The 1,076,099-nt window shown below is 50.5% G+C and overlaps 357 protein-coding genes and 9 non-coding genes across 366 annotated transcripts in view; 172 read left to right on the forward strand and 194 right to left on the reverse strand.

Annotated features, from left to right (window-relative positions):
• Window positions 1–2,681: 2,681 nt before the first annotated feature.
• On the forward strand, window positions 2,682–3,945 carry VFPPC_14559 (ascorbate peroxidase; the record flags this gene model as incomplete). Its single annotated transcript, XM_018292327.1, has 3 exons — window positions 2,682–3,174; window positions 3,286–3,659; window positions 3,721–3,945. 3 exons carry the CDS (start codon window positions 2,682–2,684, stop codon window positions 3,943–3,945), a joined length of 1,092 nt encoding a protein of 363 aa, XP_018140944.1.
• A 2,379-nt stretch (window positions 3,946–6,324) lies between these two features.
• VFPPC_09216 (tripeptidyl-peptidase 1 precursor) lies at window positions 6,325–8,205 on the forward strand (the record flags this gene model as incomplete). Its single annotated transcript, XM_018287790.1, has 4 exons — window positions 6,325–6,540; window positions 6,599–6,821; window positions 6,881–8,079; window positions 8,134–8,205. The coding sequence occupies 4 exons, from the start codon at window positions 6,325–6,327 to the stop codon at window positions 8,203–8,205; spliced, it is 1,710 nt and encodes a 569-aa protein (XP_018140943.1).
• Window positions 8,206–9,074: 869 nt separating this feature from the next.
• On the forward strand, window positions 9,075–10,365 carry VFPPC_09215 (NADPH dehydrogenase; the record flags this gene model as incomplete). The annotated part of the gene is made up of 2 exons (XM_018287789.1): window positions 9,075–9,767; window positions 9,817–10,365. The coding sequence occupies 2 exons, from the start codon at window positions 9,075–9,077 to the stop codon at window positions 10,363–10,365; spliced, it is 1,242 nt and encodes a 413-aa protein (XP_018140942.1).
• Window positions 10,366–11,714: 1,349 nt separating this feature from the next.
• On the forward strand, window positions 11,715–11,999 carry VFPPC_16464 (hypothetical protein; the record flags this gene model as incomplete). The annotated part of the gene is made up of 1 exon (XM_018294217.1): window positions 11,715–11,999. The coding sequence occupies one exon, from the start codon at window positions 11,715–11,717 to the stop codon at window positions 11,997–11,999; it is 285 nt and encodes a 94-aa protein (XP_018140941.1).
• A 1,302-nt stretch (window positions 12,000–13,301) lies between these two features.
• Window positions 13,302–14,938, forward strand: VFPPC_09214 (protein disulfide-isomerase precursor; the record flags this gene model as incomplete). Its single annotated transcript, XM_018287788.1, has 2 exons — window positions 13,302–13,443; window positions 13,563–14,938. 2 exons carry the CDS (start codon window positions 13,302–13,304, stop codon window positions 14,936–14,938), a joined length of 1,518 nt encoding a protein of 505 aa, XP_018140940.1.
• A 417-nt stretch (window positions 14,939–15,355) lies between these two features.
• VFPPC_14558 (lipoprotein leucine-zipper domain-containing protein) lies at window positions 15,356–15,785 on the reverse strand (the record flags this gene model as incomplete). Its single annotated transcript, XM_018292326.1, has 3 exons — window positions 15,356–15,430; window positions 15,497–15,602; window positions 15,652–15,785. 3 exons carry the CDS (start codon window positions 15,783–15,785, stop codon window positions 15,356–15,358), a joined length of 315 nt encoding a protein of 104 aa, XP_018140939.1.
• A 3,511-nt stretch (window positions 15,786–19,296) lies between these two features.
• On the forward strand, window positions 19,297–22,153 carry VFPPC_09212 (threonine-tRNA ligase; the record flags this gene model as incomplete). Its single annotated transcript, XM_022428647.1, has 8 exons — window positions 19,297–19,422; window positions 19,487–19,568; window positions 19,652–19,867; window positions 19,920–20,055; window positions 20,111–20,378; window positions 20,437–21,012; window positions 21,075–21,735; window positions 21,792–22,153. 8 exons carry the CDS (start codon window positions 19,297–19,299, stop codon window positions 22,151–22,153), a joined length of 2,427 nt encoding a protein of 808 aa, XP_022284223.1.
• A 2,119-nt stretch (window positions 22,154–24,272) lies between these two features.
• Window positions 24,273–24,602, forward strand: VFPPC_18018 (hypothetical protein; the record flags this gene model as incomplete). The annotated part of the gene is made up of 1 exon (XM_022429681.1): window positions 24,273–24,602. One exon carries the CDS (start codon window positions 24,273–24,275, stop codon window positions 24,600–24,602), a length of 330 nt encoding a protein of 109 aa, XP_022285241.1.
• A 388-nt stretch (window positions 24,603–24,990) lies between these two features.
• VFPPC_18019 (hypothetical protein) lies at window positions 24,991–25,673 on the forward strand (the record flags this gene model as incomplete). The annotated part of the gene is made up of 2 exons (XM_022429682.1): window positions 24,991–25,165; window positions 25,222–25,673. 2 exons carry the CDS (start codon window positions 24,991–24,993, stop codon window positions 25,671–25,673), a joined length of 627 nt encoding a protein of 208 aa, XP_022285242.1.
• Window positions 25,674–29,368: 3,695 nt separating this feature from the next.
• Window positions 29,369–31,666, forward strand: VFPPC_09211 (WD domain-containing protein; the record flags this gene model as incomplete). Its single annotated transcript, XM_018287786.1, has 2 exons — window positions 29,369–30,424; window positions 30,512–31,666. 2 exons carry the CDS (start codon window positions 29,369–29,371, stop codon window positions 31,664–31,666), a joined length of 2,211 nt encoding a protein of 736 aa, XP_018140937.1.
• Window positions 31,667–34,646: 2,980 nt separating this feature from the next.
• Window positions 34,647–36,409, reverse strand: VFPPC_09210 (glycoside hydrolase family 17; the record flags this gene model as incomplete). The annotated part of the gene is made up of 2 exons (XM_018287785.1): window positions 34,647–36,130; window positions 36,241–36,409. 2 exons carry the CDS (start codon window positions 36,407–36,409, stop codon window positions 34,647–34,649), a joined length of 1,653 nt encoding a protein of 550 aa, XP_018140936.1.
• Window positions 36,410–37,856: 1,447 nt separating this feature from the next.
• On the reverse strand, window positions 37,857–38,192 carry VFPPC_09209 (hypothetical protein; the record flags this gene model as incomplete). Its single annotated transcript, XM_018287784.2, has 1 exon — window positions 37,857–38,192. One exon carries the CDS (start codon window positions 38,190–38,192, stop codon window positions 37,857–37,859), a length of 336 nt encoding a protein of 111 aa, XP_018140935.2.
• A 690-nt stretch (window positions 38,193–38,882) lies between these two features.
• Window positions 38,883–42,295, forward strand: VFPPC_09208 (mitochondrial exoribonuclease Cyt-4; the record flags this gene model as incomplete). The annotated part of the gene is made up of 4 exons (XM_022428646.1): window positions 38,883–38,916; window positions 39,160–39,188; window positions 39,256–39,608; window positions 39,670–42,295. The coding sequence occupies 4 exons, from the start codon at window positions 38,883–38,885 to the stop codon at window positions 42,293–42,295; spliced, it is 3,042 nt and encodes a 1,013-aa protein (XP_022284222.1).
• A 2,787-nt stretch (window positions 42,296–45,082) lies between these two features.
• VFPPC_14557 (protein phosphatase type 1 complex subunit Hex2/Reg1) lies at window positions 45,083–46,901 on the reverse strand (the record flags this gene model as incomplete). The annotated part of the gene is made up of 2 exons (XM_018292325.1): window positions 45,083–46,133; window positions 46,198–46,901. The coding sequence occupies 2 exons, from the start codon at window positions 46,899–46,901 to the stop codon at window positions 45,083–45,085; spliced, it is 1,755 nt and encodes a 584-aa protein (XP_018140933.1).
• A 4,056-nt stretch (window positions 46,902–50,957) lies between these two features.
• On the reverse strand, window positions 50,958–51,263 carry VFPPC_16463 (hypothetical protein; the record flags this gene model as incomplete). Its single annotated transcript, XM_018294216.1, has 1 exon — window positions 50,958–51,263. One exon carries the CDS (start codon window positions 51,261–51,263, stop codon window positions 50,958–50,960), a length of 306 nt encoding a protein of 101 aa, XP_018140931.1.
• A 2,206-nt stretch (window positions 51,264–53,469) lies between these two features.
• Window positions 53,470–53,817, reverse strand: VFPPC_18020 (hypothetical protein; the record flags this gene model as incomplete). Its single annotated transcript, XM_022429683.1, has 1 exon — window positions 53,470–53,817. The coding sequence occupies one exon, from the start codon at window positions 53,815–53,817 to the stop codon at window positions 53,470–53,472; it is 348 nt and encodes a 115-aa protein (XP_022285243.1).
• Window positions 53,818–57,146: 3,329 nt separating this feature from the next.
• On the reverse strand, window positions 57,147–58,786 carry VFPPC_14556 (Met-10 protein; the record flags this gene model as incomplete). Its single annotated transcript, XM_018292324.1, has 5 exons — window positions 57,147–57,680; window positions 57,753–58,171; window positions 58,231–58,308; window positions 58,356–58,457; window positions 58,531–58,786. 5 exons carry the CDS (start codon window positions 58,784–58,786, stop codon window positions 57,147–57,149), a joined length of 1,389 nt encoding a protein of 462 aa, XP_018140930.1.
• Window positions 58,787–60,294: 1,508 nt separating this feature from the next.
• On the reverse strand, window positions 60,295–61,385 carry VFPPC_09205 (di-trans,poly-cis-decaprenylcistransferase; the record flags this gene model as incomplete). Its single annotated transcript, XM_018287781.1, has 3 exons — window positions 60,295–60,773; window positions 60,832–61,237; window positions 61,290–61,385. 3 exons carry the CDS (start codon window positions 61,383–61,385, stop codon window positions 60,295–60,297), a joined length of 981 nt encoding a protein of 326 aa, XP_018140929.1.
• A 714-nt stretch (window positions 61,386–62,099) lies between these two features.
• VFPPC_09204 (exocyst complex component Sec10) lies at window positions 62,100–64,706 on the forward strand (the record flags this gene model as incomplete). Its single annotated transcript, XM_018287780.1, has 2 exons — window positions 62,100–62,295; window positions 62,359–64,706. The coding sequence occupies 2 exons, from the start codon at window positions 62,100–62,102 to the stop codon at window positions 64,704–64,706; spliced, it is 2,544 nt and encodes an 847-aa protein (XP_018140928.1).
• A 233-nt stretch (window positions 64,707–64,939) lies between these two features.
• On the reverse strand, window positions 64,940–66,254 carry VFPPC_09203 (dihydrouridine synthase 4-like protein; the record flags this gene model as incomplete). Its single annotated transcript, XM_018287779.1, has 5 exons — window positions 64,940–65,513; window positions 65,566–65,890; window positions 65,935–66,037; window positions 66,086–66,164; window positions 66,211–66,254. The coding sequence occupies 5 exons, from the start codon at window positions 66,252–66,254 to the stop codon at window positions 64,940–64,942; spliced, it is 1,125 nt and encodes a 374-aa protein (XP_018140927.1).
• Window positions 66,255–66,647: 393 nt separating this feature from the next.
• VFPPC_09202 (IBR finger domain-containing protein) lies at window positions 66,648–68,939 on the reverse strand (the record flags this gene model as incomplete). The annotated part of the gene is made up of 2 exons (XM_018287778.1): window positions 66,648–68,109; window positions 68,176–68,939. 2 exons carry the CDS (start codon window positions 68,937–68,939, stop codon window positions 66,648–66,650), a joined length of 2,226 nt encoding a protein of 741 aa, XP_018140926.1.
• A 1,008-nt stretch (window positions 68,940–69,947) lies between these two features.
• On the reverse strand, window positions 69,948–71,074 carry VFPPC_09201 (fumarylacetoacetate hydrolase; the record flags this gene model as incomplete). The annotated part of the gene is made up of 4 exons (XM_018287777.1): window positions 69,948–69,990; window positions 70,045–70,134; window positions 70,195–70,295; window positions 70,358–71,074. The coding sequence occupies 4 exons, from the start codon at window positions 71,072–71,074 to the stop codon at window positions 69,948–69,950; spliced, it is 951 nt and encodes a 316-aa protein (XP_018140925.1).
• A 1,299-nt stretch (window positions 71,075–72,373) lies between these two features.
• VFPPC_09200 (hypothetical protein) lies at window positions 72,374–74,563 on the forward strand (the record flags this gene model as incomplete). The annotated part of the gene is made up of 1 exon (XM_018287776.1): window positions 72,374–74,563. One exon carries the CDS (start codon window positions 72,374–72,376, stop codon window positions 74,561–74,563), a length of 2,190 nt encoding a protein of 729 aa, XP_018140924.1.
• A 138-nt stretch (window positions 74,564–74,701) lies between these two features.
• Window positions 74,702–75,790, reverse strand: VFPPC_09199 (hypothetical protein; the record flags this gene model as incomplete). The annotated part of the gene is made up of 1 exon (XM_018287775.1): window positions 74,702–75,790. One exon carries the CDS (start codon window positions 75,788–75,790, stop codon window positions 74,702–74,704), a length of 1,089 nt encoding a protein of 362 aa, XP_018140923.1.
• A 959-nt stretch (window positions 75,791–76,749) lies between these two features.
• VFPPC_09198 (lipase) lies at window positions 76,750–77,595 on the reverse strand (the record flags this gene model as incomplete). Its single annotated transcript, XM_018287774.1, has 1 exon — window positions 76,750–77,595. One exon carries the CDS (start codon window positions 77,593–77,595, stop codon window positions 76,750–76,752), a length of 846 nt encoding a protein of 281 aa, XP_018140922.1.
• Window positions 77,596–79,388: 1,793 nt separating this feature from the next.
• VFPPC_16462 (hypothetical protein) lies at window positions 79,389–80,051 on the reverse strand (the record flags this gene model as incomplete). The annotated part of the gene is made up of 1 exon (XM_018294215.1): window positions 79,389–80,051. The coding sequence occupies one exon, from the start codon at window positions 80,049–80,051 to the stop codon at window positions 79,389–79,391; it is 663 nt and encodes a 220-aa protein (XP_018140920.1).
• Window positions 80,052–80,544: 493 nt separating this feature from the next.
• Window positions 80,545–82,310, reverse strand: VFPPC_09194 (C6 zinc finger domain-containing protein; the record flags this gene model as incomplete). Its single annotated transcript, XM_018287772.1, has 2 exons — window positions 80,545–82,072; window positions 82,150–82,310. The coding sequence occupies 2 exons, from the start codon at window positions 82,308–82,310 to the stop codon at window positions 80,545–80,547; spliced, it is 1,689 nt and encodes a 562-aa protein (XP_018140919.1).
• A 795-nt stretch (window positions 82,311–83,105) lies between these two features.
• Window positions 83,106–83,204, reverse strand: VFPPC_17318. The gene has a single exon. It is a non-coding gene; the product is annotated as a tRNA-Leu (tRNA).
• Window positions 83,205–83,979: 775 nt separating this feature from the next.
• On the forward strand, window positions 83,980–84,539 carry VFPPC_16461 (hypothetical protein; the record flags this gene model as incomplete). The annotated part of the gene is made up of 2 exons (XM_018294214.1): window positions 83,980–84,129; window positions 84,192–84,539. The coding sequence occupies 2 exons, from the start codon at window positions 83,980–83,982 to the stop codon at window positions 84,537–84,539; spliced, it is 498 nt and encodes a 165-aa protein (XP_018140918.1).
• A 117-nt stretch (window positions 84,540–84,656) lies between these two features.
• Window positions 84,657–84,947, reverse strand: VFPPC_09193 (hypothetical protein; the record flags this gene model as incomplete). The annotated part of the gene is made up of 2 exons (XM_018287771.1): window positions 84,657–84,742; window positions 84,800–84,947. 2 exons carry the CDS (start codon window positions 84,945–84,947, stop codon window positions 84,657–84,659), a joined length of 234 nt encoding a protein of 77 aa, XP_018140917.1.
• Window positions 84,948–85,449: 502 nt separating this feature from the next.
• Window positions 85,450–86,844, reverse strand: VFPPC_09192 (dynactin subunit; the record flags this gene model as incomplete). The annotated part of the gene is made up of 3 exons (XM_018287770.1): window positions 85,450–86,628; window positions 86,684–86,743; window positions 86,803–86,844. 3 exons carry the CDS (start codon window positions 86,842–86,844, stop codon window positions 85,450–85,452), a joined length of 1,281 nt encoding a protein of 426 aa, XP_018140916.1.
• Window positions 86,845–87,919: 1,075 nt separating this feature from the next.
• VFPPC_09191 (RTC4-like domain-containing protein) lies at window positions 87,920–89,551 on the forward strand (the record flags this gene model as incomplete). The annotated part of the gene is made up of 1 exon (XM_018287769.1): window positions 87,920–89,551. One exon carries the CDS (start codon window positions 87,920–87,922, stop codon window positions 89,549–89,551), a length of 1,632 nt encoding a protein of 543 aa, XP_018140915.1.
• A 185-nt stretch (window positions 89,552–89,736) lies between these two features.
• VFPPC_09190 (maltase) lies at window positions 89,737–91,646 on the reverse strand (the record flags this gene model as incomplete). Its single annotated transcript, XM_018287768.1, has 5 exons — window positions 89,737–90,238; window positions 90,289–90,627; window positions 90,679–91,081; window positions 91,131–91,398; window positions 91,446–91,646. 5 exons carry the CDS (start codon window positions 91,644–91,646, stop codon window positions 89,737–89,739), a joined length of 1,713 nt encoding a protein of 570 aa, XP_018140914.1.
• Window positions 91,647–92,281: 635 nt separating this feature from the next.
• VFPPC_16460 (nucleoside 2-deoxyribosyltransferase domain-containing protein) lies at window positions 92,282–92,689 on the reverse strand (the record flags this gene model as incomplete). The annotated part of the gene is made up of 1 exon (XM_018294213.1): window positions 92,282–92,689. One exon carries the CDS (start codon window positions 92,687–92,689, stop codon window positions 92,282–92,284), a length of 408 nt encoding a protein of 135 aa, XP_018140913.1.
• Window positions 92,690–96,004: 3,315 nt separating this feature from the next.
• Window positions 96,005–103,324, forward strand: VFPPC_09189 (adenylate cyclase; the record flags this gene model as incomplete). Its single annotated transcript, XM_022428645.1, has 5 exons — window positions 96,005–96,252; window positions 96,554–97,346; window positions 97,684–100,586; window positions 100,643–103,016; window positions 103,097–103,324. 5 exons carry the CDS (start codon window positions 96,005–96,007, stop codon window positions 103,322–103,324), a joined length of 6,546 nt encoding a protein of 2,181 aa, XP_022284221.1.
• Window positions 103,325–103,865: 541 nt separating this feature from the next.
• VFPPC_16459 (alpha-1,6-mannosyltransferase subunit) lies at window positions 103,866–105,592 on the reverse strand (the record flags this gene model as incomplete). Its single annotated transcript, XM_018294212.1, has 3 exons — window positions 103,866–105,040; window positions 105,087–105,536; window positions 105,583–105,592. 3 exons carry the CDS (start codon window positions 105,590–105,592, stop codon window positions 103,866–103,868), a joined length of 1,635 nt encoding a protein of 544 aa, XP_018140911.1.
• A 195-nt stretch (window positions 105,593–105,787) lies between these two features.
• VFPPC_14555 (yos1-like domain-containing protein) lies at window positions 105,788–106,136 on the forward strand (the record flags this gene model as incomplete). The annotated part of the gene is made up of 3 exons (XM_018292323.1): window positions 105,788–105,875; window positions 105,922–106,029; window positions 106,081–106,136. 3 exons carry the CDS (start codon window positions 105,788–105,790, stop codon window positions 106,134–106,136), a joined length of 252 nt encoding a protein of 83 aa, XP_018140910.1.
• Window positions 106,137–113,760: 7,624 nt separating this feature from the next.
• On the forward strand, window positions 113,761–114,060 carry VFPPC_16458 (hypothetical protein; the record flags this gene model as incomplete). Its single annotated transcript, XM_018294211.2, has 1 exon — window positions 113,761–114,060. One exon carries the CDS (start codon window positions 113,761–113,763, stop codon window positions 114,058–114,060), a length of 300 nt encoding a protein of 99 aa, XP_018140908.2.
• A 126-nt stretch (window positions 114,061–114,186) lies between these two features.
• VFPPC_09185 (mitochondrial phosphate carrier protein 2) lies at window positions 114,187–115,454 on the reverse strand (the record flags this gene model as incomplete). Its single annotated transcript, XM_018287765.1, has 3 exons — window positions 114,187–114,255; window positions 114,316–115,104; window positions 115,176–115,454. The coding sequence occupies 3 exons, from the start codon at window positions 115,452–115,454 to the stop codon at window positions 114,187–114,189; spliced, it is 1,137 nt and encodes a 378-aa protein (XP_018140907.1).
• Window positions 115,455–116,621: 1,167 nt separating this feature from the next.
• VFPPC_09184 (cystathionine beta-synthase) lies at window positions 116,622–117,275 on the forward strand (the record flags this gene model as incomplete). Its single annotated transcript, XM_018287764.1, has 2 exons — window positions 116,622–116,705; window positions 116,850–117,275. The coding sequence occupies 2 exons, from the start codon at window positions 116,622–116,624 to the stop codon at window positions 117,273–117,275; spliced, it is 510 nt and encodes a 169-aa protein (XP_018140906.1).
• Window positions 117,276–118,603: 1,328 nt separating this feature from the next.
• Window positions 118,604–119,381, reverse strand: VFPPC_14554 (LCCL domain-containing protein; the record flags this gene model as incomplete). The annotated part of the gene is made up of 2 exons (XM_018292322.1): window positions 118,604–119,110; window positions 119,328–119,381. The coding sequence occupies 2 exons, from the start codon at window positions 119,379–119,381 to the stop codon at window positions 118,604–118,606; spliced, it is 561 nt and encodes a 186-aa protein (XP_018140905.1).
• Window positions 119,382–123,056: 3,675 nt separating this feature from the next.
• Window positions 123,057–124,396, reverse strand: VFPPC_09182 (NAD dependent epimerase/dehydratase family protein; the record flags this gene model as incomplete). Its single annotated transcript, XM_018287763.1, has 3 exons — window positions 123,057–123,681; window positions 123,788–124,088; window positions 124,192–124,396. The coding sequence occupies 3 exons, from the start codon at window positions 124,394–124,396 to the stop codon at window positions 123,057–123,059; spliced, it is 1,131 nt and encodes a 376-aa protein (XP_018140904.1).
• A 3,673-nt stretch (window positions 124,397–128,069) lies between these two features.
• VFPPC_16456 (hypothetical protein) lies at window positions 128,070–128,839 on the reverse strand (the record flags this gene model as incomplete). The annotated part of the gene is made up of 2 exons (XM_018294209.1): window positions 128,070–128,563; window positions 128,632–128,839. 2 exons carry the CDS (start codon window positions 128,837–128,839, stop codon window positions 128,070–128,072), a joined length of 702 nt encoding a protein of 233 aa, XP_018140902.1.
• An 814-nt stretch (window positions 128,840–129,653) lies between these two features.
• Window positions 129,654–130,621, reverse strand: VFPPC_09179 (F-actin capping protein beta subunit; the record flags this gene model as incomplete). The annotated part of the gene is made up of 3 exons (XM_018287762.1): window positions 129,654–130,045; window positions 130,106–130,533; window positions 130,590–130,621. The coding sequence occupies 3 exons, from the start codon at window positions 130,619–130,621 to the stop codon at window positions 129,654–129,656; spliced, it is 852 nt and encodes a 283-aa protein (XP_018140901.1).
• An 885-nt stretch (window positions 130,622–131,506) lies between these two features.
• VFPPC_09178 (ebs-bah-phd domain-containing protein) lies at window positions 131,507–133,064 on the reverse strand (the record flags this gene model as incomplete). Its single annotated transcript, XM_018287761.1, has 4 exons — window positions 131,507–132,103; window positions 132,166–132,296; window positions 132,357–132,653; window positions 132,764–133,064. The coding sequence occupies 4 exons, from the start codon at window positions 133,062–133,064 to the stop codon at window positions 131,507–131,509; spliced, it is 1,326 nt and encodes a 441-aa protein (XP_018140900.1).
• Window positions 133,065–133,271: 207 nt separating this feature from the next.
• Window positions 133,272–133,724, forward strand: VFPPC_18021 (hypothetical protein; the record flags this gene model as incomplete). Its single annotated transcript, XM_022429684.1, has 1 exon — window positions 133,272–133,724. The coding sequence occupies one exon, from the start codon at window positions 133,272–133,274 to the stop codon at window positions 133,722–133,724; it is 453 nt and encodes a 150-aa protein (XP_022285244.1).
• A 764-nt stretch (window positions 133,725–134,488) lies between these two features.
• On the reverse strand, window positions 134,489–136,531 carry VFPPC_09177 (MFS transporter family protein; the record flags this gene model as incomplete). The annotated part of the gene is made up of 2 exons (XM_018287760.1): window positions 134,489–136,101; window positions 136,240–136,531. 2 exons carry the CDS (start codon window positions 136,529–136,531, stop codon window positions 134,489–134,491), a joined length of 1,905 nt encoding a protein of 634 aa, XP_018140898.1.
• A 1,481-nt stretch (window positions 136,532–138,012) lies between these two features.
• VFPPC_18022 (hypothetical protein) lies at window positions 138,013–138,698 on the reverse strand (the record flags this gene model as incomplete). The annotated part of the gene is made up of 2 exons (XM_022429685.1): window positions 138,013–138,260; window positions 138,560–138,698. 2 exons carry the CDS (start codon window positions 138,696–138,698, stop codon window positions 138,013–138,015), a joined length of 387 nt encoding a protein of 128 aa, XP_022285245.1.
• An 813-nt stretch (window positions 138,699–139,511) lies between these two features.
• Window positions 139,512–140,626, reverse strand: VFPPC_18023 (CHORD domain-containing protein; the record flags this gene model as incomplete). The annotated part of the gene is made up of 3 exons (XM_018292321.2): window positions 139,512–139,830; window positions 139,895–140,432; window positions 140,515–140,626. 3 exons carry the CDS (start codon window positions 140,624–140,626, stop codon window positions 139,512–139,514), a joined length of 969 nt encoding a protein of 322 aa, XP_018140897.2.
• A 485-nt stretch (window positions 140,627–141,111) lies between these two features.
• Window positions 141,112–141,498, forward strand: VFPPC_16454 (glutaredoxin domain-containing protein; the record flags this gene model as incomplete). Its single annotated transcript, XM_018294207.1, has 2 exons — window positions 141,112–141,306; window positions 141,373–141,498. The coding sequence occupies 2 exons, from the start codon at window positions 141,112–141,114 to the stop codon at window positions 141,496–141,498; spliced, it is 321 nt and encodes a 106-aa protein (XP_018140896.1).
• A 42-nt stretch (window positions 141,499–141,540) lies between these two features.
• On the reverse strand, window positions 141,541–142,571 carry VFPPC_09176 (HpcH/HpaI aldolase/citrate lyase family protein; the record flags this gene model as incomplete). The annotated part of the gene is made up of 5 exons (XM_018287759.1): window positions 141,541–141,806; window positions 141,869–142,136; window positions 142,190–142,215; window positions 142,271–142,363; window positions 142,418–142,571. 5 exons carry the CDS (start codon window positions 142,569–142,571, stop codon window positions 141,541–141,543), a joined length of 807 nt encoding a protein of 268 aa, XP_018140895.1.
• Window positions 142,572–143,671: 1,100 nt separating this feature from the next.
• On the reverse strand, window positions 143,672–144,369 carry VFPPC_09175 (RNA polymerase Rpb7-like domain-containing protein; the record flags this gene model as incomplete). The annotated part of the gene is made up of 4 exons (XM_018287758.1): window positions 143,672–143,687; window positions 143,754–143,923; window positions 143,985–144,065; window positions 144,121–144,369. 4 exons carry the CDS (start codon window positions 144,367–144,369, stop codon window positions 143,672–143,674), a joined length of 516 nt encoding a protein of 171 aa, XP_018140894.1.
• Window positions 144,370–146,613: 2,244 nt separating this feature from the next.
• Window positions 146,614–147,383, forward strand: VFPPC_09174 (ER membrane protein; the record flags this gene model as incomplete). Its single annotated transcript, XM_018287757.1, has 3 exons — window positions 146,614–146,646; window positions 146,783–146,866; window positions 146,928–147,383. The coding sequence occupies 3 exons, from the start codon at window positions 146,614–146,616 to the stop codon at window positions 147,381–147,383; spliced, it is 573 nt and encodes a 190-aa protein (XP_018140892.1).
• A 1,850-nt stretch (window positions 147,384–149,233) lies between these two features.
• Window positions 149,234–150,660, reverse strand: VFPPC_09173 (FAD-dependent monooxygenase; the record flags this gene model as incomplete). The annotated part of the gene is made up of 3 exons (XM_018287756.2): window positions 149,234–150,006; window positions 150,074–150,312; window positions 150,368–150,660. 3 exons carry the CDS (start codon window positions 150,658–150,660, stop codon window positions 149,234–149,236), a joined length of 1,305 nt encoding a protein of 434 aa, XP_018140891.2.
• Window positions 150,661–152,011: 1,351 nt separating this feature from the next.
• VFPPC_18024 (hypothetical protein) lies at window positions 152,012–155,149 on the reverse strand (the record flags this gene model as incomplete). The annotated part of the gene is made up of 1 exon (XM_018292320.1): window positions 152,012–155,149. The coding sequence occupies one exon, from the start codon at window positions 155,147–155,149 to the stop codon at window positions 152,012–152,014; it is 3,138 nt and encodes a 1,045-aa protein (XP_018140890.1).
• A 3,291-nt stretch (window positions 155,150–158,440) lies between these two features.
• VFPPC_09172 (carbamoyl-phosphate synthase, mitochondrial precursor) lies at window positions 158,441–162,221 on the forward strand (the record flags this gene model as incomplete). The annotated part of the gene is made up of 4 exons (XM_018287755.1): window positions 158,441–158,774; window positions 158,947–160,628; window positions 160,683–162,059; window positions 162,114–162,221. 4 exons carry the CDS (start codon window positions 158,441–158,443, stop codon window positions 162,219–162,221), a joined length of 3,501 nt encoding a protein of 1,166 aa, XP_018140889.1.
• A 591-nt stretch (window positions 162,222–162,812) lies between these two features.
• VFPPC_09171 (protein NPL4) lies at window positions 162,813–164,980 on the reverse strand (the record flags this gene model as incomplete). The annotated part of the gene is made up of 4 exons (XM_018287754.1): window positions 162,813–163,097; window positions 163,176–164,634; window positions 164,716–164,840; window positions 164,897–164,980. 4 exons carry the CDS (start codon window positions 164,978–164,980, stop codon window positions 162,813–162,815), a joined length of 1,953 nt encoding a protein of 650 aa, XP_018140888.1.
• A 783-nt stretch (window positions 164,981–165,763) lies between these two features.
• Window positions 165,764–166,584, forward strand: VFPPC_09170 (translocation protein (Sec66); the record flags this gene model as incomplete). Its single annotated transcript, XM_018287753.1, has 3 exons — window positions 165,764–165,869; window positions 165,942–166,243; window positions 166,315–166,584. The coding sequence occupies 3 exons, from the start codon at window positions 165,764–165,766 to the stop codon at window positions 166,582–166,584; spliced, it is 678 nt and encodes a 225-aa protein (XP_018140887.1).
• A 905-nt stretch (window positions 166,585–167,489) lies between these two features.
• On the reverse strand, window positions 167,490–167,948 carry VFPPC_09169 (beta-xylosidase; the record flags this gene model as incomplete). Its single annotated transcript, XM_018287752.1, has 1 exon — window positions 167,490–167,948. The coding sequence occupies one exon, from the start codon at window positions 167,946–167,948 to the stop codon at window positions 167,490–167,492; it is 459 nt and encodes a 152-aa protein (XP_018140886.1).
• Window positions 167,949–172,821: 4,873 nt separating this feature from the next.
• VFPPC_09168 (origin recognition complex subunit) lies at window positions 172,822–175,315 on the reverse strand (the record flags this gene model as incomplete). The annotated part of the gene is made up of 7 exons (XM_018287751.1): window positions 172,822–173,952; window positions 174,007–174,280; window positions 174,331–174,470; window positions 174,547–174,781; window positions 174,837–174,910; window positions 174,969–175,190; window positions 175,265–175,315. 7 exons carry the CDS (start codon window positions 175,313–175,315, stop codon window positions 172,822–172,824), a joined length of 2,127 nt encoding a protein of 708 aa, XP_018140885.1.
• A 1,615-nt stretch (window positions 175,316–176,930) lies between these two features.
• VFPPC_09167 (PWWP domain-containing protein) lies at window positions 176,931–178,961 on the reverse strand (the record flags this gene model as incomplete). Its single annotated transcript, XM_018287750.1, has 6 exons — window positions 176,931–176,933; window positions 176,991–177,428; window positions 177,489–177,731; window positions 177,809–178,130; window positions 178,212–178,668; window positions 178,832–178,961. The coding sequence occupies 6 exons, from the start codon at window positions 178,959–178,961 to the stop codon at window positions 176,931–176,933; spliced, it is 1,593 nt and encodes a 530-aa protein (XP_018140884.1).
• Window positions 178,962–179,586: 625 nt separating this feature from the next.
• VFPPC_16452 (hypothetical protein) lies at window positions 179,587–179,796 on the reverse strand (the record flags this gene model as incomplete). Its single annotated transcript, XM_018294205.1, has 1 exon — window positions 179,587–179,796. One exon carries the CDS (start codon window positions 179,794–179,796, stop codon window positions 179,587–179,589), a length of 210 nt encoding a protein of 69 aa, XP_018140883.1.
• Window positions 179,797–179,994: 198 nt separating this feature from the next.
• On the reverse strand, window positions 179,995–186,681 carry VFPPC_09166 (activating signal cointegrator 1 complex subunit 3; the record flags this gene model as incomplete). Its single annotated transcript, XM_018287749.1, has 2 exons — window positions 179,995–180,529; window positions 180,599–186,681. 2 exons carry the CDS (start codon window positions 186,679–186,681, stop codon window positions 179,995–179,997), a joined length of 6,618 nt encoding a protein of 2,205 aa, XP_018140882.1.
• Window positions 186,682–187,103: 422 nt separating this feature from the next.
• On the forward strand, window positions 187,104–188,663 carry VFPPC_16451 (hypothetical protein; the record flags this gene model as incomplete). The annotated part of the gene is made up of 1 exon (XM_018294204.1): window positions 187,104–188,663. The coding sequence occupies one exon, from the start codon at window positions 187,104–187,106 to the stop codon at window positions 188,661–188,663; it is 1,560 nt and encodes a 519-aa protein (XP_018140881.1).
• Window positions 188,664–188,817: 154 nt separating this feature from the next.
• Window positions 188,818–190,181, reverse strand: VFPPC_09165 (DNA replication factor C subunit Rfc2; the record flags this gene model as incomplete). Its single annotated transcript, XM_018287748.1, has 4 exons — window positions 188,818–188,982; window positions 189,040–189,825; window positions 189,896–189,974; window positions 190,066–190,181. 4 exons carry the CDS (start codon window positions 190,179–190,181, stop codon window positions 188,818–188,820), a joined length of 1,146 nt encoding a protein of 381 aa, XP_018140880.1.
• A 2,210-nt stretch (window positions 190,182–192,391) lies between these two features.
• Window positions 192,392–194,368, forward strand: VFPPC_09163 (ubiquitin conjugating enzyme; the record flags this gene model as incomplete). Its single annotated transcript, XM_018287747.1, has 9 exons — window positions 192,392–192,421; window positions 192,580–192,613; window positions 192,706–192,800; window positions 192,861–192,882; window positions 192,956–193,052; window positions 193,108–193,119; window positions 193,187–193,355; window positions 193,419–194,281; window positions 194,353–194,368. The coding sequence occupies 9 exons, from the start codon at window positions 192,392–192,394 to the stop codon at window positions 194,366–194,368; spliced, it is 1,338 nt and encodes a 445-aa protein (XP_018140879.1).
• A 583-nt stretch (window positions 194,369–194,951) lies between these two features.
• VFPPC_16450 (hypothetical protein) lies at window positions 194,952–195,713 on the reverse strand (the record flags this gene model as incomplete). The annotated part of the gene is made up of 1 exon (XM_018294203.1): window positions 194,952–195,713. One exon carries the CDS (start codon window positions 195,711–195,713, stop codon window positions 194,952–194,954), a length of 762 nt encoding a protein of 253 aa, XP_018140878.1.
• A 1,378-nt stretch (window positions 195,714–197,091) lies between these two features.
• Window positions 197,092–198,096, reverse strand: VFPPC_09162 (hypothetical protein; the record flags this gene model as incomplete). The annotated part of the gene is made up of 1 exon (XM_018287746.1): window positions 197,092–198,096. The coding sequence occupies one exon, from the start codon at window positions 198,094–198,096 to the stop codon at window positions 197,092–197,094; it is 1,005 nt and encodes a 334-aa protein (XP_018140877.1).
• A 2,039-nt stretch (window positions 198,097–200,135) lies between these two features.
• On the forward strand, window positions 200,136–200,744 carry VFPPC_14551 (hypothetical protein; the record flags this gene model as incomplete). Its single annotated transcript, XM_018292319.1, has 1 exon — window positions 200,136–200,744. The coding sequence occupies one exon, from the start codon at window positions 200,136–200,138 to the stop codon at window positions 200,742–200,744; it is 609 nt and encodes a 202-aa protein (XP_018140876.1).
• A 978-nt stretch (window positions 200,745–201,722) lies between these two features.
• VFPPC_09161 (hypothetical protein) lies at window positions 201,723–203,370 on the forward strand (the record flags this gene model as incomplete). Its single annotated transcript, XM_022428644.1, has 2 exons — window positions 201,723–202,146; window positions 202,199–203,370. The coding sequence occupies 2 exons, from the start codon at window positions 201,723–201,725 to the stop codon at window positions 203,368–203,370; spliced, it is 1,596 nt and encodes a 531-aa protein (XP_022284220.1).
• Window positions 203,371–207,486: 4,116 nt separating this feature from the next.
• VFPPC_09159 (Rho GTPase activator (Lrg11)) lies at window positions 207,487–211,259 on the forward strand (the record flags this gene model as incomplete). The annotated part of the gene is made up of 4 exons (XM_022428643.1): window positions 207,487–207,840; window positions 207,996–208,695; window positions 208,760–210,744; window positions 210,816–211,259. The coding sequence occupies 4 exons, from the start codon at window positions 207,487–207,489 to the stop codon at window positions 211,257–211,259; spliced, it is 3,483 nt and encodes a 1,160-aa protein (XP_022284219.1).
• A 1,169-nt stretch (window positions 211,260–212,428) lies between these two features.
• On the reverse strand, window positions 212,429–213,569 carry VFPPC_09158 (C-3 sterol dehydrogenase/C-4 decarboxylase family protein; the record flags this gene model as incomplete). Its single annotated transcript, XM_018287742.1, has 2 exons — window positions 212,429–213,046; window positions 213,180–213,569. The coding sequence occupies 2 exons, from the start codon at window positions 213,567–213,569 to the stop codon at window positions 212,429–212,431; spliced, it is 1,008 nt and encodes a 335-aa protein (XP_018140872.1).
• A 639-nt stretch (window positions 213,570–214,208) lies between these two features.
• Window positions 214,209–215,180, reverse strand: VFPPC_09157 (hypothetical protein; the record flags this gene model as incomplete). The annotated part of the gene is made up of 4 exons (XM_022428642.1): window positions 214,209–214,215; window positions 214,369–214,593; window positions 214,641–214,918; window positions 214,971–215,180. The coding sequence occupies 4 exons, from the start codon at window positions 215,178–215,180 to the stop codon at window positions 214,209–214,211; spliced, it is 720 nt and encodes a 239-aa protein (XP_022284218.1).
• A 1,419-nt stretch (window positions 215,181–216,599) lies between these two features.
• Window positions 216,600–217,775, forward strand: VFPPC_14550 (hypothetical protein; the record flags this gene model as incomplete). Its single annotated transcript, XM_018292318.1, has 1 exon — window positions 216,600–217,775. One exon carries the CDS (start codon window positions 216,600–216,602, stop codon window positions 217,773–217,775), a length of 1,176 nt encoding a protein of 391 aa, XP_018140870.1.
• Window positions 217,776–218,187: 412 nt separating this feature from the next.
• Window positions 218,188–219,235, reverse strand: VFPPC_09156 (HMG box protein; the record flags this gene model as incomplete). The annotated part of the gene is made up of 2 exons (XM_018287740.1): window positions 218,188–218,619; window positions 218,726–219,235. 2 exons carry the CDS (start codon window positions 219,233–219,235, stop codon window positions 218,188–218,190), a joined length of 942 nt encoding a protein of 313 aa, XP_018140869.1.
• Window positions 219,236–219,867: 632 nt separating this feature from the next.
• On the forward strand, window positions 219,868–220,766 carry VFPPC_14549 (20S proteasome subunit; the record flags this gene model as incomplete). Its single annotated transcript, XM_018292317.1, has 3 exons — window positions 219,868–219,897; window positions 219,947–220,094; window positions 220,159–220,766. The coding sequence occupies 3 exons, from the start codon at window positions 219,868–219,870 to the stop codon at window positions 220,764–220,766; spliced, it is 786 nt and encodes a 261-aa protein (XP_018140868.1).
• A 717-nt stretch (window positions 220,767–221,483) lies between these two features.
• VFPPC_09155 (glucosamine--fructose-6-phosphate aminotransferase) lies at window positions 221,484–224,097 on the reverse strand (the record flags this gene model as incomplete). The annotated part of the gene is made up of 5 exons (XM_018287739.1): window positions 221,484–221,704; window positions 221,801–223,380; window positions 223,526–223,757; window positions 223,841–223,911; window positions 224,093–224,097. The coding sequence occupies 5 exons, from the start codon at window positions 224,095–224,097 to the stop codon at window positions 221,484–221,486; spliced, it is 2,109 nt and encodes a 702-aa protein (XP_018140867.1).
• A 1,718-nt stretch (window positions 224,098–225,815) lies between these two features.
• Window positions 225,816–226,025, reverse strand: VFPPC_18025 (hypothetical protein; the record flags this gene model as incomplete). The annotated part of the gene is made up of 1 exon (XM_022429686.1): window positions 225,816–226,025. The coding sequence occupies one exon, from the start codon at window positions 226,023–226,025 to the stop codon at window positions 225,816–225,818; it is 210 nt and encodes a 69-aa protein (XP_022285246.1).
• A 1,269-nt stretch (window positions 226,026–227,294) lies between these two features.
• On the reverse strand, window positions 227,295–231,377 carry VFPPC_09154 (ankyrin repeat-containing domain-containing protein; the record flags this gene model as incomplete). The annotated part of the gene is made up of 1 exon (XM_018287738.1): window positions 227,295–231,377. One exon carries the CDS (start codon window positions 231,375–231,377, stop codon window positions 227,295–227,297), a length of 4,083 nt encoding a protein of 1,360 aa, XP_018140866.1.
• A 908-nt stretch (window positions 231,378–232,285) lies between these two features.
• On the reverse strand, window positions 232,286–232,856 carry VFPPC_14548 (hypothetical protein; the record flags this gene model as incomplete). Its single annotated transcript, XM_018292316.1, has 2 exons — window positions 232,286–232,713; window positions 232,763–232,856. 2 exons carry the CDS (start codon window positions 232,854–232,856, stop codon window positions 232,286–232,288), a joined length of 522 nt encoding a protein of 173 aa, XP_018140865.1.
• A 3,072-nt stretch (window positions 232,857–235,928) lies between these two features.
• VFPPC_09152 (glutamyl-tRNA(gln) amidotransferase subunit A) lies at window positions 235,929–237,931 on the forward strand (the record flags this gene model as incomplete). The annotated part of the gene is made up of 7 exons (XM_018287737.1): window positions 235,929–236,186; window positions 236,233–236,373; window positions 236,482–236,734; window positions 236,814–237,121; window positions 237,180–237,329; window positions 237,382–237,766; window positions 237,816–237,931. The coding sequence occupies 7 exons, from the start codon at window positions 235,929–235,931 to the stop codon at window positions 237,929–237,931; spliced, it is 1,611 nt and encodes a 536-aa protein (XP_018140863.1).
• A 1,923-nt stretch (window positions 237,932–239,854) lies between these two features.
• VFPPC_18026 (hypothetical protein) lies at window positions 239,855–240,246 on the forward strand (the record flags this gene model as incomplete). Its single annotated transcript, XM_022429687.1, has 2 exons — window positions 239,855–239,939; window positions 240,008–240,246. The coding sequence occupies 2 exons, from the start codon at window positions 239,855–239,857 to the stop codon at window positions 240,244–240,246; spliced, it is 324 nt and encodes a 107-aa protein (XP_022285247.1).
• Window positions 240,247–241,650: 1,404 nt separating this feature from the next.
• Window positions 241,651–242,160, forward strand: VFPPC_09151 (hypothetical protein; the record flags this gene model as incomplete). The annotated part of the gene is made up of 2 exons (XM_018287736.1): window positions 241,651–241,678; window positions 241,730–242,160. 2 exons carry the CDS (start codon window positions 241,651–241,653, stop codon window positions 242,158–242,160), a joined length of 459 nt encoding a protein of 152 aa, XP_018140862.1.
• Window positions 242,161–243,370: 1,210 nt separating this feature from the next.
• Window positions 243,371–243,946, forward strand: VFPPC_09150 (hypothetical protein; the record flags this gene model as incomplete). Its single annotated transcript, XM_018287735.1, has 2 exons — window positions 243,371–243,497; window positions 243,549–243,946. 2 exons carry the CDS (start codon window positions 243,371–243,373, stop codon window positions 243,944–243,946), a joined length of 525 nt encoding a protein of 174 aa, XP_018140861.1.
• A 1,385-nt stretch (window positions 243,947–245,331) lies between these two features.
• Window positions 245,332–245,709, forward strand: VFPPC_14547 (hypothetical protein; the record flags this gene model as incomplete). Its single annotated transcript, XM_018292315.1, has 2 exons — window positions 245,332–245,347; window positions 245,396–245,709. The coding sequence occupies 2 exons, from the start codon at window positions 245,332–245,334 to the stop codon at window positions 245,707–245,709; spliced, it is 330 nt and encodes a 109-aa protein (XP_018140860.1).
• Window positions 245,710–246,548: 839 nt separating this feature from the next.
• On the forward strand, window positions 246,549–247,385 carry VFPPC_09148 (ser thr protein phosphatase protein; the record flags this gene model as incomplete). The annotated part of the gene is made up of 1 exon (XM_018287734.1): window positions 246,549–247,385. One exon carries the CDS (start codon window positions 246,549–246,551, stop codon window positions 247,383–247,385), a length of 837 nt encoding a protein of 278 aa, XP_018140859.1.
• A 992-nt stretch (window positions 247,386–248,377) lies between these two features.
• On the reverse strand, window positions 248,378–249,768 carry VFPPC_09147 (26S protease regulatory subunit S10B; the record flags this gene model as incomplete). Its single annotated transcript, XM_018287733.1, has 3 exons — window positions 248,378–248,498; window positions 248,549–249,005; window positions 249,087–249,768. The coding sequence occupies 3 exons, from the start codon at window positions 249,766–249,768 to the stop codon at window positions 248,378–248,380; spliced, it is 1,260 nt and encodes a 419-aa protein (XP_018140858.1).
• Window positions 249,769–250,616: 848 nt separating this feature from the next.
• On the reverse strand, window positions 250,617–251,234 carry VFPPC_09146 (RNA binding protein Pym; the record flags this gene model as incomplete). Its single annotated transcript, XM_018287732.1, has 1 exon — window positions 250,617–251,234. The coding sequence occupies one exon, from the start codon at window positions 251,232–251,234 to the stop codon at window positions 250,617–250,619; it is 618 nt and encodes a 205-aa protein (XP_018140857.1).
• A 1,035-nt stretch (window positions 251,235–252,269) lies between these two features.
• VFPPC_14546 (ubiquinol-cytochrome C reductase, UQCRX/QCR9 like domain-containing protein) lies at window positions 252,270–252,525 on the forward strand (the record flags this gene model as incomplete). Its single annotated transcript, XM_018292314.1, has 3 exons — window positions 252,270–252,310; window positions 252,363–252,411; window positions 252,466–252,525. 3 exons carry the CDS (start codon window positions 252,270–252,272, stop codon window positions 252,523–252,525), a joined length of 150 nt encoding a protein of 49 aa, XP_018140856.1.
• An 813-nt stretch (window positions 252,526–253,338) lies between these two features.
• VFPPC_09145 (ubiquitin system component Cue) lies at window positions 253,339–253,976 on the reverse strand (the record flags this gene model as incomplete). Its single annotated transcript, XM_018287731.1, has 2 exons — window positions 253,339–253,632; window positions 253,707–253,976. The coding sequence occupies 2 exons, from the start codon at window positions 253,974–253,976 to the stop codon at window positions 253,339–253,341; spliced, it is 564 nt and encodes a 187-aa protein (XP_018140855.1).
• Window positions 253,977–255,025: 1,049 nt separating this feature from the next.
• Window positions 255,026–257,153, reverse strand: VFPPC_09144 (NOT2 family protein; the record flags this gene model as incomplete). Its single annotated transcript, XM_018287730.1, has 7 exons — window positions 255,026–255,091; window positions 255,158–255,299; window positions 255,351–255,560; window positions 255,618–255,951; window positions 256,010–256,446; window positions 256,806–257,082; window positions 257,147–257,153. 7 exons carry the CDS (start codon window positions 257,151–257,153, stop codon window positions 255,026–255,028), a joined length of 1,473 nt encoding a protein of 490 aa, XP_018140854.1.
• A 2,608-nt stretch (window positions 257,154–259,761) lies between these two features.
• Window positions 259,762–261,358, forward strand: VFPPC_09142 (Mob1 family protein; the record flags this gene model as incomplete). The annotated part of the gene is made up of 2 exons (XM_018287728.1): window positions 259,762–259,977; window positions 260,072–261,358. 2 exons carry the CDS (start codon window positions 259,762–259,764, stop codon window positions 261,356–261,358), a joined length of 1,503 nt encoding a protein of 500 aa, XP_018140852.1.
• Window positions 261,359–261,959: 601 nt separating this feature from the next.
• VFPPC_09141 (C6 finger domain-containing protein) lies at window positions 261,960–264,416 on the reverse strand (the record flags this gene model as incomplete). Its single annotated transcript, XM_018287727.1, has 5 exons — window positions 261,960–262,215; window positions 262,351–263,150; window positions 263,205–263,923; window positions 264,008–264,035; window positions 264,108–264,416. 5 exons carry the CDS (start codon window positions 264,414–264,416, stop codon window positions 261,960–261,962), a joined length of 2,112 nt encoding a protein of 703 aa, XP_018140851.1.
• Window positions 264,417–266,055: 1,639 nt separating this feature from the next.
• On the reverse strand, window positions 266,056–266,238 carry VFPPC_16448 (hypothetical protein; the record flags this gene model as incomplete). The annotated part of the gene is made up of 1 exon (XM_018294201.1): window positions 266,056–266,238. The coding sequence occupies one exon, from the start codon at window positions 266,236–266,238 to the stop codon at window positions 266,056–266,058; it is 183 nt and encodes a 60-aa protein (XP_018140850.1).
• A 6,051-nt stretch (window positions 266,239–272,289) lies between these two features.
• On the forward strand, window positions 272,290–273,827 carry VFPPC_14545 (MOSC domain-containing protein; the record flags this gene model as incomplete). The annotated part of the gene is made up of 4 exons (XM_018292313.1): window positions 272,290–273,153; window positions 273,230–273,341; window positions 273,412–273,520; window positions 273,581–273,827. The coding sequence occupies 4 exons, from the start codon at window positions 272,290–272,292 to the stop codon at window positions 273,825–273,827; spliced, it is 1,332 nt and encodes a 443-aa protein (XP_018140849.1).
• Window positions 273,828–274,064: 237 nt separating this feature from the next.
• On the reverse strand, window positions 274,065–277,855 carry VFPPC_09139 (nuclear condensin complex subunit Smc2; the record flags this gene model as incomplete). Its single annotated transcript, XM_018287726.1, has 5 exons — window positions 274,065–274,329; window positions 274,402–277,490; window positions 277,553–277,673; window positions 277,735–277,775; window positions 277,829–277,855. 5 exons carry the CDS (start codon window positions 277,853–277,855, stop codon window positions 274,065–274,067), a joined length of 3,543 nt encoding a protein of 1,180 aa, XP_018140848.1.
• Window positions 277,856–278,358: 503 nt separating this feature from the next.
• Window positions 278,359–282,233, forward strand: VFPPC_09138 (inner centromere protein; the record flags this gene model as incomplete). Its single annotated transcript, XM_018287725.1, has 4 exons — window positions 278,359–278,534; window positions 278,593–278,683; window positions 278,738–281,548; window positions 281,601–282,233. 4 exons carry the CDS (start codon window positions 278,359–278,361, stop codon window positions 282,231–282,233), a joined length of 3,711 nt encoding a protein of 1,236 aa, XP_018140847.1.
• A 972-nt stretch (window positions 282,234–283,205) lies between these two features.
• On the forward strand, window positions 283,206–285,263 carry VFPPC_14544 (ATP-dependent RNA helicase; the record flags this gene model as incomplete). Its single annotated transcript, XM_018292312.1, has 2 exons — window positions 283,206–283,564; window positions 283,622–285,263. The coding sequence occupies 2 exons, from the start codon at window positions 283,206–283,208 to the stop codon at window positions 285,261–285,263; spliced, it is 2,001 nt and encodes a 666-aa protein (XP_018140846.1).
• A 2,264-nt stretch (window positions 285,264–287,527) lies between these two features.
• On the reverse strand, window positions 287,528–289,345 carry VFPPC_09136 (fungal transcriptional regulatory protein; the record flags this gene model as incomplete). The annotated part of the gene is made up of 1 exon (XM_018287723.1): window positions 287,528–289,345. The coding sequence occupies one exon, from the start codon at window positions 289,343–289,345 to the stop codon at window positions 287,528–287,530; it is 1,818 nt and encodes a 605-aa protein (XP_018140844.1).
• A 1,786-nt stretch (window positions 289,346–291,131) lies between these two features.
• Window positions 291,132–291,941, forward strand: VFPPC_14543 (hypothetical protein; the record flags this gene model as incomplete). Its single annotated transcript, XM_018292311.1, has 1 exon — window positions 291,132–291,941. One exon carries the CDS (start codon window positions 291,132–291,134, stop codon window positions 291,939–291,941), a length of 810 nt encoding a protein of 269 aa, XP_018140843.1.
• A 486-nt stretch (window positions 291,942–292,427) lies between these two features.
• VFPPC_09135 (MFS transporter) lies at window positions 292,428–293,834 on the reverse strand (the record flags this gene model as incomplete). Its single annotated transcript, XM_018287722.2, has 1 exon — window positions 292,428–293,834. The coding sequence occupies one exon, from the start codon at window positions 293,832–293,834 to the stop codon at window positions 292,428–292,430; it is 1,407 nt and encodes a 468-aa protein (XP_018140842.2).
• A 398-nt stretch (window positions 293,835–294,232) lies between these two features.
• On the forward strand, window positions 294,233–296,365 carry VFPPC_09134 (glucokinase regulator family protein; the record flags this gene model as incomplete). Its single annotated transcript, XM_018287721.1, has 1 exon — window positions 294,233–296,365. One exon carries the CDS (start codon window positions 294,233–294,235, stop codon window positions 296,363–296,365), a length of 2,133 nt encoding a protein of 710 aa, XP_018140841.1.
• A 484-nt stretch (window positions 296,366–296,849) lies between these two features.
• Window positions 296,850–298,222, forward strand: VFPPC_09133 (GRF zinc finger domain-containing protein; the record flags this gene model as incomplete). The annotated part of the gene is made up of 2 exons (XM_018287720.1): window positions 296,850–297,422; window positions 297,512–298,222. 2 exons carry the CDS (start codon window positions 296,850–296,852, stop codon window positions 298,220–298,222), a joined length of 1,284 nt encoding a protein of 427 aa, XP_018140840.1.
• A 491-nt stretch (window positions 298,223–298,713) lies between these two features.
• On the forward strand, window positions 298,714–299,514 carry VFPPC_09132 (GRF zinc finger domain-containing protein; the record flags this gene model as incomplete). The annotated part of the gene is made up of 1 exon (XM_018287719.1): window positions 298,714–299,514. One exon carries the CDS (start codon window positions 298,714–298,716, stop codon window positions 299,512–299,514), a length of 801 nt encoding a protein of 266 aa, XP_018140839.1.
• Window positions 299,515–301,151: 1,637 nt separating this feature from the next.
• On the forward strand, window positions 301,152–302,120 carry VFPPC_09131 (ribokinase; the record flags this gene model as incomplete). Its single annotated transcript, XM_018287718.1, has 1 exon — window positions 301,152–302,120. The coding sequence occupies one exon, from the start codon at window positions 301,152–301,154 to the stop codon at window positions 302,118–302,120; it is 969 nt and encodes a 322-aa protein (XP_018140838.1).
• Window positions 302,121–302,220: 100 nt separating this feature from the next.
• Window positions 302,221–303,543, reverse strand: VFPPC_14542 (hypothetical protein; the record flags this gene model as incomplete). Its single annotated transcript, XM_018292310.1, has 3 exons — window positions 302,221–303,016; window positions 303,071–303,173; window positions 303,228–303,543. 3 exons carry the CDS (start codon window positions 303,541–303,543, stop codon window positions 302,221–302,223), a joined length of 1,215 nt encoding a protein of 404 aa, XP_018140837.1.
• A 967-nt stretch (window positions 303,544–304,510) lies between these two features.
• On the reverse strand, window positions 304,511–305,353 carry VFPPC_09130 (ubiquitin-conjugating enzyme, E2; the record flags this gene model as incomplete). The annotated part of the gene is made up of 2 exons (XM_018287717.2): window positions 304,511–304,591; window positions 304,646–305,353. The coding sequence occupies 2 exons, from the start codon at window positions 305,351–305,353 to the stop codon at window positions 304,511–304,513; spliced, it is 789 nt and encodes a 262-aa protein (XP_018140836.2).
• Window positions 305,354–306,136: 783 nt separating this feature from the next.
• Window positions 306,137–306,876, reverse strand: VFPPC_09129 (hypothetical protein; the record flags this gene model as incomplete). Its single annotated transcript, XM_018287716.1, has 2 exons — window positions 306,137–306,641; window positions 306,725–306,876. 2 exons carry the CDS (start codon window positions 306,874–306,876, stop codon window positions 306,137–306,139), a joined length of 657 nt encoding a protein of 218 aa, XP_018140835.1.
• A 1,814-nt stretch (window positions 306,877–308,690) lies between these two features.
• VFPPC_16447 (hypothetical protein) lies at window positions 308,691–308,885 on the reverse strand (the record flags this gene model as incomplete). Its single annotated transcript, XM_018294200.1, has 1 exon — window positions 308,691–308,885. One exon carries the CDS (start codon window positions 308,883–308,885, stop codon window positions 308,691–308,693), a length of 195 nt encoding a protein of 64 aa, XP_018140834.1.
• Window positions 308,886–311,660: 2,775 nt separating this feature from the next.
• Window positions 311,661–312,180, reverse strand: VFPPC_16446 (hypothetical protein; the record flags this gene model as incomplete). Its single annotated transcript, XM_018294199.1, has 2 exons — window positions 311,661–312,019; window positions 312,087–312,180. 2 exons carry the CDS (start codon window positions 312,178–312,180, stop codon window positions 311,661–311,663), a joined length of 453 nt encoding a protein of 150 aa, XP_018140833.1.
• Window positions 312,181–314,376: 2,196 nt separating this feature from the next.
• On the reverse strand, window positions 314,377–314,574 carry VFPPC_16445 (hypothetical protein; the record flags this gene model as incomplete). Its single annotated transcript, XM_018294198.1, has 1 exon — window positions 314,377–314,574. One exon carries the CDS (start codon window positions 314,572–314,574, stop codon window positions 314,377–314,379), a length of 198 nt encoding a protein of 65 aa, XP_018140832.1.
• Window positions 314,575–318,303: 3,729 nt separating this feature from the next.
• Window positions 318,304–320,327, forward strand: VFPPC_09125 (MFS multidrug transporter; the record flags this gene model as incomplete). The annotated part of the gene is made up of 6 exons (XM_018287715.1): window positions 318,304–318,394; window positions 318,462–318,771; window positions 318,841–318,899; window positions 318,972–319,011; window positions 319,067–319,600; window positions 319,661–320,327. The coding sequence occupies 6 exons, from the start codon at window positions 318,304–318,306 to the stop codon at window positions 320,325–320,327; spliced, it is 1,701 nt and encodes a 566-aa protein (XP_018140831.1).
• A 2,581-nt stretch (window positions 320,328–322,908) lies between these two features.
• VFPPC_18027 (hypothetical protein) lies at window positions 322,909–323,469 on the forward strand (the record flags this gene model as incomplete). Its single annotated transcript, XM_022429688.1, has 2 exons — window positions 322,909–322,984; window positions 323,069–323,469. The coding sequence occupies 2 exons, from the start codon at window positions 322,909–322,911 to the stop codon at window positions 323,467–323,469; spliced, it is 477 nt and encodes a 158-aa protein (XP_022285248.1).
• A 583-nt stretch (window positions 323,470–324,052) lies between these two features.
• Window positions 324,053–327,299, forward strand: VFPPC_14541 (positive regulator of purine utilization; the record flags this gene model as incomplete). Its single annotated transcript, XM_018292309.1, has 4 exons — window positions 324,053–324,378; window positions 324,472–325,341; window positions 325,408–326,350; window positions 326,457–327,299. The coding sequence occupies 4 exons, from the start codon at window positions 324,053–324,055 to the stop codon at window positions 327,297–327,299; spliced, it is 2,982 nt and encodes a 993-aa protein (XP_018140830.1).
• Window positions 327,300–328,989: 1,690 nt separating this feature from the next.
• Window positions 328,990–329,086, forward strand: VFPPC_17321. Its single transcript has one exon. It is a non-coding gene; the product is annotated as a tRNA-Phe (tRNA).
• Window positions 329,087–329,383: 297 nt separating this feature from the next.
• Window positions 329,384–330,545, reverse strand: VFPPC_09124 (hypothetical protein; the record flags this gene model as incomplete). Its single annotated transcript, XM_018287714.2, has 2 exons — window positions 329,384–330,162; window positions 330,269–330,545. The coding sequence occupies 2 exons, from the start codon at window positions 330,543–330,545 to the stop codon at window positions 329,384–329,386; spliced, it is 1,056 nt and encodes a 351-aa protein (XP_018140829.2).
• Window positions 330,546–332,067: 1,522 nt separating this feature from the next.
• Window positions 332,068–333,569, reverse strand: VFPPC_09123 (soluble quinoprotein glucose/sorbosone dehydrogenase; the record flags this gene model as incomplete). Its single annotated transcript, XM_018287713.1, has 4 exons — window positions 332,068–332,347; window positions 332,399–332,763; window positions 332,833–333,222; window positions 333,285–333,569. The coding sequence occupies 4 exons, from the start codon at window positions 333,567–333,569 to the stop codon at window positions 332,068–332,070; spliced, it is 1,320 nt and encodes a 439-aa protein (XP_018140828.1).
• Window positions 333,570–335,180: 1,611 nt separating this feature from the next.
• Window positions 335,181–337,712, reverse strand: VFPPC_14540 (peptidase family M20/M25/M40 protein; the record flags this gene model as incomplete). The annotated part of the gene is made up of 1 exon (XM_018292308.1): window positions 335,181–337,712. One exon carries the CDS (start codon window positions 337,710–337,712, stop codon window positions 335,181–335,183), a length of 2,532 nt encoding a protein of 843 aa, XP_018140827.1.
• A 3,458-nt stretch (window positions 337,713–341,170) lies between these two features.
• Window positions 341,171–341,356, forward strand: VFPPC_18028 (hypothetical protein; the record flags this gene model as incomplete). Its single annotated transcript, XM_022429689.1, has 1 exon — window positions 341,171–341,356. The coding sequence occupies one exon, from the start codon at window positions 341,171–341,173 to the stop codon at window positions 341,354–341,356; it is 186 nt and encodes a 61-aa protein (XP_022285249.1).
• A 2,739-nt stretch (window positions 341,357–344,095) lies between these two features.
• VFPPC_09119 (FAD dependent oxidoreductase) lies at window positions 344,096–345,228 on the forward strand (the record flags this gene model as incomplete). The annotated part of the gene is made up of 4 exons (XM_018287712.1): window positions 344,096–344,225; window positions 344,296–344,555; window positions 344,631–345,051; window positions 345,110–345,228. The coding sequence occupies 4 exons, from the start codon at window positions 344,096–344,098 to the stop codon at window positions 345,226–345,228; spliced, it is 930 nt and encodes a 309-aa protein (XP_018140826.1).
• Window positions 345,229–346,239: 1,011 nt separating this feature from the next.
• VFPPC_09117 (FAD dependent oxidoreductase) lies at window positions 346,240–347,509 on the forward strand (the record flags this gene model as incomplete). Its single annotated transcript, XM_018287711.1, has 2 exons — window positions 346,240–346,332; window positions 346,382–347,509. 2 exons carry the CDS (start codon window positions 346,240–346,242, stop codon window positions 347,507–347,509), a joined length of 1,221 nt encoding a protein of 406 aa, XP_018140825.1.
• A 681-nt stretch (window positions 347,510–348,190) lies between these two features.
• On the reverse strand, window positions 348,191–350,339 carry VFPPC_09116 (WD domain-containing protein; the record flags this gene model as incomplete). Its single annotated transcript, XM_018287710.1, has 3 exons — window positions 348,191–348,275; window positions 348,332–350,185; window positions 350,257–350,339. The coding sequence occupies 3 exons, from the start codon at window positions 350,337–350,339 to the stop codon at window positions 348,191–348,193; spliced, it is 2,022 nt and encodes a 673-aa protein (XP_018140824.1).
• A 3,524-nt stretch (window positions 350,340–353,863) lies between these two features.
• VFPPC_09114 (heat shock protein SSC1, mitochondrial precursor) lies at window positions 353,864–355,995 on the forward strand (the record flags this gene model as incomplete). The annotated part of the gene is made up of 2 exons (XM_018287708.1): window positions 353,864–353,890; window positions 353,980–355,995. 2 exons carry the CDS (start codon window positions 353,864–353,866, stop codon window positions 355,993–355,995), a joined length of 2,043 nt encoding a protein of 680 aa, XP_018140822.1.
• Window positions 355,996–357,139: 1,144 nt separating this feature from the next.
• On the reverse strand, window positions 357,140–359,128 carry VFPPC_09113 (signal recognition particle protein; the record flags this gene model as incomplete). The annotated part of the gene is made up of 3 exons (XM_018287707.1): window positions 357,140–357,647; window positions 357,724–358,869; window positions 358,938–359,128. The coding sequence occupies 3 exons, from the start codon at window positions 359,126–359,128 to the stop codon at window positions 357,140–357,142; spliced, it is 1,845 nt and encodes a 614-aa protein (XP_018140821.1).
• Window positions 359,129–362,317: 3,189 nt separating this feature from the next.
• VFPPC_09112 (SNF2 family helicase/ATPase) lies at window positions 362,318–365,887 on the forward strand (the record flags this gene model as incomplete). The annotated part of the gene is made up of 2 exons (XM_018287706.1): window positions 362,318–362,996; window positions 363,081–365,887. The coding sequence occupies 2 exons, from the start codon at window positions 362,318–362,320 to the stop codon at window positions 365,885–365,887; spliced, it is 3,486 nt and encodes a 1,161-aa protein (XP_018140820.1).
• A 466-nt stretch (window positions 365,888–366,353) lies between these two features.
• VFPPC_09111 (spindle pole body component) lies at window positions 366,354–369,251 on the reverse strand (the record flags this gene model as incomplete). The annotated part of the gene is made up of 3 exons (XM_018287705.1): window positions 366,354–366,749; window positions 366,802–368,762; window positions 368,846–369,251. 3 exons carry the CDS (start codon window positions 369,249–369,251, stop codon window positions 366,354–366,356), a joined length of 2,763 nt encoding a protein of 920 aa, XP_018140819.1.
• Window positions 369,252–369,927: 676 nt separating this feature from the next.
• On the forward strand, window positions 369,928–370,858 carry VFPPC_14539 (proteasome component PUP2; the record flags this gene model as incomplete). Its single annotated transcript, XM_018292307.1, has 3 exons — window positions 369,928–369,952; window positions 370,039–370,616; window positions 370,685–370,858. The coding sequence occupies 3 exons, from the start codon at window positions 369,928–369,930 to the stop codon at window positions 370,856–370,858; spliced, it is 777 nt and encodes a 258-aa protein (XP_018140818.1).
• An 11,126-nt stretch (window positions 370,859–381,984) lies between these two features.
• Window positions 381,985–383,475, forward strand: VFPPC_09108 (methyltransferase-related protein; the record flags this gene model as incomplete). The annotated part of the gene is made up of 1 exon (XM_018287703.1): window positions 381,985–383,475. The coding sequence occupies one exon, from the start codon at window positions 381,985–381,987 to the stop codon at window positions 383,473–383,475; it is 1,491 nt and encodes a 496-aa protein (XP_018140816.1).
• A 318-nt stretch (window positions 383,476–383,793) lies between these two features.
• Window positions 383,794–385,105, reverse strand: VFPPC_14538 (DNA damage-inducible v-SNARE binding protein Ddi1; the record flags this gene model as incomplete). The annotated part of the gene is made up of 2 exons (XM_018292306.1): window positions 383,794–384,506; window positions 384,568–385,105. 2 exons carry the CDS (start codon window positions 385,103–385,105, stop codon window positions 383,794–383,796), a joined length of 1,251 nt encoding a protein of 416 aa, XP_018140815.1.
• A 3,482-nt stretch (window positions 385,106–388,587) lies between these two features.
• Window positions 388,588–389,704, forward strand: VFPPC_09107 (GCN5-related N-acetyltransferase (GNAT) domain-containing protein; the record flags this gene model as incomplete). Its single annotated transcript, XM_018287702.1, has 4 exons — window positions 388,588–388,941; window positions 389,022–389,435; window positions 389,490–389,576; window positions 389,636–389,704. The coding sequence occupies 4 exons, from the start codon at window positions 388,588–388,590 to the stop codon at window positions 389,702–389,704; spliced, it is 924 nt and encodes a 307-aa protein (XP_018140814.1).
• A 773-nt stretch (window positions 389,705–390,477) lies between these two features.
• VFPPC_09105 (Orotate phosphoribosyltransferase) lies at window positions 390,478–391,182 on the reverse strand (the record flags this gene model as incomplete). The annotated part of the gene is made up of 1 exon (XM_018287701.1): window positions 390,478–391,182. One exon carries the CDS (start codon window positions 391,180–391,182, stop codon window positions 390,478–390,480), a length of 705 nt encoding a protein of 234 aa, XP_018140813.1.
• Window positions 391,183–391,598: 416 nt separating this feature from the next.
• On the forward strand, window positions 391,599–393,720 carry VFPPC_09104 (nucleolar GTP-binding protein 1; the record flags this gene model as incomplete). Its single annotated transcript, XM_018287700.1, has 3 exons — window positions 391,599–391,728; window positions 391,833–393,628; window positions 393,679–393,720. The coding sequence occupies 3 exons, from the start codon at window positions 391,599–391,601 to the stop codon at window positions 393,718–393,720; spliced, it is 1,968 nt and encodes a 655-aa protein (XP_018140812.1).
• A 542-nt stretch (window positions 393,721–394,262) lies between these two features.
• VFPPC_09103 (rab GDP-dissociation inhibitor) lies at window positions 394,263–396,341 on the reverse strand (the record flags this gene model as incomplete). The annotated part of the gene is made up of 8 exons (XM_018287699.1): window positions 394,263–394,454; window positions 394,606–394,760; window positions 394,838–395,380; window positions 395,445–395,790; window positions 395,861–395,888; window positions 396,014–396,073; window positions 396,144–396,168; window positions 396,296–396,341. 8 exons carry the CDS (start codon window positions 396,339–396,341, stop codon window positions 394,263–394,265), a joined length of 1,395 nt encoding a protein of 464 aa, XP_018140811.1.
• A 918-nt stretch (window positions 396,342–397,259) lies between these two features.
• VFPPC_09102 (50S ribosomal protein L4) lies at window positions 397,260–398,064 on the reverse strand (the record flags this gene model as incomplete). The annotated part of the gene is made up of 2 exons (XM_018287698.1): window positions 397,260–397,493; window positions 397,579–398,064. 2 exons carry the CDS (start codon window positions 398,062–398,064, stop codon window positions 397,260–397,262), a joined length of 720 nt encoding a protein of 239 aa, XP_018140810.1.
• A 1,689-nt stretch (window positions 398,065–399,753) lies between these two features.
• Window positions 399,754–400,011, forward strand: VFPPC_16444 (hypothetical protein; the record flags this gene model as incomplete). The annotated part of the gene is made up of 1 exon (XM_018294197.1): window positions 399,754–400,011. One exon carries the CDS (start codon window positions 399,754–399,756, stop codon window positions 400,009–400,011), a length of 258 nt encoding a protein of 85 aa, XP_018140809.1.
• A 1,555-nt stretch (window positions 400,012–401,566) lies between these two features.
• VFPPC_16443 (hypothetical protein) lies at window positions 401,567–401,941 on the forward strand (the record flags this gene model as incomplete). The annotated part of the gene is made up of 1 exon (XM_018294196.1): window positions 401,567–401,941. The coding sequence occupies one exon, from the start codon at window positions 401,567–401,569 to the stop codon at window positions 401,939–401,941; it is 375 nt and encodes a 124-aa protein (XP_018140808.1).
• A 2,607-nt stretch (window positions 401,942–404,548) lies between these two features.
• Window positions 404,549–404,956, reverse strand: VFPPC_18029 (hypothetical protein; the record flags this gene model as incomplete). The annotated part of the gene is made up of 1 exon (XM_022429690.1): window positions 404,549–404,956. The coding sequence occupies one exon, from the start codon at window positions 404,954–404,956 to the stop codon at window positions 404,549–404,551; it is 408 nt and encodes a 135-aa protein (XP_022285250.1).
• Window positions 404,957–406,024: 1,068 nt separating this feature from the next.
• Window positions 406,025–406,534, reverse strand: VFPPC_14537 (hypothetical protein; the record flags this gene model as incomplete). Its single annotated transcript, XM_018292305.1, has 1 exon — window positions 406,025–406,534. One exon carries the CDS (start codon window positions 406,532–406,534, stop codon window positions 406,025–406,027), a length of 510 nt encoding a protein of 169 aa, XP_018140807.1.
• A 981-nt stretch (window positions 406,535–407,515) lies between these two features.
• VFPPC_16442 (hypothetical protein) lies at window positions 407,516–407,869 on the reverse strand (the record flags this gene model as incomplete). The annotated part of the gene is made up of 1 exon (XM_018294195.1): window positions 407,516–407,869. One exon carries the CDS (start codon window positions 407,867–407,869, stop codon window positions 407,516–407,518), a length of 354 nt encoding a protein of 117 aa, XP_018140806.1.
• Window positions 407,870–411,402: 3,533 nt separating this feature from the next.
• VFPPC_09100 (RfeC protein) lies at window positions 411,403–414,347 on the forward strand (the record flags this gene model as incomplete). Its single annotated transcript, XM_018287696.1, has 2 exons — window positions 411,403–412,117; window positions 412,225–414,347. The coding sequence occupies 2 exons, from the start codon at window positions 411,403–411,405 to the stop codon at window positions 414,345–414,347; spliced, it is 2,838 nt and encodes a 945-aa protein (XP_018140804.1).
• Window positions 414,348–415,130: 783 nt separating this feature from the next.
• On the reverse strand, window positions 415,131–415,432 carry VFPPC_16441 (hypothetical protein; the record flags this gene model as incomplete). Its single annotated transcript, XM_022429020.1, has 2 exons — window positions 415,131–415,323; window positions 415,425–415,432. The coding sequence occupies 2 exons, from the start codon at window positions 415,430–415,432 to the stop codon at window positions 415,131–415,133; spliced, it is 201 nt and encodes a 66-aa protein (XP_022284217.1).
• A 512-nt stretch (window positions 415,433–415,944) lies between these two features.
• VFPPC_09099 (F-box domain, cyclin-like protein) lies at window positions 415,945–417,297 on the forward strand (the record flags this gene model as incomplete). The annotated part of the gene is made up of 1 exon (XM_018287695.1): window positions 415,945–417,297. The coding sequence occupies one exon, from the start codon at window positions 415,945–415,947 to the stop codon at window positions 417,295–417,297; it is 1,353 nt and encodes a 450-aa protein (XP_018140802.1).
• Window positions 417,298–417,953: 656 nt separating this feature from the next.
• VFPPC_14536 (hypothetical protein) lies at window positions 417,954–419,021 on the forward strand (the record flags this gene model as incomplete). Its single annotated transcript, XM_018292304.1, has 1 exon — window positions 417,954–419,021. One exon carries the CDS (start codon window positions 417,954–417,956, stop codon window positions 419,019–419,021), a length of 1,068 nt encoding a protein of 355 aa, XP_018140801.1.
• A 517-nt stretch (window positions 419,022–419,538) lies between these two features.
• Window positions 419,539–419,633, reverse strand: VFPPC_17317. The gene has a single exon. It is a non-coding gene; the product is annotated as a tRNA-Leu (tRNA).
• A 2,269-nt stretch (window positions 419,634–421,902) lies between these two features.
• VFPPC_16440 (hypothetical protein) lies at window positions 421,903–422,115 on the reverse strand (the record flags this gene model as incomplete). The annotated part of the gene is made up of 1 exon (XM_018294193.1): window positions 421,903–422,115. One exon carries the CDS (start codon window positions 422,113–422,115, stop codon window positions 421,903–421,905), a length of 213 nt encoding a protein of 70 aa, XP_018140800.1.
• Window positions 422,116–425,381: 3,266 nt separating this feature from the next.
• Window positions 425,382–428,086, forward strand: VFPPC_09098 (LAS seventeen-binding protein; the record flags this gene model as incomplete). The annotated part of the gene is made up of 2 exons (XM_018287694.1): window positions 425,382–425,679; window positions 425,799–428,086. 2 exons carry the CDS (start codon window positions 425,382–425,384, stop codon window positions 428,084–428,086), a joined length of 2,586 nt encoding a protein of 861 aa, XP_018140799.1.
• Window positions 428,087–430,249: 2,163 nt separating this feature from the next.
• On the forward strand, window positions 430,250–432,533 carry VFPPC_09097 (chromatin remodeling complex subunit (Arp9); the record flags this gene model as incomplete). The annotated part of the gene is made up of 3 exons (XM_018287693.1): window positions 430,250–430,505; window positions 430,616–432,437; window positions 432,488–432,533. The coding sequence occupies 3 exons, from the start codon at window positions 430,250–430,252 to the stop codon at window positions 432,531–432,533; spliced, it is 2,124 nt and encodes a 707-aa protein (XP_018140798.1).
• A 385-nt stretch (window positions 432,534–432,918) lies between these two features.
• Window positions 432,919–435,035, reverse strand: VFPPC_09096 (MATE efflux family protein; the record flags this gene model as incomplete). The annotated part of the gene is made up of 4 exons (XM_018287692.1): window positions 432,919–433,006; window positions 433,058–433,386; window positions 433,440–434,224; window positions 434,315–435,035. The coding sequence occupies 4 exons, from the start codon at window positions 435,033–435,035 to the stop codon at window positions 432,919–432,921; spliced, it is 1,923 nt and encodes a 640-aa protein (XP_018140797.1).
• Window positions 435,036–436,647: 1,612 nt separating this feature from the next.
• Window positions 436,648–438,356, reverse strand: VFPPC_09095 (tyrosyl-DNA phosphodiesterase; the record flags this gene model as incomplete). Its single annotated transcript, XM_018287691.2, has 3 exons — window positions 436,648–437,072; window positions 437,143–437,911; window positions 437,988–438,356. The coding sequence occupies 3 exons, from the start codon at window positions 438,354–438,356 to the stop codon at window positions 436,648–436,650; spliced, it is 1,563 nt and encodes a 520-aa protein (XP_018140796.2).
• A 531-nt stretch (window positions 438,357–438,887) lies between these two features.
• VFPPC_17316 lies at window positions 438,888–438,987 on the reverse strand. Its single transcript has one exon. It is a non-coding gene; the product is annotated as a tRNA-Cys (tRNA).
• Window positions 438,988–439,058: 71 nt separating this feature from the next.
• On the reverse strand, window positions 439,059–439,153 carry VFPPC_17315. The gene has a single exon. It is a non-coding gene; the product is annotated as a tRNA-Arg (tRNA).
• Window positions 439,154–440,679: 1,526 nt separating this feature from the next.
• Window positions 440,680–442,892, forward strand: VFPPC_09094 (disulfide isomerase; the record flags this gene model as incomplete). Its single annotated transcript, XM_018287690.1, has 3 exons — window positions 440,680–440,882; window positions 440,942–442,481; window positions 442,542–442,892. 3 exons carry the CDS (start codon window positions 440,680–440,682, stop codon window positions 442,890–442,892), a joined length of 2,094 nt encoding a protein of 697 aa, XP_018140794.1.
• A 1,266-nt stretch (window positions 442,893–444,158) lies between these two features.
• On the forward strand, window positions 444,159–444,773 carry VFPPC_09093 (GCN5-related N-acetyltransferase (GNAT) domain-containing protein; the record flags this gene model as incomplete). The annotated part of the gene is made up of 2 exons (XM_018287689.1): window positions 444,159–444,572; window positions 444,630–444,773. The coding sequence occupies 2 exons, from the start codon at window positions 444,159–444,161 to the stop codon at window positions 444,771–444,773; spliced, it is 558 nt and encodes a 185-aa protein (XP_018140793.1).
• A 1,264-nt stretch (window positions 444,774–446,037) lies between these two features.
• VFPPC_09092 (ribonuclease T2 precursor) lies at window positions 446,038–447,288 on the forward strand (the record flags this gene model as incomplete). The annotated part of the gene is made up of 6 exons (XM_018287688.1): window positions 446,038–446,140; window positions 446,204–446,289; window positions 446,355–446,448; window positions 446,499–446,510; window positions 446,562–446,827; window positions 446,875–447,288. 6 exons carry the CDS (start codon window positions 446,038–446,040, stop codon window positions 447,286–447,288), a joined length of 975 nt encoding a protein of 324 aa, XP_018140792.1.
• A 335-nt stretch (window positions 447,289–447,623) lies between these two features.
• On the reverse strand, window positions 447,624–448,935 carry VFPPC_09091 (protein translocation protein, Sec62 family protein; the record flags this gene model as incomplete). The annotated part of the gene is made up of 3 exons (XM_018287687.1): window positions 447,624–447,833; window positions 447,894–448,444; window positions 448,515–448,935. 3 exons carry the CDS (start codon window positions 448,933–448,935, stop codon window positions 447,624–447,626), a joined length of 1,182 nt encoding a protein of 393 aa, XP_018140791.1.
• Window positions 448,936–449,423: 488 nt separating this feature from the next.
• Window positions 449,424–449,965, forward strand: VFPPC_14534 (RNA polymerase II transcription mediator; the record flags this gene model as incomplete). The annotated part of the gene is made up of 3 exons (XM_018292302.1): window positions 449,424–449,465; window positions 449,524–449,638; window positions 449,706–449,965. 3 exons carry the CDS (start codon window positions 449,424–449,426, stop codon window positions 449,963–449,965), a joined length of 417 nt encoding a protein of 138 aa, XP_018140790.1.
• A 262-nt stretch (window positions 449,966–450,227) lies between these two features.
• VFPPC_14533 (pyrimidine 5'-nucleotidase) lies at window positions 450,228–451,093 on the reverse strand (the record flags this gene model as incomplete). The annotated part of the gene is made up of 4 exons (XM_018292301.1): window positions 450,228–450,385; window positions 450,439–450,900; window positions 450,959–450,987; window positions 451,047–451,093. The coding sequence occupies 4 exons, from the start codon at window positions 451,091–451,093 to the stop codon at window positions 450,228–450,230; spliced, it is 696 nt and encodes a 231-aa protein (XP_018140789.1).
• An 895-nt stretch (window positions 451,094–451,988) lies between these two features.
• On the forward strand, window positions 451,989–454,175 carry VFPPC_09090 (hypothetical protein; the record flags this gene model as incomplete). Its single annotated transcript, XM_022428641.1, has 1 exon — window positions 451,989–454,175. One exon carries the CDS (start codon window positions 451,989–451,991, stop codon window positions 454,173–454,175), a length of 2,187 nt encoding a protein of 728 aa, XP_022284216.1.
• A 741-nt stretch (window positions 454,176–454,916) lies between these two features.
• VFPPC_16439 (hypothetical protein) lies at window positions 454,917–455,243 on the forward strand (the record flags this gene model as incomplete). The annotated part of the gene is made up of 1 exon (XM_018294192.1): window positions 454,917–455,243. One exon carries the CDS (start codon window positions 454,917–454,919, stop codon window positions 455,241–455,243), a length of 327 nt encoding a protein of 108 aa, XP_018140787.1.
• Window positions 455,244–459,329: 4,086 nt separating this feature from the next.
• On the forward strand, window positions 459,330–462,655 carry VFPPC_09089 (KH domain-containing protein; the record flags this gene model as incomplete). Its single annotated transcript, XM_022428640.1, has 7 exons — window positions 459,330–459,812; window positions 459,906–460,175; window positions 460,279–460,740; window positions 460,796–461,108; window positions 461,159–461,401; window positions 461,456–461,577; window positions 461,636–462,655. 7 exons carry the CDS (start codon window positions 459,330–459,332, stop codon window positions 462,653–462,655), a joined length of 2,913 nt encoding a protein of 970 aa, XP_022284215.1.
• Window positions 462,656–467,792: 5,137 nt separating this feature from the next.
• Window positions 467,793–469,816, reverse strand: VFPPC_09086 (DEAD/DEAH box helicase; the record flags this gene model as incomplete). The annotated part of the gene is made up of 2 exons (XM_018287682.1): window positions 467,793–469,526; window positions 469,595–469,816. The coding sequence occupies 2 exons, from the start codon at window positions 469,814–469,816 to the stop codon at window positions 467,793–467,795; spliced, it is 1,956 nt and encodes a 651-aa protein (XP_018140783.1).
• A 796-nt stretch (window positions 469,817–470,612) lies between these two features.
• Window positions 470,613–472,325, forward strand: VFPPC_14532 (Homeodomain-like protein; the record flags this gene model as incomplete). Its single annotated transcript, XM_018292300.1, has 1 exon — window positions 470,613–472,325. One exon carries the CDS (start codon window positions 470,613–470,615, stop codon window positions 472,323–472,325), a length of 1,713 nt encoding a protein of 570 aa, XP_018140782.1.
• A 113-nt stretch (window positions 472,326–472,438) lies between these two features.
• VFPPC_14531 (CT20 family protein) lies at window positions 472,439–473,484 on the reverse strand (the record flags this gene model as incomplete). Its single annotated transcript, XM_018292299.1, has 2 exons — window positions 472,439–473,220; window positions 473,283–473,484. 2 exons carry the CDS (start codon window positions 473,482–473,484, stop codon window positions 472,439–472,441), a joined length of 984 nt encoding a protein of 327 aa, XP_018140781.1.
• A 393-nt stretch (window positions 473,485–473,877) lies between these two features.
• VFPPC_09085 (gamma-tubulin complex component GCP6) lies at window positions 473,878–476,798 on the forward strand (the record flags this gene model as incomplete). Its single annotated transcript, XM_018287681.1, has 2 exons — window positions 473,878–473,998; window positions 474,058–476,798. The coding sequence occupies 2 exons, from the start codon at window positions 473,878–473,880 to the stop codon at window positions 476,796–476,798; spliced, it is 2,862 nt and encodes a 953-aa protein (XP_018140780.1).
• An 8,434-nt stretch (window positions 476,799–485,232) lies between these two features.
• On the forward strand, window positions 485,233–485,562 carry VFPPC_09082 (hypothetical protein; the record flags this gene model as incomplete). The annotated part of the gene is made up of 1 exon (XM_018287678.1): window positions 485,233–485,562. The coding sequence occupies one exon, from the start codon at window positions 485,233–485,235 to the stop codon at window positions 485,560–485,562; it is 330 nt and encodes a 109-aa protein (XP_018140777.1).
• A 453-nt stretch (window positions 485,563–486,015) lies between these two features.
• Window positions 486,016–486,909, reverse strand: VFPPC_16438 (hypothetical protein; the record flags this gene model as incomplete). The annotated part of the gene is made up of 2 exons (XM_018294191.1): window positions 486,016–486,767; window positions 486,852–486,909. 2 exons carry the CDS (start codon window positions 486,907–486,909, stop codon window positions 486,016–486,018), a joined length of 810 nt encoding a protein of 269 aa, XP_018140776.1.
• Window positions 486,910–488,443: 1,534 nt separating this feature from the next.
• On the reverse strand, window positions 488,444–488,608 carry VFPPC_16437 (hypothetical protein; the record flags this gene model as incomplete). Its single annotated transcript, XM_018294190.1, has 1 exon — window positions 488,444–488,608. The coding sequence occupies one exon, from the start codon at window positions 488,606–488,608 to the stop codon at window positions 488,444–488,446; it is 165 nt and encodes a 54-aa protein (XP_018140775.1).
• Window positions 488,609–489,608: 1,000 nt separating this feature from the next.
• VFPPC_09081 (MFS drug efflux pump) lies at window positions 489,609–491,359 on the reverse strand (the record flags this gene model as incomplete). The annotated part of the gene is made up of 4 exons (XM_018287677.1): window positions 489,609–490,523; window positions 490,585–490,964; window positions 491,041–491,256; window positions 491,314–491,359. 4 exons carry the CDS (start codon window positions 491,357–491,359, stop codon window positions 489,609–489,611), a joined length of 1,557 nt encoding a protein of 518 aa, XP_018140774.1.
• Window positions 491,360–493,874: 2,515 nt separating this feature from the next.
• VFPPC_09080 (hypothetical protein) lies at window positions 493,875–495,266 on the forward strand (the record flags this gene model as incomplete). The annotated part of the gene is made up of 2 exons (XM_018287676.1): window positions 493,875–494,513; window positions 494,574–495,266. 2 exons carry the CDS (start codon window positions 493,875–493,877, stop codon window positions 495,264–495,266), a joined length of 1,332 nt encoding a protein of 443 aa, XP_018140773.1.
• Window positions 495,267–495,770: 504 nt separating this feature from the next.
• On the forward strand, window positions 495,771–499,346 carry VFPPC_09079 (ribosome biogenesis protein; the record flags this gene model as incomplete). Its single annotated transcript, XM_018287675.1, has 3 exons — window positions 495,771–495,831; window positions 495,903–495,973; window positions 496,035–499,346. 3 exons carry the CDS (start codon window positions 495,771–495,773, stop codon window positions 499,344–499,346), a joined length of 3,444 nt encoding a protein of 1,147 aa, XP_018140772.1.
• A 174-nt stretch (window positions 499,347–499,520) lies between these two features.
• On the reverse strand, window positions 499,521–500,465 carry VFPPC_14530 (QDE-2-interacting protein; the record flags this gene model as incomplete). Its single annotated transcript, XM_018292298.1, has 1 exon — window positions 499,521–500,465. One exon carries the CDS (start codon window positions 500,463–500,465, stop codon window positions 499,521–499,523), a length of 945 nt encoding a protein of 314 aa, XP_018140771.1.
• Window positions 500,466–501,573: 1,108 nt separating this feature from the next.
• On the reverse strand, window positions 501,574–502,983 carry VFPPC_09078 (cell lysis protein-like protein; the record flags this gene model as incomplete). The annotated part of the gene is made up of 5 exons (XM_018287674.1): window positions 501,574–502,020; window positions 502,096–502,397; window positions 502,482–502,643; window positions 502,749–502,781; window positions 502,932–502,983. 5 exons carry the CDS (start codon window positions 502,981–502,983, stop codon window positions 501,574–501,576), a joined length of 996 nt encoding a protein of 331 aa, XP_018140770.1.
• A 203-nt stretch (window positions 502,984–503,186) lies between these two features.
• Window positions 503,187–504,106, reverse strand: VFPPC_16436 (hypothetical protein; the record flags this gene model as incomplete). The annotated part of the gene is made up of 2 exons (XM_018294189.1): window positions 503,187–503,712; window positions 503,769–504,106. 2 exons carry the CDS (start codon window positions 504,104–504,106, stop codon window positions 503,187–503,189), a joined length of 864 nt encoding a protein of 287 aa, XP_018140769.1.
• Window positions 504,107–504,254: 148 nt separating this feature from the next.
• VFPPC_09077 (hypothetical protein) lies at window positions 504,255–504,455 on the forward strand (the record flags this gene model as incomplete). Its single annotated transcript, XM_018287673.2, has 1 exon — window positions 504,255–504,455. One exon carries the CDS (start codon window positions 504,255–504,257, stop codon window positions 504,453–504,455), a length of 201 nt encoding a protein of 66 aa, XP_018140768.2.
• A 1,425-nt stretch (window positions 504,456–505,880) lies between these two features.
• VFPPC_09074 (GTPase activating protein) lies at window positions 505,881–509,151 on the reverse strand (the record flags this gene model as incomplete). Its single annotated transcript, XM_022428639.1, has 3 exons — window positions 505,881–507,828; window positions 507,893–508,500; window positions 508,564–509,151. The coding sequence occupies 3 exons, from the start codon at window positions 509,149–509,151 to the stop codon at window positions 505,881–505,883; spliced, it is 3,144 nt and encodes a 1,047-aa protein (XP_022284214.1).
• An 8,518-nt stretch (window positions 509,152–517,669) lies between these two features.
• Window positions 517,670–518,791, reverse strand: VFPPC_09070 (unsaturated rhamnogalacturonan hydrolase; the record flags this gene model as incomplete). Its single annotated transcript, XM_018287668.1, has 1 exon — window positions 517,670–518,791. The coding sequence occupies one exon, from the start codon at window positions 518,789–518,791 to the stop codon at window positions 517,670–517,672; it is 1,122 nt and encodes a 373-aa protein (XP_018140763.1).
• Window positions 518,792–519,550: 759 nt separating this feature from the next.
• On the forward strand, window positions 519,551–521,335 carry VFPPC_09067 (allantoate permease; the record flags this gene model as incomplete). Its single annotated transcript, XM_018287667.1, has 5 exons — window positions 519,551–519,871; window positions 519,925–520,202; window positions 520,259–520,774; window positions 520,827–521,038; window positions 521,094–521,335. 5 exons carry the CDS (start codon window positions 519,551–519,553, stop codon window positions 521,333–521,335), a joined length of 1,569 nt encoding a protein of 522 aa, XP_018140762.1.
• Window positions 521,336–525,669: 4,334 nt separating this feature from the next.
• Window positions 525,670–528,219, forward strand: VFPPC_09065 (hypothetical protein; the record flags this gene model as incomplete). The annotated part of the gene is made up of 1 exon (XM_018287665.1): window positions 525,670–528,219. One exon carries the CDS (start codon window positions 525,670–525,672, stop codon window positions 528,217–528,219), a length of 2,550 nt encoding a protein of 849 aa, XP_018140759.1.
• A 206-nt stretch (window positions 528,220–528,425) lies between these two features.
• VFPPC_09064 (TOR signaling pathway regulator (TapA)) lies at window positions 528,426–529,460 on the reverse strand (the record flags this gene model as incomplete). Its single annotated transcript, XM_018287664.1, has 1 exon — window positions 528,426–529,460. The coding sequence occupies one exon, from the start codon at window positions 529,458–529,460 to the stop codon at window positions 528,426–528,428; it is 1,035 nt and encodes a 344-aa protein (XP_018140758.1).
• Window positions 529,461–529,916: 456 nt separating this feature from the next.
• Window positions 529,917–535,220, reverse strand: VFPPC_09063 (DNA topoisomerase 2; the record flags this gene model as incomplete). Its single annotated transcript, XM_018287663.1, has 3 exons — window positions 529,917–531,194; window positions 531,262–534,873; window positions 535,149–535,220. The coding sequence occupies 3 exons, from the start codon at window positions 535,218–535,220 to the stop codon at window positions 529,917–529,919; spliced, it is 4,962 nt and encodes a 1,653-aa protein (XP_018140757.1).
• A 1,880-nt stretch (window positions 535,221–537,100) lies between these two features.
• On the forward strand, window positions 537,101–538,121 carry VFPPC_09062 (hypothetical protein; the record flags this gene model as incomplete). The annotated part of the gene is made up of 3 exons (XM_018287662.1): window positions 537,101–537,307; window positions 537,348–537,517; window positions 537,593–538,121. The coding sequence occupies 3 exons, from the start codon at window positions 537,101–537,103 to the stop codon at window positions 538,119–538,121; spliced, it is 906 nt and encodes a 301-aa protein (XP_018140756.1).
• Window positions 538,122–539,484: 1,363 nt separating this feature from the next.
• Window positions 539,485–540,720, reverse strand: VFPPC_09061 (tetratricopeptide repeat-containing; the record flags this gene model as incomplete). The annotated part of the gene is made up of 1 exon (XM_018287661.2): window positions 539,485–540,720. The coding sequence occupies one exon, from the start codon at window positions 540,718–540,720 to the stop codon at window positions 539,485–539,487; it is 1,236 nt and encodes a 411-aa protein (XP_018140755.2).
• A 961-nt stretch (window positions 540,721–541,681) lies between these two features.
• VFPPC_09060 (MFS transporter) lies at window positions 541,682–543,389 on the reverse strand (the record flags this gene model as incomplete). The annotated part of the gene is made up of 3 exons (XM_018287660.1): window positions 541,682–542,841; window positions 542,898–543,263; window positions 543,320–543,389. 3 exons carry the CDS (start codon window positions 543,387–543,389, stop codon window positions 541,682–541,684), a joined length of 1,596 nt encoding a protein of 531 aa, XP_018140754.1.
• A 109-nt stretch (window positions 543,390–543,498) lies between these two features.
• Window positions 543,499–543,648, forward strand: VFPPC_16434 (hypothetical protein; the record flags this gene model as incomplete). The annotated part of the gene is made up of 1 exon (XM_018294187.1): window positions 543,499–543,648. The coding sequence occupies one exon, from the start codon at window positions 543,499–543,501 to the stop codon at window positions 543,646–543,648; it is 150 nt and encodes a 49-aa protein (XP_018140753.1).
• A 3,027-nt stretch (window positions 543,649–546,675) lies between these two features.
• VFPPC_09058 (Bis(5'-adenosyl)-triphosphatase) lies at window positions 546,676–547,304 on the reverse strand (the record flags this gene model as incomplete). Its single annotated transcript, XM_018287659.1, has 2 exons — window positions 546,676–547,182; window positions 547,242–547,304. The coding sequence occupies 2 exons, from the start codon at window positions 547,302–547,304 to the stop codon at window positions 546,676–546,678; spliced, it is 570 nt and encodes a 189-aa protein (XP_018140752.1).
• A 942-nt stretch (window positions 547,305–548,246) lies between these two features.
• VFPPC_09057 (tetracycline-efflux transporter) lies at window positions 548,247–550,216 on the reverse strand (the record flags this gene model as incomplete). The annotated part of the gene is made up of 4 exons (XM_018287658.1): window positions 548,247–548,365; window positions 548,422–549,800; window positions 549,887–549,960; window positions 550,016–550,216. The coding sequence occupies 4 exons, from the start codon at window positions 550,214–550,216 to the stop codon at window positions 548,247–548,249; spliced, it is 1,773 nt and encodes a 590-aa protein (XP_018140751.1).
• Window positions 550,217–552,381: 2,165 nt separating this feature from the next.
• Window positions 552,382–554,784, forward strand: VFPPC_09056 (pre-mRNA splicing factor cef-1; the record flags this gene model as incomplete). Its single annotated transcript, XM_018287657.1, has 2 exons — window positions 552,382–554,388; window positions 554,452–554,784. The coding sequence occupies 2 exons, from the start codon at window positions 552,382–552,384 to the stop codon at window positions 554,782–554,784; spliced, it is 2,340 nt and encodes a 779-aa protein (XP_018140749.1).
• A 198-nt stretch (window positions 554,785–554,982) lies between these two features.
• On the reverse strand, window positions 554,983–557,126 carry VFPPC_09055 (vacuolar basic amino acid transporter 1; the record flags this gene model as incomplete). Its single annotated transcript, XM_022428638.1, has 6 exons — window positions 554,983–554,990; window positions 555,046–555,689; window positions 555,737–555,923; window positions 555,969–555,993; window positions 556,040–556,322; window positions 556,366–557,126. The coding sequence occupies 6 exons, from the start codon at window positions 557,124–557,126 to the stop codon at window positions 554,983–554,985; spliced, it is 1,908 nt and encodes a 635-aa protein (XP_022284213.1).
• Window positions 557,127–557,955: 829 nt separating this feature from the next.
• On the reverse strand, window positions 557,956–559,822 carry VFPPC_09054 (hexokinase family protein XprF; the record flags this gene model as incomplete). The annotated part of the gene is made up of 3 exons (XM_018287655.1): window positions 557,956–559,360; window positions 559,423–559,440; window positions 559,623–559,822. The coding sequence occupies 3 exons, from the start codon at window positions 559,820–559,822 to the stop codon at window positions 557,956–557,958; spliced, it is 1,623 nt and encodes a 540-aa protein (XP_018140747.1).
• A 2,322-nt stretch (window positions 559,823–562,144) lies between these two features.
• On the forward strand, window positions 562,145–562,961 carry VFPPC_16432 (gamma interferon inducible lysosomal thiol reductase (GILT); the record flags this gene model as incomplete). The annotated part of the gene is made up of 3 exons (XM_018294185.1): window positions 562,145–562,375; window positions 562,454–562,533; window positions 562,598–562,961. 3 exons carry the CDS (start codon window positions 562,145–562,147, stop codon window positions 562,959–562,961), a joined length of 675 nt encoding a protein of 224 aa, XP_018140746.1.
• Window positions 562,962–563,086: 125 nt separating this feature from the next.
• Window positions 563,087–564,121, reverse strand: VFPPC_09052 (scavenger mRNA decapping enzyme; the record flags this gene model as incomplete). The annotated part of the gene is made up of 2 exons (XM_018287654.1): window positions 563,087–564,006; window positions 564,052–564,121. The coding sequence occupies 2 exons, from the start codon at window positions 564,119–564,121 to the stop codon at window positions 563,087–563,089; spliced, it is 990 nt and encodes a 329-aa protein (XP_018140745.1).
• Window positions 564,122–565,840: 1,719 nt separating this feature from the next.
• VFPPC_09051 (glycosyltransferase family 90 protein) lies at window positions 565,841–567,908 on the forward strand (the record flags this gene model as incomplete). Its single annotated transcript, XM_018287653.1, has 2 exons — window positions 565,841–566,170; window positions 566,244–567,908. The coding sequence occupies 2 exons, from the start codon at window positions 565,841–565,843 to the stop codon at window positions 567,906–567,908; spliced, it is 1,995 nt and encodes a 664-aa protein (XP_018140744.1).
• An 824-nt stretch (window positions 567,909–568,732) lies between these two features.
• Window positions 568,733–570,664, reverse strand: VFPPC_09050 (SH3 domain-containing protein; the record flags this gene model as incomplete). Its single annotated transcript, XM_018287652.1, has 3 exons — window positions 568,733–570,203; window positions 570,270–570,353; window positions 570,420–570,664. The coding sequence occupies 3 exons, from the start codon at window positions 570,662–570,664 to the stop codon at window positions 568,733–568,735; spliced, it is 1,800 nt and encodes a 599-aa protein (XP_018140743.1).
• Window positions 570,665–575,192: 4,528 nt separating this feature from the next.
• VFPPC_14529 (RNase H domain-containing protein) lies at window positions 575,193–576,266 on the reverse strand (the record flags this gene model as incomplete). Its single annotated transcript, XM_018292297.1, has 1 exon — window positions 575,193–576,266. The coding sequence occupies one exon, from the start codon at window positions 576,264–576,266 to the stop codon at window positions 575,193–575,195; it is 1,074 nt and encodes a 357-aa protein (XP_018140742.1).
• A 1,578-nt stretch (window positions 576,267–577,844) lies between these two features.
• VFPPC_09049 (family c-likeg-protein-coupled receptor protein) lies at window positions 577,845–578,939 on the forward strand (the record flags this gene model as incomplete). Its single annotated transcript, XM_018287651.1, has 2 exons — window positions 577,845–577,901; window positions 577,950–578,939. The coding sequence occupies 2 exons, from the start codon at window positions 577,845–577,847 to the stop codon at window positions 578,937–578,939; spliced, it is 1,047 nt and encodes a 348-aa protein (XP_018140741.1).
• A 639-nt stretch (window positions 578,940–579,578) lies between these two features.
• VFPPC_14528 (serine/threonine-protein phosphatase PP2A catalytic subunit) lies at window positions 579,579–581,077 on the reverse strand (the record flags this gene model as incomplete). The annotated part of the gene is made up of 7 exons (XM_018292296.1): window positions 579,579–579,601; window positions 579,654–579,703; window positions 579,759–579,831; window positions 579,896–580,429; window positions 580,491–580,596; window positions 580,669–580,710; window positions 580,922–581,077. 7 exons carry the CDS (start codon window positions 581,075–581,077, stop codon window positions 579,579–579,581), a joined length of 984 nt encoding a protein of 327 aa, XP_018140740.1.
• A 1,278-nt stretch (window positions 581,078–582,355) lies between these two features.
• On the reverse strand, window positions 582,356–584,520 carry VFPPC_09048 (exocyst complex component exo84; the record flags this gene model as incomplete). Its single annotated transcript, XM_018287650.1, has 3 exons — window positions 582,356–582,722; window positions 582,782–584,253; window positions 584,329–584,520. 3 exons carry the CDS (start codon window positions 584,518–584,520, stop codon window positions 582,356–582,358), a joined length of 2,031 nt encoding a protein of 676 aa, XP_018140739.1.
• Window positions 584,521–585,192: 672 nt separating this feature from the next.
• Window positions 585,193–585,943, forward strand: VFPPC_09047 (protein import receptor MAS20-related protein; the record flags this gene model as incomplete). Its single annotated transcript, XM_018287649.1, has 4 exons — window positions 585,193–585,253; window positions 585,365–585,610; window positions 585,668–585,768; window positions 585,830–585,943. The coding sequence occupies 4 exons, from the start codon at window positions 585,193–585,195 to the stop codon at window positions 585,941–585,943; spliced, it is 522 nt and encodes a 173-aa protein (XP_018140738.1).
• A 584-nt stretch (window positions 585,944–586,527) lies between these two features.
• On the reverse strand, window positions 586,528–588,969 carry VFPPC_09046 (flavodoxin and radical SAM domain-containing protein; the record flags this gene model as incomplete). The annotated part of the gene is made up of 2 exons (XM_018287648.1): window positions 586,528–588,839; window positions 588,897–588,969. 2 exons carry the CDS (start codon window positions 588,967–588,969, stop codon window positions 586,528–586,530), a joined length of 2,385 nt encoding a protein of 794 aa, XP_018140737.1.
• A 617-nt stretch (window positions 588,970–589,586) lies between these two features.
• Window positions 589,587–592,716, reverse strand: VFPPC_09045 (SNF2 family helicase; the record flags this gene model as incomplete). Its single annotated transcript, XM_018287647.1, has 9 exons — window positions 589,587–589,816; window positions 589,866–590,497; window positions 590,549–590,650; window positions 590,702–590,974; window positions 591,026–591,594; window positions 591,643–592,065; window positions 592,116–592,208; window positions 592,275–592,360; window positions 592,413–592,716. The coding sequence occupies 9 exons, from the start codon at window positions 592,714–592,716 to the stop codon at window positions 589,587–589,589; spliced, it is 2,712 nt and encodes a 903-aa protein (XP_018140736.1).
• A 788-nt stretch (window positions 592,717–593,504) lies between these two features.
• VFPPC_09044 (cysteine dioxygenase) lies at window positions 593,505–594,312 on the reverse strand (the record flags this gene model as incomplete). Its single annotated transcript, XM_018287646.1, has 3 exons — window positions 593,505–593,626; window positions 593,698–593,950; window positions 594,028–594,312. The coding sequence occupies 3 exons, from the start codon at window positions 594,310–594,312 to the stop codon at window positions 593,505–593,507; spliced, it is 660 nt and encodes a 219-aa protein (XP_018140735.1).
• Window positions 594,313–594,896: 584 nt separating this feature from the next.
• VFPPC_18030 (hypothetical protein) lies at window positions 594,897–595,241 on the reverse strand (the record flags this gene model as incomplete). The annotated part of the gene is made up of 1 exon (XM_022429691.1): window positions 594,897–595,241. One exon carries the CDS (start codon window positions 595,239–595,241, stop codon window positions 594,897–594,899), a length of 345 nt encoding a protein of 114 aa, XP_022285251.1.
• A 770-nt stretch (window positions 595,242–596,011) lies between these two features.
• VFPPC_14527 (C4-dicarboxylate transporter/malic acid transport protein) lies at window positions 596,012–597,585 on the forward strand (the record flags this gene model as incomplete). Its single annotated transcript, XM_018292295.1, has 4 exons — window positions 596,012–596,202; window positions 596,334–596,572; window positions 596,661–597,385; window positions 597,439–597,585. The coding sequence occupies 4 exons, from the start codon at window positions 596,012–596,014 to the stop codon at window positions 597,583–597,585; spliced, it is 1,302 nt and encodes a 433-aa protein (XP_018140734.1).
• Window positions 597,586–598,077: 492 nt separating this feature from the next.
• VFPPC_09043 (nuclear control of ATPase protein) lies at window positions 598,078–600,175 on the reverse strand (the record flags this gene model as incomplete). The annotated part of the gene is made up of 2 exons (XM_018287645.1): window positions 598,078–600,082; window positions 600,159–600,175. 2 exons carry the CDS (start codon window positions 600,173–600,175, stop codon window positions 598,078–598,080), a joined length of 2,022 nt encoding a protein of 673 aa, XP_018140733.1.
• Window positions 600,176–601,605: 1,430 nt separating this feature from the next.
• VFPPC_09042 (C-4 methylsterol oxidase) lies at window positions 601,606–602,687 on the forward strand (the record flags this gene model as incomplete). The annotated part of the gene is made up of 3 exons (XM_018287644.1): window positions 601,606–601,616; window positions 601,702–601,807; window positions 601,887–602,687. The coding sequence occupies 3 exons, from the start codon at window positions 601,606–601,608 to the stop codon at window positions 602,685–602,687; spliced, it is 918 nt and encodes a 305-aa protein (XP_018140732.1).
• A 1,669-nt stretch (window positions 602,688–604,356) lies between these two features.
• VFPPC_09041 (amidohydrolase) lies at window positions 604,357–605,706 on the forward strand (the record flags this gene model as incomplete). Its single annotated transcript, XM_018287643.1, has 1 exon — window positions 604,357–605,706. The coding sequence occupies one exon, from the start codon at window positions 604,357–604,359 to the stop codon at window positions 605,704–605,706; it is 1,350 nt and encodes a 449-aa protein (XP_018140731.1).
• A 2,116-nt stretch (window positions 605,707–607,822) lies between these two features.
• On the forward strand, window positions 607,823–609,303 carry VFPPC_14526 (transmembrane protein; the record flags this gene model as incomplete). Its single annotated transcript, XM_018292294.1, has 3 exons — window positions 607,823–607,853; window positions 608,315–608,736; window positions 608,845–609,303. The coding sequence occupies 3 exons, from the start codon at window positions 607,823–607,825 to the stop codon at window positions 609,301–609,303; spliced, it is 912 nt and encodes a 303-aa protein (XP_018140729.1).
• Window positions 609,304–609,910: 607 nt separating this feature from the next.
• VFPPC_09040 (chromatin remodeling complex subunit) lies at window positions 609,911–612,362 on the reverse strand (the record flags this gene model as incomplete). Its single annotated transcript, XM_018287642.1, has 4 exons — window positions 609,911–609,940; window positions 610,015–611,735; window positions 611,796–612,119; window positions 612,185–612,362. The coding sequence occupies 4 exons, from the start codon at window positions 612,360–612,362 to the stop codon at window positions 609,911–609,913; spliced, it is 2,253 nt and encodes a 750-aa protein (XP_018140728.1).
• Window positions 612,363–613,650: 1,288 nt separating this feature from the next.
• VFPPC_09039 (YL1 nuclear) lies at window positions 613,651–614,229 on the forward strand (the record flags this gene model as incomplete). The annotated part of the gene is made up of 1 exon (XM_018287641.1): window positions 613,651–614,229. The coding sequence occupies one exon, from the start codon at window positions 613,651–613,653 to the stop codon at window positions 614,227–614,229; it is 579 nt and encodes a 192-aa protein (XP_018140727.1).
• A 1,016-nt stretch (window positions 614,230–615,245) lies between these two features.
• VFPPC_14525 (Got1 family protein) lies at window positions 615,246–615,928 on the forward strand (the record flags this gene model as incomplete). Its single annotated transcript, XM_018292293.1, has 5 exons — window positions 615,246–615,273; window positions 615,382–615,408; window positions 615,468–615,516; window positions 615,564–615,579; window positions 615,632–615,928. The coding sequence occupies 5 exons, from the start codon at window positions 615,246–615,248 to the stop codon at window positions 615,926–615,928; spliced, it is 417 nt and encodes a 138-aa protein (XP_018140726.1).
• A 630-nt stretch (window positions 615,929–616,558) lies between these two features.
• On the reverse strand, window positions 616,559–617,333 carry VFPPC_14524 (profilin; the record flags this gene model as incomplete). The annotated part of the gene is made up of 5 exons (XM_018292292.1): window positions 616,559–616,693; window positions 616,804–616,950; window positions 617,048–617,132; window positions 617,229–617,244; window positions 617,321–617,333. The coding sequence occupies 5 exons, from the start codon at window positions 617,331–617,333 to the stop codon at window positions 616,559–616,561; spliced, it is 396 nt and encodes a 131-aa protein (XP_018140725.1).
• A 4,553-nt stretch (window positions 617,334–621,886) lies between these two features.
• Window positions 621,887–623,620, forward strand: VFPPC_09037 (hypothetical protein; the record flags this gene model as incomplete). The annotated part of the gene is made up of 1 exon (XM_018287639.1): window positions 621,887–623,620. The coding sequence occupies one exon, from the start codon at window positions 621,887–621,889 to the stop codon at window positions 623,618–623,620; it is 1,734 nt and encodes a 577-aa protein (XP_018140722.1).
• An 806-nt stretch (window positions 623,621–624,426) lies between these two features.
• Window positions 624,427–625,506, reverse strand: VFPPC_14523 (synaptobrevin domain-containing protein; the record flags this gene model as incomplete). The annotated part of the gene is made up of 4 exons (XM_018292291.1): window positions 624,427–624,968; window positions 625,030–625,151; window positions 625,225–625,361; window positions 625,444–625,506. The coding sequence occupies 4 exons, from the start codon at window positions 625,504–625,506 to the stop codon at window positions 624,427–624,429; spliced, it is 864 nt and encodes a 287-aa protein (XP_018140721.1).
• An 877-nt stretch (window positions 625,507–626,383) lies between these two features.
• Window positions 626,384–632,422, forward strand: VFPPC_09036 (activating signal cointegrator 1 complex subunit 3; the record flags this gene model as incomplete). Its single annotated transcript, XM_022428637.1, has 3 exons — window positions 626,384–627,292; window positions 627,359–630,293; window positions 630,357–632,422. The coding sequence occupies 3 exons, from the start codon at window positions 626,384–626,386 to the stop codon at window positions 632,420–632,422; spliced, it is 5,910 nt and encodes a 1,969-aa protein (XP_022284212.1).
• Window positions 632,423–633,026: 604 nt separating this feature from the next.
• On the reverse strand, window positions 633,027–634,065 carry VFPPC_09035 (rab type ras GTPase; the record flags this gene model as incomplete). Its single annotated transcript, XM_018287637.1, has 2 exons — window positions 633,027–633,745; window positions 633,873–634,065. The coding sequence occupies 2 exons, from the start codon at window positions 634,063–634,065 to the stop codon at window positions 633,027–633,029; spliced, it is 912 nt and encodes a 303-aa protein (XP_018140719.1).
• A 1,371-nt stretch (window positions 634,066–635,436) lies between these two features.
• VFPPC_09034 (peptidase C14) lies at window positions 635,437–640,836 on the reverse strand (the record flags this gene model as incomplete). Its single annotated transcript, XM_018287636.1, has 2 exons — window positions 635,437–639,930; window positions 639,997–640,836. 2 exons carry the CDS (start codon window positions 640,834–640,836, stop codon window positions 635,437–635,439), a joined length of 5,334 nt encoding a protein of 1,777 aa, XP_018140718.1.
• A 372-nt stretch (window positions 640,837–641,208) lies between these two features.
• Window positions 641,209–641,409, reverse strand: VFPPC_09033 (hypothetical protein; the record flags this gene model as incomplete). The annotated part of the gene is made up of 1 exon (XM_018287635.1): window positions 641,209–641,409. One exon carries the CDS (start codon window positions 641,407–641,409, stop codon window positions 641,209–641,211), a length of 201 nt encoding a protein of 66 aa, XP_018140717.1.
• Window positions 641,410–644,408: 2,999 nt separating this feature from the next.
• VFPPC_09031 (subtilisin-like serine protease) lies at window positions 644,409–645,485 on the forward strand (the record flags this gene model as incomplete). Its single annotated transcript, XM_018287634.2, has 1 exon — window positions 644,409–645,485. One exon carries the CDS (start codon window positions 644,409–644,411, stop codon window positions 645,483–645,485), a length of 1,077 nt encoding a protein of 358 aa, XP_018140716.2.
• Window positions 645,486–647,047: 1,562 nt separating this feature from the next.
• Window positions 647,048–648,080, forward strand: VFPPC_09030 (SUR7 protein; the record flags this gene model as incomplete). The annotated part of the gene is made up of 3 exons (XM_018287633.1): window positions 647,048–647,176; window positions 647,226–647,535; window positions 647,590–648,080. 3 exons carry the CDS (start codon window positions 647,048–647,050, stop codon window positions 648,078–648,080), a joined length of 930 nt encoding a protein of 309 aa, XP_018140715.1.
• A 2,733-nt stretch (window positions 648,081–650,813) lies between these two features.
• Window positions 650,814–651,459, forward strand: VFPPC_09029 (large-conductance mechanosensitive channel; the record flags this gene model as incomplete). The annotated part of the gene is made up of 2 exons (XM_018287632.1): window positions 650,814–651,353; window positions 651,400–651,459. The coding sequence occupies 2 exons, from the start codon at window positions 650,814–650,816 to the stop codon at window positions 651,457–651,459; spliced, it is 600 nt and encodes a 199-aa protein (XP_018140714.1).
• A 262-nt stretch (window positions 651,460–651,721) lies between these two features.
• On the reverse strand, window positions 651,722–652,401 carry VFPPC_14522 (hypothetical protein; the record flags this gene model as incomplete). Its single annotated transcript, XM_018292290.1, has 2 exons — window positions 651,722–652,067; window positions 652,130–652,401. The coding sequence occupies 2 exons, from the start codon at window positions 652,399–652,401 to the stop codon at window positions 651,722–651,724; spliced, it is 618 nt and encodes a 205-aa protein (XP_018140713.1).
• Window positions 652,402–652,980: 579 nt separating this feature from the next.
• On the reverse strand, window positions 652,981–654,280 carry VFPPC_18031 (hypothetical protein; the record flags this gene model as incomplete). Its single annotated transcript, XM_022429692.1, has 2 exons — window positions 652,981–654,005; window positions 654,076–654,280. 2 exons carry the CDS (start codon window positions 654,278–654,280, stop codon window positions 652,981–652,983), a joined length of 1,230 nt encoding a protein of 409 aa, XP_022285252.1.
• A 149-nt stretch (window positions 654,281–654,429) lies between these two features.
• VFPPC_16429 (hypothetical protein) lies at window positions 654,430–657,716 on the forward strand (the record flags this gene model as incomplete). The annotated part of the gene is made up of 4 exons (XM_018294182.1): window positions 654,430–654,612; window positions 654,674–654,816; window positions 654,890–655,121; window positions 657,348–657,716. 4 exons carry the CDS (start codon window positions 654,430–654,432, stop codon window positions 657,714–657,716), a joined length of 927 nt encoding a protein of 308 aa, XP_018140712.1.
• Window positions 657,717–658,974: 1,258 nt separating this feature from the next.
• Window positions 658,975–660,544, forward strand: VFPPC_09027 (glycoside hydrolase family 76; the record flags this gene model as incomplete). The annotated part of the gene is made up of 3 exons (XM_018287631.1): window positions 658,975–659,056; window positions 659,119–659,201; window positions 659,270–660,544. The coding sequence occupies 3 exons, from the start codon at window positions 658,975–658,977 to the stop codon at window positions 660,542–660,544; spliced, it is 1,440 nt and encodes a 479-aa protein (XP_018140711.1).
• A 378-nt stretch (window positions 660,545–660,922) lies between these two features.
• VFPPC_09026 (histidinol-phosphate aminotransferase) lies at window positions 660,923–662,207 on the reverse strand (the record flags this gene model as incomplete). The annotated part of the gene is made up of 2 exons (XM_018287630.1): window positions 660,923–662,051; window positions 662,134–662,207. 2 exons carry the CDS (start codon window positions 662,205–662,207, stop codon window positions 660,923–660,925), a joined length of 1,203 nt encoding a protein of 400 aa, XP_018140710.1.
• A 973-nt stretch (window positions 662,208–663,180) lies between these two features.
• On the forward strand, window positions 663,181–664,106 carry VFPPC_09025 (undecaprenyl diphosphate synthase; the record flags this gene model as incomplete). The annotated part of the gene is made up of 3 exons (XM_018287629.1): window positions 663,181–663,399; window positions 663,463–663,713; window positions 663,764–664,106. The coding sequence occupies 3 exons, from the start codon at window positions 663,181–663,183 to the stop codon at window positions 664,104–664,106; spliced, it is 813 nt and encodes a 270-aa protein (XP_018140709.1).
• A 1,037-nt stretch (window positions 664,107–665,143) lies between these two features.
• VFPPC_09024 (MFS multidrug transporter) lies at window positions 665,144–667,144 on the forward strand (the record flags this gene model as incomplete). The annotated part of the gene is made up of 6 exons (XM_018287628.1): window positions 665,144–665,310; window positions 665,364–665,497; window positions 665,555–665,885; window positions 665,954–666,292; window positions 666,350–666,714; window positions 666,771–667,144. The coding sequence occupies 6 exons, from the start codon at window positions 665,144–665,146 to the stop codon at window positions 667,142–667,144; spliced, it is 1,710 nt and encodes a 569-aa protein (XP_018140708.1).
• Window positions 667,145–667,577: 433 nt separating this feature from the next.
• VFPPC_14521 (hypothetical protein) lies at window positions 667,578–668,246 on the reverse strand (the record flags this gene model as incomplete). The annotated part of the gene is made up of 1 exon (XM_018292289.1): window positions 667,578–668,246. One exon carries the CDS (start codon window positions 668,244–668,246, stop codon window positions 667,578–667,580), a length of 669 nt encoding a protein of 222 aa, XP_018140707.1.
• Window positions 668,247–668,832: 586 nt separating this feature from the next.
• VFPPC_16428 (hypothetical protein) lies at window positions 668,833–669,099 on the forward strand (the record flags this gene model as incomplete). Its single annotated transcript, XM_018294181.1, has 1 exon — window positions 668,833–669,099. The coding sequence occupies one exon, from the start codon at window positions 668,833–668,835 to the stop codon at window positions 669,097–669,099; it is 267 nt and encodes an 88-aa protein (XP_018140706.1).
• A 662-nt stretch (window positions 669,100–669,761) lies between these two features.
• Window positions 669,762–671,431, forward strand: VFPPC_09023 (glutamine repeat protein-1; the record flags this gene model as incomplete). The annotated part of the gene is made up of 3 exons (XM_018287627.1): window positions 669,762–670,017; window positions 670,161–670,971; window positions 671,035–671,431. The coding sequence occupies 3 exons, from the start codon at window positions 669,762–669,764 to the stop codon at window positions 671,429–671,431; spliced, it is 1,464 nt and encodes a 487-aa protein (XP_018140705.1).
• A 1,791-nt stretch (window positions 671,432–673,222) lies between these two features.
• On the forward strand, window positions 673,223–679,058 carry VFPPC_09022 (carbamoyl-phosphate synthase, mitochondrial precursor; the record flags this gene model as incomplete). The annotated part of the gene is made up of 3 exons (XM_018287626.1): window positions 673,223–673,832; window positions 673,922–678,921; window positions 678,999–679,058. 3 exons carry the CDS (start codon window positions 673,223–673,225, stop codon window positions 679,056–679,058), a joined length of 5,670 nt encoding a protein of 1,889 aa, XP_018140704.1.
• Window positions 679,059–680,028: 970 nt separating this feature from the next.
• On the forward strand, window positions 680,029–681,738 carry VFPPC_09021 (beta-lactamase/transpeptidase-like protein; the record flags this gene model as incomplete). Its single annotated transcript, XM_018287625.1, has 3 exons — window positions 680,029–680,235; window positions 680,300–681,273; window positions 681,321–681,738. 3 exons carry the CDS (start codon window positions 680,029–680,031, stop codon window positions 681,736–681,738), a joined length of 1,599 nt encoding a protein of 532 aa, XP_018140703.1.
• An 820-nt stretch (window positions 681,739–682,558) lies between these two features.
• On the forward strand, window positions 682,559–683,044 carry VFPPC_16427 (pyridoxamine 5'-phosphate oxidase; the record flags this gene model as incomplete). Its single annotated transcript, XM_018294180.1, has 1 exon — window positions 682,559–683,044. The coding sequence occupies one exon, from the start codon at window positions 682,559–682,561 to the stop codon at window positions 683,042–683,044; it is 486 nt and encodes a 161-aa protein (XP_018140702.1).
• Window positions 683,045–683,668: 624 nt separating this feature from the next.
• Window positions 683,669–684,712, reverse strand: VFPPC_09020 (cyclin-like protein; the record flags this gene model as incomplete). The annotated part of the gene is made up of 2 exons (XM_018287624.1): window positions 683,669–684,411; window positions 684,514–684,712. 2 exons carry the CDS (start codon window positions 684,710–684,712, stop codon window positions 683,669–683,671), a joined length of 942 nt encoding a protein of 313 aa, XP_018140701.1.
• Window positions 684,713–686,158: 1,446 nt separating this feature from the next.
• On the forward strand, window positions 686,159–686,617 carry VFPPC_18032 (hypothetical protein; the record flags this gene model as incomplete). The annotated part of the gene is made up of 1 exon (XM_022429693.1): window positions 686,159–686,617. The coding sequence occupies one exon, from the start codon at window positions 686,159–686,161 to the stop codon at window positions 686,615–686,617; it is 459 nt and encodes a 152-aa protein (XP_022285253.1).
• Window positions 686,618–688,663: 2,046 nt separating this feature from the next.
• Window positions 688,664–689,228, reverse strand: VFPPC_09019 (hypothetical protein; the record flags this gene model as incomplete). Its single annotated transcript, XM_018287623.1, has 2 exons — window positions 688,664–688,689; window positions 688,742–689,228. The coding sequence occupies 2 exons, from the start codon at window positions 689,226–689,228 to the stop codon at window positions 688,664–688,666; spliced, it is 513 nt and encodes a 170-aa protein (XP_018140700.1).
• Window positions 689,229–690,795: 1,567 nt separating this feature from the next.
• On the reverse strand, window positions 690,796–691,652 carry VFPPC_09018 (hypothetical protein; the record flags this gene model as incomplete). The annotated part of the gene is made up of 2 exons (XM_018287622.1): window positions 690,796–691,225; window positions 691,339–691,652. 2 exons carry the CDS (start codon window positions 691,650–691,652, stop codon window positions 690,796–690,798), a joined length of 744 nt encoding a protein of 247 aa, XP_018140699.1.
• Window positions 691,653–691,995: 343 nt separating this feature from the next.
• Window positions 691,996–692,092, reverse strand: VFPPC_17314. Its single transcript has one exon. It is a non-coding gene; the product is annotated as a tRNA-Phe (tRNA).
• A 291-nt stretch (window positions 692,093–692,383) lies between these two features.
• VFPPC_18033 (hypothetical protein) lies at window positions 692,384–692,563 on the forward strand (the record flags this gene model as incomplete). The annotated part of the gene is made up of 1 exon (XM_022429694.1): window positions 692,384–692,563. One exon carries the CDS (start codon window positions 692,384–692,386, stop codon window positions 692,561–692,563), a length of 180 nt encoding a protein of 59 aa, XP_022285254.1.
• A 21-nt stretch (window positions 692,564–692,584) lies between these two features.
• VFPPC_09017 (dapper domain-containing protein) lies at window positions 692,585–693,536 on the reverse strand (the record flags this gene model as incomplete). The annotated part of the gene is made up of 2 exons (XM_018287621.1): window positions 692,585–692,634; window positions 692,684–693,536. 2 exons carry the CDS (start codon window positions 693,534–693,536, stop codon window positions 692,585–692,587), a joined length of 903 nt encoding a protein of 300 aa, XP_018140698.1.
• A 1,931-nt stretch (window positions 693,537–695,467) lies between these two features.
• On the reverse strand, window positions 695,468–695,827 carry VFPPC_16426 (alpha-1,3-mannosyltransferase (Alg3); the record flags this gene model as incomplete). The annotated part of the gene is made up of 1 exon (XM_018294179.1): window positions 695,468–695,827. One exon carries the CDS (start codon window positions 695,825–695,827, stop codon window positions 695,468–695,470), a length of 360 nt encoding a protein of 119 aa, XP_018140697.1.
• Window positions 695,828–696,521: 694 nt separating this feature from the next.
• VFPPC_09016 (serine/threonine protein phosphatase) lies at window positions 696,522–697,999 on the forward strand (the record flags this gene model as incomplete). The annotated part of the gene is made up of 4 exons (XM_018287620.2): window positions 696,522–696,538; window positions 696,602–696,725; window positions 696,787–696,877; window positions 696,969–697,999. The coding sequence occupies 4 exons, from the start codon at window positions 696,522–696,524 to the stop codon at window positions 697,997–697,999; spliced, it is 1,263 nt and encodes a 420-aa protein (XP_018140696.2).
• Window positions 698,000–699,139: 1,140 nt separating this feature from the next.
• Window positions 699,140–702,403, reverse strand: VFPPC_09015 (hypothetical protein; the record flags this gene model as incomplete). Its single annotated transcript, XM_018287619.1, has 1 exon — window positions 699,140–702,403. One exon carries the CDS (start codon window positions 702,401–702,403, stop codon window positions 699,140–699,142), a length of 3,264 nt encoding a protein of 1,087 aa, XP_018140695.1.
• Window positions 702,404–702,427: 24 nt separating this feature from the next.
• Window positions 702,428–703,081, reverse strand: VFPPC_16425 (hypothetical protein; the record flags this gene model as incomplete). The annotated part of the gene is made up of 1 exon (XM_018294178.1): window positions 702,428–703,081. The coding sequence occupies one exon, from the start codon at window positions 703,079–703,081 to the stop codon at window positions 702,428–702,430; it is 654 nt and encodes a 217-aa protein (XP_018140694.1).
• Window positions 703,082–705,021: 1,940 nt separating this feature from the next.
• On the reverse strand, window positions 705,022–705,851 carry VFPPC_14520 (hypothetical protein; the record flags this gene model as incomplete). The annotated part of the gene is made up of 2 exons (XM_018292288.1): window positions 705,022–705,741; window positions 705,837–705,851. The coding sequence occupies 2 exons, from the start codon at window positions 705,849–705,851 to the stop codon at window positions 705,022–705,024; spliced, it is 735 nt and encodes a 244-aa protein (XP_018140693.1).
• Window positions 705,852–707,369: 1,518 nt separating this feature from the next.
• Window positions 707,370–707,672, forward strand: VFPPC_14519 (hypothetical protein; the record flags this gene model as incomplete). The annotated part of the gene is made up of 1 exon (XM_018292287.1): window positions 707,370–707,672. One exon carries the CDS (start codon window positions 707,370–707,372, stop codon window positions 707,670–707,672), a length of 303 nt encoding a protein of 100 aa, XP_018140692.1.
• A 5,681-nt stretch (window positions 707,673–713,353) lies between these two features.
• Window positions 713,354–714,015, forward strand: VFPPC_09014 (extracellular serine-rich protein; the record flags this gene model as incomplete). The annotated part of the gene is made up of 2 exons (XM_018287618.1): window positions 713,354–713,611; window positions 713,671–714,015. 2 exons carry the CDS (start codon window positions 713,354–713,356, stop codon window positions 714,013–714,015), a joined length of 603 nt encoding a protein of 200 aa, XP_018140691.1.
• Window positions 714,016–714,750: 735 nt separating this feature from the next.
• Window positions 714,751–716,515, forward strand: VFPPC_09013 (mitochondrial ATPase (Afg1); the record flags this gene model as incomplete). The annotated part of the gene is made up of 3 exons (XM_018287617.1): window positions 714,751–715,042; window positions 715,119–715,572; window positions 715,648–716,515. 3 exons carry the CDS (start codon window positions 714,751–714,753, stop codon window positions 716,513–716,515), a joined length of 1,614 nt encoding a protein of 537 aa, XP_018140690.1.
• A 4,525-nt stretch (window positions 716,516–721,040) lies between these two features.
• Window positions 721,041–723,071, forward strand: VFPPC_09012 (SH3 domain-containing protein; the record flags this gene model as incomplete). The annotated part of the gene is made up of 2 exons (XM_018287616.1): window positions 721,041–721,170; window positions 721,294–723,071. 2 exons carry the CDS (start codon window positions 721,041–721,043, stop codon window positions 723,069–723,071), a joined length of 1,908 nt encoding a protein of 635 aa, XP_018140688.1.
• A 169-nt stretch (window positions 723,072–723,240) lies between these two features.
• On the forward strand, window positions 723,241–724,191 carry VFPPC_18034 (hypothetical protein; the record flags this gene model as incomplete). The annotated part of the gene is made up of 3 exons (XM_022429695.1): window positions 723,241–723,481; window positions 723,535–724,015; window positions 724,071–724,191. 3 exons carry the CDS (start codon window positions 723,241–723,243, stop codon window positions 724,189–724,191), a joined length of 843 nt encoding a protein of 280 aa, XP_022285255.1.
• A 968-nt stretch (window positions 724,192–725,159) lies between these two features.
• VFPPC_18035 (transcription factor IIIC subunit delta n-term domain-containing protein) lies at window positions 725,160–727,682 on the reverse strand (the record flags this gene model as incomplete). Its single annotated transcript, XM_022429696.1, has 7 exons — window positions 725,160–725,242; window positions 725,304–725,342; window positions 725,397–726,074; window positions 726,128–726,305; window positions 726,357–726,614; window positions 726,674–727,462; window positions 727,668–727,682. 7 exons carry the CDS (start codon window positions 727,680–727,682, stop codon window positions 725,160–725,162), a joined length of 2,040 nt encoding a protein of 679 aa, XP_022285256.1.
• Window positions 727,683–728,279: 597 nt separating this feature from the next.
• VFPPC_18036 (peptidase c13 family domain-containing protein) lies at window positions 728,280–729,517 on the reverse strand (the record flags this gene model as incomplete). The annotated part of the gene is made up of 2 exons (XM_022429697.1): window positions 728,280–728,913; window positions 728,970–729,517. The coding sequence occupies 2 exons, from the start codon at window positions 729,515–729,517 to the stop codon at window positions 728,280–728,282; spliced, it is 1,182 nt and encodes a 393-aa protein (XP_022285257.1).
• Window positions 729,518–730,196: 679 nt separating this feature from the next.
• VFPPC_09009 (hypothetical protein) lies at window positions 730,197–731,717 on the reverse strand (the record flags this gene model as incomplete). The annotated part of the gene is made up of 2 exons (XM_018287614.1): window positions 730,197–731,633; window positions 731,700–731,717. The coding sequence occupies 2 exons, from the start codon at window positions 731,715–731,717 to the stop codon at window positions 730,197–730,199; spliced, it is 1,455 nt and encodes a 484-aa protein (XP_018140686.1).
• A 1,861-nt stretch (window positions 731,718–733,578) lies between these two features.
• VFPPC_09008 (diphthine synthase) lies at window positions 733,579–734,544 on the reverse strand (the record flags this gene model as incomplete). The annotated part of the gene is made up of 3 exons (XM_018287613.1): window positions 733,579–734,182; window positions 734,236–734,360; window positions 734,410–734,544. The coding sequence occupies 3 exons, from the start codon at window positions 734,542–734,544 to the stop codon at window positions 733,579–733,581; spliced, it is 864 nt and encodes a 287-aa protein (XP_018140685.1).
• A 285-nt stretch (window positions 734,545–734,829) lies between these two features.
• On the forward strand, window positions 734,830–735,543 carry VFPPC_09007 (C2H2 finger domain-containing protein; the record flags this gene model as incomplete). The annotated part of the gene is made up of 1 exon (XM_018287612.1): window positions 734,830–735,543. The coding sequence occupies one exon, from the start codon at window positions 734,830–734,832 to the stop codon at window positions 735,541–735,543; it is 714 nt and encodes a 237-aa protein (XP_018140684.1).
• A 744-nt stretch (window positions 735,544–736,287) lies between these two features.
• On the forward strand, window positions 736,288–737,818 carry VFPPC_09006 (glycosyltransferase family 33; the record flags this gene model as incomplete). The annotated part of the gene is made up of 3 exons (XM_018287611.1): window positions 736,288–736,546; window positions 736,601–736,794; window positions 736,850–737,818. The coding sequence occupies 3 exons, from the start codon at window positions 736,288–736,290 to the stop codon at window positions 737,816–737,818; spliced, it is 1,422 nt and encodes a 473-aa protein (XP_018140683.1).
• A 285-nt stretch (window positions 737,819–738,103) lies between these two features.
• VFPPC_09005 (ubiquitin-conjugating enzyme E2) lies at window positions 738,104–738,689 on the reverse strand (the record flags this gene model as incomplete). Its single annotated transcript, XM_018287610.1, has 2 exons — window positions 738,104–738,468; window positions 738,524–738,689. The coding sequence occupies 2 exons, from the start codon at window positions 738,687–738,689 to the stop codon at window positions 738,104–738,106; spliced, it is 531 nt and encodes a 176-aa protein (XP_018140682.1).
• A 276-nt stretch (window positions 738,690–738,965) lies between these two features.
• Window positions 738,966–739,066, reverse strand: VFPPC_17313. Its single transcript has one exon. It is a non-coding gene; the product is annotated as a tRNA-Ser (tRNA).
• A 1,608-nt stretch (window positions 739,067–740,674) lies between these two features.
• VFPPC_17312 lies at window positions 740,675–740,774 on the reverse strand. Its single transcript has one exon. It is a non-coding gene; the product is annotated as a tRNA-Ser (tRNA).
• Window positions 740,775–741,763: 989 nt separating this feature from the next.
• Window positions 741,764–745,050, reverse strand: VFPPC_16423 (2OG-Fe(II) oxygenase superfamily protein; the record flags this gene model as incomplete). Its single annotated transcript, XM_022429019.1, has 8 exons — window positions 741,764–742,120; window positions 742,198–742,813; window positions 742,870–743,124; window positions 743,175–743,581; window positions 743,648–743,680; window positions 743,768–744,094; window positions 744,171–744,501; window positions 744,605–745,050. The coding sequence occupies 8 exons, from the start codon at window positions 745,048–745,050 to the stop codon at window positions 741,764–741,766; spliced, it is 2,772 nt and encodes a 923-aa protein (XP_022284211.1).
• A 915-nt stretch (window positions 745,051–745,965) lies between these two features.
• VFPPC_09003 (hypothetical protein) lies at window positions 745,966–747,148 on the reverse strand (the record flags this gene model as incomplete). Its single annotated transcript, XM_018287609.1, has 2 exons — window positions 745,966–746,929; window positions 747,006–747,148. The coding sequence occupies 2 exons, from the start codon at window positions 747,146–747,148 to the stop codon at window positions 745,966–745,968; spliced, it is 1,107 nt and encodes a 368-aa protein (XP_018140680.1).
• A 541-nt stretch (window positions 747,149–747,689) lies between these two features.
• VFPPC_09002 (nucleoside phosphorylase domain-containing protein) lies at window positions 747,690–754,612 on the forward strand (the record flags this gene model as incomplete). Its single annotated transcript, XM_018287608.1, has 3 exons — window positions 747,690–748,674; window positions 748,740–749,526; window positions 749,584–754,612. The coding sequence occupies 3 exons, from the start codon at window positions 747,690–747,692 to the stop codon at window positions 754,610–754,612; spliced, it is 6,801 nt and encodes a 2,266-aa protein (XP_018140679.1).
• A 675-nt stretch (window positions 754,613–755,287) lies between these two features.
• Window positions 755,288–755,947, forward strand: VFPPC_09001 (hypothetical protein; the record flags this gene model as incomplete). Its single annotated transcript, XM_018287607.1, has 1 exon — window positions 755,288–755,947. The coding sequence occupies one exon, from the start codon at window positions 755,288–755,290 to the stop codon at window positions 755,945–755,947; it is 660 nt and encodes a 219-aa protein (XP_018140678.1).
• Window positions 755,948–757,394: 1,447 nt separating this feature from the next.
• Window positions 757,395–758,411, forward strand: VFPPC_14518 (metallo-beta-lactamase superfamily protein; the record flags this gene model as incomplete). Its single annotated transcript, XM_018292286.1, has 3 exons — window positions 757,395–757,604; window positions 757,654–757,790; window positions 757,844–758,411. 3 exons carry the CDS (start codon window positions 757,395–757,397, stop codon window positions 758,409–758,411), a joined length of 915 nt encoding a protein of 304 aa, XP_018140677.1.
• Window positions 758,412–758,947: 536 nt separating this feature from the next.
• On the reverse strand, window positions 758,948–760,045 carry VFPPC_14517 (nucleotide-diphospho-sugar transferase domain-containing protein; the record flags this gene model as incomplete). The annotated part of the gene is made up of 1 exon (XM_018292285.1): window positions 758,948–760,045. The coding sequence occupies one exon, from the start codon at window positions 760,043–760,045 to the stop codon at window positions 758,948–758,950; it is 1,098 nt and encodes a 365-aa protein (XP_018140676.1).
• Window positions 760,046–760,980: 935 nt separating this feature from the next.
• Window positions 760,981–762,030, reverse strand: VFPPC_09000 (zinc finger protein odd-paired-like (opl); the record flags this gene model as incomplete). The annotated part of the gene is made up of 2 exons (XM_018287606.1): window positions 760,981–761,191; window positions 761,258–762,030. The coding sequence occupies 2 exons, from the start codon at window positions 762,028–762,030 to the stop codon at window positions 760,981–760,983; spliced, it is 984 nt and encodes a 327-aa protein (XP_018140675.1).
• Window positions 762,031–765,839: 3,809 nt separating this feature from the next.
• On the reverse strand, window positions 765,840–767,588 carry VFPPC_08998 (gamma-glutamyltranspeptidase; the record flags this gene model as incomplete). Its single annotated transcript, XM_018287604.1, has 2 exons — window positions 765,840–767,148; window positions 767,206–767,588. 2 exons carry the CDS (start codon window positions 767,586–767,588, stop codon window positions 765,840–765,842), a joined length of 1,692 nt encoding a protein of 563 aa, XP_018140673.1.
• Window positions 767,589–769,811: 2,223 nt separating this feature from the next.
• On the forward strand, window positions 769,812–771,596 carry VFPPC_08997 (dicarboxylic amino acid permease; the record flags this gene model as incomplete). Its single annotated transcript, XM_018287603.2, has 2 exons — window positions 769,812–770,218; window positions 770,279–771,596. 2 exons carry the CDS (start codon window positions 769,812–769,814, stop codon window positions 771,594–771,596), a joined length of 1,725 nt encoding a protein of 574 aa, XP_018140672.2.
• Window positions 771,597–772,318: 722 nt separating this feature from the next.
• Window positions 772,319–772,418, forward strand: VFPPC_17322. The gene has a single exon. It is a non-coding gene; the product is annotated as a tRNA-Pro (tRNA).
• Window positions 772,419–773,267: 849 nt separating this feature from the next.
• VFPPC_14516 (ring finger protein (Zin)) lies at window positions 773,268–775,199 on the forward strand (the record flags this gene model as incomplete). Its single annotated transcript, XM_018292284.1, has 1 exon — window positions 773,268–775,199. The coding sequence occupies one exon, from the start codon at window positions 773,268–773,270 to the stop codon at window positions 775,197–775,199; it is 1,932 nt and encodes a 643-aa protein (XP_018140671.1).
• A 366-nt stretch (window positions 775,200–775,565) lies between these two features.
• VFPPC_08996 (acetoacetyl-CoA reductase) lies at window positions 775,566–778,725 on the reverse strand (the record flags this gene model as incomplete). The annotated part of the gene is made up of 7 exons (XM_018287602.1): window positions 775,566–775,857; window positions 775,908–776,363; window positions 776,415–776,566; window positions 776,730–777,149; window positions 777,202–778,001; window positions 778,070–778,496; window positions 778,567–778,725. 7 exons carry the CDS (start codon window positions 778,723–778,725, stop codon window positions 775,566–775,568), a joined length of 2,706 nt encoding a protein of 901 aa, XP_018140670.1.
• A 1,136-nt stretch (window positions 778,726–779,861) lies between these two features.
• Window positions 779,862–781,546, reverse strand: VFPPC_08995 (corA-like mg2+ transporter protein domain-containing protein; the record flags this gene model as incomplete). The annotated part of the gene is made up of 4 exons (XM_018287601.1): window positions 779,862–781,030; window positions 781,104–781,273; window positions 781,323–781,437; window positions 781,489–781,546. 4 exons carry the CDS (start codon window positions 781,544–781,546, stop codon window positions 779,862–779,864), a joined length of 1,512 nt encoding a protein of 503 aa, XP_018140669.1.
• Window positions 781,547–784,784: 3,238 nt separating this feature from the next.
• Window positions 784,785–786,904, forward strand: VFPPC_14515 (phosphoglycerate mutase; the record flags this gene model as incomplete). The annotated part of the gene is made up of 2 exons (XM_018292283.1): window positions 784,785–784,846; window positions 784,924–786,904. 2 exons carry the CDS (start codon window positions 784,785–784,787, stop codon window positions 786,902–786,904), a joined length of 2,043 nt encoding a protein of 680 aa, XP_018140668.1.
• Window positions 786,905–787,507: 603 nt separating this feature from the next.
• Window positions 787,508–788,557, reverse strand: VFPPC_08994 (mitochondrial substrate/solute carrier; the record flags this gene model as incomplete). Its single annotated transcript, XM_018287600.1, has 2 exons — window positions 787,508–788,175; window positions 788,230–788,557. 2 exons carry the CDS (start codon window positions 788,555–788,557, stop codon window positions 787,508–787,510), a joined length of 996 nt encoding a protein of 331 aa, XP_018140667.1.
• Window positions 788,558–790,050: 1,493 nt separating this feature from the next.
• VFPPC_08993 (cation efflux protein/zinc transporter) lies at window positions 790,051–791,835 on the reverse strand (the record flags this gene model as incomplete). Its single annotated transcript, XM_018287599.1, has 3 exons — window positions 790,051–790,852; window positions 790,913–791,131; window positions 791,189–791,835. 3 exons carry the CDS (start codon window positions 791,833–791,835, stop codon window positions 790,051–790,053), a joined length of 1,668 nt encoding a protein of 555 aa, XP_018140666.1.
• A 3,114-nt stretch (window positions 791,836–794,949) lies between these two features.
• VFPPC_08991 (Zn(2)-C6 fungal-type DNA-binding domain-containing protein) lies at window positions 794,950–797,159 on the forward strand (the record flags this gene model as incomplete). Its single annotated transcript, XM_018287598.1, has 3 exons — window positions 794,950–795,366; window positions 795,426–796,111; window positions 796,172–797,159. 3 exons carry the CDS (start codon window positions 794,950–794,952, stop codon window positions 797,157–797,159), a joined length of 2,091 nt encoding a protein of 696 aa, XP_018140665.1.
• A 269-nt stretch (window positions 797,160–797,428) lies between these two features.
• VFPPC_08990 (signal recognition particle, SRP54 subunit, GTPase) lies at window positions 797,429–798,360 on the forward strand (the record flags this gene model as incomplete). Its single annotated transcript, XM_018287597.1, has 2 exons — window positions 797,429–797,717; window positions 797,765–798,360. 2 exons carry the CDS (start codon window positions 797,429–797,431, stop codon window positions 798,358–798,360), a joined length of 885 nt encoding a protein of 294 aa, XP_018140664.1.
• A 272-nt stretch (window positions 798,361–798,632) lies between these two features.
• On the reverse strand, window positions 798,633–800,078 carry VFPPC_14514 (extracellular mutant protein 11 domain-containing protein; the record flags this gene model as incomplete). Its single annotated transcript, XM_018292282.1, has 1 exon — window positions 798,633–800,078. The coding sequence occupies one exon, from the start codon at window positions 800,076–800,078 to the stop codon at window positions 798,633–798,635; it is 1,446 nt and encodes a 481-aa protein (XP_018140663.1).
• Window positions 800,079–801,224: 1,146 nt separating this feature from the next.
• VFPPC_14513 (hypothetical protein) lies at window positions 801,225–802,507 on the forward strand (the record flags this gene model as incomplete). The annotated part of the gene is made up of 2 exons (XM_022428920.1): window positions 801,225–801,384; window positions 801,501–802,507. 2 exons carry the CDS (start codon window positions 801,225–801,227, stop codon window positions 802,505–802,507), a joined length of 1,167 nt encoding a protein of 388 aa, XP_022284210.1.
• Window positions 802,508–804,126: 1,619 nt separating this feature from the next.
• On the forward strand, window positions 804,127–806,756 carry VFPPC_08989 (cullin-1; the record flags this gene model as incomplete). The annotated part of the gene is made up of 5 exons (XM_018287596.1): window positions 804,127–804,194; window positions 804,259–804,345; window positions 804,439–804,515; window positions 804,598–806,483; window positions 806,568–806,756. 5 exons carry the CDS (start codon window positions 804,127–804,129, stop codon window positions 806,754–806,756), a joined length of 2,307 nt encoding a protein of 768 aa, XP_018140661.1.
• Window positions 806,757–807,506: 750 nt separating this feature from the next.
• On the reverse strand, window positions 807,507–809,893 carry VFPPC_08988 (avl9 protein; the record flags this gene model as incomplete). The annotated part of the gene is made up of 4 exons (XM_018287595.1): window positions 807,507–808,805; window positions 808,859–809,071; window positions 809,125–809,551; window positions 809,625–809,893. The coding sequence occupies 4 exons, from the start codon at window positions 809,891–809,893 to the stop codon at window positions 807,507–807,509; spliced, it is 2,208 nt and encodes a 735-aa protein (XP_018140660.1).
• A 2,117-nt stretch (window positions 809,894–812,010) lies between these two features.
• VFPPC_16422 (hypothetical protein) lies at window positions 812,011–812,265 on the forward strand (the record flags this gene model as incomplete). The annotated part of the gene is made up of 1 exon (XM_018294175.1): window positions 812,011–812,265. The coding sequence occupies one exon, from the start codon at window positions 812,011–812,013 to the stop codon at window positions 812,263–812,265; it is 255 nt and encodes an 84-aa protein (XP_018140659.1).
• Window positions 812,266–814,986: 2,721 nt separating this feature from the next.
• On the reverse strand, window positions 814,987–815,265 carry VFPPC_18037 (hypothetical protein; the record flags this gene model as incomplete). The annotated part of the gene is made up of 1 exon (XM_022429698.1): window positions 814,987–815,265. The coding sequence occupies one exon, from the start codon at window positions 815,263–815,265 to the stop codon at window positions 814,987–814,989; it is 279 nt and encodes a 92-aa protein (XP_022285258.1).
• Window positions 815,266–817,856: 2,591 nt separating this feature from the next.
• Window positions 817,857–819,261, forward strand: VFPPC_14512 (guanine nucleotide-binding protein alpha-3 subunit; the record flags this gene model as incomplete). The annotated part of the gene is made up of 6 exons (XM_018292280.1): window positions 817,857–817,980; window positions 818,065–818,410; window positions 818,478–818,606; window positions 818,669–818,798; window positions 818,861–819,099; window positions 819,162–819,261. The coding sequence occupies 6 exons, from the start codon at window positions 817,857–817,859 to the stop codon at window positions 819,259–819,261; spliced, it is 1,068 nt and encodes a 355-aa protein (XP_018140658.1).
• A 2,012-nt stretch (window positions 819,262–821,273) lies between these two features.
• Window positions 821,274–824,413, forward strand: VFPPC_16421 (glycogen phosphorylase; the record flags this gene model as incomplete). Its single annotated transcript, XM_022429018.1, has 6 exons — window positions 821,274–821,433; window positions 821,576–821,896; window positions 821,960–822,225; window positions 822,281–822,787; window positions 822,849–823,940; window positions 824,003–824,413. The coding sequence occupies 6 exons, from the start codon at window positions 821,274–821,276 to the stop codon at window positions 824,411–824,413; spliced, it is 2,757 nt and encodes a 918-aa protein (XP_022284209.1).
• A 4,282-nt stretch (window positions 824,414–828,695) lies between these two features.
• VFPPC_14511 (mitogen-activated protein kinase sty1) lies at window positions 828,696–830,265 on the forward strand (the record flags this gene model as incomplete). The annotated part of the gene is made up of 9 exons (XM_018292279.1): window positions 828,696–828,751; window positions 828,810–828,857; window positions 828,925–829,054; window positions 829,119–829,162; window positions 829,218–829,317; window positions 829,376–829,732; window positions 829,808–829,886; window positions 829,944–830,127; window positions 830,187–830,265. 9 exons carry the CDS (start codon window positions 828,696–828,698, stop codon window positions 830,263–830,265), a joined length of 1,077 nt encoding a protein of 358 aa, XP_018140656.1.
• Window positions 830,266–830,955: 690 nt separating this feature from the next.
• Window positions 830,956–835,811, reverse strand: VFPPC_08985 (ATP-dependent bile acid permease; the record flags this gene model as incomplete). Its single annotated transcript, XM_018287594.1, has 5 exons — window positions 830,956–831,061; window positions 831,123–831,703; window positions 831,754–832,017; window positions 832,081–835,591; window positions 835,717–835,811. 5 exons carry the CDS (start codon window positions 835,809–835,811, stop codon window positions 830,956–830,958), a joined length of 4,557 nt encoding a protein of 1,518 aa, XP_018140655.1.
• Window positions 835,812–838,017: 2,206 nt separating this feature from the next.
• VFPPC_08984 (hypothetical protein) lies at window positions 838,018–838,773 on the reverse strand (the record flags this gene model as incomplete). Its single annotated transcript, XM_018287593.1, has 1 exon — window positions 838,018–838,773. One exon carries the CDS (start codon window positions 838,771–838,773, stop codon window positions 838,018–838,020), a length of 756 nt encoding a protein of 251 aa, XP_018140654.1.
• Window positions 838,774–840,906: 2,133 nt separating this feature from the next.
• Window positions 840,907–841,684, reverse strand: VFPPC_08983 (male sterility protein domain-containing protein; the record flags this gene model as incomplete). Its single annotated transcript, XM_022428636.1, has 3 exons — window positions 840,907–841,143; window positions 841,201–841,417; window positions 841,473–841,684. 3 exons carry the CDS (start codon window positions 841,682–841,684, stop codon window positions 840,907–840,909), a joined length of 666 nt encoding a protein of 221 aa, XP_022284208.1.
• Window positions 841,685–844,729: 3,045 nt separating this feature from the next.
• Window positions 844,730–845,266, reverse strand: VFPPC_08981 (holo-acyl-carrier-protein synthase; the record flags this gene model as incomplete). Its single annotated transcript, XM_022428635.1, has 2 exons — window positions 844,730–844,961; window positions 845,013–845,266. The coding sequence occupies 2 exons, from the start codon at window positions 845,264–845,266 to the stop codon at window positions 844,730–844,732; spliced, it is 486 nt and encodes a 161-aa protein (XP_022284207.1).
• Window positions 845,267–845,850: 584 nt separating this feature from the next.
• Window positions 845,851–846,892, reverse strand: VFPPC_08980 (ATP synthase F0; the record flags this gene model as incomplete). Its single annotated transcript, XM_018287590.1, has 3 exons — window positions 845,851–846,078; window positions 846,157–846,776; window positions 846,874–846,892. The coding sequence occupies 3 exons, from the start codon at window positions 846,890–846,892 to the stop codon at window positions 845,851–845,853; spliced, it is 867 nt and encodes a 288-aa protein (XP_018140651.1).
• Window positions 846,893–849,032: 2,140 nt separating this feature from the next.
• VFPPC_08979 (dynein heavy chain) lies at window positions 849,033–862,238 on the reverse strand (the record flags this gene model as incomplete). The annotated part of the gene is made up of 4 exons (XM_022428634.1): window positions 849,033–849,473; window positions 849,534–856,328; window positions 856,386–861,838; window positions 861,935–862,238. 4 exons carry the CDS (start codon window positions 862,236–862,238, stop codon window positions 849,033–849,035), a joined length of 12,993 nt encoding a protein of 4,330 aa, XP_022284206.1.
• A 2,277-nt stretch (window positions 862,239–864,515) lies between these two features.
• On the reverse strand, window positions 864,516–866,516 carry VFPPC_08978 (mutator-like element transposase; the record flags this gene model as incomplete). Its single annotated transcript, XM_018287588.1, has 2 exons — window positions 864,516–864,931; window positions 864,995–866,516. 2 exons carry the CDS (start codon window positions 866,514–866,516, stop codon window positions 864,516–864,518), a joined length of 1,938 nt encoding a protein of 645 aa, XP_018140649.1.
• Window positions 866,517–868,921: 2,405 nt separating this feature from the next.
• VFPPC_08976 (zinc finger domain-containing protein) lies at window positions 868,922–872,049 on the reverse strand (the record flags this gene model as incomplete). The annotated part of the gene is made up of 4 exons (XM_018287586.1): window positions 868,922–869,638; window positions 869,697–869,965; window positions 870,025–871,793; window positions 871,874–872,049. The coding sequence occupies 4 exons, from the start codon at window positions 872,047–872,049 to the stop codon at window positions 868,922–868,924; spliced, it is 2,931 nt and encodes a 976-aa protein (XP_018140647.1).
• A 1,717-nt stretch (window positions 872,050–873,766) lies between these two features.
• Window positions 873,767–875,748, forward strand: VFPPC_08975 (C6 zinc finger domain-containing protein; the record flags this gene model as incomplete). Its single annotated transcript, XM_022428633.1, has 3 exons — window positions 873,767–873,821; window positions 873,877–875,384; window positions 875,434–875,748. 3 exons carry the CDS (start codon window positions 873,767–873,769, stop codon window positions 875,746–875,748), a joined length of 1,878 nt encoding a protein of 625 aa, XP_022284205.1.
• An 87-nt stretch (window positions 875,749–875,835) lies between these two features.
• Window positions 875,836–877,935, reverse strand: VFPPC_16420 (MFS transporter; the record flags this gene model as incomplete). Its single annotated transcript, XM_018294173.1, has 11 exons — window positions 875,836–876,014; window positions 876,075–876,128; window positions 876,183–876,307; window positions 876,364–876,614; window positions 876,667–876,700; window positions 876,759–877,014; window positions 877,061–877,106; window positions 877,163–877,317; window positions 877,370–877,497; window positions 877,551–877,642; window positions 877,696–877,935. 11 exons carry the CDS (start codon window positions 877,933–877,935, stop codon window positions 875,836–875,838), a joined length of 1,560 nt encoding a protein of 519 aa, XP_018140645.1.
• A 481-nt stretch (window positions 877,936–878,416) lies between these two features.
• Window positions 878,417–879,892, forward strand: VFPPC_08973 (signal peptide-containing protein; the record flags this gene model as incomplete). Its single annotated transcript, XM_018287584.1, has 3 exons — window positions 878,417–878,729; window positions 878,783–879,670; window positions 879,723–879,892. The coding sequence occupies 3 exons, from the start codon at window positions 878,417–878,419 to the stop codon at window positions 879,890–879,892; spliced, it is 1,371 nt and encodes a 456-aa protein (XP_018140644.1).
• A 456-nt stretch (window positions 879,893–880,348) lies between these two features.
• On the forward strand, window positions 880,349–881,538 carry VFPPC_08972 (alcohol dehydrogenase; the record flags this gene model as incomplete). The annotated part of the gene is made up of 4 exons (XM_018287583.1): window positions 880,349–880,381; window positions 880,436–880,571; window positions 880,629–880,940; window positions 881,009–881,538. The coding sequence occupies 4 exons, from the start codon at window positions 880,349–880,351 to the stop codon at window positions 881,536–881,538; spliced, it is 1,011 nt and encodes a 336-aa protein (XP_018140643.1).
• A 1,464-nt stretch (window positions 881,539–883,002) lies between these two features.
• VFPPC_08971 (hypothetical protein) lies at window positions 883,003–885,381 on the reverse strand (the record flags this gene model as incomplete). The annotated part of the gene is made up of 1 exon (XM_018287582.2): window positions 883,003–885,381. One exon carries the CDS (start codon window positions 885,379–885,381, stop codon window positions 883,003–883,005), a length of 2,379 nt encoding a protein of 792 aa, XP_018140642.1.
• Window positions 885,382–889,250: 3,869 nt separating this feature from the next.
• Window positions 889,251–892,498, forward strand: VFPPC_08970 (ankyrin repeats (3 copies) domain-containing protein; the record flags this gene model as incomplete). Its single annotated transcript, XM_018287581.2, has 2 exons — window positions 889,251–891,258; window positions 891,489–892,498. The coding sequence occupies 2 exons, from the start codon at window positions 889,251–889,253 to the stop codon at window positions 892,496–892,498; spliced, it is 3,018 nt and encodes a 1,005-aa protein (XP_018140641.2).
• Window positions 892,499–893,248: 750 nt separating this feature from the next.
• Window positions 893,249–895,621, forward strand: VFPPC_08968 (PFS domain-containing protein; the record flags this gene model as incomplete). The annotated part of the gene is made up of 1 exon (XM_018287580.1): window positions 893,249–895,621. One exon carries the CDS (start codon window positions 893,249–893,251, stop codon window positions 895,619–895,621), a length of 2,373 nt encoding a protein of 790 aa, XP_018140640.1.
• A 2,475-nt stretch (window positions 895,622–898,096) lies between these two features.
• VFPPC_16419 (hypothetical protein) lies at window positions 898,097–898,465 on the reverse strand (the record flags this gene model as incomplete). Its single annotated transcript, XM_018294172.1, has 1 exon — window positions 898,097–898,465. The coding sequence occupies one exon, from the start codon at window positions 898,463–898,465 to the stop codon at window positions 898,097–898,099; it is 369 nt and encodes a 122-aa protein (XP_018140639.1).
• A 1,737-nt stretch (window positions 898,466–900,202) lies between these two features.
• VFPPC_08967 (hypothetical protein) lies at window positions 900,203–903,255 on the forward strand (the record flags this gene model as incomplete). Its single annotated transcript, XM_018287579.1, has 6 exons — window positions 900,203–900,285; window positions 900,355–901,021; window positions 901,130–901,205; window positions 901,267–901,634; window positions 901,708–901,724; window positions 901,779–903,255. The coding sequence occupies 6 exons, from the start codon at window positions 900,203–900,205 to the stop codon at window positions 903,253–903,255; spliced, it is 2,688 nt and encodes an 895-aa protein (XP_018140638.1).
• Window positions 903,256–908,275: 5,020 nt separating this feature from the next.
• VFPPC_08966 (meiotically up-regulated protein) lies at window positions 908,276–910,111 on the forward strand (the record flags this gene model as incomplete). Its single annotated transcript, XM_018287578.1, has 1 exon — window positions 908,276–910,111. The coding sequence occupies one exon, from the start codon at window positions 908,276–908,278 to the stop codon at window positions 910,109–910,111; it is 1,836 nt and encodes a 611-aa protein (XP_018140637.1).
• Window positions 910,112–914,933: 4,822 nt separating this feature from the next.
• On the reverse strand, window positions 914,934–916,032 carry VFPPC_16418 (hemolysin-III family protein; the record flags this gene model as incomplete). The annotated part of the gene is made up of 3 exons (XM_018294171.1): window positions 914,934–915,092; window positions 915,153–915,380; window positions 915,469–916,032. The coding sequence occupies 3 exons, from the start codon at window positions 916,030–916,032 to the stop codon at window positions 914,934–914,936; spliced, it is 951 nt and encodes a 316-aa protein (XP_018140636.1).
• A 906-nt stretch (window positions 916,033–916,938) lies between these two features.
• On the reverse strand, window positions 916,939–923,202 carry VFPPC_08964 (polyketide synthase; the record flags this gene model as incomplete). Its single annotated transcript, XM_018287577.1, has 1 exon — window positions 916,939–923,202. The coding sequence occupies one exon, from the start codon at window positions 923,200–923,202 to the stop codon at window positions 916,939–916,941; it is 6,264 nt and encodes a 2,087-aa protein (XP_018140635.1).
• A 1,268-nt stretch (window positions 923,203–924,470) lies between these two features.
• VFPPC_08963 (radH flavin-dependent halogenase) lies at window positions 924,471–926,399 on the forward strand (the record flags this gene model as incomplete). The annotated part of the gene is made up of 6 exons (XM_018287576.1): window positions 924,471–924,595; window positions 924,669–924,765; window positions 924,836–924,875; window positions 924,944–925,369; window positions 925,435–925,977; window positions 926,029–926,399. 6 exons carry the CDS (start codon window positions 924,471–924,473, stop codon window positions 926,397–926,399), a joined length of 1,602 nt encoding a protein of 533 aa, XP_018140634.1.
• A 2,017-nt stretch (window positions 926,400–928,416) lies between these two features.
• Window positions 928,417–930,205, forward strand: VFPPC_08962 (major facilitator superfamily protein; the record flags this gene model as incomplete). The annotated part of the gene is made up of 3 exons (XM_022428632.1): window positions 928,417–928,679; window positions 928,795–928,968; window positions 929,032–930,205. 3 exons carry the CDS (start codon window positions 928,417–928,419, stop codon window positions 930,203–930,205), a joined length of 1,611 nt encoding a protein of 536 aa, XP_022284204.1.
• Window positions 930,206–935,187: 4,982 nt separating this feature from the next.
• VFPPC_08960 (cytochrome P450) lies at window positions 935,188–936,948 on the reverse strand (the record flags this gene model as incomplete). The annotated part of the gene is made up of 4 exons (XM_018287573.1): window positions 935,188–935,350; window positions 935,407–935,579; window positions 935,647–936,765; window positions 936,832–936,948. 4 exons carry the CDS (start codon window positions 936,946–936,948, stop codon window positions 935,188–935,190), a joined length of 1,572 nt encoding a protein of 523 aa, XP_018140631.1.
• Window positions 936,949–938,456: 1,508 nt separating this feature from the next.
• Window positions 938,457–945,663, forward strand: VFPPC_08959 (polyketide synthase; the record flags this gene model as incomplete). Its single annotated transcript, XM_022428631.1, has 2 exons — window positions 938,457–942,362; window positions 942,418–945,663. 2 exons carry the CDS (start codon window positions 938,457–938,459, stop codon window positions 945,661–945,663), a joined length of 7,152 nt encoding a protein of 2,383 aa, XP_022284203.1.
• A 2,352-nt stretch (window positions 945,664–948,015) lies between these two features.
• VFPPC_08957 (hypothetical protein) lies at window positions 948,016–949,656 on the reverse strand (the record flags this gene model as incomplete). The annotated part of the gene is made up of 3 exons (XM_018287571.1): window positions 948,016–948,879; window positions 948,931–949,293; window positions 949,360–949,656. 3 exons carry the CDS (start codon window positions 949,654–949,656, stop codon window positions 948,016–948,018), a joined length of 1,524 nt encoding a protein of 507 aa, XP_018140629.1.
• An 890-nt stretch (window positions 949,657–950,546) lies between these two features.
• VFPPC_08956 (hypothetical protein) lies at window positions 950,547–951,615 on the forward strand (the record flags this gene model as incomplete). The annotated part of the gene is made up of 2 exons (XM_018287570.1): window positions 950,547–951,140; window positions 951,196–951,615. 2 exons carry the CDS (start codon window positions 950,547–950,549, stop codon window positions 951,613–951,615), a joined length of 1,014 nt encoding a protein of 337 aa, XP_018140628.1.
• Window positions 951,616–952,303: 688 nt separating this feature from the next.
• VFPPC_08955 (importin 11) lies at window positions 952,304–955,482 on the reverse strand (the record flags this gene model as incomplete). Its single annotated transcript, XM_018287569.1, has 2 exons — window positions 952,304–955,261; window positions 955,318–955,482. 2 exons carry the CDS (start codon window positions 955,480–955,482, stop codon window positions 952,304–952,306), a joined length of 3,123 nt encoding a protein of 1,040 aa, XP_018140627.1.
• Window positions 955,483–956,326: 844 nt separating this feature from the next.
• Window positions 956,327–957,793, forward strand: VFPPC_08954 (threonyl-tRNA synthetase; the record flags this gene model as incomplete). Its single annotated transcript, XM_018287568.1, has 1 exon — window positions 956,327–957,793. The coding sequence occupies one exon, from the start codon at window positions 956,327–956,329 to the stop codon at window positions 957,791–957,793; it is 1,467 nt and encodes a 488-aa protein (XP_018140626.1).
• Window positions 957,794–958,611: 818 nt separating this feature from the next.
• On the reverse strand, window positions 958,612–959,125 carry VFPPC_14510 (Max protein; the record flags this gene model as incomplete). The annotated part of the gene is made up of 2 exons (XM_018292278.1): window positions 958,612–958,814; window positions 959,014–959,125. The coding sequence occupies 2 exons, from the start codon at window positions 959,123–959,125 to the stop codon at window positions 958,612–958,614; spliced, it is 315 nt and encodes a 104-aa protein (XP_018140625.1).
• A 1,048-nt stretch (window positions 959,126–960,173) lies between these two features.
• Window positions 960,174–960,356, reverse strand: VFPPC_16417 (hypothetical protein; the record flags this gene model as incomplete). The annotated part of the gene is made up of 1 exon (XM_018294170.1): window positions 960,174–960,356. The coding sequence occupies one exon, from the start codon at window positions 960,354–960,356 to the stop codon at window positions 960,174–960,176; it is 183 nt and encodes a 60-aa protein (XP_018140624.1).
• Window positions 960,357–960,878: 522 nt separating this feature from the next.
• VFPPC_08953 (acetylserotonin methytransferase-like protein (ASMTL)) lies at window positions 960,879–961,761 on the reverse strand (the record flags this gene model as incomplete). Its single annotated transcript, XM_018287567.1, has 2 exons — window positions 960,879–961,508; window positions 961,564–961,761. 2 exons carry the CDS (start codon window positions 961,759–961,761, stop codon window positions 960,879–960,881), a joined length of 828 nt encoding a protein of 275 aa, XP_018140623.1.
• A 1,023-nt stretch (window positions 961,762–962,784) lies between these two features.
• On the forward strand, window positions 962,785–965,134 carry VFPPC_08952 (polybromo-1; the record flags this gene model as incomplete). Its single annotated transcript, XM_022428630.1, has 7 exons — window positions 962,785–962,862; window positions 962,953–963,044; window positions 963,112–963,795; window positions 963,852–964,110; window positions 964,166–964,238; window positions 964,324–964,659; window positions 964,719–965,134. The coding sequence occupies 7 exons, from the start codon at window positions 962,785–962,787 to the stop codon at window positions 965,132–965,134; spliced, it is 1,938 nt and encodes a 645-aa protein (XP_022284202.1).
• A 381-nt stretch (window positions 965,135–965,515) lies between these two features.
• Window positions 965,516–966,932, reverse strand: VFPPC_14509 (hypothetical protein; the record flags this gene model as incomplete). Its single annotated transcript, XM_018292277.1, has 4 exons — window positions 965,516–966,125; window positions 966,183–966,327; window positions 966,379–966,662; window positions 966,724–966,932. The coding sequence occupies 4 exons, from the start codon at window positions 966,930–966,932 to the stop codon at window positions 965,516–965,518; spliced, it is 1,248 nt and encodes a 415-aa protein (XP_018140621.1).
• Window positions 966,933–967,338: 406 nt separating this feature from the next.
• On the forward strand, window positions 967,339–968,544 carry VFPPC_08951 (arsenate reductase; the record flags this gene model as incomplete). The annotated part of the gene is made up of 2 exons (XM_018287565.1): window positions 967,339–967,875; window positions 967,954–968,544. The coding sequence occupies 2 exons, from the start codon at window positions 967,339–967,341 to the stop codon at window positions 968,542–968,544; spliced, it is 1,128 nt and encodes a 375-aa protein (XP_018140620.1).
• Window positions 968,545–969,164: 620 nt separating this feature from the next.
• VFPPC_08950 (tRNA processing endoribonuclease) lies at window positions 969,165–971,769 on the forward strand (the record flags this gene model as incomplete). The annotated part of the gene is made up of 5 exons (XM_018287564.1): window positions 969,165–969,307; window positions 969,427–969,498; window positions 969,645–970,385; window positions 970,439–970,725; window positions 970,796–971,769. 5 exons carry the CDS (start codon window positions 969,165–969,167, stop codon window positions 971,767–971,769), a joined length of 2,217 nt encoding a protein of 738 aa, XP_018140619.1.
• Window positions 971,770–972,855: 1,086 nt separating this feature from the next.
• On the reverse strand, window positions 972,856–973,343 carry VFPPC_14508 (LSM domain-containing protein; the record flags this gene model as incomplete). The annotated part of the gene is made up of 4 exons (XM_018292276.1): window positions 972,856–972,936; window positions 972,994–973,068; window positions 973,123–973,194; window positions 973,314–973,343. The coding sequence occupies 4 exons, from the start codon at window positions 973,341–973,343 to the stop codon at window positions 972,856–972,858; spliced, it is 258 nt and encodes an 85-aa protein (XP_018140618.1).
• A 204-nt stretch (window positions 973,344–973,547) lies between these two features.
• VFPPC_14507 (nineteen complex-related protein 2 domain-containing protein) lies at window positions 973,548–975,005 on the forward strand (the record flags this gene model as incomplete). Its single annotated transcript, XM_022428919.1, has 2 exons — window positions 973,548–973,656; window positions 973,726–975,005. The coding sequence occupies 2 exons, from the start codon at window positions 973,548–973,550 to the stop codon at window positions 975,003–975,005; spliced, it is 1,389 nt and encodes a 462-aa protein (XP_022284201.1).
• An 81-nt stretch (window positions 975,006–975,086) lies between these two features.
• VFPPC_14506 (flavin-binding monooxygenase) lies at window positions 975,087–976,565 on the reverse strand (the record flags this gene model as incomplete). The annotated part of the gene is made up of 1 exon (XM_018292274.1): window positions 975,087–976,565. The coding sequence occupies one exon, from the start codon at window positions 976,563–976,565 to the stop codon at window positions 975,087–975,089; it is 1,479 nt and encodes a 492-aa protein (XP_018140616.1).
• Window positions 976,566–977,277: 712 nt separating this feature from the next.
• On the reverse strand, window positions 977,278–978,108 carry VFPPC_08949 (phospholipase/carboxylesterase; the record flags this gene model as incomplete). Its single annotated transcript, XM_018287563.1, has 1 exon — window positions 977,278–978,108. The coding sequence occupies one exon, from the start codon at window positions 978,106–978,108 to the stop codon at window positions 977,278–977,280; it is 831 nt and encodes a 276-aa protein (XP_018140615.1).
• Window positions 978,109–978,974: 866 nt separating this feature from the next.
• On the forward strand, window positions 978,975–980,940 carry VFPPC_08947 (heat shock protein; the record flags this gene model as incomplete). The annotated part of the gene is made up of 4 exons (XM_018287561.1): window positions 978,975–979,045; window positions 979,141–979,439; window positions 979,509–980,722; window positions 980,785–980,940. The coding sequence occupies 4 exons, from the start codon at window positions 978,975–978,977 to the stop codon at window positions 980,938–980,940; spliced, it is 1,740 nt and encodes a 579-aa protein (XP_018140613.1).
• Window positions 980,941–981,709: 769 nt separating this feature from the next.
• Window positions 981,710–983,198, forward strand: VFPPC_18038 (ZIP family zinc transporter; the record flags this gene model as incomplete). Its single annotated transcript, XM_018287560.2, has 3 exons — window positions 981,710–981,740; window positions 981,803–981,964; window positions 982,042–983,198. 3 exons carry the CDS (start codon window positions 981,710–981,712, stop codon window positions 983,196–983,198), a joined length of 1,350 nt encoding a protein of 449 aa, XP_018140612.2.
• A 798-nt stretch (window positions 983,199–983,996) lies between these two features.
• Window positions 983,997–985,016, forward strand: VFPPC_18039 (hemerythrin HHE cation binding domain-containing protein; the record flags this gene model as incomplete). Its single annotated transcript, XM_022429699.1, has 3 exons — window positions 983,997–984,158; window positions 984,206–984,455; window positions 984,502–985,016. 3 exons carry the CDS (start codon window positions 983,997–983,999, stop codon window positions 985,014–985,016), a joined length of 927 nt encoding a protein of 308 aa, XP_022285259.1.
• Window positions 985,017–985,420: 404 nt separating this feature from the next.
• Window positions 985,421–986,203, reverse strand: VFPPC_08944 (acetyltransferase; the record flags this gene model as incomplete). The annotated part of the gene is made up of 1 exon (XM_018287559.1): window positions 985,421–986,203. The coding sequence occupies one exon, from the start codon at window positions 986,201–986,203 to the stop codon at window positions 985,421–985,423; it is 783 nt and encodes a 260-aa protein (XP_018140611.1).
• Window positions 986,204–986,450: 247 nt separating this feature from the next.
• On the forward strand, window positions 986,451–986,756 carry VFPPC_16416 (hypothetical protein; the record flags this gene model as incomplete). The annotated part of the gene is made up of 1 exon (XM_018294169.1): window positions 986,451–986,756. The coding sequence occupies one exon, from the start codon at window positions 986,451–986,453 to the stop codon at window positions 986,754–986,756; it is 306 nt and encodes a 101-aa protein (XP_018140610.1).
• Window positions 986,757–988,454: 1,698 nt separating this feature from the next.
• Window positions 988,455–990,350, forward strand: VFPPC_08943 (inorganic phosphate transporter PHO84; the record flags this gene model as incomplete). The annotated part of the gene is made up of 4 exons (XM_018287558.1): window positions 988,455–988,987; window positions 989,057–989,289; window positions 989,355–989,939; window positions 990,004–990,350. 4 exons carry the CDS (start codon window positions 988,455–988,457, stop codon window positions 990,348–990,350), a joined length of 1,698 nt encoding a protein of 565 aa, XP_018140609.1.
• Window positions 990,351–990,970: 620 nt separating this feature from the next.
• Window positions 990,971–993,846, reverse strand: VFPPC_08942 (K+/H+ antiporter; the record flags this gene model as incomplete). Its single annotated transcript, XM_018287557.1, has 5 exons — window positions 990,971–992,344; window positions 992,407–992,969; window positions 993,029–993,128; window positions 993,191–993,607; window positions 993,685–993,846. 5 exons carry the CDS (start codon window positions 993,844–993,846, stop codon window positions 990,971–990,973), a joined length of 2,616 nt encoding a protein of 871 aa, XP_018140608.1.
• A 1,243-nt stretch (window positions 993,847–995,089) lies between these two features.
• On the forward strand, window positions 995,090–995,473 carry VFPPC_08940 (hypothetical protein; the record flags this gene model as incomplete). The annotated part of the gene is made up of 1 exon (XM_018287555.2): window positions 995,090–995,473. One exon carries the CDS (start codon window positions 995,090–995,092, stop codon window positions 995,471–995,473), a length of 384 nt encoding a protein of 127 aa, XP_018140606.2.
• Window positions 995,474–996,106: 633 nt separating this feature from the next.
• VFPPC_08939 (hypothetical protein) lies at window positions 996,107–997,339 on the forward strand (the record flags this gene model as incomplete). Its single annotated transcript, XM_018287554.1, has 3 exons — window positions 996,107–996,445; window positions 996,505–996,855; window positions 996,911–997,339. The coding sequence occupies 3 exons, from the start codon at window positions 996,107–996,109 to the stop codon at window positions 997,337–997,339; spliced, it is 1,119 nt and encodes a 372-aa protein (XP_018140605.1).
• A 244-nt stretch (window positions 997,340–997,583) lies between these two features.
• On the reverse strand, window positions 997,584–998,924 carry VFPPC_08938 (hypothetical protein; the record flags this gene model as incomplete). Its single annotated transcript, XM_018287553.1, has 5 exons — window positions 997,584–997,819; window positions 997,886–997,973; window positions 998,025–998,357; window positions 998,414–998,728; window positions 998,793–998,924. 5 exons carry the CDS (start codon window positions 998,922–998,924, stop codon window positions 997,584–997,586), a joined length of 1,104 nt encoding a protein of 367 aa, XP_018140604.1.
• A 2,808-nt stretch (window positions 998,925–1,001,732) lies between these two features.
• VFPPC_08936 (DnaJ domain-containing protein) lies at window positions 1,001,733–1,003,415 on the forward strand (the record flags this gene model as incomplete). The annotated part of the gene is made up of 3 exons (XM_018287552.1): window positions 1,001,733–1,001,838; window positions 1,001,937–1,003,177; window positions 1,003,236–1,003,415. 3 exons carry the CDS (start codon window positions 1,001,733–1,001,735, stop codon window positions 1,003,413–1,003,415), a joined length of 1,527 nt encoding a protein of 508 aa, XP_018140603.1.
• A 765-nt stretch (window positions 1,003,416–1,004,180) lies between these two features.
• Window positions 1,004,181–1,006,679, reverse strand: VFPPC_08935 (hypothetical protein; the record flags this gene model as incomplete). Its single annotated transcript, XM_022428629.1, has 2 exons — window positions 1,004,181–1,006,263; window positions 1,006,498–1,006,679. 2 exons carry the CDS (start codon window positions 1,006,677–1,006,679, stop codon window positions 1,004,181–1,004,183), a joined length of 2,265 nt encoding a protein of 754 aa, XP_022284200.1.
• A 187-nt stretch (window positions 1,006,680–1,006,866) lies between these two features.
• On the forward strand, window positions 1,006,867–1,007,058 carry VFPPC_18040 (hypothetical protein; the record flags this gene model as incomplete). The annotated part of the gene is made up of 1 exon (XM_022429700.1): window positions 1,006,867–1,007,058. One exon carries the CDS (start codon window positions 1,006,867–1,006,869, stop codon window positions 1,007,056–1,007,058), a length of 192 nt encoding a protein of 63 aa, XP_022285260.1.
• Window positions 1,007,059–1,007,959: 901 nt separating this feature from the next.
• Window positions 1,007,960–1,009,612, reverse strand: VFPPC_08934 (major facilitator superfamily protein; the record flags this gene model as incomplete). The annotated part of the gene is made up of 2 exons (XM_018287550.1): window positions 1,007,960–1,008,879; window positions 1,008,955–1,009,612. 2 exons carry the CDS (start codon window positions 1,009,610–1,009,612, stop codon window positions 1,007,960–1,007,962), a joined length of 1,578 nt encoding a protein of 525 aa, XP_018140600.1.
• A 1,441-nt stretch (window positions 1,009,613–1,011,053) lies between these two features.
• On the forward strand, window positions 1,011,054–1,012,091 carry VFPPC_08933 (alcohol dehydrogenase; the record flags this gene model as incomplete). The annotated part of the gene is made up of 1 exon (XM_018287549.1): window positions 1,011,054–1,012,091. The coding sequence occupies one exon, from the start codon at window positions 1,011,054–1,011,056 to the stop codon at window positions 1,012,089–1,012,091; it is 1,038 nt and encodes a 345-aa protein (XP_018140599.1).
• A 359-nt stretch (window positions 1,012,092–1,012,450) lies between these two features.
• Window positions 1,012,451–1,013,461, forward strand: VFPPC_14505 (heme/steroid binding protein; the record flags this gene model as incomplete). The annotated part of the gene is made up of 1 exon (XM_018292273.1): window positions 1,012,451–1,013,461. One exon carries the CDS (start codon window positions 1,012,451–1,012,453, stop codon window positions 1,013,459–1,013,461), a length of 1,011 nt encoding a protein of 336 aa, XP_018140598.1.
• Window positions 1,013,462–1,013,643: 182 nt separating this feature from the next.
• On the reverse strand, window positions 1,013,644–1,016,112 carry VFPPC_08932 (DNA damage response protein RcaA; the record flags this gene model as incomplete). The annotated part of the gene is made up of 4 exons (XM_018287548.1): window positions 1,013,644–1,015,639; window positions 1,015,693–1,015,927; window positions 1,015,989–1,016,048; window positions 1,016,097–1,016,112. The coding sequence occupies 4 exons, from the start codon at window positions 1,016,110–1,016,112 to the stop codon at window positions 1,013,644–1,013,646; spliced, it is 2,307 nt and encodes a 768-aa protein (XP_018140597.1).
• Window positions 1,016,113–1,016,662: 550 nt separating this feature from the next.
• Window positions 1,016,663–1,018,165, reverse strand: VFPPC_08931 (MFS transporter (Mch2); the record flags this gene model as incomplete). Its single annotated transcript, XM_018287547.1, has 1 exon — window positions 1,016,663–1,018,165. The coding sequence occupies one exon, from the start codon at window positions 1,018,163–1,018,165 to the stop codon at window positions 1,016,663–1,016,665; it is 1,503 nt and encodes a 500-aa protein (XP_018140596.1).
• A 521-nt stretch (window positions 1,018,166–1,018,686) lies between these two features.
• On the forward strand, window positions 1,018,687–1,019,127 carry VFPPC_16414 (hypothetical protein; the record flags this gene model as incomplete). The annotated part of the gene is made up of 1 exon (XM_018294167.1): window positions 1,018,687–1,019,127. One exon carries the CDS (start codon window positions 1,018,687–1,018,689, stop codon window positions 1,019,125–1,019,127), a length of 441 nt encoding a protein of 146 aa, XP_018140595.1.
• A 173-nt stretch (window positions 1,019,128–1,019,300) lies between these two features.
• Window positions 1,019,301–1,019,621, reverse strand: VFPPC_16413 (hypothetical protein; the record flags this gene model as incomplete). Its single annotated transcript, XM_018294166.1, has 1 exon — window positions 1,019,301–1,019,621. The coding sequence occupies one exon, from the start codon at window positions 1,019,619–1,019,621 to the stop codon at window positions 1,019,301–1,019,303; it is 321 nt and encodes a 106-aa protein (XP_018140594.1).
• Window positions 1,019,622–1,019,712: 91 nt separating this feature from the next.
• On the reverse strand, window positions 1,019,713–1,020,681 carry VFPPC_16412 (GPR1/FUN34/yaaH family domain-containing protein; the record flags this gene model as incomplete). The annotated part of the gene is made up of 3 exons (XM_018294165.1): window positions 1,019,713–1,019,803; window positions 1,019,869–1,020,264; window positions 1,020,329–1,020,681. The coding sequence occupies 3 exons, from the start codon at window positions 1,020,679–1,020,681 to the stop codon at window positions 1,019,713–1,019,715; spliced, it is 840 nt and encodes a 279-aa protein (XP_018140593.1).
• A 7,892-nt stretch (window positions 1,020,682–1,028,573) lies between these two features.
• VFPPC_08927 (beta-xylosidase) lies at window positions 1,028,574–1,030,968 on the reverse strand (the record flags this gene model as incomplete). The annotated part of the gene is made up of 2 exons (XM_018287544.1): window positions 1,028,574–1,030,703; window positions 1,030,840–1,030,968. 2 exons carry the CDS (start codon window positions 1,030,966–1,030,968, stop codon window positions 1,028,574–1,028,576), a joined length of 2,259 nt encoding a protein of 752 aa, XP_018140590.1.
• Window positions 1,030,969–1,031,494: 526 nt separating this feature from the next.
• VFPPC_08926 (nicotinate phosphoribosyltransferase) lies at window positions 1,031,495–1,033,002 on the reverse strand (the record flags this gene model as incomplete). Its single annotated transcript, XM_018287543.1, has 3 exons — window positions 1,031,495–1,031,630; window positions 1,031,688–1,032,753; window positions 1,032,807–1,033,002. 3 exons carry the CDS (start codon window positions 1,033,000–1,033,002, stop codon window positions 1,031,495–1,031,497), a joined length of 1,398 nt encoding a protein of 465 aa, XP_018140589.1.
• A 784-nt stretch (window positions 1,033,003–1,033,786) lies between these two features.
• VFPPC_08925 (small nucleolar ribonucleoprotein complex subunit) lies at window positions 1,033,787–1,036,508 on the forward strand (the record flags this gene model as incomplete). Its single annotated transcript, XM_018287542.1, has 2 exons — window positions 1,033,787–1,034,810; window positions 1,034,869–1,036,508. 2 exons carry the CDS (start codon window positions 1,033,787–1,033,789, stop codon window positions 1,036,506–1,036,508), a joined length of 2,664 nt encoding a protein of 887 aa, XP_018140588.1.
• A 1,114-nt stretch (window positions 1,036,509–1,037,622) lies between these two features.
• Window positions 1,037,623–1,038,009, reverse strand: VFPPC_08924 (hypothetical protein; the record flags this gene model as incomplete). The annotated part of the gene is made up of 1 exon (XM_018287541.2): window positions 1,037,623–1,038,009. One exon carries the CDS (start codon window positions 1,038,007–1,038,009, stop codon window positions 1,037,623–1,037,625), a length of 387 nt encoding a protein of 128 aa, XP_018140587.2.
• Window positions 1,038,010–1,040,599: 2,590 nt separating this feature from the next.
• Window positions 1,040,600–1,042,081, forward strand: VFPPC_08923 (Rad4 transglutaminase-like domain-containing protein; the record flags this gene model as incomplete). The annotated part of the gene is made up of 2 exons (XM_018287540.1): window positions 1,040,600–1,041,159; window positions 1,041,226–1,042,081. 2 exons carry the CDS (start codon window positions 1,040,600–1,040,602, stop codon window positions 1,042,079–1,042,081), a joined length of 1,416 nt encoding a protein of 471 aa, XP_018140586.1.
• Window positions 1,042,082–1,042,278: 197 nt separating this feature from the next.
• Window positions 1,042,279–1,042,641, forward strand: VFPPC_18041 (hypothetical protein; the record flags this gene model as incomplete). Its single annotated transcript, XM_022429701.1, has 1 exon — window positions 1,042,279–1,042,641. The coding sequence occupies one exon, from the start codon at window positions 1,042,279–1,042,281 to the stop codon at window positions 1,042,639–1,042,641; it is 363 nt and encodes a 120-aa protein (XP_022285261.1).
• Window positions 1,042,642–1,043,475: 834 nt separating this feature from the next.
• VFPPC_08922 (Znf1) lies at window positions 1,043,476–1,044,135 on the forward strand (the record flags this gene model as incomplete). Its single annotated transcript, XM_018287539.1, has 2 exons — window positions 1,043,476–1,043,919; window positions 1,043,965–1,044,135. The coding sequence occupies 2 exons, from the start codon at window positions 1,043,476–1,043,478 to the stop codon at window positions 1,044,133–1,044,135; spliced, it is 615 nt and encodes a 204-aa protein (XP_018140585.1).
• Window positions 1,044,136–1,045,034: 899 nt separating this feature from the next.
• VFPPC_08921 (alcohol dehydrogenase) lies at window positions 1,045,035–1,046,176 on the forward strand (the record flags this gene model as incomplete). The annotated part of the gene is made up of 2 exons (XM_018287538.1): window positions 1,045,035–1,045,210; window positions 1,045,258–1,046,176. 2 exons carry the CDS (start codon window positions 1,045,035–1,045,037, stop codon window positions 1,046,174–1,046,176), a joined length of 1,095 nt encoding a protein of 364 aa, XP_018140584.1.
• A 199-nt stretch (window positions 1,046,177–1,046,375) lies between these two features.
• VFPPC_16411 (hypothetical protein) lies at window positions 1,046,376–1,047,402 on the reverse strand (the record flags this gene model as incomplete). The annotated part of the gene is made up of 2 exons (XM_018294164.1): window positions 1,046,376–1,046,634; window positions 1,046,681–1,047,402. 2 exons carry the CDS (start codon window positions 1,047,400–1,047,402, stop codon window positions 1,046,376–1,046,378), a joined length of 981 nt encoding a protein of 326 aa, XP_018140583.1.
• Window positions 1,047,403–1,049,255: 1,853 nt separating this feature from the next.
• On the reverse strand, window positions 1,049,256–1,051,230 carry VFPPC_08919 (sodium/hydrogen exchanger family domain-containing protein; the record flags this gene model as incomplete). The annotated part of the gene is made up of 5 exons (XM_018287537.1): window positions 1,049,256–1,050,147; window positions 1,050,220–1,050,821; window positions 1,050,887–1,050,993; window positions 1,051,058–1,051,126; window positions 1,051,182–1,051,230. 5 exons carry the CDS (start codon window positions 1,051,228–1,051,230, stop codon window positions 1,049,256–1,049,258), a joined length of 1,719 nt encoding a protein of 572 aa, XP_018140582.1.
• A 2,210-nt stretch (window positions 1,051,231–1,053,440) lies between these two features.
• VFPPC_08916 (hypothetical protein) lies at window positions 1,053,441–1,054,077 on the forward strand (the record flags this gene model as incomplete). The annotated part of the gene is made up of 2 exons (XM_018287536.1): window positions 1,053,441–1,053,639; window positions 1,053,686–1,054,077. 2 exons carry the CDS (start codon window positions 1,053,441–1,053,443, stop codon window positions 1,054,075–1,054,077), a joined length of 591 nt encoding a protein of 196 aa, XP_018140581.1.
• A 325-nt stretch (window positions 1,054,078–1,054,402) lies between these two features.
• Window positions 1,054,403–1,055,313, reverse strand: VFPPC_08915 (polyketide synthase; the record flags this gene model as incomplete). Its single annotated transcript, XM_018287535.1, has 2 exons — window positions 1,054,403–1,054,651; window positions 1,054,717–1,055,313. The coding sequence occupies 2 exons, from the start codon at window positions 1,055,311–1,055,313 to the stop codon at window positions 1,054,403–1,054,405; spliced, it is 846 nt and encodes a 281-aa protein (XP_018140580.1).
• Window positions 1,055,314–1,057,666: 2,353 nt separating this feature from the next.
• On the forward strand, window positions 1,057,667–1,059,600 carry VFPPC_08914 (hydroxyproline-rich glycoprotein DZ-HRGP; the record flags this gene model as incomplete). Its single annotated transcript, XM_018287534.1, has 3 exons — window positions 1,057,667–1,057,789; window positions 1,057,909–1,057,996; window positions 1,058,060–1,059,600. The coding sequence occupies 3 exons, from the start codon at window positions 1,057,667–1,057,669 to the stop codon at window positions 1,059,598–1,059,600; spliced, it is 1,752 nt and encodes a 583-aa protein (XP_018140579.1).
• A 1,367-nt stretch (window positions 1,059,601–1,060,967) lies between these two features.
• Window positions 1,060,968–1,061,279, reverse strand: VFPPC_16410 (hypothetical protein; the record flags this gene model as incomplete). Its single annotated transcript, XM_018294163.1, has 1 exon — window positions 1,060,968–1,061,279. The coding sequence occupies one exon, from the start codon at window positions 1,061,277–1,061,279 to the stop codon at window positions 1,060,968–1,060,970; it is 312 nt and encodes a 103-aa protein (XP_018140578.1).
• Window positions 1,061,280–1,062,310: 1,031 nt separating this feature from the next.
• On the forward strand, window positions 1,062,311–1,063,234 carry VFPPC_14504 (hypothetical protein; the record flags this gene model as incomplete). Its single annotated transcript, XM_018292272.1, has 1 exon — window positions 1,062,311–1,063,234. One exon carries the CDS (start codon window positions 1,062,311–1,062,313, stop codon window positions 1,063,232–1,063,234), a length of 924 nt encoding a protein of 307 aa, XP_018140577.1.
• A 1,571-nt stretch (window positions 1,063,235–1,064,805) lies between these two features.
• VFPPC_16409 (hypothetical protein) lies at window positions 1,064,806–1,065,006 on the reverse strand (the record flags this gene model as incomplete). Its single annotated transcript, XM_018294162.1, has 1 exon — window positions 1,064,806–1,065,006. The coding sequence occupies one exon, from the start codon at window positions 1,065,004–1,065,006 to the stop codon at window positions 1,064,806–1,064,808; it is 201 nt and encodes a 66-aa protein (XP_018140576.1).
• A 463-nt stretch (window positions 1,065,007–1,065,469) lies between these two features.
• On the forward strand, window positions 1,065,470–1,066,493 carry VFPPC_12629 (repair protein Rad1/Rec1; the record flags this gene model as incomplete). Its single annotated transcript, XM_018290427.1, has 2 exons — window positions 1,065,470–1,065,626; window positions 1,065,682–1,066,493. The coding sequence occupies 2 exons, from the start codon at window positions 1,065,470–1,065,472 to the stop codon at window positions 1,066,491–1,066,493; spliced, it is 969 nt and encodes a 322-aa protein (XP_018140575.1).
• A 612-nt stretch (window positions 1,066,494–1,067,105) lies between these two features.
• On the forward strand, window positions 1,067,106–1,067,390 carry VFPPC_12628 (hypothetical protein; the record flags this gene model as incomplete). The annotated part of the gene is made up of 1 exon (XM_018290426.1): window positions 1,067,106–1,067,390. One exon carries the CDS (start codon window positions 1,067,106–1,067,108, stop codon window positions 1,067,388–1,067,390), a length of 285 nt encoding a protein of 94 aa, XP_018140574.1.
• Window positions 1,067,391–1,071,745: 4,355 nt separating this feature from the next.
• Window positions 1,071,746–1,074,378, forward strand: VFPPC_08911 (zinc finger domain-containing protein; the record flags this gene model as incomplete). Its single annotated transcript, XM_018287532.1, has 2 exons — window positions 1,071,746–1,073,798; window positions 1,074,074–1,074,378. The coding sequence occupies 2 exons, from the start codon at window positions 1,071,746–1,071,748 to the stop codon at window positions 1,074,376–1,074,378; spliced, it is 2,358 nt and encodes a 785-aa protein (XP_018140572.1).
• Window positions 1,074,379–1,074,572: 194 nt separating this feature from the next.
• VFPPC_08910 (cell division control protein) overlaps window positions 1,074,573–1,076,099 on the reverse strand; it is a gene marked incomplete at both ends in the record, with an annotated part of 2,100 nt that continues 573 nt past the window's right edge. Inside the window, one exon of the mRNA XM_018287531.1 lies at window positions 1,074,573–1,076,099. This exon is cut by the window's right edge and continues 189 nt beyond it. Coding sequence (XP_018140571.1) covers window positions 1,074,573–1,076,099 — 1,527 coding nt within the window.

Here is a 1,076,099-nt window from a genome sequence, read left to right on the forward strand (position 1 = left end):
TCACAGATTTTATCGTCCCATTCCTAGGCTTTGTGGAGAGAATTGCGCTCAAATGTGTGGCGAGGTTCGGGCTAGAAGTTTGAGTACATAGCATGCCTGGGCATCTCTCGGAGGGCTAGGCTGCGAGTACCACTTCATCAAGCAGAGTGTTGTGTCGTCTTCCCAGGACGGAATGTTTACGACAACCATGGCAATACCCGACGTCCGGTTACTGGGACTCCAGCGGGGAACCCCCTTTCTAATTCATGTTTGGTCCTGTGTCTCCCAAACTTTTGTGGACGTCGCTGGCGGTGAGTTTTTGAGTTTGGTACGTCATTTTGCTTTTTCCTTCGCTACAGGATCTAATTTCGCAATAGTTTATGTTTCCTGGTTTTCGTGTCCAGCCTTTGCGTTGTATCACCAACTTTTCGGCAACCTTCAAACCATACCAAACCCATCTGACCGCTAATGTCACCGGAACTATAATTACAATTGCCAACCAGGCTGCGAGTCTCAGCGACGGAGTGAAATAGAGGACTGTTTGGTAACATACTACACATTCCAACTCCGTGACGGTAAAGCCGTCGCCAACAACCTCACCCGTAACATATTACGGGTCTTGGCTATCTTCTTCTGGAACCCAAGACGCCATCGGTACGCTGTCAGAATCAGTGGTAGAAGGAGAGCTGATTGGAGATTTGCGAGAGTACCACGTTCCCCTGGTAAAGGGGCTAGACTACCGCCTGGAACATGTGCTCAGCTGCGAAGGAGAACTTGGGGGAATTGGCGGGCCTTCTCACATCAAGCTTAGAAGCAAGTTTTCCGAAATTGCGGCCAAGAGAGTGCATCCCGAAAGGATAGCAGACTTCCCACTTCGGGTGGTTGACGAGGAGGATGGCGAAGTAGTTCGCCAGATACGTAAATACCGCTGGCGAGCTCACAACTTGGACGCTCGTTATCTGTTCCTGTTTCGAGCACTCATCTTGGGCCAGCATGTCGTCGCAAATTGTGCGCGAGTCTACGTTGGACAAACCTACTCAAAGCCTCCCCAATATCCGTGGGAACTAGAGTACAGTTGGGAGGAAGAAGACTACATAGGTGATTCTGAAACCATATCTCATGCAAGTGTCGACAAGTATATAACTGCAAAGGAACGTTGAGAGGTCATTGCATATCAGGATATCTTGTTTCTTTCGGACGGAATTATGGTGAGACAGGAAAGAAAGCGGGCTGAAACGGGACAAGCCGTCACGAGCAACATACAGTCTGTGATCAAAGGCATTTAGACATATCCAAGTAGACACCAACACAACTCAATTTGCCCTGGCAAACAATGCGATGTGTGATACCTTTCCTTGTTTAAATACTTTTGACCTCCTACCGTGCATAGAGGGGTGGTGACTTGCTGTAACACGACACGTTAGTCCACCAACTTGCCTTTGCCAGTATAAAAACCACGCATCCCCCCAAAATGTACGGAGTAAATCATCGTGACATTTCATCATTTTCATGAGCATTCAATGTTGTTAAGTGGACCCACATTTCGGCACCCGTCAGCACCCTGCATCCAAAAGTGGCGGCGGTACCTTGCATCATTTCATCATTTTCATCATCCGTCATTCAATTTTCGGTTCAACGCCACGCGGGAGCTACAGTCCGGCCAGGGCACCGGCCAGGACACCCAAAGATCCTTTCACGTTTTTTCACTTTTGCCCAGCAAGGATTTGTGGGCCGGAGAATTGGTACCGACGTGGTGTGATCACATTTTTCCCCTTTGCCCATACGGCGTTTGCCCATGTCGAAATGGATTGTCAACGAGGGCCGCGGTCCGCCTGATTCGTGTCAAGTTCAAACACCGCGGCGATTGACCACGACATAATTTGCACCCGAATGCTTGTGAACTGGCCACTGCGTATCGTCAATGCGACTCCTAACAGCAGCTGGCCTGGGACCCCGGTTTTCGGCTATGTTGTTAATATTGCTTGTTGCCGCTGACTTGAACATTCACGCATCGGTGCAATCCATGAGTAGCCAGTGTTGCCACCTGAAAATGTGTTTGTAGTAGCCAAGAATATCGCATCCCAGGTGACAAATCACTTACATAGAAGCATCATCAAACTGCATGTATACCCACGCCCTTTGAACCCGGAACGAAACTTCTCGAAGTCGTGGCAACAGGTCCAGCAGTGCAACAAACAGTTCAAAACAACCCTTCTGGCCACCCTTTCCCCGTCTGCCCATGCATTCCCAGATCTCATCAGCTCATTCATTCTCCTGTGGATAGATAAAGAAAATCCACTCCACTTCGCAAACGCACGCGGGTCTTCCTCAGCCGTTGCGAACCACTCACATTGCTTCAATTTACATCAAAGCCCATGTGGATGGATACCCTGTTTTCTTTGCCCGTTTGAACTTGACTGAGTCCTCGACTGTCGAACGGAACTGTTGCTGTTTGGGCCCGGAGTCCGGAGAAGGGTGGCACGTTTCTGGTTGTCGTTCTGGTATTTCTTTGTCGTCTTCCGAGCTTCGATCCCATCCACTCTCTTTCCCTTGACACTCCCTCACTTCGACCCTTCCTCAACCATCCAAATCTCATTCGCACGATAGGTCAAGGTAAGCACCAATCTGTTTTTGCTTGCGCATTCCTTTGACCTGAAGGCTTCTCTTTTGTCAGGAAGGCTGTTCGTGCTGACATTTCCCAGATGGCTTCCGCTACTCGTCAATTTGCTCGAGTGGCAACTCGCACAACTGCCCGCAACGCCTTTGCCGTCGCTCCTCGCCAGGCTTTCCGCCAACAGGGTCGCAGATGGTACTCATCTGAGCCTGCCTCCCAGAAGAGTTCGTCCACCTGGCTGTACCTGACTGGTGCCGCCGCTGCTGGTGGTCTCGGATTTTGGTACTATACTGCCTCTGGTTCCCCTTCTGCCGCTTCCAGCAAGATCGTCAACCCCACCAAGGAGGATTACCAGAAGGTTTACAACGAAATTGCAAGCCGCCTGGAGGAAAAGGACGACTATGACGACGGTAGCTTCGGCCCTGTTCTGCTGCGTCTCGCTTGGCACGCCAGCGGTACCTTTGATAAGCAGACTGGCACTGGTGGCAGCAATGGTGCCACTATGCGCTTTGCCCCAGAGTCCGATCACGGTGCCAATGCCGGTTTGATTGCTGCTCGAAACTTCCTGGACCCTGTCAAGGGTAAGTAATTGGACGCTGCCTCTGTGCGGGATCATTGATTCTGAGCAAGCCCCTTGCTCAGAAGCATCAATGGTAAACTTCTTTCGAAATTGGGGCTAACTTTTCCTCCAGCCAAGTTCCCCTGGATTACCTACTCGGACCTCTGGATCCTCGGTGGTGTTTGCGCCATCCAGGAGATGCAGGGTCCTTACATCCCCTACCGACCCGGCCGTTCTGATCGTGATGTCTCTGCCTGCACCCCCGACGGTCGGCTTCCCGATGCCACCCAGGGCTCTGACCACCTCCGCAACATCTTTTATCGCATGGGTTTCAACGATCAGGAGATTGTTGCGCTCTCTGGTGCCCACGCCCTCGGCCGCTGCCACGCTGATCGATCCGGATTCTCTGGCCCCTGGACTTTCTCCCCCACCATCCTGACCAATGACTTCTATCGTCTTCTGGTTGAGGAGAAGTGGCAGTGGAAGAAGTGGAATGGTCCTAAGCAGGTAAGCACTGGCAACCCGCTTCTTGAAACGCTAGAGCACTTGCTAACTTTGTTTTCTGTAGTATGAGGACAAGACCACACAGACTCTGATGATGCTTCCTACCGACATGGTTCTCGTGCAGGACAAGAAGTTCAAGACATGGACCGAGAAGTACGCCAAGGACAACGATTTGTTCTTCAAGGACTTTTCTGCCGTTGTTACTAAACTGTTCGAGTTGGGTGTTCCTTTTGCCGAGGGAACTGAAACCCAGCGATGGACGATGAAGCCAACTTGGGACGAGTCCTAAATTCGTGCCCAACTCGCGCGGAGCATGGGGCGAGAAACAAAATAGAATAGAAGAAAGACGGATGGTTAGACTTTTAAGCGACATGTAGACTTTTAGACGAATTTTCCTTGGCTGTTACTGAGCGTCCGATATAGCTGACGCTGGATATATTGGAGGACGAGCAAGAACTCGCTTGCTGTATCAACCATCTTCCATGATGGCAAATCCTCGTACTGTACAAAAGACAGATTTCTCTTTATTCAGGCCGTCCGGAAGTTTGTGAGATGTGTGCTTTCGCTTTTGGCCTGTATCACTTGGTGGGAGCCTGGTTGAGGAAGTTGAGTACTCAGCTAAAGAGGTAAGCCCCAAACCGGCGGGCCTTGGACTATTTAAAACGTCCCGTGGTCATTGAGCCTAAACAGATCTTCAACCCTGTTTCCAAACGAGAAACGGAATGCGTTGCAAAGGAGTGCAAGTCATTGGCTCGACAAACAAGAAGCGGGTGCTGTTGAGGGAAGATGCATGGGTTCCCCGCATTTTTGTCCTGGGCAAAAATTACGGTGCTCGCCGCTGGCGGCGGATGCGTCCGACAATGTGAGATGAGAGCCCAAGGGGTTTGATCGTTGTAAACTAGTCTTTGTTTCTGCAACGGATGGACTTGGGGAGGAGAAGTGTTTGTATTCGGGTACAACCGTGGAACCTGGTGCCTTTATGACGGGTCGATGTATACTAGATCTCCTGCTGGCTCGTACTTCTTATCATCCGTAAGATTTATCTCAGGAGTGGCACTCTTGTTGCATTCGTTCCTTCAATAAAACACTTACTAAATGTGCGCTCCTACCCACAGTTCTTCATCACGCCCACGCATTCATTATAAGGTTAGAGATAGCACTAAAGAAGCAAAGTCAGCAAGGAAGCAACTCTACATGCGAAGTAGTAACAATAGACTAAGTTAAAAAAAAAAAAAAAGGCAGTTTTCTCCTGAATAACTTCCGACGTAGTAGTAATAACCTAGGAAAGAGTAATGTCGTTCCTTCCCATCTATCCTATTCACCAAGTCATTTGGGTAAGCGCGACCCTCTTTTGGCGATGCCGCAGGGGCCTTGGTCTGCGACAACCATGCGCAGACAACCAGCCAGCTTCAAAAGCTCTTCTCGCATCAGCACAAAGAATCACCGCGCTGCGGGCGAGGAAGCGAGCTTTGCTAAATTTGTAAAGTCGATTGCCTACATGCCCAAATTCTGGTTCTCCATGGCTATTCGGCTCACCCATAGAGCACTCAAATTAGTTGCAAACTCAACTACTCAAAGCAGACTGCTTGTGCAGCAGTCTTTACTGAAGAAAGAAGTTGCCGATACACCGATATTCCAGTTGAATTGTCTTTTCCAGCTTCCTTCTGCGGAACTTATGCAAAGACGTCTGGTACAGCACGGCTAGAAGTGGTTGAACCATGCAAGGTTGGCAACATACAAACACCAGAAGTCAAGAGACTGACTTAAAAATAGGCTTAAGCTATTGACGTAGCTCGAGTGTATTAAGCACTTGGATGTTGACTATCAACTGGGACACGCTGAGAGGTTTGTCAGGTTACTTACACTTCCCCAACAACACAACTCATGGTCACGGCGGCTGTATCGCCATCTTCGACTAAACAATTTCGCCTGTGTTTACATCAATAGCCAACTCGGAAGGAACTACAAAATACTTGCCTAGGAGAATTTCACAGCGAGCACCCGAATTTCATCCTCAACCTTCGCCATTCAACCATACTCCGAGTCTGATACGTCGCGATGTAAGTGGAGTCCGCTCGGAACTTGACCCAATATGGTAGGAAGAAAGAAACGGCCTGCGTTCTGTAACACTCCCGGGCCATTCAAGGAAGGCCAATGCCTATCTTCGCTGTAAATGGATGTCGACCGAATCTCCATTATCGGTTATGTCGGCAAGTTCAAGTCACAACAGGAACCACATATTAGTCGGGGGCGGACCCGTTGATATGATGATTTGCGCACCAGCCCAATGCACAATGCCGTAGGGTCGTATTGGGAGATCAACTGAGTGATATCGTGCTACGCAGACGAACCAGATCGCAAGGTGCATTGAATTAAGCTTCCTGATTAGGGATGAGACAAGGTTCTTTTTAGCAAGCCTTCTCAGGATATCACAGGTAGATAATGAACAGGGCATTCACTGAGGATCCGGGCTCGTAGAGAGTGGGACGGCGATCAATAAGCTGTGAATAAATAGCTCTGTCACTTCTTCATCGGTCTACGGGATTTCCTGGGGGCAGAAGTGAAGTCAAAGCTAGACTTTATAAATTTCCCAGAGCCAAGACTTGGCCTTCAACACGAGGTCATCCTTCCGGCGAAGACAATATCATACGTGTCTGAGAATACCACAATGCTTGTTCTCGAAACACTTGGAGCCCTTGTGGCACTTTCGGCAACTGCTGTCGCTATTCCGACTTCCAAGATTAGCGTCGTTCAGAAACTCGCCAATGCTCCTCAAGGATGGACTAGACATGATGCCAGTGTCGATAAGACTAGCTCCATGATTAAGTTGCGAATTCATTTGGCGCAGCCGCGTATGTCTGAGTTTCATGACTTGGCTATGAAGGTACGTATCTTGGTCTATCAGATCTATTCTTGGCCATCGATATACTGACAAAAGATAGATTGCTACTCCTGGAGACAAGCTCTACGGAAAGCACCTCTCCAAGGAGGAGGCTGACAAGTTCCTTGCACCGAAGCCCGAGTCCATCCAGGCTGTCCAAGAATGGCTCAAGGGTGCAGGTCTCGGCAATCACGCCGAGGTTGATGGCTCTGGCGACAACATTCTCGTCCATGCTAGTGTTGCGGATGTTGAAAAGTTGCTCCACGCTGAATACAGCCCATTTGGTATGCTCTTCCTTCGATGTTCATAGGAAAGCAACAAGCCAGCCACTAACAATCAACAGTTGCCCAAGATTCCGGCGAGGTCGTCATGAGAACTCTTCAATATAGTCTCCCCGACAATCTCAAGCAGCACATCGACGTTGTGCAGCCCACCACCTACTTCGGCATGAAATCCAACCGCCTCACACAAACTGCCCTGCGCGATGACAAAACGTTCTCGAAGCAGGCTTCCTGCTCAAACAGCAACCCCCGCTGCCTCTCTGAACTGTACAACTATGGCAGTGCCAAAGTCTACTCTAACGGCCGTATGGGCCTCGCCGGTTTCATCGGGCAGTTTGCCAGCAAATCTGACCTCTCCCAGTTCATGAAGAGCCAGGCTACGCAGAACAACACAGGCGAAACTTTCTCCTGCGTGTCCATCAATAACGGTGGCTGCCCTGATAACGAAGCCGGCGTAGAAGCTAATCTCGACACCCAATATGCTCGGGCTATCACCCAGAAGATCCCCAACGTCTTCTACAGCACTGGTGGCTCGCCCCCTACCAATGGCAGCGTCCCTGATAACGAGCCATACCTTGAGTTCCTGAACTACCTTCTCGGCTTATCTGACGGCGACCTCCCCAACACCATCTCCATTTCATACGGCGACGTCGAATACACCGTGCCAAACGACTACGCCACCAAATGCTGCGACTTGTTCTCCAAGCTAGGTGCCCGCGGCGTCTCCGTCCTCGTCTCTTCTGGTGATTCCGGCGTAGGCGGCAAATGCCCCGGAAAGAAATTCGAAACCGCCTTCCCCGCTGCTTGTCCCTGGGTCACCACCGTTGGAGGCACATCCAGAACTGGTCCTGAGAGGGCCTGGTCCGGGTCTGGAAGCGGCTTCTCTGAGATATTCGCCCAGCCCAGCTACCAGGCTGATATTGTGAACGGCTGGCTCAAGAACGACCAGACTCATCAGGGCCAGAATCCTTACTTTAACGCCTCGGGCCGGGCATACCCGGATATTTCTGCGCTGGCGACAAACTACCCCATCGTTGTGAATGGAGGCACCACTGGTGTTATGGGCACTAGTGCTTCGGCGCCAGTGTTTGCTGGCATTATCCAGCTGTTGAACAGTGATCGTTTGTCGAGCGGGAAGAAGCCGTTGGGTTTCTTGAACCCGTGGTTGTACAGCTCTGCTGCGTCTGCGTTGACGGATATTACGGTCGGATCTAACGGTGGATGTTCAAGTATTAATGGCAAGGGGTTCCAGGCGGTCAAGGTAAGTTTAATGAGATGAGCTTGCATATGGTGAGATTGCTAATCTTTGTATTAGGGATGGGACCCTGTTACTGGTCTTGGTACGCCTAATTTTGAAAAGTTGTTGAAGGTTTCACAGAGCACGTAAGATGGGTGTATGTGAGGTGGGTTGGCATGAGGTTGTGTAGCATTTTGACAAACTGGTTTGACTGAAGGCTAGATTCTGATGAGTACATATGAATTGCAATACCAAGCAATAATCGCTATCCTCATTCGAAGGATATAATTTCGCAGTGTTCTAGGGATAATGGCAACATGCAACTCCAGACGTAGCCAAATCTTACAAAGTAAATCCAACATAGAATTTGGTTCCCACTGCCAACTAGACTTGTAATGCACCACACCAACAGCATACAACGCCATCATCACCTGAAAATTTCTCCAAAATGGAAAAATGGAAGAAAACGCCCTCCGAAAAATTCACCAATTAATAATACCAAACCACACCCAAACTACAAGCCATCACGGTTCCTCCCTCCCGCAACGTTTGACACCAAAAATTGAATTAATCAGCACCCCACTATTTAATGGCTCGCCAGTGACGCAATTTCAGGGTCCCCTCGATCGTCTTACACCCCATTGGCTCCTGATGCACCATCCAAGCCTCTCATTGGGCCCCGGAAACAAATCGGGTACAACGCTTCGTTCCTGAATAATGATGGAAATGGACGAAACAGAAGCGGCACGAATTCCGTAGCCATGCGGATCTAGAAGTCAAGAAAATTGCGGCATTACCCGCAATTCACAATCCAGGCTATTTCTAAGCGTCATGACCCTAGAATAATATAAATACTAACCCGCAACATGCTCAATCTCTTGAAATCATCACCTCTCCCCCGTCAATTGAGCCTCACTCGAAGCGCATATCGCCGGCTCACCGCTCCAACCAACACAACACACACCATCACACGCCTCACTCCCATATCACACTTCTCATCCTCACAAACCACATCCACCATGGGCCGCTTCGACCTCCGCAACAAAGGCCAATCCGGCGTACCATTCTACACGCCGGCGCAGCAACCCGCCGCCGGCACGGCAGCAGACCCCTCAACCGCACCGACGCTCTACAAGCCGCTGCGCATGCGCAACCTCGAACTACACAATCGGTTCGTCGTCTCGCCCATGTGCCAGTACAGCGCGGACAATGGCCACCTCACCGACTACCACCTCGTCCACCTGGGGCAGTTCGCACTCAACGGCGCAGGCGTGGTCATGGTTGAAGCAACCGCCACGGAGGCACGGGGCCGCATCTCCCCCCAGGATTCTGGGTTATGGCAGGACTCGCAGATTGAGCCGCTTCGCAGGATTGTAAACTACGTTCATAGCCAGAACACCAAGGCGGCTATTCAGATTGCACATGCGGGGCGTAAGGCGAGCACTTTGGCGCCTTGGATAGGAGGGTCGGCGAAGAAGGCGCTTGCGGATGAAGAACATGGCGGGTGGCCGGGGGATGTAGTCGGACCAAGTGCGATTCCGTTTGCAGAAGATCACGCCACGCCGAAGGAGTTGAGTGTCGACGATATAAGAAGTCTGGTGAAGAGCTTTGGCGAAGCAGCTTTGAGAGCAGTCAAAGCTGGTTTTGACATTATTGAGATTCACGGCGCACACGGCTACCTAATTACGGAATTCCTATCGCCGATATCAAACGTACGTATACCATTCCTTCAAAGACAAACAACAATCTAACAAACCGCAGAAACGAACCGACAACTACGGCGGCTCCTTCGAAAACCGCACCCGCTTCCTCCGCGAAATCATCGAGACAGTCCGCTCCCTCATCCCCGACTCCATGCCCCTATGGCTACGCATCTCCGCCACCGAATGGATGGAATGGACCGACCAACCCTCCTGGGACCTCCAAAGCAGCATCCAGCTCGCGAAGCTGCTCCCCGGTCTGGGCATCGACGTCCTCGACGTCAGCAGCGGCGGCAACAACTCCCAGCAGCGCATCCTCCGCGAGAAGACGTACCAGACGAATCTGGCGCGCGAGATTCGCCGCGCCCTCCGCGCAGATGGGCTGGATTTGATTGTCGGTGCGGTGGGCAACATTGACGACGCTGAGTTTGCGAGGGACGTGGTGCAGGAGGGGGAGGGGCAGTCTGCGGATTTGGCGCTCGTGGCGAGGCACTTTTTGAGGGAACCGGACTTTGTGCTGAATGCAGCAGAGAGGTTGGGCGTGGTGGTGAAGTGGCCGGTGCAGTATCATAGGGCGGCGCCGAGGGGGGTTGCTGATGCTTTTTATTAGGTTATGGATGGGGGATGGCGTTGCTTTGTTATGAATGGGGATAAAAGTGGTATGGGGATGAATTGATTGATGGGGTTGCGGGTGTATATACTTTGTGTGATGAATAAAAGTGGACATGATGATGATTGCAACCAGAGCTATCGGGATGGTTCGGTGTATTAGCATGAACAATATTTGTGTATCGATACGTGTGTTGTATTCTAAGCAGACAGCATGCTTGCAGATAGACATACACTTTACAAGGGAATTATAAGTAGAAAGAGAGGGTTCTATATCTCTGTTAAGATGAAATAGCATATAAACAGCACAGTAATGCCCGTGTATGTATGTATACCTTGCATTCCACTGTGACGACCATATTCTCAACTAGTCCTCTAGCAATCTCTCGTCGCGTTATCAGATATTCTTGCCATAAAGAAGTCGTAGGTTGCAGCATCATCAGCAGTCTCCGACATTTCGGCCTCATGTTCTGGATCTCGAGATAAATTCTGAAATCACTCAAGTTCTGGGAGTAAGTCTCCACTTGCATACTCTTCTTTCCTCCATTTCTCATCATTGTTGCTACCAGTGTAAGTGTGTATCAACTGGTACATTGCGAGCCCACCTCCTCGGAATATGCGTTGCCGCCAAACTGCATGACTACTGTCGTCCCTATATCTGGCCGGTTGAGCACGGTATACACATTTGAGATTTGAGAAATATTGACGGGACTTTGAGTCTCCTAGCCAACCATCTAGTTGCAATTGAATGTGTCAATCCGGACAACATGTTGGAGCATTGCTTATTCCCTGGTCGTTGTAGGATGGCGCACGAATCACCGGAAGGCCTGGGTTACTCGCCCACGCCAGTGCCTTGTATTATATTATCGGATGAATAGCCCTGTTTGGACTCTGGAGCCTCAACAGACCACGGTCTCTATTGGCTTCCCTGCAGTCGAAACCTCGAACCAGTTTGTTACTTGTGAGAGCTGTTTCTAAAGTCCTTGCGCTTTTCCCTGGTTCCATCTTTTTATTAGTGAATCGTACTAGCCTTGAACTACAACAAATGCTCAATATATCCCATCGTATGGCAATGGAAGCAGACAACTCTCAATGAACATGACACGCGGGGTAGGAAAGTGCACGGCCACTTCAGAATGCACAACATGGACCAGTACAGGTACAGTGTGTTGATGAATTCCTGACATCAAGATTTCACACTGCAATGCTACCTTGCAAGCTGTGGCCAATGTATTGCACATGGAAGGATTCATTCACTGGCATGTCATGGTGTTAATGCCATTGCACTCTCCGCGATATGAGTTGCTTGTTGCCTGATTATATCCTTTTGACACTAACTGTCGAGATGCAATGCTTCTTGGCAAATCCTACAGATTGCTCGGAGCCATGCAGTTCGAATCGGGATTTCCTGCTTTCGCAGTGACACACTGCTTCAGCACTCTTTGTCTGGTGTCTGACGGCACACACAAGACAACTGGGTCTGGAACACCAGTGCATTCTTTTCTTAACGGCGAAAACCAGCTTCGCGGGCTGATAAACTCGAATGATGCTTTAAGATTTTGCCCAGGAAAACTTGGGGTTGTACAAGAGCCCGCTCGTTTCGACCGTATCAACCAGGATTATAGTCGTCAATGATGCCAGAGTGTCCAGACATCAACCACCCCACCAATGGATGTTGGTCCAATATGTGATATTTTGAGACGAGACCCGTGAATCAGTTAGGCATTGACGAGGAGGAATCTGCAATTAATCAATATTCGTCCTGTTCATGCACGAGGTAGTCCATGCCTTCATGCATGAAGGGATTGGGCCAAACTTTAAAGGATTGGTGTACTCCGTAAATCCACAGCTAATTCGGAAAATGGTCCCGATCAAATGGTGTGAAGTGCCGTCACTCGTGAAAACCGTGGCCACTTCAATGTTGGATGTCTTCTCTGCCAGGTCGGGTCAGCATGTCTTGGTCTGCCATGTTGGGAAAGTCCCCTGCACAACATTCTTCGCGGTCATTGGTGGCTTGCTCAAGCTCGAGTGTCACGGCCGGCGATTATCCAGCCATCAAAATGCAGTGTGGTGGGGGGACATCAAGACATGCGAGGCCCCGAATGAGGTGACAGCCAGGCTGGTTGATCGATGGGAAGCAGTGGAGAAGGTGAATAGTAAAGATGCCTGCAAAGGCAATTCCAAGTTGCAACAACCGAGAAGAGATAATCGCAGTCAATTGCTATTATGTTGGAGAGCAATTGATGATCGCCGGTTGGAAAAATGCGCCCATCAAGTAGAAGCATGAGGCTGAATCATTATCTGGTGTGTCCAAACTTGGAACTCATGGAAGGAGCAGTCTAGTCAGCCTGTTGCCACACAGCGCGCAAACGCAGTGGGCAGACAGTGGGTGGATGATAGTGGTGAGAGGGACTGCCCCACTATACTGATGAAACTCTGACTTCTCACTCGCCAGCTGACCACTAGTTGCGGCTCCTCGTTGGTGCACGCATGTGCCAGCTTCAGATGTCCAGTGGGCTGAACATTGGTTTGGTGGGACTGATGGAGCTCAACCGCCCAGTGCCGCTGGCCAGCTCCTGTCAATGTTGGTCTGTTGCTAGACTTCCTTGCGACATGGAGCGGCTGCACGTACGCACTAGTCCCTGGGGAAAAGGGACACTTGTTCAATTGGACCCCAGCCGCGTCCCTCACTCTCACTCACTTCTCGGTCCATGAGATCCAAAGGTACAAAACCTCCCCATCCCATCTTCCACCATCGCATCGGATCTTGGATTTCTCTTCTTTCCATCCCCATATCCAACCCCATCCCAATACTTGGTGGCTTTGTAGATTTGGGCTTCGGAAAAGATTTTCTCTTTTTCTTTCTTATTTTGCACATTTTACAGGCACACAGTCTTTCCACAGCTGTAGCTCGTCTGTCTACATCACCCACCCACCATGCAGCACAAACGTCTTGCCTTTGGTCTTTTGACCGCCTTGGCCTCTCTGGCTTCTGCCGAGGACAAGTCCGATGTTCACCAGCTGACCGAGAAGACCTTTGACGAGTTTGTCAAGGCCAACCCCTTGGTTCTCGCCGAATGTAAGTTGATTCCTACCCTCAATTGCCGCCCGCATCAGCTCCATGTGGGAGAGATGCCAGGGTGGCAACTTGGCCATATTTGTAAGCTTCAAATCTGACTTTCCGCTTCTCGCTATTAGTCTTCGCTCCCTGGTGCGGACACTGCAAGGCCCTCGCCCCCGAGTACGAGGAGGCTGCTACCTCTTTGAAGGAGAAGAACATCAAGCTTGCCAAGATTGACTGCACCGAGGAGGCCGACCTCTGCCAGAAGCACGGCGTTGAGGGCTATCCCACCCTCAAGGTCTTCCGTGGCGCTGACAATGTCGCTCCCTACAATGGCCAGCGCAAGGCTGCTGCCATCACTTCCTACATGGTCAAGCAGTCTCTGCCTGCCGTCTCTGTCTTGACCAAGGACACCCTCGAGGAGTTCAAGACTGCCGACAAGGTTGTTCTGATCGCCTACATCGCCGCCGATGACAAGGCCTCCAACGAGACTTTCACCACGGTTGCTGAGAAGCTCCGCGACAACTACCTGTTTGGTGGCGTCAATGATGCCGCCGTCGCCGAGGCTGAGGGCGTCAAGTTCCCCTCCATTGTTCTGTACAAGTCTTTCGACGAGGGCAAGAACACCTACACTGAGAAGTTCGAGGCTGAGGCCATCGAGAAGTTCGCCAAGGTCGCCGCTACTCCCCTGATCGGCGAGGTTGGCCCCGAGACCTATGCCGACTACATGTCTGCTGGTATTCCCCTGGCTTACATCTTCGCTGAGACTCAGGAGGAGCGCGATAGCCTCGCCAAGGACCTCAAGCCCATTGCTGAGGAGTACAAGGGCAAGATCAACTTTGCCACCATCGACGCCAAGTCTTTCGGTGCCCACGCCGGTAACCTGAACCTCAAGACTGACAAGTTCCCCGCCTTTGCCATCCACAACATCGAAAAGAACCTCAAGTACCCTTACGACCAGGAGAAGAAGATCACTCACGACGCTATTGCCAAGTTCTCCAAAGAATTCTCTGCTGGCAAGATTGAGCCTAGCATCAAGTCTGAGCCCATCCCCGAGAAGCAGGATGGACCTGTCACCATCATTGTCGCCAAGAACTATGACCAGATTGTCCTTGATGACAAGAAGGATGTCCTTGTCGAGTTCTACGCCCCCTGGTGCGGCCACTGCAAGGCTCTTGCTCCCAAGTACGACCAGCTTGGTGAGGCCTACCAGAAGTCTGAGTTCAAGGACAAGGTTGTCATCGCCAAGGTCGATGCTACTGCTAACGATGTTCCTGATGACATCTCTGGTTTCCCCACTATCAAGCTCTACCCCGCTGGCAGCAAGGACGCCCCCGTCACTTACAATGGTGCCCGTACTGTCCAGGACCTGATTGACTTCATCAAGGAGAACGGCAAGCACAAGGCTTCCGTCGCCTTCAAGGAGGAGAGCACTGAGGAGGCTGCTCCCGCCGCTTCTGAGAAGAAGGAGGCAGAGGAGAAGAAGGAGGATGAGGATCACGATGAGTTGTAAATTTTGATGACAAATGTACTGGATTTAAAACGAAAAGATGCCCTTTATGATATCCGGGCGTGGGTTTGAAATGGGATGGATGGCTTGAGTACCACGGCTTTGTAGTTTCTGTAAAACGCATGGAAGCTATTTGATCAATAATATCATGTCTTACATTTACTGCTTGGTGTTGTCACTGCCACGCCCTCCATCTTGACCTCTTGAGCTTGTCTACCGGCTGCGACACGCCAGTCTGTTGTTGTTTTGCAGAATCATTAACTTTATACATGTATATTTGATTGTGATGGTACAGACATCAAAGAACTAGCACATGGGTCCCCCATTCCACAGCGCTCGGCATTCTTTGAGGACAGCTATATCATAACCTCGGTCCTGGCCGACAATCCTCCCAGCTTGTTTACGTGCATACATCGCTCCTTATTTCTTCTGCTGTGTCTTTTGTTCGAGGGCCTTGACATAGTTTGTCAAGCGGGTAACCGAAGCTTGCAGCGTCTACCGAGAGTTAGCTTCTCCAACATAATACCTCTTTGCCATGAACGGGCCGCTAGGGAAACTGACGTAGATATCCTCCGTGAGCATGTCGTTCGACGCCTTGTACTCCTGGATAAGGTACGTGTAGACCGCGCTCCCGGACAGGACACACCCGAACAGGAAGCCGAAGAGCCTGGGTTTGTCAGTTTCAGTTGATATGGCTCAAGAGTTATTGGACTCACCCGCCGCGGAAAGCTCCCATCGGCCGTTTTGCAGGGAGGGGGGCGTCGGCCATGCGTCTCGTGGAGGTGCTGAAGCCGCGCGCGCTGAGGGCGCGGGTCGTGCTGGTGAAGAGGATTCTTGAGGCGGAGGACATGGTTGGTGTGGTGTGGCGAGGGTGAGGAAGCTGGAAGCTGGTGTCGGGGAGCTGTGGAAGGGTTCGGGTGGTGTTGGAGGTGGTGTCTTGTGAGAGATGTGTATGGGACTGTTTTGGTTTAGTGGGCTTGCTGCTTTTGTGGGGATGCAATGGCTGCCAACGGTGCTTTCTTTTCCTGTTCCTATCAACTCTATATGTTGTCCAAAGATATTGCAGAATAATTTGCTGCAGTTTATCGTTCGATTTATCATATTCTGATCAAGTTGCAGTGTTGTCTGAGATACTATTGAAGTCTCGTCAATTGGAAGCAAGCTCCCGTCGTGGATGATCTTGGGGTCCGTGTCAGGAAAGAAGGGACAACGACTCGGAAGCTTCATAGGCTCGGACGAATTGAAATGAGGAAATTCTGGCCATCAACAGGTATGTGGAGGGATATACTATTTTATACATATCGTAAACATGGCAGGCACTCTTCGTGTCGCTCACAAGTAGGTTGGGGGATTTTCGACCGTCGATAACCACAACTTGAAATGGCATAGGCTTGTTTCATCGAAGTTAGGTAAGCCTAATAATATGGGCGAACAGGAGCTCAATGGTTATGAAGAAACTCTTCCTCCCGGTGAATACAAACCGCCACCTGACTTTTGGACAACTTCCCCTTCTCTGGTGGGATGGACACACCACCGGCGATGGTGCTCTTCGCGGTGTGCGTCTACACGGCTTCTTGGGAGATCTAGGGGTAAAGACAGGACGATGGATGTATCTTTTCGCGAGACTCTACCTATTATTCGTGCAATTTCGAGGCAGGTTAAATACCACGACATTATCCTGCCTAGTGTTGAGTCCTGGTCCTTTCTATTGTAACGGGTTGGCATGTAAGATGCGGCGGTGTCGCAGGATCCTCTTCCGACGAACCTCAGACGCCAATTATGCTGGCTACTCCGGAAGGGGTTATGAGACGAGCATTGCCTGAAATCTTCACCGAATAGTGGAACTTGATAGTCTCGGTGTTGTTAAAAGGGTTCACGTAGTGTCTGAAAATCGGGTGACTGCCAGGGAACTATTGCAGAACAATGCTTTAATGCCAGAATCGAGCCGGAAGAATGCTGGATTCAATGTCTAAATATATCTATTGCCGCACGCTCAGATACTTGTAAATGGGGGTGCAAGATATACGTGCAAGCTCATGAATGTCATACCAGTAGCCCATGCAAGAAACGAGGAAAGATAAACGAGGTAACTATTTTAGTATTCAATGGCAAATACCTACTCAGCTACGGTCGGAGGTTAAAACTATGTAAGCAACTACGAGAGATCGCTTATCCCGTATTGTACCACAGTATGTTGAGATACATAAATGTATTCTTGGATGTAGGCAAATGCGACATATTAGTCATAGTCTGTAAGTTGGTGGCCACGGAGCTGAATTTCAAGTAGATAATATAGGTTATGATTCCCGTTGTATTGGCTGTGTCCCCTTCTTCTCCTTGTCTTCCACGTAAACTAATTTAAATGCCGTTTGGGCCTCGTTCTGTTGTCCGTTGAACTACAGGTCGAACAGAGCCAACTGTATTCGACCGTCGAAAGGCATTGCGTACCACACGCTGACGCAGCTGTTTATTACGACATGTTGGTGAACTCTTTGCTGAGGATAAGTATATCTGTCAATATGACGAACGCGCTCTAGGGGGCGAGTAATTATGATGGCTTGCATCCGTGGACAACAATCCTGAGTCCTGGCAAGCTGTGACGAAGCGGTTCACAGTTATAGCTGCTGTAAAAGCGGCCACGCTTGGCACCAAAGGGTCAAGCTCGCTTTCCAATGAATTGGGCCAATCTGATTGGGTCAATAGGCCCTGGGGATCGGGCTTCGGAGGCTTTTAGCGCCATTCTTCCGACGTTTTGGCGGATGTTTCCAGCTCCAGTCCCTGCTAGAGCTGCCGGCCTGAAGTGCTGGTATTGGATACAGAAAATAGGTGGACATTCACCATTCACATTCCGCGATTCGACAAACAGGACCAGTTTCTACTCCCACAACCAAACCACCTTAACAACCACACCGTCCATGCTACCTTGAAGGTGTCCAGCGCCAGCGCGGCCATCATGAACAACTTTGGCGTCATCGAACTCGCCAGCGCGAGGACTACATCCGCACCAGGATGGGCCTACGTGCCCGACACAGCTATCGCCCCCGGCTCGGCTGGCATTCAGCCTGCAAACAGAAAACGAGCACGCAACCAACCCGGCGGAGGACCGAGTTTAAGTGATTTGACGGCTAGGCAAGAGGCCAAGATACGAAAAGAGGTGGAAGTGCTGGAAAAGGATGGCTCAAAGGACAACACGATACCGCTGCCAGCCAAGAGCGGACGAAGTACGACCTCTTACACTTTCTTCCCACCAAATTCTCTAGCCACACGATACACCATACTAACAGCTTGAAGCACAAACGAAATTCACACCCAACGTCCGAAAAGTAATGCAATCACAAAAGACCTTCGCAAACCACCTAGACGACTACCTCGCCCTACAAGCCCACGAGGCACACCCATCCTCCAACGCGAGTAAACGCGTAGGAGGTAAAAAGGACACAGCGGCCTCTACGCCCCGACAATCCACACACGACGACGACGTAGCCATGACAGACGCCGACCTGCCGCCCGTGTTGCCGCCGTCGTGTAAGACACCGCCGGCACCGCACGCTGGGGACAAGGACGCGCTGCTTGTGTCGCGTGTGCCGGAGATGCCGTCGGATAGTGAACTGCGCAAGTTGTTGGCGCGTCCGCCGTTGTCGTATCTCGAGGCGCTGGGGAGCTATGACGACACGTATCCGAGGAGGGTGTTTTGTGAGGTCTGTGGGTATTGGGGGCGGGTGAGATGCTTGAAGTGCGGGACGAGGGTTTGCGCGTTGGATTGTTTGGAGATGCATAGGGAGGAGTGTGTGACAAGGTATGGCATTTAGGTTTGGGTTTGAGGTTTGAGGGATGTGGTGAGATGGGTGGTTGGTGTATTGCATTATTGGCGTTGGGATGGTTTTGGTTCGAATGATACCCGATATGTGGCATGCTTGGTTTAATTTACTTTTGTGCTTCTGATTGGGTGGTTTCGTAAACTTGTGGTGTTATGGTTATGGTCTTTGGCATACATACCTAGGTAGTCACGATGTGTGTCATTATGTGTTTGTGATATCCTCCGAACTCGGGTCAGCAATAATTAGATGACGGTACAGCGAATGAATCGCAACTTAACCCAGTCTGCCTCATTTAAAACGCAGCCCGTGTAATTAAACCGCTGTCAGGCACACTCAATGCCTCTTATTACAAGCGCGGCCCATGCCGACAGTCTGCGGCCATAGATCGGTGTTGCAGTCGGTGACTCTGACTCGACTCGACTCAGGCACAATTGGCAGCATGAGTCAACCCCACCTTCACCTCCAGTTTCATCCCACTTAAAGCTATCTGCCCCTCCAAAACAACACCCCGAACAAATCCCAAGCATCACAATTCTTCAAACCATGTCGTCTGAACAAATTGATGCTCCCAAAGCGGCCGAGGGCGCTCCTGCGCAGAGTCTGCCCTCCCGTCCCGCAAAACAACCCAAAGAGAAGGGTGCCAAGGGCGGCAAGAATGCCGGTCTGGAGGTACGTTCTCTACAAATTTGGATCGCAGACTTGGAAAATTGCAGCGTGCTAATTCGTTGCGCAGCTCCCCGAACTTCCGGAATATATTCAACACCGACTCGATCTCTTCGACAAGATCAAGGCGAGACAGGATGCCGAACTGGCTGGTGCGTGCGGCAAGCTCCTTAGCAACAAAACGGAGCGAGCATGAACGATTGGGAAAGAAAGCTGACATATTTGGATGGAATAGCCAAGCCCCGCGAAGAAATTACAATTACACTTCCCAATGGGAAGGAGGAGAAGGGCACCTCGTGGGAGACCACGCCTCTTATAATTGCCAAGGGGATATCGAAGTCACTTCTTGAGCGTACGGTTATTACCAAGGTTGATGGGGAGCTGTGGGATCTCACGAGACCTTTTGAGAAGAGCTGCAAGCTTGAGCTGATTGACTTTGAGAGCGAGGAGGGTAAGAATAACAGGAGTGTTGACTGGTGGAGATTGCTGATGTGTTGGTATAGGCAAGGCTGTTTACTGGCATTCTTCTGCACATATTTTGGGAGAAGCTTGTGAGAGACGGTATGGTTGCTATCTCTGCAATGGGCCGCCTACCAAGGATCCTCCTGGTTTTTATTATGACATGGCGAACATGCAGGGGTGAGTGGAAGGTTCCTGAGGTACTGGGAGTGTGAATATGCTGACTTGATGGTAGCCAAGTTGTTGCTGAAGAGGACAAGAAGGCGCTTGAGACTATTGCCAACTCCATCATCAAGGAGAAGCAACCATTTGTGCGTCTTGAAATGACCAAGGATGAACTGCTCGAAATGTTCAAGTACAGCAAGTATAAGGAGTATTTCATCAGCCAGCGTGTGCCTGATGGCACAAAGTCTACCGTCTACAGATGTGGTCCTTTGATCGATTTGTGCCGCGGACCGCACGTTCCCAACACTGGAAACATCAAGGCCTTTTCAGTTCTCAGAGTGAGCTTTCATTTCAGAATGACACCAAAGTGCTATGCCATACTAAGACACAGCGTAGAACTCTGCCGCCTACTGGCTCGGTGATAGCAAAAACGAGTCCGTCCAGCGAATTGCTGGCATCTCGTTCCCCGATAAGAACTCCCTCGCTGAATACAAGAAATTCCTCGAGGAGGCGGCCAAGCGCAACCACCGCAAGATTGGCCAGGACCAAAAACTATTCTTTTGGGACGAGATGTCGCCCGGTTCTACCTTCTGGCTGCCGCATGGCACCCGTATCTACGAGTCGCTGATGGCTTTGATGAAGGGAGAGTACAGAAAACGTGGATTCCAGGAGGTCATGTCCCCAAACATGTACAAGGCTGATCTCTGGAAGACCTCTGGCCACTGGAACCACTACGAGGAGAACATGTTCACGTTTGATGTTGAGAAGGAGAAGTTTGGGTTGAAACCCATGAACTGTCCTGGCCATTGCAAGATCTTTGCCCACTCGGACATCACGTACAAGGACTTGCCGTGGCGGATGGCCGATTTTGGTGTTCTTCATCGAAACGAGTTTTCTGGTGCTCTGTCCGGCCTCACGCGTGTGCGCCGTTTCCAGCAAGACGATGCTCACATTTTCTGCACCATTGCCCAGGTACGTCGAGGAGCTGGTACCGGTGAATGAAACTAGAGATGATTTGTACTGACTGCGGGTAGATTCAAGAGGAAATCGAGGGAGCTTTCGACTTCTTGTACAGCGTGTACGGCCTGTTTGGCTTCGAGTTCAAGTTGAAGCTCTCTACTCGGCCAGAGAAGTATATTGGTGATATTGCCGTCTGGGACATGGCCGAATCCAAACTCAAGCAGGCTCTAGACTCTTTCACACAAAGAATTGGTGCCCAGTGGGAGGAGAACCCCGGCGATGGTGCTTTCTACGGCCCCAAGATCGATATCACCGTATACGACGCCTTGAGACGAGACCACCAGTGCGGCACGATTCAGCTAGACTTCAATCTGCCCAAGCGTTTCAAGCTCAGATATGTCCAAGCCAAGGACGAGGCACCTGCCGACGGCGCTGGCGTGGAGGAGGACCTCCCGGCGGGTTATGCCAGACCAGTCATGATCCACCGAGCCGTCCTCGGTAGTTTTGAGCGTATGATTGGTATCCTCACGGAGCATTTTGCAGGCAAGTGGCCGTTCTGGCTCAGCCCTCGCCAAGTGTTAGTCGTGCCTGTCATGCCTGCAGTCAACGACTACGCCAAGGAGGTTCAGCAGTCCTGTCACGACAAGGGCCTGTTCGCCGATGTCGATCTCAGCAGCAACACTTTCCAGAAGAAGATCCGCACGGGTCAGCTGGACCAGTACAACTTCATTTTTGGTAAGTCTTGAATCAGTCTCTTGACTTAATGCATTGCTCCTCTGTACAGTTGTCAGTTGTCGGAATCCTCCGCCGGGTTAGTGCCCATGGCGAGATGAGTATGACAGACATGCGCGTCTGTTCTTGGAAGGATAAGAAGATACCCTGGCTTGCCATGTCTTTGGACAAAACAAACACCTTCCGAACTCTTACATCCTACACCCTCCCTCCTATTCAAAAGCTAGCACGTGCTAATAATTTTCTCTTTACTCTCGTGTCTACAGTCGTTGGAGCCGAGGAAGCAAAGTCACGTACCGTCAACATCCGTAACCGCGATGACCAGGCCACCCAAGCCAAGGGCGAGCTTATTCCCCTGCAAGAAGCCCTAGACCACATGGTCAAGCTCAAAGATGAGAGACGACTCATCAACAAATTCTAGAAATGAAGAAAATATGGATGCCACTTGTTTTCCCTCATCGTCCTTTGTCCTTTGACTTTTTTTCATTTTTTTGTTCCCCTAGGGTAGGAGCGGCAAGATACCTCCCAGGTATTTCAACGTGGTGATGAAGCGGTGACAGCATGATCCGAGGAAAGCCCATTCTGGTGCATATGGGATGTCGCTGTTGTGTGGCAGGCATACTAGTACCCAGTCGTCAGTGCCAACTGCAAGGATGATATATGACAGGTTTGGAAACGGGACACTATTACCTGCAGCAGGGCTAGTTGTTGTTTTACTCTAGTTTCCCCCTCCTGCGAGGCAACTTTGCCATAGCGTCTCCAGCCTCAACCCTCTATGTGAGCGTCCAGAGCATCAGACAGCGGGCGCAAAATGGCACAGGTGGAGCCTACATGTGCGTGGCAGATGGAGGGCATGTATCTAGTAGCGGAGAAAAGAGAATTCGAAGGGGGCGAATATGACTGCTCCGCTTATGAGTTGTTTCTTGAACACTTGTTTGTCTTCCCGGGAGTGTCATCGGAGTTTCTTGTTATAACGCAGAGGCATTTGTAATTGACATCATGCCACTTGTACATGAGGTCCGTGGTTTGAAACGGGGCTTTGCAAAAATGTCAAGTCGTTAATGACAGGGATTCGCCAAGCCTGTCAATATTACGCGTATGTGACGGGATGATTACGGCGAATTCCTTTGTATGTTGCACATGGTGTCAGACCAACGCTCAAAGTCGCCGGTATTTTCTAGAATTTGTTACGGAGCACCCCGTACGGAGCACCTTGTCCGACTTTGTACCGTTACGCATTGCTCTTTGTTCAGTGGCACAGCTCTCAGTGGGTTTTGATGGCTGTTTGCGGAGGAGAGAGGAAACGTGTCTTATTATCGGGAAGCCGTGAGCGAGCTGTCACCTTTATACCGTGCTTGTAGTGTCAGGAATGTTTTGGTGTATGTGGCATTTGGTATTGCAAGCTAGGGTTGCATTTTGCGGGATTAGGAGAGAAATGTACTCAGTACATCTGATGCTGCTGATGGGTTTATGTGCCAATTGTGCTGAAGATGCTGAGCACAGTTTCACTCTGTTTTGATTATTTGCTGTCTGACGGGGAAGACCAGTCGTCACGTTTGCTAAACTGTTGATTATCGATGTCACTCGTCCGGTTAGTCTCTGTGCGTTCAGGGATGTTCCTGCCGAGGCAAGCGAACGGTTACTGAAATGCTGAATACGACTCGTGCTAGATTGAGGCGAGTTGTCATATTGGGTGGTAAGTCCATCTGGCTTTGATGCAAGACCGGTTCTTGGTGGGATTGGACATGTCGAGCCTCCTGAGGTCAGCTTACAGCTCAGGTTCCCATCACACGATTGATTCCTACACAAGTCAGTAATAAGAAATACAAAACCAACTCCGGGATCAAGATACAAAAGTGCGGAGTAGCAGTCCGGCTGATTTTGCGGAGATGCACTTCACCAGCTGATTTGAAGTGAGAAGCTGGCAACCCGTTGCAGTCAGTTGCTTCGCCATCTTATTTTCCCATCTGCCCGTTGCTGATTGGTGCACACAATGCTGCACCGGACCGAGATAACTTGGCTTCATCTACTCCGTACCTAGGTATCGGGTCATCCCGAGTAGCCAGACGAACCACAAGGTGACAAACAACACCATAGTGATCATAGTGTGGGGTGTTGTGCGGAACCTCCCGCTTTCCAGGGAGTCACGAATGCAAGTTGGTAAAATGACACATACATACTAAGGAATCAGCAAACTTGATCAGAGGTTGACTAACGTAAGGCGGGCTTTGAACTGCAACCGACCTAGTGGTGTGATGCGCCATCAAGTGACACAGGGGTTGAGTAGATAGTTTCTGTAAGAGGAAAAAAGCCGTTGGATTCCAGGGTTGCCGGCCCAGTCGGGGGCCATCCGAAACGGGGTGAAATAGGGCGGGAAAGATGTAACACTTCGATTGGGGTGGAAGTTGGAATATTTCACAAGACAGGTTTCAGTCCCTGAGGAATCCGAAGATGCAGAGCCAAGATGATACAGCGTTATGCCCGGTCCACGTGAGCAATGTTCTTGTAAGAAATGTGTTTGCTGATAGGACTTGCAAAAAATGATGTGCCCTACAAGAGAAGCACTCCCAGTTGAAAAATGCAGGCTCCACGCAGTTCGTATAGCAAGTAAGGGGAGTCCATTACGGCCGCCTCGAGCTCACAGGTCAGTGTGGCTATTTTCACGTTTCAACTCTATCATGGAAAAGATATGCAAGTCGACAGGTAGAGGCCAAGCGGCCCGCCGAGGGGCGTCCACCCTCGCACCCCATAACCCAAAGCGTGATGTGTCACATATGCGGACGGCCTCAAGGGCGGGGTCGGACCATGCTGTCTGTCCACGAGGTTGGATTCCAGAATCGGCTGGAGCAGACATGGAGCAGACCAAGTGACTGCTTTCACCCCGGCATTTACTCCGGAGGCTTGTGCAGAGTACTCAATATTGGGAATGAAACGACTCTCAATGGGACCAGACCACTGAACGTGAGCCCCCAATGGTGGGACCAAGTCGGACGCACTGCTATGATATGTTCAGCCTCTCCAGCAAGTTATCCGGTACTATCTGAACGGAGAAGCTTTGCTCGAATCTGTGGTGTAGCTTGGCATTGTGAGAGCGGCAAGTGCAGTGTCACCAGCTGAGATACTGACGCCCATCTCCATCGAAAGCTGACAGAGCCTTTTTCTTTTCTGTGCTCCGAAATTGGTCCTAGCGTTTCTGGAAGCCATGCATCAGGCAGCCAGTCGCAAGAACAAGGACCCTGCGGACCAAGTTATCGCACCATGGCACCATTTGAGACGGACATGAGAAGCAGCGTCTTGCAATTCCTTCTCTTCTTGGGGGCCTTCGGCAAACCTGCGGCCTCACAAATCGCAAGAAAGGTCGCTGACATTCGGAGGTTGGCAGACATCTGCGGTCGGCCAAGTACAAATACGCCGACACGGAAATACGTTGACTGCAAACAAGCAGTCAGGGATTGAACGTTCAAAGGCGGGTGTACTGACAGGGGGCAGCTCACCGGTGTGGAACTGAGCCCTCCCACAGAGACGCATTGATGCCAACCACTGAAGGGGCAAGATGGGAAAGTTCAAAGGGGATGGCAGCCTCACGGTGGGCATCTTATAAAAGTAACTGTGGCATCGCAATGTCGGTGACACAAGTGGAACGCTTGTTCAGCCACATATCGGTCCAGTCGCCTCCCAAATCGAGGACAAGTGCCCCTTTCAAGTCTTCGTGTCTCACAAAGTCCTCGAATGCTGCCAACAGAGAGATCCACAATGAGATATCGGAGGTGATGTCTGGGGCGAGACATCCAGAGGCGAATGAGCTGTCGAATGGAGCCGGCAGAACAGAGTGGAGAGTGTTAGCAAGATATCAGGCCCTGGCAAACGGCCCGCGAGGCGTGAAACGAGGGGACGACTGCATGGGGCTTACAGAAGTCGTTGACTGGGATTTAAAGCAATAGATCACTTATCACAAAATACGGAGCACAGACCCCGCTAACAGACTGTTTGCCAAATTCGTGGCGGCATGAGGCTCCAGGATTGCTTTGAAAATGCACTCTGGGGCATTGCGGATCCGTGGTGTTGTCTTGACTTCAGGAGCTGGCGAGGGATCATGCGTGTGCTTGAAAAAGACATGGAGTCTTCCGTTGGCCGTGCAGCATGTGTTCTGGGGGAACACGATTGTTTGACTTGCCCTTCCAAGCTCTGACCAATCTGCGATATCACTTGCAGCAATATCATGCGCCAGGTATGATCAGTGTTCGGGCCAATACTTGCGGCAACGAGAAGTTGCTTATCGATCATAGGCCACTTGAGGTATCTCGGCCAAAAAGTTTCAGACAAAGATGTAGCACCAGGGCGTGGCCATTGCACCCAATAGCCGCGAAGTCGGCTGTTTGTTCGGCCCTCGCCGCAGTTGGAGCGTTGATGAGCAATGCGATGAACTGGGGTTTTGCAAAAGGAGGCAGCTGTCATACCACCCAATATACTCCGTACTCGCACCGCCTCTGTGTGACAGACCGAAACTCTGACGAGCGGTAATAATACGGAGCAAGTATCGGTGCAACACCGCATATCCGTACAAATAGCAGAAAAGTCTTCGTACAGCACATTTGGGGAGATGTTCGAAGTACGTATGTGCTAATGCAAACTTCAAGAAGTTGTACCCAGGTATCATGGAGGTTCAGTCATTTGAGCTGTGGCTGCATAATCTCGACATCGCTGATTCTCGTTTGGACTCGACGATATGAGCCCATGACTGGCGTGGTCTGCCTGCGGCTTCGTCCAATGCAGTACAGGCAAGATGCTTCCCTGTTTACTCCCACCCCTGCTAGCATACTGTTTTATGGGGAAAGGGTATATTATCCAAGGAGATGAATCTGATGCATCTGAAAGAAGCCATCATGACAATGCAGAGAGTAATGAGTGATTTTTGGGCAGCGAATTGACCAGCTGACAGGTGTACGTGCCCAAGAGAAGAGTGACGTAAGGAACTAGACTCGGAATGGTCAGGCTGAGAAGTTGGCGCATCATGAATGGACCAAACGTGGAGGATTGTTTGAGATGTTGTAAAGAAAAGAACAGAAGACAGGATATCTTGAGAATACTTGATGTTCCGGATGACCAGACATCTGGACCCTGGCAAAAACGGCTGGCGGCTGGCGGTTGGCAGTTGGCAGGTGGCAGTTGGCAGGTGGCAGGTGGCAGGCGGCAGGTCAAGCCTGCAGGACCATGTATGCGTTAACTGCTGTGAGGCAGGTGCGAGTCTGATTTTGATGGCTCCATCAAATTGGATCCCAAAGCAACTCAGGGCAGTACAGTGCAGTACAGAGTAAAGTAGACTTGGGGTAGAAGTAGAAGTAGAAGTAGAAGAGTACCTCAAGTAGTTGCGGTGTACTTCGGTTTGAGTGCTATTGCCGGCGTCGAGTACGTACCAAAAAGTGCAAACGTTGAATCAGACCCCGAGAATGTACTTGCTTGACAGAGTAAACCATCAACTTTGAAACCAGACATCAGTCGATGCAACATTTGAACTCGGAAGCTGCCAACATGAACGCCGGTGCCCCAGAGCAGTCGCCGAGTCTCTTCCCTGCACTCGGCCATCTGTGCTGGTACAACGTCAGCAAAGCATGGGCTCGATGATGAGATGCGCATCAATCAGTCAACAGACCAGCCCAGACCAGACTTGGAACGGAGTATGGAGGACGGCATACAGAAGTAAGGTATGTATGGAGCGGAACAGATACAGTACATACAGCACATACAGCGAGCTCAGCCGACATGGACATCAAATGGAGTCAATCCATCCATCCATCCATCCCGACCACCACTTGCACCAGACCTTGAGCAGACCGGGTGCCATGGTAGACAATGGACCACACACACCAGTCTTGTCGGGTCAGCCAAGCCAGTCACAAACATGAGAGTGGCCGACAAGATTTGAGCTATCACCATCCTCCAACATCCTTCAACTCAGTACCGACTGGGCGGCTGTGGCAGGAACTGCTTCTACTGACTTTGGCACGCCCGACAAAAAGGCCACACCACCGGCGAACCTGGCAAACTTCAAGGTTGTCAGCATCCTGGTTCATCCTGGCGTGGCCCCAACCATTCCATTCCATCCCATATCCACTCTCCAAGAGTCAAGACCCGGTGTGATCCTTGGGAACTGCGCAAAAGTCCATCCGTCCGATCTGCTCTTGTTCATGACAATTGCTCGGCGGTTGATCCTATGGTGTCAGCGGAACCTGGACAGTCGGCAAAAGTCTTCTCAACTGTACTTAAAACCGCCACTGGCAAACCGTTATTGTCGTCACTCTGAGCTGTGTGGCTACTTGAGTCTCCAGGTTGCAGCATACCCAAGCAAGCAGCCAATCCATATTATCATTACTATCACAAAAAAAAACGCCTCCAGCCAGGACAGGCTTTTCAGAATCTGTGCAAGGTCCTCGTCGTTCATCTGGCCTTTTGATCCATTCACAAATTCGAACCCTGAACCCTGAACACTTTGTTTGGGGCGGCAATTCGGGCTGCCATCGATCACCACTAGTGCAACTCTTTGACCTTCGACTGGCTTGGTGCCGGCAGATTACGGGAAAAATATCCGTGACGGCCCTCTAAAATTCGAGACTCCATCAATACGGTGCTGTGCGCACGAATTTACCGCTCTTGATCAGGGCGCTCGCTGGAGTGACCTCCAAGCCTTGAGGAGTCTTGTCGGATTCGGAATCAGAATCCAAAGATCATCAGTCAGCTGCAAGCTACAGAGTGCTTGCGAGCCACCAGACCTTTGCCTTGTACTACAAGCCCAGTGCCTCAGTTCACCTGGCTCTCAACCTTTCGACTCTATTTTCTCCTTTAACAATTTCAACATTGAATGAGAGCCTCCTTTGATGGCCAATTCTGTCTTCTGGCCATTATCTTGCATCTCGCCGCTACAACACTTCAGTCTGTTTCCTCTTTGGCTTTCATAAAACATCAGATGCTGCTTGTGACAGCCTGGCAAAGAATGTGCTCTTCTTATGTCCCAATAAGAGGGCAGTGTTACATGAGGTATCTCTAAAGGCTTACTTCTTGACCCCCCCTTCGACGTCACACGGCTGCTTCCCAAGTCTCGATTAGCCTCGGGGCACTTCTCCTAGTTCTGGATTCATGCTATACATGATATACCGTTAGAATTGAACGGCATATCGTCTGGCAGAAGATAGGCGCCATCTCATCCACCATCGTCAACACATTTGGCATTCCTTGTGCAGCGCTGCCCCTCCCTGAACAAGATCGTCGCCTCAGCCCGCAGCGCCGGAAAAAGAAATACAACTTATCTATTCGCCAGCACCACCGCGCGCCGTCGGTCGCAAAAGCAAAAAAAAAAGGAAAAGAAAAATATATCCCCCAACCGACGACCTGACTGCTAAATTGGCAAGGGTAGGCGTCCCCCGAATTAGAAAACGGTCAAGAGAGGGCGACACGAGTTATTAGTGACAAATTTCGACCGAACCCCCCAAGAAAGAGCTGTCGCAAAAGCAAGCCCTGGTTGTGATACATCAGACCTACCCGAGCCTAGCTGGAACGCAGAAGGCGGATCTCTCGCGTTCTTCCGGCTAACAGGCAATTTAAATACTCTTGGGTAGCGCCCCTGTCAGTCAGTAGCGCCGCCATGCGCTTGTCCTGTCCGTCAACGGAACAGTCTCGCAGCGAGTCGGACTGGTCGCCGCAGGATGAAGAAGGTTCTCAACATTCCGGGAACTGCGCTGGAGTTGCTTCTCCCATTACCGACGACGGCCACGAAGACGACGGCATTGACACTTGCGGCATTTTGACACATACTCGACAGCTAACCGCTGACCCGAGCACGGTCATGACAGCTGCCCGACCGGACAACCAAATCATTACATCATACAACTTTGAAGCGAGCCTCTCTTCCTACCATATTCCTGCCTATAACCCCCACCAGTCGCACCGGTCGCCAACCTCAGAGCATTACGGCGAAGACAGCGATGAGGACATGAGCGATACCGAAGGCGGCGTCTCCCTCAGTCAAGTTACGTCTGCGACCAATATCGAAGACCATACCGTCCCAGATATCGTTAGTGCTGGTGTCGACTACGGCCAAGGCGAAGGCAGCGACCACGAGTACGACTTCGACGGTGATCTTGACCTTGCCGCCCACCACTCGGACAACGATGACCCTGTTCCGACCCAACCTTTCGATCCCTATCTCAACTTCAACGGCCCGCCAAACTTTCCTGTACACCTGCATACCCTTTACGGGGCTGCATATATCATGGGGACTGAATTTCCTTCCCAGGCATGGGCTGGCGCAAATGGCCCTCATGGCATTGTTCCCGTACTAGACGTGGACATGACAGAATTGGACGATGCCACGAATGCGTTACCGCCTGTCCAACTCAGCAACCCCAATCCAAGTATTCCCGGAGCCGAAAATCTTGGTCTACTTGATTTCCTCCGCACCTGGGCTTATCAGGGCAGCTTTCCTGACAGCCCTCGATGTCGTCCACCGCATCTCCACAAAGTAATCAAACAAGCCCACGCACCGGTGAAGGAGGTCAATTATTCAGATCTTGATGGCGATGACTGTGATATGCAAGGCTTGAACTGGACGACAATGGAGACCACCCGGAGCAACGCGAGAGCAACACGCTATCGCACCTACAAAAACTACGTCAATCATCAAGGATCCGACGTTTTGACGGTATGTACAAAGTCATGAATGCCGGCGAATGCCGGCGACAAACCCGACTGTCTACTGTGCTGTTGCTAACAATTTTATTATGTCTAGCCGCACATGGATGATGAGTCTATTCCTTCATCTGACAGCTTCTTCCGCTTCAGAAGAATGAATATTCGACAAGACGTTCACCTAGCGCACTTCCAGCTCCGGAATGTCTTGGCCTGCCCTTCAAGAACACACGCGTATTATCCCAGCCCTGTGGGTGTGAATAGGACCAACACAATTTCACGCACAACCGACGTCATCATGAGCATTCGAGACTTTCCCACAATGGGCGCCGCATTGTCAAGCTTGGATGCTGCTTGTGGTGTATTGATGGGTGGAACTTTTGGCGGCGATTATTATCTTAAATCCCTAGATTGTGACGACAAGACAAGGTTCACCGAAGGTCAAATAACATCAGACTTTAGCGGCATCACCAACCACATAAAGATTTACCGGCCGCGACGTTCCTGCGGCCCTGTGGCAGCCATCGCCAGTAACGATTGTGGATTTCGAGTCATGGACATTGGTACGGAGCACTTTATTTCAGAGTCGATGTATCCATTTGCTCTCAACTGCTCAGCATTATCACCGGATCACCGCCTTCGCGTGCTTGTAGGTGACAGTTCCGAGGCCCTCATTACAAATGCAGACACTGGGGAGGTGTTACAAAAGCTTGCCGGACATCGGGATTACGGCTTCGCCTGCGATTGGTCTGAAGATGGGAGGACGGTAGCAACCGGCTTCCAGGATCGTGGCGTCAAGATATGGGATGCACGGCGATGGTGCAACTCAAGTGGTATTAGCACGCCGTTGTGTACCATCCGATCAGAGATGGCAAGTGTGCGAGGGTTACGATTTTCACCCCTGGGCAGTGGCAAACCGATCTTAGTCGCCGCCGAGGAAGCGGATTACATCAATTTCATCGATGCCCAAACATTTGCCTCGAAGCAGACAATTGACGTTTTTGGCGAGATTGGCGGGATCGCATTTGCAAATGACGGGCAAGATATCAATATTTTATGCTGCGATAAGCACCGCGGTGGTCTGCTGCAGTTGGAACGTTGCGGGCGTCGGCCGGAGCCGTTGCTCGAGAATCTGGAGCACCACCGATTGCCACGATATCGATATCTGGCGGAAGATGACGAAGCACAATTTGAGGACAAATGGGCTCGCAGCCGTAGATCGGCTTTTTATGACAAAACGCTGGAGCCATTCTAGGACCAACGAGTGCGGTCTTCATTCAATATTACGACGCCACGGCTATACATACTTGACCAAAATCGAGCATAATCTACGCATCATACCACCCACCCATCCTCGACACAATGTACGCAAAAGCGATTCGAATTCAAGGTTCGAGTTAGCAGCGTAACCTAGTTGCAGGTTTTCTACGTCTCATACGTCTTGTCTTCTTCCTACTTATTACTTTATACCCATCCCTATCCGAACTTTTGCGATCTTTTTGCATAAACATATTCCCTTTGGATGATTTGCGTTTTACAATAAATAATTCAAGCAGGCGTCATAATCTGCCCCGCTGCGACATTGGGACGCATAGTGCTGGGCGGATTGGCCCAAAACATGCGTACGCGGTGTACATGTACACGTACATAAAATGTATATGCGTGTACACCTTGGCAGCCGAAAACAGACGGCGCTGCTTCACTTTCTGTCTTGTTGGTTTATTACGAGGGAAAAGCACATGGTCTTAGATTGAAAACATGGCGACGGGGCAACATCTTTCTTTTGGCGGTTTAATATTTTAGCACTGGGACATACAGCAGACTTCTTGTGTTTGTTTTAGTATCTGAACGTGGCGTGCTTGCCACACTTGGTTGCTCCTCGAGGGGACATGGTGGCATCTGATACTTATTTACTCCGTACATCCCTTGATGTCACGGGCTGGGTGGAACATGTTTTTTGTCTTTTTGGATGGGCTGTTCTTTTCTTCGGGACGGTTGAGCCGACATCAGCACGAATAGATCAGCCGGTGATTTGGTATACGGGTACTGCATTTGCACGGAAGACAGGGAGTGGAATACATATACGTTTCAATGATATCGCATTGGATAGTTGCAGCTGTCACGGTCTCCCACCACGATTGCAACATACCTAAGTACATTGCGTCAGTGACTGTTACATTCATTCCTTCATCATCTGGGTATTTATTATGTGCCGTGCCAGCAAAACCAGTCACCTCCAAGAGCAGTGTCAATCTAGTAACACTTCATTTTCGATCACTTTTACCCACACCCCTGCGGATTGACTCACCCTTCACCCTGTCGCAATCGGAAGTCTCATCCTGTCTTACATCCCGCCATACACACGGAGCACAAGTACAGCAGTACCGCCCTTCAACCAGGGCAGGGCAGCGTGAGACATTTCAGATTTTTTGATCTTTTTATTTTTTTTGGTCCTCTCAAAACATGGGAGTGAGACAATCACATCGAGAGTCACGTGAGTGATTTGGCGGTGAAGGACTGTGCTTTTTGGATGGTGATTGTTTGGGGGTTACACCGCGTGTTTGAGCACGTGTGTGTGCGATGGGTGAGTTTGTTGTAGTTGTGAGGCTGGTGGATGAGTTTGCTGGTTGGGATTTGGGGTGTGGCTTGGTAGATAGGGTGATGATGAGAAGTGGTTGTGAGCTTACTGAGGAACTTGGATGAGAATGGAGGTACTTGTATCTGTTGTTTGTAATGGGTATAGAAATTGTGGTGTAGTGACTCGACGTTAGACGCCAAGCATTCTTTCAGTGTGTTAACGAGCACGCGGTTCGAGGTTCAGATCTTCAAGTAGATACTCCATACTTTTATGTGAAAGCATCTGAACAGTCTGGTGTATCCGTCAGTCGCCTCATGCACGACCCGGTGTACGCCATAGCACATACTCCAACTCACGCACACAAGGCGGTATGCCCTTCAACTATCAGACATTCTAGATATCCATCGTGGCATCCTACGAACTAGAACCTGATGAGATGATCCTCAAACAATCAAGTAGTAAGCTCACAGTACTTGAATCATAAGTGTAGAAACCTGGTACCAGCCCAACCACGGCGACAGCCTACATAAGGTGATACCACAAGTAGCCACACTCTTCAACATACAAGTCAGAAATCACGACCACACTCGGGTCCATACGCACTGCACCAATATTCCCACACACATCTATAAGAAAGCCCCCAGTCCAGCTTGAAAACATGCTCACCTCCACACCAAACTCGCCATCATCAAGCAAACTCACATCCAACTCGACCAGCACAGCATATCCACAACCCAAAAACCAACCTAACAACCTAGCCAGCTCACATACCCAACACCAACGCCCAATATAGCACATCACTTACCCACACGCAAAAAACACAAAAACTTACACATCACGCCAAGCCAACACATACCGCGCAGACACACCTACGCCCCGACCACCCAGCGAACCCACGCACAGCACGTTTCAGACACGGATAGTTTTGTTTCCCTCCCAGCGCCAGCGGCGGTCAAAAATGCCAAGGTCGGAATTAGGCGCCAATTTTGGAGCCAAGAGAACAATTTGGGCTGGGCTGACTAGTCGAGTCAGATACTGTACACTGAACATTGGACCAATTGGTGTCGGCAGTTGAAAATGACGGGGGATGAACGGGGCAATCTTGGCTCATGAACTAGTGGAAATTGGATACCACCTGAGGCACCGGGGTAGTTGGAGGGAAATTACACCATCCTCACAGAGTACAAACAGACAGTTGACAACGAATGAAGAAACTCAACTTCAATGAAGCTCGTCCCAAGTAGACTTAATAAATTACACCATTATGAATCAGATGCTAAATGTACAAAGAAAGATCCAAATATATTTTGCTTGTCACAAGAAATAAACACCAAAGACTCCCATCAAACCTAGAGAAGAAAAGCTTTGCCAAATGAGGAATGAGGAAATAGAAAGATAAAAAGGCCCAAAACGTACAATCAGCAAGACCCTTTACCTTCACATCCCACCCATTTATGCGTCCCATGGATGATAAAGAAAAATGGTGGCGCTTATCGCTCGCCTCTGGTGAAGTAGTCCCTTGCATGATCCGGATCGAGTTGAGCTCTTTTCACTGTTTCGTTCATATACATTTAGCGAGAGCTTCAGCGAAGCAGTCTCGCCCATGGGACATTCGAGACAACCAAACTAAGTGGACCCGTAGTCATCTCATTTTCCTTTACAATGAAATCTTGATGCCGAAAGAGGCACCCAGACCCCAGCCCTGCTCACAACCCAAGGGGCCGGCGGCCTTCCAGTAGTCGTTCTCGAAAGAGAAGAAGACGACTGAGTCGCCGCACTTCTGTCGGATCGACTTGACGGCAATGGACTGCTCGCTGAGACCAGGAATAGCCAGGCCGTTGGTGATACCCGTCACGGGCCAGCCAGTCTCAAGGGTGATGACCTTCTTGCCGCAAATCTTCTCGAGAATGTCCATCTGGCCCTGAACAAAGTTTCCGGCCTGGCTAGGAGCGATTCCAGTGTTGAAGAAGGGGTGGATATTGGCACCAGTAAGGTCGATGACAGAGCAAAGAGTCGAGGACACGTCCTTGCGCTGCCAGATGTTGAGAGTCTCGGAAATGGTGACGAGACCAGAGTATTTACCGGAGCACTTGCTCTTGACAGCAACAACGAGGTCCTTGAGCTGCTGGGCAGAGCAGTAGTTGTTCATAATGGCCTCGTTACCGATGACGAGAAGCTCGACGAGATCCCAGTGGTTCCATGCAGCGAGTTCGTCGACCTGCTCCTTGATATCGGGAGTGTTGATGGAGCAGCCAGAGCCCTTGACGAAGACACCGATAATCATCTTCAGGCCGTGCTTCTTGCAGGCATCTCCGACATTCTTGAGAGTGTTGCAGTCAGTAGAGTAGACTCGGACGTTGATGAAGCCAGCCTGCTTGATGGAGGCAATATCAACATCAACCTGGCTGGCACTCTTGCACTGGCCATTGCTGCCGACATAAGGAGTGTAGGTGATGCCCATGTGGTCATTAGAGCTCTTCAGGCCGCCAGTAGGGGGGGACTTCTTGGGAGCCTCGGGAGTCTTGACGGGAGGGGGAGGGGGAGGAGCCTGGGTCTTCACCGGGGCGGGAGCCGGAGCCGGGGTGGAGGTTGGGAGACCCTTGCTGGTGAGAGGGCAAATGGTAACGTAGCCGGTCTTGGTGACGGTGACGACCTGCTCGGGAGCAGTGTACGTGCCGGGCTTATAGGTGGCAGGAGTAGGATAGACGATGACGGTCTCCTCGCTGACCGTGGTGGTGATGGGAGCAATGGTGTAAGTACCAGCGCTGGGGCAGACGTAGGTGGTCTGGACAATGGTGCTGGTGGTGACGGTGCCGCTGGTGTGAACGGTAGCGACCGGGCAAGTGACAGTGGTAGCAGTCACGACAACAGTCGTCACGCCACCAATGGTGTGAGTGCCCGAGGGAACCTTGGTCGAAGTGGCATCGCAAACAGTGGTGGTCTGCGTGACTGTGACGGTAGTCGCCGGGAAGGTGTAGGTGCCAGGAGTTGGGCAGGTGTGGACAACGGGAGTAGGCACCACAACGATCTCGGTAGTGGCAGGAGGAGCCTTGGTCGTCGGGGGAGGAGGAGGAGGAGCCGGAGTAGAGGACTCGGTGCAAGTAACCGTCTCGGTCTGGGTCTTGGTGGCGTGAACAATGACTATTCATCTCGTTAGCAAATTTTGGTCGACTGGAATCCTGCCTTCTCGAAGGGGGGCTCGACGAGACACCACTGTGTAAGTCGCTGTCGATGGGAACGTTGCTACGTACGAGTAGGCTCGCCAGTGATTGTCTTCCAGATGGTAGTGCAGCCAGGAGTGCACATCTCGCCGGTCTCATTCAGACCCTTCTTGAAAAGGTGCTCGTGGGCATGGCGGTGGTGGGCAGCAGAGACGCCGCTGGCCAGCGCCGCCAGGGCGACGGCAACAAATCCCTTCATCGCGAAATATAAAGTGAGTTTGATCTTGGTCCGAAATCTCGAGTCGTTAGGAAAAGAATGCCCGCTAAAGGAGTGAAGCGGTAAGTTGGTGAATGGAAATGAACGAAAGGACGAAAGAAGCTGTGGAAGCCTTTTCTTGTTACGACCTCGACATTAGCGGTGGGTGCGTGAGGAGGGAGGGAGAAAGAGAGGAACCGAACCCAGCTGCAGCCGGGGACGTGGTTATTATTATGATAGTGATTTTGGCGGCCATGCAGGTCCAGTCAGACTGGCCTGTGTGTCTGTGGCAACATGGGTGCCCTTGGAACAGGGCATGGGTAGATGCAGTCGTCGACCATCCACTTCGGCCTGGGGGTCATATTCGTTCGGTCGGTCGTTCGTTCGTTATTAGTCCTGGCGTTGGGTTTGTTCCTGGATTCTCTCGCAAATGCCCACCCGCAAGGAACAATAACCGTCCATGCCCATGCCCACAATCAGGTACAGAAAGTCGCCGCAACGCCTCGGCGACTAGTCAGGTACCACAGGGAACCAGAGACAAGGGGTGTGGAAGCAATGCAAGCCACCGCCCTCACCGTTGGCTCCATCTGTCATCTGCGGCTTTCTGCGCAACTGGGCACACAGGCTCACGTACCTTGGCCAGCACCCAAGCTAGCCCAAGGGCCGCCAGCCAAAATAGGAGAGGGTGGAGATTCCAAGGTGCAGTTAATTTCCACCGTCCACTTGGCCCGTCAAAGGGGCGGTCACCAGCCCTTTGGGGATGGCTTTGGACCTTCAGAGCCACGTCGAATCCAACGTGGACCAGGGACTGTCGCCGGGGTTATTTTCAGGTCTGGGAAATGAGTGGCCATTTGGCTCTTCGCTGTGGGCACAACTCTAGCCATCCTTTTAGTGAAATGAGATGGAGTCACTTGCGAGTGCAATATCGCCTTGCAACTTGGCGCCAATTCCAGTGTATAGGGGAAGCGCCTTTTGCCTATGTGAATGGCCAACGTAACCCTGTACGGAGATGAGGCCTTTCACTTCGTTTGTAGCTTCGCGCTTGATGTTTTGATTTGGTTTTTGATGGTGAATGTAATTGTCATTCGGCAGGCGTGTTTTTGTGAAATGAGCACTGACGCACCAGCCAAGTCAACCACTCAGACTCAAGAGTCCGCTGTTCTTCGTGTAAGCGCCATTGTCTGTTGACGATCCTTCGCCCCTTTTGGCTGCGGCCCGTGTGGATTGAGATTGTTCCTGCATGCGACCGCATCCATCCTCCTGTCCAAGACACCAACCAGACCACACCACCATTCTCAAGCCAACCCGTATTTGGTCTCTGTGGAGTCCAGCTTGGTTTGTGGCGTGTACTTTCTCCAGCAATCCTCTGGTCAAGCTCAATCTTGGATCGTTCTTTTTTTCAATGTTGATTGAATTTTCTCAACCTAGCATGTCATGCAAGTTTGATCTTTCAAGGTGCTGTGTGTGGTTTCTTACCCGCCACATTTGAGTGGATTGGTGGGAATGGACGGAGAACGGAGCTTGGTCTCTCGGCCGGTACTTCGTTCCTCAAGCTCTGGTTGCTTAGGCCATTTGAGACCTTGTCGCATTTTTGACTTGGCATTGTTGTCCCTTTTTTTTTTGGTCCATCGACGGGTCCTCTGGAGGCGCAGCTGGCAGAATGAAGTGATGCCAGTACGGTTCCATCGACCAGTTTACGGAGTACTGCCCTGTCATATCCACAGAGTATTCCCGACTCTCTCCTTTTGCTTCGGGGTTGTTGGATTGCACTGTCTTCCTTACTCATGGCTTAGTACCACTCCAACCGTCGGTCGAGATCGGTCACCAGCAAGGTTGCACAGTCTCCTTACCGGCTAATTACCTCCTGCCATGCCAAATCATTTGCCACTGGCAGCAGTGGGCAAGTGGCGGTTCACCGAGTTCTGCCGTGTCTTCCGTGGACTAACTAGATTGCACTGCAACTCCTTGGTCCGAGCTAGTTATCGTAAAAAGGCGACGCTTCATCCATTGGGATGCTGTTGGATCGATTCATCGATCGGCCAGGGTGCCTGTTTCGCCGATCCATAATACTGGATGTTCTGCTTGTTACGGAGGACGGAGTGGTTGAAGATCGTCCTTTGTTTGGTGTGCATTGATCAACATGGACAATTGACACTGATCCGCTTTCCTGTCGCCCTCTGTCAGGAGGTCGTTCGGATGGCTTGGCATCAAGTTGCTTGCAATATGATGTCTGAGCTTATTCATGTTGTGGAGCTGAATCGGAATGCGGGAAGTGCACTTGTTCAGGTGGGACGAACCGATGCGGTAGATGAAAGGATTTGAAGAGAACCAGAGAAATCGCCAATAGGTGTTGCTATGTTATTGTCATAAACTCAATCGTCAATCGTCAATCGTCAATTGAAACAGACCCGTCCACCGACTACTTTGGACTTTTGTGTAGTAGCTTGATGATGCTTCGAGGTAGGCAGCAAACAAAATGTTGACACGTCGGCAGATCCCCCTGGCGTGGAGTAAGTGCGACCCAAGCCATGTGGGGGGTCACGTGATGGCGTGTCATCAAAAATCTTGGTTTGAGCTTCAAGCGTCAAAGGACGCGACAGATGCAGAAGCTCGGTATCTCATTAGAACTCATCCAAGGCGACCAGTAAGCGCCATGCTACGGCACTCGAGGCAGACATATATATGTTGCAACTGCCTAGCTCGCCGTGCTAGTAGCCCCAGGGGATCCCTTTCTTTTCTCACTTCGCGCATAGTGGTACCTGACCCAGTCTCAAATGATAGAGTTCGTCCTCAAAGATTGAATTGAACCAGTATTCTGCATTATGCTTACAAATATTCCACCTGTGTAGAAATGGGCTACCACGCAAGCTCCAGCGGCCACGACCTCTGCCTATGGGAAGTCCAACATTCCCAATTCGCCGACGCCCGATTTCAATGACGGTAATATCGACGACCTTGTCGAAGAATTGCCAATTCGTGAACGTCTACGGCAATGGGCAATAACAAACGAAAATCTTGGACCGAGAGCCATGCCTCCAGATGCTTTCATCTTTGGAAATGTCGCCAACAGCTTCAGCCGAACGCAGTCAACGGGGTCGCGTGAACTTGATCAACTGCGGTTAGCGACTCGAAGCATGGCGGACGAGGAGGTATCTGCTGTAGCCTCTGGCTCAAGGAACCCTGGAGATCTAGTAGAATTGAGGTAAGGTCCCATCTTGGGTGGTGTCTTCACTCATCGCCATGTTGACTCACGAATCTGATAGACAACAAGGCTCTCGAGTCCCCGTATTTGCGATTTATCTTGGCTACTTTGGCGACAGAAATCACTTTTATGCGGCCAATGGGAGATGGGTTACGAGCATGGGATTTTCCGCTCTATTTACAGTTTCCAACTTTGCGACGATGCAAGAGTTACAACCCGTGTTGGCCAAGATTCCACGCCATGGCAGTCCGGAGGAATTCGATGAGTTGCGCGACAATGATCAAGGGCCATCAAGAGAAGATGGCATTGTGCTCATTGATAAGATGACCCAGTTCAGGAGGTCTTCGGAATCAGTCTATCAGGCAAACATGACCAATCTTGATAGAGCTCGCGATCTCTTATCGAGGCCTCGAGAGATCAGGTATCTCAGTCTGTTTGAAATTGCCGATATCCTGCTCCCTGCAAATATGAAAGGATCTCGGGGTTTCCCTCCTCCAGCTCTGTATGCTGTTCACACAGCGCTATCCCAAAACGACATCGCATTTAGCCCTCTGAGCCCATCAGCTGACTGTCATCGGCGTGACCACCTATTTGAAATTTTTCCTCAGAACCATGCGCAGATAATCACTAATATTGCAGCTTGGGTACGCGCGTATACTGACTCGAGTGCAAAGAAATCACGCCTGCTCAACCGCACTGACCTAGGAGAGATACCTCTGGGCAGATTTATTCTGGAAGCCCGTGAGGCTGTTGCAAAAAGCCGCGAGACCCGCGAATGGACGCCACATGGAATTTTGAAAACGTCACCGAGCGTAACCTTGCCCGCAAGTGACTGGTCACCGGCTAGCAAAGACGTGATACAATTCCTCGAGTGGTGGGCGAGTTACAACTTGTTTGACGCGGGATCCCGATTCCATTCGTACGGCGCCCTCATTCTTCGGTCATTAAACCTGTATAGTGGTGCACCACTGGACCAAAGTACGGCATGGACATTTCTTCAAGAGATCGGTGTTGTGGCTCCATGGGAAATTCCTTCTCGGTATAGAGTACGTCTTCCAGGAACGTCAGTTACCAAAGGTGGTGGGATTTCCCGTCCTGTGCCCCAATCCCTGAGGAAGTCAATACGGCCAGATATTGCGGAGGGTGCGAGAAAGCTACGATCTGGATCGCCAATATTCTGTATCGATGCACCCTCCACGATGGTTATTGACGATGGTATTTCTCTGGAACGTACTGAACAAGCTGGCGAGTTTTGGATCCATGTCCATGCTGCCGACCCTGCTTCGGTCATTAAGCCTGACTCGGAGCTGGGCAGGTTTATGGAGCTAATTCCAGAAAATATCTACCTTCCTGGCCATTTCCAGGCAATGCTGCCATCGACCGTAGGAGATGGTGACCTCAAGGACTACAAGTCAGAGAGTTTGGTGAAGCAATATTCGCTTCGATCTGGTAGCCCAGCATTAACTTTTAGCGCAAAGGTGAATGAAGCTGGTGACATTCTGGATTACCGAGTTGATGCCAGCACGCTGGAAGATGTTGTATACATGGACCCCGAAGATGTGGCCGACTTTTGTGGCGAGGAGACGCTGCCATCTCCTACAGGCTACAATTTTGAGGTTGGAACTCCCCCTGATGTCATCCAAACAACTCCTGAACGGCGCATGATGGCTACAAACGACTTGGGTGCATCGAGCAAGGATGACATTTTAACTCTATATCGCCTCGCAGAAGCACTCAAGCAAAAGAGGCTAGGGAAAGGAGCTTGGCCACATTTTTTCCCTCGGCCGTCGGTGCAGGTATTCTTCAACGATGCAATACCGGAAGCCGAAGCATCAGCTGGAGCAATTTCCGTTCCACCGGATCCGTACATCAAAGTTGGCACCGAAACATCTACTGGCTGCTCTGTGGTGTCCAACACCATGGTTCTGGCAGGAGAAATCGCAGCTCGCTGGTGCTGTGAGCGTGGCATTCCCATTCCGTATCGCAAGGATGAAAAGTCAGCGGAAAATTTCGACGCAGCATTCAACTTGGCAACAAAGGAGATTTACCCCTTGATTCACCAGGGCGTAGAGCCGTCGGCGAGTCACCGACAGCAACTGTCGAGGCTGACGGGAGGAATACAAATCTCATCACAGCCCGGGCCATATTTCCTTCTAGGGTTAGACATGTACGCCAAGGCAACATCTCCTCTCCGTCGATTCTCAGATCTTCTCGTCCATTGGCAAATACACGCAGCATTGGCATACGAACGGGAAAGCCAGCGAAAAATTGACCCAACAATGGACTCCCTGGACGCCATTCTTCCGTTCTCTAATACCTCGTTAAGCAATACGCTCCCACTGCTACAAACGCGTGAGAAAATGGCCCGGACCATCTCGCGGGGTACGTTGGATTGGATTCTCATCGCACTTGTCCGAGCGTGGCGTTTTGAGGACAAGGCGCCGCGCACGCTTCGCTTCACCGTCGACTCACGCTGGCGTCAGGGCGTCCTGGGCCGTCTGGATATGTTTGACCTGAACGCCGCCATGGACATTGCCGGACTGAACGGATGTCGGCTTGTGAAGGACGTCCGAGTCGGCGACGAGTTCGAAGTCGAGTTGGCAGATGTCAATGTGCACTCTCGGCAGATTCTTGTCAAGGCACTGCGATATCTCCCCAGTGACACCGCCAAGATTGTGCTGCCGTAATAGGCGTTAACACTGACGTCGTGGCCTAACGGGCCGTTTGTCACACCTGCTTAACCGAAGGGTCCTCAGTATGCAGCGATGACATGCTGGCGGGCCGTGTGCGGACTGGTTTGACAGAATACCAATTTCATCCGCGTACTAGCGGTATCCAGCGCCATTTGCTCAATTTGCTCACACCAATGTAATAATAACAGCAAATCATGTACGATACTTACTCATCTCATTTACGACCTAACCGCTTCCTACACCGCTCACAATAGACTTGTCCACGATATATTGAAATACGGAAGAACTCATATCGCAGGATTGGATAGATGACACCTTGGCGCCACTGGCTTGGTATTATAGAAAACTTGGACCTTGGTACCTACCGAATTACTAGGTAATTACCCTGTACTTTGTACAGATGATGAAAATGCCAAATGGCTACGTAACAATTGCCGAGTCTAATATAATCTCGGACAACCATTCATGTATAGAATATCCTCAAGCTTATTAGTGAATGAGGTACGTCCAGCTATTTGCCTCACTTAGCGAGAGCTTGGCGCACCATTGACAAATAAATTGTTCAAAAGGAGTGTCCCGTGATATCTACCTTTAACTACCTGATATCTCAGCCCATTGCTCCTAAGCGGAGGACATGCTTGGCACGTACATCCAATGTCGTGAAGCACATGAATTCGAAATTGTACATCGCAGTAGCCCGTTCATGATACCACGAACAACATCAATGTCATGACACTGCGTCAACAGACACTCAGTCTAGCAAAGACACTCAACCCTTGTGACAAATTATGCAATTTCGCAGATGCTCAAGACTAGACCATGTCAAGTTCAAGGCAGTGACTCTGCTCAAAGCCACAGGCACCACTTCACACCTGTGTACTTATGAATCTCCACCGATAATGACATACGTCCTAATCGTCATGACACAAATTGTGTCGTTCACTGACGGTGCAAAATTGCTGTTTACTATGTTATATAGTGTGGTTTCTACTTCTACTTTGTATTATTGCTGTCCATCGTCAATTAGTTCTCGTCCCGTGCGTACATTGTTTTGTCTCATTTCGCTCATAACACTGCACTGTCTCGTGTTGAAACTACCTGTGTCTGCAATTTCTCTGATTATGTACTCTCCATAGTCAAACGGACCCAGCCGCCGCATGCACCTTGAACACCAAGCTGAACCCTTCCAAACACGTCCTACTCACAACACGCGCAGCATACATCTCATCCATCATCCAGACACAGCACATTCACCAATCAGACAAGCTCCCCATCTTACATCGTGCACAAACAAGCCTGGAAGCTGACCGCATCAAGATCCACCAACCTTCCCCAGATTTCGCCGGAATCGAACCCACAAGCATCAAGCCTCACCAGTCGTCACGAGACACCCCTCAAAATTTTGTTGGGGATCTGGGGTCCGAAACGTCATAAGGGTCCATCCATTGTCGTGCGCATCACTAAATTTGGTACAAGCGTCTCTCCTGTATTGGACAGCTTGCATTTGGTACCCCCTCTCATCCAGCTAGTTGGGGCATGAGCCTTGTGACCAGTTTCAAAAGAGGAATTCACCAACACTCATCGCCTCAAATAGGCTGCCAACGAGCGATGTAGGTACCTACGTACCTGTGCGTATCGTCATTGCAGGAAACGGACTCGGCATCACATCGTTTGACAACCCCGACGCCAACACGTCATCACGAACCGGAAACCAGGACTGCAAATGATTGACAAATCGCTTCAATGTACTCATGTATGCACTATGTACTGTACGCCTCCTATATGTTTCCCCATTGCAATAGTAATGATGCCCCTTCGCGCCAGAAAGAATTTAAAAAAAATTGTCACCAGACAATGTGCTGTGCCGTACCGTGTTGTGACCCAACCAATGCTTTCATTCCTGCCAATCCGCCTCACTGTAAATAACAATGCAATGGTGACTTTGATCCAAGACATGATCATCTGAAAGCACAAATCCAACACACAAAGCTCCTTGTTCCCTGGAAAACACACAAGAAGCCAACAGGCTACAAGAAAAACAAACCAAAAACCGAAAACCAAACAACGCCGGTCAGTGCTGTTGACCCTGACTTCATCCCATGAATCTGATTGTTTTCTCTTCTTTCCCTTTGTCCGCGTCTTTGCATTTTGCTTGCCCACACAAATATCCCAGTGCATTCAAGGAGAGACTTGTGGTAGAAATCTACCATCCCAGGTACCTCCTCAAGAAAAAAGAAAAACCCCAAAATACACAACCTCTCTTGAATAATAATATAATAGTAGAAGTCGTATCAACAATGAATAAAGTTTTGTAGGAATGCTTTTGCAGCCGGAAAATCACAAACGTCGAGGTCATTAGTGGCCGTAGCAAGTCCGAGTCGTCTCGGTAATACTAAAACAGCTACCGGCGTCCGCATAGTCCATAAAACTACACGGGCCCGGAGCGTTCTGGCGTATTTCCCTCTGATCCAAGGTGTGATGAATCTCATACCGCTGGCGTGACCGTCTGTGTAGCTTCGAGTCAATTGGTAGCGCCTCTCGAGAAGATCGAGAAGATCAAAATGATGGTGTGCAAGAACCTGACGGCCGGACATGAACAGCGAGGAATAAAAAACCAATGGGAAAACGATGGACGTGTCTGTAAGGGTATCGGTTTATCGTAGTTTGTTTGAAGACTGATAATCGGGCTCCGAAATGATTTGGCGTCGTGAATCGTTCCTCGAGTCATTATCGTTTCGTCAAAACGTGGCGAATGTGTAAACAGGAAATCGACTTTTTTCTTCACTTCCTCCACCCAACGTTCCAAATAACATGTGCAATGTCCCGCGCTGTATTGACAGTATCAATAACCCGGCCAATGATCCCATCACCGTTTGAAGCCTCCCCCTCTTCACAAGGCATGAACATGCCAGATGGTGTGCGGCGCATGCCAGCCGGCTCATCTGTCAGACTTCCCGATGAAGACGACCGGTGAAGGCTGCCACCAACTGAGCTTCCTGGCGGAGATCGCCACCCTGAGCTAGCAATCAGGGTTCCATCACTGAGACCATCGTCGCCGTCGTCTTCCTCGCCGAAAAAGAATCGTGATGACTGCTTCGCTGGCCGAAGGGTTTCCTGGGACGACGATGGTGATATGATTGGGCTTCGGTAGACGCCCGTGCTGTGTTTCATAGCTGTTTCCTGTGGTTCCGGTGTGTCTGCTCGGTACTTGAGGGTAGTAGAGGGTAGTTTGGCAATAATCTTGCCATCTGAATTCGCCGCCTTCTTGCTTCGCTTCTTGGACGGAGGCGCGCGTTTCTTGGATTTGACTCGCTTCATCATGACGCCGCCATCGTCGGAATCACTGTCTTCACCAAGAACGTCATGGTCATAATCCTCCTCCTCGTCGTCCTTGACATCGATGGCAATGCACTGCTCTACCTGCTCATTGAAATGAATATGCTTGCGCTCTGGGAAAGGAGAGGAAATATTGGACGAGTCGGTTGAAGCCGCAACAGAGCTGCCAGTGCATTGGCTGCCCCTCCGGACGGAAAGGGGGTAGGTGATATAATAATCAGTATTGGACTTGTCTGTTCTGTGCTTCAGAACACCCCGAGTTTCTTGGGCCTGAACTGCCGCCGTAGCCTGCTTCAGCAGGGACGCTGATACCAGAGACCTTTGTAGCATGACTTCAGACATACTCCTCTTCTTGAGAATTGGCTTCTTGTTTAGGTTGACAAGTGAGTCCGTTTTTGACAGAGTCACACTTGAAGGCTCTGTGCCTGTAGGGTTCGCATTCTTGGATCCACACTGCAACGGGCCATATAACCAGGTAACATCGCAGTCTTTGAGCCTATGAAGTGTTTCTGATTAGCCAAACAAAGCAAGTGAATAGAGGGTGAAAAGAATCAACGTACCAATTTAGTTCCTCGGGCGATATTGTTTTGAGATTGTTCCTAGCCTTCATCCAAGTCCTCCAAGATGCGTTTTCCAATCTTGCACTGTTGGCAAATTCGCCCCTCTTGGAGATGATGTACCTCCACGACGACCAGATGTCCTCTTCTTTCCAGTCATGCGACAAGTAATCTACTTGCCGGGAAGGCTTACTTGACACTGCGGTGTCGTCTTCTGCGTGTTCGGTAACCTCAGGTGTGTCAGGACCAGATGTAGCACCCGAGCCCTCGGGTTCTGCAGGAGAGACCGTGTATGAATCCCCAGTCTTGGGGCTTGGTGGTGGTTCCAAGTTGTCATCGCGTTGAAAGTCAGGTTGCAAGAAGAACTTTTCCTGTGAGAGAAGAGGCAGGCTAAAATGGTCTTCGGGGCTCTCGTCAATGCCAAAGGTTTCATCAAAGTCGGACGATATTGACAAATTGCTCGCAGGAGTAGATGAGAAGGATACGTCGGTGGATTCGGCTTGGATTGCTGGGGGGGATGAAGGTGCTGAAGAAATTTCGGAATCAGTGTATACTTTGGACGGTGGGTTGAATGGAGCGGATATTTGCGGCGTGGGTGTTGATCGATATGATGAGGATTTGTGTCCAAAACTGGTCTGAGATTGTGAGCGTCGCAACGACGAGGACGAGAAGTAGCTGCTGTCCTCGGACGAGAGGACAGCCGCCATTATGACGAGAGGTTGCTGTATTGGGGGGATTTGATTTGCAGGCGTAAAAAGGACGCCGCAGTTGTGTTTGGGTCGCGAGCAGAATCAGAGACTCATGGGCACTCTAGACGCGGGTCCAAAATGCAGAGACTGATTTCGACGGCGGATTAGACGTAAGGGTGGGCGAGCAAGGCGATGAGATAGATGAAGGCGATGGCGAGATAGAGTTGGCCAGGCGTTCTGTGCAGATAACGTTGGGGTGGGTTGCAGCTGCGCTCCAGTTTCGATGCACGCCGCACACAATCAATGATCCTTGCCGATAAGAAAAATGGTTCCAGTTTGGCTGGTCTGTCAACCACGCTCAAGAAGGCAAGGCACGGCACGGAGTCCAGTAGATAAGAGCCAAAGTATCGGTTGTGCAACGGCCGGAATGGAGGACGAGGAGACTGCGCGGATTTGTTTTGATAATCGGCTGGCGCGCAGGAGGCAAATTGATCTCGACAATAGGGGATGGAAATGCAAATTTGCTGTGCGGTAGAAGAGAGACCGAGGCCAGTCGACCCAATTTGTGGTGGGATGCAGAGTTTTGACAGGTCAAGGCTCGATGGTCTGAATGGAATGGTGGATGGCGCGAGTCTGGACAAACTGATTGCGTGGGGACGGGGCAGTGACCCAGGCCAGTCAAGACCGTTGCCAGAGTCAGAGTCAGAGTCAGAGTCAGGGTTAGAGCCAGAGGAGCCAGAGCCAAAAACTGAGGGGGCACTGCCGAGATGGAACCAGCGAATGTCGAAGTGGGCGAGTGTGAGAGACCAGAGCGAGTGAGTGAGTGACAGGTGACAGGCGACAGGCGACAGGCGACGGCTGACTTGTAGTCGGTGACCGACTAATCGACGGAGACAGGAGGCGAAGAAAATGGGGCCGAGAGGCGATGGGCCATGTATTGGCCCTCCGAGTAGAAAGTGACGACTAGACGAGAGGGGAATAAAAAGAAAAAAGAAGAGGAAAGGAGTAAGAGGTTGAGATTGAAGAATGAGAATGACACTCCAAGACAAAGAGACGAACTGATGGGAGGGGAGGCGAACAAGGTGACCTTTTGGCATGATTTATTAGCCAAGTTGTTTGATACATGTACTTTCTCGAGCACGCAAATCCAAACCGGCTGGACAGGGCCATGGCCATGCACGTCGATGTCAAGCAACCAGACGCAAGGCAATGGCAGCGCATCCACATCCACATCCACACATCCACGTCTGGGTTCGACTGGTCTGGGGTTGATTATTCCTGACCTCGCGCTGCACTGTGGATGGACTCGCGTCGTCCAAGCGGGACGAAAACGATGAAGCAGGAGATCGAGGGCAGCGACCGGCCCAAGACAAGACGAACAGCCACTGGAGACTGCGAGTGTCGGGTTCCAGTTCGGGTCCAGTCTGGTACAAACAAAAATACTGGGGTATAGACTTGTCGGGAAAGTCACTTTGGCCACCAAGGCACACCCATGCTCCGCCAAAGGTACCACGATCGGTACCACGAGATCGAGTCTCAGCCCCATCCCCAGTGCCCCAAATGCCACTTCCCACTTTCAGCGACCGCTGGCGTGCCACAAACTGCACTCGGGGAGCCACTGGGGACTCCAGTTGGCTCATTCTGCGCCCGCTCCAGTCCCGTCAACTGGCTGGATCAACTGGTCTGCTCAAGTCTGGTCTGGTCCTTCTTGTCAACGGTAACATTGAAACTAGCGCAGAGAGACGTCGAGCTGTTCTCTCACGCTAACTTCTAGTTACCAGCCCAGCCCGGATTGACTCTCAAGGTACTCCGTACTTGGCAATGTACCCAAGTACCAGATCAAAGATCAAGGTACCAGACCACACTTGCATCCAACTCCTGGTTGAAAGGTTTCCCAAGGGAGACAGAAGTTTCTGTGTACCTGCCAATTGCATGCGGAGTGGCCAGGGCACACACGCCAAACTCCCACACACCAACTACCACCACAATACCATGGACGCAAGACCAAAGCAAGCAAGCACCAACAAGACGGCCCTTTGCTGACATTCGCACCCAGAAAAGCGGGCTTGCCAACTTTGAACGGATCGGCGCTTGGACTGCAGCCTGCAAGTCTACGCCGTGGTGGACGGCAAGGGCTATCGAGCCTGCTCTGCCAGACAGACGAGACTTGACATGGTTTGCCATGCAAAGGCAGGCCAGTCGAGGTCTGGGGACAAGGTTGCCATCGCCCACGACTGCCAGACTCGCCCTGGCCTTGGCCGATGGCCTGCCGCCGGTGCTACCCATCCCTGGATCCTCGCGACTGGGAGCTCCAGTCTCTCTACCGGACCCAGCGAGAGAGGCTGAGTGAGTGACTAGTCGCAGTTGAGTCTGGTGTTGGATTTGGGTTTTCTCTCTTGAAAATGGCCAATATTGTTCTAATCTCCCTGCATCAGTTAGGACCATAACATCCACGGTATTCCCTCGTCGGCAGTCATTCGAGACCATGTACCAAGGGCGAGAGCAACGAGAATCAATGCCCACATCCAGATTACCCAGTGTTCTAACCTCATTCTGCGCAGCGTCGTGAGTTTGCGCCCGTTGGCAAGCCGTATGGATCTCTTCTCAGCCATCTTCAGCCAGCCAGTGCCTGTGCCTGTGGAGGGAAGTAAAGCCCGATGAGGGGACCATCGCAGCCACCTCAACTGTCTTCAAGCTTGACTTGGCACGGGGCATTGTGACTACCAAGGTAGTCTAGACATGAGCTGAGGCGTAACGGTTCCCAGAGTCTAAGAGAGTGGCTTGCTCACAACTCTGCTCATGCAAATTTTAACTCCCATGAAGGCCAGTGCCAACTCGCCCGGAGTGACCAAGCTCTCTGCCGAGTGCGAATCAGCAATACACACGTTCTTGCTTCATATACGAATAGCTTGCTCACCCACCGCCTCGATTGCCCGCAAGGAGGTTTTTGGACATACTATCCCACGCCCATAAGCTATTACGAGATAGCTCATCAGAGTTTTGTTTGATCAATGAGACTTTTATGCCGGCAATGAAAGTTTGGGCCTGTCCCGTAGGAGCTGTGAAGCAGAAGTCCATCCTCCAGGTATATCGGTACCAATTATTGCGTATTCCGTGCACAACACATGGATTCGCAGCCCGCGTTCTACATCTCGATCGATGGTCCCAGACAGCTCGGCAGACCATGCTATTGCAGGATTCCTTGATGGTTTATCCCAGCCCCTTCATGGCGGTTGTTTACCACCTGTCGCACGTTGTTCAAGGGAATCCCTAGCGGCGAGCGGCCAACGGAAACCAGAAGACACTACCACTTGCAGGGGCCAGCACTAGCGAGGGGTACCCTGAGGTACGCGGCCGTTGTTTGATCGAGCCCAGACCAGGGGCACACTGGGGAGGACCTTCAAAGTTGCAGCAAAGTATGAGCCAGGGTGGTTGGCCGGTGGCTTGTGGCACTAGTTTATCCCATGAAGGGTGGTAACTGTGCATACACCAAGTTTGATGGTGTGCTTTGTGCATCTTCCTTTCAAGATTCAGGCAAGAACCAGTTGCGTTGGAGGAATCTTTGGTGTGTGCTTCTTGTTGGTGTCTTTCTATTATCGAGCGGAAAGGACGCAAAACTAAGTTCGGAGTAGGTAGGGTAGCTTTAGGCAAGCAGGTACTCAGTGGCTTGGGGCAAGATATCCCACCAGCTCCATCACCATCGCCACCTCTCATGAAGTACAGAGTAGGGGTTACCACCAATGCTAGTTGTGCAGGCCCCAGCATCAGCCAAGAGTGGGAACAGTCATGCAAGCGCTCTGTATCATGAAGGCATCTGCTGTCTACAATCGTTTGTTAGTATCGGGATGAAAATTTCATCAATTGCAACAATGTGCATTACACATCATACCTAACTGACCGGTCAGCCCAACAGCGCTATGCAGCACCTCCCATTGGGGTTTCGACATGCCGTGCTTCGACAGTCTTTCCAATACAAGCTGACAAGATGGTCCATTGAAGATGGAGCTCCCTGGTGGATGGACTTTTTCAGCCGTTTGACAGGTCGATGTCACTGTGACCTCGTGGAGTCAAACATCACCATACCTGTCGTCTGGACGGTTTGAGACGCACAAGCCCAGGCACAGTGGCCACACAAAGACCTCCTGGCCATTTTCTACTAAGCTTGGCACCTTCAGCTATGTCCCAGGATCGAAAGGAAGAAAATGTATCGGGAGGGTTAGGTGAGGTGGCAGGCACAAGTCGTGTTGGTGTGCAAAACATGCCATTTGTGGCCACTCGGCAAAGTGGAAAATTGTGAAGCCTCGGGCAAAGTTCATATTCGATTGACATGTTGAAAGGCCAATTGATGTTACTGTCTGGTGCCTTGTGAATCAGGCACATTCTAAAAATCCGGTCCCAAGTAATCTAGACATTGAATTTACCATTCGGTTAAGGCAAATCAGGGCAGTACATTGTTCAAGAGGTGGAAAGTGGGAGGCTCTCGGCAGGGACGGCCGTGCCTTCCTCGGAGACATCTGGCTGGCTCTCACGAGACTTTGTAACGAATCGCTTTGCCAAGTCACTCAGCCCCGGAACTTGGACCTCCTTTCATCGTCGTGTTTCAACAGTCTCGCTTGTCATATTCCGTCTTGCTTTATCCCTTCGTTATCCCACGAGATCGTACGGAGTAAGTTCTACGCGTGTTCACAATATGGCTCCTCAATGCGCTGCTTACTCGGCTATCCGAGCAAATTCAAGCATCAAAGGCACCAAGCCCACTCAACCCGTCGACTGGAATCCACAAATGGAGCTTTGAGCCGCCGTCCTTCGGGCCAGAACGAGCTTGTGGACCTGGCGGCACACGGCCGGAAGGGTGTGGAGCTCCACTGTCGAAGAAAATTTTTTGGAAAGGCTTCAGATGTGGTGCAGAAGCAGGGCCTTGAAGCGGCTAAACCTTGGTGTAGCCACTATCAACCGGAGTCAATCGATGTATGATCGCGACGTTGAGGTACGGAACAAGGGCTACCAGCCGCCAATTCGTCAGTTCGCAGTCCAGTGTCGACATCAGCGGCCGGGAGGAGGGTCGTTCATGGACCGAAACTCCATTTTTGTCCTGGGAGCAGCCGGTCTGCGTGGAGCCTGCGCATTTTTGTTGCACAACTATTGATATTATTAGACATGCAAATCGTTTTCTTGGTCTGTTGGATTGCATGGAGGAGGACCCTGCTGTCTAAGCCGTCCAAGCCGTCAACAAGCGATGCGTCAACTCGTTGCCAAATTGCTCCCATCACACGTTATCATGCCGGCCACTCCGTAATGGAACGAACACGGCGCTGGTCCTGGCGGACCGACAAGTTCAAGTCTGGCAGGATCGCCGCCTTGCCAGCCTCAATCCATCAGACTTTTCGTCTCGTACTCTACCGAGTGCTTCCACAAAGATCCGCTTTAGGTCTGCTGCTTCGATGGCTTGCTATGCCATGGCGTAGTCTTGGATTGTTCTTGTCAGCCACCATGCCAACTGTTATGTGTCACACATCGTCATCTCTCTGGAATGGTTCGATAATTTGTTCCTGATGAAGGGTCTGGTCTTGACCGGCATTTTTCATCTTGATTATCGCCGCCAGACTCTAAGAGCAGCGTCAACGTCACGAATTCGTAATGGCTTTTATGTTCTTGACCGTAAGTCGCACACAGCGGATTTGGCAACGAAAGGGGGACATGGCATTCGCTGAGCGGCGTCATTCTTCAGTTACCTGTAGATGTGCAGCGACGAATTCCCCAGACCTATCTACCTAGGTAGCTCTGTGGGGGATAACTTCCTCGGATATCGTGCTTGTCATCACCTCGCAGTGGTGCCAGAAGTCGCCCTGATGTGCTGCCATGTGTAGACTACGATCACCAACTTTGTACGATATAAATCGCCACAAAAGATATTAATTCGAGATATGAAGTCATTGTATTTCGAGGAAGCCTTTATTAACCACTATCGATATTGGTTGCAATGTTGCATGGCAAGTTGGCACATGGGTCTGGCTCAGATCGCCTTGTCAGTGCAGCCTTCTGCGCGGTCATCAAGCATCACCAGCACGGGCCCGGTTTCTCCCGTTGGCAGTACTGTGCATTGAGAAACATTGGCACTTATGTATTACGGACAACGGCCGGTTTGAATTGGACAGCCGAAGACACACAGGAACGTTCACCAGAAGAACGCACAGTTGCTTGGTCGGATGGCGAATGCTAGGTTTTGAACCCGAGTTTCTCCTTCGGCCAGTACACTCGTGCTGTGCGGAGCCTCAGATTGGCATCATACATTTGAAAACTTCCTCGCAAGTTATCATTCACGCCCATTGTGTCATAAATACCCAAGTGTACGCGGTTTACCGATTGTCAGCCACTGCTGTGTGTTTGCTCAACTGTTTAAAATTGACCCCAGGTGCAAGATCCATAATCAATGGAACCCAGAGGCCCGGCCGTTGCTATAATTGCAGCTTTGAATCCATGTTCCCGAACGTCGCAGCATTACCGCACCCAGCACCGATAACGAGGGGGACAACGTCTCTTATTATCATGGACCCATTCGGCGACATCTGAGAAAAGAAGCGGTATATCAGGCATCGTCCAGGAGCTGCGGGCAAGCTGCAGCCACTGTTTGTGGCGGCATGGAGCCTTTACCACGGGAATCCTGGTGGAATGTACGAACACATTGGCTGATGGTATGGTATATTGATAGCTGAAACGTGCAAATGACCTCTCGATGACCCGACTTGATGCACTTGGAAAGCGCTTTTGAGGCCAGGAACCCTTGTCTACAGCACGCACGTTGGCCACGGGGTAAGAATCTGGGGAGCATGGAATTCGTCTCGTCTGAGACAAAACCATGCATCACAAACAAGGCTTTAGAGACGAACGGCTCCCCAAGACCTTGTAACGTTTTGCAATCTGTGGCTGTCAGCATTTATCCCAGGCTTTGCGTGTTGATACTGGGAATCAGCTCCGCTACGTGATGAACGGATCAGCTCCGGCTCAAACATGTTCACAACAATGAAATTCAATGGCACACAGAGGATAGAGCTGCGACAGGACATGGTTACTTTATGCAAACCGCAGCATTACATCCGAGCACATTAAGATTTCTCTATTCCCACCGGAAAATTGCGCAACGCTACAGTTGCTCATGTTGGAAGTTTAACGGCGACTGGATTAGCTGACGCAAACAAGTCAGAAGAGAACGCACAGTTGCTGACTTGGTTCCAGGAGAGAGGCCCATATTTGTGTCATGTATCCGTATCTTTATGCTCATGGATAGCTGTTACACAACATTGCCAACATGATAGCGAAACGATAAGGCTTCTTACCCCACCTCGGCGGAGAAAACACGAGTGAGCCGGCCAGGACAAGATTGAGACTATCCCAAGTTTGTTGGTGGCATATGCTGGCTGGGATCTAGTTCTGCAAACACCCATGCAAGCTGCCCTACCATGATGCAGCCTATATGCAACTATCTGCATGCGACATCCCAACTGGCCCGCACACTCCCAATGGTCGAGAGCCAATTGACTGGAGGCATGGGTGAAGAAGAGACTTCTCATCGAGTCACCTCCCGGCCGTCGTGGCGTGCAACCCTGGGAGCTCACTCGGCAGCCATCACCCATCATCCTCAACCAACCAACCTGTATCTATTTGTAGTGAACATGGTTTGGCCAAGACTACAGTTTCACACCTGTGGTGATGTGAGTAATGGCCAGTTAGTTTGCTTGCTTAACTTGTTGAAGCTATCTTGGCCAACTCAGTCAACAGTCTGGTCCGCCTTTTGCGACATTTTCTTCGGTGAGGTGGAACGTGCGAGCCTTTTTCGTATCGAGGACGTCGACATATTGTTGGAAGGCAAGTCCTTAACAACTTGTACAATTGGCGAAGGGTGGCCTTATACAAGGTCAAATAATGGTGATTCTTGCAACAAGGTTCAACAGTCACTGGAACCTCTGAGCCTCCAATCCATACAAAAAGCCACGATGAGGAACCAACCTCGACTTTTCTTGTTGATGTCAGGTATTGCTCGACAGTTGTGGCAAATAGTCCGAAATGGGTAAAGCTACCCCGAAGCACACAGATTGTGCAATGACTTTGGGCCAAACTCTTCCCGAGATGCACTTGCTTGGCAACATACAGAACTCGTGTTCCTAACATGGATACATGGCGTCACAGCCATCGACACGATGGGTTCTAGTGGAAATAAACTCACTTGGAAAATTGATAACAGAGTACGTTATAACATCAACAAAGTCAATATCATCTCCACTAACGAGTTAACTTCAGGCAAAGATATGTGTAATCCATTCATAAATCAAAGAACCAAAGTTGGAAACAAACAACTCAAGCCTTGTATCGACAACATGCCCCTGTCATTGCGCCAACAGTATACAGCCTCAATGTGATCCACAGTGGGCAGCGAGTGCGGCTGGCCATCGATCGACGGCCAGGGAGACTTGGCAAGACTTGGACGATGTCGCGGAGACCTCAGAGTTGTCGAAAGCAAAATGAAACACCAAGCGCTCAATCTGCTCGTGCAATAGAACAGCAGCTCTCTAAAAGGTGCTGAAAACCCAAGAGGGCATATGGACCCCGAGATTGTTACCTTCTGTACTCCGTACTCCGTGCTTGACATGGAGTAAGTCCCAAGATATTGGAGTCATTCACCTTTTGTTCAAATATCAGCAACCGCACAAGTGGCGCACCTCGACAATGCACGTTTCTCTCGATAGCGGAGAAGATGTCCTGATGTGCATCCAAAAACCCTGATGAGCCAATGGCTGGATCTAGTTAAGACGGAGGCTGTGGATAGCTTGCCGCTCATTGTCTGCCTGGACCAGCATCAGTCTCTGCATATGCATGGGCAAGCAAAATGGTGGGGAACTGCAGGACACGCCTCACGTCAAATCAAACAAGGGCCTGGTGTTCCGTAGAATCCTGGTATCGAGAACGGAGATTTTCTTGGAAGTATGCTGAGCTTAGGGGCCAAGCAACGATTCTCGGCATTATGTAAGAGCTACCCTGGTCGATTACAAGCCTGAACCAGATTCATCCTGCGGACTGGTCAGGCATGGGCTGATAAACATGTCTCCTCGAGCCTTAGCCCGTGAGCTCTTCGGCAACAGCTGATGGCGAGCATGTTGGTGTTGGCGAACTCGACCGATCGCATAAGTGCCGGGGATTCGACAAGCTTGGTTGTCAATGCGAAACTAATCTTGCCACCTCTTTCCTCAAACTTCATCATACATGATGGCTGCCAGCCACAGTGAGCTTCTGAGCACTTGCTTGGTGGTGGTTGGCGGAAGCTATTTTATTCTCTTAAGGGGCAGGAGGTTACACAGCTGCCGCAAACCTGGCCGCATGCACATACAGCCGGTGAAGCGCTCCAATCTGGGGGTGGTGATTGGGTCGATGGACGCATTTTTGGCCATGTTGCCCCAAGTGTCTTTCCTGCATGGCCGTTCTGTTGCTTGATCACAGCAGATGGCTGCCACGTTCATACGAGCATATGCTCATCCTTCAGTCCCTTCCATGACTGGCAGAAGCTACATTTAGAATCAAGGGTACGGGAGGGCGTGGCAGAGGAGAATTCAGAAATTTGCTATTGTGAAACTTTCCGAGCCATTCAGGTTCAATTGAAAGTTGACCGAGGGAGATGAGGATATACACACCCCGCAATAACCCCGTAGTTTTCTTGTTGTCGTGATCCTCCAAAGATCCTTCCATATCTCCAGCCAACCAACCGAATGGCGTAGCATTGTTGTCGTTTGTACTCACGGTTTCGTTTCTGCGCTACATGCGTCTCCTGTACCGGCCAGGCGGAGGGGTATTCTTAGTCTGCAACAGCTGAAGCACCAAGCACATTACACCTAAGGAAGAAAGAATATCCCTGAAACGGTAATTCGCGACTCAGCAACCGGTGTAACGGATGTTTCGGCAAATAAGATAGGCTCGCCATGGTCCACGAGATGCTTTCACGTCCTCTGCTGCCACAACAATGGTTTATCAACATGGGGACGACAGCTATAGCCCATCCGATGCATATTTCTCCGCAAGAGGCGGGTCTTGCCGAGACTCTTGTTCTCTCTCTTGCGATTGTTGTCTCTATTTCCCCTAACGCGGCTCGCTGATTTGCAATATCATCAAGCCAGGCTGGGTAAGTGGGAAAACTTTGACAGAAAGAACAAATAGGGAGGCGTGGTTGCGAGAAAACTCTTTTTTTATTTTCCCTCGCTGCCTTTTCTCTTTACCTTCTTAGTTCTCTTGTCCAGCGCGCGGCGAGAAAGCCACCTCAGGAGGTAGACGGAATGTTGCGCAGAACATGCGTTTTGCGGGGGCAACATCCCGAACCTCGTGGATAGCCACTTCGCCTGGCACTTCCGCATTGCCCGGCTTGAGCTGGACACCAATCTCGGCGTAGATGCGTTGGCAGATATCATCGAGGGGGGTTGCATCGTCCGCTTTGACGGCAAAGCAATGCGCATGGATCATGGGCAGCATAGTGTCTGTATGTGGCGTGAAAAGCTTTTCTTGGCCGTGATACAAGCCTTTAAAGTTGTGAAGGAATTCGAGGGCGGAAGCAGGCAAATTCATGACATAATGAGAAACGGTAGGGGGCACGGGAATGCGAACTGGCTCGGGCCGCTGTGATGGCGGAGCGCTACGCGACACTTTGGCGGGTTTGACGATGGCACAGTCTCCTCGTTGCGATGCTTCGAGCACCAGGTCGGCGGCCTGTTTAATGAAGTCATGGCCGTCTTGGTTGAAGGGTTTCACAAACTCGGTGACCTATCGACTCGTCAGTTTCGGGGGGGTTCGTTCACTCTGTTGACACCTTTCCTATGTTGGAGTAAACGCTACCTTGTTCCTCTTGATGATCTCGCTGAGATACTTGTAACTCTCTGGGTTCTTGTCGTTCGCCCACACAAAAACACCCTTCTTTCCCGCCGGAGCAGCAAAGGGTCCAATGCCGGCCATGACGTCGGCAACCACCTCACCGGGCTGAAACATGGCACACAGTCGGTGGTGTTCGAAACTCAGCTTTGTGTTCCAGTATACCTTGGAGTAGTCAAACTTGAACGAACAACCTGCCTCGCTGACTTCCACGAGCAAGTCATCTGGCCCTGCCAAAACCTCGTAACTGAATGTGCGGAACTCATTCTCCGTACCCACATCGTCCGTCTTATTGATGACGGTTCGGATATTGGGGTTCTTGTCGAGAATGACTTGAGCAATGACGTGCTTGTACGGGAGATATCTATCCCTGAGGTTCAGGTGTGCTGTTCCGCGTCAGCGAAGGACAATAGCATTCCACGTCTCCACGATCAATCTTACGAACCTACATGGCCAGCCGTGTTGAAGCCCACTGGAATCTCGACGTGAAGTTCCTCTGGCAGAATCGATCTCATAACGTCCACTGGAAAAGTTAGCTATCGCTCGACTTGAGATGACAGAAACACTCACGGTAACTCCACAACTCATACCCAATGGTCACATCAAACGGCACAATCTTCAGGTCTCCAATCTTGGTTGCCTCTTGCAATGCTGGACTCCAAGTCTCAGGGGCTACGACATTAGCTCATTCCCATGAGAACTCAACCCCGAGTCGGAAGATAGCATCCGTCTATAGAACACATACCAGAGGTTTTCAAGTCCGGCCGCAGAATCAGACACTTCCTCCCCACTCTCGCAAGCTCCTCATCTGGGTCCGCAGCAATGGGATCAAACTTGTTGATCGTGAAGACCTCATTCGTCTTGTCCAGTTGCTTCCTGTACTTGGCGATGAGCTTGTTATCGCGCACGCTCGCCGCAATAGTAGGCATTGTGCGCGAGAATAAGGTCCTGTCGAGGGTTTTGGCGGCCCTCGCAGCGGCAGGGGCTCTGAAGAGGTTCATTTCTAATTCTGTCCGTTTGCCCTGTCATTAGGTTAGAGATATTTTGTGGTTATAACAGGGGAGAGCGACTCATATATAAAAAGTGAGACAGGAGTCAGGGGTTATGTCTTTACCTCCATCGTATACCCGTGGTCTTATGATGATTTTTTTTTGTCACAACTCACTGATGCTGCATGAGGAGCAAGGCTGAGAAAAATTTGGGATGTCCTTGGTGCAGGGTAGGTGGAACGTGAGTCGGGATCCACTGGCTTTTGGCTGACGCGGGTGATGTCACCATTCAACTTACACGTCCATTGATATATGCTCGATCAACAACACCATGCAGAACTATAAATTCCAATGAGCTGTAATTGATCAAAATATATAGCGAAAGTTGTCTCGACGTTGAGCCGACGTTAGAATGGCGCAGAAACGAACCCTAGACGCCTTCTTCACAGCTCCCCCAAAACGACACAAACAAAACAACACTGAAGATGTAAGTCTCGTCCTCACAACGATCAACCCCAAAACTCATACCTAATGAAATACAGAACGGCCACTCAGAACATCCAACATATCCCTTCCCAATAGCCAATCTCCCAACCTCAGTATCAAGAGACATCTCCTCCCTCCCCGCCCGACCCGGCAAACCAATCAACGACCAGCCACACCTCGACTTACTCTACTTTGAGCCCTACATCCCGCCATACATATCCAAGCATCTCTTTGAATTCCTTCGATCAGAATTGCCTTTTTACAGGGTAGAATACGACATTAAACGCGGCGGCTACCAAACACACATCATCACACCACGGTACTTACTCCCGTATCTCACCCTCTATGCAAACTAACACCCACAGCTGGACAACGGTATTCGGCATCGACGACACATCCTACTTTGACAACGGCACTCCAACAGACAAATCTACCGGCATGAAAGCCAACGACAAACGCTACGATAGGTATCCACCTCGTCCTATCCCCCAATGTCTAGACACACTTCGGAAATCAACGGAAGCAGCGGCAGACTGCAAATTCAACTTCTGTCTGGTGAATTACTACGCTTCCGGCGCAGATAGCATATCCTTCCATAGCGATGACGAGAGATTTCTCGGTGCTGAGCCGGCAATTGTGTCGTTTTCACTGGGTGCCCGACGGGACTTTTTGATGAAGCATAAGCCGTGGGGGGAGATGGGTCAGACTACCAGGGGGGTGAAGTTGCCGCTGGGGAGTGGTGATATGGTTCTTATGAGGGGGGCGACGCAATCGAATTGGTTGCATTCTATACCTAAGAGAACGGGGAGGAATCAGGATGACGGGGGGAGGATTAACATCACGTTTCGGAGGGCGATGAATAAAGACGGGACGGAGAATTATTACAACTACAATGTTGGGACGGGGCCGGTATATCGCTGGGATAAGGGCAGTCGACAGATGGTGCTGTGGAAAAAGGACAAAAAGTAGCCATTATTGCTATGCTATGAATTGTGTCGGACTGTGCACAGGTTTACTATGTACGGATCTCTTCTTTATTTACCGTGACGCATCTGGGCGCGGGAAAATTGCCGGAGAGCCTTGAGGAATACTTGGTATCCAAATCCTTGGTTGTCCTTGAGGCAGAAAATCTCAGTGAGGCGGATCTGCCAGGGCGGATAGCCGGATAACTCGACGCTGGGACTGAAAAGAATCAGCAATTCAGGTTCAGGCATGATGCCCTCTGAGAGTTCTGCGTCAACAAGTTCCGTGGATATATCACGCGGTGAAATCTTGCCCCGTTGCGACATTTCAGCCAAGGTCCTGGTGAGGTCGACGATGGATTCCCTGCCGTCCTGGGCAGAAATGAGGTGCAGCTTCAGGTGGCCATGCTTGTCGCCCGCGAGGGTGGGCGATGAGAATGCGTCTTTGTGGGGGGACGTGAGGGAGAGACTTGGGTGTTGGCCGGCGAAGTAGAAGGTGAATTTCTGCATGACCGCTTCGTACACTCGGGGCATGTGTTTCTTCAGGATACCTGCTTTGTGCGTTAGTTGGACCTGTTGGACTGACGTGTAAGTAGAAGGAATGCGCACCAGTCTTTTCGTAAATCGAGAGCATGGGGAGTTCGGCGCTGGCGCACCAAGCTGCCAGCTCGGCAGTCTCTTCAATGAGGCGATCGAGATCGGCTTTGGGTCTTTGGTTCTCCTCGGCTTTCAGAATGGCGCTTAGGTGCTTTGGTTTTCGGCCAAGGTTCTCTACATCCCGTCGAATGTATTCCGGGGTGCCGTGGTGGTAGTACAGGACGGACGATATTTGGTAGCTGACGATGTGGATTGCTTGGCGGGTGCGGATGTACAGCGAGAACAGGCTGTGCATGACGGCAAACACAAGCACGTAGAGCTGGTTCTTGAGGAATCTTCTAACGCCGAGTCGTGACCGACGCTGGGATTGCTTGGACGCTGCGACGGTTGGGATTTCGTTTGGGTGAGGAAGGTTCGCCTGACATGTGTTAGCAACGTGGAAGATGTATGTCAGGGACAAGAAGACGCACCCTGATGAGTCTCTCTTGTTCTTTCCGGCTGAGAAACTTGTGATCTGTGGCATCGTCGGCTCTGTAGGCCGCGCGGTCGCGGGAGGACACGGGCATTGTGATGTGGTTGTGGTTGTGGTTCTTGAGGAGGAATGCGAAATACTGGTAATGAAATTATCGGCGAGAAAGGAAAGGAAGGCCGCAAGTTGTCGCTGTGAAATAAGAAGGCAAGAATAGGTAGGGAACAAAGAGAAGGAAAGGAAATGTACAAGTCGTTGCGAGAGAGGCGGTGGGTTGTTAAATGAAATGACGAAGACGTGGCAGCATGGCGAGGTGATGTTAGTGTTCAAATGCTTCTTTTCCGTCTGGTCTGGTCTGGTTTGGTCAGATCTGGTCTTGACTCTTGACTGGTTGCACGCTGCAAGGCTTGTACGAGGCAAGGCTGCTGCAGACTTGGCAGCTGTCGAATTGCGCATGTGCTTCGTGGTCCAGCTGTGGCGCAGTCTCTGCTTTTGGTGAATTGCTGGTGGTCCTTTGCGGGGCTGAAAGTGGCTCGGTTCTGGGACGTGGGACCAGGAACCTGGAACAGGGGACATTGAGATGGAGCGTGGAGCTTGGAGTCTGGCAACATTAAAGCATCAACCCAGTTGTTGCATAAGATATCGGGTACCTCGTCTGCCAAGCGAAGCAATCAACTACATCCCCACGATACCTCAACGAAAGCAAATCCTGATTCTGGACAGTTGAGGCTTGCGCAGCTACTCCAACAACAATCCTCTCGGCACATACACATGTCGTCTGCTGGCTGACCTTGCAATCGCCGCTCTCGCCATGGAGCGGAACAGTGCGGTGCCAAAGAGTCTGTTTCCCAAAGGACCTAGTTTCACTTTGGACAACTTCTCCAACAAGGACTTTATCGTTCGCGACTTTGTCGACAGTCTAGCAGAAAGCGCTGTTCCCGCCAATCGCCGTTCAGGCCCAGCCGCGGCCGCATTCGACCCAAAGCCCTTGATTCGAACATTTGAAAGTACGGCGTCAAATACCAGAAGCCCTCCCTCCAACTGCCACTACTAACAATTGCCATCAACAGATGCCTTGTCGCAGCTAGCTTTGCTTGGCGACGAGCTCCAAGAGAAGGAGTCCGAAATCCTGTCCCAAGTGCGTCGCGCCGAGATCCAGCATGATCAAACACTCGATACCCTTGGTCGTACACTCGACCAAACCATGACCTCCTTCGAAGCACTTGATGGATCACTCGGTCAGAACAGCGCCAGCAATGCTCCAGAAACTAGCGGCCGGTCCGACGGTGGAGGAAACGTGGCTGTTCAAATCGGAGAAAAGCTGGAGGAGCTTGATCGCAAGCGACGCCGAGCCCAGGATGCCATGTTTTTGATTCAGTGCTGGACAGAGCTGAGCGAATCTGGAGTCTTGTCCTTCTTGGAAGATATTAGACTTCAGGGAGGATCCGAGAACAAGATTAGATGCGCAGTCATTGCACGCCAATTGATGAGAATGAGCCAGCAGCTTGACCCGGCGTCTTGGGGGACTTCTACTAGTCAGCGCAATAGCTCTACAGTGAGTGGTCAAAATGGGGACGCCAAATCACACAACACGCGCGAGATTCTCGAAAAGTTTTGCGAATCCTTGGAGCAGGACCTGCTGGAACAGTTCAACAATAGCTACCGACATCAAAACTTTGATGACATGATGGAGTGCTCCAAAGTCTTGCATGACTTTAACGGTGGTGCCAGCGTTATTGCCATCTTTGTCAATCAACATCAGTTCTTTATAGACCGGGATCAGTTGAACGACGAGGCCATTGCCGACGGGGAGACGTGGGAAATTCTGGCGGATCCAGATTCAGACCCGCCTGGCGTCGATCCAGGGCTGCAATCTCTCGTTGATGAGGTCAAGATTGTCATGCAAGAAGAGTCTTTTATCATTAAGCGGGCATTTCCATATTACGAGACGGTTCTCATCAAGTTTATCCAACGAGTATTCCAGCAGTCTATTCAGCAGAGACTGGAAAAGGTGCTCGACAAAGCCGAGACGGTGTCTACTCTTGCCTTTTTGAGATCATTACATTCTTCAAGAAGTTACATTAGCTCTCTGGTGGAGGACTTGAAAACGCACGGTCTTACAGAACACCCCGATGCCTGCTCGGGACAGATCTCGCAGACGCTAGACCAACAGATGGACGAGCTGTTTATTCCATATCTCGTGGGAAGCTCTTATATCGAGCGAGAGCGCAAGTCGCTCGAGGAAATGTACAGCTCCCTGCTGTTCAAGTTCACAATGTATCATTCACGGAGAAAAAAAGCACCGCAGGGGTTCATGGCCTCATTAGCCCAACAGGGCACCCAATTCATCGCCTCGGCCAAGGACGCGTACCTGGACAGACTGGACTCTTCAGATCTCACGCCGACACAGAAGCGAATCATGTTGCGAGTCGCCGGTATTAAGGATAAAGACAACAAGAACGAGATTGAGCTCTCGGATGAAGACGGTGCCCTGAGCGTCACCAACGCAAAGCGCATGCTTAAGTGGCTTGCGGAAAGCGTCCAACGAACCCTGGAGCTGGGCTCCCAAGCCGAGACACCAAGGGACGTCAACACCCTTCTCCAGCTCTTGCTCACCAACATGGGCCAATTGTATGTGCAGACTGCTCTCGAAGCCGCTCACCTCCAGGCCACGTTGGTGGAAAACTCCAAGACGGAACCCGACCTGTCGTTTTTGCCCACGATCCGACCCGCGGTGACCATATCCGCCATTATGGACAGATTCATCACCATTGTCCTAATCCGCCTAGCGGAATCCAACACCACCGTCAGAAAGAGCATGGAAGCCCAGCGCAACATGGCCATCGACGCCATCGAAAAGAAGACCAACGCCGTCATGAAAATATCCATCGACGTCATCACCAACTGGGTCACCAAATCGCTCGGCTCCCAAAAGAAGACCGACTTTCGCCCCAAGGGCGCCGAGCTCGAATTCCTCCAAACACCCACGTGTCTCAACATTTGCAAATTCCTCGGCCGCTCCGCCAAGGAGGCGAACCTCGCCATCGACGGGCTCAACGCCGAGAAATTCTACAGCGAGCTCGCGCTCTCGATTCACGAACTCCTCTTTGACCACTTCAAGAAGTTTCAGGTCAATGCGACGGGGGGGCTGATGGTCACGCAGGATATTGCAAAGTATGTGTCTGTGATGCGGGACTGGCCGCTTGCCAGGGACGTTTCGGTCATGGTTGAACTTCTTACGGAGATTGGGTCGCTGTTCATCGTGGGTCCGGAGGCGCTGTGGGAGAAGGTCAGGACGTTGGCGCCGGGGCAGAGTGGTGGGAGGGGGAAGTTGTTTAAGGGGGATTTCAGGGCGTTTGTTCAGAGGAGAGATGATTCGGGGTCGGTGGGCATACAGAGTATTTTGGCGGGGTTGTGAGCAGACGAGACGAGTGGAAATAGTTGTAGTTGTAGGTGCATTGGTAGTTATGAGGAACGTGTCACGAAGTTCAAGTGCCGCAAATCTATATCATTCAGTCATTATCGTCTATATCCAACATCTACGTCCGTATAAACAACCCATCTATCATTCCATTTCCAACCTCACAAACAACCATAATCTCATATTCGTTCCACCTCATTCATAAACCATTCATCTTATCTATTCCCACATCACAAATCCCTCCTCATAACCCTCCCCATCCTCTCCTCCATCTTCCCGTCCAAAAAATCCACCAACTCAACCATACTCCCACAGCCATTCAACTCCCCCCTCTCCCTCTTACTCAACAGCGCCCCCTTCTCCGACCCCATCCCCGGCCCCGTCATCTCCTGCACATGATGCAGCGCCAACTTAAACGGCAGCGGCGCCCTCGCCACCTTGCACATGAGCGTTTCGACCGCCTCCCACGGACAGGCGGCGTATCCCGCAAACAAGGCTGGGTTGGTGAGCAGACCGCGCGCGGACATGAAGCCTGATAGGTGCGTCGTGCTGGGTCTAGGCGTGTCTTTGGCAGTGAACGTGTCGGCTTTGGTGTGCCGTAGCGGAAGGGTAGATAGGTCGAATACATCGCCGGATAGGAGGAGCGGCAAGGTAGATGAGTACTTTTCTGTGAGGATCTCCAGGGCTTCGGTGAAGATGGGTGTCGTGGAGGGTGTGTGGCGTGTGCGTGGGTGGATGGTCACCCAGTCGACGTTGCGGGCTTGAGGGTGTCCTATGACTGTGTCGAGGAAGTCGATTGTTTTTCTGGCTTTGTTAATGTACTCACTGGTGAGGGGGCAGTGTACATAGTATATACCTTAAATCGTGGTGCACTCGTATCTTGACGCTTACACTCCGCCCTTTCGGATTCTCCATGTCGCTCTCCAAACCGACTGCCCACCCGTCTTGTCGTAGCCGCTCTCTCGTCTCCGTCACCATGTCCCGCACCAGGGCTCTCTGATCCATCAGTGCTGCTCCGAGAGTTTCTGCGCACGCCCATGCCTGTGGACATCCACAGTTAAGATCTACACCTGATACGAAGGGTGCGGCGAGGGACGACGCCCGCGCCAGTTCGAGGGGGATGTTGGCGCCGAACTGGAGAATCGTAGGCGGTTGAGGGTGGGAAGTTGATATCGTGAGATCTGGGATGTTAGTTGATGTCGCAAAAATGAGATGGGAGTCGTACCGCTGTCGCGAGCGAATTCGTTGCGGTTGAATTCTTTGGCGAGAATCATGGGCGTCCAGCATAGATCTGTGCCGTACTGGTGGACGGTTTGGCGGAAGGCGAGCTGTGGGAGTTAGTATGCTGGGTTTGTGAGTGTGGGAAGGGAAAGTACCTTGCTGTAGCGGACCATGGGTGCGCAGGCGTATACGAATTTATCTTGTTTTCTGGCAGCGTCGAATATTTTGAGAGGACTGAGTGGTTAGTAGGAACTGGAGTGAGGTTTGGTGGGAGACGTACTGTGGCGTTGGGCCGGGGGATAATGAGTCCCCTGAGATGGCCATGTTGGCGTTTCGACTTTTTATATGTTTGCTTTGGGTGAGAGGGATGAATGGTGGTTGGGTTATGGTATCATGGTGAGATGAGACGGGTGTTGAAGATGTGAAGTTGAGTCAAAAGTTTGATGCGCTAAAGCGGGACCCGATGTTCATGACTTATACGCAGCGCCACTGAGGTACCATACGATGAGGAACAGCCAGAACAATTTCTATAGACGATTGTATTTGTTTATCATGAATTCAAGTCTATGTAGTACTATACAGCAAGGAACCAATTTATGCACCGCCATGTCATGAAAGCAGAAACCACCATACACCGCCAACCATCACCACCACCACCATCACCACCATCACCACCATCACCACCATCATCATCATCATCATCATCATCATCACAACTCAAACACATCCTTCGCACTCCTGCTCATGCTCTCCCTCTCTCGCAAACAAACTATCCGCATCCCCCTCCATCTCCGAAACCTCCCAACTCCCAAGCAACCTCTCCCTCTCCCAAACCACCTCCCGCAACCACTTCTTCTCCGCCACCATCCTCCTCGTCAGCTCGGTCTCCCGCTCATCATACCCATCCTTCAGCCTCTCCTTCTGGCTATACATGACCTCCTCCTTCATGGTCCGTTCGTCCTCCAACTTGCCTTTATAAACCCCAATCTGCTCATCCTTCCACTTCTGCCACGCCCTGTGGCCCTGGTCCATCTTCTTCCTCAGCGGGAACATGGCGCGTTCGATTTCCGCCTCGCCATCGGGTCTCCCTCCCCAGAAGTCCTGCAGCTGTTCCAGATACTGCTGCTCTAGTTTGCGTTCTTGCGCAACCCGGGTGGCGTACTCGCGCTTGAATCTCTCTTCGCGGACGGCAACCCTTTGCGAGAGTTGGTTCGTCAGCTCGAGGCGTTGCATCTCATGACGCTCCGCGAGGTTCAACTTCATCGCATCGGCTTCTTGGAGGAGACCCGTCGCACAATCTTCCTGGTACGACTCTAGCATAACCTGCTGAAGTTCATGAAGCTCGTTGAGTCGAAGACGAAGTTCTTCAAACTTGGACTCGACTTCCTTGCGGCGAATACTTTCAAGACGAATCCGCTCCTTGATCTGACGCTGCCACCGCTCCTCTTCAAGCCTAGCCTGCTCAAGACGTTCGAGTTCTGCACGCGCTGCTTCCTCACGCTCGAATTCTTCTATTTGCGCCAGGATAGCCCGCAGCTCCTCTGCCTCAGTCTGCTCCTTGAAGCGTTTCTGCTCGCGCCGCGTATCGGCCGCCTCCTTCAGCGCATACAGCTGCTGCATTGTGCAGCGGCACGTTTTCCAGCGCAGCCCGCAGACGTAGCAGAACTCAGTGCCGCATCGACACGTCATGTGCTGGCAGGCTTCTCTGTGCTCAACCAAGGCGTGGCAGTTGAAGCAGCGCTTCCAGCCTTCCTCCTCGGCGAGCATGTTGGTGAGATTCATGTCGTAGTCTTGCGGGCAGTCTTCATTACCGTGTGAGGGACCGCGGCAGATCGTGCAGGTTACGTGGCCGCGCTCACATTTTCCCTGCCGCTTGTTGAGTTTGATGTTTTTGGGCCGGATCCAGACGCCGCACCCGGGCTGGCTGCAGTAGACGCGTTCTGTCATGGGGAGGTCCCACTCGGAGGAGCGTTCTTGGAACGTCTTTTTTAGGTCTTCGGGGATGTGTTTGAGGATGAGGCGGAAGGGGATTTGGTTGAGGCAGCATTTGGGCGGCCATTGTTGTTCGTTTTGTGTGGCGGCGGTGACGAGGCGGACGAAGCAGTCTTTGCAGTAGCTGTGGCAGGTTACCTTGACGGCATCTTTTACGAGGACATCGTCGAGACAGGAGACGCATTCGCTAGATATTGTTAGTTGGCTTGGTTTGACATGCCACGAAAAGGCTGCAATAAACAAGATGACTTACACTTCTGGCTCTAGCTTTGGAACATCAGCATCCTTGATGAAGCCCGATTTCCTCAGCGCCATCACCGTCTCCTGCGTCTTGGAATCCGTATTCGCGATATTCACCTTGCTCAGTCTCGCCTCGAGTTTCTGTCTAAGTGCCTCTCTCGCACCCCCCGCCGCACTACTCTCTCCCTCGTCATTCATCCTGTGAAATAATCTCCGAATCGCAAATCTCCTTCGTCCCACGTCCTTCAAAACAGTTACCTCGGTCGCTTTCCCCGCCGAGGTAACAGACACGGTATGAAAGTGAGCCAGATTCGCGCCGTTGAGAATCTCCGTCGGCGAAGCATCTGGCTCTATCGGCTTCTCTGGCGGTATGATGATGGGGAGATACGGTTCGGGGGATTTGCCATTCCTGCGAGCTTCCTCCTCGGCGGCCAGACGCCGCTCGTCTTCAAGCTGCTTCTGACGATCCTCTTCGGCGATTCGACTTTTCACATTATCGATGGAAGCTGATATAATGTCTAGGAGGATGATGGACGTGACGTTTGGTGCTTTGCGCAGCACAGCCGGTGGTTCATACTTGTGCCAGTCAATGTCGCCGAGGCAAATGTCCGACATGTCATCCTTTGACCACGGGGTGGCGTGGTCTTTGCCTCGCCACTCATCTTGTAGTACTTGGAGGGTTTCGAAGGGATTGTGATATAGTTCGGATAGATCTTCGTCGCCAAAGGAGCCCGGCATGGGACGATGAATGTCGTCCATGAGTGTAGTGGCGTTCATGCTTCCACAGGAGTGTTCTAGTGTTTCGATATCGACATGTGCACACGGCAGGAACGTGTAAATGGTAGAGGTGTCTCAAAATAGCTTCAACGGGCAGAGCACCCCCATTTCTTGATTGGAGTTACCACGATTTCAAATGGTGGTTGTGACGAGTTCAAAAACGTCTGTCCGACTTTACATATTTAGATGGCAATAGCCAGCCACCAACAGCTGCCAGCTGCCAGCTTATCAGTCAGTCACATTTTTTCCTTTTATCCTGTATGCGCCCCTTCCATGGATGGCGTCGTGAGGCTGCATATCGGAGAGCCGCAGCCATGGCCATGCTAGGACTAGACATGACTGTTTGGCATTCGCAGGACCAGCCAGAACACTTGACACTTGATAGCGAGGCTGCTTAGGCTGCCGAAATCAGCCTACATTGGCTTGGCTCCCTAGCTTGGAAACCCGTATGTGCTTGTACACTTTGGCGACTTGCACGTGGAGGCTGCGAACTGGTGGTGATGGACGTCAGAGATGGGTCAATGATCAATGATGGGCGGACCATGCCACATGCATGCAACCGGGGGAACTCGAGGTGGAGACGATCAATTGATTATGGCAGAGCTGAACCTCTAGCGCCACTCTGAGCCACCCAGGCTTGCAGGTTAGGCGGCTGTCTTTTGCACTTTGCTGGCTCGGTCTGTTTCCCTCTTGTCATATTCCAAGGTTTGGTCTCTTGGGAGATTGACCCAGTGCCTGTCAAGTGCCTTTCTAGCGTTGTTCGGGGGCTGTGCTGCTTGCTGGCCTGAAAATAGCACCGTCTAGCAGCCACATGTGTTCAATGTTGGGTGAACTGCTAGCCTGGTCTTGTTTCTCACGGCAGGCAATGTCAGAGTATCCCTGATGTCTGGTAGGAAATGTCGTGGTTGTTTTTCACCTTGGCAAAAACAGGTGGTGGACATGGACAAAATCCTCCGAATGCTATCATAAGGAACCAGAATTTGTGCATTTATCACTTCTATCATTGATCTACAGCTTTGCTTCGTGCTTGGCAAACTCCACAATGTTGGTGCTGTATTTCTTTGTTAGCAGACGCACTTCACCACAAGTTGTCGTTTCAACTTACCAGGTTCCAACTTGCTCCAAGCCAACCTCAACAACATCCCCATCCTTGAGCCAAACTTGCGGATTTCGCCCCATACCGACACCAGCTGGTCTATTTATGTGTCAGATCAAGCCGTCAGAAAACATCGAGGACAAGCACAAAACCACTCACGTTCCAGTAAAGATGACATCTCCTGGCATCAAAGTGACGCCACGACTCAGCAACGAAACCGTTTGCTTCACTCCAAAGATCAAATTCGCAGTTGACCCATTCTGGCGATTTCGTCAGCAATTTCATATCGTGAAATGTTACCTGCACATTTGACAAGACAAACCTGGCGGACTTCACCATTGACCTTGGTCCAAATCTTCAGCTGTTGAGGATCCTTAATCACATTCGTAGTAACAATACCTGGACCATAAGGAGCCCAGCCGTCGAATCCCTTGCCGTGTGACCACTGCGTTCCTCCTCGCTTGATCTGCCAGTCTCGATGAGATACATCGTTTCCGACAGAGTATCCAAGAACATGGTCGAGGGCGTCAGCTTCAGAAACATCGTTGGCTCTCTTCCCAATGATGATGACGAGCTCGCATTCATAGTCAAGTCCAGTGCCTTCCTGAGCGACGTGCGGGACGGGAATAGCATCAGATGGTCCTGAAAGAGCCGTGGCAGGCTTGTAGAAGAGGACTGGATACTGAGGCTGAGGCATGTTTGTCTCCTTGGCGTGGTCTGCGTAGTTTAGGCCTAGACATCTCACCGTCTTGACTTGAGCTGGGTCTAGTGGCGGTAGAAGTAGGCGGACATCGGCGACTTGGTCTGTTACTTGGTGCTGTCCGAATATGTCACCAGTGATTACGCGGGCCCGTTTCGTCTTTGCAATATCTGTGACGCCCTTGGGTAGAATGGCGTCGCCGTAGTATGTGCGGCCATCTCTGGCGAGGAAGCGAATAAGGCGCTGTTGTTGAGTGTGAGAGCGATGTCGGGCGAGAGTATGTGGCTTGCGCGGATTCTGGGAGAGGATGGGATGTGGACTTACTGAAAAGGCAGGCATTTTATTTTATTTCCCTGTAACTATATATAAATTAATCTTTGGGTTGGGAGGACGTGTTAAAAGGAATAATGCCAACTTGTGTTGGGAATTGGCTGCTATTTAACGATATGGAAGTTGATTTAGCCGGACAAACGGTACGTGGGGGTTGGACCATGGAAGATTGTGTGTGGATAGGTGAATGGATAGATGGATTGATTATCAATGATGATTTGAAGCTGGACCGTTACCTCCACAAAGGTTCAAATAGTCGTTGGTACTTTATTCAGCACATTGATGTCCTGTAGACTCTGGTAAGTCATATAAAACAAGCAATCGATTAAGCGCATAATTTCATCTTCCGTCGGATGTTACCTCAATACCATATCTTCATCCAAATAATGTTGTTCACATCAAATCAAACATCCTCTCATAACACCAACTCCCTGGGATTCGTGGGAAAATGCTGTGGAGCGAAGCAGCTTCGGGAGACAATGCCGCGAAGGTACGTACCTGTAACTTCCGAGCTCCCCATTGGCCAGACGCACCTCGGAGTGCATCCTCAAAGCATTGAGCTCGGCTTTATCAATTTCTCTTCCTCAAATCACATCGCCATCAACATCACATGAGCAACCTCTTCGACCACTAAAATGCGTCTCTCCGGTCTTCAAAAAGAAGTACTGGCTCTATATCGCAATTGCCTGCGTGAGAGCCGCAAGAAGCCCGCTGTAGGTTTTGTCCATCAACCACCGAAGCTTTCATGAGCTTTTGCAGCTGACAGACGAAAAGAGCACCCGACCTCACTTTGAGCAATTTGCCAGGTATGCACGCTGCAAAACTTAGTTCTACAATCCTCAAAAGATATTCTAACACTTTGTCGAGCTTAGAACCGAATTTGCTCGCAATTTAAAGGTCGACAAGCGTGACTTTGCGGCAATTGAATTTCTGCTTCGCAAGGGCCGTCGGCAACTCGAAGTCTATTCCAGTCCGGGTATCAAAGATGTCAGGTGAAACCACGACATGTGAACACCAAAGGATACATCAGCGCCTGCCTTGATACTGCCGATCTTGAAGCTACTCATCGCTGCTGCTTGGTCCAACAACTTGACGTTACTCCTCTGTCCCTTTCCAGGTTGCCACCATGGTTCGCGCTTCTACCTTCACCGTGGTCGCGTCGTGGACGAAACATTCCCACCATGCCTTGATAGCCATTGGGCAACACATTCCGTTCACTGTACTACCTCATCACCACTACTTGGCCTAAATTTCTTGGATAGCCTCTGTTGGAATCGTCTGCTTTTCTGTCTTGCCACGCGCGGCGAGATGGGCCTTCTAGCATCTATCCCCAAGGCAAACAATTCATTACACAGCACATTTGATATACACCATCCGCGATCCCGGGTTGTATTTCTCTCGAAACGCCCTGGTCGATCTCGCTGCTCTGTTCGCAAATCACCTTTTGCAAAGCACTCCCAGTTCAAGCAACCAGAGCACAGCAGGCATGATAACGGCTCTCAAATCAAGCCTCGACGGGAATTTGACAACGACATTTCGCCTAGCACATCGAGTAAACCAGGACCATCATCAGCATGCACAAAGACGTCATCAGAAAACAGCCCTAAGACTCGACGACAACTACACAAATCAGACTCTCCATTCGACTTGAATTCGTTTCCTGAGCCACCTTCTGCAATTACAATTATGCAACCAGGGAAATGCAGCCTTCGCAAGGCTACTAATTCTGCACGTAGGCATGCCGCACCGAAACCTCCATTGGCCTTGGCACAGCGCAAACTGCTTGTTCCCAACCCGCGACGACCGGCCAATGCCCGCCAGAGTCTAATGGACGCCGCCAGCGACTTGGTCGACCCTTCAAGGCGTCAATCCGTTGATTCTGTGCTTGTAGCGGCGGTATCTCGAAGCATTGCCCAACAGTTTCGATTAGTCTCCAAGCTTTCAAGCAGAACCTCGTCTCACAACAACCCATCACGCACATCCAGCCAGCAGAATGCTTTGAACCGATTCACCAGAGACCTTGAGTCGTATGCAAAGCAGACAGAAGCCAAGGGAAAGGCTTCCAATGTCGCGCCAACGCCGCCAGGAGATAACGCAACACTTCATACAGTCTCAGACCTTCTCCCTTATCGTCCTCAGCTGCGTGCTGCAGGGCTGGCGGTTACTTCCAGAGAGCAAGGTCAAGGTGTACCTCATTACTTGAAGCAGCTGCAGCCGGGCTTACCACCGCCTACACTGCATCGACAGCGTGGTCATGGCCGACACCAAGTCACGCAACTGGACGGATATACTGGCTCTGGACCATCGCAAAGCACTGGTACTGAGGTGTCATTCGCACGATCTCAGGACATGGACGAGTTCAGGTACGCACTTATTGACGAGGCACCGGTGCGAAAAAAGAAGCATCGGTCGGCAAAGAAACGACCAGCTCGTCGCTGTCTCCCATGTTTTCCAGCAGAAGAAGACTTGACTACAGATACGGACTGGGCTCACTTCAGGGCACCTTCAGCACGGCCCAAGGTTCTTCAAAAGAAGCCACCCAAGGAAACGAGAGAATATCCACGCAACAAGGCGCTCCCAATCCAGACTCGTGCACCAGAGCCAGTCGGTTCTAGCTCCCACAGCCCTCACCAAAAGTCAACTGCGCAAGAGGAAGGAAACCCGCATGTTCAGGAAGCAGCTTACGAATGGGATAGACCAAACTTCATCACCACAGGAAGGAGACACTCCATGACAATGCCAAAGCCTCAGCCCCGTAATAAAGCGTGCTATATCGGGCATCGGCATCGACACGGCGCGGAATCACAAGAACGAGTTGGCAATAACTCCATGGCCGTTTCAGACCATGCTAAACCGCTTGGGTACAATGGCACTATCCAGACCCGTCAGCCAGGTCGCCCTCCTCCAAGTGTAGAAGCGCCGCCGAATGTGTCGGCGAAGCCTTCCCAATCTCAACGTGGGAATCAGGTCGATACGCTCTTGACCAGTCAGACAGATGGCCAGCGAGGGCGAGGAACCGGTGCGGGGGCTACCTCAAGTCGTCAGCGACCTCCCCGGTCGATTCGCAACAAGAAGCAGCCTGTTTCCCAGTATGATCCATATCACATTGGAATCTGCTGCCCCAAGAGTCGAGGCGTTCCAGCCATGTTAACCGCCCGGCCCAACATTCCCAGAAGGACATCATCTATCCAAGGCAGCACTGACTCGATCGAAGTCGACTACGACGACCGAGAAATATCGGATCGTGATGTTCTTAGAGGTCTGCACATTGCGGCATCTGCCGCGTGCAATGAAGAGATTGATGCTTTTGTCCGGAACAAGACGGGGCTTCGAATCCGTCGCTTTCTCGCCGACCTGATGGCGCTGGAAACTCTGACCGCCGTCCGAGCCGGGGAAGATGATGAGCAGCATGCCAGAAGAAGGCGAGCAGAGATGAGAAAGCTCAAGCAACAGGTGCGACGTTCGCGCGAGGTGGTTATGGCCGGGGGTCTCATCTGAATGTGTAGGGAGGGTTCAGGAAGGAAGCATCTTCTCCTACGTTGAGTTTGCGGTGATATTGTATTATTATCATGACCGTTTTAGTGTATGCTAGTACAACAAGGCTACAGTAGTGCTTTAACACAAACTGCAAGGCATTCACACCCCCTCGGCGTCTTTTTTCTCCTTCGCAACTCTAACCCACGCCTTTGGTATACCGTTTTCGATTCTATATGCTTCCGTATTCCTCTTGTACGCCTCGATAAACTCCTCCCTCCACCCTCCCTTGCAATCATCCGACCAAATCATGGTTCCAAAAGACCACTCAAGCAGACTATCCGCCCTAGCACCACACGGCGAATCCAGCAACCCAATAGCAACGTCAACCATTTCCGGTCTATCGTCAACCGCGTAAAACACACACGCCGAGCATCTGGAGCAGAAATATCGCTGCACGTCATCCGAACTCTCGTAAAAAGCGAGGGTGCCGAGTCTGGGATCCGTCTTTTCAGTAACGGCCTTTTTGAGTGCGATGCTATTATCTGGGAAGGGTGTGCCGTCCGCGTAGGATATGTGCTTCAGGAGGGAGAAGGTCCAGTTTGTGACGTCGGCGGAGGAAAAGGAGCGACGGCAGGAGTTGCATGCGTCGAAGCCGGCTAGGAGTTTGTGTGTGGTGGGTTCTACGAACCATGGGATGGGGGATGTGTATTGGCCATTTTTGAGGATGAGGTTGACGCCTTTGCAGTGGCAGTGGAAGGGGGTTTCCGCTGTGGACGTTTCAGTTGGGATTCGTTTCGGTGGTGAGGATAGCTGTTCGCTGGCATGGGGTGCGCCGTTCCAGAGTGTAGGTGTGTGGATGTTGAAGAGCCATGGTGTTGCGCCGCCGTCGAGAGTATCTGCTATGTGGGTGTGGTTTGTGATTTCGAGGTGGGGGACGTTGTTGAGGATGCCGGTGCTGATGAGGAGGGTTGGGGGGGATGACGGGGCGTGGATGTGGTATGCTATGAGGGAGGAGCATTTATTGCAGAAGAGGATGGTGGTTTTGTTGGAGATGTTGTAGGTGCTGAGGGAGGATGAGGTTATGGTGGTGATGGGACCGGGCCAGGGGGTGGATGTGTGGTAGAGTGCGCCGGAGATGTTGCGGCATGTGGTGCAGTGGCAGGCTGTTGCCTGGAGGGGGGATGGGGGGAGGGGGGTTGTGAATGTGTGGGCTTTGCAGAGGCATTGGGCTGTGAGGGTTTCTGCCATGGTGGTGATGCTGGTGGTGATGGTGTGTTGGTGTTGCGAGGGTTGGGTTGGTTGTTGGTGGAAGCTGGGTGAGGTGGAGAGGTGAGATTTATATGAGTAAGAGGGAGATGAGGGTTATATGAGTAAGAGGGTAAAAGGGGTAAGAAAGGCTTGTTATGATGTTGTTTTGTGGTCGTGAATTTCAAGCTTGTTGCGTAGGCGGGCTGTGAACGAGATGAGTGAGCGGTGGGGATAAGTTGGCATAACGCTTAGGATCCTTGTCAGCTGTGTTAGCTGGCATGACACTTTGGCACCGAGGAGCTCAGCGTGTCGATCGTGATTGATGCTCATTTTTGGTGGTAAGAATTAAACTAAGGTTAATTGTCAATTGCTTCTGCGGCTGTGAGGTGAGGTTTGCGATGACCGAAACGGCAGTGATGAGTTACGGCTCGGAGTATGTTGACAGTACTCACCTTATCTACCTACCCAAGTATCCAAGTAGAACCAGAATGGTGCTGCAGGGACCTCGCCGAACATGCAAGTGAGGATAATATATATATGGGTGTGTTTTTCATGGCAGACTTCTTTCTGGCATGGGGGTTAGACTGCCAAAAAATTGAAAAGGCATGTAATGTAAGTGGTCAACTTTTACTCTCGGTCACTTTCACATATATCTTGAGATCCTACCAAAGCCTAACTTCCACCGAAAGTCATTGCGTAACGCTGTTTGGAGAACCTCTCACAAGCTATAAGTGAGAAGTCGACTTGCTCTAATGCACAATATGGATGTATGATATACGTCCAGGAACTACGCTGAGTACCCTCTCACAGAGATAAGGAAACAGAGCATTTAGTTAACAGGACATACATACCAAGTAATACATTATGAGGGCATCATACTAATAACCGTACTCCTGCTTCACGCGATATATCCAACTCAATACCTTATATACAATCATTACCTCACATTAAACCCTTCACTACTTCCCCGGTGATCCCAACAGACAGAAAAACTTCCTCCCAACCTTCTTCTCCAACGAATTCAACACCAAATTCCACACATTCAAATCATACGCCTCGCCAATATGTCCCACCGGATCCAACGGACAATAATCCTGCACGTAGATATTATTCACGCCCTCCTCATCAATAAACGACGTCTTGGTCGGCGTAACCAACTCATCATACTTGCTCGCAATGACCGTCACCGTCGTGCCCTGCTGCACAATCGGCTGCCCATCATTCAATTTCTGGATCGCCGCACCACCGGTAACCAAGTCCGCGCACGCCTTGCACCCAAACGTCTTCAAAATGTCGTTGACGCCGTTGTCTATGCCCAAAAGCTGCGCGAGCTTGTACAGTCCCCCGAAGGAAGTCCCATGTGTAGGCGGCGCAATCGCAACAATGGTGTCAATGATGGACGAAATGCCGCCGAACTTGGTCGTGTAGAGGGACTGGAATGCGCCCTCGGAGTGGCCTACCAGGTCGACTTTGGGAGAGCCCGTCTTTTGCTGGACGTCTTTGACAAAGGCGGCGATTTCTTGGGATGATTGGGCGATGGGCTGGAGACCGCCGACGAGGGGGAAGTTGGGGTAGTCGCCGTAGGTGAGGGAGAAGGTGCAGAAGCCTTTGGTTTTGAGCCAGGTTTCGAGGAAGTTGAGGTCTTCGTAGTAAGTTGCGCCGAGGCCGTGGAGGAGGACGACCGGGTTGCGGGAGGATTTGCAGGAGAAGTCGTTGTGGGAGAGGTCGCGGGTTGATGGTGGTGATGATGTTGGGATGGCGGTTGCGGCGGCGACGAGGGCCAGGGATGGGAGTGAGAAGCGCATTTTGAAGGTCTGAATTGTTAAAACTATGAGGAGAGAGGGATGTGTATCTGGGGAAAACAGAGGTTTATATCTGTTCTGTTGTCACTCACCTCCCTCATGTATGTCTTGGAGGTTGTCACCCTTCAAATATCCAGCTCACCTCGACAACTCTACAAAGCGGGGAACAACATGTCCAGTGTATACCTCGGCTCAAACTAACGAATTACTCGAGAAATTCGTGAGGGGGGTCACAGCAAAAAGAAAAGAAAAAAAAATAGTCCCAATTCGGAGGATTTCACACTTCATACCGGCACTAAAACTAAAGCCCACATGGGACGGTCTGAATGCTACCCAAGTCTTTCTTACCCACAACACTACATGGGACTTGCATATTCCCCATTCTAGCTGGGTAGCGTGAGCAGGACAGGTACCATTGTTGGACCAGACATGTTAAGCTGGATGTTTGCGAAGGGTGCTTGCTGACAAGGGCAATGCAAGACAAGGGTATGTGATGTCGTCACAGCTGAAGCTAAGCCCATGGAAATTACCTGTGGAGTTTGCTTTTCACAGGGCAACCGTCAGACTTGCCGGTCGGTTATGAATCTTTTCTCGTTCTTTTTTCGTATTTTCATCATTTGTGATGGATTTTCAAAAGCAACAGGTCGACAAGGTATCGCCGGGTATATGCCCGTTGTGCCCGAGACTCAGACTGAGACATTCAACCCTGTTGGCGAGCTGAGGTCTCAGATTTCGGCGTCATCTGAGTGGGCTGCGGTAGCCGCCGTTCTCCCATGTGCAATTTGTAGTTTGAGTTTGTGATTGTAGATTTGTTCTGCGTGCCTGGACTGGGTTGGGTAATGTGCGATATGGAATGTCACCCTTCAGTCGCTGTGGAGTCGTCAGCAAGTTTGTACCTCGTTGAAGAGGCCCAATTCGGCTAATGCGAGGGGAAATCTTGGGGTCGGAATTTGGGGTTATGGCGGTGTTCCGAGGCGTTGGGCTGCATCTTGGCTTTTTGGCTTGATCGGGCGGGATCTGTGCGATGAAATGGATCTTTATCTAGATGGGTTGGGGAGCCGAGAGGTGTTTCGATTGGCTTGTGATTTATGGAGTTGGTTTGAACGAACGATGCTGGGGTTTTGAACGAGGATATGAGCATGCGCGACATTGAAGGATGTTTAATGCTGACTTTGTTGATCAAGACGTTGTTGCAGGTCTGTAGCTTCCATCTGCAGTCTTGCAGAATAATATATGTAAGCGGAGTTACACGAAATAAAGTATATCAGGTTCCTGATGACCATAACATCATACAGTCCTAATACTTTAATTTAAGCAGGTACTATTCTGTATCTAGGTAGTTATACAACGTCTCTAATAACCTACGTACGATATCTAAGTACGACAGCTCATATGCCTCAGTACTTTCAACATCGTAGGAACAGCCATACGCTTTTCTAAATTAGAACTTAGTTTATACTTCCATTACCTCGGTCCTGATCATGTCAACTTTCAATAAGACCACGTCTAAATGAACCACCGTATGAAACTATCCACGTCCATACATCACGCCCAACCCAAACACAACTCCTATAAGCCTGCAATCTCATCAACACCCATCACATCTCCAACAAGAGTAACTCTTCCGAGGCCACATCAAGTTAGCCTACACCTTCCCCAACTTTCCATCCTCGGATCGTACCGGCCACACTCACACATCACCACCACAACTCACATCACCACGTGAAGATACCCTCACAAACACAAACCAATGCAATTAAACAAAAACTACCAATAACACACAGCATCCAAAAACCCTACAGATGCGCCAAAATCCCCTTCCCAACCTTCAGCGGCACCCTCAACCGCTCATCATCCTCCCCCGACCCCAACAGCTCCTGCACCCTCGGCCACGCCATCCTAAACTGCTCCCGAAAATACTCCTCCGCCGCCTCACTCCCCACCATACAACTCAGAATATACCCCGTCACAAGATTACAACTATACAGCAACGCCTCCCCCTGCACCTCGCGAACCGCACCGCACGCCAAGTCACACTTCCCCCCGCACGGCTTCTCCAGATCCTGCGAACACCCATCAACAAGCCCCTCCATATACGACGCCATATCCCCCGCCGGCGAGTGCAAAGCCTCGGCTGTGATGTTCTGTCTGCCATGGAAGCTCGTGGCGTAGAAGCGCAGAAAACAGCGGAGACTGTGCTGAACAGAGGGTCCGTTGCTCGAGGGCTGTGTTGCCGAAAAAGGGGAGAGGGACTCGCCGCCAAAGTTGTACGCCATGTTGAGGATGAAGCCTGTGTCTGTGCGGAGGTGCTTGATCGGACTGGCGGGGTGGTAGGACGGGGGGACGACGTCGAGGAGCCGTTCGATGAGGGTCTTGATGGTGTTGCTGTGTGTGAGGATGGCGTTTTGGTGGGTGGGAGAGATGTACCACGCGGAGTGGATGGTGTCTTTGGAAGTCATGGTGGTGATTTGACTGGAATGGGATTTGCTGAGCGTGAGTTTGGGTTGAGAGTTGGGACATGGAATTATATTGGTTTTAAGGTTTAAATGTTGGTGGTGTGTTTTGTGAGGTGTGTGAATGGTGGTTGATTCTTGGTACAAAGAGCCTTTGGTCGATTCCCACTGAAACAGGGCATGATTCGGGTATCTTTGTTGGAACAACTCCTTTCTATTTTTTCAGTTTCGGGCAGATATTGGCCCTTGTTGCGACGTACACATTGGCTTGTGGGTGCTGTTACTTTTGATGTCGGGAATCACTTACATCCTTTGTGATGCCTCTTGTTATATACTGAGCCACACACTATAACATTTTCATATCTTATACACAGTACATAAAATAATAATAGATCAGATCTTTATTTTATACAAATGTGTAATACTTTCTGCGCAACCACAACACCGAGATTCTGCCACCCATAACACCAACTACATCTCTTCAATCTCCTCCAAGGCATCAATCCCAAGTAACGCGAATCACTGTCCCCGGCTTATTCTGCTCTCGATCCAGCCCCGTCCTCAGCGTATACTCAACACCACCCGCCTCCAGGAAATTGTAACCCCCCGAACATCGATGAAATCTACACACAAACATGGCGTCGACGCATCCACAAACACCATCGTCCTCCTTGACAGGCCTCATCAACGACCCCTGCTCGAGCTCAACCCTCGCCTCCAGAAACATGGTGTGCAGAGTGCCATCCCAAATTAGATCTCGCTGCGGATACCGCTTCAACAGCGCAATAACTCGCCGCCGTACTCTCAGATTACAACAGAATATACCCAGAGGCCGCAGGACCGAGCACACATTCACAGAATACGAAAACACAGGCGACGACGTGTCTAGATCCATCACCCCCTCAGCTTCCTGAAGTAGAGCCTCCGCCTCATCGACAAGCCTCTCGAACTTGTGCTGATGCCGCCAGTATGTCTCTGTTTTGGGCTCTTTGTACAAGGCGCGCGGGATATCCTCAAAGTCGCACAGCAGCCGTAATAGACGAATACTGTGCAGGTCCTGGCGCTCGAATTCAGCCCGTCGCTCCAGAGTACGGAACCTCATCTTCCACGACCGTAGTCTCCGCGCGTAATCTAGTTTGACGTCCCGAAACGGACGGACTTGTAGCTCGTCGTCGCGGCGGGGATGGGGACATCCTCCGCAGATCCATGTGCCGTAGTGGAGAGGCACGTATTCGACGTAGGCTTCTGCGACGGATTTGAAAGGCTCAGTGGATGCTCTGTCCAGATCTCGCGATAGTCCGCCTGGGAAGTTGTCGCTGAACTCGTCGAATTGATACTCTAGATATTGGATGATTTGGACTAGAGTGTCGTGGTGCAGACGGCCAGTATGTGACGATCCCGGTGATGTAGGTGACAGTTCCCAGAATTTCCAGCGGTAGAAGAGAGGCAGCATATTCTGTATATGAGCTATGGCTTGCTTTGTGTCTTTGGTGTTTCTCTGGGCGCAGCAGATGCCTACGTAGAGGATGCTGGCGAATAGGACGGTTTCCTTGTCAAAGTAGGAGAGGTGCGCCTTGCTCGTGAGATCAACGAGGTGCCGTATGGATATGTTGTATTGGGTGAGGGAGAAGGTGTAGTACTGTTTTGCGAGGAGTTGGTCTGCTTCGCTTTTGCCGAGCCTCATTCGGTGATGCATGGCTGACAATGCCAGACTGGCATGCCATATTGCCGGGTATGCCTGCGTGGCGAGTAAAGCATCGACTGTCCAGAATGCCTGGTATGTTTGGCCAAAAGGTCCAATGAGTTGATGGACGGTTAGTGTGCGAAGGAGGTCGAATATTTGCGTCTCTCGGGGGTTTGAGTCCACGCCCTTGGGTCGCGGTGATACATGGAGTGGCTGTTCAAGTGGTATGACAACTTCAGACTCATCGATGAGGCCATTCGTGGAAATGTACTTGCATGTGCGGCCGAGGGATAGACAGCGCCTACAAAAGGGCTTCGATTCATCGCATTTTATTCGGCGAGCTCTTTTCAATGGATAACATCAGCAAACGACAACTTCATCCAGGAACACCATTGACCAATTCAAGGTCAATGGCTGTACAGCGGCGCATCCGTACCGGCAAGTAAGACATCCTGTTTTTGTCTTTGGGGCCCATCGTTTTCGCCGCGGGTATGCAGGTTGCTCCATTGATTCTGTCTCTTGAACCGCCTGCATTGCGTCGTTTGAAGATTAGAGTTTGCTTGTTCCATCGTGGGAGGCATGGTTCAGTTATAGTTGTAAGATTGCATGTGCAGCCGAGTTCGGAGAATGTGGCTACTGAAGTAGACATCAATTGATATTACTAGAGATCGGCTGTGTCGCCTCAAAAGTCCGGTTTGAGATGCAAGTGTGTTTATATAGGGAAGGTGCAAGTGAGACGAGTTGCTCCATTGGCTGCCCAAAATTGTAAAACGCGGTCCAATGTAACTCTACTATGCTATGTTTGGCAAACCTACTGCAGAGTCGAAGCCTCTCATAGAAGTCGACGCGGGCACATTCATGGTTAAGTATTAAGTAACGGCAGATATGCATTAGGGGCCAAAGTATTCAACCTGTTTTGTTGATATCAAGATATCATTCATGTTCGGTCGGCATTGGCCAATCCCGCGCAACACATTGACCAACGCACTATGCAACTCAGGCTTGTTGCAGCATTTCCACGCTTGTGAATTGAGGCCTCGAACATTTTGCCTTTTGAGTAAGTTCAGTTGCCGAATGAAGCGCCGACGCCATCCAATTTCGCGTCATTGAAAATTGACAAAGGAAAAAAGTCACAAGTAGAATCAGCCTCAGTGCCGTCCCAACAAATCATCTCATCCTTCCCCTTAGCACCACTACTTCAGCATCACACAATACAACCTCACGTAAGCGTCACCCAACCCAAACAAACCAAGTAACGGAACGACGTCAAACAAACAAAAGAGAAGCAACAAAAATAAAACAGCAATCAATGTTTCCAAAATACCAAACAATGCGCACCATAAAATTAATTCTTGGTCGCACGCAAAAAAAAGAAATGATGAGACTGGGACTCGAACCCAGGAGGATTGCTCCATCAGGAAACAAGCATTAAGGTGACCTTAACCTGACGCCATAACCAACTCGGCCATCTCACCAATTGTTTCATACTGTCACGTGAACTTATTTGGCTATATGAATGTAGGTCCAGGATCTAAATTTCCGTCTTGTTAGAAACAGGTTATCAAGCAGTTGGATGGATAGTAATATCACGGCCTAATGATTTGAGGGTTTCTATTTCATGATGAGTCAGATTTTTAGGCAGAAACAAGTTGTAATTAAATTTGAGAGCTGGAGCATGTGCGCCTCCTGCATCGATTCAACAATTGAATGTTCCTACGGTTGACTAAGGTTGAGACAGAGTATGACACCTCCCTTGATTCAGACTTATATAAACACATTCATCAATTCCAACGGAGATGGATAGTTCCTGGCAACGTAGAAAATAAATAATTCCCAATCTCGATGCCTTCGCAGAGAAGTCTTGCTGTATTTGGCCTTGTTACAGGGTAGGCAAGTCATCCAATGAGCTATCAACGCGAATGATTGAAATACAGCATCGGCACAACGATCTGGGATATTGAATTGATTGTGAACTCCCAATCTTGCATCAAATTAGTCGTCGTGCTTCTTCGCATTCTGCATATCTCCAACTGCGCCTCATTGTTGATCGAACCAGCGCCAAGATCTGGCCTGGGCTGAGGCGTTGCTTCCCCGCACAGAGGAATTCAACACCGTTCCCGTGTCAAGCTTACTTGACGTGTATCAGACACATGCATCAACCCCCAACAGCCTACCATTACACCTTTGCACTTGCGTGAATTTCAAGACCGTTTGATTGTACTAGTCTTCTCATCCGAAGTCCACACGACCATGGCATCGTCGCTACAAGCATCAGACATTGATGCTTTCCGCAGCAATTTCACGGCTGCCGAGAGCAACCACGACCATCTGCTCCGGTGCTGGGCACAGCAAACTTGTGGAGGATGCCTAGACACAACAGAATGCAGCTGGTGTCCCTATGTGAGTTCCAACTTCACTCATCTCCTGAAGCATCCACTAATCGTAGACTTATTCAATTGCAGACTTGGTCATGTATTCCCAATTCATATCGCGTTCCGCTCCTGGCTCCAATATACAATGAGCGGATCTGCCCTCATCCGGCTGAGCGATGGGAAGTGCGCACGCATCCATTTGGATGCAATGTGTCGACTACAACTAGCTTGACTGCCATTGTTTCCGTAGTGGCAACATTGGTCCTCGCGCTCATTGTGCTCACTGCAGTGATTCTGATCCGCCGACTACGACGCTCCTCCAAGCAGTTTCCCAACTGGAGGCGGTACTTCACCATTCGACGACGCACCGACAATTCATCACAGGAGCGCGATCCTCTGCTTCCCGCCCAAGGGAGGGGTCAGGAAGAAGGCGCCTAGCAGTGATTGAGCAGACACTGCCATCACCTATTCGACACTGACAACGCCCAAACAGTGGCCATTCATCCGGCCGAGCATGGGACACGCGGATTTAAATCTATCAACAAATTCTCATCATCAACCAGAGCTGACTGGAGGTATAATGGCGACCTCGTCAGACTCTTGGATCACTGGTGCACTGGCATCGCCAGGAGCAGGAATATCTACATAATCAAGATTGACTGTGACCAGACAAGAATCCAAAATCTTAGCCTGCATACCAGGGTATTTGGACTCGAGCTCAGCGAAGAGCTTGCTCAGTGGTAGTGGTGCAGGCCAGGTCTCAGAGTCCCTGCCGGTAAATGAGCTGGCACCGGCAAAGTAGAGCACCTTGAAATGACCCTTAGGAGGGTTGGAAGTCGAGGACATCGCAGTACGTAGATTATAGTTTCTATGCGCCAATTGCAATGTTAGCAACCAGCTTGTCTCAGAAAGTGTTCATATCAGAAAAGACAATATCGAGACCTGGGTCAGAGATCTTGGTGATAAAAAGATACATCAAAGAGTATTCAGGTAATACATGCTATTAGAGCATCATTCCAGGTGTAAAAAGAAGAACTACAGTAAATTTAGCTGTAACTTACCAGAATTAAGAGAAAAATTCACCGTAATTATGTACAAGGTGCGGTGGAACTTCGTCCGGCGAAGTTTGGATGAGGAAGAAAAGTTGGTGGAGGAGCAACTACAGGCGAAATTAAATGCCACGACCCGCCACGTGATCGCATTCTGCCACAGCTGGCGGCACCGCCCGCGAACACCATTTCCAAGTACAACACATGACAGGAATAAAAAGCGATGGGACAAGTATAGATCTTCAGTTAATCTACGTCTTATTGGGTATCATAGTGCGAGATGAAAGCCATTAGAACAATCAGGACAGCTTGGCCATGCGTTCTTCCAGATCCTTCACCCAACCTTCCATGACCTTCATGTTTCCCTTGACAGTGGCATCACCCTGCGTCATTGCCTCTTCCATCTTGTCAAGTCCTTCTTTCCATTGCTTCAACTCCTCCGTCATCTCAATCTGCTGTGTTTCGATACGCTCCAGCGTCTGACTGGCTGTCGCGGCATCCGCATGGATGGCACGAAGTGATCGCAGGCGGTCCAATAGAGGTGGCAGCATTGGAGTGAGGTTCTCAATAGTGGGCAGAATCCCGTACAAAGCATTGATTTTGGATTCCTGTTCCGACTCGTCGGTTGAGGATTGCACTTGCTTGCCTAGTTCCTCCCGAAGTGCCTTTGCCTTTTCCTTGGAGTCGTTGAGCTTGTCTTGTTCTGATGCCAATGTCCGCACTCGCCGGCTAATGGCGTCTAGATTCGAAGTAGATGCTTGGGCTAGTGTTGAAATTTGCTTTTCCATGTTGTCCAGAGTGGGTAGAATTGCTCTCGGCAATCCATTTGCACCGGCTTCTGTCAATGATGACGAGCTGATGCCCAGCGCCTTCTCCAGCATGAGTAGCCGCCGATCGAAGTCGGCAGCCTTTGCCAACGCATGGCTCTGCTCGTACGTTGGTGCGTATGTAACAGTATATGTCGGACCGTCTCCTGCCGGGACTTGTTCTGCTTTGGTGGTTGATGATGAAAAATGTGGCTTTGCCAGACGACGTGACGTCTCCACGCCGGTTGGTTTCGCTATGTCGTCGAGGACTTGACTCAAAGTATCCAATCGTTCATCTGAAGGTGCTGGGTCTTTGGATTCTTCTGTAGCCGCGGCTTTCCTTTTCGCATATTCATCTTTGGCCTCTGCCACCTCTCGTGTTAGCCGCGCAATCCGCCTCTCCAAGCTCTCTTCGTCTTCGTCGTCGGACAGATCGCCAAACTCATATGTTCCGTCCTGTAGTATTCGCTGGCGGCGACTGGACGCCTTGTATGATTTCCTTTTCCCGTCTACTCGGTCGGAGAAATCTACCCCATTTGCATCGACGTTGGTTGGGAGGAACCGTGAGCGAGCTTCGTCAATGCGTAATCTGGTTCTTGAAATCCCATGGCTATCTTCGTCTTCGTCGACATCGTAGAACTCGTCATCAGATTGTGCTCTGTTTGTTGTGGTCTGATACGTAAATAAGCATAAGGGACATTGAACTGGGGCACAGGGGTCTACGTACCGGTACGGTTGAGTTGTCGTCTGTCAATTCGGGCGTCTCGTAAATGTCGGGGGCTGAATCCTATTCCTGCATGAGCAATCTGTAGTACCGGTGATTGGATTAATACAGTAAAAGTTTACCAGGTCGGGCAGGGCCGCGTATTTACGATTGAGAGTCGCCATGATGAGCTCGTCAATCCAGACTCCAGAGCCTGGGGTGCTCGTTGACGAGACGCGTTCTGCGGTTATTGGTTAAGGGAGAGTCTCTAAAAACGGCACCACAGCTCAGCAGATGAAGAGAAAAGCTGTAGCCGGAGACTCGGAGGATTCTCAGCCCAGTTCGATTGCCTGGAGTTGTTCGTCGCTGGTCAGTCAGGCGGAATGACGATGCCAACCCAAAAGAGGTCCAGGGGGATTTGCTGCTCGTGGCAGCTTCGTCCAACTGATGCTGGCCAATCAATCACCGTCTTCAATGGCTTTAAGCCCCTGACATCTGGACGCAACGGGGCTGAATCCAGCACACTGGCCCTGTCCAGCATGGCGGGGCTCTTTGATCCTCCCCAATCCCCCACACTTCAACCTTCCAAGGTTCAATGTTGAATTTCTCAGCCAGTCCTCGCCCTTGAGAGTGGCACATTAGCTTGCATTCGAAAAACGGACAAAAATTAGGATGAGCCTTCTCCTAGGAACACAATTAGAAGGATCTTTTGTGTAAAATCAACTATAATTATCTTTACAGTAATTATCGCAATTATCTTCTCCAAATTAACTGTAAAAACTTGCTGTAAAATTAGCTGCACCTACTAACTCTGCTGTGGTTTCTGCCGTTTTTCGGCTGCGAGCTAATGTGCCACCGTAGCCTTGGTCGCGTCCAAAAGCCAGCGTCACGCGTCAACGTCCGTTGTCGCACCAAGCAAAAGCTTCCCGACTTACAACATCTAGATACCCACGGAACACGCCCCAGCCACGCACAGTTGGTCAGTACATCATTGCAGCTGCGTCATCAGTTTTCCCATCTTTACAGAAGTCTTGCACATTACAGGAAAAGACGGCATTTTAGCTTCACTGCTGGCAAGCCCAAAACGCCAGGTAGCATCCCACACTGGAGACTGCATCGGTTACTTTCGTCGCTGCGAAAACGACCACTATGCTGCATTAAGGCGCCGACGACCCTTTGCAGGCACCTCGAGCCTTAGATGCTTCAGTACATGGCCGCTTGTATCATATTTGCTTGTTCGTTGAACCCGTGGTAGACACCATGGGCGGGCTTCTCAACAATGAACCGAAGCTCAGAATGGCTCAACGGAGAATTGGCTTGAACCGCAACCAAAACACCCCATCTCTTCTATCTCGGCATAAGCCTCCTTACAAAATCAAGGTGCCGGAAACGATTGATGCTCCTCCAGTATCCAGCAGCGACGAGGACGATGACAGTGACGCCGGTTTCGTCTCTCCCATCAAGCCGATTGCCCAGCACAAATCGCCTTCTAAAAGCCCCCAGAAGCTAAACATGAAGAAATTATGCTCTCTGATCGATAGCTCGGAAAGCTCAGGAGAGGGAGACGAGCGGGCAGCACGGGCCGGTATCAAAAGCACCAATTTTGGCACAACGAAAGGGACCATGACAACACGAGAAACCCGAAGTAAGAGGAAGGATTCACCGGTCGAACGAACAGAGAACGCCAAGGATGCAGACAGTAAGAGACGGAGAATGGGTGAAACCGCCCAACGAACTCAACGCAAGACATCCAGGAGCACCCCGCCAGCCAGCTCGGGGGAGCATCTTAGGGACGAACTAGGATTCACGAAGATCAGGAGAGCCAAAGCAACGTACGGGAAAAAAGAGAATAGCTCACAGGAGGTACCGGTTAAGAAAGGTTTGACAGACACTCAACTTACGCCGTCAGATACTAATGCTGAGGTAGCGCTGAAGAAAGATTCGGCAACTCTACGGGTTCCGGCCGTGTTGCAAAGTCCTGAGCGGACCAAGAAGAACAAGCTTCTGTTACCTTCCGATCTCCCCCCTTCGTCACCTGAGGACAAACCGAAACTCAAATTATCAAGTTCCTTCGGATCATCACAATCCTCCCCTGGTGGCAGAAGGGAGAAGAAATTACGGAAATTCAAAGCAGTAGAACGGTCTCCATCGCCCCCTCCTGCAGTTTTCAAGATGCCTGCGTCAATATCAGATCTCCAACTTCGAAAATCGAAGAATGACGCAATAGAGGATTCACTAATAGACGACCAGACTGATGTCCAGAGCCAAACTGATCAGGTTGTGAAATCCAATGTGGACGACGATGGAGAAAGTGCAGAAGCAGCAGCGACGTGTCCCTGGTGCGGGGAACCTGTTGATAAGATGTTACTCGACGACTTTGCCAAAGGGAGACGATTGAATGTTCGACTACAAAGCAAATTTTGTCAAAAGCACAAGAAGCAAACAGCGACGGAGTTATGGGAGCAAAAGAGCTATCCTGAAGTCCAGTGGGGTGGTCTGGAAAAGCGCTTTACAATGCATCACGAATTGCTGCTGAACATTATAAACGGCGGAGACTCGCACTTCCGCTGCATACACAAAAAGAACATTTCGTCTGGAAAAGCAAGGTCCATGAAGAAGGAAGGCAATATGAACCCGGGATACTACGGACCACGTGGATTCAACCTGATGTGCGACTATTTAGTCAACGAATTTAGCGACTTGCTCAAGAAGAAAGCGGTGGACGACAGGGTGATTTCTGGCCGTGGATCAGCGGCGTTCATCCAGACCGTCCTCGTGGCAGAACTGGCCGTCCGGCTCATCATGGACGACATGAATGTTACCGAGGAAGAAGCACGCGATATCCTGGAAGAGAGCAAGGCACTGGGTGAGATGATTCACGAAGAGACATGATTTGCAATATGACTGAGCGATAGCGACATGAGCATAAACTGTATGCATAGCGAACTGTATGGACAGACGAGTGACTTGCTTCTTTCGAATACAAGGGCCATCTACTGTAACTTCTATGGACCAATGTACGTGAAGGAGAAGATAACCATGGTCTAGTCACAACCTCCACATCTTGATGCAGAAAATCACAGAAGCAATGCAATCGCCTCACAAGGTCCAAGCCTCATCTCTCCACCATTCACATCATCAACCTTCTTCCCAGCAGAACTGACCAAAACCTCACGAGCCTTGACACCACTCGACCAGGCCACCTCATCCGTGGAAAAGTTGCATACAATGAGCGCGGCGTCGCCATTCCCCGCAACCCTCTTATACGCAAATACCCTGTCGTTGGCCTCATCAACAAGCTCAAAGTCTCCGTACACGAAAATATCCTTGTGCTCCTTGCGTTTCTCCAACGCCCGCCGGTACGTGTGATATACCGACTCAGGATCCTTCACCTGGGACGCAGCGTTAATCTGCTTATAATTGTCATTCACACGCATCCACGGCGCGCTGCCCGTCGTGAAACCCGCCTGGGGAGAATCATCCCACTGCATCGGCGTGCGGGCATTGTCGCGGGACTTCTTTTGATATTCCATCCTTAGCTGCGCCTTTGTGGCTTCGTCGGCAGAGTCTTTGAATAACCTGGCGCTGGTCAGCTGTGTTTCCGTCAATAATGGCGAGGGAAGACGTACCCCCAGTGATTAAGACAATCTACGTCCTTGTACTCATCCATGTCCCATTCGACAGGGACGTTCGTCATGCCAATCTCCTGCCCCTGATAGATGAAGGGCGTGCCGGCTTGGAATGCCAAAAACACAGCAATGAGCTTGGCGCTGGCTACTCTGTGCTCCGGGTGGTCATGGACGAAGCGGCTCACGGCACGAGGTTGGTCATGGTTCTCGAGATACAAGGCGTTCCAGCCGTTGTTGTCGTACATGAAGCGTTGCCACTTGTTTACTTTGGATTTCAACGTGGAGAGGGTCCATTTTCCCGGGGAGAATTTGCCGTTTACACCGTGGTCAATATCCATTCTGGTTTCAGTCAGCGTATGCCATGATTGTGAGAATATGTGTAAGACGTACAGTTCAAAGTGGAAAATCATGCTCAATTCGCCTCGGTCAGCGGCCACCGCTCTCACAAGCTCCTTTTCATCGTGCACACAGGGCATTTCACCGACGCTAAAGGCATCGTATTCCTTGAGGATAGCGCCCAGCTCCTTGAGATACTCGTGGAGGCGTGGTCCGCAGGCGTAGTGCTCTGTTCCCCGGAGGACCGTCTGCTTCGAGTCCGGGAAGGATTGGTCTTTGCTGATGAAGTTGATGACGTCGATGCGGAAGCCGTCTGCTCCGCGGTCGAGCCAGAAGCGCATCACGTCGTGGGCAGCCTTGCGTACCGCCGGGTTCTCCCAGTTCAGGTCGGGTTGTTCCCTGCAGAAGAGGCGCAGGTAGTACTCGTCTGTTGTTTCGTCGTATTCCCAGGCGCTGCCTATGAAACATGAGTGTTTTGCTGTTGGTAAATATAGAGAAGTTCGTACCTTGGAAATGACTCTGCCAGTTATTAGGAGGACACCGGTTGCCCTGCTCATCATACCGGGGCGGCTTCCAGATATACCAGTCTCGATACGGGTTATCCTTGGACTTCCTCGACTCTTTGAACCACTCGTGCTCGTCGCTGGTGTGGTTCATGACCAGATCGAGGACGAGCTTCATGCCTCGCGCGTGGAGCGCATCCCGTAGGACATCTACGTCGGTGATGTCCCCGTACGGAGGGTCAATTACTCTATAGTCACTTATATCATAGCCCTTTTTCCATCAGCTTACACGCGGAGTGACACGTAGACTCGGCTTACCATGTCGTGCTGGGGACTTTTAAAAATTGGCGACAGCCAGACGATATCCACGCCCAGGTCCTTGAGGTAATCGACCCGCGATATAATCCCCTTCAAGTCACCGACTCCCGAGCCGGTGGAATCTTGGAACGACGCAGGATATACCTGATACACGGAGCCTTCTTTCCACCATGCTCTTAGCTGTTCGGGTTTACTGCCCATTTTGTCAAATTTACTCTGGGTGAGTTTTTGCACAGTCAAGGGAATGTAGATGATTTGTTTATTCTTTTTCTGGAGCTTGCAGAGCTTTGAATTGGGGAATATATATCTCGGGGAAATTTTCGGAAGTGTACATGTTGCTTCTATTGCCGGTCCGACATGCGGGGCAGAGTGGTGTTGGGGAATGAGTGGTGTTGCGGTGCGGTTATGTCATTAAATTGGGGTTTTGATAGGGTTTGTGTAACTGTGCCTGTGGGCAGGTTAGATGGAGGTGAAGTGAAGTGAACTGTGTATTTGATAGGGTTACATATGTACGGTTGTGGTGTTGTGATCTTGGCGAAGGAACAACAAGTTGTGGTTGACAATATCGTGAGACCATCGTATCGCAAGAGTATCAACCGTGATTGGAACTGGCAAGATAATCACACAGCCACTCATAATCAGATTACGCAATTTAATGCTTTGGCATCTCACGATATATTAAATGAAAAATGAAACAAGTCGTTGACAAGAGGATCTCACTCACCTTCAATACATACGACAAGTCAAGTATCAACACTATTCCAAACACACAGCCTACTTCGCACATGAGCTCACAAAAGAAAAGCATAAATTAAAAACAAAGCAAAAAAAGCACATCACCCAAGCCTCCCGTACAACCCCCCCAAAAACACACCCAACTCTTCCCAGCTCTCGTACTCAAAAACCTCCCTCGACACCCCCCTCAGCGTATTCGAAATATCGGCTCCCTTCCGCGCAACCGCCACGACGGGAATGTCTCGGGCAAACGCATACCCAGCCTCGATGCCCAAGCCCACGCCCTTTTCGGACAGCTCAATGACAACCAGGTCACAGGAGCGGATGACCTCAAATGTCTTGTCCATGAGGGCAGCGGGCGAGAGGTGGACCTCGCCAAAGAGTTCTACGTCGCGGTGGATGCATGTCGTTGTGAAGCCGGCGGTTGTGAGGGCGGTGGTGAGGGCTTCGATGGTGGGTTTGTTGCTGGCGTTGGGGTGGAATTTGATGCCTATGTAGGCTTTTGGCATGATTGGATTACGGATTTGGTTCAATATTGTTTGCTGGAGTGGTGGTACGGGCGTGTGAAGAGTGGGTTGTGATGTGGTTTACGAAAATTGTGGTGGTTCACGGTGACACTAGCGAACTGGCGTTATGGTGTCTTGGGCATGAGCTATCAATAGACGCTATTTGGAATTGAGCTTGCTTCTTCTCGGCGTTACACTGCTGTATTCTTCAAATGCTTTGATATTTGGAATGAGCTCTGTGTGCTTGATATTTGCATTTTTGGCAACTGAAATCACTGAGGCAGTTGGATGCGAGATCTGCATGCAATATGCTGGCTAATTGGGTTGGGGCAAAAGGAGAGACATTTCTGCCAGTGCCAAGAATAGCAGTCGCGGATCATCATTACTGTAGGCGCTGGGTTGTGATTTGTGGCAAAACCAGGCTGTTTACTCGTTTTAATTTTGCAAACAGCATAAGATGGACAGAATATAGACTGGGACGAGGGTGGTGCCACGTTGGGACCTGTGTTTGGATGCAAGTGCATAAACAGGACGGAAACTTCCGTGATATTACGCCGTAGGATGAGGTGAGGCTGATTTTTGGAGTGACAAAGGACATCTGGATTGACTTGACAGATGAAGACGTGGACGAAGAGACAGAGACATCAAAAGACCAGTGATGGTTGATGAGGACGACATGGGGAATCAATGTTCTCAAGGCAGCAGCAATTGACCCCTGTCTCGTTCTTGGCACAAGATGCAAGATGCAAATCAAATGTGCCAGTGCGACTGGCAGCGTTGGTGTGCTGTGATACTCGTTGGTGCAAACTGTCCAGTGCAGTGGGGCCACTTGCCGGGTAGGCGGATCATGGACATCTGGAGCCAGTGGGCACAGTCTGGGTTGGCTGAGGGAGAGACCAGTTGACAGCAGTGAGGCACGACGTACAGATGGCAATGCAATGTGGACTGCCAAACTGCCAATTGACCACTTGTGACAAGACCAGGCCAACAAACCAGTTGACAGCACAAAAGGCAAGTCTCAACTGAAGTTGCCATTGAGACATTGACTCCAGCCAACATTGATGAATCAAATGTGCTGCCCGCCCGTCCGCCCGCCTTTCGCGCCTCGCGGGCTATCATTAGATGGCTTGATGCGCCTGTCCCGTGGCCACTTTGACTGCGCACGACCGATCAAGACGCATGCCATCTGAACGATATGCATGTGCACATGCAGAGTCAAAGTGTAGCATGTCCCCGTTCTGTACACTTGCAACCTACAAACTTGATACCAGCCCGTACATGCCCCGGACATTACAGTGCAAATACATGCACATTCGCGACAACTCGTGTATGTGGATGGCTTCGTCTCTTGCGTAGCCGAGACATGGCTCGTCAGAAGATGCCACGATGCCTCCAAGCGATTTGATCACAGACGGCTAGCCTGAGACTCTGCACTCTCAGCTCGGTGTGCAACTCGTAAAGCTGGTGTATAATACTCCGTATATCGTAAAGGTGATGTGTCTGGCGTGAAACAAAAAGAAAAGAAACAAAGACAGAAAGGAAAAAACAAAAAGAAAAAGAGGCTGAATGGTATACCGGAAAGCCCAAAGTCCCAAACTAATAAATAACCTTTCGGATTGTTTCACTCAACAACTTCCCGGTTGGTATTCAACCTTGATCCAGCTCTTTTATGGCTTCTCACACACACTTGACTCACGTGTGAACGATGTGAAGAAGCGCATAGTCTGTCAGCCGAGACGGGTTTCCGCCTCAAGAGCAAAACTCTAAATGAGGACTGGTGAATAGGCTGCTGCTTTTGTAGCTATAGCCAGTACACATAACTTTGGTAATGTCTGGACAACATTATGGCCGGTTTCTTGCGGAGATTGCGCCGGCGCCTTTGTGATCAATCAATATGATGCAGCCAAACGTGAGTGATACTCCGTACGCAAGGACTAGTGGTTTTGTAGTAGTCTGGTTGTCCAAGATCCTTATCGTGGCCATTCTCCAGGGCTTCTTGCTCCCGGAGAGGGAAGCTCGTTTGAAACAACGTTGGTCAACACGGAGTTGCATTCGACCCCTTGAAGGAGCCTGGTGGCCAGAGTCCAGACAGGCAGAGGCACAAGCCTGCCATTCCATTCCGTGGCTACAGTGCAGTACGATCTGGTGCAGCGCAGCCGGCGACCAGCCAGCCAGTAAAGACAGAATTTCTGTGGCTGAGATGAACGGTATTGGCAGGCAGACTTGGAGTGTGATGCTCGTGTTCGGTGTCCGTTTAGGGTGCGAAGCGGTGGTGCAATTTGCTGGTTGGTTGCTGGTCGCTCCATGACGGATTGACTGGGGTTGGGTGATGGTGATGTGCCGTCCGCAAGACCCGACTTGATTTCATTTGATCGATGACAAGTTTGGAATCCAGCAGCACACATGCAGGATCCAGGACTGGCATTGGGACTACTGAGGCGGACTAGACTGGCCGCGGACACCAAACGGACGCCAAACTGGTGCCAGACGAGGCTGCAAGTGGACTGGACCCAACGGGCTCTTAGTTCCCTGATCCACCAGACAGCCTTGGAAGGCCAGTCGACGTGCAAGCTTGAGCTTTTGCTGCGCCAAGCGCCACCAGTTTGACCAGCACTTGAGAGCACCTCCACATGCATGTCCGTAGCTCTGCTTAGCTTCACCCGCCTTTACTGGACCAGACAGACCAGACATCGATGGCCACGGCTTGACCAGACCCGAACCCTTTCGCCTTTCAAGGCAGCTGGACTTCGAGCCAGTAGCCCCAGTGCCACCTCCAGTCTCCATCTCCATCTCCAACCCACCAACCACCAACTTGAGCTCCACGTCCATGGGCTCTCAATTGCTCCGCTTTGTCACATCTGGTCCCCATTGATCCTATCCATCATCTGTCCATGGTCCAGCAAACCAGACCTCAACACCTCGACCAGCTATTGTCCATCTATCTGTCTCGTGCTGCATCACCTAGACATCGTCACTCGAGCTGCTTCGACGCCTTGCGGTCGCATTCAACAATCAACCTAATCCCCGTCATCGAAGCCGAGTCGAGCTACTCTAGTCCAGTTTAACCGAGTCCCGTCAAGTCTTCCCACCAGCTTGAGACCCGTCCAGTCCCCGACCCGCCGTTTCCCTTTCCCGCCAGACCAAACCAGACCAGACCAGACCAGACACCGACAAGTGCCACCTGACTGCACTGCACTGCACAACATAGCATAGCACAACCTGCCAGACCTCACTTGACCTGATTCAGACCCTCTTCGACAACAAACACAACTTGATCGCATCTTCGCAACTCGAGCCCCAATGTCGGCCGGGGCATGAATGCGCCTCGATCCCGATACACCTCTTCAAGGACATGGCCGACGGCTGCGCAAGCTTGCCCTGCCGACAATGACGGAAAATGAAGCCGCCGCCCGCATCAGCTCATATACGAGCGGGAGCGCCGCCAGCACCGACAGCACTCGATCTTCCATAACTGCGATACCCTCAACGCCGCCCATTACCTCCATGGGTGCGCGACGAGGGTCTAATATGCGCATTAGCACCGACGAGGGATCCCATCGCCGAAGGTGAGTGCTTCCGTGACGATGCTTTTTCCGCCCCGAGGCAAACATACTGGTGACCCGTGCCGGCTTGACCAATATCTTGATCAAGATGGGAGCACCCGGCCTGTGTTTTTCTTTTTATTTCTTCTCTTCTCTTGATTTTGCACCCGTCTGTTGTCTTGATTCAAATATCCCGGAATGGCTTTGAGGCGCCCGCCTTGAGTTCGGCTTCTTGGGGCGACGACTCAGTTCCCGTATCATTTTGCTTGTCTCAAAATTTATCACAAAGTTTATTGCACTCAGCTAACCGGACCCCTGCATTCAGAACGTCCAAGGACGACGGCCAAGTGTCTCCTACTTCAACAGTTTCTCGAGGCAATCTGCCACCGTCATCGTCATCGAATCTTGCCTCCCATGTCTCCGCCAAGGATCGCCGATTAAGTGATCTCACCAACTACCGCCGTGACCTCGCCGTCCTCGAGCCGACTCGTTCGCAACCCCCGCCGTCAACCTCCTCCTCATCGCATCAACAACTACACCCGCAACATCTGCCGCAGCACAGCCATTCGGTGGGCAGCTTGGGCGCGAGCTCCCAGATCGCCCCGTGGATGTCGTCGAGCTTACCCGCTGGTGCATCTCCCAAAGGCCTATCTACGAGCTTCTACAATGATTCCAGCGACAGCCTGTCTATGGCATCGCAGTTCTCCCCCGGCCTGCCGTCCGCAACAGGCCGTCCAGGAACTGGTTCCGGGTCCGTCAGCCAGGAGTATGCTGATGCACTGTATTATAACTTGGACGGCAGGCGGCCATCCGCAGCTAGTGTTGTCACAACGGCCAGCAGTCAAGGCTCCAAAACTAGTGCGAATCGTGGTGGGTTCCGGAAGCTTCAGGGATTTTTTGGTGAAGAATTTCCTGGCCGGGATAGCTCCGAGAGTAGCCTTCCCATCTCGGTCCCCAGCAAGGACCAGCGTTCACGATCTTACAGCCATGGCCGTCCAACTCAGCGAGATCGCAACTACTCCAATGCCACAGACCGGGAAGCGTCACCTTCTTCATCAAGGCCAAGAACTCCTGTGCCGAACCCAGAAGTTGTTCCTTTCCTTTACCAGGATAATACGGTGAGCCGTTTATTTTTTTATTTTTTCTCACCCGTTGTGTCTCTGGTGCTTTGCCCCATCAACCGATCTTCATCTCCTCAAAAAAAAAAGTCCCCGCCACTAAACCGTACACTGTGCCCTCCCCCCATCCCCCCCCTGTTCGTTATCAATCCACTCATCTTACTGCGGCTTGCAGTCAAGGTAGCGTTGTTGAAGTCTTGACTCAGGTGCCCCCCATCTCTTTGCCATGGCTAAACGTTGAATTCGTTGGTGCCGCTCTATGCCATTCTGCCTCGCATACATTTATATGCAAGTGCACTGTTGTGGCTAAAAGCTAACACTTGAACCTTTCCGATAGGACATCGCTCGGTACGGAGAAGCACCTGTTCGTGATATCCTGACTGGACCTGACCGGGAGCGTTACGAAAGCTCTGCCAGTCAGAACCCTCCTAAATCTTCATCTTCCGCCCGCTCCGGACCTGGTCATCACCTGCATGGCCACCATCACCGACACAACAAAAGCAATGACGACCCTAGGTCCCTGCGGCCCATCGCAAGTAGAGAGGACTCACTCGGCGCCGTTCAACACGCCAGGGACCGAGGTCCCTCTGTCGGTATGCTTAACCAACGATCAAGAGCGCAGAGTCCAACTCCGAGTGCGAACAGCGGACCACCCGGCTCTAGGTCTGGCCCTCATGGGGACGGAGCGACTTCACCAATTCCTCATGGAAAGCGAAGCATCCTAGGACGTCTGCGACGACACAAGGAGAAAGATGATGGCCCAGCAAGGCTGCGGGACTTGCCCCAGTCAACCAGGTCATTGCAGGCAAAACCTTCAAAAGCGGATATGCAACGGCCTGATATCTTTCCTGGCGGATATTACCCAGGCACACCCGAACAGAGTGACACCCCAGATGCTCGTCTCGGGCCTCACGCGCATCGTGCCGCCACCTTTAACAACAAGTTCCCCTTTTCCAAGAAGACTCGACCTCATCGACCATTCGACATGACAGATGAAGCTATCGGCCCCACCGATCACAATGATCCGGGTCACGTCTATCACCTAGATACTAATCTGAATGATATGGAAGGCATTCTCACGAAGCCACCCCCATTGACGCCAATGGACTCGTCCTTTATTGCTTCCATCGATGGTGATAGAAGGGAGTCTACTGTTGAAGGCCCAAAGGGCCGGTGGGATGCTCCTGACAGTTGGGCTGTACGCAGAAACACTGAGGACAACACTGATGACGTGCCTGAAGTCGATGAGATTGGAAGCCCGCCACGACCAGACGAGAAACTGAACCCGTATTTCATCCGAATATTTCGATCGGACGGAACATTTTCAACCCACTCTATGGCACTCGACTCCACTGTTACCGACGTTATATCACAGGTCATTAAGAAGACCTATGTGGTCGACGGCTTGGAGAATTATCACATCATCATGAAGAAACACGATCTTATCCGGGTATTGGCACCAATTGAACGACCGTTACTTATGCAGAAACGACTGTTGCAACAGGTTGGGTACGAAGAGAAGGATAGAATCGAGGATTTGGGACGAGAGGACAATGGCTACCTCTGCCGCTTCATGTTCTTATCTGCGCGGGAAAGCGATTTCCATGCCAAGACCACGGATTTGGGCATATCCCGCTCGCAGAAGCTCAACTACGTCGATCTCTCTGGGCGTAATCTCGTCACCATTCCTATTTCTCTGTACTTGAAAGCTGCCGACATCATTTCATTAAACCTATCAAGAAACCTGTCTCTTGATGTACCTCGGGACTTTATACAATCCTGCAAGCAACTTCGGGACATCAAGTATAACAACAACGAGGCTAGAAAGCTGCCGCTGAGTTTGGGGCGAGCTGGCAGGCTCACTTACTTGGATGTGTCCAACAACAGGGTCGAGCAGTTGGAGCATGCTGAATTGAATTCGCTGACCGGGTTACTCAAGATGAACCTGGCGAACAACCGGCTGACACATCTGCCACCCTATTTTGGAGCCTACCAGGCTCTTCGCAGCTTGAACATCTCGTCCAACTTTCTTGACAGCTTTCCTCCATTCCTGTGCCAATTACACAGTTTGGTTGATCTGGATTTGAGTTTCAACGCCATTGCAAGCCTTCCGGATGAGCTCGGGAACCTAAAGAATCTGGAGAAGCTGCTGATTACCAACAACAGATTGGCAGACGAGGTTCCTGAGGGATTCCGCCAATTGCTGAGTCTGCGAGAACTAGATATCAAGTACAACTCCATTACGAGCATCGACATTATTTCAGAACTCCCTAAGCTGGAGATTTTGACGGCAGCCCACAACCACATATCCTCATTTGTCGGAAAGTTTGAAACCATACGGCAGCTCAAACTCAATTCGAACCCTCTCAACAAGTTTGAGATTATTGAACCTGTTCCAACTTTGAAAACCCTCAATTTGTCACACGCCCAGCTCGCCAGCATTGATTCTGCCTTCTCAAACATGATCAATCTCGAGACGCTGGTTTTGGACAAGAATTACTTTGTTTCTTTGCCTCAGCAAATAGGAACACTTAGCCGTCTGGAACATTTTAGCATTGCTAACAACTCCGTTGGTGAGCTACCGCCCCAAATCGGCTGTCTCACTGAGCTACGAGTGCTGGATGTGCGAGGGAACAATATCTCAAAGCTGCCCATGGAGATTTGGTGGGCCAACAAACTCGAGACCTTCAACGCATCGTCAAACGTGCTCGACGCATTTCCCAAACCCGCATCGAGACCCCCACGCGTGCCTGGGGAAGAAACGGCTGGTCCGCCACCCGTGCAAAATGGCAAACCTCTACCCGCCAATCCATTACCGTCAACTCCTAGCTCCGAGGATCTCTCTGACGACCGACGCCCAAGCCAATCCTCCAGCACTCTTCTCAGCGTCGGGCCATCGCCCATCTTGTCCGGAGCAGATAGGAAAAGCTCTGTGGTGTCCGTCTACGGCAAGGGTGGGCGTAAGACGTCCGTCGTTTCCCGTGCTGCCTCCCAGGCCACCAACTCTACGACACCACCTCCTCCAGCCACTAGGAAGGATTCTGGGCTTTCCTCAAGACTCACCAATACATTTGCAGGATCACTTCGGAATCTGTACATTGCCGACAACCGGCTGGACGACGATGTCTTTGACCAGATCATTTTGCTGTCCGAGCTACGTGTTTTGAACCTTTCATACAATGATGAGATTAGTGATATGCCCCAAAGATCGATCAAAAACTGGCCACAGCTCGTGGAGCTGTACTTGTCCGGCAACGGCCTGACGTCTCTTCCGCTGACGATCTGGAAGAGTCCAGTCTTCTGCAAACCCTGTACATCAACGGGAATAAATTTACGAATCTTCCCGCGGATATCTCAAGAGCCAAGAAGCTGGCGGTGCTGGATTGTGGCAACAACTATCTCAAGTACAACATTTCAAATGTTCCCTACGATTGGAATTGGAACCTGAACCCGAACTTGCGCTACCTCAATCTTTCTGGAAACAAGCGATTAGAAATCAAACAAACGGCATGGGGAGGACCAGATGGACCTGGCGCCGTGAACCGAGAGCAGTACACCGACTTTAGCAGGTTGCTGAACCTGAGAATTCTAGGTCTCATGGACGTTACCTTGACACAGCCCAGCATCCCCGACCAAAGCGAGGACAGACGAGTTCGAACGTCTGGCTCACTAGCAGGACACCTCCCATATGGTATGGCGGACACACTCGGCAAGAACGAACACTTGTCGACCGTTGACCTCGTGGTGCCAAGATTCAATTCCTCGGAGACAGAAATGCTATTGGGCTTATTCGACGGCCAAGCTCTCTCGAGTGGCGGATCCAAGATTGCAAAGTACTTGCATGAAAATTTTGGACACATCTTTGCCATGGAACTGAAGGGCCTGAAGACCAGACCCGACGACACTCCCGCCGACGCACTTCGAAGAGCTTTCTTGGGCTTGAACAAGGACCTGGTCACGATTGCCGTCCAGCACACTGAGGAAAGACCCAAAGCGACGCATAGGGGCTCAGCGCAGCCGGTCGTACTCAGCAAGGAAGATTTGAATTCCGGTGGCGTGGCCACTGTCGCATATCTACGAGGCACAGAGCTCTACGTTGCCAATGTTGGTGATGTTCAGGCCATGGTCATCAAAACCGATGGAAAGCACGAGATCCTCACTCGAAAGCATGACCCTGCCGAACCGTCAGAACGTTCAAGAATCAGAGAAGCTGGAGGCTGGGTCTCTCGAAATGGAAGGCTGAACGACTTGCTTCAGGTCTCTCGAGCTTTTGGCTACGTCGATCTGATGCCTGCAGTCCAAGCGGCACCACATGTTAGCAATATGACCATCAAGGAGCATGACGAAATTATCCTGTTGGCCACTAGTGAGCTTTGGGAGTATCTGGCCCCTGGTCTTATTACCGATATTGCTCGATCCGAGCGTCAAGATCTCATGAGGGCTGCTCAGAAGCTGCGTGATTTGGCCATGGCATACGGCGCGTCGGGCAAGATCATGGTCATGATGATTAGTGTTGCTGACCTCAAGCGGAGAGTGGAAAGATCTCGTCTGCATCGCGGAACTAGCATGTCTCTGTATCCCTCAGGAATACCCGATGATACCCAAGTCTTGTCCACGAGACGAGGACGCAAAGCAAAGGGAGACGTGCTAGACTCGTCACTGAACAGGCTCGAAGCTGAGATTCCGGCCCCAACAGGCAATGTCTCCATTGTATTCACCGATATCAAGAACTCCACGACGCTTTGGGAAATGTACCCTAGCGCAATGAGATCTGCCATCAAGCTGCATAACGAAGTTATGCGACGACAACTACGACGGATCGGAGGATACGAAGTCAAGACTGAAGGTGATGCATTTATGGTCTCGTTCCCCACGGCAACCTCTGCACTTCTCTGGTGCTTTGCAGTACAGATGGAACTGCTGGATGTGAGTTGGCCCTCGGAGGTCCTAAACTCAATGTCCTGCCAACCCATCTATGATAAGGACGGCGCATTGATTTTCAAGGGATTGTCGGTGAGAATGGGTATTCATTTCGGAGACTGTGTCAGCGAGACGGACCCTGTGACACGCCGCATGGATTACTTTGGACCCATGGTCAACAAGGCATCCAGAATCTCAGCTGTGGCAGATGGCGGCCAGATTACCGTGTCGTCAGATTTCATATCGGAGATTCAGCGCTGCCTGGAAAATTATCAAGACACTGAACGAAACAGCTCGGCTGGGTCTGACGAAGCATTCGAGGATGAGTCTTTTGCTGCTGCCATTCGGAAGGACCTCAGATCTCTTACCTCTCAGGGTTTCGAAGTTAAGGAAATGGGAGAGAAGAAGCTCAAGGGATTGGAGAACCCCGAGGTCGTGTACTCATTGTACCCTCACGCCTTGGCCGGAAGAATAGAGCAACATCAGCAGCATGAGCGACGAGACGAAGGTCCCGACAAGCCTGCCATTCTAGCTCCTGGAGGTGAGCTGTCATTTGACCCCGAAAGCATTTGGGCACTCTGGAGAGTCAGCTTGCGCCTGGAAATGTTGTGCAGCACTCTTGAAGAGGTTCGTGGACCTGGCCTACAGCCTCCGGAGACGGAGCTTTTGGAGCGCATGAAGTCCAGAGGAGGCGAAGTTACTGAACGCTTTTTGATCAATTTCATGGAGCACCAAGTGAGCAGAATTGAGGTAAGCATGACACTACCACACCTGACCAGACCACCTGGTATTTGTTTAGCTTGAGAGGGGTACTGACATGACCTCGACAGACCTGTGTCTCAACCCTAACGATGCGGCATTTGGCCCTTGGGCAACCGGCTCTGAAGGAGCTTAACGATCTTCGAGGGCCCATGTCATTGGTTCTTGACTTCTTTGTAAGGCAACAGCAAGAGCTTGCACGATACAAAGAAAGGTACGGAGAATTGCCACCTGAAGATGGTGTTGGCGACAACCGCCAACAACGGCGGACCTTACCAAGCACTGAAGTGATCGAGTAACCAACTCCAACAACAAAATCATTACAATATTGATATCAAAACTGCATTCTTGAGCAAGGGTGGCTTATCCCTTGGGTTTCTTGCATGATTCTCTTGATGTTTAACATTTCTCTTTTTCAGCGATAGCGATGGTCTGTACGGGAGCAACTTTGGATTTGTTCCATGGGGTGGCGGGGGTTTTTGTGAGCTTCTTTTTCTCTTTTTGGTGGCTCCAATAAGATATCCATATATTTATGCAGGACCTGGCTTTTTTCTTCTTGGACTGCCAGCATGATATTTTGAATACTTGTAACTTTGGGGAGGACGACGTAACAGATTTTCGCTCTGGGATTGGTGTCATGGTGACACTTCCGTGACTGGGACAGGCGTTTTGGTGTTTATAGCTATGCCGAGAGGCAAGTGGCTGCTACAGCTGATGGAACGAATACATAATGCTTATCAACTGGACACACTCTGCTTATTCGTGTCATGTCTGAGACCAATTATATTCTTACAAGTACAAATCACCCGTCAAGGGGTAGAACCTCCCGCCTTTACATGTCTACTGTACAATACCCCGTTGCTTCATGATGTGAATCTTTGGAGCCATCCGGGGCCCAACCCACCACCCACCAGTATACTTCCTCACCAGTCCCCTCAACCACTTGACATCAGCCCCCAGTCCCAGAGCCCTGTACTTTTCCTCCCCAGGTTCCTTCTGACCCGGTCTCAGCACCTCAATGCCACTATACCCGTACACGACCCCCAGGACATCCCACTCGCCCAGCGCCAGCGCCGTATCCTCCAGGAGAACATAATCAAACTGCTGCCAGAAGATGGGCCAGCCCAACTTCTCACTCTTTTCCGTCTTGTCAAAGAAGTATATCGTTTCCTTTGTGTCCTGCACATCCCAGGAATCGCTGAGCGCCAGCGGCAGACCCTGTTTATTCTGGTTGAAGAGAGTCAGGCCCGTCATGCAGGTGAGCACATCGGCGTGAGCATTAATAGGGGTGTTGCTGTGTGGAGCGAGTGCGTATAGCTGTGTGAGGGCTTCGCCGCCGGGGTAATTCAGCGAGGAGAGGAGCAGCATGGACGTGCTGGCGAGGGAGGTGGCTAGCACGGAGAACACGAGCGCTATTGTAGTGAGTTTGTAGAGGTTGGATTTGGAGAACCGCGTGGAGATGTAGTTTGCTGATAGGGCGGCTGCGAGGGTCACGGGGGGAATGGTGTAGAACATGAAGCGGGTTTCCTTGTGCGGCTGCAGCGAGTAGATTGCCATGTAGGATAGACTGGGGATGAGGACGGTGGTTGTTTGTCGCCGGAGAGATGGGTGCGTGAGTGACAGGAGGATGAGCGGGATGGCGAGCGGGTTGAGGAGCAGGCGTGGCAGGGCGGACGTGAAGTAGTAGTGCCAGGGGGATGTGCCCCAGTTAGATGAGGAGCCTTGAACGGCGTTGTAGTAGAAGGCGGAGAGTTCTGGCCACAGCGGCTTCTGCCAGAAATAGCTGTCTATGGGGACGGAAATGGCGAGCGAGCCGACGGCGGAGATGGCGCCCACGAGAATGACTGTCCGGAAGGGGAGTCTCCTGGTGAGAAGGAGGGGAAGTGTGGTGGTGAGGAGGAGGATGGCGATTTCGGAGCGGAATACTATGCCTGCAAAGGTGAGGATGCTGAGGGCTTGTTTGGCGCGGATGTTGGATTTTGTAGGTTTGAGAAGGAGGCCCATTGCGAGGGTTGCTGGTCATGTTAGTTTGAGATGAGATACAAAGATGGGAAGATGTACTTAGACCAAAGGCAAACATGTTGGGCAGCGTTCTCCCCAGATAATACACCAGATGGAACTGGCTCATCGTAAGAACGGCCCACCACCTCGCCGCACCAGCACCGTACGCTTGTGATGCAGCATTCTTAAAAAACAAAAGACACGAGGCGTTGAAGAGGCACAGCACACAACGCACAATCAGCTGCGCGTGCTGGAACCCCACAAGCGCGACAATCGGCTGACTTATACCCGCGAGGATGACGGCTCCCACAAACGTTCTGGGCACGGCGCCAGGGAAGGTGAAGTGGTCGTAGGTCTGGAGGAAGCGCGCGTGGATGTCTGCCGTGGGGGTGCCGTAGATGAGGATGTCGTGCGTGGCTTGGACGTTGAACGATTCTTCTACTTTGGTGTGTGGGGAGATGAGGATGTGTAGTAGGGGGAGGATGAAGATGAGGGAATTGAGGAAGGCGTCTGCAATTTGTTAGTTTTGAGTAGAATGAGTGGGGAGTGAACGTACCGAGCGCCATGGTTGGATTTATATAAAATCTCAATACATCAATGAGTTCACGAAGTATTGATGAGATGAGGTTGATAGGCAGGGGTAAAGAAAGGTACTTCCCGGATCGGGGCAACCATCCCCCGCCACGTAGACGTACCCAAAACACCAGCACCAAGCTCCGAACAACCTGTCCTCCACCACCCACCACCACCATCGAAACAACATGTTATTCTTCGGCAGCTTCCTCTACATCACGGTCCTTCTAATCAATGCGGTGGCCATCCTCTCCGAAGACCGCTTCCTAGCGCGCAGTACGTCCAGCGACACGCTCCGAAAGATACAAACTAACCCGCGCAGTAAACCTCTCGCCTGCGTCTTACGATCCTGCCTTTGGCACCGGCGCAGATGCCAGCATCAAGGCCAAGATTATCCATTTGATCGCTAGTATTCGGACCATCATGAGAAGTAGGTGTAATGAATGCGGGGGGCGGATGGCAAAAGGCTAACGCGCTGCAGTGCCGTTGATATTCGTGAATTCCGTCATCATTCTGTACGAGTTGATACTGGGGTAGTTGAGGTTGGCAACAGGTTCATGGCATGGAGGGTTTGGCGTTGGGGTGGAATTTCATGCGACTACGGCTGGCTTACTGTTACGACATGCGACATAAAACTACGTTTCAATCTTGGCCATGATCTCGCTAAACATATACACACGTGCATTCTTCACAATAGACTTAATTTCGACACGAAAGCCATGTATTAGTCTCCAAAAAGTAAAAAGTAACCGCAGATATCCACCGTTGTTGGCATTATGTGCTCGTAATATTTCACGCCAGATAAATTAGAATGAGGACACAACAGACCAAATACATACACGGCACCAGTCTGCTTTCCCACAAGTCTGCAAAACGCCATTCCGCGGTGCTATATGCTTCAAGATGCACTGCCCACAATGTTGAGGATGAAAAACGTCGCTTCTTCCTAATGCTATTCTTCTTTCCCACCCTTGGCGCCTCTAGCGGGTTTGTTGTGTGTGTGCGTGTGTGTGGCTCCTGAACAAAACATGTACAAGTTCTCGAGGCAAAACAATGTCCCATCCATCGTCATCAATCATACAGGGGGGCGTGAAATCCACTCGGAAACATCTAGCACAGCTTTTTCTCTGTCTTGTGTCGTATTATAAAACGAGAGGGAAAGGGGGAGGGGTCAAAAAGAGTTCAAAACACCCGTAATGTTGAAGCTGCCCGTCATCAAGAAGATAGAATATTGCTGCTCTTCTTTCTTCCCAGTCCAATGCTGAGTCGGCTCTTGCTGGTCTTCTCTGCCTTCTCAGGAGTGTCGCCGTTCTCGTGGTCCCCTGCTGAGCCGTCGTGGGCCTTGTCCTTGTGGAAAAAGTTGAAGCTCTTCCGTGACATAGACTTGCTTCCTCGCTTCGATCGATCTAGGAATCCCATGGAGCCTGACCCATTCCCGTTCTCCTTCTTTCTGGCCTCATCTTCTTGCGCTGCCGTCTTCTTACTGGCATCAAGGACCTTTTGCAATTCTTCCTGTTCGTTTCTACGAGCCTGAATTCGCTGCACTTGGTCTTCGCGCCGTCTCTTCTCGTCTTCTTTGGCTTGCTTCTCTCTGGCCTTCTCTCCTTCCTTGGCCGCCGCCTTGGCTTGCTTCTCTTTATCCTTCTCCGCTTGCTTGGCGGCCTTCTCTGCAGCCTCACGTTCCTTCTTCTCTCTCTTCTTGTCGTCCTTACTCTGCCCGTCTTGTTTCGCCGTCGGGGTTCGCGCAAGTCCAGCGGATGGCGATGAAGCTGCCACTGCAGCCGGCGCTACCGGAACGCTGGGTATGTCGCCCGCTGGGAGGGGTGGGGTGGGCAAATCTGGCGCAGTCGAAGCATGTGCTAGGCTTGACAGTGAGTCGTGCTCCGGAATTGGCGGTGCCGGCTGTGTTGCCTGTCTCTTCAACGGTGTGGAGTCTGCCTTGTCACTGTCTTCGTGGGCTACATTGGCTGCCTGTGTTGCCAGTTTGACCTCTTCCATCCCCTCCTTCTCCTGCTCCTCTCTGACCTTCTCAAAGGTCGTCTCTTGGTAGAACAAAACGTATGCTGTGGCCATTCCTGGTTTGTCTCCGAAAAAGTTGCGCACAAAGTGCTTGTCAACCGGTTCAACCATTTCATCGTCAAAGAGAAGCCATCCCCTGTCTTTGGTCTTGATGATGGAGACGTAGTGGCCGTGATATGCATTGCCGCCGATGTGGACGACAACAGCATACAGCTCGTAGAGCCGATCGGGGTCCTCTGCATCCTCGGTGGTATTGAACATGCGGAGGTGATATGGATAAACAACACGGTGGAAGAGCTTTTGCAGTCGGCTGTAGTCCTCGGTATACTTGAATCGCTTCAAATGAAGTGTCAGGATCTTGGGCAGGCGCTTCACCTTCATACGCTTTTCAGCCTCCTGCAAACCACCGCAGTGGTCGCAGTGAAACTTGTTCCGCTCACACAGCATTTCCTCAGCCGAGAACTTTCTCAGGCAGGAAGTGACCGAAGCGTGCTCTTCAAGATCAATGGAGAGGTCGAGGAAGGTCTCATCTCGCTGTGATGCCGTCTCGCAGGTTACACATTTGGTCTCTGACGTCAATACACCTTCAAAAATATCATGGACCCATCCGATTCCAGGAGATTGGTAGCCTGCTGCTGCATGATTCAACGCAGCTGCACCGAGAACATTTTCCACTGATTGCGTTAGGCCGTCTTGTTGATTCGTTTCTTCTAGTTCTTGAAATTTGCGCGCATTCTTCTCCACGTTGGAAATGACATCATTCAGTACGAGACCGTAAAATTCGTGTGCGTCCTGATGCATGGAATTTCGAAACATCTCGTTGTCGCGCTTAAATATTTCCAAAAATCGCTGTGGGCTCAGCACACCAGTTCGCGTACTGCTCTCGAGAAGGGCGAGAAAGATGTCCTTGAGCCCTGTAAATGTGCACTCGTCCATGCCGTATGGGACACCATTCTGGTTTGCTAGCTCCAATATCGGACCCTTGAGCATGGCTTGCTTTTTCTTGTACTCGGGCGTGTCGGGCTTATCCTCTGGTTTAACGGCCTGCCCGGCGGGCGCCTGGCCTGAGTTAATCGCTTGACGTTGCTTGAGAATCTGACTCGTAGTCTGATTCTTCTTGTTGGGTTGTGGGGTTGGGGGATTCGGGCTCATGGGAGGTCGAAGAGTCACATTGACCTTTGGTCGAGTTCCGTTCGGTGTGTTTGAGGGTGAGTAGGGCGGGTAGTTTATAACGCTCTCTCTGAATAAATCAGAGTAGAATAAGGCTTGGACGATAGAGTTGCAGTAGCTGGTGAGGAGTTAATGTTAGCAAGGAACGGCGTATTTGATGGGCGTAGAGATTCGCTATCAATTTTTCGTACCAGGTATTTCCAAACTGCCAAATGACATCTGTTAGCTCCCGGTTTGCTCCATTTGATTGTGTCTGGGATGGGGTTTGTGGACAACAATCCAAAGTCGGGCATGTGCGACACTTACATTCTCGAAACCAAAGAACTTGTCGCTTCCATCTTCACGCAACGGTCCTGCATGTTGGAGCATCTTCTCCAGAGGAGTAACTTCGAATACGACTTCATCCTTCTTCTTTGCTTGCGCATCTTTGGACGGCTGGTTCGGCGAGGCCTTGTGAGAGGGATTTTGTCAGCAGAGCAACTCGCACGACGAGGCTTGGCAAGTGGACCGGAAACAAAACAGCAGACAAGAGCGATGCCGTGGGGAAAGCCGTGCAGGCATGAATCAACATGGAGGAAAAAGAAATTATTGAACCAGGAGGAACATACCGAACTGGCACTCTTAATTTTGGTCAAGAAGCCAGCCATGATTCTGATTCTGCGCTGTCAATATTGGCGAATGTCTGGAAGCGGAGATGAAGGTGGCACGTTGAGACGTCTGGTCGCAGCAACGACGTCAGTTCAGCCGCTGGGCGGAATTAGCAGCCACAGCTGCGCAACGCCCGCAATACAATGTCGATGCTAATTGATGCAAAGGGTCATTCGTATGAGAGGTGCCGTCGCGATTGATTATCGAGAAGGAATAATTTTGCGAGAGTCGGGTGATGTAAGAGTGCGGATTGGAGCAGAAAGAGGAGAGTTGTCTGTTGCAGTAGTTTGTTCAGCCAAGTCAATGTCAGGTCAGGGCCTCGAGCGTCCAGAGATGGGGCGCAGGATGGTCTGGTCTGATGCGCGTGCTCAAGATTGGGACTAGCCGTCAACGGTTGACCTGCCTTGGGGGGGAACAGAGGAGACCTGGACGCAGCCGGAGACGTGGAGCAGAGAGGATGGATGAATAGTGGTGGTTGTGGTGGTGGTGGTGGTGTGTCAAGAGTATGTGTGTGTGTGTTTGTGGCGTGGAGCGCAGAACGTGGTTTGAGTGAGTGAGTGAGTGAGTGAGTGGGATCAATGTCAATTGATGTGGATGAAGACGGGGAGAAGTGGACTTTTGGATGGGGAAAGTCCAGGCTGCTCAAGTGGTCGATTTGGATTGATGAAATGGGTACGGAGAACGCAGTACGGAGTATGGAGTATGGGGGCGAAAGTTGCTGATAAAGCGCCCCAGTCGGAATCAGGCCGTGGAACTGGCTGGCTTGCTCGATGAAAGAGAAGTTGATCGAGTGAGGGTTTTTTGTTTCAAGACGGCGGCGGAAGGGTAAAAGAGGCAAAAGGCATCGGGTCATCAATTTCTTCGCCAGACTCGATACGATTTTGTGGCGAAAGGAGCCAAGCAGGGCAAAATCTGAAGGCGTCTCTCGGCGACGCAAGGAGGGAACGACGACAGCTAAATAAAGACGGACCATGCACTTTCGGTCAAGTCAGGGAAGGAGGCGTCGATGAAGAGGTTGTCCGCTGCTTGTACTTGCCAACAGGCAAAGGCAAAGTAAAGGTTGTGGATTGGATGCAGCCGCAAAGTAAAGTAAAGCAAAGCACACGGCTTGACATTATTCGAGGTTTCTGCTGGCCAAAAGTTCACCACCAAAATGAACCAACAGACATCACCAGCACCAGTTGCACCACAAGACAACTTGACAAAGGCCAAGTACTCGCACATTGTCCACACACCTTCCTACAATGCTTGAATACCTGCTCTGTACTTACCAACCTACCTACATAGGTACCTTCCTCCCTGTTGGCTCCCACTGATTCTCGAAGTCGCCGGTTGGAGCCAAGCCCAGCAAACATTGAATTCAGCCATCAGCCAGTCCGCTCCTAAGTGGCTCTGGGGCCAGGGCCAGGCCAGCCACGCGCATCAGAAACCCTCCATGACTCTAGAACCCATCCCCAAATGGCATTGGCGGGGTGGGGAGATGACATGGAACGACGTGGAACACAGGGCAAATTCGACAAGCCTGGTGGGGAGAAATGGTTTGGCGTTGGTTCGACAAGTTGGACATGCATCGACAAGAAGAAGCCGGGCTTCTTTGGCTCATCAAGCCGGTTGCCTTTGTTGCCCGCAGGACCCCTTCGACAGTCAAATCGACAAGTTCGTCTGGGGCCGCACGCCGCAAGGATCCCTGGCATTTGGCGTCGTGGAGGGTTGCAGTCCGTTCTTTCGTGCAATGCGGCGGCACCGAATGGTCCATCACCCGTGGACTGTCCAACCATCATTGCCATCAAATCCATCAACCCATCAAATCTATCAGGTTCACCCTAGCTGGCCCCAGCTTTCACCTCTAGCTCTGAACCCATTCCCTAACCAGGCAGGGATGCGTATGGGGTATTAGTCCCAATTCCTCCAGGCTTCTTTCGCCCCTCGGACCAATACAATGCCATACACGTCGGTGAGCAGCATCTGCCACGAGGAAAATGATGGGGCATCCGCACACGATTCATCTTGGATGATTTGAGTTGAAAGATGGTGGCAGATTGCTGCCACCCACTCGTCCATCGCCCAGGACTGGATAAGACATTGCCAGCCGTTGTGCGCTGTACACCACCACGCGTACAGACAACGCATAGCTGATGATGAGTCGTTATGATCAAGTTGAACCAGAGGAAAACAACCCATTTTCACGCTATTGGTGGCCTCGCAGTTCTGCATGTCAGAGCTCGTACTACATGTGAGCATCACGGTTGTCAGGCGGAATAGGGGCAGTTCTGGTTACATCTGCTGACGCTGGGCGAGAGACGACAGGCAGTTAGCGCATGCCAAGCTCCTTCGCGAGTGAGGGTCGTTGGACATGCCGGCCAAAACACCGCAGCCCAGGTTCATACAATATGCAAAGATGGTATGGCTCCTAGACGCGCATGTCGCTTCAGGTGCTTTCGTCCCAAAGCAACCAATCTGGCGAATGCCAATGATCAGAGGCTGGCAACTCTTCAACGCAATCTTCTACTACGCGATGCCACAGGTAGCCAGTTTCCACTCTTGCGGACTTTGCAGCATGTTTGCAATTCACACAGCACTGTATAAGATAGGATCATCGTCAGACAAGGAAGTTCCACAGACTAGTAACTCATATCGAACTGAACCTCAGATTCGAACTTGTTGATCCGACGGGATCATCCATCCTCATTGCCTGGTTTGTCACATCCTCGCCGCCTACCGTCCCTGTCCGTGACATGGCTGGAGCAATTATCTCCATCCCCTGATACTTGCAGCTACCCCTCCTGCAGCTTCATCCGTCCGATGGACTCAAGGAAGACTTTAGTGGCGAATGTTGGATCCTTATCGTCCCTAGCTGCAAAGTTGAAACTACGACATCACTCCATTGAGTCTTAAGGCTGCTGGTCACGATGCAGACTCGGTTTTTAAAGTATCAGCCACGTTGTAACCTCGCTTTGATGCAAAACGACGCTGGTGACGTGCAGACACCGGACGAGTTGACGAGGACATTGTCTCAGAAGATGTGGTCGCAGCCGGGAAGTTCCCAGCAGCCGGGTGAATGTCAATATGCTTGATTTCCAATGGCACCTCAACAAACCCTCCACCCGGACCAAGGCTAAATGCCGCGCTGCAGCCCAGGATTCGATTGATACAAGTGCGGTGCGCAAAGGGCTATGGCGGCAGAGGGCGCCGACGCCACAGCAGGGCTACGATATATTTCTCAGCCTAGCCGTGACGATGTTTGGCGGAAGATTCTCTAAGAACCGACATTGGACTCTGGCTGGCCAACAATTCCCGTCGTCCACCTAAACGCAGTATCAAATAGTACAGCACATGCGAGCAACACCGCCCGATCAATCCTATGAATAGCTACACAAGGCGGCATAAACCAAGACTCAGCTGCAGAAGCAGATGTAATATAGCCTTGTGATGGCATGTGTTGATGTTGGCGCTTGGAGAGACAGCATGTTCTGACCAAGATGCAACGTCATTACACCATCACTTTCGCAGCTCGACCAGCAACAACTCATGTCGCACAGCAGACGCCGGAACTTTTCATCATCCTCAGAACACTTCTTTACAACAACAAGCTGGCAAGCGGATTTAACACGGACATGGCTGTCTCGAACCGCAGTCCACGGACAACAGGAAGCTAACTTTATTATTAATGAGCACGCTCTTGCGACAGACCCGCGATGACACTAGAAGTCAAACCATCAAGTTGTGACCAACTGTGACTACTGGTGTTGGGTATCACACAAGTATCGTGTACTCTCACACATCCTCGCAACCTACGCGCCCGCACCTCTGCAACACCACCACAACCATTCCACGGCCTCGGTATCCTATCATCTCTCCAGTACTGCAGCAATTCGGTCCGTCATGTCACCACGCCTTCGCTGCTCGCCTCCCCAACCAATCCCTCGGGCGCTTACGTCGGTGGTCCTAGTACGATCCCACCCTTACCATTCTTCTCCCTCAACATCACTTGCAGCCTTTTGCCCTTTGACCTCAGCCAAGACCGCCCGTCCCGCTCAATGGCCAATAGCGCATCCGTTCGGACGTCAGTTGCCGACTTGGCCTTGTTTTTGGCAGGCACTTTTTGAAAAGCACTCCCAACTGCTTTTCTCGCTAGTTAGTTACCCCACGTTTGCGGCCTTAGAGTGCACATCACTTTCTGGGGTGGATGCGGATAAAGCACCCGGCTAAGCACTGGGGGAATATAACAGAAGAACTCTGGATCTAGGGTCATTTGTTCGATGAGTGATGCGTGTTGGCGAAGTGGCTTCTCCTGCCAGAAAGAGTTTATTGCTGTGATGTTGGAATGACTTTACTGCATTCAAGTTGCATGAATGTAGTAATAAGATATGGAGTATATGTTGGCCACAGGGCGTTTTGCCCCGCTGCCAAGTGTTTCCATATGCATTCGGAATTGTCCAACTGTCGCCCACTGTACATTCTTGGAACATCTCAATTCTCCTTTCTCTTTGAATTACATTCTATTTGTAGAATAAGACGCTTCTTAATACGACATGACCCATTGGATGACCAGTTAGGGAGTACAGTCACAGAGCTTAACGACCATACAACGCAAATCACTATCAGATACTCCGGTATTGACTGACTAGGAACTAGACTAGAAACACAAAACTTTGAAATGAAACCGTTCCTCGATGGAAAGTACAGCCCGCACCCTTCTCCCCGTCTCGCGTCACCATTCCACGATACCAATCCGTGTAAGTGAATGTGTCTATTTCTTCTCCGCAGGGGGAGGGGGACCGCCGGTGGTCGGGAGACCCATGAAAATCTTGAAGTAATCCTATACACAATATTAGCCATGTCTTGTCCCCAAGAACTTCGCGGGTAAGCAGAAACTTACATAAATCATCCACTGCAGACCGGTCAATGTACCAATCATCACGATACGCACGGGGAGACCGTTCCAAAGTCCACCAAACCCAATTTCCTTGTAGATGCGGCCCATGACAGTTCCAAATGCTTCGCCGGGCTGTCGATAGGCATTGAGCTTGCTCACCATGACATCGGCGGGGTGGGAGACAACGGCGCAGAGAATACCAGCGAGATAACCACCTGTGAAGGAAACACCGGTTTGGGCAGCCTTGCTGTAGTCGCTCTTTTGTCCGGGAAGGCGGTCGTAAATCATTTCGACGATGGTCTCAAAGGACGCAAACTTCATCATTGTATATGGAATCTGACGTCCCCACAACGGATACAGTCCCTTGTAAAGGCCACCCCAACCCTCTTTGCCGGTAATGGTGCTGATGCCGTGGAACGTGCCAGAATAAGGATTGGGAATCGTGCCTTGCATTCTCACCTTGATTGCTTCAAAGGGGCAGAGAGCAATGTCAGCAAGGAATTCAGCAGAGGCAGAGGCAGCCAGGTAGAGACCAGTCTTGTACTTGTATGCGGCGTCTGGTCCGGCCATGTCGCTGTACGTCTTTTTGAAGTATTCATACCAACCATACTTGAAAGCTCCCTGGACACTGTATCCAAAGAACGTTGGGCTCCAACCGGTCATAATTCCGCGAAATCCTTCAGCGCGGTAAATCTTGCCCCATGCCTGGAAGTTGCTCGTGTAGAGCTTGGAATCGACTTGTCGACGGGTCTTGACGAGATCGAGGGGCGTGACGGCAGTATGAGTGAGGCCCTACCAATTGACTGTGTGTAAACAAAAACAATGCTCTCAATTGCAGGTATGGGGGGAATCGGAGGACTTACGCATGCCATGAGACCGCCAAAAGTACAAGCAGCGTAATACTTGCCGGAGTAGAGCTCAATCTTACCAGCCTTGGACTGGGCAGCAGAGCTAGCCTTTTCAAATTCTTTTGTAGCTTCTGCGCTGAGCTTCTGTGCTTTATCCTTTGCATCTTCGACGACGGAATACACGCTGAAGAGCTCAGGTCGGGCCTGGTGTGGTGTCGGCTTGGATATTTTACCTTCCATTGGGGTATAGATGGACCCCTTGAGCACCTCAGGCCGCGGAAAGAGGTGCGACATGGTGATGATTGGAGGTTAGGCAAATAAATGAACGTTCGGTGCCAGCCGTCCGTCGAGTTTGTACCCGTGGACGTAGACGATGGTAAATTGAGGTAGGAACTACAAAGGTGCAGCAAGTTAGGGTATTGTACTCGGCATGGGATCTATCAATCCCAATGTAGCTCATCTCAATCAGGAAAACGACATTGACAGTCAAGATGCCTGACAGGTTCGTATTCTGCCTGACTCTTGGCGCAATCCGCGGAGTCCAAAGGCTGGCCAGGATAGATTCCTGTTCACGCGACTCACCGAAATAAGTATATGCGGGAACTAAGCCCCGGCAGTGCCCACGGATAGGGAGCTGAAGGCGAATTACGGGACAGGAAGATGCCGCGGTGATTAGGATGGTAACAAAAAAAATATCGCAGGATGTCAGCTGTCAAGTTCCAGAAACCAAGGTCTCAAAGGACTGTTGATGCAAGAGCGGCTGGGTTCCACCTTCTGGTAAGAGCTACGGATTTAACGGGCTCCCGGAGCTCTCGAGCTTCGAGGTAACTGGTCGCAACGGCAATGGTGACATCACCCTGCCCTCCAACTCTACGGATAGACCCCCTCTTTGGTTTTTGTATCGCTTTTTGTGGGAGTGGATGTAGGTGTTTGGGGTTCCTTATGCGAAGACAACCTTTTACCTTTTACTGGTGCCATATATATCCTCTTCCATTTGTGATGCTATCGCGATGCATCGATAGAAGTTCAGTCGATCGTGGAGTGGGCCGTTGATGACACTGAGCGTCCAGGACCCGCTTGTGGGGATTTGACAGGGCGTCAAATTCCGATCTGGCCCGTCCATTTGTGCTGTAGAAGCACCAGGCTTCCTGTCCCACAGCAACATTGAAACGGCCACCGCTGCTACAACAAACCCACAGCTATCACTTCAGTTCACATGCACCACCCGTGACGCCCACAGTTTGAGCTCCGTCACCAAACCGGCCCCTCTGCACGGCAGTGGCTCCACTTTAAGAACTCCATGTCGCCAGACGGAAATTTCGTGTTCCTGACGGTCAGAAACCTCAAAAGCTTGCCGTCTCACCCCGCCAGTAGGTCCAATTCAACGGACTGTCCGTCACCGAGACACCCTTTCTGCGTACCGAATCCCGGCTGATCATCTATCTTTATCATCTTGCTACCATGGCTGCTCAAACTGCGACTGTGCCGGTCGTCGACGGTGCCGGCAAGACCTTTGAGTCCAAATGGTCCTCAAGGTATCGCGGGGTATGTGCGAATGGCCTCACTCGGGCTGCAACCTTGCGCCGCATTTGCCAAACATGACGCATGACTGTCCGTCATCGTCACCTCCTGGCATTACTTCTACTTCTGCTTCCCCATGAGTATCTGCTAAATCTTCTCGTGCACCAGGCTACCGTCCAAGACCTCGAACCACCTGCCGCCTTGTCGCTTAATCCCTCTGACGCAATCTCACTCGCTCTTCTCTCCGCCTTTGAGCGCGAGTACACCCACCTGACTATCGTCGATTCCGAAACCCGCGCTCTTCTCGGATATATTTCCATTCCTCATCTGCAGGCCCAGCTGGATGGCGGCAAGGTCAAGCCTGAGGACCCTCTATCAGCTGCCATGACGCATTTCCAGAGACGAAACCGACGATACAGAGTCATCACCATGGAGACGCCGCTGGAGCAGCTGGAGGCGTTTTTCCGTGGCGGTCAGACCGATGGACCGTGGAAGGAAGAGTTTGCTGTTATCACCGATGAGAACAGAAGATTTGTGCTTGGCGTTGCCACCGCACAGGACTTGGAGGAGTTTGTTAAGCGGAGACCAGCTTGAGCCCATAAAGCACGGAGGGATATGGACTACAGATGGACAAAGGTAAATCGAGGTATCTGATGTGAGGAACCATTCGTCAGGTGGCTATAATTTGGCTCGGCATCCAACTCGAATGGATGTATTCATCTCACGAGATCAGTGCCTCGGCATGTTGGCGACGCAACATGTAAATAACCAAGCCGAATATAAATTGACGAATATTTCAACTTGACCCACAGTGACTTTGGGGTATGCCGCTACGGTTGTCCCTAGTTTTTGTTCTTGCACACCAATCTAGTTGAACCACAGGCACACTTGTCATTTTTTAAGTCTAACTTACATTGAGTTCAGATACTCCCATCGCCACAATACTCTTTCAGGCGTGTGGCCATCCAAAGTTATCCGCGCTTACACACCGCGGCAGCTCTTTCACTTACAATGCCTAATAGCTGCGACTCAGCGTTCCGTAGTTGGGCCAATGCTAATTCCAACCCGAGAGAGAATGCGGCCTCCCCGCCTTATTTGTAATATAAGCCATCGACTCTATTGCAACCAACGAAAATACGGCCTGCGGCCAATAATTCAGAAGAAGTTGCTCGCACATCTTCCATTTTGACGTGGTTCATGATAACTAACAATACTAGCCTTATGGACAACTTGAATGCCAACCACATGTTGGAAGCTGACTTCCGCCCCCCCCCCCCCCCCCCCCCTCCTTCCCGGCTTCAGACAACGGAGTACTTGATATGCACCTTCTTCTAACTATATTTTATCCAGCCATATGATGACAAGCCATAGATGGGACAAGTTTTGCTGGAAGCTTCCTGGCGCTGCAAATAGCAATCAGCGGTGCTCGCCAACGAGCTTTGAATGTATGGCGGGAACGGCTATACAATTTGTTCGTTCGGTAGATTCTACAACCCAGCACATTGGAGCGTTTCTGGATTAACAAAACACTTGTTTCAGCTTTAGCCATATGGGGCACACGGCACATTTATAGATCAGACGAAGTCCAGAAGGATAGACATAAGATTTTGTGAGGCAGGTGATTCTAGGACTATATGAAGAGTTCAAAGCAGCGTAGGCTACTTTGTAACATCTGCTGAAGCGTCCAGCATGTACAATAATACAAATTGCGTGGATGCTAGGAACTAGGCCTCATGAACCGTCGCTGTGCTACACAAACATAAACTTGACCGAATGCCATAGCAATACAATCTTCGTAATTACCCACACGCATGTTCCCAAAATCCGCATCAGTCCTGCCCATAACATCCATTCACCGTTTGCTTCCTCCCATGTCTTCCACCACACTCGCAGGGCTCTTCATCCTGCAAACCCATTCCCATTTATCCATTGTAGTCATAGACGAGGCGGAACTCAGAGCGCTCATCACCCTTAGCCACAACAATGTTGCGACAGTAGCGACGCTCCCCATTTACCTGCTGGAATCCCCAGACCTGGGTAGCAGTCCATCCGGCATCCTGGCTCTCAACATGGCTCAAGATAAACTTGCCATCGCCCTCGACCTCCCACCCATTCTTCAGGTACGCCTCCTCAACCTCATCCAGGGTGACCCAGGCACTCCGGCCCTTGACATGGCCAAACAGCCAGTCAGTGTGGTCGCGGTAGGTGTTATCCAGGCATCGCTTCTCTTGGGTGTTGGAAAGCCCCGAAGCAGACTGATCGATGTCGACGTGGGTGAAGATGTCGGTGGACTCATTCGGCGCCTTGGGGGGAGCCTCGTACTGGTTCACGGTGATGCTGATGGTCGCATAGCTGACGCCAGTGCGGATGAGGTATCCGATACCTTGGATGGCCAGGGCGGGATCAGTCGACTCGGACAGCTCCTTGTTCTAGATTGTTGCGCCAACGTTCCCCTCGTTAGCAAATTTGTTTTTTGCATCACAAGACTCGTGGAGGATGTGAGATGGGATGGGATGCGCCCGAGATAACAAGACGGTGAAGCGCATCACATGCAATTTACCCCACACATATGATCGATCAAACCCCTGCCCAGCCACATGAAGCTTGCGCTCGTGGTATGGGGTACATGAAGCTATCACCACTTACCACTGTCCACTGGCCGTTGAGGTTCTTGAGGGTCTTGTCCGCGGGAGCAGCCATTTTCGACAAATGTTGCGCTGAAACGGTGGTATATAGAGATATATTTCGCAAAAGTTGAGGTTTCAGTGAAAGGAGGGGCAGTTTGTGGAGGGGCAAATGCAGCCAGCGAGGCAAAAAAAAAAAGCAACCAGGCTGGACCTCGAAGCAATGACCAAGGGTCCTGGGTGGGTTGTCTTTGTTGGCGAGGAATCAGACAACTTAAGTAAAAGGAAGGGGAGGCAGGAAGCACAAGCACAGGTTACCGAAAAATGACTGTGGATCCTTATATGGTCGATTGATCTACAGAAAGGATGGAGTCCAGTCTGGCGTAGAACTATCACGATCACGGGGGAGCCCCGGTGAACCGCAAGCGAAGCAACGAGGCTGGCTGTTGGCTATGCTGGTCTAGGCACATGTAGTTGAGAGCTCAAGCTGCTTTTGGAGGTAAGCAGCTATCACAAGCTACCAGACGGTCTGGTTGGTTCCACGCCAGCACATCTGCCTACAAAGTACCACCTTGCGAATGATGCAAGCGCCTTTCCAGACCGAGGTAGCCATTCGAGCCAGCTGCGGGCGACTCAACTCGTCAAGTCAGGTTCAATCTAACTTACTCCAGTCTCGTACAAGACTGGGCAAATGCTCCGTGGGGTTGGGAGGGGAAGGAGGGTCTCATCCGCCGCCATTACGGTCACGTCCCCACGGGCAGGAGACGGGGAGGCTGGTGAGCTTGTTGTTAACCAGACATTTGAAGTCCATGGCAAAGGCAACTAGCAGCCTTGCTAGGCAGTTAAGGCTTCTTGCTCCCATGTCTGGCGTGGTGCTTTGTTATCGACTCCGTGGGTGCGTACCTGTCAAGGTGGATGAGCACTTGATCACTTTTATTCGCCCGACGGACAATGCTGGCAGAGCGGAAGTATGAAGAAACCTCGTCCACAGTTCAAGGCCCGTCAGGCAACACCGGAACGGAATACCACTTGACCCAAGTAGGACTTTGGACGGACGACTTTGTTGAGAGCCGGCGGTGCAGATCATTTGATATTGCGGTCGACGTCGTTTGTCGCATGAGCTAAAAGGAAAAAGGCCAGGCACCCGAGCCCGCCACTTTACATCAGCGCCAACCACTCGCAACTCGCTACTCACTCGGATTTGACTGTCTGTCTACTCACGGTTCGTGGTTAAACTCGGCCGGACATGCAGTTCGCCCGACATCTGGCCATCTGTCCAACAAATGACATCAAGCGGACATGAACCTGCATGGTAAAAAGAAGAGCAATCTCTCCGGTCTCTCTTTCAGCCAAGTTCCCCCACCACGTTCCATTTGATTTGATAGATCTGGCGCATGTATTTTGTACTCCATACTTGACTCTGTCGAGCATAAAGCAAGTGCTACCCCGCTGGTGGAGCTGCAACCCCTTGCCCTTCTGTGCCGTTGCCCCAATAGAGGACGGCCAAGCCCAGTTTGCTCGCACCTGCCTCCCCAAGCCTCAGGGACCTCGCATGTCTTTGGCGGAGAACACCAGATTTCTGTCATCTATCATTGCACAGAGTAGGGAGTAGTTGAGCGAGCCTTCACCATCAAACATTCACCAATGTTCTCCGGACCGTTGAGGGCGGAGGCGGGGTCCCCACGATGTCGTACCACCCGTCAACCTTGAGCGTCTGCAGTTCGATTGCCCCTGGTTCCTGCGCCTCCGTCTGCTCACTCGGCCGTCCGTCACCGGTCAGTCACTTCACCATGCGGGATAAAAGTACCCAGCCATCCGTTGAATCCTGTAATTCACTTGTCCCTTCGTATGCCCTCGCTTGTCCGGATTTGCATTTGCCCCTGGTCCCGAGATGACCGACCACAAACATCTATACATGGGATGATTTCATCAAAAATCAAACAACTTGAGTACAAACGTACCAGCATAATACATTCTACAACGGATGGAGTACAAGCACGAATTGCTAGCTCCAGACACTCGGAGGAAGTTACAGCTCAAACTTGCACCACCCGAGACCAGCAATCTCGCACGCCAAGGACCATATTATCCGGATGCCAAACATCACACCACCCACCATAAAACCTCGAGATTGTGCTAGCCTAGCAAAACAGATACCACAAGACGGTTCGTCCCCGACCGCCCCTAGCTTATACGCGGCCCAGACAACCTTAGAAACGACAAGGTAGCTTCGGGAGGCCGTATCCAACCGTCGCCGCAACATCAAGCTCGAAATCTCCCACAAAGATCCTTCCTTTCACCTCCCTCTACACGTCACTGCTCCATAACCTTCAAACTCCCAAGTCCCGTCAATTGTATGAGATTCAACCCCACTTACTTCACAGCCAACTATCTTAGCCACTGAGCTACACCCACCCGGAGCAATGGCCCATTTCGTTGAACCTCCGTTCAACAAAAATCCTGACAAGTTGACGCAGCATGGTCCACGGTGCCTTCTTGCCCGTCAATCCGGAGCAGGATCCAGCTCATTAACCCCTTACGGGGATATCCTCATGCTCCTAATGAGACATGGATAGTCCACAACGACCGAATACGGCATCATACATGTCCAGCTCTGCCTCGTCACTGACTCGAAAATATCTGCCAAGTCTTGTATATCCCATGCCCTGCTAAATTAAATGCCCAATCGCCAAAGACAAAAGCCTGTGCCATTTTTGTATTTTTAAAATAAATGCAGCCACATCTGCTGGAACCCAGGACCATCGAAATTAGCCCCCCATGTGCCAGACAATTATATCGATCCTAATATTTATGCAATCCTCCTCATTGGCCCGAGATACGATCGCCAAAAGCCCATTCAAGAAAAGTAGCATCCCGTCACCCTGCCCTTCCTGCATAGTAAATCAATAGCCGGGCACACCATCTTATCGCATAAACATTCTTATATAGTCCGTTGTTGTCGAACGGGATAGGCACCAGATAGTGTGGCACATATACTCCTGGTATATAACACGAAATTGTATTGATAGAATTCCAAATTTCTCCAACTTTGATCGACCAGGGCTGTCTTTCTCCAACTTTCCCCCATATGCAAGCACCATGTCCCGTCTTCCTGCAGCATGGCATCTGATGTGTATCATGTCTGACATGCCTGTTGTCCCTGCCTCCAAATCAAGGTTTCTTGGGGCCCCTTGAGTTCCGTGAGTCCTGTCGTCCTGTTCCTGGCGCAACCATCAGAGACGCAGCATGTAACATCGCCGAGACATAAATTACAGTGGCTATTGAATATAGCAACATACGCCATCAACGCTGACATTTTCTACGCCTCGAGTGCTTCAGACAGCTAAATTTCAGCTTATATTCTGGGGAATCACTTGCGTCCCCTCCGCAGATATCCTAATCGTACAATGCCAGACTCCCTGCTTGCTTGGCTTGATACTCTGGTTCAATACATGAAAACAAAAAAGCAAGAACAAAATATTTAAAAAGAAAAGCACAAATTTTCCTTCACGCAACAACTGTCCCTCCACCTCATCACGCCACAGCTTGCAAGTTGCCATCGTTATCCGTCGTGCCTCTCTACGTAAACTCCTCGCCGTCGTTTCGCATGTGAACCGCGAAAAGCAAAAAGACAAGTGCCTCATTATCCTTCCATGCTCCCTATTATGATAGATCGTGGTGAGAAAACAATGAATGAAAAACACACAATTTGATAATGCTGCTTTTTGGATCAGAACCCATGTCCTTCTCTTCACGGCCACCACTTCATTCTCTTGTAGCTTTCAATCACTTCCTCCACCAGCTCCCTGGTGATGACTGGTTTCTCGTATTTGAAGTTGAGCAGCTTCTCCAATCGGCTGCCGTCCATGCTGAGATCTGTGTCTTTGAGGAGCTCCTTCTCCATAAATGGGGTGAGTGGCCCTGGCCGTGTGATTCCCGCATCTGCAAGCAAGTCGGCCCAGGGGCCAAGAATCTCGTCATTAACATCGTCAACCACACTATCCAGATTCATACGAGCAAATGTGCTGATCAACTGGCCCTGAAAGCCCGTCTCAATCTTGAAAATCTCGCCAATAATATCGGCCATCATCCCCTGGTTGGTCTCGCCTTTGTCCACAACGTTGAAAGTCGGCACTTTGCCCATCTGGGATGGGTTCCATTGGGGCTTACCGGCAGCATACCATGCAGCAATATCCCATAGCGCTCGCGACGCATCGTCGATGTGCACTGTGTTAGATCGGAGGTCTTTAGTCCAGAGCCATTTCATTTCTCCCTCAAGGTGCTGATAGACACGGGCCATACACAGAGCCGTGGCCACCCACTGCGATGCATATGGGCCATACACGTGTGGTAGACGAACAATGACCAAATTGAGTCTGTAAATCACAACTTCGGTTAGTGAAATGATTTTTCCATGTCCTGATGATGGCTTTCATGCCAATTTCTGGCCTGTCTTCGGGCATGCCCGTCGGTTCAACCTACCCGTCAATTTTAGCTAGTTCCTCTTCAGCTTGTAGTTTGAACACCGCAATCTTGCTCCATGGTTTTAGCTTGTCCGTCTCTTTGCTAGGTGACGAGTCCGACTTGTACACCATGCCAGTGCTCAACTCTACAAAAGCCTTCACCTTTCGTTTCGCAGCTTCCTTGCCCACAGCCAAGGAGAGGTTGAGGGATCTCAGTTTATAAACTTCGTCCTCCTGGGAGTATCTTGTCTCACCGCCGCAATTGAAGACATAGTCCCACTCTTTACCATTCGCACGGTCAAATATCCGTGCCAAGCCTTCTGTTTTAGGACATCCGGGTAGCAAGAGTCAGTCGTTGGTTCAACTGTTGGACAAGGGCTCTGGGAATGATCGTGTAGTGAGCCTGGGACAAGTTTGACTTACCGGGTCTGCTGGCATCCGCCTGCATAAACTTGTCCTGAGAACAAGCTTCAGCGAACTCTGGGCCTAGCCAGGCTAATTGAGGCAAAACCTTGTCCACTAATCGCACCTCCGAAGCCAGCTTCTTCTGATGGATATGCAGTGCTAAGAAACGGCCCACGTAGCCCAGGCCGCCGATAATTAGAACGGAGGGTTTTTCGTCCGCCATTGTGAGGGGCAATCTTGTCGACCACGGACTATGACAGGTGATGGAGATGCGACGGAGGGCCTGTCGAAGACAGAAAGCGAGGTGCAGCCTTCCGAAGAAGCGGAAGAGCTTGTTTTGCGCCTCACGTTTGTGTCGGACCGACGCCTCGAGGAATTATTGAGAGGGGGACACAGGCGGCTTTGGTCCGAAAACCACTCAACGGCGACGAAATGTCTGGATCGTAGGCGACAATCAATGTAAAATCAGCATTCGTCGAACGTCGAACATTAAGGGGGGGTGCGATGGACAATTCAACGTCGGCTGTCCTGGGATTGCACCAGTCGTAAGTCGGCCGTCTCAGTGCACAGGCGCAGAAAATAAAGGAGGTTGTGTTCAAGAGTTAGCCGGAGTTGACAACAATGAGCCAGGCAGCATCAACCCAGAGTCTCGGGAGATGGTGAAGAGCAGTTTGCTTGAGAAAGAAGGGAAATATCTCCCATGGGTCAAATGCAATTTAGCTGGCAGGGCAGTAACAGCGCAGACCCGTAGAAGATGTGACCCAGGTGGCCAGGGATGATGGGATGGAGGGGCTCGGTCTTTATGCACCTCCAAGTCGAGCGTTGTTTAATAAAGTGCACCAGACGTCTATGCAACAAAGAGGCAGGCCAAAGAACCCATGGTCCACCTCCAAGACAACCCTCGTCTGAGCTGCTGCAGCGTCAACCTCGTCAGTGGTTTGCAGAGCCGCAGCTGTGTGTTGAACCCCTGTTTAATTGCTGCTTCTGGCGCCGTCTTTGTGGGCTACTGGCTAGGACATTGCGGTGGTCTCGACGTATGAAGATGTGGACGTCTGAGCCGTCAAGTCGAGATGAATGTTGGAGTCGAACAACACTCCGGGAGCACAGCGAACACCACGACGACGTATCAATGGCCGCAATCCGAGGCAGGCACGAGGCATGTTCCCCCTCTGCCTGCCTGCCCGTCTTGTTTCTGGTTTCTTATTTCTGATTTACTTGGCAGGCACAACGAACAACCGTTTGTGGCAGGCACGGCCGACAATCACCGCAAATGACACACAGCCCTAGGAAAAGGAAACCTCCATCCAAAATCAAAAACAAAAAAAAAAAAAGGTTGTCATCATTCGTTCTCCGCAACGCATCCCACCAAAACTTCGGAGCTCAGACTCATTTGTCGCAGTCCTCTACAAGGTCCCATCATCATGTTCACACCTTGGCCCAGGACCCTTGTCACCCCTTGTCAAGCTCGGGAGGCCAAACCCACCAGCCACCGCCAACAGGCGGTCGAGCGGGCGTCCTCCCAATCAACAGGAGACCTTCAACTGTAACGGCGGACAGCGAACCCAACACTTTTGTTCCTTCTTGTCCTTTTTTGCCACTGACGACAGGGTCAATGACGGGGCCAGCAGCACGCAGCAATGACAGCATTCCATCCTGCCATGTCACAGAGAAAAAAAGTTGCGTGCGAGTGGAAGCGAGAAAGAAAGCTTGACAGCCAAGGGACCAGAAGTGTCACCAGCATCGTCATCATCTTGTCTCTTGTCTCTGTGCGTCGCCAATCTGACTGCCCTGCAAATGGCGAACAGCCTTTCTTGCATTTCCATTGCTCCGTATACGGGACACGCACTAACAACGGCCTGCTCTTCCCTTGGGCGAGGCACCTCTCGCGTGATTAGTTTTCGGCACAGACCCTCCTCCTCCACGGCTAATTTAGAAAACCGCAGCCAGCAGGACCCGATTTCTGCCCTCCCGCTGTGAACGACCCGAGCCGTCCGCCGCCGCTGCAGCCAGAAATGGTAGGGTGTCTTTTTGGGGATCCATGACCCCTTATCAAGGACCGACTGTATTTTCCCAATGCGAAGCAGCGTCCCAACCTGCGTCCTCTTTGGTTAAGACAGATATACATATCAGTTGTATTCATCAAGGATACTATAGTATTTCTAGGCACAGCTCCCTGTCTGTCGACTTGGTTCTGATCACCCTGTGACAATGAGGTGGACCCTATCATACCCCCTGTGAGACTCTGAGTGGGACGAACCGCACCGAGATTGGCGCTGGCGACGCATATTGAATTACGGGTACCAGCAATTTTTGCACTGCTGGACGACTCGATATCTCAGTACCGTGGAACAGACCTAGTTATATTCGCATGCTCAGCAAGCGACCCGGCTTTGTCCACAAGCGAGCGCATGTCACCGCCATTACACTGTGCTAGTTCGGTTTGTGACGTTGGCCCGAGGAACTGGTATGGGACATGTTTCCGTCTTGAGCCGTCACCCGTGGGATGGCCAAACACCACAATACTGCCGTTTCCCATCTGCTCTTTTGCACATTTTGTGACAAGATTGGCGGGGACTTGTGCGGGGTGCACATGGAACGCCTGGGCGTCACCATTTCTTCTAGAACGTCTCGCCAACGGTCATACAGTTCGTGGTAGGATGACGACAGCTACAATACGATTCGTGTCTGGTGGGTTTCCAGCAGGTTTCAAGGGTAAGAATATGTGCAAGGCATGTTCGCGCCGCTCTCCCTGCAACTATGACTGCTCACGACTCAACCAAGTCCCAAAGAGCTCTTCTGGCCCGCTATTCAAGATTTAACGAGACCTACAAATGTACGCAATGACCACCATAGAATCAAAGGTTTCGTTATTGACAAAACAAAAGAAAGTATCAAAATTTCTACCGGCTGATGGTTCCGCTGCATTGAAAGGCGAGAGGCGAGCATCGGTGACTGAGTAATGGTACTCCGTAGTAGGAGAGCTTTGGCGGCGCAAGCCGGGAACCGGGAGGCTCGCATCCTCACGCCACCCCGCCAATGTGGGCAGCTCACTGCTCTGGAAAAAGCCAAAGATTTCGCTCGCTTCAAAGTGATGATGACTGTCACGAAGCCAACCGAAGGGATATGTGCTAGTGAGCTCCGGAGCTCAAGAACGAGTAAGCTCTCAGTCATTCAGAAGTCCTTGGTGAGCCATTCTTTTCAGATCCAGTTGCCAAAATTCGCAACTCTCTGGCTGTGCGCTTGTTGCGGTCAAGGTCCGGCTCGGATACCAGCCGACAGGGCATATGTAGCCCGATACAAGTCCATGGGTGTCTCAAAGGCTCAAAATTGTCTCGCTGACGGAGTGCTCTCCACTGCATAAGGCCGTTGCCAACGAGTCAGCCACAATATTAAGCCACTGATGTACTTACGGTAGCCTTGAGCCATATCTTTTGCCGAACGTTGGGACAGTATTGACAAGCCAAAGCATCCTGCTTTGCATCCGTTTGTTTCTTCCTCTCTGGTCAACAATTCCGGTCAGAGCACAAACCAACCCGGGGCCTGAGTCAGTTCATATCCACCGTAATGCAGCTTGTGGTTTAATGATACACCCACAACTCGATGGTGCCTGTGATATGGCGACTTGCTCATCAGGGCCCTGAGCCGGCTATCCCCTTTGGTCAAGGAATCGAAGACACGGCGCACACATAATTGACCGCCATTGCTCACACGGGTGAGCATCAAGCGATCTAGTTGGATGGGCTGACGTCAAATGGCTGTTGAAACTCTCCACATAGTTCCGATATCCGCTATCCAGCGCGCTCTGGCGGCGACCGACGACGAGAAAGGGTAAAAAGGCAGGAGTCCGCCGGGCAGAATCGAAATCACAGATATGCCAGCCCAGAGAGGCAACAATTCTAAATTGCCGCGGCTGTATTTACTAGACGACGATAACTATTGACGCAAAAAACGAGCGCACCTCTACGGAGCATGCCTGGTGTGGTTGGGGAATCTGCTCCGAGCAACTTTCCAGGTCTCCATGGATTGGTCGTATTTACCAGGTTAGGGTGGTTATGTCCAGAGGTGGGTTTGCAAACTACTATCGGCAATTCGTCAAACGACACGTGCCTCGTTCCGCATGGTTTCAAAGGGAGGCCGATCAACGGGATACTCTCGTCGCCATGATGCCGGTGAAGCATGAACTGGGCGATGTGGGACGGCGGTTTTGTTCGACAGAAACCATGCTGTTCACAAAACACCGAGCCACTCCCGCTGTACCAATGGGACCAATGGCCGAGGGAATAATATCTGGCTGAACGCGAGCAGAGAGTGCCAATATTGCTTGACCATTGTTTCAAAAGCTGGCTGAATGCATTTAGGTGCTGGCGGTTAGTTGATGGAGCCGACTTTGCTAATCAGCAACCACACCTGATATGCATTCATGCTTACATCAATTCAGCTTTCTGGTACGTCGTATGCACGTTCCCTGACCCCGGTAACCGAACGACTGCAGATGGGAAATGCAAGTCATCCTTTTGTCGCCTGCATAAAGGTGTAATATGTGCAGTTGCTTTTTCTTACATCGACGCAAGGCGCACTTGCATCTGACAGCGATGCTCTGCCTTTTCTTATCCCAACACACAACCATGTCATCCTGCTGGGGTTTGATATACAATGCAGGCTTCATCCAAACAAAAAGATTGTGACTTAATTAGCCGGCATGTCCCGCATTGAGTAACTAAATGTTATTGATCACATCGTCTGTGGCCTTGTCGAATCCAAGGTTTGCCTGGGGGTGGACTTTGCGCCCCTGCCTTAGACTTTGCCCTTGACGTGCAGGACATGTGCAAATACATCATCAACTTACTGCCATGTCACGCCAGATACAGCTGATACTGGACACTGGAGTAAGTCGAATATGCACGCCACGCCCTGACAAACGCGCCCGCTGGTGCATATTCTGGGTTCAGGCTGGTTACCACCCTGTCTACTGGCTGCATATATGAACCAAGGTTTAATTCTGCATGTCCTGCCATGCTATATCTCAAGCTCTGTTTCCACGGGACGCCAGCGGCCCGGCATGAAGATAGCCAGCGATCAGCTTCCAAATCTAGAGTATTTTTAGACTCTCAACGAACAAATGTTGAGCTCCTGTTCTTGGCGACAACTCTCATAACATGGTGCCGGCGTCAGCGGCTTCAGAAGTAAGACGCATAGCCACCAATTCGTAATCTTCCAATCCGGCAGATCATGCAAAGTACAAGGAAACAGCACCAAGGAGACAGGATAACCGGCAATGACAGACAACGGCATCCACACTACGCCATCATTTTCACATCAGCAAGCCAATTACTCGTCGCGAATTTCATTACCAATCTCTAACACATTCGGCACTTTCTATGTCGTATCACGCCACGCCGTCGGCATCATTTATTTAGCCGCCAACTTCTTGCAAGCACCAAAACACGCACCCTCTCTCACACACACGCACCCGTCACTCATCACCTCCTCATACTCCCAATAAGTTCCCTCTGGGCCTCGCGATCTCTCGCCCCGTCGCTCAAGCTCCCCACGCTTCGCAAATCACCAACCACATCCTTAGCCTTGCCGAAGTAGACTTCCTGCAGAAGATTACGCATCTTGAGCTCCATGTCCTCGACGAGCCGGCCCACGTTTGCGATGTGGCTGTCGTCATTATCTACCGGCAGATCCTGCTCCACCTGGCGCGTCATATTACCACTGAGATCCATGTTGCCGAGGCCATTGTCCGCCGTGGCAAGCGAAAGGATAACCGTAGACGTCAACTTGTAGTGCGTGGTTCTTCCTCGCTCAATCGCCTCAAAGACATGGATGGAATCCCATACGCCTTCCGTCGAGCCACCCGGTGTAGATGCTACAACTCGTTAGCCTTTCTCCATCCCAAAACTGACACCAAAAGGGTCCAAAAACTCACACTTCTTCAACAAAACCACACCCGCAAACCCATCGTCCAAGTTCCAAAAGTAAACGCTGCTCACACCGCCCTCGTAGTACAAGTCTCTATAAATATCAAACGCCTCGTTCGCCTTCATCTCCATCTTTCGCACCCTCTCGCTCGGAATGGCCCCCTCGCCTGCGCCCTCGCTTCCACCGGCCCCTACGCCCCCTGCGCCGCCCTCATCCAGCGGCGGATCGAACTGGTTCGACCATGGGGAGCGGTAGCTGTCCCCGTCGCGGTTGTAGTCGCATAGCAGGTATTCCCGTCCGGATTGCTTGCATCGTCGGATCGTGAGCGGCTGGTCCACCGAGGAGAGGAGGTCCTCTGTTAGGTCTGGGGCGAGGGAGATGATAGCGTTGAGGTGCGAGGCTGTGTGTTTGGGGTTCAGGCGGCGGAGGAGGTCGCTTGCTTTGTGTTAGCGGGGTATGAGGGGGAAGGATGGGGGTGGAAGGTGACCTACAGAGCCGAGTCGAAGGGGTCAATGTCCGCCATGGTGAGTGTGGTTTTTGGAATGGTGGTGATGAGGTTGAAGGACGGCGGTTTGGTGGTTTGCTTGATGTGAGCTTGGTGTGACGCGGCGGGGTTCGATTGCCCCACTTGAGCTTCGGACTGGTGTTGCGGACAGCTACCCTGTGGAGGTGGGAAGGAAATGCGTTACACGGTTGAAATAAACTCCAATGGGAATATTAGTGGCATATGGATTGAGTTCTGGTGCCATGTGGTCCGATCAAGCTTGATGGAAAGATAGCTACATGATTAGCTATCAAATATCAAGAACAGTTTACACCTCACAAACCATACACCAACATATACATCGCCAAAACTTAGAAGAGTGCTGTAGCACGGATAGTTCCATTTACTAAGAACTACTCAACTGATTTGCTTCCAATAACCAAATATACCACCCCCAGGCCACACAGACCAGACCACACAGCTCTACAACTCCAACAATACTCCTCGCCGAAAATGGTAGACCGTTAAAAACATTACCCAACGCCGTGCCTGCTGCCCATTATGCATCCAGCATGAAGCAGCCAACGCCCAAATTCCATACCCATCACACCCAAAGATCCCCGTCTCCAGACAAACCAAAACAAAAGAAATATAACGATAATGGCGCAATTTCATTTGCAGTCCCCTTGTTGCTTCACCCTCACATCGAACCTGCTCCTTCCGCTGCATCCAAATGCTGCTGTAGTTAGACCTCAAAAACGTAATATGTACTGCCACAGAAAAGGCAAAGAACAATGACAGAACCCGCTAAATTGGGCAAGCAAGGCGCTTCGGCTAGTACTGCCTCATGCCACTTAGCTGAGCGTGTCTGTATGCTGCAATGCCAAGGAGGTAAGAAGCTGCGACATAAAGCGAGGCATCGGCCTAGTCAATCGTGTTATTGCAAATCAAACATTTGGCACGTTCCGTCCAGGTTCGATCTCCTCCTGCAATATTTGGCCTCAGATCTGTTATCACCCAGGCCATTGGGCCGTCATTCATCTTCAAGCTCGCCTCGAAGAGTCCCTCGTATGGCTTGTCATCCGCAGCCTTCTTGCCACGGCCCTTCTTGGCAGATGTTGTCTTTACGCTCTTTGGACCAACTGAATTGGGCGGCCCAGGTGTTGGGGTTTGTGTTGCCCCTTTGGGCGTCCCTTCATTGTTTCGTATCACAAGGGTATGATCCCCGTTTTCGCTTGGTCCTTTAACATCAATCGCAGAAGGTGTGCGCTCTTCCTTGGTTTCTGTCGGTGTAAGCGGATGCTGTACAGAGTCGTCATCCGTTTCCGTCTTCACCGACGTCGATTCCTTCTTTTCGGAAATGTGTGGTTTGTCGGTTCCAAGTCGCTCGTATACCTGCGTCAGAACATCGTGTAGGAGACATTCGTGATGAAGCCAATTGCCGCAATCTGGGGTTGTACAACCAATCAACGTTTTATCGGGATTCGCTGGGGTCTGGCATTTGCAAGTCAAGTCGACTGACTATTCAGAAAGAGTTAGTTCATCCAACAAAAATGCGTGCAGAGAACGGCTGCTGTGCGTACAGAAATCTGAGACGTCCGGCAATTGAACGCTTGTCTCCAATATAGCGCATCTTGAACTTCGTCATCGTCCGACTCAATCCAATGATGAACGGTTGCCTTCATGGCTACGCTGACGACGTTGATTACATCCACTGTCAAGCTTTGGTCAGCACTAATCGCATACGAAGAATGGATAATGAATTGCGCCTTACTGTGGTTTGACGCGATGAGTTCGTTCTGGCCGTGATATGGTTGGCGACCACTAATGGTCTTTTTGCCATCCTGAGTTCCCGGCGGCAGCTCGTCGGGCGAATACATCCAGTAAATTCGCGCGTATACGTGATGTTCGTCTGCAGCCCTAACCTCGAGAATTCGGGCAACCCAGTAGTCGGTTGACTGTAGCAAGCCGTTTCCGCCATCCGCGGCTTTTCCAGTCGCCTTTTGGCGCTCGATGGTTGCCTCGTTTGCAACATAGACAAAGTCGTCATTACAATATTTGTAACCATTCACTGTGTACACACGGCTTGGTAAGCAAAACAGCTCCTTTGCGAAGACGAGGCAATGCCTGACTAGACTAGGAAGCAGGTCAAAAGCTGCCGCGCAAGAGGGGTTAACTCACAGACGAAGCTATTATATCGCGTCATGTCTTGCCATCGCTTCCGCGGCTCGACGGTGTAGGCGAGATTCATGGACTGATTGGATTTGAATTTACCCCGGGGCTCAAACGGCGACATCTGGACCAGCTCCTTCTTGGTGTTGTTCGAAGCAGCGCCGTCTTCGTCGCCATCGCGTTTTCTCTTCTTGGCTATATGATCGCGCTCCTCAGAGCTCGGGGCAGTGACCATCGCCACGGTAAAGGGACAGTCGGCGCGGTTCTCGTCCGTGACGGTACGGGACCGCTTTCGAGATTTGGAACTCATGGTGGGCGACTGAAGGAGATGAAGAAGGACGGCGAGATGGGAGAAAATGAGAGCAATCGCGGCGTCTCTGCGCCGGGGATGTTCAAAGGGTTGCGCGTCGAGAAAAAAACACTGGTGTGGAGGAGGTGGGCAAGTGGGAGGTTATTCGCGACGCCAGTTGGGCCAAGCTTGACGGCGAACTAGTCGGACTTGTATGGTGGATGGTGGATGGATGGGACAAACAGATTGACCAGAGCAGACAAGCTAAACTCTGGCTGGCTGGTGTGGTGTGGACACTGCCAACAGGTCTTGGACTGGCCGTGGTCAATGAGTGGGCGCAAGTTTGTTCGTCACACCAGACCAGACCAGACCAAACTAATCGTAAGCATTGGCAAGGGACAGCTTGAGAATACCCATTTGCCAGGCACTCGGCCAATACCAAGTCCAGAGCTGACGAACAAGGGGGGAACAATAGGTGGTGTTGGTGGTGCTTCCACGATCCGCGATCCGCAAACTGGTCTGGTACTTGCGCTGCACTGTCCGCGTACAGGAGAATTGGAGCGGGCGTCAAGAGCTTCTGGAAGCTTGGGTTCAAGATGTGAAGATGGCAAAAGGAGAGGAAATATGCTTCAGATCACAATAACCAATGCCAAGTGTTGCAGAAATATGAGATTCGAATGAAAGAAGCCAGCCAAGCGAAACAAGCAGCGACTATTGGTGGGCCACCAGACTTCATGTTGCCAATTGAATTCTCTCAATCGCGGAATGCCGGTGGCTGGTGAGGGCAGGCGCGACTGTGACAGCGACTGCAGCCAAGGACAAGGGACAACCGCCAACTGCCAACCACATCCTCGCTCTGTTTGCACCAGACATCAAATTTAATCTCAAAAGCACATGCAGAGACACGGAGCACTGCATATAGAGCAAACACTTACGCCATCGAAGCAACATTTGTGCCCACATGGGGTGGATAGTCTCTCGATCACATCTTTCGAAGTGGCTGTAAATGATTTATTATGACTACTCCGTACTATTGTATCGAAACGCGCAGAAGCTGTAGGCAGTTTGACCCGGGAGAATTCCGATATCCTACCATCATGGGAGTGTACACTGCCATGTTTCTGCACCTGTTTGTCATCGGCAGTGAACAAGCAGATCTTGCAAACTGCCACCTGTTGCAATTACAAGCTCGCAAAATCAGTTTGAATGACCTGGGTCTGCAGACGACCAAACCCCATTAGGAGAAATCATTGCCATTGTTTGTGACATTCAGGCATCGTGCCATCTCAATATACTGTATCCATTAACTTCAATAGTCCGAGAGTATTCCGCGTTTCCCTGGTGGTAAAATCAAAACCCATTACAAACGCCGGCGCTATGCAATACACCATGAATCAACAGCTTGATTCAAGAAACAAACTATCCACACATTCTCAAAAATACGGCTACGCGTCCTCGTCGTTGTCCACCAAATGCGCCTCTTGCGACACGCACACCTCAGAGCCCTCAATCTTGGCGACAAGCTTCTCGCCTTCCTTCTTTCCCCTCTCAACATCAATCAGCCAAATTAACGGTGCTGGTAGGCCAACCAATGCTCCCAAGAACCAAAATGCTGGACGGATACTGCCGGTCCTGTCGATGATTGCCCCAACTATGGTTGGGCCAAAGACGCTGGATCCCTTGTCTGTAATGGCGTACAGAGCGTAGAATGCAGCCTCGGACCCAGGGGGTATCAGCTCTCCATAGAGTGAACGGCAATAACTACTTAGACCGCCCATGACAAGGCCGTATATGGCGGCCAATGGATACATCTCCCACGGTTGTTGGAGACCGATAACGCCCCAGTGTTTCACAAATGGGAGGTACCCCATTAATCCATACAAAGGAATGAGTTCAAAAAGAGCGATGCAGACCAGGATCGTCTGATGAGCTTTCAAGCCCAAAGCCCGAGAAACCCAGGGCCAACCAAAGGCACCGAGTATTCCTGACATAGTTGTTATAACGTTAATCATGCCCAGTGCCCATGGGCGCATGTGCAATTGTGTCTTGGCGAATAAAATGGCGGTGCTGGATGTCGTCGCGATGGCATCGGAAAGTAGGAACCAACCAGCAAGGAACAGCATGATGTCCGCCAGACGTCTGGCTTGCTGAACGGTTCGGAAAAGAGACTTCCAAGCATACGTCAAATATGGTATCCAACCGAAAGCGCCCTTCCGCCCAGTGCTCACCAAGGGTGGTCCAGGCCTGGGTCGTAGCCACATGGCTGACGGGACAGTAAACACTGCCCACCAGGTTCCAATGACGAAGAGAACTACTCTCTGAGACCATGTTGTGTTTTTCATGGCAAGTAAAATGCCAATGGATAGGCATTGCAGAAAGAGGGCAGCAATGTAACCAATGCCCATGCCCTTCGCAGACATGCGAGAGGACAGCTGAAGCTCTGTTGAGGTAAGTTCTTCATGCGTTGGTATCCTACGAAGCCGAAAACTAGAGGTAGGGTCATCGTTCGGCAGCAGCGGCGAAGTTGGATCAGCACCATCATCCTCCAGAGTGCCGACCGACTCATCCAGTGCTCGAGACTCCAACGCAGAATCCGCCAAGTCTGGTGATATACCACGCCGAGCATTAATGACTTCGGGGTGATTTCGTACCAACAGAGGCAAGAAAGAGTTCAAAAGCACAAAGGATGCGCCAAACGACGTGTTGGAGAGAATAGTGAGAATTGCACCAAGGATGTATGTCTCTTTGCTGATGAAGATGTAACACATGACGCAGAAAGCGCCAAGCCAAGCAAACGTCAAGAGAAGTTTCTTTCTGTAATGTCCATGATCGGCAGCGCAACTGATACTCACTACCAGAAGCGCTTGTAGTAGGACGCTGACAGAAAAAGTGTACATCGCAAAGCTTGCGGTGTTGATTTCGAGGCCCAAGACATAGACGACGCACTGTCCGTCATCTCCGCCTTTGCTGTCGCTCGATCCGCATGGCTTCGTAGGGTCTGAAACGAGTACACCGTTTTCTCGTGCCAAGGTTTCGAGAAGAATGGGGATGAATGAACCTGTCACGCAAAGCGAGTCAGCATCGCAGACGTTGTCAACGAAACCATTGTACCCGGAAGACGACAAACAAAGTCTGGCAAGTCTGAAAGTATTGCATAAAAAAGGGCATTTGCATTGCAAAGCGTAAAAAAACTTACCGATTCCACACACTACATAAACTTCGGCCGCAAAACCGTACATGTACCAACCAAGCAGTTCTTTGCTGCTAGTCGGCCGCGCATCGTGACCCGAGTAGTAAGGCGCGCCGAGACGGCGCAGATCGCTGTCACTGCTGTGTGAGCTCATGTTGCCGGAGGTCGAGGATCGCTCGTCATCAGCCTCGAAAGAAGATGTAAAGGAGCGAAAGGATCGCTTCGAAAGAATTGATATACCCGACCAATGTCGACGACCCTGGAGCTCTGGGCGGGTGAGGTGGGCTTGCGAGGGCATCTCGGAGAAGGAAGCTTCAGCTCCCCAAATAGGCGGCTAATATGGGTCGCTCCTGCTTGCTGTACCACCCCGTGCTCCCTTACCCCACACGTGATTGGTACACCTGAGCTACTGGTTGTGAGCCAGCAATCGCTGAAGAGTGCTGTTGGGTTTCAATGTTCCCAACAATGACCAACAAAATTCAGATCCTACCTGGCTCAGATCGAATTCTCTTCTGCTTGCCGATGTCGATGTAACCCGATGGGAGATTCGCACACCTACGCACAATGGACCTGCGTCAGATCCAAGCTTTCCGTTACTGAATTTGTCCGCTGGCACGTCCCTATGGAGGTGTAAAGGACCTTACTGGCATCTTGACTGACTGTTTTACCACTGACAGGGACGAACATCAGACGAAGAGGCGCGATTCAAGAATGACTGCAACATGCCGGCATATATATCCTGCTTGAACTACGTTGGCGGCATAGCGGTCCCACCGACATCATTCCCCCTTCGGCGGTATTTTCGAAGACTCGCACATCTACACCTCAAAAAGGAGCCCTGAGATGTCTCACGGTGTCTGTTAGCTTGCCAGTTGATGCACGATGAGGCAAACCGGCCAGCTAACCAGGCTTCCCCAGACTGTCTAATGCCTTGTCCTTGCCGCCTATTCGTCCAGTGTTGGTCCCTTCCCTTAGCGGCCCTCCACCGACGTCGCGCTGATGTGAGTTACATTCCCGTGTGGAAATTCGCTGGGCGGCATCATGGGAAAGTCAATGGCATTGATGCGGTGTCTCACTGGGGCATCCGGCATAAACTCACATACGGTTTTTTTTATTAAACTAATTTTGAAGGAAACAGGCTTCAACATGACTTCCGACTGTGTGCTCGAAACAAAGGACGCAATTAAGATAGGCGGTGAAACTAGGCGGGACTCGCCGTAACTCGAATCGTCCCAATGTGACTTTCCGCTGTGGAGGGACCATCTCAGGGATCTCAGGCGGGGTTCATTAGCAGATGGTGGGACGATCACGAGTTCACAAGGTTTACAAGGGCGAGCTGGCTCGTAGATCAGTCCTCCATCGTATCCACTGGAAATCTCTCACCGAGTTTGGTGGTTCAGTCACAGGCAAGATGAAAGTCCCCTCTGAGTCTTGCGTTAAAACATTGCAGTGCAATATAACATGCCTAGGCGATATAAAGGTACATTGCTGACCTCTGCTTCACTATCCCGCCTGCAAAGGAACGAGCTCTGACCTTGGCGTCATCCAAACAGGCTCCAGCATCATTCTTTGCGATACTATGCCGTCTAGCCGCAAGTGGCAAGCAGAACTCTTATTAACCCAAACGAAACAATGATCCATTAGTAATGGGAGCGACCGCGAAAGTAAAAATTGCATGTTACTAGGATATCATGTCGGAAATTTTATAACAAGCAAATCAAAAACCAAAGCGAACATCATCCACCAGACACCCTGCCCTCAGTCTCGAACGTCGGTTCTCTACTTCTTCATTGCGCCAAACAGCTTCTGCTTCAGCTTGTCTGCCAAGCTCACCGGGGCACCATTCTCGCCAGTCTTGGCCGCAGCCTTCTTCTCGTGGCCTTTCGCGACATGCTCGTTTCCTGCGCCGCCACGACCAGTGTGGTAATCCTGGGTGTCTTGACTAGCGCGGTATGCAGATTCGGGAACGATGTCTTTGTCTTTGCGATTCGTGGCCGCGGATCCGACATCGCCAATATTGCCAGCACCTAGTTTCGTAAAAAGATACATAATTAGCATTTGCCGCTCTCACCTGTCAATTGGGCCAAGGGATTCTCTCCGAATCAGTCCAAGTTTCTTGGTTTTCAGCTAGAAATGAGGCGCAAAATGCGCTGGCTGCGCAAACCCCAATTGTTCGACCTGATAAGAAAAAGCCACATGCCGCACGCCAAGCGATGTTTTGCGATAAGGCCAAACCAAGAGATGACTGAATACAGTCGTTCACTGACAGGCGCAATGGTGTGCGAAAAAATTCCGGCCCAGGAAGGGAGAGAATGCATCATCTTACCTCCTCTGCCAGCACTGTACGCTCCGTCGCCATGGCTCCCTACTACTCCAGCGCGAACGACCTCACCGTCAACGTATTCCGTCTTGTCGGGATTGATGTTGCCGGCCCCACCTCGACCGTGGGAAACTTCAACAGCCATGACCGCAATGTATTGAGATAGGTGAGATGTTTCAGTCGTGTCAGTTGACCGTACGTGAGGTTGCGAGTGTCAAGTTTTATAAGGTTGCAGACAAAGGGCGCAGGAACCGGAAACTTTAATGTCAACCTTGGGCTGTCTGGGCAAGCTTTATATCTGGTCCCCAGCAATCAAATCATATCACCTGTTTGCGGTTCTGATAAGATGGAGGCGATAGAGACCATCGTCATGGGTGGGTCGCCAGCTCTGGCTAGCTTCATTGCGCATTGTATTGCATTTTCCAGTGCACAGTATTGTACAGAGTAATCGATGGCTTGATGCACACAAGCTCAACGAACTGTATTCGGGTAGTTATCAGTCGAGCATCATCAGACGGTCGCTTAGTGGTGGTGTATCGGCGAGGGTCGGAGACGCCAAGGCCTGGGGATCTGACAGGTTCTGGACCAGTCAGAGGGTGCCGATGTGCTAGAGGACCCGTTTACGTAGCTGAAATTGGTGACGGGTGGATGGTGGTCAATAAAGGGAAGCTTATCTTTCAGGTTGTAGCCGAAATCAGCTTCTTATCACTTCATCGTCCACAGCCATTTTTATTCTGGTATCACCCAATATGGCTCTATGAAATGGCTTAATTCACGTGGGAGTGGAAATTGGTCCAAATGTCGCGAAATGAGATGCCTGTATCCATCTTGCTGAATGCTTGTATTGCCTTCTACACCAAAGAGCGCCTCTTCTACCGAGTATACTCATGAATCCTGTATGTCCTTTCCACTCCCGCACACCTATCAACTCCAAAATCATCTATGTTACCCTACTCTACTACGCTCTTCCCGCTCGTCCAATTTGCAAAATCTCCCCCGTCAAAGCCTCATCCCCCCTAAGGACCGGCCATGACGCCCCATTTGCCTTTACCAAAACCACTTCCAACTTCGTACCGAGAATCTTAAACGACGACTTGACTGGGTCAATCGGTCCATAGAGCGGCACATCAGCGGTGTACCGCTTTGGCGGGGAATCAGTCGTGACCAAATCGAGAACCAGCTGCTTTTCTTGAAACTCAACCTTGGCGCTCTCCTTGTTGATCTTCTTGAGGAAGAAAGCCGCAATGACATTCGCGGCTGTCTGGTAAAAATCGTGTCTGTAATTTCCAACGTATGAGCAAAAAGCCTTCCAAAACGACGGCCCCCAAAGCAGAAACATACCTGACTGTAGTCAAAATTTCCTCTCCGCCCGATCCCGCCTTCTCCTTCTCCTTCTTGCCACTGCCAATGAATAAATGCCTATCCTTGGTCTTGCAGCCTTCAATCTTCATAAACTGGTCAAACTCCAAGACTCGCCTCTTGCAGCACGAGTACCCCTTGCTGCCTTCGTGGAAGATCGGCACACCGGGGTGATGAACGCACGTCTCTCCCTCTCGTGAGCTGCCCGTTTTGTACTTCTGTTCGCATGTTCGCCGGCGACAGGTCGTTCCGTCGGGGATTTCTAAGCTTGGGTCATCGTCTTCTGTTTCGGGGGGAGGCGGGGGCGGCGTCGGCGCTGATTGAGCGGGCTGTATGGGAACACGGGTTGGGGCTGAAGCTGTGAGGGCTTCAATCTTCTTGGCGAGTGAGTCGTCGTCTTCTTTGGGCTTTTCTTCCACGGGAGGAGGGACGTCGGTTGTGGAATGGGTCCCGGTTGTGCAGGGTGGGATGGTCATGAATTCGTCAAAGGTGAGGACGCGGGGCTTGCAGCATTTCCATCCTGAAAGTTTGTTAGTTAGTGTGCAATGTATGGCTTTGACGAAACGAGTATGATATGGAGAGGAATTAGGAACGGTTTATACCTTTTTGGCCCTCGTGAAAGATTGGAGGACCGGGATGATATTCGCACTTCTCCGTCGGATCAGTGTAGGTCTTGCCACAGCCCTGGTGGACACATTTCTGCGCCGTAGCCATGATTGTACTTGTCCCTTAACTGATCCTGCTTGATGGAAGAGGGTCAATTCAACTGGATAGTTATTCCGCCCTCAATCCAATGTAAAGAGAGACTTGGTAAGCCTGCGATCTTGGTTGGAGTTTGTCTCGTGGTGGGGTGGGATCTTCTAGAATTACGGCGTCGGCGCAAGTCAAGCTCAGCTTGGATTGGACATTGTCACCGCTTTCCTAATTGGATGCGGGGCTGCAGCTCCACTTCTCGTTTGAGCCGGAAGCTTCAATGTTTCTGGCACCAGCTTGCTTCTGCCAAGAATGCCAGTGCTCCCACTCTCGCATTGACAGTTTATGTGATAAAGGAATCCCAGAATCTACAACCCGCTTGAACCCTGCAAGTATTTGATTCTTAGGCGGCTCACGTGCTACTTATTGACCCATTCATTATCAACTTCAAATTGAATTGCATCTGAAACCTCAATTCTCAACCTTCAAAGGCACGAACATTCACCATGTTTGTTACTCAACGCCTGCTTCAGGCATGCAGAATCACACTTTTCAGTCGCGACAATTGCGGCCTCTGCACCCAAGCCAAAGGCGTCTTATCCGATGTATGGGACAAGCGACCCTTTGCGTACAAGGAAGTGAACCTAGCCTTACCGGAGTCCAATTCCTGGAGAGAGCTTTACGACTTTGATATCCCAGTGGTACGCCGATTCACTTAGCTCATTAGCACATGCTAAAGGGGTTCATAATTGCTCACATCTACCTAGATACACATCAGCAAGGCCAATGCCCCCGAGGAGCAAGTCAGTGCAGCAACTAAAGCCGTCAAATTAATGCACCGGTTCACCATCCAACAAGTAGAAGAAAAGATGGACCAAGTCGAAAAGAAGTGATCCTTTCATCCTAACCAAGAGTTGCACCAACCTCGCCGTCATCTAATACGATCCCTTCTTCTCTGGTGTAGGACCGCCCTGAGAAGCACTGAATTGCTGCTTCAAAACGTACTCCAACGCAGTATAGTCGGCAGACACGCTAATCATGTCGAACCCCTGGTCAGCAAAGAGCTTGGCTTGCTCGCCACTCGTAGCGTACATGCCGCACTTCTTGCCGGCGTTGCGACAAGCCGCGAGGATTCTGGCAATAGCTTCCTTTAGCTCGGGGGCCATGACGCCGTCTAGAATGGGGTGACCGATGTTGTTACCTGTATTGGATTCGTTAATACCGGTGATGTACGGCCGAAAGAGGGAGGGGACTGTGCAATACCAAGATCAAATGGCCCAATGAAGAGGACGTCAATGCCCTTTACGGCAGCAATTTCTTCTACTTCGTTCAACGCCTCTTGTGTTTCAATCTGCACCATTGTCAAGAGAGCATCGTTTGCCTGCTGCAGATACTCTGTAAATGAAGGCACGGGGTTGAAGCGTTCCGGTGCGATGGGAGACCCAAATCCTCGCTTGCCCCATGGTGGGAATTTGGCAGCTTGCACGAGCTCTCTGGCTTGGTCTGCGGAGCGAAGTAGCGGGACGAGAATCTAGAATAGTCAATATCATTAATCTTGATTGGGACGTGGTACCTGAAACTTACACCATGAGCGCCAGCGTCCAATGCACCTACACCAGTCAACGTCAATTCAAAAGACACGCATATGCAATATCAACAACTCACGCTTAACCATCCAAGATTGCACATCCGGCAATCTCACAAGCGGTGTTACACCCAATGCCGCAATTGCTGGCACCGCATCATGCATGGCACCATCTTTGTGCAACGTTAGCCCTACCCAAACAAGCAACCTTGAATCACACCACATACCATCTATATTGCCATGCTCACAGTCGACCATCACCCAATCTACGCCAGATCTCGCCAGCAATCTCGACACATTTGCTCCCGGGATCATCTGCCACATGCCCATGGACTGCTTGCCCTGAGAAAACGCCGTCTTGAGCCTGTTGCCCGCCTCCATTGTGCGTGGTTGTGAAGACAAGCTACTCATGCTGGATGTGATGACTTTGGGGAACGCGGATAGAAATGATACGCCTTCGTGCTTGGTTCCTGCAGCGTTACACAAAGCTCTGCTTAAAGGGATATTACTCTTGGAAATTGAGACAATCGACCTTTTCAAAAAGGCGTGCATGACAAGAATGAATGAAGAACAGTCGTGGTTAAGAGAGATGTCATTTGTATTCAAGTACTGCGGGGGATGGTCTAATTCAGCGGCATCGGCGTACGTGCCGGTTTGAAGCGGATAAAACGCCGTCCATCATTAGTGTCTGGTACGTTTATCCTACAGACAGGTCCGTTTTGGTATTGAGTTTTGCAGTACCTTGGGCTTTGGTTTGTTAGTGACATCGGAGCTTGCGGATGGGTTCAAGGTTCTGAATTTGCGGGGATTGGAAGGCGGAAGTGGGGGTGACCAGACGCTACATCAAGCTGCTGAACGGTTTGCTGTGGGGGTTCAACTTGCATTGGGGTATGGTGCCTGGCAGGATGAGCGGGAGATTTCTGGTGCATCGTCGGGCCTATGTACCCCGAGAGAGCTTGGGGTTTGCGACCTCGGAATGATGTACTTGAGTACGCTGACGACCAATGCTCTGCGTCTGCGCATCGTGGACGAATTGGAACAAATGTTACGACAGTAAGGCGTCCGAAAGCGGAGAGAGCGTCAAGTAGATCTTGATGTGTTGTGTTACATGTTCCAACACCTCAATGCTGTAGCTGGGAGCCATCTAATGTTGGTTTAGGTGAGCAGGCGGGCGAATACAAAGAGCTGCTTCACCCTTTGCGGTCTTTTCCTTTCTGCTCATTTTGTATTTCATTTCTATTGGAAGCATTTGCCTTACCTAGCTGAAACTTCCTGGCGCTTGCGCCATATCAAATTCTAATCGTTAAACACTTTTTGGGCCATATTGACTCCTCGTGTTGCATTGCCCGGATCAAACACGTCTTATAAATCTCTTCTCTGTAAATGCCGCATCGTCTTTGTATCCTATCATGCCGCATATCCTTTCGCTCGCCTTGTGATGGTCCATGTCGTAAATCGATGGACCGTAGATTCGTAGCTCGTTAGTCTTGAAGGCAGCTGTGAGAGGATATTAGCAATAGATTCTAATATAGGGGCCCTTGTGGTATTTGGTCGCCAGCATACCCCAAGTAATCTTCCTTGATGCTTCCAATGGCCCACATTTCGCCAACTTCTGTTCTTGTTCCAATGATCTTGACGCGCACGTGCGTCCCGGGCTCAATGACCGTGTCTTCGTTATTGGTAAATTGAGGCGGTGTGGCATTGGGATCCCACTTAATTTCGCTTGGTATTAGCTGCTCTCGATATTAGCTGCAGTTGCTCGCAGAAGGTATTCACAAGCGTTGTTTATCATACATGTGCCGAAACGAATAGTCGCAGTGGGCCAGCCTGCGCGAAGAAACCTTGAGGGTTGATGGAATACACAACGGCATCGACCTGCTCTAATGTTAGAATCATGCTTTGTTCCATCAAAGCAGTCTTGCCATCATACCGTCTCGCCCTTGAATGGTCGCCAGACGACAGCACGGTAGCCGACGGTGAATTCTGCCAAGCCGTTGCCAGGAAGGATGCGCCCTTCGGATATATCGAACGTGTCCATGATGGAAATGATGTAGTAGCTTCCAGCGCAAGTGCCCTCGACATCCTTTAGCAGCTTGCTGGTGACAAGTTCGTGCATGTTGCGGCCAAAGTAGGATGGATGCAGGGTCACCCTGCGTTCCATATTGTAGAGGAAGAACATTTTGCGTCCTGGCGCTGGCGCAAACAAGACCAGCAGTGACTCGGCCGGGAAATGTATATCTTGAGAAATCTCTTGACGAGATGGAAGGCCCGCAAATCTCAAACGAGCTCGATGATGTTCGACTGGCGCCGATTGGGTGGTCGTCAATCGCCAGGATACGCCGCTGAGGACGGAGCGGCGAGGGGTGTAGAGGAGCCGGGAGTCGGAGGAATACGTGTGAAGAAACTCTCCACACCCCGAGAAGTGCGCGGCTGGCTCCCCTTCTGGGAGTTGTTGGCGATGTGGTTGATGAGCAGGAAATGGACAAGACAAGGCTGAGGAAGCAAAGTGAGGTGCCGTCGTCGCGGGTCGTTGAAATCTTGTCCACTCAGGACATTGGCGAGAGATGGGTGGTCCGTGCGCTGCAGCCTGGTCGCGGTTTCCTTGTGTCTGGCAAAGAGCTTGTCTGAAATGAGACGAGTTGTGAGGAAGGAGCAGCTGGCGCAAGTGCACAAGTACGCAAGTATCCCGTAAATGCAAATATTTCCTGAATTGATGGATGCAGGTTAGTAAAACCATTGATATTTTGTCATGACAATTGACATTTATCTTTACCTCTCAGCGCACTCTTCGCACGCACCTTGCTCTTTGCTCTCTGAATTTCGCCTGCTCCCTAAAGTCCCCTACTACTACTACCGGCCAATGCGGGTGGGTCAGCGACACCAGGCCAAAGTCTGGAGTGCGATCTACCTGGCTTGCAGAATGGTTCCCATCTGGTGAGTAGAGGCTTGACCCGAACAATGAGAGGACAAGGGTTTCTTCCAAGACCGGTCATCTACCGTGATACAATTGGCGGGAGTGAACCCTGCGGCAGAAGCGTCCTTTTTCTTAAACCAACATCGATGTCTCCGATGTCAGTTTGCTCCATTGAACTGACATATTATATTGACAGATGCCGAAATGGGTATTGGTTGCATGCCTGGGTATTTAATACCCGTGTTTGTTGTCAGCCCAGCGTCTCTTGTCAGGAGAAAAGAGTCTGGTGGCCCCTGGATTGGTTAGAATGGACCTCCTGGACGCCACTAAGCTTGTTGGACTGCCCTTGCAGTGACAGGTTAGCACCCATCGCGGACATTGATACGAAGCACTCAAGGGCAAAGAAGCCGGCTCGGAGTATCACCGAAATCTCCAGGTTTGCCCTACAATAACGAACGGGAAGGATTATTCCCACAAGTCGGACGGGACCTTGCTTACACATAGAGTAAGCCCACCTTAAGCCTGGTCTGCAACCCTGTTACTAGGAAACCAGATGCGTTGGATGAGAGAAGTCGTCTTTGCCTCTCCTTGGTGGCTCGGTTCCGCCCTGTATTACACCAGACCACACGCTTCAGTTACTCTGTGCATTCCTTCCCCACACAAATGTCATGTTCCAGTTGCAGCGCTCCTCGTGGGCTGATGGCCAAGAGGGCTCTACCTACTGGTGGGAGGTTTGCACACTCACCGGTGCTGTTGCTCCCATGATGGCACCATTGGAAGACTGAGAATCGAACACGGACGAGTATGCTGTCTACCATTCGCAGGTCTCCAAGTGGTGACAACCGCCTGGAGAGTTGGATTTTTGCTCGCGTAGGGATGATCCGAGGCCAGGCTGGTCCTCATTAAGTGGCTCCATTCAAGCTCTGCGTGTCACTCTCTTCCTGGTCGCCCTGCTCCTTACGAAGGAGCTTCTAGGTTCTGGGTTTTCGGTTCTAGACCCACGCCCCTTAGCCTCACAACATTTTCACCGGTGTCTTTGGTGGATGATGAAGAGATCAATGCACAAAGGCCAGAGTCAGGCACCAGAAGTCAAGTCCTTTTGCTAGCATGACACCCCCCTGAGCAAATCAATTTGGTGCAGCTGCCACAGAGGATCGTTGTCCGCGCTCAGGCAGGTGGTGGCTCACAGCGGCGACGGAAGGGGAGGGCCAACCGGATCCCGACGAGGCATAGCTGGCACATGAACCGACGTGGATGTAACAAACCTGTGCTGCCATCTCACCACTTCAACAACTCATTCGCTCCCTTTCTTTTCCATTTTCTTTCTGCCATCCACTTCTATCTTCCTTGTGCAAAAGGGCTCCTGAGGAGGCGATATCGCCAGCCTTTTCCCGCTCGACTTCTTCCTGCTGCTTAGTTTGCCTGCATTCGCGTCTCGGCTCCTCGTTCCGCCATCGTCCCGCAGCTCGCTCATTTTTTTCCCCTTTGCTCGTGTGTCGCGTGCCCACCATGTCGCTGGACTTGGAGCACCACCTTACCTTTGTGAGCATCACCACCCATGGAGCCTCGGATGTCCTTCGAGCTCCAAACAGCCCCTCATGCCCAACAACCACGCTCGCGACTCAACATAATGGCTATACTGAGCTCAGTGCAGTTATACTAACCGTGCGATATATAGTATGGTGCTTACCACCATAACTCGGTCAACAAGGTTATTCACATAATATGTGTTCCTATTATTCTTATCTCAGCCTTTTGCATGGTATGCTTTGCAACACATGTCATCTTTCACTTTGTTGAGACTGGCCCTAATTCTTTCTCAGGCTACATACACGGGCACCCTTGTTCAGACGCCTAGCTGGCTCTCTGTCCCGTATCTTGACCTCAACTTGGGCACTATTGCAGCCCTTGTGTACACGGCGCTTTATTTGCTGCTCGAACCTGTTGCCGGATTCGTCCTGGCTGCGTTCTGCTTGGCCGGCACCGCCTACTCAAACTACCTCAGAGCAGAGGATCCAACCCAGACTTTCCAGATTGCGCTTGGCGTCCATATTGTCGCCTGGATTGCTCAATTCATTGGACATGGAGCTTTCGAGGGACGCGCTCCCGCTTTGCTGGATAACCTGATTCAGGCCATCTTCTTAGCCCCACTGTTCGTCTGGCTGGAGGTTCTCTTCCAGCTGGGATACCGCCCTGAGCTCCAGGCTCGTGTTGAGAAGAGAGTGCAGCAAGAAATTGCCAAGTTCAAGGCCGCATCTAAGAACGGCAAAGCAACATAATTGCCACTTGCGCGCGCGCCATTGAACACGCGCCTGTCATCTTCTCAAACTATTCAAGGGAGCACGAAGTAACATGCCAAACCGAACTATTGTTGCATAGAGCAAAAAGCCACTCATCATTTGCTCTGTGTGCGTACCTCAACACGTCTCGAGATTTAGCGTCACATATTTCTTGAGAAAAGTAAAGCTGGATACGGAATTGACACTCGCCGCCTAAATATAAACAACCCAAATTGCTCCATCCGACCACTAACTTCTGTTTATATCGAACCCCAATCAACTAGCGAATCGTTTTCTGGTGGTCATCGCACCGGGTTCCTGACGCCAACTACACAATATCTGGAAATTGCAAAAAAATGTATCATAAGGGAAAAGATGGTGTTGAACCTGCACCGGAGGAACCGGGGGAAGGAAGCTAAAGACGAGGATGAAAAGCATAACATGGTACAATGAACCGTGTGGCTAAAAATCAAACTTAATGGTAAAATGTGAAAACAATACTCAACCTCACCCAATCCCGTGTCCATATGTCCGCACATTTATGTATACTGATTTGCTTTTGTGACAAGGGGTGAATTTTAAAACCTGTTTTCTCGTCCTTCGGTTCTCGCTGCTGAATGACAAACTAATGAGTCGGTAGACTCGTTCTTCTTCATGGCGCTCTCGATGTCCCTTCGTGCCTTCTGCTGTTCTGGCGTGACGAAGAACTTCTCTTTATATTCTCCTACGGGAGGCGGTTTGAGGTGATGGGGCGTCTTGGCCGTGTCATCGAACAAGGCGAGTGTGCTGGCCCTTCTTGAGCTGGGCGTCGACTGCAGGAGTGTCATGGCTGACGCTATGCTGCGTCTCCAGCATCGACGCCAGCGTGATTTGTCCTCTTGAAAGTACTGAGCCCAGTACGGTTCCCCAGATATGAGAGTCGTGCTCGATCCTGTGCTATGTCTACCTGCAGGTAGCTGTAGCGGTCCGTCCACGTGTATCGTGTGTCGTTCACGTCGAGAGGCGCATGGCTCGCGAACGTTGTTCCCTTGGTCTCCTGCGAGACTGTACGTGAGTTTGGGCAGTGACTGGTGATTTGGCGAAATCAACCCTGCATCCTTGTCGAGACACTCATCGCACTTTCTGCTGATGGGTGTAACACTTCGATTATCGCACGTCCTGGAATGCCGCCATGGAGACCAACCCTGCAGGACTTGCGATATCCTCGTGAGGGTAGCTCTCTTCTTGTGTCTTGGGGTTGGCTGGCATGGAAGAAGGTGAATGCTCTCATGCCTGCATTCATATTTGTTGATATCCTTGCACATTGTCTTGTTGTGGATCGGGTTTCCAGCCGAAAGTGGGTGACGTGGGTCGAGATGAGGCTACGGTGATGGACAATGGTGTTGAATGAGGTTCCAAGATTTGAGATGGGTCAGGGATACAAGTTATCCAGGGCCGAACAAAGGCGTGGTGAGGTCGGCTTCAGGATTGTGGGAATTAGTGAACATGATGAGTGTGCTGGGTGAGCTTTTGGTTGCTGAGATGTGGGAGGCGAATACTGCTTGATGAGTTGAACAGGGTGGTGAAGTCGTTGTGAAGATGTTGTATTTTGGATGGCTGTGTTTGAGGGGTGTGATGAAGCGGTGGACAGGCTGCGGACTCGGCTATGACGTTCTTTGTTTTTTGTTCAGATAAGATCGATTGATGGTTGTTCTCCACGGAGTTGAGTTGGTGAAGATGTGAGTTCAGATGACAGTTGGGGTCCAACAAAGGAGTGAAGATATCACGAACCACAAGTTCAACAACCACTTACAAACAAACCCCTCTGTTCACATCAATTACATCCACGTATGTTCATATATGTCAACTACCTACAATTTACCCGTCCTATTCACATCCCTCTCCCGTAACTTTCTCTCCCTCTCAATAGCATCACCAAGCACCACTCCCCGACCCGTCACCCTCAACCCCAAAATCACCGGCGCACCAACCCAATTTCCAAGCGCTTGCCTCAGAAACAAACCCTCCTCAAGCCTCTTCATCTGCTCCAGCACACCCACCGGCTTCCCCTCCACACATAGCAAAACCTCCGTAATAAGCCGAGCCTTTTCTAACGTTGCCACTGCCGCTGGCCTCCGTATCTCGCTATACCGCTCCAGAGAAGCATGTAGCTCATCTCGCGACCATATTCCATGATTCGCATGTCTTCTCAGTCTGGTAAGTTGGTTCATCAGCGCGGCACTCATCTCGAGTGCTTGGCAGGCGCCCATCCCATTGGCAGGGGATATCTTGCACGCCGCATCGCCGACTAGGACTGTACGGTGTGTGTGCCAGTTTGGTGCTGTGTATTCTTGTAGCGGGACTTTGAATTTGCGTATCGTGTTGGTGTTGATGCTGGTGAATGTGGCGGCTGGCATGATGCGCAGATGGGAGACTGATGCGCATGATTCGTCTGCATCGGAGGCCGTGTATCGGGCTTTGGGGACGTTGATGTGTTCGAATATAAACCAGTATATTATGCCGTTCTTGTCAGTGAATCCTAGGATGCTTGAGTTGGTGTTGTACACGCCGAAGTGGTCGCCGGGGAGGAGGCCGTGAGTTGGTGATGACATGCCGTATGTGCATGTAAATGGGGTGGATATATCTGCAGTTCATATTGTTTACACTGATATTTGTTTTCAAAGGCCATAGTATATGTGTAAGATGCTTACATTCGTCAACGGGCTTCAAGGCATCTATATGCCCTCTCACACAACTCTTCACCCCATCCGCACCAACAACCAAATCAGCCGTGTACGACGCATTCTCCGCGTGAACAATAACATAATCGTCATGTTCTTCAATCGACGTCACTAGACATGGCGCCTTGATACACTCTCTTCGTTTGACACTCTCCCATAGCATGCGGCGAAGCGTCGCACGTTCTGTGAAGACGTAGTCGTATCCTAGCCTACTACATTAGCTGCAACTATACAAATTGAGGGTCAGACTTATTGAAGGTGTACCTTTCTCTCCAGGCAGCGAGAAAACTATTCCGTATAATCAACCTCCCTGTGCCGTCGTACCTGTACATTTCGGCCAGCGCACCCGCCTCGTCTTCTAGTCTCGCTGCGAGACCTAGCTGGTCTAGGATACGAAGGCCGTTAGGCTGTATGCCTACCCCTGCGCCTTTGTCTTCTTCGAAGGAGGCTTGTTTCTCGAGGAGGATATATGTGAAGTTGAGCTTTTCGCAGATGAGGGCCGTGGTGAGGCCGGCGATGCCGCCTCCTATAATGGCGATTTCGTATCTGTTTTGCATATTGTTTTTGGAGTTTACAGGTTCTTTTTTGAATGGATTGGTGGAAGTGGTGATGTGTTGGGAATGCGAGTTACGGAGCGGCTGACCTCCACGTGAGGGTGGGTGACGTTTGGGGGAGAGGATGATGGGGATGTGGTGTTCAAGGTTGAAGGAATTGAATTGATTTCATGTTGAATTCATGAAGGGATAGTGCGCTATAGCCATGGCTGAAGCAGAAGTTTTACTGACAAACTGCGGTGTGAATATATCGCAAGGGATGATTTAAACTACATGGTAAGATATTGGGAATAGCTTCATGAAGACCATTACGGTAGACAGAGCCAGGTCACCGGAATAACCTCTGCGATCTAACGGCCTAAAAATTGTGTTACAGATGAGCATGCTCTTTCACTCCGAACCTCAATCGGGTCATCGTGAGGCGAGACATTGTGATAGGTGGTAATTCATCCCACCAACCAGTGCTGCATATCGTCAGCAGCTGAAAAGGGCGTCAACTACAAATACTTGTGATAAATTCTGTCGACATCGTGTATGTTTGCTGAAATTGAGAAGTCACCTTGGAAATAGGAGTCGTCAACGAAGATGGTTGCGAGACAGAGACTGCACTTACGAAGAGGATACCGCAGTACCCATTTGATTTGCTTTAACTAATATAATGCCTGTGTAAACTTTAACATCTAATTTAAGGGCTTATCATACTGTGATTCTGGGTTATTGAGCGTGATAAATATTGCTGATTCCACTTGACTCCTCAACGTAGTTTTATGCCACGCATCATGCCGGCATCGAAGTACACCATCACCGATTCTACAACTGCAAAATAACCATGTACTGACTTACTCTATCCGTCGAGCCTACCGCGCTTTACCTAGAAATCCGCGGCCCGCATATCCACGCTTGATATGGCGAGTCTACCCAGGAATGCAAAACCTAGATCCGCAGTCTCACACCGAAGCACAGCTAGTCGCCTGTCTCGCCTCACTCGGAACGTGATGACCAGAGCTACCACTGGCTTCTAGTGACACATTCCTGTATTCATTCCTAGACGTGGCAATCTATCCACCTACAGAGAGGCGCCTCGGATGTCCAAATCTGTAAACCTGTCGGGACAATAACGGCCTGATGCCAAAATCGCACGTCGAAACAATGGCAAAAGAAGTTGATTTTACTTTCAATTTTGGCATACCGCCAACTAACTCGTACATTGACATATGAAAAAAGAATAAAGAATCTCGCCCTCTTCTCGTACGTTACTGAAGGTTGAAATTAAAATGGTATCGTCATGATTTCCCTCCCGTCCGTTCCGTGGATTCGTAATAGTGAAAGCAGTGATTCCGCCCTATTCGTAGACTTATTTCGATACACCAGTCGAGAGAGGGATGTCCGCGCTAACGATGCTGGCTGTGGGAAGGGGAAAGGGAGGACTGGCAACCAGAGATGAACCGCCAGCGGCGTACTTTCGAGGGGGGGCTTGTCCCTCTCTGGCCTTGGCCTCTTGTGCAGCGTGGGCGAGAGCAATAAGGGCAGCTGCCTTGGGGTTTGTGCTCTGGGCTCCATTGTTTGGCTGAGGAACATAGTTGTACGTGTACGTGTAAGTGAAGTCGCCTGCTTTGCCGCTGCTTTGGCTGGTGGAGTTGCTGTCACTCTCGGAAGTAGAACCGTTCTGAGCACTGCTTCCATCGGCACTGCTCGCTTCATCACCGCCATTGGCATTGCCAGACGAGGCGTTCGCAGAGCTCGCGCCTTGACGAGTATTTTCACCAGCTCCCGAAGCGGCACCACCTCTGGAACCACCAGCGCTGCCCTGGGCTCCTCCATTGGCACCATTGCCGCCAGTCAGACCTCCAAGAGCACCACCCCTCTGACCACCGGTCAAACCACTGGTACCGCCGCCTAAACCACCAAGCAAGCCTCCCTTGCCGCCATCACCATCAAGGCCAACAAGATCGAGGACGCCGTGGACAAGGCCACCGATGGGACCTTCTTTGCCGTCTTTTCCGCCTTTACCACCTCCAAGAAGACCACCAAGCAAACCGTTACCCTGACCAGAACCACTACCCTTACCAGACCCAAGGAGACCACCTGTGATTCCGTCAACAACATGACCGGCGCCAGATAGAGCTCCTTTGGCAATGTTGCCAGCATCTCCGGTAATTCCACCGATGAGGTTGCCAGCACCACTACCGGAGTGGCCAGCAGCTCCAGTTAAACTGCCAGTGAGTCCGCCGATGAGATCACCAACTCCTTTGGTAGCTCCCTTCGCAATATCGCCGACATCGCCAGTGAGTCCGCCAACAAGGTTGCCAGCACCGCTACCTGCATGGCCCGCGGCTCCAGTCAGTCCGCCGGTGAGCCCACCAACGGCATTGCCAGCTCCCTTCACAATATTGCCAGCTTGACCGGTAACTCCACCAAGAGTCCCAGTAAGGTTGCCAAGCAGGCCTCCTTTACCTCCCTTGCCGCCGGTGAGGCCGCCAGTAAGACCTCCCAGAGTTCCCGTAAGATCGCCCAACAAGCCGCCCTTGCCACCTTTGCCACCAGTTAGGCCGCCGGTTAGTCCTCCGAGATGCCCAGTGAGGTCTCCAAGGCCACCTTTGCCACCCTTTCCACCGAGGCCGAGGAGGCTGAGGACCGAATGAATAATGCCAGAGATGGGACCTCCATGGGCACCGCCATTGAGTCCCCCTGTGAGTCCGCCAGTGAGCCCTCCAAGATTTCCTGTAAGATCACCGACTAGACCGCCCTTGCCGTCCTTGCCACCCGTGAGTCCGCCGAGCAATCCACCAAGGTCAAGGCCCCCCTTGCCGTCCTTACCACCAGTAAGGCTGCCGGTAAGTCCTCCAAGAGTCTTGTTGAGATCGCCAGTTAGTCCACCAAGGTTGAGACCTCCTTTACCATCTTTGCCACCAGTAAGGCCACCCAGTAACCCAGTTAATCCATCGAGGTCAAGACCTCCTTTGCCGCCTTTACCACCAGTAAGGCCACCGAGAAGCCCAGTCAATCCATTGAGGTCAAGTCCCCCTTTGCCGCCCTTGCCGCCTGTGAGTCCGCCGAGCAATCCACCAAGGTCAAGACCTCCCTTGCCATCCTTACCACCGGCAAGGCCGCCTAGTAGCCCATTGAGGTCGAGACCTCCTTTGCCGTCCTTACCAGCAAGACCACCCAAAAGTCCAGTTAATCCATCAAGGTCAAGACCTCCTTTACCGTTCTTACCACCAGTAAGGCCACCCAGAAGCCCAGTTAACCCGTTAAGGTCAATACCGCCTTTTCCATCCTTACCACCAGCGAGGCTGCCAGTAAGGCCTCCGAGAGTTTTGTTGAGATCGCCAGTAAGTCCACCAAGGTCAAGACCTCCCTTGCCATTCTTACCACCAGCAAGGCCGCCCAGTAATCCATTGAGGTCGAGACCTCCTTTGCCCCCTTTGCCGCCGAGCAGACCTCCAGTTAAGCCACCAAGGTCAAGGCCTCCATTGCCGCCGCCCTTTCCACCAAGGCCGAGGAGGCTGAAGATAAAGTGAATAATGCCGGAGATGGGACCTCCATGGGCACCGCCATTGAGTCCTCCCGTCAGCCCACCGAGAAGGCCGCCATTACCGTTAGCGCCGCCCGTCAAACCTCCGACAAGACCACCGGTGGTGTTAAGAAGGTTGCCGGTCACGCCGTTGACAACACCACCGAGTCCTCCCTTATCTCCGTTGTGGCCGCCGAGGGCGCCGGTAAGCCCACCCGTAACACCTCCGAGAGTATGGCCCAGAGTACCTGTGAGACCTCCCAGGGCACCATCCTTGCCGCCTTTTCCGCCAGTTAGCCCACCGACCAAATTGTCGACTGTTCCTGTAAGGCCACCAATGGTGTTACCGAGGCCACCGTCCTTGCCTCCTTTGCCACCGTTCAGGGTCCCAGTCAAGCCGCCAGTAAGACCGCCAACCGTATGGCCGACGTTGCCAGCGAGTCCGCGGGAGCCATTGAGTCCAAGAAGGCTAAAGATTAGATCGACAATGCTGCCAATGCCACGTCCAGCGCCACTGCCGACGTTATTGCCGATGTCTTGAAATTGATGGGGCTGAAAGGGAGACTTTTGGGCCTCTCGTTTATTGATGCCGCTGCCTGAAATGGAAAGAGCGTTGTAAAGTTGCTTGGCAATGACTTCATCGTATGCTTGGATTGTCTCATCACTCATGCCTTGCTCCTTGGCCATGTCTCTGGCATAGAGGGCCTCAATAAAGTCATCCATGTGTGCCTCAGAATCTTGGCTCATGGCCAAGTGCCTTTTGCTCTTTCCTGCCTGGGCTTCGAGGAGATGGACGAGCAGGTTCTTGAAAGCAGTCTCGGTCACTTGCGTTGTGAGGCTACTCGTGTCGGTATTGGCGAGTTCCTGGAGTGCTGCAATATCACGCTGGGTCAAATGGTCCGACACCATTCGAGTCGGCGCGGCCAAGCCGCTGCCGGCCAGGTAGCTGACCAGCACCGGAACGAAGACGGACTTCATGATGCCGAGTAGAGAGCAAAAAGTTCCTCTACAAGGTTGAAACAACAAAAGAACGAAGTACTAAAAAATGGGCGCAGCAGGCCAATGTCGATGTAGAAGAAAAAGCAGAACCATTCCACCCCAAGCATTGTGGCCAAACATCTTTATATCTCATAGGACAATTGCAGCTGGCATAACCTTATGTTACAACCAGCGACGAGTGTCTTGGAGATTTGCGGGTCAATCTTGGTCGTAGACCAATCTCTCTGGCATTTTGCCCTTCCAGCATAGTACAGCCTCCATCACGAACGAGATCGGAAGACCAGGGACAGGGTGATGGAACGTAAAATTCGCGATAAGAATCTCGAGTAACCAAGTTGCCATAGTGGTGAGTATGGTGCATTGTTGGTGTGAGGTCGAAGCTTCTCCAGCTATGAGGAATTCGCGCCCCTCAGACAAGACTCAAACCGGGCGTGGTAGAGAGCGGGACTGACGACCGGGAATGCTGAAAGGTACGCGCTGCAGCATGGCATTGTAGGCCAAAATGAGAGGCGATTGAACAGAGAAAGCGGGAAATCATGTGAGTCAAGGGAATCCCACAGCATTCCTATGTGTTCTGTCACAAGTCGAAGTTGGATAGACAGCCGTAGTGTGCCTGGACGATCGGTGTGTTAGAGCCGCCTCCAGGAACGAGAGACAAGGAGCTAGGGACCATGTTCGTGGATACTTGGGGCGAGATCATCCGAGGATACTTTCTATTGGTTGTACCACTTGATGCATACCATAGAGCCAGAAAGTAGTGTAGTGACACCACAAGTCCATCGCGGCGAGCCTCAGTCTGGCGAGTCCCCGGCTAATGCTTCTTGATGCTGCCCTCAGCTCTCGCGGAGTAAAGCCCGGTTAGCCGCTACTCTCGCGATACACGACAGAAAGCTCCGTTCCTTGTTACTCGCGATGCCATGTCGCCAATTGAGAGTCACCGCTGCTAGAACTTGGGGCTTGTCTCAAGTTCGCATCCCTTGGAGCTGGCTAGCGACGGATGTGGTCTGGCAATCGTTCCGTCGTGGAGGACGAAGTTTGGCGGTCTGAGTATTTGAGGATTTCATTGCAGCCTTTAGTTAAATCCTCGGGGCGGTTCTGGACAAATGGCGATGTATCGATTGAATGCTGTAATGTCTTGCATGGGAGAAGTTGCGAATTGGAGGGTTCCTATCAAGTGTTGATGCTGACATAATACAACCAAAAGTCGCACTTTCTTAACTTTTGCAAAAACCAACCACGGCTCGAGAGCAGAGATCACAATGCTGCGGTTTCACAAAAGGGACTGTAGAAGTTTATTCACCATGTTCTCTCTATTCTTCCCTTTTCGTCTGGTCTTCTTTTCCACGCAGTCCAGTTGCAGATGGTAGGTTGTTGAGCAACTGCCGAGAATCATGCCCTTGGCCCAATTAGAAAGGTCCGAAATGGCATTTGGCGGAACATTGGTCCACTCAATTAGATGTGCATATCGAGTGGAGACTCGAAGAATAAGAGCCCGTCTTTTGTTACCCAAGGGATCTGGTCCATGTTGAAAATTTGGTACAGCTAAGCATGGGGGAGAGGGTCTCTGACTCCCTGTCCAAAGTTGAGGCATCAGACGGGCGAGATCGGATAGTGACATGTTATTACACCCAGGGCACAATTGCATCTCATGAAAAACAAAGCAGTAATTGATCACTCGGTACGTCTCCAGAGAGTGAAGGTTTCGGTCTGTACTGAGCGCACAAGACGTGAGCGAGGACTTTTGTCACATTAGACAGCAATCAGCACCATCTCTCATCAGAAGGCTGAGCGAATGTGGCATCCTATCAGCGATCGCATGGGCTAAACTTTGGTAAGATGACCACCACTAAGCTTATGGGTTTCAGCCATGAAGGGAGGACGGGACGTCGGCTGTAGCTGTATAGTATAGTCGTCTGCATTGGTGCTGTAAGTACTAAGTTTGCGTTATCAATATTGCAACGCTGCGGGCGAGATCAAAAGGGCATCCGGAGATGCAGGTCATGAGAAACCTGGGGCACTGCGTGGTGTTGTGCCGGGCCACATGTAGGTCCCATTGGCAGAACGATGCTTAGTGAGATGGCATTATGCATGATGTAGGTACGATTTAGGAAGTTTTCGACGAGGAGAAGGTCTGCGTAAGATGAACCTTGTAGGTGATGGCATCCGTGAGCGTACCAAGTGGTCGTGAGGTGAGATATGCCTGTTTGGCTCCAGTGTGCACAAAACTTGGGTCACAACCACACCATGCATGACTATATAAGATTATAAATATGAGAGTATCCAAGTACATGGTGCCCTATCCTGTTGTGTACTCCGTCATTTTGGGGTAGGTGTAGCAAATGAATGAAACGGCTAGTGTTTCCTCGATAAAAGGTGAATTGTTTGGTTAGATGTCGGAAACATCCACGACGTGTTTGATTCGTTTGATGATGCGCAAGTGTTGATAAAGGATTGCATCGGGTTCAAGCGAGCTCATCTACAGATGAAAGGCTAGCTGCCGAACTCGCAGCCACAATCCCACATTGTATGACTGCGTGTGGCCAGGGATTGACCTATTGGTGCACAATATTTTCGATTTTTTTTTTCTCTTCCTGCCTGCTTTTTCTGGTGCCAAACTGATAGGACCCTCAACAAGAAATCTCTCACAAAAAGCGCCAGTGACGCAGCCCTTGACCCCCAGTGTAGAGCCACGAACCAGACATGGATTGACTGGACTGGACCCAAACTACGGAGTGCAAACAGGGACCAGAATAGCGGCTACCGCCAGGAGAATAGCGGTAAAAGTAACATGTACCCAGCAAAATGGCACCAAACTGGGTTTCTCACTGGCCAATTGCCCCAAAAGCCCGCTGCCCAGTCCCAGCACTGTCCACTTTCAGCATTGGATCTGCCCCAGCCTTATCTTATCGGTGACTCGTCCGACCCCCGGACCGGAACCTGGAGTCGCCCAATTTTTTTTATTTGGCTCGAGCTCTCAATCCGTCCGGTCCGTTCATTGGCTACTCTTCAATCTTCTCACTGCCAGCGCCAGGTCCTCCCCGACTTTTTTGTCCCACACCTGGCAACATTGACTGCACAATACCGGACCAGACATTTCATTTCCCATCACCTTTTTAAACCTCTTCCACCTTCAGCCTCCCGTCGACATCACTTGCTCAATCAATTGGCTCCCCCATCGTCTAGCCTACTTGAGGGACGGTGCCAATTGAAGCATTGAATCTCCTTGGGAGCCGGCTGCAGTTCGCAATTGCCATTGTAATGCCTCCCACGATGCCTTCTGTCCTGGCTGGCCGTGCTCCGGTCCTCCTCCGAGCTGGTCGTCGCATTCCTCGATCTTTTCCTGCTCCCGCCAGGTCTCTCACCACCGCCTCGCTCAAGTCTCCTGGACGTGCTTTGCTTCAGGCCAAGCAGCACCCAAAGAGAATCGGCACAATTTCAATTGTCCGCAATTACAGCGCTTCTCCCGCCGAAACCGCACCCAACCCCAAGGCTTACATCGACAGCGGTGTCATCAAGCAAGTCCAAAATGTGGATGTGAAGAAGGTCCTGGTCATTGGCAGTGGCGGTCTTGCCATCGGCCAGGCTGGCGAATTCGATTACTCAGGTTCGTCATTACATACATCTCTTGTTCCCTGTCTTGAGAAATCAGTCCTCCTCACCGACAAGCCGATGCACACAAACGCGCGTGACTCACGTGCAGTCGCAAGGACGAGATAACTTGACCATCATGTTCCCACATCAAGAGACTCTCTACTGACATCGGCTTCCCTATATAGGATCACAAGCACTCAAGGCCCTGAAAGAAGCAGGCGTCGCCTCTGTCCTCATCAACCCCAATATCGCTACTATCCAGACCAACCACAGCCTCGCCGACGAGGTCTATTATTTGCCAGTCACTCCCGAGTATGTCAGCTATGTCATCGAAAAGGAGAAGCCTGATGGCATCTTCTTGTCTTTTGGTGGACAGACTGCCCTGAACTTGGGTGTTCAGATGCAGCGCCTAGGTCTGTTTGAAAAATACGGCGTCAAGGTCCTTGGCACCAGCGTCCGAACTCTGGAAGTTTCCGAGGATCGAGATCTCTTCGCCAAGGCTCTGGAGGAGATCAACATTCCCATTGCCAAGTCCATTGCTGTTAGCACCGTTGATGAGGCTCTCGACGCCGCCGAAAAGGTCGGCTATCCCATTATTGTCCGTGCCGCCTATGCTTTGGGTGGTTTGGGTTCTGGTTTCGCCAACAACGAGGAGGAGCTCCGCAACATGGCTGCCCGATCTCTGACTCTGTCGCCTCAAATCTTGGTTGAGAAGTCGCTCAAGGGCTGGAAGGAACTCGAATATGAAGTCGTCCGCGATGCCAACAACAACTGTATCACTGTTTGCAACATGGAAAACTTTGACCCTCTCGGTATTCACACTGGTGACTCCATTGTCGTGGCTCCGTCGCAAACTTTGAGCGACGAAGAATACCACATGCTTCGATCTGCCGCCATCAAGATTGTGCGACATCTTGGTGTCGTTGGCGAATGCAACGTCCAATACGCCCTCCAGCCCGATGGTCTCGACTACCGTGTCATTGAGGTCAACGCCCGTCTCTCTCGATCCTCCGCCCTGGCCTCAAAAGCTACTGGTTACCCTCTGGCGTATACTGCTGCCAAGATTGGTCTCGGCCACAGCTTGCCTGAGCTCCCCAACGCCGTTACCAAGACCACCACCGCCAACTTCGAACCCTCTCTGGATTACATCGTCACCAAGATGCCCCGATGGGATTTGTCCAAGTTCCAGCACGTTAAGCGTGATATCGGCAGTGCCATGAAGTCGGTCGGTGAAGTCATGGCCATTGGCCGAACTTTTGAAGAATCTTTCCAGAAGGCTATCCGTATGGTTGATCCCCGATTTGTCGGCTTCCAGGGCGACAAATTTGACGACTTGGACTTTGAGCTGCAGAACCCTACCGATCGTCGATGGCTCGCCGTCGGCCAGGCCATGCTGCACGAGAACTACTCTGTCGACAAGGTTCACGATTTGACCAAGATTGACAAGTGGTTCCTGTACAAGCTCCAGAACATTGTCGACTGCACCCGTGAATTCCAGCAAGTTGGTAGCCTGCAGGCCCTGAAGAAGGACCAGATCCTCAAGGCAAAGAAACTGGGTTTCTCTGATCGCCAAATTGGTATGACCGTCAACGCTACTGAGGATGAGGTTCGCGCGTACCGATTGAGCTTCAACATCCGACCTTGGGTCAAGAAGATTGACACCCTTGCCGCCGAGTTCCCTGCCGATACCAACTACCTGTACACCACCTACAATGGTTCTTCCCACGATGTCACTTTCGACGACAAGGGCAAGATTATTCTCGGAAGCGGTGTCTACCGAATTGGTTCCTCTGTCGAATTCGATTGGTGCGCCGTCGGTGCCACCCAGGCTCTCCGCCAGATGGGTGAGAAGACTGTCATGATTAACGTAAGGTGAATGGCCAGAAAATGCACTAAACACCCGTATTGACAAACCTCACAGTATAACCCCGAAACGTTTTCGACCGATTTCGATTGCCCCGATAGGCTCTACTTCGAAGAGCTTAGCTATGAGCGTGTCATGGATATTTACGACCTTGAGGATGCTTCCGGTGCTGTGGTCTCGGTGGGCGGACAGCTCCCTCAGAACATCGCCCTTCGCCTGCAGGAGACTGGAGGCGCCAGGATTCTCGGAACTGACCCCAAGGATATCGACAAGGCCGAGGACCGTCAAAAGTTCTCGGAGATTCTCGATAGCATCGGTGTTGACCAGCCTGCTTGGAAGGAACTCTCCTCCGTTCAGGCTGCTGAGCAATTTGCCGAAGAAGTTGGCTACCCCGTTCTTGTCCGTCCCAGTTATGTCCTCTCCGGTGCTGCCATGACCGTTATTCGAAGCAAGGAAGACCTCAAGGAGAAGCTTGAGGCCGCCAGCAACGTTTCACCTGACCATCCTGTCGTTATCACCAAGTTCATCGAAGGCGCCCAGGAAATCGATGTCGATGCCGTCGCTTCCAAGGGTGAACTGATCATCCATGCCGTCTCCGAGCACGTTGAGCAAGCAGGTGTTCACTCCGGTGATGCTACTCTGGTCCTCCCTCCCGCCAACCTGGACGGCGCTGTCATGGAGCGTGTCAAGGATATCGCCAAGAAGGTTGCCAAGGCATGGAACATTACCGGTCCTTTCAACATGCAGATTATCAAGGCCGACGACAGTGAAGGCGGTGAGCCCGCCCTCAAGGTTATTGAATGTAACCTGCGTGCTTCCCGATCTTTCCCCTTTGTCAGCAAAGTCCTCGGGCTCAACTTCATCGACGTCGCTACCAAGGCTCTCGTCGGAAAGGATGTTCCCAAACCCACTGATCTCATGGCCGTCAAGCGCGACTACCTCGCTACCAAGGTTCCCCAGTTCTCTTGGACCCGTCTCGCTGGTGCCGACCCCTTCCTCGGCGTCGAAATGTCTTCCACTGGTGAAATCGCTTGCTTCGGTAAGGACCTGGTTGAAGCCTACTGGGCCTCTCTCCAGTCCACCATGAACTTCCGCATGCCTGAGCCTGGTGAGGGTCTCCTCTTCGGTGGCGACGTCAGCAAGACCTGGTTGACGCAGGTTGTCGACTATGTTGCTCCCCTCGGATATAAGCTGTACGCTGCCGGTAACGATGTCAAGGAATTCATCGAGTCCACCGCCAAGGGCAAGGTCACCGTCGAGGTCATTGAGTTCCCCAAGGAGGACAAGCGTGCCCTTCGTGAAGTCTTCAAGAAGTACGATATCCGCGGTTGCTTCAACTTGGCTCTTGCTCGTGGCAAGACGACTCTCGATGTCGACTATGTCATGCGCCGAAACGCCGTTGACTTTGGTGTCCCTCTGTTCATGGAGCCTCAGGTAAATATTCTCACACTCCTTTTTGCATTCTAGCCATGACTAATGTATTTGTAGACCGCCATCCTCTTCGCCCGGTGTATGAGCGAAAAACTGCCCCGCAAGGAGGGTATTCCCTCCGAAGTCCGCCGCTGGTCTGACTTTATCGGCGGCAAGCCCCTGTAAACAACATCCATTAGCACATTAGGATAGGAAGAGAAAAACGGACCGGGGTGCTTATGCAGTTGTCCCGGCGGGGAGAGTAGAAAGTTGGGGATTGCGTGGTGAAAAGGCAGACACAGATGTGTTCTTGTTAATTTGATGTTTTGTAGATATTTGGAGTCCAGGATAGGTTTCAAAAAGTTTGCCCAAGTGCGGATAACCACGTGTGAGTGTCAAGCATCTGTGACGTCTCCAAACGCAGTGGCCATTTTCAGATTGCAACGACACCTGTGTTCCGATAGTATAATGAAGATAATAATGGCCAGACAAAATACACCACGCATATTTCCAAACGTGTTGTATGTTCAGACGTAGTAATTCCACCTGTATGCGTTGTTCCATCAACGTTTTCACGTCTCACTGCGGCAAGAATGCTCAATGGAGTTGTTTGTTCTGCAGTTTGAAAAATTGCTGGCCCACAACAAGCTACAAGTGAGGATGTTGTCTTGCTCTATATGCCTAGCACCTACACAGATCCAGCACAATCCGTCCACATAACCCGCAAGCAGTATCTATCTACCCTTTTCACCTGATATCTCTCCATCCCAAAGCCAATCAAGCATCTCGGTTCGGCGTCCGGCGTTCGTTCAGCCTGAAGGCAGCAAAGCGTTTAGTAAGTGGCTCACCTGAGTCACGCGCACCAACATTACGCGTTGAAAAATCATACGCAGAGGAGTCTGTAGCGGTGGCGTCATCGCCATCTCGCCGACGCTTGGGGAGTCGCTCACCGGTCGATTGCAGGATGGCCTGGAGGGTCTGCCAACCTTCTGTTGAACGAAGCTGGAACGAGTCGGCGAGGTCGTGTTGACTCGCGACTCGACATAGCAGTGCTTCCTCGTCCTGGAGCGCAAAGGGGGTGCATCAGTGACTGGAATTATGGAACATAGGCTGCAGGGGCAATGGGGAGACAACACAAACCTTGGAAAGAATGCCCATCTGATGGAGGAAGCAGAGTAGATGAAAGTTGGAGACCTCTTGGCCGTTGTCACTTGACTTTTGACCAGGGGATGACTTGAGCGCCTTGGCGAGGGCAGAATGCTCTTGGGACTCCCCAATGTACTCGCGATTCTCAATAGGGAATCCTGTTTGAGTAAATGTTGGTTTGGGATCTGCGGGGAAGCCGTGGGTAAGTGTGACGAAAAGGTATTCGACTGGAAATGCAGGTTTGGCGTTCTCCTGAACGTTGGCGCCATATTCGTTCATCTTGCGGTAAAACACCTCGGGAATATATCGTGTTCGACTGACAGATCCATCGTCTTCTTCCTCATCTCTGACCAGCATAACCGTTGGGTCGGCTGAGGGTTCCACGATGTCTGCTCGCACCATCTCCACAGCCTCATTCGACATTTGATATGACGAGATACCAATCTCGCCTTGCTCATTTCCTGTAATGATGCAGGTTACAAAGTTGGAGCCGTATCTGCCAGTATCGCTCCATTTTGACGGCTTCGGGTACTGCGCTTGTAATCTTGATGAGAAGCAAATTTCCAGAGAGGACAAAAAATATGAATCAGCATGCCGCTTGCAGACCACTGAGCCATCGCCTTGACCAGCATCCAGCAAGTCTGTCCAAATGACACCCACAGGCTCCAATCCACAGAGCTTGGCCACGTGTTCGACGTCTTTTTGATTCTCCCAAGCGTTGAGTGTTACACCATCGAGCTCGTCGACCTGGGGCGGTTCGTAGATGGCCTCAACGATGGCTTTAACACCAAGCGGAACTTCGGCGTATTCTGTGTACCGGCCGTAGAGAAATCCAAGTCTCTGGGAGCCAGTCTTGCGCCATGCGTCAATGAAGGAGTCGATAATGGATGGCGATGCAAATTCCACATGGTCGACCATGCGAAATTGCTGCGGATTCAAGGTAATGGCGCTCGGCTGACACTTTGTGCAGACGCCTTCAGGCCAGGGAGGATGGCCAGTAGGACAATCCCGTCTCACTCGGTAAAACGGTTCCACGAGCGGAGGTATATACGAGCTTCCCAGCTCCGGTTTATTCGTTGACGCATTAATCTTCCTTAGATGTGAGTGAAAGGACTGGTACTTGATCTTCTTTTCGGCAAGGTATGCGGGATCAAACGGATCCAAGGGCTGACAATAGTCGCACATGCCTTTAGGTCCGTGTCGACACATCTTGTCCCGACTTCTGGGTATCTTTCCGTCCAATTTATCTAGTCGGTCATCGAGTGCAGATTGTTTAATCACTTCCCAAGGTTTAGATATTCTCTCTGGTCGTGGATTAATGGGCATATCTTCGGTGGGTAAGACGGGCTTGCCGTTCAGTCTCACTGATGTAGCTTTGGTCGAGTCGTCACCGTTGGTAGCTCCATTTGTTGCGTTTCCATGTTTGTAGTTGATGAAGATCAAATCGCCATGCCTAGCCGAGGGTCAGAACTCCAGTCACGGCTCGAGGACCAACTGCCTCCAAAGTCCCGAAAGGCACCATCAGTCAGCTTACTTTAGTCCAATCTGCCCGACCTTAAACTTGATTATCTCAGCCAGAACCTTGGCGTCGCCTCCATTTGGTGCATTCGATAGCGTGATGGTCTTGGGGTCAATCGTGCTCGGAAGCTGTGGCAACAGCTACAATCATGACGTTTAGAACTTGCACCTCCTCATCACACATGTTCAGCACTTACTTGCTCTCCTAGCTCGCCAAATGTCGTCGTCTGCTCGACCGTCAGCCGGATCATGCCATCCGGGCCGCGAAGTCGGAGCAACATGTTGGGCTGTCCTCTTCGATCCGGTTTCTGGTATTATAAACTGGCCGACGAATGCAGTGGTGGGGTTAGTGCTGGAATAAAGCAGCTATTGAACCGAGACGAGGTGCCTAAAAAGCGCAGGTTAAAAGTGATAAAGAACCTCCCGTCTCAAAGCAGACAGGAACAAACGACAGTAAATAGAATAGGCAAAAAGTTGGCTTGCCGTCAAGCTTGCTGTCGAGAAAATGGATGGGAGCGTGGAAGCTCATCGACGTTGATGACAGAAGTGGAACCAAACCAAGCTCTGTCATGCATGAAGAAGGCAAGTACCTTTCCGCTGCCATCGGTACAAGACAGTACCTCCAAACAATAACGTCAGTCCAACTGCGTCACTGTGAAAGGTGCCTGGCAGCTGCTGCAAGTACCGCACCGGCTCCGCTCCTCGGCGCTGGAGAAACATCGGGCCGATGCATCGCCAACCACCACAGCGCCAGCCCAGAAGTTAACTGGCACGCGCCAGGGCTTACACTGGCCACTCACATGTCCGTTTGACCCCCCAGCAAGTACCTCCATAACCTTGCCCAATCTGCCATCTGGCCAGAACTAATTACAGCCAAACGACCATCCAAAAGTTACCAGCTGTCATCGTGAGAGGATCGACTCGGTTCCATCCCACATACGCTCTCTTCCACGACAGCCATATACCAACGACTGAGGATATTTCCTACGAATTTTAATAGCGCCAACCTAATTCTTTTATTTCATCCCCCTTCTAGATCGTGAAACACTACATCCACAACCACAATGTTCGATATCGACTGGAAGGGCCTCGCCCTTCCTTTTGCCTACCTGATGGTCCTCGGCGGCGCCCTCATGACTTTTTCAACCATTTATCGCAAGAGAAAGGCCGGTACGTCCAATTCCCAATATGCGAATGGCACTGAATACCCCAAAGCGCAAACAATTGCTGACCAAATCGCAGCCGAAAGTGCGAACCTCGCTCCCTGGTTCGGGCCCAATCTCCAACGCAACGTCTACCTCTCCCTCCTCCACATGGACCCCGAAGAGGGCAACCAAAAATCCCCCCGCGTCCCCGAGAGCGTACTCAAAGCCGCGCTCTTACGGCGCGCCGTCGAGGACATCGACCGTCTGATCCAGATCAAGTCAGCGAAGCAGGCCTGCAGCTCACTCCTCTTGCGGGGCAGCGTAGGCGACGACTTGTGGCAGAGATTCCAGCGTGCCGAGAAGGAAATGGAAGAGGAGCTGCGTGATGTTGTCACCGAGGTACGCCCATACCCCTCTACAAACCTACAAAGAACCCCCTTACAAACATCGAGTGTACTAACATGTCCAAGGCAAATGCCCTCGCACCAAACTGGGGTCCCACAATCTTCCAATCCGCCCACGAAATCGCCGCCAACACCCGTCTCCGCGCATCCCTTGACGAGATAGAAGCCCAAAAAGCCGCCGAAAAGGCATGGTGGGAGAAGCGCCGCGGCCAGATCCAATCCGACTTCATGAAGGAATTAGACGGCTCGGAAAAGAGCTCGACCAAGGACGGCGCAAGTGAGGATGATGCTGTGATTGTGGATACACCTTCTAAGGGAAAGAAGGGCAGGAAATAAACGTACGAGTACAAACATGTTGTGCAGCAAGTTCACGTTTGGTCCGCTCCAGCTAAGCACCCGGAGGACCATGGGTACCCCGTCCCGGTGCTTATTATACATAAGGGACTTCGATTTGAAGAAAAAGAAGGTGACGAAAGGGTATTGACTGATGGGCATCTGTAATAATATTTGACCACATCATGACGTTGGGGGCTAGGCATATGCCAGATGTGATATTCAAAGATGGCGTTTAGGCGCGTAAGAATTGAGAATTCAGTGCTTGATACTGTCAATATTTTATATCACGACTGTGAACTTGGCGTGTGACGGTGTATTTCGCGACCGGCATTGGCACAATATTTTTATGCAAACCACATACGCACTGAGGCATCACGGTATCTAATCGTGTGCGGCACCTGGTGTTTTGAACTTTTGCAACACAGCCCTTTATCTCCCAAACTATTTCCGAATTTAGTGTTTACGCATCTCTAGATTCCATTGGCGCATAAAGTGGCCAGCATTGGAATACATCGCAATACACTCACAAAAAAAAAAAAAAAATCTCAACCAAAGGTAGTAGTATCAAACAGCTCTCATTACTTATATCAGAGAACCGACTTTGCTAGTCTATGTACAAATAGCCTCCCAGATGACTCCGATGCTGTCCCAAAAGGAAATCGCGCCGCCCTATGTGAAAAGTACACCAAAAAATGCGCAACCGCTGATGTAGATAATATGTACAAATCATGAAGATAAAAGATACTAAATCCAGTCATAACCTCAAGGTCCTTGGCGAACTCGCGGCAAGGCACTCGTCATTCGAAAGGGCATCGCTGCCGATGTTTTCTTCTCGGTGTTGGTTTCTCCTTCGTTATGATATTTGATTTTCTGCTCCCATTTTACTCATTTGCTTGTTGCCGTTTTCACCACGGGTGAATCTTTCTTCTCCAAGTGTCTTCTTGTTGGGCGACCATGCTGGCTAGTCGAGCTTCAGTAGCTATCTCGTCTTCTGATTTGAGCCAGGCCGGTGAATCGCAGCCTCTCAACCCGATAAACTTGCCCATTCTACGGCGCTTCTCCTCGAGAGGGACATCAGATCGCCAGACAACGGGGCACGGGTATTGAGATGACCATGGTGACGGTGACTTTTGGTGGTAGAAGTTGGCCAGTCCTTCTAGCTGGGCATCCGTCAAGAGCCAGAATTGAAGCACAGTTCGAGGGAAATCAGGGTGAACAGCGCCGGTGGTGAGCTGAACAAGAGGAGAAAGTGGAAGTGCCATTTGGTGCAACTTGTAAGCCAAGTCTGGGTTACGTGCTAGCCGACGTTGAATAAACGTCTCACACTGAGGCTGTTGGGAAGGGACCATCTCGCGATGCATCATCGTGACGGATTGTCTTGTGTTGGTTTGTGTATATAAGTACACGAGGAATAGTAGATCCTGAAGGTAGTTGAGGTTTGCAATGCACACGACGCAGGCAGCTTCTGACTCTAACAGGTTGGCAGGGCTGAATGACAGAAGGACTGTAGAGAATTGGCGGAAGCAAGTATATGTAGTTTCGTTCCGTTGCTGCCCTATACTCAAAATTGATTTGACCGAAGCAGAAACCAATCGCGAAGAACTAGAAAATAATCCGAAAGTTTAATTCGATTTTTGTCGAAGACGGCTATTCCACCAAAAGAATTGCAAAGTGCCTTTGACGCTTCGGGTGGTAGCAGGCCCAGCTGGAATGGGTGAGGCGATTTGCCGGATCCGTGTTCTGGCTGGTATGCGGCACCACGTTGAGTACCCGTTTTCGCTCCTCCACGAAACCTTGATAGTGCGTTTGTTTCAAACCAAAGCACCTCCTTTCAAAAAGCAACCAGATAGTAATAAAAGCAAAACTTAAATGCCTTCACGTTCTGGACCAATGCGGAACAGATATGCAATGAAGAGGAGAGGAACCAGAGGCAGCAGAGATAAACAAGGCAGAGAGTGGTATCAGGATGGGAGAGGGAGAAGGGGGGATCGAGGGCAGTTATCAGTGAATTGAAATGGAGTTGACTTTCCGGGTTTGTTGTTACATGCAAGTTGAAGGCATCCCAGCCCTCTTGTATTTTCCTCACCGACCCAGTAATAATCGTCATATGTTCCATGTCCTTTTTCGGCCGCACTTGCCAGCACCGATAAAGTATTAGACTGACACTCATAAGTCCTGAATTTCAGCTTTTCCCCATCCTGTATGAACCACAAACCCCCCATGGATGGGCCATGGCATGGGATGGCGGGGGGGCGTGCCTCAAGCTCCACCTGCTCTATGGTCCACGGTCTCGCTGAGCGCCGGGTCTGGTGAGCATTTCTGTGTTAGTTGCTCGGTGATGTGTGTGGTTGCCAGCGAGGGAAATTTGCGTGAGTGACCGAGAGGACTGAGAGGCAGCCCTGTGTCCTGGATGTGCTGGGGCGAAAATGGAGGCGGCAGACGGGGCGCCAGCACTGGCCAGTGGGCGCGGCGCAAGCGGCCAACACATACAGTCGAACCAGACATGCGTCAGGGCTGCTGTTTGGACTTGAAATGGGGACGCAACCTGCTATAGCGGTTCCTTAGCTGGCCCCTAACCAGCCCCTAGCTGGCGACAAACAATGAAAGCAAGGCGCACAAGGACTGCTGGTATAGGCAAAGCGTGAACCTTTGTCTTGCTTGCGAGGGTGGCGGGTGCAGCAATTGGAGCCAAGGGTCCGCAGGTGGGGATTGTCTTCGTGCATCCACCGATGTCGACCCTTGGATGTCCATCATCGTTGTCGTCGTCATGGTTCACTGACGAAATTACTGGCAGCGTGGACCACGCGGGTGTCTAATCTTGGCTCGCTTTGTTTCCCTTGCAGGATTTGCCAAAGCAGGTCAACGAACAAGGGGATTGTGACGCCTCGTTGGCACGCTTAGGCCTACCTGCCCCGTCGGCAGCAATATGTATTGTATTAGATATGCAAGTAGAAAAGTGGGCGGTGACATTTTGGAATCCCAAGCGATCAATTGATGATATTCCGTCGAAGGGCTAAGGATGAAGGAGAAACCATCGTCTCGTGGTGTATGCGACGGACGCAGTCTTGAAGTGAGACATAAGCCGGACATGGGGGTCTGGTAACGTGTGGTTCGCTGGAGGATTGGAGACAAGGTCCTTGCTGGGTTGTATGAGTTCGACCAGTACCAATTCTTGACGCCATGGATGGGATGAGGAGATGAGGAGGCATCTGGATGAATAGCCAGTCAGTCAGTCAGTTAGTCAGGGAGTAAACTTGGCGGTGGGATGAACAAGATTGGTCCTGCCTCCCGATAAGAGTGTCTGGTGCACATCACCAACTGCAGGTCAGTGGTTGGAAGAACAATGTTGAGGCTGGGCTGGGGTTTTGGATCCACGTCGGGTCAAGTCTGGTATGGTCTAAAGATGGCACTGAGCAGGCAGACACTTGACCAGGCAGTTAGTTGCGCCTGCACTTGCACTTGCACTTGCCCATTTGGGGGCGTTGCGTCCTGGTTGCCAACAGGGATGATTAGTTTCGAGAGAATTGATAGAATCGATGCCGCACCGTATGTACAGTACCAGTCCGGAGAACAGACTACTTGAACAAAGTATGTGCGGTCAACAACGCCCAGCGCCAAGAACAAAGAGCTTCGGGTTGGAGGCGGCATGGAGATGTGGAAAACATGGGTGACCAGGGGCAGACCAGCCAGAGAAGGCGCTGGCATTGCATGCGACAGGGGGAGAGGCACTCGCCAGCAGCCATGGCAGTCGCTGCCACCGTCAGTGGTCATGGAAGCTCCTTCCCGAACGAAGAAGCGAATCATCGAACGTTGGCAATTGCCATGGCTGGATGGACTGGAGGGGGCTTGGATTCCTTGAGGGGCTCCTTCCCTACCTCGCGGAGGCGACGGCCGACAGTGGGGGGTGGGGCCCGAGCCAACGAAGCAAGACGAGGCAAAAGAGGCAAGTTGGCATGGCATCGCATGGGCATGAAATGGAGACATGATACTCTCGCTGGATCATGGATCACACATCACGCAAATGACGACGTGCGACTGGTTCGTAATCAGAGACAAGTGCAGAAGCCAAGCAACTCAAGTGCCCAAGCTAACAGTTCCAAGTGGTTGCTTGATGCTATCAACCTGTGGAATGCCAGCGAAGCAGGGCAAAGCAAGAAGCGCTCTCACACAGACACACATTCGAAAAGAAGAAACAACCAGACCAGACATCATCCAGAATCCAATAGTCGCTCACTGTGCAATTATTGCCAACTAATCATGGCTCTATCTACTTTCCGATACGCGAATCAGATTTCCCTCCTTCTCCAAGCCGTCGATATACCTGGAGCACCAACCAACATGCAATATGACCTATAACGATCCTCTACTCGGGAGTGCCAACAAGAACCAGACACATTCTTGACTAATAACCTGGAACCTTGGTCCTGGTCCTGGCCTGGCCTGGCCATTGGCACCGGCACCGGCACACAAGAGACGTATCTTCTCGTCTATTCACAGTTCCCTGTTGCATGACGAGGCCCGCGAAGCACAGAGCGCATATTGCACTATGAAACGAAACGGGTTATTGCTCCGGAGCACCTAACCCAACGCCAACTATTCCGTACGCGGCGCACCCGTGGAAGCCAAGCCAATACTCCGTTCAACTTGACAAGCCATTTTCAGTTCAGAATATTATTAGCAGCTTTTCACGGTCTGCGTCTGGCCTACAACCAATGTTCCAGTAGGACAGAAGGCGCCATATGTGCATTTCAGTTGCTCATCCGTGTCCAATGCGGAGAGCGTAACACGTCAAATTGATATATCCTGCATGTCCCAGGTCTGATTCAGCGGGCACGACAACAGGAAGCCAACATCGTGAAGTATCAAACACGGGCCAGCATCAGTATCGGCGGCAATATCCGTGCAATTCTCCGCTCTACCCGATCATCCCTCTTCCACGCAGTCTTGTGAGGCACTGCTCCGTAATAAAACTCAAATAGCAAAATGGAAACGGATGCTCATGACCCAACTTGTGAGCAGTCCGCCAGCCCAACGCCTCTCATCCGAGACATTCGACCAGGTCAAGGCTTCATCCTCGTCCACAGCACGAGAAATTTCCCACACACAGGACGGAGCAACACTACAATTCGGGCAAAAACCTTCTGTATGTGCTCCATGCAAGCATGTGTGAGTGTCAGTGTGAGTGCGTGTGAGTGCGCGCGCGTGTGCACGATACACACAAATCCACAACACACAGCACAAGACTCATCCATCAGCATGCTTGTCTCGTCTCTGCTGACTCGAAAATAAAACCTCGTCCATCCCCCAGCCAAGCCCGACGCCGAAAGCGGGTCAAAATGTCTCTCTTTCACACACCATCAATCAACCTTGTGAGCAACAGCTCGGGCTTCTTTTTTTAGTATCCCTCAATTTCAACACTCTCCGCTCAATGTCTCATTATCCTGCCTAGGGGGGGTTTCAAATCATCCTCGTTGGACGCACAGGTGCTGCTGCTTCTTCTTCTTCTTTCTCCCTCCCAGGTGATTTCCTGAAGATCCCCGGACACCCGCCAGTTCTAAACCAAAAATCGCTACAGCCAAACGCCGCATTTTCTATTTATGTGAGAAGGTAATTTCGTTTCCCAACGCCATCAGTCTGTTCGCCATGTCGATTTCCGAAAATCACCAAAAAACCACGCGCCGCGGGAAGACTAGCAACCCGTCGGTCAACCATCTTTTTGGACTCTGTAACGCCCGTGCTTCTGTTTATGTGAGACTTTGCAGCCTTGACCGGGTGCTACTGTTGTTGTTATGCCCTGACTGCTACGGGAGATTTTGTTGGTAGCATACCCGAAATGTGTCATGTGTCTAGCAACGTAGAATTGTCTCGAAAATAGGTTTAATTACACTGGGGAGTTCAAAACCACGCGGCCAATTTTTCTTCAAATCTCTGCAATGGCCCTCCTTCCCCAGCCAACAAGGATGAACAGATCCCAAATTTGATCGTCGGCAGATGAAATTCCCGTCACACTCAGTACTCGCCGTGCTCTACGCGATTGGGCGCAATGACATACGGGGGGAATTGACGAACCCCAAGGAAATAAGCATCATTATCCGTCTCTCGGCGAAAAAAAGTCTCCTGCACCGTGCTTCCCGCTTAACATGCATTTTTCTACCGAAGAAGAAAATGTCTAATTTCGCTCTGCTAACGAACTGGTCTATGCTATGCTGTTTCTCCATGTTTTGTTTTGCCCTCTCCCTAGAGCCACTTGACCTTGGCGATATGATCGACCTTTTTCTTGCTGCCTTTCACAAATCCAAGAGCTCGTAGCTCTGCGAGGCCCCGATAAAACATGACGAGTGCTTTGCGCTCGTCCTCCTCCGTCTGACTTACTAATGCGTAAAATGCAGACCACAGGTCCGCGACGTTGATGAGATTACCGGTTTCAAGATAGAGTTGGTACAGAATCGATGTAGCCGGGAGAGTGGCCTGCAGACCCTGGCTATCGGGTTCGCAGCACGAGCAGTTCAGATAGTCGTGGGGACGGCCAAGACTGCGCTCGAATGCTGCCCGTGGTCGAGGAACAAATACTTCTCGAGAAGGGGACCTAGAATCGTAGAGCCAGCACTCTGCAAAGAGGACATGATTGGGGTTCGTGTCTGGATAGTGCGTAGAAAGTGCAGCCGTGACCTCATCCACGATTTCTGTCAGTCGCTTGTCTTGGTCGCGAAGCGCTGCTGAGTCTTGGCTAAGCTGGACTTTTTGTGCAATGACGGTGGTGCGCATGATTTTGCTGTGTCCGCTGTATTTGCTTCGTAGTGAAGTTCCCTCCTCGTCTGCCTTGGCTTTGAGCTGCTCCAGCTCCTCGAGTTGGGTTTCAAGTGTCCTTTGCAGCTGTTCATCCTTCTCTTCCGTAGATGGATCCAAGTGCAGCGTTCCATCTCCGTCCCTGAAAATTGCAATCACGGCAGCAAGCAGTCCAGGTAGTTCCTCGGGCTTCATCATGCGTATACACTGCACTAGATTCGAGCCTTCTGGCGACATAGGTGCACCGCCCACCATGCCGTCAACGTATGCTCTTGAAAATGAGGTCCGTTGCGCTCCAGCCGCCTGCAGTATCAGAAGGGACCGGAGGAATCTTGATGCCCAGGTTTGTCTGTTTCTGTGACCGCTTCTAATTTGATTGACGAGATATTCGTTATTTTCAAGCAAGGCCTTGGCATGCTCAAGTGACTCATGTGTGCTCTTTTCTACTTCCCGTTCGACTGTGTGACGAAAGGAAGGTAAATTTCGAGATGCCTCCAAGTGTTCCAGCTGGGGGGCTTCCTCGTCTTCACCAGAGCAAAGGATGCTAAGTGGGTTTGCATAAAAGTGACACATATATGCGTACTTTAACCGTCAGTATCTCAATTAGAGGAAAAGTAGAATGAGAGGCAAAAATACCTTCAGTGAGCTGATAAACGACTGGATACCAGCTACTTGCTCATGCTGTCGATCCAACATGCTCCTGAGAAGAGGAGCGCCCAATCGCACTGGAACATCCGCAGCAGCAACAGCGCCTTTGAATACCGTCTCCAGAATATTGCCTGCCTGAGCGGCATCAAATTGCGCTCCGTATATCAGGCGACAAGCAGACTTCAGGAGCCGTGCCTGCAGGAGCTCTACCGAGGTGGCGATGCCAAAAAGCAAAGTAAATGGAATCCGGGGCCGCCAAGAGCTATAAAAGTTAGAAGTGCACTCAGCAGAACGGAGGTGGTTGGTACATACTGGAAAAGAGTAATCAGGTCGGATAGGAGGCTGCTATCGAAGCCCTCGCTATCCTGGAAAGCGACAAAAACATGTTCACAGTTGAGCGGCTTGATGAAAGCTTCTAAAGCCTCCAGGTCGTAGTCAAGATATCGTCGGCCCTGCACACACATTCAGTAACAAGCGATTTTGACGGAACACCAGAGCACCGTCTGTCAGTGGGTTGGGAAAACTCACATCCTGCGTCCCTTCAACCTGCAAGTCTTCATCATCGCCATCTACTACAGTCGCCATGGCATCCCTAATCGTCTTCTTCAGCGCAGCTTTGAGCGTCACCGCCTCAGAAGACTTCAATCGCACAAATCGGCTCGTGGACTGCTGGCCCAGTGACTCAGACAACTGTTCAAACAACAAGTCCTGCGAAGCGATGTTCGGTCCTGTGACGACAAACACCGAGGGTATCTGGTCGATGCTTTGTCCCTCACAATTAGCATCTGTCAAAACACACCTGAATAGGGGCTGCGTACCACGTTGATGCGGCATCATTCACAAATGTAGATACCTGGTCCAAGGTCGCTGAGTTGGAGTCTCTCAGAATGCCCTTGCGTCAAAGTCAGCTTGCTTCCTTTTTGTCCAACGACTTCATCTGAAGAGCACACCTGAATCCTTTGATCAATCATCCCCCACGCCTCCTCAAACCTGGTTTGCCTCAACCTCACGAACTCTGCCTTCTCAGCGCCATTCAGTAGCGGCACAAAAAGAGTGTCATCTTGCGCCTTCCCACCCCTTTTTGTGGCGCTCTTGGTTACTCGTCGCCTCTTGGGAGCTCTTTGATCCTGACGAGACTCGCCATCTTGGTCTGGGTCAAAGATGTAAGCCACCTAGATGTCACGTCATGAGTTAACACGTCCATATCAGGGGAACCGTAGCTGGAGGATAAACACGGAATTCATACCTGGTGATCTTCTTGGGCAAATGTATGTCGGGTCTCGTCTTCTTGGTCCATCGCACGAGACTTGTGGGCTGTGATGTCACTTTACTCGTGGGCGTAAGTGCTCTTTAAGGAGCTGCTCAGGGAGACGCGCCAAGTGAGGTTGAGCGCGTTTATAGTACAGTGTGCGCACTGTGCATCTACCCTTGATCTTCGTTCCCATACATCAGATAAAAGAATTGTATCATCAACAACCCAATATTCGTCTCATTCCTATTCAATAGCTCGATTGAATTCACTCGTATCATTTTATGTCTGGAAATTTCCGTATCAACTGCACGGCCAAACATACTAACACACTTATTTTATCCGTGAGTTACTTGCATGTGTTTTCGTAGTGCAAGGCCATCATATCACTCCATGCCAAATTTCCAACATATTTGCAACCTGTTACTATGTAGAACAAAACTCTCCAAGGATAGCTGTCGGTTTAATACGTAGCAAGTCAGATGAGTTGTCCAGATAGAGCAGAATATCAGAGCGTCGCACCAAGACATTGGGCCACCAAACACCCTTCTTACTACAACTGCATACAAACTGCCAATTATTTCACAACATTTGAAAACTGCCAGGCCTGTGACCTCAATACCAATTTCAGAGTAAAATTGTCCTTATGGTGACGAGAGCACAAGTACTCATATCATCTGATAATTGCAACCTTCCCGTGCCACGAAGAATAGTTCATCCGTTGGCTCACAGAAGTTGCGATACGCCAGGCTGTAGTTCAAATAGCGACATCAAGACCTAAACCAAGTTTTTATCTCTTGTTTCAATATTAATACGTAGTAGTTCAATGAGCGAGCACCCACTCAATGAACAACTTCACCAACCCACTCACAAGTCCCCACGACCCAACTTCAACACCAAAACCAACCTCCCCATTTTCACATCACCCAACTTCACAACGCACTCATGCATGAGCTGCACTCCATACACGCCGTCTCAGAAAAATCCCATCGTAAAATTCATAAGCTAAAGAAGTACCTTGAACTTTTAGTCAGACACCAGAACAACTGACTCTGACTACCACTAGTAACAACTCATATGTTCGCCTCTTCCCACCCTGCAAAATAAAAAAGGAGATGCCCAGGTACGTCCTGGCAGCCCATCCATCCCAGCCCCGTCGCACCTTTTGTCTGCGTCAATTTTTTTTTTTGTGTGCTTTCCATCGTTGGCCCTCTGCCACGTATACGTATCTTCTCATGTGTATCTGCACGCAGGTATGGCTCTGCGCGCCATGACCGTGAAATGCTCCTGTACAACTAACTGTTCCCCTGGCGAGGCTGTTCCACATCTGACCTCGAAGACGCCCTCTGGAAATTGGTCATCACGAAATAATGATGTTTTCCTAGGCAACGAAAATAATCATACACCAACCGCCCTTGTCCCGGCCCAACCAAATTTGTCTGATGTGCAACAAAACGGCAATATACGTTGCCCCTGCGCCTCAAGGAAAATAGAGCAGAATTCCAAAACTTAAAACAACAAACATAGTGATATAACTCCTCGATTGAAATCTGTAAAACGTAGTAGGAAGTAGCTGATGTGCTGGAGTAGCAAGTGTGCTTCAAGAGCGAGTGGCAGTGTATATTTATGTGTCAATCCACGGCATTTGGGGGAAAGCGGTTGTTTACTGTAAAAGGGTTAGAAGTGATTCACCAAGGGGTGCGTGCTTGTGCAGTGGCTATACCTCGTCATCAGCCTTGACACTAGCTGGTTCAGCATCAGTCGTGTCGGCTTTTGCTTCTGGAGCAGTTTCAGGCTTGGCCTCACCACCAGCTTTGACGCCGTTGGATTCAGCCTTCTTGGTCTCGCCGTGGGATTCTGAGGTCCCATTCACTCCATTCGCCGGCGTGTCACTGGCCAGCAACTTATTCCACTTATCGAGGAGGGTTTGTGACCGCTTCTTGAACTGGAACTCCTCCTCACGAGGGATAGCATCGAGCTTGAGAATCGCCTTCAACACCTTGTTGATCTTGGTTGTCCGGATGATGGATCCTTCAAGGTCAACAAACTTCTCCAAGAGGGAGATGAACTCTGACATGCTGGGCATCTCTTCCTCCTTGGGTTGCTGGTCCCGTGTCAAGAGACCCTTTTGAAGCTTGTGGCGAAGGAACAAAACCTCCTTCTACGCAATGCGTCAGCAAGTCGATCGTGCATGCTAAAGGGACATTGAGCAATAACTTACCACCTTGCGCTTGTGACGCTCCTCAGGAGTCATCTTATTCTCCTTGGAGGTCTCAGCAGCCTTCTTCTCGCCACCCTCCTTGGTATCCTTGGTCTCCTTGGGCTTCTTGGTCTTGACCTTGGTAATCTTGGCGGCAGATCCGCCCGTGGACTTGGGTGTACCAGCTCCGTTTGCTGTCTTTGGCGTGGACGACGTGTTAAGTTTAATCTTGGGCTTCTTGACAGAATCGGTGCGTTGGGGGGTCTATCAAGAGAAAGAAAAATATTAGTTGGTGCACAACCCCAAATTTTAGGAGAGTTGGCGGCAAAGCTGGCACTTACAGCAACCTCGTCCTCAGCCTTTCGCTTCTTGGACTTCTTAGCAGATGCATCAGCATCAGGCACTTCAGCGTCTTCCTCATCCGCAGCCTTGTTCTTGCCCTTCTTCCCCTTCTTGGGAGTAGCAGCAGCTTCCCTTAAGGCTTCCTCTTGAGCAATCAGCTCTTCCTGGAAGCTCTTGAGAATATCTTTATAGTAATCGACGGGGTGGTGTTCAATGGCCAATTCGAACGCGGCCTTCAGGTCTTTGCGCATCTTGTCGTTGATTGTGTCCTTGGCCTTCTCGGCGCTGAGCTCGGAAAGGTTGGTGTTCTTCTCCCATCCACTGTTGTAAATCGCGTCAGTAAACCAACATCCACAATAATGTAACTGTTTGCGACATCAATGTAGGGGGGGGGATACTCACAACTCGTTGGTGTGCAGGTACATGACGGGAAAGGTACGGTCATTGATTCTCTTGCCACCGTCAGCAAAAGCTTCAGAATATGTGCCGTCTGGCTTGGCTGCAGACACAGGCCGGCTAGTAACCAGGGCTTGAGGCAGCATGTCTTCGTCGCAAATAATGGCCGGCCAGGCAGGGAAGCCCTTGAGCTTCACCAAGAAGTGGTCACCAGGCTTCGCGTCAGTGTGCGTCAGGCGGGCCTTTGATCCCTTTCTGCTGAGGCCACCTCCAGTGGACTTGCGGCGACCGCCCTTGGCTTTCGCTGTTGGGGTCTCCGCAATGGTGACTGTGGTGGTGTCTCCCTCAACCGCCGTCGTGTCAGCTGCATCCTTCATGTCGACATCCGCATCACCAGTCGTGGCGTCCTTCTCTGGTTCGACCTTGTCGGTCGCGTTGTCAGTGGTTTCGGCGGGTTTGGGTTCTAATGCCGCATCGTCTTGTCAGCACGGTGTCCCAAAACGAGCTGGCCAAAGGCTGCAACGCGACGGGACAGAAATTTCACCCAATTGATGTTTTCGTGGCGGGAAAATATTCACCGTCGCACGCCATCTTTGGGCTGCCTGCTACGTGCAAAGAAAACTTACCGTTTGAACCCTTCGCGCCATCTTCAACGACTGCGCCCTCAGCCTTGGTCTCTGGAGCAGGAGCAGGAGCTGGAGCATCGCCAGCAGCTGGCGCCGTGACCTCTGCGTTCTCAGCTGCCTTGTCGGCCATTGCGGCGCAAGAAATTAGATGGCGACGATGCGCGTATGATCACTGAGGGTAGAGTCGCTGCCTCGTGATTCACGTGGAACGTTGTGTGTAGCTACACGAAGGACGGGAGAAGCTCAACTCGGGGTGGCTGAACGCGTATCTGGGTCGCGTAGGGCGTATGTCGTATCGAGATGAAGTCGCAAAAGCGTGCTGGCGCGAAAACGGCGAGAGTTGTCAAGTTGGATTGCGCAATTGCAAGAGAATCCCAGCCACTCCCGCGTTTTTGCCTTGGATGGGGGGTTGATGAAGGGAAAACACATGTAGGCTGGGCAGGATGGCCAAAGGAAGCACCTCAAACGTCACCAGCAAGTTGCATCACGTGACCGGAGTAGTGTCGCTGATCGAGATGATCCCGGCACGGTGGAGTTTGGATTTTGAGTGTTGGGAGTTGGGACTGGATGAGTCTCTTTCCCGTCTCGTCTGGTCTGGTCTCAACTTTTGGTTTGCAGAAAGCAGAAAACAGAAAACAGAAAACATCCACCAACCAACCCGTTTACGCGCCGGACGGAAACCGGCATGTCCCTTTCAATTCCCGGTTCTTGTGATCGACTTGCAAAGTAGCTCGCTCGACAACTCAACTTCATGTTTACATCGCACCGTTGGCTCGCTCACTCCCTCCCTCAAACACGCGCACAAAACAAAAGCCAACCGTTTCTTCTCGCTGTGCTGAAAGCCCCCAACTGCAGCCACCATCAATCAGCCTTCCCGTTTGCAACGCCACCGTCCACTTGATGCTGTTGGCTTTGTTTCGTCTCAATTGTTCCCAGTCCCTCGCCATTCTCGAGTCACTTCCCATCCACCCACACAACTCCTTGTTCACAATTGCTCTTTGATAACCCCCGTAAACGTCATGTTAAAAAATGATACCATTTTGTATGACATTGATAAATCTCATTCCAAAGTGTCAAGTATTGTACATTGTCGCTCCCAAACATCAGGTACCCCCATTATTTTATCCAGCGCTTGCTCACGTCAGCCCGAGAACACAAAGCGCCTATTCCTCCTCGTCTTCATCGTCTTCGTCGTCATCTACATCCATTCCTTCAGCAGCTGTGACTGTAAATTCGCGCTCCTGATCCACTCCAATGTAGCTGTCGCTCATCAAAAACAGCTTCAAGTTGTGCTCCCCTGCCGCCGGTACAGTGTACTCAAGCTTGACACTCAACTCACGGCCAATTGTTACTCTCTTGATCGCAAGGAGATTTCGAGTCTTGTCATCGCCAACCACCAACCACCAATTCTCCATCTTCTTGGTTGGATAGAATGGCGCGTGCACTGTAGAGTCGAGCTCATCGTCCTCTTCCAGGTTGCGTGTAATCTTGATATTAAGATATGAGGGTTCGCCTGCTTGAATTTCGTCTTCGTCGAGAACCTCGTGCTCGAGCTCGAGGTCGGGGTATTTGTCGTTTGTAAAGCCAGCGGCTTCTGCAAGCTGCTTCTGTGACAAACCGAGACGTTTGACCAGGTTATTGTAATCAGCATTCTCGTCAGGGTTCATGGCTTCCATGAAGTCAAAGATGTCCTTGATACTAAAGCAAACGGTTAGTAACAATATCTCATCACGATGAAATCAAAACGTAAGAATTGTGACAACGTACCCAAAGTCATTTGCAACCTTGACCACGTCTTGTGCGAAATGAGGAATCTGCTTCAGCGGGCTATCTCGATCCCACATAGCTTGAACAACCATCTGCGACATCTCCATGGCGTTCATGGCATTGAGGTGGCCATCAGACGACAGAATATCAACCATGGCACTCAACAAACTTAGAACCCTTGACAGCAGAGTCTCCTGGTCCTTTGCCAGGTCAATAGGAAGCTGCATCCTAGAGAAGTGCGCCTGAAGAAGGACGAAAGCCTTGAAGTGAGGTGAATCGTATGCCGGCTGAGACATCTTGACGGGGACTCTGTCATAGATGCGGCGAAGCAGGCCCTCTTCATGACGCCGTACTTGAATTGACTCAAACTCGGTAGCGGAAGTTACGATTTCAAGGATACCCTTCAACTTGGTTCGTGCGCTCAGCGAGAGAAGGAACGTCTGCATTGTGATGTATGAAATGTTGTAGTATGCACCAATCATGGCAGCATTCTGAGGCGAGACGCTGCCGTCCTCGTCATCGAAATCGATAATCTTGGATTCCGTCAGCTCACGCAGCGTTGTCTCCACGAGGTCAGACATGTAGTTGCTAAGAGCCTCATGAGTGGTGCTGGTCAAGTTATAGTAGCTAGGATTAGCCAGCAATCGACGGTAGAAGTACGTAAACGTCGTCCAGTTGATGGCGTCGTCACCAGATTCAATCATCTTGGTGCTGATTTCCGTCACAGAGGCGTCGTGAAGGTAGTTGTGCAGATGCGACTCAACGGGCAAAGCTTCGTTCAAGAATTTCTTGTAGTACTCGCGTTTCACTGAAGGAACCATGAGAACACCTCGGCCCCTTCCATCCCTGGAAGGCTTCAATGACTTGCCAAACATCTGCAGCACTTCGCTAAGAGGATAGTCAACATATCGGTGTTCCCTGCCCTCAAAGTACTGAGTACCCATGACAATTACGAGATGGGCAGTGCTTGTCAGCTCCCAGCACGTATCTCGCGAGGCGACGAGAACCTGAATGGCGCCATTGTCGTACAAATGCTTGACAATACGCTTATCACTCTGGCTCAAGGCTTCGTGATAATATCCAACACCGTGGGAAAGTGCCTCTGCCAGCGCTTCTTCATGAACACGGTCGAGGAGTGGTCGCATTTGGTCTACTTCAGCGTGTAGGAAACGATCCTCGTCATCATCCGCAACGCAGGCAGCAAGCAAATCTCTGGCAGTTTGTCTCGTCTGCTTTCGGCTAGAGACGAACACCATGGCTGGCTTATCCGCAGACATTTGGGTAATGGCAGCGTAAGCAGGCTTCGCCATGGCCAGCATGAGAGAAGGGAAATGAGGGTTGGAATATGATTGTACATGGAGCTCCAGAGGCACTGGTCTCACATGTGGACTGAAGTTGTAAATATCGTGTTTCTTGGCGTCAATCCACTCTCCGATATCTCTTGCATTTGCCAATGAGACACTTAATGCAACGATGCGCATTGGCAATTCTGTTTGGGTTCGGATATAATGCATGCGAGAGACAATGATCTCGTACACGTAACCCATGTAACCTCCAAGCAGGTGGATGTCGTCCGCGATGAACAGTTGAACACTTTGCACATTCTTGCGCCTCTTCCACTGTCTGGACAGCACATCCCACTGTGTTGGTGTCGCCAAAATCAGGTCTCCTTGCTCGAGAAGCTTCAAATCAGTAGCAGTCTCTCCCGTCAGCTTGACGATTTCCTTCCCACCATTCAGGTGGGCCAACCGCTTCTGCCAGTCTTGCAACCTAGCGTCGACAACCTCCTGGAAGGGAGCAATATAGACAGCTCGGCCAGCATCCCCCTGAGTCCAGTGCCGTAGAATAGCAAATTCTGCACAGACAGTTTTGCCACTGCCAGTCGGGGCACCGATGAAAACGTTCTGGTCAGTCTTGTACAGAGAGTTGAAAGTCTGAGTTTGAATCCTGTTGAACTGTTTCCAATCAGGGTACAGATCCACATAGTTTGAGACCTTTAATGCCGAAACGGGGAGAGGCTGCAGCTCCAAGAGTTCCGTGTGTGGCGGGAACTTCTCTGGCAGGATGAGCTTGTGGAAAGGGACGGCCAATCTCGTCTCCGAATGCATCCATCTGTCTGAAATGACAGACACAAAGTAGTTGGGAGGCATTGGGTCGGTGATGGGAACGGTGAAGTCGACAATGTGCTCATTTGCCTCAGACTCTGCGTAGTCCTTGCGCAAAAGGAAAGTGTCCTGGAACAGAATGTCTTCGCCATCACAGTCTTCTACAATAATCCAGAAACTCTCGGCAGCGCCATGCAGGCTGTCATCCCACTCGAAGTTGGGAGTGATGCCAAGTTCTACTCTCAGCATCGAGCGCGTCATTGGTTGAACTTGAGCTTGAACTTCAACTCTCGGGAACTTGGCGACAAACCCACAAACAGCTCTCCCGGCCTTGGGCATGCCGAGCAATTCGCCCATACGGGGAGGGTCGAGGTCAAAGTAACTACTCCACGAGACATCGATTCGCTCCGCTTTTTGGATGATATCCTTGGAGCAAGTTGGGAACTGGCGCAAGGGCGTCATGGTCGGCCACATACGCTTCTCAGCCATCTTGCACAGATCCAGCGCTGTCTTGGCGACAGACGCCCATCCCTTTCTCAGTGTAATCTCAAACACGGCACGCAGAATACGACCAGCACTTTGAGTGACATACACCATGTCAGCCATGAGAGCAAGCCCGTCAAGCTTGAGTCGAGAGATGTATGCTTGCAGAAGAACATTGATCTTGGCATGTGGTTCTTCTATGCTCTCCTTGACAGGAACGGGTACTCTGCCCATGAGCTTTGCCAACTCAAGCTTTTCATCCTGTCGCACAGGAATGTATTTGAATTCAGCGCTAAGCGCAAAGACACGGAAGAGCTCAATCGTGGTAATGGACGGCTGAATCAAATTGTTGTAGGTATCCATGGAAGTGGAGGTGATGTAGTAATGCGAGGCAATGCGTCCGAGATCAGTAGACTGCAACTTGCCCGTCTTTTCGTCATACTTGATGAGATTGGACTTTCGCAGCATCAAGGCGGCAGAATGAATCAGATCGACTCGTTTCTGCTCCAGCGCATCATCGTCTTCGTATTCTGCTCCGACCTGGTAAAGCCCGGGAGATCGCAGCATACGAACGAACAGATAGGTATACCCCAGCCACTCAACACCCTCATCCCGAGTCCTAACATTTCCTAGCACGATTTCGGCATTGAGATTGTCCACCAACTTGCTAACAAACTGACTTTCAATAGGCAGTTGCTGATTGAGCAGCGAGAGATAGTACTGAATTTCGGTCTGCGTTGTGATGATGATGCCTTCACCATACGTGTCAAACTGCGGTCGACCAGCACGGCCGAGCATTTGAAGAACATCTTGAGGACTGAGTTCGACCCAACTACCCTTCTCCGGTGAGTAGACCTGGGTGCCCTTGATGACGACGGTATGGGCAGGTAAGTTGACACCCCAAGCCAGGGTAGCGGTTGACACCAAAACTTGAATAGCGCCGCTGGCAAAGAGATCCTCCACATCAGCTCTGTCTACTCTGTTCATACCGGCGTGATGGATACCGAATCCATATGGTAAAATGTCCTTCAAGTCCGCATCGGTTGCTTGGCTGGCAGCTTCATTGAGAACCTCTCTGCTTCCTGCATCGTGTCGAAGGATTTGATTGATCGTATCCAGCTCCAGTGCTTTGTCTCGGATATACTTGGCCGTCTTCGCAGTCTCTTTTCTTGAATGAACAAAGATGATCATCTGGTTCCTGTTTGAGCCAACATGTTCCATAACTTTGTTGTAAGTCACGTCATTCATCGTCTTCAACTGTTTAATAGCCTTGCGATCTGTGACACCAATAAACTCTTGACGCAGTGGACAAGGCCTAAAGGTGCTGTCAAAGTGGAAGAGATCCTTCTTGACATCGCAACGCAAGAAGCTTGCAACATCCTTGTAGTTGGGAAGTGTGGCGGACAAGCCCACAATTCGGACAGGCTCTCCAGTTTGCTCCGTCTTTCGAATAGTTCGGGCGACGATGCTTTCCAAGACGGGGCCACGATCGTCGTGGAGCAAGTGAATTTCATCAATAATAACAAGTCGAACCAGATTTGTGTAGGTGAGGTCGTTGGCCTTTCTGGTAATAACGTCCCACTTTTCAGGAGTTGTGACAATAATTTGAGTCTCGGCAATTTGCTGTTTGGTGAGTTGTCGATCACCAGTCAATTCAGAAACGCGAATACCGTATGGTTCCAGCCTCTTTCCAAAGTTGCCAACCTGTTCTTGAACCAGAGCCTTTAAAGGCGCAATATAGACAATTTTGAAGGCATCTAGGTCGATATCTCCAGTCTCTGGGTTTCTATTCTTACCAATCTCCCGCAAAATCGTCAACATGGCCACGTTTGTCTTACCACTACCGGTAGGGGCGCACACTAGCATGTTGCCATCGTCTTGAAAAGCGGAGGGATAGCACTTGGACTGGATCTTGTTCAAAGACTTGGCGGTGCTGAACGGCCCACGCGACCATTCAGGCATGTCAGTAATAGGAATCAGGACATCGCCAGGCTCGTTTCGCTTCTTGGGTGGGGGAACGTGAATCTCCTCATAGCCTTTGAACGACCTCTTCGTTGAGCCTTCTGGTAACCGTACCTTGGCGTTTGTCATGAGATGGTTGCCTTGGTCGAACACCAAGTTATCGAGGTTAACCACCTTCTTGGGCTGCAGTCCTCCCACCAAGTGACCCTCTGATCGTTCCTGCTTTGGCGCTTCAGCGTTGAACGAGGCTGGAACATCAATGTCCATTTTGATGTCTACTTTTCGTTTCTTCTCATCCCCAGCCGGTGATATGCCCCGCAACTCATCGAGAATCTTTTGGTGTCCTTCAGAACCCATCTCTCGTTCAACAGTCTCCCGGTCCTCGGCAGACTCGGCGCGAGCCAGCTTTGTGAGCCAGAATACCTTTTGTCTATTTTCCACGAGCTTCTGGACCAATTCGTGATGTTCAAAGTCAAACAGCTCCATGAGGTCGTTTTCGATTTCTCGAAGAGACTTCTCCTCACCCTCGGGCTCGTCTGGTTCACCGGACAGAATACGAAGAGCATCCTTGGTCTTGTTCGTTTGTTCGTGGGCATCGGGATACAGACTGCCAATCTGACGCTGTAGCCAGAAAGCATCGATATCTCTGGCGGGTATTGACTTCTTCTCTTCGCCTTTCCTTTTGGCACCCCCTGGGCCTGAATCAAGAACCATCTCGTCGTCATCCAAATTTTCAGTTGCCTTTGGTCCAGATGCTTCTCCACCATCTTGCTCATCTTCGTCCTCTTCGTCTTCGGATGATTCGTCTCGGACCTCATTGACAATTGCATCTTCTTCCTCATCTTCGTCAAAGGCCACAGCAACACCCTGACGCTCGTCAATCTCCGCATCGTCGCCGTTAGCATCGCCCATATTGACGTCCTCGTCATCGTCCTGTGCGTCGTAGTCGGTAATCTTCTTTCCAAGGTTGATCAGCTCATTGAACTGCTTAGGGTTCATCGTTGAGCCCAAGATATCGTCGATTTCCTTCTTCTTGTCCAGGTCCTTCAGATCGTCGTCTTTAAGGTATTCCAACACGGCATCAGCTGCGCTGCGAACAACTTCGTGCGGCACATCGCCCAAGTTATTAGCAACCAGGGTCAGTATTAAATCGAAGGTGGCGCGTGTCGCTTGTGTCCGTGGTCGATATGTAATACCCTCGATCAAGGCATCGTTTGCGCCGAGAACGCCAGTTCCTCTCTGTTGCGGTGCCTCTGCTTTCCGCCTCCTTTGTTCTCTGAGCAAGACATCCTCACCCTCTTGTAGGCTGCCTCTTTCGATATCGGGCATCCCAGGCTGCTTCTTCTGTTTCGGCGCCTCGTCTCGCGCAACTCTGGCGCCCATGTCCTTGATGCTCAGCCGTCCAGCAAGGGATTCTGGGTCGCCTGTGGCCTCGTCAGTTCGCCGCGTGACAAACCGACGGTCCGCCTGGAGGACCAGGTTGGACATGGCCGAGTACTTGTATTGCGAGACATCGCGATGAGGATCCGACATGTTGGCGGTTGGGTATTTGATGCCAAGATTGATAGTCTCGCGAGGAACAACGCCAACGCGCTCGACGAAGGCTCGGTGGGAGCTTGTTCTCTAAAACACCATACGTAGCCTAGGTGACTCACACGGATCGTCGTTGGTAAATCCGTAAAGTAGCTGTCCAAGCTACGCGGCTCCTGTTGGTAATTGGGTTGACTCTTCTCGCCACCGCGAAGTGTTGATGGTATCAATTGCTGGAGTTTGATAAATTTCAATCTCTCAGCCTTCCAGGCTACTGCACTAGTCCGTAATGGGCTGATGTGGGGCAGCTCCAACTGCCACCCAAACAGCCATAGTGTGGACAGGACGCGTTTGAGAAGCGACAACTACCCTCGACTAACACACTGTCTAAACCGCAAATCTCACGATATAATGTGTGTTTCAAAATGGCCGCCTCGTCAGAAACCACCATATCAAGATTCAAGAAAACTCTGGATCCGTACATAAAGCCCCGGGAACAAGTCAATTACATCAGACGAGTTTTGGCCCTCGAACTGGGTTCCTACACTGGTGATGGACCAATCCAGCAGCCACTGTCACTCAACGACGGACCACTGGAGAGAGAGATTGGCCCAGAACTCAAAGGCGTATATAAAGAGTACATTGAAGCCGTTCACGCAAACAACATGGCCCATCGGCAATTCGATCAAATAGCAAACGAAAGCCTGTTACAAGCTTCAGCACCTACAAAGTCCCAAAACGAAGCTAGTTCATCGTCAGTACTGGAAGACCACTTGACTCTTTTGAAGCTCCGCAAGAAGCACGAAAGTCTTGTAACAATCCAGTCTTATTTGGACCATCTATCAGAAACCCCTCTGGCCTACCAGGATGCCATCAACATTGAGCAAGCCCTCAAAGGCGGCAAATCTCTTCCCAACGTTCCAAGCTCCGTAATCAACAGCTTTGTAGTCGAGCAAACCGCAGGACAACCCGATCTGCAAAGCCACGTGAACCAGCTTGACAAGACGGTCCTAAGAACAAAGCTGCTTCTCAAACAGGAAGAACGACTACTAGCTGAAGCACGTGCAAGATGCACAATCAAACCAGAGCTTGTGAGCAACGGCGCAAAGCTACAAGCCTTGAACAACACTCGCAACGAGCTGATCAACTGGATTGAAACAGAACTAAGCAAGGCATCAACCGAGGAAGAAGAGGCGGCCACGCAAGTGTCGACCCGGCAGACAGAACAGACAGCACAGGACCAGGCCGCGATTAGCAGCCAACTGCACCAAATCCAGGACAAATACAAGGAATACGTTGCCGCACGAAAGGAATTACTAAAACTCACATCCCAAACCCCTCAACCGTCAATGCCACCCCCCGAAACAACCACTGCTCAATCCTCCTCAACCACTCGCGAGGCAGTAGCCCCATCAACAGACCTCCTCCTCACTCCGTATCTCGAAGCAGTCCTCACCAAGGCACGATACCAAAAGGCCCTCGTGACACATAAATCCCACATCACAGCGTCACTGGACAAACAAAACAAGGAATCGTGTCAACTTCTCGGGCGTTTAGCCGAAGAGAGCCAGCTGCTCTCCGCATATCCCATGAAGGACTCAACACGCAGACGCTCCGGAATCCCAGAGATTATAGCAGCAAAGCCCACTGAGCGACCTGATATTGCTAGTCGGATCAAGCCGTGGGTGTTTGCTGCTGATGCCGCCAAGATTGGGACGCTGGAGGCGGTAGCAGAGAAGATAGAGGTTGGGCAGGTGGCGCTGGAGAGTTCAATGGAGGCTCTCCACGAGATGGATATGTTGCTGGGATTGGAGGAGGAGCAGGAGGTGGATGAGGTTGATACGACAGAGGATGACATGTGGTTGCAGGGCCAGGGGATCAAGAAGCAGCCCAGGAAGAAGAAGGCGCTGCAGCCAAATAAGGGGGATCCCTGGGCTAAGATTCACGGGAATCTAGGTCTGATTGGCCATGATAACGCAGCATGATGAAATCTTAGTTCATTTCTTGATTTAGACATGGTTCTTCCGAGGACTGCTTTTATGTTCTACATGGAACTGGCGTGTTTGAGCATTAACGCTATATCACTCCCATATATACCCCAACTCCGAATGCCCAATACGTTATAAAACTGTGCATCATCTATTTGCTAGCTAAGATGGCCGATATTCTCATTGCGAGATCTAGAATCGACAGATGCTCGTCCGCTCCATCCACCAGCCTCTTGTCAACCTCTGAAAAGACCATGACAATCTTATTCTTATGGGCATCTGCTATCGTCTCGTCCGTCGTCAGGGCTTGATAAAGCTATCTCACATGTTAGTCTCTGAAATCACAACCAACCATGAGAAAGAAAGCACATACCTGTGAAACCACCTGAGTTGCACTCCATCCATCCGCAACCATATCCTCCACAATCTTTGACACAGAGCGATAAGTCTGTCCCACACCACGCGGACGCATAGCATCAACCAGCTCACCAATTGTTCTTTCCGGAATAACACCCGCTATATCCTCAACAATCTTGACAGCCACAGGCCTCTTATCAACGTCCATCTGCTCATCATCACCACCATCCTTGGCAGCATTCGCACCAACTAATCTCGCTGCACTCTGCAGGAACGTAATCGCTTTACGCAAATCGCCCTCACTACACCGGATAAGAGCATCAATGGCGCCATCTTCCAACGCTACACCTTCCGCGGAAGCAATCTCCTCTAACCTCTTCTTGGCATTGCCCTGGTCAAGACTCTTGAATCGGAACTTGCTGCAACGACTGGCCAGCGGGTCAATGATTCGGGTGACGTAATTGCAGATTAAGCAGAAGCGAGTAATCTTGCTGTATGTTTCCATGGTTCGTCGCAGCGCACTCTGGGCATCTTGTGTCATGGAGTCGGCTTCGTCGAGGATGATGATTTTGAATGGAGGGCAGGGGTATTTTTGCTTGTATCCGGGGGCTGGGTTTGTCAATTGCATGCGCGCAAAGTTCTTGACCTTTTCTCGGACGATTGAGATGCCTCGCTCGTCGGAGGCGTTGAGCTCGAGGACTCGGGACTTGATCATCTCGGGACCGAATAGCTCCTTGGCGAGTGCGAGGATTGTGGATGTTTTACCGGTGCCAGGAGGACCGTAGAACAGCATGTGAGGGAGCTATGGGAGTGGTATCAGTGATTTATGCACATGTGTGTTATTTTGAGCGGGTATTCTAGGTCAATCGTACGTTGGAGGCTTGGAGAGTTCTTTGGAGGACGGTCACGGTATGATCTTGAGCGGTGACATCGTCGAGGCTTTTGGGTCGGCTGGGAAATGATAGTTAGAAGAAATAAAATAAAATCAAAGGTGGCTTCTTGAGTATTTGAAGCTGCTCTTGGGGTCAAAGAAGGTGCTCACTATTTCTCGACCCAAGGTTGATTTCTGGTTTCGGTTGGTTTGTGAGATTTCTGGTCTGAAGAGCCATTGGTCGCGGCGGCGGCCTTTCGGGCTTTTAGATCGAAGAAACTGGCCATTTTCTGCGATCGAGGTTTCTGTTAGGATGGAATTGAAGGATACGAGATTAGGAGTGTGCAGGTCTCGAGCGTCATGGACGTTCGTTCCCGTTTGTATGGCGTCGTGGAATGGGTGGTGGAAACTGATGCGCAGAAAATCGATTAACGCGTCACGTCGAGGTTGAGACGCGTGAGTGGCAGTTGGCAGCTGCAGCACAGCTCAATTGCTGAACGACAGCTGGAGTCCACACCAAACTGCACTCGCTGCACTTGCTTGCACTGGTCAAGGGCAAAGACGCCCCGCATCGCCTCTCATTGAGACTCAGGTTGAATAAAGGGATCTGCTGTGCACAGCCACGTTTGAACAAATTACTGGGCCATGGAACTTGGAAACAGTGTACGGCATTTTCATCATTATTGCCCTTGTCATCATTTCGTGCTTTAGATACCATCGTCTTGGCCAGGGAGAAAGCTCATACTCGTCGCGGACAGCTGACACTAACTTGGACTTGACCATGCAGCAAACTGGACCTTCAAAATGCAGCGTCATCACCTGCAGATGCAAAACCCAACTCAAGGGAAGGGAGCCGATGAGACAAAAACCAGATAGCTGGAACCAGTAGTGTGTGCGTATGCTGGTCAGCACATGGCGTGCCGGGAGTTGCAAATTGGGCCGTAAATGGAGGCGCTCATCAATGCAATAAGATATGCAGGACATGATGTTTTACATGATTGATGTCTCCAGTAGCAATGACCTGATACAGGAGAGGACAACTCAAGTTATCAAATCTTGGTCGCTGGTGAACTACGAATAGCTGCAAAGCTGTCAGAGGTAAGTGCTGGCAGCGAGTATCCCCGGTCAAATTCCTGAGTCCTGACATCAAACATGAAAGGCCACCTGCACTACATGCACCCAACCAGACACAACATGACACGAAACAGCACCCAATGCTACACCAGCTTAGAAGTGCTGGGTGTCTTCAATGTTGGTGGTCCAATCAAATCAGGTCGGGTTGTAGCATTGAAGTGAATTGGCCTGGGTGAAACTCGATGTCAGTCAACGGCATCGGCATCAGCATCGGCAGAGGCACACGGAGAGTCTCGAGAGTCCAGACGCCTTTGCCGGATGCAAGCTGCAGTAATCAACATGGGGTACATGTAGCTGCATGGATCAATGGTTCAAATGTAGGCGGATGACCGCATGGAAGAGCCATCGGCTAGTGACCGTATTGACACGGGCGACGCGGCCGCCTGCAGAGCTTCACCTTCATTGTTGAGTGCTGTAGGTTGAATATTGATCGAAGCTGTGGGTTCTGAGTCCTGGCCTAGTTCCAAAGTAGCAATGACTATTGGAGAACATTGAGTTCAAAATTCAGTCCTGTCAAGTCTAGGCTGGAGCTGAACTTCAAATGTTTGGACATGAATGTCAAGAAGTGCAATTGGAAACATTCAATGTCGAACCCCGTTGCATCTACCAGCACCAGCACCAGCAGACCAGACCCCACTCCGCTACCAGCTGGTTGGGTTGGCTAAAGGGGACGGGGCTGGGCGAGTCAACATTAATCCAATCAGCCCCCAACTCAGAAGTTAGGTGCTTGGGGGTGACTTGGCCTGTCTGCTATGCCCAACTGTTATGGGAGTCACACCAAACACCAAACAAAAGCCGGGTCCGGCCAAGCCAAGATGCCTATCGGAGTCAGCCCCCCCCCAGGCCCCCCCCATGTCTGACATTCATCAGGGACCTGGGCGCCAACAAGGCTGCCGTCCTTCAAATATGCCATGACGTCGGATCTACTGATTCTGACCATGTTCACTGCAAGTCGTCTGCCTGTTATGTCCAGCTTGCATTGGATTGTACCTTGACAACCGGACCATTGATGATCAGGTGTGTTCGTGTGCTCGTGTGTTCGGCTCCCTGCTTGGACTTACCTGCCCAAAGCATTGCACGAACCAAACCAGACCAGACCAGTTGACCGTTTGAACTCTGAAGACTGTGGCAGCCTGGTCCAAGCAGCAAAGAGCCCACTTTACCACTTACAGCCTTCAAATGACCCCCCCAAGTGCCTTCACATCCCACTTCCAGTCGACGACACAAAACTGTCCTCGCATTCCACCTCCCATCAGTGCCATCACTTCCTCTTTCATGCATCGTGCTTCATTCATTCTAACACACATTTTGCCACTGGATCTTCCTCTCAGAATCGTGCCTACCTCTTGTAGGCTCAGTCGCCATGGATCAGTCCATTATTCGGATCTCCAAGGTTTGTGATCCTGCACCGAGCAACTCAATGCCTGCCTGATGCCCCGCATTCCATGAGGACAAGTCAAGTTAGCTTGGACGCTGTCTGGTTGGGAGGTGCTTTCATCGCGGGGTTCAATTCGATTCACGAGGCTGATAAAAAACAAATTTGCTTTGCAGGAGCTGAGCGACATTCAAAGAGGCTCTGATCTTGGTACGTATCTCTATCCGGCACTAGACGATGAAATGTTGCATCACTCTTGCCAGCGTTATCTAACATTTTGCCTTGGCTTGATTGCCAAACAGCCATCGCTGTCGCCTGCCGTGATATCGATGTCCGCAATGTAAAGGCTTTGGTCATGGGTCCTCACGAGACCCCTTACGAATTTGGCTTCTTTGAAGTATAACTCCCGAAATTGTGGCAATCATGAGACGCATGTTAGCTGACAACTTTCCTACAGTTTGCCATTCGTTTTAGCAGAGGTAAACCTCGATATCCGCTACTGCCGGGTTTCTCTCGACTCAGCCTTGACCCGAAATGCCTAACGAGTTCTAGAGTACCCATCCAAGTCACCCAACGTGCAATGCGTTACTACCAATGGCGGTAGATGCCGACTGAACCCAAATATCTATGCCAATGGCAAAGTTTGCTTGTAGGTAACTGCCATTTTGTGGTACATCATACCTAATACTAATCTCACCTTGTAGGTCGATATTGGGGTAAGTGACAATCAGCTACCCAAGATATAACACATGAAGTTGACAGCACCGTTTTCCGTCTTCGCAGAACATGGCGCGGAGAACGAGGAGAAGAATGGTCATCAGCCCAGGGCCTTGAGTCTATTCTCCTATCCATTCAGAGCCTCTTGTCCTCAAACCCGTATGAAAACGAACCTGGATTCGAGGATGCAAACGAGGAGTCAGACAAGGTGTACCAAAAAGACTATGTACAAAAAGTAAGTATCACCGCATTTTGCAATATTTATTTGCAATACTTACCGCTCACCTTCCAAATTCAGATTCGCCACGAATCGTTACGCATTTCTGTTATTCAGCGGTTAGAAACCTACCTGGGCCTGAGCCCTACTGGTGCAAGTGCACAAATGTACGCTAAGGACGAGGACGCCGATGACGAAGACGAAGTCAATGTACCGTTCGAGCCATTCAAAGATCTTTGCAAACGACGGTTCCTATGGTACCACCAATCGTATCTGGATGCAATCACCAAGGGCAAGTCAGAGGTCAAGCTGCAGGATAACTTTGTGCGGATGCCGTTCGAGATGCCAGGCAATAACTGCATGGAGGGAAAATTCAACTACCCCGATCTTGAGCGACGGCTTAGCAATATTAAAGCCAAGCTTGACGCAGAGCCAGATGCCTGGGCGGAAGAAGGTCTGGCAGCCGTTGCCAAAGAGTCCACTGTCGCCGTCAACCTACAGCATCAGTATGAGCAAGCCACGGCTTACTTCAAAAAGAGCGACATGCCTCACGATGTGACGCTCGAAGACGGCAACCCCTTTGTGTGGATAATCACCTACTTTGGTCGACCCATGACCAACCTCGACGGCGGCTTGTTCCGCATCAGAATGAATTTCAGCACCCGATTCCCTGACGAACAACCGCGCGTCAAGTTTGAGACTAAAATATTCCACCATCACGTTGCACCCGACGGTACGGCTTGCTACATACCGAATCCATTGAAGCGCGAAGATGTCAAATCCCACATTGAGGCCATCATAGCGACACTAGAAGAGGACGAGCCAGCCTACGATCCCAGAATGATTGTCAACCCCGAAGCAACCAAGCTCTATTGGGGCAGCGGAAAGGACGATAAGAAGCAGTATAACCGCCGTCTACGGCGTTCAGTCCAGCAGAGCATGGAGTGAGTCTTGTCCACCGCGTTGTACCCTTCCCACCAACGCATGTAAAGCTATTTCTAACGCTTGTGAACAGAGATTTTCCCGAATAACATACAGCGTCATCTTCTCCAATAGAGGAAATGCTACGAATCATGACTTGCATCATTCTGGGCGGGTTATCTATCGTCTCGGTCTGGCGATGTATTTTTTTGTCAAGTGACGGGGATACCAAAGCCCTATTGGATGGCATCACAGGAATGTGAAATCGAGTATTAGAGCTACTAATATCTTACTGAGGGCCAATAACTCAGACAAATACGTTTCTGGGGAAGCGTGAGAGGTCAAATGGCTGTATACGTACAACGAAGCATCGTTGAGCTAGCTATTATGATGATATACAAGTTCCTTACGAACTTGGACGTTTTAGCAGTAGTTCAATACTCGACAGTTTATGGCTCTGTATTCAAAATCATCTTGCAGTCGTGACATTACTAAAATAAGTGACTGCTCGTCATAATATCATACAAGGAGTCCCAGTATCAGTATCAGTGACCCAGGGCCTTGTAAACCAGTCTAACCCAAGACGCCGTTCATTTATCCTATATCGTGACAATCATAACAAGTCCTGGAAGTTATTCGTATCCACAACTCAAGGCATTCTGTGAACCCCGCCGCATCATTCCAACCTCCCAATCACTTTTTGTTTTTTGACTTCCGGTCAATCCTGTCCTTGCCGGGAGCATATGGTGCTGCCACCCCAGCATATTTTTCCTGCTTCCCCTCATTCTTCAAATCATACATGCCGTTGGACCCAAAGACGGCCGGTGATCCCTGAGAAGGGCGGCTCACCTGGTCCGCGTGCAGTTTGTCAAGCGATTCGCCGACGACAGCATACTGCGCCCAGTTTACGGGAGGGCAGCGCACGACATCCTGAGGTTTCGGTAGCGACGACCATTCTCTTGGCTGAGAGCTTTCCTCTTGTCGAGACGAACGCTTGCTGTCTGAGTCGTCATCTTTCATCTCCTCGTCATCGCTGTCGACAGCTCCAAAGACAAAGTCATCTCGCTGTTTCACCTTCCCTGCCGCCAGGTCTTTCAGGAAGGACTCCGGATCCTCCAAGGCTTCGTCCCTGACTCTGTTTAACGCCTGTATGTCTCCCGTTGCTCGCTTCTTTTGGACTTGGAGCACAGATATGGCAGACTTGAGAGCAATTACGTCCGGGTTCGAGTCAAAGTCGATGGGTTCCGGGGGAGGTGGCGGAATGCCTATTTGCTGCGAAGGCTGTGATGAATGGGTAAATGTCTGTCTGGCTGGGGGAAGAGTTCCTGCAGGTGGATGGGCGTCGGAAAGTCTTGCCGGAGCTAGGGGAGGCGTGATGGGGGACATGGGAGGAGGAACGGGGGATGTCGACCGGGACCGGGTGGGTTTGTCGGTTGAGATTGTGAGAGCAGGCATGGTGAGAGTGAGCTGAGCCGGCCGTGAGTATCTCAAATGAGGTGATGACGCGGGTTTGTAGATGGTGGCCGCACTGCACAGCGAGTTGGTTTGGCCTGGCTGGCTTGCGAAACAAATTCAATGTTCGGCAAAGGAATCTGTTCGTGACAGGCAGTTGCTGAGGCGGGACGTCAGAGCAGGCACTGGCCGGTTCTTGGCGCCGCGACGGCCTGCTTGCTGGCTTGGATACCGGATTGGCGGATGCAAAGGTTTGACCAGGGTTTGTTGAAGGATGCTCGCAAACTCCCTTTTCTGAGGTTACACGATGTCGAGTGACTCAAGCCACGCTCGGCCAGATACCAAGATATCGGCGCTTGGTGTTTGAGAGGCAAATGTGTTGCGCGACAATGCGAGGTTGAGAAGCTGAACGGCTGCAGCCACTCAAAGTGGAGGGGGTTCTGGTGCTTGGGTGGGTCCGGCTGGTCTCGTCTTTTGTTCCACGATGGACAAGGTTCGGTGACGGATGGCGAACTGCCACGACTCGCCTTGTGGTTGCCTGGGACCCAGTTTTGAGTCGTGAGCCGCACTTTCACTTTCAATGTTGTCCACCATGCACACGCTTAGATGATGGAGGTAGCAAACTGACATGTGCATGAATCCTCTCTGCCAATTATCCGCATGTTATTTCAGTTTGCTTCAGACAGCCAATTTCTTACTGGTGTCATTCAGTGAGAATGACCATGAGCAACAAATTGGTGGCTGGCAGCTGTTCACAGGGCCACGAAATTACGCAAGCAACACGACCGCACCCATGCTGCTAGTGGCCTGCATGGTGCCGTCAGGTTGACGACATCTGCACGAGATGAAGAGCCTTGGTACATAGGTATGCATAATACTGTCTCCTTCCGTGGTTATGGCTGAAGAGTGTGTATCCGAACCAAGAAACTAAGCGGAGTGCTGGAGCGGCCACACTCGATAATCACGGCCTCCGTTGATTGTGAGCCAGCGACACTGGCGCTTAGCAAACAGTCCATCCTCCAACTGTCAAAGTTTGCGGGTCAACGGGATGCTACACGGGCATGGATCTGCTGGGAATCTCCGAAGCACGGACCTCAACGACAAAATCTAGCCGGGCTGTCAAGTGGCTACCACAATCCCTGTTGAATTGGAACTTAGCAACATCGAATTGGCCAAGACTTGAGGACAACAACTTGCACCGCCGGGCAACTGCACAATCTCCCCCCGAAAGATCAATCGGCGAGAGTGAACTCATAGAGCCAAAACTTTGGAAAACAGCCAATGGGAATTTTTCTTGTATTGCGATTACGAGCAATGGAGGAGGAGATGCCGATTTGGACATTGTTTGCCGCATACTAACTCATGAACTATGCGCCAAAGATCAAATCTTGACCAGCAGAATATCATCGATGTATACCACCGACTGCCCCGTCCCTGGGCCCGCAGCTCGGACTTCAAAGCGAAACTCACCACTTCCATCACCCAGGGCCCATGTTCCAAGATTAACGTTCGTCCACACGCCCCTCTCGGCACGCGTTGAAGTCAACGAAAATGCTGTATTGGCCATACCGGCCACAAAAGTCCATCCACCAGTGCTCCCAGTTTTGAAACGAAAGCGTACACTATAAGTGCCAGCACATGTTGAGATGCCTTGCCACAATCTTATCAACGGATTGGCTTGGCCGCGCACAGAGTTAAAGACGAAGTATACGTTGCTATTTGGACTGTCCTGTTGGAGGCCAGCACCGGTTCCTGGGCCGCCAAGGCCGTCAGTGGCAATTCGCCATGGAAACAACTCCCTGTTTGGGTTTTCAAAGGCGGGATTGCCAAGAATGGAGCCACAAGATGATGGCTCAGGAGTGGCAATAGTCGAAGTGAAGGCTGAGGTAACCGTTGAAGTGACGGTACTGGTGGATGGCGTTATTGTTACCGTCTCCGTACTGGCTGAAAGAGTGACTGTTGTTCCTCCAATTGTGATGGTGGAGGGAGCCGCACATGTAGAGGTGAGTATGTTGGTGATGGTAGATGTGATGGTTGTGGTAGGAGGAGGGATGGTGGGACATGTAGAACTGTCCCTTTGAGTCGAAGTAGAGGTTGGTACAAGACTTGTTGAGGCCAGAAAACAGGCACAGGCACTGCTAATTCTTGATATCTGGCTCGTGGTGCCGCAGTTACCAAGCCAAGCAGGTAGAGAAGCAGTGGCGGTTGGCGCGAGAGATGTTTCCAGGATAGATGAGCACAAGGACGATGCACTTGCTGCCCTTGTGGGATTCTCAACAGCACGAAGGCAGTTGTCAGCATGACAGCCACGCGGGTAGAGGACGCTGGCGACGCTGGTAGAAGGGAGGGTCAGCGCCATCAAGGGCATAGGCCGCCAAGATCTCATCTTGTTCCTGGTGATGCGATATTGCTACCTGATTGATATCCTGTTAACTTGTTTGACATGTTGCTTTCTCCAAATTCGAGTCTCATTTACGGGTATATATACCCAAGTGTATTATGGTTATATTTATGCTCAATATACTTTCACGTCTCTTCACTCTCGTCCTTCGGATCCACCGACATACTCAATTCTGGCTAAAGACGATGAAGAGCGCGGTCGGGCGAGTAGGGCTGAGCTCCTTTGCAAGCTTATGGTGCTTCGCATAGAGCTAACTCGACCAATTCGCTCTGCCCATCAAGCTTCAGGTGCCACTTACCCTTGTCCGCCAAGGCAACAATATTTCAATAGTTGTGACAATGTCGGGCTGAGCGAGATGATGCTGTTTGCCCGGAAGAACCACGAACGTCCTCGACACAGTACAAGAAGACGGTCGCTGCTATATGTGCGGATGTATTTATCGTTGTTGGAGCTGGACACTCGGCCGAGCCCTGATGAGTGAAGATGTGAAATTTGATGCCTGGAAGATTTTATGAGGTAGACGAGGTAGACGATGGTCGGTTGGTTGAATGGCTGAAGGAAACCAGACACCAGGTTTACGCACCTTGTATGCAACAACCCTAGCAGTGGTAATCTGGGCTTCTGACCCGAAAAACACGCACTTTTCGGTTAGAATTTCGTACAATGCAAACTTACTTAAGTAGTTCCCAAGTCGACTAATCAGCACAACAGCTGCGCAATAATTGAATTTACCAAAGCCATCAAGATCTCGCCTGCTCTGCTCGTCCCCATGGGGTGTGTGCACCGAAAAATGGTGATTCTGGTGGCACCAGCATCTCCATCTTTCCTCAACATCCCCAGCTTGCGACAACAACTTTCTTTTCGCACGCCACCCATCAACCTGGCATCATTGCGACAGGCATACATTCAATGGTGTGTCTCAGCAGCTCATTTCTAGAAGTTAGACCACTAGCATGCTGACCCATGAACCCTGTTCTTCAGCAGTAGTTCGCAGGGATGTCCGATCTGCGAAATCCACCAACAATCAACGACCAACAAGCCCAGAACACGTCTATCGACGTTCTTGCATTGACGAGCCAATTTCGCATCAGCAATACCACTGGATGGAAATATTCAGGATAAACCCAACCACTATGCAAGCGAGCGGATGCTCACTCTTCCCACGGCACCATTTCCGGGGGCCGAACAAACAAAGGTGGCAGTCGCTGGTAGGATGTCCTCGTCGGTTGGTGCCGGCCCAGTTTTCGCTTCGGACATGGAAAATGCATGTGCTTGTTTATTTTTTTGCCAATAAATGTACAAAAGAGGCGCATCCAAAGTTGGCCTAGGCTTGCCGTTGGGAGTTGGCGCAAGGGGGATGGGGGGAAGAAGGCGTTGGCGCCGGAGCAAAACGAAATACTTTTCTCCCAAGCCTCCAGAACTCTTGGCTGCAAGGACCCAGGCCCTCCGCATCTGACTATTAATATAGATGGGTGACCGTGGTGGTCGAGGCCTCGCTTTCCTTTTTCCTTTTGTTGTCCCCGGCGTCCATACTCTGTGCAGAGTGTCAGCATTGGTCTCTGCTGTTCACTTTGTTCGTTTGGTGCTCTTTTCGACTGAGGAGTCGTGGTTGCGGTGGTTACAGATTGGACCGGACTTGACAAGGTCGTTGGTGAGATAATTCGGCTGGTTGGTCCAGCGAGTTTGCGAGTTTGCGACTGTGTACCCAATTTTGCGATTTCTCATCATCCTTTGGATTCTCCGTCGCTCGGACTTTGCCGACATTTTATCAACCATTTTCATAATTCCTTCGCTTACCTCAACACTTTCAACACCCCTCCGCCAGTTTCGCCTTCAAATGAACGACTAGAGTTGTCTTCTCCTCACAAGATTCAACCAGAGCACGCCACCTTTCTGAGTTGGAAATCAAGCCTCTAAATCCGTTGTTACCAGCAAAGACAATATCAACACACACAATTTTTACTCCAATCCTGCGACATCATAGCAACCAGCTCTCTGTGCAAATACCCGCGGCGGGGGTCAAGATGGGGAAGAGAGGAGAAAAGTCGTCGGTGTCAGTGTCGAGAACCGACTCTGTCGCACAAACACCACCACATAGTCGTCGACACCATAGATCTACCACACTTGACTCATCTTGTGACGGCATCGCATCGGATGACTATGTCGCGTCTCACTCTGCCTCGACGTACTCCCAGTCTTCAGGCTACGACTACTCTTTAACCAGCGGAGAAGCAAAGCGAGACGCACAATCTGGCCAGGTATCAGCAGCAAAGAACAGCAGTACCAAGCCGAGGTGGCTTAAGAGCGTAAAGAGTTGGTTATCCGTCAGCGAACCATCTGCGCAAGCCCTCAAACACCAGCGACTTTCTACATATCAGCGCTACGGAATAGAACTTGGAGACCCCGATGCCGCAGCCAAGATGCACCTGCCCATAGGCAAGGTTCCCGATGGAGTGACAACTTCGACGACAGGTCCGAACCCCGAGAAAGTGTTGCAGGATAGAGTAAGGCGGAATTCGACGAAACATCAATACACACAGCATAGCGGATCGCAGTCACGGTCCAGTGGAATTTCATCAGGATCAAACCCGAGCACGAAAGACGCAAGGAAGATTGCGCCTTGGGTAGAGTGAATACATTGTTACCAGGGATGGGAGCCGAATGGCAAACGAGATATTATGAGATATGACCATCGAGTAGCGTTTATTTTCCGGACGACAACGGCCTCGTCAGTAGCACGGCGTTGCTATACCAATAGGGCATGGAGGATCAGAATGGGCTGGTCCTCCTGATATTTTTAATCCATCAGGCGGGGAGCGTTTGGGTTTGCCTTCTCTTGCAGGCGATGTGTTTGTCGCTGTATTTAATTGGGCCTTTTTGTATATTTGTCGATACCCTGGTAAATACAACCATGATCTGAGACATGTTGCGGGCCCATTTCAGCTTTCCCAACGAGATCCATCTCCATGCCGAATCTACACCAGCCACTATCGATCACAGCATGCAATAAAATGTAGCTGGAGCGTCCAACCATGTCAGCGCCAAAGAACGACGAATGCTGCTCGTACACCAATGAAATCAGCACAGTCACTAGACGCTGTATTCTGCTGGTGCAGCCAAGTTCTGTTGTCTAGACTCACATGGACGGACTCGGGCGGGAATAGAGTTCATCATCGTCTCTGTAACGGCACTAGCTCGTTGCGCATCGCAGCCGTTGATTGGCCACAGCTCCTTCCCAGCTTCTGAGCAAATCTGGCTATGACGTATCTCTTGCCTCGGACAACGGCAAATGTGATGGGCAATTGCGATTGCGCATGTATTTCTTGATCCGGGGGAGGGGACATGAAGAGCAATAAGAGGGTGTTGATGGCCGTTTAGAAGCAACCGTGTGCATACCTCATTGTATTGAAAGACAGGGCGGCACCATACCTTGTGTTTATAGTAGACTCATGACCGACTCTGCAAAGGGTAGCGATCTTGATTTCTTTCTTCATATTCTAGGAGCTGTCGATACTTGAGCTGTGGGTAAACACACCTTCCCACGGACGGTATACGGGCTTGATTCCTCAGCAGCAAGTCAAATCTAACCACGTCGCCGCACCATCGCCACAATGCCTCTCTTCAGCAAAAAGAAGGATGACGACCAAAATGGCCGAGAACACCGCGAGTCCACCGAAGAGTCGGAGCAGGCACCACCCGACGAGCATACTCGCCTGCTTCCCAACCGCGTCGACTCAAGTAGAGACTCGAACCGAGTCCTCCTGACACCAGACGATCCCGCAGTATCGCCATATAACCTGTGGAGCATCCGAATCCTGCGATATCTGACGTTGCTCTTCACGGCCGTCACCTTCGTCTGGTGGGTTCTCTTGTTGGTGTCTTCCTTTGCAACACCGCCAGGATTTCACACACGGGGCAGTGGATTTCTTGCGTTTGGATTTACGACTTTGACAATGGCAAACATGGCTTTTCTTCTCATCTTCTTTGGCGTGCCGAGCAAGGCGGTTCGGATTCTGGCGTTTGTAATGGCTGTGAGTGCATTCCGTTGTGGTCGTGTGAAATTACGTTTGACTGACCTTGGTTGCAGTTTTTGGTACTTCTCGATATGATTATCCTTCTTGCGGTTCCCAGCAGACACGATATGAGGAAGGATGGGTTGGTATTGTGAGCGTTATATGGGCCCTGCACATGAGTCTCTGGACACTCCTTACAGACCGAATGGTGAAATGGGGCAAAGAAGAGGAGGAGGAGAGGTTAACGGGTCGTGCTGAGACGAGAAGAACATTGACGGAATGGACAGCAGTCATGGTCTCAACTGTCGCCTTTGTCGTCATGCTTGTTGCCGTCGTTCTAATCACACTTACCATTATTCTTCGATCACTGGATGCTGGATTTTCTGCCCCAGGACAAATGTATGGCGTTGATGGGGACAAGTACCGCATCCACGTATACTGTCATGGAAACAAGACGAATGCGCAAGGGGAAGAAATTCCTACTGTGCTCTTCGAGGGAGGAGAGCGACCTGTTGAAGAAGGACTATGGCCATTCGCAAACAATGCTATAAGAAACGGCTCTATTTCACGATACTGCTTCGCCGACCGCCCTGGCATAGCATGGTCAGACACTGCACCATCTCCTCTATCATCTGGTTTCGCAGTCGATGTGCTCAGTGAAGCTCTCGCCAAGGCCGGTGAGCAAGGACCTTGGATACTCGCCAGCGCTGGTATTGGCTCCCTCTACTCGCGCGTATTCTCTTCACGTCACGGCCACGATGTGAAGGGGCTCTTGCTCATTGATCCTCTTCACGAGGACCTCCTCGGACCGATGGCGTCACCTGGCCGCGGATTCTTACTCTGGCTCCGTGGTATCATATCTCCCCTTGGACTCGACCGCCTCCCAGGTGCGATCTTCAAAGGTCGTACTTCTCAGGATCGCGTGTATGGCAGATCCTCGCAACAGGGCGGAAAGTTCATCTTTGCCAAGCTCCAGGAAAGCCTAGTATTGGATTCTTTCACGAAGCGAGATGTCAAGAGTAGCCGCCAGATTCAAGAAAAGGACACGCCTTTGGTGGTTATTAGTTCCGGCATACAAGTGAAGCGGAGTAAGGACTGGGAGCGAAAACAGAGGGACCTGACGAGCTTGACGGATAATTTGAAGGAGTGGGATATTGTGAATGGCGCGGGGCATGAAGTCTGGGGTACTTTGGAGGGAAGGGAAATGATTGAGAAGAGGTTGAAGCAGCTCGTAAGAGGAGATTGATTTAGTTTGACCGGTTGAGTCATGTCAGGAGAGATGCATTGGGCATTGGGCATTTGGATTGAGGTGGAGGTATATTGGTCTTTATTTATTGGCATACAGGTTGGCTGGCTCGTTTATTTGGAGTACTTAGGTGGCAATGTACAGAATGTATTACTCACTGCGAAGTATCCGTAAATCATGACTTTTGTATTGGAATATTGCGCGTGTCATAGCGTCTCATCGTACAATCCGTCTCAACATGGGAGACAATCGTTTTCTATACAATCTGCAAGGCTTCTGGTTATTCGATCCCTTGACATCTGGATTTAGTAGGTGGAAAGCATATTGCGTTAGAGTATCTTGCTTCTTCCGACCGAAATCATCCACGTCGAATACAGGCGGTGACCAGTCCCAGCTGTATAGCCCATACTTCTCCGCTGGATCTGGGAGCAGTCGATTTGCGGCAAGCCGACAGAAGTCTGGACAGCCTCTGAAACTATCAATGTCATATGAGTATCAGTCACGGCGGGGTCCAGGATATTTCTACAAACGCATATACTGGCACGTCGTCGGCTTCGGTTTCGTCTGATTTTACGGCATCTGCACACACCAGCTTCGGCAGTTCAAAAAGCTTGTTTCTTCATGCCCCAAAACGTGACGTCGGACCAAGAAAATTTTTCTTGTTCGTGACAATGCTCAAGATGGTGTGTGATGGGCAAAACCACGGCGGCACTTTAATTCCTCATTCCCACAACCAGCTCTCGGGATCAAGCATGTAACCTCCCTTGCAGTCAATCGTTACACGACTCGGGTAGATTTAGAAGCACACCAATTGATTCTTTGCTAGATACGACAAGCCTGAGGCGGAAACAACCAATTACCCAGGTTTGCAGTCTTGGCAAGGCATTTGGGCTCCGCTTTGTGTTGCTCCTTGTATTTGATGTCATCGTTCCATATTGCCTGCGGGAGCATCCCTGGACAAAGGACCCATCTGGGCCCCTCTGGCCATCTCAGAAAAGAGACAGTCAAGCCTAAATTTGAATTCGAATTTTTTGGTGTTGGGCCAATCTGGCAACCGAGTACTCCGTAGGTAATGACTTGAGGTTGAAGAGTGGTTACCAGCTTCAGGATATGCGGATCTGCATGAGGTCCAGAAAATTCATGATCGGCCAGACGAAAGGAATGCCATGTGTGCGCCACGCACCACATTAATGTCCCTTGGAAAGACAAAAGACACCACCACGGTTCATGGGCTCCTTGAAAGCAAGTTTGCGGCCCACTGTCGCGAGGACAGAGCCGAAACTCTAAATGACAACAAAGGAGATCGGAGAATTTCTACCGTTCAATTGGCGACGAGGACATCGGGCCCGAGGACAAGAGCTTCACGCCACCAAAAGCAATTAAATCATCAGCATCGTGAGGCAGATTCAAACGGGTTGTTGGCGATCTTGCACAGCAGGTCGCACTGTGAAGTAGACTGAGAAGCGTCTCTCGTCGGCAATGGGGCTGGTTGTTGTTTACAGCAGTTTGCCTACCTCTGGCGCTTCTGTGAGGACAGCCTCATTCACAATGAAGCAAAACGCCTAAGGAAGAGCCCAAGCAGTGGCTCAGCCAGACCAACAGAAATGTACCTCGTTGGGGGACAAGATCAATGCATACAGCCGAAGATGGCAACATGTCTGCCTCACGAATATGTTGTTTTCCCCTCCCAGTACTTCAGCCCTGCCTGGCGCTCTTGTGGCTGGATGGCCGCCAAATGGTTCCCTTGTTTGTTCATTCTATTTTCTCGTATACCAACTTCAGCACAATGTGCGTGCTCGATGTTGAGCAGAAACGGTATAGTCGATCTGCGTGGTTCCTCGGTAGCATGCATGCTAAGTGATGACGCGCGAATGACACTGAAGAAGCCTCAGACGAAAAACAATAAAAGAAAACAAGGACGTGCTCAGCAACCCAAAGCCAGGAGTACAACAAGTGCGTAGCACGAGAAACAATACGGACAGACAGCAGGGACAACCTGCATGTCGTACTGTAGACATCTCGAGGGATCTCGGGTATGACGATGTGAATCGGGTCAGGAGCCCAGTCGTTGTCCAGTTCAACAAGTGCCAGAGTCCGGCACCACCCATCCACCACTTGGTAGGCTGGGAGATGAAGGGGGTGGGCAAACCGAACTTGGATGGGAGTCTCACCCTCACCAGGTCTCCGTAATAACTACCACTCCGTGCTCCGCAGTTGGCGCTGGGGAAATTACGGTACGGGGTCATTGATTCCACAGCTCTGTCGAAGCTTCTTCCTTGCTGGGTAAACCGACCGCCGCCTAGTGTGAGGTGGACTAGGGGGTCACTTCTGACGGGGAAGCTAAAGTTTGCGCTCTTTTGAATGTTCCTGGCGATTTTATTGGGGAGTTTTGGGTCTTAGGTCTGTTGTTTTTGGAGCGGCAACACCCATTTGAGGCCTGTCTAACTGCTAACGTCAAAGGTCAACAAGGGGAGTCAGGCACTTGACTTACTTGGACAGAGCAAGAAGTTGAACTTGACCCCTTTCTGTTGTGCCATGTCCACCTGCGGCTCTGCCTTTGCCAGGTCTTTGAGATGGATGTCCAGTTGGTGGTGATGGCCTTGAGTGCTTTCTAGGTTCCAAGCAGATGACATGCCTGGCAAGAACCCAAGTACCTACCTAGGTAGGTACCTGGCACAGAAAGGGCTTGCAATTCTGTGTGGTGGCAGCTCCTTCCTCCAGGCACAATGCAATGCTCCTGCCATCAGACGGGATTTAACACTTGGGTAAGTGCGGTAGTTAGTGCTTTCTATAATTGGCGCATGCACGTGTCTGGTATGCTGCAGCTGGCTTCAGGGGTCCGCGTCGCAGTGTTGGCTGCCGTCTGGTCAACTGGTGTGTTTGTTGCTGGTCAAGTCAAGTCTGGCTGTGGGTGTTTTTCGTTTCTTGTTTCCAGTTCTTCAGTCAATTCCAAACAAATGATGGCTTCTGTCAAACCGGTTGATATGATCAGATGCTTGATCAATAGGCCACCCAGACAGCCCCAACAGCCTGGCAGGTGTCGAAAGCTGGCGGGCACAGGGCGTTCCACAGTGACATGACGCTCCCGCGATTTCTGTCCACTGCTGGCACCACTGCCAGACGGCCAGCTGTGTCCAACCAGACCAGAACTTGACACTAGACCAGAAAGGACTCCTCCAATCAGCGGTCGCCTTTGCTCCCCCAAGTGTACCCAATGCCCGTCATTGGGGCTTTCCCATTGACTTGACTGCTGGAGTCTGGTCTGGTATTACCGCCTGGCCATTCAATCTTCGATGCTGGCGCGACTCCCCGGTCCCCTAATACCTCATTGTGCTTCCAGTCTTCCAGTCTTGGTCTGGCCAGTCCCAACCGTCAGTCTTTGGTCCCTTGTCCCTGGCCCACCCCTCTGAAATGCTATGCCATGCCATTTGATGCCATGCCCAACTAGAAGTCAGAGGTACATGCTCAAGTCTAGTCTAGTCCAGTACTCTGGTACCCCGTTCCCTTCAACTTGTGGTCCCCTCGACCTGGCCAACGCCAACACCAGACATCACTACCACCATTTCAGTTCAGTTCGAATTCTGTTGCCATATCGCTCACGTCGCCGCCGCCTGCATCCTTCACTGTTTTTACACGATTCAGCCTTAAGTTACATGACAGTCATACCCAGTCGACCTTCATCTTCCGAGTATCGTCACATTGTCGTCGCTCTCACTGTGTTGCCATTGCCCAGCTCTCACCCGATTCCCGAAGCTCAGCCCCGACCTCGACACCTTGCAGCCGTTGGGCAGTCACGCGAACAACTACACGCCCTTGGTCTGCGCCGCCAGACTGCCTCTTCGTTGTGCGCGTATTTGTCACAGTCGCTCAACATCTTCAATTGGCATCCGTATTACTTTCGAGGACCATCTTAGCTGATGCCGACCGCTAGATCTGCCCCTCGTCCTCTTCGGTCGTACACCTGGCGCTGAGACGAGACAGTACTTGGACGCAGCAACCTCTTGTCTGTCTGTGTGGTTGCCAGCAGAATACAATCGACGGCTACGTGTGCCACGACGGGAGAAAAGTGTTGTATTCCTCTAGTTTGGCCGACGCTGCGCTATCACCACGGCCACGATGGCGTCGGACCACGGCAGGCCTTCTACCGACCGCTCTCGTGGCGACTACGCGGGCTCTGACTCGGGCTACCCATCCGACAAGAACTGGCAGAATGGAGGATCAAGAACACCAGATAGTACATATCGTCTAAAACCTACCACGTCTGGCTCCAGCATGCCTGGATCTTTTCCCGGTGCCTGGGGTGATGAGCAACCGCCCCGCAAGAGCGGGGAGAGGAATCGATCGCGACAAAGAAATGGGCGCACCGCCAGTGGCCAGTTGAGGATTTGCAAAAAGTGCGGAGAGCCATTAACTGGCCAATTTGTGCGAGCCCTTGATGGCACCTTTCACCTGGATTGCTTTAAGTGTCGAGTAAGTAAAGTGGAAGGATGGGACATCAAGTCGAACCTGCGGCAGATTCCATCTTCTCTGCTCTTTCCCACCAAACTCTCGTCTTGCTTCCCAATTATTCCCCCAATCCTCCTCCACCCTTTGATTTTCTTCTCCAACTAATCACCCAAATATAGGACTGTGGTGAGATTGTGGCATCGAAGTTCTTTCCCGCCCATGACGAGAATGGCGACGGACCTTACCCCCTCTGCGAGACAGATTATTTTAGAAGACTAGGCTTGCTCTGTTACCAATGTGGGGGAGCCTTGAGAGGATCCTACATCACTGCGTTGGACCGAAAGTATCATGTCGACCATTTTACCTGTTCACTTTGCTCTACCGTTTTTGGAGCCCAGGATAGCTACTATGAGCACGATGGCAACGTCTACTGCCACTACCACTACTCGACTCAGTTTGCACAGCGGTGCAACGGTTGCCAAACGGCCATTTTGAAGCAATTCGTTGAGATATTTCGCAATGGTCAAAACCAGCATTGGCATCCTGAGTGTTACATGATTCACAAGTTTTGGAATGTCCGTCTCGGACAACCGAGCGACACGCCAGATGAGCCGCCACCAGAACCAAAGGATGACGCTGCCAGAGAATTAATTCGAGTTGAAGAAGAGCGCATGGAAGAAAAGGTTTACCGCATCTGGAGTGTTCTGTCGACGTTTGAAGAGTCCTCCGCGGCGTGTATCTCGGATATGCTCCTCCACGTCAGCAATGGAGCCTACGTTGATGGTGTACTTGTTGCAAAGCGTTTCATTTGGCATGTTGAGATTCTCTTTCAGTCGGCAGATAGACTCGACCAGATGGTACTATCGCACAGTGAAAAAGGTAACAGTCGCCCCAACCTATGGCATGCGTTAAAGACGGTTTCGGCTGACATGATCCTGCACAGGTCTTTCATATGGGCGTGAAGCCAAACTTCTCTGCAAAAAGATTGTCTCATTCTTTTCGTTACTGTCAAAAACGCAAGACACAACGGTCCGAAAACTCGGGGTGACGCAAGAACTGTTGTCCCTCGTTACTGGATTAGCTCATTATCTCAAGCTCTTGATCAGGATTTGCCTCCAGGGAGCGCTGCGGCTTGAACGCGATAATGGAGTTTTTGATGGACTGGATCAACTTTTGAACGACCTCAACGACTTTGAGACGTACAAGACTGACGAAAACTTGATGCAAACAACGATGGGAGGTGCAAATCTCTCCGCCAAAGACTCAGATCATTGTGCGTATTGCAAACGGTCGGTTGAGGATGAGTGTGCAAAGAATGGCGAGTTGCGATGGCACCTTGCTTGCGTTAAATGCGGCAGATGTGGGAAAGAGTTGGGAAGAACCCTGGACGAGGCGCGCCACAACGCATTTGATGGCAAAATTTATTGTAGCAACTGCGTTGCAGTTAATACTGACGGGGCATTGCCATTTGAGCATATAACAAAACTCGGGCAATACGTTTTTCTGCTCAAGGTTGCCCTGGCTCGACTATTAGATATCCTTCGAAGCAATGGCACGTTACCGTATACGATGGAAGAAATTCAAGCCGCCGCCAACAACAAGCTAGGAACGCCACCGTTCCTTGCATCAGATGTAAGGTCAAAGTCATATGCGGGAAGTGGGGAGAAGGACAACAGCAGCCACCGAGAATCAACCTATGAAAACACACTGAATGAAGTTCGACGTCTGCGAAGTACCCGTCTTGATCGACATTTATCAACAAGTGTTCGCCAGGCACGTTCCTCTCGTGTTATGGATGCGGATGGGAAAGGACCACGGCCGAGCTCAGCTGGCGCTGACGAACCAAGGAACGACTTGCAGGGCTCGACCGACTTAATGTTTGGACAAAACGATGCCATTACGCTAGATGACATTCCTCGCATCGTTGCTGTTGAGCAATCCCGCGAGCAGCAACAGCAGCGCGACCGAGACGCCCGTCAGGATCCGTTCCGTGGTCCTGGTGCCGATGGTATGCGACCCCCAGGACACCAAAGAACGCAGTCCGCCAGTAGAGATCCTGATATGCGTGCTGCGGAAGCCATACCGACCCGAATGGTTCGCAAGTTCTTTCCGGAACTTTCCGCCCTCGAGTACTTCAATGTGCGCCATTTGGCGGTGTTGACAATGCATCCACTTGTCGAGCATGAGTTTACACTGGACGAGCTACTGAATTTTATCGAGTCCCGAAAACAACCAACATTTTGGAAGAACCTGGGCAAGGCATTCAAAAATGACAAGAACAAGAGTGTCAAAAAGAAGGGCGTTTTTGGAGTCCCTTTGGAGATTATTATCGAACGGGATGGTGCCGATTCCACCGATGGCGTCGGTCCTGGCACGTTGCGCATTCCTGCAATTGTAGATGATATCATTGCATCAATGCGTAAGATGGACCTGTCGGTAGAGGGTGTATTCCGAAAGAACGGCAATATCAAAAAGCAGGGTGCAATGGTCGAAAAGATCAACCAAGAGGGCTGTGACGTTGTTAATTTCATGGAGCAACCTGTGGTTCAACTGGCAGCATTGCTGAAGCGATATCTTCGAGATCTGCCTGATCCATTGATGACGCACAAGCTGTATAGCCTCTGGATCACAGCAGCAAAACTCCCCGATCTAGAAAGGAGAAAGCAGTGCCTTCACTTGACTTGCTGTCTTCTGCCAAAGAGCCACCGCGATAGTCTTGAAATTTTGTTCACCTTTTTGAAATGGGCTGGGTCGTTCCACCAGCTCGACGACGAGGTTGGATCCAAGATGGACATTAGGAATCTCGCTACGGTTATCGCGCCGAATATTCTAACGAACCCTACCAAGCTTCCGGCTTTGGACAGCGAAGCTATATATGTCATTGACGCTGTGGAAATGCTCATTGCGAATATCGAGGAAATGTGCCAGGTAGGTCCCTTCTTTCCTCGTCTCGAGGCGTACATACGAAGGCCTTGAACACTGACAATATTTGTACGTAGGTACCAGATGATTTGTTGACATTACTCAACGATCCTTATATCTTCAGCAACAGCGGGGAAATTACGACAAAGGAAATTCTCAAGAGATTTCAGGATCGGAGGGATCAAATGCCGGTGGCCGAGATCAGCGAAGTTTATAACAGACCTGACGTGTCTACCCGATCTCCTCCAAAACGAGTGGACACTGATCCTTCCATATGGCAAGGCGAGAGAACAGTTCGCCGAGTCCAGGATCCGTCCGCTCCTCCTATCAACTCAGGACAGGGCACACCGCCACAAAGATGGCCTGCACCAGGAGAACACCAACACCCTCGGGGACCGTACGATCCCAGGTTTAACCATTCAGACAGTCATATAGACAGCCCAGATTCCCAGCGAGGCGACTGGCGCAACTCGGGCTGGGGTCGTCGAGGCGGCGGCCTCGGCGTTGGGGGGAATTCATGATTAGCGTTTACGCTTTCGGCATTCTACATACTGGTGACTCGTGCCGCCAGGTGCATTTAACACACAAGCGCTTTTTCTCACACCAAAAAGAAAACGATATGATTTTGGGTGTAGCCATATGCATTATCAACGGCGTTACCTTTTCACTTTGGTCATTCAATAAGCAACACAAAAGGTCCATGCAAGTTCCTTGATGCTCATCCTACTCTTTTTCTATTATTCCGAGCCAGTTTCACTTCTGGGTCGTTGGCCTTGATACTCATTACGTCATCATCGTCATCATCATATCTTCCATCACCGATAACGCGGACATGACGATTTTCGTGGTTGTTTGCACATCCCTTCGCTGGTCACTTTTGCTCTTGCCTGTTGAGTTTTCATTCTTCTTTTACAGTGGCTTGTGGCGACCGAGTTGTCAATTTTTTCCTTTTATATTCTTGAGTCTGTTGCCGAGCTTGTTTGCATATGCAAATGAAGCAAACCCTCAGCTGGGACTGACCACTTTTGTTTCAATTCTATATTCGCCCCTTAAAAGCTCGTTTCCGGTAATGCATTCCCGGGCGTTCTGAGTGGCCTTTTTTCTTTCTCTTCTACTTTCTCGCCTCTCTTTGACGAATGCTTCTTTGTCACTGGGTGAAATTACGTTCTTGTTGCCGGTGATTGTGGCAGTTAGCCTTTACTTTGGCATGGCGTGTTGGACCATTTTTCAGTTCTTGATATGAGGCGAAGAGCATCAGGGAAAGGATGACAGAAGCACGCCCCTTTCATCCTTTGGTGCTATTTTTTTTTTTCAAAACGGAAGAAGAGAAACCAATGTTCAATGTTTATCCTTTTGTATAAAGGATGGGTGTTTTAGCCACTTTGACGGGTGGTGAAGGGCTTGTGGAGTGAAGGTTTGGGATGTGGGAATTTTCATAGCGAGACATTGGTGATACGTACCTAGGTAGTTTAGGCGGCCTGTTGGCAGCAATAGAGGACATTACTTCATGTTTTGATGTTGCCTTTGTAGATACTGCGCATTGGTGTATGTAGCGTGCGTGCATTTCCCAGTATTAATTAACCAGCCCGAGGGCACATCTTTTTCAAAATATACATGTAAAGTCTCTTACAATACACTCCCTCCACAGCCTTATCTCCTTTCTTCGGCCAGTCATTCACACCTCCTGCAATCAAGCCTTCCTCTCCTGCTCCAAAAACCAGGCCACACCCCTATCCACACCCTCCTGCAGCGTCCACAACGGCTCATACCTCAACACACTCTTCGCCTTTGTAATGTTATAATACCTCGTCATGGTGGCCATCGTAGCCCTCACTTTAGTAAACGTAGGCGGTTTCCGAATGATACTGAAGAAGATTTCGCTCAGCGTACCCAGCATGAGGCTCGTGCCCTTGCCAAACTCCCACACACCCTTTGTGCCGGCAGTATTCCCCGCGGCCTTCCACACGGCGCGGGCGAAATCCCAAAAGTAGCAGGGCGAGTCGTTTGTGATGATGAAGACTTCACCGTCGACTTTTTCGTGGTCGAGCGGCTGGGTGGTGGACGATGCGGTGAGGAGGAGGGCCTTGGCGGCGAGGAGGTGCGCGTGGGCGACGTTGCCTACGTAGGTGAAGTCGAAGAGGTTGGTGTTGTCGCCGAGCTGGACGTGCGACTTGTTGGTGCGGTAGGCCTTGATGAAGCCGTGGAGGGTTTGGACGTCGCCTTCGCCGAATATGCCTGCTGGGCGGAGGGAGGTGGTGAGGAGCTTGGGGGAGCGGTTTGCCGCGAGGACGATTTCTTCGGCGGCCGCCTGCGCTGGTTAGCTTCCGTCTTATAGATGAAGTTGCAAAGAGGGGACATGCCTTGGTTTCGGAGTAGTATTCATTTTGCTGGTCGCCTCTGATGACGGGCCATCGCTCGTCGGCGTTTCGCAGGTCATTCACGTTGTCGCTGATGACGCTCGCGGAGCTCGTGTACACCAAAGCCTTGACATTGGCGGCTTGACAGGCCTGTACGACGGACTGGGTGCCGTCGACGTTGACCTTTTTGAAGAGTTCTTTTGCGTTGGTGGTCTCGCCGCCTTGCGTGGGGGAGGCGGTGTGGATGACGACGTCGGGCTTGAGATCCTCGAGGAGAGATTGCAGGCGGTCCGAGTTGGTGATGTCGCATTCGTGGTAGGCGGCGGAGGGGTTGCGGTTGTTCTGGCAGCGCAGGTCGATGGATGTGATGGACGTGGTGGTCCATTGGGTGAGGGCGAGGTTGATGATGTGGTGGCCGAGGAAGCCGTTGCCGCCGATGACGACGACGCGGCCGAGGTCGCCGCGTTTAGACATTTTGGGTTGGAGGATTGAGGTGTGATGGTGGTTGAAGGGGGGGATGATGTGTTTGGGGTTGATGAGGTGGTTGATTGTGGGTCAGGGGTCTTGGCTTATGTGGATGATGGTGGTGAGTTTGGGTTGGTTATGATGGAATTGGTAACACTCATTGGCTGTATTGGTTGACTGTGTCACTGATTTAGTTGAGTTGGCATTTAATATGGTGGCCGTGAATTACTGCGTGTAAATAAAGACGGGGATAAGTAAGTACCTAGTAGGTGCACATGAGTGCAGGTTTCAAGTATTGAAATATATGCATTTCCCTGGATCGACCAAGGTATTTCATGGTATGGTCATTTGTCTGAAGCATTCTAGCTGCTTAAAAGTTGCTACACAAAACGATAGCCTGCGTCACCAATGTCTGGAACGGCAAGCTGATGCTGGAGAACAACACGAATGTCTTTCCATATTCTCAGCCGCTTCATATCTAGAAATATATTTCAGAGTAGCCGAGTGTGGCTTTAACACTTTTGAGACTTGTCGTCTTTTATTTGCATTTGTTTAAGCCATCTACTAAATGTCTGAGCCACATACTGTCCTCGATAAGAGTAAGCTTTGAAGATATTCACTACCTGACTACAACTTCCTTCAACACTTTCACCAACTCTATAAAGAATTAATTCCAGTTTACTCAATAACACACATACACTACATCGGATCCAACAAATGCACATGCCCAACCGCAACACTCCAAATCGAAGACCGCCCATGCATAACCTCTTCCCACTCAACAGCGCCCCTTATCCTGTCAACATACTCCCTCAAAGCATCTGGAATCAAATCCCGCCTCTGCATGTCGAGAAGTCGCCCAAGGAACGCCACAACATGAGCATCCAACACCGTTGGCGCGGACAAGAGCCAGTTGCCATTGTTCCCCTCGTTCTGATAAATCTCCAACAATGTGCGGCACAACTCGTGGGTCTTTGTTTCCGCCAAGTCCACGTTTTCTAAAGAAAGTGCATTCTCTGTATGTTCCTGGTGACTAGACACTGTTAATGAAGCTCAAGCGTGAGGGGAAATTGCACTAACAATTCCTTTTTGAATTCTAAGGCTGCTCTGTATTCGGAGCTTATATCACTTTTTGAGAGAAGTTCATCCACAGCCTCGCATGGGATGGTATGTCCTCTATCCTCTGCAGACACTGATAGTGGGAGTGCTTGAATGTCATGCAATTGCGTCAAGGTGCGTCTGATAAGCCGCTCGTGAGGGGAGGGCAGCAAGTGTGGGTAGTATTGGCAGATGTGGTAGGAAATGTCGAGACTATCTGTTAAAGGTGACGGCAGCTTGTCGCCCGTCATGGAGGGAACCTTCCACGTAAGTTAGTATTCTTTTGAGACTGTGGATTCAGGGCAGGCATACTTGTCCATTGGGGTTGATATTTGTGAGGTATTCTTCTGAAATGTTTCCGTTGCGGTGAAGGTTGACTAGTTTGAGATCAAGGTGGAAGCGGTCGGTGGGTTGCGCATTCTGAGGCAGAGATGCTTTGCCAAGTTGGTGTGTGAATCTTGCCATGATGGAGTAGAGGCTGAAGGGGAACATGTGCAGCGTGTAGTGATCTTGCGAGGCCATTTTGACTGGTTGCTGGCTTTGATTGGGCTGCAGGCAATTGCTGGAGTTTATGTAGAGTTATTTCATCAGCCTTTTAATGAGGGATTATGAGATGGACTTTACACCGAGATGGAGGTCAGATGGTGTTGAGCTAGTGAACCCTGTCGGCACGGCGGGGATGAAGTCGGATACTTCCAAGTTGGGCAGTCAATTAACACGCTGGACTTTATATGAACACTAGGATTTTCTAAATGACTCCCAATTTAGGGCATATGTTTCGTGCTTGGATGAACGCTTGATAGATGTCGTGTCTTTGTAGCATGGAACCTTTTGCGCATCGCGTACGTATCGCCAGGGTTAGGGTTATTGCTGTGCTGAAAGACCCAGTGAGACCGGCCACTGATTGCGAAAAGCGACGACGAGATGGACCTCTTGGTATGTTTCCTTACCTTCTAGAAACTACGGTGACTGTGAGTTCACAGCTAAATCAATAAGTGTTTCATTCGCACGGCAACGAGTAGGGTTGTTTGGAGCGTCGCGACTCTCGAGTGCAATACTCGAAGAGGCGAGAAGTTCAACGTCTATAGCTGGCGGCAACTTGACCTATACTTCTGAATGCTAGCGATTATCATTGTATTTTTCTTCTTTTATTTCCAGAGTCTGACTTATTCTTCTGCATTTTGGGTTTCTTCACTTACGTCTATTCTTATAAGTCTTGTGCTGCTCGCCGGTCCCAAGCTCTTGCGTGCTTTATTTTGAAATAATTATAGCATCAATTTCGGTGTCACATGTGGTTTATGGACAAGTATATAACATTGCCATAAACACAATTCCTCAACTATTTAGGTACTCAAGCACTTACCTACCTAGGTACCTAGGTAGGTACGTGGAGGTAGGTAGTATGTACATATGACTGCAGCAAGGTGAGGTCAGTTTTGCAGAAGAATCTCATCCCTCACATCAACCTAACAACCTCATCTGATCTCATCACCACGATCAATTAGAATATCCATTTCAATGTAGAATCTCATACTTGCAGTCTCAAACACTCTCACAAACTCAAACTCAATTGTCCTCCACGCATTAGCGCGCCCCGCTGGACTGATCCATCGCCGCTGCCTGTCACGACTCACCAACATCCACTTCAACCTCTTACACTTTACACTCTTACACTCACTCATTCACACCTCTCTTCACAATGAACACTACCATCACTCTACAAAAATTCACATCCTGAGAAACAAGTCACTCTTCTACCCCGCCGTCTAGGCAGACCATCCCATCTTCTTCGGCCTTATACCTTTCTGAGCCACCACCTCACTGTCCGTGCTCTTTGTCCAGCCCGCAACCGTGAATATCAACCATCTTCAACCTCACCTCACTCGCAAACACCCACCGTCTCTTCGCCATGCCCGTCTCTTCAAAACAATCAACCAAGCCATGGACCCCCACGACGTCGAGATCCTCGTGCACGTAACCGCACCAAGCAGGGCCGCCGACGACGCAAACTACAGACACCTTGCGCGCCGATATCTCGCCTTCCAGCCAGGACACAGACTCGACATAGCAGCACCGCATCTACACGCGACGGCTCAGCAAAATGAGGTACACGTCGAGTCCTCCAGCCAGGACTACGTGACACCCATAACGGAAGCAATCTGCGCGGAGTCCCAAGACCTGAGTTTCCAAAGTGCCCTGGATAACCGCTCATCGCCGCATCTTCGACCAAACAAGCGCTTGTCTCAATACCACCTTCCACAAACTCCTTCGCAGTCATCGTGGCGCGTACCGCCCAGCCAAATCGCAGATTCATATCCCCTCCCCTCCGCGGACATCATCCACGTAACGCCAACACGAGTCCTTCAACGGTACCTCCAAAAGACGCCTTCATCGAGTCCCTCCTCATCTAACCCTCTCATCGCCCATTCACAACCAGAAATCCACATCCCGTCATCCATACCCATCCCCAGCAACGACTCTCACCCTCTCAACATCCCAGTCACATCCTTCTCAGAAAACCTCCCCGAGAAGGAAGACACAACCCACATATCAAACAGCTTCATCTCCCGCTCCGAATCCGAACCGCCGCCATCCAAAGTCCCCAAAACAGACCTCCCACGCAGCACATCCGACACCACTCACATCCACTCATCCCCCTCAGCAATAGATACCATCGCCCAGACTCTCGAGATCAAGCCGCCCTCTCCGCCAGTCGACATCGCAGACCTGGACCCCACGTCCCTCGTCTCGCCGAAACTCGAAAAACTCTCCCGGGATTTGTCATCGCGCTTCAAGGCAGTTTTTCATCGGCAAGTCGAGCCCTTTGAACGGGGGTACTGGCTCGTGGATTGTAGGCGCTGGTCCGAGGAGACTCGGCTTCATGCCTGGGTGTTTTTGACGAATTATCTGAAGAGCGGGTTGGCGGGATGGGGTGTGTGGTGCGGACGGGATGCGCTGCATGAGTGGATGAGGTTTTATTGCTGGGGACATGTGGCGAAGCATGTGTATTTGTTGATGTATCTTGCTAGTGGGAGGCAGATTAAGGGGACGGGGGCGAGGTGGTTTGATGGGGAGGGCTTGGTTGCTCTGGAGGTGGGTGGTGTTGAAAAGAGGTGATTTGCTTTGATGCTAGGTTTAATATTTGTATTATTGGGGTTAGAGTTTACAGCGTGGTGTTGGATGCATGGTTTTACGTGGGTGTTGGAGCATACTCGGCGTTGGTGGATATCATAAACTTATTGGTAATGATAAATGATGACCCTGGATCACAGCCGGTCCTAAACGTGGTATTCATTCCTGCTAGTGTACAGTACATTGAAACAAACCGTGACAACCGCCAAACCAACATGACAAAAGAAATAAACCATCTCTTGGAGTATAAAACACCCGTGTTGCCACTCCGAGGCCGAGCATGGCATCTACTCTATGCCCCTTTATCCCTATACATTCACAGATACGACACACACAGCAGACATCTTCCTACGCTGTACATATACACCATCAGACTCATGCTTCAGTGTCCCCCTGCTTAAAACACTTGGGTAGAACTAATTCCTTGTGCCTTCCAATACGCCTTTGCCTTCTCCTTCAACTCCTTCAGCTGCACCTGTGTCTGCTGCACCTCCAACGTCGACGCCTCTTTGAACGGCTGCTTCTCCGATTCGGACAAGGCTTTCCACTCCTCGCTCATCGCGCGGAATGTATCCTGGGGCCGAGCATCGGCAGACTGGCTGTGGACGTGGGAGTAGCGTGACATAATGAACAGGATGTACGGGGTGCGGGCACGCTTGGGCAGGCGCTCGTCGTGAATAAGATATAGGCGTGACTTGTCGAGTTTGCGCGCAATGCGGCGTCGGGCAATATTAGCCATGTAGATGGCTTCGACGGGGTAGTCGGTGACCCATTTCTCGCGTGTCGTCTTGTTGGCGTTCTTGTTCGATTGCGCAGTGGATTCAAGGGCCTGTCCAAGTTAGTTTCGTCCCCATTATTGCCCGTTTTCTGCACGCCGTGGCTCTCCAGCTAGTTTGTCCGATCCATCATCGAGACACCTGGCAACTATAACGTACCTCTTTTTCAGATACAGACAACCCCGAAAACTTCGCTGAAACATCCTTAATCTGATCCGTCAACTTCCCCTGTCCAGTGGCAATGTTATTCGACACAAACACAGACCACGCCGAGTCAGGAAGCAATGCCGGTCCCTTCAGCAGAGCCATCTTCTTCAACAGCCTCAGATCCGCCTTATCCTGCTCCTCAGGCGACAGCACCTTCTTAGCCTTCTTTTTCGGCGCCGCAACCTTCTTGGCCTTCTTCTTTGTTGCAGTAGTCTTCTTCTTTGTCGTAGTGGTCTTCTTCTTCGTTGCCGTAGTCTTCTTTGTCTTTCCAGTGCTAGCAGTCTTGGTTGGTTCCCGCAGCCAAGCCGACACGCTCAAGGGCCGAGCGGCAGCAAACACAGTCGAAGCATTGGGGAGGCGGAACACCACGGATCCACGGGGGAGCTGTGTGAGCTTAGATGAGGCCGTTCTGCTGGGGAGCAGGACTCGGCGGGCGGCGGCCCTGCCAATTGCTGTCAACATGGTGTTGTTTAGATATTCGCGTGTAAGCTGCCTGCTATGGGCGATTGGGAATTGGCGAGTCGGATATTCGGAATTCTAAATTGGCGTAAAGTTGTAGATGAAATAATTTCGCGATGTAGTGCGTTTGCGCACGAGACAAACGATGCAAAGACGAGGGCTGGATGAATGGTGGTTTGAACGAAATGAAGAGGGCTGGGGTCGCATGCGGCAGTCGCATGTTCCCTCTCCGCTTTGGCGGTCTCCCTTGTCGGAGAGTGAGGAGCTACCTCAAGCTCAATCATGCAGCTAGCTAATCTCGTACACTGTACTTGCTAAACAGCACATGTCTCCACTCATATCTGTGTACACAGTACTGATTAAGCTCTTGTCCGTCCACTCAGCCAATCAAACTCTTCTGTCAGCTTATGTAAACCCCAGGCACAGCAAGCTGGCTCGCAGGCTCCCGCAGGACGCGCGACAGCATCACACCCAGACAGCAGTCAACCACAGCTCACACATCGGCTCTCTATCCATCAACCACAAATTCCACATCCACTTGACCAACCTTTACTGCTCACATATCAATCGAGCACCACACACAGTGTCGAATAAATCTCCCTCGTTTCCAGTTCCATCACCTCACATCTCCGGCCATGGATCACCGACCACAAGCATGGGGCCGAGTATGCAGTTCCCTCCATACATCACAATCACCAAGCTAACCTCGTCCAGCCCAGAGACGATGTCTACGGAGCATACGACGCCTCCTTCATGGCTAACAACGGCCCTACCACACATACTCAACAACCCATTGTCACAGGAACCTCCGTTGTGGCCCTCAAGTTCAAAGACGGTGTCGTCATTGCCGCCGACAATCTCGGTGAGTAAACCTCCCATCCCACAGAACCAACACCGCAGCGTCCCAAAATCCTAACAATCCCCAGCATCATACGGCTCCCTCGCCCGCTTCACCGACGTCAAGCGTCTCCGTCCCTTCGCCAACGCCTCAGTCGTTGGTTTCAGCGGCGACATCTCGGACATGCAATACCTCGACAGACACCTAACTGACCTCGCCCTCACTGAGGCCTACGATTCTCCCGACTCCGCTCGCCTCAACGCCTCCAACCTCCACCGCTACCTCTCCAAGCTGCTCTACCGTCGACGATCCAAGTTCGATCCCCTATGGAACCACCTGCTCGTCGCCGGTCTGGACGACAAGGGTGCTCCTTTCCTGGCCGCCGCAGACCTTCTTGGAACGACGTACTCTGCACCAAGTCTGGCTACGGGATTCGGCGCCATGCTCGCTCAGCCAATTATGCGTCGCCACGCCCCCGATGAGGAGTCCGTTGCAAAGCTGACCCGCGAGGAGGCCGTCAACATCGTCAAGGAGTGCATGAAGGTTCTTTTCTACAGAGATGCCAGGAGTTTGGACAGCTACTCGTTGGCTGTAGTTACCAAGGACGGCGTGGATATTAAGAACGATGAAAAATTGGAAGACCAGAGCTGGGCTTTTGCGGAGAGAATCAAGGGCTATGGAACTCAGACGGTTTGAGCATGCCGAGGGGGGAATTGGATTGCCAAGTTTGGTGTGGGCTTGCTGGCAGACTGCAGTGGCCGACTTCAATCTTGTCATGTGTTTTAATGTGAGAGCCTCCAATCTAGTCGTTTATGAAAGCTACGGCATGGGGCTTTTGGACATATCCTATTATGGTTTCTGCAGTGTCCTCAGGCGTGGGTTAAAGGTTTGTGCTTGCGAGTGCCGCCACCAAAGCTTCTTCATAGCTTAGAACTATGTACCAATAGACAGAATCATTCAGTAGCCCTCGTGTTTGCACGCTTGACTTCGTAACCAAGTCATTGCCTACATGACCAAAATACTTTTGAGTGCCATATATAAACTTCGCTGTATTCTTTTGTTTTGCTAGATATTTATAAAGTGAGCTCCCAAACGTGGAGCTTTTGCATGTGCGCACGCATTACTCGCCCTTCTAACATGCCTGCTGGTTCGTTTATACTAACCATGGGCTTTTCATTATCAATTCGCTGGTCGTCCAAGACAACAAAAAGAAAAAGACATAACTCCCGTATTCCGTCCAACATCGCTGCCTAGCCCGTGCAACTGCAACTTCAAACAAACATGGTTTCAAGCGCAGAAAAAAATAATACCGTATGCCAAAGGCGCCTGCAAACACCCAGCCTAAACCATGGTGACGCGCCCGCGAGACACACTAGTATGGCCCATATATCAACGACGTAATTGCTTTATATTTTACTCAACAGTCACAGACTTGGCCAAGTTGCGAGGGAAATCAACATTGAGACCCTCGAGAACAGCCAGCCAGTAAGCAATCAGCTGCAGGGGAATGACATTGAGAAGTCCTTGGAGACAATCGACAGTCTGGGGGATCTCAATCTTCTGCGCCTTGGAGTTGACGAACTCTTCGTCGTTGGGGTTGCAGATGACGATAGGCTTTCCTTTACGAGCAATGACTATTGTCCACGTCAGCGCAATTCAACAGTAAAATAGCTGCAATGCAGCGTCCACCGGCGGAAAGCGAGCGGAAACACTTCAAAATTGATTCTTACCTTGTTGGTATGCATTGAGAGACTTCTTGAAAATCTCATCTCGAGTGAGAATCATGATAATGGGCATGTTCTCGTCCACCAAAGCCAACACACCGTGCTTTAGTTCACCAGACATGACAGCTTCGCAGTGCAAGTAGGAAATTTCCTTGATCTTAAGCGCACCTTCAAGGGCAGTGGAGAACTGGCTACCACGGCCAAGTAGTAGAAGGGACTTTTGGTCCTTGAAAACCTTCTCACACATTTCTTTGATTGGCTGGTCAAGCTCCAAGACGGTCTTGATCTGGTCGGAGACTTTGCTAAGACCAGTCATGATTTCCTCACGGCGAGCCTTCTTCGACGCTCGATCCTCGCTCAGAGACAAGGCAAACATGACCATGGCGATAAACTGGGAGGTGTATGCTTTGGTCGAGGCAACACCGATTTCAGGACCGGCGTTGACATGGACACCGCAATGCGTAAGAAGAGAGATCGAGGAACCAACAACGTTGACAATGCCAACAGTTAAGGCACCACGTTCCAAACAGTATCGGAGAGCCATCAGTGAGTCGGCAGTTTCACCAGACTGTGAGACAAAAACGCACGTGTCGTCACGGAACACTGGAGCTTCTCTGTCCAGGAAGTCGGAAGCTAACTCCACAGAGATGGGTATTTCAGCAAGCTCCTCGAAAATGCCGCGGACGGCCATGCAAGAGTGGTAGCTGGTACCGCAAGCGATGAAGATAATTCTTCTAGACCGGCGAATGGTTGAGATATACGATCTCAATCCACCGAGAGTTACAGTCTTAGCATCGACGTCAAGACGGCCACGCATGGTATTGACCACGGATTCGGGCTGCTCGAAGATTTCCTTCTGCATGTAGTGGTCAAATTTGCCCTTCATGATCTGCTGGAGCTCAAGCTCAATGGTCTGAATGGCACGGACGTTGGAGCTACCATCGGCCTTCTTCAGACGGTGAATGTTCAGGGAGCCTTCGTGGATGTGGGCAATGTCATCGTCCTCAAGGTACAAAACCTTCTTTGTGTGCTCCACAATGGCAGAGGGGTCGGAAGACAGGAAGAACTCGGTGGGCATGGGCATGCCATCGTCAGTCATGAAAGCACGGGATTGTGAGCGGTGCAGGAGAGACTTGTCGGGGGCCCCCAGCAGACTGTTGGCAGGAGAAAGGAAATCCGTGGCATTCTTCTTCAGGGCCACATTCTGAGAAGCAGCTTCGGCAGGGAGAGGGGTGTTGTCATCAGCGTACTCGACGTCAACAAAGTCAACCTTCATACGTCGCTGAGTCTTAACACCAATGACGAGGGGAGAGCCCTTGCGGGCGGCAATAACCTCGTGTGGGTAGTGAACAGACTTGATCAACAGACCGTAAGCTCCCTCAAGCTCTTGGATTACTGCCTTGGCCAAGTCGGTGAAGCCGATCTGCGGGTTCTGATCATAAATATACTTGGTGAGCTTGGCAATGCACTCCGTATCGGTGTCGGTTTCGAACTTGAAGCCCTTCGCAACGAGGAGCGTCTTAAGCTCCTTGTAGTTGGTAATGATGCCATTGTGAACGATACTGAATTCCCAGGTAGGGTCCGATCTGTAGCAGAGAAGCGGTCAGTTCAGCCAATAAACATTGTAGGAGGTGAAGTGGAGAAGCTTTGCCGTTGGCAACTGGCAGAATGCAACGAAATGTCATGACAGAGCATGTCCGTAAAGGTTTTGGAGCCGAGGCAGAAGCTTACCGGTGAGGATGACAGTTGACGGTGGAGGGAGGACCGTGGGTAGCCCATCGAGTGTGGGCAATGCCAGCATGTGAATCAAAGACTTTGTTTAAATCGACATCGGACTGGTCGATACAAGCCTTGAGCTTGGCGACCTTGCCGACCTCCTTGAAAGCGAAAACCTCATTCTTCTTATCACCATCGACTGCTAGACCGGCAGAGTCATATCCTCTGTACTCGAGACGGGAAAGGCCTGTTTATTGGACAAAAAGGAAAGGAGATTGTCAGTATATTCAAGACTGTGTTTCATCTTGAGGTAAGGGGTCCGCCACTTACCGTTGATCAAGGTATCGAGGATGAACTTGCGGTCCTTCTCCACCAAATAGTTGATGTATCCAAAGATGCCACTGTTTGAAAAAGGAAACCGTTAGCTCCTATTCTGCTTTCAAATATCTCTTTACTTGGCATTGGATTTCCAGTAAGCCGGCACGGAGAGTAATTGCAGCTTGGAACATCTGCTCTCATTCTCGCGCCGGTGGCCAGAGCGGGGCAGCTGTTGGCGGTGTCGAACATCGGACGAAAGCTTACCACATGATGGATATATGCCTTGCCCTCAGATGATATTATAATGCTATGATAGATGGAGAGTATAATACGAAGGCAAGGAGATCAAGAGATTCAAACCAGCAAAAGAGGAAAAGCGAGAGATGAATGGATGTTTTGAAAATAATCGAGGAGGGAGCTGTTTGACTTAAGTATGGGTGGGGAGGGATGATGTATGGAGTACGGAGTCTGGGCACGGCGTATCAATGGCGGACCACATATTCAATCCGAGCCAAGGAAAACGAGGGCAACTGGTTTGAGGCTTGGGGCTCAGCTTCAGCGGGTGGGGAATTCGGAGGCAGGAGGGTCCAAAGGCACAAGCTAAAGAAGGCACTGACAGCCGATTACGAGTGGCTAGAATGTCGAGCAGGTGGTGGGTGGTGTCTGGTTGGCGTCTGGCCCGGTTTGTGTTGGCCAGGCCCAGGGTCAGGGGCGGCTTTGGCTTTGGCTTGGCTGGTAAATGGCATTGGCATTCAATGTTGGCATGGGGCATCAAGGAAGGTCAGTAACTGGGGATGGGCAACATCAAACACACAAGTGGCGGTGGGCTCCAAACCAAATTCCGCCTCAGCGTTGAGGAGCCTTCCCAAGTGCTGATGCAGAGATCATTGATAGTCAGTGAGCAGGCTGAGAGCTGATTGATATTATCACGATACCAGTGTCGTAGCTGATGCTGATGCTGATGCTGACAGGCTCCCTCGCCCTGTCACCCTGGTTTGAGTCTGCTTTATCACGGCAGTTCATCCCTCTGGTGCCGTACCAAGCTCTTGGAATTTAATTTCAACTTTTCAAGAGCACATGTACCACTCCGGACATCAACAATTGAACTGCAATCGCCGGCAGAAAGCGGCAGGAGCCACCGGAACAAAGGCAGGCATACTCCGTACCTTGGTGAATGGTGTAACCATGTTGTCTGCGCTAATGCTTGTGAGCCTAGCAACCATATCCATCAGCCGCTTTCCATGAGCAACCCAGACAAATTCGCACTAGCGAGTTGCCGCAACGACAAACATCAGACAGGACCCCATCACCAACAAGCAAACGCTTATAAATGAAAGGTGGCTTCAATTGGCCCTGATGATGAGCATCATGCTGGCATCGTTTCGTCCCTCCAAGGAGATGGAACCCCTGTGGGCTGATCATGGGCGTACCTTGACTCCATCACCCAATGATCTGCTATGTCTGGCCAGACACAATCGCGCTTTCCCTCGCTACCGCACCAGACGAAATGGAAGTGCTCACAAAAACAAGAAAGTGCTTCCCTGGTCCTTCCCCAACTGAAGCACGTGTATTGCAACCATCAATCATCACTCTTATCATCACCGCCTAGCTTGCTTTGTCTCCAGCTCGTTGAGCTTTCCGAGACAAAAGCGAAGCTTACCAGCACAACTTGACAACTCACGTCTTCCAACTCAGTGGTGTGCGCCCTTCGACTTGGCCATGTCAAATAGAACTCTAATCCGCCGCTCCAACTCGTAACTACATCATAGCGCCAGGGCTTCAACCGTCACCATTGCCGAAATGGGACCCTGAGCGCCTCGACAAAGGTCGTATATTCACTTTTGAAGGATTTTTACGTGGCGCTAATGGGTAGACGCGACAAAACAGGGCACCTACCAAAGCTTTTGAAGATCTGTTTGTGACGGCCCCTGTCAAAAGCGCCCCGTGTCTATCAATGGGTCCAGTCATGCGTGGCACCGTCTCTTTCTCATGACCCACAGTCACATTCGTCACGGCAACGGCAAAGTCGCGCGTTGTCTACATCTCTTTTATCGCATGGCGGTAGAAAACAGCACTCAGCCGAAATCCTCCCACAGGCCTTCTTTATGTTGCTTACTTGAGTTCTAGCTACGGAGTATAGCAACACAAGGTGACAGCCAAGGCGTCTCGCAACGACAGTTTGCAATTGAATCCCCATTATGCCAGGCGCTCTGCTCCATAGTGGCTTTTTAACCGCATCACAACAACGACCACAGAATTATACAGTCTTTGAGTAGACTTGGAGAATCAAGGAAAATTCACTCATAATATTTACTGTCAACTGTCTCGATGCACTCGTTCTTTACGTTTCTTCTCATCGCTTTCGGCCTACTTCTTCCAGCACTTGGTGTCAAGGCTTGTGCAAACCGGGTTCCATACTACTCAACTCCTCCGCCGCCAAAACAACCAGCTACAATATCAATCTGCCGGGGCACAGACAAGACCAGCTTTGCCGTTGTTCCGATTCGGCAACATAGCCGTTATGATGCTGAGTGTGACACAATAGCTGCCGTTCACAACATCTAGAAGCGGTATCACCAGCCTTGTTCCACGCTCGACGTCATAGTTCGTATTCAATCTCGGGCGCCAATGCACATCACTCGGCCCCAGTCATATTTGCCCCTGATTATTGCTTCCCGCAGTGCTGAAGATAGCGGCTTCTCTTGAGTCCACTAGCCCTATTTTTCGTGTCTCTGTCCAGACTGAATCCTGTCATGTTTTTATTCCTTTGCTCTTTTTTGCATGGGCTGAGCCTGGCCCATCCCCAACGCCACATGCGAGATCGCGCCTACGCTTCCGTCACAGCCTCAACGCGGACCCGTTCATGCTTCCAAGAATAGCACACAATTACCTAGCGCCAATGCTTTCGAAAGGCTGGTTGAGGCTCGGTGCCCAGGGCTACATTCTGTGGCCAAATGCATTTGCCTACCTTTGAGCGTTTACTTACACGTCGCAGCATATTATAGTACACTACACGATATTTTATACGTTGTACTTGGTCCAGTACTTTGATCTCCCATTGTCGCTCCCGACCTGTCTATTTGGCATCATGATTTTTCGGCTCGTCAGGCAATCGAGGACTAACAGCATCACATTCTAGGGTGGACTGAGCTAAACTTCTTGGGAGGAGCCGAACTCTAATATTCCACGTCACTGGATATTTTTTGTTTTGGCATTTTGGGTTTTCCTTCCCGGACGCTGACATAACTTGACAAGACTGAGTCTGACATCAGCACATCAGCACATCCCGGCCATATGTGGTGGCCAGTTCTCCGAATGGGAATTTGCACTAACTTATTGTATGCATGCAGGACAGAGCACATTGATGGGTGATTGTTGATACAAAGTGAACCACTTTGTGCTATGTGCACACTGGGTTGACTGCCGTCCCATGTACGCTCCCATACTTGCAGGATACTAACAATCGTCAGTCCCGTTTTGCAGTTCGTAGCCGTCTTTTGCTATAATCCAGCTCAACTTTCCCAGTCTCGGAAAGAAGCGACATGATAATCTTGTGGCCATTCTCAGCTGCTGCCCAAAGCGGTGTATGCCCAGCTATGTCAATTGCATCCGGGTCAACCTTGTGAGTCTGGAGCAAAAGTTCAACAATCTGCTCGTGTCCGTTCCTCGCCGCTGTCCACAGTGGTGTCCGTTCATTGCAGTCTCTGGCATCTGGTTCACAATTACTCTCAAGCAGCATCTTGACAACGGCGCAGTGGCCATGTTGTGCTGCCATTCGTAGCGGCGTTTGTTTGAATCTGTTTCTTGCGTCGTTCTCAGCCACGGTACCAAGAAGTAGCTCAACAATCTTCACGTGGCCACCTTGCGCCGCTACCCATAAGGGCGTTCTCTCCTGGCCATCTCTTGCATTCTTGAGCTCAACACCTTTGGTGCGAAGTAATATCTCAAAGATTGTGCCGTCTCCATTCCTTGCCGCCAAATGCAGTATTGTCTCCTCTGCTTCAGTCCGCACATCTGGCGAAGCCCCAGCGTCAAGGAGCAGTTTGATAATTGTTACATTTCCACTCCTCACCGCTAACAATAGCGGCGTCCATCCATGTTTATCTGTTGTGTCCAAATTGACGCTCAGCGTTGTTTTTTGGAGCAGCAACCGTACTATTCCCTCGTGACCATTCTCGGCTGCCCAGCGGAGTGCTGCATCTGGACTCTTGTTTGCCGGATTTTCGTTTGTTTTATCGGTCTTGAGAAGTAACTGAACGATGGACAGATCATTCTTCTCCAAGGCTAGTTGCAGCGCTGACTTTCCAGACGCGTTTTCCACGTATGGATTGACTCTTCCGGTTCGGACCAGCAGCAGGACGACTTCGTCATGTCCATATTTCGAGGCAAATGATAGAGCGGTGTTTCCGTCAGTGTCTGTAGCATCCGAATCGACACGTTGATCTGCTAACAACATCTTAACTATATGACTATGCCCCCTCTCACATGCGTAGGATAATGGAGTTCTATGTGCGGCATCTGCTGAGTTTGGAAACGCCTGCCGGCTTATTAACTCCTTGACAACTTCCAGGTTGCCGTTTTGTGCGGCAAAGGATAGTGCCGTCCTCGAACCTTCAGCCTCATTCTTGAAGTCCGGTTCTGCTCCTAATTCGAGCAACGCCAGGACAACTTCAGGCCAGCCTTGCTCTGAAGCTTTGCACAGAGCCTGTCCCTTTGCTTCCATAGTCAATGAGGACGGCTGGGTCAGTTGCAGCAAGGTAGCTGTTTCCCCTTCTCTGAGGGCCATATGAAGCCCAGCACGTATAGGATTGGTTCGCTGTTGGCCAAACTGCTCTGCGATCTCGGTGTATCGATCTATGACGGTTCCAGTGGCTTCAGATAGTATTCCGTCGTTGTCACCTTTCTGCTGTCGAAGCCATTTGAACCCGGCAAAGCCAAACTCCTTTGTCTCGTTTCCACATAGCGCCCAACGATACAACTCGCCCAGTGCAGTGGCTGCGCGAGGTGTAAATTGAGCGACATCGCTATTCACTCTGGCATGAGATTGGATGGAATTTCTCCAAACCCACCTCAGCAGAACTTCGGCTTTCTTCCACTCATGACGCTTCCGATGGTCGTCTGCGGCCTTCCTTGCAGCTAGCAGAGCACCTTCTGTGGACGAAAGGCTCAGTCTATGTAGGATGGAGGGCAATATGCAGAGAAGTGCATCTTCTTTCGATCCTATTTGTGTCTCGGTGAAGACTCCTGTCAGTTCAGATACTAAGGTGTTTTTCAAACGTAAATGGCGAGTTTCAGAATCTTGGATGTCAATGCCGCCTACATCATCCGCAATGACTAGAATACTTGCAATGAACGATGCCAATATCTCCTGGGAACAAAGAGACAAGAGCGGGTTATTGGTGGTTGCTGTCCAGATTCTGTACGAGTTGGAACCCTCTGTACGTGGGATATCCACCGCGTGCCAGCCAAAGAATCGAATTATCTGCGAATCGAGTTGCTCGGGCAATTTGTTGCCAACGAAAGACAAATATTGTTCGCCGCTCTTTTGCCATATGGTGCTCGGATTGTCACAGTTGGGACGGGATAAGCGCAGCATCTCCTCGGTGAGGTTGCTCGCGTCACCTCCGAGCCATAGTCTCAGGTCCGCTTGAAGGTTTATATCAGTTGCTACGATACGCCGTGCCGGAATCTCAACTGCCCTGGACATGGTGAAGTTGTTCTGCCGGTCTTCGATCTCCACAACTGGGTCCGACTTCAAGGACCAAAGCCATAACCCAAGTAGACCCTCTACGGCGAACTTGTCTTGCATTTTCCAAGGTGCATCTGAATCGTCCCTAACAAACAGCAGGTTTATGGACTGCAATTCCGACAAGTTATCAGGGACGGCCACATTGATCTGCCAGCTCAAACGCCTCGCCGTCCTCTTTTCTTGCTTGATAAGTCCGGCGGTTGAGTATATTGTGTTGATGACAGACTCTATAGCTAGCCGCAACCGTTGGGCCTCTTGGCGCACAGTGACCATCCCAGGTTCGAGGCTTGTGGCAGATGTCACAGCCTTTGTCTGCGTGGGTGATGATTGGGTCAGCTGTGCGAGACGACTGCGATAGGCCAACAGCTTACCAGCAGCACATGGGAGTACAGAAACGTTTGGGGGATCTAGAGTGATTCTGTTGCCAGCTTTGGGTAAGCCAGTGTATTTCCAAAAGTAGTGAGAGTCTGTTGTCGGCGTGGAATATCCGGCAGACGACGTTGATCTGGAGGTGGGTGAAGACACAGAACTCTCATCCTTCTGAATACCCTCTCGGCCGATTCGCAAAGCCAGCCAGTCAAGCTCATGCCCAACTATCTCATCTGGACAGGTGCGAAAGTAATTGTCCTCTGGCTTCAGCCGCTGCATGCGAAGCGCAGCCCGAAAGGCACTCATAATCATTATGGCGCCAAGCTGGAACATGGACACTGCAGAATGAATGCCACGCAGGCCGATAAACTGCAGAATGAAGCCAGTAACGGTGATAGCAACAGCTGCCCAGACGGCCAGTTCCGCATTTTTCGACCAACTCTGAGATCGCTTCTTCCAGGAGGCAATGTACTCCTGCAGTGGGTTTTTGCTGTCGCTGCAACAAAACGCATCAAAAACCTGGTCCCCAAGAACCTGTCTTCCGGGCTGGACCCAATATATGCAAGACTGTGTCCGATTGTTCGTCCCTGCTGCTTGCCCAGCCTTGGTGTCCCGGTTCCTATAAAATCTCTGCTCATCTGTGCTCTGTCCGACCAGAAAGGCGCATAGAAAGATGCCACCACAGACGAGTATAGTTCCTAGGATAGTCAAGGGACAAGCGTATGATGCTGGCTGACTCTTGTCCTTTTCCCAACGCAGGAAGTACGTGACGACGACGGCGAAGGCCAAAACAGTGGATTGTAGAAGCAGTCCAAGAATAGCTACCGCCCAAAACACAGCCGGAGGTTGCCTTTTGATGCCGACATTGAGAGACAGATTGGGGGCAAAGAGGTCCATGTCTCGGCCGGATTCGTCGACCTCATGCAAAGACTGTCCTTGCCACTCGTCCTGGTCTTTTCTGTTGACGTATTCTCGAAATGTATATAATCCCGCCGTTCCGTTGTCAGCAAAATCCTGCTTCGCAGGATTCATATCATGCACGACCTCGAGAATCTTGGGGCGCCCAAAGACCCGGGCTATACCTCCATTGTTATACAGCTCACATACATCCCGGCTAGTGGAAGAGCACAATTCGGCTTCAGCATTTCCCGCCCCTTCCTGAGCCCTGCCGATGAAAGCACGCAACGAAGGGCTGCCGCAGACCCGAATAGCGGATACTACGGCCGTTAGGATTCCCATCGGAGCCATAGCAAAAATGAAGTAATCTAACAAGGTTATGCTCTCGCTTAGATACTGCTTGGTGATTTGCTCGCCGAAAAGGGAAAGGAAGGGTGCCAAATCAGTTGCAAGGTTACTCGAGAAGTCATCCCAGCTATCTGCTGCGCGGACAGCCGGGATGACAACCAGGAGAGCAGAGAGAGCGGGAAACATGCCCAGATAGACACATGCATGTTAAGAGCAGGATACAGAATGTGTAGAGTTTAGACATGACGAAAACTTCTCCTCACGAAACAAATAAATTGCGATGCTGCATGGATGTCTGCATTAACATGTCAGGGGCATGGACCAACAAGGCCAGCGGCTACAGAGTACAGACAGCGAGTCTGCGACAAGGCGTCCATGCGGGTCAGCAAACAAGAGAGGAGGTATTTGTATCACACGGTATAGTAGAGTATATTGGGATGTATCTATGTATACTTGGACGTATTGGTGTATCCTTGAATGTATTTGCGTTTTCGTGAATGTGGGCAACTAAATACCTTTGGCCCCAGGCTGAATCTGCGGCGGGGTAATATTTATTTGCAGTAATTAAAGGCGGCGGCGTTACTTGACGCAGTTCTTCTCAACTCAGTCGCATGCATATCCTCAAACTCCAAGTGGAAAAACCCCCCTGCTGTCGTCAATCCAGGTGGCTAACATTCCACACCAACTACCTCAGGCGGGGCAATAGATCATCGAAGTCCATCCACAGCAAGGAAGCAAGGACGCCCAATCAACCACAGCCGTAAGCGCTGGTGCATCTCGACGGCGACGACGACGACGACGACGAGAGATAGAGGGGATAGAGGTTGCGGATCGCGGGATGGCCCGTGGAGTGGCGCAAAAGGCGGTTAATCAGGAACTTCATTGGCGGCTTTGTTTGAACCGCCAGGCAACCAGCCTATTGGCGACTATCATGGCCGATTCAAACAGGGGACACGAAACACAACATGGAGCCAATACTCTGTACTTTGGGGGTTCATACACAGTAGTTGAGTGTGATAAATGGTATGTTGTACTTGCTGCCACTTCTATCTGCGGTGACCATTTCCAATCCCCATCAATATCTACCGGAAACCTCAGTCATCGGAAAGCAACTGGGTCTCGACGGGTATACTATTTACACCACGGGGCATATAATCCGAAAGAATTGTCCGCGAAATGAGCCCTGCACGATGAAGCGTTACCAGCGCCTCGGTCGCCTCCCCGCTTGTCGGTATGAATGCCACAAACAGATGACGCAGAAGCCAGCCTTCTCCCTTGATCTTCGACGGTTCCTTGATCTTCGATGTTTCCTTGGTCTTCGACGCCTCCTTGCTCAAAGTACTTCCATCGGCCACTGGATTCCGTGCTCTCTGAATCATTTCCCAGATATCCTTTGCCCTAGCAGTTTTGGGTAATTCCTTGTCGTTGGGTAGAATCCTGGAGATCCATTCCTCCTGGTTTGGGAACAATTTTATGGCGTCCTTGTGGTGTTTCTCCACGGTAGCTTTGTCTGCGATTTGGACTTGACAAAGAATTAGTAAACGTTCTGCTATGGACATTGTTCCGCTTACTAGACTTCTGAATCGGGTCTTGTTCTTGCACCGGTTTTGTGTCCTGCTGGTGAAGGCGTAGGGTCGCACAAAGCTTTCGAAAGTTTGTCCGCATAGCTGAGTCACGCTCGGTTGTTTTCTCTCCTTTATTTCCCCGTCGAATGCGGGTAATTGACAGTGTATATGATTTGTGTTCTAACGGCAGTGCCAACGATATTTTCCGTCGTCGTCATGGTTGAGCAAAGGTCAGGATACCTTCCCCATGGAAGCTAGGAACTGTCCTGATTTATACAAAGTTGATGTCGGTGTACATCAGTCCACATTGAGTGTGCAGCAGCCAAGAATGAAGAAGCATGCTACCGACGACGCAGACGATACGAGTTGGCGAAAAACAGCTTTAAAACAAGTTTCACTGGTTCTGCGCGAGCAGTATTCAGGTGGTCTGTGGCGACAAAAGGTTTAAAATAGAGCTGTTCGTTGGTGGAACAGACTACTAACAAACATTGCTCCACGCTGTTCACACACAGGTGCGTTTTCGGAATCGTATCATGTTTCTTTGGCTGGGCACGTATTGTATTCTCTTTGGCTTACGAGCAGCCAAATGCTGCAAACATATCTCAAATTCAGCTACCCTCCTCAGAGAGACGGTACACATCGACACATCTATCCGCACTATCTATCCCCGAGCCCTCACATATGCGGACCAACGCATTTTCCCAGTGGCCACTTCCAATCATCACGGACCAGCACATTAAGTCCCAGACCTGCATTGTACAAGTCCGCGGTTATACTGCCGTCTTCCCAAAGCACCGACCAAGATTCAGCCGCATGGTGTTCATTCAGAAAGAATGCTCCAAACACTCGCCGGAGATTGAGGTGCCGAAATTCGTCTCCTCGGGCTTAACGTAAGTCGTAAAAAACACCGGAGGCCCAAGCTTGTAAATTCTCTTTAGGACTCCGATGGCGCTTTCAGTAGGTTGCTGTGGAACTACCGCGGCGAGCCATTCCTCTAGCTCAGTCGTTGGAGCATTTTTCAGAGTATCACGCAGCCTCTGCTTCGTTACCTCTGCCGCATTCATTGGGACTAGGGACGGTGGTCAATGCAAGTTTCCCTCAACGAGGACACACTTGAATACTTACTTGCAATATGGCACGCCAAAATATCAGTCACGTCCGCGATTTCGTCCCGCAGCTCGAAGTACTCTACGTGGCCATGTTAGTAATAATAGTGGTGGGCGAAACGTCTGGAAGTACTTGCCTGCCGAAGTCGTTGGGCAGGCAAGGCCAGGCCCATCGAGTTTGAGTCCAAAAGCAGCAAACACAGCATCAACCGGAATGTCCGACATATTTGCTAAGACAGACAGGTGAGTATAGTGAAACTGGAGGATTGTTTCTTGCAAGGCTGGTACGGCGACGGCGTTTGAATAGGTTCCGGGATTGCAATAGCTTTGAAGTAGCTTGTATCAAATTGATGACCAAGCGTAGACAAAGGATGTGGCACAATATCTGGAATCTTTGTCTGATTTACATACTTATTTTCCATCTTTCGCGGTCAAAGTTCACGACTCTGTAACTGAAAGTCAGAAATGAGCTGTAGCCTCCAGACCGAAATGAACTGCATCTGATTCATTCGACTTTTACCAAAGAGAGCAGAGTGTATCAAGAAGAGCATTATGTGGCCAGGGGTTGTTCTAGGTCAAAACAAGTCAATAACTGAGGTAGTTCAGAGCTCGTGATATGAGGTTAGCATGTTCAGATTGTCTTACAGTTCATCTACCCGAACATGACACATTTCGTTGAATCTTGGCTTTCGGTAGTAGACCACAATACTGCTTTCGGTGCGTAATCACTTTTTGATCGCGGTGTTCGTAGTGAATTTTGGTTGAACCGTATACAAAGTTGATCTCTACGAAACACTCAAACTCCGTGAATGGCTGCGGAGTAGATGCAACTCAACTTTCGCCTTGAGCGAGCAGAGCCAACAAACTCCAGGGCGGTTGACGTCCATCTGATTTACTGTGGAACTGATTTGGATTTGACGACAATTCCATCTGGCAATCCCTTTTTCGGGTTATCATGTCGCAACGATTCAGTGCGTGGTTGGCCATATTGGAGTTGCTCACACTTGTACAACACTGTTGTCCATTTAGGTGTGTTGGGTATCCGTTACACAATTGTCATGGACGAGAGTTTTGGCCTTGTACAACATATCTCATGTACAATGATCCAGGAAATCGCACCATAGTTGTCGAACGCGTCAAACCGCGGTTTAAATCTGACAACCCAACTATAAGAAACTGGTGCCAATGAAGGCACAATAGATACGCCTGGACAATACACATCTAGTTACCGTGGTATAAAGCGTCAGCTAACCAATCGCGAACAATATTTCAGTTTTAGTAAAATGAGGAAATATCCGCAGAAGCATACTCGAACAAACTGCCGTAACATACAGTACCGGTTACCATAAATCCCGAAGTCTAGTAACTACATCTAAGACACAGCACACTCTTTGGCAGCCACTAAATGCATCGTGCACTTAACATCCCACTGTAGATCATACCCACTCGGCACATCAACTGATAACACCAATCAACACCCAAACTAGCACATTAGAACATCAAGGGTGCGCGTTAAGGCCCCTTCGGATTCAAAGTTGCGGGGTTATCGCCAATAAAAGCAAAGCCAAGGTTCCGAGTTATGGTACCGATGGGGTCACTGCTAATCGCCGCGACGCCGAACTTGTTTTGTGTTGAAGGCGCCCTCTCAGTCACATTGCGGACATTCGGTCGAACGGGTTTGTGTCTTGTTGCCCAAACTGGGTTTGAGTTGCGAGGACGGCCCTAAGGGAAAAGAGAATAAGAGTTGGCAAAGTACATGTTCACACGGATGAGCGGAACATTATAAGAGGAGTTCTGAAAAGACTGGCCACTTTTCGACGTTAGCACAGATAACTTATTGGTCTTGCTGGGGTGCATGATAACATTGTAGATGGGATGTGTTGCATCCTGATTAGACTGCAGCAGCCACATCATGTAGTCTACACGCCCATGCTACTTTCAAATATAAAGCAATCGTAGGTCCTTTCCTCGGGGAATTATCCTATCCTTTTCACACTCACGGTAGTAATGCGACACCAGAGTAAATTCAAATCCCAGTCTTAAGTCCCACTTGTGAATCATTCATCATGGCTTGGGAAGATGTCGCTCTCAAACAAAAGACCCGCGTATCGGATGCGATCCCTACGGAATGGCGTTTGAAGTCCCTTCCGTCGACAGACTCTGTCATGGATGTTCCCAAAGAAAGCGGCATCCTCACTCCTGAGGAACTGGCCATTACGGAATCATTTGCCGCCGATCTGGTGAAAGACCTAGCGGTCGGGAAACTGTCTTCTGTAGCTGTTACAACTGCCTTTTGCAAGAGAGCTGCCTTGGCGCATCAACTGGTGCGTAGAGTTGTACTGTCATGTCGAACAGCCTAACTGTTTGTAGGTCAACTGTCTGCATGACTTTCTTCCCGACTTTGCGCTTGCGAGAGCAAAGTACTTGGACGAATACCTTGCTACACATAAAAAACCGATTGGTCCATTGCACGGGTTGCCCATTTCGTTGAAGGATCAATGCCGTATCAAGGTATGTATAATGCGTGGCAATATGTTGGAGTACTTGGTTTCAGGCAAATACATTCATCCCAAACATGTAGCTTGTATTCCGCAATTGGATAAACACTGACTAAAAAAGGGCTTTGAAACCACAATGGGATACGCGGGATGGATTGGCAAGATTGATTCAGAAAACTCGGTTCTCGTCGACTTGCTCGACAAGGCCGGGGCTGTCTTTTACGTCAAGACAAGCGTCCCGCAAAGTCTAATGGTTTGCGAGACCGTGAACAATGTGTTTGGTCGTACCGTAAACCCTCGAAATAAGAACTGGTCCTGCGGAGGCAGTTCCGGTGGTGAAGGCGCAATAATCGGTTTTCGCGGTGGTGTCATCGGTGTTGGCACCGACATTGGCAAGTCTTCAACCTTGTCGTTTCTCCAAAAGCAAAAGAACTACTTCTAACCCTTTCATAGGCGGCTCTATTCGAGTTCCAGCTGCTTTTAACGCCGTGTATGGCATTCGTCCTAGCCATGGCCGCTTGCCCTACGCCAAGTTGGCGAACAGCATGGAAGGCCAAGAGACAATCCATAGTGTATGCGGTCCTCTTGCACATTCCGTCGGAGACTTGCGTCTATTCATGGCGTCTGTTCTTGAGCAACAGCCGTGGAACTTTGACTCCAAGGTTGTTCCTATGCCTTGGCGACAGGCCGAGGAGGAGTCTATCAGGGTAAAGATTTCATCGGGAGGGCTCACAGTGGGATTTTACTCCTGCGACGGCAATGTACGTCCTATGTTCGCAAACTCTTCACATGTCATCAACACCATGATAACACTGCTAGGTTACGCCACACCCCCCTATTCAAAGGGCAGTACAAACAGTCGTAGACAAACTCAAAGGCGCAGGCCACACCATCCTCTCCTGGGAACCGTACAAGCATCCCTTCGCAGTAGATCTAGCCAATCGAGTCTACGCATCCGACGGCGGTACCGTAAGTATAATACCCTCAACGTTTCAGAGTAGCCAGTAACAAGTTCACGCAGGATATTTACGCAGCTCTCAACCTCTCCGGCGAGCCAGCCATCCCCAACATCAAAGATCTCGTCAATCCCAATCTGAAGAAGCTAGACCTCAATGAAGTTTGGCAATGCCAGCTCGACAAATGGAACTACCAAATGGAGTATTTGTCTGCGATCCGCGACTTTGAGGCCAAGACAGGACGAATCTTGGATGCGATTGTTGCGCCTATCACGCCCACGGCAGCGATTCGCCACAATCAGTTCAAGTACTATGGCTACGCTACGGCGATTAATGTGCTGGATTTCACGAGTGTGGTTGTTCCGGTGACTTTTGCGGACAAGAATGTTGATGTTGGGCCGAAGAATTTCGTGCCCCTGACGGATATGGACGCGGCTGTGCATGAAGAATGTGAGTTTATTTTTTTAATATTGGTAATTTGACTGACTTACTTTATTAGATGATCCGGAAGTATACCATGGGGCACCGGCTGCAGTGCAGATTATTGGACGGCGTTTTACGGAGGAACGAATTATGGCTATTGCGGAGGAGGTTGGTAGGCTGTTGCATTCATGAGGCGTGGGTTTATAACGACTGCGGTTTGGAAACAAAAGAGATGTTAACGCCATTGGGGTTTGGACATGGATAGGTTGAGAGACAGACTAGTAATCACTAACAACATGTTGAAAGCAAGTTGTATTCCTCTATCAAGCATTGGTTTGTAGTGATCGAACAAAATAGGAACGGCCAACTTTGACTAGACAGACGAACTTGTTCGGCCATGTTGCCAACCAACATGCTTAGGACTCCCAGCTTAGAGCTAATATTAAATGATTCCCAGCTCTTTCATCAGATATACGTTGTGTTTGTATCCAGACAACTTCAGATATATCTCGCCTTTCAGCCTTTCTCGAACACAGCTCTGCGCTCAGATTGCCTATGTTGAATAATACGCCTGCTCTTCCAAGGACCCATGTAAAAGGCTGTTTATTATTTGATGCGCTTGAGTTCAACACCTTGATTGTTCCTATGGCTTTGAGCACTCATCTTGGATCGTTGTAGTTGCCAGACCCATAACCATGTCGTTAGTACACGGTTTCATAGTCCTTTGCTTTAGAACCTAGAACTTGGCTTTGTCGTAAGTCCGCCACATTTCAAGTGATTCCAAGCAAAGGAAACCACAAAAGACAACTGGTCAGGGCTCTATTCATGATTTTCATCTACAGGAACACATATCCGTCTTTGTCCACCAACTACGCCACATCTATCAACAAGTAATTAGGGATACTACCACGATAGTATATAATGCACCTAGTATTCCCAACAAACAAAATCTATCGCAATCTCAACAACTTACACATTTCTGTATTACAGTCCCAAAACACATCCAAATACGTGTGTACACACGAACCTCACAGAAACCCGTACCATCATCTTCAGCAAGCACAAAATGGATACCCACACTGGTAAGCAGCTTTCTTTACCGATATCACGACTTGACTAACCGTTCCATCTAGTCAAGATCGAAACACGGGAGAAGTTGGACGGCAAATTGAAGGCATTCTGGGGGGAGAACTTTCAGTCTCTCACGGCATTCAATTCAGGGTTAATTATCTTTGCTGGCGAGGATCGCAAGTCCTTTGAAGTTTTGAAGATCATCCTGGCAGCCATAAAGCTGGAGCTGGAGAGGCCCGGCAGAGAAACCCTTAAGAGGCGAGTTCAAGATGCGGACGAAAAGCGGAGGGAGAGGCGAGTAAACACAAGTCCTTACTCCTCGAAGGAGGGTGTACGTGTGTTTTTTTCGGAGTTTTCTGGTGATAAGAACCGTACAGATTCAGACGTTGAGGCTTTTTATAAAGCCTTGATTCACAGCGACTGCAATGCAAACGAAGCGTGGGAGAAGGCAAACACGTTATGGCGTTCCACGGAACATGGATCGGAAAAATGCAACACAATGTAATGCCGCCATTACAAGATTCATCTCTCAATATCTAGTGCTCTTCAATTCATCACTGTCTTTATCGAGAATATCGTGTCCAAATTTGGGGTGCCTTCTTACTTTGTTGTGTGCTATCTCGAATCCGCTTGTTCAGTCACGTACACAGAATATGAACTCTCCGCATGTCGCACCGAACAACACAAAACATCAAAGTGAACAAAGCTGCTACACTTGATGTGATTAGTGCTAACACAAGAAGAACACTGGCTATAACTGTTCTGTTTGTCTGCAGTGTGGCAAGGATGGTCGACGAGTGAGGGTTAAGTGGCGAGTGGCCGTGTCCCAGCGACGTGTATAAATCTCATGCATTTCTCACAGTTACTACAACCCTTTGTTCTTCCCATCATCGTTACCGACATCGAAGTTTACCAGCAGCAGCACTAAAAACACTCAAGAACGACCGAAATTGCCCACATACAGCACTCGCATATACAACCCAGTCTGGCATTCTTACAACAAATTTGACTTATCGCGTGCTCACATATCGGAACTCGGTGACAATGAGTTCTTCAAACCGTAGAGAGCACATTATATCATCGGCGACTGAGGAGTTACGACAATTATGGCAGCGTTTTGATGTTGAAGGCACAGTAACGTTAAAAGGTTAGCGACATACCCTTGTTCCAGAAATAAAACTAACTAATCTATATTAGACAAACTCCAGACTAAGAGAGAATTGGAGGTCATGTTGAACGAATTCCCTGAGAGAACGCGACAAGGGTTGGTTTCCAAGTTGCTTGAAGTCCATAACCCCGAGAGAAAGATCTCTCAAGTGGTTTCAGGCGTCGGTAAAGTATTAGCGACTTTTGATCCTGATGTTGTACGACGTCTCCGTCAACAAGAGACTGTATTTGAGAAACTGGCTCTAGCATTTATTTCAATGGAGAATTAACGCCAAATGGATTTCTGCTGCAAATTCCAAGGAAGTCGATGTGGTGAAATCGTTGGTTGAATGGGGTAAGAGGGGAAACTGAGCGGGTTGTCTTTGGGGTTTTGGATATTTCTGAAAGATCAGTTTGAGCTAATGCGATACTGTGACGGGTGATAAATTTGAGTTAGTGTTAGCAGAAATATTCAAACAATGTATACCGCTTGTTTCAACGCCGGTCTGGGCGTACTATTAATCTTGACCAGACCCGAACCCAACATGTCAAGTCGCGGTGAACTATCGTGACTCCGATGCCGTAAGAGTACAATTTCCTTCTGGATAACTCAGCCTCAAGCACTGCCGTCATGGATGCCTCCTCCGTCATCAGTCTTCATTTATTTGCCATTTTTCAGTCGAACATGCCATAATAATGATCCCTCCGTCTGTTTCGGCGGAGCGGTGACTTACACCCATTAGGCGATCAACATCAAGAGAACATTGCCTGAAAGTGCGGGTTAGTCGAACCACATTATAGTTTCATTTGTAAAGAGAGTGTCATAACCATTTCTTGGCAGCAGACAGTCTACCCACACCAGTGTCGTGAATTCCCCGCGCACAAGCAACCAGAATATCACCCTTGATGTCGTTACGCGGGGTTATGCCTGGGAGACGGCTTCGCAGAACCAAGTCTAGAAGCGGTAGCACAATAATACAATGGATACTTTCATTTGTGAAAGGATCTAACTAATTTAAAAGAGTTCTAGTGGGAATGATGTTATTCCTTTGTTTCGAATATAGACCACTTGCTGAACGGAACATAACCTGTTGTTGTTCTTGTTATGCTTGGCTTATCTTCAGTGCTGCAACTGTGCTCTTTCTCAAACTTTCCATACCATAGTGTCCGAATAGTACGTTAAAGATATAGCCCAGTAGGGTTTTTATGTCATTCGAGTCCTTTTCAAATTGTATCTGCCACAAACAACACTGCTATCGACAGGCCTTCAACATGTCTTCTCCTCTTTATCCGTAGCCAATACGCCAGCTTGCTATTTCTGGCGAACGATACCACAGATTATTGACACTGTTAACATAGTGTCAGCTTTCTATACAGCAGTTCAAATGTAGACCGCGTGTATGAGCAGTTTTTCTCTAGTTTGGTTGCTCAGTCTAATGTTAGCATTTGGTCACTGTTTTACACCTCTCCTCAATTCACTCTGCTCAACACCCGACCAAAAAGAGACCATAAGCAGTATATAAAGCACGTACAGGTCCCCATGATGTAAGAAAAGTCGTACCTGCATTCCTGCAACATTCTTTTAACGGGAACTTGCAACCCAAGCTCGCCCCTATTAAACCTACGGGAAGAACCTGCCGGATACAGCTTCACATCAGACAGACTTTAAGCCCGCTTCACTCAGCTAGTTCGCAATGCAATTTCCTCCAGATGATACCACCAGTAAGCATCTCGCTTCCTACGCGCATGAGCAGTTGACTAACACATATTTAGTTGAGATACAAGAAAAGCATATTCTACAGCGAGAGCTGAAAGAATTCTGGGGAAAACACTATGATTCTCTCCGCAAATTTAACGCAAACCTTCTTGCAATAGCTGGCACGCAAGCTATGCCTGGGATGGTCTTGGTCAGGTTGGACATTGCAATACGTATGGAGCTTTGCAGAGAGGGCAGGAGCAAGATATGCCACAGCGTGCTCTCCAAAAACCCAGCTGTTACCCTGCAAGGGGATGAGCTCACCATAGAAGGTTTCAAGGCTTTTTTTGAGGCATTCCCTCGAAAGGATTGCAATGCCGGTCAATCTTTGACAGAGTTTTTCCAGATTTTCGTCAAAGACAAAAGGATTAGAAATATGGCATGGGTTTACGTGCTATGGAGGAAAGGGCTTGATAGAAAATCTATCATAGCATTGCTCGAGCCGTAGAAATCACTCAGTTGCAGGTATGTCAGGTATAAAACTCCTGCCAGCATCCCGTCGTTAGTCCACGATTTCTCGTTGGTCTCAATGGGTACAATGCTACCAAGTTTCCTTTGCGTCTCCTAAAATATAACAACATAAGATTATTCACTGAATAAATAGCATGTTTCAATTATCAGTGCTTTGTTGTCTAATCTATGTCATTCTTTCCTACCTTTAAGACTTAGGTTCTTCGCGGCTCTTTGTTCAACCGTGCGCGAACTCACGTAAATGTTCGGCGCTTCTTCGCGGCCATGGCTCCTTTTGTGGCTTGAATGAACAAAAGGGATACTCCCTATGTCGCCGTGCTATAGTGCTCTAATTTAAGCTGCTTGCGGCCACTGCCCATTGTTTCCCTGCTCTTCAGCATAGTTCCTTTACCTGTTCAAGATGAATAGGTCAAAGTTTTGTTTCATTTTATCACTTGGACCGCTTCGTGGATATGTTGTACTAATTTAATAAAGCTGGAGTGTCCCATGCTTAAAGGTTTCCAGCGCGTCAGCATTATAATTTTGCGCAAGGTCTGACCGGATGCGCAATACATGGTTAATTGAGAGGTCTCTCCTAAGCTTAGGAGAACCCCGCGACATCTCAATTTACAGAGTTGAATAGGAGTTCAAGATAGTAAATATAGAATCTGTATTACACTAAATTAGCATGTCTAGACGGCAAAAATGTCAACTATACGCAAGATCTGGATGGCAGAGCCTTGTGCAGTGGCCTAGAAAGTCATACCTAGACTTCCCTTTCGACGAGGCATGGAGTCACTCATGACGAGCGGCACTCAATTTTTGATCGTATTCAAGCCATTCCAACTTGTCATGAACAGAGAGAGCTACCGCATTGACCATTGATCCCCATCAGCTTCATAATTCCCCCTCCGCACTGTCAAGTATGTTCAGTCCCCGTTCGCCAAGCACGAAACACAACTGTAGGAACAATCAACCTGCCAAAGCCACCATGACAGTATATATGGATCTCCATCGACTCCAACTTCCAGTTTTATGGCCATACTCAAAGTCACAGGTTGACAAATATTATGAATGCACAACAAAAAGCCACCTCAAGCCAAGCCACGTTCGAACAAAATCCACAAAGAAACCCATTTGGCACATCATCAACTCAGAACTTTAGCACTCTCTTCTCCCAGCAGCACGGCAAACACAACAGCTTCAAGATGCAGGCATCCAAGAGATCGCGTTCGGGTCGTCTAACCCACAAGAAGCGCGTTCGTAGTAAGCTGGCCATCGCTAGGCTGTATTACTGTGCTGTACTTCCTTTACTGCTCAGGGACAAATCCATTGGTACGTGAGATTCTCAAGTGCTAGAAGCCAATACTCATGATTCCACATTAGACGAACTCAAACCACGGGAGGAAGTGATCGCTGGGGTGAGACGGGCGCTGGCAGCGATATTGTCTTTTGAAGCAGCAGAAAAGTCCAGTGAGGAATTGGATCAATTGGTCAAGGCGTTTATGGTCGTCTATGACGACGTCCATAGCGACTTGAGGAGCCCGGAGCCGAATCCGAAGCCGTACGATGTTCTCGATGACATCTTTCAAGTTGGGCGGGATCTTCCGCCAGAACTCGCACGTCTCGTGCCGTGTCGCAAGTATCTGGATCTTGCTTGGCACTTTATCCCTTTGGAGAAAACTCGTCTCTGGAAACTGCATCGGAAACCCCGACGGGGAGAGTACTCAACAGAAGATTGCAAAGCAGTCCAGGCAACTATGATCGAAAAGGCATCAAGGTAGCATGATGGGTTTCTGGTTTGCGCTTGGTTTCGGTTTGTACTTGTTTCATGTTGAATTTTTACAAAATTGGGTTGCTGGGCACCCGAGAAATTGTACGAGATTTTTTTCTGGAAATGGGATGGCTCTAATAGACTTAAATGGTTGATGCGCTGCAAATTATGTCTGTCAAAGGGGTCTGTCAGAATGGGAGAAGGCCTATGGTTGGACATCAAGGTCCCTGCTTTTTTTCTGCCTCTATGCATTGCTCTCATTATACTATATTTTTTACCAAATAATAGTTCAGACGGCTCATTTGTCAACAATGATGTTGATGTTTGAGTAACATGTTACCCAGAACAAAGCGTAACCAGGCATGAATGAGCCCATGTATGACCACCGAGGCGCGCACACAAGCACAATAGCGCACTTCAACTTTCACTCTTTAACCTTCCGTTCATCCAGCTGTCCCTGAGCTGCATATTGTAACGAGCCGTTTTCGTGGTGGTGTACATGGCAGATTCGAACTTATTTTATCTCCATTCAACGGCACAAATTTGTACCTACAAAATGTCACGATCGATCAAGGCAATTATTATGTCCACCGACTAACACGAAAGGTAGAGCTAACCTTTTGCTCATTTCCAGCCGGCGTATGCACGAAACAATTCAGTCTTTTGGTAAGAGTTTGGCGGATATCTGTCCGTCAAACAAATCGTGGGCAAAATGATCCACAGAGGCAAAGAAGCCAGTTGGAACGGATCATACAAAAACCTTCGTATAACTTTACGTACTTGTTCAAACTGGCCTGTTCCACGGCACATTTCCCTTTACTAGAATGTCGCTCGCAAACACTTTTAGGCCGCCCAATGCTGCTTTCAGCAAAAAATTGTTCCTCTCTGTAGACTTTCCAAGACCCAGTTATGAGCCACATCCTTACAAACTATTAGAAACATATCTGTGACGTATCTGTAACGTATCTGTAGGTTATGTCTTTCTTTGGTGACCATGTGAATTCTTACAGCACAGCACTTACGACACGGGAAGTATGCAGAACAGGATAAGTGCTCGAACAAAGAGCGTCGTCATCTTGCTAACAATAGACTCACTCAACCTGTCATCCCCAAGCAACTCGCAGTACGTACTGTCGCTTTGTCTGAATGACGCAATCAGACAGGTTGCACAAGTATGTTCAACAAAGTATAAACTTTCCTTGCACCCAGTTCTCGTCAAGATCATCCCTCTACTCACATCTACAACCAAGCCTACATCCAAGCCTACATCCAAGCTTACATCCAAGCTTACATCCAAGCCTACATCCAAGCCTAAAACCAAATCTACCAAAGAGACTTCAACGCGTCACAAACCCAACCCATCATTCAAGCAAACCATACCATAATCGACGGACAATGCCTAAAACTCCAAGTAAGCAACCTATTGCAGATGCGTAGAAACTGTATTAACTTCTCATAGTCCACGTCGAAGAGGAGAAGGCATTGAGGGGCAAGTTGATGAAAGTCCTGGAAGGTGAGAGTTGGCTGCAGGAGAAATGGATTCCCAAACTCGTTACAATCGCTGGACAAGACAAGGTGCCTCTTGATATATGGACGCATGTGTCTCGTACACAAAAAGATCTGATGCAGGACCTTCTAGAGGGTTGTCAGACGACTTTTGAGTTGTCAGGGGTGTTGCGCTGTACCCCGGAGCTTTTGGGGGCGTTTACCCGCGACGATAAAACTAGGGATGCAGCGTGGGACGAACTGAAATCCATCGAGGGTTTGTGGTAGCAATGGCAAGGCTTGATCAAGGCGTAGTTAGTGGTTCTATACGCATTGCATTATACTCGGCCTTTGATATGTGGTGCTTAGTGACGCATCGGTACATTCCCCAGCCGGTGATTAGTGATTTTTTTTGTAAAGGTGGCCATGTAAGAATAGAAAGCTGGAGTAGGAATAAACGTATCTTTCTGCTTACCTAGCGGCTCTCTACAATGCCCAGTTGGCGTCAGATGAGTTAGATAGGTCAAGTCAGTGATGACGAGGGACTTGCCTCGATCTTCCTGGATACAATATTTGTTCGTTGGCACCCAGAAAGGCGGTACTATAACCTACTTAATCGTAGACCTTAGCCTCTCACTGGAGTATTGCGTGTATTTATTTAATGTGTTTCTTTTTATATCGTTGTATTTCTATTTGTAGAGATTTAACAAAGCGACATGGTCATGCTGAAGCGAGGTCAAACAGTTGCCAAATTTTATCCAAATCAATACCAAACGCCTGACCAGGTGATATCAACTCTCTTTGGTACCCCAATAGAACTTTCCAATTCTTTTCAATGTCGTGGATCTAGCCTTGGCACACGAACTATTTCGCCCGTGTCCCATGTCAGGGCAAACCGTCAACCTGCTCATCTAAAGGTGGTTTATAATACAGCGCCGCGAAGTTTGCCGAACATTGTGGTAATCAAGCTTTGATGGAGGAAGTACTCGCTCCCTCCTAAGGTCCAGATGTCAACTTGGAAGGCTCAGCTGGGCTGACTGACTCAGCGTTGGCCGCATGCAAGGCAACCTGCAACTTCACGTGCGAGTTGATCAGCCTCATCTTGACGTTGCAACCCTCCGTCCACGATGGCACCTACGGCTTTCCAAATCGTCTCCGATCTGCATCTCGAGACGCATGGCTCTTACAACTATCCCCTGAAACAGACGGCTCCAAACCTCGCCCTTCTCGGCGACATTGGACACGTCGCTGACACTGGTCTCTTCTCCTTCCTCGAGAAGCAGCTGCATCGCTACTGGAACGTCTTTTTCGTGCTTGGCAATCATGAGCCTTCCCACGGCAGCTGGCCGGCCGCCAAACAAGCGGTGCGTGATTTTGCCGATCGAATGCAGCGGCTTCGTTCTCAGTCGACGATAGGCAGATTCATATTCCTCGATCAGACGAGACATGACATGGATAACGGTCTCACCATCTTGGGCTGCACGCTGTTTTCGAAAGTCTCCAAAGAACAGGCTGCTGCTGTATCAAGTCGATTTGTCGACTTTAAACACATCCAGAATTGGACAGTCGATGCCCATGTTGACGCCCATGTTTCTGATCTGAAGTGGTTGAATCGACAGGTGTTGGAAATTTCTGCCCTCCAACCTCACAGGCAGATCGTCATCTTCACACACTACAGTCCGACTCTGGATGAAAGAGCCGTGGAAGAGAAGCACGCGGACAGCCCCGTCACATCCGGCTTCGCGACCGATCTGAGTGGTGAAGACTGCTGGAAGAGTAGGTCAGTGACCATGTGGGCTTTTGGACATACACATTACAGCTGCGACTTTACAGATGATCTTGGGAAGAGGGCTGTGGCGAATCAGAAAGGTTATGCGTACGACGTTGAAGAAGAATTCGACATGACCAAGACTTTTGTTGTTGGAACTGCCATCACACCGGGCGTAACTAACAGCTTAGTCTGAGTGGGCTTGCAAGGCCAAAACACCCATTGATGTCGACGGCATATGCTACATACCCTTGCCATCACCGTTCCTGGCGGACAACAAGCCGAACCAGAACCAACCACCCCATGGCCAGCCTCGAATATCTCGACATTCCGAATCACGAAATCACCCAGGTCAAAAGTCAAATTACTCCCTTGAGCATTCACATACGACCACAGCCGCTAGCAGAACTCAGGATCCCGTCTGATCTCCCACGAGAATCTAGCGAGCGCCGGATTAGTAGTTGGGTCGGTGACGACCAGCGAATACCTGGTGTTGTATGTTTTTTTGCCATTTTTTGACTCCATAGTTACCCGGATACGAAGATTTATGGGGCCCATTTGCCACCCCATCTACCACATACGACCACAGCCGCCAGCAGAGCTCAGGATCCCGTCCGATCTCCCACGAGAATCTGGCGAGCGCTAGATTAGTAGTTAGGTCGGTGACGACTAGCGAATACCTAGTGTTGTATGTTTTTTGGCCGTGATATCTTTTTGATATACCTATATATTTTTTTGGTGGTTGAGTTGCGGTGTGGTTTGAGGACGTTGCTGATTGGTGAGGGGGCTGAGGTTGATGAGCCAATCGCCTGGCTTGCCTTTTGTCACACACTTCTATTTGGAGTAGGAGAGCAGGCTTGGCCTTGTGTGCTGTTACACAGGATTAACTTTTGCATAGTATTGATTTTGTAGCGTGCTCCGTATAAATGGCGTGTATGAATAAATTATACGAGATAGTAACCTGAGTTGCGGTCACACCTTGGGTAGTGCAGCCACAATTGAATATGGCAAAATCACATTCTCTCAAAACACCAAATCCTGAGAGCACAGCACGTAATCTTTGCCGACCCGTCTTTATTGTACAGTCTTACAAGGTAAACACTGGACGCCGTTCTCGCTCTAACTAGTTCCCTTCCTATTCCACCTCGTCTATGCTAAGACTCCTCGTTCACGCCACGCATGCTCATCTTACAACTTCTGGTACTCGAGTTTGCCTTCCAACTTCTTCGCCTCGCCCATCTTGCGAACCGCCTTGTTGAAATCATCCTGGTTGATTGAATCTCTATAGTCCTTGATCGCAAAAAGACCCCTGTATAGCAATTAGCCAGCGTCAATTGTCAACCCAGAGCAAAAACTTACGCTTCCGTCACGACGTTTCTCAAATCAGCACCATTCAACCCATCACTCATCTTGACCACACTCTCAAAGTCAATGTCCCCGTCCAAAACAACGCTTTGTGCGTGAATCTTAAGAATCTCCAGTCGTCCGACCTCGTTTGGTAAGGGGATTTCAATCTTGCGGTCCAGACGACCAGCACGTAGCAACGCAGGATCCAGGGTATCAGGTCTGTTTGTTGCCATGATGATCTTCGTCTTGCCCAGGTAGTCGAAACCATCCAGTTGGTTAAGGAGCTCCATCAGCGTCCGCTGGATTTCACGATCAGCACTAGTACCTTCGGAGAAACGGCGACCACCGATGGCATCAATTTCGTCCATGAAGATGATGCAGGGTTCGTGCTCCTTTGCGTAGCCAAACATTTCGCGGATAAGTCGTGCGGATTCACCAATGTACTTGTCGACAATGGCTGATGAAACAACTGCAAATCAGGGTCAATCAGCATACCAATTCTTTCCAAGAAAAAACATCATTACGAGAGCTGGCCCGTGTATAAACATACCCTTCAAGAAATTTGTCTCCAGGCTGCTGGCCACTGCTCTTGCCAACAGGGTTTTTCCAGTTCCAGGAGGTCCGTAGAGCAAGACCCCCTTGGGGGGTTTGATGCCAACTCTCATGAAGAGCTCAGGGTTCTTGAGCGGCAGCTCAATGACTTCTCTTAGCTCTCTGATTTGGTCGTTCAACCCTCCGATACCAGCAAAGCTGACTTGACCGGGGTCTTCTAACGACATGTTGTAGACGAGGGGGTCGACTTCGCGGGGGAGCATGCGCATGATGGTGAGGGTCGTCATGTCGAGGGCAACGCGTGTGCCTTGCTTCAGCTTCTCCTTGTCCACCTTGGATCTACAGCCGACCACGTATCGAGGGCCAGACGACGCCTTGACAATAACTGTCGTCGTCCAAACATTAGTAAACGGCTGCCGCCAAAATCTATAGGGCTTTTGACTGTGAAGGGGGTGGTGGTTTTCTATACATCTCTCATCATCAAGCTGCTTCAAGACCTCACCAATAATTTGGCCCACACTTTGCAGCGCTTTGATGTTATCTTCGGTACGATCGAACTCCTTCTGCAAGTCTTTGATCTCTAGTCGGAGATTCTTGAGCTTCGCCTCCCATTCCCGCGACTCAATGAGCTTCTGGCGATACGAGTCGAGGGCGGCCTGGCGCTCTTCCTCTGGTGTCATGATTGCGGTGGCCAACGAGGGACGGGCGTATTCCGATGGCCGGGGGTATCGAGGAGACGCGGGGAGGGGGACGTTGGATTCGTCACACGCCTGCAGGTTTTGATGATTCGGGATCTGCTAAACCGCGAATGTGAGGTAACGATGGTTGTCGCTGGTGATGTGGATGTGATGGTTGCACACCTTGGTCAATGGAGAGCTTACCTCACGCACTGGAGCCTTCGGCGGAGCCAGCACCAGCAACCCGCCACAGTCGGCAGAAAGTCGGAGCTAGCTTCCTTTTGAATGGAAGCAACCTAGCCTACCCTGCAACAAACCACATTTCCGCCGTTTGTTTGCATGAATGTACTACACGAATTGCAACATAATTGATAGGAAACTTGGCTGAAAGGGCAAAATAGCGTGGCATGATTCACTCTTTACGGCATTCAGAATGTTTGGGTAAATATAGTCAAATGCCTTGTCTCCACTTCTATCGTACATGCCATCATAAGTTGACCGAGCCTAAGTGATTGCTCATCACATCTTCAGCCTCCTCTGTCATATTTCATGAGATCTTTTCACCTCTGCTACGCCCAAACGCCGCCGTAGATGTTGCGCACACCGAAACGCACAGAGAAATCACCAGAGATGGACTTCCCTGTGTCTTGACCAACCAGACCCTGAATGCAATCGGTGCCCTGCTAAGCCAACCGTACCAAACCTAGCAGAGCCCTCAGTACCTCGGGATCCATAAACTCCTCTGCAAATTCCACATGCAAATTGTACCATGATCGGTCTATCCTTTACGCCTCGAATCACGAACCAGTCGTTCCGTCAGCAATGGCAGGTCCCAGACCGTGCGTGCTGTCTCACTCCTTTGTTCCTTCCACCGCCTTGGACTCCCCATCCGATTTCGACTTCGGCTCACCCTCCGAATCAAAGCCAAGAGCATCTAACTCGCGAATAAGTTCGTTTATCTTAATCACCTTGGCTATCTGCTCTGGGAGTAGTGCCTCTCCACCCTCCTTCTTATTCTTCAGCTCCTTGGCCTGTTTTAGCTTCTTCTTAAGATTACGGGCCTTCTTTTCTCGCTCAACCTCCGGATCAACCTCATCCACCTTGGGAGTCTGCGTGGTTTGTTCAGTCGTGGTTGTGTCATCGTTTTCGGTACCAGCCTTGGCCTTCTTGCGGGCTTCTCTTCGCTTTGCGTTCTTATTGCTGGCGGCGGAAGAGGCCTGCTCTGGTTTCTCCTCCTTTACGCCCGCGGCTCCGGGAATGCCTATTCTTTTTCCTCGATCGCGGAAAGCTTCTGCGGTTCGGTTCTTGTATACTTCGACGTCCTCGGGAGGGCGGTATCCGGGGCGGATTTTGATGGCTTTCCGGGTGCTCCCATCGGCACGAACTGATTCGGGGATGTGACGCTCTCCGCTGTTTTCGTCTGTGACGATTCCAGCGTTGGTGCTGGTAGGTGTGGCTTGTGAGGGCATCACGAAAAGCTCGGCCGAAAGGCTCGGTTCCCAACGTGCTGCTATTCACACAATGGTGCGGCTCGTTGGCAATAGGTAAAGATGGCGAAGGTTTTGAGAGATGGACGGGCTAGCTGCAGAACACAAACGAGCTCCCGTTTGGTTACCCACGTGAAGCAGGCCGCAAAGGTGGTTGTGGTTTCTGTTGTGACAGACGCACCTGGTGGTGTGAGCAGTGCTGGTAAATGTGCGCGGGGCGCAAATCGTCAAGTCGCATTCAAGCGTGACCCCACATGAACTTATTTATACCCGGTTGATGCCATATGCCAGAACCTCTGTTTCCCTGAGTACTCATAGTGGAAAGAATAAACATTCACAATAGGGGACAAACGAATAACGCAACATGCAGCCAAGTATTGTACGGGACTCCAATCTTTATATTCAATTAGCACATTCTTGCCAGATGAATAACGCTGCCGTTTGTGTGTATTCTGGAAACTGGTATTCAAGCACACAAATTTTTCCACAATTGAATAGACGATGCGAACCTAATAATAACTAGCATTGATACACCTCATCATTCAATAATCAAACAGACCATAGACACATATCGACTGCCAGCATAATTAATTGCCAGCCAAGCACATCGGTGATCATGGCTCTATTCTTACGCTGACCTCGGGTCTTGGTGGAGCCGCACCTTACCACAAACCGCCCAATCACAAACCAGGCAAAAGCTGCCTCAGTCCATCGCGAATTTCCCCGGCATCTTTTCGAACCACTCTCTCCAAACCTCGCACGACTTCATCCCCCGACAGCTTCACGGCCCATCACCACCCGACACCGTACACCCCAGTGCTCAATCGCACGAAGCCGTCACAATGGTAAGTTTCCGCATTGACCGCGCACCGCGCCACCAACATCTCCCAGCTAATCCCTCACCCGACAGTCCTTCGCCAACTCCTTCTACAGGCAAGTCCACCGAGCCGAACGACTTCCACGAACGAAGAATTAACATGACGACCCTGTAGTGCCTTGTTCCGAAAGAACTACGCCATGCTGGCGGCTGTCTTCACTGCCGGTTTCGCCTTTGAAGTGTACGGACCTCCAGAACCACGGGATGACAGGGAATTGGCTAACCTCTCGCAGCGGCTTCAACAACGGCGTTAACAAGTGGTGGGACAACCACAACCGCGGCGTAAGTTTCACGTGTCCATAATGGGAGGTCGTTTTGGCTAATGAGGCGATGCAGCGACAATGGAAGGATATCCGAAGCAAGTACGTCGAGGAGGGTGCCGAGGATGAGGAATAAAGGTCGGAAAATGCAGTTGCTGGCTACGGATGGATGGGGAGAGGTTATGTTGGAGCCTCTGTGTTTCTAGACTTGTACAATTCACAAAAAGAATACATGCAGCTATCTTGGCTTGGTGCATATGATCAATAGCTTGCAGTGCAGGTATGAGTGGTTCATGAATGGAGTGCCTGCTGGTTGCGCGGTAGCCTGTGGTATTTCGGATATCAAGCGTGTCTACAGAGGAGTCTTGGCGATTGTCGGCCACAGGCATTTCCGTGGCGTTGAAGACATGACTGGTGTTGCAATACTCAGATCCATGTCTTTTCATGAACATGTGAACATGTGAGATTGATGCCCCTCCATCTTCGTACAATGCGTGCAAATACAAGGTCAATATGGAACGCGGCCAGTAGAGCAGAAGATCCCACATGCTTCTAGGTGATATCATGACTGCAGTTTATATCCCAGCCCAAGTCCATCTGACGACACTACTTTTGGCCACTAGCTCCAATGGCATATCTGTGGTCTCTGATCGATAATTGACAGCTCATAGACCGAATTCCAACAGCATATGTACACATTATATCCTCACCGTCCAGCATGTATCATCTAACCCGTAAAAACTTACCCAATGCACACGACGCCCAGAACAGAGCTACAATTTTGACCAGTCCAGACTGCCATAGGCCGTCTATACATCTCTCTGCAGAAACCGTCATCACCGCCTGCCGGCGTCCAGACCCAAGTAACAAAGTAACCAAGTCAATTACATCGCTAAAATAGAATATGTTCATCGTAATCCCCTATATCCTCCCGCTGCCCCCCCCCATCTCACCCTTCTTGACCAGCCTTCTCCGCCGCAATCTTAGCCTCCATCTTCCGCCTCGCCGCCAAAATCATCTCATCCCGCCTCTTCTGCAACGACGCCTGGCGCTCATCCCGATTCGAACTCCAACCCTTACTCTTTGCCTCCTCGTCATGCGCTGCATCAGTAATCTTGCTCTTTAAGTTATATCGTGTTATTAGGTCCGGCTGTGAGGGCTTGTCGGCCTGTCTCGTCGCAGAAGCGGTGCTTGCTCCAGCCGGTTGGCCCGGGGGAGGAGGAGGTTGGAACGTAATAGGGGGCTAGCAAAATCTCCCATTAGCTCGTCATGTTTGCTTCAAAGCCTACGCACAAGTCACGGCCTAGGAGGACTTACAGTTTCCAGTCGTCCAGACAAGATGCGTTCCGTGGTACTCTGGATACTACCCCCGTTGCGCTGCAAATCCCACAAGATACTCCGTCTGTCCGCCTGGGGAAACATTTGCTGGATCCGCTCTACCGCCGCCTCTCGTGACCTCCGTATATCCTCTGGCGACCGAGCCGGCCGGGACGCCTGCGTTCCCGAAAAGAATAAATATCGTATTATGAGCCCCGATATGAGTAGAATGCCTGCCAGGTATGGCAGCGATATCTGTTCGTTGGCCATGTTTGGCTATGCGCGAAGCCCGTAGGCGGTGGGACGACTCCTTGTAGTTTGTCAAGTTCGCTTGTCCAGGTCGGCTCGAGTGGCAAACGGGGTGTTGTATGAGTGCGAGAGATGGCCGAGTTGTGGCAACGGTGGCAGACTTGGTCAAGAGCAATGGCCAAGTAAGATGCCGCGGGCAATTCCGAGCCTTGAGGTTGAGGAGTTGATGGATCGTGGGATAGAGATGGGAAAGTGAGCGGTATACCCAGCATGTGCAAGTGAGGTAACGATGAGGTGGCCGACTTGAACTTGAACGTGGAAGGTTCCGCCTGGTGCCAACAAGAACGGAGCTCAACTTGACCTGACTCCGGTGGCACTTGCTCCGTACTTTCTTTATTTGGGTAATTGACGGCCAGGTCTCAATGGTTGTTCCGCCGTTGGGTGGTGGAACCTCGGCTAATACCTGTGCTGTCCGCCATTTGATGCCTGGCCTTTGGCTGACCGGAACTCCAGTCCACTGAGACCAACCAGACAGGCATGAACCACTGAGAGTCCAGGCACGCGACACTTGCAGCTTCAATGTTTGGGCAAAGGCAATTCAATGTTCCATCAATCATCCCAGTTGAGAACAATGCACCGTGACGAAAATGGCAAAAACTTACCCCTGTGGACTGACTACATAGGTAACTTTTCATGCCCTTGTCATTTTCAACAACATAATGTCACATAAATCGCAAAATACTCACCTTCAATTCTTCAATCACATCTCCTCACGTCACTTTCAGTGTGTGCCGTCAAACTGACACCAATGGTCTGTGGGAAGCTTCATGTATTGCAAAGCAACAGTTGTATGCTTCACGTGCCATACCTTACGGTTAGATACCTGCCGATAATAACCTGACAATGCATTCCCAGCCCTCAGGCCACCGAACCAAGTCCATATGCCGCAAAGAACAATTGTCCCCGCCCTTGATGGCTGAACGCCGACTAATCCTAACGACCAGCCATGAAGCAAACCTCGCCTTCACCGCATAAACACACCAAACCATATCCACCTTCAGACCCCGAAATTAAGATATTGCTGGGGGTTGGCTAAGTGTGGTATCCAAATCGCCGTAGAACAGAGTAAGCTCTCGCTAGAATATCCCAAGTCAGTCAGGAAATGCCAAAAGCTATGCCAGTGGTAAAGGTTCTTTTCTTACCCTATCTTTTCGCCAGCTCTCAGTGTCCCACACGATGTAGTAACCCCGTTCATGATTGGGGCTCAAAATCTGCGGTGTCATGTGTTCATCCTTAGTGAGCCAAATCTGATGTTTCTTGTGCCATCTCCAATTTCGAGAATGCCTGCACGCATTGTTAATTAAATGTATGGTGCAAAAGCATCAACACACTTACAGTTCTACCGCCGCCATTTGCTGCTTGGCATCTGCAGGGCAGCTGTAGAAGATCCAAAATAACGTTTCTTCATTGAAGTTTTGTATTTTGCTCTCGATTGGCTGGACGTTGGTTACGTTGTAGCACTCGGGAAGGCGGAACTTGCTACCATTGACTGTCGGTCGCGGAGCCACATCGTCGAATAGCGAGTATACTTGTGTTGAGATCATCCTGCGTCTGGTTGTGAGTCATGCTGAAGTAGTACATTAAAATCAAGGTACCACCTACTCTTGCGAGTTAATGTCCAGCCCAACCGTGATAGGGTCCATGCCAACAACCATGGCCTGGTAGTCTGGGTAGTTGTTCATCAACGTCCGCAAGCCCTTGATTCCCCATTTGTCAACTGCGCTCATCCCATTAAGGGGGTCGACGCCGTCGGGGGCTTGGCTGTCCTTCACATCTCTCAGCTTTGCCATCGAGTCTTCGTTTCCAATTGCGCCCAAGGGATTTAGACTCGTGTCATCCACAGTGGATTTGCCTAGCCCATCGTCTCGCGATATAGGTTTTTGCCTGCTATCCTCATCGGCGCCAGGTCGTTTGATCTCTTGCCCCCGGTTTAATACTATGCAAGTCAGATCAGCTCTTGAGTAACATGCCATGATTACTGCATTGTGACTCACCAACCCCAGGGGGTGACCGAGCTTCGTTTGCCCTACTGTTCGCGGACAATGCATTCAGCAGACCATTGCCCCTCTGCGACCCTGACGCTGGTTGTTGTGATCCAAATGGTGAGGGAATGAGGTTCGCACTTCGATCTGACCCAATATCCCCATTTCCTGCTCTATTCAGTGGAGGAAAGTCGTCAACGGTACTAGGTTGTCCTTGGGAGGCTGAAGGCATACTTCCTTGGTTCCCGAATCGAAACGAGGACTGGTGCGAAGGCAAACGTGATGAGCCTGAAGAAAACAAATCTTCTTGTCCGCCTTGCTGAGATGAAACCGGAGTGGACTGATTTCGTTGAACCGGGCCACTCAGGTTTCGGGAGCTCCCAGACGACCACATCGACGAAGCATTGGCATTGTTAAGCTGTGAGTTGTTTGACAGCGATGGGAATTCGCTACAGAAATTGGTTAGCACTCGTCATCTCGCCACGAAGTAACAGATATCCATCTTGTAGTGATCGATAACAGAAACAAAAACCAAATTACCCCTTGACAGCGGCGGCATAGTCCAACGCAGGTGTTTTGGCCCGCATAGGGTTTGGCTCCGACATTCAGCTGTAGGTATTGATCGCGGTGCAATATGCTCATTCAGCATGAGAGTGATTCGAAAAGACGAGCAAAACAAGAGGTAAGGAAGTGCGGTTTACGTGGATGTGGGCAGGGAACAAAAGGTGAGAAGACGAGCGGAAAGCACGTACGACAAATCCAACGGAGTGGCAGGTTGCGACCCGCTCAAGCTCTGCGCAAAACTGACATTTCCCCCCATCTGTCGAGCTTGATTTTGGAATCCAGCTCCTCCCATCGGTACATTTCCGCCAAACGCCCAACCTGATCCATTGTTTGCTGTTTTTCGAAGTGAATACAGTCAGTCTTCCTGAGCGTGTGATCGAGGAGCCCAGCACGTCGCTGGTTCGAACTCATACCTAGTTTTCCATTCGGTAGCCGACTCGATACCGATCGTCCTGGTTGTTGAGGTTGTTGCTGGCCGCCGAAGTTTCCAGGCATGCCTCTGAGAGATTGCGGCACTGCTCCTGTATAAAACGAGTCGCGTTAGCAAAGGCCCGTGATAGCATGTTTGGTCGCCACCAGGCAAACCGGTCATGGCGCTATATGTTCAAATTCCGTATCGCCATCACAGTAGGAGTCGACTCTATCTCTCTGGAGACTCAATTGCCCTCACGTAGATGTTCTTCAAGCTCATGGCGAATCGCTTGAGCTTCCAAGGGTGCCGATCATAAATTTTGGCCAAGCCAGGGGAATCGATCGGGGATTGAGCGCGGCACACTTTGGCCAATTCTAATTACCACAGCAACCCTTTCGCTGACCGGCAATCAAGAAACTCTGGACGGCGACGGCGTTTGGCGACACAGTGGGGGCGTAGGATTCAAATTGATGACGGGTGATGATTTGGGCATGTCCTACCTGGCCGATTCATGATGTCCTCGTGGTCGCGACGAGCTGATACTGTAGTTTGTGTCGCTGTATGCGTCGTGTTTGGATGGAAGGTGGATCGTCGCCTCGTACGTAAGGGTGTGTGTTGCTTTTGATGTTCAAACTCTGAAGATGCTTGGTTCCTCAATCCTGTGGTGGCATCGATATTCAGAAAGGCTAACAAGGCTTAACCCACGAGCATCGGTGGCCGGATTCAAGTGGGTCCGCGCCGAAGCGGCTCTGGGGCCAATCACGAGCACACCTCGTCCACCGCCTTAGCCAAGGCTGACGGCCGATATGCAGCAAAAAGTCCGACTATAAAGCAACGACGTCAGCATTGATGTCTCTCAACTTGGCAATCACGCAACAAAGTGCGATTGTCTGTTTGATATATTGGCCTGTTTTATTTGCGCCTCTATAGCGTTTTCAACTAATTGCTTGATTAAAGCTCTGTACGAAATCCTCCTCTACCAATTTCCTTCCTATGAATATAATTTTCCCTTGCTCTGGCTGCATCTCTTCCATTCCAGGAGGGTCGCTCAGCTCAAATACTTCCCTCACCCCCTGCAGCATCTTGGCCGTGCCGTCCTGCAACACAATTCGCCCCTTGGATCGATGAACCTCAAATGCCTCTTCTTTGTCGCTACCTGGCAGTTTGCTGTCCCAGAGTACAGAGCGTAGCCACTTGTCCACGTCATCCACTCTACTGTGCGGCAATCGTGGCACCGGAATTGAAATGGTCGATATGGTCTGGTCTCATTAGCCTATTTGGTTCACTTGCCAGCAGCAACACATTCCTCTTCCGTCGACTTACAGGATCAAGATGACTGTGGCCCTTGAGCCGCTCATCCGCTTCATTAAATTGGTCGTAGGCGTGCAAGTCAAGCAGAAATCCCTCCAGTTGTGGCACAACGCTTTTCTCTGTAACATGCAGCTTCGCCAAGCCGTTGATAGATTGGATGCGCTCTTTCACCAATGACAATTCGTCTTCGGTCACGAGGTCAGACTTATTTATGACGATGACATCTGCATGAGATATTTGCACGTGCGCGGTTGTCATCAACGGCCCATGATCATCGTGTTCGTCATGACCTTCAACCTTGCCAGTTGGATCATCCAAGCTTCGTAGAATATTTTTGGCATCGACCAGGGTGACAATGCCGTCCAAATATATCGTGCTTCCCAATCCGTCGTCTACCCAAAACAGAGGTGCGATGTTGCCTGGGTCTGCGAGCCCGGTGGTTTCCAAGAGGATGTAATCGAAAGCGCCTTTCTTTTCCATGAGTGACTCTATGGCGTTCACCCCAGTATCCCTGGTAGAATTAGATCATGATTTTTTCGAAATGTTGAGGCGGGTATATACTTGACAGAGCAACATATGCAGCCATTTCCCACGTCGAGCCATTCCTCTACCCTGTCATCGCCCTGATTGACTGTCAGGGACTTTTCAATGTCAAGCGCTGCCGAAATGTTAGAATGAGGTTATAGCCATCGAACCAATTATTTGGTCGCATACAATCTCCAAATTCTAACAGCAAGCATGAACGTGTTAGTATAAATTATAAATTCAGGTAGCGCAAGATTCTGGTACATACCATTCATAATAACTGCAATCTTTTTGCCATGCTGAGCCGTCAGAATGTAATTCAACAGTGTCGTTTTGCCGGCACCCAGATAACCTAAATTCAAGCACCAATGTTAATGATAATATTCAATTCTCAGTGGTACAAAGATGCCACCGACCAGTCACGATTGTAATGGGAACTTTGACAGTGACTTCCTCGCCATCCAAGTCAATCTGCCCCGCAGCGTCAACCAACTCCGGAGGGGCATCGTCGTCGAAATCCATCATGCGCCGCCGATATTCGTGAATGGTGTTGGAAACAAATGTTATGAAGCAAAACAGGACAAATCTTTAAAATTTACAAAAGCTAAGAAGGCATTCCCCTCCCCATACGCAATCAACATTCACAAACTCCATTCACGTGGTGGATCTGACTTTCCTTGTCCTGCGTCAAGTCGCCCGACCTCTGATGAAACGCCCCGCTAAGCCGCTCATATCCACTTAACTGAGTCTCCCATGCATTTACCAAGCTCTTCCCCGGCAGATGCACGTATCAAGCAGAGGCAGAAGCGCAACCTTGACAATCGCCAAGCCCATTCGATCCCATCGCCTTGACAACTCGGCCAGGACTCAGGAGCTTGCAACGACTCGACCACCACGATCACTCTTCCGCATTCTTCCCAGTAGGGCCAGCAATTGCATCACAGAAGCCACAATGGCGCTGGCCCCAAGCTCGCCTCGCCTGCCGAGTCCTCCTCCGCCTGCAGAAATCCAGATCAGTCCAAACTCGCCATCAGGCGGAGCGCCCGCGAGCCTTCATGCGACGCAAATGGAGCAGTCCGTCTTGGATGCCAACTCCAAGCGCCGCATACATCCAGGGACCAAGGCGGCTGAGATGGCTGCTGGACCACCCCTAGTGCCTCTGATCGAGGTGAGAATCGCCCACAATACCAAGTCTAACTGAGCATAGTGTGCAGCTTGAGCTTCTGTTGCGAATTGTCCACTAACGAGATTCATGTGCGCAGCTTGATTCAGCCTTCCAACTGCAGGAGCATCTCGCCGCTCTGCACTACGACCACACTGCCGCAGGAACGCAAGCGATCACTCGCGAAGCTGCCCTCCAACTCGCACAACCCCCCTCGGGCATCGACCGCACAATCTGGCTCTACGAACTGTGTCGATTCCTCATCTCCAAGTGCAATCAGCTCATCGTAGGCTTCCTCTTTGACACCCCTCCGTGCAGCGCGCAAACATGTCCCGAGATGCGAGCCTCCGAGTGGCAATTCCTCTGCGCCGTCCACGAGCAGCCCAAGAGCTGTTGCGCCATCGACTACTGCTGCCACACGCTCGACTGGGCCGCCAACGTCGTCTCCGACCAGAAGCTCTTCCCCAGCCGATTCGCGGTCCTCAACGACACGCACAGCAAAAGCGCCGGTGTGAAAAACCTAGTTAACGTGTTCAGGAGACTCCACCGTATTTTCGCCCACGCGTGGTTCCAGCACCGCAGCGTATTCTGGTCGGTGGAAAGCCAAACCGGTCTCTATGTCTTTTTCAAGACAGTATGTGATCTGTACGATCTGCTCCCCGCTGAGAACTACAAGCTCCCACCGGAAGCTGAGGGTCTCGAGGGACCGCCTGTAGAGCCGGAAGCAGAAAAGCCGCCTCCAGCTATACTCAAGGCCCCTTCTCAACAACGGCCCGCGGGGACAGAAGACGACAGCCTGCACCCTGGTGGTCGCACCAACACTCGAAGGCATATTAGAAGTAGTCCTTCGACAGGCAGTGCCGTAACAACCGTGATAGAAGCCGATGAAGAAGACACAGAAAACGTCTCCAATAGGATGCAAAGCCTTCATATTTCCGGGTCCCATCCCACCGATCAGGAACCAGAAAGCGCAGAAGTCCCAGTTATTGTCGAGCGCTCCGTCATGGAGCGAGCTCCAAAGTCAGATGAATCATCGTCGCCGCCAGTACAATCTACACCAGTGGAAAAGGAAACTGAGTCTGCGGACGCGGATGAGACAGCTGTAGAACTTGAACCCACCACCAAACCTGAGGAGAAAGAGGACGAGGACGAGGACGAAGAGCCCAATGTCGTCCCTATCACAGCGGACGAAAGCGACCCAAAACCAACTGACACCACCACCGAAGAGCCATCTTCAGACGACAAGCCTGAGGAACCGGAAACAAAGCCTTCGACAGAGGAGAACGCTTCTTCAGACCCAGCCGAAAGCAAGGAAGAGTCGCCGAAGAAGGAAAATAAATCAGAGGACGTGGCAGGAGAATCTGGACCAGTTCCTGACCCAGAGTGAACTGCATGATATGAAAGGTAACGAGTTGATGCATGGCACATACCCCTGGGAGTCATGGAATGATGGAGAGAGCAAGACAAATGGGTAGTTGAAGCGTTCGGGTCTTAGAGACATCCTTTTCAGCATTCTTGTTCTGACGGACAAGCGCATATTGTATAATACATAAGATTTAACAGCGGTCTTTATTCTTGACTATTTCGGCTTCGATCCTTGACAATTTTGCCTGTGACATGTTTCAGGGGTTCGAGACGGTCTCGGCTTCGAACAAGTTGTCGCGGCTCCTTGAGACATGAAGTGACTTTTTGGTTTGGGTGTATAAGTCAAATGCAAGAACGACTTGTAACTTTTATTATTTCAACGCATCGGGGACATGTGCGTTGGTATCTATACAGGAAAGTTCATAATCAAGCATCGCCGTGCTTCCTGACAACGCCGGTTGTGTTGTGTAATGTACAAGATGTCCTCAGGTGTATGCATACATGGTCCCCTAATCTCATTTATGAGTTCTGCCGCCTTTTTATTTCAAGCCCGTCTTGTATGCTCATATAATCAACATGAAAGAAAGAATCGAGATAGGACCACGCAACTCCGCTGCCCCGAATCAAGGCATGCCCACCTCGTTACCTTGCATCATCAGAGCTGACTCGGCAGCTTCCATCTTGGCGAATAAATGTCGTACCTCGCGAATGTTTTCATGTTGCGCATTCACAGCAGCTGTATTCCTTTCGTCTGCAAAATTGCGAATCGCCTGCAACACTGGTGTCAATCCCTCCTCATTCGGTAGCCACCAGTGCGCACAAGAAGGGTCACGGAACAGCTGTGCCATTTTCATTCTTCGTGCAGTTGGATGAATAAATCTGATGAGAATGTTAGATGGTGCGCATATCTTGAGGGGGGATGGACCATTGGGAAGCCATTCATTCAGACAAGCCAAGCTTCAATGAGCCGCTAAGCCGCTGGTGAATGCTATGTAGGGAGGTCGATTTGCTTACCCCATAGTGTCTAGTAGAGCGAATTTCTTTCGAAGCCACATATGGTGACGAGAGTCCCGAGGGAGAAAGAGCGCCGCAATAGAAATGCAGCATTGGAGTGGTATGAGCGCTCCTTTGGGCTTCAATGGCCAGAACTCCACAGTCTCAAAATACTGACAGATTGTGTATGCGTGTTTGGCCATCTCCATAAACGCTTGTCCGGCGGGGATATCTGAGGACTGCGATAGGTGCATGATCATGATTGACGTCCATTCCGTGCTGATCAAAGTATTCGTGAAGAGTGGTAGTTTATAAAGAAGACCCGGCATATAGGGATCGATTATGTCACCTGGATCTGTCTCGTTCTTGTACGAAAAGTCTGTCACCAAGTACTCTGGGTTTGAAAGAGCCGCGTCCCAGGTCGATTTCCACTCGAGGAGCTTGTTCGTGATCCTGTTATGCTCCCGAGTGAAGTCCTCGTGTCCTATCTGCCCGCGGCTCCCCCTCGCATAGAGCATGGACATATCGTACGATATCGCTCGAAGTTGAGTCGATCGTAAGCTAATCTTCCAGCGCAATGCGTCAGGGCTCGTGGCAATTTGTGACTCATTGTACTTGTTCATTTGGCTAAACCACTCCCTGGGTAAGTCCGTCGGGAAGCCGCCCATGATGGCGACGAAGCAATCGTAGCGTGTGTACCAGTCGATGCAGGCTCTTCCCAATGGCGTCTGCATCACGGTATCGGCCGTGAATATTTTTCGAATTACTTGAAAAGCCGCCTTTTGATGTCCCATGAGGTTTACCCAATCGCCAAAGTACTCCTAAAGCGCCAGTCAGTATCCCATCCCCGTGTGGCAATGATTGGAAGAGGTTACTTCTATGGTCAACAGCTGCAAGATGGTTACTAGGTTGAGGACATTATTCATTTCCTTTCGATTTATAGATTCCAGAAGCAGAGTGACGCTTTTGTTGTAATATTTCAAAAAGTCTTCAAGCTGGCCATTGGGGTTCTGTAGCGTGGCGTGATAGGTCGCGAAGCCAACTACAGCGTTCAGGAGGGGTTCGTGTTGAACAGCCAAAGAAGGCAAAATCGTGCTAAAGAAGTCATCGGCATCATGCATAATGCTGTAGTGAAAGTTGGTGATGTTTTCCACGAAGTAGTCCAAGCACCGCTGGTAGTCCAATGGAAGGTGAGACCAATCAGCACGCCCGTCTGTAACAATATTTAGGTCAATGGATGGGGCTATGGTAACACTGCTGCCGCCAGTCGAAACGGATGGCGAAGATTCTTTGTTGCCATCTTGCGATAAGCTGTCGGTACTTTGCCGCCTCGTGATTTTCCGATTTAAGCCGCCTTTTGCCTTACTTCCTGACATTTGTGAATCCGACCTTTCACCAGCAGACGATTCTTCAGGCTCGTCTTCGTCCGGAATAGTCTCCAGCGGGAGTATTACTGGATCGACGTCGGTATCGTCCCCATCGTTGGATGATTTTGGGCTCGTTTTTTGAGATGATGTGCTGCTGTCCTTGGGCTTAGAGATCTTTGCCGTTGGCGGGTCAGGGTAGACGCAATCACGGTTGCCCTTCTTACACCCTGATGACATGTTAACACTGTAGCAACACATATATAGACTGCGACTTGTAGAAATTCTTCAGCGCGTGGGTTGAGTATACTCACGTTCACATATAGGACGAGTCTCGTCACACTAACAAAGTGTAATGGAGGGTTAGCATGAAATCCTGCATCGACAAAGCTACTAGGAATATAGGCATCCTACCTTTACTCGCCTGCTTCGACACATGAAGCATCCTGACCGCGTTCGTCTATGTTTGACGTGTTCTGCTCCAAAAGTAGGTCCCGCAATAGACTTCTTCCGGCCTTTACTGGTCTTCGATGCATGAAGAAGCGACGGATCAGAATATGTCCCCAAATGTCCCAAGCTATGATATGGATTTTGCATTGTTGGGCCCGGTATGGGAATATGATATGCTGACATGGTTGACATGTTCAGCTCGTCGGCATTAGTAGTGGGATGACCTCCCACTCCTGACATTGATGTCAGGAAGTTGTGATAATACTCGTCCATGGTTGTCTCTTGGGAAGAACTTAAGTGATGCCGGTATATATGTCGATGGATGCAGCCTCTACTAGTCCGCGGGGCGTCTCTACCATGCTCGATAGGGATGACAAAGTGTTTCGCGGTAGAGGTGTGGGCGTAGATTGCCACCAGGAAGCGGAGCTGTGCTGCAGCTGTCGCGCAAAAGTCTGGGGGAGATCTCACTGTTATCCAGCCGTCTATGGGACAGAGGATGTATCAATCCCGAGGCAAGACAAGAAGAGTCAGCGTCAACACCCTTTGGGCGGAGACGTTGTCGGAGTCTGACTGATTTGGCACCGCCGTGGGTCTTCTCTATTGCAGCTTGCTGTCTGTTTGAGAATGGACAGCATCAGACTTGTTAAGTTGGAGGGATACGCAAAAGGTTCCATGTAATGAGTCCTGGTACATCAGCGGATGGTAAGGGGGTGGTCCTGGTATGGTTCTTGACAAGAGCGTCCGGCAAGAGACTGACTGCCTGCCAAATCGCGGTGTTGTGGCCTTCTTGAATAGGATAACCACCCCTTCAACTGAGGTGATGGAGATTTGTTAGAGCTTGTAGGTGGAGATGAGAGCTGCTTGCTGTATCTCCCGGCACGGAAAGCATCCCCGATTTGTTTCCCAGGTTTTTGAAAGAGGTTGTCAGGCCAAACGTCCCAACGTCGCAAATCAAAAGTGGGTGCTGTACTCCAAACTGCTGTCTGAGGGGAAAGCCCAGCTTGCTTCGAAATAGCATCAACCCCTTGTAAGATGACGGAAGAAACGGTGGTGTTAGATGGGGCACACGACAGGGAATTACCCCTGGTAGCCTTGTCCAAAAGTGCCAGAACGCACTCTTTGGCAGTGTCAACGGCAGATGCCCGGGTTGGTCCGCTCAAGCACCAGTTCGCCACTCTCCGAAGACAAGGTAATCAAAGTGGTGCGTTACTTGCAGGAATGATCCAATGTCGAGAGCCGGAAATAAGTTATAGGGGGTCCGTTTCACTGTTGTGAGATCTCCAACAACCCTGGTGAGTCTCGTTGGCAGAGCGTGTTCGCAATGGGAAGAATTGGCACAGATATTTCCAAGAGATCGTCGTGGATGTGAGATTAGCGGATTCAGGCTTTTCTATGAAATCTGGAAACAATGTCTCCAAATTTACCAAGGCTGGAGCAAGACGCTTTCTACTACAGCAGATGTTCTTGCAGCAGCAGTCGTCTCGGGGATGGCTATGGTGTGGCGTGCCGTGGATATCAGGATAGCTCTATGCCTTGGCTGAATCCTCACCTGTCAAATCGCTCAGGAGATGGTCAACGTATTAAAGTAGCAGAGAGAACCAGTTATGTCTTGCTATTCCTTATGGCTGGCTCTACCTTGGAGAGTGCCGACATAAAGAGGACTCCTTTCCAAGTGGCTGATATTAGGCGGCGTTGAAGAAAGATGTTCGGGAGCAGGAGGCATACTTACTGTCAACAGCCACTCCTTGCTCTTGTGACATGTGCTATTTGCCAAGGAGCGCTTGCCAGTTTGGCTCGAGAGACAATAACAATGAAGAGGTGGATTATTAGCTGATTGAGTATGGAAGACTGCATGGATTATCCACTAGGTAGATGCCGCACAGAGACTACGAGTCAAAAGCAGGCTGGAACTTCATTCCGGAATACGGAGGACGGGGTACAGATTATTTGTCCCAAAACGCCGTGTATGTAAGAGAGGAGGGTGGAGAGAGCCAGTTGGAGAATGTTCCAGTTTTGTGAATGATTTCGGTACCGCTGCCCGAGACTGCGTGCCAAAGCTGCAAAAGTTTCCGTTATTTTGATTAGCCGCTTCCATTCCGAAGGTCAATGAGCGATTGACCGCCGTCAATGGCCAAAACTAGACAAGTGTTTTGGTCCCTGGAGAGAGATTTAACTTTGAGTAGCACATCCACTCACTGCATGGTTGTTCACACCTGGGGTTAGTGCAAATGGAACTTATTGGGAAGTCGAATAAGGCCGGGTTGCCAGTTCCCAGAACAAGCAAGCCTGTTCGACATTTTTTTTTAACCGCATGTCCCCATGCTCAAGTCGGAATACCAACCCCAAGGGATCCTCAAAACAACAAGCCTTGTAAATGAGTGTTGCAAGGATCATAGTCTGATGGGATGCTCGGGCCAATGCGACATGATGGCTTCTCCACCGTCTCCTCTCTGCTAGGATGGTGGTCCAGTGCTGGGGCTGAGACTAATTTGAGTCGATCGTGGTCGACTTCCCACGGACGCCGAACAAGTCAAGGGGTGGCCTGTCATGAGCTTTCACCAGTCCTCAGACTGCACAGTAATGTTCTTCCACCTTGCTGCGAGTCCTGGTGACCTGTAGCCGTGCCTGCGCCGAGGCTAGCTAGGACTGAGATTGCTTTCGCCCCTTTGTTGGACATGATTCCCGCTTCAACATACTATATCAATACCATCAGCTCAAATGCAGACGACGAATGGACGTCATAGAAGGCTGAAATGTATGGTGTTGCCTACGGGGAGAGAATAGATTGAGGCTCAACAAGAGCCGTTTGGCCTCCAGTCCCCTCTTTTTGAGGATTTGCGGCAAGCCGCGATTGCCATGCCATGCAAACAAATTCTCCTCATTCACCATTCACTGAGGTTGGTTGGTTAATTTTTCATACTTCTCCCATGCGCATCCACGCCATTTGCATATTATCCCAGGCAGAGAGGCTGTGTTCCTTCTGGCACCTCCATCACTTCCCCACGCCACTGACATCAACCAGCGCAGGCGCTTCATGGCACATGCGCTCATTCGTAGAGGGCAAGGCACCCATAGACCATGCATCTTTGCCTGCGACTCTCCGACAGGTCCAATGCAACCACCAGGGGTTCGTTGATGGTGGCTGGCACTTGCCACCATCAAGTGGAAACCTGTCGTTGTTCCTCACAGATTCTGGACCCGTCACGATAGGGTCGTCATCTCAAATCTTTCGGCATGCATTTTTTTCTGTAGCTTACCCAGCGCAGTCTCCCTGCAATACGACATGGAGGCCACAAGTTTGGATTTGGTGACTTGTTGCATGTGGTGAACACTGTTGGTGGTTTTACCCATCGTCTTACAATTCTTGCCACAACTCCCATCTCTGATACAGCCCAAACGGATCAAGATATCCTGCAATATTGCAGTCGCGTGCCGATCGACTCCCTCCGTTCACCTTTTTATGCACTCAAAAGGGCATATTGAGACGTCGAAGCCACTTGATAGTGTCTCATCTCATCCGGACGCCAGCAAGGTTTGTCTTTGACGACGGTGCTGATCGGCGAAAGTTCCGTGGAATGTTCGAATCTGTCCAGGAACATGATGCGCTAGTCGCCGGCCACTTCCTATCTCCCGTCGCCGGCACTCCATGTCCTCAGCCCCCAGTACCCTTCCGGTGTGGCTGCCAGGTGGGCAAGCTGGTCCTGCTTTCTTGGTGCGCGGTCAGGACAACATGGCGCCAATGCACGGCGGTTAGGAATGGGGCGAGTCAGAAGCAGCATGTTGAAGAGCTTGACATCAAACCCCTGGCTGCGCCGATGACTTGGTTGTGTGAGCATGGCAAGGGGGTTGCAAAATGATGCGCAGTCTTTGAAGTACCCTCAGATAGTAGGAAGAGAGATCAGAAGGCCTCAGCAGCTATAGAATGTCCAAAAAAAATTAAGAAAAATGCTTAAACCACTAGAGTTTAAGCTCACCTATTAAATAGTAGTCTTAATGTTAAATTATGGCATTCTTTGTGATAGTTATGGCCGATTAGACTTAATAGGTTTATTTGACGGTACCGTTGTAGGTGCGTGTTATTTTGCAACCCGCCTGCATGGCCATGTCCACCCATCCAGAGAACCTGACACTATCAAGCCACCACCCACCCAACTGCCTGGTTGGTCTGGCTCGTCCTGAAGCAGCACCCTGCTCCGTCTCTCTGTGGTCCAGGCTGGACAGCCCCAAGACAAGACTGGTCTGCTCGTATGCGCCATGCTCCGCAACAGTCCTGCATGGCCAGCTATCCTTTGACAGCAGGTCCTTCGTCCGAAGAGCTTCCGTAGTATAGACAAGGGCCTCTGGTTCCACGAGTTGACCACCGTCTCTCACGTGGCAACTTCACCTAATGGGCTTTCAGCAGATCGCCGGTTTCGATGAAGCTCAGTCTGCCAGCATGGTGGAGAAAGGGACAAGGAATGCCAGAGAACACCGACTCTGTGTGCCGGACAGCCCAGAACGTGAGCTGAAAATGGACGACTTTTATCGATGTCATCGTGGCGTTGCACTCTATTGACCTAGCCACTTTCATCCTAGCATTAGTATGTCCAGCAGTGCACGCAGGACGACTCCTTGGCGTTTGCGACAACAAGACGCAACCAGCTGGTCCTGTAATTACAATAGAAGCGCAGAATAGCACCCAGCACACCCCATAGTACAGCAAACAACTTTGTCGTGGACTCTTGGTCAAGGGCAAGGATGTTCTGATGAATCGTACCCGCCTTGTCTTACAGCTCAGTGGGTTAGACTGGCATACTTGCGGAAAGTGTGCTATAATCAGCAAGACACCCCCGATAGCCAGAGTCAGACCTTCGAGATTCCAAAGGCCATTCTTTCACATTTCTCTTGGTTTCCTTTCGAGTCGGGGAATTCACTATTGCCCATGATGCTATATGACAAGGATTTTGTCATAACACATCATTCGAGAGAGCATGGTCCAATATCGCGCTGACTGTAATGGCGTGACTCCGTCAAGCTGATTTCAGCGTTTGATGTGCTGACAATTGGAGATGATAGGAATAATCCTTGCAATACGTTTTGATTTTTGAGAACCATTATCGTGGCTGACCGGTAGATATTTGTGGCCATATTTAGATCCCATTGCCCATCAGGCCGGGTGCGATAGGGGTTCTGGACCAGAACCAAGGCTTCGGTGACGGACTAGATCTAGCTCAATAGCACACGGTGGCAGAAGCTGGCTCCTCCTCCACAACCCAGCTCCGTTCTTTTGTGAGATGTAACAACTGGATTGAACCAAGATCAAGGTTTGGTTTATTTTCGTATTTTTGTCGTTCAGCGGACGGTTAGAGAAATAACCCTCTTGTCGAGAGTTATCTAAGCAAACTTCTTGTTCCAGTCATGCAAGCTTGATGTTGAAACCAAATAGTCCCCAAAAAAAATTGAGATCCGGATTCTTACTGGCTTTTATCCGCCTATCATTAGCCTTCAGTTTCGTTGAAGCAGGTATTCAAAATCAGGTTGGCTCAGAGAAAAAGGCAAGGAAAGGTGGCCTGGTGGTCCAGCGGAGCCATTTGAGGCTTTTGACTTCCCGGCAGGCAAGGCACCAACAGAAGGTGAAACTTGAACCGTTGGCAATTTTGACAATGCTCCCGACGGGAAATGTTGTCAGGCGGCGTTGTGGTCCTGGAAAAGGCGGCTTGTAAGGAAAAGATGTGCATGTCCCAAACAGTCAAATCGTATCACGACTCCACCCACCCCAATCGGCGACGTGATCATAGTTGACTAGCTGTGAGAGACCCCGGATGTCCTAAACCTTGACCTGCCATGGACGGAGTGACGGCCCTTGAACCACAAATAATATTAGCAGGGGTTTTTGACATTGGCAAGTGGCTGCATGGCGTGCCAGGTCAGCTCCCAATGGGTGATAGATATTGCATGGAGTGCTGATATTTTGTCTTCAAGGCCAACTAGTGGCTATCCGTCTTCCACCACGCTCTGTTTGCCTAATTTGTTTCCAACGTATCGTTCCCCGAATCGGAGCTTGCATTCGGGATGAAACTTTGTTTGCGGGTATGGCTTGCTTTTTGAACCCTCTCTGGTTGCAAGTCAAGGTCAGGCTCGGATCAATTGTCACTTGATCCGAAAATCTGCACTGTGAGCTCGTTGAATAATTTCTGTGCTTTTGTACTTTTGCACGCTTTGCGAAACTTTCTGTTTGCGTAGACCAACGCCCTACACAGTGAGGGAAGTCTTCGGCAGTCGGTGACGGCTGGAAGACTGCTCCAAACGAGTCTGGCCCTGGTGCAAAACTGAGGGCCATGCCACCCCTGGCCCTGCCGCCAGGGCTGTGGTTATCTCAGTAAGCCATGACACGTTTTTTTTTCCATCCCCTACCAACAATCCCTCAATGTGGACCAACCTCAAGCAATAACTGTGGCGCTGGGCTTTGAGGGTCCGAACTAACCATGGGGCGGAACCTCTCCGACATGGTAACATGGCCACCTCCACATCCCCAAGGTGAGGAGACGCACTGGCTGTCGCGCAAAGAAGGACATGTACGGCGTAGTGTACTATTGATCGGCCAGATCTTACAGCTTCAGGGATCATGGGAGTCGTGCGGAGGGGTGATACCTCGGAACAACGGCTGGGAATGCGCAGGCTGGCATTCGAGCTCGATACATGTGATGATTGCCACAGAGATTTTGTGTTGACTCAGGTCGAAGTGATGTTGAAGTCACTGACAGCATGAGCCCCGGCCAAAAGACAAGTACTGTCTGGTCAAATCGCAGTCAAGGAATGGTGTCTGGTCGGAAAGGGCCGTAGAGGTGTCAGTTGTCAGTTGGCAGATTGAGAAACTCTGCAGAACTGTCACTGTGATAGCCAGGGAAGAGGCATGGTCTCGTCTCTGGTCGGGATCCACAGGTCTGCATGATATCTGGTGGAAAGGGGAGCTGTCAGATTCGGTATGCTCTGAGACTGCCTTGCAGGTAATGCTAATGCTGTACCACTCGAGAGGCAACAACAAGAGGCGAAGTAACAGCCTATGCCATGTAAGTCATCAATTTATAGGCTTTTTGTGACAATCAATCAGGGTAAGTCTTGCGGACCTGAAAGGTTGTGGTGACTGCCAAGCCTCTCGTCTCCAACTGAGTGGCAAAGCTGATCATGCAAGTGTAGCACCATGTGGAGAGAATGTCCATTTTGTGCGACTTGAAAGCTTTGGGATTGTGACACCGTTGGGCTGTTAACGTAACAATGAACCAGCTGTGCGGAATGACGAGAGCATCGAGATGTTTTGTTAGAGGCGAAGCTCCTTTTCCGGTCGTCGCCGTGGTTCTGGGCCTTTTTTTGTTTTTTCAACAAATTTCATTGGATTTTTTAATCTTGTTTTTCGTTCAGTGCGGAATACCCAATCCGCAGTCACGTCAATCAAGATGGGAAGTCGCCTTCATCGCGCCTACCCTATGGCGCGGATTGCAACTCAAAATGGCATAGTTTGACGAAAATTGACCAACACGGAGAACACCGAGAGAGCAGCAGCAAGTGGAATAAAAGGGAAAGACATGAACTGCAAAAGGACGAGGGGAGTTGATTTATGGAAATTATACCATTGAATGACCGGCTCGCGCTTGTTTCTTCCTTGCTGCTTGCTACTTGTTCCCTGATTGTTCTGTACTACATACAGTGTTGACTTTTACAGTCTGGGGTTTGGTTGCCGTTAAATCTTAACTACCCTGGAGCAGTAGATCCATTTTCATTCTGACAACACTACCACGACACGAGAAATCAGTACACCATATGAGCAAGCCAGACGGCGCTGCCTGCATAATCGTCACTGATTCATCCGGGACACAGAAAGAGTTTCAGAGCTGAGGCTTTGATGAACGGTGTTCAACCATAGCCTCGGTGGATCTTGCACCCTGACAGTTTCAGGCTGTTTGCCAAGGGGCTGCAGGTGTAATCGAATGAAGACAACATTCGCATTTCATCGGACACACTTCACAACATTCGTCAATGCTCCCCGAGTCGTCACCACGGAGTAATCTAACATATAGTCAAGCCGACTTGTTCAAAGGGTCCATCCAGTCAGCCGAATCAGTCGTGACACCTGGCGTGGCATCGACAAAAACAAACTTCTTCTGCGACAATGGCTCACCTCGACTACAGCGCAGTCTTTCTCGTGGTAGTCACCGTCATTGTCTTCTTCGTCCCAGTCTTCATTCTATTCCCACCAATCCCCGTTGATCACAGTGATGCCTTGCGCCAGACGCATAGCAAGCTGGGTCGTCCTCTACGGGAGAGCAACCTAAGATCCCAATATGACAAGAGACATCAACCCCAGCCAGGCAAAACTCCAAAAATCGAGAGCCTTCACATATATCCCATAAAGTCATGCAGGGGCATCGAAGTTGACAAGACCAGGATTTTGCCCACTGGCCTGGAGCATGACCGCCTCTTTATGTTCGCTCAGCTGACATCTAAGGCCACATCTAATTCTACTGGGAAAGGCGACGAAGCTGCGTCGAGCCGCGTCTGGGAATTTCTGACGCTACGGCAGCTGCCGCTGCTAGCCAATGTCAAAGTTGACATATGGCTCCCGGACCCAAACAAAAAGAGCAGACAACTTGGCTATTTGGAAGGCGGCTTTGTGCTTGTCCGCTTCCCCTGGCAAGACAAAGGCTTGCGAGGGTTCGCTCAACTTGTTGCCGCAAAGTTTAGTCGAGGGCTGAGCGCAGTTTCCGAGAAGGAATTTGTTCTCCCACTGGAGTTTCCATCCAAGGAGGAGATAACCGCCAGGGGTTACGAGTTTGCAAATGTCAAAATTTGGGTGGACATTGCGAATGCACTCAACATGTCCAGGGAGTTACCGCCAGAGCTGGCTACCTACCTTGGTGTGAAAAATCGACTTGGAATCTTTCGATCCGACCCATTCAACCGCAGGGTCGTATTTCGATGCGCTCCCCGGAAGGAAACGCTGGGTTATCAAACGGAAGTAGATTTTCACGACGCAGTAAGTTAATCCCAGCTTCTCAACGCACACCACTTAGCTATGTGATCCTGATCTAAAATGATATTCCCCTCTACAGTACCCAGTACATCTGCTCAATTTGACGAGCATTCGAGCACTGGAGTCCAAAATCCAAAAGGACAAACAGATAGACCGTTTGGATGCTCGACGATTTCGCGGCAATATAATAAGTATGTGGTTAACTTAGCCTTTCCGCCAAGCAGCAATGTCTATGTACTGACCCAGACGCTATCAATCCAGTCTCCGGGGTAAAAGATTATGATGAGGATGACTGGCGACGTATCAAGTTCAAAAGTCCTGGGACGACTAAGACATTGAGCACGTTCGATGTCTCATGTCGAACTGTGAGGTGAGTGACATTCAGCCTCCTGGAAGAGAGGACCTTGAAACACTAACATGTGTGATGAAGATGTAAGCTGCCTAACGTCGACCCGGCTACGGGCATTCGCCATAAGGTGGAACCCGATCATGCTCTACGCAAATACCGGGACATTGACGCCGGTGCCCCAAAAATGGGTTGTCTTGGCATGCAACTTTGCCCTATTTTTCCAAAGAGTGACATTCCAGAGCAGTTGGAGTCCATGTTGGAAGTCGGCATGGAACTTGATGTCCTTGAACGTGGATCCCATTTATATATCAAGCAAAGCGCACGGTGATGTCGGATCTCGAGCAGGAGCCAAGGCCAAACTGCCACTAGTAGTCGCATTCCATCGCTCAGCATAACTTGACGCACATGTATATTACATATTCAGTGGATAATGAAAGATGCCAAATATCTACCGGTACACCGAATCAAAAGAGGTAAAACGCTCTTCGCCATCCCATACTCTTTGTACAAAATATATCTCCATGCCACTCTTCTCGTTTCTCATGACCGTAAACAAAACCTGCAATTATTTCATATCCGCTGGAGTCAAGGCTTGAACCATGCTTGTCCCTTCACTGAACCTCGTTCTGAAAATTCTGTTTGCGTTTTGGAACATACCGTCCTTCAAACTAACAACAATGAACTGCGAGCCCTTGAACCGCGTTTTGATGAGACGACCAATGTTCTGGGTATGAGACAGATCCAGCGCAGCATCAACCTCATCAAGGATGTACATTGGGGCAGGCTTGAATTGGAGGAGCGCCATAATAAGTGAGAGAGCAACAAGTGATCTGTGATACTGTCAGTTTGACAAAAAAAGACTCAAGAGATTGTCGTGGGCTTTCGTTTCATGGAATTCATACCTTTGGCCACCGCTTAGTTCTGTTAAACTCTGTTTCCATACCTTACCAAGGCACACTTTGACTTCAAGACCATCACTAATAGTCTTGCCCTCAGGCGGATCGAGTTTGGCGAAACTGCCTCCTGGCAACAGTTCCGAAAAGATTTGACCAAAGTCGCCATTGACCTTCTCCCACGTCTCATGCAGAGCTTTCTTCTTGTAGTCGTCAAGGCTTACAATAGTTTCTTCAATCTTCCGTTTATCACGGATGACTGTCTTGATCATATGTTTCAAAGTGACTTCCTTCTTCTCGACGCTGTCAATCATGTTCATGACCTTGGGATTGATCTTCTTCTTCATGCCCTGAGAACGTTCCGTAAGGTTCCGGAGCGTGGATTTGCACTCGCCAATATTCTGGCCCTGGAAGTCATAAGGCGTGCCGTTTCGCCCGAATTTGTCCTTTTCGTCTTGAATCCACTCATATTCTGATTCCAGATGCGCAACATTCTCGGCAGCTCCTTGTTGTTCCTTATGGAAACGCTCAATCTGGTGACCAAGCTTCTGCATCTCCAAACCTTCCTCGGTGATTCGGGCGTTTTTCGAACGCATTGCCTCTTCTGACAACCTCAGCTCGTCGTCAAAGAGGCTAAGCTTTGCTCTCTCATCATCCAGCTGAGCTTGGACAGAGTCATGCGTCTCCTTTAGCGCAACTCGTTGCTTTGAAAGGCTCTCAACATCTTGCTGTGCAGCTTTAATGCCAAGCTCGGCTTCCTGCAACTGCTCTCGAGCAGCAGACAGATCGGCACCCACTTGCTCTAAATCGAGCTGAGCATTTTGGTGATCTTTTTGCAAGCTTTTGACTGCCGCCGAGTTCTTTTCGAGGCCAGATCGCAGCTTGTCCAGCGATTTTTGCAGCTCCACGAGTTTGGCGTCTTTGTTGGTGTCAAAATCTTTCATGTCCTTCTCAATTCTCTTGACATCTGCGTTGGCTTCAGTCTGGCGAGACTTGGCTTCAGCAATGCTGTTTTGAAGTCCTGTAATGCTAGTTTTCATGTTCTCAACTTCTTGTATGATCGAGGATGAAGAGTTGCTGCTGATTTGATCCTCTGCGAGCTTAATCTCGTGATTTTTTAGGTCCAGGTCCTGCTTGATGTGGCGTGCCTGGTCTAGCTTTGACTTCTCCTTGTTGATCTTTGCCTGGAGTTCCTTCAGGGTCTGCTCTGTTTCCTTTAACTGTCGGGTAATGTTGTTCAACTTCTGTAGCGTCACCAAAACGCCACTGGAGTTGGGTGAACTGCCTCCCGACAATGTACCGGAAGGATCATACGCATCGCCTTCCAGGGTGATACTTCGCATCCTAACATTGGGATCAAAAGTGACACGCTTGGCGGTCTCTGCATCAGCACAAACCAAAGTGTTTCCGAAAACATATTCCATGGCCGCGGACACGTCTTCGTCATACCCAACAAGGGAAAGCGCAAGATCAACTTTGCCGGGCGCGATGTTTTGTGCAGTCGCAATTGTTTGAGCCGATGCCTTAAAGGCAGCAATTTTGTTGAGTGGGATGATAGTGACTCTTTTTCGCAATTTGCCTTTCTGAAGAAGCTGAGTGCCGGTGACCTCGGAATCAACAACAACGTTGTAAAGGCGGCCACCGGCGCAAATTTCGAGGGCTGTACCAGCCTTTGTATGGTCCTTGTCAAGAGTGAAAAGTTGAGCTACGAGACCTTTCACCTTGGATCGGTCGAAGCCCGGCACGGGGTCTGCGTAGTTGAAGTCTATGATGGCCACTTGACGCTTCAGTTTGTCGGAGTCCTGGCGCAGACTTCGGGCAGTCTGTTGAAGCTGCGATTCTTGCTTATACATATCCTCTTCTTGTCCGGGCTCAAAACCCAATGTTCCCAGTTCCTTCTCAAGCTTTTGTACCTGGCCTTTTAGGCCGTCGAGGTCACGGAGGAGACCGGCGTTCTGCTCTTTAGCTTTCTTTGCACGTGGCTCTTCCTCCTTCAAACGGCTTTGCAGATGCGTGATTTTGATTTTGGCTTGCTCCTGTTCAGTTGCGGCTGCCGTAGCACGATTCCTCGCGTCTTGTAGTTGACCCTGATACCCGCTCTCCTGCCCGTCTTTGGAAGCGACACCGGTTTGAAGAGTTTGCAGCAGCTCTTCTTTGGATTCAACCTCCTGAGTCTGCTTGGCAAGGTCTTCCTTCGCCTTATCGTAAGAGCCCTTGGCGTTGTTGAAGGTTACCGTCTTGTCCTCCAAGGCCGTTTCTAGTTCTGATACCGTCTTTTCCACTGTCTGTTTCTTCTCCTTTTCCTCTGCCAAACTAGTGTTCTTTAAGTCCATCACGGTAGCAAGACGGACCAACTCATTGGCATGTTTCTTTACTGTTTCCTCCAAGGCCCCAGCTTTGCCACCCTTCTTTACCTCTTTTTCACGCTGAGCTCGAACTTTTTTGACGTCCTCTTCCAAGTGCGAGATTTCACTCCTGAGTCGAGTCGAAGACTCTTCCAACAGCTTGTGACGTTGCTTCTTGCCTTCGAGATCTGCTGCTGATTGCTTGAGCTTTTCTTGACATCGGATATAATCGTAGGCAACGACGACCCTCGTTAACCGCTCAAGATCATTCTGTGTTTGTTGGAAATCCAGGAATGCTCGTTTCTCCGTGCGAAGCTTTTCTAGTTTTGGTTCGATCTCGTCTTTCAATAGTTCTCGAAGCTCTTGGAGTTTTACTTCCTTCTTGCCCATGGTTTTGAGTGCTTTGTCTCGGCGGTCCTCAAACATTCTAGTTCCAGCAGCTTCCTCTATCATCGCCAGTATCTCCACCGCTTTCATGTTTAACACCTTGGTGATGCGTCCTTGCATGATGAGGAAATTGGGGTTGTTGATATTGAGTTGCACAGACTGGAACAAGTTCTGGACCGTTTGCTGCTGGGCTCGGTGTCCATTGATAAGATATTTGGATGTGCCACCCAGTACAATCTGGCGTGTGACACTTATACTTGCATACTCCTCGAAACCGATCGGTGACTTCTTGGTATCTCGGTTGTCAAAGACAATTGTTACGCTGGCTTTGGTAACGCCGGCTTGCCCTCGCTTGTAAATGAGGTCCTAAACCCAGAGTAAATATCACATTCTGGCTTACAGAAATGCGGGGAGGCGAGTATTCTTACTTGGAGATTTTGTGCTCGAACTGTTGACATATTGGTAATACCCAGGACGAAACAAATGGCATCCAAAATATTTGATTTACCGCTGCCGTTGAGGCCGGTAATAGAGTTGAAGCTCTCATCCCTGTAGACATCTGTTAGCGATCCTCGTACGCTGTATGCGCTCGTGTTTCTCTGTTGTTTACCATCCCGATATCACCGTCCGAACGGCGTACGACTTGAAGCCCTGCGCGAAAATTAGTTGATTGTGGCCATTACAAAACCAAGGCCAATACATACGTCAATAATAACTTCTATTACCCTCATGATTGCGACTTCGTTTGTCGTAGAGGGTGCAAATGCTAAGTGACTACGTGGTAGCCAAGCTGGGCTTGTCGTCGTCAATCAGACCAAACATCCCACCTAGCGACGACGCGCTGAAAGTAAACAAAGCGTGTTTAATTTCTGATAAGCGTCTTATCAGCACGTGCCACCTCAGCCCGTTTCCCGGCTTCGTTTTGAGAACCAGTTCGGGTGGACGCGACAGTGCGTCCACGGAGGCCAGCATTTAGGCGCTAACCCAATTTGGGATCAATCAAAACATTGCGGCTTGGAATGCCATGCCCTACTGAACGTCAGAGCTCTCCACCACCAACATCAACCAACCTTAGTAGCTTGCAGCTCCGACTCTCCCTTTGACTTCATCACTTGGGAAATTTCTTTTATCTAGTACCATCAGATGTCTTCATGATATCAACCATTCTCGACTAGACTGAACGGCGGCCAACGACTACGACACCCCACCGCATCTGTCGGTGACGCGAGCGGTCATGGCGGCAATGAGAGGACCGCGCCTGCAAGTCGGCTCTGCAGCATGGATTGCTGAGGAGCGGAAAGCAGCTTTGCAAATCACTCAGTCCGAGGTTGAGGAGTTCTCTTATTCTGCTCGAAATGAACTCGACTGGCTCAACGAGCATATGGCGGGCATTTTCAATGAAAATGAAACGTACGTGTTCTCTGCCGATATTCAGCGTTGGAAAATCTGAATGCTGACACTCTCCCAGCAACTTTGCAGAGACCTTCAAAACACCCGCAAAACTTCGGGGCAAGACTCCAAGAACGGCGAGAAAAGCGAACCCTATAGAGACCCGAGTGGTATGTTGGATCACACTCTGGAACAGCAAAACACAGCTAACCTAGCGCATGTAGCCTCTGTCCGAGGTGTTTTCTGCAACTCCAAATGGAGCTTCAAACCCGGTGAATTGCCTTCAATCCACCAGGATAACTGGCCACATGGCAAGAGGCTCCCCAAATCCCATGAGACAGTCGCCCGCTCGCGTTGCAGTCTTTTCACCTAAGCCTGCAACCCAAGGGACGCAGGATTCTGGGTACTTTGGCAGCCAAGACGTTGCTCCTGTGAATATCCACATGGACTCAGACTTTGAGTATGAAAGAGATTCACCGCAACGAGGTGCTATACAAACCACTACAATTCCCCTAAAGAACATCCCAACTCGCACTGCCCCTCAAGGCTCGCCTGAAAAATCATTCGAGACAGCTAAAGAGGACCAAACGACCCAAACATCGGCAGATGCCTCGAAAAAAATCAACGTGGATGCGCAGTTTGATCTTGGACATGAATCAGCATATGAGGATGACGTCTCGCCGGAACGGCAGTTAAGCTTAGAAGCAAAGCAGAGTGCGCGATATCCTGATGATGCCCAATCGGCATCAGATGCCTCCAGCCCAATTCGACCTGTGGTTCGCAAGAGCAGCTTGAATTTCGCGTCTCTGCCAGCTCGGGAACCTCTCACGGCTGGTAAGAGCAACGGTGCGCGAGTCTCCCGAACCAGCCATCTCGACCACATTAGGACCAGCTATTATAATAGGCCCACAGGAGGCAAGAGCCTTGGAGGAAACTTGGCGAAACCGGATCGGGATGAAGATGAAGAGGACGAAGTGGATGTGGACGAGAATCTGCCCTCAAACTCTGCCGCAACGAACGATACTAAGACATATACGCAGCGGCTCCAAGATCAAATTAATATGCTTGGCCAATCCCAAGCGAAGAGCTCCCAAGCAATGCCACAAAGCAAAACACCTGCTCCTAAATCTGTGTCTCCGATCCCCCTGAATACGCTTCAATCGACGCCGGGAGCTTTCCCCGAAGATGACGATGACGACTGGATTGAGCCGCCTGCAACAGTCGCCGCCACAGCTGAGGAACGGCCGAGTCTACCAAAGAGCCACTCGGCAGATGTTATGGAAGGAATACAGGGCAAAAATACTATTGGCCAGACAGATTTTGTCATGTCCGATGATGACGGTGCTGATGCTGAGAATAAAATTGCCGACCTACGAAAAGGGGATGTTGGCAAGCCAACATATGGGCATGGCAAATCTGTCTCTGTTCCGAGCATTCCAAACATGCGCTCAGCAATGGAAGACCCTCATCCTCTCAAGAAGGTCGTTTCTGTTTCCAATCCCAGCCTCATGACCGTGGCCGAAGCCGGAATTTTGGACACTCCGTCAAAATCACCCTCTAGGGCCTTTCGAGAGAGCCCATTGAAACAGGTCAAGAATAAACTTTCGTCTATTCTTAAGAGCTCAAGAGGTCTGTTGGCTAGTAGTGCAGCCATTAGTGCTGAGGGGAAATCGTTGATGTCACCCTCTTCAACCCGTCTTGGCCTGCATTCTGTTATGTCTTCAGAGTCGGTCATTTCACTGCAAAGGACTGGCTCTCAAGGATCCCAAAGCATACCTGCCAGCCCGATAAGGCCAACCCGTCGTACGCGGGCTTCTGTTGAAAAAGAGAGAGAGGAGAAGAGGCGCGACAAAGAAGCCAAACGATTGGAGGAGCAAAACGAGAAGCTCGAAAAAGCAAGACAGAAGGAGCGTGAGAAGGCCCGAGTTTTCAGTAAAGAGCAAGAGAAAATTGCCGCCATGGAGAGACAAATTGCGTCCAAGAAGGAGGACGAACGGACGGCAGTCAGGGAAACCCCCAAGCCGACGAGAACAGGCCTTCGTAATGGAAAGGATTCCCCGGAGGAAACAACTTCTGTAGACAAAGATGTCGACATGGAGGATGTTTCCCTGATGCCGCCACCCTCCGCCCCTCGCTCTACTGGTCCTGCTCATGCTACACGTAACAGGGAGGTTAAACGGCCGTTCACAAGGGAAACCCAAACCCGACCAAAGCAAGCTCCCACTGTCATACGAGTAAATACAGGATCGCAACATTCGCAGTATAGATTGTCTACTGCACAGCCGGACGCGCCGAGTCACGGTGCTGCTCAAACTCAACATCAACTCGCATCCAAAGCTAGCAAGGCATCACTGCAACCAAAAGCGTCAACTCAGAGCTTGAGAGGCGCAGCCGCTGCCAGCCGAGCCAAGGCTCAAGAATTAGCTGCTAAGAAGAAAGAGCAGGAAGAGAAAGAGGCTCAGAAGAGGCGAGATGCTAAGGCAGAGATGGAACGAAAACGAGCAGCAGCTCAAGAGGAGCAACGGAAGCAGGAACAGCTGAAACGCCAGGAGGCTGAACGTCAACGAAAACAGCAACAACAACAAGAACAGGCCTCGCAGCAATCCCAGTCTCAAGCTAAAAGTCATGCTCAGAGAAAAGCCGCAATAGAAAAGGCGAAGCAGACTAGAGCGCCGCCCCCAGCCGTACGCTCTCAGCCTAACGGCCCACCAGACTTCTCAATGACCAAGGATAGCCACTCATCACGCCCTCCATCTCGGCTCACATCCAATGCCCACTGGAACCAGGACGAGCCTGGTCGACCTGTTAATGCCGTTTTGTCGACTGCCAGCAAAGCTGGCTCAAAGCGAACTCTCGCCCAAGAGAAGGGAGAAGATAGCCAAGCGAAACCACCTCAATCTCGCGGAGGATACGCGTATCAGGCCAACGATGCCAAGCGACGTCGAACTAGTGAGGCTTTCCATGGTGAAATTGATACATCTAGTCAAAAGAACATCAAGGGCCCTCCGGTTCGACCATCGGCTGGATTCAAGAAGGTACGTCATTCCACAAGTAATACCCAACCTCGCTTCCTCTAACAATAACTAGGAACTACCGTCCAAGTCTGTTTTCCAGACTGGCTACGCAAATGCCTCACAAGGTGCAACGCGCGACCTTTTCAAGGCCACTGTATCGGCGCAGCATGCTAGCCAGACGAAGGCGTCTCACCCTCTGGAAATGGCTCAGATATCGAAGGGTGCCATTCCATTCGCACCCAACCCGAACGCAGCAGGACCAGCTCACAAGACCCCTGCGAGACCTGGTCCGTCTAATGCTGCTAAAGCGGCTGCAAAATCCGTGCCCAGATCCTCGCCACGTTTCCAGAATGGAGAAACCGTAGAGCTTCCCGAAATCCAGACGGATGACGATAGCGAGGATGACGAGGCCAACGGCGTTGTTGTGGCGCCATGGGCAGATTCGCCATATCTAAGAGAAAAGCTCTTTTGGCAGGAAACTATGGATCCTTCGCAGATTTTTGGACCACCGCAACCACTCAACATGGAGGAGGTGTTTAACAAGAATAAGGAAAGGTGGTCCAAGTTCCGACCCAGAAGCTCTAGTGCGAACTGGAGCGGAGCAGATCGATTAACAGAGGACGATATCAGGAAAGACTTGGCTGCTCGAGACAAACTCAGACGGGATGGCGGTTGGTCTTATGAAATGAGCAGAGATGTGCTTTAAAACAGCAGCAAAGGCGACATTTTTTTTTTTTGGACAGGGCCGGCCTCAATAGTTCAAGAAGAAGGCTTTTTGGGGCGAAGGCAGGCGCCATGGCGTTAATGGATTATGTTGATTGCATAGCATTGGATTTGGAATGGTTCAAAGACATTAGTACGAGACAATAACCACTATGGCAAGTTGGCGTTTTTGATATTGATATTCGCGATGATGAATTGGGTCATGATTTCGGTCCAAACATGTAATTGGTGGTTTTTTTTTTTTTTTTTTTTTTTGGCTCCGTGATGCCCTTCTTGCTGGAAAATGCTTTTTTTCTTTCCTCGTCCACCACATCATCGCTAGTCACATTGAAAGTGAACTCTGGGGCCTCTGCAGTGCTTCGCTTCAAATCTGACATATTGTTTGTGTATCAACCTTGCGATCATTGAAAAAGTATATTAATGGCGAGTCAACCCCATCCTGGGACAGGAATCACATGGCTTGGAACCGCTTATCCGCGCAGAAGATGCTGACAAACAGTACTGAGTACTGCAGATGACAAGTCTCGAAGTTTTGAATCGGTAGACTGTACGAATAGCGGGAAAGTGTTATCTACGAATCTTCCTATTTTTTCGCCGATTGTTAAACTGTTTTCGTGGTTTCGCCAAACTGCATTCAACAACAAACGTCTTCATGTATCAAACATGGGTATCGCCACTTGCCAAATAAATGGACCACTATGTCTGGGGTTGCCTCCACATGATTGGTCGCAAAGCGCATACGGTACAAAAAAAGGAAGTAGCCCCTTTGGGACGGGACATACGGAGTACGAAAAAAAAAATCTGGAGCCACTTTGTCCCTGAGTTTCCCAAGAACGCGATCAATGTGAGGTTCCCCATCACATCCAGTCTTCCAAAACATCGTTTTCGACAATTTTGACGGCCAAGCATTGTCCGCATCAAAGATTTGTTCACCACAGCAAAGACGACTGTCAGTATGTTAAGGCAAGGCTTTCGCCGCTGTGCCGGCCTCGCCAGCGCTGCTGCGCCGTCTCTCATGGTGCGCTCTCGAACAGCGTTCCCTCTGGCGCAGAGAAGTGTGGTGTCTGTGACAAGAACCCCTAGCGTATTTAAGAACATCGCCAATGCTTCGAGACAATACAGTTCCGAAGCTGTTGCTGCTGAGGCCACGAGGGTAGAGGAGGCTGTCTCTGGAGACGTTGTTGACTTCCATGAGCTGTCGAAGCTGGGTGTCCATCAGAACCTCCTGCAGGCAATCACCAGAGACATGAATTACAAAACCATGACGCCAGTTCAGTCTAAGACGATCAACCCTGCTCTTAAAGGAACAGACATGTACGTATCGCTATTACCTGTCGCTCTCGCTGCTGACCTTTGCTAATCCCACCAAAGAGTTGCCCAAGCCAAAACAGGAACGGGCAAGACCATCGCCTTTCTTTTGCCGCTGTTCCAGCGCATGATTGAGGAAGATCCTACACTGGCCGCAAGACGCTCCTCGCGGAATGCCCGATCGGACGATATCCGCGGCATTGTTTTGTCACCGACCCGAGAGCTTGCTGAGCAAATTGCCACCGAAGCCCGTCGCCTTTCAAAATACACGGGCCTTGTCGTTCAATCGGCGGTTGGAGGCACCCAAAAAAGCAGGATGTTGCAACAGACACAGCGACAAGGGTGCCATCTTTTGGTGGCCACACCGGGGCGCTTGAATGATTTGTTGCAAGACCCTCGAAGCGGCATTGATGCACCAAATCTGGCCGCTCTTGTCCTGGACGAGGCTGACCGTATGCTTGATGTCGGTTTCGAACAGCAACTGGGAGAGATTACCAGTTGCCTTCCGAGCCGAGAAGAGAAGGAGCGTCAAACAATACTGGTTTCGGCCACTATACCAGACAATGTCATCAGACTAGCCCGCACAATGGTTCGTCCTGATGACTTCGAATTCGTCCAGACAATCTCCGAAAACGAGTCGCTCACCCATGAGCGAGTACCACAACACGTCGTACCGCTGACTACATGGAATAACGTCTTCCCCAGTTTATTTGAGCTTATCGATCGAGAAACTGCCAAGGCTGCCGAGGACCCAAGTCTGCCCCCCTTCAAGGCTATTGTTTATTTCAACACAACTTCGCTTGTCCGATTGGCTGGAGAATTTGGGTTCCAACGAAGGCAGAACGGCCTTATGAACATGCCGACGTACTCTATTCAGTCTCAACTTACCCAGAGCCAGCGCACCAGGGCGGCTGATTCGTTCCGAAATGCGCGATCTGGAATTCTGTTTTCATCGGATGTTACAGCTCGAGGAATGGACTTTCCTAACGTGACGCATGTTATTCAGGTTGATACGCCTCGTGAACGTGAGTCTTATATTCATCGGCTCGGCCGCACGGCTCGACAGAATAAGGGTGGTGAGGGCTGGCTTCTCCTCCCACCGCATTCGACGAGGACCGCCAAAAAGCTTCTGCGTGGTCTTCCTCTGCAGGCAAATACGACGTTGGAGAGCTTCAACGTCGATGCTGAAGCTGATGTTGCAGAACTACCAAAATACCACCAGGAAGCCAAGGACCTGGCCCAAGCTCTGCCGCGAAGTGTGTTGGCCGAAGCCTACACATCCAGTCTTGGGGCTCAGGGCGAATCAAAGGAGGAGTTTGTGGAGGATCTCAACCTTTGGGCCACTGCTGGTTGGGGTTGGAGGGAGCCACCTCATGTCTCGGCTTCGGTGGCCAAACGTTTGGGCCTCACTCGTTCTGCATTGAATATCCAGCGTGGACCTTCAGGACGTGATGACGGTTTTGAGGCTGACAATCGATTCGGACGCGAGGACCGCAGAGGGTCCGGTCGTTTCGACGGCCCCAAATCATCCGACCCGTTCACTGAAATGGGACGTAATGTACGACGAGATGATGCAGGCTTCGGCCGCGACCGGGGCACTAGAGGATCGATGCGATTCCGGAACCGGGACTCCAGGGGCTCCAGGGGCTCTCGAGGATCTCGAGGACCCCGAAGATTCAGCGAGTCTACTGAGGCCTCTTGGTAGAGAGAGGGTTGTATGAGAGGATACGAGTTGGAAATCTAATTTAATAACGATTTCGAGGCATTTTCGTTTTGGGAGAAGAAACAACCTTGTATTACTATGAAAGGGAATATGGCCAATACGCAAAGCGGTAATTGTACATTAGCATCGACGACATGTAAAACACTGGGTATCAGAAAAGGGCCATGGATAACATCATAACAGAGCGGCGTCCAGGAAGATCAAATCTCCCCAACAATAAATAGATCGTGTTCAATATCAATTTTGTTTCTTTTTATTCGTTCTGGTTATAAGTTGTTACGAAGTGTCAAAGCCTTTGTAAGTTTTGAAGCCGGTGAGAGTCCGTGGCCCGAATTGTTAATTTTGAGAAGATTATATACATACAACACACCCAAACGCCTCATGCAGTACCCTCTGTAATGGCGCATATAGAACCATATATCCCAACTATGACAACATTGAAAGTGTAGTCTAAGCCAAACCGCCACATTTTACACCACATCCTCACATCGCCATCATCTCGGCCCCGGCCCCATCAACATATTCGAATCCCACAACAACACCCTCTCATCCCAACCCACCGAAGCAACCCAACCGCCCACCCCGAACAAACACCAATCCACACCCGTCACAAACTCCGTATGCCTATTCATAACACCCAGCTGATGCCCTGGCCTCGCGCCCGCCAACGGCCCCGCCGGCTGCGCCGACGCATCATTCCACAACCGCACCGTCATATCATAGCTCCCACTGATGAGCACATCGCTCGCGTGCGGACTCCACGCCAGCCTCCGAACGGCATACTCGTGTCCCTGCATGAGACTCAGCGGGCCCGCGGCGGGGCTGCGAATGTCAAACGTGCGGATGATGCGGTCCACGCCGCCGGTCGCGACGACCGTGTCGTTGTACTTGTTCCAGTCGTGGGTGAGGACTTCGGCGGGCGGGCTGCCTGCTAGACTGGGGTTCATGCCGGGCTGGGAGGAGGCGGCGTGGACGGGGATCGTCGACACGAGGTGGTACTTTGCGGAGGAGGGGGTGCGCAGGTCGAAGATGCGGAGGTGGGAGTCGGAGGAGACGGCGGAGAGGAGGGCCGGGTTGGATGGGCAGAAGGATGTGCTGTAGGTGCAGTTGCCGATGGGGAGGGTTTTGAGCGAGTGTGCGCGCGTTGGGGACCACTGTCGAGGTTAGTATGATACTTTTGGAGTTGAAGTGAGGAAGAGAGGTTAGGCTGACTATTTTGACGGTTCCGTCCCAGGAACTGGAGATGAATGTGTCCTTTGATACGGGGTTCCAGCTCACGGAGAAGGTCTCTCGTTTATGTTCGTGGAAGTTCATGATGGGGAACTGGTCGACCCCCAGGTCAAACAGCTTGAGTGACCCATCGCCACCAGCTACAATTAATTGATTCTCGTTGATTTCCGACCACGCAAGATCGTACAGCGCGTCGTTTGTGTCGAACCTAGATTTTGCCATTTCAATTAGCCAACATGCTCACTAGCAGACAACAGCCCGCGGAGTCCCCCGTAACGTAAAGACTCACGTCTTTTCCACCTGGACTCCCTGCGCCGTGAGCCCCAGCGCAAACACCCTCCCGTTTCCGACGATGCCAAAGTTGGCGGACGTTGCGACGGCTATGCGCGAGTCGTAGTAGGGCGAGTACTTGACTGCGTAGGGGTTGTACCCTTGGGTGCGAAACTCAAGCATCGCAGCCATTTTGGGGGGGTTGGGCGCAAGTGTCGCGGCGCATTGATGGGCGGGAGAGGGTCGGACAGGAGGTTCAGAGGTCGTGGGACGGTATGGGGGCCAGGAGGAGTTCTTGGTGAATTGTTTTGAGGGTTTGGAGTTTGTTGTTGGTGATCAGGGAGCCGGGGTTGAGGATGAAGTTGAGGTGGTGGGTTGACATGTGCCTCGGTAATGGGCGGCGCCGACGTCAATAATGTGGGGAGATGGCCGTGGTGGACTTGGGACTGGAGATTTGGGACGTGGAGTGTGAGATCTGGTGGCATGGATGGAGGCGGCGTATTAGTGTGAGCGCATGCTTTTGGGTCTGTGAGAGAGGAGCTGACTTCATGTAATAAATATGAATCACTCTTGGGTATCGTCACTTAATTTTTTCACTTTTTTTGTCTTAAAAAAATGTTGTCATCGTTACAGTTTGGCACTTAAATATGTATGTCTGCTTCGCTTCCAGTCGCAGATGTTCGTCGGTGGTACGTCTTGACAGAAACTCAAGCTTGGCAGCACCACTTCGACTTACACCAATCCCCTCAAACCCGCCCATTCACCATCTCATGCCCGAGAAACACATCCTCCAAAAATGTCGGATACCCCATAGTCTCCAACATCGGAGTTTGCAGCTCCCAGTCCCAAAAGCTACCACCTTGATATTGAAACAACGCACTCCCATCGAGACTCACAGCCTCCTCCTCTGGACTCGACCCCAACTCCCTCAAAGCAGTTGCACCAGGCATAGGCAATCTCGCGGATGCTGGCGTGCTAAATTGTTCTGGTTTATGCCTCTCGTTAGCTTGTGTCCGCGCAATTGGATACACGCCGAGCGGATTGAGAATGTAATCCAGTGAGAATTGTCGCGGGTTCTGACTCTCTGCAGTCTCCTCGGCCGTGCTTGGATCCGGCCCCCTTTTCTCCTCCATCTTATCAAATCGCTTTAGAGCCTGAGTTGCAGACTCTAGAAACAGGTCTACTTGCATATATGTTCGTAGGTGCTGCAGGATGCGTACATTACTCTCCAGCATTTGACGATACTTGTGCAGCTCCGTACCTGGAAGTAGTGAGGAACATGAGCTTTCCCCCAGTCCACTCCATGATGCTAGCGTCGTGACTAGCACGCCGCTGCAGACTTGTGCGTGCATCGCGTATGGTATGTCAACCATGCTCTCCTTGTGGCACTTGTACAAGTCATCTAGTAAGGTAGCTATGTTGGCCGCCCTGCTGGCACACATCCGATGGCAGCGCTTGAGGAAGTCGCTCGGCGCATTTTCTCGTATCCATCTTGTTGCTGAAACTGGAAACACGAGACCGGTTACCCCTATGCGGTAAAGATCGTTGAACGTTTGTGCAATGAGGATATGAAGACCGAAGTACAGGTTCAGGCGGCCGGTGGATTTGTGTAAATACGTATTCTCTGGTGTCAATTTTATGACATCCGGGATGGAGGACTCTAGCGCCATAAGCTCCTGGTCTAGGCGCTGAAACTTGGAGGATGGTGTGTCCTGGATGACAGCCCAGGGAATGTCATTCCCCAGGTGTTTGACGTACTTCAGAACTCGGGATCGTAGTGCCATGGCTCGAATGTACACTGCTCGTAAATCCAGATTCTCGGACGCCCTAGTGTTCTCACCGGAGGTGCCATTTTCATGTACAAAAGGAAGAACAGTGCCCTGTCGTAGCGTTTCCGTCAAACAGGGCTTGTTTCGAATGAAGTAGTCCTCCAGACATGGCAACTGTGTCTGTACATCTTCAGCAGATATGAACCTCAATTGGTCAATCCCGCACTCGATAAGCGCATCCTGCAAGTAACACGCCCAAAACAGCCTCCGCCGGCTTTCCTTCACGGCCCATGGAATCGACTCTTCCCGCTCGCACAAGATGTCTGCGTCATGCTCAACGTTGAGTTGCAAAATCTGGACGTGCCGGGCTACCATGCCTGACATGAGGAATGCTTTGGCATGGTCACCCACCCGGAGACAATGCTCGTGAAGCAGAACTGCAGTCATGAGGCACTCAACCGCCAGGTTTCCAAAGTTGGTGAATACGCTCTGCATGGCGGCAGCAGCCCATCCTCGCCCGGCAAGATGAAACTGCATGTTTGGCGTCGTGTCCTGCTCTGAAGATACAACTACAGCCCTCGCATAGTAGAAAGGGGCAGCGAGCGCACAAAGAATGTAAATGAGCCCAGACCGATCCGAGTACAAGGCATCGTCGTTCTGAAATCGCTCCATAAAGGTTGGGACATGTAGAAAACCAAAGCACCGAACGGTATGGACTTGCGACAAGTAAATGTCTAGTAGCTCGCGTACACGATGTGCAGGAGGCAGACTTCGTGATGTCAGCCAAGGAGGCATCGTGGGATCAACTTGACGGTGTAGTGAGTTTCCATGGCCGCTTTCTCCCGTGTCGACACTGGAAATTGGACCCGAGTTCCTTGAATCCGTGTTCACATAAAGGCAATGCAAATTCTTCCTGCTGCACCTTTTGCAAAGATGATCCCCAGAACATTTGGCTTTGGCGCGCTGGCATTCGACACAGGATCTGTGGATGCGCCGCCGTAGAAGACCAGCTTGAGTGACTTCGCTGCTAGGTCCTGCATAGCTACTACTATCCCGCTGACTTGATGGAAGGGTTGCTGCCTTGGACGCAGTTCGTCTCGTGATGTAGACGCATTGCGTGCCGAATTTGATGCATTTACGACACGAGCCCGGGGTGCGGTCGCATTTCACCTGGAGTCGTGTTAGCAGAGCTCGTGCTGTCAATCATTGAATTCAATCAAATGACGATTTCCCAAGAACAATCGAGGAGAACAAACTTTTCGTTTGCGACAGACAACACAGCTCTTTGGCTCCATGTCTTTGTCTCTGCCTTGTCATGTCCTCTGCGAGGAATGTTTCGCCGTTCGATTCGAGCAACAGACGGCGTAATCTGGTGCAAAGGGATAAAAGATGCAATGTTCGGTTCTAGTCGGACCCTGCCACTAGCCTTCAAATTCCCCAGGTTAACCTTCCCCAAACCAAATAGCGGGGCAGTAATAGCCAATACGCCTCTTCCTTGTGCATAATGTTGCCATTGTGGAAGTCTTGCCGATTTCTGACTCGAACTAGACCATACTATGGCTTGCAGGAAGTCAAGGTGGCTTCTGCTGCCTGAGGAAACTGGGGAAGTAATGGTTCCTGTACTTCTTTGCGCTCCATGCTCTCGCGTGATAGAGTTGGAGCCACTTTGTGCCCGGAAAAGCATAAACTTGGTTGCACGGATAAAGGGAGAGCGCCCATAGTCTTCACTCCTTAGGTACCTAAGTAGATGATAGTCGTACTGAGATTATGGCCTGAAGATTGTACAATTGATGTCTGGTCACAATAAGGAGTACAAGAGATTGATGAACTGACGCCACCTTGGGAGAGGCAGGCGCAATTCTCACTACTTTCCTTTTTGGGAAACGAGATCCGTAATGCACCGGATCTCGTTCCCGAACTCGCACTGCCCTTCTTCAACATCAAAACGTAGCAAGCAATGAGTCGATTGAAAAGATTCAGACCTAAAGCTCGAGTGGAATGTATGTCTTTCCCCCGCATTATGCAATCAATATCTTGAAGTGTGTTGTACACTTCGGCTAGGCTATCATAACTTCTGCTAGCTTCTTACTAGGCAGGTCGCTTCGAAGCTAAGCATCGTTATATAGCGACTTTCTGATCCTTCTACTTTCCTTTCATCTTCTATTCCGCTCAATTATGCCACTGTCACTGTTCGAGACGATGACAATGGTTGATGTCAGTAATTACATACTTACAAAGTGTTCCCAGACTTGACTGTTGGAGCATTATTACATACTGTCGGGAGTGTCCGTATAGACACGAGGACGGCCACTGTCCTATCAGTGGAAGTATTTGAAACAAACTTGACTCTAACTAGTAGAGTTAATAGCCATGGCCACCCTACTTCTTGACCATAGCATGGAAGAAACCGAGCTAAGTACGCAATCAAAGTTTGTGTCGTTGTTTAAACACACGACGTCTAGGTATTTAAGCAGCGGGTGCCTCGTCTAACCTCTTCAAGATTCAATACGGTTGCACCGCTGATTCTTCACATCTTCACGAAGTCTCACACACCGCCGTGTTGATCAACCAACGTGCCACAATGTTGGCCAAAATCTTCACCGTAGCCGCCCTGCTGAGCTCAGCTTTTGGCCTCAACCACAAATTCACAGTCTTCGATGCCACAGAATACCCAAACATGACCATCGGCTACGGCACATCCCTCATCAACCACGTCCCCGACTACGAATGCGACCCGCTCCTCAAAAAAGGCCTTCCCTCCGAGAAGGACTGGAAAAAGCTCATTGAAAAGTTCGCCCTCTTCCCCGGCTACCCGATGCAACTCGACTGCCAAGGCATTTTGGAACCCCACGGCATCAACGAAGACAACACTCAAGTCATGAAGACTCTGCAAACCTGGTCGGCACAGGTGCTCCCAAACAATACAATCATCGGATGGTTCAACCTCATCGAACACACCAATGTCACGAATTCCAGGTTCTACCTTGATATCATTGCCAATTACAGCAACCAGGCGTTCTTCCCTGCCCCGATTCTTTGGGACGCGGTGTTGAAGAGCTGGAAACGCCGAATAACGCTGCAGGTTGGCGTGGCCAAGAATCTCGGCCCCGAGCTCCCTCTGTGGCCGGTTCTGTTGACGCCAATCGACGACATGGCCCGGATTTGGGTCGACAACTGGAAAAAGCAAATAGAGTGGTTGATTGAGAATGTGGCCGTGAATGGCTTTGTGGTTCGGGGTCCCGGTTCATACCTCCCTTGTGTGGAGGATTGCCTCCATCGTGCACCGAAGAGTAGGTGGTTGCGCGTGCTGAGGCAACGTCTGACGAAATTATATGGGCTACATGGTGACGTGCCGCAGAGAGAGGGAGCTCAAGTGTTCACTGGAGTGTGATGGACGAGTCAAGCTGGTCAAGGGCTGGTCTCGCTTCGAATAGAAATCTTGCGTCTAATTATTACAGTTGGTTGGTGGCGAAGCTCATTGACAACAAACACAACTATCGGGTGTTAGCTATAAACAAGGTCAATGGACCATGTCCCGCATCGATAGATTAGAATGAGCAGGCAAATAACATCTTTTATCTTCATTGCCATCGTCGGAAATACACCTTCAAGTTGGTTCCTACCTTACAGAACATAGAGATTGCGGACTTGGTCCTTTTGCTGCTAGTCGTGAGCTTGTATACAACGAGTGGTGGGCTGATGTTTCCTACTTGTTGATTAGTGTGCTACTATTCTTAGATGACTCCCTCAGCTCGTTGGAACCTGAGGCTATTTTGCATAGGTAGACTACATTCCTTGGTTAAGAAAGATATGGCTATTGTCGCAGTCCTACTACTATCTTAAAAAGAAGAGTCCTTTCTATACCATCATCAAGACTCTAAGCTAGCTCCTTCACCTTGTCATTTACAGGCTCCTCAACAGAGCCACCATCGTCTGCAAAAAGTTCCTTCCCAACCGTCAATACCGTCGGCACAGCCACAACCAAACTGCCGATGCTTAACCCCCAATTCATCGCAAACTGCGTCATAGCAGAGTAGCCCTCGGCATTCACTCTCCATGCCATAGAACCACCCGCTGGCTTCAGTGCTGAGTACGCCCCAACAACTACCGCATTCACGACAGGACTATGTGACTGTGCCCCAATGATCCAGTAACAGTAAGACTGCCAAAAGGAATCATACATGCCGTAAAAGAAGTATAGAAACATGGGGCCTAAGAACGTGCGCCCATCGGTGTAGTCGATATCCTGCTTGTGACCCTCACGTAATCGCGCGTCGTTCCAGAGCTGGAACTTGTATCCGCCACCCCAGATCGCCATGCCTGTGATTAATAGCACAGTCCAGCCTGTCAGAGCACGAGCTTTGCGGTTTAGTCTTCCAAGGTCGAGGATGAGGCCCATCAGGAGGCCACCGAACATTTGGGCAATCCAATAAAGAGCACCGTTGAGAGACCGGGTTCGTAAATTGAATGTCTGCCCATTGACGTTGTTCTGCTGGTACGAGTAGAAGACGTTGGCGTTGAAGAACATGGGGTACAAGCACATAATTCTCCAGTTGAGAACGATCTTGGCGGTTTGAAGTATAGACTCCTTCAGGTTGGCCCATGTGACAGCTTTGGATTCGCGAGCAATGCGTGTGCCGTGGTACTTGGATGATAAGGCCTCGGTTGAGCAGACCAACGCGGACAGAGCCCAACCAAAGAGCATGACGACAATGTAAGCGACGTACGTTGAGTCAGTCACAGTCCCTGACTTGCTGTGGAAATTAAGACCAAAGCTGATGAGCGAGCCTATGGCTCCTCCGAGGTTGAATATGACCCAGAACACACCAATTGCTCTTCCACGAGTCCCATCGTTTGTATAAGTCACCATCACGGTGCCTTGGGCGACCCAAAAGAAGGCTGCTCCAATACCAAGCAAGGCACCAGCAGCAATGACAAATGCTCCATTTTGGGTCCTATTAAAGTTGAGTAGAGATCCGGCGTAGAGAGCATATGTCCAGCCACCTAGAAGCAGAGATGTTCGAGGGCCAAGGTACTTGTAAAATGCACCGACTAGTAGCAAAGCAGCGCCAGCGGTGGCAGCATGTGTTGCCACGTTTGAGTTGGCTGCAACAGTTCCGTCCACTTGACCTGAACCGCCCATGCCAGTGAGGGCATTGTACATGCCTGGATTGCAGAAAGAAATGAGTGAAATTAAGACAATCTGAGTCCAAGGGTCATGCAAGAGCCTCTTGATCTTTGACTGATTGGCTGCAGAGCCATCACCAACGTGCTCAGCAGTCATGATTGCAGGGGTTGTGAGAAAAGTCGTTGATAGGAGAATTAGGTAATGGAGAAGTCTGGGGATCGGACTGTTGACAGATTTTCTCCTATTTCGCGTGGAAATCATCGCATTTATAAATCCATGCAATGGTATCTCTGCGGAAATCAGAATCCAGACGACCTCCAGTACCAAGTGTTGTGGCGTGAAGTATTGACGGATCGCGGTAGCGAGATCCGCTGGTCAGAACCACACCACCGACCGCATCTCGGCACCGAGTTTTCGTCGCATGTTCAGTTTATAACAGCTGGCGGCAGACGCCAATGTGTATAAATTGGAATGATGGACAAATAAAGACTTCGTTGGCGCCACTTCTGGCAGTAACCCAGCACGACCCTGCATATTCGACAATACTGCTTGCCATGACGCCATCGACGGACCCTCATAATGAATCCCTTGGGACGCTTCAGACGGAAGCAATCAGCCCCATCGCTGATACCATGGATACCATGGCCACTTATGAGTTGTGTGCCTCATTCAATCAGGAAGAGGCTCTTGTAGCAACTTCAATAGCTTCTAATCTACCAGCTATTGCCGCCCTGGTTGATGACATAGTCCCACGGCTCCGCCGCGGCGGGCGCCTCATTTATGTTGGTGCCGGAAATAGTGGACGAGTAGCGTATATGGACTGCACAGAACTTCTGCCAACATTTTCCGCCGACCAGAAGCAGTTTCTCACAGTCGTGGCTGGTGGAAGCCGGGCTGTAGTGGAGGCGGTTGAAGGGGCCGAGGACTTACACGATGACGGCGAGGCTAAGATGCAGGAACTGCAATTGACTTCACGAGACACCGTCATTGGGATAGCAGCTTCTGGGAGGACACCATTCGTCCTTGGAGCCCTCGAAGCTGCCATGAGAAACGATGCCCTGACGGCGGGAATCACCAATTGCCGACCTTCCGCTATGGAGAAACTCGGCATCAAGCATCTCATTACCGTGCTAGTCGGCCCTGAATTCGTCACAGGCAGCACACGACTCAAAGCTGGTAGCTGTGCTAAGCAAGTACTCAACATGATAAGCACGTGCACAATGATCAAGCTGGGCAAGACATACCGTGGGCTCATGGTCGATGTACGCGCTGTCAATGAGAAGCTCAGAGCAAGGGGCAGGCGAATCGTGAGGCAGGTCTGCAAAGACAGGCCGTTGATGCGAAACATCAAGCCATACATTGATGCTACATCTATCACCAGATGCGATGCTCTGGATGATTTGGACAGAGCCATAGACTCTCTCATTCAAACGTGCGCTGGCAGTATCAAGTTGGCCTGTGCAGTTGGACTTTCAGGACTTGACTCAGAAACTGCGCGGGCAAAGATGGCTATGGTCGATGGAAACCTGCATGCATTTGTTCGTGTCGTCGACACGCATCCTTCTGCCGCATCTGCTGATGTTGGTAATCGAGAAGATTATTTCCTCTGTGTAGATGGCGGCGGCACAAAATGTGCTGCTGCCATTGCCTCACGCGGTGCTGTTGTTGCCCAAGGTGTAGCTGGAGGTTGCAATTTGAACTCTGTCACATTGGAAGAAGCCGTCAACCAAATAAGATCAGCAATCGACCAAGCTGTCGCTCTCCTGAATGGCCACCATCAAGGATCGTGGCCAAAATTTCGAAAAGTTTGGGTAGGTATCGCAGGTTTACATCACAGTCGCCAGGGAGAGTCTATGACATCCCATCTCGAATATCTCCTAGGACTTTCGTCGAACAGCGGACGCCTCTCCTTGACTTGTGACACTTCGCTGCTATCATCTTGTATGGTGTCCAATAATTCCGTGAACGGATGCGTCGCTCTCATTGCCGGCACAGGTGCTGTCGCAACGGCGTTCAAGACCGGTTCTGCTGGAGGCATTACTCAGGTCGGAAGAGCTGGGGGATGGGGTCATCTCTTTGGAGATGCCGGAAGCGCCTTTTATATCGGACAACGCGCAATACAGACTGTTCTGGCGGCCTTAGAGGAATGCCAAGGCGATCCGTCGTCTTCCCAAACGCTCAGCCAATTCCAACAGGCGGTGTTGGAGCAGCTGAATTGCGATAAAGCAGACCTGCTTTCCACAGTCTTGGGGACACATGCAACCAAGCAATCGCCTAAGCTACTCATCGGTGGAGTTGCTCGTATAGTGACCAATCTTGGCTTCAGATCTGTGAATCCTGATCAGGATGCCATAAACATACTCCACGATGCAGCAGACTGCCTCGTGGTTCTTCTTAAACGACTCATTAAGGCTGGAGTCTCTGATCCAAGCGGAAGCATGCTTGTGTTATCAGGCGCGCTGATGAAGGTCGGACCATTCAGAGAGTTGGTTCTCGAGAAATGCAAGGATCAAAACATCGTTTTCAAAAGCACATTGCTCGTCGAAGACCCTTCGAAGTACGCCGGCAATTTTCTGGCGAGGTCGAGCTCCGACAACGAGCCAGTACTGGACGATACTATCGAGGATACCCCAGCGTCGACATTTTATAGCACGAGTACACTTCTGAAACAGGAAGTAGTAGTGTAATACATGTATATCAGGTAAGTTACTCCTGAGCGGAGATTCAACTCGATCAAGGCACACTCAATTAACTAGAGCGGCTCTGCGGTGGCCACGGAGGAGATGGAACTGAAAGAATGAGGAGCAAGGCACTTTTCCAAACGTACTTTATTTAGAAAACACTCATGAATAGATATACAAATTTTGCCAAATAACCACCATGGGAATGCTTGAGAGAGTGAGACGCCAGAGGTAGGTAAATTAGCTGTAGCAAGTCACATGATGTCGCGTCGTCAACCCGCGCCCTAAACACGTCAAGCATGTGGAATCACGTCACATCGAGAGCAACACCAATTACTAAACAGGTTGAAACCAAGATGCGGCTGGTGAACAACATTTCGAACGTCCGGTAGCTTCTTGCTCCCGCAAAATATTGCGATATACATTTTCCTACAGATACTGTTCACACACAACTTATTGCGTCAATTCGGCTCGGCGCAAACACAGTGCAATGAAGTCATTTCTCACCCGGCCAAAGCGGAAGCTCAGTCCAGAACCGACATCGGTCACCGACGACGATGAACCCACAGAAGTGAAGCTGGTTCTCCTCTCCTCTGTCCATCCCGACATTGATCAAGAAACTCTCCTCGATTTTCTCCTGGCACACGATGGCTCCGTCGACCATGCATCCGAGGCTCTGAAATCCAGCAATTGCCATCAAGATGTCAAGAAGAGCGGCGTGATAGGGCATCAACAATCACTGAGGCAATACGCCACCGGGGATGCCACTTCACCTACGAAAAAGAAGCTCAAGTCAAAAAAGGGCAGCACACTGCATTTGTTCGACCCGGAAGATGTGGCTGAGCATACACCTTGTACTATAATTCACAACTTTCTACCACCTGAGGAGGCGAATGCGCTTTTGAAGGAACTGCTGCATGAGGCAGATTCCTTTGAGAAAATCACATTCAAGTTGTTTGACAATGTTGTCTCTAGTCCGCATACATCAGGTTTTTTCGTCGAGAGCTACGAGGATATGATGTCGCAAAAGTCAGAGTACTACTACAATGGCTCTCAACTTACCGTAAGTTACCAGATGCATTAATGAGTTTCTCGTCACACTTGATAAGTGACAAAACAACCTTGCAATGCAACTCTAACGTTGACATGCAGGACGTCCGCCGCATCACACCAGAATTGACCAAGGTCAAGCCTATTGTGCAAGCAGCGGTAAACAAAGAGATCCAACACCGGATCAAAACCCGGTACCCCAACGGCAAGAAGCTTAAACACCAGTCGCCCAACGCATGGGTCCCGAACTCGGCCTTTGTGAATTGCTACAACGGCGCACAACAGAGCGTCGGCTGGCACAGCGATCAGCTCACGTACCTAGGCCCGCGGGCAGTCATTGGGTCTATTTCGCTCGGGGTCGCACGCGAGTTCCGCGTCCGCAGAGTTGTGCCGAAAGACGGTGATACCAAGTCGGCAGAGGACTCTGACGCAGAGGGCCAGATATCCATACACCTACCACATAACTCGCTTCTAGTGATGCACGCCGAGATGCAAGAGGAGTGGAAACATTGTGTGACGCCGGCGTTATCTATCGATCCGCACCCAATTGCAGGGAATAAAAGGATAAACATTACGTATCGAGATTATAGGCAGAGGATGCATCCAAAGTATACGCCGAGGTGTGCGTGTAAGGTTCCTTGTGTGTTGAGGGTGGTGCAGAGAAAGAAGGAGAATTTTGGAAAGTACTTTTGGATGTGTCATGCTGGCAATGTCCCGGGCAAAGAAGGGTGTTCTTTCTTTCAGTGGGCGGAGTTTGATGATGACGGAAATCCGGTTGTGAATGGCAGTACAGTGAGGTATTCTCAGAGGTAAGGAAGGTGGACTGGCAAGATGGATTGTTTGCATATTGGGATGATTACGAGCGATGTGTCATGATAAGCATTGATCACGAAATGAGTCGAACATTTTTGAAATGAATGTATTATGAGGAATCTGACCCGATTTGAGGCGGTATATTTAAGACAAAGTGAGCGTCTTGAAAAGCGAATCCATACCAAGGGGCTCTCTCTCAGAATTAAACTCTCACCAAAATGCGATTGCTTGGTCAGTCACCTCATCTACTCAACGGCAAAAGTCGAATGCTATGAATATTCCTCATTCTTGCTCAGCGTAGTCGCATCTCATTGTCCACGATGCACATACAAAATCGCCAAGTGGGTCTTTCATCTCACTCGCCCTTCACCAACGCACCACGATTCTATTTCAACCTCACTTTCACCAGCGACCATCATCATCACAACGTCTCTTAGCAAACCGGGACCCATCACCCTGAAAATCACAGTCTCGAACAACCCGACCCAAGCATGTCAGAAAAACTCACCTTCTCCGCTTCCGCAGCGGCATCCCTCGAGCCGCATCTCCCCCCAGGAGAAGCCCAGCCATCAAAGCAGCCCTTCGTAACGCTCACATTCGCAACATCTCTCGATTCGTCTCTTTCCCTCGCCCCAGGCGTCCGAACACACCTCTCCGGACCGGGTTCCAAGGCCATGACCCACTACCTCCGGTCCCGACACGCCGCCATCCTCGTCGGCGTTTCGACCGTCCTCGCCGACAACCCAGGTCTAAACTGCCGCATTGCAGACTCAACAAGTCAGCCGCGCCCGATAGTCATTGACCCGCATCTACGGTGGAAACCTCGTTCAACCGATAAAGTATTTGATATTTGCCGCTCTGGCGATGGCCTCGCACCGTTTATTGTGACCGGCCTTTCAAAGGACCATATACCCAAGGAACAGCAAGAATTATTGCAGCATCATGGCGGGAAATACATTCACATTCCGTCAACAAAGTCCGACAATGATAGAATGCGCTTTGACTGGGATATTGTCTTCCAAGTCCTTCTGGCTGAAGGTTTGACGAGCGTCATGGTGGAAGGAGGTGGCCAAATCATCAACTCATTACTACACCCTACCTACCACAAACTCATCGATTCTGTCATTGTGACTATTGCGCCTACCTGGCTCGGAAAAGGGGGCGTGGTCGTCTCCCCAGACAGAGTGTGCGATGCTCAGGGAACGCCCCAAGCCGCGGCAAGATTGTCTCAGGTATCATGGCACCCCTTTGGAGAAGATGTAGTTCTGTGTGGGAAATTACATTCCCGATAATGGAAGCTGAGCTATGCGACGGACAATGTTGGCTTGAGCACTGAGACACTATTTTATGATTGATGATACCAGACACGTTTTGTTGGAGACACCGATGCAGGTACGCTTATATCCCCATGGGGTAAAACACCCAACCAAGGTAACTAACTCACCGAGCAAAAGGTCCCTGTGACCAGGGCCATTCATCCCTATGCCGCCCTGCATACTGTAAAATACTGCAGTAGATAGGTCATCTCAGATCCGAATTCTTCCGTGGTGGTTGTAACCACATTGATCTGGCGGTCGTCGGCGAGCGCCGCCTCGGTGAAGGCTTGAGCCAGTTTCGCGGTGCTGGGCGACTGGCGATAGCGATTGTCACCCCGGTGGCCGGATTCGGAGGGGGCAATCACGTTAAAAATGCAATTAATGAATTTGAAGCATTTGGAAATGCATGAATTGTGAATATGCTGTGATTGAAGGTTCGCGGCAGAAATAGACGCGCGGAAGTCTTCTAGAAGGGAACTAGGGATTTGCCGATGCACATGCACATGGTAGATGCTTGTTGAGTGGAGGGGCGGGGCTTGATGGTATTTAGATGTGAGTATGAAGCTCTATTCTATATATTGTCGTCAGTTATTGTTGTGTATTTGCGAGGGAGTGTGCTGTATGTATGTGATACCGTCTTTGTGTTGAATACCTTGAGTATGCACCATTTGCTGCGTGTCAAGGGCCACAGTGGTCAAGTGTGTCGACGAATGGTCCCCGGCGCACAAAGTCGCAACTCACAGCCTTGGGAAACAATAAAAGTAACCGCAGCAATCGAAAAAGAGCTCAAGCTCCCTGCAGAATCGAGTGGTCAAACGTACTGCGCAAATTGTCCCGAAGACAAACTGACAGCTGAAGCCGCAAGAACCCTCAGGAAACTTCATGCAAAGCAGATGGATTTCCGCAACATTGTGCAGCAACACATCCTGCAGAACTGGCCGACAATAGTAAGCAAATATGCAAAGTTCAAGTCAATCGACACTTAAGAGGCTCCAATCTCCCAGCACATTCATTATTGGTCCGAACCTGCCTCTAGATTTAACAAGAACTTGCTTCCCGGCAATTGACCAACCTCATATCCTTTGGTTGTAAGGCTGAGTTTGCTATTTTACACCGCGACACTTCTACCAGACAACATCATTACCAAGCACCTCAGTCGCAACCACGGGTAATCAAACATTCACCATCAGAATTTGCAACACCAAATCAACAATCCACCCCAGCGAGGGAAAAAAAAATAAAACATCGCATACCACCTCCCGCATCCAACTTTGGAATCAATCCCATCAACACCATTTAGGCAAGCTAAGCGCCTTTGCCCCACCACTACGGCTCCATCCGACCCATGACAAGGTCAAACTCGCTTCACAAGCCTGCAAACCTACCCAAAGAGGCAGCCTAACCGCCGACCCGTACCCACTTTCCGCAGCCGCAACGACGTCAACCTCAAAAAAAGACCATACAATTTTTGAACACTGTATGTGGTCCACCTGATCCTACTGTCAGTCACGAGCAACAGCCACCCGTAGACATCAACCTCTCAACCTTTAATTCTTTCCTCTCTTTTTCTCTACATTCACAAACACACAACAAGAGCATCCAGGCTCGCAATCATGCCCGCCATGGTATCCCCTCGCCCGCGCATCACCATCCTAGGCTCCCTCAACATCGACCTCGTCAGCTACGTCCCTCACCACCCACTGCCCGGAGAGACCCTCACATCCACACACTTCAACACATCGCCCGGCGGCAAGGGCGCCAACCAAGCCGTAGCATGCGGCAAGCTCTCCCGCGCAAGTGACCTGTCCTCGCCGTCCGCCGACGTCTCCATGCTGGGCGCCGTGGGCGCAGACCAATACGGCACAACGCTACTAGACAGCCTCACGTCCTACGGCGTCGACACGTCGGGCGTGGTCGTCCGCAAGGACGGCAAGACGGGCATCGCCATCATTGTCGTGGACGAGCCGTCGGGCCAGAATAGAATCATCTTGTCGCCCGAGTCGAACCACAGCCTTTTGCCTAGGGATTTCGAGGAGCTGCCCTCCCCGAAGCCAGACCTGCTGATAATGCAGCTGGAGGTGCCGTTTGATACGGTTATACAGGCTATCAAGGCTGCTAAGAGCGAGAGCATTCCCGTCTTGTTGAATCCTGCGCCGGCGCAGGGTCTTCCGGCGGATGTGTACGATGGGCTGGCGCACTTGATTGTGAATGAGACGGAGGCGTCGATTCTTTCTGGGCGGCCAGAGTCTGACTTGGAGGACAGGGCTGGATTGGATGGCGTTGGCAACATCTTTTTGGAACGCGGTGTGCAGCATGTGGTTATTACGCTGGGCGGACGAGGCGTTTACTACGCAACCAAGGATGGAAAGAAGGAGTTGGTCCCCGCGCTCAAGGCGAATGTTGTTGATACTACGGCCGCTGGTGACACATTTGTGGGATCTTACGCATTATCCGTGGTGAATGCAGGTGAACACGAGTTTGATATTGCCGCTGCTGTCAGGGCAGCTAACAGGGCGTCGGCAATTACGGTTTCGCGAAAAGGCGCTCAAATATCTATTCCCTGGAAGGACGAGTTGCAATAGACATCATGTATAAAAGGTTGAAATAAAAAAAGTTTAAAATATTCTACTCTTGCCCCTTGGAATTTGCCCTTGAATCTAATATACTTGGGTGAATGCTGTCTTAGAACCATGATCCCCAATCCCAGAAGCTCGAGTCCTTGCGTTTCAGTCTTGCGTTTGTATTCTGGTGTCTGCGCAGCGCATCACCGTCAGGACAGGGAGTGGGCGCCAATGCTCGCAATGCCCTCTCTCCAAAGTAGTACATATCGCGAACTGGAGTACTCGGGCCCTGTTTGGAGTTTTCTGGCCCATCCACCAGCTGCACGCGCTGTCTTGTTCGCAGTCCACTACTTGGATTTCGAGGATTCATAGAATTTCCGTCAAGAACGTACCGTTGGAGACCACTCGTCCGATTTGGATGGTCTGCGTTAAAGTTGAACGTCATGGGAAATTCGCTAGTTGTTTGTTGCATGGGCGAAACAGCATGGCATTCGCCGGCTCTCGACATCGGCATCTGAGAATCTGAGATCTGCCGCTGCATGCTGATTGCTTTTTCATCCCCCCAATGCTGTACCATTAGTGGGAAAAGGCTATTTTGCAGTGCCTTGCTTCGATGTGACCAAACAGAACTGTTGGTTTTACGCCCAATAGCTGCTGTGGCTTTTGTTTCCATACGGCTTTGGAGGTTGCAGAGCCCCTTTTGAGGTGGCTCCGCATTTGCGATTTCGGGGAAAGCTGAATGGTGATACGATACTCGAATGTCCATAAGTTGCGTTTGGACATTACCCAGTTGAAGTTCCAATTCCTCCATTAGTTCATTAGACCTTGATCGAGAATGCCTAACCTCGGGTTTGCCCGCTCTAGGACGCAGGAGGATATGAACAACAATCAGGACGCTAGTGCCGGCATAGATAGTCCTGAAGTCCCATTAGTTGTACGTTCAGATTGTGTGGACATTTAGGCTGACGAACGTTGGCCACGACTGTTCATGCACCACGTCCAATATAGCCGTTCCTGGTTTTGCCAAAACTTCCATGGTTAAGTCATAGAGACAACCAAAGTCAAAGAACCGATCTGTTAACGAAATTAGGAGAAAATTCCTAGCCTGCCAACGAAGAGGTTACACACCCAGTTTATGATTGATGTATGTTCCGGGTACAACATTGGCCTCTGGCTCGTCGGCGAAGGGTGCCTTGGTGGAAGATATTTGAGAGAGCTTGCCAGATATTTCTACTGCAACCCATAAACTGTTCTCTGTTCCATCCAGTTCCTTTTGTTGTGGTGTAACAACAACACGAGGCGATAGAATGTATGTCCTCGTATTTTGCGATATATGTCGTGGGCTTAACAAGTTACAGGGCGCTTGTGGTGTCCGAGGCTCAAACGTATGATTGGATTCACAACATTGTTGAAGATTGTTGTCACTCGCAGAAGTTGACTCCATTTCGTAGGATGATTGTGACGAGAGTCGACAGCAGTCCGTGCTCGTCTTCAACTGCGAGGAGCACGTGGACGATACTCTCCCGCTGGATTCTGTTTGTGAGGAGTGAGATCGACCGATCGTTAGATATCTCTTGTAATTTCTGATATTCGGAGTTGACCTCCTCAGCAATCCTCGGCATCTTGCAATAGCTTCCTCCTAGGGCCGGGTTTGGGAGTCTCTCAAATCCACCGAGCTGGCCCAAAAGCCTCGCACTGCCGGATTTGGACGTTGCATGCGTCTCTTGAAGACTTGTAAATATTTTGTCCTATCGGTTATGCTCGAGATGTCGCTGTCGCTTTCGTTTATCGATGCATTTGTATTGGCCTCTAATTCATTGTCGTACTCATTACCTCGGCATCGCTTCACAATTCGCAACGGACTGGGTCTATCGCGTTTATGTTTTTGCGATGCCTCGGTGGTCTGTTCTTGGTAAGATGTCATTCTAGTCATGTGTTGTAACTGAGTAAGATTTCGCCTGTTATAGAGGGAGGGGATGGCTAGATATCAAGTCAAGATGCGGCTGGTGAATAGGTCAAAGTCAGAGAAAAAATCGCACGTCATACATAATGACAGCCACGATCACAGCTGTGGAAAGAGCGACTATTAGAAATGCAAAAACACCCAGACCTGAGTGCCACAGCTCCCAATCACAGTATATGGCGGATTCCCAACACTCCATGGCACCGACAAAACCCGTAAAAGGATGAATGTGGAAACGCAATAAAGGAGACACCCGAACAATGGAATCAAGAATACTGACTTGGTTGGGTATCAACGAGAATCGCTAGGTCTATGTTTGCTATCAGAATATTTAGGCAATTAGGAATGACTCAGTGGTCAGTGAACTGGGGGCATTCATTGCAAGTGCCGCCTCTGTGCAATGATTTCGCTGTTGCAGGCGTTCCGTACCGAAAGAACCACCAATCGCTCAAGCAGCGCTGCCGAGTGTACGACGAAGGTTTTCTTTTACAGACTCCACATCAGCCTCCTCCATTGCGAGGAAGCGAATCTGCGAATGCTTTGTTAGCCCTCACTTTGTAAATTTTGGTTACTGTTTGCTTACCATCTCGTCCGGCACGCCTGATCCTCCGTACAACACAGGCTCAGAAAGGCTTGCAGCGATGCCCTTCTTGACTCTATCTTCCCACACGCCATCCCAATTCCACTCCCCAGGTCGTCGTGTGGCGGTGGTAGGAGATTGAACAGGCTTTTCTGTTTTCCCAGGAGAGCCGGCTTTAGTCCCGTCCGCATCGACATTCTCACTACTGCTTGACGCCTGGTCCGAGAGCTTGCCCTGTTTTCGTCGATGAGTTCGCCACGCGTGCCAGGCTCCAGGATTTCCCGCAGCAGCTAAAGGAACCGTGTCAAGTACTTCTGACGTATCAAAAGTACTTCTAATATACTTGAGCACACTGTATATAGATATGTTAGGTCGCTGGTTCTGCCTGTAGCCCGGGGAGCTTGCGTTGGATGGCTCCGGTGATGTGACGCTTCCCTCCGTCGGCGCACTCGTTTGATTAGTCCCTGAACTAACATTCCCTTCGCCGCTGACCTTTCTTCCAGAAGACTCGGAACGCCTTCCACGAGCAAACCACTCTGGGAACCCATGCCTCAGACTGAAGCCTCCCGGGGGCAGTCGCTCCTGATCAGCCGCACTGACAGTACCATAATCTTGAACCTCTGTTGTGTACATATATGTCGTCAGGGGAGTTATTAATGGGTGAAATATGTCGGTCGAAAAGAGGATAAAAGGTGGAAGGCTCGGATACATCTCTGGAAATGAGATCTGAAACCGCAACACAGCTGGTGCGTAAGCTCCTGTCCACCATCTCGTTAATCGTATACATTGTGGCGAAAAGGTTGCGATTGTGGTGGGGTAAAATTCTAACCATCGCGAACGAATAAAACTGCTGACCATAATGTAGGATCTCCGGGAGTAAGACTAAGAAATATGCCTTCAGGGCAAGCCTGCTTCAACCCCGTGCTGGGCACCCATGGTTAGTACGTCTGCGACGTTGCACAGACTGGTGTCAAACTAACAACTCAGATAATAAATGTTGCTTCCGTAATGAAGGAAGGTCCCCTAGGTGAGCCATCCTCACTGCGTCGATAATTCTTCCCACAATATCGCTGTCTAGCTGAAGAATTTGGTGATGTTGATTTCCAGGGTACCTAGGTACCTGCCAAGCAACGGTGACATCTGGGGAGCTCTTTGGTTGGGCGGTGTGTCGGGCGGTGAAAGATTCTGCCAGAGGAACTTTGCCCCACGACATCATCATCGTGGGGCTGGCAAAGAGTCATATGGCGGGGCACACAATTCTGCCATGTTGAAGGTCAAGGACGGAGTTTCTGTGAGAGCTTCAAGGAAGATTGACGGGAGGTTTTCAAATTTAGGCCAAACCCATGCCAAGTTTTATTGCGCATGGGAGTCAATAAATCTCTCTATATAATAGTGAATTCGTTCAATCAATACTGTCCTCCAGCGTCATTGGAACACGAGATGCTGGACGTCCATTGCCACCTGACCCTTTGGTTTATATATCGTAGATATGGATTAGTGTCCCAGGCGCTTCTCAACCTTGGATCTCTCGTGGGATTTGACTTGGTCCAGGTCCTCCCGGGTGGCATTATAAGCGGCGGTTACCTGATTGAACGGGTTCTCGGGACTCTTGTCGAACTCCTTTCGTATCCTCTGCTTGCGCTGGTCCAGGCGAAGGCCGACACCGCTACCATCCGCCTTCATCTCTGCGAGTCTTCTCTCCTCGTACTTCGCAAATGCGGCAGCAAATCTCTTCTCTGGATGTTTGTCTATCTTAGTATCATCTGAGCCGGTCGCTAGTGATAGAGCGTCAAGCGCGTTGTCGATACCGGAGGCGCTCAAGGACGAAGGTGAGTCGCCATCGAGCTGGGATAGGTCCAAACCGCGAGACTTCTTGACTGGAGCCTTTGATTTCTTGGGTTCGGCCCGCCCGCCCATGCTAGCCTCCTCTTCTTTTAGAAGGGCATCTTTCTCGGCCTTCTTCGCTGCTTGTTCAGCCTTCTTGGCAGCATCTGCTTCCCTGGAGCGACACAGGCGCAGTTAGTACTCAAAGCATGACTGATTGGTTATAATTCGCAAAAATCCATGACGTGAGGAACATACTTTTTTGAGTTATTCTTGCTTCCCTTCTGCCACTTTTCGGTTTCCTCAGCCTCGGCTCGAGCATCTGCAGCTGCAGCTTTCTGCGCGGCAGCCTCGGTCTTGCGAGCGTTGCCCGCAACCTTTTTGGTATTCTCGCCCTTCTTGCCCGCCATGACAAGGGACTATGGGCTCGGCAATGCTCGGACGTAGGTTGGGCAATGACAAAGCTGGTTCAGAGATAGGTCACTTGAGGTGTGCCCAAATTTTGATAAAGGACGTGTCGGGTGGCTGCTGTTGCGGGTTTGTTGTGATACCGGGCTCACCGTGGTTGCAGTGCAGAGTGTTTGGAGGACGTGGTTGTTGATGTCTAGGTTGGAGTCATTGGACAACCTGAACGACCAGGTGGGCTGGTGGGCTGAAAGTTGTGGACTCTGGGTCGGCATGGACCGTCACGTTGTAAAAGTCATGGATGTGTCGGTGACAAGACATCCATCAGCTCATGGTCTTGGGTGGCTCATCGTCCTAAGTCTTGACTCCTCAGCATCAACAGATCAATAAGGCACCAGACTTCAGACCTCCAGATGTCGTGGTCTTTCCTGTTGTTGGCTTCCTGCACCCCACAGTCCAACTCTTCCAGCTTGATGCTTGATGGGGTAGTTCTCTGATAATGTTGGTGCCATTTCGGTTTCGCAAGCCCCATTTCCAACATGACGTCCCCTCTTGCATTCTCCCAGCTGTTCAAGTCCCCGTCTAGATTTGCAAGGGTCTGTCTGTCTGCGGGCGCAGTCGCTTAGGCCAGCTTCAACACGAGTTTTGCCAGTCAGTCCGTCAGCCAGCTGGTCATTGAGGCCGGAAACAGAAGATCCAACTTCAAAACTCTGCATGCAGAGGTAAATGGGCCCAAGCATCGTTAGGTTCGGTCTTCTTACTGACCTATTGCCCTTTTTTACCCCATGTGCATCGTTGATACCGGACCGTTAAGGGATCTGTTTGTTCAAGCCTCTCTGGCGTCCTTCCTATGCGTCATTGTGCGTTGTCGCGCCAGCGCGTATGTTCTGAAGGAGCCGAGTCTTTCCATGCATCCACGCTTGGGAGGACTCTAAATTGCAAGATGCAGATGCACTTTGACGCGTGAGCATGCACGTCTAGGCTTGCGAGCATACATGGACGACCGCTTCGTCTGTCCTGGGAGAGGAACAAAGAGACCGAAAAACAAAAAGAGGCCGACGCCCTGCGGTCCCGTCTTATGAAGTACCTTGTAAGTACTCCGGAGTTACATATCCACCAAACGCGGCAGCATATCTCAAGACATCTGTATCAATATCTTTGGACAGTCATGACGGAAAAGGTGCATCGCCATGGCCGAGACCCTTTGGCAAGCTGTCATTTGTCGCTTCACTTGGAGCATACCCCAGAAAGGCATCCGGTCTGACAGTCTTATGGCAGCTGACTTGTTCAGCGATGCAGGCTATCTGCAGATATCTTCCAGGGTGCAGATGCATTTCCGGGGGTTATTGGTTACCATTTGTTCTCGTGCGTCCATGAAAATATCTTATTCGAAGATTCTATACTGGCTGACGGGCATCTGCGTGGCCAGCCCAAGGCGAATTGACCGGTTATCAATGCTCTTGAGGAGGTCCGTCACAAAAGCGGCCCATGTGCTACTTTCGTGTAACGCAGTCGACGTCATTTGATGCCAACTCTGCAAGCATATCCCGCCCTTTTGTTTTTGGACAGGCATTTGTCCTTGTTGGAAACCGGCATCATGTTGGGACCTGTACTTTGTGAGATCACACGAAGCAGTACTCCGTACCTTTATGATGTGCTGTGGCCTGTTCCGCCACAACTGGGAGTTATAATTACCAACAGTTGGATGCATCGTGTGACTGCCTCACCACACAGTTCAGCTTGCGCCCTGCTCCACGCCCTGGTCCGCTGCCTCTCTGGCTACTTATTTCCGGGCCTGCCCTTGGCTTGTTGAGCTTTGTCATCTGTGCCTTGGTTTGTGTGCTTTAGTCAGGCTTTTCCCTCTCCCAACCACCTGTGCTACTCTCATTTTGTGGTGTGGGAGCTGAGATGGAGCTGGGATGTGTATTATTTCATCAGATGAGGGTCCAGTTGCCATTTCAATGCCACCATGTTGGGAGCCCTTTTTGTGACCAGTTCGCATATGCACATGCATTCGTATACCAGAGATTCATCATTGTAGATAGATGGAATATATAGTGCAGTCTCCAGTCCCCGGTAACATTCCATATCAGTCAAGTAACTATTCGTCCGAACAAAGCTGCACACGACCGGTTTGTGTGTGGCGCTTGATGCCTCTGCATCCCCGCAGAAGTCACGGGGGGGTGATTACGCCCAACTCGAAACAGGAGGTCTGTTGTTTTTGCCAATGGCCCAGATTGTCGCCTCATTACCGTTGTGGGTGTGGCTTGCAGTATTGCAGTGTCGTTGACCTATCAAGCCGAGGTGACAACAAGGGTCTTGAAATTGTCACCTTCTAAAGAACACATCCAAACGCACTGTCTCAGCAGAATATGCGGTGTCCAGGACCACACCAGCACATGATCTTGTTTCACTGTTTTCCTGCCCTCAGAACGCAGAAGCATATGGTCCTCCAGGGGGTGTTGCCTGGCCGTGAGAAAATGTAAACAGTGACATTGCTCCGACGTGATAAAGACTATGGAGCAAATTTGAGCTTTGTTGCAAGGTCCAGATGTTTGACAGGATGGTACACCAGCCAGGGCACCAATCATCGTGCAGCCGTCAACCTGTTAATTCGGGAATGTAGTTTGTGCTGAGTACGGGATCGTGTTTATGTCAGTGTTGGAGACATATGTATGTTTTGGCTGAAGTGCTCTGCGAATCTTGGAGTTTCGAGGTTGGTGTGATTTTGCAGCCACGGTTGCGTCAGTGTGGCGGGATAACGTCACAATCCGTCACAAGTCTGTGATGGGAGTGTTTATGGTGTACTCCGTACTCCGTAAGTGTGAGTGAAACGACACCTTCTGCGGTCTAATGGTCCAATTGGGTTGGTGGGACCCCAGGCATTCAGATTCTCACGTTTGTCAGATATCGTATTTCCCAGCCGGATGTGATAGATCAAGCCTTGATAGGCAAGAAGAGCTCAACTGTAAGCAAGACTTCAGCGTGTTCACTGCGGATGTGCCTGAGCTATATGGTGACGCTGACTACAGTACTCCGTACTATGACAAGTAGTCAAGGAGGTCCATTCTTAGCGATATCGTGGCCACGACTTCATTTTGGCTGGGATATGCTGGGATAACCTAGGGAGAAATCCGTCTCATCCATCTCCGGAGGGTATTCTGACAACAAATGCATTGTCGTAAGGACTCCATCTCCATGAAGCTTTGCGATTACGTCGTACGAGTATGCTCTCGCCAATCTAAAGCTTGGCAATGGTTAGGTTTGTTGATGTGCACAACAACAGTGAGGGGCAGTATGTATTTGGCCGTGTTGAAGCCCTGTGCATCATCAGCATGATTCTGGAAATTGTTTTCCAAACTATCGGGGCAGATAGTTATTTGTCTAACAGCGGACGATAACCTGCAGTATTACCAGAAATGATGGAGACTCCTTTTTGGGCGAGCAACACAAATTACAGCCAGTCACACTATTCCTTCCCCTGCCGTATGAATGCCTAGCAAGGTAGGCAACGCTCGCCAAGTGTCTCAATGATTCAACCGGAATCTCTAACTGCAGGGGTTTGTGATTTCGAGTTCACATCTGGGGACAGTACCTGGTACATAGGGCTCGTTGCACAGTGCTGAGATTTAGGACTGACATACGGAGTACGTAAAACACATTGACTCTCTGGAAGACCGAGAGACAGGCTGTAGCGTTGACAGTGGCTGAATTGTGAAGACCTGCATCAAGATCTCGTGTTGCACGGCGAGACCGGGTCTTGGAGTTAGTGTGTGATGAATTATCAACTGCCCCCTGTCACGAAGCGACGCCTGAGGACGGACGGGTAAATGTTGAAGGGCTGCATCAGCTGGGTCTCATGGACAAGTCCCATGCAGGAGCCTGGAGCCATGGTCGTTTTGTGCTGAGAATACCTACCTCCGTTGCTCCGTTCTCTTCGGGAAGTAAAACCTGTGCTTCACTTCGCTTTGAGCCTCGTTTCGGCAATTGCTGGAATGACCGCGGACTAAAATCGATTTCTTCGGTGTCTGTGAAGTCACAACTGCCTGATGCATTATGCTGCAGAATGATGCACTGATTGAAAGGATGTCGAACCATGCTGGAGGCAAAAGGTAAGACCGTCGTCAATATTCGTCAAACCCGGAGCAGAAGCAATACTTCGATCAACAGCCGCGTCGTCGATGGTAGAAGAGAGGAGTCGCGAAGAAAAGCTGACAATGTCCAGACAACTAACACCCACCAATGCCTTCCACGAGTACGGAGAACACAACAGCCATAGGCGTACTCCGTAAACGGGTGGCCAAATACCCAACTCCAGTTGCAGGGATACTATAGTCAACGTTCGGCGAAAAGAAATGCTGAGAAGCCGGTTTCGCGGCGGTGATGCCACTATGCGATGCTCGACCCATCATCACACCACATGAGTGTGTTGAGAGAAGTGCAGTACTGTACATGTATTATCATGGTTTTGCACAAAATCGATTAAGACAGACTTGAGCCAATAATATTTAAGCGAGATGTTCCATGTTAGGGGAGTAATGCCTGGGGCACCTCAATGGCAAAGCCTCATCGCACCGGCCGTTGACGAAACGGCAAGAGCGATGATGCAACTCCCACATCGGCAGTTACTCAGTTGAATATCAAGTCTGGTATCAAATGTTAAGAGCGACCACTTGCAATTAACCTCAACTGCCCATTTTACCAGTGCCTGTTTCTGGGAAGCTCTGTTTGTCGCTTTTTTGCTAAGGTATCATTTCTCTATCTTCTTTGGCGCAAACGCCTTACCTACCTAGGTACATAAGTCATTCCCGGAATTCATTTCAACAACGGCCAACCATGCGTAATATCCAGCCAGGGCTTGGCAAGCTCCCTCGCCTTTTTTCAACAATCTTGCAGTGGTAGCTATCACAGCGATTTTATCGACTCGATCAATGACAGTACCCCAGGCGATCACATTTGAAGCAAGATGACTCTCTCTATTTTCCGTCAGCATTTCCGGCATTACGTACCCAGCCAGCTGGTCGCAAGTCGTGGCGAAAACTCTTGCGAGACAGGGGAAATTGCTTTGTACATGCTGAGCATCTGGACAGACCTTGCAAAGCCGGATGGGATGCATACAACCATCGGGTAGTGTCAAAACCGAACAGCCTAGGTGCTTTGCCCCATCAACCCGTGTCAAGCCTTGGCGGCATGCTGACCAAAGCATCGCAAAAGCAAGTTCCAACAGCAGAACAACAACCCAAAATCGCTTGGGGGAGAGAATCAAAAAGCAGGGCCGCGCGATATGAACGCCACACGACAGCCGACATGAAAAATTTCCTGCACCACCAAGATATACTTACTGGCAGGCTTGCAGGTTGTCTCCCAGACTGGCCCGTGCCACCCGTGCCTTGCAGTCCATCTCACATTTCGATCTGGTTATACTCCGTACGAAGCACGATAATACTATAACGAGAAAAAAAAAAATATGACATTACAACCCGATTTCACCGCCAGGTTTGCTCAACTGCCACGACTTCGGCTGCATAAGTCTTCGTCCGCCTGTCTCTTTTTCACTAAAGTCATTCCCAAATATACCTCACCAAACCACCAGTTTATCTATCTCCTTGATTCCCTTGCCGTCGCCACTGGCGGCGGACAGTTCGGTCAAAGTTCCCCGTCGCAAGGTCCTTGTCCAGCTGTGCCCAACATTCGAAAAACGGTGATCCGCAAACGTACCAGTATCCATGGCTCCAGATCAAACCAGCCTACCGGGTCGCTGCCCCTGACATCCATCTCTGTTGACACCCCTCAACACCCCCTCACCAGTCTCCTTTCTGGGCCACTTTGGCCAATCACACTTTGATGCAGCTCCACCCCCGCCGAGAGTGGTTGCATTACTGCAATCAATGCTCAGAGAGCACCGCGCCGCAAAGACAGGGAGACCAGCTTTAAAATTTCCGGCCAATTCAGGAGCGGCCACTCAGAGAGCAAAGGCTACTAGCTCCGAGGCTCCGGGGAACTGAACCGGGCCCCGCCAACCCGGGACACAGGGAACGCTCCGCGACAGCTACTGGTGTTCACGAAGTGTTGCCAATTGGATACGTCTTGAGCTGCTGGGTCGTACAAATGACGACATTAGCAACAAGGATCCAAGAACCCAAAGACTGGCATCGACATGTAGCAGAACTAGCAACGCCACTAAATTGCCATGTTGACAGACCTGTGATTGATCACGAGGCACATGATTTGGCGGTGAGCCCGGTCTCTCCTCGACATTCTACTCCGTCCCACCAACACATTTCAACACGAATCCCGTTGTGTACCACTGGCTGTGGCTTTCACTGAAGATCAAGACCCCAGTACTCCCTACTCCGGAAGTTGACAACATTGGGCAAGCCATGATACTGCAGGAAAACCAGCACCGTGCAGGATGCACCAGCATTACAGGGTATGACCCCCGCGACAACTGGTCATCTGTAGATGCAACCCTGCTGATTTGAACGCATGCAGTTTTGGTGTATCCATGTCATCGGGTTCACCAAAACTGCCATGTTCAATGCTGCATGTCATGCATGCTGCCACATGTATGACGGATATTTGCAGTAAAATGTGCTCTGTACGTCTGCAGTCGACCATCACCAATTTGAGCCCGAGGCACAGATATTGACTGGCAAGATAAAGTCGATGTATTGGAACTGCTGGGTTGCCAATAATAAGTTGGCGTAGTTCAATTTAGTCGAACATAATGCCAGTTCTTCGTGGGCTTCGACCAAAGCGAGAAGCACGCTTCACCACAACTGCCCGACAAAAATGGGATGGCAACCAGAACCACGTTTCGCGATGAATTGGTGATTGTAACGCGGAAATTCGACGACTCGTTTTCCCTTTCGGCAACTCTGCGGCTGTTTCAAGTTCAAAAGGGGCCATCGCTTCTCGAGCCAACTTCCAAGCATGTTGTTGGACGTCGTCTGCGACTCGGACCTTTAGAAGCCTCAATGCATCACATCTCCACAACAGATGCACATGGCTGGCCACTTGCAACGGTAAAAAGGGGCAAACTTGCTCCATCCGTCCACCTTGGTATGGCCCTGCTCCAATGTTCCCCAAAAGCCGACAATGCACCTACCCACGACGAAGAGACGGAGTACTTCGCCAGTACTTTTTGCCATTGGTGGAGTCGGATGCAATTCCGGCACTCTTCCGCAGCGCTGGACCAGACCTGGGGCTGGATTTGATGTGGATCGATTGGAGTACCGTCCTCAAAGGCAGGTTGCCTGGTTTTGCTGCCCAGGGTCCAAAGCCCCTTCCATGTCAAATCTGTTCTTGCACACCCTGGCAGATTCTGCCTCAGACTGACAGGCGAAACATGCCTCTCATCCCATTGATTGTGCTAAGGTGCAGGCAAAGTCGCTAACCAGGATGTTAGCCAATGTCATACCACAAACTTAGGGATACATACAACCCGCTGATCTCACCACTAAAGGGGAGGTATTATTGATCTTTACCCAGTACCTATTTTGCTTCTAGAGATTGCGCAAGATATCGGTAGAAAATACTTTACAAGGGTCGTCTGGGGCAAATACTTTGCCTGCACCTAGCACAGTCAAAGGGATGGGCCTGGAATATTCGATACGCAATAACTTGACACGAAGACTTGGAGGCGGTGGCGTCACATGGTGTATTTCTCCATACCGCAGGATCCGTTCAGACCAAAGGAACATCTACTCCAAACCGTTTCGCTGCACAGAGCCAGACCCGTGTCGTCGGGTCCTGCCCCAGTCAATATATACCCATGCAACGTGTCTCAAAGTAAATTGTCATACGCTACCCATTCACGTTACAGAATATTCCACTGGGTTTTCTCTCGCCAATTTTCTTCTTCAATTTTATGGTGCTATCGACCGATTCTTCACTCAAGTGAGTGCCTGAGCCGGAGCAATTTTCTTTTCGTGTGTGCGATGACTTGCCCCGGATTAGCTTTGTGAACTTTGACGATCCAAGATATTTTGCGCCGACTACGAATTGTCGGGACTGGTGCCGGATTGGCACGACTGAAGGCTCGAAGACTCACTCGAAGATAACCCCAACTGTACTGGATCATTGACTGAGCCGCTTTGGCCCTCTTCTAATGTCTGAGACGCGCTTATTTCTTTATTTTTTGGTCTTTTGGCCCCCCTGACGGTCTGACCCCGGCTGCTCGTATCTGGAATCATCCGAATTCTTCTTTGAGATTTGTATTATTTCCGCGGTATAGAGCACTCAGTTGCTAACCCTCCCACCCCGCTCCAAGCAAGTCCTCAGCTCTTGTTCTGGATCGCGTCATGGACAGACGATCCCCTTCATATCAACCTTTTTTCCTTTTGTTGTTGTCCATTCAGGGTTTTTAGTTTGCTCTTCTTTTTTTTTTTTTTTTCTCTTCGGCGGAGACACATCTCTGTTCCCCGATCCCGTCCATGTAAGGGTCCGTCTGAGCGAGCCACTACAGGGTCTCGATGACTGGACCTCAGCTCACTTTCCATGGCCCAACAATACAATGTTCGAAATCACGTAACCTGCGCCGCGGCTCAGGCTGTAGACGGTTGTGATGCAGAAACTACGTCAGACCCAGCTTGACTGCGTGTTTTCTGCTCACCTACTGCCTTGTATTCGACATGAAGTAGACGCACGCTGCTCACCGAAGGGAATTATATGCATGAGTGTCATGTGCAACGTCTGCATGCTTTGGCTACAGCTATGCCCGACATGACTACAGAAGTCCCGCGCACGAGGTACAAGATCAACGTTGATAAGCGCTCTATCCGAATATGTACTGTTGGATCGATTCCAAAGCTCTAGGCTCTTCACGTCAGGATGCTTGGGCACAAGATTGGGCGCTTCCAGCAACATTGCTTCTTCGACTTGTTGGCCCAGTCGCCAACTAGATTCAGGACCAGCCAACGCAAGGCGTCAATGAATACCGCAAAGTGAGATGCTGCCTGGTGCACCAAGAAATGGGGCACAAAGTTCAGGGAAATCCCCAGCACACTTGGTCCACACTTGTTGGCGAAACGCAAAACTCAGATGACAGTGGTTGTGTGTTCTTGTAATGCCACGTTCACCACGTTCGCCATTGGAAGCTCCTCGTTTCCTGTTCACGATGGAACAAAAGCAACGGCGGGGATAATTTTGCGGAAAATGTTTGTGTTGAGATGGCTCATTGAACCCACTTTGCTCTGCACAAGCAAACAAGGCCCCTGATCATATGTGAAATCGCCTGACAGCTCTCATTCTCCAGGCCGGAAACAAAAAATCCATTGTCGAGACATCTGGGTTAGCACCTGGCAATTTTATTCGGTGGAAATGAATAACCTGGGTGCTGGAATCCGCCAGGAACAAAACAAAACACAACGAAAAAGATCAATAACCGAACGAATGCACTGCCCTTTCTAGCCCATGGTGGGCTTTCTTTTTGTCAGGGTTAGCTTACACGCGATGCGTCGCACAACTAGCCTGCGAAACAAGGCGAACGCCCCAAGCTCTTCGGATGTGCCGCGGCCTACATCCGCCCCAAGGGGAGGTGAGAAACAATGGAAGAAAAAGAAACTTGACAGAAGCAAACCTACGCCGTCATGGCGCCGTCAGTGAGCCGTCAGCATCGTGTGGCTCAACGATCTGGACAGGCCACAGTCCAGCTCTGGAGAACATCCGCTAATTCCCTTAGAGCGGCCACTAAACGCTCGACTTTCTTCCACCCTGGCGTCAAGGTCATCCATGTTGCCTACTGTACACTTACAAATCTAAGGCAGTCCGCGGTGTAGCCCACCGGTCACCCGATGGGCAAATCTCGCCATGGGTTTGGAGCTGCATTACTGGCACCAGCATGCTGGTTGCACAATGCCCTTCTCAAGTCAATGGTGAAGATGTCAGATTGCTAGGAGACGATGCCAATTTGGTCATGGCTGGCTGACACACACTCACACACACACTCACACCATGAGTAGGGATTGCGGCATAAGGCTCTGCGCTCTTCGCTTGTTGCTGTCATGTGGCCTGGCCAATGTCAAGGTAGGTTGTCGAGTATACCAGGACGAAAAGCCCGATCTTCACGTCTTAAGGGGAGTTGTTGTCGAGTGACGCAGCGCACGTTCAGAAGCACGGGGGAAAAAAATATTAAAAAAAAAAGGGACCAAGCTCCTGTTTCTTTTGCTATGTGGTAACTTTGGCCGAGCTGGCTCGTCACCGCCACGGCTTTCGAAGCTCCCTCCACCCCTGTTCTACCTCTGTGATGATGACGATGCCGCGAAAAGCTGGGGCAAGAGGTAAACGCTCGGCCGGACAATAAGATGCCCAAGGTACCTTCCAGGTACCGGTGATATCGTTGGCACTGCAAATGATGAGTCTTCAGCCTTGGCGAGACTGCAAGACCCCAACATGAGACTGGACAGGGGCCACGCATCGGCTCAGGTTCAAAGTTCAATGTTTTCTTCTGTCTGGCCTGCCCCTGCAAGGTTGAGCCCAGCCCAGCCCGCCATGACCCAGTTGATCACTTCATATTGTACTCCGTAGCTCCATACGGAGTACCGGGCAGCTGGACAAGAGCTTAATCACACCCCCTCCCTCCCCTGTACCGCACGCACGGCTAGTTGTGCTTTGGAGAAAAGGCTCCAAATGCTCCACGCACGGCCCAATGCTGTACCCCTTGTCGGGGATTGGTTGAAGGCACTTCGCCGCATCTCTTTTGCCTGTTAGTGCTAGGAGTGCTAGAGGGGAGATCAAAGCCTCTTCGCCTCTGGTCTCGTCTCTCACTACGTTTGCTTTCTATGGCCTGGCTCATGTCACCGCCCGTTCTCATCTGGTGCCGAAACTTGGCCCAGCCCAATGGGTACCGAAATGGGCCTTGTTCGCTTATTATCCCAGGGCGGGCGGGGGGCTTGCACCATCTTTTATTTCTTTGCTGGAAAAAGAAGTCTTGGGGTCAGCTTCGTTTCTTTATATGTGTATCCACTCCCGCTCTTCCCTTACACCTCAACTTCTCTTTCCCCCATTCGATTGCCATACTCTTTTTGGAGTTCTTATTGGATTTGTCTGACCTTCCCGTCTCAGCAATTCCCTGATACATCCCACATTTAGAAAAGAAAAAAACAAGAGCTTAAGGTTTCCGCGTCAAAACTCACCTTACCATTGGCTTGGCCGGGAGACTTGCCCATACAACTTACTCCTCAAACATATATATTCTGGAACAAGAAAGACTACGGCCGGTTCATCCTGTTGGAGCGAGGTTTAATCGATCAATGAAACTCTGGCCGTTCATCGTTCAGCTACGGTTGCAACACAACGACCAGGAGCTGTGTTTGTGCCCTAGTCACACAAGAAACTCGAAGCTCAACTGGCAATAACAACAGACCGTGTTACTATTCCTCACCAGTTTCACAACCCAAGTTCAATTGGCTCAGCCATAGAGAGAAGCCATGATGAAGAGACAGCGGGCCACCGCGGCCACTCGCGGCAGTAACAATGGCAAGGCCACTCCACCATTTCCCACCAAGCAGATGTTTGTGTTAGGTATGAACGAATTACATTTACTTCATGAGCATCATTTTTGCCGACACTAACACGAATCTACGCACAGCATGCTGCAGGATATGTGAGCCAATTGCTTTCATGTCCATATTTCCATACATTTACTACATGATCCAAGACTTTCACATTACGGATGATGCGAGCAAAATCTCTGTCTATGCGGGAATGGTTACTTCTGCGTTCACATTGGCTGAATTTGCGACTGGGGTTTTATGGGGCAGACTGAGCGATAAAATTGGACGCAAGCCCGTTCTATTATTCGGTCTGTTGGGCACTGCCCTGAGTGTGTTGGTATTTGGTTTCGCTCCAAGTTTGCCGGTAGCCCTTTTCGCGCGGGCTCTTGGCGGGCTTCTGAATGGGTACGTTTACTTGTTCTACCTTCATGCCAGTTCAATGTGAGGCCATGCAACTGACATGAACACTTCTAGAAACATAGGCGTGTTGCAAACAACGGTCGCAGAACTCGTAACAGTCAAGGAACAGCAACGTAAGAAAGGAGCCCACTCAACATCAAATCTTGGCTCAAAAATGCCCAGTGCTGATGTAACCCATTTTTTAGCTCGAGCGTATACTATAATGCCAATGGTTTGGTGTATTGGGTAAGCAGGTTCAGATGCGAATGCCACTTACAAGGTTAATATTAATGTTCGGTAGTTCGATTATCGGTCCGATGATTGGAGGCGCTCTGGCTCGACCGTGCATCAGCTATCCGGACTTGTTTCCCCCAGGGACCATCTGGGACCGCTATCCTTACCTGCTCCCCAACTTATTCAGCGCGGCCACTGTATTTATCGGTGTTATTATCGGCTTCTTGTTCTTGGAAGAAACGCACACCGCCAAAAAGCAACAGCGAGATGCCGGCCGCGAGCTTGGTGATCGACTTGTTGACCTGGTTGGCAAGGTTCCTATTTGCAGGGGGTTGGGTCGATCTGCGGAAAAGGCAAGTCTTCTGGCAAATGATGGATTGACAGGATACAATTCGACCATCGGCAGCCCCGGTTTGACGGAGTCGGACGAGCCTTTGCCCCTCTACCAGAGCAGAGAGAGTTCACCAAACCTGGCTCCTCGATCGGACATAGATCCCAAGCTTTGCTCCGGCCGTGGACACAGCGAAGTTGACAAAACGGCAGTGGTTATCTTCACTAAGCCAGTGATAATGAATATCATGTCCTATGGTATTCTCGCATTGTGAGCCTATTTTAACTACCACCTCGCAACCGTTGACCTTTTGGCTAATACAATTTGTAGCCATACAATGACTTTTGATCAGCTTTTCCCAGTTTTTTTGAGCACCGAGCGCCCACAGAATGGCCCAACGATTGAACTTCCCTTCAAGTTTGTTGATGGATTTGGCCTCGACACCAAGACCATAGGCGTCATCATGTCGATCCAAGGACTGTACTCGCTTCTCTCAAACTACATGATCGTGCCCCCGATAACCACACGGCTTGGATCCCTTCGCTTATTTCGGTTACTGGCCTTTTCTTACTTTGCTCTTTACCTCGTTACGCCATACCTGGTTCTGCTCCCGCATGGTCTCAGAATGCCAGCTATTTACATGTTGGTTATCTGGAAATGCACTTACGCGACGATGGCGTACCCAAACAATGCGATCCTGTTGGCAAACTCTGCTCCGACAAAAGAAGTTCTTGGCACTATAAATGGCATTGCGGCCTCCACGGCCAGCCTGTGCAGGGCGCTCGGCCCAACTGTATCTGGCTTCTTGTATGCTGCTGGATTGCAAACGGGCTACTCTGGGTTGGCCTGGTGGTTCAGTGGACTGGTAACTCTGGTCGGAGCCTACCTGAGTTCGCAAATTTCCGAGAACGAACAGCAAGTCATGGAACAGGGAGACGCAGATTCACTTCTGGAAGAACGTTTGCTAGACGATTATGACGAAAGTGACGCTGTTTAAAAGAGCTCCGCAGCGGCCAAGTGTTTCGTCAAACATTATCTTCAATCGACCCAGCTTTTCCGTTGGATTATTTCCGCATGCTTTATCTTTAATTAGCGACTTTTCGACAATCCCCCTTAATACCCACGTCTGCATTTATATTATCTTTTTTTTTATCTTGTCATTCTGATCAATGGGAACTAGGCGTTATGGGGTATATTTCAGAAATCATGTTCATCTTGGGTATCATAGACTTGAAGAATCATATGGTCAGCGGGGTTTCACATGGAAAAATACACCCGAGATACAAGTGTCGGGTTTACTACTCTTTTTCTGCGATGGCAGAATACTTGCAATTGCTCGCATTCTTCGTTGATGGTTTTTGAATTGAATGGTACGACGGATTCCATTCACCAGCAAGGATGGTGGTTTATGATATCACGTTAGAGGTTGTTTTCCCTTTTCTCTCATTATACAGGCAGGAGGTTAGTATACGACCCGAGAGATGGCAACGTCACTCAGGGAATACCTGGCGTTGCACAGAACGGAAATGAATGGGATTTGACATGGCCTTGGGGCTATTTAGATTATAAGAATTTGGGAATTTAGACGGATGCATTAGTGGTTGGCAACGGTCTGAATGTGCCCCATGCAGGGCTGGAAGCGAGGAACACTCCTTGGGTAAAGGTTGGCGAGCATTTCTGAAAATATACGAGCATGTTATGGTAGATTTTCCTCAGCCGCCTGTGTGAATGTTTTGGAAATACAAAACATGGCTGTGTTGTTTCTGAAGTATATTATCAACAAGAGCAAACGGGGCAATATCTGGCCTGGCCAAATACTGACAGATACCAAGGACCTGCCGCCAGAGCATACCAACACCTTTTCGTGCAATTGGAGCTCAGAGGTAGTGCTTTACCGCCCTCATAATTGTTGTTGAATGCCCACGCCTACCATAACACACGAAACCTCGCCGTGGCCATGTCCTCGTTCGACTTGCAGACTAGTGTCATGCTTCGCGCCGTTGTGGCTACGCGGCTCCAGGGCCAATGAAGTTGGCATCGCCAACAGATCAAATATGCATTTAAAGCGAACCCAAAGATATTCATCAAACCCAACCGCCGCGCCGAGAAGCGGCCTCCAATAAAACGGGAGGAGGGACATTGAGACCCAGCTGACGGCGGAGGCGGCTTCGGCGGCGGTTGACTAGTGGACATGCTATGTCCGTCCCTATGCCCCGGAGCTGGCTTGCTTGCTTCTCCTCCTTCTTGTTCTTAATGAAAGATCCGCAACAGGTTTGTTACTTCTGTCAAGAAAGCGACATGGTATGGTTACTGAGTACCACGAGAGAGAGCCACCGGCCTGCCTTGTCAGCAACAATGCAATCTCCACTCCCCACACACACTGTTGCTCATGTCAAGTTAGGTTGACTCTCAGTGCCGGGAGCCGCGGGCGGGGGAACGGTTCACAGCCTTGCTGTCCGCAACGACAGCTGCCAGTGAGGCCTGCCAGATAGAGTCGATGTTGGGGAAGGGCAAGACTAGCATCCATTTCCATGTGTTCCGGTGAGGTCGTGGGAAAACTTCGGGGAGGTCAGTGGACACATCCAACGGGGAGAGGCTTCAATGTTGGAGTCCGACTGGCCCCAGGTTGGCTCTGGCAGATGCCCTTTGGGGCATGGCTTGGAGGCGCGAGGCCCGGTCTGGACTGGCTTCATGGGGGGAGATTGGACAGGGCATTAGTGATGGAGAATCGGGAACGGAACTGGACTGGAGACAGGAAAATTTGACGGGGATCGGACAGTGAGATGAAGAGCGGAAGAACTTGAGTACTTCGTATGGAAAGCGACATTGCAGCACAAAGGCGACGTTGAATATTTGTCATGTGACCAGGCTGCGGACTGTGAAGAGAAGGTCAACGTACAGATCGCGGGAAGGAGCGAACTGGAGTTGAATTTCTCAACATTTGAACGTTGAACCACGACGACGACTGTTCCATCTTATTTAGTACATGTGAAAAGATAAAGGGAAAACCAAGGTGAGAGGCAAGATTTGGAGCTTGTGGAAAATTGTGGGTAAGTGTGGGCAAAAGGGGTCCATCTCGAAGACATTCGGCGGCGTCAACAGCGTTCTAGCAGCATTGAATGAACCGGGGGGCTCAAGCTCAAACTGTTCAAGTTCAAGTGGCTGGTTCTCAGCCATGAGCCAATGCTGCTCAGGGCTCAGGATTGAAGATTGCCACCCAAACAACCCGACCATGACGACTGGGGAACTGCCCTGCCCTGCCCTGCCTTGTTCCAACTGCAGCAAAAATGACCGTCGCTTACGACAAAAGATACCCAGTGGATTGACGATTGACCCGCTGCCCCGTACCTCTCCGATGCGCTGAGCCAGTCGAAGCGTCGAGATGTCGACAAAGGCCAGGCTGGTGATGAGGCCCTTCTCCCAACACAGCAGGGAACTGCGTGGCAGCCGCAGCCGCACAGCGCTAAGCCCAAGGTTGATGGAACCCAAGCGCATGGAATGACTGTCGAAGGGCACAGTCGAAGGGCACTTTACTGTTCAGGACTTGACAGTTTGGAGATGGTCCAGGTGCATGCAGCATGGTCGATACAAAATGGCCACCAGGTTGCTTCCACGGCCCCGTAATCCCCGGCCGTTTCTCGTTTGCTCACCGGAGCTTGCTTCGATGTAGTTAATCCTTTGTTCATCGCAGGTGACTACCTCTGGTATTATACTTTTCAACTCTTACATACTTTGCAGCATTTGACCGTTGCTCGAATCGTTGCGCGCTCTTATGCCTTGCACTTCAACGAGCGCACTCACCTTCTCACGTTCTTGCTCGGTTTATCGCCTACTATTTCCATCTCCTTGAAAGCCAAAGCCGCAGCGAACCATCTCTTCGAGTTTTAGACAAACGAGAAAAACACGTTCAAGAGACCAGCTGTTTACCTAACCGTCTTGTTTTACCTTTTTTATCGACAAAGGCGCAAAATACGCAGCTTCCCGCTGCTCTCAACCAATCCTGCAGCGCGAGTCAAGGCTTCTCTGAGTCTGATCTTACTCGTCAATCGCTCCACCCAAGAAGTCAAGCCATTTCTTGTGAAGCAAGATCACTAGCTGCGAGTGCTCTTGTGCCTTCTTTCTCGTCCCCGCGTAACTAGCTTGCTGCTTTGCTTCTCCAACTCGTTGGTCCTCTGCCCTGCAAGCCCAGGCAAATGGACCGTGGCGCCGGATCCCGACTGCAATTCCCACACCGAACCTAAACCTGGAGGAAGCATTCTTTCTGCAGCTTCAAGTTTTGAGTACCCTGGAATATTCTACATATTTTAGTATTTTGCTGCGTTTTTTCGGCGGGCAAAGAACATACTGTCAGGTAAGCGGCCGCTTTTACTCTTTTCGCTCGCGCCACGGCCGTTTCATTTTTTTTTACGTCGATGAAACGGTCAAATACGACCTGACGACCAGATGCAAGTGTTCCATCGCAACTGCCGCATTTGTAGTCTGCCTTTGCGCACCCCGCCGCACTCGGCCTCGGTCTCGACGCCCTTTTGCTTTGCTTTGCTTCAACTACAACCCCAGATTTCCCGAGCTCAAGCTAACCTGCCACGTTTTTGTGTCGAAACATATAGATCTTGCTAGAGATTAAACAATCGGCCTTCAACCTCCGAGCTCGCTAGTTTCCAGGCTCTTTATACTGCCTCTCTGCCAGCAACGGCAGTACACATCCCAGAGGACCTTGCAGCCATGCCAGCTCATGGTCCTCCATCTCCCGGTCACCAACAAGGGACGAAACGGCAACGACAGTCTTCTTACGACGCCGGATCAGATCGCAACAGCCATCCAAGCCCGAGCGAGCAACTTGCTGGTGATGCGACACAGTCTGCTGGCGGTAACAGTGCCGCCGGTAAGGCTGGTCAGAGCAGCAACTTTCGCAATGTGAGCGCTTGCAACCGGTGCCGTTTGCGCAAGAATCGATGCGACCAGAAGCTGCCCAGCTGCGCCAGCTGTGCTAAGGCTGGTGTCGCTTGTGTTGGTTACGACCCCATTACCAAGAAGGAGATTCCGAGAAGGTGAGCTGCTGTTTTACTTGGAGCTTCGTCCCAGGGCCTTCATCTTCATGCCACATTCCCAACCCTCATGATACTGACTTTTTCATTGTGCAGCTATGTTTTTTACTTGGAAACTCGAGTAGAGCAGCTCGAGAAGCTGCTCGCCGCAAACAACATCTCTTTTCCACCAGCCGAGAACCTCGAGCTGTGTTCTCGCCCTTCGGCTGATGCCGCGAGCACCTTATCTGCGACGGATAGTGCCTATTCTCAATCGGAGGCCGGTGATCGCGCAAACCCCAGGCACCATCAGGCATTGGAAGCACTCAAGGCAAAGAAGGCTCCTCCTCAAAGTCCAGCATTAGCGAATATTATTAGCCCGCCAAAGGCGAGATCTCTCGCCTCCGCATCCGGAGTTTCCTTTGCCCGAGTGGTCTTTGCAGCAGTGCAATATTCTGTATCCGAGCAGACAGGCGGCATGGATCGTAATTCGGGTGGCAAGCAAGGCGTCAGCGGTGCTTCTGCCTCCATGAGAGACTCGTTCTTTGGCCTTCACACTCGACCTACCATCCAACCTGCACCATTCCCTGAGAAGGAGGAGGGCATGCGGCTCGCAACATTGTACTTTGAGCACGCCAATCCTCAGATTCCGGTTCTTCATCGCGTCGAGTTCATGCAGACGTTCGAAAAGGCTTACAAGACTGAATGCAAGGGTCTGACTGCTCGCGAAATGTACATGATCTACATGGTTTTTGCCATTGGTTCTGGTGTTATTCTGGGCGAACCGGTTAAGACATCTGCCTCGGATAATCCCAAAATGTCACTAGGTCAGGCCAAGGGTGCCTGTCAGCCAGAAGAGTATCATGCCAGCGCCATTGTACACCTGGAGGAATGTTTGAGCACGAGCGGTGGCTACTTGGAGGTACTCCAGGCCGTATTGTTGCTTGCAAACTTTGCACTATTGCGGCCGGTACCACCTGGACTATGGTACGCATGACACCCCGGTAGTTTGTTTCGCTTTGGAGGCTGTTTTTGCTAACTTTTGGGTGTCAGGTATATTACTGGCGTTGCTGTACGACTAGCTGTGGATCTTGGGCTTCACCACGAGGATGGAGGAGATGTCGAGGCAATCCCTCCCGAACCCACTGCCGATCCTGATGCCGCTCAGGCAGCTGAGATTCGCGAGGGAAGTGCCCAAGATCGTGGTCGACGACTTTGGATTCGCGACCTGCGGCGACGGCTTTGGTGGTGCACATACACTTTTGATCGACTGGTGAGCACTTGCGTGGGTCGACCGTTTGGTGTCAGTGACGAAATCATCACAACTGAGCTACCTTCGCTCCTCGACGACGAATACATTACTCGAAATGGATTCCAAGAACCTCCAGATGGCGATGACCACCCCAGCTACAAGCATGTAGCACACCACTACTTTAGGTTACGACTGCTTCAATCCGAGATTTTGCAAGTCCTCCAGTACAACCAGGCACAAATGGCACGAGCATCCGGTGGCCATCAGGCCAAACTGTACCCCGAAATGCGATCTCACCTACCTTCACCCTTCCTTGTTCAATTCGATTCATTCCGATCATGGCGCATGGACATTGACAGACGACTGTATCAATGGAAGACATCGGCACCAACAAGGGAAGAAACTGGTGTCGCCTTCTCGACCGAATTTCTCGAGCTCAACTACTGGCAGGCCATTATTCTGCTGTACAGACAAAGCTTGAGCGTGCCGGCCATGTTTGAGGGGGAGTACAACACGTCTGATGAAGTCAATAGTCCAACAGCATTCACGGCAGAGTTGCGGGAGGATGAGGACCGAATTTACCTCAAGGTGGCCGAGGCAGGTCAAAAGATTTTACGAATTTATCGACAGCTTCACCTTAGTGGGCTGGTCAGCTATACTTACCTGTCAACTCATCATCTATTCATGGCCGGAATTTCGTACCTTTATGCTATTTGGCACTCGCCCTTGGTGAGAAGCCGCTTGGTAAGTGCAACATCTGGGGGACCGTATCTGTACCTTGTGCCTCCCACCCCCGTGGCCCCCCCTTGGTAACATAGTCTTGGAACCTACCTTGCTAACATGGAAGTAGACCATGGACGAAGTTGACTTTACCGTTTTGGCCGCTAAATCAGTCTTTTCCGACATGATTGATAAATGCCCGCCTGCCGAGACTTGTCGCGATGCCTTTGATCGAACAGCCAAGGCAACGATCAAGATGGCCAGCTCTAGTGGTGGATTCGGTATTCAACCCCAGCAGCAGAGACGACAGCGACGAGAGACAATGACATGGACGACTGCGCCGGATGGCTCATCGATGAAGCCTCCGACCCGTGCCCACCGGCATCACCAATCAGAGGCAGCACCCTTCCAGTTCGACTTATCACTGTCAGACAGCTTATCATCACCCAGCTTGTCAGCCACTGGAGAAATGGCTGCGCAGCATACACCACCGCTGGCCAAGCCAAAGGCGTATGACACGGATACGTTTATGAGTGGGCAAAGTGCCGGCCGTAGCGGCCCTAGCCCCAGCGACGCAATGAGCCAGGATGACGGATCCTCGATTGACCCGTCTCTGGTGCCGTCACCCCCGATGACTCGTCGCAACGCGCCTCACGGAGCACCGGCCGGCTCCTTCATGGGTCAGCAATTCGGGCTTCAAGGATCAATGGACTACCCGGACGCGCAGACAATGGAGTTTCTGCACAACCTAGGGGCGACTCCGAATGGCGATATAAACGGCGTGGATCAGGCCCATATTGATTTGGGATTCGGAATGAACTGGGAAGGTATGCACAACGAATACGGAGAGGGCCAGCAAATCAATCCATTTGATACCTTCTTTTTCGGTGGTCAACAGGGCGGCGGAGGCGGCAACAACAGCAGCAACAATAATAACAACAGTAACGGAAATGGTAACAGCAACACCAATTAATGTCATGTATTGTCGGAAAGGAAAGGAAAAATGGAAGCTTGAATCATGGAATGGACATTGAGAATGGGAACTGAAGGGATATAGGGTCAATTACTCTGTATGTGATGGGTGATTCGGCGCAAGTATTTGCAGGGCTTGTCTGCGCGCAGGATGAGCCTCTATTTTATATACCCCCTGCGAAACCAGATGAATTGGATGTGTATTGAGCAGAGTTTTCGGGTGGAGATGAGCGGTAAGAGGGTGGCGGTGTTGCATTTCGTCGGGAGTTGTGAAAGGTTCGGTTTGCTTTGTTGTGATTTGGGTGGTTGAGAAAAACGGAGTTTATTAGTGATGTACTTTTATATGGAATGAGATATGAGATGAAGCATGTATTTCGATGAGCTGAGGACCTTGATTGAAACGTGCTGTTGGACCAGATGGCCGTGATGGACGTGAATATGGCGACATGGAGGAGTCTTGATTTCCATGATGTGCTCAAGTCGTGATGCTTCACCATGGCACGGCACCACCCATCCATGGCTCTCATGCTTCATGCAGGCAGCTGCAAACGCAAAGCCAAAAATAAGACGAAACTGCCGGGGCAGGGCATCAATCGATCGCATCGCACCAGCACCGGCACCGGCACCGGCACCAGCAAAACAAGCCGCAGCCTCATGCGACCCCGCGCGCCAATAATAACAGCCAACTGTGTAGTAGAACAAAGCGCATGCGCCAATGACACCAGCACATGTAAATAGCGAACGACTACCAGATATTTTACCTTTTGTGCAAGAACAATCTCTGTTTCATTCTTCCCATCTTGCTCCAGCGATGCGTGTAAAGCGAATCATCTCGACGCCACACTTGCAACTTTACAAGCCATATACAAGCAATGCCAGCGATACAAGCGATGCCCGTGATACATCCCTCGGTAGTCGTGGCGCGACAGACCACCCCGACGCCCACATTCGTCGTCATCCCATCGACGTACAATAACTTGGATGACTCGCCGTCGCCGGGGGTAGTCGTTGCGATTGTGCTGGGGTCCGTGGCGGGGATGCTGCTGCTTTTGTTTATGCTGTATTCTGCGCTGGGGGTCGGGCCGGTGGTGTTGGAGGCGACGACGACGAGGACGAGGGAGATTGCGTCGAGTAGTGTGTTGAGCTTGAGGAGTAGGAGGCATAGTCGGAGGCATAGGAGGCCGAGGGTGGAGGTGGAGAGGGAGAGGGTGGTGGAGGTGAGGGAGGCGCCGGTTGTGGTGACGCCTAGGGTTGTGGGTGAGGATGAGGTTGTTGTGGTGGAGGAGCATGGGAGGAGTAGGAGGCATAGTGGGAGGAGGAGTCGTGATGGGCGGTATCATTGATGGTGGTGGTGGAATTTGATGGTGATGGTGTTGTGTATTGTGATGGTGATGATGGGAGTGGTGATGGTGGTTGGTGTTGTGGTGATGGTTGCTTGGTGTTGATGGAATCTGGCTTATGGTTATATGGCGATAAGATATGTTGGGTCATACTCGTTGGTACGGCGTCCATAAACTATATCGTGATAATGAATTACCAACATTGAAACCTTCATGTACACTTACACCCAGCATCCATGTCAATGTCCTCGTATCAACCAGTTGATAATCCACTCAACTCCACATGCACAAATCCACTTCAATGTTGGGCCCCTTGATAAGCCACTTCAGCACCAAAATTCTTCATCCCATGCGGCCATAGATTAGCTGGGAGATCGTCAGACTGAAGTTAACTTCAATCCTACGGATGCCTATCTGAAGGTCGTGTGTTCGAGTCACACTGGCCGCATTTTTTTTGTCGTAGGCACAACTTTGCCGAGATATCACACTGATATCACACGACATCTTTTTTTTTTCCCTGTTTTTCTTTTCACATACAATAATATACTTGAATATTTACTGATTGTTCACATAAAACTCGTAAAACATACTCTCATTATCCAAATAAAACTCGTAAAATATACGCTCATTATTATTATTCACATAAACACCCATAAAACATACGCTCAGTATTCACATAAACACTTATAAAACGTACGCTCATTATTCACATCATCACACAAACATGCACTTATTAGTAGGCACATCACAACACCACCGCCAACAACCCCGTACTCAAACCCAACGCAACAAACATCGTCCCCAACACATCTCCCCCCGACCACATCCTCGCCGCACCACTCCCCCCCTCCGGCCTCCTCGTCCCAGACGCACTCGTCGTGGGCGCAGAATCACCCCCGTTTCCACCATTCCCAGTGTTCTCACTCCCGCCAGGCCCATCCGTAACGGTAGGTCCCCCATCCCCCACGGTCTTCGTACTCCCCGTCAAAGAGGCGAGGCTCGTCGCAGCAGCAGGCGTCGAGAATGTAAGCGTACTGGACACCGAGTCGAAGTACCTGGACGCAGCGGCCGCCGCCGTAGTACTCACGCTCAAGACGCTCGTGGTAGACGTGCGCGAGGACGTCACCACCGACGCCTCAATCACGGCCGAGTACGTCCAGTAGTAGTAGTAGTAGTACCAGGTGATGGTCCAGTAGTAGTACCGCGTGCGGGTGGTGGTGTATGTGCGCGTGGTGGTGCTGCTGGAGGCGTAGGTCGTGACGCCGTTCTCGACGTGCGCCGTGCATCGCGAGTTGGTGCAGCAAACGGGGAGGTTGCCCTTACTGGGGAGGATGTAGCAGTGGTTTCCGGCCTCGCAGAATCGTCCGCCGTTGCAGCACTCCGCGCCGGATGGGATGCAGCGGTCGCTGCCGCAGCATTGCTGGGTGGTTTTGCATGGGCCTTGGGGGCAGCAACGGGAGTCGGAGGGGAGGCAGTAGCCGTAGCTGCAGCAGCGGGTTGATGTGGGACAGCAGCGGCCAAAGGCTAGATGAGAAGCGTGAGATTCATGTTCAGAGTGTGAAGGAATCGAGGTCAACGGGAAGGGTGAAAGGTGAAAGGGGTTGGTGGTTGGTGGTTGTCATACCTGAGCAGTACCAGTAGCCTGCATCGCAGGACTGCCTCTTGTCCTTGTTCAGCACGTCGAGGACGCCATTCGCAGACAATGCTGCTCGACCGAACACGGCGTCAGAGGTGTCACGTTGCTCCAGAGGATTCTTCAGTTCTCCCAGCTTGGATGGCCAGCCGTTGCGGTCAATCACCATCTCTACGACCTCAAACTCATCGAGCTGTCCCTCGACACTGCGGTCATAGTTGAGATGGATTTCAGCTGCTGCCAGCGAGGCAAACAGGAGGCTGTTGAGACGCATCGTGTCAGCACTTGACAAGTGAAGGTTTGACAGTTTTGTCGTCACCGAGCAAGATTCTCACGATGCCAACTTCTGCTCAACAAAAGGCTGGGGGATCAACCTACTTATCAGCAAACTCATCTCAACCCCTGCCCGCATCCCATCTCACCCTTGCAATGGAAATAAACGCTTCCAAGCTTCCCATCAATCAGCCTCATTCTTGTTGGCGCCACCGACGGGGATCGTGGTGAGAGTCAGGGAAGATGTCAGCCGGGGGAGATTTGCGCCGAGTTGCTTGTGCTGCATTTTTCGGCATTGTACGAGCTTGTCGACCTCATCCTCCACTCTGAAAATGGATGGCTTGTGAGTTGAATGTGTTTCTGGTGTGATGAGTAAGGCCTAAAACGTGCAAGCTTGATTTAGAGGATAAGCTAAGAGTTCAGCTGTCAGGCAGGGATGCAGTAAATGGGCTTGTCTGTGGGCCATGTCCTTGGCTAGGTTAAAGTTGTAGGGCTGCGTTGGGGTCGTGTTGAACGTGTGTCTGAATTGGGGTATTTCTCGACATTGCTTGAGTACATGTCACTTCGTGATGCCTTCGTAGAGTCACATGAGTAATAAACCATCGTCAAATAAACACAATCTCCATTCCCCATTATACAGATAATTCACAGCAATAAGCCCAGTAAATAACATGGTCATGGTCCCAGTCCCTTATTCATGTCACAAAAGGCAAAGATCAGCATCCTCTCCATCCACATCCACATCCACATGTGCAGCTTCAGAAATGGCTGCAACATCCACCATGCCAAGTGAGAAATTAGCCAAACCAAACACATCCAGCCAGCCGGTAACAAAAAAGCGCAATTAGCTTCTCAAGTCAAAGCTTTAACTAGTCATTCTACAGTCCAGTATTTCTCCATCCCTAATCCATACTCGGGCGGGCAAATATTTATGGCCACAGACTGTAAATAGGAAATACACTAACACATTTTGATGTCTAGCATTCAAAACGACTCACGTTAACCCAACTTACGTGCCACCAACCCGCATCTCGTTTTTCTCGCTTTCCCCCACAATACGTGTCTCAATTCTGAGGGCCGTCTTAGCCCAAGCCACTCAGCTTCACTTTGCACCAAATTTCTTGGCCTGATGAACAGCGGAATATTTGCGAGTCTGAACAGGGTTGCTTGCACACCGTTGTAAACACGTGAATGTTGGTCAAGGATGACAGCAAGATATCTCCAGCTTGGCAATAATAAGGCTATTCCCGCGCTATTGCCTTGGCATGCTGCAATTCAAGCAAGATACTGTATGCTTGATTAAACTCATGGTGCCACCTGTTTCGAGTTTATTCCACGGCAAACAAAACCCTTGTGTTTGGAATCTTGCCACAGAATTGGAGAATCATCCTGCCAACATTGTGCTTTTATAGAATATACTCAAAGCACTGTCGTCATATACAAGCCTGCTATTTACTTGGCCCGTATCCATACTCGCCAAGAAAGAAACCTAGGGATCCAGCCTTACACACCACCTGTCACGATCAACGTCGTTGATGAACGAGCCCAGGAGATCGATACTGACAAGTGTCGGTTCCCGTCACGACATACAGCTCCCCCGAAGAGTCACTCGTCATAAACACCCTCTTTCCTTCTGCATCAAACGTCAGCCCTACAGGCCGGAAGCATTCTCCCGGACACACTGCATTGTCCTTGTTCCACATGAGCTCCTGCTCAGCATTGGTGCTGCTCTTGTCCGGCTTGGGAAAACCCTTGGAAAATGCCACACGGCTAAGACGATAGCCATTCGGGGGTTTGCGGTTCCTATAATCATCAGCCACCTTGTAACACTCTGCAAACAATCACCAGACTCACCAGCTTCCGTGGAAAGAAATCAGCGCCGCCGACCCTTGATGGTTAAACTTGATATCCAGCGGCGCCAGGTGAGACCCAAATGTAATATGAGGGGATACAGTATCGTCCTGGCACCACTGATCCGTGTAATTGCTCGGCATCTGATCGCCCACCATCTGCTGACCAGTCTTGGCTCCCCCCGGATAGCCATCGACGTTGGAGCTATCAAAGATGGCCACGCACGCGGGATATCCAAAGTTTTTGCCGTACACCTCGCTGCTGGTGTCGTTGGGCAGTCCATGATAGTTGAGCTCCTCGCCGGGATTCGAGTTATGAACATCGACGCCTTTTCGCTGCATGTTGTCGATGGAGTTTTCAACCGACCACTAACCAAGTTAGCCATTTCCTTTCTTTTCCTTTTGTTGAGAGACAGGCCACAAACGGCAGTCACTTACGATATATCCCGTGGCAGGATCTTCAGCCACGCCCACGCTGTTTCTAAGTCCCCATCCCAGCACCTCCCCGTCAGAATACTTGACCGGAGCACTCCCCTTGAGAAGACTGTCAATCTTGAACACGCGAATCTGACTTTTGCCCGACCCAATCTCCACAGTATCCTTGTCGATGTTTCCATCCGATCCTCTGGAGACGAGCAGCAGGTTCGAGTTGTGCCTTGGAATCAAGAGCGTGCGTGTAGAGTGGCCGCCCTGAACCATGCCAGTGATGATATTCTTGGCCTTTCCCGCCGTTCCCTTGGCCGCATCGTAGTCGTAGGCATACACATCCGTTGACGACGACGCAAACAGTGTTTTGCCATCAGACGACAGCTCTATACCGTGGTTCAGCTTCACCATGTTAGCTTCCACCATAACAACCCATTCCTCATTACAACGCATGCCCAACTCACAGTCTTGTCAGTAACAATTTGCGCACTCTTCCCAACGCAAGTATCTATCCCCTCCCCATCATCCAACTCAAGCCGCCGAATACCCTTCCCACCCGCCTCAACCACCAGCAAGTTCCCCTCCGTATCAGCAACCACACCGCGCGGCCTGCTCAAACCATTCGCCAAAACCTTGAACTTGACGCCCGGCGCCGTCTGCGGATTCGACTTTGGCTTTATGGGCTCGCAGTTCGCAGCGAGCGCCAGCCCAGTATACAGCGCCCCGAGGAGCAAATACAGCGGTGCCATGACTATCAACCATGTGAAGCTGACTAGAGCACGGAATAACGTTCAATGCGTCGGGTATGCTGCGGTTTTTATCACCAACAGCTCCTTCCCTCGGTCATTCTGGTCGTAGCGTAATACGCGTCATTGGCAGAATACGCTCTTCTCCTCTTTCGCACGCATTCCAGCAAGCCACCCATCGTCATGACCCGAAGCCTTAGCTCAAGAAAGATAGCTTGCGTCTTATCCCACCCGGCCAACCAAGAAATGGCATTTTCACTTGCCCAAGCCAAGAACGAAGCTGCCACACCTCTTGTTGGCTTGGCCAAAAGCCGCAGGTGGTAGTTGGGAACAGATGCTGATCCTGGTGTCGAGCCAATGGCACAGACAATCGCGGGCGCAGGGGTCGTCTGGGAGAGCTATTTGCACGAAACTAAGCTCTCGCAAGCTGCATGAACGTGGAGGTGCATGAACAATGGCAGGTCGTCATTCGGGGCAAACGGTATTTTTGGCCGGTCGTTCCAGGATGCTCAAGTAGGATAGGTGCAGCCTAAATGGAACGTGCTTTGGCAGAAATAAATCGACATGGTACTGGCTCAATGGAATAAGCTTGTTCGCTTTTCACTTTCACTAACGTAGTGTCACTGGTAGTCGCCGTTTCATCTGCGGAGAAACCATTCACATTCACGCTTTTACTTCAAGTTCCCCGCAAAGATGCTTGCATCACATACATTGCGAGCTTGATTCCGCCGGCTATATTTCTAACCAACTACCTAGTTCGGCAATTGTTGACCAGGCACCGTAACGCCGCATTATGCATCATCCATCCAAAGTAACATTCTTATCCCCCAGGAAACAACCAAATCCCAGACTCCCAAGGCACTCAAGGTCCGACGTAGCATCTGACTGCAAACTTCTCGAATTTGCTACCCTCTTGAGGGTAGTATCTCCCACGACTTATGTCGCCGACGGAAACGAGACACTAGCACTGGTGGAATATTTCCAAATGCCAAAACCTGATGGTTACATTCAAGTCTAATATTCTGTTGGCCTTTCGCCAGGTAACCTATTCTCAAAAAATGTACAAGCCACCCATTCCAATGCAATTCATTTCTTACAACAACCATGAGTAGATTTGACCCGTCCCAGCTAGTCGTCCATTCGAACTCGAAGGGATAGGTGGAATCTGAAAGGAACACGAAGAGAACAAGGTTGAAAAGAAACCAGCCCGCTTCCTAACATAAATCCATCAAAGTGTGCCAATGTGGCTTCATTCGTTACACGTAATCCAACAGTAAATAGGGAAGAAATCAGGAGCAATAGAACAAAATGTTCGAGCTTGTTGCTTCATAGTGCTTCGCGGCAAATCCAGTCTAGTCGCTTTCGTTTTCAACATGGTCATTGGCTTGACCAAGCAAGATACTGACGTACGTTCTATGTGCGGGGGGAAGGGCATGATGCAGTCGACGAGACGCCCGTTAAAAACAAAGAAGATGCGGTTCCATCTCGGAACTCGTAAAACGATGGTTGTGTCGATATAACAGTACTTTTTAATGTGTTGCATCCCAAATAACAGGCCGATAGATATGCTGAGCTGGTAATGATATAAAACAATATAATGATACAAGGGTCTGTTCAAGTCCGTATCTGCATCTTTTGCGGAATAGGAGGCAGCGCCCGAGTCGGAGGAGGAGCTGGCGGAGGACCGCTAACGGCTATCTGTGGCATGCTTCTCCGGTTCAAGAGTGATGATCTCGGCGTCTTTTCAACATTGAGATAATGACCGCTTCCCGGTTTAGATGCCGAAGTGACTGTGGCAGCTGAATCAGACGAGTGATTGCTCGAGACAGTTGAGTCGTGAACCTCATACGAGCGCGCAGACCGCTCAGAGAAAACAGACCCCATGCTGGCCCGCTTCGCTGCACGAGAGGGTTCAAGTGAGCGGCTCCTCAGGGCGTCGGCAGCACTCTCCCCAATATCCAGGAACGAAGTACGGTGTCCCCGTGGAGCCTCGTCGACAACCGGGACACTTCGTGTCGCCATGGCCGCGATATGAGGTGGCCTACTCGCCCCCAAGTCTTGCCTCAAGGCGCTGGCGCTCGAGTGTTTTCGGGGGCTGAGGCGCCAGGATGTTCTCTCTGGGATGGATTCTGGAACATTATTAGGGACTTGTGATGAGTGGTCGTCCCCGCGTTTGCTAGCTCGCCCTCGAGAGACAGATCGCAACCGTCTTTTACCAAAGTCCATAATTGGAGACGCCGGCAGCGTGGGAGATTTTGGTGCGGTTGGCAGCCGCTCTGTGGCTATCGCTCGTGCCACTGCTTGGTCAGTCACAGCCGACAGGCGATGGGCAGATTGCATCGCTGTCGGTGCCATTCGGCCAAATCTGGGAGGCGATGTATCACGGTCTCGTCTACGGCTTGGAGAACCGTCTGTAGTGCTCGTGCTCACCAGACCCCGTGCGTACGAAAAGCGTCGATTTGAGGAATGTGGCACGCTGAAGTTGGGAGTAGGCTTGATACCAAGAGGAGAGGTTACCCGGTCAGGTTGGATAACGGTAATACGGGTCGAGAAGCCACGATTCTTCCCCTTGGGGGACAGGCCATCGTCAACAAAAGGTCTGCCGGCTTGCATGGACTCCCGTCTCGTAGCAATCTCCAGTCCGTTCGGTCTCGTTCGTATTTCTCCTCTGCCAGCAGGTTCATATAGACCAAGACTCCCTTCGTCAAATTTGTCATTGGTAGGTGAACCCTCGGGCGAAGATCCCGTTGATGTGACAAAAGTCCGTTGCCCGGATGATATAAAGGATAGCCGGTTTGAATTCTCTCGTAGGTTCTCTAGTTGACGTTCATCCTGAGATACGACACTATTCGTGGTAGAAACATCGTCCAGGGATTGGTTGCCGGTTCTATCAGAGCTGGCCTGTCTCGTAGGGGTTCCAGTGCAACTCGTCGCCCTTGGTGGCGATATCACAGTATGACTGCTCCTACTTCTAGGGCTTGTGAAACGGGTTGGGTCTCGGATGATAAGGGTGCGTTGACTGGTCTGCTCTCGCAAATAAGGATCAGCAATGGTAGATTTTGGCTTGCCCGTTTCTGACAACTTCTTCTTGCCTCCTTGCTTTTCGATCTCATTTCGTAAAATAGCTATCCAGCCTTCCATATCTTCAGCATTCTCGAAGACCATTAGTAGATTGGATGCACTTCGTCGTTCGGTGAGACGGAACGAAAGCTTGGAAAATATGGAGCGACTTTCTAATCCTTGGGTGTCGTCCATGTCTGCCACGGAAGAAACTTGAATAACCCAGTGGCGGCCTGGAATTGCATCCGTGGCAAATGCAGCCGACGAAGGGCCCAGCCGAAGTATCTTTTCCGGCAAACGGTCAAAATTACCGTCCCCAGAGTACTGCAAGAGATATCCAGATGTGACCAAAATGTAAATTTTGGTTGTCCATTCAAAGTTTGCCGAGGACCCATTAATACCACGTTTATTCTTCTTCTTAAGTTTCTCCTTATCTACTCCAAGATCGTCATCCTCGGGACCCTTGGCAGTGCTTGCGCTCTCTTCCTCTTCCTTGATCTGTAGACTGCTTTTCTTTTCGTTGATACGCAAGATAGCATCGGCAGAGATGGATGCGGCTGGCAAGGTTGCGTGATGAATGGCTTGGGGAAAGGCTTTGAACAATGGTGGCAGCGACCAACTAGAATTCGTGTCCTTGGTGTTCTTGCCAGTTCCTCGCGGGTTTGCTCTCTTTTTCGTAACTGCAGCTGTATCCCGCTGCTCATATTGCTCAGAATAGGCAACGTCCTCCACCGTGGCCGGGAGTGGTTTCCAAGAAAAGTTGTCTGGTACATTAGAGTCGAATTGGTATCCATGAGGTGTTTGGTTCAGTTCTGCCATTGATGTGCGAAAGCGAGTCGAGTTCGATGCAACTGGAGCATGATTCAAGTCCTGGCCGTCCTTTGCAGTCTTGGATCGCCCGAATATGTTCCGAAGTCCCAACTTCGACTCCCGGCGGCCAAGTTTCTCCATTTTGTCCAATTTCTCTTGCCTGATTGGCATTCGGTTTTCTAGTTCGGCCGCATAATCAATCCCAGGGCCTCGAGGCCCTCGAAGACTACTACTCGGGAAGCTCTGAGAGCTATCGAGCATTTGCTCGCGGGTCATGGTACAATAACCCAACAAATATCGTATCAAGCCTTCTTATTTTCGGTACCAGGAAAAGGTTAAGTTTGGTTTTCGTTGCTATGTTTCTGTCGTTGTTGAGCCAAGCAAGAAAGAAACAGCTACCAAGCCATGCGGAAATGCCGTTGTAACCTAGTAGCCTTTGTGGTGCTGACGGTGTTGCCTTTTCGACTGAGACAATATGGCAAGAACCAAGACACAAAGCAAGGAACTGAAGCAATTGCTATTCAAGGTAACAGATGTTTTCTCTTCCAATAACAGTCAAGTCCCAGGGCATACGGATGTGGCAAGTGACTGGGGACTCCGATTGTTGGATTGAGGTGATGACGAGTTGTTGTTATTGTATCAACAGTCCAAAGTTGGAATCGAGCAACTGAACTAGCTTTTGGTCAATGGGTGATTCACGTTTTTCCTGAACACGGAGGACGGTGCTCTGTTGTGTGATTCGCCAAAGTCTGCGTTGTTCATGCGAGGGAGATAAAAGGGAACGAAAGGAGAAGAAGGGACAGTAAGAGCACCAGGGTCAAAGACAAAACAAGACGAAGAACTAGAGCGAATGCCACTTTCGTCAGATCTTAGACATGTAATATGTAGCAACAAACAAAAAGAGGATGACCGGAACCACTAGAGGAGAAGAGAATGTCACTGGCAAGGCAATATGGCACAGATTTGTACCGAACTGCCTCAACCGGCTCACAACGCTGTACCAATACCCCATTCTTGTATTTACTGACCAGAGAGCAAGAGCGAAGCCTGTGGACCCCAAAGGTGAGAATAGACCCTCCCATGGCGGGGACTTGTGGCGTCTTCCTTGTGCAGCCATCCAGGCACAAAAGTCAAGGGAACGGAGCAGTCCTAACACAACCTTTCGCATGTTGTCGCAGCCCAAGCGTGGATTTCTGAGTCGCTTGGAGTCCGGGAGTCGCGTTCCCCTGCACCACAGCAGTCCTCCGTTGGACGGGAGCCATACTCCGTGGCTAACAACTAGTTTGAGCGACGTCGAGGCGTGAGAACAAAACGGCTGGGTCAGGGGTCGCACAATGTGTGATGTTTTGAGGTGGACGTGTGATGTGGGCAACATGCCGCTGTGAGAGGAACCAGGGGCATGGCGACATGGGACCCCTGGTATGAAGCCCAGCAAAAAGTCTGAACAGTTGCAGCATTGCAGCTTCGCGGCTCAGCATGGTGGGCGGACCATGCCGGGGCACGCAGGGAGCTCTGAAGTTGTGGATGCTGCTAAACCACACACAGACTGTCACACCAGTACCAAGGTCTTCACAGCCCGTCGCATTTGTGTACTCCGTATGTGGTGTAAGTTGCATACAGTACTGAGCGGCCTCAAGGTTACGAGTAGTCCGTATGCGTCTGGTTGTTTAATAAGCGGATGAATGTCGCCCATAATAAGCCGGTAAAGCAATAGCGTCTTTCGTGTGGTGCTTGTCAAGCCAGAACTCAAAGTCGAACGGCCCTGTTACATTAAATCGAAAACCCTGTCCGTCAAGTCCCATCAAAGATTGACAGTGCACTGGAGCCCAATACGATCGGATAGCCAGGAGTGTGGTGATCGACGGCAATTTAGCAACGACATCGAGGCGTCATGATCACGGTCCCTGTCCAGACATGAACCAAAGACGCTATGATGCCAGACAAGGCTGGATACGGCGGCTACGGTGGATGGAGGAGGATGACTTGTTGGTTTGCCCTCGAGGGTGACTTGACCTTGCCAAATTCTCTTTGTCTATGCTGATATAACTCGCCATTTGCTCTAATCCGGCATTAAATCAGTATGTAGGGAATGAGAAGCAACCAACGTTTCTTGTTGGCAAAGAATCATTGCACATGTTTTTTTGGGTCCCCCCAACATTGGCTCATTGTGATTGTGTGGTGGACTCACCACTACGGATAAAGGAAGGATACTACTGCAGGGACGATGTAGGGGGAACATGCGAGCGTCCAAGACCGTAATTTCGTTCGGAAGACGCAAAAGCAAACGCCTCCACGACGCGTTGATTTGCAAGTGACGCCGCACCGGTTGCTGAACCGGCGAGCCAGGGGGGGGAGACGCCACCGGGGACCATTGGAAAAAGCTCTCTTTACCCATCCCATCCAGCGTCGTCGTCATGGCGTGGGAAGTTGGTAACAACCTGATGACGACCCGTACAGTGCTCTGGACGGAGTACGTGTATCCTAGCTCATGTGGTACGGACTACTCGGCACGGAGTTGGCGAAGATGTCCTGTGATTGTCGTCTGTTGATGCGGCAAGCAAACGCCGGAACAGGGAGCACTGCTGCAATGACTGTGCCTTGGTTCATGCTCCTGTGGGCGGAGTGGACTGTGGATTGCGGATTGTGAGCGGACTGTACTGTGCAGCACAGTAGAGAATCGTCGAAAAGAAAGGATGCAAAAAAATAAATAAATAAAAATAAAACATAATGTTGTTGGCTGCACCGGACAATGTCTCCATGTTCCAAGGTTCCCAAAAAGTCCAAGAGCCACGCTCGGTCCTTCCCCGCACGTGTCGACGTCTCGAAGACTCCTGTTGTTCGTTTCCATATGTTTTTTGTTTGTACTTTGCACAGAGTACTCCGTACAGTTCTATTCTTGAGGCTCGCTCTCCAAATTTTGCTTTTGTTTCTCTCGTCACAACTGATGATGCCCTCACCGTCTGTCTCATGCTTCTCAGTTCATTCCCAGAACCGAGTTGCCGGCATCACGGATTCAAGGCCCCATGTCCCGCGGTGACTAAACCCAGCTCTCTTTAGCTCACCTCACTGGCCTCTCCGTTCTCTGTCAACCTTCAATGTGGTCAAAGATATCCTTGCTAGCGTCCAGTCACACAGTTTTTATCGGCCCACCAGCTACCGATGGCCCCCTGTGCACCAAACGACCACCGACCAGGCCTTTACAGACCAGTTGGGGATAGCCCAACCATGTGCACAGGTAAGAAGGTCAATGATAAGGCTATTACGGAGTACTCCTTTGCCAAAAAGTTGATATTCGTGGGGCATGGCTGGTAAAGCAAAAAAGTCCGGTCCCGACATCTTCAACATCCCAGCCACTTCAAATATAGCCAAGCATGAACAAGTATGTTCAAGCTCCTGGGCTCGGGAGTCGAAGAAATCGTTCCGAATTTTCACTTGTATGGGCTCATTTTTTTAAATGCAACAGCTCTTTGGTCAATGCCAGACGGCTCCACAATCTGCGTACTTATTACCAAAGCTGGGGTTCAGAACACAGAGAGTTCCAGCACCGAGGATAGGCGAAAGAAACGTGGTACGATATCGATAATCCAGTCGGTGGCGGCGGCATTGTTGCTATCGTGGCCACTCCACCAATTTTTTTGATTTTTTTTTTTTTTATCAAATGAGCGGGATGCCCCATTGCGTGTCTCAGCGACGCGCACGGAGTAGCCCAGTGACTTGTTCAACCGGTGGCAGACATGTGCAATTGCTCCAGAGCGATCAGACCTCCTACGAACCAAGGCACCACCTCTGTCAACCCTAGTTGGCATTGCGCACCAGACCCTCGGGCTTATTGGCATGTCTCAGTGCAAGATGAAAGGCCCTGCGAAGACTACGGAGTACAGAGCATGGTTGTATGCAGTCAGCTGTGGGAATGTCGGTAGTTCGTATCTGATTCCGGCCGATATAACTCGTCAAAATCACCAAATGGGAGACTTGGATACAGTACATGAGACTGCGTGCCTCCTTTGTTGTTCAACCTGCATCTTCAAGGTCAGCTGACCGCTTGTTTGATGCATGGAGACTCAGCAGAGCATCTTTGTGCCATGGACCGTAGCCACGCACAGCAATCACGCGCATTTGACAAAGAGAAACTATTCAACAGGGGCGTCAGACATTGCATGCATCTACTCCGAAGAACAGCAGCAGGTCCTGCATCAAATACGAAGCATGCTGCCTCCACCCGAAGAATAGTCGACCAGCTTCGAACTTCTCACCCCTACTCCTTTGTAGAAGTTGTCACTACAGCCAGGAGGAGTCTTTCAGCGTGACGCAGGGCGAACAAAGGCCTCGGCTTGTGCTGGCTCATGGCCCATAAGGCTAATCCGCATCCTGTGCAGTTGATTAAGAATAATGGACGGGTATAAGGCAATTCAGATGCGCCCTCCGCTATAAACTACAATGCTGTGTGTTGTTCAACAATAGCATCAATGGAGTGAGGTGGTGAGCGTGTGAATCCTGCCACCCCTGGTTCCTGCAGTAGTGTCAACGCCTCACTGGCGCAAATTGGACCTGATCTCGTGAGTATGACATCTGGACGACTTCGTCTTGGTCGAGCTCAAAAAACGGCCCAGGTCTAGGGTATTGAGCGCTCACTCATACTCAACCTGCTACGTAATTATCTACCACAGGTGTTGGGAGCGCTTTCACCAACTGATATACCTGTTATCGAGCGTCTACGTGTAACCAGGACTATCCTCCCATGGCAATAGTCCAGGGATAATGGTAATATTGAATCGAGCTGGTGGAAAACGTCGCACAGCTCTCAGCGCCATATTGTGCGCTCAGCATCCGCGGTGGCACAGGCATTGATTGCTATTGAATCCTTCAGATATGCCTTCCACATGCATACTTGTGTTCTGTGGATCAATCAGGTTCTCGCGTCCGCCCGTGTGATCAACCATCACGTTTTTTTTTGTTTAGTTTAGTTTGCGTCGTTCAGCTGAAATGTATAGTCTGTGGAGGAGGCAAGACGTCAATGCGACGCCGACTATCGTTCTGTTTCTAGTTTACGCCTAGCGTTTCGGACAGACAGCAAACGGCAACTCAACAATACCATGATGAAACAAGGTGGGTTCGAGGCTACCACATTTATCGAATCAATCTGGAGGGGCTACAGGGTATTATTTGTTTCGATCCCCCCTCCCCTCCTCCGGAACATGTTGGATCGTTGGATGCGATGTTTTAGAGTGGCTCTTCCCGTCAAGCAGCCCTCCCATTGACCATTGACGGGGACTCAACCACCGAGTCAAGAAAGGGGATACACATGTTTCGTCAGACACGGTCCTCTCACGTTGGCCCATCACCGAAATGGGAATGTCGAGGTCGATGCCAAGATCAGAGCCATCTCAGCCCTGACAACGTGCCTCAGATGGGCTATTCTTGGGAACCTGCATGGTGAAAGCCGTGCGGCGTGTTGAAGTTTTTCACCGCTGACGCTTCTTTTGTCTCTGCTGCGCGATTTCTGCAAAATATTCTCGTGCTTGTGGCTTTTACACGTCGATTTGGCCCAACCTTTTCCGGCGTTTACCAAGGCCATGCTGTGGACGGCATGGCATGGCTTGTTCAGCTGCGCTGGGACACATGCAAGGTCTGGGGATACAGCAAGAAACCACGGTAGAGTGACACTTGGATGATACTGCAGCAGAGTAGTACAATATGCAGGTGCTTGACCAGATTGGAAGGGCAGTATTCCATAGGACTCGCACTTTTGAGAAAATTGGTTGAGAAGCCGGCTTGTGGTCCTCGTGCAGACATTTGAAGCCACTCCATGTCAGAAGGAGGAATTTAGCTTGATCCCATGCGTTTTACTTTTCCCATTCAATGTTCTCACAAATGCAGGCGTGGAAACACGTGCCGGGGTTAATGCTCGGGAAACCGTACAGTACATATGCAACATGTAGCCGAAGCGCTGGGATTACAGCATTGTGACGATACTTGCGAACAGGCATCTGCCCTTGGGCCTGGTTGAGGTGCAGGGTGCACCAGAAAAGTCATGCGGAACGTCGAGGAGTCAAAAACCCAGAGCGCGAACACAACTGTAGGGTAGTCTAAACGTGAGAGGCAAATCAATGTCACTCCATTCACAGTGGCTCCACTGTCAGGAGATACTTGGCTCCAGAGTCCAGACCACTGACGTATGTTCCGCCACTGGAATATTGGGAAGGCGAAACCTGGAATGGTTACACACTAGATTGGGAGTCATCGAATCAACACGACCAGACGCCATATGCTGTCATAAGGAATATCGACAATCAGTTTTTGCCTTGTCCATGGAAGGCCCGCAGATAAATTAGATTTCTTTTGCCATCACCAACGCACTCGTCTCGCTACCGTCTGGCAACAGTATTGTCTCCTAGCCGACTGACCACTTACTCCAACTTCTATATTCAATTTCGAGACCAACCTTGGCAGGTGGGTTGATCCAACCAGAACCGCCCACTCTGCCTGTGGTTCATTGGTGTTGCCCCTCCATAGCTCCAGTCTCCCACCATATCAGACCAGACCAACGTCCAACCACGTGGAGGCAGAAGCTATCTGCTTTCAGACAACGCCCTTATTTTCAACATCACATTGGCTGTTTCTCCCTCTCACAACAGCATACACTGCATACCTAAGAAGCAATGGCAGCCAACAGCGATAGCCCGTCACTCCCGAGGGCTGAGTCACCAACCGGCTCACCGCGATCCGCGTCTGTATCACTGCAGGCAGCGGCAACCATGAATGCTGGACTCCAACGCGAGCCTTCACGACGTACGTCTCTGTCATCCCTCCCTCCCATCGGCCTTTTTCGACCAGAGCAGCTACTTACATGGAATTACAGAGTCGTCCAGCAGCTCCCTAGCGCGAAATACTTCCTCACCCAATACCAGCCGTCGACGATCTACGGTGCTCATGAACTTGCAGCTGAATGATCCGTCTGTTCCGGCTCCCGGAGAGATGGCACACGAACATTCTGGATATCACAGATCGAGCCCTCAGCCTCTTTCCGGCTCACCACTGATGGCCGATCCCCATCACCACCGGGCACCTAGCCTGGGGGAACTGCATCAGGAGCTCGAGGCAGAACAAGAAGGCCAAGTTGTGAGTGGCATTCCACCATTGATTGCAACCAGCCAAGACAAGATGATCAAGAGCAAGTGTACTAACGGACAACAGAACCGTCTCCTGCAAATGATTCGAACACAGCAGCTCGAGCTCCAACGGCTTCACTCATCACGACCCGGCCACAGTACCGAGCAATCCGCCGATGATAGCGCTATTGCGGAAACGGCCCCGAGGCCTATCCATGGTTCTGGAGCATCACAAAGTGGCAACATTCCCGGAAGTCAAACCGTCGGATCATACTCTCGATCACCTGTATTTCCCCGGGGCTCCATGGAAATGGCACGCGCGGAGATGCACCGCCGGTCCAGGACACCAAGTCGTGGTGCATCCCCACGGCTGCGAGCCACTTCAATCAGTCAAGAGAGCGGAGACTGGGTTCTCGGTGGTCGTGACGAGAGCGCTTTTTACCAGGCGGAGACTCAGATGCTCACCCGAGAGAATCAGATGCTACGACATCGAATTCGTGATTTAGGTAAGTGCATTTTTTACTCTCTGGAGAACCTTTGCGACATGGACTAACAGGTGTTTAGAGAGACAGCTTGCTGACTTGACGCCTGGCTCTGGGACGGGAACCGAGCCGCCAGTACCGTCGCATCTGACTCAATCGACGACAGGTGAACCGGCTGGTGAAACTGCAAAGGAATCGTAGCCCAGCTTTTGGAGGATGTATTTTTCATTTGGTAGCGCTTGTGTTTAGACACATTCCTTACGGAGTTGACGGCGGGACTCGGCATAAGAATGGGCGTGTATGCATAGGCGTATGGTTAACAGAGGTCATCTTACTATTTGCCTATTTACGTGGTTTGTCATCCCCTTGTGCCATATGTAAGCAGCGAGTGAAAGCCCGAATGGGTTGTTGAATGACGCATGTGCCTGCGTTGTGCCCAGTCGCACTGACTTGAAACTTAAAGGTGTCTGCGTTTATGGGAGCGTAAAGGTATCTGGAAGCGTTATCCTCGATATCGCACGTATCCAAGTATACAAGTACAACTCTGTGATTATGATGTATTTCGACACGAATAGTATCAACAGGAACAGCCAATACTGTTTGTCTGCCCTCAAAACGGCTTCACACGCGCCATATCAGGCGGAAGTTGGCCATAGTACGTATCAGAAGTCGGTATTGCACAGTACCATCGCAATACGTTGAGCTTGGGGTATTAATCTCGCCACTGGCGAAGTAGTAAATCAAGCCGTTGATTGACTGCATCGTAAATATACTACTGACAAAAATGCTAAGCATGAAGTGAACTATAATGATGTTGCATATTATACCATGAAGACAGTATTACCATGTAATTGCTTGGGCACATCTTTCGCAGCACATAAGTGTGTGGATCAAGACATGTCCAATGCTCATAACTCTGCCACGAGAGCCAACATTCACGCCTACATAAAAAACTTCCCCCAAGAAATAAATCTCTCTTCTCATCCATCACAAGTAATCAGCTATAAAATCATGCCATAGTCATCCACTGCCCATCCAACCCAATCGGCAATCCACTCCGAAACTCGGCACCACCCACAACGTCATTGGCTCCATCAACCACCTCACCCACATCACGGAACAGAACGGCCAACTTACATACCTCAGTCACAGTATAACCACCACCACTCAACCCCATCTCTCACATCTTTTCACCCATGACATAAATTCAAAATGCCTCTGCTGGCTAGAACAACCCTAGCCACCAGGCCACTCCGCCGTTCCTTCAGCACCACGCCCACCCCCCAAGCAGACTTCACCCACGCAGTACGTCCCATCCCCAACTCACCAACAAACTCACACTCACAAATAACAGATCATAGGCGGCGGCGTAGTAGGCCTCGCAATAGCACAGCGCCTCTCCCTCCAGCCATCATCAACCTCCGTCCTCATAGAGCGGCACCCCGCCCTCGGCACAGAAACATCCTCCCGCAACAGCGAAGTCATCCACGCAGGCATCTACTACGGACGGGACACGCTCAAAACGCGCCTCTGCCTCCGCGGCAAACAGCTCCTCTACGAATTCTGCTCCAAGCACAACGTCCCGCACAAACGCACGGGGAAATGGATCGTCGCGCAAAACGACATCCAGCGCTCTGAGCTGGAGAAACTGCACCGTCACTGTGCAGATATAGGCGTGCCGGTGCGGTGGATGTCTGAGCGGGAGGTTCAGAACGACGGGGAGGGTGTGCGTGCGGAAACTGGCGCGCTGGAATCGCCTACCACGGGGATCGTCGATGTTCACGGGCTGATGGTCTCGCTGGCGGGATTGTTTGAAGAGAATGGGGGAGTGGTGGCGCTGAATTCTGACGTGAGGAGGATTACTGCGCTGGGAGAGTCCGGCAGTCAGGGGTGGGAGATTGACGTGCGGGATTCGGGGACGGGCGAAACATCAAGTATTACGAGTGAGACGATCATCAACGCCGCTGGGCTGGGGTGTGTGGATGTGCATAATATGATTGTGCCGGCGGCGTTGCAGAAGAAATTGTACTACGCAAAGGGGAATTACTTCTCGTACTCGTCTTCGCAGCCCCGGATCTCGAGGCTGATATATCCTGCTCCGAATCCGGGGGCCGGTGGATTGGGCACGCATCTGACTCTCGATATGGGCGGGAGGATACGCTTCGGGCCGGATATAGAATGGGTAGACACGCCGGATAACTTGGCTGTTAGCAGGGAGCGGTTGGAGGAGGCGGTGGACGAGATTCAGCGGTACTTGCCGGGCGTTGATGCCTCGTGCTTGGAGCCGGACTATGCGGGGATTAGGCCAAAGTTGAGCTATAAGGGGGCTGGGCAGGTGGGTAAGAACTTTAATGATTTTGTGGTCAGGATGGAGGACGGGTATGAAGGATGGGTGAATTGCTTGGGCATCGAGAGTCCTGGGCTGACGAGCAGTTTGGCGATTGGGGAGAGGGTTGGGGAGTTGCTGTATGGGAAGAAGTGATGGAGTGCTTTGGCTTGTCGGATGTGTATTAGATGCCATGAGTCACGATGCAATAGAATAAAAATCTCGTACAAGCTAAAACTTTGTTCAAGAAACGTGGAGCCGAAAACGCTGGGATATCATACAGAAACAAAGAAGAAACAAAAGCAACACCATGGACTGTAATCCACCAGAAGAAGATGCCAACCAAATTCCAGAGTGTGCCGCAACTCATTAGAGCAGTCAAGTTGTATGCTGTCCCACTGTCCGGCAATCATGCTTTCAAACCGACACTCTCAAAAAAAAAAAAAAAAAAACACTAAAAAAAACTTCAAAAACAAAACACCACAAGCGAATGTGTCCCCCCCTTTATGCTCCTCTCAGGCAGACCATGCAAATTTCAAAATTACTTCCGCCTGCTCGCGTGTGATGACCCTTTCCTTGCCCATTTGGGCTGAGCGCAAACTTGGTATGAGCCCTCATCTGCAAAAAGCCTTGTAAAGCAACAAACAAATTCAATCCAAGTTGATCCATAACGCCTCATATTGCTCCAGCGATCACTCGCTCCGATTTGAAAAACCACAATGCCTTTTGAACACCACAAGTGCAGAGCAGTAATTCGGTCACTCACAACAGTGGTGACCCAACGCTTCTTCATCATCCATTAACCTGCTTGCTAATCGCATCGCTTCTTTCCCCTTCTCAGCTCATAGTGATACTGGGGCAGAATTTTCTGCCTTGGACGTTGACATGCAGCTCATATATACCATTTTGAGCGCCGACAAACCTGCGCTTGAATTAGTCACTGGCCCATCTACAGAGCAGATGTAAAGAAGTACTTACAAGGTACGGCCGTCTTCAGTCCAGGCTAAACCGGCAGTATTGTCCGGCGACGGAGGGACTTCGAAAACTCCATGATCAGTCGCTAGGGTGCCACGAATGGCGCTCTCCTCCCAACGATTGACTACCTGATTCACCAGGGGCACAAGGAGCGACGAATCTTCATTATCACCGTCATTCGAAGGGCGTTCTCGAGCCTGCAAGATTTCTAGCACGTTCAGATACGACGAGTCCTGTCTGTCCCTCTGATTTTGCATTGCCGCAACCGTTTCCCCAATCCTATCCATCCACCTTTGTTGATCTGGCCGTCTTGTTGATGCTGATTGTTGCTGCTGTTGTTGGCCGTCAGATGCTTCTCGAGCGACTTGCCGGGCATTTCGAACGCGTTCCTGCTGCCGTTCTCGCTGTTCTCGGTAGGAACCAAGAATATCGCCCATTGCTCGACCCACGCTGCTACTGCGTTGCCGGGGTCTGGGAGATTCGCTCTCTGTGGTTGAGGGCCGTAGGCTGGATAGGTAGGTCCAGGTTAGATCTGATGGCCCGCCTCGAGCTCTCTCTTCGGCGCTTCTCTGAGCCGCTCGCTCGCGCCGCCTTCGGTCGCCCTGGATAGCCTCCAAGACAACGGTTTCATTGGGAGTGAGAGGTTGGTTTAGAGTTTCCAACGCTTCGCCTTGTCGACGGGTCCGTGTGCTACTGGTAGGCGGGGACCGATTTGACCTCCTGTCTGAACTAGTGTCCAACAGTCGAGGGTCGATGGTGTTCCGATCGAGGATGTCAATATGCTGGAAGTCGGGTTCAACGTTGATGTCAACAATCTGACGAATAATGAAGTTGCTTCTCATGTCAGCGAAGCCGATGTGGCCTCTATCTTCTGTCCACGCCAGAATGTCAAACGGGCCAGGACAGAACGCCATATCTCGGATGGCACCGGGACCGCTCTCCGGGCGAGAAGACTTGAAGGTGGTGATGAGTGGCTCTGCACAAGATTCGAGAAGCAGGGTGGTGTCGAAAATGGAGATTGTGCCATGCTGTGTGCCGATTGCTAGATACGCGCCGGACGGAGAGAAGCATGCAGCAAAACTGCCCCTGCTGTCTGAGCGATCATCCTTTCTCTGGCTTTTGAGTAAGAATCTCTGTCGCTGTTCCCATCGATATCCGCTATCATCACTGGAGGGCGGTGTTGCGGCTCCTCCTTCTGTTTCAACCCGCTCATGAACGTACAGGTACGGGTCGTCGAGAATTGCCACCAGGATTCGGCCATCGGGAGAGATGATTGCACGGTTGACAAAGTCAGGATATGTCACGATATCAAGAGGGTCTGCTTTCTCATTTTGATCGAATTCGCGCAAGCTGACAAGAATGACAGTGCGATCATTATTGGCCAAAACCGCGACGGGCTCTGTATAAGATCCTGCCGCAAGAGTTGCCAATGCCGGCGGAAACCAAAGAGTAACGCAGTTGACCCTGTCTTTAGCTAATTTCATACTCTTAGCGATCAAGCTTTTATTCGATCGTCGGGCGTGAGCGAGAAGGGCAAGCAAAGGATCGTCGCGGCTGCCTCCCTCAAGGCTGAGTTGGTGTCTCGTTTCGGCATCAAGATGAAGTCCTAGCAATGGTTGTCGATTGCTTTCGATTGCTTCCTCAAGCTTGATGGCGACGAACTCGCCAGTTTCGCTGCCGCAGCATAGCCACCCACTCTCGGCTACGAGACATCGCGGGGCAAATGTAAGGAGTTTGATTGTTTCGCATTCGTTGGTGAAGGTGTTGAGTCGCTGGACGTGATTGCTGCCATTTCCTCCAGGGAAGTAGACAATGTTTCGCTTCTCTGCGCTGATTAATGATCGAAGCTGCCAATGTCTGAAATGAAACAAACAGTCGTCAGATTCGATGTACTCATAAAGGTAGTGGGATGCAGACCATGTACGCACTGTGATCGGACGGGAATGCGGTAATGCTTGCGTCCGGTTTTGGACACTATGCCCTCGGTCGGGTAGCATCTGTAGTTGCCCATTATGTTAGATGTCATGGATGTCAAGACGTTCACGAGTTGACGGGAGAGCAGGGACAATGATAGCGCCAGGATGGGGAGCATGTGTGGGAGGAGTCACGAACAGTCCATCATCGTTGGCCATGGTAGATGCTACCGCCAGCGACCGCAGCAGACGTCAAATGCCTGCAACTTGTGTAGAAAAGGCACTCGAGCTATTATTCAAGCTCTGGGGCCTGCAACGGCCAAGTGCCGTGGATGGGATGTCGAAGGCCCGCTGAGGCCCAGCCTGACGAACAATGGCGTATCGCAAACCTTGAGGGGCGAGCGAGCCAGTGCAGAAGCCTCGGTAGGCGGCATACGAAGAAGGCGACTGTAGGCGGCCAGAATGTAGGAATAGAATCGAGGGTCGAGGTTGATGGTTGGCGATAATTGATGCAGAGTTTGGCCGAGGAAATGTGAGTGACGCAGGTTGACGTTGTCGACGAAGATGGATTTCCGGCCGGATGGTTTAGGTGGTTACGTGATGCGATGCACAGTTTTTGGTGGATCAAATCAAAATGGAGGTCGCAGCTTGTCCACAGCTTTGGCTTGGAATGGCGTCTGGTCTGGTCTGTTCTGGTCTTGTTTGCTCTCCTCAAATCTGGTCGGGCGGGTGCAGTTCGGCTCAAGGTTTTCAAGTTTCCGGTGAGCAATCAACAGTTGTTGGTCTGACCTGGTGCTCGAGTTCAAGCCTCAGCTGGTATTATCTTATCCCAGTTTGGTTTCCGTAAAGAAGGAGGGACTTGGCTGTGCTGTTAGGTTGCGGTGCGGATTGGATTTGATGGATGGATGACGTCTTTCTTGTCCGGGCTGCAGACATGGACTGAGGTGAGTGACTGAGTGACTGAGTGACTGAGTGACAGAGTGACTGGGAGAGCTTGAGATGAGGAACCTTGAGGGCGCTGGGTGCTGCATGCAATGGATGTGCTTGATCATTCAGCTCAAGTGGTAAATGCAACCAGACCGAGCCGTTTCATTGACCCTTGCTGCTTCTTCTTCTCTTCTTCCTCTTCTTCTGAGCAAGCACAGCGCGGAGGACTGGCAATGTTAGGTGCTTGAGTTCAGCTTCAGCTTAGCAAAGGTGTCAAGTCAAGCAAGTTCAATATTTGTGAGCCACATCGATTACCAACAACGTCGGGCAACGAAACACCACAACAGCTAATGCAGATTGGATCAGACAGCCCTAAAGTATTAATAGAAGTCAGAATCGGAAACCACGAGTCACAGGTAAAGAAATGGCTGCAGCCGTGAGGGCCGAATGTTTCGAACCCAGGCGACGGGGGTGTCCGGTGTGTTGCTGGATGCGTGCTTGCTTGATGCGTGCTTGACATGGACAAGATGTGCGGAAGTACCAAGGTAGGTAGGCAATGCCAATGCAATATTTGACGAAAGTAGACTTGGCCACCTTGCATGTTGCTCCAAGCTTGCGACTTCAATCTGGTGCAAGGCTACGATACTGTGCCCCCTTTTCCCATCGCACTTGTATCCAGTGCACCCAAGTCCTATTCATGTGCGCAGCCGAGCATCACCCTCATCTACACTCGGTGTGGTTTTGGCTCGCTTCAAGCCTCACTGACGACGAGCAATCTTGGCCCACGAAAAGGAGACTGGAGTCTTCACAATAATGCCAATGCCAATGCCAATGCGACTCGATATTATTGTTGCATGACAGCCGCCCATGCCCGACATTGGTGCCTTTCTCCTTCGGGAATTTGCTCAACTCGATTCCCTACTGTGGTACTCCGCAAAAAGGGTGATACAATGTGAATTATTTTCACCTTCCTATCTCAACATACGGGGAACCCACAAAATCCCATCTTCAAACCCCGAACCCCGGCCTTGTCTTGTCAGCCGCCTTGCCGCAAAATGCTGAAGTGTCTGGAGACATGCCAAATATGTCTTGGTTGGTTTGTGGCCAGCGCCCGTCACGCTCGTCTACTTGCATCACCATGTCCACCTACCTATTCTGGGTGCTTGTTCAAGCATCGACATTGCTAGGCTACCTCCCCAAGCCAGTTCTACCAAGATGATGGGCACCGATATGACACGAGGAGGGCCAAAAATATCCCACAGGGTGCATTTAGTGCAACTCATCCATCCCATATGTACAGAGCATGTAGGCTCACTGTTCCATCTAGTAAGTTACTCATGTATGTTCCCAGCCAATTATCTTCATATACCCTGTTGACGTTGCTTGGCTGCTCGGTATCGCTCACAAAGGTGTGCTTGGAGCTCATCCGAGGTGTTTCCTTGACACAGACGTACCGCAAGGTGATGATGATGATACTGGCCAACGTCTTTTATGCACAATAGTTGCACCAGAGAGGTCTCGGATATATTCACAGAATGCGACCTGCGGATGAAAAAACGCGCACGGCCAAGAGTGCATACAACAGCTTCCCGACATGCGACAATTGCGTCGGCCACGCACCACAGGACACTTCGGATATTAAAATTTCCCTGGTTCGACGATGTACCTCGGTGTCGTCATTGAAACAGCTTGTCTTGTGTGCCTGGGTGGTGCAGTACTTCTGCGCGGCTGGCCTTCAAAGGTTCAGAGCTACAACGGTTACGAGGGTAACACAACAATTTGTGACACATGATAATGTGAAACGCTACCCACGGGGATTGACTGAGCTAATCTAAGCGGTATGTTATCATGGTAGCCCATTGCTTCTTGCCTCATTCACGTCTCTCGGATAAATTCGTCTCCAGCATCTGTGCCAAGAGGTCCAACTGTCTTCTATAACTGCTGGAGCTCATGTAGACTCCATGGCACCAGACCATTCATCGTTCAAGGCTTCTACAGACGAAAGGTAGCTTCGGCCAGTCAAGGTGAGCTCGAAAACAAAAAAAGATCAAAAGGAGGAAATTACATGCCAATACGCCATGAAGCTTCAGGGTATGGAAGAGATATCGTTGTATGGAAAACCCATGAGAAAGCATCGAGTCATTGGGACGAGAGTAAAACATGCCTAAGCCTCGGAATAGCCGCAATCGTAGCTCACCAGTGACCACCGAGTCACCAGACAGCTTCCCTGTTCCATCACAGCTTCAATGTCCCAGTACTGGCCGCAGATTGCCGGCTACATGCCTGGTCAATACTCCGTACTTGTCGCCACAAATCTCCGCTTTATCCCCAGTGACCTCTGCCTGAGCCACAATGAGCGCATTGCTTCTCTTGCGTCAAGGAAATTTGCGGAAGCTCAAAGCTGGCCTCTGTGGCGGGACAAAGTTAATCCGCACTCCCATCCGCACTCACTGTGGAGACCTCCCTCGTTGGCTCCTTCCGTCGGCTTCTATTGACGGCCAATGGCCGGGGTTAGCCATTTTTTCGGGGCCAAAAAAATTCGCTTTCCTCCCCTTCCCAATAAACTCATTCAATCCACTCACAACACCTCTTCTCTTCATTCTTCCTCATCATCACCTCTCCTTCTTTGGAGCCAGCCGTCATATTTCTTCCTTTCCTTCATTGTAACAGTATACCCTCCATCATCACATTCAAGATGCTGGCTTCGCGTCTATCTCGAGCTGTAAGTAGCTTGCTTCCCTGCATCCCGAAAATGCCCCTGTCTGCTGTCACGTTTTTGCGCAACATGCTGACTTTGACATGTCCTAATAGCTTCCCCGAGCTACCCCCATCACTGCTCGCTCAGCTGCCTTTGCCAGGCCGCTGGCTCCCAGATTCGCTCGCTATGAGTCCACTTCAGCTGGCGAGGGCGAGAAGGTCCAGGGTTCCGTCATCGGTATCGATTTGGGTACCACCAACTCTGCCGTTGCCATCATGGAAGGCAAGGTTCCTCGCATCATCGAGAACTCAGAAGGTGCTCGCACAACCCCCTCAGTAGTCGCTTTTGCCGAAGATGGCGAGCGACTAGTCGGTGTTGCCGCCAAGCGACAGGCCGTCGTCAACCCAGAGAACACCCTTTTCGCCACCAAGCGATTAATAGGACGCAAGTTCACCGACGCTGAGGTTCAGCGTGATATCAAGGAAGTCCCCTATAAGATTGTCCAGCACTCCAATGGCGACGCTTGGGTTTCTGCCCGCGACCAGAAGTACTCTCCTTCCCAGATTGGTGGCTTCGTCTTGAACAAGATGAAGGAGACTGCGGAGGCCTACCTGTCCAAGCCTGTCAAGAACGCCGTCGTCACTGTGCCTGCCTACTTCAACGATGCTCAGCGTCAGAGCACCAAGGATGCTGGTCAAATTGCTGGTCTCAACGTCCTCCGTGTTGTCAATGAGCCCACTGCTGCCGCTCTTGCCTATGGTCTTGAGAAGGAGGCCGACCGTGTCGTCGCTGTCTACGATCTTGGCGGTGGTACCTTTGATATCTCCATCCTGGAGATCCAGAACGGTGTCTTCGAGGTCAAGTCTACCAACGGTGACACCCACCTTGGTGGTGAGGATTTCGATATCCACCTCGTCCGACACATGGTTGCCGACTTCAAGAAGACCTCTGGCATTGACCTGTCTGGTGACCGCATGGCTATCCAGCGTATCCGTGAGGGTGCTGAGAAGGCCAAGATTGAGCTGTCTTCTTCCCTCCAGACTGACATCAACCTGCCTTTCATCACTGCTGATTCCTCTGGCCCCAAGCACATCAACATGAAGCTTACCCGTGCTCAGCTTGAGAAGATGGTTGATCCCCTCATCACCCGCACCATCGAGCCAGTCCGCAAGGCCCTGAAGGATGCCAGCCTCCAGGCCAAGGACATCCAGGAAGTCATCCTCGTTGGTGGTATGACCCGTATGCCCAAGGTTGCCGAGTCCGTCAAGGGCATCTTCGGCCGTGACCCTGCCAAGTCTGTCAACCCTGACGAGGCCGTCGCCATTGGTGCTGCTATCCAGGGTGCTGTCCTCTCTGGTGAGGTCAAGGACCTCTTGCTTCTCGATGTCACTCCCCTCTCTCTGGGTATCGAGACCCTGGGCGGTGTCTTCACCCGCTTAATCAACCGCAACACCACCATCCCCACCAAAAAGTCCCAGGTCTTCTCTACCGCCGCCGACTTCCAGACTGCTGTCGAGATCAAGGTCTACCAGGGTGAGCGTGAGCTCGTCCGCGATAACAAGCTGCTGGGTAACTTCCAGCTTGTTGGTATTCCTCCTGCCCACCGTGGTGTCCCTCAAGTTGAGGTCACCTTCGACATTGACGCCGACTCCATTGTCCACGTCCATGCCAAGGACAAGTCCACCAACAAGGACCAGTCCATTACTATTGCCTCTGGCTCCGGTCTTTCCGAGAGCGAGATTCAGCAAATGGTTGAGGACTCCGAGAAGTATGCTGAGGCTGACAAGGGCCGCAAGTCTGCTATTGAGGCCGCCAACCGTGCCGACAGCGTCCTCAACGATACTGAGCGTGCTTTGAACGAGTATGCCGACAAGCTCGACAAGACTGAGGCTGATGGTATCAAGGAGAAGATTGCCACTCTCCGTGAGTTCGTTGCCAAGAGCCAGTCTGGCGAGAGCACCGCCACTGCTGAGGAGATCAAGGAGAAGACCGACGAGCTCCAGATGGCCAGCTTGAACCTCTTCGACAAGATGCACAAGGCCCGCAACGAGGCCGGCTCTGGCGAACAGGCTTCTGGCGAGCAGCAGCAGCAAGGCGAGGGCGAGAAGAAGGACGAGAACAAGCCATAAGCGGCTAGTTCTTTGATATCTTTGTGCTATTTTCTTGATTTTAAACCAAAACGAAAAGGGATTTGTTCGAATACGTGTGTAGCGTGGGGCGCGGCATAGATGTCTTGTCTTTTTTTTATTCTCTTTTTTTGTATTTCATTGTACTCATATCCCCGCCTCAGCTGCTATGCTTTTACAGAAACTGATTTGCCCATGTCATTAATACCATGGAAGGCGGAAATTTAGGCGTTGGAGCATCAAAACCTCTTTGAGAGACTTCTCTGGTTGTTTATGAGACGAAGGCATGGATCCAAAGGGGGCCAAGTGTATGGATTGGCTAATGTACAATTTACTGTTAAACTAGATGATAATAACACATCCCCCCTCTGAATTCCTTGCGAATTCCTAGAAAACAGACTCCAACCTTGCGTGATGTATCGTGACGCAGATTCCGCTGATCCGGGGGACGTGTCTACCCATGTAATTAAGTTGTCCAACTCCAAGGCGTATTCAAGTTGTTTGTCCCGTGCATGGACAAGTTATCTTCCCAATCCTCTGTGGTATCGATGCTAACGGCATCCAATTCTACCGGCTCGCGCTCCGGCAATGATTCCCGGCGGACCAGCAATGGCGCACTGGTTCTCCTGCCATGTGTATTATTCCCAAAGATCAAGTTGGGTATATACAGACTACTTCTTGGGGACGAAACCGTATTAAAGCCAACGTAGGTCAAGCTCGTGCTCATTTCGCGTACTGGCCCAGTCGAACGCTGTGCCTCGGGTTGCTCTTGTCGCTGGCCCTGCGTGATGGCATATTCATGATTCTTCGATAACGTAAAGTGCGTGACTCGAATGAACAGGATGATGAACACGCAGAAAAGAACCATAAATATGGTTGGGAGTATTGGGATTTGGGGTACGTGGGCGAGGGGGTCGGGGCCTGCTGCTGTCGGGAGTGTAGACATGGTTGCTGAAGTTTACGGGTTTACGTTACGAGCTGGGGGAAGATATCACGAGGGATGATATGATTGTGTGCTTCATTCCAGAGGGGGGTGTTGGAACGGAGATTTTTGATCGCTTTGCGGGATGGTGAGACATTGGTGTTGAAGAATTGAATGTATTTTATTGGGGACATTTTGAATTTTGAAATGCTATTTTGATGAAATTTACCGACCGAAACCGAACCAGCCTTTCTTCTTGGGCTGTTCCTCTTGTGTGGTTGTGCTGGGTGCTGTTGGTGTTGGTGTCATACCCGGGTAGTCGATGTAGTTCCACGCGACGTCGAGGAAGATTGGTTTCATGGGGATGAGCTCCATCTTGGGAGGGAACTGCACTATCTTGCGGAGGTTTACGCGCTGAGGGTACGTGTGCAGCTTGGAGATGAGGGGGGTGTCTATGTCCTCCTTGGTGGTTTCGCGCTCTGCGTCACGGAGGTTGTGCATGTGGACGATGGCGCGGTAGCGTTGGAGTTCTCCGTTGAGGAGGTTGCCGAGGAAGGAGATGGCTTCGGAAGAGACGTCGATGTTTAGCGGGCTGGTTTGGTGTTGGGTGTTGTCGTGGCCTTGTGGTAGGTTGGCGGACGCTTCTTGGATGAGGGAGTTGGCGTGGTTGATGAGAGCGAGGGCGTTGGTGGCGGCGTTGGTGATGGCGTGGGAGCGTGCGATGGAGAGACATCTTTGAGTGGTGAGTTAGAAAAGCCAGGTATGTGGTGGGTTTTGTTTTGCAAAATGGCATGATTGGGGAAACTTACTTTAGTGCTTCAAAGTACTTTTCGTAGCTGTTGAGCTTCCCGGCGAGCTCTTCGTCGGCTGCTATGCCGGGAAGCTCCTTGATCGACTCGAAGTTTTGCAGTGTGCCGTCGTACAGCGCTACCTTCTCCTTCAGCTTGGCGAGCTTCTTGCTGGGCGGAAGCTCCCGCGGCTTCTTTTGCTCAGTTGCCTCGCCGTCCTTGAAGGACTTGACTTTTCTCCTTCTGGAGCTGTACTCCTCGGGTCCGCCGTCGTTGTGCCCGGTGAGAACTCTGTTGCGGCCAATTCTCCAACTAACCATCTCGTAATTGACGGCTGTGCGGGTGATTTGCAGTCTCTGCATGCGGGGGTCGCTTTGGGGCACGCCCTCCGCCTTGAGCTCGTCAATGGCCTGCTTCGTTGCGTCGACAGCGTCTTGTGTGGCCATCAGGATCTCGTCGTACTGGCCGGCAATTTCGTAGGGTTGCTTGTTTTGCGACTGCGCCAGATTGCTGGAGAGGTTGGCTTTCGCAGTTTCTACGGAAGCCCATGCCAGTGATATCTGAGCATCTTCGATTTGAACTTCTCGAGAGCGCCATGTGATTGTTCTAGGCGCATTCTCTGCGGCTCCGGCTAGCTTAGACGCCTCGTCGCCTTCGGCGAGGATGCTGGGATCCAGACGGTTGATTTCTTTGACGAGCGCATCGTCTGATCGAGGGAATGAATTCTTCGCAATCGTTGGAATAGGGACCGTTCGTGGCGTCTTCAATTGGTAGGCGGCGTATCGGATAGAAGGATCAATGGTCTCAGATAAGAGGTCTTTGAAAAGGTCGCCTTTGCCGGCGCTTGCGAGCGCACTGTAGATGACGCGGGAGACGGCATAGCTCTGAAGACAGAGCTCCCAGTTGTGCTTCTCGAATAGCATGGCGCCGCGGATCAGAGCAGAGTAAGATTTTGCTTCGAGTATGTCGTCGGCCGAAGCGCCAGCCGTCGAGTCTGACAGGATCTCAACCAGGCGATCCGCCGCTCGGCAAGCCTTGGTGAGGCGGGAAACAATATGCGATTTTGTGCGGCCGGTGATGTCCTTTTGCGCGGCGGAGTGCGAAGCTTTGATGCTCATTGCCTGTGCCCAGGCTCGCTCGCTCGTCAGAAGAAGCAAATGGACATATCTGAAGGCATCGAGTCAGCGCACTCTCTCTAGTCAAATGGCAACAGCGCAATGTTCCCTAATACTCACTCATTGTTGGAGGATACATCCTCTGATGTAACTGAATCCTTCTTCTGGAATTTGCCTCGATTTTTGGTGACAATGCCCAACTTCTTGCGAGAGCTGAGCAGACGTTTGGCCAGTTGTTCATGATAGGTGGAGTAGTCTCCGTAGAGCAGGGCCTGGTCCCGGCCCTGCACCACGTAGCTGGTGATATCCATGATATCTGACCGAGTCGAATGCCGTTTGTGAGAGGCTTGCGTTTGGAACAAGTCCTGCTGCCTTGGTGTGGTCGATGGCACACGTTTCCAACGTCGTCAATGATCTTGGGGTTGGGAGATGGTTCGTGGCAGTGGGGTTTTCACATAGAATCTTTGGCGGGGCAAACCGGTGCACAATTCACAAAAATTGAGCAGGTTGTCGCGTGCTTATGTAAGACATCCACTTGCATACCTACCTAGGTAGTGAAAACCCCCTTCTCCTCTGCTTACCATTGAATCTGCTATATCTACGAAGTGAGGAGAATTTTTTGGGTCAATTTTCTCTGCGGAATAGCATAGGCTACCTGGTTGATGAGGTTTAGACTTGATTTTGGCGCTATCGGAATATTTTGTCGCAGCTTGTTTGGTGTCTGGTTCTTTCCCCAAATGGTCTCATAGCCTTTGTGCTATTGGTATCCAGACGCCAAGACTCCCCAAGTAAAAGCAGACTGGAGCCAAATAGGAGGATGCACTTAGCAGACTGTCAGGATCGAAACGTCATATAACCTCAAGCCACACAAAAACATTTCAGTCCTGAGTCCAATCCAGTTGCGCGCCCTTCTTCTTGCGGGCTAGCTTCGATAGAGTCGTCATCATCCAGGCTGTGTGTGCTTTGTGGATGCTGCGCTGGCCAAAGAAAGTTGACTGGAGAGCTGAAATTGTGAAATATAAAGGCACTAGTAATGAGAGCTGGCCAACTACAGCTTGGAAAATGTCAGATGTCACTGTCGAGACTTTGATTGCCTTTTTCCTTCCTTGTGCACTTGATCTCGGTAGTTGATGCCCACGCCTTGTAAGAAACACGACAGCCACGGCTTGCTGGCTCAAAGTGCAGCAACAGATCAGACGACGCATGACACAGCTGAGAGAATACGACTTGGCAGCCATTAGCTGGGCACAAATCACTACATGTTGTCCAGCTGACATGACGAGATCTAGAGCCGCATCATTGATCGCCAACGGTGTACGACAAGACAAGCCCGGGTTTGCTGCATCGCCGTGAGCTGAGGGTGCCAATGCAAGACATGGTGTACATGAACACGGCATATGGCGGCCATGATAGGGATACTGAAATAAGAGTCACAGTACGGAATACGCTATATTACATTTGGAGTGTGAGGCGTACTCTGCTGAGAGACGATGGCACGCACATTCGACACCCTTTCCGGCCATTTTCGTATGAATACAAGAGGGAGGGCCATGGAGGGAGAGGCTGGTGGCAGCCATGATGGATGGAATCACAACACGACGGCTCAGATTCGATTAGATTCCGGAGACGGGCCGGTGGTGACATTTGGCGCTGAGGGCGGGATGCGGTAAATGGAATGGGCGGTGGCCAGGCGTGTCATTCATCGATGGGTAGGCATGGAAAGACTAGGATTAGAATTTGCACCATCAAAGACTGGAGGCACATCACACCCATGGATCAATGATAGTCGATTTGCAAATCTGCGCATTGAAGTGAAGAGAGAAAATCTGGAGTGCTCACGTGCGAAAGATTTCAGAGCTTCCAGTGGCGAGGGGCGCCATCTGGGCGGGACCTGGAGGGGCGTGATGGGTGGGCATAGGCGGGCCAGAGGGCCACCAAGCACCGAAGCACCACCAAAGAGCTACCAAGAGCCACTGGGAGGGTCTGCCACTGGCCAATGACAGCATCGTGCAGTGACTCGTCGACAGCCATTGCCGGAACTACTCCAGCTGTCTTTGGATCTTTGGACCAGGTGACCTATATTCGGTGCAGGCAGGTAGGCAGCCAAAGCCTTGGGGACATGGATGGAATCTGAGGACATGGACATGACCCATTGCGCGAGTTACCACTGACTGTGGTTGTGTCTGGTTGAGTGAGAGAAAAAGAGAAAGGAGACGGACATCCTTCAGGTTCCAGTCGAACATTGAAGCCGCTTGGCCAGTGCACCCATACCAATATTGAGCCATCACTGATCAATCTGGAGCTCTGGACTCTGCAGCGGGAGGTGCGCGACCAACAGCCGGCCGTGGCTGTAGCAAAGGTACCAGGCCAGGCCAAACTTGACTCGACTTTATTGTTGAGAATTGCTACGGAAAAGATGAATCATTAGTACCTATCAGATTGTATTGGTGCTAAGTATAATATGGACTGTACTGTACTGTTTGAATGAGCGAGTGAATGCCATGTGCCAGCACCCCAGATGGCAAAGAATCACTTTGGTTCCATGGACTATTCCTGAGGCTAGGCGGACCAGACCGTGATGAATAATCCCACACTGGACTTGACTTGATACTTGACCGTCCCTCTCAACTCCTTCACCTCAACTCACCTCACCTCACTTACTTCCTCACGAACAGGCAACTTTTGCCTCTTTCACCTTCGACAATCTGCCTTTCGGTACCCTTCCTCGCATCAAGGCAAGGTGAGCATTTTTCGTGCATCCAACAAAACCTGCGTGCGCAAGTGAGTCTAATGAGCCTCAGCTGCAGCTCACTTCCTTCCCCCCACGAAAATAGAAAATAGGCACAAGGCAAGCCAGGCGCACGCATCAAATGGCAAGGCGAGAGGCACCACCACCACCAAGCAGATCTTAACGTGCACATTTCGGCCCTTCACCCCGAGACGTTTCAACTATACAATATCAATCTGCATATTATCATCCTTGGTCCATCTACAGGCATAGGCATACACATGCTATTATCACATCGAGACATTTAATTCCGTCCGCTGGTCACCAAATTCACACACACCATTTCCTTGTGATTTGCACCGCCGCATACACCAACCCTTCAAATTCCGAGAAAGCCCGTTCGCCATCCACATCCTCCGCCAAAACAAAAACGCCAACGCCGTCTGGTGCTTCGATTCTTCGGCCTTGTTCACACAATCCACAATCCACAATCCGGACGCACCCACGCGCGCGCATACATCCATACACTCATACATACCTAGTACACTACATATCCCAACATTGAACAACCCCTCAACGCCTCGACCACTTTTCTTCGCACCCGGGTTCTCACCGCCGAGCTTGTGATGAGGGTAGCTACGCTCTCCAAAATCGGCGTGGTAGCGCTCTCATCCATTGTTTCTGGCTCTTGAAGTGGCCGGCATTAAAAAGCCAGTAAATCCCCCACTGAGGCTGCAGCACACGTTGCTGCAGCGCTGTGCTGTGCTTCAGCATGGATACCAATGGTACATATCAACCGCCTACATCTCAGCCTGCGCCGTGGCCCTCGAGTGAAACTACCGTGCCTTTGAGAGGCTCACGACCCGGTGCTGAGCCCGCCGGTCAACATCAGTACGCCACCGCGCAGCAGCAGTCTCCGGGTTCTAATTTTGTTGGTGCTCAAGGTCCAACGTCGCAGCCTCCGGTTTCCATGCCGGCTTGGAATCCGGCGGCCTTGCTACAACCCAGCCGTCGAGGCTTCAGCGCGACTGATTTGAGAAATCTCCCCTCTGGCCGTCCCCAGCCCATGTATAATCATGTGGCCAACGGCCATAACCGAGCGTCGCCGTCTGTGAATGATCAAATGGTCTTTCAGTTTACCAGTGCTAGTGACACTTCTTCCAATGGCCATGTCAGCGGTTCCTCAACTCCAACTCCGCCAAATGGCGAGGCACCAACGTCCAACGGTGTAGGGATGTGGATTGAGCGTATGAATAATGTTCAACACCGTTCCAATGTTCCACATCCTAAGCGCCGCAAGACGGAGGATCCTCAAGATTTTGCTGCTAGGGCCGGCAATATGTCGATTCGAAGCAGCAGTGGCATGATGGGCGAATACGTGAGAGAAAAACGGCTCGAGAGCAACGGTGGCAGAACAGGGCCACCATCACAGACTGTAGATCTTACTGATGGTACGATATTACCCCTTTCTCCCGCCCTTTTCATTCTATTGAAAAGTTGTCTCTCGTGTATCCTGTTACTGACAGATATGATAGTCACAGATGATGAAGTTATGGTTATTGATAATCCCAAGGATGAGGAGGTCTGCTATGGAATGATCAAGACTGGCCTCAACTGTAGCAAGGTGCCGTCACCCAAACCCGGCATGCAAAGTCTCTGGGGCCCTGGATATAATCCAGGAATCAAGATCTTGCTGAGGAGGCAAATTGGCGAGAGGTCATTGAAAATTCCAGCATGTGACCACACTCGCGAGTTCATTGGTCTCGTCGAGCCTTCATGTGCTGCGGCACTCACTCCTCTCCTGGATACAAATATACGTTTACGAACTGATTGCCGCATACCCCCACACCAGAAGAAGCCTGGTGAGGAGCCGGGACAGCCAATCTCGAGAGCATACAACCTGGATGTTGTCCTCTATGGTCCACAACGGTATGCCAGATCTGTCGGTGGACTCTTGAGCAAACACAACTTGAAGCTCATTGCCCCGCACATGGTGCAAAAGGGCATCAGAGTATTAAACCCTCATGTTTCAGAATGGCGACCACCGCCGCCAAAGGTATATCCGACCAATGCCCAGGGTACATACACGAGTATCGCAAACCGTACCGTGGAAGAAATCCGTTCCGAAGTCATGGGCGTTTTTGATTCGCTCAAGAGAAATGACGATCTTCCAACCATGGACGCCGATGAAAGAGTCCTCACGCCTCTGCTTAAGCATCAGAAGCAAGGTCTCTACTTCATGGCCACCAGAGAGAAGTCGCTGCAGGAGCAATCAACAGAGAAGGGCATGGTGTCATTTTGGCAGACCAAAGTCAACGGTAGGGGCGAAAAGTCATATTCCAACGTCATTACAGGCCAGGAGCAGAGAGCACCGCCGCCAGAAACTTGTGGTGGCATACTCGCTGATATGATGGGTCTGGGCAAGACCTTGAGTATTCTTTCTCTTGTGTCTAGGACGATAGACGAGTCTCACAAATGGGAACAGAGTCCCATCGTACAACGACCAAAAATGGACCCCCGGCTAACGAGTAATGGCCACTCCGCAATGCAGACCAACTTCGAGCCGGCAGCAGTTACTCGGCACGTGAAATCAACCTTGATTGTTTGCCCTCTCAGCACGGTGACGAATTGGGAAGAGCAGTTAAAACAGCATATCGCCCCTGGTGGTCTTTCGTACCACATTTACCATGGATCCAGTCGAATCAAAGACGCCGACAAGCTTGCCGAATTCGACATTGTGATTACGACATACGGGTCCGTCTCCAACGAACTGGGCTCTCGCCGCAAGGGTAAGGACGGCATTTACCCGCTGGAAGAGATTGGTTGGTTCCGCATTGTGCTGGATGAGGCACACATGATTCGCGAATCCTCCACTCTCCAGTTCAAAGCCATGTGCAGATTGCAAGCCGAACGACGCTGGGCAGTCACAGGCACACCTGTTCAAAACCGCTTGGATGATCTTGCTGCTCTCTTAAGCTTTCTGCGACTGCACCCGTTTGATGATCGATCCAAGTTTAACCGCTACATTGTCGAACCTTTCAAAGCTTGTGATCCGGAGATTGTGCCAAAACTGCGAGTGCTCGTCGACACCATCACCCTCCGTCGCCTCAAAGACAAGATTGACCTTCCAAAACGCGAAGACTTGGTTATCCGCTTGAATTTCAGTCCCGAAGAACGTTCAATCTACGAATTATTTGCGCGTAATGCCCAAGACCGGGTTAAGGTCCTGGCTGGTGTTAATGTTGGAAAAGCCCTTGGAGGTAATACATATATTCATATTCTGAAAGCTATTTTGCGACTCAGACTGCTCTGCGCACACGGCAAGGACTTGCTGAATGAAGACGACCTTGCCTCTCTCCGAGGAATGTCAGCGGAGATGGCAATTGATATTGACGACGAAGACGAAGGCGGTCCCGCGTTATCACACCAAAAGGCACATGAAATGTTCTCACTAATGCAGGACACCAATAACGATGCTTGCATTGAGTGTAGCAAGAAGTTGAACGCAGGCGAGGGCCAGAACCTAGAGAGTGAGCAGCAGGATGACATACTTGGATACATGACTCCTTGCTTCCACGTGGTCTGCCGAAACTGCTATAGGAGCTATCGCGAACGAGCCCAGCAGCTGCTTCCGCCTGGCCAGAACGCTGGCCCATGCTTGATTTGTGCCTCTCATGTGCGCTTCGAATTCGTCGAGCTCCGCCGCGACGATGTGGACGCTGAGCACGACGGACCGGCCAAAATAAAGGCTAGAGACACCAAGAAGAGGCTCGACAAATATGACGGCCCACACACCAAAACCAAAGCCCTCGTTGAGGATCTCTTGAAGAGCAAGGCAGCTAGCCAAGCCAACCCCGACGAACCGCCTTTCAAATCAGTCGTCTTCTCCGGCTGGACGTCCCACTTAGATCTCATTGAGCTGGCCCTCAACGCCGCAAGCATCACCTTTGTCCGCCTAGACGGCAGCATGACACGCACGGCTCGAACCGTCGCCATGGAAAAGTTCCGAGAGGACAACAACGTGGAAGTCATTCTCGTATCCATCATGGCCGGAGGTCTAGGTCTCAACCTAACAGCAGGTAGTAACGTCTACGTCATGGAACCGCAGTACAATCCAGCCGCAGAAGCACAAGCTATAGACCGTGTGCACCGACTCGGACAGAAGCGTCCCGTCCGCACTGTCCGGTACATCATGCAGGACAGCTTCGAGGAGAAGATGCTAGAATTGCAAGAGAAGAAGATGAAGCTGGCTAGTCTGAGCATGGACGGCCAGAGCAAGGCGTTGGACAAAGCCGAGGCCGCAAGGCAAAAGTTGATGGATTTGCGAAGTCTTTTCAAGTAGTGGGATCTTTGGTCTTGGTTGCACATTTTCATAAAACGACTTGATCTTTGAGAGATTTTCGAATTTCTTTATATAAAGACTTGATGATGATGAATTCTTACGAACAGGCACGATGTCTTGCTCCAGCAAGGCAGCGAGAAGTAAAAGAGCATAGTTTGGCGGAATGGAATTGGGCGTTTTGGGCTATGGCATTGGCTGGGTCGTGGTGGGCTAGTCTTCCGGATAGTTGTCTTTTTCTTTTTTCTTTCCATTATTTTAGTTTACAGTGGGCTCTCACGAGGCATTGTGAATGAATGGGTGTGGGTGGTTGGTCGGTGGGTGGGAATTTCATGATAAAACGTGCCCTCTCCTATAAGTAAATGATATCACTATTCGACTCATAATTCTCATGGCCTACATAATCGTTCATCTTCATTCCCAACGTAACGTAACGTAACGCCCGCTCTATCACAACTGATGCACAAGGTCAAACATCTTCTTCTTGTCCCCGTCCCGCAAACTCCGTCCCCTGATTCGCATTGCTCAGTCTCGCACAAAGACTCAACAGGACAACCGTCTCCGTGGCAGCATAGTGGTTCAGCACATCCAGGAATATCTGGAGGTGTCTGCTAAAGTTACTTTCCCACTTCTTAATAATATCCGATAAATTCTTCACCAGAGCCTCGGGGTCATTCTGTGCTGACGAGTCACTCTGAGAGCGGGACGACGCCTTTGTTGCCTGGAAGCGCCGCCATTGATCGGCCGTCATTGTTTTAGGCTTCGTAGTACCCGTTAGATCGGGGTCGGATTTCTCCAGCTCGCGCGTGAGATAGTTTGTGTAGGCGGCGAAAATGGTGCATGTCTGCATGAGCTTGGAATGGATCTGTGTATTGTTAGTGTCGTGTACGTGGAAAGGAGAGAAATAGGCAATTTACCCGTAGGAGTTTGCTGTTGGTGAGCATACACTCCTTGAGACAGGTATCCAGAAAGTCTACATGGTCCTTCATCAGTTCGTCGACAGTGCGAGTCGGTCCGGATGGTTTCGTGGGGTCTCCGTCCTTGTTGCTCAGCCGGGACATGAACTTCGTCCAGTTGGGCTCAATGACTTCCGCTGTGCAAAAGTACAGCAGTTGCTGTACGAAGACGAGCATTCTGGCGCGAAGAGTCCATGCGCGGCGTTTCCAAATTTCGAGGGCGCGGTTTTGGCCCTTGTGCGCCCAGCTTATGCCGCGGGTTTGGGTCTGCCACGTCGTGGATAGTTGGGACTCCAGGAACCGGAGGGACAAGAGGTAGCGGAAGAGGGATTGGTATCGCCACACTGTCCTCCTGCTGATGACGAGGGAGACTGGGAAGGGGACGGAGTAGTCGATCTGGAGGGATGTGAAGCCGCTTGCGTTTTTGTCGTTTTCAATGGGTTGGTTGGAGACGGGTTGGAGGACTTCGCCTTGCTCGATGCCCTTGATTTCAACGACGCGTTGTAGTTGTTTGATTAGGGTGACCTCGTTCATTTCGACCTTGACGTCTTCTTTGAATGGATCTAAAGACACGATACTGCCTGGTTGGCGGAGCACGAGATCCAGGAGAGATTGTAATTTGCTCGTGTTGACGCTCTTGACGGGTTTGCGCAGCTCCGACGAGCCAAGTTCGAGGAAGTAGGAGAAATAGTCGGATGGGTCAAGGAAGAAGTAGTGTTTTAATGACTGGAGTCGAGCTGGAAGAGCGTGCGTCGTCAGGAGCAGCTGCATCAACGATTTATTGGCGTGGGCATATGCGTTATTGACGTTTTCCAAGAATCGGGGATCGTCAAATGTCGTGGGAACGTCGGTGACAACCTTGCTCGCGTCGGCGCCTCCGCACTCACGTACGACGTTGAGATATTTACCTGCCAGCAGGACCTTATCCTTGACGCCTTCGAGTTGTGGAGGGACATCCTTGTCGCGGATCGTGTATCTTCTGTCCCAGTATTCGTCTGTGTAATCTTCTTCCAATCGCTCTCGATTGATGCTCTTTTGTTCCTTGATGACAAACTCGGAGTGCGGGTCGTTGATACTGCCATGATGTAACCATTCATTGAGCATAACCATGTATGGACGGCTAGCATCTCGTAGCAGGGAAGTGAGCAACGCTCTAGCGGCAGGGTCTCCAGACATCTTTTCGAGTCGTCTTGTAACCAAGCCCAGGACAACACCGCCTTTGCAAATTTTCTTGCTAGCCATGTTCCCTGGTATGAGCTCGCCTCCTTCTCTGAGGCGGGCAATAATTTCATCCGGGTTTTCAATCTCGTCGTCGTCGTCCTCATCTTCGCTCTCATCGTCAAGTATGCCGTTCTTCTTTAGCAACTCGTGCGCCAGCAGATAGAGTTGATGCATCATCTGACACGTCGATATCGTCTGAACATTCAGCACATGGACCGTAAAGGAGTCGCTCGTAAGGAACTGCGTCTCAAGCTGTGCAACCATGATGAGATAGTCCTGCAAGAACTTTCGTATTGATGCACAAAGCGCGTGGTTCACCGCACCAAACTCGACTCGACTTTGCACGTCAACAAATGCCTCCAGGGCCGAGTAATACGTCGCCATGTTGAGCATAGATCGAGTCAAATCCGCCAAGCTTGGATCCAGCCCCGGTAATATCTTAAAATTTGGCCCAGTGAGGCGATCTCGCTCTTCGGTGGGATTGTATCCCTTGGCGAACCGAATGTATTGTCCTTCATAGCCCATGAAGACGAACAGCAGATCCTCCACAATCGTGGCCTCTTGTACCTCCAGTGTCAACTCATTCCAAGGCTTTGGTTGCGGCGCCTGTGGCACCGTCGAGGCGATGGGAGGGATCGATATTCGAGAAGCCAGCGGGGCGGATGTGTGTGGTAACAGAGTCACCTCTGGGTTCCAGGGAGCTATTCTTTCACATTAGTGAGGTTTCCTTGGTTGTCCTACAGACGTATTTGCAAAATACTCGGGTCAACCATTGAAAGCTTACCTTGCGAAGCATCTGAAGCAGAGTCCTTTGGCCGAAACTCCACCGACTTCTGTCTCCTGACTTCTCCCTCTCTCCTCTCCCCCGTCGCGCTTCGTCGATGCTGTTTCTCCGGGCTAGGGTTCCTTTTCAACGTTCTTTCGAGGTGCGCCTCAAATGTCCTTTCCGTAACTCTCCTCTCCTCGTATCTTCGTTCTTCGGTAGACATTGACCTGTTCACGGGTCTCGGGTTACCCGACGCGGATCTCTTATGAGCCATGCCGGGGTGCTGTGCGTCGGAATGCGCAGCCTCGGAGGTCCTGAGATCTGGCCGTTCACTCCTGAAGCTTCCATTAGGAATAGAATTGCGTATGCGTTCGTCGGCGTAGCTGTTGGCGCGACTAGTTGCTCTTGCTGCCCCAGATGCCATGTTGGTGGGCTACATCTGAGGCCCCGCGATGGACGACGGGTTAGGATATCATGTAGTTGTGTTGGCTTCAAAGGTTGGATATGAAGGTATAATTCGCGAAAATTGAAAATTGGGCTTCGATTTAGGGAATTGAACGATTGCAGATTGATAGCCAGGAATGTGTAGCGGCGCAAGTGTCCAATGTTTTTATTGACTGGTTGTCTTCAACATTTCTCATCAATTGCCCACCCTCAAAGTTACAAAGTACACAAGCCTCCAACCCAACGTGGGGTGCAACTAGACCGCGACAAAGGCACGCGTCGTGGAGCACAGGCACATTGACCGGATTAACTCGGCTCCGCCTCACCAACGGTTGTGACGCCAGCGCACGGCTGTCTGGAGTAACCCAGCAGCCACACAACAGCACAGCTGCGTAGGCTCAATGCTTGCCTAGCACTCACAGCTCCAGTCTGGTCACTCATGTCAACTGGTCCAATCCATCCAACACCCGAGCTCCGTTTAGCTTCCCAACCATCATCGTCAACCTCATTCCACCACCAGCACTCACTCTGTCCTTTTGCGCCGCAAGCACCCTCCGTCACGACAACAGTTCTCGCACTTCGTCTATCCCGTCCTCGCCCCGATAGCCTAATCAGCAACAGGCTTCTCAGCCCATTTCAATCACAAAACCGCCAACATGTTCATGGCAAGGTCAGAATACGGTAAGCTCCCCTCCGACTACATCCAGCATCCTCTGCAACCGCCCCTCTTCACCATTCGCCACCTCGCTAACGAATCCCTCACACAGATCGGGGTATCAACACCTTCTCCCCGGAAGGCCGTCTCTTCCAAGTCGAATACTCCCTCGAAGCCATCAAGCTCGGCTCCACGGCCATCGGCGTAGCCACCTCAGAAGGTGTCATCCTCGGCGTCGAGAAGCGAGTAACCTCCACCCTCCTCGAAACCTCATCCGTCGAGAAGATTGTCGAGATTGACCGCCATATTGGCTGCGCCATGTCCGGTCTGCAGGCCGATGCTCGCTCCATGGTCGAGCACGCCCGCGTCGAGTGCCAGAGCCACGCCTTCAACTACAACGAGCCCCTGGGCGTAGAGAGCTGCACCCAGGCCATTTGCGACCTTGCATTGCGATTCGGAGAGGGTGCTGACGGAGAGGAGACCATCATGAGCAGACCATTTGGTGTGGCCCTGCTGATTGCTGGCTTTGATGAGCAAGGACCTCAGCTGTTCCATGCCGAGCCCAGCGGAACATTCTATCGTTATGATGCCAAAGCTATTGGCTCGGGCTCAGAGGGTGCTCAAGCAGAACTCCAGAATGAATACCACAAGGTTAGTGTGCCTACTGACTACACCCATTCCGCCCGCCTGGTATAGCATTATTATTATTGTTGTTATCATCATTTGCACAATTGTACGGGCATGCTAACCGCAAACAGTCTCTCACAATCACGGATGCCGAAACTTTGGTTTTAAAGACATTGAAGCAAGTCATGGAAGAGAAACTGGATGCCAAGAATGTTCAGTTGGCTAGTGTTACCAAGGAAAAGGGCTTTAGAATATATTCTGATGAGGAGATGGCAGCAGTTGTGGAGAGGCTGCCTGCAAACTAAACCAGCCAGTCGAGCCGCGACTACCATTTGAAAAACCATAAAGTAAAAGAGATAGAAGCAAAGCATTGCATCTGCACAATGGCTCTGTCTGTCAAACACACGGGCCACTGTAGAGCCTGCGCTAGCTTACGATATGTATCATTAATGTAAGGTATTGCCTGCCATTGGCCCTGAACACGACTACATCCTTCAACGCATCTACTTTAGCCCCCTTCTTTGTCTGTTCCCCAATGATGCGCCTGCATTGCCTGAGAGCACAATGAAGGTGGTATCTGCGAACGTTTTGAGAACCTACTTCATGCACTATACCTTTGCAGCTATGGTCACCAACTCCAAGTACAAGTCTCAGACGGAGCTCCAACACCATCTACCATAAAACCCAGAGATCAAGCTTGTATCTGAAACTTCCATCTAAAACTAGAATTCTCGTAACAAAACATTACCTATCCTCCCGAAGATCTAGTATCTCCAGGTCTGTCTCCACCCCAAGCAAACCCAAGGCTAAAGTCGTTTGTTCAGACCGGTGCAGCACAAGTCTCGTCTCCGTTGTATTCTGTAGATCCTGGATCCGTTGGTCTAGTTTGCGAGGGCTCATCCATATAGACGTAGGCGCCACTTCCTCCAAATGTTGTGGCCTTTTATATTCCGGTCCATGGCCCAATTGCGCGGCCTTGATCCAAGCTGATTCACAGCCAATGGCAATCTTTCTGGCTGTTTGCCATCCCGTCAACCGAGTAATGTCAAAAACACGCTGAATTACCCAGCATCGTTGGTTGTTGTCTTGGAGCTTTGACGGACGTTAGCATGTGTGCAAAGTGCATTCCTGGGTAAGTCTACACCTACTTGTACTGCTGCTACGAAGAGGCAAAAGCTGCTCTCAATGAGAGCTGCCGCAAGAGTCGTACTGACGTCCTTCATCTTGGAGCAGTCATCCGTGAGACCCGCAGCGATCCGTCCAATCTGAATAGCATAACCGGCAGTAGACGGTGCCGCCATTCCTGCAGCCTGCATGGCTGCTGGGGGCATGTTGGGGCGACTTCGATATAAGTGAATGAGGCCCATGTAGTAATTCATCCAAATGCCAGCAACCGAATAGGTTCGGTACTGCAATGCCGTACCAAAAGGCGTATCTTTTCGATCCGCGTATTCGCTGTTCAAGGGTTTAAAGCGAGAGTCGAGGTGATTTTCAAAAGTCTCAAAGGCTTGGCGAATACTCTCCCATTCCTGTTCCGCTAGATCATTGCTTTCCGGCGTGGCGGTATCACCTGGTGAATCTGATTCATCTGAGTAGGATGTATGCTCAGAGAACCCCATTGGAGCCTGGAATTTCCCGTGGGTAGGCACAATTCCTGGGAACTGGGATGGGGAGGTGCCTCCTCTGAAAGATCCACCGCCCTTAGCTCGGAATGCCTTCCTTTTTCTTGACAAGTCCTTTGACGTGAAGCTGGCAAGTCGGCCAAGGAGCAGAATTATATGATCATACGTTCCAAATCTATATTTGGCACATGTTAGAAACAGCGTCTGGGCAGCACGGGGCTTTGGGATCACAGCGCCATAAGCTTACATGGAGTTGAGGCTGGACAAGGGAGCTCTTGGGGGGCACTGAGTCCAATGTTCGTAATCCATACTGCGGGCCGCGAGTTAGTTTGGACATTTTGTTAGCATCAATGAGAACTTGGGTTTGCTTACAATAGCTTGGTCCCGCCGAGCATGCTTTGATAGACATCCATTTTTGCGTACCACCAGAAGAGATCTCGCAAAATGTCATAAGTCTCTATGTCTTTATCAGTAGTCCACAGGCATTCTTCATCCAGGAGCTGGCCTTCTTGAAGCCCGTAGTCCTCCGCTGTGACGCGATTGCCTGTGATCGTACTTAGGAGTCCATAATCAAGATCTACGGGATCTCTTCGCGGTCCAATGGAAGGCGGAGCCGATAGCGGGCTTGGAAAATGTCTCATACGCTTGACAGGAAGACAAATGCGAGACATTTGCCTGAGAGGTATCTGTCTAAACAAAAGCCTTCCACCAAGAAGATGGTTGCACCACTTAGTATGATCCGATGACCACACTTCAAAGTAGGCTAACAGCAAGGTTGTTGCCACGGTCGTCGGTTTAGTGTTTCTCAGATGGCTGCTTACGTTCCTAGCATTTCGGCGAAGAGAAACGTGATAATGCTTTAAAGCTGATGTGGCTGGCGAGTTTTGAAGATTTGCGATCTGTAAACTTCCAATTGCCATAATAGCGTGGAAAAGACCAGGATGATGAAAGGACAGTAATGGAAACGTGTCTGGGAAGCATTAGAATCTCGGTTTCAAGCCTAGAATTTGGGCTTAAACGGAATGATATGAAAGTTGAAGACACTTACAGCTCCACAAGTTGTTATCTAACGTGGCATCGCCATCGAATCGTGCTCCTGAAGCAAGCGAGGTGGGATCTCTCTCATACAATGACATGGTAGGACCAGTGACGCTAATGAAATGCCTGAAGATGGTTTGAATATCTTGTCGCCGTAGCTCAGTGGTCCGCATATAATCCACATTCTCCGAAAGTGCATGGCTCTGTGCAAACGCTGAAAATGTTCTAATTTCAGTGCCTCCCCTTGCGTACGGCCTGAAGACATCCCTGTAGCCTCTCACGGCAAGAGACTGTGGATCAGGGGCATCATCATCAGATTCGTCCATATGGCCCTCATCATCTAGGTTTCCATGGGGGTACTGAGTTCCGTCGCGCGGCCCATATACATGACCAAAATTCCGGTTATGTTCAAAAGTTGAGCCTAGTTGTTCTTCGATCGGATTTTGCTCTTGTGTAAGGGAACTGGGAGAAATTGCATCGTGGGCAGATCCCGTGTAATAGTTGTGGGTCAGGGGAGCAGCGTCCGGTCCTAGAAGAGGATTTGGAATTGGAGAATAGTTTGATGCTGAACCATGGCTCGAGTGAATGTGCGCAAAAGCCATGGGTTGCCTGTGACCGCCATTGAAAGTTGCCGGCCTTGGGGCGATCGGTTGCAGCGAGGCTTGAGAATGGGCCTGATTTGGGTGATGTCCCATGGAGGTACTTTGATGTCGAGAGCCCGAAGGATAAATTGCTGATCCAAAGGGCCCATGGTGCGTTCCCAGATTTGCAGGGTCCTTGAAAACAACTCGCTGCGTATATCCTTCACAAGGTCGCTTGGATTTGATACAATTCTTGCATCTTGGCTTGGTTTCGTCACACTTGATTCGCCTCTTTCGACAGGCTGAAGATTTGATTAGAGGAGTTAGAGAAAGGAAGATGATTTGTAAGAAGAAAGTAGTCAGACTTACTCAAACATCCTGTCTTTGTTCTTTTCTTTACAGCCGGCTTCTTTCCCTTCCCATCGTCATCGACATTGGAATCCTGCTGTTGAGCTGGGGTGGAACCGGAGTGAGATTGTTTGCTGTCGGGCTGCATACTGCCACCATTTGCCATGATAGAAAGTCGACAAGTTCAGAAAGTAGCAGAAGTCGGCAGGAGGTCGATCTGGCTTTTTGACAATGTCACACGCATATATGCACTTACATGGTGCGAATGTTCGTAGCAGAGTGTACTAGCAATCTTCGAATTCACGCCGCCCGAGGATCTGAAATTAGTTTGGCAGCCGTACTACTCAGACTCTAGTGCTGAGACGAAAGAAGGTTGTTGTGAGCTTCTCGATAGCAAGAACTTGTTAAGGGGCGTTGAGCAATGAGCACAACAAGATCGAAGTCAATGAAGGGCAATGCCGTTCGAAAGCCAGTCCAGGAGGATCTAGGACGTTCAGCCAAGCTCTAAATTACTAGGGAAAGAAATTCGAGGAAGAGAGCTGCTGAAGAGCGTGAAACGTCGGTCGTGTAGCACGAATCCAGGTGGACAGAAAGGCGGTAGATCAGTGGAGAGAATGAGATTCGGACAAGACAGAGCTGACTGAAAGGCTAAACGGTCAGACAGAGGCCTGTAACATGTCAAAAAATGCGAATGTAGTCGAGATTGGTTTGCAAGAGACGAAAGAGGGCCAAGATATTCAAGAAGATCGAGGCACTTGACGCCGTCTGTCTTCTGGAACGATCTTGACAAAGTGCCTCGGTTTGGAGATGGACGGCTGTTGGAGATTTTTGCAAAGCCGGGGAAGTCGAATTTCAGTTTCGCTTCGTCGATGCAGATATTTCGCCAGGAAGCCAGAGAGACACTTCCAATAGCATGTTGAGGCGTTGCGGCAAAATACAAGTGCCTTGTAGAGGGATCCAGACCAAAGACAAAGGCAATGGCAAGTTGAGGATGCGCTGGGTGCTTTAAACAGGGACAGGTATATGCAGGGAGCTAGTCCCCTGTCATGGTTGAAGAGATGTTGCTTGTAGTTGAAACCAGGAGTCGGATCCTAGGACTCCCAGGGGACGGAAAAGAAATAAGGCTTTTGTGCCGATCGTAAGAAAAAAAGACGAAAGGCAGGTCGAGTTACTGAAACTAGGATAAAAGGAGGACTGATAACAAGAACCAGACCCGGGCAGATGATGTATCCAGTCCGGCACCAGACAGAGCGGGCGTTGTAGCGGGCTAATGAATGAATTGAGCAAGTGCCAGAACGGGGAAGGTGGCCCTGGGTCCAGATGCGCAGTTGCAGTTCCAGATCCAAAGATGGGGTACAACACCAGTTGACCCCGGCCAATGGCAGGCACCTGGGCCAGACTCAGTATCTGGGTGCCTAGGCGCTCCGTTGTTAGCACTGTCAATATCCATCTCGACAGTGAGACTCTGGTCAACAACTTTAGAAGCCTGGTCGTCCGGCATTGGTGTTCCTACCGTCCGGATGGGGTCAACTCCAGTCTCCCATCATCAAATGTTGAGAATGATCCACGAAAAGCCCCTGACAGGCTTGGGAATCCGGGTCAACGCGGTGCACATGGGTCAAGTTTAGCAAGACGACCAGCCCACACCACTTGCAGACTGCAGGTTGGCTTAGAGTGCGAGGCAAGTGCGACTGGGGGCTCCCAGCCTGTAATCCGTGCCGATGCCTGCTGATCCATGCGGCCTTACGGCGTGCCTGGGTGCGAACAAACTGCCAGGCTTTCTATCCTAGGTACTTGACGTGTACCTCCGCTCATGCCTGCTGTCTCCAGACTCCAGATCTCCTAATGTTGAACTCAAGTGCTTGCTTGCCTGTTTCTGGTGAAAGAATTGGAGCATTTGATGTTTGCTCTGCTCCATCGTTTCATCTTGGCCATTCTGCTCTCAACCACAGCCCAAACACCGTGCAGCCGATATCATATCGAGCCAGGCAACATCTATCGTGGCGTTGTCTTCGAGCACCAAGTACACACAACCATCCGTTGCAGCCATCATCAGACCGAGGAGTCTAAAATAGTTGCCAGATGAGGTCTGGTCTGGCGTCCTGGAACGGACAACGGACATGGCTAAACAGGGCTTGGCATGGCTCAACGGCCCCGCAAGGCTCTTCACCAGTCAAACTACCAGGCTACCAGACTTAAGTTGGCCCACAACCTGATGTGCTGCAACTCAACCCGCGTTTGCGTTTCCGACATGAACAATTCATGGTGGTCTGGTGTGGTGTGGCTGACTTAGTCGCACTGACGGCGCCTTGCCTTGAAATCCCATGTCGCATGTTTCCACGACATGGATGGTCCATCCTACACCCTGGGTCTGGTGTCATTCCGCCAACTTACGCACAATGGCGGTCCGAGGCTCCTCGACCTATGTACACGCGGAGACGGCGACTTCGAATGAAGCACAAAAAGCCCCCCAGAGGCAGTGGATTAGATGAAAGCAGGGAGCCGCAGGGATGGAGCGGCATCAAAAAAATCAGTGACCTGGTGGATACTTATGGACATCAATGGATCTGCATCACTTTCCGAGTCTCCGACAGTATTCCCAACACATGGCCAGGCCAACCAACTCTTCTGAACGGTAGGGCGTCTGGTCGTATATCACAAATTTCAGGTCTATTCAGGTCTGCTTGCAAGCCGAACGAACAAAAGGCCAACTTTGGGACTTCCACATTGCCAACGATGACTTGGGAATGCGTCTCGTCTCCGTATGACTGCCCCCAATCACCATGCCTAGACTCCATCGTCTTTGATGGTGGCCACGAAAACCTCACCCGCCCATCCATCATGACTGGCGGTGGCGCACCAGTTGCGGTTGGGGGGCCTAGAAAAGAGTGTCATATCGGGCCCGCCTCAATGCCAGTTTCCTCTAGCCAGGTGCATGGTTTTTGTTTCGTTTTCATTACCTGGGTTTGCCAGACTAACAATTTGGGAACAAGGGACCTGTTGCGCCTTGCCAAGCATGCGAATGCGATGGAGAGCCTTCTTGTGGGAGCCACGTCGCCATGCCAGGCGCCGGTGCTATGCTCAAAAAGCCAGTGGCTTGTCTTCAGTGCCGGCAAACACTTGTCCGACCCGGCCATGCATCTCACCCCCTTGTCACCTTGCCCTTTGGGGTTTCTTGGGCGTTGACCTAACCAGGCCAGAACTCTTCTTGGTTCCCTGGTGTAGCTTGTGCTGATTTGGGAAGTCGTGAGGAGAAATGCAACGACAAACCCAGAGCATTGGGAAGATGGTCATGGAGAAATTATGCCCAGAGAGGCCAATTGGAGAAATCTTTTGCTGGCTAAGTCGGTGGGATTTGCAACCAAACACATTCTTTCTGCAAAGTGATCGGCAGCCTTGCAGAAAGTCTGCTATTAGCCGGTAGGTTCCGTATGAAAGTCGACAATATTCCTGGTCCAGATACCCGAGACATGGAACGTGTAAGACGACCAACCGAAAGCACAACATGTGCAAATGCGTCCACTATGTACCTAGGCTGGTAGGTAATTTATGAGTCAAGTACAGTACTTGCCTAGGTACTCGGTAGATTTGCAACTTTGTCAACATTGAAGAGTTGGATGCTTGGGGTGAGGCAAACAGGGCTCCACCGATCTCTTGGTTTGCATGTCCCGTTCACAATCACTTTGCATTCGTCTTGGCCACACAATCGGACAACAAGGGCGAATAGCGCCAACATCCCTTCCATCCGACATTGATTGGTAGCCGCGCTCCATGGAAGGCCCAGTCAACCATCCGTTACTTGTAAGAAGCAGACAGTTTCGGTGCGGTAGGTTGGGGTTCGTTGACCGCCAACATAAAGGTACAGACCTGACAGCGCTTGCAAGGCAAGAATACTTAAGTAGAAGCCATTCGACCATAGGGCCGATGGCGTGCCTTCTCATATCCACATGCTATTGAGAACAGTGGAGTTGTGAGAGGGTTCGGCGCGGGACTTCAGTCAAGTGAATGCTTCTTTTGGTTGGCATGGGCGACGGTCCGAATCGAACTTGACCATGGTCATTACAGTTGCCCGTCACGAGTCGACACCAGATCAAGACTTCAATGTTGACATTGTTGAACCATGTCAAGCAGGGGCTTAGAAGGAACATTAAGACCCGAACTAAGCTGTTCTAACTAAAGTCAAGCCGAAGCTGTTGATCAGGCATCGCATCCGTGAGAGACTTTCATGTGCATTCAGCTCGTGAGTGGTCACACGACATCTAGACACGATTATTATAATACAAACCAAACCACCAAAGTACTTGCAAATTGTCGCCATGTGTTCTCAGACTTTGGACCCTGTCGCCGATCTGCACTTGCACACCACCACATTTTTTTCGGTACATGGAGGCTTTCAGATGGCATTCAGACAACATTGAACCAAAAACCAGACTTGACTGCACCAGACCAGACATGGCTCTGGGACCATTCGCCCCCGCCATTGTTGTCAGTCAAGGGACTCAAGGCCTAGAACATAGCAAGAACGACTGGACCCATGCTGCTCCGCCACTTCCTCCTTTGGGTCGAGCCTTCCCTATCCTCAAAGTCAACTCGGAAGCACCTTGCCAGCTGAGCTTCCATCTGGTAGTCTCAAGCTTATTACATTGCAGCAACTTCAAAGTTGGGTTCCGCTCATCACCATGCACGCAAGCTCGCAACTCCATCTCGAGAAGACTGCATCGCCACGCAACTAGGAAGCTTCTAACCATGCGATCATGAAGATATGATATGAAGCAACCCACTTCGCAGATATCTGGACGGCCGCTTCTTGCCAGCACCCTTGCACAGCCAGCCTTAGTGCTCACTCTACCAGTCGGCATAAACGTCAACTGGTTGATACATTTTCCCTCCTCACATCTGCTCCAACGATGGGGGCCACTTGGCGAAAGAGAGTCAACAATGGCGTCATGACACAAACTAGACCTGTTGCCACAACAATCTCCCGCTTGGCTGTCTCCTGCAGCTACTAGGCGCGGAGGTGAGACCCATACCACCACGTTTTCAATTGCGACAACCACATAAGGCTTGCAGCCAGCCTGGCAACCTAGATTTCGATGCACCAGCTCGTGGTCCAACGTCTTCGCGTACCGTTAGCAACATCCAATCACAGCCATCAAGGTCGCATGTACGTAGATTCTTTGTCCTACCCAAGCTCCTCGCATCTCCCATCTCACAGCATTTCGACTTTGCTGGCCACAAACCCCTGTTACAGGAACACATACGAAGTGCAAACTGAACCGTTTCTCCACCACAAGGAGCACTCGTCACACGTAATACAGATTGTGCTGCGAATACTCGACCGGCAAACCTGAATATCACGCACAAGGCTACTGCGGTCTCCTCTAGCTTGATCCTACGAGATATGGCGTTTGTCTAAATGATACGGAGCCGCACATCTTCAATCTTCACCTGTTGACAAGCATTTGTGCTTTCGGGTGGGCATCCGTGTCTCTCAATTAGGGTCTTTTAGAGTCTAAGTATCTGAACTGGAGAATACCCCCTAAGGCGGAGTCTGTATTGTATTATGGAGTATGCAAGACCTCTGTGGTCAATGGTGCCTGCAGAAAAGAACTCATCTCTTGTGTCCCTGTCATGCCAGTCATGGTAAGGCGTGTGAGGGTTGCATCATAATTCCAGCCTCTGATCTGAACACGATATGCACGTCGATCTTAGCCGCAGGTGACCAGGAGCACAAATCTTGCGACTCAAAGCATACACATATATGCGTCTTGTACTTCGATTCGATATACAATCCATACGAGAAAGTATGTGGCGTTGTTAGGTGGTGTTGCCTGCACGCCTTTGCAGATGAATGGGCGATGCAAACTGAACTTTGATGGCGGACTTGGTAAGCACTTGAACATTACCCGTGGAAGATGGTGTAGATCGTCCCCATATATCCGTTTCTAAATGCGTATTGGCGTCTCAAATTCTGTGGAGCAGGTCCATAACTAGTTCGATCAACTCGGCTGTAAGTCCTTCTCGTTGGGAATGCACATCAACATTCGAATCTATTCTATTCCATCAAACGCGACATATGATAACTTGGCTGCCTTCTGCTCGTGGTTTCCTCGCTCGCCATGTCTCTCAGGGTCTGAATTACCCCAAACTAGATATAATTGCTGTTAGGTAAATCTTTTTGCCACTGGGTACGAACAAACTAGTTGTCCCCTCCTTGTCTGGTTTTCTCGAATAGCTCTTTGCAGTATGACCTCGTTCACAAAGCTTTCCAACTTTGCGTCGACAATACCTTTTCAACCTTCCTTTTGCCGCTTAAATACTTGGTCGCCAGATCGCTTGGTTTTAACGAGTGCCGAGCAATCGCAAGTTTTCATAACGCAATCTTCTTCTTGATAAACATTAGTGTAAGTGTATCGTCCCTTCGATTACGGCGCGGCTCCTATCACACATAGACTAATACCGGCTGTAAGAACCTTAGGCTGAGTACATTATCACTAGACTCACGTTTGTTGTCTCGTAACTAGTCCAAGCCTTGCCATCAGTATACCCCCCTCCCCCAGCTTGCAGCTGAAATCCAGACTTGTGCCGCACAATTGTTTTGACCCAGTGTAAATGATCTGCAGGAAATTGATGACCCAGGAACACAAAATATCGCAATTGGTTGCACAGCATACATGGCGGCTAGGTAACTAATATGCTACAGGTTCGCCCTAGTCTCAGCAGGAACCGTAACATCTATGACGACTCAAACAGTTGAATACCATTGGCATGGCTAGTATCTACCCGTCGATGTCACGGTATCACAGGCCCAACAAAGAGCTGTTAGCAGTTTGGATCTTTGGCGCCCAACGTATCATCTCCCGCCAGGTTTTAAGTGCTACCATTCACACCATACTACGCAAATCATTCCTACGCAATCTCATCTGCGCGTAGCCTTGATTCCGGGCCGTCGCGCACAGGACCACTGTTTCCGAACTTCCGGGTCGGAGCCGGGACAAGATGCAACGTACATGTTTGTCATTGTTGGCTCATCTACTCAATAGAAGAGAGGGAAAATCCCCTGTTGTCATTTTCGTACATTTTCGGCTCTCACGGCGGATTCTCCTGCCGGCATATGCGAGTATCCGGCCCCGAATCCGTGGCTGCGGTTCTGGCGTCTCAGTTGGCGAGGCGCAAATTACATCTGCAGTGGTTCTGCAATGGCAGCTGAAAATCAGTCGTTTTCCAAATTTTGGTCGACAGAAAAGACATTTTAGCTTGGTAACATGCGCAATTGTAAAACCTGTGGTTCCCAATGTCCTGCTTCACAAGGGAGGCTATCATGCTGGCCAGGGTCACAGACAGATGACCCAGGATGTGTATGTGTAACACTTACACTGAGATGCAGCACTCTGGTGGTGGTTGTGCGCTGTGCAAAACAAGATGCCCGTCTCGTGGCGGAAATTTTCGGTTTTGTGTAGTATGGTGTTTTCAATCTCGACACCCGCCACATTTCCAAATGGTTCCCGTTTTTGACAAGTAGTGATTCAGTTTCTGTTGATGCATCCCATCCCATCCCATCCCATCCAAGGCACCAGACTCCAGACAAGCAAGGCGGGTGGGTCATTGCACAATGCCACACTGGACCAGCCCCTCCATGTCAAGCTCAGCCAAGATGCGATAAGGATTACACGGCCCACATTTGCCCGATAAGATCCAAGACCCAGAAAAAAAAATATCGAGGCTCTCCATGATTAACCTCATTTGAGAGCAGGCGGAATCAAGCAAATCACGCCAATCACGCCGTACATCTCCCTTGACTCTCCAATTTCTTACAAAGGGCAAGGCCAACAAACAGCAGACATGTTCGCCGTCCCAGGCTGGTCCGTATCCGCGACGGCCCTCAAATCCGAAACAGGATCACCAGCAACTGGCGCATCAGGCACAAAGTCCAGAAAACGCAAGAGAGCCACCGGCGCCAACGCGGAATCGCAAAGCGTCACCGCCGCAAATGTAGCAGATCTATACGAGACGGTCGTAGAAGGAAAGCCGAAGAGCACATCCAGCGATATAGGCAAGAAGGACAACTCCGCGAAGCGGGCAAAGAAGGAAAACACGGCCAGCAAGCCCGTCCAGGATGGGAAACCAAAGCTCGATAAGAGCAGCAAGAAGGACAAGAGCAAGAACAAGAACAAGGACCACGGCAAACCTACCAACGAGCCTCAACCATCCAACTCTTCACCCAAGGCAGCCAAAGCAAACACCACGACTTCCGCATCCCTCGCGCAAACATCCCTCCCGCCTGCACCGTCAAAACTCACCCCCCTCCAAGCATCCATGCGGGAAAAGCTCATATCCGCACGCTTCCGACACCTCAACGAGACGCTGTACACGCGCCCCTCCGAAGAATCCTTCATGCTCTTCCAGGACTCCCCCGAGATGTTCACCGAGTACCACGAGGGCTTCCGGCGGCAAGTCAAAGTGTGGCCCGAAAACCCCGTCGACAGCTTCCTCAGCGACATTCGCAGCCGTGCGCGCGCGAAACCACCACCCAAAGGCCGCCCGGGACCTCCCCCCTCTCAAAGACACAAACTCGCCCTCCCTCGCACCACGGGCACCTGCACCATCGCCGACTTAGGCTGCGGAGACGCCCGGCTCGCAGAGTCCCTGCAGCAAGACAAGGCGAAGCTACGCCTCGACATCAAGAGCTACGACCTCCAATCTCCCAGCGCGCTCGTCACAAAAGCAGACATCGCGAACCTCCCTCTTGAAGATGGCTCCGTCAACGTAGCCATTTTCTGCCTCGCCCTCATGGGCACCAACTGGATCGACTTCGTGGAAGAGGCATACCGCATCCTCCACTGGAAAGGCGAGCTCTGGATCGCAGAAATCAAGTCCCGCTTCGGACCGATCCGGAAGAACAACATTGTCGAACACTCCGTCGGGAACCGCAAGAAGAACGTCGCGCTAGGGAAGAAGGCCAAGGCGGCCAGGGACGCAGAGGCAGATGCCGTCCACGGACAGGATCTAGCCGTTGAGGTGGATGGGCTGGAGGACAGACGCCGCGAGACGGATGTCACGGCGTTTATTGAGGCGTTGAAGAAGAGGGGTTTCGTGCTGCAGGGTGAGAGGGCCGATGCGGTGGACCTGGGGAATAGGATGTTTGTCAAGATGCATTTCATTAAGGGGGCGTCGCCTACAAAGGGGAAGGGGGTTAAAGCGGACGATGCGGCCAAGATGGCGGCGGGGAAGAGGAAGAAGGGCTTTGCGCCAAAGTGGGATGAGGATGAGGGTGCTGAAAAGGAAGAGGATGAGGCGTCTATCTTGAAGCCTTGCGTATATAAGATTCGATAAGAACGGTAGTTACTTACATTACTCAGCAGATATTCACAAAATATTGATGCAGTGACCAGATGAGCGTGTTTATTGGCTTGTAATTCTCAACTGATGCTATATCGCCTGAAATTTTCATCTTCATCATGCATTGTTTCTCGTGTCTATTCTCCCTGTTACATGCTGCCAATTTGCCCTTGGTCGCCCTTCAGGGCATCTTACATGCTCCTTTGCAATACAACTGCTAAATTACTGGCCCTTTGCTCTTTGTCTACGGGCCATTCTCCGTGCCATTTCTCCTTGTTTTGCGATATGAGAAATACTAATCTCTAAGGTTATCTAGAAGAAAATCAGACTTGCTGCTACGTCGACGTTATCCTCTGCTGCTTGCAGTGCTTGGATCGCCTGTTCTCGTGTGGCTCCCATGGATATGAGACTTTCTACGTGCGCTGGAGTGACATTTGGCGCTGCCGTGGACGGTGTTGCCGCTGGTGCTGGCGCCGAGGCTGGCGGTGCATGTCTTGGGGGTAATGCCGGTTGGGCTGGGGTTGATGAAGCTGTAGTCGATGATTGCTGTGGCGGTAAAACAGCACCAGTTTCTTGGCCGATAGTGGTTCCAGAGGGACCAGGAATAGTGGCCTCCTGCTCTGAGGGCTCTTCATCCTTGGGAATGTCGGCTTCTCCCAAGAATGGGACCTCTTCTCCCTGAATGATGAGCCTGTCTCTAGCCAAGTCGATGGTGGCCTGATATCGCTTCAACATGTCCAACCCGAGGAGGAGGTGTGTTGTCTTGCCCTCCATGACAGTAAAGCTGCATGGGAGAAACAAGTTGCCAACTTTAATCTGCGCCGAGTGAACACGTCCTAGAATCTTGGCCGTGCCAACACCACGAGCTACGCCGGCAAACCTAGTGTCGATAAGTCGCATGATGCCGCATGCTTCGGCGTACGCTGGCGACATGATGGTGGCTTGAGCTCCGGAGTCTACCAAGGCCTTGACCTTGTGGCCATTGACTTCAACATCAATGTATAACAAGTGAACACGGCCGAAAACTGGAAGGTGTTTGTTAGAGTTTGCGATGACAAAACTTGGTAGAGCAGGTCTAGTGCTTACCCTCAGGATTGTGTTCCATAGCGCTCTGCAGGTTCTCCATTACACGCTCTTGGCGAATCATGTCTTCAATCTTTCTTTGGTTTTCGATATTGAAAGGATCTTGGTTCAGTCTCTCAATCTCTCGTTGCCTCTCCTCCCTCTGTCGTCTTTCCATATCTTGGCTGTTCTGGAAGATTTGGGCGAAGCGAGCGGGGTCGTCTACGGCAGCCGCAAGCTCTGGATGTTGCCTTTGCAGCTGTTCCCTCAGAGCTGGATTTCCCAGTATTTGTAGTCGAATCAACTCGGGATCATTGTCACCACCAGCCTGTGGCCGTGGTGGCTGCGGGGGCGGTTGTGTCTGAGCCGCGGGTTCATTAGCGCCAGTATTGCCTCTGAGGTGTCTGACATGGACGGCTAACATGCCGCCGTCGGGGATCTCTAATTGTTCGATAGTTTTGGTTTCTTCCGTGAGTAGGCGACCATTATGGTAGATGTGGAGGGAGGATGCGGGAATGTTGGTGTCAGCGTGAACACTTTCGCGGAGCGTCTCGAGGGTCATGTCGGGGAAGATTTCCAGGTTCAACAGAGTGTCCTGGTCCCCAGCTTGGGGATTGAATATGTTGAGTGTGATTTGCCTAACAGTGGTGAGAGCTTCTTGTCAGCTAAAACCTCATGTTATGTGATGATGACGGCTTCCCCGACTTGGTTTGTCATGATAGCTTACATAGCAGTTGGTTTTGCGCGGCACAGATAAGACAAGCACTCGGGTTGCAGAGATGTCGACCAAGAGCACACGCGACTGGGGGAGGGAGGGCAGAGCAACTTTTGATTTGTGCGAGACGTGTTGGAGCGGAGGAAAAGAAGTTTTGCGAAAGAAAGAAGACGAAGTTCAGAGCTTGGATGTGTGGTGCAGCTTTGGTCTGGTCGAGGATGATGATTATGGTTGGACGATCTGCCACTGGGATGGAAGGCCGACGACCAGCTTGTGGAGTGAGGCGGGGCAGGCAGCAGCAGGCTTAGTGAGCGGCACTGCTATTGATCGTGTGGAGTCAGTCTCGTGCTAGTTGATGGCGGGGCTCAACTGCTCAACTGCCTCTCAGTTGCCAGACTGGACTCCGTATCAATGATGAGTTGCATCACAGCTGGACTCATATGGCCAGGCTGGATCCATGTCCAATCCAGTCTGCTCCGTTCGATGCTCTCCATCTCCATCACTCGACATTGATATCTGGTCATGGCCACTTTTGTGCATGGCTCTCGCTCCCGCTCTTGGCCATCATCATCCGTTTGTCTCCCCTTGTCCGCCAGCTCGCACCGCACCCAGGCATGCATACAGGTGGCACGAAAAGAGAATTATCAAAAGAAAACATGTCGGCACATCCCAGTTTGCTGCACCAACTTGAACAGCTCACAGATGGCCCATGCACAGAGACCCGAGTGCTTGCCCCCATGCATGCTCCATGGTTGACGTGACATGGACAGTTATCGACGATTGACCCACTGGATGTACGGAGTATGTGGCATCAAATACGATCAAATACACAGAGGTACACGACACCTGTGGCAGAATGGATTGCAGATGCTTGATCTAATGCATTCCGCCAAAAGGAGCCCCGGCCCAAGTGCCTGCATGGGACAAAGCTGCATCTGTCATTGTTCCTTTATTGTTTCATATGCCTGGTCGCCTTGCGTGTTTGTGTTGTGTTTTCCAACTCCTTACAGCAAGTGCCGTATTGCACAGCACACAGCACAGCACAGCACAGCACAGCACAGTTACAGTACACCTGGAAGCATTTAGTTGGCTGCATGTTGCAGAGCAAGCCGAGGTATTTTTGATGTGCTAGAGCCCGTGACGTGTGTGTGTCAAGAGTTTGGTGTGTCTGGTACGACGACCAATGTGAGGACATGGCACCAAAATCGCACGCACCAGACATTCGTTGGAACTGGTCGACAGGAATCGACAGGAATCAACAGCCGACAGATGGGCATTGACTTGATCAACATGGCCAGGCTGGGACCAACTCTTGTAAGCCAAAGCCAAAGCGAAGATAAAGTGTCAAGCAGTGCAGTCCAGTACTCTACCTTGACCACATAGTGTTCATGGTTACGTATGCATGTTGAGCTTGAAACAGCAGATGCCGTGTCCGGAAAGTTTGCTATTCCTCCAGGCTGCAGCTGCATGCATCAATCTTCTCAAGTTGGATTGACCTGAACCCCGACTTGTTCAAGAAGGGCCATCATTGTCATGTCGAGTATTGCCACAGGAGAGGCGGTCTGGCTTTGACCATATCCATATCCTGCAGCCATCGCAGGATCTTGCATTTGATTTGACCCCGAGTCTGCCACCCGTCATGGTTGGTAAGTACTTGAGTACCTAGGTAATTCTCGATGGAGAATTTTCCCTCACTTACACAGTTCAGGTGTTGATCAATAATTGATGCAAGTTACTTGTCCTCGAGGCTCATGCATTTGCTCTAGTGAGAGTTGCTTGTCGGTAAAGTTACACAAAATTCTGTGCCTTTCCTTTATCCTCTGGGAGTTGCTCTCGCCACTGCTGCATTTATCCGGAACAAGGCTTTGTTCTGTTACCTCAGCCCAGCTCAGCCCAATACGACCTCAATGTGTCCGACCAACGGCGGCGTCTGGACTCTGGACAGCTTCAAGGTCAGTGCCACTGCCAAGTAGTATCGCAAAGTTCCGACAAGCTCTTTTGAATTGGCTAACTGGCGACTGATATTGCTCGGCTTGTGTACAGTCAATCTGTGGCCAAATGTATCGAACTTATCCACATCCAAGTATGCTCGACAATAACTTGGCATATCACAATCTACTTTACATTAGTAAACCAAACTTTGAACCTTTAGGCCGGGGAACTACTTTCAAAGTCTAGCGGTTGATGCACAGGCAACTTTCTCTTTATACTGTTTCTATACATCTCTACAACACTGGCACAGTCGAGTAAGTACCTGTAGATGAACATTGAAGACAGCAACAACATTGAATCTGAAATTCTGGCTGCCCAGTGACTGGTTATCTAGGTACTCAAGTGGCAGGTCATCTTTACTCAAACCAGATCAGTCGATGCCGGTCAGACACGGACGTTCTTGCTCAGTCCTATTTCCAACTTTCTCCTAATCTAGCATTCTGGCCTGATTTGATCGTCTTCTTCACTCACACGTGGTGCAACAAGGTTGCATCGCACCTTCCTCGCCACCTCATTCGTTCTCCCTATGTTGCGAGGTGAGGGGAGTTTTTGGTTCTCGTCGTTCCGATTGACTCGTTCTTCCCACTTGCATCCCCAGACCAGACATGGACGTCAAGTCCGCTCCGCACCACCATTACGATTGATTTGGACCACCAACTGCCTTGATACCACATGCACCTTACCACCTTTTGACCACACCAGACCAGACCACACCAAACCAACCCAGACCAGACTTGACTTGACTTGACTTTCACTGGCATGTCTGGTACCGTCAAGTGCCACCAACACCGGGTGCCAAACATAAACTACGTACATTTTGACATGCACACCAGAGTGACCTGACCAGAATGCACCAGACTTGCTCAAGGGCCCCCGGATCGACCAGACAGACACCAGACACCAGACACTTCAGGTGTGACCAGACACCACCTGACCTGACCAATGAATGTCTGGGCGGCAGTTGTTTCGACTCTCAGCTCGATTGACGACTTCCTTCGTTCACCTTCCATGTCCCAGTTTAGTTTGAGTTTGACTTGCTTGAAGTTGTTGTCTTCTACAACTTAACTTACTTGCAAGTTCTGTGGTTCTGTCTGTCTGTCTCCTGATACCAGCCGCTACTCAACATTTTTCCCAACTCGTGTGCAATATCGTTCGTCCACTTACTATTAGCATCAGTCTGTGGGCACGCGAGTGCCCTTTGCATATGCACAATAATAATATACTTCGTTTCTGCAGCCTCTTTTCCACCAGTCCCAGTTCACGCCCTGTCACCACCTTTCGGCCTGTCAATCCGTGCTCGCCGCTTTACGACATATGCGATAATGTAGTTTAGCATTATGGATCAAGATCAGAACCCAACATCCGGCGATGGAGATAACTCCCCATCAGACCATGAGATGTACGTCAAGGTCGAAAAACCTACACCGGAATCGAGAGACCGTTCGTCGACGCCGGAAGACTGCGCCATCGAAGACTCTGACGAAGATGACGAAGAAATGGTTGAAATCCAACGAAGCATGACCCAGAGCCGAATGATGAAACAGAAATCGCCTGAAGAGCTTCGAAAAAAAGTCATTCCGTTCCATTGGGCCCCAATGCTTTCTCCCCTTACGTCTGCCGATGTAGACGCCTGCGAAACCCTTGAGCGTGCTGCGCTGCGAGGTCAGCGCCAAATCTCCAGCAAGGAGCAGGTAAATGTCCATTCTCTTCTACCGCATCCACCGTTTCTGCCTCTACGCCTTGGCCATGGCCTCTGTATAACACGTTCCAGATTGAGTATCGCCTCAGAAAATGTGGAAGTATTTGCGTCGGCTTATTCAACACCTACCGGCCCAGCGACGCGAAAGACTGGTGGATTCAGACAATGCGTCATGCGAGGCCAGTCGAAACTGGTAGGCAGGACGGATCCAAACGGGTCATGTTTGCTCATATTATTGCCACATTGGGCAAACATCCAGTTGTGACGGATGATGACATACAATTCCCTCCCAATTGGCGAGACCCGTCTGTCTCCCGTAGTTCAACTCTGGGCCACCAAACAGCGGGCAGAACCATATGCCTCCACTCCTTCTCAGTATGCCCCGAAGTTCAAGGAATTGGCATAGGTAAGACCGCCATGAAAGCTTATCTCCAGATGATGAACGAGTCTGCAGTGGCAGACCGTATTGCCCTGGTTTGTAAAGAGGTAAGCATTGGATCTCTAATACCAATGTGGCCTTGGGCTCACTCACACCCCTAGTCCCTCATCGGCTTCTTTGCTCGTGTTGGTTTCAAGATATCTGGGCAGAGCCAAACGACAGTTGCAGGCTCAGGGCTACACAACATGGTGAGTACATAAAATATACCCATCAGTATCGTACGCTGAAATTTTCTTCTATCTCCTAGATATTCGAACTCCCGGGTCCCAAAGCGCAGTTTCGTTTAGACATGGGTTCCCGCCGCGATGACGAGTAGACATTATGCACACACACACACACCAACAAATGAATGATATTACGAGCTGAAAATGTTCACTATTAGTCAAGAAAAGAATTGCCAATTTAATTGGCTATGAAGCGACGTTGCTTGTGCTGACATCGTGAAGATCCTGTTGCGACTGACCATGACCACGTCCGCTAATACTTGGGAGCAAGTGTCTTCGCCAGTAAATCCAGGCCAGCTTCCTAATGAAGAAAAATGTGAGGAGATCCGGCTGAAGTACCGCCGTCAATCTCGAATCTTCCATTTTAGCCCGGCCATCGCCTCATAGTGACAAGCCATCATCAGCCGATGTCGCAGAGGACAATAGTATCTAACTTGAAGCATGCTTCAATGATTACTGGTAATCTGTGGATACAGATCAGAAAACGCAATAGGCATCCGATCTGAACTCCAGTACTTGCAAGACCTCTGTTGCCTGTGGAGGCACCACACTTTGCTTCCGGATGCGTATTCCACACAATACATCGGCTCGTTCCTAACGAGGCTTATACATGTCTTCCTAGACTGTATATACGTAGATATTGAAGCTTTGAAACGTTTGCAAACAAAGCCAACGTAACTACACATATCCACCTTAAAAGGATGGACTTGGTGTTTAACTCAGCTTCATCTACGAATATCCTACGGTCTGCCGGTATAGTATTTATAACTACTTATTCGCGCACTTGCATATATACGCTAACTAGTTCCCCTTTCTCTTTTGTTTTCCGCCTTTTCTCCTATGCCCGTATCAATGACATCTCTATTCAATCAGTGGCCTTGTACTTCTGGCGGTACTCCTCGGTGCGCTGGATGTCATCCACAGACGCAAAGCTCTTCATGCCCGCGATGATGTCATCCAGAGTCAGAATAGCAAAGATGGGAATACCATACTCCTTCCTCAACTCGCCAATGGCACTTGGACCAGGCTTGGAGTCATCGCCATCAGCAGCGGGCAGCTTCTCCTTGCGGTCGAGAGCAACAACAATACCAGCAACAATGCCGCCCTCCTTTCTAATCTTGTCAATGGCCTCTCTCTTTGCGGTTCCAGCGGCGATAACGTCGTCCACAATGAGAATCTTCTTGCCTTTGAGAGGGGCGCCGACAATGTTGCCGCCCTCGCCGTGGTCCTTGGCCTCTTTCCTGTCGAAGGAGTAGGAGACGGTGTCTAGGTTTTGGGGCGAGAGCTCGCCCAGCTTGATGGTGATGGCGGAGCAGAGAGGGATTCCCTTGTATGCGGGGCCAAAGACAATGTCGAAGTCGAGACCGGTGTTTTGCTGGGCGTCGATGATGGTCTTAGCGAAGGCTGAGGCGATGGCGCCGGCGAGACGGGCAGTGTGGAATTCACCGGCGTTGAAGAAGTAGGGGGAGATTCTTTTCGATTTGAGTTCGAAGCTGCCGAACTTGAGGACGCCGCCGTCAATAGCGGCTTTGAGGAATTCCTGCTTGTAGGAGGCGAGTTGGCTGGACATTTTGAAAGAGCTGGTGACGGGTTTCAAGGTAAGAACGGCAGAATCATGAAGTACCAGCTGAAGATGAATAAGATTAAAACTTCACACTCGAGGTCCTCTCAATAACTCCCAGCTTCATCCATCACGAAGATTTTTGGTGGGGGTTGGCGGCAGCGGGGCAGACACTGATAGGCAAAGTACCTGCCACCGAATTTACCTAGCGTGGTACTTTCCCCTCCAGCCTGCCCGGTCTTATCGATAGACCCTTTTTTGCCGCGACTCCACCCACTTGTGTGTGAAGAAAAAAAAATTGATTGACCGCCTTGCATATCGGTGGTTTGCATCTGCCATCCTGAGCACTCGGCCACAATCGAGTCCAGAGACCTTCATTTTTTCGCACAACAAGATCCGCTCTTGAGAGTCTCCGATTGCCCAAGATGAAGACGACGTGGAAGGACATCCCGCCGGTGCCGACTCAGCAGGAGTTTTTGGACATTGTGCTGAGTCGAACGCAGCGAAAATTGCCGACCCAGATTCGTGCAGGTTTCAAGATTAGCAGAATTCGAGGTGAGAAAGAAACCTCCAGGCTGGGAGTTGTGAAGATTTGCGCATTTACCCAGCCGTGTGGACATTACTCCTTCGTACATTTCTCCTGCTAACCACATAAACAGCCTTCTACACCCGAAAGGTCAAGTTCTCCCAGGAAACCTTTTCCGAAAAATTCGGCGCCATCCTCGAGAGTTTCCCGCGATTGCAAGACATCCACCCTTTCCACAAGGATTTGCTCAACACGCTGTACGATGCCGACCACTTCCGCATTGCGCTGGGCCAGCTTTCCACCGCGAAGCACTTGATCGAGACTATTTCAAGAGACTACGTCCGCCTGCTCAAGTACGGCCAGTCGCTCTTCCAATGCAAGCAGCTCAAGAGGGCTGCGCTGGGTCGCATGGCCACCATTTGCAAGCGTCTCAAGGATCCGCTCTTGTATCTCGACCAGGTCCGCCAGCATCTTGGCCGTCTGCCTTCCATCGACCCTAATACTAGAACTCTGCTCATCTGCGGGTATCCCAACGTGGGCAAGTCTAGTTTCCTGAAGAGCATCACCCGCGCAGATGTTGATGTGCAGCCTTATGCCTTTACGACCAAGAGTTTGTTCGTGGGCCACTTTGACTACAAGTACTTGAGATTCCAGGCCATTGACACGCCGGGTATTTTGGACCATCCCCTCGAGGAGATGAACACTATTGAAATGCAGAGTATCACTGCTATTGCCCATCTTCGGTCGGCTATTCTCTACTTTATGGATCTTTCTGAGCAGTGCGGCTACACTGTCCAGGCGCAGATCCAGCTGTTCAAGAGCATCAAGCCTCTCTTCTCCAACAAATTGGTCTTTTTGGTCGTCAACAAGATCGACGTGACTCGACCTGAGGATCTGAGCCCTGAAGTCCAGGAGGAACTGCAAGGGCTGATGAAGGCTGGAGAGATTGAGATGCTCCAGCTGTCCTGCAATACCCAAGAAGGCGTTCAAGAAGTCAAGAACGCTGCCTGCGAGCGCCTCATCGCCGAGCGAGTCAACCAGAAATTAAAGGCCGGCACCAACAACAGCGGAAACATTGGCGGCCGCTTGGCGGATGTCATGTCCCGCATCCACGTTGCCCAGCCGATGGGCGGCCAGACCCTCGAGACATTCATCCCCGAGGGCATCAAAAACATGAAGAAGTACGACAAGGAGGACCCGGAGCGTCGCAAGCTAGCCAAGGAAGTCGAGGTTGAGAACGGCGGCGCCGGCGTCTACAACGTCGACATGCGCGCCGACTACCTCCTCGCCAACCCCGACTGGAAGTACGACAAGATCCCTGAAATCTTTGACGGCAAAAACGTCTACGACTTCATCGACCCAGACATTGAGGCCAAGCTCGCCGCCCTAGAAGAAGAGGAAGAGAAGCTCGAGCAAGAAGGCTACTACGACTCAGACGAGGAGATTGACGACGACGAAGAGGCCGAAGTCCTACGCAAAGCCGAGCTCATCCGCGAGAAGCAACAGCTCATCCGCAACGAAGCCCGCATGAAGAAGCGCCTCAAGAACCAGGCCATCATCCCCCGCAGCAAGACCAAGAAGTCCTTCTCCCAGCTCGAAGACGCCCTCGACCAACTCGGCGTCGACACCAGAAACCTCGCCGACCGCGCTCAGCCCAAGGACGTCCGTCGCGGCCGCTCCATGTCCCGCAGCCGTCTGGGCACCGAGGACGCCGATTCCATGGACGTGGATGCCAAGCCGCGCGATCGTCTGCGCGCCCGCTCCATGAGCAGAGCGCCCACGACGAACCGTCGCGACGACGGCGTCCAGGACGAGCTGACGAGGTCAAAGGCCGAGAGGATCGCCAAGCTCAACCAGAAGAGGATGAACAGAATGGCCCGACAGGGCGAGGCAGACAGACATACCACCGTTTCTCTGGAGAAGCATCTCGTAAGTTTTACTTGGACTCTCACATCGTACACGCCGCTAACATGTTGTAGTTTTCTGGAAAACGTGGCATCGGCAAGACTGGTCGACGATAAAAGAAAAGGGCATGGCATGTTGTTCCTATTTATTGCTACTTTATGTTTGGGTCAATCATCAATGTCTGCTCTGGAGTTGGGCGTTTAATTGCCTTTAGGGTTTAGTAGGATGAAGTAAAGAGGCTATTAATGTGCTTGTGGTGTGTGGGCACAAAATCTGCAAGTAGACTAGGGTTGTATATTCCTAGATGGTGTAGATGGCATGCATGACGATATGAATAGTTTCCAAGCCTGACTTTAGTACCTGTGATTGACATACCTACCTAGGAAGGTAGCCTGGATAAGTCTATCCCATGGCTGGTTGCATTTAGCATTCAAATCTGTGAAGTCGGCCATCAGCGTAACAACCATCACAAAGAAATTCTGCTGGCCATTAAATTTAGAGGAAACGTATTTCTTGTCGCTACTTCAAGCACATTGCACAGCAGACCAGATATGTTACCCAGACAACGCAACCCCTTCGATGACTAGCTCTAAACAGTATCCTACCACACCTAAACTACTACCTCAAGTGTATATGTAGCCAATAGTCTCTTTTCTTTTTACTCCTCAGCAACAGTGATGCCCTCTCTCAGACCTTCAACCTTGAGCTCCTCGCCCATGCAGCGGCGATAAATGTCCTTGACATCGTCGGTAGTAGTCTCAAAGTGGCTAGTTGCGTCATAGCTCCTGGAGATGAAGAGGTTGTCTTTCTTCCCGTCCTCAAGGGGTTCATAGATGGGGATCGGCGGGCCCTGGGAAATTAGAAAAATATTAGTCAAAAATAACCACTACTGATAATTTTATTTGGCGAGATTGCGCAATCAAGTTATGGGCTGATGGTGGGAAATAAATCAAGACAAAAAATTATGGGCAAAGGTTTTGGTTTACAGCGGGAGCACGTACCATGAATTGCTCTTCAATCTTGCCCAGGCGCTCCAGGCCAGGCTGCAGCTCGAGGTGGTGGTTGGCAGATGTCTCGGCAATAGTGGAAACGATGGCGATCCAGTAGCCCTTGGGGCAGACATTGTGGGCAGACGATACGCAAGCAATGTAGATGTCTGTGCAAGAATTGTCTTGTCAGTGACGTTCGTGTGCGACATGTGATGAGCTCGTGATTAGCAAAGAAGTGACTTACCATTCTTGCGACCAACTTGAGACTGGGGAATAATCAGCTGAGCAGAGTCGCTATCGTTGGTGCCGGCCAAGGGGTGTTTGAGGATGCAGATGGCTCGCAGGACGTGGCCAGAAATCTTCGCCTTGTTGGGGAAGTAGGATGGGTCACCGAGGATCATCTTGGCCTTGGTCTCAAACTTCATATCCTCAGCACCAGTCTTCATGGTGGCCTTGATGCCGGAAGCCTTGTCTCCATCGAAGAGCAGCTCATCCACATTGGTGTTGAGCATGTAGGTGCCACCGTAAATGGCGGAAAGACGAGCGAAGCCCTGGGGCAGCTCACCGAGACCGTAGAGAGGGTAGATGTAAGGGGACTTTCCGTATCGGGCGACAGAGTTTCCGTATAGGCGGATGCGCTCAATGGCCTCGGGAGCCTGTCCCTTGGTTGTGATGTAGTCATCGGTGAGATACAGGGCCATGGCGTGGCCAATGAAGTCCTTGGTGGTGACCTCAAGGCCGAACTTGTCGTAAACGTCCTTCATGGTGCAGGTGTTCAAGTCAAGTCCTGCCTCGATGTAAGCATTTACATGTCGTTAGGAATCCAGCCACTGCAACTTATGAATACATACCCTTATGCGTTGCAGGGTCCTTGGGGTTAAAAGTGCCAACCCACTCGATGAAGGACTTCATACGACGCTTCTCAAAGATACCCATAAGCGGGGACTTGAGAGCTTCGCCGGCATCAGAAGGCACCTTGGCAACAGTGGCCTTGTTAGAAGCACCCTGCTGGACATAGCTGCCAGCAACTTGCTTGAACTCGAGATATCGGGTAACATCGGTGGAAACGAGAATGTTGGTCAGCTCGCCAGAGGACATGAGGAACTTGGGGACGAGATCAATGTTCCAGTCGTTGGGTCGGCCGTAGTTTTTCCAGGGCTCTGTGCCAGCTTGGAAGTTTCCATACTTCTTGAAGAGCTATTTGCAGTGTAGATTGTCAGAATCGGTGCAGTCAGGGGTATGGCGTCAGAGACTTGGGGATATGTACCGTTTCGAGGTTCACTGACGCGGCTTCGCTACAACACGACGGTTGGTTAGCAAGGACGCAGGTGTATTTGATTTATTGCTGGGCCAAGCAAGCAATTCGAAAGGCAATAGAGCCCATCAGCAAGCAAGCCATGCCAGTAGACCAAAAACTCACCCGCCATAGTGGTCGTTGCGGTCAATGTGCAGGACCTTCTTGCCCTTGACACTTAGCACACTAAACAGGGAACCGACTCGTCAGTTTACAATATCTCTAGCCGTGATTCAAGTCTCAAAGCTTTGCCTACCCAGAGAGAATACATTCGGTCAAGCCTAAACAAAAAACACCATCAAGTCAGCCAAACGACGTCAAGCCAACAAGGCACGAAGCTCGGTGCGGATCGGCGGCGACATGCCGCAATCCATATGGAGCTATAATGGGTCAAGCTTCCAAACTTACCAGTGCCCAGCACAATGACATCGTACTCCTTTGCAATCTCATCCATGATGGCGGCTCGGGTATATTAGCTGTATTGTATGATGTTCTGCTTCGATTTCGTCTCTGATCAAGGAGCTATGCGGTGAATGGGGACCGGAGAAAGCTGGTGCTGGTCTGGTTGTTCTAGGTGGAGGGGTTGCAAGTGGCGGGGTTTGGCATGGGAAGAGAGGAGAGAGAGACAGGCCAGACCAGACCAGAGCAAAGCAAAGCATCGGTGAGGTGTGGAGAACCTTCAAGCCATTCCCATCCCATACCATGCCATTTGATGGCCATTCTCCTTGCCTGACATTGCCAATGCCAATGAAGCAGGCATCGATCCCTAGTCCCTGAGGCTACTGGCGTTGGCGTTGGCCTGGGTCCATCTGTAATAAAAAGCGGTGATGAGATGAACCTGGAAATGAGGGACAGAAAATTCCAATTCCGGCTCGAGGTGTGATGGCTGTGGTTTTTTGCAGGGCTGGCAGATTGGCCAATGTGACGATGAAGACACGACAAGTTGGGTAAACATATGACATTAGACCGTAACACCAGGCTGCCTTTGTCTAACCAGGTGATGCAACAAGCTCCTGATTCATTCTGCTGTCAACAAATGGCACGCTATTAGACGGTTGAACACCATGCGAAGCATAGCTAATGCAGCATCACCACAGGGCCATTTCCCACATAGAAATACCTTTGCTGCACGATCCCGCATCTTCAACCGTCACGCTGGGCACGCAGCACCGGCAGGCCATCATGGATCCAAACTCGCTATATGAGCTCCACCATTCCTGGTATACCTTAATTTTACAATAATCTTTCTAAATATACACGCGACCAAGCCCCCTGGCTAGCAGTCGCATTTTGCTCATTAGCCCGCCAAGATTACGAGTCCTCTCGGAATTACAGTGTCTCAACATCAGATCAGTGCAACGGGCTTGCTTCTTCACCGGCTCGGTTCCTTCTCAGCCTTGACTTTGACTGACTCCTGTTCCGCGCTCTTCCCTTCCGCCCAACTCTCCTCAACAACATCCTCCTCGTACGCTGAGGGTTTGTAGACCTGGCCATCTTCCGCGTGCATGTCAATCTCAGGATCAGACGCTGCCACACCCACAGCCTCCTCCCAAGTGTAGTATCGTTCCGTCAGGGCGTGTTTGATAGATCGCATAGTTTTCCTGACCTGCATCACAAGACACCGGTGTTAGTCCAATCCTGCCGACTCACTCTTCTGTCTGGAAGGGCAGAAAGCTCCTGCAAATACGTACCTCGTCATCTCGTGCCTCCAGTTCCCTATCGCCGAATCCAAACTTGCCCCTTACCAACTCCACCTTGGACGTTGCGAGCATATTTCTCTCTTTGCAGCACACCCACCACAGAGAATGCAGGTCCTCCCATGACTTCTTTCGAAGCTCTTCCACAGTCCACGCCCGTCCGTGTTCCTCAGTTTCCTTGGGCGACCACAGCGCCTTGCCAGACTCGGGGAAGAATCCCCACAGACCGTGGTTTTCGTCAACGGCAATCTTTGGTTTGAAGTCGCGTGGCTTAGGTAGAGGCACGTCGGACATGGAAAGGCGCTCTCGAGGCCCTGACCCGTATAGGCTGCTGACGCCTCGATTCTTATTGTTGTCTTTGGTCTTCCGCTTGCACTGTCGAGCTGTGGTTGAGAATGTGGCAGCCCGGGCGGAGGCAAATTGTGAGCCAATTCGTAATAAGCAGCCAGTGGATGGCCGCAAAGCACTCGGGCTAGCCATGTTTTTTGTCACCTGGCGACGACAATGGCTGTCGGCGATGTAGGTTGGATAATGATCTGTTCGATGGATGCTGTACAAAATTTAGATGGCATCAAGCAAAACGCAATCTGATTGGATACAGCTTCCAGGGGATGCTGCTGAGTCAGCCCGTCATGCGAAGCTACCCTATAGGGTGTTCGCCCGTCGACTAAAAAAATGATGACTTGAGCATCAGATGATTTATGATGCTTTTTCGTTATGCCTATTGGTATTTGGGTTAATTAATGTCAAATAGACCCTAATAATACGTTGTCAGTCGATGGTGAGAGGAAGGGCAGTGGGCATCCCAGCTTTCGCCGTGCTGGAAATCCTGAGTATCGTGGGTTTCCAAAAGATGCCAAAAAGCAGACTCTCTCAGGCGACAACTTCTAAAAACTGATCTCGCTGGAGTCACATACCGCTACTGAACATTACTTCACCGGCAGTCACGGCAAATTATCGATACGCCATGTGAGACCCAACAGAGCCCTCTATCTGGATTCGCAATGGTAGTAATTTGACGGAAACTCGGAGCTCTCACCTCCACGATCATACTGGCACTTGTGAAAACCGGTTGTTAGCATCCAATCTATAGACTACCATGTTCCTTATTTAGCATGTCCAACCTCAAAGGCAATATCATGGACCTGGTTCCACGATCAGCTGTGAACCTCGTATTGGTCTCTCTAGACAATGAGACTCGGACTGATCTGCCTTGCCCGGATACAACAGTAACAACCTACTCGCAACAAATCAGAAAGATATTTCTCGTAATACCGGCTATTACCCTCGCCAGTCGGTAGTACGTTGTCTAGAGTCCAAACACCACGTTAGCTACCCGGCAGACCAACCCCTGACTTCAGTAACCACTACCAAATGCCACGAGACGAACCGTATATCTCTGTGATCGAGGCCATGTTCGTGTTACTGCCATCTATTTAGAAATAAATGAATCAAATATATGTGACATACCCGCGACAGACTACCGGCCGTGTACTGAGAACGTTGGTTCATCGGGGATCCTCTCCCTGAATAACCTCAACTCCAAGCACAAAAACAACAACAGAACTCGTTGAGCATCGGACGGAACCATACTTCAAGATGAATACCATCATCAACCAAGGGCGGTAGCTCGATATCACACGTTCGAACCCAGCTATCACACAGGCGGCGCAGACAACGCATCAACCAACGAGCCTCAACCCGTGCCATCGAAATATCGTGACAACTTCATGCGCCTCTTCTCCAAATAAACGACCATCATATAATGAAGAGCACCCAGCCCGTAAGTTGATTCCTACCGGTAATCATGCCTACAGCAACTCCCCCAGGAGCTACACGCAAAACACCTTCAACTCCAGAACGCGCGATTTTCGCACTCGATTCTACAGATCTCTCTCGCTCATAACCACAGCCCTACTTCCCAACACAGCTCGCCAGAAGATAAATCTCCTCCATACTGTCGCGCCCTCATCCCAAGTGTATTCTATCCATCGTGAATACGCCCATATGAACTGTGGTCCCTCGAATCCTATGCGAAGATGGTTCCACCACGCGTTTAACCCACCGACCCCACAGACGACTACAATCTACGGAGTACAGAGATCTCCATATTCTTGGCTCATTACGATACTGTAACAGAATACTATATATATCTGTAGTACTCGGTAAATGGAGTCCAAGAACCACGTTTTGTTTCCACCACGGAAGCTACGAAACTACCACAACAATTTGAGGCACCCGGCCTGTTGCCCAGATGTGCTATCACACGAGAATCGAAATGCCCTGAAGACACAGCCACGTCGTGTACGATGTAATACCGTGTTTATCGCTCTTCTCCCTTGGCAGAAGTTCCGATCTGGCTCGCCAACACGAGCTACTGACCATCGAGGCATGTACCAAGTTGTGAGGCATCTGGCCTCAGCCTAAACACCGCCCTGAGACAGTATTGTGAATCAAAGCGCCGTCAAAACAAACTACTACGTCGGGTCTCATCAATGCTACACCCTCCTCGGTGCTATGATGCGAGTCCCCCAGCATCAATGGGTAGATAGCACAAAGGATCGTGCATAAGGCCTGCATCTAATGTGTCTGCCGATAATGGGCCGGAGGGCTGGCCGTCTTGCAGTAACACATTTTAGTTACAAATCGCATGTTTGCTCACTTGCTGATCACGATCATCGTGATTTACAATGCCACTCTATCGGGTGGCTCTGGTAGCTGGGCCGTCATCAGGAGACAAACTTGTGCTAACTGCTCCGTCCGTGTCATAGAATCCGACAGAAGGAGTGCTGGCTTTTCGTGACGATTACGAAATTAGCATGCCATACACTTACAGAAGGATGTACACCCTTTAGATCAAGTCATCCATGCCTGCTGGAAAGCCGCAAAATGAAGAATACGATGAAACTATGTCACCATGACCAAAGTACCTCTGATTCCTTGATCAACACCCCCAAACAAAGGACTTTGTCTAGTGGTGGCAAACTAGACCAGATCCATGACTGGGAATGCTAAATTGCATCCTTTTTGAGACGTACTGTGCTGTAAAGGTTCTACTCTGGTTGAGTCTTTGCCGACCATCCCGTTCGTATGGAGAGATCACGCTGTCAATATTCTTCAAGGTCCGGGCACCGGAACCAGTGCCCAGACTGCACGGATTTTAACCCAAACTATTGGTGGGAAGGCCATTGGCAAAACCAACTAACGAGTCTGATGGTGGTGCACGTCCGGACTACTAGTCTGTGGTGTGAGCTTGTCCTCAGGCTGAGGAGCTTGAGTAAAGAAAAGTCTCCCTCACCTGAACCAACCATCCTTGAGCCGGCACAGAACCTCGTCGAATGGTTTAGGATTGGCGTTGGAAATTGGTGTGCCTGGCGAATTAAGAAAAAGCTGCTAAAGTTGAGGAGGGCGTCAAACACACAAAACATATGAGCCCGTTTTGAACGCGTGTCGACCCTACCAGCCAAGCCTGTGAAAAGAAATGGGTGGTGCTTCCCATAACACCAAAGGGTGTATGTACCAGATACATATTTTCTCGTACTGTCGTTCTCGCCTGACTTCCAAGGTTGGTAGGTGAGGTTTAGGACGACTACTCCTTGCCTGGTATGGAATTAGCATGCATGTCATTTTTCTTGTGGCGGTAAGCCTTCACCAAACTCTCGGTATCCTCGGCCAAAAAGAGGCCAGCACTCTTATTTGTCTCAATAGATACAAGTCGTCATCACTTTCTCTCTATGATTCTTCGGTTGTAGTTCTAGGGTTGCTTGTGAAGAAACTTCGCGCCCGACGAATTCCGTCGTAGTGTTCTCCGTGCACGGGGTGTTACTGATCAATACTGGTTCGCCTGAGAGCACAGTCAATGGGAGAGTAGGATCGTCGGCGTCACCGCTTCTATCTCAGATTGTGGCTGTGACCTCATGTTCCGACGGGACAAGCGCTTCTGCTCTCGGGGTAACCATGCGAGAGCATGTATTTGTGCGAGATGTTTGCAACAATCCCAAGTGTCCTGTCCAATATTACAACTCATTTTGGCACTCTAACTCTGTGCCTACCTGGTCACCCACCATGCCTATCATTGACGATTTCTGTGGCTCCTCCTCCCTCCAAAGTGATGATTGCGGAACTTGCCAGCTTAAATTCCACGTGGAAAATGGCCCCCTCCATTGGAAATAAAACCCAAAGGGAGAATGCTGGCTGGAGACATCCAAAGTGGAGTCTGTGGCCTGTTCCTTGGAGTGCCTCTGTTTCCAAGCCGGTGGACGTGCTCTTCTTGTTTCGCGGCTTGAACAGCTTGGTCAGAGATCAGAGATCATGGTTATCGCACGCATTGTTGCTGGTGATAAGACGGGCGGAGTAGACTCCGGTCCTGGTTCCTGCCATGATCGAGAGCCTCGGATGCTGATGCCTGCCTGGTATTCAGTTCGTTGTGTTATTTGTGTTATTGTCTCTGGTACGGAGGGAAGGAATCGTTGGGTGCTGCCAACCAGCGGAAGCCGCTCCATGTACGCTGTACCGCCCGTACATAAAATTGATTGATTTGTCTGTGACCACTTGACCAGTCAGCGTAATAGACATCGTCAACCCATCGTTACAAGTTGTGACAGGTGATGCTCTCCCTTGTCCTTTCATGCAAAGTGTGCGCAAAATGTCCCTCCAACATCTTACACCCTGCAAAAGTTCGCGCTAGAGAGACCAGCATCCCTTGCCAGCGCCCAGCTTCTAGGGTAATTTGACTGGCCTCCTTGTACGAGTGACGTCTTCCATGACTTCCCATGTTACATGTACGCTGTGTCGCCAGCATTGCGTGCAACTCGTCTGATTCTAAAATGTTATTTCCACGAGATGTATGCCAATCACCTGGAACTTTGAATTTGGCGCTATGGACTTGGCTGCCTTGATTGGAGCGCCATCTTGAACAGGGTGGTTTGAGATGAAAAGCGTTCGTGGTCGACACAGTCGGCAATGGGACAACTCATCATCCTGTTCTACAGTACTGGTATACGCAGCCATCCTGAGGACAACTTGTCAATAGGCTCCCGAATCGAAAGCGTCAACCATCAATCATCGGTCGTCAATGGACCAGCACACACGTTCAAAACCTTTTTGTGTCGAGATGGTGTTGACGCCACCATCTCGTCGATGGCCGACTGGTTCGACTCTGGCTGCTACCCTGTTGGGTCGCGTAATGTAGTGCACACCCTGACCCCGGCTAGACTCTCGGTAATGCAAAGTAGCTCGACCTTCTGACAAGGGCATTACTGTACCAGGAAGAAGTAAAATATGACAAACGACTAGGTCGGAGTTCGTCCGAGGTCGGCGACTTGCGCCATCAGTTTCGACTCCCTTTCTTGTCTGCTTTTTTTTTTTCTTTGGTTGTCTCTTCGTCCGCCAACGAAGCGGAAATAGCTGCCCTGACTCGCGCGCTTGCAGCAATTCTGTTCCGCATCTCGACACCATCTTGTACTCAATACACGGCGGGCGCATTGCCTAAAACCACTGGCGGAGGCTGCAACTTCCCATGCACACACCGTCAAAATCTTGTGGTATGCGAGTGCTCCGTGGAATTCTTTTCAATGTACAGAGCACTCCGTACAACCAATGGACATTCTTCTGTATCATGCTGCAAATGGACTGATAGGATATTCGATCGGTATGGGAACGTGTACTGCGCTGGCAGGACGACGACCGACGACGACGAATGCAGTGCGCTTATTTGGCTGCGGCAATAGCGGCGAGAAGTCCTTATGTACTCATATTGTGGTAACCAAATGAATCTGCCCCGACAGATTCCCAAGCTGGACCTCTGACGGGAGTGGGAGCCCGAGGAGCCCGACTAGAGGGGCCAACAAGAGAGTTCGTGGCTGGGCATGTCGCTACTGGCGGTAAAGAAAGATGCGTCCCAACGAAACTTGATTCATCTTTCACTCTTCCGCTCCTGGTGTTGAACAGAGGTCGCACAAGGCATGCACCTATTTCATTTCCAATGTGACGGATCTTGAGGCTCTTTTATCAACGGATCTGTGGGACGCGGCTGGATGGGGTCCCTTCGGAGCGGCAGTAAATGGATCTCACTCCACATGAGGCTCTTCTGAAGGCCCGCTTTCATAGCCAGGCACGCATTTGACTGCCGACTTGGTGTGGACAGTGATGTGTGGTCTTCCATCTCGTTGTCACACTGACCTCTGGCGGAGGCTTGCCTTTGCTGGGTTGAAGTCAGGTTGGGTCAAGCTGGCTGGCTCGAGCGTAGCGGCGCCAGATACCTGGGACAATCTCCAGAGGAAGAGGGTGGTTCACTAACTTCTAAATGGCAACATGGCGTTTGTTTGTTGGCCAACCTCAGCCTAAAGCCCAACAGTGCAGAACCACAAGGGCCATTATTACCCGTGTCCCACAAACCACAACCAGGCGATTACTGTATGCAACTGGGCGGAGAACGATTTCGAGTGTCGCTGGTACGAACCATGGGCTTGTAGGTGCATTACCATGCCCTATTTTCGCACAATCTCTGCATTCTGTCATCCATGGTTCCGTGTCCCATTTGTAATTCCAAGGCACAATTGGGTGGTTACCGCAGTATGGAGGAGGCAAGGGAGAGTTGGCTTTTCCTCCGGAAACGAGTGAGAGACGGACATTTGTCCATTGCCCATGTAGGGAGTAGAGGTCACAGAGAACCGCCTGGCTGAGCAAAAATCAGCGAGACGGTGACACAGGTGTCGGTATTCCCTTTCCAGCAGTTCCGGTACGCCCGGTTGGTGGCTGGGGTCTGAGGTTTGAGGCCAATGTTACTGCTCATCTTCAGGTGGTGATTGATTGAATGATGCAACTCTGTGAAGCTACTGTGAGCAGGTATCTGCGACATGCCCACACCTGCAGCCAGTCAGCGACGAAAGCTCGTCTGGATGTCAACGAAGTGTCGCCGGCGGACTTAATTCCCGATTAGGGCACACAGACCAGAGTGATGACATTACATTGACAGAACCTTGCAAAGCCAGGTTCTGATGGCATTCCCTGTGGTTGGCCCGAAGCTTGGTCTGAAGCAATTGTCAAGCGCTCCGAGTCGCAATGGCATCCATGTGATGCTAATCAATAATTTCGTCGTGTTTGAGGTTTGACTCGCGTGTCGTCGTGTGATGCCTGAATGTGTAAACCCAGAGGACAAGTTCTTTTGACGGCATGGAGTAGACGGAGAAAGGAATACCGATAAGGAACACTGCCTGTGAAGATAACACCACAGCATGAAGGCCAGCCCTTGCTCCTTCTCCCTGTTGACCTCGTCGGCTGGGGGAAGGTCTGGTCCTCGGACGCGACCCAAACTGTTCACAATTGCGTCGGAGAAAGCTCGGCAGTTGTGATTGGACCGGAACAGCTGCATGGGTAACCGCGACCTGGTCGGTTTGTTGTTAATTTATTGTCCTCCCAAGATGAAGCACTCCGTACTCCGTACTCTGCCATGAATACCCTGTTCTATTCTAAGAAATTCAGAAGAGTTCGCGTTCGCGTTCGCGGACAGAATTCCGCAAGAACCCTGTGTTGAACTTTCAATATGCGCTGTGAACGTGTGGTGCAATTGACAAGACAAGCGCAATATGCAGCCTCATGTGCTGGTCCAGAGACCTCGTATGATATCAAGTGGTATCACAATGCACTGAGAGCAGAGCCTGAAAGACGTACTCGGTACATTTATGGCTGATGACGCGCGGGCCAGGTCTTGGTCTGTCAAAAACAAGTAACACTTAAGTTAATATATTGTGATTCCCGTGTAGTTACATTACAGTGCTGCACAGTGAAAATTGGCTGAGCGCAGCCTTTCACACGCCCCCTTGCCTGAGCGCTTTCGCGATCAAGCATTCAGCAAAGCATAACTCCGTACGGAGTACATGGCGCAATATGACACAATTCGGAGGTCGGCGAGGCAGGGAGACATTCAGTTTGCTTTCATGCCAACTGCTCCGTCTCCTTCAGCGTCACGGGGGCACGGGCTAATTTGCAATCATTTCTTTGCGGTGGATGGAGGTATTTTTGCTAATGAATTCCGCTTTGCCGCGGATAATGGATCGCTGGTGGCTGCAGGATCTAAGCTGGTTGGTCCAGGGTCGTGCGGCCGCGGCCAGCCGGGTAATTTTCGCCGGCCATCATGGTCGTGAGAAGGGTGTCTGTCGGCGGTATTTCCAGTGAAAAATTCCTCAGGCTCACGAGGCTCACAAACGCCGATTGTACCTCGGCCATTGTCCGACCTTATGGCCGATAACGGTGACGTGTATCGGCCAACTTTCCGCCCATGCAATGGGGGGGAGAGAGAGTTGTATTTGTGATGGGAGTTGGGTGAGCATTCATGTTGTTTCTTGTTGCCCAAGAAGTCTTGCCCGGGGCGGCTCTGATATCGTGATACTGGGTCGCTTGGTTTATATGTTCGACTGCCACACCGAACGGGTGCTGGCATTCAACCTATGATGGGCATGGAATGGAGCACTGGGCTTCCAAGAGCCGCAATTGCCCCAGGGCCCCGTCCAGTGCCATCACTGGCAACCTGGACCAACACTTGATCCTCCATTGCTGTCTGGTACGCTGTAGCAGGGCTAGAAGGGATCCCAGGTGCCCCAAATCCAGCCCGTTTCTCCAATTTCTGTGGCCTCACGGGAAGACTCCACCAACCTTGGTATATTCGGGGGCCAGAAAAGCTTCTATGGGGCATCCAGAAGCTTTTGGTGTCCCATTGAAGCGCTGGAATAGCAACATTTTGGAGGGGTTGTGGTTGATGGGGGCTGGTCCCTTGGGTCTGAAGACAGGTCCCAGGTCGAACGGTTCCACCAGGATCTGCCTTGTGGGCGGCAGCAGATGGAGTCGTCGACGGTTGACAGAGCGATTGGATGGTTTCGATGGAGTTGGATACAATGGCGGCCATGGCCCAGGGGCAGAAATAGCACTGGAGCATGCCGTCAATCGATGGCATTTTGGTCAAGGAGAGCAAACGTTGAACATAGCCCAATTGTGACTGACCTTGGGCAGCAGTTCCTGGCCGCAGCTTGCTGCATTCATCAGGCGACGACGAAGGTTTGCCCTGACATGCACAAACCTGACAAATTTTGACGGAGAGAACAGCGCGCGGTTAGCACGCCAAATGCGAAAAATAATCAATGTCAAGGGTTGCTGGTCAGACATGACAAAGACCTGTCATTGCTGCCAACGCCATAATGCGAAATGCCAAATGCTGAATGCCAGTCAATCAATGCCAGTGCCAAACGCCAACGCCAACGCCAACGCCGCCGCCCCTCCCTTCCTTTTTGGCCAAGTCCAAGGACAGCCGGACCGACCAATCGCCCAGGCCCCTTGGCTCCTCAAGTGCTGCCTGCCCACATCCCACATCCCCGTCGAGCACTGTGCGCTGCTTGACTCGTGGATCGATCCTTGTTGTTTGGGTGCTGCACATCATCACAATCCCCGTCAGTCTTGTCCATTCAAGTGTGCCCCTCCCATCGCTTAACTGCATTCCGTTTATGGATCTTTCTTTCGTTCATACAGCAAGCTGTCCTGGCATATTGTAGGAACTGTGCAATGTGCCAGAAGTGGTATCACGGATAACCGCTACGGAAAGCCGGCGTCCTTTTGCCCTCGATATGTCATCAGCCAGCGCGCCTTACCTTGTCCAATGCCAAGGATTTGGCGGCAGCAAGTCCGCCACGAGGACAAACAGAATTTGGCACACCCCGGCCTTGGAACCTCAGGGTTGTCAAGCCGAGACCGTTCATGAGTGCGGTGAGATGGCGCAAGCAAGGGACATAGTTGGTGGCGGTTCCAAAACTGATCATCAGCTGATGGGCGAGGCTGGAGCTAAGAGTGAGGACCTCAGGGAACGCCGCTGCATTGAAGCTTTTGATTCAATTTCGACGAACTCTGGATTCGCCTGAATTCGAAAAACCACCCCCTGCACAGACTACTGCCAATACGGAGTACTGTACAGTACAGTACAAACAGCACAGAATAATAAATGGAGGACGTGTCGAGATCTTGACTCGGCAGAGTATGTATCAGATACAGCAAGCTGCGTGTAGGCGGAGCACATTATGGAGTTTTCTGAAGGTAAACCTGCATCTTCTCTAGCAATCTGGTCTGGATGGAGCTCATCTTGAATAATACGACGCTGGCCAGTCCATTCGGCAGTCCTGCCATCGGCCAGGCTTTCCGACGTGCAAGTGGAGGCCCAAACCAACCTCCATTCCATGAGGGGCAATTCTCTTATGGCTAACTGTTCAAAGAGGGCATGCAACATACTTATGATGGTAGTCATTTTATAAGGATTGATAGGTACTGGAGCTTCCCCAGCCAATGTTTGTGAAATAATAGGTGCCACATCAGGTCTTTTCTATGAGCCGTGACGCACACATGGGACACCAGCGGAATGGTCAAAACAAATAAAAGATAGGCTGGAGTTCGAAGCTGAGCTAGTATGACGGCCGACCTGCAACTACTTCTATCTTTGAGGTAATACCTACCTGCGTGAACTACTGCCAGTATTTACAGCTGGGCCTCAATAGCTACGTGTTCATGACATCCGACATCCTACCTGGCGAAGACTAGGATGACGGCGACCTTCAAGCTCGCCGGTGGAAGTGACCCGAATCAAGCCTAACAACTGAGACTTTCAAATTCAACATGTGACAACAAGGTGGAAGAATATCACCAAGGTACTGTCCTTGCCCAGGTCGTGGATAGTTAGCCCGAAGTACTGTAGTTGCAGCTCGAAATATGCCGACAGACAACCGGCCCACGCACTTTGGAACATCAAGGGCATCTTTGGGCAACGGGACAATGCAGCACATTATCTTTGCTGCACCACACGTCCTTGGCTTGATGAAGCTGACGATGCTGGACCCGCAGTATGGTAAGTCGTCAGAATCAAGAGCTCGGCGACTGAGTGAAAAGCGCAGCCATTTCTATGTATGGGCAAAGAATGGGCAAATGGTGCTGAAACCCCCCACGAGTGACTAAACTGGCATGGGTTTGGGTTCTTTGGGCAGCATCCCCTAGCTTACTTGCTGCATGGCTAGTCGGGTGGCTTAGAGGCCCTGCAATATCCAATTTGCTGGTTCATCAGGTTGTGGAATGACATCTGGATTTGTGATAATCCCAACGATCAAGCAATGTGACCACAAGAGATGGCCAATATGATGCAGGTGTCGTCGCAGTCTGTACGGAGTACTCGATATGTTTATCCTCATCTCAATCTCCCTTCGTGTGTCTGTATGGCTGCCTGAAGCATCGTCAACAATACCGTGGCATCCTTGTTGATGCGTCTTTTTGTCTGATAGCTAGTGTCTGTAAAGCTTCTATATTAGTGCTCGGCGTCAGGGAGGGTAGTCGTAGTAATATGAGAACAGACTGCTTTGTGCCCCCTTGTTTGACGCTGGGGCCGACATGATATCCGGTCTGGATCTATTAAGAAGGAAAGAAGAATCAGAAAGTACGGTGCCTAGCACATTACCGTACCGCCATGTGTTTCGCAAATCACCCTAAAGCAAAGGAAATGAAAAAAAAAAAGCACTCATCTATCTGCCTTGAGTGCATGACTATTGAGAGAGTACTGATGTCGTCGGAGCCATCGCGTCAGTGGCAGACGCGCACTGAAGGCTGCGATTCATGCGCATCGCGCGATTGGTAACCACGAGTAAGTGACCATGTACAAGCAAGGTACTGGCTTCACCGCTCTATTGGGTCGGGGGTAGGAGGTGCACTTGTGGTACCACCCAATGCGACAATGTACCTCGGACGTCTCAGACAGACCACACACCAGACATTTTTGAGCAGGGCAAGCCAAAATGGCACTTCGTCCGACGGAGCAGAGTAAGTAATCACGTAAAATGACCAACCAGCAGAAGTTGGCCGCATACCCGAATGGGTTGGAGGCGAAAAGTTTTCCTTTCTGTCCATGTAGAAAAGCCGAAAAAGAGGTTAAGAGGCGTGATGGACGAGTATGGAATCCGATCGGAGGTTTCGGTAGATGGCATTTGTAAGATCTGGTAGTCTTCAGCAGCACAAGAGGCAATTGCTGCAGAGGCAAAATGGCACAGTGCCGAGAAACAAGAGTAGACGTAGGGGCCTGGTGAACTTGGACAAAGTTTATTGTCGAAGTTGTCATCATTCACAGGACACTCAGTGGCCAAGCTGCTGCCTGCCATAGCGCACATCGGCGTTCTGCACCGGACTCGTGCACTGGAGCTTGGGGCTTGTCGCACGTTCAGGACAATTCCACAGGGGCATTTCCACTGTTATGAAGAGCGTTTCCGCTGTATTTCAGATTGAGGAGCGTGTTGGCTCCATAGTGAGGCCAGGTGGCGGCAGGTACGCGTTGCAACGAGGCCAGTTCAGACGCGGTACTCCATACTTCCCATAACCAGGAGATGGGAATCCAGAAGCTTTCTGGTAGAATAGGCATGGAAGAATAGCAGGCTAAAGTCTGGTGGGTAAAATTTCCGGTGCATGCGACGTCAAGTCTGCAAGGCTTGCCTGGCCATGCCTCACTTGGCTCTGGTCATGACTTCTGGTTGGGACTTGACAATTCCAGTTTGAAATGCTGCAACCAAGGTAGTACCAGACAGTCTGGCACTTGACGTAAGTACTGACTGACTGACTGACTGACTGGCCAAGGCCATGGCCAAACAAGGTTGACATGGAGGTTGAGGTAGAGGGCGCGGGTGAAGGGGAGGAGGCAAGTACCCAGGTACCTTCACAGCGCGGCAACGCAGAAGCAACAAGTCACTGGTACATGGTACATGCCTTCCCAGTGCTCGTGTTTACACTTGTCGCCTGGCGTCCGCGCTGGTCCTTCTACTCACACACCCTCCAGTCCTGGTCGTGCCGACTGGTCGTCTGTCCCCGTCCCTCTTTGCCGACTGTCGCTCGCTCACTCGGTCTCTGGCTGGCTGGCCGGCTGCCCTCTTCCCTTTCTCTTCCTCCCTCTTAATCTTTTTCCCTAACTCTCCTCCTACATCCCTCCGCTCGTGGCAGAAACGGTTCGTGCAGTCTTCATCACACAAGTAATAATCCCATTTTGCCGTTGCAATCGCATCGCATCTGCAATTACCAAACGCGGAGCTGCGGAATATTGGCGCGACACGCAAACAGATCCAGAGGAAAAAAATACGCCTTCGTCTCTTTTTTTTCTGGAGCCAGAACCACCCTTATCTGCTTGCGGTTCTTGAACGGATCCACTTGCCACCATCGAACAAGCATCGCAACGGTTCCGCTGCTATCCACTACACCAAAAACTCAATCAATACCTTGGCTCAAGGTTTTTTTTCCTACACACCCACTCATTTTTTTTTTTCTCAAGTCACCTTCACCACTTACATCACACACCTCCCACCATTCCGGCTCGGTTCACCCTGCGCGCGGTTTCTGTACCTGACAGTCGTCAGCCATCTGATCCTCCCAAGTCTCTTTCTCTGTCCCCCCTCCCGGAAAACTGAGTCCAGGGAAGAAGGGAAGAAAAAAAATAAAAAAGGATCAAGACCCATTTCTCCACTCTAAACCCTCCCCCAAACATACCACACCTCCCAAGAAGGGACTTGCTTTCTCGAGCCTCATCCACCTGACCGGAACGCCGCCGTTTTGCCAACTCGCATCTTCGCGTGGGCCTCGCAGCGTTTTCTCCCACTTCGATCTTTATCCATCTAGATTCGGATCTTTGTTTTCGAATCTCTCTCCACTTGAGGTCCTTTCGGCTGTTGTCGTCTGCCTCAATCATCATCAGAGTCACTTCGTCAACAACGACGTGCCTTCACATCACCATCCAACGTTTAGAGACGCGTCTCGCGCTGGAGTATGGACGGTTCTCCCTATCCGACTAATGGTATAAACGGGACCTCTGCGGCACAGACATATCCTTCTCCCACCGCGATCTCTCCGAACCAACTCCAAACAGGATCACCACTTCCTCAGACTTTGCCGCCTTTGCAGCCTCCAACCGCAGCTATGCAGCCTCTCTACGGCAGTCACCCGCATACCCCGCGGACTCCTGGTACTCCCAACACGCCAAATTCGGCTTCGAATGTGCCTCCCTACCAGACATCGCAGCCGGCTCCTCGACCTGGTGTTTACTCCATGGCGCAAAACCCATATCCTCCTAACCAGGGATATGCCACCTCTGCGCCCATGATGCCTCAGACTACCGCGGCCATCTCTCACCCGCAGCCCATTGCTCCCGCTCCTGTTGGTGGACGTGGACCGCCAGTCCTCCGCCCCATGCCTCCCGGTGGCATCATGGCCCAGCCTGGTGTTTCTTCTCCCTACGGACCCGGATCTCTGATGCAGGCCAACCCGGTTATGCAGGATGGAGAGCAGCCTACTCACGTTGTCGGGTCTCAGGGACGCCGCGGAATCTTGCCCAGCGCTCCAGGCCGCCCTGCGGCTCCTACTGCTGGAAATGGCACAAAGAGCACTGTCATTCCTGTCAAGGATGCGGACGGCAAGTTCCCTTGCCCTCACTGCACCAAGACTTACCTCCATGCAAAGCATTTGAAGCGCCACCTCCTTCGCCGTAAGTTCAAACCTGACCGCAAACTCCCAGCAGATTCCTGGCCGTTTGTACCTCCGCGTTTTTGCTTTTCGCGCGACTTGCGCATACTAACTTTTGTTGATTTCTAGACACTGGCGACCGCCCTTACATGTGTGTGCTTTGCCGTGATACGTTTTCTCGAAGTGACATTTTGAAGCGCCACTTCCAAAAGTGCTCCATTCGCCGTGGAAACCCCACCGGAGCGAGCCACTTGTCCCACCCTCAGGCTCACGTTAAGAAGAACGCTCAGGCTCAGAAGGCTGCTGGCCTTGGCAACGAGGGAGACATGAACCACCTCAACGGTTTGAACAACATGCCCGGCGACGGCATGGTTCATCCCTTCGGCATGGTTCCCGTCTCTGATGGCATGAACAACATGGCCGGTCAGGACCACCTGTCTCGTTCCAGCAGCGCCAACCAGGACCGGAATAACATGGCCCCCAGCATGGGAGCTCCCCAGCCCTACGGTGCTAATGTTTCTAACTCCATGAACAACCAGCAGATGCCTAGCTACAGCATGCCCCCGGGTCAGAACGGAATGCCCATGTATGGTGGATCTAACGGGAACCAACAATCTGGCCTCGATTGGTCTCAGATGTTCCAGGCTGGTGCGCATCAACCCCTCAACAACAATATAATTCCTCCTCCTAATCGTGGACAGACGCAGATCGCAACCAAAACCGGGCCTAATCACGATTCGGGGGCGACGGATTGCAGCTCCAGCGATTCCGTCCGCTACTCTATGTGGGGCATCCCGACGAATATCCAAAATCCTTATCCTCAACTCTCTAACCAAATACTCAATTTCCTTTACCCTCCGAATGAGGCGATTGACCCGACCTTGACGGGCATGAACCTTTACTTCTCCCCCGATAATACTAAAGATTTCATCGATCAGTACCCAAACTTCCACGATCATGTTCCTATTCTTCACCCGAGCACTTTTCGAGTTATGGAGGCACATCCTGGACTAGCCGCGTGCATGTGTTGCATTGGCGCATGTTACTCAAAACGGGTTGTGCTCTCTGATGTGCGGGAAATGATGGACGCGTTATGGACGGCGATGGAGCGTGATTGCCGAATTTTCTCTGAAGAGAGCTTGCATGATGCTGATGTTGCAGAAGTCACGGAATCGACTTTGGAAGAGCTACAGGCAGTGCTGCTGACTTGTACACTTCATATTGCCAACGGGACGTCGCAACAGAGGCATCGAGCTTTAAGAATATCACCAATGATCGCTGCGCAAGCTCGTCGTTTAGGTTTGCTCGGCGTATCCGGCGACCCATCAGTCTACTCAGCACTTCATCACCCAAGGCCTGGCGGTCATCATGACCTGAAGCCTGATGAATTTGACTGGCTAGCCTGGACCGGGCAAGAGCTGCGAATTCGTCTGATGCATGCTCTTCTTATGCAAGATACCGTTCTTGAGCTGTTCTTCAACATTCCCGCCCAGTTTGATCCTTCTGAAGTGCATCTCCCTCTCCCTTGTGACGACGCGGCTTGGAACGCGGCCAACACCAACGATTGTGCCTCAGCACTTGGACTGAGTGGGGATGACTTGGCCATGTCAGTCAATCCACGCGGTACTCGTCGTCCTGCGCAAGCAGAGTTGCACTTGGCCCGTCAAGTGCTACTCTATGATGGCTGGCAAATCAGACAGGGAACTACGAATCATCTCGGCAAAACGCTTCTAGGAATAACAATGATTGCTATAATTCGACTTGTGCAAAGGGTTGGCAGCTTGAGCTACCTTCACGCTGAGGGCGGACTTCCTTCTATGGATTGGATCGTGCCTCAGGGCAGTGCGAACCAACCCGACAGCTTGTCTCAATTTGATGAATCACACCATGGAATGGACCCGCGCACATTTGCCAATATTCTCTCGGCGCTTGACAAATTACAAAAAAGCTGGCATGACGACATGCCAATTCAGGGACCAAATCATGGAGGTGTGCTCTTGCCGTCAGTGGCTCGTCATATTTTGTTGAACCCTGCGTTTGCGACGGTAGAGTCGGAAGATCAAGATGAATATGTGGTTACATGCAAAGCTTTGCGACAGTATTGCGCATCTCTCAAAAAGGAATCTGAAGTGGAGAAGTTGGGTGGAGCACAGGACGCCAACGCTCAGTTTGGCGAAAGGGAAGATATATTGGATTTGGCACGGATATTTGGTTCAATACCCCATGAGTCGGACGATACTGGACTTGCTTGACGTCGACGTCTGAATCCGAGACACCAGCGTGTGTGTGTTATTGGAGGCAGTATGATATGACTCAACTAAAAGCATTTCAGGGTGGTGGTTGCATTTGGAGGCGTTGACTTCTTGCTTTTTTCAGTTCTTCTTTTATTCCTCTTTTTATGGTTTCTGGTTTTTGGTTGACGGGATTTATCAGTTTCCCCATAATTGGGACTTTGAGATCTGGGGTTGCGTTGCATGGCTGGCTTGTATTGCCTGCCATGTATATGCTTGTCCCGCCTGCCATACCCTTGGCAGCACCCGGCTTTTCAAATTGCATCTTTTCTTTTTTTTTTCTTTTCATCGTTTTGTTTTTCCTGAATGATAGACCGAGGTTTGGGAGTTGTTGCTGCATTACTAGACTTCGATCAAGATAGAAAGGGCGGTGAGTCGGCTTCTGTGGTTTTCCGGCGGGCTATGACGACTTTATGGCCTGGACTGATCAATGATGTTTTCGCTGCGCTGTATCCGGCAGTTTGTGTGCACGGGGTATAGTGGTAACAGGTTGCACGCAGGACGGTTCGGATGTAGAAAATTCGTGTTTGTTTTGCTTACCGCAATACGTTTATATGTTAGACAGATGCAATGATCACGGATTTGCTGATGATGTTTCAATCCCTTGTATGTGAATGACGAATAGGTGAATCGTTTTTTAACAGCGACTCAGCAAACTCATGCTGCTGGAGCCTGGTGCTCACATTCAGAACAAATACAGTTTACTACTCGTACTCGTCCCGGTCCGCTCACTCTGACGCTCAATCATTTCTTATCCGACTTGTCAACCGTAGTAACTTTGGGTGCCCACTTCCACAGCTCCTCCTTGTCCTTTTCCGAGGGGGTATAGCCAAACTTTTCTTCGGCTTGATCAGATAGGTAAAGACCAACAACGCCCCAGGCGATGATGCCAATGCCAACGCCCGCTCGCGTTTTTGGAGACAGGTTCTTGTATGCTCTACGCCAACATTAGCCGAAGTAAACGAGACAAAGCAAGTGTGTCGTGGATTTGACTAGGTGACACAATACGTCTGCGCTGCTTAACAGTGGTGGACTCACTTGAGCATGGCTGATGGAGATGGTGGAAATACGAGATAGGATGGTTCTTATGGCATCGTTCTACTCTGCTGGTGATTGTTAGTGTTGGCGCGTGTGGTCGCAGGAGTAGGCGTAAGGTGTATTGTGAGTTGTCTTACATTGGGGTGGTTCTGCGGGATGAGGCAGTGGTTGGAATATGAGGAGAGGGTATACGGATCGTGGGAGGTTGAAATTTGAGTTGAGAGATGCCAACATTGTTTGGGTTCAGTGGGTCTGGATGTGGTTGGTAATAAAGTACTTGCTAACAGTATTTGGTGTATCTTGGTGGTGGCTAGGATGAAGTATACTTGTGCTCACTGGGAGGCTGCCTGCTGTCAAACATCAGCTGTCTGTTTCAACTTGCTTGACTTGGAATAATCACAGTTCAGGCAGCAAAAGCTACGCATATATATGAGAAGGAAAAACTCAATGATTCTGTTTCAACAAGGCTCCTAGGAAACTCTCCAGCGACAGGCGTACAGCCAGGCGATCAAACTGCGGTATGGACGTCCAACAATGCACAACAATTCACAACCTCCCATTCGAACTCATCAGCAGCATCGCCAACCATCTCGACCTCCAAGACTTTAAAGCCTTCCGCCTCACAAGCCGTCTCATAGCCCAATCTACACGGAGCCTCCTTGCCAGCGAACACTTCAACGGACTGCTCTGGCGACCAGACGCCGCTCGTCTGTACGAGTTGTCACGGATACCAGAATGCGCAAGGAGAATACGCTCCGTCACATTCAACTTCGCCCGTTTGAACGAGTACAAGGCCCTCCATGAGTCATTCAGCCACCTCTCCCTCGCGGAGCCGGGCTTGACTTCCGAAATGCTCCATGGCAAGTGGGAGCAGTATTTCGAGACGCAGCGACAGATGAAGGCACTGGGTGGGTTTCGGCTAGATTTGGTGAAGAAGGCGTTGGGAGGGCTGCCGTCTTTGAAGGAGCTGACGTTGACGTGGACGCGGTGTCCGTGGAGAAGGGACACTGAGCCGTGGAGGCTGTTTAGTGCGGATGTGTCTATTCGGATGGCTAAGCGGGAGGTGTTTGATGTGCAGGACGCGGTTTTGCGAGAGCTACGGAACGCGTGGGTAAGGTTGGATACGTTGAATTTGGAGCCGATTCCGCTGAAGGGTCCGGCGGGCGAGTTGTATCCTGGTGGTGAGGCGGGATTTTCCAGTGTGGACGATGGGAGAACGGATATTTTGCAGGTGTCTGGCTTTGATTTCTTCAGGGGACTACGACGGCTGAATCTTGTGTTGCATAGAAAGTCGGAGGATGTGTTGGAGGAGGGCTTGCAGGCGGTGCTTCGGCAAACGGCCTTGAGGGAACTGCGGTTGGAGTATCTTCCTTGGGAGAGGAACCATCCTTGTACTTTGTTCCTGGAGGGGATCTATCTGCCGGAGCTGAATGTGCTGGAAGTTAAAGGGCTGGAGGTCGGGTTACGGAATTTAGCTGTGTTTCTGGCCAGACATCGACGTACATTGAAGAAGTTGAGCCTGCGAGATATGAAGGGAATACCTCATACAGGGGAAGACGGTGACATGAGTGGAGGTTCGGGGGATACAGAAGACATGGAGCTTTGGAGAGTGAAAGGTGATAGTGGCATAGTAAGGGTGGACGTGGAAACGTGGGAGGAGCTCTTTACCATGATGCGGGAGACGCTTGTAGAGCTGGAGGACGTTGAGGTTAGGGGAGGGTTTACTGATCCACTGACTGGTAGGAAGTGTTGGTTTTATTGTGATCATCTTGGAGTACCGGGGGATGAGTGGTCGGTGTCTGCGCTTCCGTTGGAGAAGTATTTGTTGGATGGGGGTGAGATGCCAGAGTTGGTGTTTTTGAGAGAGGTGTGATTGTGATGGGAAATGGGGAGGGTGATGTGTGCTTGCGGTGTTGGGGAATGGTGGGATATTAACCTGTCTTGTTAGCGTGGTGACTTGAGTGATTCTATTAGACGCAGAGGTTATCAATCGTCTTATAGAGATATTGACCTACTATTCAGTATAGGTCGCATGGCAGTCACGTCAGTTAGTAAATAGTCCAGCGTACATTGACAGCTTCACCAAAGCTATTCAAAGCGTCGTGACATGTAAACCCACCTCAACTTGACACAAATCTTTTCTCACATGAAAATTGCAATCTACTACTCACATTGTAAGCACACGAGGTCTCATTACAATATGCAGCCAAAGAACGTAGACTTGCACATGCACAAAATATCATATCTACACCAAACACATCCAGCACCAAAACCTCGGAAAGAGATTCTCACTCGGAAAGTTCACATCATCAATCCGCATCCCATCAAATCCAATCATCACCCTCTCACCTCACCCGAGTGCTGACTGTGACCACCACATCCCAGCATGTCAGCAACCTCCCATCCATCTCACACCAAGCTACCTCGGCAAGAAGTGGGCCATCCTATCCACCATTTAAACATAAACCATTCCCATTCATCATCCGTGTAAGAGCTCACCACAGCTCACACCAACAAGAAACCTCCAAAATGGCAAAAGCACTCGGTCCAAACGACGCAACCGCCAGGACAGCCCAGCCCTTCCAAGCATGGGACATCATCCGTCCTTCTCTCCACGCCCCTGGCGGACCATGGGGATGGACTCACTACGGCATCTACATCCCGCATCTCCCCCAACCGTATCAGTACCTCAATGTAGTGATACTAGTAAACCTAGTTGACCTCTCCATCTTCAACCACGCCGAATTCGCAGACGGACCCAAGGCGGTTGTCCAAAATCCAGAACACCTCACCACTTTGATGACCAGCACGGCCGCCAAACACCACCACTTTGTGCGCGGCTACAATTCCAGTACAGAGTGCTCGTTCCCCGACTCAGGGACACCACTACGCTGGGGGGACGAATTCACCATGGAGTTTACGCCCTCACACAAGGCAACTATCACGGGATCCTTCAAACAATGGGCGTACAAGCTCGAGGTCGACATCACGCCCCAGGCAGTGTGGTTCATAGCCACCTCTTTCTACGAACACTTTAGCCTGCCCATATCCGGAACGGCCACTATATCAGGAGAAGTAATCCCCATATCAGGATGTATCGAATACGCACGCTGCAAGCCCGCTCCCGGTCTACCGTTGGGGATACACGCCAAGGTAGCCAGGTCGACGGACTACTTCATCTACCACGTCGTGGAGGTTGACGACAGACAAATTCTGTGGGGGGAGATGCGCAACGCGTTCGTGCCGCCCCGGAAGTTTGTGTACGTGCGGACAGTGCCGGATGGAAAGGTCATGGCGGCGTATACGACGGAGTTGAGTGTCGAGGTGACGGACGGAGGAGTGGTGACGGATTCAATGGGCAGGAGGACGAGGATGCCGAGAGAGTTTAGGGCTAGCGTGGTGGTGGAGGGGACGGTGGTGCTTGAGATATTGGGGAGGGTGAGGACGGAGTTGAGGGATGGGGCGGGGAGGGGGTTCGTGGGCGGGTATGATGCTGTTGTGAGATATGAGGGGAGGGAGAGGGGGGGATGGGGGATGTTTGAGTGGGTGGATTTGGAGTTGCAGGAGGGGAGGGAGAAGGGGAGGGCGAGTTTGTAGCCGGTGAGGTTGTAGATGTGGTTGGAGATGGAGATGGGGTGAGTGGTTGGTGTTGGTGATAAATAGTACCCTGAGTATACCGCTTATTATGGTGAATACTTTGATGTCAGCGTGCCTGTATATATGTTAGTTTGAAAAAGTAGGGCTTTTTAAGGAGAAGTGTTAAATCTCGATGAAGTTGACGTTGATGGTGACTTGGCGAACAGTTGGTGTTGATGAGTCTGTTGCACCCCCAATACGACAGAATCTCATCGTCAAGGCGAACAAAGACGCAGGATTTTATTAATTTCCCAACCAGCTCACATTTCAAAGTCCTGTAAACGGGTTGTAAGTCAATTCAGTAACATCCCAATGTTGCACGCAGACTCTCAAGATCCAAACCCAGAGACTCGCCAGCCACTCTCCGAAGCAATAAAATTAACAAAAAAGAACTGCCCGCCAATCAAATTTAAACATATTGCAACAAAAATCAACAAAAATACTCTTTCTCAATACACAAAAAAGTCAAAAAAAGAATTACCAAGACTGGGGTTCGAACCCAGGAATCTCTCGATAATGGTGGTTTAAGAAAGGTACTTAAAACCATCGCCTTAACCACTCGGCCATCTTGGTATCGTCAAATTTTCCCAATATTTGCGTTATAAAGACCTTCCAAAAATTGGACCTGCTTTGACGGCCTTTTGGGCCTGTTGACGTGGAGGGAAACTGAAATGCGAAACCCAATTGCACTGCTGATATACCCTCTTGGGTAATCAGGTGGTGTGGCCCTTTCTATTCCTAGTTCAGCTGGCATGTTGCGAGGACATCTAAGCGACAAGGTCTCGGTGGTGTTGTCCAGTGGGGCCCACTGAACAACACCCTGTGTCAACTGCAAATCAGCCCGAACCCGGCAGACACCTGGGTGTAAGTGACAAAAAGATCAATTGATTGCAGTCAGGACTCAAGAGGACCATAGGCGACGCGCAGTCTCCCTAAACACCCACTGACTGGAGAGAATACTTTTCGCCTCAATGTTGATCCAGGTAAAGGGGCCACATCGAATCTAAACGCGAGCCACCGGCGCCGATCGGCGACTAACTGTCAGGTCCGTCCATATTGCCGAGTGCCCCAAAGTCGGGAAATCCTGGCCTAGGCCTCATCTTCCAGGACCAGGGGTCTTGCAGATGCAAGGGTAGATGCATCTTTCGATTTTACCCCGTGTACGGAGTATGGCCATCTCGGACCAGCGCCTCAATTAAAACGATGGGAAGGGGGACGGAATAGTCGTTGCTTCCGATGGGCTGGTGTGCGCAAACAAAACACTCCAGATTCTGTTAATCCCTCCATGTCCCAGCGCGATATTAAATACAATCCTGGTTGGATGCATTCTTGCCATACGGAGGCGCAGAGTTCTGACCTCCATATCAGGACTTTTCGGCATCAGCCATCCCAAAGGACCTTTACGAATATTGCTCTTCTCTCATTTGGTTTGCAAATTATTTTCATCACGCGCCAAACCCTGATCTGCCATTGCTATACCTCTTTCGATGGTCCAGCCAGCCAGACAGGGTTTCCCATGAATGAGATGAGATTAGATGAGATGCGGGCCTGGTTTATTGCCCACTGCTCTTGAAAGCAGGCTAAAAAACTTTAATCTGCCCTGCTGCTCTCTTCATTTGCCTTAGTTTGAGTAGGAAGCTTTCCCACTCAGTTTATTGCTGAGCTATCGTAATTTAGCTGTTAGCAACGAGTGCTCCATATGATGAAACGTTGGAAACAGCCAAGACAGCTTGATGAAAGACCCCTAGTTTGCGCATCGCAACTATTACCAGACCAGATGCACTTTCGTCTTAGCGTAATTGCATCGAAGCATCATTTTTGCTTGTGTACAGCCCTTCGCCGCCATCCGTTGCAAAAACAATGTTTGGGTTGACTCTTGGGAGCTTGATAGTACGGCGTTCCTAGAGGCTAACCTATCCAACGTCAATGGCTCTAATCTCGGCACAATTTGTAACTTACATGATCATCCAAGGTGCGCAAGACGGCATGAATGTGCTCGTGGCTGCTCTTCAAGGTCAGGGGTTCTACACAATTCCTTGGCTTGAGCGGCCGAAGAGGGTGGCGCCGGAGCTAAACTGACTCTACGGGGAACGGCGGGCAATGTACATCATGCCGTGACGCCAGGGGAAGCCATCTTGCAACCCTTTCTGCACAAACATTTGCTTTGTAAAACATTTTCTAAAGCCTATGATATGTGATGGCGGGTGCACGGCCACTCCAAGGATGAGAGGTTTGAACCAATGGACAGTTCATTGGGGTATGGAAGTATGGACCTAACAAAGAAAACATGTTCTTCCTATGTCGTATGGTAAAGATGCAGGTAAGGCAGATGCCAAAGTAAACCTGACGCTGCACGTCAAGAATCATGTGCCCAGAATTTGGACGTTCGCAGGTACCTCGAACTCAAATGTGACTTCCTATAGACCTTAAGCATTGAATCTGTTTCATCACCAAAAGTTCGACACTAACGCTGGTTAAGATAATAATAGCCCATGGACGTGGACCTACACAAAGTTCAAGTTTGAATCAATCAAGTGATGGGATTATTGCTTTCATATAGCAGCATGCCTGAACAGGATGTGCGTTCGGCCGCAGTGACTTCGCAACAGGTGTGTGCACCAAAGGCAATGACTCGGAAACGTTGAAGAGCAGATGATGATACTGGTGGTGTGTGAAAGGTCGATAAAACGCCGGCAGCGTGATTGCCAATCACATGTATCGCGAATGTCAACCAGCTACTCTGCATTGATGAATCTCAGTTAGTACTCCTGATAACACGGCTTATGAAGAAGAATCAAAGCTTTTGTTATGGTGCGTGAGCAATCAGCCATGCTGTACCATATCAATCAGGAATATGACAGCTGTTTTTTATTCGAGCTTCAATCGTCGTTCTGTCTCGGAGGGTATTCGTGATCAAGATTCCGGACAGAAGAGTTATCAATGTATTCCGAAGCCAGCTGGTTGAAGAGACCATGTCCCAGAATAGTGTCGCCTCTCGGTTTGGGTCCAGACCTGTCAATGGGTCGCAATTTGCTATCCATACTTCACCAGGCATGCAATTTCCTGGTTGGTGGCTGCAGAGGCAAGATGATGGTGCCGGAGCCAAGTGGGTAGACCAGCTTCATCGCGTCTTTCTCGCAATACAAAAAGCAAACACGATGCTGACCTAAAAAGCAACAGTTTCTCATGGAGGGGCAGGGAAAGCAAAAAAAAAAAACGAAGAAGACTCCAAAGACCCTCCATGTCCTGCTTTGTCTTGACTAGAGTATGCACTTCAAATACCTGCCGCGAGTCGCTCTGCAATTGGGGTTACATGCGTGTCGTTAGTTCAGGGGTAGCAAGACTGGACGTGTGTTTTCTTGTCACATTGTCTAACATTTTGGCGTAAGGGCGTGAAGCCAAACAAATGAAAGCATTCCAAAGGCTAGACACAGGCCAACTCTTGAGCAGTGGGATTTGAAGCGAACAATTGGGCCTCACAAGCCACGCTTGGCCCAATAAGTGTCGTAATAACCTTTGCAATCCGGTACAAACACCCAAACGTGCAAGGCTGCGATACCATTCTTGGTGAACAAGAAGAGCAAACCTTGGAGAGAATACAACTCATTTCGCGTGAGTTGTCGAGTCTCGTGATGGTATGAGAGAAAAGGATGATTACAGTGGTATTCATTTCACCCTCTTCGTACTTTTTTGTGGTGCCGATTATCAATCCTTCTTGACGGTTGTCTTTGTATTGGCGGGAGGAGCATGACGAGCCCAGGCAGCGATGGCCGGCAGAGTCCACTGTGCACAACATGCATCCATCACATTAGGCGGACAGTTCGTGCATCACAGCCGGTAGCGGTACGGTAATCTTGACAAAATGCATGGTGCCCTGTGCTCTTCGTTCCCGTATGTATGCACAAGGGCGGTGGGCGATCGGCAGACGCCTTCGGGACGTGATGGTTGGGTGTGTTTGAAGCTGGGTGAGACGCGGAGAGCCGCCATGTCTCTAATTTCATGTCTGCAATAGAGAGAACAATACCCAGCACAAGGCATCGCTGAATTTCGCCGCTCTCGGGAAACGTTTTCGTTATTCGTTTTGCCCTCTTGCAGCCTCATTGCCGGCGAGCTGTAACCCAACACCATCGTGCCAGATGTTAGCATTGATGCGTTGTACTGTGCAGCCAGCTAATATTACTCTCTCTTAGTCGTTTTTATGTACTGTACCTCGTGCCTGGTGCGGTCCGTCCGTCGATGCATGGAGTCTTGCGTGCTCAACGCCGCACTGCACAGGAGCGACGATTATGTGAGCTGTGCATCAGGGAACCAAGCAGCTTGACCTTGACCACCAATGCTCCAATTGACCCCATCTGTCAAGGCTTTGTGTGTGGCAGGGGCAGGTGTCCACGGGATCCTGTCATTTGAAATGAATGGAGCCACGAAGTGCGACGTGCAACAGTCGATGGAAGCACGAAGTAGTATTTTATAGAGTGCAGTACGCCGGGCAGCCCAGCATTAATCAAACAGAAATACCTCATGATGTTATTCAATACATGAGGGGCGTACGGAACTTGGTATCGTTTCCCGAATTGGGGGAGTCTGGTGTCTGGTGTGTTGTAAAACCACCCCTGACAGAGATGATTGTTGGCAAATGTTTGAAGAAGGCAAGCTTCTGGCATCATGTTCGTCACGGACCAAACGAAAGGTCATGGAGGAAGGCGTGGCCAGTGCCTGGTGCTGCCAGACGAGCTCTCGGTCAACTGGTAGTTCCAGTGCACGGCCAAGTTTGGTCAAACAGAGCCTGTTCTGGGTCGTGGTTGCCATTGCCGTGTCCCCGCAAGCACCTCGGTTCGCAGTCTGGGTGCTTTTCAGGCTCCCGGGCACGGAGTCTGGCAGTCTGGTGCCGGTATTTGGCACTCGACGCAGACAGCGCCCCGTGCAGTGCCCACCAGTAGCCCCACTATGCATGTGGTTTTGCACCCAATGGGTCTAGTACCCACCATTTGACCCAGCCAACAGCCCAGCCCAGCACAGCACCGGGGCACATCAAACCTGACTCCAATGTTGACCTGACCCCTGCACAGATCAGTTTGATTGATCCATGATTGATCCATGATCGCGCTTCGGGGCTATCACTCGTGTCAACGTCACCTGTGGCACCCCCCAAAACCTCCCCTGCCTCGCCCAAACCAGACTTCGATGTTTAGTTGTGTGTCAAGAGTCAGATCTGGTCTGGTCTGGTGCAAAAAGTATCGACTTGCAGCCCTGGCCTGACCATTGAAAACCGGCTTGAGAGACCGATGGCCGCATGCCGGCTGCCCTTATGGCTGCACTTTGGCCGAAAGATACCTAGGTACTTGACTGGATGGCAACAACCTTGGAAGATTGCACGACTTTGAGACGTCACGGCCGGGGGGTGGCACATTGCTGTCCATGTCTACGAATTGCTCATACCTTGTGCTGCCGGCAGGGCAGGGCAACAAAGCACTGCATGTATGCACAAAATAAATGATGCAAAAAACTTGGTCGCCTCCCGGTTTGCTCTAGTCAGATCCCGTAGTGTCCATGGCATGATCCCGGAAATAACAACGTTCACTACTTTACATATACTTGTTAACTGAGAGGTGAAAGAAGGACCAGGCATGGATCAGACCCCAGCCGTTGACATCCACTGATGTTGTGGCTGTACTCCGTCCCAGGCCGGGCAGTAAACCTGCCAAGTCCCTGCCAGTGTTCAAACTTAGAACATTTGCCCACTAAACGGCCCACAAACGATCAATGATACCAGAAACCACCAACTGTCCAACTGTCAAGTCGAAGAGTTCTGGTGAGGGAGAGTGAAAAGTGGCTTTGACCAACCCCCCTGGCCGCGTGTGCCGTCAAGTCAAAGCCTGGTTCATTGTGGTGTTCCAGTCCCACCAGCACACCCCCTTCTAGCACCCTCCAACCCTCCAACCCTCACACCCCTCAAGATCATCCATTTCCAGCGCCATGTCCGGCCTAGAGCCCGCCAGGTCGAAAAAATAACCCAAAACTTGACCCAATGAGTGGCTCGGCAGCATCCATTCATCATTCTCCGTATCAAAGGATACTTTAGGTTTCGCTTGGTTAATTACTAGTCGCCAGCCGGCCTGGCTGGATCGACCAACATCAATCGTCTCTCCTCCTCCGTCACCATCGACTTCGCCCATCGTCGACTTGGGCAGCAATTCTGCACACCAGGCTGCTTTGCCGGGCCTCCCTTTCGACTAGACCATCAAATTCTTCCTCTCTGTCGTGTCATCGCCTGAGCGACGACGGCGACGACGACAGAGAGGCGCTTTGTCGCCATTGCCCGCCATGCAGCGCGTGTCAGCCTTTCTGCCCTCGTGGGACAAGCGAAATTCCAATTCCAACTCCAACTCCAACTCCAACTCTGTTGCTGCTTCCGCTGCCGCAGCTCAAAAACCAAGCGGATTATTCGGCTGGGCCGGCCGCAACAACAATTCCAATAATAATAACTCCTCGACAAGCAAGCAATTAGCCCGCATCAATGTTGCTGCTGCCAATAATGGCCGGGTTCAGCGGGAGGCCTTCTGGCCCTCAACACTCGACATGGAATGCGTCAAGGCAGCACGCATTCTAAAGTCATTTTGCTGTACGCCCGATCCAGACAGTTTCTTTTTACGATTGATTTTGTTGTTTCGCATCTGAACAACCTACTCCCCGAGCGCAATGCGATTTGCTTTGTTCCAACCCGCTGACGTTTCATAATAGCCGATGGATACCTTGCTCCAGTAGATGGTGACAATCCAACACCAACTTCTGACGATCAAACTCCCGTCACAATCACTAAAAAGATACCCAAGCGTATAATACAAAATGCCGCTGGCATCGCAGTCTTCACATGTATGCGGAGCGGGCTCTGGATGACTGGATCCGGCGGCTCCGGCATTCTTATTGCTAGAAAGTCGGACGGAACGTGGTCGCCGCCCTCTGGTATCATGCTCCATACCCCGACCCTCAGCTTCATAATCGGTGTCGACGTCTACGACTGTGTTCTCGTTGTCACAAACCTTTCTGCTCTGGAGTCAATCACCCGACCCCGAGTAACCCTCGGGGAGGATATCGCTATGAACAATGGGCCATCCGTTCCCGTGGATGCCGACGATGTCAAACTCACCTGGAAGGATCTCGACAATACCGTTTTAGCCTATATGAAGGCCCGGGGTCAATACCAAGCTGTCAATCTGCAGGGCTGCATTCTTACCGAACGAGCCAACGAAAACGAACGCTTCTACGGCGTCGATGTAACGCAAATGGATATTCTGGCCGGCAATGTGGCGCGACATGTTGAGGAGACTAGACCGCTATTCGAAGTTATCAAGATGGCTGAAGGTCGAACAGACTACGACAAACTCATCATTGAGCAGACCGCCATCGAGTGCGCCCCCAGCGACGCTGTCATTGCTACACCAAAGTCTACCCCGGCCTCTCCGCGTCCTGCTTTTGGAATCCCCAAACCTGATGATCCTGACCCATTTGGTGTCCTTGCGTTGGAAATGGCCGGCCTCGAGATTCGGGAAGCCGGCTCTCGATTGCGACCAGCAAGTAGCCAATTTGAAATCAATTCCAACCCTCGGAGCCCGACGCTCTCCAAGTTTGGACGCCAAAGTGTGGATACTTTTGTTAGCAAAAGCAACCGAGCCAGTGTGATGTCTTCGCGCACTGTAAAAAGTCAGATGACGGATGCAGGGACACAAACTGGTGGTGGTACAGCAGAAACAACACCTAGTCCAGGCCAGAGTGAGGATGGCCACGAAAGGACCTCCATTGACCGCATACCGGAGGCGAAAGAGGACGAAGAAGTCGACTACACCACCGTTGATTTCTCGCCTCTGAGACATCTCAGCCAGCAGCACTCCATTGATTTGGTCCTTCCCGAGGAAGAGCCTGCCATTCCTCCCAGGAACAAACTTCGGGCTTCTATGCAATCATCCCGCCAAAGCACAGAAGTCGACGTGTCAACTAAAGCTCCAGCCAAGGAGGAGGAGGAGGAAGACGAGGCCGAATATGACACCAACGATGCTGACGATGAGGATGACTTGGATGACTCTGACGAAGAGCCAGTTGTGTTCGAGGTGGCCCAGGTCCAACCTACTCGGACGACGGCAGTCGCCTCACGAATGATTCAGGCAAAAGGCAACGTGGTTAATATTCCCAAGCGACTCCCGCCCCCACTCCCTACAAGGAGCCCAGCGAGAAACTCGAGATCCATGCGAAGCGATCTGGGTGCTGAGGCGTCCGCGGTCTTGAGCCCCCTGCGCCAGGCGTTTAGCGAAGCGGACCTACGCGCTGATGAAGACGGTCCACAGGATGGTCATGTCCAACGAAATTCGGAAAGAATTGAGACAAGCAAGTCTGCTGATCTTAGTCAAATTCAAAGCAAGAGTGTGGACAATGTCGACTTGAAGGTGAACACGGAGGTAGCTGGGCAATCCGCAGAAGAAGCTCAAGTAGATGAAGGCGTTCAAGTGACACCTTCCATCGATGCGGTCATTATGCCAGGTGCTCTGCCACTGGATGACTCGATGGAGAGCCTTGCAAAGAGCGGCGAGGTGGAAGCGGAAACAGGGTCGAGGGAATCCGAACAAGTCCAGGCCATCTACCCAGAAGACATTCCGCTGCCTGATGATACAGACGTTGAGGACTTAACCTCCAAGCCTGACGCACCAGAATCGGACTTTGCTTCGGCTGAGGAGCGAGTGACGGAGGATGATGAGTCCATCAAAACTCCTGTTGACAACTCAGACTCTACTACGAGCAAGAAGCACACCTCTTCCATCTACACTGGTATGACAGAAGACCGTTGGAGTCTCGACCGTTCATCCTTGACCACTCCTACCTCCGAACGCCCATTGTCAGTGGCCGAGTATTCAACCGAAGAAGACACTCCAAAGAAGGCTGCCCGAGAGGCGGGGTTGGAAGCGGAAGCGCATGAGAAGAAGCAGGCGACCAGCAATCCGCTCGAGCGGCCATCTCAAACGACGATTACATCCGCTTAGAACCGAAGAGCGAGATAGAGAAGACAATGAAGTTATGACGCATCACTATTCCGATATTTCGCCGGAAGTTATGGTTGAGAAGACATGAGATTTTTAATTCACGATATCTATCGGTAATGTTTGGCGAGCTGTTTGGCGAGACCTGTTCAAAAGTAAATGAGGTCCTCTTCATATTGATACATATTTTCTTTTGTTGGGAGTAAAGTGTAAATTATTTACGGGTATGGGCTTGACTAATCATACCTAAGTCCCGCTCCGCTATTGCAGCTTGGGACAAGGCGTTTGGATCACTTCTGCTAGGCGTCAGACTGCACACAGGGCACCTAATGGGTTTTGGGTTGCGCTTCGTGGCACCTTTTGAGGGGTTTTAAGCATTCGGGTATTCATGTGCTATTGGGGATTTGGGAGTGAAATGAATGAGCGACATGTCAGGTCACTTGAGGGGAAGTGAATGGAGTTTGGTATGGGGAGTTTAGCCAAGTGTTTTAAACTGAGATTTACAGTGGCATTTCCCTAATAATGAATGGCGGTATTTGAGGAACTGCTTGTGACAGCCTGACTTGCTGGCTGACTTTTACAATGTGCCATGTACCACTTGATGACTTTTTGTCCTTACGTGAGGTATTCGTCCTCATTGTTGACACCATCCTCCCCAGCATGCCCAACTCATTCCAAACGAACCAAGATATATTTCTATATTTATCACTTCCAAGCCCGCAATCGCAATCACCTGCCCGTGTTATTGCATTGTCGCTGGCCGGAATAATTCACACCGTCTTACCCTGCAAGACGATCCACCAACAAGGGCTGACGCTTATACGCAGTCTGTTAAGCTTATTTTCACCGCATTCACCGGACCGCCTCGAAATCTATACGATTGGGCGACCGGCCATGTTATTTTTGCAAAGGCGTTCTGGACTGCCCCCGATGAGCGGTTAATTAACACAGTCCGCCTTCGTATTGCGTATTCTAGCAAAAAGACTTGGCATTGCAATGTAACGTGCAGATAAGTTGGCTCATATGACAACTCAAGGGACTTTTGGAATACTGAAACTAGGATCAGAAATACTATAAAAGACAAACGATCTTATCCTGCAGTTTGATATCAGACTCAACTCACACACTTTACAAAACACAATCTTAACACATCATGAAGCACTCCTTTTTGCTTGGCCTCGCGGCCGTTACTTCCGCCGTCGACGTGAAATACTACCGAAATGAATGGTGCGGCGGTATACCTGTTTACGACCTCAATCTACGCTGTGGACCGAACGACTTGCCCACGTCGCCTCCAATTGGGGGTATTCAGCTGCTTAGAACGAATGGGATTGTTGTTGAGTTTTATGATAGGCGGGACTGCACGGGTCGTCCTTGGTTTACGGATGATGGGAGGGGAGGGTGTGTTAAGGATATGCAGGCTAGGACAAATTGTTTGAAAGTTCGTTGTTAGCTTTGTGGTGTGAGGTGGTTCAATGTTCGTTTAGGATGTGTAGGTTGTGTGTATTTGGCTGTGCTAACTTGCACGTCTGCCTTTTGATGAGAAGGGGTATATTTGGCCAAAGAGACTGGATGAGATTGGGGGGTTTGGGCATAGGTGTTTCAGGATCGAAGCTGCATACGCTGGAATTGCTAAATGAGAAAGATTGGAATATGTAGCATTGTTTCGTTAAGCGCAAAAAAAAACATGTTGTTTGCACGACTTTTATCTTGATATGTGATGAGGGTGTCTGATGCTCCCAGTTAGTACTATCTGGCCATCATGTGCCAACCACGCACTGCATGCATAAAATTCTCAGCTCTTCAGGATTAATAAAGTGTTAATAAACCCCTAATAATTCAAGATTGTATTTTCATTCGTTGACATCGGCCGGACAATATTGGACAAGAAAAGCACTTATATCTCAGGTGAGTCAGCACAGCCACATCACCAGCCACATATCCAACTTGACCGCCACAAGGCTGCTCCAGTCGCGCAGAGACCCCAAGCCTCGTCGCCAACAAGCTGCACTCAGGCAATTGCATTGCAGCATTTCGCGACAACCTTCGCGCATACGGCCACGCATCTCGACCTACACCCGGCACAACGTCCACGACAACCAATTCTCCCCTACACGAAGACGGCACGCGACTCCGCGGAATCGGAGGGGAGTTTCGTTGCCCATCATGTCGAGTTCACAGGCCAAATGGCGCGAGGAGCAGATCCTGATCATCTGCCCTGGCAGCAAGACAACCATGGCGCAACTGGGCTGCACCGAGCTGACGCCTCCTATGCACCGTGTTCCCACGAGAATGTTCAAAGATGGCGATGAATGGCGGCCGTATTATACCTTTAAGCGCACAAAGGTCGTCAATGGTGTCGAGCAAGAGGAGTGGGTGGAGGATGTAGACGAAGACAAGGGTGCTACATATCCGATTCAAGGTATGCTGGAATTGTAGCCCTTTCAAACATCAATTGCGGCTGAGCTGCAATAAAGTATTCCCTCGGGAGAGATGTAGCATCGGAGAGAAAGCTAACATGCTCAACATCAGGCGGCCGCATCGTCCAAATGGATGCCTTCCTAGCCTTCCTCGACCATGTCCACAGCTTGCTCACCACGACCTACCACAACACGCCCATCATGCTGATGGCATCTCCCCAGTGGACAAGACCTGACTGCGAAGCGATCGCCCAGTACATCTTTGAGAAGACCCGGACGCCTGCTCTTTGCATGATCCACAGTGGTATCGCGACGCAATACGGCCTCAAATGGCCCAACATGACCGTCATTGATATCGGCTTCGAAAAGGTCGATGTGACGGCAATTCACGACGGACGAGTTGTGAACCACATTGATTTAGGGTCATCAGGCACCGACAGTCCCATAAGCGGAGGCGAAGTCTTCACACAACGATTGCTGAAATTGTTGGAGGGCAAGAACTTCAACCACGACATGGCCGAGCAGTTGAAGAAGAGCACCATTTGCGAGGTTCTCCCCTATGCCGGTAATGAGCAGAAACTCGTTGAGCTGCCCAAGGATAATGCGCCAGCTGGTGCTCCCCCAAGCGCTGCTCCTCCAACTGCTGCTGCACCACCCACGGATGCAAGCAAGCCTGCTGAGCCTCCCAAGCCTTCAGATACTGGTGCTGACGAGAACGGTGAAAATGGAGATTCTAACAACAACGGTGGTGACGAAGATGGCGTACTAGATGTTGCTGCCATTGTTACCAGTGGCCAGACCAAGGAGTTCCTCGCTAAGAAGGAAAAGGAGAGGGAAAAGGGCAAACCCGGCCGTAAACCAAAGGTTCAAGATGCCGATGCCGCCCCAGCGAAACCCGCTCGTCTCCCTAATTCCAAGAGAAAACTAAACACTTTTTTCTACGAAGAGATCATCCAGGAACTGGTCCCACCGGAGCCAAAGGAGAAAGGCACAAACGGCACAACAGAGACGACAGCTGAGAAGCCCGCCTCAGAGCAGCAACAGCCTCCCAAGGAGGGCGAATCTACTTCAGCTCCCGTAGACGGAACTGCTCCCGCATCCAACACCGAAGAGACGACCGCCAAACCCGAGGAAAAACCAGCAGAACCTCCCAGCGACAGCGCTCCATCCGCACCAGCACCCGTCCCAGCAACCGAAGAACTCAAGCCCGAAGCCGCCAAGCCAGAAAGCACCATACCCGACACCCCAGAGTACAGACCCAAGCGCGTCCGTCGGGACATCGAAATCGGCCTGGAGCGATTCACCTTTGCAGACCGCTACGAAATCGACCGCATCGTCACCGCCATCTACCGCACCATCCAGGGCATCGACGACATGTACATGCGCCCCCAATGCTGGGACAACCTCGTCTTCGTCGGCAACGGCTCCCGCCTCCGCGGCCTCAAGGAGAACATCCTCCAGACCCTCAACGCGCGGCATCTCATCTCCCCGTCTACCGCCACAATGTTCACCTCAGAACTGCCCTCCAACATGGCCACCCCTTCTGGCACGGGATCCCAAACCCCCACCGGCTCCTTCACCGGCGTGCCTCACCAGCTCTCCACCAGCGGCGTGAACCCCCTTCTCCAAGCTGCCACAACAGCCAGCACCCTCGGCGTGGGAGCCGCAGGCGGTACCGGCGCAGCAGCTACCCCTGCTGCTGGCTCTGACGCCGCCGGCCCAGCGGGCCATCACTTCCACAGCCAAACGCCCACGAGTATCAAGACGGCTAATCTCCCGGGATACCTGAGCGAATGGACCAAGAATGGTTTCGAGGAGGCCATGTTCCTGGGCGCACAGGTCGCTGCCCGAATTGCATTTAGTCTGCATTCTAACATGGATGCGCAGAGCATCGAGGCCCAGCGACTAATGAGTCTCAGCAGAGTAGACTACAAGTATGTTCCCCCCCTCCTACCACATGGACATGTTTACTGACTTTTCACAGCGAGCTCGGTCCTAAGGGTATCCGAACACACTCTATGCTGAGCTAGGTGTCACAAGAGGGAACTGGTATTGGAGTTTTTGATTTCCACGGAATAGGAGTGTTTTTGAAACTTTTTTGAAGAAGGTAAAAGGGGCTCGATCTCAAGCGGAGCTTGGAAAGCGAGATGCGGGTGTGGTCAGACATGTATGATACTCAGGTTATATTCATGTTTTTGAAAAGCTCTTTTGTGGGTGTGTGTAATGACATGATGCAAACTGAGATGTACGATGTTTCGATTCATTACTATCCTGGTATGCAGCATCGCCGAGCAAACGACTTACTATGAATTCGAACACAACTACCTTGTAACCTATATGCCCGAACTGAGATGAGAGGGTATATTACAAAACCATGTAAAATTCGAATAAAAAACACGTAGATGCAATACACGTCTAACCGGCTGCGTTGCGAGCCTCCGCCTCAAGGGCAGCTTGGTGCCAGTCCGTTTTGAGGAGGTATGTGTACTCAATGATGGATACGCTATATTCGTTAGCATGAACAATACATATCAGTAGGGACGCAGGTACTCACACTATCAAACCGACCGTCACGCCCACCCACAGACCCTCCAGCTTCCAGTCCAATCCAAAGGCGAGGGCCAGCGAGATGGGCAGCGAAATCACATAGTAGGATATGAGATTCGCAGGCCCACCGATTGATTGCTTGCCAATACCGCGGAGGAGGCCGTGGGCTCCGGCGCCAAGACCGTCAAAGAGCTGCATGACGGCTACGAGGGGCAGTACCCGTGCAACCGCTTTGATGACATCGGGGTCGTTGGTGAAGAGGATGGGGAGGTGGAATCGGAGACTAGAGAAGATGGTGACGTTGAGGACGCCGAGGATGCAGGCTAATACAACGGTCTGGGATGAGTTAGAAATGGTGTGCATGGAAGAGTGAAGGGTTGATGACATACCACTTTGCCAGCGATTTTGGCGGCTTCGACGAGTCCTGCGCCCATGAGGTTTGCCACTCTTGTAGATGCGGCGATGGACATTGGAAACGGAATCTGGTAGGAGATACTGGATAGAGTGACGAGCACGCTCTGCGCAGCGAGGTACTCGGTGCCAAACTGGCCAGCGAGGAGAGTCATAATCTCAAAGGCCAGCCATTCGGCTTCCACCATGATCATTCCCGGGAGGGCAAGCTTGATCATGATCCACCAGTTTGCAAAGATGCGCTTGCTGAACCCACCCCAGCACTGTCTGCCGTCCACAAAAACGACATACAAAATGAGCAATATCGGCAGTAAGCTCTCCGTGATGGCGACGGCAATAGGCGCGCCGACGAACCCCAGGCCAAGATGCCACACGAGAAGCCAGTTGATGAAGATGTTGATGGGTGCCGCAATGAGGAGGACGTAGGTGGTTGCGCGGAAGAGGCCCTGCGCCTGGGTGAAGCGTTTGCCGACTTCGAAGAAGATGACGCCGGGGATGCTGGCAATCATAACTTTGAGATATAGCGCTGCCAGACGGGCTGTTTCTGCGTCTGGGACGACGTAGACGAGGAGGTGGCCGGCGAATAACCAGAGTACAACGACGGGGAGTGACAGGAAGAGGAGGAAGCAGGCCATGCGTTGGCATTGCAGTCCGACGAGGTGCTTGTGTCCGGAGCCGTATGCCTGGGCGCAGAGGGTGTCTAGACTGGTTGCTAGGCCTTGGAATGGTGCAAGACAAGTAATTGCTTGGGACATGTTGGCCACTATAAGTCGGTGTGTGCATTAGTTGGTGTTTCAGAAGTCGCTGTGCTGTGTAGATATCTTGTTCTGGATGAGACGGAGGGTAGACTTACATGACACGGCACCCAGCTCAATCTTGCCAATTCTACCGACAGCAAAGATACTAGCCACATTGATAGAATACTGCAAGAGAAAGGTAATAATGAGCGGCCAGGAATACGCCGCAATGGTCTTCGTTTCCCTCTGCCACGTTGTTTGAAGACGTCCAGAGGCAATCGCCTCCTCCCACTGCTGGTCTAATTGATCATCGCCTGATGCAGATCCCACATCAGAGCCCTCCCCTCGTCCATTCAAGAGGGGTGAAGTTTCCGTAGGTCGATAGCCGGGTGATTCTTCGTCGGTGCCCTCCCGGGGGATCCTCGTACTAAAGAGTCGTTTGTACAGACGACGTGCAAAAGACGGCTTCTGTTTCTGGTCTCCATGCTTTGGCGGCAGCACATGGTTATCTCGCAGCAGGCTTCTCTCCGCATTGCGGGACTGTTTCCTCTCCAATGGCGTCAAGATGGGCTCCTCTAGTGGTTGTGCGTTGAAGACTGGCCTCGTGCCGCCGTATGCAACGCCGCTGGGACGACGATACATGTTGTGCGGGGCATGTTCACCATCCACGAAGCCTTCCACAGCGGTTTCATCGTAGTCATCGTCGGAACATGCTGCTATGTCTTCTGCGAGAAAGCGTTCTGCTAACGGGGAGCTGGACAGGAATCTTTGCTGGGCTGAGGACGATAGCATGTCGCGACGGCCTGGTGAGCTACTGATTGGTCTGCCGCGGTCCATCTTGACTGGTGAAGGGCGTGGGTGAGCACCGTGCAGACTGAAGCACAAAAAAAAAAAAGGTCTTGATAATTCGCAGTCTGCTTTAGCCAGTTCCCCCAACTAATTGCCCAATTGAACTCTTAGTAAGGACTCAGGGCAGATTATGACGCTACCCTGTTCTGTTTTCTATGAGATGATGCAAAAGGGACAGCAGATGGTGTGAGAGGGAGAAAATTTGAGATGGCAATTGTGATGAGATTGCTGGTGCAATCTGGACCAAGATTATGACTCTCCAGAGGTGTGCTGGTGTCACAAACCACAGAGACAGCAACGGCAGAAGCAACAGGCCGAATTCAGGTGCTGCCAGGACAACGAGTTGACGAGAACATGGACGGAAGGGGAGAGAAAGTAGCACAGAATCGTAGCTATTTTCTTCCCACAATGCCGGGGAAGGGATGTGAGCGTTGAACGGCACACCGTCGTCGTGTGATTGTAGCAATGAATATCCAAATAATCAATGTTCCATGCGGAGAAGACGAAATCCAAAGTCCAAAGTCGACCATGACCAAGCACAGTCAGAAGGGAAAAAAGCTAATGGAGTTTTCCTTTGAGCTAGAGTGCAGTGGCTAAAGTGGGCCTAAAGATGATGGCTTGTCAAAATGTGGACAAAAGTTGGAGAAAACCCGATGACGGGACCCGCGCATTTCATTCAATTGATCTTGGATCCAGCGGTCAACGCCACAGACTGAGTGACATGAAGACGACATGGACCCTTGGGAGTTGGAACCCTGGTTCACGTCAATCACATCTCGTCGGCCAATCTGCAGTCTTCTCTTCAATACAGCCTCCGTAAACCGTATTCCTCTCTGCATTTACTGAATCAACTACGATTTTGAAAAATACCATGACCAAGTGTTCCCCCCAACCAGCCACACCCCAATTACCACCATCACTCTAGATGTCTTCCCTTCATGAAGTCAAATCACCAACCCATTCGGCGATCGTGTATGGCACGGTAGATCTAGTTCATGTCTTGGCTAGCAACGCCATGTGTTCATGTATCCCGAATTGAGGCATGACAGCTTGGCAGGCAGGATATGTACTGCAGTCCATTCACCGCAACCCCATGACATTCTGATGCTGCAGCCCCTCGACCCGGCTGGTGCATTTCCGTGCTGCGTAAGCCATTGAGTAACATAGTCCGCCTGATAAATTGTACCGTGCGCTTGACGCTGTACGACACCATCATCTCGTCTTGCCGCTGCAGGTTGCCAGTCCAGTCTACATGTACAGTGGCGTTTGCGGCATGGCGCGCTGCCGGTCGGCGTTGGGTAGCACCGCAATCCTGGTGAGGAAAGAATGTGTCTGAAGTTCACCTGGTTGCAGAACCTTCCCAAGGATCTCGAATGTATCTATTGTATTCAACACAGCCGTTCTCGTTTTAACTTGCGCCGACAATGCATGGCTGCAGCATAATGCAAGACTGATCTTTCGAAGCACATACCGAAACCAACAGAAGCATGCGAAACATTACATAGCCGTTATGGAGAGACTTGAAAGCCAACGCCGGTTCGACGGCGGTCCACTTCGACCAAGAAGATGGCCGGTAGCCACAACCACCATTTTGGCATAATCACTCTATCCATCGGCGGCCGAGGTGGTCCGGCTCACTGTGATTCATTGTCGCAACCCACGGCACCTCTCTCGCGCCGTACCCTTGCAGTGGCATGCTATAAGGAATCCTGATGCCAATTAAGACCTCGTCATCATCAGATTTGGGGATAGACTTTTCGTTTGGAGTATCGGATTGAAAGGTCCCAACCATCGAAGCTTTGGGTCCGAATAGTTCTGGCCATACCAAGACACCAATCTCCCAGGATGCCACTCTGACCTCGCCAGACGGTTTCGCAGCTTCACCCCACGCCTGTTTTGAGATATTGGCAGATGTAAGCATAGCCCAATCTATCGATCCCTCGGCATTATAGCGAATATACGTTTTAATATGTGGAGCTGCCCCGTCTCGTCCACCGTTGCTTGCTCCGGTTTCAGTTGATGCGACTATGCCAGGTCAGACGACAAATAAACACTCGGCCAGTGAAAAGTCACAAGCATTGCAAATAGGACTCACCAGTACCATCCTTGCTGTCATTTGCCCAGTGGCAAAAGATGGGCCGTAAGTAAGTCAGTTGTTGAGCTTGTTGCGGGGACTGGATCTTGGTATGAATCGAGGCGCCAGACGCATACCCATCAAGTGATTTCCTTATTTCATCCGCGGTAGGAAATACAACCTTGAATTTTGGTCTTGGTAGCGTCTTCTTCTTGGATATCGCGAGTGCATCGAATAGCGTTTTCTGAAGCCATGTGTCCTTGGCACCCAAGGTGGCAATGGAAGATACTTGAGTGACAATCTCGGCATTTCCTTCCTTGCATGGGACTGAACTTAGATACCGTCTGGCGGCAGACCAACCATACGCCGTATCGGACAGGTCATGTATGTCGTGCTTCCCGGGAACACTGGCTATCAGTGCGCCTTTAACACTAGAAAAGTCGTACTGGCTGAGTTTGTCTACCAATGGTCCACAGGTGATTTTCCTACTGTCGTAGGCTCTCAAGTAATTGATAAGATCAGCACGGAATCTTTCGCCGCTTCCAATTTGCAGACTCGAGTACTCTGGTGATTTCTTGGATTCGGCGGGCAACTTGGACAAACACGGACTTCTCCAGACGGCATTGGTCATATTCGTCCAGTCTTTTGGTATCATGTTGGCTGTGTGGATGATAACCTCGGCTGTGTCGTCGTGACGAAAAAGCACCATCATCTTTGAGTGATGGGTGCCAAACATCTCGGGCATGGGGGCCACGTGAAGTTTCACATTACTGTATTCAGACGCTTCCATCTATCAAGATAGATTAGTAAAAGGCTTGAGATTGCAAAAAATGTGCAAGCCTCGGGGTCACAATGGCGGTTCTTACTGTCAGAGCCAAGCGATTGGCATCCTCTCGTTTCCAGAAACCATGGACAACATGAACATCCACCAGGTGCCTTGTATCCTGGTCAAACGCGTCCATTAAGAATGGAATATCATGCAAGTAGTTGAACTCCCAGCACTCGCTGATAAGAGGATCGCCCAGGAGATCCTTGAGTGTGACTGCATCGCGGTTAAGCTCTTCTGGAAGGTCCCTGATCCAGGTTAGTTGCCAGGGGGATGCTAGCCGTCCAAGTTCGCGACGCTGACTCTTCCGAGGAGGGCTAATAGGAGTAGATAACGACCTGAGCCGGTCGCCTTGCTCCTCACCATCGACTCGTTGCCGCTTTCGAGGGCCGTCCATGCTGCCGTTCATTGAGGAGCGCCTGCAGGGCCCAGGGTGTACTGAATGGGGAGAGACTTGACGATATGCTATTGAAAAACAGTCGAAGTAGAGCTTCGAGGCATAATTAGAAAGCCTTGGGGAGGCAATTGAGATTCTGGCATGTGTCAGTCAACTGCGCTGATGATTCTTGCAGCTGGTAAATGACGTTAGATGCCTGGTTGTGGTAGGATGAAGCAGCCTGTAGGTTCTAAGGTGCCGTACGAAGTGGATCTGCCGTGATTATGCGTAAAATGTGGCAAAAATACGGCGCCTTTGCAGATCTATGAAAGCGCAGGAGTTTGAAGGTACAGATAACTATCGAAGTGCAAGTTACAAGATGTGAATACGCATGTGTCTTCAATGTTGCTGGTGTCTGGTAGTTTTCGGGCGATCCAATCAATTCGCTGTGGGGGCCGTTCAGTGTTGAGCTTCATATGTCCCGGTCATTCAATATTATGTATGATACTCAACCACCTCATAGACATTCAAACCACCACATCATGCATCGAAAAAAAAAAGTATTAACCGGGACAGGAATCGAACCTGCATCTTCTGACTACTAAAGATACTATAATGATGCTTTGTGTTGTAGCCAGACGCTCTACCATTGAACTACCCAGTTAGTAGGTATGGTACTAAACAACCTTATAAACCTTCCAACCACCACATCACATGCATTGAAAAAAATTATAATAACCGGGACAGGACTCGAACCTGCATCTTCTGACTACTAAGAATACTATAATGATGCTGCGTAGCCAGATGCTCTACCATTGAGCTACCCAGTTGGTAGGTATGGTACTAAACCAATTTATAAACCTTTACCAACCAGGGGACTTTGGCAACCAAACCAGGATGCCACGTCACGGTAAGGAGGTTCCAGTGTCAGCTTGTCTCTTCACACAGACGAACCGATATACGGGATAAAACTCGAGTGCTGGTTCTTACCTGCTCCTCCAGCAGTCGGGCAGCTGCTGAACCCTCGACAATTAGAGTATAGTAGCTCCTATTCGTAGTCATAAGTTGATGGTTTCCGCCAGTTTCTTCAATGACAGTGTTTCCCTCAACTATTGCCTATCGCCACGAAACATTTGCAGTAGCTGGTCCTTCGCTTCAAATTCCCTGGTAAGAAACGGCGATTCGATCGCCAGTCTAGCCGGTGTGTTTCCACGCTTGTCCGCCGCAAAAACCTCCGCGCCATGTGCCATCAGAGCAATTGCCACACCGACGGCACCGTGATATGCGCCCAGTGAAGCGGTGTTCCATTGCGTCGGACTGTCCAGTGCTGTGTATGGCGATGTGAGTGCTGCCATGGTAGCTTGAGGTACGCTCATCGTGGTGAGGTGAGAGAGTGCGGCATCTGGTGTTTTGTTGCCTCTTTGAAGCCCACGAGGATACGGATACAGACTCAAAACCATGCGGCTGCTTGACCGAGTCAAGGCGAAATCATGACCTTTTGAAGCATGACAAGTCTGTTTGACGAACCGGAGCGGGTAGAGTAGATTTCAAGATGTGAGGCTGCTGGTGCCAGCTCCCGCGGAACAGCTCTTGGGTGAATTGCAAGATGGCTGGTGTCACTTCTCGCTTTGACAATTATATCTGATGTGATCTAGCGGGAAAACATGAAGAGGGTTCACAATGTTGTCAAGCCATGGTTAAACAGAGTTGCTAGGAAGATAATCGTCTCAAAAGACCAATTCATTGCACTTGTTGTCGGAGCGTACTGTGTCATGAAGGCAAGGAGAACGAGGTTCGCCAAAGTGGCTGTGCAGTTACTGGATCTGTGGCTGGACCGCATCACGTTGTCTCAATAACGTTACTGCCACCTAATTTTAGTCCTAGTGTGGCGCAAAAGCTTGGATCTTCTGACAAAACGACTCCTGGCTTGTTCCAACAGTGTCCCTTTTCTCGCAATGGTCGACCTTTTGCATCCGCGGCTTGTCATCTGATTCTCATCACAATATCTCTGGTGGCATCGGGGTTTCGCCTGGAAGCGATTCCACCTCAGCTGCTGTCATTCATTTCTATGCTACTGCGACAAATCCATTAATCTTCATTTTCTCCGTTCCGCCGTCACCAAAGCCACCACCCTGGTCTTTGGCGATCCGCTGCCACGCCCGCTGAGCCAAATCCATCTTACCCATCTCTTATCGTTCAAGTTGATCAGCCGGCGACATACCAAACTACGACACGTTCGGTCTGCGATCTTCTCTGCCGCGCCGTCTGTCGGCTTCGTCTCACGTTCGCATCTGCTATTTGCCGATTCCTATCCACATCATAGTTGCACCTATTCAAGTGCATCGCGTGGCCACACATGAGATTGAGCATCCTGTCGCTCCTGGCCAGCGCTACGGCCCTGGTCAGGGCGGAACCGTTGGGGGACTCGGATACCGAAAAAGACGCCGTGAAGCCTACTACGTTTGATCACAAGACGGTACCGCCGTTGCTGGACTTGACGCCATCAAACTGGGCTGAGGAAGTCAACAAGACTCGATGGCTCTTGGTCAAGCATTTTAGGTGCGACGCAAGATATTGTGAAGCTCAATTGTTGCATGATGAACTAACGGAAATTGTAGCCCCTACTGTGGCCACTGCATGGAATTCGCTCCAACGTTTCAAACTCTATACGAATTCTACTACACATCAAAAACTGCCGACGGTTCGACGTTCGAAAAGTACTACGACTTTAGATTCGGCGTGCTTGACTGCACACTGTACGCAGATCTCTGCAGCGAACACGACGTCGCGTCCTTCCCTACAACCATTTTGTTCGAAAATGGCACGCGCTTTGAGCAGGTCATGGGCGCCAAAGGCATGGATGTAATCAGCGAAATGGTCGAGAAGGGACTCGAAAAGGAGAAGCCTGGCTCTCGACCCAAAACTGTAGACTTGCCCGAGCGCGGCGCCAAGGAGTCTCCCAAGAAGAGTGCAAATACTGGAAAGGATACCGTCAAGAAGGACGAGGATGATTCGCTTTCTGATAAGCCTTTTGGCAATGACTGGAAGGTTAAGACTGCCGGAGAATTGGAAAAGGAAAGAAAACCCAAGAAACCAAAGGATACACCTAACCCGGACGGTGTTTCAGTTTCTCTCACTGCTGAGAGCTTCCAGAAGCTCGTGACACAGACGCAGGAACCTTGGTTCATCAAATTCTATGCCCCGTGGTGCCCTCATTGTCAGGCAATGGGACCTACTTGGCAGCAACTTGCCAAGACAATGCGAGGCAAGCTGCATGTTGGTGAAGTGAACTGCGACAAGGAGTCACGTCTGTGTAAGGACGTGCACGCCACAGCATACCCAACCCTCATTTTCTTCAAGGGCGGCGAAAGGGCAGAATACTCGGGCTTGCGTGGCTTGGGCGATTTTGTTCAATATGCTGACAAGGCCGTTGACCTCGCTAGTGGCATTCCTGACGTGAATGCGACCTCATTCAAGAATCTGGAAAAGACCGAGGACGTTATATTTGTGTATTTTTACGATCATGCTACGACAAGCGAAGACTTCCGGGCTTTGGAGACGATTCCCTTGAGCCTTATTGGACACGCCAAGCTTGTCAAGACGAACGATCCCAAACTTTATGAACGCTTCAAGATTACGACCTGGCCACGCCTGTTAGTTTCACGCGAAGGCAGACCAACCTACTATCCGCCAATCACACCCAATGAGATGCGCGATAAGAATCAAGTTTTGGACTGGATGAGAGGTGTGTGGCTTCCACTGGTGCCAGAGTTGACTCCTTCCAATGCCCACCAAATTTTCAATGGCAAGCTTGTTGTCCTTGGAATTCTGAGCCATGCGGATCAGGCGTCCTTCTCGGGCTCTATTCGTGAAATGAAGAGCGCGGCAAATGAGTGGATGGACAGACAAATTCAGGAATTCCAACTCGAGCGTAAGAAGCTGCGAGACTCTAAGCAGATGAGAATCGAAGAGGCTGAAGATCGTGGGGACCAACGCGCATTGCGAGCTGCCAAGGGTATTCGCGTTGATATGAATAACGCTGGCCGCAAGGAAGTGACATTTGCTTGGGTTGATGGTGTCTACTGGCAGCGTTGGATCCGACAAACATACGGCATCGATGTGAAGGAAGGAGAAAAGATAATCATTAATGAGGAAGATGTAAGTGCCCAATAATGCGCCGCATTTCCGTTACTTCGACCAATGCTAACAACAGCACAGCACCGCAGATACTGGGATCAAACCGTGACGGGCAACTACATCATGGTCAGCCGTACATCAATCATGGAGACGCTGGACAAGATTGTGTATGGCCCTCATGTCATCAAGCACAAGCTTACCGTGTCTACGATTGAGAAGATTTTCTTCGACATCAAGGTTGCCTTTATTGAGCACCCGTATTTGTCAATGGGCTGCGTCCTCGGACTGGCATTTGGTACCTTCTCATGGCTCCGTGGCCGCGCACGTCGTACTCGGGGTGGACATTTCAGACTGGACGACGCCATGGGTATCAATCAGCTAAAGGAGGGTCTGTTGGGCATGAACGCCAATGGCAATCAAAAGGCTGATTAAGCATGGACAAGGTTGCCCTTGTACCGGGGCAAGAAGAATCCTTCTTGTTCTTTATCATTTTGGAAAGCAAAGTAACCTGCGCCATTTTCTTTTTTTAGGCGTTTTTTATTGATGGAAGACCCCGACAGCATAAGAGAAGGATCGATCAGAGGGGCTCGTGCGGCAAAGATGTTGTTTGTTGTAATCACCAGCACCACCATGTGCGGATACGGCAGTTCCAGGACGTCTTGCTGGAGGATGAGGACTAACAGAAGGGTTATATGCTTAGTGGAAATCAAGCTGATTCAGTGTCTTGACGCTTACAAAGGTTGGCCGTTTGTTGTTCATCATTCATCATACCTAGGGTTAGTTGCCTGACTTCAACCCTTTTGAGAGGTTCGTTTGAGCGGATAACGGAGTTTCGGGGGATCATTCCAGGGTTAGCTCTTTATGTGTATACCAGATTAATAGAATTACGATGCGCATTCGTTTTGTGATATCACATTTGCTCCGCATTTGACTTGCTTGGATGGAGTATGCATGTGTAGGAAACATGCGACAGTCAGAGAGCAATGTTTTCATCTTTCCCGTCCTTGCGTACACTGATTGGCGAAACACGGCGGGATAATATATTAACTACCACCATGGCAGTTGATTAATCTGCATGAAGGAACCAATACTGATCCATCCCATCCTCTTTTTTTTTTGTGTTGCTGACTGTTGCTCACTTCCCGGAGGTGACCAAGCTGCAGCACATCCACAGTTTGCCTCCCCGCCAGCCAATTAGCGCCGCCTACGCAACCCCAGGTGAATGCAATTGTGAGCCCATCAAAGGTTTCGATGCTGCCAAACGCCGCATGTATGTCTGATCGTCCTCTCCAACTTTTTTCGCAGTGCCGGACATCGCTGGGCCTAACGTTTTCCCTTTTCTGCCTACAGCATTTCAGATACCCTGGTCTCTTCTGTTGTGTCAGCTGCGCGTGATTGCGAATTCTGGTTGTGCCGGACGAATTTTTCAGTTTTCAGTGAGTTTGAACTTAACGTTGTCTTTGTGTGAGACAGCATTGTCTTCTTACACTTTTCCAAATTGCATGCTTGATGAGGGTACTTGTTTTTCATCTTGCTATTGTATGGATGAAGAGTTTAGTCTGACACTGACACGTCGGCAGGTTGAGAAGGCTGGTCGGGCAACAAAAGAACTTCCCACTCGTCATCGGAAATTTTGGAAACACCTCGCCTTTTTGTTAAAGCCAACACAGTTTAAATAAACCAGCTACGTCAGACACCATGGCCCAGCAGGGAATCGTCCTGCCCTTCAACCCCAAGCAACACTCCCACCTGACGCCGTACCTCGCCGCCATCCACGCCTCCTGCATCACGCAAGACCGCACTATTGCCACGTTTCTCCCGCCCCTGTCACACGAGAAGTTGCTGTCGTGGTGGAAGGAGCGTATAGCAGAGGTAAACGATGGGAAGCGGCAGATTTGGATTCTTGTCACGCAGGTTGATGAGAGTGGGAGACCCAAGGGCCCAGAGCTGATGGGAGTTGTTATGCTAACTACGCCGTATTCGGAGACGGGTGCGTATAGGGGCTACGTGGAGAAGTTGCTGGTTCATAAGAACTTTAGGGGGAGGGGCGGTGCGAGGGCGTTGATGGCGGCGTTGGAGAGCGAGGCGACGAGAATGTCGAAGAATATATTGGTGAGTTTGCGAGCTGGGTACGGCGGATGGGGGGCTGTTTGCTGACTTTGGGAATAGTTGCTTGATACGGAGACGGGGAGTGCTGCCGAGGCGGTTTATCGGAAGTTGGGGTATGTTGAGTTGGGGAGGGTTCCTGGGTATGGGATGAGTCCGGCGGGGGCGATGAAGGATGGGACGTTTTTTTATAAGCAGCTTGGATGATGGGTGAAGGGATGGAATTGGGATTGGTTTTCTGGTGTGTTGCTTTGTGGTGAGGGCGATGTCGATGTGTGTGTTGCGAGGTGATGTAACGGAGTGTTACTGTGAAGAATGTGCCGTGATGTTTGTGAAGCTAGGCACTGACGGTTTTGATATCAGGATGGAAGTATTTGAGGAACGGCATGAAGATGGCTCTAGAAGGAATTACAAGGTAGTCCTGGTTTCTGTACGCAGATCACGCTTGGGTTCGTAGTGTGGTCGTTCGGTAACAATTGATATCAAACAACCTATATGTCGTAACTATACAGTCTCGATGTTTACTCGGGAGAGCTGCATTGTGTAGGTGGTATTGTCAAGATTAGTCTGCTTATGTTTCGGTGCGAGACTCCAACGGCCGTCGGCAGCTATATTTCGAATTGGGCGGACAATTCGCTTGGTTAGAAACCTGCCTACGGAGAACGACCTGATCGAAGAAAACCTTGGACGATCAGAGATCCCCCACATGAGAAACATCCCGAGATCCCTTCAGACGCCATTGCTCCCGTAACTTCGGCTCGATCCAGTGTTACACCACGATCCAGCACCTGTCAACCAAATCAACCCCAAAGTCAACCCCAGCATCTCAAATTGGCAGATCGTCTCATCTCAAAAGCCCACGGACAAGGCCGCCCACACAATCCAACCACAACATGCTCTACCAACAAAACAAGATGCACATCCCATCCAAACCACCAGATAACAAAACCCGCGGCGTGCTCCGTCCAACTAGCGCCCAGCCACGCAGCATCGCCAGCGTAAGCCCAAAAGCCGAGCCTACCACGTCCCCGAACACACGCAGGTGCTCACCAGGGGCCCTTTTGACAAAAGCTCCCAAGACCATCCCTGCTCCCCTCGCTGCAACAGCCAGGCAGGGTTCGGCTCGCGCTCCAACAAGCGGAAGAGTTGCTCAATCAGGCAGGCATTTTTGACATTTTTCCCTCTGCAGCGCTGGTCCAAAAAGTTTCATTGGTCTGGATTACGCCCACGGACCTGGCTAGTTGGTCGTTGGACCGAATTGCAGACCGAAGCGGCAGCACAAACTCCAAAGGAAAACTTGACGGTAAACTTGTGTAAGACGGAGCTTGGGCGCACGTGGGACCTGGTCTTAAATAATGGTGATCTGCAACCCAACTCAATCGAGAGCTTCCCTTCTCCTTTTGGTTTTCTACGGTGCACGGATTCAATTCGAGATATAGGTCTAGTCTTGAGCTCTTTGGTCAATTGTAATATGCGTTGCGCGGCTCTTGTTCTGGGGCTTGCGGGCTTGGCGGACGTGGCTGTTGCGGGATTGTATCCGGGTATTACGCCTGATAACCACACCTGCGCGATTGGTATGCGATTTCCCGTCTGTTTTGAGTAATTGGTTCTTGGCATTGTTAACGATGTTGTTGTAGTTGAACCGGTGCTGTCTTGCTCGTGCAAGGCGAACCCTGAAAAGGTCAAGGATACGTGCTGCGTTGAGACGTTTGGCGGTCTGTTGGTGAGTTTGTCCTTTTCCATAAAGCACCAATTGCACTTTATGTCTAACGATTTATTCCTGTACAGGTCGCCACTCAACTATGGAGCACATTCACTGGCCTCGAGGACAAGGGACAGATCTATCCCAAGAATTCGTGGACCATCCATGGCCTATGGCCTGGTACGTTGCTCTACTCTCCCATCCATTACACAACACTAAACAAAGAACAGACTTCTGCAACGGTAAATCAACTTCTCGCCCTGCAGCATCCCCATCTAACAACTGACCACCAGGCTCATACACCCAATACTGCGACCTAACCCGCCAATATGACCCCAAGCCCTCCCCCAACACCACCAACAGCAAACCAGACGGCACGCCCGTGCCCCCCTACAAAGGCGAGTCCATCGACAAGTGGTTCGAGCCCTACGGCAAGCTAGATCTCCTCGCCTACATGGCCAAGTACTGGGTCAGCCAATTCGACCCCAACTGGGTATTCTGGGCGCACGAGTTCTCCAAGCACGCCACCTGCTACTCTACCTTTCAGAAAGAGTGCTACGTACGTTTTCCCAAACCCCCGAGAAATACATATCTAACTCAGCGCAGGGCCCCAAGGCCGCCGAGCACGATGACCTGTTCGACTTCTTCGAGACAGTTATTACCTGGCAGCAGCGGCTCCCCTCGTTCCGGTGGCTCAGCAACGCGGGCATACACCCGTCCAACTCGACTGGCTACACGCTGAGTGATATTCAGCACGCTCTGACCAAGGAGTTTGGTAAGCCGCCGTTTATTGGCTGCGGCGGGCCCAAGTATAATGAGACGGCTGCGGGTAAGGGGTCGTTGGACAATGGGCGCACTGAAATCAATGAGCTGTGGTATTACTACCATGTTAATGGGACGCCGCAGCGAGGGGAGGCTAAGAAGTTGGATGCTGGGAAGGCGGGTGGTCGGTTGACGACCTGTGCGCAGGCAAAGGGCGCTATTAAGTACTATGAGCGTGCTAAGGGTAGTGAGAAGTAAATATCTGTTGGTGTAGATGCGACGTATATATTGTTGAGATGGAGGGAATGAATATACAGTCATATATGGGAGTGCGGTTCTTACAACTTGTTCACATAGCTTGTCTGTCACACGCTGTGATATACTTTGGCAATAATCACGCTTCCATTGTGATTCAATGCCTAGTCTGTCAATCTCTCATAGTAGACAGCCACTTCTGGTCTGCAACATACTCAAACTACGCACCCTACATTTTAGTCCTTCAACCCAATTAAACGCCATCGATCTCAAGATATGTTTTTTTTAAAGCTCCTTCTATCTGCCCGTGGCTGCTCTCCACTCCCACCCGCCTTACTTTACTCGTCGTCTGCAAGTTCGTCCACTCTGGGGGCTTCATAGTGCCGTTGCTGGGCGCTGCCAACGTTGATCTGGGTATCTGTGCCGGTGGTGGTGGCAGTTGTGGGCGCAACCTGGCCAGTCGAGGCAGCAAAAGCACTGTTGGGACCGGCAGCCGAAGCGCGAGCTGCAGACTTTGCCTTCTTCTTCTTCTTCTTGTCGGCGGCAGACTGGATCGCGTGTTAGTATATTCAGGAGTTTGCTACCGGCCAGGACACAGCCAAACTTACCTCATGCCAAGCCCACACAGGTCGGAAACTGTCCATGAACGAAACATCCTCCCATAGGTTGGGATACAGCCAGAGACCAGGAGGCACAGCGAAATATGTGATGCAGAAGAGAATGACACGGAAGATGGCCATGGCGAAGAACAGTCCAAGAAGACCCAGAAGACCCCAACTAAGGTAGTAGACACCTTGTCGCAGCTTCAGTGGCCAGAGGGGATACAGAACGATGATGAAGATCAAAACTAGAGCGAGAGCAGCGTACAGCTGGCGCTTGACTTGGCTGCCTTCCCAGAGCCACACATAGTACATGTCATCGCCAGCGTCCTGCTGCTGCTCGATGCGAACGTTCCATTGGCCCTTTGTTCGCTTGGGTTTCTTGCCGTTCGGACCCTCTTCAGGTTCAATCTTGCTGACTCTCAGAGCCAGCATGCTCAGCGGCAGCAGCTTGAAAGCGTTTTCGAGGGACGCTCGGTCTGTGATCTCGGGGAGAAGAGGGTTCTTCTTGCGGGCTTTTTCATACGCTGGGGTTTGCAGGGCACGCAGGGCACGCTTGACTGTGACAAACAGGATTAGCTTCAGATAAAAGATATGTCGTCCGGGTTTGAATGCCAATCCTCTACACACCTCTGAACATATCCTTTCGCTCTCCGTTTAGGATACTGGTACGGGGTTTGAGATCCTGGCCCTTAAGAAAGTTTGCCAGTGCCAGAGCCTTGGGATTGGGAGGACCAGGGACAATGGGCTGGGGCTGGCCATGGCTATGGCCATGGTGATCGTGGTCGTGGTCGTGGTCGTGGTCATGGTCGTGATCATGGTTGCAGTGTTCTCCGTGCACATGCTCGCCTCCAGCCTGTTGCTGCATCATGCGCATTCGTTGCTGCTCCATCGCCTGCTTCTTAATGTGTTCAATGAACTCCGGAACAGTCATACCCGCCTTTTCAGCATCCTCGGCAACCCTTCGCTGAATCTCAGCAATCTGCTCCGGCGTTGGACGCTGACCGGGCATGGGCATGGGGATGCCACCCTCACCATTCGGCGCTGACATTGTGAAGTAGATTAGAAGTTGCGGCCGCCGCCAGTGTGAAAGGAAAGTATATTTGGTGCGTGTCAATGAATGAATGAAAGGGGTAGAGCAAGAGCGCAGCAAAAAGTGGTGGAATTAAATTGTGGGAGGGACACGGAAGTAGAGGCAAGATGAGATGTGGCCCTGTGGCATCATTTGCTTACTTTTGGCCAGCCTAGCAAGCTCACTGACAACAAGGTGTTCACTTCCCTTCAGCCCCATTCATCGTCCATAGTTGCAGTGGGTCGGCTCGTCTATTCCCCGTGATCCGGCAGATGCAGGGGAACCAACATGGAAGCCGCCGTTGGGTGAAGTAACAGTGCGCATGCACAGTGTATCTTGTTAATTTGCACCCCCACGACTTGAGTGCCAACCTCAGCAAGGTAAAAGCATTCGCGATTCGTGGGGGTAGCTTCTCATCACAGAGTTGTCGCGGCCGACCTACTGATCGCATTCTGCCCGGCATCACCATGGGCGATAGGTTAACGCAACTGCAAGATGCAGTCGACCAGGTCTTACAATCCCGCCAAGTTCATCAATCAAGGAACCTTCTGCTGACCCCGATTATAGCTTGCCCAGCAATTCGTCGCATGCCTGCATTTTGTCCAGAGGCGGCACGACCTTGAAACCCTCGGCCCAAACGATAAAGTCCGCGATGTAAAACAGGAGCCTCACCAGAAAGAAGGTACGGGGAGGGAACATAGAGAACGTCCAAAAAATGCTTGGTATAGAGCACTGACAATTGGCGACAGTCGACCCGTTGCCCGCTGACGAGTTTGCGGCCGGTCTTAAAGAGCTATCTCGGGACCTTATCATTAAGGAGCAACAAATTGAAGTGCTCATTTCGAACCTCCCAGGGTTAGATAACAGCGAAAGAGACCAAGAACGAAACATTAAGGACCTGGAAGAAGACCTGAAGGCGGCGGAAGCGCAGAGACAAGAAGCGCTAAAGGAGAGGGACCAAATATTGGCAGAGCTGGACACTGTCATTAGAAGTATTAGACGGCCATGACCGTGGTTCTTTGAGATGTGCCTGGTGTTTATGATGTTGATTGCATAGCGTGGCGTTTGGGTCATTTCTTACACAGGGGTCTCAAGTCGGGAGCCGGGACGCATAAAGTTCAGTTGATTCTAAACGACTTCTAACATTACTCTAATCTACTTGAAGCCAAGGCTGCGCACGCAATCATGATGTGACCCCTCCTTCAGGGTCCCGTCAAACGCGACCTGTCATCCTCTTGAGACGACGAGAGACGAACAAGTTTACTCCAGGCTTATTTGAAGAACTGCGGATAAATAGTTCGCAGTTCACTCAAGTGGCGTATCTGGTATTGAGAGGCTTTCTTGTCGGGTACTGGCAAACCTTCTTCAACCAAATGAGCCGCGGTCCAGCCGAAGTCTCTGGCTTTCGTACAATTCAAGAAGGAATCATCTGTAAGCTGTTAGCGAGCCGCAGTCTCTACATCATCTGACAAGGATACGCACCAACGAAGTAGCAATCATTTACGTCGGTAACGCCAGCTTCTCGCATACCCTTTTTGTACATATCTGGGTGCGGCTTGCAAGTTAGAGGCTTCTGAGAATAGTCACAGTATGTAAGGCCGTCAAAGAGGTCCTCAATACCGAGGAGGCGGACGACTCTCTTGGCGTGAGTGACGTAGGCATTAGTAAAAAGCCAAACCGTGACTTTGGACTTGTCAATACTCTCCAGAAGTTTCCTCAGCTCGGGATCAGGCTTGATGATGTCCTGGAGTGGTAGAGCATCGTCGACTTCAGCATTATACTCTAGCGGGTTAATCTGGTGGTGGCGGACGAGACCTTCAATGGCCAATCCGTAACTTGTGTAGTACTCCTTGTGAAGTCTGACAGCTTCGTCCCAGGGAAGGTCCAGGTGCTTCGAAAAGTACTTGTCAATCAGATCTGCCATCAAATCCTGAACCTTGGTACCTATACGAATTGTAAGTATGTGCTATGACTCACTGACCGAAGTGTGGATGTAACTTACTTCGTGAGTAGAGACAGTTGTCGATATCACTGTTAATCAACGGAATTAGTCCCCGCGCATATATGATCAAGGAAGATTTGGAACATACAAGAAGAGTACCGGTTTCCCGGCTCCTGTGCCGTTGACGACAGTCATTGTGCGAATCGAATTGCGGAGCGAAAACGGAGGTGAGGAGTGGTGGCTCAGCGGGAGTCTCAAAGGATGAGGGTGTCTATAACTGGGAGAAGAAAGAAACCGACTAAGAAAGCGAGGGCCGGCACGACTCATATGTTGTTGAAGGGAAAAAGCAGTCTGGATATTGGAGTGGTACAGCAAGGGAACTATGGATCCCCGTTGGGTGACGTTGTGTGGACTGGATTAGGCTTGTCGAGTAATTTACGGTTGAGACGTTTGATGGGTGGGCGATGGGAAGCCAGATGTTAGTTCAAGACTTACAGCGCTGCTTTGCCATCATAAGATTTACAAATAGTACGCGGGGTAAATGTTATTTTTTTTTTTTTAATGTTCAGACTTGACGATTCTGGACAATGTAAAGTAAGTGAGTTACTATAGTTCGAGTTGCGAATCGCAGAGAAGTTGGAGGCGTTACGCCTTACCACTGGTCTTCAGCATTGACTCAACCAGACCAGACTCTTTCGATGTCCCCATCACGGCTCCACTGGAATGCCCCACGTGCTGTTTGTTGCAGCCACTGAAATGATCGCAGTGGCGGGATTCTGCCACAATTGGCGACACACACCGCCCAATTCTTTCCCGTGTAAATCCATTGTCTAGACTCGACCATGCAGAGAGTATCACAATATCCATCCTTTGCTGTACCAAGTTATCCCCTGATTCGCGTCTTTGCTATACCCACGCGCCACGCATCACCATAGGAGTATTACATCATGGCCAGTACATGTTAAGACTCTCTGGGATCTAGAAGGTGCTTGCAGATGCGCATTTCCGCTTTTCGGTTCCCGCAAGCAGTGGACTTCGTGGTTTGCATAGACGAGAACTCGGGTTGACGCAACGCAGTGCGTTGGTTGAAATGGCCCAGGCAGCGCCGATGGCCTTCACGCCCCCAGGCGCTGGGCTTTCGGCAGCGAAACTGTCTGACAGGGAAACGTTCGAGATCCAGCAGTACGAGAAAATCATTCGGCTTCGCGATGCCATTTTGTCTGGCACACATCCTACGCTCAAGGCTCCGTCAGGGTCGAGCACCTCACTAGAATCGCTATCTCTCCAAAAGCAGTTGCTAGAGCCAGGGGCCGATGCGAAACTGGCTGGTGCAAACGAAGCAGTCTCCTCCACAGCTTCGACAGAACCGACCTCATCTGGGGCACCTGAGCTGAATCCCATCTTCCTGGAGAAGTCTGAGCCGCTCGTTAGAGCCGAGTTGCACATCCAGCGACAACGATTGGAGCGTGCCATCAAGGATGAGGTTGAACAACGCCGAGCTGCCAAGGGCAGCCAGGCAGAGCTAATTTCAGATCTCGATGTATCTGACGTGCTTGCAAAGGCTCTTGCCTTGGTTCAAACCACCAAAGCCCCAGTAGCTGATGGTGAGAACTTGATCGCTAACGCCGAAACTACAAGTGACTCTTTGGACGACAGCACGTTTTATTCATCTCGTCATGACACTCCTGAGTCTCATCTAACCTCACGTATCCGTAACCAATCTGAAGATATTCAAGCTACTAACCGTCAAGAACAACATGGAGCAGCCAGTGGACCGGCCAAGGATAGATCGAGACCTCAAGATCACACAACGGGCATGGCGGCCCAGGCCCTCCCTCCACGACCGGCCGAAATGAACACCCACGCGACAGCGATCGCCTCTCTGGTTCCTCAGATGAGTGTTGTCCCTGGCTTAAACAACTATGTCCAGGCTGTGATTCCGCCCGCTGGTCCTAGCAGCAAGACCGTTGGCCGACCCGACAACCAAGCTCGTTTGGAGGTGGAAACAACCAGACAACCCAAGCCGGCGAGTCCCTCCCGCCAGCCTAACAATGAGTACCTAGACAGCCATCCACCGTCTCCTCTGGTTCGGAATCATGCACTGCAACCTGTCGCACCACAGCCCACCCATCCTTCCGCTGTAAGTGCTCTGGCGACTGCATCGTCGTCTGCGCAACCTACTGCCGTTGCCGGCGGACACCGCAGCGCTGTTGCCACTCCCGCACAGGTTGCTGCGCTTCGAAGAACTGAGCCGAATACTGTAACAAGCCCTGATAGCTCATCACAAGGTGGGAAGAAAAAGGGGAAGAAGAAAAAGAGGAAGGCAGATAGGCAAGCACCGGAGCCTTCCGAGGCAGCTCCATACATTAAACCAGAACCAAAATCACCGTCTCCAATGACAGCACCGTCCTATCTGCGCCCAAACAAGCGCCAAAGGCATGATCAAGTACCGCCAGGCGCAGCGCAGTACGAGCCACGATACGAGCCCAACGCGATGGGAAACGAGGGCGTTCAATACATCACCAGACAATACAGAGAGGAGCCAATACCGGTGGGGTATGCTAGATCGGCGGTACACCATGAGCCTCCACCTGGCGATTTGCGCTATCACACTGGGGAGTACTACGATTTACGGCAGGTTCGCGGTGAGGACTTGGGCCCTCGCCCGACACAAGTTGAGCACCCAGCGATGCCATATCCGGCTACAGGTACGCCTGCTTCGAGGCCACTCTCGCGAGTAATGGTGGCCGAAACATATCCACCTCCCTCACGTCAATATCGTGAATACCATGATGGCTCTCGGATAGCCAGTCACGCAGAAGCAGACAGGTATATTGCACCGATGAGGCCAGCTCCTACCCGGATATTGGTTGATGCGTATGGTCGTGAGTATATCGAGCCGCCCCAACCTCCACCGTCCCGCTTCTCTGCTGCTTCTCCTTCCAGGCATGGTGAAACTGAAGTACTGTACGAACGTCTGCCACCTCGCGCTGTATCTCGTCACCCTGCACAAGCTCCGTATGAAGATGGCAGCGTTGTTTATGCGGCGCCTAATCCAGGCTACGTCATGCCTCGTCGTGTCGTAACCCAACCTGAGTATGCCGCACATGACTACAGAGATGTACATCAACGAGAATATTCGACAAGACCGCCACCGCAACATGGGGAATATGTTCAAGTGGTGGCTCAACCGGAGAGAAGATATGTTGACGATGCGTACGGAGCTAGACAGTCAAGTATGCGGCCCGTGGAAACCGTCCGATATCAGCTTCGCTGAATATGGACGAGTGCAAAGTGTTCGGCCAGACGTGCCGGGAGCTGCAGAGTACAGAGGCAGTGCCCGTCCAGACGGCCACCGAGAAGTGCTCCAGCCGTATATGAGAGAGTACAGGCCAAGTCAGATTCAAGAGCCCGTTGCGCAGCGAGGGTTCAGCCTTCGGCCCGGGGATAGACCCCATAACGGCCCAGGTAGAGGAGGTGAAGAAATCGCATTCATCGAGCGACCTCATGGAACCACGCAAGAGATAGTATACGGCGATGATGCAAGACGAGAGGTGTATAGATAAACGTAACAAAGTAATGTCGACCGTCTAGGACACAATGATTCCGGGCAGGTCTGGGTGTTGGTTTTGGGTTGGTTGGGCTTGTTGTCTGATATGGAGTAGATACCCTCAATAATAGCACATGTGGAGCATGTTATCACACATCTCATCGACGCACATCACCAGCTAGGGGCAAAAGGTTGGACCAACGTTTGAGTTGGAGCTTTTACCCCATGATCCAACTGTATGCGCAACATGGCAACCAACTGCCGCAGGAGGAGGGTCCAGTTAGGTGCCTTTCAGCCAGGCATGGCTCGTGGCCCGTGCGTGTGCGTTACCAGTTGCCAGTTGACCAGACATGGACTTTATTTCGCGAGCTAACAGGACCTGGCACTGCCGGTGTGCCACCATAATGCAGCATGAACAAGTCTGGTCCGAACAGATTTCTGCAGTTTCGGCAGACAACAGCACTCCGCATGGAGGCAGATGTGTGGCGAGCTGCTCAATACGCACTATCTCATTCACCTCAACAGGAACAGGACAAATCGCTCCCAATAACAAAGAACCTTCAGTCACCGTTCGAGTCCATTGAAACAAAGAGGGTGTCTACAAGGACATGGGGAGGACAAAGAAGCGAGGAGATGATCAGTAGATATTGTGGGGAGCTATCGGAACGACGGAGACGACGGAGTCGGCAAACTTGGACTAAGTGGTGGGCAGTGCACTCCAGCGCATCACTTGTTGGGGTAGAGGGGATGACGATGCTAATGCTGTTTGAACGTAATGAGGTAGGAGGAATGTAAGGGAGCTATCTCTGAGATACGCGAGGAACCGTGCTGAAGCAAGCTCGAAAGCATTCATACTAGAAAGACGGATGTAGCGAGCCCAACTTTGTTATCGGTCTTGCACTGTAGCGGTGTTCGAAAGCGGCTTCGTGGCTCTGGTGAACAGACACAGCCAACAACAACATTGGAACTTCGTTGCTCAAAATGGGCGTCCCATCCCTTGGTGGCTAGTCGCACAAAGCCCGCCTGGATCTTGTCGTCAGGAATGGAGGCCGCCAAAAACCCGACTCCGAGGAGCCTGGCAGTCTTCACAACAATGCAGGGGCGGACAGGTGTCACTTTTGTGTTTGATTTTCTGACCTGACAATCCTTGATATTTCCTCGGCAGAGACGGAACCCAAATGAAGTGGATAACGACAATCTGGTTTTCCCAAGACTTCACTATCCTGGGTTCTTCTCGAGATGGCGGAGCTCAACAAGCTTGAACAACCTTGCGTTGCTTAGGTGGAGACGGCATCAATAACGCCAGCGTTGAATGCTGACTTGTGGTCAGATTTATGCTTTTTGACTTTGCAATGTACTGTCCCTGGGCCGTCCATCATACCAACGTCTTCTGTGGCTGCCAGGAATCGCACAAAGACCGAACTAACGAGGTTGGTGGGCAGCTAACACACACCATCTAAAGACATGGAGTTGCTGTCAAGATGCTGCGAGTGTCTGGGAAAACTCAGCAACGGCAAATGCGGCACCCTCAGTACCGTTGCTGAACCTACAACACGAATGAAAATGGCCGGTTAGCTCTGATGGGGCTTGCACCTTTTTGATGGCATTAGAATTGCGCAGTACTTGGCTGTCATATGCAAGATAAGGCGTTTGTGTGCGTTAGATGTTGATCATGTCTAAGTCTAACCGAAACTGCGTACCACTCCATCAGAACACGAAGGATTCGTGTCAACAAGAAAGCAGGAGAGTTCAAAGCAATTGGAGGCAAGGTCTGACACCGTTGGTCATTGGAGAGAGCTCTGGCCACCCTGCAAGGTAGCCACCAGCCATGTGGGGAGCTGGGATTGCAATACTTTGGACCAAGCCAACCTGCAACAGCCAAGGTTGTGAGGAGAGCATCAAACTGGGGAATGTCGATGAAGAACACCAGGGGCAGCATCGATGAGTGTTCCAGTTGCCAGAGTCTTGTCTCTCGAATGTGCTTGGCGTTTCCTCGTATTGTATGGAGAATGGTATGGAGAGTTCATACTTACCGTGGTAAGTCGATCTAGAACCCACGCGTACTTTGCTTCCCAGCTACAAGTTTCTATTTATTGTCGTGTCACAAATGCTTGTCTCGCGAGACCGGGGCTCGCATTGAGGGATCATTAACCACGTTTGTACGGAGTACGTGGTCGACACTTATCCCTTTGAGAGAACCGAACCGGTCATCGAGGAGATGAAACTGACTGAGTCGCGTCTTTATTTGTGCCCATTCTGGCTTGGTTTGACACGATTTTGGTGTTGCCAAAATCTGGGAATGTGGAAAAGGGTTGGGACAAGTCAGCAAAGGACTCGGTCTCCGGTTTAAGTGTGGTAAGGACTCACAATTCTTGATGGAGAAGTCCGCCAGGTTTCTTGCTAGGTTGACGCATCCTCTTTGCATTAGCGGCAGAGCTTCCAAGGCACTTTGGCACTCAACGCTTGCCTGTGGAAGATGTAGAGGGGACCAGGATTGGGTTCTGCCGTGTGGACATGTGCAAACAAGTGGACGGAGTCTGGTCGGATTCGTCGCCGTCAAAGCACCGGGTGCCATCGAAGTTGAGGTGACGGTGGATGAACATTGAACTCCCATCAAATCCCAATGCTTGACTGCCCTGTGCTCCCCTGCACAACACAACACACCAGACAACCACCAGACACAAGACTCGGTACATGTACTCCGTACTGTACTTACCAGGGAAGGAGTACCTGACGCCAGACCTCCACCAGACTCCAATACTTGAGTACCTCCAGCTGCCGCTCACCGTCAAGCATGACACCGGACGCTACTGAATGGAGTGTGTCGACATGCCTGGCCGACTCCTATCCCATGGCATCGAGTGCAGATTATGCCTAGTCCCAATCCCGATGTCGTGGCAACGCCATGCCTCAGCAAGACCAGACTTCAAATGTTCAAATGTTGCTTGGACCGGACCAGACGTTGACACTTCGAGGACAGATGTGCACCCATGGATGGGGCTACAGGGGCATGCTTGGGGGCTGGCATAGGGCGTCAGGTGCTAGGATGTCTCAATACGCCTGCTGAAGCGCACCAAGTGCGCTGTACTTTGTGGGATGTACAAGACAAGGGCCTCAAGTTGACCTTGAACGTTGGCGACATCCATGGACATGGAGCCCCCCAAGGCCCACCACACCAAACGCGGGCAGAACCTAAAAGAAGATTGAATCATTCCCAGCTGTCCAAGGTTGATTCAATGTTGACTGCCCACCTGCACCTGCAGGCAGTTGCCGCGTTCCATCCATCGTGACCACCAATTCAGACAGGGACAGTGAGACCAGCACAGTTGCTGCTCCCCCTTCTCCATCAATCGACTCATGTCTGGTGCACTTTCGTTTTACTGCAAAAAAAATACGGGGTACGCTGTACACCGAGATAAGTTCTCTTTGGTTTTGGGTGAGGACGCACATTTACGCCTGGGCAATACACTTCTGATGGTTCAATATTGTCAAGTTAGAATCTGGACCATGACTGGCCAGACACTCCATGTCACTTCACTACACACATACAGCCGACCTGTCCACTGCATTTTACGCTCTGCGGGTGCATTTGGTCTTGTTCAAGTCCAACGTCACCTCATGTTTTGCGTCCTCATTGGACCGTTGGACATGCCCGAGTGATTGCTGATGTTGGGTCCTTTCTGCTCTTATGACATTTCCTTGCATCCGATCTCTTTCGCTCGATTTCTGCCTTCGATGGTCCGCCCATATGCTTTGCACTGCATGCATGTACTCCGTACTCCGTACGTACTGCGTAATTCGTGCCTAGGAGGAGGTTAGACAAACACGCAAACGCAAGCCCCAGCCCAGAGACCCAAACGAAGCCAACCATAACCTCGTGTCTGTCAAGGGCTCCACGTTAGCCCTGGCATGTCTGCGCCGCCGTGATGGAGTCAAGCGGTTCAATGTTGCTTGCCTGCAGGTCAAGTGTACGGCGTTTGTGATACAAGCATGTACGTATGTGCTGATGGTGTCAAGCTTGTCCACCTTGAAGCTGTTGGCTCGCCTTATCAAATGCCCTTGTGGTTTTTGGCTGGCTCTCGACCTAATTAGCACCGGGCCATGGACTCCAACCAAGTGCATCATGCCCATGTCTCCAAGTCGGTAGCGGCCAAGCCCTGTCCACCCCCAATGGGAATTGATCCATGAGCTCAAGTGCTGATTCTCGGTGCTTATTGCTGCAACTTGAGGTGCGAGGCTACGCTGGATGCTGCTCAAGTGGTCTTGGTCCTGCCTGGTCCTGCTCGACCCTGCTCTGCCCTGTTCTGTTCTGCCCTGCTCTGGTGTGGTCTATTCCGACTCCACTCGTTGCTCTCCACCTCAGTCGCCCAGACTCAGACTTGGGCTCATGCTCTTCTTCTCTCGTCTTCCCTTCAACACCAACCGACCATACCATCGATTTCAACGAACCCAGAGAATCAGGAAACAGGATTTGCGTGTCAATCTTCCTTTTCCTCTTTCTCTTCTTTCCCCTCCCCTATACCCTTCTGCCGTATTTTTGTTTTATTCACCCCCGTCCACGGCTCTGGGTTTTGGCCTTTCGTCCTTGATACCCCCAAAGGATACCCTCCCTTCTTTCTTTTTCGTCTCGACGACTTGCTTCGATTCTTCGCCTGTTTTCTGCTTTTTCCTCGACGGTCTGCCCCTTTCCTCGGTGATACCCCGGCTGCCGTCCTTTTTTTTCGTCCAAACCCGCCATTTTACGCCCGCTGGTGCCTTCGCATGTCGCCTCTCTGTTGCGCCTGTCATCCAGCTTCTGCTACGCTCGGTTCTCGACAATAGGTGTCCTAGCTCCTTCATTCCCGCGAATTGTTGTCACCCAATATGAATAAGCTGGCCAACATGCGTCACTGGTCCGAGAGGATGAGCCCCAACTTCGGAATGGGTCGTCCCAATATGCCCATGAATGGCCTCAACCCGCACCCCAAAAACGCTGCCCAGTCCGCTGGTCCCATCAACTCACCACAAGCCGCCGATGCCACCATCCACTACTCGTTCAACGTGCCATTCGCCTCCGACCTCGCGGGCCCAAACACCGAGGACATTGTCCATGCCACCACCGACGCAGTCCTCCGGTGGACGCACCCTGCCGATGCTCCTGACGATGTACAAGTTCACGAGTTGCCAGTTCATGCTCAAAATCTGGCCAATCTCGGACGACTCTGCCGGGACCTGTCTGTTGGACCACTGCCCATTGAAGCCCATGTAGTCTCTTCTTCTCCCAAGAATGGAAGGGGCCAGGTCACGACGGTTTGCCTGTCCGGCTCCCCCGAGCTGGTTCATAAGAGCCGAGAGACCATCTTGAATGAGATTCCCATCTCTATGGTATGGATGCCCCAGGCCGCTACTACATGTCTTTGCAACCTTTGAGGCCTAGACTAGAAAGCCAAACTTGATGGTTCTAACTATATTTGGCAGCGTTGCACGACAATCGACATTGACGGGAGCCTCGTTTGTGATCTCAATGCTGGGGTCCTCAAGAAACCTGTAGTGGAAACACTCGATTATATCTCCACCTTCTGTGGCGTTGATATTTTCTTGCTAGGACCCAAGCTGACTCCGATGGTCGATGGCATGACCGGTGATTCGGAGTTGCGAATGGACCAACGATGGAGAGTTGCCATTTATGGTGATATACTTTCATCCGAGCACGCTAAAGCTCGTGTCTTGATCCACATTGACACTCTGGTATGACTTGTTCAAATGATTCCACTGGCTTTTTGAGAGTCGATATTCCCGTTCTATCTGGGAATTGATGAGGGGACGTGGTTTGTACTGACTTTGCCTGCAGCTTGGCCGTGTTGTCGATGCCACTAGAATCGAACTGTCCTTCCATCAGCTGGTATGTGGCCGCCATCGAAAGAACATCAAGTTGATCGAGTCGTCGACCGGGACCGCTATTTACTTCCCACCCTTGTTCTCGCAAATGTACCGGTATTGCCCTCAGAATGCTACTCGTCGTGACCCTACCGACATTTTCATTACTGGTGACACACCTCAAGCAATTGAGCTTGCAAAGCAAAAGTTGCATGAGACTGTCTCTCGGATTCGTGTTTATGTCAAGGATGTCACCATTCCTGCTGCCAAGATTGATAGCATCCTTCTCGGTCGTCTTGACAAGGTGCGGAAAATTCTCGAAACGAATGGGACATACATCATGTTTCCACCTCTGGCTTGCCAACGAACGATGGTCCGCGTTCAGGGAAGCGAGGGCTTACCCGTTGAACGTACGGTTCGAGAGCTCATGTCTTTGGTAAGTGGGCCTTGTCCGCTATTCGTATACCAAGTTGGTTGACAATTCCACCTAGGCTGGCCAATTTTATGGCGCTGGATGGTACATGCAGCAGCCTGAGGCAAGGCAGCTACCCGCACCGGCTGATATTCGCACGATGTTATCAGATATCTGCGCCAATGCCGAAGCTGATCTTTCTTATGACAAGATGAGCTTTACCGTTACAGGATCAGATGATGCAGTCAAGTCGGCATTGACTGTCATTTCGGAACTGAAGTTTGTCACGCAGTGTCAGTATCAAATCCGTGTCAAGATTGAGCTTGCCAATGAGCACAAGGAGTTTGTGAGTGGCAAGAAAAATGGCAAAATCAACAAGATCATGGGACAGAGTAAGTTATGATGCGGATCCCCTCCATATATGCTTTCTAACTATGTTTAGGCAACGTGCAAATCATCTTCGATGGATTCAACGAATACAATTTCAACATTGACGTCATGGCTGCCAGCTACGATTCGATGAAGCAAGGCCTGACCCTGGTTGAACAAGAAATGCCTGCCTCTATTTCGTTCCATGTACCAGATCAATACCACAAGCGAATCATAGGTATTGGCGGTCAACACATCCAACGCATTATGAAGAAGCACTCTGTCTTCGTCAAGTTCTCCAACGCCATGGACAGAGGTACAGTTTGAATATTTCAGTCCCTTGGGGACCACTTGCTGACAACTACTCTAGGTGGTATGGGACGTGAGGATGACGACATCAAGGTTGACAATGTCATTTGCCGTACCCCTGCTCGGAATGCCCAGAATCTGGATGCCGTTAAGAATGAGATTTTGGAAATGGTGGACCGTGCTGTAAGCAATATCCATGACGGTCAATCCGCTTTCTTCTCAACTAATTTATGACTGTTAGGACTCCGAGTACACCACCCAAGTTGCTAGCGTGGATCGTCTTTATCACCGTGAACTGATTGCCCGCCTCCCAGAGATCGATGAGCTGGAGCAAAAATACAATTGCAAGATCAATTTCCCCAGCACTGAAGAAGCAAGTGACGAAGTTACTGTCACAGGTCCACAGTGGCAGGTTCCTCACTGTGTCGACGAATTATTGGGCATGGTCCCCGACAAGCATGAATTGGTAATGGCACGCACCGCCGAGTTGGTCAAGTTCTTGGAGTCGCCAAAGTTCGCCACCGAGCTGATTTCGAAACTCAAGGCCCAGTACGAAGTAGAAGTTACCGTTCATCAGAACCCTGACGAACTTACTGACGATGGGTCCCCAACTGTTACTCTGGTCTGGGGCTTCACCCGCAACAATGCGGGCGGTCTCCGCGATGCCATCGATTTTCTAGAGGCTCAAATGGCTGCCGCCACTGTCGAAGCGAATGTTGTCAAGGGATCTATACCAAGGCCAAAGTCTGATTCGTTCGAAGACTCTCTGCAGTACTTCGACTCGAAGCTTCTGCAACATGCACCCGCTTCATCTTCAACGGACTCTCCTGTCAAGACCGGTTTTGGCGCCGAAGTCGCCCGTGAACGAAGCAGCATCCTTGACCGACTTCGCAAGCCCGGCAGCATGACATCCATCTCCTCTTTCCTTGACCGCAGAAAGAATAGCTCTCACTCGATGAATAGCAACTTCTTCAAGGGATCCAGCAATGTTTCCAAGTCGTCATTGATCTCGATTGAGTCCACCCGAAGCTTCAATGCTGACCGCAATCCTTGGAACGATAGCGGAGTCAACTTGCCAGAGGATGAGAATCCTTGGGCACCACGACCATTCAGCAAACACATGGACAGCAAGCTGGCCATTCCTCTTCCCGGCGATGCCACACCTCGCCACAACGCCCGCGCGTCTGGAGACAGCGGTCGTCCATCTACTTCTCACTCCATGAATTCAGGATACCCCGGCCCCATTGGGCCCTTCCGTTAGATTCCCCCCGACTTAGAACGACTGCATGCGAATACCCCGGCTGGATATACCCTCTCGCAAAAAAATTAAAAAAGAATACCCTGGAAGTTGTGCTTCCACATCGGTCGGTTTTTGATCTTACATCAAAGTGCGATGTTTTGAACTGTGTCATGCGTTTTGTGTTTTATACTCTTTTGTGATGCCGCAGATGCCTCATGAGATTTGTTTGATGGTTTTGGTTACGTCTGGGAATCAGGTTGGTCTTGATGACTGGCAATGATGCCTCCTTTATACCCACAAGTTTGACCAAAGACATGCTCGAGGCAAAAAAAGTTGAAGAAAATACCCTGGTTGCAGATATGATTGGTACATGAAAGGAATGGTTCTGGGAGAGTTTGATTTTAGTTTTCGCAAAAGAGGAGATTTTGCTTTGCGGCGGAAGATGGGAGCGAAGCAGGGAGGCGATGGACGGTATATTTCTGTTCGGTCTGGGACATTCTGGTCTCTGGTTTGTGGAAACACTGGCTGCAATGGGACACTAGAACGTGTTGTTAAAGCTGTTTTGGAATCTGTTCAATGACGGAATTTCGATTAAAGAGGTGGAATGCAAGAACGACTGATGAAATATACCCGATTGAGTGCATCAACTGAGATGATTCTGGCCGACGTATGTGAATGGCTGTGCAGGTCCATGAGAGCCACCGCTCTGGCCTTGGTCTTTACGAGGATAGTCTGTGACTACGTCGACCAAAATCTCCACGGCATGCTTAACTTTGCCCGGCCATTAATATGCAGTTGACACGACTCGTTTATGGTGAATTTTGGTACTAACTCCATGTGCAGGTGTAATGGAAATATTTGGTCAGAGAACGTCGATGGCTTTCGTAGCGCACAAGACAAGAAGTAGAACAACATTGAAATCTATTCAGAACATATTCCATCAACGCGTCGCGGGGCATCTTTTCGCCTCAAGTACCTTCTATCTATCAAAAATGAGGAAACACATCCGACCATTGGGGTGTGTCATATGCCTCAACCGGCAACTCCCTGATACTTACAAAATGCCTCCACGACAATAAATATCCTGGCGAGAAACAAACTAAACCCACAGACGGAGACTACAATGCCCAACGCCACGCTCTGGACGATGGATTTCTTTCCATCCATCCACTTCTCCCAAAAGGAGTTGAGGACGGTCCATCGCGCGACGGCCGAGTTGAGAATCACCCAGAACCCGCCGCAGAAGGCGATGTATGGTGCTGAAATGCGCCAGAGCCACTTCTCCGCGGGAGAAGGGAAGTGCTCGTTCCAAGCGGCGGCGTGAAAGCCTCCGTAGCAGAGGTTCGCGAGCCATAGGATCATGCCGACTATGAGGCCGTTGACGTTGCGGAGGAGGTCGTTTCCTGGCCAGTTTTTGATGTGTGTGGCTAGGAGTTGTTCTGGACGAGGTGTATGCAGCCGTGGGGAGTTGCGGATGAGTCTGGGTCGGGGTGGGTGAGGAGGATGCGGTCTTCGGTTAGGATGTTGGGGTATACTTGGAAGGCTTGCTGGATGAGGGATTGGCGTTTTAGTTCGGATGGGGAGTGGTGTTCTGATGAGGGACGGCGTTGGAGGATGCGTGGTCGACGCTCGAAGAACGCTGTTCCTGAGTCCTTTTGACGGATTTCTTCGACTTTTCGGAGGCAGGAGTCTGTTGCTCGTTGTAGCTTTATACTGCGGAAGTTTATTTCCCTGGTTTGAGTTTTGTCTGAGATGTGTTTCGGTTGGCTGGCTCTTGATGTCGTTTTGAGAGTATTGGTTACTTGCTGTGGACTGATGGTGGAAGGGATATGTGTTGATCTTGTAATTTTCAGCCGTAGGGTTTCTAATTCAGGGGTTCTGCTGTAGAGATTCAGGTGTGCGAATAGTGTCTTGATGACAGTTTGTGATTTGACGTTTCCCTGGCTCATGTAACCACTCATTTCACTTGATGAATACATGAAAGCTACTAGAGGTGCGAGGGACTCGTCTCGAAGAACGATGGGCTCGTTTGGGAGAAGAGGTTTGTGCCACCAAAATATGTATATGGCGAACGCACAGAGGCTGGCATTGAAAGTTTAGAAACACGTTGAAGGGATGTTGAGCCGGTATGACTTACACATGCGCTACTGTGTTCACTTCCAAAAGGTCACTGGTAATCTGGCGGCCAGTCGACCGATAACTTGTATCAGCATCCATGTTGCTTGCACAAGCACTGCGGATTTTGCCAAGTTGTTTGCCTTGCTCTTGTCTTCTATTTCTGCCTTTTCAACAACAGGCAAGTGACCAGAGTCGGCGAGCATTAGTATTCCCCTCGCTGTCAATGTCAATCTCACAGCCTTCGTTTTTTCAGGGTCTGTCGTGTCAAGATCTGTAACGAGAGCACCTGTTAGGGTGTCAAGTTCCAAGGCAAAGCCGCCAGCGCATGCGAAAAAGCTGTGAGCCATGCTCCAAGGAATATCGTTGACGAGCTTGACATGTTGCTGAGGCGTGTGCTCTATCTTTCGGTGCTGCAGCAAGTTTTCTATGTGCTTGTTCAGCATTCCCGCCGAGCACCACTGGCGCCAGGCTGCGAATACGACAAGCTCAGGAGAGTATATGCCTGCGGCTATCCACCGAACGTTGGTCCATAGAGAATTGGCAACGGTTGTATGTTGTTCGGGAACGTTGAGATGCAAGGCGGACCAGACGCAAAGAATGAGTGTGAGTAGACATGACAGGATGAGAGATGCAGTTCCTCTCCCGTTGGGGTCTTGAGTGTACCCTACGTATCGTTCGTTGTGCTGGGTAGTATTAGATGTCGTCTCGTCCTGCGAGGCGGGGCATTCGGCCACGGGAGCAACCAGCAAGTAATACAAGATATTGACAGGTAACATTTTGATCCCGTGGTGGGATATCTCATGTGGCTGTGAAGTGAGGCAGATCAACAGAGTGAGTAAAACGGGCGCAGGCTCGGAGAGCTGCGTCGTCAGGACACGGCCATACTGATATGGCAAGACACAAGAAGTAATATGAGAGGAAGGAAACTGAAAGTTTTCTATTTGGACATATATCGATACCTAAACTCACACGCAATGTCTCTTCAGCCTGCTCGAAAGTCGTCTTGCCTTGTTGGCTGCCATCTCAGGGACGCGCTGGTCAAACAGCGACTAGCTCGTAAAATTCCAAGATTAGTGTCTCCTAGTTTTTGAAACGCGCCAAATCATGTTGGTCATCGGAGAGGGAGGATTAAATTTCTCTACCCCAAAGTCGTGTTGATGATGGAGGAATCAAGAGTCTAGGTTGTAAAGTCACAGGTCCTTAACCACTGGCAACTTCAGTTACTAGATCTGCAAGTTGGCGCCGTGTTGGTCTCCTGCCGTTATTTGAAGGCCGTTAATTCGTGGGGCAAGACGGGAAGCGCCAGCAGTTTGCTCCTTCCTCCCTGGCCCAGGGGTCGTAGGCCTTGCTAGTGTTAGCGTTGTTGAAGATCGACCAATTTGTGACAGACAGACAAGTGTTGTTGTCTGGTCTGGTGCCTGTGACCACACAAGTTTACTTCGAGGTGGGCGCACATTGGCCCAAGGAGCATGTCAAAGGCGAGCTGATGCCCCTCCTCAAACAACCTCCAACTTGTTGCCTTCACATTCCTCCAAATATGATACACAAATTTTAATCCTGCCAGGCAACTGTTTTGTTTTGAATTTAGTTCCTGCCTGAGTTTATACGTTCCAAATTAGCACCGGCGTCAAACTTCTCTATTGGACGGGAAATGGTCCCAAAGCCGGCGGGCTTGGAAAGCAAGTCCAAGCTTTTGACTTGGAAAGACATCTGTGAGTCTGTCGCCTCCTCATTCAACGAAAGGACATATATCCTAATACTTTAGTTCAAGTGCCTTGGCAAAAGTATGAATACTAGACTGCATGCGGGACTGCGGGACCTGTGCTGGCTTGACGTAGAGATAATGAATTCATTTTGACAGGTTATCGGTAGGTTGATCAGCCGTGGCTAACTCATCAACCTCTCAAACTGGAATAGACATGCTTCATTCTCCTACATCTCCTCTACGAAAAGCATCTTAGAAATTCACAATGAAACCGGTCAGTGTCAAAGAAAGCACACCTGCTCGCGACTTCTCTAACCAGTTGTGCAGCCAACATCTGGTCTCATCTGCTTGGAGCCCTTCAGTTCCTTTTCGGCTTACTCCAATTCGTTCGGTTACAATCCCTCACTACATCCGACACTCGCACATCAGATGTATTAGCCGTCTCGCTTTACTACCTCTGCGTGGTTGTCTGCTTCGTCCTCTCCACCATTTTTCACACCTTCTCAGACCACTCTGCCGACATGCATCGCTTTGGCGATGAGCTTGACCACCTTGGAATCGTTCTCGTCATGTGGGGAACGGGCATTTCTGGGGTTCATTTTGGCTTCTACTGTAATCCGTATTTACGGTATCTGTATTTTGTCGCTCTTACGGCTACCGCGTTTGGTTGTGCGGTTTTCACCCTGAAACCAAAGTTCCGCCAGCCGACATATAGAACGACACGATTTCTTATGTACTGCTTTTTGGGGGCAAGTCTGTTTGCCCCCGTGGTTCACGGCAGCTTCAAGTATGGTTATGCTGCGCTAAGCGACATGATGGGCTTGAGCTCGTTTTTCGGTCTTGCGCTTATTAACTTTTCGGGGGCTGCTTTGTACGCGGCTAGAGTTCCGGAGAGGTGGTTCCCTGGGACTTTTGATTTTTTGGGGCAGAGTCATAATTGGATGCATGTTTTGGTGTTAACTGGTGCGTTGGTGAGACTGAGTGGGTTGTTGGAAGTATGTGAGATATGGCAGGGGGGTGTGGGAGCCCGTTTGTGCCGTGGACTGGCGTGAATTGGAGCGGAATCTGGAGGGTAAACAGATTAACGGTGTTTACATAGCGTGGCATTTGAAAACTTCACAGATGGGCTGGAGATGAGAGCCATCGAGACACAACGTCCATGTATCATCGATTCAACTAGATTACCAATACATGCGATAGAACATATAATACAATTCGTTGAAATCCAAAATGGTATCGTCTAATGCCAACATACCGAATCCCATCCGTATACGCCAAAATGTCTATTATACAATACAATTCAACCAATCAAACCCATGCCAAAACTCTGCCTCGCTATGCCATCACCGGCCCAACCGTCACCCGCTCCCTGTTCTGTCTTGCCTCCAAAACATTACTCTGTTTTTCTCTACGACGCTGCTCGGCCTCTATTTTCGCAAATTGCCCACGAGCACCGTGCTTCAACTTTGTAATCATATCCGCCGCCTTGCCCTTTGTCAAATCCAACACACTGAGCGCATTCGCCTTTCCACGCAACCTATTTACAAAATCTAACTGCCCTTGCGTAGGAGGCAAGTTCCTCCAGGGCTGATGTCGGTGTATAAAGCTATGGGGAAATGCGTTCGCCGCATAACTATCTGCTCCGTGGACGGCGTCGTTAAACGTAGCGGCTGTGAGAATCTCTCTAGGTGCAGCGAACGGGGATTTCGCCACCCCCGGCGGTAGAGCACGGATCTCGAGGGCCTTGTATGTTGGTGATGAGGCTGTAACAGGACCTTGGATTCGCTCGATGCGGATGTATGACCCGCTAGGGGCTGAGAGAACGAATCTTTCTGGTCCGACTTGTACCCAGGCGTTCTGGCTGATGGCTCGAATGTGTCGTTCCCCAGATGTGTCGGCGATTAAGTCCAGAACAGAGGAGTAATCGGTGAATGTTACTGCTTCTGCTGACTTGATTGGCGGGGTTGGTCCATTCGAGTCTGCGTCGTGATTTCGTGCTTCTTCTGCGCTTTGCGCCTCCTTCATTCTTCTCATGTCCGTTACAGATGCCTTTTCGACCAATTCGTTGGGATCAAGCCCAAATAGCGTCGGTGTAGTCACAATGCCGGTCTCCAAGCTGGACACCAAATCGATGATGTGACAGTTTTTCTTGCCCGGGTGAAGCCGCATACCTCTGCCAATCATTTGAACTAGCAGATTTCGTGATCTTGTTGGTCTTGCGAGAACAATACAATCGATGTTTGGTATGTCCGTACCCTCGGTGAACACACCGCAGTTAACCAGAACCGGAAACTTTCCCTTTTTGAATGCGTCTAGGATCTCACCGCGTTCTACCTTGGGTGTATCGCCAGTTACAAATTGCGCGTCGTACCCATATTCCCGAAATTTTCGAGTAAGCCCAGAGACGTGTGCCAAATCCACGCAGAAGACCAACGTGCTCTTCCGGTCTCCGGCTTTGGCCATCCAGCTCTTTACAGCAATGTCGTTGACTTCGTTCGTGTTGACAACTTTGGATAGCTCTCCTGTTTGGAAATCGCCAAACGCACCGTTCTTCACTTTGGATAAGTTGGCAGACGACTCGACGGTTGTGAAAATGACCTCTGAGAGCCACTTATCGGTAATCATGTCGACATAGTCCTTGTGATAGACAATTTCGTCAATTGCGGCACCTAGCTTGACACCGTCGAATCTTGAGAACGTAGCTGAGACGCCGATGAGAGTGGGTGAGTCTCGCTGCTTTTGGTCCAGCCCGAAGTGCTTGAGAGTTCGAAGGTATCCCGGCGCGACGATGTGATGTGCTTCATCCACCAAAACTAGTTTGAAATCTGAAGGCGCAAACTTTTCCAGTCGATCTCTAGAAGTGATACTTTGCACGCTGGCAATGGTGATATCCGCTGATCCCGAGGCATGAATCGAGCCCATTTCAATCTCAATTGTCTTTTCTGGGTATGCTAGTTGGCAATGCCGCGCAGCTTGCTCTACAAGTTCACGGCGATGCGCTAGAATAAGAGTGCGGTTGCCGCCATTTGAACGCGAATGCACTTTGTCGATCAGTTGTGTGAAGATGACCTTCCCGAGTTAGCTTTTGACATTCGAAGCATGAAATTCCCGTTCATATTCATGTCTAGCGAGCTTACAGTTTTGCCGCTTCCCGTGGCCAGTGATATTCCTACGCGTTTGTGTCCTTGTCTCAGGGATGAGAGAACCGATTTGATGCATTCTTGTTGATAGTCTCGAAGCTTGGGCTTGCTCGTGAGGGTCAGTCCTGCAGTGAAGATTTTAATGGGTGAACGACTCGATGCAAATTTGTTAGCCTCAACCGATGGGCGGAAGACGCATTTTGCAACGGTGCGTAGCATTGTACATTATGAGATGGCCATGAGTGTGTTTGATGAGGTTTATGAGAATCTGAAATTCGTCTGAGAAATCAAAATCTTGTGACAGGGGCAGCCTGTTGTTGCAAATGTCCAACTCAAGGTTCGACCCACTTTTTGATTATGTCAGCTCACGCAATGTAAGTAGCCGGATCATTTATTTTAATGTTTAAAACAGCGTGAACATTCTCCCTATAGAAAAGATTAAAAGGGGAGAAAATGTACAGAAGAGGCTTACGTCCGGAGCATACCTCCCACAGAACGTACTTTCTCGTGGTGTTGGTTAGCTCTATGTGATGTGCAAATTCAAGCAACATGGGCTGTATGTGGTCAAAGAAGTGAAGCAGCACCAGCGACCAATTGGGCCAGGAACGTAGATGAGCAAAAAATTGACAAAATTATTCTCTTAGTTTACTTTTTGCTATTTAATGCTAAATTATACCAAACTTCAAAATGTCATGCAAAGTATTGTCCAAGTCGTAGCCCTGCAGAAGAGATCGTGCAAGTGCCAGCCAAATTTGGTCCAAGGAGCTCCACCTTTCAATGTTCACACTTGCTGAGATTTCTCACCACTGTCAACACAAGTTCAACGTATCAGCTTTCAAGCGTCTGGAAAATATGCAACTATACTGTTGATGCTTTGCCGCGTAAGCCCACAGCAACCGATTTACGCATGGATTCAGACCGAGCACGAGTTCCATAACAGCTTGCCACCAGTGGTCCCCCGGATACAATGTCAACGCCGGCCGTCACCCACTGCCGCTTTCGAAACTGAGAGAGCATGGACTCTGACGAGGAGTACGCCGTTGATGAGCAAAGTGTCGCCGAACATGAATCCGATTTTGCATATACAGAGTTGGATGAAGTCCAGGGAGTTTACTCGACCGTGAACCAGAGTGATAGGGAGAGCTCATACCTTCCAAGCGATCAATCCATCGATCTCAGGACAAGACAAGCCTTATCTCAAGATGAGCGAGAGGGCAGTCGGTCGCCTTTGAAGCGGCCGGCCAAACAAGCTCGGGTACATCGGCCGTTCAAACGGCAAAAGGGTATATTGAATACCGAGTATATCGACCTTCTCAATCGAGACATCGATGACGCCGCCCACCGGGTGTGTTTGGATGAAACCGTGGACTTGCCCGGTTCTCAGCTCGGGCTCACCACTTGGTCAGCTGTAGAGAAGCAACAATTTTTTGAATCTTTATCACGTCTGGGAAGGTACGACTTACCTGGAATCGCAGCCAGAATCGGTACCAAGAGTGAAATCGAGGTCAAGCAGTACATCCATTTGTTGCACACAACCCAAGAACGCAGGGCGGATTTCAACCGTCGATCATATCTGGAGTCAGCAGAATATCCGGCAGCCGTTGAAATCAGCCAACAATGCTGCCATGCCCAGGAGGAGGTCGCAGATGCGATTTCTGTGCGCCAAGAACGGAGCGAGCAGCAACGAGAGGCGAAAAAATGGGGAGGGAACTGGGATATTACGCCTTCCATTGCGCGAAGATTAACTCGTCGCGGCGAGGAGGGAGTTTCGACATCCGAGTCGACGTTGAGATTCGCTCAGCTGTTTCACTTGTCCAATTGGCTAAAGCTGTCAGAACGGGTATTTATGAATTCCTCGATTCCTGGAAGCAACTGGAACAACATCGACGATAGACACCCGTCAATGTGGGCAACCGCTCTCGACGACTTTCACTCACTCGCTGTATCCGTCACTCGGCGGCTCGTTCAATCAACTTTGTTCATTAGCATGTCTAGAATCCGAGCGAAGAAAGAGCTCATCCCTACCACCCGGGAGATTGTGCGGGCAAAAGATGTTGAAGCTGCGGTGGCCTCGCTCGGCATGATGCACAACTCGAACAATTTGTGGATTAAAGCCGCAAGAAGATTGCGGTTGGATGTGTATGAAGAACCGCCAGATAGAGACGACGAGGATATCGAAGAGGAGCCCATGGATTATGAGGAGGTTGAAGCTGCCCTCTCTGGTGACACCAATGCAGATGAATCCCGTTCCCCCCAGGGGAGAATTCTCAAAATAGAAGGTCTCTCCGGTGACGATCTGGACGATGACGACGAAGAAGACAATTACGACACAGGCGTCGATTCCGAAGGGGGTTTTAAACAGGAAATAGACGAAGAAGAAGATGAAATCACACACGAAGCGAATGAGATTCTGTGGTATTCTGCCCCCGAGTTGAAAGATATACAAGCTGCCAAGGAGGCGCTCAAGCTGCGAATCACCATGGAGAGGAAGCAAGAAGCGGAAGCTGCGTTACATGACGAATATGCAAGCTACCAAGCAGAGATGGAAATGTGGAATATTCTGCAGAAACGGCCACCGATGGAACCGCCCAAAGTGCAGGATCCAGGGCGCGTGCATAGATCAAACGTGGGCGTGGAGGATGTCTACCCTCTTGGAAGAAATTGGGCTACCAAGTTGGAGTATTATGGAGAATGGGAGACGTTGGATACCGAGAAGCAGAAGGAGTAGCGACTGCGCCCCTTTGAGCAGGTAGTGACATGGTTGATTTCCATGACAGTAAGTATACAATTGGGTATCTGTATCTAATACATGCACTTTTAATACGCCCTTGTTCTGCATCCTCATTTCCGTGACCTGGTCCTCCGTGTGGTAGGCTTTGGTGCAGCACTCTTTCTCGTAGCTGCTCTTGTTGACCTTGATGCTGGCGTGCCACCCTCTTCGGCACTCTCTTCCTCTTCCTCGTCCTCGTCCTCTTCTTCCTCTCCCTCCTCTTCCCCGTCGTTATCATCCTCGCCTTCGCCTTCAGCCTGACTGTCGCCCTCGCCCTCACCCTCGTCATCATCCTCCCCAGATCCACTCTCGTCGTCCTCCTCTTCACCGTCCTCTTCTTCCGTAGTCTCAGCCTTCTCCTTGTCGGATTTGTCCTTGTCACTCTTCTCGACTTTTTCCACCTTGGCCTGCTGACTTGCCGCTCGTGTGCGTCCTCTTGAGCCCCTCGTCGGTCTACCGGCTGGTGATGGTGCGTCTGTACCGTCTTCCGTGTCTTCGGCATCTGTGGCCCTGGCCTTTGATGCTGTTCCTGATCTCTTTCGCTTTCTTGGAAGTGATGGCTCGGGCGAGAGGTCCAGCGCTGGTGGAGAGGTAGGTGCTTCGCTCGCATCGGCCACCGCCCTCTGCATCATGGAGTCGAGATAGTGTGAGTGTGGTAGCGAGAAATCGACATATTTCTCGTCGTGTTCGTCGTCGTCGAAATACTCGCGCTCGTCTATCAAGTCTAGGTCGTAGTATGTGCGCAACTTGTCCCAGATATTGGGTATTCTAGTGTGGTGATAGATATCTGGGTCGAAGCCGTGGTTTCGGAGATGCTCTGAAATCGCAATCATTCTGAAGTGTTTGTGCATACCTGGGTTGATGTAGTTAGCATGGTGCATTCAGCCAGGTTTAGCGCTGGGAAGTGCTACGAACCTGCCGGTTTCCAGCGGATAACGCCCTTGAACAGAGAAGCGATTTGATCATCCGTCCACATTTCGTTGTAATTCGGACCGTCGTGTTTTGGAGGGCCGCCCGCATCGCTGGTTGCTGGGGTGTCGATGTCCATGGCATCGTCGTCCCGAGTTGCGCTTGGGGTTGCGGCAGCTTGGCCGCGCGCACGCTTTCTGGGAGGCATTTCGGGCCTGTGCGTTGGTTCTCGGTTACCAGGATGCCAGAAAATGCCCTATACCGTGTATTGCGATGGCAATGGCACCGAGTGTGTGAGGGTGATAATCGCGGTTGATGACAGAAAAGTCTACTCTCGAGCTCAAGGGTCTCTGCTCTGGAAGCTCGAAATTCGGTGATTGGCGGTTGAAGTGACTTGTTTGGGGGTGGCTGAGGCTGCGCGCTGGTTGTCACTTGCTGTTCCCTTGCCAAGTTAGCGCGGGGCTTGATGGAGACTCGAGCCCCAAGCCAAGCAACCAACGGCTCTTTCACAACGCGACATGCGCGTCTGCATGTGTAACAACGACCAAATCAACCTGCACGTCGTCGTCTGTCATCTGATGCGAGAAATTACAATGAAACAATGGCGGATGAGGCAAACGAAGCAGACGTCTTCGCCGTCCCGGACTTTTGGAAGACGTCCAAGTGGCTAGATCAATTGGCCAAGGAAGCTTCAACTTCTCTGTTTGGAAATGGGTTAGATGGTAAGCAAACATGTAATTTGTCATGCGACGAGTTTAATGCTAACACAGTGTCTTGTTAGTCTTATACAATGCGAAACCTACCTTGCTTCCCCTAACGCCTATCAAACTCGACACGGATGGCTTCTTCCAACTACCCCAGGACAAAGATTTCCATGCGGAAAGTCAAGATGATAACGAAGGCTTCGAAACAGCTCACTGGTCCGTTCAAGAGCCCTTCGAATTCGAGGATAAAAGCGATGTATGGATGCACTCTTCAGAACCGCCTCCAAAGCCAGCCATATTCAGGACGTGGGAAACCTTTAATACCGGAATACCGAAACCGCATGTGCCACTATTTCTAAGCGAAGCCGGAGCAGGCGCATACGACGCGCTGTTGAACTGGCCAACAGATTCTTTAGAATTGGCTAATACGAATACGCCTGTTGTTGAGACCAATGTCTATTTTGCGTCTGTGTTGGCCCTCAGCGTTGGCCGGGAATCTGTCTTCTTCGCAAGAACTGCTAAAGGGACGCTCAAGCCTACGCTGCCTGAATTACGAATATCTGGATACACCAGACAAGTACTGCAGGGAGTCGAAAGACAAGCAGGGAGGTGTGGCTCGACATTCTTACGGCTCAGCACAGTCTCTCGATCAGCATACATTTCATCTTCGAGTCGATGCGCTGTAGCACTCGCCAGCGCCATGAACCAGATTCTACAAGCCGTGGAATACCAGGTCACCGTGGATGGACGATTTCCCAGATCCCTCTTACATCTTCAGACTACCATAACAGGGGCATCAGCTATTCTCCGACCGCTAGATGATCTCGTATCCAGAATGTCGGAGAACCTTTCCGACGAGGAGATCTTGTCGCTTGTTTTTCAGGAAGCGTCAATGCTTGAGTTTAGCGAAGGATACGTTCGAGATGTGCTCTGCGAAATATTGCGGCGCATATCGTCGCCTTGGCTTGAATCAATTGAAGAGTGGCTTGGCACCCGACGGGAAGTAGGAACGCCCTTTACAAAGTCAAGCATTGGAGAGACCAGGGGGTTTGTCAAAGTCGACGTGGAAATCTTTACTGATGACTTTGGACGAGAAGTTGAAGACGTGGACTTTCGGTTGGATGCGAGGAAAGTTCCGGAATTTTTGCCTCAAGATATCGCCGAGTCCATATTTGAGACGGGCAGAAACTTGCGATTTGTTAGGGCCTTCCACCCTGACCACGTCTTGGCTCGCTCTGATGCGATTATGTCGAACCGACCGCCTGCGGCAGAATGGCTATTTGATTGGGAGTCTATTTTAAACCTTGAGAGTCGCGTTGCACAATACCAAGAGAGGCTAGTTCACGCCCTCCGGCAAAGTCGTTCCAGCACAACACGAGAAGCGGCACAATTCAGGCTAGGCGTACATGAGCCAGGCTCCGAGTTCAAATTGCAATTTTTCGGGTTCGACCAAAATATGATGGAGCAGCGATTACTCGAATCAATGGACCAGCTTGACCAGCCATTCATGGCAAAAGGGAGCGATGATTCGCTATGCCGTCTTGTCCGAGCGCGGCTTTCCAAGGTGAATGAGGACGACGCTGCAGCCTCTGATAACACGCCGCATTGGTCTCTTTTACCAATCCTGTCGTTTGGTGGGATTGCGGCCGCTCAGGCACGAATCGTCAATCGAGAAAGCCTGCGGCTACTATTCGAAGTACACGGGGTCCAAGATCACCTCAAACTACAGCGAGACTTTCATCTGCTTGGGAATGGTTTGTTTTGTAGTCGACTGTCTCATGCTTTATTTGACCCAGATCTGGAAACAGCGGAAAGACGGGCTGGCGTAGCAATGCAAGGTGGTGTCATGGGCTTGCGGCTCGGGGGCCGAGATACATGGCCACCAGCGGGCTCTGAGCTTCGTCTCGCCCTGATGGGAGTTCTTAGTGAAGCGTATCATTCTGGACTCGGTAAGAAGGCATCTGTGTCCACCAAACTGGGCTCAGATGCTTCCCTGCTGCCCGGAGATCTGAGTTTTGCAGTTCGTGACTTGTCCTCAGAAGAGATTGACAAATGCATGAACCCAGACACGTTGGAAGCCCTCGATTTCCTGCGACTATCATATTCCACGCCCCCGGAACTGACGTCGATAATCACACCACTTCACTTAATGCATTACGACCGAATTTTCAAGCTTCTCCTCCGGATCTTGAGAATGCTCTACATTGTCAATCAGTTGTATCGAGATACGAACTCGCGACTAAACACCTGGTTCGAAGAGGACGCTTCATATCGCTTCGTCAGGGAATCGCAGCATTTCGTATCCAGCATTGCGTCATACTTTCTAGACAGCGGTGTTACGATACCCTGGCAGACTTTTGAGAGGAAACTTGATGTCATTCGTGTTGAGCTCGACAAACTTGACGTTTCAACAGACGGTGCATCGTACAGCCCCAAGGAGCTTCAAGAAATGCATTCATTGGTGCTGGAGCGTATTATGCACGCCCTGTTCCTGAGGAAGCGCCAGCTGCCTGTTCTTAAACTCCTGGAAGAGATTTTTACCACTATTTTGCTGTATGCTAAGCAATCGAGACTCCAAGCACTGGGACGAGAGCAAGAATCTGGGGAGTCATTTGATCCAGCACACTTGTATGCTGAGTTTAAGAAGAAGGTACAGGTATTTATTACGGTTTGTCGTGGGCTGTCAGAAAAGAGCAAGGCCTCAAGTAAAAGAACGACTGGGGGTATAACGTTTGACGAATTTGGCATTGGAGATGATAGCTTGGTGGCGCAGCTGGTGACGAGGTTGGACATGGATGACTACTACTGTAGACGTTGAGAGCTGATGGCTAGAATTGTATTGGTGTACGATGAAGATTATCGGGTTACGATTTATGAGGTTTAATATATATTGGTTTCATTACAGCATTGTCCTTTGATCATGGTGGAGGTGAGGTTGTGAACTGTTGACCCGGATCCCTGCAACTGCCCCGCCATGCCAAGTCATTGACTTCGACCCCTCTACGCGTGGAGACGCGACATGACTTCACAACCAAACCTTCGCAGTGTTGACTATTGACTTGCAACCAACAAGCTCCGAATTCATCTGACTGGTGCAGGCAATCATCAAGATGGCGCGACCGAGTGTAGCCGCGCGTAACCTGTCACTGATGGAAGAGTTGGAGAAACTCGAGCAATCCATCACACTGACATTACAAGGTATGCGGATGCCAGGCAGAGCGTCCGCAAATACAGCCTGCTAATTCGGCATAGAAATCGATCACAACTTTAGCAAAGCGCATCGAATCGTCACAGCTAGTATAATCCCCGTGGTCGAGCAATATGGCGAACACTCCCGCGCCGTCTGGGAAGCATCCAAGGTAGGCAGACAACCAGCGGTGGAATACCAACCACCTGCTAACAGAACCCGCCAGTTTTGGAAACAATTCTTCGAAGCATCCGCCAATGTCTCGCTATCCGGGTACGAAGAGCTCGCCAACGACGACGAGTCCACCGTCATGGAGGAGAGCACCGCCATGAGAGACGACACATCCGACTACACGCAAACGCAGGACCAAGACCAGGACGTGATGGCGACGCATGGCGCACGAGACGACACAATGCACGGAGACGAGTCGCTCCTGGACGATGCTGAACTGTCGGGTAGTACCCCTCGTCCACCGGCGACCAAGACCATAAAGGCAGATGTGTCGAGCCATTCGTCGCCATTTGACAGCATGAAGCGGACCATGAGGCAGGACGATACGACAGTACTGCAGGATGAAGAGGATTCGACGGTTCTTTTTGCCCAGCGGACGGCGCAGCTGCCGGACATGTCCATGACGCCAAGAGGTCTACGGGAAGAGCTGCAAGGCTCTGCGAAACGGAGCAAAGACCCGCTGCTACACCGTGTTTTGGACAAGAATTACCGCGTGCAAGCTACGCCGCATAGACCCGGTGTCAAGGTTTCTCCCCTGAAAAAGGAGTCTCCCAAGAAGAAGGGAAAGGAGAAAGAAAGAGCAGCTTGGCAGGACGAAGACTCGCTCATGTCGTCGCCTGAGATTGCGGCACCAACCCTCCGCAGCGAGGTCTTCATGTCGCCTTACAAACTTATGGCTCGACAGCGGGCGGCGGCGGCGGCTCAGGGGCCAAGAACACCGGGTGTAAGTGTGCAGACGCCAGCTACGGCCAAGAAGTCGCATGATGTGTTTGCAGATAAAGGAGAAGCGAGCCGTGGGCGGCAGAAATATGAGATTGACTGGGATAGTGAGGGGGATGAGGAGGATGATGATTTGTATGCGGGGATGAGTCCGCCCAAGACGATTCAGTTTGCTTTGCCGCCGTCCAAGTTGCTGCAAACACCAGGTGAGTTTTTGGCTTCTTTCTTCTTTCGTTCCTGGTTTTGGTGTGTAAGTGAGTGGGGTGAAGCTGACTTGTATAGCTCGAGAGGCGAGTCGGCGGATTGTGGATGATATATTGATAGATGCGGGGGTAGATCCGGAGTCGTCTGAATATAGTCCTACGATGGTGAAGATGAATCAGGATATATTAGATGATAGTTTCTAGATGATAGTTTCCAGATGATGAGTAAACAACTCATATGAAATGGAGTATGTCAATCGCATTCACGTCAGTGCAACGAAAGTGTTTAAAATGTTTAAACGCATATATCTATTAAACAATTAAAGCTCCAAGAGCAATCTAAAATCTATCCCACGCCATTTATCTATGCATTATCCCAAAGGCGGAAAACCGCCCCATTAAAAGCCCATAATGTCGTCAAGCCCCTTGCCTTTCACAAGGAGGCAGGTATTTCGCTGAAAAGAAGTTTATGAAAGAGTTTGCATGCGTCTAGTTGACGAATCGGAAAGAAGGCAAGATGGCAGTAGGCATCTTGACCTTCTTCTCCTTCTTGTCCTTCTTGGAGGCGGTTGAGCTGGCGGCCGAAGCGCGACGAGACTCAGCGGGCGTGGAGGCGGCAGATGTGCGGCGCGATCCGAGCATGTCTGCAAAGACCTTTTTGGAGGATGCGCGGTCGAAGATGTGAGGAGATGAGACGGGGCCGTAGGCGTTGAGGGCCTGCTGGGCTTGGATGTTGGCGGCGTTCATTTTGGTTGTTGTTGTGGTGGTTGTTTGTGTGTAAGTGGGATTGGTGGTAATTGTGGAAGCTGACGCTTGAAGTGTTTGTTTGTGTGAAGTGTTTGTTTGTGTGAATTGTTTGTTTGTTTGTGTGTGAGTGTGAGTGATGATGAGAGATTGGATTGAGGAGGATGTCAAAGATACTTATACTTGGATGAAGCAAATTATTTCAAGGCGAGTTGCCAATTGATGGCTACAACAGCCGTGTAAGTCGTCGGACGAGGTGCGTTTGTCAACGGCAGACTTGGCCTTGGATGCTTCGCCGAGTGGGGCAGCGGGACCAGGGAGTGTCAGTGTCGTCAAGGCGTGCGTGTAACTTGACTGCACCTGCAGCAGGGACGGATCCACCCGGCCAGAGTCATCGCTGTGGCTAGTCCAGTCCAGTCTAGCCTTGAGTGCTGCCGCAAATTTCTCAGCCTGCATTTCCACGCCTCACAGTCACTGCACACGCAGATGACAAAGCTGATTCGCTGGCCGTTGACTCACGTACGGTTGCTGCACCCGTTTTCTCTGGCCCTGCGTCACCGGCTGCGTCCTCCCAGCCAATAGCGCGAGGGGGTTGCGTTGCACAAAACGACTGTCGCTCACGTAACTCTTGACATCCACGTAGGGCGGTGCATCATCCCTGGTTTTTTCATGGCGTGTCTTTATTCTGGTTCGTTCCATCGATGCAGGAAAAGCTTAGCGATCGGGTGGCCGGGTTGAGCCAGCCTTGCGGTTCACCTCTGGGAGTCATGGTACGTGGCTGGCGTTATGCGGCTGCGGTTGAGACGTTATGGCAATTACATTTGCAATTACAGGATTGTGAGGTTGATTTGTGATGGTTCTTACAAACGTTTCTACTTGGCATGTATGACTGATTCTTCGACAATGAGCTGTTATGGTCGGATCAATTGATCCTGCATCAATTGACCCGTCAAATTTTCACGCACGACATGGACTGCAATTGAATAGCTTCCTGTCGAACAAAAAAATCCTGTTTCTCGGCGGAAACAACCAGGGAATTACACTCAAGCCGCATACAGCCGCTCAAGCATCGTGACACACTATCCAGAAAAAACTTCATTTTTCTCGTAACCAGGTCAGACGACTGGCAGGGGCAGGTCAAGATTGGATGGATGGATGGATGGATGGATGGATGCACGGCAATGGCGCTGGTGCGACTCGATCGATCCAACTGCAAGGGACAGGTAGGGCAGTACATGCACAAGGGAAAAGTCTGCTCCCACGTGTTGCTGTCCATTGCTACAGGAATCAAGGTTGGAAAGACTATTTTTGATCAATTTGATGTTTGTTCTGCCGTCTCGGCCATTTTTTAGTCATTTGTTCCACTGTGTCGGCTGGTCGGTGCCTGACTGGTTGTGCTTTGGCGCTTAAGGGGCGCAGAGGAATTTTTCAGTGGAGCCACCAGCACTCTTCTTGTGCAGCAACAGAGTGAAGGCGTCGCCAACCGAAGCCAGCCGCTGGCATGTAAAGGTTCAACACTCCCCCAGCCTTGTCGTGTTGCCGTCGTGGGCTCAAACCGTTGCGTTACAGTGGGTATTACGGCTGTTGGCGCCTGGAAAACTCTGTTTTAAGGCGGTCGAGAGTGTCGAGTCCATTCATGTTCTTGTTGTTTCTTGGCCTGTTGGTCTGTTGGTCTCGGGGCAAAGTGGGTCTTGGGCCGGACTGCTCCGGGGCGTTGCACGGCGGTGGGACTGCGCCACTCCGTGAAGTTGGTAAACGGGATGGGTACCCGGTGTAATTAAAGGCTTTGCTTTTTTTTTTTTTTTTTTTCCTGTTGTTTTTCTTCTATTTGGAAGAAAGGATGCAGTTATTTGGTTGGGAGGTGATTGACAGAGCGGTGTTGCTACTCGGCAAATACTCCTCACCCCCAAAATGCATCACCAAAACACCATCATTCGACTGCATAGATCATATCGTCCTTCAAATCAAGCTTCCAACGCGGCAAGTGGATCTTCACTCCCAGCATCGAATTCCACTCCTAGACCCACGCTCAACCACACCAACCCACAGACCCATGGCGTGGACCTTGAACTGGCGATCCAACACGATGGACAGACTTTTCCATGCAACACTAGCAAAACCTGTCAAACAGGCGCAGGTAACACAGCAACAGGCACCAATCGATCCATCACAAGACCTCTACGTCCTAACACAAGTCCACTCTTGGCTCCCGGCCCTTCAGCTGTATTCCGTACCACATTTTGTAAAATGTCACTTTGTACGTAATCTGTTCCGCTCTTTGCTATTGTGACATCTTACCATCGATACACGTCCAATGGTTGTGACCTCGTGGACGGCTTCATTTCTGCGAGGAACATCACACGATTGGGTGGCGAGACTGTCGCTGGATGGAATGCGATTGGAATGCCTTGGATATCCGGTGATTATGTGTAAAATATTGCTAGCATACTGTACATGGATTCTGGGCAGTGTATACAGTATCAACCAGTACGACGATAGCCATGGTGTGATCTAGGGGCAGAGTATCGGTCAAGCACTCGAGGGATTGCAAGTCCTGCCTTCGATTCCTGCATTCTTTGTCGCGCAAGTACTCTTGAAATCTCCTGATGCTCAAGGCAGCAATTAATACATCAGGGCGTAGTCGTAGAAGTCGCTGCCAGCAACCAAGGCAGCCGTGTGATACACGTCAATTTCACCTCTCACATCAGAGGAAAACATCAGCGTAGCTTCGCCATCGAGCTACCTGCGCCTTGCGCACAAAACACAAGGCAACAGGCATATAGGTGACCCTCCTTCGGATACCCCCGAAGCCAGGTCTTGCTGCTACACACAACTGCCGCCGCTTGATCAACTCGGGCAGGCCATAACTGCGAAACTACCAGACAGTATGCATCCTGTAGCCTCACTATCTGCCTGCCTAGTTGGGCATACGTCAGCATCTTGTCCAGGCACCAAGATGGCAGGGACATAGTAGCTCAGCCCTATGGCTGTCTGACGCGCCTTGTTGAAACCTCGGGAACATCAACCGGTGCTCAATTGCAAGATAACCGCCGCTGACATCTGTCGTCATGAGCTTTTGATGTCATTACAGAATTCAGAGTATGAATTCGGGTTCGTTGTGGCTGATGATCACGGATTCACGGGTGGCCCCGGGCGAGGTACCCGGCGTGGAGTTTGTCAGCATAACTGTGACGACATTCGTGGCGTGTATTGTAATTGGGCTGTGTTCATGGGGTTGATTTACAATACGATGACCTACAGTCATATTTTTTTGAGCTTTTCGTGCTTGGAAGGACTCTCTTGTTTCTGTTGCAGATGGGGCTGAAGGACATACCGAACAATAGAGCACTTCTGTGTATGGAGGAACGGAAACAGTCTGTAACTGACACAGTAAACATGTTATGCTACTTTAAAATAACACTTCCTGTATTCAGAATGCACTGACGAAATATAGCAAAACACTACATCAAAAACGGTTCAGGTACCATCACTTATAACCTCAACCTGGTGACAAACCCCAGCAACTTCACAGTGGTGACCTTGGATAAGAGTAGATACGCCCGTCGTTGTAGTGCCAACCCGATACAATGGATATACACCCAAATTGCAGTAATACCGAGTAAAAGACACAACAGCCGCAGTTTAGTAGTCGGGCTTACAACACGAATGCCGTTAGAGGTTCATGTATCCAGACCTTCGTTGAAGTATGCATCAACTCCTTCATAGGTACAACTCTGTTCGTCTATCCACACGAAACGAGGTTCTCAAATTCGGCCCCCCGACTTCAGCCAATTTGGATTGCTAAGCTTCTCATCACTCGCCCGTGTTTTTTGTGTTTCTTTTTAGGTTCTGAGCCGTCCCTCTCCGCCAGCGTATTAAGGACTTAAGCCTAGAGCACGCTCAAGTCTCAAATACATCGGAAGGCTACCAATTAGTCTTATTATCGACGCCGACACGTATGATATATGACGAAGGCATGGTGTGGCCAGCTTCTTAAGACAGATTTAAGTCTAATATTTCTACAAATTCAACGCCTAGAGATGCCGTTCTATAATGTGACACACCAGTCCAACTAATGCAATATATGCTTGCCACTTGAAGGCTTGCATCATACTAGCATTCCATGTCTATAAATTAAACAAGCTCCAGCGAGACAGCACACCCCGTCTTGTTGCGATATCACTGCTGCTATATACATTGGTAGAATTCTTTGGGGGCTTTCCCACTGGCTAATGCAGCATGGAGACCAAGTTTGCTCGGTGCCTTTGGGCATTGTTGGGTTGATAGAACATGGGACCAAATTTGTCTACCTCTTCTTCCTGCTTACTCTGCAAGCTCCGAGTCAGATTAATGAGATACTTTGTCAATTTCCAGGATAGAAGAATTCTCTGAATACTTAGGTAGCATATTGGCTGGATATGTATGCCTAACGCTTACATCAGAGACATTTCAGTGTGGTCAAAACCGCGTAGCCTTGCCTGCACGGCCCAGGTGGAATATTTACGGCAGGACGGTCATTTTACTCCAAGTTGTATACAGGCGGCAATTTAGTCCCGGACATATCGACTTGCAATACACTAGTGTGCCCGAGGAAGGGTTTGGCCGGTACTGGCCAGTTTGCAGAGCAGCAAGAGATCATCATTGTCCGTGCCTGAGACTTACGGGACAACTTTGAGTACCCTTCAGCCTCAATTCACCCTCAGTTACCTCAGATAAATACATTATACCAGATTATATCCTGCTATTCCCGAGTTTGCACAGGTACCTCAGTACGGCCCTCTTCATCTCCCGCGATGGGCTGATCTACGTCCCTATATCCAATCGGTCTACTTCCATTGCGCCCGTGTCGTCAATTCAAAATCCATGCAGGAATTTCTCCAACTTTATAAAAACATGCGCCATGGCCGTAGGGAATGCTCCGGAGTCGTGGCGTTATGAATCATCTGCTTGGTGTGTGGAGGGCCAACACATGCATTCCCTCCACAAAACCCTGGGAACATCCGCCCCGGACCCTCACGTAAATGGAAACTTCGATACTTGTATCATGAGAATCTAAAGTGGCAATCCATTTACCAATGAGATGAGCTCTTGCTGGCTCGACCCCTGGAAAGGCATGGCTGGGTCTTCGCAAACTTGAGAGTCGTTGACACCCCATGCCGCCATACCCCCCTCGACATATTCCATCCAGATGGAATTCAGTAGTTCAAACCAATGAAGCCTATACCACTGTTTTGTTGTAATAAGAAAGCTATGTTCGTCATGGTTGGAGTCATCCAAGTTTGTTAACTGAGATGCCCGTGTCCCAAGGCTGACGTCATTCTGACGATGATTGTGTAAAACGCAATGGAAGACATACAAAGTTAAGAATGTTATTATTGCTAGGATGAGCTGATTAAATTGACAATTTGTTACAATGATGTTGATAGCTTATTTGATTGCAGTCCCGCGGTTTGCTAGTCTGGATACTAAAACGACTGTATCATCTTGCATGTCTGGTGCATTCTACAAGGACAGCAACCAGAAAATTTGGTGTACATTGCTCCCTCCCGCCGTGTAGTCATACGAAAAGATTTCACGTCCCTTCTCTCCGGAGTTTCGGCTCACTTCTGAGGTCAAACATCAGTGATATCTTGTTGGCAACAGGATAAGTGGTGAATTAGTTGCGTGGAGCAGGACGGTTCTAGCATTTTGATGGCGGAAGTGAACTCCGATGTAATTGGCGTTCTCTTTACCAGCCAAAGCTCGTTACGACAGCAATTCAAAGGATCTCGATTTCCCCGGAGCTTTTTGTGCTGTGCCAGTACCACCGAAATGAGCTCGAGGTGGACCAAGTACCCATATTAAGCCGCTTTAGCTTGGCTAGGAGCTTAATGAAACAATGTAGTGATAGACGACGTCAGTGGCCAAGTTGGGGTTGATCTCGGGCTATTTGCTCCGGCGTTAGCATTTGCGTGAGAATAACCCCTTGCCACTAGCAGTGGCTGATAAGTAGCTCTGGGATACTGCAAAGTCAATCGGAGCTTGACGAGCATCTTACGATTCAAATGGTATAAATAACAGCAGCTGCAGACACAAACATCTGCTCTGAACACCCACTGTCAAAACATACAACTAGGCATATCGAATTGTCGAACTATATCACCATTCTACTCTTTTCTCAAATAAACATGACTCTCAAAACGAAACCATTTACAAAAGACGGAGCTGTTACACCCAGCGAAGTCAGACTACAAACGCCACTCTTTGCACACGAATGCTTCGCTTCACATCCCACCGCGGACGACCGCGTTGACCGCGAGCTCGACGATTATGAGCCCTTTTCTCCGCCACAAGAATGTCTCGACCGGGTATTCTCTGATTTGAGCAAACGATTGCTAGAAGAAGATCCTTTGGAAGGACGACGCGTTAGTGTATCACAGTCGCCAAGTCTATCGCCGCCGAAGGGGGGAAGAAAACCGCAACAGGGGGATGCAACAAGTCCCGGAAACAAGATTTAAAAGCGGAGGATATTGTAAACTTTTTTCTTTTTTCTTTTATGGCGTTTGGAACATGGTTATTTGGTATCCGCTAGATGTACTTTTTGCCTGGGTGTCCTTTGGCGCCTCAATGTGGGATGTGGCCGATACGACGGACATGTGAACACATTTGGCTCCGTCGTTGGGCCATTAGTATTCACTAGCATACGGAACTGATAAGTCAGTTATGCAAGTACCAGTTAATTGAAGACTTGTTATCCGCAACTATTGTTAAGGATCATTGATGTAGCCTTTTTTAATTCAAAGTCATTTGCCATGGCAGACTGTGAGGCATTGTGACAAGCTCTCTAAACACAAATTCTGACATACTTTCTAATGGACACACCTGTCTCCAGTACCCAATCTAAGAGCCGGACTACTTAACAAATAGAATATGACGAGACAGTCTTATTGCCAAGATCCCAGTTAGTTGCCTCAGACACCTTCCCAACTTAATCCCAAGCCAACGTGCTCCAGCTCATCCGGAGAGAGAAAATCACCACCTGGCTGCCCATTACAGTGTCCCTGACATGTGGGTGCATGCCACGACGCCGGCTGCTGCTGTACATCAACATCGTCAGAGCCTCGATGGTGTTGCGAGGTCTGTGACGCCGTACTGCCACTGTCTACGCCAAAACTCAACATGTCATTGGTCCATGATTCTGAGGCTATCCATCCCGGCTGCCTTTCCACTGCTATGGGATCCATGTGGTTGCCTTGCCGTGGCGCTTCGGGCTCTGCCGAGTGTTCCGTGGGAAGCGCATAGTCCAAGGCGCGACAGGCACAAGCTCCAGGCGAGTGTAGTTCCGTATGCAGCTGTGAGTGCGACTGCGATGGAATCTGTATACCAAGCCACTCAGCGGGAGGAGACTGAAGCGCCTGTGTTGGATCTGGTTCTTGTTCCACGGGTACATACCTGTAAGCCGGTGCCGGCTCAGTGGCAGCGAGTTGCTGAAGGCGAGCGACTTCCTCGGCGAGAGCCTGGTTTCGAAGGTGTAGCTCTTCTAGAATCCTGGTATCAAAGCCGCTAGACTCGGCAGCCATGGTAACTCGCAGTTGGTGGATTTCGCGCTCAAGTCGAGATATATGGTCACGAGTTCTTGCCCTCGTGGCTCTCTGAGAGAGGCGATCCTGGGCTCGTTTTCTATCCAACTGAGCTGGCGTCAAGGTAGATACTGACCGAGGAACTGTAATAGTCAGTTAGTGTCAATTTGGCGTTTCCCTTACTATCTCATGAATATTGGTAAGGATTCCTCTCATCATGTACTCACCTCTTGGCCGGGCAGCTCTACCTCGGAGATCATAATTTGCTGAAGGAGGAGACGGCATTGCAAATGTGGCCCTTCAATTAGGGCCAAGTACTGAAAACCAAATACGCCCAACGGCGCGCCATGCAATAATAATATAAGAATGCGAAAGACAAGAAACAGGTGGTGGCCGCAAAATCGTCCATGTCTGCTTCACATGGACACCGTTGTTGCCAACCCACCCGACGGTCTTATATATATTCCTATATGGGGGATGCAGAAAAGGGTGTTTTTTGCCAACGTCTATGGGAGAGAGCTTGTTATTTGATGCTGTCGAGAGCTATCTATCTTTGCTTGCTTTGCTTGGATATGTTGAAGCGATCCCGGCCGCCATCCACCAGAGCTCGCACGGCCAACCACAACAAATCAATGCAGACAACCGGCCACAGAATCCGGTGCAGTGAAATGCATTTCAGACGAGCCAGGGTGGTATTCAATTGTAGGTGTGGGCAACGGAGTTAAGACCGACTCATCATTCGCCACGATGCGTTTGTGGCACCCCCAAGACCGATATCTTTTGTCTGAGTGCATTGAGACACATTTACGTCGGCTGAATCTGGTCGGGAATTATCGATAGATGACAAGAAACCGGGCTGTTGCGTTCATGGCATTTATTTCGCGAGCTGATCGTAATTGGGCGTCGATATTTCACATGCCATTTTCTACGCCCGTTATTAGATGGATAGAGTTTCGACGCACGCTCTCTCAAATGATATTGTAGAGATGCAGTACTCCGTCACCTATCTTTGCCATCCTAAATCGTAAATGAAGGGCTAAATATGCATTCAGAACAGTAAAGCGACGTGCTGTACTCCATCTGTAGTGTAAACCATCAACGCAACGCACCCCATGCATCAAGCAGCCACGGAGTCCGCGGCGGGAATTCCAGGGGCTGAACTCGCAAAGGGCGAAATTACAGTATACAAAGGTTCTCTTTGTTTGCTGTATCAAGATGCCGGCACGACGGCATTTTGGTAACGCCAATACTGTATGTCTGGTGGACGCTCATCACTCCAACTCGGCTTCTGTATAAGCGAGATTTTGTTACCGGCAATTCCGAAACTAGAAAGCATGCTTGTAAAATGGTAGGCTAATTTGTGACTCAAATCATGCATTCCCTAGTTGCGTGGGCAGTTTTCTTCGCGTGTTCGGGTGCGTCTTTCCCGTTTCTGAGGATTGTTTTATTTTTTCTTTTCCTTTCTTTTCAGGCTCATGTTTAACCCGCGGCATACCGACTCGCTCTCACATTTGATTCCCTCTAGTATTTCAGTACATGTACTGCCAAGGCGTCATTTGTAGGCTAAATGCTGACCAAGCGTGGTATATTGGCCATAAAATGCTGTCGTTATACCTCATCAACACCATGTCCTTCCTATGATATATAAGGCTCCTCTTTCCAAACTCTCTTTAATTGCTGAAGAAACAGCGGCAGCAATCTCGATCCATCCAGATTATCTTCTCGATCGAGCCAATGAGGGATACATATAGCACCCCTCTTGCACTGCCTTGAAGGCGCACGGCTTATGAGTTTACGAGCCGGGCTATATCAACCCCGATCAACCAACGGATGGACTTTCTGAATGGTTACCAAAACATGCAAACAAACGGACCATCTCCGAAACACCTCTCCCAGCTGAACGACCCTCGGTGATGCCGAGAGCTGGGCCTGTGGCGTGGACGCCTGCAGGATCAACCAACCGCCTGCAGACTTCGCCCGCCATCTCCTAAACGGCCACGCGAGATGCATGGAAAACCAGTGAAACGACGCCGCAGCTCAAGTCACGCCTATCATCATCCTCATCGTCACTGGTCGCACCAGAAACCACGTTGTCTCGTCGGCGTTCGTTGGGTACCACCCAACAATGCCGTATAAACCTTGCTAGCTGCACGAGATCACCCATGGAAGTCGTGATAACGCTCATCGAGATCTTGCTAACCCCTCGATATCCTTTATGTACCGTGAGTTGCCACGCTTCCTGAGTATTCTGCGCAGCTACTACGCATTAGAGGCTTGCTGGTTTGGCACTTCAGATCCACCAGGTTGGGCGTTCACTGCACCATTCAGCTAGCTTGATAGTGAGGCTTTTGTTCCAAGCTGTTCCAGGAGATGTTCTAGAAGCTCTGCATGACCCTGAATCATCTAGTTAGCGGGAATTTCAGATCTTGGCTGTGCGTAATGCCGAGTCAACAGCCTGTGCCGTCCTGTTGTTGATGAACTCTGATAAAATAGTGTCAACTTTGACTTCTCTGGCACCTAACTCCTCATTCTCTGTCGCATTCTCTACCCAAAATAGTTTGGTTCTGTAGCACAATTGGGTTCTGTTGATAGTTTTTGGTGGGAATGCACTGTGTGGCTGGCTGTTTATGCATCTTGAGGCTCCCTTCTGGTGCTTCTTGACCAAGCATATTGCCGAACACAAGATGCCATACGAATCCTACAGATACTCCTTGACACAGACAAATGATCAACAGGTTCTACGAATTGGAACCAATAAGATTGCATTCACTTAACATTGTGTTCGCCTCTGAGAGACCGAAGCTACGGGATTGTACCAATGGGACCAGACTAAAACATCATCGCATACTCATGCAATGTGTTTACGAAGCAGGCGCGATCATCTCTTGTTAAATCTCGAATTACGTCGTTGTTCGTACAAGACTACATAATAGAATAATATAAAAGTTGCATTGCTATTTAAGATCTAGCATTACATACTAGTATTAAATAACAACAGCAATATGCTCATCCATAAACTGGGCAATATCCTCAACAAAGAGGCTGGCTATAATCGAAACTCCTCCAAACGCAATGCTGCAGTAGTATACCCACGGATACGCCGCTGCATACGCATTCTGGCCGGCTAGCACAATGGACTCCCAAAGCTTGACATTTCCATCGACGCCAGGAAGGTGAAGTATGACCTGTGTGAGAGAGGCTGATGTGAGCTCGATAGCTTCCTTGATGACTTCTGGCTCCTTGATGCCGCCGATGACCATGGCAGTTGAGACATTCTTGATAAGAATGGGCGTGAGCTTTTGCACCAAGACGTTGTAGTAGATGGCATATCCAATAGCCCCGCCAATAACCCTCACTGACAAGGTCAGGGCCGTGATGGTGGCAATGAGGTCGTCGGGGCAAATGATGGTCGTGATGACACTGGTTGGAATCACGATTCCTCCGACACCGAGGCCGGAAATCAGAAGAATGGCATAAACAGCGTTCTCGTTGCTGCGGTTCGCAGCCGCCATGGCACCACATCCAGCAGTCATTACACACGATGCACCAAACAAAAGGCCCCGAATACCGCGGCCGCGTAGCCATGTCATGAGTCCCAGGGTAATCACACAACCTGCCATGACACCAAATCCAAATGGCAGACCACGCAGGCCAACGGCAACGGGATCATGGCCGTACACGTTGTACGCTTGGGTCGGCCACAGCATCAGGACGGAGAAGAAGTTGGCGCCGGAGATGAAGGCGATGAGCATGATCAGAACTAATGATCGTGGAGCTTTACCCAGGCGTCTTGGTACCATGGGATATTTTGCACCCCATCCTTCCCAGTACACGAAAAAGGCGATGAGGACAATGCCGATAATGAATGGTGCGAGAACGTGAGCACTCGTCCATGGGTACTAGACGGGCCAGTTGTTAGTTGAAGGGTTAAAACCACTACTCTTCCGAAGGCAAACATACCATGTATCCACCCCAAAGAATACCGGCAACTAGCAGAATGATACCGGTGATGGACGAAAGACCTCCAATAACATCAATACGGGCAATCGTCTCCTTCTTTGAGAGAGACGCCGAGTTAACTCGAGGAGGTGGTTTGTAAAAGAAAAAGGCCGTAAGAAGACCAACAGCCGTGTAGACAATAACCAAGACTCCCACATAACGCCAGTGAGTATTTGCAGCAATTAATTGACCCCACATGACCGAAGGGCACCAGGGTAGGATTGTCATGATAAGTGCCGCAATGTAGACACCTCGTTGTGATGTTGGTGCAATTTCGGCCGTTCCAGCAATGGAAGTTAACTCGTTGATGCCCGCACCAACACCCGAAATCGCCATGCCAGCTATTCACAGGAAAAGTAAGTAGGAGGAAGTGGAAAAGCAGGGACTGAAAGAGGATCAAGCATTTGAGGAACTAACCAATAAAGGGATTCATCTGATGAGCAGTTACGCAAATGATTTGACCAATGATGATGAACGCACTGCCTAGCATGGCAACGTAACGACGACCAAGAAGATCGGAGAGCGCTCCCACAAATGGGCATACCGCAGCCAGCGCTATCAGGTTGGCTGTGATGAACCAAACCCATCGATCTACTCCGCCAATGTCTCCGTAGATAATTGGGGCAATTCCACCTGTTTAAGCGAGTATAAGTATTTGACTCAGTGTTAATCAAGTGCCAGAACTCTTACCATAGAGATACGGGGGCATCTGGCCGCTTGTCCAGCAAAACGCCATGGCAATAAATGCCATGAAGCGACGAAACGTAAACTTTCAACCTCAAGTTAGTTTCCAGTTCCACATGTGGTGGGGGGTTGAGCTTGCCCTGTTGGCGTGTTCATGTTCTTCAGTTGTAGCATCCCGCGAGGACTCTTCATCTTGGAGAGGTTTGCTATACTCTGACTCCAACGTTGTTGGTTGGCCACCCTTCTCTTCCTTTTCCACAACCGAAGGCGTGTCTGAGACGGCCATGGTCAGGTGGCGGTTGGTTTCAAAAACGGAAATTGCAAGCAAGTCGTAGGTTCTGAATAGTTTCCTAGTAGCTCCGTCTTGCTCAGGTCTGTTGAGAGTCTGGGGAAACCTGGGGAATCGCCAAGCTTTAGACTTATATCTAATGTTGATCGTTCACCCCAGTATCCATCTTCATCCTGCCGAAGTTTGACATTCTCTAATAAACAACCAATGAATCCTTCTCAAACCCACCCTTGCTGGTCTGTCAGCCACCTCCAAGTTCTGATGGGGACGCTAATGGCTACCACGGCACGCAGTGCTTCCCATGGCTTTACCCCGCAATATCATGAAATGGAGAATCCCAGGAGGACTATCTAAAAGTTGAGCGATCTCCGGAGGTCAGAAAACCTACCCGGGTCTTGATTGGGTGTGTCAGAATCCTCCTGAGCCGCATTTCCACGACGGCGTTGGATCTGGGAGGACCCTTGACGCCAAAAAGACGGGACGGAGCACCGAGAGCCTCGGCACGGAACATCAAAATAAGAGCCTTCATTGGCTTGGATAATATAATCCAAGTTCCAGACTAGGCTCTACAGTGTCACTATTGAATCATGGTTCGATTTGAGATGCACTAAGGCTGACTGGGGTAGGTTGACAGTTTCGACTTTGTTGAACGCCTCGATGGGTAGCCTTGAACTGTCATTGGATTGAGGAGTTGTTTTTTCTCCGATGCCATCTCATTGATAGTCAACTATCGATATGGTCAGCAGTTTCGGGCCATTCACAGACCACAATTGAACCCGATTTTGGCCGTACAGGGGTGATTATCGAGTCGGTAACGGACATGGCTGATGCAAATGTGAGGTTGAAATAAACGGCCGAGGCAATCACGCGACATTATGGTGGAAAACTGAAACTTGCCGAATGAGCAGTGGCGAGCCGTTCGCTCGACTCCAGGGATATTGAGCTAGACTTGGCGTACTTGCTCTCAAGCTCGATCCGGCTTGTTCAGCGAAGAGTCAACTTTGATGGACTCAAGACCGTATTCCCTCGCCATCCGGTGAGAAAATTGCCAAAGGCAAATAGTTTGCCACGAGGTGGCGATGTAATCTCAACAAATGTGATAATAGAATCCACAACCGTCGATGGCTAGTCACGAGGATCCCAAACGTCCAGCAAACAACACGCACAAGGAATATGGCGATGCGTCGGTCCATCAACCTTTGTAAGCCAAAACGTAGTAGGAGATGATCTCTTTAGCAGAGCGGTATTGTGTTGTGTAGGCAGTTTTGCTATCTTTGAGGGCCTACGGCATCACACCCAAGGCCACCAACTCAGCAGAAACCTGCGTGGGACCGTCCAGCTCCGGCACAAGAGCCTAGCTTTACTCCTTTCCAACTTTGAAGTGCAGCCAACAGGGCACGGTAAACAATAAATCGGGTCGGACTCGTGTGCAGGTCCTAACAGCTCCTAACCAGGGCTAAGTCGCTTCCTCGACTTTGCACATGAGGTACAGGAACACAAATAAAACCTTATCAGGCGTCGACCTGGGCATGTACAGGAACAACCAAAACACGAGTTGGAGAAGGCTCGAGTCAGACGCTCGCACGGACATGTCTAGGATATCGGCCGGGGGCAAACCTTCAGCCAATGTGTCGGTATCGTAGATGCCGGATGATGATCCGTGAAGGAGAGGGTAGATTCTGCAATTTGATGATGAATAGTATCTTGCCTTTTGAGAAACTGCAGTATCGTCTGGCCGTCGTTCGATGTCAGAGATGGCTGCTAGACCAATGCCAGATACGGATCCAGTTGAGAAACAGGCTGTGATGAACCGGACAAAATACAACAGTTTCACGGGGAAACAAAACTGCAGTTACGTTTGCAGAAGGTGCAGGGTACAAGTCGCTATTTCGATATCGAGGCAAGTCGTCTCAAAGGACAAAGGTCAAAGTTGGATGGATGTGTTGCACAGCAAAGCCAAGAGGAAGAAGTGGCCCCTGGTTTCTTGGCCACGTGGTTGCCAATAATACCAAGACAGACTACTATCCTCTCGTCCGCTGCCAATTGCTCCTCTTTTATTTTCCACTCTCCCATTACACTACTCATGCAACTATACCCACGATTTCTTGTCGCATTATCCTAGCTATGTTGGCATGAATCAGACTGGTGGTTTCGATTAGCTGTGGAGGCACCGAATGCCTACCGAAACTAAAAATGTCAGACTCTCGCTGATGCGACCAAAAGCCACTTCATCTCATACACCATTAGCGTCTGGAATTCACTCCCCCATTTACCAGAAATGGCACACCAGGCGCATAATATTCCATGGCAAGCTTTAACAGCGCATATCAAGCCCGTCTTCCGCAAGTACGATGGTGCCGATCGAGGCGAATCCAATTTCTACCTGTGTTACAAGTCGCAACAGGCAAAACAACTGACCTATTTCGTCACGTCTTTCGCCAAGAATATCGAAAGTCACACCAGATGTGAGCGTAAAAAATATCCAGAAACCTTCTTGCCACCAGCTCGAGATGATCTGGTGTTATCCGATGCCGTGGTAAAGAAGCTCAATCCCACTGTCATGAGATTGCGACAACATCATCTTAAAGGCGGGAAGGACAGGTTCACTGATAGACTCATCGACCAATCAATATGGAAGAACTCCATCGAATCTCTTTGTTGTCATACAGACGATGCAGAAGAGTTCGCCTGTGACTGCATTATTCCCCATGCAGAACGCAGGGCCGCTGCCTTTTTCCGCTCGTACACACAAAACCCTTGCTATCAATTTTTTGATTTTAATGCGAAGGCCTTCTACAATCTTGAAATACTGAAGCTGTTGTTATTATATGGCGAAATGGACTTGATCCTGCGCATGTGCGCTCACCCAGATGTCGACTACGCAATGTGGCATGATCGAGGGCTGTGCTACGACACAGTAAGACTCACCAAGCTAAAATTCACGGGCCTGATATCTCGGGAAAGCTAATGGAAGTAGTCTTCTGACTTAGGGTGGAATCGTATTTACGAGTATGCCATAGACGCATACCTGTGTTTCAATATTTGCTACTGCTTTCCAGAAATATGGGAGCCAGCATCTGGTCGAACAACAAAGGAAGATTACCGCAACACGTTGTTGTATCAACGTGTCTTAGCGACTTGTACATCATTTGGGGCCACCTCAGAGGTTCCAGTACTACCTCATCGACAATTCTTTGGTGTTTCCAACGACGAGACGTATGACGAACGCGCACATACCTCTGTGCAACGAGGCAAGCGAGGTTATGGCATGGAGCTGTGGAAGGAGTTTCTGGCAGCGGAGAAACTAGGACCAGACCCTGTTGTTGAATCCTTCACAATCAACTATGTGTGCAAGGTACTGATGCACAAGGGCCTCCCTTCAGAGTTAGTATCGACAATCCTAGGTTATGTCGAACCTATCACGAAAAACAAGCTTCAGAAACCTCTTAACCCATTTCATCCGGCCAATGGAAACCAATTGCGCAGGTATTTAACGTATTGCTGGCAACTCATTATCCGCTGCAACATGATGGCCCAGGCTCTCGGCATGGACCTGAGCTGGGAAGCAGTGGTATCCAGGAGATTGACTGAACTTCTCTCCAGAGGCGACGGAAAGTGGTGCGAGTATCGGGTTGGATGTGAGGACGGGGATCAGTGGGTTTTTATATGACATATAGTGGCTTGAGACCGGAGGTAATAGAAATGATACCTCGCAAAGTTGATCCAGTAGCAGATTTTCAGCCCAAAGGCTTTCCTGCTTTCCACGCTCGTGCACACCTAGTGTGACAACTCACTATATTACGACCAATCACCATCCACGCTCCGCTTTCATTGATAATATCACAGTATGATTATTCGTATACATAATTATACTCAACATTTGTCATATGAAATCGACAGCAGTTCTTTGAGTTATTGAGCCGTTGCAAGTGCATAATCGATACAGGGTAAGTCGATAACTCTGATGGTGAGTTGGCTTGGATGGCTTCCTCAAGTGGAACATTTGAAGGCTGGTGGGGCCGCCTTTGTCGTCCTGGTCAAATGGCTCCCCACTACCTTGGTCGACTTATCGATAAGCCAAATCTGTAATCCATTAGAAAATTTCCCACTTCGAGCTGGACAAATTCTCGGTCACCAAGCCCAGCACTGCACATGGTGTTGAAGAAGCGCAACCATGGAGCAACAAGTGCACAAACCGCATCGCAAGTCCAAGGAGAAAAAGCAGCACTCGGGAGGTAAGCACGGACAATTTGCCATTATAGAATTTATGCGACTGGAAGAGAATGTAAAACTGACCGTGGCGCAGACCGCAATCCAAAGGCTTTCGCCTTCTCCAAGCCTGGTAAACTCCAGAAAACTGCTGCAAGATCCCAGGACGTACGTAATTTTGATGATTACTGGGCAAGAGGAAACATTTTCTAACTATAATTTCCAACAGATCAAAGAACGGCGTCTTCATGTACCGCTCGTCGACCGACTCCCTGATGAGGCTCCTCCACGGCTTGTGGCTATCGTCGGCCCTCCCGGCGTCGGCAAGACCACACTTCTAAAATCAATGGTTCGCAGATATGCGAAAGAGACTCTATCAGACCCGCAGGGACCAATCACTGTCGTTACGTCGAAAAAACAACGATTGACCTTCATCGAATGCCCGAATCAACTGGAAGCCATGGTCGACATTGCCAAGGTCGCAGACATTGTGCTGCTCATGATTGACGGAAACTATGGCTTCGAAATGGAGACTATGGAATTTCTCAACATCCTTGCCGCCACGGGTATGCCTGGAAATGTCTTCGGCATTCTCACTCATCTCGACCTTTTCCGCAAGCCACAGGCCCTCAAAGACGCCAAGAAGAGATTAAAGCGTAGACTTTGGACTGAGTTGTACCAAGGAGCCCATCTGTTTTACCTTTCCGGCGTGATGAACGGCCGATACCCCGATCGCGAAATTCACAACCTCTCACGATTTGTCTCTGTGATGAAGAACCCTCGACCTCTTGTGTGGCGCAACAACCATCCATACTCCATCATCGATAGTTTCCGTGATATCACGCACCCGACGAAGATTGAGGAGGACCCTAACTGCGACCGATCGATTGTTCTGTCTGGGTATTTACGAGGGACAAATTTTGCCTCTCAAGGACAGCGAATACACGTTGCAGGTCTGGGGGACTTTACCGTGGCCAATATGGAGGTCCTACCAGACCCGTGTCCAACCCCTTCAATGGAACAAGCACTGGCCAAAATTACTGGAAAGACTGGGCGGAGGCGACTGGACGAAAAAGAAAAGAAGCTACACGCACCCATGTCAGACCGAAGCGGCTTGAAGATTGACGGCGACGCAATCTGGATCACAAGGGAGAAGGGATTCACCTTTGACAAAGATGCAGAAGACGTCGAGCGCGGCGAGGGCGAGGAAATGATTGTTGGTCTGCAAGCAGAGCGACGATTATTGGGTCAAATGGAAGACGGAGTTCAGCTGTTCTCTGGCGGCGAGAAGCTGAAGGAAGTAGATGAGGAGAACGACACGGGCAGAAAATCACAACGACATGCCAGAATTGCGGAAAGAAATGAGTCTGATGTCGAGGACGAAGGGATGGATGATGACGAAGATGATGAAGATGAGGGCTTTGTCAGTGGGAGCGGCGACGAGGACTCTGATGCTGAGGTGGAATTCAATGAGGGTAAGATGGGCAAAATGTTCCGCAAGGATGCCGACAAATCCAATGGAGAGGACGACCTGGCGTTTGCCGATAGCGACTCAGACCTCGGTTCTATATCAGGCGATGAGGAGGAGGACATGGATGAGGAGGATGAAGACACTGATTCTGATGAAGAAGCCGCGGCAATGCGCTGGAAAGATGATTTAGCTGGTCGAGCTCGCAAAATGCACGGCAGGAGGCGAACATATCATACTGGCGACTTGGCAAGATACATATATGACGATTCCATGACTGCACAAGAGGCATTGAAGCGATGGAGAGGTGAAGATGATGAGCCAGAGGAGGAGAACATCGAGGATTCGGACGACGATGAATTCTTCAAGAAGACTTCACAAGAAAAAGAGGATTCGACAGAAGATCGCTCAATACCGGAATACGATTATGAAGACCTAGCGGCCAAATGGGCGGAGCGAGACAACATTGAAGCCTTGCGCAGAAGATTTACGACCTCTGGTATTGGAGGCGATGATGATGATGAGGAAGGTGGCGACGATGACGATTTTGATGGCTTTGGAGAGGATGACGACGACGAAGGCGACGGCGTGTTCGAAGATCTGGAAGCTGAGCCAGCCGAGAAAGAACCCGAAACGGCCGAAGATATCGCAGCTGAGCGTGAGAAGAATGCCAAGCGCAAGGAAGAACTCAAACAACGGTTCGAAGAGGAAGATCGAGACGGGTTTCTTAATGACAAGGCCAACGCCCGACGAGAAGGCGGCGATATTCAAGAGTATGGCGAAGATGACTGGTATGATGCGCAAAAAGCCATGATCCAGAAGCAGCTCGACATCAATAAGGAGGAGTTTGAGACTCTGGATGAGCGGCAACGCGCAGCCGTGGAGGGCTACCGAGCCGGCAAATACGCCAAGATTGTGCTTGAAAACGTCCCAGCTGAATTCGTGACCAAGTTCAACGCCCGTCTGCCCATCGTGATGGGCGGTCTCACTGCCACTGAAGACAGATGGGGCTTTGTGCAAGTCCGAATCAAGCGTCACCGCTGGCACAAGAAGATTCTCAAGACCAACGACCCGCTCATATTCTCTCTCGGATGGAGACGATTCCAAACGATGCCCATCTATAGCACTACGGATTCGAGAACAAGAAATCGTATGCTCAAATACACGCCTGAGCACATGCACTGCTTCGGTACCGTCTACGCTCCTCTCATCGCCCCCAACACCGGCTTCGTCTGCTTCAACTCCTTCTCGCCCTCCAACGCCGGATTCCGCATCGCAGCCACAGGAACAGTTTTAAGTGTTGACGAATCCACCGAAATCGTCAAGAAGCTCAAACTCACGGGTGCCCCGTACAAGATCTTCAAGAACACAGCCTTCATCAAGGACATGTTCAACTCGTCTCTCGAAATTGCCAAGTTCGAAGGCGCATCCATCAAAACCGTCTCCGGCGTCCGCGGTCAAATCAAGCGCGCCCTGTCGAAGCCAGAGGGCCACTTCCGAGCCACGTTTGAAGACAAGATCCTCCTCAGCGACATTGTCTTCCTCCGTGCATGGTACCCCATCAAGCCGCACCGCTTCTACAACCCTGCCACCAACCTCGTCGGCTGGCAGCCCATGCGTCTAACGGGTGAAGTCCGACGTGACGAGAATGTCGCCACTCCGCAACTGAAAAACAGCCAGTACCGCAAGATTGAGCGTGAAAACCGTCACTTCAACCCGCTGAGGGTGCCTCGCGCCTTGGCCGCCGATTTACCGTACAAGTCGCAAATCACAACCACAAAGAAGCAGAAACGGGATACGTACATGCAAAAACGAGCCGTGGTCATGCCTAATATTTCAGAGGAGAAGAAGGCTCGAGCTCTTATGCAGCAGCTTCTCACTGTGCGGAACGACGCGGCTGCGAAGAGACGTGCAAAGAAGGCAGAGAACCACGCGGCGTTTAAGAAGAAGCTTGCTGATAATGAGGAGAAGAAGGAGGCGAGAGAGAAGCGAGAGACTAAAGAATTCTGGAGGAAGAATGGGCGGAAGAGAGGAGCTGAGGATGGTGGCGGTGGTGGTAAGAGGAGGAGGTGAGGCCTCAAATGGATGCCCACACATACATTCTAGCGGAACACACTTAGTATCATCGCATGTATCTACATACATTATAGTGTATAGAATCAAACATTGCATTATCGAGCCTCACAATTTATCTTTGTAGTCTACTACATCGCCGCACATAACATTGCATAGTTGCATACAACGTTGTCAACCTACACTTGTCACACTTGTCAAAGTAGTAGCATCCGAGGCATATCCCTCATCCTCATCATCGCAAGCAGCAAACGGCAACTCCCTCCCCATCTCCCTAACCTCCCTCGCCCTGCGCATCCCCTCCGCCTTCACACCCACCTTAATCTCACGCATCTGCGGAACAGGCTTCTCAACCAAGACCGGAAACACAAACTCCGCACGCGCAATACCCTCCAACTTGCAAAACAGCTCCCCCTCCGCCGTCGACGCACCTCCGATACGTCCATCCCGAACCGCAATCATCAACAAGATCCTCAGCGTGAAATGGGCATCATTCCCCGCCACATGAAGCTTCGCGTAACCGATGCCAAACTCATCAAGCAGTTTCTCCACGCTGTACCGGTAGTATAATCCCAGGGGGTGCTGTGCCGCCTTGACCGTGTCCAGGACGTATGCCGCTCGCCTTATCATCTCTGGGTCAAGGTTGTTCAGGAACTTGATGTCTTCGCCCATGCCGTGGCCTACCAGGACGTATGCCCTGCCCTGTGTGAGTCTGAAGAGCCATCCCGGCAGAGCCTCCAGGTCGATGAGCTCAGTTTCTCCAAAGAAGAAGGACCTGGATGCCGATTTACATGGCTTGGACCACTTATTTATGAATTGGTAGGAGTCGATGGCGCTTCGAGGGTCCATCTGTGCGTCAGCGAGAGTACGCGTGTCGAGGACGGATATACCAATGTGGAAACTCTGTCCAGGGGATATGGTTTCATAGCCGCCTCCGGTGTCAACATCAACTGACACCAGCATGATGTCGAGCATACGCGTGCCCTGAAGGTATGGTGCCATGGTGGGAATCTCGTAGGTGGTTTGTCGGAGCGTTTCGAGCAGGTATCCCAGGATGTAGCGGAGAGCGAGGTTCTCTTCGCGAAGGATACCGGTGTGTGGGCCAGGAACAGAGGGCATCACTTCCTCGTTCAGGCTGTCTAGCTGTAGGGACTTGAGCTGTCAAGGTGGTGTATCAATATATCAAAAATGTAGGCCTTGGGAATGATGTCATGACGAGGGTAAAACCCTGGACGTGACTCAGTAGAAATAGACATCTTGACGTAGTCATTGTAGTTTTGGCTACGGCAAACCGTCTACATAATAGCGTTGTAGAAAATTAGACCATCAGGACGAAGAAACTTAAATGAATGGAAAGTTCAGCAAGATTCAGGAACATGGGGACTTATAAAGTGTAAATATCTGAGCAAGTTGCATCGTGATGTAAAACCCTGATAGAACCCTAACCGAACAGACGATCTACATAACTATATATTTGAGTTGTAGAAATAGAATCACCCCGTCTCTGTGATCTAGACCTAGATCGGCTAGGAGCCTGCAAGGTCGCCGTTTCGTCAGCCGTCTTGGGGATAGGCTCAAGCATATTAGGAGCATTACCTCACACCGTTTAAAGCTTGACACACGCCAGCCATGCTTAGAATAAGCCACGCTTCAAATGTTTATTCTGCAATCTTGATAGAGAAAATGCTACAGGAACGGTCCCCCTGAATAACAAAGCACCCAAAACAAACACAATTGTATTTCACAGTACTCAACACACTTTCAATCATTGGACTCCAGCACCCGTTATAAGCAGTCCCAGTCCGTGCTGAAAGGAGACAAGCAAAAGAAAAAGGATTTGGGAACAAATCGTAACTGCATCCATTAAAAGCCAACTATGTTGGTGGGGGTGAATAATACCCGTCACCGCTCAACAATCGTCCTACAATCTCTATCACAGCCATCGTCACCTCTACTGGTTCTCGGGGGCGGTCGCCTCCAACCGTCACCGCACTCGATTATTTTTCAACTCCTTTGGTTGGGTCGTTCTTGAGGACCGCTCAAGACGGGATAATGAATGTTCCAAAGAAACCCAATGCCGTCCGAATTCCAAGTTTGTCCAGCCCGTTGATGAAGAAAAGACATACGCCTCGTTAAAAAGCAGATTTGAAAAAGCATCATCGCCTAGTCCAGCTATGCCTTGTTCCCTTTATCTCGTGTACACGTGGAATTTGTCGTGGTGAGCCACCTAGGAAGCAATCAAAGGCTCTGTCTCAGGAATGACAGGTTTCTCGGGGACCTTGCCCTCGGGCTCGGCGGTCTTGGTGGACGTGGGCTCCTCGGTGGGAGGAACAGGGAATTCCGGCTTCTTGGTAGGGGCGACAGGCTTGGGAGGACCGGAAGGAGCAGCAGAGCCGCGGCCGCGGAGCATCTCTTGAACCTTGCCGGTGTAGTCTCCAGCGTACTGCTTGCCCATAGCAGTGAGTTGATCGGCCTGCTTCTGGGCAACGCTCCGAACCTGAGCGGTCTGAGCGTTAATAGCATCGGAGGCGGTCTTGAGGTGCTGGTCGATCAGCTCCTGGTTGGAGGTGTAAACCAGAGGAACGAAGAAGGCAACCGTGGTGGCAATGATGGCGAGACCCCAGTACGGCACAAGCTTGACGAGATGGTAGGAAATGAAGGCAGCGATGCAGGCCTGATATGGGCGGCGTTAGTTCTGGTACCAGGGCAATGTTATGTGACAGGTAACCACGGGTAACCTGCGACTTACAGCGGTGGAGGCGCCAACGCTCTCAACAAAGAGCACTCTCTGGGCCTCAATAACAAAGAAGTTGATGAGTTCGTGGACGTCGCCAATCATGCCATCGAGGGTAGCTCGAGAGATGGTCCAGTATCGGCGGGGGCGCATCTGAGTGGCCAAACCGTGGCTGAGAACGACCTTACCAGTAACCTCAGCGGCGACGGTGACGGCAAGAGCCATGAAGGAAAGCTTGAAAGCCCAGCGGATCACATCGAGGTACCTAGCGGCGAAGATGAAGGAGACAATCGAAGCGTATGCAATGGCGGACGCACCTAAGGGAAACCACAAGTTAACAACACTTCTCGTCCTGTTTATGTGCCCGACATGTCGTTCGGCACAGGCGGGGATGTACTTACGAGGATTCTTCCATGACAAGAGCTCAGAGAAGAAAGAGTGGTAGTGCGTGAGAGGCTGGCCAGTGGCAGCAGGAGTATTAGGAGTCTTGCGGGAGGCAGCGAGATTCGAAAGCTCGGCCTGAGTCTTTGCGTTTTGGTCCTTGACATTCTGAGCAACGGGGCCTGAATAAGGGGAGACGACAGAGAGGTTAGCGTGCGCAGATTGGCAAAGCTGCGGGAAATTGCATCTAAAGCACTATCATTTTATTGACATGCGTAAATACTCACCATTTGTAACAGAGTCGTAAGCAGCAGCAGCACCTGCAGAGCATTCGAGTCAGATTTGTGTCGAGCTGTCGTGGGACTTTGCCCGAGCCTGATGCATCACATGTGAAATCACTACCAGCTTCCTGTCAGCGGGAACTCAGAGCGACCAGAGCGATGCAGAAGGACGAAAAGAACCAACCTTACTGTTCTTGGTGGACTCCAAAAGGGAGCCACCGTTGGGCGCGGTATCAGCCATCTTGATTATGGAAATCGATTGCGATTTTGGTAGTTATTGCGATGATTGTGTGGTATGTTGTTTTTTCTTCGAAGGAGGTAGACAGGGGTTCGGGTTGCAAAGATTGGGATATTTTCTGTTTCTAGGGGGCGGTGGGCCAAGAGGGCCAAAGTGTAAGCAAAAAAAGCTCCAGTCCAGGTCCAAGAGCTCCGTTTGAGCAGAAGCTAACGAGCTACCCAGGGTCGGAAGGTTGGTAGGTGGAGAGAGAGCGGCGTGACGCAGGGGACAACTTTGGAGGGGGCCGAGAGATAAACAAGCAAAGCGGGTGTTGGGACACAAGGGCGAAGGTGATAAAATATGGCTTGTTCGTACCTTGGAGAGAATATCTGCGAGTTGGCCAGCGTGCGAGAGCTGTGAATTGTGTTGTGTGTCTTGAGGGGGAAATGAAGGAGGAGGACTGCACGGAGAAGGAAAGATAGGAGGAAGAAAGGAGAGAGTCGAGTCTGGCCGGTTGGAGTCTGGAGCTTGGAAAATAGATGACGGCAGATGGCAGACGGATGCTCGGGATAAGATAGAGCAGGTTGCGGGACAACAGCACGACACACCAGGCAGGACAGACAGGACCGGACAGGATAAGAACAAACTTGGAACACATGCACGCACGCACAGAGACACACCAGACACTCTCCAGGAGGACCGGAAGGATTGAGGAAGCTGCAAATGGAATCGGGACTTGTTGGGTGCTGCAAGCTTGGGCCATATTAGATTACGTAGTCCAGATACCAGACTGGACTCCCTCCAGATGCGCATACTGAAGTACATGTGCCCATCCCATGAACAGGGCAGTGGTGCAGGGAGAGAGGGGCCAAGCGGCGAAGACTTGACATCCAGCCTGGACAGAGAGGTAAAGCATGCATGCAAAGATGTCAATGTTTGTGAATGGCGCATTCAAAGTCCTGATAGTGCATTTGCGTGTGACGCCTTCGTGTGGCCACTGTTGTTCAACCACTTGAACGGACAGTCCAAACGTGGCTGCTGTGACCCTGTCAGTGCCATGAATGGCATGACCAGATTTCTGTTCATGTTCTTGCAAAGTTGTATCCAACGTGTCAAGTAGTCCATGTCTGCCACTTCTCTGCTCCATTTCGAACACCTTGCCTCAATCCCACTGCCGAAACCCTGCCCTGCTTCTTAAATTCACTACCACATGGCTTTCCCTACCAAAGCTCACCAGACCAGACATCAGAAACCAGCAGAACGTCTCGGTCCAACAAAAGTTGAGACCAAAAAGCATGTGCCAGACGCCAACTCCAAGCCCCAAGCCAGGGAGCGAGACAAGAGCTGTGGAGCTCAACCTTGGCAGCACAGCCAGTGACGACGCCAGCTGGGAATGGGACATGGACATGGAATGCCATGGATGGGCTGAGTTTTGTGTCAACGTCCTTGGACTGTGGCTAGTGAGGGGTGGGCCAGGAGGAGCACAGTCTCAATGAGCTCGTGCCACAGCAACGGTAACGGTCACGACCCTAAAGGTTGGTTTTGCACTGCCAAAGGGAAATAAATGTCTGCCCTCACGATAACGATGAGTCTGCATTCCAGTGATGAGCCAGTTCTACAGTTGCGTTACCACTTGAACCCCAACTGGAAGCCTGGCTGCACAGCAAACTAGAATCGTGACATAACACCAGGCTGAACACTCTTTGCACCGTTTGACTCAACACCACAGACGAGCAGCAGACCCTTTGCCGTCGACGTCCCAAAGGACACGGGAATGTGTCACCCGCCCAGCACCAAGCGTCATATGATACAAACGTCAAGGCCCTGCGTCCAGCTCCATCCGTTGTAGGCGTACCAGACATCCGCGTACATCTTCCGCACGTGGTTTGCCAAGTCAAGGTCGCGAGCCTGTAACTATTCCCAAATATTTGGTCTTCAATATCGCTAGCCATACCTCCTTAGGTGCTCCTACAAACATATCGACAATATTTCCATGAGCCCGTCCGTTCCACCCAGTCACGCGACATCTTGCCCATCTGGCGTTATCACCCCTTCACCAATCATAACCAACCTGACAACTGTCAAAGCCTACAGAAATCCGATTTGAATTATTCCACAATGATCTCTAAAAAGGGACCTCGCTCAATATGAGAAACGGCCCCTCTTTGAACATAATCCTGTTCCAGCTGCTTCCCACACAGATGATGCAAACACTCTGTCATCCATCTCAGGATTCACAGTTCCCGGACCCTCCCGTCCGGTTGGCCCCCATTTGTGGATACATGAACCAGCCATACTTCTAAGTACGCAGACAGTCATCTACACCTTGAGCGCTTTGGGATCTAGCACTCTATTTCTAGATCCAATTGACATGTCCAAGACGGCTACAGGGAGCAGTCGAACGGCTTTGTATCCGTATCTTAGCTGTATCTTCCCATCCAGAAATGTAGAACTGTCCAAAAGCGAGTGCCATATAAATCACAGTGCAAAACAAAGACTGTACTCCCACATCAAATAGAACCTCACAACATACTGTTAATCTGGTATTCCATTGTTATATATAGTAGCGGGGAGTTTAACCCCTTTACTAATAGCCATGGTCTTCCAGTCCAAAATCGTCAACACCGTCCGCGCCAAACGCACAACCCTCACCTACATACAACCTCACTCCATGAAAACATCTGCCCACGACACCGTATAGCAATATGTCCCTCTCTAAGTTCCTTCCCATGCATGTTCTGTGGCTCGGTCGCTCGCTAATACAGCCACTGGTATTATGTACAAAAAATATGCGGTATCATAAAAAGCATCTTGCTCCCCCCTGCCTGATGCGTCAATCTCGAAATTCAATAATCTTATAGCGGCTCTCTGCAGCCGTCAAATCCATCGCTCTATGGTGAATGCGTAATGCCATGTCCATTTCACCTCCTCCAGCCCCAGAACCCTCCAGTGTTAGGAGATGTTCCAGCCGTGGCCGCTGTGGGTTTCAAGTTACTTTCCGCTGGCGGTGTCGTTGCTTGTCCAGTAAGTCGGCTGAACACCCCAAGCGACGTGGACGTGGGCAGACTTGGTTGTGACTCTGACGATGCTAAGCCATGCGATTTTCGAAGAGCCTCCAATTTTTGCTTTGCCTCCTCGGCTTCCTGCTTCGCCGTCGCTTCCGCAGTCTTGGCTTGGACGAGCTCAAGAAGCAGGGCCTCGTGCTCATTAGGTGGTGTCACAGCCCCTGATGCCGCACCAAGCACAGACTCGGCATTCTGTGGCAGAGACGAAATCCTTTTGTTGTATCCAGGGGCCTGGGGTGTCGACTTGCTCCGTCCAAGCTTGAACTCCCTCAAGCCGCCATTCTTGCTTTTCCCTGACCATTCACTGTCCGCGTCGCGGCAGTTGGGCTCTGACACAGAGCTGCTAGAAACCCTGGTCCTCATGCCATGAATCTGCTTCTCCAGACGTTGTTTGTCTTGATGCAGAGTCCTTACGTGTCCATGTTTTTCACGCAGTTGTTCCCTCAAAACAGAGAGCTCGTGATCCATGTCGTGTATCCGGCGACTAAGATCCTGGGTATGTGAAAGGGCGTTGGCAAGTTGACCCTTGACGTTGAGCAACTCCTCCCGAAGTTGAGACTTGGACTGAACCATGGACGACCTGTGTCTTTTATCCTCGACTGCGAAGCGATTCTCGACCCTGTTCAGAAGATCAGACAAATCCTCCGTGGACGGCATAACATCGTCTTCTTGCTCTGCAGCTGTGCATTCTGTTACCGGCGCAACGTCCTCCATTGTGGGGGTTGCGTCGTTGTCATCTGCATCAGTGGAAGCAGCTTTCTCTTCTGGACAGGGCTCCGGCGCTTGCTTAGTTTCTGGCGGCTTTGTTTCTGCATCGTCCTTTTCTTCGTCATGATTCACTGCCCGTTTTCGCAAGCCGTCTAGAAGAGATCGAACAGCCTTGCGATCCTCATCTCGCTCTTCGCGTTCAGACTGCAGCTGATTTGAGAGAAGAGCGTGGCTTCTTTGTAGCTCACTTAGAGCGGTCAATAGGTCCTCGATTTGACTGTGCAAATATCGCTCCTCGGTAGTCTTCGCACTCCCTCCGGATTTCGGTCCCACTGGTGTTGATTCTCGGCTGGACGGCTCGTCGTCGGCATTCGCAGAATCCCTCGAAAGTGTAGATACATCTGTCGAAGATGAGCTCGCGACACTTGCCGAGCTCGCTTCTATTGAGTTAAGTGTCGATGCTAGGCTTTGCTTCGATGTGCTGCGGCGGAGCAGACTCAGCGGTCGTCCCGGAGCCGATCCCATGCCCGGAGCCAGGTTAGTATTTCTGCTCGATGAAGCCCAAATGCGACCAAGGAAGCGACTGGCAGCCGTGGTAATGTCTGAAGCCCGTGCAATGTTAGCTGTCGCAATCAGAGACTCTCTGTATGCCTGCTCCAACTGTGACAGCCTCTCTCTAGTCACAATGCCGCTCAAGCCTGCAAAGTCATGCACAAACTCATCCGCATTGTAGTGGTAACAGTCCCACAGACCTCGGGAAAGAAGAAGCTGCATGACATCCTCCATTTCTGTACAAGCTAGGAGGCGTGCTTCATTCTTTCTCATCAACGACAGTGCAACGCGCATTAGTGTCTCAGAAGCTCCTTCGGCGAAGATAACATCATAGATTCGAAATAACATAGGCAAAGGGCATGTTACGGCAAAAAAGCTGAGGAACCACTGCGAGACGTATGCGGTCTCGACTTGGAGCTCTTCCAGATGACCGGAAAGCGTTGGCAGATTAAGTCGAAGAAGTTCTCGAAACTGATAGATACGAACGTGCAATCCCGACAAGTCGGGCAGGAAACAATCTCGTAGATCATACTTTTCCATGAGCCTAAACACCAGATGTTAGTGCGGGTTCAGTGAAACGTCCTTCTTCTCCACTATTTGTAGCATACCGAACAAGTACGCAGAATGCTTGTTTATCAGGCATATGCATCAATAAAGGCCCAACAAGAAACGCCAGCCCCTGGCAGTAGCCGATCTTGGTATCATACAGGCTGAATGATTTCAGTACTCTGCCCAGCATTCGCTGCCCATCTCCTTCGGGCTCACGGAACATGTCAACTCCTGGGAAGCTTCTCCCCAAATCTTTGCCAATGAGGAGTTCATATGGGCTACTTTCACCACAGAAACGGTCGTATTGTTCCTCGAGAACTGCGTCACGAGCACCCGACATGCTTTGCCACACCACTCCCCTTAAAGGCGGTGGAATGCCTTTCCGAATTTTGTTGGACAGGAGTGTTGGCAGGCGAGCTGCAGTTTGCTGATAGTCCTTGACAAGAGCCGCATAAAACTCCAGATCAGTCATCGGCGGAGGCGGTAGCATGGAGTATCGAAGGGCTGAAGGTGTCGGGCCACTGACCATCTTCCGCAACTGTGCCATTGACGGCGGCCGTGGCTTGCTGGAAGACATCTTCTCCACAGGCTGAACTTTGACACTCTTCGGGTTCGTAGCCAACTTTGCGTTTTCTTGTTCCAGGCGTGCTAGGAGCAGGGCAGTAGACTGTATCTTAGTTAGAATGGGCAAATACCTTGGTATCAAGAAGAGAGCTCTTCCGTAACATACATTGTCCGTCTCTTCATCCTTCGTTTGCTCATCCTCGGTCTTTTCAAGCTGTTCCCAATTTACCTCTTCATTGTCTTCTGATGAATCCGTCTCATTTCCGTCAGCACCGTATGGGCCGAGTTCGTCTTGGAGAGTACGGTTAGTGCCTTCCGTTGATAGAGTAAGGCTAGAGTCTCTGAGCTTTGTCATGAGACTGTTGCGACGTTCGGTGCGGTCCTCGTCCTCATTGTTGCCATCTTTGGTCGGTATTACAAGGTCCTCCACGGCGGGCGAGGCGGGAGCCTCCTCGTCGAGACTTGCCATAGGCGTTGTGGTATCGAGCGCCAGCGATGGAGGCTCAGAGAGTCTTACGGTGACCATTGAGTCGTGTGCCATCTTAGGAGTCTCGATCTCGGTTTCATCAGCCTCGCCAATATCATCAGCGGCTTCGGGCTTTGTAATGCCCTTTGCCTCTTCGGATTCCGTTGTGTTGCCGGTCTGCGGCTGTTCGTTTGCGTCTTCAACCTTGGCTTTCGACTCAGCGGGTATCGAGGTTCGCTCGTTGGCTATTGAACGGGAAGAGAGGTCGTGGCTGATTTTCTGTTCCATTGTGTGTGTCTCGGGCGATGAGCATGTGGCCTCATCGGGGTTGGAATGCATCATGCTGTTCGATGGTACCAAGTGCAATCCAGCGTGGTGGCGAACAAGGGGATGCACCACCAAACTGGACTTATTATGTGAAGCCCACTTCTCACCACTGGGTCTGCGTCAGATGTCGGTGGAATTGAACGACTCGTGAAGCAAATCGGGAGCAGGCCGAGTCCTTGGGCAGTCGTCGATGAAGTTTTGTTGTTTCATCGAGGGGGTTCGGTATGGCTGAGACAGCCAATGCCGGAATGTTGCGATGGCCTTTGATCGCGGAACGCTTCACAATGCCCAAAGGAACAGGCCGGGAAAATTAAAGGAAAAAAACCCACACACGGCTGAATAAAAACGACAACTTAAGTAACGTACAAAAAAAGAGCCAACAAAGAGGAAACGAGTGACGGGATAAAGAACGGAAGGACGGGGTTCTGACTAGACAAGGGACTGGAGGTTGTGGAGAAATTGTGGTCTCGAGCACGTTGGGGACGCGATTGAGGGAGAGGAGTCCTTGGGCTTGGTTGTTGGATTTTGAATGGTACCACACCGCAGCCTTTAGGGTCTACGGAGCACTTTATTTGGTATCTGGGTCCGTGTCTGCCATGTCTGGTGAGCAGGTCTGACTACAGATAACCCTGACATCAGCAACGGGGTCAAGGATGTTACTTCCGGGAGTTCCAAGGCTGGCTGATGCTGGCGTGGGCTTTGTTTGGTGTTGGTCTTTCTTATTATTCGAGGTAGTCCTGAAAAGAAGCTGGAAAAACCAATCAATGGCAGGATTCTACAACACCTTGAAGCCAATGTCAATGAGACTAACGGCAAAAGACATCTTGTCGTTAGCATCGTATTGCGACATCTTCCTCGATCTGCTTCTCCGCAAGGCACATTTATTACATGCAGGTACCAGACACGTACGGCGCAGCATCCGGCGCGACATTGAAGCCACGCACAGACCAGAAAGAGCCTGGGCAAAGAGGTAAGATTCCCTGCTTGACCGGTAGTGGTACGAGTGGGATTGCAATGGTCCAGGGGCATTTATTTTGGTCACAGGAACATGGAACCCTGATTTGTGATTTGATCAATAGTACCAGGCCAGACATGAAGCGCATTTTGGCGGGTTCTCGCCCCCTGATACACTACAGCGCCGGTAAATTGCCCTCCTGACACTAACCTGAATAAAGTAAAGCAGCAAACTGACCCCCAACCGTATTCAAGCTAGCAACCACCAGTGGCTGTTGGTGAACTGGCAACAACCAATAGCGGCTGCGTTGCAATCGACGTCAAATCTGGTCGTTTTCTTCATTGCAAAAGTAAATGTAGTTCAACATGAATGCATCCTTGAGGAGCATTCCTTCTGAGAGTAGCAAATACGTATCAGACACATGGACAAAGCAACCAATAAAATCGTCAATGCAAACTAAAATAATCGCCTGAAGCTCCACACTCCGATCCTGCAGGCATGGAAGGAGCAACTGGTGGGAAACTTATGAACGAAGGGCACTCCCTCATGTCGGTCATCATTGACAACGTTCCATTATGGTGTTTCTTCGATGTTTTAATCGTGAACTTTGCGTCCGTGTAACAAAAATTGGATGTATGGACAGAAGGGTACAGGATGAAGCTGCTTAAACGGTGCTCGTATTGCCAAAATCACGGATGGCCTAGTGATGAGAACCACCTGCAAAACATGCGCACAGTCGACGCTCAATTGACCTCCATGGCAACAGTGCTGATGAATGATGTCGCAGGCGGAGGGCCTGCTGCAGGTAGAAAGTCAATTGGCGTTGGACCCGAGCCACCTCCTGTGGCGCGAGCTTTCATCATCAACCGAGGATAGCTCCAGCCACACTTTCTGATAATGTTCCTACGCATATCACCGAGCATCCTGCATTCCAACACCAGTGGAAGGTCTACATCTAAACCACTTGACAAATAGTAATATGCAAATTGGGCCCAATGAAAGAGAAGTTTTGCCAAGGGGGTTCATTTTTGCACGACCGGTTCAGTTTCCTTTCTGTTAAAAACTCTGTCAAATTTACAATGCCAACAGCTCCCTCAATAGCGACAGAACCATGGCCGAAATCTTGCACTGCCAAGCCAAGAGCACATACACAGACATCAAGGAACTGCTGAAATTGACATCTACTCAATGATTCCCACCACTAATGCTGGAGTCGGTTTCGACACACTTGCCGACTAGCTTCCCTTTCAATCATCAAAACATACATACCTTCGCGCCTTCCACACGCGTGATGTAACCTCTCAGATAGATTTGATTACTGTCAAGTATATGCAAGGTGCCCTTGGCTGTTCACCGTCGCCGTATGCCAGTGTTGACTGAGTGAGCGACTGGGACGCACAACGACTAACATTGTATTCCTTGATGTCTTTGAGTCAAAGCAAATTACACCCCGCCATAGGGGTAGAAAGATGAACACTGAAAGGAAAATGTTTCCCTCTCCAGACTTTATAGAACGAAGAACATGTGAGTTATCAATTTTTTTTTTTTTTTTTTGATAGTGTCGAGTGTGTAAGCACATGCATGTTAATCTCAATTCCACCATTTAAACTTGGCTTATCACCAGCGGGCTCCGGTTTTTGGCGTCAAAACGCAATATCAAAATCCCCACGCACCGTAATGTGCAGACGGCATCTCCGCAAACACCTCCGCCCTTGACCTACACCGCATCATCAACCGATAATATTGCTTCCCGCAAAATGCAGTAACCTTGCCCCGTGGTCTGGGTGAGCAGGGCCATGGGGGGCTCAGTGGCCGGATGTCGTTCAAGGGCTGTGTCTTCACATTGTCATGGTGCCCAATGAACTGCGAGGCTCCGGCATGTGGCATCCCACCAAGATGCACCCTGCAAGCTCTTTGACGGCTGATGGGGGTGTCATGCGTTCAAATCTGATGGTCGTGCATGGCTAGCTTGGTATGTGAGTTTGTCTTTGCAACCAATCTGGTTGGATGGCGGGAGCGACGATTATCGAATTGGCGGTGGAGGGATGATGGCATCCCTTAGTTTGGATGAGATATCCCTTTCGTCGAGACACGGGCTAGTTAGCGAGCGACGATCAAGGGCTTTTCACTCTGTGCTGTGCGTTTTGCCAAACTGACTTGTTCGATTTTTTATTTTATTTTGCGAGACCCTGGTCGTCATGTAATTTGGGATCCAAGATATGCTTGTCTGGTCCACCCCCTCGCATGGAAGGAAACAACCCGCCGCACTTCGCGCCTTGAATTTTATCGGAGTCGAGTCGAGTCCTCTGTTGCACGATGGCATGACTGTTTAGTGCAGCTCCTCCGGATCCACGACTGGACCCAGATTTTATTGAAATGTTATCAAATGTCTTCATGGGGGTTGCTCAGCTCGATGCCAGCGACCGATGGCTGAAATAGTTGCCACTGGTGGCTTTCAACCTGATATTCAGCACCAAGCATCTTGCGTAGTGAATGCCTGAGTCAAACAATGGCGCGGGACATACAATAGAATCGACACAAAACAATGGCACACCATTGGCAATCTGACACCATCTCGACGTCAAGCAGCTCACAGCAGGTAGTTCTGATCTTGGTGTTTTGCCCCATCTTGTTGCTTTCCCACCACCATCTGACCAAGTTGGCGGCCAGGCGGCCACAGCTAGCCAGACATTTTGATTCAACCCTGTCCTGGTCTCCCGGCCATCTCGACGCTAAGTTAGGTTTGGTTCAGCCAAAGCTGCAAGGTAGCCCTGCCTGGCGTTTTCATGGCCCTCTGCTCTTTTGAAGCACTGTGGTGTATCGGAGCTGTGCTGTGCTGTCTGGTGCTTTGCTGCAAGTGACCAGACCCGGTTTCGTCTGTAGGCTGCTGTGGATGTCCAGTCCAGCGTAAGTTGGCACTGGCCGGGCAGCGAGTCAAGTGGCACCAGACTGGACTGGACTGGACTGGCTGCAGCACCTTGAAGGTGATCGTCGTTTCAACGTCAACGACTCCAAAGACGACTGGCTTTACCTGCTCCCTTTCCCTTCTCTTTTTTTTCTTCGTCCACCCCTCTCTTGAGAGCGACACGATCGTGACGTCGCTCCTCATGGAAAGAATATCCTAACAGGCGCTACGCTGGATGCCATGACTTCCAAAGGCGACGCCGGTTACGGGACCATGTTCTCGTCTCTCCTGCGCCGGCCCAAGCGCGGCTCTCGTCGCGTTGATATCCGTGACCTCTCTGTCTCCCCCTCGTCTGGACCGCCTCGACGACGTCAGTTTACCGGTCGAACCCATGCCACGGCAGATTTTACTGAGGCCGACGATGACGACGAAGACACAAATGAGGAGGACCTCGTTGCATTTGACGAAGATGCTGATGATGTAAACGAGGAGGCTGTGGAAGACGAAGAAGATGATGAGGATGGCGATGCAGATGATGGGGCAGACGAAGACAATCGTCGTCGAGGATTGCCTGTCCTTCCTCTTTTTTCGGCGACGCATCTGGGTAATTTCCAAAATTATTTTCTTTTCTTGACCTCGCGATATTTGCGGTGCTGCTTGATAGTAGATATCCCCAAATTTCTTGGAGTCTTGTTTGGGCTCAATGCATGCTGGTTGGTGCCTTCGTTTATAACCATTGCTAATAGACTTCACTCCAGATACCCTACCGATATACAGCATCACCCACTCCATTCGCATAATTGTGAGCGCTCGGACGGAGACAACACTATCGTGGGACCAGCTTCGCTCTCCCCAGGTCTCCCAATTTCTGGTCAAGCCAATGCAACAGCAGATTCGAACGCAACACTTTTCGAGGGCCACTATATATGCATTGATGGCAAATTGCTTGCAGTTCTCCAAGGAAGGACAGAGGTATGCTGCCAATGCCGGTATTAGCAATACCAGAGCCAAGGTTTGCGAACTTCTTGCCCTCAAGCTCTTGAAGGAGTATTCAACCCGGGAACTTATTGATGCCCTGGCCTACGACTTCTATCCCCTCCAAGGACTCCCAGGAGCGCAACCACCCATTCAAGAGAGCAGATCATCCAACAAGAATAAGCAAGCTATGACTGCATCCCGCACGTCGACTTTGGAAGTTGCCATCCGCGCCTCTGCCAAGCATTTTCTCGCACATCCCGTCGTCGTGCAACAGCTTGAAGCCATTTGGAACGGTGCCATTACTTTCTATTCTTCCGCTGACAGTCTACATCGTGAATTACCCCCCAGTCCCATGGGAGACATGAACGGAAACACCTTCAAGCTGGATAGCAGGACCCCTTTGCTTGGATCCCTTCACCCAAAACCGGGACAGTACCATATTCCGTCCGGAAGAAGGACCGTTATGCTTTACGATCCTAGGCAGGCCTCCATGTTTAAACTTTCCCGTCTCCGAGTACCACGGTATAGGTCTTTTCTGTCCACGGTATCACTTGCCGTGTTGATTGGTCTGTTTCTTGCGGTCTTGTCTCAAAGATCTGTCAAGATCACAGGGCTAGAGCTGGTTTTCTGGTTCTGGAGTGCAGGGTTCATGTTGGATGAGCTCGTTGGCTTCAATGAGCAAGGCTTTGCCCTCTATATCATGAGCTTCTGGAATATTTTTGACCTGGGAATCTTGGTGTTGCTAATCGCATACTATTGTATGCGAGCCTATGGCGTATTCTTGGTTGACCCCCATCACTGGAATGCCATGGCATATGACGTTCTTGCTGCCAATGCCATTTTACTTCTGCCGCGGATTTTTAGCATTTTGGACCATTACCAATACTTTTCACAACTTCTGATTGCATTCCGGCTTATGGCTGTAGACTTGGCAGCTGTGTTCGTTTTGGTTCTCATCATGTGCAGTGGATTCTTCGTCTTTTTCACCTTATCCCAGAATGCAAGCGACGGAGGCGAAGTTGCGTACAAGATATTCCAGATTCTGATGGGTTTTACCCCTGCAGCATGGGATGTGTAAGCCTTTCCTCATCAAGCCATTTCAAGTACCTATCAAATGCTTACAGTGACTAGGTGGCCAACTTATAACTGGCTTGCAAGAATTTTGATGATGGTTTTTCTCATTATTTGTCACTTCCTGGTGGTGTAAGTCCGAGCCCCAGGATGCATTTTAGCAAACAACATTTGAGCTGACGCAGGTCTCAAGAACAATTCTCATTACTGTTTTAACCAATTCATTCATGGCGATTGCCTCCAACGCGACGGAGGAACACCAGTGAGTCTTGGACCTCTCAAACCGGCAAAACTTTGTGAAATGCTTACCCTCTTCAGATTCGTTTTCGCTATTAATACTATCTCGATGGTGAAGAATGATGCCTTATTTTCGTATATTGCTCCTAGCAATATATTTGCATGGTTACTGATGCCATTACGATATTGCATGCCTTTGAAACATTTCGTCTGGCTTAATCGAACGATTATCAAAGTTACGCACTTTCCAGTTTTGTTCATGATTTATCTGTATGAACGATTTTGGCTTGCGCCATCAATGTTTGAGCCTACTGATCTTGTGGAAAACCATGGTCGATCTCGAACTCGTACGATTTCTTTTGGAGACGCCGCGCAACGCACCGCCATGTTCAGTCCCAATGTCCGGGTGCGCGAAGAATCTGTTGCAGGATTTCACAAAGATCGAGCTCTGGAGGAAGTTTTTCGTCGCGTTCCCGATGCTGCAACTCTACGTACACAGAGACGGAACGAGAGACGCAAAACACAGACGGCAATCCGTAATTGGATGGAGCAACATGACGAAGAGGGCATGCCGTCTACAAATTGGCCAACAGTGGATAGTCGAGCTGTGCCGGATTGGCAAAGGAGGATGAGCGTTGGCTGGGACAAACCGTCACATCTCCGACAGGTCTCTGATGTGCGATCCATCGCGAGCGACCCGGCGGACTTCATGTCTAACCCTGGCGCATCGTTCAGCAACGTCAGAGGCCGTGGAAGGGTGGAGTTGATTCTGCCTGAGCATAACGACCACACGGATGCGGACGGTGACGACGAGCTTGTCACAAACGACGAGGACGAAGACGAGGTTACCAACGCCGGCCGCAGCCAGCAGTTCGAGAAGCATGGCGTGGAAGACGGTGAAGATTATTTTACACCTCCCATGGGAGCCCGTTCAGGGAAATTGGCATCGCCTCATGAATCATCAGCAAGGGCAGCTTTAACCCCTCGCCAGGCGAACCCGAGACGTGGAATGCACAGTCGTACGCTGTCCACAAATACAATCCTCTTCAACCCAGAGGAGCCACAGCAGCCTCAGCCTGTACCTACCGTCTCACCACCAAAGCCAATACCTTCGCGGAGGCCAAACACAAGTGGACGTACCACAGGTACAGACTCACCAGCCCATACCGGCCGACGCAGCTCTCCGCGGCGGGCGCCTCAGTTGTCGACTTCGAAGCCTCGACCTATTCTAGCGCCTCGTGGCATGACCGAAAGTGGTGGAGTGAGCAAATCGGCAATGCTCAGCCTTGCACCTCGAGACAGGCTTAGGGAAGCCAGACGGTTATCATCGGCCGATCTCAGTCTCGTGTCTGACCACCTAGGTATTGAGGATAACAATATTGGTATGCCAGGCAGCTTCCAGACCCAAATGGCAATGGCTTTGATGAAAGACAGTCGACTGCGCGCTGCGGGAGGGCTTGAAGCTGCGGACCGTGATAGGATGGGAAGGCTGGTCCTGGCGCGGATGAAGACACTGGAAGAGAGCTTTGCGGATGTTATCAAGGAAATGCGAGATCTGAAGCATAGCTCCACTGCACCACAATCCCGACGCAACTCATCAGCAGAAGATTTGAGAGTTGGACTAGGCAGCAGCGAGCATGACCGAAGAAAGAAGGCGAAGGGCGACGTCACGCCAAGGAAGGGGTACGGAAAACGCCCCGTGAGTCGCCGAAGCATGAAGGAGGGAAAAGTAGGCTTGTCAACGAAGCGTGAACCGCAGGGAAAAGGGAAAGAAGTAGCCTATTCGTCCAGTGATGATGCGGACGGCGGCGGAAACGACAGTTTTGTCAAGAAGGGAAGCTCCATGTGAAAGGGCTTGAGTCTTCGTGGTAGGAAAGGGAAAAGGCTGGAACACTGGGCGCTCATAGCATTTGAAGGCGTTGGTCTGGTTCCGGCAGTTAGGTTGGCAAACACCATGTGCATTGTACGAATATTCGGAACGGCCGTGTTGGAGTTGGGTTGACTTTCGGTATGGCGGGAGTGGAGGACAGGGTATTTCGAGTCAGGCATATCTTTTGGTTGGTCGGCACTTGTCATTTGAGCTAACATACATGTCATAATGTGAAGTTTGGAGCGAAATTTCATTGTAAATGTGACTTTACTTCCGCTAGTGGCTTCCTCGTGTTGGTTTCCATCATGAAAACGCTTTGAGTGTCTGATATGGTCGATTTCCCATGGCTCCTTTCGGCCAGTCCCTAGCCATAACTCCAAACCCCCATACTATATATAATACCCTCATCTTAACTTTCATGAGTCGTTGAGTCATTTTCAACTGTGTCTACAACGTCAATATCCTATACGAATACGTTCAACAACTCAACCAGAGCCAGTATCGCCATAGCCTGGCCATACGGCATAGGTGTGATAGGAATCTTCTTATAAAACTCCAAATCCGACCCCATGCCCGTCCCAAACGACGTCTGTAGCAACTGACCGTCCGCACTAATATTACCCAATACACCCCTTACAGCATTAAAGGCCACATCCTGATATTCCCGAGGCAGATACCGTTTCCTCTGACCCTTCAACAAGCCGAATGCAAAACCAGCAGTGGCACTCGACTCGACATACGAGCCATCCTCCTCCGCAACGTCCAGCAGCGTACGCCAAAGCCCATTCTTCGACTGAAGCGTCTTCAGCGCCTCACACTGCGCAGCCAACGTAGCTTGCAAGTGGTTGCACAGCGGCTCATCCAATGTCTCCAGCCCCAACATCTCGATAAACTCGGGAATCACAATCGTCAGCCAACTATTCCCCCTTGCCCAGCGGGCCCTCGCGAAATTATGCCCTCCTTCACGAAACGTCCACCCATGAAAGAACAGCCCCGTCTTCGCATCAAATAAATACTGAATGTGCAGTAAGAACTGCTTCTTCGCTTCCGCCACATACTGCGGCCGATTCAGCACCAGCCCAATCTTCGCGAGCGGCAGCACCGTCATCATCAGCGTATCGTCCCACAGCTGCTGGTCGTTTTCTTCCAGGTACGTAATGTGCTGCATGCCCCCGTACTTTGTGCGCTCGAGGTCCCGGTACGCCCATTCGGCCCAGTTGTCCAGCCAGGGGAGGTAGGTTGGATTGCGCGTCTGTTCGTACACGTATGCGAGGGTGAGGAACGCGGCCATGGTGTTGATGTTTTTCGTGGTGCCGCCGGCGGAGAAGCGGTTCTGGAACCAGTCCTCTATTATTTGGAGGTATTTTGCGTGGCCTGTTGTCTGGTAGTATTTCCATATTCCGTAGAGACCGACGCCGTGTGTCCATTCCCAGTCGTCCCAGCCTTTTGTGTCGATGACGCGGCCGTCGGGGAGGGTCATTAGGAATTCGCCGGTTTCATCTTTGATGTTGACGAGGGCGTTTATGAGGAGTTGGATCTTGGAGTGGATTTCGTTGGCGGCGAAGCCGTGTGCTGTGAGTGGCATGATGTGGTTTTTGCGTTGGAGTTTGACGAGGTGTAAGTGATTTGTTAGATGGTACTTGTGGGAGGATGAGAGAAGAGGTGCTTTCGACGAATATTGACATGAGGGAGAAATGATGAAATAACGAATAAATCATAGTAAACTACGTGAGAAGCATCAAAGATATTGAAGCTCCCGTAGCTCAGTCCGGTGTCGCAAGCTCCAGCTCCAAAACTCGGGGAGAGATCATCCGTTGACGAAGCCACACATGAAGGGCACCCAACATCGGCTCGGCTCATCTCAACGCGAATCCTTGACAAACTACGGGAACCAACACCAAAACGCTCTCCCACTCTCCGAAGCCAGGCTAGTCGTCCCGCGGTGCCGAAAGGCAATAGTTTAAACAAGGCGCACCACAAGGGTTTAAAGGCCTGGTATTTCACCCCAATATTCCCGTCGTCTTTTATGTCATTGGTGGAATATATGTCCGTGTGTGCTTGGTTTATCGTCTGCGCCCGCTGTGTCTTCGGTATATATCAGAGCGAAACACCTCATTGTCGATTTTATTCGTCGCCTTTGACAATGTCGTTGGATCGTCACTCCCCGTGGGGAAGTTGTCCCCGGATTAGGATCGCGGGTTGAGATGGCTGTATGTTTAGGCTAAGCTTGTGAATTGGAGGGTTGAGATAAAATGATTGCTTCGTCCGGGTGTTATGTCAAGTTTGTGATGGGTTGAGACATTATACATTTGCCATTGAGTTTACATTTCATTGGGAAGTCAAAATGGCGCGTTCTCAACACCATGATTCTGCTGCCGCCACAGTGGACGATCAAGTTGAGAATACGATGGAGACGGTTCTCTCTAATGATGTCAAAAAAGACCATACCGACTACGACCGAGTCGACAAAGAACTCGCCAAATACATCTCAGATGCCAGAATTACAATATCTCCCGAGAAGAATGAAGAACTGCGGCGAAAAATCGATCGACGCATCTTGGCGGTCATGATATCGACGTATTTCTTGCAGGCTATTGACAAAGGCACCATGTCATTTGCTTCTATTATGGGCATTCGAGACGATACACATCTGAGTAAACAAGATGTATGTGCTCTTATACATTATTGTCTGAGGTGGATTTGCTAAACCAAACACAGTACAACTGGTTGACAACATGCGTCTTCCTTACGATCCTCGTCGTTGAATACCCCCAAAACTACATAATTGCCCGCGTTCCCATTGCGAAGTACCTCAGTTTCAACATCATGGCCTGGGGAGCCGTGCTCGCATCCACAGCCGCATGCAGCAACTTTGCAGGCCTTGTCGCTGTGCGCACATTGCTCGGCCTCTTCGAGTCGGTTTGCCAGCCGACGTTTGTAGTGCTGTCTGCCATGTGGTATAAGCGAGAGGAGCAGGCCTCTCGAGTGACATACTGGTACGTTCGGCGACCTATCTATCAAACTGGCAGAATCTTAACTCTAAATCTTACAGGTACATGATGAATGGAGCGCAGCAAATTGTAGGCGGCCTCCTAGCATACTGCTTCAGTCTCATCAAAACCGGACCCCTCAAGTCCTGGCAGTGGCTGTTCCTCATCTACGGCGTCATCTCCGTCTTCTTCGGCCTCTTCGTCATGTGGTGGATGCCCGATTCCCCCATGCGGGCAAAGTGCTTCACCGAGGAGGACAAACACCTCATGGTCGAAAGAGTCCGCGACAATCAGACCGGTATGCAGAACCGAAAGTGGAAAAAGGAGCAGTTCATCGAGGGTCTCACGGATCCCCAAGTCTGGGGGTATTGTCTAATCCAACTCTGTACCACGCTGCCAACTTCTGGGCTCGGTGCGTTCCAAGGCATTATTATTCAGAGCATGGGATTTTCCGTGCTAGAGACACAATTGCTGGCTATGGTTTTGGGCTTCTATATCATTATTGTGCTTCTTGGTTCGTCGTGGCTAGTGAAGAAGACGAATCAGAATCTCTATGTAATGGGTGCTTTTGTGATTCCGTAAGTAAACCGCCTACAAAGACTCTAGAAAATATGCTAACAATTGACCTAGGTCCTTTATTGGAACAATTTGCCTAATGACGGTTCCGCTAGACACGCGAAGCCAAAAGATTGGCCTCGTGGTATGCTACAACATCACAATGTCCTTCTGGGCAGCTCAAACGCTAGCACTGTCCATGCTATCGCGCAACATCGCAGGCCAGACCAAGAAGACAGTTGCGGTGGCGATGAATTTCATCATTTGGGCTACAGGAAATGCTATCGGTAGGTTTGGCTCCCTTCTTTCTACATTCACAAGCGCTGACTGTTGTGTGAATAGGCCCCCAGGTCTTCTTGTATTGGAATGCGCCTCGATACTTTATTGCGTTTGCTACACACCTCGGATGCTATAGTTTATTGGTGATTGTCATTCTTGCCTTGAGATTCTATCTCGTGAGACAGAACAATAAGCGGGATGAGCTAGCGGCTGCTGGAGTGCACGAGGCTCGCGACGACAGGATGTTGCATGCCTGGGAGGATTTGACGGATAAGGAGAACCCCAACTTCCGTTATGTCTTTTAGGGATATGTTTGGGTCGTGTGGGTGATTATGATTCATCAAATTTTAAAATTGGAAGAGATGGTAATGTTTGTTAAACACTAACAGATGACTGTGTCTGCAGCGAACATGAAACAATGATATATGAAAATACGACGATGCTACGATTACATAACATGTTACAGCCCGTGGCCAATTGTTTTCAGCTGGTTTTGGGCATGAATTCGCTGCCTGTTCTCCATCTCCTCCAGTTCCCTCATGATTCGTTTAATCCGTTCTGCTTCATTTTTTATATTCCTCGTGTAATTGTCATCTCCTTCAATCATGAGCAATGAGCTGTATTGTCCTGCATTCCGTGTATGTAAGCCACCATCTAACACCTGAGTCTCCTCCGTGCTATCGTTTATTCCCGTTGTCACATTTTCGGTCGGTTCCCATTGCGTATCAGGTGGCAATGGAGGCTGCGTCCAATCGCTCGTAGTGTCAAAGAAGTTGGCTACAATTGTTGAATCCGGCTCAACAGTGACTTGAACAATCGGCATGTCTCTGCCTTGGCTTGTTGAGAAAGTGAGATTGATGGCTGGTGTTTGTTCCGTGAAAAGAGGTTGCCATGCCATAATGTCGCTCGGGTTTATGTATTGTGAGGAATAACTGCACAAGGTAGATGGGCATTCCCTTGGTAGATTGGCTGGTTGAGCAGCCAGGTTGCCATGTATATCACAGCATGGACAAGTACCGATGGAGTTGTCGGTAGTCAGCGTGTCATGATAAGGATTCATTGAGTAGTCATGTACTGGCGACACAACGAAGCCATCGAGGGGATCTATATAATATGTTGGATTATTCTCTTCCTTCTTTCGTTGCGTCTGGTTTGGACTTACCCCCAAGGTTGCGATCAGTGTTTGCATCATCAAGGGACTTGTCTTTAAAGACGGTTCGTTTTTGGGCTTCGTCTTGTATTGTTTGATTGTGATATGATACAGGCATACAGGGAGAGTGGCAGATTTGAGTCTTCGTGTATAGAATCTAGGCCATGCAATTTTGCAATGATGTTATGAATTCTGATCTTCTTGATGGGATTGTAGATGCAGAAATACTCCGTTTCATGTCATTTCCACAGTTACACCATTGTTCTCCCACAGTGATTTGCGGCGAGACAACTGTGATCGACTGCATGATGTATGCTCTGCGTGGTATCTGCTTGCAGCGATCGGCGAGGCTTGGTTGTCACGATCGTCCTCGATGCCACCACCTTCATCACCAACGCCACAACTGCAGTGAGGAGCGCTTATCAACGCCGCCCTAGACCCCTTCAAAACAGGGTCTCGGGGGTTACACAAGTATTACATGTTAGTGGTTCATTCACAGTGCTTGATTTTCTATTGGCGGCTGTGGATATTTAGCACCGGCCTGTTAGAATGTCTTGAGTGTGTGCGGAAGTTGATCCGGAATTTTGTTGCCACACATCATTGCTTCTGCCCTCGATTCGCCTCCTCCAGCCAGGCGGGGGAGAGCTATTTGCACGTAAAGTGTGACGCCTCAAGCGCAACAATGATGTGAGTGGTTCATACGTCATTGTCATGGACGGGAAATATTTTGGGATCTGAGCTGTCATTTGTGCCGGTGGCTGGGAAGAACATTGTGGTGATCGGCTTAAACTGACGTTTACCGTTAGTCTATTGGTTATATTATCACTTCATATGCATGTTGGTACGTGATAGGATTCGAGACATGAAGTGGTCATAATGGAATGATATGCCGGAACTTTGTAGCTTTCGGTCCTAATACATACCGCAGAAGCAATTTATCATGGACCTACTCGATATACATGGACATGCTACCTGTCAAGTACAACGAAGTGTTAGACTGGAACAGCAATCATGCATCAACTTTGCCACATATTGTGTCAGATATTGTAGTATAGTAGAAGTCTAGTGATATGACTTGGACGGCTTCGCCTGACAAGAATAATAGTAAATGAAATAGCAAAGTCACCCAACGAAATCCTGGTGGCAAATCCTCCATTCTCTGTGAAAAATGTGGCAAGCTTTTCATGTAGCACGAATCTTGGCCAGCATGATGTACGCAGCCAGGCTCTTAGTCGCGGTGACAAACCTATAGCTCGAATTGCCAAGTCTCGATAATGGTAGTGCTGGTCATAATAAAAGTTTTTCTGGTTGTGTCTCACACAGAACCTTCGGCCGAGCAGGCTATTCATGCGACCAATTGAACCCATGCAGGAACAACCAAGAGCAGGGAAGTGACCAAGAAGGAGAGGAGAGCATAAAAAAACTGCCGGGGTATGGATCATCTACACTCGGTATTTGGAATGACGGAATGAACCGGATACCTGATTCTAGGTGTTGATGTATATCGAACGAAGTTTGGCACACAATCCAAACACCACGGACCTAGATCGCCCTGTAATGGTAGTCATCATCTAGCAGCCAATAGCTTTTCATGATTCAAATCTTATTTGATAGTGCAGCATCTACCATTGTTATGAGGTCCATGTTGCCGGTATGTCAACACCCGACATGAGGTTTATGGGAAATGATTCCTAGACCGAGAAGTGTGCAGCAAGAAGGTTAGTACGGGATTTTCATTGTGAACATTACAGACAGCAGGATACTTACGGCCGTCATTACCATCGTCTCTCCCCAAAGCATTCTCTAACCATTTCCTTGTGGCGTTTCTGTTGTTTTCTCCGTAGAAGAATACCCTGCGTCTGATGAGTACAGCTTGCAAATCCGGAGCTGAGCCTACGGATGTACTGGGAAGTCAACCACCAGCAGTTGACAAGCATCAAGTGTCATGACTTTGAACCCGGCCTTTCACCGCTTACCTAGCAGATCTCAGTATTCATCTCGTCAGTGAGAAGGCAATTCTGCAATCTCGCCTTGCAATCTTGTAATGTCTGGTCTGCTCTGAAGTGGGGCCGTGTCATTCCACAAACAACAAGGAAGGAGCATGTCGGCAGTTCCCTTTGGCAGGTGCGGATAGCGAACCCCAGCAGATATACCTGCACGCCCGCATACAGTACACATCCAAGACGATTGTTGACGAAAAAAAAAAAAAAAAAAAACTTCCAACATTGACGCTTCAACACGCTTGTCAAGCTTTCCATCTCCTGCAGGCTGATCATTCGGGGAGAAGAAGCTCAGTCACGAATAAAAGCCACAACAATGGAAGTCAGTCCTCAACTCCTCGCCAATAACACCTGTTGATGTGTTCAAGCCTCAACCGCCAACTACGACTATGTTGCTCAGCCATCGACATTGATAGTCTCCATCGAATCGGCAGGGCTGTCAGGAGTGCATCCTTCGACGCCACCAACAATGAGCTTCTGCAGGGCTGGAGAGAACTTTGGACAGAGGTGGGACAACTACGCACACCCAGAATGCAGATCCAACCAGCACCTGTCGATATCCATCACAAGGCCGCAACTTCTGGGGCTCGGTCAGGCTGTTGCCTTGTCGCTGCCTTGATGCTGCCTGGCTAGGCCGCCAGTGCATATCATCATGCCGGAACTCCTTCTTGAAGTCGAAGAAAACCAGTCGAGGGTGCCACACCACGGTACCAGACACGAAACCTGGGCAAAAGTCGCCGACAAACTGGAAGAGGTTGAGAGTTTATTGACCCCGCAAAGCGTCTGCATAAGCCGCCGTCATCTTCACTAGCTGTCATACTGCTGGCGGAATCAGTCCGCCAACATCCTAGATTGACTGTGGCTGTTGTTTGCTTTGACTCACCAGCTCGAAGACCCTGCACTATTCTCTTTGGACTGGTGCTGGCAGTCCAACATGCAGCAAATTTGAGGGTGCTGCTCTCAACATCTAGGCAACGAACCAATCGCCAATCCCCGGCTCCCTGGTCATCTTGTGGCACAACTTTGAGCCCAGCTCTCGAGGTTTGCTGACTCTCGACTGCTGACTGCCGCTCAAGTTCTGGAAGAGTTCTGTTCCTACATTATTCTGCCAGCAGGATTGGACCATTGCGTAGATCAAGAGGCCTCTTTCGAGATCATTCGCTTGGCTCACGTTCTTACTTTCAGGCTCTTAATTTTGTCGTCTCTTAATCTACCTGTATTACCGTCATCATTGTACGACGAAAGTAACCTTACGAGTGCTTGTTGCGCAACAGCACACGGCTGCATCGACTGGCTCACTGCAACATTAAGGCGCCAACGGCTGTTTATGTGATTGATAGATCTTGATTGCCACGACAAATATTTGCTCCGCGGGTTGGACAAACGGCAAGTCAATTTCCCATCGGTAAGGTGCTGCATCTGCACATATTGACGTGAAGTTCTTAAGAACCAGTGTTGTCGACCCAGTCCACTATTCGCAACCGGCGAAATGTCTCAGCAGAATCAGGATAATGCATCAGCATCTATTCCTTGGGCAGTTGTAGATCCTTGGTCAGAGAGGATGGAAACCGGTCCAGAAGTCTCTTCATCCGATGTATCGTCTGTGGCGGAAATACTCAATCGCCCAGACTCTCCTTCCATCTGCATTCCCCAGCCTCAAACTTATCCAAATGTCCCCGGCCTCGAACGCGGAATTCTGGACACAAATTTCAACATACCCCCTGAGGGCAGAAGATCGGTTAAACACATCATGACGTTCGCCGACTATGAAGCAACAAGGAATACTGATTTGTTTATGCTCCATGCAGTCGGGTTCGAACTAAATCAGGGCGACACGTTGGTCTTTATTGATTTGCCAAATATGCCCAAGGATACACGCAAGATGGCCGACTGCGATAACATCGCTTATAGATCTCAGAAATTTCGGGTTCACTCTGAAAAGCTCTTGGCCACAGGTTCGACCAAATTCGCAGATATGTATCGACCGTCGTATCAATTCCGAATCCAACGACGTCGAAAGATGGTGAATCAGCTTCCCGAAGGCGTAAAATATGTTCTTGATCTCACACCTCCGTCTGAAGGTGACGAGCTGGTATTCCAAATGACTGAAGCATCTCTGACGCCTGGAATCATGAACTGGTGGACATCTTATCGATTCCATGGAGCCGAAATTGGACTCGTAGCTGGGCACGACGATATTTGCTGTTGCAAGAGACAAGCCACGTTCTACCTGGGTTTCGACTCTGACGAAGACGACACATATGACGCCACTGGGGCAAGAAAACCCAAGTCGCTAGGCGCAGGCGTACTTCTTCCACCAACGCCAATGACGCTGATGAAGTTGAAGGCTGAGGGACAAGACAAGCTTTTTGAAACGCCAGAATTTCGACAGATACCGGACTATTGCCCCCTCCGCCACAGAAACAGTATTATCCGCTTGCTTATCTTGCTAGAAGGCAGAGACGTAGCCATGGACTCGGCAGCGCGTGTATGGACAATGGTTGCGGTGGCCAAGATCCTTGACTGCACTTCTGTCGTGCGAGATAAGGTTGCTCAGTGGATGTTGCACGATCGAAATGCTCGATTCATTGAAGTCCTGCCAGAGGAAGCCCTCAAAATTGGGTACGATCTCCAGCTGCAACAAGTCACCCAAACCGCTTTCCGAATTCTTGTCAATGAAATGGCCATAGAAGAAGCCGCTACCGATTACGGCTCTCTCCAGAGGCGACGTAGAACGACTATCTTTGGCAGGCGCACTGGCGAATGTAGTGATGAACTGAACAACTTGATACAACACGCTTCTCGTGCCCTGGTTGAACGAGTCACTCGACTCAATCTGGAGCTACAAAGCCAGGATCTTTTCGACCGTTGGGGTATTGAGGAATGGGCCAAGTTGCGGGACTTGGAGGAAGTCCTCACAAGGAAAGGCCCTTCTGACAGCACTGGCAAAAAGGATTTTAAAAAGACTCTCGAGGGCTTAAATCGCGTCATGTACCATCTCCGACGTACCATCGACTACAGGTACAACCTGAGTGCTACCTCATTCGGTATCAGCTCTTCGTTTCTTCTGGGCATGGATATTGACCGCGCCACATATGTGCAACCGATGGATTTCGAAGAGCTTGAGCGCATCTTGTCAGAGTTTAACCCAGTACAAAAGCTCTTGTGTCCCTTCATATACAATGACATGGACGACAGGTGCAGCAAACACTTCTTTACCAATTCATATCCCGACGGGGGCGACCTTGGTGGCCTGTCGATTCCAGGCTTAGTAGACAGCTTTCAAGCGTCTCTGGACTGCTTAATTTCGCGATTCCCAGAACTAATTGATGCTCCGGAATGGCAATGCATCGTGGACCACAACGTTGACAAGAAAGAGAGCCCCATCACGAGAATCAAACGCCCAATAGTATTTTTGATGGACATGGAACAGCAAGTCAAAAAGGCTCTCCAACCGTTGACACGATCCTGGGTCCGCCATGACATTGAACCACCAGCCAATATCACTCGGCACCTACTCCTGACCCTCGATCGTGAGGAAATGAAGTTCCTGCCCCTCTGGGCGGGTGGTCTCAACGACGGCACCGGTGGCGTGTTCGAATCACACATTCCTTCGACGGATATGGGACCAAATGGCCCTGGTCCCGCCTATCACACAGGGCATACCATTCCCTCTGCACCTCCGAGTATAAGCGAATCGTTGATGGAGGAGATATCCGCCATGAAAGTCGCCAGTACAGCTACCGGTGGCTCCATCGACGTCCACGATAGCATTTCTACCGTGTACAGGCCGGATAAAGTCATTGCTGACGATGTGTCCATCAAGACGGAGTCCTTTGAAACTGCTGAGAGCGACTACGATGGAGCTAGATTTGCCGTGCCAGCTGATCATCAAGCTACAGGCGAAGCTGTTGACGCATTGGTAGAGGAAGTGGGAGATGATTTCGATTTGGATATGCAGGAGACACCTGTTGGGTCAGATTTTGACAGCGACAGCGATGAAAGCGTTGTTCTGGTGAAGAAGGCGGTCGAGAAATAGAGATTTTGCTAATCCCAACTGCCGAATCCCCAGGGTTTTGGATTTCAAGTAGGAATATGGCCTGGGATTTGGAACATGCACAACTGTAACGAGAAACGATATCACTCTTGGAATTAAAAGTACTGCAATTTATCTGCCATAAAATTTTCTCTAGCTCCCCAACGCCGCGATTCATAAAGTTCATACCCGAAGCCAATAATCAAGGTCTATCCCATATTCAGCGTATTCCCCGCGCCCCTCCTATTCTCATCCTTGAAATCATCCCACTCCCTCGCCTTGTACGTCTCTCTATCCACAGCATCCATATCATCCTCATCAACCTCCATCTTGGGCGGGTCCGTCCCCCCCTCCAGTATATTCCCCCTCCTCTTCTCCTCAGCAAGATACTCATCAATAGACATAGTCGGCAGATTATGGCCCGGCCGAAACACGCCCCTTGCCAAATCGGCCCTCGAGCCAACCAGCGTAAACGGCTGCAGCGGCCTCCCCTTCGCCGACAACAACGGTCCCCCCCTATTAACATTCCTCCTAAACGGCTCATCTAACCTCAACGTCGGATCCTCCTCAGAATCGCCTGCCACGATCTCCGGCTCCGGCGCCATAGCCAGCATCTCCATCTCCCGATTCAGACCCTCCAGTCCCTGAAACGTCAGATGAATCCTCCACGCCACATCCGCGAGATACACCTCCCGCACCAACTCCTCATCCCTATCCAAATACCGCCTATCCCTCCTCAACAAGTCCAACTTCTCCCTCAGTCCCTTTTCAGCCTTGAAGCTCGCAATCTTCGCATCCCGCTTACTCGCCATGTCGCCCGACACAACCGCAAACTGCTCCGCATCGTCTCTATACCGCTCTAGCAGCTTGGCGTACGGACCGACGACGAGTCCATACCCATCGACTAGGGAGAGGAACCGCTCGTAGGCGTCCCGTGCGGCACGGAGGACGAGTTTGCGTCGCGCGGGGACGGTGAATGGCGTGCGTTGGATGAGCTCTGCGATGGTGAAGTTGGTGAGGATGTAGGGCAGGGAGGAGGTGGCTATGTCTTCGAGGCCTTCGTTGGGGGAGAAGAGGGATAGGGAGCTGGTTTGGTCGAGGAGCCGGGCGTAGAGGGAGAGCGCGGAGTTGAGGTCGTCGGCGTAGGTGGGGGATGTGGCGGGGAGGGACTCGAGGTGCTGGCGTTTGGATTCGGCTTCTTCGAAGGTGGTGCGGAGGGATTGCGGCTCGTCTGAGGAGGCCATTGCGGGTTATGGCGGGAGATTAGAGCCTGTTTTTGGGTTCGAGGTGAGGTGTTGTGTGGTGGAAGGTGGATGACCAAACGGGTTTGGAATGATAGCTGAGCTTGATTGCTTGGTGTTTGCCCCTCCATGTCTATCGATAACGAAGTTGCTCGTCTGCCTCGCGCTTCATTCTACCAGACCACAAATCAACATTCAACCACCACATCACAGTCATCTGCGACACAGAAGTTACCAGCAAGTGACAATTAGCTCGTCAGCAGTGGTAGTCAATTGAGCAAAACTTGGAATATGGAAATATATAGCAATGTACAATGTATCCGCCCAACGCCAAACGGCCTACCAACCCGGCCCTTGGTCTCTTCCAACACTAGGTTGTGATTCAAGTCATTATAAAAGAAAACAGCTACTCTAAAACAGTCATTCAAGAGTTCGCAAGCAAATCCATGAAAAGCCACCTTAATCATCATCCATCTCGAATGGGTCGTCGCTCTCATCCTGCATCAACGATGAATCTTCGTCGACAATGACTGGCCGTTTCGCCGCAGCAGCTCGACCAGGTCTGCCACGAGCTGCCGGCTTGGGTTTTGATACAGGTGATGGGGGGTCAGCCATCTCGTCGTCTGAGCCTTCTAGAGCAATCTTCTTAACACCAATGACTTTCTTTCTAGCCGCATAAGCCTTGGCAGCAGGAGAAAGCGTCGTTTGCTTTGGCGCAGCTGCGGCCTTTGCCTTCGCCTTGGGTTCTGGTTTGGCTTTCGCCTTGGAAACCGTGGGCTTGGCCCGAGCCTTCTTGACCGCAACCAGGCCGCTATCAGTGTTTGACGGGGCGGGACCTGCTCCCAGTTCATCATCAGAGTCCTGACCACCAGCATCATCCACCTCGTCCTTGATTTTGTGTGGCGAGGACTTGGCTAGCAGCTCATAGTTGGTCTCATCATGGCTGTCAATGTCCATGGAAGATTTGGATGGCTTTGTTTTCAGCTTTTGCAGGCCGCTGGAGCCGCTATTGCCCTGGCTAGACTCTGGCCGGTTCATGGCATATAAGCTCAGTCGTCCGCTGGTATCACCGGCAGGCTTGCCAATTCCTTTCACCATAGAGCCAATGTCCCCTATCATTTCCATGTCTTCTACCTCACTGTCAGATGAGACCTCGAACAACGTCTTGGCTTTCGAAGCGGCTGCTCTCTTCGTCGGACGAACAACTTCTGGTTCCTCTGATTGAGACTGCGAAGCAGATTGGGATTGAGACAGCTCCGTCACTTTGGAGGCAGCAGGCTTATTCCTGCTCAAGGTCGCAAAGTCATCATCAGAGAAGTTATCAGACAAGTCCATAACGTCGTCCTTTGGTTCCTTCTTTGTCTTTGAACTAAGCATTTCAATGAATCTTTGGGCGCTCTTCGTCTCAACCTTGGGCTTGACTGCTGCTTTTGCTGCTGCAGCTTTGCCTTTGCCTCGGGGTTTCTTGTCCGGCTCATAGTCGTCATCGTCCTTCCCCTTGCGGCCGCGACCCGCACCAATCTTCTTGGACACGCGTCGCCCCATACGGCGGATCTTGGTCTGAAGTTCTTCTTCAAGAGCAATCTGAGCGTTCCACTCAGCCATGAAGTCATCCAGATCCGCGCACCACAGATCCTTTTCACTCTTGGCCTCGAGCTCGTCATGCTCTTTCCTCTTCTTAGCAATAGCTTCCTTCAATTTCGCAAGTCTTTCTTCAGTGAGAGACCAAATTGGCATCTAGTTGTGACTTGTAGTTAGACAACGTGGACAGAAAATATTCACATTTGCAGATAATTAAACTCACCGACAAAAGGTAATCATAGTCACGGGCACCTGCAGTTGTTTCCTTATCGTCATCACCGTCATCATTTTCATTCTCGGAGTTGGCAAGTTCGTCTTCTGTCGTCTTTTGCTTCTGGCCACCTGGCGGGAATGCGTCATACCCGCGGGCGCGAAGTTCCGTCACAAGTACAGACTTCTTCTTCTTACCCACAATCAACTCTCCATCAATGATTGCCTTGACGAATTTATACTGCTGTGACAGTTTCCGGAAATCGGAATGAAGTACATCGAGCCAGTATTGTTTTCGGTCAGAATACATGTCGAGTCTGTGAATGTAGTATTCCTCCAAAATGTCTTCAACCTTCTCATACTTCCGGATCTGACCCCTCGTGTCAAACGCGACCAAATTTGACGTAGCAACCTGCTTGGTAAGCTTGAAGCGCTCAAGCAGGCCCTCTTCGAGGATCTTGGGCAAGTGTTTCTCGTCGACCATGATCTCAAAATGGACTGTCTTGTGGTCGTTGAATTCCTTGTAGTCCTTGATCCAGGTGGGACCATCAACGCCGCTGATGACTTTCTCGAGCTTCCCCTTGAAGTCATCAGTCCACATTCGGATCGGTAACTCCGTGATGACGATTTCGTTGGGGTTCTGGTCATTCTGGTATGCGATGCCGTTGAATTTATATCTATCTGGACCAGCGGCTTCAGGATTGCCTTTCCAACCTCTGAACCAAGGGGTCATTGTCTCAAATGGCTTTTCTTCAGAGTCGTCCTCATCTAGTCGACCCATGCGGCGCTTCAAGTTCTTGACAATATCCTGGGGATGATAATTAGGAATGGTTGTACTCCATCCGGTTCCAATACCGTCGGCGCCATTCACAAGCACCATGGGGATGATCGGCGAATACACTTCGGGCTCAATTCGCTTGCCGTCCTCGTATTGGTGTTTGAGGCTGGCCTCGTCCAGCGGCGAGAAGATCTTCTTTGCAAATGGAGCCAATCGCGTGAAGGTATATCGAGGACTGGCTGCATCAGAGCCACCAGCAAGGCGAGAACCAAAGTTACCGCTAGGTTCCAGAATGTTGATGTTGTTGGAGCCGACAAAGTTCTGTGCCAAACCAATGATAGTCTGTTGCAGAGAGGCTTCGCCATGGTGATACGCCGTCTGCTCAGAGACATAACCAGCAAGTTCCACCACCTTCTTGTCCTTGGTCAAATTTCTTTTGAAGCAAGCGTACAGTACTTTACGTTGGCCAGGTTTCAACCCGTCAATGACAGACGGTATAGAACGCATATTGTCAGCCATACTGAAGAGAATCAGCTCCTTGCCCACGAAGTCTGAGTAGGCAATTTCCTTCGTGGTGTGATCCAGGAAGGTTCCCGGAATGAAATTACCGAGCCATTCCTTTCGGGCATCCGCCTTCTTCTTTGAAAAGACAAGATCGAAAAGGTCAGCTTCTTCCGACTTCATGACTTGGAACTCCTTCAAATGATTATCAAGGTCAGTGAAGTACACTTGGGCATCTTCGTTGGAACTTGTTCCCAAACCCTTGAAGTACTTGGAATGCCATCTTGATAACTCTGTCTTGTGAGCATCTTTCCACTCCTCGTACTGCGGCTGAGTAAAAAAAGACTTCAGTCTCAACGGTTTCTTTGGGTCTGGGCCTTGCCACACCTTTACAATTGGCGTGATGAACTCCTGGAGGAACTTTGGGATCTTCAGTAACGAGGGAAACTGAACTTGCAGAAAGTTGATGAGAAGACCTTTAATGTGACTACCATCATGATCCTGATCAGTCATGATCATGAGGTGGCCATAACGGAGACTCTTGGTATCTGTGTACACTTGTTTGTGCTTTAGGCCCAAGAACTGTTTAATGTTTTGAATTTCTTGGTTCTTGGTGATTTGATCCAGTGATGCGTCTCGAACATTGAGAAGCTTGCCACGCAGGGGGAAAACACCGATTTTATCCGGATCAAGAATGGCTCTTCCAGAGACTGCCAAACCTTTGGCGGAGTCACCCTCCGTCAGAATGAGGGTGCACAGATGGCCATGACGAGTCCCTGCCAAGTTAGCTTCGACAAGCTTAGCATTGCTGACTCTTGCTCGCTTGCTTCCGTCACTCTTGGATAACATCTTGTCGGCTTTCTTTTGCGCAAAATCCATGATATTTTCGATAGCATCGGATTTGGCAATTGCCTTGAGAAATGTATCGCCGAGATTGCATTTGCTACCGAACTGGCTCATTTTGGTTGTCATTTGCTCCTTGGTTTGAGAGGTGAAAGCTGGGTTATCAATCAAGCAGTTGACAAAGATGAAAATGTGGTTTCTGAGATGACTCTGCTTGAGGCTGTGGCCCTTCTTCTTCTTGTCCAGGGCTTTTAAAAGCGAAGATGTGATCTGGTCCGCAATGTAATTGACATGCGTGCCGCCAGTAGTGGTTGCAATCGAGTTGACAAACGACACTTGTTGAAAGGTTCCGTCAGATACTGTGAATCCAACTTCCCATCGAGGATGAGTCTTCTCCTTGTCGATCTCGACGGTGCAAGTGGGTGTACCGCCTTCCTCTGCTGTCCTTTCAGCAGCTATAGACTTGGCGTAGAGATCACAGTAGGCCTTGAAATCTTTGATTTTAATTTGTTCGCCATTCAGGTGAACTTTGACACGACGAAGTGTTCCCGCCATGTCGTACACTCGACGGAAAAGGAGAGCCTCTAGATCGTCATCAATGCCCTCAGGCATCCCGAAGCGGTTATAGTCTGGCTTGAAGGTTATACGAACAAAGTCGGCAGATTTGCTTGATGTGATCTTAGCCTTTTGCATCTTCTGCATGTTGTCCGTCCAGGTTTGCTTGTATCTCTTGCCATTCGCACTATCTTGGCATTCAAGGGTGAATTGTGTGCTGAAGACATTGCAAAGCTTGGCACCATAACCGTTACGTCCACCGACGGTCTTCTTCTCGTTGTCATCAAAGTTGGATCCAGCCAGGAGATGACCAAAGATCAGCTCAGGAATGTAAATCTTCTCCTTTTCGTGGATTTCAATAGGGATACCCTTGCCATTGTTTTCGACACTAATCTCCCCACTTTCTCGGCTAATGTTGACTTTCATGGTTGTCATGCCACTGTTCTCACGCTGACTGTTATCCGCAGCGTTGACCATGATTTCGTCAAAGATTTTGTAGAAACCCGGGACGAAGCTGATGGTCTTGTACTCCATCTGCGATGTAAACTTGTTGAACACCCAAATCTGCTGCTCTGTTTTCTCGACTGATCCAATGTAGGTATCTGGTCGCTTGATGATGTGTTCCAGTTGAGTCAGCTTTTGGTACGTTTCGGTAGCTGTTTTAGTTGATTTGGACGTCGGTTTGGCTGGAACATCGATTATCATGCTATCATTCTCAACCTCGGCGAGAGGAACACCGCCTGACTTTTTCGGGGGAGGTGCCTTCTTCTGCTTCTTGGAACTCGGCGGGGTATGTGAAAACCCTGACGAGTTGCCGCCGAAGGAGTCTTCATCGTCGTCGCTCTCGGGTTTTGGTCGTTTAGCTGGCGCTTTCGTCTTCAATGTGGTTTGTGTAAGTTTTTTCCCTGCGGCTTTGGCAGGTATTGCCGCTGCCTTGGGCTTTGTTTTCTGATCAGAGGTCGTTAGCAACTTGGCGGTGAATACCTCGTGTGGATTTGCACTGATGTGTTTGCCAGATGGCGAGCTGTCGCCAACGGTGCTCATTTTGCAGAGTTGCCAGTGCCTGGGGCAATTGCAACAAAGTGTAACACGAAGAGAATAGGCGCAAAATGACTGTGTCTGGTATATTTGCGACTTTGCTGAGAGCGCAGCTGCCGGCTGAATTGAGCAGCTGGTGTTGTTGGCAGCAGCCTCTGTTCACATTCCCCTGGAGTACTGCTCACCTTTTCAGGGACATAGCCATCTGATTCCTCGCCAAGGCTGAAGGCGGGATCGGACATGACGTCTGAATCCATGTTGACTTGAATTTACTCTTGCGCCCGAATCGAATTTGCGGTAATACAAGTCTAGAGAAGACAATGCGTAAAACAAGGGTCGGACATGAAGTTTGACACCATGAACAGAAACGAGTAGTTTAGCGAGTTGTTGCAAAAGAAAGAGGCAGCGATACTAAAACAGAAGCTGCTCTAGTCAGCAAGATCTTGCTGCATTGCCCGATCGAACAAGGCAGCGCTGGGATTGTCGTTGTTGTTATTGTTGTGCTGGCCCACCGTCGTCGATTCGCGTCAACATGGCTTCGACGCGCCGCCCTGGCCAAAATGTGCCCAGAGTGCGGAATACCATACCCTAGATACCAGGAACCAGGGGGTGGTGGGACCGTGTTTGTTGCCTGAGGCGAGAAGAATCGCTTGATGTCTTGGGGTCCACTTTTCTCTGTTGTTTACTTTTGGTGGGTCCTGCCTTTGAACTCAAACAAACAGATGGGATGATCGATAACTAACGCCTTGGTGACTCCAGATCTGACCGACATCAGCATAGCACAATGCGCACGGAGCAGTATTGCCGATTTCATGCAGCAAGGAAATTGCCTGGCTGCTTTACGACTGACAGCGTACATGGGGTACACCTTATCTAGTACGAACACACCGAAACTGCACAACGCGTGGCAGTTGTCGCTTCCTTGAACCCCCAACACTTCAATGTTCCCGCAGACTCACTTTGGGTCAGCTAAGGTTCCTCAGCTCACGCACGAAAATATGATGCCCGGCTCAATCCAGCAGAATCCTTCGAATTTGGTAAGGAAAGGTAGCAAAATGCTTGTAATTCGCCAACTCATGTGTCACCGGTATCTAATTACCTGTCCCAATATGCTTGATATCGCATAGTCACAACTTTGTCTCAAGATCATATTCACCTTTGTCGAGTCCGAGTGGTGCCTTTGTTACAGCTCACCGGCAAGCGTATTGACTAAGTCGATTCTGTCTCTCCGCCATGTGTTCGTACGCCGCCGGGACATTTCGGCGTCTTCCAGCAATATTCCATCGGGAAACCTGATGCGTCTAGTCTCCTGCCACCCCTTGGAAACGGGATCATTTGCACGTTTTAGCTCCATATCTCATGAAATTGCATCAATGAGAGACAGATCCTGCAGAGGGTGTTGACAATATGGAACTAACAAGACAAACAGTCAAGTCGTACGCGGTCTTTCTCCGGACAAGTGAAGTTTCTTGTGCAACACGGCGTGTAGGTAGCAAGGACGAAACGTCAGCTCAGCCTTCCGTTTGCTCCAACACGTCCTGCGTTTTCAACGTATGCTATAGAACAAACGCTACCCGAATAGAAGGTCTTGACGTCTTTGCCTTTTCGTGTTGTTGTGCTTCAAAGCAAACATCCAACTGCCCCTCCAGCCCACGTGCTGCCAGCCAGCCATCAAGTTCCACTACCATGACTTGGCTGTAAGCTCGGTGATACACATGACGCTTCGTTGGACAAGATCTTCTCACAGACTTTGACACAGTCAGGGTACTGGGGTCTGCTGCCACGCAGTTACCCGACAAAGAGTCCAGTCCCTTTTCAACGTATCCTACCACGAAGATATGCGCAGAGGATGTCCTTTCGCGAACGCATTTCGGTAATTAGGGCACATATGATAACTTATACATGAAGCCATGTCGAACCAGCATATCTCACGTTGATTTCAAGGCTCTCTCTGATTCCTGTGCTATTTTGTAGCCTTGTGAAGCTTAGGATTTTCGAAATTACAAACACAGCGCATGCGAGTTGTCTACAGCACAGTGATATGACCTAAATACTCGCGTATCACGCTTCTGATGAAATATCCGGACCGTGAGCGGGTCCTGTCAATGAATATGGACTGTCTCGGCTGCGACTACTGATGCGTCGCCCATGTTTGACAGAATGCAGAGCAAACCCTCACGGCTCGGGTCGTCAAAGAAACTGCACCGATATCGCTGCCCTCTCAAGCAAATACATGACAGTTAGATGGCAGTATCTTCAACTGTTAACACTCCGCCAAGGAAAGGTTAATTCGCCCTTTTCAACCACAGACACGAATGAATATTTCCGGCTTCTCAGCCTGAACGCTCAGACATAGTACATAACCAGCAAGTCTGCTTTGTAAGCCCGTCTTCTATTCCGGGGGCTTCAACTTGAAGGAAGACGTTGGCGGAAAGGCGTGTAAAGCAGTAAGTAAACTCGCTTCGGATATTTGCAAACGATCTAATCGGGTTCGCGTCCCTGCAGACGGAGAACTCTCGGAAGACAAACGGCAGCCTTTCAGTCCAGTATGTGTGCCCCTGGTCCCTTCCAAATAGTTGGTTAGTTGCTACAGCTCTTCTTTTCCGTGCATTTCTAAGACTCAGAAAAGTAAAGGTGCCGAGTTTCATCTGAATCACCAGCTATCTACTCAATACGGGATATCATGCCAGGTTTTTTCACCATCTGACCAGTATTCTCTCCTTCGACAACGCAAGGAGCTCGTCATCATGTTGGCTATCAGGGAGCTTCTCAACCCCGTTCAACAAGATGATAGTTTCGAAAGCGGTTCCCAAAGAATAGCTCGGAGTAAGAATCAGATCTCGTACCATGTGCACCAGCCCCGAGGTTTGCATTCACAACAACACCAAACAGCGGGCATCCAAAACCAGCGCATTCTGCTTCCACCACCAAGCACGCAAGGCTCAGTCAACTTCCCTCCGTTTGAAAATGTCGACGAGAGTATAAGGCAGAAGATACTCGCGTGCAATATCCCGGAGTTCGGGTGTATTGCAAGTTCCTGTGAACACATTCCCTACAACAGTTCAAAGAAGGACTTCTTCGCGAAGACAGGACGAGAATGTATTGAAGGTCTGAAACATGTCGTCTTTGCAATGACTGTAGCTGATGAGAAAACCTAGCTTTCAAATACACCTTCCAACTTCCTAAGAATCCTGGCGTTTTCACAATCATGTGGGACTACAACATTGGTCTAGTTAGGATGACACCATTCTTCAAATTCATGGGATATCCCAAGGCATGTAAATAGCCAAGAGAGTTCGTAGGTCAGTAGCTAACGGGTAGTAGACAAGACCCTCACAGATGCTGGATAAGAATCCTGGGTTGCGAGATATTTGTCCCAGTATTACCGGGGGTGCTGTCTCGGCACAAGGTAGGTTAGCCATGCATTAATCTTGGGCTCAGAACTCATTGCTAATGAGAATTACTGCCAGGATACTGGATGCCATACAAATGTGCCAAAGCCATGTGTGCAACATTCTGTATTAGCTTTGCTGATGCACTTATTCCACTCTTTGGACCTGGATTTCCTTCGGAATGCACACCAATAAGCTCAGACTACTTTGGCGATATGAAGATTAGTCCGGAACTAATCGCAGATGTTTCAAGGAGCTTACAACCGTTTCTCCAGAGGTCTACAGCGCACAGCGAGACCAACTACTCCTTCTCAGGGCACTCGCCCCGGGAGAATTGGCACACGCCTCGATACACTGGGAGACGAAGCCCATTGCAACCTGACACTCACATGGCCCATGACTCACAACCCATCTACAGACCTATGACACGAAGACTGCAACAAGATGATGACATGTCTCGCAAATCCGGACGAAGCCTCTACCTACCTTCCAACTCTGAAGCGAGCATTGGAAGAAGGTCTACGCATTTTACGCTTCTTACATCGCCAAGCCACAATGAGGGTTTTCGAGCTGTAAGGGACCCCGAGACCTCTTCCATCATCCGCTTCAAACAAAAATCAAGAGCAACTCAATCTCATGATGCCAGTCCCGGCGTGAGAAAGCGGCGAAAGCTAAGTGCTGAAAGTCCATATAACGGAGTCTACACCAACAACGCAAGGCCGAACGACTCGGCAAGAACATCATTGCCAGAAAAGAGATATCCGAGACATTTCGAGCCAATTGAACGAAGACCTTTACAAACTGAAGGGGTTACTTCTGCCGCAAACGCACTTCAGGCTTTGGGAAGAACGACGGACACAAATCCAGTCGTTTCGCTGCCCCGGAGGAGGTCATTGTGAGCAAAGTAATGTGGTTTCACCTGGCATGATTAAGCCCGATTGATGTAAATGTGGGACAATAGTGAGCATTTCAACCTTGGAGGATTTAGTATGTACATGAGCAAAATTTCCTGTTTCTATATCTTTTAGAGATGAAACCGCAATGGTATATAATGCCTTTCCAGAGCCGTTGTAACCCCCCAACACCCAAATTTTGTAACTCATCATCATTCATTCTTCACCAACGCCCATCAACCACCACCCTTCCCCAACTCCGCCGCCTTCTGCTCCTTGAACCTCTTCACCCACCCATCCGCCTTATCATTCGGCAGCACAAAAATCTTCATCACCTCATCCACAACCTCCACCTTCCCCGTCCCCAACACCTTCAGCAGCGGCACCCTCTTCCCCATCTTGAGCACACCCCCTCCCAGCGTCTCCACGTAGCAAGTCACCCCCGCGGCCGTGTACACGCCCTCCTTGTCCCACGGCAGCGGGAACACGTACGACAAGTGATCCTCGAGCGTTTGCGTCTCATTAAACGCCTTTATGAAATCTGACTCAAGATGCTCGGGATACAGCAGCACCGTCGGGAACGACAGGCTGCTCCGCGGGTCATCCGGGTCCGGCACAAGCTCGAGCTTCGTGTCCCCCATCTCGGGGGGCTGGGCTGTCGTCCTGGTCGGGATGCCCCTCGCCTTGAGGGCAGCCTGGAGGAGCATCTCGCGCCGCTTGACCTTGGCTTTTCGCTCAGCGTCCTTTTTGTTCTTGGCGTCTATTTCTTTCGCACGCTTGATGATCTTGTCTGCCGTGTCTTTGAGGCCCTTGTTTTCGGGGTCGAGGGACAGTCCGCGCGCGCAAATGTCGTCTGCTTCCTCGATGCGGTCCACTGCCAGGAGGGCCTTTGCGCTCCTATAACAGGCCTTTATGTTGCGCGGGTTCAGGCGCAGCGCTGCGGCACAGTCTGTCCAGCAGCTGCGGTAGTTGTCTAGCTCGAGGTGGCATGCTGCGCGGTTCACGTACAGCGCCTCGAGCACCTCTTTCTGCGAGGCGATTTCCTCTGCGCTGTCTTCCACGCCCTCGGGGCTCTTGGTGATTTCTCCGCGGGCACGTTTCCGCTCTTCCAGGAACAAAATCTGGATGCCCTTGGTGTAGAATTCCCGCGCGTCCACATACCCCCGTACCTTGAAGCATTCGTTGCCGCGAATCTTGAAATCAGCCCCGTTTTCAAGCGGTGTGCCCTCGTAGTTGAGCGCTTGGAGGGCCGCAATGTCGTCGTTTTCTTCCATGTCCGTCATGAACAGTGGGGACTTGTTCAGGTCGGCCATGATTTCGTCAAATGTCTGCTTCTTGTGTGATGCCATTGCCGGCGGTAATTCTGGCTTCGTTTCCTCGGCTCCATCTTTTGCTGTGTGTGCTTTCTCTGCGTTGGGCTTTTGTTCGAGAATGGTCTTTTCCATCTCATCGGCGATCTCTTCAATCCTCATTTTGACCAACTTGTGTGGCCGTCGGGCGACCAGGAGCTGGGTAGTTTCAAACAGATGTATTTAAGATGATTTCTGGTAAGTCTCGGTAGCTGGATGATGTTGTCCGTCGAGACCGTGTGAGTCTTGCGAGTGAGAGGTTGTGAAGATGAGGTTGTGATGAGCGAGTTTGTGAGCTCTGCGGGTATCAATTGAGGTTGGGTCGCTCCCCATACAGCTGTGGCGAAAATTTCTGTAGGTGGTCGACGTTAGTATCGTGTTCTATCTACCTGGTTAACGTTATGCCGCCCATGGGGACTTTCAACACGCATGGGTCTATAAAAAGCGCGAAGTACTTTATGTTATAGTCCTTTTCATTTGTTTTTTTCTTCTTTCGCACTTGAAAATTATCATGAGGCGCCGTATCTTTGCATTTCGACTTGCTTCCACCAAAAACAACCCACCCTATATGGAAGCCCCACATTGATGGCATCCCTCACAACATTCACAGGAATCGCGACTGAACGGCATTTCTTATTATTTCTTTATATTCCACTACCCCATGTACTCTATGTACCTATATGCCTCCGTATATTATGAGGAGAAAACCAAAACCAACAAAACACTTAGGTAAATACACTTTTTGAACTCGAACGCTCCAAACGCCGACCCATGCCAGTCATGTATGCATCAAATCAAAACTGTCTACCATGGGGTATCTTCAACTGATCCGAAACTCATCACTTCGTCCCCTTTTGTCATATTTTCATAACATATTCCCGACTGACCGCTAACATCGAACAACTTTCAGAAGCGCGCGTCGTAGAACTGTGATATTCTGGTCACTCTTGAGTGGAGTGCCAAATTAGTAACATGCAATAGTTCAGAACAGTCCCCATGAAAGCGGCGACGTGCTCATCCCATATTAGCGTGAACCAAAAGTGTTTTTCTTTCTTCTTCTTTGTTTCTTTAAAATTCAAAGTGTTTATTCTCGCTCACCAGCCGAAACTTCAGCGGTCAGAGGAGTATATTCATTGCAGGGAGGTGCCGTAGCACATTCCTCAGATCTTTCAACGTTGCGCTCACGCGGCACCATGAAGCATTGAACAGAGCCAATAATGGCGATGATAACGCTTCCATACCAAGCTAGAGCAGTGCAGTTCATTTTGCTACCATAGGTATAGAGGAATCCTGCGACGGGCGGTGCAATCATTCGGCAAGCAGCGCCAGCACTGGCTGCCAAACCGTTGACCTTGCCCAAAGCGCTGGGAGTAGGGGTAGCTTCCTTGATCAGGATGAGGAGTAAGGGGTAGAGTGTGATGGAGAGTATGTTGCGAATTGCAAGGCAGATGTAGATGGACGGGAAGATGAGGGACTCGGGAACGAGGATTAACAGGGGAACAACCGCATACACGATTGGATGTAAAACAGTAACAATGAGAAAGAGCTTGTACACACCGACTCTCTCTGCCGCGATTGGGAAAATGACAGCTTGAACAAACAGCGCAATGCAGCCGTTGACAGCCATGATCATTCCCACGTCCCGGAGCGAGAGTCCCAAACCACCAGAAGAGTTGAAAATTGCTGACAGGCTTGCGGCGCCGTTGCTGATAGCGCGTTCGTCTTCGAAGAAAATTGGCATAAGATGATCGTAAGTCATAGAGTGATAGGTAAAGATGGACAAGGCAATGATGAAGCCGACAACGCGCTTGTTCCAAACTTTGGCCATCAAACCAAACTTTTCATTCGCATACATGCCCGCCACCTCGTCATACTCGTCCTCGCCGCCGACACTTCGGAGGGTTCCATAAGTCTCGGCTCGCAGGTCCACCGCCGGGCGCTTCATTGCGTCTGAAGTCTCAATCAGCGGAGTCTCTTCCGAGACGTAGGTATCTGCAGGCATGAAAACGCGGGGCTGCATGTCAGGGTGCGTCTCATCGAGGAGAAAGAACCCCAAAACAATGCTAACGAGCAAGAGAGCGGCGCAAAGGAGGTTGGGAAGGAGATACGGGAAACGGTCGAACACGCCGCCTTTGGGGAAAAGGACGGGCCAAGATTCGTGGGGGTCGGCAAAAGTGCCGCCGATGCAAGGCCCAATGATGGTTCCGATACTCCAAACGAAGGGCATGACGGAGAATGCGCGAGCTATAAATAATCAGCATAACCTTTTCTAGAGCACAATGAAGGCTGGAAGCACTCACGTTCGTGTTCAGGCTTGGTAACGAGTTCACCGACCATGGTCTGAATGACGCCGATGTTACCGTTGAGGAGACCACCTATGGCTCTTCCGAGTAAAGCTATCCAAATATTGGAGGCGAACCCTACCATTACCATGCTGAACATGGTTCCCAAACAACCAATCATCAGAACAGGCTTGCGACCAATGCGATCAGATAGACCGCCCCAGTACATCCCCATCAGGGCCTCCGCAAGGGAGAAGGACGAGATAAGGAGTCCCGAGTAGAAGGAGGCATCTTCCTCATTGCCGATATGGAACTTCTTCACAAGAGCCCAGGCGTAAGGAAAGATAGAAGTAAGTGCAATTGGTTCAGCAAGACGAACAATCGCTGTTTATTGTTAGTGGCGTCTGGAAATTGGGTGACATGAAGGAAGTGAGACATACCTAGCAGGAAGAGCTGGAGGGTGGGAAAATCATCTGGATTACGAGCGCTGACCTGCTTTGTTAGGGCCATGTTTTTGTCGCGCAGTGAGAGCTTACAACAAGACACAGGCACGCCGTGGGAAAAAGTGCAGGTGTTTTGGTGTTTTCGTCGCAGGCGAGGGTGGTGGTGAGGTCAAAGGATGGCGATTACTCTGCCGTCAAAGGATTACACAAGACAAGCCTGTGAGTCTAAGACGGTGCTTTGCGGTGTAGCAATTTTGCACAAATTAATGGCAAAATCGAGAGAAGCAAAAGCAATAGAGATTGCTACGACCAAGATGAAAAACTGAGCGTGGAGGGGGAGAGGAAGAAGCCATCGAGATGAGGTGGGCATGTCCGTATTTCAAGGCCGGGCGGTCGGCGAAGGATCGGTGCGGGTTGTGGCGCTCAGACGGAGAAAGAGGCAAGTGCGGCTACTGGATGCATCGAAAGGTGCATGTATGTAGTGCATATGCGCCGATGCATGCATGTAAACGGAAGGATGGAGCGCAAAGATTTTAAAGCGGTGGGGCTTGACAGTGTTTTGAGTGCGAACTGATGGCGGCAAGCGGGGCAATCCATGTCTTGCTTCATTTCATGTCTTGGCCTGGTTTGCTTTGAGCCTGCTTGTCTCACTTTTTCCCACAAGCCCGCCAAGATTTCTCTCAGTGTCTCATGCCATTGTGCCCGGATTCGTCTTGCAAGCAATACGTACTGCCATGTCAGGGACAGACGTCAGCGGCCCGTTGCCAAGTCGTAACGAAGATTCAGAATAGCATTGTTTGACACGCTTCCGTCCGTCCATTGTTGAGCGGTCCGTAACCGCCTTTCATTTTGCGGCCTGGCGGGACGCATCTGAGTAGCCATGCAACAACAAGACAATGCAACAATGCAACCAGACAGCACAACAACATTCAACCGGAGTCAAGCTCCGGCCCTGGACTGGAGGTGCGGAGCCAATGTCAGGTCTGTCGTCGATTTTCCGGCAAGTCCTCGTGTTTTGCCTCGCAACTTGGTCTGGTCGCCCGAGCTCAACGGCCGATAAGGGTGGGACTCCGCCACACAAGTAGTAGCCCGCTTATAAGAATATCATGTCGGCCGGCCCATTGAGGCAGCAATCCTTGGACTGATGGACTAGCACCAAACATGGATCTCTTTTTCCGTTTCACCCACCGCTCCTCTTCCATCGCCAGAAAATCAGCTGTCCGCAAGACAGTCCGGGAGCCGTGCATTCTTCAAAATCTGCTTATGGCCTCACTCCATCTCTGCGCATGTCGTAAATTGGCTGGCTACTTCAGTTCATACTTGGGCTAACCGAGTTGCATTGGGAGGAAAATTGGATTTCTGCTTTGACCCAACACACAAGCCGCTTTCGCATCTGCTCCTCGTCTCCCATCGACGCCTCACATTAATTATCACCTCCGCTACCTTCCCTCGTCGGCAATAGGACAACAGATGTGAAAGTCCAATCAGATCTGGTGCAAGCTACAGTGGGGGGTCAGAAGTATTTGAACAGGGAAAGGTATCGCATATCTCGTTGTGTGCTGAGGCATATTGACCTGTGTTAGTGTATACTTGGATATGTTCAAATACATTGGACCACAGACTGTACTTGACACGTTGGACTGACTGACCATTGCGTCGGGAACCAGACACTAGCTTCATGGTTGATGGCTAAGAAGACTTGACGCTTCCACGCAATGTGGCTGTCATGACCAAGATTCCCATAACTCGCAACTGACACCGCAGGAGAAAATTGTAGAATTGCTCTTCTTTTCGATGCACAATGCGAGAAACGCAAATTTTCTCTAGGCTACGGTTGACTTATCTGGAGGGGTAGAGATCTACTCCCACCATCTTCTGGCACCATTGCTCCTGGTGCAGGTTCTAGTGGCGCAGGTCATGTGAAGCGTCGTCTCCTCCTCGGCAAATTCCAGACCACGTCGAGTCCACGCAAGCTCCAAAATGCAACAAATGTCCAGTAGCCATATCAATAGCCGGTTGCTGGTTGCGGGGTTGAGAAGCAAAGACCGGCAATTCCACAGTTTCAAACCAACTTTGACATGCATTCACTCGTTACACAAGAAGTGGCTCATGAATATCATGCACGGGTCGACTCATTCTGTGAGACTGGACGAATTGAGACCCGCTGGTTCACCCACTTCAAGGTACCCCGACGCCAATTCCAAGCCCACCGCTCTTAATCAGGCACCCAAACAACCTTGACCAGCAAGTAGGTTTCAACATCTCACTCCTCCTCCGTCATCGCATTAAAGTCGCATCTCCCCTGTCTGTTTAGGTCTGTTTGTGGCTTTTGCAGCCCCAGTTTTCTCGATGTTGCTTCCCCTGTACATGCAGTTAAAGGAGTTACACTAGCTAGGGCATGCGCTAGTTCCCGTTGGCGATAGTGTCATAAATTCGCACTGGGTGGACCAAAAGCAACCTCAGTCCAATATTGCCGGCTCCCCCCGTTGTCGATAGAGAAACAACAATGCTACAAATCGGCGGAAGGTTTTGGTGTCTGGATCCAGAGTAGGAAGTCATGGGAAGAGAGCTTTGAGGAGTCTCCCTGAGTTCAGCACTTCCAAACAAACCCGAAAAGAAAAAAGCATTCGAGAAGTAATTTGCAGGAACTATCCTCAACAAGTGAGACGACTGTCATATCCGGCCATTCTCGAAAGAGCTGGCAGGGAATTCGCCGGGTCTCAGCTCGGGGGAAAAATGTACCGTAATGGATGCTGATACGAAAGTCCAATCTTTCAAGCATACCTATTGCACCACTTTCATGAAGACTCTGGGTCCATTGACTCCTCAAAGTCTTTGTATCAAGCGAACTGAGCCATGCAAACTTCTCGCCCCATTTTCGCGAGACATGGGCATTTTGTACCAAGGGGGATAAATACTAACTGTGATACATCATCTGCTGAAATCATATGTATCCCATGAACAGTGTCATATTATGTACTGATGCGTAAGACCACACCCTGCCGAAGCCCACTGCAGCAACAAATTGGTGGCTCGGTTGCCGCGAGAGTGACAACTCATGCAGAAACAAAGTCAAATAGATAGTATAGCATGCGGTTCATGTATTCTTTTGCATGATGAAATGTCCCTCAACTCTTAGTCCACCTTCATGAAAACATCTGTCGCGTTGCCAACAGAAGATGGCATACAACAGCGCAAGGCGGTCCTTTCATACCCTACACGGACTTTTTTGTTCTATTGCAAAACACCAAACAAAACAGTAGAACATATTTCAGGCGGGAGCAAGACTCTCTTCGGCATATCCTAGACTGAATGCATCGCTAATCCTCACATGTATCCCATGCCAAAAATCGTTACTGCACGCCAAGCTCTCTAAGGATTGTTCTATATTCTCCCGCCTCTGCTTCCATCTGCTCATGAGTTCTAGCACTCCGATCCGCATCCTCAATTCGAGGCATGCTACCTGCAGGTACAGGCCGACGTTCTGTATCCCACAATGCACCACCAATATTACCATCCTCACTTGCCATCTTGGTGTAAATGACGTCCGGGCTGTCGCCAACATCACCCTTCCTACGAGGAATCACATGAACGTGTAAATGGGGAACAGTCTGACCCGAGTCTGGCCCATCCTGCACTGCGATAGTAAAACTACCCGACATCAAGTCTCCTGGCACGGGGAAGTATTTCTGCGCCAGCATTCGCTGTGTGAGTTGAACGGTGCTGAAGAGATCCGTTATTTCAACTGGAGACAACTCTGTGAGCCGTAGGTGAGACTTTAGCGGACACACGAGGACGTGCCCAGGAATCAGGGGCTTGAGATTGACGAGCGCGTACGAATGAGGTGTTGTGAGAAAGACCTGGAGCTTGCTATTAGGATCCATGCCCCGTGTTTTGAGGGCGGGGAACACGTGCGTACCTGTTTTGTGACCTCGAAGGGGCCAAACTTTATTGACATGCCTTCTGTTTTTGTAGAAGTCATGATGTTTGCCTTGCGAGCAGACGAGGAGAATGAACGGGCAACGCGAAATGAAGGTCGGAACATAGTCTGGCAGACAGACTCAATGCCTCTCGCTTGAGGATTGTGTGCTTTAAAATCAGTTTTGAATAATATATAGCCTTAGCGAAATCGAACGAAACCGAAATTCGACGTGAACGAATTCGCAGTGGCCTGAGAAGCTCTTGGCGAAGCGTTGTGCTGGGCTGGTTCGTGGTGATGTTAAGTTGGCTGGGTCTTGTCATTGGTGAAGGCGCAAGCTGCCCGCTGAGCCGACGCCTCATGAACCAGCACTGGACCACTTTAGCTGCAACAGCCCCACTCAGCCCAGGTACACATACATGTGCAGGCGCGGAGCATCAAGGAGAGTGGAAGAGCATAAATTGATTTACGACGATGTATGTCTAAGACATGCGCTACTTTTCGTCTACACTGTTAAATCTAGATGTTGAGAACCCTGTTTTCTAGGCCTGAGATTCCACTGCCGAACTTTGAACTTAACAAGGCAGGTATTCCAACATCGCTCCTTCTGCTTTAATGCTGCCTAGTGCATCTGGCCGCATGTGCCTTGAAACAAGGCAACATCAGGCAGCCTTGCGTCCAACACTGGTCTTGTCAAATACGTCTCCTCTTTATGAGGGCTGATGATCCCACTGATCACATTCTTCTATGCTAACGACGTTGGCACTTTCGTATGATGTCTATTTCATCTTGTTGATCGCTCTGACCCGTCGACCAAAGGGGTATTCTCCAACAAAAGACCATTAGGCGCCAGGCGTGTCAAGCCTTTGGCAATGGTATGTATACGTCTTTGGAGAAATTATGTACATTCTGCTCCCAAACTCCACATATATGCTAACACTGGCTTAAAGAAAACAGTATTTGGTACGCTGTGCGTAAAACGTAGCCTTCCCGGACCTTGAAATCTCAATATCGAATTTCATCCTCATCAAGCGGAAGGCTGTCAGTGGTCGTGCCAAGCGCTTGCGGTGCGTTGCCATTCAATGGCTGCCGTTCTTCTTCGTACTCATCCTCTTGCCAATGCACTATCATTGATAGTTAGCTGCTGAAGCGTTTTATTTCTCGCGTTCCAGTCACTTACCGAAAGGCGTCACTGCAAAACTGCAGAGAAGCGCCAATGAGAACAGACCAGCGAGAGCGACGAAAATTGCCTGCGGGTAGCTGCCGACTGTCGCAGCATAGATTCCATTGAATGTTACGGGCCCAATGACTCTGACTAGAGCCTGAAGCATGCCAATAGCACCGAGAACTCTACCGACTCGATCCTGGGGAACATGCTTTGTAACGACAGACTGGCTAGTTGCGCTTCCAAGGCCGCCAAACGCAGTTATCATTGCGCTGGCAATGAAAGGACCAGGAGCTCTGGCAAAGATGTATCCAACATAACCTGCGATATCCGAAATCAGCGCAGTGCGAAGAATCCATATGTCCAAGTGGTCAGCCCCGCTGTTCTTGTCCACGGGCGTAATGCCAGATTCGCGTCTTCTTCTGGCAGCTGGTCGAATGCGGAAGAAATAGTTGATGACCGGAAAGATGCCCATGAGAACGACAACTCGAACCATTGAAACTGCAGAAATGAAGCGCGAGGCTTCGGGGGTATGCCAGTCAAAGATGTACTCCGCATAAAGGATGATGACCTGGCCAGCGGCCATAGCACTTCCCATAATAATCATATCGCAAGTGGCCAAAGCCACTAGGTTGAGGCGAAGCCTTGTCGACGTCCCTCGTTCCTTGGGCCACAAAACGGAGAGAGATGCGAAGGGATTCCTGTCTCGGAGCGACGAAAACCAATGTCTGGGCAAAGCTTTGCGCTCCTCCTCCTCCTTACGATGTTTCTCGCGGGCAGCGAGTTGCTTCTTCTTCGACAACGAATCAGGAATAACGAATCCAACAAACACGATGAAGCTGAAGTGAGCCACGATGCAGACGTAGAATATCGAAATCAAGCTTCCTGTCAACTTGACGATTTCTCCACCCAGAAGTTGGCCCAATGCCAAGCCGGTGAAGAGGCAGGCATGGATATAACCAATCGCCACGGCGCGTCTGGATGGCGGCGTGCAATCACTGGTGTACGACTGGGTGAGGATGTTTCCGGCAGTGAAGGAGCCCGTCATGCCATCGAAGATGGATCCAAGGATCAGCCAACGATAATCGACAGTCTGAGGGAACTTGGCGGCCAGAATAGTTATAAGCTCGCCTAGCAAACCACCACATGATGCCAAGGCAAGCAGTCGCCGACGACCATATCTATCGGATAAGTGTCCAAGGCGAGGAGCAGCATAGGCGCTGAGCAATCCCGTACAGAAGTTCATGACCAGCATGAAGGTCGCAACATGTTTCTGTACCTCGGGATTCCTACACTGGGGGTTGTCGGTGCCGAGTTGGATGGGGCCGACTTTGAGATCCGGATGCAAATGTGTCTGGTTTGCGAAATAATGCTGACATACAAGGTCCAGTATTCTACATGACACAAATGTGCGCGGTTAGCCGCTGCAATAGCCTGCAAACAACTACGCCAGCATCTGGGGTTCCACAATATGGCTTACAAGTTCAACTTTGGCACAATCACACTCCCAAAAGCGAGGGTGAAAACCGAATATGGTGCCAGTAACCAAAATACCTACAGCCCATGTTGTTAACGGGAAATGGTCCGGTAGGGGACCGTTGACACTTACTGAAGGTCGGCGCCACCAGGGTAAACCATCGAAGTCAGCCAGACCATCCCAGCCACCATTGGTATCTTCTGTTACGGCCTCGTTCCTACTTTCTTCAACAGATGCGCCTAGGAGACGGGTCGACTCGGTGGGTTCTGCGGTGCTCAAATCCGAACCAGACCGATCATCACCGTCCAGCTTCGAACGGTTCAGTCGGGCCATTATGTTGCAAGAATAGGCTGTCGAGCCTCCGGCGGATTATTTTATTCTCGTTGAAAATATGCGAGTCGGGTTCCTCGAAGTCGCAAATGCGATCGAAATGTTGGGTGGTATGGCCAACTACCAGATCAGGTAGGCTCGTGCCTCGGTAGACTGAGATAAGTATCAAACCAAGTCTGCAAGCCCATGTCGCAGCACCACGCAAACCCGTTTAGTCGAAAGCAAGAAATTGGGGACAGAGACTACCGGTTAGGCAATTGGGCAAGGCGTGAAGAAATATAGCTTCTGGGACATGGGACTGATAGGATTGATAAGCGTGTGACATGGTGATGTGGGCTCTGGGGAACTACTGCTCCGAGGCCGAGGGAGGAGGAATGGGGACTGAAACCAGACCAGGGCAACGACCAACAAACGAGCTAAGTTGGCTAGCAAACGATGCTGGGACCAGTAAAACGGCTGGGTGGCGGTGGAGTGGTGCCGAATGGGCCATACCTGAACCAGGTGCGATGAGGTCAATGGTACTCAAAGGCTCCGAGTGCCAGACTGACACGCAAAAAGTAGGGCCAAGGGGGTACTCCACGAGAGCTATTGAACCGGGAATCGGAATTCGCTAGTTTCATTGTCCATGCCTGAAGCAGCATCTCTGCAATACTCGGGTGCTTTGACAAGGAAATGGGTGCTGTAGCCGCCTGGCACTAACTGTGACAATTACCCTGGGCACCGTAATGCGTCTCAGACTGGAAGGTCATCGTGGCCACACTGCGACTGCAAGAGAAACGTCAAGCATACGCCATTGTTGTTTCATGCATCTTGTCAGCCCAACGCCAGGATAGTTGCAGTCTTCATGACACCAAATGCCGCGCGACTTGAGCAACCAGTGCGTTGGAGCAGTTGGAAGCACAAGCGTTGTAACCAATGTCAGGCCCGAGCCAGCGCATCGCCAGCGCAGGACCGCGCGGCGGATTAATCAGCCTGGTGATAAGGTTGGTTAGAGCCGGTTTTTGGATCAACGAGGCGTTGAGATAGGCCCCAAACTCCGCGTTGCAAATCCCTGCAACCACTGAATGCTGATATCATGACTTCTGGAGTTGGGTTTGTTGGGATGGGAGATATCGTAGTCGTCGACCAAAGTCCGCCGGGCTTCGGCAGCGTCGGGTACTCTACCCCAGTTTTGTGAATGGGAACTAATGGTTTCCTTGAACTTGGGCAACACAGATGAGCCTGCATGATGGAAAATTAGAATGACGCCGGCATGATTATGCTGCTGATGTATTTTCTGGTCCGGAACTTGGTCCGGTCGCATAAGGGTTGGATGAGGCATGAGGCATGCACCAAAAACGTGGCCAGTGCCTGGCATGAACGGAGTCAATTTGATGTGTATTGGCTGCTGGAGTCCCTCACGTCTCATCGTGCACATCTCATTGTTGTTGGGCCCTGAGCATTTCGGCCTGGTGGAGGGTGCCTTTTTACATACCTAGGTAGGTATCAAACCACGTTGCACATCGTTTGCAATGTTGACCTTGGCAGAGAAGCAAGTTGTCGATTTGTACCTGATTAATCTGCCTTAAACTGAAATATGCAAGTCGTCACTAGTTGTTATTACTGAACTTTACAATCACAGAAGGGCGGCTGCTCGTTTTGAGAATTGATGATCTATGTCAAGGCATCAAGCCGTCAGCCGTTCTCCATTTTGCTTGGATGCCCACGACGGTGAGAGCATGAAGTGCGTGTTTCACCATCAATGCTTGGATTTGTGTAAAGGGCTTTATCAGGATACCGTCGGCGCTTGATTGGTGATTATTCATCTCTACAACTCTGTACTCTTTGCGGCCTCCCTTGGGTGCATTTTCAAACGACTCTGCTCCCACTGGAAGCTGGCTACCCAGTGCCAATGCCAACGCAAGTTGACATGGATGCGCCAAGTCAGCACGATCAAGCTCCATGTCCTAGAGCTCCAGAGACAGCCAACGGTTTGAGAAAACAGCCTGCCGCCCACAGTACATCCCACACACCAATCAGAGCCCGAACAGGCATGACTCAGCACCATCGTGACTAGCAGTTACCTCACCTTCAACATTTTCCATACCTCAGATCGCCAGACTTTGAGCCGCACGAGCGCAGCCCGTCCGCCACCCATCGTCGCTTCTCCGCATCCAGCATCGCCCATCATGCCGGTCGTCAAGGGAGGTGTTTGGACCAACATTGAGGATGAGATCCTCAAGGCCTCTGTCTCCAAGTATGGCCTTAACCAGTGGGCTCGCGTGTCGTCTCTGCTGGCGCGAAAGACGCCTAAGCAGTGCAAGGCACGATGGAGCGAGTGGCTGGATCCGAGCATCAAAAAGATCGAATGGAGCAAAGAGGAAGACGAAAAGCTCCTGCATCTTGCCAAAATTATGCCCACACAATGGCGGACGATAGCCCCAATTGTCGGCCGCACCGCGAATCAATGTCTCGAACGATACCAGAAGCTGCTCGATGAAGCTGAGGCTCGCGAGTCGTCGAGCTTGGGGTTGATGGGCCCCGAGGGCGGCGAGACGCAAGCACCCAGTGCCGACGACGTGCGAAGATTGCGACCTGGCGAACTCGATCCCGATCCCGAAACAAAGCCTGCTCGACCCGATACCATTGACCTCGACGAAGATGAGAAGGAAATGCTGAGTGAAGCTCGTGCTCGTTTGGCCAATACTCAAGGTAAAAAGGCGAAGAGAAAGGCCCGTGAGCGTCAGCAAGAGGAATCTCGTCGCCTCGCGACATTGCAGAAGCGCAGAGAGCTCAAGACGGCTGGTATAAACATCAAGGTGACCACGCGGAAGAAGGGCGAGATGGACTACAATGCCGATATTCCATTTGAGAAAAAGGCTGCGCCTGGATTCTACGAAACGGGTGAAGAGCAAACACGCAACGAAGCGCAGCGCAGGGCCTTTGATCCGCAGAAGCAGAATCTGGCCACGAAACGAAAGGGCGATGAAGACGAGGATGGCGACCGCAAGAGAAGAAAGAACGAGAAGGAGGGACTATCTGATTCGCAAAAAGCAGCTATCAAGGCCGGGCAGATGCAAAAGATTCGAGAGGCGGAGCAAAGCAGCAAGCGTCGACCTCTAAACCTGCCTGCGCCACAAGTCAGTGAGGGAGAGTTGGAAGAGATTATTAAAATGGGCAAGATGGGCGAGGCAGCGAATGCTGTAGCTAGGGAAAGCGACAATGATGCGACCAGGGGATTTGTCAACTCATATTCTACGCTCAACACCAGCGCGCCAATTCGAACACCAAAAGCCCCTGAGCAGGAAGACCACATCGCCAACGAGATTCGAAATATCCGTGCCCTGAACGATACGAAATCGGCGTTGCTGGGTGGTGAAAACACACCGTTGTACGAAGGCTCAGGCTCGACCGGCTTCGAGGGTATCGCGCCCAGGAAGCAAACCATGGCGACGCCGAATCCTCTTGCAACCCCATTGCGATCCGGGGCCGGTGTTGGAGCGACACCTGGCCGACCGGGACAAACGCCGATGCGAACGCCACGTGATACATTCTCATTGAACCAGGAAGACGGTATGCCGATGCCATCAGCTACACCCCGGGACTTGAGGATGCACGACCTCGCAATGCGGAATCAACTGCGATCCGGGCTTGCATCGCTGCCCAAACCCAAGGACACCGAATGGGAGTTTGAGATACCGGATGAGGAGCAAGAAGTGGTGCGAGGGGAAGGTGACCTGGAGGAGGATGCTGCAGAGCGTGATCGTAGAGAGCAGGCGAGACGTGCTGCTGAAGAGGAATTAGAACGGAGACGAAGGACTCAAGTCATGCAGAAAGACCTGCCGAGGCCCCTGGTTGTCGATTTGACAAGCATGCTCAAGAAAGCTGACAGCATTCAAAACGCGGCGGAAGCACTAATCGCCAGGGAGACGGCATTACTCATGGCCCATGACGCAGCACGATACCCCTTGCCTGGCTCTCAAGTCAGAGGCACCCACCGGTCTATTGATCGATTCGACGACGACGCTCTTGCAGACGCTCGCCTCCTAATTCTGGCCGAGACTAAACCGCGTCCCAAGTTTGACGAAATCCAAACTTTCTTTGAGAGTCGAGCAAAGAACTCGATGTTGTTGGGATTGGGGTGCTATAACGACGGTGAGGCAGAACAAGAGGCAGCAATGCGGGCTGCATTTGACGTAAGTTGCACCACTGGTATCACGACACGGCGGTCTTTGATTCAGAATTCTAACATTTCGCAGGCTGTTCAAGATTCAATCATGGCTTCAGCAGAGCAGGGAGCCAAACTAGAGAAGAAGCTGGCTCTTCATCTCGGCGGATACCAAAAACGACAAAAGATGCTCAAGGATAAGGTCAACGACGCCTCGGAGGCCCTGGAAAGGGCCAGGAACGCACTCAGCGGATTCAAGACGCTGGCCATTTCAGAAGACGTGGCGATTGACCGACGGTTGGAGGCTCTGAGAGAGGAGGTCATGTATGTTACGAAGCGAGAGAGAGAGGCACAGGAAGAGTATAGAAAGGCGAGGGATGAGTTGTCTGCTTTAAGGGCAGATGGCAGAAATGGATATCATTAGGAAGGCTTGTGTAATATGGGCATTTGCATAAGGGACTAGGTTGGTTCATATGTATCAAGGCAAACTAGAATAAATAGGCTGGTCTGCCGGTATTGTAATTTTATATGCAAATACGCCAAATGTTGCTCACTCATGCATCCATCGCCCATCGTATATGCCAGAAACTACCAGGGTATGCAATATCCCAAAATCAATGCCTCAATGTCCTTCTTCCCATGCATTAACACATCTCATCCCCAGAAACAGCACAATCTCACTCACCACTCTTCCTGACCTTCCTAGCAGGCAACCTCTTCAACCGCACAGGAACCACAATAGCCACCGACACAACAGCCAGCACAACACAAAGCCCAAACGTCAACCGCAACGACGCCTCATACGCCCTAATCACCTGCTCCCTATACGGCTCCTCCAGCCGCACAACCGCCTCCACCGAGGCCCTCACCTCCCGTATAACGCTATCCTTCCTATCCCCGCTCACAAACTCATCCAGATACACCACCAGCGCGTTCTGCACGCACAAACTACTCACCGCCACGCCGAGCACCATGCCCAGACTCCGCCAGAGGATAAGCGTGCTCGACACGACGGCCTGCTCGGACTGCGGCGACGAAGCGAGGATGGCCATGAACGTCCCTGGGAACTGGAACCCGCCGCCGATACTGGACGGCAACAGGGTGAGGAAGTACGCCAGGGCGGGCAGACCGCGGCGCAGGGAGAAGAGACAGATGGTGCCGAGGACGTAGAGCGTCGTGCCGCAGACGAGGGGCCATTTGAGGCGGCGGGTCCATGTGATGGCGAAGCCGGTGAGGGCGCCGAAGAAGGACGATATGAGGGTTGGGATGACGAGGCGGAGGCCGGAGTCGGTGGCGGACATGAGGAGCACGGCTTGGAAGTAGAGCGGGCTAAGGGTGTTAGTATATATGGAGATAGAGGGGGTTAGAGGACGTACATGTTGAAGAAGATGGCGTTGGAGAGTAAAGCGGCGATGGAGTTTGAGAAGATGAGGTTTGCGCGGGGGGATTGCTGGATCAGGCGCAGGGGCATGATGGGCTTGAGGACGCGGGACTCGACCCATATGAAGGTTGGGAAGCAGACTGCGAATATGGCAAGCGAGGTGATGACGAAGGGATGGGACCCTAGCTTTGTTAGCTATGCGGACAATGATGGCTTCGTGTACTTACATGGTATGACGTTGCCGCCGAGGTTCTGCACAGTTAGTATATAACAACCAGTTTCTAGAGTAAAGACTCACCAATCCAAGTATAAGAAACGAAACAGAAAGAGTCAACAACAACGACCCCCTGGCATCAAACTCCCTAACCGCCTGCATAACCGTCTTCCTCTCGCCCATGACGCCCAAATCATCAGGTATAGCAACCCACGACACACAAAGACACAACACCAACGGCGGAATCTGCACGCCAAACTCCCACCTCCAACCCAGAGCCTCAGCCATGGCGCCCCCCAACGCAGCACCAAGCGCCGAGCCAACCCCATACACAATATTCATATACGACTGGTACGCGCCTCGTCGTCTACAAAGTCAGCAACGAACCCACAGAAGCAAGAGTAACATACTCAATGGGCACCAAATCACTGGTAATTATACTCCCCAGCGTCATGCTCCCACCCGCGCCGAGACCGCAAAACGCCCTCGCAGCGATGAAGCCCTCGATGCTATCTGCCAGCGCACACCACAGCGTAGCCAGGCCAAACACGACGAGCGACCCCAGGAACAGGGGCTTCCGGCCAACCGCGTCGGAGAGCCGGCCCAGGAGCGGCTGGAAGGCCGTGGAGGTGAGGAGGAAGGCGGTGGACAGCCAGGAGGCGGAGTTCGCGGCGCCGAAGTAGCTCGTGATGACGGGGTGGGAGCTCGCCATGATGGTGCCGTCGAAGCAGCCTATGAATTGGACGGCGAGGATCTGCGAGAAGATGTACCAGAAGCGGGAGGGGGAAGTGCCGTTTAGGAAGAGGATGGGGTCGGAGTCGCTGAGGAGGGAGGTGGATGAGAGGGCTGCGGAGGATGTTCGTGGCCGGAGGAGTGGTGAGCGTTCTGAGGGTGCGGCTTCGTGTATCACGGCTTGTTCGTCGTCGTGAATTGGGATGTGGGATTGATTAGATGTGACGGGCCGGAGCATAGCCAGATCAGCTGGCTCTGGCTCAAGGACGGGACCAGAGGTTGGAAGTGACCGAGATAGTAAGTCTATGTCTGGTGCGTCATTGTCCGTGAAGTAGTCATTGTTGAGGGAGTCGCCGTGAATAACTCGGCGCTCCGGCGTGGGCACGGGCACGACGCCGGAGGTGGATGCGGATGCCGCGCCGTGATGTGAGGCCGGCATTCTGGTCTCAAGTCTTTGTGACTAGGAAAATCTTAAGGCCCGTCTACCCTTGGACTTGGAGAATGTTCACGTTCCTTTCAACGGTTGAGCTGTACCGGAGAACAGATGAGGTCTTCGGACCCTGTCTGAAGGAAGACGGATTTGACGTTGGTGGATGCGAAGACGCAATTTATCCCCGGTCCGGACTATGGAGACTTTGCCGTGAACAAACCAACCAACTGGTTTTAGTATCAAGTGTCTAGCCCGCTTCAACGTTCCACAATATAAAAGCTGAATATGCACTTGTCACCTGCTTATATATTTAACCATCCTAGAAGGAGTAGTCATCGGTGGCTCTGCAGACTCATCCAACTTTTCAAAGTCCTACATATACTGTCTGCTTCGTGCATCATACACCTCCTCTGCTCCCCCACCATCGCCCGAATGTCGGCCAACTTCAACGCATGTCTCACAAGCCGGCCTGACTCACCAATCAGAGCAAAGTTTCAAAATAGACCAAGTCATCACTTGCATTTATGGAATGACTGCTCCGTCCCCGCGCCTCTGTCTAAACTTGTTCGTATTTACCAACTACCTACCTAGGTAGCATTCGTTTATTAAAGGGTATAAATTCTGCCACTCCGGTTGGGCAATTCATCCATCCCGAGACACGGTCTCTGCCTGCCCCTCACTTCCCATCTTGAGCGGCTGATTTGCAGCACTCATCCTCTGTTCCCCAAGTCCAAGGCTTGTGTCATATGCGCTTTTACTAATAGAAACTGTTGCTCAGTAGCCGAAATTCCTGAGTTCCATGCATTTACTGCCTGCTCCGGGAGTTCACTTCCTTCCTTCAAGTTTGGGACGTTTGGCTGGAAAGTGCTGCAGCAACCAAAATGCCAGCCCCAGTAATGCCCCCGTCATGACATGGACTCATGGTGACTCGAAGTGGTGAGTCCTTGCCAAATCTCCTATTCACCAGTTGATTCACGAAATTCTGGCAGTCCACTAGATAGTCCTGAAAGTGAACAATGCAGCCTCCCGTATAACCTACCCCCAACTCACGAATTTCTGATTGTGGCAATGGGGACGACCCGTCGACAGGAAGTGCCTCCCCTAATGTGAGCAACGCCATAATGGCTGCAGCTATAATTCCCGCCGCGCGCACTTCGATAGCCTTAGCAATACGATACAAGGCCTCCGCATGATGCTCGTTCCAAAGGAAGGAGGAATCCGGAGACTCTGGAAACTCGCTCCGTAAAACCGATAATAGAGTGGTAGGCTGTAACGGCTTGAAATGGCTCAAAAATGTTGTCGACAGGCTCTCCTGCGCCAAAATCTTTTGTGGCAAAAGTGCCCTGTTGATGTTGAGTGTGCTGGTCATGTAGTCAAGTAGCATGATACGCCCCAGCTCTCCCAGGTATCGCCCTGCAGTCATGTACTCGAGAGGCTGGAAGCCAGGCTTCTCATTTTGCGCGCTCAACTCGTCGTCCCACCTGTTAATCAACCCAAGCTCGCGCATCGGTGGTGCCGTTCCGTTGATACTCCATTCCGTGTTAACTGCGATCTTCGCATCATCTACCTTCTCGCCAGGCAAAAGATTGACATTTTTCGGTCGTTTGTCCGGATGGAGGAGGCTCAGCTTCACAGGAATGGTAGCATTGCTCCCAGTGCCCAGTATCAGGCCCATAGTCGCACGACGGTGAACCACTCCGTCATAGTTGAAAATGAAGGATATTAGCGTGGCCACGGAGTCATTGGCAACGGCTGCAATGTAGATGGGCGGTGCGTCGGCGCCCCTGTGCTTATCATATGCCGCTTTGAGACGATCCCCTAGATCAACATTAGGCGGTATGGCAAAGCCTTTCCCCATGGATGTAATAGTCGCCTTTTCGAGCGACGGTTGTTCTACTGGAAAACTAAATGTGATTCCGAGAGGCAGTGGCGCATCGCCGGGGAGGTTGAATGCCTTGCTTCCTTCTTCAACAACCTCGGCAATGCACTTCCCGATCCAAAGGAATAGGCTATCAGCATTATCATTTTTCAGATGATTCGAAATCGGCCACGACTTTTCCAAGTGTCGTTGGAGGCGACCAGAGGGCGATTTCGGAGTAGAATGGCCATTTGTGCTGTTGCCGTTTAGACCATTCGTGCCACTGTGTCCATTACCATTCGTCGCAACTCCATTGCTATCATCAGACTTGACGGATTCATCCGTGAGCAATTCCACGAATCCGACTCTCAAGTTGGTTCCCCCGCTGGGTTGAGGTTAGCATAATGAGAAGACCATCTCTCCCTGTTTTGATTTATGTAAGCTTACATGTCAATCGCAAGATGCCTGTATACATACGTGTTAGCGAAAGAGTCATATACATATGGAGGACTACTCGATTTTAGGAGTGAGGTGTTAATATCGGTCGTTCATGTGACCGCATGAAGAGACTCGCGCGGCCACAGCCGCACAGCACCATGAGTGAGGAAATAACATTGGGTACAATGCATATGGAAAGCTTCACTTACCGTCCGTGGCCATGATCTGCGACTGGCCGCAAAATAGACTCCGAGATGGGAGTTGGTAAGAACTGGTCCAGAGACTCCGCAGAAAGGTGGATGAAGTTTTGCAGAAACTTCTCTGACAGCAGGTGGCATTTCTCGATGTCAATGGTCATGGGCTGAAGGAAGGCGTCAAGTTGAGCCAATTGCTCAGTCGTCGAGCCCATGATGATGTCGACGAGTGATATCCGGTCTGGTCTGTTGGTCGACAATAAGGGTAGCGCAGTTGAAGGCAGGTGCCACCCAAAGCTGCGATGGAGGAAAGGGAAGTGACGAGATTGGAGGTGCGAGTCTCGTTCTGAGTCGTTCAATGGCAGCAGCAACCGAGCTTCATATTCACTGAGCTGTTTTTGCAACGTCCAACTTTTGACCAAAAACCCCGGAACACGTTATGGTTCGACCAACAAAGATCGAAGAGCGAGCGATCGAATATTAATACTAGCCTGAAAGGAGAAATTCCCATGCTCCTTATTGAGATGGGTGGTGACAAGGCCACGCCACAAAGTTGCACCCGTGTCAGAGCCCTGTGGTGGCCCCATCAAGGCAGGCGTGCACACACCAAACTAGAGCAGACTGGAGCAGACTGGACATTCATCAACTTTAGGCACTCACCAGCAAATCTTCACCACGCTTCACCACTATCGCCGGACACCAACCCTCTTCAAAGCCACCAACGACACGCGGAGTTGAGCTTGGGTGGTGGCCGAACACGCCAGGACCCCTGTGGACGATCCGCCAACAATGCGGGGCTTGGAGAAACAAGCTGGGGCCAGCATGGACCAGGAGCTCCAAACACCAGCAAAGACTGAGCAACTGATTCATTGAAGTCAAGAACTGGGCCACTGGAGAGGGGCAGAAAAGGGCCTAAGTTGTCGATGCAACGTGGGACCAGCACAAAATGGAAGCCTGGAAGAATCATGGATGGCCCGGAGGTCATTTGACCCCCGCATATCTCATCGTCGTGCTTCACTTGCTAAGGACTTTTTGTCTTGTCAACTGCCCAATGGAAGCGACCTGTACGGAGGTGCTGCAGTTATGCGCTTGGCAGAAGGTCCTTGCCATACGGAGTACTCCATACACAATGACAAGAAGGACAGCCGGGATGGCGTGCAGCTTACAGGCAGCCAATTATTGCGCCTGCAGTGATATTATCAAGGCTAATAAGACTGACCTCATCACCCGATTTGTTACGTATCTGGTTTCCGGCACATGCCCATTGGTGGGCAAAAGTCTTGAGGTAAAGGTCGGCATTGATGAGCTTGACGATCAGCTCGCTCAAATCCATGCCGAAAATACAGAGTACAACACAACATAATACAAGCTCTGTTGGGTTGAATGTCTTGAACACATACACCGGCTATATTTGAGGGCGTCACCACGGGGTGATTGCCGCGGCTAGAACACTCGCCCGGCTATTATTAGAGCTGGTACCACGATCAAATCATCCAGCACCAGCGCACATTCTCCTTTGGCAGAGGAAAGTCGTCTACCGCCAAAGGCACATGCACACATCTTTAGAAATACTGATGCACCGTGTGAGATGTGTGCACGTTTCAGAATTAGATCGAACAGCCCACCCATAATTTTAAGCTTTACTTCATGACATATATACTTTTCCCGAAACAAGATCATCAGCTGCGTCCCTCGACGAGTCCAACATCCTACACTCCTCGCTACCGACGAGAAGAATCTCGCATCCCTCTTTCAAACGTCGCATAATCGAACGTAAAGGGCTACAGAACGGTCAGGTAGCCAGAAGGATCGATGCTAGGGTATTACAGTGGGGGGGTCAGAAGTATTTGAACAGGGAAAGGTATCGCATATCTCGTTGTGTGCTGAGGCATATTGAGCTGTGTTAGTGTATACTTGCATATGTTCAAATACATTGGACCACAGACTGTAAGTGAAATGCCTAGATATACAACGAGTCTTATATTACGGCAATTACCGGCGTCGAGGACATTGATATCCGACGGGCGATTTCAGGCTGAAGCCGCAGGCCACGAGCTCGGTGTATGACCCGGCGCCAGTCAAGGGTCAGGTTGACTTGCAGCAGAAGGCTAACCAGACAAGAGTTGGCTGTTTCAACGCTCCATGAGCCGGGCCTCCGCTCCCAACCAGACCCCACACATCCAGGATCACAGCCATTCCAGCCAAAAGCACGCAAGGCACATGCCACCAGAAGCTCGTCTAACCACTTGACCTCTGGCCCGTTGCGCTGTCGCACCAGACCTTCAATCACCCGACCTTGAGCCATCGCCCCAACCCACTTGCTCATTGCAGTAGGTAGTATCCGCCTATACGACTAAGAGCTTCTTGCTGTCCAACGATACGAGCCTGCAACAACATCGCCCGCCATCATACGACGACATACCTGGTTAACACAAACCCCATAAGCAGTCGGCAAGGCTTGCGAGAGCGACAAGGCGCACATTCTTGGCGACCTGGTCGGAATAGATAGAACGGAGAAGGCATCCAGCGTTTCAACCATGGATGAGAAGCAACAACTGGCACAGGGCATTCCTAGCCAGAGTCCACGTCGCTCATCGCCCATGTCACCACTATCCCGTCTTCGCAGATTTCTGCTTCCAGTTTTGGCCTTTTTCTTGCTGCTCCGCGGCATCTATGACATCTCGTACCGACACACCTTCGCAGGGCTAGGAGTTAGGCATCTCGTGCCTCTGGAGGCACACATTATCAGCAAATGCCCAGATACCAGAGTACGTGCACCTGCCTGCTTGCAGACGAGAGTACTATACCACGTGTGCGCTCAGTTATTAATAATGATGATTGAACAGGATGCCATGAGGGAGCTGATCCTTCCCGTTATGCAGCGGGTCTACGACAAGGTTGATTTTAAGCTCAACTATATCGGAACGTAAGAACGGCCCAGAAGTGACAGATGCGATGGATGTTGGATACTAATTTTCGCGGAACAACAGTCCCACGGCAAACGACGGCGTCGAGTGCAAACATGGACCTTCCGAATGCATGGGAAACATCATCGAGCTCTGCGCTCGCGAACTCTACCCGGACCCGAAGATAAACCTCGGTTTCATCATGTGCCTGACCAAGGACTACAAGCATATTCCCGAGCGGGCTCTCGTCGAAGACTGTGCCTTGGAGCACGCCATCGATATCAAAGCCATCAACGAGTGCGCTACCAGAGATGACGGTGCTTATGGCATGGATCTGTTGCGGCACAGCATCCAGCGGACATCTGATGTATGTACTTCTACGCGTGACAAAACGCTGTCAATTTTTGGGGGGGTTTTCGGTATTCACGACAGTCGAGGATCTGGCTAACCGGGCCTAGGCCAATGTTACCTACAGCTGCACGATCCGACTCAACGAGGAAGTTTACTGTATCCGAGACGACGGTGAATGGAAAGACTGTCCCCACGGAGCGGGCGTAAACGACCTCGTTATCGCTATTGAGAAGCTCTACCGCTCTTCTTAATCGGCTCATACACCTCTGTCCACAATTCACTAGCCTCGCCGAGCGTATACGTCATGGACACGGCCTCCATACCCGCCTCATCATCACCAGCCATAACTTTGAGCGTCTCAATAATGCTATCCAGCCCGACCGCCTTCCCCGTGGCCTGAGTAGTACCAGCCTCGAGCGCCACATGCACAATGTGGATGTGAAAGTGGTAGTACGTTGGCTGGTAGTGGACATACAGCTTCAGTTGGTCTGGTTCAATGGCCGGATACGTCTTGACCGTAGCCGAAACCACCTTGTCCTTCATGTGCCGCAGCCAGGGGATGTGCTTCTTCCTCAAGTCTCTCAGGGACCAGATATCCCGCCGCTCCACAATCGCCAGCAAGTGCAGTGCATCCAGCGTGCTGCGGTCCCAATTGAGGTCGGGCAGCAGGAGAAAGCCCTCATCGCCCGCCTCGCCGAGTTTGGTTCTATAAATAACGTCCTCTACTTCTGTTCGGCCCTCGATAATGTTGAATACCCAATTTAGCCTTCCTTGGTCTCGTTTGCTCTGCATGTATGGTCTAATTTTGTCTTTATATATCTCTGGCGTTTCCGTAACGAATCGAACATGCTGCTTGCTGTACTTTTTAACATGTGACTCTGTGCATGGATAAATCAAGTTTATTTTTAAATCGGCGAAGAAGCCTGCTTTTTCTTGCTGGGACTGCCCTTCGTCGTCGCTGCCTGTCCGAGCCATGCTCCAGCTGTATATGTCATTGGCGCCCAGGTTCTTCAGCTTGGCGAGCGACGAGGGGATTCGACCTAGGTAGTTGTCTGATGTAGGGAAGGGTGCGCGCTCGAGAATCAGGAGAGCGGGTTCGTTGTCGATGGTGCCGTACATGGATGTCCGTCGACCTGCTTGATCTACTGCTAGTTAGCGATGTCACTTTGGACTGGGAAGACAAATACCTTGGTTGAGAACCCGCTCCAGTTGGAATTTGGGCACCAGCCGCTCTGCCCTGGCGTTGAGGTCCGTCATGGTAGGCTATGAAGGGGTAGAGGGTTCGTGTGTGAATCCTTGGGGAAGCAGATGAGTGCTAGGACTGGCAGAGCGACGTTTCTCGAGAGCGGTCAAGGTGATCAAGGCGATGGTTTCGTTTGTTGGTGGTTGTGAACTTGCATGTGTGCCCCTCCAGCCCCACTGTCACTGCCCACGGCGCAATGTATGTCCCAATTTGGCGGGACAAATGCGGCAGAGCTTCAAGCGAGCTGTAAGTCCTAGGCTCCTGGTCGGCGGCCTGACTTGCAGCATGGATGTCATTGTCTGCAGTCATGTACTGTACATCTGTGCGTGGGGATATTACGTGTAATATTGTGTGGTGTAGTGGCGTGATTTCTTTGATGGGTAGTGTTGGTTGGGAGGCATCGGCATGATCTCAGTGTTGTGGTGTTGGTTGATCAAACTGCGATGAGGTTTTACTTTGAAGTTGGAGTTGATATGGAAGGGAAAAGATGTTGGATATCATTTTGGTCTTGAGGATATCCGGGTTGGTGAGAAGAATATTGGGGTATTTTGAAAGTCAACGCTTGCAGTTTAGGGGTGTATACATCGGAAAGTACTCACTTAAGTAGCTACTTAAGTAATTACCTACTTACCTACCTAGGTAGTTACTAGTAGTTAGGTATGCCAGTTATAAAACATGCAATAGAGTCAATAGTACAACTTAGACTCAACTTGCAGCAACATTTAACTTCTTGAAATTGTGAATATCAGCTCACTCGCCTCACAACGTATAAGAAACACACAACTCCAAAACAAAGCACCAAAGTTTACCACCTATATGCGAGTCCCCATCCTTATCCCCAAGCGCGTTATCGTAAATTCAGATGAGACATCACCACGGACACACCCACCCAACACCACAGTCCATTGGATCCTCATCACCCAACCACCTTGGACCGTGCTCCCATGAATAGCATTGTTCACATTGGCTAAGGGGGGTTTGAGGCAAGAATCAGCACTCAAGTGAGTAGTCACATAACGGGGTTGAAGGATTTACCTAGCGGATGACATGACGAAATAGAAGAATCTTGGCTGCAGAATAGTAATCTAGTAGCCCTAGCAGGCATTTCAACGGCTAGATAACGAACTAGACGCAAGTGCTATTCCTTAGACAAAGCTTGGCATGACCATCTAGTTTGTCTTCCTGTAATGATTAGTGAAAGAGTGTAGTATATGCGTTGGTCCGTATAAGTGCATAACAAAACTCCCACCGGACCAACTCAACTCCAAACCTATTCCCTTTTTCCATGGAAAACGCAGTTCATTGACAGTCCGACCCATTATGCATCCGTACATGCAAAATGTCGAATCGGTTCCTGTTTTCGCTGCCCTGGCCGTACTAACCACCTCTCTCGCGCAGTACTCTTACTCTCGAAGCGCAGAACTATCATCAGAGTTACTGGCGTGGGCATTCCTCCCGTTTATAGTGTTCGTCAGAAACAATGACGGTACCTTGTCACCGTCGCGTCTATTCGCAAAGTCGTATGGCGAGTCCCTGGCGCTAGTTGCTTGCGATTTGTATCGCTATCACTTCTTTCTTCAAGGCTGAAGTGGGAGTTATTGCCTTTTTAGTAAGTTACTTTAGAAAATATGCTTGTCTGGTTATTAACGGAATAGCCGCTTGCAACGCCACTATTTTCGATTATCCTACGCTCCCGGTGCGAGACTCGGCCGTATCGATGGCTCAATTTGAATATGCTATCAACGCCATTAGGGGAGGGAGTTATTACAACAGTTGCTATCATCTTAATATCGGATTGGGATATCCAGATGCATGCTGCTTCTGTAATGCCCGCTCTATTACTACTCCTGGTGTATGTGACACTCTCACACGGAACTCCCACGATTCTACCGTCGCTTTCCTTTGAAGAGAATATCGTACCGCTGTCATTACGAGTTGTTACCGTGATAATCGGCGCAATCTGGCTACAGTTTCATCTATATGGAGAGACGTACAGCACTGTTCTGCATACAAGCACACTTGGATTTGCGAAAGCGTCCTCCTGGTACTTTACCTCCCAAGTCGTACGTCTTCTCAACTACCTACCTAGATAGGTCCCTACCTAAGGTTAAGAAACACAACATGCTAACATACCAGGCCAAACAAACATCATGGAACTTCGCCACAACATCCACCACATTCGCCCTACTCTCAACAATCAACCCCATCACACAGCGCACCGAGACGCAAGCCCTCTCCACGGTCCTTCTATCCATCCTCATCCTCCGACAACTCATCCAAACGCTCCCCAAACAACCTAAACACCTATACCTGCTCGCTTTCATACCAACGGTCCCCTACCTCCTCAACATATACGCCATCGTCTCTCTCTCCACACAACCTACTTCCCACCCCGTCGAAACACTCGCAACATCCGCCATCACCGACTTTCAAACCCTCCTATCCCGCCAATCAGTCACATACACAGCCGCACACAACGAATACCTCAACCGGTATCACATCGATCCCCCTCCCGGCTTCCAAGACTGGTACGATTTCGCGAAACACCACGAATCCCGTATAATAGACGACTTCGACACAATATTCACCTCCATATCGCCCTTCCTCCGTATCCCCGGCCAAAAGGTCCTCGAAAACATACACCACGCTCAAACCCAGCACACAGACCTCTGGTCCTGCGTACTCAACAACGAAACAAAATGCACACACTCTTTCCGCACCAACGACAGACACATCCACCGCCTGCTCAACAACCTCGTCCAGTCTCTTCACAACTCCCCTAATATAACCCTCCTCGTCAACCATCTCGACGAACCGACCTCCCTCCTCCCAGCACACCCCTCCGACATCTTCACACAGACAGACCTCTCCCGCACATCCACATGGTCCATCCTCACACAATCCTGCAACAACACGCTGCAAACACCACCCTCATTCATAACCAACATCTCAGTGGCCCTCAACCTCTGCCACAGCCCCCAATACGCCCACCAGCACAGCCTCCTCATCAAACCATCCTCCTTCACCCTCATCACCGCCCAGACACCAATCCTATCCACAGGATCCCCATCCACCATGAACGACATCCTCTTCCCCAGCCCGGCATACACCGAATCCGAGTTCCAGTACTCTCCCTCCAACGACGTATCGTGGTCCCAGAAACGGCGGAATCTCTACTGGGCGGGCTCCAACACAGGCGGCTACGCAGATGACTCTTCATGGGGGACATACCACCGCCAGCGATTCTTATCGCTCACGCAGCAAATACAGCCATCTGAATACAAGTACCTCAGCTATAAGGACGGCTCCCAATTTACATCGAGATTCCTCAACGGCAGACTATACAATACCTTCTTCACACGTATAGTCCAGTGTTCCGAGTCGCTGTGTCGCGCACAGAGACATTTTTTCAAGATGAGGTCGTGGGCTCCGCGAGACGAGGCCTTCAAGTCCCAGCTGGTGTTTGACCTGGATGGAAATGGTATAAGCGGGCGGTATTATAGACTCCTGGCGTCGAATTCTGTGCCGTTGAAGCAGACTATTTTGAGGGAATGGCATGACGACAGGTTAATACCGTGGGCGCATTACGTGCCTGTTAGTTTGGGAATGGAGGAGCTGCCCGAAATGGTTCGGTATCTCACTTCTACAGATCAAGGTCAAAAGACAGCCAAGGCCATTGCGGAATTGGGCAAAGATTGGTCCTCCAAGGCGTTACGAGAAATTGATTCTACCATATACTTGTACAGATTGCTGTTGGAGTTGGCGAGGGTCCAGGATCCAACTAGACCAGCCTTGTTGTAGATATCATGGTGGCAGGCCAATCAATGTATTTGAAGCACAACACACAACTTTAATAAACCACCATTAAGCAGTCTCGCTGCTTGGATAAACTCAGGGAAAGCATCCATAGGTATCTAAACTACGTAAGTAAATCAGGAGGGGTGTCTCCGTGCGTATGACTAAATCTAGGTAGCGCCTCATACTGGCCGTGAAATATGTTTTTTATTCGAATCTCCAAGCAGTTCAAGTCGCCATCGTTACTATTACAATCCGCATGGTTGTGTAGCAACCCTCCAGTAGCAGCGCCATCTGGCAGCCAAAGTTAAGTAACAAACATTATTCACCCACTCAGCCACTGTTATCCATGTTGCTTCCTTTGCTGTCTTTCGCCTCGGCCTCGATGAAACGCCATTTGATGCTAGTATGCGTACTCGAATCAAGAATGATAGACCAAGTGATCGGGTATAGTAAAACAATTACAATTATTCGCATCTCATTCATCTCGTCAAAATTGCTCGCGCACATGAAAACGGCCAGCAGCTGGGTTTGGATAGCAGGTATGATGGTCGCTAAGAAGTCGAAGTCATACGCTCGCTAATTCGCCGTGATGCTTAAAAGCTGTTGGTGGATTTTTGCTTTTTTGGTTTTTCCGTCGTTCAAAGAGATTATGTACGTCGCTCAGCATCCTGTTTGAAGTACCCTCAAACTGAATGCTGCTGGTTCGGAGGCTCTGCTGCTACCGGCTGAAACCAGAATTGGCGTGAGTAGTTCCATATGTACAATAAGAAAAGAGGAAACCGCCGCCAGAGATTAGGATGTAAGAAAAGCTCCCGAGTCCCCTAGTATCATGAAATATGCGTAGGTCCTGTGGGCACTGGACTTGATGCGGATTCCGTTGAGCCGTCGCCCTCTATCGTCTTTCTCCAGTGTTCCGGGAGACAGACACAAACCAAGGGGAAGGCTTTCATATCGCCTTGGGCTTCAGGCGATTCATCCCGAATACCCGATGTGTTTGAGACGCCGCTGTCTCGTTGGGCCTGTCGTCTAGCCTCCCACTCCTCTGCACGCTCGTCCAGCATGATGCCTGTAGCCCAGCCATCGTCCCAGATTCCGACGACCTTGATCATATCACCGCGCTCGAGGGAGAATTCGTCAGCAGCACGTGGTTGATACGCCCAGAGAACTGCCACCTTATCGGAAGGATGGATATCATCCTGGGAATAGTAGTCTTTGAAGAAGGGTAGCTGCTCTGATTGTTGGCTCGCCATGCCGAGTGGTGAAGAATACCCAGCACTGCCAGGCGACTGAGGGCCATCGCTTCCCAGCACGGAACCGCTTGACAAGGAGCCATGTCTTCTAGAAGTAGGAGGGGGCCGCAAGACACCTCCACGCTCGGGCGATTCAGCGTACTCGTCTGACGAAGACTGTGTATCAGTTCCCTTGCGAGGACCACTGCCCACAAAAGCCGCCACTCCATTGCTGCCATTTCGTTGCGTTGGTGATCCGCTGGTGTGACCTTCCAACGCAGCCATTCGAGCTACTCGTCCACCAGGTAGCACTTCATATCCTTCCGGTGCGGTCTGCTTGGCTTGTGCCATTAGAGGGCCTTTTCGCGCAGGCGATGGTTGGTTGAAGATGCTGCCTTGTTGGCTTCCGCGTCGGCGCCGCGAAGCTCGGAGACAGAAAAAGATGGCAAGAGCCAGAAGGGCAATTCCGGCAAGCGAGCCGATAACAATGCCTGCGATAGCACCACCGCTGAGTCTGTGTCCACCATCATTGCCGTTGGAAGTGTCTGGGGTGCTAGTTGAAGTTGACGTCGAAGTCGCCGTCGGTGTCGTAAAGGTCATGGTCGCGGTGATGGTAGGGAGTTTTACACCTTCACATCGCTTCTCGGCGTTGGCGTTATAGCAGCACGTGTCTGTTGAGTTTGTGCCTCCAGCAGCACAATAAGAGCAAAGACCAATGGTGCTGTTACCAAAACCACAGTTATCTGACTCATTGTCAAAGCCCGCAATACATTTGCTAGTAAGGGCATCGTCGGGGAGAGAGCAGGTTGCAAAGTCGGCGCGGATGAGTTTGCTAAGATCGGGCCCTGGATTCGAGCAGAGATTCTTGTTTGCGGTAATGTAGGCTTCACTCTGCGCAAAGTCGGCGCAAGTGTCGGCACATAAAGGTCGCGCGGCATTACCAGAAAGTGAGCAAGGCCCAATTGATTTTTGAACGAGTGTGTTGCACAACAGGGTTGTTGTGTACCGAGCATACATATCACTCGAGTCAGTATAGTTGATATTACTACATCCAAACAAGCTTTGGTATCTGTACTCTCAATGTTAATATCAGTGGTGGAGAATGGCGGACTGCCACTATTGAAGTTATTCTTACTTGTCTTTGACATAAGATGTTTTCACGTAAGTGGTCAACTGGTAGTCGAAAGAGGCTGTGTCGGATACAAATTGCAAAAAAGGACTAAATCGGACAGCTTGTCAGTTGCTTGTCTTGCAGTTGCCAATATAAAGAACCATCACCACTTACTAGACCTGTATCATGCCACTGTTGGTCGAAACAGACGCCAATCCAAAAGCAGGACATGCCTTTGAGCTCTTTAATGATATACATCCACCAGTGCTTTGCGCCGATGCCGTACCAGATATCAATGTGAGGAGAGTCAGTGCTCCGGCACGGCGGGCTAGAGAGCTGTCCATAGGAGCTGTGTGACTGCGCTTGCTGCGCCGACTAGGTCGCCTTGGCGAGACATTGTGAATATGCGGGAGCTCCATCGCCAGGCTCTCTACAGCAGGCATCCAATAATATGCTGATTGTCGCCAAATGTATGTCGTGGTGACTTCCAGTGAGCTGGTGAGGGCTATCGACTTGCCATGCAGTGAGCTGCAAAATTAACCGGGGGACGATTGCCGCCCGTAGTAAGAAAGCTGTCGGCGGATGAATGCTGTGTTGACGGATATCCTAACCAAAAAGAAAAGATCTTTGGTGTGAAAAGTCGAATCAATCCGCAGTTGATATTCGTTGGGTATCGTTGTCTCGGGTTCAAATACAAGTAATCGCGCAGGATGCAAATTTGATGTTGCAGGTAGTCGGGATCCCACGGGGTTCAACGGAGAATGAAGGGCAGCAGAATGCGACCCTGTTCTTTATGAAAAGAAAAATTAGGAAGGGCCAATTGGCCGTTGCAGGTCGCGGTAACAAACAGGAACAGGAAATGAAGGCGCAAATGTCGCAGGTGGAAAGAACGTCGTCGAAACTGGAACACTCGGTTGGAAATTTGAAAGGAGAGGCAGGCGCTGGACAGAGCCAAGGAATTAGTTAGAGGGCTGAATTGAATGAAAACGAATGGCGTAGATCGAAGTCGATGCACTCGAGCCCGGGCAAGAGTGAAGGCAAGGACAACGAAGAGATGGGCCGCAGACGACGGACGGAAAAGAGCACTATCGCCGCGAGTCAAGATCGAGGGTCGAAGTTGAAGTCGACGTCGTAGGGTCGTACGTAGTTATTAGGAGACGGGGGGTCGTTGCTGGACGTCTTGGATCCCAGAGAAGAGGATGCAAAGGGCAGAGCCCGATGAGACGTCAAGAAACCAGCAGCGGGGCCAAAAGCTACGCGATGGACAGCGGACACAGGAAAAGGGAAGAAGAAGAAAAAAGGAAAGAAGGAGGAGAATGTGAGGGTGTGGAGTGTTGAGGAGTGGTGTGCGCACAGAAGCCGTGGAGAGGAGCGGTGCGAGAGCTGGGGGAGTCTGGCGTTGGTGTTTTTGCCGAAGGACCAGACAGATTTGACTTGGCCAGACTGCAGACATGACTTGGCCGTGGCCATGTAGGGATGGATGGACATGGACATGGACATTGAATATTATTATGCAGGCCACACTCATTGAACCCACCAGACCAGACCAGACTTGACGCTTTCCTTTCCACCTCACGCTGCATGCCCTTGCCTGTTTGCTGGCACATAACTTCAAATACATAACCCAACTTAGATTGCATTACCGTTGACGGCTTAACTGGGTTGGGGCAACTCGTTCCTCTCCTCGGCCTCGTCTCCAGTCCTTCTTCAATCATTCACACACTTCCCTCGCACCAAGAGACCACATCAACCATTCTCTCATCTTCTCCCCCCCTGGCCAATGCTAATTGTAATTAGCCAAGTCACACTCATAATGCCTCTTTCTGGTGGTCCCTGCCAGCCCGGCTCATCCTCTCCTCTGGTCAGTTCTCCGCCCCCTGTCCAACAATCCAACCCTAGCTCCAAGCCCAGAGACGCAACCAGGACGTAATGGAGGTGATCCATTGACCAGAACATCCAACCAGCATCCAAGACGCTTTCGAGCTCCAGTGATGAACGCCCTGCACGCCACGGGCATACGACAGAAACATTTCAAGCTGCCGGGCTCGCGGCTCCGGTGGTCATGGGCGCCAATGTCATTTCTGCTCACCTTGCAGCAAGCTAGTGCTCGCACCCTGCAGCAAACACGACTGAGACGACATCGTACCTTACATCAGAACAACGCGCCCTGCCTCGCGTATCCTGGTATTTTTCCTGGACCAACGCTGCGTGTTTTGCATGCTCGGCCGACCGCCTGTGCCAACCACCGGTTGTTGACCTGGACTCCTGGTGCAGAAGAGTACTGTGCAAGACGGTTGTTTGGGTCTTTCCTCGGTGGGCTCAGGAACGGCTCGAAGGCCCCAACAAGCCATCAAAGACTAGCAGGGAGCAGCCGTTGCTGGAGAACGTAAAGCGGAGACCAAATGGAGCAATTCGAGGTCGTGGGGAGCCTTTGCAATTTTGCGGAACAGGGCCACGCAGGAACAGACGGGGGGATGACGCCAGGGGGCTGAAGGAACCAGCTCGGTGACAATTGGACAGCAGCAACAACATTCCCACATCCAGGCACTCAGCAGAAGAGGAAACAAAATATCATCGAGCCAGGCCAGCGTGCCGGTCAAACCAGTCAAACCAGTCCACCAATTCCACCGCGCAAGGGACCCTTGAGCCTTCCTCTTTCTGATCATCACAGACTAATTAAAGCAACCGGGAGCTTGCTGGGTTTTTCTATGGCGAGCATATCAGTTGGGTTACCAGAGAGCCGATACCTGCGACTGGCCAATGGTAACCTTCCTTGAACACCCTCATGTGCGAATGGGATTACATACATCGTCAAACTCAGATTGTTTTGTCCGCGGCCAGGTGACTTGTGGCAACGGCGACGAGCTCGCATTTTCAATTTGCGCCGATCTGTCCTATTGAAACGGCACGCGCGGTACAGTGCTTCCATGTTCCGGCATATCGGACCTGTCCAATATTGGCGCAATCTTTCAACACAGGGTGCGATGCAAGCAACAAATGACATGGCCCCAAGCTGAAAGGCTTGTTTCGTACCGGGTTTCATGAACTCAGTACCGACAGCAGTTGTGGTACTGTGCCCTTGATTTCCACGTGGTGGTGTGCTCTAAATAAATCCGCGCCCGTGAATCATGACTCCCGCATTCCAACACTATTCAATCACACAGTGTTACAGTTGGGCTCTCTCAAACAAACCTCAGGCTGAGACGGGATCCCCAGATGGAGATGGGGGCTGATGACTTGGAGTAAAAAGCAAGCACAAACAATATTTCTATGCCTCCTCTTGCTGAGCTCTTGCACCATGCCTAACTGGCCAATGCGACACAGACATTTCGCCTCCCATTTATTCCTTTTTCTTTCGGTGGAGACCAGATTATCGAATTCCGGATTTCCTTGTTTCTGTGGTTGAGAAACAAAAGAAAGATTGGGCAGGCCCAGCCGCCCGAATCGTTCGTATACTCCGTTTATCAACACAGGACTCGCGCTGCGACTCCTTGTTCCGTCGTTTGACGCAAGGGCTACCCCTACTGATGTTTTCATGTATGGAGGGCAAAGGTGATGTATCAGGACCAAACACGAGGCGAAAAAGACTGTGCGTCAAGTTACTCAGAAAACCCAAGTGGCAAGGCTTTTGCAGTGGGGTTTGTAATAACATATCTGTGGCAGCGACTATTTTGCGCGACGCGATCAAGGAGGCGGCGCCACCACAGACACGCACGGATGCTAGCGACCTTGGCCGCCCTTGGTGTTTAGTTGTCCCAGTACTCAACAGGATACACAGAAATTTACACGCTATGGGCGACGTAAGACTGTTCCGCCAATCACCCAGGCGGCGGCTGGCGTTGAGAACTACTGAAACAACCCACTTTAATAATTGTTGTAGGATTATGATTTCGAGAATGTTTCCAATTCGTCCCTTCTCATGGCTCCCTAACAAGCAACAGTCGACATGAATCTAAAGTTGCGTACGTAGCCTACTTGTCTGTCCGCTGCCCGGACTGTTCCAGTAGTTTAATACTTCACTAATACTTGCATTTACATCGAGCATCAGCGAGTCTCCCATTGATGATCAGCTTGGAATCATCATGTTCTCGAAGGTCTCGGTGAGGATGATAGAACCACTGAAACCATGAGTTCAGCGCCCGCCTAGTCATGAACAGGGCAAGCTCCAGATGGCTATGTCGAAGAAGTCCTGTCAGAAGCTCTCGCGTCATATTACCAGTACCGATGCAGAGTAGATTTCGGAGTGTATATACACTGCGTGGTCTTACTAACGCCTCGACATTTCGTGTTTGTTTCCCAACCCACAATTTGCCTTGTTGTCACTCAGCTCATCGTTTCTTTACTTATCAAAACAGCCGAGCACCGTCACCGTCACCTACAGCTACAAAGACGTACCAAGTGTAGAGTGGAAATGATGCAGAAACCTTACAGCGAACTATATCCTCCAATGGAACCGTAGGCTTGTGCCGAATCTAAACACCGGAATCTTGACAAATCGAGGTGCTCATCACACGAGGCGTACCAGCTATCAGCCTTGTCGGCAACTACACGTGCTTAATTTCCTAGACGGAACCACAGTTTATTTACGCAATGCGTGCTCCAGAAGGGAGTCGAGGTCGTGGTTGAGAATGATCTCATGCTTTGGAGTTCAAAGATGATGCATGTGCTCATGCACGGCTCGTGGCTGTCTTTTAAGAGAGAAAGTATTGAATATGACGGCTGGCTGCAACCGGACATCTGGCTTTCAAATTCACTCAATTCAGGACGAATCCAAGTTGGCTACTGGTGTCCAACTGGTATGCATAGTCCAACTATAAACTCCCTCGGTACGACAGGTTTCAGAAAACATAAAACAAACCGCCCAAACTGCCAGCTCTTACCATGCTGCAGGCTGTGAAAAGTCAACCTCCAATATATCATCACACCATGTCAACCTGGCCTGTGTATTTAAAAACACCCCTTCAACCATCGCAACTTGTGCAACCACGGTTTCGCCTCCTTGTCCTCAGCAACCTCCTCAACATTCTTCTCCACAACAACAGTATCATCGCTCGTGCTCTCGAACCGCAAATTCGACGGCCCAGGATCGCCAGGAGCCCTATTCGCAGCCCTCGCCGGCATAGCAGGGGTCCAATCATTCTCCAGCGTCTCGCGGGTGCTCAACCTCGCATACTTTGCCGCCGACTTGGCAATGCGAATGCCAGCGACCTTCTCACTCGCCGGAACCCAATGTATTTCCAACTTTGCGCCTAAAAAGTCCAGCTCCTGTGATAAATCGGAAATGGCCTCGAGCGTTTCCAACACGTCCTTCAATGACTGCAGCGCCCCCTGGATACTGACAAACGGGAGGCTACGAATCCTTTTCAACGCGCTGTGCGAGTCTGAAAAGACTCTCACAGTCATACCGGTCAGCGGCGTCGGTGGGAAATCCTTCACATGACAAACTGCCTGCTCCATTGCGAGCTGTATCCCCAACATTTGCGCGTGGAGTATACCGCGAGCATTGTCCGTCCTGCCGAGTCTGTACTTCCACGATTCGCCTTGGAACTGCGAGGTGACAGCATATCCGAATCCTTCCCCTTTTTTAGCAGAGGCGACTGTCCAGAGGGAAAGATGTCCCAGTGACGAGGTGCTTTGGCAGATGGTCTGGGCGAATTCACCTGCACATGGACGCGGCGCCAGGACGACGAGGCCGTAGAAGATGGCATCTGTGGATCCAGAGTGCCAGAGGGAATCGAGGCGGTCTCGGGCCTGTCTTTTGAGGCATTTCTTGGCTAGACGGTGTTGTCTGCGGGCGCGGATGCGAGCCTGGCCTTCTGCGGAGGGTAATGGTGAGATGACGGCGGTTGCCGGGTCTATGTTCGAGGGCGTGACAGGCTCGTTGACGGAAGATGCACATGAAAGATCTGGAATGAGGGAGGAAGGGGTAGGTGATTTAGGACACTGGAGGGACAGGGTTTCCATGAGGGTACTGGCATCGTTAGCCGTTTGGATGAGCTCTGTGAGGTCAACATCCTCCATTTTGGTGGCGGATGTGTGCTGTGATGCCGGTTCGGGGTTGACGCGCGGAGGTGAGACTGACTGATGCAGGTTGGAGGATTGCGGGATGAAGATTGGAACGGTGTTCCTAGTTTATATCTGGCATTTTGGTATTTCGTGCATTTGGATATACTTTTGTGGTGGAAGCTATCACGCGGCTTAGACACTTTGGAAGTTAGGTCTCTGCAAGGCCACGCGCTACGCGTGTATATCCTTTGACACCATGATTTAGAATTTCAAGGTGTACGTTTTTAAAACCTTGACAAAGGTCATTGTTGGCGAGGGAGTAGAACGCAAATTCTAGTCACTCGTCTCCTTCAACTGTATCCTTCCTGTGTTGTAGAAGAAATGTCAGGAGAGGAACGCAAGATCATACATGCCGCAGCTGCGCCCATTACACCATCACAGTTAGACGCACATATAAATGAATGTACTGATGAGCACATGTTGTAGCTGGCATACTTTCTGCTGTGACTTACATGCGCTATAGTGCGAACCCAGACAGACGGCGTGACGTTCAAGCAGACTATACCCATACTTTCTGATCACCTGCCAGAGTACAAAACCTAAATATCCTACTTTAAAATCAACCCATCAAATCTGATGCAACAACCAAAAGTCAAATGGCTTGCCACCGTCCTTCTAGGTGAGGAGGTTACGTTCGATTCCGACGCGCTATTGGTACCTTGTAGCTCAGTGCCAATATTCGTCACGAAATGACGTTGTTGCCTATATCAGCGCAGCTTACTAACACAAAATATCCCCCAACATCTCGGTGTCGGAGCCCTAGTTTTAAAGATTTTGTAATCACGGAACATCATTTTCTTTTTTTGTTGCATCCAGAAAAAGCATAACGATCTGTCCTACTTTCAGGTCACTTACAGACTTGTGGCCCCACATAATAAACACCGATCGTCCAATGAGGGGGCTGTATGGTGACACATCGGCGCTCGCGTGTCTTGAGCCCCGATCCTCCGTCGTCCGTGTGGACCGACTGCTATTACTTGACTCCTTGCATCGATGTCACAGGGAATTAACAACGTGCTCCTATTCCCGCTGATTAAAGTAAAGCTGTATTTTAAGACAATAAGCAATTCAGTGCAGGTAAATACCAACAAATCCAACAATTCAATACTCTCTACTCTCTACATGTCGCTCACCTTGACGGCAAACATGCCTATCTCCGAAGCACCTGCACAACAAAGCAATCCATTCTTCACCTTTCCCCAAGCTAAGCTCACGCCACACCCACTAGCCCAACACACGGAGCAACTTCCTCCACACCACAAAACACTACCGGCATCTCCAGATGCGCGAGCCCCGATGACAACCACATCCGCCATGCCAAAACTCACATCGCGCGGACAAAACCATTGTGTCACCTAGCTACGCTAATTTGAAATATGTTCAGTTTTACCCCTGTTCCATCTCCCGTCGCCAACATGTCCGTGATACATAAATCGTGGCTTCCCACGTTTTTCAAAGCCATCAAATTCCAGAAACCAAACATCAAAACCTTGTAGCCACTTCAGAGCCCGTGCCCGTAACTGAATCTACGCCATGTCTTCACAAAATCCCGGCCCCTCAGGCCCATCAATAGAACAACTCAAAAAAATGGTACGTACAAAAACACCACCAAAAATCATCACCACTAACACCTCCCAGGGCCCTCCATACCCTCCCTCCGGCGCATCCCTAGGCGGCATCCCCACCAACTCCGTCGACACGCCCATATCATCCGTCATAATCGCCCTGTTCATCCTCTCCGCCGCCCTCAACATGACCATATTCCAGCGCAACCGCCGCGCCAACCACAAATTCATCCTCTCCGCCCTCCTGTTCGGCTTCTCCATGGCCCGTATCAGCGCCAACGTCATGCGCATCGTCTGGGCGAACTACCCGCACGACGCGCAGATCGCCATCGCCGCCAACATCCTCACCAATGCAGGCGTCCTGCTGCTCTTCATCGTGAACCTCATTCTTGCGCAGCGCATTCTCCGCGCGCACCAGCCCCGGCTGGGGTGGACCAAGGCCGTGTCCCTGACCTTCAAGGCGCTGTATGTGGTGGTCGTGGCGCTGCTCGTCATGGTGATTATATCTACCGTGTATAGCTTCTACACGCTTGACATGCACGTGCGGTCTGAGCTGCGGGATATACAACTCTTCGCGGTGACGTTTCTCGCTGTGCTGGCCTTCCTCCCTATTCCTATCATTGTGACGACGCTGCTGCTCCCGCGGGCGCATCCGGTGGAGGAGTTCGGCAAGAAGGGCAGCATGAGGACGAAACTCGTGTTGGTGTTGTTCACGTCTACGCTGCTTGCGTTTGGGGCTGGGTTCCGCGCGGGAGTGGCGTATGTGCAGCGGCCGGCGAGTAATCCCGCTTGGTTCCATCACAAGGCGGCGTATTATTGCGTCAATTACTTGATTGAGTTGATTGTTGTGTTTACATATGCGCTGAGCAGGTTCGACCTGAGGTTCCATGTGCCCAATGGGTCGAGCAAGCCGGGTCATTACTCTAATGGCGTGGACGGAGAGGTCAAGGACGTGGTGGTCACTGATGAGGAGAGGCCGAGGACTGGTGCAGAGGAGAGGGAGAAGGAGAGGCAGTGGGAGGCGGATGCGAGGAATGAATTGAACCGCCAGGCAGTCGTGTAGATGAGGGATGAGAAAGATGTGACGCGATTCACATCGTATACATATAATTGTACAACGGGACTTGATTTGATGCATTTAGCGAGCATGGATAGAAAGGGGCACACGGGAGGGAACAGGATCGGGTTATAGAATAGTCTCTGCTCTTGATGAGTGTAGGTGAGCGTAATAGCATTAATGCTCCACCATATAATATAAGCTTTATGGTTAATATATGAGTCAGTATCAAAACACTTGAAATCAGCAAAAAGAAAACAGGCATACTTGACATTCCAGGCACAAACATAATCATCACAGGCACAGAAACGTCATCGTTTACGACTAGGGTATTTTCATCGTAACTGAACAACTCTGTATTTTTTAACTTCTTCCCCTTCTGGTCTTGTGACTCTATCGAGGGCCGCACGGGTCCGCCAGAGCAAAACCCGCATTCATCCAGCCGCCACAGGGCATGGCAGTACAGCCCTATCCCGCATGCACGAAATCTTGTCATGGCGGCATTTCCCCGTCCCGTAGATTGTGGCATCAAAATTAAAGTACACCGTTCGGGACACCCGCTTCCATCCGTTCCAACACGTCTATTGTCTCTACAACAGTGGCCGGCAAACGCAAGCGTATTCGGTGCGTCCAATAGCGGTGAAATTAGAGGAAATAGTCGGGTGTGCCTGTATCGAGTTAGCCTCTCATCTTGACAGAGTATTCTTCTGTAGAACATACGTCTCGAGACCATGGGCTCTCCTGCTCTTGGGCAAGGGTCGAATTGCAAGCTGCAACAATAGTTAGTAGCTGAGCGTTGGGCCGGCTGTCCTGATGGGTACGTACAATGTGTATTTTAAGTGCTCATCAATCTCCATGATGGCTGCTTGGTTACCGCATCGGTAGCAGTAGTTGGGAGCTAGCAACGTGATTAGTAAGAGGTACACCCGAAATTGTGGCAAAATTGAACCGGTTCGACCTACCTGAGAAGATGGTCACCACATTCCGGTCCTGTGACCAATTGTAACCCTCCATAACCAGTTGATGAGCTCTGGCAATCAACGTCAGGCCGTTATTGTGATTGAAAGCTTCCGAGATATCCTGTCCAAAGGTATATCCCGCACCACGAGGCGAGATACCCCAGCCGCAACGGTCATCAGGGTCTGACCACAAAAGGTCGCACATAGGGCCTTCGTGGGGGACCTCTTGAATTCGGTCAAGGGCCCTGATATTATCCAGGGTGTCGATGCTGGGCGACAGACCGCCGTGGAGACAGAAGATCTGGTTGTCGATGAGAGCGGTGAGGGGAAGGTAGTCGAAGAGGTCTGTGAAGTATTTCCAGACGTTGGCATTGCCGTACTTTCGGAGGCACTCGTCGTAGAAGCCGTAGACTTGGGTAATCTGCCGAGACTCGTGGTTTCCTCGGAGAATGGTGATGCGTTGGGGGTATCGAATTTTGAGGGCGACAAGCAAGGTGACAGTCTCGACCGAGTAGTAGCCTCTGTCAACGTAATCACCTAGGTCCTGTTAGAATTCAAACACGAAAAAGCGTTGAAGAACGGAAATTTAAAAACTCACCCATAAAGAGGTAGTTTGTGTCTGGGTTGGGGCCGCCAATCTTGAACAGCTCCATCAAGTCGTGGAACTGTCCGTGGATATCACCACAGACTGTGACGGGGCATTTCTAAATCGTTGTATCAGAACCCATGGCAAATGACTTGCGGAGACTGCTGTGATAAATCGCGGCTGTACATACCACTGGCTGAACATTTGACTCCTCCTGCAAAACTTCTCGTGCCTATAGTGCCGCAAACAAACTCGTCAGTACAAAAAGAAGATCCCAGGAACGGTATTTGGCCAGCATCGATGTCAGATCCGACCGCCTCAGTGGTCCACCACACAAGAAACAAGAGGCGGCCGCGAGCAAGAACCAGAGATCCCAGCATTTTCAAGGCAGACACCCGTCGAAACCTGGCCAGCGCCTCCTTAAGATTTTCAGTAATGCTTACCTTGTCACAGAGTCTCTGGACATCAGCCTCAGCCAACTGCTTGCAGCTCATCAAACTCTCGATCCAGCCATCGAGCGTAGGAATGGTAGCGGGTTCGTTAGGGACGGGCGACACATCGGCGGGCGCCCTGCCGACGTCCTCCATATTCGTATCCATGATGCTGCAATGGCGGCTCTGCTCGAAGCGCCGCGTGTCTCGAGTTGTGCGTTGTGAAGGACGGGAGGAAATGACGTTGCGGTCACGACTTGGGCCGGGTCGCGGTCGGTGGGGCAGCAAGAGGCAGGGAGAGAATGGAGGCCGTTGCTGTCAGCGGCGGGTGAAAAACAACGGACAAGCAAAAGTGGTGAGGGGTCGAGGAAGGTCGATGCGATAGCTATAGACAAATACTCCGAGGCGGATCGTCAATGGGGTGTTTAAAAAAAAACTCGGATGATGTCTTGGGTTGAGATTCGTTTCGTGGGATGGTGTCGCGCGGATGGGCAGGGATGGTGGAAAAGGGTGGGAGGATTGGGTCAAATTGAGTCTTGTCTGGTTTGGTTGTTTGAAGTTGGTGGTCAATGTCTCTGTGGCGGCAGTCAGGAGAGTGAGGACTTGAGGTGAGGGGACAAGTCTGGTGCAGTTCCCCAGTCAGCTCCAGCACCAGCTCCAGCTCGTGCTCCTGCTATCAAATCGTGAAATGGGTCAAGTCTTCAATGTTATGCTCTCCTCAACCTAGTCCTGCGATAATAACAATAACTGCTTACACCTTATTTACTCCATTTCAGCCATTGACCTCGAATCCAGCTGCAACTTTCTGATCATTCTCCGTACTCCGTGCATCCATAACAATCCCTTTTCGCCTTCCATAGCTCCTATTGATTCTCAACGCTACGGTGGCGCCGAAACGCCACTCCATCTCCCACTGTGCAGTGCAGTGCAGGCCTCGTGCCTCGCATTTCGCTGCAACTCGACTCGACTCGCTGCATTCCCCATTGTCTGCAGACTCGGAGCCTCGTCTCGTGCGTATTCCCTTCAAATCAGTACGCTTTTCGACATGACCCATCAAACGCACACTCAGCTCGCATGCCTGGCAAAATGGAGCTCCAATGTCTCATCTCCGAGCTTAGTGTGGCGTTTTGAGCCCCTCACTCCAGGTCCTGACTCCTAGCTGTCATGGCCGTTGCCAGGAACCAACCACAGCAGTTCATGGATGTTGACATGGTTCATCAGCACCTCAATTGATACGAGTAACTCCTTCAACATCCAGCATGGCTGGTGTATACGCAGGCTGAGATACAGTACAGTTGCCATACATTTTCCACAGCCAAATACAGACTGGGGTCACGGGAACGCCAGACTAAAAGAACACTAAAAGAACAGCGCTGCTCCATTCTGAATGCTCTACATGCAATACCACCAGTTCCTTACTCCCTCTATAATCGAACAATTGGATCACTACGCTAGCCCCAAACCAACGGGTGAAACTCCTGCTCCTTCGGTGCCTGGCGTGGCCGGTTGCTCCATGTCTTGTCCAACCAAGTTCTTAAAGTCCAACCCAACATCAGCCAGCTTTTGTGCGTGCTGCTTCGCCCTATCCATACACTGCGTCCAAACCTGTCCGCCGCGCTCAGTACTGCTCAGCTGTCGAGATAGAATAACATTGAATGCTTCCACCTCCTCCTTGGCCCACTTGACGCAAGCACTCATCATGGGAGTAGGGAAGCAGCTCTGAAACGTCTGCACCGTGTTGTGGATGATTGTAAAGTAGACAAACGACAACTGCCAAATGTACAGGTGAAGGTCACCTTGGAAAATGCATTGCCTAGACTTTGTTAGCGCGTGCCGCCACCCCCATTTCATGTGTAGAACGAGGGATCTTACCTTGCTCTCTTGTGAATCAGCCCAGTTCGAGCAATGAGATAAGCCTCTCGGGCTCTGTCGTCAAAGCCAAGCCTAGTGAGCCAGCCTACTCTCTCCCTCGTCTTTGTTGGAGAGGAGTGAACAGACTCTAGCTCGCGAATAATGATACCGGCAAGTCTACCAGATCGCTCGTCGACCTTGAAATTGATAAAGTCCTGTGCAACAACATTACTCCGAAGACCACGGGCAAGACTTTTGAGCTTTTCAACGCGAACAACAGCAGGCTCAAACTTTTGAAGGGCAATATCAATGTCAAGCTCGTCCATCTGGCCCTCCACCCACCGGAGGTTTTGTTGCTTGCCGTCGACTTCGATCAGCATATCCTTGATATCGGACAATGTTTCCAAAAGTTCCGTCTTTTGAAGAAGACCAGGATCCCTTGACGCAAAGTAATTAATCGTCTCTCTGGCCTTGTTGTTGGCCTCCATCTCGGACTGCAAGCCTTTGCGTAGCTGCTCAACAGCTTTTCGCACGTTCAAAAGTAAACTCTTCTTCTCATCCGCTTCTGGCTTCTCTGTTCGATAGATGAAAGACTCTTGGCCGCCACCTCGGATCATGATGGCATCGGCAAGCTTGTTCCTGCCTCCAGATGATTCAGCGGTCCCAGGCATGTCCACAACCTCAATGTCCAACAGAGACCAGCAACGGTCAGCCACCAGTTTGATCATTGGACCCCGAGCATCAGTGGGCGCATCCACCTTTCTCTTCTTGCGCGAAGCAATGAGCAGGTGGTCGTTGAGCAAAAATATTTGCATAGCTCGCCGCGACTTGTACGTGGCATTGTCCAACTCCACCCAAGAGCCAGCATTCTGGACAACATGTCGACCAACGGCATTGGGCAGGAACTTTTGGGATCCCTCGACGTTCTTGTACAAGGCTTGCATTTGAGAGTTCCACAACGCGCTTCTATCGGCAACAGAGCTTCGCTTGTCTCGCTTGCTCAAGCCCGAGGGGCCACTGCCTGGAATAGTTGCCGGTTCATCATTTTTCATGGAAGCGGCACGGAGGGCCGTTGTGTTGGTTTTAAGCTCCGCCATCAAATTTCGTAGCGCCCTCATCTCGCCTTTTAACTTTTCTGCTTCCTTACTGATCTTGATGAACTGGGTACGGTTCTGCATGAGATTCTGTTGCAAGTCCGTAGCTGCACGGCTCTTGAGCTTTCGAAGAGACACTTGGAAGTCCTGGATCTGGTCGTTTGTTGCATCTCCCAACACAGCTGACACGTATTGATCGGGTGCGAGGTTGGGGTCACGAAGGGCCTTGATATCGATGACTGGTGCAGCACCTCCTCGAGACGGTGGCGGCCGCTGTGCCTCCTTCTTTTCATATTGGGCAATCGAAGGAACTGCGGGAATTGGAGGTGCCGAGGCATCGAAGTCTGTGGGAAGATTGTTGAATCGGGTAGAGTATCGTTGCTTGACTAGATCAGAGGTCTGCACAGGTCAGCCAACTGTTCATCCACCATGTTGCCAAGTCAATTGCCAGTAAGATTGTAGAGGAAATAGTACCTTTCCGCCTGCCATAGGCGGCGGTCGGAGTCGTGGTCGAGGAGCTGCCTCAGAAGCTACAGGGGGAGCACCTCCAAGAGAGTTGTCCTGTGGCATAGGACTCGATATCTGCTTCGGAGCGCTGATGGTTGGGCGCGACGGTCTGCGCTTCTTCCCGCTCCGAAGCGATTTCATGCCACGTTCTTCCGACATGATGGGCAACTACACAGACTATTCCGCACAGCGGCCGTGTAGACGAAAGAGAAGGTGGGGGCTCTCTGCCCACTGCCTGGGGTGAGGAGGTCGATATGTAGAGTACCAGACGTGATGGAAGTTGGTGATGGTCTCACTAGGGGCCAGGTCAGTGGAGGAGGTCAGAGGTGTGTTGTGTCAAGTCTGGCACCCAGCGGTCCAATGGCAAGCCAGAGGTAAACAGCTCTGGTGGTCCTCGGCCTTGTTTCCAGCCGCTGCAGCTCAGGAGTCACGTCAATTCGTAGCTGCCCACATGCACTCCCCTTCAATAAGCCGATGTTCTTCCGGTGCGCGGAATCGATGATCCGGAGCTCTCAGGGCCACTCAGCAGCACCTCACAGTGGGAACGCAGTGGGCTCAGTCTCAGTGGCCCACGCCTGATTTGACGTCGTCAAAAAAATTGGTCGGCTTCTGACTGACGGCTTCGACCCAAGCTATCGACAACAATCGTCCTAACCTCTCCCTGCCCATATTCCAATTCAGTTCACGCAACCGAGAGCCCGGCCAACGGTTCTTTTGTCCATTGCCCATCTGACTACCTATTGTCGGCCCTAACACCACTCGCCTTTGCTCTTCCACCTCCGCCTTTCCGCCTTGACAAGCTTCAACGGCTGCACATCTCCTTGACAAAAAATGGTCCAAACGTCAACCGTAGTGACGGCCACCGTCGCAACCGCCGCCACAGGCATCCTCGGTACGTTGCCGTCGTTTAAACGACTTACTCTGCATCACGATGCAGTCTCCCAAAACTAGCTATCCAGCAATCCCACCAGACTACTAACCATTGACTGCTTCGGCTATCTAGCGTACGCCCTCTACTTTGACTACCGCCGCCGCAGCCATGCCGAGTTCCGCCGCGATTTAAGGAGAAACGAGCGCCGGCAGGTTCGCGCCGAAAAGGACGAGGCCGAGGCTTCGACACGCGCTCAGCGGGATGCCATCAAGGCCAAGGTTGATGAGGCCAAGGAGGAGGGATTCCCCACTGGTGTTGAAGAGCGCGAGGCCTACTTTAACGAGCAGGTTATGTCGGGAGAGATGCTGAGCTCGGATCGTAAGCTTCCCCCGCCGTTTTCCCTCTCGTCGTCGCTGATGCTAATAATGGGAATAGCTTCCAAGGCTGTCGAGTCCGCTCTTGCCTTCTACAAGGGCCTCAAGGTCTACCCTGCCCCTGGGGACCTGATCAAGATCTACGACAGCACCGTCCCCAAGGTATGCACACAGTTCAATTTCCCAACTTCTGACAAGACGAGAGCTAATTCCATCTTTGCAGCCTATATTAGACATCCTCGCCGAGATGATTGCATACGACTCCAGCCTGGACATTCGCTCCCGCCCCTCAGGTGGCATCAACCTCGGCGACATTCCCAACGTCGGCCTCGACTAAACCGAGCGTCTTGCTCGCTCCCTGTTCCCTGCCGGGACAGCGAACCCTAAAATGTAGAGAACTCACGACAACTCTACTCTGACCTAATGTTATAGCACATGTCAATCCTATTTTTAACTCCTCGCACCACCTTCCTGTGTCCGCCAAATGGAGGTGGGGGGATGTCAAAGCACAGAAACAATATCAAAAAGGGACTAAGAAAATCGGAGGCTATGCGACCTCCTTGTTGTACGATATATAAATTACGCTCTTCCATTTGCGCATAGAGCCTTGTGTAAACAGTTGTTGACGGTATCATGGTGCCGCTATGGGGGGTGGAAGGCGTCTGGGAAAGGCTGAGGTAGCGTTTTCCATTAAAGGATTATGATTTACAATTTGTTTGCGGATATTTGCGTGACGATTATTGATGTGCTAAATCGACATGTTTAATTGCCACTTCTTGACAAAAGCTTATCTGCCCTCCAAGAGCATGAGTTCCTTGCACTATCACGTATCCGTGATATTGTCAGTACATGCCTCCACGATTACATGTCAAGTCACAGAACAAGAGTATACCGAAACTGCATCTCAATTTGGCGATCAAACTACCAACTCTCCGGCGGTGGCGCCTCTCGAACAACAACATTCTCAATCTTCCTCCCCTTCCTATCCACACGATCATCCCTCGGATCAAATCCTCCATTCCCCCACAAAGCCCACTCAGGCGTTGGTTCACCCATATAATCCTCCGGCGTCCACTCGCCATCCGGGCCTCTCTCCTCAAGCAGTTCAAAGAAGCGCTTATAATCAATATGCGTATGCCACTTGCCATCGACGAGGAATCGCTCACTAGCCAGCAGGATACAACAACTGTGCGCATGTTCCGCCGCAATACCATACGGCAATCCCTTATCCTTGAGCTTCCTCTCCAGAGCTCTCACAAACTCGCACACTTCCCAGTAAAAAGGGACGTTGGACATGCTCAGACCTGCGTTGGAGGAAGTCGACGTACCGCAGTAGGTGACGCCCTTGACTTCCACGAAGCAGGGGAGTCCGCGCTCCACGAGCTGCGCATACCCTTCTGCCTCGTCTTCTACGTTGAAGCCCTTGACGAGGGTGAGGCGGAAGACGGTGCGGTGGCGGAAGCGCTTCTCGCGGAGAATGTCGAGGCAGCGCTGGAAACGTTCCCAGAAGTCTCGGTGGAGGGGCCTGTCGATTTTGCGGAGGGAGTCTTTGTTAGAGGCGTCGATGGAGACGTACAGCTGGGTGACGGCCTTGAGGGCAGCGAGCTGGTCTGGGTGCTGGGCGTTGCAGACGAGGAAGGAGGAGATGCGTTCCGCGTGGAGCATGGCGAGGAATTCGTTGATATGAGGGTAGAAGATGGGCTCTCCGACTAGTGAGAGTGCGCAGTGGCGGATCTTGAGGGCTTCCGCGTATCGCTCTGCCCGTACACCCGGGACGCCACGCATCATCTTGATCTTTTTATAGTGGCCTTCTTTGACGCCTGCGAAAATCATGTCCGGGGGGTCGACCACCCATCGCCATGTAGTGCCAACGGGGTTGGTGCCGTGTCGCCAGCAGAAAACGCACTTGTTGGAGCAAGATAGAGAGGGAGTCGTCTCCATGCACTGATGGGAATTGATGCCGTATAGCGAGTATTTGTAGCAACTTCCTCGGCCGCGGAGAGCAGATTTTGTCCACCGACAGATTTTCACGCCCGAGTGTGAGCCGACGATTGTGTAGCCTTGCTTGGTCAGGGCTGCATATGTAGGTGAGTTTTTGGCCACCATTTCTTTGATAACAGGAGCAACTGGTGTTCGCTTCTTCGTAGATGAACCATACGATGTGAAATCAACGGCAAGTGGTGCTTTCTTCCCATTGGCAGCATTAGCAGTGCGGCCGCCGTTAGATGGTCGAATCATGCGTCCTAAATCCTCCACATCATCTAAGGGTCGGGAGGATTCCTTGTCATCGCTAGATGCATCATCCTCGAACAAGACCTCACCATCGTCTTCCTCCGCTACGTCCTCTGCGTCACTCTCCATCGCATCGCCACTGCCGGTAACACCTTCCCCCAATGTTCCGGTTCGAGCAACATGGCCAATGACCTCCTGAACTCCCAGTGTCCATTCCTGGAATCGATCTGCATGATCACTCTTCATGTCACCCATGCCGACTGGGTACGCGCGTTTGCGACCTGTCAATTTGGACATCCATTTATCCACCTCCTTGGCCTGGAAGCAATAACCTTCTGCCTCGTCAGGCCAGCCTTCTCTGTCTCCGAATCCAAAAACAGAGTATCCAAGAAGAGGTGCTAACGGCGCCGTGTCGATTCTGAAATCATGATGCGTCTCTTCGAGGTGCTGCAGCAAGGTGTCGTTGATTGTGTCAATGTTGTAGCTGGGTATGAGGAATAAGTAGAACAGATAGGCGTTGTCGGCTGTCTTGGCAGGGCTAACGAAAAAGTCCTCGAAATCAATGTCCGCTAGGTCATGAAGTTCGGGTTTTAAAAATTGGCGCTCCGTCTCGCGAGAAAGCTGATCAACAGACCGTTCCAAGCTGCTCAGGTATTGCTGGGCAATCTTTTCCGTCTTGGTCGTAACCGATGAGAAGAACACCATAATCTTGATGGGCCGGCTCTTGTCATACTGGTCTTTTTCTTCTGTAGCTGGCTTCTTCGTTACGCCGCCCTTAATTCGTCTAGGTCCGTTCGATTTGGCAGTTGTCTTTTCGGAAACGTCAATGTCAGACTGCTTGCTCGTGCCGTCTGGGATAACTTTCGTCTCAAATTGTTTTGGAATGCTCTTGAGTGGTTCCGCGTCCTCAACATTGTGGATATAGAACCGAATCGCGACCAGTACGATCAGTGCACAAAAGATAATGGGCGTCCGATGGCCATGCCACAGTTCGACGATATCTTTTTCTAAAGTCAGTGGATGAGCCCCTAAGACCAGTCATAATGGTCGCCACTTACCGTCAAACTTCGTCCCGTGGTGCACACCAAAGACGCCCTGCAGAGGGTCCGTTTTCTCGCAAACCGCAGACATCTTGCCCATCAACAATTGCGATGATGCTGTCCCTTGGTGTGGTCAAGTTTCTGTCCCCTCCACTGATGACAAGAAATTTGGCGGGGAGAAGTTCCGCCACCGTGGTAGATGCTTATCGATAGCGTGTGGTGATTTGGAGGGCATCTGAATGGCTGAGGACGTCTGTGGGCACTCCACACCTTTGAGCACGCAAGTGTTCAATCATTCTTCTTGTCGCGCATGATGTAATGGCACAATGCGTAAAGCTGGTTGGTATTTTTTTTTTTTCTGGTAATAAACAATTCATTTGCTATCTTCATGCAACTGAGTCGATCTGATTTCGAGGGTGAAAGTGGGAAACGGTCGGAAGCTAGCAAGACACCACAGACGTATTACTCAATGGAGATTTCAAGACCCCAGTCACAAGAATACTTCAAACGTTTAACTCCTCGCAACACATACATGCCACAGTAAGTGAGACGAAGTTGCAGTAACAGCATAATTAAAAAATTGAATTAAATCTACTCCACTAGCTAAAACATGTAAATTCTTGACTTAGCTCAAGTGTAGAAAACCGTGTAGTTGCATGGACATAATCATCTCTAGGGTATCTCTCGTCAAGTATAAGAAACACAAACTCACGACAGAAGCTTCGCAATATCCGCCATTCTCGTATCTTTCGCCGCCTTTCCTTTTCTCTCCTTTTCCTGAAACGCCTTGGTAACAAGTTCTCGCTTCTCCTTCTGGATGTCCAACACCCTCTCCTCTACTGTACCTTCAACAATAAGACGCCAGATGGTGGTCTTTCTAGTCTGGCCGAGACGATGAACTCTGTCAATGGCCTGATCTTCAATGGCCGGTGCCCACCCTAACTTCTGTTAGCCGATTGACAAAACTCACAGTGAAGCGATACTTACAGCTGTCTGACAAAATCACAGTATCTGCAGATACAAGATTTAAACCTACGCTACAAACGGCCAAACTAGCCAACATGACCCGCGTATCGGGGTCGTTGTCCAGCGCTTGAATTGCGCGATCACGCTTATCCGTGTTCATACTACCGTCGATACGGCAGTATTTAATACCAGCGGCATCTAGTTGATTTTGAATAATGTTCAGGAAGGAGGTCCACTGCGAGAAAATGACCACCTTTGAGCCCTTATTCTTCATAGTTGCCCGAAGAATCTGCAACAGAGCTTCGGTCTTAGAACTTTGAGTTGTTATGTCAAAGTTTTCGTCGAAGGATCCCTCTGGTGATGGTTCCAGCAGACAGTCTTCCGAAAGTTTGTTCCTACACATCGGACACTTATGCTGAATCTGAATGGCCTTCGTGACGCAGGCTCGACAAAACACGTGCTTGCAGTTTGTTATGACTGGACCACTGGGGATGTCGAAGCAGATGGCGCAATCCTCTTGACTCTCCAAGTAGAGTCGAAGAGCTTCCTGAAGCAGGGCCGTATTCTTCTCGTTGAATGGTACGACGTCTTGGCCTTCGAACAACTTCATCAACTGGTTTATACGGTCTTTGCACAACGTCCAGTGATCACACCTAAAATTTGGGTTTAGCTCAAAAGTCTTTCAATCAAAGGAGTAGACGCACGTTTGTCGTAGGCGCAAAAGCCGCTCCAGGACACCCTGGAATTGACCTTTCTGCCCAGCCGCCTTGGCCTGAAATTCTTGGAGGGCACCACGGGCTTCCGTACTAATCATGATGTCAGCTTTCTGCCGGCCTTGTTGAGTGAATGTAACTTACAGCAATGCGTCATATTTTTTCTTTTCTTCCGGGTGGAAAGTGATCCGATGTAGATATTGCTTCTTCTCAGGCAGTTTCAGATCAACAAATTTCATATCCTTCTTGCGTCGGAGGCAAATATCCTGCATGAGTGCCTGCAGAATGATTTCCGCGCTGGCGTCGCCAGCGGCCAATTTTCTTGTTATCCGAGTATTGAAAATCTCTGGGTGCTCGATACCCCCGGTGATGTGCAGAAACTTGACCAACGAATGCAAGTCCTTGACGGAGTTGGTGCTAAAGCTAAGATTAGCGGATTTGAATCGGCCGAATTGCCATAGTACTTACATCGGAGTACCGGTTAACACCCATCGTGACTTGGCGTTGAGAGCACACGCTGCCAATGCGACCTTTGTCCTGGCATTGCGGATAACATGGCCTTCGTCAAGAACCACACGCCTCCACTGTATATTCTGTGCCAGCAAAACTTGCGGAACGTTGGAATCCCTTTCACGAGCTAACTTGCCGTAGCTTGTGATGACCACGTCATATTTCATGAGTTCTTTGGCTGTCATTTTCTTATCACCATGATATATGAACACGCTTGGTGCGCATTCCGGCTTGACGTGTCGCTCGATCTGGTGCCTCCAGTTGCTCATCACACTCACAGGCGCGACTATCAATGTGGTACCAGGACCTCCCGTTAGAATTAGGCTGATGATCTGAAGAGTCTTACCGAGACCCATATCGTCTGCCAAAATGCCACCCGAGAAGAGCTCAGGGGCACTTGTGCTCACGAAGTCTGTAACAGCATTCCAGTAATACCCTCGATTGTCTTGCTTCCAAAGTTGAACAAGATTTCCAGCTTCCTTTGTTGGTAACACTGGGTTCTCTTTCGAAATCATCCACGCGAGGCCCTAATTCCAAGTTAGTGAAGAACAGGCCCAAGAATCGTAGGAACATACTTGTAACTGGTATGGAAGTAGGATCGCACTCAGGCCGTCAGGTTGTTCACATGTCGGCATTTCGGATAGGTACTTTTCATCCATGGAGAAGGTCTTGATCGCATCTGTGCCATTGCGAAACTCAACGGAAGAACTCTTCTTCAAGATGTCCTCAAGAGACAGTTCTGGCTCGTCGGCGCCTGCAGTGCCCATCCCATGGGTGGTGCCTCCTGCCTTTAAGCCCATAACGGTCCTCTGAGCTTCTGCTTCTCTCTTAGTTCGCTTCAGCTCCGTGGCCTTGACAAGCTTGTCCGCCTTGAGGCGTTCCTCAATCCTGCTGCGCTCAGCAGGGTTGCTTGGCCCATAGAAGAACAGTCTCACAGGACAGTCGTATCCGCCCTTCGGTCCAGTGAGTTGTGCCTCTAAGGTAACATCACCAACGTCCTGTTCGTACCTGTCAGTACAACTTCAGCAATTGGAAAGAAGTCACATACGACGTAGGGTGCAACTTTCTCCACCACCTTTCGTGGCAAATGACCAATTTGTCGATACATCACGTTGTCCATACGAATAGCATTTCGGTCATACTGGGGAACAGATTAGCAACTTGTAATTGCGTTTCCCACACGGAGAAGTACGACCGATCCACTAACCTGATTACCGGGCTCTCTGCGACAGAGAACAATCTCACCAGTTGAAGCATGACCTCTGTAGTATTGTATGCCAACAATTTTCGTATCTATGACCTTCTGTGAGACAATGTCTGTAGAACGAAATGCGTGGGTACTCACCGAAGGTGCCATACAATTCCCTGGCTGGGCCATCATCATCCTGTGTCAAATCCAGGACTTCATTTTCATAAGAAGCTGTCTGGGACGAGGTGAGAGGCTGGCTTGAAGAAAGAGAGGACAAGCCATTCTGTGAACCGGGAGCGAGTCCACGTGGTGAACCATTTTGCGAAGAATAATAAACTGACGTTCCCCCAATGCCAGTGGAATATGTTGCCGAAGCAGGTGAGCGACGCTTTTTTTGGGGCACGGATCTGTCGCTAGTGAGATCTATAACATCGTGGCCCCGTTTTTTAGAACCAGGCATGATGACTTTGATGGAATGGTTAGATTACCTAGGTAGTTGCGGTAGGTTCATTGTGAACAAAAGTTGAAAAGGGAGTAGGAAAATTAAATACTCACATAACGTTGCGTAGCACCACTGCTGAGATGGAAAACGCACGAATGAAGGAAAAAATGAACGAGATTAGACACGAGAGAAAAAGCAGGCGGAGAGACGCTGGTTTTACTGCATTCACAGTTCACGGTACAGTGGCAGCTGTCAGTCAGGACTGCCCCTAATTTTGCCTAGCGCGTTTCCCAAAATATCCATCCAAAACGCGAGGTCTCACGCGGAGTCACGTGAATTCTCTTAGTCAGCAGGAATACTCACTGCAGGCTGTCGGTCGGCCCACTGCGTCACCTGTTTAGGACTAGCGGCAATCACGCAATCGATGAGCCCGCCCAAAGGGGAGGGCATGAACAGCAACGACATCTCATCGACGACTTCTGATTCTTTCAACTTCACTCCACACTCATTTTGGGGCTTTGGAAGAGTTCTATAACTTTGGAGCTTTCATTGCATACCCTAATGTCATGCTATCATTACGAAAAGAAGTTGCTAACACGGAATTTTGCACCGCTATGCACTGGCTCCACAGCAGCACGGTAGGGAAGCGCCGACGTGGAGGACTGATCCGAATGGCCTCGATTGAGCAAACGGGAGAAAAGAAAAGAAGGAAGCCAAACGCTTATACGCCAAAGCCAAGCAAACAAATGCCGATATGAGAACACCCTCGTCCAAAACCGGCCTATCCTTTCACCTGATTACTATTCCTACTGCTTGAGGACACGGCCATACACCGAGTAGTAATGGCACCCAGGAACATGACTACTCCTGCCAGTCTTCTCATCGAAGATATGGCAGCCCTCCTTGGCTACATTGGGAGGGGTGTACACTGGCAAAGTTGCTAGTTAGCTTTCATGACAAGCGTCATAGAGGGACCAAGTGCAATCGGAGAGGACGTACAGTGCAATGAGACGGCAAAGTCGCTGCCTCTGTTGGATACACGGTGCAAGCCAAGCTCATCGGCCATGTAAGTGACACCGTTTTCTTTATATGTCTTCTCAGAGATGACCTCCATGGGTCTCTCTGGACTATCGTCTTCTGGAAAGGCGTAGCGGGTTTCAGTCAGACTACCGTGGAGGACCTTCATCAGGCAATGAGCATTGCCGTGGTCATGGATCGGACTCCCTTTGCCAGGAGACCATACAAGCACAAGCTACACCAATCCCAAGTCAACATCGATTAGTCCATGCATCCACAAAGGCACGGTCATGGTTGGGCATGACAACTTACCAAGTTGCTTTTGCCGTTCCCCTCGTCAACAAGGTTGCGGGTGTACCCCCGACTGGCATCACCGTGGGCGTATTTGGACCATTCGGCTGGATTACTGTCATAGTTGATCATCAGATCGGTCAAGGCATCGACGTCGACATCATCGGAGGTCAGTCCCGACGAAGGACCAAGGGCTCTCTTCATGGCAAGGACGAGTTCCTCGAACTTGTCGGACTGCGGGAAGCCCACAGCAGATTTGCTGCCGATGGAGAGGGCACTTGGACTTGCGATGATATCGATGGCCATGATGGATTGCTATGATGGATGATTGGTGTTGATACTTGGAAGGGGGATGTCAAGACTTGAGCAGATGTTTTATGTATTCTGATGACGGACAAACGACGAAAGGACAACTCAACATCGACAGACCACTGGCGCTTTCCTGTCAGTGGGGATGGGGATACGCATACTCCCTACTCTCTGCCCGTCCCAGGTCACCTGAGCGTCTGCGCAGCATCGGTGGATAGTATTCCCGGGAGTACGGAGTATGCCAGTGGGGCATTATCGCCAAAACATTTTCGTCAGACCACGCCGAAATGGCTTCCACCAGTTCCAGGATTCAGCGAACCTTGAGGGAACGATGGGTTCCCAGGTTCGTGACGACAATGGTGCGACATGGTTGGCCACGAGGGACGACGAAAAGTGGGTGACCCCGCCTGAAAGGCTGTGTGAAAGTTGGACGGCAAGACGGCCGACGAACCAGAGCTGACCCAGGGACGGCCGGAGCAAGGGGGGCGGTGAGTGCCAAAATACACGCCAAGATGTAAAATGACGGAATAGTTTACGAGATGCAAATCGTTAGAAGGATTTATTTCTCTGGAATTACATGTCTAGGGTATTTTGCAGCTGTCGGGTGAGGTAGTTTTCGGAGACCGATCTGATAATCTTTCAAAGTTTAAATTTTTTGCCCTGTGTGAAATAAGCTCATGGCATGTTTGATGACTCGTGTGGCCACTTAAAAGTGGGTAATTTATGTGTGTAAATTTTTCTTGACCTATTTTTCTGTGACCAGAGTGACTCTGCCAGCGGGGTGCGACACCGGAGACTGGCCGGAAACGCGCTGAAGGGGATCGGATTTCGGCACCAAGCGCCGCCTGAAGACGGCCAACGAAGCGCTGCTGGAATGGGTTCTCAGCAGGCAAAGCGGGCGGCTCGTCGTCGGCATGGCAGGACATGATTCACCTCGACCGTCATCCACCGACAGCCGATGAGCCGGAGTGGAAGCTTTGAAGGTGGAATCATTTGCCGCCCTGGTTAGCGCCAAAGGTGCCTTTGCCGTATACACGGAGTATTACACGGAGGAGGGTGTTGACTGGCGTCGTTGTTGTATATTGCGGGAGGTCTGGTAACATTGAACTACCTAGGTCACTAACTACCTACCTTGGTCGGTAGGTAGATAGTTGAGTTTCGTTCCTAAGCAGCCCGAGTAACCGTTGGAGCAGAATACACGCCAACAGCTGCAGCATCTCTGTCTTCACGGCTCACAATGCCGCGGAAACGCAGCAGAACAAAATCGCCGATCGAGCAATTGCACTCACTTCTAACATGAAGGTGCAATACGCAGGCCAACTCCCGTCACGCAGCACGCACAGCGACAGGGACATGCCCAACGAACCAGTTTCAATGTTGACATCGACCCCCGCTCGCCTAGCCGTCCGGGGATTCAGGTGGCGTAGGGCCCTAAAAAAGACAAGGACTGCCAAATGGGGGGTGCTGTGGCCACACTAGGCGTCTCTTTCGTGCTTGACAATTCGATGGAGCTTTCTCGGCCTTCGACGGAGGCGTTCCCGGAGAAATGGGTTTTTCATAAAAGACGGCGTCGCCTTCCATGTCTTTTGCCAATTGCTGCATGCTAGTGAAGATACGTTTCAGTATATTTGGAAAGACAAGATAATTTGTCACAAAAGTTTGGCGGGCTAGTAGGGCGACTTACTCACCGACCACAATGACACCTCTGACAAACACATCGTCGCAAAATTCGACCTGCGCCGTGAGCAGCAATGGCGTGACGGATCACACCGCCAGCGACAATGAGGGCGTGAACGCGGCGCCTGTGGAAGAGACGCCGTGCCAGAAGAGAGCGAGGGAGTTGCAGGAACGGGGATGGCGACGAATCATTCGCAACTTTACGCCTTCGTGAGTTTTGAGACCCTGTCAAACCGATGTTGAAGTTGGGTTGTTCTACAACTCGACTGTTGTGTTGCGACAACTCAAGGCGGTACAGACACAATTCGGGAATGTGAAACTAACCGTGTATTGTGGAATAGTTGGTTTGCAGTTAACATGGGAACTGGAATCGTTTCCATCCTCCTTCATAACTTGCCGTACAATGCCCAATGGCTGCAGTACATAAGTTACATCTTCTTCGGCCTCAATATCCTCCTCTTTGCGATATTCACCTGTATCTCTTTGGCGCGGTATACCTTTTACCCTGAGATTTGGTGGGCCATGATTTCGCATCCGGGACAGTCGTTATTCCTAGGTTGCTTCCCAATGGGCTTTGCAAGTACGCTCTGTTCCCTTCTTCACAATCATCCCCCCAATGTCCAATTGGACATCTCCTCCGTCCAGCGTGCTGACCGTGAAACCAACAGCCATCATCAACATGATGATCTTTTGCTGCAAGCAATGGGGCGACTGGCTCGTCTACCTAGCCTGGGCGTTCTGGTGGATAGACGTCCTCCTCTCCATGGCCACCGCCATCACCATGCCCTTCATCGTCATGCACCGCCATAAACCCGGCCTGAGCAACACCACAGCCGCGCTTCTCCTCCCCATCGTACCGACAGTCGTTGCCGCCGCCACGGGTGGCATCGTAGCCGAAGCGCTCCCTGACCACGGACACGCCCTCACCACCCTCGTTGCGAGCTACGTCCTCTGGGGCATCGGCGAGTGTCTCTCCGCCTGCGTCCTGGCCCTCTACTTCCATCGTCTGACCATCCACTCCCTCCCGCCAAAGGAGGTCATCGTATCGGTGTTCCTCCCCGTCGGGCCCCTCGGCCAAGGCGGCTTCGGCATCCAGCAACTCGGCAAGGTTGCCGTGCAGCTGCTCCCACAGACAGCGGCCTTTAGAGCATCGGGTGTGGACGTGCTGCGTGGCGCGGAAACGCTCTACGTCCTAGGCGTCTTCATGGGCATGATCATGTGGGGATTCGCTCTCGTGTGGGTGTGCTTCGCGCTCATCAGCCTGGCGACCATTCGTGATTTCCCCTTCAATATGGGCTGGTGGGGATTTACCTTTCCCCTGGGCGTGTGGGCGACCTGCACGACGATGCTGGCTGTGAATTTGGACAGCACCTTTTTCAAAGTAGCCTCGATGGTGAGTGTCGTATGCCTAGGCGACTAGTTGTGCTTTGCTAACTTGTGATGAAGATTATTTCATTGTCAGTGCTTCTTCTCTGGATAATGGTAGCCAGCAGAACACTCCTACTAGCCGTCAAGGGCGACATGTTCTTTGCACCCTGCCTCAAAGAATTAAAAGAGAAGGAAAGAGCGGCAGCCAACGACACAAGAGTATGAGGTCTTTTTCTTCAGGATCGGATTTGGACTTGGGGGGTATATAATGCACGAGTCTCGATTGTATATATGTGAGACCAGGTTGAGTTTTCGAGCATAAGCATAGCGAGGGGTTTGAGTCAAAATGATCATTTAAAGTTGGCAGAGCATAGTCCGTGTCGAAGTATTAGGGGAAATAGAGACGGGAGAAAAAATATAATGAATATGAAATAATACTATTTTACAAGCCACTAGATGGATCTGGGGCCGTGACTGCACTTCGGGCTGATAAGCCGAACCTTGATGGTTGGTTGTTGCTCCACGATAAGATAGCAAAGTCATGACATGGGTTTTTACAACTCCGCGGCACATTCCTACTGTCAAAGTTATCCGTGTATGCATTTATTTGTTATCTAGTCTGCCCCAGAAATTTCACCTAAGCGCTATGCCATGCATGTATGATTTGTGTAAATCCATGAGAAATAATACAGCCCATGTCCATGTCCCATGTCCTCCTCATTTGAGCCATCTGGCATAAGCCCATCGAATGCGCTCCAGGGCTTTGGTCTGCACCTGGATGCCCTTGATGTTTGCCAGGTCGTCAAGATCTTCCAAAAACTCCTTTTCAACATCCCGAGGCATCAAGTTGCTGGCAAAGCTGCGCAGCACATGTACTTCGCATAGCAGCAACCCGTGATCCTTGTATGACAACACATTGTTTTCTGTCGGTCTCGCTTCCGACAAGATTCTGTCAATGTTGCGGAGAATTCGCACAGCTCGGCCGGACTTCTTGTCTCGACGCAAGCCGCTTCGTCCACCTAAAATACCGCGTAGATACTGTAAAACACCAATTGATACAAGAACTCCTGGAGTCAAGCCAACAAACCCAAACACGAGCTCCTGACTTTTCAGAAGGGAGTCGATACCGGTCATGGCAACCTCTAGGTCTACCTTTGTCTTTTGCACTTGAATCAACAAGGAACGGACGAGGTCACCGCGGACTGCGCCCACAAATGGACTGCGAAGGTCTTGCTCATACGCCCGCAATACTGGTGTCACATCCCCTTCGGCAACTCTGTTTCTAATCTCGGCAAGTTGTGTTTCTGTAATGGAGGAGTTGCCCTCAAATGCAAAGTGCGGCTTGTCCTTGGCAAAATCGACAACCATTCGTTCCAGGCTCTCACGATCAGCCTTGAGACTATCACGGCTCATGATGGCAATGTCACTCGTCGAGTCATGTCGAATAGTCTTGATAACCTTTGTTGTTGGCTGGACAACCCAGTTGAACCAAAAGTCTCTGATAGTACCGCCAAGGTTCGTAATCCAGTTGATGATTTCGTCTTGGCGATTGACCAAGATGCGCAAGACAGTAGTAGATGAGAGCACGCCCACCACCGTCGGAAGCCAGTATCTGACGAGTGGCGTCGGCCTACCATTATCCCTTGCCAGGTTTCGCATGTTGTTGAAATGCTCCGGGAGTGTCTTGTCTATGATGCGTAAGAGCCGGCGAGACAGCACTGCTGGACGATCAGGCGTGACACTTTCTTCCAAGTGCACGGATAATTCGGGGTCCTCTTCAACGCCAGCAAAGACTTTATCCTCAAAGTCGTGAATGTTGACATCCAGGGTGCAGACCTCCTTCAGAACCATGTCCATCAGTGCAACGCTACGTTCAACCACGCCCTTGAGATCATGGTTGTCTTGTAGCTCAGCCTTGTCATCATCGTGACCAAATTGAAGTCCTTCATCCATCAAGACTCCCAGCCCGCTAGCTGTGATTTCTCGCAACTTTCGAAGCTGTGCCTGCTTGCGACGAGCCTCTGACCGGCAAAATGCCACAGGAGAAAGCACTTTTCGTTGGATGTTGGCAAACGACCGCTCTCGGATGCTGTCTCGAACAATGCCATAAAATTGTCGCCATTGCTGTGACACTCCGGCGGCAGTTGAGTCGACCAGCTCAGCAGGCGAATCTCTGACGGATAGAGACCGTAGGCGGACCTTGCTCGCGCTGTATACGTCCAGAGTCCATGCCCAAAATCGAACTGGCGACGTTTGGACGGTATAGAGGCTGCTGTAGGCGTACGAGTTCAATACATCAGACCAATACCAAAGATCGTCATTGAGGGGGATAATTTGGTCCAGCAAGGCGTTGAGAATGGCACCGTAAATGTGGACGGTAGCCTTGGTGACCAGCAACCATTCAATCTCATCCTCGTAGGCACTCTTAGTCCCTGGTCCTGGCCGCCCTGCTTGGTGTATCTGCTTGATAGCTTGCTTCTGCAATGACGGCAAACCACTCTGTGTGAGGAGAGCTCTGACACGCTGAAGCGGAAGCAGGGAGTCAGAGGCAGAGGTTGCACTTAGGGATTGAACAATCCGAAGCAGCTCATCCAACCTCGGGGAAGTGAAGACATCAGCCGTCACGAACGCGCGTTCCTCCACATCAGAGCGACCATCATCTGATGCCGCTTCTGAAATTACCGGTAACCGGTCCAGATAGGCATCCAGACGACGCACCTGGCTGGGAGGCAACAAAAGTCAGCCAAGACGGAACTGAGTGAACCGGCACAGGGGAACTACAAGTATTTTGTACTTACTCAGACACAAGTGACATGATGCAGCCAACCGACAATGATGATTAATGAGGCCTGCCGGGTGGAAAGGAATGCCCAGGTTGCAGCTTGGCTTACAACGAGACCGGGGCTTAGTGCCAATCCGACAGAGCCTCAATCGGGATGAATCGAACCGGCCAGGCGGGAAATCTGATGACTTTTGAAGAGATTGTGTGGGGAGCGAATCAGAAGAAGAGAAGAGGTCAGGTCAGGGAGATTGGTATAGCAATTAGAGTTGACGGTTCATCACACCATGTGTGCAGTGGTCGGGATGATGAGTAGCCGACTGAAGTGATATTACTGTTTGGTCTGGTCTGTTCTTGTCTGGTATGGTTTGTTTACTGCAAAGAGCTGGGGCGGAGAAACACACGCGGGAAGCGGCAGGCCAAGGTCGTACCAGGGCCTGAGACAGGATTGGCTGGCTTTGGTGATGTGGGGGCCCCAACCGGAGTAGATCGGCTCGTGTTCGGATTCAACGCCCTTGATCTGGCGGTGATGGGAGTTGCAGATGGTAAAGAGGCAAGGCACCACTGGGACAAAGGCAGCTTGTCACAGCAATGCCATCCTAAAACAAGTCGAAGCAGATCTGGCACATGACAGGAGTCAGACTCTGGGTGGAGTGAAGGCGTTGCAACGACAATCAACGCCTGATGATGAGGGCGGTGAGAAGGCTCGAATTCGTGCTTGTTTGAAAGTGAATGAGATCATAGAAGCTGGGACCAGACAGTTGCTGCATCACCTGCCAGTAAATTTGTATGGAGCAATTCAACTGCGTGGCTGCCAGAGCTGTTCCTCCTTTTCGGCCGCAACGGCGAAGGTGGCGCAGAGTCAAGACTGCGTATTCGTATTTGGTTCCCAATCTTATCGATACGCTGCATTGCGCCTCGGAAGCCGGGAAGGCCAGTGGTCGAGGTGGGATCATTCTCGAGCCACCCAACCAGTGCATGTGGCCAGCTGCAACAGTGTGGTCTGCGGTCGGTTGTTGGCAAGCCGATGGGATGGTCTGGTGGAACAAACGAGATCCAAGGGGACACACGTACCCGCCAAGTACCAGGCCGTGCCTCGACACGCCTGGTGCACGGCCAACCCACTGGCCAAGGTACCTATTCGTCACCCGCAAAGAACTTCCTGGACGGCGGTCTGATTGGAACCCATCCCCTGAGACTCTACGCTAATCACGCCAGAAATGGACGAGGCGAAAAAAAATATGGATAAGTGCTGCCTCTGAAATGAACTGTGATAAAAATCTCAATCATCCCCCACTGTCCACTGCCGCAGTCCCCTAATCAATCATCTCTCCAAGGCTTGTGTCAAATTCTTGTTCTGTTTCCCTTTCCAATACCTCATTGTGCGGTCTTTAATTTGTGCATTTTGCTCTTTTGGTGAAATTTCCTGCGTTTACTACGAGACTTAGTCTCCTACGTCTGTCACCATGGACATGCTGTGAGTACCACCTCCGACTTCCTCGTCACAAACCCCCTTTATCGTGAAAACACACGACGATGCTAATAAATGTCCGACCTCATAGCAACACCACCGTTGGCGCCCTGAACCAAACTCAGGATTATTTCAGTGTTTTCGAGGAGGTTTCCAAGTACAATGTCAACCTCAACTACTTCGAGCGTCTCTGGGCTGTATGTTTGCTCCCTTCCCGTGTCTCGACAACCCGTTCATCCCTCTCCCAACCGAACGCGATTGCTAACCAACACATAGGCTTGGTACATGTACATGCAGAACGACACCCTCGCGACCGGCATCATGAGCTTCGTGATGCACGAACTCGTCTACTTTGGCCGTTGCCTGCCCTTCATCATCATGGATAAGATCCCATATTTCCAACAGTACAAGATCCAGAGCCAGAAGATCCCTACCCTCAAGGAACAGTGGGATTGCGCCGCCATCGTTCTCATCAGCCATTTCACCGCCGAGCTTCCTCAGATTTGGTTCTTCCACCCCATCGCCACCTACTTCGGCATGGACTACGGCGTGCCCTTCCCGTCGCTGTTGAAGATGTTCATTCAGATTTCCATCCTCTTCGTCATGGAGGATACCTGGCACTACTGGTTCCACCGAGCTCTTCACTACGGACCTCTCTACAAGGCCATCCACAAGATGCACCACACCTACTCTGCTCCCTTTGGCCTGGCTGCCGAGTACGCCTCGCCTATTGAGACTATGCTCCTCGGTATGGGCGTCGTCGGGTCTCCCATTATTCTGCTCTCCGTCACCGGCGACCTTCACCTCGTCACTATGTACGTCTGGATCATCTTGCGTCTCTTCCAGGCCATCGACGCCCACAGTGGCTACGACTTCCCCTGGAGCTTGCGCCACATCCTCCCCTTCTGGGCCGGTGCCGACCACCACGACATGCACCACGAGAAGTTTATTGGAAACTACTCTTCTAGCTTCCGCTGGTGGGACTTCTTCTTGGACACCGAGGCCGGCCCCGAGGCTAACAAGAAGCGTCGTGAGCGAAAGCTTCAGGCCATCAAGAACGCCAAGAAGGAGAATTAAAGACTACACGCTTCTAGCGAGTATTTGCATAGTACTTGGTTCCTTAATAATCCCGAGCGATTGCGCATAAACATCCATCTCGCGGGTGGACGACAACAGTTAGAGATACAGCCGGGAGAGAAGACGTCGAGAGACATTATAGAGTAATGGTCATGCATATCATGCGGCCCACGCCATTATCAAGGGCAGTGATGGCGTTCGCCATGGCGTTTATTTTAAGGAGTTGCGGACTGAGTATGGCATTAGATGATTTACTGTACATATAATTATTGTGGCATGGCCGAGGGAGCCCTTGGATCGAACTAGTTAATAATATTACTCAACCGTTGGTTCACGAAAGGCAACATGAGAGCTCGCAAGGCGTAACTAGTGACATGAACGGGAAAATGGGACCCAGAATCGCTTGCATTATATGTTTGCTGTTTGTTTCGCAGGCTCTGTAGGCTCCAATCTACCAGTACATTGTTATACAGTCTTGCTCCATCCGACTCACTTTCCACCACATCTTACCCTACTTCTGCTTTGGAGTGCAACAATCACCCGAGGCAGAAGCAGCCGTATCAGCAAGTCCCCTGACCTCACAACTCGCCGGCTCGGGATCCAGTTCCCCAAAATCCTTGGCTAAACCATCACATATCCCAGCCAAGGCGACATCTTTATCCGACAACCCCCGCGGGTTATGTGTAGTCCACCGTATAAAGGTAGTGTTGTATACCTACTCATCAATCAGGATATAAATCCTACAAATCATTCAAGAACACTTACATTCGACCACTCAGGATGGTGGTTCTTAAGCTTACACTGCAGCGAAACAGCCGTCATGAAATCCTACCCACATCAGCCAAGTTACATATATCGCCACGGTAAAACGTACCCATGTTTTAGCAAATGTTTTAAATTTAAAGCTCCGTTCCAGGGCCCGCCCCTCGGAAGCTAGTGTCCATCGACCCCCAGATGAAGTCAGCAGAGGCGCGAGTGCTGAATTTGTGGATGTTTCGTCCGTGCCGGGCGAGAAGCTGGGCTGCATTGTGGAGTATCTCTTGAAGGTGTGGATGTATGTGCGCACGGGGATGGTTCGTGTGAGTGTTGATTTTGGTAAGAGGCGGGACATTGTGATGGGGTTTGGTGTAGATGGTGTGGGTGGTTGATGAGATGTGGTTGAATTTTGGGTTGAAGAGAGTGAGTGACTGGTGGAGCTGCTGGGTTCCCCACACTTTCTATGTTTGTCTCAATGGGGATAATTCGGTGACGATATTTTGATATTTTTATGCTCGTTGTTCATGTATTGTTGGATTGAATATCGATTAGGACCAGTTACATTATCCATTTAATCAATTGAAGTCATTTCCCCAACCACGCTCTCAAATTGGACGGATAATCCTGGACTGTCGTGCAACTTGCCGTGGGTAGCGGCAGCAGTACCCGCCTCCCACCAACCACCTGAAGTCTATACTCAAGTAAGTAGGTCGACAAGTCGGGAGCTTGCGTTGCCAAATCTACGTGGGGAAGACGAGACGTTTAAAAGCTGCCTCCTCAACTCAAAACTCATCTTTCACTCTGAAAAGAAGTCATATCATACCGCACACCACTCAATTGACCCATCTACACATCACCAGCCCTCAATTGCACCCCCAAACCGCCGTATAAGACCTCACTTCAAATCCTCACCATGCGTGTCCCCATCCGCCAACAAAACCTCCCCAAGTCACACATCGACGTAGCCTCACCAACCGACGAGTCGACAGTTACCCTCCTCTGGGCACAGCTTCTCATTCCCGGAAAAGGCGAGCCCATTCAAAATGGAGCGCTCGCCATACGCGGCGGCAAAATCGAATGGGTAGGCTCCTTCTTAAACCGCCCCTACAAGTACCGCGATATCAGGCCTACATACGTCCATGTTCTCATGCCAGGAATGTGGGATTGCCACGTCCACTTCCTGGCTCTCGATGTCGCGACCTCTGTATCTGGACTGATGGGTTTTCTTCCCGGGTTCAGCGCCTTGGCAGGTGCCGTAACGGTGGACGACTTGAAGGCCACGTTGAATGCTGGATATACATCTGTCCGCGAACTCGGCGGCTACGGAGGTGACGTGTGGCCCGCTGTAGAGAATGGACCGCTCGTAGGGCCAAATATCTACTCTGCTATTGGGATCATGTCCATCACCGGCGGACACGGCGACGAGCACAACACACCATTGACGACTGTCATCGACGCAATGACCTACGGCAGCGTACCGCTCGCTGTATGTGACGGCGTAGAAGAATGCACAAAGATGGTGCGAAGAATGGTCCGCCGTGGCGCCCGCGTCATAAAGGTCTGCTCCAGCGGCGGTGTCCTCAGTCTCAACGACGACCCTGAGGACAGGCAATTCTCCGACGAGGAACTCAAGGCTATTGTTGAAGAAGCTGGGCGCAGTAGACGCGCCGTTGCCGCCCACGCTATTGGCAAGGCAGGAATTCTAGCTGGTCTCCGGGCGGGCGTGAAGACCATCGAGCACGGCATGTACATTGACGAAGAGGTCGCGGACATCATGGTCAAGCAAGATGCCATCTTTGTGCCCACGCAGCATATCGTGCGTGTCCTGGCCGCCGATTACATGGACCAGCTTCCCGAGGCGAATAAGCGGAAGCTGCTGGGTCTGATCGACAAGTCCAAGGAGTCGTACAAGATTGCGATTAAGAAGGGCGTCAAGATTGCGCTGGGCACGGACATGGCGAGCAGTGACCGCAAGTCGAGGCTTTCGCATGGTCATAATGCGAATGAGCTGGCGTACGCGGTTGAGCTGGGCATGACGCCGCTGCAGGCTATTGAGAGTGCTACGGCGAATGGACCGCTCACGCTGGGTGGTCTTGCGCCGCTGAGTGGGCAGTTGAAGGAGGGTTATGATGCTGATATTATTGCTATCAAGAAGAACCCGTTGGAGGATATTGGCGTGCTTGCGAACCCGGATAATGTTACGCATGTTTGGAAGGGGGGCAAGTTGTTCAAGTCGATTTCGGAATGGATGCCTGCTGCGTAAGTGGTGTTGATGAGAGGGATGTGGAAGTGGTTGGTGATATTGAGTGCGTATTCAACAATGTGCATAATTCTTATTTATAATCCTGTATATATTATTTGCTCCCTATGAGATTTCTTTGATATGCTTCCAGGGCGTGCATATCTTGAATGGACAGGTCTCTGGAATAGTAAGTGGCTACGAAAATTGAAGGGAATGCAGAGAAGAGTAGGGATCGTTGGAATTTGTCCGAGATTGTTAATTTTGTTGATTTGACGAAAAGACTCAATGCTGGGGAATTCTTCAGTGTCATATCAAGTCGTGCTCTTGCACCATCAACAAAGGACACCTCCGTACATGAATTCATTTTTGGAGGCAAGTTGAGACGATACCTTCCGGTCACCATATTGACGAGTCATTCGGAGACGAAGAAGTGAGATCTACGGCGGAGGGGCTTGGGAGTCCCCGGCTCTGTCGACGACAATTCAAATCGGTATCCTAATGGGTGACGGCAATTAACACAACAACACTTTGACGAAGGTCGGGGCTGAAGACCCGTGAGGGGAAGACGGCCTTTTCTGCCTCTACCCTTGATCCCGGTGGCTCCGTTCGAGGAGCCCTCAACCAGCCCAGACGATTTACCTTATCGCTCTGATACGTCAGAGATGGGCTGCATAACGCCCGACAGTGGCATGGTTCGTTTGTTGCGATAGATATACTCGGGAATTATCCGAGGTACGGTAGTGAAACTTCGAGATGTTGCAGCAAGCCGGTCCCCTAACGGGAGTGTACTTCTCACTTGCAAAGCAAGACTGCATGTCTACTCTACCGCATTTCAGGGTTGTTGCTGTGGTTGGCTGAAGGACACAGGGAAGCCCAAGTTACGTCCTAGTAAATAGGGTAACTTGGCGAGAATGAGTGACTTTCATCTTGACTGTCCTGGCGTGATTCATGTACGTATTACTGAAATTGCGTGAATACACACCCGGGACATTGGACACAACCGCTATCGAGAATCATATCCGACTGCTTCTGGTTAAAATGTGGTTGATCGGGGTTGACGAGCAACACGATAGACGATGACCCGCTTTTCCAGTGCTAATGCTGCAGCCGTCGCCCATTGCTGTCCTGATGCGATGGTAATTTGCGACAATTCCCAAGTTGCTGACAAACCAACATGTTTGCTGAATGCTTGGCCAACGCCTTCTCGGCAAGAGACTGACGGACCCCAGAAAGAATGCCACGAGGCTTGCATGGTGCCATGGAGAGGAGATTGAGGCTGAGGGATGACAAGGAAGAGGCACCAGGTAATATTTGTTTGCTGCAAAATGATGAGTGGCTAGCAAACATTGAACTGATTCTCGACGCCAACTTGAAGTATAGCCTCGGACATAACTTGGGAACACCACGGAGGATGCAATAAAGTCGATGTCAAGCACCAAGTCCGCTGTACGTGGGGCATGGGTTCGATCCACAACGACGAGCTAGAAACTCCGAACAAATTAGTTTGCGTCTTCGCGGCCAGCCACACCAATTTTCGTCTTAGCTTCCACCACTTGATGAATGCACTTGCCTGCCCGCTGCCTCTGTGGTTCATTGTCAACTGATGTCGAGCCAAGGATGGAGGGGGTCCAAGGAGGGCTGCGGATGGCTGGGATGCAACGAGGAGCTTGCAGACTCTGAGACTCGGAGGCATGCACCAGACTCAAAGCAGTCACCTTTCGTTTGCGGCCGAATTACATAAGCCGATCCGGTTGTCCGCTCCTTCCCGGGCCAGCCATGATTGGGCGGAGGCATGGGTGGTAGGACAAAGCGAGCGAGCGACATGGACAGTTGCCGTGGGTGTCGGCCAGCTGCCAGCCAGCCGGGAGGTGCAGAATCCAGCACCAGACAGCCCCAAACTCAGCCAGTGCAGATGTTCCGACGTGGACGCGAGCGAGTCGGCGAGTCGGACATGGACTGGAGCCAAAACCAAAAGGGAAGGGCCAGTCCGCTACCTGGTCATCCCCCCCGGGGTCCTCTTTTTTTTCTTTCACGTCAGCAGCTTCGACTCTTGCGTACTCCCGTATCCGTCCTGGTAGTATGTAATCATCGTCTCGCGCATCTCGAATGCTGAGTCAGAATATCTCTATCCCAAGCAATGCAGCAACCATCGAGCTCGGGGAATCAAGGTAAGTCAGCAAGACTATCTTCTTCTCTTTTGTCCTGCACACGACTTTGCGGCTCTTTTTGGACCTGTGCGAAATCTTGCACGTCTGTCGAGTGCATGGTTTCATTTCCGCTCCGCAAAGCTGTCGGAATTGCATCACCTTCTTCTTCATTCTGTCTGTCGAGCGAGCTGCTGCGTTGCGCGACGCTTGTTAGCTGAGGCTGGCTTTGCCGTCTTAGTCAGTTCACAGAGTGGCAGCCTGAGAAGCGACACACACTTGAATTGTGATATTTGCCAGAGTTGTCACATTTTAGGACTCAATTGCTGCCATTGTTACTTCTTTTTTTGCCTCTTGCCTTTTCCTTGAACCGGCTCTTGCCAAGCTCTGAGGGCTAGACTCTTCTGCCGGTCACTACAACGCCGCCTCATCTTTCAATCTCAAGACGAGCACCACTAACACGGTATCGACTTCACTCTCAATAGAGCAGCACTTGCGCGCACAGCTGGAGCTCTTGCAGAATCACGACGCCGATACCTCGACGACAGCCTCTGGCTCACGCGACTCGAGGGGCGCAGTTTCTCATTCTCCGCCGGCGCGAACGGCGAATGGACACGAAGAGCTGGCCGCCGCCTCATACGAAGCCGCTCGCGCCTTGGGTAAGACTCAAGCCGAGTCGCATATTCACCCAGATCTCCGAGGCGTTTCAGGCCATCCCGCCAACATGATGTCCATGGGCCCTCCTTCTGGACACAGTCCCGGTGCCAGTCCGACTGGTCCTTTGAATGCTTCTATAGCCCCAGCACCATCCTCCTCAGCTCCCGAAGTTGGCGCTGGTAGTGATGGAAGGAAAGCCAAGCGCGAGCTTTCTCAGTCGAAGCGTGCCGCGCAAAATAGAGCTGCACAGGTATGTGTTGCCTTTGGCTTTCTAAGCTGAGTGTAGAAATCGGCACCTTGGACGCCTAGAAACATTCCTTTGAACCTCGGGGGCAAAGAAGCTGACAGTAAACTACAGCGTGCATTCCGGCAGCGTAAAGAAGGCTACATTAAGAAGCTCGAGCAGCAGGTTAGAGACTACGGCGAGATGGAGCAGAGTTTCAAGGGCATGCAATCCGAGAATTACGCACTCCGTGAATATGTTATCCATCTCCAATCAAGGCTACTAGATACCCAAGGAGAATATCCCCCGCCGCCACCCAATGTTAACTTATCTCAATCCTCCGCGCCTCAGCCTCCTCCAACCAGCGCACCAGAACAAGCACAAAATCCTGGAGTTGGGACGCCGCTTGAGGCTGTGGCCCAGGCCGTAGCAGGCCTTGCCGCTCAGGAGCAGTTGGCCGAATCCCAAGAACGATATCCTAGCCCAGAATATAAGGCCGATCCACGCGAAGACGAGGGTCGAACAGTTGAAGAGATTAACAGACAGCTGCACCAGCAAGCCGACGAAGGCGCCAGTGGATCAGCTGAGGTTTAGGAAGATGTTTTGGATCCAGGCTTGTTTGGCACTGGCTAGTAGGCTCTCCTGAGCCCTAGATTATTTTCTTTGTGGCGTTGTGGGATACCTGTTATGAATTGCGGATGTTTAATCCACGTCTATTTATACTACTAAAGGCGTTACTGGAGTTTACGACTTGTTGGAGAAAGCTGATGGCTTGATGATAGCGATGGCTGTGCAAGTTTACCTTCGTCGGTCCTTTGCGATGAATCGTGAGGGAAAGAGCGAGTTACAACGATATGAACAGCGGGTTGGCGTTGAGCATGCACGATGCATTTTGAGATGGGAATATGGAGGAATTGTTCTTTTTTGTTTGAACTCAGGCCAAGTGATGGGAGAAGATGCCCTGGACGTCTCCCCGGTAGCTGGATCTGAAATGGAATTGAAGAATCTTCATCATTGTCATACACTTTCCTTGGATAATGTGAGGCGGTGCTGGCTGCTTGCCGTAGTAGCTGAAATAGATGTGCATTATTTTCTCTATGGCAGTAACTGACAACAATTTCCCCGTACATAAAATACATGACAACTAAAAAATAACCGCGTCTTTGACTCCATTACCCATCGCCGATAAGTCCATCATTTTTCAAGCATACGAGTTGCCCATATCATGTTCCTAATATTAAGTTAATAAGCAATTCATCGTATACTCAAGTACGGACGTTGGTAGAAACACCCATGACAACATACCTTGATGTACTCTGGTCCCTTTTCCTGATACTCCTCCCTCGAAATAGTGGCCGCCTTCCAAGCCGGAGTGCCAGCCCAGCCTGCTGCGCCTTTCCACGCGTCCAGCAAGGCATCCTGCGCACGACGCACCTTCAACTCCGAATCAGCAGGCAGAAGCGCCCTCAATCCCTCGCGCACGCGCTCGTCAAAGTTCTGGAACAGCGTGTTCCCGCCCGTGAGGAAGATGTCCTTCAGGAGGGCGTCGCGGTCAGGCATGCCGCTCAGACGCTGGTTGAGCATGTCCCCTGCGATTTCGATGATGCCAGCCTGGTCGACGCCCGCGATGGATGGGCGGAACACGATTTCCGGCACGCGGATCCGCTCGACGTTGAGATGAATCTGGTTGAGTTGTGCTTGGGAGGCTGGGTCAAAGGGACGGGGACCACGGGCAAATGCGTGCAGGAGGGATTTCGACCAGTCTGATTGTGCTTCTTGGGTTTGTTCGTAGTCAAAGTCTGGATCGTACTGGAGGAGCTCTTGCTCGAGGTTCTTGAGGTTGGTGGCCAGGTCTTCTTCCTCTTGCTCATCTTCGCTGTTGTCGCCGACTGCGATTTGGCGGTAGACGCCCCAGTCATCGTCGTTGGCGCCAAAGTCGTCGTCGTCTCCGCCACGACGACGCTTCTTGGTCGGGTTGTCAGAGGCGAGGTTTGCGATGCTTTTCATGCGGATCTGAGAGGCGAGGGACTTGCGGTTTCCCAAGTCGGCTTTGAGGCGGTCGCGCTCCTTGATCTTTTGGAGGGTTTCCAGACGTGCTTGGCGCTTCTCCTCGAGCCAGTTGTCCAGGTCGTTCTCGCGACGTTCCATGTCGAGACGCTCTTCTTCGGCGATGCGCGCCTTTTCAGCTTCCTTTTCGGCCTTGGCGCGTGCGCGAGCCTCATGGTTGGATTTCATGAGTCGCTGTTGGCGCTTTTGCTTGATTTGAGCTTCGTCGAGCTGGTCGTCGGGAACTTCGAGGAGGTCAAAGTTGGGCGGTTCCTGGTCTTCTTCTGGGTCGCCGCCGACGTCCTTGGTGCGAGCCTTCTTGATGGACTTTTCTAGCTCCTTGACTATCTTGTCGAGCTGGTTCTCGTCCTTGATGTCGTGGCTGTCTAGTTGGCGCCGGATCTCCTTTTTGGTCTCGTCGACAAGCTTGCCTTGGAGCTTCTTGTAGTATTCGAGATCTTGCTCCTTCTTCATCAGCTTTTCGAGTCGCATTTTGGCAGCCTGCTCTTGTAATCGCCGGCCGCTCTCCTTTTTGCGCTCTGCTATTCTAGCAAGTTCCTCTTCGGTCTTTTGGATGATGACTTCTTCTGTGTAAGGGTACTGGATGACCACGTCCCTGTCCTCGAGACCCGTCCATTCTAGATAGCTTTTTATCTCGCTGTCATAGTCTTTGGAGACGTAGAAGTGATCTCTAATCATATGTTCGGCTTGGGAGACGTTCAGTTTTGCGTTGAAGGCTGGGTATTTTAGACGGATGAGTTTGAGCAGATATTCAGCACCATGGTAGCCTCCCCAATTTAGTCGTATTGCCTGGCCAAGCATCGGTTTGGCGTTGTATACGGGGATGATGTGTGTTGAGGTGAAGGACGATGAGACCACAAGGCCAGTGTTTCCTTTATTTTGTCGATACGAGAAGAGAGAGTCGATGCCATAGGCTAGAGATGGCGCGCCGTAACATTCGAATATGATTTCGGTCATGGCTAGGCACAATGATGTTAGTCTCTTGCCTCAAACGTCTATAAGGGCCGATCTTGACGAACATTTCCTCGAATATGGCAGGTTTGCAACTGCTTCTGTCATGACAATAGGCACATCCACAGATCCGTCGCTGGATTCGTTCAAGCCCAATTTCAGGAACAAGTAGTCCAACACATGCTCCATGACATCCCAGTTGCTCACTATGCCAGTGCCTGCCTCGAAAGCCCCCCTTATATGTCCTCGAGCCGTCGTGTCAGCGTAGCAGTCGGACCCAGCAAATGAGAACGTCTTGCCCAGCTTGCGGTCGCGATACTTTGACATTATCGGAGGCATGCTCAGCCGAGGCGCCGATTCGAATGACCATCCTGCGCGAACAGCCGAAGATCCTGCATCCTACGTGTTAATTGGACATTGTCTCGATGGGTTTCAAGTTTTGCATGGGCTATCCAACCATTGTCAATAACGATGGCAGCGCTGCCCTGCTGTTCAAGGGCTTTTCTGTAGCCATCGGCCTGAGGCTCGATATACTTCTCGAATCGTGTCTCTTTGACGGGATAGATGTTCGCGGGAGGATACGTCCTCTCCTCTGGCCTCGTCTGCTTCGGCTCGTCTACCGCGGAGGGAGCCATGGCGTCGTTCGTGTCGCAAAGCTTCGGTAGGTATCACCAGGTAGTTGCATCAACCATGATGAGAGTCAAAGTCTCCGGCCGTTGTGGCGAAAGGGACGCCTGCGGTGATGGAGTTGGCTTGCGCGACCGGCAATTGATGGAGAAACAAAGGGATACGGTTGTTGGCGACAACTCTGCGAGCTCAAGAGAAATCCAAAAGGGCCAATGCGAGGCTACAAGGCTGATGACGGGAGAGACTCTGCTCTTGGTGGGTCTTTCCACCTCACTATCACGCCCTGGCGCATTTCTGGTCTCAAGTTACTGGGGATCAATATGGCTTGAACATGAAGGTGCAATGCGTTTTTTTACGCGTTTGTGTAGGTTGGTATGCTTCACGTTAGTGGCAATTTGAAGTGGGCGAATAGTTATAAGAAAATTCTATTCAAGCTTTGAGAGAGCCTGTATTGCATAAAATCCTGGTATCGTCACATCATCAAATGTCACACGCCTGTATCGCAACCTTTCCTGCTTCGCATCCTCCGCCTGCACCTTTCCCCTTGCTGCCCATTTCAATTATGACGGCGGTTTGAGATTATCCGTGGCTGACACGCCAGTTAATATCAGATTTCGGCTGTAATAAAAAAACGGCAGCCTTACCTTCGAGGTGGAATAGCACATTAGACTGATAGTTCTTGAACATCTGGGCTACCAACTCCACATTCATGTTTTGAATGTTGATTTCCTGGTGATGTGTGAGTTGGGCTTCCTGGGTATTATTCTTGAATAATAAAATTGATACCTGAAGACTTTTATTCATTACAATGACAGCCTCGTTTAATTTTTCCTATCGTTTCGTTAGTCAGGTTGCGTGGTGAGCTCTGGTGAGGAGTAGCATGTACCACGTTGGTGACGATACGCGACAGCAGGAGGTTCTGCTGATGTTCGTGTGGACTTTCCTGTCCCAGTGTTAACTCAAACAAAAAGAAAGCTCAAGATTTACAATGAGACAAGTCTCACGGCCTCTTACCATTGTGTAAAGAATTCCGCGATGATAGGACACTCTGGCAGGTATCTGTTTACAACAAAGAATCCATAACCACCACTGGTAATGGCGGGTCAGTGACCTCAGTAGACGCGGTGAGACGCGGCAGAAACGCTTCAACAGGCCATCGCCCTTAAGCTTCACTACCACTCCGTCGCTTCTTTACCTGTCTTCAATCACGCCTTTTAGCCATCGTCAACACAAATCGCATCCCCTTCACTCTCAAACACTACCGCTATAGCTCGAGACTTCCGCTATTCCCCAAAAATGGCTACCGCCACGCCAACTGAAGCCCAGATCCAGCACCAGCAGCTTATCGAGCAGCTGGACATCCACTCCATCCACAAGACCTTCCGAAACCAACACTGGAAACCGAATCAGCGACGAAACAAGAACCTCAAAGCCATTGTAGGCGATGCCTCTAGAAGAGAAGCGTCGGCTCTGGCGACACCCCAGGATGGAAGTGGAAACGCAACACCTGCAAGGGATGACGGCCTGTCAACCAGCGGAACATCTACTCCTGCCACGACCAATGGCCGAGATCAGCCGCCAAATCTTGCTCAGGCATCACGAAGTCTGTCGAAGCTGGTACTCGAGAAGAGTCTGAAGCCACCCGGTGGAGTTGTCTCTGCGCCTGCGGCAACATATACCAATATTGAGTCAGCGCCGTCTTTGGCTCACTCCAAGCGTTACTGCGATGTTACGGGTTTACCAGCGCCATATCTCGACCCCAAGACACGGATGAGATACCACAACAGGGAGATTTTTGGCCTGATTCGGTCGCTGCCGCAGACTTCTGCCGAACAGTTCCTGGAGGCTCGTGGCGCACATACGGTTCTGAAGTGAGCGCTGCGTTGTCTACTGCCGATATACGCACCTTTCATTCCATACGCCTATAAATACCCAGTGGCAAGCCGCTTGGAAAAGTTTACGATTTACGTCGCATTGGCGTCCAAATAAGACGCCTGGCTTACAAGACAAACAAGGCTGTCATCACAACAAGGGAATGTCCGACCAACAAAGTCAAGCTTCAACTATGCATCCCCAGCCTCTCAGCCGAGGATGGCAAATGACGCTCCGGCTTAATCGTGATCGAGTTCTGTTCTCTGCCCAAGCTTTAAAAGCCGACAGAGTACCGAGAATGTATGGAGGAGAACAATCTCAGTTGCCGAAGCGTAGAAGCTTGGCCGTCGGGGCAATATGTACTGCTAGTAGAGAAGACAATAATATTCCACATATTTGGTGAAGTTTCTTGATATGTGTCATTCGTCAGCACTTTGCAAGTGGTCCTCCGTGTGTGAGTTCAAGGTTGCGAAGGTTGGTGCGTATCCGATTTCATACAGCACTCCAATCCTCCTGGTTCATGGTGTTGAACCAACGCGAAATATTCGTTGACCTGGCCAGTAAGAGCCACTTGACTCAAATGAATCCACGGAGCCAACCTCATCACGCCGCATCTGTGGTGCCGACTTGCAAATTGGTTATCAAATAACCAAAGTTGACAGATGAAGCTTGAGAGATCAAGCTCCCAACCACAGAATTTATCTCACAAGCAAAAAATGAAATGTGGGTCACCTTCATCCCCTGCATTCCCAACACGCTAAACCGGATTCGTCATCACATTCTCCCTATCAACGAGAAACCCGTGCCTGGCCCAAAAAGCTACAGACCCTGAAAGCCATGCTGTCCTCCATGGGAAACCACATGCAATCTTAGACAAGAGAACACCAGAAAAATAGAATCTCCCATTGTCACCGAAAACCACGTCGAATCGCCCGCCTCGAAACACCCTCCACCCGAAATTTAAAACCCGAACCAAGCTCTTCCCAAGAAATCACCGAAAGGGAAACAAACCGCCCACCATGTCGATGTGGATGTCCGACACCCAAAGTACGCGAAACCTGCAACCCCTTGGCCCATGCGACATATACATCGACGTCGCAAACTGCACAACCTGGCGATGGGCCATTGAAAGATGATTGCTGACGAGTCGTACAGAAATTGGGGTGGTTTTCTGCTCTGGCGGTACGTACACGCTCTACATCGACCGGCGCATTGTCCCGAAAATCCTAACATAATACCAGGAGGACTGTTCCTCATCGGAGGAGTAATGCTCTTCTTTGATCGCGCCATGTACGTAGCCCCTTCTCCATCAATATACAGCCACTAACACCACATAGGCTTGCCATGGGAAATGTACACCTCCCCCAACGCACCGAAAACATAACATCTCTAACCCCATTCGCAGATCCTCTTCCTAATCGGCCTCACCATCATCATCGGCCCCCAAAAGACACTCCTCTTCTTCGCGCGCAAACAAAAAGCCAAAGGAACGGCAGCCTTCTTCGCAGGCCTAACGCTGATTCTCATACGGTGGACATTCATCGGCTTCCTAGTCGAAACGTACGGAATAATTATCCTGTTTGGCGACTTTTTGGGCACGATTGCCGGGTTTGCGAGGGGGATACCTGTTGTTGGACCGTATATTGGCATGCTTGTCGATAGGATAGGGCTGGGACGCCGAAATGCAGAGTTGCCGGTTTGAAAGGGCGGGTTGGATGTGGTGGAAGATTTCGACACGACTCGATACAAGGTGACACTTGGGCGGGAATGGGTATACTTGGTACATGGGGATCTACCCAGGAATATGTGTTATGGGAGTAATGGATTTGAAGGACCAGTGGGCTTTGTTGACCTCGTATAGAATGGTCCTGCTGTGGCAGTGGGAAGGGAGATTCAGGGACGGATTGGCGTATTCGAATTCTGAGGCGTAAGGCCCGGGAAAAGTTGGAATACTGTATACTATTGCATGAAAGACGAGGGAACTGTCGGACAGCTTCGGAAGCATAGTCCGTGGAGATACTACAAAAGTCACTCCAGATTAGATCTGGTCACGCCTGTTGGTGTATTTGCAATGCTCTCGGTGTACGTCGTCATATCGCCCGGATGATGTGGCATGAGTCTTGCGCAGCATACACCATCTAGCTCCCCGGCTCTGAGTGATGGGATCAAAACACATCTCGTCATAGTTCGTAAGCAGCAAGTTGCAGTAAGAGGCGCTAGTTGGACTTTATAGACACCTACTCTTCACATGTTCATAACATTTTGCCTCCTCGACTCTCTTTTGTATAGCCCCATCTCGTCACACATACAGTACTTCTCTCCCCTCCAACATCTAATATCCCTGACCGATAAGGTAGTCCGCCAGTCCCTCAACAGTAGAGCTAGCATTTCCCGCAACCTGAGTCTCGCCGTGGTGGCCAACAACAATAGCCTGCTTGGTCTTGGCAATGGCAACACCCAATCGACCCTATACGCGCGGGCAGCAAGCAAAGAACGCAATACGTCAGCTACTGCACCATATTTGAAACGAAAACGTTGGGCTTGGCACTGGTGGCTAGGAATGGATGCTTGACGTACCTGTCTAGCATAGATAGTCCGGTCTTCGGCTCGGGCCACGACATATCGGTTACCGGCAATGTAGAGACCATCCGCGAAGGCCTTGTCCTTGGCAGCAGCGTCACCGCCGACAATTGAAGCAATGGCCTTCATCTCCTCTGGCTTAAGCTGTTTATTTCGGACCGGTACATGTCAGTCGTCCGTTCTGTATGCCACACCGCTCTTGACGGTGGAGAAGCAATGCCCCAGGATGGTTGAGGAATACCTGGAAGTCGGCAGAAGCGGCCCAAGAGCTGTCGCCGGCTGCGCTGATAATGGCACCCTTGTCAATGTGACCGGTAGCCACAAGGCTACGGGCAGATTTTACGTCAGTGTCTTTTGCGTATAAACATCGGTCATAGGTGCGAGGACTCGAGGCTCGAAGGCCGAAGGAAGGGCTAGTTTACCTGGTATCGACATAGGCTGCAGAGCTGGAGGTCAGTCAAAGATGCGGTTGTTGATCAGAGGGGTTTGGTTGGGGAGAGCGGTGGGACAGTACCTTGCCACGACATGTTGCGAGCTTGTGGGAGTTGGAGACGAGGAGAGCAAGAAACTGAAGGGTGTGATTAAAATAAAAAGTATTAGATGCCGCAGCTGAGCAGTAGGGTGCGCCGGCGGCAATACAAGAACAGAGGTATGAAGTTCCAAGGTCGAGGTTTGTTTGTGTGATGGAGACGAGACTCTGGATTTGGTCGAGCTCCGCGTTTTCTGCCCCTCCGTTGCCAAATTCTATGTCAAAGGTCTTTGGCTTTGGTCATGGAGCAGCACGTCAGTCAGCCAATTCTCAGCCAATGCCTGTGAAGGTTCCCCGCTACGACTTTTCCAAGGAGGGGTACTTTGTTGTCTTGAGTCTTGACTCTCAACTGTGCTTGACCTCCACCAGACGGTTATCATGAACCCCACCATGGAACCGTCCGGCTCGACTACGGAAACACGACTCACTCAGCATGTCTGCCATCTTTCGGGTCTGGTGGATGAGCGGTCAGTATCGCTTTGGAGGACCAGAAATTTTCGGATCGACAGGTATGATGAGAAGACACCGAGACGGTCTGCATCAGGCAACGTACCGTGTTTGACAACACCACTTTTTGTCGCCCTGGAACCTGCGAACTCGTCATCCACCAGGCTGAACCCGCTTGCGGCCCGCCGACTGGATGCTCCAGTCAAGCTCCAGCTCAGCTGCCTGTGCTCTGGTACATTCTGCGAGCCCCGTCTGACTTGGAGCCGCCAGTGCTCAGCCAGTGCCATCAAGTGTTGTCTGCTTCTGGTGGCGTCAAGTTGGGTCAACTGGCACAATGTTTGCTCTGGTTGAGTGCATGGGCTGACCAGCTCCAGAAGCAGGTCTCGCTGGAGCTTCTCTTAGCTTGGTTCCCCAGGAACAGTTCAAGTCAGCTTCGCCATGCCATCAAATGCGGACCGACAATCCGGTCTGAGGACGAGGTTGCTGCCAGGCACCGCATGGTGTTTTAGACACTCTACCGTTGACTTATCATCTCACGATCGTTCTGGTCATCACCCAACCCAGCCATGCAACCCATCAAACGTAAACAGTTTGCTTTTTTTCGTAACAGGGCTGGTCATATGCGTCTCTCTCTCTCTCCACCAGGCCATGTTCATGCCAGCAAAATTAACAACATCTGCGTCATGCAGACACAGAAGCAACACAAAATGCTGCAGCAAAGCTCATGGATACCGCCAACCACTACCTTCATGTATCAGCCTACGGATACCTTCTCGTAGAGAATGCCGCTAGCTTGAGGCCCGGGGTGGCAGGAATTTATCTTCGCACCACATCCCTCACAGGTTTGTTCGTCAACCTGAGAAAACTTCCATCTCGTTTCCAAGCTTTGCTTTGTGCCTGTTATCGACACTCTTGGCGATCAGTCCATTGTCTGGCTGCCTACCCAGCAGTTGGCTGGCTTGACATGTGCTGTCATATGTTTCAACCGCATCGCCAGCTCACACTCATGTAAATCTCTCAGGGATGGATCTTCCATGGCACCCTTGAACCATCAGTATGCCAGGTCATGCAGTCAAATGCGGTCCGGTGTTCTTCATCGATTGGCGATAAACGTGCTCTGAGTCGAACAAAACAACCATCTGAAACAGTTCAAATTACCGCGCAGGAGAACAGGTTTTCGCCCATTTTCTGCGGGCTACGTATGTACCACTGAAAGGACGACCGGACAACAAGTCACTGAGTGTCCCAATGACTCCGTGACCGAGAAATTCGTCATGGAAACTCCCAAGCTCCCACATTCCGAGAGGTTTTGAGCTCTGCCGCTCCATATTTCCGTCCTTACTCATTAGACGTATGCTGTGACCCAAGTCGCCTGTGTGTTTCAGAATCATAGCCTAGAACCCGCTCTCTGCTCTTGGCACGCTTCACAAAAGTGTTTATATCTGGCACCAGAGTTTGAAAAGAGGCACCACTGGCATGGCAAAAAACCGCTTTATACCTCTGTATGGAATATATGTACGGAGCACAGTGCTTTGAAATGGCAAGTTGTCTGTTGACGCTCAAAATAGTGCTGAATTGACTCGGCAACACCTCTCAACGTAGGTTATATTTAGCAACTATGCTGCGCGTCATCTTTGAGGAGGCTTGATGTAGAGCGCGAGCTACGCATCTACATCCGTGGATATGTGTAGAGCTGCGTCTTGAACTTTGTTTTTGTCGGCAACCTGCATCACACATGATGTTCAGAACGTCGTCTTGCTGCGATCACTCAACCCCAAAGAGCCTCGGCGAGCTAAGACGCCCTGGATAACTCCCACCAAGGTTAAATGCCACGAGAATGGTATTTGTCAGTGATTTGATGTCAGTGCATTGGGTAGCAGCGCAACAAGCGAATGGCACAGAATTCAGCCTTTGTCAGGCTCTTTGGTCACGATGTTCCTCCTTGCAGTTCATGCATGTGTTCTGCAAGACTGCAACTCGAGCTTCGGTGCCAAGGTCCACCCGAGTCGGTCGGTCTCTAGGATTCCCAGGCAATCGACGTCTGAACAAAGGACCGATCTGCGCAAAGATGAGACACTTACTACCCCGTCCCGTCCCACAGGAGAAACAAGTCCATCTCGACGGCTTTGGGTCAACCTTGTCGGCTATTGGCTCAAGGCTGCCTTTGACCACTCTCTCAGGGGAAAAGGAAAGCCTTGGGCTCTTGGTGCCCTTCCAAGGGGTCAATTCACGACAGGGATCTGCCAAACGCGTCAACTGCAACAACAGCTTGTGCTGCTTAACGGCGTTACTTCCAGGGGATTTAGCGCAAAGCTTCTGCATGCAATATGCGGTTCCTGTATCAGATCCCGAGGTGGTGCGCTACAGGACGTTGCACTCTGTCGATTTTAGTCTCCGCAATCTGGCATTTCGGCTCAGCCGTTGCGACATTGGGCTATAGCCTATAGTAGGCGGGCCTGGCAATAACACAGAACATGAGCATTGAGGCACAAGCCCTCAAGTAGGGACGGAAGATGGCCCAATCCATTGCTGCGATGACCAAATTGTCCAGGGACTGGAGAAATAAAGGGTCTAGTCTGGTTGAGTGGTGAACGGGGTTCATGCCTTCTTGGAGTTCATGCTTGTTGCTTTTCAGACAACTGCTCCTTCCAGATCAGGAATCTCAGGGTATGGCCAGGCTTCTCAGGAGGCCGCCTTATTCACTGCAACTGACCGCAACTAGCCTAAGCTCTTAGTTTTGTAAAAAGTCAACGTTTGTGTATTGAATATGCGCATTGTGTCCCAGAGCACAGTGGTACAGTGGTGCTCCTTGACCTAGGACGAATCTGACTTGACTTGTGGCGGAAGCATGGCGGAAGCACCTACATGGTCTGTAGACACTTTGGTAAGTCCAATGCCCTTTCGGACTGCCCTCGACAAGTAGCTCACAAAATGTTGCGCCAAGGGGTCCAGGGGCTCAACCCCAAGTTACCCTTCATTTAGGAAATTTATTTCGGCAGTCCTTCCAGAGCGTTTCCTCACACCAGCATCCGACCTTTTTTTAAACTTGATTTCGTCGCTCCCAGCCAATTTAAGCCGGGCGGACACTTGCACCCACCCACAACCCCCGTTACTTTCCCCTTGGCGGTGGATGAATTGCAGGGTTGATTGCACCAGTCCACGAGCTTGAGAACGCTTCGCACAGACTCTCAGTCAGCGGGTGCTGTGGCTGTCGGTGGTTGAAGGTTGTCTCTTTGGCAAGCGGATCCTTGTCCCATCAATCTCAAACACGCTGCTGAGGATGCTGCCATGGCTGCTATGGTGCCAGCCGTCTGCTTTCGCCTCTACGCGGCTTATGCTGCTCATCGCCTGACAGTAAAGGAAACATGAGATTTTGGCTTGGATTATGGCTTACATATGGCTTACCTAGCTTGCTTCGGGCCCCTTCAAGCTCAAGCTGGGGGAATGGATATCAAACGGGACCGGGTGGGCTTGTTCGATGCCATCTGGAACTGGTCCTGATATCCTGGACACAGGTCCTCTCCAATCTCATCCCACCGCTTGTCCATAGTTTTAATATCTCATGGTCCCTACCTGGCTTTGATGGTTTGCCTGCCTTGCTGTTTGCCTCTCTGCCCCACGGCCCAGCTATCGTCATAGCCATTTTCGAAACAGGTAATGTAATCGAAAGGCATAGTCCAACATACCGTCGAAGACGCAAGCCGTCTGTCCTGGCAATTTCATACAAGCTCTGTCCAGGCGGTGCTTCGTGCCAGTCCACACGGCCACAAGGACGCCTCAAAACACAGCGCCGATAGTCGCAGAGACAAAAGCACCGGCCTGTTCTGCTTACCTGGCCCTTGAGTTGCAGCTGCTTTCATCATCTAAGCAGGACTCTTGGGAAACACGAGAGGGCTGCGTGGTCATCATTTTGACTTGCTCTGTTTAACATTTAAGGGTTTATAAAAGGCCGTTTCATCCCATGGAAATTAAGCATTCCTGTCATAAAGTCGAGGCCTCGTTTTGATGCTGCCACTGGATATTCGTCAGAGCAGTAGTCGGTGTTTTCACCCTGAATTATATGCCTAGGTAGTATCCTGGAACTCTCGCCCTCTATACGCACACATGGATCGTCTTCAACGAGCAACGTCAACATCTCGGCGGCCGCCTATGGGCTATCGAGCAGGGTCCGATGGTAATGAGAGATCAGCAAATGCAGAGCAACCGTCTGAGACTCGTTTAGACAGTCAGGAAGCAGAAAGAGCATCGAGTGGCTTCCAGTCTTACCACCGACCAATACGTAGGGGAACCATTCAATCAAGCTCGTCGCCCGACAGCCAATTTACAGCAACAACTGGTCTTCGAGGTCCCCATGTGAATGAAGCAGATGGAACAGGAATCATAGCGATAGGAATGGCACTCGGTAGTCCCACCGAAGAACGGGGTTCCCAGGGAACGAGTTGGCAACCGCAAGTTGTGACCACTGTCACAGCCGCTGACCCTGACGAGCAACAGATCAAAGACGGACTGACTAGATCAAAGTCACGCAAGTGGGGGATATTTGGCAGATCCAAGTCGAAAAGAGTCAAGAACGGTGACCGAGCTATTGATTCTCAAGAACAAGTCACTTCCCCCGGCGCCACACCAACTCGTGGGACGCCTACTTCTGCTGTTACTCGTGGACCACGACATACCGACCTACGAGATGCAAATCTATCGCCAAAGACGAGGAAACTTGGCAGATCCTTTACGGAGCCGACGTCATCGGATTCAAAATGGTCTCCTCAAGTCAGCTCACCTGGATCTAGAATACAAACATCGTCAAACGCCACCAGGCCTCAAAGACAAGAGCCCATATCAGAAACTGGCCAATCTGCTGACCAAGAGCCTATGCTTGACGTCGAGATACCTAACATCACACTGGAGAGATACAGTGTAATGTTTGCAAGCCTGCTTGAGCGACGCAGCGCTTCATCTCTTCTCGCTCGTCGACAAGTTACCCAAGATAAACTTCGTGCACTTCGCGACGACGGCACCAGTGCAAACACACAGAGAGAAACTCAACAGTCAAGACGGAAACACAGCGCAGACAGAGACCTGCCGCCTATTCCCCCGTTGCGCCTGGAGTCTTTGCAAATAACTCGGGGTCATCAACAACCTTCCAGGCTCCGGTCCAACACATCTCCGGCAATCATGACCACGCCATCAAAGGAAACATTTCCAGGATCAAATCAGCACGAGGGAGAAACGTCAAAATCACCACATATAGTGAGGCTCGCATCCGTCAAAGGAGACAGCCCCGTCAAAAGTAGCGGAATGCCCTCCAACAGTACCGAGTGGCCACAACTTCGATCCAAATTCCATATACAATCACCCACGCACAAATCCTCCAGATCAAAATCAACCATCAACAGCAGCATAGATCTCTCAGAGAGGGAAGTACTAGAAGGCGGTCTATCCCCGCCACCATCCCAAAGTCGCGCACAACACACAACTGCCCCAGCACAACCTACATCCAAGCCATTGCAACAAACCACCCGCTCAACACCATACTCTACATCTACCGCAGACGCCCAGGGCAGTCTCAGCCTAAGCCTCAGCAGCCTCTCCGAGGAAGAACCAGACGAGGACCAAGCAAAGGCGGTGCAGGACGCCGTAGAAATATCGATAGCCCGTCAAATCAGCATTTCCCGCGACCAGCGTCGCATGCTGGGCCCGTTGCAAATGCATCCCATAGAGGGAAGACGGCTGGCTGAGACGAAGACGTCGACCCCGCGATTGGTCGACCCGAGGTCAGATCCTTCGTCGCCCTTTGCAGGACATAGGAATAGCGAGCGCGTGGTCCTGGAGAGGGTATGACGGGTATGATCTGCCGTTTCAAAAAAATCATGGATTTGACCGTGGGGGCTGGGTTTGAGAACCTGTGAACACACCCCCCTTGTAATTCGCCGTGTCATTCGGACGGAAAATGAAACAAGAGGCTTTGGAGAGTCAGTGGGAGAGGGAAGAGATGGCGACCAAAATGAAATCGAAAAGGGATGGAAGCGATCAACAGTCAGGGCATTGTTGGGACGAAAATCTGCAATGCGAATCTGTGCGGACTCGAGACTAGTCTGTGCAACCTTCGCTGAGAATAAGACTATACTTTCGCATTTATAACACTCCATGTTCCGATTAATGGAATATTTCCTTTGTTTGGGAAACTTTGATTCTGGAATTTAGCATTTTCGTTGAGATTCTATCTGTAGGCTGGACACTACATGAATGGACCAACTAGGATTATTTGGACATTGATGATAGCGATATACTTTCTTAGACAGTATGAAATGAATGACGAAATTATAGAAGAGAGCAGAGTCATCAATCTCAATATCGATGTGGTATTATTAGTTTGTGTGCTGTGGTGGTTTATGGACGATGTATTTCTGAACTACAGACTTGCTCCGGCTTGACTATCACCAGTCTTAGTCTGGGCAGCAGCTGGTATACTACCCCTGGTCATTAAGTTGCAATTTCAGAGAGAAAAGTCGATAATTTGAGTGTGTACTTGTGAATCCGTGAATCTACCGACCAGAACGAATGGTGTGCCGGCAAAACTGCCAATCGAGCAGAGGAAAAGGTTTCTAAGGCGAGCTGGTCTCTTTGCGCCTGCCGTTCGCTCGCCCTCACATGCACTTACAGAAGCTGTTTTGCTGTTTTGCACCCTCTAAAATTGTTCGGTTAGGGAACTGAAAATCTTCAATGAGTTGTACGATGGGTGATAACCTACTATAAAATTGCTGAGACTCAGCTTGCAACGCGTCACTCTTTCCCACCAGCATATCCAGCTTTTCCCCTCTATTTAAGACCTCCTCAACCGTCCTTTCAAGCACTACGCGTGTTTCTTTCAATTCGTTCTGGATTTTCTCGAGTGCGCTGAAATTTTTGGGGTCATGGGCCTCGTCCATCTGCTTTAGAATGTTCCCACGAAAGCTTTTGAGCTTCGCTTCAAGTGTCCCTTGGACGCCAGAGAGGGAAGGCTTTTCTTTTCCTAAGTCGACCTCGCTGGCAACCTTGAAGTCCTCGCTTGTCCAATCAGGAAACATTGCGAGGAACTCGGAAACAAGGCGACCGATGAGTCCTTGGGCTGTAGTTGAAGCGTACGCCTGGGAGGTGACGACAACGCCACAGATGCCGTTCTTAAGGGCGATGAAATGAGAGCGGGCATCTGGCTACGATTTAGACAATGCAACAATAGGAGAGATTGATAGTCATATGCCTTCTCATACCTATTGCAATATCTTTAATACCCAAACTAACCTTGTCTGGAAGTACAACAGCTCCCCGTTCACCAGGCACTGCATGTTGAGCTAGGTCTAGGGCTCCCTGGCTCAATCCGTAGAAGGCCGTCCTGCAGAATGACGAGTATTTGTTAGACACGTTGTTCCTGAACGACTCGTGAAGAATAGACAAGGGAGGCAAACCCTCTCGTGAAAAGATTGAAATGTTTAGGGCATAATGCGGCTACAAGTTGGCGGGATGGTTTCCTGTCCTTGCTTGGTGCCTTTTGGACTTCCTTATTGACCTCGTACTCGACGATGCTGGGGTCGTAACTGAAAATCTGGAAAGTCGGTATGAGCACGGGCAATTACAGACGTTCTGACAAAGGAATGGGACAGTAAGGCGACGGGTGGGCATCTTACACCAGCGTAGTACACCAACAGTGGCCCTGTCGTCTCTTGTGATTTCGTCTTGGTGGAACTCATGGCGAACGATGGTCGAGACAAAATGCGGAAATTATCTGAATTGACACTGGGAGTGTGCCTGGGCTATCGGTGAGGTTGCGCCGCCGCTGTTGAGGAGGTGAAATGCCCAAGGCTGACGAGAAAAGACTTGAAGCTTGCGAAGGAGGAGGATGGATGTGTCGAAAAGGTTCAATGTTGGGATGGATAGGTCGGTGTCTGGCCGGCGACTACAAGCACCCACCTGATCTGTAGAAGTGGAGCGTGGCTGCAACTGTGGCCAGGGATGAGAATCTCCATCTCCGCGCCACACTCTGGTAGCAGACCACATGCAGACCAGGCCAGACGGTCTGCAGCACAGTGTGATGTCTGGCTGGACTGGACTGCTCAAGTGGACTGGGCTGGATGGGATAAGACCAGACCTGTCAAGTGGAGACCAGTTGACCAGAAATGGAGGCAGAGGCTCTTGTGAATCCGGTCTCCATACTTTATCTGCATGCATGTGTGTTATGTGTCCAGTCTGCAACTTGAGATGGCCGGCCCAGCAGAGCACAGGCAACAGAGCATCTGAAGTCTTCATGTGGTCCGGTCCCCCTTGCCTCATCCAATCACATTTGCTGACAACTTGGCCAGCTCTGGAGCACCCACGCACTTGCCTTGCGGTGTGACTCTTCAAGACTCTTTCCCTGATGCAAAACGTCAAGGTATTTTGATGCAAGCTTGCGACTGCAATGCATTGAACGGCGAGCACAGGCAAACGAGATAAAGAAACTCACAGTAATCTTCTTCTTCTTTTCAAGTCAATCGCCTTAGGTTGCTGCTTTTATCTCGATATTCCGTTGTGCACCACTGCCACCTCTCCACCGTATCGTCCAACGTCTGACTTCATCACATTGCTGCCATGGCCTCTGCTGAGTTAATCGCCGCAGAATCAGAATGGAGGCAGCAGTTTGCAACTATGCGAGCTGCCCTCACCAATCTCAATCTTCCCCCATTGCCCAAAGTAGCAGAGAAGTGTGTTGAAGAAGTCGATCTCGAAGATTACTCATCCGGGACCGGGAGCCAGGATGTTTGGGACTTCATATCAGACGATGAACAAGATGATTCTAGCAGCGACTTTGCCGATGACGATGCCGAAGCGGGGGCTGCTGGTGATGCATCATTCAACAGTCCTAGGGAATGGTTTTTTGACAGGTCTGTAGCGATTGCCGTCGACACTGGCCTCTCCCCAGATGTCTTCCAAAGCCAAATTATGAGCCTTCTTGCCTCATCTCGGGCAGATAATGAACTCCAGGCTCAGCTAACTGACTTGGTTGGATTTGACCATCTCGATTTCATCATTGATCTTCTCTCTAAAAGGGTGGGTATTGTAGCTGCATCGAATGCTCAAAACGAGCACGCCGCATCACGCCAATTATTAACCAAATCTGAGCGAGAGGCTGCTCTGAGACGCCAGGACCTTGAACACAAATCCGCTTCTCTTGCCCCTGCCTCCAAGAAGGAACCGCAGTACCCTCATGTGTACAGGTCATATCAAGCAGGAAATACCTTGAGTTTTGCTGGGAAGAAGTACGGCCTGCCTGTGGGTAGTGAACGCCATCAGTTTGAAAAGTATGAAGAGTACTCTGTCCCGGCAGGGCGAAAAGGTACTCTAGGCCCTGGGGAGAAGCTGGTCAAGATTACCGATCTTGATGGGTTGTGTCGGAATACATTCAAAGGCTACAAGTCACTCAACCGCATGCAGAGTCTGGTCTTTCCCGTGGGATACAAGACAAATGAAAACATGCTCATCTGTGCTCCCACCGGTGCGGTGCGTTGATATCTACGCTACCGTAATATTAATGAAATCTCAAAAGAGGACTAACAGTTGGCATAGGGTAAAACTGATGCCGCCATGCTAACAATTCTGCATACGATTGGACAGCACGTCTACCCCAACCCCACGGAGAATCCTGAGGCAACGGAGTTTGCTGTTGACATAGACGACTTCAAAATTGTCTATGTAGCCCCTATGAAGGCCCTGGCTGCTGAGGTCACTGAGAAACTGGGCAAACGTCTGGCATGGCTGGGTATCAAGTGTCGCGAATACACTGGTGACATGCAGCTGACAAAGTCTGAAATTGTCCAAACCCAAATCATTGTCACCACCCCAGAAAAGTGGGATGTTGTTACAAGAAAAGGCACCGGCGATACGGAGCTCGTCCAGAAAGTGCGACTCCTCATTATCGACGAAGTCCATATGTTACATGATGAGCGTGGAGCGGTCCTCGAGTCCCTCGTTGCTCGAACGGAACGACAGGTTGAAAGCACGCAATCACTTATTAGAGTTATTGGACTCAGCGCCACTCTGCCCAACTACGTTGATGTTGCCGACTTTTTGAAAGTCAACAAGCACGCCGGATTGTTCTACTTCGATGCTTCATTCCGTCCTGTACCACTAGAGCAGCACTTTATTGGAGTCAAGGGCAAGGCAGGATCAAAACAATCCAAGGAGAACTTGGACAATATCGCGTTTGACAAAGTTAAAGAGATGTTGGAAAAGGACCACCAAGTCATGGTTTTTGTGCACTCGCGACGGGACACTATGGTTACAGCTAGGATGCTTCACCAAAAGGCAATTGAGCAATTTTGCATGGAACTATTTGACCCAAGCGGACATCCTAAGTACGATCAAGCCTCCCGAGATATGAAATCATCACGGGCTAAGGATATCCGTGACCTTCTTTCCAAGGGAATTGGAATCCATCATGCCGGCATGGCAAGGGCAGACAGGAATCTCATGGAACGGCTATTCGCCGACGGCGTTCTCAAAGTGCTCTGTTGCACTGCCACTCTAGCTTGGGGTGTGAACCTGCCTGCCGCAGCCGTGGTCATCAAGGGCACGCAGGTTTATAGTGCCCAGGATGGCAAATTTGTCGACCTCGGAATCCTCGACGTGCTGCAAATCTTTGGCCGTGCCGGCCGCCCCCAGTTCGAAGATACTGGCATAGGCATGATCTGTACCACCCAGGATAAACTTCAACATTACTTGACCGCTATAACCGAACAGCAGCCAATCGAGTCCAAGTTCTCCACCAAGCTGGTAGACAATCTGAACGCCGAAATTGCACTGGGAACGGTGACATCAATTCAGGATGCTGTTCAATGGATTGGCTACTCGTACTTGTTTGTTCGCATGCAGAGGAGTCCAACCTCATATGGCATTGAGTGGGCGGAAATTCGCGATGACCCAACTCTCGTGCAGAGACGACGCCAGCTAGCTATCCAAGCTGCAAGAACTCTGCAACAGTGTCAGATGATCATCTTCAATGAAAGGACGGAAGAGCTTCGCAGCAAGGATATCGGCCGAATCGCCAGCCAATACTACATACTTCATACTAGTATTCAAGTGTTCAACACTATGATGCAGCCACAGGCTACTGAAGCTGATATTCTCAAGATGATTAGTATGAGCGGGGAGTTCGACAATGTGCAGTCCAGAGACACAGAGTCCAAGGAACTGACCCATCTGAAGAATGATGTGGTTCCTTGCGACGTAGATGGTGGCATTGACACCCCACAAGCCAAGACCAACATTCTGCTACAGTCGTACATCTCAAGGCAGCAGCCGGAAGACTTTGCATTGTCTAATGACATGAACTATGTAGCCCAGCAATCTGGACGCATTTGCCGGGCCTTGTTCATGCTAGCCCTGAACAGGAAATGGGGCCACCAGTGTCTCGTTCTTTTGACACTCTCCAAATCAATTGAAAAACGAATCTGGCCGTTTCAACATCCTCTTCACCAATTTGATTTGCCCAAGCCAATCCTGAATCAGCTGGATTCCAAAGATCATCTGACCATGGAATCGATGAAGGAGATGGAACCTGCTGAAATCGGAAGCATGGTGCATAATCACAGTGCCGGAAAAACTATTTCAAAATTCCTGAACCACTTCCCTACCGTACATGTGGAGGCTGAAATTGCACCTTTGAACCGAGATGTTCTTCGAATAAAACTCTACGTTATCCCTGATTTTTCGTGGAAGGACCAGATTCACGGAACTTCCGAATCATTCTACATCTGGGTCGAGAACTCCGATACATCGGAGATCTATCACAATGAATTCTTTATCCTTAACAGGCGAAAGCTTCATGACGAACACGAGCTTAATTTTACAATTCCCTTGTCAGATCCTCTACCAACACAGATTTATGTACGAGCAGTGTCTGATAGATGGCTTGGTGCTGAAACGGTGACGCCAGTGTCGTTCCAGCATCTGATTAGGCCAGACACCGAAAGTGTTTATACCGATCTTCTCAACTTACAGCCTCTCCCCATTTCAGCTCTCAAGAATCCTGGCCTAGAGGATATTTACGCGCAGCGATTTCAGTTCTTTAATCCAATGCAGACACAAATTTTCCACACCTTGTACCACACCGCAGCCAATGTTCTTCTTGGGTCTCCTACTGGTAGTGGTAAAACTGTAGCGGCAGAGCTTGCCATGTGGTGGGCTTTCCGAGAACGGCCCAAGTCTAAGGTGGTTTATATTGCTCCAATGAAAGCTCTTGTTCGTGAACGAGTCAAGGACTGGGGAAAGAGACTTGCACGGCCGCTAGGACTCAAGATTGTTGAGTTGACTGGTGATAATACTCCGGACACGAAGACCATCAAAGATGCGGATATTATCATTACCACTCCTGAGAAGTGGGACGGCATTTCGCGTTCTTGGCAGACAAGAGGATATGTCAGACAGGTTTCCTTGGTAATCATTGACGAGATTCATTTGCTTGCTGGAGATCGCGGGCCTATTTTGGAAATCATCGTATCTCGTAAGTCTATTTGCCGATCCTATACTTGCCGCTCCATGTTGGAGGTTGCTGACAGTTCACTAGGTATGAATTACATTTCCTCATCAACCAAGAATAAAGTCCGGCTTCTTGGCATGTCCACAGCCTGCGCGAATGCTACCGATTTGGGGAGCTGGCTTGGCGTGAAAGAAGGTCTGTTCAACTTTAAGCACTCTGTTCGTCCCGTGCCATTGGAATTGTATATCGATGGGTTCCCTGAAATACGGGGATTTTGTCCCCTGATGCAGTCCATGAATCGTCCCACATTCCTCGCCATCAAAAACCATAGCCCCGACAAGCCTGTCATTGTCTTTGTTGCTTCTCGACGGCAGACACGCCTCACAGCCAAAGACCTCATCAACTTCTGTGGCATGGAAGACAATCCTCGGCGCTTCTTGCGCATGGATGAAGAAGACCTACAACTCAACCTCGCTCGCGTCAAAGACGATGCCCTCAAGGAAGCCATCAATTTTGGCATCGGGCTCCATCACGCTGGTCTGGTTGAGTCAGACCGTCAACTCTCGGAAGAGCTCTTCCTCAACAATAAAATTCAAATCCTTGTGGCAACCAGTACCCTGGCGTGGGGCGTCAACCTACCCGCGCACCTTGTCGTCGTAAAAGGAACCCAGTTCTATGACGCCAAGATAGAAGGTTACAAAGATATGGACCTCACAGATGTCCTTCAAATGCTCGGTCGAGCGGGGCGTCCTCAGTTTGACAACTCTGGTGTGGCCAGAATCTTCACCCAGGACTCCAAAAAGGATTTTTATAAACACTTCCTCCACACTGGCTTCCCGGTTGAGTCTTCTCTCCATACTGTCCTCGATAACCATCTCTGCGCCGAAGTTTCAGCCGAGACCATTGTTACGAAGCAAGACGCGCTAGACTACTTGACTTGGACATTTTTCTTCCGCCGGTTGCACAAGAATCCATCGTACTACGGTTTAGAGCTCTCTGCCGAGGAACACTCTACTATTGCTGCACAACAGCTTGCCAATGAGTACATGGTCGAAATGGTCAACAAGTCTCTCAGCGAACTTGCCGAGTCTAGATGTGTTGAGGTGTTTCCGAATGGAGACGTAGACCCCACGCCTCTCGGCAAGATCATGAGTTACTACTATCTCTCACACAAGACAATAAGGCATCTGGTCCGGCACGCGAAATCACAGGCTTCATTCCTCGATGTGCTATCGTGGATGTCCCGTGCCATCGAGTACGACGAATTGCCTGTCCGTCATAATGAAGATCTTATCAATGACACACTGTCTTCAAATCTTCCGTACCCGGGACATGCATTTGGGCTGCCTATGTGGGATCCCCATGTTAAGGCGTTCTTGTTACTACAAGCACACATGTCGAGGATTGAGCTCCCCATCACCGATTACGTAGGTGACCAGACATCAGTCCTTGACCAGGCCATTCGAATCATTCAGGCCTCTATCGATGTTCTCACGGAACTAGGCTACTTGTCATCGTGCATGCAAATGATCACCCTTTTGCAATGTATCAAATCCGCGCGATGGTCGACAGACCCCGTTTTGTCTATCCTTCCTGGCGTCGAGCCTGAATCGGTCAAAGATGACATGCCACTCAGCAGACTGAGCGCACTAAAGCCAGGCGAGGTCAATCATTTATCCAGGAAGCTTGGGCTCAAGACGACCCAAGAACAGTCCCGGTTTTCTCGAGCAGTGTCCCTGCTGCCCAACGTATCCATCTCGGCTGCGGATGTCACGGCACTTTCTATAACAGTGAACATCAAGCGTGTCAACCCTCTCGTGGATAGGGATGCTCGCATCTACGCCCCGAAATTTCCTAAGCCACAGACAGAAGGCTGGTTTGTCATCATTGCGGATACAACGAGGGATGAAGTCATCGCCGTGAAGAGAGCGACATGGGCATCACCGGGTATGAAGTCTCTTGGCCAGGGCAGCACACCATTTGCCAAGTCGGTGATCAAGTTGCCCGAGGCGGTGGACGGGCAAGCCAGAAAAGTAGATGTATTGGTGGTAAGCGATAGCTATGTAGGTCTGGAGCATAAGCTTGACGGCGTGGATGTTCCTGGAATGCCAAAGGTGGATGACGGGGTTGACATAAAGAAGGGGAAAGTCTGAACTACTCTTGTTGTGTGAGTACACACACGCCCGGTGGCACTCTGAACTCACAACATCGATTGGGACGCGATCTCATGTACCTAGGTATGCACGAAGCAAAATACGCGTTGTACTGGATTAAAAAGGGTGGGTGTCTCGCGACGCAAGCCTTTCGGCGCCTATATATCGAACAGGAGAACAAATGACCAAATTCACATAAAATCCAAGAGTAGAACTGCCTCCAACTAAAAAGAATTGGCAATTGCAAGCAACGTAATGCCATCAATAAACCGGTCGCGTGTACAAGACGCACGGCCACGCAGCCTCGAGTCAATAGTAACAAGGGAAGACGAAGCGCCACTCAAATGCACAAAATTTACGCAAAAGACGTGCCACCGTGAAGTAGACTGGAAAGAAAAAGAAGGTTGGCAAACACAAAAAACCTTGCGCGACACCTTGCTCAGCAATGAAAACAAACATGAACACCGAACGGGTATCTTTGGCAAATCCCTTCAGGTCCAGCCCGAAAGCTGTACTCTTGCCCAATATGTCCCCCTCATTGTATCCAACAATCTCCTGTTCGTGCGGGGATATCAATTCGATGCCGCCTTCATTTGGCGACGTATTAGCAACACCTGCGACGAGGTTTCGGGGATTCGTCAAGTTGATTCTGCTCCTGTGCCGTGGCTCCTGTTCGGTCAATCGTCACGGCGGGAGAAAACGCAGGCGAAAATAGCCAGCTTCTCCTGTCCCGCCCTACACGGAAGCTGCCTCTTGGATTCACGCCGTCAAAATACCCTCCGTCCATGCCAGTTTCGTAACCAGGCGTGCCTGGAGTTGCGGTCGCCAACAGAAGGGCTTGCTGCATCTTGCGGTTTTGTTCCACCAATTTCCTGGCAACAACTCGAAAGACTTCTTCCACACCCTCCCCGCTTTCGGCGCTGATTTCATGGCAGGCATCCCAGCCAACTTCCTGAGCCCAGAATCCTGAGCTACGCTTAGAACTTGGAGTCCGCGGTTCAACATTTGGCATGGAGCCAGGACCGTTAAGTGGCGTGGCCGTCGGAGGTGGCGTACTGCCTAGACCTGGAGCCAAGTTTTCGGCAACATATGCAATGCATCGCTCAAAGGGGACCTGTCGAGCGGAAGGGTCACGCGCGACAATGTCGGCCTTGGTTCCCACAACGTGTAGAACAACGTCATTGGGCAAGTTGCGACGAAGTTCGGTGAGCCAAACGCCCATCTCAGCAAATGACTGTGCATCAGTAATGCTATAGCACAGGATGCAAGCGTTGGCGCCGCGATAGTATAGCCGTGATATAGACCGAAATCTTTCCTGGCCGGCTGGGGGGTTGTTAGCACTGCGCGAAACTGTGAAAGAGGCGAGAAGTGGCCGTTTGGTAGGTACAACGCTCCCACCGTGATGGGGGTTGGACAAGAGGAGAAGACAGAATTGAATCATAGCACGAACCTGTATCCCAAATCTGGAGTCGAACCATGGTGTCGGTATCAGTATCGACAACACGTTTCGTCAAGAAGCTTGCGCCAACTGTAGATGTTATTTGGGAAGGGTTAAACGCCCCTTTACAGTACCGCATGACAAGGGAGGTCTTGCCCACGCCTTGAGCGCCGAGGACCACTATCTTGGCCTCAAGTGATGACATGGTGTGTTTTGTCGCAGTTGTAATGTTTGATAAGCACAACCTACAGTGAACTGTGAAGGTATAGCTGCCCGAGGACAAAGAAGCACTGTGTTATGTCTCCAGCGACTGAAGTGTGAGGTTTTTGCTATCAAACGTGGCGAGGTGAGGTGCTGCTGTGGCGCGAGGCAGTATGTACAGCAAACCCAAGGGCCTAGGAAGTTGTGTGCAATAAACGCAAACCGGGCGTGGCTACAAAGGAGGACGACTTTTTTTATCGCATTGTTGTGTCGGCTTCAGCGAAGGATAGGTGTGGGCATAGGGCGGGCATCAACCTGCACTCTCATGGTTGTCACGATGGCGGATGATGTCGTCTGGTGTTTGCACAGGGAATTTGGTGTTGCCGCGAGGACAAAAGATGAGAATGGAAGCAAATATACTGTGGCTCCCAGTCGCAGAGTGGAGAGAAAAATAGAAAGGACGATTTCGGTCGAATCTACTCTTGTATGAAATATAGACCGGTATGCCCAAAGAGCAATAGAATGAATTTTTCCGAGGAAAAGGTAATGCTGGATCAGAGAGCGGCGACACGAAACTAGAATAAAGCGAGGTTGAGGTTGAGATTGAGATTAAGGCGGGGTTGGCCAACATGGACCCAGATGCAGAAGCGCACATGCAGCTGCTGGTGCGAATGTACAGGCAGGTCACGTCTGGTCTGACCTGGTCTGTCGCGTCTGGTCTCATCAATCAGAGGTCACGCCGCACTTTCAGCGCCATCTGTTGACAAGGGAAGGAGCGGCCGAGGCGGCTGAACAGTCAATAGCGGGCAGTCATGACATCAATTGATCGAATGGTCTCAATGGTTGTCTCACCACTCACTCAGTGTGCAGGGAATCTCTCTACAGTCAACTAGTGGCTCGACGGCTGGTGGCGAGGCAGTTTACTAAGGCGCTCCTTCCCTCGCTCCAGCCTCTTGTGTCCATGTCGGTGTTTCGGCCATGGGCGGTCGTCACGAATCACGACGAGGGCATAACGAGTTGGCGCTAGCAATAGCTTCAAGTTGAGAAGAAAAGGCTGCACGCTTTTCCGTAGCATCTACAAGAAGATTAAATTTCAAGCACCTGAAAGAACACAGACACATGCTCACGCTCACTTAAATACAGTACCGTTAGAAGCCCAGTCAGTCCCACCCCATGCCGCCACTTGAACAATTAGCCTCCCACAGCCTGTCAACGTCACTGTGCTTGACTTCTCACCTCGTCAACATACACCGCCTCGGCATTCACCATTAAGATATGATCACAAATGTTGGCCTGGAGCCATCGGACGGAATGGCCGTGACGTTGTACTTTGTGCCTTGTGCCTTTGCCTCGTGCGGATATTCGCAGTGTTGGACTATTGTGAACCATGCGAACTCTCATCCTGCTCCTCATCCTCTTCCTCTGACGGATAGTTCTCCGGCCGTGCCTCTTTCATTATGGCCAGGAGATCCGACTTACAGCCATCAACACGACTTCTACTGATGCGCTCAGACGAGTTGATGCACAAGTAGCCGTCGTCTATGTACAAACTGACTTGTTCATTGAAACTCCTGTGAAGAAGAATCCTGTATAGAGATGCCGCCTTTGGACCACTGAGAAGACTATGGTAGACACTGTCGTGCTGCCTCAGTAACTGCTCCGCGTTCAATTGGATGCTCCTCTCCTCGTCTTCAAGACGATCAGCGAGTGCAAGAAGAATATCATCTGACAGGTTTGCCGGCCGTGCCAAACCACCAACAGCTGAAACACCCCTTCTCTCAAGCAACTGTTGCGGCAGGGACCTGAATCTATAGAGCCTCTGCTGGTTATACAGAGCTGCAATCGTGGCCGTTCTCACCCTTGCGGTCTCATCATGGAGCATATTTGCCAAATCTCGTAGAATCTTGTCTCCCAAGTTGCGTTGGAATCCCAGAGTCTCAACGGCAGCCACTCGTATCGGGATTTCTATATCTGTAAGTTTTGCTGCTATCGCTTGCACGATGTTTTCTTCCAAGTCATTTCGGAGCCCTAGACCCTTGAGAATCATCACAGTATCGCTGTAGTCTATCTCGTCCGCAAGTCGGTCCGCAACTCTCTGTACGAGGGGTTTGGATGGATTGGTTATGCTGCCTAAAGTAAGGTAAGCAGCCCAACGAACCTGGACTTGCTCATCTTTAAGTCGTTCAGCTACTGCGTCCACGACATTGTCAGGTATGGTGTATTCGCCACGGCCGTTCAAAGCGTACACGGCTCTTTCTCGGTACTCCGCGTGTTCGCTTGTAGACATTGCCACTACTGCTTTACACATCGTGTCAGGTAATGTTCTGAAGTTCTTATGCACGACGTCATTGGCAGCATCCCATATATCCTCTTGTCTATCCCACTGGCTATCAAAAGCCACTTGCAAAAGTCTCTCTGGCAAGGAGCCTCGATTGGCCCAACAACGGAGTGCATGAAGTCGGACCTCCTGATCCTGATTTTCGAATGATGCCGCGATTAACTCTAGATTCTCTTCTTGTAGGCTGTCCTGCTTATTCAGTATTGTGATAGCCGCTTTGCGTACATCTGCCTCTTGGTCCTCGAGCCGTTTTATAATCATCCCCAAGACCTCCTTTGTTAGAACTGGTCTTTCGCCTAAAGCATTCATAGCAGCGATTCGAACAGAGGGGTTACCGTCACCCAACTGTGCTTCTATAACTTTCCAGACATCCTCTTTTAGATCTGATCGTTGGGATAAACTTCCGATGGCCGCGATTCGTACAGAGGGTTTACCGTCACCCAACTGTGCTTCTATAAGTCGCCTGACATCATCTGTTAAATCTGATCGTTGGGATGAGCTTCTGATGGCGGCTATTCGCACGTCTGCCTCCTCATCTCTGAGCCGCTCGGCAAGTCTCTGTACAATCGTGGTTGCAAAAGGTCGAAAGGTGATAAGAGTATCAATAGCCGCTATTCGAACGGGGGCATAGTCGTCGTCGAACCGCGCCTCCATAGCTTGCAAGACCTCCCCTATCAAGTCTGATCGCTGGCTTAGATTCTTGATAGCAGCTATTCGCACATCAGCCTCCTTGTCTGTCAGCCTCGCTGCTAAGGCCCGCTGACTTTCACCTGGCAAACTTAATTGCAAACATAAGATTTCGATGGCAGCAATGCGGACAGAAGCCGGCTCGCCCTCAAGTTGCGCTCCTACTGCCAGCAGGCTATTGTCGGACAAGTCTGACCGGTGCATCAGAGTAGAAGTGGCGGCACTCTGCACGGCTTCTGCTTCATGGCTGAGATTAAACGCTATTTTTTGAAGAACCGCATCTGGCAACCATGGTTGCGAACCCAATGTATGTATAGCGGCTTGTCGAAGAGCTGGATTCGAATCGTTAAGCAGGACTGTTACTGCCTCCTGTGTTGCCTTTTCTAAATTTAATCCCCACAAGACTCGAACCGCCGCCTCGCGAAGTGAGTCGTCTTTGCTTGTCAGCCAGGATACCACTATTTCTTGAAGTCTCTCAGGTATTCTGGAATGCCCGGATTTAGATAGGATCTTGTAGATGGCAGTTTGTATATCCTGTGGCATATTTTTGAGTTCTGCTGCCAGCATTTGCAAAGACGTCTGGGGCATTCCCTCTCCCTTTTGCAAGACCTCAGCCGCGAACCCCTTTACGAGTTCATCCTGGTCATCATCCGCGATCCATGATATCACTGTCTGCAGAATCTCGTCTGGTAGGATGGAAGCTTTGTTCAGGGCCTTGTAAGCATCCCAAGCCACTATGGGGTTTTCTGCAAAAGCCGCAATCTTGTCGGCTGCTATCCGTAAAATGCACGGTCTCTTTTGTGTTGAAATGCTTGTATTGAGCCAAACCGCTCGCTCGTCGTCACCAGTCACTTCGAGAAAGACACTTTGCAGTGCAGACTCGGGCATTTCCGGCTCATCTGCCAGGCGCATGCAGCCAGTGAAAGGATACTCAAAGCGCATCCATTCAAAAAGCTTTCTTTCCAGGCGTCCGCGAGTTCTTTGAATCTTATTGTCTTCTGTTGTCAGCGCAGCTTGACCTGGCAAGCCACCCGTCACTTCAGCGAGGCAATGCATTACGAGCCGTTGATGAACTGGACCTAAGAGATCGAGTGGTTCCTCCTCGATCATCTTGATGAAGCTCCACACCTGGGACCTTTCATTTTCGCTGTCAAGCAGGCCTGCAACAAACCGCCAAAATATGTTAAAGTGACCAGTATACTTGCGAGTTCGCAGAAATAATGCAACGCTGATATCCTCTGCTGATGTAATCCGGCTCGCCTCATCACGAAATTTGAGAACTTGAAGCTGTGGATCTTGAGTTTTCCATTTCCGCACGAAGTAGCGCGCAGCAAAGTACTCTTGAAAAGTAAGGTGTATAAAGTCGTAGTGGTGGTGGGATTCGTCAAATGACGGGTCGGAAGTTCGGAGGAAGGAGGTTGACTTCAGGAGCCTCCAACGTAACAAAGTTGGAGTGAATGTGTCATTTACGTCGTCCAGGTGCTTCTGTTGGAAAGTTGTCAGATTATTGTGCAGCCCAGTAAATGCAAGAGCCTCAAGAAACTCAATCTCTTGCGAGACATGTCTTTCAATCTGTTGCCTTGTGGCAGATTTGAGAGTGTCAATTATCGACTCTTCCGTCCCGTGGATCTTTCCTAGTTGCACCATATCCTTCTTCCACAATCTCAGCTCAATCGCTTTATACATGTCGGTCATCGTGTCTAGTCTATCACCTGCCCCTAGGCCTTGCCAACTGTAACAAAGAGCATCCAGTTGGATTGGGATGCGCGCGAGGCCCTGAATCAGCCGATGCTCTTGAATGAAGACTTGGATGTCGTTTGCTGTTGTGGAATCGATAACCGCAGAATCTGGATTCGGAAAGGTCATTGCTATGTAATCTTGCACTTGCTGTGGATAGAACCCAATAGCCTCCAATTCCAAGTCAATATTTGCAACTGTGCTGGTGGCGTTGACACTCGGCCTAGAGGTGATAATCACATTTGGCTGACGTAGAAGGTCTCTGAGGAAATGAGATTGTTCGCGGTCACCTTCTAATACGTGGGACACTTCGTCTAGGCCATCCAGAAGAAACAGCGTTCTTGACCCTTGGCCTCTCACCTCTCGGGCCAATGCATCGGCGAGGTTTTGATGCAGACAAAAACACTCCCCCTGGAACAGTCCTTCCAAAGTGTACACACCTCCCTTCTGTATGTCGTCCGGCTTCAGAGTTCGTAAAGGAACCCAAAGAATGCGATCAAACAGCCTTTTCCATTGGGGCCAATTACCTTGAGTAAACTCATACACAATCTTTTTGCACAGTGTCGTCTTTCCAACTCCTGCCCTTCCTTGGATGAATATTCTTCTTGGGGAGACAGTCCCAAGGGATCCGTCGCGTCGATCGAATATATCGGATAGCTTAACTTGGATTGCATTCTCGGGTGTCTCAACTTTCTGGCGGGCGAAGAAGGAATAAGAAGGGGGTGGAGCAGAATATACATCGGGGACATTTTGCATCCACGTGAGAATGTCAAGAAAAGAAAAGGTTGGATTCGATCCTGAAGTGCCAACGTTGACTATAGCGAGATTAATGTAGCATTGATCCATAGGTAGCTTGGCACCAGAAATCCGAATAATGTTAAGCCGACATGCATCGCTCTTGAGATAGTGTTGCCGGATGAGCTCATCTGCTTCCTGGAGCGGCGTTTTGCCCTCACGTATTTCTCTCAAAATGCGACTGATTTCTTTCGCAACTTGTTTGTAGTCGCCGCAATCCTGGTTACGAAACTTGTTCATGAGAATATGATTTCGGTCGAGCCGCTCGGACTGAAATGCCCCCCCAGCATTTGCTGAGCTCTGATCAACCAACTAGCAAAGGTTCAGCAAACATACTGCGACGACAGAGCACTGGCCCAGGAAAGACTGTAAACTCACCGTCTTGGCTCTATAACAGTAGAACGCAATCCACCAAGATTGACATGCCAACAACGTCCATGCGAAAAACTTCCCATGGTTGAATAAGTGAGAAGAAACGATGAGAAAAGCCCACAGCCAACGAACCCGTTTTAAAAACATCCAAGATAAGTGGACTTTGGCAAACAGACTCGTCTCACGGGCTTCCCAGAAAGTGAAAACATGGTACTCCTCTATACGCGCCCGGGAGGTAAATTCTTGCACGAGTTCTTCCCCAGTCTTTGTGTCTTTAGCATAGTCGACCAGCTCTGTCACATTCTGATCCATGACCGACGCAACAACCTTCAAGGCAGCGTCTGGTATATAGTTGTACGAAGTTCCCTTGAACGGAGTGGCAAGAAAAACAATGCCGCGGGTCGCTTTTATAAGCGAAGGCGAATCGGTCTTCTCTTGAGTGCTCTTCTCGATCCGGAGAGCCTTGATCAAGATAATCCCGCCGAGGCATGAAGCGATGAAGAACATTCGTCTTGCCATTCCACCCTCCCCGTCTGACGCCAAATGCTGCTGCATGCAGCGGAGAAAGCGCTCGGCTGACTCCTTCAGAGTTGTCGAGACGCCGCTCTGAAAAAGATCAGCTGGCCAATTGCACATGAAAATTCGGGCTGCCCCGACTTCTCGAGGAAGCATATCTGCGTGTGCAAGCCAGTTAACGGAGGTCTGAAGGTCGCGGTCCTTGAACGTCCAAGTGTGTGGCGCGTTGGTGTCAAGGCCATGAATTGCAATGATGTCAATGTCTGTTTCGACATCAGTACCCTCAGGCCGATACACGGGGATAAGATGAACGCCATGGTCGCGGTCCATTTGAGCGTCTGTAGAGATTCGTATCTGCAGTATGAGGTCTCAGCTCAAAGATTTGGGAAGTAGGAGCAGTAAGAAGACTCAGAGCTGCGAGTGGTCATAGGAATGGATTAGACGCGGTGATGATGTGCCTGTATTCAGAGTATTCTGGTGGATAGGCCGTGTAAAGGTAGAATAACGTCCCCTTCACGGAGTGTAGCAGATCAAGCATTTGACAACTCAACATGCATGGCCTACAAACTGGCCATGAGGGTGGTTGAGTTGCCAATACATCATGAGTCTGGTAGCATGTGGCTTTTGTCCCTACCCTCTTGACCCTGTTGATCAATCGCTAACCTGCACGTTTGGGGGCGGAATCGTGGCAAGCTGCATCCATCACCTTTGAACCAGGCTGGATGATGCTGCAGATCGGCCACTCACCGTCATATGCGGTGTGATACGGTGTCTGGCAAGACCGCCCAAAGTCGACTGCATGAACTCTGGTGCTGTCCCAATATACCTACCGGAGTATGGGACCCTAGCAGACTTCAACCCAAAGGTCCGAGGAAATATAGCATACAGGCTCTGTTTGGCCATTCTTTCGTGGCCTCAATACATATGATTAGGACTCCTAGCCAAACTAGTATATCCTAGGTACAGAGAGGGTCAAAAGGATTTAAACAACGAAAGGTATCGCCTATCGCGTTGTGTGCTGAGGCATATTGAGCAGTATTAGTGTAAGCTTGGATATGTCCAAATACCTTTGACCACAGACTGTAGATGTGACTATGACCAGAGCTGCCACAAGTCTAGTAATACCCCGCGGCTTCTGACAGTCCAGCCAACAAGTCGCAGAAATTGGTTGGGTTGTACAGCATACGATACTGAGACCGTCCTCGGTCAGGTCTTCGCCCGTACCAATAGAAATTGAAGAAAGTACCAGTTGACAGCTCATTAACCTGCTGATCCTGTTGGTCAGTTTAATTGCTCACTGGAAGGTGTACCCGGCGTAGTATTAGAGGACACCGCAGATTGACGCAGGCGGACACCATGTTGAGTGACCTTGCCCATGCGGGCAGCAGGGAGGCTCCCAGCACAGTGAGGCAGCCCGATAATCGAGTCATCAAGCAATCCATAGATTTGCTATCGCGGTCGAGACATATTTGTTTGGCTTGTTCATCATTCAGCGTGCAAGATGCTGATGCAAGACGACGTCAAAATAGACTTGACGTTGTCTCGGGTGATTTTGGAATGAGGTTGCTGCGACTGAATAAATGAGGCGTGGATTGGTGACATGGGCCTGGGGAGGGAGGAACCAGACCAAACCACCTGGGCACTCGCAAGCGGCAGCAACCGCCACTAGCCTCAACATGTACCTACCAAGGTACCTCGTGTGGATCCGCAGGAGCGAACTTGGTTGCACGTTCCTGCTGCAGTGAATTTGATCCCAGACCTCTTCGAACCTCACCTCCTCATTCGCGCAACATTCTGCATCTCCGCCCAGACCACTACATACTGTATCCAACGAGAGCACGAGAGCATCCCGGCCTCAGAGTTGTTTGTCTCTCCTCAACCCTCGCCATGGCGTCAGCAATTGTCACGCGTTTCAGCCCTGTGTTTTATGCACCGCCATCGGCGGTTCTGGCTTGAAAGACGGCAATTTTCAAAGCAGGGGCCGGGCGCTATCCCGGTCCAGGAAATTACACAGGATGCTGCTGATCTACCCAAGGGACAGGACAGTTTCGACCGGGAGATACAGCCAACCCACACATCGGAAATGTAGGAAAACTGGAAGAGACACCTGAGGTTCGAGTTGAAGCGTTGCGTGTGGGTGAAGATGTTGTCCGTCAGGCTGTCGAGGCGTTAAAATCGTAGGTCCCTCATGCCATGTGCTTTTTGTTTCAATGTTGCGTTTGTCTTTGGGTCACTTTATTTGATGGCTGACTGGAGATAATGGTGCTCATCCTTATGAGGAGCCTGCGTATCACGTTATCAGGTTGGAGGACTTCTAAGCATCTCAGCTATGGATTACGGGCTCAGAAATTGGTTGATAGGTTGGCTGAGACATTTATTGCTGCCTCCTCCACGGTTAAACTACGTAAGTCCATACGGAGTGCTGCATCATGCGTTTGGGGGTGAAATTGCAGTCCTTGGCGGGGTTTTCCACAAAGCGCGTGTGCTTTTGTGCAAATCGAGCCTTTCTCCCATTTCTTACTTTGTTTATATTGACTACATGTTAGATTGGCAGAATCAGACAGCCGGCTAGAGGAATATGCTCATGTGAGAGAATACGTATATCCAATGCGTAAACTAAGGCCAAAAAGTGTCACATTCACAACCAACAGATACTGATTTGCTTGCTCACTTGTTGAAGGGGGACAAATGCAGCCGTCAGAAGGAGAACCTACTCAGAAGGGCCGTGGGCAATGTCACCATATAGTTGCACCCCAATGCAGATGGTGGTACAAACGGTTGCTCGACTCTCTTTTTCTCCTTGCCTTGTGTTCCTAATCCCTGCAATGTTATTCAGCCCTCATCAACATGCGCCACGGCGCTTCGCTGCATATTATTATCAATGTCTATTTTGGCTGCGGAAGATATGACGGGCTGTGTGACCTGTTGAAGCCTTGGCCATATCGCACCCAGCCGGACACATAGAGAACTGGAACTGCGACTGTTCGAACAAGGGGTCCGTGGTAATTTATGTTGTGCTACTTGGAGGGACAAGGCTATTCGCTTCTCCTTTCCTGACTTGTCATATTGCTGCAACTATACCCAACTGCACTGCTGTCGCATTATTGAGGCCAGCCTCATAGATTATGAAACTACGTTACCTACGAAGCTCAGACAAAACATCACAGATGGCGCGTCGATAATGCGGAGCTCCAATACAACTATAACTAACATTTAAACGTTACAGGGGTCTCTCGCATGTTGGGTTTCCGGAGAGAGTTAGAGAAGAGCGGCGGAAAATATGAATGACAGGAGTAACAGCGTGATGCTTTGCGAAGTACTCTGTACACATTTGCCAAGATGTGAGACATGTCCACACTGTACTTAATGGACGTCTTGCCTTTGAATTAGAAGACTTTCAGGTTTCGTTTCAGCCAGGACAAGTACAGGTTAGATGGTTAGTCCGCAAGTTATAGCTCATCCCAGGCTAAGAATTGGTCAACCGATTTGTTGCGTCCCTCCAACCATTGGCTCAGAATAGCGGGCTGGCATTGGGACATAAATTAACTCTTCATCATCGGGCTCTGTTGAACAGACAAGCACGGATATCGGAGAAATGGCGACGACAGGTTCAAAAAAACTAGTGAGTAACAACCCGCAACAACCCGCAACGACACTTCACAATCGTGCATTTGTGGCATTTGTACACATGGAACAGCCAAATGCACATCAAGGAGGCGGATGCGAGGTTTTCAGCTTATAAAGCAACTATACAACGTTAACCATGGCCAAAGGAGGCACTGCCTACTCCTTTTGACTGGACTCAGTTCAAAGCTCAGAACCAAACCCCCACCGCAGACGATGGCAAGGGGCCAGTGACAAGCTTCTCGGACCTCAAAGAAGCCGCAGACTTCTCACATCTCATGCCTGCTGCCACACGCTCTAAAGGCACGTTCCCCCTGAACGGCCAACAATACGTCAACATGGACTTTATCGAACGCGCCGTACCGACCATGGCTTTTCTTGAAGACGAGCTGAACACGCCGAATCTCAACAAGCTCCATGACGATCTCTGGGTAGCTGGTCGACCCATGCCCCCTCGACCACTTACTTACCAGCTTGCGGCGTCGCGAAACATCACCGTAATGGAGAGCATGGACCTTCATCTCGTGTGGGAACCGGGTCGCATTTTTCTGAAACCTCTACCGCGGTATCTCCTCAACTCGACTTTCTGGGCGGAACACCTAGCCTGTGAGGAGGCATTAAGCAACTCCAATGTACCTCAAGGTGCAGTTTCTCACTCACAACGGCAAACACCACCACATCGGCCGGCCGTTCATACAAATCCGCAAAAGCTCATCTCACAGCACATAAAAGACCCAGCTGAAACTCTACGAGATAGAAGAAGGCATCTCTACAGTTCCGCCTACGGATTCCTCCTGTCCTACACGGCGCTCATCCAACATGAAAGCGACTTCCACATCGCCCAAGCAAACCACCTCGTTCCGTCCGACCTCCCCTGGGACTCGTGGCGACAGCTCTCATTTGCCCTCCTCAAAGACAGCCCCCACGGGATTGCCAGAGTAAACAAGCGCTACCACTACGGGGAATTACGCCTCGGGCGCCTCAACAAGATCGCCCGCCTGCGCAGCCTCCGCAAATTCAGACTGGCGGGTCTCATGCGCGGCTACAAGTTCGAATTTTCCACCTACGGCCAGCAACTGAGCGCGTACCTGGCGCCGATAGTAACTGCCATTGCGTACGTTTTGCTGGTCTTGACTGCCATGCAGGTTGGGCTGGCGACGGATGAAGCGAAGGAGAACGCAGCATTCCACCGGGCGTCTTGGGGGTTTACTGTGTTTGCGATTGTGGCTCCACTGGGGTTAGTTTCCTTGGTCTTTGTTCTTGTCTTTGTGTATGTTGTTTATAATGCCCTTGTTACGAAGAGGTTTAAGCGCAAGAGGATGGGATTTTATTCGAACTTGGGGATTGGGAACTAAGGGAGTGAAGAGGTGGCGATTAATGTTTGTCGGGTTGTTCGTAGGAGGGATATGTGAAGGTTTTTGTATCAATAGTAACAATTTCGACTTGTCCAAATGGTCGAGAGTTCTTTAGATTACCTGTGGGTTAATGGAAAGGAAGTCTTACTCTGGTATGTCTTTGAGGATGGTAGTCTGAGCGATGTCGCCGTATGCGTGGTTGTATTAATGAGAAGTCAACAATATCGCGCTGCATGAAGTGAGCGGTTCAATTATGCCCACGCACCCGTTTCGTTGACAGAATGCAATGAGGCTGAGAATGGAAAGGACGCAAATGTATCGCTATTTGTAACATGGGGGTAAGTTGTATTGATTCAGTATACTTAAAAAGGGTCACTGCTCGCAGCTGTCGGAAAGTGATGGCTGTTGATGGAACAACTTTATAAGTTGGAGTTGGCAGCATCGGCGGGGCATAACTATGCGAAAACGCACTCCTGTGTTTTATCACATGCACAAGCACTCCCGTTGTATGAAATGACTGAGAGTACTTGACATCTGTTCATATCGCACCATTCGGTCGATTATCCACAGCCACCAAAATTGCTACGCCAGCCACAGCAGCTATGTAGCAATGAGACAAAAAAAGAAGCTTCAAGACCAGTTTAAAAAAAGAAGAAAAGAAACCCGAGACAAAAGACAGTCACCACTAGGCAAACCCATCATAGCCAGACACGGCCCCCCAGAAGCGCCAGCGCAGCCGCCGACGTAGCAACATCTCAAAATGCAGTGTCAAAGACAACTCACCAAACCAGCTCGAGTGGCTGCCACGATCCCAACCCATCACCGCATCCAACCAGACCCAGCCCCGTGAAACCCTGCCAGGCGCTTGCTGCAGAAAAACGTCAACTTTGCTCAATCGCGCAGGGCAAACGACAAACCACCCCTGTCCCGCACACTTCTTGGCGTCCGCAAAATTGAAGATTGCTCCACAAACCAAGCATTGCCGACATCCCAGTGCGCCCATCCCGACCTTGTTTTGACGGCCGCCCAACCAATCAAGTGTGCGGCAGCGTCCCAGACCGACCAACTGTGACGCAAAGCTTCCATGACCCTTGCAACAAGGGACGTGGACGGTCGCTTGCTGTTCATGGTTGATCTTGACGAGATTCAGGCTGTTCTTTGTGTTCCTTTTTTTGTCTTATGCCTTGGTTTTGGGTATTTTCGTGAGCCCTGTTCACTATTCTTGCAAGGAAGCGTTTGTGGCTGGGGGTTTGATAGGCAGCTTGGTTGGCTGGTGTTCATGCTGTCGTGAATCGGTGAATCAAGCCGACGTATTGTTTGGGCGAACGACTCACCGTCGAACAGATTAGGTTTCTGTACGTGTACACTGCGTGCGTTATTCACCGGCGCCGCTGGAAGTATATATGAATGGCTGCCCGCCTGTTTGTCTACTAGCCTGGTGTCGTTTATGCCTAGTCGTTCATTGTTTGACTTTATGTTTTAAGCATCACCGGTCCTTACTTTCCAATTTCCAAATAATCCTGTAAAACTACGAAGAAAAAAAAAAGACACTCACCCACACGATGAAGCCAATCGGCCGATTTCTCATATTACTGCCCGTGATTCTAGCAGTGGTCAGCTTCGTGCTCTCCATGCTAGCTCTATTCGCGGGCCACAAGCAAGGCTTCATGGAGGACTACGCCGTCGTCAGGGTAAGTAATTTCCTGCCATAACTCCACGATAAAATTCTGACGTTTATAGCTCAACACCTCCATGGTCGGACACAACCTCCTCGACAAAGTCTCCGATAACAAAGGCGGCGACAAGAGCGACAAAAAGGGCGGCCTGCTGGGCGACATCAAAGGCTGGCTGGACGACAAGAAGGGCGACGCAAAGGACAAGATCAACGATGTCACGGGCAAGATTGCCGACAAGCTCGCCAAGAAGATTGGCGTGAGGGAGTGGTACTCGCTTCATATTATGGATTCGTGCGAGGGGTATTTCGCGCCGAATGCTACTGCGCTGAATGCAGGGCTTAATATTACAAACTGCACTTCCTCGAGTCCGGCTCGTAAGTCACTTCTGCACCTCGACGAAAAGCACGTGTAACTAATTGAGATGGTAGACCGCCTCAACTTGACAGACATTCTGGACAAGGAACTCAAAGTCGGACCCGCAAAGCTCAACCTCGCTGATATAAACTGGCCGGACAGCATCCAAGACGCATTGGACGTGCTCAACGATGCCCTCCTAGGACTGTTCATCATGTACACGCTGGGCGTGGGTTTCAGCGGTCTCTCAGCCCTCGGCGGCGTAGCGTCCTTTCTCAAACCGGACGCACGGATGCTTAATCTTGTGAATATGTCGATTGCGGTGCTAGGATTTCTGTGCGTGCTGATAGGGAGCATTATCGTCACTGTCGCCACGAACAAGGGCGTCAGTAAGGTGAATGATGTGGGTGAGAAGGCGGGGCTTTCTGCGTCGAGAGGCGAGAAGTTCTACATTCTGAGTTGGATAGCGACGGGGTTTATGGGCATTGTGACGCTTTTCTGGCTGGCTCGTTTTTTTATGGCGAGGAGGCAGAGGGGGAGGCTGAATGAGAAGGTGGTGGGCTGATTCGCATATGAGATTTCCTGTTTACGTTGTGTGGGTGAGGTAATGGGGATAGGGTGTGCTTGAATGAGATTGTCATGGGAAATGTGGCAGAATGATATGATACCACTGATTTATGTTATGGATAGATGCGTACAGTCATTACTGTTGTGGTGTGAAGCCATCGCAGATTAGAATAGTTATCGCCTGATGGCTCTGAGTGCTTGCTGGCCACACTCTAATTTAACAATTTGAGCAAGCAAGATACTGGATTCTTGTGTAAATATCTAGTTGCGTTAGTTGTGTGTTTCGTGCTTTCAGAACGAGGTACAATGACAGCGACACATTTGACATACATATGCAGTTGGTACTTCTTTTGGAAACAGGATATAACTAGTTTTACATAAACTAGATGTCTCTCCATTCCAAGCCAGATGTATCGGGCAACACTACCCCAGTTAATATTAAGCCATAAATTTTTTACGTAGACAGTATTGGAAGCGAATCCACTATTCTATCCTCATCCTATCACTGAAATGTCTATGCCTCAGTCTTGGCTTTTGTTTGCAGACTAGGCACTAATAACTGCCGTTTCCGTTTAGTAAAGGAGTCAACGTCTTGTCCCAGGGACCACCACATGAGGTCACGGCTTTTATTCCACCGTGAAAATTGTCCGTACTCGCGTATTCTAGTTTCAGCTGCCCTCGACATGTCAGCTCTCCTCACTTTTAAAAGACGACAAATTACAGCCAGTGATAAGTCGCCGCTTCATGAATACTATGCTGATACCTCCTTCCATTTATGCCATGATGCAGATATGTGAGCAGCCGGTTTGCAAAGCGGGGCCACCTAGGCAGCGAAATCTGTGTCATTCTCCGATTATGAGATTCGTGAGGCTGGTGAAAGTTGTTTGACAAATAACCCCTCTTACTCTTAAAAAAAAGAAAAGATAAGACCCTGCGTCGTTTGCATTCTATTGCCCCATATGCTGGTTTCCGTGTCTTACTTGATCTAACGGCGGCGAAGACGAAAGGATACTCAACCAGACCTAGGTAGTGTACTACTGAGACCTATGTCATTATTCGACAATGATATTGGCGGGCCTAGTGAAACTTGTTTAAGCGACTCTTCTCAGTCTGGCTTAAACGATGAGAGCGAGTGTCTTGTTCATTCCATTGCCTATGTGATAGCTTTCACGTGTTCATTGATCGAACAACGGCAAAGGCGAGAGGATGTTTAATAAGACTGCCTGGCATATATAGACACCATAAGACCTCGTGGTCTGAAAGGATGAAATATATGCGTTTATTGCTCCAGCAGTAATTTCGCACGCACTTGAATCTCGCCACAATGAAGACCACTATTTTCTTCCCAATTTGCATGAGCGGCCTGGTCGCGGCAGCTCCTCAGGTCCATGTTGGCCCTGTAAGTGTAAGTACCATGTTTGTTCCATGTCCTTTTTTTGTTGAACTGCGAATGCTAACCGTGTCATAAGGTGGGCGTTGATGCCAACGCATATTGTAAAGTTTTCACACAGGAACAATTGCAATCGTGTGCCAAGACCCTCGGCTGGGAGAGGGATCCAGATGAGAATTGTTATGTTCTTACATTGGCGCAATGGAGATCGTGTCTAAAGCACCTCGGCTTTGAAATTTATAACCCTCTGCTCCAGCTACGCAGGAAAGCGTGCTGCGATATACGCGATGACGCCGTGAAAAATACTCCCCAAGTACCAGGCGGCGTGACGGGACCACCGCCAGGGCAACATTGAAGTCCATGGATGGCGTGGTTGGCTGCGTCATGGCGATGGCAAGGTTGCTTTGGTGTCGCCTGCGCCTCCGCCGCAATTGGTGCGTGTTGTGCGGACTGGAATATCATCAGCTTGAGCCGTGATCAACCACCACGTATGAGAAGCTCACATCGGTGGTCCCAACTATTCGATACGACGCGCGGAGGTCTAGCCTGAGTGGCATGTGGAATAGGGATTGTATTAATTTTCTGATTTTTGACTTTATTGAATAGGACACAGGCTGATACTATATTGGCTTTTTATTTCTGTGAAATTGTGACGAAAGAGCATGTTAATTTTGTATAAAACCGCACAGCACTTCATTGAGCCAACATCTTCTTTTCCCTACGGAGTACACTAGATCCTGTGATAAAACGGTGGGAACCATTTAGAAGGTTTATCTTGGTTTTCCGTTATCCCTTGACAGGTAGGTTGTGTACCCAGACATGATTTTCCCGAATGTATCTGGGCGACCGGCGTAGTCCAATCTAAGAATGGAATAGTAGATGCCTGTTCAGAGTCAAAGCAGTGAAACAGCCAGTGTGCTTTTCATAATTTAATACTATGCCATAGACTCCTCTCATTGTAAATTCATTTGTTTTAATCCCGCCATGCTAGGGAGTATAGCTATGGACTACTTTACATCGATGAGTTAGACCATGTGCAATGTTCCCCACAAACCAAAAAGATCAACACAAACTAAACCCCAGATTCACTTTAACACGACAGATCCCTCCGCCGCCATGTGCGTCATCCCACAGCCGGTGCTGCATCCCGCCCCGTGCAACACCAAGGTCGCTCTATCATGTGAGATCCCCCAGCAGCGGGGTTCCAAAGCAATCAACTTATCTCTTATCTCTAACGTTTCACAATCCACCTCAATCTACTCCGTACCCCAGTGTCATCGCCATCACGCCCATTCATACACAATCCCACCACAAATGACACCCCCAAACTAAACCTCCAAAATGCCCAGCGATGTCGAAAATGGCAACAGCGAAACAGACTCCCTCCTCAACCGAGGCCGCCACCGAATGAAGCGCTTCTTCGACGGCTTCGTCGACTTTGCCTTCCAAGGCAACATTCTCCAAATCGCCTTTGGCCTAATGTACTCTCCCCTTTCCCCCATCACAATCCCACGCACTGGCCCTAACAAGCGCAGCATCGCCAACATCTTCACCGACCTAATCAAATCCTTCGTCAGCGCGATCCTCATGCCCCCACTGGCAATCATCTTCCCCGTCAACAAGAACATCGAGGAGAAATTCGCGGTGCTACGATACGGCGACAACTACAACACCACAACGGGGTACAATACCCTGCGGCAGGCGCTGGACGATGGCGCCGTGGTGATGGCGTACGGGTCGTTCATCTACCAGGTCGTTTCGTTTGTGATGGTGGGGTTTGCGCTGTACGGGCTGGCGCATGTGTATACGTTGGTGTCGCATGATCCGATTATAAAGTATACGAAGAAGTGTAAATATTGTAGGAAGCGGATTAATGAAAAGGTGAGTTGTCTTGGTTTGAGGGGTGTAGGTTTGCTAATGTGTGTAGTGTCTGCGGTGTATTAATTGTACGAGCTGGCAGGATGGGAGGGAGGAGAGGAATTGTTGATGAGGTGGTATGGTTTGCATTTTGAGCGTTCAGTTGGATAGAATTACGTCTTATTTTGAGAAGATCTAGTTTGTAGAAAGTTGTCAAGAAACATATGATCATCCACAACGATTTGAACTCCTTCCCTGGCAAATCTACGTCCAAAGTTTTAAGCGGTATTCCCTAAAGTAATCTTCTGAATTATCAATGATATATGACCACACAAATGTTAAATGCCGGGTATGCTATAGTACAACCTTCAACTTCAAGAACTCCCATCAACTCACAAAGCGAACACACCACCCACAACAGCAGCAACACCAGCCAAAACAGCATTCTGGGTCACAACCGGCCCAGCATTTGTACTAGTAGACGCAGCAGCACCGGTCTTGCTCGCAGTATTACTAGCCGTCGTCTGCGCAGCCGTATTAGATCCTCCCGTCGTGACGGTCGCCCCAGGCGCAGCCGACAGCTTGTCCACCCCAGCGGTAATAGTAACAGGGTACATGAGCGTCTTGTAGCCCGTATCCGTAGTCTCGGAGGTGCTCGTCACCGAACCCTGCGTGAGTTCGACGTGGCATGCGGCGACGTCCTTGGCCGGGTCGAGCTTACAGTTGGCCTTTTGCGTGCTGCATACCAGTTAGCAACCACTTTACCATTCAACTTGGCTTCGAGTAAAACATGAACGCACAAAATCCCCTGCTCGCTGTCAGAGTATCCATAGTTCCACTGCCATGTCTTCTCGCCCTGGGTGATGGTCGCGCCGTCAGGGGGCAGACCGCACTCGTCAGAGGGTGTTTTGGAGGGACACTTCACGGCGACGGTGGTGGCGCTGGAGTCGGCGTTGATGACGGACCCGACAAAGGGGGACTTGTCGCCGAGGACGAGGAGGTTGATGGTTGTTGTGTCGGCGGCGAGGGCGGAACCAGCCAGCGCGGCGAGGAGAGGGAGTGCGCGAACCATTTTGAGTTTTGGTGAGGATTTCTGGCGAAAGAAGGTGTGCTTGGATGATGCAAAGGGCCAAAGGGCGAGAGCTTTATTTGCAATCCGTCATTAGGGGTAGGAAGTCTCAATGCCGGCGCTAGTACGTTGGAAGTTTGACCTCGAGCAGGCTAAATTCGTGCCTCCACTATCACGACGGTGTCATCGTGAAGAGTCGAGACCCTGTGCCTGTTTGGGACGCCACAACACGCGATTGGGTCAGACGGTGGCGGGACCTAATCATTGATTCCCATTTCTTTGCTCTCTGCTGCAAGGGTCTTCCTGTTCCTCGAAAAAGAGGAGATATGAGTAAGATGTCTCCTCGCAATGAGGGGGCTCCGTCAGAATGCGGCGATAAATTTGGTGTGGGAGCGACAAAAGCCGTGTTGTTGCTGGATATGAAAATTGTTCTGGAACATTTGCTCCATAATTTGGTCGAGCTTACCCATGCTCGGTCAGCGATATAATAAGCTATGTCCCCAGCAAATGTCCAAGCCGCAAAGTGGAAGTTTAGATTAATCTTCATTTATGATGCCAGAGCTGATGCTTGTCGTTGGTTAGTCATGGATCACGATCGCGCCTGTTTGGTTGGTGGGACGGGATCGATGATGGCTTTTCCCAACGATCCCTGCGCACATGCATTTGCTCATCTGCGCCAAAAAGCAGCGGCACTGAATTGCCGATGTCCATCACCAACACATCCTGCATCAGAAAGACATCTGCGAGCGAGGGCAGGGCCTTCGGTCGACGTGGGGCCATCTGCACGGCACGGACTTGACTTGTAGTCACAGGACCAGACACAAATTGACTTTTTGATATCACGGCCGGTTCTGAGCGACGAACCGTGAGGCGCATGAGCCACCCTCGGACCGAGCCGGATTGGCTGCAGCTCTTTCCTTTTGCATCGCATATGGCAACATTGAATAACATTGAATAAAAAGTCGAAACCCGTATTAATGCGAACCCGTTTGACAACCCCAAATATCGATGCGCCAATATTTCCGGCCGCCAATCCAAGGTCAACCATCCCTCAACATCTGGAGGATTGTCGGCACAAGTCTCAGGTCTTGGCGCACAGAAATAGGCTTGGCATTCTCTATAATTCGCACCTTGGCGCCTGTTCATTGCGCAACCGGGCCTTGGCACCGACCAAATCTCCGCTGAGCCTGGCAAAAGATCCCCACCATCCGCTGTCGCAGTCCAAGATGTCGAGGTTAAAACCCGATTTAGGCCACCGGCTGCTTTTTGTAGCTTGCGTAACGCTTCCCGATGTTTGTCACAGGGAACGTATGTTCGTGCCCAGAGACTTGGCCTCCCTTGGCGCTCGCCGGCGGCAACATCGGCACCACCAAGCGCAGTTTTATTAGCCATGTGTTTGAGAGGCCGACGGCTTGGCTTGGAAGGTGAGGAGTGCCGCTTTTCTAGTATGCGTGCCATCATGTCTTGGTGCAGCATTGGCCGGCAACTAGAGTCGTACAGCGAATTCATGTGCAGCGAGGCATTGTAGTTCAGTTGGGTCGTGATACCATCGCAAAGATTTCTGTTGACAACAGGGACTGTAGTTGAGTTTCGCCAGCCACGATTCTCTTATAGTCCAGCTGTTTGCAATCGCTGTCGTTCAAGCCTTGTGTCAAGCCCAGCAAACAGAAAATTCGCCGATGCCATCTGATTGATTGAAAAGCGTTGAGCGTTTCTTCACGCCGTCCACAGTACTAGGCGCATGTTGACCAAGGGCAGCCATGCCACTAGTACACATCTGGACAGAGCCAAGACTCTTGTCAAAAATGAACCGAGACGGCATTTCTTGTCTTCCATCGCCAGTGCTATATTGACCGTTTCTCCCGCCCTCTTTTCGTCTCATGCCTCGTTTGCAGTGTCTCCCGTCAGACAGAGATTCGCCTCTCTAGCTGCGACAAACCTCATCTTCTTTACCGCAGAGTTGAGCCCTGCCAAACACGATTGAGACGAAAAAGCCGCGGGAGACTGGCCGATTGCTGCTACTCTCCGCCCATGCATCGACCGACCACCACATTTTCGAGGGCTCTGGCTCTAACATTGCTGGCCCTATCGACAGTCTGCAACGCCGATGATGATGATAGCACCCCTACGCCTACGGTCACGACAGCTCCCATCTTTATACCCTACTACAGTGAAGATCAATGGTCTGTTGTGCGGGGCAGTATTATCTCGACGGTAGGTCTGATGCCGATCTCTGTCTTGCGCATGCGCGTGTCGACTGACCCGTTCTAAATAGGATACGACGGCGACCCAAACGACATACACCATCTTTTGTCCTACAGCAACCCAAGTTGCTTGCGACTTGTCGCTAGAGTTTCCCTTTGTCATTGTCGAAGGCCCAAGCACGCTCAAGTTCCACGGCACCTTGACCTCTACATAGTACGTTGATCTGAAGCTGCTGCTGTGACGGCTAGAGAATAAACGACACGCGACTAACGATTGCTCCTCACAGTATTGCCGATCTGGAATGTAAAATGAACGGAACCACCGCCGCCACTTGCTCTGGCTACTCGAGCTATCGATCCGGCTACACGAACGGCAAGTACACTGGCCCTACAGAGGTATCGTGGACTTCAACGTTGACGGGATCCAATGTTCACTGGGGCACCCTCACCCTCGCCGATAAGCCGACCGAGACGGACGACTCGCTCGACGTAACTGGCACGGATATTGCTGGCCCGACGGTAGCTTCATCAGAGATGTACTATTCCACTCCGACCCAAAGGAGTGGAGTGGGAAAGCTAGTGTCGACTCGATATTGGACTGGGCTGGCGGCAATTTTAAGCATATTTTCTGCTCTTTTCGTAATATAGCAAAGAGGAGGAACCTAATAAGGGACGTTGTGAACAGTATACGGTCGAAGCGGACAGAGTTGAAATGATTCGGATATACCCATAGATGAGTGGCCATTATATGTCGACCAATCTTTGCACGAGGAATATGAATGGTCTTGTTATGGAGGAGAGATGAGAGCATTACGGAAGGGCATTGGACCGGATGACCATTGGGATGATTTATGGCAGCCTTGGCTAAGTCTCGGTTGCTGGAGTTTTAGTCGGAGTTATACCCTGGAGTGGCGCCAACCAAAAAGCGTGGTACGGCGTCTTGTCGTTTTTTCATGCTTTCCGGTCTGGCCTAGCATTAGAGTGTATCGATTTGATTTGCCCAACAAGGAAAGGATAAACCTGGGCTGTGCCGTAATGTACGGCAAATACAAGGTAATTGGACCATTGAGAGAACTGCGTGCCAAAGTGCCGTAGAGTGGTTCGTGTTGACAGTCAAGTGCGTCACGCTTCAAAGTTAGCTCCAGAATAACCAAAGTGAGTCGGTGCATATTGAAGCTCAAGAGGCAATGAAAACACACGGTTATGTGCGTCAGGTCGACCGCGGTCGGTTTTTAGTGTTGAACGGCGGTCCGCTTGGCGGCATCAAATAGTTTGTGTAAGATAGCATCAGCCGCATTTACGAGAGTCGGCAGAACCAGTCCCGTTGATGCCGAATCCGTATCCGTCTGGCAGCTGGAGCAAGAAGCAATTTGAACCAGAATGTTCAGCGTGATGCCCTACTGCATGTCATCAACAGTGGTGGTCTGATGTAGGGTTGCTATTTTTGTGGCATTCAATCCGGTTTGGAACGCGATTGGCACAACATGCTGCTGTCCTGCAACGCCAACATACTGCCAGCAAATGCATGAGTTCGTGAAGCAGCTGAATAGGGCAGTGGGAGCCAGCCCTGCTCCCAGCCACCGGGGTATTGGCTGCGACAGGGTTAAACCATTCGTATCAGAGGGTTTGTGGATGCTGTTAGGTGATCTCGGTGAAGAAGAAGCTAGTGTGGAATCTGTTGATTCCATGATCTGATTCGGGATGAGTAACACCAGACAGCACCTTCGGACTCACGGTTTGGTATCCTAGCCTGACACAATTTATTGAAAACTAATGAATGCCTAAGCAGTCACCAAGAACGTAATACGAGAAGGAGTCTTTCGATGTGTGGGTCAATATTCCTTCATTGTGAGAGGAGAGGTCCGCTTAGCGACACAATGCTTTGTGAGAGAATGTCCGACATCTTGTTTATTAGTTAATGCTGCAGCAATGCTAGCCCTTGGCTCATTGCCAATCCACCATGCCATAGGCTTCAAAGACACGTAGATGTGCATATATGCCGAGCTAGCAGTCTATACGAGCTAGTCAATGAGAGTTGGTGGTGGGGAAATGGTCGATTGGAGCAGCCCGTCAGGCGTCATCGTAAAACGGAATCGATCTCGCCGTTGCAACGGAGAATCGAAGGCCGCCGTGATAATGAAGAAAATCATGTGAGAGAGATCGTCGATGGATTGATGATCAACAGGCACACTTTCCTTGTGGTAGGGACGTTGAACTGGCACTGGGAAAGAACACATGCATGGTGACCTGGTCCTTCCGCATCAAGCAGTCCCGGCAATGCTTGGGGAAGTTCGGGGAGTGGGAGGGGTCACACAATGTGATGACTGTATTCTACGATTGCTTGAGCGTCCAGCACCAGCTTGGACTCATTCTTCAACCTCGACTGTTAGTCCATGAGTGACCGACGCCCACAGGCTCGACCAAAGAGCTCACGAGAAAGCAACACAACGCACCGAGCAATATGTCTCTATCCACTTTTCATGCTTTTTTGTCTTTTTGGGCCTCCAGCAAAGGGACGAAAATCATGCGCTTTATGGCCCTGCCAACCCAAGTCTGATACACGGAGGCTGTTCCCATGTTTCAGATCCAGCATCTTTCGATGGCTGTCAGCCAATCCTTTTGGTGCAGCAGTGGCGTTGTCAGCAGTCAGTGGGACCTCTGTCAGAGAAACATCACTAGGGTCAGGAGATATGCGGTCAAGCCCCAGTCAATCTTGACTTTAACATTCGAACTGACTGGTTCAAGGACCAACACTGCCCAATCCTCGATGGGAAACTGGTAACCAGTCAACAGTCAAAAGGGCCGTCTCCAGTAGGCGCAAGTCAACCGGGCCAGCGATGGGAAGACCCTGGTGAACGATCCATGGGCCAGAAATCGCCGCAACTTTCCAGATGGCTGGATCCCGAGTCCCTTGCCTATTTCCACCTCCCTACTGATGGGTCGCTGTGCTCAACCGCCCATGGCATTGACGTCTCATTTCACATCAAACGACTGGTCAATGGTCAGACTGAGTCTTTGTTCTTTTGGCGCGCGCAAACCAGTGCTAGTCGAGGTCGGACGACAAAGACAGCTTCACACAATGAAACTGGACCTATTGTGACCAATGGCTTGTGAGCATGATGACAAGACCTTCCTTAATTACAGCTCGTGTCGCCCAGAATATTGCTGGTAATGGGGACAGCGCCAAGGCGTTTCTCTTTGAACACGAATGAGTGCCTGTCCAACTATTGCTGCACACCGACTGCGGAGGACACTCGCCGAGGCCTGCATGTCACATAACTGGTGGATCTGATCTTCGGATGAGGCTTGGAAGAACATCGAGTGGCACACATTGTTTGAGTCTGTGAGACCTGATCGCGCGGGCGAATATTGCAGGGCCTGTCATCTCAAGATCCATGCACATCTTAGCCGCGCAAACCCCTGCCCGTGCTGTTTGTTGCTCAAAAGGCCGTCTCCTTTTTGGGGCACACAGCAAGTCTTCCGTCCAAGGCCTCCTTCATGTGTGAATGGCTCACCCCGGAGCCTAGGCCAGCGCATGTGGGTGTATGAAGGCATCCAGACGAAGCCAACCGCAGCCCAAAGACCACAATGGTAGGCTGACTCCTCCTCCCTGCCGCACTTGCTTCGCCTAATCGGTACCTGGATTCTTTTTTTGCAGCTCTTTCTTTCAGCCGGTGTATTTTTGATCCATATATGTACTGTTCGGAGCTCGACCAGTTCGTATTCTTACCGATCTAAGGGGCCGTATCTGTGACCCGGCCGCTTTGTTTCGTTTCCATTCACTCACCACAACCTATTTCTTCTTCTTTCACACTCAATCACATCTTTCTTTTCGATCGTATTATTGGAGTCCCGGGCAGGTTCCACTCTTTGAATCTTTTCCCCTTCCTGAACGTAGTCTTCTTGTTCTGTATTGTATTTTGCATATCTTGCCCTGTCTCCCCACCTCTCTTTTCCTTTCCTTCGCTGAATCTGGGCTATTCCGCTTCTCTTCGACACGTCTTTCAAAGGTGAATGAGAACAAAGGTGTTACACAGAAACGACAATAGACACCGATACAACGACACTTCTTTGGTTGCTCACTACTTCCCTGAAGGATCCGCAAACAATATTCCATGATTGTTTGCTTCCCTTTCTTGCCGCTTTCAATTCAAAATAAGTCGACCTATATTCTCGTTTCCCACATCTTCCTGGTTGAAGATTTCAGCATTAGCACATATAACTACCTACATTCATCGCATATTGCACACAAAGGTCACAGATCCAAGGCCAAACTCTGCACCCAAACCCTGGCACTGATTGTGTATCCCAACCGCCGTCTCACACAGCTCGTATCACTTTCGCCAGCCTCAGTCATCGAGCAATCGTCAAGATGAAATTCATGAAAAGTGTGCAAGCAGCTGCTGCCCTAAGTGGCATCATTGCTCCCAAAGATCTCAATGTTGACAGCCAAAGTAGGTTTCACAGGCAATCGTGCATCTCTAGACGGCACATCTTTGACTAACCATTGTCCTAGGCTCTATCCGCAATGTTGCTGCTACCATTGCCTACGAGACCATGAGTTACTACTCGGGAAACACTACGGACCCCAAGTCAAGGGTATGACAGTTGAACCAATGACCCAGGACTGACGCACAGAGTATCAGGCTAACATTTGTCACTCGTAGGACTTTGGCAATCTTAAGCAGCCATACTACTGGTGGGTAGCTGGTGCTCTTTGGGGTGCCTTGCTAGATTACTACCATGTCACCACTGATCCCAGCTACAACGATGTAGTCCTCCAGGCTCTTCTGGCTCCTACCAACCTTGGCCCTAACAAAAACTATATGCCTCCAGAGCACGCTGACGAGGAGGGCAACGACGACTTGTTCTTCTGGGGCTCTGCCGTGCTCTCTGCCGCTGAGCGTAACTTCCCACAGCCAAAGTCGGAGCTTCCCTCCTGGCTCGACATATCTGCCAATGTATTCGGCCAGCTTGTCGGACGCTGGGACACCAAGTACTGTAACGGCGGCCTTTTCTGGCAGATTCTTCCTAGCAATCCCAATGGTATGAAGTATAAAAACTCCGTTAGCAACGGTGGCTTTTTTCAGCTTGCTGCACGCATGGCTCGGGCAACAGGCAATACTACTTACCTGGAATGGGCTGAGAAGATCTGGGACTGGAACGCCGAAGTTGGATTCATTGACAAGGACACTTATCGCATCTATGACGGCGCCGGCATCGACACCAACTGCAAGACGACCAACAAGAAGTCATTTTCCTATACTACCGGCATCTTTCTCTACGGCGCTGCCATCATGGCTGAACAGACTGGAGACGCCAAGTGGACGCAGCGCACGGAAAAGCTCCTCGACGAGGCGGGCAAATACTTCTTCACCGGCAAAGACAAGAACATCATGTGGGAGACCGAGTGCGAACCCAAGGGCACCTGTAACTATGACATGATCACTTTCAAAGGCTACCTCTCCCGCTTCATGTGGCAGACTTCACAGATCATGCCCTCGCTGCGCCAGAAGATCGAGAATCTGCTCATCCCAACTGCCAAGGCAGCCGTAGCTACTTGCACCGGCGGTAAGAGTGGCCACCAATGCGGCATGAAGTGGTATGTCGGCGGCTTCGATCAGGTGGCCACGCTAGGTGGACAGATGTGTGCTCTTGAAGTCGTGCAAGGCCTTCTCATCAAGGATGCGCCTGCACCTCTCAAAGCCAAGGACATCAAGTGGAACAAGGACGCCACGTTCAAGCCCATCAACACGTATGCCAACGACCTTGGAAGTACCAGCAAACGGGACATCTCGCCACCTACTTCGCAAGCTCCTACACAGGCGGCTCCCAGTGGCAAGGAACCTGTCAAGAGTGAGGCAACCGGTGTCCTTGGAACCAAATGGGCTTTTGTTGCAGTGGCATTTGGTAGTGTTCTTGCAGTTTGGGGGTTGGCATAAACGGCAACACTGACATGTTTGGAGTCATACACCACTCAATGGACAAAGGCAATTACTGCTTCTTAGGACAGATATGCATACCTTCCGTTTCCTTTGCAGGAATTCCTCTTTTTTTTTTTGTACATACATACCCTAGAGGTACATAACGCGACATGATGATATGGCATGGGTGGTGGAAATACGGCGTTGTACAATCATTCTCCTCCATGGCGAGGACTTTATATAAATGACAAATTGGCTAGATAGAATAAACATATGTCACCTTGCACAAGCTCTGCCGATCTCTTTTTGGCCACGTAATATCCTTTCTATGCTCTATATTCAAGGAAGTAAATTCTTTTGCAAACTCTTCAATCAATCTTGCCCTGGCACTGTCGTCTAAGTAGATCCTCTCACCTCCACCAGGGTATTTCTCAGCGACTCCAAAAACCTCGTCACTTCATCCTCCGTGCCAACAGTGATTCGCAAGCATCCCAAGCAGCCGTGCTCTTTACCTCTAAACCGAACCACCACGCCCTTTTGCTCAGCCAGCTTCTCATACACTGCCACAGCAGTAGCGTTATCCGGCTTGCCATCGGCGTTCAAAATCTCATACAGCATGAAGTTACTTGCCGTACCGCCCCTCAATCTGCCGACACCTTCAATGCGAGGTAACTCCTGAATCAACCGTTCGCGCTGGCTTACAATCTTGGCACGATTCGACCTCATAACAGAGAGACCTTTATCACCGAGAGCGTACTGCGCAAAAGCACTAGTTGGGCTGGCGATATTATACGGCGCCTTCATGCTATTTAGCATGCGGGCAATGGGGGCTGACGTAAAAGCCGCGCCGAGGCGAATGCCAGCCATGCCAAAGGCCTTGGAGAGGGTCTGCATGACGACTAGGTTGGGATATTCGGCGACGAGTTCAGCGAGGGAGGCATCTTCGGGTGCGAAATCGATGTACGCTTCGTCGAGGACAACGACGCCATTCCATGTGGGGTGGTTGAGAATCTGCTTGATGTCGTCTTTGGCGAGGAGCGCGCCGGTGGGATTGCCGGGGGAGCAGAAATATGCTAATTTGATGTTGGGTTCGTGGGTGAGGGCGTCGGTTATAGCTGGCACGTTGAGGGAGAATTCGGGCGCTGCGTTGAGAGGCACTTTGACGATGTCGATGTCGTTGACTTGCGCGGACACGGAGTACATGCCGTATGTTGGGGGACATGTGAGGATGCGGTCCTTGCCGGGGACGCAGAAACAGCGTAGCAGGGCGTCAATGGCTTCGTCGCTGCCTACACCGACGAATAGGTTGTCCGGGGTGATGGTCTTGGGTGTGTGGGCGTGGGTGTTGCGCAGGTTGCACAGCAGTTGCTTCAGTTCCGGTTGGTGAGGATCCGGGTATCTGTGAAGGCCGAGGGGGTCGAGGCCGCCGAGGGTAGATCCCTTGACGTCGGTTGAGTCGAGAGATGGTCCGTAGGCATTCTCGTTGGCGTCGAGGAGGACATTGGTGCCGTCGTCTTTGTAGTCACTGGGTTCTTTTAGTTCGTCGTTGAGGAGCTATGGAAGGAGGGGCATCATGATATTCAATGCTGGTGGGGTGGCTGTCTTACTCTCGGGCACAGCGGTATGGCTGGAGTGCCAAGATGTTGGGTCGCGCGCAGGTTTCTAGGTTAAACGGCGACATTTTGGTGGTGTAGTGTCTCGGGGGATGGGGAGTGACCAAGAGACAGGATGGATTGGTGTTGTTGAGGCTAGTTGTTGACGTTTAATAGATAAGATAAGTTTTGGCATTGAGTCAAAATTCCCGCCGAGTACGGAGCTTGCTGACTGCAGAATTGGGCAGGTGGGGCGATGTCATGGACAAGGGACGGGAAACTGCCGGTGACGTTTCTAAGTACTTTGTACTCCGGACATTCATCTATTTCTCTTGGTGGTGTCTTTTCTGTTCCCTTTTGTTTTTAAATAAATGGTAAGCGATTTTGAGCATCAAAGCGTTGTATTTGGCATCTAGTTGAATGGGGTTTGACAGCGGAAGTGGTTGCACGAATCGCCGAGCAAATGTAAGGATATCTTGCCGGTGCATCAACAAACCTCTTTCATTTTCAGTGTGGTACGATCACATCACAACATGTCTAGCTCAGCATTTACTACTAATCCAGTAATTAACTGACAAAATTCTCATCGCCAAGTTTATAATGATCGTCGTTTGCTGATATTTGTGTTCCAGTCTGGCTGCCAATTTTGGACGGATCAACTGCTCATACCCTGTACTTAGGAAGTGGCGTTGCAACATGGCGAGACAAGTCTCGCGTATCTGACCACAAAGCATCGCATTTTTACCAATCCGGTGTTCTGTACTCTGTATTCCGTCCGGGGTAAGAATTAGTTGTCTTGGGTGCCTTAACTGGACCGTGGAACCAGTCTCAAAACATCTTTATTCTCATCGCCTCAGACACGAGCTGCGAAGGCGCTTCAAAGCTAGGTGTTTTCCTCTTTTAATGTTTTGGCCGTCCGTACAAAAAGGATACCTCGAATTGTAGTCTTAGGCCTCCAAAATCTATTACTAGTCCACCTAGAATCATCAAATTGCTTTCCTTCAAAATATCAAGAAACTCCCATTCCAGGAATTACCTCGTATGGCCTACCTACCTAGGAAAATGAAAGAAGATGTTCAGAGCTCCCTTCAGCAATCGCCTGCATTTCCCCTCGCAGAATGGACGACAAATACCGCCATTGGCCTTACAATCAATGTCCTGAGACAGGGAGACGTGCCTCAGCACATTGCGTTTATCATGGACGGAAATAGGCGGTTCGCCAAAGAGGTCGGCATCGAGGTCAAAGCTGGTCACAAACGCGGGTCCCTCCCGTTTCAAAAGGTAGGAATCAAGCAAAACGCAATGTATGAGAATCGTGGGTCCTTTGTATACTGACGTGCCCAGCTTTGCGACTTTGGATTTAGAACCGGCGTTAAAACAGTTACAGCATTTGTATTCAGCATCGAAAACTACAAAAGGCCGCAATCCGAAATCGATGGGCTCCTGGAGCTGCTGAGCGAAAAGATGAATGATGTTTATCTCATGGCACAAAAGCACGAAGCTTGTGTTAGACTCCTGGGAGAGCGAGAACTCATCCGACACGACGTTTTGGCGGAACTAGAAGAGTTGGAGGCCAAGACGAGAAACAACACCAAGTATGGCAAAGTTCGAGGACCCAGAAAGAGAAATGCTAATAAATCTTTAGAGCTGCACTGAACATGTGTTTCGCATACACGGGGAGAGCGGAAATCACTTCCGCCATTCGGAGTGCAGTATCTGAAATGGCTGATGAGCAGGCGACCGGGGAATCAGAAGGACGCCATAGCCAGGCAATTGGTTTGGAATCAATTGAGAAGAAGCTATACACTTCGGATGATCCCCCCTTGGACATAGTCATTAGAACAAGTGGTGCGGAGCGGCTGAGCGACTTCTTACTATGGCAGTGCAACCAGGATACCCAGATATATTTCCTGAAATGTCTATGGCCCCAAATTGGGGTGCTGCATCTGATCATGGTTTTCATGGAATGGCAATGGCGACGGAAGTAACGGAGGAGCGATGGGATCTAAGCCGTCCTAAGCGATGATGTGTCGGCCGAGAGCAATGTCATGGTTAGGAGATGTGCAGATCAGCGGAACTCGACTCTGGCAAAGTCGACGTCTACAAGCTTGTGATGCGAACAATGGGATTGATATGCAGCCAAGGGTAGAAGAAATTCGAAAAATACCTATACGTCATACAGTCAAATGTCTTATCACGAGCAGCTAGTCCTCGGTTCGATGCACTTCCGGGTGGCTTTCCCCTCCCGAGACGCGGGTAGAATAGCTTCCCCGGAGGTCCGGACGCACAGTGCGGCGATCTCGATCAGAGATGAATTTCAATGTTGACGTGGATTATTTTTTTTTCATCTTGAACAGGATTTCGCCTAAATCTTACGGCGGGCATGGCTGAGACTTCAGCGCAATTGAGCTGTAAGGCCATTTGTGTAGGCATCCTGCGATACTCGTTTTGTCTGCCAACGGATGCATCTTTATGACTAGAGTCTCAGAACTGCCATCTTTGGTAGCCTCTCAATCATAAACTCTGTGCCTGTATTAGTTGATTCGCCCTGACCTCTCGAAAAGCCACAACCCCAGATTTAAACAGTGCCAATTCTCACTTCCCAACCGTACAACTCCAAGTCCAAATCCGCACCGCGCTAACACAGATCGACAACAAACTATCAGAAACAGTACCCAACAGCAATGGCACACGCTTCCATCTCCGAGATGACTTCCTCTGTCGGTGTCTGTCAACGCCCCGACAAGCGGGGTCTGAAAACAAAAAATAGCGAAAAGCTCCCAGAGCACGCGAGCCGATCCTCACCATCCTTGCTGCCCAGATGTCGTGAAGTTGTGTTGAGCCCCATGCTCATTGGTACACCCAATTCCCACGTCATGACTCGATTTCGGAGATTTATCCAATTTATTACCATGTAGAGTTTCTTCCATTTTCAGCCTCTAACCCTTTCCCATGTCGAAAGGGACTATTTCGTTTGGCTCCTGCAAACACTTACACGTCTTGGGCTATGTGAGAGACGAGCGCCATGAGTGATGAGAAACATGACACGGCTGCGGCGCCTGTGTCTGAAGACGAGGGCCGACAGACCGACTCGTCCTTCTCGTCGATACCGAATGGGCATGCGGGAGGTGGACTTGTTTTGAAACGGAAGAAACCTATTGCGGCGTGGAGGCTTGCCGTCATGTTTGCGTGGTATGTTGGTATCAGTCCGTGATGTTGTGACATTGAACTAATGGATGTTTTAGTATTGGCATGGGACTGTTTCTTTCTCTGATAGATGCTACTGTTGTTGCTACCATGTTGGTTGACATATCAGATGAGTTTCAAGACTTTAAGACGTCGTCTTGGGTAGTTTTGAGTTACACCTTGACTGAAGTTGGTATGTCAAATACTCTTATTATGAAAGACTACAACGTGTAGCTAATGCAAATTTAAGGCTTTGCTGTCGCCATGGCTAGATTTTCGGATGCCATTGGCCGCAAAACCGTCGTGTGTACCTCCTTCATGATCTTCCTCGCCGCCTCCATGGGCTGCGGTGCTTCAACCACTCTCGACCAATTAATTGGGTTTCGCGCCGCGCAAGGCATAGGCGGCGCGGGCATGTACTCCATGGCCATGATTACCTATCCTGAGCTCAGTCCGCCGTCGAAAGTGGTCCTCGTGACGTCGACTTTAGGCGTGATTGTTGCGTTGGCGGGTGTTGTTGGCCCTGTACTGGGCGGTCTGCTTACAACGTATGCTGGCTGGCGATATGTCTTCTGGATCAAGTACGTAACCTTGTTTGTAAAAATGTTGAACGAAAGTCAATGGCTAACCTATCGTGAAACTTTTGTAGCGGCCCCTGTGCATTTGTTCCCGCCGTTTTGCTATTCCTCATCTGGCCAAAGGACTATCAGCTCTTTGTCAAGGTTCCTTTCCGGCATCTCGATTATATTGGCGCTGTTCTCGTCTTATCAGGAACGGTACTACCAGTTTTCATCATCAATCAGGCCGCCATCAAGGATTACGCCTGGGATAGTGCCACCACCATCATCATCTTCATCCTCGGCGGGCTGTGCTGGATATCGCTCATCATATGGCAGAGAGTGTTGTCCAAGAATCCTAAACTCCACTTCATTAGAGCTCAGCTTCCGTGGCGGATCATATCCAGCCGTGTAATGATGGCAGCCATATTGTAAGTGCAAACATCCTCAGTCAGTACTTGTTTCCGGAATAACTAATTTTCATCAAGTGATACATTCCTCTCCGGATTCGTGCTGCTCCTCACCATTATCAACATCCCTCTACGGTCACAAATAGTGAACTTGTACGGCCCAGTCAAAGCCGGTGCTTTGCTACTTCCAATGATGGGTGGCGGCGCTGCCGGCTGTGCCTTGGGCGGAGGTTTATCATTGCGAAGAAACAACATATTTCCGGTATTGATCGTGGCTAGTGTCATAATTGCGATATCGTCTGGACTCTTGTCTGATCTGCCAGAGACGTTGACCCCCGCCCCGAGACAATGGGGGATTGAGGCGCTTCTTGGGTTGGGCGTTGGGCTCAAGATATCCAGCACCACTTTCTTGTCTGTACTGCAGGTGGATTTTGAGGATCACGGTATGTACAACGGACTCGATGGACTTGTGGAGACAGTAGGAGCTAACGGAAACAAGCTATATCGCAGGGCATAATCGCCCAAATGCGTGTATTTGGAGGCAGCGTCGGTGTTGCAATCAGCATCATTGTCCTCATCACCAAGATCCAGTCCAGTTTGCAGGGTACACTGACTCCGGAGCAATTAGCCAATTTCTACCGGTCACCTCTTACGTTGTTTACGTTTTCGTCTGCGCAGCAGCTAGTAGCCCGGGAAGCATTCATTGAGGCCTTTAGAGTTGACATGTACATCTGTCTCGGCGTTTCAATAGCATCCCTTTTCGTGTCATTGTTTACATATCAAACGCATCCTCCGTCTGTAAAGTCCCGTTTGGAGGATTTGGAAGCAGAGTTGACTCGGAGCACCGCGATAGGTGATGCATCTAACGTGTGAGGGAGTCTGTGGTTGGTTGATACCCTAGAATATGGCACTTGTTTGGCGTTAGACATTGCAACGATATATCCTGGACATAGCATGTGAAATAGCTGAAAATAAATATGAATAATGATGATGACTGAGATGTGATCTGATCTTGCAGGATTGGTGAATGTCTAATGTTGTTCGCTAAATTCTCGCATTAGTAAAGACTTTTCCTTGATCGCGATCTCTTCGCGCTGTGCTGGTTTCTCCTTTATTTATTAAGTTTCTTTCAACTTGTCGCTAACTTTATAATTAAGGCTTAAAATAACCCGAACCCTTTTCTGGGGTGGTCGCAGATTTTTGTCCCATTACTCTAAGTACCTACCTAGGTACCTAGGTAGGCGTTCACACTGCAGTATATAGCAATTGCAATTAAAGACATAACAGAACATAGATTGCCTCTTCTTCAACCTAGCGATTTGAGAGAGAGGTAGCTATCCCAAACGTGTTCATGATGTGGATGTCCTGTGTGCACAACGCTATCCAACCCCCAAATACTCAACTGTTCGATCCAAAGATCCGCTAAGCTTCTTGTCGTAATCTTGATCCAGCCAAAGTACACTTGCGAACGGTATCGTAATCGTCCCCTTGGGATATAATCCTCCGGATCATAGTCCGCATCTACGCATTTAATCCAGGGCTGACCAGTACCACCACCAGTTTCCAGCACCTCCTCATCAACAACTAGGAAAAGTCGATGCCAGTGAAACCGCCTATTCATTGGTGCACCTCCAACACCGTTTTTGTAATACTGTCGTAGCTCGTCCTGAGTCCTCCCTTCAAGACTGCCCTTGTCAGAGCGATAATCCATACGATAGAGCGAAAGAGCTTTCTCTAGCCGATTTGGCGGATCGTTCTCGGTAGCTTGGCTTTTCATGACTTGGTCGCGTGCTTGGGCATTAATAGTTTCCATCAAGGTGTCCCATTTCTGTTGCGAGCCCGGCCCATATGCAGTCCGATATACTGTGAACCCCCAATTTCGGAGGTACAATTCATCCCCTTGGTCATGAGCTAGCTCTTCATCGGGGAAGGCTTCCAACGAATCAAGAAGTGTTTCGAGATATGTTTTGGTCATATCGGTTGGAATCAAGGCAAGAAGAGAGAGGCACGGTGTATATTAAAGCTGACAGGAATGAAGAGTGCTCCTCGTGAATGCAAACGGGCTGCTCTCCAAAGAAGCAAGTACAAGTTTGCCTTGTAGGGAGTCTTCAAGTTCGGGTTGCGGAAAAGAGTTACAATTGAGTACAGGACTATGCTTCAGAGCTCTGGACGTTGTTAATCTCATGGAAGCTGCATCATGTGCTACCGTGAGCTGATTTTAATCCGTCAAGATGTAGAGCACAATTGACGCACTAAAGACGATAACAATCTGGCAGTGTATTATGTCCTAATTGCTTTTCCACACCAGTTAATAAAGGACGCCTTACCTTAGGATAAGCTTTTAACATTCCCACAAAAATAACGATTGGCAGGGCTACGCGGCAATGGACCACCGCTGCATATGAGAAAGACCTTCTCTATCGCTGAGCTCCAAAAAGGGTCAAAGCCGAGAAGAAGATCAGTAATATTCCGAAGCAGGGATGTCTCAGGCAACTTGACGTCTTAGTAATATCTGTAACCGACGTTGGAAGACCGTTCCTTCTGGAAAAAGGATTGGTAGGATGCGAAGATTATGTACCTTAGCTCATCTGAAGGAGTTGCAATTCGATGTATGTGAGATAAATGGCTCGATACTCGAGCAGACATGGAAAATGAGCCAGTCCTCAAGTATTGGCAAACCTCGGCCCCCTCACGCACCTCGGGACATTAAGGAACCTTTATTCGTCCTGTCGCAAAGAGGCAGGACGACGATAGACCTTGTCTTACTTGCTGGCCAGGAAACGATATGCTTCGTCGAGATTCATGTTGCATGCGTGGTTGAAATTTGACCCAATGGACGTGATGTTCGATGTTGTATGTTGTCACTTGTTGACTTGGCCGGCCTCGGCTGGTCTGCTTTGGTCTGCTTTGGTCTGGTCTGGTCTGGTCTGGTCTGGTCTGGTCTCCTTCGGCAGCCCCTGCCTGAGAGGCCCCGCCCTGAACCCGCAGAAACCCGCATTTCCTCACCTTGAGCGAACTTCATCTCTTCGCAACTGCAACAACATAATTTGACGCGCGCCGCAACGAACGCATTGCCCGCCTCGCCGAAGCATCACAGCTCTGCGTCACCTCCTGGGCCCGAAGCAGAGTCTAGATACACGCCAACCCAACTTCAGCTCGAATTGAGGCTTCTATCGACCATCGCGTCTCGTCGGCGCCGAGACAAAAAGTCAAGTCAGGCGCGGTCGGCGCAACTCCATCCCACGAGTCAAAGCCAGGACAGCAGATTGGTGCCGCGAAGACTCACACCAGCAGAGATCGGCGTCTCAGCGCATGATAATCTCTGATTCGCACCTCGCTGCGCGCCAACACTGTCGAGCAGTGCTTCCCTGTACTTGGAACCATTGGTGCCTGCCACCCGCGCGTGTCATCCCTCGCCCTCGAACGATCACGTCGATATCTTGCCCCAAACGAGCCAGTCAACCTCAGCCGAGAACATACTTAGCACACCATGTATAATGCTGGCTATGGCTTCGGCAATCCGGCGTTTAACCAACCCGGTACGCCCCAGCAGCAACAACAGCAGCAACCGCCTCAACAGCCCGGGCAACCGAATCCTCAGATGATGTACAACCAGCAACAGCAGTTCCCCGGTATGGGACCGCAGGGTGGCTTCAATCCAGGTGCGAATCCCCAGATGATGCAGGGCATGCCGGCTGGTATGATGCAGAATCCGGGGATGGCTAATATCCCTCCTAACGGACAGAGTAAGTTACTTGCGCACTTTCCCTCACCGTCAGGCTCCATGGTGTAATGGAACCTCATTGCGCCTTCAAATCCCTGAGGAGCACTGTGAACTAGATAGCCTTGATTTCTGCTGCCGAGTTTTGCTAACAAAGACACTGAATAGTGCCCGGTTATCCTCAGCAGTTCCCTGGAGGCGGATACGGCCAGATGATGCCTGGTGGAGGCATGCCTCAAAATTTCGCACCGAACAACTACATGATGGCCGGCGGCATGCAAGGGTTTCCAATGAACCAACCGGGCATGAATCAGCAACAGCTTCAAATGATGCAGAGGATGCAAGCACAACAAGCAGCTCAACAGGCTGCTCAGCAACAGCAACAGCAACAACAACAACAACATCAACACCCACAGCAACAGCAGCAGATGCCGCAACAACAGCCGCAACATCCTCAACAGGCGCAGCAACCTCCGCAGCAGCAACAGCAACAGCAACCACAAACACAGCCTCAGCAGCAACCGCAACAATCTCACCAACAACAGATGAATGCTGGGATGAATCAGGTCTCGACTCCTCAACGGCCCCAAAGCGCGGCTCAAGGCACGCCAACCAACCCGATGCAACAACAACAGCAGCAACAGTTTTCGACACCCCAGCCTCCGTCTCAAAATCAAACTCCACAAAACGCTCAGCCGCAGTCCGCCAGCGGAACACCACAGACCCCGACGTTCTCAGTCAACCATGGCGGTGGCTTAAGTCTACCTACGTCGGCCACGCCAATGAGCCCGGCTGCTGAGTCTCGAGAGAAAGAGAGGTTCGCCCTGCTCCTGGACATCAACCACGAATTGCTGTATGAGTCGATACAAATTCAAACCACACAGACGGAGCTGAAAAAAGAGAACCCCTCTCCGACAGGCAACCCATCCGAACGAAAACCAACCGAGGAGGAGAATTTATTCCAGCAGGACTATCTTCAGTACGTCAGAGCTTCTACATGAGCGATGTGACGAAGGGCGTGTGTGCTAATGATGACTTTTAGATGCATGAGACGACTGCAAGCCAATCTGTCGTACATGGCCGCTTTGGCGGATCGAAAACCTGAGGTCAAAGTACCACCATGCCCGGCATATCTCAGCGCTCCTCCCTTGAATCTGTCGCTAAAACTACGAGCTCAACCTATTGGAGCCGAAGGGCAAGATGCCAACATCGACCCGGTTGCAGATAGGGCCGAGCGAGACCAATCAATCAAGGACTTGTATCGTCGCCTCCAGGCCGTTTTCCCAGGGTTTGACCCGAAGAAGGAGCCCGTATTCCGGCCAGGACAAGGGCAAAAGGCTGGTGGCCAGGGGCCAAACCAAGCGAGTCCTACTGTTCCGCAAAATGCTCAAATGCCCAACATGGCAGCTCCTCCTGGTAACCCTGGCATGGTGGGCTAGAAGAGCACCGAAGCAGATGTACCTGCACTTCGATTCACCGTGCGACAGTGGCAACGCGCTCACTGTCATGGGGCGATGAGGGAGAACGAGCAGTATTCTTTGACGCAGCGTGAAAAACTGCATCTTGGAGTTGTTCCATTGACATGGTCACCAAAAAATGCGCGTTGGGACAGAACATCATACTCACAGCGTGGCCGAGCCCCTGATGTCGTACACCCTTTTCTAGCCACCGAGTGTAGGTGCTGGGTATAGGAAAGCTCGTGCATGACTTTTGGATATTTGAAGTTTGGTGTGTACGACACGGCGGTATTTAGCGACGGATGCGAAATATCTTGTACATATCACGGAGCTATTACAACGGGCATGCGCGGGGTCAAAACGGGAAAATTTATTTTGGATTATGACGCGGCGAGCGTTTTCGCGGAGGATGTGGCATAGAGATTTGTTTTGGTGTTTTTATCGGGATCCTTGGGTTATGTGGGAAGTAGTTTGAGCGCATCTGGTCGGCGTAACGAGGTAATGAATGTAATAGTTGTGAAAATAAAACGGATCTTTGAAATTCCTCTTTTGGACTCGGTGATCTGAAATGACAGATTCGGATCAAATTGATTCAGATTTGTTACCTCACGAGTTTTGGCATGGCACCGGCCGCGAATGACTGCCTTTTTCGCTTCTGATGCTGCACAAATGGTTATTTTCTCACCGTAACTTGCCATACGGTGTCCATGGCTTCTCCACTGTGATCCAGAGGCGGCATTGATAGGCTACAGATCGGCGAATTTGCCTGCTGCGGGGTGCAGCAAAAGCATCAATGATTGCAAGGGCATTTTTCACCAGGTCGATGGTAGGAATAGAGCCGAAACGAGATGGTTTATGCGAAGGGTTTCGGTGAGGGAATGTGTTTTCATGTATGGCTGCAGGATGCTTGCCCAGGTGTGGCCATGATGTATGTCTCTAATAACAAACATGCTGCAGTTCTAGCGTGACGAGAGCCTCATGCGGCTCTCCGTGAGGATGTGCTCCATGCTTCTGGTGACCTGGTGGGGTCAAGTTCAACCAAGCCTGTTGTTGAACGACATGGGTTGTTTTTGGAGGAGATATATTATGATATTGACTGGAGGGACCGATATCATGTACAAGAAATATAAATACAACCCAGACACGTACAAGCAAGGAACAACACGCTCTAGCAAAGCTTTGCCATGATCAATGAATGCACCTTCACCGCGTCCCCAACCATGGTGTTGGAACCGCAATAAAACTGGAGCTTGGCTGCCAAAACACCGAATTAGTGCTGGTGTGCAGTGGGCCTACCAAGTTCTGTACCGGAATTGGCCAATGAGAACGCGTGTATGAGAGCCGCCACCACCCTACGGCAAGGGACCTGAACCGGCGGGCAGAAAAGATGGTGCACCAGTGGGCTTGCTCAAGTCGTCAGAGCCAGAGCGGCTGGAGAAAAAAAAGTTTTGAGTCCCGCTTGCGGTTGGAGACTTTTCTTTCTCTCTTCACTCTTCTTGTCACCTCTCTGCAAACCTCCTCATCCCTAGGGAAGAAAAAGATAATCAATCCTGTTGCTGCGGCAGATGATTGCGAGGTAAAGCTTTTGACCTGTCCAAGGAAGCTCTGAGAACGAGTTTTCTTGCCCAGTCGTCGCTAGCAGATCCCACCGCACACAGAGCACACCAGGCAAAACGTCTTGTCTTATCGTGCCTCTGCCCCGCCAACTTTTTTTTTTTTCCCTTCTCTTTTTGAAACCTCAACCCTCTCCAATTGCACAAGGCCGTGTCGAAAATGGCAATTAAAGCGCTGCCGCCGTCTTCGGCGCGCTTCTCGAGCGCCAATGATGACGGCCTCATCTGCCTCGAACTCGAGGATGGCTCTGCCTACACTGGCTACAGCTTCGGAGCCAAGAAGAGCATCGCTGGAGAGCTGGTCTTCCAGACGGGCATGGTGGGGTATCCCGAGTCTTTGACCGACCCTTCATACCGTGGACAGATTCTCGTCATTACTTTCCCGCTTGCTGGAAACTATGGCGTGCCTTCTCGCGAGACCATGGATGAGCTTCTCGGCGACCTACCTGCTCACTTCGAGTCTGCTCAGATTCATGTTGCTGGAGTTGTCACCGCTTCCTACTGCGGCGAAGACTTCTCCCACTTCCTCGCCGCTTCTTCTCTCGGCACTTGGCTGAAGGAGCAGGGCGTCCCCGCCATGTACGGCGTCGATACCAGAGCCCTGACCAAGAAGATCCGGGAAAAGGGTAGCATGCTGGGCAAGTTGCGACTCCAGACAAGCACCATCCAGACCAATGGCATCACAAATGGCGTCAATGCCAACACCCCGCTCGAGCAGTTTGCTGTGATTGAGTGGGTGAACCCGAACGAGAAGAATCTCGTTGCTGAGGGTGAGTTCAGAGTTCCCTGTCCCTGTGTCGTTGGATGATCCGCATTTGGATAAGAGTGCATTTTGCTCATATATCACCCGTTTCTGTAGTGTCCGTCAAGACCCCTAAGCTCTATAAGCCTCCTACTTCCGTGGCTACCCGCAAGCACCCTTCGGGCCGACCTATTCGTGTTTTGTGTGTCGATGTTGGTATGAAATACAACCAGCTGAGGTGCTTCCTCAAGCGCGGTGTTGAGGTCATGGTCTGCCCCTGGGACCACGACCTGGCCAAGGAAGCTGGCGACCAGTATGACGGTCTCTTCCTTTCCAACGGTCCTGGTGACCCTGAAGTCCTCGATGTTACCGTCAAGAACATCCAGGCCGTCATGGAGAAGAACAAGACCCCTGTCTTTGGTATCTGCCTGGGCCACCAGCTGCTTGCTCGTGCCTCTGGAGCCGCAACTAGCAAGATGAAGTTCGGTAACCGTGGTCACAACATCCCTTGCACCAGCATGGTAACCGGAAAGTGCCACATTACCTCTCAGAACCACGGTTATGCCGTAGATGCCAGCACCTTGACCGCTGGATGGAAGGAGCTCTTTGTTAATGCCAACGATGGCAGTAATGAGGGTATTATGCATGTTGACAAGCCATACTTCAGTGTGCAGTTCCACCCTGAGAGCACGCCTGGCCCTCGCGACACCGAATTCTTGTTTGATGTCTTCATTGACACCATTGTCAATTGCACCGAGGACCCCAAGCTCCTGCAGCAGCCCGTCAGCTTCCCCGGCGGCACCATTGAGGAGAATGAGCGACTTCACCCCCGAGTCCACGTCAAGAAGGTTCTTGTTCTCGGCAGCGGCGGTCTGAGCATTGGCCAGGCTGGTGAATTCGACTACTCTGGCAGTCAAGCTATCAAGGCGCTCAAGGAAGAGGGTATATACACTGTCTTGATCAACCCCAACATTGCCACTATCCAGACCTCAAAGGGTCTTGCCGACAAAGTTTACTTCTTGCCCGTCAACGCCGAGTTTGTCCGCAAGGTCATTCACTATGAACGCCCTGATGCCATTTACGTTACCTTTGGTGGCCAGACTGCCTTGCAAGTTGGTATCCAGCTCAAGGACGAGTTTGAGGGCCTTGGAGTCAAGGTTCTCGGTACGCCCATTGATACCATCATCACCACCGAGGACCGTGAGCTCTTCGCCCGTAGCATGGACTCCATCGGCGAGAAGTGCGCCAAGTCTGCTTCTGCCAGCAATGTGGACGAGGCTATGCACGTTGTCAAGGACATTGGCTTCCCTGTCATTGTGCGCGCCGCCTATGCCCTGGGTGGTCTTGGTAGTGGATTTGCCAACAATGAGGACGAGCTGCTCGACCTTTGCAACAAGGCCTTTGCCGCCAGTCCCCAGGTGCTTATTGAGCGCAGCATGAAAGGCTGGAAGGAAATCGAATACGAAGTTGTTCGAGATGCCCAGGACAACTGCATTACTGTCTGTAACATGGAGAACTTTGATCCTCTTGGCATCCACACGGGTGACTCCATTGTTGTCGCCCCCTCGCAGACTCTGTCTGATGAGGATTACAACATGCTGCGAACCACCGCCGTCAACGTCATTCGTCACCTTGGCGTTGTTGGTGAGTGTAACATTCAGTATGCCCTTAACCCCTTCTCCAAGGAGTACTGCATTATCGAGGTCAATGCCAGATTGTCTCGATCCTCAGCCCTGGCTTCCAAGGCTACTGGATATCCTCTGGCTTTCATCGCAGCTAAGCTGGGTCTCGGAATCCCCCTCAAAGAGATCAAAAACTCGGTCACAAAGGTCACCTGTGCCTGTTTCGAGCCTTCCCTGGATTATGTTGTTGTTAAGATGCCTCGATGGGATCTCAAGAAGTTCACCCGTGTCTCTACCCAACTGGGCTCTTCTATGAAGAGTGTTGGTGAGGTCATGAGCATCGGACGATCTTTCGAAGAGGCTATTCAGAAAGCCATTAGATCCATTGACTTCCACAATCTGGGCTTTAATGAGACCAAGGCTCTGATGAGCATCGACGACGAGCTGCAAACACCCTCTGACCAGCGTCTGTTCGCCATTGCCAACGCCATGCACGAGGGCTACTCTGTTGACAAGATCTGGGAGATGACCAAGATTGACAAGTGGTTCCTGCGCAAGCTCAAGGGCTTGAGCGACTTTGCCAAGGATATGAGCCAGTACAACACCAAGGACGTTGCTCGAAACCCTGATCTTCTACTCCAGGCCAAGAGGCTCGGTTTCTGCGATCGTCAGCTTGCCAAATTCTGGGACTCCAACGAAATCGCCGTCCGCAGAATGAGACTCGAGGCTGGTATTCGGCCATATGTCAAGCAGATCGACACGGTCGCCGCCGAATTCCCTGCCTTTACCAACTACCTCTATCTCACCTACAATGCCAGTGAACATGATGTTTCATTTGATGATCACGGTGTTATGGTCCTTGGTTCTGGTGTCTACCGTATCGGTTCGTCTGTCGAGTTTGATTGGTGCTCTGTTCGTGCTATCCGAACGCTGCGTCAAACCGGCTTCAAAACTGTCATGGTCAATTACAATCCCGAGACGGTTAGTACCGATTATGACGAGGCTGACAAGCTGTACTTTGAGAACATTAACCTCGAAACTGTCCTGGATATCTACCAGTTGGAGGCATCCAGCGGTGTTCTCGGAGCAATGGGTGGTCAGACCCCCAACAACATTGCCCTGCCCCTGCACCGAGCTGGTGTCAAGATTCTCGGTACGTCTCCTGAGATGATTGACATGGCCGAGAATCGATACAAGTTCTCTCGCATGTTGGACCGAATTGAGGTCGACCAGCCTACCTGGAAGGAGCTTACGAGCTTTTCTGAGGCACGCGAATTCTGTAACGCAGTCAATTACCCTGTGCTTGTACGCCCGTCCTACGTTTTGTCTGGCGCTGCTATGAACACTGTCTACTCCGAGAAGGATTTGGAAAGCTACCTCGCCCAGGCCGCCGAAGTGTCTCGAGAGCATCCGGTCGTCATCTCCAAGTATATTGAGAACGCGAAGGAAATTGAGATGGATGCAGTCGCCAAGGACGGTGTGGTCGTCGGCCATTTCGTCTCCGAGCACGTTGAAAACGCAGGTGTTCACTCTGGTGACGCTACCCTCATCCTCCCTCCCCAGGATTTGGAACAGACCACCATTGAGAGAATTGAAGAGGCTACTCGTAAGATTGGTGCTGCCCTCAATGTTACTGGACCCTTCAACATTCAGTTCATTGCCAAGGACAATGACATCAAGGTCATTGAGTGCAACGTCCGTGCCTCTCGATCCTTCCCCTTTGTTTCCAAGGTGATGGGCGTCGACTTGATCGAGATGGCCACCAAGGCCATCATGCACCAGCCATTCCAGGAGTATCCTCCGACCAGCCTCCAGCCTGAATGTGTTGGTGTCAAGGTTCCTCAGTTCAGTTTCTCGCGACTGTCTGGTGCTGATCCCGTCTTGGGTGTGGAGATGGCTTCCACTGGTGAAGTCGCTTGCTTTGGTGTAGATAAATACGAGGCTTACCTGAAGGCTCTGCTGTCTACTGGCTTCAAGATCCCCAAGGCTAATATCCTTCTGTCCATTGGTTCATACAAGGACAAGAAGGAACTGCTCCCTTCGATCCAGAAGCTTCAGCGCATCGGATACAAGCTCTTTGCCACCGCCGGTACTGCCGACTTCTTGCAGGAGCACGGTGTCCAGGTTCAGTACCTCGAGGTCCTTGGTCGCGATGAAGATATCAGCTCCGAGTTCTCCCTCACCCAGCATCTGGCCAAGAACATGATTGACTTGTACATCAATCTGCCTTCTAACAACAAGTACCGCCGTCCTGCCAACTACATGAGCAAGGGCTACAAGACTCGTCGTATGGCCGTCGATTACCAGATTCCTCTTGTGACCAATGTCAAGAATGCCAAGATTCTGGTTGAGGCCATCGCTCGTCACGTCTACTTGGATGTTTCCAAGCGTGACTTCCAGCTGAGCGAGTTGCCTCCTCCTCCGCCCACCATCTCTGCCAAGACCCCCGAGATGAAGGCCACCCTTCCATCTATCGGGCAGGTTACCGACAGCCCTCGACGACGAGGTGTCGATGCTGGCCTTGCTTCTCCTATCCGCGGTGCCGGCCAGATCGACGAGCTTTCCTTGCCTGCGGCCATTCATACCTCGGCCATTAGCTCTTCAGTGCTTAAGCTCCTCTCGCAGCCTTCAGTTTTCAAGAGTGCCAATGTGCTGTCCGTGAAGCAGTACACTCGAGCCGATCTGCACTTGCTCTTTACTATCGCCCAGGAGATGCGCCTCGGTGTTCAGCGAGCGGGAGTTTTGGATATCCTTCGCGGCCGCGTCCTGTGCAACCTTTTCTACGAGCCGTCTACAAGAACCTCTGCCTCATTCGATGCTGCCATGCAGCGCCTGGGTGGACGCACGGTTTCCATCCCTACTTCGCATTCTTCTGTTCAGAAGGGAGAGACCCTCCAGGACACTCTGCGCACTCTGGCTTGCTACAGCGACGCCATCGTTCTGCGCCACCCTGACGAGAAGTCTGTTGATATTGCCCAAAAGTACAGCGACGTGCCCGTCATCAATGCAGGCAACGGCAGCAAGGAGCACCCCACACAAGCCTTCCTGGATCTCTTCACTATCCGTGAAGAACTTGGTACCGTCCAGGGTCTGACTATTACCTTTTTGGGTGACCTTCGCTACGGCCGAACTGTGCACTCTTTGGTCCAGCTGCTCCGCCACTACCAGGTCCATGTGCAATTGGTTGCCCCCAAGGGACTGGAGCTGCCCCAGGATGTCAAGGAGCAGCTTGTGGCTTCTGGCCAGTTGCTCGGCGAGTCTGATGTTCTGACACCTGAGATTATTGCTCGCAGTGACGTACTCTACTGCACCCGTGTGCAGCAGGAGCGCTTTGAGACTGCCGAGCAGTATGAGAAGGTCAAGAACTCATACCGCGTGGACAATGCCACTCTCAAGCATGCCAAGAGCCAAATGGTTATCATGCACCCTCTGCCCAGAAATGAGGAGGTGGCTGAGGAGGTGGACTTTGACCAGAGAGCGGCGTACTTTAGACAGGTGAGTATTCCTGGTTTTCAATCCATGAAAATCGATCCTCCGGTGTTCAACTTGAACAATGACTAACTAGCTTACAGATGCGATATGGACTGTACTGCAGAATGGCGCTGTTGGCGCTTGTCATGGCTTCTTCGTAAAGTCATGTGCATGTTTTATTAGACATATCCCGGTACAGGACCAAGAATCCTGTTCGCAACATGATTTCGGACATGGAAGAAAAGTTTCAAAATTCAATTTCAAGTTTTCACGGCGTAGACGAGGATTTCAGTCAAATTTCGATAGAATTCATGAGTTCAAGGTATTCGTATTTGGTAGTCAGAGCGCATGGCTGGTTTGAACCGCATGCGTTTTGATCAACGTATGTCCGTATATAATGAGCAATCGCTGGATTCGATTGCGTGTATGAGCGTATATATGTATGTATTAGATGATGTATGTATGCATACGTACGTGTTTTGCGTATGTATGTGTATGTATGTCTACGTTTAATGTACAGTGTGTATGTATACGTGCGTTTATTACGTTTCGTGTATTATCTGTTTTCTGTATATATTTAGGTAGTTTAGTTTAGTTATTTAGTTTAATACATTCCGAGTTGTGATGTTTGTAACCGAGTTTCTTATTTGATTGAGCTTTCCATGCTGTGTATGGCATCTTGAAGATGGTTTTGACTTTGGAGTTGTTCAAGCGAAGTGGGGACATAGATCCATTTGGTATGGGCTCTGGAGCGGTTTTGCGACGACCAACTTAATCGAGGTTTTGGCTAGCGTTGAAATAATATTGCCAGTCAATTAATTATACAATGGTCATATGCTTGCCAATTTTGCAGATTCCTGTACACGGGAATGTCCAGGACCCCGAGGGGGCATGCCAAGACTCAAGACTCCGACATGCACCTTCTCAACTTGGATAGAATGTCGCGAGAAGGATACTGCACCCGAAATGCGACATGACGCAAATTGCAACTCATTGGGACAGTCAGCACTGGAGGGGCTAGTGACGGACCATGAGGAATTTCAATGACTTTTGCACATTTAAGCGTTGCTCTTCAACGTGAATTGATTCCTGATCCTTCACGGCCTCAATTTATGAAGCCAACTGATCACAATGAGGACTCTATCGACATTAACTGCCGCGGCAGCAATTCTCCCTGCAGTTTTATCCACGCAAATCCCCATATCAGATGGGCCGTCTACACAAGCAAAGAACCCCTTCACGGGCGACTTCAACAACTACGTCGATGAATTAATGGACGACTGGAAACTAGCAGGCATGGCAGTCGCCGTAATCGACGGCGACGACACCTTTACACATGTTCGCACTTCACACCTCACACACACCAAATCCATCATGAAGCACACTCTAACCAAAACACCAGGCATACGGACACTCCAACCTCCCAGACACAAAAGCCACGCCCGAAACACTCTGGTGCGTTGGATCAACAACCAAAGCCCAGCTCGCGGCCTCGCTCTCCCACCTCATCCACACAAATGCGTACCCAGCCCTCAAAGACGGCTGGTCCACGCGTATCTCCTCCATCATCCGGGACGACTTCGTCCTGCAAGACGCATGGGCGACGGCGCATCTCACGCTTGACGATGCGGTCAGTCACCGCACCGGCCTGCCGAGCCATGACTTCGCGCTGGCTACGTATCCCAACTCGAGTGCGCCTATTCGCGATGCTGTGCGGAATCTGCGCAGTCTTCCTATGCAGCTGGAGCCGCGTTCGGAATGGCACTACTGCAATCCGATGTGGCAGGTCCTCACGCATGTTGTTGAGACTCTGACTGGTAAATTACTCCGCGAGACGTTGAAAAGCGTTATTTGGGAACCGCTCGGTATGAAATCTACGTTTATGGATGTTGAATCTGCGAGAGAAGCTAGTGACCTCTCAACGGGGTATTGGTACGATGAGCATACGGATATGTATGTGGCCATGCCGTTTATCCCCACGGCGGAGGTTTCTGGTGCAGGTGCGATTATTTCATCTGTGACAGATTACGCGAAGTGGGTGAAGGCTCTTTTGGGGAGGGACGAATTCCTGTCGGAGAGTGTGCATGCAGATATCGTTCGTCCGCGGTTTATTAACACCGCAGAGGCGAATAAAGGTGCTGATGTGTCCATGTATGCGTTGGGTTGGGTTCGGACGACGTTGCATGGCGAGAGGGCGATTTGGCATTCTGGCTCGACGGGTACCCATGGTGCTTTGGTGTATTGGTTGCCGGAGAGGAAGTATGGTGTAGTTATATTTGTGAATTATCCGAATGCTGTGATGGAGGCCGTTATGTATAGGCTCATTGAGGAGAAGTTGAATGTCCCGATGGAGAAGCGCATCGACATTACTGGATTGTAAGTGCCTCCAAGATACAGAGATGCAGAGATACTAATGGACGCAGAGCAAAGGAAGCGTTGCGGAAACAAAAAGAGGACTTTGCGAACGCTACAAAGCTACTCTTCCCGGATTTACCCACGCCGCGGCTTAAACCGTCTGTGAAGCCGTCATCTCTGGCAGGAACGTATCATCACGATGGGTACGGGGAGTTGACGCTCGCGGAGGCACGGAGCAGGAATGGGGAGACTGTTCTCGTGGGAACTCGCTCGGGAGTGATTTGGAGGCAGAGTGTTACGCTGGAGCATGCGTCTGGTGATTACTGGACGGCATTGTGGCGGGTTAGCGATGATGATCCTTCGCAGGGACAGGCTTTTAAGGCGCGGTTTGTGATGGGTAGTGATGGGGGCGTGGAGGGGTTGGAGGTTACGTATCGGGCGGGAGGCGGGTTTCTGGAAGGCGTGGTGTTTTATGAGAGGGTTTGATGTTGGAAGTATGAGTGAATGGATGTTGTATGTCGTGGGTTGATAGAAGTAGTTTGAATCAATCGATAGATGTTGTTGGATGTTGTTCAAGTATACGAGTAGTTTAATGTGTGTGAAGATGTGAGTATTTGGGCCCAGAAATGCCTCAATGCAGACATACAATTTGCAATATCCATACGGAGTAGATGCCAATCAGAAATAGCACAACATCTTACCTTGTCCTCGTCACACAAAACTCGATCCCAAATCATCAACAACCAAACTCAATCTCAATACAGTGCGATAATAGCCTCACATCTCAAATTCACACCGTCCTTCTCCCGCCGCCAACCGCCACCCGAATAGCCACCCGACCTGAACCCCCGGCACCGGTACCGGGCCCGAATGTCATCATCATCACCATCAACTTCATCCCACATTTACATCTCACAAACTCACCACAAACACTCCTCCCTCAAACAGTAAATGCGCCCCCCACACGCACGAACACTCCTCACAACCACAAAAATGGCTCTCTACCGGCGGCCCTCCGAAGCCAAACTCATCTGTACGCCCTTCACCTCCCATCCCCATCTCACCACAACTAACAAACCCAGTCGCACCGGCAGGCTCCTCCCCCCACGGGCAAGCCGAGCAATTCACAAAATCGACCCTCTCAAGAACCGACCTCAACCCCAAGACGCCGATCCCCCAATTCAACCACTGGTTCGCGCAGGCCCAAGCCTCATCCATCTCGCAGCCCGAGGCGTGCACCCTCTCCACCGCGGAGCTCCCCTCCGGCCGCGTCTCCTCGCGCATAGTTTACCTCAAGGAGCTAGACATGGCCGGCGGGTTCGTCATCTACTCCAACTTCGGGACGTCGCGCAAGGCCGCGGACCTGGCGACCAACCCGCACGCGGCGCTCGTCTTCTTCTGGGGCCCGCTGCAGAGACAGGTGCGCGTGGAGGGCGTGGCGAGCAGGTACTCGCCGGAGGAGAGCCAGGAGTACTTCGACACGAGGGTGAGGGGCAGTCGGATCGGGGCGTGGGCGAGCAGGCAGAGCCAGGTGCTGAGGCCGGATGAGACGGTGGAGGGGGACGATGGGAGGGCGCAGCTGGAGGGGTGGGTGAAGGAGGCGGAGGGGAGGTTTGAGGGAGAGACGGAGATTCCGGTGCCTGAGTTTTGGGGCGGGTTGAGGATCGTGCCGACGAGGGTGGAGTTTTGGCAGGGCAGGTCGTGTCGGTTGCATGATCGGTTTGTGTATGTGCGGGAGGAGGGGAGGGATGGGGAGGATGACCAGTGGACGTTGGAGAGGTTGAGTCCTTAGATGGAAGTTATGGTGTTTGGGGAGAGATATGAGAGGCAGAGGAAAGAATAAAGTATCGAGGTAGATTAGAGCGGTGTTACGCGCATCAGAATTGGTAGATGTGGTATTAATGACAATGTACTAGACTAGAAATGTCAAGTCCGTCCTATCCAATGCTATTCAACTATCCTCTTTCCGCGATGCAATGCCAATTAGTTGGTTCCTTTCCTGCGATATCAAGTATATCAAGTATATCCAGTACTGTACTGTCCTTGTGAAATGCTGATTCGTGTTTGGGCGCTACTGTGCCGTGATTAAAAGCAATAAACTCCGTGTCCTTAGACAACACAACCAGGGGTATGTCTGTAAACGACCAGAAAGAAAATAAAATGAAAAATTGGGCAAGTTTAGACCACATATTTGCCGAGATGAAACAAAAACGCCATTTCCTCAAAAGTAATACTATCACAACGCCGTGTGGACCCTAACCTTGGTGAACCGTGGTCCAAGGCACAATTGGCAAATTGTGCTGAAATTCAATATTTGCTTGTTGTCCTCGTAAAAAACGCCAGCCTGCTGATATGAAAGAAGCAATGATGATGTCGTGCCGCCAACGTGCCAGTGGTAATGACTTGATTCGTCGATTTAAAAGTAGGAATTTCTGAGAGCTTCAGTTTGTGGCGTCATGGCCTCAGACGACCCGGCGCATGGCGATTCGGAGGGAGTCAGTGATAGACCGAGGCCCAAGGCCACCGTAGACGGTATCATGGTCTTGGACCGATTGTGGCCAAGAATGAAGTTGCTGTCGCCGTCGCTGCTCGCCAGGCTTTCCGGTGGTGTGAGCTCTCGTGTATCCCAGTCGACTTGTTGCCCAGCTAGCTGCATATCCACCATGGCGTCAGACAGACAGTCTTCGTCGCATAGGGGCATGATCCGATAGTTGAGGCTCTCCATAATGCAGCGCTCAGTAACGTTGAGCTGCTCATGTGACCATGTCCCCCGGCCCCATGCATCGCAATAGTATTGCGTCAATTGCTGAGGATCCTCAATGAACTTGACGGCAATCACGAGAGCCGCAAGAATGATGAGCTCGGGCGGAACAGAGTCGATATGAAGCATTTGGTGCTGCTGGTGCTGATACAGAAGCGGCGTGGGAGGAAGCGTGTGTCGTTTGCTTGTCGATGGCGGCAGTGCTCCAGGGAGTAAGGGACATGACAGCCGCCATGCGCGGGCAAACTTCTTGCCCAAACTGTCAAGAATGCATACGGCGAGGGCAACCGTCTCAATGGGCAAATCTGCGCGGCTCAGAATTGCCTGCACGACGGGCACCGAGGCTGCAGCCAAGGAAGCCGATGACGGGATCAGGTTGACGAGGTGGACGGCCGGGCCTGTTGGTGATTGTGTTGTCAGCAGCTGACATCAGATTTACGAACATTGAAGTCGCCTGGACAAACGGTGACGGCGTCAGCGCTGTTGAAAATCAAACATACCTCGATATTTCGCCGTCAAAGGTTCTGCATCTTCCAAGCTGCTCGATGCACCTGCGCCCGACAGGTTGGTTCGCTTGTATGTTGGAGGAGGGGTGGGGAGATTCGAAAGCGGTCGGTATGTGAAGTAACCCTTGTTGTTGTTATTATCGTCGTCGGCTCTGGCAGCAGCAACTGCAGCTCCCTTGTTATCTCGACGCATCTTGACCAATGTGTAACTGTCCGACTCCTACGACACGACCGATCCTCAATGCAAAACGCTGAAGGGTTTCTCCCATATTTTGGCCCCGTTTTGTTGCCTCGTTTCCCCTCTTCGTCACCTCGCAGTTGCTCAGCTCTGTGGCGGTTTCGAAGCGGTGACGGCGGCGGCCAAACTGGACAGAATATGTGCCCAATGTGCAGAACAGGGATGTGATCACGCGAGCGCCACCACGTCTTCACATGTGAGTAGAAACATACAAATGATGCAAAATCAAGACGACAATGGGGGACCGAAGGACATGGTCTTTATATTGGGACATGAAAAGAAAGGGAGGCAAAGGAGGTGGGAAGTGCGGCATTCATATTCAGAGGTGCCGTTTGTCTTCGCCATCAGGTGGTACCTACCACAAGGTACATGCAGCATTGAATATACAAGTCTCCGAGTCGTCCCTGAGACCCAATGCCTCCCAGGACCCAGGACCAGGACCCAGATGCTTCGTCAACACGAGCTAGGGTACGACATTGGCCTGGTGGAGTCTCCTTGCTCAGGGGACCAATTTAGCCTTTGCGTGCGTCAAGATGAGCTGCTTGGCTGGCTGGCTGATCAAGTCGCTCACTCGCTCTCCTGCCATGGTTCACTGGTACGCCTTGCCCTGGAGTGAAAATCATGGCTCGATTGGGCACAACCAGGTCGAGCATGGCAGATTCACCTAGGATCATAAGCGGTGGAGGCGGTGCGGTGCCAAGCCAGGGGGTGAGCCCGGTTCCTCCTTGCTTCCTTTCCGAGGTCCTAAAATACTTGACAGTGATGCTCCGTCATCTCTTCCAAGGGAGCTCCATTTTTAGTTTTTGCTTTCACTGTTGGTTTGCCGTGGTTTGAACTTGCTCAGGTGCGTCGGACTGGCAATCATAACATGTGAGGTAAAAGATAAACCAAGCACGGTGAGCATAGTAGTATTCCCCCGCCGTTATTACTCCGCACAAACGGACGTGATCGACCGTTGGGGGAAGGTTTGACCCCGTTTCTTTCATCTTTGTTACCTGCAGACCGCCATCTAGCATGCATAGATGAACAAAGAGCTGTCATCCTGCTCAAGAGGCAAAAAGTCATGTCGCATTTGACCCACAGGTGTACGAGGGCATCAGCGTTGGCATAGTTTTGCATCCTCTGACATCTTGATTGCAAATGCGGGTGTACTGTACCGTGCTTTCGCCAGAACCATTATTTCTGCCGCGATTCCGAAAAACGGTGTAGTCCAACAACACACCAACCATCCGTGCCTGAGACTAGCACGCCGAGGGAGAAAGGCATGGGCCTAAGATTGCTGGGGTTCTGATTCATCCAGCATTTTAGCGACGAGGCAATAAATCGGCCAGTGACATCAAGTCCAATCGCCCATTCGTCGCTGCCCAGCCAGTGCATTCAACTTCCTGACTTTACCAAGACATGACGACGGTGGATGTCGGTGTGATGGTTACCAAAAAAGTAGCGCCGACTAAGATCATAACACCGAGCTCCGTGCCGCCACTTCATCAACAATACAGTTATTATGATCTCTTATCGACACCATATGAAGGGCGCTCGGTTTGTACCAAGTCTGTTGTGATATGCCTCTGTAAACGTTATGTAAGCTGTGCGTATTGTCTCAGATTAGGCTTAACCAACACCATCCTCCTTTTGTTCTTGGGCTACTATCACCATTCCTTCTCTCGTCTTGTCAGATACCCTGCTCAGGGAGTTGTTCATGCAGTCATCATCCGCTGCCCTGCCGTCAAGCCCCGGTGGGTAACATCTCGGCCAAGCACAGTCCATCCTTGGGATCTTGGACCTGGACTTTTGGTGCTTATTGCAGCCGCCGTAACTACTCAATTAAAATGGGCAGACATGACATTGCAGGTGAGGTGAGATGAGCTGCCAGGCACCTTGGCTTCTGTAACAAGTTTGGCGCAGGATAGTTGTCACGCCACTCGAACTCAGCCAAGGTTGAACGCCAATTCGCAAATGTCGTCCACGTCGGCAAGACCTGTCTCAATGGTAGAGCGGTGGTAGTTGTTGGCTTCAATAAGCGAAATAGTTCCGCCCAATTCTCCAAGACCTGCAGAGAGGGAAATATTGCCATGCCCACCATGCCACTTCGTCATTGCACCATCCCGTCTGTTCCGCCAATCTCGTATCTGGCTTGGCGTTTGGCACAACAGGCATTGAGGCTTGTGGGTACCTCACCAGCAGCGAAATTCAGTACCACCTCGTTGACTATCGGAGGCATGGAAGAGACTAATAAAAGGGGTTGAGCCTCAATCGAAGTAGAAGCAATTTCGTTTCCAATGCTTTTGACAGTGGCAGTTTGCGTGGACCTGGTGTCATCTCGTTGGCCGGCGGTAATTCGAGGTCTGAACACGGCAACCGAAATAGAAGCAGATCGTGGATATGAAGATTTCTATATTGGACCCTTGACGATAACAAGGTGGCCTGACATGCCGAGCCCGAAAGCATTGAGTTCCCGCTTGTGGAACCATGAGTGCATGCGATTTGCTGTCACCCGCTTGGGAATACGGAGTTCGGAGTACGGAGCATTGGGGTATTCGATGTTGTGCTTGGTGAGATGCAGCGGCGATACCGACGGATTCCGTTGGTCAGTACACGCAGCTGCAGAGAATAGATTTTCAAATTTGCCGCGTATCTCCAAAATCTTGGTTACACTCTTCGCAACAGAATACGATCAGGCAGACGGGCTCCTCCAAACACTACGAGGGAAAGAGCGAATCAGACCTGTGACGTTAGCCCCACCAGCAGTATTTTCCTTTGGTTCCCGTGTCTTTCTCATTCTGCTCTCGACACATTCGCAGCTGATTTCTTCACTTTTTAGAAGAACGTTGTCCTCCGTTGGTCTATCAGAATTCATCACGTTCTATTGCCACGACTTGGCAATTCTAGAGCCATCTGTTAGCTAGGGTTGTCAGCTATGGACCCCTAAATTTGGGTTCTGTGGCGTTGGCAGCACAGCCTCGACGAGCCAATAGTTGATGTTCTCCATTCCCAATAAGCAGCAGCCTTGGGCGATCCTTCAGGGGCAGACGGGATGATGCATGCGATAGTTCACCTCGAAAGCCCAACTGGTTGCTCGGAGGTTCATCCGTGAGACTGTCATAGACTGAGACAATCGAGAGAAATCGCCAAACCGTTCTTCATCACAGCTGCTCCGTGCTCTGTGCTCCGCACTCCGCAAACCATCACGAAGGAAGTGACAGGTCATCGCGATTTGACAGAGGTCGTTGTGTGTGGCCAATGCGTACAGAGCACAGGTTCAGATTGGGATGCCCAAGGTCGAGACGAAACCTAGGAGTGCTGTTGGCGTCTTTCATTTTCTCCCTCTGAACCATGGCAGGTAGGAAAGGCCCAGGCGAGAACTCCGTGCACGGCATTCGACGCTGAAACTCTTGTGTCTCCTAATGGTAACAAATAACGCCCCAAGTTTTGAACTGGTGGTGGCCAAATTCTGAGGCATCCTAAAGCTGACCCTGAAGGCAGCTGAACTATCCGGTGCCCGACAAGGCTGATTTGCAACACCATTGCCTCACATGTCTGATACTCACGGAATGATACCGCCCGGTGAAGCCAAACACTCACGGCAAACGCTGCATGGCACTATTGATCACAGGAACAAGACTAGTTCCACCACGGACAAATACTCTTTACTTCATAATATGATTCTTCTCTAGTGTGCAACAGCCTCACCTAGTGCGCCGTTTCCGTCCTGCAGAGAATATAGCACCATTGCGCAGCACGAATTCCCAGGCTCAAACAAGCCATTGTGTGCAGGCTGCTGAATTTGACGGGGGTGTATTCCCCGGCAAGCTAACTAAACTGATGCCCAGCGCCTCCGAAGTCACTCTACTTCGTCTTTGGGTCATCTCCAAGAAAATGAAAGATTGCCAAACAAATGTAGATCGTCTATGTAAGGATAACAGTGGGTGTGACTGTTGAATTCGTGTTAGCTCAGAGTTGCAAAACAGAAAGGGGGCCACATACTGGTCTGCACAACAGTTTGGATCTGGGGAATAACAGCAACGTCGACAATGCTGGCAATATCAAAGGCGCCAATGCCATTGATTACGCCCAGGTTAAGGCCGGCCAAGTTCAACCCAGCAAGGTCGAATTGGTTGAATACGCCAGTCTGGGCAATAGCCAGAATAGTCTGCAGCTGCTGGAACTGGAGGAGAGCATTGAGGTTGAATGCGTCATTGTTGAAGACGTTTGCAAAGGCAAGAACATTAAAGTTGTTCTGACGACCCAGAACCTGAAGGAGGTTGAGATCCAGGCTGTTCATCTTGAAAAGATACCGCAGATCCTGCTGCTTGAAGTTCAGATTATTCAGCTTCCCAGCATCAAACGAGGCGCGCTCGAAGACCGGCAAAGCAACAGACGTTCCGGGTTCGGCTTGAGCCTCAGGAGCCGGCGCCGGCGCAGCGGCGGCGATGGCAGCGAAAGTACCAGCGATGATGGTAGACAGCTTCATTGTGATGGTTTGGCAAAGAAAAGAAGCAAATTAAGTGTAATAGGTATATATGTTAACTCAAAAGGTAGGAATGGAGCACAGCTACGAACCGTCAGGTTAGTTATATGCCGCTATACCCATATCCACGAACCTAATCTGGAAGATCGATCTGCTTACCTCTGAAATGAGTGAATAGGAAGACCAAAAGACTAGTGATGGTAAGAATTAGAAAATGAATGGATTGACGAGTCAAACGAAAACTTAAAAACCGAGGCGATCATCCCAGATCTTTATACCAAAACCACCAAGAACACTTCCATCAGCATCTGGGCAATAGCATCAGATCTAGTCTAACCCAGCAGGGTGAGTCAAACGCCCAAGTCCGGGATCTGGCCATGCCGAACTCCCCTCTCGGCAGGTACAAGCATCCGGTGCTTCTTTTTAGTTTCCTTCATCCAAGCCAGGACGGAGGCTGGTCCCAAGTCTTCGGATGACAGTCGCTCCGGTAGACAACCAAAATTTAAGCACGGTAACCAACCATCGTCGTCCAGACACCTCATGGGCAACGTCAACCTTGGTGTGGCACGGTCCCGATTCAGGGATATGGTGTTTTGTGGCAGACGATCAGACGAATACTACTTGGCTGGTATAGGCATGATCTGTACAACTTCACCAAGCCCCGAGACGGTGTCAGTCGGTCGGTCGTTCACGGTGACAGTTTCAAAATTCGCCGGACGTGGTTGGGCTCGGGACATTCCGCCGCACAAGTCTTCAGACAAACACGTTTGAGAGAGCACCCACCGGCCAATAGAAGGCGCTGATTCGTTTGGGTGACCTGACGAACAGGCGTTTTCCTTGTCGTCACGATCCGAAGAATGCTGGGACAAAAGGAGCAGTATCTGAATATCTCATTGGTGCCTTTTTTTCCAGATAAGGCTGGTTGTGGTGGAGATGGGGTAACGGACTGGGGTCTGTCTGGTGGCATTGTGACACAGAAGTTGAGTTGGATACACTGCGTGTTTGACGTTGTCTGCTGCATTGACGCCACGGATTGCCTAGAGGTAGCATCATGAGGTGGAACATATTTGAAATGCTGGACCTCTTCAGAGTGTAATGGGTTAGAATTGGGAACAAGGCTCCCAATTGGGTTGTGCGATGGCGTTTGCTTGGTTCTCATTGCCGTTCACGGCTGACTGGATGGCTCTGGCTCACAATTGCATTGCGCATTCACCACAACAACACGCCAAAATACCAATTTTAACTTTCGCATGGCTAATCTGAACCCGGGAGTGCCCAGTTCATTCACCCATTTTGTTTGTAAACTGTTTGATCCCCTCAACTTGTCTATGTAGTTTCGTTCCCTGACGACGATCCAGGCACAACGAGGAAATTAAAGGATATCCCGCTATGTAGAGTCTATTTGTTCGTGTAGAGACTAGTTGTATTTATTCTTCGGCAACAAATCTCTCCGTTTTCATCCCTATTCCTTGACCCAAACTCTTGTCTTCAAGACTTGGTGCCAAGCAGCTTCCAACCACCCTAGCCAAGAACAAATACCACAGCATCAAAACACCAACGTACAATCCCTCTATAGGAGCAACATGCCTCCAATGACGGCAACAGCACCAGCCAAGCCAGCACGACAGCTCCCCTTGGCACCAGCACCAGATGTGCTCGTCCGGGTGGGTGTCACTGACGCAGATGTAGATACACTGGCCAGCGGAGTCAACGAATACACAGACTCACTCGCCTTGGTCTTGCTCAACGACACCGTAGGGTCAGACTCATCTGTGCTCTCTGTCGCCGTGGGCATGTCGCTCCCATGCGTAGCACCAGGCGCAGGTGAAAGTTTATCAACTCCAGCAGTAATCGTGACTGCCACCATGGACTCCTTGTACGCGGTGACAACCTCCCTGGCTTTCTGGGACTTGGATTTCGAGCCAACCGTGACGGCGAAGACGCCATTGCAAGAAGCCCGATTCAGCTTTGGATTCAGTTCGCAAGAAACACCGTTGGACCTATCACCAGATATTAGCTTTAGCTCTAGTTGCCCTGCCCCAAGCCCAACCCATGAGTATATGCCTCAAGCCCAACCACACTCTCGTTCCCACCATATCCCTAGTGCACTTACAAAGTAGCCGTCCGGTACATCGTATCAATCCCACTCTCCAACTCATCCGGAAACCTTCCATCCCAATCCGTCACGGTAGTCACAACCGTGTGGGCATACGTCAACGCGCCCTGGGTAACAGTCATGGTTTCATCCTTGATGTTGCAGTTCGCGGCTTTGCAGGCAATGGCGTACGTTGTTTTTGCGGTATCAGCGCCAACTACGGAGGCTGCTATTCCTCTTTGGTTGGGGGTTTCATACGGTGCTATTACAGAGATGGTTGTTTGGGCAGTTGCGAGACTGGCTAACACGACGAGGAAGAGTAGACGGGCCATGGTAACGAGCGACGCGCTAACGAGGGACTATATCAACGAGTGAATAAAACAGAGTCGCAAAACACAATAAACTTAGAAAGCAAATGAGAAAGAAAAAGAAATGCAGCTGCTGCCAACTTAAACATGTTGGCTACGAGCCGCACAATGTGGAGTCTTGTCCAACTTGTAAAATCTTGCACATCCCAACTAGGACACGGCCGAAATAAAAAAAATCAGGCGGCCAAGCAATTCACAACCGAAAGCAATCTTACCATGCATTTAAAACCAAGGATATCAATAATCGGCTACATGTACCTTGCAGTTGAGTGACTACGGCCCCATAGCCCCCTCGAGCAAAAAGAATTGCGGCCAGTGTGACTCGAACACACGACCTTCAGATAGGCATCCGTAGGATTGAAGTTGACTTCAGTCTGACGATCTCCCAGCTAATCTATGGCCGCAAAATCAGCGGGTCAAGTTGCTCTTTGGGGGGTTTATAAGCCTTTGAGGAGAGAGACTTGTTTTTGGGAGCCAAGGAAGATGCAAAGGCAGCCGTAAGAAACAGACAATTCGCATTTGGAGTGCTTTGTCAAAGAATCAGAGCATAAGTACGTTTGAAATAGGCAAGAATTGGAGAGATTGTGCAATGGTCAAGATTCAAGACGAGTTTCATGAGTTTTCAACGGCAAACAGTACTGCAGTTATGAATTCACAAGGTGGACGGCATTCCCAGTGTAGTGTATCATTTATTCATGAACATTGCTTGGGCAGGGCTACTTCCTGCAGGGGCCGAGGCGCATTGCCTGTCCAACCGCGACTCAGGACAAGGTCAATTCGTTGACCCAACCTTGACGTTCCCAGTCAATCCCTCGAAATCCAATCGTGCTACCAGATTCCATCCGAACCCCACAGAACATGACTTATATTCCTAGTATTCAAGTTACCATAGACTTTCACGCCCTAGGGGCGGTAGTCAAGTCATATGGAGAGCGCTTCAAAAGAGCTGCCAGTTGTTAGTTTGCCAGTTTTCATACATCGAATGGGCCACTAACCAACATTGATACCGCCCCTTGTGAAAACTTGGTTGACAAAAGGAACCACCTGTTGGCGCTGAATAAGATTCAACTGCATAAGAGTCTGCAGCTGCTGAAGCTGGTTGAGAACAACAACTTGGTTTGCAAAGTTCAGGCCACCAAGAGCTTGGACATTGATGCCGCCAATTCCCATCTGGTTAATAACTCCGCTGATGGCTGGAGCCAACACGCCTTGGAGAAGCTGGCCTTGGTTGATGCCATTCTGGAGGAGCTGGTTGATATCATTGTTGTTCTGGGTTCCGTTATTTCTGTTATTCTGGTTGTTCTGATTGTTCTGGTTGTTCTGGTTGTTCTGGTTGTTCTGATCCTTGTTCTCGTTGTTCTTGTTCTGGTCCTGATTCTGGTTGTTTTGGTTGTTCTGATCCTTGTTCTGGTTGTTTTGGTTGTTCTGGTTATTCTTGTTTTGGTCCTTGTTCTGGTTATTCTGACCGTTGTTCTGGTTGTTCTTGTTTTGGTCCTTATTCTGATTATTCTGATTATTCTGACCATTGTTCTTGTTGTTCTGATTATTCTTGTTCTGGTCCTTGTTCTGCTCTTGATTCTGGTTATTCTCACCCTGCTTCTGTGTCTCGGCAGGAGCGGCGGCAGATTCGGTGGCTGAAGCTCCGGCCTTATTTTCACCAGCTCCAGCCTCTTGCCTGGCCATCAGGCCGACAAACTCCAAGCCTCGCTTCTCGGCGTGCTCTTCGTGGATGCCGGGGCTCTCAGGGTCATGGACAGCCTGGAGAGCTGCTCGCTCAGCCAGCTGAACAGGAACAGCCACAGCAGAAACCAGACCAGCTGTGAAGAGGAGAACAGAAACAGACTTCATGATGTCGGTTTTAAAGTGAAATAATTTTCAAGGAAGGAAATTAGTTAGAATGGTGTGAACGAATCGAAACAGAGCACAGCTCTTGAAGGAAAGTGGCGGAAAGAAAATGAAGGAAAAGAACAAGACACTTTGTGTAATCGAACAGTTTTAGAGATGATGAATCAAGAGATTCCTTCAAATGCGAAAAAAGAGGAAGGCGACTCAAGATATAGTTTGGTGATGACGGCCAGATTGATGTGTCGCTCGGGTTGCAAAGCTCCGCCTGTGTTTCCCTGCCTCCTGTTCCTGCCGGGCTCGTCCCTGTATCAAGATGGTGAACTCAAACACAACACCAACCTGGGGCCCTTGAGGGAGTCTACCGTCATGGCGCAGCAGTAAATGTCGCCCCTCAGGAAGGAACAGAGATCAAGGTCAAGGTCCATCGTTTTGGTTTCTCCATGCTCTTGGCGATTTGCCTCTGATACCGGAAACACCGCTTCCTGAAGGGTCCTGGACTTGGTTCATGCCCAGGCAGGATCGGTGACGCAAAGGTTCAACGCAATTGGTAGCCTCGTCCAGCGTAGGGCGGAACATACCGAACCCGGGGATGGTGGCGTCTTGAACCGTTTAAGGTATGAGGTTATTCAATGGGCGGTGACGCTGGTGTTAGACCCCAGTGTTTAAGAATCGGCTAGGTTCGGTTGACAATTGCACAAAACAAGAAAAGAAAAGAAGAAAAAAAAAACCCTTAAAAAAGACGAGACAACGCCACTGGTCTTCTGCATTGTTTCATTGGTAGCCCAGTCCGAGGGGAGCGATGATAGATGGATGGGAACCGATAACCTCGTGTACCAAGCATCGCCTGAAGTCTGAACTTTGTCGCAAGGGGGAGATCGGTGTAATGCCATTCGTGGACGAGAACAGGGCAATGCCGCAGCCTCCAAAGTCATCAGGTGGTGTTTGCGCGAGCGGCGAGCGGGATGGGTAGGGTCAACTTTGTTTGGGGTGCCCCCATGCTTGATCGAGGCTATACGGAGTACTTGGGGATAGAGTTTACGTTTGAGCCTAGTCTGTCAATGTCAGGTTGATGATGGATGAGACGAGACCAGGCTAGAGGAGTCAATGCTGGGCTCAATAAACTTGTGGGGCCATGGTGATTTTGTAACATAAAGACAAGGGAACGGAAGGAGCAACTGCCCTGCCTGCAACATTTCCGACGTCAGATCGGCCGGCACCCAAATTGCCGACAATCTCGTTCTCCTGGTCGAACATGACATCGAATGGATGACAATTGGCAAAGCGCCTGGCAAGACAGTATTGAACACGCCCTCCATATCTTTATTTTTGCGTCTCCCGAAACAGGGGATTCAAACTCCGCAGACGTTTAAAGTACAGGATTTGTTTACACGTTTGTCTTTTTAGACTGTATTGACCAGCGATTTGACTTGTACGTCAAGCAGTTCCAAATTATACGATGGCTGTGCACACGCCTTTCCAGCCTTGAAACAGGCATCATCCTCTCAAGCACTCATGTGCTAGTATTTGTATTATCTTTACCAGAGTCATGCTGAATTCTCATTTTACGGGCCGTACCCGAACAACCAATCCACCCAAATCGAGCTGGCCTCGCCACAATAGCAGTTCATCGGATTCTAGGTCTTCGTTGGTTTCCCACTGTGACTTGGTCCCTCCACATGGTCACTTGTCTGGATGTTAAATATACTTTAAAAATAAGGCTACATGGCTGGGGTTTCACATCGAACGGCAGTCGTGTCAGATCGTCGCACTTGAGACTCGGCCACCTTCTCCAAACCCGAAAAGAAGCATATCCCAAATAACGTGCAATACGAAAGAAAAGCCATGTATAACATTCGAGGGTATATTATATTTTTACCTGGCCCATTTGTACAGTAGCGATTCTCATTCCAAGATTTGTCGCCGCCACGTCACCTCTATATCCGCTTTCCAGGCTGTTTATCATCATTCTTATGGAACCCTAGCCACTCGCCCAGCATACCCCCCGGTTTTGGTACAGGACATTCCCTCCTCGTCCGTTCTGATGTAGAATCCGCATAGTCGTCTGTTGTCTGGTTGAACTGTACAATGCCATCCCGTGTCTCGGTCGTCTCTCGCCGCCTCCATCTCTTCCGTCTGCCGTTTTCGTCGACTATGACCTCCCCATCGGCGTACTTGGTTCGGGGCACAGGGCACGGTAGCAAGTGCGGTAATGCAACGACGAAGAAACTAGCGACGAGTGTCGTTGCGAATAGGGAGGAGGTCATGCGTGACCTGGGGTGAAGATGTGGTGGCATGATCCCTCGGCTTCTGTGTCTGATGGTCGGATCAAGGGATCATAGGAGGGTTCAATTGGGGAGTTAGCGGAGGCATTGGTGGTCAACAGTAGCTCAGATACTCACATAATAAGCGCAACATGTTCCGGCCGCAGAAGCAATGGCGTGGACCGCGATGCGCGACGGCAGAGTGGTCAATTGGCGTGGTTGAGTGGGATGCAGCCCGTCATTCACGTAGAGAAAAGTGCCTGGCAATTCAATGCCTCAAATCCAGCTTCTGGGCAATTGATGATTCCGAGGCAGCCCATTGGCCAAAGCTGGGTCAAGAAACTCTCGGATTCGGCAAATTATTTATCCAGAGGCACAGGGTACGCAGTAGCACCCCTGCCGCCTGCTTCAAGTGGTCGCGGGGCTCTTCCCTGTCAGTGCCTGGCCTTGCACCAAACTTAGAATTCGCTGGCTGCCGAGAATCAAATTGGTTGGGTCGGCGATTTGAGTTGACGCGACACAACCTTGACCCAGACCCAGACCATTTAACGACTTTGCTGCATCAGATTGCCATCATCCACGATATTAACGTCCACTAGCGGCCGACGACGGACGAATACTGCTTCATTTTATTCTTAAGACATGATATGATCGCTGCATGCTGATCCGTCCGAGATTGCAGTCGACCGCGGCGCCCCACGTGCGACCGTAGACAAGGTCAACCATCATGAGCGATCTCGACAAGTGCGTTTTGCGCCTCGTCACCGCATCATCTCCAATGGATAGGCGCTGACAATGATGGACTAGGGCTATTGCGCAGCTGCGCGCTTGTCGACCTATTCCAGAACCTCAAGTGCGAGAGCTGTGCCACCGTGCAAGAGAGCTGCTAATTGAGGAGGGCAATGTCGTCACGGTGACAGCTCCGGTTACGGTATGAAGATGATCGACGACGGATACAGACGGCAGCTGGGATGAGCTGACACTTTGATCAGATTTGCGGCGATATTCATGGCCAATTCCACGACTTGATGGAACTGTTCCGCGTTGGCGGAGATGTTCCTGATACCAACTATCTGTTTATGGGTAAGATGACCTTTGATCATGGCCCGAGTCTCTAGAATGATTCTGAGTTTGTGTTTGCGTTTGGTTCAACGGCCGCTAACATGGTGTCAAGGCGACTTTGTCGACCGAGGTTTTTATTCTCTCGAATCATTTCTTCTTCTGCTATGCTTAAAAGTACGATACCCCGACCGCATGACTCTTATCCGCGGCAACCACGAGTCCCGCCAAATCACCACAGTTTACGGCTTCTACGACGAATGCCTACGGAAGTACGGCAGCGCAAACGTATGGCGCTACTGCTGCGATGTATTCGATTACCTGGCCCTTGGAGCCATTGTCCTCGGCGCATCCAACACTCTGTGTTCTTCTTCAGGCACTGCCGACGAAGAGACCGAGATTGAGGTCTGCGACCAAAATGGTGCCATCATGAGCCGATTCCCGCGACAGCAGGCACAGCAACCGTCTTCCCAGCCCAGCAGTTCGCAGGAACAAGGCGCTAATGGCAGCGGCGCAGGCGGAGGCGAAAGGACCGGACCCCCTGGCTCAGGTGCCTCTGGCTCGAGCAACGGCACCGTGGGCAACCCAGCAGGAGCCGTGCTCTGCGTCCACGGCGGCCTCAGCCCCCTGATTGACACGGTCGATAAGATCCGCCTCATCGATCGGAAGCAAGAGGTGCCACACGAAGGTGCCATGTGCGACCTGCTCTGGTCCGACCCGGACGATATCGACGGCTGGGGATTGTCCCCGCGCGGCGCAGGGTTCCTGTTTGGCGCTGATATTGTCAAAGTCTTCAATCATCGCAACGACCTGAGCCTCATTGCCCGCGCTCACCAGCTCGTAATGGAGGGCTTCAAAGAGATGTTTGACGCCTCCATCGTGACGGTCTGGTCCGCACCGAACTACTGCTACCGCTGCGGCAACGTAGCTGCCGTGCTGGAACTCTCCGAAGACGAATCCGGCACGGGCGTCTTCTCCCGAAGCAACGGCGACGTTAACCGCAGCGACGGCGGACGGGGAGTAATGATGGAGTCTAACGCCATGATGAAGAGCGGTCCGGCGAGACGATACCGTGTCTTCCAGGCCGCTCCTCAGGATTCGAGGGGTATGCCCGCCAAGAAACCCGTCGCAGATTACTTTTTGTAAATACCAGACAAGGGGTGCCGTTTCCCCTACCTTGTAGCGAAGTGTGTTCACGGAGATAAGGCTAGACACGGGTTATTGATGTTTTTGCAGGTTCAGATAATTACTGTACTGTACTCACGGAGTTATGAAATACATTATACATTGGCTCATCCGCAGCGAAAGACAAGTCATACTCAGCATCATACATATGTAATCTAAATTTGCCCTTCCACGATTCCAAGGCGAATCCCTTGCAAGTTGCCCCACAAGAAACAACCCCAATTCACAAGCTCAACATGCTGGCAGACAACCAAGTCAACCAACATACCCTACATGGATGTTGACCTCTCAATTACTCACTCCATCAAAACACCATCTGTCAGTTCTCAATCTCACACCACAGAGTAACCAAAAAAAAAAAAAAAAAACTTGCTCAAATTCCCAACACCCCAAGTGTAACCCCAAACAAAACCAGCATCACATCCTCACACCCATCCAAGAGAAAGGAAGAAAAAAGGAAGCTTCACTGCATATTGGGGCACGCACAGGTGCCCGCCCTGCCGGGATATTGCCATCAATCTGATAATACTCCGTAGATATAGCATGTCCGCCTACGCAGGACACAGGAGCACACAATATGCCTTGCCTTGCCATCTTGTTTTTTTTTTTTGTCCGTCGTCTTGTCATTGCACGCGTTGAGCGTGAGCTACCAAGGTATGGCGGCCCAGCCACGCACACTGAATCGACATGTCACTATTTCGAAATGCCTGGGGGAGGGGCAAGGGCTCCAGGAAAAACAAACTAAAGTAGTTGCATTCTAGGAAATTCTCTGGTCTAGAACTCGCTGGACCTGGGTATGCCTGGGGGGTTTGAATCAGAGGGCGGACCACATTCGTGTCTTTTATCGCTTGAGGCTAATATCGAGTACGGGGTTACATGCCGTGTTAATCAAGGGCATTGGATTGTATTCGCTGACGCGCCATGCGGAGTATCTGCAGCCTCTGGGGAGTACCGCATCGTGCTATCAAATCGTCTCATCGATGCATGTTCGACAAATTAACTCACTGGCAAAGCCCAAAAAGAAACGAAACGGGCGAAAAAGAAAAACAGCCACGGTATGGAAACATATGGTCGACTTCTGGCATGTCATGTACAGCAATGTCACAAGGTCCCTTGTGCGTCTGGACCAGGCCACCGTTGACCTTCAGGAAGAGACATCCACTCCTCCTTGTCCTCGTCCCAGTATATTCCGTTGGACATGTCCAGATAGCTGAACGTTGTGGCCATCCACTCTCCCATTAACGATATCAGTTCGTCAAAGCGTTTTTGAGAGAGTCTCTCCTTACTGGTAGAAAACAATTGATACTGTGCAAATACAACCTGGGTAAATTTCATCTTCTGCTCCCTCTTCTTTTCCCTCTTTTGTTTCTTGTTCTGTTCATCATCATCATCATCTTCATCATCATCATCAGGTAGCCACTCAAACTTTGGTTTGGCGTGGCCGTTTGGATTGTCATTGTCCTCTGGGTTGTAATCATACCAGGGGATGACCGGTACAAATGCGGTGTAGATGTCCATGAATCCACGCTTATCAAATTTCTCGAGCTTTATCGTAGCACTGACGCCATCCAACACCAATTGTTCGGGGAATTCGTCAATCATGGGTTGTGGCTGTGGCTGCGGCCCTGGGGAAGGGCCTTGCGTTTTAGGAAGTTCATGGTCACCCGAACCACGGGGCAACAATGCACCCGATTGTTCCAATGGAGAATTGTGCTTCTGTACAGCTGGTGGCTGGCTGGTGGGCGCTTCGGACACAGATGTTGCTGGTGAAGGGGCTGAGACTGGTGGGTTTGTGGTCGACACTGGGGCAGAAGCTGCGTTACCAGGGCTCTGGGATGTGGCACAACGGCTTGGATGTCCCAGGAATGTGGTTTCCTCATTCGCCGTAGTGCGTTCTGTGACGGCACTGGCTTCGCTTCGCTGATGGTCTTGAATCGTACGTGGGCTTGGGGTTGCACTTCTCAACCTGTTGGTGGCGAGTCCTGGAGAAGGTACAGGCCAATTTGGTTCATGTTCTGCAGTGGCTGCCAACGCGTCTCTGCAGTCGCCAGAGCTATGGGGTTGGGTAGGGGAGCTGCCGCGACATGCATTGTGTGATGATGGTGATGGTGATGGTGCTTTAGGTGATGATGACGACGGCTGTGGAAATGCCTGTGATGGCAATCCAGTCGTTGTCGGGTTTAATCCCGACCTGAGTGGTGGTGCCGGAGTCGGATCGGGTTGAAGTTGGAGTTGTGGTTGGAGGCTCTGTGGCGGATCTTGGCTCGGAACGGCTGGAGGGGCTGAGGGGTGACGAATGGAGTCCGGTTGATGGTCTGGCTGTGGTAGTGGTGATGGCACAGGTGGTGGAAGTTGGGGAAGTTGTGGTGGTGGTGGTGATTGTGGATGTGGAAGTGGTTGTTGAGATTGAGTTCTCGTAGTTGTACAAGTACATGTAGCATCAGTATCAGAATCAGTATCAGCACCAACACCAGCACCAGCACTGGCATCACCATCACTATCAGGGTCCAGCCTAGGACCCTGCATGTGAATGTGAACAGCGGCGCTTGTCTCGGCGTCAATTGCTCGTTGGATTATCCGAAGCTCAGCGCCACACGCGCCCTGGCAAGTCGTTGAGACTGACAGGGAAGAGTCAGCTTGAGACTTGGAGGCAGAAACATGGCCCACCAAAGCGTTAACCGATGCAGAGGCCCGGGGTGTGACATGCAATTGACCGGAATGGTCGTTCCGCAAAGACTTCGTCCAATCACATCTCGAGGATGACTCAGGGTCCATGGATTGAGAATCACAACGGGTCCAGGCTCGAGGGTGCCGAATGGCGTCGACTTTTGGCGCCTTTTCTCTCTCTCTCTCCATGTCCATCTCCGTCCCAATCCCCATCATTATCTCCATGTCTGTGTCCATGTCCGTGCCCATGTCTGTCGGCGTGCATTGTGCATGCACTTGGGCATGTGAGTAGGGTGCACCGCTTCTACATGTGCTTCCATGCAGACATCTGGATGCCTTCTCCTCCTCCCAGCGACATCCAGAATCATTGTCCCTGCCATTTAGCTGCAGCATCAGCCCAGCATCATCCTTGCTCTGGGCTGCATCAAGTCCACTCGTTTTTGTTTCTGGTCCATCTCTTCCAGCTTCTTTTCCTCCTCCAGCCGCATCTCCTGCCGCATCTACGCCATCACCGCCTCGTGAAGCCCGTTCGGCTGGTATTCGTTGCCTTGCCTCACCTGGCTCCGGTTTCTGCGCCCGCGTCTGTGTCTGCTTCTGCTTCTGCTTCGGCTGCATATCGACTTCAGCTGCCCTTGCTGCCGTGGCCAATCCAACAGCCAACTTCTGGTCAGCCCTGTCCTTGCTCTGTCGCAAAGCCGGCTTTGCATGCCCATTGCTTCGACGCCCACCGGCTTTCTTGTGGTCTAAGGGGTTCAGGGCAGCATGCAAGTCTGACTTAGGTTTGGCTTTCTGGACGCCACGATAACTTCCTTCTCTGTCCACGTCAAGTAACGCTGCGCCACTTTCTTTGCTAACCACTGGGACCCCAACTCTTGTCTGTGAGCTGCTATGTTGATCCCTCTCCGCTGCATCTCCTCCCGCCGGCGAACTGTCTGAACTGCCTTCACGATAACTCCTCGTTGTCGGCTGGTGGCTGCCCGCGGAAGCTTCTTCGTCTCCAGTCCCGTCTCCAGCTATGTCAGCGCCGTCATCTTCACCGGCTTCTGCTTCTCCTTCTGTGTCAGCCTCTGCGTCAGCACCTGTAGTCGCATACCAAATCTGCGGCGCAGTGACATGCTCGACCAGACATGCATCATCGCCTTGCGCGCCAGATTGCTCTGGTGATGCATCGCCCGTGTTGCTGTCGTGGCACATGGCGACAGTCGAATGAGCACCAAGACCAGCACACGACAAAGGGGCTTGTCCATCCTTGTCTGCGGAGACGACAGTGGCGGTAGGTGAAAATGCATCTGCATTTCTTGTTCCTCTGCTCTCCCCAGGTCGGCTTGGGCAGCTCGTGGTCGTAATTCTTTGCCTGCAACTTCTGGTCACTTGGGCGTTTGCTTGTCGTCGTGCCTGAGCCTGGGTCTGAGTCAAGGCTGATTCTCGTGCAGCTCGATTTTGACCTTTGGCTTTGCGTTTGGTGATGCCCAATGCACGCTTCGTCCTTTGCCTGCTGCTCCTCCTTGTTTCCGTCTCCGTTGTCTGGCGATTGATATTACTGCCGCAATCATCATTGATTCTGGCATCGTCATCAGCCCTGTTCCCTGATCTGCATCGCTCTTGGCCCCCACCCCTGCCTTTGAGCTTGTCTTGACGACCAGCTTCTCCACTTCGCCGTCGTCGTCTTTCACCAGCTCGACTGCTTGTACCGCTCATGTCAGTGATGATACGCCGCCACTCTCAACCCAGCTTCCCATCAACATCCAAACCACCATCATCATCAGCATCATCACCAGATCCAGCCCAGGGCTGTCTCTTGACACAAGAAGATGTGACACTATCCATACACTCATCTACCTCTGCATCTGCGTCTGCATCCTCTTGGCGTGGTGGCGCGTTCTGTGCCGCTTCCAATTCCAGAACCCTCCCATGAGTTCGAGTTTGGCTTCTCGTTATTCTACGAGTCACATTTGGCTCATGGCTAGCTGCATCACCACCAGCCACATTTGAACCATAAGGATCATTATGACCCGCGCCCCGAGTTTGGTTTTGGTTTTGGTTTCTGCCCAGATTACTACCCCGAGTCGTGGCGCACAAAGTCCCTGTGGCTCCCTGACTCGGCAGTCCATTCCCGGTTGCCTCTGCCTCTGTATTTTCTGAGGCATTGGCCATAATTGCTCTCCCTTTGGTTGTCCTTGACTCTGCTTCAAGATCCGTGTCATCCAATTGCTGTCGTCTTCTCGCCCATATGTTCTGTCCATTGCGCCATGGGGGTCTGCGCTTTGCATCTGCAGCATTATCACTCTCCTCGGTGCCGAGAACCTGATCTGACTCGGCGGTCGGTTGCCTCTTTCGTTTTCCAAGCCCAGTGTGGATGCATCCTGGCGATCCCATGGTGCCCTGTTTGTCCACAAGCTGAGAGTAGAGAAAATAGTGTAATTACGGGGTAATCCCTTTATGGAATTTTCAGTATCTTGGCAGGCTGTCGAGCTGTTGAGCCGTCTTCTAGAAGCCGTCTAGAGTTCGCCTCGGGGCTTCCTTGTTTTCTTTTTGCCCACTTGGTCCCTGATACCTTGTCACCGAGTCTCGATCATTCGCTCCCTAAAAAAACAGCTCAATGACATCCAACGAGGGACGGGAAGGACAAAGTAATTCTTTACGTTATCTTTTGACTTTCTTTGGGTTTTTGTTTTGTCAGCTGCTTATCGGAGGTTCAATTCGGCCGGCACTCTAATTGCGGTAATTTGATCGGTCTCTCTCTAGATTATTCCTTGAGCAGCCCAGAAAGTGCCGGGACTTTCATTTGCGTTGACGAGGGTCGATGAGGCGTACTCTGAATTACAGTAGTTGTGGCTCCTTTGTGCTTGGCACAATTAGCTCGGACACTGTCCGTAGTCAACGTCGTTGCAATAAGTTATGCCGCCGAACTTTTCCGTATGCAGACAAATCACGCAACTCGGTTGATTTTGAGTCTTGAAAACGCAGCCGTGAAGAGTGCATGGAGGTTTATTTGGTGATGTAGGCATCCACATGGCTTAAGTACTCTCTTTACTTCTTGACACGAATTGTCCGTTTGCCTTTGTTCTTTGTTGGATTTCATTGAATCCGAAAGTCACCGGTCGTCTCTCACTTTGTACTGAGTACCATGGTTTTTCAGGCTCGATTCACAAATAAATTGTTTCTTTGATTCACCCAAACCAGGGCTTTGTGAACCAGAATGACCGGGCATTTCTTAGTCGAGACGGATTGCGCATATCTGTTCATTTGCGGTGCAGACTAGTTCAACGGGAGGGCGCCTGATAGATTGAGAATGATTCAATTGAGTACCTTTTGGTCAAGTTCCAGACCACCAGTCACATCCCATGGTCCATATCTCGCGGGGTGGTTTCAAGCCATGCCTAGATGTATTCATCATCATTACTACACTTCTGCGCTATGCGGATAATAATAGGACGAAGAAGTCGGTGCCGGATCCGAGTCAAGTGTATCCACTCGCACCCAATGACGTTGTGGTCGAACGACGCCCAGGAAAATTCTGATATTCTTTTCTTTTTTCTTCTTCTTCTTCTTTTTTTTATCCTCTTGTCCTGATCGATTTTCCAGGCATGCTGAATTACCAAGTCAGCGCCCGCCATTCCATCATCGATTCCAAATCAAGTTCCATCTGCCGCGTAGAGTGAATTCTCTTGGTGCCACTTGACGTCTGAATGAGGCCGATGGCAAATACTCTTCCCAAATCCCCTGATTCATGGAGCTGTGGCACAAAGGCTCTAACCGAACCTAAAAGTTTGCACCGCCCCAGTCGACTGATGTCTTGCCTTATGAGGTAGACTCTTGTCTGGCCCAGGACTAGTGGCACGCCACAATGAACACAGTGGTGCGAGCCAGAGATTTCTAGCTTCCAAGCCGTTAGAGTTCAGTTTGAGCCGCACGCTTGAACTGTTGCCATTGCTTGTAGCTATTCGTGCAGAAGAATCCATAATTTCTTGGGCATAGTTTCTCTGCCTTCTGTATCAGACCTGGCTCGGTACTCGGCGTTTTGTGCAGCGAAGACGATCGATGGCATTTGTTCTTCAGGCAGGAAGCCACGGGCCCGGCATTTCTTCCATGTGAAACCGAGACCTCAGGTGAGAAGTCCTGGCGCTCCAGGAAAAGTGCTAGATGGAACTTCTCTGTCGAAATGGTGCCAACTGCTCGTCGTGACCTGCACTTTCCAAGTTATCCAATAGAGAAACTTGACGAATTCGCGTTGTTGCTAACGGACATCTCTATCAACAACGTACTACCGCTCTTTGTTGACCGTCGGCTACATATCAGGAACCTCCACCATGTAGTCAATATCGGCTCGTAGGGTCGTCATCTGGATTCATAGGAAACTGATAGTTCATCGCCTGGCGATTATCGATGGACAATGGTTGGGTGGCGACTAAACCGTGACGCGGATCGCTTATGACGTGGGCCGTAGGGGAATTTTGGAACGGAAGAGGTTGCGTTGTGGCGGGCTGTGAAGGGAAGCCAGCAGGACCAGAGTGGTGATGGTGAGGGTGGTGATCTGTAGGAGATACACCTAGCTCTTGACCATGATGTCCATACGCAATGGTCGATTGTGATGACTCCCAAACGGATGAATTTGTTGTAGATACGCTTGCAATAGAATCTTCTCTGCTGCTGGATTGGCTCGGTACCGTAAATTGGGCTGTTTGTTCTAGATGCGAGGGTCGTCTAGGCAGCATGAGTTGTTGCAATGATTGTGCAGCCACCCCTAATTCTCCAGGTAGAACCGTCAGTCCTTGTGAAGCTTCTGGATGGCTGGCTGCCGAGGCTTGTAAGTAGTGCGCGATGTACTCGTCCGTTACTCCATATCGGTTTAGGAGTTCCCGTAGTTGCTTGTTCTCATTCGCAACCTTTCGGGCGGCCATTTGCACCTCAGCGGAGGCTTCGATCCCTTGGAGTTCACAGACTCGCAGCCGTTGCTCAAGCTCCTGCAAATACTCTCTCCTTCGTGCGCGAGATCTCCGCTGGTTATCACGAATTCGAGCCAAATTGGCCTTTTGCTGTGTACGTTGGAAGTCATCGCATTAGACATGTTGCCCCGAGAGAGTATAATGACACAGTGACATGTCAAGGACGATCTAGGTTGGCCACTTACTGCTGGAGTAGTCATTTGGTCCAAAACAGCCCGCGTGCTTTCAGCAAAAGACACAGAAAGCTGTCGCACAGGGCAGCCAGGGGGATGGATGAGGTGGAGACGGGGCGGTTAATTCGGTCAAAAGGCTCTGAAAGTAATAGAAGAGGGTTGACTCCGTGTTGCATGGAGTTTCTTCTTGAGCTGATAACAGGGATCCAAAATAAACGGCAGCGACCAAAAGCGAGCTCAGAGTAGTGGGTAAAGTACTGCTTTTTATCTGACCACAGTGACGAGGTATATGGCAGCAGCAATGACAACGTGACGCTAGTAGGGCGTGACAGTCATATCAACTCGGTATCAAGACTCACAAAAAGGACCTTTGTAGGGGAGAAAATCAAGAGGAGATGACATAGGTGAGGGAGCCTGGGGGTAATTGTATTGACCTGGGCGACCAGAGAGCTATATCAGCTCAGATCTGTGAATCTGACGGAGTAAATTAAAAGGTGATCCTGATTCAAGGCGAATCCACCGACCCTCAACAGCTGGCAGCAAGCTTTAAAGAGATGTGACCAGGCGGTCGAGCAGGACGATGGGTACTTGATGTGCTTCTGGCGACTAACAAGCCAGCAGTCTGTCGCTCGCTGGATCCCATATTCAACACTGGACGCGCTAGCAATGGAGGCAATATATGGAGAGACAGCCGCCCAAGTTCTGGAATCAAAGCTGGCGTAAGAACGGCCTAGCAGTGTTGTAACCTCTCACCCCGGGAGGGGAGGGGGTGTGTAAGTAGGCGGAAACGCCACGAGGCGGGTCGTTGTATGTGTGGATGAAATGTCGACCCCGTTTGGAGGTGTTTTTTTTGCGGAAGCGGAATAGAAGAAAACCAGCTTGACGGAAAGTCATGAGCTGCTTAGTTCATTTGCTATGAGGCGAAGAAACGGAACACATGGTGTGTCCATACGCTAAAACGGGAAACTAAGATAAAAAGGTTAACAGATTCTTGGCTCTGGTCATGAGTAAGTGCTCCATGCATGATCCGATGTAGGACTCAGAATCGGCGACGGGACGACTCATGGTTCTTTGGTGCAATTTTATTGCATTCACCGGGGCAGGTCGATAAAATCGAGTAATTCTTGTGCTGTGTATCTATAGGCGTTGCTAGCACAGGATGCCTTTGCCAAATTCTGGTGTTGTCGGAATGTGTCAGATTGGACTCGACCTCCTGATTCATCCCTTCAAACGGCTCTTTACAACCACAGAGTCATTGCTTTGGCGCCTCGGCTTGCCCACACCATCTAGAATTTATGGAAGGAAAGGTGCTCTGTTTGGGGTTACTTGCATATGATGAAGCTCATGGGTGCAGAGTGGTCTGGAAAAGAAGGCGTCATAGGCAATATGAGGGTTCAATCTATTCCGAGGGGGTGAGACCATCAATCTGTCAGAGCGCATGTACTCCGTGCCCCGTGTAGTCATTATTGAGTCGGCCATGGGAAATACGACATGAGAATGCGGCTGCAATACGGGCAACCTTCACAAGGAGACGCTCTACCAAACATGGCAGATTGGGCATCGCGCGAATTCCCGTGCTCGCTATCACAGTGTATTAGCAGTAGGGTCTTGACGCACAACCTGGAAGAACTGATTTTTATGGCGTTCGGACCACCTGGGCTGAGCTGGGAACGACGACTGAATATTGCGATCCTCGAGTTCAACGCTCGCAGCGCAGCGAGTGCCCCAGCGCATCCTAGCGAGTTTGCCGACCACACAACAGATGGTAGACTAGCAAAGCGTCTGGTGCATCTTGACTGGAGGCCCGTCATGGTCATGGACCCTGCGGGCCTTCTCAACTTGTCCTAAACGACGCGGGGAGGAACGCTGGCGAGTCCGGGCCACATCGGGATTTTTTGGTTTCTGGGATGGCGCCACTGTGGCACGCGCTCGACTCCCCATAGATACCCTTTGGCTTGCGGTGGTGAAGTTTAGTGTGCGGGAGTCGGCGTTTATTCGTCCAAGTTGCTCCAAACACGTTCTTCATCCGAGAGCAAACGGCCCCAGAAGAACCGCTTCAAGGCCGACGGTGGAGCATTTGAGCAACAAGGTAACTTAAACAAGGCGAACAAGGTGAGCACTGGCCACATGTTGTTTTCCAGTGGGCAAGGGTGGTTCCAGTCTACGATGCTGTTGATAGCATCACCGACTTTCAAAGTTGCCATGACGAAAATGGCAGGCCTAGGAAATATAAAATTTCTCCGTTGAGCAAGATCCGCCGTTTTGATCCCATCCTGGTCGACCGGTTCTTAGGCTCACAATGGAGCCATCGGCCGAGTTTTGGCTGACGGCAATTCTTCTCACGCTGTAGCCGGCTGTCTATTCTCGGTGACTCAGGGCTTCCCTCGACTCTCGAACTCTGTTCTCAAATGCCGACAAAACCCCTTGCCTAGGGATCAAAGTAAGAAAAGCTCTGACTTGCTAAAGAGTTTTGTCTGACGGATGTCGTTCGGAAGTGTAATTTGTTGATAACATCGTAAAGCTGGATCCCTGCCTGCTCGTGTCGATGCCGTCTACAGGGCCTTGACAATATTCACTTTGCATGTCCCGGCGCGGAAAAGGGCTCGATGTTGGCGTATGATGAACCAATTCATCTTCCTAATCATTCCAGTATTCCCCGACCCGCCGCAGCGAGCACACTCCTCAGTGTTCTACAAGAACCGAGTAGAGAGTGTGTGGCCACAGTACGCAGCTTCAAATTTCCCCGTAGACGTTGATCGATTCCATTCTGTGACACCATTCGGCCAATTTCCTGCCAGTTTGTCAAGTATCGGCTTTGTAGTGTACTGTGCAGAGCGGTTTAGTGTCCCCAGGTAGCACCAAGTATCTGTTAGAACTTGGCTTTCTCCCTCTCGGTGCGTGAAGCTGCACAGGACCGGTTGATACTTGTGGTGCGGCTTTTTGACTCTAGCCGCATCCACCCCCATTCTTCCTATTTCCGCACATTATATCACTGTTCGAAAGGAACCACGGAACTTTGTGGCCCAATGAGAAGAATTTGCGTAGCAAGACACAACTGCCAGTCACGGTAGCTTCTACCCCTGCCCCAATCCTCTTGAGCTTGCAGAGCTCATGCCTTGTCAATTAGTCTCGCAGTTGCAAACCAGCTGCGACGGCATCAATGACATTCCGAGTCCCATTCCCCCCACAAGCCAAGGAACATGGCGTATCTCATGGCCTGGGGAAGCAGGTTGTTCAATCCAGGGATTGGAAACCGTCTCTCAGATTGCCAAACATCCAGCTTTCCCATGCCGCGGCTTGCAATTTGCAGATACAAGTTGCCCACGATATCCCGCAATACTGTACGATGCACACAGCGAGGTATCGAAGCTGTGGTTCTTTCGTTGACCAAGTCTCGTGGTTGTAGCTTTCGTCGATAGCCTATTTTCACATCTTCACGTTCACCCCGACCTCGATTGAACGGGTCGCGTGCAGGATCGGAATGTCACAGCTTAGTACTCCAGCGAAGAGTGTAGCCTCCGAACAAGTGCCGTCTTCTTATAACGATCCAACTCTGAGTACCACGTTCAATTGAATTCCATCCGCTCTTGGATTCCAAAGCTCTGCAACAACTGTATGGCTAGGCTCAGAATATGTTGTCCAGCTGCCTGGGTAATACATTGACCACGAAAAGTCTGGTCGAAAAACTGCGAGGTGTTTCACCTCTGCGAACCAACAGGCCCTATGTTGTGATGCTTCACCAAGAGGTCAAGCTATAGCCCACGTTCATGCTGCAGCTGAACCAATTTGTGTCAACTTATCAGGATTCTTTAGTTTGAAATGCTGAGTCTAGGCAGATATTCTCGAATTACGTCTCAACACATGACGCCCGTGTCTAATACTTGTCTATGCCCTCTGACGAGTAATCGGACACAAACTACCTGCCGCACAGCCAGGAGGGAGAGCAAGAAGTAAGTTTTCTTCTAGCAATTAAGACTTGCAGTCGGCATGTCTTGGCCATTCAGATAGATGGATCAGGGGTAGGCGAACGTTGAAGTGTAAATATGACAGACCTGATAGACCCGAACGAAACGTCCCTGGATCAAGTTACGCCACTTGCAACCATTGGTGTCCCTAGAGCCGGTGAGACAAGAGTCTCCATTCACCAATCTTCGTGTTCAGTAAACTAGCATACCGTCATCATCCAATCGAATGTAGAAGTTGCTGAGCGGCAGCCAAGGTGCATCCGCAGCTAATATGCTGCAGGCGCTTGGAAGTGCCTCGAGTCTTCGAGTTCTCTGATTCTATCCAGCCATGAAATGCCCAAACAAACTCAGTGATGTTGAAAAGACCGGCAGCTGTTTCACAGGCGGGTCTAGCCATGTGCTTAATTGGTTCTGCTTCCTGATGGGTTTTCATACTCGACCCTGAGTGACATGTCGCTGCTGTCCACCGTCGGGGGAAGATTCTCCTTATGGCAGTTGACATAAAGAAGGCTTCAGGTCCCGCACTTTAGCCAGCTACAGATAATGAAAGCAACCCTGCCTTCTGGGAGAAGGCAGCCAGCACCGGCTGGGTGTATAGTGGCTCGTCGCCTTATTCACCTTATTTTTGGCTGTTCAAATTGACCTCCAGTCAGTCGGACAAACTCTCAATATTGATAGTTGAACGCCATGGCATTTCTCGGTTCGCATCGCAGGCTGTTTTCTAGGCAATGACGAAAGGAACATCTCTCCTGTAAAGCCATGGCGGGCGAGCTGGCCATCGGGATCAGACTTTCGCGTGCGCGTTTAGATGACGATATTTCAGGCCCATACGCTGTGAATAAAGCTCTGAATCAGAGCCAAGTAGCACTCGACTCTCAGGATTCGGGAAGCAATATCATGTGGGTCACGCAAGGACTACGGTCGCACATTAGCTAAGCTCCGCAATTCGCTGTCAAATTAAATTTGCAAAAATCGCAAAATACACTCAACAGCAGCAAATAGCCACATTCTTAATTAATAGCATATTCTATAGAAAAAGAGTTATAGTAAATATAGTAACCAGAGGCACGCAATAAATATGTATAACTTTTTTTTGCTCTTAATTGTGGTACAATTTTCCAGCCAAAGGTGCAGCCAGAGGTACAGCCAGAGGTACGGCCAGAGGTGCAGCTATATACCTACCTAGGTACCTAGGTAGGTATGTAAGGTGCAGCTAAAGTCTAGTTACCTGTAACCCACTATATGCCTCTGTGCTTACACACATGCATATACCTTTGGCTATACCTTGTGGCCTCTAGCTGCAAAAATACACCACAACTAAGAGCAAAAAAAAAGTAGTGTATAGTTATTATGTGCCTCTGGTTACTATATTTACTATAACTCTTTTTCTATAGAATGTGCTATTAATTAAGAATATAGCTGTTTTTGCTTGTAAAATTCATTTGGCAGCAAATCGCGGAGCTTAGCTAATGTGCCACCGTACAAGGACCCTTGAAAGCCTGGACCCAATATGACGAACCTTGCAATGTCCATCTGGTGAGTACTGACGCTTTATCGCGCTAATAGTACAGTACTAAACAAAGAAGTTGACTCAGTGCGGTACTTGGATAATTACTAAGTCTTCTTGAAACCGCCTATGGCGTCCTCGCCAGTCATTTCGAAATGCTGGAGACGAGTGGTTCTGAGTTGATGTAGGTGTGCCCTTTGCCTTGCCACTGTCGCACGAGAGTATTGCATGCTGACGAGTTCTCCGTAGAGTATGTAATCTTTCATTTACCAGTCGCAATCAGAGAGCTGGAACTCAACCACATGTCTCATGTCTGTTCAACGCTTGTGCCATGTTTGATCCATTCCATAACCAGTCTGGCATGTACTCCGTAAGGTGAAGTCGATTCCAGCTCAGTCGAGTCATCCATACAAACAGTCGTATGGAGCAGTACTCCTTTTCTTTTCCCTTTTTTCTTGGTTTAGTCTTTGTCATTCTCAACCTACTAAGCAATTTGACATCCTCGCTCGGTGTGCTGCGAATATTTTTCTTGCCTTGTTACGTAGTGATACTGAAGAGGCCGACGGAGAGAGATCTGATCGCACTCTTTTGTCTTTGCAATCCCAGGGTTGCAAAAGTCTCTTCAACTTGGAGCGAAACTAAAGGGAAAGCTCACTCCCCGGCTCTCTGTCTGCTGTTCCTAGCTCTGGCATTCGACAAGAGACTTCCCACGTAGTTGGAAGATTAACCCCCATTCATGGGCAACTTAGTGATTTGTGGGCGATGACACAAATACTAGCGAGGGATTGCCGGTTATTGCATCGTCATCCAATGGTAACACATTTCGTACAGCATAAACTGCCATTAATCGTGTCTCAAAGCATCATTCATGTCCATAGACAATTCTAACTGCAATGAGAATGTGCACCTTCTGGTCGGCATTGCAGGGTAGGCTCCTTGAGGTGTCTCTCTTTGTTTTGGCTAGGCATTTGACACTGTGAACTGCTGATTGGGCACTCCGTGAGTCAAAAGCAGCTTGTCAGTGCAGCGAAGGAAGGGGGAAGCAAATGTCAAGTTGTAAGAAAAAGCAACATGGACGCAATCTCGCATGGCAAAGTGTTGCACCGTTGTCCCAGTTCTTTGTTTGGGAGCAAAAAAAGAGTGGTCCAGTAAGACAAGGAAGCAGCTGTCAAGGGAGGGGGGTTGAATGCGGAACGGCGTGGAGTGCGGCTGGGCTGAAAGAAAAAACACATGCACATCAGGCAAGAGCGGCTCTGGTCAGGGGCCAACAGGACCAGCAGCCCTCTCTGTCTCCTTCCGCTTGTTGTGGCTTGGCGTCAAGTTCAAATGTTGCCCTTATCCCGACATTGAAGGTTCAAGTGCCGTAAAGCCGTAGTGCCGTAGTGCCGATTTTAGGCTTGAGGGCGTTTTGGATCTGCTCAAGTCCTGCGTTTCGCGCGGCAGGTAAAAATATATGTAGTTCCAGTTCCAGTCGTCATGATGCCGACTGCCATTGTTTTCCAACAAGGCCAGACAACATTCAGGTATGGGAACATTGAAGTCGCCCGGCTAAAAGGCTCTGGGCATCAATTTGGTCGCACTGGGGCATTTGTCCTGAACCATGTCAGCCCGAACCTCAAGCAACGCAAATTCGTAGCTCGGAACTCGCCCAGTCGCTGGCTCACGACTTCCAAAGACGCCCACTCTTGGCATCGTATTTCCTGTGAATACCCTGTCCCTTCCTTGCATTGTCGTCCATGTTTTGTTTTACTACGTCACAGCCTACTGAAGCCGGTTGTCTCAGTCATCACACGGCTCAATGGAAGCACAATCCAAGAATCAGAATCATTTCCGCAGCCACAACGTCCAGACTTTAAGCCATGGTTAGGTTTAACTCCTGAGTCTATCCCATGCAGTGAATCAGGCAAAACTACTTGACCTCCCTGCGTAGGTATAAAGACACGGCGCAAAACCAACTCAAAAACAGCATCATTCTCCATCCCCACCAGAGTTATTACGCATCGTTGGGCGCACAACGTACAATACCATCATTTCGGTCACCGCTAGATTTAGAAAACATGCCTTCGTTCATGTATTCACTGGCCGTCGCCTCCCTGGCCGTTATGGCTCTTGCCGACACCATTAAGATCACCGCCCAGAGCGACAACTCATTCAACCCAAACTCCGTTACGGCTAAGCAGGGTGACATCCTCGAGTTTCACTTCCAGCCTCAGAACCACAGTGTGGTGGCCGGCGACTACAAGTACCCTTGCTCTCCTCTCCCTATTGGCAGTGGGTTCTTTTCGGGTTTCAAGGGGGTAGAAAAAGGCGAGGCGGTAAGTCTTTGGAATATATTCGCAAATGGCGGCTCGGGTTGATGTTGATGTGTCTACAGGACAAGGTTTTCCGCGTCACAATAGCCAACACGGATCCCATCGTGTTTTATTCCTCTCAGGGGGATGAATGCCCCAAGGGTATGGTCGGCATCGTCAATCCGAACGATAAAGAAACCCTGGATGACTACAAGAAGAGAGCCGGCGCATTAGCCAGAGGTGTCACTCCTGGTCAGTCAACATATGGCGGAGAGCTGGCAGGAAACACAGCGCCCAGTCCTACTGGCAGCAAGAACAACGACAAGGACAATAAGGATGGCAAAGACGGCAAAAGCGCCGCTGGGACACTACCTATCCCCTTGTTGACACTTGTCACTTCGCTGGGTGCTATCATTTTCACGGCATGAGAAGCTGTATATATGATAGATGGTGTGAGAGGTAGCCTCTAATATCCGGGTTGAATGGAATGGAAGGCTGGATGAGCAGGTTTAATGGGATATGTTGTAATGCCTATTTTCTTATTTTCCGTTAATAACCCTTGGCCAAGTTCACACTCAAAAGGCACCATGTCTGTGCCATTTTGTGCATTCTCTTTTGCGAAGTCTCCCCCAAAATACAGGCTATTGAGGAAAATATCGAACACCGCTCAAAACTTCAGAGGCTGAAAACATGCAGGCAGGCTAGACACAATTATTGATAAATTTTTGCAAAGCAAACCAAGCAATATGAAAACACACACACGCACACACACACACACAAATAAGTTTGCAGATCTAGATGTATGGTGGTCTAGGGTAGCATTGGCCGCTTGAAGTGTCCTCATCGGCCATTGTTCTGGTTCCGAACAACCGTTGAGCCTCGGATGCCCCTGTGGCGCGCGGCCTGTCAACGGTTAGTCCCTCGTGACACTGACATCACTTCTCTCGCGCCTCATTTGATCACCAAATCACCAAATCGTGCGCCTCCCACATTCCCGGACCGCGGACAACCGGGCCTCAGCGGTCTTTGGACTTATTGCGCTGGTGATACACTCACTATCCCGTAAATTTACCTCTTCCCAGCTTAACCGATCCTCCTCCATGGTATATTTCTGCTGCGCCGCGCCCCTGTGAGCTCGATCAACAGGAATACGCTCTCCAACGATGCGACGTGGCGGTGCGACAAAGCTTGCTGCACGCCAAGTGCGAAATGGGTTCCACGGTTCTCGCAACATGCGGCTCGCCAAGCAATATAGTCATTGCGCACGACAAAATAGCTCTCGACCGATCGCGAGGAAATACATCCCTGCATGCCACGCCGCGTTTCCACCGCGACTCTTAATGTTTCGAACGGCGGCGACCGTTGTAGATGGCCAGCTTTACAGCGGCGGCCCTTTGGCAGAGTATGATAGACGAGTCGACAATGGTCTTTTGCGCAATGACGAGCATCAGCGAGGTGAGAGTTAATCCATAGATGGGGACATAGGACCTGTACTTTCATATGGCTTTGCTAACAGCCACTGGGGATTAAGGCATCATTGAGAGTCTACAGCATTTACACAACGAATTGCGCAAGTACGACGCCCCAGAGGTCGTCCACCCGGATGTCGAGTCCCTGAAACCAGCCAAGAAGTCGGTGTTTTCGTCAATATTCGGCACGAGCAACAAGGCGCAATCTCGCATTGGCGATATCCCCGAGAACTTACCTCGCGGCCTATACTTGTACGGCGATGTTGGCAGCGGCAAGACCATGTTGATGGACCTGTTCTACGACACTCTACCACATTCTGTCAAGACCAAGACGAGAATCCACTTCCACAACTTCATGCAAGACGTACACAAGAGACTACACAGGTTGAAGATGGAGCACGGAAGTGACGTGGATGGTGTGCCTTTTGTCGCGGCCGATATCGCAGACCGTGGAAACGTACTGTGCTTTGACGAATTTCAGTGCACCGATGTCGCGGATGCCATGATTCTGCGAAGGTTGGCGACTCACCCTTACCTTTCCAAAGCTGGCTTTACTTTTCTCTCTTAAGTCAAAATCTAACCGTCAAACAGATTGCTAGAGTGCCTCATGTCGCACGGCGTTGTTCTCGTCACGACATCCAACCGCCACCCGGATGACTTATACAAGAACGGAATCCAACGAGAGTCCTTCATCCCCGCGATCAACCTCCTCAAGAACAGGCTCCACGTCATCAACCTCGACTCCCCCACAGACTACCGAAAAATCCCACGGCCGCCCTCAGGAGTCTACCACACGCCGCTCGACGACCACGCCAACTCCCACGCCGAGAAGTGGTTCGGCTTCCTCGGAAACACAGAAGACAACCCACCGCACCCAGAGGTCCAAAAAGTCTGGGGCCGTGAAATCTACGTCCCACGCGTCAGCGGCCGCTGCGCCTGGTTCACATTCGACGAACTGATACGGCAGCCGAAATCCGCAGCCGACTACCTCGAGCTGGTACGAGCCTACGACGCCTTCATCGTGACAGACGTGCCGGGCATGACGATCCGCGAGCGCGACCTAGCCCGTCGCTTCATCACCTTCATCGACGCCGTCTACGAGGGGAACGCGAAACTGGTCCTCACGACGGAGAAACCGCTAACAGAGCTCTTCGTTTCGCGGGACGAAATCGCAGAGCATCTGCTGCAGGGCAATCCCAAGGAGGAAAAGGACCAGATCAGGTCCACTGTCAAGGAGCTGATGGAGAGCGTGGACGAACAGGCCGAACAGCTCAAGAGCTCAAATCTTTTTGCGGGCGAAGAAGAAGCATTCGCGTTTGCGCGTGCCCTCAGCCGGCTGAAGCACATGGAGAGCAAGGAATGGGTCGAGCGAGGCATGGGCCTAGAGGAACAGGGCGGCAAGAAAGATAGAGATAGCTGGACTAAGACGAGGAGTCGGCAAATGGAGGACTCGATGTAAGAGAAGCGTGTACATGGCTCCTGTGTATACGCGCGGTGGATGTGAGGTTTTCTGTGCTTGTCGATATACCCCGGAGATAAGAGGTTACTCTGGATCTGGTCGATTTGGGTGGCGGTTTGCTTTTTACTGGCATGGCAATTGAATATGAGATTTCATATAAAAGTCTACATACATAGATGCATAGACATACGCTTCACGACTTATATTTTGGCCGCTGGTGTGTGCGCGCTGATTTTGTATGGACTCGTGGACTTGATGACGTGGCTCGTTTTTACGCCTCTATTGCTACTGCAGTCTGGATCGGACATTGTTGGTATAATTCATGTGGCGATGTTTTAAGTCGTCACAGTTGGAAGGCGACTGTGTTTTACACGATATCTAGGCACAATTTATATACCCTGCGAAAATAACGCTTCTAACTTATCTTAGCCAAGACCTTTTCACGCAGTATCCGCCACAATATATAAACATCTGGACGCACAAATTGACGACGCTCGACCCGAAGAATATGGCGTTTAAGAGTACAATGAACTGGCGCAACGAATGCTTCCCCTCGCTGATACAGCGTTTTGTAAGTTATTCACGTGTAGCAAGTTCATTTAAATTCTCTCAATAGACGATTTTGGTGCTTCCTATCAATTTCACACCATGTATCCTCTGATAAGGCACTTTTGTCGCGACATCCAACACTAGATATTAGTAGGATGTCCAGGTTCGGGGGTCGATGGATGCGGAACGACCTTTCCCGACGCACATTTGCGTTGTCATTGCATTAGTACCCTGTCGTCCCATCTCAGTGGGCACATCTTCATGTCTGTAAAGTGCGGATCAAGTCTTTTCACAATGGAGCCCTGTTTCCAGAACTTTCCGACTTTTTGCTGTGATGGCACAACTGCAAAGGACCTAAAGAGGAAGCTGACGGACCTAGAACCGGAGCAATATGGATGCTGGCGCAGTCGAGCTTGAAGAGTCACAATTCTAGACCTTGACGTTCTGTCGGCGGTTTCTGTTTCTCTTTCATTTCATTTCATCTCATAATCTTAATGTTTCTTCAGTGGCAAGATCGACGCTGGGAACAAGGTTTGTCGAAACACGAAGGAAATTGAGCTGGGCAGATTTCGAGACTCGAAACATGAAAATAGCCTCGGCTGGCCCCGGATGTGCACCCCGATCCATGAGACGGTCATAAAGATCCAGTCTAAGGCGTTTAAAATAGGTCAATTATGGTGTTGAATGAATGATAGCTTCCGAGGAGAGTAGATAAGCGGAAAATGTTCTGCATCCGCCTCCGCCTCTGCCTCCGCTTCTGCGTGCTGTGGGATACATGGCCTAAAAAAAAGACGCAATGAGGCAAGCATTCGAGAAGGAATGGTCATCCCTGTGATAAATTTAGTGCCAGCGAGGAGAGAGAAATGTCACAATTTAGACAAAGACCAACGATGGTGCGCGTTTCATAGCCCTGTCTAGCCTGGTGACGGTCTGTTCGCCCTTGCAAACATTGCGTAGTGTGGCTTGCCCCACGATTGGAAGCTTCAAAGAAACGACGATTGGTTTTAGCGGACCATCGTTCTGGTAGACAACAGACTGATGAACCCATCGTGGACCTGTGCAGTACAGTACTGACTATCCGAGTGTTCAGAGTGCAGAGCGTTTGATTCGTCATGCCATGTACAGGATCATTTGAGCATGAAGTCGTGGTGCAAGGGCGACTGCCACCTGCATTTGAAATAAAGTCATTGTCTCATGCGTCCGTGAGAGACATTGGTCCCGCCATGGGCAATATTCGGGAGCGCCTTTGTCTGGACTAGCCAGCCTTCTCCCTGCCCATCAAGGAGCAGCTCAGTTGAAATTCATTGCATCAATGTCGATGCCCTGGTAGCGATGCTGGTTGAGCGGCATCCTGGCAACGCGACCTCGTCAGCCAGTTTCCCACGCTGGTCAGCCATGCAGACAATAAACGCAATGCTGTAGAGCCAACCGAACCAGGTGTGATGCGGATTGTCGAATTTTTCTTCCCCATTTGATACGAGGTCTCCGCCGACAAAACAGGTCTGGTTTGTTTTGCTGGCTGATGGCAGCTTCGGACTGGAGAGGTCAACCAACTGGTGCATATCCACGCGCGTGGCTTACAGCACAATACATCAAGGTTCAAAGACTTGAACAAGACGGAAAAGGAAATGGTCTGACAACGGCATGTGCCGAATATACTATTGACCAGGACAAACCAACAATGACGAGATGTCGGAGTTTTCATCAACAAGCTCCATTGCTCTGATTCCAGGGGCAGCTTATGCGTGCAGGCCGCAGGTTCCCGAGGACTCCTCCGTACTCCGTACTGCACAAAGAAGGGTTCTCGTGATTAAGGGCCACGGAAGTATCGACATTAGCACGGCTGTTATATGACAGGATCATAGCGTTCCCGCTTTTCAAAAGACACCGATGGCATGGTAACTCGCAAAGCCACGGCCAGGGAGGGCGAACAAGCTAAGTAGAAAAGACGTGCAAGAAGGGCAGCGGATATTGGCTAGGATCGATTATGGGACGGATGGAACTAGACAATGATGCAAAGGACGAGCTCGAGTTCTCAAGTGCTGAAAGATTTGGACTGGGACCCAACATTGAAGTCTGGCGTGCTTGTGCGGAGTATTTCGCGCCAAGACGAAGGGCTGCAGGGCGGGAAAGAGCAATTGCAGTTCCTGGCTAGCAATCTCGTTTGTAGCAATCACAATGAGTGGACCAATCAAAACCCCTTGCCCCTGGCCGTGCTGGGAAAAGCGTGAATGGGTCCCTGCTGTACCCCTGCAAGTCAACCCTCGATCCCTGGAGGTCTATTCTGGAGGAGCAGACTGAGCAATAGCATGCCTGTTTTCTGACGACGCCGCTTTAACATTTGTTCTTAATGAATGTCGATCTCCTGGATTATTAAAATTGCACAATTACAGAGTGATGGGAGATGGCCAATGGCACTGATGTGCATGAGAGTTGTGCACGATACATTAGGTTATGTTTAAAAAGGCGTGACCAGCTCAGACGCCAACATGCACCCATTTTGTGTGATTGTTGGGTGAGCGTCCTATTGTTGCGGCGTAGACGTTATCTGTTCTTGCAGAGGCGCTGAATAAGTCGCGAAACTACCAGACTCAAGTACTTGAGCATCAATGGTGATTCTATCGGAAACACTCCAAGTTGCCAAACCCAATGTTGTGGTGCCACCCGCCACTGTCACAGCCGTCAGCAAAGATGTTGGGCGTCGTCCGGACAGAACATCAATGTGGACATGCGAGGCACAATAATGCACGGGATAGGTAGTAAAGGTCTGGTGTGCATAAATAATCACCTCACAATGCGATGTCTCTCTGGACTCAGACTGTCCAGCAGCAAACAGGTCAGCGATGTGTTCAATGTTTCCCTCCATCCATTGCACCAGGCTAGAGACGCTATTTCATTTCGGGGCAAGTCAGGGACAAAGACTCAGCCATGACGCCGTTGGCGGCCAGCTCTCTAGAGCGGCCATGCTTCCAAGCCAAAAGCGGTCATGATCGTCCAAAGTTCCCCCTGTGCCTTATTCAACATTCAACCTGCCCCCCTTGGGCTTGCAGGACATCCGCGCATCTGAACCTTGAATGTGTAGGCAACCAACTTCACAGTGGGAGTGCTCCAGCTGGGCTGCTTGTCAGACAAGCCCAGCTTGAGACCAGACCACCCACCCGGCAACCACAGATGAAGTGTCTGGCTGCTTGGGCACCCCGGATGCACTGGGTGGTGTCAAGTCTGGTGCTGTTGTGTAAGACGGCCAGCTGCAGGTCTTGCCCGAATTCCCTTTTCTGGGCTGCAGTGCGGGCGGGCGTTGCCTGACAGACCAGACCAGACGCTTGACCATCCCGCATTGCGTTTGATTTGATTTCAATGTTCCCCTTCCTCGTCTCCTCCACCTCCACCTCCATCTCGCCTCGCCTCGCCTCGTCTCGTCTCACACAACCTCAATCACTTCCACACAATTGCTCTGATTTCGCATCATTGCGCATGTGTGCGATAGTTTCTTGAGCGTCTGCTGTTGCTGAGCTTCGGCCCGCTCGTTCCATTCTTTACTGCCTTTGCAAGCCAGTCCACTCTCTTCACAATCTTTACACCAGACACTTGCGAATCCTCGCTAACGGCTGACCTCCGCTTGACTGCGAACGGGACACGACACCGGCGACCTGTTGAACGTCGCAACTTGTCCGCATCAATCAACCATCCCATCCTTTTGGCACCTGGTCCAACTATTTTCTTTCCTTTATTGTTTCGATAACTTTAACTCAGATTCATCTGAGACATTGCACCTCTGCTCAATCACAACGCGCTCGTGGATCGATAGTTTGCCGGCACATTCTTGTCTCCCTCGGATTCCGTCGCCCTGACATTCCAGTCACTCAACCTACCAGCCGCCACCCGGCTCTAGATCAAATATATGCACTCGGCTGGGAACAGACACGCTATACTTTCCAAGACCGCATTTTGAATCTCAACTCCTACTTCGCACAAGATGCCTCACTCACATCATCGGCATCAACACGCGAGGCGTGACATCTGGGACGATATGGACGACTGGTTTCATAACCCATTTGGCGACAATAACAAGGACAAGACCAATACTCAGAGGGACACAGATGGAGGTAAATAATAACATTGAAAACTCGCGCTAATGACCTGGACAAGCCAATGCGTATCTGCTTGTACCAAGATCATTAGAGTGATGGTGCATAAAGTACAGACAGAAAGCTGACGCAAAACCACAGGCAATGGCCCGACTCTCGTTCGCACCGTGTATAAGACCATGGCACCGACTTTTGATGGCCCCGTTGCTGGCTACTCAACAATGAATAAAGACCCTAACCCGGAGCCAACTGACGCCCCAAGCCCGACCAAGAAGCCGGAACCTAAGCCTACGCCCAAAGAAAGTACTACGATCCCGACAATCATTCGCAAGCCTAACTCGAGCTCGTCTACCGAAAGCGTTCTTGTCAAAGCAACCGGAAAGCCTACCATGTCACAAAGCGTCGATTTCGGCAATGACATCACTTCGACGCCCACCCTGAACCTCGCCACTAGCACACCAACGACGGATTCCAATACCGCCAAAGATAGCAGCGGTGATGGTACCAGCGCCGGAGCAAAGGCAGGCATTGCCTTCGGTGTGCTGGGAGGTGTCTTTATTGTCGGACTAGTGGCCTTCCTCCTGTTCAATCGCCGTCGCAGAAAGGCTGCCGAGCAACGCGAAGCGGACAACGAGAAGTCGCACGGAAACGCCAACCCATTCGACACCATGACTATTCGCAGCGACCCTCACGCACCCCGTATCAGTTTGCGACCTGTGACTCAGTTTCTTCCCAACTGGAACATGGACAAGCGCGGGAGCAAAGGTGCTGGTCTTGCATTGAACTCTGCAGCCGCGGCCGGAGCAAACAGCCAGCAGCACAATGGCATGTGGGAGCGTCCATCAACCAGCCAAAGCAGTCACCCAGCCAATCCATTTGGAAACCAGGCCGAGCGCGTTCCCGAACCCACCATTGAGGAACACAATTCTGTTCCTCCCAGTGACCCGTTCACTGCTAATGGACCTGCAATTGCAGCTGGAGCTGTTGGCGCGGCTGCCGGAGCTGCGGCTGGCGCAGGAGCCGTTGGTCTAACACGAAAAACGTCGATGCGTAACAACGCGCAAAAGAATCTTGACCTTACCGTTCCTCCAGCGCTCGGCCCAACTCCTCCTAGCCCTGCCGGAACCGAATTCAGCGTGTCTTCTGTCACCCCAGGCGCCCCAATGCCTCCATCTAACGGCGCGGCAGCAATTGCGGCAGCTGGTGGTCCAGCAAATTCAAATGTGCACAGGGTTCAGCTCGACTTCAAGCCTTCTTTGGATGATGAGATGGAATTGAGGGCTGGGGACCTTGTTCGCCTCCTTCACGAGTATGACGATGGCTGGGCTCTTGTTATCCGCCTGGATCGCTCTCAACAAGGCGTCGTTCCTCGAACTTGCTTGTCAACCCGACCAGTGAAACCAAGGGCTCCCCAAGGAGGACCACGACCTGGACCCCCAGTCAACCCTAATGGCCAGTATCCCAGAGGTCCAAATCAACCTCACGGCCCTGGACAACGACCAATGACTCCTCAGGGCCGACCGATGACCCCGCAAGGCAGACCAATGACCCCTCAAGGACGTCCTATGACCCCCCAGGGCATGCCGCCTCAAGGTCGACCGCGCATGGGTCCGGGCGGCCCTGGTGGACCTGGTCCTCGACCGATGAGCCCGGCAGGACGCCCTCAGAGTCCTGGACCTCGTTATAATGGGCCACCTTACAATGGAGCACCGGGGCCTCAAGGACCCCCAGGACCCCAGGGACCTCCTGTGCATCCGGGATATCCAGGTAGCCGTCCTCAAAGTCCCAGCGGAATGAACCGACCCATGGAACAGCCTGGACCTGTGAGCACTTCACAGTCGCCGCCATCTTCAAGTCCTCTCAATGGGCCACCAACTGGACCAATTGGCCGGAAACCAGTTCCTGGCCAAGCCTACTAAGGCGCATTGGCCTTGATCTAATCTGTGGCAACTTCAGCGCTGCGATTATGCAATCTTGCTTTGGGAGTCGAGAGGTTTAGGAATACAAAAAGGGAATGGCGTTTTGAGAAAGGGGTGTCTAGCTGAACGCTACACCACTCCGACTTGTTTATTTTTTTTTTTTTTTGGCATGACGGCGACAAGATTATTGGGAATTCAAAAACCCAAACCAAAAGCCTCAATATTCTTCGATGTTGTTGATTTTTACCTGCATTTGCTTCGTTTTCTTATTCCTTTCTCTCTTTCATCTTGCCTGGTTTCTTTCCGGCCTAAATATTGGCAACTGAATTCTTCCGCTTCTTATTTTTTGCCCCTTTTTGATGTCGATATACTTGTTCACATACGACAGGTGGAGTACCGCCTTGTCTGTCGCGGATTGTCGTGACCTTTATACTTTTTTCTTTTCTGTTTGGACGATTTCGAGCCATTTTGGCGAGGTTTCTAAAGAGGTTCAACGATGCTAGGAGGTCAAGGGTGAAGGAAGAGCACCAGCACAAAGATACCTTGCCCGATGACTATGGATGCAGATATGGAGCACGACTCCAACGCAGGCATAGTTTTTGCGCGAGTGGCTACATTGTATTTATTCTTTTGATCTGGATCGAGCTCTCGTGGGGACAAGGGGACTGGCCGGACTGGCGTTGCTTTCTGGCTGGTTGTAAGTTGGTTGGTTTGGCGCTGGATGATGACTGGGAGGTAGATGATAGGTACGATTGCAAGGCGGTGAAGATGCCATACGATAGGATTAGGAATGAACGTGAGATATTTAAACGTCGTTTCTTGCAATGTGAAGTTGGTGTGACATTGGGTGACCCTGCCCGTAGAAACGCTCATCTGGATCCTAATGCTTGTCTACGCCATCAACAATGTCTCCATCAGCAAACACCCGCAGAACCACCCACATGGCATGTTTCATGGCTGGATTTCTAATCACAGGAACTACACCTTCTACAACTGCAGTCCATTCCGCACTGCTCCTCTTGCCGTCTGTGCTGCTTCTCGAAACGAACTCAAGCCCGGACCTGCAGAATTTTTGACAGCTCCAACCGTCTGTGCGGATCAAATGACTATTGTTCCATGACTAAAATACAACCCTTCCATCTATCTACATTGGCTGGTCAGATTCAACAAACCCCATATACCTTCCGTATAAGTCCTCATGCCTGCCAAGTTTTCCCACGTGGCAGATGCTGGTATCTGCCAAATTAGTTGGCAGCTACCCCGTATATTCCTGAGTTTGAAAAGAAATAAAAAAGAAACGTGTTGCCTCCCTTCTTGTATTGCAATACCTACCTTGAAAGATTTAATCGACATGTTGTTCAAGACGGTACTCTTCATTCTTGGCCTTGCTGCTGCACGGCCAAGGGACGCGCAGTCCATGCCCGCTGATGAGATTGCAAATCAGGGGACTGAGCCTGTCTTACCGGGAGTGGACTTTTCGAGGGCTCCGTTTGGCGGGAAGTGTCGACGGATTTCGCTCACGGGGGCTGGGAAGGTGGGAAAGACGACGCTTGAGGGATTGTGTGCGGATGAGAAGGGGAGGGAGTGGGTTACGGGGTTGAATCTGAATCAGTGTGTTGGGAATAATGCCGGCAAGATGGTTTACAAAGATGGGTGGGTTTTTTGGTTCCCTGAGATGGTGAGATGGGGGTACTAATGGTGTTAGGGGAAATTTCGACAACGAGTGTCGGCCTTGTATTCTGGATGTGGGCGGTGATGTGGACTTGAAGTGTAATTGTTTGAACGATAAGGGTGTGCCGCAGTATACGGTGCTGCGGATGGGGACTAGTGGTATGTGATTTTGTTGATTTTGGTTTGGATGATGCTGACTTTGGTAGCGGATGAGTATGCTGTCAGGCTTGTGGATGGGGTGTTTGTTTGTGGTCGGCATAAGGGGACTGCTAGTCCTGCTGACGGGGAGTGAGGTACATTTGTGGTGAGAGTAATGGTGACTGGATGTATCAGGATTGGTAGGAAGATAACTTGCGATATCTATTTGCCAAGTATGTTACATGTGTACTCAAATTCATGTTGTTGAGCTGTGTTAAATCAAGAACTTTCCTCCACATCCACCGCACACATCTCCCGCCGACTCGACAACAGTTTCTGGTCCAAGATGCTCTTTTGCAACCCTGGATAACTCGGATACATTTAGACACCGCAGTTCACACACAGAACACACCCTTGATATACCGGGAGCCATGATGGCCAGCCCTGTAGCCGTACATGTAGCTGTGATTCAAAGTATTAGCTCACCATAACGGAAGCCATCACATGGAAACTCACCAAAAGAATGTCCGTTTTCACAAATCGACTCATCGCCCAGCACTACTAGCCCCGTCTGACAGAAAACACACTGCTGCTTCGGAACGAGCCCCTTGAACATGTGCCTTAGTGGCGTCTCGTACATCAACGACCTGTCTGTTGTCCCCGACAGGAAACTTGGCATAGTCAATATTCTCCCATACATTGCCTCCCACACGGTTCCCTCCGTCGTCAGCTTGGGCATATGCTGCACTCTCGACTCCATTTGCTGACCTGTATCCCAGGAAAATAGTACTCTTGACCGCGGCCGCCTTTCCGTATGTTGGGTGGTGTGCTTCGAAGCCACGACAGCGAGACACCCGTCCCCGGGTGACGCAGCTACACCCCAGAGCCGGAAGCGATGGGGGTATACTTTGGACTGGGTCTCTTCTTCTGCGAGGAGCGTCATGTCGTGGACTTCGGGCTCGTCGAATTCAGAGTCGGTGTCTGACGCGGAGTCCACGCCGCCTAGGGCCTCGACCCGCGTCACTTCGCGGCTGATGGAGCGTTGGATGCGCTCGACCCATTGTGGGAGAGGCGCTGTGGGTGGCAGGTTGGTTTCGAACCAGTTTTGGTTGGTTGGTGTTGCGGAGAGGCGGATGAGTGTGTATTGTGGTTCAGGGGGTTTCTGAGATGGGTCGGGGTGATGGATGACGAGACCTGCTGAGTTAGCTATGGACACGAACATGATAGGTGAAGGCTGAGGATAGTACCTGTGATAGGGTTCGTAGAGGTCTCTTCGGGCGGCGGGTACAAGGTTGAACACTCCTGTGGTGAATGAGGTTCGGGCAGTTGACTTGGGTTTGCACACAGGTCAATCTGAAAGGGTTTGACGACAAATGGTGTGGCTATCACTCCGCGAGCCATTTGGGCATCATTTTCTTGCCAGATCTGCAACAAGTTAGCTCCAATTCTTACCAAAATTGATCAAACATAGCACACCGTGTCTTCCCATTCCACAAAAGCATCCGCGGAGAGAAAAGTACATATCGACATGGTGTTGACATCTTCAACCCGCACGCTGGGATCCTGACCGCGGTGCCACCGCCCCTGGATAGTGACTCGCCGGAACCCAACGTGGCTCCTTGCCACATACGCTATTGTTGCTGTTCGATATTCATCCGTGATATGCCACGGACTCCATGTGAGGGAGAATGCTCCTCCACTTGGTACGAAGTCTGGATCTGCTGCATCAGCAGGCTGTATAACTTGTTAGCTGACCTTTGAAACCACCATCAAGACGAGATGCATCAACTCACCGCATGTGGACCTGTGCCGTCGAACCGATCAATCTCAAATATCTCCCAGCCTGCCTCCTCCGTAGGACCACCCTCCGCATTCAAAGTCTTATAAAAGAACTGCACTCCCATGACCACAACTTCCCTGGCATCGTTCAAATACGCAAGTAACCCCATTCCAGAGCCAATTTCCTTCGCCCACGCAAAAGAAACAATCCGCTCGTCCATGTTTCGAAACCCATTCACGCTCTCCCCATCCGGAATGGGCAAGTTCGCACCCAAGCCCCAAAGAAGCTTCCAGTGTTTAAAAGTCCTTGTCCTGGAACTCGACGACATGGCTAACTTCTGGTCAATATGCTCGCCCAGCGCAACGATGCTCCCCGAAGTAGTCAGCGCCGTCAAGACGGGCCTCAGATTTTGCCCCAAACCGTTCGGAGACCACTCCAGATGGACAGTTTGTCCCACGGCCGAACCAGCTGCCGTCGCCTCACTGCTGCCTACACCTTTGAACACGAAGGCCTCTCCGGTGGCTGGAGCCGGTAGATTGACGCCCGCAAAGGCGCATAGCGGTCCATTGATAGCAGGATCTGGGCGGATGATGCCGCATGCTGTCAGGGAGAGGGAGAACTGCGGCTGGACAAATTCTTCGTCGCCGGGGTCGTCTGTATTACTGACTGCCCTGGGGTGCTCAGGTAAAAAGATGTGGATCGTGTCATCTGTCGCGACGGCTAGTTCACCGTCGCAGGACCAAGCTATGGCGTGGGATGCCAACGGTCGAGCTCTTATGTCAAGAGGCTCTAATGGCCTGGCCTATGGTCTCGTCAGCCCCTGCGTCATCGCTGAAGAAAATCACTGAATGTCATGAGTGTTTGAAGTAAATTGTAGATGACGAGAGTCCAAAATTCTTGAGGATGGACGGGAACTATGATTCCGACCATCAATTGATAATCACGATTGTGCCAAAACAGGGTCCGTCAAACAGCCAACATGTCTAAATATTCGTTTCTCGGCTCACCTTTGACCTATCCATTTCAGGCCCCGCAGATGCCCAGCCAGACTGTCTGAAGAATCATGAATATTCCATTCCAGTGAACAAAGTAACTTTTATTCAGGGCGATGCTTGACTGTACGCCTGATTGTTCGAGTCACGATCTTCAGCAAAATTGCACGACTGGTGGTATGGAAAGGCATGCTTGCTGACTAAGATAAGACACCATTCTGGCGACACATACAGCCTGTATTGAAATTCAAGTTATTCCCCCACACACCCAAGTATACACTAACACATCTGATTGTGCCTGGGCATTCAACATGATATGCAATACGTTTCCTGTCTGAATACTTTCGACCACATACTGTATGATTTGATAGCAATGAGAGAGAACTTTCCCTAACAGTCCACCTTTTTTTTAAAGAATTTGGTGTTAAACTCTTACTTTATTCTTGTAATTTACATCGGGTATACAAAACGGACAAAAAAGCAACTCTGTGAAATACCCAGCATCTCCATTCCGCCAACGCCATGCAGCTGAACCACGTTAGCCCGCAACCAACATCCCCTGGCCTCTACATCTATTTTTTTTATTTTTAATTATTCTTTGTCTTTCTTCTTTTAATATAGCCATAATCATATTTCCAAAAAGGAACCAATTGCCCATAATAACCCGCAGCCAGCTAGAGCCGTCGCACCCGCAACCTTTTTAGACCACCACTTATCATCCGTCAAAACAGTTGCGCCTTGAATCTTGGCCACTGGCTCAGTGGGAACGCTAGCCGGCACCGATGACACATTTCTACGAGCGGCATCTTCTTCGGCCTCCTTCTCCCGCAATACAGCAATAGTCTTGCTTAGTTCCAATAATTGCTCATCCAGCGATGAGCTAGAGTCGCGATCGACTTCCACGTTCTGAATATTGCCGAAAAAGTCGGTGATGAGGCGACTGCGAGCACCTTCAGCACCACCAGGGAAAAGGTCATAGCGAACTCCAGCATGCGAGTGAATCTTCTCGTAGTCATAACTGTCGAATAGTTCGCCTACAGTCTTTGGGCTGTTCAAATCCTTGACTTGGTTCTCGAGAAACTCTAGATTGTAATAGGTGTATCGATCGATAACCGCAACACCGACGTCGTTATCGGCGTGATGCGAATACGACGATTGATCTAATTCGGAGGATCCTGTGGCGATGATATTCGGCGAGTACAGTCTGCTGTACATGGTGTTTGCTTGACAAGTGTCAATCATGAATAGGATCTCGTGATATCTGCGTTGATGCGAGTTAGCTTGAATGTCCGAATTGCCTATCCTACCATATCACGCATATTTGCATACCTCTTCTTCTCCCACATCTGTTGGAAAGCATCTGCAAGGTCAAATGAGCCAATTTCTTCGGCGTCCTGAAACTTGAGAAACTCGTTTCCGCCGTGTCCAGTCATGTAGACCAAAATGTTGCTTCGATCGTCAGTCAGTAGGCGCTTGCTACGAGGCATCTCATCGCCAACACGGTCTGTCAGAAGCCGGATAAAGTTCTCAACTGTGACCTCGTAGCCGCGGTAGTCGACTTCGATGTTGTCTCCGTACAAATCAACGGCTCGATCGGAGTTGCTGTAGACGGTGCCCGGGAATGCGTTGCGAGGGTTACATGCCATATCGTCGGGTAGCATTAGGATGATCTGTGAATCGGGAATGCCCAGTCGTTTTACCGTTCTGTAAATGGAAAGCACGTTTGCTAGATGGCGATAGTTGAACCAGAATCGCGACGTGCACACCAGCACAGCCCAATTGCTCGTGTGCTCCGACAGAGCGGCAGAGGCGAACATGGCCACCGCCAGCGCCGCAGCCCGCAGCTGCGAGCTCGAGAGCTTCATCGTGAGTCGCGAATAATTGTGTTGGCAGCAAACGAGTGAGATATGGCGTCAAATGTTATCATCCGCCACGTTTTGATTCCGACAAAAGGCTCCCAGGTGCCGCCCGGAGCTTGGATAGATGGATGGTGATGATACTGGCTTGTCAGGGTGGTGACTGACAGACGCGAGGTGACAGATCACCAGGGGTGGGCTTACAAATTGGGGCCACTTGGGTGCAGAAGGTGCAAGGGGGGTGCGCAATGTGCACACTAATAAGGTGGCAATTCCACGGTTTGTCCACTCCTGGTTCTGGACATGGAATTATAGTGTGTATCGTGATGATTCAAAATATTGTTGTTATAAAAATACAAATCACCCCTGGCTTCACGATATACCGATACATTGTGATCTCGTTGTTCTATTACTAATTGTCTTTGCGAGCCAGCTTCCAAAACGGGAGTAAAAAGCTAATTACAGTAGCAACTTAGAGCAGCCCCTTCTCGCGTCCATCCAGCTCAGCTAGGGGTATCTATTGAGCGACAATATCAGAACGACATAAGGGCACTAGTCCACTCCCTTCAAGGTACATTGCATAAATTGTAACTTTTTTTCCATCCCCGACAGCCGCAAAACGCCCAATTTTCTTACCATAGAAGTCGGAATTAATGCAAGGATGCTACCAAACTCCTTCTTTGCCTCTTCACTCAAAGTCCATAAGTTCATCGTCGTCATCATCGTCTTGGTCCATCATAAAGCTTAGAAAGGAAGAACCAGGATGATCCGCGCCACAGCAGGGACAGTTTCCCTCATCATCAGTTTCCCAGTCCGCTTCGCTGATCTCGTATCCGCTAAGCCGCGAAAACTGAACCCAACATCGACCGTTGCCATCGCGGTCTGTGGGGACTCGTTTCCAAATTACCTTTTCCGGGTCTCGTGATGAAGTTGGATGGCCTTCTTCGGCAGGAGCAGGTGGCATTGTACCGAGCGTCGGGTGGAAATGCCTGTTATGATGGACAAGACCCTCAATTTCGTCATCTCCATCATCAAAGCCATCAGAGTCTTCATCGGACCCTTTGCCCTTGTGCGCCCTTACTACCCTGGCACACCACCGTTTCCCGGATAGAGGTTGCAGGTATTTTGTGTGGGCAATGAAGGATGGCGACGCATCCAAGTACAAACCCTCATCCTTCAGCATGCCGCTTAATTCGGCTGAGGCCTTCAATCCGGCATCATCAAAAGGCATGCCCGTTACCTGCAACTCGTTCAGGGTACATCCCAGCTCATGGGAGGCGACCTCATGTAATTCTGATCCCGAAAATGGAAGCAGTGTTTCCGAAAAATTAACGAGATCCAGTCGCAAAGTCAGTAGGCCCGGAAGCAGACGAGGTCGCGGACTCTTCCTGTCTTCGTGGTTGGGGTCATATGGTGCACGGAGAGCCATCAAGAAGTCCGCAATCTGTGTCCAGGTATAGCACCGAAATCCGCCTCGAATCAGTGGTGGCTCCTTCGGCCGCAGTCGCACCTTCAGCAACTGATCTCTCTTGAGGTCAGGATGATAACCTCGTTCGAGCCGATGCTTCCGGCGTTGGTCGTCGTAGTATCGAGCGATAATTCGCAGATTCAAGTGCGTGATTTTGTTCCGGTAATGGGCACTTAGTTCAGAGAAGTTGCGTAATGCTTCGGGTGTCGTGAAAGTGAAGTCATTAGACTCCCAAAGATATCGAGTTCCTTCGACATGAAGAGCCTTGCATGTGGCTAGAAAATGTATGGCAATCTGATTGCCATGCGACTTTTCTTTATCGGAGAGATTCTCCTGAGATAGTCTAGACAAAGGGTCGATGATGGGATGAGCACTTTGCATGGCGAATTTCAAGATTCTGAGGATAACTTCAGTCGGCAACCTAGGGCAGCCAAGCTTGTGTGCAGACACGGAAGCCCGAGTCCGCCGTCGAAGAGAAGGGTTCTGCTGCACTAAATGTGCCTGAGCCACAGGAGACCACGATATGCTGTTTTGTCGAAGTAGCTTTTTGAGTCGCATATTCTCTTCGACGAGAAACTGGTTTCTACGCCTGAGGGGATGGTTGTATGATACCTGGGCCTGGTCCTCCTTGTCCCGACATTCCCAGGGAAACGCTGACTACCAGAACATCAGCAAATGTCAATGTGTTCGAAGGGCCACTACATTATTCAAGGGCTTTCTTACCGCCAAAGGGCGAGCCATGATGAGATTTTTGTTTCTTTACAGAAAAATGATTATGATTCGGCGTTGCTCGAGAATAAATGACGGTTGAGTACCCGTGTGGCCTAGGAGACCTCTCACCCGTCGATGAGTCGTTTGGAGAGGTGAACCGAAGTAGGGGCAAAAGGAGATCAAGTGTCCCAAATAATAGCAGAGACTGTAAATTTTGGGATCTGATGGCGGATGCTGAAGTCCAGAATCTTCCGGAAACAAGTGAGGATAATGGAAGTTTACTTAAGTATGGAATCCAGCGGGTCGACTGTCATCAATGAATGTTGGGAATTGCAGTGAAAGTTTCTGTGTGAGCTGCCAGCTGCCAGCGACCGGTCGCCAGCTGAACGTTCAATGTTGTCGAGAGGAGAAAAAAACTGTTGAAGGAAGTCACAGGTCCATAAGGTCGTACATCGCTCCTGCTTTCCAATCTCGGCCAGTGTCACACAGGAGTTACGAACACGATGCCGGGCACTTCATAGGTCGAGTCCGAATCGATGATGATAAGGTAAGTGAGCAGGCGCCACGAACTGGCCGAGGTGGGGGTTCAATAGCCCAGTCATCAACTTTTCGCTGATGACGGTCTAGTGAGGCTTGCCACAATACTTGACTATGGGGGGAACAGATGATGCTGTCGTTGGGAGAAGCGGAAGTCAATCCCTTTGTGAATGAGAAGGATTAGGGTGCGAGCTGTGACATGTAAATCAAAACCAGGACCTGCATTTGGGGGGTCAATGTTGAACATAAATTGTCTCAAGGGTCTTCCTTTCTTTGGGCCCGATTCACTTCGGCGCACTTGCCCGACAGCCAGAGCTGGCCCAGTTCATGTCTCGATTGAACCGTTCTTTCCGGAGAAATCACACACAATAGAAGCGGCAGGTGGTGCAGCTAGCAGCGCGGGGACAAGCACTGGCCACCCGCGCCTTCCTTCCCGTCCTGTACATCTGGGACAAGACTGAACCCACCAGAAAGAACATCATGCATACCACTTCCTGTGCAGACGTGTCAAGCTGGTCAAGGACTACGGAGCAGTCTAGGCTCAATGGTCTTGTCAGCGCAGGTCGCCAGCCACGCGAGCTCCAAAATTGCACACACGGCAAGTGCACCCACAGTTTCATGCAGGCATTGTGAAGAATCACCTGTGCAAGTATCTGGTTTGTTTGTTCAACTGGGAGTGGTTCTTCATGTGATGCTAACTTGTTTAGGGTGCTATTTCCATTTACTCAATATCAACTTGGCTGCACACAATGGTGAAATTTGAAGTGTCTTCAAGTTCACCGAAAGAATTTACAGTTTACCGACAAATGTCGCGGAATGCATTCGAAAACATTTCCTTTTCTTTTATGGAACAGATAAACCTGGTCAACATGACATCACTAACATGTCTCAGCGATGTATTTCGGGTTGTCGCCTCACCAGTCCGTGATCGGCTTTAGAAACACCAGAGACCCAGCGCCTGTCAGCCAAGTGTGGCGGATTATTCGTGCACATGCATCTCGTGGCGCATTAATATATGCAGCATAAGTCTTCTGACTAGAAATATGTCTCTAGTTGCATGTTTGCTCGGGAGCCATCGTCTGATATTGCCATTTGCGGCGTCAATACTAGACTCCTCATGAATCAATACCTATATATTTCTCCAGACACAAAATACTTTACCCAGCCTCAATCAATCTAGCCAGAACGACGCCCTTCGAAGCCGGACCACTTCTCATCAACAGATCTTTCTACGTTTATGCTGTCGCCACCAGTTAGAGTGGCACTCGATTCAATGGTTTGAAAAGCTGATATCGCTCAAAAGTCTATCTGCACCTTTAACCCGCTAGTGTTTATATTTGCCCGTCATTGATACTTAAAGTTGTTTCCCATACTCTGCCTTCCAAATTCTATCCCATCTATCCTTATCCACAGCAAATTCCCGAACGAAATCAAGCTCCAGTTCATGCGTTCTCCTTCCAAGCAAAACCAGACTATGCAGTGGAGGGCCGAGCAAATCATCTGTTGAACACAATTCCTCCAGTGTTCCAGCCACGAACTTCTCCGTCTTCCCTCCCACGCGAGCGGCGCCAATGGCCAGACTGTCACGAGTATACGCACCTTCCTTCTTCTCATCCTCGATTTCGATCATTTGCTGTGCGCATTGTCCAACCGTCATGTATCGTGGGGGCTCATAGACCAGCCTTCCTCTCGCCATGTTCTCCAGGCTCTGTTCTTTGACCTTGATATCCACAAGCACCAATGTATGTAGGCCAATTTCGCGGTTTTCCTTGATACGGTCGTAGAAGGAGGCAGGTTTCCATGAGTCGGTAAAGAAGACCATGGAGACTGTCTGCCCAAAGTTGTATAGTTGGAGCCCGCACGCCCCAATGCCCGACATGATGGAGGCATTTGGTACCGTTCGGACGGGAATGGAGAGTTCGCGCGCTCGGATGACAAGGTCGGTGTGCGTTGTAGCTCTGTATCTCTCATCAGTCCCATGCTTGTTCAAGTTCAACGCCAGGATGCCTACCCGAACGGGTCTCCCACTACAAGGAAGGCTACATCCTCGGTCTGGGCATCGCGCAGAATCTCGTCACTGTTTGACTCGACCATTTCACGGTCTGCGATTGATATTGAGCGGCCATAGTACTCTTCCTGTAATAGCCTTAGCTGATATCCTGCTACCAAGGTCGAGGAAGCCTACCAAGACGGATTGATCAACAAGCAAAATGCTGGTGTACGCTTCCAGATAAACTCTGGAGGCCCTCTTGACGACTTCCAAACCCTTTACCGTAATATCAGTCTCATCTGAGAGGCCAAGGCCCACCAGGTACAGCATTTTGCCTGATTATACGATTCGCGTGTATTGGGATGTTAAAAAAAAGGCCATCCTGGTGACGGAGGTCGAGATAGAAAATTGCCCCTCCGCGGGGCAGTTTCTGGCGCTGGAGCTGACGGCGCTAAGCCCAACTCGGGCTGCAGACCCTTGCTCCAGTGGCCGCCAGTCACTGTGCATTTGTGACAAGAGATCCATCAAGCCAAAAGGTAGCCGTCTGCAACTCCGTTCCATCATCAACGCGGCTCGCAGCACAAACAACCTTCGACTCGCTGCGTTGCCACCAGCATGGCCGATTCTAAAAAGGGCAGCGCTTACGGCGCCCCTGCCGGTGACACCGACTTCCGAAAAACGTGGGATCTGGACGAATATGCAGCCAAAGCCAAGGACCGCGAGGCCAAAGAGAAGGAAGAGGCGAAGGCGCGCTACGAAGCAAAGCTCGCAGGCAAAAAATACCACAAGCCATTAACTGGCGACGAGACCTACACCACAGCCCGACGAAATGTCATCGATCTTACCGCACAAGTTGGCAAAACACAGCTTGTGCCCGCCGGCGCTGGCGTCGGAAAGCGAGGACGCAGTGCTGGCTTCTACTGCGAGTCGTGCGACCTTACATTCAAAGACAACAAGCAGTTCATCGAACATTTGAATACTACACAACATTTGCTGAACACGGGGCAGACGACGGAAGTGAAGCGCGCTACGGCGGAGGAGGTTCACGAGCGGATTGCGTACTATGTTCGGAGACGGGAAGATTTGGAGAAGGAAAAGGCAACGAGCTTACAGGAGAGGCTACAAATACGAGAAGAGGAGAGAGAAAAGGAGCTGGAGGAAAGGCGGCAACGAAGGAGAGAGGAGGTGGAGAGGAAGCGAAAAGAGAAGGAAGATGCGGTCAAAGTCAAGACGGAGTATGGCGAGGATGTCCGTATTGAGGGGGAGCATGACGAGGATGATATGATGGCGCAGATGGGATTTACTGGATTTGGGACATCGAAAAAGTAGTGGGCCGAGTAATAGAAAGGACGATAGAATTCAAATTTGATACCCCTTGAGAGTTGTTTCGATGGCGAGTTGCACAACCTATGACTAAATGTGGGTGACGAGCATCTGTTTCGCAGCGCAGCAAAGAGTTTGCACCGTAAGAAGCTCTTGCAGTAATAATTTATAAAGCCGTAAACCATTACCGTTGACAGCATCGCAATGGACCTTTAGTTCAAATATTGGAACTGGATGCATGTGAGCTTGACGGTTGAACCGTTGGTACCATTGGACTAAGCTGCAACCCATGGTGCCCCACGCCGCAACTGCCTGTTCCCATGAACCAGTCGAACTCACCAAGCTCACTCTCGCCCTGACCAGGGTCTGACATCCCAAATCAACCACGTATCATTCCTTGGCATCTCCAACTCATCCTCGGAGGGCACTGTCCCATCTTGGAAGGCAACAAAAGGCTCGGCAACGCCATTTGGGACTGAGTCGCCGCAGTGTGCAGTCTCGACCACAAAGACTTCAACATCCTCGCCTGGAGCGTGGTGAGAGGCACGTCCAACAGACTGAGCCGTCTCTTGGCACTCCTCAATCGCTACTACCAAGCCAATTGCACGCGACGAGGCAAAGCATAGTCCTGACGTTTTGTTGTCCTTTAAAGCTGCCTGGGCTGCCCACCTAGCCACTGCTTGCAGAAGGCAAAAATCGTCTCTTTCAAGCTCCAATTTCGTTGCGTGAGCGATGAGCTCGTTGGCAGCCATGAATGCAGCCTTTTTTGTATCCGTCGCAGCTGGAGCTGTTTCAGTCTTTTTAATCAAATATGGGTTCCAGGCGATTCAATGGCTAGCTTCAGCTCTTTACTTTTTTATTCCTAGCCGCTACCGACCTGCACAAAATCCTGAGGATGACCACATTCAGATCTTGGTGCTGGGCGACATTGGGAGAAGTCCACGCATGCAGTACCATGCCATTAGTGTTGCTAAGCATGGCAGAAAGGTTGACATTGTGGCATACAAGGGTAAGTGTGCAATCAGACTGCGTAAGTGTTGGTACTAACAAGACGTGTTTACAGAAACTGCCAGGCATCCCGAACTTATTGGCAACGACAAAGTGACTATGTATGCTCTTGCGCCTCAGCCGGAGTGGATTGCCTGGGGCACCTTGCCATTCTTCCTGAACATCCCGTGCAAAGTCATTCAGCAGTTTTGGACGCTGTTTTACACCTTGATGTGGGCTACTCCCGCGGCAAAATGGATCATAATTCAGGTACGGCTCTCGAGTGTGTTTGCATCCAACATGACGCTATGCTGACTCTTGCCAGAATCCCCCATCAATCCCTACGTTCCATGTCGCTCTCATCGTATCTCTCATCCGAGGAAGCAAAGTTGTGATTGACTGGCACAACTATGGACACACAATTCTTGCCCAAAAGTCGCTGTACAAGATTTTTGTCCCCATTTACAAGTGGTACGAGATTATTCTCGGCAAGTTTCTCGGCAACGCCAACCTAGCCGTCACAGACGCCATGGCTCGAGAGCTGCGAGGCCCAAAATTCAACTTGAAGAACCCGGTTTACACTCTGCACGATCGTCCCCTTGATCTATTCCAACCAGTCACTTCCGCTGATGCGAGAAGCGAATTCCTCAATCGACTGCCGGAGACAAAACCCCACGCCAAGAATATTATGGACGGAACAATGCGTCTTATCGTTAGTAGCACATCTTGGACTCCAGATGAGGATTTCAATATCCTCCTTGAGTCGCTAGTAGCCTATGCGAACCCCGGCGAAAACGACGATTCAAACGAGCCGCCTTCACCCATTCTGGCCATAATTACTGGCAAGGGCCCCGAGAAGGAAAAGTATCTCGAGATGATTAAACAAATCCAAGACAGCGGACGTCTACCTGGCATTAAAATTCTGACAGCATGGCTGTCCAACCGCGACTACGCATCTCTCCTTGGCTGCGCTGACTTGGGCATTTCCCTGCACAAGTCCAGCTCGGGAGTCGACCTACCCATGAAGGTAGTGGACATGTTTGGCGCTGGTTTGCCGGTGGCAGCGTACTGCGCCTTTGAGAGCTTCGGCGAGTTGGTGAAAGAGGGACAGAATGGCTGTGGATTCGAGACACCGGCACAACTGACGGATATTCTGAGGAGGCTGTTCAGTGAGGAGGGCCAAGATGAGCTGCGGTCGCTCAAAAAAGGTGCCATCAAGGAAGGATCTCTGCGGTGGGGCGAGGAATGGGATCGTGTCATGGCTCCTGTAATTGGGCTTGATGACAAACACTAGAGATAATTTATCAATAAACCATTTGAGCAGAAGAAATGCCGTATGTTCTTATATTTGAAGCCGAAGAAACGGGTGCCATGATCATACATAAACCGCACACCCTGCCACCTTTTAACACTCCATCGGTACACGCTTGATGCCCTCGCACCTGTTTACCAATACTCTCAACCTTGTACTACACGATTCTCTAACGCTTGAAATTCCAAATAAACGCCACTGCTATGAGACCAGACTCCAAAACACCACATTCACACCTCCATCACCGCAACCCCACCAAATCCATCCTCAATCCTCGCCCAAGCTCTCCCGCACACATTTTCGGCACCTCTTCCTAAACTCCTTGTGCTTGCCCTCCCTCTCCTCCCGAAACAGCCTCGCGGCCTCCACATTCGCAGGGCTCTCATCATTCGGACTATGAAACAAGCTTATGGTGCTGAGCAAAATCGTCTCCGGCGACTGCACGGGGCTCCATCTCTCAGAAGCAGCTTCGTACCCGTACTCGTCTTCCTCGGGAGGATGTAAGATGGATATGCACAGATTACCGTTCGTATAGATATTCGGGTGGAAAGGGATGGGCGTTTGAAACGTCAACGACGGCGGCATGTGTGGATATGTCGGCGGGAAGACCAGGCGTGCTCGGAAGTTGCCTCCTGCGGGGGAGGGTTAGCTCTCTGGGAAATTAAAACAAGGTGAGGAGGAGCTTACCGCCGTAGTATTTGCAGTCGTCGTTTATCATGAGCATGACTTCCCATTCGAATATGTTGGTGTCGTTGACGAGGCCGCACGAGATGCCGGGGAGGTCTTTGCCCATCTGGATCTCTTTCAGCTGTCGCTTGAGAAGGGATGCCGCGGGGGAGGTTGTTGTGGCCATGGTTACGACGGGTTGGCTTTATGGGAGGAGGTGTCTAGCGCGGTGTCGAGGAAAAAAGGGAGGGTAGGTCGGTTGAACCCTGCTTTTTTGGTGTTGTCGCAGCTTTACGTGGGAAGCTGTTTGGTTGCCTTGGAGGGCTGGCAGATGGGCTAAATGGAGGTCCGAAGCTGGGTGGTGGGGGCAGGGAGGAGCAGGAAACGGCCTGGCAGTTGGTGTTTTAGTGGGGAGCTGCGTTTCCGAGAGGACCAAAAAAAAATTAACACCCATGAGATGATTCGACACCTGCAGGATTCGAACCTGCGCACACGAATGTAATGCCTTAATATGTGTTTTGCAACAATAGCAGGGCATCGCCTTAACCACTCGGCCAAAGTGTCTTGTGGTGTCAAAACCTTGAATTAATTGGCACCATATTGCCAATTTCGACCATCACTGGTGCCTATTTAATCGCATTTCGGTGTGTCATCTGCAAACATGGCAATCACTGTTGCACGAATGTCAAACGTGTTGGGGAGAATCGAAAGAAGTGGCGTTTGTGAGCGGCAGACCTTTTGTGAACGTGAGTGTTAGTATTCTGTAGGTGATGGAGTTGGGACAACTTGAAGTCGTGTAGAGGGAAGATGCAAGGAGGAGGTTTGGGAGCAGTTCTGTGTGTTGTGAAGAAGGAAATGTAGGAAAAGTTTACGCGAAGCGAAGAGCAGTTTTATATAGTAGAATCTGGGAGGAGTGAATGTGGTCTCTGAAGTGGGCAGTGAATGTGTGAAAGTTGTATAATAGAACATGCGACAGGTGGTGGCCCGCTTTAATGGCAGCTGTCAATGTGAAGGTGAATTGAATGTGAATGTCAATGTGAATGTCAATGTGAATTGGACCACATCCACGTGGACCTCTCATCACCAGGGGGATGTTCAACTTCAAGCTCATTCACTTGCCCTCCGTGCTAAGTTCCTGTTTTGGCTTGTTGCCGTGGGTGTCTGGTAGCTTGTCTGGTAGTATTGGCTTGTCCAACGCGCTGTAGCAGCATGTTATGGTTTTAAGGTTTGCATGTGTCGCTGCTCATGCCGCGACAATGCCCATCCCCCAATCCAAACACATCAATGCCATGCACGGAATTTCCAACCAATATTCAAGTCACCTCATCAACATGACAGAAGCAAGTGATTAGTGTGCGTTGAAAATCTGTGGCCACAGTGATCAATCCACACGTCATTATGGGAGGAAGCAGCCTTGACTCTTGACAGAGAATAGGCGACACAACTCTACTTGCCAGGTGATTTTGTCTTGTCCTCAAACTCTAGCTGCGTAGAAATGCATCCAGTGAGAACGTGTAAACTGAACAATTTCCTAGCATGTAGTTGCCTCTGTGCCGTATCGCGTTCAAGCGCGTCACGATATCGCCGATGACAGTTGCCTACGTAGGACTTCACATATTCAATGTTCTGATGAGATGCGCCAAGTTAAAACATCAGGCGGTTTCGTGCAAAAGGCCCATAAACTGAAACTCGTGCAATATCATTTCAATCAATGGAACCGAGCTCGCACTCGTCGGGACACTATTCTGACTCTACAATAAATTTTGTTAACTGCTCGGATATGTAGCTGCACATATAGGGTAGTGGCAGGTTTGAACATGCAACTCGCTCTTAGTGAAAATTGTAGATGTGCACAGCCAAACCGGGGTCTAAACAATTTTTATTTTGGAAGATCCAGTAGAGGGGGCACTGCCAGAAAAAGAAGAACAAGAAAGAGTCCAAACAAAAAGAGAGGAACAAAGCACAAAAGTTGTAAAAGCGCACAAGTGAGCGAGTTGCGCGTTCTGGGTGTGAGATGCTTCACAAGCAGGCCAACGCTCAATAAAAGTCGAGAGAACGAACAATCCCCCTTCAACCTCTCTTACTACCTAGGTACATACAAATTAGACCGGCACAATGTCAAGCCGAAAACAGACAAGATGTGCAAAAAGGAAAAAAGACAAAAAAAAGAAACGACACCTGCAGGATTCGAACCTACGCACACGAATGTAATGCCTTATTCATTGTTTACAACAATAGCAGGGCACCGCCTTAACCACTCGGCCAAAGTGTCTTGATTGGGGAAGTGGCAAACTAGTATAATCTATAAAGCCTCGGGAGTAAGGCCCCAGTCCTGGACGCAGCGAACGGTGACGGGGGAGAGATGCCTCACGTTTGGCATTGCTGGATGCAATGGGTGCATTATCGGTGTGACTACTATTGTTTCTTTTTATTTGATTTGATAAATAGAAGTTTGGGTTTTTGCAATTGCAACTATACAAGGCGGTTGTCGAGTCATTTGGCCCACTGGAAATAGGCTGGGGGAATGCTCTGGGACCTGGCTATCTATACCGTAAAGGTGATTTCTACAACTGGTGATTTATGTGTCGTGCTAATATAGAAGTGTAGCTTGAGATGGAACGTGTTATTATCCGATCCAACAATCAAGCATGCGGCAGCGCGAGACTGAGATACGCAGAAAGTGGCACATCCAAATCGACAGCCAAACTCCTTGCAAATGAGGTATACCGCCGCCTCACTATACGTAAGAGCACTCGAGGGTACTTTGGGGAAAAATCCGTATTAACCACACAGCATGCAGCCCCTTCGACGGCACTGAATTCTCGACTTGTTATGGTCTGCCGTCAAAGACTGGCCTCATTGACCTGTGACGTCAACCATATGTGCTCATAGAGGAACAAACTCGGTGCAACCGACTTCTTCACAAGTTGAAACAGTATTGAAGAGTCAGGTTCTACGGTATACCGCCTGCAACTGTCATTTTCCGTAGCACCTTAGTTGTGAGTCCGACTAGCTTCAGTAATTGCTCTACTCATAGGCTACACCAGAATTTAAGTCCATATCAGACACACGTACATACTCCCATATACATTATTCACAGATGGCCATCCAAGAACGCAACGGCCGGCATCATGTCCAAAAGAACCACATACATATCTCTGTCATGGTAGGCAGTCGTTGAGCGCTGGAGACTCGGGATATCCATCGCCGTACCACACCTCCTAGAACATTTCGCCTCATTGACCCAACCGCAGCTATTACCTAGTCGTCCGTCAAATCGACAACCTCATTCTCCGGAAAGAACAGCTTCCTCTTTACACCAGCTACACGCGGCCGGGGTAATTCCTGCGCCGCAGAATCCGCTTCCTCAGAGGGTTGGCGTTGTCTTGTCGCCGACGTTGATACCTGTGCCGGCTGCTCAGCAGAAAGGTCAGCCATGTCAACAACCTTCGCATAATCCGCACCCAGCAGCGACAACAGTTGGTTCTTGTCAAACAGATCAAACTGCTCGCGCGCTTTCTTTCGCCGCAACTCCCAGTCGCGACACATCGACCCAATCTGCTTGAACATCTTGGTGACCACCAACGTATGAGGGTTTCCCGCCCTCATCGTCTCATGCTACAATCGACGTTGGCGGAGTCGAGTTTCTGATGTAAGTGGTGACGCCGTTGTTTACTCATCGGAAAGTTGCCAACTGTTCTTGCTGCATCACCCAGAAAGGCGTTGAGGCTCCGGCAGTCGGAGCATGTGCAATTCACGCCGCGCCGGGCGAAGTCTTTGGCTCGCGAAGGCTCACGGCCTACGTATCTGTTGACATATTCCTTTAAGACTGCTAGATACATGTCCTGACAACATGGCGTCTCAAGGGGTATGCTGTTGAGGACGAGGATGGGAACAACAGAGCGCAAAAACGGTACCCATATATTGTGCAGATCTGGGGATGGGAGCAGAAAAGCATTCCCGCGGAGCTTGGAGGCGAACAGAGCTGTGAGGTCGTCTGTTTCCGTGCTTGCTTGAATGATGTCGGAGAAGAAGCTGGCCACTGGCTCATGGCTGACCGAGGTTCGAGGATCAACGGCTGGTGATTTCGTGTGGGCGAAAGTCATCCTGGTTGCGTTCGCTGGTGGCTCAATTTTTCGGCACATCCGCTTGAACTTCATGGCGAAGATGAAAGATTTTGCCTCGGCCCTGTAAAGATCCATGGACGACTCTGCTAGTAGGAGACCAGCGGTGCTTTGCTCTCGCAACCTGGCCAGGAATGCGAGGTAAAACGCCGCCATGTCACGCTTGTTGGCAAGTCTGGGTACAACTCTTGCAGAACTGGTTAGCGTTACTGCAAAATTTCGCGAGCGATGTGAACGACATACTCTTGTGAGAGAAAGGTGATAGGATTGTCGTAATACTGGACGAGGTTCACCATGGCAGGACCATCTTCATGGCCCAAGGTGCTTGCCGTGGAAGAATCGAGGCACGAGCGAAGGGTTTCACAGGCCCAATCGGTAATGTAAAGGGGAGTTGCCGCATCGTCAGGTGCGACATCATCATTCGGGATTGGGACAAAGCTTGTGAGTGCCTTAAACTGGTCGGCGAAGAAGGGAAATAAAGAAATGGCAATGCGTAATCTAGTACGTGTAAGCTTTGGAGACCAATCAAGTGAGTGAGAGTTGCACACCCTCGTTGAATGGTATTGAATCGTGTAACGGCGTCATTCTCGCCGGTTCTCAACCAACGCCGGGCCCAGGCGAAGAACCTCTTCGGCAACCAGCCGCCGTGATGGGCGGCAGCCTCTTTGAGAAATGAAAACTGTCCCTTGTTGATGGCAGTCTTAAGGATATCGCAGATGATGTCTTCATCCAATGATATGTTGTGGGTCTCATTGTGCGGACTATTCCAAATTTGCCTGCAGATTGCCATTAGGGTATTGGTAGTTGTTTCTGAAGCGTGCATGTGTGAAAAATCTAAACATGATCGAACTGCATAACGGATCTGTGACTTGGCAGACTGTGGTGCCAAACGATTCGGGAGTCCGCCGGAATTGAAAAACGGCAATAATGAGTCACGAGGAACGATGACTACAGCCTACGATTTGTTGCGTCAAGTCAGTCGTGACCAGTACCCGAGTAGGTCGCGTGAAAGGAGACATACCGTTACTCGATACCAGTGTGTGGCCGTTGGGCCCTGATAACCGTGGTCATTAGCGCCTCCCTTTCTCCTAGTATCTCATGATCTGGGCCAGTTCGGAGACGATGTGAAATGAAGACATACCGAGTTCCCCATGTACCCCTCGTCCGACTCTTCCTCTCGGATGTCATCGAAGCAGTCAGGTTCGAGGATGTCCTTTTGCTTGAGGGGCAGCCTTTCCGTCACAACCCGACCCTTCAAATCGACGAGGGTTTTCACTCTATAATCGAGTCCAAAAACGTCATTAAGCTCGTGGAAGCTAGTGTCGGTGTCGTCGCCGCCAGAATCGTCATATCGATAATCCTCCCTTCGCCAGATTTCATACTCGCAGCTTCCCATCTCCTCTTTTTCCAGCAGCGCGAGAAAAATGTCGACTGGAAGTTCTTTAGATAGATCCTTCAGGGTCTGTACCTGAGCCAAATCTCGGGTTTTCAGCGCGTTGAGTGAAATATTAGCCTCAGTGTAGTCGTGATCGAGGACATGATACAGGCAGTTTGTCTCGCGACCTTGGCTCTTTGGCCAGCCACCGTCTTAGAGTATCTCGAAGAGCCTGCGTTGTAGATCGTTGTAGTTCTGCTGACGGACGAGCCACCTTCAGATCAATGGCAAGATTGTAGGTTAAAACCCAACGGTAGCCCGACGTGACGGGGAGCACTTCATGGGTTACGTCGGAGTACCAGTAAGCGTAAGATTGGGTTGCTGCAGATGTCTTAAAGACTTTTTTCTGGCCACAATGTTTGAGAACAACCTCGCCGCCTTGGTGTACTGATGGCAGACACACAATCAGCGTGCCAAACATGCCGGGAATCTTCTCGGTACTGAGTGCATGGTCAGCTGCAGTTTAACCCTTTGGCAGATGGATAAGGCATACTCGGTGTGTGGCTTGAACATGCACCAGATTCATAGATGAGCATCTTGTACATCTCGGCATTGATGGGGATTTTGATGCCTAGATCTTGAGCGACTTGAGCACATAGAGCCTTGAGGAAGCCAGGCCATGCTGGACTCCGGAAGGTGAGCTGATCTCCATCTATCTCCCAAGTATTGCGGACGGAGGTGTCGGCAATGGTATCGCTTCCTTTGCCGTAGGGTGCCTGACGAGCCTTTTTGATCAATTGAGCGGCTTGGGAGTCCGTCAATGGCATTGTAATGCCGCCCACTTCATTGACGGACAAGTCGGCTGGTGGTGGTCGAGACAGTGCTCCAAATCCCGCGAATGAACCGGATGTCTTGATGCTTTGGAGAGCATTGAGAAGATCCTCCTCAAGGCTTACATTGTAGGTATCAGGCGGTGGGTTGCCGGTTGCACCCTGATTAGGGGTTGGGCGTGTGGTTTCTCCCACCTTGACATGTGCAGACATCGACATGATTGACCGTTACGGTAAAACGGTCAATTGGTGCTTGGATGTGGATGTCTGGTTGTCTGGTGCGAAGAAGCAGGAGGGGAAGGAGCGTCCGTTGACAATTGTCGAGTCACGTTTTGATGTGATGAGTTTGATGACCACGAACAAGACCATTTATTGCCATTTAGTCTGCAGCCTTTACTCTCCACTTTTGCAGCATAGGATGTCGCACAAAGTTCACAGGTCAGTGACATGGGAAGAAATCCAGGGCCTAAGACGCGACTTCTCCGTAGACCCAGACCCTTGTAGCGCGTCTTTTTTGACTGGGCCCATGAGCGACATGGATCAATTGATGCATTCAAGTCAAGTCAAGTCAAGTCAAGTCAAGTCAAGTCAAGTCAAGCCACCCCGCGCCCCAATTTTACCCGTTGGAGCTTGACGCGATTTGGTTTGGTCTGATTTGGCCTGGATCGGGATCAATGTTGAAAATAAAATAAAATAAAAGGTCAAGTACTTTCTATCGCGTTACATGCTATAGTATGATGAGATATCAAATATCAGTTTGCATTTGGATATTGGCAAATAATTTGTACCACATACTGTAGCTAGGGGCTGGAAGAAGGTTGCTCCCATATGATCTCTCAACTGGAGAAGCTCATCCCCCATCACTGGCTTCTAAAGTTATCAGGTGCCTTTGGTTTATCGGAATTTTGAGGCATGACAGGCACACGACGACCTGCAGCGTACTTAATTACCAGACGTAAGTATTCCATTGACCACATCAGTTCTCACTCTCTGGCCAGTGCACTGTTCCTGTGAGGCATCTTCTCGTAAGGTATAGCCCAAAGCGTCCAGACTTGTCTATCAACGGAATATAACCTCAACCGTCTCTCTGCAACACCTCGCCTGCCAAAAGCGAGGCCAGGAAGGAGTATAGCTTCAGGCGTCGCTGTTAACAAAAGTACGTGTGGTACCGGTCGCCATACTCCGCCCATCAGCACGGCTATCTCTGTTCTGAGCACGCCTGCCAGCTTCCCTCAACGACTCAGCGGTCAACGGCACGTGGCTAGCGCTCACGGCCTCTTGGTATTTTAAAGTATCAATATATCTCTGATCATCAGGACTTGGTCCACTGGAGCGCAGGCCAGAGCTATACATGGACGCTTGTCGTGCCTGCGTTGTAGTCGGCATGATGCTATTTTCAAGCGTATCGTACGCTGCAACGCTGCGTTGTTGACGAGGCCGACGCTCTACTACCTGATGTTGCAGTTGATAAGATGAGGCATTAGGCGCGGTGTCATGGAAGAGTCCCTCATCGCCTCGGAAGTCCTCACTAGTATGGCCTGGCTGGTCGACAAATCCCACCGACCTTCGGCTCGGGCGAGGGTGATAGGATCGCGGTAGTAGTGGATGATTCGGCGGCGAGGGCAACATTGGAAACGGTGGTCTGGGAGGACTATTCTCTAGCGACGGCGTTCTCTTTCGAGCATGAATATGTGGTGACTCCTTTGTTGTAGTACCTACAAGTGTCGCCCCTTGAAAATCGTACTGGCTTGCCGACGTAAGAGCCGCGAGTCGTCCCCCAACTTCCGGAAAAGCGTCCAACATACCCAAGGGGACATCTTTCACTTGAGGCTCTTGGTCGCCCGGTAAACTCAACGCCACGAGGCTGTAGAAGTACTCAAAAACAGCGGGTATTTTTCCAATTGCCCCTTGCCAGTCGTCGCCAACACCCTGAAGAAGCGCAGTATTAGCGGCCTCGATTTCCTCCGACTGTGCCCGAACGTGGGGGATGTGTTCGGTGAGTCGCTCTAGACGGTCTCTGTGAGCCTCTTTACGAAGCTCAATTAGATGTTGATAGTATTTAAGGATGTATTCTTCTGCGTGGGCTCGGACCCACGAGCTGGTGTGTGATGGATGGGACTAGATTAGTTTGCTGTTGGAACAGTCAAGTGGACGGACGGGCTTAATGTTCATACCGTATGTCATCGTACATCCGCTGCATGACCTGCGACTCGGCCTGCTGGAGGGCATTGTCGTGATAGTCCGCCTCGCACAGACAAGCCAACGAGGCTGGCGCAAAACAAATAGCGCAGTCTGGGTCCGACAACGCGAATTCCATCCTCAAAAGAAACACGAGCTATTGACACAGTTGCAGTGGAAAACAAACATGCAAAGAGGAGTCAAGTATGGTATTAGCGCCGGAAATTTGCAGCCCGTTCAAGTCCGCGACGAGTCTCAAGTTGAGAAGACGGTTGAAAAAAGTCAAGGCTGCTGAAGGAAGCGACCAAATGTTGCACAGCCCTGGCCTGCGATCCATGTATGCTGATAAAACAACATTGAACCAATAAATCATAGTGGTAAGGCACCCAATCACCTTCATCATGGAGCGGTGGCGGCATGGGCTGAGCTGGGATGCCTCAGCCCAGCCATCATTAGAAACACTCAGGGTCAACGTCCTCACGCCCAGGGCGGCTACCTGGATAATTGAAACCTCTCGATCTGGTGCGGCATTTGGTAACCGAGTATCCCTTTTCTGGGTGGCTGCCTTGCCTCTGGCCGCTTGGAAGGCACGACGACGAACATACCAGACATCACGACGGGAGTAAGGCAGGTACTCAAAACAAGAAGCTGCAGAGGAGGGGACAAGTCCCAGTCAACAGATGAACCGTGAAGACTATACCGTCGGCTGGCTCTGCGCCATAAAGACAGAATATGTTGCTGCACAAGTTTTCCTCGACGAGAAGCATGAAGCACCGGAATACATGCCTCCAAATGACCACAACGATTATACCTTAGGGAAACTCGGGAGGCATAATGTTGTTATTGCCGTCTTGCCTAACGGTGAGTATGGACTATCTAGTGCAACAAGTATCGCAAGGGACATGTTGCATAGCTTTCCGAATGTCAGAATAGGTCTCATGGTTGGCATTGGCGGCGGAGCACCAAGCTTAAAGAACGACATTCGTCTTGGCGATGTTGTCGTTAGTGTTCCCCGCGGCGGGATGGGCAGCGTATTTCAATACGACTTCGGCAAAGCGATACAAGATCAAAGCTTTTTGCCAACCGGGTTTTTGAATGGACCGCCAACAGTCCTGAGGACGGCGGTAAGTGGCCTTGAAGCCCAGTACGACATACAAGGGCATAGCCTCAGAGAAAGCATCAATATCGCCCTCGACGCCAATCCTAGGCTGCGGAGGAAGTATAGTCGGCCGGATGAAAGCACAGATCGATTATATCGAAGCGACGTCATCCACCCTTCAACAAATGAAGCAAGCTGCGCAGTCGTATGTCGCAGTGATCCATCGAGCTTGGTTATGCGACCCCCACGGGCTGCGTATGATGATGATCCAGCAATTCACTATGGCCTGATTGCGTCTGCGAACCAACTGATGAAGGATGCTTGGATTCGGGATAAGCTTGCAGCCAGATATAATGTATTGTGTTTTGAAACTGAGGCGGCCGGGCTGATGAATCATTTTCCGTGTCTGGTTATTCGGGGCATTTGCGACTACTCGGATACGCATAAGAATAAAGAGTGGCAAGGATACGCTGCAATGTCGGCAGCCGCGTACGCGAAGGATCTACTTGCTCGAATTCTTCCCATCAAGGTTGAGGCCGAGATGAGGAGAATCGATGCTTTCTCAGGTCAGTTCAACAAAGGGTCAAGAATCCTCTTCCCGGCTGATACTGATACTTTATTGTTTTGTTAGGTATACCAGGAGCGGTTACAAGTGGCCAAGAACGTGACGCTATTCTCGACTGGCTTACGCCAATCGACTATGACACCCAGCAGAGGGACTATCTCAGGAGTCAAGAGCCTGGGACGGGGCAATGGATCTTAGACTCGGTGGAATACCGGACTTGGCTGGAAAGACCAGCTCAAACGCTCTTCTGTCAGGGTATGCCTGGAGCAGGGAAGACAGTCCTCGCATCTGTGGTGGTTGACAGTCTTATCACGAGCATTCGTCGAGATTCAGACGTTGGCGTTGCGTACATATACGGCAATTTTCGTCGGCAGCGGGAACAGCAAGCCGACAGTTTACTTGCAAGTCTCCTGAAACAGCTAACCCGGGGTAGATCGTCCATGCCGAATTGCGTACGAGCCCTTCACGGCCAGCACATAAATACACGGACTCGGCCGTCATTGGAGGGTATGTCGACAACACTCCAGGCTGTAGCAGCCATGTATTCAAGAACATTCATTGTGGTAGACGCGCTTGACGAATGTCAAAGTTCTGATGGGTATCCGAGGAGACTTATCACAGAAATTCTCAGTCTCGGTGACAAGTCTGGAGCCAACATTTTTGTAACTTCAAGAGCCATTCCAGGAATAACCAAGTGGTTCGAGGGAAGCATTCAGCTGGAGATATGCGCAACGAGAGAAGACGTGCAAACATTCCTAGACAGCCATCTCGATCAACTGCCACACTTCGTCCATGACAACCCAGAACTGCAAGACGAAATCAAGACAAGGATTGCCCAGTCCGTACAGGGAATGTAAGTTTCGTCTCAAATTCGTGTACAGGGGCGTGCCTCTAACACCAACACACTCAGGTTTCTCCTTGCCAAACTTCACCTAAACTCACTCTGTGGGAAACCATCTGCCAAAGCCATCAAAACTGCCCTTGCAAAACTACCAAATGCAGGATCGAAAGCGTACGACCACGCGTATGAGAACGCAATGGAACGAATCGGACATCAGATCGAGGACAGGCAGAAACTTGCCATGCGAGTTCTGTCATGGATCACCTGTGCGAAAAGACCACTAACCGCAACAGAACTTCTACATGCCCTAGCAGTGGAATTGGGGACCCTGGAACTGGACCTGCAGAATCTTCCAACTATTGAAGACATAATTTCCGTGTGTGCTGGGCTGGTCATTGTCGAAGAAGGCACCAGTATTACTCGATTAGTCCACCACACGACCCATGAATACTTTGAACGGACGCAGGGAGCTTGGTTTCCAAATGCAGAGGAGGATATCACAGCCACCTGCACTTCCTATCTCTCTTTTAGTGTTTTCGGCAACGAATTGTGCCAAGATGATGACGAGTTTGAGAAGAGGATACAGTTACATCGGTTTTACGACTATGCTGCGAAAAACTGGGGGCATCATGCTCGTAGTATTAATACTTTGTGCTTACCACAAGAAGTCATAGACTTCCTCGAATGCGAGACCAAGGTAGAGGCGTCTGTACAGGCACTGATGTCACCCCAGCCTCCGAGGAGACACCCAAATTATAGCCAACAGTTTCCCAGGGAAGTGTCCGGACTGCATCTGGCCGCGTACTTTGGGGTCCAGCAAGCAGTGGCGTACTTACTAAGGGGGTCGCCCCTAAACATGAGGGAAACAGTTGGTCGGACGCCGCTTTCTTACGCCGCGAGCAACGGGTACGATGTGGTAGTCAAGCTACTTTTAGCTGAAGACGGGGTTGAAACCGACACCAAGGATAAGAATGGCCAGACGCCGCTGTTGTTGGCTGCCAGAAACGGACACAGAGCAGTGGTTGAGCAGCTTCTGGCCACACAAGAGGTTGACGCCAACACAAGGGACAAGGACGGCCAAACGGCTCTATTATGTGCGGCGATGAATGCGCATGAAGAAGTGGTTAGACAACTGCTCGCCACCCCTGGCGTTGACGTCAACGCAAGCGACTATTACGAGCAGACGGCGCTGTGGTGGGCGGTCCGTAATAGGAACGAGGCGGTCGTGATGCTACTTGTCAACGACGATGATGTCGAGGTTAATGCCAAAAACCACTATAATCAAACACCGCTGTGGTGGGCAACGTGCAACAAGGACGAGGCGGCAGTTAACCTCCTACTTAAGAAAGACTCCATCGATGTTGGTGCAATGGACAAATTCGGCCAGTCGCCGCCGATTCTCGCAGCCCAGAGGGGGTATAAGACGGTGGTTGAGCTACTGCTTGCCACAGGATCTGTCAATATCAATGCTACGGACTATGATGGCCGGACGATCTTGTGGTGGGCAGCTGAGAATGGCAATGAGGCGGTAGTTCAACTGCTGCTGAGCGAGATGGATATCAACGTCAATTTCAAAGACAAGAACGGGCAAACGCCACTATTTGTTGCGACTCAAAAGGGGCACGAGGCGGTGGTAGAGCTGCTGGTTACTACCAATGGCGTTGATATTGACGCTGCGGACTATTACGGCCAGACGCCGCTACACTGTGCCGCCAAGGAAGGGAACGAGTCAATCGTGAATCTCTTACTCGAAGACAGCGTCGGCATTGAGGCTCGGGATTGTTACGGCCAAACACCGCTCTTTTACGCCGCTGAGAAGGGGAATGAGGCAGTGGTTAAGCTGTTGTTGAGTAAAAGGGGCATCAACGTCAATGCGAAGGATGACTACAATCAAACACCGCTATGGTCGGCAGTATTAAATGGAAACAGGAAAGTTGTCCAGCTGCTTCTTGATGAACATTGCGTTGATCCCAATGCTAAGAATGAATTTAGCCAAACGCCGCTGCTATGGGCAACGCGTAATGGGAACGAGACCATGGTTGAGTTGCTCCTTGCAACTGATCGGGTCGATGTCAACGCTCAGGACCATGTTGGTTGGACACCGCTGTGGTGGGCGACTGAGACGAGATATGGAAAAGTCCTCCAACTACTCCTCGCCATTGATGGCGTTGACGTTGATGCCGTAGACAAGAATGGTCAGACACCGCTCTTATACGCGAGTGTGCAAGGTTACGCCGCTGTGGTCCAGCAGCTGCTCGACAAAAACGGCGTGAATGTTAATGCTACCGATAAGAACGGTCAGACTCCGCTGTTCTTGGCTTTACGGTATAGTCAAAGGGACGTGTCTTCAATCGATTTGGAAAACGAAAGCGGTATCAGGGGAAACCGATATAAACACTTCGACAAACGACTGACAACCAAAGAAGGCACCGAGGTTAACAACGAGGATAAGGCTAGGCAGCGGCCGCGGCTATGGGCAGCCAAGGAGGAGTACGAGTCCGTTATCAACCAGCTGCTTGCCACAAAGAACATTAATATTAACACAAAGGATAAAGACGGCCAAACGCCGCTCTTTTGGGCGACCAAGAAGGGGTACGAGTTTGTTGTGAAGAAGTTGCTAGCTCAAAGTAACATCGACGTTAATGCGACGGACTATTACAATCAAACACCACTGTGGTGGGCGGTCAGGAACGGGGATATATCTATAATTGGCTTGCTGCTTTCTCAAGACGATGTCAACGTCAACTCGAAAAATGCGTTTGGTCGGACGCCGTTGTGCTTAGCGGTTGAGATGGGAAACGAGGCCGTGGTCAAGCAATTATTATCCAAAAGAGGCGTCGATTGTAACGCCAAGGGTGCTGACGGCCTGCCTCTAATCTGGTCAGCCGTGAAGAAAGGGAACGAGACAATTATCAAGCTGCTTCTCGCGAGTGGCGATACTGACGCCAACGCCAGGAACAATCACGATCAGACGCTATTACTATGGGCAGCTCAATACAGGAATGAGGCGCTTACGAAGTTTCTTCTTGATAAATGTGATATCGACGTCAATGCTAGGGACTACTATGGTCAGACGCCACTATTATGGGCAGCCCGGAATGGGAACGAGACAATACTTAGACTATTACTCTCTGCGGATACCATCGATGCCAATATCAAGGACTGCCAAGGCCAACCGGCGCTATGGTGGGCGGCCGCTAATGGAACCGAGACGATCATCACGCTGCTTCTTGGTAAGCATGGTATTGATGTTAATGCCAAGAACAAGTTCGGGCAGACACCACTACATTGGGCAACCCGCAACGCAAACGAAGTTGCCGTCAAGCTGCTACTCCGCGAGGCCAGTATTGATATCAACGCCAAGAATCAGAGCGGCCAAACGCCTCTAATACTGGCTTTAAATTTCCGTGAGAAAGTTGGGCATACGGGCGGCGAGGAAAACAGATATGGTGAAAAGGACGAAAAGTACATGCCCATCATCAAGCTGCTCCTGGCTGGAGGTAGGAGTGGCATCAACGACAAAGACGCAGGCGGTAATACGGCCCTGTGGCATGCAGTCACGAACCGGGACAAGATGGTGGTCAAGCTTCTCCTCGGTACAGATGGCATTAATGTCAACTGTAAGAACCGCCATGGCCGCACGCCTCTTTTGTGCGCGACTTGGAACAGGGACCAGAAGATGGTCAAGTTGCTTCTCAGTAGATCTGACACCGATGTCAACGTTAGAGACTATTCCGGTTGCACCCCTCTGTGGTATGCAGTTGTGGCAAGAGATAGATCAATGGTCGAGCTGCTTCTCGGTACGGAAGGCGTCGATGTCAACTCCAAGGATAACTATGGTCGAACGCCGCTAATATGTGCGACTCGCGGCGGCGACCAGGTGATAATTCAACTACTCCTCTCCTCGGAAGACGTAGACGTCAATACAAGGGACCGCTATGGTGCGACGCCGCTACTCTATGCAGCCGCTTGCGGGCGAGAGGCGCTGGTGAGATCATTGCTAGGCGAAGATGGCTTCGATGTTGGCAATGGCACCGCGGTTGAGCTACCTCCCTCCGCAGTTGGTATTGATCCCAACGCCAAAGACCGTTACGGCCAGACAGCCTTGTTGCTGGCGGCTGAAAAGGGACACGACGCAGTGGTCAAGATACTCCTACGTCAGAATGAAGTCGATGTAAATGCCACGACTTGTCATGGTGCAACGCCGCTCTATCGTGCAGTGGCTGGCGGGAACGAGACGATTGTCAAGCGACTGCTGGCTCAAGATGGAGTCAACGTCAATGTGAGATGCTCTTATGGTCTAACACCACTTATACAAGCGACCATGAATATGAACGAGGCGTTAGTGCGACTGCTTCTTGCCACAGAGAATGTTAATGTCAATGACGTGGATATCTACGGCCGCACGCCGCTGTGGTATGCCTGCGCCGATACGCACGAGGCCGTAGTTAAACTGCTGCTTGCTCATAATGACATTGATGTCAACGCCAAGGATTACAAGGGTTGGGCGCCATTGTGTTGTGCGGCTGCTCATGGACACGAGACGGTTATCCAGCTCCTGCTTTGTGTAAAGGACGTAGATACAAACATCGCAGACGACTGCGGTCAAACACCACTGTGGTGGGCGATTAAGCACGGCAACGATGCAGTGGTCAAGCTACTTCTCACGAATAGCGACGTTGACGTCAATGTCAAGAATAAGTTGGGCGAAACGGTGCTACTTCTTGCAGTCGAGAGCGATGACGAGGCGCTGATTCGAGTATTACTCGCAAGAGATGGCATTGACATTAACTGCAAGGATAAACACGGACAGTCTCCATTGCACTCATCCTCAAGGAACGGACATGCCAGACTAGTCAAGCTGCTTCTCGCAAAAGACGGCATCGATATCAACTGCAAGGACGAAAACGGATGGACGCCATTGAACTTGGCCTCGCAGAACGGCCATATCAGAGTGGTCAAAATATTGCTTGACGGTGGTGCCGACACGGCAGCTGCAAGTAGCAACGGATGGACTCCGTTGGACTCGGCTTTGCAGAATTCACAGAGCGGAATAGTCAAGTTGCTTCGCGGCAAGGGCGCTGACTATCCAAGTTGATGGGTATCAGTTGTAGGACTTTTTTTTGGTCACCACGTAGAGGGGCGTAGCGCGTTGGTGAAACTGCTACTCTGTTGTGGCAATGTTGATGACCGTCTTGAAAGATAAATGAGAGGGAGTACTATGGCACCTTATTGTCACTCTACAGTACCGCAATGTGACGGCGTTCCGTTATACCTTGGCATTATTCCGAACTCAGCAAAGATTTAGGGTGATTGCTGGGTCTTTTTTGTAACAAGAATCAAGCAGCAGAAAACACAACCCTGGTCATGGTGGCGATTTTTTCACTGCCAAAGGACTGAAAATTGAGGTCAAAAAGTTGTCAAACAGCTGAGCGACAGACCAGAACCTTTGTTCATGTTGGTGGTTTGAAGCCAAGGCGTTCTCAGAGCTGATACTTTATGATTGCTGCACGTTTCGATGCGGCACAAGGCTCTAGTAGGTTTGCTCTAAGCACCTACTACACAACCTTAGGAGCTTCTAATGAAGTATCGCACCTGGTGCGGCGAACAACTGCAAGACACAATCTAAGTCCGGTACCTTGGTACGTAGATGGTTAGCATATGGCGTCTGGTGCGGTCAAACCTTAATAACCCACACATTTCACCCTTTAAATCGAAAGCGAACAATGAGTCTGTCGAATTTTCACCCTCACAAGAATCAACTATCATCACGATGTGCGATCATTCCCAAAACCAAAACGGAGAACAAGACGAACAGGAAAAGTGTGCTGCCAGACAGCGTATGAAACCACCACCACGGGAAGACTCCCCTCCACGACCTAAATGGGAATTCCGACCATCATTCAGAATCACCGAAGCACCTCCTGCGTCTGAGGATCGCAACCCCTTTTGCCCGACAATAGACCCGGAGTGTTTCCACATGATGATATTCAACATCGTTTTCAGAGGCGTTCTTACCTCCCTGGCGTGCTTCATCGAGAATCACATCGTTTACCGTCGACACATCGTTATAAAGATTGGGCGCCAAATACAGCACCGCCTAAAGATTCCTGAATGCCTGCGTGTCGTCACTGCCGAGGACCCTGGCCTTACGGATGTGGATATTCGGATAAGCACCTTTATGTTGTGCTGTTCGTTCTTCCTCGCGGCCCTTGCGTTTTGCCTCGTGATGCTGGGAGGTTCGTTGTCGGATAATTGGATATTCTGTATTGCCGTTGTTAATCCCTGCTGCGTTTGTGCTCTCGTATGGTTACGTCTTATTCTTGGAAAGAGGAGACGGCTGAGTAGGACGAATACGTATGAGGAGCTTGAGAGCGAGGGAGACCCTGGGTTTGAGGCTTTTGTCAAGGATCTCTGGTCATGGCCTTGCTAGACTTGCAAGTTTGATGTTGTTCTATAAGGTGTATGTAATTGGCGATAGGATGCTTTACCTAGAGTCACATAGAGGGTACACCGCATTAGTTAATTCGGACTGGAGTTTTTTTCTATTGTTAGGCTAGTACAGTTTGTGTCTTATTGTATTAATATATGAATTGGTCAATTACATGCGAATTTCCATGCCAAGACCAGGTTACGCAACTTGGGCGTCCACGGAATATTTCCTGCCACATCAGCTCTCGTAAGTATTATCCGTGATTGTGGCCTTTCCTGGATAATGCTACTTAGCCCTAGGGCTAGTCGTATGGAATTGCCGGAGACAAGCTCGCTGTCTCACAAAGGTTCAAGATTGGGCTGATCAAGCCCTCCGACGCACCAGTTCATTCGGGGGCTAACTTGCCTGCTCTAACGGAACTACTTTGTGTTAGTGGCTGGTGGGTGAACACAAGCTACGAAGTGACTTGTACAAAAATGACTAGGCAATAAGTTATCTGGAGGCTGGGAGTACTTAAACTTGATCTCACCGGCCATCGGCGCCGACTTTGTCAATTGGGTCATCCAGAAGGATACTCGATACTCCTGTCTATATGGCAATGCATCCCGGACAGCCGCAACCCGAGCCCGAAGATTCAGCCAAAGGAGTAGACCTCAAGACTGATTAATAAACTTGATTCCCTATTGACAAATAATCACGGAGATAAGGGAAACATTAATCGCGAGGTATAGACTTGTTGCGCAATTCCAATCAGTCATGGATGTTCAATGTTGTCTAAGTCGCGAGCCGCTAGACAGTTTTGGGCGTTTTACCTCGGGAGTTATGGCGCCACGTTCGAGTTTGTCAGCGACGACATCATCCTTGTTTGAAACTCGATTGGAAAGTAAACTAGCTTTGGGAAGAGTGACGAGCATAGAACTGTGGTTATTTGTTCATTAACTACGTGAGATTAACTTGGTAGCTCTTGGTTGGATTTGGAAGCACAAACAAGAGCCGTGATATGAGGCGAGTATTGTAAATACATCTACATAAACTACTAGGCTGTAATGGGTATTGTTCCAAGTAAAAGACTAGAAAAAGCATACACCAATGGTGAATGAAACTGATTTGGTAGGTCTGCTCAGGCAACACAAAATATGACTTGAACTCTTACCCTCTTCGCAATATCGCGCATCTTCACGCTCGGCGCAATCAATCCCCGGAGTCCGAACTCACAATCTACCACACAACAACGGTATACACCAAACCGAAGAGCGTATCCCGTTGGATCTTGACGATTGAATTCCGAAATCCTATCTCTCGAGCCGAGGTCCAGTCTGTAGAACGTCCATATAAAGCGAATCAAGTCGTGATATCTAATGCTGAGCTCAACTCGTTATCAAACTAACAACTCATTCCATAAAGCAACAGAAAGAGAAATTCAAAGAATACTCCAATACTCCTTGCCATGGCTCCAACAACCACCAGAGACTTGCCAGAGGCAACCGACCCCAAAGCCTTCGTCCAGCTCCATGCATTTGACACCGCAACAATGAAGAGCAATGCCGCTGTCGTGATCAAAGGTCATCGTGGGTCTGGCACGGCTAACTCCTGGAGACACTTGATTGTGCACGAGCCATCTGGAACGAAACTGTGGTTTGATTTGGGAATATCAGAAGTATGAAGGTAGTGATTTACAAATACATGCCAAGTGCTGACTCAATCAGGACTTATCCCAGTATCCCTCCTTTGTCCGAGACCATCTTCACAAGATGTTTGGTGTCAGCGCCGGCAAAAATTCCATCTTGGATGATCTCCAGTCTTTAGATATTGATGCGAAAGCAATCAAGTACATCATACCAAGGTACGTCGCCACGAATGACCAAACCAAATAGACTTCAACTCATCACCATCAAGTCACGCCCACTGGGACCACATCTACCCAGTAGCCACGTACTTCCCGCAGGCCAAACTCCTCTGCGGCCCGGGAACTCTCCGCCTCACGGCAGAATCCTGGCCCGAGCATGCAAACAGCCACTTTGACGGCCGGATCTGGAATCCCCAAACCTCTGAGCTCCCAGTCGAGGAGCTTCCTGACCCGGCCACAGACCCAAGCTACTGGCAAAAGATTGGACCGTTCGATCACGGGCACGACTTCTTTGGCGATGGGAGCTTCTGGTTGATAAGAGCCCCGGGGCATTGTCAGGGGAACTTGATTGCGCTGGTGCGGACGAAGAACAAGGCTGGTGAGCGTAGGTGGGTGGTCCTTGCGGGAGATGCGTCGCATAGTTATCATTTGCTTCGGTATCCTAACGCTCCGTTTGGGGATGGCTTGCCTCTGAATAAGTCGGGTACAATGCATGAAGATCCTGAAGAGGCTCGCAAGGTGCTGCACAAGCTTTATGCTGTCAAGGCTGCTTATGATGATGAGTTGTTTGTGTGGCCTGCGCATGTGGATGCTCTGGAGGGCATCTGGGAGTTCTAATTTGTAGTTTTCCGCAGGGACCTTGGGTGACCATGCTGTCGATTTTGTATGTTGCAAGGGTAGTATAGTGTGGATATTCAGGGGTTATGAGACTGATTGCTGGGGCTTGTCTATTAATTCGTCTAGTTAAATAACATGTTACTCTCGCTCAGTATCGCTCTTTAGAATCCAATTAGTATGCCGTAGTTCGTACCACGAGGGTTCAAGTCAAGCATTGGAGCCCCGTGGCCTGCAGAAGCTCGTATAATGGGAGCCATAAGTATCTCCCATCTTGCACTCAAGCATCACTGCTGTACTGCGCGGGTTCCTTCGCTTTCGACAGGATGCTTCGGCAGGCATCTCCTTGGAAGCCTCAACGCTTCTGTCTGATACAACAGTTTTGGGTATCTGCATCCATATCGATTCGTCCAACCGGTCTCGTCGCCCTACTTTTGCAACCATGATGACCAGCTCGGTGCGTAGCAAATGCCGGGGACGTAATAGCAATAAATGCCCCATCGCGAGAACAAATCGCTGCATATGGTGTAAATCTGGCTCTATATCCTGCATTTACCCTCGTCATCGAGAAAAAATATCTTCATCTTTTTAGCTCCGTCATCCTTGGTGATAATTTCCGGGTTCCAGTTCATATGCGCAGATATTCTGTCCCTCCCAGAGGCCCGTATCTTGGCCAAGTTTTCCTCATACACGTCCTGGCGAAACATGTACAATTGGCCGTTGACGACCTCCGTCTGGTCCAGCAACTTCACCTTTAAATAGGCCTTGTGTTTCCGATCCTGCGGAATCATATCCCTGGTGATGCCGTCGGGAAGCGGTTCAACCACCCTTGCCCTCCCATCATTCAGCAACACGTCCATGCCACGCTGGTCGTCCTGAAAGACACGCGCCCGATAGATGCCCATGCGCCACCAGGGGGCCTCAAACACACTCAGCATCTGCGACCACAGCGCAATCGTGTCATTGCTGCTCTTCATCCAGAACAAGCCGTTGCAGACCGGTGGCACGAGCGGGCCACGCCGAAACGGGTCCTTGAACGCATTGTGGGTGGTGTAGAATTCTCGCGCATCGGTGCTGTATGCCATGTCGACGCCGGCTTGCGGCACCAGCAGCAGAGGAGACTGCCAGAAGACAATGTCTGCGTCGAGCATGAGGATGTCGTAGCCGGTCGAGAGGAAGTCGATGAAGAATTGGGGACGCTGGCGCATCATGCGGTAGTAGTTGTCGGTGCTGCCGTGCACATTCTCGTTGCTGCTGACGGAGAAGAGTGACGGGTCGTGATACGTGGCGAAACCTTCGCGGCTGAGTGCGGTTTGCGCGCCTTTGTCGAGGGCCCAGAAGACAATGGATGATGTGTTGAAGGAGGTCTTGGTAAGGGAACAGAGCATGTTCTTGACTAGATATAGCATGCCGGTGTTGACGGGGACAATGACGACGGTGTTATTGACGGCATGGGAGGCGAAGGTTTGGAGATCGGTTTTCGAGATGGCCGTCGGTCGGTGTTTCGGACTCGTTGACGGTTGAGCCACGACATTCCAGTAGAAATAAATCGCACAGCATAGTAAGAAGGCTATAGCTGTGATTCTCAGGCGCAGTTTCCGGCCCAGCAGCGAGAGGCAGAACCGATCTGAAGCCATTGATGTGGCCAGTAACCCCTTGGCCGGGTGCGATGGCGATGCAACAAGGGGGAAAGTCTGGAGGTGACTTTATCCAAGAGATGGACTGGCTGCCTTATGTGTGGACCTGGACCTGGGACTTTAACGACAGCCCGTCCCTAGATCGGGGTGATAATGAGCATGGGTTCGATGATCTGGCCTATTGCTGGTCGTCATCTCGGCACCTTGTCCGGCTGTGCGTTGTGATTAATTCGATTTCATCGTCACAAGAATCCACAAGTCCGCGTGGCGTTGAGGCTGAGCCCCACCATTTCACTTCATCAAGCTCTGGTCAATTTTCGTCTCCTTTCATCTCGCTGTCTCACATTTTTTGTGTGCCTGAGTACGTAAATAATTTCTCTATGCTAGATGACCCATTTCGGTTTGATCCACGACTTTAATCTTTGTAGTTGAAACAACCAATAACAAGAATTAAATAAACGGTATATATTCAGAGAAAGACCACTTCTAACAAGAGATGACAGTTTCCTCTGTTAGTAAAGCGATGGAGGATTACGATACATATATATTATATTACCAGCCAACATAGCATACATGATAAATGACCTAGCACAAGTAAATATCGACAATATGTGAAACGTAATATTACATAACCCAGCTGACATCTCAAAGCTACCAACAATTCTGTCCCCTCAACACCACTTCCACCGCATCGAGAGCAATTAATAAACAAAATACAAACAAAATATTACAGGACCCAACGCACCAGCAACTTCCGTGAGTGCTAACATTACGGTTGCACTGCGTTATGCCGGTACATCACATATCTGCAGTTCTGCGGATCAAGCTTACTCGTCATGCCTAAAGTTAGCAACCCTCATGCAGGAACAATGGAGAGTAATTTCCCGTCAACCAACCCGCATACAGAGTGTCAATCCTTGACCTGCTGCTTGCAATCATGTCCTAGCTGTTGCTGTTGCTCGTCTCTTTCGCCTGCCTTCCTCTTTCTCAATAATAGGGATAGCAGCCGGAATGAACTTGACTGTGCGATTACCGTGACTAGGACGAGCGTGCAGCTTTCGGTGGTTGTTTAAGTTGTCTCTGCGGTTGAACTGGTCCCTGCCGCAGAATTCGCAAGTAAAGCGATTTGGTCCTTCTCCATGGAAGCTACAGCAAAGACTGTTAGCGTTATATTTGCCAATACGACAAACTCCAGGTTGTCTGTCCACATACGTTTGCTTATGACGCTTCAAGTGCTCTCGTCGGCGAAACACCTTGTGACATCCAAGATAACGGCAGCTGAACATTGGTTTTGGCACCAGATCCAGCGTCACTTTGTCATATCCGGCTTCACTAGAGATCTTCATTGGGCTGACTTGCGATTGGCTGGTCTTTGCGGCTCGTTTTCGGTTGTCTCCAAGTTTTCTGCTCTTGAAAGTGAGGCAGCTAGGTGACGGAGGGTCACAGGAGTACCATGATTGAACGGCCGCCGAGTTGAAGGTGTCAACATTGAGAGCATAAACACTGTCCTGCAGAATGTTTGCCGTGGGAAGCTCATTTTCGTAATCCCAGGGTGTGAGCGCGTCTTCAACGGAGCTAGACGCGCTCGACCACGTAGGTGTTGATAAACTGGGTGTAGATAGGTTGCGCAACGGGGTAACTGGGCCGGTTCCGGGATGTACTTGTCCGTCGTGGGCTGAGGCGGCCCGTCTCCAACTGTTTGCCATTTTTGGCGTGCTGGGGCCTTTTCCTGGAGGATTTATTTGTTCGGGAAGACGGTCTCGGGAACTAATCATGGGTGCAGGGGTTGAGGTATAGTCGAATGGAGCTAAACTAGGGCTCGTAAAATTATCCAAGGCTATACTTTCGACGTCACTCGTCCCCAAGAATCTGTCGGGGGTAGATTGCTCATTAAGAAAAGTGTACGATTCGTAAGCAAAGGAAATAGGCGTATTTTGAAAACCTCTAAACTGGGAATTGAGTTTGAATTCTGTGTCGGCAAACATTTTTAGAGAATAGTGTGTCAATGGTCCCAGAGTTGTCAGTTTCCCATGAAGATTTGGACTAAAGAGATGAAGAACTACGGGTATAAGACAGACATTAAATAACAAAAGAGATCTTTTGCAAATGTGACAAGTAACAGATGTAACTGCAGGAACCCAAGTCTATTCGAACTAAGATACCGAAAGGGATGCGGTGCGTGCTCCGATAACCACATCGTCACATTGACACAACCAATCCCAAGCCATGGCAAACTTCGGCCCGGAGAATATAAAGCATCATCATGGAACCATACACGCAGGGAACAGCAGAATAGGACATAGATCCGCTAATGCAGAATCTAATTTCCCATTCACTAGCAATATGGGACAATGGAAAGGTTTGTCCCGAAGGAGGCGCAAGGCATGGCAACTGATAGGTCACAAGATAAATAGCTCAAACAACCATACACCTGCTATCTGTACGACGATTGAGCTAGACCAGGTACATGCTACCCTCTCTCCTGATGTTTGCATTTAGCGTGGGAAGCTAGAGGTTGACGACATCTTGACACTCAAGGAAGTACGCTTCTCAGGACGCAGCCAAGGGCTATTCTCCACATGGAAACCTTGCTGGTGATATATCATTAATGCCCACCATTCCCACTCGTGTATGGGTTGTAGGAAGAGCAGATTATCAAGGCAAACCAGTGGTTGGAGGGTAATTTGGTCAGGTTTCTATAACTTTGCCCTTGCATAGCCGCATGTAACCAAGTCATCTCAAGGAGGATATGCAGCGAGGGAGTTCGATCTCGGCCGTAGATAGATTCTGCATTGACCTGAGCGGGGAGAACGGAAGGTGACATTATTGTGGAACCTGTAAGCCCTTAAAGTACCATCACGTGCATTGGTTGTGGGACAAATCTCAACAATTTGGAAGGAAATTGAGCTTGGAATATGAAGATGGGGATTTAATGAAGCTGTGGAATGATCAAGTTTATATGTTGTTGGAGTGGGTTGAACCAGTCTCACTATCACCCAAGCATGGACATATCTGAATCGGACTTCCAAGGATATAAGAATAGGCAGCTTTTAGCTTTTGTATTGCTGCTAAAGACCAGGCAATATAAATGAATGTGATCTAGAAAAGGTATGGACTGCAGTATTGGAAAGAGCCCGTGGGCGGATTACGTGAATGAAAGCCAGTGTGTGGTTGTGGATATTATAGAAAGTTACACAGTGATCATTTGGGCTTCGTAAAGGTTATAGGTTAGAATAATGATATTTGGAGCAGTAAGCTATCAACCATCGAGTTGATGAATGTGTGTGCAGTTGCTACTTGTTCCATGTTCTATCTGTTGCTACGGCTCATCAGTCTTTCATATGTCCATTATGCTACCAGTCACAACAACCACCTCACTGCTGTACCACCAAGAGCTTGGACTGATATTTATGAGTGTAGTTGAGGATTTAATGATAACCTGACTGCATCTTGTCTGCGGCTGGACAATCGTGTTAGGCGTCTTAAATATGTATCAACAGCGAAGACGAACCTAAAACTCGTTGGAGATATCAGTGGAGTATGGTACAGCTTTTCAGTCGGTTGTCCCAACAAGACAAAATGAGTAGAGCTGGGCGACAAGATACAGGACAGCACATGAAAGTGATGAATCTGATGGCACTGATGCAAGGAGGTAGTTGATTTGACCAATCAGCTTACACGGTTCCATACCGGCTGCAGCCAGGGGCATCGGAATGCTGGTTGCTTCCTGTCCCGTCTTTGGGCTCATTCCACCCCCATGAACCTACGGAATGCGTCTAACACTGTTTTGGAAAGCATGTGGGGTTTCAAATGCTGTCTTGTTTAAATGTAGCCTACTGTGCTTTTTCGTACACGGTCTATAAATTTCGAAGCGATAAGTCGGAAAGCATACCTCTTCACGTACATCGCCATCTTGGACATCATGAAGTGTTGCTAACCATTCAATAGATCTATTCATTGGTAGAGAGCCACACGATTAGGATTGAAAGCTCTGAAACCAACCAAATAGGAATGTCTCAGCTGATGTATGTACCACCTAACTTTCACGGCTTGTTGTATGCCTAGCTTTTGCAGGAAATGCATTCGCGTTAACAATGCAACTACCGTGGCGTATCTTCCATTTGAGAAGATCCACCGTCTCGTCTAGATAAGATGCGCCTCATCCTTGGCATGTGGACTTGTTAAATGTGCTTGGTCACATGGGGCTCGATCTGCTCTGAGACACTTTGTTTCTGCCATATAACCTACGGAGATAGTTAGAGACATTAATTCATCGTGGTATCCATAAGGCATGAGTTTAATGCGCCTTTGTACCAGCTGAGGTCCTTGTTTCCCTTCACTACCGGCGACCGTGGCAGTCAAAAGCGTGGAGCCAGAATTGCGGAATATCCGACCGGTATCCTCGACCGCCCCATTTGGCTCACGATGTCGCACAAGCGTATGTCACTGTCTTTAGCGTACACAGAATTTGTCATATCTGATAATCTTTTAAAGGCAATCTTTATATTGCTTCCATACGATACCCAGAGCTGCAATTCCTCGCCTACCGCGCTTAAGGTAGCACGCATTATTAGCATCCAATGGAAAGCATCCAATGACAACACGACACAGTTTTGGTATTCATCCTGTCAACAGCAGTTCCATTTCTCAAATTTATCATTCCTGAGACACGAATCCAATTTTCACGGGACTAAGAGAGCCATGTCGGCTGATGCATTGATTTGGTGGCCTGTATGGAGATATTTGGCAGAAAGGCTGCCTCCCTGACTGCCATAACATCTGGTACGGATGAGCCATTCTGTTCAGGAAGCTAGAAGGGCCGTTATGCGTCTAAAGGATGATAGACGACAATTGACAATGATTCAGGCACTCACGCTCTAGTTTTGAAGCTTAATGCTGGTGGTAATATAATGACGCATGGAGACGAGATTGACGGAGATAGTGTGTGATAAGACCCCTTAGGAATCTTAGGATGACTTCTCATTCCGAAATGAGACCCAAAAGCCTGCAGCATGGCATGCTTAAACGTAGTGGTTGGTCAGTTACAGTTTCATACAGACAGCATCAAAGACAATAGTCGCTGGATTCTTTGGCCCAGCAAGGAACGCTCTGCTGATGGAGAGGGATAGTCTTAGTTAAATCCGTTGATAAACAGCGTTCGTGGTTTACGTATAAATATGATAGCTCAGTACCCCAAAGAATTATAAAGAAAGAGCAACAGCAAACATCAAGAAGTCGTCCCGCATCACAGAACGAGGCAGGCCTTTTCGGAGGAAATGGTGGTACCGGCATCTTTGGCCAGGGATCCAACATCTTCAGCGACATATTTGATAACGCCGCCTGCGTGGTTAGCGGTGTCCTTGGAGGTGGTTGCCCTAAACAGGTCGTGGTAACTACGCCTCCAGTGATCAGCGGAACCGTCAGTGGCATTCCGGACAATAATCAATACACGTACAACTATGACACCAATCCGGACGGTACCCTGAGCAGTACAATTACCCTTAGCAACGGGCATTCATGCAAATACACGGCAAATCCTGCTGGCAAGACCCTTCAGACGCTCATAGATGAGGCGGATAAGAATTGCTATGTGCAGGACCACACCATACGTGTATAGATTCCGTTGCTACGAGCAAGATGCTTCCAATAGCTGAATGTAGAATAGTAACTTATAGATATTCGAGAACGCTCCTGTGAGCGCCTCGTTCTACCCAGATCTACCTGCTCCTTTGTGCCAACATGTTGTTAAATCTCCTACTCGAACGTCTACACCCTTCGGAACTAATGGCAATGATTACACGGCATAACCTCCGGAATTTGTCATTCTAGGTTCTCCCGCCGCTTCAAATGTTCCGTTCGACAATAAACGAATAGCCTGTGCCAGACTAAACCCAGGCTTAACCCAAGTGACATTATGGCCCACAGAACGCATAAAGTCAACCGTAGAGTTGTCAAACGTCCACTCAAATTCAGCCTGGTTTGGAACGAGCTGGTCGTGGAAACGGGGCTTCCTAAGTGCGCTCAGGGGATCGAGCTTTTCATCCAAGGCATGCACCATGGTCTGTATGTTTGTCGACGTGATTCGGCTACCTCCTGCTGCGCCAGTAACAAAGTATAGCCGACCGTCTGCAGTTTCCGCAATAACTGGCGATATAGAAGAAAGGGGGCGTTTGCCAGGTCGGATGTAATTTGCCGGACTGGGAATATATCCAAAGGCATTGCTTGATCCCGGAATGCTAAAGTCGTTCATCTCATTATTCATAATGACACCCGTCTCTGGGACTATCAGCTGCGAGCCAAATAGCAAATTGATTGTTGTGGTGAGAGAAACAGCCATGCCAGAGGCATCCGCCGTGACCATGTGTGACGTTCCAGGAGTATTTAGGGACTCAATGCCTTTGGGGTCATACCACGACACGTTGTGCGATGTCTTGTCGGAGATTTTTGAGCGGATTTCAGCTCCGGTGGCGGCCGTCAACATATTATGGGTGTAGTTATCTAGCCCAGAGACAAACGATGGGTCACCGAATGACGTTCGCTGACCATATGCAAAGCGCATGGCTTCATCGAGACGATGGGTCGAGATGTTCACACTGTCAGGGTGGAAGAAATCATCATAGCCACTCACGGTATTGAGAGCACTAAGTGCCACGGCTCCAGACGAGGGAGCACCAGTACTGGCGAGTTTATACCCGCGGTAGTTGATGCTCAAGGCGTCTCTGGTGATTGCCGTGTAATTCTTCAAGTCTTCCAGCGTCATTATACCCTTGGAAGCACGGAGCGCTCTTATAGTTGCGTTGGCAATGGGGCCGGTATAAAATGCATCACTGCCACCAGTTGCAATTGCTTCCAAGGTATCAGCTAGACGTTTTCGCGTCATTGTCTCTCCCAATTTCACCAAACGGCCTTGAGGAGCAAAGTCGATTGCCCATGCAGGGTCGTCCTTAAGAAAATCAAGACCTTCCATGGCATCCACCAGATCTTGAGTGACTGTAAAGCCCTCTCTGGCAACCTTGACGGAGGGCTTGACAATGTACTGCCAGGGTAAAGCCCCATGTTTCTTGTGGGCATATTCAAGACCCTTTACCTGTCCAGGGACACCACTAAGCAGAGTAGTATTAGCGGTCGTAACCTGGAGAACCGTATAAGAAAAAGCTCACCTAGCCATACCACCAAAAATACTTAGGTCCGTATCATTGTTGTACATGTCTTGTGTGGCCGCTGCGGGAGCCGTCTCTCGAAAGTCAATATATTCATATCCCTTGTTCGGCAGCCTCACTAGCATAAAACCACCGCCGCCGATGCCACTGTGAAACATGCCAATGACCCCAACGCAGAATACGACACCGACCATGGCATCAACGGCATTGCCTCCATCCTTGAGCAACTGCGTGCCAATATGGCTGCAGGTGTCACTTTGGGTTGCTACGGCTCCAACACGCGCGTCACCATTATCACTAGAAGAACAAGAAGGAGTATGTGATGGTGCAGGCGACGCAAGAGCCAGTGCAAAGCTTGCAAGTAGAGTAAGTGAGTGATGCATTGCAAGCAATAAGAAGACGTGTGGTCCTTTCAGAAGAAATAGGACTCGTCGTGCGTAGGAGAGAGCCTTGATAACGACTTGAAACACTGCATTATTTCCTGCCAAGTCTCATGGGCTTTATATAAGTTTACATTTACATCAAACTACAACATTTACTTCATTGTTTTCATTTCCTTTACCTCCTGGAAAGAATCCAAGAAGTGTTCTAACCCTCGTTCATCAACTTTGTACGCCACGGGATCGACAACGCCGTGGAGTTGGTCTGGTTGGGGAAATTGGAGACTGTGGCGCCTGGGCTATCCTCCGCCTTCGGGACAGTCCAGGCTCCAATATAAACCTGGGGTTTGCTATCTCTTTCTGGGCTACTGCTTACCAGTGAACTGCTTTGATAATTAGTTCCCGTAGAATATTCTTATGGTCGGTCTTGTGTACAACCAGCGCTCTGTGGCTTCACCCACTTGACCCCAAAAGGCTCAAGTGCTTGTTCTAGTAAAATTTGGCAGATTTCTGGCCCACAATTCCACGCCTTACATGCCCCAAGAGCGGCAGTTGCATTACTCTTCTTGCATAAATGCCACAAGTGATAGAATCTAGTCTCTGGCAGAGTAGTAAACCGTTCGATCCAGGCATGTGCCAACACGTAGCTATATATGAATGTCATGTGGTTTGCTAAGCTATTGTCGGATTCGATTTTCGGATTCTCTTAACAACTTCATACTTACTCAAAGCCCTTCACAACAACGGATTGGTTTAGATTTAAGGTGAATCAAGGTGCCTTGAATATAGTCGCAAGAGGAGCCACCAAAATAACCATGCTCAGCAAACTAAATACAGCAGCAACGCATTTAGTTGAATGCCGTCATCTCTGGCAAACGCTATACCTGAGATAAGTAATCAAAAAGGCGCACTTGACGGGGGCACGGACAAGTCCATCACACCCTCACGGAGTCGGGCTTCAAAATATGCGGGGAGCGGAGGGCCACGGAGCCGGAGTCCCCGCTATATTGCCGATCAACAGTTCACAACTTGACGAGAATGGCCAATAAGTTCAGCTGTTATGTAACGGCAGTGTCCACATTTTGCCGGCTGCTGGTGAAAGGCTTGCAAAGGAGGAGTCATACAGCAGCATTCTGCGTTAAGCTAAACACGATTCGGCATAGTAAAGCTCTGTCACCATGTATAATTACCGGTTCTATACCGATATACACAATCCTACTGGTTACTTGGTCCTTCTACCGGACCCATAACAAATACCATGTATGTAATGGTCCACACTTGTAGTTCTGATGGATTATGCTATCAAGGTTGTTTCAAGAGTCATGAGAATCACCAGAAAAGAGACTACATGATCGCAACTGAGTTACTCGAAGAAGTCAAACGGCCGGACAGACTGTTTAGTTGACAGTGAAATTAGCCCCGTCTGCTCTTCCTGTTATCGATACTTGGGCAATCGTAGCAATCAAGTTATGAAAACAAACCTCCAGGCCGTAAACATAGTACAGGGATCATGCCGGTTAATATCTAGACAACAGCTTTACTAGGCCCAACACACCGTACACCTGACTCGCTCACCACCGATGACAGCATCACACGGGTAAACAAACTTGCCCCGCGAATCCTATTCCCGTCCTCAGTTTAGCCGTCGAATGAACACGTAGATGAACGATGCAGACTCTTGCAAGTTCATGTAATCCACTTCTTTCCGTGGTTGCAGCTGTACTTTGTTCCGGAGTATAATTCGCAAGGATGGGGGACTGCAGCTCCGACAAATTTTCGAAATGTGCAAAAGGGGAAGCATCGCGCAACGCCATTTTTGACTAGTTGTGAATCGATTGTCTAATTTCTCACAAGCTCAGTTCGAATTGCCTGTTTGGTGATACGTTGAGAGAATTATAGCATGTGGCGAGAACGAGGTCGTCGACATTGCCTCAACCAAGTTAGCGTATGGGATATATGTGAGGAGATTTGGAGTTGATGCGGAGTAACATGTTGACAAAGCTTTGCAATTGACTTTTCTTTTTTTTGAATCTAGTATGGGTTAGGAGTCTCCCGCCTCGTATGTGATACTAATGGCTCATATAACTCGTGAATTATCTTGATGGTTTACTTCGTCGTTCATCAACTCCCTCCCTGATACGTCTTTCCCGTTTCCCAGATTCAAAGTAACATTCACATAAACTTATCCTTGCTGAAGGTGTCATTACAAGGCTCAACATTCCCACGATGAGTGACAGCGACGCAATTCAGGTTCGTCGGCCTGACAGCAATTCGAATATACAAATCGATGCCGAAAAGGCAAGCGTCCACGAAGATGATTTCAAAAATGTCCAAATCCGTGGATTAGAAACCTCTCCCGAGACTTCTCTCCACCGTGGGCTTAAAGCGCGGCACATCACCATGATTGCCATTGGCGGCGCTTTGGGCACAGGACTTATCGTCGGCACAGGCAAAGCTCTTGCCCAGGCCGGACCAGGCTCACTGTTCATCTCATATACATTTATCGGGGGATTAGTGTTTATGGTAATGGCGGCTCTTGGCGAGATGTCGGCGTGGCTACCATTGAGCGCAGGCTTTACAGGATATGCCACGAGATATTGCCACCCGTCTCTTGGCTTTGCCCTTGGCTGGTCGTAAGTTGCCAAGTGAAACCCCCATGCTATGCTGAGTCACTAACGTGTAATCTTTTACAGTTACTGGTTTAAATACATCATCGTCACACCGAATCAGCTCACGGCCGCGGCCCTCGTCATACAATTCTGGGTTCCAAGAGAGAAAGTCAACCCCGGTGTGTTTGTTGCCATCTTTTTGGTTGCCATTGTGTGCATTAACTACTTTGGCGGTATCCGATTTTTCGGCGAATTTGAATTCTGGCTTTCTTCTTTCAAAGTCATTGTCATAATTGGCATCATCCTGTTTGCCTTGATTATGGCTTGTGGCGGTGGCCCTACTGGCGATGCCCCCGGCTTCCGATACTGGCGTGATCCAGGGGCATTCGCAGAGTTATATACCGACGGCTCCGTGGGCCGCTTTCTGGGCTTCTGGTCAGTCATGGTAAATGCCACGTTTGCCTACCTGGGCACAGAACTCGTCGGAGTGACCGCCGGCGAGGCGCAGAATCCACGGAGGACCATCCCCAAGGCCATCAAGCTGACCTTCTTCCGCATCCTCTTCTTCTACTGTCTGAGTGTCTTCCTAGTGGGCATGCTTGTGCCGTACAACTCCAAAGCTCTTGCGTTCGCAAATGGACAATCCAACCCAGGGGCCAGTGCAAGTCCGTTTGTTGTGGCCGCAACACTGGCGGGCGTCAAGGTGTTGCCTCACATTATCAACGCCTGCATCTGCTTGTTTGTCTTCTCCGCTGCCAACTCGGATCTATACATTGCAAGCCGCACGCTATACGGCCTCGCGAGTGACTGGTCCGCGCCGAGCATCTTTCGCCGAACAGATCGTCGTGGCGTGCCGTACCCGGCGTTGATGCTCTGCACGGCGTTTTGCTGCCTGGCGTTTATGACGGTCGCAGATGATTCAAAAAGGGTATTTGGCTACTTTGTTAATCTCACGACGATATTCGGCTTAATGACCTGGATTTCTATACTCGTTACTCACATCTTTTTCCTTCGTGCCCGGAAAGCCCAGAACATCCCCGATAGTGCCATGCCATATGTTGCGCCGCAAGGCATGGTTGGTACGGTGATTGCTCTTTCGTTCTGCATCTTGATTGCGTTGACCAAGAACTTTGGTGTTTTTGTGCACCAGGGCGGTGATACTTTTGTGTACAAGGACTTTATAACTGGGTACTTGGGAATTCCGCTGTATTTGATACTTCTTTTTGGACACATGTTTATCACCAAGAGCAGGAGGGTTAAGCCAACTGAGGCGGACTTTTTTACAGGCAAGGAAATCATTGACAATGAGGAGCGGGAGTTTGTGGAAAAGGTAAAGGAACAGCAGGCGGCGAAAACTGGTTGGAGCAGAGTCTATTCGCGGGTATTGTCCTGGTTATTTTAACAGCCGTTTCGAGTGAGTTCGATGAGAAATGGAAGCGAATATGACTACAATTATCTCTCTGTACCTTTGTATCCGCTGAAGGCTTCTTTCTGCTAGTCAAATAGCCCAGCATTTTTTCTAAGAGGCAATAGTCTTCAGGGCGGTTGTTACAGGGGGTAAGAGGATGGGGAAAAAAAGTCCTGAAAATCAAGAGAGAACAATCAATAACATAGAAAGATCTTTCAAAGCTAACACTTTTCCCCGGTGCAGGTTTTTCGACTTCAGTCAACATGTTCGAAGGAACAAGACGTTGAAGGACTAAGCTTCCTTTGAACCTGGAATGTGTCCTGTACTTCCGGGGTTGAGGCAACAAAGCCAAGACTGTGAAATGGGGAAACACAATTCTCAATGATACGTAGGTTCAATAGTAAAAGCATTTACGTTGTGGTAAATAGAATATTCCCGGTACATCCCCTTCGGATGACATCGATCACAGTGGAAATACAGTGGCCAGATGACGCCCCATCCATGGTGGATGTCCCAGATCCAAGTCCTTGCTCATACTCGTTAAATAATAGATGTTAATCGACGTGCTAGGATACACTTAACGCCAGTGGCTGCGTTTTTGTTGTTATCATTGCCTATTCATATCCGTAACCGCAGCCGGGAAGCTCAAAAAATATGGAGCCAAAATCATCCAGCTATATAGTCTGCAATTTCTTCGGACTCAGCACATGACTCACGGTCGAGTGGTCTAGTGGTATGATTCCTCTTTCGGGAAGGTCCCCAGTTCTTCAGAATTGAATATAGAGGAGGTCCCGGGTTCAATCCCCGGCTCGACCCCCATCTTCTTTTTGGTTTTTTTGTCATCAAAATTATTTGTTTTAGAGGATAGTATGTCGTAAGAGCTGTCTTTTTGTGTAGCTGGACAAAATATGCGGTTGTGGCGAAAAGAATCCGCCCTCGCTTCCTGTCACATTCTTTTGCAGCTGCCTGCAGGTGGTGTTGGAGGATGGTAGCTGAACCTAACTTTGGTAGAATGGAGGCGACAATTTGTGGTGTGATTCGTTCCAGGTCTATTATGGACTCAACATAGTAGCATCTGAATTTTATTAGAACGTATGTACAAAATATATAACTTGTTGGCAGGTGGTCTTTCGTCTGCTCAAGCTTCTCTGGGCTGTGTTTTACAAATTACCGACGACCTGGATGTTCATGTGGACTGGGTTCTAGTTGTTTAGCCTGCGTTCGCTTAAGGCACCAGACTATTCAGGAACACGCCAAAAATAAGAAAAAGAAAGTTCAGGAGAAAAAGAAAGATAAAAGAAGAAATCTCAATATCCAAATACCTATACATGTACCTGACGAAGGAGTTGGTGGAAGCTTGAGGCTCTTCAATGTTTGCCTTTAGCGCTGGGCGTCCCAACAGGCGCCTAGTAGCCAGGACCCAGGGCAGGACAGCCAGCTGGACTTGACAGGTGACGCGTGGAAGCCCCACGTAAATTACAACGAGTTGAGACATGGCCTGGACCACACCCAACCCAGCACATCGACAATCTGATCTGACAATCTGACATCTCAACCAGATATCCCCAGACCCGACTCCTCCACGCCTGCAACAAAGATCGATAACCCGCCTAATATTCACTGCTACAGTACAGCATGCCCATATCACCAGCATGAGACATCACCATGGTGTTCAGCGGCCTCCTCTCCTCTTCCGACAAGGACAAGGCCTCGGCCAGTCGGTCAAAGCCCAGTCAGGAGACGGAACTACTGCCAGAATACATCTTTGACGAAGCTCAGCTACCATGCGTGCCTCCGGAGCGGCCAAACCTACGCGAACTGAACACGAGCCTTGAGGCACTTGCTGCCGTTTTCCCCGACATCCAAATAGAAGTATTTAGGGAGCTGTTGTCCAACTTCGACGGCGAGTCGCGGCTCGCCCTGGTCGCAAATGCACTTCTCAAGAATCGAGTCGACTGGGTAAAGGGCAGATGGAGGGTTGTGGACAAGCAAGACGCTGCCTCAGCTACGCTTCCCAGGACCGACATGTTCCGAAGCCAGGAATACGTCCAGGCAGTCCGGACTCTGGCCGCACACGAGTTCCGCGGCCTAGCTAAGTCGACTGTCAATGCCGTCCTGGCCGAGTCCAACCACTCGTACCTAGATGCGCGACGAACACTGGTCACCTTGTCTTCCAAATCGTGGCGCTTCACAATTCAGTCATTATTTTTGCGGCGCAAGCCTTTAACAACAGGGGAAGCAGAGAACCACCCCCTGGTGGTATGGCGATCGACCGGACAGGGTTCAATCACACCCACCATCAGGACCACGGGGAATGCCGAGTTGGACCGTGAGTTGTACGATGCTCTTGTTAGACCACTGAAACAAAAAGTAAGGGAGGATCGAGAGGCCAAGGACCGGGGCATCGCCATGTTGCTGAATAACGAGGAAGCAGAAGAGGCGTGTGCCACGCATGAATGCGCCTGCTGCTTTGTCGACTACAGCTTTGAAGAGTTTACGAGTTGCAGCAAAGACGGACATATGATTTGCTACAGATGTGTCCAAAGCTCCATCAAGGAAGCTCTGTTCGGCCAAGGGTGGTTGAGCAACATCAACACCGACACTGGCACCCTAAAATGTCTAGCGGTTGACGGCAGTGGATGTTTGGGCCACATCTCATCCGAGTACATTCGCCGAGCATTCATGGAAGACAAGTCCGGGGCCGACATTCTTCACAAACTGGATCAACGACTGGCGGAGCATAGTCTGGTCGCATCCAAAGTTCCTCTCATACATTGCCCCTTTTGCAACTATGCCGAAGTCGACGACATTTATCTCCCGTCACACGAGGCTCGTCCACGCTTCAAGATCAGAAACATTTACAACCTGGTTGTGATTACCATGATACTAGTTGTTTTGACGCTCATTTCCCCCTTTGCGCTGGTAGCCGCTCTTGTGTGCGTCGTCGTCAGCGTTGAACAAAATATGTGGCGGGATATCGGTACACAATGGAAAAACGCCGTTCAGCGGCATTGCCGCCGGCGTCGCGGCCTCCAGTTCTCGTGCCAAAATCCCAAATGCGCACGAGTCTCATGTTTGTCATGCCACAAAGCATGGACAGATATTCACGTCTGCAATGAATCGGCACTCGTCGCTCTCCGCACGCAAGTCGAGCAGGCAATGAGCATGGCCATCAAACGTGTATGCCCGCGCTGCAACACGTCCTTTGTCAAAAACGCAGGCTGCAACAAGCTCACCTGTCCGTGCGGCTATAAAATGTGCTATGTATGTCGCGCAGATCTGAGTGACGAGGGTTATCGACACTTTTGCGACCACTTCCGTCCGGACGGCGACCCACGACCCTGCACACAATGCGATAGATGCAACCTGTGGGAGTCGGAGGACATTGACGCGGTCTTGCGAGAAGCGCGTGAGGTCGCTGAGAAGAAGTGGCGAGAAACGGAGAAGCGGGAACTGTCTGGAGCTGAGAAGGCGTATCTCGAGACGGGCGTGGCCTCGCGGGGCGTGAGTGCAAGAATCGACCAGTTTATGACTAGCGGATCATCGCCAACACTGCCTGAAATTCTTGATCTTCTTGTTGACACCATTTACATTTAAACGGCCTTGAGCTACTTTAGATTTTTGTTTGTTGAGGGACAGGCAGACTGGGTCATGGGACGGCGTTACGTTGGGCTGCAAGTATTATACCCAGTATGGATCATGGGCACACGGAACATGTACACACTAGTACGCTTTAGTTGTAATAGCATTGTAATTTCACGAATTGTTACATCGTTTCCCTAAATTCTATAAGGACGTTTCGTGCCAGTTGAATGTAAAAGTCAACTGTTCATAAAACTGTTCATTTCATCTCCCACCCAGACTAACACATACGAAGAAATCCATACAAGCGGATTATTTACATACAAAACCATCATTATAATACATGACACCCAATGCAGTTTTCACCCAATCTACATCCCCCTAAATCTTGCTATTCCCCCCCTCAAGCAACTCAACCGCAGCACCGCCGATAGCCATCTTCCCAGTCTCCTTAATCTTCGTCTGGAAAACGACCTTGTTGCCCTCGCGCCACATCTCCGTCACAAGAGTCTGGCCGGGGTCCACGGTGCCCGCAAACCGCACCTTGATGTTCTTAAACGGTCCGAAAGCCTCGTAGATAGCTTTACCAGCAACGCCAAACGAGCAAAGACCATGAAGGATAGGACGCTTAAAGCCGCCCATCTTGGCGAACGAGGGGTCAATATGCAGTGGGCTTTCAAAGTTAGCACGACCTTCCATCACGAACGCGGGGAAACAACATACTTGTAGTCGCCGCTCAGACGATAAATAGCAGCCTGGTTCTCATCCGTCTTCGACTCGACAACCGTATCAGGAGCCCTCTTGGGAGGCGCATTCGCAGCCGTAGCAGCACCCCTATCCTGACCCTTCTTGGGGCCGTCGAAGCCGCCGCTGCCGCGCACAAAGGCCGTCATCTCGCTGTAGAAGACGTCCTCGCCGGTCTCTTTGTTGACGGTCGTGAGGGCCGTCTTCACGACAGCGGCGTTGCCCTTGTCCACCACCTCGACGAGCTTGCCGCGCGATTCGAGGGTCCCGCTCGTGGGGAGCGGGAACTTGCGGATCTCGAGGTACTGCTCGCCGTGGAGGAGCATCATGGGCGAGAAGTTGGGGATGAGGTTGCCAAAGTCGAAGGGCATGTCGGCGCTGAAGATGGGGATGACGCCAAAGGTGGGAAGGACTTGGAAGTCCTCGGCGCCCTCACTGCACATGGTTAGGACGAGAAAATTTGTGTGGAAAGGAGTCAAAACGTACAAGACGTATTTCAGCTCGTTGTGCTTGGCACCGAGACCGAGGTTGTAGAGGATTGAGTCGCGCTCTTCGAATTTGAATTCAACGGCGGGACCTTCCTTGCCGATGACGGCCTTGATGGCATCGAGGTACTCGTTGCTGGCGGTGGTGTCGGCCTTTTAGATGCACGAATCAGCAATTGGTTCTTTGTGGGATTTTCAAGTGTTTATGTTGGATTTTTCTTCATTTCCATTTTTACATGTTCTAGTCCTATCTAATTGTACACAAGACGTATCATAAGGGTTCAACGTTGGAAAAAACATAAGAAATCGCTCATACCTTCTCAGCAACGTTGCCCATGTTGCCCATAATCTTCATCATAGAATCCTGGGCCTTCTCAGGGTTATCCACGCGGTCATCGTCAAAGTTGACAATGTCCTTCCAGTGCTTGACAACCTCCTCAGGCACGAGGGTCACGTTGACGGGGAATCCGTGGCCGCCGGTTCGCTGCCAGCGAGTCTTGCCGCACCAGCCGCTGCCGACTTCGTACAGTCCGCCGGTGGGGTCGGGGCAGTTGTCGCCGCAGAGAGCGAGGATCAGAGGCGCAATGTAGTCGGGCTTGAAGGCCTGGACCATCTCGGGAGGCATGACGGTGGCGGTCATGGCGGTGCCGGCGTTGGGGGCGATAGTGTTGACAAAGATGTTGTACTTTTGGCCTTCAATGGCGAGGGCTCGGGAGAATCCGAGGATACCGCATTTCTAGAGATTGTTAGGACGCGTTGTTATGAGGGAAGAGGCATGTGAAACTTACAGCAGCAGCGTAGTTGGCCTGGCCAAAGTTGCCGTAGACACCGCTGGTGGAGGTGGTGTTGATGACACGGCCGTACTTTTGCTTGAGGAAGTAAGGCCAGGCAGCCTTGGTGACCTTGTAGGTGCCGCGGAGGTGCACATTGAAGACGGGGTCCCAGAGGTTGTCGTCCATGTTGGCAAAGGCCTTGTCACGGAGGATACCGGCATTGTTGACAACGATATCAATGCGGCCGTAGTTGTCAATGGCAGCCTTGACACATGCATCGCCATCCTCGGCAGAAGCCTTGACACCAACGGCCTTGCCGCCAGCCTTCTTGATCTCGTTGACGACATCATCGGGGTTCATGAGGTCGTTGACAACGACAGTGGCGCCGTACTTGGCAAAGGCCAAGCAGTAAGCGCGGCCGATACCTGCACCACCACCAGTGACGAGGGCAACCTTGCCGGTGAAGTCGACCTTACCGCCCTGCTCGCTGGGTCCCATCTTCATGGAGTCCTCGAGCAGAGTCAAGAAGTCATTGGGACCAGAAGGGTACTGCGGCTTGTTGGAGAAGTCGACAACCTGATCCCACTTCTTCAGGATAGCGCTTGGGGTGTAGGAGTCGTCGGCCTTGAGGAGCAGACCGTTGGATCGCTCCCAGCGGAGCTTGGCAACGTGACCACCGCCAACTTCGAAAATGCCGCCGTTCTCACTCTTGTTGCCGGAGTGGACGAGGACAGCGACCAGGGGAACCACCCACTCGGGCTTGAGCTGCTCGAGGACATCGGGGGGCATGACAGTGGAGGTCATTCGGCTGGCGGCTACACATCACTCTGTTAGATCTCCCCGTCTTTCTGCCTGGTACAGCAATTTGAGCCTTCAAACTTACCAATAGGAGCAATGACGTTGCACATAATGTTGTACTTGGCACCCTCCTTAGCCAGAGTCTCGGTGAAACCAACCATGGCCAACTTGGCAGCCGAGTAGTTGGTCTGACCGAAGTTGCCGAACAGACCAGCCGCAGAGGCAGTGTTGATGACACGGCCATACTTTTGTTTTCTAAAGTGCGGCCAAGCAGCGCGGGCAACCTTGTAAGCACCCTTGACATGAACCTTCATAATGAGGTCCCAGTCCTGGTCGGTCATGTTCTTGAAGCTGATATCCCGCAGGATACCAGCATTGTTGATGACGACATCAACGCGGCCAAAGGCCTGGATGGCAGTCTCGATGATCTTGTCGCCATCCTCGACGCTGTTGTAGTTGGCAGCAGCCTTGCCGCCCGCCTTCTTAATCTCGTCGACCACAACATCGGCAGCCTACGCAAAAAAGTGCAAGTCAGCATTTGCGCAATTCACATGTGAAAACTTTCGCATGTGTCAATCTCACCTTCGAAGAGTTACCCTCGCCCTGGAACGAACCTCCCAAGTCGTTGACAACGACGCTCGCGCCGCGCGAAGCGAAGAAAAGAGCGTAGGCCTTGCCGAGACCACCGCCAGCGCCGGTGACGACAACAACCTGGCCGTCGAATCTCAATTGCTCAGCCATGGTGTGATGTGATGTAATGTGGAGATGGCGGAGTTCTCTCTGGTTTTTGCTTTCTGCGGGACGCTTCAACCACAGAAACAAAAGGGAATCAAGAGAGATGCAAACGGGGTATAAAGATGAAGTTTGTTGGAAGGGGGGAAGATGGGGGGAAGATAAAAGGAAAAAAGAAGCCGAGAGGAACGGAGACCGGGAGAACCAGCGCAGGTGACGTTATGGCTTTAACTCTGGAACTCGACGGATGGATGGTCGGCCTGGGGATTCTGCGGATGCTTCGTGCTTCGGCAGCGAAAACGTACCAGAAACCGCTTGTCAAGGTCCAGTGCCTCGGCTGGAGGAGCTCAGGCGGGTACCGAGGGGTGGTGGATGCGGAGGGCGCTAGTCCCGATTGGGATGTGTGGTGAGCCGGGGTAAACTTCACATGCTTGCTTGACGGCGGCACTGGGAGTCAAGAGTCGAGATATTTTTGAGCATGTTGGCAATTCGTAGAGGGGAGATTTGCCCATATCTATTTCTTGTAGTCTATTAAGCCGTCGCTTTACCGGCGAGTGGTATGCATTGCTGATTTCCTGTCCCTCTTAGAATTCAATACGATTTCCCCAGTCTTCTTCCGTACAGACCGGAGATTCAATTCATGTGGAGCCGGGCCAAGTGCCTTTCTCGTCGTAGTCAGGCTGGTCAAAGTCCGGTGCAGCTTCATTCACATGGAGATTTGTTGACAAGTGTATTTCGCATGTCATCAGGTACAATGGTCCATGTTACACGGAATGTATTGGTCAGTCATGCACGCTCAGAATGCAGTACGACTGCAAATGTGGCACAAATGTATCTGCCCGTCAATTATCCATGACTGAGCAAGTTGAATCAGGCGCCATACATTTTCTCAGTACAACCGCTAATACATCAAATTCCACATGCTAATACGGCACACCACGAAGACCACATTATTCATAGGTATCATAAGTCTTGAGTGATAATTGCAGACAAAGAACTCAACGCCAGCCCACCATCCACCATCTCTCACGAGTCCACATGTGACTCTCCCTATTCCATGCTCAACAGCCGCCCTGCCATCACCCAACAAGCCAATCTACACTCTAACAACCCATTTGCTTCAAGGCAGCATCACCACAGCCCGGTCAAACCATTTCTCCCGCCGTAGGTCGCCTCACCACCCCATTCTGCGACATATCACGCAGCTCATGACCATTCGCCTTTGGTGCCACCAGTTGCGTTTCCGTCTGGGTCTCCAACTGCGGTGTACGCCCCCCTTTCCCCTTCTTCTTTTCCTTCTTCTCCTGCTTCGCCAACTCGTGTTCCTCTCTCCTCGACAACTGATGCCGCACAGCAGGATTGATCTTCTTGGGCGCAAAATACGGCTCTCCAAAATACCAGCCGGCAAAAGTTGCAACGGTAACCAGAAACGCAACAACCCAGTAGATCCAAAATTTGTCCGATACCTTCCACACGCCCCCCTCCGAGTTGAAGAACGACATGCTAAAAATGGCGGACACAAACGTAGCCGGTAGAAACAGCATCGTCACCAAGGCAATAGTCCGCATCGCCTTGCTGTCCGTCCTTGTGTGATCAGCGATTTGCACCGAGATATTCGAGTCTTCCTGGGAGACCTTGTTGAATGCCAGTGTGGTCTCGCTCTGGATTCGAGCCGTGTTGGCTTCCGATCGATGCAAGTAACTCACAAGCATGTGGTGAGCGAATGCGAGGCCGGAGCGGATTTTTCTTGATGCAATTGGCGCGGTTGGCTCCTTCTCACCAGCTTCCTGACCGAGGATGCGCAGAAACTCCTCTTGGTGGCTGCGCATACTGTCTAACGTCACTGCGCCGACCTTGAGGGTTTCCGAGACGTGAACCACATGACGCGCAATTTTATGTAAGTGTGAGTAGTTGGGGTTTGCGGCTTCAAACTGCTTCTCTGCCTTCTCTCTCGCCTTTTCAACATCACGGATCATGTCGCGCGTGCGCCATACAGAGGAATTTTCTAGCTGGATAATCTCATTAGCCAGGCGTGGGTAGATCCAAAACGGATCCTGTAATTCTCCCAGGGTCGGTGGAGGGTCCTGTAGGCATGACTGGAATTCACTCTTCAAACGACCCTCCTTTTGTGTGAATAGAAGGACGACGGTGTGATTGGTTTCCTTGTACCACCTGGAAAAGGTGTTCAACTTGTTCCACTCGTACTCGTCCTCGGGCTTTTTCTCCCCTGGCGAGGCATCCGGTTGTGTTGGAACCTGGGTAGTCTGAGGAGTTGGTTGGCCAAACGACTTGACTTGAAAGAAAGCCCAAGACTCTACAATTCAAATATCAAGTTAGCAGGGTGGACTGTAAACATTCACACAAGGAATTGGAAAACAAAAACTCACTGGCGCCACCTATCTTTTTGTCATCTGCATCGGGGAGTTCTTCGAATCCAAAATAGCCATTAGCTCTTTTGCAACAATCCTCCCACCAGACTTTTGGAATGGCGAAATTGGACGTGAGTGCTTCGCGACATCCGTCCGCGCATTCCCTCACTTTCTCTGGGTTTACAATGCTAGTATAATGTTAGCCAGTATGGAGTACATGCCGAGTAGATTTCATACATGAGGGTAACTCCAGCCTTCGCTCCAGGTATATGGTATTCGGCCCCGGATTCCGTTGTCATGGCTGTCCCAATGTTGAGTGCGGAGGTTTCAAACTCGGTCAAGTTTGTGTTGCCTATTCGATTAGAATCTCGTGACTTCCATGTTTTAGGCCGGCAGTGCATACCATGTTGTAACTGTTGGATCTTCACCTGGGGACACTCGTTTGTACAAACGGTCGCCATGGTGCAACGGTCACCCACTCGTTTGGAGATGAGGTCTAGTTGTTGGTTTGCCTCGACAGCCCCAAAGGCAGCAAGTTCGTTGACGTTGTTGACAACATAACAGACATTTATTTCGAGGACAACAAGGCAATAAAAGGGGCTTTTGGAAGTGAGGCTAGACTGTTGGTCGAGGATCAGCCGTCAGCCCTGCCATCATCTGATGCATACACGGCAGCCAACTATCCCGGAACATGGAAAGGAGCGGTAAACCACGAAGCAGTGTGGCAAGGCTCAGCGATAGCTCAGAAACGGTCAGCTACTAATTCAAAACAATATTACTTGCTGCGCACCATTCGTGCAACCTGGCTGGACGCCTCGTTGCGATGGGAGGAGTTAAAATGCCATGCAGCCCCCGCTTCTGGGGATCGTCGAGCGGGATCAATCGATGAGCCAACGGGTTCAGCCGCAGGAGTCTTGGATTGAGGCTGGGGATGGGCGCCAATAACAGCCTCAATTGGTTTCACTAGTTGGGCTCACTAGTGAGGCGAGCCTTGGTTGCTGCTGTGCGCACTTGGTGACTGCCCAATGTAACACGTCTTCGAAATTATTGGATTGGTTTTGTGGCGTGGACGCCGGGCTTAGACCTTCAATGTTTGTGAGACAATCGCATTTTGTCGGGGAGCAGTGGTGCTGGACAGGGTTTGTTTGGTAACACAACTGAGTTGAACCAGACTGAAGTCAATGTGAATCGCTCGGCTGTTGCAGGCGTTGAGATTACCGATTGATCGGTCTATTAAAAGCGGTTGCAAAGTCAACTACCGTTGGCGCCGGTGGCGCATGAGACAGTTTTGTATCGACCCAGTCCTCGGAGGTCTTGACATGATGCAGTGAACTGTGTCATTTGGTGAGAAGGCAAGGTGGCCTTGGTCGTTGAGGAAGGGCGGTTCCGTGTGATTGATGAATTATGAGAGAGGTACACGAGGCATGCTTCTTGATGAAGCATGCGGATGTCGGTGGGAGAAACAACATTGACATGGAAGAATTTAGAATCGTACCTCAGGTGCTCTTGCCTCCTTTGAACTTCTGGTGACGCATCCAACTGCATTGCATACCTACGAGGTAGGTACATTCGTGCTGGTGGCTGGAATCAAGGCAGAATGTGCGAGCATATCACAGATCCGACTGAGTGGTACAAGGTGATTACTGAGCAAGAAAGTATAAAAAATAATTTACGCCCAATGCATGCGCTTAATTTACATATACATGTGCCTGCTGTATCTACCTACCTAGGTAGGTAGATAGATGATGCACTGCACGTTTCAACTGTACGGCTCAAAGTATAATTCCTTGACGGTCGAGTTGTGCGCTAAATAATTGCAGCAATTGAGGGTCGCGAAAACCGAAAGAACAAAGACAAAAGGCATAGGTCTGTACTCCATGCTAAGCACAAAGTGCAAATCCGCATCGTATTACTCCAATATGGGCTCTCCTTCTCCTGGTGACATATTTGCAGCGACTGCGCTTATGACTGCACGTCGCCGTCAATTTCCACCTCCGGCATCGCCACCTCTTTCACCACGGTGAAAAGCCAAACCGAGGATAAAATAAATCCGGGGTTCACGATGCGATGACTTATCAGCCTAGACTCTGGACCCTGGGCGCGTCCCAACTCCCACGTGCCATGACGACAGCGACTAATGGAGCTCAAGTGGGACGACAAATTTGAAAGTGGGAATGAGAAAATCCAGCCGGGTCACATGGCGCAGTGACTGGTTCCTGAATCCTTTGCGGATATTGAGCTGCGATGAGCTTCAACGTCAAGTTGGTTGATGCTGTACAGCAATGCGAATGCTTTGACAAATGTTCCGGAGCAGGCTGGGGTCTTGTGACAACATTGAAACCTGACACAAAGTTGACACAGGCAAACATTTGTCTTTCCGGCCAAGCCAAACCCAAAACCCCGATGGTCCGCAGCCCATATAGTGGGACTATCTGTCCAGTCTGGGTTTACTTTTATTTTTAATACAGTTCGTCACTGCGGAGTTTAAACGCTCTCTCGACTGTTGGAGATATAAATCAACACGCCTACCTGTTTTTTGTTCAAAAAACCACCCGACCTTCGCCCAAGTCCCGTGCCTCTCTTTTCTTGCCTCTCACATCTCATATCCTCCTCCCGTCTGTCGTGGCACCTCGCGCATCAACTACTGCCGTCCTACTCCGTACGAGTCACTCAAATCACTAGCCGGGTCGAGCGTTGTGTCACCCATCTCCAAACTTGGAACTCTGGCTAGACGAAACAGCCATCAGACTATTTCATACGCGCGGGGAGGCTTGACCAAAAGAAAGCAAATTCCCACCAGACGCCCATCAACGCCATTTGCGCCGACCAGCCTTGACTCCTTGAGACAGTAGCAATTCGCCGCCTCCAATTTGCACAAAGTACTACAGCTGCGCAGTGACGTTGCTCTTCTGGGCGGTGCTGCAGGTTGCCTCAATTTTCAGTTGGCTGTCCAATCCTCACGACGGCGGATTGACTTGTCTGTCACGCATCCATCCATCTGCTGGTCCGCAATTTGATAATTCGTCTCTCCTCTGCTGCAGCTTGCCGCATCCAACGTGCATTGCGTCGTTGCCTCCCAACCACAGACTGGCATTGGTTGATTTGGGTTGCAGGGTGTCTTGTCCTTGGCCTGATCTGATCGCTTCTCTCAAATCACCATTTGCTCGGTGTACACGACCGACTCGACTCCAAAACATCCGCCTGGTGTCTGGTGACCAGGATCAAGCATTACGATTGACTAGCTCGCCTCGACCACAGTCACAGCCAGGATACAACCACGACCACAACCACAATCACCCCGCCATCATATTGCGCAGCAATTCGCGTCCTACACTTGTTTGTGCACTCACCCATCCGCAAGCAAAATTACTCTGCATTTCTGCCAAGACGAGTGCGACTTTGCCGTCGCCACTTCACCTTTGTTCCATTGTCGCGGGTAGCTGCACAAGCCCCTGCACTTACGACCTGGACGCAGCAAAGAAGCACCAGTGACAGGTCTGGTGGTGCGGCTGGCTTGACCCGCTCGGATCGCATGACGGCGCACCGGCGGCGTTCACGGGGGGATTTATTAAGTGCATCATCATTGCCTTCCCCCATTTGATCCTCACAAGCCAAGAAACGCTTCAATAAAAGGAGTGCTGCTACTGCGGCCACCTCCTTCTCTGCATCGGCTCTGGTCCGGCCATATTGTACCTAGCCATGCCTGCCTCAGTCCCCATCAACATGAGCAATTCTCCTCCAGCATACTTATTCGTGGTCAGGTAAGTAGACCAGTATTCTCCCATACGCATGCATGCACGCGTGCACACACAACACGACGTGCTAACATTTGAATTAGACATGGAAGCCGATTAGACGCCGCCGACAAGTCATGGCATTTGACCTCGCCGACCCCCTACGACCCTCCTCTGACCTATGGTGGTTTCCTCCAAGCACGACGAGTCGGCAACCAAATAGCGAGCATACTCGAACAAGCCAAAGCCGACAATGAAGGCTCCGGCTCTTCGAACGGCTCCAAGAAGCGGAAGCGATTCAAGATTGTCATTCACAGCTCCCCATTTCTACGATGCGTCCAGACCTCCATTGGAATCAGCTCCGGACTCACCCAAACTTCCTCCGACTCCATTTACAACACGGCCGACTTGATTCTGCCACGAGCAGCACCACAGACGGAACCCTATTTTCAGTTCAAATCCACTCTTTTGCGCCTTGATTCTTTCCTAGGAGAGTGGCTCTCACCAGAGTACTTTGAGATGATTACCCCTCCACCAGGCCCGGCTCTCATGTTGGGGGGTGCAAAGGCGGAACTCTTGAGACGCGAAGATTACAGCATTTACGACGACATTCCGGAACCAGAGCTGCCGCGACCCTCGTCTGGATCTCTCTGGCAATCGCCAAAATTGAGCCCTTCGCCTGCTCCCAGATCTCCCTCGACCGACAGCGAGGGATCAATAAACGTGTCAACGCTAAGCTCATCCCTTCCCACGCGGCCAGAAGCCAAGAGAGGATATGTTCCTCCCCGACCCATATACGCCGCTTCAAGTTCGGGAAGTATCCCGGAAGGCTTCGTTGCTCACGCCAGAGATGCCTCCGTCACAGTGGACTACCAGTGGGATTCTATGAGAGCACCTCTGGACTTTGGAGACGGAGGCAAGTTTGGTGAGGAGTGGGCTTCCATGCACAAACGATTCCGGGGTGGCATAAGAAAGCTGGTCAATTGGTATGCCTCGACTGACTCTCCCGCTGACCTGGTCGCAAAAGCCATGAAGAGCAGCGGCGCAGAACACGAGTCCGAGGATGAAGATGTCGAAACTGTTGTGATTATGGTTTCCCACGGTGCCGGGTGCAATGCCCTCATTGGCGCCATTACACATCAACCAGTTCTTATGGACATTGGAATTGCTTCCCTCACCATGGCCTCGCGAAAGCCGAATTTGGACTACCAGGAGCTATTGGCCTCAACGCCAGGGCCGTCAGATCCTTCCAAGAAGACACTTGTGGCTGTTGACAAGATGTACGACATTCGGTTGTCTGCAAGCACGGAACACCTGCGACGTTCGAGCAACACAACCCCCGTTTCTGCGAGGTCCAACTCCACCGCCAACGTTTGGAATACAAACAACGGCTCAAGAGGCCGCACTTCAACCCTCTCCAGCCTCGGTGGTCCAGTCATGAGTCCATTCACATTCTCGGATCCTTTCTCATCGACTGGTAGTCGCAGCACCTCGGCCAGCGCAGCTCTGCCGCCTGTAATCCGACGGGATTCGGCCTCTCACCGGCCCCTGCCCAGAGGTCCCGCCCTTGCCTCCGTGGGATTCGGCAATTCGGCTGGATCGTCAAATCCAGGAAATCGATCTCCGCCTGCGTCCTCTTCGGGATTTGGCCTTTGGTCAGCCGGGCCATCGTCCTTGCGGCTCATGGATGATGGTAGCGAAGACGCTGATGATTTTGGCGCCATGCTACCCGACTTTGACCAGAAGCGATTCAAGATGAGCTCCCCGACAAAGGAAGAGAAAGAACCCATCCTCTCTATTGACTCGGTTCCTTCATCCGCAATTGACGATGCGCCCATGTTTCCAGAGTTTCCGCCCTCAAGAACAGACGGCGTCCAAGACGGTCCCACAAAGACAATGCTCGCTGGTCCCATCAAGCTTCACACGAATCTGGGCCCCGATAAACCAGTGGAGGAGATGAAGGTCACGCAGCTTGGAGCTGGGCTCGGTGGTCTGTGGGGTATTCCCCCTCCTCCAGATGAGGCCGAGCGGTTCCGAGATATGAGCCACACGAAGCGCCGGTGGACGGTTAACGAGCGTGCTTAGATGGTGTATTTGATGACATTTGATTTCAAGTTTTTTTTTTGTTTCGAGATAGACATGGGCGGAAGTAATACCCTAATCATGGAGTCCAAGTGCATGGCATGGCGTATGGGGCAATATTGCCATATAATAAAAGTATTTGCGGATTGATATTAATCGTGTCTGAGTCAAGATGAATGCATGGTACGCGGAGATGCCGTCTGGATGTCATTCCCCTGTGGATGTCAGTTGAACAGCTGAGCTTCGTGTTATACAACCCCAATGGTCGCAGGTGTTCGATCGTCCGTTCGAAACCATGAGAAGCTGAAGGCAGGTATTCATGAACCCCAAAAGTGAGTCCCCTACAGTATCTACACGTCAGTCCAGCCAGGAACCCACATTGCCAAATACTCAAATTCCGTATATGCTCTATGTACAATATTCCCAAGACTACAGCAGTGTGACGGGTATTCTCTACATCACAGCCATCTAAAACGAACCGCAAACCACTCATGCTCCCCCAAACCTCTATAAATTTACCACAAACCCTCAATTTTACTTCCTCGGCACGATTCCATGTCTACCCTCAATTTTACCCCTTAACATGATTTCACACTACACCCTCACCTAGTCAAAAGCCTTCCTCATAGCCTGGTGAGCCAGCTCCACGCCCAAAAACGTAGCCGCATTCGCAGGCACAGCCCTCGCCAGCGCCGGTCCAAACCCAGGGAAGAAAGCCCTGTACCCTCCCCGTCCGTACAGCTCCCGAATCACTCCACCCAGCGTGACGTTGCCCTCCGCCGTCTGCAGCCTCGACTTGACGGTGTCGACGGGGAACACAGGAATCCACATAGCCACACCCGCCGCCGCACCAGCACACGTAATCGCCGTGAGACTCAGTTCCCCCGTGGGCTTGCCGCTCTCATCCTTGGGACTCAGCGTGCGCTTGATGTACTCATACGCAGCGAAGTAGGCAGCCGAGCCGGGACCATCGCGGGCAAGTGTCGCAGCGCTGCCGCGGAAGACGCTTCGGAATCCGCCCTCGCGGTACAGCTGGCGCACGACGTCGAGCCCCCCGTTGTACTTTGGTTTTTCGCCGGGCGCAAGCGTCTTCTGCCCTTGGACCTGCAGAATGACCTTTACGCGCTCAAAGGGCGCGGTGATGGCCGTCATGGGTATGGCGGATAGGAAGCCCGCCGTGGAGATTTGCGCAATGGACAGGCCGTCTGGGCCGACGGTGGATGATGCAGAGACGATTTGCTTGCCGAGATCGTAGCCCCAGAAGGAGACGGCGACTACAAAAGTTAGCCTCATCTTTAACAAAAACCGCATCACACAAAAAAACTTACACATGGGCGTGACACCCACCAGCGGTGCACTCACACCCGCGTACAATCCCCTCCGCAGACCGTCCCGCGCAACACTCTTCCTCACGACATCAATCGCAGACGAGTACACGCCCCTCTCTGCCGTCTGCAGCCGCACCTTCACCAGATCGAACGGGTGGCCGACCACGACGGCGCAGATGCCGCCGAAGCCACCGGCCGCGAGGGCACGCAGCTGCGACAGGAGGCCGGACTTGGCGGCTGCTTTTGTTTCTTGGATGTCTTTGTTGGTGTCGAGCCGGGGGAGGGCGTTTGCCACGGGGGCGGGGAGGTTTTCCGTCGCGGAAGGCATTGTGGATGAAGAGAAGGAAAGAGAGACAGATATCACAGGAGGAGGTTTGTGGGAATTTCGCGGGCTGGTGACGAAAAATAGGCGTTGTGGTGGGTTAGGTTAGGTTGGAGAGATGCAGGTCGGGTGAGAGGTGTTTCGGCGGAGGGGAATGCAACCTTGCAACGGTGGGATGCAACGATGATTGTGACCTCTGCGAGATAGTTAGAATGGAAAGAAAGTAATGATGGGAGTGTGAGGCGCAATTCTACACCGATGGATAACGACACAAAAAAAAAAGTTGGGGTTTGGCACACTTACCAGACCAGGAACAGACGCCAGTTCCGCACGTCGGCGCTTTACGTCACTGCCGAGTCGGTTGAGGCTCAACTTGCTGCAGACACGGCGTACTCTCGACTGCGATGCACATATATCACGCAAACAGAAAATAATAAGAAGAAAATATGAAAAATATGAAATAATACTCGTCTACACTACACCGCCATCTACCTCGGGCTCTTTCACCTCTCACCGTGATACCCGGTATCCAGACGCTTTCTATTATCGTGGTCCCATCCATTGCCTCGGCCTCGGCTGTAGGGCTCCATCTCGGGTCCATTTCCATACGGCCGGCTGCGTGCGCAAGCTGTCACATCTCTCCCTCCGTTTTGCCCTCCCCACCCTTTCAATGTTCGCTGTTTATCTCGTCCAATCGGAGCACTGCAGTTCAAGTGCCTCCCGTCTCCCACTTTGCCTGGACTGTCGGGTGTAAGCAACTAACTGTAGTATCTTGGCTCATGGCTGCATCTTGTTTTCCCCTTTAGAAAGCTGTCCTGCTTCTAGAAGCGATGCGTGTTACTTTGTGTCTGTGGTCTTCGAGATGGTCCTGCCCCGCGATGGTGAATTTCCGGAGTCACCCCACATCCCCCGGATATTGGAGCATTGACATGTGATTGCTGGCTGGCGACTTGCTCTCGTGTGGGCAGCACTTTACACCAGTGGCAGGTATCGTGACTAATGACGGGATATATATTGTCTATATATGTATGCGCTGTCGAGCACACTGTCATCCCAAGATCTGCCACTGCTGCTTAAAGTCACTCATGATTGTACGCATCATGCTGACGGCTGCCTCATATACACAGCTAGCTAATACATCATTTACAGCCCGTGTCAAGCTCTAATGTCCCATATTTACATGAATAAACCACCCGAGTAAAACGCCTTGACTCCTGTCGTGTTCGGCCGTAAATATGCACACTTGATCCATCTTCTGAGCCGCGCTCGTACCCAAACAAGGACACTGCTGGTCCCAAGGCCGTCATGTACGCAAAAAAGAGTCAAATTTGTACGCGGAAAATCGTGCAACGGTGGTTGCCAATTCAGGCATTGCCCATCAGCGGAACAAGAGGAAGCCTGCCCATTCCGGCTGGTGAAGTGCCCGTCAGTGGCATGACTTGGCGAGAGTCGACAGCTGATAGCTTGGCATTTGCCCAACGTCTCCCGAGGTGCTTCCTCTAAAGCATCTTCGGAGCAGACGGCGTCGCCATGGAGCCACGTCCTCTGGTGCACCAGCATGCATTGTCACCTTCCCGTTCCACCTGTATCACAGCATCTATCCCCTGCCGCTTCAAAAAATCGCGGACTCGGTCCCGTGTCTCCTCCAACGCAAACCCGCGTGCCACAATGACATGTACTACTCCCACAAGCTTTTCGCCATCCTCGCTTCCTGTTCGGTCATCCAACCAGAACTTGGGCGTCCAATAGTTTACAACACCTCGCTGCTCCAGGATGCCACCAAGTGTATTTCGCAGGTTATACTCTGTAACTTCGGGGACACTGAGGAGTAGGCGCTTGGCTGAAGAGATGACAAGCGGTTTGGACGAAAGGAAAATGAGCACTGCGATGAAGCAAGATGCCAACGGATCCCAGCCCGCCCAGCCCCAAATGCTGGTCAGTGCAGTCGACACAATAACTGAGACGCTGCCCAACGTGTCTGCCAGAATGTGCAAGTAGATGCCGTGCATATTCTCGTTGTCATGCGAATGGCTGTGACCGCCGCAGCCATGTGAAGCGTGTGTGTGCTCGTGCTTGTGGTCATGATGGTCATGGCCGTGAGCGTGGTCGTGAGAGTGGTCATGGGCATGACTGTGGCCATGGCTATGCCCGTGATGATGGTGGTGCCCAAACGCCATCATGCCAACCAAATTCACAGCGAGCCCAAGACTGCTAACTATAAAAAGTTCGCCGAGCCGCTTAGTCTTCGTGCCTTCCCACAGACGTTCAAACGCTTCAAATGCGATCTCGAGACTCAGCAACCTGAGAATGTGTCAGCAATTCGTAAACACAAAGCAGAAGCAGCTGACATGGCCTGCTTACATCAAAAGAATGCCGTTGGCAAACCCTGAGAGAGTTTCAATCTTGCCAAATCCATACGGGAACTTTTGGCTTGGTGGCCACTTGCTCATCACGGCTGCCAGCAGCCCTACGAACAGTGCTACACAGTCAAAAAACATGTGGATGCTATCGCTAAGAAGACCAAGCGAATCGGTGACATATCCGTAGAATGCTTGAACAGCCATGAAGGCAAAATTTAACCTGAAATAATACGTCAACATTGCTTCCGAGTTGATTATGTTCGGACCAGTAGCTTACACCATAAAGTAGAAGATTCTCCGGGAGTCCTTTTCTACAAGAATGGCGTGCAAAATGGGCATGCCAGCCGTGTATTTCAGAAGCGTCCTTGTAAACAGAGACCGTTGCGCCTTGCCATCGTCTGGTCGGCTTGCGTGGGTATGGTGGTGGCTGTGGGAATGATCATGATTGTGACTGTGGCCATGCTTGTGGTCACGATCGTGGTCGTGGTCGTGGCTGTGGGTATCTTTGTGTTCGTGATCATGGTGATTTGAATGGTCACTGTGGTTGTGATTGTGCTTGATTGGAGGCGAATACGGCGATGTTGCTGCGTCAGGTCCTGGTGTCAAGATATTCTTCCCACCAGCAGTCGTCTCCTTGGTCCACCCATCCAAGGAATCTAGTGAAGCAGGCGCTGCCTTCTCTCTGTGCAAAACGGCGCTCGTGTTGGACGCGTGGGATCCTTGACGAGCATGAGAGTGTTGTCTCGAGTGCGAATGCGGCCGTTCGTGGTCATGGGCCTCGTCCTCAATGGACGGAGGCAGGGATCCAGTCGACATTGATGCTCTCCAGGCATTCAGAGACGGGTGAGAATGTGAGTGAGAATGCATGTGCTGCTGATGCGCGTGAGGCAGCGCAGAAGAGGGCAAAGCATATGGCGATGCCATCGTTTTGAAGAGTTCGAATGTTTGCTCAAGGTTTCTGTCTACACCCGCCGGCTGCGGGTGGCTGCCCGTCCGTTGCGGGTCGAAGGATAGGCGGTCGGCGTGGTGACGGGGGTTTGCGAAGGGGAGACACTAAGGCTCCATGAAGCTCAATCGCACAGTCGTCGGTCGAGGAGTCGACGGGCTCTTAAAAGTTGCAAGGTCACGGCGAGAAGACGGAGGGAAAATCAGCAAGTTGAGAAATCGTTGCCTTGCTCCTCTGCGCTGATAAGCCACAGATGGAAAAAGGAGAGACACACTGGTCGTGGAGGCGGTCCAGTGCAAGGCAATGCACGTGGAGCTAGGCGACCAATGGAGGGGGGCCAAGGACCAAAAGGGCGACGTCTTTGGGAAGGTGCGACTGGAGACTTTGAGAAATTTGCCGACAAGACTGGACACTGGAGGACTTGACTCAATCACGGGTTTGGCAAACTTAAATATTTCGATCGAATATCTGACGCCGACATGCACCCGCGACAAGCAGGCTAGTGAGTACAGCGTACGCATTCGAGAGAACATACACTCGTTGGGAGGGGAAAGGATGGCAGGAGCAACGCGAGCCAAGTAAACAACACCAGACCAGACCTGACGTAGTATCGACAGCGACCCATGGCCAACACCAGGATCAGTGACGAGATGAGCCCGCTCCAGATGGGACCGTCTGTGTGAAGGCTGGATCATCCCCGCCTTCGACTCAATGGCTGGGCCTAAGTTTAAGCCAGGTAACCAGGGCATTAGGCACATTCTAATTCGGTCCTGTGCCTGTGCGGGTTTACGCACCTTGGTGGCCAATTGCTGCCCCTGTGTCGCCAAGTCTTCCGTCGTCTGGTCTGCCCCTGCATCACCGCCTTTCCTCAACAAGTCAAACTTTTGGGGGATGCAAGACCCTGGGAACACGGTCACACAACATTTATGCGCGGGCGGAGCGCCAACCACGGCAATGGCACTCGACAAAGCCGGCTGGGATATGTGCAGAGGGACAGGACATCTGCCAGTGTGCGCGCCACACATCCAAGATGACCTGCTGCCAATACGGTCTGGTACTATTTACAGAGCATCCAGAGTCTCTTCTCGACTCGGCAGGCAGGCAGGTGGTAATTTACTCTGCCTTCGGAAGGTAATAATCTTGTCTTGGCTCAGAGACAAGACTCACCATCCAGGTGTTCAAGTGGGGTCTTGGCTCTAAAGTTAAGATGAGGCCTGCGTCACCATGCTTTCTTGCATGGAACCTGGTGAGAGTCAGTTACTGCATCGCTGTGTCATTCTGCCATTTAATCCAGCTGGTTGTCGCGAAATCCATATATAGGTCCGGCATTTTCTGCCTCAAACTGCGATATCATTCTCGACCTACAAGCCGTCACTCCAAGTGTAGTGGGTTTGTGGAAGCGCTCAAATACACAACTGACCTCGCACCTCCTCTGACGGGGAAAGCCTAGACGGTTACGCGAGTAAAGGTCAAAAGGCTGTGTCCTGTAGTGACAGTCTGGCCTGACTAGTCAAAAGTCAAAACTCAACAACTCGGTATGTTTTGTCCCAGGCGAGTTATATTTTATCATGCTGAACATGGTCTTGCAATGACACTTTGCAATACGTTCACAGCTTCCCACTTGGGCAGGTAGCGACAGCTTCCTTCCATCCTATCCTGTCAAGCAACCAGCCGGCATTTAGTCAGGGTCTTGTCAAAGGACAGCAAAGCATTGAACACATTGTATGAGATTGAGTGTGACCCAGTCGGCCATTATTCGATACACTGCCCATTGCGATACACTATGGTCTGCCATTCACATTATTCACGTCTGTTACCCGGTGCTGGATTCTATGTTTCCAATTGACACCTGCCTGAGAAGGGCAAGGCGAGCCCGAGTAATTCAAGCGGCCCTGCCAGAGGAATTTGGCACTTGTACGATTAGTCTCCTTGTCAAGAAATACCTTCGCTGTTCTTCACAGTGGAAATTTTTTTTTTTTTTTTGTCACGTCTCACTCGCTTTCTATCAACTTTTGAACACGAGAGGCTGGGGCCTTCGAAAAGGCTACACCGCGGCATATATGGGTGGGCGCATTCAATTGGAACTGAAGGTATAAAAGCGATCCGGGTATTTGAGATGAAGGCGAGGTGACGGTGAATTTTTCTGTCAATTGCCAGTTTACAGCCACGGATACATGTTTTGAATGGGGTCCACGGCTCATTGGCTTGAAGCGAGACAGAACATGTTGGCCCATTTCCAATCGCGAATACGATATGCGACGACATCAGAACATAGGGGAAATGTACAAATATAGACTGTGCTTTGGATATGCAATTGACAAACTCAGTGCCTCGGCTCGGCCGAGAAGCCAAATTACAAAAGGTTGCCTTCACCAATTGGGCCAGTGTCGTTTATCAGCGTTTCGAGGTTCCAACTTGCGATGCACTGGTAATAGAAACACAAGACTAGCCTTCTTTGGACTTTGCAGTCAAGTACGCTGGCGTATAGCCAACCGTTCCCTGTATGAATTGTCGCATGAAATCCCACAACTCTGAGGCATTAACAAGCCAAATGAAGTTTTGCAATGCTTTCAATTAGTTATTTCTCCCTATGATTGAAACCAGGCAGGAATTAATGGGAAGCCCGAATGTAAGTCTATTTGCCTCGGTACCTAAAATTGTCTCACACCTTGTAGCAGGATCTTCTGTCTTCGCCAACTCATCACATAACCCATACAACAAACTCGAAGCAGCACATTTCCCACTCATTATAAACCAGCATCCGTCCATCTCATCTCTTTTCCTTAATATTAATTATCGTCATACCCCCTAAACCTGCTTTAAACAAATCTGATAAATAATCACCCATCAACCGTATAAGTCACCACAACCAACAACCGGACCCATCGGCAACTTCAACCCAAAAGTGCGCGGACTCCGGAACCTAAAGTCCGTAAAAATCACCACATACTTCCCAAAGCAGAAACAATTCAATCGTATTCCTCCCCCAAATCCGAATCACAGTGAAACAAAAAATAACTGCCAAGCCACAAACCGTACGACACTTCTTTCCACCTTTCAAACCAGGGTCCAAGACAAACACAGCCTGAGCCATGGGACGGCAGTGGCGCCAAAGGCCGATTGCATGTCAGTCATGTCGACGACGCAAGATACGCTGCTCCCGGCAGTTCCCATGCTCCAACTGCACATCAAGAGGGATACGGTGCGTGCAGTTCTACGAGCCGCTTGCGCCGGAGCCGGAGCCCGAGGAGAATGACAGCGGTGAAACAAAATCTGGAAATGTTTCAAATGTAGAGATTCAGGCCCGGCTGGACCGGCTGGAGTCGTGGATCACTGGCCTCGGTCCTGGTTCCGGGCCGTCCACGAACAGAATTGAGATTCCTTTGTCGGGGCATTCGCATGCTCAGCCTCTTTCTCCGCCATTGTCGTCTACCGTGCAGCATTTGTCGGAGGATGCGTTGTGGTTTGGGGGCAAGTTTCTGTGTAAGAAGGCAAAGTGCATTCCACCAGTATGTATCCCATGATGGGAAAGACTCTTTCTGCTGAGGCTGTGCTAATTTTGGTTTAGGATGCTGGATTCCTGGATGTCGGTATATCATATCACCTTTCACCCATCAGACTTATCAAGAAGCCATACTCTATTGTTCAAGATGCGACTTCATCTCTTGGACCGCTCGCCACAGGCTGTCGTGAGATGTGTCTCACGCTGCCGCTGTACCAGGAAACATGCCTGATATTAAGCACCTTCATTGAAGAGTGTGCCATATTGAGTCCCATTTTCCACGTCCCCTCATTACTCGTCTCGATACAAAGCATATACGCGAGTGTGCAGCAGCAAACGCCGATTGACAGGGAAGACCTTCTGCTCCTCATGTCCATCATCGCATCTGTGACATATGTATGTTCGCCAGACGACGACGTTTCCAAGCTCTTCTCCAACCATTTGGAAGCGAATACTCAATGCGCAACATGGGTGGCAGCGTCGTTTGCGCTATCCGATGAGGTCAAGCGACGCGGCCAGTCAAGTATCCTGTGTCTGCAAGGACAAAACATCTTGTTCAAAGTCTCGTCCTATATTGAGGGAAGTTCGGTCCGCACGCGAAGCTTGATATCAACATCCATCGCAATGGCTCGCGATTTGGGCCTGCATCGAATAGATCTTCCTGGGAATAAAGCGGACAGCATAGGCCTGGCTTCCGGAATGGAGATGGAGATTGCACGACGGTTATGGTGGGATCTTGTGATAATAGATTGGTAAGTCGGACGACATTTACATGATCTTTGTATCTGCAGCAAAGCTAAACAATAATTCAGGCTACTGGCGCTCTTCCCTGGCTCCCACGAGGGAGTATACACCATCCACCCTCGCCACATGGCCGTCCGCAAACCCAGTATCATCCGAGACGGCAACGACGCAACGCCCTCACCACAGGAACACGACCTCCAAAGCGACGTCTCGTACTTCCTAGAGCGCATCCGTCTCGCAGAGCAAGGCCGCACGTACATTGACCGCTGTCCCATCTCCCACGCCAACACAGACGCATACTACCAGGAAACGCTACAATACGACGCCCGCCTCGAGCAATACCAGCAAGAACTACCGCCATTCTTCTCCATCAACAAACTATACGAACGCCCTCCCTCCCAAACCCAAGAGAACCCGTCCCTCATCGTGCAGCGCATCCAAATAAACTGCATGGTATACGTCATCCGATGCTTCCTCCACCTCCAGTACCTCTCCCTCTCGAGCATCGACCCGAAATACGCACCCTCTCGCGCGTCGTGCTTCGCCTGCGCAAGCCACATCGTCCGCCTACACAGAGAAGTCAAGTCCCAGTACCCCTGGATAATATCCCGCCTCAAAGCCACGACGTTTCTCAGGTCCTTGATCCTGGCGAGCGCAGTGTTCTTGCTGGATGTGTGTTCGGGCACAGAGATACGAGACTTGGCGAGGGAGAGGCCGGATATGCTTGATGCGTGGAGGTTTATGAGCGATCTGCAGGAGGACTCGAATCTTGTTGAGCAGTTTTTCGAGTTTGCGAGCCAGATGTTGCGCAAGTATGGGGTCTCGGAGACGATTGTCGCGGGGTTGGCGGCTCAGCGGGCTGGGCATTTGGAAACTGAGCGTGTGTCGAGGGAGATGCAGGATGTTGCGGAAACGTATACGGATGGAGGGGATAAACAGATGGGTGTTGGATCGATGGACATGGATCAGAGGTGGCAGACGCTGGATGCGGATTTTGACTTGAAGACTATGAGTTGGGATAATGTGCTGTGGGGGTTTGACGCCATCCTCATGTAGTCTGATGGAGCATATAACAAGATAAATATCGTATGTAATTCTATAACTAAAACTACTATGGATTATACATGGCCTACTCAACCCAGTTCTCCTATCGCGGACTTACACCATCAACCCCCACACATCACCATCCCCCAACTTCAACCCCACACCGGCATCGGCTCCGGATCGTTTAAACAACTCAATTTCAACCTCATACATCCATTCCCAAGCTCCTCGTAACTCATTCCCTTGCTTCCTTACACAAAAACAAAACAATATACCTCAAAATGTCAACCTTTACAGACGACAAAGCCCCAATATGCATCCCCTTCATCACCGAACACCTCCAAACGCACCTCTCCAAATCCCCCAACCGCCCTCTCATCATCGGCCTCAACGGCATGCAAGGCGTCGGCAAAACAACCCTCGTAGCACCCCTAGCAGCCGCCCTCAAAAACAACAACATCCACACCCTTGTCTTCAGCATCGATGACTTCTATCTCCCGCACGACGAACAAGTCAAGCTAGCCAGCTCTCATCCCGAAAACGCACTTGTCCAGCATCGCGGAGAGCCAGGTACGTCTCACTCACAACCACCTGAGCCAACAAACTAAATGATGCAGGAACACACGATATCCCGCTTGTGAAATCTGTATTCGACGCTCTTCTGAATAACAGCCCGACTTACATCCCCGTCTATGACAAGGCTCTCTTCTCGGGACAGGGTGACCGCCTCCCAGCGTCGGAGTGGACGCCCGTTAATCAGGATGGCCAACCGGCGGTGCAAGTTGTAATTTTTGAAGGCTGGTCCGTTGGGTTTCGGCCGATTTCGACGGCGGAGGTAGAAGAGAAGTGGAAGGCTCCTAGTCGGACGTTGCATAAGCATAAGTTGGAGCACTTACAGTTTATTAACGAAAAGTTGAGGGAGTATGATGACGTTACGGATTTATTTGATGCGTTTGTACATATTGATTCTGAGGATGCAGAGTACGTGTATGCCTGGAGACAGGAACAGGAGGACTGGCTACGGGTGACTCGGGGCGACCCCAACGCTGGGATGACGCCTGAACAGGTCGTCAGGTTTGTGGATGGGTATTATCCTGCGTATGAGTTGTATACGAGTGGTATGCGGAGTGGCGTATTCAAGGATAGACCGGGGTGTCAGCTGCGCATGATTGTAGGGCGGGATAGAAAGGTCAAGGAAGTGGTTCGCATATAGGTCCTCATCTCTTCAATGTATGTAATGAGCCTAACAATCGGATATCTATATATATTGACAGCAAATGAGACGAATTCGAATAAAAACCGAAGGGTATATTCGCACGTCATTTTCCCTTCCTTGCAAAAACGCCATGCTCACCATGACCTCCAAAAAGTACCAAGTTCCAACTCCTATATACATGCATTCTCGGTCATTTCGTTCACAGGCTACCAACTGCTGTCCGGTCAACCCTCAAGCAGTATAAGTATAGTACAGTTATTTTTGTTTCCCTAAAAGTCCTTGTCACCAACCACCCGTTGGCCATCATGCTTCATCCTTGTTAATTTCCTATCAATGGTGTCGGTTCGTACACGGATTGCTTCTTCTCTGTGGGAAGCTTCCGTTTCGAACTCCCGGATCATTTGGCGTTTCTCACGACGAGCGTTGCGTAGACGATTCATGATGCCTGAAAATTGATCCGCAAACCAGTCGCCAGAATTCTCCCAGTCGTCAATTGACATGTTGGAGAAAAATTGATGTTGCTCGCGTTCTCCTTGCTGCTGGAATTGCTCCAGTCTTGTTGTCAGCTTCGAAGCAGACGCATCGTGACCACCGTTCATGCCAAGTGCTTGCGGTACAACGTCAAAAGGCTCTTCTTGAAGATCTTGATATGTCATGGAACTGAGAATTTTGTCGTCGTAGTCTAAACTTGGACGCCTCCGCTTTTTCTCCTTGGCAGGTATGTTGCGGGAAGGCTTTGTTGATAACCTATCTTCTCGGGTCACCCGTGGGTGAAAGCCATTTTGCAACTTTACTTTGGAAGCTACTTTCATGCCTCCATATGGTCCGTGAGCCTCAAAGTCATCGTCCGAATCGTTAACAAGGATAGACTCATTGATCTTTTCTTCGACTATTCGCTCCTCCCAGTTTCCTGCCCCGCGCTCAATGAACCTGCTCTTAACCTCGTCTTGCTCAATGGTCAGAGCATTAGTTGCGGGGGGTAGTGCACGATTGATGCGAACTCCGCGCATCGGCAACTTTGCTGGGCCATGAAGCGACTGGGCTGGAAAAGTATAGGGTGCATTCTGCGACCTGAAGGGTTTTAGTTGCTGAGCATTATTGTTCTGGAATCCATCTTTCATTTCGGACGGATGATAGCGGGGAACCCCGGGAACGACAGATAGGCGGCCATCTCGTGCTACGGAAAATTCATCATTCCTTCCCGCGGTAGGCTGAGAATGTCGAGGAGGCAAGCTCTGGATCTGATTTCCATCTGCGCGTGGCTCCTCCGCCTTGATGCCGTGAGTTGGTCTGATGATCAAGTCCTCCGACTCGTTGACGGGAGTCGACAGCCCAGAGTTCATAAAGTTTTCCCCAAGCTGTGACCCATTGAAGATATCATGCTGGGCGTGCGTTGACTGAACACGACTCACTGGTGGTCTGGCTGGTGATCCAAATCCCCGTCTCACCGGCGATGGGGCATTTTGTCCGTTTCCAAGTTGGCCACTTGGCTGGGGGCTGGACTTGCGGAAGGCACCAGGCAGGGGAAGACGGGCGAACTCGGCGAGTTCTTGTCGGCTTGGTATGTATTCGTTTGCGTTTGGCGTAGCTGAACGTTTCTCCAGTTCCGGTTGAGATGGTTTTTCAGCAGAGGCATTGTAGTGGGCGTTGCCGTCAGACTTGCCACGAACAAACGCCTGGAGCCCACGGCCCTTTGCTTTGAGTCCTGGTTGCATAATGGTGGTAGTCCTAGGTGGGTTGTAAAGCCCAATTGTGAAGCCCAAAGTGATGGTTCATCAGAGAATGACTTGCTGGCTGTGTTTGTATGGGCTTAAATGCCAACTGATAAGGCGGGCATATCCTCAGAAGCACAAACTAGGCTCTCGCCGCAGCACCTGGCCGCCCAAGGCAGCTCGGAAGGGGACAAGGTATTGTTGGCGGGTAATGTACGCGAGCAATTTGGTTGAGATGCTGGACCATCGGGTCTCAAGTTGTTTTGCGAGCCTTGGTATTGCAGCATTGAATGCGAACAAGACCCAACATCGGGTTGAGTTTGGTCACGCTGTCCAGGCCAACGAGACAACGCGTGGGAAGTGCAAGTGCGTAAAGTGGTCTGGCAGCTGGGTCGCGGTGTCAGGTGATGTTGCCTGCCAAGCTGGAGCCTCCGTGTGCAGAAGGAAGGCACGACCCAAGCACGAACCGTTGAATGGACAGGGTGTACGGAGTCGGGTTGGGTATGCAAGCCTGCAATTTGGTTCTTGAAGACTGGATGCTTCAGATTAAATATGACGTGCATTTAACCCTTGACTCAGCTTTTTCGACATTTCTCTGCCCAATGTCGGCTCCCTCCCTAGCCTTGCGGGTACTCCAGGTTCGTTCTGCATTCGACAAAAGCAGTTGTCCGGCCATAGCCTAAAATTACGGACAATCTGGTCACTGTTGTCTTCCACACGTCATTCCGCCTTCATCTGAGCTGTCAATCCCGTCACAAGGCACAGGCTGGTCCAGTCCGCATCAATCTGCGTCGATGCGCTAGGACCTGTCACTCACTTCCTTGTTTAGTTGGACGAAATTCTTGGTCGGCACCACCACACCACACCAGACCTCATATGCACGAGACAACCAGACTGCTGTGCACCTCTCCGAAATAGAACCTGACATTTAAAAATCAGCCCCGACCATCCCGGACTTCAACAAGTTCACATCTCAGCCGCGCAAAGCTGATACCTTGGCCACCAGGCACCCCGCGTCGCCAGACGACATTCGAGTGACTTCAAAAGCAAAGCGAAGCCATGCGAAGCTGCTGATCACCCACGAAACGGCGCTCGACACATGTGCCTGCAGCTGCTGCTGTAGTAACAGAAAAGATACATGTCGCCGCGATGACACTCCCAGAATCTGCCGTCGCGCCGTCCTCATCGCCACCTCCAACAGCAACGGGATCCAACTCCTCTGAACCGCCTACATCCGCTCTGACACACACAACAGAGAGCACGACGGATACTTCCACTATCCGTCTACGACCTCCTAGATCACTTCCTCGTATGTTGCTAAAACCAACCCCATGCCTGGCCAGCCCGACCCGCACGTTGTGTAACGCAGCCTGCATTCTGTCTCGAAAATTAGCTATGCTGACTCAGGGTTTGGAAAACCTGTAGCTTGGATTGACTCTTACGAAGAGAGATATGGTCCGGTGAGCGATGAACAGCTTCAACTGTTACAACCACCATCACGTATAGTTCAGCACCAGAGCAATTTTGCGCCTAATCCGCCGCATCGACGAGTGTCCAAGGATGGCTTCGTCGTTTGGGACGACCCGTCGCTTGGCCCTGCGCAGAATGCGCGAGCCAAGATTCCTCACTTCTTTCGACACGGTCGCGCTTCCATGCACGGTAGAAAGTGGGATCACCTTCGCAGCAACGAACCCGTAATAGTCCCCAAGTTCAGAACGACACCAGCCTTTAGCGCAGCTCAGAGCCCGGTATCATGGCACGACTATGTACGGTCGTCAACCTGGGGCCGGATGCCGAATGAAGAATCTCAAATTGTGGACTACGAAGTGCTCAATCAGCTGCAACCAACATTCAATAAGGAATCGGATTTTCACTTTAATCAGACAGATGCACGAACAAGAGACAATCGAAAAGCCGTCACTTTACCGAACCGCATATGGAACAGAATCATGCGGCATCCGTTGTCGCCGTTGCTGTTCAGATTAGGCGTCATGCTTACTTCGATTGTGGCACTTGGACTCTCCGCGAAAATATATGAACTAGAAGATACGATTGCGCATCAAAGCGCAGAGCGAACTCAGTCGGTGGTGGCCATAGTCGTGGATTGTGTTGCCATTCCTTACATCGCATACATGATATGGGACGAGTATACCGGAAAACCACTGGGCCTTCGGTCAGCAATGTCCAAAATCTCCCTAATATTGTTAGACCTGGTCTTCATCATATTCAAGTCCGCGAGCACGGCGCTGGCGTTTGAAAGCTTCATATACCATAATGTGCGGCAGGCGCCACTTGTTCGCTTCTCGATTGCTCTCGCTTCATTCCAACTAATTGGTCTCATTTCATGGTCCATGACATTTACGATCAACATATTCCGAACAGTGAAGCGGCTAGGAGGTGGCGGGGCGGATGGTGACGACGGCGCTGTATGATGCGCTTCGGAGAGAATACCCTGTTTGTCTGTTTGTCACGTTGAGCTTTTGGCGTTTTGTTTGGACCATTCTGCGGCATGTGGTGGGCGTTTAAGGGTGTGTTGAAAGCGATACTTTAACCATATGTACATTCCAGTCTAAGCCTTCCATGTATTATATCAATTGCGGAATAGGTTATCAGCGAGGGAAGAAGAGCGAGATAGTTTATGGCTGTTGTCTATTTTTATCAGCGGCTTGAATATCAATACGCTATGATCGCATTTGGCATTGCCGTGTGGGCCGCTCTATGCAATTGCGCCATCTTGCCCAATTTGTTTCATGTTTTCTTTGAAGAATGGAGAATGCACAAAGGGTCGGGTGTTTGTGTGGTGCTTTATTGGGAACATTGAGGCACCGCATGTCGCTTTGTGTAGTGGTAGAGCTGAGGCTCTGCGAAGGAAGCATGCCAACGTTGCTATTGGAATACAATTTTAGCGCTTAGTGGATGAATATACACGAGCGAAAGACATGTCATGGTTGCAGCTGCTTTGATATTGTGCAAAATTGGTTATGCCAGCTTGAGCTTGAGTGATGATGTCTGGTGCTCCGGAGTATGCGGTTGGAAGCTTTGGCCTAAGCAAGTTGACAGTGGTGGTTCGCCTTGCACTAAGCCTGTTTTGGTCTTCAATATTTGCAGGCAGCTCCGGTGCATGGCTGTTGTCCATGTCAGCAACACCGTCCACGGAACTCCCCTAGGCTTCCTGCATCTTGTTGCGTGAAGTTGGTCGGTAAATTCACACTGGGCAAATCCAGTCCTAAGGCTGACAGAGGGATATGACTGATCTACGCAACACTGGGTCGTGGGGAGTTGGATTGAGACAACATTAAAAGCACAAACCAAAGAAGGGGTCTGGTCCAAGTCCCATGTCCAGATGTCTCCTTCTGGGCTGCCGCCTGATTGTGGACCAGGACTCCATCCAGTTAGTCAGTCAGTCAATCAAGTCTGGCACCAGACAGGCAGACAGGCCAACTGGCGCCAGCTGGTGCCAGCGCCAGTGCCAGTACCACCAGGCCGTAACCTTGAACGTCGTGACTTCCCAACTTCCTTTTGCCAACCGCTTCGTCACTGTTCCTGTTTGGTCGGGTTCTGTCTCTGATTCTTCAAGTTCTTCTTTTCTTCCGCAGATACCTCCGTTTGCTGCAGCTTGAATCGGGCAGTCAACCCCCCCCAGGCAAAGATTCGACTCTGTGCATCGCCAGTCTCTCCGTCTCGTTGTGCGCGCCAGCTCGAGCTCGAGGCCCGACACACGCACGCAGCCTTGTCGTCCTTTTTCAACCTGTCAGCTCGTGCATCATCCTCGCATCGACATCCCGCGCCGCAACAGCAACCTAATCTCCCCATTGCTCAACTCATATCCAGTCCTTGAGCAGCCCCTTCCGACATCCATACCAAGTCGCCTGTTTATCCTTTCTTCCTGCTCATTCCGCCCATTCATCAGTGCCGTACCCGTTGTCGCGGATTCAAACACTCGTCGTCCTTGTGCCAGCAGATCCCCTCGATTTGAACCCCGCGCTGCCAGCTTTCGTGACCGCCCCCATCACGGCCACGACCACGACTTCGCCATCCATCTATCGCAAGTATGACTGCACGGATGGCCAGTCCAAGCCAGATGCCTCCGGTGCCCAACCGAGAGGACATCGGGGCGACGTATGTTCCCTCGACTACAACATCCCTTACCGACAAACGTGACTGACCTTGTCATGCGTTTTAGATGGAATTACCTCCAAGCTGGCATCACTCGTATCATGAACGAACTCGAGAAGGGAATCGACATGCAGATGTATATGGGTGTATACACGTATGTGCTGCTCCCTTGTATTTAGCTCACCAGGGGTGCTATTTCCCATTGTATTGCGCTTGGGCTAACCTTGACTCTTCGTTACCTTTTCAGCGCCGTTCACAACTTTTGCACATCACAAAAGGCCGTCGGACTTAACGGGCCGACCATGCAGACTAATCACCGCGGCGGTAAGTAACTTGTTTAGAAACTGGAAACATTCTCGTTGGTTGCCAGTTGGTGTTGCAACCAAGGCTCACATTTCGTCCACAGCCCATCTTCTCGGCGAAGAACTGTACAACAACCTGATTACCTACCTCGTAAAACATCTCGACGGGCTCTACGAGGCATCGAAATTACACACCGACGAGGCGCTGTTGACATACTACATCAGAGAATGGAGCCGATATACCACTGCAGCAAAATACATACATCACCTCTTCAGATACTTGAACCGTCACTGGGTCAAAAGAGAAATTGACGAAGGCAAAAAGAACGTCTACGATGTATACACCCTCCATCTAGTGCAATGGCGCAAGGTTTTGTTCGGGCAGGTATCTGGGAAAGTTATGGATGCCGTGCTGAAGCTAGTAGAAAAGCAAAGAAACGGCGAAACTATTGAACATAACCAAATCAAGCAGGTTGTCGACTCGTTTGTGTCCCTTGGCCTAGATGAGTCAGACATGTCGCGGTCCACGTTGGACGTTTATCGTTACCACTTTGAGAAGCCCTTCCTGGAGGCAACCAGGGAATTTTACCAAGCTGAGTCTAAGCAGTTTGTCGCTGAAAACAGTGTGGTCGAGTACATGAAGAAGGCCGAGGCGCGTCTAGCTGAAGAGGAGGAACGGGTCAAGATGTATCTGCACCAGGATATTGCCGTACCCCTAAAAAGGGCTTGCAACATGGCTTTGATTGCCGAACACTCGACATTGCTACGAGACGAGTTTCAAGTCTTATTGGACAACGAGAGAGAAGAGGATATGGCCAGGATGTACAATTTGCTGTCTCGCATACCCGACGGACTGGAACCGTTACGAACCAAATTCGAAAACCACGTACGCAGGGCCGGTCTTGCTGCGGTCCAAAAAGTACAGTCATCGGAGGGTGACAAGCTGGAGCCTAAGGTGTACGTGGATGCTCTGCTCGAAGTGCATTCGCAGTACCAGCTATTGGTGAAGCAAGCATTCAACGATGAACCGGAGTTTACTCGCTCGTTGGATAACGCCTGCAGGGAGTTCGTGAACCGCAACGAAGTGTGCAAATCCAGTTCAACAAAGTCACCAGAGCTCTTGGCCAAGTACACTGACGTCCTGCTTCGCAAGAGCAGTACAAGTATAGAAGAGGCCGATTTGGAACGAACATTGACACAGATTATGACGGTCTTCAAGTATATTGAAGACAAGGACGTATTTCAAAAATATTACTCACGTATGCTAGCTCGACGCCTCGTTCACAGCAATTCATCATCAGATGATGCTGAGACTAGTATGATTAGCAAGCTCAAGGAGGCTTGTGGGTTTGAATACACCAACAAGCTGCAGCGCATGTTCCAAGATATGCAAATCTCAAAGGACTTGAACAAGGACTTCCGAGATCACTTGGACAGCGTCGGTTCGTCTAAGGCGGTGGACTCAAATTTCTCCATCTTGGGCACGGGCTTCTGGCCTCTGCAGGCACCATCAACACACTTTCACCCACCCGCCGAGATTTCGGCCGAAATCGAGCGATTCACTCGGTTCTACAAGCATAAGCATGACGGGCGAAAGCTGACTTGGCTGTGGCATTTGTGCAAGGGGGAAATCAGGGCTGGATACTGCAAGAGCAGCAAAACCATATTCACATTCCAGGTTTCCATTTATCAAATGGCAATCCTTTTGTTATTTAATGAAAAGGACACTTATACGTATGAGGACATGGTCAGCGCTACTCAGCTGAGCACGGAAGTCCTGGACCAAGCACTGGCTGTCATCCTCAAGGCCAAGGTACTATTGGTGGCTGGTGGTGAGAAGCCGGGTCCCGGCAAGTCCTTCAACCTAAACTACGACTTCAAGAGCAAGAAGATTCGTGTAAACCTTAACTTGGGTGGTGTCAAGGAAGCTAAGCAGGAAGAGACGGAGACCAACAAGACCATCGAGGAGGACCGCAAGCTAGTTCTTCAGGTGAGCCTCAACCAATTCGCGGACCCGACACGACGTTGGGTTAGTTCTTTTTTTTTTTTTTTTTTGTTCTAACAATTTTGGCAGTCTGCTATCGTCAGAATCATGAAGGCAAGGAAGAAGATGAAGCATACTCAACTGGTCAGCGAGACCATCAACCAGATCCGCTCGAGATTCGTCCCCAAGGTTGGTGACATCAAGAAATGTATCGAGATTCTGTTAGACAAGGAATACCTTGAACGCCTGGACGAAGACGAACTTGGTTACCTCGCCTAAGTTGGGGTTTTTCGAAGTATTTCCTATAGTATGGACAACATGGCTATCCAGGTGAATGGGCCTGATAAGCATTAGATTCACCTCAACACACTGGGCACATGACCTGCAAAGCCTTATTGATTTGGCTGCATGACTGCTTCTCTAGTATTAACTCAAGCGTGCTGGGCGATTTTACAACTCCGATGGAATGCACAAATTTCGAGAATCTGCAAGCTACCACCCACATCATTTCCTACAACAGCATGCGACTTGCGATGGATAGCGTCCATAGAGTAAAGTGACAAAATGAATTACCAAAGCAAAACCTTGCATTATCTCAGCTTTGGGGAGTGCGACGTGTACCGACCACGGCGCAAGGTAGCTCCCCCTATTTATATTTTATCTTTTCGCGCAGATGGAGACGGACAAAAGGGAAACTATGGTGCCGGATGCATGGGAATGGGACGGGTATGGACGGATATGTAGACACACGGGTGGGCAGTATGAATGAAGAGGCAGGCAAAAACAAAGAAACGGTTGAACGTGAATACAGACATTTTGCAGCGAGTAATGAATACACATGCATGACATACACTTGTCTCACGAGGTGTTGGTATGCAAATGAATTAGTCTATGTGAGCTTGACGTTTTTGCGCAAAACAAATGTACAAAACCCATCGGCCGTAAATAATCTGCCTGATTTATATGCCTTACAATGCGCTTTTGTTCCAATACCCATCCATCCACCCATCCATCAGGTTATATACCAAGTTACTCTGTGGCTTTGACTTCCTTGCCTGCCGGGATGTCTACATCAGTCTTTTCACTTATTTTTGCACCTACAACATCTTCCTTCTGGAACCCGTCGTTCTTCATCGGTGTTACATCCTCTTTCTTAGGAGCCACCTTTTCGGGTGCTTGCTCAGAAACATCCTGGAAAGAATCGTCTGATGCGGTGGCCGGTCGATCGGACGTCTTGGAGAGGATACTTTCGCTGAAACTAGCGTGCGTGCCTGGTCTTTTGGAGGTGTCTGTACTGGTGGACCTGGAGGCCGGGGGGCTGACCATCTGGTAGTCCTTGTCGATGGGACTTGTTGGCGGAGGAGAAGACATGGTTGTGCTGGGGGAGGGGGACTTTTTGTTTCCCCAGCCGGATGCCCAGGTGGTGGTTTTGCGCTTCTCGCCCGCCCATGTTGCCCAGCTGGACATGTAGGCGGATGCTTTGGCGCCGACGGTGTTCATCGTCTGCTGGGCCTTGGCGAGATCGACTGGGTATTGGGGCTTTTCTGTAGGCGACCTGGGGTTGTTGTTTGGTGAGGTGCGCGAGTCTTCGACGCGGCGGCGCTGAGACTCGCGGAGGTATTCTACGTCGGAGTAGAGTTTGTTGAGCATTGTGGATGCCTTTTCGCGGCCGGCGGCAAAGTTGCGGCCGAGGATGTCGCGGCCCTGGGCGAGACGCTCGTCGAGGTGCAGGTCCTTGATTTGGTCTGCCACGCGGCGTTGGATGTCGTCGATGGTGAGGCCACCGGCGCAGGGGTGTTTAGGTTCCGAGACGGCAAAGAGGTTTGTGTCGGTGTGTTCATTCCACATGCGGTAGTTTTCAGTCTTTTTCCACGCTTCTACCCATTCGATGCCGAAGTCGATGGCGGGATCACTGTCCGCGCCGAGCGTGGACGTGTCTTCGCCTTGGTTGTCGAGGAAGTTGTGGAATTTGACGGATGATATGAGGCCTAGCATGTATGCCTCGAATTGTGATCGGATGAACTCCTCGCTGCCAATGTACTGCATGTTCTTGGGTCTACTGGGGTTGGCTTCGTCCCACGTTTCATTAACCTCGTGGGTCAAGAAGTCTATCCAGCGGCGGTCTGCGGCGGTGAGCGTTAGTGCTGCCTTGAGAGATGGCGATGTGATGTTGACTGTGTCTTCGTCGAGATTGATCAGGATGTCACTGTATCGGTCTTTCTGCTGGAGTAGTAGTGAGTTTGTGCTGCCGACAATGTACGATTTGGTGCCAAAGTCGGCGAGGATGTCCAGCTGCTGCAGTGGTGTGTAAGGTCCGAAAAAGCCGCCCTGGAAGAAGCGTTAGCTTAACAATGATAGTCAGTCTGGAAAGATGTTCCAACCTTGCCAAATATTTGCAGCGGGAGACCCATAAACGTTAATAGGGAGGTCCGATTGCTACTTTGCAAGGTTGAAGGCTTGGCGAGCTTCTTCTCATAGCTGTCTAATTCGGGGTCGGCACAGTCTTGCAGGTTGCGGATTAAGCCAGGTATCAGAGAAATCAGAGAAAACTGCACCATGCACAGCCGATCACATCTTGAGCCAAAAAAGAGCATCTACAAAATGTTAGCTTCAGTGAAAAATACCGGTTGTAGGGAGACAGGCGCACCTTTGGTTGCAGCAAACAACACTTCAAGAGCACCAGGGCTTGCCACTTAAACTCGTGTATAAACTCCCGCAAGCTCATTCCCAAGTGTTGGTCGCGCTCAGATTCGTCCTTCATGAGGCCCCTAGCCTTTTCGTCTGCGAGGCTCTCTTGAAATCTTCGCAGGATCTCGGTATCTGTGAATTCACGCTGGGCAAACCACGCTTGAGTTACGATACTGAGCCGTTCACGCAGCATGCCAAAGAATTGTGGACTATCCGCGATAACAACCACCGCCTTTTGCACAGTTGACCTCGTCACATCAGCGGGTCGATTAATCAGCTGGGTTGAATCAAGTTGCCGTGTACACGATATTCCGAATAATGAGGTCGCGGGTTCGGTATCGGTCTTGGGTTTCAGCAGCGTAAAGTAAGAAAAGTCTTCTTCTGAGCTAATACTCCAATCAGCAACATTATTCGCAAATTACGAGGAGAATTAAGAGAAGCTAGTAGTGCAAAACATACGCATGGGCTCCGTCGCTCAATGCCATGAACGGCAACAGCGGCCAGTTATACTTGATGGCTGGGTCAATTCCTTCGTCGGCACCGAACCACGTCTCTACCTCTGGCCCCCGAGCGTGGTGGAAGCCAACAACCGTTACTAGCGGCGAGAATCCAGTGTTCGCTGTGCCGTCTGTATTTGTAAGGCTGATGGGAGTCAGCGCCGGCTCAACATCCGCTCCATTGGGGGAGTTTGTGCCGTTCTGTTCGCCTTTATCGCCCTCGGATGCCATTGTCTTGATTATTGTCTGGAGTCAATGAAATTGTTGTCCCAGTCACCGTCCAGGCAGGTTGGACGCAAAAGGGGTTTGCCGACACTATGCTCCCGCCATGCACAAGGCGATCCTGTCCAGCTTGACGCTGCCCGCTCTGCGAATCTGAGGGACAGCTTCCGAATGCCACTGGTGGGACAGAGGGTGACTCTCGCCACTTTGGGGATATTGGTCAACCGGACTGTATATTGGCAGTATGAATTCGAGTGTAGCAAGAGTTCGGCGGCGTATGACGTTTTCTAGGTGATGGCGCGGGCAATGGCAGCCGTTTGTCCAACACGGAGCAGTAAATGGACTTGTACGAGTTCGAAGTGCGGCGGCTGGCTGGGAATATCGACCAAGTGGCAGGAAAGGGAAAATGGGAAATGGGAAATAGTCAACAATGGCTCCCCGAGTCGGTTCGTCAACGTTGCGCGAAGCATGCAAGGTGAAGTGTCAATGCGGTGGGTCTGATTTGGTGTGTCTGCCAACAGATGGCGCCGTGATTTGATGGGTGGATGGCAATGGCACCAGGTTTGGTCCGACTTGACATGAAAAAGAAATGAAGCATTCCACGGCTTAGACTCTTGGGTACAAAACTTGTCACGCTTCCTGGGTCGAGGTCGAGGTTTGCATTAGCAGTGTGCCATCCAGAACAAGCAGTGGCAAGTCGTGTTCAACCTGACAGAGCGAACTCAAGGTCTGGTCATTCCTGTTTCATGTGCAAGTCATAGAAATCAATTGTCATGTCATTGACTACTCCGTACTCCGTGCATGTAACTCCAACTACGCTGGTGCCATAGAGCCTTGCCAGCTTGCCAGCTCATCACATCAAAGTGCAAAGAGCAAAGAGCTGTTCCGCCCAGACTCAAAGTGGAAATCGCCCCACCTCCAGTCCCCCACTGCCGATCACGTGCATGATTACCGCCCAGTCATGGGTCAACCCTGGCCATATTGACCCTGACGTTGAGGATCTGATGTAGGGTATTCAACTTCCACAATGAAGCCATATCCAACAAAAGTTACAGAATACAGATAATAACACAAGAACCGGCACACATAACACCCCGAAACAAAATAATTAACGTGAAGAAGGATATTTTCAATTTATAGGCTTATTCCTTTAATGTAACCCATGCCATGGCCAGCCAAGCACGCCACAACAAATGAATACGTGATTCTTGGCTACCCGGGACCTTTGGTTCACAATGTATTCATGAGGAGAGCATATTGCGGTATTGCCACGATGGCCTCATAGAGAGTTCGGATTTGCTGCTAAATAGGAAGATATGGTCTCATGGAATCAACAATCATTAACAATAACATCAATGCTCGAATCGGTCAGAAATACACCACTCAAGAAGCAGTGTCTTGAGCAGGATTCAAACAATTTCAGTCCAGTACCCCGTTCAGTGATGGCGGTGTTCACTAGTGCAGGCACAACATCTATAGATACCCGGCAAGACCGTCCAATGACAAGGACAATATCCAAGAAAAGCAAGAAAAGAGGCAAGATAAGAGGCGTACCGAAACGACATTATGGTGACCGACGCAAACCGTGGTGTCGATAACAAGTGAACAGAACCTCGAGGTGCTATGCAAAGCCATAATCGTGCGCCAGCCTGGGCCACAGCCACGGGTCGAAATAACCGGAGCCGTTGAAAGTGCCTCTGTCTCGGCTTCCTATCAAGCCGGTTGTGAGAAATGATATCGTATTCTCCTGTACTTTCCACCTTAGCTAGCATACCCACCCCCTTGCCAGTTCCCGTAATGTCACAAATTATCTGGTGTGCCTGTGCTTCGTATGAAGAACCCGCACAGAGGCTAGAGGATCATATTTATAGAGCACCTGGTGACACGATTATTGTACCGTACGTCATTGAAAGGAGGCTCGTTGTGGTGATCCAAACTCAATCACCAAGCATTGTTGGGGTGTCACCGAACGCTCGATGACGGTACGTACCACGGCACGAAGCTGCAACATCTCATAAAGGGAAGAAAAAAACAAAGCCAGTGATCCGTCTTTCTCGACTGAATATTTTAATTTTTGGCGTCTGGAGCATCGATGCAGTCCCTCTTGGCGGCTTATTGACCGGTCAATGTCCGATAAACCCACTCTGAGCTTGTATCCTGTCCTATGTCGAGTGCCGACATGCTGGCAAAACCATCAATCCCTCACTCACCACACACCCCCATCTAGCACCTTGCGAGACCATCAGAGTATGTGCCTGCTTCAGCTGTTTCCAGTCCACGCGAGACAAGTCTTCATCTCTCTAACTGTGGGAGACATGCTATTTCTTGGCCTTGCAAAACAAAACAAAATCCCACGCAAAGCTGTTGATAATGGCCCATGATTCCCGTCTGTCTGGTAAGGCCAATACGTGTGAGCGGGATATTATGGAGTGCTGGTCCCAGCTTCTGGGGTGAACACCCTGAGCTGCGCCAACACGTGGAGTCTGGTGGTGCCAGTTTAACCTTTCGAGGTGTCTATCAAATTCAACAGCGTTTCCGTACTTCAATGAGAGCAGCCACAAGGCTTCAAGGCGTGTGTTACCTTGTATTAGTCCAATGCTACTTCGCCAGACAGTAATGAGACTGTGAAAGGGGTCTGTTTGGTCAGACAATATTTGGGTTCAAGTAGCCACGTGTAAACCCCCTGCTGCATCTGCTCAAACGGCGTCAAGTTGCTGGGATTTTGTTCACCGTCCACATCATGCAAGCCCTGGTGCTGGAGTCGTGGTGTGTCTCTAACCATGTCCCGTCCCGTACCACAATGGCTCATCCAGGGCTGAGAGCTATGGAACGTATGCTCGATTCCCAAGCGCTTGTTTGATGAGTTGAATGCAGTGCAGGGCTTCCAATAGCGCCATCAGGAATCTGGTCACGGTTGGGTATTTGAGTATTGTTCCACCGATCAACTTTGGCCTTTGTGAATAGGCTCATGCCAATATACTCCCAATTGTGCCGACCCTCATGGTGGCCATGATCAGTTTCCCTTGCGCAGCGTTACAGAATCACGCAAGCGTGGCGTAATAAAGAAGGCTTTGATGTCACATTCGCCAGCTGAGCTTCTGATTGTCATCCAACTTGAGCAGGCATCTCTGTTTCGAGGGCTGAGACACCATCATTGGGCTCGTCTAAGTTGGCTCCAGGCTGTGATCATGGGTATGGTCGCTGGGAGGATCTGAACCAGCGCTTGTTGACGTTTCATCTGTTGCCTCTGCAATTGTGCAGTGATGATCTTTCTCGGCTTGTCAGTGCTCTAGTAAGCTGTGCATTCAATCCGCTCGTCAGGTGAGGCGCCATACGCCAATCATGCTTATAGCCACAAAAACCCGAAATGCTGTTCTTGTGCAACAGTGGGGGAGCTCTGCTGACATCCTTTCTGAAGACGGTTCTGCTGTGGCCTTCCCTCGCAAGACGGATGTTAGAGAGAGCCTATTGACCCGGGAGCATGGGTACAAGCAAATGTTCAACCATGAAACGTCTCTTGTGCCTGGACCCTCGGCACGTTCAGGGACATCATAGGCCTACTGACCTTCAGAGTGTCATCTGGTCTCAACCAGAGTCTGCGGTTATTGAAATGCACGGCAGCCTAGCAAAGAGGTGGTACCAGGGCAAGCCATTATCCGGTTGAACAAGGGGCGCGCCGTAATTGATTTGTGTGGTACATGTTCTCGAGTTTCAGCATCAAGTCTTGGCATTTTGTTTGCTGGTTTGCAAGATAGCTGATCTGGGCATTGACCGCCACAAGGCTGCGACGGTTGATGACGGCGTATATTAATAAGTGCTCACTGGCACGGAGTAATAAGTCATGATTTTGTCATTGTGCTCTGCCACTGGCTCGCTCCGTCAGCCTGCAACATTTGAGGGTCAAAAGAGGTCGTGCTCAGCGGCACTGACGGGCCGCATTTGTCTGGGCGCAATTTGCAGCCAAAGGGCAGGTGACAGATTTATTAAGAATAGATGGTCATGATGAGACACAAGAACCATGGCCTGATATTGAGATGGCTTTTGTGCCTAGTGGCAAGCCCAGGATATGCGAATTGGATCCGTGTTTGAAGCCTTTTCAATGTGCAAGGCTTTGTGGCATAACATGGCTCAAAGGCTTGGGCTACGATACACAAAGCCGTAAGTTCCAATTATCCACCGGACAGACTCATCGCCGGAGTGCTTCAGGGGGGGTGCAGAAGGTGATCCAGGGTCACACATTTTGGGGCGGTTGCAGGAAGCCGGGGTAATGGCAGGATGCTGGATGTTTCGGTGCAAATTTCTGTCCACGACATCCCTTGCGAGGTCCATCCCCATCAGTCCTGGATCTAGCGCGCCCGCCCAACGATTCTAGAGGAATGAAATTTCGTAGCTCTGCTGCGGCGTTTGTCAATGATAGCAGGGGCCGAGAGATGGTGTGTGGCTGGTGGCAGTTCGAGCTCCAGGTCTGGTTCCTCAACCAAGCAGGGAAAGAAAACTAGGCGAGATTCGATCCGCCCCAAGCGTGGCTGTACCCGTCGTGTCCTGGGTGTTTTGATCTTCAAGATGTGTTGCCCCTGGACATACATGGCTTGGGTTTCCCGCTAATGTTGATCTTTGTGGCTCTGGCATCGAGGAAAGATGAGGCAGCCAGCCAACTTGAGAGAGCCGAGTGGGGAATGTGATCAATCAGCTTTCGAGAAGGAGGGACAAACAATTTTCTGTCTTTGGAGAAGGAGCCCTCGTTTGTTGAATGCGGAAGGAGCTTGGGATTCGGCCACAGTCCAGGTGCCAAGACTCGACTATTAATGTTCATCAGTCTGAGTCTGAGCTGTGAATTGTTGTTGATGTACGGAGTATGATTGCATAAATATTTGCCTCGATCGTCCCCAAAGTCTGGGAGTATTCGGATGATGGGCAAACCATCGCAACCTTGTTCTTACCCCGACTCTATAATGCCCGTCAATGGACTGCTCTGAGCCTGCTGAACATCCTTGATACGAGTGCAGACCGACCATCAAGTAAAGTATTCAAGGTGTCCAGGCAGCGGATGCCGTCAAAACAAAATGTCTGGTCTGGTCATCCATCGTCCCCACCGAGGTCATCTATGTTGCACTAGCGTTGAAAGTCGTGGCAGCACTGGACATTTTATCTCCCCCAGATGATCGGTACCGTACTGTGTCTGGTCGCCAAAGAGGAGGAAACATTGAACGCCAGACCAGACAGGCATTGAAGCGTGCCACGGCAAGCGCAAGATGCCAGGCTCCATGCTCAAACCCAATAACGGTGTCTGCGCCAGTTAGATGAGGGCCATAAACAGAATCTGTCGACGCGGCCAATGGTTTGCCTCGTCCGGGGATCAAACAAACCACCCCTGGGAGCATTTTTAGGCCAAGATATCAATATCTGGACAAGTATTGGGTCGGCCAGACCGATGTTCCCGAACGGGAGGGTATGCGGGATTTGACTATAAGTATCGCGTCGTCAAAGGATCTGCCTGACCTGGCCATCACTCCATCCATATGCTAGGTTACTGTTAGGATTTTGTTGAAGGGCCCATCAGCGTCTAGTCGGCGATGTGGAGGATAAAGTACTACCCAGGTAGTTATGCACAGGAACCGGACCGCGAGGTCATGCGGCAAAGGGCAGACCTGAGTGTATAATCCTTGAGATTGTCAAGTCCATGTTCGTGCGCTTCAAACAAATGGGTCTGGTCGCTCTGCACACTTGGCGTTCACACATAACCAACCACGGAGCTATCTTAACCAAACATTGCAGCGTCAAGTGCAGCAAAGTGTGTCAAATACAAACATTTCAGTACGTCGGATGGAGTCTGGCTTGTCTTACGCCGACAAGGTTCTTCTTCTGTTCGGCCGAAATGACGCAACCCAGCAGTTGTTGCGCTCTAAAGAGTCAAGTTCACGCTCAGATCTCAAGCACGAGGTATCTCGGTGCCTATGGGGTACATCTAGGTAGATGTAAGACCAGACCGTGTGCAGGTCGGCGATCCACGGCTAGGAGCATCTGTACTAGATGTGTCCAGTATATTGCAACAATGTCAATTAAAGTATCAATAAATACCTGCCCGGGTATCGGTACAGTAAGTTGACAGTAATTACTCCGGATGGTACCGCCGTTGCAACCCTGATACCCATTGGTGTCATGAATATATGAAAATGCCACGCTGCATCCCCCTCTTCCCAATCGCGCCTTGCATCTGATTGGAACACCCTGTGTGCTGGCCTCGTTCAATTTTGTGTCTGGTCCGGTTTGGTTTTCTGAACAAAGTACATTTGATACAGAGTACTCCGGACTTGGCTGCACAACACAGTTTGGCCGAAGCCCGCTTCACTTGGCGATTTTTCATCTGCAGAGTTTGTTTCCTGGCGCATCTCGGATTGATCTGACAACATGAAATAATTGCCTCACATAAGCCGTCAGCCTTTTTTTTGCTACCAATTGTCGGCCGCAGTCTGGTCCAATATTGTACTTGGTACCAAGTACCAGGCGCCGTCTTGCCGACCGTACCAGACTTTATGCACCAGTAGCACCAGACAATTGCAAAAGTTGTCAAGTCCCTCGTGGCGCTAGACGCGAAATAGAGTCTGGTCTGGTATTATGTTGCTGTCTAGCACTGCAACATGCAACGCGCCAGGTTCTCAGACCCCCAGACAAACACCAGTTGACCTCACTGCTTGACACTCTCCAAACCAAGTGCTTCACTGTTCTTTGGGCACATCAAGCTTGAGTGGACTGAACTAAACTGAACCCCCAGGTCAACCTGCTTCCCTGTCAAGTCAATCCATGTCTCCAGTCGCCTCCACATCCGTTCAAATCAACGGCCACATTCGTCCATGTCGTTGCCTGTCCACTCTTGATTGCACTGCAGTGACTTGACTGGGCTTGGCTGGGCTTGACTGGGCTTGACTGGGCTTGACTGGCCCAAGCTCCATCCACGTTCCCTCCATGTCTCCATGTCACAGACCAGTTGGCTGCTTCCATCCAGTCCTCACTGCACTTCACTTGACTTGACTTGCATCCACTCTCCAGCAATCCCGTCATCGCTCCTTGCACTCCTCCTCCAAGCCGCCCAAATCCCCCGTCGCTCCCTCCACGCCAGTTGGTGTGGCTTTTTGCCCACATCTAGTCCCCGTCCAGTCCCCGTCCGTTTCCAGTCCAGTCTGTCCAGTCTGTCCAGGCTTTCCCTGCCCTTGTCGCTCTATGCCCTGTCGGTCTCTGGGCGTGTCGCTCACCTGCCTCTGAAGCTCCTAGCACCAGACAAGACAGAGAGCACCACGGCTCCGAACGCTCAGCTGAACTCGAGCTGACGAGTGAGAGATCATTTTCGAACCAACAGCCTGACTTCGGGAACCATCGCCCTCTGGTTGACTCGTTGATGTCCCAAACCCATTGCTCCCAACTCGTCGTCGCCTTTGCTCCGACTGCCACATCGGCACCGTTCCCGGCTCTCACCGGCAACAAACACAAGGCCACTCTTCCCGAATCAACAAACTTTGACCTATTCCTGCCTCTTTTACCTGCTCACCTTCCTTGAGGATACACAATTACCTGGTCCGCTTGCCTGTGGTTTCAACCCGGATCACGGCCAACCCCGCAAACAAGTTGTAGAGCTGGCCGAGCCAGCTAGAGACCGAGCGAACAGAAGCGATACGGGATAAATATTAGCAGGCTGTTCAATTCTTGATAATCATCCGCGTCCGTGCCAATTTCGACCGGTCGCAGAGCGAGCCGCTGTACCATCCAGACCGATCCAAACTGCTCACCTCCGACGGTAATCGACACCCCTTTCTTTTCGCTGCCTTCGTGTCGCATCTCCATCGAAACGAATCGACGACAGCAATGCCTGAATAGCTACAACCGTCAGCAACATCCATTGACACCCCAACTCATCATTCCCTGGCGCTGAACCCCCTTGTCGCCGACGTGGAAGCGTCAAGGCAGAACGGTCTTTATGATGGGTGGGTGTATGAGCTCCAACAGCGAGGAGGCGGAACAGAAGAAGAAGAGTCAAGCTATCGACAGAGTAATAGAGGAGGACTCGAAGAGATTACGGAAAGAATGCAAGATATTGCTCCTAGGTAACTAGCTCCATTGGCATCGCGATGACTTCGGCCGATTACATCCGTCGCTTTGTGCTGATCGTTGACACTGACTGTGCACAGGATCTGGCGAAAGTGGCAAGTCCACCATCGTCAAACAGATGAAAATTATCCACCTCAAGGGATACTCAGAAGATGAATTGTACAACTATCGGCCCACTGTATTTAAGAACCTTGTCGAATGCGCCAAGGCCGTTATCACCGCGATGCAACAGTTCGACATTGAGCCGCAGCTGGAGGAGAATAAACAACATATTGAGTACCTGATGGAATATCAAGCCGAATCAGGACCGCAGGCACATATTGATGATCAAGTTGGTGTAGCTGTCAAAGCACTATGGGCTGACCCAGCACGAGAGCGCTTGATGGAGCACCAGACCGAGTTTTACTTGATGGACTCTGCAGAATAGTGAGCACCGTCTGTCTGTCTCTGTTTGTTCATATTTAGGATCTAACCAAAAATGCCCTCCCCACAGCTTCTTTCAAGAGGTAATGAGAATAGTCGCCCCTGACTATTTGCCCAACGAAATGGATGTACTCCGAGCTCGTACGAAAACTACTGGTATATACGAAACGAGATTCCAAATGGGCCAACTAAGTATTCAGTGCGTTGATACACGGATGACTTTTCTGTCTTGGGTAGGCGCTTTCGCTAACTTGCAGACAGCATGTTTGACGTTGGTGGGCAACGAAGCGAAAGAAAGAAATGGATCCACTGTTTCGAGAATGTCACATCAATTATCTTTTGTGTGGCTCTCTCAGAATACGACCAAGTCCTCCTGGAGGAAAGCAGTCAGGTTAGCGAGCAGATGATGTATTGGGAGGGATGAAGGTCAATGTGCTAACTTGTTGTCGTAAGAACCGCATGATGGAAAGCTTGTTGCTGTTCGACTCGGTGGTCAACTCGCGCTGGTTCATGAGAACGAGCATCATTTTGTTCCTCAACAAGGTTGATATATTCAAGCAAAAGTTGACACGGTCGCCGCTGGGAAATTACTTCCCAGACTACTCCGGGGGAAATGATGTGAACAAGGCTGCCAAGTACCTCCTGTGGCGATTCAATCAAGTGAACAGGGCGCATTTAAATCTTTATCCTCAGTGAGTCTTTTTCCTGTCTCGGCCGAATATTCGGTGACGGGTTTGCTGACATTGATTTGCAGCTTGACGCAAGCGACGGACACATCAAATATTCGACTCGTTTTTGCCGCTGTCAAAGAAACTATTTTGAACAATGCTCTCAAGGACTCGGGAATTCTATGAAAGGAACCGCTGTACTATGTTCATGGATTTGAGCAAGCGGACTGCAGGGTGCTGGCGTCCTAGAGCATTTCTTGGCGTTTAAGGAGGCGTTCCTTTTTTTTTTTTTCATATTATTTTGTCGATGCCCATGGACGCGGCTTTATTCTGTTTATACCTGTTTCACGACGACCTGGCCAATACAGATGGCTATATTAATTCATCCAGTCACAGCTATAGCCGCCATGGGGTAGCGAGACGACACCTTTCATACCTGGCGATGCCTGTTTCTGTACGTTTGCGTGGAATCAACGTGCGTCGGTTAATTCTTGGCGGCGACCATTTACGTTTCAAAAGGCACAAAGGCAGAGAAACGAGAAAGGATTCGGACTCAGACACGACCGTGCAACTTGCGACTTGGCAACCACGAGGTTGGTGAGGGCTGGAATGACGAGACGTTTGAAATGACGATAGGGAGCAGGGGAAGGGGGAAGGGGACGGGGTCTTTTACGCTTTGGAAATCGTGGAAATTTCGGGTACTTTGGGGAGGTCAAGGCTGGTGATTAGCGGTAAAATCACTGAACATGTTGAGTGATTAAATGATTAGATATGGGTGGTGTTGGTGTGGTAGTAAGCAATTGCTACGAAATCAGGGCCCATGATAGCGATGTCTGGTGGAATAGCAGCTTTTGACCACAAGGAGGAGCAAGATGGTCTCCAATACCCCAGCCTTGTAGAATTGCCGAGATAATACATACGTTTTACAATGATTACGAGTGACTATACAGTACTATTGTCTACGTATGTTCTCTCCGTCTTGAGGAGAGTGGAGTTGTCTTGGCCACCAGACAGGCCATGAGGCATGAGTTGGGTTGCTGTGTGGCGGAGTGGCTCATCAAAGCGCGAACTAGCGTCAGATGGTTGTGGGCCGTTATCTAGACCAAACAATTGACTCCATACTCCTCCGTGCATGTGCATGTGCTGGTGTTGTGGGTGTAGATTAGATGACATTTGATGGAACCTTGTGCCTTTTCGGCATTTCATCAGGTGCGTTCTCAATATAGACACATGCTACATCTATGACAGGATTTCTGGGGCACAAGAGACCAGCATTGAATAAATGACCAAAAAAAAACCCCCCCAAAAAAAAAACCAGACTTAAGCAGACTACGTCCACGGCGTTCTCAAGTGAAGGCAGCAAGGCGCAATGAAAGAATGGCACGATGAGGGGCAATTCTGTCGATGGCCACGGCTTTTACAGACAGCCAACTTGCATACCTAGCTACATGTACAGCATCGCACCGGAGAAGCCGGGTTCCATTTTGAAGGAAACGGCCTTGGTACTGGACTTGACTGTAAGATGGCGTTACCAGGTTCAGGTCCATCAGGGCGAGACCATCTGGAAGCAAAAAGCTTGATGGGACATGGACGGACGTGGACGCATGGCTCTGCTGCTGGACAAGGCCACAATGACGGAATGCAAAGTATATGTATGGGAGAGTGGTGCGGTTGCCCTTGGCTTTTTTGTGTTTCCTTCCCTCCGCCTCTCTTGGCCCATTCACTCAATACATTCGAGTTGACTGTCAGGTTGTTTATCTTGTTTTCTCCTTGCGTCTATTCTCTTCATTTTTTGCGGCCAAACGTCGAACTTGAAGCGACATCGTCGACGGAGCTGACTGGGGGAGCTTGAAGCTTAGCTTTGCCTTGCCTTGCCTTGGAGCTTCCACTCCTTCAGCCTGCATGTGCACAACGCCCCTCCTCAGGTTGCAGTCTGGATCCGGACCGCATCCAGTTGATCCTCTTCACCCCGCTTTCACCCCACCATAGCTAGCTGTTCTCCTCGTACTGCACTGACAGGAAACTACAAGTATTGACGGGTAAGCTTCGAGGTAAGTTTTGGGCTTCTCCCCCTCCCAGTGCGGGATATATTTCTCCTTTTGTATAAATACGAGACTGTCAGATGCAATTGGATCTTGTGCAAGCTTCGTTTTGAATAATCCTTTTTGCTGATTCCCAGACAGGCGCTTTGAAACACTATGGCAACTGAACAGCGACTGCCCACGAGGGAGCGTCGGCCCTCCACTTCAGCTCCCATTGTGGACATTACGGGTGGAGTTGGGCCTGCGGGAATCTCTCGTCCAAAGCACAAGAGGACTTTCACGGGCTTCGGAGCCGGGGAGATTAAGAGTGTAGAGGGTGAGTTACAGTTACATGCTGCAGGGAAGACGGTAGTGTGGTTGGATGGCTCATGTTTCACACGATATGCACGAAGTCTACGGAACTTCTTCTGCTGCAACGGACTCATAAACAAAAGTATAGAGCTAATTCAAGCTTACAGCCTCCATCCCCGAGCCCCAACGCGAGGCATGGCAGCGAAACCAAATAACCGGCTTCACCGACAAGGACGGATTCGAAAAGGAAGTCGTCCGCCATGTGGAAACCACGCTCGCCCGAAGCATGTTCAACTGCGACGAGATTGCCGCGTACTCAGCCACCAGCCTTGCCTTTCGTGACCGCCTCGTCACACACTGGAATAAGACGCAGCAGCGCCAGACGTACCGCGATACGAAGAGGGTGTACTATCTCAGTTTGGAGTTTTTGATGGGCAGAGCGTTGGATAATGCTATGCTGAATGTTGGTCTAAAGGACATTGCCAAGGGTTTGTGTCTCCCCCTTTCTCTGCTTATATGTCACGATATGGGCGAACGACTAATTGGAGTAGATGGTCTGTCGGATCTTGGCTTCAGAATCGAAGATGTCATCAAGCAAGAGCATGATGCTGCGCTTGGAAATGGCGGTCTCGGCCGCCTGGCCGCCTGTTTTCTCGACAGTCTTGCTACGTTGAACTTTCCTGCCTGGGGCTACGGTCTTCGATATCGCTATGGTATCTTTAAGCAGGAGATTATTGATGGGTACCAGGTTGAAGTGCCTGATTACTGGTTGGATTTTAACCCCTGGGAGTTTCCTCGTCACGACGTAACTGTCGATGTATGTGCCCTTCACCCCCTAAATTCACCAAAATCCTCTGACGTTGTATATCTAGATCCAATTCTTCGGCCAAGTCAACAAAAAGACAGCCGATGGCAAAACCGTCTCCGTCTGGGAAGGCGGCGAAATCGTCCAAGCCGTGGCCTACGACGTCCCCATCCCAGGCTACGACACCCCCACAACTAACAACCTTCGTCTCTGGTCTAGCAAAGCGTCTGGCGGCGAGTTCGACTTCCAGAAGTTCAACAGCGGCGACTACGAGAGTTCCGTGGCGGACCAGCAGCGTGCTGAGACTATCAGCGCCGTGTTGTACCCGAATGATAACCTTGAGCGTGGCAAGGAACTGCGTCTTAAGCAGCAGTACTTTTGGGTCGCTGCGTCGCTGTACGATATCGTGCGGCGGTTCAAGAAGGCCAAGAGACCGTGGAGGGAGTTCCCCGACCAGGTGGCTATTCAGTTGAACGATACGCATCCTACGTTGGCGATTGTGGAGTTGCAGAGGATCCTGGTTGATATTGAAGGCTTGGAATGGGATGTTGCGTGGGAGATTGTGACGAGCACGGTAAGTTGATTCTATACTGGACTCTAACTGTCGGGCGAAATGGGAACTAACAATATTCAAGTTTGGATACACCAATCATACCGTCCTCCCTGAAGCTCTTGAGAAATGGCCCGTCGGCCTCGTCCAGCACCTGCTCCCGCGCCACCTCCAAATCATCTACGACATCAACCTGTATTTCCTGCAGACCGTGGAGAAGGCCTTCCCCAACGACAGAGACATCCTCCGCCGGGTATCCATCATTGAAGAATCACAGCCCAAGATGGTGCGCATGGCGTTCCTCGCCATCGTCGGCTCCCACAAGGTCAACGGCGTGGCAGAGCTTCACTCCGACCTCATCCAGACCACCATCTTCAAGGACTTTGTTGCAATCTACGGGCCCGACAAATTCACAAACGTAACAAACGGAATCACACCCCGTCGCTGGCTGCACCAGGCTAACCCGCGACTCTCCGAGCTCATCGCCTCCAAGTGCGGCGGGTATGAGTTCCTCAAGGACTTGACGCTCCTGAGTCAGCTGAAGCAGCATGTCGACGATAAGCAGTTCCGCAAAGAGTGGGCAGAGATCAAGTACGCCAACAAGGTGCGTCTGGCGAAACACATCAAGGACACTACGGGCGTGGTTGTCAACCCGGCGGCCTTGTTTGACGTGCAGGTTAAGCGTATCCACGAGTATAAGCGCCAGCAGCTCAACATCTTTGGTGTGATTCATCGGTACCTGACGCTCAAGGCTATGACGCCGGAGGAGAGAAAGACGCAGATGCCGCGTGTGAGCATCTTTGGTGGTAAAGCCGCGCCAGGGTACTGGATGGCCAAGCAGATTATTCATCTGATCAATTCTGTTGGCGCCGTGGTCAACAAGGACGATGATGTTGGCGATTTGCTCAAGGTCATTTTCTTGGAGGACTACAACGTGAGCAAGGCGGAGATGATTTGTCCTGCTTCGGATATCAGCGAGCATATCTCTACGGCTGGAACTGAGTACGTATATCTCCAACTTTCCATCCCCTTCATCTCGACTAGTTATTCTTTTGTAGAGAATGGGGGACACGATGGCGAAGCTGTTACTGACAATTCTCAAAGGGCATCTGGAACGAGCAACATGAAGTTTGTCCTCAACGGTGGTCTCATCATTGGTACTTTAGACGGCGCCAACGTAAGTCTACCAAATCTCCCACTCCGCTCACAATATTCTGCTTCAGATCCTAACAGCATCAGATTGAAATCACTCGCGAAATCGGTGAAAGCAACATCTTCCTCTTCGGCAATCTGTCTGAAGATGTCGAAGACCTCCGCCACTCGCACACCTACGGTGCCCACACTATCGACCCTGATCTCGACAAGGTGTTCGACGAGATTGAAAAAGGCACCTTTGGCACCCCCCACGACTTCAGCGCCATGATTGCCGCGGTTCGCCAGCACGGAGACTACTATCTTGTGTCGGACGATTTCCACAGCTACATCGAGACGCACCACCTTGTGGACAAGGCGTATCGCAACCAGGACGAGTGGATTGCCAAGTGCATCAGATCTGTTGCCTGTATGGGCTTCTTCACTAGCGATCGGTGCATCAACGAGTATGCTGAAGAGATTTGGAATGTTGAACCTCTAGTTGTTGAGAGAAACTAGCCATGGTTTGGAATTGGTTATCCTTGAACGGTTCGTCACCGGACTGGTCTTGGTTAGTAACAGGGCGGGATATACGAAATTGCATGAGGAACATTCGGACGCAGCTGCTTTTTTGTCAATGTTGATGGCCGTCCTTTTTTGTTGGTGCATCGTTTTGAGTATGCAAAGTGTGCTCTGAATACTAGGTGTGATAGTAATTCGAAATGTTGCATGTTTAGGAGCCCCGAGTGTCTTTGAGTTACTATGCAAGTTCAACATTGTAGCTCGGCCGGCACCTCCTGTAAACTACGTCACCAGGTTTCTAGTCGATGGTGCAGAATGCTACGGACGGGCAAACCCGATTCCAAAACGACAGTGTGGCTGCTCAAGGAAACCCTGCTCTATTGGGTTTCCAAAGAAGCGGTATGCAAAACCGGTCAAACACTCCCCAGACAGCGCCTGAAATGGGGTGATGCAGCGTTTCGTCCCAAACGACTTTTTCACTTGGTGGAATCGAGTTTCTTGGGGTGCCATCGGGTTGTTCGAGGGCGCTGTTGGCGCCGGAGCATTTTGTCCTGAAAATTTGAGACCCAGAGGCCAGAGGGGTATTGGCCGGCCCGCTGCGCCGATTTTGCACTGACCTATCGATGGAGGATGGTGTCAACCAGATCGGGCGACAGAGTGGTCGTTTAGCAGAGAACAAGTAGCTCGCCATCGAGTCTTAAGGGCTTAGAGACATGCTCTACGCTAAGATAGTGTTAGGCTTGCCCGATCCCCGAGACCCTGGACGAGAATGGAGACGAGACCACATGGATTCTAGCGCGGCTTTGGAAGAGACAAGGTACTGGTCGCCTACTCTTTGGGGTCTTGGGGTCCGTAGCGACGGTAACTGTCCTCCAATCCAGTTGGAGTCAAGTCCCTGTTTTCGAGTCTCAAAAGTGTATGCTAAACGAATGGTAGCGTACCGAGGAGAACACAAAATGCCATAATTTGACATGCGGGTTCTTTCTGTCGTCAGACTAGCCGTCCTGGCGACAAAGAGGGGCGTATGGCGCGAGAGCAGGAGAGGCAGAAATCCCTGATTATTCGAGTCGTGCCCTTGCTCTCACATCAATGGCAAAACGCCAATGACGTAGTTGCATCAATTTTTCTGGCCAGGTCATCCGTGCCTTGCCATGGCGGGGGAGGGGTAACGCGCAGATGATTCTTGAACATTCGACGCATTTGCGAGAGAAATTGACGTGTCACTTGGTTATTCGGAGTTACTGGCGTCCTGTTGATGCAAGATGCTCATCTTTTGACTGTTGGATGCCCACCATCCAAGCTCGCCGCTAGTCTCGGATGCTAGGCAAAGCCAAGTTTTCCAGATTAGTATCCATGTCTGATGGGAAAGTCATTGCAGATTTCGAGAGAAGATGGACTTTTTGACATCGCAACCGAAGGAGTGATCTGCTACTAACCTGACCGGGTCAACTTAGTTGCCCCGTTGCTTCCTCTTCATTTCAACCGAATTTGTTTAGAGCACTTTGTATCCAGCTTAGAGAGGTGGCTTTTTCATCAGGGCGATGGTGACAGACAAGTTGCAGCAGCTAAAGGTTATGGCATGAGAGGCCATGTCTGTAACGGAAATTATTCATCTTGCAGCTTTACGTTGGCGAGCCAAGGGTTCAGATTTGGACAAGGCTATTCAGCCTCCAACGTCGATGGCTTGAATATCGTCAGGATCCTTTGGTGTAGAGTGTCAGTTTCGGGATTTTGACCCGCACCGGCTGCTGTTCCAAAAGGAATGGGTTGGAGACTCGGCTGTCGCGCGGAGGCTCAGGTGCCCAGGATTATCTTTTGCTACCTGGGTAGGTAGGTATGGATGTTGATGGACACATCTCAGGCACCTGCTTTGTGTGGGTGGGATGGAGGTGGGAAGATGTAGAAAACGACGACAAACTGAATGAGTGCCTGATGGTTGGAGCGTGGAATATGAATGCAGATATTATGTGGGTAAAGTTGCCGTTCGAAGTGATATCAAAAGGGAAAGTGCGATGGTCGGCAGTAACAAGACAAGAGGCACCAGACATTGCTTGCATGTATGGAGGGATTTGGCTGTGGCCATCAAATTGCAAAGACCAAAACATCTCCATACACACCAAATCATTACCCAGCCATATCATCAACTTACAGTCTCAGCCTGTCTTGTTGTCGTCGTGCCCTTTAGCGAAACCACGCTGTCTTTATTTACATTTCTCCGCGCTCCTTGGCGCATACCTGATGTTTGTCTGCTTCGAACCTCATCCCTTATGCTCCGTATGGTCGTATGGTCGACGCGATAGTTAGCATGGTCAGCATCGACGTCCACATCACCATGCTCCAGTACCTGGGATCTCGATCGATCATCCACTTTGAGCATTTGAGCCATCCACTTGAGAGAGTGCCCGCCCGTACCACACCGCAGCCATAGACACACCATCACCACACGCCCCCGACGAGAGCACAGCCAATTGCCTACCTTTACCAGCAACTTGGCTCTGGCGGAGCCCGCTCCGAGCCCATCAATTAACACCGCCGCGGTCTACAAAGTCAAGGGAGAAGCCCCCAGGTCGTTGACAACGATACGGGTGTCTCATTCCCTATCCTATTCTGTCCTGTCCTATCCAGTTGGTTGCTAGCCCTGGTCCTGATCCTGGTCCTGTTTGCTAAGTTCTTTTCCATCCTGGCTTGTTCCCGTGAACAAAGCCCAACTGAGTTGGATCCAAAATTACGACATTATTTTCCCTCCGACCCGAACGACAAGTGCTTCTTCTTCTCCTCCTCTATCCTTTCATTTCTGACGAAAAAGTGTGCCGACGATCAATTGTTCTAAGTTGTTCGAGAACTCTATACTGCCTTTCAGCTTCTTCGTGCTGCGAAGCGCGTGGTCCTGTTTGCCACAGTCACGCACCTTAATCGACAATTCTCGACGACACACTGCGTTCTAGAACGCCAGCTGCAGGGCCAGATCTTCAATACCGCGGCCACTACTTATTAGCCACTCCAACTCCCAACGGTCTGGTTCGTTTTCCCTTGACGGCGCACCGTTATCAAATAACTCAATTTAATAACCCAGACTAAAGTAAGATACTCGCAGTTCGATTTCCCACATCGACAACTCCCGCGCCTTTACTTTGGTTCCCTGCGTCAACAGGTGAGTAGCAACGAGATAGGAGATTCCCAGCCCGCGCATCAGTCCATCGACATCTTGCTTCTCTGGACGGAATCGAAGACAAAGAGACAAGTTTCTTTGCGCCTGCTCTCCGTTTCGTCCCACCCTCTTGCATCAACCCATCTGGCAAGCATCAACCCCTTGAGCCTTCATTCGTCTGCATGCTAAGCTGCCCCTCCACGTTTTGGCCTCTGTGCAGGATCGGACGCAACTTGGAGTCCTTACACAGCTTCCGCGGCGTAGGATTGCATTCCTGCATCTTTCCAGTGGCTTCTTGAAACATGCATTCTGATGTTGCTACAAGTCATGATGCTGCTTTGAGCTGTTCAAGTGAATGGTGAGCAGAGTGTCAGGCATCTCGGAATGCATGGAGGCAAACCTTGGAAACTCTATTGCAGCGATCCACAAAGGCACAGGAATGCCTGTCCCTTATGGCATCAGACAGACCAGACACTCACCGACATCGTTCGAGCTACTACTTGATACTGGGTCCCCAGTGGGTTGACACTTGACTGATCAATGGCGGAGAGTTGGTGGCGCTGCAAATACCACTGGACTTGGACTACTGGAGCCCAAGAGCCATTCCATGTCCATGTCCATTTCAATTCCCCCACTCACGGACCAGACACAAGTTTGTTCCTCTGTTTCCAGCCAGACCGCAAAGCTTCTTCCACCTGTTGGACTCAACTTGCCTCCAATTTGATCCTTCTCGCCAACAGCGCCTTGGACTGCAATCGCTATTCGTGATTTCAGGTCATATTCTTGTTTCTAACTCTCTCCAGTCTTGTTCAGCGGATACAACGCAACAACCGAGCAAGTGACCTCTGCTCTCTCAGCTTGCCCCGCTCATCTGCCCATACCGCAACATTGCCTCTCCTCTGCGACGAACCATATTCCAACTCTCGCAATCAGCTTGCGCACACAACATCTCGTATCAGGAGCGCGTGCATTTGAAACCAATCAGTCAATTATTCAAGCGCTGCGGATAGTTGCTTCCCGCCTTTGCATCCCGAGCATCGCAGCGACTCTCGTTTTATCCATCACAACCACCCCTCACCCCGCCATTCCGACCGGAACAGAAAGCAACGACCACCCGTGCTAACCGCAACAATGGCCGAGTTCGTGCGCGCCCAAATCTTCGGCACGACGTTCGAAATTACATCCAGGTAGGTGGCAGCCATCGGCGATAGCAACATCATTTCCGTATGCTGATAGGTGTTGTAGATATTCTGACCTCCAACCCGTTGGTATGGGAGCGTTTGGTTTGGTTTGGTAAGTGAGCCCATCAAGCAGCCGTAACATGGCAACGCGGCTTTGGCTAACCAGTGATTCCCAACAGCTCTGCACGAGATCAGCTCACAAACCAAAATGTCGCTGTCAAGAAGATTATGAAGCCGTTCAGCACTCCGGTTCTCGCAAAGCGAACATACCGCGAGTTGAAGCTCTTGAAGCACCTCAAACACGAAAATGTATGCCTGCGTGGGATGCTAAATCTAATTACGAATTCTTAGGATACTGATGCATGTTGCATAGGTCATTTCACTTAGTGACATCTTCATTTCTCCGTTGGAAGACATGTATGTGCACTTCTTCGAAGCCAGTTTGGAGCCGGGGGTGCTAACTTGGACCTAGCTACTTTGTCACCGAGCTTCTTGGAACAGATTTACACCGCCTCTTGACCTCGCGACCACTTGAGAAACAGTTTATCCAGTACTTTTTGTATCAGATCATGGTGTGTAGTGGATTGTTGGCAATGTTTGATTGAAAAAGTTGACTGACAACCTGGACAGAGAGGCCTGAAATATGTCCACTCGGCTGGTGTTGTCCATCGTGACCTGAAACCTAGCAACATTCTCGTCAATGAAAACTGCGACTTGAAGATTTGCGATTTTGGACTCGCGCGAATTCAAGACCCTCAAATGACGGGTTACGTCTCGACACGATATTACCGAGCACCAGAAATCATGCTCACGTGGCAAAAATATGATGTCGAAGTAGATATCTGGAGTGCAGGCTGCATTTTCGCTGAGATGCTGGAGGGCAAGCCGCTATTCCCCGGCAAAGACCATGTCAATCAGTTCTCCATCATCACAGAGCTCTTGGGAACCCCGCCTGATGACGTTATTAATACTATTGCTAGTGAGAACGTAAGTACACTATCGGCGGCTCTTTCCTCAGCTTCGTTGTCTCATGTGCCGTTGTCCTAATGACATTTTATTCAGACGCTACGTTTCGTCAAATCTTTGCCCAAGCGAGAACGTCAGCCACTGAAGAACAAGTTTAAGAACGCTGACGCTCCTGGTAAGAATTGTTACCCAAGATGACAATTTGTGACGCTGGCCTAACTGATCAATGCAGCGATCGATTTGCTCGAGAAGATGCTCGTCTTTGACCCCAAGAAACGGATAACAGCTACCGAAGCTCTGGCGCATGAATATCTTGCCCCATATCACGACCCGACCGACGAGCCTGTAGCCGAGGAAAAGTTTGATTGGAGTTTCAACGACGCAGACCTACCCGTTGACACATGGAAGATCATGATGTACGATATTTGACGCTCTTTCCGCAGATTTGGTTCAGATGGGCTAACTCACTATGCAGGTATTCTGAAATTCTTGACTACCACAACGTGGAGGCCGGTGTTGCCACCATGGAGGGTCAAGAGTTCAACGGGCAATAGACGAGTAAACGAAGCGATTTCTCTACGCCAGCATGAAGAAGCGAATGGTTGGATACCTTACCGGACGAGAAAACAACAGCATAAAACAGGCATTGGGGTGAAAGACGGTGTCACGAGCACGGGCACACCAAGGAGTACAGAATACACACCGGCGATGTATGAAGGATGCAGGAAAAGGGAGGGAGGCTGGATGTGTGCATGTGATGCGTTAACGAGGTGTTTCATTAATATCTATTCATGGCGTTTAGGAGACTGGTGGGTGGGAGGGCAGTCATGTTTTGACTAGTCCTTTGTTTGTTGTACACGCTCCGCAATGATTGCAAATGCTCAACAGCACGGAGCTAGGCAGAAATACAATAGTTGTCATGAAATTCTCGATCCAAACTAGCACGGGCTGTAAAGGGCAGACAGTTACTTTTGCACTGTAGATGGATTGCATTCCTTTGTACCTTCACTGCCTACTATGCACAACATCGGTATCAATCTGTATGGGCCCATGTTTTAGCCGTAAATCCATGAATGTAGTCCTCTTATGTTCTAATGTTTCCTTCTTAGAACCATCAATCCGTTCCGAACCCGCAATGGAGGATACTTTTTCAGTCTAAATCAGTCCAATTCAAATTTTACATCTTTTTGGTCCAGCCCTGTCTATAATTCGTATATGATGTAGTTCGTTCCAATACTTTAGGTTTATTTATCCTCCAAAAGTTCTTGGAGCTCCTCCATTTCTCCACTATGGTAGACCATGTCATAGAATTGGCCCTTTGCGTCGTAGAGTTCCTTGGGCGAGCCATATCTAAATTACAATGTTAGAGATAGATATATTTTGGTGTAGATTTTAGAGGGAAAGAACTCACTCCAGGACTCTGCCGGCACTCATGACAACGACGCTATCGTAGTCGATGATGGTTCGAAGACGGTGGGCAATAGTGACGAGCGTGCGGTTGTCATCCGCAGCTTCCAGGTCATCGCGGAGAATTTGCTGGATACCACGATCGGTTTCGTAGTCCATGCTGGCTGTGGCTTCATCCAGGAGCATAAGTTTGCTCTTGCGGATTAAAGCGCGACATAGAGAAAGAACTTGGCGCTGGCCGTGGGAAAAGTTCTCACCACGGGCATCTACTTCGGTTGAGAGAGTGATGGCTTGGGCGTGGCCGTGTATGGCGTCGTCAGCATCATTGTCATCATCCTCTGTGACATTGCCGGAGAAGGATGCAATGCCTTTGCAGTTGTCGAGTGCTGCCTCCAGCTGCTCTCGTGGAACCAGACCGGTGGGGTCGAGGTTGGATTCTACGGATCCGTTGAACAGGACGGCTTCCTGGGGAATAATGGTGAGGCTTTCACGGAGGCGGTTTCTGGGTAGCTTTGTGATGTCAACACCATCGAACAGAATCTGACCCGAAACAATGTCGGTGAATCGAAGCAGGGACAACACAAGCTGGGATATGTTAGCGGATATTGCATTTTGATCGTAGATTCTTTGCGTACTGTACTCTTGCCGGATCCTGTTCGGCCGACAACCGCGACCCGCTCTCCGGCCTTAAATTTCAAGTTGATGTTGCTGAGAATATCGGGACCGTCGGGGTCGTAGCGAATCGTCACGTCCCGAAACTCGATCTCTCCAGATCGAGGCCAGTTCTTGGGAATAACGTGAGTTTCATCATCAGCATATTGAGCTTCAGCTTCATCGGGATAAGGCTTGTCATCTTTATCTTCAGCTTCAAGCTTCACATATTCCTTCACACGGTGAAACTAGTATTCGGTTAGTGATGGTGCTTTGAAAAGATATTCCTGCTTGGGCGACTTGGAACATACGCTTTGCATCTCAACTTCAAGGTCATTCATGGCTCTGACCATGTATAGAACAGTGTTGCTAAGGTCATTGGCGTTGGTCAGAGAAAATCCAACCAAGCCTGCACCAACCAATCCGGCTTTGGAAATCGCAATGATACCAGCAAAGAGGGATACGAGAGACGTGACGAAGTCGATTCGAACTCCAACCCATCGGTTGCAATTGTAGTTGGCTTCAGCCGTGGCTGACCAAATACGGAGCTTATCTGCGAGATCGAATCCGAATCCTTGGGCTTTGCCCTTTCTGGCCCGAATAATGGCAAGACCAGCAAGGGTGTCAGCAAACTGTGAAAATACAGGCGACTGAGAGGAAGATGTGAGACGCTTAATCACAACCGCAGTTCGCGTGTACATCTCTCCGATCAGAACACCAATGAAACAGGTAATGAGCCCTGGGATCATGAAGATGGGCATGATGGAGCTGACTGCGCCAAGTCGGAAGAAAATCATCATGAAAATATCCAGAGTTTGACGAACCATGCCGCTCAGATTGCCGTCAATTGAAGCCATGTCACCAGAGAACCGGTTGGTAATCCGGCCGACAGGGATCGTCTTGAACCAAGATAGGGGAACGCTCATGATGCTTCGGATAAAGTCGTTGTGCAGACGTCGAGCGGCACGCCAACCGCCCCATTCAAAGGTGATGACAATGAAACCAAAGGCAAGAATCTCAAGGAAGATGAACGCGGCAAAGATGCCCAGGTAATAAGCAACGTCTACTGGCCCTTTGCCTTCGTAAGCCTCAACCCAGATAGACAGCCAGAAATTGGCACCAAAGTAGAAAATATTGGCCAAGAACAATCCGAGTATGGAGAGTATGGCAAATAAAGGGTGGCCAAAGTATCCCATGTAGCTAATCACAGTCCACCTGCTAACCTTTCCAGATGCCTTTGCTTCCTGGTCAACAATGTCCTTTTTGGGAACGTCCTGGGCAACCTTATCAGGGTCATTCAGAGCATCGGAGGCGGCTTGCAAGTCTGGCTCTGGAGGTGTTCCCACCTCGGTTGCACTGCTGTCGTCAGCATCGCCTCCAAGGACCTCTGCGATCTTAATAGGTCTGCGGACCACGCCAATATTGGGCTCAGCACTCCTGACTTGACCTCTATCAAGTAAGATGGCTAGGTCGGCCTGGGCTGAAATCCAGGGGACCTGAGTGACGAGAACCACGGTTCGGCCCTTTAGCAAGTCACCGCAGAAGCAATACTTCCAGACTCCTGCAGAGGTTTTCGCGTCTAGGGCCGAGAAGATGTCGTCAAGTAGCAATAAGGGAGCCTTGGAGTACAAAGCCCTGGCCAAGGCTACACGTGCCTTTTGTCCGCCAGACAGGGATGTTCCATTCTCCCCGACTGATGTTTGGTCACCGTCCGGTAGCTCGCGCAGATCTTCGGGAAGACAACAAGCTGTCACGACTCGATCGTATCGGACCTTTTCCATTGGGCTTCCAAAGAGAATATTATCTTGGATGGTCTCATTTTGGAGCCAAGATGTTTGAGAAGCGTATGCAATGTCAGCTGGAACAGTGATAGAGCCGCCTTCCAGATATGTCTCTCCCAAAATAGCAAGCAAGAGAGTGGATTTGCCACTTCCGCTCTGACCAGTGACGACATTGAGGCCACCTTGGACAAAATCCAACGAAATGTCCTCCAGCCTAAAGGTAGCCTTCTTGTTGCGCCTGAAGCAGCCTTTCTCAATGCGAAGAGGTCCCTCTGGGTACCGAACGAGCGGCACGGTGCTAGAAAAGTACTTGTCGAGTCGTCCGAAGGCAACCATGGCACCGGCAAAGTTTCGAGCAAAATAACTGGCCATCATGATGTTTCGACGAATGTTCTTGACGAGATACACGGTAGTGAAGGCGGTGGAAGCTGTCAGCCGCCGCTTATCAACCGTGACATGCAGACCGAACATGATGAGCAAGGAAAGGTAGGGAAAAACCTGTGTGACCTGGTTGATAAAGACTTGGAGGACAGACACGCCCCAAAGAGACTTTTGTTCAACAGCACGACACTCGACAATTTTCTCCGTGATGGGCTTCTCCCAGCCAAAGTATTTGATGGCTTTGATCGAGGCTAAGTATTCAGTGACGAGCGAAATTCGCGAATCCTGAGCCTTTCGAACTTTCTTTTGCGTGCGGTACATCCACTTGCCGAGAAGAATGGAGATTGGAGTAGCAAGCACGAGGACTGAAACTCCCACAATGGAAACCCAGCCAAGCATTCTATACAAGCCGATGAAGGATACAATAGTTCCGGCAGGAACACCAACCAAGACAATGATCATATCTCGGGCTCTAAAGATGGCCTCTACATCAGCAGCCATGAGGTTTGCCAATCGACCAGCTGAGGTCGACTTTGTGCTGTTTTCCTTTTCCTTCTGGTCCTTTGCGTCGTCGAATTTGCCAGCAAATGGGTCGTCTTCGAGTTCCATAGATTCCAAAGCCCTGTGGTACAGCTCCTGGGTCATGGCCGACTTGATTCGGACGATCAGTCGCGTGGAAGTAAATACATATCCCTGAAATAGGATGGATCGGGTCATCGGACCAAAGAAGGTAAGAAGCAACCACACCCATGGCCTGTAAATGGCGGAATTGGGGTCATCGAGATAGGCAAGCAGCTTAAACATACCGAAAGGAGCGACGTTCTCGACAATATATGCAAGACCGATCCAAAAGGCCATGAGGAGCAATTCGTTTCTCTGGAAGCGTAAAGTAGTCCAGAGAGTCGACTTGGAAGCAGCTCTAGCAAGCTGGACCTGGCGAAGGAGATAGAGAGGATCGTCGTACCACGCCAATTTCGGAATTCCAGACATGTCAAGCTTCCCCCAGGTGCCTTTCCAGATAGTCGGAGTCAGCCATTGGTAGGTACAATAATAATTGACCCAACTAGTTTCTTCCTCAGGAGCGGGTTCCTCGGGGACTTGGAAACCAGGAATCTCGTAGCCGAGTTGAGGCTGAACCCATTGACGAGGTGTGCACATGGCAACAACAAGGCCGACGGCGAGGGCGGCCGTGGCTCCCAGAATGCTGGCGTCTTTGGTGCATTGGAAGTCGATTTCGATGCAAGGAAGAAGCTGAGCGGTGATGAGAATGATCAGCTGAGCAATAATGACGAAATTGATTTGATGCAGAGCTGCTTGACGCCATAGGATGTCCTTGGCCAGTCGAGTCAAGCCAAGAATGAAGATGTAGGCGACAAGAATAGCGTTGAGCACGTGAGCGTGGCCTTTGAAGAAGGCGACGGCGAGGAAAGCGAGAGCGGCAGTCCTTGACACCTGCGACAACAATTCGTAACCCCATTGAAGCCCCGACGCTTTAGATTTAATGGTAGGTCTTGGAAGGCCATTGTTGGAACGTCGTCGAATCAAGTGCAAGGCTATGAACAGACAAGATATTGCGAGAACAACTGCTTGCGGAATACCTGAGCGTGCGATGGTGGAAGCCTCAACGATCCAAGGGACCCGAGAAGCCGCAGAAGCAATACTAATATTCGTCAGCAGGCCAAAACAATCACAGAACGAGTGCTAGAGCAGGCATTGACCCAATTGCATCGTATTACCAAGCCAGAACGAGAATTGGACATTGCGCAGCCGTGCAGTGATACATACCGACTCAGAAACATCTGCGGAGCGCCACCGCCTGCAACTCGGTTGCTCATCGGAGAGAACTCATAGTCGCGGAACTTGTGTATCACCACGTTCATGGCTGCGACAACAAAGTCGGAAGCCGACGCGACGAGAGCAAAACGAGTGAGGAGGATTTGGTGAAATCACCAAAGGCTGGTGAAGAAGAAAGGGACAAGAAGAGGAAGCAAGAAGCGACAAGGACGACGACGATTTGAACATGCCCTTCGACTGATACCCCTGTCACTGGCAAAGTCAACAGCGCCGATGGTGTGGTCAACGGCGACAGATTTGAGAGCACTAAGAGCAGCCCGGCGGCCCACAGGGATCAAAAAGTCCCTTTCTGCAATGTGATAGTGGTCTCTGGGGGGCGCCTCTGGAGATTCAAAACTGGGGTCCCGGCTTGCTCGCGCCTGTGAGGTCGGGTTGTCTCCAGCCCTGTTTCCAGAAGAAGCAGTGGATGACCCAGACAGTGAGGCTCAGTTCACGACCCTTCATAAGTATGGCCAATCCAGAACAGTCGGCGTGATCCGTTTGGTCCACCAATGCGCCTGGGTTGAGATGAGACTGTGGCAGACGCGATCTTGGTCACCACAATTGCAGGTTCCATAAAGCATGGAGAAGCCTTGGGGGTCAAAGGACAGGGCGGTATGCATCTGGACAAAGAAACCCAGGCAGCAGACAGATTCAGGAAGTTTCCTTTCCTTCTTATGGAAATAACCCAGCGAACGCAATTCTGACGCCTTTGAAGGTACTAGGGATTGACAGCATGACAACTAAAGGGCGGCTGTTGCCCTGTTGGGCGTCTGTCTCACCGGTTGGGACGGCATCACACTTGACTTAGTTCATTGTCAACAGCACTGTATCAGCAGCAGTCTATATCTGTGAGCTGAGTCATTTTCCGGTGCTGATAGTTGCCATTAGGATCGAATGACACGAGCAATTTTTGTCACAGTCACGAGGCCACGCTTCAAGGATTCAGACGCCGCCGGTATATAATCCCAGCACACCTCAGACAATTTTACGGGCGTGAGGAGGACTGAACTCTGACCATCACTGGTTGGGCTTGTTGGGTTGAGGGTAAATAAAGTGCTGACTGCAGACTGACCGTCTCGACCGCCTGCAAGTGCTGCAAGATGACCACCGCGAACCAATTGATATGCCAAGGCTTCCGTCACGACGGGATGCATGCCTCACTTTTCAGTCTGAATGGTGGTTTGCTGCCTATCGCGATTTGAGGCAACAGAGCGTTTGGCAGGGTGGAATCAGTCCACTTCGACTCTTTGCCCTGTACGGCCGAACCAACAGACCAGCTCATACACATTGGTCGTTGACAACTCGACAACAAGAGAATCTTGATCGCATTCCCCGTCCATGTCATTGGCAGTCACTGGTGGACCTCTCATCAAGTCCACTAGACGCCGGTGCGGTCCCGAAGATGGTACCGTACCCCAGCAGATGAGCCAACAGCGCTCCACCATCGACGAAGCAGGTTTGTGATCTGTGAACGAGTGGCAACCTATTGAGTTATTATTGTGCGAGAAAAGGGGTCAACTATTTTGCTCATTGGCCAGCGGGCCTCCAGGCGTAATATCTATGATGCTCGACGCAACATTTAACATCGTTGTGACTCATCTACTTTGCAATTCGCTCCCCGGATCTTTCCAGCTGGCCAGACTGCAACTCGACCCACTGTGTGGCAGTGCCACACAACATGAACATGGAGCACTAACATCTGCCCGAACGGGAAGGCGGCGCCTGAAGATGAGAGGTGATAGATGGGAGAGCACGGGTGTGGTAGATGTGCCAAGCCGGTTCGTTACGCCGCGCCGGGATCCAGTATTTTCTGATAAGTGTGGCCGGATGTAAAAGCTGGGAGTGTAAAAACACCAGACATCATTGATGAGCACCAAAGGTAGACGTGAGGTACTTCACGCTGGTCAGTGTGTCCAGGTGTTCTCCATCTAACTGGAATGAACTAATCATGTACAAGTTGATGCCCGAAACCCGATATAAACTAATATGGCTTCTATAAATTAAATATATAACTAGAGGCAATCCCATTTATATTTCCGATAACGCCTAGTACAAGACCTTGACATCTTCATCACTGGGGCTCGTTCTCTACTACATGCTCCTCATAATGTCTCTTCGTTCAAGGTATGCTACTAGCAATGCAGCCATGCAATCTAGTATATCTCAATCATGAAATTTTAAACAAAAAGCCCCCAAAAGTAAATCCCAGGCAAACCCCTCTTATTGACTCCAACACCACCATGCTACCCATCACGGAAAATGCTGGTTAACCCACGCTGCCGAATCACAAATCGTCTCCTCCGTATTAATCGGAAACCCCGTATCCGAAGAATTCTGAACCGTAGACCCAAAGCACTGCCCCGGCCAATCCCTGTCCTTGATATCGTTCCGCCAGCAGACGGCATTGCAAATAGTGCTCTTGCGGTCCGCAATCGCCGTCTTGTTATTCACATTATACGCCACACACATGTTGACGCATTCGTTTAGACTTTTTGCAGGTGTGTTGACAAGATCTGCTCCTGACCAGCGGAAGCTGAGGTTGCAGAACTTTCGGAACTGGTAGTCACTCGAGCCGAGGGCGTTGTATATCGTGTTGTTCGAAGACGGGCAGTCGCGGTAGAGGGTTTGTGTCGGCCCAATTTGTAATGATGTTGTTAGAGTGGCTGGTGGGTTTGTAGTTGCCGTAGCCGGCTGTAAGGTGCTTGTGTCTTTGCTGTTTGTGTTGTTTCCGCTCGTTGAGTTGTCGCTGTTGTTTGGCTTTGACTTGGCGGCTTGAGTTGCGCCTACGCCGCCGCCTATTGCAGCAGCCGCGACAATTAGGATAATTCCACATAGAATAATCCAGAATCGCCTAGGAGGTAATCCGAATATTTGTCGTGGGGGAACCGCATTGATCTCTGTGGCTGCCTCCTTGGGAGCATCTTCATAGTAGATTTTGCCAGGCTGAACGGGCTCTGGAAGGTTTGTTTCGGGAGCGACCTCCAAGTCGGAATGGTCCCGTGCCATGACTGAAAACTGTGAGAGATGATCAACCAGATGGGAAAAGAAAGTGTGGAAACAAGAAGCGTGAAGGCATCTTTAAAAGGACTTTGAGAAATAGCCGCCTGGGTACTTTGTTGGAACCTGCAGCCAAGTCTCGGATGATGTGTTGGCCAATGGCGATGAGGATTTAGCCGCCCTGGACATTCGGCGGAAAATAAAAGACCAAAATCATCTGCAGACGCATCTGCTGCTTTAAATGACTTGATTCTCACAATTGGTCCATTTGATGCGTTCCCTACGCTGGCCAGACTGTGACATTTGACGCTTCATGCTCAAGCCAAGAGCTGCCAGCAAGAGTCAGATCTGGTAATTCAACCATGCCGATCTCGATCTCGACAGCCTTCAAAACTCTCACAATAGACTTGACCACATGCAGACTTTTCTTCCTGCTCGACATGGATCAACTGGTGCAAAGCAGATTGGAGATACCAAAGACTCCCTGGAAGTCTCGGGTGTCCCTTTTCAAGTGCCACTCCCGCCGCAAGCACGACATGTTGCCGTGCACTTTCCCACTTGACACTTGACAACTTTGGCGAGGAGCTTCAATGTTGCCTCGCGGGCGCCGTTCCTACCACTTTGATCAGCTATTAGATGCTCATTCTTTCCCTTGATAGATCTCGCGTACCACTGAACAAGTATGGAAATAATATGCGAGCACGTGCTTTTCAATTCCATAAGTTCGGAACATTCTCATTCTCCTTTTCTTCTCTTTCTCTTCTCCAGATGATTTGAGAGCAGAATCCCACCGCACAAGCCGCTCATCACTGACGATCAAGAAGGTCAGGTTGGGTGCTGTGATTGTCAGGCTCTTGCGTGAGGCGACTAACACCTGACATGATCAGTAGGCTTGGTAAGTGCACGGCATAATTTTTGATTTCTCTTTTTGTGTCCCTGGTATTACACTACCTCCAGATGACGCGCCCTTTGTCTTCTTCTTCTTCTTTTCTCATTGCATTCGAAGGCTTGCCCGTCGATGTGAAGAGGAAACTCACCCTTTCCCCCCCTTCCACGTCTTCCACCTTCTTTGACTTGTGGGCAATCATCTTGGCACGGTTGTGGTTCTGGAAATTGCGTGGATGGACGGGCAGCGGTCGAGGGGCTAGAGTGGATATCCAGATTGTGGTTGATGGAAAAGAGCTTGCCATTGTAAAGTCATCATGGTGGTGGAAGACTTCAAGGCTATTGAAAATAGGCTGAGGAATTTGATGTTTTGTGGCAGAAGAGTCGATGCTGATGGGAACATTGATGGAAAAGAGGAGCAGAGAGGCCACTTTATAGTAGGGACAGGCCAGCGTGCTAATGTTCTTGACACGAAGTTAAGCTTTCTCGCTCTTGTTTAAGTTTGGACGCTACGAAATTACATTTGATGTAGTTCGTAGTCTCTAGGGAGGGAAATGAGTCAAGCTCTGATAAACTCACTTCAACTTCACATTCGCCTCGTCGTGAAGAACCTAGAGACACGCCATTACGAATGATTGGGTCTCGCCTGCGTTAATCAGATTAGCACAAAAACTTTAATTTGCGCTGTCGACGTCTAGTTCCCCTTTGGTGTGTTGAAGAATGCATGTGCCTCGAGCTCCCGAATGCATGCAAGTGGTGTGTCGTCCCAAAATAGCTTGAGAACATTGAGCGCAGGTTTTCATTTACTTACCTACCTAGGTAGGTTAGGTAGTTGGCACCGACTCACTTTGGTTAGAAGTCTGGTAGCATTTGAACACTATTGAGGGCTCGATCCAATGAGTTTAGAGTCAACCTTCAGAACCGTAGCCCTCCACAACATCAACTTAGCTTGGTGTGCGGCCACCGTTTTTTTGAGTGACAAAAGTGACACATACACAGACACGCTACATTGACAGAGATGGGTAAATTCTGAGGATACAATATGAATCCCTAGGTTCAATATGGCCGGTACGTCGTGACGGTATTCCCACAATGACGAAATGACTGCTTTCACTGGGCGCAGAACAAATAGACATGATATTGTAGCAGCCGGTCTGCACAACTACCAAGGCAGATATGCTCAATATCATTATCAAGTTGGTCAAACTGAAAAAGCACTCTTCTCCATTACCAGCTCAACACCTCCCCCAACTTACACTATTTGATCCCCTTCAAAACATCACTCGGAATAATCTTCTCCTTATACCCATTCACCGCAATCGAAGTCATCGCCCTCGCAACCTCATCCACACCAATGCCCGAATACAACTTCCCAACCATGCGCTCCACCATTCCTGCGCCCACATCATGAATCCCACTCGGTCGGGGACAATAGACCTCAAAACAATCCGGATGCGTGTCCTGTATATCAAATAAGCCCTTTTCAGCTTGGCCCTACATAACCATTAGCTTGCCCCGTGCCAGAGATGCCACCATTGCTGGAATGCCAACCTTTATCTTTCGCGAATCATTCAAAAACAACAGCCGCTTCTCCTGATCCCATTCCGTCATCATGCCACTGCAAAACACGAATCGAAACTTTTTTCCCTCTTTCAACTTTGGAGCGACTTGTTCTGCGAGAGCTTTGGCAGCGGCGTGGGTGGACGTCACGTTGGCGAGCTTGCAGGCCTCTACGGAGGGAAACTTTTGAACCATGCCGCCGATGCACCTGCGAGGGTTAGACTTTGTCTTTGCTGGTATGGAGGGGTAGTCGTACCATAGACATGCTTCTGCATCGGAGACCTGGTCTAGTAGGGATGCAGGGTACGAGGTGAAGTCGTCGTGTGATGACTGTGACTTTGGCGTTGGTGGCGACGTCGTCGGGGAGTTGCTTCCGGGAGAGGGCGTAGATGTGCGTGATGTTGGGGGTGGATATGCATTGTTTGAGGACTTGGTGGCCTACGAGGCCTGTTGCGCCGGTTACGATGACTTTCATTTTGTGTTGGTGTGATGGTGGAAGTAGGAAGGGGATGAGGATGAGATTAGGTACGGTGAGGTTGAGGCTAAATCCGGCGGGGTTGGGGAGCTTCTTGATGTTACAATTGCGATTCGATTGCGACTGCGGTGACAGCTTGGAAGTGTCGTGTTGTGAATATGTAAACGGGATAACTACAAAGTCTCGGAAGAGCTTTAATTTTTTTTGATTCCGATTCCGTACTGAACACCTGATCGTGGAGTTTGAGTGAAACTCCGCTGGATAAAATGTGAGGCGGAATTGCGAGTGGGCAGGCAACATACATCTTGGGCTACGATTAATTCAATTTCACACCTTGCGTTTGAGTGCTGTTTTGCATTGTTGGTGTCATATATTGAAGATTTCTACTCAGACTGTTAAATACGGATTATTAGGCACATGGCACCGAGACTTGGCATCATCTTACTGTACTAACACATATGCGGAATTGGTCAAAAGCCCGTCTAAGCCACCAAGTTCGCGGTGCATTGCGTGAATTCGACTCAACATGATCTAAGCACTGAATTATTTATGGACTCTCAACTAGACGAATTATTCACAAATCCAGTGTAGCGGCGGACTTGTCAGGCACTAAACAGCTGGATGTAAACCTGCGGAAGCTCGTGCAGTCCACAATTGTGATTAGATGTCCATACTAGATTCCAGAACTTCCTAAAAAGAGTGTAGTAGAAGTCAAGGACTTAGCCCTCGTACGCAGTTCTGCACCATGAGATGTGTCTTGAGCGAACCATGTTGCTGCCAGGAGTGGGTGGGCTCGAAGCTTGAACATATCGCTTGCAGGTCCAACAACATCATTCTCAATGGTTTCGTGCAGATAACAGTACCTAAAAAACTGCTTGGCTCGACTCACCGAGAACGCAAGATCTGGACCAAAATTAAATCATTGGGCAGTAGATTTTGCACATGATGCTAAAATTGTGACAGAATTGACTCACATGCTAAATGATGGTCAAGATAGCTCGAAGTGCGTATATATACTCCAATCAGGCCAAGCCATCCCGAAATTTGGGCAAACCGACTGAAATAGCGGCTTGCTGTTTATGACGAGTTGTATCCAGTGTTACACGGTAACACAAAGCTACGCAACACGGCAGTTAGTTGTCTCTTACCCGTCTTGGGAGACAACAGGTCAGTCTGATTTCACGTACCAAACCGTGCGCTGCGTCGTGTTCCACGACAGACGAGTCTATTATAAGAAGAGCTTCCATACATGGACGTCCAATGCATTCTAGATTCGTAGTCTGCTGCGAACTACATTGTGGCGTGGTGATGTGCAACTTTAATCGACAGTTCTACCATACTGCTGAGACGGGAAGTGGCGAGAGCTATGTTGGGGAATTTTGACAGGTTGGTATAAGATACCAAGAGGTAATAAGTTAATTCCGCTAATAATTAATCCATCTTCACACAATTAACTGTTTTCATTAGGACCGTCATCAGTAGCCAAGACAAGGCGACATCGGCCAGTCCATGAGTAGGTCATGCACCAGAGCCGTCAAATATGCACAACTACAACCAATGCAGAGAAAATGACAAGACCTTCAATATTTCATGCAACCAAGGCTTAACGCGTGACAACTGCCATCAAGATGCAAAGACTGGTCGTACGGGTCTCAGCTCATCAGAACGAGAGAAAAACCATTTAAATATGTAGAAACATGTATAAATATGTCATCTTCTCCCTGTAAAGAGTTGAATTCCCTACAAGATCGCAATACAACTTGAAACACCTCCCAATCGCGATGCTCCCCCAATTCCTCCTTGCCATCGCGGCATTTACCTCTGGTGTACGTCCCCAATCCCCAATCCTTACCAAACTAACCATCACCAGAATGCCGCACTCACAACCAGAGCCGGAGAACTAACGGCCCCCATCGAAGGCTACGGCGTCTTCATGCCCCAGTGGGAAGTCTAAGTCACCCCCAACGGCCCCTCCACCATCCTTAGCGGAACAGTCCAGCAAGTCCACGCCCAGCTCGTCAAACTGAACCCAAACTGGGACAAAGACTTCCAGTTCAAAACCACAAGTGACGAGACGCCAACCAAAAGGGCCGACTTTGGAGATGCCAACCCGAACTGTTTTGGCCCCTGGGGCGCCGCGAACCTGAGACGCATCCGCGAGGGCATCGACTACTTGCGCTTCATAAGTGGGACACCTAATGGCGAGGCTGGGCCAGGGAAATGCGGCAGGGTAAGCTGTTCGTATAAGGCGGCGATTTGGTGGTGCAATGATGTAAGTACCGTTGCAGCTGTTCCATTTTCATACCGTTACTAAGCGCGATAGAACCCATGGCCGATTCAACTTGGTGCATTCGGGGATATTGCTGACGGGGCTCAGTATATAGCTGATCGATGCTAGAGGCGTCAGGGCTTTTCGACCATTACGCAGGGACATGTGTTTCGCAGGGATAAATGGAATGTACTAGTGCGAGAAGATGGATATAGGTGCTGAGGCGGCTTTTATGTCGATGTGTAGGGTTGGCTCTCGGTGCTGGTTTTCCTGTTGGCAGGTTTTCCCACGCCTTTACGTGAATGCGGAGAGTTAGACATCAATAATTGACTCTTATGTTCGTGGAGCGTGTTCATCTTGAGGTGACGAGTCTGGTCTGTGTAGCGGTATGAGGAACTGTCTTTCCATTCATCATAGCAAGCTTCCACTTTATTCTGCTGTGTAGAAGCTGATGACGCAGCTAACAAGAGGCGTTTCGATGAAATAGTTCGCAGTTGTCTTGTAAAGCTCCCTTGTCAATCCGGGCCAGAGGCATGACGGCGTTACATATAGGTCGATGCCACGACACTGTGAGTGAACGGGATGAGACTGGCTGCGGTTCGACTCGTCGCTATTGTTGTGCTCTCTGTAAAATTGTCAAAATGCCTTATCCCTTGATTTTTCCATAACTTCCGTCCTTAATATACAGTCCACAATATACAACTCATCATCCCATCCAGCCATCGCAGCCAGCTCACGCACTCAAAACCTCACAGTCATCAACCCAACACTCACTCTCAACACTGCACACTCTCATCATGCGCAACACAAACGGCAGTCGCATAATCCCCATCATGGCTAATCGACACCAAAGCACTCACATCTCCCCCCTCCCCTCCCCTTATCCTCGCAACCGGCGGCCCACTCCCCAGCGTCTCCCGCCTCCCCCCCCTCCTCTCAATAATAACATCATGAAAAGTAAGCCTCCGATTTGAATGCGCCTTGATAGCCGCCTCCTTCGCCGCAAACCTACACATGTCAGTCCCGCCCTCACACTCAGACAGATAAAAAACATACCGCCCGGCCATAAACGCAGCCGTCTTCCATAGCGGAGAAGCCTTCACGTCCCCGTGCGTTAAGCACCTCACGTCTCCGTCCGTCAAGACCTTTGGATTTAGTCGTTCATCGTGGCGGGATACCTCTTCTGGCGCGAGGATGCGGTTGACGAAGCGTGTGCGTCGGGGACTGTTGAGGATGGTGTAGATGCGTGAGATTTGGCATATGTCTGTGCCGATGTTGATGGGGAAGGGGAAGGGACGGAGGTTGCGGGCCATGGCTGGGCTATAACATGATGGAGCGGTTTATATTGTGCTCTGAATGTGATGGTGGTTGAGTTTGGGTTGAAGTGTGGCAGGGATGAATTGATGTCGAGAGCGGGTCTGGCGCTTATCGATACTGACGAAGCTCCAAGTGGCTCCGACTGTGCAGTGTCAAGTGGTGCAGTGCAGCGAACGACGTCATGGAGCCAAGATTCAGTGGAGAGCTCTCAACTTAGCTGCATGCTAAGGACAGGGATAATCACTGGTTTTACTTTACGGAGGAAATGCTCCCAGTTCATGTACATTACATACTCTGCAATCGATCCATGCATTCAGTATTAAGGTATGTGCTATACGACCCAAACTTGGCAAAAGGCAAAAAGCAAAAAGCCGAATCCAAACGCCTCCATCAACATTCACATCTCCAACTCATGTTTGCATCCAGAAACAAATCAATCAACATGACAACCTGACTCATCCATCATAACGTTAGATCATGCACACAATTCCACCATAATCACAGTATATTCCTCCCGTTATCACTTTGTGGTATATAACGTCGGCGATGGCTGTAGACGCCGCTTGTTGTATTTTGCCTCTTACTCATTGAGAAGAGGAGCCCGCTCGGCATCCGCAGGCGGCGCCGAACGACGCCAGAAGTGGTCTCTGCCCGTCCAAGCGGGCACCGCAATCGTCACAGTAGAAATGAACAGGAGCGCCATGATGATGAAGGCAAAGATCCACTGCAGAGCAATGACCTGGCGCTCAAACTGGGCGACTCCAATGGCCGCAGCCAGGATGCTGAGCCAAAAGCCCATGGTGTAGTCCTGTCATCCTGTCAGTGTCTCATACAAAACAGTAGATTGGGCTTTCGACCGGTGAATAACAGAGTGTAAAAAACAAACCTTGAAAGTGACAATAAAAAACATGCCATACGCCAAAATGGACCAAATAAAGATATTTCCAAAGATCCTAGCCACCAGATTATGCGGATGGTACACCATAAATGCACCATTCCAATAAATGGCCACAAACGTCCAGGCCAACGGTCCCGACGCAACCGGCGCATGAATGAAACGCGGGGACGTATTATGGCGGAAATACAACACCGACAAGTTGAAAAAGTTGAGGACGAGAATAATCTCGGCCCAGATAAAGTGCGAGCGCACAAAGAGCATGACAAAGGCAAAGTGGAAGAGGTTGTTGAGGATGAAGTGGCTGCCGACGCTGGCGGCCCAGTTGACGGTCTCGGGGACGCGGGAGAAGAGGTGGGTGATGTAGCCGAACTGCATGATGAAGAGGACGACCCAGTAGACATCGCCGAGGATGGGGTTCATGGTGAAGGCGGTGCGGTAGAGGTTGTTCTGGTCCCAGATGCGGCGGCGGATGGTGTGGCCGTCCTTGGGCTCGTTGACGACATAGTAGACGGAGACGACGACGGAGAGGAGCCAGGATATGAGGGTGAGGAGTTTGTAGGTGAGGATGGAGCCGGAGGAGTGAGACTCGCGGTGGCTAAAGGGGTTCCCTGGGGATGTTAGTTGAATTTGGATGGGAAGTTGATGGTTGTGGTTGAGTTGTAGATGGGAAGGTTGATGGTTGAAGGTGAAATGGGATGAACGTACAGGCATTCCAGTTTGCCATTGTGACGATGGCGTTGAGCGACGCAGCTCAGTGTTGAGAGAAAATGATTTAAAAAATAAAATAAAAATAAAAAGTTAGTCCACCAAGAGCACCGGAATACAATTCGTGTCCAACTAGCAATATCACATTCAATGTCCGTCTAATAGCTCGTGGGATGCAAAGACAGCAGAAGCAGTTAAGAGAGCAAAGGAGAGAGTGTGTAAACTCACACAAGAGCGGGCAGCAAAAGCTATTTATTCAAGGCAAGAAACACATGCCTTGCAAGTAAGTGAACCAGACATGTACAAGGAAAGACAAGGCAGGGAAATGGAAAAGCGGGGTGAACATTCGTCCTGGTACTGCAGCTGCACCAACGTAGATACTTGCACACATCCATACATATGTACATCCACACATACAACAAGAGACATGGAACACCACAGCATGAGAGGCTGCAAACAAGAAACACCAGGCTTGACTTGAGAGTCATCCATCTCTGGCCGCCAGAAACCGACAGCACAGAAAAGCGTTCGCCTCATGACGACGCTTGTTTCGGCCCCGCAGCCGCATGGCCAGCCACATCGCGATTCTCCCCCCAACTCTGTTCCTCTCCCACACAGAAAACCACACAAACACCACCAGCACCTCACACCAACAAGGATAGCCGCAGGACCAGGTGACCATCCCAAACAATCTCAGCAAGTCAATCAGTCCAATGCGTCGAAGCGCCCGCGCCACCCACCAGCACGGCATCACACCACCAGACGAGACAAGAGTTAAGAACCACACCATCATCAGTTCTGCGGGTCACTTCGGTCATGAGAATCCCCCATGTCTCACTCAGAGTGTGAATCTAACCCCGTCGTAAAACTATCACGCAACAATAATAAATCTCGTAAATAGCCCAGTGCAGGAGAAGCATTTAAAATGGGATCAAAAGACGATGAAGTTTGTGCGTAATTTCCACCTTCCCAAACGCAAAACATGCATCGACGCATCTCTACGTCACCACTTTCTCTTCACCAACCAGACTTACATTCCAGCGCCCACCAAAGACTGCTCAAGTGGACATGGACTCTCAAAACGGGTACACAAGCCGTTGGAGCCGTTGGCAGCAAATTGTAACGTCGACACGCGGGCTTGAAATCCTGCGGTGACTTGTGACTACTCTCTTCTCACTTCATGTATGCCCACTCAGACCTAGCTACATAGAGTCAAGCTGCGTAGCTGCATCCCATCTCACTCTCCCAGCCTGCAGCTCTATCCCGACAATCTGGATAAAATTAATACCCAGCATTCAGCTGAGCCCATAATCTCACACTATCCCTTTCGAAGCTTGATTCGATCCAATTTAACTCCCATCTTCACCCGCAAGTCAATAACCCGGAAACACATAAGCTAAGCACCCGATTGCCAATTCAACTCAGCTCCCATCACCCACATCACCCACCAAGTTATTTCAATGGCGCAGAAATACCGGCCCAAGCCTACAGCTGTCTATGGCTTCATTTCTCCAACTTTCGACACTCAAGTGCTCCCTCAAGATGTCCTCCACAACCCCAGACACCATACACCATACACCAGACCAGACAACACCACCTCGTATGCATCACCTTCATGTCTCACTCAACAACCCTCACCGAACCATATCACCACGTAAATAATTCCCTTCCATCCACCACACAGCACCCATCTTCTTACCTGCAGAAGTGCCTGCAGCCACCAGACATTGTCCACCTACCTAGGTATCTACCCGTTCCCACGCACCGGGCGGATGCCACCCTCAACAGTAGAAAAGGGTGTTGCCCATTTTCCATGTTGGACCCTGATCGAACACTATCCTCGCTACATCACCCATATCTAGCACAACCAAACAATAGAGAAGAGTCTTGTCTTGATTAATATCAATTCTATTCTTGCCAATAAAACCAACAACATTTCCATCTTAGGGTATCAGTGTATGCATGTATGTAGACCTCTCTTACACCACACATCAAAGCGTGCCATACGCCGCGCCGAATGCCACTTCCAAAACCACAGTACGCAACTTATAAGACAAAGAAAATAAAAATATAAACAATCAATCAATAAATCATGCCTTGGCAGCATGCTTCAGAATCCTCAAACTTCATCCACTAACTTAACTTCACCACACATCCCCTCATGAATCCGTCACCAGCTGCTCTCCCTGGTCCAGCAGCTCTGTCACCCTCCGCAAATCAGTAATCAAGCTGCGGCCCAGACCGACAAGCAACAGCTTCTCTGCATTGGCAGGCAGGCCGAGGTATGTAGGTGGCTCGCGTTCAGGCAGCTTGTGAATCCACCCCATAAAGTCCTGTAGGCTGGTTCCAGAAGGCACAAGAAGCCCGCCGTCGGGTCCGTCCACCAGTTTGTGATCAACGTCGTATGCATCAGGCGTAAGGAATGTAGTAACCAGCTGTCCAAGCAGCTTGAAGTCGCCTTCATCATCAATCTTGCCACCATACGTCTCAGTGACCAAGTACCGAATCATCTCCCATGGAATATTTTGCGGAGCAATATTCGTTCGGTTGCCCGCCACGCCATCGAGCCAGGTATCAACAATAAACGCCGAGCATTCATACTGCAAACAAATTAGTTAAATGAATCAAATCGATCGTGCGGGTGCTCATGAGCTACTTACATCGCTATCGTTGAACTCCCAGAAACCCTTCCAACCAAGGTCTGGGGCATATCGGAGCCGTTCTTGAGCAACGGCGTGCAAGAACGAGATGAGCAGGTACAGTCTCGTTCTCTCCACAGGGCTCTTGGTTGATCGGGTAGACAGCGAAGACATCGAGTCCTTCATGTTGGCCCGTACACCTGCAGGTTGTTCGTACATCAACACCCGGGAAGCCCGCAAGAGATTGACGGGAATCTTGGGGCTAGACTCCATGGACAAGAATAGTCTAAAGTCCTTTTGGGGATTAAGCGCCTCCATGCGCTTCTCAAGACTCTGCAGCCACGTGGGCGCCAAATGGACATTCTTGACCAGAACCCAAGATCCGTTCTGAGCGGCATTGCTAATGGCCTTGTCAGCGCTGGCGAGACCTTCGTTGGATCCCATCGCAATGTTGGTGCACTTGACATTCATCCTCTCCACTAGGTTGTCCACCTTGTAACTAGCATCGAAACCAGGGCTAGATACCAAAGCAATTGGGAGGGTAGCCGACACTTGAGTAACCGTGTCCTTGAGGTCTTCGACAAAGTCAAAGATCTCACTGCCAAACACTTGGCCGACGAATCGTTCTGCCGCAGGCACAAACCGGTCCATTCGGAACAGCTTGACAAGGAGCAGAGACAATAATGATTGATCGACCGGGCTGGTCTTGTCATCCCAAATTTGGGGTACAACATCTTCTGCAAGCTCTTCGGCGAAGAACTTATCCCATTCGGTAGCCGGGACGCCATCAATCTTCTCCTTCAAGACGCCGAGTTTCTTGGCTTCGATGAAGGCTTCGTCCTTCAACTCTGGAGTAGAGGAAAGGTCTTTGCCTTCGATACGCTTGTCGAGGACAATGTCAATGAGTGATTTGTCCATCTTGTAAGGGGATGCCTGGGCGAGAAGCATGCCAAGCGTGATCCGGTCCTTCTGAAGCAGACCGAGGGCTGTCCGCCTAAAGGTATTGACGAAAAGATCCTTGACAATAATGTCACGACGCGCGTTATGATCCGTCTCGTTGGCAAGGCTCTTGTTACCATGGAGTACCAGCTGGAATATATCCAAAAAGTACTGTAGAGAGAACTGGTAAAAGTGATTGAGGAAGTGTAGTTGATCAAGCACAGCAAATACGGCACTGCACGAGCTGGCAATGACGCCGTACTGCTGCGTAATTTCCTCCACCTCGGCCATGACGCCTTCAGTGTTGCTCATCTTGGCAGAAATCTCCGCTGCCTCTGTCTTGAGTCTCTCCAGTGTCTCTATCACGTTGTCGTCATCGAGAATATTACCGCGAGACTCGTTGAGAGCTTGCAAAAGCTGCTTCTCAAGCTGGCGGAGATGAACCTTGAACTCGCCCTGAAGCTTGATGAGATTGGTACGTCGCTCATCAACGTCGGGTCGCTCTGACTTGAGCACATCGTTAAGAGATTGAGTTTGCAGAGAGCTCTTGGTGACCGTAAAGTTGACAAAGGTAGTTCGACTGCAGATATCCGGAGCAAACTGCGCCGAAGGATCACGAATGGACAAGTATATCTTGAACGCGGGCGAGAAATCAATCTCTTGCTTACCAAGCTGGATAAGAACACGTCCACCAGTCCGTTGGTACTCCTTGTTCAAGACATGGTTGAGGATAGGATCCAAGTGCTCGGCGTCCTGGATAAGAATTGGGTTACCGAAACGCAGCGAGCTTTCAAGTTGCTTCGTAAATGTATCATCCAAGAAGCTAGTGACCGTGAGCTTTCTGTCCTTGCACTCCCTCTGCAGGAATTCCGTGACTCTTCCAGATGGGTCAATGATGAGAGGATAGCGATTGAAGCGCTTGAGAATGATTGCGTTCTCGGTACAGAGATCATCCACTGGCAACATGTTCTCCTGCCATCCCAGCCGCTCGTCTGCGCTTGAAAGGTACTCGGTAACTGGGTTGGGGGACTTGTACTGGATTCCGGACAGGTGAAGCTGGTGGCACCAATCATCCATCATGGACTTTCGGAAAGTCTGGTCGTACAAACCACTGTATGCCAAGAAGGCAGCGGCCGTAAGCACATCACCAACGAGGGTACTGATTTGTGTCTCGAAAGACTTGCTTCCTTCTTCCCAACGAGTTCTCTCGGATGACAAGCTGTCCAGGAGTCGCACACTTCTGTCCACCTTGAATTGGACCTTGGACATTTCGGACTTGATAGCCTGTGTCTCGCTAATAAGGGCAGCATATTCGGTCTTGTAGGTATTGATGCTGGACTCGAGTTCGGCAATGTTGTTTTCGACAGCCTTTGCTTCAGCTCTCGTTTGAAGGGCTTGCTCTTCAAGCTGGGTAACTTCCTCCTTCAAGGGCCCTACGCGATCCAAAATATCCGAGTAGTTGACTTGAGCTGCGACCCATTGTACGAGGGGACCGCAAGCCTTGGAAGCGCGATTGACCTTCTCAAAAGTAAATTCGGGGTTGGAGAGGAAATCGTTTCGCATCTTGTTTCGCAATGCCCTCGTCATCTGCTTGCCGTTATCGAACATGATGATACTGGCAATGAAGTCATCTCTGCGCACAACCGCCTGCACCGCCTTCCAATCATTGATCTTGTGGCCAAGCAAGGTGCAAACGGCGTCGAGGGCCAGCCTGACACCGGATGGAGGGTTGCCCATAGATCGGACTTCGGTCAAATGCTGTCTCTTGATGTTGCTGACACTGGCCTTGGCCTCTTCCACAGCAGGTTCTGCCTTTGCAAGATCCTCCAATACGACCTTCTTTCTCTTTGCCACCTCTGCATCTTGCTTCTCCAGTGCCGCCTGAATCTCCAATGATGTGTTCTTCCTCTGTTCCGCCTCTCTCTGATCTGCCACCATGCGCTGCAGCTTCTCGTTCGCCTCTGCATCCTTCTGTTCAAGTTGCGTCTTCTTCTCCGCTAGGCTCACTCGCAGATCTCGCACCTTGTCCACAGTGTCCCTGAGTTTCTCAAGACCAACGTTCAAATGACGCTGCTGCTCTTCCAAATCTTCACGCTTCTCATTGTATAACTTGACATACTGGCCAACAAAGTCCAGGAAATGGCGAGGCGTGAGGAAAGTGACCTTCTTCTGCTGCTTGTACAGCTTCTCGTTGTATCGTTGAAGCGAATAGTGGATATATACCATCGAATTGACGACAGTCTCGCGGTGAGACGGTGGTAAGTTGAGACCACGGTAGGCAACGGGAATGGTGTCAGGGGCCTGGAATGTACTACGATCGAGATCAATAGAATGCGTGAGCTCGTGACCGACCTGGAAAAGAGCCTGATCTGACCAGTCTCCAAACCAGTTAAGTACACATCTGTTGAACAGGGCGGGACTGGTGGCAGCCTTGGAGGACAAGCCATCCTCTGGTGGGTTCATTGTAAAGACAACGTGAAGGTTATTGACAATCTGTTGAGTAAACCACTTGTAGAGTTCCTCGGGGGAATCCAGGTGCAAGTTCTGGCGCTGGGCGCCTTCCTTGCAAGCAGTCATGAGGGCGGCATATTCGTCACCTTCAAATAAACCAGGCACTTCTGCGTTGGCTAGGAGTGTGTTCATGCGCTCCAAGAAACCAGAGTCGAGAACGTTCGACTCATCCATGATGAAGCAAATCTTTTCACCCTTACAGCCACATCGCCGCAGTACGTCCCGGAGATCCTCGTCAAAGTCTTCACCAGAGTACTTGCCATGAACCTTGATCTGGAAGACTTTGAGGCCATTCATCCAAGCCACAAATCGTGACAAAGTAGTTTTGCCACTACCACTGACACCGATGAGGATCAAATGGCCCTGTGGTTGTCTGAAGACACGGTCAATACGCAACACATGCTCCAAAACATCGTTGAACAAGATGAGTGGCACGTCGACTTCTTCTTCGCAAAAGGTCTTGAGTCTGGCTTTGACGAAGTCTCGAAGCTCTTCACGGTCGACGGGTACGTAATTCTTGGAAAGCCAGTTGGAGAAGAGGATGGGTCCACCAAGAGCCTTCTCCTCGTCAATATTGGGGAAGTGTTCCAAAGCAATGCGACGAACAGCTTCATCAGTCCACTTGCGTTCATCTTCTGCAACGAGACGGTCCTGGAAGAGTCGAAGAGCTTCATGGGCCCATATGCGAATCAGGCCTTCAATTGACAAGCTCTCCAATGGCTTGATTGCCTCGTACACACCACGAACCCAGCGAGTAAGCTCTCGAGGACTGTAAACATAATGAGGCTGGATTTTAGGAGTAAACCGCTGTTGGGATTCGAGGTAGAATCGGACCATTGCGTGAGTGAGTGCTTCGGCGTACCCACGGAGAGCGGGAATGATCTTGAGGACGGCGGAGTTGAATGTGCCATAAATCTGGTTGAGGGACAGCTCTCCGGGATAGTCCACCATGATGAGGGGTGCATGCCGAAGGAATCGAGCGCCCAGAGGAGTACGGCCGGCATCTGTGGGAGGGTTACAGGCGCCAACAAATTGGATACGGTCCAGCGTAACCCATGACTTGTCTGAGGTGCGCCAGAATCCATTATGCTCAACAAGTTGTCGGAGGAACGAGATTGCTCTTTGAGTGCCGTAATTATCAGGGGCAGGCAAGTTGATTTCGTCGCAAAAGACAACGAGCCATCGTCCAATTTGCGTGGGAGATAGCATTACTCCGTTGAGAGTCTTCTTGTATTCACAGTATTGCTCAAAGGTCTTAATGAGAAGATCTGGAGTCGTGGCGCTTGAGAAATTGAGGCCAACAACCTCCATATTCGGCAGCTTCCTGAGAGCACTGAAGAGAGTCATTGTTTTACCGGAACCAGGAGGACCGCAAAGTAAGAGGGGTTTGTGCTCAGCCAGCCAGGAGTAGAGTACATCCTCGTGGCGGACTGTATCCAGAGTTGGAATAACAACATCAGTCTGGATGATCGAGTGCGTATTGACTTCAATGGTTGGTACTTGGTTTTGCCAAGAGGTCCATTCCGCTCTCGGCAGGCTAACATCGAAGTCGATCAATGAGCTGTTGCCATCTAGCGGTGGCGACCCGAAGCTTGCAAACGCACAGAGGTCGTCACCGAAAGCTTTTCGATCCGACAGAGGACAGTCACCGGTCAGGGCCCAGACCAGGGCGAGAAGCAACTTCTTGGGGATGAAAGCCTCGATTTGTTCAGCATCCAGTGGGAAGTCTGTATGCTGGCCGTTGTACTCAATCACATCCCTGACAGCTTTGTTGAGTAGCGAGAACAGTGTGTTGAGAACACGAGCCACGGTGAATTCCATGATGTGGTTGTACTTTGCGGCTCGTTCAAGGGCTTCATGAATAAAGTTATCGGATGTCATGTACACCTTGAGCAAGTCGGCAACTTCACTTTGAACAGCAAGCATCTTGGCGGGGTTCTGCCCAGTTGCAACACTGTCCTCGTCCAGGTCTTCGAATGGTACGCTTCGAAGACTTTCCAGATAGTTCGTGACCATCATGTCTGGAGAGACGGTATCCTCGCTGAACCAAACCATACCGCATCGACTGACAGTAGCGAGTGTAGCATACTTCAATGTCTCGACTTCGAACATGATTCGGACATTGGGTGGCAGGTTCAGACGCTCACCATTGGGCAGTGTAAGAAGCTTGTTATCGTCGAGCACACTGTTCAAATTCTCCACCCACTCAGGATCAACGTCACCATCAAAGACGATCCAGTGACGCTTGGAATCTTCGCCACGGAGGTTGTCGACAATCTTGCGGAGGATGCTGGTAAAAAGACCATCTGTCCATTCACGTGTGGTGGCATCCAAATTACCGTACAGGGCCTCTTTGGACATGACCTTGGAGTCAATGACGTGTGAGACGCCCTCAATTCCTTCAACCTTTTGGAGAGCATCGAGCAGGAGTCTCCAAGCAGTAGACTTGCCAGTACCTGAATTACCAACCATCATGACACCGTGATGGATCTTCTGAATTTGATATAGCTGCAACACCTTGGTCATCCACAAATCAGTCACGACAAGGTGACGCTCTGCGGCCAGAGTTCGGATAGCTTCCTCCAATTCATGCAGATTGGCGGGAACGTACTCGATGCCCGGGAAACAATCCTTTTCAATCGCTGTTAGGATGTCGACATCGGATTTAATCAGCTTAGGAGCAATAGTCTCTCGAATACTCTGGACAATAATCTCAGGCTCGACGACGACATCGGAGCCAAGGTTGCCATCAGTCAAGCGAGCCCGTTTGAGACCACCAGAGCTAACCAAGACACTCTTCAACGCACGCAAACCAAAGTCGTAGTGTGCCTGCTTAGAGAGCCTCCCCGAGCATTGGTCGAAGAAGGGCACAGTCTGCTTGGACAACTGCTTCGCCTGGTTGAAACCTTGTGAGTAAAGCATAACTTCCGCGATCAACTCCTTGTCTGGTTTGGACATAGCCACACTGCGGAACAACTTCTTCAAATTGTCGGGCAAGTTGGACCGGCCAGCGTAGCCTGGATTCATGGTGATAAAGATGCCAGTGTTTTCATTGACGCTCAGCTGGCGGCCGACCAATTCAATCTGCGACTTGCTGTCTTCAGCGCCTTGCTTCAATCCAAGTTGAATGTTCTGGATCTGCTGCGATACGGCAGAGAGGATTCTCTCTTCCAGACGATTGAACTCGTCGAAACAACCCCACGCTCCCACTTGGCAAATACCCAAGAAAATGCGGCCCATTGCTTGGAAGTCGAAAGTGTCATCACAGCAGAAGACTAGGGTGAACCTGCCAAGTTGAAGACCAAGGGCCTTTACAGATTCAGTTTTGCCTGTTCCGGCAGGACCGTATGGTGAACCACCAAGGCGCTGGCACAAGGCTTGTGTCAGAGTGAGGAAACATCGGTCAGTAAGTGGTGTTCGAACAAGACGATCAGGGACACCAAGGTATTCAAAACCGTAGTTGAGCCTGGCGTTGGCCATCATGACGTAAAGGCGGTCTAGGAAGTTGCCGTTAGGAGTATAAACATATCTCATTTGCAGTTGCCAGAGATAGTGACTGGGAGAGTCCGCATTGTTCTTGATGAGCTTCTCAATAACATCGCGCTGGTGGACACATTCGGTGATCATCTGCTCACACTTCTTTCGCAAGATGACCTCCAAGTCACCCAGCACGGTCTCGGCAAGCACTCGTAGCACCTGAACTTCTCTCTCAAACAAGGTCTGCAATGTTCGTCCGCCGTCAGCCAGGGACTTGTCCACTGCAGTTGTCCATGCAACTTGCGTAGCAAGAACAACTATTTGGCTAGGGAACGCGTCCATAAAAGCATTCAGAGCGGCGCCGTCAATGGTTTCAGACTCGAAGATCGGTGTGTACTGGTCCACGGCTTCGGCGAGCAACTCGGCGAGAGTTGACTTCATGCCTCCTTCAAGAAGAGCCAGCCAGTCATTGATGCGAGGTGTCTTTGCCAGTGAAATTTCCTTTTTGAGGTAGACAGTTTCGCCTTCTTTGGAAGTGAAGGCAGAAATTATAGTCTCATCGTCGCCCATCTTGAGACCAGACAGACCAGCAAACATCTTTTTGAAGTGCTTAGCAATGCGTAGCGTGTCATTGCTGTTACCAATCATTTCAAGGAGGTCCTCGTCACCGACGAAGTAGAATCTGGGGAATGACACTCGTTCCTTTTCCAAATATTCACCCAAAGCCTTCTGGATCTTATTCAGCATTTCTGCTAGTCTCTCCAGGGACTTCTGGGCATTGGGAATGTTAAGGACGTCCAAGACATACGGGGTCTTGTTGGCCTTTTTCATGACGGCCAAGAATTCGCTGTTGATGTTCTGAAAACGGCCAGACTCGATGGGGAGAAGATGTTTGATATCCGCGTTGCCAGTGAAAACACCTTCGAGATACACCCACTGGCGCTGAACATCGATCCACACGTCAAAGAGCACATGTACTCGGTTTAGTTTGTCTTCCCAGGAAACGGCTTCCTCTTCAAACTCCTTGTAGTAGGGCGAATGCTTCATAGCTTGCAGCGAGTTCAAGTTTTCGCTGCACTTGGCAAAGAGGTCGTCCCAACCGCGAATCAAACGGCATTTGTTCTGATAATTGACCATGTCCAGAGCATAGTTCTGCCAAGTTTCGCGAACTTGTTTTAAGAATTCCTCGAGTGCCATTTCTCCCTGTGCCTGGGCGATAATATCTTTGACAATGGCTTCGGTAGCCACAAGGTTGAGGTCCCAGACATCACCCAGTGTCATTGAGCTGGGAGAGAAACGCTTCTGAGGCTGAATTTGCTTGTAGATCTTGTGCCAGTGGCGCTCCCGAATGGCATCTGACTTGAGGTCTGACAAGATGGGGTTGACTTTCAGGAACCCACGAAGCACAGACTGAACATGCTCAAAGGCGGCATATTGTCTCATTCTACTGGGCATTTCCTTGGTGCTTTTGATAAGATCATCAACTTTGGAGCGAATCTTACGAGGCTGGACAGCAGTCCAGAGAATCTCTCGAGTCTCATTTAAGCTGGACCAAATCGTAGTCAAGTTGGACCAAACGGACTGGAAGTCGCGGACTTCCTCAAGCGTGGCGTCGAGTGAGCTGTCGCCGCTAACATGGATATCAAGCGCCTCCTTGGCTTTGACAACTTGCTGGAAGTCTTCCTGTAAACTGGCAATTCTGATTTCGAACGAACTTAGAGTGGCCGATGCCTCGTCAGGCTGTATAGTGCCGGAGACGGGCTTCTCCTCATTCCATTGAGCTATGATCTCGGCAATGCGTTCGTTGACCAACTTATCCTGAGCAACAATGTTGGCTCGCATGGCGTCGGATTGCTCCTCCATGATGCGCGACTTCTTCTCGAGGATCTCTTTAAGCGCCTCCCACTGGCTGTCAATCTGCTCAATGTGAAGCCAATCATTAGGGAAGTGGTATCGCTGTCGCACCAGAGTCGACTGCCCCTGGCGAAACATGTCAATCTCAGGTGCCCAGAGCTTAACATTGCGTTTGCAGCTCTGAACAGCTGTAATGAATTGGACGGCTTGGGCGGTGGATGACGTGTCAGAGCTCTGTCCTTCAAGTTGCTTGCGGGCCTTTTCGATATCGGCATTAACGTCTCGCATGCGGTTGCCAAGACGGCTGGCGAACTTGATCAAGATCTCATGCTGCCACTGGTCGTACTTGGCATTCACTTTTGTCTGCACCTGGTCGTAGTCGATGGTGATGTGGCCAAACGATCGACTAACTTCTTGCGTATCAAAGGTGGTGCGAACTTTGCGGATGTCTTGCAAGCACTCAAGCCAGCGAGGCAGGTGGTCGCCAAGACTATCGTACACCTGCTCTGACTGCAGGTCCCAGAGCGACTGAAATTGAAGCCACTTGTCGACATAGGCCCCAATCTCTCGAAGTTTGTTCTCGACGGAAATATAGACGCGATGAAGCATATCAGCACACTCGGTAGGCAGGTCGGTGAATCGAGCTTCGTCGGTGACGGTGGTGTTTAGGCTCATCTGATATCGTGCGGCCTTGATCTTTCGAAGGTTGCAAACGATGCCCAACCAGTCATGCAAGTGCAAGAACCAGCTCGCTCTCGCATACTCCAGCGGAGGATCGAGGTAAATGACTTGGTTTCGCATAGCCAACTCAAGCACCAGTCGCTTCATTGTTGGCCCATCTGCTTTATCCTCGTCTCCGCCAGTCTTCTTCCGCCGGCCATCGTCAGAGACCTCTTCCTCAAATGCAGCAATCCAAGAGGTAATAGCAGCGTGCAGGCGATCTAATAGAGTAGATTGTATCTTCTGATTCAAGTCTCGGACCCAAAAGTCCAAGTTGACATATTGCTCCAAGTTCAATTGATCGACAGCGGCCTGAATGGTGTTCAAACGAGACTGAAAGGCAGAACTGTCATATTCACAGGTGCTAATGTCCTTGAGCGATTGTTCGACGGTAGCATGGATATGACTGAGAGAGACCGCCTTGCTTTGGAGCACAGATACTGCGGCAGCAAAGCCTCGAATAAACATGCCGTGCTTGCTCTCATTGTTCTTGGAGAGAGCAAATTCAGTGCCTCCTGGAAGCATGGGACGAGGTTGCCGTTGGTCAGCGTAGAAGAGCTCGTGAGAGTTGATGAACGATTCCCAACGTAGAGGAACACCGTCGCCAATAAGTTTGTAAACGTCGTTGCGATAGCCATTGAGCAAGACCGACTCTTCACCCATGGTGGAAATTTGTCGCAAGGTCTGGGAAAGAGTTCTGACACTCTCCATCAGGCTAACAGCATAGGGGTACACCCTCTTTGCATCCTTTGATACAGTCGTCACTGCATGGGGAACAGAATAAGATTGCCAGGTCAAGTTCCTCGTTTCCTTGAACAGAGTGATGATTTGCGGGTCAAAATTTACGGCAAGTTCGAGGATGCCTCCGGCAGAACGGACTCGAGCAATGTCGAAGAGTTGGCCAGAAATGGAAATCTTGCGTCGGCCAACATCTGTCAGCCAGGCTTCGTAAATTCTCCCCGTGTCAAGCTTGTGTTTGAAAAGTTCGCTTTCTTCTTGCAGTTTGTGGCCCTCGGCGTGAAGTGTCCAGTCCGGACCCAAAACAGCCTCTACCTTTCTCATATAGCCATCCAACTGAAGTTCAATTTGCCGCGCCCAGATGATTGCTCCAGAGACTGGTGGCAGGTCACGGAGTTGAGCCATAGCGTGAGCCTCCGAGTGGCCATATTGTTGCTTGAATCGCTCGTGGAGGCCGTTGATGGCTTGTTTGACATGGTCCATGAGCTGGTTTTGATATTCTTGGATGGCACCACGAATCTTTGGACGAACAAAAAGGGCATTGAACTTGGAAAAGACGCGGAACATTTCGTTGGCAGTCTTTGCCGTTGCGAGTCGGTCTCGAAGTCTGGCGATGATGGAGTTTTCCACTCGCGTTGTGCGCTCATTGTACAGGTTCTCTGCTCGAACCCATCGTTCCTTGCCTTGCTCCGTAACATCCAACAAGTCGACGTTTTGCAACGCTTCCCAAGCTTGCTTCACTTCCTCCACGGCATCAACGTCGCCAATCTCTTCTACAACAACGCCATTTGTGCCCGTCGTCTCGGTCACGCCGGGGATTGTAGCCTTGGGGCCAAGAACGTTGACAATCGTTCGTTGAAGCTGCTCGTGATTGTCACGAAATGTGTCAACGTACTTAATTCGAGATTCGAGTTCCGAGTGCTTCTTGTTGATCTTGATGGGAATGAACTTTTCGTTACGACGACGGGTGACTTCACGAGCTACGTTTGTGAACTCCTTGACGTTCTCCTCCCAGGTGCGGAAAATGCCATCACAGGTGCGCATGAGCGCTTGAAATTGTTGGTAATCGAGATTCACCAGTTCGGTGCCAGGAAGAAGCCGATGAAGAACGTCGTCGAGGTCCGCAGAGATTGCTTCGACCAGCGGCAGAGCTCGGCGAATTGGATAGGGGCAAATCCTCAGCTTCTTATTCAGATGGCTGAAGATCTGGGAAACGGCTTCTTGGACTTTGGGCAATGAGGTAGCAGACAACAACTCATCCAAGGGGAAATCTCGCATAAGCTGGTTGTATTTTTGCACCTTATCCATTGCCTCCTTCAACCCCGTATCAGCAGTAAAGCTGACAGTGGCCTGAAATCGCTTGGCATGCTTGAGAATCTCAAGTGTCAGGAGAACACCTTCGCTCCGCAGCTGACCCTCGATGCCCTCCAAAGCTGACTCCATGGATAGCCAAAAGTTTACCTCCTGGCTGGCAGTGCTGAACTCCTGGTTGGCGTTTGAGGAAGGGTCCTTGGTCATCTTGGTAATGCCCTGAATGGATTTGATCCAAGTGTTCACGTTGGCCTGCAACCGGTTCAGAAACGAACTGTCCTGCAACAGATTTTGTGGAATCGCATCGATGGATGGTCGGCCGTGGCGGGCTTCAGCCTCGTCGAGAACATTTTGGACAATGGAGTGAAACGTCAGGGATATCTCGGGGATGTCGACGTTCTGTTGCAGATGGAGCAAACTCAATTCCAGGTCATTAAGTCTCTTCTTCGTAACCGGAATACCCGTCTTCGCATCGACATCGGAGCGACCTCTAGATCCGTTGGCCAGTTGCTGACTCTTTGTATTGGCATCGAAATAAGGAACCAAAGCATGGTGGACTTGAGAATGAAGAACCTCCCACGGGGAGAGTGAAGCGCCTTGCTCTCCCACAGCGGCATTAAGGGAGGCAGGACCAGGCAGATTAGTAATAAATATTTGAGATGTAAGGGGTCGGGTCGGATCGATAGGTTGTGGTGTCTTTAACAAAACGAGAGACGCAACGGTTGTGGCGGAGGAAGATATCTCGGTGGAAAGAGTGTAATAAAACGATGACGGGACTGTTCCGGCGGCGACGAAGAATCACCTCAGATTAGCAAACATCCTGCAATAACCTCACGCTGACCAAGAAGCCTGAACTCATCATAATCACTCACCAGCGGTATCTGTCCCGTTCTCGACAGCAGAAGAATGCGCAATATCCTTCTGGATATACAGCACATTCTGGGTATCATTCGCAAAACGTGTGCAGCGCGAAACAGTCTCGGAATACCGGCTCTTATGCAACAAATTCCCAGGCTGCTCGAGATCCTCCCGCGTAGCGCCGAGAGCTACCTGACAAACGGCAGCAAGATGCTCAACCACCCGTTCCGGCTCGATGGTTGGAAAAGCAGGAGCTGGCGCGCTTCCCCCGTTGGCCAAAACCGCAGGGTTCGGCACCGGAGGAGACGACACCTCCATAGCCGGCAAAATCAGTGTGTGCAGAAATAATCTTGTCGGTTACAAGCAACGAGTCATCTCCGGAAAATCAAGTGCTTTATCGGCTCACGTTGAGTCGGGAGAAGGATGGATAGCCGTCCGAAAGGTTGATGGGTGATGGCGACCAGAAATTAAGTTCGGATTTCAGGGGTGTGTGACGTGGGAGGTAGACCAGACTTATTTGATGGGGTACAACATCCGCACAGGGCAGGCAAATGATGTCTCGTGAGAACAAAGATCGGTTCGTAGGACCGTGTTTATGAGAGGTCGCGTGGTCGATATCGAGATGGTAGTCAAATCAAAGAAGACGGCTTGCAGATGTTTGATGTTGAGAATTGTCTGTTCGGGCAAGTCAACACTCTTCTGGCAAGGTTCAGGTACGGATGCTCCCTACTTGGTACGGAGTACGCAGCTCAGCGGCACAATTATGCAGTGGAGACCTGCACCAAACAGCCAGTGCCTCTTGGCTTGTCCCCAGGCAAATAGATTTCTGGAGTCAAGAGCACATGTGGGCAAACGCGACCCAAGGTGGGGTCTCCCAGTCGCGGGTGCGCGACTCCCTTTGCTGTCTGTTCTGGTCTAACCTTCCAATAAGACTTGCCTGGAAGACCATCTGGAGCCAGATTTGATCCACGCGTAATTCGGCACAATAGCAAGAGCACCACCCAAAGGACCATGGACAGTGGGGGCTTTGCTCATTTTCATCCGTTCTGATTGGCCCACATTCCTGCGGCTAGTCGCAATCTCTCTGCCTCCAGGGGCGTCAATACAGGGGACTTGGAGGGAACCACAGTGGCGGCCAGCGGCCACAGGGGGCGTGAGGGAAGCCCAAGCCACTGGCTCCAGCTGGTCGTCTCTGAACATTCCCAAGCAGGACAGCTGCAAGATGCCAGATCGACATCAATTGATCAATTCTCAAGACTTCCTAGGAGCTATCACTATTAAACCTACATCACACCAGGTGCCTAGCGGAAGTGTCCAGGCGAACCTTGACTTCAGACCGGAACTTTAGCCTGGCAGTAGGTGCCAGACCAGGAGGCTTCAGGGATGTAAAGAAGCGACGCTGAGCATGTCCCTGAACAAGCAGTCATTCGAAGTTTTCAATGTTATGAAATGCCTGGTGCTCCGTAACTACCTAGGTAGCTACAAGAGTACTCCGTACACGCGGCCCAAATCATGGCCGAAGAAGATCTTTAGCAAGATATGGGCCGTCTCAATCTAAATCGTTTATATCCATGGTCGTCTACACCAGACGCAAACCGGGGCTCGATCTCTTCCCGTCATTGTGTCACCAAGCACTCGGCATTTGGGTCAACTGGTCTGTCTACCGGCTACCACCTCCATCCTGTCATCGATACACCCACCCTCAACCGGTGGGGTGACTTTTCAGCCCGTCTCCAACAGGAGATTCATTCATTGTTATTGGACGAGCGCTATATTCTTCTAAGTAACATTCGCGCCGTGGATTCACAAACTCTAGAACTCAGACTGCTCAAATAGTTGAGCACCAGACATGGATTGGAGACGGCTTCTCTTCTCTTTCGTCAACATTGAACCTTTCTGACGTGCTGCCCTGTCGTTTGGTCAGATGCGGCAACACCCGCTAGCTCGGCTGCACACTCCGGCAAGGCTGTCCAGTGTGTTGTCCTGACCCGCCTGCCAACATTGAATGCGGTCCATCAGACCAGAGCCTCCTATCGCCTCATCCACACACCTCCACGTCGACTGATCCAAAAACCCACTACATCGACACCTTCACATCACACATTCTGCACAAATACGCTTGTGGCGTGTGGCACTTGCTAGTCCTGGCAGATAACGTTATGGCTCATCACGCAGATATGAAATTCGTTGGTTTCCGTAACGCGCAAAAATATTGAATTCAACTCTAGACTATCCTCAGAAACATGCAGACGATGTCAACAAAACCCCAGACAAGCCCGCATTCAACCCTATGCCACCCAAACGACCGCTCCCTTCTCTCCCATCTCCTCCTCCCCTCTTCCAGCCCAAATCTCCCATTTTCAAACAATCATAGCCTTGGCCACCAAGCTGTGCCAAAAAGACGCAAAGCATACATATTTGCAAACCAACATAAAAGTCAGACTCATCCCGAGATTGAAACGCCACTCCAGCCAGCCATATGACCCAATGATCCAAAAAGAGACCTGACTTTCCTTGCGTGTAAAAGGCATGACAAAACCGTGCAATAGCAGCAACAACAATAGACCATAGGAAACAGTCGGTGCGGTCCAGATATCAGGCAACTGAATTGCCCCCAATAGCCAAGTTGCCATCTGGTCCTGCCAACCTCTCGCGTTGAACCATAACCCGCTCATTACATATGTCAATAAACATCTCGAATCGTTTAATAAGTTTTTCCTTTTCCTCCAACTGACTCTTAAGGGCATCGATTTCTTTTTGCTTCTCCTCTTCAATCTTCTGCAAATCCTCTCGTGCTTTCGCAAGCTCTCTGCGAAGATCCGCTCGGATTCTGTCTTCTGGCGATTGCTGAGGTTTCGTGTATATCGCCGGTCTGTTTTCTGCCAGCCCTGTCGCCACCTTTTGGGGGTTGCGATTTATAGCCGCTCTCGCGTTGTATATGTCCCTCGGAAGCAGATGGCAATCCGGATTTTCGGTTTGCAGAATCTGTAGTGTTTCGGATACGCCTGCCCCTGCGAGATGGTCAGCAGAAGTACTTTTGGTAGAATTTGAACCTTTTGATGGTTTTTGCGTACCGTTTTCCTTCAACTGCTTGACAGCCGCCACCATCTTGCTGTCAAGTTTCCTTGCAGCAGGATGGTTTGAAGGGCTCTCGCTGGGGCCGTGATTGTGTTGCAGGTGTGTGGGATCAGGGCGGTAACGGATTGTCCATTGGGTTCGTTGCTCGATAGCAAAAAATCCAAAGGGGCAATCACATTTCCTTGAAGATGTCTTGCGCTTGCGAAATTCTGGGCTCACCCTACTGGGTGGCTTTCCAGCACGATCACAAACAAACAGAACCTTTTTGAGACCAGGAACCGTTTTCTTGGAGCGACCAATGACAATCGCATAGCCAACAGAGGTACAATAGCGCAAAACAGCTTTTTGTACAGCTTCCAATGTCGGATAGCTTCCTCCTTCTGGTGGGGGAGACATCATCTCGCCCATCGGCTGGGTAGGAACATAGGAAGGGTCATTTAGGAGCTTCGAGTCGAGGCCATTGACTTCAGACGTGTCGCCATCTTGATGACCATCAACGTCCATTTCACTGCCTGCATGGTTTCCTTGCTGCTGCGGAACCTGAGCAGCAGGTTGCTGAGGAGAGGCTTGCACCTGATTGACTTGCTGCACCTGCTGAACCTGCTGCTGCTGGGGAGGTTGTTGTTGCTGTTGAGACATCTGCTGCTGAGAAATCTGTTGCTGAGGCGGCTGAGAATTTGATTGCTGAGGGGTAGACTGAGGAGTCACCTGAGCCTGGGGTTGCTGCTGCTGCTGCTGTTGCTGCTGCTGCTGTTGTTGTTGTTGCTGCTGCGGCGGTTGTTGAGGTTGCTGCTGCTGCTGCTGCTGCGGAGTTGACTGTTGAGAGCGGCCATGAGGTTGGTGAGGTTGGACGCTCTGGCGTCCCGGATGGCCAGGGTGGCCTGGATGAGTCTGGTGAGCTTGGTGCGCAGGATGTGCTGGGTGCTGCTGATGCTGCTGATGCTGTTGTTGATGGTGCTGCTGTTGCTGTTGCTGCTGATGGGATGGGTGGCCGGGATGCTGCTGATGATGCGCTTGCTGTTGAGGGTGAGATTGGTGTTGCTGATGGCTCGGATGCACAGGATGGCCTTGATGTGAGGCATGCTGCTGCTGGTGTTGGTGGGATAGAATTGGATCATGCTGCACTGATTGACTCATAGATGTTGGAAACATCATAGGCGGCGGATTTGGCTGTGGCGGCATTTGCTGCCTCGGCGGTGCCGCCCTCTGACGCTGAACACCCAGAGCATTCGGAACATGTGAGTTGGGAGTTCGCGAGGGCGCGTGGCCATTGGGAATATTAGGGTTGACCGGCGATGCTGCAAAGAGGTGTGGAGGATATGTTCCTTGAGGAGGTTGTTGCGGCGTGTAACCTTGAGGTTGATACGGTGACGCTGCATGAGGGGCAGGCGATTGCTTGTTGGGTTGGTGTTGATGCTGATTCGCATGAGTTGGAGGGAATCCAGCACTTCGCCTGAGGCCAGCTTGCGAGAAGTTCAAGCCGTGGGCGTTGGAGCCGGGTGGCCCCAGGCTCGACATGGTGTATCGATCCAGCGAAGTGACGGCGAAGCCAAAATACTATCGTGAATGCGCGTGGCTCGCAAAGTTTTTGCGGCCGTAACAAAAAACGAAGGGAAGAAAATATGCCGCCGCGGATACCGCTTTGCTCACAGTCGCCAAACAGATTGAGGCTCGAGGGATGGATGTTGATTGAGAGGCGGAGGAGAGACGCGTCGATGATGTTCCCGCATCCGCTCCTCTCTGTCTCTCGGGCGGCGTTGGGAGTCGAGCCGTTGTTCGACCGTCGGCGCTGGTCGTCGTCGTCGTATGCTCGGTCGATGTTGAAGCCCTCGTCAACCGCTGAGCTGATGATGGGACGTCGAAAAGAAAATGGGCTGCGCAATGGAAACCCTGGACCTGGTTTGGGGGTGTCGATAATGGGCTGGAGGAGGCGTGGAGTTGAGTGCCTGGGAGAGGTGTGGGCAGAGGGAAGGGAGGAGCTGGGGAGACGACGGACTGACGGGTGTTGCAAACTTTGAAGGGTAAGAAAAATTGTTCGGGTCTTGCGGTTGTGCGGGTAGGGATGGCCAATATGATGGGCGATGGGGGAATGGCTCATGTCTGCTGGGCTGGACTGGACTGGGCTGGGCTGGGGGCAAATGCCATTCAACCAGACAGACTTTGATCAATTTGACTCGACCAGACGTCAACAGGTGGACCACCTGTTGTTCAATGTTGGGTCCGGATGTCCAGTCCAACTGTCCAACTGGTGGGAGCAGCAGTTGTGGCTCTGCCTCGTTGGCCAGCATTCGCGGAGTGGAGACGTGAGGCGATGCATTGGTCGAATGGGAGGAGGCGTACGAGGCCAGCCCGACAAGGGTCAATGTTTTTGCATCGTCGCCTGCGCATTGGCCTGCATTTTTTGGAATTGCACATCGCAGACAGACATGGAGATTGGCACTACCAGCAGAAACTCGACAAGTCTCGGCACCTCTGGAGCCATTTGGCCCAGGGTCGGCATCACAAACACCCATTCTGGTGCTAGTTCTGGAGCTCCTCAGCTTTGCCGTACCAGCTCTCTGGGATGTGACAGAGATACGGACATATTGCACACACAAATCTGAGCTACCCGAACGGCCTTGTTTATTAGCGTCAATCAATCTGGTCCCTCTCGCGTCTCGTCTGGTGGCACACGCCCATTGCCCACACTCACCATCCACCTGCAAGATGCGTGGAACACTGAGCCTTTGTTTTTTGGGAGACCTTGGAGACAGCCAGGAAGCTCAGACGGAAGGATCCAGAGCATAGATCATTCTATAATCGTGGTGGTGCAGCCATCCTGTGCCCCCCTACCCATCAGCCAAGGCAGTGCATTTGAACACATGCATGGCTCCAGTCCATTCATAATCCGCAATCCGCACTCGACTTCGTCGACAATCCTCCGTGACAGCGCTGTGACTTCTCCCTTCCGGTTTGCCTTTGCCCTTGCGGTCGAACTCATTTCGCTCTGCTCTTCATTTCCAAGTGTCCAGCAGCGACGCCAGGAATGAGCCAACAACAAACTGGACTCCAGCTGCTTTTACTTGCTTCACCTCCCCTCTACCTCCCCTCACAACCGCCACCACGTGATGCTGCCAATCACCACATATGGCGAATGGCGAACGGAGCAGACCAATGCCCAGGCACTCTGGCCAGTCTGACGTGAGGCAGCTGGCCAATCGTCAACCTCGGGGCAACTTACTATCAAATGTCTGTGTTACATGGCCAGATGCTGGCCCTGCTGTCATCTCCTCTTCTCGTTTGGCCACCCTGGGGCTTTGTCTCAAAGAACTGGATGCTCTCAAGCCTCAAGTTTGTCTGTCAGTGTCACCGCTCGCCCCCTGTTCCCAATCTTGTGATACATGCCGCAGCCGCAAAATCCGGGGTCGACAGTTGACACAACAAGGCGAACTTCTAAGTCCGTTCAGAGAGCGCACATTTGGTTCAACATATTAAAGTCTCGTATATTCCGTCCTGCGGTTCTCACGCCGCGCTATGCATTGATGCCCTGTCTAATCATTATTTTGAGAGTGACTACGCCAACCCGGTCCTTGTTCTTGACACTTCAAATTGGTAACCCCGTTGCAACATTGCCAACCAACTTTGGCACAAATGCCGTCTCTTCTATTGACACAGTCAATGACCCGCCAAAACGGTAACCTGATGAACCTTGTGTCATCCAAAATGTCCCAAAACTCCGAAACCTTTGACCCCGCATGAACCTACAGCCTGCTCGATTCTGCAAGATGCGATAAATTATGTCCTGGCATCTTCCTTGATGCAGCCTACCATGGTAAATTATGCCGCGACGAAGATGGCCAAAGTTGTCAAACAAAAAAAAAAATGAATTGAAGAACAAAATCCACCAATGGCCGTATCGTGTCAGTGCTGTTGAGATGATGGGTCTACTCCAGCTTTCTCCTCTTGCGGCCCTTGCTAAACTCGTCCTGACCATCCACAAAATGCCCCTTCTCGATCTGATGTTGCCGCAAATTGTCCGGGCGCTTCTTATACTGGCTATTGCAGCCGGGGAAGGGGCATTGATAGATTTTGGGCGGACTAGTGCCATGCTGTAGCTTCTTATGCTTGGCCATGCTACCGTGGAACCATTTAGGGTCTCCTTTCGGTCTGTAGCCACAAATATCACAACACATTTCCGAATTCATCTTGGATGACACCATCGTCTCCTCCGACTTCGGGGGTGTGAGAGGCGTGGCCTGTTTGGCTGGTGAGATAGTGGTCGATGCTCCGGGAGTAGCAGGCGGCCAGTGATGCTGTTCCTGTTCCGTTGATGTAGTGCTCCGTGCAGTCTCCAAGGGCTCCTCAACTGCAGGTAACCCCGCTTCAAAGGGAACAAAGTTGTCAAAAGAAAAGTCAATCGACATCGGTACGTGCAGCTCTGATATATCAAGACCTGATGCTGCCGGGCCTGGTTCGTCAATGGTTCCGCCGAGGGCAAGCCCATCATGGCCATGCATGATCCTCGCGGCTAACTCAATGCCAAGCTTGTAGTATTGTAGCCTAAGTGGGTATTGAAGGCCAACTCGATTCTGAAGTGAGTCGATCTGGGTTCGAACTTGCTGAACATAAGCCTCAAAATATACTTCTGATGGCAATTGCATCTGTGGATACATGTCAGCCAGTCGAGGGTTGTAATGACAAGTCACAAACAATTCGTACCTTTCCAGATTGCAACAACTCAAGCTCAAGGCGACGGACTGTAGAGATGTGATTGGAGATGACCTTATCGAGGAGAATTTTCATACGGGTGACAAAACCACCAACATTGTGATATTGATGAGACAAAGAGAGAATTAGATAATTGGCAGCTTCGCCAAATGAGGAGTTTGGAACCATGACCAGACTAGTATCTTTCAAATGTTGTGTGCAAAGGTTGGACGTCTGAATTTCGGGCTTCGTCGTATTGTGCAAGGCTGCATATTCTAACTCTATATGACTGTTAGCAACCATATGCGACAGATTGAAGTCACCTATTCAGTAGCCATACCGTCTAAAAAGTATTGCGAAATAAAGAGTAATGGGTCGTTGGAGCCTATACTCCCAGCAGGCTGTTTCCCTTTCCAGGCACTTGTGGACGGCTGGGATAAACATTGTTGTAGAATTTCCATAAACTCTTCATCAGTAAGATCACCAGGCTTCCACAGGAAGTCCACGACTTGTAAGTATGCATGTCTGTCTTCTTGAGACATTCCAGAGGAGTAAGATACAGCCTGCGTGAACAACTCTGCCCACCAGTTGGTGGCATCTTGCTCATGTATGACGAGAGAAAGAGAATATACGACGTGTAAGAAGCTCAGTAGCTGCCCTGGCGATTGCACTTGTTTACCTTGAAGAAGTTCAGACATCGTTTCGAATCCAGTCAATGAAACTGAGTTGGCTTTCATGTTGCAAAACTGCGCAGCTACGTGATTATTGCCGCTCCGGCTTAGTTGTTCTAGCTTCTCCAGAGACGCAGATACATGGAGATCGAGAGTATCGCGTGCTGAATACATCAAAGTATAGGGACTAGCCTGCTGCGAGTCACGGCTTTTGAGCTCTTCCATGAGTTGGTGTGATTGCTCAGTCGTATTTGATGGGTCCCGCGGTCGCAAAGTCTGTGTTGGAGAGGGGATAATTTCAACAGTTGTGGCAGAGAAGATATTTGGCTGATCGGCTGGCCCAGGGCAGAGATAGGTAGGAACGTCAGCAGGGAGCTCTGACAAACCAACCATGCCGCCGGGGCCGTCCCCAAACTGTGGAAATGCTAGGTCCATTTCGTCGACTTCTGGGTGTGGTGGCAGAGGCTGAGAACAGGGGAACACATCGTCTGGGTTTGGCACATCATCTGCCGGAGAGGTCAAGGTCGATTCAAACCCAGTACCATTTGCCCAAGCGTCAGACCATGCTGACATGGGGGAAATGGTGCAGCTTGCCGTACTCGATGTGCTGTTCGTGCTAGTTGTGCTGCTTGTAGACCGTACTGATGAGCTGGGCTGCAAGTTTTTACTCCGACGTCTCGACCGAGCTCGATAAAAATCCAGGGCAGTTGTTGTATTGAGTTGCAGTGCTGGTTTGACAGTGGGGTTCACCGGTGTCGGCTTAACAAGATCGGCTGGTGAGATAGTCTTCACCGGCGGAGAGGGAGACCATTTGATGTATGATTCGTAGTTCACAGGCTCTTGGCTGCCGCCCATCGACTGTCGTGAGCAGACTGATAGTGGGCGCGTATATGTGGAGGATGTGGAGGATGATCGGCTCAGAAAATCATGTTCGAGAACCTCCCGGTCCTCAGGAATCGTAGCAAGAGTAACCTCACTTGAATCAATCTCGTGTATCTCATTAGACTGTAGCTCAAACTGTTGGACAGCTTGCCCATGAACCGAGTAGTCGTAACTGGGTGGACTCTCCTCGATTTCAAGTTCCAGGGGAGGCAGGGAGGCAGTTTTAGGTCGTCCCAAGTTCGAGAATACCGACTTAGCCAAGGACATGAGCTTCTTTCGCTTCGAAGGGTGACCGAGACAGCGTCGGCACTTATTCATCTCATGGAACGTCTCGACCTTGCCACAGTCATAGCACCAATACTCTCCAGATTCAAGGTGCTCACAGCTATAGAGGTGCTGAAGCAAAAGCTCATGGTTGGGAAAACGCTTTCGACAGCGAAGCAGAGGGCATTCCCTTCGCTCCTCAGCGGTCATCTTGGGGCAGACATTTCGTTTAACCGCGGCCCAGACAATGAATCTATGCAGGGCACATTCATCAGACGGAGTGTCACGCGTCCTACAAGATTCTGGTCAGTACCTGTCCATGAGGGTACACAGGAATTGCCTGTGCGTAATAGGAGCATGTGAGTTGCTAACGTTTCATAAACACATGGCGGTTGCTTGTCAGACTCAAAGGACTTGATGGACGCTGAAGATGTCGAGCCCGATGTCGAGCGCCTGAGGCTCAATCGATGGCTTGTAGGCGTGCGAGTAAATCTTCGCAGAGCCGCGATGCTTATCTCGTCAAACGAAGACCGTTTGCCTGTCTCCATTGTGGCAACTGTCGTTCAAAGTGAATAATAACGGCCCAACCATGACTCGATAACAAGATTCCAAAAATAAAAGGGAAAAGGACTCGCTACATGGTCGCAACCCCGGGGGTTTAATTCACTTCATCAGTCCTGCGATTGGAGAGAAGTGAGGCTGAAGCAAGCAGGCAGTGGTGAAGGTCCTAGGAGGCCGTCCTCCGCCGAGAGTTACATGTAGGACTCCTGCCAAGCTGCCGCACAGGTGTAGGACTTGAGCCACGTAGGGCACGGCACCGATTGAGCAATTGATCCCATCAGCGGTCAACTGGGGCAGACAGACGTGACGCACATGCGGGAAATCCCCTTCAGCCAATCGAACCATTCCCGCTTGCGTGGCTGTGAGATCCGGGGTAGTCATTCATTTATTGGCCAGACCCTGGTATCGTGTCAGCAACACGAGGATCATGCGAAGGCCTTTGTTTAGCCACCACAGCAAGGCAGACTGTCTGGTTGACCGGCAGTGCCACTCACAGGAACCTCCCCAATGCGTGAAAGCGAGACGTGTTGTCTTTGTTGATCGAGATAGTTCAGCCTTTCTTGCATGTAAGGCTAGGTTTCTTTCGAGCAAAGCACACGATCTGTTCCTTGCTTGATGCACCTAATCGAGATGGTAGTAATCGATTTTCTGCCCAGTTTGTGCCGCGCATTGTCGGGTTGCCCGACCCCACACCCCAAACATCCAGATACCGAGCAGGCAGAGAAAGAGAGGGGCAATGTAGAACTTGGTCCTATTCCGAGCTTACAAGGGAATGGAACGGAAAGGAAATGTGCAGGAGGTGCTTTCGGCAGATCAAACCCCCTACAATGAAGGCATGGGAACAGTTGGGGTCACCAGAACTGGCAGGCGGCAGTAAAGGAAGGAGCGTCCAAGTGTTGACTCATGGGGTCCCTGTGTTCAAGTTGACGGAACGGCTACACCAACATGACAGCATCATCAGACGGCAGTGCTTGACTAAAAAGCACTTGGACCTCAAATATATCCATGCTTATCAACCACGGCGGTGCTTGGTGGCGTGCTGCTGAGCATTCTCGCCCGACATATTTCACATCAAAGTACTTGTTTCCATCACACTCCACCAAGTGCGCCTGGTTGCAAGGTAGAAACAGCTTCCCTACCCTGTACTTGCCTTGCTCTTCTTTGGGGTCGACTAAACCCTTGCCCTGTGGCGTTTTACATGACCAAAGACGAAATACATTGTAAAGCGCTGTATACGCTGTGTCTACTGATACTTCTTTCTGGCTTGCAGAGTGAGCTTGTCGAAATCGAAGAGGTCGTGCGATGTCTTACTCCGGTCTGTGCCTGCCGACCCAAAAAGCCAAAGAGTCAATTGCAGGAGGCCTTGACAAAAACGGCAAATCGCTGAACTACAAAAACGCCATGGCCCAACTCCCGCCTTTCATCTCGATGAAATTCAATTGCTTCAAGTGATAAATACCTAGGTACGTGATCCGTTGTCCCAAACGCTCACTTCAGACCTAGCTAATGTGGCGTTGTTCAAGTCACCAGGCACCCAATGGCCGGCTTAGCCGACATAGTCGGCTACGCTAGCTAAGTTAACCGAGAAGAGAGTGTGTCGATGCCGAACGACTTCGACTTGTGTCTTCTCAGACATTCGAGAAGCTAGCAATGTTCTAAGCAGTATCGGCTTCGAAATCCTTCAGGGCACACGCGCGGCAAAAGATGGGATCTGACCGAGCTGATGTTCCGTCCACGACAAGGAAGAGGTCCCGCAACGGTATGATGATGCACCCCCTGTATGAGGTAGACATTCGTGCTCATTTATACACCAGGTTGCTATACCTGCAGATTCCGAAAGGTGCGATGCAAGGCCAGTGTCGAGCCCCAGCATCAGGGCAAAGAAAAGCCTCTCAAATGTGATAATTGCCACAGACTAGGTTTCCAATGCAAATGGGACGCTCCAGCTTCGGGAGAGAAGTACATCCCGCCGCCTAAAAGGAGACGGGCGGCTAGAGAAAACAGAGAAGCAATCAATGATGGGAGAGCAATTAATTCAAGCCATTCCTTGATCCAAACACCTGGAGTGCCCATTGAAGACCAGAGTCACGACGCCACGGAGTTGGTGTGCGATGCAGAAAATAATGAGACGGATACAGGGTCGATAGCCACGGATATGCACGGAGCAAATCACTACCAACTCGGCTATCTTGATACATTGGCCACAGCCCCGGATATCAGCCTAGAATATGATATATTTGACCTCAATCTTGCTGGCGAGGGCCTGGACTTTGTCCCTCTACCCAACATTGACCTGAGGTCCCAAACGTACTCAGAACAGGATCCGGCAAGAGTAGAATGGTCAGACATCCTTCAAATTCCAGATTTATCTCGAGCATCTGGAAAAGCCGCAGGATCCAACGATGATATCTCAACAGACACTCGTAGTTCGGCGTCACCATCCGTAACCGAGGACAATCGTCGTCTAATTCAGCATTATCTTGATGTGATGAAAGGTTTCGCCAAAGTCGAGGATTACTCAAGGAATACGAATAACCTATTTATTTCGGCCTTTTCGGAGTCACTGTGCTTTCCACCCCTGTTCTACGCGATTCTTTGCTTCTCCGCTTCGCACTTGGGCATGGAAGACGAGACGCATCTTGACCAGGCTAAACGATACGACCAGCTAGCGAAAGATTCCTTTGATGTATTCGCAAAAGATCAAAGTGTTCAAACGGATGGACTTTTATCGGCACTGTTTGTTCGTGTAAAGACAATTCATATCACCGGAGGCAGCGTTGAAGTGTTCCTAGACCTCATGACGAAGGCATCTGAGATCATCTCGTCCACATTAGGCGTGAAAGACGCCAAACAACCCTCTGATCTTACCAAAAGAATCATCATAAGGCTGGCAATGCTGGACGCCAGAGCGGCATACTATCGACTTGGCGGCGGGCGGCTTGTCAACAGCCTCAAAGACATACCTGCACTTGCGTTCATATTTGACAGCAAGGTTGAGACAGAAAATTCCCAGAAAGCCATCATTGACCTTTTGCGAGGTACCATTCTTCGCATGCGAGTTGCGGAGTTGGACGTGCAGCTTCACGAGCAAATGAGTGCCGAGGTCGTCTCGGCAAGGCCTCTGAGAACGGCGGCCTTCACGTCGCTTTATGACGAAATTTACAAAGAAATTGACAAATGGGAACAGAAGGCAGGCCAAACGACGTCCAAAGGGCCAAGAAACTTCTTTTGTCAGGATGAGATTGTCGACCCTACTAGGTTCAATTACTACATCGTTCTGTGCGCTTTACATTCCGCCCTGTTGTATCTTTATATTGTATATGTAAGCATACGCATATTGTCATGAAGTATGACTGCTGACCTGAAACCAGCCATTGCGATCGGTCGACTTTGAGGCTTCTGTTTCCAAAATTCTTGAATCGCAGCTACAACTTCGCCGAGACCCTTCTCGACTCCGGTCACCGTCCTCAATTCTTCCAAGTTCTTTATTCTTAGCAGGCTTATGCACAGCTGACCCGATTCGCCAGGACTGGGTGCTTCAGCTATTTAAGTCCTGTGAGCAGTGGAGCACATACATTCGGAAGTCCCGAGATCTACTGGAAGAAATATTTAAACTGCGTTCAACAGAGGGACAAGTGGATATTTGCGACGTAATGGACAGGGTTACGGGCAGATTTGTAATCTGACGTATTTGGACTGTAATTGTATTGAGATGTAAGGCGCGGATATTGGCAAATGATTCAACAAAGACGAGACAGGCGTCGTAAGCATAACTACATGGCATATCTAAACGTCTCCCATTGCTCAAAGTCCGTCTTGTCAGTAAACTCAAGGGTGTCAACATCCAGATTTCGCTCCCTTGTACCCGCCAATCTATCCCGCCGGCGGTTTTCATAAGTATACCACGCAATTTGGACGAAAGGTAGAACAATCATGAGGGCGTAGCAACCCACTATACCATCGTCAATTAGTATATTCCGCATCTAGTTCATCCACATTTGGTAACACTTACTGAGCATCTTGAATGCCAATGTATACACAGGAGCTTCCCGCTGAAGAAAGAATTCTACTCATCATGTCAGACACGGCATGTCCAAAGTAAAGCACACGAAACACTTACGCGGGCCAGCAATAAGACCGGCCGCCCACCCTGCGAAAATGACACCATTCGCAGTTGACTTCTTCGTATTACCGGCATAGTTGGCCGCCATGAGGCCAGTGTTGAGTGTGAATGACATGGTATGACTGCCCCATTTGGTCAGGACTTTGGAATGCAGACGACTCGTTGAGAGGAAACTTACGTGTAAGTGAGGTAGTATCCTGCCAGCCTCCCTGCTTGATTGGACGCTGGAAGCGCATGAAGCAGCCAAGCGCCAACAAAAGGTGGCATGGACACAAGCATGGACAGCCACAGGCGGATGTTGTTGAATTTGGATGCGATCCAGGAGAATATGAGGAAGGAGGAAAGTTGGATCATTGCAGCAGGACACGTGGATATGATGGTGGCTTGCGTTGCTGAAAAGCCGAATCCCTTGACGATTTGGCTGGAAAACTATTTGCCCCTGTTAGATAATACACTGTGCTCGTGGCGCTCATGTACTGACCTGGTTTGCGAAGGATGCCGGCATGGTATTGCCGCTGTATATTGTTAGCTTCGCAGAACTATGTCAGGTTGCGGTATCAAGAAGTCTCTTACGCTGCTGTCATGAAAAAGAAAAGAGTCTGCGGGTCTCTCAGAGCTTCCCAAAATTGGTGCCATTTGAACTTGTCATCGGCCGTGACCGTCTGATTGACTCGCACCCGATCAATGGCAATTTTCTTCTCTCGCTCGTTTAACCACCGGGCGTTCGTCTGGTTATCAGGTAAAAGATACATAAGAATCAGGGAAAAGGCGAAACTAAATGATCCGAAGAAGAGGAAAAAAATCTTCCAAGTTGCGACAGCGCCGTGTACTAGGGATGTTAGTTTGCTTCATGCTTGGGAGGATAGTGAACGTACTCGATCCCAGGGCATATGTGAGGAGTCCACCTATAAAGTTACCGATCTAGGTACGATAAGAAGTCTGCATGATACAAAGTCGGCAGTGGTTGTTGAACATACCGGAGTGCCGCCCAGCCAAAACGCGGTGCGAAAAGCTTGCTCTGATCTTGTCCACCAGTTACTGGTTAGGATCACAAAGACTGGTCCAGTTATGCTTTCAAGAAGACCCAGGAAGAACCTGAGAGCCATGATTCCAGCAAAGTTGTAACAAACGCCTAGGTTGCCGAGTTAGACAGCTTTACGGCGATTTTGGGTGGATGGGCTTACAGGTAAGGAGAACCAGGATGGACCACACGCATACGGCGCCAGAGATGAACTTTCCTGCGTATTGGGGGTATTTTTGCACCAGTCTTGACCACGTTAAGGAGCCGACCATGTAGCCAATGTAGAAGATACTACGAGAGTTAGCATGAGGAGTAGATATAATGTATGTGAGGAAGTTTGTTACCTTCCTAGCCAACTGTAGTTGGTTCCTTTCAAATGGAGCGCTTCTTGGATTCCAAAGATGGAACTGTAATTGAGGATCGTCTTGTCCAGAAACTAGAGCACTAAATTAGTAAATGGCCTTGGAATGAAATAGAAGAGGCATATACCGAAAATATGTAACACCCACACATCAGTGGCAGAAGAATAAAGTCAATCTTCCGCCTGACCCTTGTGCTCTCCTTCTCAGAGTACGAAATATGATCAACCTGGCCATAGACCTTCATCTTTGCCTCTCCATTGTCCTTGGAGATACTCTCAACATGATCAGACATTGTGTTTGGCTTCTGCATGTCTTGTTCATAAGCTTCCTCAACCTCATGGGGTTGATCCTGATGCTGGGAAGCCATTTTCGACAGACCACTTTGTTTCAGACGGGAATGAATGCTTCAATGCGGGGAAAGTAGAGAGAATGGGAGCACCAAAACACGGGGTCCTGTCCCGAGCGGCATGACGATAGCTTTAAATGCAGTTTCCCCGGATTTAAATGCCCATGCTAGTTGTGACGATGTCGGATACAGGATGAAAGTGTCACTAGCTGTGGCGTCGATGGCTTGTTGATATAAGTCATGCCAGTGGTTGAGGTGGAAGACTTTGGTGGAGCTGTTTCGCCGACTTAGTCGGATCGACTATCTCGGCACCGAGGCTGCATTGATGGTGTTGGGAACGAGGTAGTGCGACAGTATCGGCAAATAAATTGGTTTTGAGAAGATCATTATGGACTTAAATGAGCGTGTATATATGTTGGCAGTATATCTTGTATAGACTGGCTCTGAGTTCTATGGTGGCTTGGCAGATGTAAAGTTGACTGAGAATTCACAAACCACCAAAATGACGGTTGACCAACAGATTCGGGAGCCTGTTCAGATTACGGCCCCAACCATAACTCACCTGCCAGAAACTGAAATCTCCAAAACAGTTGTCATTGAGCCATATCATGTCGATTTGCTCCCAGAGTACAACTACGTCAGCCGAGAATACCTAATTAGCGGTACAGCATACGGACAGCCATATTGCACCCGCATTCTTCTACGATGCCCTGCGGATCCAGAACAATTTACTGGATTCGTAGTAGAAGAGCCTTCGCATCTATGGGGTGGAACAAGTATTTGGCGTCACATCAACCGATGGTTAATGAGGAACGGTGAGTACACCGGTCAAACGCTTATGCAGTTTAGAAAATCTAACAGTGTATAGGCCACGCATGGTTAGAGGTAGACTCACAAAGTCCCTCTGCAATCAGTAAAATAAAACATGCAGATCCAGAGCGCTACCAAGCCATGCATTTCATACCCGGACCCCTCGCAAATGAGTTCTCAGAAAACATCCCCTTCGAGACAGAAGTCACCAAGGACTCACTGTGGGAGACATACAACTCCTTCAAAGCCCAATGGTGGCCCGCCACGCCTCAATCTCCTGAAATCATTGCGGCTGCTTCGTATGCTTTGCGCAGCGGAAAACTAGGCTTGACTGCGACTCGAGTAGTTCTCAGCGGACTCTCGCAGACTGGCGGGCTGACGAGACGGTTCATCACCCACTCGTCTCATTTGCGGTTGCCGGATGGTACATTGCCATTTGAGGGCTATGTTCCATGCCAATCGGGAGGGTCTGCACTACCTGATTGCCCTGGAGTCAAGATTATTGAACTACTGGGGGAATCAGAGTTTCAAACAGTCAGGCTGCCATGCGGAATTGGCGGGCAGGTTAAAGAGACGCTGCACCGACGACCGGACAGCGACTCATTCCGGCTGTATGAAATTGCAGGCATGGCTCATCGGGAATCGAGATATCCATCCGCCATTGATACGAAACGATGGGCTGTTGCGGACTTGAAAGGAGCCAAATGGAGCACCTTTTCGAACTCGTTTATTTATCACGCTGTGTTTGAAGCTCTTGAGAAATGGACGGGCGACGAGAGTATAAGTCCACCAGCTGGAGTTATTCTTGAGACGGTCGGCCAGACGGATGAGATTGAGAGGGATATTCACGGGAATGCACTTGGTGGAGTGAGGACGCTGCATACAGAAGTGCCGTTGTCGCGACTTGTGGCTGCGACGCCAAAGGGTCGACCAAATTGGTATTGCGGTGAGTTCACTGCTGTAAGTGTCATTTTTAGTATCTTACTGACTTTTTTTAGGCTCGGAATGGGATTTCAGCAAAGACAAGTTGCGGGAATTATATGGTACAGTGGATAACTATCGACAACTTGCTGGGCGAGCGATTCAGGACCAGATCAAAGCTGGGTTTTTGCTGCGAGGCGATGCAGAGACGTTGAGACGGGAGACTATAGAAAAGGTTGTGTTTTAGATTTGAGATTGCATTTTATAGGAATAATGAGAGTCAAGTAGATATTGTATGGTGGTTACATAGTTAATAGTTGTGGTGATGATGCGGCGACGGAGCAGATTTCCTATCTGGGAAGGAAATCGCCGAGGCCACCGATTGACCATGTCACTCGCCCCATCCTTCTGTATTTCAAGCTCACTACAGCTGTGCATACCTAGAAATACAATGGGTATCCCACTGAAAAGGTCCATGTTTGGTGCCTGGCATTCAATGTTGGGGTATTGACGTGGTTCCAACGTTCCATGTCGGTACTTCGGCAACACACATCGATGCCTCGGCTCTCCACAACCCCATTCATAAACCCCGGACTCCGCGCCGGTCGCCGCTCACGGCCATCTCCAAATGAACTTCATCTCGTAAACCCGCGTCATCCTTCACTTCAGCATATAGACAGAGTGGAGCGCATTGCATTTCAAAATGAAGGGAATCGAAGTCAAGGAATATGTCAAGGTATGCACGTACCGTGAAACCACCTCACCGCTCACATACTGATGTGGTTTCCAGTCCCCAACGGAGCTCAAGGTGGCGGAGCTTGCAGACCCTGTGCCCAAAGATGACGAGTATCTGATTGAGGTTCGCGCGGCGGCCACCAATTTCTTTGATGTCCTTCAGATTGCGGGCAAATACCAGAACCAACCACGTATGTATCCCTTCACCAGAGCAGGATGCCTGATCAAATTGCTGATTCGCGACACAGCCTTCCCATGGATTGCGGGCGCCGAGTTCGCTGGTGTCGTCATTTCAACGCCTAAGGGGTCCAAGAACCCCCAGTTTCCCAAGGGAGCCCGGGTTTTCGGCGCTACTCAAGGAGCATATGCGTCCAAGTGTGTTGCTAAGGAGGTGGCCATGCTGCCTGTCCCTGAGGGCTGGTCGTTCACCGAGGCGGCCGGTCTGTTCGTCACTGCCCCTACGAGTTACGGCGCCCTTGTGGTGAGGGCGAATGTCAAGCAGGGAGATTATGTGTTGGTTCATGCGGCGGCTGGTGGAGTTGGTCTGGCTGCTGTTCAAGGTGAGTTGCGGGTTTCCAAAGAAGACAAACCGGATGATGGCGAATGCTGATGTTATTTTCGTTCTCAGTTGCCAAAGCATTCGGCGCTACAGTCATTGCAACAGCATCTACCCCTCGCAAATTGGAAGTTGCCAAGTCGTTTGGCGCAGACCACGTCCTCGACTACAAGGACCCGGAGTGGCCGGCCAAGGTCAAGAAGCTTACTCCCAAGGGTCGCGGTGTTGACATTGTCTACGACCCCGTCGGTTTAGTAGATAAATCTACCAAGTGTACTGCCTGGAATGGCCGTATCCTGATTGTTGGATTCGCCGGTGGCGCCATTGAAAAGGTTGCCATGAACAAGGTACTACTCAAGAACATTTCTCTGGTGGGCATCCACTGGGGTGCGTATAGCATCAACGAGAGAGAGACTATTCCCGTAGTGTGGCAAGGCATTACGAAGCTGGTCAAGGAGGGGAAATTCCGTGGAACCGAGTTTACAGATGAAGAGTTTGTAGGATTAGATAGAGTCAGTGATGCACTGGTCGCGTTGTCAGGGCGTGGGACTTGGGGAAAAGTTGTGGTCAAGGTGCCGCAGGAGGGAGGTAGCCGGCTGTAAATTGACTGGGAGATAAATGACAAGTAGTTCAATAGCATTGATCGATTAATGATGCATCAATTGATTCCTATGAATGAATTCTTGGTGTTGTTGTGCGTCAGGAACGGTTATAAGTAGAATAGAGCGTCAAGCAGGTACATACGACCATAGCCACCAGTCAAATCTGGATCCCGTCAAGCTCTTCTCCGGGGTTTAAATGCCTCGAGATATGGAGGAGTGTGCCTCCATTTTTGGAGGATGGGATGACCGTTTTTGGGTGACAGAGAACCAGACTTGGTGTGGGAGGATTACAGTCATCCGCCGTATTTTACGACGGAGGGCGCCGACAGAGGCACTAAGATGCTCCTTTAGTGCCTCACAATCACACCCCCCTCCACGTCGGTGCCTATTACCTGCAAGAAATGGGCCTTTAAAAGCTACCAGGCTCCAGGTTATACGACCGCAGGGGGAGTCGATGCTAAGTGCTCGTGAATCAAGGCTGTACTTTCAGCTCATAAACAACCCGCCTGAAAATAGCCTCCTAGCATAGGCCCAGCATCTACCAAATTCCCATCGTCCCGAAACGGGTTGCAGTGGGATCCCGAGCTTTCTACCATCTATGCTCGTATGTGATAGACGTTGAAGCAAAATTGGCTCGTATCATTGCAGTCATGGACGTGAGGACAACGCTGAAGATGTGTTTATGCCTACGACGGCTAAGTTCCCCATCTAGATTTCAACTCTATAATGGAACGGTTTGAGAACCTGGCCGCTCAGTGGGCATGTCCAACTTTATCAACCTCCACACCAACTCCCAGCTAACTCTCAAGATAGTTTCATACATCAGCGCTCTTGCAATGAGAGAAAGTAATCTTGTATCAATTTTTGGCGAATGGGGTACATATATTAACCACTGGCGAGCTCTCGGCCAAGTGGCTGCTGCCAGGTTCGCTGCAGATATGAGAGTAGGAATACATAACGTCCATAACGGTTTGTATTGATACAGTAATTCTTTCCCAAATCTACGTTGCCATTTTGGTTGTGATGAACGGTCAACAAAGTCGAAAGACTCTGCAAACCTCTCATAGCGAACTCTCTGGGCGACGAACTCAAGGCGCGGGAATTCAAAGATGAGAAATCCCATCATGCGTGAGAAAATGAGGAGACCTAGGCAGGAAACTCGCGGGTACCGAAACATCCAGTAGAGTACGTTGAGAGGGATGTTGAAACGTTTTAACCACGAGGGAAGCCGCAACATGTCGAAGGTGTACTCAAAGGCTTGATAAAGCGAGTAAGCCCAGATATGAGATTCGGGCGAGAAAGAAGCCATGCCCAAGACAAGGCACCAGACTGATGCAACCACAATGGAAGACGGCTTTGACAGGCTTTTTTGGAGTCGGTACCCTCCGGCACGAGTATAAGTTGTTCGTGGCCATACAATTTGATCTATGGCAAGTCAGTCAACCCATTATGGTGAGAAGGGGGTTAGCTCTGACCGCAATTCAAGAAGCACTTTGCCCCTGACTCAGCTTGCTTTGCAGAGAATGATAACTCAAGTTCCGATTCATCGATAGCTGGACCACTTTTTGAGCTTCCATTCCAGAAGATATATTCTAGTGGACAGATGAACGTCAGACATAGTTGCTGTCGTTTTAAAGCCTCGCCACTATTCAAGACAAAACACGCGCCAACTCCTTGGGAATTATTTGCAGGTGTAAGGCCATGATATCCATGCAGAAAGATGCTGAGAGTCGCAGATTTGTAGTTGCTCAGATCTCTCTTCTCGGGTAGAAGCAGTTTCACTTGGATCACGACCGAGTCTGAATGTGGCACTGTGACGAGGAATTCATTTTTATCGAGACCGTCATTTAGCTCAATCAGGAAGAGGACTGATGCTGTGTCTGACGGGACAAAATCCAAGCCCTCTGACTCAGTATTCCAAGTCATATAGCCGAATTGCTCCGATATGGCTCCAGATGGGTAACTAGGAAGCCATTCGCAACCCTTGATGAGTGGTGCATCATCTGGGTAAGGCAGGAATATCATTGATAGTGGGACTTTCTCTTGCGCTCGAAGGATTCCCAACATCCTCTGCCCTTTGTCCATCTGCAAAATTTCGAAGGCGCTCAAATTGAGCATGATGCCGAGAAGTCCGTGCAAATCCTCTCGTTGTGAGGTGTTTCTGGATGATAAGGCATTCCACACTGCGACCAGAGGGCTCCGTTGCTGTTCTTTTCTTTCAATACTTTGGTTCATGATGTCTGGCATTGAGTTGACATATGTGAGGCATTGATACTTGAGGATTCTCTCGAACATGGATGAGCACCTATCTGCCGGAATATCTGAGATCCATTTCCTTGGGTTGATTATTTCGTCAGCCAAAATGAAAGAGAACTGCCGCGCTAGTGATGCTTCCTGGAACGTCCAGCACCTTGACATCCACGGAGAGGTCAGCAGTATGGCGGCAAGTTCTAGGTCTCCTGCTTTGCGATAAAGTATATCTCGAGCTGTATGGTCGATGACTAATACGTGCATCGCAGAGGCATAAACAAATGCCATCTTGTTAATTGCCTTCATTTTCAACTCATGCTCGGCCTTCTCCTCATCCGGCGCTTTGACTTTTCCTGTGTCCCTTGCGACGGGGATACACAAGGTATCGAACCAGATATACAAATCATTTGAGTCTTCGTTCGCTCCTGAAAGTGCCAACGAATCCACAAGCCGAAGGTACCATTCAAGCGGCCCTTGATCGAGGTTTGAGATCTGGGAATCGCCGAGTAGCCAGTTGAGGACTTGATATAATTTAGACTTTGTCCAATTAGTGTTTGCGTCATGGGATCTCTGGAACATCCCTTTACCATATTCTTTATTTTGACATCTCCTTGCCGCGTTATAGATGAATTTGAGTTGACAGCTTGGTACTGTATTTTCCTTTGGATTTCCAAGACCGCCTGACCAAACATGCGAAATAGCAATAAAAGGTTTTCCATATCCAAGTTCAACAACACTAACGTTAACATCCCCTTGTGTTGTCTTGGAAAGTTTGATCAAAGGCACACCACCCCCTTGAATGATCTGCTCTATGTACTTAGAATTCGGCCCCTTGCATGCGCACCGACAATCAAGAGTCGTGTGCTGGGAGATGTATCTCCCTCGTTCCATGTTGACGTTATTGCCTTTACAATCTAACTCAGAGCATGTTTTGTGTCCAGAATGGAAATCCACAGACACGCTAGCCAAGTAGTATGTCAAGGCTGCTGGGTACGTGGCGTGAAACACCTTGGTCCAGTACCGACACCACCCGGCGGCTAACATTCGTTTCTCTAGTATCCCATCTTTCACATAGCCGCCAATCCGACTTTCAGGAGCACATTGTGGGTCTCTGATAACCTCCATCGACCAAGCCAATATATCAATACTCAGTGCGACTTTCTCTGCCAAGGGTGATTTCCCACGTATCATACGAGCCTGGGACGTTGCCGTGGCCGCTAACACTTTGAGAGCTTTTATGGGAAGAGTTTGCCTGACTGATTGAAGCCTATCCTGTAGCTTTGCGAGTGTAATTATTGGCTCGTTAGATACGTTGGAAATGCAGATGAAGTCATCCAGGACGAACCGACAGCCCAGAACGCCAATTAGCAAGCCAAAATATATCCGTGCTTGAGCTTTGCCGGCGACACGCTGAGGATTGCATTCCTGCCAGTACTTGACGGCTGCTGTCGAGTCTTGGAAGCAATCAGCGAGTGTTGGAATGTCGTTGAAATGGCCAATTTGATTTTGATCATATGTGAGAATATCTTCACAGATAAAAGGTACCTCAAGAGGTGGAACATTAGCGTTGCTGGGAAATGGAAGGTGGTCCATGACGGACAGACTTAGGCTGGGGGACGCAACTATCCAGAATGAGCAAGCCTTCATCAACCGTGTAAAATCTCGACTCTGTGAGAGGTCTCGAACCTTGATTGTCGCAAACTGATTATCCTATGAGTGATTAGTGGTCCTGAATGAGTTTCGGCAGATTGGTATTGCTTGTGAGGATGTAGCTGTCGTCAGTGTCTCAGCCACCAGCCAGTAAGTCCCGTGCTCGTACCTACAACACCACAGAGTATATTGGAGCATGACCAAATGGTCAACTAGTCTGGGACTTTCTAGGCAGGCTTCCAAATGGCTGGGCTCCCTAACTATCTGTTTCCTACGGCGGTTCTTGGACTTCTTAGTTGGCATTCAAGCGATCACGGCCAATACCATGTTTTAGGGCCATCTAACCCTACAAAAATTGTGCTGGAGGTTAGTAAATTACATATACTTCTGATTCTTAGATTCTCAATACTTTCCACGAAACATTCAGCATCCTCATAACGCTATATACAGGAGTGAGTGTTTAGGCTGGTAGAAAGGCAGATTTTCAAATACTACTGAGATGGGCGGCACAGCCAAGCTGCATTCCCCCCTCTCACCCGGAGACACAGGCGGTCATTGACTGCCTTGTTGTTACCTGGCCGCTTATCCCAACAGTCTGTTCTAATGTAAGTGTGATTGATGATGTGCACTTAAAACGGTGGCGCAAATACTCGAACTGCAACGTATAAACTGATTTTGCTTCTATACTGTCACATACGACCATAGCCACCAGTCAAATCTGGATATTGATTCCGCATGAATGGATAGACAACCGAAAATAGCACCATCCTCTTCCATCAGCCTCACACCAAGGTGGCTGTGGCTCAAGTTCCTGGCCTCCTGGCAGCCTTTGTTCTAAGTTCGTCCACATTTTTAGACCAACATGCGAACCTCACTGCAACCGTCGCTTCCAGCCCCCTAAATTATAAAAACGTCACAAAGAATCGTTAGCGTATGTGTTACGCACAATTAGTACATCATGTCTATCCTATTATTTTCCTCTGGGCATAAACTCCTTTTCGCAAAATCCTGTCATCTGTGACGTTTTGCATGCATACATCGTGGGTAGGATATGTGCGGCGCTTTGTTCAGATCTTGCGCCTATTTTCTATACTCAGTACCTTGCCGTTCTTCTGCAGTTTCAACGCGGCTTTACCTGCCCGGTACAAGGTTACAGGTCACCCTGGACTCATAGGGGATAGGGGAAAGTGTCTGGATTCTTCCTACGGACCAGATTTCCACCAACAATGTCGACAACCCCCCTTGCACAACTAGGCGCCGGGAATGTTCGAGTTAGCTACCCGGACCAATCTCAGTGCTCTAGGACACGGCACGTCCCGCTGGGCAAGTGGATCCTTGCCCAAGTCAAGTAAGTCAGCTGAAAAAGAGTCAGGAACAAGATGTCTGGCGGGCCTACTTGACAAGTTTGGGGCAGGCATGGATGCTTCCAGCATGTTGTTCTCTCTTCACCCTTAGGAACAGATACACTAGAGCCATATGTCCACACGATTCTGTCTCGTTTGTTCTCCATGCTTGACCACAAATCCTCTGTTAGAGCTTCACGTGCTTTTGTTTAATGTACGCTCCTGCCGTTGTGCTTATTCTGTAAGACTACATACAACCTCATGCATTCCAGACTCGTACGTCGTACTACAGGGCTCTTATATCACCAGTGGATATTCTTCCCATTTCTTATCAGGCCCAGCATAACCGTCAAGATCATATGCTTGATGAGTTGGGTACAGAATGGAAGGCCGAAATCACGCTGGAAAGCCTAGGAGGGTTACATCATCAAAGTATTCTAGGCAGCCGTCGTGGCTTGGGTGAAGTTATCGCAGGGGATGTATCGCAGGGGATGGAAACAAGATCTGAGGTACTGCGTTCTTCGTTCCAGCTCGGCAAATCTGGCAGTGCTCGCCATCCTTTGATGGTGGCGGCCGCAATCAATTCAATTCTCCAACAGCCCCTTACAACTCCACCCAGCCTCTTTATTAGAAGTCAGTACAAGGGTGTTATGCTGTTGGTCGAAGTTGCCAAATGCAGGACCTTTGAGCTGTCTTGCCCCTGCAAGCGCTGTCCAATTGTGTCTGGTTCAAATGCATCAATTGATGTCTGGTGTTAACATTTGAAGCGCCGGTGTAATTCAGCGGGCACTAGGTGCCACTTGTCGCTACAGGCCACCGGGGACTTCCCCACACAAGCCACCCAGCGCCCACCGTCAATGACATGGTTCAATTGATGGCCTGACGAGCCGACTGGGGGGAGCACAGGGGGGGGCATTGGGGGCCATGCATGCAACACAGCTGAACATGTCAAGTCTGTCTGCAACCTTGATACTCCAGATGTCTCTGCTTGTGTCCTGTGTCCTGTGTCAGAGTGCGGACTCTTCCGCCTTGACCTCTTCCTGGGATTCCTTATTAACCATCAAGACTATCCACGCGGCAGGCCAACGCTTACTCCAAATTCAAGTCCTGTAAATACCTAACCTGTTGTACTGTGCCAAAAACATAAGTTCAAGGTTACCTCTACATTTCGCTGCCCATCAAAGGATGTTTCGGTCAAAAATTGCCAACAACAATCGCTCCATCCCATGAGCTCAGATATTCCATTCTTGAAATAAGATAACAAACCGAAAGACTCAATGGAAGGGTTATGTCAGTGATTATGAGTGGGTGAACCAGTGTATTTAAGGGCATCAAATGTTTGACTTGGCCGTTGCTGTTTAGAAAACACAATTTTTACTCAACCATACATATCACAACTTTCTACCAAGCCAGTAGTCACCGGAGAGGAAAGCATCTGCGTTTCCAAGTAGTTCATTATCGTCCTACTCCGTGGATGATCATGTGTGCATCCCTCACACACATTTGCCAAGTCTTAAGTCTTATGACACGAAAGGCTGCGGGTTCAGCCCTCGCCCCATGAAATTGTTTGCGGACAAGACAATCATCAGGGTTCCTGGATATATCCTTGTATAAGCTGCATTAGAACCGCATTTTCTTTCCACTAATTTGATCGAAAGTGCCTCGCTCGGTTGAACTGGTTGCAATACCACCCGCCATGGCCCTGCTTACGGAGTTGCATATCTTCTTTCCCTGCGTGAGTCCTTAAGGAAGCCTTGCTGTTCCAGAAATTGAGGTGGCTGGCTCGGCTATCCAACTTGGAAGTCCCGAGTAAATTTTAAACGTGCAACTGTTCCCATCAGTGAAAGGGAACGCAGTGGTTACTGGTAGCCAGCTGTGCTGGCAAACTTTGCACATTTCATGAGTTACAAGGTTAGCAAATACAGTAGACTTGGGGTTCCATGATAATGGGTTGCCTTTGTATGTTACTTTATATTTTGCCACATAAACACTAATTATTAAAAACACATTAGGAAAGTGAACTACTTTAAGGGATAGAACATAGCTAGTTCACATATATCATGAGACCTGTATCTGAACGTCCTAAACATTGACTTCTATGCTGTTCCCTTCTTCTATCTGCTACAAAAGTTCCAAGAGGACGTCTAATCAGCCTAATATGTTTCAGTATTTGCACGACGAGCGTGTACCCTCCCCGGCCCAGCCGATGAAAACCCCTGGGCCGCACAGCCTTGTTCCAAACATGTCGGATTGTGTTGAACCAACATGCATAAACCCCCTGCGACTGCAGCACCCCAACCCCCTATGCCCTTTCAACAAGCTGTCGAGTTGTGAATCTGTGTAAACTGAAGAGGGTTATGTGAAGGTTTAAAGACTCGCCTTGTCCCCTTTAAGGTTGGTTGCACACCAGGTAGATCCTTTTGTATAACATCGTGTCATTTAGTTGCTTGTTGCAATACAGCCGAGACCATGGAAGCCAACTCTACTACCTCTGGGAGCCTTTCTCATATTTTTGAGCACCTCAGCATGCAGGCAGAAGCTTCAAGATTCTGGAAGTGCCCATTTGCGGGCTGTACAGACCGCGTGCCTCGGGACGCATTACCAGATCTGGACGTCTTGGTATCGCTGCTTGGGAATCTCCCTCGCAATCTTAGCGCCGGCATAAAAACTAGAGGCACCATTGAGAAGCTCTCAGAAATGGCTGACCACCTCGCAAAGGTCTCATGTACTCCTCATCGAGAATACATCGGGGAGATAGCCTTCTACGACAGATGGGACGATCTTGTGACTGCGCAAAGAGCAAAGAATAAGCAGACACAACAAGTCGGACAAAGCAGGAAGTCGGACTCTGATGGCTTTCTGACACCGAGTACACCCGTAAGATCAGCTTCAAAAAAAGATTCACTTCTGACCGATACACCGGGAACCTATGATGATCCGGGTTACTTTACGAGGTCAAATGGAAAGTCACGGAATAGGGCAATGCCGCTACCTGGTCTTGATGACCTCTCCTCTCCCTACACTCCGGGTGCAGATAGAGTCTTTGATGGTGACAGTCCCTACGGCGAAGTAGACACCCCGGGAACAGGTTACTCAGAGGCTCCTGTTTCGAGAACTTTATTTAGAAAGCAGCAAGAGAGCTGGAATGAGACACCGACGCGAAAAAAGCTCCTTGATCCTCTCTCTGGTTACCGAACGAAGTCAAATGATAACGAAGAAACTACTGAAACCGTACCAAAACGCGCCACGGCTGATGCTGCAAAATATGCCGACACTGATGCTGCAGAGGATGGCGACACTGATGCTGCAGAGGATGGCGACACTGATACTGCAGAGGATGTCGACACTGATACTGCAGAGGATGTCGACACTGATACTGCAGAGGATGGCGATGCTGCTGAAGATGAAGAAAACAGAGAGGATATTGTTGGTTTCAGCAAAGCTCACAAAAGATCTAGCGCCAGGGATAATGACAACAAATTCGGGACCAAGACGAATGAGGACATTGATGCATCAGAAACAAAATTAAACATCACTCAGATATATCGTCCAGACTTGAAAATCACTCCAAAGGTCAGAGCCAAGGCAATTCTTCATGATGCGCTTAACACGAAGTATCGGGACAGGGAAATGGATGTGGGCAAAATATATATCGCCATTGATATCGACGATCCCACGCTGAAAGGTCATTTTAAAGTGGGAGCTGTTACAGGTGATAACACTGTCTGGCAACGCTACAAAAGAGATAAATGTTCGCGCAAACACAACCTGAGATTTGTTGCCATTAGCGATAGCACAATCGCAAATGTCTACCGGGTTGAGAAGCTTGTGCACAAGGAACTACACGCAGAGCGGAAAACGGTCAATTGTAGGCATTGCCCAAAAACGCATATGGAGTGGTTTAAGGCAGATCTCCAAACAGTAGTGAGCGCGGTAAATCGATGGACAATGTTTACCTCGCTTGCCAGTTTGGAAGAAGATTGCGAGGTGTTTAGACTCAAGGTGAAAGACTTCATGGCGAGGAAATATACCTATGAGGATTTTATAGAGAGCTTTATGTCAGACGCGGGCTACACGGCAGACAGGAGAGCAGAGAGGAGAGATCTGGTTACTTTTGTCAACATAAACGACAAGAAAAGCTTTTTCAAGACTGCCAAGGACGTGTCTGAGATGGAAGCGTGGGAAAAGGCATTTACCAAAGACCCAGGGCATGGTTCAAACTCAAAATTCTCATCCACCAAGAAAGGCCCGGCCAAAGTCATAGTTGAAGAGCAGCACAGAGTACTCAAGGATTCCGGTCTACTTCCCCGACAGAAGCCTCCTGTGTCCAGTAAGGCACAAAACAAAATAGGACAAACGGCGCAGCAGGTGAAAGATATTATCAAAGGTATTGGCAGACGAAAGCAGAAAGATCTGCCACAAAGGGAGGAAATTCTCGGTTCAAGGAATGAGGAAGTCAAGATGAGCTTGCTACGGCGTATGACTAGATGATCGAAGACTCGGATAAACATCTCTTCAGCGGGTATAATGGTGACAGTTAGGTGGAGATGAGTAGTACAATATTCATTCAACCACATCAACGTCGAGAAATATAAAACCCAAATACGGTTCCAGCTTCATCCTCCCGCAACCGCTATACTATGCCTCCTTTCTTGGCCTGCATCATATTGTTCGTATACTGATAGACAACGGAGCCGACGTGAATAGACGCGAGGCAAGCTTCGGTTATCCTCTCCAAGCAGCTGCTACTCGTGGCCATAAGCTCGTGGTTGAAGTACTACTCGCATCTGGGGCGCAGGTTGATGCAAATGGAGGTTATCACGGCAGCGCTCTTCAGGCGGCAGCTGCAGGTGGGCATCGGTCTCTTGTTGACCGGCTCATTCAGGCAGGTTGCTGACGTGAACTTGCTGGGCGGTATATGTGGTACAGCTCTTCGTGCAGCTACCATCAACGGTCACCATGACATAGTCAAGACGCTGCTGATAGCGGGAGCAAGGGTCGATTTACGCGCTCATGGAAGAGGGCAACCGCTATATTCAGCCATTACGAATGGTCACATGGCCATCCTTCGAACACTCCTGGATGCCGGTGCTAACGTCAACAATCAGGATGGCGAGACTGCTAGTGCCTTAACCGAAGCTGCAGGAATGGGAAATAGGGAAGCGGTAGAGATTCTACTTGATGCTGGAGCAAACGTGAATGCGAAAGATCGTGCTATCATGGGGCGGTATTCGCCCGCACCGGGAACTCCACTTCATTCGGCTGTCTTAAACGGCAATGTGAGCGTTGCAGAGAAATTAGTTCAAGCGGGTGCGGATGTAAATGCAGTCTCTGCGTCATATGGTAGCCCTCTTTATGCTGCGAACGAACTTGGCGATAGCCGCATGTTCGATCTGCTCATCCGTCACGGCGCCCATGAGAATGCGGGTCCTTCCTTTCAAACAGATAGACTCAGAGTGATTCTGACACTGGAACAGAGGGGAGCCACTGGTTCTTGGTTGCCTGCGAAGACTAATGGGAATGAGACAAGGAACAACAACTACGATTCGACGCATCAGCCCTGGGTTCATAGGTTCCTGCACATATCACAGGATTCGCCTGATGGTAGTGGAAGCCGGAACCATGAATCCGACCTTGGCAACCATGCACCGACTGACGTCTTGATAACCTATTTTCTTGCGACCATCCACCACTTGATAGCCTATTTTGGTAAATGACTTGACACTATGCGGGGCTATTAAGACAATGACCAAAGAAGCAATAGTGCAGTACTAATATCTTGTTCGTCTCACATCTCTAAAATCTATGCATATGAGTTAGCTTTGCTTCTATCTCTGTCACATACGACCATAGCCACCAGTCAAATCTGGATCCCGTTAAGCTCTTCTCCGAGGTTTTAATGCCTCCAGATATAGAGGAATGCGCCGCCATTTTTGGAGGATAGAGAACCATGAGTTGGTGTGGCAGGACGACGGTTTGCTGCCGTATCAAGCATTGGAAAGTCCGAAACGGGGAAAGGCGGCGGCACCGGCCCTGTACCTGGAAATTGCATTTTATCTGCATGTGGTGCGAGAAGGCATGGGTGGGCTCCGCGATACCTTAAACAACCCACGTTGGCGATGTGTCAATTGGATGCCTGTGGGCAGGGATCAAATTCCCAGAACCAGCCTCGTCGTGCTGGCAACATTAATCATTTTGCCTGGGCACAGAGAGAAGGCAAGCTACTGCAGCTGCGCCGCAGCAGCCGCAGCCACCACAGCAGATTGACAACCTTGACTATCAAGGCCAACGGGTCTCGTCAACGACTGATCAGATGTCTCAAGGCGTCCTCCGTACTGTACCTTGTTGTAGCCAGATAGGTTTCCCCATAGGGCTTTATTTACGCTTCTGCTCTTTTAGCAAAGAATTCGGCGGGTTTGCACCGCAAAACGGACACAACGGGTGACCGCCGCACTGCGATACTCACAATGCCCGCGAAAAATGGCGTTTCGAAGCAGTACGAAGATTACACAGTCGCGGTGATCTGCGCCATTGATTTCGAGATGAGCGCCGTTCGCTATATGCTTGACCGGGAACACAACCGTTTGCGCCCCCGAGGCGACTCGAACACTTATGTCCTTGGCGAACTCAGCGGCCATAACGTTGTTCTCGCGTGCCTTCCTGGCAATCAAGGAAAAGGCGCTGCTGCCATTGTTGCTACAAATGTGTCTCGCTCGTTCCCTGCCATCAAGTCACGATTTCTTGTTGGCATTGGAGGCGGAGTCCCTAGTGAGAAGCACAGCATCCGCCTTGGCGATGTCGTCGTTAGCATGCCTGATGGTGAACATGGCGGTGTTGTGCAATATGACCTAGGTAAGGATACCGTGAACGGCTTTTGGCGGAAGGGGTTCCTTTGCCCGCCGCCTGCAAGACTAAGGAGCGCTGTTGGGATGATGAAGTCGGACCATTTAACGGCAGATAACAAAATCAACGACTTCCTCTCACAAATGGTCGAAAGATCCCATCGCCTTCGTAGCTACGCACGCCCGTCGTCCGGGCTTGATGTCCTCTACGAGCCGGATTATCCCCACGTTTCCGGTCAACCGACATGTACGATGTGCGATCTCGCCAAGGTCATCACGCGACAAGATCGTCCGTCCAATCTACCCGAAATACACTATGGATTGATTGCCTCGGGAGATCGAGTCTTTAAGAGTGCTGCAAAAAGAGACCAGGCTGTGCGAGCCCTAGGCGACATACTCTGCTTCGAGATGGAAGCGGCGGGTATTGCGACTGAGTTTTCGTGTATCGTTATTCGTGGCATATCTGATTATGCAGACTCACACAAGAACGACAGCTGGCATCACTACGCTGCAGCCGCCGCCGCCGCCTGTGCAAAGGAGCTGCTCTCCTATCTTGAGCCAGAGGACATGAGGACTTCCTCTTCGTACACAGACTCGGGGTCGCCATCGGGCGTCCTGCCAAATACTGGATCCAGGCCGTTGATGGCGGCCGAATATCGCGCAAAGCTTGGTGAATGGGCCGCCGAGGCCATGGACTCACACGGCCGCTGGTTGCAGCCCATCCTCGGCACCAATGCTCTCGAGGAGCACCTCTTGCGCGAGGAAGGCCGCCCCAAGCCCTCAAGGCTGTGCGAGTCGAGCCTTGCATGGGCGCAGCTGCTTTACGCGCTCAACGTTCGACCTGGCATGGGAGTCTTGGCCTGGAAGCTTCCGCCTAAAGAAATTGATCCCAGTGTCGAGGCCGTAAGGCTCCAGGTCGACGGACCGGCCATGTGCCACATTGTGAACCTGTTCCGCATCTATAGGGAACCGTCGCCGATGGACTTCTCTCCCGGCGGCAGCATAGGAAGTCAGTATCTGACATGGGCCGAGACCACATGCGACTTCCCCTTTGGGACTATTCGCGTTGACTTGCAGGCAATGCATCCAGAGCTGCCAGACAAAGTCAAGACCGTCGCGTTCGAGCCCGGATCGCTCCAGGACTTGGAGCAGCAGCGGCTTCCATTCTCCCACAAGTCTTACCCTTGCGGCTATTATTTGCAGGAGACCCATCTAAAGTTTAAAAGCAGCACCTTAATGCCCAAGTACTTCGATGCGGTGTATAGCCAGGGTTTCGTTGCGGATACGGCGAGCATCGGCCCGTTGCCTGGGCCGGGCAGCCCGCTTCTTGAGCGGGCTCAGTACTATCTACAGAGTACCAAACTGCTTCAACCACATCTCAAGTGCTCGCCACAGTGTACTAAGGACTGCGTCGCCATACTTGATAGGCATAAGTGCACGAGACGCTGCAAAGGAAGATGTAGTCCTGAACATACAAGGCTCTGGTCTCGGCCGCGTCTCGTGACGCATGGGTGGCTCAGAGGCATTGAGCGCATTAAGCGGCGAGTGACAACCAACGGAGGTGACGATGACGCATTGCTATCCTTCTTCATAAGCTCGCTTGAGGAGCGGCCGCAGTTTGTCCAGGATGTGAAACAGATATTTCACAAATTTGGAATGTTTAGTAACAACTGGAAATCTGAAATTCGATGTGTCCTAGAGCAAAGGTTAATGTTCACGAATCAGCAAATCGAAATCATCTGGGGTCTCGAAGTTCCATCGCCGCAAATGCTAATGGAGGACCTCGACCTCATAACATGTGAGCAGCTACCTGGCATGCTTGTAGATCTAGCTGCCAATCGTGACGGCGGATGGCTTCATCGACTATCGAGCCTGACGGATGAGCTGGACGCCATGATGAGGAATAGTGATACGTTTTCCGGTGTGCCTGTTATTGTGCTAGAGCTAGGGCCAAGCCACACTTTCTGGAAAGATACATTTGAGATCAAGGGAGAATAAGTACAAATAAGCTGGACCACGATATTCAAGGTTTAGAGTGAGATAGGTCTAGGAGCTCCTGGAGCCAATCAATCCCTAACACAATAACCCAATCTGATCTCATTTCAAATATGCAAGTATCCCTTATGCGCAGGAGAGCTAACACGAATCGGATGGCAGTCCATACTTGACCCTTCCCACCACCGACCAGAGTTTCGTGCAACATACACGGTGGCCAATCGATCGACAAACCTGACAAAACCAATTGCAAGGAGATGTAAGTAACTTATCTTGAGATCAGGAGACCACGGTAGACATAGTGCTCGCATCCGAGGGTTTGGCGGACAGCCTAATCAAGTGTGAAACGCACGATGCAGAAAACTGGCCAGATGACTGGACGATCGAGGCAGTCTTCGACACGGAGATGCCAGAACGACGGCCACAAGAGCGCCTGTTGTCCAGGAATGTACAGTACTGTACCCGTGGAAGGAAATAAACATCAGAATCGCAGCAAGCCTGGAGCGAGCCCTTCTGAACGAGACAGTTGAGTCTGGTGTACCAGAACACGGACCGGCTCATTTAAAGCAGTGGTCGAAGCGGTGCACGGTCTGGTCTCACACCCAAGGCCAAGCCTTTCATGCCGCCCTCACGATGCCGACCACATTATTGTCGCTTCTTTTCCTATGTACTTGTTGTTGGGGTGTGCGCGGTTCGTGACAGTATTGGCCCGGAAAGGCGCTGTGTGGACGACATCGACACCTCTTGTAATGAAGCTTTCAAAGCGTTCAAGCCATTGTCACATCTCGGGCCGCGCTTTCTCAGCAGCAATTAATGCGGCGACGCGTTTCCCTTATTTTACAACCCCAACGTGTAGCATGGAGATATACGATAGCTCCAATTTACCACGACAGCTTAAAAGGTCTTCACTACGATGGGTCGTATCAAATTGGTAAGTGCGTCCACGGCACCCAGAACTGCGCGTTTAGAGCCTTATTTTTCATCCAGAGATAGCTCTTTCTAAACAGGAATAAGTGTAAATTCCTTGCACCTGGCAGCTCAAGGCGCGCCATTATCCGCCCAGGTCTAACACATCTCGAGACTCTCCCACCCCGAGCACTAGAGCACCACGGTATAAATGATGAGTTTTTTTGAGCTGGTGTGTGACGTCCTTGTTAGTTCTATTACAATTGTGAAATTCCACGGCGGCAAATCTCTTTGCTCTTAATAGAGTTCTATTGTGGATATATTAAGACAATAAATAGCACAGAAGGCGGCACTATAATCCGCAATAGCGGCAGGAAAGCATAAAAGTTAAGATTTCCTTGTTTTGCTATAAAGGAGGCGTAGTGCTTTCTATTTATTAGACTATAACAAGAATTAAAGCAGGTTACATGTTAGAGAGCTATGAGACGCATTAATATTATCAAATAAGGTGGCAGGTTAGCAGGCTTGTTACGGCCTGTGGCCTGGGCTTAGCTAGGGCTCTCGCCTTAGACCCTGCCTGGTCCGCTAAACTGGTCCCTACCGCAATTGAGAAGATTACTCCTCTCCTATCAATCTCACAAGCTCTCCTTTTTCTTGTTTTATTTTCCCTTTCTTCCTTAGCTTTAGATACTTATTTTAGTTATCCTAGATAATTGCTAATATACTCGCTTAGACCGTTACAATAAGTAAATCTGACTACACTCATAAAGTACTTGACGTCTGAGTAGCAACTCGCAGGTAAAATCTTAATGCGACGAATCATCCTCCTAAATAATAACGGAAGGCTATATTTTCTACTAATATAGACTAAAATATTATAACTGCAATCACATACGACCATAGCCACCAGTCAAATCTGGATCCGTCAAGCTCTTCTCTGGGGTTTTAATGCCTCTATATATGGAGGAGTGTGTCTCTATTTTTGGAGGTTGTGGTGTCCGTTTTTGGAGGACAAAGAACCTAGATTTAGTGTGGAGTTTTACGGATGTTTCCCGTTTTTTACGTTGCTGCCCTGCACAACAGATGGCACCAACAATGGCACTGAAATGCTCCTCTAGTGCCTAACAGCCACGCCTCTCTACTCCCGTCTCTGATTCCGTGCATAAGATGAGCATTTAAGTCTTAGCTAATGGATAGCTGGAACTACCAGGCTGCAGGTGATGTGACCGCGGTGGGAAGTTGGCGCTAAGTGCAACCATAATTTCGTCTTTACTCACATATATAACGTCTAGCAGAGGTTGTACTTTTAGGCTGACATATAACCCTCCCAAAAATGGCCTCCAAGAACAGACCTAGCGTCTTCTTGGTCCCTGTTGTCCTGAATAGGGTTGCAACTTGAAGTCTGTAAACAAGGCTGCCCCATTTGCAGCTCTTCTCACGCAGCCAAGCCACGTAGCTATCTCCAAGAAAGTGAGAGGGGTGCCTCAACATGGAGAGCATGGAGAGTTCAAATGTTGCGATAAGTGAACTGACTCCGGATGGAAGCAGCATTGACAAGAGTCGGCATCACCGTCAAGCGCCGACGCAATGCCTCAAGTTGCAGATCACAGCAAGCACCATGCATTGGAAGCAACCCCTGTCCAACGTCTTGTACGACAGTGTGTTCGCTTCGCAACGGGTCCAACTGATGTCACTGCCCTCAGCTACGTTAGCCTGTACCGAAGTCAGTAAACAAGGATGCTGAAATTCCAGATTCGCGATGCGGCATGTCCCACTTCGAGCAACCTCGAACGTTTCACAGAAAACCGGTTCCTTCGTACCACCCCTGGAGACAGCATCGCCATTGCGTTGGTGAGGCCAATTGCGAGGGCTCCCAGCTGAGCACAAGGCCCTGTTGAACACAGCGATGCGAGCCGGGGGGGGGGGTCTGATGCTTGACATCAGTATTAGTCTTTGACAAGGGGACTGGGTGACGTGGGCAGAGGCACGAGGCCAGCACGTTGACTCGACCACTCCTTTGAAAGGTCAACGTGAGGCTCTTCCATGCTCTTGCCTCCTATTCTGTGCGTGGCTGAGCGGCGCGTCACGTCATATTTTCCTCCTTTCTGACGGGCAAGCCGAGACCAACACCCTTCATTTCCTCCTCGTCACCCCTATTTGGAGATGTTGTTGTTGGTTACTCCCTGCTTCCCAGGTGTTTCCCAGACCGGAATATTATACATATTATCCATGTGAATCCATCAAACACTCCAAACGACTGGGGTCCAGCCGGGGAACGTCCCGGTGGCAATGGTGGCGCCTCACTGACACCAGTCAAATCCACGTGCGTGAACACAATAAGCCGTTCTCCGAAGAAGTGTTCACGGCCTGGGGCACGCCAACGCGTGACCAGGACATCGCACGCATCAATCCATCAGGTAGTTATGAGACAGTCCCGACTTTTTGGACTCCCGCACTGGTTTGTTCCCGCGGCCGGCCATTGTTTCTCAGTTCCACTTCCGTCTGTCATATATTCTTTCCTCAATGCATTGCAGCCTCGTAATTTCTAGAAGCTAAAAATATAAAAAAAAAATAAAAATAACATACCTAGTATATTTTCTGCTCGAATTTTCGTCGTAGAGAAACCATTGCATTTGCAGTCTTGGCACGCTTCCAACGTGCCTTGGAGAATTGTTGAAACCCTCGCGGTGACGACCATTGCTATATTGGGATGGGCGCTTGACTGTTTAGGCGCTTGGCGCGACATCAATGATGTGGCTGAAGGTGCCGTGCCTAGCAGGCCAAGTCTAGCCGTTGGCCATCAAATTGTTTATGCTGTCTGGTCTTGCGTCAGTGATCCTTCGATGCTCTTCTGTCGTGGTCCGTAATATGCCCCTTCCCTTCGGAGCCGCCGTGGACTCAGGCTTGTGCCGTTCACGCTACATGTACATTTGCCAACATGTTTCAACATTTGCTGACAAGAGCCTAGCACGTCCGTGCGCTAATCGACCGCTGGTCGTGAGTGAGGCGGGCCGGGTGCCGCTTGGTCATCCAAAATATATTCCCCGGCGTCGATAGTACGCCCGATGTTGATCTTGACTCTTGGGCAAGGCTCCTTGTTGACCAGGACTTCCCCAGGCGAGGTGCTCCCCGGTCAAGGCCAAAGCATGGAAGTGGCCAAGCGCCTACAGTTCGTTCCATGCAAGACACACACACACACACACACACATCAGCCACGATGCTGGGCAAATCTATTCACCCCTGTTCATCTCTGCCGGCGGCGGAGCAGCCTCCAACTCGGTGTACATGCAAGGCAGAATTGAATATTTATGCCCCTGTCTAACGTTGAGAGAAGAGCGCTAAGGATACCCATTTGTCCTGACGCAGAAGTTTATCAATTTTAGAATGGGCATATCCCATGTTGCTAGGTCCCCTCAAACTCATCGAGCGGACAGACTGACTGGAAGCTTCGAGAGGTGTGTGTTGGCGTGCAAGTGACAGGCGATGAGAAGGCTTCAAGGTCGTGCTGCGTACACACATATAAAATATTCATCTGTCCCAGTCTCTAACGGTAGTGTCTATATCACCAATAATGACAGATTCCAAGCTCTTTAATCCTGATGACATGCTGCCTGGTCACTGGTAATCTCTCAAATCCTTTACTCCTTGAGCCCTTTAGTCTCGCTTGCGTCGAAGAGTATGCCTCCTACACGCCGGAACCTGCACTCACAGGGCCAGCAACCACCGGTGAAGAAGGCCAGTACACGCGCCCCTGAACCCGTGTGAGTATATTCTAGTCTTCTTCTCCCATAATGAGTTAATAAGGTAGACTCCCAGCTAACATGGAAAAGGGTACTGGGTTTAGATGTCGGGACGACCGCTACGAGAGCCAGTCTAGCACCCTTCCGCTTGAAAGGCACCCTGAAATATTCTCAGCACCGAGAGCGACTTGAGGCCGGCGACATTCCCTCCGCAGCGAATCTTTTCGCCGTTGACAAGTCCCCAGAAAGCTGTATTAGGTATATAGGCGATGACCCCGACCAAACGCCCGTCAAGATGTTTTTGTACATTATTCAAGTCTACATGCTACGAAAGAGGGGAGACAGGAAGGATTTAAAACATGTGAAGAAATTTCGCCAAAGAATTCCCCAGTTAGAGCACTTCTTCAAGCGATACGATAACCTTGACGAGGATATGCAACATAGAGTGATGGCCCACGCACAATGCATTTTTCTGGCTCACCTTGGCCAAGTTAGGTGCCTAAGCGAAGAACTAGCGGAGTCTCAAAATGTTAGCATCACGAAACTTGCCGCTATCATCCCGTCTAATTGGGACTCTTGGACGCAGCAACACTACGTGCGTCTACTATTACGAGCGTGGGATAATTTGACGAATGATGACATCACCATTCTGCATGAATCAGAGGCCATCGGTCACAGGATTTTGCGCTTGGATGAGAAGACGCGAGCAGCAAAACCAGAGCGATTAATTCTGGTAGACTTTGGAGGTCACACTCTGGTACGTTCATCGTTCATGCAAGTGATACATGCAGCTACATGACCAACGGTTTGACCATTGGTATTGATGCCGTATACATCTTCGCAGCTAGCTGACTCGAGCTTCTAGAGCCACACTACCTTTGAGATCCAATATTGTAATGATCCCAACAAATTCTCCTTCTTCAAGGTGACGCGAGATAACTGTAAGTATGCCAAATTACTGATTTCACTGCTATCGCGTTCGACTAACATGATCTGCTACAGGCATCCACGGCGGCTTAGAGCTCCACGCTTCCTTAGTAAAGGACAGAATCCGAAAAGATATCGCCCGCGGAAAGATATGTGTTGAAAAGAAAGATGAGCCTTACGTATACGAAAGCTTGATGACCGACTATCGCAATAACTATCGTAGCAGGATCGATGGGAAACAGTTTCGGCTTGAGGGATGGAAGGACCCAGAGAAGAGGGGTGGCTCCGTGACAGTCATTTTCAATGGCAAGGAGTCGCTGAAACACTATCGAGATTCCTTTATCAGACCACTTGCAGAAATGGATACTCTGTTTGAGAATGCTGCAAGGTCTTCTCCAAATACCGCCGTTGTGCTAAGTGGAGGCACGTTCTCTAACGTCCATGTACTGGAACAGGCGGAGAGAATGATAGTAGCGGCAGGGCTAAGACTCCTTCCTTGGACTGACTCAGTTGCAGTGGAAGGTAGAATGCAAGTACATCGAGGCTAGACTTGTCCAAAAGAGCTGTGTGTGCTAACAAGTAAGTAGATCATCTAGCGTTGCTGTTGGCGCGGCCTTGGCCTTGGTCAATTCGTTGTCAGTGGAGCAATTCATGAGCCGAGCAGCTATTGCAGTCCAAGTGAAGCCTACAAAAGAAGCCGACATACCAGTTATCTGGAGCGTACGTGAACCCCGTGAGGCCAGTGTTACTGTCCGAGGCGGCCGACAAGTCACAGATGTCGTAATTGCATGCTGTCCACTGCCCCCCCATGATGGGCTGAGTGTGAGGTTTGAAAACACCTTTGAGCTCCAATCACTCTCGGACAAGCTCTGCGGCAAATATACAATGTCACTTGACTATAAGCGGAGAGATGATGGTAAAGGAATACCTGACCAGCTTATATTGACTGTCGCAAAACATGGCTCCAGAAACTCTTCATGGGTGGAAACTGTTGAGTGGCCTATCTATTACGATGCCGGCGCCTGCGTCTGTTTCGTTGACTTTGAAAAATACGAAAAGTTGACAAGTAGCGGCCAGGGCGTGCCCCAGCAAGCTCCCAGGGGCCGCAGAAACCAGAAAGGAACACCCCGTGCCTCTCATCGGATTTGGGAACAGATTCAACGTGATGAGGGGAGATCATATTGGGAAGGGTTCAAGACCCCAATCCCTCCCACACCTACTCTGGAAGAGTTTGAAGTGGACATAATTACCCAACACAACAACGCATCAGCAATTGACGACCTTGAATCAGACTTGGAACCTGTACATGGCATAACTCGCGGGAAAATTACGAAAATTACCCGCCCACAGTTAAGCAAGACCTCTACATGTAATTTTTCCGGCCGGAGAAAGACAAAGCTCGCGACCCGAGCAGCCAGGAAACAACACAATAGAAGCCAAATGGGGAAACCAATAGCTGGTTTATGCAATGCCGCCCATCAGAAGGCTGCATGTGGCCAAAATGTCACAGACCCAGGCGTAGTGCCAGATTATATGGAGTGTTCGTCTGCGCCGATGGAGACGACAACGAAAGACTGTGACAGCCGGACGCGCCACACCTTTGCAAGCCGTACTCGGAGCAGGCAAAGTATCGATTTACTTCCGAGACTGTCGCGACATGCCCGGCATGTTTCACGTTGCGGCCTGACTGCAAGCGACGGGCTAAGCCAGCCAGGGATGAACAGAGATGAAGGCACGGGAGTCTCTCAATCTAGAAACGCAACCGGCGACCAAACATATACCCACGCCAGCTCGGATCATCTTATGGGCTCTCCCGCATATCCCATTCAGCTCTCTCCAAATACATCATACCACGGCATGAGCACGCAAAACCAGGCCGACACCCCTCGCCACTCCCCGGATTTCGTACCAGGAGCTCTATCAGGAGACAGGCACGAGCTACACCCGGCCGCTGGCGAGTATGGCCTAGCAGACCTCATGTGCAATTCGCAAGAGACTGAATGTGATGAGAACGAGCACATCCCATCGCAGATAAACATCCAAGATATATACGGCTGCCCATAAATTTGCACCCAACTTCTGGGCCTTGGGCAGCGGGAGCGGTTCGCAATATGTTCGAGGTGTAATGACGGAAATGCCTATCCATGTGCTCGGACGCGCCATGATCACACACAAACAACCCTTGAAATTGTTCATTGACGGTCATCCACTTTACTTTAATGATTTCTTATACTTTCTCTCTTTACTACCCTTTCAAACTCTAGATCATATATTTATACCTATGGACATGCATTTCACGGTTGTACTTTTATATTTGTTGTATTGTGTTAGAATAAACCTATGTTTAGAGAATCTGAAGGTGTAAATGAGCTAATAATTACTTCTTCTTTTTTGTGTTTTTTTTGTTAGCCCTTATTCCTTCCATCCCCAAGGTGGCAACTTTTTCTTTTTACTGTCTTTTTCAATCCATGCGTTTTAGTTTGAACTTGTTGCCCAAATTTCTGTTTCGTTGATAATTTTGGTCCCAATAAGAAACTCCTTAATAATAATAATAGAAAGTTTAGGTGCTAAAGTTTCATATAGACTATATAAAATAGCAGATTTTAAGTGTGTTATAGCGTAAATATAGGTGCTCGCTGCACTGATACTGCTCGTTTGGCTGATCGGCACCACTTTAGTTGTGCGAGGAATTCTCTTAGCAAGCTAAAGTGAGGCGTGGCACGGGGTAGTCCTGTTCAAACTAGACATTTCTGTACTATTATAGTCTAGTTTACAGCTGCTTGTAACTACATACGACCATAGCCACCAGTCAAATCTGGATCCCGTCAAGCCCTTCTCCGAGGTTTAAATTCCTCCATATATGGAGCAGTGTGCCTCCAAAAATGGAGGTTGTGGTGTCCGTTTTTGGAGGACAGCAAACCTCAGTTAGTGTGGTAGGATTACGGTCTGGCACCGTAAGGCACGGTAGCGTGGCGTTAGAAACGAAGGGCACCGACACCGGGGCTGGACAAATTTTTGCTCTGTTCAACCAGAATACGACCACCCCACACCATCACTAGATCCTTGTCTGAGCCAATCGCCTTGCAGTAAGGGGGATTTCTTGTAAACTAGCCAGATACATCTATCCTTGGGGATTTAGGCCGGGACGTTCAGCCGGCGACCCCGGGCTGAGGCTGCCAGGGGTTTCGACCACTTTGTGCACGACCAACAAGCAACTCACCCAAAGCGGTATCGATGAGTGTAGTGCAGCCTTGGCTTCCATGGCCGGACGCCTTAAGCGTGGGTGGGAAGACGGAACGCAAGGTCGGCATTGGCATTGGCATGTAGAGTGTAAGCCGTAGAGAGAGTGTAGTCACCAAGTCAGTTCGTGCCTAGATCAAATCCAGGACTTTCAAAGATCATTGAGACTGGAACAGGGTTGGAATAATGAGCTCGAGATTGCAACATGACCTCTCAAGCATATTGGCCACAACCCTTGCTAACAAGACGGGCTCGCCGAGTCGGTTCGAAATATTATTTCCTCTTGTCTCGACAGTTCACGTTCACGAACGTTAATTTTGCAGAAGCTCCAGAAAAAGAAACAACCATCATCTCATAACTGTTAGAAACACCCCAGCCCTATCTCTCACACTCGCCAATCTTTGCGAACCACATAGCACAACAGCAGGGTCTGAGCTGACGTCAACTACGTACTACAGGTAGTCAGCACCAGCCAGGGAGTGCTCGCCTCATTTTCGACTTCAAACCGGACAAGTTCAGGAAGTTGCATGTGTTATGGGCCGTATGGCCCCGAGCCTCCGGCACTGGAGGTGTACTGTCACAACCGGATGCTGACTAGTCGTGGCGACTAATTCATCGGCGTAATCACAAGTGCATTTGTGCTTGTCACCGAGTACTTGCGACGTGTTAGCAATTCTATAAGTCATAGCTCATACGAAATTATGGCTCTCAATGCAACCAAGTATGCCATCAATATCATTATTGCCACAGATCTCTCTGATGAGCAAATGAACGCTCGTCTCACAGACTGGAACCTGCTACGCGCTTAGAATTGAGGAAAATGATACTCATGGTGGTTATGTGGCGAAGGAAGATGGAAGTAGCAGTACGGATAATATATCTAATCATCTCTATTGAAAGTCGTATCATATCTTCTGAATACATTCAACTTTCAGGCCAGATCCACGACGGGAGTTTTGCTTCCCATAGACTGATGGCAAAGGCGAACCACGCAGCAAAATCCCCAACAGATCTTCTTATGTGCACGCTTATTTTATAGAGAGTTCGTACTAGTAGCTTCTTGGAAGCTTCAAAGAAGCATTGACACTTGCTCCCTTGTCTAATAACATCTGCACAATCTTGACGTGTTCTCCTTGAGAAGCAGCCTGAAGAGCCTGGCCATGTAAGTCACCCTGAGCATTGACATTGGCGCCGTTGTCTAACGAAATACATACACCCTCCATGTCGGCATGTCCCCTTCCAGACGCCCAATGCTATGCGTTCTCGCCATCAGCCACTTTAGCGACAGCACTTCCAATCCCATTGGCACCCTTAACGAGGAGGTACTCTTCAGTTGACCTTACATCCTTATAAACAATTCGATAACATCACAAGCAAATTGGAACTGCCATTGACAAGCACTCAGAGAGAGTCTCAGAGCATAACGCGTTCGAGGTAGTCGCAGCAACGTCCATGTTGAGAACCAGATTATTGCCTACATGCAGGTAACTGTCATGAAATTGTCATGAAAAAGGGCATCAGATGAGGCGAAAAGCATGTCCCTTGCGCTATCAAAGCCTCTTGCAGCCATTGGCACCATCACCATCCGCACTTGGGAGCTTAAGAGCTTTTCGAGCTCTCCTTTTCTTGTTCTCTGTTCTCTTTCTTCTTTAGCTTTAGGTAATTATTATAATTGCCTAGTTAGTTGCTAATAGACTCGCTTGGACTATTACAGGTGGGCCACCAACCGCTTGTGGTGACGTGTGAGGCGAGAGTGTAAACCGAGCCACCATCGGGGCTCAGCCAGTTGCATTCTAAATATTACTAATATTCCATTTAACACTAATATAATAAATCTTGTAAAATAACTCCTAAATAATACTAAATAGCTACGTTAAATACAGGCTATAGGAATTTTTTTTTTTTTTAAATCCCTAAAGGGATGTGTTCCCCTCTTACTATGGAAGCTGCCAAAAGCAGCAACAATTTCTGCCTAATTTGGTAGGTAGAATAGTGCCTCTTGGATGCTGTCTGTAATCATTTCTTGCTGTCGTTGCTACGTGTTAACATGAAACATGCCTAGTTGCATTTCAGGGAAGGTGGGCAGGATTTTCTGGGACTCTGCGAATGACATCTCTCTAGCGAAGACCGTTCAAGCCATATGAGTCAGTGTCACAGAGATAAGGCCGGCGTCCTCCATGTACGGAGTATGTGGCTATGGTGCAATCTAGCAACCTCCTCATAGCCTCTTGTTCTAAATTTATTCCCGTAGCAGCACTAGTTTGTGCTATGTGGCCGTGGCCAGTTGTTACACTCGGCCGACTTGGAAAAGCCGACCGAGGTGAGACTATTGGACGGCCGGGGAAGTCCTGGCGCCCCATCCGGACCAATTATAGGTCTCCAAAGGCACGGCACGATCCTCCGGGGTTGACACACGCTAGTCGGAATTTGGCACAACTGTAATTTGTTGGAGTCAGTGGACGGGACGGGAGCGACAGAGAAGGCTGGGAACACATGCAGGCATGCGGTAATACCGATGCGCTGGGTTGCCCCTGGAGGGATTCTCTCTTTGCCAGGTTTGAAGCATCTCTGGCTAATAGATCAGGATCCAGCCTAAGAAACAAAAGATCTACTGTACTCACCTTGATTTGCTGTCAGGTTTTGTATACTCTCTTCAGCCTGGCCTGTTCTGTTCGCCAGCGTCTCACACTTTACAACTCGCCTCATTTTGAAAATGGTTCATGGGAGGAGCCCTAGCTGTGTATGTATCTAGGCAGCAGCCGGCACACTGCCTCAAGACCTACCAAATCATCCCCACCCTGCTGTTGCAGAGGTGCGCCTGTGGCGAAGTTCTTCAACGATACCGCTCATGCATGGTGAGCCGGGCGGGACACGGTCCACCCAGGCCGTTTGCTGGGGTTCCCCATCCCGTGTTCCCTCCAGGCGCTCTCACGCGCCGGCCCTTGGCTCGAATAGACATCATGCATCATATGACAGGAGCCGCTGTGGCCCAGGAGAAAAGCAACGTGTTGGCTCTAGTCCCTGCTTATCTCGCTGACAAGCAAGGGGAAATTTTTTTTTGACCCAATCGTTACTTGTTCAATGCTTACCTAGGGAAGCCCTGTTAGCATTTGGCCAGAAAGTTGTCCCAGTGAGTTGTCTGCAAGAGAGTCAATCATTAGCTAGTCGGCTATCCTGGCCACAGGGATGCAGAAGCCTCGTCTCCAAGCCCTGTGTCAGTGTATCTTGCTGTTTCCAAAACTGAGGTAGCTGGCTTGACTATACTATTTCCAACCTTTGAGTTGCCAGTCAGCATGCTGCTGTGCTGAGGCAAAGAGGCTGAAGCCTAGAAGGCATCATGAGTTGATCAATGACGGTTTACGAACAAAGGCAGCCAAAAAGGCAGACAACGAGATCCACGTCATGTTCTGTTCTTCTCAGACGCCGCATGCGTAACTGCCACTTCCGCTGTACCATCAATAGTTTTGCACAACCATACCCAAGGAGATACCTCAACATCATCGCTCCAACTACCTAGTGTACAGCCCACTCCAATTTTGGGAATTCATTACCAACGAATTTCTCATGGGCCTGCGAAGTAGCTGATGAGTCCCCTTGAGCCATGGGGCTGGCCAGATGTAGCAAGAAACGGCCCATGGGGCACCCTTGTTCCAAATTCAGATATGCTGTCACCAACACGCATACAACCCCTGGTGCCGTGACCTCCCAGCCACCCACAATCCAGAGGCCGTTGCAATGTGCGAGAGCTTGCATTGATAAACTCGGCTCTCCTTGACCATGGGAAACGTTGCAAGCTCCAACCAGATTGTGCGATTAGTTGCATTGTTGCAAAGCGGCCAACACCATGACGTCCACTCTTACTACTGTTGATAATCTTTGCCATATCATTGATAACCTCAGCATACAAGCTGACGCTTCCAAGTTCTGGAAATGCCCATTCACTGGCTGTGTCGACCAAGTGCACAGGCATGAGCTACCAGACCTAAAAGTCCTAGTCTCCTCACTTCGAAAGTCCGCTGCTGCTTTCAGTGGTCCACGCAACACAAGATATGCACCTGAGGATATCTTGCAGTTAGTGACGGAGCTAGAAAAGATCACTTGTGCCACTCATCAGCCGATTATCCAAGAATTAGTCTTTTTCGACAAGCCAGAGGCACATACCGAAAGGAGTGTCTTACAGGACTCAAAGGTCGACCTTGCGCCAAGAACACCCGCTAAACAAACATCGAAGAATTACATACGACGGGGACATCCGGAACAGATAGGAACGCCAGATACCAACGACTCTGGATATTTTACCCAGTCTGGTGTCAAGAGTAGAAGAGGAATAAAATCGCCGGGCACTGATAGTCTCTCTTCCACATTCAGCCCTGGCGGAGAGAGCATATTTGATGTGGACAGTCCTAATGGAATAGCTGACACCCCAGACTCAATTTACTTTGAGAAAGACACTTCGAGGACGCTATTTGATAGGAAGCGAGATGCTTTGACTGAGACACCAACCCGAAATGGGACGCACAATTCAAGCTCTAGTCGAGCCGAACTAGAGAGAAACAAAAAGAGGACCGAATCGCTTTTTACACCTATCGACAATGCAGCCACAGAAGATGCTAAAAAGGAAGAGCATGACACTGTTGCTTTCCACAAGCTTCGTGAAAAACGTTTGAGTACCGCAAAAAGAAGTACCGGGGCCATTGACAAAGCTGGTGAAAAGAAAAAAGTCCCCAAGACGAAGGAGCTTGGAATAGAAGAATTCCATCCAAACTTGATTATTTCTGACAAAATATCGGATTTTTTCAGAGCTAGGGCTGTTCTTCACGATGCCCTAAGCAAATCTTACTGTGACACAGACAAGTTACCGGGCAAAATATATATCGCCATCGACATCAATGATTCCAGGCTTGAGGATTACTTCAAGGTGGGATATGTGAATGGCTCAAACACAGTCTCTGATCGCTACAGCAAGGGCTGTAGTCGCAGGAAATCCATGAGATTCGTCGCCATTAGCAAAGCCGAAATATCAGGTGCGCATCGAGTCGAAAAGCTGGTACAAAGAGAATTACATGCGCACCGGAAGTATATCACCTGCGCACACTGTGATAAACGACATGACGAGTGGTTCAAGATTGACTTTCCAACCGTGCTTGATGCCGTCAATCGTTGGACAGAGTTTGTCGCGTTGCTTGGCCGGAACGGACTCAAAGAAGCCGACTTTATTCGTAAAGCGGAAGAGTTCATGATCAAGAGGTATGGTTTGGAAGATTTTGTGAGCGGCTTTATCTCATATGCGAATTACGAAACACAACCAACTGAGATGCACGCTTTCGTCGATAAACGCGAGAAGCATCCTAGAGAGGGCAGTCTTAATGTCAAAGAAATTGGAGAATGGGAACAGAAGCTTAAGAGCTTGAAACGAGAAGAACACGCAGCACCAGCAGATACGAAAAACGATCAGGTTGAAGTCAAGGCGGATACTCTTCCACGAAACGAGCCAGATCTTTCCATAAAGAGGCCAGCTAGGATGAAGATTCAGGAGCGGATAGCCAAAGCTGTCGTGCAGAGGTTTGGTCGGCGCAAGCAGAAAGACGAGTTTGAAACAAAAGACGTTGGTACCGTTCACGTTGATCGTCCTCGACTACAGAGGCGTTGGACGGATTTTGTGAAGCCAGTGAGGTCTTGAGAGATATGTGTTGAGAAGTTTTATATTTTTCATTGTCCTGTTTATGCTTAGCTAGTTACCTGCTTGTCCGTAAACGGTCATAAATTTCATCACAATACGGGCGCTTGTGAGGAGACAAGTGGATATATGTCTGTCGCCGTCAATGCTCAAGAAGCAATTGATTTGGAGACCAAATTGATGCTTACAAGCATATGTATAACGCTCTTAGAGCCTGCGGCCTATTCGACAAGTAAATGTATATATTTTCAAGGCAATTGCTATGCGTGCCCAACCACTTTGCTACGAGGGTGCTCTAACGGGGGCGACATAGCTGGTGTATTTTGGCAATCAAAGTAGTCCACAGACATGGTTTTGGAGGTGGCGGGCATACTGCGAGTGTTACTCTCCATAATCGGGCTAAAACGTTCGCTTTGTTGTGTAATTTACGATTATACTTGTAACTTTGCTAATAGCTGGCGCAACTTATTATGAGATCCCGCCAGACGCAAATCCCGTTCATCTGGACGGACAGAAACGGGAGCCATATTGCGAAGTCTGCGTCCAAGCAAGAATTCGACCCTGAGCTTTATTACGGCTCAAATACATGGATATGGGTTCTCCCCCGGGCCCACCTCCTAGGCACGAATGGAACGTACCCTACGACTTTGGCCCGAATATTGCGCTAGGATTGTAAAATATGTAGGCATAGAAAGCGCACTGCTTACTAGAGATACAGGCATTATGAGCAAATAAGCTGCTACCTCTTAAGCCAGACTTAGATAGAATAGGTAAGAGCAAGGGTTTTGCGTATAAATAGCCAGAAAATATTAGGATAGTAGTAGAAGTTTGTAAGCTTCTAGTCTGTAAAATATTCCTGTGCCAAAGTTTTGTCGGCATTAGAAAAAGGTGGGAAGAAAAGTCTGATACTTTGGCCATATGGGCTAAATGGGAAACGATAACGGAAATATAGGCGCGAATCATTCAGGGCATTGACATAACAGGAATAAATTTGTATCCCGCGGATGGAGGGAACTACCAGCCAGAATAAAACTGACAGGATTAATACTGTTTCGCAACGGAAACACGCCCATGCTTTCAAGACGCGACGCGTTGGCCGATTCTGGGATTATATCAAATTTCACCATGTCTCAAGAATAAACAGCTGAGACAATTATCTAAAATTAACTTGAAGATATTCATGTCAGCTGCTGCCCGACCCCTAGTTTTACGACTTTCGGAGTGCTACCAATAATGCCGTGCTGCTAGGCAGGCACAGCAGTCGTTGGGCCATGTGGTCGTATAGCGGCGTTGTCCCGCGATTCCTTGGATATTCGACTTCTTGTTTGACTGGAAGCAGGTGAGCTTCTGCATGGACAACGGCGCTTCTCCTATTGGAGCTATGGTCTTTCTAAATTAATTTTCCAAACTCAACAAGAAACTCCAGCGATGCTGCTTCTCCATGTCCAATTGGTAGGAAACTAGGCATTCCAGCATCTCTGCCTTGTTTTCCTTCACTGTACTCGCCAGATGCGTACTAACTGTGATTACAGGCAACCCTCTCTGGCTCTGCCAGACGAATGACGCAGTTGAGCTGGTTGCTACCTACGAGACTGGCAAGAGACGGGTGAGCCGCACAATATGGAGGCATTGCAGAGGCTTGTGGGCATTCTGTATGTAGTCTATTGAATCAGGAGCTGTCATGACTGGGCAGTCAAGCTTGTGATCCGTAGCAACTCCTACTGGACACTGTATTGCCCTAATGATATTTGTAAGTGAGTTTGTATTCCACCCTGACTATTGGCAGAAGGTCTGGTGAACCCGGCGCCTGACCAACCACATAAGATATGAGTAACTGCGCCGTATATTTTGGCAAACTAGCTGCTATTACTTAGAGTTTGTCTTCACCTTTATAGTATCTAAACCTATAGGTCTGCTTGTGTGTCGGCCTAGTCTATGGATATGTTACTACAGAGTACTCTTTCACAGCTCTTCTTCCACAGGTCGTACATCTACTAAGTTTCTTCTGGAGGGACGCTGAAATTAACCACAGGATAATACACTACCGCGGCTTTAATCACGCCCTTTAGACCAGGTAATTATAATGCGGAGAGTGCTAGGTTCCCCCCGGCGCTAAACCCCCTAATAGCAACGCGGGACTTGCTAATAGGGAGAGCATTATCCTCGAGTACTATGTTAATAGTAGCTGTAACATCGTACGTAGCTGTTGGAAACGGATATAGAGGAGCCTTTCGGTAGTTGAGGCTCACTACGAGCATGCCAGTTTATCTGGCCTAGGAGGCGCAAAACTCATCGTCTTGTCGGGGTTCGCCAAAGGCAAAGCCACCGCCGTGAATGTTGAAATACAAAGGTAAAGGGCTTCCTGGCGTGTATTTTAGAGGGAAGAAGAAGCGACACTCTAGCATTAGTCAAGAGGAGTATCTCTTAACTAGCGTGTGCTTTGACCACGGTGGCGTATGGCAGAAATGGCGTTGAGTACAAAAATATATTTTGGCCAAGAATTTAAATAGATAAAGAGTTGCGCCCCATTCTATACGTTTGGCGAGAGGCTCTTGTGTTTTGGGTTTCGGAGGTAATGGTTCCGCGGCATCATCATCATCATGGATGTTTGGAGTATTTGAAACAACAGAGGTTGTCATTGTTGTTATCAGATCGTGACACGAATATTGTAAGTGAACCTACGTGCTCGACAGAAGCAGACTTTAGGTTTTGCGGATTGTTCACTCCAGGGTTGTACTTTATATCGTCTGGTTCCACCCCTACCTGTTACCTGTCGAATGAAAAGTGCGCAATGAGATGGTTCGTTAGGCTATGCCTCGGCTCATATTTGCCGAGCTGTGGTAAAGACAACTAGTGCAAATTTCAGGCACGACACGATATCGTGGCCAGGTACGTCACCTCGGTGTTGGGCTGTGCGAAAGAGAAAACAGTATCAACGCGTCTGATGCAAGTGAGATGCACCGGATAAAGGGTGCGCGGCTTATGAATCAATCCAGCCACTTAACGTGGATGCATAACGAGCTGGAGAGCATAACGAGTGGAACCAGTACAACAACCTGGACAAAAGAAACGGTAGCACAAATAGCAGGCTTCCCATATATTTGGGAGATCTGTCCAAGGTTAATGTAACCGCCATATAGCTTTATCTAGGCATAAAGTATAGCCCTGCTAGTCTTGAGAGAATCACCATGTCTAGGACACATGTGACAAGCTCGTCTGTTTCTGTAGGGGAGGACAAGTTGCGATGTAACAATACACACGACTAACAACCCTGTGGGACGCCCCTGTCTGACTAGTGTCTATATATTCTAATGGCTCTGTGACGGGTTAGACCCTGAAGGAGACTCGGCCGAAGGCCTCGTTGCGTCGCCACGATATAGTTGATCGCGACCGTGGTTGCAATACCCATGTCTAATGGTTGCCTATACAACCAACATTATAGTTAGTGCACGTAGAGGATATTACAGGAGAGATCTAGGGGATCTCTCCTTTTATTTTGTTAATTCTTCCTCTTTGTAATAACATCGTTAGGTAGATTGAATAAGTCTTTCCAAACCCTTACAGGCTCGCTTTACCCCCCACATACGACCATAGCCGCTAGCTAAGCTCAGGATCCCGTCAGATCTCCGAGCGATAATCTGGTGAGCGCTGGATTAGTAGTTGGGTCGGTGACGACCAGCGAATACCTGGTGTTGTATGTCTTGGTTTTATTTTTTGCATTTTATCATTTTTGTTTGATGTAGCTGTCAAGCTCTTCTCCGAGATTTTAATGCCTCCAGATACAGAGAAGTGTGCTTCTATTTTTGGAGGATGTAGTGTTTATTTTTAGAGGACAGAGAACCGTGGGTTAGTGTGGCATAATTACGGTTTAGAACTATATTAAAATGCTGGCAGATCTAAAATAGGAGAAGACGCTAGCACCAGCCCTATACCTAGATTTTGCTGCCTTGTGCGATACAACTACTCCCCACTATTATAAGGCTCCTAATTATTTACTAGGTTATAGTGATTTTCTGGGACTAATTGGTAGGGTTTTTAGTCTAGCAATATAATATACAATAGCAGTAGATTAAAGTTTGCTTAAAGTGTAAGCGTTACTAGCTGTTCTCTCCCTAATAAAGATTAGTTCTTAATTCCACCTTAGGCAGCTGCTTGGCACCTTTCCTGCCTCTATCTACGTTTGCAGGGGCACTACCTAAGGGAAGCTCTGCTACCTCTTAGCCCTGGACCAATCGTCTCCACCAGGATGAAGTGATCATTCAGGAGGTGGTACACAAACGAGGAGGAAATAGACAAACTGAGGGGTGCCCATATGGCTGACCTAAGGGGTGCTCCACTTTTAGCTCTTTAGCTTACCTGAGGGGTGCTCCACTCTCTACAGCCACAGGTGAGTGGCGCGGCACCCACCCCTCAGATAAGATAATCTATAATGCATTAATTTAATAATATATTATACTCTATATCTCTAGAATAAGTCTTTATATATATTAATAGTAACTATATATAATAATAATAATAATAAGCCTAAGTTACTGAAAAGTACTAATATAGAGTATTATTATTCTATTATAATATAAGTTTATTAATGCATTAATAAAGCATTTATAATGTATTAAATTCTAGAGCACCCCTCAGGTAAGCTAAAGAGCTAAAAGTGGAGCACCCCTTAGGTCAGCCATATGGGCACCCCTCAGTTTGTCTATTTCCTCTTTAGGTACTTCGTCCCTGGAAACCGGCGACAGTCGTTGACCGCAACAATATCTTAACCATTACAGGAAGCTCACCCCAGTGGCTAGAAGCTCCTTACTCGGCATGTACACATAACTCAAAGAGAGGAGCAAGTCAGATTTGCGTGAGCATAGTCAAAGGCATCCAGATAACCCAGCAGCTGGACCACAGCGGCGCATACCACCAGGATGTGAAAGATCGAATGTGATCCCCATAAATCGAATTTGCCAGGATATCGACTTTCGGGAAACCTGGTCTTCAGAACCATATGTGTTAGGGTTAAGTTCTATCTTGCGTGCGAAATTGGGAGACTTACTGCATAAAATGAAGTCCCAGATAGAAGGCAGCCTGCTTTTGCCAGAGTATAGGGAAAAGCTTTTCTCATCATCTGCAACATGCCGAACACACTGAGTCCATGGATCAAGGGCGCAACACCGCACAAGCCAGTCGCCACGAACATCAAGGCTCGGAAGAGACGATACTTTGAGCCCTGGAACTTGGGATGCATTGTCATGAAGATGGTCAACGTCCCGAAAACTCCAATCTATTAACCGAGGAAAGAAGAGTGTTAATATCAAGTATCAGGTCTGAGATGAGGAAAAATAACACTGTGTACTTGGAGATTAACTAACCATAGACCAGTAGATATTGCGTGGAACAGGTTCACACCAGAAAACCATGTATATTCCCAAGACAAGGTCGCCCAGTATGAAGATCACTACACCCAGCATGTCCAATCGCAGGCACAAATGTTCTACGTGCTTGGAGTGGTTCATTAATGTGTGGTATGTCGCCGATAACGATAGGCACGTAACGGCCGCCAACATGAAGATGGAGAAAGCAATGAAATCGGCGCTAGTGACACCAGAGTATCTACTGGCAAGGTACTGCTGGATATACCACTCGCCGAGGAGGAAGAAAACGGCCGGGATAAGGTGGGAATAGATGTTAACGGACTCGTTGTGGATATATGACCAGCTGCAGAACGAAGCGTGAGCCGAGCCTGAGATAGGCCGATAGCCATGGAGAATCCACTGGTTGGATTCACGTCGAAACCACTCCGGCATCTCATCGAACGATAGAAGAACTGGGCGTCCTGCCTTGCCAGCGGTGTCATTGATGGATTCCATTCCCCGGCCTTTGTGCGCCTCTGGTAGCTGCGGGGGGGTGACTCGAAGACGGGGAGCGGATTCCATTTGCTGTCGTGCCTGATGGTAATGTAATGTGGGCAGGCCGGACTTTGAGAGTAAGTGGAAATGCAAGATGAGGAGAGAGGTTTCCCTCTTGGTTCATTTCTTACGCTGTTGTTTTGTACGTGGCACAGGCCAAGCCCCCAGAGTACCACCGTACAGACATGGAGTCTGGTGGCTGACGGATGCGCACCGTCCATGTCACCTCAGTGCTTTCAAATGTTCCGTCCCTGCCTGCTGAATCTTGCTGGTGCTATCAAATGTAATGGCCGCCAATGACTTCAATGTTGTCCAAGTTTGCCTCTCTTATTCTCCTGCCACTTATTGCTATCAATATTATGTTACCGTCGAGAAGCTGTACTTCATTCACCGCATATGTTCTGTACCAAAAGAATGAGCATAAGACGGATGATGCCTGTTATCTGGTTTAGGAAGTTGAAGATTGCCTCCTGACTGACAGACGATTTAAAGAAGCGCTGAGGTATGTCGGTGGAGACAGGACTGCCTTTCTCGAAACGACTATTCTCGACTAGCATTGGAACACACACTTTCGAGGGCATACCTCGACGACCGGCGCGTCGAAGATGCAATAAAGATACTTGAGCGCAGGCTGTTTTGGAGGTCAACGATATACAGTCTGCCTTTCGACATAAAAGTCAAACGGGGGAAACAAAATCTTATGAGAGAGCCGACTATCCCTTCGTTTTAGTCCGTCGTTGTGAGATCATGAAAACATCGTCACTCGACTGGAAGACAATACTTAGATAACAACCGTGCATGTACAATTCTATATATCTTCTGCCACGACTTGCTGTATGTAAGTGCAAACTACCCAGAAAAACGACGGTTGCGAAGCTCTGCTCCAGTGCCGTACTTAAATACACAGCCCGCACAACTTTCCATCATCAAATTTCATCGTCCAAAGTGCTCAAACGCCCTGTCCATCTTCTCACCAAGCAAATGCACAAAGTCAGGCGTAGGCAACTCCAAATGATCAGCCTCAACAGCCATACACAACAACTCATCGCGTCCCACAAACTTCTCCCAGCCATTGGGACCAAGGTCCGACTCAGTCTTGTGTATAAGACTCCATGCCACGGGGCCCAACTTGGGGTCCTCCATGAACCCCGGATAAGATTCAATGACTAACCCACGATCCGCCAGAATCTGTCTAAAGCGAGGACTGTTGACACAACGGTCAATCATACCCTTTTGCGCCCAGATGAGAGCTACGCGTTTAGCCGGGGGACTCTCTCCCTCTGACAAAGGGGGTGGATTATAGGCGGAAACGGACGCAAATAACGCCTTTAGATGTCGGTGTGTCTTGTCAGAAGACTCCCATACACCGCTATCGTCATTGCCGGAAATGGCGTCAAACATGGCCAAACCGACCTCGTCGTCGTACTTTTGCGCCTGTATTTGACGCGGCGGACACATGTCGATGAGGAGGAGGCTTTCAACAACATGACCAAGAGCGGATAGCTGGCGGGAAACATCGTAAGCAATCATGGCGCCTCCTGAAAATCCTCCCAGCCAGAATGGAACTCCTTGGGGTTGCCTCTTGACCAGTTCGTCTACAATGAGCTTCGCAATGCCCGGGATACCAACATCTGGTGTCAGCCTGCTCGGGCAGTGAAGGTACGGTGAGTCGACACCGTAAATGGTCATCTTGGTGTTGATGTGAGGAGGGAGATGAAGGTAAGTGGCTATTGAGCCTGTGCCATCAGCAATCAGATAAAATGGTGCTGGTGATGCTTGCTGGTCTTGAACGCGCTTGGGCGCACGACCATGTAGCAGTGTAAACCTGACGGCGGGCTCAGGGCCGTCTTCGATAGACACTGATTGCTGAGGCGGACTTATATTCCTCGCCAAAGTCGTGTTTGTGACGGCTTGAAGTGAAGTTGAACTTGGTGACGGCACATGTACAGCAGCTTCTTCCGTCATAGTGTCTTCAAGAAGGTCATACTCTTCGGTCAACTCAGCATCAGACTCAGAAGAAACAGGTGTCAGGATGTCAAATGCTCGTTTTATATCACCAATCGTAGGGTACTCATGCAAAAACATGGGCGTCAGCTGCTCACCCGTCGCATTAGACACCTTGTTGGCAATCTCAATGGACATGATGGAATCAACACCAAGCTCGGCGACAACAGTGTCATCAGTCAACTCAGATGCATCAAGACCCGTTTCCGACACAATCGTCTTGATCAAAACGTCAGAGAAACTCGGCGTATCGACAGAGTGTCTCGATTCCTCCTTTCCAGGCTGCTTGACGGCTTCGGTGGTCGCGGGCACTTCCTTCTCCTGCTTGACCATGCCACGGCTTGTAGGCTTTGCCGCCCCCTCTGAGAGATTATGCTGTAGTAGGGCGTTGCTGATTCTGACAAAATTCAGATTGCAACACTGGGCCACAATCTTACCATCCGAGTCAAACACGAATACTTGACAGATCTTTCTCCCCTCTTCTACCTGATGGGCACGAGCGTATGCAAAGTACGACTTTCCAGCCCTAAACTCCACCGTTTGCTCAAAGCTTTCAAAGCCAGAGTTTATGAAACATGTGCCAGGACTCCTCAAGGGGTTTGCGTTGACCACAAAGCCTGCAATGTGAACTACACCCTCACCCCAATAAGGAGAGGCTATAAACTTGGCTTCACCAGGATTGTCCTGGAGGACAACTTCCGCAACAGCTTCAGAAAAGTCATTCGAAATGTATGCCATCTTGGTACATTTGTAGAGCGGATCATATTGGACGGTCGTTGCAAACAGAGAATAAAAGATGTCGTGCTTGAGCCAGTGGCCCTGACCATCCTCAGCGGACTTTATAATGCTGTCCATCCTGTCCTTGACAAGGTAGGCAGTTCTATCCCAAGTGGCTTGGAGAGCCCTGACGTCCTTTTGCACTACTAGAGTACATGTTCCGAGCTCGACCATTGAAGAGTTTCGCCCAGAAGCGGAAGCTTTCCATGAGACGTGGATGTTGTTGCTGTCTTTGCTTTCCATGGTGATCGTGGTGAAGAGCTGTCCATCAGGGCCGACAAGGTTCTTGGTCAGTGGGCGATGCATCACTGGATGCCGAAGCCTCAGTTTTGTCACTGTTGCATCCTCACTTCTGCCTATGGACTCTAGGACATACGCCGCTGAAGCGAAGGCAGCCTCGCAGAAGCCACTGCCTGGACATATTGGTAGCTGTTCCATCCGGTGTCCTTCCATAACAGCTTGTAGATTCTCGTCTGTAAGTGAAGCACGGAATGTTATTTCCAGCTTTCCCGAATTAGAAGAAGACTCTTTAACAATGGTCTGCGCAAATGTTGAAATGATTTCTTGTTTGATGGCTTCGGTAGTTGATGTAGTACCCTGGATAGCCTTGGCTTCTGAATAAGTAATCCAATAGTCCTTCGTATCCCATGCGTATGCTGGCAGAGTCACCACCTTCAAGGAATGCATGAAAGGTTTGTGGAGAGCGAGCCAGTCAATTGCAATACCCTGCGTGTACAGCATTGCCATGCACTTGTCAATTGACATCCAGTCGCGACGTGGACCGTCAAGCGTCGACAATATCTTAATGGTGGGAGAAGACGAACTTGAAGATGCTCGCACGAACTGAGTACAGACCTGGTTAGGCCCAATTTCAAGCCAGATGGGATCATTGAACTTCTGCTTGATCGCATTCAAGCCGCCAATAAAGTCGACCGGTTGGCGAGTCTGCTGCGCCAAATAGACGCCGTTGATTATACCTTTCGTTTCAATCATAGACCCTAACAACGTGGAGGCAACTGGAATCTTGGGTTCGGAAAAGGTGACACCATCTGCAAGAGTGCTGAATTCAGAAATGATGGAGTCCATCTGGAACGAGTGAAAGCCATACGGCACCGGAAGGAGTTTCGAAGCTTTTGGCACGCGACCTTGGAGATGGCTAATATCTTGAGCCTCGCCACTAATAACTGTAGCATTTGGACCATTGAAGCACGCTATACCGCAAGATGAGAACTCCTTGTTCGAATCCAGAAGCTCTTGTGTCTCCTTTGCAGACATGGCAACAGCCAGCATGGTGAATCCATTTTCCTCGCACCTTTCCAAGAGCAGAGAAGCCCTGTGGCCAACAAGATACAGCATATCCGCTAGAGATAGTACTCCCGCAACGTGAAGAGCGGCATACTCACCAAGAGAATGGCCCATGACCGCGGAAGGCTGCACACCAGCCGCTTTCCAGAAAGCAGCAAGGCCGATCTCCAGAGTCAACACTGCCAGCTGCGTTTGTATCGTGGACTTGTTTGACATATCAATGTTCTTGTCGGTAATCAGGTCAATGAACGATGGAAAGCCGTGAATCTTGGCTACATGCCCGCAGAGATCGACGGTCTCACGAAATGAAGGGCTAGTCTGATACAGATCGCTTCCCATGCCGGCATAATGCGATCCTTGGCCAGAGAAAACAAAAATGATGGGAGTCTGCGGTGATGTGAGTGATGACGACTCTGAAACTTGAATCGAAGCCTCTACTCTGGCAATGAGTTCTTCGGTCGTGCTTGCAGTGTACGCCGACCTGATGGGATGATGCATCCTTCTAGCGGTAGTAGTGTACGCAATATCAGCAAGTCGAGCAGTTGTATTTTCCCGAAGCCAGGTCAACAAGTTCTGCTTGTTGGCTTTATGTGCGGCTTGCGTCCGAGACGACATAGTTACAACATGACTAGAACGAATGTCGGTTGTGTCTTCCAACTTAGCCATGGGCGAATGCCTCCCATCCCAATCTTCAAGAAGCAAGCAAGCATTGCCACCAGCTGCATCAAAATTGTTGAGAAGAATGCGTCTTGGTTCACCAGACCTCGTCTTCTTGAACTCTTTCGGTTCAGCCGGTATCTCAACATTCAGTTCCGACAACGGCGGGAAGTTGGGGTTGAGGGCGTGTGGCATACCCGCCTGAGGAGGTACCGTGTCCGTCTTGAACATCATGATGCATTTGAGGAGAGAAGCCATTCCGGCAGCTCCTTCACTGTGGCCGAAATTTGCTTTAACTGCCCCGACAGGAAGAGGTCCATCAGCTCGTCGTCTGTGTTTGAAGACGTTACCAACGGCACTCATCTCAGCAGGATCCCCGACAGGTGTTCCTGTTCCATGCATTTCCACGTAAGAGATATCGTCCGGAGAGACATTTGCGTTTCGCAAGACCTTGTGAAACAGTCTTTCCTGGGCACCAGGATCGGAGGACGTGATGGATGTAGAGTTTCCAGAGTGATTCCTTCCGGATGATGCTATGACGGCGAGGATGTTGTCATTGTCCGCAACTGCGTCCTCAAGACGCTTAAGTACAACCGAGCCCACGAAATCGGCACGGCAATAGCCATCAGCATCATCTCGATAGGGTTTACAATTTCCAGTGTCTGATAAAACGCCAGACTTGCTGAGACAGGCGAACGAGTGAGGGTAGTTGAGGATATTACTAGCTCCCGCGACGGCCATGTCGATATCGTTGGAAAGTAAGCTCATGCAGGCTAGATGTATCGCTGCCGTCGTAGACGCGCACGCAGAATCTAGTGAATACGTAGGACCCTCCCATTTGAACTGCCATGCAAGCCGTCCAGAGCTAAACGCACGTTGGACTCCCTGGAGAGTGTAGGCATCGCAACCCAGTGTTGGATGACTTTGATCGTGCCAGTCGTCGGTAACTTGGCCGTAGAACGCGGCGATTCTGTTTGAATCCGTCAATTTCGTCGGTCCGTCTGAATAGCCAGCCATTTCCAATGCTTCATAGCTGCTCATCAGGAAGTGTCGATGGCCGGGGTCCATGAGCATGGATTCCCGAGGCGAGATGTGGAAGAATCGAGCGTCAAAGTGGCCCGGCTTGTCCATAAAACAGCCGTACTTTGTAGTCATGGTGCACACTTTGTTTCCTTTCCCGTGTTCTTCGCAATAGAACTCGTCTATATCGAAGCGGTCTTTGGGTACTTCGGTGCAAGTATCTTGCTTCTGCATGATCACGTCCCAAAACTCGTCAACATTGTCACTCCTCGGACCGCGCCCCGACATGCCAACAATGGCTATCCGACCGGTCTTTTGCGGTGGTTCCGTCCCTTGGAATTGTGTCTGGAGATACGAGTGTGTTTCTAGAAGAGTCGCCTTGCGCCCCGGAGCTTTCAATGCAGTTGACACGAAAGGACCGTGGCTAGTATTGTCCATCTGGATAACCTGGACTGAATCACACCCCCCGAGAGAAGCACTAAGCTTTGCCACAGCCTCTGGAATGTCCAGTGAAAGGGAGAGCACCTGTGAGCAGATGGCTCGCAACATGTCTCCCCAATTCTGATATGTGGCTTCAGGATCGTCCATTCCCCATAACCGGGGGTTTATGTGACGAAGTGCTCGACTCATTAGTTGAGAGTTACCGACAATGTAGTCGAGATCTGCTTGCGTGATCGTCAATGTGTGTTGTAAAGCGTGGATATTCAGAGGGTTCTTTGTGGCAGTTGCAATGGCAGGGCATTGCTTGATACAGAGATCTAGAACTGATGGTGGCCCGATGATTGTACTCCATCCAGGTCCAGTAACTCCAACTTGAGCCCTTTTTATTGCCGGAATTCGCATATTTTGCTGAAATTTATCGAGTCCCTTGCGGAGCTCATCTTTTGATACGCCTAAAATGGCCCAGCCCCAGACACCAGTGTTGTCCTCGATTGCTCTAGATCGAACTGACACCAACTTGCACAGTCTTACAAACAGGCGACCAATTTCGATTGAGGCCTCGCGCAACGTCTCAAAGTCTTCGGCGACAAATCGGGGTGACAAGCTAATGAGGCCACCAGATATCCCCAGCCACTCTGTTTGCGATTCCGGACTCAGAATTTGCGGCGACTGCTTGGCCATCTGTAGGAAAAGAGAAGATCGAACTGCGTGTAAGAGGAGGCATTGCGCCATACCCAAGTCATCTGAGCTGTGGCGGTATCTCTCGCCTAGCTCAAGAAGGCTCGTAAAGGTGCCCAGACTGGCTTGTAATGCGTTGTCAAGTGCAGCTTCTGCGATTTCTGCCTTTATCGCAGTGCTCAAGTCGTCCAAGTATGATTGTAGCCATGGAGTTGACCCGGCTGCTTTGATGACATGTTGGAGGCCATTGTGCCATGAGTCAACTTGATCTCCGAAGAGAAAGACGACTTTTGCAGCCAGAGTATGCGACTTCATTGGATTCTCTGGATTCTTCAAAGTTGATGGGATGGGTTCAAACACGCGGGTTGACTGACACGCAGAGCCAAATTTGGGTGAGATAATGAGAAGGGAACAGAGGGATTTGGTATCGATGTGCCAAAAGAAGATACAGGCTGCCTTGAATCAATAAGATGGCATATCCTTGTGGGAAGTCTATATTTACTTGGAAAAATGTAACCCGAGTCTAAAACGACCGACAGGAAGCATCATAGAAAATGGTTGGTGGTCTTCAGCATTTTCTTTGTGTATTCTGAGCCGTGGCACACTCCCTACTTCGGCTTCATAATGACATTTTATCAGGCTAAGCCCCGGTCAAATCTTCTCACTGCCACAATGAACAGTTCGCTCGTTGCGAGCTTGCCGCGAGGCGTTCCCGCTCTAGTAGGTACGTAAGATATTGACGACTCTTTTCGTGACACTTCAAGGTGACAGGTCTAAGTGAGGGCGTGAACATACGAAACTGCACACCCATTGGGTGCTGTTGCTGATCTGAGTGCATTCCAATTGGCCAATACCCTTGACAACCTGTCATGTAAGCCGGGATGACATTATTTGATCCGTGGTGTTTGGGCTAGTGGATGTTGAATGTACTCCATCTTGTGGCATCTTGTGGCATCTTGTGGGGGTAGATGCAGTAAGCTGATATCGGTAGTTTAAGCATTTGGCAACTTAGGAGCACGTATGTGTTCTGAGCTCCAAGATGAAGACGTATTTTATGAGCAACAAATTTCTGAATGCGGTTTTACCCGAGTAATTTATTGCGGTAATAACCTGGGCGATTTGGGAGACAAGTTTCATGTGGTATGCAATAAGCTGACAGAAAGTTCAAACTGGCGGAATCCATTTTGTTTAGAGAGAGCTAGGCACCACGCCAACAACCAAAAACTTGTCTTTCTTGTCGGATCAATTTGACACACGCAGTTACTAGTCATACGATCATAGGGCCACTTGAATCTCCATTCACTCATGCAGCGCTGTACGGGAAGAGACGCACAATGCTTTATATACATGTTGGTATAGCTTCTAGCCAGTAGATAGAGCCTGAACAAAGATACTTATCACGCCGTAACGGGTTACGAAGTCCTAACTTGCTCAATTACCTGTTTGTCAGAATTCATTCGAGTGCCTAGACCGAGAGCCTCATGTGCGTTTATAGGACCTATATTTCTGTCAAGTTGAGTTACACTGACATTTCGCAAAGCGCCTTGATCCATTGAAACCATCTCGGGAACTTGCATTTGACAATGTCGGTACCAAAGTCTTGTACCATTTTGGTGGCTGGCGGTGACCCTGCTGGTTCATATGCTGCAGCAGCGTTGGCCCGTGAGGGCAATGATGTTGTGCTTCTCGAAGCGGATCAACATCCTCGGTTCGTTCCATTCCATGTTCTCTCAGAATATTTCACGAAGCACTGGTCAAATGCAAGAGCTAACAACGGGTAGCTACCATATCGGCGAGAGTATGCTTCCGTCGTTGAGACCACTCTTGCGCTTCATTGATCTTGAAGACAAGTTCGACGCCCATGGATTTCAGAAAAAGGTATTCTCGTCACTCAATTGCGCCAAAGTTTTCTATCATTGTCGAATAGCCAGGCTGACTGCATTTTCAGCTCGGTGCTGCTTTCAAGTTAACTTCAAAGCGCGAAGGATGTACGTTATTTCCCTCCACTGCATTGTTTACCTACAAGACCCAAGAAAGTTGAGCTAACCCACCCAAGACACCGATTTCATCGCAGCCCACGGGCCTAGAGGATACTCCTGGAACGTCGTACGCTCCGAATCAGACGAAATCCTCTTCAACCATGCTCGCGAAAGCGGCGCCCAGGCCTTCCAGGGCATCAAGATAAACTCCATCGAATTCGAACCATACGAGGAAGAATACCCCAACGGTGAAAAAGTGTCCAATCCCGGGAAACCCACGTCCGCAAAATGGTCGTCCAAGGATGGCAGTTCTGGGGACATCACCTTCAAGTATTTGGTGGACGCGACGGGTCGGATTGGCATCATGTCCACAAAGTATCTCAAGAATCGACACTACAACGAGGGTTTAAAAAACCTGGCCATCTGGGGTTATTACAAAAACAACATACCTTGGGCGCAAGGCACGCCGAGAGAGAATCAGCCTTTCTTTGAAGGCATGCGAGGTGAGTCCACAACTCCCATTCAATAGGTATGAAAGCACGTCGTGAGATAGAACTGACCAATTCAGACGGTGCTGGCTGGTGCTGGACCATTCCTTTACACAACGGCACAGTCTCGGTCGGGGCAGTTATGCGAAAAGACATCTTCTCTGAGAAGAAGAAGAATCTTGGGGATAATGCCACTAACACCCAAATAATGGCCGAATGCATGAAACTATGTCCAACAATAGGAGAACTGCTCGCACCAGCCGAATTGGTATCAGACATCAAGCAAGCTACAGATTATTCGTACAGCGCAACCGCCTATGCTGGACCTAACTTCCGCATCGTTGGAGACGCAGGCTGCTTTATTGATCCATTCTTCTCCTCGGGTCATCACTTGGCCGTTGCTGGTGCACTTGCGGCTGCCGTCTCCATAAACGCATCCATCAAAGGTGATTGCACCGAGTACGAAGCTTCCAGATGGCATGCAAAGAAGGTGGACGAGGGTTACACCTTGTTCCTGCTCGTAGTCATGGCTGCCCTCAAGCAAATCAGGATGCAAGAGAATCCAGTCCTGAGCGATGTTGACGAAGACGGCTTTGACAGGGCATTCCAGTTCCTCAGACCAGGTGAGTATGCTGTGACACTTGATCGGGAACACGTACTGACTCTCTGCCCAGTTATCCAAGGTTCGGGCTCTTCAGAGGCGGTTAAGAAGTTCACAAAGGAGGATGTTGCGCAAACGATTGACTTTGCTGTGCATGCGCTCAATAACATGGCGGAACTGGACATGGATATCCCGGAACACATGATCAATGGGGACAAGGATGGTGAAAAAGGCGTGACGAATGGTCACAATGGGACTGCAAAGACAGCTGGACTTGCGTCAAACATGGAAAAGCTCACGAATGATGAGGAGAAGGTTCTGAATGGCCTTCGTATTCTTGGCAAGGCTGCGCCTGGAGGAACTCTGGCGGACTTTGAGGGTACTGCAATTGATGGATTGATGCCGAGATTGGAATATGGTAAACTGGGTCTCAACAGAGTTTGAGATGAGATGCTTAGAGTGTCATCTGGCTTGATAGAGTTGTAGAGTCATTACAAAATTAAACACGGGTATCGCAGACATTCCGAAAGCCGATGCCTCTCACACGCGTCATGCTTCTACTTCACGCGTTCTTGGTACCTTTATTCACAGGAACAGAGTTTAAAAAGAGAGTTGTGAAACCCGAAAACCCAACGGCATTGAGGCTGACATAAACATGACAAAAGCAACACCCCTCCCACAATTGTGCAGTGAAATGACACAAAACAAACTTCCGTCTGCATTAAGCATCCGGAAATAAGTTCATTGCTCTCGGGCGTCATGTCTCACAGCATTTGTTTGCACGCACGGATCTACGGGTTTCGAGTTTCCAACAATCCCGAACCAACATGGCAACTCAAAACAACCAAGTAACAAGGGTAGAAGTGACCAACCACAGCTCTGAGACATCAGCATTACGCAGATGCAATCTCTTGGGTGTAACAGTTTGATGCAAGTGAGATCTAAAGAGGATATTGCCTGCACCTTGCTTCCTCTTTGTGGAGAACTGCCGTTTGGATAAAGTACATCGTAGAGGTAGAGTGGCAGGCTTGATGCGTGTCGCGGTCTTGGTACATACCATAAATAGCGTGGCCCACAGCTAGTCCAAAAGTAGATTGGTGCAGATCCTCTGATGTACCTCCAAGTCGTAAAAAGCTCCATGTCGATTTTGCTGGATGCTCATGGCCGCACAGTTGTGAGAAACTAAATGTAATGAGGGCAAGAGGAGCTTTCAATGTTCAAAAGTCCACCTCTTAAATCGAGTCAATGAGAGTCTCCTCGGGCCTATGATTGGTTAAATTTAAAACATTTCGGCAACTTGTCGACAAAGTGAAGATGATACCCCTCTGTAAGAACGCTGAACGAAAGTGGATAGTGTACGGTAGCGTGCTGTAAATACAGTGGATAAAGTATCGAAGACGAAGATGAAGTTGAGATGCAGCAGAAGAAGAGCATTGAAGCTTCAAATGTTGAGCCCTGCCAGACTCCCAGAGGTTTACTAGAGGGAATTCATGAAATTGACAGCTCATGTTGGCGTGGGGGAGGAAGAGAGGTCGGGGAAGAATTACGCAGTAAAAGTAGAACAGTTCAACAGCTTCAAAATGGACCGGTTGATACAGCCAGCTTAGGCGTGAAGTCTGGCCCGGGGGAGATTAGCATTTTCCTGCGCTAAGGTAGGAGAGGAGTCAAGGACCAGTACTGGATTACTCCCCTCTGACAGAACGTCTGGTCTGGTGAAGTTGGTGGCAGTAGCAGGACTTTACATTGTGGCAGCATCAATGTCAAGTTCTAAGTTTGCAGCAGCAACCAGACGTCGACTGTGCTGGAACTGGAAAGTACGTTGACCTTCAATGTTGACTGTTGGTGCTCTGTCTGTTCCCACGTTGGAGCGAAACTTGCAGGTACATGACAGCCCTTACACTAAGCCATTTCTGGACTCTTTGTGGGTCTTGCTAGTCATCTTATGTACCAGTACTTTGCACCACGATACCTACCAATCCTTCTGCTGCACTTCACTTCGAGTCAACTTTATGCATGGACTGACCTAGATACAGTACGGTTTGTTGAACAAGCAAACGGGATCTATCACACACGGACCATGCCGAGAAGGTGACACAGACGAATGCACGGGATGATGGACTCCATCCTTACATGTACGGAGTACAACGCCTGACACGGTTCTGGAAGCTGCCGTTGCGAATTCCGTAATCCGTAATCCGTACTTGCTGTCTATATGCAGATGACAATCCTCGCTTCCGACCAGAACGGACCATAATCAGCTTCTTCACACGGGCATGAAGTAGTTTCGTCAGCCACGTTACGCTTTCTTCCTATCTGACCCCGGCAGTCAACTTTGCAGCCCCCAAACCAGTCATTGTTTTGGCCAGGGTGCGAGGATATTGGAGTCGAGCCCCAATCTTAGCCGGCCGCCACCATCCACCATCCTCCGAGTTGTCAAGTCGGCCACACCAGACCAGACACGATGGCACCAAGCCAAGATTTGGGCGAGCGGGACCAGCAGCCACCAGTGTCATACCCAGACCTTGAAAATGGCCAGCATGGTAAAATACCAAATGGGCAAGCCTCTACTACAGGAACAGAGGGTAGTGGCACACCTCGAGCGAACGAGAAAGACGATATTCTCCTACCAAACGGCAATCATGACCTGAAGGAGAAGAGCCAGGAGACCAATACGAACATCGTAGACTGGGATGGACCAGACGACCCAGCTAACCCTCAAAACTGGTAAGTGGCATTGGATTTTGAACCTTTTTTGCATGTCTTTTTACCTGTATGGCATTATCACCACAGGGACACCGGCAAAGAGAACAACAGGATGCTAACAAAGGCGTGAATCTAGGACTCTTTCCAAGAAATGGCTAAATATTTCCGTTGTCGGCTTAATCACATTCAATGTACCCCTCGCCTCCTCCATGTTTGCACCCGCCGTGCCACAACTACTCCAGGACTTCCACACGGATAACGCGTCCCTTTCTACATTCGTCGTCTCAGTCTACATATTGGGCTTGGCTGCGTAAGCGAAGCACTCTAATTTCTTCATTTAAACTCTACTCATAGTACTAACGTACCATACCAGAGGGCCACTTATACTTGCCCCGATGAGCGAGCTTTACGGAAGACTCAACGTCTACCATGTTGGCAACGTACTTTTCATCATCTTCACAGTCGCCTGCGGCTTAGCCACTAACATTAACATGCTTGTTGCATTTCGCTTCTTGGCCGGGCTAGTCGGTGCGGCTCCCATCGCCATAGGAGCTGGAACAATTGCAGACGTTACAAATTTGCAACAACGAGGAACAGCCATGTCAATTTGGAGTCTCGGTCCTCTTCTAGGCCCATCTATAGGACCCGTCATCGGTGGCTTCCTTTCGCAAGCCGCAGGTTGGCGTTGGATCTTTTGGCTGCTGGCTATTATTGCTGGCGCCGTCGCCATCATTAGCTTCTTCGTACTACAGGAAACCCATGCGCCAACGTTGTTGAAAAGGAAAACAAACCGCCTGAGAAAAGATACCGGAAACATGGAGCTTCGATCGAAACTCGACACGCAACTGCCGCCAAAGGAGATGTTTTTGCGTGCCATTGTCCGGCCGTGCAAGATGCTGCTCTTCTCACCCGTGTGCCTCATCCTCAGTCTTTACTCCGCTTTTGTCTATGCCTTGATCTACTTCATGTTCAGTACCTTTTCCTTCATCTTCAAGGCCAACTATGGCTTCAATCAAGGCACTGTTGGGCTGGTTTATCTCGCCTGTGGCATCGGCATGCTGCTTGGCCTCGGCATTCAGCAATTGACGGGAGATCGGGTCAGACAAAGGCTCGCAGACAAGCGCAATGGCGGCGACCACAAGCCAGAATACCGCTTTCCGCCTATGTTCATAGCCGGTGGGCTTCTCCCCGCTGGGCTTTTCATGTACGGCTGGACGGTACAGTACCATGTCCATTGGGCAGTACCTCTTCTGGGAACTCTGATTGCGGGCATCGGTATCTGTATAATCAGCATTTGCATCAACACCTACCTCGTCGATACGTTTACAATGTATGCTGCCTCTGCGCTGGCGGCTTCAGCTGTCTTGCGCTCAGTGTTTGCTGCTGTGTTGCCGCTTTTTGCCTTGCAGATGTATAATAAACTCGGCTTGGGATGGGGCAATAGTCTGCTTGCTTTTGTTGGCTTGGGCATGTGGCCGATCACGTTGCTCTTTTTTGTTCATGGTGAAAAGTTGCGCAAGAACCCCAAGTTTCAGATCAAGTTTTAGTCATAAAGATGTGCTTGTTGGACGGGCGTATGGGTTCTTCTTGAATGGCAAAGTAGAATGAGTTTTAATGATGGTTAGCTTATTTTCCACTTCTTAATATAATAGAGACTGATAGACGGTAACTCAATGTATCCGTGCCTTTCCCACTGCTATGCTATGTAAGTTCGTTGTAGAACAGCAGAACAGTTCCTGCAACAATAGGGTAAGATTCCATACTTCAACCTCGTCCACAAGGTTGCAAGGACTGTGAAGCAACCCAAGTATCCACAGATAACTCTGGCCATGTGATAGACACAGATGTACACAATCTTGCATCAGAGCGTATTACGAGACAAACATTCTGTTTGTAGAGTCAGTGGATGGCGTGCTGGAGTTGCAGTGGAAGGACGGGTCGCATCCTGCGGGTAGGTTCCATTGTTGGTACCACTTGGAGCATGAAAGTCTTGAATGTGGAACTTCGGGATATTCCCATGTGGTAAAAATGGCCGAAACACGGAAGAGTTTTGGTGTGACGTGAGCTGGCTGAGTCCACTCTGCATGAAGAGGTTGGTGCATACACGATTATCCAAGTATGGTAGATTTATCAACCGTGCAAGATACTTACAATTATATTCTAATAATGTATAGTTTTATCTTCAAAAGTATACATGAATGTTCTATCTGAGTTACAAACGAAGTGCCTGCCCACTAGTTCTCAGCTTCATCCAACCTGATTTCTCCCATCGGACGAACCCATCCGCCTCCCCTCACCAACACTCCGAAATGTCTATCCCAACATCCCTCGTAACTCAGACGGAAGCTACAACTTCTTTCTAGCTTTCTTCCTCAAATCACCACCATGGCTCATCAGCGCCTGCAGAGCCTCCACCGAACCCGTCTGTACCGCAAAATGAACCGGCGTCCAGCCAGCGGCATTCTTGGCATTCGGATTCGCCCCGTGCTCGAGTAACCGCTTCAACACAGATACTCTGTTTCTTATAACGGCGATGTGCAGTGGCGTGTTCGACTCGCTGTCTGGCTGATCTACTGCTGTACCGCTCCTCAGAAGCATGTCCACCATGTTGTCGTGGCCGCCGTCTGCAGCAATGTGCAGCGAAGTTTGGTAGTAATCGTCGCTTTCGGTACCGTCATCGCTATCGAACCTCTCCAGTGCCGTTCTGTAGGGAGTTTTATCAGATGGACCGGGTGAAGCGGTTTGCGGCGTGGGAAGGGCTGTCGCATCTTGCTCGTATGTGGTGTTGCTGGGGAGATGTCTTCTGTAGTGATCGGACGTTTCCCAGAAGCGAATTTTGACGCATGGAGTGAGAGAGTAGTTGTTGACGTTGGATTGAGGGAAGGTATCGTGGTTTTCTGATAATGCGTCTTGCGATGGTTCATAATTGCTGGCTGCTAGATCCAGGTCCGCCAGATCTAGCCTCAAGCTTACTGGGTGTCAATAAAGCCGTGGTACGGGCAGTGAAGGGAGTTTGGGGCATACTCACTGTGACTGAAGCGGTAAGTTATCTAGTGGCTGCTGGAATTGGCTGAGGTAACTGGCTGATGCATCAGTTTGGTGTAACGCCGACGGGGAAGGGTCTGTCAGAAGCCATTCTCCGCTGGAAGTTGAACTTTGAGGGCGATGTATATCTATGGACGAGAAACTGTCATGGATAGGCCGATAGGAAAGTTCGTCACTCGTCATAGAGTCTGGGACCGCTGTCCCTGTGCTTGTCTCGCTCCAAGGATCCCGAGACGGCCGTGGTTGTATCGCTTTATGTTCGGTTGGAGGCAAACCATGGTCGGTAACCCCAGTCACTTTCGGCACTGACTTGGTCTTTTTCTCAGATCTTTTGCCTGTAGTCATTCGAAATTAGACTTCCGCCAGAAATATGACTAGAGAAAAAGAGCTGCGAGAGCCTTTGCTTCATTCTCTATTTTTCACAGCCTCTCCTTTAATGCTGGGGGAAACTTACTGCGAAGTCTTCTTTGAGCGTCCCGATTTTGTAGCCGTCGACGCTCGACAGCACCCACTCCGGATAACTGATGGCTATCTGGTTGGAAACGCAGTAACCATGCCTCGTCGTCGTTATATTCCTGACTCTCAACAGGGGGTGTTCTATATTGTGCGGATGCAGTTTTGGCAACTGGCTGTGAATTTGACTTTGGCATGGCTCGTAATGCGTGGCTCTGTTCAACAGCTCTGAAGGGTTCTAGTACCGGCTTGTTGGTATCTTTTGTAAGTCTAGTAGGTTCAGAGCTTGTCTTACATCAACTGGACCCTTTGAAGCATATTTAACGCTCAAGCAAGTGGTTCTGCAGCTATCTTATGCACTTTAGCGCTTGAGGTAACATCAAGTGTAAGCAATGCATGGTTAGTCCACCGCGGACGGTTGGCTACAACGTCAATGACACTTCTCGACCATGGAGACAAGGCAGGGGTTAATCTGACAGACCCATAACAGACTGACACACATAGAATTTAAGGCAGTTACCTGGATGGTGATGTCGCGGCTAGTGATATGTTATGCTACAGACAATATGAGTGCTTCGTTGTGACTTGTGCACTTTTTACTTTCTGCAAGGTACACCGGCATTTTTTTAACCCTTCTAGCCCCCAATTGTTCGTATCATCTAGCAAATTCGGCGTTCTCCAAGATAGGAAAAAGGTAAACGGAAATCGAGCAATTCATCCCGGACCTCAAATCTCCACGTACGGCCCGCCGCCTTGCATATGTTCATCGAATGCCCTGTGTCTTGAAAAGCACGAACCAAGGCTGCGCCCGCACCAGGTGGTGCTCGGACATTTTGCCACCTATAATATTCCCTCTGTGCGTGTTTCACTAACGCTGACAACACACCTCAAATACGGTCTCAGAACTGGCAGACAGTGAACAATGTGACTAACCGTGTGACCTGGCTTCGCGTATGACAAAACCCGGGTGCTGAGCCGGACTCTTTTGTCAGTCCTGGGCTTAAAGTTGACGTTGGCTCACGAAATACTGTTGAGCGTGAGCCAGCTTTGTGTCTATTCCGGTGTTTACTATGTATAGGTGGTGGGTGTCACTGCCCCATCATGACAGCAGGATTCGACAACTTTTCTGCCATGATAGTCCTTTTTGAAGACGCCTGAACATAGTGCCAAGTTGACTGCCCGGCTCTGTATCCGCTGGGGAACCTTGTCAGAAATAAGTGCAACCACTTGCGTGTAATAAATGCAATGACTCATGGAATGGAGGGGTTCGGTTGGGAAACCCGATGATTCTAGCATTGAGTCGAGGCTGATGTGGTCCCCGTTTGCGTGTATATCGGCGACTTATTACCCATAAATGACATGATGTTCCCAGTAAAGTTCCTAACATAAGCTCCGCTGCGGGATTCAATATAGCATTTATTATACGTTGCCCGACTTGGCAATTCCACGCCTGCCTTCGACCTATATAGTTCTCTCGTCTTCCAGGATCAGCTGGTGAGGCAAAAACTGTATTCTATGAAATAGACCACATGTTAATCGGTGTATAACCGGTGTCTCTCGTTACCTTCTTCAATTAGTCATTCTGTATCCAGGGCTCTGCTTACTCTTTGCCCTTCCTTTTTCCTTCCAGGACTAGGGATTCGGCTCCTCCATCACGTACTCATTGCCACGACATCGTGTTCGTCGGGTCTCTTAGGGTCCTATTATTGCCGATCCAAAAGTATTCTAGTAAGCCCATTTCTTGTTCTGGTCTAGTTCCCCACGTCCCAATCATGGAAGGGGAACGCTGCTTAGAACTCTGAGTGCCGGAAAGTCAGCGCCACATCTCGGTGCGAGCCGTTTTGAGCTACCAACTTATGGACTACTGGAACAGGGATTCCGTTAGCGTAAAGGGCTTTTTGGCAGCCCTTTTCTCTCTGCATACGTAGCGCAACTGGTCCTTTAGAGTGCTGGGAACTGCCGCTTATGGCATGAGGGAACTGCTGGCTGGCCGGATGTCTGCGAGAGTGTAGCATCCTGCAGAGAAAAGAGGTTGATACACGTGGTAGTTTCCAATAAGAGGGTTACGTGGAAGCCCAAAAGTGGCGTAAGCCGGGCTTCTGGTTAGACAGGGTTGGAGCCAAAGTGTGTGAAACTTGGCGACAAGGATGACATGTCTCTACTATCTACATTCCAAGTACGATTCGACAAGGTTCACCCATGTGTCATTTGGAGATCCTACTGCTAGTGTCGAATCACCAGAAAAGGATAAGGGTAATATGACTAGGATGGTGGAAGAGAGTAGCTAACCGGTCAGTTTCACTTATCTCATCAGCACTATCATGTATGTCAACTTGACCTTATCCCGTCGCCCAGACTTGCCGTAGGCAACGTCATGTTGGAATTCACATGCGTCGTAGAATCGCCACCCAATGTCTGCAGCATATTATTTTCCAGCAATCTCAGCCTGGTGTGAGGTTACATTCACTATGCACACATGTCCGTTGGTTGACCGTGACAACCCATCCGCAAGAAAAGCCTCGTGTCAGACTATACTGGTAGGAAACGACCTAGTCGAAGCTACTTGATTGCGACGGGTTTGCGCCAACAACGGAATGTTCGGGTAAGCGAGAACCGGAATTGGACCAGAGGCGGAGTTCCTTGCTGATGAGGCACCGATTCGAAGGCCTCGATGATTCGTCTGATGAACTCACATGGTTGCATTCGAGAATGAATCATAGCATGGAAGTATTACGTTCTTGGGAGCTGGATATTTAACGCAATTGTGTAAGTGCTTGATGCTGATTTCCGCCACGCCTTGGACGTGAATATTCCATCCAACGCGCTTATGAATCGGAAACTCAGCAATTACCGCTGCTTTATTTCGACTCATAATTTTGTTCTTTTTCTCAGTCTATTTACCCAAGTGAAATTTATGACCAGAAAACCGGCGCAGAGTTTCTTTGCCCACTAAGTTCCCCAAACTCTGCGCAGCAACCCACACAACTGAGCCCATCTGGACACTACTCAATGCCTACTATGCTACTTCGAATTAATCTGCCCTCTCATGCTTGACTAGTTTCACCCACAGTGGGCTCTTGGCGCCAACAATATATACCTTTTGCTTAATCCAGTCGCTGCTCTCCTTGCAGAGCTCAATGTCATACGTGAAGACAAACTTGGCGAGCAGCATTCGTGCTTCATGGTACGCAAGACTAGCTCTCTGTTAGTATTCGTTTAAGAGTGCGTAAAGATGTAGAATAAAACCAACTTTTTTCCAATGCAGTCTCTTGGCCCCGCTGAAAAGGCCTGTACTGCTTCCAGCCGATCGTTGGCAAACTCAGCGGGAGGATTTTGGCTCCATCTCTCGGGAATGAACTCATGCGGACGGACAAAATGGCTAGGCGAATGATAAGAAGCGTACTGCGAGTAGAACACGACAGACTAAATATGCATGTTAGATGCGCTTTCCGTGTCCAGAAGAGAGTGATATAGTTGGACCATCACTTACATCAACGGGGAGAACATGACCATCGAGTGTAGTCCCTGGCTGAACAACGCGGCGAGGAAGACCACCCGGAACAGGGGGATAGACACGAAGACCCTCCTCGATAACCATCTGCAAGTACTGCAGTTTGGGTAGCGTAATCGTATTCATCTCGTCGGTGGACTTGAACGCGCCCCTCACTTCAGCCTGCAGCTTCTTCATCTTATCCGGATTCTTGCAGAGCAAATACGTAATCGCGCTCATTAGCGATGACGTAGTTTCCGTCGCAGCTGTGAGAAGCAGAAAACCATTCTGTCGCATCTCACCTTTTGTTAACCCGTTACCTTTAGCCTCTGCGTTCTCAACCAAGGTCCAAAAGTCAGGATGACTCGGATTGTCATTCGCCAACCGGTTCATAACTCGCTCATCACAGAACTTGACATGTTCCAGCCGCTTCTTAATCATGGACTTGGGCATAAATGCCTCAAAAATAGCTTGAAGAATGGGAAACGACCTCAGAACTCTCCGCATGGCGCTGAATCGCACCGTGGCAGTGATGTTGGCCAGAAAAGGGTGATACTCCATGCTTTCAAGATGGTGCAGGGAGTCGCCAAACACGCAATCGGCAATAAAGTCAAATGTAGCAAAGTTGAAGAACATGACCATGTCGACTTTTCCTGCGGTTTGACATTTCTCGTACGATTTTGCAACCAACAGATCCGTATACTTCTTCAACAGAGGCTCCTGCTCGCGGATGGCGCGGTCGCTAAACGCCGGAGCGAATACTTTTCGCTGGCGATAATGCTCATCGTCGCCGGCGGTCAATAGGCCCTCAGTACCATCTTTACGCTGGTTCTTCATGTAATATGCCTTGAAGTCCTTGGGAACACCACCAGCTCTGGTGTTGTGTCCGTATACGTCTTTGGTGGCAGCTGTGCTGATTGTACTTAACTCGTCGGGGGAAACGCGAACATATGGACTGTATTTGATGTGTAGCTTGTAAGTCATTGCGACTTCTTCACCGGTTAGGCGCTTCACGGCCAGAGGAATTCGTGACGCAGCTAGGTATTTTGGTCCGGGAAAGTTTGCGAGGGGGTGGAAGTAGACATTGTAGATTGCTGTGTAGATGATATATCCCAGTAACTGAGGCGATACATTCATTAGCCAAAATGTCGCTTACCAACGAGACTCAAGAGAGTCTACTCTTACAATTGATATCGCAATTGGTACCATAAATGCGACAGGATGCTCTTCTGCTATGGCCAACAGACCACTGGGCAGAGAGCCCCTGTAGCCGGAAGTTGAGGTTGTGGCCAGAAATCCCATCTTGCATACAATTGTGCCCTCAAGCTCAGACCAACACAATTGACACCGAATCGAAGTATTTCAGAGAAGCTTTCAGGTGTTTGGCCGCATAAGCTGAAAATTTACACGTTGGTCAAGAGCTTGGGACGTTGTTACAGTGTCACAGCGTGGAAGGGGATCACCTCCAGGGAAGCCGTCAATTAACATTATTAACATGACCAACATGCGGAGATGTTCGATGCTGTTTAGTGCCTCCACTGATGAAAAGACCTTCCAGCACTTCCGGCATTTTCTCTGGAATGCTCAAGCAATTCTTTACCAAGTCCGCTTCAACCCGCAATAAGCTTATTGAGGCATATTTTGGCAAGAACAACGCCTCACACGAGAGATCATGATCCATGAAATGCCCCTGTGGTAAGCTTATGGCCTCTCGACATGCAGGAATCTGACGATGTTTTGGCCGTGGAACACTCACAGTTAGTGTTGTTCCATAGCGAACCAAGTTTTCGAAGCATCAACCCATGTCACTGACAAGGGTCAAATTAGCTAACCGCTAACTTATATTTTTACGATCTCCGAAATCCGCAAGGTACAAAGTTGCCTGCCGGCCGGGATTGGATCTGTGACTGCGCCGAACCGCGTCGGCATTGGGTTCCGGAGTCATGCAGTAAGCTTACGAGCAATCAGCCAATGAACAATCTTGTATATTCCAGTCCTTCTGCAAGCCGAGATGCATTCCTGTGAACCCTTGTAAACACAATTTGTGATCCTGGAAGTTGGGGGCTGAGTTTCATCGTGGACTGAGGCTCATGCCGAGTCCCGCCTCCCCGGCTCATCCCATTTTCGGCCGATAAACAAGACGCACTAAATGGTCATTTAGTTTTATGCTCGCTATGAATGGGTGTAGTACGTCGTGCTTAATACGGCCGCTAGACCTTTTGTGTTATTAATTTCCGTCAGGCGCAGCGCAATGACGTGTACTGCTCATGTCACTATCCGTGTCAGGCTGTAAGCTCACAGAATTGATCGAAGAGCTGCAATACCGTAAGAGTAACGCCCACCACGGCCTGAACGGTTCATCAGATATTGCAACCAACGTGAGCAAGCACAGAGCTGATTCTTAGGATGCGGACGTGTAAGCCAGTTGCATGGCTTCGCTTTTCTAGCAGTCAGCGATGCAATATCGTATCTAATAGATTGAAACCTGTTACACCCCTCTCCCTGGCATCTACGTCTGTAGCCAGTAGATTGCTAGATTTGTAGTCATTCGCGCCAGGTAGGACTGCATATGTTCAAACCTCATTTGAAGCCTCCCCTGCAAACTCCCTCTCCCACGACGGTATTCATTTCCTCCTGCTACTCTCCCAATTAATATCATATAGACAGATCCAAGCATTGCTCAGGCATACTCCTATTCTCGTAGCCTTGGGTCATTAGACATCTCGTTTAGGTTGCTCCCTGGCTCCACGGTAGTCGAAGGAACAGTTGATCTGACGATTGCCTTTACTGCCTTTGAGGCGATCACCAGGATGCCCTCTGCAACTGCCCAAGATGCTCGGGCCCCTATTGCCATTATTGGCATGTCATGCCGATTTCCCGGTGACGCAGAAGATCCCTTAAAGTTCTGGGACCTCTTGAAAGAGGGACGGGAAGCTTACTCTGAGAAAACTCATCGATACAATGAAGAAGCGTTCTACCATCCAGGAGGCCAATTCAACAACAAACGCCAAAATGTCTTGCCCGTCAAGGGCGGATATATGCTCAAGCAGGATCCATATGTCTTTGACGCCGCCTTCTTTAACATCACTGCCGCAGAGGCGATCTCGTTCGATCCTAAGCAGCGCATCGCCATGGAAGTCACATACGAAGCTTTCGAAAACGCTGGCATGACACTTCAGAAAGCAGCTGGAACCAGGACAGCATGCTACATTGGCACTTCCATGAGCGACTATCGAGATTCCATAGTCAGGGATTTCGGCAACTATCCCAAATACCACCTCCTCGGCACGAGTGATGAAATGATTTCCAATCGAATTTCACATTTCTTCGATCTCCGTGGTCCCAGCGCAACCATTGAGACGGCTTGTTCCTCAAGCCACGTCGCAACGCACATTGCCTGCCAGAGCATACAATCCGGCGAGTCAGATATGGCTGTCGTTGGTGGTATCGGCATGCTCCTCGTGCCTGAAAGCACCATGCAGCTGAATAATCTCGGGTTTCTCAGTGCCTTTGGTCAATCCAGAGCATTTGACGCCTCAGGGGCAGGTTACGGCCGTGGCGAAGGCTGTGGAATCTTCATTTTGAAGAGATTAGACAAGGCCGTGGAAGATGGGGACACTATCCGTGCCGTTATCCGTGGATCAGGCGTTAACTCGGATGGATGGACACAGGGCGTGACTATGCCCTCGGGAGATGCGCAAGCTTCCTTAATTGAATATGTGTATAAGTCGAACGGACTTGACTATGAGGGCACACAGTATGTTGAAGCCCATGGGACGGGTACAAAGGTCGGCGATCCAACAGAAGCTGAGGCACTACATCGGACAATCGGACAACCTACACCAAAGCGCAAGAAGCTATGGATAGGCAGTGTAAAGACAAATATTGGCCATCTTGAAGCAGCTGCCGGCGCGGCCAGCATGGTCAAGGGAGTGCTTGCCATGGAACACGGCTTCATTCCTCCGACACTTCATTTCAAGAACCCAAACCCGGCTATCAAGTTTGATGAGTGGCAACTAGGCGTCCCGACTAAGTTGATGCCGTGGCCGGCTTGTCAGACCAGACGGATGAGTACCAGCGCCTTTGGTATGGGCGGCACCAACGCTCATCTTGTGTTGGAGAGACCAAATGAGCCAGTGATACCTATACTAGAAAGAGGAGCCATTGGCGTTGCGAGGAAGAACCAGAAGAGACTCTTTGTCTTCAGTAGTCACGACCAAGCGGGTTTCAAGCGCATAGGCGACAGACTCGTCGAACACGTTGACTCCCTTGGCCCCATATCAGCAAATCCTGAGTACTTGGCCAACCTCGCACATACCCTTGCAGTCGGCCGGTCAGGCCTCACATGGAAAAGCTCATGTTTTGCGGAAAACATCACCGAGTTGCGAGAACACTTGACAACTTCTTCTCTTGCAGAAGGTGCAGTGCGTGCCACGGGCGAGCAAACTCGCATCGGCTTCGTCTTCACAGGCCAAGGAGCACAATGGGCACGTATGGGTGTCGAATTACTGGATCGAAAGGTGTTTGGCGAATCTGTGGCCAAGTCTACTACCTTCCTGCAAGATATGGGATGCGAATGGGATCCTGTCGTCGAACTGTCTAAATCACAGAAGCAGTCTCAGCTGGTGAAGCCGGAAATCAGCCAACCGATATGTACCATCTTACAAATTGCTTTGATAGATGAGCTACGATCATGGGGCATCCGGCCCGCAAAGGTCGTCGGTCATTCAAGCGGCGAAATCGCGGCAGCATACTGCATGGGGGCTCTTACACATCGAGACGCTCTCGCAGCAGCGTACTTCCGTGGCAAGGCATCTGCTAATGTGAAACGCCGCGGAGGTATGATGGCGGTTGGTACAACACCAGAAGATGCGAAGAAGCTGATCACCGAGACGAAAGCACAAGCAACTGTTGCCTGTGTCAACTCACCGAGGAGCATTACACTGTCAGGTGATGTGGATGCTCTGGAGGCTCTTCGAGAAACTTTTGAGAAACAGGGAGTCTTTGCTAGAAGACTCAAAGTTGACGTGGCATACCACTCCTCGCATATGCGTTCTTGTAGCGCAGAGTACCAGTCGTCAATCATGGACCTGGAACCAAGTGAGCTTGACGGAGTGAACGAGTCAAAGGAGCCCATCCTCATGGTATCCAGTGTGACTGGTGGTCTAGTTGATGCTGAAGCATTGGGGCCGTACTACTGGATCCGTAACTTGATCTCGCCGGTCCTCTTTTCAGACGCTCTCAGGGAGTTGGTATGCCCTGTTGATAGCGACGATGGTAGCGACGTCGATATGCTCATCGAAATTGGTCCTCACAGTGCTTTAAGAGCGCCCATCGAGCAGATATTATCTCACCATGACATCAAAAACGTCGAGTACGCGTCAATGCTCACTCGTGGAGAGTCTGGGTCAGAAACCATCCTCAAATTTGCCGCAGAGTTATTCCGTCGCGGCGTAGCGTTCGACATCGCCAAAGCAAACGATGACACTCAATGCCGTCTCCTGACAGACCTCCCTCCATACCCCTTCAACCACAGCCAACAATTTCGAGCAGAGTCACGTCTTCAGAGGGAGACTCTAACCCAACAAAATCCCACGAAGAGTCTCATCGGCGCAGAGAGGCCGAGTCTTGACGAGCATGAGCGAGTCTGGCGTGGATTCATCAACCTCGATGATGAGCCTTGGCTACGAGACCATACCGTTGGCTCTACGGTGCTCTTCCCTGGTGCCGCCGTCATCACCATTGTCCTTGAAGCCGCTCAACAAATGGCCGAAGCAGGGAAATCAATTCGTTCCTTGACACTGCGAGACATCTCCTTCATGGCTATGATGACACTGTTGGAAGGCACTCCGACCGAGGTCATCACCCATGTTCGACCGCATCTCGTGGCCACAACGGGAACTACACCGGCAACGTGGTGGGAATTTACTGTCTCCTCGTGCACCGGCGTCACAAGCAATGTTCGTAATAACTGCCGTGGTCTATTCTGCATCAACTATGAGGATTCTCGTAGCTCACACATGGAGATGGAACTCGAAAAGTTTGAAGGCGATCGCGTGGCAACCTATCACCAGATCAAAGAGGAATGCGCAGAAGTTATTTCCAAGCAAGCATTCTATGACACTCTAGCTAGATCAGCCCTCGCATACGGCCCTCATTTCCAAGGAGTTGACAACTGCCGCCCTGGCAACGGCCAGACAGCATTCGAGGTCATCGTCAGCGATCTTGGCGAGACGTTTAACAAGGACAAATTGACTAGACCTTTCCTCATCCACGGTGGAACTCTCGACTCCATTTTCCAGGCGTGGGTGGGCAGCACCAAGGATAGCAATGGACCCGGCAGCTTTGGCTTCGAAAAGCCGTTGTTGCCGAAGAGTATTGGGGAGCTCGAAATTTCCCTCGACTTCCCTGGTGAAGTTGGGTATTCCTTAAATGGCCTTAGTACTTCTAGAAAACATGGGTTCAGCGAGTGGTCTACCGATATTGCCATGTTCGACCGAGACGTGTCCAAGCTGCTTTTGTCTGTCAAAGACTTCCACTTGGCTGAGCTTGAGGTAGAGGATGCGGACCGGCCAGATAGATCGGAGCACATGGATGTTGATCCGGCTGAGATATCCTCTGAGCCAAAGTGGAACTATGCTCTTGATTTCATGAATGCACAGGAAATCAAGCAAGTTGTAGAAACTTCATCTTCTTCAAACGATCAGCTCATCCAGGTAAGTTCCCGACTCTGTCATTTCGGAGCCTGTGGCAAGTCACTAACAAAACAAGTTTATCTCCTTGGCCATACACCAACGGCCAAATCTCGAGATTCTGGAGTTAATTGACAATGCGAATCAGCTTCCTCAGACAGCCGTAGGAAAGCTACCCAGGGGCAGACTCCTCCCAAATCAGGCCAGCTGTGCGATAATTGGTGGTGACTACGACGATAACAACGAATCTGCAGCTGCCTTTAGACGGATTTTCAGCCTTGAGAATTCTGATGCTGTCCCGTCTGACGTTGCACCTGCCGATCTAGTCATTGCTGCCTTCAACTTAGGTAACTTGGAAGATATTGCAGACCGGCTCGTTGCTCTCGCCAAACCTGAAGCAAGGATAGTGTTTATTGCTGACAAGAAGTTGGATTCAAGCTTCGCCCTATTGGCAGATAAGGGCTTCGACCTTGTCTTCAGCACAGAAGCAGACTCTGAATCACTTGCCCTGTACTGTTTTGGCAAGAAAGAAGAGACACAGCCTGAACGACTCACCAACGGCTCAACTGGACAAGAGATCGTTATACTTGAACCGTCTTCACTATCCACGGAGTCGGACCACTTTTCCAAGGATCTTCAGCATGCGCTTGACAACATTGGCTACAATGTGTCTACAGTGACGGACATTCAGGGCGCGCATGCTGCTAAAGCGAGGATCTATGTATCCCTCCTTGAAGTTGAGAAGCCCGTGCTAGAGAACCTCTCGCAATCCGAGTTTGAAGGTCTCCGTGACTTGTTGTTGAATTGTGACCGCCTTCTGTGGATCACTTGCGGTGACAGTCCGTCACTCCAGCTGGTCGATGGCTTCTCAAGAACCATAAGAAGCGAGTTTGCAGGTGTTGAATTCCAAGTTCTACATCTTAGCGGCAAGAAGTCCCAGCAGGGTCCATCGTTAGCAGCACAGATCGTCTTCAAACAAAGCACGGAGAGCGAATTCCGAGAGGGTAATGGACATCTGCAAATCTCGCGATGGTATAGAAGCGTCGAGGAGGACGACCATATCCGCAACCATCTCCTGGATTCCATCCGAATAGTGAGTCTGCCGGTGGATGAAAATATCAAAGACAGTTCTTCTTACCGTCTTGCTGTCGGCAAGCCTGGGCTCTTAAATACATTGCATTTTGTGCCCGACGATAACACAGAAGCCCCTCTTGCAGACAACGAAGTCGAGATCCGGGTCAAAGCCAGCGGCATCAACTTCCGCGATATCATGGGTTCCATGGGTCTTCTCCCCGTGTCTGGGATCGGCCAAGAAGCAAGTGGTATAGTCGTCAGGGTAGGAAAACTAGGCGCGTCATCACTCAAACCAGGTGATCGCATCAGCACCCTGACAGTGGGAGGAACACACGCAACCAAGATTCGGTGTGACTACCGTGTTGCGAAGAAGATTCCCGAGGGGATGTCGTTTGAAGAAGCAGCAGGAATTCCCGTCGTCCACTGCACGGCATACTACGCTCTCGTCAAGTTGGCCAAGCTTCGCCCCGGCCAATCTGTGCTTATCCACGCCGCGGCTGGTGGCACCGGACAAGCAGCTCTACAGTTAGCGAAGCATCTTGGTCTGGCCATCTTCGCTACCGTAGGCACTGATACGAAACGAGCGCTCATTAGAGAAAAGTACGGAGTCCCTGATGAAAACATCTTCTACTCACGGGATGGCAGCTTCGTCAAAGGTATCGAGCGAGCAACCAACGGCCGTGGAGTTGATTGCGTTCTCAACTCTCTGTCGGGTGAGCTCTTGCGATTATCTTGGGGCTGTCTCGCGACCTTTGGTACGTTTGTCGAAATTGGTCTGCGGGACATCACGGACAACATGCGCCTTGACATGAGGCCCTTTGCCAAGAGTACTACATTCAGCTTCATCAACATGGTCACCTTGCTTCAGGAGAACCCTGATGCTATGGGAGAGATACTGGAGAGCGTATTCGAAATGATTCATCAAAACGTACTTCAGCCCGTCTTCCCAGTTACTGTCTACCCCGTTGGGAAGGTTGAAGAAGCGTTCCGGCTGATGCAGCAAGGTAAACATGTAGGCAAGATGATCTTGTCGTTTGCTGCAGATGAGGCCAAGGCACCCGTTCTATGCAGAGCCAAAGATTCATTCAAACTCGACCCCAAAGCGACGTATCTCTTTATCGGTGGTCTTGGTGGCCTCGGCCGCAGCATGGCCGTCGAGTTTGTTGCCTGTGGCGCCAGGAACATTGCATTTCTCTCGCGATCAGGGGACACCAAGCCCGAGGCAAAGGCCGTTGTGGACGAGCTGAGAGAACTTGGGACTCGAGTTCAGGTGTACCGCGGCGATGTCTCTGACGAAACCTCCTTCCGTGATGCTATGGAACAATGCTCTCAGGAGCTACCGCCAGTGAAGGGCGTGATCCAAATGGCCATGGTGCTTCGCGATGTGGTATTTGAAAAGATGAAGTATGATGACTGGACGACCGGGTTACGGCCAAAGGTACAAGGCACTTGGAACCTGCACACTTTCTTCGACAAAGATCGCCCACTGGACTTCATGATCTTCTTCTCATCTATTGCAGGTGTCTTCGGCAACCCAAGTCAAGCGCAGTATGCCGCAGGCAACACCTATCAAGACTCACTGGCAAAATACCGACGAGACAGAGGTCTGAAAGCCGTGTCCGTCAATCTAGGCATCATGCGAGACGTGGGCGTTATTGCAGAGGGCGACTCGCACTTCATGCAACAGTGGGAAGAAGTGCTTGGCATTCGCGAGCCTGCCTTCCATGCACTCATCAAGAGTATCATCAACGGCCAACTAGACACCAGCAACATTCGAGAGGCTGCGAAATGCCCCGTCCAGGTCACCGTTGGTTTAGGCACTGGCGACATTCTCGCAAGGAACAAGATCAAGGAGCCTGATTACTTCCGAGATGCTCGTTTCGGCGCCTTGGCCGTCTGCAGCAGCACCTCCACCGCCGCAGCCAGTTCAGGAGAAAATGGTGTGTCCATAGCATCCCAGTTAGCTGGCTTGAGCAACGAGGCGGATCCGGAAGCAGCAGCAGGGCCCATTATCACGAAAGCTCTGGTGAGCAAGCTGGCAAAGATTCTTCAAGTGCCGCCTACCGAGATCGACTCTAGTCGGCCGATGTATCGTTATGGCGTGGATTCTCTGGTGGCGATTGAGGTGAGGAATTGGATTACGAAGGAGATGAGTGCCAATATGTCGCTGATGGATATTCTTGGCGCTATGCCGATGGAGCAGTTTGCGGTGCAGATTGCAAAGAAGAGTAAGTTGTTGGGAGGTTCTTGATAGTTGTGGGAGCCATGTTTTAGTTTGCGGGTGTTACTTATAGTTGTGGGATATACGTAGATCAATGTCAATAAATAAAGGTTGCGAGTTTGCACTTGACACCAATGATAAACGGAGCTGCGTGGAGCAATGTTCTAAACGGAGCCGATAACCCCATGGTCTTTCAGGATTAATTTCGTTACTATAATTGCAATTCTCTCATTGACTCCCTTACCGCACAAGACTCTGCCATACAAGTATCACCAGAGCCTTTATTAAAGCCAATCCACTACCTATAGCTCAGTACAGTCCAGTAACTAAATGCCATTTCAACAGAAACAATCTGCTAAATAAAGATGTCTTGGCAGTTCCACTGTTGAGTCTTTTGGCGGCGTTATGTCGTCACCCCGAACCAATACCATCAATTACACAAAGCACATGGCGCAGGGGTCCAAAAAAGACAATTTCAACAGTTGCTCTCAATCAGTGACTCACTGGCCATCTCTAATTGATTCATGGTAAAATGCAGACTCCTAATATAATTGCCGCCTTTTGATTGCCGAACCAAAGGCAAGCTCAAAACTCACAACTCGCTCACGAGGGCACGCGACACAAATCCCATCCCGCAGCAATGACTGTAAATAACTGGGATGTCAGATTGCGACGAGCCAGTCGGCATGTCTGGGAAACGACGAGGGTTAATTGGCATCTTGGTTTCACTGCATTCGGTGGACCACCTGTCCATTTTAAAATCGTAGGTACTAGACATATGGTTTCACTGTTGCGTAGTGCTAATGAGCTTGCAGTTTCATGATAAATTCGTCCTGAAGCTACGATGGATAGACGAACAGCTTGTAAGCTACCTCCTTCCACGCCATCAATTCGACGACAACCCTAACAGTAACTCAGTACCAAGAACTCTTCAGCATCTCACAGGCACTATGTGGCCCAGCAAGCACCAAGATGCTATACTGCATTAACCTCATCCACGGTAATCTGCTTACCGCTCTTCTCGCCTTCTCCATATGGAGGTGAGCCATATCCTCTACCCTCATCAACACAAACAGCGAACTAAAGACAGCATATAAAGTCTCCCCGGCGCATTAGGCATGTTCGGTCTGTCCATTGGCGTCTCAAGCATACAAGATACCCTACCGCGAGCTGTATACGCTCTCCTGTCCGGACTCAACGCCGCCACCGTCGGCATCATCGCCCTTGCAGCAGTCGAACTTTCCAACAAAGCCATCACAGATCAAGTCACCAGGATTCTCGTCTTTCTAGCCGCCACAGCGGGAATGCTGTACAACGCACTGTGGTACTTTCCCGTGCTGATGATTCTGTCCGGCTGCATCACCATCACACACGACTACCGCTGGCTACACAGGCCCGCGCGAGCCCTGAAACATCTCTCAATGAGACTACGAAGAGTCTCGCCGACGACAGCACAAGTGTCAAGTGAAGGAGAAGACGCCCTCAATGAGGCTCCTAGGGCAGAAACCGAGCCACGCACCATACCGGAAGAGTACCGCCTCAACTTCTCATGGAAGTCCGGAACGGCCATCATCACGACATTCTTCCTCGCATTCATCATCATCATGGTCCTTCGAGGCGTGTTACCCCATCCTCCCATGCTGTTCCAGTTATTCTCCAACCTTTTCCTCGCGGGGACAATCATATTCGGCGGCGGACCAGTGGTGATCCCCCTGCTGAGAGAATACGTCGTCGCAGAAGGATGGGTCAGCCCCCGCGACTTTCTCATCGGCCTTGCCATCACCCAGGCGTTTCCGGGACCAAACTTCAACTTTGCAGTGTTTCTCGGTAGTCTGGCGGCGATAAACAGCGGCTATTCCTCTGTTGAAGGTGCTATTTTGGGATTCCTCGGCATCTTTCTCCCCGGCATTGTGCTTGTCCAGGGGACGATGGGTGTGTGGAGCGCCCTGCGAAGTAAGCCGTGGGTGAAGTCTGGACTGAGGGGTGTGAATGCTGGTGCCGTTGGCCTGATTTACACGGCGGTGTATCGTATCTGGCAGGTGGGTTATATTGATGAGGGTTTTCAGTCTGGGAAAAGTCTGGGTGATGATCCGTGGTGGGTGGTGGTTACGGCGACGGCGTATGTGGGCGGGATGCATTTTGGGGTTCCTGCGGCGGTTGCTATTGTTCTTGGTGCTGTGTTGGGGTTGGTTCGGTATGGTGTTGTTTCGGCTCACAGCTGATGCATACGTGTGTGGTTGGATCCAAGTATAGTGTTATATTGTTGGATTCTTCAAGTTATTCTAAACATCTAGCGTGGTATATGATTCGAATGGTGACAATGTATTTGATGATTTTCCTCCAGGGTCATCTCTTTGCCTTTGACATGACGCTTGTATAATTCTATTTTACAGGATGTTCCGTGCCTTGAGCCACGTTGGCTGCATCGTCTCTGGTCTCCTGCTTTGCTGGTGATGGTTCTATCGCAGACTCACTTGTTTCAACACCCTCAGCGCCCATTTCCTTTCCTATAGATTCATTTGTGCTTGGTACTGAGACTACATCGGCTTGCAGTTCTGGTTTAGGAATGGCAGACACTTCGTTTTCGTCAAATTTATGTTGAGAATCGGAGATAACCAGTGCTGTACCCTCAGATTCATCGATGCTGGATTCTGCCAGCTTGCCATCCTTACCGTCTTGAGCCTCATCTGCTTGCGTCTCATCGTCGTTGTCTGCAATTACAGACGTCTCCGGCTCAACTTCTTCGATATCTGCGTTCTTCATATCAAGTTCCTTTGCTTCAATGTGATCAACATCACTAAATCTGCCATCACCTGACTCTTTCGCCTGATCTGCCACATCAGAAGTATCTTCCACTGCCGTGTCTTCATCCGGCACATCCGGCTCATTGACTTCCAAAAACGAGTTATCTCGTCCTATTGTATCGAATGGCCCATCCGGAAGTAGGTCAAAAAGCTCCTCCTGCAGTTCCGGGTAGTCAAACGTGTTGCGCCTGATACTATCCCAGTCCTTCTCCGGCGGAAGAATCCTCTCCCATGGATCACGGTAAACATTATGCCATGCCATTGCATCATACTCGTCATAGCGATGTCTGTTTTTCTCATCCGCATACAGAGGAAACGGCGATTCTGTGTCTGACGAGCTACCTTTAAGAAACTCGAGCGTCTCGTCAAGCTGCGACTCGAGCAATCTCCAGATACGAACAGTCCAGTCGCGTCTTCCAGAGTGGAGATAGACATCTTTACACTAATCTTGTGTTAGTGTTCGTCAATGGGTTATTGAAGGGCAGAAAATTACCTCGGTACCCGACTCTCCTCTGTCAAAGAGAAACACGCCACCAAAGACTCGGTCCTCTGCCCAGTATGCCGCAACATCAGCTAGACCATGCGGATATTCCTCGTGGAAACGATACGCTGTAAGGGTAAAGATGGAAGGGTATGGAGGTAGTGTTAAAAGTGTTGTCCATTCTCCTGGCATGTACTCAATCCTGATGTCAGCTTCGCGCCACGAGACCACACTATCAATGTCGCCTTTATGCGACTTTTCTTCCAAATTGAATAAGAATACTGCAATTGAATGTACTGCATTTGCCATCATCTCTATTAGACGCAGATCAAACTGCCGAGTTCCAGGCGCAGCGTCTTGAAACGCTTGAACCAACTTGTCCTTGGTCAGCAAACTCTCATATTAACGTCAACAACAACATAAACAACGTCCTAGACTCACTGAGGATTTAATCTCCAGAATAGCAGGGTCAAATGTGTCACGAAACTCTCTAGTTCTTTCTAAGGCGCCCTCGCACAATTGTTCATGAGCTTTGAGAGGGTGGCTTCCGACTAAGTTCCTGGCAGACCTATTCTCTCGGTAGACGTCAATCGTTGGCAACCCATCGATGAGCTGAGCCATTGTGAACTCCGCCAGGTCTGTGTAGAGAACTCTCAGAAGCCCTTGCTTAAAAGTTGCAAAGTGATCTGGGTCGAGGGTCGACACGGAAACCGTCGACAGAGACCTTGAGCTCGCCATTGTCCCGTCGTGCTGCCCAACAAAGATATGCGAGTTGTGGGCGAGCCAAAATGAAGACTGTAAAGATGCTCTCAAGTTGATGAATACCTCCCGTAAAAAAAAAAGTCAGCGTTCAGAAATGTCAACGGCGGCTGACACCAGATGATGGACGGAGACGTTTGAAGGTTCGAGTTCTCCAAACTGCCCCGCCATTGAAATGCAAGGTGAGAGATAGCCGCTCTGGATGGGCGCTTACATGCGAGTTGGGCCATGTACCAAATCCTGGTCTGTTTCAAATTTATATTTTGATACAAGTGAGCGGGCTCGATAAGATCTAATAAAGGCAATGATCCATTCACGAGCTGCACATGAACCGGTGGGCGGCTAGGGAATGGACAGCGCTTGGTCGCATTCATTCAACCAGTCCATCTCGCAAGCTCAGCCAACGAAATGGGCGTTGGCCAACAGAAGGTAGCAATGCATTCCATTTTCTTGTTTTATTGTATTTACTATACTGCCGTTACAAACATAGTTATGTCCACGGACTTCTCCTGCAGGATGTCTCCAAGAGGGCGGCATGATGATCGCCATGTTCTCATCTTTTTGAAACTCATGTTAGCCAGCCGTGTAGACCACGGCGTCTAATTTAATTTCCACTCCATGAAGATTTTCGGTCCAAAAAATTTGGTAGAGATTTTGTCGAAACTATATAAGTTTGCCTGTCTGGCTTGTAAATTATCAGACTCACCAAACACTACACTTCTCTTCATATCTCTTGTTACCATCCACCTCTCAAGCAGAATAGTTCACATTATATTCCCAAACTCTCAAATTCTAGTTACATTTCCTATCTTAGGCAACCTCTACTACCACATATCGCCGGGTTTACTATATGCCAAGTTTGTCACACGATGGGCTTCAGTCTCAAAAAGAAAACCGCAACAGCTCAGTGGGAATTTGAAAAGGAACAACAACGGGCTGAGTTTGACAAACGTGAACTACAGACTAGTCTGAGTCGTTCGAGGCCCATTCAAGACTCTACCTCGCTCGCATATCCACCTCCAGCACCTCATTTATCCCAAAAAGTTCCACAGAACTTCGGCGCTCCCCCAACCCCTGAGTTTCTAAGCGGCATAGCCGTCTGCGTCCTCAATGCGGGACGATTCGAGAGGCAGGAATCAGGGAGCGACGTATTCGACTGCGTGGCTGTAGCAGCACAATTCGGGGTTGATCTCCTGCACAGTTACCCAGGATTCAAAGCGTTGACAAAGACAGGAGCCCAGATTCTGATGAGAGCCAGTTCCCGCAACATACGATGCAGGGACCCTACCCAGGCTCCAAGTCACGCTGCTGACTATCTGAGGCGCGTTACAGATGCATTTCCGGTCATTGCAGTGCATAACTTGAAGGCCATGAACGCGAGAACCAACAAGGGTCGATGGGAAGTTCCGCAAGATAGAATGTTTCCACCTCACCACGCAGCGGTTATCGAACTGAATCTAAACGTAAGTGACCAAAGGTGTCCATGAGCTTCAGCCCGAGCTAATAGGAATGCTACAGCTCGTAAATAGGTTGGTAGAGGCACGCAACAGTGTTCGTCGTCAGCGTAATGACCAGAATGCGTGGGAGCGGTTGCACACCTTGGTGTTCAGGATCGGTGTCACTATAGCCCATGAACTGTGTCATGTCTTTACGAGTTACCTTTTATACAATGAAAGGCAGCATACGCCAAAGGAGGTTACATACGCCGCGGAGTACAGCTCCGATACCATAGGAGAATCCGGCCGATTCTGGGAATCAGAGACGTTCGGCGGCTACGTCGACATGCGACAAGGCTCTCAAATCGAAAGAGTTGCAATCAGACACGGCACACGCACCCTCTCCAACGTCATGATCATTCCCCCCAGTTTCTGCAGAACAATGCTAAAAAGAGGCAAGTATTCGATCCCTCCCCGTCCTCAAGACCCATCTACATCATAAAGACAGGTAGAATTGGCCCTAACAGCAGTATAGACTTCACCATGCTCCCCCTCGCCGATCCCGACTTCCTCAAACAGCAGGATAAGTCCTTCGTCTTACATAGCCATGCATGGAAAGTAGAAAAATATGACGATATTTTTGCAAAATTCGCAGACGATCCACGGCCAAAGGAGCTGCCTCGTCATGTACTCGATGAGTTGATGGACGGCAAGGGAATTTACCACAGGCTCCCGTCACACAGGCTGCGAAATTGGATCGTTGATTGTAATACGGTGATTGGGGGGAAAGCTAATTGGTCTTGTACGGTGAAGATGCAGGCTTAGATTGTATTTTGGCAGGGAGTTGGTGTTGTTTTGGCGGTTTGATATTCTTGATTTTGTTGTGTACACTCGTTTGTTTCTGTTGAATGGCAGACACGTTACTGCTTTTATGTCTCCTTAGCGGCAAATCGGAGTTAGATGGTTTAATTTGTAGGCGCTCCTATAAAGAGTTTGTAGAAAAGACACACTATTACAGGTCTCCTTTGAAGAGGTCTTAGCTGATGGAGGTGAGCTCTCCTAATGGCCGCCCAGGTCAAAGAGATAATGATGAGATAAACTACATGCACGGAAAGCACGACAGGAGCTCATATCATATCTATTCAATTCATCGCATTCTACATCATATACTCATAAGTCCATCTTTGTACCTATCTCGCAGCGTTTGCCAATTCCCTAAACCTTCCAAGAACATCCTTATCCACATTCACAGCCCACTGCTCTTCAAATGCAGCCTCGCCGCCAACACGGCCCACCAAATCCTGCAACCTGGCACTCACAAATGCAAATGCCGGCACAGAATGAACTGGATCCTTAGCCATGGTTTGTTGCTCCGTAATCATCTTGGGGGTATCATATTCCGTGGGCTCCAACTCGCCCCATACAAGGGTATCAGGACCACTCAACTCGCCTTCCTGCACTTCAATGATGACGTTTGTCCACATGTCGAAGTAGTCTTGTAGTTTGACTAGTGCAAGTTCCTGCATGGGAGAAGGGAGTTCGAGAAGCCTTGTAAGACCGAGCAGGTACAGCTTTTGGCGTTCCTGGTGGTCCATGCTAGAGAGGTGCGAGAACCATTCTGCAGACAGCCAGGACCACACCTGATCTACCGCACCAAATGTCTTGAGCATTTGCACAAAGAGATGGGGTTCTGCGAGGGCAATGCGAGCCAATATGGCAAGATAGTCTCCTTCTGTGACGGTGTTCAGCTTCGAAATCTTCCTGTTAGGACCGGTCGTCTGGTGTGCCTCCCACGCATCATGGAGGTTGGTCATGATCTTGTTCATGAACCCTGTTTCAAGCATGTCTTGGACGATGACTGAAATGCCATTTGAGCCACCAAGCTCAGTAGCTGCGCGGATGAGGTATTCTATACAGACTGTTGCAAGGCGCACTTGTTCACGGCTCTTCGCATCAAGCGCCCCCGAGAGGGCTGCCAGAGTCGGACGGCGAAGTTTGTCCTCCAACATTGCCGACGGCGCTATTAAAACGTATGACTCTATCGCAACAAGGGCTTGTGATGCCGTATCTGACTGGTACTCCAGCAGCGGTAAAGCCATTTCTGCAAGATTGATGACTTCTGGCGCCAGAGGAGCTTTGCTTTGCATAAGAATTGCGTTCCACAGCTCGAGTGACTCGTCGATAAGATGCACATGGAGATCAGAGCCTGGACGAGCCGCCTCCGATAGGAGAGGAATCATGAAGTTCTGATATCGCTGTGATGTCTCGCCCATGCTCATTACCAGAGCTGCAAAAATGGCAATGACTGCTTGTTTGATCATGTATTCCTCTGTTCCAGAGTTCTGCCAAACAGTGGGAAGTGCAGACATTAGTTGGTCCCCAAATTGTGACACTTGGTCTTCCATTCGCGTAACCAGGATTCTAACTGACTCTAGAATGGCCAACTTGGTCTCATCAACGTCAACATTCTGGACAAGCTGGATAAGCTGGGAGAGAACATCGGCAGTGTAGGGCAAGAATGCCTCCACGCTAAAGTCGAGCTCGTCTGCGATCCATCGCAGCTGTCTTGCTGCGGTGATTCGCACAACCAAGTCGTTTGTCTCGTCATTGGGGTTCAAGAAATGTTGAAAGACTTGATACACTAAGGGTCGACTGGTATCCGCCAGCTTGACAGGTGCCCATTGGCTTATCAGTATGGCTATCCGCCGCCGCAACACCTTGTGCAGTTCGCCTTGTTGCTGAGCGTCGTTCACAATCGTTGATGATAGGACGGCATCAAAATCAAACACATTGACGACGTGGGCGGCTGAAAGTCCCATTGCTGTGTAGACTGCTTCTTTTGTGGCAATATCGGACTGCGGAGATTGTGCAGACTGGAAGTATGAAAGGAGTGGCGGTATGATGAGTTGCTTGAAGTTTGTGAGCAAATCCAGGAATAGTTTCTCTGCGCAGGGCCGAACTTCCCATTCAAAGGCATTGCCCTCGCTCTGCTCTTGTTGTTCCCACTCTTCAGGGTCCTCCTCCCAAGCTTCAAGATCCGAGCGTCTGAAGACAAATAAATGTGTGATGATCGAGTTGACAATCTGGATGACGAGATCGTCTTTGAGAAGTTCTGTTTTGATAATATTTCTAGCCTGTTCCTGCTCCGCCTTGGTCTCAGGCGTCCGGTATTTGAACGTCTGCACAGGTTGAAACGCGATCCTCACGCAAGCACGGAGTAGTAGCAAGCCCTTAAGTGCTAGCCGCTCTTGCAAAGGACCTTCAACCTTGGCCTTGGATGAACCAGCATCACCAGACCCTTGACGAATACCACCCGAGGTATCAAACACTTCAGCAAACTTTGACACCAGGTCCCAATATGCATGAACTAGAGGAAGAGAGTTGGGTAAAATAGAGAAGCTCGCTGCGTGTTGCTCGGCCATGTCTATATGCAATTTTGTAAACTGAAGAAGGTGCTTGCCAACGAGGTCTTGATATGTTGAGGGTATGTTCGATTCCTGGCCCACAAAGCCAAGTAACTGGCCAAACTGGTTTTGCGAAACCGTCCAAAATTGTTCCACCGATTTGTCGGTATGGGGTCGCTCATATCCAAGGGTTATTAGTCTTCTCAAGATCTTTAACGCCAAAAGACTGTTGTGCATGGCGATATTGGCGCCGTTTTCTGATCCTTGGCTGCCAGTCAAGAATGCCAACCAGAGGGCCGTCTTCTCCGTGTATATCTCATTCAAAACATAAACCATCTCAGGTGTGACGGACTGCAAAGCCGTTTGCGATTTTCTTAACCGCGCAGTTCCCAACTCCTTTACCACTCCAAGCAGAATCTGAAGAGTTCCATGGAGGTGCTGCTGATTTCCGTCCTTACCAGAACGCAGCAACGCAATTAGGCTGGAAAGAGCATCGGGCCAGTCTGCTGGGTAGTCGATTCTCACGACTTTAGCCACAACAAGAGAATTATGCAGCGCTAGGTGTCGTTCGTCTTCGTCTATGGTCCCTTGAAAGAGTCGAGAGCGGATCAAGGTCTTCTCGTCTGGTTTTATTCCGTTCTTCACTTGGGCATAAAGCCTCCAGTACTTATCGATGCCATTTTTGAGCTGAATGACGGCAAGAAATCGGACATCGGTCGGAATAGATTTGTCGAGGAAGACACCCTAGCACCAAAGTCAGCCCGTGTGGTAATCGACACGGGGGTGGGGAGCAAACTTACTTGCAAGGACGAGTAGTAGCCTGGTGTGTGCTCCCAAGAGGCAAGCTGCTGTCCACCTGCTTGTCTTTGCGCAAAGTCGTTTGATGTGGCGGACTGTAACGCGCGACAGAGTGTTTCGAATGATAGAGGATTCGCCTCGCCAGGAACCTCGATTGCAAAGCTCATGGTGAATTTGCTTCGACGACCCAACCAGCCGTCTATGACTCCGTATTCCAGGCTGTTGTAAAGCCTCTTCTATCTGACGGCAAGGCTCTCTTCCGTCCTTGTCCCGACTCACAGCGGGGGGTTGCGAGGGTGAGAGGTCCAAATGTTGAAGGTTGCAGTTCACCGACGAGTGCTTGGTTTTCTGACCATCCATTTTTGGCGGGGTTCTTCAGAGGGGTCGAGGCTGCATGCTTTAGCGTGGCTCCTTTGGAGGGGACTTGCGCTTACACGCCTGCGACTCGGTCACGGCTGATCTGCAAGTTCAGCTCAGCTTCTGTACCGAGCAATACAAGGTGCAAGTGCGGATCAGCAGTTAAATGAAGGCAATATTCTAGAAGTGCGAATGCCTCAACGCTCAAAGCAGACTTTTCTTCGTCTTGGTGTCTACAAATCAGTTTGACAATCTTCTCTCGCCATGCTGAACGTTAGCCAGACAGGCCTCGCTGTCAATGCATAACTGACAGAACCGTAACAAGTCAATCCGGTGCGACAATCCCAAACTAGCACCGGATACGTCAGATATTCTATCAATGTTTTGAAGTAAAAAGTAAAGCACCGCCCTCATATCAGTCCATCCTCAGTTCACGTCAAAAATGACCCCATCTCTCCATGTCAAAACTGTATCAGTGCAAGCCAAACATCTAGTCTCAGGTGGACCCTGAAACTGGTGGAGCCATCAAATTCCATTTCCAGTAATGAGCTGAGAAGCCCATCTCAAAATCCCTTCCACCTCGCAACCTCAACTTCAACAAGCTCCAGCTGCTCCAACCGCAGTCCTCAACTGCCATTGACAGCCTCCGCCGCCATGATACGCCCTCGAGCTACCCGCCAAGCAGCCTTGGCCATATCCCGCACACGATGGACATGTCCAGCCTGCCTCTCCCGCCGAAATTACGCCCAGAAGCCAGAGAAGCGCGAACCCCCCGACCACAGAAAACTAGGACTCCAACAAGAACTATTCATAACCTCCCCATACAGTCCCGGATCGCCAATCTTCCTCCCCAACGGAGCCAGAATATTCAACCGCCTAGTCAACTTCCTGCGAAAGCAATACGTGCGCTATGGCTTCCAGGAAGTCATCACGCCGACGATCTACAAAAAAGCACTCTGGGCCAAGTCCGGCCACCTGGAAAACTACGCAGACGACATGTTCTCCGTGACAGGCAACACGCCCGCAAAAGAAACCGACGGCTGCTGTGGAAGCAGTCACGCCACCGAAACGGACCTCGAGGCCGATGACGAATATAGCCTCAAGCCGATGAACTGTCCCGGACACTGCCTCATATTTGCGTCAAAAGTCCACAGCTACCGCGAACTGCCAGTCCGATACGCCGACTTCAGTCCCCTCCACAGGAACGAAATATCCGGCGCTCTCTCCGGACTAACCCGCGTACGCAGATTCCACCAAGACGACGGGCACATCTTCTGCCGCCCCTCGCAAGTCGAAGAGGAAATCAAGAAAACGCTCGACTTCGTCAAGGCGGTGTACAATGTTCTCCGTCTAGGTGTCAGTTACAGACTCGCGCTGTCCACACGGCCCAAGGACCATTTCATCGGGACGGAGGAGGAGTGGAACAGGGCCGAAGACCGGCTAAAGCGGGCGTTGGACTCGTCAGGCATGGAATGGAGTATCAACGAGGGCGACGGTGCGTTTTACGGTCCCAAAATCGATATTGTTATAAAGGACTCAGATGGGAAGGAGCACCAAACCGCCACGATTCAGTTGGATTTTCAACTTCCCAAGCGGTTTGAGCTCGAATATCAAGCACCCGCACCCGAATTTGAAGCAAGGGGGGAGACGACAGATGATCCCGCTTTGCTGGCGGAATATGGTCCCGTACGACCGGTCATGATTCATCGAGCTGTGCTGGGTTCAGTCGAACGTCTCATGGCACTGCTTATTGAGTCATATGACGGCAAGTGGCCCTTCTGGCTCAACCCACGACAAGCCATTATACTCTCGGTCAATACTTCACAACCGGTTCTGGACTGGGCAGACGAGGTTAAAGATGTGCTTCTTGGTTTGAAGAAGGTGGCTGGCCAACCTGGGCCAGCGGGACCCGTGAATCCTACTGGCCTAGCCGTTGATATTGACTACACCGCTCGATCACTCGGCTCAAAGATTCGAGAAGCCAGAACCCACGGATACAGTCAAATATTGGTTGTTGGCGAAGAAGACGTCAAGAACCGCCAAGTCAGCCTAGGCAAGGAAAGAATGAGTCCCATAGAGATGCGTGACAAGATGCTCAACATGGCAGATGCGTTTGAATAGAACAGACGTAAAAGAACTATTTATACATGTAAATTATAATACTGGGAATCCTCCAAATTAATACCCAACTTGATACCAAACTCCCCTTTTCTCCCAATAAAACAAAAGAAACCTTCAAGCATCGTCACAGAACTTGCGTCTGTCGCGTTCATCCCCTCATTCATCGTGACACTCACATGATTCTACTCGTTAAAACTATACATTGGATATCCGTCATAAAAAAAAGTCTTCGTCTTGCTGCCCACCACGGCAACCAAGCCCGCAAAGCAGCAGCGGCAACTTCCAAGCGAGACGAAAATGGTAAGGGTAGTTCGTGGTGGTATGATGATGCGGTTGTGCTGACCCGCAACAACGACCTCGGCTCAAGCTTCAGTCAGAGCTGGGGTGTTGTCACTTTTTCCGTCCAAAACACAGGCATGCAAATCACACCCATATAGCTGACGCGGATGCTCAACACCAACCTCCCAAGCCCCCAGGCGGTGTGTGCCGTAAAATATGGTTTTCCCCCTCCTCTCCCCAGGCGCCAGCAAAAGGAAGGGAGGTACTTGTTATGGCCGCTCCCTCAGCAAGATTCGTAAAAAGTAGTCGGGGAGTTTCCAGCGGTTATGCGCAGAGACTAGATTCACCCCTTTGACCGGCCATGATTCTGTTCGTTCAACACCCTGGTTAACGACTTGTTAGATGGCAAACGGAGGGTAAGAAGTGCCGGGCGCATTTGCTTTGTTTTCAACGCCCGGCCCCAGGATGAGTGGCGGATTATGTATGGGTTGTGGCATATATGCGATGTGCTTGGTGCGATTGGGCGAGGGAAGAAAAACTTACTTTTTGAGGTCCTCGTCAACTTGACCGCCTGATTGCTCAATGCGCTCAATAAGTGCGCGACGTTCTTGCATCTGTTGGCGCATGTATTCGACTGTCCGCTTGAGCACAAGTCCCTCGGATCGACCTTGTCCTTCCAGGCCAGGGACCAGCTCGGTTAGACGGTCGAAGCCTTCGCGAATGGCCTGTCTGCGCTTTTGTTCTGTTTGCGCAAAATAGGATAAATATTAGCTTGTAAATGGGCAAGTGAAAGTCGGAGATTGATAAAGCAGAAGAAAACGTGGTGTTGGAACATAAAGCATTGATTCGCCTTGCCCGCAGCCAGGACGAAGCGTCTGGTGTAATCGGATGCTTGGTGTTGGGCGGAGAGAACTCCACGCCAGGGTCTGTTGGCATCATACCTGAAGCAATGTGATTCTGCTTCTTCTCCTCCTCGGTCAGACGAGGCTTCTCGTCAGCACCGCCAGCGCCATTCTCTCGAGAAGACGTCGAAGTATTATTTGGCGACGACATGGTACGATTTGCTGGATGTCTGGTCTGGTGGTGGTGTGGTCTGGTGTGAGTAGGACGGTAAGTCACTACTTAAGTATCTGCCACGCGCCGGCGCTTGTCGTTGGTTATCGAATGAATCTAGAATAAAAGGAGCGACACAATAGACGGTAGCGTGGGACAAGCGCAAGCTATTTGTTTCTTTTTCAGAATGCCTTGCCTGGCCTGGCATGTGCGGGAGGATCAAAGCAGAGTTGAGAGCAGTCAAGTTGCAACAAGACAGCAAAACGATTCATGTGAGACTGGTCCGGGGCTCTGGGTACGGGTTAGTGTGGGACATGAGGCAGGCGCCGATGTTGGCCACGGACGGCCGACGACTCCATACAAATATCACATGCACCACATGCGTCACACTGGTGCTCCGCTAACATACGCCAGGGCCTTACTTGTGAAGGTCTAGCGCATTGCGGGACTGACATGTCGATGCTGTCTCCAGTCCAGTAATTCGACATGGAGACTTGGAGCATTAGGTTCAAGGCGTTCTGGCGCTTGAATGTTTCTAGAGGTCCCTCCATGTCCAGCCCGGCGCCCCGACTCGACTCCAAACTCCAAACTGGACTGGAAGGGCTGTTCCCCTCTGATGGTGCGGGCAACCCCTGTCCATGCAGTAAATTCAAGGGCCACCACCAGACACCACACACACCACACACGCACTCTGTTCGTGGGTAATGACGTGAATTCAATTGCTGGACAGTCACACCCATCTGTTCCCTGCCTTACCGAGCAGAGAGCAGACCATCAAAATGTTGCCCAGGGCAAGGTATCTTCACAAGCCGATGCCTTTCTCCTCGGGGCCAGTCGGGATAGTGACATGACATGACCTGCCATACCATGCCCTGCCCTGCTTTCCTTGCCTTGCCTCGCCTTACCATGTTGTGCATGCATCTGGTTCCTGTTCCTTGCAGCTCGCCCGTCAAATCAAGAACATCTACACGTATCAAACCCATTCCATGTCGTGCAGCCTACATATAATAACAACGTATTGGATATACGTACCAGACTGCCCTCGGAACTATATCCCTGCTGATCCGAAAAGACCCAAACTACCGCCAGATCCCCTACATGTACTCCGTATCCACGATGCAAATTCACTGAATGGACATGTCACTCCGCAATGTGGCAATGCACCAGACCGGCGGTCGGCTCCGTCTTTGGCAACAAAACCAAAAGAATCTAGAAGGATGAAATGGAACATTGAACGTGGAACCTTGAAATTAACCGATTTGGCGGCCCTGCGCACGGATCATGTTGGGCATTATGGGTTGACGCAGGGGGCAGCACTCTTCACTCTCTTGGGTCTGGTGACTGGTTCTGGCCGTGCTAGCAGTCAATCTTGCGAGACTCGAAAAAAAGAAGGGCGTCGATTCTTCCCCAATCGACGATGCGTTACAGATCATGTACGGCGTAAATTACTGTCTTCGGGAAGCCTCGGTGCCATGTTTCCCTCATGTTTCGATTCTGTTCTGTTCTATTTTTAAAAAATCGTTTCCTCCCTCACCTCCCTCGCAAGTTTGCCTTGTAGGGCCGACTTGCACGAGACGTCATGTTGCTATCCACACTGCTCTTCCTTGTGTCTATCAGTTGTCCGAGGTCATGGCCCACGACCGACCGGCAAATTTTGCTTCCTGGTTTCGGATATTTCGGGACTGTCCGGCACGAATGACGAAATGAAACCCTGACGACTAATTACCGTCACACCTTATCAACTCGTATCACATCACTCCTCTTCATCGGTGTGCTCATCGTCAAACTCATCGGCATCCTGTTGGAAGACCACCTTTTCCGCCATAGATAGACATCTCCTGACCGGTAGTCCAACCACATTATCGACACTGCCGTCAATCTTCTCGGCCAGGATCATGCCGCCAATCCCTTGAATGGCATAGCCTCCTGCCTTATCTACACCCTCCCGAGTCTTGACGTACGCCTCAATGACATCGTCCGGCAGCCCGTTTGCTTCGCTAAAGAAATACACCTTTGTCTCTTCCGTGTGCGTGTTGATGCAGTATCCTGGATGTCTTGCATCTTCCCGAGGTGCCAGCACTGTCACAGCCGTCAAGACACGGTGCATCTCCGTATCACGCATGTGCTTCAACATTCGGATGTGGTCTGCCTCGCTCCGGGGCTTCTCCAAGATGCGGCCGTCGCGTGTGACGATGACGGTGTCGGCGGCAATTACAAGATCAGGATCCGGAATCGACTTCAGACGCGTCTTCAAACATGTGGTGTAGACATCGAGACATTTTCTGCGCGCTGTTTCCGCGACATATTCGTAGGGACCGTAGACGGCCTTGTCCAGGTCCTCTGGCTTTGTGGACGGCGTGATTTCCAAGTTTTGTAGGCCAATCTGTTTCCCACGTGAGCATATGGTCGTCCAAGGTAGTACGACAAGAGAGGAATACCTGCTGGAGTAGGGCTTTGCGCCGAGGTGAAGCAGATGCAAGCACCACTCTCTTCGTGTTCAGATGCTTGATAATGGGGAGATCCAGAGGCTGCACCGGTCTCCGGATAGGTCCGCTTGGTCGAGGAGCGACATTGTGCTCAGCTGCAGCCTCTGTATAGTCGGGCGGTGGCTCACTGGGAACTTTGGATTTTTCCATTTTGGGTCGATTGGTGATGTGAAAGAGAATATGTCTTGTCCGCCATGGATATTACGGACGAGGCTAGTGGCCGATGGCCCTGAAGCTCCAGTCTGGTCCTTTCACCGATGACACAAATTTGGTGGGGGATTGCTTGGCCCCGCTACGCCTTCACCGAGCTTCAAGTACGGAGTACTTAGACCAGACTTGAGTAGCGCAGTCCGATCTAGATGGCTACATCAGTGAACAAGATGCTACAGCATGTGTGAGGAAAGTCTAAAAATTGTATCATGTATATATCTGTACATTGCTATATGTAAACACCATATCTCAGGAACGCAATGCACCCAAGAAAATAAAGTAAACCGTGACCGAAAATGATGCATTCAACTCTATTTTGATAATCACCTCGACTTGCTTAGGGCCTTCCAAGAAAGCTACAAGTGCCCGTGAACAAGTTTTCGCTGCAACAAATGCACACATAAGATACTAGCACAGATAAAGTTAAATTAAATTGATGGAAGTTAATTTCATTTATATCACTACTGATAGAATGCAGTGACAAACAGTTCATGCACCACATCCATCATTTGCTGCCTTGTTGCCTGACTACCAAGGTTGTCCTAGCGCAAAACTTCTGGTACGTACCTTTTTCGTACCTTGTGTCGAAAAGCAATGCTGGCTGGTCTCCTCCAAAACCCATCGCCCTGGTGTAGTCAGATTCAAGATCCCAAAGCTTCCTCCCTACGGCTTGGACGCCAACAACTCATTGGCTGTCCGTGAAAGGCTTCCACGAGGGGCTAATTGCATTGCATTCAATACAAAATCGCGATTTTCGCACCTTCAGCGCAGCACATGCATCTGCCTCACCACAACGCGACATCTCTGCAATCACGCGTCAAGCGCATACAGGTCTGCCATCGCAAGCTCCAGTAACAGCCCGTTAAAAGCTCCAGAAATCAATCCGCGTCGACGACCTCACCGGCCAAATTGAAGTGCGATTGGATGTGATGACTCGGCCGCGACAAAGCTGAAGCAGGCACAATGGAAAGCAAGCGCAAGGCAAACGGCCATTCGGCCACAGAGAACGATGACCGATCGGCGAAACGTCGCAAGTTGGCGGTATGTCGATATTATGAGGCTTCTGACACTGAAAGTTGCAGAATGTTGATGCGATTAGATGACTTTGCTAACCATGTTTGAATATTGCAGGAGTTCGATCTCTCCAAGGGCGAAACTCGCGAGTCGACCACGGCTTATGGCATGGCCTTTCTCGAGCAAATACGTCGCACTGCTGATAAGAGGTGTGTATACTCACGATGATGTCCGGTTTGTTTCAAAAGCAATGCTAACATGTGGCTGTTCTGGTAGTGGACGTCTGGTTGCGACATACTTTGAGAACTTGCTCCCTCGCGAAGGAAATGCAGACTATTACAAGCGGACTCGCATGCCCATTTGCCTCACCGCCATCGAAGACAAGCTCAACAAGGGCGATTTCAAGAACCTGTCAGAACTAGAAAGCTATTTCAAGCGGATGATTGCCAATGCAAAAGAGTTTTATCCACGCTCGTCGGCTGTTTTTGACGATGCAGAACGAGTTCGCAAAGCTTTGAGCAACTACATGACCAAGACAAACCCGGCATATCAAACGCGTGGCTATCAGGCGGTTCCAACACCTCTGCCGCCTGAAGATGGTGAAGAAGTAGAGGAGGAGGAGGAAGCTGACGAGGACGCAGAGGGTGAGGAGCAAGAAGCTGAAGAGCAACCAGCTGAGGAGGATAATGTAGAAGACGACGAGGAAGAAGAGGAAGAAGAGGAGGACGACGACGACGAAGAAGAAGACGAAGAACCAGCATCAAGGCGCAGGTCGATCATCATCAAACGGTCCAGAGGTAGGCCATCAAGAAATTCGACATCTCAAACCAACACTCCGCGACGAAACAGGGCATCGGGTCGCTCCGACCGCGAATACCACAATGTGCCATTTAAGGGCTTGAGCTTTCAGCAAGCTCAAGAAAAGATGGTCGAGGACCTTCTACGTTATAAGGAGCCAGAGTATGCATTCTTAAGATGGCAAACCAAGTGGCAATGAATAGCTAATCATGCAATAGGTACGAGGGATACTTTGAGCCCTTTGTTAATTTGCCGCCCCGCGCGCTGAGAGACTACTACCGAGTCATCACCGATCCTCTGTCGCTGAAAAAGCTTCAGAAGGAAGTTCTGGGTGTCCAAGGCCGTGGCGATCCTACAGGCATCAGCGACTTCAAGAGCTGGAGCGCTCTTGCGGAAAGGGCCAAGCTTCTGTGGACGAACGCATACTTTTACAACGAAGAAGGCAGTGAAATCCATGACCTGGCCCAGGAACTTGAGGTACGCAGTTTCCAATTCACATGTCGCCATCTTTTAAACTAACCTCCCTGCTCAGAAAGCATTCAATGAGTTGTTGAAAAAGGCAAAGGCGCGTTCAGGAACCCGCTCAGCCCAAGATCAAATTGAAGGTTGGACAACCCATCGATACCTCAAAATCATCGAAGAAAATCACCATCCATCTTGGTGGCCCAGGAAGCTCTGTTGACTCACCAGCGCCACAGACAGCACAGTCTATTGAATCCCCTGCTGCGAGTTCTCAGGTCAACGGCACGCCACGGCAGCCTGCCCTTGAGGCCGCACGAAGTGTCTCGGTGTCGGTGCCATCACCCAGCCCATCAACCCATACCGCTCTCAAAGCCGAAGAAAGTGCGCGTATGTCACCAGCGGTTCTCGCCCAAACACCAGGAGGGCCACTCCCTGGGCCACCAACTCCCGTGGTTCAAGCTCCTCCCGTGGCAGCACCGCCTCCTGGACCTCCACAGATACAGTCCACGAACCCAATGGCAAATGGTTACGTAGAGCCAAAGCGACTGCGCGCCCCAGGAAAGAGTATGTTGAGTCCCATGTTTTCACTCTCCGTTCACGATGACAGCCTAACAATCTCCCAGGTATCAAGGACGCCCTCCTTTCGAGGCTTCGAATTCAACTCCATCCCAGCGTGCACACCAGCGATCCAGTCCTCCTCGACGTTCTTCCCCTACCCCATGAAATGCAGCAATCTGGAACTGTCAATCTCAACGCCAACATCAACCGCGTCTTCATCGTCCCCATGCTGCCAGACCTCCTGCAGGACCGCCAATACTGTCTTTGGGTTCTCATTGACAAACAACCCCTAAAGCCTTGCCACCAACCAATCCCCAATCAACTCCCCCAGGAACGGGCATTTGACGTCATGCTTCACCCAGGAGTTAACACCATTGAAGCACATGTCATTTCTGCCATTCCTCGCCATGAGCGGGTCCCAGGCGGCCCCGAGGTTGAACTAGAAGTCTTCACAGCTTATGTTAATGTGCTGCGGAATTAAAGTGCTTCTATTTGCGAATGGTTTCATTTGGGTAAAAGCTACGGAGAGGGTTTAATTTTTGGCTTGTATTGGAGTTGCGGCTTTATCAAGGGATTTATTTAGCTTTGGGTCATGTTGTTCGTGTGGCGGAAATGGGCACTGCGGACAATGTGTGCGCAGGATGCATGAAATTGTAGTGTATGAAGAACAAATTTACTAATTCTTGGCAATCTGAGATTATGGATGAATGATGTGACGAGACATGCTGCCCATTTGGAATCGAATCGACGATCTATGGTATCACTAAATACGAATCCCTGTCCAGCGCCGATCCTGTGCTTCAAATTCTCGACACGACCAGTCCCTTCCGGCATAATGTACATCAACACTCTCCTTCTCGCTTCAACCAGCGGCAGGTCTCTGTTTAAGCTGTATCAAGTGCTTCAGACCCGTCTGAATGGCCATGTAGTTCTTCTGCTTAGGGTCATACCACCCCAGAACATAAACGGCCATGACAGCATTCTTCCCTTGCAGCTCCACCAGGCCATCTACACGGATGCATCCCCGGTTCGGAGGCTGTTTCACAGGCTGCCAGTTCTTGGTAAAGGTCATGGCAGCCGCGTGCAGTGCGCCCTGTATCCGAGAATCGAGCTGGGAGTCACTGCCGAAAGGGGGCCCGAAAAGATCCCCATTCGCAGTAGGGAGTGGGAAGTTTGGCGGTTTGTCGCCACTGCCGGTGACTCTGGCAGCCTGCTTGCCTTGTGTGCCTATTGTTTCTTGCTCCTTCATACGATTCATGAAAACGGTCTGCCATGTGGTGTCTTGGGGAGGCTCGGTGCTGAATCCCAATGCCTTGGCTAAGTCTTGGGCTGTTTGCCTGCATAATGAGTTGACAAACGTCCACACGGTTAATGCGACGGCTTTGGGGTATATTGCCATGTTGAGGTGACTCGCGGCTACGGAGTCGATCGGTCTGTCGCCCCAGAAGATGCCTTCGTCATCGATGATGATTCTGCGCAACTGTCAGTAGAAATTTTAGAGTGATGCGGTTGCATTGCGAGAAACCTACCCGGACACGTAGTGCTTGGGCGGAGGTGCCGGAGGGTATATAATGTCAAGCCATAGCTTCTTCAGCTTGATGTCTTTGCCACCCAACAGCCCGACATATGCGGGGTTCTTTTCTACACCACGACGAATGATTTCCGCCAGTCCGACTAGTCATAGAGTTAGCCGACATTTCCAATATGTATATGCGGTTCACGTACATTTGATATCCTTCTGAGCCTGTTGATCCTTGTTCACAGCCAAGAAGGCTAACCATTCGGGGTCAGACCCCTTGTAAGGCGGTTGCTTCACTTCTTTTGTTGTAAAGGGGAACGGTAGAAATAGTAAAGGGTCATCCTCCTCTGACATCTCCTCCATTTCTCGCTTCTCCTTGTCAGATAGGTTTTCCCACTCATGGTCAGCCCAGTCGAGCAACGGGTCGAACACGACGGTCGCAAATATCTGCCAGCAGATGTAGAATGTAATCGTGGTAAATACAATACGACTGTTAGAGTGCAAGTTAGCATATGAGCAGTATCGCAGAGTTTCAGAATGTCAGTCCGTACCCTAATCGCTTGCGGAAAGCATGTGATTTCGGAGCCGCAGGAGGACGAGGAAAGTACACTGGTACGTCATGTGGTATTTTGGTTCTCTTGAATGGCCATAATGATAGCGGTCGGCTCGATTGCGGCACTCGGCGTACAAGAGTTGGCCGAATGATGAGGCTCGAGGTAGTCGAGGCACGCCAAAAGGCGGACGCCGTTCGAGGCAACATGCCGCTATCGCGGTGGGCGGCAGAGAACAGGCGTCGCATCAATGTGCCGAGAATGTTGAGTGCACATGTGGGGGGGATAGATCGCTAATTGGAAACGAGGAAGAACATGGCCGCTCGATAAATAGACACTGATGCAAGGTACAAAAGAGACGTAAATGTGGGAAGTTCTTGGAGTTTGGACATGCCGCCATCGATGGTGTATTACTCGAGCCTTGCCTCCCATGTGGCACTGGCTGGCAGGGCCGGAGTATCTGGCGCCGCATTTCCGACACGTTAGGCCACCACTCACCACCTCCCTCATCCACGTTGCGTGGAGCACGTCCGCATTCAAGCTGGGTGACGTCTCAAGCTCTCCAGCTCACAGCACTGTTCAACACCCAGAAGCTTCACGATTCAACAACCCATCATGAAGCTTACCGTCGGGCTCATCACCGCCCTCGTCGGGTGTGCTGCTGCAGCACAGCAATCCGCCGAAGTATTCATCGTGCCCGCCCGCGATGCCTCGTCGCCCTCGATTACCCCCAGTCTCGCCAGGCTACTGCTTTTGCAACAACTTGCTCCTGAGGGTCGGGGCTTGTCCCTGAACGATATCCCCAATGGCGTCGATGTTGACCACGCTGTTTCTCTTATCAACCGCTTTGGAAAAGCTACTCCTCCTCTCTTCTCAGCTGGCGAATCCAATGCACCCAGTCAGCTCGTTCTGATGCTGGACAGTATGAACGACAAGCAAATGAAAGACCTTCGTAAAGCACTCGGCATGAAACCTTCATTTACGATTGCGGACCCGCCCGCTGATAAAGCGCATCGAGATCTGATGGAGCTGGACTTCTACAGGGCTGGGGTTGTCGATGGAAGCAAATGCTCTGTTCAACAGCTGGCTAACCCACTGGAGAAATGCTGGGGAGGCAAGCGTTCTGCTGCGGCGAAATTCAGCGTCAAGGAGGTAAGAATGCGAATTATTCACGGAGAAAATTGTCGCATGATGATATGGGATGAGTGCGAGATGCTAACGATGCCCTAGAACCCCGAAGTTCTCAACCTTGTATCGAAACAAATCAAGCAGCTTCTCCAACTTGCTAAATCCGGAGAACTTCACACCACTATCGTTGCTCTGCCATCTTCCAAGAGCTCTGGCAAGTGGTTAGACGAGCAGCAACAAGAGCTGCGTCGCCGCCAAGCCGAACAGGTCATTTCCTTCGATAAACCAGAACCGAGCGCAGAGCCGACGTCCTCGCCTAAACCCGGCCCGATCTTTGATCCTAACGAACGCATCAGAGCTTGTTATGACGCCAAGGAAACCTGCATGGAGAAAACTCGCAATTGTTCTTCGCACGGTGAGTGCTTAGACAAGTACGCCAATTCGGATGGATCTACGAACAAAAAGCCTTGCTTTGTTTGCCACTGCCAGAGTACACGAAGTAAGTCTGGAAGTGTGACGCACTGGGCTGGTCCGACATGTTTCAAGAAAGATGTCAGTGTTGCGTTTTGGCTCTTTGCTGGCTTCACCCTTGCCTTGGTTGGTATTCTCTACCTGGCTATCAGCATTTTGTTCGGTGTTGGTGAGGAGAAGCTCCCCGGTGTGATTGGAGCTGGTGTTTCGCGGTCTAAATAGAGTCGGCCATATCGTCACTGGGGTGGAATTGTCTACGTATACTTAAGAGTTTCTGTTATAAATTCGCAGGGCAGGGAATGTAACATAGGATGTGTATTGATACACGGCGTCGAATTAGCCAGTTAGCGTTCAACCGAGTCTCGTTTGTTCAACTGCAGGGGAGGCAGTAACGTTGTCCAGACGGATAGAAAATCCATGATGTAATGTACTATTCAAGATACTTTGCTATCGTTGCTCAAATGCTGTATACCATCTCAGCTACTGTTAAAATGGTGCTTTGGACTCCATGCAGCTACTCATGTGCATAAATGCCCACTCCTGGGCCAGAGACATGACGACACAGCGGAGTTTTTCGTATTACCCGCCATTGTCCGCGCTGACCAATCACATACATGGGGCCAAATTATGAAACCAGGGGCGGACTTTTCCGTCGACTGCCGGATCATCTTACGACCTCCCAATACCCATCACGACGCTTTTATTCTCTTCCCAAGCGAAAAGCCCGCCGGAGTTGACCAATATAGCCGACAAAAAAGAACGAGACCTTCTCTGTCTACTGCAGCTGTGTGCTCGCACGGCGCCTCTCCGATTGTCTGATCATGTGATGGTGATTTGCCAACATGACGAACCCAACGACAGCTGAGAGCTCGCCAGACAACGCCAAGCTTCCAACGGCGAAATGGGGAGCGGCGTGCTCAGCGTGCGCAACGGCAAAAGCAAAATGCATCAGATCAAATCCAGATCCTAGCGCAAAGTGTGACAGGTAAGTTTTTTTTTGTCATAGGGCTGGTCAATTGCCTGACTGAATTAATCGTCCTCGCTTCCGAAAGATCCGCCTCATTTGTATGTGGGTATCTCGGCTAACACATGATGACGATATAGGTGTCAGAGACTTTTAAAAGAATGTACGGGACAAATTCATCGGCCGCGCAAAAAGCGGCAAGCAAAGCCATCGTGAGTATTCTGCCAATTCAATCATGTAATTTTTATTTTCATTGAGCATCTGTTGCCCGTTTCGCGGCGGGCCTCGGTCCATTTTTTGCGTTGGGTGTGTAAGTGATGTGAGGGTTGGAGCAGATATGCTGACTATCATGCAACAGTCGAACCGCCCAGATTGAAGAGAGGCTCAACGGCCTGGTTAATCTTCTTCAGGCTTCCGGTGAATTAAACAACAATCAATCATCGCTGGGTGCTCTTAGTGATGCGGCGGCTAGAGAGCATTCCGCCATGACGCATGACACACCTTCAACCAACTCTACCACGTCCTACCCGCCATATTCAAGTTCCTGGAGAATTCCTGAGACGTACAACTCTCATGCTATTCCGGCTTGTATTTGTCGCCCCGAACCTGGCGACGCGCCTCCTCCTCCGGACTCTGATGATGTTCTCCTGGAGCTCTACCGGACACAGATGCAGCCATTGTTTCCATTCGTGATTATTCCGCCATCAGTGTCCGCAGCTGAACTAAACTCTAGCCGCCCATTCTTGATGTCGGCAATCCGTATGGTTACGTCCTTCCGCAGTTTAAGGTCTATGAGGGCTCAGATGTATCGCCTCATGAGCCACATCTCAGACCATGTTCTCATCCGTTCGGCCAGGTCACTGGAACTGTTGCAGGGAATTATTATCATGATTTCTTGTCACCAATATCACTGCCTTATGCATGCGCAAATGAACAACCTCATTGCATTAGCAATGAGCCTGGTTGCTGATTTGGGTCTCAACATGCCACCTGGAGTACGAGAGCAGACGAGACTCATGGTGGCGCGGCCCGATGAACCGGCTGGGCGAACTAATGAGGAAAGGAGAGCTCTTCTTGGAGTATGGTTCGTAACTTGCAAGTAAGTCTCTGTGGGGTGGGTGGCTTATGAGAATCGAGTCTAATGTCATCTAGCATTTCGGTCAGTTTCAACAGAGTCGAATCGTTGAAATACACAGCATACATTCAAGATTGCATGAGGGTGCTTGAGGATTCAAGAGAATATGAGTCCGATATTACTCTCCTCTATCTTGTCAGAGTGCAGCGATTAACAGAACGCATCTTTGAGCTCAACTCTAAAGATAAGGCGGTAGAGGACATCCCTGGGCTGCCTTCCGCACCAATGTCGGCATATGTTGCTGCGTTTCAGAATGAAATCGACAGGATGCGTAATAGCCTACCCCCAAAGTTGCAAAATGACAGTATGTCATCCTCATCCTGAATCCCCCTTCAAAACCGCTGGCGGGGGATGCGCTAACTGACAATTTCTAGACCTCTTCATGTCGTACCTCAACACGGCGATGCTGAGACTATATGAGCCTCCAGCAGTTGACCTGTCATTGGTCAATTCTCTTACCAATTCTCTCACAAGCGGTCCCTTGGGTCGAGGCACTCCTCTCGACAGACTCTATCAGTCTAGCGCAGCCCTTCGCAACTGGTTCGACAACTGGTTGGCAGTGCCTGCATCTTCTTATTTCAGACACCCTACCACCATCATGTCACAGTTGGTATATGCTATTACGATGCTTGGACGATGGGCACAACTGGCGACACCCAGAACCGTATACGAAGGAGGAACACCAATGCCATTTGGGGAAGCCAGTGCAGCTTACAATGCCGATTCGCAAATGACTACCAACGGACTGTCCGAACCTAGACCCGCCCAGGGATATGCCCAAGGCGAACAGAAACTAAAATGTGCTGAAGCTTTGGACCAAGATCTCATTTCAGCTGTTGCAGGTCTGCAATCACAGCTTCAGTCGCAACCAGGACTGACGATCAACATTCCGGAAATCCTTTCCACAATGTGTACCAGATGCGAGCAAGTGAACAACATCTTCCAACAAACGACTCCGGAGGAAGAGAAGATGGACAACAATGTATGGACTTTTAGCGCTCTTAAGGTCCGGATCACGCGTGTCAAGCTTGAAAAATGGGCAGAGCTTGTTGCTGCTGCAGCTGAAGGAGCCGAGAGGGTTTCCAAGAGCGAGCATGCCCAGCACTGGCGAGGATCCTATCCACAGGCCTCGTCTGCGAATATGGGACCGCCTCCTCACGGCATGGCGGTCAATGGGTTTGCGCAGGATCAAACCCAGATTCAAAACTTCCTGGACAGTACTCCTTGGACATCAGATCTTTTGGAGGGCATTGATCCCACTGTTTGGTTTGACGGGTATCTAGATTGGGGAACTTTGGTCATGAATTCTATGGGTCAGGGGCCAGTGGGACAGCAACCTCAAGTTTGAATTCGTGTTGTTCTGGAATAATATGTGTGGCGTTTTGGGAATAGGTTCGATAACTATAGAGTGTATGAGCAATGTTTGTGTACGACTGAAAGAAATACTCCTATTTAGAATAATACTGCCAATGTTTGAACAATTCTATGGTTCCGTGCGTTCAGTTCAAAGTTGCTCGGCCTGCTTACATTTCTAGTCTCGCATGGCGGGGCAGGTGACCTCGAGCTGCGAATGCTATTGATTCCCCACGCCTTCCCACCTATGAACTACGGTGCCCCGAAACACCAATCTCACGTAACATATCTAACCAGTACAAAGAATACGATTCCCTTTAACAATTCTCATCTACACCATCACTCCCCTCATACAACCCCAATGTCCACAGCCACCGAAGGCCAAGAACCCCCACCATGGTGGGCATCATTCCCCGACCCCAAAGCCCCCGTCCACGCCCTTGAACCAGAAGACGTCCAACAGCTCCTAGAAAGCCATGCCTCCGCCGGCCCAAGTAGCATCAAGAGCTTCCTACTCGTAGATGTCCGCCGAACAGACTGGGAGGGCGGCACCGTCACAACGGCAATCAACTTCCCCGCTCACACGCTATATCAAACACGCCCCGCCATCTACCAGTTATGCAAGCAAGCGGATGTCAAGACTATTATTTTCTTCTGCGGTAAGTCTACATATCTAGTACATCCTCGCAAAATATCCGTGAGACTAAAACTAAAACAGGGAGCTCAAATGGCCGTGGCCCCAAGTGCGCTGGCTGGATGCAAGACTATCTCAACGAGGTAGGCGAGGCGAGCATGTCGGCTGCCATTCTCAAAGGCGGCGTCAAGGGCTGGCAGAAGAAGTATAACGGCAAGTTGATGGACTGGTATGACGACAAGTTTTGGACTCAGCAAAATGCATAGGTGTTATTTTTCACGTGTCTGCAACAGAGTGACCTTGAATATCTAGCCAGAGAGAAACAAAATACTGTTTTGCGTAAAATCCCAAATTCCGCAGTCACCATTCCCATCCGAGAACGCCAGGCATGTCTTTTTCCTTGTTTATTTTCTGAATCTGCATCTTTGTGTTTGTGTTGTTGGAAATTTATCGGTGGTGATGTTGTCGGTCGTCGCCGCCGATTCTGTCTAGCGCTTCCATCATGACGACTGAGTTTCCTCGGATGACCTGTTTACGAGGTTAGTGCTATTTCGTATGTTTCGACGACTTTGCGAATTCACGTACGACCATGCCGAGCTTGACCTTGTCTCCGCCCTCCTTCTCTTCGACCGCCTCGTCCAGGACAATGTTCAAGAAGACCTGTCGCGTGATTAGTAGGGCTCAATTGGGGTGAATAGCTGGAGGGTAGCATACATCGTAGCCGCGCAAAACTCCGATGACCTTGCGACTGCCGTTCAGTTGCACAAAGAGTCTCTTCTCGAGATACTATAACTGTGTTAGCATTTGGCGAAGTCAGGTTGTGTGCACGCCCGGCTGCTCTCTCCGGGAACTGCAGGTGGTTGGAGCAAAAGGCGTGTATGCGGGTGTGAGGCACATATACATACCTTCTTGAGCTCAGGTTGCGCGGGAGCCATCTTGAGCTGTCAAATATTCCGGGTATAACGTGCTGTTGAAAGCTCTGGGATGCATCGCGAATGCCCACCTGCAAGGCTGGAGAGCAGGCATAAATTGCATCACGTGATGATAAGATAGTGGTTGCCTGCGTCATGACGGCTTGAAACTTCGCGACAAAGAGGTCTACGTACACGTTCATTAGACCACTTGAAAATGACTGCAAGATGAGTTCTTTTGCGGCTAAGCGCAAAGCTAGGGTTATCAAGGTGGATGATGATGAAGGGTCGGACGGCAGCTCGTCGTCGGGTTTGGATGCTCCTGGCTCCAAAGAAGGTGAGTCCTCTCGCTCAAATTGCGACTTCTTTGCTGATGATATCTCAAGGCTAATCAAGTGCGGTGCAGAAACAACAAAACCTTTATTCGGGAAGGGAGGACGAAAACCTTTGAGACAGTCGGGATTGCGAAAAGCTTTCAACCCCGGAGATGAGGAGAGCGCGGCGCCGACTGCAAGCACACCGAATGACGAAGAGGACGATGGACCGGTTGTCGTTCGACCAAATCGACCGGGCGCTGGAAAACAAAAGAAGAAGACTCCTAAGTCGAGGCTATCCTTTGGCGGCGATGCTGAAAATGGCGACTCTGAGGAGCTGGCCACACCAAAGAAGGTTCCACTTGGACAGAGGGCGCTTGAGAACAGTGCTGTGAAACGGGGTATCGCTGTACGAAGTCCGCCGACTAGATCTGGACAGGATGAAGATGAGGAAGATCGCCCAAGATACAGCAAGGAGTATTTGGACGAGCTACAATCCTCAACGCCGAGTACACCACGAGATATATCCACGCTACAGATAAGCGACGCAGACGAGATGGAACTAGACCCTTCAGAGCTCGAGGGAGCTTTGGTAGTCGAATACTCCGGGACGTCGTTACCAAAACAGGGTACACAAATCCTTACAGAGGCGGAAATACGTGAGAAAAAGGAGCGACGTGCTCGGCTGGCCCAAGAACAAGGATTCTTGTCAGTAGAAGACGATGACACCGACCCCTTTGGGCGCAAGGAGAAGGATGATGGCCGATTGCTCGCCGAAGATGAAGATCTTGGAGAAGGATTCGATGATTATGTTGAAGACGGCGGTCTCTCCTTGGGCAAGCGAGCGGAAAAGGAACGCAGAAAAAGAGACCGCAAGCAAATGGCGGAATTGATCACGGCCGCTGAAGGCCACAGCTCAGACGATTCATCGGACAGCGATGCTGAAAGGAGAATGGCATACGAGGCGTCGCAAAGCAAAGCCGGTCTTGACGGTTTGAAAAAGCCCAAAAAGGACTCCTCACAGGATTTGCTCCAGATACCGCCAAAAATCACACCTCTGCCAAGCTTATCAGAGTGTTTGGCACGGCTCCAGGCCACACTTAAAGGAATGGAGAGTGATCTCAGCGCGAAAAACGCTCATTTAGACCAACTTAGAAAAGAGAGGGAGGACATCATCAAGCGAGAAGCAGAGGTGCAATCCTTGTTGGACGAAACAGGGAAGAAATATCAGGAAGCCATGGGGCAGGGCAAGATGGACCCCGATGCCGCCGGTGCTACAGGCCCGAATGTTGAATTAGTTGGGGAACGAGGTCTGGATAGTCTCGGAACAACGCCTAGAAGGCCTGACGAGCCTGAAATGGATATATTATAGCAATGGCTTTAACTCGCTCATGATTAAATAGACAATACCCCGACGCACAAGACGGTGATATATCCCACCTCAACAGTCGTCTCACAGATGCTTCTTATCCTGCTGTACGCCGCTAAATTCTAGCCCCTTGCCAATGTCTCCGAACAAAACGCTCCACATGTCACGGATCCAGTGTGTACGCCCATACCAAGGATCCTCCCCAGTGACCTTGGGAATTCTATCCGCAGCCTTGACAAAGTAGTTGCTGTTCATGTCGACGGCCAACTTCCTCGGCATGTCCTTCCTATACTCCAAGACAGGCATAGCCTTGGCAGCCTTCTTCTCCTCCATGGTCTTGATGACGCGAACAAGAAGCTTGGCAATGGCCTCCGCACCAGGAGTCCACGACTGCAAAACATACCCCAGGACGTAGCCCATGTTCGGGAGCGAATCCAGCATCGTTCCTCGCCAGGTATAGTGAGAACCGGGCTCAATTCTCACCCCGTTCACCTTGGCAGCTATCCCGCTCATTACTTGAAAGTAAAGTCCTGTCGCCGTAATGATAACATCCGCATCGAGCTTACGGCCTGACTTGAGCAATACACCGTCCCGGGTAACCCTGTCAATCACATCGGTGACAAGCTCAATATTATCCTGGTGCATGACCTGGAAGAAATCGCCATCCGGGCAGAGGCACAGCCGCTGTTGAAGTGGGTTATACCGCGGATTAAAGTGTACGTCCACGTCGCAGTCCTTTGGCAAAGCATTCTTCGTGTTCAGACGCAACGCAAATTTGGCAATACCAGGAAAGTGAACCATGAACTGCGTGATAAACATCTCATACGCAATATCCTTCCACCAGCAAATCCAGTGCGCAAGACTAATAGGCAGTATCATCCGCAGAAACGTGTCCACCCACGATGTCCTCGGAATGGCCGCCGCATAACTTGGACTCCTCTGCACCATGGTCAACCGTGCGACTTTATCAGCCAGCGCAGGCACAATCGTATACGCCGTTGCGCCAGACCCGATAAGCACCACGCGCTTGCTGGTACAGTCCAGATCCTCCGGCCACCACTGCGGATGCGCCACCGTCCCTTCGAAGCTTTCAATCCCAGGAATCGCAGCCGGCATGGCCTGGTCGTAGGCGTAGTACCCTGTGCAGCCAAAGACAAAGTTCGCAGCCAGGATCTTCGTCTTGCCGCCATGCTGGACCGTCAATCGCCAAAAGTTTTCCTCGTCGCGCCACTCCGCGTCAGTGACTTGGTGATTGAAGCGGATTTGGTCGTACGTGCCGTCCTTTTTGGCCGCGTCTTCAATGTATGCGACGATTTCTTTGGCCGACGCAATCTTGTGCGTGTGCGGCCAGGGGTGCCATCTGAATCCAAAGGTTGTCATGTACGAATCAGATCTGAAGCCGGGGAATTTGAAAAAGTTCCATGTTCCGCCTATGACGGATCGGCCTTCGAGGATGGTGAGTTGGCGATGGGGGAGTTGTTGGCGCACGACGTGGGCAGTGTTTATGCCTGAGAGGCCGGCGCCCAGAATGACGAGGTCGTGATGTTCTGCTATATCTGACATTTTGACTGGTTATAGAGGGGAAAATGAGTGGGAAATGCCGAATTGGCAATGTGATAGTGAGAGAATGCGTTCATGTTGTCTTTTTATGTCCACGAGCTTTTGGACTTGGCTAGCAGGGGTTTTGGAAGGCGTTGAGATTCAACCAATCACAGGAATAGGCATTTTGGATAGTCCTTGTCATGCTGCGCCAGATGCAACATATTCTCAAGGATCCAATATCACTTATTTGGAGTTATATGAAGCACCCCGCATGAATTCAGGACGCGACATGTTGTTGCCTGTTGGGGATTTCTGCGTGTGTTATCCCGTCCCGGTTGCTGGAAGAATGTGGTTGGTCGGCGTAGTTGATCATCCGCGCGAAGCTTACGAATGGGCTAGTGTAATTTGGTTGAGGATGTATGCGCCGAGGCAATTGATGGATTTGGAGATTGACGATTTGCAGGTGACAGTCTCTTATGTTTAGATTGTTTATGTGCGTTGACGCTTGAAGTTGCGACTCTGCTGGCATTTCGTGGTGTACTTGAGGTAATATAGGGCGATGTGCATTCCTTACAGAATGGAACTTAAATCAGGGGCAATATACTTGCTTAAATAGAAGGATTGAAATGCAGACATTGGTTTGATATACGTCGTTGGGAGACATAGCATTGTGCCACCATGCATATAATAGCCTTAGACCACAGCTGTCTGAATACTACCCCTTCACCAGCCGTCAACCTGGCATGTTGTCGACGATGAATCGGTAGATGTCATCCATCTGCTCGGGGGCTTTGAACCAATGTCCCTCTTCTTCGGCGCCAGAGTATTCCTTCCAGTCTACTTCGAAGCCAGCTTTTGAAAGCACATTTCTGGCTTGTCGTCCAAGTGTAACATCAACATAGGCGTCATCAGCCCCATGGCCAAGGAAAACCTTTGCGGCCGGGAGGTCGTCTGCCAGCAACCCACTAACAAAACGATCAAACTCTTGTTCCGCTGCTACTGACTCTATGGCATCGCCACGGTTTTTGTTGCGTAGACCAATCATCCGTTCTATGTTTGCAGCAAATGGCAACCAGGTATTCGAACCGAAGAATGCTCCGATGGGATGCTCAGATCTCGAACAGAGCAGACACCACATCCCAATCGCGGCACCTTGGCTAATACCGCCAAGGAGTACATTGCCAGCATTGCCAGTGAGCTTCGTAATTTCATCGTCTATCACTTTTTGAATGTGCTTGACAGATGCTCTAATGCCGCTAGTTTGGAGATCTTGACGGGCGGTAATATCAGTTAGTGAGTGGGCTTCAAACCAAGCCGGCATCAACTCCTGAAATGTAGTGCTCCAAAGCTCTGGAGACGAAGGAAATACCCAGCGCCATCCAGGTAGCCGTTGGGCTAGGGACTTGTTGTCAGATAGGTGAGACGAAAAGAACTCTTCAGCAAACTCTTGGCCATTGCTGCCTCGGCCGTGTAAAACTATGGCGGTGTGGGTATGAGTTGTCAGTGGATTGACAACATGAGTTGGTCCGAATTGGGGGCTAAAATCTCTGGTCTCAGTATTCATCTTAGAAATCTTCGAAGTATTTGATCCCACAGGTTGGGTTGGTCGGCTTGCTTCTCCGAGAACATTGGCGTATCAAATGGTGCTTTGGGGGGACAGTGGATTCTGGAAGCGATGAAATTCGGACTTGGTGTCAACTTGCTTTTGCCAACCAACAACCTGGTCGAATTACCCCATCCAAACGAATGAGAAACTAGAAAAATATGACCATGTGATATATCGCCGCGTATTGATGCACCTCACCGTGAGCAAATGCAGCAGCTAGAGCCTCGTTTTCGAGAAAGGCGTTTGCTCTAGGGTAAGCCAATATAGAGCATGGGCAAAGAGCCAACAGACCAAATGTTGCTGTAGGGGAGAGAGCACGGTTTGACTATTGATGCAATCCGGGGTTGAACCAGATGGTCGGGGCAGAAAATGAAACCGGAGTGTTGGTTCAGGTCGACTGGTGCATTAGTAGACGCAGGCGCACCGTCTGGTGGCTGGGATTTCTTTGCTTCTTTCAACGTTCTCACGGCCAGGATTATGGTTGCTGCCTCTGGGTGCATGGAGTCCAGGTGTCTGGTCAGCTCAACTGACATGGGCCTGCCGGTATTGCCCCACACCAGCTGTGGCCAATGGGCTGGTTGAGGGTCGTGGCCCGCCATCGAAACACCTAGAATGCTGCAAAGCGGTTGGAGCATCCACGAGCTGTTCTATCATTTTCTACTGCCTCATCCCCACCACAAACGCCAACATTACTTTGCTCTTCAAACAAACGGCATTTTTGAGCGCTGGGGAGAACTGCCGACCACTTGAAGGCCAATACCTCATCCAGAACGAAATCCAATTATACTCATCCTTAAACCGGCTATTCGTCGAGACAAAAAACGATGGCTTCCGCAGATGAGCTGAAAGCTCTTGGCAACAAGGCCATTGCCGAAAAGAACTTTGACGAGGCCGTGTACGTTACAATCACCAACACCCAATGTTGCCTACCACCTGCTTCCAATGTGTTCCTTCTTCAAGTTCAAAGCTAATGTACCTTCATATTTTCAGAGACAAGTTTACCCAGGCCATTGCTATCCAACCCGAGAACCACATCTTGTACAGCAATCGATCCGCTGCTTATGCCTCCAAGAAGGATTGGGACAACGCCTTGGCCGACGCTGATAAGACTACTCAGATCAAACCAGACTGGGCCAAGGGCTGGGGTCGAAAAGGTGCTGCCCTGCACGGAAAAGGCGACCTGCTCGGTGCCAATGATGCTTACGAGGAGGGCTTGAAGCTTGATGCCAATAATACTCAGCTGAAGAGTGGTTTGGCCTCTGTCGAGAAGGCCATAAAACAGGAAGCAGGTACATAGCATCCTTCTTGAGATCGTCATGTCTTTCTAGTTGGTATTGTTGCTGACTTGTGTTTGATAGGTGGCCCTGGTGGCTTTGGAGCCGACCCTACCGGGGGTCTAGGCCAGATGTTCAATGATCCCAATCTGATCCAGAAGCTCGCCAACAACCCCAAGACTAGCTCATTCCTCGCTGATCCTACCTTTATGGCCAAGCTGCAGCAGATGCAACAGAATCCTGGAAATCCCCAGGATCTTTTCAGCGACCCTAGAATGATCCAGGTTCTGGGTGTGTTGATGGGCGTCGATATGGAAATGCGTGACTCGGATCCTCGCGAGGACACCAACATGACCGATGCCCCGGAGACAAAGAAGCCCGAGCCTGCCAAGAAGGCTCCTGAACCCGAACCTGAGCCAGAGGAGCTGGATGAGGAAGCTCTGGAGAAGAAAAAGAAGAAGGAGGAGGCCGACAAGGAGAAGGCCCTTGGTACTGAGAACTACAAAAAGCGCAAGTTTGACGAAGCCATTGAACATTACTCCAAGGCCTGGGATATTTTCCAGGACATCACCTATCTTAACAACCTCGGAGCCGCATATTTTGAGAAGGGCGACTACGACAAGTGCATTGAAGCCTGCACCAAAGCCGTTGACGAAGGCCGCACAGTCTACGCCGATTTCAAACTTATTGCCAAGAGCTACGCCCGTATTGGAAATGCTTACGACAAGAAGGGTGACTTGGCCCAGGCTGTTGAGAACTACAACAGGTCCTTGACTGAACACCGAACACCTGATGTTCTGAACAAGTTGCGAGCGGCGGAGAAGCGCAAGCTTGATGCGGCCAAGACTGCATACATCGATCCTGCCAAGGCTGAAGAGGCTCGTGTGCAGGGTAACGATAAATTCAAGGCAAACGACTTCCCCGGTGCGGTGGAAGCCTACTCGGAGATGATCAAGCGAGCGCCAGAAGATGCTCGTGGATACAGCAACCGTGCCGCCGCCTTCATCAAGTTGTTTGAATTCCCCAGCGCCGTTGACGACTGCAACACGGCCATCAAGAAGGACCCCACCTTTATCAGAGCGTACATTCGCAAGGCTCAAGCCTTCTTTGGCATGCGCAAGTATTCCGACTGCGTGGATGCCTGCGCCGAGGCCACCCAGGTCGATCAAGAGCACCACAACAATGCCAACAGTCGTGAAATTGAGCAACAGCAACAAAAGGCATTGAACGCCATGTACTCGGCCCGTGACAACGAGACCGAGGAGCAGACTCGCGAGAGACTGATGAAGGACCCAGACGTAAGTACTTGCCGTTCTGTTGGTTGTTTTGAGACCTTGTTAACGAATTCAATTTCAATTAGATCATGGGGATTATGCAGGATCCTGTCATGCAGTCGATTCTGCAGCAGGCCCAGTCCGACCCCATGGCTCTTCAAGAACACATGAAGAATCCAGGTGTGCGATCGAAGATCCAGAAGCTCATGGCTGCTGGCGTGATTAGAGTCGGTGGGCGGTAAATTGGAGGATGAGTTGAATGATTTGTACAGATACCATATATACTGGGAGCTTTATGAAGTTAATGATGAAAAAAGTCTTCTCATGTTCTGCCTGCGTCTATTGATCTGCCGGTCCCAGGTGGCTATTTTTATGTGCTGAAAATGATGACCCGAGTTTGTTGGAAATGAGCTTAATTGTGGCCTGGGCGCCACTAGATCAGCCTCGTCAGGTCTTGGCTGGAATGTTGGCTTACTCTCCAATGGAGTCGTTTTGAGCCGACATTTCGTTGGGGACAATGAACACTTGACAACGTCACCTGGCGGTGTAGCTGGTTTATAATTGATGCTGTTGGCTATGAGCTTGGCTGTCTGATGTCCTGGTCCATGTATCCAATGCTGGTCTCTCTCTGTTGACTATCAATTCATAATTGGAGAGAATACGCCAACAGTTGATTATTGTATGCAACGTCAGACAGGACATGTAGGTTCCAGGAAGGTGCCACCAGGCAGTCATTAAACTTGCTCAATGGGGACGTGCTTGGCGCAGACCCCGGACCCCGAGGATTATGCGCCGCCTGATCCACCAGGAAGCACTGCCTGCCAAGGGACAAACCAGACGGGACCCCTTGCCTCGTGTACATAATGGGAGAAGACCACAATAACTTATGGCTTCTCCTGACGGAGCGTTTGTCAACCCTCGACGTTGATTTTTGTACTTTTCCTAGCGCTCGCCATGAGATGAACTGCCCTTTTCCCGCGGAGTAGTTAGTCTATCGACAATATTGCCGTAATGGGCGACAATAACGAAGCAGCCATGGGAGGTAAGCTCCAGTCTAATCGTCATTACCCTTCAAAACCCTGCCCAGACTAACAAGCTGTCCAGACTCGCCCTGGTCAAGCATCCCAACCAATCTGCTGTTCGCAGAGTTGCAACGACGCAAAGATGAAGGCGACCGGCCGGCTTGCGGAGGAAAGCAAACAGGATGGTACGATACTGTAGCGCACGTCTTCGCGCTGTTGTTGATCCTGGTCCTGAGCACATTAGGTACGAGACTGAGTTGTTGCGGCTGAGACCTTTGTTACACAAGATCGGGGGTCTGTGACTGACTCCAAAACGTATAGCTTGTGGATTTCCACTAATATCACGACGAGCGACAACCGGAAAACGACAAAAGAACATCATTTTCTACTGCCAACATGTCGGAACGGGTGTGCTGCTCGCTACTGCATTTGTGCATCTCCTACCGATGGCATTCCAGTCCCTGACTGATCCGTGCTTGCCTTATTTTTTCAGCAAAGGTTATACGCCGCTTCCCGGCTTTGTAGCCATGGTATCTGCCATAATTGTTGTTGGCGTCGAGTCATATTTGACCGCTCGTGGTGCCGGCCATTCGCACTCACATGCCCACGACTTTTTCGATAACGACGAAAGCGATGGCGATGGCGAGTTTCACGATGTGCCGCTGCATGACCATCCTGGCATGTCTGAACGACGGACGAGGAGCCACCGACCCGAGGATATATCTATGGATGATGTCGAGGCGACCCAGGGACTTGTGGCCGGAGTCTCGCCGCTGCCTGAATCTACACCTACGGTAGGCACACGGCGACGCCAATCCAGAGAGAATGACTTCACCGATGGAGATTCAGACCTGGAGCTTGACATGGACGAGTTGGATCCTGCTCCCGAGAGCAACAATCACAATGGGCCATATGCCTCCCTTACAAAGCCGAGCACCCGAGCGGACCCCTCGGACCCGACTCCACCCCCTAAGTCGCCAGAGGAGACGAGACGACAGCTTCTGCAGTGTCTTTTACTTGAAGCCGGTATCTTGTTTCATAGCGTTTTTATCGGCATGGCCATCTCAGTGGCGACCGGACCGGCATTTGTTGTCTTTCTGATCGCCATCAGCTTTCACCAGTCCTTTGAAGGTCTTGCTCTAGGCAGCCGTATCGCCGCTATTCAATTTCCCAAGAATTCCATTCGGCCATGGCTCATGGTTCTCGCATATGGCTTCACTACGCCGCTCGGCCAGGCTATCGGCCTGATTGTGCACAAGATGTATGACCCTGCATCCATGGGCGGCCTTTTGGTGGTTGGATTTATGAATGCCATTTCGTCAGGGCTTCTATTGTACGCTGGACTAGTGCAGCTTTTGGCAGAAGACTTTTTGACAGAAAAGAGTTACCGTGTGCTCAAGGGCAAAAAGCGTCTTCAAGCGTACTTGTCAGTTGTTGGAGGCGCCCTGCTAATGGCGGTCGTGGGTGCGTTTGCATAGTAGATATCAGAAAATGCATAAGTAACGCATTCGGTACGATGACAAGGTTTTTGTATGATGCAGTGTATTTGCCCTGTTGGCGTTTGTGGAAATTGGCGCTTCTTTTGATGCGAGGTTAGCGATGGGATATAGATATGTACACAGATACAACAGTACTGAGTAGAAGCCTTGCATTGAACTATATTAATTTTTGATACAAAGTACGCATAATTGGTCCGTCGGATGGATGTTCATGTGAATGAGGTTCGCTCAGCAAACGCTCCTGGAGCGTGGTAGGTGAACAGCTTCAATGTTGGTTGCTGGGCGGTTGATAAAGCTTTTTCATGTCATTGGATTCTGTAAAGGCATTCTACCTGTATCGTAAAATATATGTAAATTATTCAATTGTCCTGATAAGCGCCTATTTACTGGCGCACACATTCCTAGAGCCCTAGTAAAAGCTCCTGGTCCCATCTTCAATGCGGTTTAACCCGGTTCAAAAGAACCCCCGATGCCCAAACCAGATCAATAGAATCAAGACCCCTGCCCGAGAAGCAAAGCAAAGCAAACCGGACAACGGCTCAACCCCAGACCATTGTCAATCCATCAAAATCCACCACCACACCCCATCTGGGGCAAGCGCCAATCACAAAGTCCCAATTAGCTAACCATCGGCCGACATCTCAGGACCTTTTGTATCGCATACCAAATCTCACATGTCGCCAGGCTGTCCTCCCTGAAACTTTTCCAATCCGCCGTTACTTCCATTTATTCATTCTTCAGGAACACACGACTTTTGGATCTGTAATCGCAGCGACGATGTGGTCCGCTGGCTTCACAGCACTTGTATTCTACATCTTCCTAGGGGCGAACCTCTTCTCGCGCCGGTCGCCCTATTTCCATGACCGTACTGCGCCGCAGGCAGAATGGGCAGATGGGCCGCTAAAGTTGGTTGAGACGCCGTGGACTTTGAACCAGAAGGTACGGCAGCTCACTTTTCATTTTCTTGCCGTTACTGACTCTTGCAGAATGACCTGTTCACCACGGCGGCAACTCACATGGCGCTGTTGCACAATGCCATCATAAGGGGGTATAATTCGATTTATCTGCAGGCGCCGCACATCAAGCCCGATGACCTAGGCGACTTTGTGTCCTATGCGCTCACGTGGCACAAATTTGTGGTTTCCCACCACGACGACGAGGAGGCGAAGCTATTCCCCGACATGGTAGGCATACTAGGCGATGACACCATCTGGGAGAACATGAAAGAAGAGCACGGTATGTATCATTTCCACATCACAAGTGCAGCGTCTAACTCGTGTAGAATCCTTCCTTCCCGGCCTCGCCGCCTACAGAAACTACCTCACCACACTCAACTCCACGAGCTACGACAGCAAGGCACTCCGCAAGGTAATGGACTCGTTTGCGGAGGACCTCTCCACCCATCTGCACCACGAAGTAGGCGTCATGACCAAAATGTCCGCTCATCCGAGTGTGCCTGCGCGGGAGTCTCACAAGGGCGCTCTGGCGAGCGACATGCTCAAGGCGTGGGGGAAGAACACGGTCACAAAGGCGGGATATATGGATATCCTGCCGTTTTTCCTGTTGAATACGGATAGGACGTTTGAGGGCGGCGTGTGGAGGAACTGGCCGCGGATGCCGGAGGTGGTGAGGTGGTTTATGGTGAATTTGGTGGGGATGAGGCATGGGCCGCGGTGGAGGTTTGCGAGCTGTGATGCTGCGGGGAGGCCGAGGGAGTTGTTTGCGTTGAGGGTGTTGAGGGAGGAGATGGAGAAGAGGGAGGAGGAGAAGAAGAAGGATGGGAAGTCTGAGTTGTAGGATGGGATGCCTTTGTGGGGAGTTTGGTGATGCTGGGTTTGAGAGGCGGATGTTATGTGTTGTGGGTGTGTCTGGGTACTTATGAGTGTCAAGCATGGTAGGACAATGGATTAGAGTTGGCAACATTTGTATAGTTGTGGTGAGTTGTGATATACTATCAAAAAAACAAGAAGGGATATGGAAGGACGACTGAACTGCGATACGAGTTGAAGAGGGTTGAGAGACACTTACTATAAAAAGTATTGGCACATAAATTGGCTGCTTTCGAGCCTGTCAATCATACTACGAACTAGAATGCAGGCACGCTCGTCGGGTATCTCTTATATTGATTCGTCTATCCATGTATCCAATACAAATTATCACCTATAACTGCCCTTCCAAATTCCTTTTCAAATCATTACACATTATTCCATTTTGAAACTGCTATCACCCCGATCGCAAGACTCCAATGCATGCGCCAACGCCTTCTGCGCTTTCTCCTCCCGCTTGATAAAAGGTCTGTTGAACATTTCGTGAAGAGGCCGCGCGCTGTTGGCGTGATTCGGGTCAAATGATACTTGCGCCCCCTCGCCGCACTTGCTTCGCGTCGTCAGAATGGCCATGCGCAACATGTCCCCCCCAATCCCCTTGTTGCGATATCTGTACTTGGTGGTCCAGGCGCGGATAACTCCGCTGCCGCCCTTGACTGAAGATGACCGTGTCTTCTTGGTAGAGCCAGCCGGTGCCAGAATCCGCAGCACAATAGTCGCAATGAGCTCCTCGCCATATCGAGCTGCCAGAACGTAGTCTTCTTTCCCCTCAGGGCTGGCGATCCATTCTTTCCACTTCAGGCTCTCAGCAAGTCGGATATAGTTGGCCGTCAGGAGTCGCACACCCGCCAAGTAGGCAATTATGAGTCCAGAGACCATGACGAGTGTCGTGCCTAAGTCGCGGTGTACATTTTGGCGATAAACGGCAGTGCAGGCTGCGACCAAGCCGACGAAACAGACGGGATGCGCAATGACTGAAAATGAGGCAGTTTGTCGTTGTTGCGCAATGCTGTCGGCGACTAATCTCATAGCATCTTGCTTGTCAATTTCCTTTTCGAGGACTGAGAATGTCAATGGAGGAGGCTCATCATCCTTCTTGACATCCTTTGTCGCAACAGTCGATTTCGCTGGCGTTTGAACCGCCATGGTGTAGGACATCTTGATCGACACCAAAATAAGATGTTAGATAAGAATCACACATAAAAGAATAAAACACATCAATTGGCAACACGCACCAAGGCAGGAAATCAAGCAAGCCTCAAGAACACCAAGAGACGAAAAATCCAATCCAATAAGACAGGTACAGTGACTTCCCGGATAGATCGGCTCGCAAGCAAGGTGAAGCGGCGCAGGAAATATATCGCGTGGGAGCTTGCCAGCTCGGGACCCTGAGAAGGGAAGCTTGATGCACGTGGGTGAGAAGACAGGGTATCCGTCTTCAAGACGCAACAGAAGGAGTGGAGAGACGCTGGTGAGGCGTAATGGATGGATGGACCAGCTGGGGCTGACGATGGAGACGGTTCTCTGGACTATGCAGTCTCGACAAGGATGGATGGGAATAACGAGAAGGGAACGGTGGCAATGGGGTGGCCGCAATTGGTTTCCGGAGCATGAGCGCGTGCTTCTGCGTCTACTAGCGACGGAGCGAGGCGAAAACTCGACTTTGAAGTTAGAGGAAGTGAGCGTGAGTGGTGCGTTCTGGATCTTTTGAATTGAGCTTCGGTCGACAGTCTTGAAGTTTGGCGCCGAAGCCCACACAATTCCTGACTCTTCTGGAGGCCAGGCACTTTGATTTTGTGCCATTGATTTTATGTGGAGCACGGAGCATGGGAAGTGGGAGAGAAGGAGGCACCCAAGCAAGACATCTGGAGGCAGTTCTGGCCAGGAAAGAACCAACGGCAGCCCCACCTGCCAACTTCTGTGTACGGAAGTCCCCTGGGGAATGAAGATCAATGAGGAGCTCCATGCATGTGTCGACTTGACATTTCACATTCATCAACCTTTGGTGGCACCGCGAGGGCCCGACTGGCCAAAGTTAGCTTTGACCAAGGCACCAGTTACGAGGCACCAATGCGCGAGGTATGACATCCATCCATCAATAAGCACATAATTAGACTTGTTGATTTGTGCTACTCAATCCTGAAGTCTAGCATTCTGCGAACCATCCACCGGGCTGCATTGGCGGCCCCGACACCACGTACCAACGTCCCATCGTCTCGCTCTGACAGACACAGGGCAAAACGTCCATCAGACTAGAAAGCCTTACAATCATGCTCAGTATTAATAGATCTTTTTCCACTTCATCTTATTTTCTACGTCTCAATCGTCACCGAGAGGTGGAAACTTGGCACCTAGCTAGGCTTTCTGGCAGCTCGTCGACACCTGTGGTCCGTATCACATAGTGGCTGTCTTCAGGCAGACGGCTTTGCGGAACTACATATTCTCACACACGGTCAACGCCAAAACACTTCTCGGTCGCCCAATTGGGAATCGTCAGTCAATGTATTTACGGCTACACCCAGAAATGCCACGCCAAGTGCCAAGCCGGCAACTCTTCCCATCACCCCAGCTCACCACCGACTTCATCGGCCGGAAACAACAAATCAGTGTCTTTCAACAGTCGATGGCATGCACTAGCTGCAGCTGCATCTGTAAGAATGAACATTCTGCAATATGAAGCCGACGGATCCCTGGAAAAGCCTCCCGGGGCCAATCGCCAAGCCATCGCCAAGTCACTTGGCGATGGTGAGAACGTGTCTCAGTGCCGCGCTCTGATTGGTCCATTTTCAACGACACTCCGTGTAAGTCGTTGATACCGAACCACGATTTCGACTCATCACGCGAGGTCCAGCCAGGAACATCCATCCCGGCTGAGCATCCTCAATGGTCGTTAGCTTGATATTGGGAGGCGTTCGACGGACTAGGGGACCAACACAGAGGGAAGGCAAAAAATATCCCTTTGCACGGAGTACGGAGTACAACGACATCCATCGTCTTACGCACCAATCTTTTCGAGGCTGTTTCCGCGGCGAATCAACCAACAGGGCCCCAAGATGGAGATGGAACTTCGATTTTCGTCCACCGAGCCAACCCATGTGCTCTTACCAAGTGGGTGTCCTGGAAAAAGTGCTGCTTGTCGTAGACCCGTTGCAGACTCATCGTTGATCCATCTCTGGTGTGATGTATCCCAATATAAGCCGCCCAGGGAACGTTTCCAGTTCCCTGCTTCTTTCTCCCCCCTTGTCTCTCTTTCGCCAACTCCTTCCTTTTCTTCTACTTCTTTTCCTGTCGAGGATTTATATATATCTGCTCCGTCTTGTTTAGCTACAAACGCAGCAGACTTATATCCCATTGAGACGAAAGCCAACGCCTTGCTTGTACGAGACCGTTTCGACAATACAAGGCCATCATGTCTGGACCGGCTGTTGTTGCCAAGACCGCTGGAGGCAACAGTGCCTACCACAACTTCCACAATGACTTCTTGCACGTTGCCGATCTCAACGAGCGTCGTCGTCTCGCTCTCGCCGAGGTCGACAAGGCTCCCTTCGGCTGGTACCACGTTCGTGCTTGTGTTGTCGCTGGTGTTGGTTTCTTCACTGATTCCTACGATATCTTCACGGCCTCTCTCCTGACCACCATGTTGGGAATTGTTTACTACCCTGGTGTCGGCGCTATGCCCACCAGCTCGGATAACGCCATCAAGCTGGCTACTTCTGCAGGCACTGTCGTTGGTCAGCTCGGTTTCGGTATGCTTGCCGATTTGGTCGGTCGTAAGAAGATGTACGGTTTGGAACTTATTGTCATCATCTTTGCTACTATCGGTCAGGCATTGACCTCTGGCTCTCCTGCTTGCGACATCATTGGCCTCATCATCTTCTGGCGTGTCATTATGGGTATCGGTATCGGTGGTGATTATCCCCTCTCTTCCATTATTACTTCTGAGTAAGTGTTCAACGCAAACGGAACATTTTGCATCAAGCCAGTTGAGCGGACGCTAATCCAATTGTTCAGATTCGCCACTACCAAATGGAGAGGTGCCATGATGGCTGCCGTCTTTGCCATGCAGGGCCTCGGCCAGCTTTGCGCTGCCTTCGTTATGCTTTTCGTCACCCTTGGCTTCAAGGGCTCGCTGGAGGGTGCCAAGGACAAGGCGCACTGCACTGGTGACTGCCAGATTGCTGTTGATAAGATGTGGCGTACTCTGATCGGTTTCGGTGCCGTCCCTGCCTGCATTGCTCTCTACTGTAAGTCAGGTCCAAATCCCGCGCTCGCCCTCCCTGACCTAGGGCTAACTTTCCATTCTTCACAGTCCGTCTCACCATCCCCGAAACTCCTCGTTATACCTTTGACGTTGCCCGTGATGTTGAGAAGGCCGGTGACGATGTCAAGGCTTACATGACCGGAAAGCATGAGGGTGAGCCTGATGAGGTCGCTCGTGCCACCGTCGCCCAGCACGCCAAGGATAACCTTGAGGTTCCCAAGGCCAGCTGGGGAGACTTTAGCCGCCACTACTCCAAGCCCAAGAACTTCCTTCTCCTGCTCGGAACTGCTGGTTCTTGGTTTTGTCTTGATGTCGCCTTCTACGGTCTCTCCCTGAATAACGCTCAAATTCTGCAGACCATTGGTTTCGCCACCAGCGGCAAGTCTGTCACCAGCGTCTACCAGTTCCTGTACAACACCGCCATTGGTAACCTGATCATTGTCTTGGCTGGTGCTGTGCCCGGATACTGGGTCTCTGTCGCCACCATTGACACCATTGGCCGCAAGACCATCCAGCTCGGTGGTTTCATCATCCTCACCATTCTCTTCGTCGTGATGGGTTTCGCTTACAACCACATCTCTTCCAACGGCTTGCTGGCTATCTACGTCCTTGCCCAGTTCTTCTTCAACTTTGGTAAGTCTCATCATCGTTAACCTCCTCAAGAATGTGAATCACCAGACCACTAACAAGCTTCCAGGTCCCAACACCACTACCTTCATTGTTCCCGGTGAAGTCTTCCCCACCCGATACCGTTCCACCTCCCACGGTATCTCTGCTGCCTCCGGCAAGGTCGGTTCCATCATCGGCCAGGGTGCCATTTCTACCCTCAAGAGCCACAATGGCCAGAACTGGATGGACCATGTTTTGGAGATTTACGCTCTCTTCATGTTGCTCGGCTGCTTCACCACCCTCCTCATCCCCGAGACTGCTCGCAAGACCCTCGAAGAGCTCTGCGGCGAGGACGACTACGCCGTCACCCACGCCAACCGTGCTTCCAACGGTACGCAGGACTCTAATGAGGACGAGGCCGTCAAGGCTGCTTAATCAGGGGTTAGCACCAAATGAAAAGCTTTATCGATCTACCCATCAATTCTTTCAAATTGGATATCCTGTATTCTTTACAAGCACCTAATGGACTAATTTGTGCCGGAAAGTGTTGATCTTTTTTATTATCTTTTGCTGTAGCACGTGGCATGAAAGGAAAATGACCGTCTTTCGGGGGCATTTGGCCATGAAGCATTTTATAGATACCATGTATAGAAAACACTCATTTTGAGACACTTGCCACAGCTGGTCACTGGCATGATAGTGATGAATATTGCAAAATAAACAAAAATAAAACCAAAATGCTAATCATATTGATGATCACTTGCGCATAATTCTTGTCTAAGATCATGTGGATGAAAATCTAATATCTATCACCTGAGGTCATTCAAGGATGAAACAAGTAGAGCCAGTGGATACCAGTCAATTCAGGGTGCCTTGACTACCCATATCAAAATGCAGGACTATTGAAATCCAAAAAGGATAACTCTAAGCTGAAATCATAACCTAACGTGATGATAAATCTAGTCAAATACGATCCCAAGCTCCTGGATCACGGCGAATCAATCCCGCGCGCTATATCAAAAGTACATGATCGTTAACTCGTAAGAAGGTGACACTCAAGCCTCAGCAACAGTCTTGGCTTGCACAACCAGCAAATCGGCCTTGACGCCGCCTGCAACAAAGGCTCCAGCAAGTTTACCCAGACATGTTCGCAGGTCTTCTCTGGGTCTATCCGTCAGTTTACCCTCGTCCATTTGGGCGGCCACTCTACGACCCATGACGACGAGCTGGGGACCGATCTTGGGGCCAGATTGCTCTGATTGGGTTTCTGTGGTGGCGTATTGGAGGAGTTCCTCGACGGTAGATGCGCCGGTTGCTGTGTCGAATTTGACGCGAGATGCAACAGATGCGCTGAGCTGGGAGGCTGCGTGTTCGAGGGCAGAGTCGGCAGCGGAGGAGGATGTGCTTGCAGAGGATCGTGCGTGAAGAATAGTCGCTGTGGCTTTGGACTTTTCACATAACTGCAGCACGAGATGGAGAGCAAGCTTGTCGTCTTGGTCGCCAAAGTAGACGAGGAAGATGTGGTAGGGCTTGTTGGATACGGGGGCAACCTGAATGTCATCCTTCAATGTACCAAATGAGTAAGCGCGCATGAGTTTGCCGCGCTCGTTGCTCTTGGCCTTTCCTTCGGCAGCGGGATCACTGCGGGAGAAGAAGACGGCGACGTTGCGGTCGTGCGATTCAAAGACGGACTTGACAAAGGAACCGTATGAGGAGCCAATCTTGTCGTTGACGGTAGTGGAAGATAGAATCTGTGAGTCGACCATGTCGCCGGTTTCGGTCCAGGGGACGAGAAGAAGATCTGATGCCATCTTGGAGGACTTGGCGACGAGGGCTTCTGCGAAGCGGGTTTCGGGCATGATGGCGACTTCACCGGATGCTGAGAGGTTATGCAGCTGTCCAACGGTCCGGAAGGTGTTAACAACAGGATCGTGGCGGCTGTAGTCGTCAACTTGTGCGACTGTCATGACGGAAGAGTCACGATCGGTGAGCTGGAGGAGTCGGATACCGTGGGCCCAGACCGGCTTTTCTTTAGGTGTGGACGTGGCGGAGGTGGAAACATCTTGGATCTCATCATTTCCAGTGTCGGAAGCCGCAGGAGTGATCTCCGTTGAAGTGTTGCCAAACATGGCAAGTAGGCGTAGGAGAGACGGCATGTTGTCGAGGCGAAGATAGACAAGCAAACGGTTGACTCTTTCAATAGACGGGGTCTCATCCTTGGCACCATCGGAGCTGGTTGTCGGGGAAGTGATTGGCGCGCCAGTGTCCCAGTCGATCTCGCCTCGTCTCCATGCAGCAATCTTGACTTGATACCATGGTGGGTATAAGACGCTGACGATGGGCGTAGTGGCAAAGGTGGTGAGAAGGGCCATGACCACGAAAATGGTGAAGGTTCTGGTACTCAAGATATTGGCTTGTAGACCGATATTCTGGGAAAGCATGTTAGCGTCTGTACAGTGTTGGTCCCCGTTCGTTAGGAAACAAAACTCACAAGTACAATCAGTTCCACGAGACCCTTGCAACTCATGAGAACACCAATGGAGAAGGACTCCCTCCAAACCAGGCCACTGAAACGGGCGGCCACAGACGCACCGATGATTTTGGAGAAGAACGCGGCAAAGGTGGTGGCAAATACGTATCCCCAGGCGGCACCGGAGTCAAGCAGACCCAGATTGGTATTCAGGCCAGAAAGAGTAAAGTAGAGTGGCAAGAACAATGCGCCGATGAGATCTTCGAGTTTTTCGGTAACACGAATATTGAATCGTTCTTGGCGAGGAATAATGAGACCAGCCATGAAACCGCCGAAAATAGGGTGGATGCCGATGATGCCAGTGAAGAAGGCTGAGATGAGAGCAATCAGAAGAATAAGGGAGATTACACTCTGAGATGGTCCATGTTCGATGCTCCCATTGCGTCGCAAAAGCCACATGAGAGCTGGCTTTATGAGAAATACCAGGAACAGCATGTATCCAAGAGCAGTGAGCAGGATCCAGAGAGAGTTCAAGCCCGAACCAGCATTAACCAGGGCAACGCAAAGAGCGAGAAGAATCCATCCTATCAATCGCGATTAGCTCAGAATTTTGGAATCAGGAAAAGCGGGATTCCAATCTCACCAACAACGTCATTCGCTACACCCGCTGAGAGGGTGATGACACCGACGTTTGTGTCCAGAAGCTTGAGTTCGGTCAGGATACGACACAGAACTGGAAAAGCCTAGAGTACCACAAGGTTAGCGAGGTGGGAAACAGTACGAGAATTCTTCATGCAAAACTTACGGTGATTGCAACGGCAATACCAATAAAGAGCATATAGACTTCAAACTTGATGGGTACCAAGCCCGCATCAGTGCGGAATGCATGATAAACGCCGTATGCCAATGCACAGCCAACGCCAAAAGGAAGAGCCAGTCCTGCGACCGCAACAGACGTCGCAATTCGCCAGTTGCTAATTAAGAATCGTACATCGGTTTCCAGCCCAATGAGGAACAAGTAGAGGATCAATCCCAGATTGGCCACAGTGGAAAGATTTGGAATTGAAGCGTCAGGAAAGATGGTCTCTCGAAAACCTGGGATACGTCCCATCACCGAGGGGCCGAGAATAATTCCTCCCACAACTTCAGCAATGACCCGAGGCTGTCGAATCTTGGACAACGGCCAATGCAGGAGGTGACACACAATGACGATCAAAACCACCTATTCTCAGATCAGTACTTGGCCCACCAAAGCGCAAGTCAGTTCACCACCAAGGGACAGAGGGCCCCGCCACGAACCTGGATAATGAACAACGTAATAGGGTCCTTGGGGTTGTATTTCGTCGGATTCGCTCCATCAATAATACCGCCTTGACTTGCTGCACGATCAGCTGTAGAGGTAGCTGCCGCCGAAGACAGAGTCTTGGTGGCAGCTGAGACAACCGATGAGACAGTCGACATGGTGATTATTCTAGCGCCGAAACGCTGCAGCAGAAGCTCAGAAGCTTCTCTTCGGGAACACTTCTATTTTCGTTCCCCACGATGCGATGGCAGGATTGGCTAGAGAATTGAGAGAACATCGAGTCCGACGACGCATGGGGGAGGAAGCTTTTTTAAACGAGGCGTCAGATCTGGGGACAAGGTCACGACATTCCGCCAAGCTCGCCTCACACAGCCCACTTGCGCCTCTGGCCAAACCAACGACACCATCAGCCAGATAACAAACGGCGGCTGATTAGGACATGTACTGTACAGTATGTCCAAGCCTCGTCATCTCACCGCGTGGAGTAAATTCCGGGACCACAACAGCTGGAACCCCTGTCCTGTCAGCACTGTGCAGCGAAATGGGGTCCAGAATCCCCGTAAAACATAGTTCACCCACTGCCACCTGCCCACGTTTTTGGACAACTTTTGATTGAATTTAGCGCGGAGTAGCAAACCGGCCGCCCTCTCCACTTAGGCCTGGTAGCTACTCGGCACAGAGCCATGAAACCCAGATGGACAGCCAGTGGCTGCAAGACCGTGGTCCAGAGTCACCATGTGATGGTGCCACCACTGTCAGCCAAGAGTCGATTGCTGTACCGGATCTGGGACTGGAAAAGGCGACTCGCGCAGTATTTGACAGGCGGTGTACTGGAGGGGCAGATGCATGATATGGCGTTGCCTGGCACCTCGAACCCACGCTGGCTGTGTCACGCGTGGCATAACATGATCGACATCGCAGGAGCCAAGGTGCTTGGGAGCCAAGCCTGGAAGCGGATGAGAAGGTGGTGGCTAATATTGAACAGCTGTTCAAGGCGACGGCCCCGTGATGCTGAGAAAGCTCAGCTCCCGTGAAACAACTTGCTCAGGGGCATTGTAATTCCAGCAGCAGGTGTCGATGGCGGTTGGCCCAAGAGCATTGTCAAAGTCGTCTTGGCGTTGGTTTCTATGAATCTCGAGCATTCAGCCGGTCAGCCGTCCAGCGTTGTTGGTCACCTTGCTAGCCAAATGTTTGTCGATCCTTGCTCCACTGCGCGCGCGCACACCTCGAAGGCGTTTGCCATGGCCAGGCTAAAAGTGGTGTCGAAGTCGTCGGTCGAGTAAGGTGTCGGGGTAGTCCGGCCACTGATGGGTGTTGAACTTAATCTCGGTTGTTTATAATTGAAGAGTGGAGGAGCGCTTTGTTTCAGCGCAACACATTCCTACCAGTTGGCTTTTTGCAATGACTGAACTTGTCTCAGAGCTACAATACCCCATATTGATATCCGGGGTAGCCATGTGCAGTGGGGGCCAAAAGTATTTCAACAAGTCAGAGGTACTGTATAGAGCACTTTGTTTTCTGCGAAGACACATTGAGACGTGTTGGTGGTGTATACTTAGATGTGGGCAAATACCTTTTACCACCGACTGCATTTGCAGTGAGGGGCCAAAAGTAATTGAATTCGTAAAAGGTGTAAAGAACCGCATACAGAAAGGATCCTACGCCACCAATATACCGTACTGCACTGCAATGCAATCTGTCGAGGGAAAAGTGATACCTGATAGAGATTCCACCTGGTTGGCGGCGGTTGAAGTTTTGATCCCGGTAAGTGCGCCAATGTCGTGAAACATTGGATCAGCTTTGATACTGCTTTGTCATCGTACGGATATACAGGACCAAGGAGAGCGGATTGACTCGAAATATTATTGATGGACACTGTTTCGTCAGGCTTGTTGCTGGTAAAGCCACATGGATGATTTATCCAGGTCGTTGGGGGAAGCTTGGCACCTGCCAACAGCTGACAGATGTCGGTCACCAGCCGCCAAATGTGTCACCCAGTCATTGTGCACTGTCAACATGAAGTCTACGGAATAGAAAAATAAAAAGAATATCGAGGATTTAGCAGAAGTCATGGTGGTTCAAAGCAGAAAATGGATAGAGAAACGGTTAGAGAGTACGAGATACCTGGCATTGGCGTAGGTTGGTTGCCATGATACAAAGGACCATGTTATGCAGTTAAATACGCTCTCCAATTAAGATCCCTCGATGCAGGTAACCAGACATCTTGGTCACTCATTTGTTCACTCTGGTTCTCACTGGCAGAAGCGCGCGGCTATTTGATGCAACCTAACTAGGCAGCAAGAAATGGTGTGATTTGGGAAGACGGCTCGCATTCGCTATCACGAATATCAGACACACTCCCTACACCAAGGAAATAACCTTGTTCGCCGCAAACAACTTCATTAGTAGCGTGGAAGAATGCAACCACCGCCACCACTTTTCCATGTACCACATCCAGAGCTGCTAGAGAGGGCTGAGGAGCCAAAGTCAGCAACGCCGGAGCTTCTGGACGTTGAGCATCTGGCGTGTCTCAAGACTGCAATTGCCAACATTTTGGATACGAATATTGCAGAGCAGACCTTCAGCCAGATTGTGGATGGACTTCCAACAAAGTCGTCCTTCTGGGAGCTGCATTACACCTCCAAGGATTTAGGGCATCCCGTCGCGCAGCACGAGAGTCTCTGCGAAGGAATCCTGGAGAAAACTCGACAGTTCCGAGCAGATTTTGACCCTCTTTCACTAAGATTTGAACCATCGGTAAGCCACAGAATCTCCAACGCTGATTTGCAAACTTGTGTTTAACGTCTTCCCTATAGACGTTGGGGGTTTACCAAAATTCGCCATACGGTAGTCGAGCATTCGCTCTAGCCTTGGTAGAACTAATAGCTGTTGCATGCCACCAGATTGCTGCCTCGCTCTACCAACTGGGAGATGGTATTCACACCAAAGAATATGCCTCGTGGCTGGCTGAGGAGACAATTCTTTACGACAATGGACATGAGAAGTACAAATACTACCCATTAGAACCTCCTGCGCCGTTCTATCACGACCAATATTTCATACATGAACAATACCCGCAGGGGGTCGCTGATATGGTAGGTTACTGGGCAGAGACCATGATTTTCGGGGGAGTTGTGCTTTTCGATCGCAGCGACTGCGATCCGGACGTAGGTGACCCAATAACTGACTGGTATAACAAGAGAACGACGCTAACTAAGAAAGATCAAACATGTATACATCCACGAAGGACGACTCAGAGGCCCCAAAACTATTTACCCGCTAACCTCACAGCAATTTGACGAAATGATGGCTTTCTTACTTCCTCAGGGAGAAACACCTACCTGTCCGTTGCCAATTCACGGAAGTCCCGAGAACAGACCCCGTTATGATCCCTATCATGCAATGAAATACTTCAAGATCTACAGAAATCGGTACGAAAGAATACTTCCGCCCAAATTTTGGAGAAAAGATGTATTCTCGTCCAGAGATTACCCGGAACTGGATGACCGGCGGTATCTACTTCTTCATTTGTACGAGGTTGGGGCGGGAGAAGTAGAGCGTGATGATGAGCTGGTGAAATTCTATGAGGATAGATTGAAGTGGATATCGCCCTCGTCGCCTTTATGGAGCATGGGAGGAGACTACGACTAGAAACGTAGGTCTATGTACTGTTGATAAGAATTTTGCGGACCGTATATGTGATCCTGCTGAGTAGTAGTCAAGGCGATCGGGACAAGACCGAGTCTAGACGAAAGTTCGTGGGAGAACTGTATCTTGAAACATTATTTTACAGGCTAAGCTATGGAATGACAAATGCAAAAGAAACCCTCAACTCAGCTCTATAACATCTCCTTCGGCTTCACAAACAACTGGCTCACACAATTAAGTTGGAAATTCAGCACACTTTGATAGCCAGCGTCAAAGATGGATTGCTCGTGCGTTGCCGCAGACGTTCAATTCCAATAGAGTATGTCTCAAATGACCTCATTCCTCTCATACCTGCAGACATGGTATTCGATGCAGCTGGCAATTGCCTTGCAGATCCGGTGCTTCCCATGCTTCGCAGACCCGATCGCTTGACCTGGTCTTCCGTCAATCCGGGTCGTGATACTTCCAATGGGAAAACATAGCCTATTAAAGGCATGAGCATTAACACGACGCCATAGTGGGAATGAATATTATTAGTCAGCAACTTACGGCGTGGGTTCTCAACGAAGCACTTGATGGTGGTTAGTGGTATCTCATACGCAACAACGTTTGCGTCCAAGATGTACGCGATTCCGGTCTGCAGAAGATTAGTTTCAAGAGCACCCCAGCCGAAGTAGAACCTTGTTACCTGATCGGGGCCCTGCTTCACATCTCGAAAATACTCCAGGGAACCTCCATATAATGCTGCTTCCAGCCAGCGGCCACTCTCTCCGACAATGACCCTCTGCCCCTGCACCATAACAGCTTGATGGTAGTCCAAGTGGACAACACGCCGGGGAGTATGGACATCCTTTCCCAGACTCAGGTAGCAGACAAACAAATGGGCCAACTCATGGGCAGTGGCACAGGCAAACATGAATAAGAACCCTTGCCATCTGTCTAGGTAGGGGCGCCATTGAGCAGATGACCCGGATCTCAACGCCTCATACTTCCCGTGGGATCGAACCATGGATTTCACTCGCTATTGTCCTACGTTAGCTGAAGAATTGTCGTTAACAAGGAAGAGGACAAACTAACTGCCAAGTTGAAAGTGATCGAACCAGCTTGCTTGGGTTTGAAGCTACTGAAATCACCCTCCCAGTGACCTTTGCTGGTGTCAGCCAACTGGTCCAAGGACGGTCTATCCTCCACGATAAATCTGGGGAGGTCTGACCGAACTCGGTCAAGGAAGTGGTCAACATAGGTATCCATCATTGTGATGTCTCCGTAGAATGGGATTGGAGGTTTGTTAGATGCTCTGGCTTCAACAATTCGACGACCCAATTTCAGGAGAGTGTGTCTACCAGACGCCGTTTCCAACATTTCTATGCCAATATTCACGGCTACTGCCAGCTTTAGTGCGCCTTGATGTTAGTGGCCCAGATATCACAAAACAAGTGTAGCACACATAGCTTACTGAAGTAAACATCTCAGTGTTAGGTGCCAGTGGCATGAATTGTCCATTTTCCCGGAGAGCAATTGTGAACTTATTGAGTCCATTTGGCGCCCATTCAAATTCAGCAAGCGGAGGTCTGGTCCTGGAAGCCATAGTTGGAAAGAACAAGCAGAGTATATTAATGTATTTGCAATGAGGAATCAATTATCTGTTCATTTTCATTCGGATGGTGTAAGTCATTTATACAGGTTGGTACCCTCATTCTGACCCATGACACAGGATGTTGGTCTAACCAACACTCTACGGTGCGCGCAAATTCGAACACAATACGACTTTGTTTCGGCTCATGAGATCGAATCATTTTGTCTGATAGCAGGCATTTGCTGCCAACAGAGTTTCATGATACTGAAAACAAATGCCGGCATAAGCGAGTCCCCTTTTGGCCACATCTTCATGGAGATGTGCCAGTATTGGTCAGCCCCCAATGACCACCTAATTCGAATTTTGGACCGACTTTAAATAGATTGACCAAGTGAATCCAGACCCTTACCGCCTAAGGTACAGCAACCTGTAGCCACAATTCATTAAGCGCCCAAGGATCGCATACACGGCGACCGGTCAGGCCAAGCACAGTCGGTTGGGCGCTTAATGGTGGCAGTGGTGGTTCGCAAGGTGTCGGGGCAGAAAGGCAGAATGGGCGGGGCAGCATCACATTTCAACTTCAACATCTTGCGTTTTGGATCTCTTCGTCACACATCGAAATTGTAGACCTTGGACTCAGTGAAGGCGCCAAGATTACCTCAATTTATTCTTTATAGAGCCTTCTACTTCAGGACTTAAGGGAACGCTGTACAAGTCTCGAAGCAAGCAAAGGTAATGCGAATCCGGTAGCGGCCGGTACTAAGGAGAACCAAGAGAGCGGCCATGATCAGTATTGGTAAGATCTGGAAACAGAAACCTCTTCAACACTCTTCGCGATTATACCCATTTTTGTTCTTCCTGCCCTAGGGATGGAAAGGGTCTGGTAGGCGAGGATGCAAGACTATTGCTAAGCAGGTGTTTCATGTGGTCATTTTGAATGCTGTCCCTCAATGTTTGCTCTTGGCACTGTGCTGCACAGGGATCGGTCGATTTCGCATGCTGGATTTATTGATGGAGCTAAGAAACTAATTCCTACAGGAAATGCGAGCACGTCAATACTATCCGATTGAATTCGAGCCACTGCTCGAGCCGAAAATCACGGCAACCGAGAGCGCGCTGAGCTTAGACTCTGGCCATCTCCAGACCCTTCACCATGCTGTAACCAACATGCTTCAAACCGATTTGGCCGAAACAATCTACAGTCAAATTGTCGATGGGCTTCCGACAACTGAATCGTTTTATGAATTTCACTCCCTATGGGAAACGGATGACCACCCTGCCCAATTACACGAGTGCCTCTGCGATGGTATTGTAGAAAAGACGCGCGCATTCCGAGATGATTTCAATTTAGACTCCCTTACCTTCGAGTCCCAAGTATGTAAATTAATACCTTAACTTGCTCAGAGCGAAGAACGAGGGCGACTAATAAGATACAACTCTCTAGCTTCTCGAAAGCTTTCAGAACTCGGCACCAGGAAGTCAATCATTCAAACTTGCATTAATAGAGCTAGTCGCTGTGTCATGCCACCAAATTGCAGTCTTCCTATTTCAAAATGCACAGACAAAGCATAAAGGGGAGTATGAAAGTTGGCTGGAAAAGGAAGACGGACTGGCAGCGACAGGCTCGGACAAGTATCAGTTTACACCCAAGGAGCCTCCGGTACCCTTCTACCACAACTCGTACCTTTTGCATCAGCAGTACCCTTATGGGGTAGCAGATGTTGTTGGGTACTGGGCTGAGGCAAAAATATTTGGCGGAGTTGTCCTCTTTGATAGGAGCAACATTGATGGCGAGGTAGGTGGCTTTCGAGCCTTCTACTGTTAGACGTGGGTTCTAACTGCTTTACAGTTCAAAAGTGTCTACTTTCACGAGTCACTTCTGCAGGGACCTCAGACGATTTACCCATTACTGCCAGAACAGTTTGAGAGCCTAGCCGCCTTTCTGTTATCAGATGAATACACTCCTTGTCCGCTGCCGATGCATGCAACAAAGCTGAATCGACCGCGATATGACCCATATCATGCGATGAAATACTTTAGCATTTATCGGGACAGATATGAAAGGCGGTTACCGTTGACTCTGCAAGCGGGTTGCACGAACAACTCTACAGATTATCCCGAGATTGCTGATCAACTCTGGTTATGGCAGCACTTGGATGATGTAGAGGCAGGGATAGCAGCATTGGATGAAAAAGAGGTGACTGAGGTTAAGCAAAGACTAAATATTATTACGCCATCATCACCGCACTGGGGATTTGACGGGAGATTCATGTAAGATGATTAGCAGGTAGAAATCCATTTGCACAAGAAAAGGACGACATGCAGTATGATTGTTCGCATGCCACAGAGATTTGCATCACGACCACCAAATTGTCAGCATGTGAAAGCAGGCACTGCGCCATGTGGTTAGGACCATGGAAGAATGTACCAAGACATTGGTTGATCTGGCTCCACGTCGACATGGCCCAAGTCGGGGCCATTCAAGGTGGCGTCGAAAGGGAAAAAGTCAACGTGTTGAAGACCAGACAAGATTCAAGGTCGTTGATCTGATCAAATCTGGTTGGAGAGAAAATTGGTGCCGGCACTGCCCCGCCATTACGTAGCAGTTCTGGTTCCTTCAGGCAGAGCGCAAAAACATTTGATCATTTCGCTCGTCATCTCGCCTCTTGGGCTAAAATTTCCCCATCACATCTACGTGTTACAAGCGAGCACGCTTTGCCATTCCGTCCCCTTTCAAACCGGGCTCGTGTTGCAATATCCTGTCCTAGCCCTCCCTCATTATCTATACAGCTGGCAACTGGCCGCCCCCTTTCGTCCACCATGGTTGTCGACACCGCTTATTACGACACCCTCGGTGTGCAGCCCACGGCCAGTGAGCTCGAGATCAAGAAGGCTTATCGCAAGCTGGCTATTGTGCATCATCCAGGTAGGTCGCCTTGGTAGTTCCCGCTATTATACAGTCACCCCTTGTTTCCGACATGCTTCCATCGCAAAACATTATCACATGAAACTAACATTCCCCAGACAAGAACCCCGATGATCCCACCGCCCACGAAAAGTTTCAAGCCATCGGCGAAGCCTACCAAGTTCTTTCCGATAAGGAGCTTCGCGGGGCGTACGACAAATTCGGCAAAGACCATGCGAAGCCTCAAGAGGGCTTCACCGATCCAGCCGAATTCTTCACCTCCATCTTTGGCGGCGAAGCGTTCCAGGACTGGATCGGCGAGATCAGCCTCATGAAGGACCTCACAGCAACCATGGACATTACCATGAACGAAGGCGACGAAGAGATTGAAGAAGGCAAAGAGGATGCCGAATTCCCCGGCACCGAAGAAGCCAAGAAACAAAGCGCAAAGGAACACGCAGAAAAGGAGACGGCCGCTGGACAACCCCCTACGGCGAACGCTCCTCCACCACCAACCGTCGTCATCGACGAGGAAAAGTCCAGCAGCGGGCAAGCCAGCACCGCCGGCGCAGGACCTACACCTCCCCCCCGATCAGAAGCCACCTCCCCAGCACCATCCTCCTCCTCACGCAGCCGAACGCAAATCCCCCTCCGACCCGCGCTGGCCGACCACCCCCACGATGAAGCAAGCCTCCAAGCCGCCGAAGACGAGCTCCGCCAAAAGGAGAAGAAGAAGGGCGGCCTCACCAAAGAACAGCGAGAACAGCTCGCCGCCTACGAAAAGGAGCGCGCGCTCATCCGCCAAAAGCGAGTCGGCACCCTCTCCGAAAAGCTCCTCGACCGCGTGAGCGTCTGGACCGAGACCGACAAGGGCGACGACGTCACGCGTGCCTTCCAGGAAAAGATGCGCCTCGAGGTGGAAAACCTCAAGATGGAGTCGTTCGGCATCGACATCCTCCACGCCATTGGCCAAACGTACGTGTCCAAAGCATCCGGCCTGCTACGGAGCCAGAAGTTCCTCGGAATCGGCGGCTTCTTCAGCCGCCTCAAGGACAAGGGCACCCTCGTAAAGGACACCTGGAACACAATCAGCAGCGCGCTCGACGCCCAACAAACCGTCGAGGACATGGCCAAGATGGAGGCCAAGGGCGGCGACGACTGGACCGAAGAGAAGCGCGTCGAGTACGAGCGCCGCGTCACCGGCAAGATCCTCACCGCCGCATGGCGCGGAAGCAAGTTTGAGATTCAGAGCGTGTTGCGCGAAGTGTGCGACTCGGTGCTGTACGATAAGAAGGTATCCCTTTCTAAGCGATTAGAACGTGCGCAGGCGCTCGTCCTCATTGGCGATATTTTCCTCAAGGTAGGCCTCCCCATCTCTTCCTACACCATGTGAATAAATGGTATTGATCAAATTACAGGCCCAGAGAACTCCCGAAGAAGAAGGCGACTACCTCGTCTTTGAGCAGCTCGTCGCCGAAGCAGCCATGAAGAAGGACAAGGATGAGGATAAGCGGAAAAAGGATAAAAAGGATAAACATCACCATCACCGTCATGCGGAGGAAGTTGCCAATGATGCACCCAATGTGCCCAAGGCGTAGGCCATTTAATCATATACTCGAATTCTGAAGAGCGGATAACGGAAATGGATACTAGGTAGTATATAATCAGGATCAGCATCAGGATCAGCATCAAGGTGATTCGACATAGATAGTTTGGGGATATCAACCCAGATGTATAGACGGTGAGGCTATAGAGCGAGTAATCACCCCTTTCATACACACTTGAAGATCAGAATTGTCAAATTCATTAATTGACATCCTCTATGCCTACTTAGATTGCCCCTCTATCCGCTATATCAGCATTTTGTTATCCCCCGTAATAAAACATCAACAAAACCCCCTATGCATCCATCCATCTGGGTATCAGGTATCTTACAGACTATGACAAAAGAAAAATACAGTGAACAATTTAGACGAAATGTAAAAATCGCTGTGGCATATAGGGCAGACGAATCGCAGTAGTAGGGGTATAGATGGAGCACAAGGACGCAAATTGCCAAGAGTGGTGAATGCTGAGTTTCGAGGATGTGTAAGATGATAAGAGCCGCCAAGGTGATGTGAATGTTGATCAAATGATTGTGCTCGAAACGCCGTGAATTCCAGTATTTGCGCCGTGAATGCTAATCCCCCGCCCCCTTTCTGCTGCGACCGCGCGCGATAGGTATTTATGAAAACATAAGTGAATATCAGGAAATATGCAATGACAGTATTCGGTGAGTGGTGATTGTCCGGGTTGGATAATAGCCGAGGTGTCCATGTGCACCTGTCGTTTAGTCGCAAAAGTTAACAGAGTGAAGTAAAGTGTCAGCCGCTATCTGTAGGCAATTCTATCCCGCTGTCGCGATCTTGGGAACTCTTCGGCCAGGGCGGTTCCAACCCGTGCTCATCGCTTCGTAACGTCTCCTCCTCCTGGTATGAGACCTCGTCTTCGTCTTCGTCTGGTGGCGCAAGCACCCGACCTCCGAGTTGAATGTCGGAAACTCGAACGTTATACTCTAGCGCTTTTTGGCCCTCCTTGATCAGGACCTCGGTAAAATCGAGACACCGTTTTAGACTCTGGTTCATCTTCTGACTGTCAATGAGCAACTCTTGGTGCTTGGTAAGATCTAGCTGGAGGCGTTTTTCATCTCGTCTTCGTCTGGCCTCTAGTTTTGCGCTTGGTAGCATGATGTCCTCTGTGCTCATAGTGTCATTGCTTGACAAATCAGAATCATCAAACGAGTCCATGTCCTCTTCTTCCAGCTCCGTCTCATCTTCTTCGCCCACGTCCGACATATCTATGGGTGGTTCAGTCAGAGCCAGAGAAGTTACTCGGCTGGACGCTGCTGAGAGCGCTCCTGATCTGGAGAGTCGGCGATATCGCCGCAACTCGGCCGTTTGTTTGCGAAGTTGTCGCTCCAATGTTCGGTTGATGGCTTCTAGCGATGCGTTTGTGATCTCCAGGTCCTGAACCTTCCGCTCTCGGCGTGCATTTGCCACCAGCTCGCTGACGGAATCACTGAAATGTGCAGATTTCGTTGGGCTCTGGGGTACTGGAGGTGCGTCAGACTGATCGTCCCCGTCTCTGGATTCGGCGTCTTCTTCCAACTCATCCGCGGCTTGCAGAATGGACGCCATCGTCATAGCAGGCTGCGTGAGGCCAGGGCTCAACGGTGGGGACGCTGAAGCCGTCTCGGAGGGATTCGGTGACAAGGCAAACCGAGGGAGGCTCAGTGGCTCGTTTACGGGGACGCTTCCTGTTCTCTTGTGTCCACGGATCATCTCCTTCGGCGCCGTGTCAATGCTAACTCTTCTCTTAATGGCGGCGGATGTCTGTTGTGGTAATGACGGAGGCGAAGATACGAGCGAGGTTCGCTTGGGAGATGTTGGAGATGCCGCATTGCTTCTCAAGGTCTGTGCCATAGGCGTCGATGCTGCCTTGATTGGCGACGCCGGTCGCTGTGATGGACCTCCAAATGCGACATTGGAGTTGCTGGTTGGTGGTCGTGAAGAGCCCATACGAGAGGTCGAAGATACAGCAGATCCACTGGCGGAATGGACCATGCCAGGTCGCAAGGACATATCAGGGGCTCCATTGGCGTAGAAGAACTTGGACGCCGCAGATTCGGGATTCGGGCTTGCAAGAGGTATTGATGCGTTCGTAGAAGGTGGGCTAATGTTGCGCCCCCCAGTTGCCGTAGTCCCGTTCGCATAGAAAAAAGTATTGGCCGACTTTTGTGGCACGGGTGCCGGCCGTTGCAAGGCGGCCTGATGAATGGATTTGGCATCGCTGGCATAGAAGAACTTGCTCGAGTCGTTTGAGTCACTGGGAAGATCTATCTGCGAAGCTGTCTGTCTAGGAAGATCGTTCGCAAGGGGTGATACGCCCAGGGCAGAGCGGGCGGCATTGTTGTTATTATTGTTGTTGTTGATTTCGAAACCATCGCTAGTCCTGTCGAGGTTGGGCGTACCGCTCGGTGTGGAATTAGCACTATCGACGCGATTTTGCCTTTGCCCAGAGCGCGGAGTGATATTCTGGGTCAGAAAAGCGGTTACAGATGTAGAAACATCGTCTCGGGCAATCTGGGAACCGGCCAGCGTGGGCGTCGATGACTGAGGTCGTCTCGCCAGAGGGGTCACAGGGGGCCCCTTGGCCGCGATCTTGGGAGTCAGAGGGGTTCGGTTGATTGATCTGGCCGCAGCAGCACTCAGCTGGGGCTGTCGAGGCCTGTCGCCGACAGGCATATTCGTGACGCTCGCGGGAGAGGAGCGCGTCTTCACCGTTAGTGAGGTGACATGTTGTTTGTGGTGTTGAGAAGTCGAACGCAACGGCGCGCGGGAAGCACGAAGAGCACTGGCGGCAGTTGGCGTGGAGGCAGCCGCAAGTTTTGGGGTGGTTGCCGCGTGCCTGGTGGTGTTGTTAGCGGTGCAGGTGGGGAGACTTGCCCTGTGGCGTGGCAAGATGGAGGGGGTCAGTGTGACTCTAGGGGCCACATGGGTTCGTGGGGTCCCTATGAGTGTGTGCGGGTGTGTTGTTCTAGTGGTGGTGCTCGCTGTTAGTGGGCGTGTCAGCGTTGATACCGCTCTCTGGTGGGGAACATTGACATGAACCCGCAAAGGGGGCCCAGCAACATGGACCGACTTTCGAGTCGTCACTTCTCCTGTGCCAGTTCTACGACGGGCAGGTGATGGCACCGGCGTCACCGCCGGAGCCGATGCAATGGACGCTCTAGATGCCTTGATGCGAGCACTCGACGCCGAAGTCGAGGACGCAGTCGAGTTGTTGGTGTTTTTGCCGCCAGAAGTGAGGTCGAGGCGCCGCATTTCTCCCCCGACGTCCCGAACGCATCTGGCTGGGACGAGAAATTCGTCAACGGTCTGGTCCAGTCTGGTCGGACAGGAGCAAGACAAGATTTTGGTATGATCAAATCGACATCCGAGGCCAGGCGGCGAAGATTAGCTTGCATGCCCCGGCATGGCACGACGGTAACTTTAGAAATTAGGGGGGCCAATGAGCGCCCAGGACGTCAGACAAATTGAAGATGGCACAATGAATGTCTGGTTCAGTGTTGTCCTCGTGCTCGAACAAGAGCCGATCTTTGATCCACCGGGAACTAAAAGTGAAAGGGGAAAAGATCAAAAAGTCAAGTTTTTGTTGCCTCTAGCTGTGGCTTTGGAAATATTGAATCGGTCCAGCCAGTAACCGGCGTTGTGTGTGTTTACCAGCAACAACCGTTTCACCCTTTTCCAGACTGTTTGCTTTGGGGGAAGCCACATATAAACAAGCACATGAGGTCTGCATGCACAAACTTTCGACATTTAAATTTCTGCATTTAATGTTGGCAAAGTCTCTTTCCCTCGCAACGCGAAATCTTAAATTGGCTTTGCAGCAAGCCAATACCCGACGTGTAAGTCTGTGCAATGTTTGTTATTCATGCGAAACGTCATGCCATTGATGACCCCATCTCGTGCTCGTCACTCCTCGAGGTTTGTTTATGACGGACACGCGCTAGTGGGTGCATCCATGTCTGTGTCCACACTGGAATTCAAGCCTCAATTGTGCATGTTTATTCGTGGCTATTAAAAGAATCACCCATGCGGTTGGCAATTCCCGATAAATGATTCCACCACTGAATGTTTTCAACTATGTCACTACATAGGTATTTAGGCAATAACAATCTACACTTTGGGCTGTCAATACGATCAGTGGTTTGCAGATATTGGGCAGATATTGGCCTCCTTTTTCCCACCATCACTCGCATATTTGTGCATTTGTGCATGGATCGCCAGCCGTGGAAATGAATGCCCCACTTACTTTATGCACTGGCCGCGAGCATGAACTGTCCAGTCAACCTTCATAGTCTGCCATACATTTTGCAGCCACTCAGCGCCGAGTCCACTGACAGAATAGGCAGTCCCAACAAAAGACTGCACATGTCTGAATTTCATAAACATGTCCCAATGCCATTTTCTCAACATGAACCAGACTTCTTCAGCTCCATCAAGGCACTTTCAACATTGGATTGCCATTCTGTCATACCAACAGGACAACTTGAACTCTGTGGCTTGTCCCGGAACCATCTTTACATCTCCCCACAACCCTCTCACGAAGCATCTGTGTACTCGCTCTTTGCCCTTAGCTTCGGCCCATAATACCAGAACATAATTGGTGCAGGACATAACACAGCTGCCAAGCATCCCAAAAGCGTCATGGTCCAATGAACCCCGATGCCTTCATACATCGGCCGAGCCGCCATAACCATCCCCCCTGCCGCCAGATATCGAGCCATGGTGATACTCGCCAGTGCAATGGCCGAGTGATCCCCATAACTATCAATAATGTACTCATAACTACTGATATACACAGCTGTTATGACGATACCAAACACAAAACAAGCCGCAAGGCCAGACCACAACGATATGCCTGGATAATTCGTCCAACCCAGCCAGAACAACGAGATCGGGAGAAGAGGAGATGTGACCATTGCTGGCCAAAGTCTGAATTCGGGCTCGAGAGACGCACCACGTACGTACTCTGTATGTCTGCGCGCCCAACTATACAGCCATGGCGCCGTGATAGCAAAGGCAGTTGATCCAGCGGCAATCGAGGCAAAGCACGATCCTAACAGCCCGTCAGACAACCCATACGTATCCTTGAAGATGTACTCGAAACCCGAAAGAAATGTAAAGAGAAGAATATAAAGAAGCATGAGGTACAAGCCAAACACAATGATGGGCATCTCGGTTATCCAGAACTTGGCACCAAGCTTGACATTATGTCTGAGTCGGCCCACAAATGATGCTGTTCTCGCATGCTGCGATGTGTATCGGTGATTTCCCGTGGCAAGACGGAGCTCCTTTGCTTTCCAGTCTAAGAGTAAGGGCGGGTATGTCTCTGGTAGAAATGCGAACGCAACTAAGAACGCAGCACTCGAGATGATGAGTGTTGTCCAGTCTGGCCAGCGCCAACTCAGATTGTGGTTGGAGACCAGCCAGCCACTTGCTATTGGGGCAGCACATGGACCTGATGAGATGCGTGTTAGTATGTACACTTTGGGCCAAAGAAAGAGGCCAAAGTCTGAGGGATACGAAAACTCACCTATCACGTTGACCCAGGCTATAATTGGAAAGACAAAGGCCCTCTTCACATCGCGGAACTGGTCCCGGACGCTAGACCCGTTGGTTGCCAGCGTCGCACTCGAGAATAATCCTACAAAATACCGACATACGACTCGCCCTCCGAATGTCGACGACTTTGCAGAGCCCAGTATGAAACACAGGTAGCAAAACGTAGATACCAGATACGTTGGATTTCTGCCCGACGTTTCTGATAATGGTCCCGCAAAGGGAGCCCCTGTTGCCACACCCACGAGATACAAGGCAGTAGATAAATTCTCCGTCACCTTGCTGATGTTGAATTCTGCGCTCGCTCTAGAACTCTCCATGGACTCGGATGAGCCTGCCCACCCTTGGACGAAGATGAGTAACGAGAGGATGGCGAGGTTCTTGCATCGTGATGCCAATGGCCAGTTTTGGGGGTTGAGGGCGTCTTCTTGTTCGAATTCGACGATTATTTCCTCGCCTGGGTCTACTCGTTGGTTTTCTTTGCTGTCGCGTGACTTGGGGATGTAGAAGCGACTGGGTCGACGAGGCGGCGGTATGCCTTTTTCGATTGCTGTTGGAGATTGCTTGAGGTCAGCTCCATGGGTTTTTTGAACGAGCTGCCGTATTTGACGACGCTGCACAAATGACCACATTCTCGTCGGTAGATATCAGTTCGCCGTCACTATGGTTCCAATGTCAGGTATGAAGCTTGGGGGTCCGCAGCTGCATTTCTGCGAAACGTGATTCAACTTTCTGAGAAGCAATTCCTGTTTCGAGAGCGTGAATAGTTTATCTTGGCATTACGCATGTCGGATTGAATTTGGCTGGATTGCTGGAATATCACCCTCACATTGGGTTCGCTGTACAATTGATGTAAGCCACATTTACGCTCTATTGACGTCACCACAGCCATTCCGACATCAGCCCACTGGGTTTCAACATCCCAGCAATGGCGCCAGTAGTTGATCTTTATGAATCTTGATTTAAAAAAGTTTATTTTGTAAATGAGTAGGGCCAATTTTTGGCGCCGGACCTTCAACTGCAAATCTAAGGGCTGGATCATGATGATTGGGGCATCCGACATAGTTGGCACCGTGTGTTACAAGACACTGGAAGTTATTGACTCAAATAAGCAGAAGATGCCAATTACCAAGGTGGCATCATCTGAATTGCGTAGGTAGTTAGTTTGGGTCCTTTTGGGTTGTTGAGAATTTGGACTTGAAGCGGCATTATTCCAGGATCACTGCATACTTCATGTACAAATGTCAACTGCTCGTGGTTTTCTCTAGAACGGCCACGCTCTGGGACCACCGTTCTAGTTTGGTAGATATGCATTGCTGTAAGAATCGACTGACATATTACAATGAAAAATTCTGTGAAAGAAAATACTTTCCACAGATGTATTACTGTCGCCAATAAATTCCGGCAATACATCTAAGTTGCATGTGTTTGCGAACCCGAATAAATGGATGTCCGAGTGACGATTCAACGCCCAAAACAAAAAGTTTCAAGGTATATGTACGCAATTTCTGAGTGACGAGGATCCGATATTATTTTGCAATGAAAGAGCATCGCACAGAGTCCTCAACACTAACACTGCTCAAGACATTAGAATTGTACCATCCCATCTACAGTCTATAATTACAAAATTTCACCGAGATGCTCAGATGGTATAAATAATCAATCTACAACCACATCCCCAGAACCATGACCGCATCCAGGATATCCCAACCATGATTCCATTCGTGGCGCACAAGTTCCCTTACAAAGTGGGGCAACGACCGGGAATAAACCAACATTGGACATCAACAGCCGCCAAGGGCGCAGTGATTCCACATCTGATTTGGCATGGAAAGCCATGATGCGGCATTGACGAAAAATGCAGCTTAGAAATGTAGTCAATTGATGAAGCGCAAATATATCATACATGTCAGTATATAAAGACAATGAAGTCGCGATAGTCAAGCATGTACATCATCATCACCAGCACCGCAACCATAGCATCTGACACACAGCATAGCCATCTACGGACTCACCTTAGCTATAACACAACCAAATAAACTCCCATATAAACCACTACAAAAAATCACCAAAATGTCCATGAAAGCAATCATAATCTCAGCATTCGGACCCCCCGAAAACCTCATCCTCAAAGACATCCCCAAACCAACGCCCACCCCCAACACAGCACTCATCCGCATCCACGCCTTCGGCATCAACCACGCAGAAATGCACATGCGCCGCGGCGAATGGGCCGAGTCCGTCCCCATCAGCGGCATAGAATGCGTCGGCACCATCGAGGCCTGTCCCTCCGGTGAATTCGAACCCGGCACGCCCGTCGCCGCCCTCATGGGTGGTCTCGGCCGCACCATCCCCGGCAGCTACGCAGAATACACAGTCGCCAGCGTGAACAACATTGTTTCACTGGGTTCACCAGGAGAAAAGCTCCCGCTGTCATGGGCTGAGATTGCTGCCTTGCCGGAAAGCTACGCCACGGCATGGACGTGTCTCTTCCGCAACTTGGACCTAAAAGCCGGGCAGAAGCTGTTGATCCGGGGTGCTACATCGTCGTTTGGACGAGCGGCGGTCAATCTTGCTGTTGAGGCTGGGGCGATTGTTACGGGGACGACTCGCTCGGAGTCTAAGCGGGAGGAGTTGAAGAAGCTGGGTGTGAGGAATGTGGTTCTTGAGGGTGCGAATCTCGGGGATAGACTGGAGGAGGAGGGTGTTGGTGGGAAATTCGACGCCGTGCTGGAGTTGGTTGGGAATTCTACGGTGGTGGAATCGTTGAAGCTGGTGAGGAGAGATGGTCGCTTGTGTCTGGCGGGTTGGTTGGGTGGTCTTGATCCGATTGAGGGCCCGGGACCGAAGCCTGGGTTCAATCCGTTGCTGCAGATGGCGAGTGGAGTTCACTTTAGCTTTTTTGGGAGTTTTGTTTTCGGGACGGAGGCGTTTCCTGTGTCCGATGTTCCGTTGAGGGAGATTGTTGACAAGGCGGCTGAGGGAAGGTTTGATGTGCGGCCGTGGAAGGTGTTTGGCTTTGGGGAGGAGGAGATTCGGGATGTGCATCGTGTCATGGAGAGGGGTGAGGCGGGAGGGAAGATGGTTGTTAGTGTGAGTGAGGGCGCTTGAACAATAGTAAAATAAACAAAATAACTTTCAGAGCACTCAATTTCAATTCTATTTCAGCTTCAGAAATACAAACCAGTTTGCTATTGCTACGGTCACCAAGATAATTCACTAGTGCTTGATTCAATGTTGCTGCGTCCCATTTCACGTCACCTCTTCTGCAGGGTCTCAGGTACGACACCAAAATGGACCAGATATTGCGGGGCAAAAGCCAACGCCACACGGCCGCTAAGCAAGTCACGTACCTGACATTTCTTCCAAGAAAGTCATCCCAGCATCCCTCATCATCATCCTACAATCCGCACCACCCACCAATCCTCCTCGCGATCGCAAGACGCCACGGCCCAACCACGACCACAGCCATGGGCCTCGTCGGCATCTCCCTCATAGTCGCCTCGGTCGTCTACGTACTCATCCGACCACCGGGTTGGTTGGCGCAACGCCTATTCCAATGGCGCTTCCCACGTGGGACAATCGCGGATTCCCCTCCGCCAGAGAAGCAGACTCCCAGCGACACCGCCCCAAGGATACAAGAAAACGGGCACTCAAAGACTCCTACGCCTTCATCAAACGGTGTCGCCAAACAGCCCTCGCCGCGGGAGTCCCAACGCCTGCAAGATGCGGCCATGATGCCTCCCCCTCCTCCGCCCATAATCCAGCCGCCCCCCATCGACGAACCCGACGGCTCAACAACGCCAAAGGCATCCGCAGCCACACGATCCGACACAATACCCAGCTTCTCACTATCAACAGAACCAGCCGCCTCTAAATCCTCCTTACCTTCCCTATCGAGCATGATGCCCCCGCCTCCTCTGCCAGGACGTCTCCCCTCAGCCGGCCGTATCCCAACACTCCCTCAGTTCCCGGCTCCGAACTCTGCGCAACGCGCCCGGGGACCTACTCCGAATCGCGGGCCACCAGGACTATCTGCTCCGAATGGCGGCCTCGCTCCTCCGCCGACGCACTCGTCCAAACCCCAAAAGCCTAGCCGCAAAGTCCTCCTCGATCCAGGCCACTCGCCGCTAGACTGGGCACGTATATCCGGTCCCAACGCAGACCTGCGGGGTGTGGAACCGTCGACGCCGTACCTTCGTGTCACGCCGTCAATGTTGAAGAAGCAGACGGGGCGTAAGGGCAAGGACGCTTGGATGGCGCTGAATGGAAAGGTGTACAATGTTACGCCGTATGCCAAGTTTCACCCTGGTGGGATTCCGGAGCTGATGAGGGGTGCGGCAAGAGATGGCACAAAGCTGTTTGGTGAGATTCACCCCTGGGTTAATTACGAAACTATGCTGGCGGCATGTTTGGTTGGGTTGTTGGTGGAGGAGCCGGAAGGTGGATCGCACAAGAGTGAGATGGATCAGATGGACTGATTTGAGCTTTTGATGTTGGTCTTCGAGCCAATTTTCTGGCTTACGAGATTTATACGGCCTGTGTTTCGGTTTGGAATAGACATGCCACGATATACATATACATTCTTAGAGAAGATACCCCCTTGAATGAGATAGAGCGCAACAATTCTCAACGTGTGACTTCGTCCTATTGATCCTTGCGTCTATCGTCGCTTGCCGAATGTAAATTTAAGCTCATCCTCGCTTTCGTCACTATTAGCAACATCCATGGCTCGCAACGTCGATCTTGGCCTCTTGGCTCGCTGGCCTGGCAAGGAATCCGCAGCCGGTCTCTTCTCTTGGGTAGCCCTAGTCTGTCTAGTCGATGACATGGTCGAATTGGCTTGGGATGGTGTAGCCGTGATTTTCGTGCTACTTGTCCCGGTAGGGCCAGCCTGTTTTTCTGCCGGTATGCTCTGAGGCACCTCGTCTTCCTCCTCACTCTCTGAAACGACGACATGTGTGACGCGCTTTCGAGGTGAAGGCTCCACGGCTGACGCTGAGTTTTGCGTATTCTGACCAGAACGGACACCAGTGAGCGACCTTTTTCGGTCAGCGCTTTCATCCTCGAGCCAGTAATTATCGCCTATTCCAAACTCTTTATTCTTGACTTCTTGCAAAGCAATAATAGTCCTCACGGGCTGTCTCCCGGTTGCTTCGCCTCTGGCACGAAACTTTTTAAAGTTCTTTACACCGTTCCATTTTGGATTCCAGCGGCCATCTGCAACATCCTGGTCTCTACTCCTGGTTTCTCGGGCCGGTAGTCGGATTTCTATTTCCTCCACTATATTCAGACGGCGGATTTCAGCGAGGTCAATGTCATCGGGTAGATTGGCTAGGTCTTCACGCTCAGCACGAGCTCTCGCTTCCTCTTCTTCACGGTGACGAGCAGCCATGGCCAGCACGTCCATCTTCTCTTTCTTTTTCTTTGTCGGGGCTTTGGCAGGCTCTGTCTCGGGCTCGGGCGAAGGAGAGGCAAAGTCTTCGCCTCTTTCTAAGCGCTGTCGCTTAAATCTGGCCACAGCTGGTGCCATGCCGTCCATGAGGTCATCCTCTATTGATGGTCTCCTTTTCTTCGATGAAGCGTCCTCCATATCAGGAGGTAGTTGCGATTCACCCAAGTGGGCATCCTGCGAGACGAACAGTCCACCCTCATCTTCTTGCATTCGGCTTGGTGCAGAATCCCGGGGCACAGACACCGCAGCGGGCTCATCCATATCAATGTCAGCATCATCATCAAATCCTGCAAAGCGTCGCTTCACCAGTCTCCGGGTTCGGTTCCTCCTGGTCCGTGGTTGTTCCTCGGAGGCTTGCTCAGGTTGCGCACTTGTGACATTATCTGTTGATCCCGCTTCGAGGCCAGTTTCGTTGGCTACTTGGCTGGCTGGCGCTGATTCGACTTCCAACGGTCTTCGAAGTTTGCTGGCATCCTTGGTCAAAATGGCTTCCAAAAACTCGTTTTGTTCTATAGGTCTGTGATCCAATCGCAAAGAGACTGCCGTTATGAATTGGGTATACCAGTCGATGTATTCGCCTTTGGCCGGCAAGTATCTCACAAGTACAACGCCCTTGCCCTCGCTTCCATCTTCAAAGGAGCCAAGTCCCTTTTCTCCTGCGACCTCCTTAACATAGCGTACAAAATCATCAGTGACGGTCTCGCCAGGTTTAATGATTTCGAAAATTGCCTTCCCACCGCCATTTGTGATCGGTGCCATCAGGTTGCTGTATTGGGTCTTGTCATAAAAGATGAAGGTATAGCCCTCAAAAACATCTTTTCTACCGGCATCCGGTGCATATATAGCATCTGGGTGCTGTACAGGCTCGCCTCCGCGCGGTGGCAAGTGGTCCATTGCACTCGGCCAGTTCGTTCCAAAATCTTGCTCCAAAAGACTCGGCTCGGAAGCTTCCGTGACTTCAGCGGCTTTTGTAATTGCGTCCAAAAATGTCTCGGTGACGACATATTTCCCGTTTATTAGCGCTTGTAGCCCTTTGGCTGTATTGCGTTTCCGTGACACAACATGTGTCGTGTGCTCGATATTGTAGTCGGTCAATAGCTTAATGTCAAGCTGCTCGAATTGTTGTCGTAGACCAGTGAGGGGGTCGGTTTGTAACTCTTTGTTCGTAAACGAGAACGTGAAGATGACGGAAAACCATGTGATCCTGGGAAACTTCATCAGTCTGATCCAACCCAAACCAACAGCACTTGCCCGTACCTGAACTTGCTTGGGCATTTACCCATTGTAACCTCGACTTCGGCGTCGGTGGTAACATATTTGTCACCCCGTATTTTGCGGCCACTAACAACTGTGCCAATCTTTGTGCCCAAGTCTTCGATCGTAAGTTTTGATCGGCTAGTCAAATGATGCGCAAATCCGTCTTCGACCGACTCTACAGTAATCGTCAAGTGCTTCCGCGAAATGGTGCTATGAGATATTGCTAGCTGGCCAGCTGTTTTGAAGTCAGGCAAGCCTTTTAATGATGAACCCTCACGGAAGGGGAAGGAACGTACGCTCAGATGCCGTTCTGCCAAACAAATAGGTCTTGCCAGGTCGGAGCCACAGCCGTCGGCCTAGGACGCATTAGCGAGGTTCATATGTAGTGTTGAAACAACGCATACAGACCATCAAAGGCATCTTTGCTCTCTAGTAGCCACATTTCTGAGGCCCGGTTTGGGAGACGGGCATGTCCCCGACAAAACTACACAACAGCAATGGGACGGATGGCGGATGCGGTCTGGTTCCATGATCCAGCGGAACAGAACCGTGAACTTTTGGAGGAGACCGCGCGCAACGCGTTGGTGGCACCTGCCCAATTAACGCCAGTTCACGTGCGTCATTTTGTAGGCACTGACTTGCAGCACCTGCTCCGTGCTTCGAGCGAACATTGAAACATTAAATCATCAACGGCCTGGTCAAGAAACATTTTTACCTCGTTTGATTGACTTTTAATCCAGATGTCCAATGTCCTGTCTTTGAATTACTTCCTTTCCAGTCACCCTGGCTGACACTCTGCGGATCGAGCATACTATGTGTATTTATGCACCCGTTGCAACAACCCCAAATGCTTTGTACGATTCCAAAACATTCAAATAGTACCAATGCAATCAACGCCATGGATATAATGCAGATGCAATGCGAGAACTTTTTTCAAGATCCGGTCCACCTTTTGTTGCCACTTCGATGCTCAAACCTTTTCTAATCGGCAGCAGTCGGTCACCATCCTCTTCCTCCCTGCAACTCTACCGGCTCGGCTCAATTCCTCATTGTTCTCAACCTTGACCCTGTCGATGTTATCCGGAGATTCGTTGAGCATTCTTGCGATTTCGTCCACCTCACCCACTTTCCAACCTCTAACAGCAATAAGACAACCTGCCGCAGCAATATACATCAACCCAGTGAATAACTGCGTACCTAGATAGCTTCCGGTACCCTGAACGATCTGAAGGGCGATGGGCTCGCTGAAAAGACACGGCATGGCAATGCTTAGCCATGTGAGGCACAATCCTGACGGGACGTTTCTCAAGCCAACAACTTCGGCTGTGACTGGGCCAATGGTCGTCCAGAATGTGCCAGCAACAGCACCGCAAATAATGGCAAAAAAGATCAACACACCATACACTTTGGCGTTTACCCAGATTACCAGGGCAAAAACACCGGCCAAAAATGTCATAAGTCCAGACATGTTGATGCGGCCGGTGCGATCACTAAAGTACCCAACAAATGGGCGGCCAACTCCTTGCCCCAGGTTGAAAAAAGCACTAATGAGTGCAGCCTCTGAGCTCCCAAGCCCGATTTCGTTGGCATAGTTGGCCAGACTGAAGATAAGCACCACGTATCCAAGCATACTAAACCAACCAAATCCGAGCAGCAACAAGAATTCTGGCCGCTTGAGAAGCGTCGTATCAAAAGCCAGCTGGCTGGAGCCAATGATCTTGTTTCGGTCTTTGATGAGCAGGATGCAGGCGGTGTTCACGACAAAGGCCAGTATTCCCAAAATCCTAAACGCCCAATCCAAACCCATGTTTCGGATCATAGCGCCAGCCGCGAACGAGTACAATAGACCGCCGAGACCAGAACCGCAGGCGGAGAACCCATTCGCCAGAGATCGCTTCGTCGTAAACCACTGTGGCACAATTCCAACAGAGGGCGTAAACAAGAAGCCCATCCCAAGACCAAAGAGAACGCCTTGGGTCAAAAAAAGATGCCAAATTTTGTCCGCAAAACTGGCACAGATGAGGCTTGCTGCTTCCATGATAACGCCGGCAAACATGGTTGGCTTAGTTCCAAATTCTCTCACACAAATTGTTGCGGCTGGTGAAACCAGAAGCGCGCAGCTAATGCTCAATGAGCCCACAAAGGCATACTGGAGAGGGGTGGCCCCGGGAAACGTATCGTTTGCGAGATAATGGGCGAGAAAGACACCATAACTGGAATTCAGACCCCAAGTATGTCCATTGACAAGAGCCACGCACGCCGTGCAAACCCAACCATACCCTCCATTTGGAGGTGGCGGCGGTGCATGATGGGCATTGGCGGCGGCCTGTGGTTCTATTGATGACGAAAGGTTGTCTTTCTCTCCGTTGACAATCCCTCGCGCGGAGAGTTCGTTACCGGGCGTCGCTTCTTCGGGGACGGTGTCTCGGCTAAGAGAGTGCGGAATAGCCGACGTGTGCTTGGAAGGCTCCATTTTCGTTCACTGTTCGCAGGTTGTCTCACCTCTACGACAGTGGCAGGGACCTCACGAGAAGCTCAGGGAATGATGGTGAGCAAAGGACAGGTCGACATTCTCTACCATGCCCACCGAAGATAGGAAGAAAAGACGGATTCATAATCAGGCACTTCGGAAGCCGAACCCGCTACTTTTAAGAATAACTGCTGCGACTAAAATTCGTTGCCAAGAAGGGCGTGGGCACCAGCTGGACCACTTTTTTTGGCAATCAAAACCACACTTTTCAGGGCATAGGACGGAAATGCTGTCCGGAAATAAGAACCCCCTCACTCTCAGACCCGGTTGTTATCCGCACTCGGCAAGTCCATCGGCTTCGTGCAATTTCTAAATGCAGGCTTGGCTGGAATACTCTGGTAACAGCGAGATTGATGCTTCTAGTAACTATAGGATTCAATTACTCGAACTGGTCCACCTCCAGAGGAAAGATTCGCGTCTTGCGGTTACGGCATTGCGCCCGATAGCTGCTACGACTCTTCACAATGGGTTTGAGCCGAGCGGCGGAGAATTGTGGGTCAGCAATGACACAAAACACGGCGGATGGCCGAGCTTTGGGCTGCTGTCCGGCATCAAGCCGGGGAGCCGTGGCTGGCTCTGGAGCGGCCGAGCCGGTTCGAACAACGGAACGGAGATTGATTTATTTTGAAAGATCAAGGCCGCAAAATCTATTGCGCCATAGAGAAAAATTTTTCTTCCGTGCAGGGGATTGCCTGGCTTGCGGTTGCAGGTGGTTCTGCGCCAGTACGTGGGCCAGCTCCTCTCGCAACCGGCTTCGGAGAGCTCCGACGGTAGAGTCCAGGAATACGCATACCACATACTTCTCTCACGAGCGGATGATTTCGGTTTCTTTCCCTTCATCAGCAATGCAGGCACGGTTAAGATGTGGGGATAACCCTATTTCAGGGTCCAGACTGTCCATTTGAAAGCTTGCCCCCGGATCGAAGCGATCTCGGTGGATGCTTCGCTGCGTCCCGCTGCGTTAGTACGACATATAACCTGGACAACACCGGTGATCGCCATTCTCCTATAAGACAATCAATAACGTAATGTCAGAATGAAGGCCTGGAAAAAAAAATCGAGTGTACCACGTGGTTATTCACTCCACATCGGTGTAAAAGACAAAGGCTTCTACTGGCGCCAAATTCTGATCCGGCTTCGTATCTTGCTGTCGGTTGGCTGCTGACTGGCAGCAGAGCATCACGGAACAAGGGGATACAACGGATGCAGCATTAGAAGTGTATAGCATTAAAGTGGCTATCAAAGCTTTGAAGTACATGGTCATTGGTCCGGTCCATCGTACACACAACAGACTAATTTCAGGGGCATCGGCGAAGCAAGGCATCATAGCAACAGCTATGCACAAATGTCGAAGCAATAAACCTATGCGCCGTGGCTCTAACAACAGCCATATCCACATAGATAGGTTTCCGTCCCAATTGGTATCATTCCTTTTCACCCTTCCTCGATTGTTCTGCTAAAAGCGATATACTGTAAAACGAACACGGTTTTTAAGCCTGCTCACGGTCGGTCTTCTGGCGTTCCTCACGAGCTTTCTCGGACCAGGGGAAATGGAAGACGGGAACCTGGAAGAAGGAGTTGCTACGAGATTGTTAGTGGACATGTTGAATTTAAAACAGTGCAGAACATGACGGGGCTCAACAAACCTGCTGTCTTGAATACCAGCCAAGGCACAGTACCAAGCAAGGAAAGCGGCCAGGAATCCGAACACACCACCAGTCTTCTGAAGAGCAAGAGCGGCAGAGGTATTACCCATATCAGTCGCGTATTGCTCGCAGGCGAGGAAGAGGAAAGCCAGGTCGAGGGTGAAGAAGAGGGAGAAGAACATGACAGTCGACCGGAGAGTGCAAATCAGCAGCAGAGTGGTAAAGATGAACCAGCCAGTCAAGAAGAAGCCAATTGGACTTGATACTGCGCCTTCATAGGGTCCCGTGGGGGCAGTAATTCCCCAGTTAGGAGTCAACAGAATGGCATAGGAAATCCAGAAACCGCCATAAGAAGACAGAGCGGTAGCACCAAAGGTATTACCACAAGCAATTTCCCTAGTGAAGTTAGTCAGTCTTAGTGCCCCTATGGCTCTGAAAGCACATTTCGCTTGGAACTTACCACATGCCAGCGAGAAGCTGGACAAGGCCACCATAACCAAAGGCCAGAGGCACAACAATATTGGGCTCCTTGACGCCACGAGTTTGTGTGTTGATGCAAGAGAGCACGAAAGTAGTCAAAGCGAAAGCGCAGAGACCAAGGGGAGCCGGGTTGGCAAATTTTCGGTGCTCGTAGGGTTTCCACAGTCCTGGGTTCAACGAGCCGCCAGTGGCAGCCGCAAAACCAGTGTTGATTCCCGAGATGTCATGGTGATAGAGATAACGGGGATGAACACCATTGGCACCATTGGCACCATTCGACTCCTTTTCGACGGCGGTGGTAGTAGGCGGGACCTCGGTGTTCTCGGTGGCCATTGTGATGACAAAATACTCAAGTTGCACAGAGAAGCTTTGTCTTGGTATAACACGGTTGGTACAAACGGGGCTGCAGCTCAGATTCAAAATAGGGCAGAGCTCAATTAGGAACAGCACAACGAAGGAAGATCAAAAGAGTTTCGAAAAGAGGTGGGGAGGGGAGGACCTCCCAATTTTATAAGCTCGTGGGATCAATTACAGACTAACGGACGGATGGGATGGCCTGAGACGTCCCGCATGGGTTGCTTTGGAGGAGGCAACGACTCAAGCTGTTATGGGCCTGGGTCTGGGACAGGTGTCCACGAAATGGAGGGGCGTGAGTGTCTGATGCAATCCTCGAATCTTTCATGTTGAACGACTGCACATTATGCCACAGAACCAAAGGTGGCCGGGGGTTGCACTGCTTGGTTCTCAACCGGCCCTGTGGGAGAGCTTCACGGACTTGGACTTTTCATGGGAGGACAAGACATCCGACGCGGATGTAGCTAGTCCGAGGCTTAGGTACGTACCAGTACTCCATCTTTCCTCCAAAGAAACTCGAGGCAGCTTGATACTACACCAACCCACGCCGATCAACAGGACCAGCGGGAAGCTGTCCAGATTGGGGCAGATTGACCAGTCCCGGGCTCCCTGGAACTCGACCAACGACCCTTGTCACTGTGGTAGCGGGTGGGCGCGTCTTGGTGCCAGGCCTGGACGAAGGGATGTCAAGGTTGGACAAGTGCGCAAGCCATGTTTCCTGGCGCCATTTACAATAATAAGTTGGTGAGCTGGTGGGTCGGGAGACTCGGGGATCGCTTGCAGGCCCAGAGCAGGTCAACAGTACGAAGCGGACTTAGGCAACCTTCGCGTATCGCCGTGTACCTCTGTCTCTGTCCTCCCCGAAAGAAGGCGTATTGGGGCTTCCACCAATATTCATCTACTGCGTTGGCATCTCTTTGGCCGCAGCTGGAGGGAGTGAGACCATCCAAGCACTGTTTGTTGAACTCAAAGGAGATTCTGCAAGTAGTATTTGGCTGAAGGCAAACTGATTCCATGAGTGAAAATTCTCTGCCCCAGTCTACCTGCCGCAGCAAACATGGTTGGGAGTTTGGCAACTTCAAATGCGCAGCCAAAGCCATTTTGGGTTTGAACGATGTGGTCCCCAAATTTTATCCTCTGCTCGACGGCGACAAAACCTACGATCAAGTGGGGGCCAAAGCTTCCCAAGCAGAGAAGAAAATAAAGATTTGTTGCTTAAGGAGGCACGATCACAGACACGGAATCCACTTTCAAACAGAACGACAAGCTGTTCTGATGGTAATTGACTCGTGTCAATGTGGCGAAATGCAGTGGGATAGCCCATACAGAAGTCGTACATACCTGCATCATCAAACAACTCCTCGTCAGCGGACTCCCTCTTATATCACCACTTCCCAACGTTGGGTGAAAGACGCTCTATTCTCGTACCTTTGGCCAGTCAGGCGACAGAGAGAGCGGGAAAAGGTCATGAAACATGATCCAGTTGCTTTGGGAGCTAACTAACTGAGGTGGATTCGGACAAAGACTAGGTCAAAAGCCTCCAGAGAACTTGTCTATGCAGAATTGATCAAGTACAGTCAGAGCCAACTACCGTCACAGCAGCGGGCGCCACCGTGGCAGTATTGGTGGTGCAAAGGCAAAGAATGTTCCAATGGCCAAGCTTTTGCAACTCTTGGCACAGGTCATGCACAGGTCATTGCTTATCGATCGATCAAACAATCCTGCGAAGCAATACATCGTTTGTTTAGTTTATGCCTGAAGCGCTGAAAATCCCGCTCACCACCCAGAGGAGGCGTGGGTCGTAAGGAGACCAAATCTCGAAGACACGCCCTGCCTGTTTACCAAATGACGACTTCTCAAACCTCTCCAAAGCAAAGCACAATGACAACAAACCAGGTGCGGAGAATATTTGGAAGCGGTCCTCCAAAATACGGAGTATTGTAATTGGGGCCGACCAAAACATGTGGACATGTTTGCGCATTGGTGCGAAGACCCCTGCAACTCTTGTCAAGCTAACACACACGCCAGGTTCAAGGCTCCCCGGATCGAGTAGTCGGCAATCCATCAACCAGCATTGCTCCTCAATGCTGGTAACAAGATTATTTGTAATGGGTGAGGGTGTGTTGACACAAGTTGGCGACCTATTACACTGGTGCGCCCAGACACCAGAACTGAACACAAGACTTGAGTCGAGAGCCTCAGGGATGCCGAAAGGGAAAATAGGCTCAAATGCCACCTAACCCACGATGACAGACACAAGAGTTGAAGATTTGAGAATCGACTGATCCCTTTTCAGGTAGATGGGAGCAGCCTGCCTTGCAGCTGCGTCAGAGCGCCCATTTTGTGGCGCGAGACTCGTTCGTTGGGGGTTCTAGGGCAGCCCTTTTCGAGGGAATGGACAGGCAACAAGGCGTCGCCACCAGCCACCTCTGGCACTGTAGTTCGGGAGAGTGGCAGAGCACTTTCTGAGTCCGTCCTATCTCCGAAGCTCTCGTGTGGTTCCCCCTGTCGTCTGTCTTGCCGTGCCATGACCTCAGACAATGTCTGGGGTTCTGGCGGAAATTGCAGCCATACCTTAGGCTCTGCCAACAACACACGCGTTGTTCTAAGCTGTCAGCGTCATTCAACAGACAAACTCATGGACACCAATTCGCATAGTACAACACTTGCCACTGCCAAACTCCCCGCCTAAGGCGGCCACCTTCTACCACCCAGCCAAGGGATATGCGGGCGAGCGGAGAGGGCAACAGCAAAACTCTGGGGATGGGAACTGCCCCATATCGCGGTCGCGAGAAGGTGCAATACTCATCGGTCTTGTAGATATGGGGATGGGGTAGCTCGGCTTTTCCTCTCCCTTCAGACTAAATGTGTCGAGCACAGCGCTACTGTGAGTAGCCGTACCCTTTCTGGGGACTAGTAGATGGTTGACGGCGTCATCCCCAGCTTTCCCATAGCTCGGGGTTTGTGGATAGTGTCCAGTCTAATTACATCACTTCAGATCTGATGAGAAATTTGAGACGGCTTGAGGCAGCATTCACTTGGTCTCGCTGAAGAGCGTACAACGGAGCGCGATTCTTCGATTGAACACCAAGGCGTGCTAAATCGAGCTCTTTATTTCACAAAGCATTCTCTTCACTTGTTTGTGGAGTGGACTCTCGAGTTTGGTGGGCAGTAATTCGACATAAGCAAAGCTCTTCTTTTGTTATTGCAGCACCAACTGGCATAATGCACCAGTAAATGGTATGCACCCACATCAGTGCGGCCGAGCGTAGCTAGCATCGAAAACCAAGACATGGGCCAGGACGAACGACGCTTCAGACCCTACCCAGCGTCAATCAGTCAAATATTGTATACGGAGTTGCAGCTGCGGCCGAAGCCCTGAGGCGACGCGAACCGCAGAACCGCCACGGCAGGTTGGCCGATTGTGGCTTCATGTTTATCTTGTCGAGTTGAGAAGTTCCTCTACACCGTCACATGTAAGAGTCAGGCAATGGCCCGCCATGGCTGGCAAACCAGGTTCGACCAGGTTCGATTTCGCCATCTCGTGCCTGTCTGAACGCTCCTGAGGCTCATGTATTCCCCAGAATTTCCATCTTTAACCGAGGGATCTTGTTTCTACACCTTCCGTTCGGGCGAGCATTCTGGAGTCACGAAGGAAGTCGGTGGAGCCCATGGACCACATAATGGGGAAAGCAATGGCAGACACCGAGGTCACTCGCCACCAGCTTTTGTTCCATCTGAGGAAGAGAGGTGTTTAGTGTAATAGAAACCATGTCGACAGCAGACGCCAGTGTTCGGTACGCAACCTCTCACTGGATACCTTCAATTCACCACAGAGTGGCCGCTCAGGCGATGTCGATCCGGACAAAATGGACGGTCGGAGAGGGGGGATTTAGGTGTATGGGTCAAAGTCTAAGTTAGGGGCCAGTTCCAACACAATGGAAACGAGCTGCTTATGCATATCTTTGTGTATCGGGTTGGCCGCAATTCGCAGCTCGTTGCCATGGCATCTTCTTGGTCCAGCCTTACCGCACCATTGCACTAGCGATGTAAGGGTTTGTAAGTCACTCTGCAAAGTCTATCTAGCCATATCCATACGGACGATATTGGCAAAGCAGTCTCGTGAGCTTTGAAGACTTGAAATATCACCACGAATCAGAATTATGCCCGAATGATGTGAGCAAGTTTACATCAAGGCAATTAATGGCAGTACCACTTCAACCAGACAACTGGTCGACTTGAATGTCTTGCAATGCAATCTACGGGGCCCTTGATGGTCGTTTGTGGTCAGGAATTTGCAAAACTGTCACTTTGGCCTCTTCAATTACTCTTTAGCCGTACCTCTCCATGGTTACCCAAGAGGCAGGAGTCAAATAATTTGATGGTAACCTCACACCAACCAAGCACGGTACACTGACCCCGGATCGAATTCGATAAAATTATGTCTCAAGGCGGTGTTACTGTGTTTACACACGATGACACAGAACAACCTCGACTTCGCTTCTGTAAGCGGACCTGCCTGCCAACTTCGCCAGAGCACCAAAAGTCATGTCATTCATCGCCAAGAAAGTGCATTCCCAATGAGATGCAGCCAAACCGGGGCTACAAGCAGCCAAAGCCGATGGTGGCGTCCGGGGTCGCCACTAAATAAGATGGCCACACCCGCCAAGTCGATTTAGGCAATCCTCCATTGACCCGAGAGAAGCCAGTGGCTCGATTCTCTTTCGAAGGAATGGAGTCAGTCCAAGCTGTGAATCTTGATTGCGAGTCAAACAATCTCGCCTGACCTGGAGATTCATGTGTCCGAACATTCCGCCAGAGCGGATGAATGAATCGTGGCGCCCTGGATGGAAATGCCTTGGCTGTGAATTGGCTGCTAGCTGCTTCTTATTGCCGCCTAACATCTGCCCATTATCTTGTTATGAACGGTGGGTTACATTACCCCGTGGCCTGATCTGGCCAAGAGGTCCTGTTAGAATTCGATGGTGCATGCACACCTGAGCTGACGTATGACACTTCTTGGCTTCGAGACAAGCCATGCTCGTGTTCTGTATGATGGCCAGGAACAAAGATGGTGACCATTCGTGCCGGTCAACTTCCGCTGCGAAACCTGTGGACCTCTAGTTCACTTCAGGTTCCAAACACTCAGGGCATCGTTTGCTGTCTCCGGTTCAAAACAGACCCTTCAACAGTCTTGCGCGTCACAATAGCTGGGAGCAGACAGGCAAGCTATCCAGCGTGGCGCACTCAGTCATGGCCAAGGCAATATAGCCTGAGACCTCATAGTAATACTCAATACGAACACATGAAGCAAGGCGTCTCTGTACCATTACCATGGTTTTCGTGCATTCGAGCCAGGGTCGCACAACATGCGAACATAGGCCAAGCACAACAGCCAAGTCAACCCTATCAACTTGGAGAATCGATCCGACGCGGAGAAGCCAACAATACACGGCGCACAGCGCATCTTGTTCAACGGAAAGGTAAATGCTAACTTTAGAAGTTTACAGCTAGCCAATTCAGCAAAGTCCGGGGCTGCAAATCCATACCTCATGGAGCGACAGACAATACAATATCCCATGCAGGGTCAAAAGCAGTAACCTCTAACGGAAATGCACAAGGACCAGCATCTAACTGCCCCCAGCAAATAGTTCCAGACTCCCAAACAGGGACTGGATTCAAAGTACAAAAACGTACAGTGACTTGCCAACATCTCCATGTCCGTCTCAAACAGGGCGCTTCACTAGAGCAGCACAACCATGGCCGACACAACCGACTTACAGAAGGCCGCACCAGATCCTCAAACACAGGCTCGTATGTTCTGCTTTTGCTGGTTCCTCGTTTCGGGTAAATGGATAATATCATCACCCGCCGGGGCACCCTTTCCGCCCACTGGCCTCTTCTCTCAGCGCCCAAGCCCTTGGCCCATCCATGTATGAGGCTGAATACAATGGCCGACAATGCCGCTAGGAAATCACCCGGTCGGCCGTGGCGGCCATGTGCTTTCGCTGTTGAAAATGCCCCGAGGTAAGACGGCAGATGCGCTCATACTCATCAGCAGGGTGGGACTCTCTGTCTCCATGCCAAGAAAGGCCCAATGGCTTCTTCGGATCCGTCTTGGATGACTCCGGAGACCAATGAAGATGAACAGCACAGCTTCACCACTTTGGCACCAACATGAGCTGCAGATATTTCTTACCACCCATGTCATAACGGTACACATACCCTGATGCTCTGCCAACCACAAGGCATGGATGGACAGCAAAATGCATGCAAAGCCGTGGATCACTTGAAAATCTGTGGTCAGCACACCGGTGCATATGCATCACCACTTGGCCACCAAGACCAAACAACCCAGTGACCGGCAACGGGGAAGAGACAGAAACAAAATTATCATCACCACTGGATAGTCGGCAAGGGTCCTAACCTCCAGTTGCCATACAGGCTGATCATCTTTATCCACTTGGCCGCTGATGTGCGTATCCGGCTGCATCCATTGGCCTGAAGCAATTTCGAACCCCGACCACAACAGCAAACTGACAACTCACCCATCTTTACCAGATGCGTTCATCCGTGCATCTTCAACCTTACTACCGTCGTGCCATCCGTGGTTCCAAAATCCACCACGGACCCAGCTCCCGTCCGTGCTCAAATAATAACCATGAAGTTTTGACATATCCCACGTTTTATACCCTCTGTGCTTCGTCAACCCGTCAACCGTCCGTACCACCTACAGGGTGGATGCCCCTATTTCCGGACATGCCCTCAACGGGGCCTCAAATGTCCAGGGTCCGTCTGGTCCTAGCAGAATCTATGGTACCGCCTGGATCTTCATCACAGGCCCATCTGCAATAGAAGACGATGTGCAAAACACCCCAGCGACCCTTGTGTCCACTCATCTGGCTCTTGAGTCATGTCGCCGTCCTTTGACCAACACAACCAAGCATTGGAACTTCCCGCAATCCTTGTTGGCCCCGTCCCGTACGGAGCACACTGTTGAGTTTTCTCCTGAATGGAGATTCTATTTCATATTTGTTGATGAAATAGTCTTTTTTTCATGATACCCCTGTTCAACCGGCCGCACATATCCACTAATTGAAATGTTTTGCTCGGCCAAACTGCAATTCGGTTCATCCTCTCCGGAGACGCGGAACAGAACTCCTATTCTGGTTGACTTTGATTGTCTGACTGGAGGCGCACTTCCCGCCGTGGATTTGTTGTTACCATGCCACATTGAGGACTGATCAGCCAGGACTATGAACTTAGGCGCAGCGTTTTCTGTCAAAGAATAATGAAGCTTGCCAACGTCAACTGGACAGATCCACAGGAACTGGTCTCTAGTCAAGTGTCACATGGGCGTTTTGTCTGAGCAGCCATGTGGTTTTGTCCTTGCTGGCAATGAGACATCTAGGATGGAAATGGATACCTGAGCAAATATTGCAGCTCCGGGAGTACCCTGCGGAATGAAACCCTCGTGCTGTGATTATGTGAGTACGATGTCAAAACTCCAAACTCGACTGAGGCTTGAAACAAGTCCACTGGGGATCACCTGTGAGCAGAAGGTCTGTGCAAATCTTTGTATCACCGGGGACGTAATAGAGCATACTCTTTTCATGCAGTTGTTCTACTCCACGTCCAAATATGTAAAAATCTGCATACGCCTATGGTAGCCATGATTTACATGAGGTTCCGAAACAAAATGAAGACAGCTTGCGATAGCAAAAGGACACTAACTGACCACCAAAACGCCCCATCCAGTATATTTGCTGAGCATCGTTGCAATTGGAGAAGCTGAGCGAAACTGCGCACATATCCGGTATCAAGGTCCCAAATCAATATAGAGGTAGCATAATGTAAGCTCCATCAACCTACTACGAATGTCTTGCCTCTGCCAATAGTTGCGCCACTGGTCCCCGTGTGGTTAACGACGACGTTTGTACGCCCTCACTCACACGTCCAGGTAAAGACGACTCGGAAGTTGCGTGTGACATCGCATATAGCGGTACGGTTTGTTGATATCGTGGTGGACTGGTAACGGCCGGTAAGGGGCTTGAAGATTGCACTGATGCTCCACCAGATGCTGCTTCATCAACGACTTCTGAGCATCTGAATACAGAAATCGCCCAAGATCCACCGCAGAATTCGTCTCCCGAATATTGACATGGCACATCGCATGAACTCTCTGGCAAGCGAACAGCCTTGTCTTGGATAGATGAACCACACCAGCATTCGGAGCCGTATTCAGTGCCGGCAAAGGAGTAGCCACTGGCATTGCAGTGATTGATACATGTCAAGTTGGACATTTGGCCCCGTAAATAATCCACGGGCGTCGATCCAACGAGCGTTCGTGAAATGGCATCTTGGAAGCATCCCAAATAAATCCAGCCGGGAACGGCAACGCCGAAACTTCGTGTGTGCTCAGCGCTCGCAGTTGGAGCCGAGCAGCTGATGCTCGCTGCTTCAGTGCTATCTGGAGGTGTCGACGTGCCAGAAGTACCTGAGGCGCATGAAGTTGGTACAGATGAAGCAGTCGATGAACAAAAGTAGCCACCAGTACAGTGGAAACACGGCCATCCTAAGCCACAAGGTACAGCTTGAGGAGGTGTCTCTTGTGGAGGGCAAAACCATCCATTTAAACAGTCACTGCAGTGGTACCCCCTCTCTGGACAAGGTCCTGTCTTTGGACTCGGTTCTGGCGTCATAGGCATTGTCGGAGTCAGACATGGCTCACTAGTAGCAGTGATTGTAACTGAACTGGATGATGTCTCCGTTGCACAGGTAACACTTTGTTCAACAATGGAAGGCTGCGATGAGCTTGTGCAGGTAGTTGAGACGCTCTCCATGACTGTAGGCTCCGGGGCAGGTGAATAGGCTGAAGGCAATACATTAGATAGTATGTCGTAGACACTGGGGTTTGCTGAAGGTATGATGTTCCAACTCGCCGTGGCCAGAGCAGAATCTTGAGATGTTCTGTTGAATGGGTTGAGCGTGAGTATGTTTCCTGACGCAGAGCCAATGCTTGCCGACTTGCACGGAATGAGAGCTTCCAGCCGAAGAATAGCATTGTCGTTTCGGCCAACAGCGCAAATAGCTTCCTTGAAATAGTACGCCACCGCATACATAATGTCTGCAACCTGGTTCAAGACGTCCCCCATTATCGGGGCTTCAATCAACGCTGAGGCAGTTACGATTTGGTTGACGACGATTGATCCTTGAGCGATCACGCTCTTGAGGGTTTCGTTCAGGCTCCGCGGCGGTGGTCTGCTTGGTGTGGGAGCATTTGCAGGAGTTCCCCATGCTCTTGAGAGCGCAGGAAGAATATATGGAATAACCTCTTCAGCTGAAACAGAAGTCTGCTCCGCAACTGACGAAACAATAGAGGTGATTGCATCAGGATCAACGGGGAGCACAGCCAGCATAGCATCAGTCAATGCTGCAGAAAGCTCTGTCTTCAGTCCAGCAACATCGGCGACTAAATTGGACACAGGATCAAGCAAGGAAAGGGCCACGTCTGACTCTGGGTTAATCTCTCGCTTCCGAGGGCCATTGATGTCGATAGATGCATGACTGGTCTGCTGGGCTTTTTCCGATGTTTGGTACATCCAGGGTTTGCCTGCCTCAGCCTTGCCGGAACTAGAAGTCAAGCTCGTGAGGGCTGAACTCATCTGTTGTGACCCCGTTGTTGTCGATGCGCTCAACGCTGCAGTCTGGTGGTATTTTTGGGATGACGAACTCGACGGATACCGTGTAGTATTCACGATTGGTTTGAAAGATTCGGCCAGTAACCCGAGCAAGTCGACTTCAACCGGCGGTCGTGCCGTATCCAGGTCAATAATATCATCTACTCGGCTGTGGCTCGCAGTGGCCAACGTAAACGTAGAATTGGTATCGAAAGAGTCTTTTGATCGTTCTATGGAGCTCGTCACTTCCGTGTTCAAGTCGGAATCAATATTTCGAATCTTGGATGGAAGATCCGTCACCGCATCGTTTGATCTCATAGCCTGCAAATGTCAGTTGGGCGTCTTGATATACTCCATTCAAGTCACTTGCCTGAAGCGCATTGCTACCTAATATGCTCCCAAGCTGAAACTGTCGAGGATGCAATGACGATTGTTTTGGAAGATCGGGAGCCCTTACGACAGTGACAGTCACCGCAATGAGTGATCCGAGGATCACGAGAGCAACAAGAACAAGTGCGGGTCTACTTCTTAGGACGAAGCTGCATTTCCATTCTTTTCTGTCCGCTGAGGGAGGTGTGGTAGGCATTTTGCGAAAATGGGAGTGAGAGAAACTCGGAGGTTGGGGTAGACTCGATAAGATACGACTCCAGACACAGAGTTCCCAAATTTGGTTCCAAAAAAACGTCCAAAAAAAAAAACGAAGGGATTTTGGTTGTGATGTCAATTGATGAGAATGAAAGGAGAAAAAAAAGAACTCGAAAAGAAAAAGAGAGATGCTAACCGAATTGCTGAGGAAGAAACGGCCGTTTACGACCTGCTCCTTCCATTGTCAAATTAGCGGTCCGAGATGGTGATAAGGAAGTCATTGTAGCACAAATATGGAAGCTCTTACCTTGGCATTGGAATGCCAGTGACGTCTCAATATGTAGTAGCGAGTTGCGCTCCATGCTCCATCACTGCATCTACGTCCGGAGAGACTTGTACTAGGATGACTGCGAAGAAGAATGAGCCTTGATCTCTTCTTACTTGCTGTGTGATGCCGCTTTATCTACTAGTTAATTCTATGTCATCAAATATCCGTCAAGCGTTCACCTTTTGGCTACTTCGGCCATTCATCCTTGCGCTTTTTCTTCTTTACCCCATCGTGAAGTCTCATCACCGTCTTTCCATTCATGTTCCACATATCCAAGCTCCTTCTTCACCCGTTCAACTAGATCCTTGTCGCCGGTATTTTTACCAGCATTGTCACTACCATCTGTAAGCAAAACGAAACAACGTATGGTGCTGGCCTTCAGTGAAGCTCACCTAATTTTGATGGCTGGTCGCCCTGCAGCCGAGCTAAGTTTGATAACAATATTCAGAGGGACGGACTTGGTTCCGGTCTTCAAGTGGACAAAGTCATTGGTGAGGAATGTGCCAACACCAAATGTTGGCTGAAACCCAAGATCCTCTGAAACCTTTTTGTATTCCAAGCAGCGATCAATGTTGAGCGAGTCAGAAAAGACAATCACTTTCTTCTCTTTGACGCCTTGCTCGTCGTAGTACTTTCGCATCAGCTTGGCATACTCTGCGGGATCTCCAGAGTCCTGTCTGACACCCGTGAACAGCTCGGCGTAGGTCTTTGTAGATCCGTCACTGTTCTTGAAGACATCTCCAGATACAGCACCACCGTCCACAGACTGTACAGGGAGGCTGAAGGAATTGAGGAATTCGGGTGTACCAAATGTATCCGTCAAGGCAATTGCCAGATTCGAACCGAAGCATCCCACCCAATGGCGCAACGCCAGTTCCGTCGCTTTCTTATAGTCGTCAAATATGGCCGCCGTGCCCATGAACCATTCGTGCGCGACGGTTCCTACAGGAGGAATGCCGAATCGCATGGCCAAGTGAACGTTGGAAGTCCCTGACAACTTCCCGGGGAGGCCTTTCTCTGCAGCAGCTTTGGACGCCTTGACCAAGCCTCGGAACACCAGAGCCTGCGTATGATAGTCGCGTCTCCTTCGAGTGCCAAACTCCGAGGTTATGCAGCCAGCTTCTAAAAGACGCATGCCCTTGTCGAAGGCGAGGTCTTCTTGGCCATCGTAGTTCCAGTCGGTATCCATAAAGCGAAAGTATGCTTCGGATGTCAAAGCCAGAATGGGTATCTCATACAAGATGGTGTCCGACCATGTCCCTCGAATCTTGATATCAATATCGCCAAGATCCGAATCGGCACCCGAGTCCGTGCCAACGGTTGTGAAGGTTATTACGACTTGCTCTCTGGGTCGCAGCTGGAAGTCTCGCAGGTAATTCAGATAGTCGTCGTTTAAGTACTTGCAGTGCGTCTGGAGAAACTTGTATTCCTCTGCAGATAACGAGATGTTTCCGAGTTCTGGAGTAATGGTTAGACTGGCTTAGCAGGTTGCTTTAATGCTTGCCACTTACTTCGAATTTGTTCTTCCAGCCATTTGAAAGCCGCTCTCGACAGCTTCTTGTCGGGAGTGCGATTGGTAAAGGCATAGGTGACGGGGACATCTTTGAAGTACTTGAAGACGGCGCATTGCATCGTCAACTTGTACAAGTCGGTGTCGAGAAAGGATATGACGCCTTCCGGGAAAGGCGACGAGCTGTTGAAATCCATGCTGCTGGTTGAGTGCTTAGGGCACAAGCACAATCACAAGGAGACGATTGCGCAGGTTCCCAATGAAGAGAAATTTTCATGAAAGAGTCAAGTATTTGGTAGATGTCGTCGCTGAAGTGTAGGATCGACCTTGCAGCTCTTGGCACCTTGATAGCTCGAGGTGTGTTCCGCGTCGGCCGCTTCCGTCGTTTTGTCGTGGGGGCACAATTACACGTCAGGAACACGTCAAGGACGATGGCGCCGTGATGGAGGTTGGCTCTTGTTTGGCAGTCGAGATTCGAATGCCTCGAGATTGGGCCAGAGTAGCAAATAAGAGTGTAGGTCGCCTGTCGGAGCACAGGGGACCTCGGATTTATCGCATTGAGGGTCGGAAGAAGGTGATGCAGAGCTGAGTCACGACGAGGAAGAGAAACGACCAAAGGGCAAAGAGCTTTGGTTTCATAGTCAGGCGAGACGAAATGGTCGGATTGGCTCTATGGTTGGAAATTGGTGGGGTGGAGGGGCATTTCGTGCATTGACCACACCTTAAATCGCTGTTGCAGGCTTTTGCACTTTGGCAGCAGAAAAAAAATCTGGGCGAGGCTGAACTTTTTTTTTCTGGGTTTTGTCCATGCGATCCAGTCCATCGCAGGCAATCCATCCGTCTCGCCCAGCACAACCAGCCGGAAACCTATAGCTCTAACATCTGGTGGATTTCGACGGTTTGGGCAGCTGCGGTATTCGAGTTTCGATCGTGCCCATTGCTCGCTCGCCCTGTTGAGCAATCTCCTTATCCGCAGTCACGATGGATGTGCATCGGTGCCGCTTCGTGCCGTACCAGCCATCCGCCATCAATGCAGTCGCTTTCTCACATCCCAAGACGAGATCAGCCAAGCAAAATGCTGTAGCAAGGCTAGCCATCGGACGAGCCAACGGCGACATTGAGATATGGAATCCCGCAAACGGGACCTGGTTGCAGGAGCTCGTTATTCGAGGCGGTAAAGACAGAAGCGTGGATGGCTTGGTTTGGGTCAACGAGCCTGACCAAGATCTGGGAGACGGCCGCATCCTCATTGGCAAGTCACGACTATTCAGTATTGGCTATACATCAACAGTTACCGAATGGGACATCGAAAAGGGCAAACCAAAGAGACACGCTAGTGGCCAACACGGCGATATTTGGTGCATCGCCGCACAACCGCAAAGCGACAAGAATCAAATCGCCGGAGGCACTCAAGAGGCGCAAGGCCCCAACAAGCTCATTGCCGGTACCATTGATGGAGAGCTTGTCATGTACTCTTTAGAAGACGACGATCTCCGGTTCCAGCGAGTACTCGTCAAATCTCCCACCAAGAAGGCCCAGATGGTCAGTATCACTTTCCAATCCCGCAAAGTCGTCATTGTTGGCTGCTCCGACAGTACCATTAGGGCATACGACATTGCACGGGGCCACATGCTGCGAAGAATGACGCTTGGATCGGATCTCCTGGGTGGTTCCAAGGACATCATTGTTTGGTCTGTTAAATGCCTACCAAACGGAAATATTGTCTCTGGCGACTCGACTGGCCAAATCTGCATCTGGGACGGGAAGACATATACCCAGGCACAGAGAATACAGAGCCACAAGTCGGACGTTCTCAGTCTCGCCACAAGTGCAGACGGCACGGCCATCATGAGTGGAGGCATGGATCGCAGGACAATTCTCTACAAGCAAAACCAGGCCTCCGGTCAACGATGGAGCAAAGTTTGGGGCCGTCGATACCACGATCATGATGTCAAAGCTATGGCTACGTTTGAGCACGGACGCATCAGCGTCGTAGTTTCAGGAGGTATGAAGGCTGCGCTCGCTCCTATCCACGATGAACGTTTGACTAACATGACCATAAGGACCGGATGCAAACTTGATGCTTGTCCCATTGAAAGAGATGGGCAGAGAAAATCACCGAATGATGAGCAACTTGCCACAGCAACCTCCCGTTGTTAGTGCACCAAGAGCACGATTCATCGTCAGCTGGTGGGAGAGAGAAGTTCACGTTTGGATCCTGCGCAAGTCGGCTGCTGATTTGCAGAACGCGGCAGATGAGTATGGCGATGTTGACCAGAACCGAAAGCTCCTCAAGACAATCGTTGTCAAAGGCGATTCAAATATTGCTTCAGCAGCAATCAACCAGGAGGGAACTCTGCTCTTTGTGTCAACCGCAACTGATGTCAAAGCCTTCAGCCTTGAGCACAACCACCCTGCTAAACCCTCAGATGTGAAGCTGTCTGCCATTGAACTACCAACAAAGCTTTCGCAGCTTGGGGCCACGCAGGTCAAACTCTCCCCCGATGGGCAATGGCTGCTCGCGGTCCAGGAGGGGTCCCGGGTGCTGATGGCAAACATCCAATCTGAAGGTGCTTCGACCGAGACTTTCACACCATCAATCAAGCTTCAACGGCTCTCAAGACTCCGACGCCGCATTCCACGATATATTCAAAATGGCGGTCTGGGCAGCTACGACCGGAGCATTACGCAAATCACATTCAGCGCTGACTCAAAGATGGTGGCAACGGCTGACCTAGCTGGATACATTGACACTTGGGCATTGCGTGGCCATGAGAAAAATCTGCAATCCGGCGAGAATACGGAGACGATTGATGACGCGGCGTCAGCCTCTTCTGATAGCGATTCATCGGATGAAGAGGATGAAGGGGCCGCTGATATGCAGGACCGGTGGATTCGCAACCCTAATGCGAAACTATTGCCCAAACTGCCATCATCGCCGGTTGTTCTATCCTTCTCGGACTACGTACCCGGCCAAGAATCACCCGCAGAAGCCAAAGAAGAGGGCATTGACGATTACATTCTTACCGCGATAACCTCATCATGGAACGTCTTGGCGTTCAACCCTCGCCACGGGGCTCTGACCCCTTGGTCACGTCGACATCCCCGTAAAGCCTTGCCCGCACCTGTTCAGGACCTTTTGGATCTGCCAAAGGGCATCGTGTGGCAGGGTGCTCGAATGTGGGTGTACGGCGTGTCATTTTTACTCATGCTTGATATGGGACAAGATCTTCCCAAGCCCTCAGATGTAGACAGTGGTGACTTGCAGCTGCTCACGCAGGGCAATAAGCGCAAGAGAACGGGCCATACTACTGGTGCTGGAGGCAAGATGGAACGAGACAATCTCGCCCCGCATCAAGTTCGAAAACATGGTGCTGATGAGCAATACGAGGATATCGACGTGGTTGAGGCCCCTCAACTTGATGAGAGTGACAGCGATGATGATATGCCTGACGCAGGTGGCGAACTGTCCAAACTCGGCTCAAAGCCAAACAGCAGTGATGCCGTTGTCCAAAGCACGGAATCGACCAAGGATGAACCCAAGAAATGGTGGATAACATACAAATATCGCCCTATTCTTGGCATAGTACCCATAGATACATCGGGACAAGATCTAGAAGTCGCCCTGGTTGAGCGACCTACCTGGGAGATGGACATGCCGGAGAAGTATTTTGCGGGAGATGAATGGGATCGAAAACACTAATACTGTCATCTTAACTGTACTGGAGAATTCGGGATGGACATTCCCCATACAGACTGCTCCCGAATCAAAACAATATTGAACGATATTAGACGCAGCATATCATCTACGACCATACCCGAATGGGTATCATTTGAACAGCCCGGACTCTGTTGACGACTAAAGGCGGAGCTAATGGACAGTAAAATATCGATAGGTGGGGAGGGTCATATTGGAAAAGGAGACAAAGCATCAAGTTTGTAGACATTGTACAGCCACATTTTGTATCTACGGGCCAGGGAAAAGTACACAAGGAGAAATACCTTGATGATTCATTCTGTATACTGCTCGCTTCCAAGTGACTGAGGCAGTGGGCCTTACTTCGTCTTCGGCACACTCACCGTGAGTTAGAAGATGTCGTCGCAAGTACAGTACACTTATGCCCTATTGTATAGCACGAGAAAAAAATGTAGTTGGTCATATGGAGTATCTCGACTCATTCATTGGTGGACCTGTTACGCGCGGCCCGGACCATGAGAATGTTCGACGCCCGTCTCCGTTTGTCGTTTGGTTGGAATTGTGGGGATTGACAGATCATGCGGGATGAAGACACTTGGAAAGCTGTGACTGAAGTTTTAGGGATGTGAATGTGGTAGGAGAATTCATCTCTTGGGGAGGTGGATGGTGGAGTTGATGCTTTGATGGTGTGTGGACCTTGAAATTTGTTGTTATATAGGTTTATGCCTTTGGAAATTGTTCATTGTCGGACATTTTGTACCGTAAACGGATGCCATGCTACCTTCTGGGCAAATATTGAGACTTGGGCGATGTAAAAATGAATGGCATGACCCTCTCCACACATTGGCGTCAGTGTCTCATATGGATATGCCAGCTAATTGGGTCTGGACCGGATTGTGTACCCTGATTGCCACGTTTACAGTCGAGAGGTGAAGTATACTTGTCAAGGTCGCTTCCTGCTCATTTACATGAAGGGATGAGAATGCACGGGTACGTTTGCCCCAGGGGTCCGTCTACATAGAGAGCTGCTATGCTGGAATGAGTGGTCGTGCAAGAGAATCCGACTCCCTATACATTCAACTTTCTTACATTTTGTGTAATTTTTATAAGTCAGAATGTGTCACCGGGCACGGGATATGGTGGAGCTGCTGATTTCGAGATTGTACGCAAGCCAGAATGGCAGACAAAGAAACAAGATGACGCGCGTCCCAGCATCAAAACGGACTCCGTGAGCGCAGCGGCACTGTGAACAAGCCGATGAAAACGATGGGCTTCGGGCCCGAAGTAGAGACAGTACAGCTGAGGTTCCTGGTCTTTTCGTGAGAAGCATGTCTTGGCTACGCGAGTAAAACATCTCATCCTTGTAGCATGTTCGTTTCTGGTGGTCTGAGGGAAGAGGCGGGTTGAGTGCGAAGCTGGGTGGGTCGGAGAGTTGGGTCAGATAGAGATCATAGGGTATGGGTGGGATTATCTGGTATTGGTTAGATCGTTCTTTTATTGCGGTCATCAGGTGTTGCTAGAAGATGACTTGAAAAATGCAGATCGGGAGACTCTTCGACATTCTGTCTTGGGCATGCTGCACAACGGCGGGCAGTTTGTGGTTCAGAAGGGATAAGTGCTCTGAGATTCTGCCCATTGGCCAGAAAGGAACCGAGCAGAACATAATCTGAACAAACATTGAAACAAAGATACGTAGCAAAGTGGTCGATGTTCCTTTCATCAGCCACAGCCAAATACCTTGTGGTAGAAGTCCCTGTTTCAATCCTTGACGTCGAGTGGTGGTGGATCTTCAAGACCAACCAAATGGCAAAAAGCTTGGCACGATTTTGGGTTGGAGTTTGCGGAGCATGGGTTCGAAAGTTTAACTGTGAGATTCTCCCTTCAGGAGGCCTTCGGGAAAGGCGATGTGTGGGGATAGATCTTGACTCAACAAACAATGTTTGTCCATGATGAGCCCTTTACCTGTCATGGTGTTGGTCTGGCTGGTTTCGTTGGAGCTATAGGAAGCTGTGGCAGGGCATGCGCCACAAACGGAATATTCTGTTGAAGTGGCCTGAGGCTGGTGGCCTCCTTGTGAGGCGGTCATGTTGTTGAGTTAGAATTCAGTATCACGGTTGAGAATACGAGCCTCGTAAGCAGTTTGCGCAACAAGTAAAACCGGTTTGATTTTGCCCTGTTTACTGGGACATGGCACTTGGGCTTTCAACAACGACCCAGGGCATAAAAGTTCAGTCTCCTTTGATGAGGCTTGTAAGTGTTTGTAGACCGGATGGCTGTTCAGACTTATCAAGGGTGTGGCGTCGAAGGAATTGCGAGCGTCGGCCACTGGGGCAGCAATGTCCAACCAACTTGGTAGAAAGGGTCTCAGTCTCCCCAAAAGTTGATGGATTGCTGGTGCCAAGGGGATCAGCTACTTCGGGGAATTTCAGCAGAGACAACTGCTAGGTGCTGGCTTGCGACCAAATGCGATGTGTCTGAAGAAACTGATAGGGAGACACATCATCAGCCACAGATCGACCATCTGATGGACATCAAGGAGAGAGTATTCGTAAGGTGGCTTACCTTCATCTGCAATTCTATGGGATAATTGATATACTTTACTGACCAGATGGAGGTTTCGGTTTCGCTCTTTCGCTGGCTGGCATCGTCGTGGCCAGTCATGAGGCGTCTGGTCTGTGCTGGGCTGTGCCACAGCATCTTGAGCAAGCATTGCGTGGAGAGGCCGAAGAGTGCGAGATTCTCGTTGGAGGAGATGCGGGTTGCGTGCCTCGTCATCGCCTCTTGGACCCCTGTCCGGTGGGTGGAGGGGGTTCAAGCCTCACCAAGGTACAGGTACCAGTACCCGATGGTCGGCCGAGATTATGACAAATGATGTACTTTTGCTGTGGGTATTTTTGCACGGAGCAAGTAGGATGAGAGTACTTGACAATGGAGTATTCTGTCTTCGTCATCACAGTCGTCGTACTCGTTATGAGAGAGACTGACCTGCAACTTTGGAACTCAAGAGACTGGTTTCTCAGCCAGAGAAGGTACAGTCGGTGCATTTACATTCTCATTGACACCCAGCTGCATGAACACATTGAAATCGCATGCATTACTGCTGGGTACCGTTTCCAGTGTGCATTCTGCACAATTGCAGAGAAAAGCCAAAGTTTGCTCAGTAATACCACACTTGCTGATGACGGACTGTGAGCAAGAGTGACTGCGACTGCGCGGCTCCCGAAGGTACCGGTACCTCCTTGGCAACACTCGTCGGTGCCGGCGCACATTTCGCACAGCTCGTCTCCACAACGAGGCATTTAGTGTCCCATGATTGGCCGTGGCACACAGGCTGACGCGTAAACCGCCTTCGAGGGACTCGACGAAAAAGAGGGACGAAGACGCAAACCCGCCCGAGACAACCCCATGCACCACCACCACCATCCGTTCCCATCGACCCAGCTTGAATCCACGTCGTCTCTTTCATCCTCCTCGCCTCCCTCCCCCCTGGTCTAGTAGACTACTACACTACAGGCCCTGTCCAAAGCCCATTTGGCCTGCGAGGTGCTGCGTACCACTGCTCAAGCAGCCATTACCATCAGCTCTCCCCCCATCCAGTCCTCACCTGGTTGAACTTTCCCATCAGCGTCGCCACCTGACGTTGGGACTTCAGATCATACACTTCACTCAAGTCCTTCTCTACATCGTCTCGGTGAAAGCATTTTTCGCGGCACAGGCTTTGTTTTATTGCCTTCTTTTCATTCTTCTTTCCATCCGAATTGACTGACGAATTCGCGGCCACCGCGAGCATTTGTTACGTCTTCCCAGACGTTCCGGGGTGGTTTCGTTACCAGTGGCGACTGGCGAGGCCTACGAATCCATCCAGCTGACGACACCAACGCCAGCACGGCTACGCTTGCCTAGTTACGACGACTTGGCTACATCCTCGCTTTTCTACCTCGCACCTCGCTCATCGACCTTTCACAACTTATCTCTACCTCTCACCCGAATCTATTCTTCCCTCGACGACATCCACCACCACAACGGCGACGACAACCTCAACGATTCCCACTCGACGACTTGACTGGTGATAGCCTCGATTTCTCAATCGCTTCACCATGGAGGGCCGAGGCACCCCTTTCAGCCCCAACTCATCAACCTCAGACGGCCAGTATGGCGAGGAATGGGCACGCGATCTTCGTCTCAAGTTTGAGGGCCTGTTGAGGGACAAGCGGATGAACGACTTGCGATCGTGCACCAGAGGTCATTCTCCACGACACGAAACCCCCGACTTGACGGAGAGAGCGTCGAGCGCCAATCTCGCCGCCCACGCCTCCTTCCATGATGATAGACCGAGTACTGCACATGGTAGCCAAACTCCATCAACACCTCCATCATACTCGTGCATCCGCCATCTTCCCAAGATCCCAACAGCACCGGCTGCCGGCGACAGGGACTCACAAAAGTTTCGAAACCTTATGATCAGCTTGTCATTGACACCAACCAAATATGAGAACCCAGGTTTGTTGGATGAGGCTCTACAAACTATCCCCCTCGACCGGATCTACAGCGAAGCCGAAGAAGAGTGCCAAGTCCTCCAAGCCGAGGCAGAGAGTATGGGAGATGGCCGTCGACCAGAATGGGGATATCAAGATTGTGTCATTCGTGCGCTTCTCCGGTATGTCATTGAACCCTCCCTCGGATTGGCGTCTTGATGATAATCAGCTAACAATGCAAACTCCAGATGGTTCAAGCGATCGTTCTTCACATGGGTGAACAATCCCCCCTGCCCAGTATGCCTGTCACCGACCATTGCGCAGGGTATGACAGCGCCTACTCCTGAAGAGAGCGCTTGTGGTGCGCTCCGTGTAGAGCTTTACCGATGCTCCGCTCAAAACTGTGGAGCTTATGAGCGATTCCCTCGCTACGGTGATGTTTGGCGACTGCTTCAGACCCGACGAGGACGTGTGGGAGAATGGGCGAATTGTTTCAGCATGCTTTGCCGCGCCGTTGGTGGCAGAGTCAGATGGATATGGAACGCCGAAGACCATGTGTGGACCGAGGTCTATTCAGAACATCAACGAAGATGGGTTCATGTCGATGCTTGCGAGGAGGCTTGGGATAGCCCTCGTCTTTACACTGAGGGATGGGGCAAGAAGATGTCATATTGCATTGCCTTCTCAATTGACGGTGCAATGGATGTAACCCGGCGATACGTGCGAAACAGCGAGGCCGCCGCAGAACGCAACCGATGCCCCGAGGAAGTCATGCTTTACATCATGCAAGAGATCAAGAACATTCGTCGGAGCAACATGAACAAGGACGAGCGCTTTCGCCTTGAAAAGGAGGACCAGCGCGAAGACGAGGAACTCCGCGGCTACGTGGTGGCTTCCATTGCCCAAGCCGTTACCGACTTGGTTCCCGGAGCCTCGAGCTCATCATCAAGCACTGGTCGCATCGTTCCCAGCCACGGACAAGATGTCAAGGTTCCTGCCGAGCAACTGGCACAACAGCAGACAAACAACACTGCCTGGTTAATGGCTCAACACCAAGCGCGAAATCAGCAATTCCAACCCCCTCGCGACCCCCGTCAGCAATAAGACACAGCAAATGGTGTACTACGCAGCGTATCCTGCAGCGATAACTGTTTATTTTCATCATTTCAGTGGCCTTTATGCTGGCTCTCGCGGGCTGGATGATCGGTTCCGTATAGCCTGTGCTTGCTTTTGGCCGCCACGACCTTTCTATTGACGAATGCATCAACGACCTCTTACACGGCCACACGTACGTCGACTACATGGATCTGAAAGTATATGATGACTTGAACCATGTCGATGAGTCTTGGACGATATTCCCGCCTTTAATCTTAACTACCTATTATTTTCCTTGTCTATCTTACCTCGACCACACACGCACACACGCAAATATGCCCTCCACTATAGATTGGGCATATTTTTTTCCTTCACATGTCTCGAAACCCCGTCGTTTTCCACGTGGCCATTGCTCAAATCCAGGCATTGGTCAGGCAAGACTCGACGGCCTGTATCTTAGCTTAGCAATGACTTGTCGTTGCCACAATTCTTTCAGTTTTCTTTTGTTCTTGGATATACATGTAGGGGTAGTGGATGGACGGCGCATTTCGGACGGGAAGAGAACATAGTCTCTCCGTGGAGCTTTGTTTTACAAATGCTATTCACTACCCCTCGGCGTTACCGGGCCTATTCGTTACTTCATGCCTTGGAGCATGATGGGCATCATGGCAAAGAGATGGATTGGGAAGGAGAACCTGAGACTGGTTAGGTTCGAAGGAAGTAGGCTTTGTGATTTACGGCATAGCAATAGATGGCGAATACAAAAAGCGCTTGACCAACAGGAGTTTGATGTCCCGATTCTGTGATATTGTAGTATCATGCGTCAATGACGGCAGTTGCCCAGACGAAGAGACGGATGCAGTCGCCTCGACATCAAGTGATTAATTACCTAGGTACGTAACGTAGACGAATTGAGTGGGGTGATGCGACAGAGACGTTATTTCGATGGGGTTATTTCGCATTGGTCAGTTGATGTTGGGATGCTCGTTAAGCAAGAGGGTGTGACAGACGCGCCTGCCATCTGGAGAGGGTTTGCTCCGCTTCACAGCCCGCCTTTCGTTCATCAACATTCACAGATCACAGCGTCGTGTAGTAAATCTGCCATCTTCTCATCGAATTATTTTGCATGAACTAAGCTCGGCTTTCAATTGCATCGTACATCGAATCTCCCGACCTTGTTGGCCATTTGCCTGACCAGTGGAGTACATGCAACGAGCCACGCAGAATCAACAAAATCGACATCGCGTCTCCCATCAGAATTCAGGACCTCAATATGGACCAGCCCTCGAACAAGCGCCAGAAACGCGCACATGAGGCAATCTCAGCCAGAAATAAATTCACTTGCGCAAAGGTCCAGTCCCCTCGTACTTGACCCAATGGATGAACCAATATCATCTCCCGAAATGCCAGTCATCGACCTCATTTATCCCACTGCAGAGCACACACCCACTCCGAGTCCGAGTCTGCGACCTCAAACCCCCAGCAACGTAACCATTGAAGCAACGGATAGCGCCTCATCATCCCCTGAAATGCGAGTAATCGACCTCGTCTACCCAACGGGTCACACTCCACCCAAGGAACCATCACCCACACCACCACCACACGAGAAGCGCCTACGCCGACACCACGCAACAGCACCATACTCTTTCGACAAAGTGTACCAACGGGCGCTCACCCAGCGGTTCTATGTGCTCCAACGAACGCCATGCGGCACGGAGGACTGTCCCGCCGAGTCGTTTGAAATGACTGGCTCAACGGGGAACATCTACACCGTCCATATCAACCGGGAGCCGAGCTGCGATTGTCCCCATGCCCTGGGTGGGAATCAGTGCAAGCATGTCATTTTCGTATGTATCACGTCCCATGTGGTGAATGCAGCTGACTTTTTGCAGATTCTGGCCAAGGTGCTGCAGGCGCCGGTTGAGCTTGTCTACCAGGATGCGCTGCTGAGTTCTGAGCTACGGAGTATTTTTGAGGGTGCGCCGTCCGGGTTAGCTGCCAGGGAGGAAGGGGGAAGCGGAAGGAAGTTGAGGGTGATTGTCCGATTTGCTTTTGTGAATTGAATGGGGAGGATGTGGTGTGGTGTAGGGCTGCGTGTGGACAGAATGTTCATAGGGCGTGTTTTGAGATGTGGGAGGGAGGAAAGTCGGGCGGTACTTGTCCGGTTTGTAGGAGTAAGTGGGAGGTTGATCCTGAGTTGGTTTCGAGGGTGGTGAGGGATGAGGCCACGGGGACGGGGAGTGAAGGGTATGTGAATGTTGCTGAGCAGCTGGGTATAAACCCACATAGAGGTATGTTTTCGTTTGCTGTGTTTGGCTGGTTTGTTGACGTGTTTAGACCATAGTTCTTATGCGGGGTGGGGGACTTTTGTGCCTTGGAGAAGGAGACGGCCTTGGTATGATCGGTATGATTAGTATCGCGACGGGAGCAAGTGGGTGGCTGGTGTCGTGGCCGGAGTGAGATGGTGTATAGGTGGACGGGAACATGCAATGGAGATGCGTGCGTTGATTATATCCATGCATGTGGTTATGAATCTAACACATGGTGTAGATGACGCCAACACTTCGTGCCTGAAGAGGCTTGCTGCTATACGAATCCCAACTACTTGTTGCCCAGAACTCCTCTAGGCATACACACCGCGTACCAGGGAGAGTAAACTGTCTAATTTGTACTACCGACCTCAACAAGGACACATGCATCTTTACGACATGAAACTCCGCAACAGACATGGGCCGGAGCACAAGCAGCACTTCGGCGTTCGGTGGGGCCGCACCGGAGGATCCACCGACCGCCGAGACGCCAAAATCCGCCAACCGTCCGCTCTTACAGTTCCAAGAGAGCATTCACATATATCTTGGTCGTAGGCGCCATGAACTCATTCAAATGCACATCATCCTCATTCCATCAAGTTAGACCATCACCACAGAGCAATCACTTACCACTCATGTCCACCCCCCCAACCATGAAAGCCCTCGTGGCACCCCGAAAATGCCCTCCATCAAACTACCAAGTCATGGACATGCCAACTCCTGTCCTCACACTACCCACCCACGTCCTGATACAAGTCCACGCTGCGGCCGTAGAGCCTGGCGAGCTCCAAGCCATCAACAGCCCCCTCGCATCATTCGCCAATGCAACGTACACGCTATCCCTCCTACATCCATAAAAACACTAACGCTTCTCAGGTTCCCTTACAAAATCGGCATAGAAGGATCCGGCGTCGTCGTATCCACCGGCCCGGACGTCAAAACCTTCAAACCCGGCGACAAAGTCTTCGCCGCAGTCATGGACAAGCCTTCATTCAGAGTCCCCTGGCCGGGATTCGTAGCCGAGTACGTCGTCGTCGAGGAGCGATTCCTCCTGCACAAACCGCCCAACGTGTCGTTTGAAGAGGCCGCCTCCATGGCTGGGGGTACCGTCACGGCAATCCAAGCTATCAGACGGGGCTTGCAGCTTGCCGGCCTGGAAGATCTTCAGGGGAAAACTGTCTTTGTGCCTGCTGCGCTGGGGGCAACTAGTTCGATTGCAATACAAGTTGCGAAAAGGGTGTTTGGTGCGGAAAAGGTGATATCTACGGTTTCCACGGCGAAGGTACCTCTCGTGGAGGAGAGACTGCCTGGTATGGTGGACACGTTGGTTGATTATCAGACGCAGCGTCAGGAGGATCATGTGCCAAAGGGGAGTGTTGATTTCATGCTCAACACGAATTGGGCTACGTTGGGCGATGGTATTCCGCTGGTTAATCCGACGGCGGGGGTGATTGTGTCTATTGCAGGTGTCCCTACGAAGGAGACGTTGCGGGAGATTTTGGGGGACAAGTTCTCGTGGTGGATGGGGTTGGTGTTGGATGTGCTGCAGGTGCAGTATTGGTGGAAGATGCGTGGCACGAGCATCAAGTATGATTATGTGTCGGGGGGTCCGCATGTTCGGGAGGATCTGGAGACGGCGGGGGAGTTGATTGCCCTTGGGAGGGTGAGGCCGGTGGTGAGGGTTGTGGATTTGTGTGATTTGGAGGCTGTTAGGAGGGGTTGTGAGGAGACGTGGTCTGGGAAGGGGGGCGTGGGAAAGTGTGTTATTCGGATTCGTAGCGGTGAAAGTGTTTAGGTTGGGCAATATGACGATATGGTGTTGAGTGGTGGATGGGTCTGCCTATCATACCTCACGTCCAAGGAAGATTGCTTCAATACACCGAACCTTTAGGGACAGCAATTTCTTAATGTGAGAACAAGAATGGAAATACAGTACACAAATCAACTATACATGCCTCGGAACCAAATACAAAGCATAACCCCCAATATTACACCTACCCCAAATCCTTTTGAATCCCCGGATGCTCCATCTTCCTACTATGCAAATCCGCATAAATAGCATCCGCCTCATCCCCCGACAATCCCTTCATCCTCTCAAGATCCTCCTCCTCCAGCTTACTCAACTCATCAACCATATCGCCCCGCTCCCCCAGCCCATCCTTATGCCCAATCAGCAAAATCTGCGCGCGAGGATAGTCCAAGAACTCAGGCTGCGTCCCTACCCACCGCAAATCCCTAAACTTTTCAAGAACCCTACGCACATTAGCTACCACATATCACTTCAAGAGGCAATACTCACTTTCGCGGGTAGTCCGGTCCCTTGGGCAACCGCGCAAACGCCGGGCCCTTGTAGCTCGGATTCTTGCTACTCAAAATAAAGCTCCCCTTGTCGTGAAACCTCAACGCATCCTGTAATTCGCCCAACTTACTCGGCAGAGTAGCCATGTACGAGAGGTGGCTCTCCCTGCCTGTCGTGGTAATCACGTACACGCCCTCGCCTACGGGCGTCGCATCAGGAGAGTGGTGATGACCCGCCGTTTTCGTCTCGTAGTCCTCGCCCTTGAGGAACTCTTCCCTCAGCTTGTCGTAGGATGTGTCTGATTTCTCGACAAACGCCATGAATCGGTCCTTGGGTCCAGCGGGGAGCGTCTTCTTCGGCAGCGCTACGAGTCGGGATGTAGCTGACGGTGGACGTGTGCCGTGGAGTTTTGCGTCCGTTGGTAAGGGGCGCAGGATGAGGTATCCCCTTGCGATGTCGTCGATTGATTTGGGGGTGTCTATGCCTACTTTGCCGCGGATGAAGTAGTACAGCAGTCCTTTCTCTAGGACGCGGGATTGAGTCTCGGCCGGTTTTGAGGTTTCTTTTGGGGCACGTTTCTTGGTGGTGTTGGCTGTGTTTTTGGGCTTTTTGTCTGGTTTGGTCTTCTTTTGGGGGGGTGATGCTGTGGTTGTTGGTTTTCGTTTCTTGGTGGGTGCGGGTTGTGCTGCTGTGCTGGATTTTCCGGATCGCGTGGTGGGCATGATGGAAGTGTTGGTGGTGCGTAAATTTACGACGAGGTGAGTAGAAGCGGAATGAGAGGATACTTGAGCTTGGGTGTAGGAGTGTTTATTTTGTTGTTGGTTTGGTGTTGCTGGCCGGCGTCACCATTATATCATAGATTCGGCACATTCACATTCGGACGTCATAGCTACGCCGGTGACTTTCGATTTGCAATTAAAGTTTAGGGCAGATGCTTCTATTCGGTACGGCATTGACAGCCGAAGTGTCTCGGTTATTTTGTGCATGACTGGACACTACTGCGGACAGGGCATGTTTTGGACCCGCGATTCTTGGTGTATTTCATGATGTGCAGCGATGTATTGGTGGTAGGCATGTGTTTCAAGGTGGCTCATTACGTTTCTAACAATTAGACGGTAGAGTTCCTGACCATTCGAACTGGCCGTCGTAGGCTGCGCATATTGTCGTTGATGATGATGATGTTCTCGGCAACACTAAAATATGACACGATCACAATGCCCTCCAAAGTCGAGGGCGGCCGGAAACCAGGTGTTCAGCAATGGCCGTCAACTCGTCTTTCATGGGATAGAATATCAGCGACGCCTTGAGCATTGTGTAATGTCCAAGTTAATTCTTGCACATGTCCAGTGTTCCGTTCAACTCCCAGGTACTGCGACTGGTCCCCCGACCGTACCACAATTCAGCTCAACGGCCAGCGTTGTCTCGCATCAATACCCAATGAGGTCGTAAATGGGCATTTCATAACGCACAAACCGCAACCACCTGTGCCATGTGCGGCGCCCCAATCATTCTAGGGGTGTTCTTCACGCTCGTCTCTGCCTTTCACGCCTGGAGAGACGGAGACGAGGTAAGCAAGTCATCTGTTGGTTTTCCGACCTTTGATCTCGGTTGGCATACTGACTTTGGCTGGCCTTGCAGGACACGGAGGGTCATGTCGATGGGTATGAGCGGGCGATGCTTGAACCAGTGAGTTTCCGGTGATTTTCGATCCTCCAAAGCCGAGTAGGCATTTTGGGTGCTGACTGACTCCTGTTCAAGGGATGGACTCGATTACGCGCAGCTCCAACTGATGACTCCTAGGCTGTCTAAAGTACTAGGCTTCTTCTATTGCAGCTGGAGGGATGAAAGGCGGTACACGGTAGTCATAAATTATTATTATAAATGAGAAAAAGTGTCGTGTTCGAATCATGGCTACAGGTACGAACACAGCAATGCATGGTAATGTCGACTCGCAGCAATTTCTTGCGCCAGCCGTCGTGGAGTCTTCAAGTTGTAACCACATCGCGATGGTACCAGTACAGGATCCAGCGTCCCCGATTGCAATTAAATTTAGCATTTCCGTGCCGTATTTTCGTTGATTCCACTAATACGCATAATTGAGGTTGAACCTCCCAGGATGGAACTCAAGGCAAATTTGGCATTAACCTTGCCCTTGCGCGCGGGAAGCGGTCACGATTGGCGTCTGGTAAAGCACAGCGGAGGACAGGACTTCTGTATTAAGAGCGTAATATCAGATAGCTAGCAGTAAAATAGCTAACAGTCTTAATCTCTAGCTTCCCTTCTGTTTGCTATAGGGGATATCTGCCACATATTTATACCTTAATTTTACCCCTTTAAAGAATTACCCCCTCCTCACTATAGTTCCATGTCCTTCTAATAGCGGTTATATGTTGGGATAGCTACTGGCTACATACTTGTGACTAGAAAGGTGCTCTTACCCAGTAATTCCCTTGATTGGTGGCTTTGTTGTGATGTTGACGTGGCAGCTATTCGTCGGTGGCTCTGTCTGCAGCAGTCAAAATACCATAAATAGCATCCGGATCATAAGCCGGCGTACCAAGTGACATTATCTCAACTAATTCCCATACCGGATCGTTCGTCTCCGTTCCCGCCGCTTCTGATGCTCTACATCGTTGCTGGCCAGAAAATCACGTAACTTGTCATCATCGGCAAACAAAGGACGAGGGCTGGTGGACGCTTCATTGCTGGACAATGACACTGGCAGCTGCGAGGGATCAAATATAGGCCGGCTAAAGCGATTGTACGCAATAAAGGTGTCTTGGTCGCCGTTGATTGCATTGGGAGGTGTCGCTTGGCGAATGGACCTGCGCCGGATCTCGACGGCATCTTCCTGAATAGGTTTCACGCCCATGTATACGTAGATGATATTCAGGGCGGGGATAGACAGGCCGTGAACGACAATTGAAAAGAGGACAAGCCAATACACGACGGGACCAATCGCCTTAGCCAAGTTTGTCTCTTCCTCGTCACCTTCACCAAGTTTGGGGAACAGGTGACGACTATGCTCGGCGTAGAAGACGGCTCCAGCACCAATGGGTCCGAAGTAGCCCATGAAAAAGGCCTCTTTCCAGTCCCTCACGACGGCCGGCATCAGTTTGTAGGAGATGAAGATGGCGGGAATGCGGCGGAAGATGAGAACCATGAAGCCGAGGAGGATGAGTCGGCCGTAGGTGAGGCCTGTGCCATTGGGGTCGTTGAACTCGTCCCAGGGCATGATGGAACCAATGTACATGAAGCCACCAAAGTTGAGCAGCACGTCAACACAGGAATTGACTTCATCGTGACGACTTTCTGTTTCAGCGAGGTAGTCTCCGTCCCAGTTGAGGGCGTTGCCGGCTACGAAACAGGCGAGGAGGTCGTCGGTTCCAATGGCGCCGCAGGTACCGACAAGAAACATGCCTAGGGCAGTAGGAAATAAAAGATATGATTCTCCATCGATCCATTTACTGCAGCTCTAGTTAGCAAGTGGTTCAGTTTTCTAATGGCGGGGGGGGAAGGTAAGCTGGAGGTCCTCTCACCGTCTCAAGGCGAACTTGATGCCCTTGCATGCTGCGAAACCAACAACAGCACCATAAACAACTGACATAAAGACAATGTACAGCCAGGTTTCGAGGAACCACTCTTTCATGGCGACGCCAACACCACCGCCCAGCCGTCCAACTTTCTCACTTCTACCAAGCAACATTCCGGCACCTTCAATAACTGAGCGCACGGTCACGGTTTCGCCTTCCTGCTCTCCAACACCGGGGACATCCGCATGGCGGATCAAGTACACCGCCAGCATAAGGAAAGGAAAGCCAAATCCGTCATTGGCACCGGCTTCAGAGGAAATGATTTCCCGAAGCGGCCTGGCAACAAACTTATCGGCAAAGGGCCCCTTGGCGATGGCCTGGGACAGGATGGGGTCGGTGCAAGTGACGCAGGAGCCGATAACAAGCGCGGCAAGAAGTGTGACTTTGGGAACCGTGGCCAGCATGCAAAGCGTCGTGCAGAGCCACATCATTGTCATGATAGGTAGTAGGCACATGGCCATTTCTTTCCATCGCGTAAGGTTGTATTTGGCAGGGAGTTGATAGCCGGCAATGACGAGTTGGAGACCAATCATGACCCGGCTGACGCCCTAATGTATTGCTTGTTATTAGGAAACCGTTCAATAACGTCGGGTTCCGATGTTTTCTCACCCACCAGAGTGATTGCCTCCGTCTGTCCTTTTGTTTGTGATCCCCATCTCTCACTGTCGATAAACTTGGCGGCTAAAGGCCCTAACAAGATACCGATGAGCACGGCAGGAACTGTGTTTCGGTCAGTTAGAGAGGTAAATGTATTTCCTCAGTTCAATGTTGCCTAGTAACGTACGTGCTTCACCTAAATACCACCTAGCCTTGATTTTGACAGAAATAAGGCCGTATAGCACAATAAAGGACCCTAGAAGTGAGTCAGAATACGTCGTGTCCAATTCTCGTCTCGTCACAGTCCGTACCAAGGATCCCAAGCACAATGTTGAGCTCGCTCACGTCGAGAGTTGGCATGGTCGCAACAGATGAAGTCTCGATTGTAATATAAAAATGAAAGGCGAAGAAGCTTGCTCTCAACTTTGACCAGCAAAGTAAGAAGCCTCAATCGTGGTGAATAGTAATGATAAAATATGACTGCCTTGGCGTGTTTTTTCTTGTCTATGAGCAATACACAAAGGAAAAAAAGAAAGAGAGAGACAGTGAGTAGGGTTGATATGAGAAGAATCCGGCCACGAGGGCGAAAGCGGAGACCAGCAGGGAGAACCAAAGAAATATTACCTGCTGCGAGTTTACTGTCCCAGGCACGGATAGGTTGAACTAAGTACAATCATGAGTGCAGAGGGATTCTGATTCTCTGGCTGAACATCCAAGACAAAAACTGGGATAGACATGGTCACACCTTCTGGGACTGAGTATGATCAGGCACGCCCCGGAGAAACGGAACCGATGGAGAAGTTGCAAAAATAGCATCCTGGGCTATGTAGAGAGTAGAGGGTGACTTGAATCATGATGGGGTAATATTGGGGACGACCAGTGTTGCATGATACGTTAGTTACCGTTTTGAAAGTACCGGCCAAGACGAGTTCGTCGGCTTCTTCATAACTACACACACACGGTTGAGCTTCATTTCAGATCCTAAGCCATCATAGCGAATGCTAAGACTCTGGGGTTTCCAATTCCAATTCCATACATCGGCAATGAGCTTTCCGTACGCGTACCAAAAACTCAAAGTAATTACCTTTGCCGATCGAGGTCGATCGAGGCACACGACCCATGGTAGTTGAGTTTTAGGAGACTGATTCTAGCGCTGCCGCGGTGATGATAATCACAAGATATGTCGCAGCCAAGAAACTAGACTACATATCAAGTCAATACAGCATCATCGGATTAAGATATGATCATTGGCCATGAAGTCGTGTTGGGCCAATCACCTTGCTTCCTCGCCACCCAATCCCATGCGCATTACTGATAGCTTCTTGGCATGTATCACGAATGCCCATAAGATCCAGAAATGTTCACAGGACCCGTAGGCGGCTACCGTCCCAACGTCGCCGCTAAAGTATGGCACAATTTTATCAATTAAATCCTGCGGGCCCGTCACTTTGACTGTTGACGCAACTTGGAGCATAACATTGAATACATTTACATTGGGACTGGTGGGACTGAGCTGGCGGAATGTCAATGGGCATTGTGTAGTGACTGTCCTCGTGCCATGCAGCGATTAGTATAGGGACAAGGAGTGAGGTGACAGATGAACAACATATGTAGTCTACCAGCCAAAAGGAGAGACAGGATAACTTCAATGTTACCACAATCGTGCTTTGCGAAGAAGGCATGGCGTTGCCTACGACAAGCTAGTCGTTTGCGGACATCGAGGGGGTCTGGTTACTTTCCGGTGACTCAAGTCCCCTGACAAGTCAAGTATCAGTTGTCTGTTGTTAGTCGCTTGGCGCCGATGATATCAAATACCTAGGCACGGTACGTATCGGCGATTAAGTTGGTGAGGCCACTTAGTCGCAGTTAGGTATGCCTTCCCTGTCTCGATGACGAAGCACCGGCGCCCAGCCTTGTTATGAAGCCTCTGGCGTTAGTGTTGTTGCGAAAGTCTTGGCCAGGACGCATTTGCGGCTAAAGATAAGCATACATATGTAACAGCAGGGGGCTGACCGTCAATATGTATTGGCGCCAAGGTAGACCAATGCGGTCCAACCCAGGCGTACAGATCGCAATTTGATCGCAACATTGAATGGTGGCAACACGAGTCAATGAAAACCCCCAGTGCCATGTTTATAAATCTCCTTCGTCTTCCGCTCTCCCGTCGGCAACACGTTCTGTTACCGTGCCAATGAGCACAACACCGGGCCCATCTAATGAGATTCAAGCACGTATGTCTTGTTTCCAACCTGTCAGTCAGCAGTTTATGTGATTGCTCTTAAGCTAGAGATGGCTACATTAATTATGTAGGCTTAGTCATAAGCCCCTGCTTGGTTGCGCCTGCGTGTCAACTGGTGACACCAATACTTAAGTACCTAGGTACCTAGTAGCTAGCCCACTCTTGACGTTTGACCCATCACTTAACGCGCCGACGCGAAACTCCAGCCACCAGCCGTTTCCACAAACCAACATCGCGTCTGTCCACCACACACATTACATCTAACCACCACACTTCAGCCCACAGCCCATACTCCGTCCTTCATCATCAATTGCCAATTCACACTCCCAACATGGCCCTCAAGCGCAAGCGTTCCGAACCAGAGCTCTGCTCGTCACCATCCTCATCCTCCTCCATATTCAGCTCACCGCCCAACCATCCCACACTCCATCTCAGTCCCCAAACCTTCCACAACATGCCAGCCCCCCATCTCAACAGCCGCACCCTCAAGCGATTCCGAGATAACAGACCCTCAGAGGAACAAGTCCACCGTGCGTATCACACCATCCCATCCCGAAACCTTACTCACCAGCACAGAACATACCTTGAACCTGCTCTTCTCCGCGCAGCAACAACCACGAGATAAAGCATTCCAACCCCCCTCACAGACGAGCACCACACCACAGGGTAAACAGCAATCCCTACATCGGTTTTGGAATATCAATTCGACACCTACGCCTACATCCATGGTAGAACACGCGATTGCGCCTTCGAGCTGCGAAGATTGTGGTGCTGGGTTAGGGAACGGCGTGGGCGACGGAATGGACGTGGATTTCATGGCGGATAGTGCTGCGTGCGGTGCGTGTGGGAAGTACGTCTGCTTTAGTTGCTCGGTGAGCAATTTGGGCGAGGAGAGGCGGTGTTTGCAGTGTGCGGGGAGGAAGGGGTCTTGGGATGTTGGCTGGGGATCTGGGCTGTCGTGTTTTTGAATGATGTGATGGCGTATGGGATTCATGGGATGGCGTTTGGTTGGTTTATGGTGTATGTTGGCGTTGGTATGGGATACTGGGAAATGGTGCTGGTGACACCATCAGTAAAATGATGCTACTGATATTTACAATGTATAGTAGTGGGTGCTTTGCATTGCTTACATCCAATTACGAATTCAAGACATTACAAAATTCCCCGAGTAATAATATTGAGTGCATGTTACACGTTGTCAGCATTAATATATAATACTACATTATACTAGCGGTGCAGAGAAAATATCGCACCAGGCGCAACACAAAAGAATAGCAATTTCAGCATGCAAAACTAACCCCGACGGCGAGTCGTGGGTCCCTTCTTGGGCGTCGCTATAGAAGTAGCCTTGGCCTCAATCGGCACAGCCTTTCGCTTGCCCTTGGCTTTTTGTGAGGGCGCATTCCAGTAGTAAATCATCTGCAGGGCAAGAACCAAGTTCAACGCAAAGCCCGAGATGAATCCATACAGAATAAGCTTGTCGTCCACCTCCTGAAGGGTAGTGAAGATGCGAGAAAGAGAACCGGCGAGGTAGTTGAAGACCTAGACTTGTTAGCTGCCCGTCCTACACCAAACACAATAAACAAACAAGGAAATGAATAACATACAGCAAAAGCACTCAGCTGCCCGGTGCCTCCCTCCTGCAAAATGGCCACAATCTGCGGAACCTTGCTCGCCACGCCCAAGACACCAGCACCGGCCTGCAGGTAGCTCAGGGCCTTCATGTCCAGCACATTCTCCGCAAACAAGGCGGCGGCACTCCCCGCCAGCGCGGCCACCAAGACGGCAGCCATGCTCGCCCTCCCGCTATAGTTGAGCACCAGCACGGAGATGATGACGTTTTGGCCCAGGATGAGCGCCGTCTCGCCAAACGTGCTAAAGGGGAAGCCGTTGCGCACATTGTACGCCAGGGTGATGAGGTATGCGCTCGTCTCGAGGAGGTACGACAGGAAGGAGACGCCCGACGCGGACTTGGAGTTGACGAGCTTGAGAATCTGGGGGACCTTGACGATGGAGGAGGCGGCGATGATGCCGATGCCCAGGCCCTTGGAGACGGCGAGCTTGAGGCATTCCGTGTTTTCGAGGTCCACGTCCAGGAGGAGGGCTTTGTAGCACTTGTCGCCGATGATGGAGACGCCGAGGTCGCGGATGGGGGTGGGGAGGTTGTGCGTGATGGGTTGTATGGCGGTTCGGAGGGCGTCCATGGTGGGCTGTTGTGGTGATGGTGATGCTTCGTTGGGATGTGAAGCTTTGATGCCGAGGTGGGCAGGGGTGGAAGCTTGAAAAAAGTATCGGAATGCGGATCGTATTGTCCTGTTGGTATGGGGATGTGAAATATTAAAAAAGGAATAACGTTGGCCCCGCTGTGGAAGTGATGCGGGTGTTATAATTACTGGCCGCTGGCTGGGTGGTGTTGAAGAAACCGTGTCAAACCCTGAATATGATGTCGATCCGAATGCGTCTGATGCGGCATGGGCTTGGGTTCGGAGCTGGGAAATTTCAAGACGCGTGGTTGGACGCGGTGCTCGGGTTGGGTTGAGTGGAGCTGCCATTGGCACATGTTTTGCGACCGGAGACGGCGCAATGAGAAGGCAAGGCCATAGACTACCCTGTACTTAGATTGTGCTATTGTTGGCAACGTTTGGCCGTTTCTGCGGGTAATAATTTCATCATGAACTGCTAGTTGCATCAGGTAGTGTATTTGGCTCTGAATTAATACGTCCATTGTATGCGGGTTGATGGTATATGATGGCGCTGGTGCTGTGCGGACAATGCACAGACGGACCAGCTGGGTCCCCAGTCGAGGTAGCCGAAGACAAAAGGCGACACAGAGGCAACCCATCAACACGACAGTGACAACTCTTAGTAACATCGGTATTTTACCATGTACGAGCAGGTATGATGTCACCATCGTGATGTTAAGGCAAACCAAGCTGGCGCAGCTAAGTAATGCGACTTGAGTCAATGAGCCCAAAGCGTGCGAGCTTGCCAGCTCAAGATCAACCACACAAACCCTCAAACCGCAACACCATTTGAACCTCACTGCAGCCAGCACAAATCAAAATGTATGATTAGAAAGAACATGAATCAAGTCTTTGTTTGTCCTCCATCATGGCTGACTGGTCTGCCTAAATTTGGGTCGTGCCTTTGTCAGATTGTTGAGCCACACACCCACGGGAACTACGGGACGAAGCGGGATATGGAGTCACAAATGAAACGAAACAAACGCAGGTCAGCAAAGGACAAAACAGCCGAATCCCTGTCAAGAGGCTGTGGCTACGGACACTCAAGGCCAACTGCGTCTTCACGGTGCAGGCCTGCAGCCTCACATATCTGGACCTGCACCCCGTGAACAATGACTCTTCACTTTCTACAAACAGTAACCATCTGGTAGTTTCCATGATGTGTTGGTTGGCCAGAATGGTGTGACAAACATTCATGTCTGGTCGATGCCGTGATGATCGGGCAGCCCTGTTTGCTGTGCTTGGCCAAGAACGTCTTGACTCTTGACCGCTGATTAGCCACAGCCACAGCGCCATATGTACGATTGTAATAGCTTGTGTGGTTTCGGTACCAAATAGAAGCTGAGGGCTCACCGACATGGTTGAGGGTGACGCACGTGTCAGCCCATGGGGAGCCTGGCAGTGTTTGCATGGAGCGGACCAAACTGGCAGCGTTCGAATGTTGGCAAGCATCGTCGGATTGGATGAGATAGGGAGAGTCAAAGTGGACGAAATGGAAGTTGATGGCCAAGCAATTTTGGAGGACTGGAATCCATACGCCAAAGAGAGCAGAGAGGAGAGAGAGGGGCAACGGCAAAGAGCAAGAGCCAAGAGGGGCAGCTGGCGCTTGACTTTCCACTTGGACGCGGCCCGCATCGCTCCAGTCTGTGTCTGCGAAGTCAAGCTCCAGGACGAGGTCACATTGGACCTTGCAAGTCACCATGCCACTTTCGAACGACATCGACTTGATCCTCCAGGCACACGGCACAATCCAACATTGGAGCCCAGCTCGCCAGCTCGCCAGCTCAGCCTGACCTGACCGCATCTCACATCTAATCCACTCCATCTCCCCAGGCTTCCGTCCCTCATCTCCATATTTACAGTCTTCCGTATCCATCCAGGGCCAAGACCAGTCTGACATCTGGTTCGTGGTTTGTGATGCTGCCAGGCTGCGTTCCATACGACACCACCCAACATCTTCCGACTCCAGCCACAAGATTGCGCCGTGCGCACCACCACCATATTCGCCTTTTGTCTGCTTCATCCGCCGTTTGTTTGCGACCTTGACTTCTTTGTGCATCGTCATCTTGCCTTCTCATCGCTCTCGCTCTCGTCGTCCCTGCTTATACACGAACCATAACTGCGCTTTGCGACTGCCCACCGCTTTATTATCCTTCGCTCCGAATGTCCTCCTGTGCTCCGCTCGCACAACCCCAACCCATCATCCATCTGGAGCAGCTTTCCCAATCTACAACCATTTCATCGCTTCAGCGAATTGCTCAGCCCCGTCCTCATTCGACTAGCGCTTTGGATGTGACCGACACGGCGGCTTGCCATGTCGTCGCCCTACTCTGATGCCTCGCCCGGCTCAGCGGTTCAATATGCCTACATGTTCGAGAAGGATAAGGGTCCTACAAAACAACTCGATGCGCTGTTGAGGGCCATTGCCCGTCATGTGGTAAGGACCCATGCAACCTCGGCTCTCCCCCTTCTGTTGAGCAACTACAATCCTGTGGTAGTGTTGGAATCTTTGGCGACGTTTGAGCTGTGCAGGCTAACATCTTATCTTCTTGACAGATACTGGAGATTGGCGACAAGACGGATACCCATCTTACACCGAGCAAGTTGGCTGCCTTTTACAAGGCGGTTGGCGGAGACTACGATTGTGAGTTACCCACTCTCCTCATACCCTGACTGACTTATGCTGACCGCGTATGTGCTCATGTAGCCCTCTTTGTGGGATCGCCACATGGTTCCATTTCCTACGTCTGGCAAGTTACTGGTTGCCAGCATACCCTCCAACCTACGGGTAACGACTTTGAAGCCCCGTCGATACCAGCCCTTACCTACCGCGGCTTCTCAAGATGGGAGTCACTGGAAATTCTGCTGGGTCCTGAGGAACATGTTCCATTTTTACAATACGCAGTCAAGAAGTGGAATCTGAAACACCCAGAGACTGGCGCCGATTTCCCTCCCGAGTTACCGTCGACCTGTTTCCCGGAGCAGGCTGACCGTGAGGTTGACCGTTGGCACAAAACCTGCGCAGACAAACTTTGGACAGCGGCATCCAACGATGACGGAGCGACACCAAAGCCCTCGCCCGCCAACGAACAGCCTCCCCCAAAGTTTGCCTACACTCACTTCCAGGAGCCCTTCTCCAACAACTCATCTCCAAGGCCACGGCCAAACGAGGGGGACTATTTTGGACGACCCACGTCGTACCCTCATGCACCACGGCGATATGCGAGTCAACGCAAGTCAGAACGGTCGCCTGACAGATTCCGCCGCGACACACCACCAGATGACAGGGGAAGGAGGAAGAGCTTTTCCGACTATGCCTCTGGAAACCCTGACGCAGGTCCTCCTCCTCCGCGAGGCTATTCTCCGTCATATTTGGACCCCATGAAGCGGCCCGGTCAAGGGCGAAGACATAGTCACCCACGACACCAAATGACGGATTCGTCAGATGATGAACAGGTTGGGGGACCTAGAGAGAAGCGACGCCGTCAACCAAACTCTCCACCCGCCCCAGCGGTCCGTAGATTTGTACGGACGTCGGGGCCCTCATCGCAATCACAGGGATCCTCAAACGGGTCCAGTAACCTTCGCCCGCTTAGACCAGATGGCCGGTCTGACGATGCAAAGAGGCGTAGTGGACCAAGCCCCCTGGGCTCGCTCCGCGACAAATTCACAGAGACGGTTACCAGTATTCTTCCCAATGGCCTTACCTCCGAGCGACCGCGGCCTGGCTCGAGACAGAACTCTGGAACAGAGCCTATTCGTTCACGAAGAAGCCGTGAACAGGTTCGGCCTTCACGTCTAAGTCGCAGCTACTCCGACATGGACACGGATGAGTCGGAGGATCCTGCCATGACGGAAAGTGATGCCCGCAGAAGGCGACGACTACGTGAGGAGCGCGAAAGGGAAAGGGAACGGGACAGGGAACGGCATCAAAGGGGACGAGTCCCGCATCCTGACCGCGAATGGGAAGATGACAGGGATGCTGCGCTGAGGAGAGAGAAGAGCTATCTGCGGCGACCGGAAGCTCAAAGAAGGACAAGCAGCCACGCCGACATTGATAGGAAACGAGACCCACCGGAATGGGATAGTCGAGATCGGGACAGAGACCGAGATCGAGACAGGGACAGGGACCGTGTGAGAGACGAGAGAAGGAAATGGGAGAGGCGGAATTCTCCAGACGACGACTTGACGAGTCCTGCGGCGGCTATGGCGGCCAGACGAATGCACCCAGAAGCGGCATATAGCTGATGGGTATGGATGAGAAGATGAGAACGATGGCCACCATATCCTGAAATACTTGGGCTGCCATGACTGCCGCGAATACGCTTCAATGACGGATTATGGCCGAATGATATACGAGACTTTTACTTATGATGCTTATGACAAGACAATGCCATGCTCAATGAATTTAGCGGCGTCTAGGATAGGGACGGAATGAGGGACACAATACAGAATCGCCAACTCTAGTAGTAGCGTAATCAATAGATTTACCTGTTTCACATTATCCAGCAGGAACGTGCTCGATAGCTGGTATCATGGGGTCCGGAATGTGGATTACGGGCGGCAATGGGACCATGATGAAACATATCATATAGCTGCGGGTGATCGTGTGATCATGGTGCCCAAGTTGTTGCGAGAGGTTGTGAAGCAAGTTTCATGTTTTTATTGACGAGAGGAGTGCATGTTGATTATTATCTGTTCGTTACAGACGGAGTGCCAGGAAGGTTTATAGGAGCATCTCCGACTGGTGGCGGAGGGACCAAGTATTGGGTCACAGATGTGAAAAGCGTGGTGTGTAGGTTGGGTTGTATGGGATGATGTGGTCATAAGGGACTAAGAACGGGGAATGGCTTGAATGAAGCAAAATTTATCTTGAACGGTACATGATTGCATGGTTGTGCACCGAGTTTATGCTCTCCGAGGCGGATGCCTTATCATATGTGGCTGCCACCAAGACACCTTCATTGTGGCTAGCTTGGTATCGTAGACTGTGGATTGTATGGCTGAGACAGCATGGAGCACGGTATGGAACAAATTGTCGAGAAAGGAACGCCATCGATAAGGGCGAATGCAAGGACTAGAGAAATGACTCCAAACTGGGACGCTCGTGGGAAACGGCAAAGGGTTACATGGGGCCTTGTGTTGGCTGGCTGTTACATGCACATGTGTGTCCAATGTCTGCAAGTCCAGCAGAGATCAAGTCGTGATGCCTCACAATGCGAGAAATAGACAACTTTACCTTCACCCCAACAGACACGAATATGATTTCGGATACGGAGTTTCTTCCGGGCAAACTCTGTCCAGCAATTAACACAGCAAACCTTCCAATGTGGAGTCTGACTGTCAAGAGCACCAAGCCTTGACTCTTGATGCACCCAGCCACAAGATGAAAGCTCATGCCATGCAACAGGCAGCACTGAATCGCAGCCTGCAGAAATATCAAAAGTATAAAAAAACCAATGGACAAGTCAAACGGCACGTAGACGCCAGCAAAATAGACTCTGCAGTGTGGACAGGGCAGAAAAGGGTCCGTCCACATGCAATTGGATGCCGGTTGCGGCAAGGCACGCCCGCCACGATTCGGACGGCGCTGTCAGAGTTTTGGCATGAGGATTTTAAGTTGTGAGACGGGAAGTAAGTGGCATGGGACGATGATTTTCGTGATTTGTTTGGGATGGAGTCTGGCGATGGGCTTGGCCGGAGACGGAGGCGGTGGGGGTTGAAACGAATGCGTACATGGATGGGATGTGCGTGTGGGTAGATGATGAAAATGTTTGGATGGAGATGTCTGGTCGGAGTAACCTTGTGCTTGTCATCTGGGGGAGCTGTGAGACGGGGGATGAGCATGTGTTTGATTTGATGATTTTGGTGTGAGATGTGGTCATGGGGAGGCAGACAAATGCGTCTGGGTGCGGGCGGACAGGCATCGATGCAGGTTTGGATTGATTTGAATGGGTTGGCGATATCTTTATTTTCTCAATCATTTTTTTTAATACTTTTCGTTATTGCTTGACTGCCACGTGTAGAGTCAAGGTGTGCATATTCGTTGGGTGCATTCTGTGCGTGCCCGATTCGGAGGCTTGGTCTGCTTTCGGGAATTCTTGACCACTTGTTCTCACTAAAGGTCGGACTGCCTGGCGGACTGGCATTTTGCTCCAGACTGTTGTGTGACCAGACGTAAACAAGCAAGCTGTCGATAAGCAATCTGGGCTAGAGTTGGGACGCATTCCACTGGCATCCATTGGCGTCGACTGGCATCTAGATTTGACCTTGAGCTCAATTGTTGCTTGACTCTCAAGCTACCAGTCACAGCCCCCCTGCCTGTGCACAGCGTTTCGAACTTTCAAACCCCCCAGGCAGTCAGTTCCCGATTACAGCCGACGTCGATCCCCGGATTTCTTCTCGTCGTGGCCTAGCCCAGCCTGGCCCAGCCTAGCATAGCCCAGCCAAAGCCAAAGCCAAACATTGAAGCCGGAAGTGCCTTCCCATTTGACATCCCGCTTGGCTCAACCTGCTCCGAATCTTCTCCATCTCCAGTCCGCCATTTCCACAGCCCAACTCTGTCTTTAATCTGCACCACGCCGAACACCGCCGCTGCCCTTGTTTTTGTACCTTCACTGCATTTTATTTGCATCATAGAATTCATTGACGGTACGGGCTACGGCTCACTTTCGTTTTAACACTCGCCTTGCACTGCTGTATTTTTTCCCTCTCGTCTTGTTGGGGCGGAGCTGAACAGCATTGCGGGCCGTTCGTCATTCGGCATCTGCGCATGAACCAAAGCTTGGACATTTGTTCTACCTGAGAAACCGGACCAGACCCTTTTCTCTCTCTCTCCAACCCATCGTCAGCTTGGTCATTTTTTGCCCCCTCGACGACGCTCACGTCAAATCGAGCCAAACAACAAAAAACAACCATTGATATCCCCTCCAAATCACCTCCACGCCAAACCACCAAAATGAAGGGCCGCCCAGTCGAAGACATCGTGTACGACCACCTCTACGCCAAACCAAAGGCCAACGATCCACAAAACTTCCAGGCCTTCCTGCAGCGCAACCTCATCCCCGAAGTCCGTCAGGAGACGCACGCCTTCTACGGCCACCTCGACACCCAAGAGGCCAAGTATCCCGGGCTCGATTACACCCATCCCACGCACCGCATCCGCCTGTGCCGCTGGCCATGGCACCGACGTCTCTTCCGCGCTTTTGACGCCCTGCGCCTTACCGACGCTGAAATCTGCGGCCTAACCAAGTGGGAGGGCACCAAGTGGGCAAAGGAGAAATTCGAAAAGGAGCAGGGCATTACTATTCGCGATACAACCGCCGACGAGGTCTCTGACTGGGTGCCGCCGCCCGAGGTCCAGCTTCCCGAGACGTCGTCGTGCCAGACGGAACCCGAGCGAGCGCAGTCGTCTGCCCCTGGAGACTACGCGACCGACGATCAAGAGGACGAGTACGAAAGCGACGGCGAGTTTGAGAGTGTGGGCGTGTATCTGAACGAGCGGCTGCGCGATCGTGCAACCCGTCGCGAGGCCGGGGATACATCTGTCATCTTGGACGAAGAGTGGGAGCAGTGGCTCAAGAATGCAATCGACTCGGGGGAGCTGGCCTCCCTGACGGAGCAAATGACCGAACAAATGATGCGCAGGGCAACCAGCACGTCTGCCATCCCCCCGCGAATGCTCACCGCTGCCCGGCAAGGTCAATGGTCTGAGATCCCTGAAGCGCTGCACCCAATGCTACTTCGGAGCCTGGAGTCCGAGCAGCAGGGTGTGCGTGCCGAGTCTCGTCGACGACTTACCGGGACTGATGCGCCGAGATCGTCCTTGCCTAGGGCTACTCGGCCTACTATTCGGCTACCTAATGCGCAGGATGCATTTTGATTTCTTGTGCCGGAAATAAAAAAAAACACGTTTTTTGATAAAATGGGTAGAGACGGATATACACTTTATGATTTTGACGATCTTCTTCTTCTTTTGACCATTTCGATCTGTTGAGAGAAGAATGGTCATTATTTTCTTTTTTTCCCTTAACTGGCTTGCTTTCTGTCTGATATCTTGATGGTGTCGGATCTAATATAGACACATGTGTGTTACCGGGCTGTCAGCCGGTTTTGTTGATACGTTGAGATTGGCGTTGGTCTGTATCATATGGGATGAATAAGAATGACATTCAACCGGTTGTGCTTATCGTGAGGTGTTTTTATTCTTGAATGACTGTACTCAGAGTGTATTGGGTGTATGTGCTTTACATTTGACAACTTCTCGTGTACGTGTATAATGTTGCTTACAAACACGTACTTGAGGAGTTTATTCAAATGAGCATCATGTATTTGTTCCACCAGACTTGGTCACTGACACAAATTACTTTCCGTCGACCGACCGCATGTTGAGACGGTGGTAATAATTACAAGGCTATTTGCGTCACTGGACGAACATTATTGGAAGCTGTCAAGGTTGTAATGGCAGTGAGACATGCAGCCAACATAATGTGACTGCCGACTAGCGGAGTAGGCTCCGTGCTTTGGCGGATGTTCACCGACTGGATGGGTGTTCGAAGTGCTCATCAATGTGACGTCCTGATAACGTCGACTTGTGCGTGATGCCGCCATATTTGTACAAATGGCCATAATTCAGTCATAATTCTGGTATAATATGGACACCTCTTATGAAGACGAGCTCTGGTTACGGCCGCAGCTACTGGACCTGGTGCTGCTCTTAAACAGGCCGTAATTCTTGCTTTGGCTTAGAGTTACGACTCTAGTGGCTCTATTGGGTGCTAATGGATTCTAGGTTCACATTTGAATGGACTGCTTTATGCCATATGCGTAGTTGATGAAGATGGGTTTCGCGTCTTGGATAATCTCCTCGGTCTGGCGTACATACCTACCTAGGTACCTACAGTCTGTGGTCCAATATATTTGAACATATCCAAGTATACACCAACACAGCTCAATATGCCTCAGCACACAACGCGATATGCGATACCTTTCCCTGTTCAAATACTTCTGACCCCCCACTGTAGGCAGTTACTTCGAGCTAATGACAGAGATCACAATCTGGTAGAAGGTCTCGTGCTGAACCGGCAAGGTAATGCCACTGGTGACCTGGAGTGGCTTTGATGACCAATGGTCAAACCGGCTCAGTCGTCTAAGGGTAAAAAATTGCACGGCTCTGTATCGCTATGTTAGTCCTTGATAGTGACCCTCATGATATATACCACAATCGAAACCACAACGTCGAGCTTACATTGTGCTAAGGTTGAGAGGGTACGAACCGTGGAGACCAAGTTCCATCCGAATGCTTGTTCAGTACCACCACACCAAGCACGCTTACGTTAGCAACCCCCAAACGGCGAGCTTCCAAGGGGAACTCCACGCTAAACCCATTTTGTCTGGCCACGATGTCAATGTCAAGCCAGCTCGTGGCATTCACAAACCATCCAACATCGCAGTTCACGACCAGCTCTTGTTACCCATTGCGCCCGCGACAACGAGCGAGAGACGCCCATCCGACGCACTCAACCTCTCCTCGGATATCCCGCACCGATTAAAATACCCGGCACATGGATTCCTCGCTGCATGAGGTTTGGCAAGCTGCTGCTGGCAGTCCATTCCTCCCCGCCGTCGGCAAGCAAAGCCAGTTCCTCGTTGCATTTGTGTTGATGCTCTTGGGCCTGGCGATTACTGGTGTTTTCGCATTGAGTTAATTTTCACTCTCGCCAGACGAATTGTTCCATGATGCTGATTTCGTGCAGACCGCTCTGTCGTTAGTCTCGCCGCGCTTGGCATTCCTGCTTCCCTGGCCCTCGCGTACGTATACACTCCTTCGTCACGGTTCTATAAAGTTTCAAGGCTGACTCTTCTCTCGCAGCGTCGGAGTTGTGTACATGTTCTGCGCTGTCGGAGTCTACCTTTGAGATACCCAGATAACCCCGCCTGCTGGTTGAAGAGCCAGCTGGCGTCTATTGTACATTAGTTGGAAGAGAGAGGGAAGAGAGCGGAGCCAGTTCTCTAAGCGACTGCTGTCGGGTTCTATTGTTTGATTTTATAAAGAGAAAAGTTTGTTACGTTTTGATATTTTTGCTGCAACCACGATCGACACATTCCCGCCCATAAAATGCCACCTGATAAGAGCCCCGTCTTTCGGGCTGTAGCGACATCTACACGGCCACTGTACCAGCTCCTTCGGTGTATTAACTTTTCACCGAGAGTTCACGTTCACATCACTGATGAAGGCATTCGATTTGCAGCCGACCACTCGAGGGTGATGCAAGGTAACGTGCCTCCCCTGCTCCAGACATCATTGCGGCAAATCTAACCAGCGAGCAGGAGTTGCCTTTCTTGACAAAGCTCTGTTTTCAGCATACACACTCAACCTACCACAACGCGACGACGACGAAGCCGCCGACCTGCCCAATTTCCAAATCTCCCTGCCATCGTTCCTCGAAGTCCTTCAGATCTTTGGCGCCGTGGACGTAGCCACGCGAGCACAAAAGGCAGAGCAAGATCCATACCGGAGCAACCTGCGAAACTACAGACCAGACGCTTTCAGTAACCAAACGCTAGGAATCTCCGGTACATGCACACTGTCCTACAGCGAAGAAGGCGACCCCTTCAAAATCACCATTGAAGAAGCCGGCGTCAAGACAACAGCCGGACTAACAACCTATGTCCCCGAACTGCCAGAAGACATCCCCTTCAACCGAGAAGAGCTCTCCTTCAAAATCATCATGTCCTCACGCTCCCTGTTAGATTCCCTGGCGGAGATTTCCCCCACAGCGCCAGATAAACTCACCATTGTCGCGTCAAAGACATCACCGTTCTTATCGCTCGCCGGCACCGGCGACTTGGGAAGCTCTGCCGTCGATTTTGCTAGAGGCAGAGACCTGCTGGAGACGTTTACAATCGCCGACCGCTGGTCGCAGACGTACAAGTTTGACTTTATCAAGAATTCAACGGAGGCGATGCGCATCGCCAACAAGGTCAGTCTACGGGGTGATGCGCAGGGTGTGCTGAGCCTGCAGTTCATGGTGGAGATGGATGGTGGTACACGCAGCTTTCTGGATTTTCGGTTCGTTCCATACATCGTGTATGATGAGGAGGATGAGGATGAGACGGCTCTTAATTTTGAGGATGATTAAAATGGGGAGTTTCCAATGTATGTAAGGGGAAAGTTTAATTGGTGGGCCAAGTTGTGGAATTTGAGTCATTATTGCGCCATTTTGACTGCTGTGTTTACTTTGATTTGCGTCGTAGTATGGAGTGAGTCTTTAGTTATCTTGCCTTTGATCTTAATTTACGCGTTGTGCCAGAATCGTAGTTGATGTAAGCATCATGGCGGTCAATCCATTTGCCAAGGCATAGATGACGTGACTGACTGAGATGACGGCCACACATGCAGAAAGATTCACAATAGTCACCAGCTAATACCCGCTATTTAATGCCCGCTTGGCAGCTGATTGAACAATTGCAGCGGAGCCATGAGGTCAAATTCTGAGACCCTGACTTACATACCGTGGTGCGGCCGTCACTGGAATGAGGGGGAATTCGTTGCGCGGGCTTGGTAAGGGAGGAGCAAGAGGGAGACGTGAGGTTGAAATAGCAGCTTGCGTCCTACTTTACTTGTAGTTTGACATAGGCAATTCTATCTCGAATAAAAAACAGACAAACATATCATCAACAGTACGGGTTAACAGCGGCGATTGCTACGATCCCACGACACCAGCCACATTTACATTTATGCGTCACAAACAATGCTCCTCTCAAAGGGAATCAGACTTGAGGATGGTGATGAGAAGCGCGGTCGTGGAAGCCGATGCTTGAGTGCCATTGTTTCCTTTCCGTGCGTAGTTTTCGCATCGCTTGCGAAGGCCCTTACGCTATGTTGCTCTTGTACAAAACATACAGATGACCAAGTTGACGATGACTGCGAAACACTGCTCGACGGACGACCGGTTCGGTTTCCGAGACACGCTGCTTCGTCTTTCTTACGGACAGGCACGCCACGAAAGATGCGCGAGGCAAATGATATTCTATAAGTTGGAGTGAGTCAGGAGTAACAGTGTCTATGCTGGTTTCTAGGCACCGGTTTAACAGCGAGACGCACTCTTTCAGCAAATTGGCAGTTTGAGACCACATTGTGTTTGGGGCCCTTTCACCATTTTCTATTCGTGGATGTAAAGGGAACTGCGTCTGGGGCTATTTTTACTATTGAGTCCGCAATAGGAACATGACACACACGACCTTTACGCTAGGTCATTGAGGCGTTCGTGGGGGGACTTGTTTTATCTTTCATTTCGTGGTGTTACAGTTTGGATCATTATGTATGTCTGGGTTGGGGTATGGGTTCGGGTCTTGAAGAGAACAGACGATGGAGATTGATGTTGTGTTACGGCCGAATTGTCCTAATCGGGCGAGAATGGATCCCACGGAGATGGAGTTTTGAGGCGTTCATGGAGTTTGGAGAAACTAGGGAAAGCAGCCTCTTTTGGCATAAATTAGACACTCAACAGATTTACCCCCAGCTTGACTTTTCTACTTCAAGATAACACTCCGGGACCCAGGGATAACCAGGGATAAAGTGATCGGGCAACAACGGCCATTAACTCGTACGAAGGCCGGCCAGCACTAGCAGCTAGCACGCTTTACTTAGCGTAGCCATGGTGTTTGTCAACGCCTGTGATGAGAAGCAGGAAGAGGGGTTTAGCCACATGGCGATGCTGGGCGTATCAAATACCAAGCCGTCATTCTTGGGGGGCCCGTCCCGTTGCAACCCTGGGGTTTGGTGATTGCCACGAGGTCTGTGCCCCCTGTGGGTGTTCGCATGATTGATTGCCTTTTGGTTTGGGCAAGGGAAAATTTAGGAGACGAAAATGATGGCGTGATGGCAGTGGCACTAGAGAAAGCTAAGAAAACAATGGCTGCATGGGATCCGTTGATTGGGTTCCCAAAAATGGCAAATCGTGAAAACCTGCCAAGCGTGGCAATGACTTGACGTGATGTTTGACTTGGCTGCCAGAGTAGTAGTAGGGACTGGTTCCTTGTACTCCATACAACGACGAAGGGAGGAAGCTTTGACAAAGATTTCTGTCTGAAATGACCGATGAATGGATCTGCCACACATTACCACTGTCCGATTTTGGGCTGGTTGCTGTCAATCGACATGGCAGCGGGACGAGAAATACGATATGCTCGTCCGAGAGCAGTGGCCAGGGTATATGCCAAGGCGATCAACTAGCCGCAATTGAGCAGGATGCTCCTGATAACGGCAAGCCGAAATTGGCATTGCCAGAGAGGTGTCGTAGACGGTGATGTTTTGGGCACGGAGACAGGGAGACGGAGGAAGAGGCAGAGAAAGAGGAAGAGAAAGAGAGCGGTGGAGGTGCAGCATGCGGCTTGGCTGCTTGGACTCGTGGCCTTGTGTGCGTGTGTGTGCAGCGATGCATGCATGGTGATGTTTTGCTGCGGGTTAGGTGGTGTAACCCCATGGTCCTGCAATTCGGGCTATGAGTGTCCCTGGGCATGTATGTATGTACATGTATGAGGGTTGGACGGTTGCTTGGAACTGAGAAGATGATGGTATCAAGGCATGGATGGCATGTCATAGTCTCATAAGAGGTCGAAGTGGGAAGTGGAGATGAAGCAGAGACGAGGCAGAGACGAGGCCGTGATGAGGCACAGGCTAGCACAAATCTGGCTCTAGGACACTTTTTAGAGCAAGAGCAACTTGCAGCTGTGTTGCAGCAATGGGCTCCTTCCCCGTTTCCACCACTCACCTTGGCTTCTCAGATGTTTCGAGCCCACTCGCACTCACGACTTCAACTGTCTTGTTTCATGAACATCCCGACCGCTGATCCCGCTTCGTCTCGTTTTTTTATCCATTGACGGACAAGCTGTGGGTGTTGGGCAACGCTACTCCACGGTCCTGCTCGGCATTCAGTTCCTCGCTTGCACAAGTCGCCCAGGTGCTCCACCGCTACGCCACTGCGCACCACCAACCATGGCCATGTTGATCTGGAGCTCTCCTGCCTGCATGGAAGTCGGCCAGAAGCGGACAGGGCTGAAATGAGGAGAAATGGAAGCAAGAGATGGCTGTGATCAACAGACAGGGCCCTGCCTGCTGGCTGACCTGTATTGGAACAAAGTGTGTTTTGCCAAACAAAAGTTGGCTTCCTCGAGGCGCCATTTGAGGTGGGAATCTTGATGGCACAGGTTGATGCGATGGTTTCAACCAGTGTGGCCAAGGTTGAGGCTGTCTCACCCAACTGCACTGACGGATGTGTGTGTATGTACCCCACGTCCTCTCATCCGCACGGTGGAAAGAGCAGCATGTATGGATCACAAGTGGAAGAGGGCGCGACAGCTGATCCTGATATAGGTTATATCTGCCTGCTGCAGGAAATGTTATACGCAATTCTTGCAAGCCTAAGCGACATTATCCGCGCGCGCACTTGTACCTCCTCCACCGACCAACTGCTGCCACCCTCCTCCGCACATCTGAGAAGCAGGCAGGAGCGGAAGCGCCTAGGACATTGCACGACAACTTGTCCGTCACTACGAGCACCTCGACGAAGGGATCACGAAGCGGCTTGTGCGCTTTCAAAAGCTGGGAAATTCACTCCGGTGTCCATTATCGGCCGGGCTGTCTTAGCTTCTTGTGGCGACAAACCATCGGTGCCAATTCTGGCATCGGCCCCTGCCACCCTGGTCCTCTCGTTGCTCCGAACCCCTGTCCGGGAATCGTCTGATATGGCCGATAGACGTTGCTCCTGCACGCTAGTAAAGCTGGGGCAAGGTGCCTGGTGATAGCTTGCCAGGTTGAATTACACACACTGTAATAGTCGCCAACACCATGCCCAGTGAGAGCAACAGGAGAAAAACCCAACCAGACTCCTCGCACCCTTGAGCAATGAAGAAGTCGCCATGGCTTGGAGCTTGTGTTGGGTGACATGCCGCCATCTGCGAGCATCTCACAGTTGGCTTGTTCAAGCTTCCTGGACCAACCACGAGGCATTCTGCCCTGTCCGCATCCAGGCATCAGAAAGGCTCCCATGCTGTCCGTCCATCACCATGTGTTGGGCTTGTGTCGCCTACTGGCATTTGCACCGTACCAATAACCAATGATGCCACAGAGTACCTCGCTTCCCAGCGGTATAATGCTTCTTCCCGTGTCTTAACACGCACCATCACATTGTATCACGGCCATGGTATAATACATACACAACCATGGCGTAAATGTTTGATAATGAGTGGCCAATTGACCCTCAGCTCAAAGACGAGCGATTTTATTCGCCTGTGGTTTTCGTCACGTTGACAAACGGCATCTGGCAGGATCTCGGATACCCACCGAAGGGAAACGAGGTCCAAGGAGTGCCGTTGAAAGAACCCAGATCGAGTGAGCGGCAAAATGCCCACGTACTGTACAGTACAATGGTAAACGGGCCTTTATTGCCGCTAGTGGAGGGTTTAATTCTGGCGCATCATGAATCGGTTGATCCAAGAGGCCAACGCAAGAGCCACCTTGCAAACGAGTCGAGACGCCATGAGAGCGCACCAGCCACCATCCACAAAACCAAGAGGACTATTCCGGGCCGAACTGCCAAATCCATACCGAATAGGCTTTGGCTCATGTAAACTGGAGCTGGCCGCTTGGTGCTATGCCGATCCCAGCTACCTACGAATATATCCTGGGTCAACAATACTGGCCAACATGGGTCAAGCCGCATGGTATCTGCTGGGCCGCAGCCACAATGGAACCAGTTTTGCAAACTTCCTGTTCAGTGCGACGTTCTGCGAGGGAAACTAATTCGTCTTTTCGACAGAATAACTAAGACACACCCGCCTGTTTCCGGTCAAGTGTGGGCTACGAGCCCATGTTCTGCGTAACACCACCAACCCGAAGTTGCTACTGCCACAACCTGAAAGGGTCCGCCCACAGCATATTGACATCCTCTTATAAGCAAGGACCGAAATACTTGAACCAAAATTACTGCTCCTTCATTGCTACCGCTTGGCTGCTCCATCACTGCCACTACCTTGCCGTCTGGTTGTACACGGCGGTGAAAGGGACAGACGGGTTGATTTCTTTGTGTCTTGTTTTGCTTCACGGCACCCTCCGAACGAATATCAAGCACTGAAGCGCCAGCGCCATTTGGTGTCTGGCCATCTACTGTCCAGTGGCCGTTTTGTTCTTTTGATACCATAGCCGTCTCGGCATGTCATATGGCCCTTTGTCACTAAACTCTCGATTTGAGTGGTCAGCATACGCCTACACGCTGTTTCTGAATTGTTTGTCCAGCACCCTCGCTTCCAGATAAACGCACAAATACCCTGTTCCACTGCTGTTCTCTTTTGGTTACTGTACATTCACCAGCAACTCGACACTGTCTTCACGATGGAGAGGGTGACTATGGAGCTCCCATCTCCGCCAACGGCACCAACTTCACAGGCTGATCAACGGTCTTCACAACGACACCACCGAAGAACTCACTCGTTTGATGAGTCCATTTCATATCACATACCCCCAAGGCATTCATCACTGTCGCTGTCGTGGCTGCCAAGCGCGAGACGTCAGCGAACACTTGCTCCCGCGGTGAGCCGGAGTGCTCATGAAAGCTACGGAGCTTTGACTCCACCCCCTCCTGTACAGCCCGGAGACTCTACATTCTCATCAGCAACATCACTGCATACTGTTCAAAGGCCCAGTGCAGACGCAGTTGGTAATAAGCGAAATGTTGGTGCAGGCTCCGTCACCAGAACACGCTGGTCCGAGTTGCCCAATGCTGAACAAGATCGAATGCGAGCGAGACGGAACTCACGACTTGCTGCTGGATTATATGAACACAGCCGGGACAAAAATGGAGAGCAATCAGAGAGGTCGTTCTCCCCGTTTTCAGACTCAGCTGTCAAGATGATGCCAGATGGACATCTTGAACGTCTGGTGGTGACTCCATCGTTGGGCCACCACGATGCCTGGACAGAGTCGGTTCAGCTCTTGATCAAGGAAACAGCAGACGCATTCCAAGCAGTTCACGAAACCATGAATGATGCAACGCTAACATCATGGCTGCTTGATTTGCCCGAGACACAAGAAGTTTCGGGCGAGTCAGAAGCGCCAGCTGATTTTGTTCCTCCTCATACCACCGTTTACCACCACAACGAGCAAGAACAAGAGATCACCACAAATAATCCTCTACCGCCGCCGCCTCCTCCTCGCAAAAGCATCAACCCAACTACAGACAAGCCGCTTCCTCCATGCCCCGAGAAGCCAAAAATGCAGGGGCTGAAGGAGGAATTAAAAAAGGTTTCCAAGTACCGCGTTCTGCGGCCGACCAAGTCGGCCAAATGGGCCGTGTCAAATGGCGTTGCCCAGCTGCTCTCCAGCGCTGGCCTCAAGCGGCTGCAGGTTGATGAGATGCTGACTCCGGAGAGGATTGAAGAAATGCGAGTCAAGCGTCTCAGAAAAGACCTGGAGCGATCCTCGTTTGAGGGGCGGGACTCGAGTGAGTCGTCACGCAGCGTCTCGTCGCAACAAACCTCAAAAAGCATTTCGAAAGCCAACAACAATGAGAGCAAAGAGGAAAAACCGTCCGCATTAGCCCTTGACGACGCTGTCATCCATACAGACTTTTCCCTGCCCGGTACGTCGGCACAAAAGAGTGTCCCGGTGCAAGCGCAAGACAAATGTGAGGCAAGTAATACAGGATCCCTTAACCCACCCCCAAAGAATCCCCAAAGATACGTTTTCACAAAGACCAAGTCACGGCTTCCGACTATTCCAGAAGTCGTCGCCCAACCAGAGGAGCCGACTGGCCGACCAAGTGAGGACCACAGCCTCCGGTCGCAAGATAGCGGCGAGTTTGTCAACATACCGGGACCTCCTCTGGCTGATGCACGCTCTACCGTTGGCCATGACCACATCCCCTGTCAAGCAGCGGATGACAGCGCCAATGTGGACGAGGAGCCCGAGGACGATGACATAGACTACTGCGACTATCAAGTAGCCATCCAAGGCATGTCGTCAGACCTGCGAACAGCCTTGCATGAAGAGGACGAGAATGACATGGCTGAGGATATGACGGCGTGGTTTGAGACGTTTGGCTTTGAGACGCACGGCGAGCTCATCCCTGACGGAGCATCTTCGCCGTGGAGTCTCTCATCGCGCAGCGTCATATCCACATCTCCGTCCACCATCAGCGGCGACGCAGATGGCCCGATGCCAGTCACCTCTGACGACAACTATACGTTTGCCGGGCCTATGCGGTTCTTTCGCAGCCAGGTACCTCCGAAGAAGTGGGCGCCATCGGAGGGTTCTCTCAAGCAGTACAATCTACGGGAAGCCCAGGGACCGCCCTGCAGGCTGAGAACGACACCGCCACTGGTGGTCGGAGAGGGCGCGGCGGGCTATGTGTCGGAAAAGGTGGCAGAGTCGGCGCTGTTAGGATCAAGTACGAAGCGGGATATAGGTGCATATTTACGATGGAAGGCAGCACGAGAAGTATAATGTTGTAATGATTACGATGGGCGCAAGGAGAGCATGAATTTATGATACCACCACGATAGACATAGTATGAATGAAGTCGAAGTCGAAGTCGAAGTCGAGTACCTTGCCTAGAGTCTTTCCACTCAAGCCAGTGACTTCGGAGGCAGACCCACTCGGCACCTGCCGATTCCTCTCCCGCAGTACTCCCCACCCCACACGACCTTCAACTCACAACCTCAGCTCCATCTGCATCTCCAACACCAACCATCAAACATCAAACAAAGTTCACAGCATCTTCATTACTCAGAGCACACCCCACAAACACCATGCTCCGCCGACCCCCCACAACCCTTTCCATCACGGCAGAAGACGTAGCCGCGTACGAGGACCGACGCGCAAACGAAGCACTCCTCGCGCAACAACAAGCACGCGCTGAGCAGGCGTACGCACAGCAACAGAGTCAAATGGAGGGTGTTCAGGAGAGCCCTGGCACCATGGGGAGGAGAGTACGTGATGAGAGACTGGGAATTACGAGACGACGATAATGGGATGATTGGAAGCAGAAATCATGGCTATGGATGGACGGCATCATGGATAGGCGTTGGGTTCATTGATGGGTAATAAAATGCTGTTTATGTTTAAGACGTACGCATCTATGCTATGCTCTGTGAGCTACAATCCAACCAAAATGATACATGTACACGGCTCGATTACGACGGGCCAATTTTACCCATTACTTTCAGCCCTTTCTCGCCAGATACGCCCAATACAATACCGTAAGCCAGGCTAATCGCCAAGTCGTCGTCCACAGCTCCCTTCCCAATAGTTGCAGCTCCTTCCTCCCCCTGTTCGCCTTGCCGCCGTCGTAGAAATGATCATCAAGCGTGATGCGCGGGCCGCCATTCTCTGCGCTCCATCCCCATCGTTGACTTGCTTTGTTCTTCTTGGACGCCCATCTTGCATTGCTGCCGTTTACTTGGCTCCTAGCTCCGGATGTGGCTGCTGCTGATGAGCGGAGGGCACCGTATTCCGGTGGCTCTGCTTTCACCTTGTCCTTGTAGATTGGAAGCATGGATGGTGCGTGAGTCTCGGGCTCAAGCGCGAATGGTGTGAGGCGGAGGACGGGAACGAGGAAGGCTCGGATCAGGAGCAAGACGAGGGAGACGACGGCAAAAGTAATGTACTTCATGTACGTGTGGAGTTGATTCGGTAGTAGACAGAGATGGGTTTGGATGGTTTGTTTGGGTGCGCCTGGAAGAGGCTTGCCGTCGACATCGATCGGGTTGTACAGGCTGACCATGACAAATCCGGGCGTTGGCACTCCCATGGCCATGCTGATACTTTTGACGGTGATTTCACGGACGTTCTCCTTGGCAGCAGAATGCACAACCTCGCAGTAGTCGTGATCGTCTCCCGAAAACGCATGCACCACGTTGCCAATCTTCTTGATCAGCCTGACTGAATCTTCCTCAGTCAGCACGTTTTGATACTGGTAGCCTGCTGTGATGCTAATGGCGTTGCGTTCATCGCGCGCGTTGGGATCGACTGTCCCGTCTTTTCTCAGAGTGGACTTGCTCGGAGGCCAGTGTTCGCGATCGGGACCGCAGGGCGTGCCGCGGTCTCTGTATAGCGGGACGTGAGAGAGCAGGATCGTAGGGAAATCAGGCGCTCCCTCCCCGGGGTCCATTGGTGACCTCGTCAGGTCAGCGTTGTTGACATCCTCAACCTTGTGTCGTAGCTTCAGCCCTCGATCCACGCCGTGCCAGACTGCCAATTCTTGCTGGACAGCCTTTCGCTTGCTTGCTTGAACCTCGTCTAAAAACTCGTGCACTGGCCCGTAGATGGGTTTCAAATCGTGTTCATCTTTATACGATGAACTGTCGGCACTCAAAGAAACCGTGTCCACCGAGACAATGGTATGGTTTCCAACCACATCCACACGATTCGTCTCTCCAAAGAACGCACTGAACCTGTCACGAACAGGAACCTGGATCTGGGCACCAAAGCCAAGATCATGATTTCCTGGCAAACTGGCAACCAGCTTCCTACCCCTCTGGTATGGGCCTGGAACGCTGCCCGCCTCGTTGAACGGAGTGAAGTAGATATCGCTGAATCTTCTGTATTCTCGCACCCAGTAATCTTCGCCATATTTTCGATGCCACGTCTTCACCCACTTCTTCTCGGTCGAGGATCGGCCGCTGCCCCATTTGGGGTCGACAAACTTGGCGCCGTGGCGTGTCTTCCACTCTCGGCCGCCATCGAACAA

This window comes from Pochonia chlamydosporia, chromosome 6 (assembly GCF_001653235.2).
Source record: "Pochonia chlamydosporia 170 chromosome 6, whole genome shotgun sequence".
Classification (NCBI taxonomy): Eukaryota; Fungi; Ascomycota; class Sordariomycetes; order Hypocreales; family Clavicipitaceae; genus Pochonia; species Pochonia chlamydosporia.